The sequence below is a fragment of the Drosophila gunungcola genome (assembly GCF_025200985.1).
Source record: "Drosophila gunungcola strain Sukarami chromosome 3L unlocalized genomic scaffold, Dgunungcola_SK_2 000005F, whole genome shotgun sequence".
In the NCBI taxonomy this organism is placed as follows: Eukaryota; Metazoa; Arthropoda; class Insecta; order Diptera; family Drosophilidae; genus Drosophila; species Drosophila gunungcola.
The window spans coordinates 1,194,173-2,306,101 of NW_026453180.1; the positions used below are offsets into that span (position 1 = coordinate 1,194,173).

General features: G+C 40.2%; 129 protein-coding genes, 6 long non-coding RNA genes, 15 other non-coding genes and 1 pseudogene across 259 annotated transcripts in view; 75 read left to right on the forward strand and 76 right to left on the reverse strand.

Moving 5' to 3' along the window:
- Window positions 1-6,763: 6,763 nt before the first annotated feature.
- LOC128259387 (protein rhomboid) lies at window positions 6,764-26,593 on the forward strand. 2 transcript variants are annotated; one of them, XM_052991722.1, is made up of 4 exons: window positions 6,764-7,033; window positions 23,252-23,662; window positions 25,375-25,759; window positions 25,840-26,593. In XM_052991722.1, the coding sequence occupies exons 2-4, from the start codon at window positions 23,417-23,419 to the stop codon at window positions 26,154-26,156; spliced, it is 948 nt and encodes a 315-aa protein (XP_052847682.1). In that variant the 5' UTR covers window positions 6,764-7,033; window positions 23,252-23,416; the 3' UTR covers window positions 26,157-26,593. The 2 variants fall into 2 exon arrangements, with proteins under 2 accessions (XP_052847682.1, XP_052847683.1); XM_052991723.1 differs by having other exon boundaries at window positions 23,255-23,662.
- On the forward strand, window positions 17,768-17,839 carry Trnae-cuc (transfer RNA glutamic acid (anticodon CUC)). Its single transcript has one exon. It is a non-coding gene; the product is annotated as a tRNA-Glu (tRNA).
- On the forward strand, window positions 18,086-18,157 carry Trnae-cuc (transfer RNA glutamic acid (anticodon CUC)). Its single transcript has one exon. It is a non-coding gene; the product is annotated as a tRNA-Glu (tRNA).
- On the forward strand, window positions 18,403-18,474 carry Trnae-cuc (transfer RNA glutamic acid (anticodon CUC)). The gene has a single exon. It is a non-coding gene; the product is annotated as a tRNA-Glu (tRNA).
- Window positions 26,594-32,763: 6,170 nt separating the features above from the next.
- LOC128259222 (uncharacterized) lies at window positions 32,764-33,728 on the reverse strand. 2 transcript variants are annotated; one of them, XR_008268037.1, is made up of 3 exons: window positions 33,530-33,728; window positions 33,185-33,283; window positions 32,764-33,134 (listed from the first exon to the last, which is right to left on the reverse strand). It is a non-coding gene; the product is annotated as an uncharacterized LOC128259222 (long non-coding RNA). The 2 variants fall into 2 exon arrangements; XR_008268036.1 differs by having other exon boundaries at window positions 33,185-33,378.
- A 7,499-nt stretch (window positions 33,729-41,227) lies between these two features.
- Window positions 41,228-41,299, forward strand: Trnae-cuc (transfer RNA glutamic acid (anticodon CUC)). The gene has a single exon. It is a non-coding gene; the product is annotated as a tRNA-Glu (tRNA).
- Window positions 41,300-41,471: 172 nt separating this feature from the next.
- On the forward strand, window positions 41,472-41,543 carry Trnae-cuc (transfer RNA glutamic acid (anticodon CUC)). The gene has a single exon. It is a non-coding gene; the product is annotated as a tRNA-Glu (tRNA).
- Window positions 41,544-41,716: 173 nt separating this feature from the next.
- Trnae-cuc (transfer RNA glutamic acid (anticodon CUC)) lies at window positions 41,717-41,788 on the forward strand. Its single transcript has one exon. It is a non-coding gene; the product is annotated as a tRNA-Glu (tRNA).
- Window positions 41,789-41,908: 120 nt separating this feature from the next.
- Trnae-cuc (transfer RNA glutamic acid (anticodon CUC)) lies at window positions 41,909-41,980 on the forward strand. The gene has a single exon. It is a non-coding gene; the product is annotated as a tRNA-Glu (tRNA).
- A 223-nt stretch (window positions 41,981-42,203) lies between these two features.
- On the forward strand, window positions 42,204-42,275 carry Trnae-cuc (transfer RNA glutamic acid (anticodon CUC)). Its single transcript has one exon. It is a non-coding gene; the product is annotated as a tRNA-Glu (tRNA).
- A 130-nt stretch (window positions 42,276-42,405) lies between these two features.
- Window positions 42,406-45,326, forward strand: LOC128259146 (DC-STAMP domain-containing protein 2). 2 transcript variants are annotated; one of them, XM_052991341.1, is made up of 10 exons: window positions 42,406-42,933; window positions 42,986-43,296; window positions 43,356-43,616; window positions 43,668-44,044; window positions 44,094-44,262; window positions 44,312-44,614; window positions 44,669-44,774; window positions 44,838-44,897; window positions 44,952-45,074; window positions 45,128-45,326. In XM_052991341.1, the coding sequence occupies exons 1-10, from the start codon at window positions 42,431-42,433 to the stop codon at window positions 45,201-45,203; spliced, it is 2,289 nt and encodes a 762-aa protein (XP_052847301.1). In that variant the 5' UTR covers window positions 42,406-42,430; the 3' UTR covers window positions 45,204-45,326. The 2 variants fall into 2 exon arrangements, with proteins under 2 accessions (XP_052847301.1, XP_052847302.1); XM_052991342.1 differs by lacking the exons at window positions 44,669-44,774; window positions 44,838-44,897; window positions 44,952-45,074; window positions 45,128-45,326 and having other exon boundaries at window positions 44,167-44,262; window positions 44,312-44,437.
- Window positions 45,301-45,372, forward strand: Trnae-cuc (transfer RNA glutamic acid (anticodon CUC)). The gene has a single exon. It is a non-coding gene; the product is annotated as a tRNA-Glu (tRNA).
- A 248-nt stretch (window positions 45,373-45,620) lies between these two features.
- Window positions 45,621-45,692, forward strand: Trnae-cuc (transfer RNA glutamic acid (anticodon CUC)). Its single transcript has one exon. It is a non-coding gene; the product is annotated as a tRNA-Glu (tRNA).
- An 11,060-nt stretch (window positions 45,693-56,752) lies between these two features.
- Window positions 56,753-59,873, forward strand: LOC128259143 (uncharacterized). Its single transcript, XM_052991337.1, is given in 5 exon segments — window positions 56,753-56,965; window positions 56,967-57,148; window positions 57,214-57,415; window positions 58,432-59,691; window positions 59,693-59,873. Coding segments are annotated over 5 exon segments (1,944 nt in total). The 3' UTR covers window positions 59,780-59,873.
- A 4,340-nt stretch (window positions 59,874-64,213) lies between these two features.
- On the forward strand, window positions 64,214-66,408 carry LOC128259006 (alpha-(1,3)-fucosyltransferase C). 3 transcript variants are annotated; one of them, XM_052991070.1, is made up of 3 exons: window positions 64,214-64,328; window positions 64,423-65,424; window positions 65,742-66,405. In XM_052991070.1, exons 2-3 carry the CDS (start codon window positions 64,484-64,486, stop codon window positions 66,160-66,162), a joined length of 1,362 nt encoding a protein of 453 aa, XP_052847030.1. In that variant the 5' UTR covers window positions 64,214-64,328; window positions 64,423-64,483; the 3' UTR covers window positions 66,163-66,405. The 3 variants fall into 3 exon arrangements, with proteins under 3 accessions (XP_052847030.1, XP_052847031.1, XP_052847029.1); XM_052991071.1 differs by having other exon boundaries at window positions 64,238-64,393; window positions 64,469-65,424; window positions 65,742-66,408; XM_052991069.1 differs by having other exon boundaries at window positions 64,238-64,403; window positions 64,469-65,424; window positions 65,742-66,407.
- Window positions 66,409-78,427: 12,019 nt separating this feature from the next.
- LOC128259015 (uncharacterized) lies at window positions 78,428-80,018 on the reverse strand. The gene has a single exon (XM_052991085.1). The coding sequence runs from the start codon at window positions 79,882-79,884 to the stop codon at window positions 78,565-78,567; it is 1,320 nt and encodes a 439-aa protein (XP_052847045.1). The 5' UTR covers window positions 79,885-80,018; the 3' UTR covers window positions 78,428-78,564.
- A 7,829-nt stretch (window positions 80,019-87,847) lies between these two features.
- On the reverse strand, window positions 87,848-91,858 carry LOC128259410 (cohesin subunit SA-1). Its single transcript, XM_052991764.1, has 7 exons — window positions 91,300-91,858; window positions 91,147-91,240; window positions 90,908-91,081; window positions 90,640-90,841; window positions 88,832-90,408; window positions 88,487-88,777; window positions 87,848-88,428 (listed from the first exon to the last, which is right to left on the reverse strand). Exons 1-7 carry the CDS (start codon window positions 91,359-91,361, stop codon window positions 87,901-87,903), a joined length of 2,928 nt encoding a protein of 975 aa, XP_052847724.1. The 5' UTR covers window positions 91,362-91,858; the 3' UTR covers window positions 87,848-87,900.
- A 304-nt stretch (window positions 91,859-92,162) lies between these two features.
- On the forward strand, window positions 92,163-93,205 carry LOC128259412 (uncharacterized). 2 transcript variants are annotated; one of them, XR_008268051.1, is made up of 3 exons: window positions 92,163-92,277; window positions 92,334-92,535; window positions 92,595-93,205. It is a non-coding gene; the product is annotated as an uncharacterized LOC128259412 (long non-coding RNA). The 2 variants fall into 2 exon arrangements; XR_008268052.1 differs by having other exon boundaries at window positions 92,659-93,205.
- Window positions 93,206-124,906: 31,701 nt separating this feature from the next.
- Window positions 124,907-129,320, forward strand: LOC128259284 (protein rhomboid). The gene is made up of 4 exons (XM_052991585.1): window positions 124,907-125,234; window positions 126,501-126,854; window positions 127,603-128,020; window positions 128,191-129,320. Exons 2-4 carry the CDS (start codon window positions 126,522-126,524, stop codon window positions 128,502-128,504), a joined length of 1,065 nt encoding a protein of 354 aa, XP_052847545.1. The 5' UTR covers window positions 124,907-125,234; window positions 126,501-126,521; the 3' UTR covers window positions 128,505-129,320.
- A 3,688-nt stretch (window positions 129,321-133,008) lies between these two features.
- Window positions 133,009-133,820, reverse strand: LOC128259157 (uncharacterized). Its single transcript, XM_052991357.1, has one exon. The coding sequence runs from the start codon at window positions 133,762-133,764 to the stop codon at window positions 133,030-133,032; it is 735 nt and encodes a 244-aa protein (XP_052847317.1). The 5' UTR covers window positions 133,765-133,820; the 3' UTR covers window positions 133,009-133,029.
- A 3,834-nt stretch (window positions 133,821-137,654) lies between these two features.
- On the reverse strand, window positions 137,655-153,910 carry LOC128259104 (protein rhomboid). 2 transcript variants are annotated; one of them, XM_052991283.1, is made up of 8 exons: window positions 153,757-153,910; window positions 152,258-152,510; window positions 152,110-152,202; window positions 151,877-151,900; window positions 151,630-151,806; window positions 139,239-139,469; window positions 138,767-139,178; window positions 137,655-138,709 (listed from the first exon to the last, which is right to left on the reverse strand). In XM_052991283.1, exons 2-8 carry the CDS (start codon window positions 152,426-152,428, stop codon window positions 138,360-138,362), a joined length of 1,458 nt encoding a protein of 485 aa, XP_052847243.1. In that variant the 5' UTR covers window positions 152,429-152,510; window positions 153,757-153,910; the 3' UTR covers window positions 137,655-138,359. The 2 variants fall into 2 exon arrangements, with proteins under 2 accessions (XP_052847243.1, XP_052847244.1); XM_052991284.1 differs by lacking the exons at window positions 151,630-151,806; window positions 151,877-151,900; window positions 152,110-152,202; window positions 152,258-152,510; window positions 153,757-153,910 and adding an exon at window positions 141,041-141,209.
- LOC128259107 (dynein light chain roadblock-type 2) lies at window positions 139,782-140,517 on the forward strand. Its single transcript, XM_052991287.1, has one exon. The coding sequence runs from the start codon at window positions 139,886-139,888 to the stop codon at window positions 140,198-140,200; it is 315 nt and encodes a 104-aa protein (XP_052847247.1). The 5' UTR covers window positions 139,782-139,885; the 3' UTR covers window positions 140,201-140,517.
- LOC128259109 (uncharacterized) lies at window positions 140,869-144,514 on the forward strand. 3 transcript variants are annotated; one of them, XR_008268020.1, is made up of 5 exons: window positions 140,869-140,980; window positions 141,351-141,600; window positions 143,438-143,629; window positions 143,894-143,983; window positions 144,039-144,514. It is a non-coding gene; the product is annotated as an uncharacterized LOC128259109 (long non-coding RNA). The 3 variants fall into 3 exon arrangements; XR_008268019.1 differs by having other exon boundaries at window positions 143,438-143,983; XR_008268021.1 differs by lacking the exons at window positions 143,438-143,629; window positions 143,894-143,983.
- Window positions 153,911-154,883: 973 nt separating the features above from the next.
- LOC128259097 (protein zer-1 homolog) lies at window positions 154,884-161,027 on the reverse strand. Of its 3 annotated transcripts, XM_052991257.1 has the most exons (10): window positions 160,715-161,027; window positions 158,839-159,195; window positions 157,432-158,246; window positions 157,249-157,373; window positions 157,017-157,188; window positions 156,797-156,958; window positions 156,573-156,734; window positions 156,186-156,335; window positions 155,856-156,101; window positions 154,884-155,789 (listed from the first exon to the last, which is right to left on the reverse strand). In XM_052991257.1, the coding sequence occupies exons 2-10, from the start codon at window positions 159,137-159,139 to the stop codon at window positions 155,628-155,630; spliced, it is 2,295 nt and encodes a 764-aa protein (XP_052847217.1). In that variant the 5' UTR covers window positions 159,140-159,195; window positions 160,715-161,027; the 3' UTR covers window positions 154,884-155,627. The 3 variants fall into 3 exon arrangements, with proteins under 3 accessions (XP_052847217.1, XP_052847214.1, XP_052847216.1); XM_052991254.1 differs by having other exon boundaries at window positions 155,856-156,335; XM_052991256.1 differs by having other exon boundaries at window positions 155,856-156,335; window positions 158,839-159,219.
- A 391-nt stretch (window positions 161,028-161,418) lies between these two features.
- Window positions 161,419-167,573, reverse strand: LOC128259100 (poly(U)-binding-splicing factor half pint). 15 transcript variants are annotated; one of them, XM_052991273.1, is made up of 7 exons: window positions 167,421-167,559; window positions 166,676-166,769; window positions 166,281-166,327; window positions 165,195-165,253; window positions 164,023-164,317; window positions 162,909-163,412; window positions 161,419-162,848 (listed from the first exon to the last, which is right to left on the reverse strand). In XM_052991273.1, the coding sequence occupies exons 5-7, from the start codon at window positions 164,136-164,138 to the stop codon at window positions 161,822-161,824; spliced, it is 1,647 nt and encodes a 548-aa protein (XP_052847233.1). In that variant the 5' UTR covers window positions 164,139-164,317; window positions 165,195-165,253; window positions 166,281-166,327; window positions 166,676-166,769; window positions 167,421-167,559; the 3' UTR covers window positions 161,419-161,821. The 15 variants fall into 15 exon arrangements, with proteins under 15 accessions (XP_052847233.1, XP_052847228.1, XP_052847226.1 ...); XM_052991268.1 differs by having other exon boundaries at window positions 164,023-164,808; XM_052991266.1 differs by having other exon boundaries at window positions 164,023-164,808; window positions 165,195-165,327; window positions 166,276-166,327.
- Window positions 167,574-167,937: 364 nt separating this feature from the next.
- LOC128259099 (protein cueball) lies at window positions 167,938-175,584 on the reverse strand. The gene is made up of 4 exons (XM_052991259.1): window positions 175,200-175,584; window positions 169,414-170,830; window positions 169,013-169,346; window positions 167,938-168,947 (listed from the first exon to the last, which is right to left on the reverse strand). Exons 1-4 carry the CDS (start codon window positions 175,291-175,293, stop codon window positions 168,846-168,848), a joined length of 1,947 nt encoding a protein of 648 aa, XP_052847219.1. The 5' UTR covers window positions 175,294-175,584; the 3' UTR covers window positions 167,938-168,845.
- A 540-nt stretch (window positions 175,585-176,124) lies between these two features.
- LOC128259095 (puromycin-sensitive aminopeptidase) lies at window positions 176,125-184,218 on the forward strand. Of its 4 annotated transcripts, none has more exons than XM_052991250.1 (7): window positions 176,136-176,269; window positions 176,480-176,545; window positions 176,696-177,333; window positions 179,059-179,875; window positions 182,347-183,671; window positions 183,731-183,853; window positions 183,912-184,218. In XM_052991250.1, the coding sequence occupies exons 1-7, from the start codon at window positions 176,206-176,208 to the stop codon at window positions 184,122-184,124; spliced, it is 3,246 nt and encodes a 1,081-aa protein (XP_052847210.1). In that variant the 5' UTR covers window positions 176,136-176,205; the 3' UTR covers window positions 184,125-184,218. The 4 variants fall into 4 exon arrangements, with proteins under 4 accessions (XP_052847211.1, XP_052847210.1, XP_052847212.1 ...); XM_052991252.1 differs by having other exon boundaries at window positions 176,137-176,269; window positions 176,915-177,333; XM_052991251.1 differs by lacking the exon at window positions 176,480-176,545 and having other exon boundaries at window positions 176,125-176,269.
- Window positions 184,219-184,857: 639 nt separating this feature from the next.
- On the reverse strand, window positions 184,858-196,954 carry LOC128259092 (GATOR complex protein Iml1). Of its 10 annotated transcripts, none has more exons than XM_052991237.1 (22): window positions 196,782-196,954; window positions 196,401-196,708; window positions 195,850-196,338; window positions 195,179-195,786; window positions 194,939-195,110; window positions 194,454-194,880; window positions 194,262-194,393; window positions 191,937-192,071; window positions 190,293-190,695; window positions 190,062-190,236; window positions 189,404-189,595; window positions 188,499-188,573; window positions 187,261-187,319; window positions 186,908-187,015; window positions 186,462-186,668; window positions 186,309-186,406; window positions 186,081-186,248; window positions 185,862-186,022; window positions 185,634-185,796; window positions 185,462-185,574; window positions 185,346-185,401; window positions 184,858-185,288 (listed from the first exon to the last, which is right to left on the reverse strand). In XM_052991237.1, the coding sequence occupies exons 1-22, from the start codon at window positions 196,831-196,833 to the stop codon at window positions 184,946-184,948; spliced, it is 4,644 nt and encodes a 1,547-aa protein (XP_052847197.1). In that variant the 5' UTR covers window positions 196,834-196,954; the 3' UTR covers window positions 184,858-184,945. The 10 variants fall into 10 exon arrangements, with proteins under 10 accessions (XP_052847197.1, XP_052847196.1, XP_052847200.1 ...); XM_052991236.1 differs by having other exon boundaries at window positions 187,261-187,322; XM_052991235.1 differs by lacking the exon at window positions 187,261-187,319 and adding an exon at window positions 188,210-188,274 and having other exon boundaries at window positions 184,859-185,288.
- LOC128259102 (uncharacterized) lies at window positions 192,148-194,255 on the reverse strand. Of its 2 annotated transcripts, XM_052991277.1 has the most exons (2): window positions 193,180-194,255; window positions 193,023-193,112 (listed from the first exon to the last, which is right to left on the reverse strand). In XM_052991277.1, exons 1-2 carry the CDS (start codon window positions 194,184-194,186, stop codon window positions 193,091-193,093), a joined length of 1,029 nt encoding a protein of 342 aa, XP_052847237.1. In that variant the 5' UTR covers window positions 194,187-194,255; the 3' UTR covers window positions 193,023-193,090. The 2 variants fall into 2 exon arrangements, with proteins under 2 accessions (XP_052847236.1, XP_052847237.1); XM_052991276.1 differs by having other exon boundaries at window positions 192,148-194,255.
- Window positions 196,955-197,776: 822 nt separating the features above from the next.
- LOC128259106 (protein phosphatase PTC7 homolog) lies at window positions 197,777-199,619 on the reverse strand. The gene has a single exon (XM_052991286.1). It carries the CDS (start codon window positions 199,347-199,349, stop codon window positions 198,378-198,380), a length of 972 nt encoding a protein of 323 aa, XP_052847246.1. The 5' UTR covers window positions 199,350-199,619; the 3' UTR covers window positions 197,777-198,377.
- Window positions 199,620-200,107: 488 nt separating this feature from the next.
- On the forward strand, window positions 200,108-209,243 carry LOC128259094 (DENN domain-containing protein 5B). Of its 5 annotated transcripts, none has more exons than XM_052991246.1 (15): window positions 200,108-200,294; window positions 200,488-200,939; window positions 200,996-201,105; window positions 202,008-202,420; window positions 202,487-202,776; window positions 202,841-203,921; window positions 204,736-204,942; window positions 205,650-205,827; window positions 205,883-206,222; window positions 206,281-206,410; window positions 206,472-206,722; window positions 206,796-206,941; window positions 207,173-207,291; window positions 207,357-207,739; window positions 208,039-209,243. In XM_052991246.1, exons 2-15 carry the CDS (start codon window positions 200,672-200,674, stop codon window positions 208,458-208,460), a joined length of 4,338 nt encoding a protein of 1,445 aa, XP_052847206.1. In that variant the 5' UTR covers window positions 200,108-200,294; window positions 200,488-200,671; the 3' UTR covers window positions 208,461-209,243. The 5 variants fall into 5 exon arrangements, 4 of the variants coding, with proteins under 4 accessions (XP_052847206.1, XP_052847208.1, XP_052847209.1 ...); XM_052991247.1 differs by lacking the exon at window positions 200,108-200,294 and adding an exon at window positions 200,308-200,435; XR_008268017.1 differs by lacking the exon at window positions 208,039-209,243 and having other exon boundaries at window positions 206,798-206,941; window positions 207,357-207,497.
- Window positions 203,936-204,690, reverse strand: LOC128259108 (uncharacterized). The gene is made up of 2 exons (XR_008268018.1): window positions 204,208-204,690; window positions 203,936-204,151 (listed from the first exon to the last, which is right to left on the reverse strand). It is a non-coding gene; the product is annotated as an uncharacterized LOC128259108 (long non-coding RNA).
- Window positions 209,244-209,863: 620 nt separating the features above from the next.
- Window positions 209,864-219,663, forward strand: LOC128259103 (choline-phosphate cytidylyltransferase A). Of its 4 annotated transcripts, none has more exons than XM_052991278.1 (4): window positions 209,864-210,077; window positions 216,739-217,352; window positions 217,923-218,246; window positions 218,309-219,663. In XM_052991278.1, exons 2-4 carry the CDS (start codon window positions 216,822-216,824, stop codon window positions 219,047-219,049), a joined length of 1,596 nt encoding a protein of 531 aa, XP_052847238.1. In that variant the 5' UTR covers window positions 209,864-210,077; window positions 216,739-216,821; the 3' UTR covers window positions 219,050-219,663. The 4 variants fall into 4 exon arrangements, with proteins under 4 accessions (XP_052847238.1, XP_052847239.1, XP_052847241.1 ...); XM_052991279.1 differs by lacking the exon at window positions 209,864-210,077 and adding an exon at window positions 211,107-211,286; XM_052991281.1 differs by lacking the exon at window positions 209,864-210,077 and adding an exon at window positions 215,996-216,014.
- Window positions 219,664-220,213: 550 nt separating this feature from the next.
- LOC128259105 (choline-phosphate cytidylyltransferase A) lies at window positions 220,214-223,131 on the forward strand. The gene is made up of 3 exons (XM_052991285.1): window positions 220,214-220,855; window positions 221,333-221,656; window positions 221,999-223,131. The coding sequence occupies exons 1-3, from the start codon at window positions 220,742-220,744 to the stop codon at window positions 222,707-222,709; spliced, it is 1,149 nt and encodes a 382-aa protein (XP_052847245.1). The 5' UTR covers window positions 220,214-220,741; the 3' UTR covers window positions 222,710-223,131.
- Window positions 222,920-226,314, reverse strand: LOC128259098 (RING finger protein 10). Its single transcript, XM_052991258.1, is given in 5 exon segments — window positions 222,920-223,230; window positions 223,232-223,588; window positions 223,649-223,803; window positions 223,863-225,350; window positions 225,587-226,314. Coding segments are annotated over 5 exon segments (2,178 nt in total). The 5' UTR covers window positions 225,678-226,314; the 3' UTR covers window positions 222,920-223,143.
- Window positions 226,315-226,624: 310 nt separating this feature from the next.
- LOC128259014 (peroxisome biogenesis factor 10) lies at window positions 226,625-227,896 on the forward strand. Its single transcript, XM_052991084.1, has 2 exons — window positions 226,625-227,014; window positions 227,072-227,896. Exons 1-2 carry the CDS (start codon window positions 226,742-226,744, stop codon window positions 227,696-227,698), a joined length of 900 nt encoding a protein of 299 aa, XP_052847044.1. The 5' UTR covers window positions 226,625-226,741; the 3' UTR covers window positions 227,699-227,896.
- A 188-nt stretch (window positions 227,897-228,084) lies between these two features.
- On the reverse strand, window positions 228,085-238,694 carry LOC128259012 (RNA-binding protein 12). The gene is made up of 3 exons (XM_052991080.1): window positions 238,462-238,694; window positions 232,802-233,117; window positions 228,085-231,159 (listed from the first exon to the last, which is right to left on the reverse strand). Exons 2-3 carry the CDS (start codon window positions 232,942-232,944, stop codon window positions 228,237-228,239), a joined length of 3,066 nt encoding a protein of 1,021 aa, XP_052847040.1. The 5' UTR covers window positions 232,945-233,117; window positions 238,462-238,694; the 3' UTR covers window positions 228,085-228,236.
- Window positions 233,675-237,048, forward strand: LOC128259013 (uncharacterized). Of its 2 annotated transcripts, none has more exons than XM_052991082.1 (2): window positions 233,675-234,705; window positions 235,590-237,048. In XM_052991082.1, exons 1-2 carry the CDS (start codon window positions 234,691-234,693, stop codon window positions 236,955-236,957), a joined length of 1,383 nt encoding a protein of 460 aa, XP_052847042.1. In that variant the 5' UTR covers window positions 233,675-234,690; the 3' UTR covers window positions 236,958-237,048. The 2 variants fall into 2 exon arrangements, with proteins under 2 accessions (XP_052847042.1, XP_052847043.1); XM_052991083.1 differs by having other exon boundaries at window positions 233,676-234,705; window positions 235,617-237,048.
- An 868-nt stretch (window positions 238,695-239,562) lies between the features above and the next one.
- LOC128259235 (transmembrane protein 184B) lies at window positions 239,563-248,588 on the forward strand. 2 transcript variants are annotated; one of them, XM_052991492.1, is made up of 8 exons: window positions 239,563-239,926; window positions 243,324-243,567; window positions 243,629-243,794; window positions 243,861-244,119; window positions 244,491-244,830; window positions 245,297-245,371; window positions 245,438-245,522; window positions 247,152-248,588. In XM_052991492.1, the coding sequence occupies exons 2-8, from the start codon at window positions 243,325-243,327 to the stop codon at window positions 247,436-247,438; spliced, it is 1,455 nt and encodes a 484-aa protein (XP_052847452.1). In that variant the 5' UTR covers window positions 239,563-239,926; window position 243,324; the 3' UTR covers window positions 247,439-248,588. The 2 variants fall into 2 exon arrangements, with proteins under 2 accessions (XP_052847452.1, XP_052847453.1); XM_052991493.1 differs by lacking the exon at window positions 247,152-248,588 and adding an exon at window positions 245,746-246,662.
- Window positions 248,589-263,996: 15,408 nt separating this feature from the next.
- Window positions 263,997-269,792, forward strand: LOC128259299 (uncharacterized; annotated as a pseudogene).
- LOC128259243 (uncharacterized) lies at window positions 265,230-266,762 on the reverse strand. Its single transcript, XR_008268046.1, has 3 exons — window positions 266,476-266,762; window positions 266,232-266,414; window positions 265,230-265,847 (listed from the first exon to the last, which is right to left on the reverse strand). It is a non-coding gene; the product is annotated as an uncharacterized LOC128259243 (long non-coding RNA).
- Window positions 269,793-270,212: 420 nt separating the features above from the next.
- Window positions 270,213-278,235, forward strand: LOC128259231 (uncharacterized). Its single transcript, XM_052991486.1, has 4 exons — window positions 270,213-274,525; window positions 274,991-275,759; window positions 275,821-277,278; window positions 277,341-278,235. The coding sequence occupies exons 1-3, from the start codon at window positions 270,647-270,649 to the stop codon at window positions 277,239-277,241; spliced, it is 6,069 nt and encodes a 2,022-aa protein (XP_052847446.1). The 5' UTR covers window positions 270,213-270,646; the 3' UTR covers window positions 277,242-277,278; window positions 277,341-278,235.
- A 70-nt stretch (window positions 278,236-278,305) lies between these two features.
- LOC128259238 (TOX high mobility group box family member 4-B) lies at window positions 278,306-280,058 on the reverse strand. Of its 2 annotated transcripts, none has more exons than XM_052991496.1 (2): window positions 279,863-280,058; window positions 278,306-279,333 (listed from the first exon to the last, which is right to left on the reverse strand). In XM_052991496.1, the coding sequence occupies exons 1-2, from the start codon at window positions 279,941-279,943 to the stop codon at window positions 278,653-278,655; spliced, it is 762 nt and encodes a 253-aa protein (XP_052847456.1). In that variant the 5' UTR covers window positions 279,944-280,058; the 3' UTR covers window positions 278,306-278,652. The 2 variants fall into 2 exon arrangements, with proteins under 2 accessions (XP_052847456.1, XP_052847455.1); XM_052991495.1 differs by lacking the exon at window positions 279,863-280,058 and adding an exon at window positions 279,407-279,840.
- Window positions 280,059-280,457: 399 nt separating this feature from the next.
- Window positions 280,458-282,705, forward strand: LOC128259303 (uncharacterized). The gene is made up of 4 exons (XM_052991609.1): window positions 280,458-280,798; window positions 280,851-280,898; window positions 280,933-281,085; window positions 281,352-282,705. The coding sequence occupies exons 1-4, from the start codon at window positions 280,580-280,582 to the stop codon at window positions 282,693-282,695; spliced, it is 1,764 nt and encodes a 587-aa protein (XP_052847569.1). The 5' UTR covers window positions 280,458-280,579; the 3' UTR covers window positions 282,696-282,705.
- Window positions 282,706-282,925: 220 nt separating this feature from the next.
- On the forward strand, window positions 282,926-298,535 carry LOC128259232 (2-oxoglutarate dehydrogenase complex component E1). Its single transcript, XM_052991487.1, has 9 exons — window positions 282,926-283,191; window positions 283,392-283,749; window positions 283,809-283,881; window positions 283,937-284,247; window positions 284,819-285,633; window positions 286,185-286,339; window positions 286,406-287,303; window positions 287,726-287,880; window positions 297,859-298,535. The coding sequence occupies exons 1-9, from the start codon at window positions 282,964-282,966 to the stop codon at window positions 298,445-298,447; spliced, it is 3,582 nt and encodes a 1,193-aa protein (XP_052847447.1). The 5' UTR covers window positions 282,926-282,963; the 3' UTR covers window positions 298,448-298,535.
- Window positions 291,191-296,594, reverse strand: LOC128259242 (PHD finger protein rhinoceros). The gene is given in 2 exon segments (XM_052991502.1): window positions 291,191-293,980; window positions 293,983-296,594. Coding segments are annotated over 2 exon segments (4,845 nt in total). The 5' UTR covers window positions 296,363-296,594; the 3' UTR covers window positions 291,191-291,515.
- Window positions 298,534-299,986, reverse strand: LOC128259241 (protein OPI10 homolog). Its single transcript, XM_052991501.1, has 2 exons — window positions 299,495-299,986; window positions 298,534-298,803 (listed from the first exon to the last, which is right to left on the reverse strand). The coding sequence occupies exons 1-2, from the start codon at window positions 299,888-299,890 to the stop codon at window positions 298,606-298,608; spliced, it is 594 nt and encodes a 197-aa protein (XP_052847461.1). The 5' UTR covers window positions 299,891-299,986; the 3' UTR covers window positions 298,534-298,605.
- A 480-nt stretch (window positions 299,987-300,466) lies between these two features.
- Window positions 300,467-302,363, forward strand: LOC128259236 (SET domain-containing protein 4). The gene is made up of 2 exons (XM_052991494.1): window positions 300,467-300,608; window positions 300,844-302,363. The coding sequence occupies exon 2, from the start codon at window positions 300,919-300,921 to the stop codon at window positions 302,260-302,262; it is 1,344 nt and encodes a 447-aa protein (XP_052847454.1). The 5' UTR covers window positions 300,467-300,608; window positions 300,844-300,918; the 3' UTR covers window positions 302,263-302,363.
- Window positions 300,467-305,869, forward strand: LOC128259233 (iron-sulfur clusters transporter ABCB7, mitochondrial). Of its 2 annotated transcripts, none has more exons than XM_052991488.1 (6): window positions 300,467-300,608; window positions 302,798-302,924; window positions 303,202-303,427; window positions 303,816-303,970; window positions 304,029-305,377; window positions 305,439-305,869. In XM_052991488.1, exons 1-6 carry the CDS (start codon window positions 300,498-300,500, stop codon window positions 305,682-305,684), a joined length of 2,214 nt encoding a protein of 737 aa, XP_052847448.1. In that variant the 5' UTR covers window positions 300,467-300,497; the 3' UTR covers window positions 305,685-305,869. The 2 variants fall into 2 exon arrangements, with proteins under 2 accessions (XP_052847448.1, XP_052847449.1); XM_052991489.1 differs by having other exon boundaries at window positions 303,304-303,427.
- LOC128259234 (vitamin K-dependent gamma-carboxylase) lies at window positions 305,850-313,674 on the reverse strand. Of its 2 annotated transcripts, XM_052991490.1 has the most exons (4): window positions 313,123-313,674; window positions 308,703-309,290; window positions 308,250-308,596; window positions 305,850-307,777 (listed from the first exon to the last, which is right to left on the reverse strand). In XM_052991490.1, the coding sequence occupies exons 2-4, from the start codon at window positions 309,278-309,280 to the stop codon at window positions 306,684-306,686; spliced, it is 2,019 nt and encodes a 672-aa protein (XP_052847450.1). In that variant the 5' UTR covers window positions 309,281-309,290; window positions 313,123-313,674; the 3' UTR covers window positions 305,850-306,683. The 2 variants fall into 2 exon arrangements, with proteins under 2 accessions (XP_052847450.1, XP_052847451.1); XM_052991491.1 differs by lacking the exon at window positions 313,123-313,674 and having other exon boundaries at window positions 308,703-309,372.
- Window positions 310,535-312,327, reverse strand: LOC128259239 (uncharacterized). The gene has a single exon (XM_052991497.1). It carries the CDS (start codon window positions 311,811-311,813, stop codon window positions 311,061-311,063), a length of 753 nt encoding a protein of 250 aa, XP_052847457.1. The 5' UTR covers window positions 311,814-312,327; the 3' UTR covers window positions 310,535-311,060.
- A 2,964-nt stretch (window positions 313,675-316,638) lies between the features above and the next one.
- LOC128259240 (neuronal synaptobrevin) lies at window positions 316,639-323,893 on the reverse strand. Of its 8 annotated transcripts, none has more exons than XR_008268040.1 (8): window positions 323,806-323,893; window positions 322,946-323,378; window positions 321,870-321,938; window positions 321,452-321,602; window positions 320,716-320,874; window positions 320,599-320,650; window positions 318,553-318,993; window positions 317,794-317,935 (listed from the first exon to the last, which is right to left on the reverse strand). XR_008268040.1 is itself a non-coding variant. In XM_052991499.1 (7 exons), the coding sequence occupies exons 3-7, from the start codon at window positions 321,896-321,898 to the stop codon at window positions 317,748-317,750; spliced, it is 579 nt and encodes a 192-aa protein (XP_052847459.1). In that variant the 5' UTR covers window positions 321,899-321,938; window positions 322,946-323,378; window positions 323,806-323,893; the 3' UTR covers window positions 316,639-317,747. The 8 variants fall into 8 exon arrangements, 2 of the variants coding, with proteins under 2 accessions (XP_052847459.1, XP_052847460.1); XR_008268041.1 differs by having other exon boundaries at window positions 322,946-323,381; window positions 323,806-323,875; XR_008268042.1 differs by lacking the exon at window positions 323,806-323,893 and adding an exon at window positions 323,686-323,770.
- Window positions 323,894-324,114: 221 nt separating this feature from the next.
- LOC128259389 (tRNA N(3)-methylcytidine methyltransferase Mettl2) lies at window positions 324,115-325,816 on the reverse strand. 2 transcript variants are annotated; one of them, XM_052991727.1, is made up of 2 exons: window positions 325,328-325,816; window positions 324,115-325,137 (listed from the first exon to the last, which is right to left on the reverse strand). In XM_052991727.1, exons 1-2 carry the CDS (start codon window positions 325,420-325,422, stop codon window positions 324,324-324,326), a joined length of 909 nt encoding a protein of 302 aa, XP_052847687.1. In that variant the 5' UTR covers window positions 325,423-325,816; the 3' UTR covers window positions 324,115-324,323. The 2 variants fall into 2 exon arrangements, with proteins under 2 accessions (XP_052847687.1, XP_052847686.1); XM_052991726.1 differs by having other exon boundaries at window positions 325,195-325,470.
- A 311-nt stretch (window positions 325,817-326,127) lies between these two features.
- On the forward strand, window positions 326,128-327,403 carry LOC128258993 (protein big brother). Its single transcript, XM_052991051.1, has one exon. The coding sequence runs from the start codon at window positions 326,443-326,445 to the stop codon at window positions 327,082-327,084; it is 642 nt and encodes a 213-aa protein (XP_052847011.1). The 5' UTR covers window positions 326,128-326,442; the 3' UTR covers window positions 327,085-327,403.
- Window positions 327,404-327,771: 368 nt separating this feature from the next.
- On the reverse strand, window positions 327,772-331,947 carry LOC128258994 (coatomer subunit alpha). Its single transcript, XM_052991052.1, has 3 exons — window positions 331,851-331,947; window positions 330,693-331,742; window positions 327,772-330,635 (listed from the first exon to the last, which is right to left on the reverse strand). The coding sequence occupies exons 2-3, from the start codon at window positions 331,636-331,638 to the stop codon at window positions 327,877-327,879; spliced, it is 3,705 nt and encodes a 1,234-aa protein (XP_052847012.1). The 5' UTR covers window positions 331,639-331,742; window positions 331,851-331,947; the 3' UTR covers window positions 327,772-327,876.
- A 234-nt stretch (window positions 331,948-332,181) lies between these two features.
- Window positions 332,182-332,731, forward strand: LOC128259351 (transmembrane protein 60). The gene has a single exon (XM_052991665.1). The coding sequence runs from the start codon at window positions 332,265-332,267 to the stop codon at window positions 332,658-332,660; it is 396 nt and encodes a 131-aa protein (XP_052847625.1). The 5' UTR covers window positions 332,182-332,264; the 3' UTR covers window positions 332,661-332,731.
- On the reverse strand, window positions 332,669-334,231 carry LOC128259350 (proline-rich protein PRCC). The gene has a single exon (XM_052991664.1). It carries the CDS (start codon window positions 334,160-334,162, stop codon window positions 332,726-332,728), a length of 1,437 nt encoding a protein of 478 aa, XP_052847624.1. The 5' UTR covers window positions 334,163-334,231; the 3' UTR covers window positions 332,669-332,725.
- A 319-nt stretch (window positions 334,232-334,550) lies between these two features.
- Window positions 334,551-335,541, forward strand: LOC128259545 (protein brother). The gene is made up of 2 exons (XM_052991996.1): window positions 334,551-334,703; window positions 334,759-335,541. Exon 2 carries the CDS (start codon window positions 334,824-334,826, stop codon window positions 335,463-335,465), a length of 642 nt encoding a protein of 213 aa, XP_052847956.1. The 5' UTR covers window positions 334,551-334,703; window positions 334,759-334,823; the 3' UTR covers window positions 335,466-335,541.
- Window positions 335,542-335,725: 184 nt separating this feature from the next.
- LOC128259548 (novel acetylcholine receptor chaperone) lies at window positions 335,726-338,895 on the forward strand. Of its 2 annotated transcripts, none has more exons than XM_052992002.1 (3): window positions 335,726-336,827; window positions 338,087-338,229; window positions 338,292-338,395. In XM_052992002.1, the coding sequence occupies exons 1-3, from the start codon at window positions 336,705-336,707 to the stop codon at window positions 338,362-338,364; spliced, it is 339 nt and encodes a 112-aa protein (XP_052847962.1). In that variant the 5' UTR covers window positions 335,726-336,704; the 3' UTR covers window positions 338,365-338,395. The 2 variants fall into 2 exon arrangements, with proteins under 2 accessions (XP_052847962.1, XP_052847961.1); XM_052992001.1 differs by having other exon boundaries at window positions 335,874-336,827; window positions 338,087-338,225; window positions 338,286-338,895.
- LOC128259544 (vacuolar protein sorting-associated protein VTA1 homolog) lies at window positions 338,837-340,314 on the reverse strand. The gene is made up of 4 exons (XM_052991995.1): window positions 340,085-340,314; window positions 339,951-340,012; window positions 339,714-339,864; window positions 338,837-339,663 (listed from the first exon to the last, which is right to left on the reverse strand). Exons 1-4 carry the CDS (start codon window positions 340,192-340,194, stop codon window positions 339,048-339,050), a joined length of 939 nt encoding a protein of 312 aa, XP_052847955.1. The 5' UTR covers window positions 340,195-340,314; the 3' UTR covers window positions 338,837-339,047.
- A 294-nt stretch (window positions 340,315-340,608) lies between these two features.
- On the forward strand, window positions 340,609-341,907 carry LOC128259546 (uncharacterized). Of its 3 annotated transcripts, none has more exons than XM_052991997.1 (4): window positions 340,609-340,763; window positions 340,864-340,976; window positions 341,046-341,304; window positions 341,421-341,907. In XM_052991997.1, the coding sequence occupies exons 2-4, from the start codon at window positions 340,888-340,890 to the stop codon at window positions 341,646-341,648; spliced, it is 576 nt and encodes a 191-aa protein (XP_052847957.1). In that variant the 5' UTR covers window positions 340,609-340,763; window positions 340,864-340,887; the 3' UTR covers window positions 341,649-341,907. The 3 variants fall into 3 exon arrangements, with proteins under 3 accessions (XP_052847957.1, XP_052847958.1, XP_052847959.1); XM_052991998.1 differs by having other exon boundaries at window positions 340,636-340,763; window positions 340,850-340,976; XM_052991999.1 differs by having other exon boundaries at window positions 340,672-340,803.
- A 244-nt stretch (window positions 341,908-342,151) lies between these two features.
- On the forward strand, window positions 342,152-343,106 carry LOC128259547 (Golgi-associated plant pathogenesis-related protein 1-like). Its single transcript, XM_052992000.1, has 3 exons — window positions 342,152-342,389; window positions 342,455-342,583; window positions 342,651-343,106. The coding sequence occupies exons 1-3, from the start codon at window positions 342,288-342,290 to the stop codon at window positions 342,969-342,971; spliced, it is 552 nt and encodes a 183-aa protein (XP_052847960.1). The 5' UTR covers window positions 342,152-342,287; the 3' UTR covers window positions 342,972-343,106.
- A 1,362-nt stretch (window positions 343,107-344,468) lies between these two features.
- On the reverse strand, window positions 344,469-357,167 carry LOC128259542 (serine/arginine repetitive matrix protein 2). Of its 9 annotated transcripts, none has more exons than XM_052991990.1 (11): window positions 357,035-357,167; window positions 356,631-356,952; window positions 356,013-356,114; window positions 352,255-352,635; window positions 351,944-352,006; window positions 350,664-350,802; window positions 349,258-349,328; window positions 347,482-349,198; window positions 346,280-346,479; window positions 345,508-345,720; window positions 344,469-344,966 (listed from the first exon to the last, which is right to left on the reverse strand). In XM_052991990.1, the coding sequence occupies exons 2-11, from the start codon at window positions 356,867-356,869 to the stop codon at window positions 344,801-344,803; spliced, it is 3,291 nt and encodes a 1,096-aa protein (XP_052847950.1). In that variant the 5' UTR covers window positions 356,870-356,952; window positions 357,035-357,167; the 3' UTR covers window positions 344,469-344,800. The 9 variants fall into 9 exon arrangements, 7 of the variants coding, with proteins under 7 accessions (XP_052847950.1, XP_052847954.1, XP_052847947.1 ...); XM_052991994.1 differs by adding an exon at window positions 353,163-353,876 and having other exon boundaries at window positions 346,280-349,198; XM_052991991.1 differs by lacking the exon at window positions 344,469-344,966 and adding an exon at window positions 345,103-345,407.
- Window positions 357,168-357,278: 111 nt separating this feature from the next.
- On the forward strand, window positions 357,279-358,863 carry LOC128259257 (splicing factor C9orf78 homolog). Of its 2 annotated transcripts, none has more exons than XM_052991543.1 (3): window positions 357,279-357,390; window positions 357,538-358,151; window positions 358,206-358,863. In XM_052991543.1, exons 2-3 carry the CDS (start codon window positions 357,692-357,694, stop codon window positions 358,358-358,360), a joined length of 615 nt encoding a protein of 204 aa, XP_052847503.1. In that variant the 5' UTR covers window positions 357,279-357,390; window positions 357,538-357,691; the 3' UTR covers window positions 358,361-358,863. The 2 variants fall into 2 exon arrangements, with proteins under 2 accessions (XP_052847503.1, XP_052847502.1); XM_052991542.1 differs by having other exon boundaries at window positions 357,289-357,481.
- LOC128259613 (small nucleolar RNA Me28S-Am2634) lies at window positions 358,507-358,604 on the reverse strand. The gene has a single exon (XR_008268065.1). It is a non-coding gene; the product is annotated as a small nucleolar RNA Me28S-Am2634 (small nucleolar RNA).
- LOC128259615 (small nucleolar RNA Me28S-Am2634) lies at window positions 358,735-358,835 on the reverse strand. The gene has a single exon (XR_008268067.1). It is a non-coding gene; the product is annotated as a small nucleolar RNA Me28S-Am2634 (small nucleolar RNA).
- Window positions 358,864-358,970: 107 nt separating the features above from the next.
- On the reverse strand, window positions 358,971-359,070 carry LOC128259614 (small nucleolar RNA Me28S-Am2634). Its single transcript, XR_008268066.1, has one exon. It is a non-coding gene; the product is annotated as a small nucleolar RNA Me28S-Am2634 (small nucleolar RNA).
- Window positions 359,071-359,294: 224 nt separating this feature from the next.
- LOC128259258 (60S ribosomal protein L23a) lies at window positions 359,295-360,834 on the reverse strand. Its single transcript, XM_052991544.1, has 3 exons — window positions 360,687-360,834; window positions 359,908-360,323; window positions 359,295-359,843 (listed from the first exon to the last, which is right to left on the reverse strand). Exons 1-3 carry the CDS (start codon window positions 360,715-360,717, stop codon window positions 359,454-359,456), a joined length of 837 nt encoding a protein of 278 aa, XP_052847504.1. The 5' UTR covers window positions 360,718-360,834; the 3' UTR covers window positions 359,295-359,453.
- A 325-nt stretch (window positions 360,835-361,159) lies between these two features.
- Window positions 361,160-362,739, reverse strand: LOC128259207 (ras-related protein Rab-34). The gene is made up of 6 exons (XM_052991454.1): window positions 362,270-362,739; window positions 362,110-362,211; window positions 361,986-362,050; window positions 361,696-361,829; window positions 361,420-361,645; window positions 361,160-361,361 (listed from the first exon to the last, which is right to left on the reverse strand). The coding sequence occupies exons 1-6, from the start codon at window positions 362,659-362,661 to the stop codon at window positions 361,303-361,305; spliced, it is 978 nt and encodes a 325-aa protein (XP_052847414.1). The 5' UTR covers window positions 362,662-362,739; the 3' UTR covers window positions 361,160-361,302.
- Window positions 362,740-362,810: 71 nt separating this feature from the next.
- On the reverse strand, window positions 362,811-404,770 carry LOC128259510 (dynein axonemal intermediate chain 4). Of its 2 annotated transcripts, none has more exons than XM_052991909.1 (5): window positions 404,180-404,770; window positions 363,995-365,436; window positions 363,600-363,815; window positions 363,300-363,539; window positions 362,811-362,847 (listed from the first exon to the last, which is right to left on the reverse strand). In XM_052991909.1, exons 1-4 carry the CDS (start codon window positions 404,180-404,182, stop codon window positions 363,323-363,325), a joined length of 1,878 nt encoding a protein of 625 aa, XP_052847869.1. In that variant the 5' UTR covers window positions 404,183-404,770; the 3' UTR covers window positions 362,811-362,847; window positions 363,300-363,322. The 2 variants fall into 2 exon arrangements, with proteins under 2 accessions (XP_052847869.1, XP_052847868.1); XM_052991908.1 differs by lacking the exon at window positions 404,180-404,770 and adding an exon at window positions 365,908-366,221.
- On the forward strand, window positions 368,935-419,084 carry LOC128259507 (uncharacterized). The gene is made up of 5 exons (XM_052991906.1): window positions 368,935-369,598; window positions 397,247-397,303; window positions 414,477-414,989; window positions 415,507-417,006; window positions 417,469-419,084. Exons 1-5 carry the CDS (start codon window positions 369,553-369,555, stop codon window positions 418,089-418,091), a joined length of 2,739 nt encoding a protein of 912 aa, XP_052847866.1. The 5' UTR covers window positions 368,935-369,552; the 3' UTR covers window positions 418,092-419,084.
- On the forward strand, window positions 369,946-405,100 carry LOC128259566 (uncharacterized). The gene is made up of 3 exons (XM_052992049.1): window positions 369,946-370,011; window positions 392,304-394,258; window positions 405,089-405,100. The coding sequence occupies exons 1-2, from the start codon at window positions 369,946-369,948 to the stop codon at window positions 394,101-394,103; spliced, it is 1,866 nt and encodes a 621-aa protein (XP_052848009.1). The 3' UTR covers window positions 394,104-394,258; window positions 405,089-405,100.
- On the reverse strand, window positions 399,722-401,372 carry LOC128259512 (uncharacterized). The gene is made up of 2 exons (XM_052991912.1): window positions 401,059-401,372; window positions 399,722-400,593 (listed from the first exon to the last, which is right to left on the reverse strand). The coding sequence occupies exons 1-2, from the start codon at window positions 401,065-401,067 to the stop codon at window positions 400,093-400,095; spliced, it is 510 nt and encodes a 169-aa protein (XP_052847872.1). The 5' UTR covers window positions 401,068-401,372; the 3' UTR covers window positions 399,722-400,092.
- A 118-nt stretch (window positions 419,085-419,202) lies between the features above and the next one.
- LOC128259505 (protein draper) lies at window positions 419,203-437,705 on the reverse strand. 5 transcript variants are annotated; one of them, XM_052991902.1, is made up of 12 exons: window positions 437,072-437,705; window positions 429,112-429,361; window positions 428,887-429,050; window positions 428,695-428,820; window positions 424,661-424,907; window positions 423,204-424,243; window positions 422,128-422,334; window positions 421,560-422,060; window positions 420,696-421,007; window positions 420,488-420,631; window positions 420,366-420,398; window positions 419,203-420,245 (listed from the first exon to the last, which is right to left on the reverse strand). In XM_052991902.1, the coding sequence occupies exons 2-12, from the start codon at window positions 429,210-429,212 to the stop codon at window positions 419,989-419,991; spliced, it is 3,132 nt and encodes a 1,043-aa protein (XP_052847862.1). In that variant the 5' UTR covers window positions 429,213-429,361; window positions 437,072-437,705; the 3' UTR covers window positions 419,203-419,988. The 5 variants fall into 5 exon arrangements, with proteins under 5 accessions (XP_052847862.1, XP_052847861.1, XP_052847863.1 ...); XM_052991901.1 differs by having other exon boundaries at window positions 420,488-420,634; XM_052991903.1 differs by lacking the exon at window positions 420,366-420,398 and having other exon boundaries at window positions 420,488-420,634.
- On the reverse strand, window positions 425,666-428,688 carry LOC128259508 (uncharacterized). The gene has a single exon (XM_052991907.1). The coding sequence runs from the start codon at window positions 428,129-428,131 to the stop codon at window positions 425,825-425,827; it is 2,307 nt and encodes a 768-aa protein (XP_052847867.1). The 5' UTR covers window positions 428,132-428,688; the 3' UTR covers window positions 425,666-425,824.
- Window positions 429,834-431,161, forward strand: LOC128259511 (uncharacterized). The gene is made up of 2 exons (XM_052991910.1): window positions 429,834-429,901; window positions 429,954-431,161. Exon 2 carries the CDS (start codon window positions 429,970-429,972, stop codon window positions 430,870-430,872), a length of 903 nt encoding a protein of 300 aa, XP_052847870.1. The 5' UTR covers window positions 429,834-429,901; window positions 429,954-429,969; the 3' UTR covers window positions 430,873-431,161.
- A 293-nt stretch (window positions 437,706-437,998) lies between the features above and the next one.
- On the reverse strand, window positions 437,999-443,455 carry LOC128259354 (WD repeat-containing protein 35). Its single transcript, XM_052991671.1, has 9 exons — window positions 443,201-443,455; window positions 443,028-443,139; window positions 441,947-442,383; window positions 441,683-441,857; window positions 441,056-441,628; window positions 440,573-440,676; window positions 440,216-440,514; window positions 438,351-440,051; window positions 437,999-438,284 (listed from the first exon to the last, which is right to left on the reverse strand). Exons 1-9 carry the CDS (start codon window positions 443,222-443,224, stop codon window positions 438,092-438,094), a joined length of 3,618 nt encoding a protein of 1,205 aa, XP_052847631.1. The 5' UTR covers window positions 443,225-443,455; the 3' UTR covers window positions 437,999-438,091.
- Window positions 443,456-443,602: 147 nt separating this feature from the next.
- Window positions 443,603-445,990, reverse strand: LOC128259431 (uncharacterized). Its single transcript, XM_052991787.1, has 2 exons — window positions 444,836-445,990; window positions 443,603-444,774 (listed from the first exon to the last, which is right to left on the reverse strand). The coding sequence occupies exons 1-2, from the start codon at window positions 445,662-445,664 to the stop codon at window positions 444,095-444,097; spliced, it is 1,509 nt and encodes a 502-aa protein (XP_052847747.1). The 5' UTR covers window positions 445,665-445,990; the 3' UTR covers window positions 443,603-444,094.
- A 558-nt stretch (window positions 445,991-446,548) lies between these two features.
- LOC128259260 (glycerol kinase) lies at window positions 446,549-454,262 on the forward strand. Of its 4 annotated transcripts, none has more exons than XM_052991548.1 (3): window positions 446,549-446,724; window positions 452,014-452,640; window positions 452,792-454,262. In XM_052991548.1, exons 2-3 carry the CDS (start codon window positions 452,019-452,021, stop codon window positions 453,898-453,900), a joined length of 1,731 nt encoding a protein of 576 aa, XP_052847508.1. In that variant the 5' UTR covers window positions 446,549-446,724; window positions 452,014-452,018; the 3' UTR covers window positions 453,901-454,262. The 4 variants fall into 4 exon arrangements, with proteins under 4 accessions (XP_052847508.1, XP_052847509.1, XP_052847510.1 ...); XM_052991549.1 differs by having other exon boundaries at window positions 446,549-446,720; XM_052991550.1 differs by lacking the exon at window positions 446,549-446,724 and adding an exon at window positions 447,146-447,165.
- Window positions 454,263-456,159: 1,897 nt separating this feature from the next.
- Window positions 456,160-463,827, forward strand: LOC128259556 (uncharacterized). 4 transcript variants are annotated; one of them, XM_052992020.1, is made up of 4 exons: window positions 456,160-457,389; window positions 458,927-459,159; window positions 459,688-459,871; window positions 459,931-463,827. In XM_052992020.1, exons 1-4 carry the CDS (start codon window positions 456,546-456,548, stop codon window positions 462,120-462,122), a joined length of 3,453 nt encoding a protein of 1,150 aa, XP_052847980.1. In that variant the 5' UTR covers window positions 456,160-456,545; the 3' UTR covers window positions 462,123-463,827. The 4 variants fall into 4 exon arrangements, with proteins under 4 accessions (XP_052847980.1, XP_052847981.1, XP_052847983.1 ...); XM_052992021.1 differs by having other exon boundaries at window positions 459,934-463,827; XM_052992023.1 differs by lacking the exon at window positions 456,160-457,389 and adding an exon at window positions 458,084-458,854 and having other exon boundaries at window positions 459,934-463,827.
- Window positions 463,828-463,933: 106 nt separating this feature from the next.
- LOC128259558 (probable chitinase 2) lies at window positions 463,934-467,920 on the reverse strand. Of its 3 annotated transcripts, none has more exons than XM_052992026.1 (5): window positions 467,812-467,920; window positions 466,250-466,369; window positions 466,006-466,170; window positions 465,220-465,725; window positions 463,934-464,722 (listed from the first exon to the last, which is right to left on the reverse strand). In XM_052992026.1, exons 2-5 carry the CDS (start codon window positions 466,344-466,346, stop codon window positions 464,045-464,047), a joined length of 1,446 nt encoding a protein of 481 aa, XP_052847986.1. In that variant the 5' UTR covers window positions 466,347-466,369; window positions 467,812-467,920; the 3' UTR covers window positions 463,934-464,044. The 3 variants fall into 3 exon arrangements, with proteins under 3 accessions (XP_052847986.1, XP_052847987.1, XP_052847985.1); XM_052992027.1 differs by lacking the exon at window positions 467,812-467,920 and adding an exon at window positions 467,771-467,787 and having other exon boundaries at window positions 466,250-466,371; XM_052992025.1 differs by lacking the exon at window positions 467,812-467,920 and adding an exon at window positions 466,942-467,148 and having other exon boundaries at window positions 466,250-466,371.
- A 355-nt stretch (window positions 467,921-468,275) lies between these two features.
- Window positions 468,276-471,527, forward strand: LOC128259557 (DDB1- and CUL4-associated factor 8). The gene is made up of 5 exons (XM_052992024.1): window positions 468,276-468,681; window positions 468,772-469,513; window positions 469,571-470,541; window positions 470,610-470,850; window positions 471,055-471,527. The coding sequence occupies exons 1-5, from the start codon at window positions 468,560-468,562 to the stop codon at window positions 471,319-471,321; spliced, it is 2,343 nt and encodes a 780-aa protein (XP_052847984.1). The 5' UTR covers window positions 468,276-468,559; the 3' UTR covers window positions 471,322-471,527.
- Window positions 471,528-471,969: 442 nt separating this feature from the next.
- Window positions 471,970-487,180, reverse strand: LOC128259567 (dynein axonemal heavy chain 12). Its single transcript, XM_052992050.1, has 10 exons — window positions 485,991-487,180; window positions 484,605-485,491; window positions 484,076-484,256; window positions 481,348-484,017; window positions 480,829-481,143; window positions 480,380-480,622; window positions 478,740-479,828; window positions 474,526-478,303; window positions 473,883-474,202; window positions 471,970-473,429 (listed from the first exon to the last, which is right to left on the reverse strand). Exons 1-10 carry the CDS (start codon window positions 487,170-487,172, stop codon window positions 472,200-472,202), a joined length of 11,895 nt encoding a protein of 3,964 aa, XP_052848010.1. The 5' UTR covers window positions 487,173-487,180; the 3' UTR covers window positions 471,970-472,199.
- Window positions 487,181-487,301: 121 nt separating this feature from the next.
- Window positions 487,302-490,645, reverse strand: LOC128259568 (ankyrin-1). The gene is made up of 4 exons (XM_052992051.1): window positions 489,478-490,645; window positions 489,075-489,407; window positions 488,919-489,022; window positions 487,302-488,863 (listed from the first exon to the last, which is right to left on the reverse strand). Exons 1-4 carry the CDS (start codon window positions 490,286-490,288, stop codon window positions 488,093-488,095), a joined length of 2,019 nt encoding a protein of 672 aa, XP_052848011.1. The 5' UTR covers window positions 490,289-490,645; the 3' UTR covers window positions 487,302-488,092.
- A 415-nt stretch (window positions 490,646-491,060) lies between these two features.
- LOC128259360 (DNA polymerase delta subunit 2) lies at window positions 491,061-492,626 on the forward strand. The gene has a single exon (XM_052991678.1). It carries the CDS (start codon window positions 491,285-491,287, stop codon window positions 492,578-492,580), a length of 1,296 nt encoding a protein of 431 aa, XP_052847638.1. The 5' UTR covers window positions 491,061-491,284; the 3' UTR covers window positions 492,581-492,626.
- LOC128259361 (U6 snRNA-associated Sm-like protein LSm8) lies at window positions 492,612-493,044 on the reverse strand. The gene has a single exon (XM_052991680.1). It carries the CDS (start codon window positions 492,933-492,935, stop codon window positions 492,648-492,650), a length of 288 nt encoding a protein of 95 aa, XP_052847640.1. The 5' UTR covers window positions 492,936-493,044; the 3' UTR covers window positions 492,612-492,647.
- Window positions 493,045-493,556: 512 nt separating this feature from the next.
- On the forward strand, window positions 493,557-494,495 carry LOC128259496 (39S ribosomal protein L46, mitochondrial). Its single transcript, XM_052991889.1, has one exon. The coding sequence runs from the start codon at window positions 493,656-493,658 to the stop codon at window positions 494,430-494,432; it is 777 nt and encodes a 258-aa protein (XP_052847849.1). The 5' UTR covers window positions 493,557-493,655; the 3' UTR covers window positions 494,433-494,495.
- Window positions 494,496-494,658: 163 nt separating this feature from the next.
- Window positions 494,659-513,184, reverse strand: LOC128259493 (spectrin alpha chain). 4 transcript variants are annotated; one of them, XM_052991884.1, is made up of 9 exons: window positions 513,043-513,184; window positions 506,394-506,477; window positions 502,283-506,333; window positions 501,384-501,479; window positions 498,429-500,352; window positions 497,415-498,018; window positions 497,198-497,227; window positions 495,699-496,299; window positions 494,659-495,535 (listed from the first exon to the last, which is right to left on the reverse strand). In XM_052991884.1, the coding sequence occupies exons 3-9, from the start codon at window positions 506,270-506,272 to the stop codon at window positions 495,407-495,409; spliced, it is 7,374 nt and encodes a 2,457-aa protein (XP_052847844.1). In that variant the 5' UTR covers window positions 506,273-506,333; window positions 506,394-506,477; window positions 513,043-513,184; the 3' UTR covers window positions 494,659-495,406. The 4 variants fall into 4 exon arrangements, with proteins under 4 accessions (XP_052847844.1, XP_052847846.1, XP_052847845.1 ...); XM_052991886.1 differs by lacking the exon at window positions 501,384-501,479; XM_052991885.1 differs by lacking the exon at window positions 497,198-497,227.
- On the reverse strand, window positions 507,377-513,160 carry LOC128259495 (protein disks lost). Its single transcript, XM_052991888.1, is given in 3 exon segments — window positions 507,377-507,568; window positions 507,570-511,223; window positions 513,043-513,160. Coding segments are annotated over 2 exon segments (3,651 nt in total). The 5' UTR covers window positions 511,092-511,223; window positions 513,043-513,160; the 3' UTR covers window positions 507,377-507,439.
- Window positions 513,185-514,110: 926 nt separating the features above from the next.
- LOC128259314 (hsp90 co-chaperone Cdc37) lies at window positions 514,111-516,281 on the forward strand. The gene is made up of 4 exons (XM_052991620.1): window positions 514,111-514,262; window positions 514,335-514,538; window positions 515,107-515,766; window positions 515,826-516,281. The coding sequence occupies exons 1-4, from the start codon at window positions 514,230-514,232 to the stop codon at window positions 516,114-516,116; spliced, it is 1,188 nt and encodes a 395-aa protein (XP_052847580.1). The 5' UTR covers window positions 514,111-514,229; the 3' UTR covers window positions 516,117-516,281.
- On the forward strand, window positions 516,281-517,564 carry LOC128259315 (dnaJ homolog subfamily B member 13). The gene is made up of 2 exons (XM_052991622.1): window positions 516,281-517,316; window positions 517,371-517,564. Exons 1-2 carry the CDS (start codon window positions 516,332-516,334, stop codon window positions 517,484-517,486), a joined length of 1,101 nt encoding a protein of 366 aa, XP_052847582.1. The 5' UTR covers window positions 516,281-516,331; the 3' UTR covers window positions 517,487-517,564.
- A 271-nt stretch (window positions 517,565-517,835) lies between these two features.
- Window positions 517,836-521,194, forward strand: LOC128259163 (patj homolog). The gene is made up of 2 exons (XM_052991365.1): window positions 517,836-519,709; window positions 519,768-521,194. The coding sequence occupies exons 1-2, from the start codon at window positions 518,165-518,167 to the stop codon at window positions 520,830-520,832; spliced, it is 2,610 nt and encodes an 869-aa protein (XP_052847325.1). The 5' UTR covers window positions 517,836-518,164; the 3' UTR covers window positions 520,833-521,194.
- LOC128259164 (protein JTB) lies at window positions 521,122-521,846 on the reverse strand. Its single transcript, XM_052991366.1, has 2 exons — window positions 521,791-521,846; window positions 521,122-521,734 (listed from the first exon to the last, which is right to left on the reverse strand). Exon 2 carries the CDS (start codon window positions 521,690-521,692, stop codon window positions 521,234-521,236), a length of 459 nt encoding a protein of 152 aa, XP_052847326.1. The 5' UTR covers window positions 521,693-521,734; window positions 521,791-521,846; the 3' UTR covers window positions 521,122-521,233.
- An 850-nt stretch (window positions 521,847-522,696) lies between these two features.
- Window positions 522,697-527,758, forward strand: LOC128259285 (uncharacterized). Of its 2 annotated transcripts, none has more exons than XM_052991586.1 (4): window positions 522,697-522,925; window positions 523,044-523,178; window positions 524,640-525,305; window positions 526,197-527,758. In XM_052991586.1, the coding sequence occupies exons 1-4, from the start codon at window positions 522,808-522,810 to the stop codon at window positions 526,598-526,600; spliced, it is 1,323 nt and encodes a 440-aa protein (XP_052847546.1). In that variant the 5' UTR covers window positions 522,697-522,807; the 3' UTR covers window positions 526,601-527,758. The 2 variants fall into 2 exon arrangements, with proteins under 2 accessions (XP_052847546.1, XP_052847547.1); XM_052991587.1 differs by lacking the exons at window positions 524,640-525,305; window positions 526,197-527,758 and adding exons at window positions 523,368-523,973; window positions 524,039-524,619.
- Window positions 527,759-531,569: 3,811 nt separating this feature from the next.
- LOC128259368 (uncharacterized) lies at window positions 531,570-546,532 on the forward strand. The gene is made up of 5 exons (XM_052991693.1): window positions 531,570-531,776; window positions 533,584-533,636; window positions 544,547-544,758; window positions 545,419-545,719; window positions 545,972-546,532. The coding sequence occupies exons 2-5, from the start codon at window positions 533,634-533,636 to the stop codon at window positions 546,377-546,379; spliced, it is 924 nt and encodes a 307-aa protein (XP_052847653.1). The 5' UTR covers window positions 531,570-531,776; window positions 533,584-533,633; the 3' UTR covers window positions 546,380-546,532.
- Window positions 546,533-548,323: 1,791 nt separating this feature from the next.
- On the reverse strand, window positions 548,324-555,743 carry LOC128259376 (cuticle protein 7). Of its 4 annotated transcripts, none has more exons than XM_052991709.1 (3): window positions 555,707-555,743; window positions 549,577-549,741; window positions 548,324-548,914 (listed from the first exon to the last, which is right to left on the reverse strand). In XM_052991709.1, exons 2-3 carry the CDS (start codon window positions 549,733-549,735, stop codon window positions 548,600-548,602), a joined length of 474 nt encoding a protein of 157 aa, XP_052847669.1. In that variant the 5' UTR covers window positions 549,736-549,741; window positions 555,707-555,743; the 3' UTR covers window positions 548,324-548,599. The 4 variants fall into 4 exon arrangements, with proteins under 4 accessions (XP_052847669.1, XP_052847668.1, XP_052847667.1 ...); XM_052991708.1 differs by lacking the exon at window positions 555,707-555,743 and adding an exon at window positions 555,039-555,284 and having other exon boundaries at window positions 549,577-549,738; XM_052991707.1 differs by lacking the exon at window positions 555,707-555,743 and adding an exon at window positions 555,039-555,284.
- A 4,112-nt stretch (window positions 555,744-559,855) lies between these two features.
- Window positions 559,856-562,974, reverse strand: LOC128259370 (larval cuticle protein A2B). 2 transcript variants are annotated; one of them, XM_052991698.1, is made up of 5 exons: window positions 562,854-562,974; window positions 562,617-562,767; window positions 562,126-562,222; window positions 561,826-562,068; window positions 559,856-560,235 (listed from the first exon to the last, which is right to left on the reverse strand). In XM_052991698.1, exons 2-5 carry the CDS (start codon window positions 562,704-562,706, stop codon window positions 560,075-560,077), a joined length of 591 nt encoding a protein of 196 aa, XP_052847658.1. In that variant the 5' UTR covers window positions 562,707-562,767; window positions 562,854-562,974; the 3' UTR covers window positions 559,856-560,074. The 2 variants fall into 2 exon arrangements, with proteins under 2 accessions (XP_052847658.1, XP_052847659.1); XM_052991699.1 differs by lacking the exon at window positions 559,856-560,235 and adding an exon at window positions 560,259-561,384.
- Window positions 562,975-569,648: 6,674 nt separating this feature from the next.
- On the reverse strand, window positions 569,649-571,984 carry LOC128259371 (cuticle protein 7). Its single transcript, XM_052991700.1, has 3 exons — window positions 571,828-571,984; window positions 571,600-571,737; window positions 569,649-570,616 (listed from the first exon to the last, which is right to left on the reverse strand). The coding sequence occupies exons 1-3, from the start codon at window positions 571,840-571,842 to the stop codon at window positions 570,182-570,184; spliced, it is 588 nt and encodes a 195-aa protein (XP_052847660.1). The 5' UTR covers window positions 571,843-571,984; the 3' UTR covers window positions 569,649-570,181.
- An 11,805-nt stretch (window positions 571,985-583,789) lies between these two features.
- Window positions 583,790-591,024, reverse strand: LOC128259372 (uncharacterized). 2 transcript variants are annotated; one of them, XM_052991701.1, is made up of 5 exons: window positions 590,370-591,024; window positions 585,386-585,589; window positions 585,015-585,312; window positions 584,381-584,392; window positions 583,790-584,305 (listed from the first exon to the last, which is right to left on the reverse strand). In XM_052991701.1, the coding sequence occupies exons 2-5, from the start codon at window positions 585,581-585,583 to the stop codon at window positions 584,235-584,237; spliced, it is 579 nt and encodes a 192-aa protein (XP_052847661.1). In that variant the 5' UTR covers window positions 585,584-585,589; window positions 590,370-591,024; the 3' UTR covers window positions 583,790-584,234. The 2 variants fall into 2 exon arrangements, with proteins under 2 accessions (XP_052847661.1, XP_052847662.1); XM_052991702.1 differs by lacking the exon at window positions 584,381-584,392.
- A 2,067-nt stretch (window positions 591,025-593,091) lies between these two features.
- On the forward strand, window positions 593,092-595,024 carry LOC128259369 (CUE domain-containing protein 1). 3 transcript variants are annotated; one of them, XM_052991694.1, is made up of 2 exons: window positions 593,092-593,302; window positions 593,388-595,024. In XM_052991694.1, exons 1-2 carry the CDS (start codon window positions 593,144-593,146, stop codon window positions 594,120-594,122), a joined length of 894 nt encoding a protein of 297 aa, XP_052847654.1. In that variant the 5' UTR covers window positions 593,092-593,143; the 3' UTR covers window positions 594,123-595,024. The 3 variants fall into 3 exon arrangements, with proteins under 3 accessions (XP_052847654.1, XP_052847655.1, XP_052847656.1); XM_052991695.1 differs by having other exon boundaries at window positions 593,433-595,024; XM_052991696.1 differs by having other exon boundaries at window positions 593,436-595,024.
- A 97-nt stretch (window positions 595,025-595,121) lies between these two features.
- Window positions 595,122-598,200, reverse strand: LOC128259374 (ras-related protein Rap1). Its single transcript, XM_052991703.1, has 2 exons — window positions 598,014-598,200; window positions 595,122-597,619 (listed from the first exon to the last, which is right to left on the reverse strand). The coding sequence occupies exon 2, from the start codon at window positions 597,188-597,190 to the stop codon at window positions 596,636-596,638; it is 555 nt and encodes a 184-aa protein (XP_052847663.1). The 5' UTR covers window positions 597,191-597,619; window positions 598,014-598,200; the 3' UTR covers window positions 595,122-596,635.
- An 849-nt stretch (window positions 598,201-599,049) lies between these two features.
- On the reverse strand, window positions 599,050-601,324 carry LOC128259364 (protein HBS1). Its single transcript, XM_052991684.1, has one exon. It carries the CDS (start codon window positions 601,151-601,153, stop codon window positions 599,141-599,143), a length of 2,013 nt encoding a protein of 670 aa, XP_052847644.1. The 5' UTR covers window positions 601,154-601,324; the 3' UTR covers window positions 599,050-599,140.
- A 730-nt stretch (window positions 601,325-602,054) lies between these two features.
- On the forward strand, window positions 602,055-605,659 carry LOC128259375 (transmembrane protein 134). The gene is made up of 2 exons (XM_052991704.1): window positions 602,055-602,557; window positions 604,221-605,659. The coding sequence occupies exons 1-2, from the start codon at window positions 602,394-602,396 to the stop codon at window positions 604,570-604,572; spliced, it is 516 nt and encodes a 171-aa protein (XP_052847664.1). The 5' UTR covers window positions 602,055-602,393; the 3' UTR covers window positions 604,573-605,659.
- Window positions 605,660-606,003: 344 nt separating this feature from the next.
- Window positions 606,004-606,663, reverse strand: LOC128259377 (uncharacterized). The gene is made up of 3 exons (XR_008268050.1): window positions 606,542-606,663; window positions 606,360-606,458; window positions 606,004-606,140 (listed from the first exon to the last, which is right to left on the reverse strand). It is a non-coding gene; the product is annotated as an uncharacterized LOC128259377 (long non-coding RNA).
- Window positions 606,664-607,286: 623 nt separating this feature from the next.
- LOC128259365 (coiled-coil domain-containing protein 181) lies at window positions 607,287-609,276 on the forward strand. Its single transcript, XM_052991685.1, has 2 exons — window positions 607,287-607,780; window positions 607,834-609,276. Exons 1-2 carry the CDS (start codon window positions 607,714-607,716, stop codon window positions 609,258-609,260), a joined length of 1,494 nt encoding a protein of 497 aa, XP_052847645.1. The 5' UTR covers window positions 607,287-607,713; the 3' UTR covers window positions 609,261-609,276.
- On the reverse strand, window positions 609,273-614,225 carry LOC128259363 (FACT complex subunit spt16). Of its 2 annotated transcripts, XM_052991682.1 has the most exons (9): window positions 614,009-614,225; window positions 613,559-613,822; window positions 613,193-613,492; window positions 611,952-613,129; window positions 611,016-611,882; window positions 610,694-610,956; window positions 610,474-610,627; window positions 610,254-610,373; window positions 609,273-609,620 (listed from the first exon to the last, which is right to left on the reverse strand). In XM_052991682.1, the coding sequence occupies exons 1-9, from the start codon at window positions 614,075-614,077 to the stop codon at window positions 609,461-609,463; spliced, it is 3,375 nt and encodes a 1,124-aa protein (XP_052847642.1). In that variant the 5' UTR covers window positions 614,078-614,225; the 3' UTR covers window positions 609,273-609,460. The 2 variants fall into 2 exon arrangements, with proteins under 2 accessions (XP_052847642.1, XP_052847643.1); XM_052991683.1 differs by lacking the exon at window positions 610,254-610,373.
- Window positions 614,226-614,723: 498 nt separating this feature from the next.
- On the reverse strand, window positions 614,724-622,420 carry LOC128259366 (carbohydrate sulfotransferase 11). Of its 6 annotated transcripts, none has more exons than XM_052991687.1 (9): window positions 622,387-622,420; window positions 620,515-620,927; window positions 617,488-617,706; window positions 617,062-617,209; window positions 616,905-616,971; window positions 616,147-616,291; window positions 615,914-616,069; window positions 615,016-615,353; window positions 614,724-614,958 (listed from the first exon to the last, which is right to left on the reverse strand). In XM_052991687.1, the coding sequence occupies exons 2-9, from the start codon at window positions 620,656-620,658 to the stop codon at window positions 614,865-614,867; spliced, it is 1,311 nt and encodes a 436-aa protein (XP_052847647.1). In that variant the 5' UTR covers window positions 620,659-620,927; window positions 622,387-622,420; the 3' UTR covers window positions 614,724-614,864. The 6 variants fall into 6 exon arrangements, with proteins under 6 accessions (XP_052847647.1, XP_052847649.1, XP_052847650.1 ...); XM_052991689.1 differs by having other exon boundaries at window positions 620,515-620,908; window positions 622,387-622,405; XM_052991690.1 differs by lacking the exon at window positions 622,387-622,420 and adding an exon at window positions 622,028-622,377 and having other exon boundaries at window positions 617,488-617,691.
- An 808-nt stretch (window positions 622,421-623,228) lies between these two features.
- LOC128259016 (adenine phosphoribosyltransferase) lies at window positions 623,229-624,523 on the reverse strand. Its single transcript, XM_052991086.1, has 3 exons — window positions 624,280-624,523; window positions 623,908-624,145; window positions 623,229-623,806 (listed from the first exon to the last, which is right to left on the reverse strand). Exons 1-3 carry the CDS (start codon window positions 624,369-624,371, stop codon window positions 623,591-623,593), a joined length of 546 nt encoding a protein of 181 aa, XP_052847046.1. The 5' UTR covers window positions 624,372-624,523; the 3' UTR covers window positions 623,229-623,590.
- Window positions 624,524-625,613: 1,090 nt separating this feature from the next.
- Window positions 625,614-632,749, forward strand: LOC128259319 (LHFPL tetraspan subfamily member 3 protein). Its single transcript, XM_052991626.1, has 6 exons — window positions 625,614-625,793; window positions 630,477-630,659; window positions 630,733-630,866; window positions 631,626-631,752; window positions 631,890-632,132; window positions 632,200-632,749. Exons 2-6 carry the CDS (start codon window positions 630,518-630,520, stop codon window positions 632,349-632,351), a joined length of 798 nt encoding a protein of 265 aa, XP_052847586.1. The 5' UTR covers window positions 625,614-625,793; window positions 630,477-630,517; the 3' UTR covers window positions 632,352-632,749.
- A 2,414-nt stretch (window positions 632,750-635,163) lies between these two features.
- LOC128259261 (lysosome membrane protein 2) lies at window positions 635,164-656,395 on the reverse strand. Of its 2 annotated transcripts, XM_052991551.1 has the most exons (8): window positions 656,006-656,395; window positions 646,589-646,883; window positions 639,641-639,732; window positions 639,424-639,581; window positions 637,832-637,973; window positions 636,794-637,507; window positions 636,086-636,211; window positions 635,164-636,025 (listed from the first exon to the last, which is right to left on the reverse strand). In XM_052991551.1, the coding sequence occupies exons 2-8, from the start codon at window positions 646,872-646,874 to the stop codon at window positions 635,642-635,644; spliced, it is 1,902 nt and encodes a 633-aa protein (XP_052847511.1). In that variant the 5' UTR covers window positions 646,875-646,883; window positions 656,006-656,395; the 3' UTR covers window positions 635,164-635,641. The 2 variants fall into 2 exon arrangements, with proteins under 2 accessions (XP_052847511.1, XP_052847512.1); XM_052991552.1 differs by lacking the exons at window positions 646,589-646,883; window positions 656,006-656,395 and adding an exon at window positions 640,636-640,805.
- A 14,961-nt stretch (window positions 656,396-671,356) lies between these two features.
- Window positions 671,357-687,130, forward strand: LOC128259110 (homeobox protein B-H2). The gene is given in 6 exon segments (XM_052991289.1): window positions 671,357-671,973; window positions 675,740-676,375; window positions 676,378-676,449; window positions 677,088-677,192; window positions 677,255-677,358; window positions 686,137-687,130. Coding segments are annotated over 6 exon segments (2,247 nt in total). The 5' UTR covers window positions 671,357-671,444; the 3' UTR covers window positions 686,938-687,130.
- On the forward strand, window positions 677,457-677,528 carry Trnac-gca (transfer RNA cysteine (anticodon GCA)). The gene has a single exon. It is a non-coding gene; the product is annotated as a tRNA-Cys (tRNA).
- Window positions 687,131-687,570: 440 nt separating the features above from the next.
- LOC128259323 (sodium-coupled monocarboxylate transporter 1) lies at window positions 687,571-690,666 on the reverse strand. Its single transcript, XM_052991629.1, has 6 exons — window positions 689,998-690,666; window positions 689,773-689,934; window positions 689,550-689,665; window positions 689,135-689,494; window positions 688,607-689,068; window positions 687,571-688,204 (listed from the first exon to the last, which is right to left on the reverse strand). The coding sequence occupies exons 1-6, from the start codon at window positions 690,664-690,666 to the stop codon at window positions 687,895-687,897; spliced, it is 2,079 nt and encodes a 692-aa protein (XP_052847589.1). The 3' UTR covers window positions 687,571-687,894.
- Window positions 690,667-693,749: 3,083 nt separating this feature from the next.
- LOC128259324 (uncharacterized) lies at window positions 693,750-694,026 on the reverse strand. Its single transcript, XM_052991630.1, has one exon. It carries the CDS (start codon window positions 693,843-693,845, stop codon window positions 693,750-693,752), a length of 96 nt encoding a protein of 31 aa, XP_052847590.1. The 5' UTR covers window positions 693,846-694,026.
- A 3,263-nt stretch (window positions 694,027-697,289) lies between these two features.
- LOC128259159 (microfibrillar-associated protein 1) lies at window positions 697,290-699,076 on the forward strand. Its single transcript, XM_052991359.1, has 3 exons — window positions 697,290-697,467; window positions 697,532-698,453; window positions 698,513-699,076. The coding sequence occupies exons 1-3, from the start codon at window positions 697,398-697,400 to the stop codon at window positions 698,946-698,948; spliced, it is 1,428 nt and encodes a 475-aa protein (XP_052847319.1). The 5' UTR covers window positions 697,290-697,397; the 3' UTR covers window positions 698,949-699,076.
- On the reverse strand, window positions 698,946-704,577 carry LOC128259158 (uncharacterized). The gene is made up of 11 exons (XM_052991358.1): window positions 704,371-704,577; window positions 704,107-704,307; window positions 703,550-704,018; window positions 702,735-703,496; window positions 702,539-702,681; window positions 702,366-702,483; window positions 702,203-702,298; window positions 700,757-702,151; window positions 700,502-700,543; window positions 700,032-700,439; window positions 698,946-699,972 (listed from the first exon to the last, which is right to left on the reverse strand). Exons 1-11 carry the CDS (start codon window positions 704,479-704,481, stop codon window positions 699,758-699,760), a joined length of 3,960 nt encoding a protein of 1,319 aa, XP_052847318.1. The 5' UTR covers window positions 704,482-704,577; the 3' UTR covers window positions 698,946-699,757.
- Window positions 704,578-705,184: 607 nt separating this feature from the next.
- On the forward strand, window positions 705,185-707,786 carry LOC128259458 (myosin-10). The gene is given in 5 exon segments (XM_052991839.1): window positions 705,185-706,320; window positions 706,323-706,561; window positions 706,625-706,786; window positions 706,848-707,185; window positions 707,245-707,786. Coding segments are annotated over 5 exon segments (2,091 nt in total). The 5' UTR covers window positions 705,185-705,374; the 3' UTR covers window positions 707,651-707,786.
- On the reverse strand, window positions 707,780-730,711 carry LOC128259457 (lysosomal-trafficking regulator). Of its 2 annotated transcripts, XM_052991837.1 has the most exons (19): window positions 730,496-730,711; window positions 730,378-730,438; window positions 729,064-729,345; window positions 728,903-728,979; window positions 728,521-728,686; window positions 728,351-728,461; window positions 725,580-728,148; window positions 723,163-723,948; window positions 722,319-722,761; window positions 721,204-722,187; window positions 719,026-720,603; window positions 718,382-718,552; window positions 717,339-718,064; window positions 712,530-712,663; window positions 711,717-712,470; window positions 710,875-711,375; window positions 709,407-710,311; window positions 708,308-708,781; window positions 707,780-708,237 (listed from the first exon to the last, which is right to left on the reverse strand). In XM_052991837.1, exons 3-19 carry the CDS (start codon window positions 729,172-729,174, stop codon window positions 708,117-708,119), a joined length of 10,611 nt encoding a protein of 3,536 aa, XP_052847797.1. In that variant the 5' UTR covers window positions 729,175-729,345; window positions 730,378-730,438; window positions 730,496-730,711; the 3' UTR covers window positions 707,780-708,116. The 2 variants fall into 2 exon arrangements, with proteins under 2 accessions (XP_052847797.1, XP_052847798.1); XM_052991838.1 differs by lacking the exon at window positions 730,378-730,438.
- A 593-nt stretch (window positions 730,712-731,304) lies between these two features.
- LOC128259460 (succinyl-CoA:3-ketoacid-coenzyme A transferase, mitochondrial) lies at window positions 731,305-734,128 on the forward strand. Its single transcript, XM_052991840.1, has 4 exons — window positions 731,305-731,470; window positions 731,984-732,182; window positions 732,494-733,470; window positions 733,669-734,128. The coding sequence occupies exons 1-4, from the start codon at window positions 731,411-731,413 to the stop codon at window positions 733,981-733,983; spliced, it is 1,551 nt and encodes a 516-aa protein (XP_052847800.1). The 5' UTR covers window positions 731,305-731,410; the 3' UTR covers window positions 733,984-734,128.
- LOC128259463 (uncharacterized) lies at window positions 734,038-738,259 on the reverse strand. Of its 2 annotated transcripts, none has more exons than XM_052991844.1 (3): window positions 737,760-738,259; window positions 734,782-735,084; window positions 734,038-734,454 (listed from the first exon to the last, which is right to left on the reverse strand). In XM_052991844.1, the coding sequence occupies exons 1-3, from the start codon at window positions 737,775-737,777 to the stop codon at window positions 734,137-734,139; spliced, it is 639 nt and encodes a 212-aa protein (XP_052847804.1). In that variant the 5' UTR covers window positions 737,778-738,259; the 3' UTR covers window positions 734,038-734,136. The 2 variants fall into 2 exon arrangements, with proteins under 2 accessions (XP_052847804.1, XP_052847805.1); XM_052991845.1 differs by lacking the exon at window positions 737,760-738,259 and adding an exon at window positions 735,899-736,026.
- Window positions 738,260-738,410: 151 nt separating this feature from the next.
- On the reverse strand, window positions 738,411-740,009 carry LOC128259462 (axoneme-associated protein mst101(2)). Its single transcript, XM_052991842.1, has one exon. It carries the CDS (start codon window positions 739,929-739,931, stop codon window positions 738,573-738,575), a length of 1,359 nt encoding a protein of 452 aa, XP_052847802.1. The 5' UTR covers window positions 739,932-740,009; the 3' UTR covers window positions 738,411-738,572.
- Window positions 740,010-740,673: 664 nt separating this feature from the next.
- Window positions 740,674-743,745, forward strand: LOC128259461 (proton-coupled amino acid transporter-like protein CG1139). The gene is made up of 9 exons (XM_052991841.1): window positions 740,674-740,958; window positions 741,209-741,334; window positions 741,388-741,538; window positions 741,597-741,718; window positions 742,173-742,402; window positions 742,553-742,683; window positions 742,749-742,927; window positions 742,998-743,170; window positions 743,490-743,745. Exons 1-9 carry the CDS (start codon window positions 740,954-740,956, stop codon window positions 743,729-743,731), a joined length of 1,359 nt encoding a protein of 452 aa, XP_052847801.1. The 5' UTR covers window positions 740,674-740,953; the 3' UTR covers window positions 743,732-743,745.
- Window positions 743,746-800,304: 56,559 nt separating this feature from the next.
- On the reverse strand, window positions 800,305-801,715 carry LOC128259304 (uncharacterized). The gene is made up of 2 exons (XM_052991611.1): window positions 800,585-801,715; window positions 800,305-800,520 (listed from the first exon to the last, which is right to left on the reverse strand). Exons 1-2 carry the CDS (start codon window positions 801,713-801,715, stop codon window positions 800,305-800,307), a joined length of 1,347 nt encoding a protein of 448 aa, XP_052847571.1.
- An 83-nt stretch (window positions 801,716-801,798) lies between these two features.
- LOC128259305 (uncharacterized) lies at window positions 801,799-803,146 on the reverse strand. Its single transcript, XM_052991612.1, has 2 exons — window positions 802,160-803,146; window positions 801,799-802,110 (listed from the first exon to the last, which is right to left on the reverse strand). Exons 1-2 carry the CDS (start codon window positions 803,144-803,146, stop codon window positions 801,799-801,801), a joined length of 1,299 nt encoding a protein of 432 aa, XP_052847572.1.
- Window positions 803,147-808,289: 5,143 nt separating this feature from the next.
- On the forward strand, window positions 808,290-816,511 carry LOC128259306 (uncharacterized). Its single transcript, XM_052991613.1, is given in 3 exon segments — window positions 808,290-808,600; window positions 808,603-809,395; window positions 816,391-816,511. Coding segments are annotated over 3 exon segments (1,122 nt in total). The 5' UTR covers window positions 808,290-808,392.
- Window positions 816,512-822,846: 6,335 nt separating this feature from the next.
- LOC128259504 (titin) lies at window positions 822,847-904,530 on the reverse strand. The gene is given in 49 exon segments (XM_052991900.1): window positions 822,847-823,800; window positions 824,449-824,751; window positions 824,814-825,008; window positions 825,072-825,176; window positions 825,269-825,289; window positions 825,407-825,712; window positions 825,773-826,788; window positions 827,370-827,511; window positions 827,579-829,246; window positions 829,326-830,294; window positions 830,408-830,659; window positions 830,722-830,763; window positions 830,983-831,967; window positions 831,969-836,122; window positions 836,763-845,984; window positions 846,569-846,793; window positions 847,004-848,114; window positions 850,245-851,522; window positions 851,949-853,865; window positions 854,080-855,357; window positions 855,570-856,208; window positions 861,316-862,553; window positions 862,715-868,552; window positions 869,253-869,294; window positions 869,501-869,561; window positions 869,777-870,852; window positions 870,921-871,025; window positions 871,847-871,921; window positions 872,255-872,558; window positions 872,641-872,708; window positions 873,075-874,310; window positions 874,512-876,186; window positions 876,188-876,915; window positions 876,918-877,510; window positions 877,512-879,954; window positions 884,195-884,324; window positions 884,516-885,827; window positions 885,893-886,241; window positions 886,966-887,152; window positions 887,209-887,380; window positions 887,445-887,676; window positions 887,739-888,026; window positions 888,090-893,648; window positions 893,739-896,537; window positions 896,599-897,963; window positions 898,029-898,258; window positions 898,758-900,345; window positions 903,031-903,383; window positions 904,287-904,530. Coding segments are annotated over 48 exon segments (55,896 nt in total). The 5' UTR covers window positions 903,215-903,383; window positions 904,287-904,530; the 3' UTR covers window positions 822,847-823,609.
- Window positions 904,531-912,484: 7,954 nt separating this feature from the next.
- On the reverse strand, window positions 912,485-962,561 carry LOC128259497 (uncharacterized). The gene is given in 27 exon segments (XM_052991890.1): window positions 912,485-912,833; window positions 913,709-913,889; window positions 913,981-914,063; window positions 915,786-916,673; window positions 916,676-917,234; window positions 917,674-919,320; window positions 919,611-919,789; window positions 920,344-920,550; window positions 921,863-923,654; window positions 925,228-925,388; window positions 925,626-927,051; window positions 927,572-927,766; window positions 929,532-930,290; window positions 930,826-931,002; window positions 932,683-933,024; window positions 933,280-934,587; window positions 934,655-934,777; window positions 949,605-950,075; window positions 950,679-950,991; window positions 952,801-953,309; window positions 954,029-954,393; window positions 955,385-956,155; window positions 957,802-957,976; window positions 958,036-958,149; window positions 958,726-958,921; window positions 959,939-960,444; window positions 962,455-962,561. Coding segments are annotated over 26 exon segments (13,212 nt in total). The 5' UTR covers window positions 960,106-960,444; window positions 962,455-962,561; the 3' UTR covers window positions 912,485-912,729.
- Window positions 962,562-967,092: 4,531 nt separating this feature from the next.
- On the reverse strand, window positions 967,093-968,818 carry LOC128259500 (probable serine hydrolase). The gene is made up of 2 exons (XM_052991894.1): window positions 968,496-968,818; window positions 967,093-968,276 (listed from the first exon to the last, which is right to left on the reverse strand). The coding sequence occupies exons 1-2, from the start codon at window positions 968,517-968,519 to the stop codon at window positions 967,257-967,259; spliced, it is 1,044 nt and encodes a 347-aa protein (XP_052847854.1). The 5' UTR covers window positions 968,520-968,818; the 3' UTR covers window positions 967,093-967,256.
- A 110-nt stretch (window positions 968,819-968,928) lies between these two features.
- Window positions 968,929-970,711, reverse strand: LOC128259501 (serine hydrolase-like protein). The gene is made up of 2 exons (XM_052991895.1): window positions 970,476-970,711; window positions 968,929-970,219 (listed from the first exon to the last, which is right to left on the reverse strand). The coding sequence occupies exons 1-2, from the start codon at window positions 970,497-970,499 to the stop codon at window positions 969,206-969,208; spliced, it is 1,038 nt and encodes a 345-aa protein (XP_052847855.1). The 5' UTR covers window positions 970,500-970,711; the 3' UTR covers window positions 968,929-969,205.
- Window positions 970,712-970,868: 157 nt separating this feature from the next.
- On the reverse strand, window positions 970,869-972,753 carry LOC128259502 (probable serine hydrolase). The gene is made up of 2 exons (XM_052991896.1): window positions 972,302-972,753; window positions 970,869-972,161 (listed from the first exon to the last, which is right to left on the reverse strand). Exons 1-2 carry the CDS (start codon window positions 972,323-972,325, stop codon window positions 971,172-971,174), a joined length of 1,014 nt encoding a protein of 337 aa, XP_052847856.1. The 5' UTR covers window positions 972,326-972,753; the 3' UTR covers window positions 970,869-971,171.
- Window positions 972,754-973,210: 457 nt separating this feature from the next.
- LOC128259503 (serine hydrolase-like protein) lies at window positions 973,211-974,943 on the reverse strand. 2 transcript variants are annotated; one of them, XM_052991898.1, is made up of 3 exons: window positions 974,911-974,943; window positions 974,571-974,745; window positions 973,211-974,145 (listed from the first exon to the last, which is right to left on the reverse strand). In XM_052991898.1, exons 2-3 carry the CDS (start codon window positions 974,592-974,594, stop codon window positions 973,237-973,239), a joined length of 933 nt encoding a protein of 310 aa, XP_052847858.1. In that variant the 5' UTR covers window positions 974,595-974,745; window positions 974,911-974,943; the 3' UTR covers window positions 973,211-973,236. The 2 variants fall into 2 exon arrangements, with proteins under 2 accessions (XP_052847858.1, XP_052847857.1); XM_052991897.1 differs by having other exon boundaries at window positions 974,807-974,942.
- A 15,455-nt stretch (window positions 974,944-990,398) lies between these two features.
- On the forward strand, window positions 990,399-993,031 carry LOC128259498 (uncharacterized). Its single transcript, XM_052991892.1, has 3 exons — window positions 990,399-990,541; window positions 990,607-990,852; window positions 991,740-993,031. The coding sequence occupies exons 1-3, from the start codon at window positions 990,469-990,471 to the stop codon at window positions 992,906-992,908; spliced, it is 1,488 nt and encodes a 495-aa protein (XP_052847852.1). The 5' UTR covers window positions 990,399-990,468; the 3' UTR covers window positions 992,909-993,031.
- Window positions 993,032-995,212: 2,181 nt separating this feature from the next.
- On the reverse strand, window positions 995,213-999,048 carry LOC128259499 (probable serine hydrolase). Its single transcript, XM_052991893.1, has 2 exons — window positions 998,802-999,048; window positions 995,213-996,410 (listed from the first exon to the last, which is right to left on the reverse strand). Exons 1-2 carry the CDS (start codon window positions 998,853-998,855, stop codon window positions 995,388-995,390), a joined length of 1,077 nt encoding a protein of 358 aa, XP_052847853.1. The 5' UTR covers window positions 998,856-999,048; the 3' UTR covers window positions 995,213-995,387.
- Window positions 999,049-1,005,679: 6,631 nt separating this feature from the next.
- LOC128259213 (uncharacterized) lies at window positions 1,005,680-1,006,360 on the forward strand. Its single transcript, XM_052991460.1, has one exon. The coding sequence runs from the start codon at window positions 1,005,816-1,005,818 to the stop codon at window positions 1,006,140-1,006,142; it is 327 nt and encodes a 108-aa protein (XP_052847420.1). The 5' UTR covers window positions 1,005,680-1,005,815; the 3' UTR covers window positions 1,006,143-1,006,360.
- Window positions 1,006,361-1,022,494: 16,134 nt separating this feature from the next.
- LOC128259017 (uncharacterized) lies at window positions 1,022,495-1,024,106 on the reverse strand. Its single transcript, XM_052991087.1, has one exon. It carries the CDS (start codon window positions 1,023,960-1,023,962, stop codon window positions 1,022,583-1,022,585), a length of 1,380 nt encoding a protein of 459 aa, XP_052847047.1. The 5' UTR covers window positions 1,023,963-1,024,106; the 3' UTR covers window positions 1,022,495-1,022,582.
- A 20,721-nt stretch (window positions 1,024,107-1,044,827) lies between these two features.
- On the forward strand, window positions 1,044,828-1,051,558 carry LOC128259265 (intraflagellar transport protein 172 homolog). Its single transcript, XM_052991555.1, is given in 8 exon segments — window positions 1,044,828-1,044,955; window positions 1,045,315-1,045,464; window positions 1,045,466-1,045,661; window positions 1,045,718-1,046,004; window positions 1,046,300-1,046,815; window positions 1,046,817-1,046,900; window positions 1,046,902-1,047,345; window positions 1,047,900-1,051,558. Coding segments are annotated over 8 exon segments (5,271 nt in total). The 5' UTR covers window positions 1,044,828-1,044,916; the 3' UTR covers window positions 1,051,455-1,051,558.
- LOC128259266 (regulation of nuclear pre-mRNA domain-containing protein 1A) lies at window positions 1,051,477-1,053,607 on the reverse strand. The gene is made up of 4 exons (XM_052991556.1): window positions 1,053,341-1,053,607; window positions 1,052,554-1,053,275; window positions 1,052,236-1,052,379; window positions 1,051,477-1,051,802 (listed from the first exon to the last, which is right to left on the reverse strand). The coding sequence occupies exons 1-4, from the start codon at window positions 1,053,489-1,053,491 to the stop codon at window positions 1,051,650-1,051,652; spliced, it is 1,170 nt and encodes a 389-aa protein (XP_052847516.1). The 5' UTR covers window positions 1,053,492-1,053,607; the 3' UTR covers window positions 1,051,477-1,051,649.
- Window positions 1,053,608-1,054,467: 860 nt separating this feature from the next.
- Window positions 1,054,468-1,062,769, forward strand: LOC128259485 (adenylyl cyclase X E). Of its 4 annotated transcripts, XM_052991870.1 has the most exons (12): window positions 1,054,471-1,054,887; window positions 1,055,173-1,055,415; window positions 1,056,531-1,057,354; window positions 1,057,798-1,058,079; window positions 1,059,033-1,059,318; window positions 1,059,388-1,059,563; window positions 1,059,894-1,060,109; window positions 1,060,169-1,060,493; window positions 1,060,555-1,060,823; window positions 1,060,884-1,060,978; window positions 1,061,044-1,061,195; window positions 1,061,891-1,062,769. In XM_052991870.1, the coding sequence occupies exons 2-12, from the start codon at window positions 1,055,293-1,055,295 to the stop codon at window positions 1,062,632-1,062,634; spliced, it is 3,492 nt and encodes a 1,163-aa protein (XP_052847830.1). In that variant the 5' UTR covers window positions 1,054,471-1,054,887; window positions 1,055,173-1,055,292; the 3' UTR covers window positions 1,062,635-1,062,769. The 4 variants fall into 4 exon arrangements, with proteins under 4 accessions (XP_052847833.1, XP_052847830.1, XP_052847831.1 ...); XM_052991871.1 differs by lacking the exons at window positions 1,054,471-1,054,887; window positions 1,055,173-1,055,415 and adding an exon at window positions 1,056,297-1,056,447; XM_052991872.1 differs by lacking the exons at window positions 1,054,471-1,054,887; window positions 1,055,173-1,055,415; window positions 1,056,531-1,057,354; window positions 1,057,798-1,058,079 and having other exon boundaries at window positions 1,059,184-1,059,318; window positions 1,059,382-1,059,563.
- Window positions 1,062,770-1,063,638: 869 nt separating this feature from the next.
- LOC128259492 (adenylyl cyclase X E) lies at window positions 1,063,639-1,070,723 on the forward strand. The gene is made up of 12 exons (XM_052991883.1): window positions 1,063,639-1,063,838; window positions 1,063,909-1,064,049; window positions 1,064,118-1,064,262; window positions 1,064,324-1,064,673; window positions 1,064,737-1,064,870; window positions 1,065,278-1,066,213; window positions 1,066,275-1,066,521; window positions 1,067,065-1,067,154; window positions 1,067,212-1,067,480; window positions 1,067,531-1,067,940; window positions 1,069,895-1,070,095; window positions 1,070,163-1,070,723. Exons 1-12 carry the CDS (start codon window positions 1,063,755-1,063,757, stop codon window positions 1,070,591-1,070,593), a joined length of 3,438 nt encoding a protein of 1,145 aa, XP_052847843.1. The 5' UTR covers window positions 1,063,639-1,063,754; the 3' UTR covers window positions 1,070,594-1,070,723.
- LOC128259488 (plasma membrane ascorbate-dependent reductase CYBRD1) lies at window positions 1,070,586-1,075,545 on the reverse strand. Of its 3 annotated transcripts, XM_052991876.1 has the most exons (5): window positions 1,075,205-1,075,545; window positions 1,073,563-1,073,854; window positions 1,071,586-1,071,795; window positions 1,071,136-1,071,499; window positions 1,070,586-1,071,077 (listed from the first exon to the last, which is right to left on the reverse strand). In XM_052991876.1, exons 2-5 carry the CDS (start codon window positions 1,073,849-1,073,851, stop codon window positions 1,070,903-1,070,905), a joined length of 1,038 nt encoding a protein of 345 aa, XP_052847836.1. In that variant the 5' UTR covers window positions 1,073,852-1,073,854; window positions 1,075,205-1,075,545; the 3' UTR covers window positions 1,070,586-1,070,902. The 3 variants fall into 3 exon arrangements, with proteins under 3 accessions (XP_052847836.1, XP_052847838.1, XP_052847837.1); XM_052991878.1 differs by lacking the exon at window positions 1,073,563-1,073,854 and having other exon boundaries at window positions 1,075,205-1,075,533; XM_052991877.1 differs by lacking the exons at window positions 1,073,563-1,073,854; window positions 1,075,205-1,075,545 and adding an exon at window positions 1,074,673-1,074,881.
- A 201-nt stretch (window positions 1,075,546-1,075,746) lies between these two features.
- Window positions 1,075,747-1,077,099, forward strand: LOC128259490 (elongator complex protein 5). Its single transcript, XM_052991881.1, is given in 4 exon segments — window positions 1,075,747-1,075,905; window positions 1,075,968-1,076,545; window positions 1,076,547-1,076,668; window positions 1,076,740-1,077,099. Coding segments are annotated over 4 exon segments (843 nt in total). The 5' UTR covers window positions 1,075,747-1,075,856; the 3' UTR covers window positions 1,076,834-1,077,099.
- LOC128259486 (xylosyltransferase oxt) lies at window positions 1,077,011-1,081,273 on the reverse strand. Its single transcript, XM_052991874.1, has 3 exons — window positions 1,080,325-1,081,273; window positions 1,079,859-1,080,019; window positions 1,077,011-1,079,333 (listed from the first exon to the last, which is right to left on the reverse strand). The coding sequence occupies exons 1-3, from the start codon at window positions 1,081,133-1,081,135 to the stop codon at window positions 1,077,549-1,077,551; spliced, it is 2,757 nt and encodes a 918-aa protein (XP_052847834.1). The 5' UTR covers window positions 1,081,136-1,081,273; the 3' UTR covers window positions 1,077,011-1,077,548.
- An 802-nt stretch (window positions 1,081,274-1,082,075) lies between these two features.
- LOC128259491 (rRNA 2'-O-methyltransferase fibrillarin) lies at window positions 1,082,076-1,082,818 on the forward strand. The gene is made up of 2 exons (XM_052991882.1): window positions 1,082,076-1,082,510; window positions 1,082,570-1,082,818. The coding sequence occupies exons 1-2, from the start codon at window positions 1,082,177-1,082,179 to the stop codon at window positions 1,082,767-1,082,769; spliced, it is 534 nt and encodes a 177-aa protein (XP_052847842.1). The 5' UTR covers window positions 1,082,076-1,082,176; the 3' UTR covers window positions 1,082,770-1,082,818.
- LOC128259487 (protein ecdysoneless) lies at window positions 1,082,766-1,085,102 on the reverse strand. The gene is made up of 2 exons (XM_052991875.1): window positions 1,084,735-1,085,102; window positions 1,082,766-1,084,654 (listed from the first exon to the last, which is right to left on the reverse strand). Exons 1-2 carry the CDS (start codon window positions 1,085,015-1,085,017, stop codon window positions 1,082,874-1,082,876), a joined length of 2,064 nt encoding a protein of 687 aa, XP_052847835.1. The 5' UTR covers window positions 1,085,018-1,085,102; the 3' UTR covers window positions 1,082,766-1,082,873.
- A 662-nt stretch (window positions 1,085,103-1,085,764) lies between these two features.
- Window positions 1,085,765-1,087,447, forward strand: LOC128259489 (uncharacterized). Its single transcript, XM_052991880.1, has 2 exons — window positions 1,085,765-1,086,036; window positions 1,086,501-1,087,447. Exons 1-2 carry the CDS (start codon window positions 1,086,007-1,086,009, stop codon window positions 1,087,362-1,087,364), a joined length of 894 nt encoding a protein of 297 aa, XP_052847840.1. The 5' UTR covers window positions 1,085,765-1,086,006; the 3' UTR covers window positions 1,087,365-1,087,447.
- A 439-nt stretch (window positions 1,087,448-1,087,886) lies between these two features.
- On the forward strand, window positions 1,087,887-1,089,482 carry LOC128259307 (peritrophin-48). Its single transcript, XM_052991614.1, has 3 exons — window positions 1,087,887-1,087,896; window positions 1,088,208-1,088,485; window positions 1,088,850-1,089,482. Exons 1-3 carry the CDS (start codon window positions 1,087,887-1,087,889, stop codon window positions 1,089,480-1,089,482), a joined length of 921 nt encoding a protein of 306 aa, XP_052847574.1.
- Window positions 1,089,483-1,090,131: 649 nt separating this feature from the next.
- On the forward strand, window positions 1,090,132-1,091,146 carry LOC128259144 (uncharacterized). Its single transcript, XM_052991338.1, has one exon. The coding sequence runs from the start codon at window positions 1,090,138-1,090,140 to the stop codon at window positions 1,091,083-1,091,085; it is 948 nt and encodes a 315-aa protein (XP_052847298.1). The 5' UTR covers window positions 1,090,132-1,090,137; the 3' UTR covers window positions 1,091,086-1,091,146.
- Window positions 1,091,147-1,091,442: 296 nt separating this feature from the next.
- Window positions 1,091,443-1,094,853, reverse strand: LOC128259407 (major royal jelly protein 1). Its single transcript, XM_052991761.1, has 3 exons — window positions 1,094,301-1,094,853; window positions 1,092,555-1,092,751; window positions 1,091,443-1,092,071 (listed from the first exon to the last, which is right to left on the reverse strand). The coding sequence occupies exons 1-3, from the start codon at window positions 1,094,745-1,094,747 to the stop codon at window positions 1,091,528-1,091,530; spliced, it is 1,188 nt and encodes a 395-aa protein (XP_052847721.1). The 5' UTR covers window positions 1,094,748-1,094,853; the 3' UTR covers window positions 1,091,443-1,091,527.
- Window positions 1,094,854-1,096,200: 1,347 nt separating this feature from the next.
- Window positions 1,096,201-1,096,272, forward strand: Trnac-gca (transfer RNA cysteine (anticodon GCA)). The gene has a single exon. It is a non-coding gene; the product is annotated as a tRNA-Cys (tRNA).
- A 3,924-nt stretch (window positions 1,096,273-1,100,196) lies between these two features.
- Window positions 1,100,197-1,101,995, forward strand: LOC128259408 (protein yellow). The gene is made up of 2 exons (XM_052991762.1): window positions 1,100,197-1,101,096; window positions 1,101,570-1,101,995. The coding sequence occupies exons 1-2, from the start codon at window positions 1,100,241-1,100,243 to the stop codon at window positions 1,101,863-1,101,865; spliced, it is 1,152 nt and encodes a 383-aa protein (XP_052847722.1). The 5' UTR covers window positions 1,100,197-1,100,240; the 3' UTR covers window positions 1,101,866-1,101,995.
- Window positions 1,101,996-1,108,316: 6,321 nt separating this feature from the next.
- Window positions 1,108,317-1,111,929, forward strand: part of LOC128259362 (uncharacterized) — a 22,265-nt gene continuing 18,652 nt past the window's right edge. Inside the window, 1 exon segment of the mRNA XM_052991681.1 lies at window positions 1,108,317-1,108,399. The gene's annotated coding sequence lies outside the window, so the exon portion shown is untranslated.

Below are 1,111,929 nucleotides of genomic sequence, written 5' to 3' on the forward strand. Positions count from 1 at the left end.
GTTTTGCTAAAATATCAAAACTTTGTAATTGTTTCAATCCGTTTTCCAGTGCTATAATCCCTATTACCAAACACCTTTCTGGTGTCCCAAGAAACCACACTTAAATGAGGGGCTCAAGAGGGTAGCAGAACCCCATTAAAAAGGATAAAGTTAATCTGCCGAAATTGCAGCCCAGCGGGTGGAGAGTGGGTGGGAAAAGCAGACAGCCTGAAATCCAGAGATGTCAGACATTTGTGGTTTGGATATGGATATATACATAGTACATATATCGCCAGTGTGCAAGGGAGGGTGCCAAATATTTAATTCAAATGTAAATTTTGCATATGCCAGGGCTGTCAAATGCTCGGCTGCACTTGGAGCTGCTACAGAAACAAATCTCCTGACCACCCACTCAATGCTTCAGTTCCCCCCACTATTTTTGGTCATCCAGCCAATTTCCCGAGATGTTTTTGCCCAGTCAATACCCGGTTGACGTCACAGATTCTCTGATTCTAGCCATGGCTTGAATCCAACCCACAGTGACATTCTCCTAATCCCTAAAACACATTGCTGTCCCCATTTCTTATTTTCTTCTCGGAGTCATACAAAAAAAAGTAAGTATTTGGCACTGAAATGTCAGAAGTTTAAGAAAACTATTTTGCTAGGTTTAATTTTACTTTCCCCGTGAGAAAAAAATATGTTAATTTGTTTTAAAACGCCTGCAGCCATTTAGAGAGTTGACTTATAAGATTTAAGTTTATTTTCTTTAAATATATGGCTTAATTTTATTTGTCGAATATTGTTTATTATAATTTATTAACCTAAATTTCAGAAAATTAGGTAATCTATTATTGCATTTCTCACAAATATATATTTTTAGGCACCATTTTAAGCCAAATATTTTGCATTTTTAATTCTGCATATTCAAGACTTTTAACTTTTTTTTCTCCCTGTATTTTATTATTTTATATTCGTTAAAAAAATATATTTTTATAGATACCATTTCCAGTGACTTTTAAGACAATTTAAGTAATTTAAAGGCCAATTTCTCCCTCGATCCCAATAGAAGTCAAGAAATCGAGCGGCGGCGACACCTTGACTTCCTTTTGCACTCCGTTTTCGTTTTCATTTTCATTTTCATTTAGTTTTTGGCGGTCGCTCGGCGTTCTGTTCTCCTGCCGGGCTTAAATTCCCATTTGGCCCGGACCAGAAAGCAAAGGATCCAAGTATTTTCATACAATTAGGCAGTGGGGACGGAAATGGGGCTGGGGGTAATTCCAACGCAAATATGAACTCCACATTTGACTGCCGAAAACTTGAACAAAACTTTCGACCAAGCCACTCACAAGTGGAAATAGGGGGGTTTTTAGGTTTAGGTTTAGTTATTTTGTTTCATTTCGGGTAAATTGCATTTTATTTTGGCCTGCAATGTGGGTGGGCAAAGGGGAAGAATGCGGGGAAAGGGGGTTCTAAAACGTTTCTTGCCTGCAGTTTGAATCTTATGCAAATATTTTTCGGCTAAGCTTTTCAAACTGGCATTGGCCGGGTAAAGGAGGCCATTGTGTGCTGAGGAAAAGGACGAGAGTTGGTTTTAAATTGAGCCTTGTGGGCTTCGTTATCCATGTGTAGGAAAGGGGAACGGTGGGATAAAGAGGATATAGAGGAGGCCATATAGTGGCCCATTGGATCTGCCAACTACCCAAAACGCCCCCAACGTTTCATGGCTGAAATATAAACTCTAATGGATTTCATTTGAATGGTTTACATTGAATTAATGGACAAGGCACAGTTGCCACTGCCGAAGTTTCCCCAAAGAAAAGAGATGGCTTTACGATGCGAGAAAGAGTTCGAGATGTGCCAGGAGAAAGAGATGAAGCTCCTGAATGGTAAAGTTTGAATTTAACCAGGTGATGGATGGGAGCTCTAGAAAAAAAAAACTCGGGGAAGTTCCAACTTTCTGATGTTAAAAATATGCAGAATTCGTAATTGTTTGTTTTGAATGCGTGTTTAGGAAGGAAACCCAATTGTTTACTTAAACACACAAATTAATTGCTTTAATAAACTATTAGGAACCGGTAGTTCTTTTCCACTTTTCGGTTTCTATTCTGTTTTCGCACTTACATATGTATGTATTTGAATGGAAAAGTAGCCCATTGATGGATTTTTCTAAATTTACTATGACGGAAATTACTAAAGAATTATATATATATGTATGTATATATTATATGTATAACAATTATTAAATAGCACCATTCTTAAAATAAATTCTTATTTGTTTTGTAAAATCCGTAATCACAAAACAAAAAAAAGGAATAGGTAAATAAAGAATTAATTATTTATTTATTATTTATTCGCCAAACAATGTCTACTGGCTACATCTACATGTAAGGTTTAGTTTGATATTGTTGCTACATAACCCAAAAAATGTCATATTGCACAAATATCTGGCTCTATTTCACCACCGATCATGAACGATCTTGTTTCGATCTCCCACTCATTCATCTTTCTTGCACTTCCCCTTCCCCCTTGCACTTCCTCTTTCCATTTTCCGCTTTATAAACCAAGAAATACAAACCATCGAACCTCAAAGCACTTGTCCTCACATCTCTTCTATACAACATGTTGTGTGTGGCACACCTTCTCTTATACGCAGCACGTTCGAACAGCTGTTGCAACAGTTGAGAGAGCGGTTATGCGAACATGTTCGAGCGTATAAGAGTGAGTATCTTTGAGATACAATCTCACTCTTTTTGGCAAGGTGTTGTGGTTTGGTTTCTTGTGTTGTTTTTTGTTTTGTTTGCCTTGGTTTGCTTTGCTTTTCCGCCGCTTTTATGGGAGCAACTTTGTTGTGCCCACTGTGCGGATGCATTTGGCTGCGTTTCTTTTAGACACCCAGACACTCGAATCCTAAGATACTAAGATACTCACTGTTGTTTTGTTATTATGCGGCAGGCGTCGCATTCCTTAACCCCATGTCCGTGCCCCCTTAACCCGCCGCTGGTGCCCCTCTGCCAACCACTTCTTGGCTTGTGCCTTCTTCCTTTCGGATTTCTCAATAAAATGACGACCAGCCACTTTCCGTTTTCCGTTTGCCCGAGAGCAGTCCCCTCCCACCCTTTCCCCTCCACCTACTTATTTGTATGCGCGGAGTGTATTAAAAAAGAGGTTTTCGGGAGGGGCACACTGCTTTGCCCGATGTCTCGAAATGTTTTGCAGAATGAATCGCACATTGACATTGGCGATACTCGCAGCTGCAGCAGACTGTGTCCTCTGTCTCTGTCGTGTGTATCTCTGTCCCTCTCCTACTCACTCCCTTTTAATACAGTGGTCACTCGACAGTCGAATGTGTCATTTCTATTTCCAAAACTCTAGCAGTAAGCTAAATATTTATTAACGTAGGCAATTTTATCTTTTGCATAGTTCTTGCTTTCATAATATCTGTTTGGGTGCCTCAATAAACAAAGTATAATCGATGAAAGTGTTTTATAAACTGGTGTTTTTGTTTACTTATATTTATAGAAATCTAGAACATTATATTTTTAGGAAGTGGAAGAAGATTATTTTTGTCGGGCTGATGACGATTTTCTTATGCAATTTCTTTTTTATATTTTTTATTATTTTGTGGTTTCTAAAGAGTTCAGTTTAAATAATTGATTTAAAGAAAGAGTATTTAATTAATTTAATTCACTTAGTTGTTATCTTGATAAAAAATGTTAAAAATGAATTAAGATACTGATGTTACTGTCATTCAATCTTCATTCTTTTTTTTGTTTTCATATTCTTTAGTAAGAGTGCAACTATTCATACTATACATATATCCTTATTTTTCTCCTTCTATCTGCCATCTCTTTTCTGCTGTCTGCGACGGAAGCAGACACAAGGCGAGTATTACGGAGGTTTGAGGGGACGGAGCAAGTCATAATAATTATTATGTTTTATAAGAACCATAGTCGATAGAGGGATAAAAAGGAAGCAGTGCGAAAATAATGATGCAAGGGAAAGGGAGCGTAATTTGAGCAGCGGCATGTGGCAGAGGCAGGTGAGGCCCGAAAAACTAGTTGACTGAAATCCTTGATTTCCTCGCTCTCTTCCTGTCAATGGATATTCTACTGAGGCTATGTCTTTCGCTCTATAACTACACATCTCTTTCGTTGGCACGAGATGCAAACAAAATAAACAACAAACCCCTGAGGAAACAAGCTTCTCAAAATGTTTTTGGTTCCAGTGGCGTAGACAGGACTTTGTTAAGAGGTAGAGGAGGTTTATTAGAAAAAACTTTAATATTTTAAGCCACAATATAATAAATGCTTAAATAGAAAAAAAAATTTCATTATTTCTATTCCAAGATACTAATGTACAAATGACATAAAATACGTTAAGATACGTTAAGATACATTTGTTTTTGTTTAGGTCAGATATAACGATATTCTTTCTTTTCATAATTTGAAATTGAAATTGTAATAATGAGGAGCTTAACTCATTCTTTCCTTAAACCAAAATTCCAAAATTTAAGTTGAACTTGTATTGTTTAAAATAGTACATTTAAAAAAAAAATGTCGATTAAGTGTTTGAGCCCCAAAGTGACCCTCCCTGCTCCACTGGTTGTTACTGTTATTTTTGCCCGTGTCGCACATCTGTTTTATTTCGCCCCGTCCCTGCTCAGTCCCCTATAGTAATCGCATTTTATTGGATTTTATTTTGCGTGCGTTAAATCGCCTAATCGTCTTTGCTTTTTTTCGGCTTATCTGTATTTTGCATAAATCGCTTTTTGCCTTTTGCTTTCGCCTCTGTTTGAATTTGTTTGATTTTTGTTTTAGCCTCTTTTGTTATTTTTTATTTTTGCTTTGCGCAATATTTTCACCTTGTTTTTGTATGTAGTATTTTTGGCTTTTATGATGTTTTCTTTGTTTTCGTTTCATTTTCTTTATTTTTTTTGCGGCTCCGAGGGACGGCAATTAAACACGTTGGAAAAAAAATATAAATGGGCGAGAGTGGAAATGAGCGCCGAAAAAATATACAAAACACGAAACAATAACAACTTAAAAAATTGTCTTTTTAGCCAATGCAATTTTTATGAGCAAATGTTTTTCTTGTGTTTTCTTTTTTTTTTGATTGGATCGGAAATGTTTTCATTAACGGCGCAAGGAATTAATTTCAAGCTTTTTTTTAATGCAGCTTGGACTTCGTTTGAAAAAAAGGTACTTAAACTCACTTGACCAAATAAATTTTAAACGAAGAGACTCGATTCGGACCATTTAAATGAATTTAAAATATTGCTTTTAAATTTTAACGACATTTATATACTTAAGATTTTAAAGGATCTGAATGCATACCCTAGTAACGGGTTTAATTAGCAAGTGATTTAACTCCTTTTTCGCATCGCTGATAGTACCCTCATATCTATAAGATAATCAGCGAAATATCTCCTTTCGTAAGGATCTTCGTGCCCCTTCTTTCTAGAGCTGAAATACATGGACCCTCGTTCAACTGCCACTTAATTCTGCACCCGAAATCAGTTTGAATCCAATCTGCGCGAATTGAAGCGGATTTGCAAAGGGAGCGAATGAGATAGGGGTAGTGTGGCTGTGTGGGAGTGAGAGTGAGAGGGAGTGAAAGCGGTACGAAGGGTCGGCGCCCTCATCAGCTGTCAGCGGCATTCGCTGCTACAGAGGCATCTTTGACGAAGATGTTTCTGCCAATTGTTAATGTATTGGTATCTTGCTCTTTCGATGTTTGCTATTTGAGTAGGGAGAAGATTCAACAAATGGGGAGGCCACAAACATATCAGAATTGTATTCGATATGTTAACAAGTCGCGAGACACAAAAGAGATGAGTCCCAAGAGATGCCAGAGATAGCCCACATAAATAAGTTTATCGTAGCTGGTGGCTCGTATCTTGTATCTGATGGATGCACCTTTTGACACCCAATAAACAAGGCGAAACAGCAGCTGAGAGCGAAGTAATTTTATTTATTTTGCCAAGGGAGAGACATTTGATTTGTATGTCTTTAAAGAGAGTTTGTTAAAGAAAAAGTAAGTGCAAAATAAATGTTTTCAAAAAATAACAATAAATTGTTATTTTAAATTCTTCGAGTTCAGTGCTGTAGATAAAAGGTAAGCATTATGAAAAGGTCGAATAATCTTTAAATGCATAAACCACTTATAAAATAAAAATATGTACTTTAGGCAAATGCAAAATTAAAAAATTGCTAGTAGTTAAGAAATATGTTAAGTCCATGATGATTGCAAAGGGGGGCAGTTTTGAGGAGTAGCTTGTTGATTATCAGTCGGCGGCTGCATCTGCAACTGCCTTCTTCTCTGTCCCACCTGCGGCTGCTGCTAAAAGGCAGCCGGCTCCTTTTTCGTCCTCTCCCTGTCGCACACTCCCCCCTCTCGCTTCCTCACGCGACTCCTTGTGGGTTTACCGTTCACCGGATGGCGGGCAAAGGCAAAAAGGCACGACAAAGGAAAACTTGGCAACGCGTTCGAACTTCGAACATGTTTGCTGCACCTGGCTTTATTGTTCAAAAAGGGGGCGGCGGCTAAGGGGCAGGGGCCTTACCTTGGCCAGAAAGAGCCGGCTTTTCGAAAGGGGTGAAAAATACAAAAATAAAAAACACACACAACAAACAAACAAACAACAACGGGCAACTAACACAGTCGTGTGTAAACCCTCCGGTAAGAGCCTCTACCCCTTTTTTTTGTTTTTGGCCAGGCCCGGCACTTTGCGAATCTATAAAAGTATCGGGTCGCATAAAAAACGAGCTCAGTTGTGAACGGTACTTTGTAACGGCAACCGGCGGCAGCACGCGCCACTAACGGTTTACGGGAAAATAGTGAAAAACTCAAGGGAAAACCGTGTGGAAAGCCCTGTAGCATTCGTACTGCCAAACAATTTACTGCTCGGATCTACTGCCGCAGTAACTTGTCGCTCATCCGCTCCAGAGAAGAAGTAGGAAAAGAAGCCGAATCACACCATCTAACATAGTACACAAAATCCTCCACCTCCCCGGATGGCCTGAGAAAAAAGTCAACACATTTCTTACCCCCTTCGGTAAGTCATAACACCCCCACCACCTTGGATCGCACCACTCTAAAATCCCATCTACTTCTGTATCTCACCCTCCAAGATCCATACAAAACCCCAAAAAAATAAATCCATCGGCTTAAAACTTGACAAAACTCAACTCCAAACTGAACCAAGCTGAGTTGAACTTATTTGAGTAGAGTGATCACTGCGAAAAAAATAATTGACTTTCACATCATTTTGAGAAAACAATAAAAACAAACTAATTATATCCACCATAGGGCTAACAAAAAATGTACAATGTTTGCAAGCATTTATCAAGAAACCTTTGATTTATTTGTTTAAAATAAAAAGAAGACAATTTAATTGAAAATTATTTTTATTAATTTTGAAATAAATAAAAAACTAACCATTCTTACAAACTTTATTATTTAAATTGCCATAAAATGCTGGGCTAATCATTTTTTTTAATAACCAAGTTGAAAATTATTTTTATTTAATCTGTACTAAATGTATCTGTACCATTTTTAAAAACTTTTTTTTAAGCTTCATCAGTTACTTTATTCTTAAACTCAAATATGCCTTTAATTGCACGTCCTATTTTTATCTCAGTGCATGTAAATCTGCATGTGTCAGTGCAGCAGCAGCTTCAGCATCAGTATCTGTGGCTGCTTTGTATCTTTTGGGTTGTGAAAACATCTGTGCTTGTCGTTCGGCATCCGTATTTGTTGCCGTATACGGAATGGGCTAACTGCATTTCCTTTAGAGCCCACCCACTAGTCACACATTGCGTATACGCAATGTGGAGCGGCGTTGAGTTAAACGCGGGTTAAAGTGAATACTGTTTTTGCGCCAAAGCTGGAGCTGTCAGCAAATGGTAACCACTTTCCGTTGAATTCTCCGCTGGAGTCCCTCCACTTTTCATGTGGGCTGACTGCCCTGCTCCATTTTTTCGATATCTTTTGTGGGATCTCGGACAAGTGCTACTTCTGGCCAACTTCTTGGCCAGCTACTGGTTGGCTGTTCGATTTCTATTGTCTAATTCGAATGGAATCGGACGGAATGGACGTGAATGGCAGACGTGAGTGCGTGTAGGCAGGAGTGGCCAACGATCGATGGAGTGGTCTATGAAGTGGCACTGCCAGTGTGCCAAGTTCCATGTGGGCGGGCCTCAAACTCCCAGTTTGGACATCCATATTGCCACCAAACTATTTTCAGGGGAAGACGCTTCCACATTTGGCTTACTTTTGTTTGAACTTTGATTTATTTACGCAGTCTTAAAAAGTATTTCGTTCAAACGCATCAATATCAATTCTTTGTTTGCCTGGGAAACTTGTGCTCAATCAAAAGGCGGCAAGTTGCAAACAAGTGCAGAAGATTCATAATCAAATTCAGATTCAGATACATAAATCAAAGACTCAATCACTGGGTAGTCGGCTGCCTTGGGCTTTTGTCTCTGGTTAAGTTTTTGTTTATTGTTGAGTGCATGCAAGATACAAAAAAATTAATGCGTTGGCTATTTTTAAAAAAATCATACGCAATGCATTTTAATTTTTCTTGGCTCTTGTTCGTTTTTTGTTTGTAAATATATATTTTTTAAATATGTCAAGTTTGCTTTTTTACAGATCAGAGCGAAAGACGCACAGCCAAATTAAAACAAAACAGCAAAACAAACAAAAAAGGGAAAAAAATCTAAAGACCTGATTTCTGAATGGCTTAGTTTTGTTTACTCAATTTTTGGGTTACTTTTCTTTTGTTATTGTGTGTGCAGAAGTGGAAAAGTTATGAAAAGATATGCGAAAAAGTTTTCTAAGTTAAATTGGATCAAAGGAATACGAAAGTTTAAGCTCTACGTATTAAATTTACTATCCAACTCGTAAAACTTTAATTACTATTTATGTTCTCCCCCATTTCCTCTGAACTTAATTTGGCCAAAACTTCTTGTGACTGCTATTAAGTTCAGCAACTGATTTGTGTTCTCCCCCCTTTTTTCAAGGCAGCTTCAACTAAAAGTCAACAGTTTATAGTATTTAATCATTCTTAAGCTGTCTTCAACTCCCCCACCACCCCCTTTCCGCCCTTTTTGGACCACCTTTGACCTTCATTAGTGTCAGACCCTCTCGCATTCGCATTAATCTAAGCAGACATTTCAAGTTGAGTTGCAAAGACAATGGCTCCAACAGTTTTGTAGTTTGTCTTGTCGGCCAAGGTGCACACGCACACTACAGATTCAGATACAGATCGTATCTATGAGATACTCACCGAAACGCATACAAATCAGAGCTAATAAATTAGTGCAGTTTATGCCCGTGAAGCGCAATAAATTTAAAAAAGATTAGGCAATTATTTAAAGTGGAAACGCCTTCAGAAATTTTGGTAGTTCGATCTAATTTAATTTACCAATTTAAGAAATGAAATAAATTCCACAAAAACTGCCAGATTATGCAACTATTTGAAGTCACAACACCACCAGAAGTTACACCCCCACCCTCCAACCAGCCACGCCCCCTTTACGGAGGCGCCCCAAAGTCTCAGGGCGACGCAAACAAAGAATTCAAGTGGCGTGTGTTGCACAAAACCAAACCGAACCGAAATGTCCGAAAAAACAAACACACTCAGCTGAAGGAAAAACCTTCGCGGCGGAAAAACAAAAAATAAGCAGAGCAACGATGTGAAAAGTTGAATGCCTAACAAGTTGAAACACGCTGAAAATGCGAAAAAAAAAACTAAAAAAAAGAACAACAGAAAATAAGAAAAATAAATAAAGAAAAACAAAAGCTCAAAGATGGAGCCCACCATAATAACAACAAGAACAATGACTTGGAAAATGTGGAAATGTCTTGGGAACCTTGCAAAATGGATGAAACTGACGACGTTGTTGTTGTTGTAGTGGCCTGTTGTTGCTGTCGCCTGTTGTTGCTGCAGTTTGTTGAATTAGATAAAAGTTTAGGAAATGTTTATGCCAAAAGTAAAGCGCAGATGAATAGCGAAGGAAACTCTTTTTTCAGTAAAATACCCTTGATGGAGTTGAGTGGTGCAAAATCGGTTCTGGTGTTTGATTGCCAAGAAATAGGGTTTACTGTCTCGAAAAACTGCAATCGAAGTTTGTTTGTAAAAGCTTTAATTATTTAATAGCAACATTTTTCTTCTTTTTCCGTTTTTGAAATTGTTTTGATTACTTTTGTAAAATTGTAAAAGAATATAGAATATTTTCATTACAATAAATTAGATTTGTGTTAAAAATGATCTTTAAAGATTTGTAAAAGGAAAAAATAAATACCTCCAATTAATAAAATTATATTTCAAATAAAAATTAATTATTTTTAATTAATTGATTTCATTTAAACAGATACTGTATTAAATATACTTTAAGTAACAGGGTACACAATCGTTGCTAACCTTTTTTCCTAAGATTTATTTTCTTTAAGCTCAGGATGGGTGGAGTGATATATAGGAAAATGGGTGAGGTGTAGGATAAGGTGCTCTGGCAAATGGCAGACGGAAATGCACCGAAAATAAACATGGGTAAAAATGCCAAGGAAAGCGGTAAACTTGCATAAGTTTGCTATGTATGTTTGCTTCTTGAAGTCTGGGATTTTAAGTTGCCATTGCAACTGCAGTTGGAAGAATGTTGTCTACACGTAAATATTTCACACCAAACATCAACAGGGGGGGCCTTCTCAAAAAAGGGCAGTACAGAGCCGTAGCTGCGGGGGGTTAGCCGGAAAAAATGCCTAACCAGCGCAATGTTCAAATGCAAATGCGAATTCGACTGCGACTGCGACTGCGGAATATGAATCACAAGAATCAACGGCAGCAACAAAAAGCTCAGCCACCAAGGGAACTCCACAGCACACTCATCGCTTATCGTCGATTTCCCCCTTTTTCACCTGTCTTCTCCGCCCCGCCCCCTTTTCATTCATCAATGCTGTCCGACGGAGGTGAAAATTTCGTGCGCGCGACTAAAACAAAAGAAAAAGAGCAGAAATTCAGAAAATAAAGAAGAGCAGTCGAAGATAAGACAACAAAGATTCGCGAGCTGGCTGGCGATAAACAAAAACAAAGCAAACAAATGGTTGAAAAAAAAGTGAATACTGCAATGCAAACAACAAACAAACATGCTAAGAATGCATCCCACAGATACAGATACAGTGGCTGCACCAAAATTAGAAGTTCCATTGTTAGAAAATAAAGAGGATTTGAGATACTTTTGCCAAAAAAGATTTGTCCTTTCTCAAAGACCATTAACTGATAATGATAAAAAAAAAATTTAAATGGGTCAACAATAAAAATGTTTACATGATTCGAATTGTTAAATGTATAGCTTTAGGGGAAATATAAGCACTCAAAGTAATAAGTTATATATAACTAACTATAAGTGACTATAAATTCACAAAACCTTTGAGGTTTATGTTATGTTGAGGGACCACTGTAGGCCTACAACTTACGTGTGAAACGACACTAAACCGTCTCAACAAATTCTGTTGATACTGCAGTCGAAAAGAAAAAAATCCAAAACTCAAAAATCTGGCGAAAAGTGAAACGGAACCCCGCCAGGGTCGAATTCTATTAGAAAACCGCACCGCACCGCACTGCACCGAACCAGACCAATACGAACTGCGTTGAGGTGAGTTCAGGTGAGTCAGGCCCACGCAATGCGAACACCTGAAATCCGCATCGATAAGAAAATATTCGAGGGCTTTGAAAGGGGGATTCGGTTGTGGGGGTCCCAAAAACCAGTTTCTCACGAAGCGTGGGCCAAGTCTTTGACGTCAGCAATTGAAGTTGGTTGACAACTATCAAAGCCAAGCTATTGACACAATTCGTATAAATGGTTTTGCTTTGCGAGAGGAATATGACGAGGGTGTCACGGATAAGAGGTATTTCATATTTGCATTAGCAAAAAAGTGTGACTCTCATGTGACAACTATTTGCCAGCGGAAGATTATTCAACTATTTAATTAAATAAGGTCCAATTACAAAACTCAATAAACTCAAGCTGAGTGGGTAATATAGATTCAGTTTCCAAAACAGTCCCTCAAATAAGTTAAAATAGGTATAATGAATATTAAAACATGCATACATTTTTAAATACAAGATTTTTTATACGTACCAAATTGATTTAAATAAATTTAATTATCCCATTCTGTTATTTTTTTTACAGTCGAAAGCCCTTTGATCCAATGCTACGCACTGTCCTCATGTAGTATTTATAATAGAATTAAGCAAAAATCCCGGACAAACCGAAAGCAAATCGTTTACAAAGGGTTATCACAGCTATTTAGGTTATTATTATGCATTGACAGAATGTGAATCACAACGAAATGGTAGAAAAAAAAATTAAAAAACAGCAGAGATGAAAAACCAAAATCGAGTAAAACCCAGAAATGTCCAGTGAAATAGAACAAAATGAAAAAATGCATGGAATACCCATACATGGCAATTAAATAGCAAACAGATGAAATTGTTGGTCGCCCGCGTGTTTGTTTTTTTTATTTTATTCTTTCTGTTTTTGTTTAATTTTAATGTTTTCAACCGCAACACGAATTATGCAGATTTACAAACGCCGACAAAAAGGTGGAAAGTATTTATAATTAAAGCAACAGTACTCCGCGTGAGGGATGTGAATTGACCACCCATTAATAGTTGTTCCCGATGATCAGTACTGCATCTGATAGATGCGATGCACTTGCAGATATATATTATATATGTAGTATCTGGCGGATACCCAGCCAATCTGCATCTGTAAATGATCACAAAGTGAGAGCGTTTCACAGTTAACTCAATTAACTTATAAAATGTAAACTATGCGAGCCAACAGCTATAGTAGAGCTCCAACTTCCAGACGAGATCCCCAAGCGGAGCCCCAACAACAAGCTCAGTGAGCTAAACGGCAACGGTGATTAACGTTGTCCATCTACCGAAGCGATGGTCCCGTGACTCACGAGACCAGATGAGATACAAAAGTCTATCGGGGAAATGCCGAACATAATTTAGCTGAATTTTTAAAAATCCCATTTGATTTTATACTGCCAACTTTATTTACTTGAACCATTTTATTAAAGTGAATACGTTTTGCGAACCACCTGTTAACATATACGTTACTGTACTGTGTTGGTACCTAAAGTTAAAGTTGGCATAAAATTTCATTAAATTTTATTAAAATAATTCAAATCTAAATAAAGGTTTATTTAAATTATTGGAAGCGTTGTACCTATAATTCCTAACTAAAATAGTGCAGAATTTGCTCCCTAAAATGTTCCCAAGCCTTTTTTAATAGCCTTAGTGTCACCCAGTTTCATAAAAAATTGATCAACTTAAGGTTTGCTGAATGTAAATGAAAAGTTGTCTGCATTGCCATCCATATAACTTACCTTTTATGAGAAAATTCAATAAAAACATTAGGATCTAAAAATTATGCATGGTAAGGATTTATTGGAATTCTTTTATGGGCTCATGATGCTGATTAGGAATATATATTCTTTATCGGGTCAAAAATTTCTTCTTATGACCTTACAAATATTTGACCAAATTTTTAATAAAGTCTGCAAGGGCACGTGTATAATAAATATATTTTTTTTTATTTTGCCGATATGGTAATTTTAGAGTACCAAAATAAAATCAAAGATTTTAATTTTAAGTTTTATTCTTACTTAATAAAAACAAAGATTATTTTTTATTTAGTATTCTTTTTTGCTTAAAACTAATTATTGTTCATAAAAAGTATAGTCAAAATCTAAAATAAATCCTTATTTTAAGATTTTAGAACAAAACTTATGACATTTATGTAACAAGTAGTGCTTTCTTCTAACCCACCTTGGAGTGCACCTGCTCATCTCTATGGCTTTTCACAGTTTCCAGCCTCGGCCCATGCCCATGGCTTTCCATATGTAGATGCGTGCGCAGAGATACGTGGATGTATCTACAAGCTACAAGTTACGCTTTGCAGACTCGCGTATTCACCTGAGCGCGAATAATTACCACGCCAAGAAAGGGGGAGGGGCAGGTGAAGGGGGGGAGGGGTACAGGTAGGCGCCGCTTTCGTCCAAAGAAGAAGAGGCGGTCCAAGGGGGCGGAACGGGAACGGAAAAGGGGGCCCACAGACTGCGGCAACAATGTTGCGCAGTGAATGTCGAGGTAGCGAATGTAGATCGGGGATATATACTTTAGTATATGGATCTGAGCAGGGGGAAGGGGCGGGGCAGGTGGGTCATCGGAGGAGGTCGAGGGCAGCGCCAGCGGTGCTAATGTGGTTATGAACGCCAGTTGGCGGGTCAGCGCAGCTCCACTCCACTATATATTGCTTTGGAGTCGTCGCTAATCGAAATGTGATAATCGGGGCGGGGCACATACCAGTTCATTGAGCTCCAAAAGGGCGACAAAGGGGAAATCGGGGTGTGAACCGCATTTGCACCGACTTTGCTCAGCTATCGAACCCATTAATGACGCCGCTTTTGCTTTATGCCCGCGATTTTCTTGGCCTGTGGAAAGTCGCACGAAAAATGGATCGCACATTAGCTACTCGGTACACGGAGCTTGAGAAAACTTGACCACAGGTGAAATCATGTTGGAAATCGGATGAAAATATTTTTTGGAAAAGCCCTAAAAGACTAGTAGCATCTTAATAACAAAAGAAAGTTCAATCAATACATTTTAAAATAATTTCTTTAGACAATTTAAAATAGTTTCTGGGAAAATTATGTTTTTGGTTGAAGTTTTGGTTAATAATCGAAAGTTCACTTTTCAATTAATTTCTTAAAATGTAACGAGAAATTTTCTTTTCAAAACGCTATGACATGAGTTTATGCTTTTGGATCCCATAGAATAAATTCACGAATCCCCCCATTTAACCGAGGCTTCTGACATCTTTAAGGTAGCTTGTTTATTTAAGAACTATTTAAGGGGCAATTTAAGCTGTCTCTTGACTTTTTGTGTTCCCCCAACTGTTTCCTTCCTATCTTCCTTTCTGAGCAATCTGTGGTTCGCTTCTTTTGGTTGTCTTTGGCTCCCAGAGAAGAAAAACGCAAGAACAAAAGGCTTGTCAAGCCATTTCCATTTTCATTTCCATTAGCGTGCGAATTCCGCCCCTTTTTGCCCCCAAACCCGCGAAATACTTTTCTTTCGCTGTGTTTTCTTATTAACATTTTTCACTGCTCAACCACACTGCGGATTGGGGTAGCATAATTGCCTTTTGATGTTGCTGCTCGCCTTTGGCAGTGGTCATGTCGGCCTCCAACCGCTGCTCCTCCTTTCTGACCATTTAATGCCACATTAATTGTTATGATTTACAATGAGAAAAATCATAAATTAATTATTCATGGGGCAACAAACAAGCGGACTTGGCTGCGCTTGGCAAATTCCTGCCCTGGGTCAATGTTCCATTGGCTGGCAGGGCAATTTCCGCCCAGTTTCCTTCCATTCATCCTTCCTGGCCACCAAATCGAAGTCGGAATCGGAATCTGAAACTGAATCGGCGGCTGTGAGCCATCAGCATCCAATTAGCTAACGGAACTACGTGCAAATCGTTGCATCTCGCATCGAACAGTTCGAGCGAGCGGCGAAAGATACTTTTGTATCTGGCGGTAAAAGCGGGTTAATTGATGGCTTTTGCATTAAATTGCTTCACTCGGCACAATCAGCAGAGAAGCAGAAAGAAAGAGGGGGCTTTGGGTTGGGTTTGATGGAGAAAGAGGCAGCAATTGACCCGCTCGGCGCTACTTGTATCTCTGTATCTTAAGCATGGAAGTTAATTATCACAGTGCCTCGCAGAGTTCGTGCTGCAATTTCCATAGATATTTATTAGATCGGACTCGGGCGAAATTCTCAAGCCATAAATCAAGCTCATCGAGTGATCTCAGAATGCCATCTGCTGGCCATACGAATAAGTATTTATATATTTTTGAGTTTTTTTTGGAATATGTGCACAACACAAAAGCTCTTTACAAATTAAGAACTTTTGTGCTGCACGTGCAAACCTTAAGCTTTGAAAAATAATACAAATATATAAAACCAGCACATGTTTATATTTGTAACAAATTTTTTCGTATGTATGTGGGTGGTTTATTGGATTCTCCTTCGTCTAGACTTTGTCTCGTTGGGCCACGCTCTTTAATCGGCTGCGTGCTTAATTTATTGATATGTCATCGTCTGCCCAGCAACCACATCCACTTCCACATTAATTCCCCTTTATTTAGATTCTCCTTGACAATCTCAACTGTGGCCTTATGCCAAAGTGTTCGTCATTTCCTCCCTGGCATTCCGCAAATACTTGGCTCTATGTCTTTGGATTTCGACTGTAGTTTTCGTTTTCATTTTCATTTTCGTTTTAGTTGCCATATTACGAAATTGGCGTCCCCTTTTTGGGCTGGATATATATCTGGGAATGTTCAATTCCCCAACGATATGAAACTTTAGCCACCCCGATTCGATCTGCACAGACTGTGTTTGCGTGATTCATTTTTCCACATTTTTTTGGCTGTTCCGTTTTGATTATATGTACGAGCATTATGCCTGTCTGGCCGTCTTTTATGTTTTGTTTTTCGTTTTATTATTATTCTTGTATTTTCATATATTTCCGTGTGAACTTCCGTTTTGACCCGCCCCCCTCTTTCTCTCTCTGCACTGGACTCTACTCCCTTCTGAAAAAGGCAAAAGTTTGGAACGTGTTTGAAATATTGATAGCGAAATGAGCAGGGACCACAAGAACAACCAACTCACATACTAGCCAACTGCAGAGAGAATAACATAATGGTATTTTATGGAACTATAAACCTTTTAACTTTAAACAAAAAAAGTAAAAAATTGTTTAATAAATAAAAATACCATGTCACTATTATCTAGATTTGCCAAAATAAAAATCTGTAAAAAAAATGTTGTATATGTACTTATAAAAAAAAAACTTTAAGCCGTGTAAAAAGAGATCGTTTTTTTTTCGGTGCACTCTCACCCACTTGGACCTTGCACCATCGGTGGTTGCAGGCAACACCTACTGCAGTCCCAAAGTTGTCCAGAGCCACTTTTCCCCCTCGCTCCCCGATTCTGTCTGTCGGTAGTCTGCTTGTGGTTGCTGTTCGCTGTCTGCCGACGAGGTGGTATTTTGTTGGTGGTGTGGTGGTGTGGTGGTGGAGTGGCGGTGGGGCGTGTGACCTCTCCTACCTTCCCCCCTCGGTGGCCCCTTTTACGGTTGCATTAGACAATAACTGGTAATAATCGTTGAACCGTAAAATAAACATGGATACCCGCTGCACTTGTTTAGGCAGCAAAAACAATAGTGGTCAGGTGGTTCAGTTGGTTCAGTCGGTGGTGTCTTTGTCGCAGCAGGTGATTAAGTCTGTCCGCCGTCTGCCGTCCATCCTCCATTGTGCACCATCCACCGTCCGTTGTCGTCTGCCGGACGTTAACTGATTTGTGCATTGATGCGAAGTCGTAGAAATATACGAAAAGACATAAATACTTAAGCAGGGAGACGGAACAAGAAAGGAAAAGGGTAAAATTGCGGTTTTCCACAGATCCAACTGGAGAGTTATAAGCATATGCCAACGCTTTGCATTCCATTTCAAGCCAATCCAACCCAATACATAGGTTATTTACATTCGTCATCATCTTTGGATTTTCTACGTAGAAATTTGTGATTTAGGGGCTATTTTTAATGTCGGTCAAAATAAATCTCCAAAAACAAAAGCAAACGTTCAAGCGGCGCACGAAAAACGATCTTGCTTGCCGCTTGACTCAAACTGGCGTTTGGCGCGCCACGTATTCATATCCCATATTGTCTAGTGGTTAGGATACCCGGCTCTCACCCGGGAGGCCCGGGTTCAATTCCCGGTATGGGAAATATGGTTCTTTTTTTTTTTTTTTGTTTTTTTTTTTAATTCTTTTAAGACATCTAAAAAAAAAGCAAAGTTATGTGCTTATTCAACAGATTTTACTTGTTTTTAATAATTAACATAAAACCTAAATCATTTTTGTTCAATATCATTCAATACAAACAGGCTATAATCTGATGATAATGAAAGACCTGATCTCTATAAATAAGTACTACCAGAATTCTTATTCACATCCAGCATGAGAAATCTTGACTCCCATATTGTCTAGTGGTTAGGATACCCGGCTCTCACCCGGGAGGCCCGGGTTCAATTCCCGGTATGGGAAATATGGCTTTGACTTTTTTTAATTTTGTTTTTGCTTTGTTTTTGTTTTATACCTTGCTTGTCGATAAATGTTTTTGATAAGGTATTTTTGATCCAATAGAAGCATTTTTGTACAACAGTTTATTTTAATATTTGCTTTTAAAAAATTTATAAAATTCTATGTTTTCAATAAGAAAAGTTCAAAAATGTTTATATCAAAACTAATATGTTTTGCTTTTCTAATACTTCTTATCATGGCAAGTGAAATCCCATATTGTCTAGTGGTTAGGATATCCGGCTCTCACCCGGAAGGCCCGGGTTCAATTCCCGGTATGGGAAATATGGTCGCAATTTTTATTTTGTTTATTAACAAAGTTGTGCGCTATTTCAATTATATAAGCTTAATCTTATCGCACTAGGATAGTAAATAAATAAATAGGTAGGAATGCTGTCTAGTCTATAGTTGGAATATATGTATTGCTACAAATGTTTAATGTGGGAAACATTCTAAACTTATTTACAGCAGCTTTTCGTTTTTATTTCTTTACTTTCCAATATAATTATGGGTCGTTTTGACTTTTAGACCACCAACGAATTGGGCAGCTTAAAAATTTCTTTCCGTTGGCCGTTCTAAATCTCCGAAATCTGGACTCGACATCAAGAGCAGCTTCTCGGCTTCATTCTTCTGTTGAAATTGTGCAAACAACAACAGAATCAGAGGCAAGCTCTTGTGGTTTAGTTTTATGTGAAGCGTTTTATGGCCCAGAGGCGGTCCGAAGGAGGGAAAAGGGGGGTCCGAGTAAGGGCAAGTGTTTCACACAGTAAACACAAGTTAATGAAATTAAAACGTAAGCAGCAGACACACAAAAACGCAATAAACACAAAAGAAATTACAATTAAATTGAAAGCAAAGAGAAAGACCATCCATCGGAGTGCGAGTAAGGGAGAGGGGTATGGGATGGAGTGAGTGGGACAGGGCTAGCCTGCTTCCCACATTCGCCTCTCCTCACTCCTGTGGCACTGCAGCTTGACATGCAACCCAAATGGAAATGAACTTTGAAGCCTGCGTGGGTCGACGGTTTCCCAGTTTCTCGGCTTGAGAATTCCAAGACGCCGGCTATCGCGATGCTCCACTTGCCCCCCTCTCACTTTTCCGTAGCCCCCCGCCCCTTTTCGCATTTCTTCTCGGATGGCGTGCGCGACTTTTAATCGCATTCGTTTCAATTGTCGGAATTTTATTGTGAAACCAGCTAAGACTTTGGGCGTCAAAGCCTCCCTGCCACCCCCTTTCCCAACTAACTCACCCAACCCCCCATTTCGCTTTTTATGTACATCTTTCATAACGCTTCATTATCGTCTCATACAAAAATGCGAAAAGAAACCTTTTGGAAAAAATGTATAAAAGTGAAAACCATTCCCAGAGTTGGGTTACAGTGAAAGCTCCTATTGGTGACCTTTAATGTACTGCAATGTGGGAATTTTTTCAGAGGCTAAATCCTTTTCTTAAAAATAATAACTAAATGAAAAGAAAAATAAAAACAACAAAACCTGTACTTTTATACCCCTATTCTTTTAAGCTTCAGGATCTTCTTACGTTTTATATTATTAAATTTTAAATAGCTCCAATAAACAAACGATTTTACAAAAGTGTAGATATCAATTTCCTCTGTGTAAGCTCCCGTAACTTTTTCTTTGATCCCACCATCACCCTACATAAGAGCCACCCACCTAGTAAACATTTTTCAATTATAGTTTTATAATAATTTTCTCGTCATTGTTGGTAGTTCATGTTCATCGTCTTGTTGTAGTTGCGTTTGCTTGCAGTTCATTTGTTGTTGCGTTTTGTTAACGTAACTTTCTTCGTTATTCTTTCACTTTTCGACCCGCCCACTGACTGTGTGGATTGAGGGAGCTGCCAACTCGTTTTCCATAACTTTTGCTCTCGACCCAAAGGCATTTAAGCCGCGTTGTAATTATGTATTTTTTTCCTTACATTTCTTTCTCTTACTATTTCTTTTGGGTGGCGTTGCACCCTGCGGCTTCAGTAATTAAATTTGTTTTTGTCTTTTGCCCTTTCGCTGCCAAATGCAACTAACCGTATTTATTCAGCAGGTGAAATCTCTTCTTGCCGTGCAATTTCCCAGGAATTGTAAAATAATTTCGAATGTATTTCGAGCCAATTTTGTACGCCCATTGAGCCTCATAAATCAATAAAAGAAAATACCTAAAAAATGGGTGGCAATACGCTTGCATATTTGATAACCTTAGAAAAGTACTTGGAGGAAAGGAATGGCGAGCAAATAATGCAAACACAAATAGTCAGCATTATGTAAATGAAATGTTTGCCCAATGCAAACACAAAATGCGGTCGAGTAAGGAAATCTAGAACAGCAGCTCAAGGAGCAGGACACTGGAAAACTAGATTGATAAAACCGATTACCCACCCAATTTTATGCAAATCATAGCGATATGTTTAGGAGATATTGGTATTAAATTGAAAATTAGAAACCAACTAAAAATAATATGGAAAGATTAAAGATAGGAGATTGGGGGCAACACATCCTACATTTATTAAATCATAAAATTAGATTTGGAAACCTCATTATTTCAGCCTTTTGAGCAACACAATGAGGGAATTCAAAAAATAATTTTCTCTAATTTTGTTTTTTACTTTAATAATTTTAAAATAATTTGATAAAACATTTATAAAGTACAATCTTTTTATTATTACATATTATTTTCTATTGTTGTTATTTTGTTTTCATATTATGGAACACCATATGGTCTCGATTTAAGAACATTGATCAAAAAAAGGTTAAAAGTCTGATATTTTTTGAATTACATGTTTTTTAATAAATTGATAAAAAAAAATATAACCTGCCTTTTCTTAAATATTATTTTCTGTGTAAGGAGGGGAGAGGTAAAATGTTGGTAGAGCACCGTAGGAGGTTGGCTTGCATAATCAACTTCAACGGCGAGTTGAACTTCGATTTTTGCCTTTGCCAAATGAGCCAAGCAGGAAGGCAAACAGAGGGCAAAAAAGCGAGGAGTACGAGGTGGCACAGAGGAAGTTGGATGTTTGTTTCAAGGATATTGTGCGTTTCAGTGTCCTGTGCACACGAACAAGTTGCGTGCCAAGGACAACGGCAGAAAAAGCGGCAGACCAAGTTGAGCAACAAGGAGCCGGAGCTCGAAGCTACCAGGAATCGATGTTTAAGGACATTAAGGATACACCTGTCGATATTTTTACAGTTTTTGGCATGCGCCTGCCCCTTTGGTCCCCATATCGGGATCCATTAACCGGTTTGCCAGTTGTGCGCCAGGATCGTTAAGGGGAAGACCAAGAGCAACACTTCCGTCTGCGAAACAAGTTTTTGGGAAACAGAGAACCGAAGTGCAGGACAGGCAGGGTAGGACAACACGACAGGACCTTCCACTACTATCCCTGTTCTTTTGGGCCAAAGGTAATCACCATTAAAACTCATTACCAAGAGCAACTGCACCGCACCACAACAGAACAGAGCCGAAAAGGACACGCCAGAAGGGAACAGTACACGCTATGGGACCTCTGAGCTGAAAGCCGTACAGAATAAACCAAAACATAAACTAGGCAAGACCATAACATGCACATTAAATAGTTAACCCTCCGGAAAAAGCACACAGTTTCTTTTAGATTAGTCTGCGTACGAGTTATTTACCTTTCGCTTAAAACAGGGAACACATAAAATTTAATTAATCCTTGAGATACACAATCGGTTTTGAAGTTGTATGTTTAAAACTTAACATGTATCTACATATGGTGATCTTTTAATAGTTAAAGCATTAGCATAAATCTGTTACAAAATATTTTAAATAATTTGTAAGACATTTCATAAATAAAATGTAAAAAGTTTTTGCTCAGACATAAATATATCCTACCCATCTGACATATGATAGATAGCCCACTTTATTGGATTTTACAATAGCTACATTACTTTTTTATGCAACATTTAGCTTCAAGATTTACGATCATAGGTTTGACTGGTTTCTTATTCCTCCAAAGTCCCCTGGCCTATTGCATAAAACGCCTTTTGGCCATTTCCTTTGACTGCTTTCTCCGGGTAAGAATTCCGAATTCCGTCTTAATCTCAAGTTTGAGCACTTTCGGGGTTGCATTTTGGCCTTCTTTTCTTTGGTGCTGCCGCAGCGGAAATAAATTTCTTGTGAGTGCAAAAAAAGAAATAAATTCTTGACTCTTTTATGGTCGTCTAGGGCCATTAAAAGGGGGAACGGCGAGGGGATGGTCGGGGGGAGCCCGGGGGATATGTAGACCTGAATGATGGCGCCTCTGGCGATGTCGAATATCGTCGTCTGCCAAATCGAGACGCGCCGGGGAGAAATTGCGCTGCACTTGTCGTCAAAGCCGGAGACAGGCGCAGAAAGAGAGACAACCTTGAGCTAATTTGGCCATAGTCAGCACCGCGTAATCCTCTGCTACACTGGTCGAAAAAACAGAGTTAAAAATAACATAGATTTAATTGCTGAGTCAAAAAGATTAACTCAAAATGGAAACGTGTTCTTTAAATTTGTTTTCGTTTGATTTTGATATGAATTTTTTTCGAATATCTATATTTACTATCTTGCAAGAAATATTATTTTGAGCGTAATAACATGGTGTTTTATAGATACTTTTAAGACCTTGAAGATATATAGTACAATTCTCTAGTTTAAGCTAAAGTTTTATTTAATAGATGTAGAAAAAAACAACCTTAAAAAAATATTGTTTAGGATTTTACCAGTTTGATCTTAGTTTGCTAAAAAAAACTTTATAATCAAAAAATAATAAGATTACCTTATTGCTTCTAGAAATAAAAACTTACAGGATTTTTCAAAGCCTTTTCATATGACACAGTATTCAATTCTTTAGTTACGGTTATTAAAAACAATTAAAAGAAAATATATTTGTAAAGTTTATTAATACCACTTTGCATTCAATAGGCTATTTACTAAAGACAGTCTACAATCAAAAACAATTATATATAACGCTAGTATTTAAATTGTCTTTTCCAAAGCCTTTCCGTTTAACACAATGCCTAAAAATATTTTCTAAGGTGATATTTTTTGCTCTTCCTTCCAGCAGGCCGCCGCCGGGGCCAGACAGCATTCCGCTCATCTCACCATGACAGAAGCCGTCTCCGGCGTCGCCTCCGCCGTTGATTCAGCTGCTCCTGCTACATTTAAGTGGGGCACCGTCACAAGGCAGACGCCCCAAAAATAGACGAAGCAGGGGAAGCAGGAGGAGATGTCGCCCAGTACCGTCGTTGTGCAAATGCCGCCGGCTCCGTCCTCGTCGAAATCCGGTCTGGTGCTGGGCGTTTGCTGTGACCAGCTGATGGCGGTGCAGCCGGTGGTGCAGCGGGAATCCGGAGCACCGGCGACCAAAAGTAACCCGGATTGGGGTAATCACAGGGCGAAACATCTTGAGGGGGAACCCAAAACTTCCAAGTGGGTTCCACCCTTTTTCATTATCCTCGCCTCGCTCTTGGAGGTGAGTAGAGGCCCCACGTTGGGCGCCAAATGTGACCGCTTTTTAATGCGATTACCCTTCTCGAGGGTTGATTGCGGGTCATAAAAGCCACATTTGGGGGGTGGCCTCAAATTGGGGGATGGCCATGTGGGGTAAGGTTGCCATGACATCGCATATAAAAGCACAACATTCTGGCCACATTCTGGTTCGGTTTAATTGTTGGCATTACAAGCTGCACTGCACAACCCTTGGGATAGCCAACATATTGGATTCGGCTCACATCTAACCCCTGATATTTTGTGTCTGATGGCTGTCTAGGCAATTACTTATTACGATAAGTCTTTAATCTTCATTACTTTTTCCTGGGTATGGCAAAGCTTTATGATGGAACAGGGTCATCATAAAGTATCTATGTATATTTTTAAGACTTTAAGAAGTTTTAAGTCAATAATACTTTGGTTCTTCAATCTTTTTTACATATGTAAGGGTATTTATAAATATATGCCCTTTGAAAATAAAAAGTAATCAGTGAGGAAATAGTTTTTAACAAATATTTATAGTGTTTTTACTTATTTGATGCTGCTTTAGTCCATTCACCATTAGTGTTCCTAGCCCCATCTTCAAGTATTTAAAGCCGCAATGGCCAGCATCTTGCAGTCACGTCTGCCGCGCGTCTTGTATCTCAAGTTAAACGAGATGGCCAGCGAAGAGGGTTGTTTGTTTGGCCATAACAAAAATGCTGTATCATATTTCAGCCCCAACCTTCAGATAAAAGGCCGCCCCCCAAGTATTTCTTACATTTCTCCCGCACATCTGAGATCTGGTCGAGCAATTGACTTTTGAGGCAAACAAATTGCCGACAGGGCCACCACACACACACACACACACACACACAGAATACAACTTAGAGACCCTCAAACACCCAGTCCAATGCATTTGTAAATGGATGTTGGCTTCCCGTTAAAGGATATACGAGTAGCATAAAGGGAGGAGGGTAGAAGGGGGCCTTTGGATAGAAGAAGGGATACAGAGTGCGTGCGAAAAATCCAACACGTCTACGATTTGTTTTCCGCGTCTGGCTTTTTGCCCACCACACAGACTGGACGCCGCCAGGCCACAGAAAAAAGGGAATTTAGGGAGGGAATAATGGGGCATACACAGAGGGAAAAAGGGAAGAAATGGAAGTCCAGGGCTCAAGGGGGGAATTGATGGCGACGTCTCGTCGCTGTCTGCTGGCAGTCTGCGCCTTTGGGGGTTGCTTTTTCCACCTCTTCCCCTGAAAGCTTTCTCGGCTGTGCGGGTTTGATGATTTTATTACTACCTTCCTTTTGCCTCGAGTGCGTATGGGTATGGGAATGGGTACGGGGGTTCCCCTTGAAACCAATGCTTTTCAAGGGGCTCAAAACTAGTTCGGGATAAAAGAGATTTATGGAAAAGGTTGTTTCGTACATAAAATCTCTATTTGTAAGCTCATACATTGCTAAGGGTGAAATCCTTATGCCTCCTTAACTTATTAAGAGTGCTAATCTGGAACTAGTTCGGGATAAAGGATATTTATGAAACAGGTTGTTTCTTATATAAAGCAAATAAAAGGATACAAGAATTAATTAAATATTACCTTTTTGTGACTGAGAAATGAGACCAAATATTGTTTTTTTTTCTTGTTTTTGATATGATGACTGTTCTTACAAATTTTATTTTTAAAATACCATATACATGATTTTTACTCACAGATCCTTGTGTTTCTATGGGTGAGTGCAGATCCACCCGAAGATTCGCTGCTGGTTTACCGTCCGGACCAGCGCCTTCAGCTCTGGAGATTCCTTAGCTATGCCCTGCTCCACGCCAGTTGGCTTCATCTGGGCTATAATGTACTTACCCAACTGCTATTTGGAGTACCCTTGGAGTTGGTACATGGGTCACTGAGGACAGGGGTCATTTATATGGCCGGGGTTTTGGCTGGCTCTTTGGGAACTTCTGTGGTGGACTCGGAGGTTTATCTGGTGGGTGCCAGTGGCGGAGTCTATGCTCTACTGGCTGCCCAACTGGCTAGCATTTTGCTCAATTTTGGCCAGATGCGACATGGAGTTTTCCAGCTTTTGGCTGTTGTTCTGTTTGGTGAGTAAACTTTTTATCCTACAGAGTACCAATTTTCGACAGCTTAGTCAAATTATATAATTATTTTTTGTCATTCTCAGTCTTCTGCGATCTGGGCTACGCCTTTTACTCTCGTGAACTTGCAATGCAGCATCTTCAGACGCCTCCCTCGGTCTCTTACATTGCCCACATGACCGGAGCTCTGGCCGGGATCAGTGTGGGTTTGTTGCTCCTCCGGCAGCTTGATGGTGAACTGCGACCACGCCCCCTACGCTGGCTAGCCCTGGGCGTATGGTGCTTATTCAGCGCCTTTGGAATCGCCTTTAACCTGGTCAACACGATCACGGCCCAACTGCTGGCCGAGGAGGAGGGTCAGGTGATCAGGCAGCACCTTATGAACGACCTCGGAATGGGATGATCCGAGACAGAAGGAGCCAAAGACTGCATCCCCATGCTCATATGTTTCCTTTTATGTCTTAGTCTCTAGTCACTAGTCGGTAAGACTTTCCCCAGGACACAGTGTGCTCAAATGACATATCTACTATATCTATCGGATATCCTGGCTCCCAATTCAAGAGGGGATCGCTCAAAATACTCTCAGCTCGTAAGCCCCAACATTTATCTTATGCCAATGCCAAAGGAGTGGAGATGGGCCTTTCAAGAACTGAGCCTGGCTCACATCAAAGACTTAGGATCGGGTTTGGGTGGGTATCTAAACGATGGACACGGACTCCTCCATTGAATTGCCTATTTAGTTTTTAATGCCAAACCATAGCTTAAAGTCATATTATATATCCAAAATCGAATTATTAAAAGAATTTCTAAAAAGAATTTCAAACTTAATAAATTACCAAACTAAAGAGCACTTTTAAATGTTTGTTATTGGTGAATATTTTCCGTGAAAGCTTTGAAACAGTGTTGTTATGCAAACAAAAATGTTAAATGTATTTTTAAGAGAACAATGGCATCAGGCCCACGGACAAACCACTTCATTTGCATTCCAATCTGAGGTAAAAACTACGCCAAAAACACATGCTAATTCCCCAATCAGCTAAAGCTGTTGCAATCAATAGACCAACATTTTGAGGGGTAGTGCCAGAAATTAATAACAAACAAAAACAGAAATTAGCCATCAGCTTTGGACATTGTTCTGTTCTGGCATTGCATTGCCCCATCGTGTGGTGGCCCCATTTGCCATTTGGTTGAAAAGGTGCTAGGGGGGGGGCATTATTATTTGGGTTTTGGATTTCGCATTGGCCGAAAATGAAATTGTAAACTTGTACTGGATGTGTTGGTAATTCAATAGCTGCAAGCTACGTTTCTGACTCCCCGAACTGCTAGCCACCACCCAAAACGAGCGCATTTTGATGAGACATTGATGGTTCAATCAAACATTCGACCCACCCAGCCAGTTGAGCCAATTTAGCAAGCCATTTGCGATTCCTCAATCGACGTGGATCGTCGATTCGGAATCGAAGAGCTCGGGGGATCTGTGATCGCGGATGAGCATAGAGGATCACCTCGAGTTCTCGTTAAGTCGTCACCAGCTATCGCGAGTCTCGTACTGCGTCCAACTCAATTGACAGTTGACAACAAATATTTGTGACATTAAATGCGGCTGCTCGAAGATGCGAACCTTCAGGAGTTCCTCAATGAAACAACCTCTTCAGAGGTTTAAGCACCATCAAGATCGTGCACTCAACACAATTTTAGTTATTTTGAAGGTAAAATATGGTAAATAATGTGAACTGCATAAATGTTTTGATTGTATAACAATAAGTCATTGATAAAGAAAATGTGTAACAAAGAGAACAGTTTATAAACTATCCCTTATTATTTTAAATTATTTTAGTCATTAAAATTTAAATTATAATAATTCAAAAATAGGCCAATGTTCAGATTGGCTTGCAGTTGATTTAGTAGATCAAATCTGTTTGGCATAACTTTGGGCAAAGCGTAATAACAATGTGTTAAAATTGCCAGACATTATCATCTTCAGCGTGGAAATATAAATACGAAATGATAAATCTTTTAAATTTCTATTTAAAAATTTTAAAATTATTTAAGTCCGTAGTTAATTTTTTAATGTTGTCTTAAACTTTTTTCCTGAAGGCAAAAGGTGAATCATTAAAGAGTAAGAAGAACAAACAATAACAAAGGGGTTTTTTGTATAGAAGTACCTAAACTGACTATATTTTTCGAAGTGTGTCACCTTCAGTTGAATTGCAGCTGAATCCTCGCCGACGTGCTCATTTCACTAATTTAATGAAGACCTTTGCGAGAAAAGCGGGGTAGGGAGGTGAGCCCATTGTCTCCGTTTCTCCATTTCTCTCACTCGAGAGGAGACGACGACGATGGAGTCTTCCTCAGATTGATGATGCGGTTTGGTCGGGCAGCTTTTAAAACTCCACTCCTGGCTCCTTCAACCCGAGTCCCCCGATCCCCTCGTCCCGCCTTTTCGGGGGCCAGGGGGCGGGACGGGATGGGCCTGCATCAATAATTTGTGTCCGCCGTTGAAAATAATTGACCAAGTTTGTCTGTTTGCGGTTGTGGCATTTAATCTACTTGCAGCTGAAGTTCCGAAAGCGACAACTGAACTGCAGCAGCATCAGAAGCAGCAGCAGCAGCTGCCATTCGGAGAAGTGGACAAGTCGACAAAAAAGTCGAGTCAAGTCCCAATCCTCGGGCTCCTTCCTGGCTCCTTGGCTCCATGGCCTGCACTTGGCGTAATTGAAATAATTTTAAGTGAAAAATCTGCATTCAAAAAATATTTCAGCGCACACACAAATGTCAGCGTCAGGCAAAATAAAGAGCACAAGGAGGAGACAAAATACCAGAAGCAGGACGGAATGAGAATCGAAAGTATATGCCTAAAAGAAGGTTATCCGAGAGTCCCTACTTTTGATTTGATGATGAAAAACAAAATATTGGAATATATTGATTTTAAAAACTAAATTGAATTTTTTTTTTATGATCACGTACTTATTTTTAAAATAATTTTTTGTCGCCATTTTAAAACAATTTTTGTATCCTCTAATACTATACAGTTTACTTTAAAGATCCAATAATTTACAACAATTTTACAAAAAAATTTATGGTTTTTTAAAGTTATAAACTATGTTTTTTTGGTGTTCAAGAACCAATGCTTTTATTGCAGAATATGCTTATATTCTCAGTTATCTTTGAAAAACTCAAATTAATCCTTTTTTAAAGATATCAACCAATCTGAAGTTTTAGAAATTCCTTATAGGAAAGATGTATACTTAAAATTTTTGAATTTCATAAATTGTTTGAAAGGTACAAGTATTTTTTAATAAATTTTGTTTGGAAACCTTTGCTAACTCCCCTAATCAATCCATATGCCTAACCTTACAGGTCAGCGACTTGAGCAGACCCAAAAATTTACATGCGCCAATTTGAGGGGATACGGCAAAAAAGAGTCAACAGTTTGCAGCTTTCGCAGTCGCGTCGAACATAATCCTGGGCATTAAGGCAAATTGCAGCATCTGCCGAAGAGACAGGGGCGGTGGTAGGGAGGGCTCACGAGGGGCAAACAGGCCACAATTCGGATCGATCATTGGGGCCCACCATAATTTGCTTAATTCGACGCTCAGTCTGGAATCTCCACCTTTCGTTGGCTTTGGAGCTCAGCACGCGGCTGCCACTCGTCGATCGACTGATGAGGATGATCCGCCCCACCTCCCAGCTACTCCAGGTACTCCAGATACTCCGGCAGATACTCCGGGTACCTCCTCCTTGGCCAGGTGAGGCGGCTTCTTCAGCGGCAGCCTCAATTTGCCATTGCCTGCCCTCGGGGGCAATTTGCAACTGAGTTTTTATGTGTTTTCGTTTTTTTCGAATATATGTTTTTGTTGCTGGTTGCCTTACTTTTCGGTGGCTGTAATTTTTGGTCAGGTTTTAAGCGACCATCCCAACCGGGAATGGCATCTTTCCTCCTTTCCCCTTCGAAACATAGACAAACATATCCCAGAATGTCACAGTTTTTTCCATACGCCCCCCTTGGGGAGCACTTAAATTCGATAAACAAATGGTGGGAAAAAGAAACAAACACAATATGCATGACCTCTCCCAATCGATAGCAGCTCGAATTTCCAGCATAAATATTTTTTGGCAGTAGCAAAACTATGAAGCTCAGCAGCATTTGTGTGCTGCAACTTTCAGTGTGTTCATTTATTTTGTTTCCCATCCGAAGTTCTCATGAATTTATCAAAAAAATATCTGCATAAAGTCTTGTTTGGTATTTGCCATCAATTCTAATTCATGTTCTCCTCCGGGTCGGTATGCAAAGCTATCAGTAACTATGGAAACTACTAAAACAGAATGAAAGTGACAGAAACTTTAACAGGGTTTTCATATACGCTGCTTGGTTTTATTTAATAGCTACTAGTATATTTTTCACAATGTCTGGCTTAGGGCTAAATGGTATTCCTTTTATTTTGTAGATACATTTTATTTTTACAACTTTTGCTTGTTAGTATGGGTGTATTCCAGGCATTACATAATATTAAGGAAAGACTTTCCCTTAATAATTTCACTCTACATCCCGAGGGGACAATAAGCTGGAGTTAATTTCATTGATCCCGATCTCATTGCCTTCTCGGGGGAGAGACTCATTTAATCTCAGCCTCGCCGCTGGCTCATAATTCAGCTCAATATAAATCTGTTAACAAAACGCTTAATCCGCTTTGTGCGCTTTATTTATGGCCATTTGATGGCGCATTATCGCATCAGGCACATGGCACCCATCACGGTTGCCTCCTCTTGGATCCCCATTCCCATCAAAATACTATAGTCTACCCCCAATCCTTCAGCTGGCGCGTCTCATAATTGGATTCGTCACAGCAGTTCCCCCCAAATATCTGCCGTATCCAACGGACTGGGCCATAAATCGCGGGCTGCTTGAAATGCAAATTTTCGGGACTGCGACTGCAGTTTGTTGGCGAGTATCATCGGCAGGGCATCAAAGTGGCAGCAAATGTTTCGCCTGCTGCTGCTGCTGCTGCTGCTCTGGCTGCCCAATTAACGCCATCGCCAAAAAGCTGGAAAGGAATCTGGTGGAGCAGAGGAGTTTAGCAGGGTAAAAGGCAGATTCGGAGCAGCGGCAATCAGAGTTCACTTGAACACCTCGCAATTAAGCTCTGCGGGCGCGGAAAAGTGCGTGGATAAGTGCGGGTGGAGTGAAAACAAGAAATCCAACACAACTCAACACAACACGAAGCGGTTCCATGTTTAGTTTCTTCTCGCTGGCTGCTTGTCGATGCCCAACAAAGGATAATCCAGACTGGCGGCTCCTCCGCTCCAAACTGCACCCACTTTGGCCACCAAAAGTCACTGACGGTGTCAGTTGACAACAACATTCAGCCAGCGAGAGAACAACCCACGCAGGAAAATAAATGCTTTTGACCGAAGGTTAAATGCCCCGACCGCACAGGTTATGAAAAGTAAGGTAAGACTTCAATTTGCTTCTTTATGTTTGCCTAAACATTTTAAATTAAAATATTTCAAATAATAATAGATTAAGCGCTAGATTGTAGAGCTAATCAATTAAATATATTACATTTACTATTTCTTACATAATAATAGCTGTTTGAAGTTATAATATATGATTTCACGTTTATTGAATTACTACACTCAACAGAAATGTGGTGAATTTAAGAAGTTATAGATTGGATTACCTTAAATAGCTATAATTGGCTCAAAATTGGCTATTGGCAAGACAATTCTAATTGTTGGCAAATTGTAGGCATTATAAAATTATTTTAAGTTAATTTTTGGCGTTTTAAGTTAAAATTCTTTTCTCGGTGTATATTCTACTATTCACACCCCGCGGAGTTAGCCAAAACAGTTGGAAATTGCACAACTCTTGGCCATTTGCGATGTGGATTAAGTGGTTTGCTTGCCAGTACTTGGCCAAGAACAGGCGACGCGCTTGTTACCCCCGATGCGAATCTAATGCGACCCGAAATCCTGTCAGCCAATGCGATTGCCCCTCGTTCCATCGAGGGGATTTGGTTTGCATTAATTAAGCGCACTTAAGTGGCAAGTACCTGTGTTCCGTGTCCGACTGTCTGGACCAGGCCAATTAACTTTCGCCCGACGAGGTGAGCAGTTCCTTTAGCATCCACGGGAGCATCCCACAATCAATTAGTCCCGCCCTGCGATATCTCCGCTGATACCTCCCCTGAAAACAGGGAACACACTTAAGGAAAACATCAATGCGAGAAATGAAAGTCTTTGCGAAAAGTGGCAATAAATTATGTCTGCGGTGGCGTCCGCCGGTTGATTGAAATCCTCTCAAAACTCTACTTTTTTCATCATTTTTCTGACTCCGTCTGATCGGTCGGAATTAAGTTCTGTTAACCCGGCAGAAAAACAACAATTGCTGAAATGGACGCAGACGGCTGGCTGCAGGTATGCAAAAGAGCAATATTTCACAAAATGATGAGTTGCAGATGACGCTGCCCAGGGACCGCAGAATCAACAGATGCATAATATTCACAGTCTTCGATGGTCCAGAGCGAGCGGAAAAAGTCTGCGAATAGAATGTGGAAACTTCACAAAACTTCCGACTAGCACAACAATCTTGTCATTGGCACAGTGGATGTGATTGAATATAATAACACAGGTCAAAGAATGATTCCTTTAATTAAATTTAAATTTTTTTATTTTTTTTATGTTATTTCATTAACATAAATTAAAAGAAGTCTGAATTATCCAATTGCGGATTTTTTTAATGGTAAAAATCTTCTAGTTAGACAGGCATTTCTTTGTTTACTCTATGTAAGGAATTTTTCAAAATTTAAAGCCCACTTAGAAGTTCATAGAATAAATGTAAACTTAAATATAAATAAACTAAATTCATTCAACAAGAATAAGTTATATGCTTGTAGCACTAGAAAACCATGAATAAATAATACAAATCAAGAAAATTACAAAATAGGGAGTACAACGCCAATTTCTTTCTTCTTTTTGATGATAAATTCTTCAATTCATTTTTAACCCGATTAACATTATTATGTTAAATATATAAGTTAGAAAAACTATGGCCGATTTGTATACTTTGTATAAAGCAATCCATTTTCTTAACAACAAACACGTATTTAAAATTTAAGCTTGCTTAAAATTAGAATTCCAATTGCTTTTGCTTTTATATCCATGGTCCCATGACTCATCTGGCATGTGGTGGATCCAACTTTTGGCCCCCATCCTCTCCTGCCCCTCCTGCATATGCTCCTCCAGCTCGACTGCTGTTGGTGCATTGTTTACTCCACACAGACCAAAACAAAAATGCAGCCATGGACTGGCCCAGACATCCGAGTAACTCAGGCGATGAGGAGCTGGAAAAGTGAGCTGGGGCTGCTGTGGTTTCTCTTGGCTGCGGGGAAAGAAACTAAATTTTATGGATTTATTGAAAATTGAACGCACTTGAATGGCAGGAAGAGGGGAATGAGGCTGTGGAGCTGCATCTGCCCGCCTGCCTGTCTGCGAAAGAGGTTTGTTTGGAAAACAAATAGACGAACTCCTCTAGAAGATGCAGCGTATCCCAGAAGATGGTGCCAAAAACAGGAGTGGGCCAAAAGGGTGAGTTGCAAAATAAATTAGTCACTTCGTCTCCAGCTCTTTAACAAAGTTAAATAAACATCTATAGATTAACATCAAGTAATTATAAGTGTTTAATACTTATTTCACAACAAATTCCAGAATTTAATTTATTTTTTTATCTCAATTTTATCTTGTTGAAATTAACCCCTTGTTATCATCAAACCGCACCTGTTTTTTGGAAAACTTGTGACTGCCACGCGTTTGGTTGTGTACTGCATTTTGTTTGTTTGGCTTTTGGTTTGGCTTGCCTCAAGTTTTTGGTGTTTTGTTTATGGAAACGCGTGCGGTCAACAACAGCAGCAATATTGAGACGGCAAAATTAACACATGAAAAGATGGCTAATAAATGGGGTTGCAAGTTTGAGTCAATAACTGAGTTATTTGCTTGTTTGAATCTTTCAAGATTTTTACAGCTTGTAAGTATAAGATAAATATAAATAAGAATAATTTTTTTAAAACTTCAAATATACTTTAATTGGTTAGTAAAATAAAACTTATATTTTTTAAAAAGGACAAAAAATGATCAAGTATGAGAATAAAATGTCTAAAGGCCAAATTTTCAAAACCTTAAAAATTGTACTTTTGGCATGTTGTTTTCAATTTGTTTTCAACAAAACTTTCCATAAAATGCTAATACAATTAATATGATCAAAGGCTGGCCAATAAAGATTGTAGATCACACGGCGACAGGTCGAGAAATAATGTGATGCATCCCCAGCTAAATTGGCGCCCGGGCGAGAACTAGTTTGGTGTTCAGGTCGGGCCGGTTCTCGATTTGATTTAGTTGATCTGGCTGCCTTGGACTGGAGTTCCTTGGTGCTGGAGATCCTACACACACCTCCGAGAACGCCCACACAGTTTCCCAGGATGTCGTTTCGACGTCTTCTTCGCTGGAGTCGAGGAATGCGATCGAAGGGACGCCACCCAGCCCAGCCAGCCACGTGGGCAGTCCCCACTGTACTGGTATTCCTGCGTTTTCCTACTCCCTATCATGCACTCGATGTGTGACAACAAACAAAACACTTTGCGAATCGCTTTCATCTGCTCGAAAATAAAACCAAATTCCAAGAAACATTCATTCTTTGTTTTGTGAATAACGTATAAAGTACGAGAGCTCTTTAGGTTTTTGGCTCGGAAAACGAATTGAAAATCGCCCACGCAAAATTGGGGAATGGGAATGGGGAATGGGGTGACCAATTGGCGCCCGGCGACACTCAAAACGATTTAAATCCAAAACGCAAGAGGGGAACATATTCCACAGCAGACCAGACCAGACAAGAACAGAACAGACAGGTGGCCATAATGCCAGAAGAGACCCCCTAAAGTGTCCCATAAATTCATTAATTTGTCGCGCTTTTTTTCACACTCGCATTCGCCATAAAATATTTGTCAGCTTTACGATGGCTTTAATTCTAGCGTCGACGCATTAAAAACTAATGCGGGGAAATTAATACGAATAAATTCTGGGAATTGTGAAAATCGAGGGTGGGAGGGAGGTAAGGAGGAAGGTGCACCCAGCCGATCCTCATGAATGTTGTTATGGATGTTTGGGCATTTAAATTTAGCAGCCACCACGACGAGGCGACGATCACCAGCATTAAGAATCGCCATCAAGCATCAGCCCACTGAACGAGAATGGGACGAGAATGAATCAGCCCGAAATAGAAACTGAAATAAAGCGGCGGCAGTGGCAGCAGCACGATATTTATAGGGATACCCTAATCGGTGGTAGTATGATCGGTTAAGTCCATCAGGTTGCTAAGGAATATACCAAAAAACTTATTGAAAATTATGTTCAAAGTTTTCAATGGTATTTATTCACATTTACTAAACAACTACCAATGGAAGTTTAACTGAAAATGATAGGCATTTGATTGCATACCATAAAATACCATAAACGAGCTGTTAATATGGATTAAAAAATTAAAAAGAAATAAAAAATGATTAAATTGCAAAGAAATTGTCATTGAATAGTAATATTTACAAATTTAATTATACGAATATTACTTTGACTAAACAATTATCAACGGTTTACTGAAAACAATAGGCATTTGTTAACTGCATCTCATAAAATATAACTATCTGTAAATACTGATTTGAAAATGTATAAGAAAAAAGTTCAATAATACAATTTGTAAATTAAGTTTTACTGTAAAATCTTTAACAAATCAATAATTATAATCAATTAAGTTTAACTGAAAATAATATGCATTTGATTAGTGCTGCTCATAAAATTTAATTTTTTGTTAATATTGATTTGAAATAATTGCAACTAAAAGAAAAATGTGAGTCATCACATTACATTGAAATCGTAGCATTTTAGCTGCAAAGACAAATGAGACCTTGTAAAGTGATGTTAACTTACTTTGTTATTGACTAAATTATATACAATAAATGATTGTTTCTGTAGAGCATTTAAACTTTCATAGTTTTGAAATACAAAAATATATCTTGTTTTATATATACAAAATCGTACGATATCTCAGACAGATGCGTTTTGCCCACCTCCCCCATTTGGCCAATCTATTTTGGTGGCCCGTGCGACAAAAGCCAAAACCGAAACAATTTGCAAATGTTTGGACCAGTCTGTTGTTTTGCCTGATAAGATGGGCGGGGAATGGGAGCCCTATTTAGTCCATCAGTCAGTCAGTCAGTCAATCAGTCAATCAGTCAGTCAATTAGCGGCCCACACTAAGCAATGCTGTTTCTTGGCCAGTCTGTCACTTGGCTGTCCCATTAGCCGCCACACTTTGGCTGGGTCACCGGCCCAAAACGGAGTCTTATGTTTTTTTGGGGGCCAATTTTGTGGTGGGAGGGAATTCCGTGGGCGACCAGCTAATCCCACCTTTTAGGGCCTAAGCAGCTTCTTTTTGCGCGGCCTGCAAATTTATGCAAATTGCTGATTGAATTCAAATTTTCGAACTCGAAATTCTCGCGCCGACAAATATGGCAACACGCCTTGCCTACGAAATTAATTCGGTTTGCGAGTCGCCAAAGATAGCGACCAAGCGACCAAAGCGACCAAGCGACAGCGGAGACGCCATGAATCAAAAATTGTATAAATCGTATCAAGATCTTGGCGAGAGTCAAGGTCTTTTCGGCGTGGCCACGGCCCACATCTTGGCTTTTTGAACGCAAAAGGGGGAATCCGCGGATAATAGGTAGTCCGCTGGCATAATTAACATGCGCCAGAGATGCCAACGACTTGTCAGCCGGGAACAAAACAAAAAAAAAACCGAATAAGTCCCGGCAAACAAAGGCAAAAAATTCCCTCGCTGGTGGGTGTCTTGAAATAATCTCCACCAATGGATCCATTTTATTCGGTTTCCTTGGGTATTTCGTATTTCAGTTTCTAGTTACAATGCACTTGCCCGAGACTCCATGCAGGGGTTCCAGATTTCTTACCCCTCGAGGAGATCTGCCGATTAGCCCATGCGTGAGTTATTTTATGATTTCTGCAGTCTTGTGTGGTTGGTCCATAGCTGAGCGTTAAACATAAACATTGAGGCAAAAGAACTCTGATCAAATTAGAAAAACCTGCAGTTTTAAATCCATAACTTTTCTTTCCGCCATCCGATTTCTAAGTGGAATATCTTCAAAGTCTTATGGCTTAACCCTCTAAAAACCTGCATTTAAATGTTGTTTTAAAATTATGAGTTGTTATGTATTACGCAATAAAACCTTAACTAATTCCCGAAAAATAGCTTTGCAGAAAAGTACCCAAAATCCGGCAGATTTAAGTCCATAACTTTTCTATTGAGTATCCGATTTCAAAGTGGTATATCTTGAATGTCTTGGTGCTTAGTTTTCTAAAAAACTGCATTAAAAACTTGGTTTGTGGATTCGGGCCGATTTTTCGCCATTTTAATGATGTTACCCCTTTAAAAATTTCCGAAAAAATCGTCTTTGCAGAAAAGAGACCAAAAACCTGCGGTTTTAAATCCATAACTTTTCTTTTCGCCATCCGATTTCCAAGTGGAATATCTTAAAAGTCTTATGGCTTAATTCTCTAAAAACCTGTATTTAAATTTTGTTTTAAAATTAAGAGTATCCGATTTCAAAGTGGTATATCTTTACTGCCTTGATGCTTAGTTTTCTAAAAAACTGCATTTAAAAGTTGGTTTGTAAATTCGGGTCGATTTTTCGCCATTTTAATGATGTTACCCCTTTAAAAATTTCCGAAAAAATCGTCTTTGCAGAAAAGAGACCAAAAACCTGCGGTTTTAAATCCATAACTTTTCTTTTCGCCATCCGATTTCCAAGTGGAATATCTTAAAAGTCTTATGGCTTAATTCTCTAAAAACCTGTATTTAAATTTTGTTTTAAAATTAAGAGTATCCGATTTCAAAGTGGTATACCATTACTGCCTTGATGCTTAGTTTTCTAAAAAACTGCATTAAAATATGGGTTTGTAAATTCGGGTCAATTTTTCGCCATTTTAATGATGTAACCCCTTTTAAAATGTCCGATGAAATGAAAAGTGACCACAAAACTGCAGTTTTAAATCCATAACTTTTCTTTCCGCCATCCGATTTCAATGTGGTATATCTTCAAAGTCTTATGGCTTAACCCTCTAAAAACATGCATTTAAATATTGCTTTAAAATTAAGAGTTGTTATATGTTACGCAATTAAACCTTAACTAATTTCCGAAAAATAGCTTTGCAGAAAAGTACCCAAAATCCGGCAGTTTTAAGTCCATAACTTTTCTATTGAGTATCCGATTTCAAAGTGGTATATCTGTAATGCCTTGGTGCTTAGTTTTCTAAAAAACTGTATTAAAAACTTGGTTTGTAAATTCGGTCAATTTTTCGCAATTTTAATGATGTAACCCCTTTCAAAACTTACGAAAAACGCGGAAAGATGACCAAAAACCTGCAGTTTTAAACCCATAACTTTTCTTTCCGCCATCCGATTTCAATGTGGTATATCTTCAAAGCCTTATGGCCTAAGCCTCTAAAACCATGCATTTAAAAAATGTATTTAAAGAAGCACTCAAAGGTAATGATGATTATAATAAAAACCCAATTTAGATTAAGATTTATTCTTGTTATTATCAACTTTGATTTCTTTTACCCCGAATCTAAATTTATGAAAACGACGTTTATTATAAATTATAAAATCTTTTTGATAATTACTTTCGAAATTTCTGATTGGTTCTGTTTGCTGCACTATACTTTTTAAAATAATGTCTGGGAAATACATTACTTTCACTTAAAAATATTATTCTAAAAACTTAATTTGGCAAAAATTAAGAAATAGATTTCATCTCAGTTTGATGAGTACTTTCACAATCCAAATGTAAAATTGCTGATTAATGTTAATTTTAGTTCATGTCTAGTATACTTTCACTAAATAATATTATTCTCGGAACTATTCTACGTGACATTATCCTACTTATTAGTACGCGCAACTTCTTAATGAGTTTGTTTCCCATGCTAACTAGACTGGCTATCCCCAAAAAAACACCGTTTAGAACCAAAAAAAAAAATCTCTAATTGCCGCACTTTCCTCATAATCGCGACTGTCGGTCGTGCCCAGTCTTCTGGCCATTTCATTTGGCCCGTTGCAGAAACCGCTCACTTTCGGCTAACAAATCTCCGCCTGACCTCGATGCAGGCCACACACGTAAAAGGGCTGGGAAAATAAAAAGAACTTTTGCGCTTTTCATTAATAAAGTGCCGCTGTCTGTCCGCTCGTCCGTCTGTGCCAGTAACACATATATTACATAGTAATAGACCTGGCCAGCAGGCAAGTAATCAAGTGAGTTGTATACCGTCTACAGTACAAGCGCGAGAGTTACGCGGAGTAACCAGTTACGTTTTATGACCTGGTCAGTCCGTAGATGGCCGGCATTGCGGGCGGCTAATGAAAAGAAATGAAGTCCGAGACCGAAGACCGAAGACCAGTTGCAGTTTATAGTTGCGGCAGAGGAAGTTCTCAAAACGTGAAGAGATTGGGAAACAGCTCCCCTTTTGGCTGCTGGCCATGGTTTTCCCGCAGTTTATGGGCCGCATTTTCTCGGGAAATGCGTTGCAAGTCGAAGAGCAATAACTACGACATGGCTGTCACTTTTGTCGCTTCATTGCGGAAACCATTCAAAAGAAATTTCCCTCATCGCGCGACAAATTTCGGACACCCAAGTGGAGAGGAAGCCAGCTCTAAACGGCGATTACCACGGGGGGTTTGGGTTTGTGTTCAGGTTGAGGGTCAGGTTCAGGTTCAGGTGAGGTGAGAGCTACGCTGATGACAGAACCGAAATAACTTTATTTTACGACTGCTACATGTGGAAGCCCCGAATTTATGTGGAAATAAAACACGATACATCACGGACAGATACAAATAAATACGGCTAGCGACAGTTTATTAATTATGATGGAAAGCCCCATGCTCTAATCCCTTCAAACGAAGTGATGGCGCCACGGGGCTTAAGCTCCCCAAAATCCCTTGGTGGATATTCAGGAAATGCTTGTCCGAAAACGTGCCATAGGCGGAAATTGATTTATAGTGTATAAGCTAAAGGCTGTCCTATTTTTTCAACACTTGGCCAAAATATTAACAAGAGCTGTCCAAACAATCATAAATATTCAAAATATAAAGTAATCAAAATCTAGTCAGCTAAATGATCAACGCGGTAAAGGCTGGATTAAAAGTTACTTTGGCAAACTAATATTTAAACCGATTTGCATACTTTGCCAGTTTAAATACAACTTTTATACATTATGAGTGTAACAATTAGTTAACATTGAAGACTGAACATTGGAAACTTGTCAGTATCTCTGATAAAATATCTTATAAGACGGAAATTTAAACTAATCAAACTCAAATCAGCTAAATGAGTAACTTTATAATAGCCTGAAGAACACTTGATTATGAAGCTGATTTTGCAAACTGTTAAATTAAACAGTTTTCATATTTTGCCTTTAATGTGACTTTTTTCCGAGTGCACATCAATGCAAGCTTATTGATCTTTCAAGAAATCTATGAGATACATTTCCGCCCTTGGACAAATTTGAAAGCTTTACAGCTCTTCTCATGCTATTTCACCCTCTGATAAGCAGCGACAATTGTTGCGGTGGGGCTGCTGCCTTTAGAACATCCCACGAGGCCAGCCAAAAATAGCAAAGCAAAGCCACGGCACGGCCAATAAACCTCAAATGATATGTGCTATATGTGCTTTATATATAGAATAGCGGCGACACATTAAAACAAATTGAAATTACCAAATGCATCTATGAAATTTATCGCACGACACCCAGACTGACTAAAAAGAAACAATGAAAGCGGCAGGAAAGCTACGCCAGGAGACCGAGCGGCGAGGAATTAATTTATGGACATCAATCTCAATACCGCAGTATCCAACAAGCCCATCGCCATCGCCCCTCATCCCAATTCGTCTGCTCTCCTCCAAAATTTGTGTGTTTGTTGTTTTGGGTTGAAAATTTATTTTTAATATTTTTTCGTAGCGATTTTTCGTCTGCATTTACCGCCGCCTGTTGCCATTGTGGGCGGCCAAGCCCGATCCGAAAACACAATAAATTAAGAATATTTATTTGTTTGCGGTAATTGTGCGAATAATTGATGATTATGTGCCCCATTCCCAGCCACTGGAGTCCGTTGAGTTGTGGGCATCGACGAATGCAACTGCCAGTGCCGAGTGTTGAATGGTTTTTAATTAATTCCGAAAAAGGTTATATGAAGTTGACCCCTCGTTACAGTAAATTTGAAAAGCTGCGTGGGTCTTCCGCGAGGAGCTGATTTAATAATGAATATTGACAGTCGTTAAGCCTGATAAACAAGAACACTGGCCCAGATCAAATGGTTTTCGAGAAAGCTTGCCAAGAATCTCTGCCGTCGACCTTACCACATCCCATATTGTCTAGTGGTTAGGATATCCGGCTCTCACCCGGAAGGCCCGGGTTCAATTCCCGGTATGGGAAATATGGTTCAATTTTTTTGTAGGGTTAATTATGTTTCAAATTAAAGTCATTGACAAATAATTTAGCGAATTAAGTAAAAATTACGGATAGAACGTTTATTTTAAAATGTATTTATAACATTTTTAAAATCAAATTATTCGTTTGCCAACACTACCTTTCTAAAGATCTCATATCCCATATTGTCTATTGGTTAGGATATCCGGCTCTCACCCGGAAGGCCCGGGTTCAATTCCCGGTATGGGAAATATGGTCAACTTTTTTGTTTGGTAATAACTATGTTTCAAACTATAGTCATTGGAAAATAATTTAACGAATTAAGTACAAGTTACGGGTAGAACGTTTATTTTAAAATGTATTTATAACATATATAAAGTCAAATTAATCGTTTGCCAACACTACCTTTCTAAGGATCTCAGATCCCATATTGTCTAGTGGTTAGGATATCCGGCTCTCACCCGAAAGGCCCGGGTTCAATTCCCGGTATGGGAAATATGAATCAACTTTTTGTTCCAAGTTATTGAAAAATAATGTTGTATTTTAAAATGTATTTATAACATTTTCCAAGTCAATTTAATCGTTTGGCAACACTACCTTTCTAAAGATCTCATATCCCATATTGTCTAGTGGTTAGGATATCCGGCTCTCACCCGGAAGGCCCGGGTTCAATTCCCGGTATGGGAAGTATGGTTGAGATTTTTTACGAAAAAGTTTTTTTACTTAAGTCAACGAAAAATAAATGAAATAATTATGAAGAAGTTATTTTAAGAATGTTGTCTAAATAATTACTTTTCTAATTCTGGGTAACAAAAATAATTTGTAGAAATTTTTGAAAAAATGTTTTATTTTAAAATTGGTTTATAACGTTATTACCATTGGACAGCACTGTATTTCTGGGGGTTATAAGTCCCATATTGTCTAGTGGTTAGGATATCCGGCTCTCACCCGGAAGGCCCGGGTTCAATTCCCGGTATGGGAAATATGGTTACAACAATTTTTTTTAAGTACCAAACAAAATATAGAAAACCTTATTTTTTAAACAAATTTGGGTTGTCTTAGTATTCTTTAACTTTCCTGTCGCTTACAGCAATATTCATATATATCTCAAATAAAACCAACTTTGTAATAAATATTATGTATAAAAAAAGTAATAAACTTGAACGACAACGTTGGAAACATCCGAATGAAGGCGATGAGGAAAATATAAGTGAAAATAGTTCAGTGCTTCAGACTGGTAAAGCAGTTAACAACTCATATAAAAATAGTTCTTCCCATACCCAAGGGCAGTTGCAAAGAAATAGCAACTATGACCTGGATCGGGAACAGGCAGAATATAGTAAAAACCGAAACCAAAGTCCCGAGGGAGATGCTCCCATTTATCCTTTTAATTCGCCGGAGGATACAAGGGATCCCCAACCGGAATGTAATCCTGCAGATCGTGGTCTAAAATCACATTCAAATGGTTTAGGCAATCCTTTGCCCTATATTATCGCGGGTTATATTGTTGGAATATTATTGGTTCTATTCTGGTACTACAGAAATCCCCAAAAGGCGTGCATTGATTTAAATGAAAAATGGGTTTTCGCTGTGTTGCTGTTTCTTTTACTGCTCATATTAATTCAAAGACGTCCAGCTAGGTGGGTTGGTTTAGAATAACTAGGTTTATCAACTCACGACTTTTTTTCGCAGATGCATTGCGGCTCTATGCTTTTCAAGCCTAGCTAGCTACCAATTTCGAGCAGTGGTAATTGCCTTAGCTTTCTTAATGGCGTGTTCGGGACCTGTAAGAAATATAATTCACAACATTTGCATTATGGCGAACACTCTATACTGCGGACAAAATGTACTCATTCGAGCTCTTAGGCTTATGCAACGTATTATAAATGATCCATCTCATTCAGTGGAAGAATCATTTCAAGGAGTGTTGACGGATATCCGCAAGCTTATGAATAAATTAGATAAACTTTTAATAAAACTGGAGAGACCCATAGCTAAGATACGTAAGCATATAGTTATACATAAAATATTATTTTTACTTAAGGAAGTTTGGTTTCATTAGATGCCACTTATAAGATCTGCGCAGATTGGTTGGGCGTGCAGAGGGATCACTTTGACTACAAGATGGGTACTCCCTATAATCGCTGCATGAAAGCAGGAAACTTAAGTATTACACAGTGCAAAAATGAATTCGGAGTAAAAACAAAGGACTGCTGCAACAAGGAACGCTTTAATTGGTTCTGTGATAGTCTCAAGACTCTGAAAACCTTTTTCAATGACAATCTTCAATGGTCTCAGGTGCTCATTGAGGAAATATTTCAACGTGGGTTTGGTTACACATTTAAAACTAAATACATTTTCCAATTTTTTACAGGTTTGCAGTTAAGCTTTATTAAAATTCGATTTATTTTTATAAGCACGATTAGTTTTGATCATAATTTGAAATTAAACTCTACTAACTTACAAGTCACTCCCAAAGATAAATTAAACGAACAGGATATAACCAAACAATTGGAGTCGCAAAGGCATAAGTTCTTTTTCGTTTTTCTTTGTCTTGATTTGATAGTCTTTATACTTTTGCTCGCTGTCATACTCCAATCGCTTTATTTTTGGTTTCGATATCTGGCCGGTGGAAACTTTGAAAATGTCTATATAACAAAGGATTTCGAGAACTATGATGAGGAGTATTATCAAAAATTGGGAGAAAGAGTCTTGCCCTTGAGCAGCTTCGAAGATAATCAATATGTGAAGGTAAGTCTAAATATATATTCAATTGAAAGTTTTTCAAAGATAACTTTAGATAAGCTCAGTACGACTTCTGCCGAAAGAGTTCACTGTCATGTATCGCTCCTGGACTTTTTTGATAATCACAGGAATCCAGCTTTTCTGTATCTGCTTTGTGGACTATAGTCTTTATAGTATGCTGTCTTTAATGTCCTTTCATGGCCATATGACTGCTGATCTTCAACGTAATTATAAGTCCTGAGAAAGAATTTAGTTTAAATATTTTTCCCACAGCTTCCGAACACGAAAAAGTTGTTATCAAAGGTGGAGGTAAAATTGGTGACATTCTGCGAGAACTTATTAACGCTTTTGAGCCGAAAGCCTTTAAAATGAAAACTCAAAGTTGTCTGCCAATTCCAGGGAAGCCAAAGTACCTTCGATATTTATGGATATTTTTGCTATATTTGCTAGCCTGGCTTATGGTGTTTTGGGAGCCATATGGTCGTCGTCTAAGACACCTCACTATGGTATACTTTTATCCAAAGGAATCAAGTCGAAGAGCTCGGGACTTGCACTATTACATACTAAAGGAAAGAGGTAAGAAACTTGCAAAAGCAATATGCATTGATTTGTTAATAGATGTTTATTTAGAAACTGTATTTAAAACTAGATGTCAGCAAGCCCGTTTATTAAATGCTTATGTTTATGACAAAGGAATATTATCCAGCACTAGTTGGTTAAATTCCCGTCAAATATGGTTAGTTTGGAAAAACTCATAATTTTAAATAATTATTTAAATTACATTTTTTTTATGGCTTAGTGGTTGTCGAAGATCTTTAGTTGGCAAATGTTGCATTATTTGCAGTAAGCCGCTGACCAAGTAAGTTGATTAAACTTCATAAAAAGTTGGTTCGATTAACTTCTATTTCTGCAGATGGGATTATGTTCCCTGTGATTTGCCAACCTGCAGGGGAATCTACTGTAAGATGTGCTTTCAAGAGTGCAATAATTTATGTATTTTGTGCAGCTCCCGATGCGATAGTGATATATTCCAAGGGTAATTTTAAAGTATTTAAATTTCTGTCCAGTTTTAAATTTTTCTTATCACAGTAGTATCTCTTCTGAATGCGAAGCAGATACCTGCATCTCAGACATAAACTTCCAAGAACGAGATAAGAATGCATAGTGCTTAGATTTGAAAATGATTCACCAGAGGAAAATTATATTTAGAAAGGATTTGTTCTAAAAGTAGAACAATAATAGTTGTCAGCCACATTATCATGTCCCATATTGTCTAGTGGTTAGGATATCCGGCTCTCACCCGGAAGGCCCGGGTTCAATTCCCGGTATGGGAAACTTCTGTGGACGTTTTTTTCTAATCATTCCCATTTTTTTGTTTTTTTCAGCAAAATTAAGTTTCGAATATTTAATTTGAATTAAAAAACATTCCAATGTTTCAATTATGTTTTGTATATTTGTTTTTGGGAAAACAGTGGTGGGGAAAACAAACAAGTCTTATTATTGTACTAAACAACATGAGCAGCAGAAGCTATAAATAGAACGCTACGTTTACAAACGCTTTGTAGCCGCGCCGAATCTCATGTCCCATATTGTCTAGTGGTTAGGATATCCGGCTCTCACCCGGAAGGCCCGGGTTCAATTCCCGGTATGGGAAACATTTGTGGATTTTTTTTTATTATAAAAGTAATTGTTTTTTAATATTTTTTTATGCCCTTACATACTTGAAACAACAAAGCGAGAAACAACACTTAATGGCCAATTGAATGTCCGAAAAATGTAATGTTTCCAAACTTTTATTCGATTAAAAGTTTCCTTAGAATAAAAATCCTTTGTTTATCTTTTCTTTTTATTTATACTCCTAATCGAATTCCAATGAGCTTGCAAATCCGTTTTCTTATTGACTAGCCCAAAGTTTTCTTTTAATTTGCTGAGGTATAAACTGTGTTTTCTTATTATAATGCTGCCAACCAAATTCCCTCGAGTCCCCAGCTTAGTTCTCATCGTGCCTGGGTAATTTTCTATCCCATTACCTAATTTTCTCGCTCTCAATGGTCAAGGGCCCTCCTTCTTTAATCCAAATAACTTTCAGCATAATTTTCTAATTCAATCGTTGGTCCTTTCTGGCAAAACAAACCCAAAGTTCCGTGTTTTTCCGAGGCTGGGTGTTGGCTAACCTACGAGTCTGAGTTACGAGACAGTTTCAAAACGGTTTCAGTTCAAGCGAAACGGACAGATTTTACGAGCCGCCTGCCAACTGAAAGTAAACTACAAATGTTTACACAACCGGAGTGCTAAGGACTAGGAGGCGGGGCTGGGACAGCCTGGTAAAGTTGGAGCAAAAATTGAAAAACTTTTGCCATCGCCTTGTTTTTTTATGATGATGATGAGGACGACGAGGACGACGACTGCCGTTCGTCGAAAACGCCTATTTTTGGAGGGGGACGCACCCTATACACGCCATCTCATCGCCCCTTTCGGAAGTAGGACAGATAAATATAAAATTCGGCGAAAAGTTTTCCACACGTCTGGTTGCTCTTCCTGGTAACTAGTTCATAGCAAGTGAAATAGATTTCCACTTGCAAGTAAGTTCTGTCGAGCTATTTAAGCTCCAGATACTAATGTATCTTTGCCTTTCAAACTCAACTGCATGTGTGAGAACTGAGACTGAAGGAAAAAGGCTATGAATTCCGGGGGATTTGCATTTGCCTCGCTACTCTGTGTCTAATTGTGTGGAAAATTGTAAGAAAATAATTCGCTAAATGCAAATGGCAGACACTCCTCCCGTCTTGCACAAATATTAAGGCGATTGAGTATTTCTGCTTCAACTGCGGGGTTAGAAGTTTGAATTCCCCTTATTCGAATTTTGAACCCCTTTGCGGTTAGGTTTCAGAGCTTAATCGGGCGCCTCACATCGGACAGACTCTCGCTTTACACGCGGTTGGCTTTTCCCCTCTCCACTTCTATTTTCCAGCTTTTCCTGCGGTTTGGCAATTTTGTTAAAGATACAAAGCGCCGATACGGTACAATGAGATGTGTGTGAGCTGTGAGGTGAGAACAAAGCATGCCCGACCACAAAAACAGCGGGCAAAAGCAAATGGGCGCGCGGAATTTGCATAGAGGAGCAGTTTCTACGGTGGTGAAGGATTCGGTAAAAAAAAGGGAAAAATATTGGAGGGCGTTGTATTTTTTTATTATGATATTAAGATTCCATTCCGCAAATATTTTTTTTTTCATTTCAAGAAAATACTTAAAGTGACAACAAAGCTTTAGTAAAATTCTAGAGGTTTAGAGGATAATTGTTCCACTGTCCTATTTCGGAATGATATCTGGCTCGTAGTTTTCCCAACAAAAGAGATACCAGACAAAAAGCCACAGTACAACAAACCTGGAAAAGCCGGCGAATCTTTTCATTCCGCAACGTAACGAGAAAGGAGGTCCTCTCGTAATTGCAGCTCCACGGACATAGTGACCACGCCCACTCAATGAGCAAACACTTTTCAAATGGAAGGTGTGCCCCGGTCGCCGGGTGATACAATTCCTAATTACAACTTTAAAGGCGGGCGCACATGCGAAACTGGCGCAAATTAATGTGGTCGGTGGAGTCCTGTCAGGGTTTTAAGGACGGGTTAGTGCACTTTTTGATCGCCCAATCGCGTGTCACAATCATTTCCGCCCATCACCAGCGGCATTTCCACTTCTAACAGGTTCAAGTGCAATTTAATTGAGCGAAATGCATAAAAAAACGCAAACACAAATTAAATGCGACTTTTTTATTTGCGGTTTTGTGGCCGCTCAAATTAATATGGCGTCGCCGTGTCACTGGGAAATGGCTTTAATTACCATTAGAAAGTAGGGAGTGCTTGTCAGGGAAATAACACTTAAAGTGAAATAATGGGGCGGAGATAAATATAGTACCATTTGACATATATTGCTGGAACTAAATAACTTAGTACTTTATGTGAAAAGTTTAGCTTTAAAGATGTACCTGATATTTTTTTTCAAACGATTTTGTCGTGTTTTTCAGTTGTAACTTTTTTGCAATAAAATAACAAAGAACATTTACAAGCTAATAATAGAAATATGACATTTCATTATTTGTTGGTTCAAAAATATTAGATTCAAAATTCAAAATAAATATTTTAAAAACGTACAATTATTTTTGTTACAAAAAGACATTTTTAACCACAATCAAAACAATGAAAAGTGAAAATCAGGTAATGAAAGAAAAGAAAGGTGGAAATGGGCAATAGCATTTACTCATTCTATCTGCAGGTCGTAAACAAGTTATTCTCCTATCCACGATAGTACCCATGAGATAAGCAAGTGCAGTGGCGCTAACAGGATCATAAATCCAGCGATATAAATCTGAGACGGAGGGGTTGTGGAAAACCTTCTCCTGTGGGTCCCTATTCCTATTCCTTTACCTTATACTTTTGAGCGATAAACCCTCGCACACGTCGAAGATTTTGAATTACTTTCGTTTTTATCACCAGTTTTCATAATTTACACGCGACCTGCCTTGGAAACGAAGAGATATTCGGATAAAATCGGTGAAGGTGAGAGGAATAATGCTGACGACTCACTTCATCATAAATTCACCTGTCGTTGCCAGTCCATCGAGGAAAAAACCGGACCTGCTTCCGTTGCCCAACATTGTCCTGGGAAAATTGAAAAGGTGAGTCTCCGAGGAAATTTATGTATGTCGTTGGCGTGGCGAGTGCGCGAAAATTTCGTGGAATTTTCAGGTTTCAGGTCGTAGACGTTGTCGCGTCATTCGAATTGAAATTTCATTAGTTTTACGATGGCCCAGACCTCTTCGATGGCTTTACGACGCTTCCAGGGAAAATCTACGGCGGAAAAGCAGCCCGGCGGAGTCGAGTCAACGCGATGAATTATGGAAAGCGATTTACATTCGCTGGCTCATATTTTATTGCTGCTTGTTAATGTTTTCATTGCTGCTCCTTTTTTCCCCCCTCTGACGCTTTTCTTATTTGGCGAATGTATGAATTATGGATTTTCCCCTTATGGCAATGCCAAAGAATGCAAGCAGCGAAAAAGAGAAATTTTCTTTTCATTGTTGGAAAAATTGTGCGCAAATTTATTGAATTATTTAAAGAGAGGAGATGGATAGCATGGAGTAACCAATCTTTGTCGGTGTTACAAAATGGATGGATTCCGGAGGTAAGAAAAGATGTAGTTGCCAAGCTTAAAAATCGTTTAAAAGAAAGTTTCGTAATACATTAAAGAAAGAAAGAATAGGGTAACCAAGAAATCATAGAAAAATATGCTTTAGCTGTTATGTTAAAAAAAGTTAATTAAATTAAGTAAATAATTTGGGGAGTTAAGAAGGAGGGCGTTTAATATTCAGTGCTACAAGTAGTTTTTATTGCAGAAAAAGTGCTTAGAGCAAATATTATTTATCTTTCGTTGTAATGAGCTTGCCTTTTCAAGCGTATGCTAAATAAAATGGAATATTTCTGCTAAAATAAAAAACCCTAAAGTCTCGTCCAAATACTGAACCAGTGCTGACCTCTTTGGACATCCATAAAATGGAGACGACTCGCCACTCGAACGCAATAAAAATGTATCAGAAGCGGCGAAAAGGGAAAAACGCTGCGAGATAGAGGGAAATGGCAGATGACATTAGTGCTGCGATCGGAGAATTGTTATATTCTTAACAATATTCCGGATATTTATGACCCGTGCTGGATCCCATCGCAGTGGCTGGTCAAATGGAGCGTGTCCCGTGCTCCAGTTGCCATTCCATTTGTGCTGAACACTGAGCACTGAACACTGAACACTGAACACTGAATGCCGGATGCTGAATATGCGTGAAAAATGTTGCGAAAAATTTTAATGCGCTCGCTGCGGGCGCCAAATGGAAATGTATGGGGGTTTGAGGATGCCTGGTGGCCTGGGAAAATAGGAAAAATGGAAAAGATGACAAATGATTATGGAGCATAATAAATTTCTGCGCTGATTGAGCGAGTGCAGCTGCGAGGAATCGCATGCAAAAATAGTGGAATCTAGTGGTTCTTGGTTCATCGTTCTCCCCCGTGGAATAAGTCATCCATTAATGAAGCTAATTTGCTGCACAAATCCTAGCGAAGCTTTCCTTTTTAAATCCCGTTTTCCAAGTTGAGCCAAGGCAAACAGAGGAGAGAGCACAAGGATCTGGGAAAAGTTGATCCTGGCTGCTTATGGCTGACACGAGTGTCATCCACTCCCATCATATCGCAGTCCCCTTTTCCCCTCAGCAAATAACAGAGAAATTGCAGTGGAAGCAAGTTTATTGTCTCCAGAGCTCCGAGTCCTTGGACCCACTCACACATGAACTGAGAACTGCTCAAGGAGTTTGAATTTATTTTCTTCGAGTGCTAGTGCCGTCCTGCAGTTGCAAGTGAAATGTCCGAGTGCAGGTCGCTTTTCCAGCTTTTTGCCCCTTGTGCTTTCATTTCGCCCTGATTGGGCACACACACAGTCGCTGAGAAAAGTTGGCCCTCAGTATTGGCTTCGCCCCATTTCCTGCAAGTATGTCCTTTGTCCATCTTCTCGTCACGAGGGCAGCAATAAGCCCAGCTGGACATGCGGATTATGCTGTGTTATTGAAAGCGACTGCACACGAGAGGTGAAAAATTACTTTTCTGATTTTCGTTATGGGGATCTGAAAAACTTTTCCGTTTTAAAAATTTAACAAAATGATAGCTTTTGCGTTATTTACCAAATAAAAGTGTTTGTTAGTTTTACTACTGAAAACAGTTAACAAAGTTTTAGTATTCTTTTATGTTTTTACTCAATATCAATTTAATTATGTAAGCTGTTTACACTCAAAACCAATTTAATTGAAGGAAATTCAAAAAACTTTGGAGTTTTATATACTTACAATTGCAATTTTATTAAGAAAAATAACAAAATATATTATTTAATGTCTACTTTTATTTTGTATACATTAAATGTTACATTTTATTAAAATAATAGTAGTGGGTCAATGTGACATGCCCAAAAGCAAACTAAAACTTTTATTAAATTAGGTTTAAAAAGCCATTGATATTGTTTTTGTTTTTCCAGGTAAATTTCTTAGAACTCACTTTCAATTTCGGTTTCAACAATTACCTCAAAACTATTTTTGATTGTAACTTTAATAAACATTAAAACTACTAATAATCTGACAGTAATTGGATGTTTGAAAGAAATGTCTTAGTTATTAAATATTATTTAAATTTTAAGACTTTTACCCTTTAAAAAAAATAACTCCCACATCTATAGAGAAGTCACTCGACAGCTCATCCACAATGGCTAGTCACTGTATAATCGTAGCGGTAAATATTACCCAATAACACATTAAAATCGAGACAATGACGCACAACAACTGAAAGACCTACAATATCTATAACAACCGCAGATGAGACACGAATTTCTGTGTTTCTTTTTTTTCGGAGGTGAGAAGTCGGGCGGAGGAAAGTCAACAATAATAAAATATTTAAAGAGGGAGTAGTGAGTGAGGTTGGAAAAAGCGCCCAAGAAAATGAAGTCATCTTGTGCAAATATGAAAACAAAGTCAAGTGTTAATTTGCGTGGGAAAACAATTTTTCAGTTTCAGTCTTGTTTAGTTCGAAGGCCCCAACAAATGAGGCGGCTAAAAGTTCTTTTGATAACGAACGCTCTTGTTAATTTTGTTGTAATTCCTTGAAAGCAAAAGTGTGTAAGCGGGGAGTGTTGTAGTTTGGAGGTTGATGGAGGTGATGGGTGAAGGCAATCTGGGAGCGTGTGAAAGGTCAAACTTTGCCACGACAACTTCAGCACTTGCGATTAGCCGAAGAGCCAAAAAATAAAGGCTAATTTCGTCGAGGCAAATTAGTGAAAATCCCCGACCATTAAAAGCCGCTCTCCATTGCAAAACCCCCAAACCGAAAGACCAAAAAAAAACCAAACCCAAAAACCCAGCCATGAAGCCCGGCAAAAGTTGACACCACAAAACATTAACTTTCGAGTACATCAAACATTTTGTTGGCTGTTATCTCAGCAGGCCCCACAAAGGTGCCACCAACTTTGCCGCAAACTGGGGCACCAAGGGGTTAAGAGACAAGGGGGGGAGATAATTGAAACTTTGTGCGTTGTTTCGTTGTTGGTTGTCGTTGGCTGTTGTTGCCATCATCATCATCATCATCAACATCATCACCGTCGTTGTCTTTTGTTGTTATGCGAATGACATTTCCATGTAGTACAAAAGTTTCTCGACTGCTTCTCGTTTTTATTATTATTTGTTGTAACTGCTGCTGTTGCCCCAACTACAACAACCACAACAACAGTGTGGGAAAATGTGTTTATTTTTATGATTGTTTAATGTATTATTTTCCACGTATTTCCAGCCCAGACAGTCAGACACATACAAAAAAAGTTGCTCTCCTGTCAGAAAGTTTCGTTTGTGTTTTATTTAAAATGTTATAATTAGTTCCGAATCGAACCCATCATCACTGCATTATCGGGCTGCACCAAGTCAACCCATTCCCATTCCCACTCCCAGTCGAATTAATCAAATCATCATCATTGCCCGAACGCCACTTTCGTTCCCTTTGATCTCTGGCCAAAACATATTTCAATTAACAGGCCATGACCGTGGCAAAGGCCAAAAGAGATACCAAAACCAAAACCAATACCAAATCCAAGTCCAAGGCAAAGGCGAAGGTGATCGCGAAGGCCGGCGTCTGGGTCTCTGGGTGTGGCCATGTGTGGGTCTCTTATTTTCCCCCGGTGCATGTGTGGGGGCATCAATCAAAGCCGCAGTTAGTACACAGTGGAAAAAATTCTAGTTAATATAAGGTTGATTAAAAAATAATCATACTTAATTGTAATTCTGCATAATATGAGCTGTGGTTATTATAGTTTTTAATGGTTGTAAACGACATTCTAGTCTAACTTTGTTAAGAATATCTTAAACTTAAACTAAACTGAAAGATAAGTTTCAACTTGTTCATACATCTAATCTAAGAAGATTAATATTACAAACGAAACAGTGATACAAAGATATAGTAAGGAATATATTTAATCAAATCGTATATTTATAAATAAGTTATGAACTTTCTACATATTCAATTTAAAAATTAAAGGAGAATTAAATAAAAGAATGAAATCTGCACATCTTTTTTTATTTTCCGTGTAATAACCTGTGGTAAACAAGTGAATGATGCTTTGGCCGAGAGGGGTAGACAGATCGGCTCGACTCCAAGTTACTCAGTGAGTGATAAATCAAAGCACTGCCCTCCAACTTATCTGAATTCTGGAGGAAGGGTCTCTCCATATGGGGGCGCCATTCGTGTGGTCCCTTTTGGGCCACGAGTTTCGATTCTGGTGGTTCCTATGCTGCTGTGTTGCTTGATTTTCAATTTCATACGCACCGTTGGATGCATTTTAATGGGAGGAAAATCGCTGCACCGAGCGGCAATTTATTGATTAACGCGTTTTGTTTTTCCTCCAGCCTCCTCTGCTCTGCGGGCAGTTTTCATCACTCCTCGAGCGAAGTAATTAAAATGTGTTTTCTTAAATCATTTTCCTGGGTGGCCCTCCAGCTTATCCCACCCCGCCACATTCCCTTTTTTTTTCATCGGCATCTGTCGTCACCAAGTCGAGGCAATAACTCAGGAGTCCATCATCAATTTTATAAACCCCTCCGCGGCGGCGGCCCATTCAAAAAAGTGTTAAAGCGCGAAAAGCAGCAGCAGAAACGGCAACTGAAGTTGGGCAATTTGTTTCGCTTTGTCTGCCCGTGGCAAGGGCAAAACAATGCCAGGTGAACTCAGGTGGGAGGGGCTTACAGCGTACTTTTCGACACTCATTTGCAATTTTTTGTTAATTTTTTGCCTTTGCCAGTCGCCTGACGATGGCTGGCGATGATAAGAACTTGCCGCAACTCCGACGCAACAATGCAATAATTACAATTTATATTTGCAGATAGAAATCGCACATTAAGCAACAGCAGAATGCAAACTGCAAACTGCATACTGAAACTGCCGCCGCTTCAGTTAACCCATGAAGCCCATAAAGAAAGGCAAGCCCAAAAAAAAAAAAACAAAAAACAAAAGAAAAAAGCTGTCAACGTGTGCGTTTTAACGCTTCGTCGACCTGGCCCACTGGCCACTAAAGTTAAGGTCGCTGTTAACGTAAATGTCCACGTTAAAGTTGCCCCGGGCGGCAGCTGCTTCCAGTCTGCTGCTTCCAGCTGCTTTTGCTGCCACTTCTGCTGCTGCACTTTTGGCCACAATTGTCGGCTGCTGCAGGGGTCATTGCCGAAATTTCAATCAACTCGGGTGGCCAGCAGAAAAAAACGTGAAACAGAGAGCTGCGCTTAAGGCAAAGACACATTTTAAATGCCCCAACAAAAAAACATGATGAATAAGTTTGGCATTAATATAATGAAGGATGCATACTCTTTATGACTGAGAAGAGCAAAAGGCTTAAAAAAATGGTATGTATTTTTAACCATTTTATTGTTTTAAAAATGAATTACTTTGTTTCTCATAAGGACATTATTAAATATAAAAAAAAGTTTAAAAATACAAATGTAAGCTATTTCTACTGACACATTTAAATATAAACTGTTTTACTTTGGTTTATTTTAAACATATAAAGCTTATTTTAAACACATATTATTCTTTTTAAGATATTAGTTATTTAAACATAATATATAACTACGTGAACATATAGAATATAATTACTCCCGTTTTTCGCTTTATGGATTTTGTACAGTTTTATTAAGAATCAAGGATATGGCTTTACATGGAATAAGCATTTGTCACGATTTTTATAAACATTACAATTGCATATATGCATCACATCCTTAAGGATAAGATATATACCTTATTTGGCATATTTTATAAATATTATTATTAGGTTTTATTTGTTTCCTAAAAAAGTCGTTAAACCAAATCCCCTAAGCAAATCCTCATACCCCATTAATTTTAAAGCGTATGTTCCAGCAGTGACCCAAAACAGCAGACGGTCGATCCAGTCAATTTGGTGGTCCACTTTGCATATGCCAAAATTAAAGATGAACTGATCCAGAGGAGGAGGTTGCCAGCTTATATGCATACTATATCCAGTTACACGTTTGACACCTGGCCTCACCTGACTGGTGAGTCTGCCTCTGGCCCCGATCCTTTTCATCTGACACACAACTCAAACTGCTGGCGACTGCCGAAAAAGATCAGAGAGTGATCCATTTGGGGGATCTTTGGATTCCTGCTCCTAAGGTCTTGAGCTGGCCACGCGTGCGCCAGATCGAATTACCAAACAAAAAGCCAGCGGAGGTGAAGGGTTTTTTGGGGGGCCAAGGACCTCCTGCCAGGATATGGAAGAGCAGCAGTTTGTTTGCCCTCTGGGTGGTCCATTCGGATGCTGCCGTCGTCATCCTTAATGTCGCCGTCGCTTTCGATGGCAATGAAAGGCGAATGGCTAAGGGGCTACACTCAGAGAATCGGAGGTAGAAGGGAAAGAAATGTTTTTTTATTATTTGTTTTTTCAATTTTAGTTTATTATTAATTAAATAAGTACTAATGCAATAAATTTAGTTAGCCATAACTCAGATAAACATCAAGTGTCTTAATTTATACACTTTTTTATGAGAGGAACCTCTAATTACTGGCTAGGTACCCTAACGTTTATATATGAAATACCTTACTGAATTTCAATAATTAACAAAACCAGAGTTTTCAGTGTAGATGCACCTTTGTCAATCCGTGTAGCTACCTCCTTCCCAATCGCCGGCAGTATATCATCGCGGCAAGGACACTTCAATTAGGACAGAGCGCCGCCTCAGCAGCTCCTTTGTCCATGTCTCTGTTTTCACCGCGTTCCAATCGCAATTAGCAATTAGCACAACATTAGCGCGGCTGACCTTTGACCTCGCTGCCACTCCCGCTGCGCCCGCCATTGTCCTTGTGCGCGATTGTCTCCTGTGAATACTCCCCGTGTCCCATCCAAGGAGTGTCCTCTGTCCTCTGTGCTGTATACTGTGTACTGTGTGCTCTGTGTTTTGTCACGCATTCATTCGCCAAATGGCCGGCAATAATTTGCGGTTGTCCCATTGTGTCCCGCGTCCTTCGTCCTTCGCCGCTGGCAGGCGCCGCCGCATATTTACATAATTGCCCATGTCTCACCCAGTGTCTCACGCCATAACGCTATAAACACGGCCAGGAAGATATAGCCCGCAGTTCCAGATAGTCAGCATGATTTGTGTGTTTGTGCACTCTCTCAAACTCGCATAAATATGAATTTGAAAAGTGGAGAAAAACACACTTAAATGAAGACGAAACCAATGGTAAGGCCATGCTGCCTTTGACAGTAACTTGGCAGAATGGCTAAGTAATTGGAAACGAATTTTTGAAAATTATTACGATTGTCCAAAAAGAGTTTAAGGGTTTTTATATAATTTAGTGCCAGGTATAAAGTTTTAAAACATTATTTAAATAGGTTGAATTATTAGACGCTCTGGTCATATTTCAGCAAGCCCAAAAATGTATAGAAAAAATTGTGACATACTATGTTCAAATTGTTCAAAACCTTTTTTTAACTATCTATACACCTCTTTGGGGTCAGAACCCTAGAAAACTGATACGCTTCATACGTGTTCCTATTTAACTATTAAATAGCGGATCGAATTTCTCAACTAAATTAATGCCAGCCTCAAAAACCTTATCTAATGATAATTCAGTCACCATTATGAGTCTGAGGAGTAATGTATTTTTACTGTGTACTGTTTTTTTTTTTGTATGCTTGGCAAATTTGAGCTTGCACTCCCGTTACCCAAACATTGAAAAACTTACAAAAATAGATGGAGAATTTTACGTGAACAGTCCATAGTGCAAGATGCCCAAAATGGATCCCTTTTCGCAAGACATAATGAAGTTCTTTAAGCGCAAGAAGTTTAAGGAAGTGTAGCACCGATAATGATTTGGTTATCAGCGAGTTCGATCCGAAACTAAGACAATACAGAATCCATATTGATGAGAACATTGCTGACAAGCTTTTGAAAAAGGTTGTGAATGCGACAATTAAGTGTGAATACCATGTAATAGGTCGAAACAAAAGCGCTTCTATTCCGGATAATGACTTTAGGTGGGTTAAATACTAGGATTTATAGCTTTTGATATGAAATTTTAAAATGTTTTTCTCTTTAACAGTTTTTCCGGTCCTAAGCCCTTAATCAAATCCTTACTGATACCAAAGGACATAGACTCTATTGACGTTCAATGCCTTGCCGTAAATGCTAAGAAAGAATTGGAACTCCTTCAAAAGGATGCCTTCCTGTTTGTGCAGGATCGATTGGATAATAAAACTGACAATCTAGGAGGCGGTCGTGGAGATGAGGAATCCAAGCCAAATGTTATTATTCTGGGCATTTATTCCACAACCCGCTTAAACCTATGCCCAAGCTCCTAGAATTCCTGAGCCGTCCAGGATGGTTCGAAATGGAGACTGTGGCCTGATCAACACTTTTAACTATCAAAAGCCCGGTTTTAAGAAGCAGTTAGTCGATTACTATCTCAGGAACTTTATAAACGCTTTTGAAGCAATTTTAAAGACCAGACGTAATTTTGGAAACGTATTCTGACTTGGCCACCGGTTAAGTTTCAGATACATCTTTGACTTTGCCAAACATTGACCATTACCTTTTACATTACAATTACACTTTTAAAAAGCCCCAACCATGCTTAACATGATTATTCCCCCAAATTAAAGTACTTTAACCCAACTTTCAGTTAGTTGAAACAATGACTTCGAGGTGTGAGCAACTCCTTCTGATTCTCAGCTCATTGTTAGTCACCATAACAGCCACAAAATGGGAATCCAAGCCAAGTAACCTTACCAAATACTTTGTGGAAAGCGAGTTCTGCAAGATGCCCTATGTGGATCCGTTCAGCCAGAATATAATGTCAAGTTTTCGTACCCGAAAACTAAAAGTTTGCCACCACGATAGAGAGCTAATAACGCCCGAGTTCGACCCAGAAACTAAGCTCTATCGATTGCACATACACAAGGAGTTAGTTAAGGGTAAAAAAAAAAATATAACATTGATCTGTTTCTATCAGAAAATTACAAGAAATAGTAAAGAGATGTGGCCAGATGATTCATATAGGTGGGTTAGTTTTGAGCAGCCTTCAAAATTCCATTAACCATTCGTTTTGTATGCCATTAGCCTATCAGATCATCGACCTTTAACCCACCACCTGACTCTACCCAAAGATGCCGAGTTCCTAACCACTTCTTGTTCAATCCAAAATAAAAGCGGGAAATCAAAGGTTTTCCAGCGAGATGGTTTCGCTTTCGTTCAGGATCACTTTACAGCCAAGCAGTTGGAAAAGAATCTCCAGATAATGAATCAGAAGGATGAGCCCAAGCCCAGTGTGATTATTATGGGTCTGGACTCCACATCCCGCATGAACTTTCGGCGTGCCATGCCAAAGGTCTCGAACTATGTGGATCAAGAGGGATGGTTCGAGATGCAGGGATACAACAAGGTGGGCGACAACACTTTACCCAATATGTTGGCCGTACTTGCGGGAACTTCGAGGGAACAGGTGAGAAAGCATTGCGGTCTAAGCTATCGAGGTTGCCTGGACGAAGTCAACTTTATCTGGAAGCGTTACAAAAAAGAGGGCTATACAACAGCTTTCGCCGAGGACTGTGAGTACATGAGCACTTTCAACTATGGAGCAGCTGGATTTGTGCACAAGCCAGTGGATTACTATCTAAGACCCTTTCTATATGCCGCCGAGGCAACTCTAAAGTTGACTTCATATTTTAGCGCGGCCTATTGTGTTGGCCGTCATTTGAGTTTTAAATATGTCTGGGATTTTGGTCAGCAATTCATCAAGCGATTTCTGAACGAGGCTCCCATGTTTGGCTTACTCTGGAGCAATAGTTTTACCCATAACTCCATGACGGGAGCCACAGCTTTGGATAGTACTTTCAAGGAGTATTTGGACAACTTTCAGCAACTGGGACTATTCAATCGATCGGTGGTGATTTTCATGAGTGACCATGGAGATCGGTATAACTCTCTTAGAAGGAAAGCTTCGGGGTTTCTCGAAGAGCGTCTGCCCATGATTTTTATTTATGTGCCGCCGTGGTTTAGGGAGAAATATCCCCAGTATGTGGAAAGTCTGAAGAACAATCGCAATCGACTTTCCTCGAACTACGATCTGCACATGACTTTGCACCATCTACTTCAATTGAACACTGCATCCATGGCTGACTTCGATCCCAATCTCCAGGCGGTTAAGTGTAAAACTTGTCAATCACTCTTCTTTGACCTACCAGTAAATCGAACTTGCTCCGAAGCGGGCATTGATGAAAAATGGTGCACTTGTCACCCACCCGAAAAAGTCAACGATCCTAAATTAATCAAAGAAATTGGCCAGGCCATAGTGGATGGCTTAAACAAACACTTTCTGGAAAAGAAAGTCTCAGACATTTGTCACACATTTAAATTGGGTCACGTCCGACACGCATACCGAAAGATTATCCTGGCAACTGAATACAAACCCACGGATCCGGATGAGCAAATCTATACACTCGAGTTTTGGGCCATTCCCAGAGGATTGTTTGAGGCCACAGTGGGATGGAACATGAGAACTAAAGTGCTGACCATGAATGTGGGACGAGTTGAGCAGGTTGAACAGCTACGAAAAGGATTCTAGGTGTGTGGAAGAGGCACAAATGAAAAAGTACTGCGTTTGCCATTAGTCAAATAACAAAAACTGTTAATAAATTGTACCCTTAAATAAGTACACAAATGAAAAAAGATATAGTAAAATTAAATAGCTGACTATTAACTTTATATATTTTATTAAAGTTTAATATGGAACTTAGATTTAATTTTCAGATAATAAAAACAATTTCGAAATAGTCTAATGATTTCTAAAAAAATATTTTAAATAACTAATAATAGCAATGTATAAAATATAAGAGAAAAATATTTAAATTGAATATTAAGTACTTGGATTTACTTCATTTGTTTTTACCAGTGTGCTTAACTTTTACCTTTTATTACTTGTTCAGTTGACTACTATATACTTTTTCTTAGGACTGCTCAAGTTTGGGAAGCATATTTTTTTCTATACATTAATTTCCAATTTAAATTTGTAATTGCTTGGCCTCTGAGCTTGTTAAGAATCCGTAAACACATTAGTTTTGAGTGCACAATAAAGATTTGTGAACCAGTTTACCCAATTTATGGTGAACTTTTGCAGTTGCATTCATAGATAAACGGCGAGAGTGGGTCACAATTAGCTGCCTCCGCTTAAATCAGCGGAATCCGCTTTGCTCTGGACTGCTGATTGCCAGTTTCCGGATGTGTCATCCCGTGATGGACCGGAGCAGCCTCCATTCGGAGCATCCACCGCAGATCGCAGCAATTGCCCTTCCCTTGATTGCCATCAATTGCGCAAAACAGTCGCGAGGAATTGGATTTGGACAATGTGTGCGATTACGGGCAGTGCCGGGCAGTGATAAGCACAAACGACTGGACGAGTGTGTCAGTGATGGATTACGATTACACTCAGCCTCAGCCGCCGAATAAGTGGCGCCAAAATGCCAACACGCGTGTGAAGATGACTCAAACAAGTTCACGCAGTCAACGAAATTATGTCATATTCCTGTGAAAGCCAAATAGTCTCCTCAATAGTCTCTGAATTATGTGATCGTATCAAATTGTATGACATTCTCTAAAAACTGTGTTTTATATTGCTTAAATAGGGATCAAACAAGCAAAAACTAATTTTGGAAAATGGTTAAATATAGGAATGTCTGCCTTAAAATCATTAAAATATAAAATGCAGTTGCAATTTTGTTATAAATCCCTAACTTAATAAAAAACTAACATTGTTATAAACAAAACCAATTTTGTTTTGGCCATTTACCAATTTCGGCCGAACCCTGGTATTCAAATGTTCCGCTTTCGGATGGCGCCAAGCTGATTGCGAGGGAAAGTCTTTGGAGGTCTTTGAGGTGTATCTCATTTAATCACTCCACCGCACTGCCAGAATCTTCTCACTTTGTCGGCCACATAAAAAGGAGCAGACAAACCCAAGTCGTAGATAACACCTAATTAGGGTGTAGAGGATCGTCGCCTGCGGACAAGGCGACTGACAACTTTAGCGCCACTTCCCCTTCGTCTTATTAGTGCGGGTGGTCGGTCCAAGGGTCGGAGGGTCGGAGGGTCCGAGTTCAAGTCCGAGATCAATTTGGGAATCCGCCTAAGAAGGACCACGCCCCCAGAAGCAGGAATTAGGAATCGAAGGGGGCGGAGTAAGAAGCGGCACGCACGCAACCTGCGGCAGCTGCTACCTCTCAGCCTCTAGAATCCCTTGATCAGTTTGCTTTTCTCGTGTCTAGGCTGCAGTCGCGTTTCTGGCCAACAGTGCTGACTCTTTTTAGACAACAGAAAGTAGCTATATAATGGTTACTATTATTTATTAATAAATAGCCTTTGACAGAAAAATATTTCTTATTGTTACTTATTATTTTACTGAATACTTTTGTTTTTTTTAATAATTTTTTTTTAATTTATAATCGAAATTTTAATTGCAAAAGCTAATACTTAAAATTTTATAGCTACAACTATTTTGAACTTCGACTAATGTGAATTCGTTTCCGAAAACTCATTTTTCAAAATTCTTTATAAATATAATTTTAGAAAATGCGAAAGGCTTCTAAAATTATTTCTTATATCTAAAAACATATATATTTTTTAGTTTTTTTTTTTTAATAGCTAAATTGTCAACTCTGCTAACCACGCTTGTTATTGGTCCGGGTGTCGCCGGCGATTCGATGCGTTTCCTTTGGCCAGCGGCCCAAGCTGAGATAATTACATGTTAATTCGTTAGCTCCTTTCCTTAAGTCGTAAGCCCAAAGGTCCGAGTTAGAGGCGGCTCTTTGGAATCGAATCGAATCGAATGGGATCGAATGGGATCGAATGGATAATTAAGCAGTTGCCAACAATGTGTGCGGCATTTAATTGCCAATCGAGATCGGGACTTAAGGACACCTCCAGTTCCGATAAGTAGCCCCCGCCATGAGTCAGAAGTCAAAAGTCAGCGGTGAAGCGAAGAATGGAAATGGGCAGACATGGAAGACCTTGTGGTTTAGGTAAATCACCTAGTCTGAGGAGCAGTATTAATAACTTTAATTAAAAACGGCTGCCAGCGAAGAGAGATCTTCGAAAGTGTGGGAACCAAATTATTCAAATCGCCATAACTTCTCAGCCCCTTTGGGACTCCTTTTAAAGCACCTCCTCGGAGGTGATCTTCTCTCATATGCATATTTATTGCATTTTTTCTCGACGCGCCGGCAACGCCCCCAAAAAATATTCACAATGGAATTTCAATTCCATTCGCCGACTTGGAGCAGGATCAGTCTGGTATTGGTATGGTATTGGGATCTCAGAATGCATTCGTTTTCCTTCGCCAGCGATTCGCGGGAATAATTAAAATTTATATGTGGTATGTGTTTGGGTTCGCTTCGGTTGGGTTTTCTTTGTTTTGGCCCAGGCTTCTTCTAATTTCGCTCGTCTGGCCGGCAATCACAAATCCATTTCACTTTCATAACTCATCGGATCCAGGCAATTTACATGGTCTTCTCTTCCCCGAATCCCATTTTAAATATTTCTCCCTGGCGAGTCACGTTGTGGAAGTTAACATGAATGCGTAACATTTAAATGATTGTCAATTCGAAAATTGGTAAGTCCTCCCGCACTGCTACACTAATAAAAAAATGTGTTTATTTAAAAATATTTCTTATTCTTTTTATCAAAGATACTGACACTTCATAGCTTCATATTTTATTTACATATTATTCTGACATATATTTGTTGCCAAATATATTTTTCCTACAATATTTTATCTTACCTTGTCCCTTAAATACCTAAAACTAAACAAACATTAAATATGGATCCTGGTCAGGAACTAATCAGGAGATTTAAAAAAAGCCATTAAATATTAAAGAAATTAAAATATGACGATAGTGTTAGTAAAATGTTATAAGCAATCATTGTATGTAATCAATTGTATGCCAATGCCATAAATTTATTTCCGCAGGTGCTGTAAAAATAAATGCCAATGCCAAAACTATAGTTCCACAAAAACTGTAAAAATATAAATATTTAAGAAATTATACGATTTTTAAATTAAACTAAATTTTAATTTTATAAGAAAAACTTGTAGGGATAATCATTTTGTAAGTGCACTCCCTCTTTGTATACATATTTTTCTCTTTTTCACTGGCACTTTCCCATAATTGAGACAACGTGCGTGAAGAAGGATGGGTGAGGTGAATTGAGGGAAACAATGACACCGGCATCATCCATCCACTACACAGCCAACGATCCATTCAAGCGCCTGGCACGTCCGCAAAGTGGCCTCCCCGCTGTCCACTATTCGACACCCACTCCACCCAACTCCTCTCACTCCTCCCCCAGTCAACCACCCACTCCACATCCTCATCGCGAATGCGGAACGCATTTGAAATGAGCCCAGACTGAAGGCAGGCAGGATGAAAAAACAACTACTGCGAAATGAATATTCGAAATTGCAGTGATACATCATCGATGGATTGTTCAGCGTTCTGGCTATATACATGAATTCCCTTACCCAACGGTGAATCGTAAAACGTTACGCAAATTTTCTGGCAGATTGTCATGTTTCTGATGGTTTGGCAAAATGATTGATTACTTTGTTCCTGTTCGCCTGAACGGGTTGAAAACGGCAAAAAGGCGAGAGAGGAAGTGTCGGTGGGCATCCTGATGAAAGTGCCAAATCGGAAATGCAAAGTGGGGAGGTTAGGGGAGGGGAAAAACGCTGGATTGATTGAAAAGGGTTTTCCACAGTTGGCCGATCGAGACAATCAATTCCCAGCGTCATTTTGATGTTATGCAATTTGTATTTGATTTTAGAAACTGAATAGAAATCAAAGAGTATAAAAAACATAATTGTAGAAGCATTTCTCTATTTTAATAAAAGCACTTCTCTAAAAAAAATTTCTTTTATTATTTTTCAGACGTATTATGAAAGCATAAAATAATTTTTACACAGCAAAGATCAAATTTGTATTTTTTTTTCTTATTTTCAATAGAAATTGAAGAAAGCCATAATTGTAAAAGTATTTATCTATTTGAATGCTACACTTTGCCTTGATTTTTGACTCAAAATTTGTATACAATAACTAAAACTCTTCAATTCTTATAACACCCAATTTGTTTCAGCATCTAAAAGTTTAACTTTGAGAAATTGCACTCAAGGTTGGCATCTAAAAAATTTTTATTATTAGGTTACCCTTTCCATTTTGTAGCACATATTTTCAAAGGTTTGCCAATGTAAATTAATTTATTTTAGACCTTAACCAATTGCCAAAGTACTTTATTGTCAAATTATTTGTAAGTATCATAAAGTTACAATGCCGATGGACAAACTACGTGCAACGCCAGTGGACAAGATCCTTAGTTTCCGCCGGAATCCCGATCTGCAGCAGCAACGGCGTCAGCAAACTGATGAAATGGAGGACATTCCCAGGTTTTTGCCACCTCAGCTTCTTTTCGACGACGCAGATGGTAAGGACACACATCGCAGGATGGCGGATACGGATTCGATAAACTCAGAGGATGCTGTTAGGCTGCCTCCTCCCCGAAGATCTCCAGTTTCTATGAGGAATCTGCAGCGTCAGTTGTACTCACCCAATCAGTGTATGAATGTCCTAAAAGCCATCGTGGCTGTGGTAACCATTTGTGTGCTCTTCACCACAATTCCCTTGTACCGACGCCAAAGGATTGAGAAGGAGAACAGTCTGAAGATGGTCCTGCTGTGGAACGAGCAATTACCAACCGGTGGATCGGCACACATGGAGTGTGGTTGTCTGGTCTCCACTCGCCGAAATCATGACGACAAACCCTTTGATGCCGTGGTCTTTAATGCCGATTATCCCTACACCTTTGAAGATTTGAATAACATCAAACGTACTCCTGATTACTATGCGGTCTTTGCCGCCAAGAAGCCACTGAGTTTGGCGCAAAATCCATTGGCTGGCTCAATGTTGCCCCTCTTCAATTTGACCATGACCTATCGTCTGGATTCGCAATTAATCTGGACGGACTACTACTTCTCCCATACCAATCTGGCCAGGCGTCTCAACTGGTTCCGCAGTCCCAGTAAAAATTTAGTTGATGATATGCCTGACTCTATGTTCCAACATCTGGATTCAGAAGTATTAAAAAAGACACGACTGGCAGTGTACTTAACATACGAAGTGGATCAGAATAGTCTTCCGGGGGGCCTGTATTTGCAGAAGCTGCAAAAATATGCGGATATCGATGCCCATGATAGTTGTCTGGGTTCTCAAGAGTAAGTAAATTAGGGAACACATCCCAAAAAAAAAACGAATATCAGTATTGAATTCATCATTTATTTTCAATTAAGTTATATCTGTATAATATACAATGCATATTAAATTGCTTGATTAATTAATATTGGAATTATTTCTTATAATTAAAGTTTAAAATATTAGATTTAAAGCGAGTCCTATTTTATAAAAAAACATAATATTTAAAAACTTACATTTTATTTAAAGTAATTTAAGCTTATCCGTTTGATCTTAACTAAGTAAAAATATTGGCATAGTCTATGATTTATTAACTTAACCTTTATTTTCCCTCCCCTAGCTGCAGTCACTACCACTTTATGCTCATCTTTGAAACAAGTGCCTGTCCGGATTATGTGCCTCCGCAGATGTACATGGCCATGGATAAACTTATGGTACCCGTCCTGATCGGAGGAGGAAATCTAACCAATCTGGTACCACAGCAATCGTATATCAGAGGCCTGGACTTTTCCACCCCAAAGGATCTAGTGCGACACCTAAAGGATCTGGTAAATGACCGGGAGGAGTACAAGCGCTTTTTCTGGTGGCACTCCATTTACAAGCTGCGCCAAACTTACCAACCCTACTGCGCCCTCTGCTCCCTCATCCAAAAACCCGCCGAGGAGCGCCAGATTGGCCAGGGATCCTCCAAACTGGCCTTCATCAAATGGTGGACTTCAGCCGAATACCAGTGCCCCAATCGATCCACCACCTTCCTCTGAGTCCCTGGACTTTGGCCAATTATAATTACCAACGATCGCAAATTGCCCTCGTTCGGTGTGGTTCCGTTTAGTTGAGTTGAGTTTGTTCTTCCTTCGTTTTGGGGGTTTCTTCTGTGTTTTTTGGCTGGTTTAATTCCGCGGAATTTCGGCGGCACTCCATTGACCTCGCCGACAGCTTTAAACTGAAGGGAGCTTAATAAGTTATACTCTATTGGAAGAACAGGTTGCTTTAAAATTTCTTAGTATTAATATGAGTTGCAACATTATAAGTAATTCATTAAAAGGAAAAAAGCATTTTCCAGAAAAGGATTTATATAAATATATGAGTACGTTTTATATATACGTTTTTTATATTGGTATTAAGGTAGATAAACTAGATAAGTACATTTTGCATTTTAAATAATTCATCAATGGGAAAATATCATGCTCCAGAAATTGATTTATATTAATAGCATATTTATGTTTTATATTAATTAGTTATATTTAAATGGCTTTAAAGTAGATAAATTAGATCAGTATTTTGTATTCATGAGATGCAAATTATTAATAATTCATAGAAAGGAAAATACCATTTTCCAGAAAATGGTTCATTATAAACAGGTTGCTTTAATTTATGTTAAAATGTCTAAAACGATAAATAAGATCAGTACATTTTGCACGATTTATGTTACTAGTTTAAACATATCTTTAATGGTCAGAGCATTTAGTATTCGACTTTCTTTCCCCAAAAACCGGCATAATTCCCTTTAAAATGTTTGGTGTTTTTAGCAACTTGCTGGAAGGCTGTAAGGATGGCAGGATGCCTGGCATGCCAACTCGTGCCGGGCGGCCTGTTGAAATACCCATCAGCCAATGCCGCCATATGGGAGATCAATTGGAGGCCAAATGGGGCTCGGGCTCCGATGGGGATGGGCAGAAGAGGCGGAGGGAATTGGGATTGCCTGGCAGCTATTGTCGCTCTGAAGTGGAGCCTTGTGCCTGGGAAAAAAGCAGAGACAGCCGGTGACGACCGGCAATGGGCATAGATAAAGCAAATAGAGCAAACTTGTTCCACATTGTGGAGCAATGGTCTGTTCCCAGATGAGATGCAGATGCAGATGGAGTGGGATCTGCGTTGGGCAGCCCGAAAGCGAAACGAGTGGGCGACGACAAGACAAGGCGGTCCAGAAATGTGGAATAAGTTGGGTGGAGGTGGAGTGAGTCCAGGTGAACAGGCGACTCAGGTGAGGAGGTGCCAACACAATGCACGAAAAACAAACAGAATTGTCATGGGAAATATTTCACAGCGCTGCGAGTGAAGTGCCCGGGATGCTCCCCATTTCCCCCCGCCCAACTAGAACTCACTCTTCATCCACAATCCCCACTCGGAATGTCTTTCAAAACGGTATCACATACACAAAACACTTTTCCTCTGCCACACACAACCATATTTATAAGTTAAATGCTTCACTAAACAATAGGCCAGAGTGGCCAAATGGCCGAGAGTTGCGACTGCAAATGCACTGAGCATAAAACTGTATAGATTCTTAAGCCAGTTTAATGTCAGTGGAATTATGACAGTTGATATTTTGCGCTTTAATATAAAATTGCTAGTGTGCTATGAACTTTTAAAGTCTAACAGCACCATTCCGTTACAAAAATGAAATATAACCATTACAATTACAAATATAAAATATTCTATTAAACGACCATATATTAATTTTTAAGCGTTTTTGGTTAAAAACAATTAAGGTTTGATGATCTTCCGATGAATTGAGATCGATCGTTGTCTTATTCTTGTAAAATTAAATGTAACAGTAATTCCAAAAAATTTAACTGGTTATGGTTAATATATTTATTTTAAGTAGTAGAAGTATATTCATAAAAATTAAAAATCGGCGAGGTTAAACATTTTTTTATTTATTTTTTTTCGTATTGTTCCCTTAGGAGCTATATGGTATAGTAAACCGATCCGTCCCCTGCCCACCTGTAAAAGAAAAAAAACTTTTAAGAACTTTTCGTTTATTTCATTTATTAATGCAAATTTCGTTTAATTTTTCCCAGTGCGTAATTCGAACTGGGCCTGGGACATGGTAAAATTCAAGTTGAAGGCGAGGCGATAATGAAACCAAAGTCAAGCACATCGAGTCAGTCCAGCCTTTGGGCCCTTTGGGTTGACAGGTTGTCCCTTGTTGCTCCTCTGCCCTCCAGTCCCCTCCAATCTCCTCCCATCCCCTCCAATACCCTACCTATTCCATACCAAACCATTTCGGTTCTGGGAAGTTCTCATCATCTCACTCTCTCTTGGTGCACTTCGTGTTTGCCCATTCTGTTATCAACTATTACAATATTTTTGTTTAATTGACAAACAGGTTTATCATTAACATTTTTCTCATTCTTCGCTCTGGACTCCAACTTCTCCAACTTCTCGGATGCGTTGGCGGCGGCCTTCTCCAGATTTTCTTTCTTTTTGGAGTTGGAGTTTCAGGTGGAAGCGGCGCTTCAGTTGACGCTCCAACTGTTTTCCCACACTGATTTCTGATTTCTGGACACCGTGAAGCAGCAGAGCAAACTGAACCACAATGGGATAATGTGAGAAGTGTACTAACTGATCAATAAATAAAAGGGAGGGGGTATGTGTTAAACTGGGAAAAGCAACATAATTTATCAGATTTTTATACTACATTTTGAATAACACAAAACTATTTTTTTATAAAAACCCTTTTCATCAAAATAATCGATTTAAGTTGAATGTATTATAAATGTAATATTTTTATTTCATACTTAGTACCCAATATATAATTTCTTAATTTCTAGCTCCTGTATATAATTTAATTATTAATTATTACATAAACATTTGTAATTTATTTTAGATATTACATAAATAGGTACAAGAAAACTTGTTTGAAATTAATTTTAAACTCCTTCTTCCTAATATCTCCTATTTGTATTTGATTACATTTTTTAAACACAACTTTATCTTACATTTTCGAGCCCTAAAATTAGCGTTTTAGTTTCGTTTTTAATCACACATTAATTTTAAACCACTCAATCACGACAAAGTGTCGCCAAAAAATGCACCAGTTAGAGGGCTTTACGGCTGGCTCCACATCTTCTTTCTCACTTTGATATCTAAATACTTTAAACTTTAAAGGCCTCCTCTGCAGCCTCGTAAACCGTTAAGTGCTACCAAAGTTTTTTGGGATTAAAGAGCTTCTGGCCGTTTCCGCGGCTTCTTCTCTGTCTGGGTTGTTTGCGTTTGGCGCTGCCGTGAAAATGCATTTTCCCTTCGGCCCCTTTTCCCAAAAATCCCCATTTCCCGACTCCGTGTGCCCGTTTTCTCACCTGAGGCGCAGTCTGCGGCTGCTGTCGATGCTCGTTTTAATTTGTTTGTTTACATTTTCGACTGCCCCACCTGCAGCAGCCACGAAGTTTCTTCCCATCACGCGGCTGGCCAAAATGTTTGGAAATAGACGTCCATGGTGATATGGTAAATGGTAAATGGATGCGGGGATCGGGGATTGGGGATCGGGAGCCATAGGCTGCACCACTGGGAGTAAGGCGAGTGTTTTGGTGTTAACAACTCGACACTTCATTAATTGAAGTTGAAAAAGTGCAGCTATAAAAAGACTCCAGGCCCACAACAATGGCACTGATCAGAACAGAACATACACGAGAGAAAATTATTACAAATTTAAGAATATTGTTTTTAAAATTAATATTAATTTCTTGTTAATGTAGGCATGCTTATATTTTATTTTAAGGAATTGTGCCATGGGTAACCAGTCAGCTTATATTCTAAAAGCTAAGCTGTTTACGTTGGTTATCTATCCTTACTTATTTGTGAAAATCTCAAACTTTTTTATTAAATTCGTTTAAGTAACTTCATTATGAATTACTTTGACTAATATTTTTCTCAGAGTGCATCATAATGGAACATTCAAAGTGAACTTCGAGTGGCTGCTGTGCCTTTCGAATGCAGGGGCATAACAAATTTGAAGACGATGGTGGGGAACTTTCTGAGACTCAGTTCGCATTAGACGCAAATTTGATGGCTATTGAAAAGTTCAATGGTTTCTTGCGTCTCTTAAACAGCTTCCAAGTTCCATCCGAAAACCGAGAAGTGCCACTCAATTGAGTGTGAGAGCTTTGTTTACCACACACAATATCCAATCCCCATAGAAAATAAAGGAATGGGGAGACACATCAAATCTGGGGTAATAGAGAAATCCAATGTGAGCATATCATAATTAAGAATTTGGCAAGACGAAATAATCTAGAGATTTTCCAATATTTCCAAATATTTAATGGAGATCTTTCAATGGGAGGAAAGTTGGGCAATAAGAACCGATCTTCGGGCAGGGTCTGTGCTCTGATCTCTCCCCCAACCGATCCCATCCCATCCGATTCGATCGTCACACATAAATAGTTCACGAGCCATCCAAAGGCAGAGGCCATAAAAATAAATCTATATGCAAATGTGACTTCAGTTTAACATGCCACAGCGACAGGCAGATGCAGAGACATTAGGGAAGTCAGACGGGGAATTCGAGGGTGAAGTCTAAGCCTAGCCAAAAATAGTGAGGGTAATTTGGGATAATTCGACTGAAAGAAACCCTCTTAATTCAGACTTAAACTATTTAATATTTTCTACAAAGGACATAAACATTGCTTAAGTTTAATGTGTATACTTTCAGTTATCATCATAAACTTATTGTTATAGATCTGAGATAATCCCATGTGACAAAATAAACTCCATTAATGGTAATATTTTTTGTAGAACAAGATCTTTATTCCTTAATTCTAGGAATTTCAATTATTTTTAAGAAAAATAATTTACTAATCATGGTTTTCTCTTTGAACCATTTGTATTTAAAAAGCGTTGGCCTAAAAACTATCTAAATATGATATATGTCCATGAAGCCAGACCTAGTTAAATATTAAGGTAATTGTTTCTAAAATATATATGGTAATGCTTATACATGGGAGATGTGTTTAGTTCTAAACATAAAAGAAATTTTATTTTTTAAGGGTACTTTTACTATGACATTATTTTAAGCTTTATACATGCAGTTTTCCCAATCGAGTATACCTCTTAGTTTACAAATACCCTGTTAAAATAGTTGCATCCCGACAGTCAAGGACTCCCATTTCTGGCCAATCCCAGAATCCCTGGCGCAGAGGCGTCTGCAGTTTAATGCCTGCTGTCTCTGCGACTTTGAATCTTACAAAATGTGACAAGTTGCGAAATTATTTTTCGCAGAAGATGTTCTCCGCTCCGCTCCGTTTTGTTTTTCTTGTCTGTTCGGTTCAGTTCAGTTTGGTTTAGTTCGACGCTGTTCTGTTCTGCGTGCAGATGAGCTGAGATTGATAAGCGGCGAGGAGCGTGAACGGGCCAAAATCCGCAACTCCCTGCCCTGTGGCTCTGTTTCAGCGCGAGATGCAAGTGCTTAGATAAACGCAGCGATTTATGTGGAAGCTCCTGGGAGCTGCTGGGCGGAGCAGCCCGCGATGACAACAGTAGCTCCAGCTCCATCCCATTGAATGCCACATCCCCCATCCCCATTCCAACCCATTGCATCCAGCACCAGCACTGAGGTGCCAGCAATTTAGAGGCGATTACAACCGGCAATGGCATTTTAAGTGGCCATTGTCAAGGCGCGATCTGTGGGCGCGTGATAAGCGCCGGCTCCCGTGTGGGCGATCGATTGCCCAGGTCTGGGAGTGGGAGTGGGAGTGGGTGTGGGTGTGGGTGTGGGATGGATCAGGGATGGATCAGATGGCGAGTCGTTGAACTAAACGTAATTCTAGAAGTCACAGAAGTTTTATCCATCCTTTTTTTAAAAAAATGGACCCAAAAAAATTTTTTTTTTTTTCGAAAATTATTTAACGAGTTAAATTGTAAAAATAATAATTAAAAAATAACTAAATAATAATTAAAAAATAACTAAATTTAAATGCAGGTTTTTAGAGGGTTAAGCCATAAGGCTTTGAAGATATTCCACTTGGAAATCGGATGGCGAAAAGAAACGTTATGGATTTAAAACTGCAGGTTTTGTGGTCTCTTTTCTGCAAAGACGGATTTTTCGGAAATTTGGAAAGGGGTTACATCATTAAAATTGCGAAAAATCGACCCCAATTTACAAACCAACTTTTTAATGCAGTTTTTTAGAAAACTAAGCCCCAAGGCATTACAGATATACCACTTTGAAATCGGATACTCAATAGAAAAGTTATGGACTTAAAACTGCCGGATTTTGGGTACTTTTCTGAAAAGCTATTTTTTAGAAATTAGTTAAGGTTTAATTGCGTAATACATAACAACTCATAATTTTAAAACAACATTTAAATGCAGGTTTTTAGAGGGTTAAGCCACAAGACTTTGAAGATATTCCACTTGGAAATCGGATGGCGGAAAGAAAAGTTATGGATTTAAAACTGCAGGTTTTTTGTCTCTTTTCTGCAAAGACGATTTTTTCGGACATTTTGAAAGGGGTTACATCATTAAAATGACGAAAAATTGATCCGAATTTACAAACCCAGTTTTTAATGCATTTTTTTTAGAAAACTAAGCATCAAGGCAGTAAAGATATACCACTTTGAAATCGGAAACTCAATAGAAAAGTTATGGACTTAAAACTGCCGGATTTTCTGTACTTTTCTGCAAAGCTATTTTTCGGAAATTAGTTAAGGTTTAATTGCGTAATACATAACAACTCTTAATTTTAAAACAACATTTAAATGCAGGTTTTTAGAGGGTTAAGCCATAAGATTTTGAAGATATTCCACTTGAAAATCGGATGGCGGAAAGAAAAGTTATGGACTTAAAACTGCACGTTTTTGGTCTCTTTTCTGCAAAGACGATTTTTTCGGACATTTTGAAAGGGGTTACATCATTAAAATTGCGAAAAATCGACCCGAATTTACAAACCAACTTTTTAATGCAGTTTTTTAGAAAACTAAGAACCAAGGCATTAAAGATATACCACTTTGAAATCGGATACTCAATAGAAAAGTTATGGACTTAAAACTGCCGGATTTTGGGTACTTTTCTGCAAAGCTATTTTTCGGAAATTAGTTAAGGTTTAATTGCGTAACATATAACAACTCTTATTTTAAAGCAATATTTAAATGCATGTTTTTAGAGGGTTAAGCCATAAGACTTTGAAGATATTCCACTTGAAAATTGGATGGCGGAAAGAAAAGTTATGGATTTAAAACTGCAGGTTTTTGGTCTCTTTTCTGCAAAGAAGATTTTTTCGGACATTTTGAAAGGGGTTACATCATTAAAATTGCGAAAAATCGACCCGAATTTACAAACCAACTTTTTAATGCAGTTTTTTAGAAAACTAAGAACCAAGGCATTAAAGATATAGCACTTTGAAATCGGATACTCAATAGAAAAGTTATGGACTTAAAACTGCCGGATTTTGGATACTTTTCTGCAAAGCTATTTTTCGGAAATTAGTTAAGGTTTAATTGCGTAATACGTAACAACTCATAATTTTAAAACAACATTTAAATGCAGGTTTTTAGAGGGTTAAGCCATAAGACTTTGAAGATATTCCACTTGGAATTCGGATGGCGGAAAGAAAAGTTATGGATTTAAAACTGCAGGTTTTTGGTCTCTTTTCTGCAAAGACGATTTTTTCGGACATTTTGAAAGGGGTTACATCATTAAAATTGCGAAAAATCGACCCGAATTTACAAACCAACTTTTAAATGCAGTTTTTTAGAAAACTAAGAACCAAGGCATTAAAGATATAGCACTTTGAAATCGGATACTCAATAGAAAAGTTATGGACTTAAAACTGCCGGATTTTGGGTACTTTTCTGCAAAGCTATTTTTCGGAAATTAGTTAAGGTTTAATTGCGTAATAAATAACAACTCTTAATTTTAAAACAACATTTAAATGCAGGTTATTAGAGGGTTAAGCCACAATACTTTGAAGATATTCCACTTGAAAATTGGATGGCGGAAAGAAAAGTTATGGATTTAAAACTGCAGGTTTTTGGTCTCTTTTCTGCAAAGACGATTTTTCGGACATTTTGAAAGGGGTTACATCATTAAAATTGCGAAAAATCGACCCGAATTTACAAACCAACTTTTTAATGCAGTTTTTTAGAAAACTAAGCCCCAAGGCATTACAGATATACCACTTTGAAATCGGATACTCAATAGAAAAGTTATGGACTTAAAACTGCCGGATTTTGGGTACTTTTCTGCAAAGCTATTTTTCGGAAATTAGTTAAGGTTTAATTGCGTAATTCATAACAACGCTTAATTTAAAAACAACATTTAAATGCAGGTTTTTAGAGGGTTAAGCCATAAGACTTTGAAGATATTCCACTTGGAAATCGGATGGCGGAAAGAAAAGTTATGGATTTAAAACTGCAGGTTTTTGGTCTCTTTTCTGCAAAGACGATTTTTTCGGACATTTTGAAAGGGGTTACATCATTAAAATTGCGAAAAATCGACCCGAATTTACAAACCAACTTTTTAATGCAGTTTTTTAGAAAACTAAGAACCAAGGCAGTAAAGATATACCACTTTGAAATCGGAAACTCAATAGAAAAGTTATGGACTTAAAACTGCCGGATTTTGGGTACTTTTCTGCAAAGCTATTTTTCGGAAATTAGTTAAGGTTTAATTGCGTAATACATAACAACTCTTAATTTTAAAACAACATTTAAGTGCAGGTTTTTAGAGGGTTAAGCCATAAGACTTTGAAGATATTCCACTTGGAAATCGGATGGCGGAAAGAAAAGTTATGGATTTAAAACTGCAGGTTTTTGGTCTCTTTTCTGCAAAGACGATTTTTTCGGACATTATGAAAGGGGTTACATCATTAAAATTGCGAAAAATCGACCCGAATTTACAAACCAACTTTTAAATGCAGTTTTTTAGAAAACTAAGCATCAAGGCAGTAAAGATATACCACTTTGAAATCGGATACTCAATAGAAAAGTTATGGACTTAAAACTGCCGGATTTTGGGTACTTTTCTGCAAAGCTATTTTTCGGAAATTAGTTAAGGTTTAATTGCGTAATACATAACAACTCTTATTTTAAAGCAACTATTTAAATGCATGTTTTTAGAGGGTTAAGCCATAAGACTTTGAAGATATTCCACTTGAAAATTGGATGGCGGAAAGAAAAGTTATGGATTTAAAACTGCAGGTTTTTGGTCTCTTTTCTGCAAAGACGATTTTTTCGGACATTTTGAAAGGGGTTACATCATTAAAATTGCGAAAAATCGACCCGAATTTACAAACCAACTTTTTAATGCAGTTTTTTAGAAAACTAAGAACCAAGGCATTACAGATATACCACTTTGAAATCGGATACTCAATAGAAAAGTTATGGACTTAAAACTGCCGGATTTTGGGTACTTTTCTGCAAAGCTATTTTTCGGAAATTAGTTAAGGTTTAATTGCGTAACATATAACAACTCTTAATTTTAAAGCAATATTTAAATGCATGTTTTTAGAGGGTTAAGCCATAAGACTTTGAAGATATTCCACTTGGAATTCGGATGGCGGAAAGAAAAGTTATGGATTTAAAACTGCAGGTTTTTGGTCTCTTTTCTGCAAAGACGATTTTTTCGGACATTTTGAAAGGGGTTACATCATTAAAATTGCGAAAAATCGACCCGAATTTACAAACCAACTTTTTAATGCAGTTTTTTAGAAAACTAAGAACCAAGGCATTAAAGATATAGCACTTTGAAATCGGATACTCAATAGAAAAGTTATGGACTTAAAACTGCCGGATTTTGGGTACTTTTCTGCAAAGCTATTTTTCGGAAATTAGTTAAGGTTTAATTGCGTAACATATAACAACTCATAATTTTAAAACAACATTTAAATGCAGTTTTTAGAGGGTTAAGCCATAAGACTTTAAAGATATTCCACTTGGAATTCGGATGGCGGAAAGAAAAGTTATGGATTTAAAACTGCAGGTTTTTGGTCTCTTTTCTGCAAAGACGATTGTTGCGTAATACATAACAACTCATAATTTTAAAACAACATTTAAATGCAGGTTTTTAGAGGGTTAAGCCATAAGACTTTGAAGATATTCCACTTGGAATTCGGATGGCGGAAAGAAAAGTTATGGATTTAAAACTGCAGGTTTTTGGTCTCTTTTCTGCAAAGACGATTTTTTCGGACATTTTGAAAGGGGTTACATCATTAAAATTGCGAAAAATCGACCCGAATTTACAAACCCAGTTTTTAATGCAGTTTTTTAGAAAACTAAGCATCAAGGCAGTAAAGATATACCACTTTGAAATCGGATACTCAATAGAAAAGTTATGGACTTAAAACTGCCGGATTTTGGGTACTTTTCTGCAAAGCTATTTTTCGGAAATTAGTTAAGGTTTAATTGCGTAACATATAACAACTCTTATTTTAAAGCAATATTTAAATGCATGTTTTTAGAGGGTTAAGCCATAAGACTTTGAAGATATTCCACTTGAAAATTGGATGGCGGAAAGAAAAGTTATGGATTTAAAATTGCAGGTTTTTGGTCTCTTTTCTGCAAAGACGATTTTTTCGGACATTTTGAAAGGGGTTACATCATTAAAATTGCGAAAAATCGACCCGAATTTACAAACCAACTTTTTAATGCAGTTTTTTAGAAAACTAAGAACCAAGGCATTACAGATATACCACTTTGAAATCGGATACTCAATAGAAAAGTTATGGACTTAAAACTGCCGGATTTTGGGTACTTTTCTGCAAAGCTATTTTTCGGAAATTAGTTAAGGTTTAATTGCGTAATACATAACAACTCTTAATTTTAAAACAACATTTAAATGCAGGTTTTTAGAGGGTTAAGCCATAAGACTTTGAAGATATTCCACTTGGAAATCGGATGGCGGAAAGAAAAGTTATGGATTTAAAACTGCAGGTTTTTGGTCTCTTTTCTGCAAAGACGATTTTTTCGGACATTTTGAAAGGGGTTACATCATTAAAATTGCGAAAAATCGACCCGAATTTACAAACCAACTTTTTAATGCAGTTTTTTAGAAAACTAAGAACCAAGGCATTAAAGATATAGCACTTTGAAATCGGATACTCAATAGAAAAGTTATGGACTTAAAACTGCCGGATTCTGGATACTTTTCTGCAAAGCTATTTTTCGGAAATTAGTTAAGGTTTAATTGCGTAACATATAACAACTCATAATTTTAAAACAACATTTAAATGCAGGTTTTTAGAGGGTTAAGCCATAAGACTTTAAAGATATTCCACTTGGAATTCGGATGGCGGAAAGAAAAGTTATGGATTTAAAACTGCAGGTTTTTGGTCTCTTTTCTGCAAAGACGATTTTTTCGGACATTTTGAAAGGGGTTACATCATTAAAATTGCGAAAAATCGACCCGAATTTACAAACCAACTTTTTAATGCAGTTTTTTAGAAAACTAAGAACCAAGGCATTACAGATATACCACTTTGAAATCGGATACTCAATAGAAAAGTTATGGACTTAAAACTGCCGGATTTTGGGTACTTTTCTGCAAAGCTATTTTTCGGAAATTAGTTAAGGTTTAATTGCGTAATACATAACAACTCTTAATTTTAAAACAACATTTAAATGCAGGTTTTTAGAGGGTTAAGCCATAAGACTTTGAAGATATTCCACTTGGAAATCGGATGGCGGAAAGAAAAGTTATGGATTTAAAACTGCAGGTTTTTGGTCTCTTTTCTGCAAAGACGATTTTTTCGGACATTTTGAAAGGGGTTACATCATTAAAATTGCGAAAAATCGACCCGAATTTACAAACCAACTTTTTAATGCAGTTTTTTAGAAAACTAAGAACCAAGGCATTAAAGATATAGCACTTTGAAATCGGATACTCAATAGAAAAGTTATGGACTTAAAACTGCCGGATTCTGGATACTTTTCTGCAAAGCTATTTTTCGGAAATTAGTTAAGGTTTAATTGCGTAATACGTAACAACTCATAATTTTAAAACAACATTTAAATGCAGGTTTTTAGAGGGTTAAGCCATAAGACTTTGAAGATATTCCACTTGGAATTCGGATGGCGGAAAGAAAAGTTATGGATTTAAAACTGCAGGTTTTTGGTCTCTTTTCTGCAAAGACGATTTTTTCGGACATTTTGAAAGGGGTTACATCATTAAAATTGCGAAAAATCGACCCGAATTTACAAACCAACTTTTTAATGCAGTTTTTTAGAAAACTAAGCATCAAGGCATTAAAGATATACCACTTTGAAATCGGATACTCAATAGAAAAGTTATGGACTTAAAACTGCCGGATTTTGGGTGCTTTTATTTAATCTTTAATTTAAGATACCAACTAATTTTTCCACTGCTCAATTATTTATTTAGCCAAATCATGAGCGGATAAATACGTATGAGTCGAAGCCAAACAAAAGGTAATAGAAGCGGTACAATTAGGCCTTGCACCTCGTGCACCTCGGACCGGGAGGTTCGATAGCCCGTGGCACATAAGACGGATTCTTCCTTTGAGCCACCTCCTCGGCCCACAGTTTGTTGAGGTAATCCTCCAGCTGGGCCACCACGTCCTCCTCTCCTTCACCGTCCAAGCAGCTGGCAAAGTCACTGTGCGAAGAAGATCCGGATGACGAGGTGGCATGGCACACATTCGAGGACTCGCTGCAGGAGTCGTGTTTGCAGTCGAGGGGACAGTGGTGATTGTCCCAGTCCTCTGGAGGTTCCATCACCTCCGCAAAACTGGTGTCCTCCTCCTCTCCTTCGCCATTCAATTTGTGGTTAGCTATGGGTTGTGAAATGGGCACTGGTTCCTCCAGACGATACCACTTGACCTTGTAAGAGTCCTGTCCACATTCCCCGAATTGCTCGCCAGTCAACTGATCGATATTGCATTCGCAAATCAGGAAGGGAGAGTTGCACTGCTGGCATCTGGGCAGGTTGACCTCATGGTTGACTATGGGTCGCGGTGGTTTCCGCCTGATCTTCACATCATCACCCTTCTCCATTCGCGGCACTTGCAGGCCACAAAGGATGCAGGGTTCCGGTAGATTGGCATCCTCCGAAAGCTTGATCTTCTTCATGGGCCTCTGGCCAGCCTTGGGATGACCGGGAACCTCCTGCTTGGAGCAGCCCTTGCAGGGGCATCCCGGCACCAGGAGAGGATTCGATCTGGTGGTCATCCGCTGGTAGAGCGAAGCGTACACCAGATTGATCTGCCGCTCGTAGTGTTTGTGGGCCCAGAAGAAGGCCGCCTTGTAGTTGTCGAAGATTCTCGAGGTTTTGTGGGCAGCATGCATCCAAGCAGCCTGCTGGGTGTGCACCGCCATGGCATCCACTATGGGATTACTAATGCTCACCTGTGGCTTGCCATGATAGAAGGCCTTGAAGGCCCTCTTGATGATCGAATAGGTGAGCATCGCCTCCACGGGTTCCATTTCACACTTTAGGCGCAGAGCCTGCAGCAAATCCTCGCGATGCAAACGAGTCCCTGGAGCTACAGCCGGTGGACAGGTGGTGCGCAATCGCTCATGGTAAACGAAGGCCCTCTTGATTATAGACTTTGCTGCACAAGATTTGCTTGTACTAAGACCGCAAATCAGCATTATCTGAGCCAGACTCTTGGCTATGTCCTCCACGTTGTCATCGAAGAGCTGGTAGGGATCCAGCTTTCTTCTGCAGTTGCAGCAACAGCGTTTTATGCCCCCAGGAGGAACTCCTGCCTCTTCATGCAGCTTCTTTGCCCTTTCAAAATTGTCCATTGCAATTTAGATCTCAAAGAAATGAATGACAGAAAATGAACTATTCGAATTTTGCAAAATATGCACTCCATCCAAAACGCTTCACAAAAAATTTCAAATATAACAGTTATAATAGAGAATGAAGTCAATTTCCAGGCATAATGATATTATGAATGCTGTTTCCAAAACCTTTATTTAAAATAATAAATGTTGTAGGATTAATTCATATAAAAGGGAACCAAAATTTTAGGAAAGGTTAATTTTATTATAACAACTACAGTTACAAATTACAATTCCTTAAATTACTAAGATTGTAGGATCAACTCAAAAAGTAAGCACCAAAGATTTTAGGAAATGTTTATATAACATATTTTGTATGAATACATATTTCCGCGAATTCTTCAGTTTACTTTAATAGTAGCTATTTAGGCCACAAGAAAAATAAATAATTTTTTAAGCTCAACAGGTATAAATCGTTACCCAAAAAATAATTTAAAGAAAGCCAAGATCAGAATGAAACCCATCTACCACAAATAAATATACCAATTTGTGAACAAACTTGACACAGTTTTGTTTGAAATCTTTCCAAATCCAATAAAGTATGCTTTTCCCTGTAAGATTAGAGCTAATGCCATGACCAGAATTACCATAATACAGAGAACAATAAACGGTTTGTCCCAATATTTTCCCTAGCCTTTTAATTTGGTTATTGGATATTTGACCCACTGTGGCCTATCTAGGATTACACACAGACCCCACACAAGAATTCATTATTATCATCTGTTCTCGGCTCTCGGTTCTCTGTTCTCAGTTCCAATCGGAGCTGCAATTATGCTAAATAGATTGGGGCCGACTGACTGACCATCGAAATAAATAAGAGAACCGAGAACACGACAGCCAAACGATGGCCGTGTGTTGTGTCAGACCTAAATTGTTCAAATAAATTAAGATGTAGCTTTCGAATGGGGGAATCGGGGATCTGGGATCGGTAAGCCGAGATCGGGGTATGTGGTGTGGGGATTGGGGCAAGTAAATACGGGAATGGAAACGTTCTGAGGCCGAAGCCGCCACTGCCGCCTGTTGCATTGTCATTTGATAAATTATGATATTTGATCAATTGTTCCGCTGCGGTGGCTGGTTGCTGGAAGTGCTGTCTCGGATATACTTCGTATTTAGTATGTATGGCGAAGATGAAGACGTCTTCTCCTGATCCCGTGCCCGTGCCCGTGCCCGCATCAAGTTTGCCTAGTGAACTTTTGTTGAGTTTACATTGTAATGGCATCTGGCGGGGCAAACAGACAAACACCCAGCCAGTCAGCCAGTCAGTCAGTCAGTCAGTCAGTCAGCCAGTCCCATATCCATTCATCTGCATAATAGAATTTCCAAGGGATGGGTGGGGCTGCCTCTTTATTGTGGCTAATAGGCCCCTTGGCCGCTTTGTTGTTGTGCCGCCTCAGCCGCCTTCGTTTGCATTCGCTTTGGTCACCATCACCATCACCTCCACATCTCCATCACCTCCACATCTCCATCACCTCCACATCTCCATCTCCATCAGCTCACCATTAACATCTCACTCTGGCATTGGCATTTCTATGTGGATTAATGAATGGCAGCAGCACCAAGTTGAAGCTACAGGCAGAGGTGGTTAGGAATAAGTATAAGGTGAGATGGACACTGGAAAAAACTTAAACATTAATTTAAGGTATGTAAATATTTCTATGAACTGCAGAATAATAAGGTTCCTAATAGGCTCATCCTTCAATTTATATTTATTTTTAAACAAAACAATAATATTTATATTTATTTTTAAACAAAACAATAATATAATGTTTTTATTGGATAAAAAATACTTTAATTTACACACAAAGGTAACTAAATTTTATTTTAAAGACGGAAGAAATTTTAAACTTTAATTTTAATTTATTTGTATTTTCTATGAACTGCAGAAAAATAAAAACAACTAATTTTTAACAAGGGTTCCAATTAAGAATAAAGATATATATGTTTTGACCACTTGTTTTATAAAGTCTTCAAATGGGTATCTAAGGAATTCAATATCATTCAATAAATAACATTTTCAGCTGTTCAGATATAAACAAAACCATCGGTAAGCAGTAAACTCATTTAAAATAGCAGTTATATTTGAGAATAAAGTTCTATTATTTTGGAAAAACAAGAAACGAATGAATGATTGAATGATATAACACTTTAAATTCTATTCTAAATATCACTGTATTATTCTCAGTGCTTTGGGGGAGACCAGTGTTTACCTTCCATATAGACACACACACATCCATTGTGGGGAGCAGTCAACAGGCCCCTAATTATGTGTAAAGGTGTTGTATGTGCTCCTCGGTCCAAGATGCCGCCCCTTTCCATTTTTGTCATCCATCTCGCCGCGCTACAAGGGTTAATTAGTGTGGCATACACAGGATTGTCGGCGATACAAACGGATATTGAGAGTTGTAGATTAAGGTATTCAACGGCTATGGGCTACTGGAAAAGCTTCTGGTTCTATTCTGATTGTAACTTATTGATTTCCACAAGACAGCTGGCTCCCTGGATAAAAAAATACCCTCCCCAGAAATTCGAAATGTTTGACCGTTTGCACTTTTATGACCCACGACGAATCGAATTCGAATGCCCCCGAGGAAATGTACAAACAATATTAAAACGGGGAATAGAGGGACTGCGCCAAGTCATCATAAAATGACAAAATACAATAAAAATAAATTTAACACAACATTTGCTTTGGGCATCCGCCGCAAACGCCGCCTCATCGTGCTTGTATTTTGTGGGAGCATCCTTTGTGCAAGGACGACACAAAACAATCAAGGGGCACAGCCAAAATATTTTCAATAATAAATCTATTTGATGGCCCACGGGCCGCAGTTTTTACGATCACAGCGATGACAGCAGGCGCAGTCATTAAAAATCTCACCGAAAGTTATGTCTCTCCGCATGATTAATCGTTGAGGATGTGTCAGATCGCTTGGGATTGTTCGCTCCATCGGGAAAATATCCACAACTTTATGAACATTTGTTTGTCGATGGCCTTGGTAATTAATTTCCATACACTTTCCCTTTGGCAGGAATCGGAACAGGGGGCGGGGGCGGGTGTAGAAGAAGTGCATCTGTGGTCCCAAGGAGCAGCACTTGACCCCTGACCATCTGTGGTCATCGTCGACTGTCGGCCTGTCAACTAATTTGTCCAGTTTGTGGTCCGTGTCAGGTGTTGTAAATATCGCATTTAATTGAACTGTCCCCATGTGTCAAGGGCCAGAAGACCTTCATAATTTGTAAACCCAATGTTGTGGAGAGGGGGTAATATAAATGGGAGGAGCACGACTTCCCGCTCAATTATAATAATAATAATTATAATTATAATAATATATTAGCCACCTATTAAATTAAACGAATGCTTTAGAAAAAATCACTACAAAGAATTGTATATAGAATGTTAATAAAATTATTATTGCACTTAAAGATGATAGACCTCAGAGAGCAAGCTACATACGTATTAAATTAATACAAATAAAACATTACGAATATATAAACCTTACTAGGCTTCATGTTAAAACTATTTTAAAATTATACACAGTTTTCCGACCAAGCATCTGTCCCTAACCCTCCATTATTTTCCCCTTTTCCAGTATATAAATCAACGCGCCAAGAGCAGCTCAACTCAACTCAACACAACTCCCAACAGCACGCTTGTAATTGCTTAATTAGATTGCCACTAAAATTATAATTTGAGAAAAGGAGGCAGTCCCGAAAAGCTGAGCGCAGATTGAAAGCAGAGATTCAAAAGGAAAGGACCTCCGCTGGAAAGGAGCAGCTGGGGCGTAAATCAGATTTGCTGACAGGGCTCGACTAATTTTAACCGTGGCACTTGAGGCGCAGGACCCTGGGTCCTGGCCCTTGGCCTGCGTTTCGACTCCTTGTCGCCGAAGTGGAGTCGAAAATCGTTATCCTTTCAAGTGGCTGCGCGTGCGCGGAGAACGCGTGCTAATGGGGCCAAAAGGTGCAGGATGGTTCGGCGGGGATCAGGGAACAGGATTCAGGAATCGGGGATTAGAGCTACAATCAGCGTAACTCCGTGCCCGTTAATTTATGCGTGTCCTGAGCTAGTTCAGCTGCACCCTGGAACCTTTGTCCTTCGAAGGATTTGTGTGTGTGTCAAAGGACATATGTTAGGAACGGCGACACGCAGACACATGACTCTGTTGACACACAAGCGGCACCGAAAATATTTCTTAAGACCTATCATAATAAATAAATATATGATTTACAATGGTAACTCGACTCAAAGGACTATACCACAACTTTAGTTCATTTACGAGTCATTAGTTCGTTAAATACTGCAACTAGTATTTTCCTTTAAGTTTTTGTTTGATCAAGTTATAAAATTCATTTTAAATACGCTTGCTTTTCTCGTTTTTTTGGTGACCACATTAATTTAAAAACTGCTGCATCAATTTTTCTGAAAGGCAGGCTTCTTCAGTACATACAAACGTAGTTATTGATTCATTTTTTTTTATTCTATTAAAATGTAAATTATTATCAAAAAAAAAACTAAAGTTTTATCTAAAAATTCTTAAAGTAGTGCTGAGCTCCTGAAAACTATTAAAACACCATTAAAACATACCTCGTATATAAATTTCTCACTGTGTAAGAAACGCAAGTGGCGGCCGCAGGGGAGTGGGGTAGGAGTCCTTAAGGCAAAATCTAAATGGTATTTATTGGTTTGCCAAGCCGGCGACGGCTGTCGGGCGCATCCTGTGCTACCAGAGCGGCAAGGATTGAGTTACGCGATGGCGACACATTTGTAAACAGGCGGCCTGATTTACACACACCGTGTACCGTGCCTGCCAAGAACAGGACATCCAGAAGATTGAGGACATGCAGGGGACATGGCACTACCGTGGCAGAAGTCGCCGCCAGGAGCGGCGCTCCTTATTTGCCAAGACATTAGGCAGCAGCAGAAGCAGCAGCAGCAGCAGCAGCGGCAGCAACAATAACAAAAACAGCCAGCAGTCAGGGAAAAAAGAAATGAGTAAGGACAACACACCGCGTGTTTGCTGTCAGTAGAGGGATCACCTCGAACTCAAGATCCTCTGATTGACAATTGACAAATTTCTTTTGGCATTTATCAATGGAACCGCGGACAAACGGATACGAAGGACTTAGGATGAAGGACCTCCTGTCGCGATGATGAATCGAAAAATTCGTGTTTTTACACGCAACTTGACGGGGCCAACACGGATTTGGTTAAGTTAATATTGTTGATGTTGTTGTACTCCAGTCGATTAGAAAGACATTTTTCAAATGAAATGGAATGGGTAAAAAGGACTCTGGAAAGTTTGAAAAATTATGGTAAATTAGGTTTACATTATTTATTTTTAGGTCTACACAAAATTGATACGAATAGAAATACTTTGATACTTGGACTATTTGCAAATTAACTTCGAAATTTAGATTATAATGAAGGTAAAAGGTTTCACAAAATTTTAAATTTATTTATTAATATTAAATTTATTAATACTACAAAAAAAGAATATAAACAAAAATAGTTTGAAACTTTAAAAATACATTAATCTAAGTCAATTTATGGTGACTATTACATCTTTTATTTAACTCATTTTATAAAGACCCAAACAGAATACATTTTCGTATATTAAAAGGTGGGAGGCTTGAATTCTGCTATCTTACAGGTCATATATTTTGTGTACTGGCCATGCTCTCATCCCTTTTAAGCCCTAATAGCGATAAAACTTCGGTGTGGTCACACTTTGTCTGCTAAAATTTAAATTCGCAGCCGAAAAAAAGCCGAAACAAGCAATAAATTCATGTTAATAACAGTTGCAACAGCCAGCGACGACGACGACCCCTCCCCCGAATTTCGATAGCCAAAGGCAAGTGGCCATAAATATCAGCCAAATGGGTTGACAGTTGGCAAGAGGAGTTAACGAAATGAAAACTAAGGAGAAACCCTTCCCTGCCGAAATGTAAACTCCCGAAATAGTCCAGAAATGTGATACGAATCAAGTGCCACGTGTCGTCCCTTTAAAACTCCTTTATGTTTATTTTTTTTTGCAAACAATTTTGTACTCTTTTCGGGGGCCACAACTGTTCCTCAAGATCCGAAACTCAAAACGAACGACAGATGCGCGTGTCTGAAATTTGTGTTACACTTTCGCTCGAGGAGGAGCGGAACGTGGTTTATCAGGGCCAAAAAATCGTGCTAGGGGAGATCTTTCGGAGGTTTTTTGTGGCGTGGAGGCGTGTGTCGAGGGGGCGGTCGCACATCTCGTTAAACCGCAACCGAGGGCGATCGGATCGGTTCGGATCGGATCTGGGCCGTCAGGACATCTGTGATCAGGTTCCGTTCGAGGAGCTCGATCTGAGATGGAGGGAGATCGGGAAAGACCGTGAAATGCAATTGCCATGGCCTAGCGGTTCTCGCAGCCCGTTACGCGAAATTGATGGGCCAGGTTGCTGGCTCAGTTCGTTGCTACCTGTCAGGTAAACTGAAAGAAAAAAAAAAGGGGAAGAGTAGAAAGGTGATTAGTACTTAAAGTTCTTCCTTTAAAATAAATATATATAATATATAATTTAACAAATATATTTAATCAGAGAATTGTTATTGATGTCAAATTTTCATCAGAATCTCATTTTGTTTTAACTTTAAAGATGTATTTTGTACGTATTCAGATAAGTTTTCAGACCACCGATGTCTTTTAAAACAGGTAACTTTCATGGTACATTTTTTGTGTAAAACAGTGTTTTTATACAGAATTCTTTTAACTTAAAATTTTATTTAACAATTTTGGATGTGGGGAATTTATTTCAAATATAGTTTTCACTTAAAATATTAAATAATCAAATAGTGTTCCACAGCTTCTTCTTGAGCCCCACAAGTTAAAATTTTGTATACCCTTGCAAAGGGTATTATATATATTTATGTCAAAAGGTTGCAAGGTGTAATAAGATTTTAGAAGGTATGTTTTATTTTTGGTTGGCTTGCCGAAGTTTGCTTCTTTTCTTGTTTTCGAATATTTTCTCCCAGTGCGTAGCAAGAAAGAACCTAAGTGTGCCTCCTTCGAGGAGATGTTCCAATTAAGATCAGTATGACCAGATGTTGCTCCCCAACGATCGATCGATCCGCCGTGTGCTTGATGGCCAGGAATGTTTAGGTTAGCATCTCCAACTCGCGCAGCTGTGTGCCCAGTGGAATCTGCAAAAGTACTGTAGTTGGTTGTATGGGAGTTTTGTAGGTTTCTCAGCCCCGTAATCGGATACGTGTGCCGACCACTTGGCATGTGCCAAGGAAATGGACAGCACTTGGAAACCAAAACCAGAAGTGACCCAATATCCACTTGAATTTCATTTCGTTCAGTTTCGTTTCCAAAATTTTAGCGCCCACCTTGAGGGCTCTCGGGTTCGATTCCCTGCCCTCCATCCTCCATTTCGTGGTGTCAAAGGCCGTGTTAGCTCGTGCAGCCTTTGACATGGGCACCCCCTCCTACTACAACTACTACTTCTTAACAGAACCCACAAAGTTGCGAGTCAATTTGTCAGCGAGGCGAGCATTAAATTGAAAATTGCTGCGCAGGACCTTGGAAATTCGATACCACAGCAGCTGGCGAATGAATGCAGCCTGCAGATACAAGATACTGGTCGTTATTACGCAACCTTTTGTGGCAATTTGAACGAAAGGTAGCACATTGCAGCAGGAAAAGCTCCACCAAATGCTGTCGATAAAACTGAGATGCGTTTTCCAATGGCACTCGAATGGCACACACAAAAAGGCAACAAGGATGCACACGTGGTTGCTAAAACGACAAACGATTTGAGCCCAGAAAAGTCCGGGAAAGCAATATAACTCACGTTTAAAAGGTAACTCCTAAATAAAAAAAAAACAGTTTCAAGCTTAAGGACTAGCAAATACGTAATCAGTTAAAAAAATAGTTTTAAGTAGTCAGTAAGTTTTTCAAACTTAGATTATAAGAAATAAAAAATCGGGCAATTTTTTCTTTAAGCTGAAACCGAACTCTCCCGACGACGTGTTGGCTTTGAAGACTGATTCAAAGCGGAAAGATATCCTTTCAATGGCTGCCACTCCTCGCTGCGACAAGAAGGCAATGTCGGCTGCTCAATGGGCTGTAGCATTTTCAGCAGTGTAATACGGTCCTGCGCCAGAACCTGTGGCACAAACTCCTGGATGACACGCAAAAAGAGTAGATTTTTTGGGGCATCCGTGGCGGGTTCATCATGAACCGATTCCAGAACATACATAATGCCAGCTGTGTGAAGAGCTATCACACCATGGCGTTTCTCCACGAGATTGGAATTGAATGTTTCCGCCAATCGTTTGGCCAGGCTAATAAGTTGGGAGAACTCTGTCGAGCGAAAGGACCTCAATATTTCTCCGTTATTATCCTTCATAATCTTCTCGTATGGCAGCAAACAGGTGTGAAGTACTGTCATGCCAAAATTAATAGAATTATTGTTCAGGGCTAGTTCCATGGAGCTTCTCATTATATCGCCAAATGGTGCATTGTACTGAAAACATAAAATAAAGTCTATAAAATCAAATATATCTTGTGTTGTATTGACTAACCTTTTCGTAATACTGGAAGACCTTAGAGGCTCTCATGACGGGAAACACATTGAAAACTACCAATTTGCAGTAGCTGGCCACGAGCCGTCGCATATCTTGCAGCTGATCAAAGTTATTTTCTTTCATAATTTCCAAAGGACTGCAATTTAAGATAATTCGCAAGACAGACCCTTCAAGCAGCTCTATTTCATTTAGAGACGGCTGGTACATAATGGAACGTACCCAGAGGTTTGTACTTTCTCGCAATTGATCTCCGTATAGCACAAACAGATCGCATATAAAAGAAAAGGACTAGAATTAAAAGATGTATTAGTAAATTTTTTGGGAAAATCTCTTATTACTCACATTATATGCGATTGGGAGATTGCACTCACTAACCACCTGATCGAAGGTAACAAATAGAAAGTCTTCCAAGTGCTTCTTAAGGGAAGCTGCCGTCTCCTCCATTCTCTGATTGTCTGTAGCCTCCTCCCTGAAACTCTTCAAGTCCCAGTTTAAGCTGAAGTAGGCAACCTCTAGATAAAGACCCACTGCCTCGGTGGGCAGGGCATCTTTTCCCGGTCGTTCCTGCTCCCTGATCACTCGCTTTAGACTGGACAGCACGGACTCCGTCAACTTCCAGTCACTGAGATTGAAACGTCCGTAGAGAGCGGAAACCAAACGTAGGGTGGTCAGCAGACGGCGCGCCCGACTCTGTGGACTTTTTTTGGAGCTCGATGATGAAAAGGAGGATGGGGAAAGGGAGCTGGAGTTGGACATGCCATACGAAGCCTGCCAAGAGCGCAGTGCAATCCTGTAATTGGTCACAGCATTGTTCAGCAACTCCTTTATATGCGCCCTTGTGGAGGGCATTTCATGGAGAACCTCCAGCGTGTGAGCTGCCGTACGAAGCACGCGGTTCTCGATGTGTACGAATATAATGGTTGCGATCTGATCCATTAATTTGTGAAGTTCCCCAAGCTTATCATCCTGCTGGTAGTACTCTAGACTAAAAAGCTGCGGCAGTTCCAAAAGATTTTCCAAATCTTCAGAACGTTTGTCATATTTTTCAAGGAGATCGGGAAAAACAGGTGCCAATAGCCTGGTGGCCTTCTCCTGAGCTCCTGGCATGGGATCCCTCTTTAGATCTTCGGTATATCTTCCTGGCGGAATCTCCCCTGTGATCGCTTGCTTCGCTCCTCTAGAGAGGATTTCAATTAAGGCAGAGCTTTCGACTTCGGTAAGATTTGGGTCCTGATCCTGTATTAGCATCTCTATCATGGGCTCCCAGTTTAGAACCGTTTCACAATCTTCGAACAAAGAGTCCACCAGATAGGCAGCATGTTCATGTTGACTCTCATCAACGAAAAACTCCAGCAGAGGACGAATCTTTCGTGAAAAGCAATCCCCTTCGGTTCCCATTCTTCGCATGATGAACAACTTCGCTGCTGCCTGAGCTAATCCTCGATTTGAGGCCAGCATTAGTTGCTCTAGCATACGAAAATCGGCGTCATTGAGAATTTCTGGAGAGAATTCATAGCAATCGGTCAAGATGCGCAAGGATTGCACTCCCATTGGATTCTCCCTGTCCACGGCAATGGTGCGTAATTGCTCCGAGAATTCTCCCCCCAATTCCAAGCACATGGGACGAAGGTCTTCGTTGAGGGAAAGTTGTGAGATGTTCTCCAGGCAGCACTGTTTTACTTCCACCGAGCAATCCTGTAGGGCTTCGAAGAAAAATCGCAGGCGGTGCGGATGGAGGTGACAATTTGGATACCTGCTGAACCACTCGCCAAGTTCGTGGAGGCAAAGCAGCCTTATGTCGTTCACCACATCCTGGCAGCGATCCAAAAACAGGCAGTTAAACATCCGCATCCACAGTGTTCCCAACGAACCACTTTCCACGGAGTTTAGTTCGCTTAAAATTGTCATAATTTTTAGACCTGAAAGTAAATAAGCATGTTAATATAATGACAATATAGTAAAACTAATATATATATTTTTGAATAATTGTTATTTGGGGCGCTGCAGCAATCTATTGCAATCAAATCGTTTGTTTATACAAACTACAGCCGATTTATTTTGGAAGAGATTTTTGGTTATAAGCTAAAGAGTTAATAAATAGTTTAGTTTTGAATTGGTATACAAGAATTCAACTTGGTTTAGTAACTTACCAATCAAAGTGCTGGTATGTCGAAAGGGACGAATTGTGGACTCCGAACAGGCTATTAAAAAGCCCGTAAATTCGCCCAAAAACATGTTGTCGAGAATAATGGGCGTGGCACCCAGTGTCTTTAGTAAAGCCTCTAAAAAGCCGATCACATTGCTCGCAAACGATTTGGCCTTCTTCATAACCAGTGGATAATACATGCTGACCTAAGATGAAGAAATGTCGATAATTATAATTAAGAATCCCTTCTTGAAGAAATTTTTGCCACCTACACTTTGAAACTTAGCTGTACTGGCCATTAATATGTCCTTGTAGGAGAATGGCATGGGAGAGTCCTTGGGGATTTGGTAGTGACTACCACTGGCCTCCACCACAAACTGCATAAGCTCAAGCAATGCGGCTGTAGGAGTTTCCATATAAAAGATGACCCAGCGGCTAATCAATTTCTGAAAAGAGAATATTTGTTTTGAGATTATAAATAAATCAGCACTTTATCATATAGCATACCCACCTCATGGTGCTGATTATTATCCAGAACACATTGTAGCAATGTCTTTGGCGGAGCTGGCTCTGGGTTTTCCCCACTTGGCTCTTCTTTTTGGAAGCTTCCAAATTTATGGTTAGGTGAATGACTCTACATTTTATAGTTTTTTGGCCCACTTACCTAGTCTGTTGCTCAGCAACTTTCGAGTCACTTAAATCCATTTCAGTCGATAAATTACTCATTTCTGGACACTTAAAGGTTTGTATTAATTAAAAAAAGGTTTAGAAATGCGACGGTGCAACGGGATGGAAAAATTGCCGAGCAGAAAAAGGCAGCAAGAAAGGAAAATTGGTACTGCCAACTTGCGAAAACCGCGTGGCAGAAAATGAACCGTGAACCAAAGAACCAATAATCGAATAGAAACTAACTTCGAAAAGAGAGGTTAGTTTCAGGGTTGTAACGCTTCAGAGAATACCTTTAAATAATATAGTTTGAAATTTGATAAAAAAAAAAAACAAGCTATTGTATGTATCATTCATTCTTTTCATTTTCTGTATTCCAAGTAGGCTTTGAAAATCCAAATGAAACTTCAATATTTTACCCCGTACTGTTTCAGTTCATTATTCGACATAACTTCGTAGTGTTACATACAATCCGTTCTATAAATTTAAATATTTTTATATTCCGAAAAAAAAGAAAATTTAAAAGTGTAACATTTTAGTGTAAAATTTGAAGAGTAAAATGTCTTCGGAAAACAGCTCAGACTACAGGGAGAAAGAAGACGATGACATGGAGCGCATTGTGTGGGAGGGCATGGATGTTCTAGGAGCATCAATTTCCAAGATGACGATCCTGCAGATGGTCAGCGTAGCTACCGATCAGAAAGTGCTAAAAATCGTCGATAGTGTGGATGAAGCCATAGATAATTTAATCGGGAAGGGACTAGTCTGCAAGCAAAACGGAAAGTATCAAATCGTCAATAGCAAAGGTGAGTTGTTTTGGGTGCGAGTTCATTGCAATTTAAATTTATTGATATTTTAACTAGTTTAAGAACCACTAATAGAGAATCCTTCCAAGGAATCCTTCGATTTTTATACTTAACCGAGAAGAAAATATATAATAGTTTCTTTACTGAAATTTCAAATCACTTTGTAGAAGGTATGTTAAGATTTAACATTTTGGTGTTTGTTATAAGCTTTACCTTTTCATTACAGAAAGCGCTGCCGAGTTGGAGAAAATTGGCGTATAGTTTGTACTTGTTTGTCTATGCTGTAAATTTTTGTGTAAACTGCTATAATTTTTTTTCAATTAGTCATAAATTATTTTGTACCCTCAAAAAGTCTACTTTAATTTGGAGCTGTAACTTGCTATCGTGTATCACAAACACTTGCTTGTATAGGATGAAAATAAATTAAGGTATGAAACGCGACCATTTTTTCTACCCATCCTTACATTTACCGGTACAATTTTCCCAGTAAACTCGAAAAAAAGTACATACAATCCAAAAAAAAACTTGTTAAATTTCTAACCTGCTTGCAGTTTTCCCACATTCACCGCAAAATAATGAAATCCAGGGCAAATAAAACCGCCGAGATTCCCATCGCCGGATTGAGATCGGGTCAGGTAGCCGATCTTTAGGGGCACAAAACAATTAGCCAGGCCCACAAAATGATACACAAACAGAGCGCAAATTGGGCAGCCACTTGTCCGACCTCAAAGCGAAAGCGCCGCCAATTCAAGCGGACTAACAAGGACCTCATAATCATGCCCATGCCCATGCCCTTGCCCGTTCCCAACTGATCCGAGCCAGAAATAAACACAAATATTGACGTAGCCTATCGCACGCGATCTACGCTCCCCTCCGCTCCTCCCCAGGAATATGGAATATGGCCAGAGATCAGAGGCCTCGACCGCTGACCAATTCGAGATGACTTGGCAAGTTGGCAACTCCGAATTATTTCAATCTGATGACGCGGCTCCTTTCGGGCGGTGGCATGATAAAAAGCTGGCGATAAACCGCTTGATGCTCAGTAGTTTAAAAAGGGAAATATAGGGCGGTATTGAGCCTTAAAGGAAAGTGATTAGATCCAATAAACCGACCTGAAATCTTCAAAAACTATATCTTGTTGCCTAAAAAAGGTAAATAATATTGTGTAACAACTTTGGAAATTAAAAGTATTCTTGTTCTGAAATAAAATAAAAAAACATAATTACATAATAATTACATTATACTTTTGTTTTACATTTTTTTTTGATTACATGTTTGCTCTAAAGACCATTATTCTTCAGAAAAAACTTTTCTTATTTTTCTTTTTTAAATAAAAATTATAATGATTACAGTTGGTAAAATGTTAAATAAATTTAGCTTATGCGAGACATTACCTGCCGAATTTAACATAATATTTAATAACTAGATCATTACAACTTGTATATGATAAATGTAGGGCATTTTTTCGTCCACTACAACGTGGCTTACCTCAAAAGCGGGGCATTCCTGGAATTTCAAAACTGCCTTAAGTCCAGCCATATATTGACGTTCGAGATTGAAAATTGGCGCACTCCAAAAAGGAGACGGCCAAGACAGCTGCCATTGATTGAAAGATCAATCGAGATCGAGGAGATTGCGAATCCGATTTCCAAACCCGGTGCGAGGCGGTTCCAGCTGCCGTAGGGTAATTGGAGTCCACCTACGGTCAGTCAAGTCGACTACCATTTCTCGGCCAGTTGTGTGCCAATCTCATTTCATATTCAAAACGATTCCTTTTGGCCGGGCATTGTTGTCCATTGTTTGATTGCCCGAAATCTGACCTTCACCCTGTGCCTTGTTCATTGTTGCCGTTTTGCCATTTTGCCATTTTGGCAGGGGAATTAGCCGCTGTCCATTCAGCGGCAGCTGCAGTGGCGCTCGTGCTGGCTCCTCAAACTCCCCCGCCACTTGGACTTCTGAATCCCTGCTCTTTTGGCACCGAAATCCCCTGACGAACACACCTGCCCGGTGTCACGGTTCTTCATCGGGATTAGTTAAATAGTTCTGGAATAAAATTGATGTTAGAAAAGATATTTAATACTCGAAATTCAATTCATTTTTCTAAAAAATATTGAATACTTTATTGCTAAAGTGCCAAAAATTTATTGCGTTTCGTCAACCAAATTTATTAAATGGTTGAAAAAAAATTGATCTAAAATAACATATTTAAGTCCTCCTCTTAATACTTAAATTGAAAATCAGTTTTTTCATAAATTTAACTATCTTAGGAATATTGAAAACATTTTTTGAAGTTGCTGATAATTTTTCGGGATTCTAATCCACAATTTATCAACAAAAACTTTTTTAAAAAGTTCCGGTGGAAAGTTAAATTTAGTTTTGAAAAATTTCATTAGTTAAAAAAAAATATAATACTTTTTAAAAAAGTTGCAGTCACAATTTGCGTAATTTTTTTTTTTGCAGTGTGATTTTGACCTAAAAGATTTACGCCTCGCGTTCACTTCAACCTCCTTCTCGGCCTCGAATGTTGAAGGTGGCTTAACAATAAACTCCACTTTTGGCCGTGTGGCCCGCTTAATTGACAGTAAAATTGCGCAGTACCTCGCTTCTGGCGCCTGTTTTCGCCACTTTGTTGCAACTTTTCAGGGAAATTTGCAGCGGGAAAATGGTAACAAAATAAAAACAAGTAGGAAAAGCATCCAAGAAATCAAGCCAAGGACAAAGTTTAGCCAGGCAGGGTAAATGTAAAGTACTGGATTTGGTTTGAGTTCTGCCAGAAGGCTTCTTATGAAGAATTTTCTGGGAAATACTACTTCGGTGGCGCAACATTAAGTAAGTAAAACCAATCTTAGTTAAAACATTCAATTTAAGTTTAACTACAATGAAGTTTGGTTTTAAAACAATTTCTTTCAATATTTCAAACAAAAAATTCAATGTTCAAAATTTTGTATTTTACAAGACGTTTGACAATAATTTTTATTCATTAAATTTTTATTTCATTAAAAATTATATTAGCTTATTATTTTCATGACCTCTTTAATAATTCAGATAATATTTTATATAACCAAATAAAGCTCCGAAGCTAGCTTACATTTCCAGGTTTAAACACAATGATTTCCCACCAAAGATAATATCACGGTGTTGCTGTCCAATGGACATGAAAAATCATCTCGTCGTGTCCAGATATTCCTGATGTCATCATAATTGGGTCAATTGTTGTGTGTTACAGCCAGTTACAGACGAATAAACCAAACAAATATGCCCAGAACAATGACAGTTAACCATTCAAAGGGAAAAAAAAGAGGAGAAGGAGGAGGAGTAGGTGGCCACATTGCACCGCATAATTAATCAAAGCGGCACGCGGCTGTGGGCGCCACAAAGAGAGCCGACAATGCCAAACCCAGAACTCGGATTCAAAACCCCCAACCAAATCCCGCCCAGCACGTGAGTTTGGATGTGGTTGAGGGGGGCAGGAACTTGGATGGGGAGGTGCTGCATACGAATGAATGCCGCCCTCTTCCGCATTTAATAGAGAAGCCAGCGGATGTTCGTATCCACACAGTATTAAAGTGGACGTGGATGTGGATGTGGACACCCGCACAACTAACAACTACAAGCCATGGATCATGTGGGTGCACACTTCCAGTCGCCGTCTGGTTTCAAGTCTCGTCGTTTCCAGATGAAGTCTAGGGCGCAGGAAGCGGCGCTGAAAAACCAGTTGGCAATCGCTTCATTCATAAATTGGCAAAGGCGTTAGTCTCCAGAGATGGACGATCAAGTTCCACTCTGAACTAGTTTTTCCTTAATTCAGTATTTCATTTATTATATCAATATCGTAAAAAATTGTAAATAAATCTAGTGATATTTTAACATATATACATAACTAGTTTATATACACAACTAGTTCCTTGGCTAAAACTTTCTTTAACTTTTCAAGGGTAATCTTTTCTTAATTATTATTTAAAATTGTCTGTTCTTAAGTTCTAGAGATGGAGGACTCAAAAATAGATTTTCATTATTTAGTTACTTCATTTATTAATATAAATCGAAGTGAAAAAATCGAGGTCATAGCTTGTTATAAATCTTTATAACAGAAAATTTTCACATTTATTAACTATATAAATGACGCTTAAATCTTTTATTATTACAAAACCACGTAAAATCAATGTACTGTTACTTTATACAAAAATATCTAGATCTTTAAGTAAAGCATTTTTGAAACTTTTAAGGTATAGTCTTTTCATAATTATTAATTCACTATATAAATAGGAACATTTTAATTTATTGGAATACATTTTAATAGAACCAGAAATTTACTTTCATTATATATTGCATTCAATTTTGGAGAACTTTTTAATTTCTTTATGCTTTCAAAACATGGAATGCATCCTATTCTATTAATCAAAGATTTTTAAGCTGCATGAACTTAAAAAAAAAAAAGGTTATTGATTAAATACGGCTTTTGGTGACTGCATACCAAGAATTTCTAGCTAGCATTGCAAATTACCAACTTGAACCAGTCTTTGAAAACCCCTTTCGCCACAAAAACATTGCACAGCTCCCATGACGAGATGAGTCACGCCCTGGACTTGGGCCACCAGCGATTACCTACTCCTCGTTCCCATCCTCATTTTCAGCCAGCACCCAATCCCGAACCCGAACCCGAACCCGAACCCCCTACCTCCTTCTTCTGTGGCCGCCTCTTCAACTCTGCAACAACTAACTGCTAATTGACACACCTCGACGATGGCATCACGTGCCCCATAGCCAGTTATCCACTGGAGATGAGTCATCCGCCGAAGAGCACGTTGCCAAAACCAAAACCCGCTTGCCATGGCCATTTATGAATGGAGCCGGGTCTAAAAACTCTAAACTCCTCCGGGCCTCGGACTTGGGACCATGGAACTCCTCCATTCAACTCCACTCCACTCCTGTCAATTTCTTCTATGCGACGTCAAAAGTTGTTTGTTTGTCTGGCTTCTGGTTCCCCTGCTGATCCCCTTCCCCATTCCTCCCAGATTTTGTTTTTTCTCCGTCTGCGCATTTTGCCTTAATAGTAAATCGTGTTTTGCATGCGCGAGTAGGTTGGCTCACCAGTCAAGTTGCCCCCGCCAAATGCCCCCACATCGCTATTGTGGTGTAGGAGTTGTGGAAATCGAAATTTCATTCACTCACTCACTCGTTCATTCATGAAAATATGCTCAATTCGATCGTTTGGCTAGTTTCATGGCTTGCCGTCTGGATTACCAAGATTACGATATGATATAGGTAAAGAAACCCAGGTTAAAAAAGCGATAGAAAAAGTCAGTGAAGTTAAGGCATTTCAACACGTCGATGGGTTTCTGGTTAAATGTTCGATACGTTTATTGGGATATTAGAAGCGAAATTTATCAAGCTTGAAGATGGATAAAAGATGACTGTATTACTACAGAAAAGGGGTAAGAAACAATTTTTAATAAATGTTTTAAAATTTACAACAATATATCAAATATAAATAGATATTACAAAGATATTTAAGGCAAATTACATGCCAATAAAAGACACAAAAAGTTTTATTGTTATTATTTATTTTTTGCTATTGATATTGTTACAACTACGAAAGCTTCTTTAATCTAAAAAATATTTTTTGATAATTAAATATTACAACTTCTGTTAACAAAGTTTATAGAAAATATTAATCTTAAATAGATTAAAGCCTTTTAATCAGCACTTTATAGTTAACAAATATTTTAGAAATTCTTAATCTTAGGTAATGCACAATACAGATATTCGCTAGCACAAAAATAAGAAAAATGGAGAAAGGTAAGCTTCATTAAATTAATTAACTCTGGGAAGTGTTTCGGGGGAGCATTAAATCAAAATGATTATACCAAAATGCAATCTCCTTTCCATTCCCAGCAGCTGGAGATAATGGAGGAACCCCCAGTGGACTGTCTAATCGGTTTAAATCTAACTGCGAAGAGTGAAAAACAAATAGGGTGGGTAGGAAAAGTAGATCAGAAAGCTCTGATGTCTGCATTCCGTAACGAATTCTCTCGAATCTACTTTTCTCGATCTCTTCACCACTAAACCAACGGAAAAAACTTGCAATAAACAAAACATAATTCCCAAAAATCGAGGAGGGGACGGACCACCACCTGCTCACCCCCCCTTCAAATCTTTTTGGATGAGACCCCACAAGAAGCGAGTTGTCAACACTTTTCCCGCCCGGCAGCTGATTCCATAGAACTTGTTGCCGGTCGCCCACAAAAACTGCATCACATCCAATGTCCAATGTCCAATGTCCAGGGTTCATGTCCAAAATCCCTGGTTATGACCAGGTCGAAGCGCCGGAGAAGCAGCTGCCTTGTTAATGATGGTTTATGACCATTGAGCGGTGACCATTTCTCAGGCTCATAACTCCACGATCTTGGGCCAAGATTGATTGCCCCGTGTGGCAAGTGAAATTAAAAAGTGTTAAGCCACAGTCCAAAGGTGGTCCCTAATAAATCCCAGCTAAGCCCGAAACGAGGAGACACGAAAAACAGAACCTGACGGCCCTTTTAATGTCTTTATTTAGTGGAAAACAAAATCGAGGCGAGTGACAAGCCCCGCAGATAACAGGCACCATCGGTGAAGAAAGGGGCAGAGCTGAGTTTATGGCCAGCCTTAATTGAAACAGCAAGTTCCCAGTTGTCACACAGAGGCGGTCCACGGATCGGGGTCCATGTCCATTAGGGCGATAAAAGCGTCGCTCTGACTGCACTTTAATCCCAGAGATTCCACAGATACACTTGGCAAATCTGATTTGCTTTGAAATCGATTATTGTATCATAGATTGTGTTAAATCAATCAAAAGTGTAAGTCGTTAGTGAACTTTATAGTATCTATTAAAAATATTTCACCTATACTTTGTTCAATCGATACTTATAAAAAGTGTTCTTATAAATCTTAAGACAAATTAATGAGAAGTGTCTTTTCAAGCTAGTATAGTTATATACATTTGTTAATTAATCAATGCTCTTATAAATCTTAAATACAGTTTTTAAAAAGTGTACATAAAAGCTTATACATGTATTTATTCGAATTATTTGTTATTGTTTTTCTTAAAATTGTTCTTAAAAGTTCTTAAGCTAGTATGTTTTAATCATACTAGCGTTTTTATAAATCTTAAGTGAAATTTATACAGAGTGTACATTAAAGCTTATACATTTTATATATTTAACTAAAACTGTTTTTCATATTTTTAAAAAAATAAAATTTAAAATGTCTATTATAACATGGGCTTATTTCTTTCCAATTCCCGCGTCAAATAATATTCAAATTAAACTGAACTAATGTTATAATCCAGTGTAATCCCTGTTGTTTTCAGTGCATGGATACGGTCTTGGCCATGAGCGTGGACTCGGATTTTGGACATCGGACATGGACACGGTCGGTCGCCACCTCCGAGCCCTGTTAACTGGGCCTTAATCGGCGCGTTGCGTGCGACACTTGCGCGGCTCATTAATAAGAGTTTAAAGAGCGGTTCGGATCTGTCCGGAGCCACATACTATATACACAGCCCCAAAACAGATCCAACGAACCCAATGGTCCCCACATCTCGCCGTGAATAAATTAGACGGCGGTGGTCTTCGGACTCCGAACTCGCTGCGATCTTTGCCGATCATTATGACCCTTTGTGCATTATGGCTTCGTGTCTCTCTCCGTTCTCTTGAACTTTATACAGGGTATTTATGGGGTTTATTTGTATTTTGGTTTACAAATTTAAAGTAACAAAATTTATACAGAGGTTGTTACCATTAACTAAAAATAAAGCAGGATTCGTACAGAGCCACTGTTTTTTGAAAAGTTTTTGTTTATTTTTTGAAAAATAAATAAGGTTTGCAGCCCCAAAAAGATGAAGTCAAATTAAACCACGCTTCCACTTCTTTTATGTTATATAAAAATAGTAAGTATTGTCTCTCAATATATAATGTACAAGGTATTTTATAGTCGTCCTACTTATTACCTGCTCCCCTTCATTTCTTTTTATCGGTTCTTTCTTTTTTCGTAGCTTGTTAGGCTCTGTGGCTGCGAGTTCTCTTAATTTGGCCTGCAGTCTGTGGCTGGGCTTCTTTGATGTCTTCTTATTTTCGGGTTATCATTTTTTATTCGGTTATTAAGCGGAGACAGACCTGGACCACCTTCGATGCGGTGCGATGCGATGCAGACTCCGGAGATCGGGGAACAGATGTGTGAAGCTCGCTGGGGGTAGACACAACGGGGTCGGGTGATAAACATAAGCATATGGTGTCACATATAGCAGATAAGACTTGTCCAACGGGTTTCTGTTGCTCTGACCACTCGGGTCACGATCACTACTTGTCCAATTGTTTCGATAATTCTTTTTGGGAAATTCTTTGCCCTCAAAACTTTGCCGCCGCTCAAATTTAACTCACATTTGACCCTGCCTTTCAACACAAATGCATAAAAGTATTAAATATCCATATCCGCCCACAGGACAATCGTTGGGATAATACATTTCCACTACATTTTCACTTCCACAACTTCCTTTATATGCTGCTTTCCAAAAGAGTTATTAAAAAATTGGTAGGAAATGTGCACAAAACGTTCATAAACGGAAGATCCCGAACAGTGGCACACAAAGAGATTATGTCCACTTAGGGATTATTAGAAATTTGGCATCCCTTTGTGAGACAAATGGTTATTGCAAATGCCCCGAAGGAAATTAGTAGAAATATGGCCAAACAAAGGAGGCTGGATCTGGGCGATTAAGGGATTACCCTGCATAATATTTCCAAAACAGAAGACAAAAACTGAAGGAGGATCAGGGAGGGGCGTAGTTGTCAACATTGTTGCACCTGAACTTTGATGGAGCCGAAAGCTTCGACCGCAGCAGTTGGCCAGACTGACATCGTTTTGCGGTCGATTTGCCCGAGGAGGAGCTGCATGCAGACAGACAGACAATTTAATGCACGAATGCAGGTACCGATTGGAATTAATGCAAATGAGCCACAGCTGTCAACCGAAAGATATCCATCCAGTGATCCACTTCAATGTCACTGCTGCAGTGCAGTTGTTGTTCCCACGGAATCAAATGCAAAAGTCATTACGGAGTGCTACTAATCCCCCAGATGCAACACCCGGCACACATTCCACTTGAAAGCTATGGGAATTGGTGGAGATCTCACCCCGATCTCCAAGTGGATGTCTCAATTTCGTGTGGGCGCTTTCAGTTGTCATTGGTCCAAAAGAGAAAGATAGAGAAAAATAAGAAAAGCCAGAATGAAAATCCGTTTCATTTTCAATTCTTCTCCGGCGATCAAAGAACCCAAAAACCGATCAAAGGAAAGCTCTGTGGGAAAATGCTTCTGCTCCGCTGCACTTTCCATAACAACAGAAGCTGTCTTCTTTTGGGGAAATATCTCAACTGTTTATTTCGGAGCAAAAGAAATGCTTAATTTGTGTAAATATTTGGACATTTATGGGAGTTTCATACGAATTTATGGAGGATCAGCTTCTTGGGGATCTAACAAAAAGCTGAACAATTTGTTAGAAATTTCTTTTGCTTTGTTTGAGAACTTTGCTTTGGGTTTAGTTTGAGATCGCCTAGAGATTGCCTAAGTTGCTTAAACTAGAGATCATGAGAGCAAAGCAGATTTCCAGTACGAACACAAAGACCCTAAAGATGGGTATTTGTTCAAGACGATCGATCTACTAATTATGCTAAGCACTTTATATGCTTTGCAAGATCTGCGGCGCCTTAAGCGGTCTTTCATCTATTGCTCCGGATTCGAAAACGGATCACAGTAGAGTTTAACTTTGGAACGAATGGAATACTGTTCTTTCGGTAGAGATCAAACAAAGACAATGCGGCTTAAGAGGCACGCAGAGAACACGGAGGAGGACCAAGATCAGGGACAATTTTGCGGTTAAAGCGGACTGAGCTCCGAGTAATTGCCATCAATTTTTGCTTTCGGCTCACGCACCCGAATTAGAGCACGAAACAGTTAATTGTCCTTTGTTTGTCCCTGGCCGCTGTGGATTATCAACATTATCCCCAGATCCCAGGGATCACGCCTAGACGCTTTCTACAAAAGTTTTGGTTGTCTTTGGTCCAGCTGGAAACTGCTGCCGAGCTGAGCCCTTCTCAAAGGACATATTCCCAGCAGCGCCATTAATGCAATTGTTTGAATTGGTCCTTCCGGGCTTAGCCCTAAACCGATTTGCATAATTTGAAGGCTCCGATCATCGGGACCACGTGGTTCTCTTTGGTTTGTAGTTGTGTAGTTACCCTGCGCTCTCTCCTCTAATTGCCCTTTCAATGTCCGTAACCATTTTCGGTGATCAGATCGGCTTGTTGCGGAGTTCGCTGATCGGTGATCGCTTTGATCCACAGCCTAACAACATAATTGAAGCTCCTGACTCCGACTGACAGACGGCGGCGCCTTCAGTGATCGTTGATCAAGTGGCGATCCCCTAACCCTAACCCTAACCCTGACCCAAAGCTAATTGTATTGTGCCCCCTCTAACGATTTTCAGCTCTTTCGGCACTCGGAAAAAATGATGAGCATATTTGCAGAATGGTTTCGGGGATCAAATTTGATTGTTAATCAAAAATTTAAAAATATGTCTAATTAACTCTTTCAATGAGGGTGTCGCTATACCCGGTTGGATAATGGACTTATATACCTCTCGCAACTCAGCTTACTGAGTACTATCATCTGATATTTAAACTTACTGCATACACTTTTCAAAAAATTAGAAATGGTCAAAGTAATACAAAAATTTAATTAAATTAAATAAAGAGCCCTTTTTTCAATAGGTTTCGGGGATTATCTTTGCTTTTCAATTATAAACATTTATTTTAATTGTTAAACATTAATTGTAAATTTGGAAAGATTATTAATAACATACCAAAGTGCTCATCAGTTATGCGATTGTTAGGCTAATAGTATTAATAATATTTAACCATTTTCGCTTAACCAATTTCAAATGTTTTTATTTTCCATGTGTATGTGGGACCATCTATCTGGCCAAATTACATGATTCAGTTTTCAACTACTCAGCACTGCAAGGATGGTGATGGCTTATGGCTTATGGCATCTCCCTTCGCATTTGGCCCTCTTAGGCTCTGATGATGATGTATTGCCCTGGTCGTGGCCACGAGGAGGATCGTTTGTCGGCACGCCCTGGCCAGAAATCGGCGACGCCCGCACCTCCACTCCAGTGGGCGTTTTGACGACTCTCTCTCCGACCATCTCCTTCTCCAATGCCCGATTTCAGTTTCAGTTTCAGTGCCAGTTCCTTCTTTGGCGCTTGGCCCGAGGCAAAAACTGGCAAACTGTGATAATTACACATTAATTGTTTAATTCAAGGCGATTGTTTCGCTCCATTCATCCATCTGCGATTCGTCGCTGTGTGAGGTTCTGTTCCCAGTTCCAAGTTCCCACTCCCCGAGTACGTGGGAGTGTTTTGGGTTGGGTAAATCACTAATTAAGCAGCCATGAAATTCTACAGCGCGCATAAATCAGACGCAGTCAGCATAACCTGGTGGTCTCCTCTGAATAAAGAAGAGGTTCAGGTTCACTCAACGCCCACACCATCGCAGGCTTGAAGGCGAGTCCTTTGTTCCAGGATGGGTTTCTTTTTTTCGGGCCTTCGATTGGCCTTATCAAATGAGGCAATGAAATAGTTTTCATGACTCTGTGACGCATGCTCGGGGAATGTTTGCTTATCGATGCAGGGGAATGTCGGCTAGGTAGCCTTGTTGTGTAAAGTGCGGGAATGATGGTCAAGGTCAGGTAGGATCCCAAATAATTCTGGAGAATTCGGTACAACATATATGAAAATACAACTACATGAAAATAATGTAAGCTGAACTTAAAGAATGAACTCTATGTTAATTACAATATAATCGTAACAAGAAAACATAACACTGTCTTATAAGCTAAAAACAATTTAAGCTAAGAAAACAATGATAATTCTCTTCATATGAAAATAATACAGTATCTGATGATAGAGAGGCTATTTATTAAAGTAGATGTATTTCCAAATTAATATTCAGTTGTACTACAAATAAAACCCTTAAAAACTTAAATGTTAACACAATATTAAATCAAAAACTGCAATCAATTTTACTGTAGCCCCCTTGAGAGACCGAATTTCTATTCCAATTATTTATATGCCAGTATGAGAGCAAACAAGTTCGCTGTCAGCTGCCGTCAAAGCCACCGCAAAAGGCAACCACAGAAACCTATTTGGCAACTCTGGTTCAAGATTGCCAACAATTTGGTGTTTGTGAGGCGGGGGATTTTAAAGTCTTTAAACTTTAAGTTGTTCAATTTTATCGTACTGAAAAATCTCGAATTTTCCGAGCAACGTTTTCCACTTTGTTTGTTTGCGTCTTCTTCACATTCGAGCTTAATTAAGTTTTCACACCTTCTGAAGCTGAAGGAGATTGGTTAGTGGGTAGGTAGGTAGGTTACTTTCTCGTATAGCCCTCGTCCAAAACCCCAGGGAACTGTTTAATTGCGCGATTCATTTTTGACCTGTCGGAAGTGCGCACTCTCCTTCCTCTTGCAGCAAAAAGTTTTAATTTCTCACTTGTCTCTTGGCACTTGGCGAGCTGAGAAACGTGGAGAAATAACTTCACTCAGGTGCAGGCAGCATTCAGCAGGCAGCCCTGACAAAATAATTAATTGCATTGCCGCTTCTCAGTTCTGTCGACAATTTGTCTTTGATTCTAATTCTCTTTGTCTCTTTAGATAATTGCACTTGAAGGCGACTGCGAGTGCAAAACTATTTGAGAATTCCAGGCGAGTTTTCTTCAACGGCCGGTACGCGGGGTCATCAATCAAGGCAATTCAAATTGGATTGTTTACTGCAATTTCGTTGCACTTCCGAACACCGGATCGTAAAAAACAATTTTCGATGGCGAGAGCACACAAAAAATAGAGTCATAAAATGAATACACATTTGGACTGGTGAGCAGCAGGTAACCGAACCCAAACCTAAGGGCCTCTTCCATTGTCTCTGGACGCCGAGATTCCTCGTTTTTTTTTTATGTTTCTCCCTGTTTTCTCTGGCTCATAACTGCGGCCGGGGCATAAATATTTTGATCATATTTCACGGCTCACTGATGACCGAAAAGTGGAGAGTGGCAGTAGGTGGGGGTCGCCCAGATAATGATCTAGTCATTGGCCATCTCGATCTCGGACCTCTAACTGTTCTCGCTGCTCCGTGTCATTTGTCGCGTCTCCGATTCTCACACTTTCCATCGTAAATCTCGCCGGTTGGCCACGTTTTGCATCATCTTCGGTTCCGTTTTGGTATCTGTATCGGTATCGGTATCGTATCTGGTGGCCTATCTGGTATTGGGCATATTAAAGACCTCTTATCGGTGTTTGCTCATCGGATCCTCCATCCTCCATCCTCCACCCGATCATCATCACCGCACCAAAGTTGACATCTCAATTTTCTTCCACGAATAACATCGAAATCGGGGTCTTGGTGTTTCACTTAACAGTAGCACGTAGGGTAGTGTAGGGTAGCCCAATAACAAGAAGGAAGTGCATTAACAGTTATGTCAGTGATGGGTTTTATAAGGAAATTGACTTAGGAGGAAGCAAGATGAGATGGTGTGAGGATTAGGAATAGTGCAGTGCATAATTAGCCAGCAAGTAATGGCCTTTGTCTTGTAGATCAGTGTTATTTGAAACACATTTGAAACAAGGTTTCCTTAAATGTTTATATTATAACAAAGAATGGAAATTTATATTTCTCAAAAAAAAAAACTCAACTAAAGCATAGGTTAATGGATTTCTTAAGAAGAATAATGTTTAATATATAAAATTAGTCAATAAACACCGCTGGTGAAAGAAATAAATAAATAATGCAAAAAAATTACACAATTTATAAACTTGTACGTGGCTACTTAAGTTTCAAATTATTCTTATGAACGTTTTATTTAAAGTTATCTTATACCCGAAACGTATTAGCATGTTTCGAAATGTTTAATGTTTCTATAGCACGTTTTCCTTTACAAGAACTCAGAAATGTTAAAATTGTTTAAATAAAATGTATTTCTTATTTAATTACTAAGAATGTACAGTTATTCAGCAACTTTGCAACAAGATGAACTGTTGAACTTTCTTAAAATTTATCAAAGAGAAATATTCTTTGATAAATATTGCTAAACTTTTGAAACTCTTTGGTCGGTGCTAATGGAAACAAATTCATTAAATATGACTTATAACCAAAACTTATGGAATGGTACATGGTACATAGTTTTTTTTTGTTTACCTTATATTAAGATTTCAGATAATTAAGACTTCTTTATATGAACTAACTAACTTAACTACTTTTAAACGTATAGTAATTGAATAACTTAACAAACAAGTGTTGTTGAACTTTAGCAAAAAAAATGTATGTACAATAAATTTTCAAAAGAATATTATTTAAACTTTTGAAAGTCTTTGGTCGGTGTTAATGGACTTCAAAACCCTATAAATGCTGAAAATATAAAAGAGGGGCGGTAAACGGCTTTTCCTCAGCACAAACATGCGAAAATAAGTACTTTCCTAGGAAAATGAAAAACCCCTTTCCTGATACCTGATACAGAGGCTAAGAACATGCAATTCCTAGGCATTGAAGCGTGCCTCTAATAGGTGTCTATATACATTGTGCACCTGGACTATCTGCAAAGTACACACGAGGTAAGCATTGATAGAATTGTTCAGTGAAAAACCCAATTAAGTCGGGACATGATGATGATGGAATCGGGAAGAAGCGAGGTGTGACCACGGGCCAAGATGTCGTATGGAGTTGGAGCTGGAGCTGGAGTGGAGTACTGCTCCAGATGATTATATACTATATCGCCGAATGCTGCTCTATGGAGCAGGAGTATTGCACAGACATAAAACGCTGTACTAACACCACTAATGATGATTGTGGTGTTTGGTGTTTGGTGTTCGTTGCTCGTTGTTCTTTTTTCGTTGTTAGTTGTTAGTTGAGCTTACTGGCGGTGGCGGCTTGTTGTAAGCGTGTTCGTTACGCTTGGCAGTTGCATCAACATCGCGACTTGGAGCCAACTTAATGTTAATGTCGCGTTCCAGAAATGATAATGATGCTTTTTCCCCCTACACTCGGTACTAGTACATATAGTATGTGGCAGATGAGCGGCCGGAGAGAAAAGTGCAGCGTCATGGCTTCGCTGGCGAAACAGTTGAGTTGACAACAATTGTGCTGCTCCAGAAAACAAACAACCTACCACCGAGCTGCGATATAAAGTTATTACAATTTCGTATTCTGTATTTATTTTCCCCTTTATTTCCCCCTAGTCCAACTCCACCCGCTTTTAATTGGAAACAGTTTCCCAAACACCCTTTTTGGATCTCGAAAACTTGGGCCCAAGTCAAGAAGTCTAATTACCAAAAGTCATTCCGTTTGCCAGCCAGCCACGGCCCCCTCTTCTTCTCTTCTCTCTGATTTACATTTTTGACATAAACTTTTGTTCAACTAAAAAGCCAACAGCGAAAAAAAAAACGGAAAAAAGCCAAAGGAGGGGGGAAATAAAAATAGCAAAGTCATTTAATTGCGAAAACGCGTTTTAATTGCTTCTGGGTTGACTTCGGCCTGGGAGCCGAGTTGGGAACTGGGAGTTCTTCTCGCCGGAATGGGAATCCAACTGTTATAGTCATAGTTCACTCGGAATTTTAACCTCTTTCCGAGTGCTTTTGCTTTCCCAGCCCCATCGCGTTAATTTGCCCGGCCACAGAACAGACATCTTGCCAAAAAAAAAAAAAATAAAAAATAATAATGAAAAAAAAAAACAGAAATTAAAGAAAAATAAAGGGAAAAGGCCAAAAAGCTGAGAAATGCCTCATAATTTCATTAGGCAAAGTTACACTCCAGTAACGCGGCTGACTCTTTCCAGAGCTGGCCACTTGGCTTATTTATCTTTTGGACGGGTTCAAAAAGTCTGGGGCGGAGAAGTCATCAAAATTGGTGACCCAGACAATTATACGCTACGGTGAACCCTGCAAGCAAGTCACTCTGCCACTAAAATTATTACGAAAACGTATGCCAAACTAACAGGATTAGCCAGCAACAATTTAAAAATGTTTCGGTTCTTTCTACCTTTTCTTAGGAGTTTTCATAGATTTAATTAAATTAATTAAGTGACAACCGTAGATAAATTATGTTCTCTTTGCACTTTCAGTGCATATACCACAATTGGAGCATAAGATTGAAATAGTCCTGTTTCAAAATCAATTTAAGCTTTACAGTAACGAATAGTTTTCTTAAAATTATTAGCTTGCCAAATGAATACTTCACTCGTTTCACTAGGATTTACTGGTTTAAGTCACAGAAACAAAAAAAAAGGAAACATAGTAGACTTTGCCTCCTTCGATGGCAAACACCACCACTACAGCCTTTAACTACATAAATTAAAATCAATTATTGCCACAAATCTAAGCCATGAGAAACTGCAGCTTTGGCCAGTTTCCTTAGTCCACTGAAATGGGTTCGTTTTGGTTCGGCTGGGCTGGGTTTCTCGCTTTGCTCCGAATTTGAAGGCCGAGAAAGGGGTCTCCGGGGTGTAGGCTCATAAATCGAGCCAACTTGTCATGGCCGTGGGGCAAAGTTTTGGACATTGATTGCCAGCTTCTACATATTTTCCCACAGTGCAACTGATCGAAAAGTGAAAGAAACACAAAACTGCTGTATCTGAACAGGATTCGACTAAGAGATTACTCTTTAACAAAATATAATTTAAGCATTTGTAAGATTATTATGAAAACTTGTTCGTACCTAATAATAGTGTTAAAAGAAGATCTTTAAAGCATACTGAAGTATGTAAAATGAATTTTAATTTATACTTGTTCTAACCTTCCCATTAATCATAATGTGAAAACATTTTAAGCGATAGATGTAGACTTAAATTTATGTTACAGTACAACAGAGTTTTTTATAAATAGGTTACCCATAGAGGTAGGAAAAACTTGGCACAGAAATTTGTATTCTGTTTTTCAATTCTTTTAAACAACCACAGTAATGTGTCCTTTAATCCTTGACCCCTTGTTCATCATACCCCTCCACCTGTCATTTTCCCTGCAGGGTAATGCGAATAAAAAGTTATTAAATGCAGTCGGAGGAGGCAAGGAGTGGGAGCCTCTGTGGCAGCCACCTGTGACATGAAGTGGAGCATGGAACGGGGAGAATGGATCGCTGATCTGGGATCTGTTGGTGGGCAGGCGGCAGGCATTGGGGCATGGGGCATCGTGGAGCTTAGACGCACGGCAATTACGCGTCTCTAAACAGCTGTGCCGGCACAAGGACCAATCGGATTCGTACTGAGAATGGGAGGATGCCACAGGAGTGGGACTGCAGAAATTAAAATTACACCCGCGGGCCAGATGGACCAATACCAAATGGCACTGGCCCCGCCGCATTCTAAAATTATAAATACAACAATTCAAAGTGGCGAGTGGCGAGTGGTGAGTGGTGAGCGGTAAGCGGTGCACAGGGCCCAAACGAAAAACCCCAAACCGATCCGACCCGATCCAATCCAATCCAGGCGATGCCATGCCATGGGAATTACACTAATTTAAAGTAATTGGCTATAGTTTTTCACTTGGCATTTAAATACGAGTGTGTGTCCAGGTCCAGGAACACAAACCCAAACCCAAGTCCGAACCCAAACCCAAACCCAATCCCAATCCACAACTCCGAGCACAGTGTCCATTCCATTTTCAGTCCGCTGGATGCTGCAATTTTAATCGATTTGCGTATATGGCGAATGGAGGACTATTAAAAAAAAGACCAGGAGAGAGCCGAAAATGAGACTTGCGAACTTGGAGCGTACCCAAAAGTGGGCGTTGCCCCAAACTGAATGGGAAAATGAGTGAGTTCTGAGGTTGGGAGCCTCCTGGTGAATTGGGCATTGCCGCGAGTTGACGACGTCGCATTCCAAGTAGCGCATATGCTGCACCACTTTGCCTTCGCCTTTGCCTTTGACTCTGGCTTTGACTCCGATGATTCCACCACTGGGAGCTGGAGCTGAAGGCAGCCCTCAAGCTGGAGCTCCGGAGCTCTGGTGCCTTCAAAGCAAAACTAATTAAAAGTGCCCCGAAAACAAAACATCTCGGAGGCCGAGATTAGCCTAAGCGGAACCAAATTTCGGAATACCCTTGCCATTTTTTAAGGACTATGACATGGGGGCTTACTGACAACATATTTTAGCTTGTCAATACATATTTAAAAAGGATATTAAAATACTAGTAAAAATACCAACGGGGAACTGACAAAAAATATTGGGATTTTTTAAAACAATATCTTATATTAACATTTTAATATTAATATTTTAAAATTTGTTAAACATTTAGCTTGTAAATTATATTAATATGGTTTAATGAGCCATATTTATTTATATTTTGAAGATTAAAGCATATTTATAGAAATATAAATTAAATTAAATGTTACTCCAAAAATAAAAAGATTACTGTTTTTACATATATAAGAGAAAAATACTACATTTTCCGGAGAGCTAGTGGTAAGTACAAAGTCTGGACATGAAAACCAACAAAACAAAAGTCAAGTTAAAAATTTAAACAAAAAAATGGTTTTATAAATTAAATTAAATTTAAAACATTCTCTAGTATTAAGATCTTAATAGCATATTTTTTTATTAACCTGCGAGCTATTATTAAAACTGAAAAACTCTTCTCAGTGAGGGCATGACAATCCAAACAAAACCACATCAAGTTGACTCGACTCGAGCCAAGACGGGACACATTGCCAGGAACCTTTTGCCCATCTGCATGCCTTTTGGGGCCCGGGGCACTGCCGATCGGAGAGTTCCAGGGAGTTCGGGGAGTCCCGAGTCGGGGAGCTCCCATTTTCTTAACCACTAAAATTAATAATAAGTGATCTGGATCTGGTTTCGAGAAAAAAACAAAACGGCCGGCCAAAGTAGAACGACGTCTCGGGCATAAATAAATGTTATGTGTTTTTTGCCAGCCACCGCAGAAGGAGCAGCAGCAGCAGGAGCAGGAGCAGGAGCAGAAGGAGCAAAATCTGTGCAGGCAAATCCATAATGCGCCTGAAATCCCATACCCATACCCATACCCATACCCATACCATACCATTCCGTACCACGTTCCTTTGGCACCTTTGTGGCCTGCGGCGAGACAACAAAATCATTTTGCCGCCGCCGCCGCCGAAGGTTCCCGCTCGCTGGCTGGATGGCTGGCGAACAAAAAGGGGATCCCAGGGGCTTGGGGCGCCCATTATTGATTGGCTAATCAAATCATTTGCCAGACTTACGGCACAACTTGTAGAGCCCAAGAGTATCAGACCAAACGACAGGCGCAATTATCATTCCAAAGTCGCGACGCGACACGGCTAGCTAATTAATAATCCCAGCGATTAGCGCAGAGTCCCAAAAAGCCAGACCCTTTATTTCATCCCCTATTTCTCGGGCCGTTTATTAATTAAAAGTCTCTCCGTTTCTTGGAGGCTGTAACCGGGCAAGGCTGCTCAACTCAACACCCAGCTAAGGCCAAGTCCATTTGTTCTTTCATTACGCGAAGGAAAATGCCCTTTAAATTGGTAAGGGAATAATTATTTAGGTGTTTGTTTCAAGCTTAATATATAGTTAACCCTCTAAAGAAAGTCGATTGCTTTCGATAAACAAAATAATTTAACAGAACACAGATATTATTTAACTTTTTTTTTCAAGATAATTTATTGGCATGGTTTCTAACTCTTTATCTAAAGTTTATAAATAATAAATACTTCATCGATTAGCAAATTAATTTTTAAATAAATACTCCCTTATTCTCAGTTGATGAAGATGTTAAAAGAAAGAAAGTAGACAGCTTTCAATTAATTTTGTATCTCGGTAACAATTTAAAAAAATAAGTTCCAAACTTATAGAAGCACTCTTTTCATTGCAAGAGTATTCCTTGTTCATGAAATTCAAAGGCCAGATTTTCCTCTTGTTTTCATTTGTTTATTTCGCGCTTTTCGGTGTTTCGGCATTAATTAGTTCCTTCGCGTGTCCAGTGGATTTGGTTTCTGCCGGGGTCTGAGGTAGGTGTTTCCTAATGAGTCGCCGCAGACGCCCTCCTGGTAGAGTCGTCGCATCCAGAGCAAGGATCCCAACCAGGGGCCATAGGTAGGTGTGTACTTGATGGGCAGTGCCCCAAATGTTTGCTCAAGTTAGTTGTGCAAATAAGTTTATTAGTGCGATTGGGGCGGGAATCGAAAGGGGCGTTCATTGCGTGATGAAGTAGCGTAGAGATTCTGCTGTGTCGAGATGAACACATAAATATGTGGGCTATATTCGACTCCATTAGCGCAAGTGGAAATCGGGCGAGTAAAGAGTTGAGGGGGAGAATCTCGTCGAGATGATGTGTATTTAAAGTGCGAAATTTCATTTTTAATAAGCGAGGATTTTCTCATTAAGCGAATTCACAATTTGTGGCCAGAATGTGAACAGTGTCTGTGTCTGTCTGGGCCATAAGGCATTAAAAGCATTAAGAGAAGCGGTGAGGTGAGCGGTAGAACACGAGATGTAATTGCGGATTTATGGGCTGCAAGTGCGTAAGAGTGTTGACCAAAGGATAATGGAGACCGCAAGCGGAAAGGCTCTTCATATATTCCAGCATTTTTTTCTTTTTCAGATATCCATCCAGTCCATCCACATCCACATCCACACTTTAAATCAATTGAAAAGGCTGCGCTGCGAGCACTTTTATTGCACTTCCATCATAATCCCTTTGGCCTGTACTATTGTGGCCACAGTATAAACAACGGGGGCAGAATCAAATATTTCCCTTTGGCGGCAGCTCTAGCACCACATGCTAATTAAATTTGTTTTGAATGAATCCACACCGAAATAGCCGAAAATTCAATTTCAACTACGGCTAAATTCCACCAAAATTTGCGAAATCCGTTTGCAGGGATTACATTACCATAATCATCGCAGTCTGCAGTACGGCCGAAAGCCGTTGACCATGTGGCATTAAATGCCAATTAAATGGCCAAATGGAAGCGGCACAAATAGCTAATTGATATATATGTATCCGTGTATCAGCTTTTGAGTCTGTGTTGGGGATTATGGAGGCACTAATCGCGCTATTCTATAATGACGGACGACTGAATGGGGGGCAAGGGATGCTGTTGTTATGACAGCAGCAGGATATAATTGGTTGCCAATTGAAAGGAATTTGACGAGGTGTCTGCCGAGTATGATACAGTACTATTTGGGAATTATAATCTGCTAATGAGGCAGTGATATGGCACACTAATTAAAGTTATTGATAGGTTATTCATTTGACAAATTGTGAAAGATGAAACCACTTAAATGAGAAGTTCACTAGTTTGAATGAACAGCCAAATACTGGAAATATTGATATTAAATAAATATAGTATCTAATAATTTGGCTTTCGTTTTTAGACCCCCTCAAAATATATAAACAAACCGTTTTGGCAAATTTAAAATGGAACATAATAAAGTTTTTAATTAAATATTATGAAATATTTCATTTATACAAACAAAAAATAAATACATAAATCCAAATGTATCAAGCGCTTGTTAATGAAGAACCGTCATCTATAAATAGTTAAAAACTTCTTGAAAGTAATGATGAATAGACAGGCGATTTCTTTTAATGGGATCTGCCTCCTTTCGCTTTAAATACGCTGATTAGTCTTGGGTCCGGCAGGAGATCTTCCTTGAAAAGCGTGTGCTGGGCACGCGTTTCGTGATCAACATATGGCCAGACCTTGGGTCAGTTCCTGGTCAGCATTATTAACAAAAGACAACCAAAACAGGACCTTAATCAAGGCCGGGATACCCGGCAACAGCAGCCAAAGACGCAGCAGCCGTCATAACAGCGTCAAAACTAATTTTCATTTTCGACAACAAAACAAGGAGCGGCATCTGTTGCCGCCACCAAATTAAATTTACAAATTATTGAAGAAACACTTTTCATTTTCGGAAAAGTGAAAACTCCTGGGCAAGCAACTCAACCAACTGTTGTCCCCGGGCCAAATCTGACAGCATCATCATTAGGTTGGCTCCCTATAATATCCTTGAAGGACCAAAAGACTGAAGGACTGACTGACTGACAACTGACACGAGTCTCTCGTTCAGGTGGCAAAGTATTTTTCATGGCAGCATCGTGATAAGCAAGACTCCTTGGGGCGTCCTTTCAGTATAGTACTTTCCCTATTCCGGCATCCATCCAACCACTTTCCCTGTCTCCTCCAAAGCCACGCGCTTCGTAGTGTCAGCTGTGGACCGCAAGACTAGACCAAATACCAAAAACCCAGAGACCAGGCCATATGGCCTCTGAACGGAACCCAACATGTGACAAGTCGGCAGCCGAGAGACTCATTTGATTCCATAATTTGCAATAAACACGAATGTTTATGGATGGAAAACGGCGACTCATTCGAGATGAAGCAAAGTGCGGCAGGAAAAAACGACAGCTGGAGGAGTGATCTTTTTTCTTTGGCTGCGGATCGCAAACAAGAGTTCCGTTTTATGTTCTGGATACAATGGGCCTTCCGGCTTGATTCTCTTATAGGGCATTATTTTTAGCATCCTTGAATGTTTAATAATATGGGGATATTAAAGCATGGCTGTCTAATTGTTAACAGCTGATTATTTTCAGATTCCTAAATCGTTCATCTGGCTATTTCTTACAAATATTACACAGCAACACAAAATTTAACTTTTTGAAATTTTCTTAAGCCATTTTTGAATAAGCCATTTTGAATAAAAATATATCTTTAATGGAAACAAATTTTTTTGAAAACTACAAAATCTACCCTGAATGCTTAAATTTAGGTTTTTAAAGTTTTAACATAGATATTTGATCATGTTTTTACAGCAGTAAATTAAAACCTATTTTATTATTATCTACTACTAATTTTCTAGTACACTTAAAATATATTCCTCTTAATCAGAAAAACTCAAGAACTTATAGAGCTTCAAATTAAAATACATTGTTGTAAAACTTCTCCCCTATCTTCGTGTGATTTTCCGGCAAAAACTTAACACGTCCACCCGATCATCACCACAGGACATAAGCCAAACGTGAAGAGTTACAAAAAGTGTAAAATAATACCAAAATCCCCGGAATCCTCGAATGCATGAACGTGCCCTTTGCCAGCATCGCTAATTCCCTGGCCATTCAGGGGAGCAGGAACAGGAACTTGGTATAGGAAGAACCACCCGAATTGAATGCGAATAAATGTTCATTTTCATTTGTCAATTCCATTGCATTGCATTTTCATTTCCATAAACGTGACCGAGTAAAGACCTGGGCAAAATGTGTGTCATGGTCAGGCCATGACAAATTGCAGGGCGCGTGAGCAGGAGAATGACAGCGGGCCTTTGGAGATTTACTGACTGACTGGTCCTGTTTCTGGTTCTGTTCTTTTTGATCCCCGAATCCTCGATTGCGAAATGAAAAACACAATGACACAGCGTGAGGCCTCAGATTTTCCGCTTTTAGCTCTGTTTTTTTTCGTTATAGTTTCAGGGTTACGGTTTTTGGGATTGGAGGCCTAAACCGATTGAGGAATTATTACGCAAAATAGAGTTTGTACAATTGAAAAATGGTTTAGGATCAGAGCTGCAGAGATTGCCGCCTAGAATATAGATAGAGAGACTACCCTTTTGTAAATCCATGCCTTTCTCCACTGTTTAAATTCAGGCAAAGCGTTGAATTGGAAAGCGGAATTATCAGCACGCGATTGCGCCGCGATCTGTCACTAATTACTCGCTGCTGCAATTGTTGGGCAGGTGCAACAACTACAGCAACTGCATCTGGAGTTGATTGAGTCGCAGCAGATCGGAACGGACCGACGAGGAGAGGAGCGGCTAGGGGAAGCGGTAAAGAGGAGCGGTACGGTACGAAGCCAAGCGGTCAACGGCTCTGGCGTTCGCGAGCGGCGCGTGCTTTACTTTTTACTTTCAACTTGGCCTCGCGCGTCTGACCGTCGGTTTGGTTATGGATTTTTTTTCGGCTTTTCGGGATTCGTGAGCGTCGCTTCCGTGCGCCAGCTGCAATTTGTGGCTCATTGCAGGCGGCCTACAATAACAACGAAAAAAAATAAAGGGCCAGCCGGAACGGCCAGCGTGGAGAAAGGAATACCCCAAAACGAATGATATATGCCCTATAGCTAAAGGGACAAGCATATCATACTATTTTACATTTTAAAGACCATTGTTAAAGTCCTTAAGATAGAGTCTGATAATGAAATATATGGAAAAATCTGTTTAATTCAAAATCTATGAGGTTCCAGTATACCAATGCATTTCATGATTTTAATACATTATTTCCGCTTATGATACAACAAATTTTAAAATGTCTGAGAATTAAATAAATGGATACAAGATTTTGAAAAAATAAAAAATTAATTCTGCGTAAGGTTTATTTATATATTTTGCAAAAATGCATTTCAAATGTTTTGTAAAATTATTAAAATTTAATATTTTTATAGTTTTTTATATGTTTACAGCTAGATGAGTTTAAAATCTTCTTAAACAATTGTTTACAAAAAGTTGTATCTATCCCGACTATGCCCCAAAAGTTCCTAAAGGTCTGTAACTCCCAATCAACCCCCCATTAAAGTCGCCATGCCCTGCGATCCGAACTTTAAGCGATTTCCATGAAAAAAACGAGAGCGCATATAGCAACAAGAACGCGAGTCAGCATTTAAAAGGCCAAGCGAGGCGTTTTACCGGCAATTATCGCGCTGGTCGGACCAAAGAGGGGAGGATACCAGAAGGGTAGACTTATCGGATGGTTCAACTGTCCATGCCACACGGCGAACGGCGATTCGGGCTCATCATTAACCACAAACAAAAAACCAAAAATATAACAACAAAAAAATTAAAACAAAAACCCAACCAGAAAACAAAAACGCAAAAACCACGTCGAAAAACGATGGCCAGGCTCCAATGGATATTTTCGGATGTTGTTATTTTTTTTCTTCAACCTTTTTTTTCAGTTTCAGTTTCGGTTTCGGTTCGGAGATGGAAGTGGGGCTGGAACTGGAAACGGAGATGGAAGTTGAGATGGAGATGGAAGTGGCGGTGAAGCTGGAGCCGCAGGACCAACCTGTTGTCTGGCCTGCGTTCGTTCGCGTGTTGTAATTGCCGACGCCGTCTGCCAGCATCTGTTTTGGGGCCGTTTATCGATGGTCGATGCTCCCCTGTCCCTTACACTCAGCCAAAAATCATAAAAATGGAAAAACCCCAGTCTAAATTGCAGAAAAACTAAATATTCAACTCATTACCCAGCGGCATTTATATAAAAATCAGTTTCATATTATGTAGAATATTACAAAGTTTCTTGGAAGCACTTTATATGTTTTGGTATATAGTGTGTTTAAAATTCCCATTTTTGGATTTAGGAAATGCATGGATTAAGAACAGACTTTAAATTACAACTTATGAGTACGTTTAACTTAATAAAATAAGTTGCAGAGAAATCAATAAGGAAAACTTTAACTATAATAATTAAATACAAAATGGTAAGTACTTAATAATAATAATAATAATACAAATTTAAACATTGTACAAAACACGACAAACTTAGATACCAATTTCCTCTGTGTCCAATTCCAAGCTCCCCTCCCACTGTTTTCCACCTTGGGCACTGTACCATACCTCCTCATAACCGCAGTGTCAATAATCGACAGCTGCCTCGCTTCAATATCCATCTCTGCTTATTTTTGGGGGGCCAACAGCAGCCGCAGCAGCAGCAACAGCGACAAAAGCGACAGTGGCGGCAAGACCCCCCTTTTACATAACTTCGCAGCTGCCCAAAAGCGGTTCAGATTCAGATTCGGTTTCGGTTTTGGTTTCCTCCCCGAGCGTTTTTCGAAGCTGGGTCGAGTGCAGCTTTCAATTAGCCGCCTGCTCCTTGTAATGAATGCCGACAGAGCGGACTGAAAAGGCCTTCACCTGCTCCTCCTCCTCCTCCTGCTTCTCCCTCATGGGGTTTTAAGCCCCCAAGTGATGACTTGTCGAGTCCCGAAGAGAGAAGAAGAAAAGGGGGTTCTGAGGGAGCGATAAGCGACGGGGGCAAGGGGAAGCACGTGCCGCAGGCGGTAAAAGGGGAGGTTTAAGCTGCAGGAGCAATTTACCAGAGATTGACAGCATAATCCATCAATGGCAGTGCCCCGTATGTCGGGCCAAAGGGACTTTTACTCGTGAAGCGTAGTACGCTCTTGTTACTGGGCTTTTAAACCCCCAAACTGACAGACAGACCAACAGGTGTAGCTTTTTATGGCGAATATGCCAAAGCAATTGATGAAGTAATTGAAAGAATTAAAAATGTAACACTTTTTATGGTAGAAAAACAATTTTTTGAAATGCAAGAAAAGTTAAAAATTTTGATATAAGTTTGAAAGTTGTAAGGAAAGTTTTCATCCCAGGCGATCATATAGACTCAAATTCAATATAAGTTTTATAAAACATTTATGTAAAATAGCTTTCAAAATTCAGTAATTCATTGTTTCTAAACTTAGTGTCCATAGCGTTTAAACTCTACTTTTTCTTCTACAAACTTAAGTACTTCCTAGCGGACTTGGTTTAATTATCTTCTTCATCCTGGCGATAAACTCAAATTCATGTTAAGAACATAAGTACTAGAAAATATTTTCAATAAACTTTCAAAAGTATCTATATAATATTTAGTATTAACAGAATTCTTAGTACTTAACCCTTTAATGGCCGGATTAAATAAAATGTACGAAAAACAAAATGTTGCTTGTAGGCATCAATGGGCATGAAAGGGTAAATAAACTTTTTGGTTTAAAACATAGTTTCCAAAACCCTTAAAGTCATTACCCTTTTTTCCACAAAAATAACAACTCTCTTGCGGGGTTGGTTTTATTATCCTCTTAATGTCCTTTAAAAAAAAAAAAGTTATCTAATGAAACTAAAACGTTTTCATTAAAATCCCAAGAAAAACTCACACACATTATTAACCCCCCTTTTCGTATAGTGCTGAAGTCAGGACAATTAAAATAATCATAATTAGAAACTGAAACGCATTGACCCTTAACCCTACAACCCCTTCTTGTCCACTTGAGTGGTAAGATTCCCCTCGCTTCCTTTTCTGACCAAACACTTTTTCGGTTGCAATGTTTGCTCGAATCCGTAATTAAAACGTTGAGTGGGAGCGGAAACCGAACTCTGCTCGGGGCAAACAAGGTCAGAATGGGGGGGAAACCCCTCATTTTTCTTGGGGGTGACTCTCGTCTGGGGCTTGAATTTCCTTTTGGCCAGCAGGCGAAGTCACTTCACGCCGGGCGTGCAAATTAAAACGGAATTACAGAGCTGACTGGACTGAGTTCCGCTGAGCAAATATCCGAGCTGCAAGGGATTGGGTTTCACGTGGGTGTCACGTGGGCAGACGGGTCGCAGCAGACACCCGCCAGACGACACCTCCGCCCGAAAAGGGTTGAGTGGCATTCCCAGCTGGATTTGAAGTCGCACAAGTGCATTGGGATGCCCCCATGAAACTCTGGGGTTGGGTTGGCTTGGCCTACGAACTCCAGTTGGCCACTTGGCCACTTGGCCACTTGGCATAATAATATTTCAAATTGGGCAAACCTCTGCCCGGGATGCTATAAAAAAGATGTGCAACTTGCAGAAGTTTTCGCTCCTCATCCAGTGCAAACTTTTGTAATAAAATGTTCATTAGTGCTGCAAGCCCCCGCTGAGCAGTAGTCCGTTCTCGAGTTCGCCATCCTAATCCCCTCGCCATCCCCAATCCTGCCATGTGTGGCCTCTGCGGCTGCGGATGAATTGCAGTTTTAATGTGTTGCCAGCACTTTAACTAACTGGGAATCCCAGCGAGAGATGCTGCAGCAAAAAATTGCCAGATTGCAAAGTTGGCGATGAGGTGGCAATGGGGATTGGGGGGAATGAGGTTGAGGATGATGCGGATGCGGATGCGGTCCAACTTTTGCCGCGTAATTAAAACCAAAGCATTGCCAGAGTGGACAAGCGCCCTTTAAACTGATTAGCGCCACGAGTTTCGCGAGCGTCCAGTGGTCAAGTGCTTCAACGACTGTGAGTGGGGCTTAGGTTTAACATGGTTGGTGAGAAGAAAATAAAGAGTTCAACCGAATGCGGTTTTTATTCCCCCTCTATTTTTTTTTTGTTCTATGGCGCTTGCCAATTTTGGAGTTCAGTTCAGAACACTCAAATTAAATCCAAATGGGAGGCAGCTTAAGTGTGGACGTTGTGATTTATATGAAGGGTTTAAATTGGTTAACTTTCTTTTCAACAAGTTTGTTGCTCTTACCAAATGTATTTGAACTAATTGAAGTTGATGTCTTAAGCTAGTTAATTTATTAATTCATCTTTAACTGGCTAGGTTTTCAAATACTACAATATTTTCAACATAAAAACGAAGACATTGCAATTGCGATTGATTTTAAGAATCAATATATTCCCATCACTTTACTTAAAAGGCTTCTTCACGTATCCATTATATTTTGTGTGTACTGAAGACCTCTTTCGTGGCCACTATCTGCTTTCTAATCCAAACCAATCTCTATTTATTTATTCATTCTGATGACTTACTCCAAGTCAGAGCCAATTTGGATTTGGCCATTGGAATTGTTGTTTACCATGCTCCTTTTTTGGCCTTCTTTTGTCTCAGCGCCTGGGAGAAATGCGGGCATCAACATTTGTGTTTGCCTTTGGTGCTGGCTCCTTTTGGCTGCCAGAAATGGCAGTGTGTGGCAGAGATGTCCTGGGAACCATTGCAAAAGGGCACTGGAATACATACAAATGTCCTTTTTAACTCGGCCTGGGTTTTTTGGACTAAATGCTTATTTTCGGTGCTGGAACACTGGTGTTTTGCTGCTGCATTGACCACAGAGACCCAATGCCTCGTTGTCCAGCGTTCGTTTCGGCTTTGGTCTTGGTCTTGGATCGTTCGTTCGGGATTAGGATGCACAATAATTTCAACAATTACTACTTGAATGCAATGTTTATGTTCAATTATCGTGCCCAGCACTACTGACCCGGGCAGAGAGGACTCCTTTCGGGTCGTTGCAGTTCATTGATTGACATTTTTATTATGCATATTCGCTGGTCTGTTATCCCTTCCTTCCTTCCGCCCGCCAATAACAATAAATTTCCAATTTGTCTTTGGCATTGGCCATAATGACGTCCACAAAAGGGACCAATATCCAATAGATAAATTTCGAGCATGCCTTGGCTTTTTGGCGTTCTTGGGCAGTTTGCTCCTTTTGTTAGCCTCCCACGTTCCGTTGGCTGTTGCGGACAGTCTCATTACTTGTCCATTATTATTGGCCTTCATTCTCAATCAATTTTACAATTCCGTTCCCATTGCCATACTCAATTGGCCCGTCAAGTTCTGCTTCCACTTTATCGTTCAATATAAATTTGCATTTCGCTGGGTTTCTCTGACACTCAGTTCAGTTCCGGTATCACTCTACTTGTTTTCCCAAATTTATTAAATTTGTTTAAGGATTTATATTATTTTAAAGACTTTTTAATACAAATTTCTTTAAAATGAAATATAAGGAACATCAAATTCAATATTAGGATTTCTTAAAAGCCCTTCCAACAAAAATTATTCATAATGAAATTTTGAAGAATTTTAAAATTTCAATTTAGGAATTTATATAATTTTAAAAGCATTTCAAGACAAACATTTTTATAATTCAAAATTAAATTAAATTAAATTATAGATAGGTTAAAAAAAATGTCTGCTTTATTACTTCTTAACAATATAACAATAATTTTTAGCTTTAACTAAATAATAGTTAATACTAAAATTAAAGTTACAATGCAATAAATGTAACTTTCTGACATATCTGAGAGCTGATAACTTACTTTAGAAGTTAAGGTGAGTCGTTTTAAAGATTTAGGCATTCAACCAGATCGCAGCCTCCTCCTTTTGCATCTGCCTTCTGAGAAGCTGCTTGAAAGACGCGCCCCTGGCCGATGATTAGTCCTTAGATCCTTGGGCAGTAGAAATATGCGCTGGGAAAAACACACATCGCGAAACATTTGGCGGAACTTGCGGAGACAACAAGTGCGCGGCGAACAAAAAGTCGCAAAACGAATCTCTGGGAAGCGGAAAAAGGACACCTTTCTGTGCGGTGGGAAGTGGCAAGTGGCGGACGGAATTTCCTGATTCCCGGCCCATGAGGCACTCACATATGTGCCGCACATGTTGGAGGAATTTCCCGCGCGCGGGCCAGGAATCAACGTCCTGCGTGGGAAAAGCCCACCCACGCCCACACGGTCCACAAGGCCCACAGTTACCTGTGTGTGTTTGGTTGTTTTGGGTGGGTGGGTGACCTTCCCAGAGTACCATTGGGTCCATGGAGTGTTGCGATGCGTGTCTGGCACAATGAAAATCCAGCAATGGATGGAGTAGAAACTCGACCTGAGGGAACGTGGGAAAAAAGGATTTGCGATGAAGATGAAGCTGAAGCTGAGCTGAGAGCTGATGACGTGCCTTGGTCATGGCCATGTAATGCAACTGTGTTTTTGTATCTGCTTACCTGTTGCACGCACATGTTAAAAAGTCATCATAAATCTCAGGCACCTCTCTTTCCCACCCTGTGAGCATATTTTCACTTTTCATGCGGGAGTTCTTCTTGGACCGATGATGACTGGCCAGGATATACTCGTACATAATCGAGGCTGTTTGTGTGCGTTTAGCTGGCTGGGTGTTTGTCTTATCTATCAGATAAACAGATCTGTGTAAATTCCCAGCTTATCATGCAAAACACGTAACCAACGGCTGATCCTTTTTCGGCCAGGAAGCCAAAGCTACTCCTTTTGTGCAACATAACGTGACCTTTCCCGCGAACTCGTGACTGCAGCGGCTTAAGGCTGCCTAATAATTTGTATAAATATTTATTTTTGCTACCGATTTCTATCTGTTCAACGCCTTCAGCCTCAGCTCCCTCGGTGTAAAAAGGTGTGAAATTTAAAACCCCCTGGCAATGATCTCTTACCGGGAATCGGAGAATCAGGAGATAATCAGTAGGGGTTCGGTTTCGAATTCGAATCTGAATCTGAATCTGAATCCGGGACATGTTCTGCATTACTGAGCTGATTTTTGATTTGCATTTTCAGCTCACCTGCCGTGGCACGTTCCACGAGATTCCCCAAAACAAAACAATCGAATAAATAATGACATGGCTTAATTAATAAATTTAACTACTAAAGGTTCTAAAAATATTTTAAAGATGTCAAATGATTAAATTAATATTACCTAAAAACAATAATCACTGAGAATCGGGATTTCGGCAAAGCACATTTTATTTTAACGTGAATGTATTATTGAGCAATTACTTAGGTTGAAGAACAGCTGTGGAGCAAATACCAATTTCATTTGGATTGGTTTTGCTTGCACTGAAGAGTCATTAGTTTAATTTCTGCTGTTTTCAGCCTCTGTGATCACAGATAAATCGTCTTTTAAACAGGATTTAATCATCTTTAATTTTAGTACAAATAGTTAGAGCTTCTATAGCTTCTTTGTTGAAAAGCATGAATTGCGGTCATTTTGGAGTAAGCTCAATGTATAGAAATGCAACTTTAAGTCCAAACGATAGGAATTTGATTTGATTAAAGCATTTATTTAGCAGTTGGCATTTTGTTCTGTAGTTAAATCAAGGAAAAGCACTTTTCGTAATTGCCTTAGATTAATTTCACAATATTGCTTAACGATTAAGTTCACTCTTTTTTATTTAATGAACACTGTAAATTCTACCTAATAAATTTAAGAATCTGAAGATGTTTCCTTGTTTAAAAAATATGATTTACAATTTCGAGCTCTTATTCAATGAAAGAAAACGCCATAATAGGGTAATTGTATTTCACAACGCTTCTTATCAGTTTTTATAACTCCTATTTAATGAACGAATTATGTGGAACCATTAACTTTCTATCCAATAAATGGAGGAATGTAAAGTTGTGTTTAATATTCAGTACAAAAACCAGATTTAATATTTCAAGTTCTTGTTTGATGACAAACGAATTTCACAACCCTTTTGTCGTCGAAATAACTTTGCTGGAATTTCGCAATTTGGCCAAGATTAGAAGATCGGCGTAGTAAGTCATGACAAAGCGCAGATCGCTGAAGACAACGCATTTATTAGTCAGTTTGTCAGTTGGCATTGGTAATAAGCCATAACGCGTCTGGATGAGTCATTAACCGTTATGGGGTAACCGGTGGATGGGGAAACCGGCAATAGCCAAGCGTCGATCCATCGAACCGCTCGCTTCGAGCTGCTGCAGGCATAGAGTAAGAAATGTATAGAGGCACCATTTGCTCTGCCCGGACCTCTGCCCAAGCTCTGCTGAGAGCCATGTTCGAAGCTAACCTTGATTTCCCACCCCACTTTTCAGTTTTTGGATCGAACTTGCAATTCGGTCCCATGGTGAATTTGCAACTGCACTGCTCGCACCAGCCCTTAGCAATGGGAGCGAGCAGTTCAGATGCAGAAACTCACCGCGGGACCGAATTACAAGTTCGAATCGAACCGTGAGAGACTGAAAATTTCCCCTGTTTTAGTCTAGGTGGCATCACTGGAAAAGTCACTCGAGAGAGCGGCAGAGCAAATGGTGCCTCTATACATTTCTTACTCTATGCTGCAGGCAAATAACTGCAGTGCACCCACACAAGACCGGAGAATATGCTGCCACTCTTATACGCACGAACGAAAACACAACATCGAGCACTTATAAGGCCGGCTGCGTTGCCTTCGAAACTCATTTACGTGCGAACCGCGAGCGCGAGTTCATCGATTTAGAAGAAAGTGAGACAGCGTCTCTCGAAACAAACTGAAACTAAATATTCAAATTGTCGTGCGCTGCGTGTGTGTGTGTGGGTGCAACCAGAAAATATATCTCAAGAATATCTGAATACTATCTAACAAATAAAAATCAAGCTCCTGGATTTATGAGCATTAAAACTAAGTTCCCGAAAAAAAGTTGTGAGCACAAAATACAAGTGAAAAACCAAGCGAATGGCATAAACTAAAGACATTTGGATTACAAAAAAAAACCCCCCGCATTTCGGATATAATATCGCAAAAGGCAGAAAAACCTAAGGTAAGCCCCAGGCCCCGACCTTAATGAGAATACGAGAGATATAGCCAGAGAGATGCAAGAAATGTGCAAATTGCAGTAGAAATTGTCACACAGCGGCAAAACAAAAGCACTTAAACTTAGAGGCATAATGAGTTTGTTCAACTTGCCTGCTACTACTACTACACTTGCCCTCTCTCTTTCGCACCCTTTGGGGGTTTTTTTAGGGGTGCGAGTGCAGCAGAAAGTATAAAAAAATGCAAATTACACCGCGGGTCATGTGAAACTATGCTTCTGACCGTAACAAAAAAATACAAAAAAAAAAACAGCAGAGGCGGGCTCTCTGAATTAATTCATTATGTTAAGACCGCTTTCGACATCTCTTTTGTTCATGCTCGCATGGACATTCAGTGCAGTCTGCAATTAATGTTAATAAATAAATTAATTAATAAGCGGTCGACTGCGATTTCGTGCCGTATTGAAATTGCTAGGCAACCGAAAACAAAAAAAAATAAACACAAAGAAAAACCAAGCAAGGAGAGCCAAGGCGTCTTGGCTCCCACTCACTTTTTTGAACAGTGTAGGTAGTAGACATAACTACAACTACAACAACAGTGCGTGTGTACAACTCGACTTAAAGAGAGAGAGGGGACCATTAAAAACCCAGCGAGTGGGAGTGAGAGAAACGCGTTATTTGGAATTTTTTTTTGTTGTGCAAGGCAATGAATTCGTTTTTTTTTTTTTTTTGTCGAACAATTGTTTGAGGAATTTAAGAAGATTTGTGCTGCGACTGTAATTGAATCGAATGCGATTAACATAATTTGTGAGGAAATGTCTCTTGCCAGCAAATTACAATAATGCCTGACCATTAGCTGATTAGTTGGCCATTAGCGAAGATGATTTCAGGGCTGAAAGTGCAGTTTATGTAACGGCGGAGGAGATGCCACAAAAAAAAGTATTCTTCAAGCACAAACTTGGCCCATCAAATTTTATTGTTAGCTGTTATTACCAGCTGACCCAGTTTTCCTTTCTCATCCCCGTGGGGGAAAAACCAGGAAGTTGCAGGGGCTTCGGAATCCGTGTCCCAGGCCATAAACAAAATTCTTGCTTTTCTCTGCTTTTCTTCTTTCTTTTTTTGTATTCTGCTGCATTTCCCGTCTCTCAATCTGAAGTGTAACTTCTCTTGTTTTGTGCTCCGTTTTATGAATAATTTATGCACTTAATTGATTTTTGTTTATCGTTCGGTTCAAGTTAATTAATTACACACTTTATGCGTGCTGTCTCTTCCAGAATTTCTTCAACGGCGCCAGAATGGAAAACCCAACACAGAATGTAAACGAAACCAAGGTGGAGCTGGGCCAGGAGAAGGAGCAGGAGGCTCTGGAGGAAGAGCATTCCACCAAGGAGACCATCATTGACATTCCCGCCGCGTGCTCCTCCAGTTCCTCAACCTCCTCATCGTCCTATGACACGGACTGCAGCACGGCGAGCAGCACCTGCTGCACCCGCCAAGGTGAACACATCTACATGCAACGTGAGGCCATTCCGGCCACGCCCCTTCCGGAGGCAGAGGATCTGGGCCTGCTGAAGTACGTGCACCGCCAGCACTGGCCCTGGTTCATCCTAGTGATCTCCATCATTGAGGTAAGCACACAGAACACAGACAAAATTACTCATGGCATTAAATCAAAGAAGCCGCAAACTTTCATCCCAAGAGCGATAAAAATGATATAGGGGAGCGGAAAGGGACGTTGGGGCGGAAGTTTTCCGAGAGTTTTCCTCCGTCTGTCTGTTCATGTTTCGTTTTCTGCGTCTGACTCGTTGGCGCCCCCGAAAATCGATTGTAAACAAGTTGAACAACAAACAACTGAAAAAAAAGCGAACAGAAAAAGTATATGAAACCAAAAACTCACAGTTATTTTAAGGGTATAATTTTTGTCAAACGAATAGCGGTTGAAGGATATTTCCAAAAGTTGGAAAGAAATGAATTAATAAGAAAAAACAGCAGTTTTTTTTAGTGTTTTAAACTAAGGCTCTATGAAGCCTTTTTTTGGCAAGAAAAAAGTATGTGCAGCACATTCATTTCTAAACTAATATATTTTTAAGGGAATAACAACCTCTAAAATTACATGCCCTTTTACATCCATAGTGGAAATGATTTGCCTTGAGTAGAAACTAGCACGAATATCAAATAAACTCACAGGGCGGCCCACAGGGCGTATGAGTTTAGTTTTTGAAGCCCTGCCAAGTTGGCAGGACTCGCCCCAAGCATTTTCATAAGACTTTATTTGGGACGCGGTCGCGTGCCAGACAGCAACAACATAAATCAGAGTGAAACCCCCCTCAAAAGGCATCCAAAACTAACCCCCAATCCCCATTCTCTCCATTTTAGATTGCCATCTTCGCCTACGACCGCTACACAATGCCCGCCCAGAACTTTGGGCTCCCCGTTCCGATTCCCTCGGATTCGGTGTTGGTCTATCGGCCGGACAGGCGCCTTCAGGTGTGGCGCTTCTTCAGCTACATGTTCCTGCACGCCAACTGGTTCCATCTGGGTTTCAACATCGTCATCCAGCTGTTCTTCGGCATTCCCCTGGAGGTGATGCACGGCACGGCCAGGATTGGAGTCATCTACATGGCTGGTGTGTTCGCCGGTTCCCTGGGCACCAGTGTCGTCGACTCGGAGGTGTTCCTGGTGGGCGCCAGCGGGGGTGTCTACGCCCTTTTGGCCGCCCATTTGGCCAACATCACACTGAACTATGCGCACATGAAGAGTGCATCTACGCAACTCGGATCTGTGGTCATCTTTGGTGAGTTTCAATCTCTCATTATAATCTTAAATAACCAAAAATTCACAACTAATCTGAAAACTTTTGGTTGAATTGTACTGTTTGGATTTTTTTTTTAACTTTATGTGTAAAAAATTCTCTATGTTAAATCACATAACTAACTTGAAACTATTTTATTCTTCTATTTTTAGTCTCCTGCGATCTGGGCTATGCTCTGTACACCCAGTACTTCGATGGCGGTGCTTTTGCCAAGGGTCCCCAGGTGTCGTACATTGCCCACCTGACGGGAGCTCTGGCTGGACTCACGATCGGATTCCTGGTGCTGAAGAACTTCGGCCATCGGGAATACGAGCAGTTGATCTGGTGGCTGGCTTTGGGCGTATACTGTGCCTTCACCGTTTTCGCCATCGTTTTCAACCTGATCAACACGGTCACCGCCCAACTGATGGAGGAGCAGGGCGAGGTGATCACCCAGCATCTGTTGCACGACCTGGGAGTGTCCTAAATATGAGGATTCAAATGCAGCTTCTTCTTCAGGAGAGATCGAGAGACAGAGAGTTGATGGGAAAAGAAAAGTTCACTCAACGATTTAGTTCAAAACTAAATTCGAAATTCGTTTGGCTTTTGCTTTTCGTTAGCATTACCGTTATCGTTACCGTTTGCAGTTACCGTTAACCGTTTCAGTTCCGAAACACCATACACAAACTCAAAAGAAAAATTATAAGAAGAACATAGACCGAAGCCGAAACGTGTAAACAAATGTTGTGATAGAACCAAAGACTGAATTTATTTCGCGTGTAAAAACAAAGTAAAAATCAAGAGGAAAATCAAGAAACTAAGATCGAAACTAATAGCCTCTCGCTATGATTTAAATTAAACCCCATTATCCATGTTTTCGTTTAATGGTTTTCGCCTGTTTTCTTAAATTATGTATTTATTGGCAGCAATTACTCTGAATGAATCAAAGCATCAGGCATCAGCAAACTGTATCAAATTGTTTATACATCCATAAGCATATTCTGCTCTCGAACTATGTAGGTCTTAGCGATATATACATATACTTATCTAGGTATAACTAGCCCCCTAACAAATTGTTTCAAATTGTAAATACTATTAAGTCGCACACTAGTCAAACAACAACAACAAAAAAGAACGATGGAAAACCACAGCAAAGAACCATTCAATTCAGATCAATTAGGCAAATCAAATTAAATTAAATTAAAGTCACTTAATGCGTTACAAAATCGAGCAAATATTTATCGTAATCCCCCTTACACACAGACACTCAAAAGTATTACTAATTATATTTATTTATTGTAGGACAGCGGGAGTTTATTAATTTGTCAATCGAGCCAACTATTTATTTATTTATTTAATAATTTAGTGAAATTCACACAAAACAAGCACGAAAAAACAACAAGAGAGAAAAAAACAAAAGCAACCAATTCAACTGTAAAAATATTCAATTGAAATATATACACACGAAAAGCCAAAGAAAATAAAAATTAAAACATTTCAAGAATACAACAGAAATACAAAAGCAACAAAAGCGTTTTCATTTCCCTCATTTTTCCTTTCAGTTTTTGGTTGTCGGTTTTTGCCCACAATTTAAGGGCAATAAATAATCGAGCAAGAAGTTTATCAAGATACTTGACATATTAACCGATACACATACAAATACAAAATCGCCCGTATATATAGATAGCAATGTAAATCATCGTACGCAAATAGAGAAATATTCAAAGTAATCGCAGATTGAAAATAGCTAATCTGGCATAAAAGCCAGCAAAGCGTAAGCCAAAATAGAATCCCAGTGCGTCCCAAAACCCCAAGATAGCATATTCAATTTTCCAAATAATGGAACCACAACGCCACCCCCAAAAAAACTCAGAAACGGAAATGTTCAGCACGAGACAGGACAAAACCCAATAGAAAAAAATTATACAAAACTAAACAAACAGAGAAAAATTGAACAAAAATAAATGTCTAAATTATAAATGAAATTCTCGTTTTCTTCATAAATAACTCAAGGCGGTAAAGCATGCGAATGGTGAGTTTGGGGGGAACTCAATCAATATTTGCTCCACATAAATATGAGTTGGAATTCAAAGCGAAAGACTGCAACTAAAACTTGGGGCAAAAATCCTTAATTAATAGCCACTCCGAAGAAGTGACTTGTGTCAACGAATTTTCCTGTTCGAAGGGTGCAAATTGCCGTCCCCCAATCGATATTTGCTCTATATGAGTGTGAGCCATGGCAAATTGAAAAGCTCACATGAAATATGAAGTCATAGCGTACGAATTTCGTAATAATTCATGTTGTCATTCAACATAGTTTTCAATCCTGCCGGATTAGCAGGACTTAAGTCCATGAATTTTCAAATAGGCATTTCACTTGAAGGACTTTCGTCGAATCGAAAATCATGAAAAGCTGTTTAGTTGGGTAGTCGACTAAAAAGTACCTATATCCCATGTCATGAGCACAAAGTCCATTTTTTTTTAAACTAATTTTTTAAATTATGTACTAATAGTTTACTTACTTCTATTACTTAAGAACTGCAGGGTTGTTCTGTCATAAATTGTGTCTCCCAATCGCATTTACTTATAACGCATATTCAAAGAAGCATTATTGAATCAAATACGCTTGATTAACACGCAAATCATCACTTACTGTTAAGTTGGTTATTCGGTTAAAAAATACTTATTATCCAACAATATAATAAGGGTTTTCTTAACTAATTCATTCAGTAAGATAAATATTTTTTGTTTTTGGTTTTGTTTTTATAGGAAGAAAACCAAAGGCTTTATTGGGTTGTATACTGTGTAAAACTTAGATAATAAATTAGTGTATCATTTTAACTAAATTATGTTTTATGCTTACTTTCTAGTAATAAAGAACTACAGGGTATTATGACTTCTGTAAAAACTGTAGTCTCATAAACACATTTATTAATGATGCATGTTCAAAGAAGCGTTGCTTAATCAAATTCGCTTGGTTACATCAGCAAATTAATAACACACTCTCAGCGCGCAAATAAGACATGAATTTTAACTTGAACTCAGGGCCCCAATTTAATACAACAATTTTTATGCTAAGGACCAAGTTTTGGGGGTCCCCAAATTACAATTAATTAGTTTGCATAATCAGATACACCCGATTGCACCTGCCAATTAAATTCCACTTAAATTATACAATTACCAGGAGGACAAAATGTACCAGAGATAAAGCAGATGTGACTGCAAAGCGGGGCACACAGGCTTAGTGAATTCAGATTTTGGGGGCGGAGTAGACACGCCGGCACTTGCAACTTAAACTTCGGGAGATATACAGACATACAGACATACAAACATACAGACATACAGACAATGCCAAAGCCAAACCAATCCAATTCAATCCAAAACGCACCCGGAGAGTCTAGGCATTTGGTGGAGCAAGATTTATGGGAGACAGGAGCTGCCGCCTCGTGGACATCAAATTGAAATTCAGGCACAATGTCAACAGCAATCGGGGACGAGGTCAGACAGGCTCAGACGGCGTTTGCGACTGCGACTGCGACGGCGACGGCGACTTGGAATCCAGAGCTGGCTTCTCTGAAGCCGAAAAATCCACATAAATAACGCGGGCATCCAACTGCTGCCCCTGCTCAGCCCCCTCTACTCCTTCCTCCGTCCAGCTTGTTTCTGCGAATGGCAGGTGCAACTCAATCAACGCTCCTCGCCACGTCTCACCGCGATGCTGTGCCACAAAACGTTGCAACGTTGCATGTCATCTGTTTGGCTCTCTGGAGCTACAGAGCTGTGGACAGAAGCTGCGGCTTCTGCGACTGGGAGCCACCTGCCCAAAAGTTGACTTTGGACGTTTTTGTTTACATTTGGCGGAAAGGTGAAGTGGCGCAGCGAAAAGCTGCCACGGAATGGAATGAAGTTGGAGTCAGAGTCGGATAAAGAACTCAACTGAGGAAGCTGCTAGCAAGTTTTGGGTTCGAGTGGGTATCACAGATCAACGATCTGCGGTCAGAAAGACCTCCAAGGGTTCAATGTTCCTAAGAGAACTCTAAGGGGAAGCGACGACCTGATAAAGTGTTTATCTATCTACTTGTAATAATTTTGTTATTCCGTTCCACAAATTCCTGTGCGGGTCAATCAATAATACTTTGAAACTCTTAATTACACTTCAGAAAAACTGTAAAAGTCTTCTCATACCTAATCATTACCGATCCAAAGATTAAATGTAGTCCAAAAGCTGAATAATATTACATCTTTTTATTAAAACGTAACTCCTTTAATATACTGCTTCTTTTTTTATAGAAAACTACTTAACAAATACAAATCTATGTAATTGATCTAAAGATCCAATTCATAGACAAATTTTAAACAGAATTCTAAGCTTTACTCTTTTTCCTTTCTTAAAATTATAACTAACTATAAGGATAATTTTTCGCTTGTGTTCAGATCACGTTTCTTAAAACTACTTTAAAACATATTATTAAAAAATGTGGCTTATAAGTAATAAAGGCCACCATAAATATATTAGCTATCAAATAAACTCCATCAAAACAAACTATTCCACCAAAACGGCCTTCTAAATAACTGCTGAGGGCCATTCTACTAGAAGTTTGCGATTCCCTTAATCAGTTTGAATTAATCTGAACAGAATGCCGATGCAGGACCACCTATCAAAGCATAACCCTACATTATCGAGGCGACGAGTGCTCCTTAATGTGTCGAGACTTTGACCCTGGGAAGCAATTATCCCTCTTCTGGTCGATCGGTTTGATCACCCAGCCCGGCATGACTCTTTGCAGACTTTCCATCGACATCGACCGTTTTGCGGCTCAATTAGGCGGCGGAGTTTCATCTTCTACCTGATTCGAGGAGTCCCTATACTCCAGAGTTTTATTTTTCGGGCTACCCAAGTAGCAGCACGCTGGGGCGCTAATTGAAGGGAACGGAGCAAAGATCAGAGACGAAGGCCAACTCGAAACCGATCAGAAGCATTCATTAATAAATAGAAACTATCACTAACTTTACTAATCCTCGCTAAAAGACAAGTCTGCGGAATTTTTGAGTATCAACTTCAGACGGAAGGCGTCCACACCGTTCATGTAGTAACGCAAAAGTCGCCGCTCCCGAATGAAACCCAGACTTTCGTAGAGAGCCAATGCAGGTTTGTTGGTCAACTCTGTTTCCAGGACAATCATGGCTGCATCCTTCATGGCCATTGCCTCGATGGCCATTTCAGAGAGGGCTCTTCCGATTCCCCGCTTCCTATACTCCACATCCACGGACAACATGGCGATATAGCCCTGCAGAACTCCGCCAATGGTCGCTTCCAACTTGCACACTATCACGCCCACGTAGCGATCTCCTTCCATGGCAAAGAAGCAAAGATCTGGCCAGTTGTACACAAAGTAGCGATATGTGTAAATCGAGTACGGTTCGGATAGCTCCTCGTCGATAAGACTCTGGAGCACCTTAAGGTGCGATTCTTCTTGAAACACACAGAAGGTGTACTGCTTTAAGTCTTGACCTCCTATCATGGCTATTTCCTCAGAGGTCGTTGGATTATCCTCGACCTCAAGAACTGTTTTCTCTAGAGAGCCATCCTCGAGAACCGCTTTTTTTTGAGAGGCAGGGAAATTCATTAACTCAAGAGCTACTTCCTCTACAGAAGTAGGTTGATCCTCCTCCACAAGATCCGATTTTTCATAAGAGGGAGGTTGATCCTGCCTTACAGGAACTGATTCCGATACATCGTCCCCCATTTTCTTAAAAAGTTTTAATGAAATTTTGAAAAGTTTCGAATAGCTAACTAAGGGAAACTGAGGGTTAAGATCAGAAACTAACCTATTTTTATTTAAAATGATGAAAAGAGAATATAATAACATAACATTATTATTTAAAATCTCTCATTCGATGTTATTAAAATACAAGATTATGCAATAATAATGGAAAAATAAGCATATTTCATGGAATTAGTTTTAAATTTTATAAAAAAAAGTCTAACTTATGAAGCCAGCCCAAACTCTTATTATTATTATTAACAGGTTAAGATGAGGAGCCGTCGCAAGAGAGTGAAAATGTTGTGAAAAGTCCTGTCGCGACCTTGGTGGCAAGGCACTCGCACAAATCCCAGCAGGTGACACTCGGCGTGGCAGGCTCTAAATAGCATTACCCCGCCTCCCGTCACGGTTCCCACTTTGCCCGGCTCCATTCAGGGCAATTAAGAGGCACGCCTGGGACAAGAACCGGGTGTTGGGGAAAAGGGAAAAACTCCCTGAGCATGTGAAAATTATGAAAATGTCTGCCACGACTTTGACAGTTACCCTCGAAGAGGAATCCTTTGTTGTCTGTGCCAGGACGAGGACGACGACGACGAGGACGACGGCGAAGAATACGGAATTGCTGGTAAGCACGCACTGGTGTCCACCAGGTGGGTGGTGGAGCTACCTGGAGCTTCCAGGTGGGTGGTGACAGCTCTGAACCCAGGCGTCACCCTTGGCTTTGCATATATGAAAACTAATTTCGTGTATTAGGTTCGTGTGTTGATGGTGTTTGCCGGTCTCGGTTTCTCTCTGCCCGGCTTCCTATTCTACATCCGGATGAGGAAGTGTGCTCCCCCAAATGAAGCCACAATGACCTCATGTGACCAATGGTTAATGGAGGGAATGCAACAGAAGCAATTAACCTAAAAGGCCCATAAAGGACACACACACACAAGGTGGAGGAGTGGGGCTCGTTTTTGGGGTAACTCAATACAGGCTTTTGGTCCTTTTCTTGCCGTAAATCAGATTAGCTCGGCTATAACTATAACATTGCTTGTTTACTTACCCCGCACTTTGATTTGGGGCCAGTCCGGTTTGATTTGTGTCCTGATTTTTCGTTGTATGAAAGGTGTCCACAATCCTTCGAAAACCATCAGCAGTTGCTTTAATTATTACTGGTTCTGCAGCACGTAAAAGTTTATTGATCCTGTAAATTCGATAATTTTGATTAATTTTTGTTTATGTCAAAGTGTTTGGGATTTATAGCAAGCCAAAATTGTCGGATATATGTATATAGTAACAGTATTTATATTATTACTTAATTATAATTGTCTCTTAAATAAGATTTTTAAAGCAGCTTTAATCTATTTAACTCATTTTGTTTCAAATTCTTTTGCTTTTGTAAGCCTTATCCTTATGCGTGCTCATTTTATGCTACTCTTGTATTATTATAGCTATTTATGGAATTTTATTCTTTTGAATTCATTACTGCAATCCTTTTTGAAGTTCTAGATTCTTACTCCGACTTCTTGTGTTATTATCCCCGCCACTCGACTTCTTTTTATAATTGCTCCTGTGGCACGGAAAACGTTTCCTCCCGCTCCTCGGTCGCATTTCTAAGCTTTTTCAAATACCCGACTGTGGCAGAAATTAATTACACCGCCAGGACATAAGGACACTTGGCCCAGGACAGGGAGTTCATGGAGTGTTTAATGAAGCGGTTAAAGTGGCGGCTTTGTGGCGGGGGGAGTAAGGGCGGTCTCTCACAAAAAAAGGCGACCAGGCCGGGCCAGGCCAACAAATTTCCATATTTGCCCGTTGTCGTCGCCGGCGTCGAGTGAGATAAATGGATGGAGGACAAGTCCTGGGGCAGTTCTGGTCTGCGGTGGTGCCTCTTCCCTTTTCTTTCCACCTGAAGTAAACTTTTTGTCCAGTGCAGTTCATTGAAATAAGTTAAGAAGAGGGAAGTTGCTGTTTGGGATGCCAATATTTTAGTTGGCCTTATGACAGCTACAAGTGCGCCTCTTGATAAGCATTCCGACGATCCCAGTACACAGTGCCCAGTCCCCATGTCCATGTTGCGGATAAAGCGACGACAACTGGACGATGTGCGAGGCGAGATGTGTGAGCTTTCCTCGCAAGACAAAAGGCATATTGCAGGTTGCTTAGTTGCAAGTTGCAGGTTGATTGCCGGCTCGCGTGGGTCGCTCCACTCCACATGGTCGCGTGCTCCATTGTTTGTGTGTTCCCTGGAATTCCCCGATTCCGATTCCGCATGAATATGTCAATGTAATGATCTTCTCCGTCGTCTGGTTGTTGTTCCTCTGGCCGGTTCGCATCTGTGGAATTACATAAATATTAACTTGTACTTTTTATAAACATGTTTTGCGCACCAGAAACTGCGGATTGCCGTTCTGGTCTTGTTGAATTCCGAGCGAACGAAGGCTTCGATTGATATGATTTATACACTAAAGACCACTCCAGACTGGCTTCATTCCTGAGGAATAAGTTGAGTGCAGTCCAGCAAGTAAATCTATTGACTAAGGTAAGACATTAAACCTGATCTTAAAGTATTTTTTAGAATGCAATCTCATTAATGGCTTGACTATTGATTTTTTTCTTATTTTTTTTTCTTGATTTTTTTTATAATTTTGAAAATTACAATAAAACTGATATTAACTCTATAGAAATTTTAAATGTAATACAAAATAATTGTCATATTTTTAATAAAACAACTATTGTTTTATAACATTTATGCATAAAAACGTATATATTTTTTAGCTAAACTATTTTTTATGATCTTGTACCATTAAGAGATAACTAAAATACATAAAATCTTTGCTAAATCAATCAAAATTTTCCAGATTTTAACTAGTACTTTTAAAAAATAATGTGTTAATTATAAGTTGGAACTACAAAATATATAAATATTATATATAACATTTTTAAAATTAAGGGTGTTTAAAAATGTTTTAATAATATGTATTGTTAATTTTAAATTATGAATTTAACAGACACTGTTTTACTACCTAAGCATACAAAACATACATTTTTTTATATTATATTATTATTATTTTATTATTTTTAAATATATATTTTTGATGACTGGACTATTTTTTATGGTTGTTTAAATAAATAAAATTTTTTTTTGTTCTTCTTGTTCGTATATAATCCCATCCGGGTCCAAATTATCCCAACCCCATATTAATCAGCGTCAATGGAACCAGAAGCAGATCCTGGTGGACAGGAGGACTAAAAAGGACGCAGTTGCGTTCCTGTCACATTTTGCATTTGTTTTTCCGCATTTTTTCCGGTGATGCTTCTGCTTCTTCTTCTTATTCCGCACCCCCGCGCAAAAATGTGACAAGACTGACGAATGACTTGACGGCGAATTGTGCTCAAACAAACATAAATTCCGTGTCCGCCGGGATTGGGATTTGTTGACTACTCCTCCGGCTGGCTGTCCCGCGATGTTTTCTCAATGTGTCCTGGCCAAAAACACGCAACGCAAAAAGCCAAAGTTTACACACGAGAACGAAGGATTGTCGCAGGTGCACGCGTGTCGCGTCAAGCGAAATTGTAGTTTTTTGCCAACGGATTGTGTCATAACTCATGAAATGATAAGGATGGATGGCCAAGCCTTATCGGCCAGCACGCGAATCGGTTAAATCGTACAATAACTCACTTTTTAAGCAAATTATAGGAATTTTCACGGAAGCACTAATGAAAGGACGCCATTCAATGGCGATCGCGGTCAGTGTGTCCACTCCGCGATCATCTGAAACTAGGTGGCAGCCCTGCTACTTTAAAACTTTAACCCTTTAGCATCTTTCGATTACGACATCCAGTGTAGCCACACCACAAAACGTTGACCCCTGATTAAATTTAAATTCTTTTCTTAGTATCAATTTTAATCTTTATTTACAAGTAAAACAAACTGTGTAAATACAAAATATGTAAATTTATGCTTTTCTCTGTTGGTGCTTGTACTTAATGTATCCCCTAAAGCTGGCAGTGCTGATTTACGCTTGGCTATATCAAATTGAAACCGATTTTATAAACTTTTTGTCTATATTTCACATTATTTATCAGTTGTGATCTTGAGGTAGTTATCTCAATTTGTTGTAAGGCCTGTTAATTTAGAATGAATTATTTGTTTGCCAATATCGGTTTCCATATAGCCACTAAAGCATTTATATAATTTTTTTTTATTTATATTTTACAGCTTGTTTGTGGAGTTTTATTCCTAGCTCAAACAAAGTCTTCCGATTCCTCAGTTATACTTACGTATATATAGAAAATGTGTTATTCCTTGAGCATTATGTTACACCTAATCAGTTCGATTTGTTGTAAATATTCTCTTACAATTCTTACGATATATTGTTTGTACTTAACTAGCAAACAAAACAAAATAATTTACGTCGAATGACAAGTAAGCATATGAGATATATATCTGATTCTTCAGATATAGTGCAAACAAAACAATAAACGGGAAACTTAATTGACGTCCGAAAACAATAAAAACTTCAACCGAACGCAATGAACAAAATTTAAGCAAAATATCAATTAAAGACGAATCAAATCCTCCGGGGACTTTACACCTGGAAATCGTTGAAATACGTTTCCGTCACCCGGATTTTTTCCACGCGAATATTGAACATGGCAAATCCATTCATAATATTGAAGGCTATGGCAAAGACCACCAGCGCTGAGTAAGTTCCCAAGGCGATCCACCAGAGGAGCTGCTCGTGGAGCTTCTGCTCGAAACTCTTGAGGACCAACAGACCAATCGTTAGGCCAGCTATGGCTCCAGCCAAATGGGCCACAAACGAAACGGCAACCACTGTTTCAGTCTGATCTAGGGCCACGAATTCGCTCGAAGATCCCAACTGCAGTTCATCGCCGGCATAGCGCGCATAGATAGCAAAGCCAAAATCAAAGGAAACTGTAAGTGAAGATATATAATTTACTTTCATAAACATTCAGTAGTTAAAATACTTACCGAAAACCAGAATGTGAAGTAATTTGATGACTCCGTAACGCATCTGGTGATAATTGAGCAGGACATTCGCCAGATGAGCGGCTAGCAGAGCGTAAACTCCACCGCTGGCACCCACAAGGAACACCTCGGGATCAAAGATGCTGGTGCCCAAGCTTCCCGCCAACACTCCCGAAAAGTATATGCAGGCGATCCTTGTGGATCCGTGGACCATCTCTAAAGGCAGGCCAAAAACAAGCTGTACGGCTACATTGAATCCGAGGTGAAGCCACCCGGCATGAAGGACCATGTAAAAGAGGAAGCGCCAGATCTCGTGCCGCTTATCCGGTCGGTAGATAAACATGGAGTCTGAGGGTATAGGTCCCCTTGGAGCAGCCTCACCCGTTACAACAGAGTGATATATAAAAAAGCCGAGCTGTTCAAAAAAATAATGTGAAATTAAGTTTTAAAGAAGGGGGCCAATCCTTTCACCCACCTCTACTACAGTGACCAGGATAATGAAAAAGGGCGGCGGACAGCAGGTGTATCGATCGGCGTAATATTTGCGATCCCGCTCCTCCGGCAGGATCTCCATGGCCACAGCATGCACCATTTTTCGGAAGAGTGGCGGTTCGTTGAGCACTAGCTGAAAATCGTTCTCAGAGCAGACTTCACGATCTCGATGGTGTACGGCACATTTGAAGCTACGTGTCCGCTTGCCGCTCATCTGAAATTAAGTTTTGAAGACTTGTTAATCTAGAAATTTCAATTAATTACATGTTAAAAATATTAATATAGAAAATCCTTTAATTAAAAGTTTTTTTGCAGTTATAGAAATTCACAGCAAGGGTAAAATGATAATTTTTAGGAACTTTTAAGTCTACAAAAACTTAAAAGCTAAGACATTATCATACTATGAGCTTTTTTTAAATGTGTTACTTGGACACTTCAAGAAAGGTACAAATTGCAATCAAATATACGTACAATCCCAGTAAGCTAGTGCCCTAAATTCATGATATAGCACTGGAGACCCTAAAGAACTTCAGTCTCTTGACAACCTTATAAGAATACGGATCATACTCATACCCAAAAAAACAATTTTTACTTAATAAAAATTTTTTTAGTTTTCCAACTCTTTTCAAAATGTCGAAAATTTATCTTAAGGCGATGGAGGAGGTGGTGCAGCGCAACACGGACAACACGAACAGGATCACGGAACAGGCGCAAGGATTCGTGGTGTCGGAGAATGCAACGGATAGTCTGCTGCACACATCCTTCGATCTGACTACGGCCCAGGGGATTGTGAAGCACCTGCACACCAGTTTCCTGAAGTTGGCCCAGAGCTGCGTCCGTGATTTGGATCCCGATGATAAGCTTTGCTTTCTGCGCGTTAAAACCCGTAAGCACGAGTTTCTTGTGAGTCCGGAGGAGTGCTTCACCGTCACCGTGGTGTTGTAACCCCCCGTCGCCCAGTAGATGGTTAATACAGGATGAAATATGTAGCTCATAAGAGGAAAAAGGACATAAACTGGAACACTCCACATGGCTACTGCTGCCCCACTCGCAATTTGCTGATGTTGTTGTTGCGGATTGTCGTGTATCTTTAACCCAACCAAAAAACTAAACGAGCCATAAAATTATGAACAAAACATTAATGCGTGTGACTGGCCCAACTAAATTATGTTTATTACGTTATTAAGATGTTAGCAGAGATGCCCCGATGACGGCCATTAAAAGAACCACAAAGCGGGCAAAAATCCGCAAAAAGCGGAAAATGTATATTGTGTTTAATTAAAAGTGGGGACGGCATCCAAACGAAGCCTACACGCAATTAAAATGCCCGATTACGATTGCGAAAGAAAAAGGCCACAAATTAAGCTTGCCACGGCGGCCTTAGGGCACAAAATAGTAACTTCCGCCTGTTTGGGTGAGGGGGAATTTATACAGCTTTTAGTTAATCAGCGCTAGTCTGCTTGTGCTTTAATGGTAGTAATTATCAAATTTTTTTTAATTGATAAATTTCCTCTTGACGACTGGAAGCTGTTGCTCCTGCTATCCCGCTCCCACGCACTAGAATGGAAGATGTTGCAGTTCCAGTTTTAGAGTCGGTGTCGATGTGCTTAGATTTAAATTGCTTTTAATCCCACTTAAATTTGATTTGAGAGCATAATATAAACTGATAAATTTAAAATATGTTACTTAAAATATTTTAAGTGCATGTGGGTGCTTTTTCATACGGTAAATACATTCACATATTAAACATAACTTCCTTTAATTTCGGATCAGTCAACAACTTACGCGGTGAAATCACTGCTTGCCTGATTGACTATTTTAATTCCTTGTTAATTAGCCATTATGATTATTAATTAAACACAGTTAACACATAACACTGATTTTACAACTTTCTCGTGCGCAAATTACTTTTCCCGCTTTGCGCTTTCCACTCTCATTCCGCGCGGGTCAGTGCTGCAAAACGGTGATGCAAAACAATGTTGCAAAATGACCAGCTGATTTCGAGCCGCCAAGATCAAATATACATAATCAGATTTTACATCCGACTTTCCGATTTGGGCCAATTTTCTGAGTATTAAATTGTTACGATTTGCAGACAAAGGCGCTGAGAAACCGTGTTGTCAACAATGGGAACACCCACACGCATTGTGGCCGGGTGACAAATCGCATTTTTCGGCAAGATCAAGCGATCACAACAAAGTGCCAACAGGGCCAATAGGGGAAAATTGTATTCCCAACAAATAATTGCTTATCGTTTGTTTGGCGGACGCAGGCTGCTGCGGCTGATAATGTCATTATCCTGGACGCAGGGAAAAGGAGTCCTTCTCGCCACATGACGTCACCAGGTAGGCGACTTCCCTGTCATTTAACGGTGCTAAAAAGTATACGTTACAGTACCGAGCGGAAAAATAGGGAACATTTTGGTAGTCCTTAAAAAACTTGTTTAAATAATAATTGTTAAAAAACCTCTTAATATACGAAAAAAAGAACATACAAAAATTTATAAATGATTAAAAAATAATTAAAGTTATAAAATCTGTTAGCAATATTAAATATAGATTATAACTATTTCGTTTTGGCTATAAACGAAAATACAAGGCGTCTTAGGTTTGATCGTTTTCAATTGATTGTCTTGGCTAAAGTTTCTGTTCGTGTTCTAATTATCAATATTGTAAAACAAAGCTAAAGAAATATTGGATATTTAACTCTGTTTATGAAAGAAAAAGTTCATTAAGATCTAAAATGTAGTGTGCAAATCTTGTTAATATAGCTTGCTTTTTTATAAATATTTAGTAACTAATATAGCATTATAATTAAAAAAACCCTTTAAACTATTTTAAAGCTTAAATATTCTTTTTGCTCATAATGTTTGGCTAGTATTATGTCCTTTGCTGTATCCTCGCTCCATTCACCTTTTGCCGGACTGGGCGACAAATTGACGCAAAATATTTAACGCTTGGGATGGGGTCAGCGGACATGGTCAAACGGCAGACGGGAGCGAGGAGTGAGAGGTGAGGGAAAAGGACCACAGGCCGACGTTGGCGGCGTACTGGGTAGCACACATAATTCCTTTGAATTGCGTCCGTTGCAGCAGAATTACACAAACACGGCGATATGTATTTTCCGTATTTTTTGTTGCCGGCCTATGGCTATGCGCAAAAAAGGACATCTCCTCCGGCGGTTGCTCCGGTGGCAGGATGACTGGCGGTCCACAGGATCGGTGGTTCGGAGGTTCGGAGGTTCAGAGGTATTGTGTGCCCTCTCTATTATGCATTGCGTACGGCCACGGCCGTCGTGTTGACATTTTTATTCCAAACAGTTGAGCAATATTTATAAACTGGCCGGACAAAAAGGAGCAAGAGGATGAGAAGGTCATGCATGGTGCATGCCCAATGGCTTTATTTCCGGGTCGCCATGTAAAACGTGGTCCTCATGGTTTGCAGCTTATTAAATGAGCTATTTGATTAACATTGTTCTGTACTTGCTGTTTTATCTAATTAAAGGACAAAGCGAATGCTTTACATAATGAGCACAGAGAACACAAGGATATTAACATGAAATATTTATAAAAGAGCAAGCGAGTCTTACAAAATTTAATTTAAGTGCACGCTGATAGAGAAAGTGATTAGTAAAAATAATCTAAATTAGAACTCAAAATGTATATTTAATATTGCTTAATTAAATTAAATATATTAATCATACATTTACATACATTACATTACATATTAAATTAATTGTGTTAATATTAAAATATTTGAATTAATTAAGAAAATAATGGTTTTAAGATGGGTCTTAATTGTATTATATGCATTATGTTTAAGTTGATTATGGTTTAAATTTAAATCTAATAAAAATAGTAAAACTAAATATTGTACAAAATTTAACGTCTCCATATTTAAAATAACTAAAAAACCAATTTAAAGTAACTAAAAACCTTAATGGAAAATCATAACGAAATATATTCAAATTAAATACAAAGTTCTTGGATTAGCTATGTTATCTTTACTTATCAGTGCACGGTTCTTTTATTAAAAGAGATAAAATTGCTAGATTGCTTAAGTTTAAATTAATTTTTCAACTAATACTAATGTTTATTAAAGCTAAGCCAACAATAACATTTCTCAATTAACCGTAAATGTACAATTTGCCTTGCCACTCAATTACTTTGTTTTTCTTTGGCAGCTTATTAAATGTCATATTAAGCATGCCCAGGAGCAGGTCGAAAGTCTCTGGCACTCTGGAAATGTTGATGTTTGCTCGGGCGAAACACCTTGGAGCCGAGGAAAACCACCTGACCCCGGCCAGATCATCTAATTGAATGACAATATTATGCCAAGGCCTAATTCAATTTGCATTGCTTGGGAATCGCTGCAGGTGGAGTAGCTCGAACCGAACATGGGCTGAATCTTAAACAAACACGCCAATTACAGCCAAACGGATGCACTTGTCTGGCTGGCCAAATGACTTGGTCCTGTAATTAGCCCGCAGATGAAAGGATGCGGGATGGGCTCACATGCACGCCCTCTTTTTCTGGCCTTTTGTCGGCCTTTCTCGGGGGTCCCGGCTAATTATCACATTTTTACTCATTAATTCACATTTGCCTGTTTTTTCTTTGTTTTTTTCCCGTATTTTTGGCAGGTCCTGCGTTGATCCTGCTGCCTAATTACAGGGTAATCAGCCTTTCAGCCGCAATGGCTACTGAATGGTGATTGATTGAGGCGTGTAGGAGTATGCTAAAAAAAAACCAGAAATCTTCCCCATTTAACTCATTTTCACATTCCAGGTGACATCTGCCGATGCGCGTGCCAAACAAAAGAAGGCGAGGAAAGTGCAAACAGCAGCTGAAATGGATATGGAAAGCAGCATCAGCGCAGCCAAGGAAAAAGCAAATCGAAAACTGATTTGGAGCGGAAGTTCGTTTGCACCTTTCTGCAGTTTCCTGTATATTTGCCGCCGCCGCCGCCGCCACCGTCGTTAGAACAATAAAAACACACACAAGCTGCGGAATCCAACAGCCACTTCCATTGCATATCCACAATCGCAATCAGAATCGTCGAGTGTTCTATATAGTACGAATACCTTGACTTGTCTTGGCCTTTGACGCCGTCTTTTGTACTAAGAGAGTTGAGATGGATGGATGGATGAAGTCACCGCCCGTTGGCTTTTGAATGAGCTGCAAATCAAAAGCTATATACGATTTCACACAAGTATGGATTAAGGATATGCGTGTGCACGCAGAGAAATATTGCGATGCTTTTGAATTTAGATAAGTAATTTTAAGAAGAAGTTCAAGAAATTCAGCTTTATTTAATGCACACTTTTTTTGTTTTTGAATTCAAACAAATATTTATTTATTTAAATTGACAAGGAATTGAGCTTAATTTAAGGCACCTTTTTTGTGTTTTAAATAATGTTAAGATGAATTGTAGATAAGTACGCTTACGCCCCTTCTCCAAATTAAATAAACTTTTATCATTAATAATAAGACTTTAGCGAGCACACAGTAATGATCAAATAATTCTAACAATTCTTTTGTAGTAGCAGTTAACAATAAATGACCTTTGTCTTATGTAGTTTTATACATTTTTAAATAATGTTAAAATTGTATCCCCTAATCAAGTTTGTATAGGTCTTAGACAAGCCCATTTACATGTAAATGATCAGTTTCAATTTTTGATCTTAAAAAACATATTAAAGTCACTGTTAAATTGATCAACAAATTAAACAATTGTATTGTAGTAGCAGTTAATTTTAAGAAAATTCTCCATAAAGCTATTAAACAGTCTCTCTTACTTATTTCTTTTTATGTATGCAAAAGCAAGGAGCAAGGATCCCTGGCAGCTGCTCCTTCGGTACGCTGTATTTGATTTGCGATTCGAGGCAGGCGGAAATGGAATGACACGCGAGGCACTCTTACTTTGTTTGAGGATTGGCAAAAACGATGCCTCCATCATTGCCTCGGACAAAAAACGAAAAACAAGGAACTAAGGATCCCCGCCGTAAGAGACTTCCACTTGAGCCTCACGCATTGTTTGCGCTGCGAGCCGAAGAAGAGGGGCGTGCTGGAAATCGGATATAGGATCGCTCGGGACAATCACAAACAGCGCAGAGAGTTTTCCAACCCACTGAGCAGCCGCAATTGTTAGGGAATCAGCTGCCGATGAGGAGGAGACTACATTGCCATGTAGCGATGAGGTGCCAACCCGAGTCTAAGCGCGTGTCCTATGCGCTGTGCAATGGTCAAAATTGGACACTGGCCGTCTCATTAGCGCACCAAAGGTTGGAAGGTTAATGTTAATGATGCGCACCCCGTGCTTGGGCTTCCGTCTGCAACCCCACCTCCTAACGCAATTATGCGACGCACTTGAGCTTGAAGGGCCATGGGGCAGGGGAGTACACACAGAAAAAAAATGAGTAGTCAAATTGCCCAGAGGAACTTACGGTTAAAATTAATAATAAAATATCAAGAGTCTCTTATTGATTTGGAAAAATTTAAAATTAAATAAAATTTGTGATAGAAGATTTTTGATTTCACAATTCTTACTCTGAATATTTATATGGGAATTACAACGCTTTGTTGTGAAAAGAAATGCTTCAAAGAATGAAGTTTCATTAGTTAATCTAAATTAGATTCAATCCAAACAAATTTTATTTATTATGGAATACATTAAATTGAATACTTTTATTTGTAAAAGATCTCTGATGTGTTTTACACACAAATCATACCCTAAATCATTAGTTGAGAATTATAAACGCTTGCTTGTGAATAAGAAATTATTCTTAGAATGTAGTTTTAACACAAAATCCAAACTTTAGAAACCACAGTAGTTCAATCCAGGCCACAAAAGTTTTAGAGAAACTATTCGTAAAATGAAAACAAATTTATTTTTGTGTACGTAAAGGTGGAATGCAGTTTGTTCATTCATTGACCCCGGCTAGTAGCTGCTCAGGTTTTTATGGTGTCGTCGTAAATGTCAGGTGCGCACCCCATTTAAATTTATTCAACGTAATTAGTTGTCTCCCCATAAGGTGAGTGTCTCTGTGAATAGTGTGTGTAGTTTCAGCCCACGGAATCTAATTTGATTGCCCACTACAAGTGTGGGAGGATTACGCTGCAGTTCTTCCGTTTGCCCAAAAATTCGATTTCCCCTTTTTGCAGATAAATTCGGTGGCGTGGATTATACGACCTATAAACCATATGAATGGGAAACAACACCTGCAGGTTCAAAAAAAACATGCAAAACTGATCATTGCGAGATATGTGAACGGGACATGACGCCGCAGGATGCCAAACAGAGGACGCTCCACGTTGCAAAACCCCACCATTTTCGCCTCGGTTATCGGTGAATTTCGTGACAATGGCAAAAATATTGCAACGCAGCCAAAAGGGGGGAAAAAGGGAAAGGAAAGGAGTGCCAGGAACGGAAGGCCAGGAAAAGGGGTCTAGGTTGTCCTGGTCCATTTCGTGTGCACGTCGTTATCCTTTCCCCGGATGCACAACAATCAAAATAAACGGCTGCCAAATTGACCATTGACCAAACATCGTCGGCAGCAAAAACGTGAAGGTGGAGCAGAGCCACCATTGCACCAGGACATGGGGGCCGAGATGGAGGAAGCTTCAGGATGTGTGGGCGGAGTATAAACTGAAGCACCGCAGCACCGAAGCGGCATCATCTTTGCCACTGTCACGTCCACTTCGTGCACAATTCACGAGTCAAGCAGCCATCACGGAATAAACATGAAATTCTCCTGTTTTTGCGCAGACTGAAGAAAAACGATTAAAGGAATGAACGGGGAAAACCTGAAGTACATTTCGATAAACGAGTTCAAGGTTTTCCATAAAGTGCGGAAGACCTTAAACAAAGTAGCTGCCGTTGGTTAAAATTTAAAAAATTGCCAAAGAGTATGTCTTTAGCAACTTCAATTATGGAAATGGTAAATTATATCGGAACCTACAAAATTGAAGAAGTTGTTACGAAGTATTTATGTTAACAAATTAACTAATGTTATGAGAAATCAATTTTATTATAATTAACACTATTATTAAAGGAAACAAATACTATTACCTAAGCAATCGTAATAAAACCGTAACCGAAACAATCATTAATATTGATATCGTTTAACCTAGAAAAATGTGTAATGGGCCATAATTGATACCCTATAAGCCAGCAGCTGCCGCCAAGAGTTAGTGACTGCCCCCTCATAATTAAGCAGAAATGTACGCTCATCTCGCAGCCCCTCACTCGATTTACGCGATATTATTGCAGAATAATGAAATCGCCAAGAGATTCCAATTCAATCTACGCGCGCCGCGTAGGCCATTTATGGATTGGCATTGATTTAATACCGCGTCGCAAAGATCGCCTCCAGGTTTTGTTCCCCCGAGTCCGAGGCGCAAGGCATTTTGCACCTACTTTGGGGCCGCAGCCCAGAACCAAGTCGCACTCGCGGCTCCAAAGTCCGAATCTGATCTGATTCCGCCGCCAATCGGACCTGCAGATCAGCGGCAGCAGACGCCACCTCGGCGGAGGCTGGATCAGCAGGAAGGAGTCGTGAGGAGAATTCAGGAAAAATTCGATTAGGAATACAAAATTATGTTTTAACATTTTCTCTTAACAAATCATAATAATCCAAGCAAATCTTTGCAAAGATCTTAAATATTTTGTTTTCAACAAATATTCAGAAATGCAGTGTTTCAAAAAGAAACTCTTTTTCTTGAAAAGTAATAAATTCAATTTTTTAATTTAAAACGAAAGCCAGTATATATTAAAATGCATAATATCAGCTTATACGTATAAAAAATACCGATAAAAGACTAAATAATTAAAGCGAATACCCGTGTAAAATATTGGGTCTTTTAGAACTATTATTTCAGAATATAGAGCCAAAACCTTTTTCTAAAAAATGTTTCTAGAAATAATAAAATTACGTAAGAATCTATAGCTTATGGGTATTTTCGGAATTATAAAATTTATTTCTGAACAAAGGTTGATTGTTCGAATTTTTTCTGAATGCACCACTCCAATGTTTATTCAATAAACCCGATCTGAGATGCAGAACCAGGAGGAGAGGCTGCTGAACAGCAGCTGGCTGGCTGGCACTGGCATTCCTCTGAGGAGCGACCGTTCTGCAGTTGGCCCATTCAAGACAAGCCGCTGGAATTTCTTGGTGCGTGCTCGGCACAGGTTGCGGTTGAGATTCAGCTGGTGGTTGTGGTCGTGGTTGCCTTGATATCAAGCTGGAGCTTCGGCGTCTGCCAGCTGCGTCTCCTGATTATGATAATGGCAGCCGGACTGGACTGGATCGGATCGGGTTGGACCGGGACACAGGCAGGAACAGAAGCAGAGACAGGGATTGGGATTGGGACCCCATAGCACCACCAGGCCAGGCTGACCAAGCTGACCAGGCTGACCAGTTGTGCGCAATTGCTTTCGTTTATGATCGAATGATCGAATGCCTGGCAGCTCCGTTGACTTTCTGATTAATGCAAGAATGCTCCTTGGCGGCGTTCCTGCTTTTTGCCCGATCCCACCACCACCGACTGCAATTAAAAGTGGATACCCCTCAATGGAAGGGTCTCTAAATCTTGGGTTAAGACAGAAACTGCTAAAGACAAGGTCAGCGAAATTTCTTTCCAAAAGCAAAACATTGTAGTCCCCACTTTAAAATAATTAAAACTAAAGAGGACCAAGATTAGATCAATGTTTCAGTTACTAACTTGGTGTTGTCTTTCAAAAATGTACTGCTTCAGTAGTTGAAGCTCAAATTTGCGTAAGTATACTTCTTTAACAAATATTATATTATTCAAATTTGAGCTCGCAAATTTTCGAAAAATAATATATTTGAAATATAAAACAATCAATCTGATAATTCAGTGTTTTAAGTTAAAATTTATATAAATATACTGTTTATACGAATATTACAATGTTTTGCAATTGTCGATTTTTAACTTTAAATGTTCTTAAAATTGACTTAATTTATAAATAGAGGATTACTTTTTTAAATCACTTTTGAGTTTTCATATAGTGTGCATTTATAGAGGACATTTGTATATAAAATTTACTATTATCAACATATATTGTTGTAGGGGATAAATTAGTTATGCATCATTGCTAGTTTAATTAAAATTTATTAAGTGTGTTTTTTCGTCTTGAATCCGTTTAATAGCTTACACTTTTTTAGTTAGCATTTATGTATTATTCTTACTTATATTTAAACTCATAAAAATGTAATATTGCAAGGGAAAAATTATCGATAATAACTCTCCTGTAAGGTTATGTCAATGATATAGATAGGATCATACTATTTTCGATCTAAAACCAAGGTTCTTCAAGGTGTTTTTGAAAGGGGCAAGATTACAGTCCCGATCAAAGAAATTTTCTCAAGCCGCTATAAATTTACTTTGTTTTAGCAACCAAGTTGACTGCAGATAAGAGCATACCCAATTCGTTTTTGGCCATGGGACACACACAGATTGATTCTTGACCGGCTGCCGTCGCCTGCTGTGCCTGATGTTTGGATGCCCGATGCGTGGTCCACAGCCAAAGCCAAAGCCAATGCCTGAGCCAAGCCTGAGCCAGAGCCAGAGAACCTGCGAGGCGGGCCAGATGCGGACCGATCCGAGGAAGACAAACGACAGTCGCCAGCCGGCCAGCCTCGTGCCTCCAGTTGTCATAACGTTCAACACATCGCGCCCCTCTCGGTGGCGTCTTTCGTCTTGGCCACGTCCTCGCCACAACGCACACACCACACAGTCGCATTTACCTCCACATCCACGAGTTCTGTGCGCTGCCATAAAAGGATTTGTCACGTGCGAGCTTTTGTTGGAAACGCAACAATCATCAGACTGCATTATGCATGGCGCATTGCCAGGTCGGACATCGTTCCTCAGCATTCCTGGCGATCCCTCCGATACGAAGTCCTGGTCCATATGCCATATGCTCCCGACCAGCAGATCATTGAAATTTATAATTAAGTGGAAATATGTGTTGTCTACGATAACAACAAGGATCTCAGATTGCTGCCGGAGATATGAATTCCTCACAAACTGAAGAGGGGCAGCCCTCAATTGGAATAACAAATGCATTAGCAGGCCAAACAAGGACCTAATAATGTCCTCCATCGAGGCAATGTGAATGGAAAACCATTGTGCAAAGAATGGGCTTGGTTTCGTCCACAACCAACAGCACACAAAGAGGGGCAAATAGGGACTTGGCAGCCTGGCTAATTCATGACTTTAAGGACACTTTGGCAAACAATCGAGCGGTCAAGGCGAAGTGAATATTCACTTTGGAATTGATTATGCATGAGTGTTTTGTCGTGTGCGGTTTGTCTGCGTACCAATCAACTCGGGGCGAATCAATCAAAATGCAATAGGATTGCCAATCAAAGGCAAAGCCGAGAAAAGAGGGAAGTCACTTGTCCCCGCCGGAGCAGCTGCATCAGAAGCTTAATCCAAGGCAGCCAGATTCTGGGCAGTATTTTCGGACCACATCAGGGCAAATAGCCAGAGCCCAGGTAGCCAGGACAAACAATCAAACGTCCAGCGAAGCGTTGCGAAAGGGTCGAAGGAGCAATAGGTGTACATAAAAAAAACGTTATGTTTTTATCTAAATATTTATAAATCCAATTCTTTTAATGTAAAAAAGCAAAATATTATATTTTATTTGCCCAAACACAATTAATTTTGAAAGTAATTTATCTGATGACTAATTTAATAGTTAATAATATCATCAGTCATCTATAATGCTAATGGTTAATATGTTAACGTAGGCCAAAATTTCGCACAGCAATCAATTTGAAATTATTGAAGTTAGTATAAGATTGGGAATTTAAAAAGATTGCAATTTTCTTTAGGTCAGTAAATTCCTTCTTTTAAACTGTGACCAATTTAGGTCTAAAAATTCTTTCTTTCAAACTGTAGACCTAAGAGAATTTGTCCTAAAACTTTTTAATGTGAATTAAAGTTTCAAACAATGTATTTATGATTGGTTTTGAAAAACAACCGACTGCTTTTTAAAGGTTGCTTCATACAAATCGTACAAAAGTTTGAATGCAACATGGAACTACTATTAAATAGCCTCATTTTTTTCAAAGTGTACCGTAAGCCTTGCATTTATTTGCCAAGCGCACTTTTTGCATTTGCCAAACAAGAGTGCGGCCAGGACGAAGCCTTGTCCTCCGTCTGTTTGAACACGAGCCTACACTTTGGTCGTCGTCCTGGACGAGTACTTTGCACCTGTGTTTGCACTTAAATCGAGTTTGCCGTTGATGAGCAGCCCGGTACAAACACACGGCACGGTTACTTGGGCACATGGGTAGTTTGGTTACTTGGTTACTTGGCCAGTTGGCCATTGTAATTGCCGCGCACTTACCACATTCACAAAGTCCTGGAACGTCACATAGCCGGGTCCGGTTGGCAACTTCGCCTTCTTGGCCCGCTCCAGCAACAATTCCCGCTTGTTCATAGGCACTTGGGACAGGAACTCTGGCGACCTTAAGGCCACCAGGAATTCCTCAACGGATATTTCGCCAAAACCCTCGGGATCAAACTACAATAGAGGGGATATTATTATAATCACTATTATAATCCTATAATATTTGGTTTGGTTGGTTACTTACCATATCAAAGAGAAGTTTCCATTTCTGTAAATAAAGTTGAGAGAGAAAATTTAATTATTAAAGGGTATAACATTTTTTTTATATGTGAACAAAAACAAATGTTTAGAAAGCTATTTCAAATTATTTGTATCCCCTTAGGAGAAGTTAAATGAAATAAAGATTTAAACAACCTTAAATTATATTATAGAATGTGGTAAGCAAATAAAAGATGAACACTTCCTTTAAGAACTTACATCTCTCAATAATTCCCGCCTTAGTTCCGACTCATCAAAGTCCGAATTCAAAGAAGTGTGTTCCGTATCATAGCCGGCATCATTGGTGCATTGCTAAACACATATCAAATTATAGATCTTATCCCTGAGAACATTCTTAAGAACTTACATATCGCATTTGGGTGTGCGAGATGGATCCAATGGAGGCCAACGATCCGGCGATTGTGGATATGTGTTCAATATCGGCCAGAGTCTCTTGCTGACTACTACCGCCGGCGTTTTGCTGACTGGTTGGGTTTTCCAGGGCCCGAGAGCTTCCTCGCTCGGAGCCGGGCCACATCCTGCTGTTCCTGGCTATCCAGGTTTGTTTGTGGGATTGTTAAATGCTACTGGCAGTGATCGTAGCGAATAAAGTTTATTTGCTGAAAAATATACATTTTTAAGTGTTTTTATTTCCAAATATTGATTGTTGTCCTCACATCTTAATAAAATTCATATGTACTTATTTATTATTTTACTTTTAAGACTGGTGCTAGCTTTACTACAATCAGATCATTATTATTAATAATTTTGTTTACATATGCAGTTCTTCAGTTATCAAAACTTGTTTTAAACAAGCCTACAATTCACATCCATAAATGCATTAGTTAGACTTTTAAAAATATAATTTTAAACATTTTTTAATTACTTGGTCTTAAGATCTTTTAAAATAAAATATTACTGAGACTATTATATTTTCTATTTTTAATTACATAGTTGTAAGATCTATTATATGAGACTATTCTTTCTGTTAAATTGAATATTGACAATTTTTGAAAAACCCCTTATCACGAATTATTTATTTTTAAAAGTGGTGCCATATAGATCCCCCAGTTGGAGCCACTGTGCGTGAGCTTTTTCAACGCTTTTTCCCCAAAAGCTCTTTTGATTGAAATTAAACTTGGACGCCGGAATTTCCACCACCGGTTTGGTCAAATGCGTTGAGTTGTCGTTTTCTCGCGTGATTCTTTGTGAATTTTCTGTCGGCGGTTCAAATACCGCTTTGGGGGTTCAATCTCAAAATGCTTACATATATTTATAGATTCTTTTCCCTTTTAATGGGCCTGTGAAAACCATTTGTTACAATTTGTCGTGTTTGGAATTGTTGCACTACTTTGCGGGCCCAGAGAATTTAATTTCCGTTTAATCATAGGCTAAAACCGGTAATCAATACCTTAGTCTATTTCATGCCCGGCAAACAGATTTCTTTTTTATTTTGGCTCTCGATGCCCTTTGTTTTGATTGCCAAGGCAACGGTTTGTTGTCGTTTTCCCCTATTTCCGTGTTGATAAGGAGGTTATTGATCCTTTGGCTATTTGAAGGGAAACTGCGCAGAATCCGGCTGGCAAACAATTGTTTTGCATTTTGTTTACGCCTCGTCAATTGCCGGAACTATTTTGTTTTGATTTCGTTGAATTAAACTAGGCAATTGGCATTGATTGAATGCTTTTGTTCGAGAGAATGAAATTGCATGAATTTTGCTTTATTTTCTTTTCAAAGAAAATGACTTTTGATAGGTTAAATGCTCCCCAAGGGTTTGCATTCTTTGTTGTTTGAAGGACGTTGTTCTTAGCAAAAACTTCACTTAATGGGTTTCTGTTATATTTTTTATTTATTTCAGCTATTTACCGATTTGTTTGCACCCACAAATATAAAAATATTGGACATTCACATCCAGGCAACAACAAACAAGCGAACTTTCCACCGGCAAAACGACAACTGACAAAAGAGAAATGCCAAATTGGCGGAGAGAGCGAAGAGAGTGTGAGAGCAGGTGAATGGGAACATGCAAGGGTTGCTAAGTTTCTCAGGGGGATGCAGGATTCCCACGGCACATGCGCTTCGCTTGGAAAGCATTTCCAACCCGTTGGCATTTCCGTCTTCCCGCTGCGCCCACCCTCACTCACCCCCTCAGGGGGGAAATGACGCAATTCCAGAGCTAGCCACTCACACCCACAAACGTTTACAACGATGCAGCTTTATTGAAATTTACTCATACCCACATTCATATAAAGAAGGAAGAAGCGCTCCTCGCCACACTCTGCTGCAAAGTTTCGTTTTCAAGGTGATGCTTTAATAATTACAGTGGAACTTTCCAAATTTTTAAAATTCTTTTTAAGAGAGTCTTACTATGTAACAGTTTCAAAATTGATTAATCTTAAGAATTTTTAACAATATTTTATTACGTTGTCAATCTTTACAAAAAACGGCTTCCCGAAATCATTTGAAGTTTTCTTGCTATCAAATGAGGATTTTAAGACTCCCTTAATAAATTTAAACCAACAAAAATATAAAAACCTAAATATTACAAAATTTGCTGACATTAAATTAAGTAAGAGTAAGCTTTAAAAATCCTCTTTTAAAATATCGTTTGAAAATCTTTAAAAGTTTTCTGATCCATACATAGAGGAAAATTTAAATAAAACAGGCGCTTTAAAGAAAGTTTTGAAATATTTTTTTAGTGTTAAAAACTATAGAAATCCCTGAGGTAGGTTTGAGTTAACACTGTTTAGAAACAGTAAGAGCTCAAACATTACTTACAGTTCCCTTTAAAATTAACAAAATAATTTTAAAACATGTGGTTAGCCCACAATCAAACTTCAAAAAAGTCGAATTGGGTAATAACACAATCTAATAATCCAAAGGAAAGTCCAACTGCAAGTCTATAAATTGAAACTAAAGGAATATGCGGAGAGTTTCCCCGGGGGCTTTCGGGTGATATTGGGTGTTAAAAAAAGTATAAGACACAGGCGTGATGACGCTTACGAATCAAATCATATATATACGTAAAGTAAGTTATCTTAATGGATAACATACAATGTTATAAATATTATTAATGCAAGTGCAGAACTTTAAAATCGTTTACTTGCAAATATTTACAGTCGCTTAAGGTCTAGTCTAGGGGTCTAGATTATATAGCTAGATTATATATAGAACGATCCTCCAGAACTTGGAGCGATTAAGGTGAATGATGCGAAAGCATAAGAAAAGTGGTAGCGGCCATCGGTAAATGAACACAAATCTAGGAACAGATCGCGCAGTTAAATTCATTACATTCATCTACATATCTAGAGAAAGAACTATTGATCCAGGGGAATTCAATTCTTAAGGATTTATTTAATCTCCAACTGCCTTGCTTCTACTATCAGTATCCTCCTCTTTCCAGTTTTAACAATATTTACACTTATGACGGCCTCATAAGATCGCTGGCTTACAACATGTGATACATCATATACATATATAATCTAGTAATTATGTAATTATCGAATATTGTTCTTTGTTTTTCCCTATTTAGGTTTTTTAGTTGCTTATTTATCGCGTAGCTTAAACTTGCATTTATCTGTTTCTCTCGCAACAAACATAAAAGTCAAGAAAGAAAGTTTCCTGAACAATATATAACACTAGCACTTGCCTTAAAACGGGGAACAGAGGAAGCAGAAAAAAACATTACAACAAACTCGAATGCTTAAGCCTAGACTATATCCTACACATCCATCCGCTTAGCCCTCGACCATGCGATCCGATCCGGTGTCACATTGCTCTATGACCATACGGGCAATGCGCTTGATCTCGCAGTAGGGACTTTCGTGCTCGATCAGCTCGTTGAGAATCTGGATGCCGTTTTCCTGCTCCACCAGCTGGCAATATTTCTCGGGATAAACCTGTGTTCAGGATCAGAGAGCAGGTTAGTTGATACGATTGGGAATATGGTGATTATAAAAACCCACCTGCGTCAGATTTGCCAGGGCCCAAACTGCCCAGTGTTGACATTGGGGCGTCTCATAGCAGCGCACCAGACTCAGGATTGGCTCAAAGCTGCGGTAGTTGATGTTCCGCTCGCTCTTAATGTTCCACCGCTGAATGGCGGCCACCATGCGCTCCAACACGTGCTCACGGCTGGGCGTCTTAATGGTCCAGGCATCGGCTCCATCGGAGGCAATGTGGGCCAGCACTCCAGCCGCATTGTAGCTGACCTGGAAGCGCAGGTTAGCATGGTTAGCACTGCCCATCTCTCTCTCCCGCACTCTCGCCAACAAACTGCCACCAGCACCACCCACCTCGATGCCATCGCTCAGGGAGTCCAGCAGGCGGGCGAACACCTCAATGAACTCCTGGGTCATCAGCTTGGGCCGCAGCCACTTCACTTCAGCCACGTTGCCCAGCAGGCCCATCATGTTTCGCAGCAGCTCATCGCGATCCGGGAAGGTCTGTTATGGAAAAGATGGCACAGTTTAACAGGTTTGAATACAAAATGTCGACCTATTTGTTCTTGAAACCAAGGAATTTACATATTTGCGCTTCCTTATAGCAGGTCTTGCCTTGGTCCCACTAATTTAACAATAAATATATAGTATAGACAATTTATAGTGTTCAACATTTTGATATTTTCCGTTATCCATCTTGATTTAGTTATATAGCCAATAGTTAACTCCATTTTAACTTACATGTAAACACTTGAGGAAATACTCCATGCCGCGACCATCGAGGAATCTCTTACAATTAATAGCAGTCTCATCGGTTACATTCCACATAGTGGACCAGGCCACCTCCATCACATCATCGAAGACGGAGCGAGTAAGGCGATCCTTGATCAGCGTCAGCATGGTCTATAATGTTAGGAATTAATCAATGTAACATCCTCGATTGATTTTGCATTATGGAGACCTACACTAACGACGCCCAACTCCCCCAGGAAAAGCTTTTGTCTTCCATCCACCTGGCAAGCGAGTGTATTTAGCAAATAGATGGCTATGCGCTGGACAAATCCCTCTTGTTCCGTCTTGGAAACGCCGTGCAGCAAGATCTTGATGAGACGCTCGTACTCGAAGAGCTACAAAGTCAAAAATTTGGCGAGTCTCAATTAATCATTCATGTTAGCCCAAGCTTACCACATCGAAGGGCATGTGAAACTGGGTGAGTGTGAGGTAACCATTTCGGAGCATGGTGTCGTCTGTGAGATGCATCTCCATGCCATTTAGCAGTGTGCGGATGATGTGATTGCGCAGCAGTGTTCCAAACTTGGAGCGATCTCTGCCCTTGACTATGTAAAACAGAGTGGCACTTAAAAATAAAAAATCTTCATTAAAGAAGGAATTTTTTAAATTGGAATGTTAGACCCACCTTCCAGAGATTTGCATGTGCTTGAACTTGAGATGCCGATCCATGGCGGAGAGCACAACATCCAGTGCTGTGTGTATGTCCTTGCAGTTCTCGAAGCGGAAGAGATGGTACAGATCGTTGAGAACCTATGAATGAATAATAAATAAAAACCCGTTGGCATAAACCAATAGCAAAACTTCTCACCCTTGTCAAAAGCACTGGTCTGTCGTGATAATACCGAGCTGCGGTGAGAATCTGCTGCTCATTAGCATCGCCGGCCACCTCTAGAGCTGGAATATCGTGTCTTTTACAGGCCCAGTGGTCCGTGTGATATAGTCCAAGGAACTGCAGCGGTCGCTGAGTTCTCGATGCCAAACCGGGGATGTCGGTGAGAGCAAATTGCTGCTCCATTTTGGTGCTGAGCTGTGTGGCACTGGAACTCGTCGACTCCTTGGTGGCCACCCCGTTGCCCGCCAAATTCGTGCCCGAGATATCCAAATGTGTAAGATGCCGCAGGTTGTCCATTAGCATCTCCAGCGTTTGATCGGGCAGATCGTACTTGCCATGGCCACTCCCAGAACTGGAAATGGATATGTCCAATGTACACAGACGCCTCAGACAGCAAATCGCATGCAGCTGATTCGCGATGGGCCACACATTGAACAAAATAAGCGTGTGCAGATTGGGCAGCGATCCCAATGCCTCCAGACTGAAGTTGGCCAGAACGCAGGACGTCAGATCCAAGTGACCCAAATCGTGCAGGTGGGCGAACTGCAGTCGATGGTGCATCACCACACCATTGAGCACTAGCCGCCGCAGGTGGGGACAGGTCAGTTGAAAGTCCACCGGCTCCTTCTCGTTGGGCTCCGCGTACTGCAACAGATGGGAGCTGATACCCAGCTCCAGGGAACGCAGACTGTCGCCGTAGTGGGCCAGCAGGTGGTGAGATCCCACGGTTATCATGTCGCAATACCACATGGACAGTGCAAAAAGCTTGTGTCGCAACAGGGTCTCCAAACCTAAAAATTGCAAATCGATCTATAATATGTGTGTACAAGAGTGGCACTAAAACTTGAAAATTGTCTTAGATATAAACAATTTACTCGAATAGTTTAGTCGAGATAACTTTTTCAAATAAAAAATGTAGTACTTGGTAATATATTGATTTAATAAATGTATCCAAGATTAATTATGTGAGTTTTTAGTCCTTGATAATTAATTATTTTATAAATTTATCTTGATTGAGATTTAAGATAGTGACATTTTTAGGCTTATTGTAAAAATTTCTGATTAAAAATATATTAATAGAGATATTGTAAAAAAAGCTTCTCCTAGCTCGCTTACTTTACAGAAATACAATGTGCTCAATTTACTTTTCATAGATTTCTTTAAATGTTTCAATGTAAATTTTATAAATGTTTTTAAGTATACATATCTTTAACATTTTGAGGACTTTAAATATGTTACGAAAGTCTGCTGGACATGACATAAATAAAGACTTCCAAGCAGATTCAGATGAAGAATACACTGGCATAAAACAACACAAATACTATTCAATTAAGACCTTTAATACTGAATTGGATATGTACTCCTGAGAAGGGCGAAGCTCACCTATGCTGCTCAGTGTGCTGTTGCGCAGATTGACGATCTTGAGCGAAGTGCGCTGTGTGTCCTCGAAGAGGCGGATGACGCTGTCGTCCAGTGGGCGATTGAAGCGCTGGTAGTTCTCCAAGAAGCCGTCGCAGATCTCGTTGGGCAACACGATGCCCGGATTGAGGCTGCGCTGGCCATCGGGACGGTGGCTGCTGATTATGTCCAGATTGTTGCACAGCTTCTGGTAGGCGATCTCCTTGAGGGTAAGCGGCTCCTCGTCCAGCGAGCCGTCCTCCATAAGCCGCACTTTGCAGCTCATTTTGGGGCCGCTGTTTCTCTGCTCCGCCAGTGGTGCCTCAATGGTGCCTCTGCTGTCTGCAGCGAAATTAGATAATAGAACTGTGATTCATTGAAATATTGACCAGCTTTACGAAGTGTTTTTTAGGATTGTCGTTAAGCATTTCATCATCGCCTGAAATAAAAACTACTGATATTCCAATTCTTTTCTGTCATATTTTACTAGGAAATCTAAAGTATATTTTATCCAACTTAAATTATGTTGGGTGAGTATAGTTCCCTGTTTTCATTTGGGTACTCTTTTTACATGAATATATGGATATGTTGAATAAGTCAAAAGATTTATTCATAAAAATAGATTTAAACGCCTTTTTCAATATTTATTTGTATTTCCATAATAAAACGGCAAAATGATGACACCATATCATGATTATTATAAAAATGATGTGAAGCGCTTGATAATTAAATGAATGTATAAATTTTAATAAAAAAAAATTTTAATAAATAAGGCTTCGAAATTAATTTCCTATAAACCGTTAGCCTAGAATTTTTGTAAATATAAATCCCTTATTTAACTGTCCAATTAAAAGCAAATCTCTAGATTATTTGAGGCTAAAAGTTATGAAAAACAACCTAAAAAAACGACGATAGCCTGTTGCTAAAATCGATGGTTGAATTGCTCTCCATAAAGAAATTTTGTTGGCTCTTGAAAACAAAAAATGGGACACTATAAACCTTGTCACACATTTTAAAACTATAAAAGGCTATCGAATAAGGCTCATTTAAATATAAACTTTTTTTTTACCTATTTTTCATGTTTAAAGTGACCTGAGGGTAAACTAATTTAACATTTTTTAAGCCAGAACTGATAAATAGAACTTAAACGAATTTAAAATTGTTCGTAATAAAAAGTGGATTACAGCTGAACTAATTGTTTGTTTATTTGCACCAGAAATTTTTACTTTTCATATTCTATTATGCCTAATTCATTCATATTTTTGTTGAAATCATTTTGGTAAGGGAAGCGACTTGACCCTAAAGTCAAATTGGCTGCAAGCAATTGAAATTTAAGTTCCCCTTGATGACTGGCCAATCTTGCCCAGACTTCCCAACGGCGCGGCACGTGCCTTTTGTTTAATCTGTTTTTGGTTCTTGTGGGTTCTGATGGCTATAGCATTACATAACCAACAACAAACATAGGGGCATCCAATTAGCCAGGTGAGATAGGGATAAAAGGATTATTAAACCAAAACAAACCAAAATGTGAATCGTGTGTATATGGCCAAAAGGCAAACTCAAGTTGTTCGGATCACATACATATTATATCCCATGCCACTGATATAAAGATATACCAATATAAAAAAATGCCAACAAACAAACTGTCTCCCTGTGTGTATGTGTGTGGGTGCGTAGTTATTGAAAAAAAAAACACAATTAAAAAGCGTCAGTCTGTCTAGCTTATTTAGGCTACTAACGGAATAACCTGAATAGCATTTGAAACTCTAAGGTGCGACAAACAAAATGGGAACAGCTGTCTGGATATTTTTAACCATAATACACTCCAATTCCAATCCGTTGATCTCCACGCTTTCTGTACCTTTTATTTTTTAATGTCGCCCCAAGCAGCCTCCAAAAATCGCTCGCTGCTTTTGGCTTTGCGTTTGTCTTTGCTTTTTGCCTTCCTTGCTTTTGGCTTTGCCCCTGCACTCCACTGTCTTTGTTTTTGCTTTTGCCAGCGAGTTTTCCGAATGGCGAGCTGTTTTTCCGCGATTGCGCAGCGTTTTCCCGTTAGCCGCGGCTCTCGATCGCCAGCGTTTCCTATTCGTTTTTCTGCAATTTCGCGTTTTTCGTTTGGAAATCACTTCATTATTTTGATTTCTTTCTTTCTTCTTGTTAGAGCTGGAACTAAAATCGATGTTTACTCGAAACTATCGTTGTGTTGAGAAATTTGGCCTATCGATGTTTTCCCAGATTATTCGATTACTTTTTTTGAATATTTAGGAAATATTTTTTCACCTAATTAAACTATTTAATAAAATTATTAAAAAGACGTCAATTATATATACAACTTAAGATAATTTTAAACTTAACTTTAAAAAACACTAATATCAAGTCATATTTTTTTAAAAAGGGTGTGTTGCAAAACGGCTAACAGGGCGGCAAGTTTAAATTAACAGTGCTCAAAGGACTGGCGTTTTTATTGTTAAATTATAAACTTTACCCTTTCCACTCATAAGTTTGAACCCAATTAAAGAAATAACATTAATATTTCTTTTAATCATATGTTTAGAACAATCCAAGTTTAAATGGGAAACTATTATTTATTTTGTAAGTTAAGCGCTGAAATTAATCAAATGTAAAATGTACACATTGTTAGTTTGCCGTTGTGTGCTTGTTTGGGGTTTCCAGTTGTGGTTTTCTGTGTTCCGAGGGCAAGCAATAATACAAAAACACTGAAAATCGCTCTCCTCGCTACGGGAATCTCTATTTAAATCTAAATCACTGCGTTGCAGAATCATCTCATCATCATCATAATCATAATTGTAATCTGGCTGCCGCGCCGCTCAACAATGGTCGATCGTTTCCACGACTGGCGTTAATAAATAAACTTGCACCGTTCTCGTTTTAGGTGCTACGTAAAAAATGACAGAACAAAGTTCGCGGGGACGGAGGATTCTTGGTTCAAATCTCCTCCTTTTGCATTCTAACCGGAAAGATCTCCCTGATCGAAAATACCCTGATCGTAGAGCTCGGCCACCACTCTCCGGCCGCCAAAGAATCGTCCGTCGAGTGCTTCTTTTCCGCGCATCGCCTCCGCTCCTGCCGAAAACTCCACAAAGATCTTAACAATGATCTCCGCCTCGTCATCGTCCTCGTTCTCCGTTTGCTTCTCATTGAAGATGATTACCCGGCTGACGGTGCCGAATTTACTGCACTCCTCCTGGATCTCCTCCTGCAGCGTTTCGTCCACATCCTCGGGTCCAACCATATTGCGCAGGATGATCACCCGTGAGTCCACCGGCCGCATAAGCCGCTGCATTACCAGCTGCCGGGCACTCTGACCCTTGATGGACATGTTCTCCTGCTGCTGCAGCGTCTGCACATCGCCCTCGTCCATCAGCTTCTTCTGCAGCTCCTCCTGCTGCTTCTCGTGCGCCTTCTTGATGTTCTCCGAAAGACTTGCGGCCGTTACGGCGGCATTATTCGCAGCTGCCGACAGTGCTGCAGCAGCTGCTGCTCCATTGCTAGCCTCCACACCAGTCAAAGCGGCAACCGCCGCGGGCACTATGCCCACACCACCAACACCACCGCCGACAGTCATGGGCAGAGTTGGCGTGGCCAGCAGGGCGGGCGGTGGAAGAGTGGAAACCACTGCCTGCAAAGGCTGCAGGCCAGCCGGAACACCCAGCAAACTGGGGGCCACGGGAGAGGGTGCCTGGAATATTCCGGGCGGAAGAAGAGCAGGAGCCGCTTGAGCCAGGGCAGGATGTAGAGCAGCCGCCGATGTGGCCGCCGAAACCACCGGCATGGCGCCCACTTTGGTCACAACCGCTCCGGCTGCCATGACGGGTGTGTTTTGCGATAAGCCCAAAACGGCATTGCTGGCCACCGCATCCAGAGCCTGGATCTTGGCCGTTGCCGCCGCTGCTGCCACTGCCGCAGCCGTGGGCATCGTGGAGTTTGTTGTGGGACAGGCCAGGGCATTAGGTGGCGTTATGGAACGACCCACTCTGTAAGATATATGTTGGTAAAATCTTTTGGTTTAACTAGCTCAAATACAACACACTCACCTCAGCAGTTGTCCACCCAGATCGAAGAGATTCATGCTGGCTATAGCCTCATCCATGGCCTGTTTATTGGCATACTCGATGAAGCCGTAGCCCTTGTGCGTGTGCAGGGAGGTGCCCTGGGCCAGCTTGCAGTAGAGGATCGGTCCGAAGGCCTCGAAGACGCTCTTAATGTCCTCCTCGGACAGATCGGGATGAATGGAAGCCACATAGATGCGGTTGAAGCTCTTCGCCTCCTCCTGCACCTCGTCGATAACCTGCTGCGCTTGTGGCATATTGCTGGGTCGGCCCACCTTAATGTTTCGGCCGCCCATCAACGCTCCGTTCATCTGTTCCAGCGCCAACTGGGCGCCCTCGGGTATCTCGTACTCCACAAAGGCGAATCCCTTGTGCTTCTGCGTGATGGGATCCCAGGACATGTTGATTGATTTGATGGGACCAAAGGGTGTGAAAGCCACGCGGATGGTGTCCTCTTTAAGCTCAAACGAAATGCTGCCTACGTAGACTCTAAAAGGGAAAGGGTCATGGTCATTAGTTTATAAAATTTATAACATAAAAATAATTAAATGAATATTGTGGATTTGGAGTCAGATCTTATCAGCTAAGAGCGCACAGTGATTGGATCCTCTGCGACTGCCTCCAGTAACGCGGAGCTACAGAAGTGGGAACCAATCTTCGCCAGACTTTCAAAGAGTTTGCATCATAATCTTCACACACAGGGAAAAAAACATAAATCCACATGGGAAAATGTAACTTTATTATTTACACATTTTCTTTTTATTTTACCTTTTTTAAAGGCTACTGAATAGTATAAAAATTAAAATATTAGATAAACTAATTATTTGTATTCATGTATTTTGTAGTTTTATCATTTGAGACTTTGAATAGCCAAATTACAATTGCAATAGAAATCAAATTTGTTGTTTCTGTACTTCAAAAAATAGAAATCTTCCAAAAAAAAAAGAAAGATTTATATCGTGATGAACAATTTTTTTGGATAATACAGTTACACTGTGTACCCAAAACATTTTATAGGTAAACTACAACTTTCATGGCAATTATTTTTTTTGTGTGCAGAAAACAGGATAATCTTTTCCCCTGAAACCCCTGAACTCACCTGCACATAAGGGCCAGTGCCTGTTGTCTCTGAACCTGAGTGCGCTGAGTGGCGAGTTGCTGCTGCTGGTGGGCCAGAGTCTGCTTCATGAGCACCATCTTGATGCTCTGCTCCATGGCGTACTTCTTGGCCTTGCTGACCAGGTCGTGCTGCTCCGAGGAGAGCTTGGGCAGGGCGCCGCCCAGGAGACCGAGGAGGGCCGACCGAGTGCCCGGACCGAACTTAACATCGCCCGTCTGCTTGAGGTCGTACAGGGGCTGCGAAAGGTAGGGAATTTTCGAATCCGTGGACTTGCCTAGAATTGGGAAGAGGGATTAGTGCATCTCATAGTGGGGAGGGAGTAGTTCAGTTCAGTTGATCATCAGCTATGCAATTTGTTTGGGATTCGACTTTTTTTCATTTGACTTGTTTGATTTTCTTTTTTTTTTTTTGGTTTGGTTTGTTCTGTCATTTCCGAAGGCAAAAGTGGGACAAATTGGTCAAGAGTTTGAAGCGTTTGAAACCGCTTAAATAAAGACAAAAACTGCCTGCTGCCTGCAAGAAAGATGAAGACAAAAAAGAAAAAATAAGAAAACAAATTGTTAATCATATAGAGGCTGCCGCCGGTGGCACACGATCGCGTCTATCGATAGGCAATCGATAGTATTGTTGCGATTATTATGATTATTGGATAATACTTAAGGTTAATGTTTTCGCTTTTCGTTTTGCTTTTGCGTTGGATGAGAGTCTATGTGAGTCTATCGTTTATGCAGAGGGGCTTGAGTTTTTGTCATTTATTTGTCAAGGCTGGAAAATGCAAGAATAAAAAGAGAAAGCTCCCGTCAAATAAAACATATTCGTTCGCTTATCGATAGGCAATTGATTGATATACGTAGTGTATGTGATGCAAGTGTGGATATTATATATATATATATATATATATATATAAATATATATATATATAGGAGATAATGTGTCGAGTTATGTGTGTAAATGCGTATCAAATCAAAATTCATCCGCCGACACACATCCGATTGTGGGCGATATTGCGAACTGTGCACACACAGCAGGATATCCGGGGAATCCCCTCCAAAAAAAGAAACGCGGGCTGGGGGCCTTTGGGGATTTGCCGATCTCCTCGTGTGTGCTCAGCTCTGGCGAGTAGTTTATAAAAATTAGAAATTATAAGCAACCTTAGGTGCGGTTTTCGTATTCGTATTCGATTTCCATGAGTTGGGGGCGTGGTAACTGACTTGAAGAAGGGTCACACACATTATACATTGCTCAGTGATAAAAAGAGAAAAATAAAAAAAAGAAAACAAGACGCTGAAACGATAATAAGAGCAACAATATGTTTAAGTTGGTTAGGTTCTCCACCGCCCTACCTATCTACATATATAAAGCTGTTGTCTACCCTTTTGGTTAATGATTTTTTTACGACACTAAGCTCGCAGAGAGCTCAACCCTTAGGTCAAAAGTTAAATATTACTAGTTGCGGATAGTGATCGGGTGATCGAGCGATTGACAACGGACTAAGTGAGTTTTTAGTACCCCCCATTTATCACAACACGGATGGTACAGGACGGACTGTAGGTCTAAATCTGAGCTAAGACAAAACACAAAATCATTGGTACTTAATGTAAATGCAACCAGGACAGGACCGGAGCCAGAATCAGAATCACAAACAGGATCAGGAGGACCCGTAACCCGGATCAGTCCCCGGCTGGCGGCACACGACGACGTGGTGGCGAGGTGGTTAGAAGCGGATTAATGTCGATGTTCTGGTTGGTTGGGCTGTTTTGTGGCTGATTGGTAGTAGTAGATTGGTAGTAGTAGAGTAGTAGTGGAGTTATCTAATTGGTCATCTCTCTCTCGATCTCGAATACCCGACCTCGATTTCGATCTCGATCTCGATAAAACTTAGTCTTAGGCGGAACAAACTTAAAAGGTAGAAAAACGCTTACGAGAACTAAAAAAGAGAGATATAGAAGAAAGAGAAAGAGAGAGATAATAGTTATATATGCATTTTGGATTAGTTCTGGCGATTCGTCGACTCGTTTCGGTTCGTTTTCGGGACTCACTGATGCCCTAGATTTAACAACACAATACGCATACGCAGCATGCGCAGCACACGCATTTCATTGCGCTTTGCTTTTGCTTTCGTTATTTAGCATAGCATATATGTTTGGATTGGTTTGCATTATCGACTGGGGATCGCGCCTTTTACGACTTTGGCGATAGACTGACTCTCAAATCGATTTGTTTGACTCTCACCTCACCTCACACCTCACAGTCTGAGTTAGAGTTCATCGTGCGTTTATGAAGTCTGCAATTACTTAAGCAGAACAAAAAGAAAAACCGATTATTTAGTGGCGTCAGTGCTGCCCTTAGATGCAACGGAGTAGAGTAGAGTACAAGTACAAAAGTAGGAGAGAAAATATAAGATGTGCTTATGTTTTATGCTTGGACAACCAAAAAATACAATACAATTTGGCCTGGCCGGCTCCTCGTGGATTCCGATTCCGTTGATTTGTTGATTAACCTACGTGCCAAGCTCATTCTCAGACATACACAACTTGTTTTTTTTTTTGGGTGGGGGCGATGTGCTGCCGATCGCCACGGTTATCATTCCATCATACTTAGTTATTTATAGACGGACAGCTGGGAAACTCACCCGAGTCGGAGCGCGATCTTTTGGTGGCCGGCATGTCGCTGATTTCGCGCTGATCATCCGAACGCGGAGATCTTGATGCTCTATCGTTGCTGCCCTGTAAAAGAAAAAAGAGGTTTTATAATTTTTGGTGGCTGATGTAAAACAAGAAACCTTTATCCCTTTCGAACACATTTATGTGTGTAATAGTGTGAATATAATTTCAATTTTATTCTTTTCAAAATTTCAGTTTGCAATCAGTAAAACGAAAAATAAATAAAATCATTGTTCATCTTAGGTATTATTGAAAGCAGGGATAATTGATAAACACTAAAACCATATTCAATAAATTGAAAATGATAAGAAGGTATCACACCATATGTTATAGTTTGAGATACAAGGGTGCTGCACACTGCCTTCCTCAGGTAAATTTAGTTTGTAGCACCGAAGGGCTGTACATCCATATAGACGAAATCGGAGGTGCGAGCGCATGGTGTTAATTCAACTAGATACACACTCTGCAGGGGTCCGGAACTGTGACGTCGGAGTCCCAAACGGAGGCAAGGTCACGGGGTGCTCCGCTGCTCCTGCCCTTTACCCCTTTTACGCACTGCACCCACTGCACCCCTAAGAAACGCTCAATGCAACGCCACTGTTGGGGCACCGAAAAATGCGCAAATTTCACAGACTATTGAAAACACGCGATGTCGGAAACAAGTCGAAAACTCTGTACTGCGGTGCAACTGCATCAATTTTGTGTAATACTAACCATTCTTGTTGTTTTCCAGGTATTCTATTGGCGATTTGTTATCCGCAACGCTGTTATTTGTTAACTTTCGTTTCTTTTGCGAAAATTTGTCAAGATGGATACGAAATAGTGGTGACACTTCAGTTCGATGTTTCTCGATTTTCTTAAACATCGATTGTTGGTTGCGACTATCGAGTGAATACGAACACTGACTAGTAATGTTAACTGTGACAGGGAATACCGTTTAAGCCGTCTTTCCACAGTCCATCCGTTGGAAACGGCTGGAATTTTTAAGATATATGAAACTCCCATTTCCACCGCGCACATCCAACCACATTCAACCTTCCGATAACAGCTGATCTGAACCGCTAAAAATTACGAATTTCCAAAAAAAAAAGGAATTCATCAGTGAAACAAATGATCTGCAAAAAGACATCCCAAGTCGGAGCTGTGCCGATCAGAGATTTTTTTTTTAAGAAAGTGACGTTCGTTAGTGTACGTGTCTCTCGAGGAACTGGTGAAATTCTTGTAAGAAACATTTTTATTTTACAACTGCATGTAGTTTTTCTTTATTCAACCCTTTTCTTAAGGACTACGACTAAAATTAAACTATGCATTAATATGTACAACTCTCGATCTTTCTGGGAGTTTTTTTTTTTTTTTTTGGTTATTTTTTCTGACGTTTCTTAACTAGTGCACGATGGGAAGGAGGAGAGTTAAGGGAAGGGATCACCCGATCAGGCAAGATTTAGCAAAGATAAGTGGGAGGGGGTATTTATTTGTATTTTTAGTTTCACTTTTTTATAACAAAGGGGAGCAGGAACTTGAACATGACTCAGTTGAATGGGTTAGATAAAACAGCTTAGGTAAGTAATCACAATGGTCTGTGTTTCCGCTTACGATCTACAGGCTGTTGGTAATCGTGCGTATTCCGTTTTTAAAGCTAATTGTCAGTCGCGCGACTTGCTTTCATTTCAACATGACGAATTCAAAATAAAAACCAAATAAAAATTCAAAAAAATCCAAAATTTGTAAAAATTAAATGGAGCTTTGAGCTATTATAAATCCTAGTCCTGGGATGAAAATGATCCTACGAATAAATTAACGAGACCGAAGCACGTTCCCAGGATCTTCTAAGTACACATGTTGCTTCGGCTTAAGTAAATGGTTTGGTTTGGTTTGGCGAGTTTTAAGTGTCCAGGCTCCATCAGTTTTTAAGTTGCTGTTGCTGCAGGTGTTGCAGGTGCTGCATGTTGCATGGTGCTGGTGGCTGTTGGTTTCTAGTTGTTGCTGGTTACCTGGGTGAGCACCTTGGCGGCTAACGGGGTCGAGGGCCGGGCGGGCAGCAGCTTTTCAAGCTCGAATACCAATCCGCACTCGACGACGACGACTATCACAAGGTTTGGTTTGCAGGGGGCAGGCAGGTCGATCTCCGCCTACCGCGCCCTAGTACAGATCATCCTCCATGTTGTGGATGAGTATCTTTTTGTCCTCCTTGCAGCCGGACTTCGACAGCGACTGCTCCACCAGCTTGGGATCGAAGCAGGGCTGAAAAAGTGAGAGAAATAAGTTGGATACTTTATTTAACACATTAGTTTTTGAGGGAGTCTTACAGTTTCGCAAATGTTCATGTTGCAGCAGTTCTCTATCGTGATCTCGCACTGCTCGGTGGCTAGTGGCCGGTTGGTTAGTGGCGTGTCTCCGGCGGAGTTGGTCCTAGCCTGCTTGCGCACCACAAACGTCTTCCTGATGCGAGGTCTCTTCGGTTTGTACAAGCGACGAATTCCGTGGACAATTACAGCGGTTAGTAGTAGGCTAGACACGATGCCCACGACCAAGATGATGATCACGCTGCTGGTCCACACTTTGGGAGTGCGGCACACCTCCAAGTGCGTGTACTGAGGGATGGCAAAGATGGTGCTGTTGGTCTGGGCCAGTTCCTCGCAGCTGCAGTTGAAAAAGTTTAATAAGTATGATGTCTATTGGGAGTTCAGTAAAACGCAGACAGACTAACATGTCATGGCAACCAAAAGGCACATAGGTATTAGGTTCGTGCTTCAGCAGACGGCAGAAGAGGGCACAGATCTCCGTGGAGTTCTGCTCGCAGCGGGCTCCTCCAAACTTAGCAGGGCACTCACAGCTGGGCGGTTCCTTCTCGTCCTTGGACACACGACAATGACCGCCGTTAAGGCACAGTCCGGAGCACTTGCTGACCTCACAGCGCTCGCCCGTGAATTCCGGCTGGCAGTAGCACTTGGGGTACGCAAATTCGGACATCTGGCAGGTGCCGTGGACACAGTAGTTGTGGCACTCGCGAACCTCGCAACGGGATCCCTTGAAACCAGTGGGACAGATGCACAGATCCGTTTTCGCCTTGTATTCGCCTCCATTCATGCAGCGCTCGTCTTCCAGTATTTTGATCTTCTGGTCCACCAGGTTGCGAATAACCATCTTCCTGCTTTGCTCATCCAACCGTTCCTTCACCTTGCGCACTATGCTGGCGCAGTGGTGGTCCTTCTGGAGTCTCTGGTAGAATCCTGTACGCGCTACGATTCCTCGGGCCTCCTCGCTTAGGTTAGCTACGCGCACTAGTGGGCAGTCCTCCGCCGCCGGCTCCGGATCACTTTCGGGCCTAAAGTCCGTGGGATCTGTGGAGTCCTCCTGTTCCTCCGGCTTGGAAGTAGTGGTGACCTTTATCACCGGCACTTTGGGGTGACTCCAAACCGCCCTAGTGGTCCGATCTGTCCAGTAAATGGCATTGTTGGTCACTGCCAGATTAAGCGGTTCGTGGTGCTTGTCCTTCAGCACAACCTGGCGATCCGTGCCGTCCAATTTGGAGCTTTCCACCGCAAAGAACACACCCTTGAGGTCGTCGATCCAAAAGAGACGATCCGACAGCTGGTCCACCACAATACCCCTCGGCATGTCGATGGCGGTATTGATGATCACGGTTCGATTGCTGCCATCCAGATTGATGCGTTCCACGGTGGGATGCGTGATGTTCGAGTTGGTCCAGTACAGCTTCCGGCGGCACACATCTACGGCCACGCCATCCGGTCGTCCACCCTCCGCGCTGAGATCCACCAGGACCTTTGGTGGCGCCGATCCGTGGATGGGCGCAAAGAAGATCTTCCTTTGCTGGGTGTCCGACCAGAAGAGGTTCATGGTCAGCGGATCGTAGGTCAGTCCCGCCACAGACTCATTCCCAGTGCGTGCAATCGTCTGCTCCGCCACGTGGGAGGCAGCGAGGAAGTCTCTTTTCAGGGAGAATATGCTGCCATTCTGGTGCTTCAGGTCGTTAAAGTAGATCAGCTCCTCGGACTCGTCAAAAGTTAAGGCAGACAGCTCGTCAAACTCGTGGGCAGCGGTGGCTATCGTCTGCCACGAACTGTCCATGAACTGGATCTTTGTCCTCAGTGTGACGGCAAAGTCTGAAAGTTAAAGAAATATTTAAATTAGATAGAATTAATAATGGAACCCAAAAAAAAAATTTTATGAGCAAAGGTAAATAGTACAGAGTTGTACGAGGCTTTTAAAATTGTATGTTAGAACCTAAACGAACTTGTAAAATCGAACTATATCAATGAATTATAAAAAGACTGGTTTTTTTTTATTATGACCACTGTTTTGTTTATACAAGCTTTGACAAAAATAAATAACAAGCTAGTTTTTTCCACCCGGACTTATATATCGACCGATCATTAACATGACAGCTATATGATAAACATAGTGAATTCATAATAAGTAAAGTGATTCATTTACCTTTAAGGAAGTTTTATGTAATTGGATTCAAAAATGATTATAGGATAATCAAATTGGAACAATAATCCTATCTAGAATTCGATATGAATGTAAAAATCACTTTTCCTTAAATCAAAAATAGTTTCTATGTAGAAGGCTTATAGAATTGGGAAACGTGACCGCTCACATCACATAGAAACCACCAGAGACCCCATGCTTTATTTGCGGAAATTGAGCTCAATCAATGGCAAATGCCCCCTAACGTGTCGAGCCCCCTCAACCACCATCATTAAATTTGCCAAAAAAAGTCACGAATTCCAATCAAGCTCCTCCATTTGTGGAAATTGCGACTCGAATTGAATTTTGCTCAAATTGCGTTTTATTTTCATTAATTGATTATTTAATGCGGCGCCGCCTGCCTCGGAAAACTCAATAGTTTCAAATCATCAAAAATTAATGTGTGTCTGTGTCTAAAGGTCTAGACTGATAAGGCATTGTAAATAAGTCAACAGGCGACGAGGATCTGAAGACGTCAACCAGTGAAAGGCCCAGGGAAATCCCTTGATACGTAATGTCAATCTTTGTGACCTAGAAAATCAATTTTAATCAGTTTAGGGTTTTCTATAATGTTATTCAAGGCTATTTATGGTATCAGATTTTTGTTAAGATAAGGCTTTTATTGATTTATTTACTTGATGGACTATAATAAGGATATACTTTAAATTGTGGTAACTTTGAATTTTTAAATCTTTCTGATACAAATGATCAAAAGTTTTAGTTAAATCGCTTTAACAAAGGTTTATTTTTAATAACTATTAATATCTTATATGTTTTAGAAAGGTGTTTAATTATGCCACATCATTAACAAAGTATTCAAATGCTTAATTAACCTACCTTAAATTATAATAAATAATTGATTCTCCCTGAAAGATTTGAATTTATAAGTTACATTCTTACAACAGAAACACCTGTGACACAGGTGTGATAGGGCCATGTTATAATAGTATATGTATTATATCAATTCCCTAATCAATAGCCACCTTAAAATTTGTACACAAAAACATGGCGAACTCAAGTTGGGTGTACAAAAAAAAATTGGTGACAAGATTTGATAAGCGGCAAATGGCGGTGATTCCGTACTGAAATCTGGATTCGCTTGCTTTTAAGTCCCCAAACGAGATCAAAGAACCTGTTGTCAACGTTCTGGGGGCGTGGCTCTTATTTAATTAAGCAGGCAGGTGAGTAAATACAACACCTGCTGGCATGCAAACAAGAAAAAGTTAAACAGACAAACAATCCTCGCACACTTTTTCCACTCTCCTCTCACGGAAATGGGAAAATCGCAGCTGGCGGAACAGAAACCAATATGGGCAGCAGTTCCGCATCCGATTGAAACGTATGAAGGCTTCACTTTCACAGTTCCTCATACAATAACCCCATTACCAATTGATCAGATCGATTATCCATCACTCACGACCTGGTCATTGGCCCTAGCTTGTGGGCAAAAAACACCTTTCTAGGTCACTGTCGCTGTGGAAAAGACCTAAAGACCACAACAAAGTGCAAAAAACGAAGACAGATATATAAATATTTGACAAACGTGTTTAACTACAAGTTAACTTGGTTTTTTTCTAATGTGTATTGCCCCCCAATCTTGTTTCGAGTTTTCGAAAATCCTAGTTTTCAGAGTTTTGATTGAGATAATAATGCCTCTATTTAGTGGTCATATTGGTAGACTATAGCTATTGGTTATTCATGATTCATGATTCATGCATATGTATCTAAACGCTGACCAATTATCGATGGTTGTAAAAATGAGCTGCAAAAAACAAAGCCTAACGAAGTTAAGCCGCATTGACCACTCAAAACGCAGTTGCGAACGAACCTTTCAGTCGACCTCCACGCTTCTGGTTTGAGGTCAACGTTTTTATCGATGCAGAAAATGCTAAATTGGCAATCTACAATAATACCAACGTAATGACGAGTTCATTGGTGGAGCTTTGGTGGGAATTGAGTTATTGGTTGAGAACTGCCAGAGAGTCCTACAAAAACTAATCCATTAATCCTACCTATACCAAATATGTTATGACCTTCATTTAACTTACTTTACTTAAAGTAAATCATGTTTGTTTTGCTCTATGATTTTTTTTTTGCAAGTTAACAACATAATAAAATATAATTTTATGCAATATAACATAACTTTTTTTGGAATGAAATCTTGAAATATAATATTGTTATTGATGTAATATGTGTGTTATATTATTAAAATTGTAAAAAAATCTTTAAGTTACTAAAAACAAAAACTAATATCAAACTCAAAACACCATTTAGAACCCACTGAAGCCCAAAAACTATGAGGTAAGTAGTATGGCATTTAATTTTGTGTTTTGTGAATTAAATTTATTACTTAAAAGCTAAAAGGTGCACCACAGAAGTGATTATAAAAAGGCTTTACGTTCTTCTTGAACTTTAAAAACTTAAATACTACGAAAGCAAAGCTAATTTAAAGTGATTTGCTTATAAAGCAAAAAATTGTTTAACAAGCATAAAAATAAAGTGTATTGGAGACAAAATGCCAATCTTAGCAAAATATGTGCTGGTGATATGAAAATAAAGCAAAAACTGTTTGAAGTTAAAGTGATTGTACTGTTGTAAGATGTTTTATTTTAACCGATGATCAATTTTAACAAACCCCAACAATATTAAACTAAAGGATCTACAATTTTTGGATTTAAGGCCATTACTTGACTGCAACTGAAGCAATTGAAATTTATAAGGGGACAATTAAAATGCCCGATTGAGCAACGGTCAATAATTCTTATGGCTTGCCGAACATAACTCATGAAATAAGCGGTATCTCTGAGAATAGCAGTATGATATGGATTTTCGCACGCGTCACATCGGCGGTTTCCACCATTAGCGTTACATATCTAATAATTAGCGATAATAATGAAGCGATCGGGAAAGTTCTCAAGTCGCACGTGGAACGATCTAGTAATGGATCTCGAATGGATAGTACCTCATTATACCCAGATCGAGTTTCCAGGTGTGCCATGCTCATTCAATATGTTTCTGGGTTTATTTGCACAAGCAATCTGGTGCTTGCCCGATTAGAAGGGAATTAAATGGATCTTTCGCCTCGGATTACGACTCAGATATTCAACAACAGCCGTCAGTCGGTGTAATTTTATTCAGAAAAGTGCTTGTAAGCACTTTGGGTTTCCACGACTTCGGAAAGAGGAAACCCAAGAAACCGAAGAAACGCAGGAAATTTTAGAAATCGCAGCAACAATCACCGAATCTAAACAAACCGGCAAGCCGGTGATTTTGTGGCATACGTGACAAAGTAAATCAGCAACATGGCGGCCAAAGTGGTGGCAAATGTCGAATACTCTGCAACTCCGCGCTTATGAACCACCATTGCACAGGAGTTAAAGGTTTATAACCAGACAATTTCCCTTTTCATGGAGCCACAACCAATTTTAAATTCAAATTTTCACCTTCACCCAATGGTCAGTGGTTTTTCCAGTTTGGGGAGTTGGAACTAAAGACTTTAAACAGTATTTAACAGTTGGTTTGCCGGCCACGTTGAGTGAAAAGAGAGTGTGACAGAGAGCGAGAGAGAGAGAGAGAGAGAGAGAGCGCGCAGTAACCTTTCCAAAGGGAAAGCGCAACAACAGTGAAACGCGTAATAATAATGATTATCAGGCATTAGAATATAGCTACTAGTTATCAGCAATCAGCGACGTGTGCATTGATACCAAAGCGCGCCTCTGCCACTGATAAAGCAGATAAAAAGAACGTTTTGGAGCGGGGCAGCTCCGATAGTCAGCTGATAGCAAGCACATGCATACATATGTACATACACTCGCGTGTGAAATATGCTACGACTTATGTCAAGCGATTACATAAGACCACTGGCTGCATTGTTTATGTCGAATTGATTTCCAATTGTCCATATAACGGAAAAATGAAGGTTAGCCACCAGGGTTGCCAGAGGAGCAGTAACTGCTCCTAACTGTTCTTTTCCACCCACTGGAAGGCGCGGTGTGCACTTACCCCACTCCAGTGGCGTTCCTTGGACAGAGATCAGCAGGCAGGTGGCGAGGATTAAAGCTGGCGCAAACATCATCCCGACTCGGCTTCGGATCATTATTTAGGTGGAATATATATACCCTCGATTGCACAACCGCCTGGGCTCAGGTTAGGTTGCTGCAGGAATGGCTGCTGCAGGTGTCGTTGCGTAGCCAGCGGGTTGGAAGTGCGGGGATTAGTAGGGAAGGAGTCTAGAAAACAGCACGTAAAGGGGATTGAAAGAACGCGCCGCGGAACCCGGTAACGACCGATCGATCCGACAAGAATTTTTAAACTAACTTTTAAATTCAATTGATTCAATCGGAGGTTGCCAGCAACAGCAGCTCCATGGTCCAACCAGTGTTGAACAAAAAGCACCTGGTAATCAGTTTGCAGCTCTGGTAAGGGTCGATAGGTACCGATAGATTTTGTTAATTAAAAAAAAAAAAAATTTTAATTTTTTACTCTTGATTTATTTTAATTTCTAATTTGGTGTTTTAAACAAACGTTTAAGTACTCCTGTTAAGTGTTTTTGTTGCAAGAGCTTTTGTTAAGCTTGAAATTTTTGTTGGTCTTGAAAATTTAAAAATGGCGCCAAAATACTTAGATTGCAAGATAAGGATACGTTTTGCTATTTGGCCAACAAGCAAGCTTCTTCTGAAAAATGGCGCAATGAGAACTGTAATTTGAAAGATTCTTTAAGACTTTGTGTTGTACAAAGCTATTAAAAAACCTAGCTTTGGCTCTAAAACTCAAACGAATATTTTTTGGTTATATATAATACTACACATAACTCAAATCAAACAAAAACTATACCGAATACGATTGTGGTCGTAGAAATTGCAATTTAAAAACGTTATGCCGAACCAAAAATAACGGCTGATAACGGCAACAGTGTTAGTAAGTGACCGATTCTTAACACACAAAATTTGCCGTAGAGTTGCGCTGCGTTTGTGTTGTTATTAATTTTTTAGTTTTTCGGGCCAAAGTCATGTACAAAAATGCACTGAAAGGTGGTATACGCACGGCCAAACAGGCTTGGAAGTTAAAAAACGGTGATTATACAATGGTTTTATTTAGCAGTTGGCATTTTGGGAGTTGCGTAGGCGGACGATCAGCTGGTCGGCGGTACGGCGGCCCACTTCCACTCGTTCTTGCAAGTGGGCCACTCGAAGCGTGTTGTTTGCCGCCGCGTATTGTGACTTTTTCCTCCGCCAAACTAATTCGGACTTGGTAATTAATAGTTGGCAATATTGTAATTACAGAACTCGGCAAACTCCAGTTGGACTTAGCCAAAGCGAATTCCGATTTCGAGCAGCATTTGTGCGAAGGTTTGGTTTGCTTTGCCTTTCGTAACCCCGCCCCCTAAAAAAAAACGATAGCTAATCAAATAACAACGCTTATCAGTGCAATTCACGCTTGGGTTTTTGCTGTGCTAAATGCTATATATCCCAGTGCTAACACCGTTTTCCCTCTTCCAGCTGGCAGATATATCCAGAGTTGCTATTTACCCGCCACCACCCAGAAACCTTTGTTGCTACTAAAAACGCCTGGCGATAATAAGAGCTCCTCCTCCTCCAAGCACGACTGCAATATCGTTGCTAACCATTATCTTCGGACCCCAGTTGTTAACCCACTGGTTCAGTTGCCCCCTAAGAGAGCAGCAGATAAGACCACAATTAACACCCATTTCCGAGCAGAAAGTGGCCACCTCAACGCGCTAATCTCATCGAAGCAGTTCGTAAAGGTGCAGAAGCAATTCTACAGGGATTACTCTTGTGTGTCGCTTGGAGCACCTCTAAAAAGTAGTGACGCCCCATTGCTGGGCGATTTGTGCAGCCAGTATCGTGCCATTCTAGCCCACACTTCGGCGGACGTAGTTTCCGGTCAGGATATCCACCATCCCGGGTGCAACTACCAGCAGACGCGGCGGGCACACCAACAGCAATCGCAGCCACTGAGCAAGGAGCAGGAGCAACTGGAGCAGGAGCGCAAGATGGCCCAGAAGGCGAAGTTCGAGAGGCTGCCCACCAATGTGGTGCCGAAGCATTACGAACTCCTGCTGCAACCGAATCTCCAGGAGTTCACCTTTAACGGAAAGACCATCGTGCAAGTCAATGTGAGTACAGTGCAGCAACACTACAATGTACTTCTATTAAACAGTAGACACCAACGATTAAGAGAGGGAAGTAGATAAAGTTTTTTTTTCATGTTTGGAATGAATAAGGGTTTCATGTTTAAAATAATATGATATAGAAATAATGTATGCATAAATAAAGGTTTCTTAAATAAGAACAAAATACTTTTAGTTTTTAGGCAAGATCTTAAAATGTTCTATATTTAACAAATACAACTCAGGGTTGAGTTTTAGTTTTTTGGCTTTCCCCCAAAAAAAAAAAAAACTATACATCTAAAATAACAGTCAATAAATAAGATAGTTTGAGCAAGGGAGTTTGGACTGTATGCCTCCATCTCTTTCCATTTCTCTTGTCTCCAGCCACTTTCACTTTCCCCGCATTGTTGTTGTTTTCTTTGCCCCACCATTGTGTGAACTTTTTCCTCTGACGTGTGCAAAAATATTTAAGATTGGACATTCTCCTTGTTAACATTTCTCTTTATGCTGCAATTTGCATGCAAGCAAACACTCGGACTGATGAACAGATATAGATATAAGTACACCCACTAGGAAGTGCGATTTCTTTGTCGGCAGAAGGAATGAATGGCGATTTGGCCTCTAGCACTCAAAAGTACCGCGTAAAATTTATGCGAGACAATCTCTTTTTTGCTTACCCCGCTCATAACGGTGGATTTGGTTTACGTTTCGTTTGCGTCAACGGTGGAAATGATAAAGTGCGCTTTAATCGCACTTTGGATACCCTTTAGCCATAATGCACTTTAAATCTTTGTAAACAAACAAGCAAAGGTTTTTTCTATAGTTTGTAAAACTATTTTTTATTGAAATATGTCAAGAGGGCCTTACCTAATAGCAATAATACTTATCCAATCTTTGAAAATGGAAAAACGAGGGCTGAAAGTGATTTTTTTTTGTAAACCTCTAAATCAACGAACCAAATAAAAATAAAAATTAAATTTATTTATTAAAATCTTGCCATAAATCTTCTCAATAGCGATTTTCACGATAGTATAAGAAACTGAAACTGGGCTCAAAGGCAAACAGTAAAACACAAAAAGCTAAGCTTAACTAAGCTCATTTCACAAAAAAACTTAGTGATTGTCCCCTTGGAGGACAGATTCTAAATAAAAAAAATATATAAATAAGAAAATAAAAAAAATATATAAAAAAATAAGATGGGCATTTAAATATCATCGAAAATTATTAACATATTTAAAATATGATAAATTTTTTTCTTGAATTAAGTTTTAAAAAATTTTTTCATATCAATTAAAACTTGAATAATATATTTTATAAAAGCCTTAACTTGTTTATTCTTAACGAAAAGCAAAAAAGTTGTTTAAACTGCAAGTTTATGCAAATTTTAAATGCTTTTTAAGCTGACGTTTAGCAAAGCCTTGAATAATCTGATAAGACGGGTGAAAGAATTACATTACCATTTGTTTAGTTCATAAATTAAGCAAGCAATCGGTGGGATCTTCTGTTGGGCAGTGTATAAATTTCGCCTAAAACTCGTTTTCGATTGCTTTGATTGCCTGGCTTAAGCCGGAAACCCACAACAAAGCCAAGAAAGCCGCATTTCTATGACCTTGAAGTAACTGTTTGTGGGTTCTGACCATTCTTCTCGGACATTGCTAACTGTTTCTTCTAACTGGTTTTGGGTTGCTCACCTAACGGTTACTGACATTGACTGATTCGATTATCTTGCAGGTCAAGGAGCCCACTACCCAAATAACCCTGAATGCCCTGGATATTGTAATTGATTCGGTGGAGCTTCACTATGAGTGCAGCAAGCTGAAACCGGAGAAGATCGTGTACTCCGCAGAGAATGAGACGGCCACGCTGGAGTTTGCCCAGGAGATACCGGCGGAGACTCAAGGTGTCCTGCACATGTCCTTCACCGGCGAGCTGAACGACAAGATGAAGGGCTTCTACAGAAGCAAGTACTTTGGACCCAATGGCGAAGAGCGCTATGCGGGAGTGACCCAATTCGAGGCCACCGATGCAAGGCGCTGCTTCCCCTGCTGGGACGAACCGGCCATCAAGGCCACCTTCGACATCACCCTGGTGGTGCCCAAGGATCGCGTGGCCCTGTCCAACATGCCGGTCGTCAAGGAGGACTCCCTGCCAGACGATCTGCGACGCGTGCGCTTCGATCGTACGCCCATCATGTCCACCTACCTGGTGGCCGTCGTAGTGGGCGAATACGATTATGTGGAGGGCAAGTCCGATGATGGCGTGCTCGTCCGCGTTTTCACTCCCGTCGGCAAACGCGAACAGGGCACATTTGCCCTGGAGGTGGCCACCAAAGTGCTGCCCTACTACAAGGACTACTTCAACATCGCCTATCCGCTGCCCAAAATGGATCTGATCGCCATCTCGGACTTCTCCGCCGGCGCCATGGAGAACTGGGGTCTGGTCACTTACCGCGAGACTTTCGTTCTGGTGGATCCCAAAAACACTTCGCTAATGCGCAAGCAATCGATTGCTCTGACAGTGGGTCACGAGATTGCCCACCAGTGGTTCGGTGAGTAAAACTATTTACCATAACACTTGCTATATCAGGAGATTTATCCCGCACTTAATTTCACTTTTTGGTGTATTTTCAATGGTACTTGTTAAAAATTCTGCACCAGTCTTTGATCTTTATAAAATCTTTCAAGGGATTTCTGATTCACTGATGTATTCAGCTCAGCTTGTCTGACGCAGAAACACCTGAAACTCAATTTGGTTTGCAGATTACTTGGATATTGATGCTTCTTTTAGGTTTTATTTATTTATTTATTTATTCGCCAATGGATAAATCCTTATCTGGCTATCAGCTAACTTAACTTAAAACTAAGTATTAATTAAAAAATATTCCCTAAGTAATTGCCTAAGCACATCCTTCTTGGATTTCCAAACCAATCGAATACTTAGTGGCAAAGAGTTAAAAAGTCTTAAAGTTCTTAAGATTGGCTCATTACGCGCATAGTTAGTCCTCGCAGCACTTTCAAAAAATGGGATGATGGTACGGAGACTCCTGGCAGGGATATTGAATATAATTGAGCTTAATATGAATGGACTATCTATATTACCAATTATAACATCATAAAGAGCAAGCTCGCTATCGAACGGCGATCTTCTAGACTGCAGGTATGCAAGGTTCCAAAAAGATTAACGGCTGAAGTGCAAATGTTAGGTACTTTTTCTGCAGCCTCTCAATTCTATTGATATGAACAACACTTGACGGGTTCCAAATAAAGGAAGCATATTCCACTCTTGAACGCACAAATGCTGAGAACACTGTCAGTCGTAAGTATGGGTCCTAAAAAAGATAGTGTTTCTTTTGACAAATCCGAACATTGCATATGCCTTCGGCAGAAAATGGTTCATATGGTTAATAAACAAACAAAATTTACTGTCGAAGAGGACCCCAAGATCCATAATCTCAGTAAGTGCAGAGAGTGAATGGTTATTGATAACATATGTATAAATAATATTTAAGATACATTTACTATAGCGAACAACATAAGATTTATTTAGGTTGAGAGGTTAATTGTTCTGAATACACCATAAACTGATTTTGTTCAAGTCCGATTGTAGCAAATAACTGTCATTTAAGGAATTCACTGGCATGTATATTTTAAGGTCATCCGCATAAAGAAGATACTTGGCCGTTTGAATGCAGAAACAAATATCATTAAAAAAAATAATGAAGTTTTGCTTGCAAGGCAAAGTGATAAACCTTATCAAAAGCCTTGGCGAAATCAGTATAAGCTGTGTCCACTTGGGAATGTAACTCAAAGGTTTGTTGCTTTTTAAGAAAAAATAAAGAAACTCCATCAATGTCAGGCTTAATGGAGTCGTCAAATTGCGAAATAGCTTCAAAAATGTCCTCATCATTAATTTCAACTGAACCAATATGGTTCACCACCCAACTTGTCCACCACGGTCGACTCCAAGTGCTCTCTCTCCCTGTGGATGAATCGGCTCACCTTAACTGATTGTGGCCAGAAATCACCGCTGAAGACAGTCTGATAATACTGCTCCGGGACTCCAAGCTTAAAGTTAATGAACTTCAGTGTGCTAAGATCTGCATCTTTTTTTAGTTCTTCGACATATAGTAATGGTTAAATATTTCAGAATTACGGTTTAAATTTCATCAAAATCGGACGACTATATCAAATAGCTCCCATAGGAACAATCGGAAAAAAAAATACAAAAAAAATTATAATTTTGCTGTTTTTAAATTTTTCTATTCAGGAAAAGCGATTTGAAACTTTGTATTTAAGTGCAAGTATAGGCTTTTAAGTTCACCAAGTTCTTCAATGATTTCGTCTGTTTTTGAGTGCGAATCATTGCTCACTACGCAGCTATCACATTGCCATAACAGATTCGGCATAATAGTCAGCAATTTTATGGCCTGTTCAGGCAAATTAACACAAGAAGTGTGGAAAGTGTGATGACAAAGCGATGAACATCGAACCGCCTCAAAACCGCGAAGTTGCACATGCGTAACGGCAACATTGCACTCAGAGCACGTAAATGGGGTCATAACGAACTAAAAAACCAGTCTGCTCGCAACGAAAGCTGATCAGAGACTAGTGTCAATGTCTTGACTTCGATGCCTAAAATAAATAAATTCTGGGCGTTATTTGGATTATTTGAACAAGAACGTGATCTTTTTCTGTTTTAAAAGTAAGAAATAATGATTCAAGGAATAATGATTTCATTTGATATGCTCTTATATAAATGATGTAAGTGCTAGAAAATAGAGAAAATGTTTGTTTAGTTTGCCAAAGATGATGATTTGCTTTCTCTGACAGATTCTATTGGAACTCTTAGTATTTCACCCATAAAGAATAATAGTTTTAATTGATATGCATTAAAATAAAACATGTCAGTACCAGATATAAAAAAAATGTTCCCCTAATTCCCAAAACATGGTGAAAACTTTACTTTTATATCAACAACATTTTTATTTTCGACTTTTTCAATCTAACTTTTAACCTACAGGCAACCTGGTGACCATGGAATGGTGGACCCACCTCTGGTTGAACGAGGGCTACGCCTCGTTTGTGGAGTTCCTGTGCGTGCACCACCTGTTTCCCGAGTACGACATCTGGACGCAGTTCGTCACGGACATGTACACGCGAGCTTTGGAGCTGGACTCCCTCAAAAATTCGCATCCCATCGAAGTGCCCGTGGGTCATCCGTCCGAAATCGACGAGATCTTCGACGAGATTAGCTACAATAAGGGTGCCTCGGTGATTCGCATGCTGCACGACTACATTGGCGAAGATGACTTCAGGAAGGGAATGAATCTGTACCTTACTCGTCATCAGTACGGGAACACCTGTACCGAGGATTTGTGGGCTGCCCTGCAGGAAGCTAGCTCTAAGAACGTGGGCGATGTGATGACCTCGTGGACACAGCACAAAGGCTTTCCGGTCGTCAGTGTGGAATCTGAGCAGACGTCCAAAAACCAGCGTCTGCTGCGCCTGAAGCAGTGCAAATTCACTGCCGATGGATCGCCGGCGGACGAGAACTGCCTGTGGGTGGTGCCCATTTCGGTGTCTACCTCGAAGAACCCCACTGGCATCGCGAAGACCTTCCTGCTGGACAAGCCCTCGATGGAGGTGACCCTCGAGAATGTAGATGAAGGCGATTGGATCAAGATAAACCCGGGAACAGTGGGCTATTACCGCACCCGCTACTCAAATAAAATGCTTGAACAGCTAATGCCCGCTGTGGAGAAGATGGAGCTACCGCCTCTCGATCGTCTGGGATTAATAGATGATATGTTCGCCATGGTGCAAGCGGGTCATGCCAACACTGCCGAGGTCCTGGATCTGGTGGATTCGTACAGGAACGAGACGAACTACACCGTGTGGACTGCGATCACCAATTCGCTTACCAATCTGCACATTCTTATCTCGCACACGGATCTCATGGATGACTTTCATCGCTTTGGTCGCAATCTGTATGAGCCGGTGGCCTATCGCCTGGGCTGGGAGCCACACGATGGCGAGAATCACCTGGACACTTTGCTCAGGAGTCTGGTGCTCACACGCCTCGTATCCTTCCGCAGTATCGAAACCATTGGGGAGGCGAAAAATCGCTTCCGCAGCCATGTGAGCGGCACGAATCCGCTGCCGGCGGATCTGCGCACCACTTGCTACAAAGCTGTCCTGCAGGATGGCGACGAGCAGATCTTCGAGGAGATGCTTGACCTATACAGGGCCACCGATCTGCATGAGGAGCAGGATCGAATCTCTCGAGCACTGGGCTGCTGCGGGGATGTTAAGCTGTTGCGCCGCGTCATTGACTTTGCCATGTCTGTAAGTATTTCTTTAAATTTAGGCTTGGGCATGGATATTTATTGTTTTTTTTTTTCCAGGGTGAAGTGAGGGCTCAGGATGCTGTCTTTGTAATTGTCGCCGTGGCTATCAATCCCAAGGGCCGTGATATGGCATGGGAATTCTTTAAGGAGAACAACAAACAGCTTTTGGAACGCTACCAGGTACTATAAATTCAACAATCAATAGGTACGGCATTTAATATAACATTTTCTATTTCAGGGTGGCTTCCTTCTCTCCCGACTGATCAAGTATCTCATCGAGAACTTTGCTACCGAGGAGCGGGCCAAGGAGGTGGAGGAGTTCTTCCAGGTCAACCAAATACCCGGTTGCGAGCGCACTGTATCCCAGGCGGTGGAGACGATCCGCCTAAATGCCGCCTGGCTGCAGCGGGATCGCGAGCAGCTGGCCCTCTTCCTGAGGGACGATGAATAAACGTAACCACGCTGGCCAGCATACCAAAGCATTTAACAACAATCACCAGCAGTGCTAGCACAGCAACAGCAACGCAGCAGCACCATCAACAGCACCAGTAACCAGTAACCAGAAACTACAACTAATATCTCTATCCATAGAACACCACACGACCAAAGCCGTCACAAAATGTAATGAAGTAAATGCAAGCGAACCCCCAGAAGATGAGAGCCAAATAGGTTAGCTTTAGTCACGGATCCACCTAAAGCCACTGTGCTCCAAACAGGAGTATATATAATACGATTGACTACACGCCCTAAACAAAAAAGGGCGGATTCGAACGCAGAACCCTAGCAGCATTTAAGACCCCTAAGCTTATCGAATGTGTATCTCCATTCTACTTTTCTATCCCCTGGAAATTATATACGTGTTGAGTTTATTACGATAAATAAATGCAATTTCTAGTAAGAGAAAAAAGAAAGTTTAAATTATGGAGGGTTAAACTGTTTTGGAATTTTAAACCATTATTATAAACCCTTTTTTAAGGACTAATCTTGAGAAACGTGAAACAGGAACTGCCAATAATAACAATTCATGTGTTGTTTGAATCAAAAAATCAATCATTAAAAATCGACAAAAAAAATAATTATATTATATTAATATTTCTTTTTTTTTTACTAATAAACCAAAAATCAAAAAATTAATCATGAAACCTAACCTTTTGACAGAACATACACTTTTACATTCTCACTTCAGTTTTTATATTCAATCAAATTTATAGTCATTATATGTTTTATGTACAATTTTAAACGCAAAGCACTTATATCTTCGTCCATCAAACTCTATTTGGGCTTAACCTCATCGGTGTTGTTGTTGTTAAACTCAAACTTCTGGGCCTTTCGCTTCAGTTCCTGGGACTGCGACCAAAAAGTGGACAGACGTTGATCGCTGTTCGAACAGAACTCGCGGAAATCTTTTAGCATTTTCAACTGGAAGAGCTCCCCGTCCGCGGAATTGTTGATGGTCTGCGCTTTCCACTTCTTATTGGGAATCATATGATTCCAGGCCCACAGAAAACCTACCTTCTTGGGCACATTTGTGTTGTTCGTGTGACCGTAGACGCATCGAGTGACATTGGCCTCCTGTAGAATGGGAGATTCCACCTGGTAGTTGTTTGTAGCGCAGCTGAAAAATATGAGCAATTAGAAGGTATCAATGAGTATTTGGATTTTAAAAGCTTACCGTATCAAGGCAAACATATTGCCCGTGCAGTGAACATACTGGTATTCCTTGGGCAGCTAAAAAAATAAATAAATTTATAATGAGGCTATTTTAAGAGGAGTATTATATTCACTCACATCCTTTCCCACGCTGTATTTCTTTTCCAAAACACAGGGCAAAAATCCAAACTTGGCCAAAATGGCCTCTTGCAAGAACAACATACGATCCGATCTGCTTTCCTCGGGGAACTCTGCAAACGTTATTAACAATTATTAAATAGATAAAGGCACAATATTTTTTATAAAATACCATCAAAAAGAGCAGCTCCATTGGGCAGGAATGTTGTGCAGAGTGGAATGAAAATGGGTCCTCTTAGAGGGTCGGATTTCTTGGTGAAGGGCTCTGCCATGGGATCTGCTGGCACTGAGACCAGAAAGTTAAACTGATTCGCCTTGCGCATCCAGCCACCAATCTGCACGTATTTCAAATAATACAATTAAGGCAAACAGATTTTACTTTGGTGATGCGTTTACTGACCAAATCAGCAACTATGGGACCCGATGAGGTGACCCACTCGACCACAATCTCAAAGGCGAATCCGGGCTGCAGCACTGTATGATGCTTGACATGACCCCACTCCATGCGATCGCTCTTCTGGTTTACATCGATCTCCAAATGCGACTGGCGATAAACGCGCTCTAAAAATTGGCATTTCAAATATATAAAAAATTATTTAAGGTTATAAGTAATACGAACTATTACTGCAGGTTTCTGTCCAGGATTGGGGAGCGGGTGAGTCCCTCAAGAAATTGGGCACTGGTGTGGTTAGAGGCTCATCATACCATAGGAAACTGCATCCCTGGAACTCAATCTCCAGCCATTCATTAACAAAAGCGCTGTAATCGCTCAAAGGCGGGGCGTAATCTATATAAGAGATAGGTTAAAAGGTCAAATTCATATAAAGAATTGGGTAAATCAAACCACCTTTGGCATTCTTATCCTGCTGCACCACATAATAGAAAACAAAGCCAGGCACCACTGGCTTTTTCCAATCACCCGAAGCATGACAGATCATGCGCTCCCTAAAAGAATTAGAAATTAGTACTTTAAGTTTTCTATATAACAAAACGAACGCACTTTCGCATGGCCTCTAAAAGTTCTAGAGGATGTCGTCCATTGTTGAGGCGGGTTTTCAACCACATCAGTGCATCATAGGACACAAATGTGCAGGAGGGCAACGACTGGGTCTGGGAAAAGTAGCCCACTCCGGTTACTGGATGCTTCATGGCCTCAAAGATCTCGACCAGCGTGGCATTCGGACTGAACTTGATGTCAACGGGGAACCTGGAATAAAAGATAATGGGAAACTAGACTATGAAACTGATCTTAAGGTTCGGTCAATGAAATGGTAATGGATACGAAGCAAAAATGTCAAAATATCTAAGAAAATTTAGCTAGGCAAGGACCCGCCAAAACACTTGGTCCTTTGAGCCGGATGTAGTCAGTACGTATTATAAGATAAATATATAATTTCTTAATATTTTAAGTTACTAGTGGGTTTATCCCTTAAGTTTAAGACCCACCCATCATCCTGGTCATCTCTGGCGGAGAGTCCTGCAGTTGCCGCAGCATCGGTGGCGGGAAATATACGCGGAATCCGACCATTTTCCAGCTTGGGACGCACATTAATGCTGCCATGCAGAGGAGCAGAAATTAATAGATTAGAAAGATCTTTTAAGGTCTCATCCGGGTCCTTAGCCATGTGGGTCTGGTGTGTGTGTGTGTATCTGGGTAGGGGATACAGGGTTCAGCAGGCCAATTGCGTGTGTTTTTGTTAGGGATTTCGGGTATGTGGACAGTGAGGGTTTTAGTCGTGTCATGATAGAAAAACGGAACCAGGACGTTGTGGCATCCTGGCCCTCTGGGTGGCACAAACCTTTGCTGCGGTGAATTTAATTGGTTATGATGCTTTTCAGTGATTCTAGGTGTGTCATGCTGCTGAAAGCCAGATACCAAATTAAATTATATAAAAAAGTTGTAACGAAACCAAATAGAAATGAAACAACCAACCAACAAAATCTGAAAAACGGGATGCTCAAAAAACAACAGTAAGGACTACGAGTACAATACAAAAAGGGATAACCAAACAACAAGCCAGCAACAATATATACAATTAGCCTATGTGCCCAGGATCCTTGGAATCCATTGAGCAAACCAGCTGGGAACAGCAGCCAACCAAATCCCCAACGAATCGTGCAGATTATACCAGGGACCGTAATTAAAAAGTTCTATATAAAAATATATTATATAGAAAATATAAAATAATTAGACACATAAATATATATTTAGACTTTTTTTAAGATTTGAAATTCATACTGTGAATGATTCAACGTATCAATAACTAGAATATATCTTATATTAAATTATGTTTACATATGTATGAATTTTTAAATAGTTATAAAAACAAGTTTTTCTAAAATATTGATAATTCGATATGAAATAATGAAACATAGAAATTAAATTATGGAAATGTGAGGTTAGCACTAAGATCGAACTCATAACTAATCAAATTTTTCATCGAGATAAAAATCAAATCTAACTTAAAAAACTGTAATTCCCTATGCTTTTTATTACTGATTTTTTACAAACTAATGAATTTCAGCTTTACTTTAAATTAAAATCAAAGGATTTTTTTTAAAAAAATTAACTAATCACTTACATTTCAAAATAAATCAACATGAAATAAACTAAAAATTCATTACGGTTCCTGGTTTATGCAAATGCAAGTACAGTGTTTATATGTGCGTTTTGTGTGTGTGTGTATGTTTGTGTACAAGAGAGACATAAGGGGCCTTAGATCTATTTTTTGGAGACGATATAAAAACCTTGGTCGCTTTTCCGGCAGTCGATTACTGCCGACTCTCTCCCGGAACGGAGAATTCGTGAGTCCCTGAGGAGTTGTGTATTCGGGTTCAGATTCGAAGCGGATTAAAAAAAAAGATACAAACATATTAGATAAAACCGATCTGTCTGCAATTCTTTCGAATCAATCGAAACTATTAAACCCAAAACGTGCGCAAAAGAATGTTATCAAGAGCAAAAGTGCGCAATTAAAATGAGAAAAAAAAATGATGTCTTTAACATATTAATTTTGAAATAAGTTGAGTAGATAACCTGGTTAGGCTGAGGCCTGGATATAATGCTGGTACTGTGTCGTCGCTTGGTTAAGCTGTGGGCGATAGGGCTGTCCTGCAAAAGTGAGGCGAGATACTCGATACATCAGGGGAAAGGCAACGGGCTCTAAAAGCGGGCTTTGTGATGCAAGGTTAATAAATTCAACAGTTCTAGTTTTACGTCTGCACTTCCTAAATTCCTCTTCAATGTTCTAAAAAGACTAAACTCATTAAACTTCAATTGCAAAAATCTTTCAAAACAAAATTAAGGTTCTTAAAAACTGTGTCTTACATTTAAAAAAAAACTTTCTTTTCAAATAAATTCCGTTTCTTTATAACTTGTTTAATGCTTTCAAAAATATTAAATATTAAAAAAAACTTTCTTTTCAAATAAATTCCGTTTCTTTATAACTTGTTTAATGCTTTCAAAAATATTAAATATTTTCAAAAACTTTTGTTTTTAAAAGAATTCGGTATATTAGAATTTACTAAATTGATTTTTATAATTTTAAAAATTATATTATTGTAATTATTCTTTATTTATCTTTTTTTAAAAACTTTTCAAACAAAAAAAGTTTTTACACAAAAAAAAAATTTAACTGTATTTTAGTACCGATTAAAATCTGCAAAAAAAGGAAGTTTTAAAAACTATATAACTATATTGCTATCTTGATTTAAATAAATCCTCTGATTTATATGTTCACTTGTTAAATCATTTTCAAAAATCTCAACAAATAAACTATTTACGGAACTCTAGAAAGCTTGTTTAACCAATCAATACTTGATTGATCAGTGGACATCGCTGGCAGAACAATTAGTCAATTAGGAGTCAGAACGCAATTACAGAATTAACTCAACGGATCACGAATGCACAAAAGCCAAGCCAAGGAATCGATTTTGTCTTACTCTCGCCCTGCGCGCAAACTGGCGCTTCAGCTTGCTGACCGCCTCGATCAGCCGGACGAAGTCCTCCACCTGTTCCCGGGTATTGTCCGCCGTCACATCGGGGAATATGTCGCAGCGCTGACAGCTGGCGATCTTGCTCACAATGTTCTCCCTGGGAAGCAGGTACATGCGATAGCGCCAGTACTTAAGGCTCTAAAAAGAGATATATAAATATTAAGAAATATAAAAACAATGAAGCTATGCCAATATACCGATAAAATTTGCGATCGTTCCAATGTCAACTATATGTCATGGTCCGATTATTATAAAAAAAAACCTTTTTCTAAAATAGTAAATAACTTTCGCGTGCAAATTGGATTTTGCTTAGAATACCATATTCGGCACGAAGGACCATGTGGAAATTATTTAAAAGTTAACCAACATTATCTCTTAAACAGCGGAATGTCATTAATTTGTTCTTTTGTTATTTTTCGTATAAGAGCTATTTGATATAGTCGTTCGATCCGGCTCGTTCCGAACAAACGAAAATGGCTAGATCGAGTTTCCTAGTCATGCTGATCAAGAATACATATACTTTATAGAGTCAGAAATATCCCCTTCACTGCATTGCAAACTTATTATACTCTCTACACAGAATATAAATGTGATTAACGTATACCTCCATCAGTGGATAATCCACATCTCCTCGCGTACAAATGTACAGATCCATGTGGTTCCAGTTAAAGTTCTCCAGCTTCTCGGTTGTAAAATTAACACCAGATATTTCGTAGGTCTCGTGCTGTGGGGCATGAAAGCGGTACCGGTAGTCCACGTTTATTGGAGGATATGGGTGTCTAAGTAAAGGAAATAAAAATATAGTATTCAAGTTAACCACCCTGACTTCACTTACCTGGGTCTATAACCCGTGACTGTGATCACCGAACCGGTCAGTGAGATTTTGTGAAAGATGCGGCCAATGGAGAGCAGGTATTCCTTATTAATCTCGCAGGGCGGCTTCACCGGCTGCACCGCAGATCCTGAGGAGCATCCGCCCGCAGTGGGGGGTTTCTCATCGACCACGATTAACTGGAAACCCTGAGCCAAACGCTGCGAAACGATCTCCTTGCACACCTCCTCCGTGGACAGAGGTTTCCTGTAAACAGCTCTACTCTGGGCATAATCATGATTCACATCATCGGGCAGCAGCGTGTAATCCGAGATCACATAATCGTTGTTCAATGAACGCTTGTCGGGAAAGTAATCCGTGGTGATGGGCAGACAGGCGGGTATGGTGAGCGACTTCCAGTCGACACCTGCAAACGGATCCACCGGGGGATTAGGAACAGTGTCAGGTGAAGGACGAAATGGGATCAGAGCAGAGAGAAAGCCAACGCCGGTACAGGTGTGTTTAAATCAAAATTCGCTTAAGCTAGAAAGACTACGGAAATCATAACCAAAGTGGTGGGAGGAGGAGGAGGACTCCAGTCCGGGAACGAGAGCTGTCACCAACGGATGGGTTAGCGTGTGGTAGGCGTGCGGTACGGAATACAGGTGGACAAGTGGGCGTGGCAAGCATGCTAACGCTACGATAAACTACACAACGGCAACATGCTCTCTAGTTGGTCAGGTCAACATGCTCCCATCTCCTTGAGGATTACCAAACCATTTCCCAATGGATGTGTCTGTGCGTGGTTTTTCGTTTGGGTTTCTGGGTGGTGGTGCAGTTGTGTTGGGTGGCTTTCTACCAACTACGGATTAAGCTATATAGTAATTATAGTGGATGATATTGGTGCAGGGCAAAGGCTTCAGGGAGTTAAGCAGGTGAGAGTGCAAAGCAAAGATAATCTACAGACTTGGATGAAGGTTCACCCTTAAGCAAATATGATGCCACTGGAGTACATGACATTTTGTTACGTATTTTCATGGTGCAATTTGATTCATATCGTGCAACTCTCTTGATAGAAACTCATGACTCACAAGTACCTACTTTTATTATTTTCAATAGAAAAACTTTTTTTTTCTTGAACTTACCCTTTGTAGAAAGTTTCGTATATTATTTTAAACTATATAGGAACTCGAAGGAGTGGTTTATATTTGTGACCTTTCTTTTTAGTAATGATAAGTTAAGCTACCAATCCGGGTTCTCAACGTTGATGTTAGCGATTTTTACTTTAAAGATCCGGATTGACTTCTTTTTGTGTGCTAGCACAACTGCTATCATTATTATAGAATCTATAGCTACATATTTTTACTGAACCCAGCAAAATAAAATTATTTCCTTCGAAGTTCTGTTTATAAAGCTATTGGATAAATACCTACTGCATACATTATGTACTTTCAAGCAAAAGCAACTACTCTCTAGTCTATAACTACAATAACGCCAAACTACAGATCCTATATGATCTTAAGTAAACAAGTGTTTTTTCTAATCGTGTGTTGTGTGTATGGTTGCATGTGTCTTGTTGTGTATTTTTGTGTGCTTTTGATTTTTTTCGGATGCATAGCTTATGCTTTGTACAGAGTTCAAAAGTGGTGAATTTGTTTTTGTCCAAACCTATGATGATCTTTCCTCTTCCGCCGCCTCCGCCCGCCTCCGGATCGGGGGGCGGGTCTACGGCCACAGCTCTTAGTGCCTCCAGGCCGCCCAGATGATGATGCTCGCCCTCGACGATCGGCCTCAGATGCTTGACTAAACGACCGGGATGGATGGGATTCGATGACGTATATGATGGGTTGCAAATTTGGATTCGTTGGTTAGGGTCCGATCGGGTATCATTCATGGCGTTTGTGGTGGGTGGTTGTTGGTGGTGGTGGGGAATATAATGTGAATCATACGTAAAATTAGATTAGACTTAATATTCGGTACTAATTCGACTAAAGGGTTTCTGGTTAGGATGAGCTACTTCGTATGCATTAATCCCAGGGGGTTGCGGTTAGTGGGCGGTGTCTGCTTTTGTCCGAAGCACCCGAAGCTCTGGCGGATCTCCACCAGAAAGGCAATGCCGCTGCCCACCAGTCCGCACAGAAACAGACTGAAGGCGGGCACTAGAAGATTGAGGGCCAATGGTCTAAGACGTAGGTTCTGCTCCAGGTCGGCCAATGTGGAGAAATCCTGCAAATACCCCATTAGATGAGCCTTTCGAAAGCTAGTCTCCAGCCAAAGGTCTTGCAAGCCGGCCTGCTGAACGTGTAGCTGGAATCGATGAAGTGCATCCTTGAGATGTGAGTCCACTGTGAGCTGATATTGATACGGAAAGGAGCCATAGCAGATCGTGGAGAAAAAGAAGCGCTTCTTGCGCAGGAAACGCTGCTGCAAATCGAAAAAACTCCAGCGAATAGTACTGATTGGGTAGATGTACTCCGGATCCATTAAGATTCTCTTCCGGTCGAAAGTCTGTGGATCTGTAAGGCTGAACTTTGAACTAAACTGCTCAGCATGTCCAAGGGAAGCCACAATGGCCTCCACATCGGAGGGTAAGACCAGAATGCGATGGGGTAGCCGAAACAGCCCATCTAAACTCCCAATTGGTCTTCTCGTAAGAGTTACGGTCAGAAAAGAGGTGAGTTTGGTACTATACAATTGGACCATGATGAAGATCCCTCCTAGGATCAGAAAAGTAGTGATACTTCTGCAAGGTTTCCTGTTTTCACATCTAGCTGCACCAGCTCCTGGCACTCCCAATATCCCCCAAAGATGGATATCCGGCATCAGACGGCGCACAAAGACAAACTGCACAATGAGCATGGTGAATAGCCAGCAAATCCACACGTGCAAACTGAAAGGCAGGAACACATACAGACTTCTAGAAATTTCATTGTCCAAAGGGATCATGAAGCAGCGTGGAGAAATCTGTGCCGGATAGGAGTAGTCCACCAGATTGTTTGCACGCAAGGTATCGTGCAAATGCGGACTCAGTTCAGCCTTGCCCTGCACAATAAGATCCATCAGTGCCGTCATATTCATTAAAATGGAACCATTAACCGCGAAACTGAACACATCCAAGGTCACATTTATATGCTTCATTAGCTGGCTGATAAGGACTCCACCCAAGCCATCCAACTCAAAGGCTTTTGTCCTTTGATTTTGGTACCAAAAGGTATTCGGTACATCCTGCTGAACGGGCAAGCGGATCCTATAGCCTCTAAAATTTCTCCGACTGGGAAGCGGAAACAGGTGATACGGATCATAGGCCGATAATCTCCGCATGCGTATCACCCTAATAGTGGGATACGGATCCATTTGGTAGAACTTTTGTGCCGAAACAACCACCAAAGCGGATCGGAACTGCAGCTGCCAGAGAAGCCTAAAGAAATATTTTACATCCCGATTGGACTGATGCCTTCTGAGCAGGAATATGGTCTTTGAGTAGCGTCTTCCGCGAGCTCTATGTGCCTGCAACTGGATCACCGCATCCCTGGAGTCCCTGGCGAACACCAAGTACAGTGTTTCCTCATTCTGCAGCCTACTAAAACGCACAGTCGATGAATCCTCTTCGGTGGCCGTCATCTGTGGCATCAAATAAAAGTGATTGCTGCTGTTGCACATCAGTCCGCGATGCAGTTCATCCAGATAGCTGGGACTTATCGATCCCATGCTGTTGACTATGGTAATGCCAGGCAGGCGGTGAACGCGGCCAATCCGGTCCAGAAACTGAGCCAGGTCAGAGGCTCGCACAAAGCTTTCCCTGCTGGCCCTGATTTGGTGGTGGCCCAACAGGAGCAGCACAAGCACAGGGAACTGCAGAAACATTTCCGCGGTTGAAGCCAAGCCAAACTGACTGGGATTTGTTACTGCACTCCACATTTAAAGGGCATCTCGATTTACTGCCCTCCTGATAGGATCTCTAAAGCCTTAACCCCCCAAACTGTTTAAACATACCTGTGGTAATTGCTGGCGTCCACTCCTGCTCCCCAGTGGCTCCCCAGAGATAGGATTTGGCCTGGGTGGCCGTTAGATTGGGCACATTGGCGGGCAGGGCATTCATCAACGAGTTTTGACGCCTCTTGAAGACTGCAGGTATTTGATAATATTAACAACAAATGTATATCTTTAAATAGTACCCATACTTACAGTCAATTTTTTCGTCACCGATGACAAAGCTCTGCGAGGAGGCGGACTTGCTCAGCAGAGAACGGGTGGACACTCGGTCGTACTGCTCTTCATTCTCGCATCCGTAATCCTCCTGCTCGTTATTGTTATTGCTTCCTGCCTGACTGTTGTTCTGGATCTGCTGTAATGGTCTCTGCTGACCCGCTTGCGTGGTTTTCGCTGGCACCGCTTGATAGTGATGCTGTTGTATAAGCACTCCGGTTGGACCCTTGGGAAAGATGTGCGTCCAGCGACGGCGATTGGAAGTCAACTTGATGGTGACTTGCGAGGGATCAAAGGGATTGATGAGAGCGCGTCCGGGTCGCACTATGGGGGCAATGCTGACGATTGTTCGACGGGAGTTCTTCTCCGAAGCCAGAGACTCTGAGAGATTCGTGGTATCCGGTTGCTAAAATTTAAGATTTCTAATAAAAAACCAAAACCCCTTTTTTGCTTAAGCCACTTACCAAAGCAGCCAGCATTGCCGAGGTGCCATGATGAATATCTGGATCGGACATTTTGCGCCTCATAGCCGGAATCTGTGTGGGTGTGAGATTCTCCCAATCGTTGTTCCTATAGGCATAGGTCTCCAGGCTGGGCACCGATGTCTTCTTGGCTCGCACCACGCGCTGCAAAGAGCTGGGAAAAGGAAATATATATATATATATATAGAATGATAAATAGCCTTTAAACAACACAATCATTACCAAGTACTCTGAGCGGGCAATGGTTGGAAGATTTGCTCGTCATAGGCATCGTAGTCGAAAAGCGAGTTATGCTTGTATTCCGACTGATTGCAGCTTAGGAAGTGACTCTCGTTCTCCTCGCCCTCGCCGCCTTCGCCTGCGTCATCGTACAACGTCAGCTGAGAGCCAAAAAGTGGCAGCTTAATGCGAGGTATAAAGCTAGAATATGCTATCTTCTTGTTGGTGGAGTAGAAGCTCAGGTTAATCCAGTGGGGCAGGGAGTAGTCGTCGGCGGAGGTCAAAGTGGTGTCCTTGTTGTGGAATTTAAGTAGCGGCACTGCATGCAGCGGCTGTTCCCCCACACAGACCAAATCGCTGCCCACTCCATTGTCGATGATGCGCTGCTTGGTGATGTTGGTCAGCTCTCGATCCACTGAGAATACACCCACGCCCGGGGTTATGACCACAGAGAGCTGACCGGTGCGGTCGAAAGTTCTGTCCAGGTAGTGCTTTTCGAAGGTGTTCAGCGAGATGTTCAGTACCTCGAGGAAGTTGCCTTGCGTGGCCGAGGAATTGGTGGCTGGGGGGATTTTCATGTGCTCCCTTTCATGATAGCGCAGCACTGTGGCCTGTTTTTCGTAATACCAATAGGTTGATATAGGGTATATCGCAAATATTAAGACTTAACCCACCTGATAGGAGGTGAACAGCTTTCGCAGCTGTCCCAGCACCGTGCACCAGTCATCGCAGCGCTCGTTCTGAATGGCCACGCGGTAGAAGTCCTCGTAGAAGCGACCCTTGTAGTCCTGCTGCAGACAGTCGCGCATGTGCTCGGGGAACTCGTCCAAGCACTTGGCCGCATAGAAGGTGCGGGAGAAGAGAACTATAGTAACCTCATGGTTGCAGCTTAACTTCCTCCACTTCTGGAAGAGCTCAGTGAGAAAACCATTCACTGCCTTCTCGAAATACAGATCTCCATGGATGTCAAAGTCCCACATTTCCGAGGACATTTGCAGGAAAAGATAAACCATTGAGGTGCTGCTCCGAAAGACTATCTTGGTGTCCTCCGTAATGACGCCGCTGGCCACTCGCTCGCCCTGCGACCACATCTCGTAGACCTGGCATCGAATTTGCATGTCATTGTAGTCGATCTTCTTGTTCACATACACGCAGGTGTCCGTCTGGGGGAGGATTATATAGATTTTAGAAATGATCTTGACTACAGAGATTCCATTTGCCCTACCAAATAAGTCTTGAGACGCCACATTTCCGAACGTCCCATGTACTGATCCTTGAAGGTGATCTCTATGGAGTCCAGGGCCACATCCGCTGGGTTAACTATGCGCATCACCACATTGGAGTACTGACGCATCTTGAAGGCATTGGCAATGCCCGACTCGATGCTGATCACATCCCGACCGCAGCTCCCATTGAACTCCGTGATCTGGAGCAGCAGGTGGGTTCCGTTCTCCTCGTCGGGGGCATAGATCTCGACCACATCGCCCACGTTGGCGTTGGGATGATCCTTCAAGTTCATTACCAGGTCCGCATCTAAATATGTTGGTATGTTGAAACAGCCGTGAAAAATGTTTGCGCAATAACAATAATCCAGCACTTATCTTACCGTAGGATTTATTGCATCCACGCGTGTGTGTGTTCAGCTTGTACAGCTTCATATTGACTTTGTTGCAAAACCAACGGACAATTATTTATTTAAGACCAAAAACATTTGCCCATTTCGCATGAATATAAAAATTCTATTTTTTCGCCTTTTGTTTTGATTCCTTATCTGCAGTGTGACCGCAGTTGATAAATGGTTTGGTATATTTTTGGTATATTGCTAATGCAAAAACATACCATAACATAATTAAAAAGGATGGAAAGTTTAAATACTTCTAATTATTATTAATTTATTAAATTTAAATCATTTATTTAAAAAAATATAATCAATTGTGCTAAATTTATATTTTTTAAGCAATTGTATTAACGGTTGAACCAGTAGTACCATTCTTTAACCCACCTGTAACTTTAATTTTAGAAAAGTTTATTAAGTTTATTTAGTTATAAAAATAAAAAATATAAATAAAAAATCAAACGTTTTGCCTAAGGGTCTTTTCGTCACCAGACACATACCAAATACATTTTTTTTTTATTGATTGTTTTAAAACCTTTTAACTTTACCGCAGGTGTAAATATATATTACACTGGCGCTAATCGGTGTCAATTAATAGAATGAGTTTTTTTTATAAACTTTTGTTGTTATTATTATTGACTGAGTTCACATAAGTAAATCTGCGTCACAGAACCGTAATCGATTTCATCCAGATAAGAAAAACAAATACCTGTTAAATATATTTAAATAAATTATTTTAATATGTACTTTTGTCGAGATTGCTACGTCGCATTGAAACAGTATGTATATTCCACCAAGATGTATCAATTTTCCCGCTGTTGTATTTATTAATTTACATCTTTTCGGCCATGAAGCTAATCTAAGCAATTAGAACGTTCTATTTAAGTTTTCCATACATTTTTTTATTGTTTGCATATATTTATTGTTTTAATGAATTTATTTTCTGAAATGACTACAGATCGCATTCGTTGATTTATTTTTTTCAATGAATAATTTTATTTGGGTCGCAAATATCAATGAGTACATTTCGACAAAAATTGTTTAAAGACAGTTCGCCTGGGTAAATGGCTAAATCCTTCAGTCCTCAGTCAGATAGCTGCACTCGACTCCACTTTACTTGGGTTACGGGTCCACCATCCGGACACCGGACCCCGGACTCGTATACCCGATCGTCGACATCGGCATCGGGGTTTGTTTCGCAATCGCTTGGTTGGTTGTTTGTTTATTGTTTGTGGGTGATTAGTGATTAGAATTGCCACTGACGACAGTGATCGCCCGGGCAGATAATTCGCATTTCTCTACTTATAGCGAGGGTTATGTATACAATCAAGGCGGGGGTTGCTCACCAGGATGTCGTTTCGAAAAAGAGTTTGCTCGTATATATGTAACTAACAATTCAAAGGGTCGTCGGTCTTCGGTCGTCATCCTCGTCATCGTCCTCATCCACAATCTCAATCTCAACATGCAGCTTAAACGGTAGACAGAACCACGGAACAGGCTCCTAAAGCTAACTAAACACGTACGGACTACAAGTAAACGTTAATCACTAGGGTGGAGGATGGTTTTTGTGGGGGTAGCACACATCTCTCACATCGCCACGGTGGCCAGGACAACGGTGATATCATCGGGCTTGCCGCCTCGCGCCTGGATGTTATTCCTCCTTGCGCTAAGGGCGAAGGGCGAGAGGAACTCGCTGTTGAGGGACAGGGTGCGCGCCATCAGCGCCAGGCTGTTGGCCGTCATCTGCAGCTTGACGGGATCCCGTTCGCCCTCCACCTCGCTGAGCACCTGCAGCATCAGATCCTCGGGCACGTTGTCGAACACTCCGTCGGTGGCAATCAGGATGACGTCGCCGTCCCTCACTGGAAAGCTCATGGTGTCCGCCGACTCGGGACTGTCACTGAGGACGTTCGGACCATGTCCCGGCGGCGGCAGTGATAGTTGGAAGGGTGTGTTAAAGTAGTGCTGCTGCTCCTCCGACTTGTGGACCACCTGGCCCTGCCGTACCACAATGAAGCCGCTGTCGCCGATGTTGGCCGTGTGTACGGTACTCGTCTCACGGTTCAGGATCAGCACGCAGGCTGTGCTGCTGCCCAGGATGGGTTTCTTCTGTTCCATCAGCTCGCAGTAGCTGTATGCGAGCAGGTTGACCGGACGCTTGGGGTTGAAGTGACTGCATTGGACGAGGCGCTCGCAGGTGCGCATTAGGAACGAGGAGAACTCGCCGGGATCGATCCCATAGCTTCGCCAGCCGCCCACTCCATCTGCCACGCCCATCACATCGGCACTCTCGGTGGAGGCCTTGAACCAGGAATCCTCGCCGTATTTGCCCGGTTTGTACTTGTGTCGCAGGTTGTCCTTGGCGAAACCGCAAACCACTGACACGAAACGAGGTCGAGGGCATCCTGCTGCTGCTCCTGATCCTCCTGATTTGGTGGTTCCCGATTTGGCCGCTGCTCCTCCTCCGCCTCCACCCGTGGCCGTCTCCAGGAGCGTGGAGAAACTGCTGCGCAGGGCGCGCGAGATCAGGCGTGAGGTCCAGTTGAGTGACGAGTGCATCTTGCCAAGAACTCGTGGTCTCGTGCTCTCAATCAATCAATCGCATGGGGGGGAAGGGGGTGGTGTGTCGATGTCGTTTGGAGTGCTCTCCCCTGGCTTTCGCTTCTGACAACCACGACTCCTCCAGTTTTCTTTTTGCCCCAAGCCAATACTCCTGTCTCGACGGGGCCACAATTTACGTTCCAAATTAATACGAATGTTATGTGATACACTTTTTCACGTCAGGTCGTTCGCTGTGCTCCGGTTCAGAACTAGTTCCGCGCTGACTGCGTACTGGTTCCCCACCACCACAACTCCCCGCTTGTGAGCTGATTCCGTTGCCATAATCACCCTGTTTGCGGTACTAAAAGAACCAATTTTTAAAGAACCAGTTTTAAAAACTCACGAATTCAATTTAATTTTTACTCTTTTCATATTAAGTTAACTCCGACATTAACATAACAATAATTTAACTTTATTTCTAAATTTTCTGTTTTTTATATGATACAAAAGTATAAATTGAATGATTTAATTGTCATAAATTTGACCAAATTTCTGTAACCACCGTTGAAAAAAAATACGAAACTATATTAGCTTAAAAAATTAATTTTGTACCTTCTGTGCATTGTAAGGCTTTACCTCTTGGTAAAGTATAAATTCGAATTTTGTCTTAAACCTATGATATTGAAAAGTAAAATAAAAAAAACTCATTTATACTTCACGTTTTTATTAGGAACTCCAAGTTCCCAACCACCGAAGTTCTCAACCACCTGACCAATCGATGTTTATCCATCTCTAGTAGTTTGTTTGCCAAAAAATTCAGTAGAAATACTCCACATAGATTTGTATTTGTCCAGCTGCTGTTGTTGCTGGCTCCAAACAAATACGCAACCAGTTTTTAACCCAGTTTCTAAGGCTCCAAAGAAATCAGCTCCAAAAGTCACAGCAAAGTTGTGTGGCAGAAAGGTGGGTAAAGAGTGCGAGAAGGAGAGTGTTTTCTTTTGCCCTTTTTGTTGTTTTTGGTGGTGGTGGACGGACGTGGGCAACGACATTGGCATAGAAAACTTTGCATACACTCTCTCCTGCACACCTACACTCTCGTCAAAAGTAAAAATAAAAAACAAATAAATAAAAATAGCACTTGAACGTATTTCTGCAGACGGAAATTGATTGGTTGTGTAAATTGGAAAGTGCACGAAATCGCGAGCGCATAACGGTACATGTATACACACACAAGCAGCACACGAACCCATGGAGGCAGTGCTTTTTGTTTGATGTCCCACTTGGCGGATTAAAGACAAAGAGAGAGAAAAGGGGGAGGAGCAGGAGCAGGACGAGGAGCGATGACCACGCGGGAGAATGTCGTCGCCAGTCGTTTGTCCAAGCTGATGCTCAGCAGTGGGAGTGGAAATGGCAGTGGTGGCAACCAGGTGCCACCATCCTCCGGGCAGCAGGTCCAATCGCCCATCTCGCCCGGAGAGCAGTCCCAATCCCAATCCGAGCTTAACCAATTAAAGCGGGACGCGGATCCGCAGTTCTCGCGCTTCGCCGACTACTTTGTGATATGTGGACTGGACCTGGACACGGGCCTCGAGCCGGATCGCTTTGCGGGTAAGCGAAAGCTTGCCAAGAGTCGGTTGGTTATTCTCAATATCCCTATCTTTCAGGGGACAACCTGCACTGCTCGCCGCTGGACCGCGCCTACAAGAGCAAACCACTGGCCCATTATCCCGAGAACGTGCCCTGGAACCCCTTCGATGCCCATGGAATTTGCATGGTAAATCAGGAGGTCATTCCCCATCAGTCTGTATTAGGGTGGGTCGGTTAAATTCGATTAGATAGTGTCAGAGAAACTTTTATCATTATATAGCCAGCTAACATTAGCCCAAAATTCATCATAATCTGTGTTAAAAGTTGTCTAAAAATTAAATAAGGTCAATATATAATAGTCAACACTTTAAAAATTTATTCCCGTTTAAAAAAAATTTAAAACATTTTGCATTTAAATTTAAACTTCTTTGATTTTGTGTATTCATAGCCTAAAATATTTTTTTTCTTTGGCAATATTCATTAAAGATCCAAAGATATTAAAAAAAAATCATTTACAATGGCCCCATAACTGCATAAACTTTCGCATTTAAAGTAATCGACTCACCCACGAGCCAAAAAACCATCTTCCAACCCATATTCTGTGTCAAAAGATGATGAAAAATGTGTGTAATTAGGTCAGATGATGGATAAACACGTGTCATTGGAATCAGGTCATTTTTTTATACTAGCCATCTTAAAAGACAATCCCGTTCATTAGTTCTTTTTAATGTTTCTTTTTTTCATATTAAAATTTAATTTTGTAGAATATATTTTTCATAACTTAAAAGATGTCAAAAGAAAATTGTTACAAATGCAAAGTAACCGACCCACCCTAATCCATATACATGTCTAATTGAGCTCAATTGGCTGCCCTTTCGGTGGAAATTCATGCTTGGCTAGCCAGCTCATTGATACGAGTTGTGAGTGGAGAGAGGAACACTTTTAATTGATGCCACGACTACGGCCGCGTCATCCCACCCCAATAAACCCTCTTATCTCGGGTATCTGGGCACATGTGTTCGAATGAATGGATTTTATTTATGCCCACCACTTGAGATTAAGTAGTCACCCTGCCTGTCTTCCACACAGCTCTCTCTGCCGCAGGGCCTGCGCTTCCGCACCCAGAAGCATAACATCGAGCCCAGATTCCATTCGTTTGCAACTACGCGGGAGGATGGAAAGCGGTGCTATGGATTCAGCCTGGTGTTCTACGAGGAGATCCGTAACCGGAACATTTGCGGGGCCATTCACACGCTGCAGAGCATGTTCATCACAGAGCTGTCCAATGGCCAGCAGACGCACTCGCTCAGCCGGGTGAAGCAGGATGGCCCGGTCAGTCGCTCACTGCCCAGGCACTTTAAGGTGGCCGGCCAGGCGCCGCAGTCCGCACAAAGCTACTACGACATCAACAAGGACAAGCTGTACGTGGCCAAGAGCATCACGCTGATTTGCCAGGCTCCCTACGCCTTTGCCGCCCAGATGTTTCTCAAGAATCTCTACAGGTGAGTGACCTCAATTATAAATATAATAACATTTTGGCTGATTCTTAATTTTCTCTTACATCCTAGATGTCTTCCCCGTCAGCCTGGTGCTGGCATAAGTTTGGAGTCCTATGTGTACAACATACTCTATGAGGTGATGCTGCCGCAGCCGGGCAAGTCCATCCGCGTTTACCTACCGCCCACAGAGCCGCATCTGCCCGCCATTGCACTGATCCTTCAGCGCCCTCTTTTGGCCACCGAGTTGCCCCTGCTCGACTTCCCGCTACGTCTGCTTTTCAAGTACCTGGGCGTGGAGTGTGTTATACAGCTGCTGACTTGCGTCCTTCTAGAGAATCAGGTCCTGCTGCGGTCCACAGGTAGGAGTTTTAAACAATATGTGAAGGGAAATAACATGTATTAATATTCCCATCGTCCTTGTAGACTACCAAAGACTTATGATCGTGGGCGAGTGCATTACTTCGCTGTTGTTTCCGTTTGTGTGGCCACATGTCTACGCTCCTATACTGCCAGCAGCCCTGCACCACTTCCTGGATGCACCAGTGCCCTTTGTAATGGGACTGCATGCCGAATGCGAGGCTGCTCACAAGATCGGCAGCGAGGCAACGCTTTGCTTTGTGGATATCGACAAGAAACACATCCAGCTGCCCGAGGAGCTTCCAGTCTTTCCACACAAAATGGACTTTATGGCGGAGATTGGTTCGGTGCTGGACAAGTTCGAGATTGAGCGGGACCGCGACCAGGAGCCCAGTTTTAGGAACGGCTATGTGGGCAGGGGAGCTGGAGGAGGGCCTGGCGGCAATGGTGGTGGCGGACCAGGAGGAGTAGATGCCATGATCTCCAGCTGCACTTTGCCCACTGGTTTGCAGGCTGCTCGCCGTAGCAAGGAGCGTTTTCAACAGCTGCAGGAGACGGTATATACGCTGTCGGGATCGCCAGGCGGTGGTGTCGTGGACTACCAACCGCTGATTGCACATCCGTCGAGGATCGATCACGTGCCACGCATCGCTGACTTTTTGCGCAGGAAGGGAGGTATACGGGGAGCTGGCTCTCCGGTGGGCAGTCCCACAGTCTCGCTCTCTTCCTCGCCGGTCGGCATATACCACGACGTGGACGCAGTGGACGCCACAATGCCAGTCACCGCTCGGCGGGGTGAGAAACAAAAGCTGAGCCCCGTGGATCAGTACTACCAGGACCTGCGCATCAATAACTCGGTGCGAGAGATCTTCCTCAATCGATTCGTGCACATGTTCCACGCCTACGAGTACTTTGTGATCTATCCAAATCAAGCGCGTGACGAGTGGATCTCGAACCGTGAAACGCTGCAGAACTTTGACAAGTCCTCGTTCCTGTCCGATCAGCCGGAGCACCATCGCGCCTTCCTGTCGCGCTTTCTTGAATCTCAAATGTTCGCCACGCTGATCGACAACAAGATCCTGGCCATGTGGGAGTCGCAGCCTGACGAGCAGCTTCAGCTGTTCGATCAGCGCGTAAAACTACTGAGGTAAGTGTAAAAAGGAGTAGTAAAACGTTATATATATTTATAATAGTCCAAATAACATAAAATTAGTCACGAACGGAATAATAAAAAAAATTTCGCTATTAGTTAAGCCTCTAGCATTACTTCTACCACCACGATTACGACGTCGTCTTCTTTTCGGCTTCCACTTGTACCAACTTCCCCCTTTCCCCCTTTTTTTGCGCATATATGCAGCAGGTCGCATTTTGAAGAATCTAACGATAATTAGTTTGCACTTGCTCCTGGCGTTAGAATTCTGGTATTAACTTACTCCCTCTTCACACGCTTAAAGTCCTTAAGAGATGAGTTCGACATGTTAGTAGAAAGTGGGCTAGTTTCCTTAGAAATTATATCACCAATCACGAAACTCACAATGACAAGCAACACTAAAATTTGGATAACGTACATACTATGTCGTTTTTTGGTTGACTTACATTTGGGGTTTCATATAGTGTAGTGACAGGATTTTCAGAGTGCCATCAAGTTTAAATATTTTCGTTTAGGTAAATTAAAAAAGTCACGATTATTTAATGGTATTTCTAGTTATAAAAAATATTACATCAATATAGCCATTTAAAATTTGTATTGATTAACATGATTGACCTGTTCTCAGAGTGTCACCTAGTTAAAACAAAATTATAAATATTCCAGCTTTTCAATTTAATAGTTTTGCATCAACTGATCCTCATTTCATCCTTGTTTTTTTTTTTAAGCAGTATCTTAATTATACATGTTTATTATACAACCATGCTGAGAATGTATTTTTAATGTATTTCTTTGTTATGCTATTCAATTTCAGGCGACGACACGGGGAGAATATGATCGCGGCCACCAGCTATGAGCCGTGTGTGCTCAGCCAGGACTCGCAACAGGGCTTTGAGAAGCGGCTCAACTGCATCGACATCGAAGTGACGCCACCCAGCGAAATTCTGGCCAACCGGGCGGCCTACTTCCGCAGTTTTCCACTGCTCGAGAAGGGTGTTCTCAATCAGGAGTGTGCCTCGAGGTAGTTGCCCTCAGTTCCCCTTGTTTGTATAGTTAGTCGTACGGAGCACGTCCTGCTTTAAGATCGAACACCAGTCCCTATCCTCTAACCCCCGCACCCATCCAATAACAAGAGTCCCCAAATATCAGGGGAGAAATGTACCTTAGCCCCGCAAAGGGCTGGCAAACGTTTGATATTACGTAAATGTTAATTATAGATACCATAGACATTTAGTTGTACGTAGATGTATCTCATATGTACCTTTTGTTAGCTCAAGTTGGCTCAAATCGAATCAAATAGCGCCTTCTCCACTGGATACTCACTTCCGTTGGTAGCATATATTTTTATTTCTACTCGTATTGTTTTCTTTTAGTGCATACCATTTAACAATAAATTCTGCATTCTCCAATCGTTAACCGAGACTCTTTGTTTTGTTTTGTTTCGTTCGTTCCCCCTTCCCGCCGTAAATTGCACCGCATGCACTGCCCACAGCTCACCGCCTGCTAATCCTACTCCACCCGGTCACCCATCCACATCCATATCCACCAGCCCATCCTCCAGCCCTCTTCGAAATTCCCACTAATCCGCTGTCTCTTTATTCTCGTTCGAAATTCAAACTAAACTCAAACCGAAACTTCAAACTCATCCGCGCTAACCTCCATCAACCAAAACCGTATCCGAATCCGAATCCGCCTCCGATTCCGCAACCGCATCCGCATCCTTAACAGAGGTAACAGCCTGCGGCGGGTGAAGAACGGCAATAAGTGGCGGGCCAGGGAGATCTCGTTGGACCAGAAGCCCGGCTTGAATGCCATCAATCGACTCTCGGCCAACCTGACCACGGCGGATGTGAGTCCGGCCTTGATAGCCCAGGCCAATTGGACGTTTGTGGAGCGACTGCTGAAGGTAAGCTTGTTGATTTTGGATCGGAAGTTTCCTTATTCACATCACATCATTGAAGGACATCAAGTCGAAGACCAACCGCATGCTGCTCGAGAAATTGGGCAATGAGGCAGTGGCCCTGGGTCTCAAAGGCGATGGCATCGAGGAGAATACCCTGATAGCCAGCATGTGTGATCTGCTGGAGAAGATCTGGTCGCATGGCCTGCAAAACAAACAGGGCAAGTCGGCCCTGTGGGCACATCTGCAGGCCTACCTCGAAATGCAGGAGACCAGGGGAGCTGGCGATAGTTCGGGTGCGGAGCAGACGCCACAGGTGTCCAGCAGTCCGGGCAACAAGATGACCATTGCCACAGCCTCGCCAGCATTGGCCTGGAATGCTATGCGCAAGCGCATGGATTGTGAGTGAAGCTTGGTGTTCTTTTTCAAAATGTAAGCCATAAAATTGTCCCTTGTCAGATCTCTCCACATTCCAAACGGACTTTGACAGTCCGCCCAGTCCAAATCGCAGTCGGTCGCGGGATCGCAATAAATTCGTGGGCCTGGAGCAGCTGTGTCCACTGCCTGAATCCCTAGAGTTCGATGTGAAGTGAGTAGAGGCACTAAAAACCAAAGCTTATATATATTACAAAACTATCATATCCCCGTAGAAACGTGCTGGCCATGGCGGATATCAAGACGCATATTGGCTACACCCGCGCTTGGGTGCGTCTGTCGCTGGAGAAGAAGCTACTGTCCAGGCATTTTCGTACCCTGCTCTCCGATGAGGCCCTGCTGCGATCGCTGTACAAGCGCTCGGCCTTTCTGCGCTGCGAGGAGGAGAAGGAGCAGTTCCTCTACCATCTGCTGACACTCAATACGGTGGACTACTTTAGCTTCACCAACATCTACCCCACGACGAGTAGGTTACGCTAGCAGTCCTTAAAGCTTGCCCATAAGCCATCATTTGGTTCGCTTCCCATTCCCGCCCACAGAGCTGCCCTACCGCGTCGTGATCTTCCCCTCCCGCAAGTATGGCTCCTACCACACCTCCAGCAACGTTTGGATCATGGTCTCGGGTACCATGAACGAGACACAACGGGTGCCGGTCCCCAAGGGTTCCTTGGAATTCATCTTCCATGTAAGTTAAGCCTTTGTTGTGAAAGAAAATAACTTAATTAAGGGGCTAGGCCCTTCGGCAGCCCAAAAATATATTATATTTTAGTGAATTTGCCAATTTGTTCGAATTGACTTTAATTTAAGGTTTTATTATTATGTAGTAAAAAAAATGAACAAAAAAAAAGTTACAAGTGAGGGTTGCCCTACTCCGAATTCCCTCCTAGAAACTAATCCAAGGCCCTTCCTTTTGCAGTACAAGAACCTTGGCCTACTGACAACCATGCGCATTGGTCATGACAACTCGGGACCCTGCCACAAGTGGCTGGTGGAGCAGGTGGTGATGCGCAATGAGGTCACCGGCCACACCTACAAGTAAGCTGAACGGAAACCCGGGTTCGCCGTGTGTAATATAATTTTGCTTTCCCCCACAAAAAAAGATTCCCCTGTGGCCGTTGGCTTGGCCGCGGCGTAGATGACGATTCCACGGAACGCCTGCTGGTGGGCCAACGGGTTTCGACGAGCGTGAAGAATGCCGAGCTAGTCCCAGGAGCGGATACCCGCACGCCGCCACGAACAAGGAGTCCCAGTGTTCAGCGCCAGGAGTCACTGGCTCCCTCGGAAATTCAACACCAGCTGGGCAACTGCGTCAACGTCCTGGTCAAGTGGCACTATAAACCCAGCCGGGATCGGGATGTGGGCACGCTGACCAACCTGCTGTGCGGCGATGATGGACTAGTCAAGTGCCTGGAGCAGGTCTTCCTTTGCGGCTTTCGGTCGGCGCGGTTCTTTGGGCGGAATCTTTACATCTGGGACTATTTCAGTAAGGGGAATTTTGAAATACATTTTAAGTGATTTATAGTTGCATTGGATTTAAAATTTGAATCGTCATAATCCACAAAAAATGTATACTTGGTTTCCGATGCCAATTAACCTGATTCAGAAAATGACACTCAATGAACTCAGAAAATGACATCTGCAATGAAAACCCAAACTTACATCTCTGGTGGATTTTGTCTATTTTAAATTTAAAAGACAATGCTATTATCGATATTATTGACAATTATATTTACTTACCAACCCTTAAATATCCTGCTAATCATTTCCTTTAACCTCTTGCAGCCAAGATCAAAGAGCTGTTTGAACAAAATCTGCAGCTGGAACTAGAGGACTCAGCCTCTAGTTTGGACTCCTCCCTTAGCAATGGAAGCGGAGGCGGCGGGAACAGTTTGCAGCGCCGTGAGATCTCCAGCATTTGGCGGCTGTACGTGCAGCTGATGGACGAGATCAACGGCACGGCGCTCGGCAAGGATGGAAAATTCCAGCTGCTGATCTGTCTTAGCCTGCGGGAGCACCTTCTCACGCGGCTCATAAAGCCAATGGCTCTGACCAAGGTTACTCATGAGATGTACGAGGAGGAGAGCTTCCTGCGGCGCCGCAACCTTCTCACTTTTCTCATCCAAATCCTGGAGCCGCTGGACGACTGCCACATCGTGCTGGAGAACTCGATAACACAGGGCATACGCATTCCGTCCCAATGCTGAGGATCGGATGCTTCTCACCCAACTCCCACTGCAATACACCATTTACCACAACTACTCACCCACGGACATTTGCAACCAGTGACCTAGAGAATACTCACATACATATGCTCTTAAGGAATCTCGGATACTCTCGAATTCGTTGTTAGCTTTTAATATGAAGCGGAGAAGAAACACTTGCCCCTGATTACACCTAATTCTAATTCTAATCCCAAGCCTAGCCACTTGCCATTCGACCCAACAACAGCTTGCCAAGAAACCAAGTCAAAACGCTGAACGTTTTAGAGGATGGGATGGATGAAATGGATGCCAGTCCCAGGAACATTGAAGCCAAAGTTGAACAAAATTCCTTGTCATCGACGCAATCGAATTTTAAAGACATTTATTGTGCAATTAAGACGTTTACTATAAAGAATTCTAAAATGTTGTTCAAAAATCTACATATATATAAAAACGTACGCGTGTGTGTAGCTAGTAGATAAGGTCCCAAAATCCTAAACCGAATCCAGTCAATTCTCCTGAGTTCCCGATTTCAACGGTAGCTTTTAATTTAGTTGATTTACCAAAGAATCTTTGTTTTTTATTACGGCCAACTAATGTGGCGAATATTTTGTATATTACTATATATTTTGGTATTTTAAGAGTGAGTGAAATGAGATTTACCCAAAGGTGTTTATACGTTATATTCAAGCTTTATTTTTACATTACATTTTTTTAGCCAAAAATGTTTGCAGATAAAACCTTAAGACACTGAAAGTCAATAAATACGCAAAAGACATTAATGAATTTTAAAGATGGATTTATATTGGTTACCCACTGCAATCAAACTTATAAACGGACATTACAAAAAAAGCTACCAAACAGCTTGGGACCAGTTAAGGTACTTTCAGAAGAATTATTCCAATATTAAGACGACCTTTTTCGATGATATTGCCAGGTGGAGAATAAATTACCTCTGAGACACGCGTATCTATCCTGCAATGAACAAATGTACTTTCAAATAAATACTTACATTCGCGCCATACCGACTCCAAGTTTATTGGAAGCGTTCAATATCATGCCCGAAAATGAATAATATTGGCTGTTCTCTCTCTTAAATCTTAAAAACCTTTACTTAATATCCCGTACTCCTATTTTAAGAATACATTTTTAATAATTATAACGTGTAATAGTCAAATGGTATCAATTCTTAAAAAGGAATGATTTGTAGACGGAAAATATTAAGCAAAAGCCTAAAAAACCATAGTTCTTGTAGTTTTTAAAAAACATTCATGAACGAACCTGTTGTTTTTTGAATTTTTGGTATATTTTGCCAGCCCTGACAAAGAACCCTCGGGTTTCGACTTCAAGGTCACACTGCGAGGGATATTTTAGCTATAACGCTACGGTCGCTCTAGCCGCATAAACTAAAAAAGTTAATCGGTGCGTTCGTTCGGTTTATTCGAAATTGTGTGAGTGGCCGACTAACAGCAAAGAAATTGTGAACAAGTGACGGCTTTTTCGAGTTCCGTGCGTGCGTCATTCCAGCCTGAGCCATTGAGTTTCGTTTTGAAGCGGAGAGAAAAGAGCAGCGCCAATCGATAATCGAAAGAACCGTTCCGAGTTGGAAGAAAGTGCAAAGTAAGTTGAGAGTGGAAACTATTTAAGTGTGATTTTTCAATGCGGATGCGGGTCACTGGGCTGGTAAACGAAAATATTTACGCTTCTGGGAGGATGACGTGAGCAGTTTGTTTGAGAGCAGACAAAAAGAGAGTGGGTGGGAGAGAGCTCTCCTTTTGGGGGCCCTATTTCGCCTGCTCAGCAATGTGCGTTTTCGATTCTTGCTCCTCTCAAGGCTTGTTTACATAATCACCTTCTCCTGTTCCGTTTTACCCCCCTCTTGCGACGAACAGCTGCCTCTTATCGATTTTTTGCTCTTTGCAGCCGGCAAGACGACGCCATTAATTGGCCGTCGCCACGTCATGCTCGTCGTATGATTTCTTGTGTTGCAGGTGCCCCCGCCCCCCTTTCACTTCCCCACTCCCGATTGACGCGTCATTAGGGGACGTACTTTGCCCTGCGATCGTACGATTTCCCCAGCGGCAGCGTCATTCCATTGGGGCAAGTGTTAGTCATGGGTGCTCTGCTCCACTTTCCCAAGTGCTATTTACCGTTGCGCTGTGTGGCCTCTCTTTTTCCAGCGAATAACCACAACAGAGAGGGGGAAGTGCGAGAGAGTGAGAAAGAGAGTGGGTGCGCGTGCTTGGAGAGATCACACGCACAATCAGAATCAGCTGTTTCGGCTTCTCAATGAAATTTGTATTTCATGCGTAAACGAGCGCGAAAGAGACGGAAAGCGTTGTGCAATACGCAATACTCGTAGACAATCTTATCTGTTTCGAACTTAAAAACCTCTATAAACTTTAATTAGGTTGCACCAGAAACGTGTCAATACGAAAATTACAGTTCCTATTCTCCAAACGATAATTCCCAGAGCATTCTCGCACGTACTTCTCTCTTTTGCACTTTGTAGTATAGCATCCAAAATCACAGTTGACGTCAACTTGCTTTTTCGGTGTATTCCGTTCATTAATGATAAGCACACGCCACAAGGTTATCACTAGTACACAGCCTATAATAGAAAACACCCCATGTTCAGTCTATAATTGTCAACCGATCGCAGCTAATCAATGGCGAAAACACTCGTACGCACAGGGATATTTTAATACAACTTGTGATTCTCCTCGTACGAATTTCAAGGGTTCAGAACTGTACTTTCAACCTTTCGCTCTTGGCCAAAAGCGAACGAACAGCCAAAAGGCAAACTCCAAAATCATTTTCTTCTGTACCGTGAGTTTCGCCAGAGTTCTTTGGCCTGTTAGAAAGCTATTTTAAGAAGCGTAACGCATACTATATTTGCCAAAACTACATATTTTTCATAGTGTGCATGGTCCATTGAGCGAAAAACAAAAAAAAAACCACTTTGCTTTAATCATCACATCAAATGCTCTAATTTAATAAATTTTTGTCGAATGATCTGAAGTTCAGACAGTGAACACATCCGGTGTTCATGTTGACATCAAACATGTAACAAAAAAATTAGGGTTCAGAATAAACGCTGTTGGCACGTTATTTTACAAAGCTTTTTAATCTTTAAAGCGACCTTAGTTTTCCATTTGTGTAAATATTTTTCGTAGCGATTAGACTACTTTTAAGAAGAAGCAAGTGATTAGCACATTTTCATGGTTAAAATAAGATAAAACAGAGCTGTGATGTTGTCATATTAAGAAATATCCTTAGGCTTTGAAACAGGCTACTTAAATCAAAATATTTAAAATTATCGTTTTGTTATAAATGTGTTGTGTGTGACAGAAAACATATTTGAATGAAAACATGTTTGAATGTGTAGTAACAATACAAAATCAGGCGATTTCATAATAATCTTTCTAGTAAGTCCACATACAAAAGTGTATATGACTTACAGGGTGAGCCTGACCTCTGTCTGGGGAAAATACGCACATAGTATAAAGAAATAATCCCGTACTCGTACTGATAACGAACTTTGCCGGCCATCCGTTGTGCCAGGCTGGCAAGATCGGACCGACGGATTATCAGGCTTGTAGCACTAACCATACAACATATAGACTGGTCATTTCATACGAACGCATTTGGACACAAAAAAACGGACCGCGGAAGGTCCACCGTTCTCACAGCAGCAGGTCCATGCACTTCGTGTGCGTTCGGGTTTTTTACTCTCTCATTCTTATTCTCATTTTAATGCTCGCGCACTCATTGCACGAGTTCAGTCGTTCAGTCGCAGAGAGGCGCTTTTTGAAGAAGGCTGCCCTGCGCTTGAATTCGTCTTTGTATGTATGCGTGATCATGCATTCTCATACACGGGAGCATGTGTGCGTTTATTTCATTTCGGCGCATCAAGAATATTTTGTCTTTTGCCACTTTTCAAACTTGGTACTCTAAGAATATGGGCGTATTTACTATTGGGTTATGATATAAATATGAATATTATATGTTTTAATATATTTATTTAATATTTCAGCATACATTTTATTTTTGTTTACAAATTCAAATCAGTGGTAGCGGTAAAATGTTTTACATATATGTATGTATTCGAATTTATAGAAATCAGTCCACTGAGATGGGAACAGGGCATATCGCAGTCGTGTCACTTGAAACACCGACTGCTCTTCAGTGGTTGAGAAAACTTCAAACTAAGTCAGTTCTTGTCGATGTCTTGCGAGCGGTTGGTGCCTGCATACCCTACCGACGATTGCTTTTAAGGGGAGCGGGCTTTTAGGACACTTGTTTTAAATGTTATGTTTAGTGATCTTTGGTTAATTTATTTTTTAATGATTCGCAGTGTTATTTTAATTGTCTTTAAACAAGTAATAAATAATAAAATACTTTTAATATTTTTGAAAAGGTAAATGGAACAAATATAAAAATCCACATTTTTTTAATGATAATTTATTTTAATGATAATAATTTTAGATTTTAATTGTACCAATATCTTGAATTATAACGAATTGTTTAAAGACAATAAAATAACAAGACAATTAAATAACGAATCATTAAAAAATAAATTAACCAAAGATCACTAAACATAACATTTAAAACAAGTGTCCTAAAAGCCCGCTCCCCTTAAAAGCAATCGTCGGTAGGGTATGCAGGCACCAACCGCTCGCAAGACATCGACAAGAACTGACTTAGTTTGAAGTTTTCTCAACCACTGAAGAGCAGTCGGTGTTTCAAGTGACACGACTGCGATATGCCCTGTTCCCATCTCAGTGGACTGATTTCTATAAATTCGAATACATACATATATGTAAAACATTTTACCGCTACCACTTATTTGAATTTGTAAACAAAAATAAAATGTATGCTGAAATATTAAATAAATATATTACAACATATAATATTCATATTTATATCATAACCCAATAGTAAATACGCCCATATTCTTAGGGTACCAAGTTTGAAAAGTGGCAAAAGACAAAATATTCTTGATGCGCCGAAATGAAATAAACGCACACATGCTCCTGTGTATGAGAATGCATGATCACGCATACATACAAAGACGAATTCAAGGTGTTTGCTGTGTGCTAAGAATAATTTAGCGTGTGTTTGTCCTATCTCTGGTATTAGTAGTAAAAACACAACTCATTTCCGCGAAACGCATTTATCGTGTTCGATACTCGCGATTCGAGTGCAGCGGAAGCGCCCGTCACCCACAAATATTGTTCTTCTGTCAGATAAGAGCAGGTAGGAAAATCTTATCTATCACCTGCTTTTACTGCCCGGCAATTTGGTAATCGATTTTACGAGTCCCACACTTGTCCACTCGTCCACCCACTCGGTTTGAAATGAAACTCTCTCCGGGTTTTGTTTACGTTTTGATTCACTTCACTGGAGGTGTTTCTTCGTCATAAACATTTAAAAGTTGAAATCATTACAGTGAATACTTGTGGGGGGAGATTAGATACACTATCTTATTAGATTAGCTTCAAGTGTCCTTCATCGGAGGCAATATTTCTACCATTGAATAATATAATAACACAAATAATAGTATTAATACTCGTTTTCAAAAATCATCATGATAAGAAGTGAGTTAATATAACATTCTATGTTGTAGTAACATTGTTAAATCATTTAAATTCATAATCTTGCATTATTAGTTACTAGATTTTAAAGACATATGTATGTATGAAGCTTCCGTTCTTTTTTTTTAGCTTGAATTCTGTTAAATTTAATTTCCAAGAATTTTTAAAGAAAACAAAGAAAATAACAATTGTTAGAAGAACAGCTTGTCATCGAAAGAGAATTTGATCATTTTTTTAAATGATCATGTTGTTTAAAAGAAATCAAGGGGCTGTATATTTATGTATGTATGTACATAACTCATAATTAAATAAATTAAAAAACTTGTTTTTAAAGTCCATTAAAAATAAGTCATTTCATTTTATGCTAGAGACTGTTGTTAAAGCTTTATTTCTTTTATAATTTTGAGCAATGACTGTACAGTATCGTACGACGTTGACTTATGACGTATCACAGGTGAAGATTGCTAGCGTGTTGCCCGAAATTCAGCTTGGCAACAAAATTAGCATACTTTAGAGAGGCACAATACATTTTTGTTGGCTCCAAAATAAAGCTTACATCAGATCTGATCTTATTCACTCTCTTTTTGGACTTTAATCGGATGAACTTGAACCGAAAGCTAATTTTAAGTGACTCAGATGTCCATTAAACCTTGAATACATACAAAATACTTTCCCAAAAAATTATTGCACATGATATGGAGTCTCAAGGGGAATTTCGCTTATCTGTATGTTAGGGGACCTAAGGGAGAAGATAGGAAAAGTTCGACTAGACGCATAGAAATCTCTGACGTATTTGCAATGCCAAGACGACGTAAGCCACATATAGATAAATATATGTGTGCCATGCCATGATGAATAAACATGAGAAATCGTTAGTCTACCTAATATTAATGTGAACCACGCACCGCACAGCTGACCGAACTGTGGGAGGTTTTATTAAATAACGTAGAAAAAAAGACTATTTTATAAAGCATATATTTAAATTAAAAAATTATTTGGTTTTTAGGAATAATTTTTTGTATATTCAAAATAAGTTAAAGTATAATCTTATATGATACCTTATATAATGAGAATTTTAGCACACCATTCTAACGATGAGTTTATATCATTTCAAAAATGTATTGGGTTTTAAGAACATACTTATTTGCTTACAATCTAAATAATCCTATATTTGGGAACTTTCTTTTTACACTCACCATTCAGAATCGATTGGTTTTAAAGAAAAATTTATATTAAATTTAATGATCTAAAATCATATATTCCTTTAAAATAAAATTTTTTTACGACTCTTTTTGTAAGTTTCTTATATTATGTTCATTCTAACGATGGTGATCATACATGAACCTAATAATATCCGTCACAATAATGAGCAAGTACATATATGTACGTATGTGAGATGACGGTCTTATTAAACCATTTTGCGCTTAGTATTGATATTTTTTGGCACAAAAACTGATTTTAAACGACCTTCACGCAACTCGTCATTGAGCCAACAGCCAGAGAAAATTCCTGGTAACAAAATTATGAATTAAGTAATCAAACATGCCCGCTGTGTATGAGAGAAAACATGAGGGGATTGGATAGGAAGTGCTGGACGATGTGGTCATCGTTACTGACTCTCGTGTTTGGCGTCTGCACTTGTTAACATATGTAAGGTGCAGCGCCATTCGGAACTAGTTCTGCCGCCCACTTTTGCGCCCCATTCCCACTCTACTGCCCCCCATTGATTCAGTTGCTCATCTCTCCGCTGCTCCGAGAATACAAATACGTGTCTATTATTACCGTCTCGTGTTGTTGTTTACCAACCGATGTGGCTATTTTTCTGCTGCTCGATTTCTAGGGAATTTCTGTGGTTCGATGCGCGTGGCAAATCAACTCATCCATTTGGCAATTAAAATTGAAATCGATTTGGCCATGGTACAACGCCAAAGAGAAGGGGGCGTGGCAGAGGGAGTAGGAGGTGGAGTATAGGGTCGCATGTCACGTGTTTTGTCAGCGTAAAATAATACCAATATGCGCAACTCAAAAGTATTCATAAAGGTGTTCATAAAGAGTTATCTAATTACATGAAAAAAGAAACAAATAGAAAACGATTTTGCTATAAAAGCGATTTTCCTTTGTTTATGCACAAATGCATGCCATTTCAAAAATAAACTTTGTTTATATACAGATGTTTACGGCTTTATTGGATCTTATTTATAAAATGTTTAGTAAACAAGTGCATACCATTTCAGTATACATTAAGCTTATTACAATTTCTTTGAAGTGAAAATAATATTTTATTTATTAAACGATAAATGAAATCAAAACCGCCTTTAAATATTTAAAAGAATGTATTGTTATAAAACTTTGTTTACAAAACAAGGAAAGGGGGAATAATCGATTAAAAATAAAGGTTGTTAAAAAATTAATTAAAAGAGTTTCCGTCTAAAAAACTAACAATAATAAGACCAAACAAAATACAGACTTTCTAATTTGATAACAGTTTAACAAATAAAGAGTAAACGTTAATACTATGTTCGTGAATACAGATGATGTATTTTTGGAAAACATATTTATATGATTAACTATGCAAATTAGTTTAATAGTAGTGCAGATAAAAGTGGGGAAATACAAAATAACTTTTAATTGTAGAAAATTTTTTGTATTTTCTAACGAACTAATTTTGTTCCTATTTCTTCCAGCTGAACGTCAATTGAATCTCTGTTCCTCCTGCGTGTCCGTGTTGCAAAATCGTTAAAACTGCCGCTCACAAACATTCGCTGCGATGGCCACCTCATCGATACTCGCCAAAAGCACAATTAACAGCACATCCCCACCGGCCACGCCCAGCAGCAGCGCCTCCACATTGACCACCCGGAAGCGGACCTACGAGACAGCCATTGCCATGCCGTCGTCCACCTCCAACTCCACATCCACAAAGGGATCAGAAGTTCAGGATAAGCGCACAAGCAGTCCTAATCTATCCGGCGGAAAGTCAAAGTCCAAGGAGAGCGTCCAGCTGGACAGCGTGCTGGTGGTCTCCAGCGAGGGAGCCAGTGAGCCCACCACCGCGGCCACCACCTTGAGGGACAGCACGCGCACCATCTCACAAAGCGATGCCGATGACGGGGGCGAGGCTGTTGTCGCCGAGGACGCTCTGTCCTCCATCTCAGCCGGCATTACCACGTCTGATTACCTCAGCGGCGGCGTCAAGCGCAAGTACGTTCCGCAGCAGCACACCTCACCAGCACCCCTGGTGGTCCCTGCACCCACTTCGCAGCAAATCTTCAACGGCAGCGGTGCCTCCGAATTTGCGGTAAGAATCCATGCTTTCCGCAACCGGCCAGCAGTAAACTTATTTATTTTTCAAATATATAAAATTAAAAAATAATTAGTCGTTTCTAAATCACATTTAAAGTTATAAGTGATAAGTGATTTTAAAAGGGTAGTAATTACTGTGACACTTCCGATAGTTTAAAAATATAACTTAAGAGTGTGTTTATGGTCTCTAACTTAACAAAACTTATTACAAAGCTGTGTGCAAAAATATATTAAAAACAAAATTCCATTGGATTTATTTGGAAAGACGACGTTATTATATAATATATTTTTTATAAATGAAATACAACTAATGAGAATATCAGTTTGAATTACACTTGTTCAAACACAAAATAATATTGCACAGTAACCCATTTATACAGTCTGACAGCTGCAGACAAATCATTAATCATTTCAAATAACTGTTAAAATAAAGAGAATATATTTTCTATTTAATTTTAAGAAGTTGGACTAGCAATGTGTGATAAGATTGAGGAGGATTGTGTAGGCGGATAATGCAAACGTTCAATTGAATGGCCCAACTAATTGTTACCATTTTATCTTGCAGACCATTTGTAAGCCGGCTCCCTTCTCCCACGACGAGGAGGCAATGCTGGAGCGTGAAAGATGCGACTACACGAAGCGGATCACCTACCAGATGGCCCGCTCCGGCCAGACGAACCGCCGGGTGAGGGTCTACGCCGACGGCATCTACGATCTGTTCCACCAGGGCCATGCCCGTCAATTAATGCAGGCCAAGAACATCTTTCCCAACGTGTACTTAATCGTGGGTGTGTGCAATGATGAGCTGACCCATCGCATGAAGGGGCGCACCGTGATGAATGGCTTTGAGCGCTACGAGGGAGTGCGTCACTGCCGCTATGTGGATGAGGTGGGTTATTCCCTAGATTCGAGAAGATGTATTGTTTATTGACAGCCATCTCTGCTCCACAGATTGTCCAGAACGCACCATGGACGCTGTCGGATGAGTTCATTGCCGACAACAAAATCGATTTTGTGGCCCACGACGACATTCCCTATGGCACCGACGGAATGGACGACATCTATGCTCCGCTGAAGGCACGTGGCATGTTCGTGGCCACAGAACGCACGGAGGGCGTGTCCACCTCGGACATTGTGGCCCGCATCGTCAAGGACTACGATCTGTATGTGCGTCGTAATCTGGCCAGAGGCTACTCGGCCAAGGAGCTGAATGTTTCGTTCCTGTCCGAGAAGAAATTCCGACTGCAGAACAAGATGGATGAGCTGAAGTCGCGCGGCAAGCGGGAGCTGAGCAAGGTGAAGGTGGACATCATCACCAAGTGGGAGGAGAAGTCGCGCGAGTTCATCGACACGTTCCTGCTGCTCTTCGGACGCGAGAACCTCAATCATTTGTGGAACGAGTCGAAGGGCAAGCTGCTGCAGGCCCTCAGTCCGCCGGGCAGCCCGTCGGGATCGGTCAATGGCGACGATACGGAGGGTGGCGAGGACTATAGCGAATCTATTGACGAGTACTTGGAGATGGCCGAGAAGCTGAGCGAGGGCAGCGGCAGCAGTGGTGGCTCCCTGAACGGCAAGCAGAAGCGATCCTCGCTGGCCCGTCGCAGCTATCAAAGTCTGCAGAGTCGATCACCACCAGATTTGGACGCGGATGGGGAGGAGCAGGCGGATGAGTACGAGCGACGCAGCGATTGATTCTAGTGTGCTGCGGGATCGGGCACAACCTTTTCTTCAACTCTTATTACTACTGTCTTTGATGCTATTGTAAATTGACTTGTTGGCCAACAAGTAACAAGTTCGACGGCACACTCTAGATGCCCTAGGATCTAGGATCGCCTCGCAGGCTACTCCTCAAGCCCCCATCTATTTACTCTAGCCCTAAGTGGTACTGTAATCCCCTAGTTTTAGTTGGCACTCGTTCTCCTCCTTCTTCTTCCACACCACCAATTCCCATCTCCACCTTTGAGAATCGAGGAAATCGAAATCCTGTAGCTAATTCAGCTGTGTGTGGAACGTCAAGCAAACCAACGCAGAAAAGACTCATTTTTGTATTAGGCACGAAATCGGCAGCAAAGGTAGTTTGAGGTGCCGCAAATATCTAGAAATATTTATATTAAATTATTTCGCATAACATTAAACTAAGTTAACAACACAACAACAAGAAGAACATCAACCAATATAAGGAAAACCAAACAAAACGCATTCGAAAATACAAAAGAAAAACAAGAAACAGTTGGCAATAGCGGAATTATTGCAAATGCTTTGTTAAATATTTTTTGAAAAATAAACATTGAATCGAAAGAAAGAAAGAGAGTTTATTGAGGTATATTGGGTATTGTAAAACATAGTTATCAAATGGTTATAGTGTTTAAACAATAACCTTGTTTATCAAAGGTCAGTAAAATATATATACTTCGTTTTTCAAGTATGCAGTGACGTCATAATTAGAAGATTACAAATAACTTCTAAAATAATGGTACGATTTGATGTGTTTTTGAAGTGTTGATAGACATTGATCGAGTAAACATAAAGCTGGTCGCTACTATTTCTCAGAGTGACATGAAAATTACATGATTTTTGGGTTAGGCATTACTAGAAATTGTATGTTAAGCCCGTAAACTCTGGCTTTTATAGTATCCAAGATCTTGACGATTTTTATATTTATAAAAGTATATACTTTTATTTGTTACTTTTTGACAAACACAACATACCCTTTTACTCTACGAGTAATGGGTATAAATACTGGATAGGGGACATGAATATGTCACTGGCCACTAAAACGATCTATTTGTGTTTCCCAGCTTTTGCGCATCCATGGCAATTGCGGAATTCTTGCGTCCGCCTTCCGATGATGAAACCGTTCGCCTTGATTGGACACCCATTCCCTCGCAATTAGTCTTCCATTCACCGGCTGGAAGCGGTTCACTGATTTATTTAATATCGCTGCTGCGGTTATATATAGATGCATATGCCCATCCATCGCCATCGCCTGATCGGATCGGCGGACCCGTGCCAAGTCAGGCGACTCGTTGCCGCTTCCTATTTGTTTGCGCCTCAATTTGAGGCAATTGAAAATGAGCAATGAATCCGGGCCTGAGACTGCGACCAAGTCGTGTGCCTCGCCAGCCTCCGGACTCAATTGTATTGATTCGCCACCAGTTGCCGCCAATTTATTCTGATCGCCGCTAGTGCGCATTTAGCGGACATCTCTCCCTTAGATTTTCAGACTTAGACTCAGACTCGATCCTCGACAGAGTAGGTCTAGCGTTCTATGCCGGCACCGTCTCAATTTATATTTTCAGTTGTCCGGATAAAAACCCGTCGAGCGGACCACTTGTGTTGTACTTAAAGACGTGAATATATAAATATATTTTTTTTTTGTAAGAAATGGACAAAATGCCCGAGGAGGACGAGGTATCCCCAGTGTCGACGGCTCCTGCAACGCCCACAACTCCGCTCGAGTTTAAGATGCTGCCGCTTTTTATGGATTTTGAGGATTTCGTAAGTTGAATTGAGATTCATTTGTTTTTACAAATTAAAAAAATGGTTTGAATATCCAATTGTGTTTATTTTTTCCGATATATTTTTAGAACCCTCGAAAAAAATTCTTAAAACTTTTAAAACTGCCAAACAAAAATATACTTTCTAAATAAAAGCTTTACTTAAGATATTTTTAGTTTCAATAAATTAAAAAAAAAAACTAATTATTTTTTAAATTAAAAACAATCTGTTTTAAAATGTGCAAACTGATGCCATAAACCAAAATTTTACTAAAATACTACTTGTTCTCTGAAACTATTTTTTTAAGGATAGCTTATTTAAAAAAGATTTTTTAGACCAACTTTTCCTTTCAAAAAAGTGTATATTTTCCCTAGAATTTATAGTGAGGTGCCCCTTAAGAAAGAAATAAGACGAATTGTTTTAGTGTTAATCGTATAATAAGTGTATTCTGATCCCCGCTCCTCAAATCTTTTCCAGAATATTTGCCAGCCAGCTCCGTTTTCATACGATGACAAGGCCATGTTGGAGCTGGAGAGGATTGACTACACGCAGAGGATCACCTATCAGATGGCCAGGGCTGGGAAAACGACTCGTAGGGTGCGGGTGTATGCCGATGGCATCTACGATCTGTTCCACCAGGGCCATGCCCGCCAATTAATGCAGGCCAAGAACATTTTTCCCAACGTATACCTCATCGTGGGCGTGTGCAATGATGAACTGACCCTCCGGATGAAGGGACGCACCGTGATGAACGGATTCGAGCGGTACGAGGCGGTGCGCCACTGTCGCTATGTGGATGAGGTAAGTATCAAGGAAAAATGAAAAAAAAAAACTTTTTGGAATAGGTTTTTTAGTGCGTTAAAGCATTAAAATTATGGGCAATATTAATTATTGTACTTTGATATGACTGATTGAAATTGCATTTTTTATATTCCCTATTTTAACAATATAAGAAACAAACAAAGAAATATTACCTAATCGGAATATTATAAAAACATAAATGATCATGCGTGTATTTACCTATTATGGTTCATAATTATAATAAAAAAAAGGGTATCTATTAGTTGATCATGAGTGTAATTACCTGTTATGAATCAAAAACTCCAAATCTATTAAGAATACATTTCAAACTATTCCTAATAGATCGTACCGAATGCTCCTTGGACGCTGAATGATGAATTCCTTAATGAGCACAAGATAGATTTTGTGGCCCACGACGACATACCCTATGGAGCTGGCGGAGTCGACGACATATATGCTCCTCTCAAGGCGCGTGGCATGTTCGTGGCCACGGAGCGCACAGAGGGTGTGTCCACCTCGGACATTGTGGCCAGGATCGTGAAGGATTACGATGTATATGTGCGCAGAAACTTGGCAAGAGGTTACTCCGCCAAGGAACTCAACGTCTCGTTTCTCTCCGAGAAGAAATTCCGTCTGCAAAACAAGATGGATGAGTTGAAGACTCGTGGAAAGCGAGAGTTTACTAAAGTCAAGGTGGACATCATTACCAAGTGGGAGGAGAAGTCGCGCGAGTTTATCGATGCTTTCCTGCTGCTTTTCGGCAGGGAGCGGCTCAACAGCTTGTGGAACGAGTCCAAGGGAAGGATCATCCAGGCCCTCAGTCCGCCGGGCAGTCCGAATGGCTCCATCAACGGTGACGATCCAGATACAACAGAAGGCGGCGATTCCGAGGATGAGTACATGGAGCTGCCGCCGGAATATGGAGCTGGAAATGTGGGCTCCCGTACCGAAAAACAGAGGAACTCTCAGAAACACTGCCGTGGCCAGATAAATTCTTCTTCAAACGCCTACGATGAAGATGAGGATTCTCAGTACATGCAACGCAGTGATTGACGGCAGATTCGGCTAGCCTATAAATTTTCCTCTTTATACCCTCTAATGTAAATTAATTTGTTTTTAATTTGTTGAAAAAACGTAATGACACTTAATTTTTACCCTTCTACGGGGGGTTACACAACATATACGCGAAAAACTATCATGGGTTATTTGAATGTCATTTTACACGCTTTTCAATTCTTCAATTTCTTAACCAACAAAGGAAAGTTTAGTGTTTTGCTTGCTGCCTTTATTGGATTACCATTAATTAGTTATGCATATGGATATTGTGAATATAAGTTGGTATAAATTATAGATTAGCTTAATGATTTTTCAAATCATCTTCAATGAAAAAACAATCGTGTTTTTGTTATTTGAAATAACGTTGAAATATTCGCATCAAACAAAAAATACAAAATACAATAAATCTTCATAAGTGATTTACTACTCTTTCATGGAGCTCTGTTCATGCCCATGGCAAACAGGGGAACCATTTTCTTGCCCTTGGCTTTTTTCTGCTTCTTGGACTCGGCGGGGGCTAGCTCCTCCATTTGCTTTTCCTGCTTCTACCTTTTGCTTTTTCTGATCCAAGGCTCCTACCAAAAGTTCACCCAGACCCCAGTGGCCCAAAGATCGTTGCTCTGAATCTTCATCACTGATTTTGGTGGTCGCTACAGCTCGTGGTGGCGGTGGAGCCGAACGACCCCAAGCGCCCACCTGGAAATCCAATGATGCAACGGTATTGCCAGGAGAGCCACTTCCAATAGTGGGCCATAACTCCTGCTTGGGACTAGCACTTCCCAGAGTGACGCTGGAGTAGCGTGAACCACTGTCCTGCCGGTTAATTGTCATGGGCACCGAGCCACTTGGCGTGGGTAAAGCCTCCTCGAAGCCGAACTATAGTGGGGATTTCCGTTTGCATTAATTAAAACCATAGACATAAAAAGGTAAACTCACAGTGGGAAATTCATGAGACGAGCTTAAGTTGAGGTTAGCTGCACTGGCAATCAGTTTGCCCATCTGACGGTCATTGATTTCGTTGATGTGCTGCTCTCTCTTGCGCTCCTCGCGATCCCGGCGCTGACGCTCCTTCTTACGATGAAGAATATCCTCTGTAGAAACACAACTTGTTGGTTTAATTTGTTAAACTAAACTAATAGAGTTAACTCACCCTTAAAGAGCTTGAGTATTCCTCCAGAGACAATTGGCGGTTGCAGTTCGACTTCCACAACCGAAAACTGGCAAGTCAAAGGCAAATGACCAAGACAGGTGAACTTGCGACGATGCTCCTCGTCCATGGAGTGCTGCTCCATCTGCACAATCTGTGCTTCGATCAGCAGTGGACCTAAATCCAAGGTACCATAGCATGCTTGCAGCATCTTCACATTCAAGGGATGCAAGTAGATGTTTTGTCCGTCGTTGGACTGGTAGAAATAATAATAATGATTGTTCGAGGAGGAGCTCAGACTGGTCGATGCCTCTCCCGATGAAATGGAGGCATCGTCTGGCTTCTCAATATCAAGCTTGGTTTCTTCCTCCAGACAAAGCACAGGTGCTGGTAGTTCCTCCTGTTCCTCCTCTCTGGGATCGGGTTTCTCCAGTCCCAATTTCTCACCACGCTCTTGAAGCATCACAAGAGCCTGCTGAATAAAGACATCCTCCGGACAGGAGTCATCCGATTCGGCTAGCAGTTCGCCACGCTCCCTCTCAATGATGGCGCCCACGTCCGACCGCTTGGCTATTAGAAACTTGGAATATCGTTTAGCCTCTTCTCCAGCGGTCACGAATGGGAAACGTTCAATGGTTTCTCCTAGTCCTGCAGCCTGTTTTTCGATGTACATGCAGCCCTTGCGACGGCGCATCAACTGGAAGGTAATCCTTTCGCCCACCTGCAAATCCCTCTGCTGCTCGATGGTGCAGCTCTTCAGATCTCCGGCGTGAATGGCGTCATAGCAAATGGGACACTTGCGCCAGGTCTTGTCGCTCAGCGAGAGGTAGTGCAGCAAGCAGGGCCAGCAGTAGGCGTGGCCACATCTGGTGAGCTTGGCTGCCACCGGGGGATACAGACAGATGGGACACTGCAACTCCTCCGTGGTCTGGATATTGATCTGCTCGATGTAGCTCCAGTCGATAAGCGTATCTGGCGAGCCATTCACCTCGGCTTTGGCCCCCAATCGAATGACGAACTGGAAGTTGGCCTGCAAGAACTGCTCCTTGTTGTAGCGCTGCTTCCGAATGCCCAGGCCATGGTGCTGCTGGTGGTGCTGATGATGGCCGCCACGCTGCAGTTCCCTCGGCACGCAGTGAAAGTTGAGCAGATGGTTCAGATTCTGCTTCTTGCTGCCCTGTGCGTACACAGAGTTGAGTTCATGTTCAAAGTCACCGCTACGAGGGTAGCCAGCGCCATAATGATCTAGTCGGGCGCCGCCTGGAGTCCCGTCTTCGCCGCGGGATGCAGGGAAATCGTATGCCCCTCCGCCTCCGCCGCGAGCCCTCGGCCGCTTGTCCACATTGGGACGTAGCTTGGCAGGTTGCTGTGCCTGTTGTTGTGGTTGCTGCTGCCTGACGCTGCGCTGTTGCTGCTGCTGATCGTTACGTGGTGTGGGAAGCTGCTCCCGTCGGCGGTTCTGCCGCTGCTTGTTGCCGTTGGCATGTACTTCTGCGGGGAGAAAGTAAAAAGAGGTGAGAAAACTGGAGTATTGAAGGATGAAAAATTCCATACAGAAAATGTTATTTGTAAAACGTATTCTCTCTAATTTAATGCTTAATCTAGCAATCGCTCCCATGGACAGTTAGTTTCTTAAAAATCAAATTAACAATCTGGACAAAAGACTGGCCAAACGAAACGCTATGCTAGAAAACACTGAATTTGATATGCAAATAGAGAGCACCCACCACTGGACTTCCTTTGCGAATCACCAGACGAGGATTTGCCATGATGAGAGGATTGAGGCTGCTTCTTGCTGCTGCTGTTGTTGCTGTCCATCGTTGTTGTTGTTATTGTTATTGGGGTAATGGGAAGTACTAATAGTATTGGTGCTGGGCAGCTGCCAGTGGGCAGCTAATTGCGTCTTGCCTTGGTCTCCACACGGAGTGAGTCTAGCAGAGTATTCTCGTTGCGGATTCATGTTTACTGAGCCATGATTATTCAACGGGTACGACTAGAAATAATACTTGCGTAATATTTCCAAAAAATTCAAGCGGCTTTCGCGAGGAAACGCAGGTAAATTCAAGGCGAGAAGAAAGTACTAAAAAAGTACTTTGAATTGCTATATACTTTTCTAGCACTTGTTTTGTTGTTGTTGTGGTGTTAGTCTATGCCCGTCGCTTGTGGTAATAGTATTAGTAATTGTAACGGTGCTTTCGTATTGGTGACTGAAAAGGTGTGACGTCTGCGCTGGCTGCTTTTTTGGGGTCTAAAACTGGCCCTTTCCGACAATTTCCACTTGCCAATTGCACTCAAGCTACCGGTATATTTTCTCCGCTATTGGGGTGTTTCGATTTGACGTCTCGAAATCAACGAATTTTGATAGAAAAACCAAATATCCTTTGGTCAGGGAGAAAAAGCATCCGCGATGCCCTGTGCAAAATGGCTGACTGTAAGTGCTGGAAGGTGCACTGCAGAGAGCTAGAGGAGCACTTTCAGATGGTCGTGAGTATTTGCAACTATCGAATGGACAATAGTATTGAAAATGATTACAAACAATTTAACAAAATAAGTTTGCATTTTTAATACAAAATAACAATTTATTCTCAAGCTTCTCGAATGGTACTTGATTTACATTTTATATCAAACAATTAATATCAATATATATATATAATAAGCCAAAATCTTGTCCTTAATATTAATATTATTTTTTTTAAGATATTTATGTTTGATTGCATTCGATTCATCTCCTATCTGTGAAATCCAGTGTTGAAAAGTAAATTAGTGTTATTGCAAAGGCCATCTCTATTAGAAAGAACATCTGTTTTTGTTATCTAGGCCGCACTTTGATCGGCCTTTGAATAAAATATGTTAAAGTCAACATTCCAATAACCCCAATCAGCATGGACTTTCGGAATGCCCGTGCCCGGCAGCCGGAGATCGTCCGTTCCGTGCAGAAGGATGCCCGGTACACCAACGAGTTGGCTGAGGATTTCTCGGATGTCCTCCGGCTCACTGGTCCACGGAACTGGATAAAGTACAACCAGATGTGCAGGCTATTGGCGGAGCTCAGTTACCACGGATTCGCATCGGCCAACAGCCTCCAGACACTCGGCGAGGAGTACACAGGAATCATACAGGTTGATGGCAACTACAAGCAGATTCCCAGTAGATTGGTAAGCGTAAATATAGGATTTTCAAAAATATACTCTATAATTTCGACTTCATTTCAGTTACAACTTATATCCATTGTCTTGGAGTTCGGTGGCGACTCCCTGTTTCAGCGACTGCTGCAAAAATTGGACACATATGTGGCAAACCACGAGGAGATCCGACCCGAGGTCAAACCGCAGCTTAAGAAGGTTATTCAACGGTTGAGGCATTCGCCCAGCTATGTGAAGGCCCTGCACAAGTCGCTCTTCTATTTGGACGCCAGAAAATACCAACTGTCCAAGCGCACTACTGGTATCAACTACGTGCTCATCCGCCACTGGCTACAGCCGGAGTTTTCGCTGTACGGCTACAAGATCCTGGGGGTAATCACATTCCTGCAGGTCAGCGTTTCGTTGGCCATTAGTGGCTGGGACGTCTGGCGAGAGCACAAGCGCCAGCAGTTGGAGGCGATTAAGCAGGCCGGGAAGAAATTCCTGCAACGAGGATCGACTGGACAGAGCGCAGATCCGGATGCTCCACAATGCATCCTTTGTCTGGAGCCACGTTCCAACAGCAGCCTGACACCCTGCGGGCACATCTTCTGCTGGAGCTGCCTGCTAGAGTGGCTGGAGGAGCGGGATGAGTGTCCCTTGTGCCGGGAGTCGCTGAAAAAGTCACAAGTGATACCACTACAGAACTATGCTTAAGGATAAATTTAATATTTGCCATTGATTTGTATAGCCTTTATATATGTACATGTATTATTCATCTAAAAGAAAAAAAAATAAGACGAATTGGTCAGAGAGTTTATTTTTATATTGTTTATTTGTTTATATATTGGTAGGTACACTTATTGTAAATAATGATCTTAGGTTAAGGCAAATAAAATTTTCGTTTAATATTTATGTTAGCAAATTTTTATTTTGCTTTGATTTTATAATCCTACAAAAGCATGTACACAATATTATTAAAAATGTTTTAAAAAGACTTAAACAATGATGATTTACTTAAATTAATAAATTAAACTTCGGTGTTGACATAGGATTTACAAGTTTCTAAAAGTCGTGCTACCAAAAAAAAAGTAACTTTAAAATTCTATGCAATCTTTATATTTATAGATTTATTCAAACAATTCTATGTACATTCCATGTGAAGCAGCTTAGAGTCTTAACTGTCCACGCCTTATATCTGGTTAATATGTTTGGTGTTAGTCTTAATGTTACATTATATTATTTACAATATACATTAGCTATGGTCAAACAGTCGAGGGTTAATAGCCCTCACAATGTCCAGGAAAACGGTGCGATTAAAGATCTGCTTCCTGCGGCATGATTCGAAAGCGGATAAGGCCTCCGCAGGGGATTCGAAAGCCACACGGGTGTCCCCCGTGGGTTGCCCTTCATCGTTGAAGCGCCGTATGACATCGTCCGGACTTAGCTTGTAGTCGCTGAAGAAGCGCAGTATATCCTTAAGCTCCGCCTTGTAGGGAACATTTCGCATGGCCACAACGCATCCCGGACGATTAAACTTGTCGGGGATCAGGGAAGAGGCAACTGGCGGCGCTGGAGAGGTTTGCTTGCTTTGGCTTTGATGGCTGGGCGAAAGGGAGGAGCTGTTGCTCAGGGCAGGATCTGGACGAGCGAAGGGATTGAAGTGCTGCTTGACGGGAGCGTTGGAGCTGCCATTGCTGTTCTCCTCCTTTTCCAGGGACTGCTGTCGCTCCTGCTTTTGTGGTAGCGGCTGATCCTGCTTATCCTGACTACTACCGATGTCATCAAAGCGACTGGGTTTGCGACGCCGAGATTGCTTTCCCTCCTGACCTCCACTACCGCCTTCACTCACATTGCCAGGCTCCACTTGTCTGGGACCATTTCCTCCTGGCAAATAATCCATAAAGGGTTTATTCATCTTATCGGCAATCTCCTGCGGTGTAATGGCCACCACTCGCAATCCTCTTCCTCGAAAGCGGCGATTGTGGAACTCCCTAATGGCCTGGTTGCAACTGACAGGATCACAGAACTCCACAATAAACTCCCCGGAACTCTGGTTACGTTCATTAAAAAGCTGCTCGATGTGCTCGATGCGCAGGTTCTCGAGGGAGAAGAGTTCCCCCAAATCGTTGACCCTGGTGGCATACTCGCAGTTGTGGACACGCACGAAGACATCCTCCTGCCGCGGACGCTGGAGACCACCACCTCCAATATCGTTGGGATAGTTGGGTCCATTGCCATTGGGATTTCCACCATTGTTGTTCATGTTATTAAAGTTGTTATTCATATTGAACGGGAAGTTGTTGCCTCCGTTTTGTTGCTGAGGTGGCATATTGAAAGGCATGTTGCCACCATTAACAAAGGGTTGTTGCATCATATTGTGATTCATATTGGGGTTCATATTCATATTGTGATTCATATTCATCTGCTGCTGCTGCTGCTGCTCCTCCGCCTGGCGTCTTCTGGGATCGGCGGCGAATCTACTAGCCTGGTTGAGTTCCTGCTCCTGCTGTTGCTGCTGTTGCAGTTTCTGCTGCCTTCTTTGTTGATCCTTTAGAAGCTCCTCCCGCTGATCGGCTTCCTCCTTGAGCAGCTGCTCATTGGCCCGGCGCTGTTTTTCCTTGGCATTCTGCATCTCCGCTAGACTGCTGGGGCTGACTCTTAGCTGACGGAATCCTATATAGTGCTTGCCGGTGTCCTGCAGAGCGGCCTCGGCCTCGGATTCCCTGGCGAACAGGACAAAGGCCACACTTTCGCGACGATTGTTGGGACTACGGCTCAGAAGGATGTCCACAACGGTGTAGCTGGCGGAAAACATCTTCATGATTTCCTGTTCGGTGGCATGCTGCGAAAGGTCCTCGACACGCAGGACATTGCTAATGGGTATGGGCATGGGCATGCCACCTCCTACTCCTCCGCCCCGTTCGCTCCTATCTCCTCCACCACCACCACCATTGTGGTTATGATGGTTCCGGCCCCCCTCGTTTTGCTGGCGATTGGCCAGCTCCTCTGCCCGCTCGAATTCTTCATCGCCCACGGGAACAATCTGAATCAACTGATCCTTGAACATGGTGTTGTTCCGCTGTACCGCCTTCTGGGCACTGGACACGCGGGAGAACTCCACGTAGGCCACTCCAGTCCGGCTGCCATTCGAAGTCATGATCTTAATGCCATTGTGTGGAATGTACAGGCCCTGGAAGTACTTGCGTATGTCGCTGTACGAGGTGCTCTGCAGCATGCCACTGATGCGAATGTAGCAGGTATCTGCCACGGCCACCGGAGTGTTGCCTCCTCCGCCCGGAGAACTGGCCGCCATGGAGGGTGACAGCTTAGCCGGAGCCTGTTGCTGCTGGAGCAGCATCTGCTGCTGCTGGAAAAGCTGCGGATACATCTGGGCATAGGGATTCACGCTGGCAAAGGCAATCGGTTCGCCCTCACTTTTGGATGGCTGCACCTGAACTGGACTTACTCCTGAGCTGGCCACCTGCTGCAATGCGGCCAGCAGCTGGGCATTGGGTGCACTTGGGGCGAGATTATAGTTGTTGGTCACATTGTTGTTGGTAGTGTTGCTGGTGGTGTAGCTCTGGAGTGAAGGCAAAACCGGTGGCATGTTCAGGCTCAAGCCCACGTTGAGACCCATTCCCATGCCTGGCAACGTCTGATTTTGCGATGGCTGAGCCCAGGGCGATGGTGACTGGGTCGTCATCTTCACCTCCCTTTCCTGGCTATTATCAAACCGGTCGGTGCGACGTTTGCGACCGCGTTCCCTGTCCCGTTCCCGCTCCCTCTCACGCTCTCGATCACTATCATCCGAGCTGGAGGAGCGACTGCGACTGCGGCGACCACCTGTGACCTCGGACAGGGTGATCCCCGCCTGCTGTTGGTAGGCCAGAAAAGAGGGTACACCACCTTGTACCTTGGCCTGTCCCAGGAAACTGCCCAAACCGCCGATAATCGGTGGCATCGGAGCAGCTGGACCTGGCTTGGCCATCGACATTGGGGCAACGACTGGCATGGGCACCGGAACGGCAATTGGTGCTGGAGCGGCGGAGGCTCCTTTCCGGGCCGTCTCAATGACCTTCTGCATCTCGGCCCGCGAGGAGAGCAGCAGACGCACCTGGATCTCCATCAGCTTCTCGCGATCCTTCAACATGGCGCAGCGGGCATCCTCGTCGGTGCTAATATTGGGTTATCAAGGGGAGAAAAAATAAAGGCAAAAAATCAGGGTATATTCTTAATACGGAATTATTCGAAGCACTTTTGGGGAAATGCGGTAAATTTGATTATTCCCCTACCCTTCATCAGCCAGCATATTTTATGCAGTCAAAATAATAGCACCATGTATTCATTCATTCCATACCGTATTTCCAAATAAATCGGCATAAAATCCAGGTAAAAATATTCATATTAACGAAAGTTTCAGCAAATTTTGTCACCAAAAGCAGACATTTTCCTTTTTTTGAAACAATGAACACTGTTTAAACACTGATCAAACTCGAGTTTGGCTAATCTTAAAACTTGTATATATAACCAAACTTTTGTATCTGTGGACTTTTAAACTAAAAATGTTGTCAAATATTAAATAGTCAAATGATAAAAAATTTGTTTTAATTCCTTTTTTTGTTGTCATATTTGGTTTAAATACGCTTTTATTATTTTGTTGTCATATTTATTAAACACAATATTTATTAAACACACTACACACTACACGGTGTGTGAAAAAAAGGTGAATTCGGCTGATCCAAAATTAAAATAACTAAGCCCAGCATTACCAAGACAATGGGTCTTATAACCCAAAAAAAAAGCTTTAATTGAATATTGCACCAAAGTTCGGACAATTTTATTCGATCCCTCTCATAGTTAACGTACTACAAAAACGAATAAATTCTTAAAAATTTGTTATTTACAACAATAGGAACAGCTTACTTAATTAAAACGCTATAGCTCGGAGTCTTTATGACTGAAATTCATTTTGGTGCGGCAATTGTAATAGTTTGCTAAAATCGCTCTTAAGAATCTTTCAATATGTTGCCAATAGATCGGGATATTTTTTTGCCGCGTTAAATAACAGTTCGATAATTTCAAAAACTAATGCAATTTAAAAATAGAATTCGTTCCTTCTTTTTTAATCCATTTTCGATAACCAACACTTACTTGGTTACTGATAAATCATTTTAAATAAATAAAAGTTAGGCTTCCGATTACCCGATATATGCTCCAGATATAGATAAATTGCCGTACTTACTTTTATTTAACATTTAACTTGTCTTTTCTACTGCTTAAAATGTGTTCGTATCTTAACTTTTGGTCATTGAATATTTTATTTTTACTTTAGCCGATTTTTGTATATAATCCACAATAGTAGCTGAAAAACCTTTTCTTCAATTTGAAATTTGCAATATGCAATACTTTAATTGTTTAAAAGAGGCTTTAAGTAAGCACTGTATATATTTTCTATAATTTTTTTAGCATTTCCTTTTCAGAAACAATTAAATTTTAAATAAATCTCTGGGAATATCAAAGCAATCATAGGCATGATCAAGTGGAATTGAACATCTGCAAGGACGTATTATTAGGGCTGATATTACCTTTTTAAGTCCACAAAACCATTTCCAAACTTACTTGCATTGGCTGGAAAATTGCAGGTTTTTTTTAGGTAATTTCTTAGTGCTATTATTTTGACCGCAGCTGTGGAAACATGCTTGAAAAGAGCCCGGCAGCGACTTAAGAGAGGCTCAGGCCCCGACCCAAGTCTAGACCCGCTGGAGCTCCGAAATTTTCTATGGGTTTACATATAGATCAGAGATTGTGGCTAACTACCTGAAAGCGATGAAAGCGTCGCCCATCTCGCCGCCGATTATGTGGACACCGCCCTCGGGAATCGCTAGGCCCGAGAAGAAGTTTCGAATGTCGCGAGCATTTGCCGTCCACGGCAGATTTTGTAACCGAATAATCACACTCATCTTGATCAACCAATTGATTTGATTAGCTATTTATTTCTTTTTTTTGGTATAGACAGAGAGTTTACTGTCTGGATGGATTCGCATCTAATGACTGTACGCAGATTCTTCAGTTGGACATCAGGCTGCCCATCGCCTTGGATACTGATGATATGGTTGTCCGCGGATTCTTGAATCTGTAACGATAATCGCAGACTTATGGAGAATTTGCCAACATAATCGAATGTCTTAAAATACTATGTTCCAGCACAAGATCAGAAATACATCAGATTATGCTTTATTTTGTTTATAATGAAATTGCCAAAACATTTGTAAGCCATACAAGTGTTGAGTAAATTCACTATAATAGATATAGTTTGCATATATCTTTTTAAACGTCTCGAAAAACTGTGAATTCTCCTAACTTTTGGGTTCCCAAGATAAACTTTTTTTGGATAAATAGGATTTAAGTTATGTATGTAAGTAATTTAGTCTTCTGTTACCAAACGTTTAGTTAAATGTTAATGTACTGTTTATCAAACAACATTTTTTTCTTAAAAGCTAAAGTATATCTAGGCGCGATTTTTGGATGTCAAGCCAAAGGCTATCTATATCCTAAATTTCAAGCCCTATCTAAATTAATAGACAATACTCTTAACTTAAAAGATAATATAATAATAATAAAGGCGCTTTAATAAAGGTAAACCATATTAAACCGGAATTGAATATATTCAGAGCAACAATTATCTTTTCTTACTTTTTCCTAAAACTTGCGTATTAAAATCCTCAAATACCAAAAACCTCAAACCCCACTTATCATTCATCACACGCTATAAGTTAATTCTGTATTTTCGATATACACTAATTTTTATGACCACTTCCTTGGGGAAAAACTGCGCTCTGCTCCTGATTATATCTCGATTTGATCGTTCGACACATTCGATCGTTGCACACACATTAGGCGCTGCAATTCATGGATTCGCATGGCAGTTTCTCATGACAATTTTTGGGTCTAACCAAGCGTCTGTTTCGGTATTGCGTAAGACGACCAGTTTGCAGCAGGTTGGGAGCTCTCCTTAATCCGCAAACAATATTAAGGTCTAAATGAGGTCTCACACTTACCCGTACAGCAACTGTTGACCTTCGTACATGATCTTACCAAAGACAGAAAGGTATTCGCAGAAGCAAAGCTAAATATCACTTAAGGTGTAAGGTGTAGGCGGTGATCCCACAGATCCACCTGCTCCACGATCATTAGTCCGCTTTGATTTCCTCATTAGTCGCTCTCAATTATGTGCCAAAACGAGACGACTCTTTGTCCACTGGTGGAGGATGAGGGATCAAATGATCGGGACTGCGGGTTGCGGGAGGATCGACGACGACTGCTTTCCCAAAACAGAAGTGGCTGGAGAAAACCCGTTGATAGCTTTGGACGTAATAGGAAAGCGAGCTTTGAGCTAATGCAATTGCCTGGCGATGTCGGTTTGTTTGTGTCCCGGTGTCAAAGACATTAGGTATCCAGAGCCGAGGAGCTGGCTACAGGAAACCCAAACCAAACCAAACCGAAACAACTCCTTCCGCCTGGCTATATAAAAAGCATTGTTGGCATCTCGGACCGGCAGTAAGAAAATCGAATTGACCGCGTTACCGTCTCCGCCGCAGTCGGTCGTCATCGATCCTCATCGCTCATATCGCCATCATCACGTCACGTTCTTCGTTAAACGATCGGATCAATTGATTGATCGATCGCATGTGCGGAGGATTAAAGCAATGAGAAACTCGACAGTGAGTGAGGTCCATATAAATATGATTATCATTAAAAGTGTGTCATGAACTGTGGATCGCAAGCAGTGTTTGACCATATTGATGCGATCTTCTAATCAAGCGATTGTTTCTGGTTTCAAGAATTACAAGAGCAACTTACTGTTGGATTTCCTATGGATCTTCTCTTCAACCAAATGATTTTCGGCTATCACTTATCCAAATTAACTTTAGTCGTTATATGTCATCCAATTGAAATAAGTATCTTAATATTTAACGAAGATATTCCAAACTATGCTCATACTATATAAATAAACGCAAGTTTAACATAAAGACCACCACTGCAATACACAATTTAAAACTTAATTAGTTCCTTGTTAAAAACTTTTTCATTTAAATGCAGAAGAAAAATCCAAATCGCTCCATAGCCTTACCAACATCAAGAGCGAATCGAATAAAGAAATCTTGAGCGCCAAAATTCGAAATTTCTAAAGAATAAGTTCGATATTATTTAAAAGAAAAAACTTACGAATTGTTTTTAACAAAACAAACCCAACATCCACCAATCGTATAAAGAAACGGAATAATCCATTATCAAAAAAGTGCATATAACCAAAAATGCTAAAGATTGAATTTTTAATGTTTGTATATTGATTTGAATAGTTGAGCTAAGCTGCATAAATTGTTAAATCCTAATTATATAATAGAGTGAGCTCCAACTACCGATGACTTATAGAAACGATAAGTTCGTAAAGAAGCTTTTATAATATTATCTTATTAAAATTTTTGTTTTTCGTAAATTATTATGCAACCTTGAGAGGCATTTAATTGAGTTAGGAAGTTAAGGAATTATTCTAGGGCCTTACTAACCCATCAATCTATTCGAAAACAAAGGAAGTAAAAAAAAGGAAAACAAAAATTTGAATATTCCACAGATTACCCGCATTCATATGGCCGCCTTGGGCCTGCTGCTGCTGGTGGGGGTGCACGGGACCACGATAATCAGCATCGAGTACCCGGAAAACCCCGCGGAAGTGATTGTGGAGCCGCAACCAGCAAAGCGGGATCTCAGCCTAAGCTACGCTGCCACTAATATCGACTCCAAGGAGGGGACCCGCGTGAAGACCATAACGGTGATCAAGAATGTGGGCGGCATTTCGGGGCCTGAAGAAGCTGCGGCGCTGGGAGCACCCGCCAGCAGCCACAAGCAGCTGCAGCCGAAGCTGGCCATCGATCCAACTCTGCACAAGAGCGAGGAGTGGGCCACTGCCTTCCGGGATAACTTTGACTCCTATGGAGCACTGCCCGATGTGCCCGACATCGATGACCTATTCGAGTTTGTGAATCGCAAGAAACCAGAGGTGGAGGTTAAAAAACAGGAGGCGGTGCCCAGTCAAAAGGAGGAGAAGGTGCCGAAGGAGTTAGCAAAGCCGGCGGAGGAGGAAACCACCACCAAGAGCGAGGTAGGAGGGATAAACCCCACTGGCAACATCGATAGCGATGAGGTTGTGGTCGAGAAGATCAAGGGCGATGCCGAGCTGTTGCCTCACATCAAGCAGGCCAATATCCTGCGCCTCCAGGCGGCCCAGGCTCGATCCGGCATCCGCACAAAGGAATCCCTGATCGCGGTCAACTACTCCACGCCCATGCACCAGGTGAGCCAGTACTTCGACAACTATGTCCAGGCGATGCCCAATGGCTACGATTACTCCAAGCCCTGCGGCTTGCAGCCAGGTAACAGTATCCAGGTGACCACGCCCTCGGGCCGCACCTACGACATCCCACAGAGCAACAGCAGTGGCACTGGCGGAGGCAATCATCCGTACCTGGCTCCAGCGCTCACGAAGAAGACGCAGATTCCGCCGATAACGGTGCAGCCTCCAATTCAGCAGGCGAGTCCTCCCAATTACTCTTACGTGAATTCGATAGTGCCGCCCATAGTGAAACAGCAGCCACAGGACAATGTGAATCCTCCGCAGACGCAGCAGCAGCCACAGCCACAGCAACCTCCTCCTCCGACTGGAGGCTTCCTGCCGCCTCTGGGATCGGGTGCGGGCGGAATATCCACCAGCCAGCGTCCCTATGTCGCGCCCAGACTGCGCAACAATGGCCTGGGCATCAGCCGTGCCCCAAGCAGCACTCCGGGACCGATTCCCGTACAATCCGGACCCGGCCTCGTGGCAAATCAACCGCAGCCCCCCAACTACCGCACCAGCATCTTTGGCGGCGGCCTAAATCGTCCCAACACGCTGCGATCGCGTGGCCTTAAGTATTGAGCACTTAACAAGACATGCGGTCAAAATAATAGTTCTTAGAGGAAGATTACAATCCAAATTGTCAATAAAAAATAAGCATTACTGTGTCATTTTAAAATAACAGAATTTTATATATATATATAAATATTAAAAAAAACCGAAATTATTTAATAGCATTGCCCGGAGGTCAAAGAACAATAGATATAATATATATATTTATTTTAAAATTCAAAAAATGTTACTTTTCCTAATATCTGATAAAATTGTTATATAAAATTCAAAAAATGTTACTTTTCCTAATATTTGATAAAATTGTTATTAGGACTATTAGGTCATAAAAAAGAACGCTAAGAAAAGTAATGAAGATGTTGTCATGGAGAGGTTAAACTAAATAGCTGTTCTTTTATTCCCTAAATGGCGTTACCATGGTTGCTAGCATCGGTTTTAGACCGATGCATATTTTATTATTTAGGAAAAATCAATAAACTTAAATTAAACTAATAAGCACAAGGTATTATAATATTGGTTATCCAAAAATCGCGCTAATAACGGAGTGGGGTACCAAAAACCCAATAACAAAGAAACAAATTGGTGGAATCAATTCAAAAATTAATCAAAATTGCTGTTGAGTAGAAGGGTGATAAAACTATATATTTAGGATTTTTAATGGCCATAAACTTTATCTATATGATTGTTCTTTTCTTGGATGAAATAAGGTGTTAGCCACTGTATTTGCTTTAACGAAACGGCTGAAGGTCAGGGGAATATGTATTTTACCTGCTTTAGACTACATCTTATACCTTCCGTATATTTCCGTTTCGAAAAAATAAAGATATTACTATATCTCATATCTGTCTATAAACAACCGTAGCAACTACAGGTCAATTTACATAAAATCGAAAATCTACCGACAAACTTTAATTTTAATTAATCATTAAAGAAAGCTGAGATTAACTAAAATACAGCAACAATAATGACTTTAACTCGGTTTTGTTGTATTTTGATATCCCATATATTTCAAAACTAAATTTTATTTCGTTTTAAAATAATTCGTTAGTAAACCAATTTTATTGATACACATTTTGGGTTACGAACTTTTTTTTAGGTGTTTTTCAAATTTTTTCACGGAACGTTTTTTCTACACTATGTTCTCAATAATCTTTAAATGTTGCTAGTAAAACACGCGCTTAACTGTACCTCAATATTTTCCTGAATAAAAATGAAAATCGAACCGAGTTCAACGAGGTAGACCACGAAAAGAAAACAGCGAAGCGCTTGGTACTAATCAATACTAGTTCACCCACTTTTAGTTACTTGTTTTAACTAAATTTCACTGTTTTCTTTGTTTTATATGCGTAGCACGATCCTATCGCTCGTTGTTGTTGTTGTTGTTGCTGCCTCGCAGTTGTTGTTGCAGCATCTCCGGAAGAAGAGGAAGCGAAACGAACGGCGAGGAGAGGCAGAGGGTCGTAGCGTCGCTGTTCTAGGTACGAGTAGTGGATTTATTCAATGAACTTTTACTCACCACGAAAACCATACAAAACGCAACTTATTCTGGACTACCAATGCACAAAGACAAGTGGGTTCGTTTTGGCTCAAACTCTTTATATTTATTTGGATAATTTTTGCAGTTGATCGTGCTGAAAAATGTGATTTTCCTGGAAGCAACACAAAAATGAAATGCTGTGTTGTAATTTTCTGTGCTTGTATAAGTGACAGAGACAAAAAACAACATGGCGATTCGATTAGTGTGGCTGTCGGCCGACAGCTACAAAAACCCATTTTGGCGACGAATGGTCACACTGATACAAAAACATTAGGGACATTCATGGAACTAAATTATATTTATAATTTAATCTTTTATGGTAAGTAGATAAACACTTTATTTATACAAGTTTTCAGCTTAGAATATTTATTATTTATTTATTGTGGTGCTGTATACGATATGATAATCGTGTGTCTCAAATACTCCATTTTTTATACCCATTATATTAGACTTTTCTTTAAACTTAATATATGCATAGCAATGATTGGCAGTGACTTTCAAATGCTGAATAAGGTGTCACTTAACCAGAAGATAAGATTGCATAAACAAACACATTTCACAGTTTTCATATGAATTAATATGCTTTTTAAATAAGAAAATCAGTTTTTAATCTTTTATGGTTAGTAAAAAAAACCAATTTATTTATACAAGTTTTCAGCTTAACATGTGTTACCTCCCCGAATTTTATTTAGCGAGACTTAAAAATGTTCGGTCTGTCCGTCCATTTAAAAGTCAACTTCTCTGGGAAATGCTAAATCCGGTTAGGCGCATTTAGCATTGTTTGTTACATAAAAAAATTATTCAACTTGAAGTGAACAGTCAAATGTAGTTCGATTTCACTTAAAAGTTTAGGGTTTCCAAAAATTATTTGAGATGCCTATTTAATATATTAAATACATTCATTTTCCCAGTATTCAAAACAAAAAAAAGAGTATGCAGTGGAAAACAGCTATTACTTGCGCCAACGCAAATGCAGCGCAGTGTTTACTTACGTGGTATTTAGTTTACCAACACCTAAAGAAAATACCAATTATACACTCCCCCGCAAAACATATGTTTCGGTATTTTTTATGTATTGGCATGCAGATTTCTGCAGTTATTGTAGTTAGGTCACACACCGACACAAATCGTGCGTAATTTTCATTTATTTTGCTCGGCTTTCCTTCGCTGTTTTCACATCCACAATCGGGAAAAATACACCCAGGAGTTGGGACCAAACATTGGACAACATATTGTGTACGTTCGCGGGCATAATTAACCGATTTAGGCCATTCTTTTAGCCTCGTTAAAAGCGACGACGTCAGTGGGCGACGCGACTGGCGTCAGGTGAAAAAACAACCCAAAGAAAAACTAATAATTGAAAATTGAACGGGAGCAGCGAAATTAAACGGAAATTGCAACTGTGAAAACGCTCGAAAGCGTGGAGAGTTGCATTTGAAAAAAGGTAATTAGCGTGCCAATTAAAATGGAATTATTCGAACTGTGCGTGTGTTTGTGTAAAAGTTGTTTTCCCTGAAATGGCAAGTTGTGAATTACCCGATTCGATGACGAAATTAGTGAGCGTGTTTAATGTGTGTACGTGTGTGTTGTGTGTTTTTTTAACAATACCCATGTATTTTTTGCATTGATAAGCAAGGTGTGAGAGTGTGAGTGGTGTGGAAGTGGGAGGGAAAGAGATAAGCTTTCAGTCTTCTTCTTTCTCCGCCACTCTCCAAAAGGTCGTACTCGCATATGTTATTTACAATCCATAATTCGTGTGCTTGAAATTCAATTAACCCGCTGAAGCCCCACAAAGTGCTCTGACCACCCACTCCCTCCATAATTAGCAACTTCCCAGCCCCCATCCTTAATCGCAATATGGCTTTTACTCGTCTTTCGCCACTTTTGGAGACTCTTCGCGTGGAGACTTTTGCATGGCCAATTTCTGTGTATCTCCGCCAGCAGCAACTTGTTGTTGCTTCTTCTTTGTGCAGCTGATTGTGTTTCTTTTTGCTACCCTCTTCTTCTTTTTTTAGCCATTTACTTCTGGGTTTCAGTGTCGCTGAATTCGTACTCAAATTCAACTTCAACCGTTTAACATTTAGCGCTTTTTCGTTTTGGTTGGCCGAAAGCAGTCCTCAAATTCGGGTTCAACAATACGAGTATTGTTAACTTTTGCACGAGTTCGTGACTCATTTGTTATCTCTGCCGTGATTTTCATTCCACTAATGGGAAACCCTTGTCACCTTCATAATATACATATTTAAAACTAAGCCTATAAAGGCTATTATAGTTAATTAAGTAAAATGTTTTTTCAGCTTCCGTATCCTTATAAATACGCCAAATATTTCTACAAATAAACTTATGTACTATCATTAAGGGGAGATTATTGTTTACTGGTATAAAAAATATTTAAATTCCAATTCAACTTTTCAAAATATATTTATATATATATATAATTAAAGTAAGAATTATAAAATATTGATAAGCTTTATAATTCTCTTATTTTGGTCTGTGACTAATTTTTTGCTTATCTTATTTCAACACTAAAAAAAACAACCGTCATTTCATCCGGGAAAATATATTATTTTTGTTGTATAACTTGGAAATCGTATCGTATAACACCTTTACTTATCAAAAATAGTTTTTTGCAAAGCAAATTACAAATAAATTAAATTTTAATGGCTCCCCTTTTGTAGTTACACCTTCTTTTTGTTTTTGAGTCACTTGCCACTCATTTACTAATGAGAATACATCGTAATACCACTCCCAAAAATGTTCTTTGTTTTTCTATAGCAACCAAAAATTTCAGTAAAAAATGCTATATTTTATTTCTTTAAAAGAATGCATTTTTTCTGGAAATAAGGAACAAAAAGGGTTTGACATATTAGAGCTACATAACTATATTCATGAAACCATATATATATATTTTCTCGTGATTGCTCAAAATACTTAATTCAAACTTATTATTATGCCTGTTCCCTTTAATGGCTTCAAAAAATACCTTTGTACAAAGTTTGTACTTCCCTGGCTTTAATTTCCGGCAATCATTCTTGTTTTTTTCTAAATTGTTTTGCCAAGCCATTTAAGGTATTCTAATTTACAAGTTAAAAATAGCTTTGTTTCAGTTGGATATATCCTATCCTGCCACTGGCTGTCAGAATCATTTTGAGGTAGAGGTAGGGAATTCGCTGTTCCGGCAAATTGATTGAGCGATGAGTGACAGTCCGGACAATCCTGCTACTGTGCACGTCACGATGGCAAAAGGAAGCAGAAATCGGTGCGTAAATGCACATGCACATGTCGGCACTAATCTTCATTAAGATCAGGGGTCTTTAAAATTCAATTAGTAGAAGCACCTATTTAACTTTGTGTTTTAGACCCTATTTAAATGCTCTATAATAATTCATAGAAAAGTTTTTAATATGTTTTCAGCATAACTTTTTATAAATACCCTCTGCTTCCTTGAATGCTTATCGCATTTCTGTCCGAATGACCCAATAGTCCACTTGAACTGCCATATGTTTCGGTTTTCACATAACATTTAGTTCATTTTCTTTGTACCAGACTTGAGATTCCAATGCACTTTGGGTTATTTCTGTACGCCTAATTAACATGCAGTCTTTATCCCCCTCGAAAAGCTCACCTCAAGCATTTTCAGATTATTTTTAAAGCGATTTCAGTTCAATAGACTGGCTTGCCGACCAGATGCACCATATAAAAGCGTCACTGTTCGAAGACATATAAAATATGTACTTCATTCTGCTTGCTTAGCACTTGTTTATTGATTGGTTGGCATTACCGGGCAGGTGAAATCGATATGGAGCAGTTTGGAAGTGACCCTGAGACAAGGTGGAAGGTGTGGAGGTGGCCATAACTCTCCTTGCCAGCGCCAGAGTCCATTATTAATATTGGATTGCGTGATGATCTAATGCGCGCGCCTCTCAGTCCCTCCGCTCCTAAATCCTAAATCCCATCACCTCCTTTTGCACCAACCACCGCCAACTCTTGTGTTTGTTTCTGTTTCTGTTTTTATTTTGTTTTTTTCCTGCCGCTCCACATTTTCTACTTTGTTTCTTTGCTGACCCCATTCATCCAAACATTGTTGCAGTGTTGTCGTACATTTTGGAGCAACTTATCAACGATTTAAATGGGGAAAAACATATATTGCTGACGAATATTCTATCCGTCTGGTATATCAAATGCCTTTAATTGTTTTTTTTTGTGCAACCATTTTATCAGCTACTATTTATGCATATTTATAGCCATCATTATTCATTAACTATTATTCAACCTCTGAACATGACTGATTCCCATATTTTCTCCGAACGTGTTGTTTAAAATTTATATAAGAGCAAATTACTCGTAAGCAACTCAAGTGTGATTAAAAAAACATATTTATCCAAGCCTTTATTTCCACTTGAACAAAATTAATATTTAGCATTATAGCTTGTAGCAATTGATTTCATATATGTTTAATGATTTGTTTGAAATTTAGTTTAGAGTTTAAGAGACCTCCTCCAACAATTTGATTAGAAAAGCCTTTCTTCAGTATTTAGATAGTCAGTTTATATTCTCATTGCGAAATAAATAAATTACCAAATAATTCTGATCTAACTATAACACAGCTAGAGTGTCAACACAGCCATGCTGAAAATAGTTTTCGTGTCTCTGAGTAGAATGTCGTTTTCGGAGCAATGTTCGTGTGAAAGTCGAGACGAGAACGTAAACAGTTTGCCTGCCTTGCCTAGCTGTCTAGCTGGTCTGAGCATTTCAACTGGCCCTATCATAATTTGTGAACCCAACCCAGTTTTACCCACGCGCTAATCCATCTTCCCCCTTTTATTTGGATTCCATTGCAGCATGAGCACAACGGCCGCCAGTCTCATTGAGGGGGCTTTAAATGTCAGTAGTGTCAACGCCACAGCTACGACTTCGGGATCGCTTGAGAAGGCCACGGGAAAGCCCAACTTCATGGTGCAGGTGAAGAACACGCCGCTGGAGCCGTTGCTCCATGTGGGCGATGGCATATTCCTGCAGACAAAAACCGCCCAGGTTCTGGCCGGTGTTTGTGTTTGGGCCGCCTTGTTTATTACCTGTCAACAGGTAAGTTGAGATGTCATTTATCTGGATTCATTTACTCATTGAAATCTTTCTTCTTTTGAAGATCTACCAGCACCTGCGCTGGTACACGAATCCGCAGGAGCAGCGCTGGATCGTGCGCATTCTGTTCATCGTGCCCATCTATGCCACCTACTCCTGGATTAGCCTGCTCTTCTTCAACTCGGACAATGTCTACATCTACTTCTTTACAGTGCGCGATTGCTACGAAGGTTTGTCTACCTAACTTGCCAGTTTAAATGGCTAATCATCTAACCGTTAATCCCGTTCTTAATTAGCCTTTGTCATTTACAACTTCTTGTCGCTGTGCTATGAGTACCTGGGCGGCGAGGGCAATATAATGTCGGAGATTCGCGGCAAGCCCATCAAGACGTCGTGTCTCTATGGCACCTGCTGTCTGAAGGGCAAGACCTACACGATTGGCTTCCTGCGATTCTGCAAGCAGGCCACTCTGCAGTTTTGCCTGGTCAAGCCGCTGGTGGCCTTCATCATCATTTTTCTGCAGGCCTTTGGCCACTACCACGATGGTGATTGGAGGTAATATGCTTATCTTTAATTACCGTGCTTATTGCATCTTAAATGGTGGCATAACAAATCGCAGCTCTAAAGTTGGAACTTTGATCTTAACTAATCGGTTTTACGGTTCCTTTTATTGGTTAATATTATAATAAAATTAAACACAACTGTTTGAAGTGTATAGTAGATCAAATATATCGAGTTAATTTAATTTTAAATTTAGCTAATTGTTTTTGTAATGAATTTCAATGGTTAATTAAAAGTTGTGAATAGGTAAAAAATGAATTTACCATGCACAGAGTAGTTTATTTCAAACCTAAATATTTATATAGTACTTTCTACTTCCACCCTTTTGAAAATGTCACTGATACCTCTTTTTATCTCCATTGCAGTGCTGATGGCGGCTACATTTATATCACGATTATCTACAACATCTCTGTATCGCTTGCGTTATATGGTCTCTATCTGTTCTACTTTGCCACTCGGGATCTGTTGACTCCGTTCGAGCCCGTGCTGAAGTTCTGCACCATCAAGTCGGTCATCTTCTTGTCCTTCTGGCAGGGCGTGGGTCTGGCCATCCTGGAGAAGGCCAATGTTATCTCGCCCATTGTGGACAGTGCAGGCACTGTCACCGTGGAACCTGGTACTGTATCCGCCGGATACCAGAACTTCTTCATCTGCATCGAAATGCTGTTCGCCGCCATTGCGCTGCGCTATGCATTCCCCTATCAGGTGAGTTCCGTGATGGGCCAAGATTTTACGGAGCTATTTACGATTTCTCGCGATTAGATTGCGGCGAATTAGGTACTTTTCTTAATTATTTTGGGTGTTTATTAGGCGACGTTTGTTTTCTAGTTGGGAGATAATACCTGAAAAGTATTCATGTAATGATGAGTGGGCTAAAAAATATACTTCTTTAAAGATAAAATATAGTTAAATGTCGAATGCAGATGAATTTGATCATTACTTGCATATACACACATATATTTGTAATGGTTTATGAAGTCATAAATTCAAATTATAATAAAATAGTTCATCTATAACTATTTCTGTATAATGAAATATTCTTTAAAGATAAAAAAAATGAGTCAAGATGAATATATATTGACAATTAGCATTTTTAAAAGGATAATAATTAAAACTATTTAAGTACATATTTTAAATAATATAATTAAAAAAAAATTTTTTGTACACGCAGGTCTACGCACGCAGCTGCATCAGTGATGGTCATGGACGATCTGTCACCATGCAGTCCATCTCCAGCAGTCTAAAGGTAAGCTTTACCATAACTACCTTTACCATAACTTTCCTTCGATCTAAAACACTTATTTTTCCACAGGAAACGATGAATCCCAAGGATATTATGACAGATGCTATTCATAACTTCCATCCGCAGTACCAGCAATACACGCAGTACAGCTCAGGTTGGTTTTTTTCCGAAATCTATTTTCCTGACTTTTTAGACCAAATTCTCTTTGTGCTCGTGTCTGTGGCATGTTACGTTCTTTTCTTCGTGCCTGCTTAACTTATCTTATCTCTTGTGTTCTGTTGCTCTCATTTAATGCATTTCGATGCCTATTGTCATTCCATTATCGTTATGTTTTTCACATTTTTGTTTTTCTTTCTTGTTTTTCTTATCTTTTGCAGAAGTAACCTCGGCTCAGCGTTACGAAAAGCTCTAAATCAATGTCAAAAGCAAAACTCTAGCGATGCTCGCTACTAAACACTAATTGCAATTACAATTCCAAGCGGGACTCCATCCGAAAACGAAGCAAACAAGTGTACTTATAGCCTTAGCTTAAAACCCCCAAGAAGTATCCCCAAACACGACAAAACCCAGAAAGGAGATACGTACTAGGCCTAGTTACTTACTCACTCCACAAAATGCTGAAAGCTGAACAGAAATTGCCTTAGCCTGTCCTTTGTTTTTAGGGATTTTAGTTCCCCGTTCGCCGCGCGCATCTGTCTGTACTCTTCTGTATTTCTTACGTTTACACTTTACACTTAAACTTAAGCGTTTTTTTAACAACTTATTTAAATGTTAGCTATGTACGAAACGAACTATAATATTGTACAATATTATGTATTTGTAAACAAAGATTTTATTATACTGTATACAATATCGGCAGCTGCTGCAACTAGATACTTCGTTCAACAGCAGACTTCAAGTTAGATTCGCCTCAGCATTTATTTACGTATTTCCGTTTCGCTCAAAGACACCAAAAAACGAAGTTTTTCTTCATTTTCTTTTGATTTTTCCTTTCTGACAAACTTTTTTTTGTGATAAGCTCTCGTCGTGCTTCTATTTACTTCTGTTTGTAAATGTTTAAATCAATTGTATAAAATATCTAAAATACCTAGCAATAAATGTACGATAAGCTTGACGACAATTTTTTTGCCTTGCCTTGCCTCGTTTTCTTCGTAGCATGCTCATTGGATTCATTCTAAATATATATTTATACATGTACCTTGATTAGGAACTAAGTTTTTAAGTTTTTTAAATAATTTAAATATAATAATGTAGTCTTAAGAACTCTTTGAGGTTAAAATTGCATGCAAACATTTTTAAAATTAAAAGGAGTTCTTAAAGAAAATTAAAAAATAAATCATTAATTGGTACGAAGACAATTTGAAAGCACAATTCTTTGCAGTTAAAATTCCCTGCTCTTAAAATATTTTAAAAACAAAATAAATAAAACTTAAAAATATGTATATTTCCTGCAAACAGTTCTCTTAAAGAATATTAAAAAAATTATTTTTATCTGGTATTTAGAAACTTTTTAATAATCAAACCATATTTATATTCATAATTTGATCATTTTGAAGGGTATTTCCATTATTGATAGGATTTTCAATCAACTTTTTCTCTAATATCTTAATTATTAAAGTTGGTTTTTAATGTTGTGTTTATAGTGAATCTAGCTTAGGATCTTAATCAAGGCATAGGTATTACAAGCATGGCATGATCTTATGGTCCCTGTATATAGATATAGTCCCTTGATCCTTGTGACCCGGTACGATTAAGTCCATTCCCTCCACTAACACCCAAACAGGTGGCAAGAACTCGCGCGGCATTCGCGTCTCCAGCTACGATCCGGATGATCCGAGCTCGGGAACTGGAACAGGGTCCATGCAGACGTCATCGCAACCGACCAGCGGGGGATACAATGCGGTGGCCACTGGACCAGGATCTGGCGGAAACGGCGGCAGCAACTGCATGGCCTCCAAGACGCTGGGCAACCAGAGGAAGTTCCAACCTGGTGGTCAGCGGGTGGCCACCATCAGCCAGAACTACAACGAGAAAACCATGCTGCTGAGCAGCGACGATGAGTACCAGTAGAGCGGGTCTGGGATTGTTATCATCCCGCACCTATTGTTAACAAAATTAAGTCTTTCGTTCGGACCCGATTCGATGGGGTTACAGTTTCGTTTATCCAGTTTGCTGATTCTGTCGCTTGTACAATAATCTTAAGTAGCCGAGCATAGAGCATCACAACCTATTAGGCAATTAAAGAGAACTTATTGATATATCTTGTATATTAGGGTGTGTAGATGAAGGGATGTAGTCTATGGATAATTCAGAGATATTCTTTCCAAGAAACTATGCAGAAACTAAATTATATTGGTTAAATAATGTTTTTTTTAACAATAAAACTTTATTGGAGTTTTTTGAAAATAAGTAATGTATCCATATATCTGAAATATCCATAGATTACTCTTTTCATCCAGGGCCGACTAGCCCTATATCGTATATCCCCATATGTATGTAGGGTACGACTTAATCTGCGCAAAGCTATTTTGTATTTTTACACCGCATATGTAATTTGATTCGCTTCGATTCCATTTCTCTTGTGTAAATTTGTCAGACAATTTAATTGTAAAGCGAACCAACAACTGAATAGAAATCAAAAGTAGCAAAAACCGAACTGCAACTGCACTTCTTGCGTCTCACGAACCGTCTACAACAGGCTGCTTCAACAATAATTACTGGCGGAGAAGCTGAGGATAATCTACACAGAAAAATATATTTATAAGCCAAGGCTAATTTTTAAAGCAAACTTAACACAATAAATACATAGCTAACTTAGAGCGAATTTGTTAGGATGAATGAATGAGACCAGGTCCAGAACCCAGATTCCAGAAATATATGACCCATTCCGGACTCGAAATGTATAAAAGAATTTTACCCTGTACAGAGAAAGTGAGGAATTCCACAATTGGCCACTACCCAAAAAGCAGTCCAGAGCAGTATTTTGATAGCTAGCCAGGCTTCCCATCAAATTATGAGAGTGTCTGGACCAACGGAGTGAGCGGTGCCGGAAAACCGAGCGGAAAAACCATAGGAAAAGTCAAATTATGTATAATTATCGGGAGTGAAGTAAAGGAAAACCAAAGCAGTAACGTTTTTATGTACATTTTTCGTTAATTATATGAAATGAGAATAAAGTAAATGTCATAAAGTACTCAAAATCCATTTATGTATATAATAACTGCGGTGTTTTATTGACTTTGGAATATGATACCAAATAGTAAAGGTAAGTAAATTAGTTAAAGTAATGACAATGTCTTTTGCAGTATTATAGAAGTTCAATTTTTAGAATCAATCTTTCGAAGATATAAGATATTTACGTGGTTACAAAATTATAGTCAAAGAAAGTCAAAATTAGAAACATTACCTTTAAAAAAATACAAAACCAGATTACAACATTACTGATATCTTTCATTATTCAATCAATTGGTCACAGATAACATTCTCTTATTTTCTGAAATATTTTAAAAGGAAAATTGTTTTGAAAATAATCGTTATAGTTTTCAGCAATGCACCTAGTTTATTACCATTCTCCAAGATCTAAAAGATTTAGCGGTGGATAAATGTTTATCTTTAAATTTTTAAAGCAGTAAAAAAAAAGTGTTTTTTTGAAACTTGATTATTATTTATTAAATCTAAAATCAAAATAACTGATATTACTCGTTTATGCTTCAAATGCATCTTTTAACTTTTTCTTTAACTTTTCTGAAATACTGTAACAAGAAAATTCGTTTTAAAATAATAAAACCGTTTTAGTTTAAAGGAATCATTTTTTATATTGCCACCTAGATGCCTTCTATTATAAAACCGTTGATTTTTAACATTTATTGTGGTATTTTCGTAAGACCGGTAACGAAGGGTCTTAAAAAATAATAATATTCAATTCCCTTTTTAGAATTTAAAAACAATTTTTAAATGACTAACATAAGTGATGGTAAAAATTGAGCGTATTTCAGCAGATGTTACCAATTTTAACAGAGGGTGTGCAAGAAAAGGAGTGGAACCAGGAACCAGTGTGCAAGAAATTGAGTGAAGTGTGCAAGAACTGGAGTGGAACCTGGCTAAGTGCGCAAGAACAGTGACAAGAAAATATCGTTAGAGACGGATAACCATCGACAATCTCTGCCAAACATCGATACTTTGAAAACATCGATGCTGGCATCGAAGTTTCTCCACTTCTACACGCGAAACTAATCACGAACTGTTAGCCAAACGTCGAACTAACAGAAGAATAGTAGGCGAAAAATAATAAAAAATTCACCTCAATGTTAGGGATGGATAAACATCGATAATCTCTGCCAATCATCGATGACCGATATTTTGAACAATCGATGTTGGCATCGAAGTTTCTCCACCACTAGAGAAGAAGAAAGTAAAGAAGGAGAGAGAAAATAACACATCTAGTCGCGAAAAACGGTTTATTTTAAAAAGACGATTGCAAACGCGGACAAAATTCGTCTAAAAACTGATAAATTCGAAAAAAAACTATTAACAATTTTTTGAACATTTTTGGAAAATTAGCTCGACGTGAAATTTAAAAAAAAGAACAAACGTTGAGCCTCCTTTTCAAGTCGTCACGACGTTTTTTTAAAAGATAGTTAGAGCAGTCAATTGGCCAGCTAAACGGCTCGTTTTGATCGGGTCCTAAACCTGCATCCAATTGGTGTATTAAACGGCGGACAGGTGCCAGCGGGTAATTCAGAAACGGAGAGAAACACGCACGCGAAAAAAGAAGTTGTGCGGAAAAACCAGTTATGTATTCGCCCCAAGTCCGCGCAGTGTTTCCTTTTTGTTGAGCAACAACAACAATAGAAGGCATAAGAAAAACAAGCAGAAAAGCCTGTTCAGTTTCGACATTCCCCATAAGAAATCCAAGAAATGTCAATGAAAGTGTCGTGCGATAAAGCCAATTTATCAAAATAACTAAACAAGATTTTCCCACTGCGATTTTCTTCTACCACGCTCATGTTTTTTTACAAACCAAAAAAAAGTAAGTACAAGCCATGTATACACACACGAACTTGTAAATTGTAGAGTTTGTTGTTTTTGTGTGGGTTTTTGGCATCTTCTTTTCCTTTTATTCGCTTCCTTCTTAGCCGCCTCTGCTTTTGGGTGTGAGTGTTGTGCAAAAGGCAGGTAGAAAGAAACGGTTGATAAAAAAAAGGCGAAAAACTCAAGGGCAGGCGTGAAAAAGGCTATTTTTAAACCCCTTTGTGGCTAATTTTATTCCCCATTTTATTGGCACAATTTACAAGTAACATTTTATGTAATTGAGAAATAGCGTAAGAATTCAGAATCCCAGGGAAAAATCAATAAATCAGCGCCGCTGCAGCTGTGCTTTCATCTTGCATGTGTATGCGTGGGCTGTTTTGGAGCCGCCGGGCGTAATTGGGGTAGGAATCGCCACCTCTCTCGCTCTCTAGCACTCTCCACGATTGCATTCTCCACCTCTTTGTTATCCTTGCCATCTTTCTTACACAGACTAGAGCACACACTGGCTTACGTTATCTGTGTGAGCCGCAAACAACAAATAAGCCGCTATACAAAAAACGCGTATTTTGGCGTCCGCTCTCTCATACCTCTCTTTTGTTCTCCTACACTTTCTCCCCCCCTCCCCCTGCCACACTGCATTTTCTCCATGCAAATAAGAAAAATCAATAAAAACCCGCTTCGCATCAAGAGCTGTGAAAATAAAAGTCATCTAAGGCCAAATACAAACATGGAAATAAGTTATTAACCCAATTTGCATATGTGAGAGCATCAACACGAAATTCTGCGAACAGCAATTTATATGACTCAGTCAAAATTCAAATACCAACAGCTGTCTGCATTCAAATTTATACTTCTAGCACTCTGTTTTCTGGACCCTAGACCAAAAAATGTGTGCTATAAGCAAAAAACAGAAGCGTGGGCGTTCCGTTTTGGCCAAAAGTCAAGTGGCTGATGGACTTAAGGGGTCTTACCATGCGTCACTGTTCTAGTGCAGTTCTTAACCTTATCTTGGCCAAATAAGGGTGGGGGAATCCCCTCAAGTTTACTGGGGAACGAGACCATTAACAATGTATTACCTTGAAATCACATTGATTGAAGTCTCCCAATATTTTCTGTAGTCATTAACCCACCTTTCTGGGAAATTAGGTTGCCAAATTTTTCTATTTTTAGTGGGTAGTAAATTTAGTGCCTAATTGCGGGTTCTGACAATCGATCAATTATTGTTTTTAGCCTTTTGTCGCATGCGAATTTCTTCGTATCGCGGAAGCCGGTATAACCGGGTATCATATTCATATCAGGGCGCCAGTAACGCAAGATTGTTTATGTTTACTTACCATAAATATGAAAATTCCTACGTTATCTTTTAATGGACTAACTAAACAGTCAATGAAGTTCTAAAGCTTTATCACGGGTAAATAGATATTCATAAGATACAAAAGCATTCTTTTTAAGTAAAGCAAGAGAATAAGCTTGTAAACTTACATATGTATACTTATGATATTTGAATCTTGGATTTATCTTGTCCTTAGGTTACCCCAAACCAGTCCAATAAATTTGTGTTATAAGTCCGGGGCTTTCGGAACATATTTTAAAACTAAAATTGGTTCTGCCAACCGATATGTTCTTCCTAGCATGTGACTACTGTGTGGCACATGAGCTCATTTCCACCACTGACCTAGAATAGTTTTCCCTCTAATTTTCTTTATCCACACTGTAATGTACAACAATTCGCGCTGGCTCCCAAAGCCAAAGCCAACGCATAAGCCTCACTTATTTTAATTGTCGCATTTATTTTGACCACACACATGGATTTGTTCTCAGTGTGTGTGCGAGTGAGATGCCAAAGACATGACGCCATATTGCGTGTCAGAATGAGAAGGGAAAAGAGATGGCATAAGAAGGGGTGAAGAGGGGAGCAAACAGCTGACACTTGACTCTCCACACAAATTGCAATTACAAATGTTTTTTACCGTTAGGGCGGCGACGGAACCACATGTAAATGTAAGTGTGAGCTACCGACTTTTTTTTACTTGCTTCTTATTTTCCATTTTCATTAGCAAAAGACAGAAGCGGAAAACGGGCGAAAACAAATGCAAAAATAATTTTCAATTAGTTAATCAGTTGGAACCCTAACAACTGTGGGTGTGTGGGTGTGTGTGAGGCGTGTGGGGTGTCATTTCAGCGGTACTACAATACCCAGCTTAAAAAGATATGGGAAAGTGCGCCACTTTTACAATCACTTTGAATTGGTTAATACGATGAACCCACAGCTATGTCTAAGATTTTAGCATCACAAATTTCTTTTAGGAGTCAATCAGTTATAATTTCAAAAAGTTTTATTGGTTTATATTTAAATTATACTAAAAAAAATGGAACATACATAGGGTACTAAAAATCTAATCTCATTATTTTTGTATAGTTAAAAATTAAGTGGAATCTATATTAAAAGAGTATATTAATTAGTAAATTATTTTATTGTTATATTGGGATGTAGCTTTATAGTTCAATTCTAGATTCAGGTCGAAAATGCAGTTGAATAAAACGAGCAATAACCTTATGTCTATTTAGTTTTCCTTTTTGAGTACTTTGCTTAACCACTATTATTTGAACGAGCGCTGTAAATGCTTGCATACACAAAAAGGGAGATAAGCTAGTCTTGGGCAATCAAAAATATCGGTTGCAGGGACTGTTTACTGTGCCCTCACCTAATTTTCACACATGTGCTTGCAGGCCGAGTTTTTGTACTGGTATTTGCCGAGTTTCCACGTTCGCCGGCCTCGTGTTGTTTGCTTTTGTTTGTTGCCTTTCGTTTGGACTGTTTGTTTGTGTGAAAGTGAGTCAAATGCGTTCGTTTGGACTTGTGATATGCTTTCCTAGGCACGGGTCCCCCCACATTCCCATTTGCCGACCCCCTATTTCTCCCGCATTCCCTCCATTAGTTTCTGTCTTATCAGCAGGGTCTTTCTGTCTGTTGTTTTGTGGCGTACTTTTCCATTGAATCTTTAATGGTCGACCTGCTGCCGATTTAATTATTGAATTTATTACTGTTCCAACGTCTGCAACGAATTTGGTACACTACAAAATAAATGCTGAGTAATAAAATGAATTCGAAACACTTTCAGATTTACACTTTTGGTCACACTAAGTTTAAAACGCCAAGATATTACGTTAGTCAATTTTGCTGTTTTGGTAAAGCAAATATACACAAAATTTTTAGGTTGAAGATTTGATTACTCAAAAGTTTTTTCCAATTTTATTTAACTTTTTGAATTGAAAAAGTTGTTAAATTCTAACTTATTATTTACAATAAAAAAATATTTTGCTTTAAATAAGAAAACAATTGATTTTGTTTTTCATAACTAGTAGGTGCTTAATTCAAAGTATATTTAAAATTAAGATTTTCCTACGGCTAAATGTTTCCAATTTGATTTTCGAATCAGCAAAATTCTTTTAAATCTACTTTTTTCTGTTTTAGTTTAATATATTCCAAATGGTTATTTATAGGGTAAGAAGATTCTTTTCCTTAATGAGCTTACAATAAATTTCTTAAAAAAAAAAATTTTTTTCTCGATAACCAGCTTGTACTTAGTTAATTAAGACTTCTTTTTTACTCAGAGCACCCCTTCTCTCATTAGTTTTAAATTCATCAGTGGGCAAACTTAATTAGCTGAATGGCACACATGCTGCAAATTAATTTGAGATATGCACTGGCAACCTCCGCCTTAATTGTTTACAGATTAGTTTCAGCTGGGTGTGGCTCCAGCTCCAGCTCCAGTGCCCATTGCCATGCCAAGTTGGCTGGCGGGTGTGAACAATTAGCCGGTTCTCGGTGAGAATGCGTTGATCCCAGCCGTTTGGCAAAAGTGTCACGCAAGTTGGGCACTACCTCTGGGGTCAGGGGATATAGTATAAATCGGTGGGGGCTCATCACGTTCTACTGCCCAGATGCTAATCGCTTGGGTCGAGAGCTATTTTTGGGCACGCTTTGTTTACGTTTGCCCCGAGGCATTCCAAGTGGGCGTAGCTCTTTTTGGACCTAATATACACATATATTTATTTTTTGGCACATTTCGCCAAATTTTAAGCGTGTAAGGCGTTATTAAGAGCGTAGGTGGAAGGTCAACCCAGAGCCATGGGAATGTTCCCTGTGAATCCATCAATTGGCCTCAATTAGATGCTGTATAAATTATGCAACAGCAGCACATCAATCAGTTCACAAATCAATCAATCCCCGAGAGACTCAAGAATCAAATAAAAATTTACAGCCAATTAAGCCAATCAAAATGGGACTTTCAAATGTGCCTAAACTCAATAAACGCATGCATGCTTCAATGTTTATGGCCATAAAATATGATTTATGTGGCAATCGAACAAGACAAAATGCAAGTCCCAGCCGAATAACCTTCGACACCTCCGATTTTGCGCAACACGAAAATCAATTTTCAATTTGCATGCAAAAAACAAAAAATATAATTTCGGAGTGTTTTTCGCGTGCAAAATTATGCAAATTAGATAAGTCAACATGACGGGGGGAGGGGAGAAACGGCGGGCAGAAAGAGAAACCGAAATTCCATTTAAAGCCAAAAACAATAGGGGTTTCTAGCACCCTTTAGATGCGCTTCGCAGAGCAATTCAAATACCCCAATGAGCTGACGTAGCACTTATCGATTGTTTTCGAAAATTACGAAATAATCCGCTTGGGGGGTCAATGCAGCCGTTATGAAAATGACAAACTGCAACTACAATCGAAAGTTAAAATGCTTTAACAGTTTAAATTGCGATATTAATTCAGTTGTTTTAATGTTTATTCCCGGACTAACCTTTTCGGCAATATAAAACCCTATTTATTGGTTTTGTATTTTCTTGCAAGCCTTTTTTTACAACACACGTTATAATCGTATTAATATTTACTCCTGCACTTTAAAAAAATTGTATAGAATTAATTTTATTAAATTAAAAACCATGGCTTACTAAATAAAAAATAAATAGTAAACCTAGTTTTTTCATATTATTATTTTCTAAGTGTTTAAATTCGCATTAAATTATTACTGACGTCAAATCAAAACAAATGATGATTTCTTACATAAATCATAGCTAATATTATGTTGGCAGTACAAACCTTAGTTAATACCTTGTAAGGGCACTCCCCTAATCAATTTATTGGGATTAAGAAACCCCTCAAAACGAACATCATAACACAAAACACAAACATATTGCATAAATCAACTTACAATTAATTCTACATGGCAATGTCCTCCAAACGATGTTTTTTGATCATCAATAAAACCTCCCTCGATTAATCCATTTTGGCGGCACGACAAAAATGATTTTCAGCTCTCGTCGATTCGATGGCTTTTGGTCATTTACCTTTCGGCGCTGCGTGAGCTCACCCCGTTCTTTCGATCCCCAAAACCCGAACAAATCAAGATAAATTGTTTATAGCCAAAGTTCTACTTTTGCAGATCGAAAGGGGGGTTTATTTGGCATTGGCCAGCGATATAATAAACGTGCCAAGCGTCGCGTTTTCTGTGTCACTTTGCATGTGATTCATGCGGCATTTCTTTTGCGTGCTGTGTCTTTACATTTCACTTTTCTGGGCTTTCCTAACAGAGATGGAAAAGGTAATATATTTTATTTTGAAACTAGTCAAAGGAAATCGAAGCTTTTAAAAATGTACACAACATTGTAAAATTATTTAATAGAACATTTTTATTGATTTAGAGATTGTAAAAAACATTTGAAAGTTTTATAACTTAAAGTGGTACTTATTTTAAATTAATAGTAATAATTAAGTAATAAATATGCGTACATGAATTTCAAATTACCACAAGCTAGTTCACCCCTTTAACTCTCTATTTTCCACCCAGGTTTTCTTTTCCTCTCAATTTGGTCAATCGGAATACCTGCATTTGGCGTGACTTTCTTTCCACATCTGTTTGGGCATGGAAATTTGTCAACCCACCGCTTTATTTGATCTGTTTGTGTACGTTTATTATGTGTCCGTCTGTCGCCCTCAGCGATCGCTTTATTGTACAATTGTGCTGTGCGGCTTACAACATAATTTGCCAAATGTGATTAGCAAATTATGGACATGGACGGCACTCGGAGCTCCATGAGCTCGCTTTCAATTCAACGCTTCGTTTAACTGAAGCAAATTGAAAGCCTGGCAGCCGCAGCAGCAGCAACGACATAAACAACAACATCAACTAGCAACAATTACAGAAAATTGAAAAGTATAAATACGGTTTTGTGGCAATAAAAAAAATTGGCCACCACCGAGTTCATTGACTTTTCTTCTTGTTGTTTTTAACTGTGGCATATTGCTGTGCCTCCGGGCAATAGTTCTTCTCGATTCGGTTGGGTTTTTGTATTATTTGCTGGCATTAGAACGCCGTAACCCAACCATTATTCCCCCCCCATCTATTGTCATCTCGATGTCGTCATTGCGTGGGCTCTAGCGCTCTGCTTTGTGCTGCCTTTTGTGCTATTACTACGTATTTTGTTTAATTACAGTGTGTAATTATTCATTACAGTGTGTAATTTATTTAAAAAACGTTGGCATGGCTCTGCAGTGTGTGTGGGTGACGCGCTGGCTAAACAAATTGTAAACAAATTAAAAGCGCAGTAAACTTTTACTGTGCCAACACTTTATGGGCCATTTCAACTTTCTAGGAGTTTTGCGGAACTGAAAATAAAGCGGGAGATTTACGTTCCCTTTTTGACATCGAGGTTTTTTAGGGCTACTAAGCTTATTGTTTATTGTTTTGTTACGCACCGATCGAGTTTTTATATTGTGTTTGTGTCGGCAGGTAGAAAGAAGTTTTTATTAATTTCTCTATTAACTTTTTTGCTAATAATCTAGCAATAAATAATTAGTCGGTCTATGTTAATTGATTGTTCTTGCTGTCAAAATATTTGGTTTCCTTCTTGTTTCCCATGAATTTCTCTTAAACTTTAAAAAAAACTTGTCATAATATTTGGGTATCATTATAAAACGAAAATACATGAAACGCAAGTAGTTTTATCAAGATTATAAATGCAAACAGGGAAGATTGATGATTGTTTAAAGATCACTTAATATATTCGTACATACTTTATATTTGAAATCAATAAAAATCTGAAACTTATATAATTTGTATTTTAAAATACATCGTATTTTAAAGATTTTGGTTTTTATAATTAACACATCCCAGTTCTATAGCTAAACAAAAAGTTTTTTTTTTGGAAACAATTTTATCGCTGTTGATTGGCTTTATTTGTTTTTAGTATTAGGGCATACGTTAGACACTTATTTGCATTTTCCAAATTACTTGGTTTTAGTGTATGACTCACCTTTCGCAATGAACTCACCCTCAGTTAAGACATTTTTATATTGGGTTGGAAGATGCGCTGCCGATGATTCAGACGAGTTCACAACAAACAGCAAACCTCTTTTGAGTTTATTATTATATTGTTTTTACAATTGCGACGACTTTCGTTTGTAAATTGATGAAAACTCGGTATGGAAATTATTTGCAGGCATATCAAACAGCATTTTGCGCAATTAAAATAAGTGTAGTGGCATTTTTTTGTTGCCTGTTTTGCTGCCTTACCTTTGCGCAATAAAAGTTTATTAACATTTTGCACATTTGCCTAGCAACAACAATAATATAATGGTAAGTATACAACGGTAGACGACCGCAAAAGTTGGTTAACTTAGATGTCAGATTTACGTACGTAACGGTACTTGAGCATGTTCAGTGTTGAATAATGATGGCGCATACTAAAAACAATATGAAAAAGCCGTAGATTAACAAATGAACAGCAGCCCCAGACGCCGGTTTTTTTTTTTATTTTTATCTTTATTTTCCCATATGCAGATCTCGACTGAGCCACGCCCACTGTCAGTTGCAATTTCCAAAAGCAAATTACGTGTTTTGGTTTCCTTGTCTGCTGGCCATATTCTCTCTGCCCATAAAATCATAAGTTAAAGCCAAAGAAAAGTAAAATTGCAGAAACTAGTAATGAGCGGCTTATCTTGCGCTTTTGCATCTTACTACAGTAGTTTTTTTTTAAGCACCAACTAAAGCCAAACTTTAATAAAAAACAATGGGAAATTTACAATATGGAAAGTTGGTGTGGGGAGTTATATACTCTGGCCTAATCTCTTTCCCCCACTTTGCTTCTATCTCTAAGTAGTTTTTTTTTTGTGTTGAGTGAGAGCGTTGGCCTGTGCCTATCAATGTGCTAAAAGCACTCAGACTAAATGCACTCAGAAAAAGAGAGTTCTTTGTATATGGTATTTAAAAAACATTTATTAGAAGTTCCAAAAAAATTTTGGTAATGCTTGTTAATCTTCCCTGCTTCAAAAAAAAGGTTTTTTAAGAAATACATTTGATTTTATTTACAATTTTTTTTAACTTAAAAATAATGCGACTTTGTCACCTCCTATTGTTATTAGTGTGTAAATTATATCCCAATCTAAAAACCATATTTCCTCGCAGTGTGCTCTCGAAAAGCAAACGGCAGCAGATACAGATTCAGATAGAGCAGAATGGTTTCTGTATAACAATAGCTATTCAGCGTTTGGATCCGCTGGCGCTGTCTAACTGCCACTGCGCTCTAATAATTATTTATAATAATTACTTTTTTTTTGTGTGGCCCGCTGTTTTGGACATTAGCAGATCTTTTTCGGCGCTGACGTTAGACCGTCCGTCTCTTTCGGCGGTCTCTCTATCGGGTTTAATTAATCTGGCAGCCAAAAGTGTTTCTCTACCGATCGAAATCGAGCGCTGACCTTGGCAATTTCGTTGGATTTTATAATGGCTATATTTTGACAGACACAATCGCTTAAAAGCGCATATATATTCACTTGCATTGACGTGCATTTCGATCGTAAATTATATGCTCGCTGCACGCACTTTCGTACTTATATCGCACAACCCCAAATATTTTTTTTGGCACGCACATGCAGCAGACACCCCACAAAAATGAGCCCCTCCTCAAAGTCGAAGGAAAAGGCAATATAAACGACGTCAGTGGCAGTCAGCGGAGCCATTATGTGCACCAACACACATCGTATTTGTCGTCGATCCTGACATTAAACATTTTCGCAGCCGACAATGTCAGAAATGATGGCCGGCTGCAAAACCGAAAACTGCAGCTAAAGAAAATATAATTTTGGCACATCACGAAACTTGGTATACACTAACTCAAAGAATAATACATGGATTTTAATAAGATTCCCATTTGTATATAACAAAAATCTATAATAATATGTTTTAATTATAAATTTCCTTAAAAGGTTTAGCTTGTTTCAAATATAAATTTCCCAAAAAGGTTTAGCTTAAGACTTATACAATAAAAACCAAAATCTTCAGCTATGTCAGTCTTTACATACATTTGCTTGTAAAATGAATTGCCATAAAATCATTACCAATAAACATAAAACATATAAATAGCTTTCAAACATAGCTGATTTTTTCCATTCAGCTTGGGTTTATTGAATTAGCATGTACAATGAAAATGGGATTTAATCTTGAAACTTTCCAGAGATGTGTCAATTTGCATTGAAATCTAATCTCATTATGGATTCATTATTCCCTGCTCATAAAAGAGAATTTCTTACACGAAAAAGTGGCACCAGCTTGCACTTCTGTGCATCTTCTCTGTTTTTTTTTTTTTTTTTGGGGCTGTGCATGTGCATATGGCTGTGAATATAGTGTCTTTTTTGCTTTGCCGCCTCGAGGTCATAAATATTTCGTTTTCGTTTTGAAAATAAAAATTTACTTCAGCTAAATAAACTTTTTGTCAGACTCTTTATTCGTGGAATTTTGTTGTGCTTATTTCTTTTTGGCTGGGCCAAAATTTGCATATCAACAGAGAGTGCATTTTCGTTTCTTCTTCATGAGAAGACCAAAGACAGTGCGCGACATGTGCTTAGGTACATAAAAGGTTAAAGATGTGATTTGAACTCTTCATTTCCTAGCCAGCAAACTTGCGTAACTCACTTTTTGTGGCCATTTGAAATGTTAATGAGCAATTCGGCCAAAATGGAGAGCACGTTCCAAAAAAAAAAAAAAAAAACTGCTGCTGCTGTTGGCCAAGTTGCGTGGAAATGCCATAAAATTGTGATTTATGTTTACAACAAAAGCGATGGAATGCTTTGTTCTGTCCCGTTCTCGCATCGAAACAATTGCTGCCAGAAAATGTGGCTGTTATTTCTGATTTCCTGATATTTTGTGTAATCAACGTGCATTGAACTTTCGCACATCCATCCATCGCCTTTTGTTTTGTTTATATCTCGTCAGGCCTACGAAATTGAGGCAGGTCGTTCTTTTACGGCCAAATTAGCCTTTCATATCAGGTGGAAATAAACGACAGAGAAAACATTTTCTTGGTTTCGGTGGCCACTTAAACCAATTATTTGGTTTCTATGTCAACAATAATAACTAGTACAATATACTATTCTTATTTGAAATGGCTTTTACATGTCTTGCAATATTGAATAATGAAAGATTATTATTTTTTATTAACAAGCCATTCAATGGCCATTTTGTCAATACTTTATACCTTGTTAAACGATAGCTTAAATTTCTATTTAGCAAAATTTGCATATGTTTATACAACCTTTAGCATATGGAAAGTTATTATCTTAACAAAATGTTTGTATATCAGGCATGTGTCAAAGCGGTGTTTGTTTTTTTTTCTGGGCTTGCCAATTAATATTGAAGTTGTAAAATGTTTCCCCTTAACATGTTTTATTTGTATTTGTTAAATCATATTTCAAATACCTCACACCCTTTCGATGTCTGTATCTTGTAAATTAGTACTAAAACTTTTTTTATGCCATTTGATATGCGAAATTTATCTTAACTAAATGCTTGTTTGCAAAACACTTGTAAAAACGTCATTTGATATGGTTTTTCTACGCTTTGCTATTTCGATTGATTGTTGCCGACAAAGGCGAATTTTTTCATATCTTGCAAATGGATACTATGTGTTTGTTTTGTATGTTTTTTTTTCTTGTTGTTCAAATTTTTAGCAAGTTCTAACTATTAAAACTGTCAAATAATTATCAGAAGTATGAAAAAAAATATAAAAACAAAAATTTTAAGCTCATGATCAATGTTACTTGAATTAATACTTAAATAATACAATAAATAATAATATTTATCACAAAATCAAGCCAAAAACCATAAATATTAAAATAAGTTGATAATTAACTTTCTAAACTTTTAACATTTAAAAAGTTTGTTGGTATTATCCAAGAAGTTAATATTTATTCGAATTACATTGTTTTCTGTGCATTTATTTCTGGCGGATCAGTGGCTTTTTGTTTACTTTATGCTTAAGACACAGCCAGTGCTTTTTTTTCAAACATATACATATTAATAAAAAAAAAATTTGCATAAAGTTTCACACGCCGGCCCCCAACTCACTCACACAAAAACACTCTCACTCGTTGCAGCAGCCCCGCTCTCTTCTCTTTGTCTGTCCGACGCTCTATCTCGTTTGCGGCAACTGCTCAAGTTGTACGGTGCATCTCTCTCTTACTCATTAGCTGCATCACTAAAAAAATATTTTTGATATCTTATGAAATTATATATGTAAACAATTCAATAATTAACTAAATATAGTTCAGAAAACTATTTTATAAGTAGCAAAATTTCCCAACATTTTTTGTATATAATATGATTTAACGAATTATTTTATTGGCAATTTTATTAACTGCGCAGCAGGTTTTTTTGAGTGTGCTTTTCAGAGAGCCCCCACTCTCGCTCTCTCTTTCCGGCCCGTGTGCTTTGGGCCTGCTGGCCGCTCACTCAGAATGGATTTGGCTCATTGTGTTTTGAGCTGTACTCGCGAGCGATACACAGAAATATTGTTTAAATGCTTAAATATTTTCGACGCGTCGTCGCCGCGCGCGTTGCCATAAAACAAAATAGACCGTAAATTAAGGTTTTTTGAACACCTCTTGCCGCTCTCTCCCGTTCGGTTGTATCTCTATTCAACGAATTTTGAGACACGGCGGCAAGCAAATTTGATTAGCAGCTATCAAATTGTATTTTTTTCGGTTCGACGTGTCGGCATTTAATCAGCAATTTATTTCGGTGTTTCCAATAATTGGGCAAATCTCAAGGTTCCAATGAAAACTTCCGTTTGTCACCCTTATAAGGTGGTCATCATAAAATGACGAAAACCAAAACAGTGCTTATAAAAGTGTAACGAACGTAAACGTGTATGCAAATATATTCTGTAAGTTTCCTCAGCGTGGGCAAAGCGTATAAAATACTATAGGCAAATTGTGTGAACACATTCCAATCGATCGGATCTATAAAATATTATATAATGCCAGCCACAAGAGAAATGTAGGAGAGAAATACTTAATTAAACCATTAAGCAAATTAGTTATGGTTAGTTTATATTTCAATTTACTGTGTTAAATGTGTGAAAAATGGCCGAATTTTTCAGCAGATTTAAATTAAAGTGGTTCAAAAAAACTTACGTAGAAATAAAAACGTTCTTCTTAAATCAAGAATAACTTGTCATGGGTTTAAATTGTAAATATTGAACTATCTTCCACAAATTGTACAGCTTGTTTTATTCAAAAAATAAGGTTTTAAAGTTTTAAGTTAAAGAAAGAAATTTGAAAAAAGTTAATGGTCTTTCCTCCACTGCTACACAAAATTCCACACTTTTATACATTGAACAGCTGTGGTTGGTGTTTTCACAGTTGGCTTGGCTTTAGTTTTGGTTTTAGCCTTACTTTTAGCTTTGGCCTGAGATCTGTTGACTGGTCTCGATTTTTTGGTTCGGTCTCGTCTCATTTGATTTCAAGGGCCCCACAAATTTTGACGCCTGATTGAGTTACAACCGGCGTCCCACCGCTCGTAAATCAATTTTTAGAGCCCCTTTTGCTGTACTGTAAGTTAATGCCAATTACAGGGAAACGTGGATAGCATGAACTTGTAATAGTGCTTTTATTCAAGTCATGGAGATTTGTAAGTTACAAAAGTATGGATAACAATTACTAAAAATATCTTTTTCAATCAAATAAAAATTGAAGGTTACAAATAATATGATTTGGGGGAGTTTTACCTACGGATTTTATACTGTACCATTGAATACTGTTTTCGGTTCACCCATGATATTACACCGTCGGCCTCTTTGCACTCTGCGTGATCTTTAATTGTATATTAAGCGCAGCTGCGTGGAAGGCTCCCACAATTAGCGTATGGAAATCATTTGCATGTCGTCGGGGGATTCATCGCGTCTCATTTGACTTCCTCAACGCAAAAGGTCAGGCTCAAGTCAATGCCAGGCCGAGTCTGCTAATTAACGCTGCTGCACTGGCGAGGCGCCACTAAAAGTACACTGTAATTGCATTTTATTTGGATTTTAATTACTGTTCGTTTAGCTCAAGACATCAAAACATCAAAAAAATCAACAAATCGGCGGTAAACTCAGCTCCGGCGCTGATGCTAATTTAAAATTTGATTTATTATCACGTTCGCCTGCAGTCTTTTTTCGAAGTCAGGGTTATTTCGCCTTTGTACCTCCCCCTTTATGTAGTTAACTCCACTCCCTTTCGGTAACTTTGCCTTGTAATGAGTTTGCTTTGCTGGCGCCCGATAAAGATCAGTTGTAATGCCGTGCAGTGTCCTTCAAAACGACCCAAACAGTGGGAGGTGCACTTAGAAAAATATTAATTACCTTAAAGTTTTTGCCTAAGAAAATCGTTGTCAAAAATGTGAACATATTTTGATCGACTTTCGTAAATTTATTATAGAAGACAAAATTCTTCATTTCAAAACAATAGTTTTTTAAGAATCAGTTACTAACTTTTTCCGTGTACAGGGCACAGAGCAGGTTGACTTTTAAATCACTGCCATTACTAACCTCGCAACCGCTTTTCAGAGCTCTAGCCTTTTGGCCTGTGTATAAATGCAGTAAGTAGTTGGTTGAACGTTGAATGAAGACCCACATGTAGTGGTTTGCAGTGGTTTCCACTTGCCAACGAGCCAGCCAAGCGCCCAAGCACCCAGGCACCCACAAACCACCCATAAAACATTCGTGGCCAGTGGTCAGACAACGCCTCAATTCGGTTTGTTGGTTTCTGGGCCACAGACGAAAGTGAATTCTATAGTTAGTTTTCCCTTCTGGTTTCTACTCGCACGCGAGGTTTAAATTGTGTTTCCATTTTATTTGCCGCTCATCAAATGCTACTCATCCGGCAGTTTGAAAAAACCAGCAAACGATTGTCCATGCATATCGCACATAATTGCCCCAAACGAACGCCAAATCGACAACGCATTGTTGGGGGCTCTAGAGATGTTAGCGTGACGAATGGTAATCCTTTCGAGGCAAACACCTTGAGGTTTATGGCATTTTCAAGCAAGGTCTTTAAACAGTTATGAGGTGTAGCGGATAATGGTCCTTTGGTTACTGCCTATTAAAGGTTCTTTCTATCTGTTTATATTCCACTAAATCTAGTATTAAAGATTATTTCTTCTTTGAGTGTCTGTGTACTAACCAGTGGTTATTAGATTTCTATTGATTTTCGATTAATGTTTGAATAATAGTATTTTCGTATCTCTTTAGAAAATAGTTATAAATATCCATACTTTTTTTGCTTGTTTAGTTTACTTGATTTTAGTTATGGCATTGTCTGGCTACTACCATTTTATAAATCACAGAAGTATAATTCTTTAAAGATAAATATTTTTGAAAATAAAGTTGACTAGCATTATTTTCAAGCTATTGAAAATTAGCTATCGTGTTAATGATTGATATTAAACATCTTTGCCACAGTATTTCGTTACAAATTAATGTCTGAGCTTAATCTTAGCCTAACCTTGTATTTAGTTACCGATTAATGCTCGCAGCTGCTATTTATTATTTTAAATATTTTATTGATTGCTGATTGCGATATTATGCAAGCCCGATTAAAATTCGAATCACTGACTTCCATCTCTAGGCACATGCCTGCAGGCTCATCATTTGGCCGAACAATTTGATCAGCAAATTGTGAGTGTGTGTTCGGATACTCGATGTTATTATTGGCTTGTATGGCGGATAGCTCCATCGATTTGCAAATCATCGCGCGATCGTCGAACCTCTCCACTTGAGACCCGCCCAACAAAACGTTTTTGCCTCCTATAAACACAGGCCATTGTGATTATTACTTTTTTTTTTTTCATTTTATTATTTTTATATTTTCTATCGAAGCTTTGCTACATGCCGGCAACAATGTATTCGCCTTTATAAACTTATCGTTTGTCACTTGGCTCTATCTATCTTTGGTATCTCTCCCATTGGATCCACTCGAGTGGTGCTTCGACTGGTTTCGGGTGGTTGGATGTCAGTGGTTGGGAAAGGAGCCAGTGCCAGTGCCAGTGCCAGATCCATTGACATTCAGAACACACTCCCCGGAGCTGTCTGTCTGTCTTTGTTTCTAATAAATAAACTTGAAAAGAAATGAATATTTTATTAGAGAAATAATAAAAGGGAAATAAGTTTTTGTTTGGTTCTATAAAATAATATAATGTAGTCTTTTGAGGTCTCTGATCTATACAAAATTAATTTAAAAGGCTAGAAAGACCTATAAGAATATTAAGGTCAAATGAAAGCGCAGATTACAAGAGCATAAATAACTTAAATAACGGAAATAAAATATTAAATAATGGCATTCTAAATACATAACATTTGTTTGCCTGATAAATATTATAAATAAGTCGAGATTAAATCCTTCAGAATAATATTATTATGTTTAAATAGAAATACTTTATTTAAGCATTTTTAACCGATACTTCTTAGCCATTCTTCTTACTCTACACTTTAAATAAATTACCTCCTAACTCTTGCTTTCAAAAATGTTACCCAAAGCTCTCCTCACATGTTCTTAGCCCTGGGTGCCAATTATGTCGCATATCTTTGTCAGTCTTCGCGTGTTTTGACTCTAAACTCCAGAGCTGCTGCCCACGCATCTTTGTGCGCCGCATTGTTTGGCTTTCGTTGGTTTATTTGCAATTTCCTATATAATACAAACGAACATAAACAAGTAAACCCCTCTCTTATACAACCTACAAATTTACATGCTTATATTGGCGTTGGCTTTTGGGTCGTCATCAAAACGTCGTCGTCATCGTCATCGTCAACTTGTTACGCCCATATTTGGCAACAGATTCAAATCAGCCAGCAACCGTCTCTTGATCATTTTATTCATTTTATCGACAGTTTATATCTTGTTTGGACTTGGTCCGTCTGTCTAGTGGCTGGTGGCGTTGTTCTAAGCCTTCGCCACCGGGTATTACTCATGCCCGACCTTTGTTTGGTATCTGCCAGCGATAAATGGGTTTTATATGAAAATCGTATATAGAAATGTGAGTATTCTACGGTGTTAAGTAATGCCAGGTTCACTGAGCACGATGTGGGCGGCTGTCGATAATTTACAATAGGATGGCATAATTATTTAACCATAACTTGGGTGTCGCATCTCCATAAAAGCATTCCTTAAACGATGGATCCTATTTTTAGATTTTCCCTGAAAATATTAATTTTTTGAGAACTAAAAGTTTGGTCATAAATTTGTTAATGGTTCTTATTAATAATCTTGTTAATAGGGTAACATTTTATTACCCATTCCATATCCAATTTGCTCCATTAAAACTTGACTTTGCTTTGCTATTGCTATAAATGATCATCCATAAAGAAAATAGTTGGTAGATTTTCGTAATAAAAGCCATGTCTTAAAAGTCATACATCAATGATTGTCGTTTAATCTATACTATTTGCTATTTAATTACATAAATTTCGTGTAGAATATTAAGTAAACCAACAGTTGCCATATATGGAAGTTTATGCATGGATCGAGGGGTCTATAATTCAGCCACTTGAATGCTGGAAAAAAATGAAGTCATACCTGAGGCACAGAACGTGCAATTATCGAGTTACAAGTGAGTTTGTTTTTATTTTTCCGTTTTCCTTTGGCTGATTATGGAGCTTGTATTTCTGTTCACCTTATGCATATCGCGAATGAGCCATAAATTACATAATTGCTATACGTTTATCTGGTGGAATTCTGCAACTGTTGTACGCGGAGACACCGATCGCAATCCCAATATCAGCGATCTGTGGCCTTTGATTTCAGTTCGAGTCGGCAACTCCCAGCAGGTTGACCGAACCCACAGCTTATGTCTTTGTTTGAGCCAAATTTTATCGTATCGATATTAGCCAGCCGATTGATTTACTATACATTTTAGCAAGCCAAGTCTCTTTGTTTGCTTTCCGGACTGACGGACTTGCACACGATTTGCATGATTAACCACTTGATAGAGTATGGAGCTTATTAATTTTCATGTTCAACGATTTGTTGTGCTGCTGAACTGGACGTATAACTTGTGTCTTTGTATGCAAATTCAATCGAAGAATGTCACAGACATATAATATATACAATTTGATCGTGCCTAAGAGATTTTCCTTGCTTACAATTATACAATATAAGAGGATTATACAACTAAATGCAAATATTATCTGGTAAGAAATAAAACTTGATAAATGCTGCTTGCGTAAACTGTCAAGTTTTTATAGAAATCATTTTAAAATTAAATAAAAAGCCCTTACTAGACCCCCAAGCTTATCTTGTTTATAGTGATATGCTGTTCAAAATATTTTCCCATGTCTCGAGTGTTTAAACCTTTACCAAGGTGTCAAATGAAGCGTGTTTTATTTTCAACAAATAAACTTTACCTTTCTGTCGACTCTCAGTGAACTGTGCAAATATTGGCTGGGCAAACATCTTTTAATATATTTATTGTTTACGCGTAAGTTCGCTGAATTTCTCAAGGCGTGCAAACACGGCTAAAGCCTTCTGAGGTTTTTGTTTTCAGTCGACTAATTCATTCCGCTGCCCTCAACATATTGTCATTATTTCCCTGTATTGAATTTCAAACGCAGCGCCATCAAAGCTTTTGCATGCACTTGCTTCCGAGATAACAAATTGGAATGCAAATTGAAATTCTATATGTTTGCCCATACGGGCGGGAACTGAAAAAGGAAGCAACAACAAAGGCGAGGGTCAAGCTTTTGCTATTGTAGACTGTGGTTTGTGGGTGGTTTTGATGGGTGGTGGTTGGCAGTTTGGGAGGTGCTATATTCCTATATCCAATTGGGTAATGCTGGGAGCTGTCCCGCTTTTGTTAACGATTCCTATTCCGGTGGGTGCGACGCATTGACGTCATGTGGGATTGTGCTTAATTTCTAAAACAGATATTGTTTAATCAGCCGAAGCCACAGACAAGTGATTATTGGTCGGAAATGGCTTGAATTTCTGTAGACATTTGGAATATTTGAAAAGATAAGAAAATAATAAGGCGATTCGTTGGAATAGCTGTGTCAATTTAATTCATATTTGAAATATTAATTTAAATATTTCCATTGTCACAGAAATAAATATGGAAGAAATGTATTTATTTATTATTTATTTATTTAAAGTTAGCATTAGAACTGAAAACTAACTAATTTCTAATAACATTAGTTAGTTAGCATTTTAGTTAGTATGTTTTTTTTCAGAAAGAGACATACATAGTTTAATGTAATTTAGTTCGTATGGTTTGCAATGATTGTGTTTGCCGTTATAACAAATTGCAATAAAATAGGAAAATATATTTAAAAATGTATTAGTTTATTTGGACTATTCAAAGCCGTTCTTATTTATTAAGACCATACAAATGTATCGTTCAAAGGAGTTTGCATATTGGACGGTTTACAACAATTCTTCATGTATAATTGTTAGATAAAAATATTGTTTGAAGAAGAAATCCAATAACCAGTCAACCGAAAATAACTGTAAGAGATTGTATTATGATTTACCTGTGATTCCCATTGATTAATTTCAATAATATTAAATGAAAAATCCGTAATCTTCCACTGATATCCCTGCAATCTGTTCTTGTCATTGCGAAAAATTAGTGTTAATCAGAAATTTATCAACGAATTATTCATTTCCTGTTTGGATGCGTCAGCATGCGCTGCTTAATGAGACTTAAGTTTTAAATAATTGCCAACACGCAAATTATAAAAAGTTTAATGCATTTAAAATGCTTGCAATAAAGATAAGCAATGCACTAATTTTTGTGTGCTGTGTATTTGTTTATATATAAATACATATGTATATATATATTTGTACTTGTGCCTGCGGTTCCGTGTGAAGTAACTCATTTTTTTCCTCTTCTCTTTTTTTGCAGTTTAATTTTGCAACAACAACAACAGCAACAATAACAGTGGCAGCGGAGTCTCAACAATTGGCACAATTGGCGATAAATCAGCAGCAGCAGCAGTAGAAGAAGAAGGAGAAGCAGTGTGAACTTTAGCAAACGCAGCGGAAAAACACAAACAAGCAAAATAACAGCGGTGCATGTAAAAAGGGAAAACGAATAAATCTACGAACAACAACGAACTGCAAGCGAGAGCAAGATAACTTACTCATTAGCATATTCAACGCGGGGAAGTGGAAGTAAAAGTGCACTCTTTTTTTGGAAAGAAAAAAGAGAGTTGGAGTGATGATAAGCGGTTACCACTCAAAAGAGTTCATCTTGGAAAGAAAGGAGTAACTGGAAAGAAGTTATAGTTTTAACTCAAGAGATAGGTTTTCAAGGAACCGAAAAATAAAGGATTCTATATACACCAATTGGAAAAAAAAATATGCAGCTGAAGTTTTAAATGTACTAACTGAAAAAATAGTAATTGAAACCGATTAAGTTAAAGTAGTAACTGGAATCTAAAATAAACGATATAACTAGATATAAAAGAATCCATTGGAGTTCTAAAGAATAAAATATAACTGAAATAATAAACTCAAGCTGTATACTAAGAGAAGGAACACTTTTTAAAGGACTCAAGAGAAAAAGAGCAGTGCAAGTAAGAGAGGATCGGATCGAGTTTCAATTTCGCTTTTGCTATTTAAGTTGGCAGCCGTTGACAGTTTTCCAGCTGCATGCGGAAGGAGCGCGGGAGGAATGGCCATCAGCATGTGGCCCTAGACAAAAGACAACGACCATAAAGAAACCTGCAAAAGTGCAAAAAAATAGAGAGGGGGATTCGGAGTTGGAGAACCACTTGGCATTCAGGCAGCGAAGCATAACCAGGCGGTTCGGCTGTTGGGTTAGACCGGAAAAGCGTCGATGAGTTGAGTGCCCCTTCGTTGTCACTTCACCCTGAAACTCCCCCTCCGAACTCTGAGCTCCAAACTCCAAACTCCGTCCCGAAATGGATGCATCGCCCCTGTCGCCGGAACAGGCTCCAATCTTGGCCACCGGGAGGTCATTGGACCAGCAGGTGGACGCCAGTTCGCCCAACCACCACTCGAACTACTCGAATCTCACGAACAGCAACAGCAGCAGCAGCGGCAGTAGTGCCAGCACTCCCTCCGCCTGCTCCTCCTCCTCATCGTCTTCCTCGGCTCCGCAGTACAGTGCAGATATCCGAGCGGCTGCTGCACTGCATCCGCAGCCAAGGGGTTCCACCTCCGGCTCGGGATCGGCCAAAACCTGTGAACTGGACTTGGGAGAGGAACGAGATACCTTCTCGCCAGTGACCAGTCCGGGTTGCAACGGAGCAACTGCTGCCGTGGTGCTGCCCTCTTCTTCGACCGCCTCGGTAGACAACAAGATTTACGAGGGAGGAAGCAAGCCAGTGAAGCCACCCTCCAAGGAGGAGAAACAACGCCAGAACGAAGAGATTGTGTGCATGGAGACCTCGACGGTGTCCACAGAAACTGGTTCCTGGGAATCCATGTATCCAGCAGCGACAACCATTGCTCCGCCTGAGCCCGAGGAAATGGAGGAAACCACATCGGTTTTCAAGGGCATCAGTGCCAGCTCCTTGCTGCGGGATCTAGAGAAGCGGGATCAACCGTTGTCCACCTCGGGCACCAGTGCCTGCTTTATAGATGCCTCGTCGTTGAGGGATGAGGATGAGGTGCTGTCCTTTCCCAGCCTAGATGGTCATGGTCAGGAGGAGGAGGTTAATACCGGAGAAGATGAGGCCGCACCCTCGCCCACAGAGCAGCTGGAGCAGTTTCACAAGTCCTTTGCCAGGTGCAAAGGCGTGAGATCATCATCTCAAGTGAGGGAACCAGAGCAGGATCAAGAGGATCCCGGGGATGAGGAGCCGGTGGAGGAGCGACCTGCTTCCATGTCCGTGCCCTATAGCTTCCAGCACAATGCTCAGCACTTTAGTGTGCATCCCTTGGGCAGCAGTCCCAAGTTTACTCACCACCAGCTGCAGCACAACAGCCACAGCAGTCAGCAACATCATCCGGATCTCAGCTACACCACGGACTACTCCTCCAGCAGTCCGGCTCCGAGCTTAGTGTGGTCAGAGCAGGGTAGAAACAACCACCAGGTGGTCTCCGCTTCCACGCCCCACAACTCGATGGTGCACATTGAACCCGCGTCGGCCGGAAGCAACAATTCCTCCATACACAGGGATTACACGCTATCTTCTTCTCTATCGCATCACAGGGATTCGGGTGCGTACTGTAGTGATGCCACTGATTCACCACTACCCCTGCCTCGCACTCCAAAGCGGAGTTCCAAGTTCGATGAGGCCAATCCCATTGTTTCGGGCGGTGCATCCATTGAGGATTTCCGAGAGAAACAATGCGAGAGTCCCAGCATCAAAAGACGCACAGACACATGCCCCATTGTCTCGGGCGGATTCGTGTCGCTGGACTTTGCGCCCACTCGCCCGCTGGCGGATGAGGATGACGAGGAGAACCTGACCGAAGATGCAGAGATTGCGGGGGTGGAAATGCGAGTCAAGACGGGAGTGCAAAGGAAACCGGTTCCCGGCATTGCCTCCTGGGTGGTGGACATGAGTGACTGCCGGCCGGAGCGGAGGAGGAGCACCAGCAGCACCACCTCCAGTTTCCGAGAGCGCTCCGATTCCAACAGTTCGCACAAGAGCGGCTGCGGCTTCTACGTTTCGCTGGATGACATGGACAGAAAGCCACAGGAGCCGGCACAAAAACCACCAGTAACTGCTCCCCTGTCGCAGCTAAGCAAATCCTACACGGCACCCAAGTCGGCAGGATTCTTTGTGGATCTTTCGCAGAGTGGCAAAGATGAAGAGCAGGCGCCGAAGGATGAGCAGTTTGTGGAAGCCAAGGAGGAACCGAAGCCAGAGGCCAAGAATATATTCAGTATGTTTATTGATTTTGGTGAGCAAAAGACACCGCGTTGCAATGGCAGAAAGGAACCTTTGAGTCTGGCCCAGAGGTTGTCTAGCTCGCTGAGCTCCTCCTCGGCTTCCAGGAGGGGAGCAGACTCGGAGGTGATGAAATCCAGTGCCAGTTCCACGGAGACCCTGATGGCCAAGAGTGCCAACCAAAAGGAAATGCCAGCCACTGGAGAGAGTAGATCCCTTGACTACAGATGCAATCTGGAGCCTCCGTTAACGGTTGCTGCACTGCGTCGTCTGTCGCAGCAGCACCGCCAGCAGAGCGATCCCGCCAAGCGTCACAGCTGGGGCAGCAATGGTCAGCCGGAGCAAACATCCGGATCGGGTTCGGGCAACGATTGCAAGCGTTCCATCAGCCTGACTGCCAATGGGGCAGCGGATTCGGGAGCGGGTCTAATGAGCATCATTGACAAACTACCCATTATATCCAAGGCATCCTCGCTATCGATAGATAGCTCCGTCTCGCCCTACGATGATTTCAGTGGCTCTAATCCTGGCCTCAGCAGCTGTTCGGAGGAGGAGCAGCCGGGTCAAGTGCAGGGAAGGATTAAGAAGCGACGAAGGGATGCACAATTAAATGAGACCTATGACAAGTCCAGTTTGGCCTCTGTAACAGAGGGTATTCTCTCGAAGGACTTGTCGCCCGCTTCCAACACGGACACCGATGATCTCACCTTCCAGCAGGACGAACAGCTGGCCAAGGAGCAGGCGGAATCGGTGATACCAGTGCCGCTCCAGCTGAGCAGCAGCTCCAATCGCACCAGCAGCGTCATGGAGACCATTATTGAGGCGAAGGAGACGGCCTCGCCCAAAAAGCAGGTTACCCTCAACAATGGCCATACCATGGAGTCCCTGCATGCCACCATCGAGAAGCAGAAGCAACTGCTGGAGACGGTCAACGAGCATGGCGAGCAGACGGCCCCGCCGCCACCCAGCCAGATCCCCTCGAGCTTTGTGAAGCTCTCAGACATGGACAAGCCCGTGAAGCACGATCTGCAGTCGCCGGATTCGATGAGCAAGAGTGTGGGCAATAACCACAGGAGCTCACAGCTGGGCCAGCGCCTCTACAGGGATGAGAATCGGGCACGTCCGCATTCCTGGGCCATGACCAGATCCACAGGCAATACACTGCAGAACTTCACCAACTCAGTGGACAATATAAGGAGTCTCTCGCGGCTGTTTCCAAACTTCTCAAAAGAGTTCTCCAACTCGCTGCCCAATGGCATGACCCTGGAGCAGGTTCAGGGTCAGGGTCAGCAGGTTGACTACATCCAAACAGATCTCAGCGCGGACTCGAGTCTGGCCTCCAGCTTCAGCAGATCGGGCATGGATGAATCCTCGCTGAGCTGCAGGCAGCCCAGACGTTTGGGTGAGGATCTGCTCAAGATGTTCCTGCAGGAGATTGCCACGGATATGCTGGTGGAGGTGCACGGTCGACGCATCCGCGCCCACAAGTGCATCCTGCGCTCGCGTTGTCAGTACTTTGCTGCCATGCTGGCTGGACACGGTTCGCAGAGTGTGGTCTCCCTGCAGGGCTACTCGTACGCAGCCGTTCACTTTGCCCTTTGCCACATCTATTCGGGTGCCTCGCATCCGCCGGATGGCATCAGTCTGATGGAGCTGGCCGCCCTGGCGGATCTGTTGGGACTGGAGGGTCTCAAGGAGGTCACCTCGCATGCCCTCAAGACGAACTACTGCCACAACTTCCACAAGCCCTGCTCCGGCTGCACCGATGGCATCCTGCAGGTGCTGCCCGTGGCCTTAAACCATGCCCTGGATGATCTGTACAGGAAGTGCCTGCGCTGGACGTGTCGCCACTACCTGAAGGTGTGGCCAACCAGGCAGTTTGCCCAACTACCGCCGGATATCCTCGGACGATGCCGCCAGCAGATTGTCGCTTACTTGGTGAGTAATTGGAGGGGAATAATCTGTTTAAATATATCAGATTTTTTTATTTGTTTTTGCTCTAAATGACTTTTTTATATCATTAAGTATATATTCCTTCAAAATCGGTTAGCAATATTACCCATAGCTGCCATATATTTGTCTTACTGACCATACTGTTCTAAACTGATAATTCGCAGTGTAAAAGCTAAAATCTTACTCGTATTTCTTTATAAGTACACATTTTTAAACATAATTCAAAATATTGCTAATCGGACAACCTAATATTATAGTTGCGATAGGGTAAGATATGTAATTTGGTTGATTTAGGAGAATTATGCGTATATTAGCTGTTTTTTTTGCCTAACAATGGTTTTATATCATTTTGGGTCTATTTACAGAATAAGTATATAACTTTGGCTTGCTGAAGTTAGCTTTTGGGTTTTTTTTGTGTATATAACTGATTGATTTTTCCTTTGCTCTTAGACTTCGGAGACGGTGCTGGACACGGTGCTCGACTGCGACCATCTGCTGGCCCAATTGTCGGCCTATCGCTGGGGCCACGTCTGCGAGCAGCTGGTGCGCGAGATCTTGGAGGCAGCGTACGCCTATGTGGGTGACCACTTTGCCAGCTTGATTGCCAGTGATGCCTTCCTGTCGCTGGGTCACGATCGCAGCCGGCACATTCCGCGACTGGAGACGCTACTCCTGCACACAGCCGCCGAGCTGACTCCAGAGCAGGCTTGTAGGAGCTATCAGCGGGTAACCCGTTTAAATACCGTGCTGCAGGCAAAGGTCATCCAAATGCCGGCCAGTTTGGGCCAGTCGGAGCTGGCACGGGAACTGCAGGGTCTGCAGGAGGAGCAACTGGACTGGCAACCGGAGTACATTCGACTGGTGGGCGCCCTAGTCTATGCCGTAGAGCAATGCCTCATCCGTCAGTGCTCACGGGCCATGCGCGTCACCGCCTGGCAGCGCATGGATCTAGAGCTACGCAAGAAGATACAAACGCTGGCCCGTCTCACAGAACCGTTGGACATGAAGCGCCAGAACGGCAAGCCGGTGAGCAAGGCCTTTTCCTTTGGCGGCAGTACACGCAGCCAGGATCTTGTGCAGATCAAGCTGGCCATTCAGGCGCAGACGAAGCGAGCCCATGCCCAGGAGACACTGTTGTACAAGGCCACCCAGACGCAGGATGCGGTGCAAACCGCTGATAGGGGAGTCCAAGCGAATCACGAGTCAAGGGAGGCAGGCAGTAAGTTAATCTCGGCTAATATTTTGTCAATCAGTTTTGTAATTTTCATTTACTTCCAAAGGTAAACTACTCAAGTCCAACTCCCGCGCCTATGTTCCGCATCGTGCCAGCTCACAGGTGGCTTCGGAACGCAACAGCTTGAATCTTCATCGGCGCACTCAGTCAGAGGCTCCGCCAGTGACCCACAAGAAACCTGTGCCAGCTCCAGTGGCAGTTGCCGTGATTGAACCGAAGACTGTCCAAGGAAAAGTAACGGCAGTGTCGGCCAAACTAGGCGAGGTGCGGCCTCGCTACTTGGAGCCCCGCAAACCAAGGGCTGCCGCTTCAGCCGCTACCAATGGCCATGGAGCCGGTCCCGTACGCAGTGCCACCAGCTCGAGCATTCCGGCCAATGGTGGGAGGAAGGCTCCGGCCAAGAACCTGCACATCTCGTCCAGCGACAGCTCACGGAATTCAAGTCCGGCGGCAGTGCGCAGAGGGCAGAATGGCACACGGCTGGGCAACAAGTCCAGCAATCTTTCCATGGACAGCTTGGCATCGCCGGCACGTCGGGCCAAGAACAGCTCTCGGGGACCACAGGACAGGTACTCCTCCGACCAGAACTCGCTGGCGGAGAGCATGAAGAGCTCTGTGATCACCAACAAAACGATCTCACACGAGTCGCTCTCGAGCAGCTCGAAGCTGGCCAGGATTCAGCAGTTAAATGGCCACGGAAAAGGAGCCGCAACGGGAAAGATTAAGGCCACACAGCGTGGATCCACGGTTGGGAATAAGTCCACCCGTCAGCTGAAGCAGCAGCATAATGCCATGGCCTCCAATGGATCCAGTCCCAGTTCGGTGCATACCACCAAGTCGGCAGCCAGTCGTCTGTCATCTGTCAGCAGCACACTTTCCACGAGGGAGCTGTTCAAACAACGCTCCATTTCAGTGCCTGCCGGTGGAACAGATGGAGCGGCGCCAAACAAGGGACGACACAGCTTCCTCTCGGCCAAGTCCCGTGAGATTCTGGCCAAGCGCGCCGAGAAGAACAAGCTGCAGCAGCAGCAACAGCAACTGAAGCATTCGGAGGCGCCTGTCGATGAACGCGGGGGATCAGTGCAATTACGTTCCTCTGCCGGACCTCTACGCTCCTCCTCACATTCCGCCGTGTCAAGCATGCTGCAACAGCACAATCTGCGCAACAGTCTGCCCTCCAGTATTCCCACCCGACGCCCGAATACGCTGCATCTCAAGAAGACCACTGCAGCGGTGACAAACGGAGTGGGTGGTGGCCCAACTAAAGCGGCAAATGCAAATGGACTGCTGACGAATGGAACCTATAAGTCGGCCCAGGCGGTCAAACAGAAGCTGGACCTGCTCATCGATGCCCAGATGGAGAGTGGCGGGCCCAGGGAGCGCGTCGAGTCCAAACTGGAGCGCTCCAGCACCTTCTGCAAGGATAGCGCCGATCTGGACATCAGCGAACTGCAGATTGTGGAGTAGTCAAGTTAAGATTAGAGAGCAACAGCATCTATATGGGGTAATATCAACTGATTCACTAAATAGAAACATTAATGAGGTACTAATCACTTATCTACCTAGGTTGTATCAAATATGGCCCCCCAGAGCAGATGCCAACCCGAATCCAGAACCGTACACGTCCCATAAGGCAACACTAGTCAATAATCTAGCATGCAGCTGCCGTTGCAGTTACAAGCATGAAACCATTATACAATAACGATAATAACGAGATGATGTTACTACCAACCGACAACCGCGATAATTAAAAACGTTAAAATACCAGACAGCCGAAACCCAAAACAAAGCAAACAAGTTATTGCCGTTTAACCTAAACCACTCCGAAGTATAATTATATTAGCTTATTGCGAAAGGAAAGCTTGCGATCGATCGATGGATTGTATGCAAAGCGGATATAAAAAAAAAAAACTAAAAAACAAGTATTTGGTGATATTATTTAGAGTGCGCTTTATGTTTACGTTTAATGCTAAGTATAACAAGTGCTTGTAACCCGAACTCTCTACTCAAAGTACGTTCTTGCGGATCCAAGAATGCTCTACTATATATGCTTTGTGCGCTTTGCAGGCTGCATTTAAAGTCTTATTCTCTATTTATCCCGCTTTATTGTCAAAGCCCGCCCAATTAAACATACATATATATGCAATTGTGTATATATAAGAAAAGAAGATTGATAAACCTTCTCTATAATAATTTAAGCTTGAACTTTTTTATACTGTTGTTTATTTAACTCGTACTCGTAACAATGGCGCATTACTTCAGCAAGGCAACCAAGGAAACGTCTCTTACATATTATTTTAAACAAATTAATTTATAAATTTTAATTATTTGGTAAATATAGAACGGAGCGAACGAAACTGAATTTTTTGTAAGCAACGGCATTGATACATTGATATATTGATAATGAAGTGCAAGAGTAATAAATGTGTGTATTTATTAAAAGTTACCATATAAAGCAAGAGTTTTACTTATTTTTGGTATTGGGAATCGGGAAAGAAAAATTATTGCCATGGAATAATAAAAATTATAAATTCAATAAATAGTATTTATTTATTAAATGCTGAATTGCATAGCTATACTTTCTAAATGTTAGGTTTTTTTATTCCATTCTACATTATCTATCTTTAATGTTATGATTTGTTTACTACAATTAAGGTATCATACAAAGCGTGTCTCGCATTCATTCAGATTCTAATTACAACCGAAACTGGGACTAAAATAACAATCGTATCGCAGTCGTATATTCCCGAGTAATATACGACATGGCGATCGCAGATCGCTGGCTCGTCTAGGGCTAGAGCAGTGCAGCGCTTAAAATAGAGTTAAAATCTAGACTAAGCCTAGAACGTGGTGCTGGTGGTGGTGGTGGTCGGCGTGGCTACGAGGGCGAAGTCTTCATGGTTAGCACCCAGTCGTTGAAAACATTCCGACAGTGTATGACCACGCACTCATTGCTGCAGTACTCATCTTCCCAGTCCGGATTGATGATGGCCGGCTTGTTGCACTGCTCGCGGGTGCATTTCTGCACCCTGGCCGCTTCTGTGAGTAGTTGGATCTGTTCGGGCGGCGGTTGCTGCTGGGCCAGCACTGGGTCCTCGACAGCCTCCAATTTGGGTTTGACTAGCTGCTGCTGCGGCGGCATGACAACTGGCTGCGGGGGGACAACTATTGCTGGCTCCACCTCCGACGTGGCCTCCGATTCGGACAGCTGATGGCGGTAGCCCCGCATCAAACGCACATAGTCACGTTTCTCCTGCTCGTGCCGCTGGCTGTATATGTTCTTTCGCGTCTCGTCCAGCGACTCCCACATGGTCTGCACAATCACCTGCATCTGCTCCAGCGAACAGGCGGGATTTTGCTGCTTGATGGCGGTTACCGTGTCGCGGAAAAACAGGGCAAACGGGGCCAGTGGTTTGGATGGTGCCTGTGTGATAGGCTGGTGTGGCTCCGGTTGGGCCAGCAAGTTCTGTCCACCTACTCCACTGCCATATGTGTCGCAATCCTCCTCGTCATCGTCATCGTTCAACATGGACTGATCCAGGCTAAGCATTCTCCGCGACTGCAAAAACACAGAGACAAGAGATATGTGGTTAATTCAATGATTTACTGTACGAATCCCAGCGAGAGCTCACTAAAAACTTCTTCATCCCAATCACAGAGTAAGCAACTAAACTAATGTACAAATCGCTTGCCCAAGCCCAGCCCAGTTGGGGGCTAGGGGGAGGGGATGTATGTGAAGGTATATACATATATGTAACCTGCGCTGCTGATTGTGCGACTGTGTGTGCGTGCTGTTTGCTGATAAGAAGCTGACGCGGCGTTTGTGGAACGCTCGCCCAAGCGATAACCCAAAAAAAGGGGGCATGGGCAGGAGGCGGGGGAACTCCTCCAGCTGGTGGCCAGCACACAACAAAAGCAACAACTGCCGCCGATTTCGATCTCTCTCGCTCATTATAAATCCATTAGGAGGGCCATCGATGCGCGGCAATTAGTTGGGACAGTCGACTGTATAAACTGTCGCCAATTCAGAGTACATTCTGTACTGGTCCTCTGGATTCCGGATTAGATTATCCTCCTCCATCACTTACGGCTTGATTTGGACTCTCCGCCGGCGTGTCGTTCAGCTCGAACACCTCGTCGCCGAAAGAGGGAGTGTGGAACTGATTCATGGCTACGCCTCCTGTTATTCTCCCAGAGGCTTATTTACAAAATATATAATTAAACAATTTCTGGCGTTTTATTATCGTGTGGGCTTTAATTAGTGTGACCGTTGGCGGATATGAGCCAAATGGGTGCGAAAGCGGCATTTTCCAGCACTGTAGTGGTTTGACAACTGGTTCCGACTCAAAATAACTGAAACTACATCTTTTAATTCTTTCATTAAATTGTTATTGAAATAGTTCACGGAAAAATAATTCTTTTTTAATAAATAAATAAATAATACAATTTTGCTAGAATACGCTTTGTCGACCTCGATATATTATACAGATAAAGTTAACAGAGCGTTAAGAGCGTTTAAAATTGTAAAATATATCAAATATTTATAAAACATTATAATATATAATATATATATACATAATATCAATTAGAAAATTCTGTGGTACAGCTTTGGTACCCAACATGATCAGTGGAACTATTTCGGTACCAGTTCAGTTCTGGTTCCACTTTTGAAGTACAGTTTTGCAAGAAAAGAAGTGTCGCGCAGGCAACTCTGTTCAAAATTTAAAGTTTTTCTTTAAATTAAATTCGATGTTTGAAAAGAAGCAATAAAATTTGTATTTGGCTATTTGGTGCGAAATTTACGTATGAGCAGGGTGCACAAAATGGCATGGAGCAACGTTGGCATATTTCTGAAGCTCAGCTCGCAACGTTGTCAGCTCCTCAGCTTAGGATCAAAAAATGAGGTATCCGGAGGGCTGAACACCGGCAAGCTCAAATCGGATGTCCTTGGGAGTACCTCGAATGCCAGGTACATGGAGTGCCTGTTTACCAAATGGACTAAGGACAATAATTCTGTTCATGGAGTAGGTCAAGTGAGATTTGGTAAAAGGATTCCCTAACCCTTTTTTTTCCTAGACCTGGCAGCGATTCTTCAAGGATTTAGTACATGAAAAAGGGGAGACAAATATGCCCTGCTCCATGCCAATTGTATCCTAAGCCCAGTGAAAATCCTGATCAACTTGAAAAGGATGTTGCCATTTCTTTGCCTCACAAACAGGAGGTGACTTTGCCAAATGAGCCGCCGCATAAATGCCACGAAGCAAAACTATTGGAAAGTGGAAAAAAACTTAGCGCATCGACTGCAGATAAAGTAAATAACTTATATTTGTCCCTTTTCTTATTAATTATTTATATAGAACCTTTAAACAAATTGAGACTATAAGGATATTATCCTTAAATAAAACAAAGTTTTGATTGCAATTAACAATATTAGATATTGTCGTTTAAAATACCATCCTTTTATAATGTCAAATTTTTAATGCATCAACAATTCTCATACAATAATTATTCGAATTTCAATGTATTCAGACTATTGATATGTATTTTAAAATTTTGTAATTTCTAATTTCTTTGCAGGTAAGATCGTGTTTCCCAATGGCAAACCACTCAATCGACGTATCGGAAGGATCTCCAGTGCTTGGGAGGAAGACAAAATACTCTCCTCCGGTACTGAAGAACCAATCGAGCATTTCGAAGTCATCTAGCGAACAGTTGGACTCGAATACTTGCGTGGTTTGTCCTCAAAAGGTGGACATGAATGTGCTGGCTCTTTCAACGGAAATCAGGACATCTGGACTGTCAGGCTGTCAGGATGTGCTTAAACTATCAACAAGTTGCATAAAGAAATGCGAAGGCAGTTCAATTTTAACAGCCAAAGAAATGGTGAACAAATTTTCAAAAAATCAGACTAGGAAATTCTGTCAGAAGAAGCCTCCAGAAGAGCTCAGAGAAGCTAGTATGACAACGGAGGTGAAAGACTTTTTGGGTTCCCGAAGGACAGGAAATGCTCGCAATAACTTTAAAACAAAATTTGGATGTCTCGATACTTTTATGAAATATTGGCGACAAGCTTGTAGAAAGGGCCATTTGAAACGGGTTTCTGGGCCAGAAATAATTGTGAAAAGGTGTACGAAAGCCAATTCTAAGCCAAGAAACATCATGTACTTCAAAAGTTATTACGAAAAGAATCTTAGCCAAGGAAAGGACAAGGTGGCTAAAACTGCAAAAAAAACACCATTAAAACCGAAAGATGAAAACTCAAAGGAGCAGCCAGAACCAAGACATTGCAAGTCGAATGATAGCAAAATTCAAGCTCTTGGTTACCAAGAGGAATATAAAGATAGCTCTAAGATAAAACTCGAGGCAGAAGATATCACTTTAAAGGCTACCGAACCACCAAAAAAAACAGAATCCGAGGGGAGCAGCACTTCTAGCAAACCAAAAGATAAAACTGATATTTATGAAACCCTTGAAGACCTGATCAACGATATCGATGACACCACCTTGGATAGAGACATGATTGATCCGATTGAGCCTAAGATAAAAGACAGTAAAACATCAAACTTCTTGGAAAACACTTCAAAAAGGAATCCAGCAGCATACAAAACGACGCTTAGAGTTTTTAAGCCTAAGCAAAAAGGCAACACAAAAAATGATAAAACAGTAAAACCAAAACCTGAAGCTTTCAAACCTCTTAGGATTTTGAATGCCGATCAGAAAGACCCACCAAAGGCTAAACCCACAAATGAAGATAAATCATGGATATATTCAGATGAGATCACACTAAAAAATTTAAAAAAACCAACTAATGATACGGAGAAAAGTACTTTAAAGACTCCTGAGGTTGGTAAATCCCCAATCAGTGATCTCAAAAATAACTCCATCAAAAAACCTTTGGATGAAAACACACGGGAAAATTAAGATACGGATTTAAGTTATAAAGCTTCAAAGTCATCTGAGGTCTTTTAATCCATTATCACCACTAAAAAGCCTTTGGAACCCACGAAAAACGATTTGGATCACTTGCATCCTTCTCAGTGACCTTTGAACTTGAACTCAGCACGTCTTGCAATAAATTACTAAGCAGCTCGAAATATCTGTCGAACTCACAACTCTCTCAGCCGTCAGACCCAAAACACTTTTTGGCTTTTTTCCTAACTCAAATTCAAAATTTACCGGACATCACAATATGAACCAATGTCGGCTAAGGAGTCTGGTGCAGATGAAGAGGAAACTGGTGCTGGGACAGCTGGCCACTGACCACCACATCCTTGCCCAGCTAGGCCTTCGCACCTTGCAGACTAGTTCGCAGCTGCGCGGTGCTCATGATCTGGACTCCTTTGCAAACGGATGCAGTGCAGCCTACATCGAAGGCCTCTATAGCAAATGGAAACGAAATCCGAAGTCAGTGGATGAGGTAAGTTTTCTGAAGCATACATGAGACACCTGATCCGGATTTTAGTTTATAAACGGTTAAATATCTAAAATAAGATTTATTAAAGTAAGAGCTACTAATTATAAAGCTGTAGAGATTGTATCTTATTAATTAAATATTTCAGAGTTATACTTTTAAAGTACTTTAATAATAAACATATATTTAATTGAACTACTACCTAGTCCTGGGACGAGCTATTCGGAGGCGACGAGCGGGCAGTCTCCAAGAAGATGCCTGTCCAGACTTCGCACTCCCGGAAATACAGACGTGGTCCGGTGGAAAGGACTGTTGTGAAGGCTCGTCTAGGCGAAAGAACAGCATCCGGAGCGCCAGCTCCTTCTGCGCCTCCCAGTGACTGGAAAAATATCGACGACCACCACACAATCCAGGCCATCATCCGGGCTTATCAATCGCGAGGTCACCTGGCCGCCGATCTGGATCCTTTGGGAATTATTTTGCCTGATAAAGGAGCCTCTGTGGATGGCTCCCAACGCAATGCGGCCAAGGAGGTACTCAGGCAGCACTATTCCTATATATTTGGTGGGCATTTATTTGTTGATTCATGCCTAGAAAGTAATTTATACAACCTTTCCTCGCAGGTGATCTCAATGCCATGTTCAAGCTGCCCTCATCCACGATGATAGGCGGTGATGAGGAGTTTTTGCCACTGAGGTGGGTTTAAATGTGATCCATATTGAGTGTAGATTATTATTGCGATTCATACTAGGGAGATACTGGACCGCTTGGAGCGCATCTACTGCGGCCACATTGGAGTGGAGTACATGCAAATCACTTCGTTGACGAAGACCACCTGGATTCGCGACCGATTCGAGAAGCCCGGCTCCTTGGACCTAAACAAGGAGGAGAAGAAACTCCTCCTCGAGCGTCTGACTCGCGCCACGGGCTTTGAGAACTTCCTGGCCAAGAAATTCTCGTCGGAGAAGCGCTTCGGCTTGGAGGGCTGTGACATCATGATCCCCACCATCAAGGAGGTGGTGGACCGCTCAACGAATATGGGCGTGGAGTCTATTTATATAGGTATAGTATTAAAATTTCATAAAATATTTATTATTGATTTGTATCAAGAATAATTATTTTGGAGCAAAATTTGTCCACCTTAGTTCTAAAGAATTGGTATGTAATGACGTACATACTTTTAAATTAATATTAGATCTCACTGTCTTAAATATATTAAAAACAAATAAAAAAATTGGAGGAAAGAAAATCAATTTACAAAAATAGTGACTAAAAATAATAAAATTCTAGATATTAGTGATTTCCATTTTTTTCGGTAGTAAAAATTATGTTAGTATGTCAAGTTAGATAATAACCAATATCTATAAAGGGAATATGATTTATTTTAAAATAAAATCACCAATAATTATAATAATTTGTTGCCTAAAATATTTATTACTTTTAAAGAATACATATAATAAAAATTAAAAATTGAAATATCTTGTGGGAAAATGATGGATAGGCCAACGAGAATTAATACAGTTTTTCTTTTTTATATGCCGATTTTAATTGATTGACCTTTTAATTAAAAACACATTAACAATCATTAATGGCAGTCCCTGATCCACACATATTCCATTTCTTGTTCCTCTAGGAATGGCCCACCGTGGACGCCTGAATGTGCTGGCCAACATCTGCCGAAAGCCCATCGCCGACATCCTTTCGCAGTTCCACGGTCTGGCGGCCACCGACGCTGGATCCGGGGATGTGAAGTACCATCTGGGCGTTTTCCAGGAGCGTCTTAATCGGCGGACGAATCGCATGATGCGGATCACCGTGGTGGCGAATCCCTCGCATTTGGAGCACGTGAACCCGGTGCTGCTGGGCAAGGCACGGGCGGAGATGTTCCAACGCGGCGATACCTGTGGCAACAAGGTGCTGCCCATCATCATACACGGCGACGCCTCCTTCTGTGGCCAGGGCGTGGTCTACGAATCGATGCATTTGTCTGACTTACCCAACTATTCCACCTACGGCACCATTCACATTGTGACCAACAACCAGGTGGGCTTCACCACCGATCCGCGCTTCTCCCGCTCCTCGCGTTACTGCACTGATGTGGCCAAGGTGGTGTCGGCTCCCATTCTGCACGTGAACGCCGACGATCCGGAGGCTTGCATCAAGTGCGCCCGCATTGCCGCCGACTACAGGCACAAGTTCAAAAAGGATGTGGTCATCGACATAGTCGGATACCGCCGTAATGGACACAACGAGGCCGATGAGCCAATGTTCACACAACCGCTGATGTACCAGCGCATCCGGAAGCTAAAAACATGCCTGCAGCTCTACTCGGAAAAGCTGATCAAGGAGGGCGTGGTCTCGGACAGCGAGTTCAAGGCACTGGTCTCTCAATACGATAAGATTTGCGAGGAGGCCTGGACCGAGTCCAAGACAATCAAGAGCATAAAGGTAAGAAACCGGAGTAAAGGCTTTTTTATGCCCGTTTGCCCCTAGAGTTAAAGAATATATTGTAGTTGAAGAAAAGGATGTTACAAGTAGGAGTCAGAATTATTTTTGATCAGAATCAATAAGTCGGAATCTCGGAAACTATAAAAGCCAGAGACTTAGGATTTATCGTACAGATTTTAGTTGGGCAAACGCATAGCTAAATAATCTTAGAATTCGGCCACGCCCACCTTAATGTCCACAAGTCGAAACACTGTCCAGTTATTGGGCGGTATATGTTTATTTGGTCAATATCTAAAGACACTCCAAAAATCGTCCAAATCAAACCATTATTTTAGAAGTTATAAGGAAAGTTTTAATTATGACGTCACTGCATATATTTGAGAGAACTGAAGAGAGCGAAATACAACATATGTTGTATGGTTAGTGCTTTAAGCAAGTAGTTCGGCAGATCGGCGCCACCTAAACCTGATTGTTCTCTGGGGTGTATTTATTTTAAAAATTATTATCTAAGTAACGGGTGTCAATCATATTTTACTGGTTATTTGTCGTAGTATTCGTCTTGGATCGACTCCCCCTGGCCGGGTTTTTTCGAAGGTCGTGATCGGCTAGAGTTGTGTCCCACTGGCATCAGCACGGATACCCTGAAGACAATTGGCGATATATTCTCCAGTCCTCCGCCGCCGGAGCACAAGTTCGAGATGCACAAGTTAGTGTTGCTAAACAATAATAGTTTTCTCGTTATATAAGTATACTTTTTCCCCATCCCCTCCAGGGGCATCCATCGCATCCTGGCTCTGCGAAAGCAAATGGTGGAGGACAAGGTGGCGGACTGGTCGTTGGGAGAGGCATTTGCCTTTGGCTCGCTGCTGAAGGAGGGCATCCATGTGCGGCTGTCGGGTCAGGATGTGGAGCGCGGTACCTTCTCGCACCGGCATCATGTGCTGCACCACCAGACGGCCGACAAGGTGGTGTACACCTCCCTGGACCACCTGTATCCCGACCAGGCACCCTACTCCGTGTCCAATAGCTCGCTATCCGAGTGTGCAGTGCTGGGATTCGAGCATGGCTACTCCATGGCCAGTCCGCATGCGCTGGTCATGTGGGAGGGCCAATTCGGTGACTTCTGCAACACGGCGCAGTGCATCATCGATACGTTTATAGCCAGCGGGGAGACCAAGTGGGTGCGCCAGTCTGGTGTGGTGCTGCTCCTTCCCCACGGCATGGAGGGCATGGGTCCGGAGCATTCCTCCGGCCGCATGGAGCGATTCTTGCAGATGAGCGACGACGATCCGGATGTCTATCCGGACACCTGCGATTGCGACTTCGTGGCACGCCAACTGATGAACATCAACTGGATCGTGACGAACTTCTCCACGCCAGCCAACATCTTTCATGGGCTGCGTCGCCAGGTGAAAATGGGCTTCCGCAAACCGCTGATTAACTTCTCGCCCAAGTCCCTGCTCCGCCATCCGCTGGCTCGAAGTCCTTTCAAGGACTTCAACGAGTGCAGCTGCTTCCAGCGCATCATTCCCGACAATGGTCCCGCCGGCAAGAAACCCGAGTGCGTCAAAAAATTGGTATTCTGCTCCGGCAAGGTCTACTACGATCTCTTCAAGGAGCGCGACGATCACGAGCAGGTGGAGTCGGTGGCCCTTGTAAGGGTGGAACAAGTAAGTTAGCCCATCTTATGGTCCAAGTTATATATCAGCGGTGTTGAGGAGTATTAAGAAAGATTTTAATAACAGATATATTTAATCTGAACTCAAAACAATTTTAAATACAGATAATACCCATTTAAAATGATCGATCTCCAGGGAATAAAAATATAGGAACTTTTTAATGAGACCTATTTTGTTCCATTAACTTTATCCTGATATTGAAAAATGGTTTAACTTCTACCTTACCGAAGTTTTTATTATCGTCTTAAAAGTAGCATAATTAAATTGCAATAAATTTGAGAAATACCCTTCGACCTCCAATAAATTTAGGTATGAACAATTTTAATTAAAAAATGTTTTTTTCTTATCTATATAATTTATTAACTGTTGTCGCAAATACTGTATGTAATTTATGTTTGTCATCCATTCTGCAGCTGTGTCCCTTCCCGTACGACCTGATCAGCCAGCAGCTGGAGATGTATCCCAAGGCGGAGCTGATGTGGGCGCAGGAGGAGCACAAGAACATGGGTGGCTGGTTCTACGTGCAGCCACGATTCGACACCGCGCTGCTCAAGAACGAAAGCGAAACGTAAGTGCCCACAAAACCCAGAGATAATCTCACACCAAACGCTCTAAATGCCAAGGTGCAATGCCAGGCCTTGGGCTACTCCCCTGTGGGTGACTCAATTCAGGTGCGATTATCGTTGACGCACCTTCAAAGTGTCAATCGGTGCGGTGCGGTGCCAGTGACGACTCCTCGGATGCCCCACGCATCGCTTGACACCCCTTTAAATTCCGTGTGACGCCATCTTTGGCGCTCATGCTTATGCTGATGCCGATGGCAATGTGGATGTTGCATTTCGTTAGCGATGTTGACACCCAAGCCAAAAGCATGCCAAAGCAGCAATGATTTGGGGATTTTCGGTTTAATTGTTTTTGCTTTTGATACCTGGTTTTTGCTTGGGATGTGGGGTATTTTGGAATTTTTTTAAAGAAAACTACTTAACATTTTCAAACGATTGAAATATTACATGTATAAAAGTACACAAGTTTATTAGTATTGAGCAATTAAGTTTAAATATACCTGCTAAGTAATTTTCCTTTATCTGATTTTGTTTTGCATTAAAGTTCGTCTATATTCAGATTTTTGGTTGATTTTGTAGTTTTACCTTAAAAAATATGTATGTTTTTTTTAATTTCAAATTTACAAGTACGTGCTACTTGCTAATGATAAGAGCATCTATAATTTTTGTAAACGTTTTTTATATGTCAAATTTCTTTTAAGTTTTATTTTGGACAATTTTTAGAATTACTTTTCGCTTTATAATACTTCGAAACGAATCCTATAATTTGATGTCACAAAAAATACAAGCTTAAGGGGATATCAAAATGTTTCCTACTCTACACAATGCAACTCAAACCAAACCAGAATTTACGTTGGAATGTATGATAATTCTTCGCTCATAGATGTATTCTGTTATCAAATAGATTACTCTAGTAACAAGTTAATAGCGAGTACTATTTCTATGCTATAAATACAATGCACCAATCATTACATTTTTTTTTTCGTTTGGATGTATTTTTTGCTACCAAACGTGAGCTAAGCGAATTCGAGAAGGTTGCCCTAAAGATTTACAAGTGTGGGGACCGCTTTTATAAACATTGCCAAATATATTGTTGTTTAGTTTTTGGGATTCTTCTTTTAAGATGGTGTAACACACTTGGCCTCGGCAGAGTTCAAATGGCGCCCCCGCCAAATCGTTTCCTGACTCGGAATTTACTATAAGGTTGAGGTGGTTCTTTGACTTTATTACTATAATAAATTGGGGGTTAGTGGGTGATGAAATATGCGGGTTCATGGACGGCACGCCTGTCGCTCTGAAACGATTAATTGCCGATCGGTGAAGGCTCCAATAATTTGTTCAATTTGGCAACTGCGTTGTTAGTAATTAGCCCGGTCCGAATGGTGGCCTCGTTGTCGATTCGATGTTGGACATCGCATTGTATTTACAGAGAACTGGCGCAAGGAACTTGGCACAGATTCGCGGCGTTTGATACTAAAACACTTTCCCCGCTTTCTCCCCCTCTTTCTCCTCTCTCTATTCTTATAGACGGGGTCTTTTCGCCCAGATATCTCGCCTCTCCAAGACAATTTTAATTCGCAATCGCATTCGCATTCTCGGACCCAAAATCCAATGCTCCCTCTAATAACGCTAATGCTGCGCTAGATTTCTGCTCTGATTTATGGAAAACAATATTGCTTCCCTGAGACTGAGACCACATAAACATTTTGTCGGGGAAAATTCAAAATAATATCTGCGATATGTACGATGCAGATATATGGGTTTATGTGTAACCGCCGAGGACCCTTTCTCATCACTTGAAATCTTTGATGTTTTGGTCTTCATAAGTGTTCCCAACTATCGTTCAACTCGAAATTCCGAACATATAGAATGAAATGTGCTTTGTTTTTCAATTGCTTTTGTGCAAATATGTATGTGCACTGGAAAAATAGGGATGAGTGTAGATAGACATTTTTAAAAATTGTTTAGGTTGCTAATATATTTAAAAAATTTACAAAAGTGGAAATACGGTATAGTTTTTATAAACTTATGCTCTGTAAAAAGATATTTTAAAAAGTAGTGAAGGTTTCCAAACTATTTTAAATAGTACAACTTAAAAACTTTTGGGATATGGTATATTCTTTATAGGTATATATTCTGTAGAAAGATCTTTTTAAAAGTAGTAGAGTTCTTGCAATATATTGTAAGCAGGTGTAAAAAAGGAAATTCAAAACTTTTGAAATACCATAATTTATCATATTTTGTAGCATATTTTAATGAGAATTCGGTTGCTTAAAATCCTTAGCCATTTTATCAAATGTGAGGTTTTCAAATATAAAAATTCTTTATATTTATTTGTCATGCTATAAATTTCCACTTAATTAGAACGTCCTGCTCAATTTGATTTATATTGTGTTTTTACTGGCCCTAGGCACTTGATTTTATGTGATGTGTTAAAATTACCTGTTTCATTGTAAGGAAAAGCGATTGTGGCCTGTCTGATTATATCTTTTGTTTACCTTTTTGCAATTATTTATTTGACAGTTCCACTGACAATACCCATGAAATATTAATTTTTCCTGTGTACTCGTCGCTACGAGGCAAACATAATGTCTTGATCGCACATATATACATTGGTAGTACTCGGTTGCCAGCCCCGAAAATTGAATGAAAATCCCGCCAGAGGCAGAGGCCTTTAGGAATGTAGCATATTCGCAGGTCTGTGGCGTCTACTATATAGTATGATATGATGGCACGCCTCATTCCCCGGCACAATGTTTATAGCTGGCATGTGTGTTGTGTACTGTGTATTGTGTGTTTTCCCATAATTTTCTTTGTTGTTTTTGTCAGCGTGAATTAAAATCTCTGGTAATTGCGAGAGATTTTTTTGCAAAGAAGAATTCCGAACGCCTTGACAATCAATTATGAGAAATGTCCGATGATCTTTTTGCTTTTGTTTCAGTTTCTATATAGTATGTCTAAGTGCAGGCCACTGCACGGCAAATCCCGCCAAAGTTTTATTAATGGCACGCATTCCTCTTTTGCGATTTTTACTTGTCTATCATCGACATTGATGGAGTGGGTGGAATCTCTCATTTTGTTTGCTGATTGAGATGTTTGCCATGGTCTAACTATTCCGAGTATAGCCCCCTGTTTTATTGTTCATTCATCGCTAGCAATTCGCTTTATAAATAAACCCGAAAACAACAAGAATCGTGGGTAGATGAGGGGCAGGCAGGCATCGCATCAATCGCTAGCATCGGAATAAACAGATTCATAAAAGTTTTATGAGTAATTGGCTTTGGAACACAGGCCCAAAATAGAACGCACTCGCTATCCCGCATAACTGAAATATTTTCCGCTTTATTTAACATTAAATAGCTTGTTTATAATTACACATACAGAGTACTATACTTAAGATGTAAACGAAAGGCCTGGAATAAGTTACACTAAACACTAGGATAACACTAAACTACTCTATATATATATATATATATATTTATGATACACTTGACTAGGACGAATCACTATAACATAACTGAATGTCGAGATTGAGATCCTTAAAAAATTTGCACAATTTTTTAATTCCACTCAAAGTTGGCCGGACACACTGGACACCACACTGGTGGGGTATATATGGTGGGTATACATCAGATAGTGTCTACACCATGTTCCATATGCTGTAGCTGGCCGCCCTGCGCTCCTCCTCGGCCACCTGTTCATAGTCGATTTCGAGGTACTCCTTGCCCCCAAAACGCACCTTTCGCCCAGTGTACTTCTTGATGTAGCTGACATGGGCGGGCACCTCCTTGCCTTCGATTTCCAGCTTATACGAAATGCTGGTGATCCTCTCAAGCACTCGACCACGTTTCCAACGCACCTGGGTCTTGCGATAGCGTTCTGCGTAGAGCACTAGGTCCCCTATTTTGTATTCCCTCACATGCAGGCAGGATTTGAGGGGCGCTTTGATGGGCTCCGGTTCCTGTTCGGGCGCCACAGTGTCCTCCTCGTCATCCGTTACATAGGCAATCGCCCGCTCAATGGTCTCCACCTCGGGAATGGTGGGCTCCTCGGGCTCCGGCTGCAGGAAGAATGTGTCGCCGATGGAGAGGCGTCGCTTCTGCCGCTTGATGATCACTTTCTTTTTGATCTTGCGCGGTTTCTTGGGCTCCGGCGTGGGTTCAACCTCGGGTTCCTCACTGACTTCCTCATCAGCTTGGTTTTCGGTTGGTGCCTCCTCCAAGGGAGCAGCTACTTCGTCTTCTGGCTTACGATCTGCTACGGCTGCCTTATTTCCCTCCTCTTTGGCTGGCTTAGCCTGCTTCTTCGGCGGCGTTAACTTGTTGATCCTAGAAGACAGCTCATTGATCTTGTTCCTGTCGCGCAGTATGTTGCTCAGCTTGCTGGAGTCCTGCTTCTCCTGCTTCTGCTTCTCCTGCGGATCCTTGTCGATGGAATTCTTGCGCACCAACTTCTTGAGATGCACAGGTGCCTTCTTCTTGACCAGGGGCTCTTGGTTTTTGGCCACATCATGCGGCTGCTCGACCGTCTCGATTTTGACGGGCTGCACCGGTCCGGCTAGTACTTTCAGCTCCGGCATGCTGGCTAGACTGTCGCCGGGCGGCGCCTGTTCTCCGGCTTTTGTAGCTTCTACTGGCGTTGGCTGCTGCTCTGGCGTTGATGATGATGACTCTTCGTGATTCAATGTCGCTGTTGCCGCTACTGCCGCTATTTGTGGCACAATGTCAGCGGCGATGGCCACTTGTTTGATGGCTTCTTTGGACTCTTTTGGGCCTGGTGTTGCTACTGCTGCTGCTGCTGCTGCTGCTGCTGTTGCTGCTGCTGCTGCTGCTGTTGCTGCTGCTGCTGCTGCCGGCACCACCAGCACCGTTTCACCCACCAATTCCGCTAGTTTCAGGCTGGTGCGTCTGATTCGATCGCCTGCTGGCGCTAGATTGTTAATTGCCGTATCGGAATCGATTGCTGTTGTCGCTGCTGAGGTTGCTTCTGCTTCTGCTGTTGCTGCTGCAGTTGCCTTTACAATTGCTATCGCTTCTCCTTGGCCACTTTTGGCAGTGGGCAACTTGGCTGGCACCGCTGTGACCTCTGGCGTAGCCAATTGTTCCTCGGCTATCGAAGTCGTCTCCCTCTGATGGTCGTCAACAGCTTTTGTTGTCGATGATGTTGCTCTTGGGGACTCAGATTTAGCTGTGGATACTAAAGTTGCTGCTGTGTCTGTGCCTGTGCCCATTAATTTCAGCTTCTTCTTGCGCTTGACAATCGCCTCCGAGTCGGAGGGTCGTCGCTGAGTGATGAGAGCATCGGTCTGCTCGACGGCCGGCTCCACCTTGATCTTGGATGGTTCCACGGCGGCGATCGAGGCACGTCTGGGGTTCTTCACCTTCACGATGACTTTCTTCTTGATCTTGGACGGTGGTTGGGTCGACTCGGTTGACTCATCTGGCAGGGACACTGATTGTTTACTTGGGGCTTCTTCTGTAGGTTCATTGGCTGTTGATTCCTTTGGAGTTTCTTCTTCGGAAGCTATTCTTGCTTCTTTGAGATTTGCATCATTAGGAGTTGCTTCCTTAAGGGTTGCTTCGTTGGGACTAGCTTTTTTCGGAGTTGTTTCTTTCGGAATTGCATCCTTGGTAGTGTTCTCTTGGGGATTTACCTCATTGACAGTTGTTTCCTTTTTAGTTTCTTCCCTAATAGTTGCCTCCTTGGAAGATTCCTCTTGGAGTGTTTTTTCCTTTACAGATTTCGATTTAAGTTCACTCTGAACCTTGGCTAGGAACTCAATTTTGGCCTGGGTTTTATTTTTCGCAGGTTGTTTGATTTGTTCGGCTGTGTTTGGTAGCTCACCATTTATTTTTGGTGTTTCTGAGGCCGCCTCTTCGGTTTTTATATCCTTATGCTCCTTGGTATGGGTTTTAATAGCATGGATATTAATTTTCTCATCTTGTTTGTCTGCTTCTACAGCGTTTTCAGGAATCTTTAGATTTTTTGAATGCTTACTAGTTATATCCTGCTCTTTAACCAGTTTGGCACCATCTACTTTATCCTGATCTTCAAGCTTTTTTGTATATTGGTTTTTAGTACTTTTAAGATCTTGATTTTTTGTGGTCTCTAATTTTTCAATAACCTCTGTTGACTCAAGTTTTTCTTAATTATTGGTTTTTGGTTTTCATTGCCTGCCTGCTTTTCATTGACTTCGTTGTTCTGACTTTCAGTAAACTCTAGTTTTTCTCTAGCAAAGGGTGTCTGCTCTCTTTGAACCTTGGTATCTTTACTAGTTTTTAGGGCATCCTGCTCCTTTTTGTCTTCTCTAGAGGGTTCCGTTTTATTTGTTTGATTTTCATGCTCCTGCTCCTCTCCAGCCTGCTCCTTTTCCTCCTCGGCCTCATCGAAGTAGCTGCGACGTCGCACCTTCTTCACAAAGCGAAAGGACACGGGAGCTGGGTCACCTGCTCCTCCATCTGAACCCACCTGTGACTGCTCCGTCGCCGATTCCGCCTCGCTCTCCGTGCTATACTGCTTGAGCACACCCTTAACTTCGCTTAGGGCTCCGGAAATCCGTGCCTTAAGCTTATTCAACCGCTCAATCACATCCTCCGGCTTCTCCTCCACGGAATCCTGCGAACGAACACGTCGCTGGCGACGCAAACGCGTCCTTTCGGGCAGCACTGAGTCCGCATCGATGGAGGAGGAGATGGTATCGCGACTGGTGATGGAGCTGCGCTTTATTTCCCCCAGCAGAGGGGCACGTGTGGTAGTTGCAGTTGTGGTGGGCACACTTGCCTCCACATTACGTATACGACTGGTGGCACTACTACTTATTCTGCTAACTGGCGACACTATTTGCGGACTTCTACTGCTACTCCTGGCACTCTTCATTTCGTACTTCATGTCGTTAGTTGGTAATGATGATGCCTCTATGTTGCCACTATTATTGTTTTTATCATCCAATTCCGAAGGCTGATCGAGTTGCTCGGGATAAACCTCAACCGATTCTGTCTCCCGCTCCTCGCTGACTTTGCTCACGGTCATGTCCGCTCCGACGACGGCCGCCTCGCTCCAAAGGTTACCCGTATCCGCTTGTCCACAAATGAGTTCGATGCTTTGGGTCAAAAGGTCAAGCAACTCCCAGTCCCAATCCCAATCCGATTCCCAGTCCCGATTGAGCTTTAATCGCGGCGAAGAGTACTCAGCGAGAAAGGCGCGCACGGAACTCTTTAGTAATTCTATATTTGGCAGGGTTCGATTCGGTGGCGGATTCCGCTCGCGGGTCAGTTGCCGTCCGAGTTGTACGTCCACTTGCTCTGGCGACGATTCGCAGGCGTCTGAGAGATCGCCGGACTGCTGGTGGTTGCTATTTCGATTCTGGTACTGATTCCCATCTATTGTCTGCTCCCTGGCCAAACATATTGACTGCTGCTCGCCGCCGCTGCGATCTCTCATATTTGCCTCATTATGATCTTCTTCGGCGGCCTTCTTTAATTTGCTTTGCTCACATATTTCGCTATTTCGGCGTTTATTTTTGGCCCCATCCATGGCGTCGTCGTTTTTGTGGTCGTGTCGCCTTTGGCCGAAGGCGTCATTAAGATTTTCCGCCTGTTGATGCTCGATTTCCCTTGCCACGTTCAAGTTTAATGCTTCTACCGCATGTACGGCCTCGAGTTCATTATCAACCGTCGGTAGTAGCAGCACCACCTTATGTACACCATCTTCTATTTTGGTGACTTTGCCGAGGCCCGGCAGCTGCGTCATTGTTGTTGTGGCTGCGGCGGGCGGGTGATATTCCGGCCCATCTTGAGAAAGCATTGCTCGATAATTGGGAAAGCTAACAAATTGTTTTTTAATTATGGGAAATTCCTGGGGAGCCTGCTCGACGGGTGAGCTGGTGGCCACCTGCCCACGGCGGGTCATAGTGGTGCTGATTTCTGGGAACGAGCCATCGGAATATTTTCGCGGCAATTGCATTAGTTGGGGAAAGTTTTGCTGCCACGGGGCGTATACTTGTTGTAGGGGAAAGCTTGCTGTGTAGGGGGCGTATACTTGATGTGGTAAATTTAGTTGTGTTTCAGTTAAGACTTCTTCCTGATAAATATATAAAGGAAATCCCTCGTTTAGCCTTAAATTTAGATGCATGGGAAATTTTTCTGCCCTCAAAGGTTGCGTATATGACTGACATATTGCCATGCTCCTATGCTGCAACGAGTGATTCATCGCGGGGAAGCTGCCGCGCCAAGTGCTGCCTTGGCCAACCGGAAATTGTCCTGCCATTCCGAGCACTTCCGGCGCCGCTTTCGGTACACAACAAAACACGGCTGACTCACTGCCCTGATTTACGATGCCATCAACAACAAGCTGCTGCGAATTATGATTATTATTAGCTGCTGCCTGCGACATTGATGTCGTACGATTCTCCTCTTCTTTTCTCTTCTGCAATTCCAATCCCAATTCCGATCCCGCCTGCCAATCCCCCTGCTGCCTGGCTGTCATCATCTTGTGGGCGTGGCCGTAAGACTTCTGTTGTTGACCTATTCTCGTGGTCAACACGCGACCAAATCGGGCTTATTTCTCGATCAACACACTCGACTATGTTTCACTCAACGCGTTGCAAGCGAAACTGGCGCAATCCGTTGGCGGGAGCACCACCGAGATACGAGATCCGTCTAGCCGAGATCATCCACCAATCCGTTCCCTTTGGCTGCGCCTCGCTGGCAACCATCCGATCATTGATCAGTCAGCAATCTATGTAATTGCAAATGAATTGTGTAGAGTCCGAGGTGCAACGACCACGAAGTGCTGATGCCCTGCAGGTGGATTGTAAATACAGGGTAATTGTGTAAATATAGGCCCAATAAAACAGCTTTATTTAAAATAAAAATACTATATAATAAATACTTTCATTAAAACGATTTAAAAAGGTCAAAGTAAAAATCGCCGAAAAAAACTCTTTAAAATCTTTCACATATTAAATAAAATGTTGTTGAATTCGCAAACTGTTCATTCACTTTTTAAATAAAATAGCATTGTGAATAGTATAGTATTAGTTAGTATCTAAAAGTACTATTAACAAATGTTTTTTAAAATATGTTTAATATTGGAGAAATTATGCTGTTCTTTGCAAATTACTAAAAGAAAACAACTCTGTTGAAAACAATACTATGTTTATATATTGAATAATCAAAACAATCCTAAAAATGTCTTGATTTTTTGTTTTTTATGAACACTTTAAAATGTTCATAACGTTGCTAATGAAGAAGATTTTTTAAATAATTGAATAAATCATAACAAAAATTATTTTTAAGTCTGCCAGTGGTGTGTCCAATTAAATAATATGACCATACAGTTAGCCAATCATTTTTTGTTTTAAAAAATAAAAAAAAACTTTGTGACTTGACCTTTGAAACTTATTTTGTTTGAATTTTTAATATCTTGAAAATAGAGTTTATTTTAAAGAACGCTTAAATAATAAATATATTTTTTCAAAAGTAACTTTCCTTACTTATGAAAGACACTCCAAATTTACACGATAGACATTGTATAACATAACTTGTATGTGAAAAACCCTTTAAATTAATTCAAAAATTCAGGGGTAATACCCCCTTCGATTATCTGCAGGGCATAATCATTGGTGATAGATCTCTAAAGACAATAGAAATTGCAGCTTGGTCAGGAGAGGTTGCGCGTGTTTCGGATGCCACGCAGACCGAGAAGATCGCTCTCGTAGACGTCTTATATATATATATATATATATATATATATAGTGGCCACTATATAGACTGAATATATATGTCAGCTTGCCAAATTGCTTTTTTGCAGGCCCCAAAAAAAGAACGATAGGCAGAGAGACTGAATAAAAATCAGCTCACGTCGCCCACCGCCGCCAATGCTATTGTTTAAATAGACTACAGAGTTCTGGGCGACAGGGGGAGAAATACTGGGTGTCCGTTAAAATAAACATTCTAATCAAATCAAACTGCTTCTCTTCACAGCCGCTGTGTGTCCTATCACGGACGACCGCCCAGCTCCTCGCCAGCCACGGGCAACAAGGTGCAGCACTACAAGGAGTACAATGCCATTATCAATAGCATCTTTGGTGAGCTGACACCGGAAAACAAGGAGCGTTTGGAGGCGATAATCAAGGAGCAGCAGGATAAGGCCAAGGCGGACTCTGCTCCTCCAGCCAAGAGTGGCTCATCGCCGCCAGCAAAGAAAGGATCTTCAGACAAAAAGAGATCGGGTTCGGCTCCAGCACCAGCTGCTGATCCTACAGCTGCAGCAGCTGAAACTCCATCGATGAAGGAGCCTCCAAGTAAAAATCCACGTTCTCCAACCAAACGTGGCACATCACCGTCTACCAAAGGCGAAACATCTATCAAAAAAAGATCAGGTTCGGCTCCAGTTCCATCCGCAGCTCCAACTCCGTCTCCCCATGCTCAAGCCGCTAGAAGTCCTTCGAAGACTACGGCTTCGAGACCGCATTTTGTCAAACGCAAGCCTGAACAGGATCCAGCAAGTAAGAGAAAGACCCAGAAGACACCCGAGGAGACGGAACCCGAGCCAACGACACCGAAGGCCTGAGTAACATTCAGCTCCTTAGCCCAAAATCTTCGTTTACACAGTAACCCCTTTAATTCCGTCCATTAAACGATAGCCCATAGAAAGAGTATGAATATAAAATTTTACTTGTAATATCAACAACTTGCGGAGGACACAACTCCCCCATCGTCCAGGGGTCCCTAGTACTTCCAAAAGTTTGGGTTTTGTTCCATACGTCGCTGGAAATTCGTATACCAATTCTGGACGACGGAGAAAGGTACGAAGGTCTCGTTCGAGGCAGGCGGGATGTCTCTGGCTGAAACTCCGAAACTGGAGGCGTAGTTGAAGAAGTTCTCCAGCATTCGCTGACCAAATTGCTTGTTGTCGTTGGCAGTGGACTGCAATGTTGGAGGAAGGCATATAAGGCATTAAGAGATTCGATTAGAGAACATAAAACATTCCAAAATAAATAAAAAAAAGTTGATGCTTTTATCAGGTTTCTGTAAAAGATTTGGTAGTGAAAAAGTTATATCAACAAATTCGAGGATCATCATTAGTTCTTTTACAAGTTATCTTGTAATTAATCAATTGGAAGACAATTTAATTTTGAATATTTTCCTTAACCAATTTTGGAACATTTAAACATAAATAACTAAGGTAATTTGCTAAGCATTGCTTTTATTCTGAATTCTCAGATGTATTTTATAAATTATGCAATCTAAACAGAGTTTGCGAAATCTACTATTGTTTTTTAAAGAAAAAAATAAATGGAATTAGCCAAACAAAAATGTAAACTACTAAACTCAGATGTATGCAATTTATAGAAAGACAGCCATAGTAAGAAATCTATTATTACTTGATGTAAGTATTAAGAAAGTAAGAAATCTATTATTACTTGATGTAAGTATAAAGAAAGGTAAATCTCAACCTACTGCTAATCTTCCAAATAGAGGGTATAATACATTCCAAAGATAAACTATTATTATTCTATTACTGAAATAAAAAAAGTTGAAATTTTCAAATCAACTTGTCCAGGTGTAATACCCCAAAGAGATACTACTGCCTATCTTCCTCCTGAACAGAACTTACCACCGCTGGCGTCTGCTGTGCCACCGTTAGCTCCGGCTCGAGGGACACTCCAATTTGGGCGATGTGCGAGATCTCCTGGCTGCCAAAGACCATACCGTGGGCATGGGCCTCTAGCTCGTGACTTTTCTTTAGCTGGGCGATCTTGAAGATGGCGGAGGGCTTGTTGTTGTTTATGTGTCCCAGATACTGCCATGTGGGCGCCGCGTTCGCGTCCGGCCAGCTGAAGTATATCGCAGCGGAGGTTCCGATGGGCAGTGGTGATACGCCGGTAAGGAATACTACCAGGTAGTTGACGGACTCGATGTCGGGCACATTGACCAGCAGCTTGGTGGTGTCCACGGCCACAAAATCCGATTGCGGCAGGCGTCCAGAGATAATCAAACCAAACAGCGACATCTTCGAGCGTGTGGACTGTTCCAGAATTCAGATATGCCGGTTTTGTAGGCGGCACTGACAAAATTGAGCTGTTCAAGGTGAACTAGTTCTTTTGGTGGTTTTATTTCACATTTGAGAGTAAGTCACCTCCAAAAAATTATGGTTATAATAAATCCGTTATTTGGATCCAAATATTCATTTTTTGAATAACGAAATTTTATAAATAAAGTAATTAATATGTAATGTAATATGTTGCTACGTGCTAATTTTGTTTCATGGCATGCCAAACAATTCAATATTGTTCAAACAAATAATTTGTGTACACCAAAGAAAAATTTCACAAGCAATTCTTATTTTAATGCAAACAAAAAAACCAATAAAAAACAAAAAAAATACATTTTGCTATATATATATAGAATATGGTGACTTTTTTTTAAATATGTTCAACTGCGGAACTGGTTCCATTGGCTCATACCTGAGGAGCCATTCACAACGAGACGGCAATAATAAACAGCTGACGCTGATGTGCGACGTTGCCCAACACTGCCCATGCAGATATCGTCGCAAAAACAGAGGGTCGGTGCAAAAGAAGAGGGATTTTATTTTGATTTCGTCTAGCAATTAAGTAATGGCCGGACTCCTTCACCTGACCAAGCATTGCAGCATCCATTTACCCGCTCACCTGGGACGCGCGAAATGCTACTCGCTCGCCAAGGGAACACACGTGCAGGCCAGAGTGGTGAGTACTCCTGCGACCGGGTCTAGAGACCTATTTCAAGGCCACATGCCAGACTATCTAGACTAGATTACGATTTCGTAATTAGGCGTAAATACGCAATGAATTGGCGATTTAAATGCGTGGAAATTACCACCAATAAGTGGGGCGGAGCAGTCTGCGTGTGCGTTGTTTTGGTCCTTTTCCCCCATTTACCTAAGATTAATTTCAACCTAATGCTTGGCTTATTTCGTTGCAGCAAGCATAGATAAATAGATATATAGACCAAAACAGCGCACACACAGACTAGAAGGATTCACGGGGATCGGCAATAATGGGTCGCACTCAGCGTCTACGTCTTCAGAGGGCCCAGCAGAAACCAGCAGAGGATTACACCAGCTCCCTGCAGAATCTCTACGTTCACCTACACTCCCTCGGCTGGCGAAACCACACTCATCTTTCCGCAAAGAACTATCCAGAGACTGGCAGAGGATTGTGCTCGAAACAGGACACCTTCTCGCCAGAGGATGAGCTCATTCGTCTACCAGTTGGTTGCCTTATAACCATAGCCACACTAGAATCGGATAATGAATTCAAAAGTCTCTTTAACAAGGACCTATTCGACAAGGATGCCAGGATTTCGTTTCATGCCTTGGTAGCCTGTTATCTTATGTACCTCAAGCACCTGCAGGATTGCTCTAAAACCTCTGGTTACGCTGCCTATTTGGACACCCTGCCCAGCAGCTACTCCACTCCCTATTTCTGTGCCATACCCGAACTTCAGTGTCTGCCAGAATCCCTGCTAGAGCGAACTGTGGCTCAGAACCGTCAAATACGACGATACTACGAAATAATCAAGAATCTGGCGGGTTTGCTCAACTGCGATGGCTGTGGGAAGAGCTATGACCGGGAGATTTGGACACTAGCCGAATACAAATGGGCATACTTCAGCGTAAACACCAGAAGCGTTTACCTCAGTTCCCGGTTTCTGAAAAGGCAGAGCAATCACTTTCAGACTCTAATCAATGGCGACACCAATATGGCATTGGCTCCGTTCCTGGACCTCTTCAACCACTCCGATGGTGTGCAAACCACGGCAGAGATTCACGGCCAAGATTACGTGCTGACATTGAAATCCTTGCCTCTTGCCAAAACCAAAACCTATGAACAATTGTTCATCAGCTACGGTGCTCTGCCCAACTTTAAGCTTTTAACGGAGTATGGTTTTTGGTTGAAAGAAAATAAGCATGATTATTTTGATTTCTCTCTGCTGGACATTGAGCACATGATTAAGCATAACAAGGAGCTAGCCACGCAGACCTTCCACCGGAACATCTTCAAATTTATAAGGGAGCATAATCTGCACGATCAGATGTTCGTCCACATCGACGATGGCTGTTCGCACAATTTAAGGGTGGTGCTGCACCTAATCTTCAAGCAGCAGGCCTACTTCCCCAACATACTTAACCAAATTGCCTTCGGTGACGCCGAACAGTTCGAGGATGTGCAGCCGGAGCTGTCCTATCTGGTGGCCTACAAAATAAAGGAGTACGAGATCTTTGTGGGAGAGCTGGATAAACTTCCAAAGCTGACGGAGAGTGGATCGGTGGCACGGTCTTACCTGCAGGAGTGCATTCGCTATCTGGCTAAATTTCAGTTGACGCATCCAGCAGAATAGATTGTAATCTATATTGAGCTTAGATTTTAAATCAGTACAAAGCATTTTTTCTATTTTTGATATTTCAGGGATTGTTAATATAAAAATATCTGATTAATTTAAATTTTTATACATTTTTAATGCCTTAAAATTGAAAAAAATAAAGTTAAATGATGTTTTCTATGTTGAGATTAGATTTAAAATCAGTATAAAGCATTTTATATTATTGATATTTCAAAGATCGTCAAAATAATAATAGGTAATTTTAGGGCATTTATAAAAAGATTTATTTTTTTTTAAATGCCTTAAAATTAAAATAAAAAAATTAGATTAATGAAATATTCTGTGAGTCATCTATCGAAAAACTGTTAACATCAGAACAAATCAATTACATTTTAAATTACTTAAAATTCAAGAAGCCAGTTAAAATTATAAAATGTTCTTTAAGACATTAAATTTAGAAGCCCAGCAAACATTGTTTATTTTTTTTAATAAATCCCAGAAAATAATAATCAAAAATTGTTTATTAAATCGAATTTAAATTATGACCTTTCAGCTGTACTCTTCTTTGGCCAAGGTTGATGATCAGGGTAGCGGCGATGTCAAGCGGAAGAAAATAACCCCTTTTACGCCCACGCCGGGCAGTAAATTACTGGGTGGCGTGTTTGGAAAGAAGGCCAAAGGTAGGTTCCCAAGGAAAGGTCCAATAACCAATGCCGGACTTCCCGTAACTAACAGAGCACTCCTGCTGATCGGCAGGTTTTTCATTGTATTGTTTGGTACTAGCCACTCACGCTTTTTTCTATTGACTAACCCAAAATTGATTTTGTTTTGTGGACCGAGTTCCGAGTTTTGTTATTCAAGTCGGTCAATGCCCGTTCGTTTGTTTGTTTGTTTGTGCGCTTGTTGTGTTGAGCGCCTGTCTCTGAATTTTGCTGCAACCAAGTGAATTCAATACAGGTGGAGCCCCAGCAGCAGCGGCAGCAAAAACAACAAAGCTACAGCGGCAGCGACTTTACCGCCCACAACAACAGCAATCACGACAATGTCATGTTCATATAGGGGGCGGCAGCGATGGTGGCTCGGGATTGGGCAAGCTGGACGCACCGGAGGTCACCTCCAAGGATATGCTGCGCGCCATGATGGCCTACATCTGGCCCAAAGAGGATCCACTAGTGCGGAAGCGGTAAGGCAATTTGATTAACAAACTTAATGTTTTAAACTGGGTCCTTAAAGTCAAATTTTTGATACCCACAGAATACTATTCTACTGAGCTTAACAAAATGTGGGGTATTATAACTAAAATAAAAGACACGTAAACTATTTAGTTTTTTGGACATGTTTAAAAAAAATGTGTACAAAACACATACACAATCGAGTACTATATAATTTTCTATTTGTACATCATTGTCACAGAAATAATGCATACTCCATATTTAGTTAAAGACATAACAAGCACAGGTGGAATAGTATATTGTTTGTTTAGAAGTTTCATGCTCGAAACATATACATATTAATATGTAATGCCTTACAAAGCCGGGTTTTAATTATTGAATCATTTCCGTAATTGAAAGAGTGGGCATTTCCCTGGGTCTATTGGCTGGCTCCAAACTGCTGACCGTCTGCGTGCCCTTCCTGTTCAAAGGAGCCGTGGACACGATGACAACGCTGAACATGGACACCGCCCCGGATGCAGTGCTCTCCGCAGCCACAGCCATGATGCTGGGATGTAAGTCTACTCTTTGACTTGAGTTTCTAAATAAATATTAAACAAATGATGCTTTTAGATGGCATTGCTAGAGCCAGTGCAGCGGGCTTCAACGAGCTGCGCAATGCGGTGTTTGCCAAGGTGGCCCATCATTCGATCAGAAAGATCGCCAGCAATGTGTTCCTTCATTTGCACAATTTGGACCTTGCTTTCCACCTGAACAAGCAGACTGGAGCTCTGTCGAAGACCATTGATCGAGGATCGAGGGGCATCAACTTTGTACTCTCCGCCATGGTGTTCAACATAGTGCCCACAATCTTCGAGCTGGCTCTGGTGTCCAGCATCCTGGGAGTGAAGTGTGGTCTGGCCTTCGCCGGTGTGAGCATGGGTTGCGTGGGCATATATGCCGCCTACACTCTCAGTGTGACCCAATGGCGCACCCAATTCCGCGTCTACATGAACCAGGCGGAGAACGAGGCTGGGAACAAGGCCGTGGATTCGCTGATCAACTACGAGACGGTCAAGTATTTCAACAACGAAAAGTACGAGGCTGGCTGCTACAACGAGGTGCTGAAAAAGTACGAGACGGCTAGCCTGAAGACGAGCTCCAGCTTGGCATTGCTAAACTTCGGGCAGAACGCCATTTTCAGCAGTGCCCTTAGTCTAATCATGGTGCTGGCCGCCAAGGAGATTGCCCAGGGAAACATGACAGTGGGTGACTTGGTGATGGTGAATGCCCTGCTCTTCCAACTCTCTATACCCCTTGGATTCTTGGGCAGTGTGTACCGCGAGGTGCGTCAGGCTCTGCTCGATATGCAGGCCATGTTCACGCTGATGAATGTGGATAGCAGTATACAGACGGCATCGACTGCCCAGCCCCTGTTCGTGGACACCAGCAACTCGTCCATCGAGTTCCGCAACGTGAGCTTCGAGTATGAGCCGGGCAAGCCCATTTTCCGTGACCTCTCCTTCACCATTCCCGCCGGCAAGAATGTGGCCATTGTGGGCGGCTCTGGCTCAGGGAAATCCTCCATGGTGCGCCTGCTCTTCCGTTTCTTTGAGCCCAATTCGGGTAAAGTGTTGATCGGCGGGCAGGATATCAGCGCCGTGGATTTGGATAGTCTTCGCAAGGTAATTGCCGTCGTGCCGCAGGATTCGGTACTGTTCCACAACACAATAGAGCACAATATCCACTATGGCAATCTGAGCAAGTCGCATGCGGAGGTGGAGAACGCAGCCCGGATGGCGGATTTGCATGACTCTATCATGAGCTGGCCGGCACAGTACTCCACTCAGGTGGGCGAGCGAGGATTGAAGCTGTCGGGAGGCGAGAAGCAACGCGTGGCCATCGCCAGGGCCATATTAAAGAACACACCCATCCTGATCTTCGACGAGGCTACCAGCAGTCTGGACTCCATCACAGAGCATGTGAGTTTATGGTGCTGAAAACAGGATCTATAAACTGACTAATGTTGTCTTCATTTTACAGAACATTCTGCAGGCTTTGACCCGCGCCACATCCGGTCGCACCAGCATTTGCATTGCCCACCGCCTCTCCACGGTCAAGGATGCGGATGAGATCCTGGTCCTGGAGAATGGCCGCGTGGGCGAACGTGGCACCCATCCGGAGCTGCTAAGGCAAAATGGGTTATATGCCCGCCTGTGGGAAACGCAGACCCAGCAGTTTGACCCCAGTCGAGAAATCAAGGAGGAAAAGTCACGGGGCGTGGCGTAGACGAGGCTCGTACCCTATCTATGTGTTTGTTCCAATGTTATAACACCCCTCCCCTTCGTTTCGCCCTCCCTAAGACCCACTAAATTCACCGTAGAATCTTCCCTTCTCCGGAGATTCGCTATTCATAGGTTTAAAGTATCATTGTGACCCTTGTAAATACAGTTGTAGATATGCGATAAGAGAAATGGCAGGGGATGTAGTACAATATGGAACATTTATTATCAGTTTTATCACCCATACATTCGGTTATATCGCTCTGTTTCGGTTTTCACGGTTTAGGTATTCGATTGGTAGTATTTTTTTTTTTATTTCCGCATTTTCAAACAATACATTTTGTCACAACTCTGTTAGATTATTAAATGCAATTATTTCTGTATAGATTTATGCTTTAGAAGTGGAATACGGATTTAAATTCACACAAAGACATTCCTTGAGTAAACCAAATTATGACCCTTTAAGCACTTTTAATGTGATAAGGTTTTAAAAGAGAATTCCACATTTTTGGCCAGCTTTTTTAGCAATAAATAGATTTTGTCACAATTTTGTAAGATTATTAATTGAAAACAATACTGGAAATATTTATGATCGGAAAAATGGAATTAGGATTGGGGGTTTGTGTATTTTAAATCGCTTACATTTTATGTAAATTGTAAAGTTCTCACAAACATGGTCCATAAAATTACTTTTTAAAGATTTATATAGAAAATGTTCTTAGACTATACAGCATCCATTTAGTATACTTTCAAAATGATTAGTCATCTTTAAAATATACCTCTTTTATTTAGTGTACTTTGAAAATGATTAAATATCTTTGAGATTTTTGATTGATCTGTATAGAAAATGTTTCTAAAATATACATCTTCAATCTAAAGCACTTTCAAAATGATTAGTCTTTGGAGGATATAGTACTAAATACTGCGTTTCGCTAATAAAAGTAAATGAGGACCAAGTGAAAATCGAAACAGTTGCGATAGTAAGCCTAAGCCCTCACATTCAATCTCAATCTCTCTCCCGCGCTGCCAGCGGAATGGGCACTCCGTAGATCAAGTACAGCAGACAGTTGCCAATGTGGCCCAGAAACTGTTGGTAGTTGGTCACTCGATGCTGGAACTCCTGCCACAGTGGCAGTATGGAACGCTCCTCCTTTTCCTCCAGCTTATCAGCATCTATCGTGATGCCCTGCTCCAGCATCGTTTTGTTTGTATACGTAAAAAGATAGGAGGCTGGTTTCTGCCCAATGGTGGTCACCAAATGGGTGATGTTGCTCTCGAGGCCGATGCTCTTACCGGCGGTCAGGAAGTAGGGCTCCAGATCCCTCTCGTTCCTGTACCGCACATTGCCCTCCAGGATGGTTAATGTGCAATTGATGAGGTCCGGTGAGATAAAGTTCGTAAGCGTAAGTCCGGGGAAATCAGCCACAAAGATCACGTCGGAGTAGTTGTTCCAGGCCAGCACCTCAGTCTCGATGGTTCGCAGCTTGGGACGCATGTGGTTCAACTCGTTGAGCAGCGGCAGTGACCAGGAGGTGCTCTCAAAGGGTGACCAATTGGCCCGGAGCAAATTCACACGCGGATCGAAGGAGCGCTGCTGGAAGCGACCATTCATGGAGCACCAGATGTCGAAGTAGATGGATATGTTTTTGGCCATCTCCGGTTGAGACACCCGGATATTTTCCTCTATACACCTGGCATACTGCACAGCCATGTCAGCGTACTTCGTCCAGCGATCGTATTCCGTGAAAGCATACGGATTTAAGTTGTGCACCTGGCCGCTCTCATTCTCCACCACCTGGATGGAGGTCTGCAGCGTATCGTACGAGTGCACCATCATGTCCCAGGAGTAGCCGTACAGTCCATTCGTCCAGTTGTTATAGCCCTTGGTGATGAAGTGCGAGTAGGGCAGGAAGAGCTGCAGCCCACAGTAGCCGAGGATGAGGCAAGTGCGCACTCTGGCCAGGATTCCCAACTGGGGCACCTCCTTCGACGCATCGGGTGGTTGAGGAAGCGATGTTTTTGGCCCACCACTTATCCTCCTGGGCCAGTCGAAGCTGAAGAAAAGCGGCACCTCCGCCAGACACACCCAGGGAAACATGCCTGTTGGGTAAGTTCAGTTGGTTATTGATTTTTTGGTTTGCCTATATAGATATAATAGATATTGACTTAAAGCTGTGAAAATAGATTTTTGGTTATGCAATTTGAACGAGTTTCCACTGATAAATCTATTATTATTTTTAACTTTCGTTTCAACGACCAATAACAAAGAATTACTAAATTAAATGTCCCTGTGCAGTTGTACCCTCTGACTTAGAAAATCCGTATAAATTAGATTTACCGGCGGATTCTTGAATTCAATAGCTTATTGGCTATGGTATATATGGTACCATAAAAAAAATTGTAAAACGTAAAAAAAATGCACCGAAAAACCAAACTTTCAACTCTGCATTAATTTGGTAGTAGGCTGAGGAAAATAATAAGAGGAATGATTTAGGTTATATACAAGTCTTAGGACAGTAAACACAATAAGCGACAATTTCAAAGGGTGTTTAACCTCTCCTTAATAACTCACCTATAACAAACAGTCGAGAGTTCATTAGATGAAAGCTGAGCATGAAAGGAGTGACCAGAAGGCGCGTCTTCTCAATGGTCATGAAAAAGGCGATGGACAGGTCAAAAAAGGCGGTGAACCAGTGCACGATTAGAAGGTCAATCAGGTCGGGATCAATCACTTGGCGGAATGGAGCGAAGACCCAGTGATGGCTGAGATTGGACATCGCATAACCCGATAGCCACTCTAGGGAGAACTTTTTAAGTCCTGCATACATGTACAGCACAAAAAATTGAAATTTGATAATGAAGTAGTTCCAATAGGGTATACAGCGACTTCTCCGGGGATTTAGCCAGTTGTCCAGCGAGCTGAAAGTTAGAAAACAAATATATTTAATATAATGACTAATTCAAGTTCTCTGTGGGTAGAAAGCATACAACATTTTATGATCATTTAGTTTTATTTCATGCTTACCAGTAGCATTCCGCCTGGGTGAAGAGCAGCAATATTCCCACCAGACCGAATAGATAGCTGTGGTTGTTCCACGTCGGCTTGTCCAGCAGGAATATATACCAATAGGCCACCAGGAAGGCCAGGCAGCTGATCCTGAATCGATAGCCCAGCATAATGCCCCATGCCCCCAGCCACATGCTCAAGTAGACACAACCCATCAGCGGATAGGCCAATGCCCGCATCCCATTGAAGAGTGGGAAATGGCAGTGCAGTGGTTCTCCAAACCGCACATCCATCTGCCCACCGCCACGTTCCTCTGCGATGTCAATCAGCATAGCTGCGCCATAGAGCAGCCGGAAGATTCCCAAGGCGGATCCGTCCACGGGTCTCTGGAGCCAGCTAGTAAAGTGGGAAAAACTGGAGAAGTTGCTCAGCTCATGGCCTAGGCAATCTCTAAAAAAGTAACTCAGGAGGGAGGAGTTTTTAGTTGAATCATCTTCTGTGGGAGGTTTCACTGTTGTGCTAGGAATATCTTTATCCGCATTAGAGAGTTCTGTGGCACTGGATTTCGTAGGCAGCTTTCGTTTGGAGTTGGCCATTGTACTTATCCTGAAAATAATTTTTACGAGAAAATTCACATTTAATATAATGATTATTTCGGGACATTTGTGGCAAGAAAGCCTTCGTTTTATGATTATTTATTTATTGTTTATCTTCAAAAGACTTTAGGAGAACTCAAACTAAATTCAATCCTTATTCAGTCATATAGTTCCCAAAACGCAAATATCAATAGGTTTTTTTTTTTTATATATTCGTTAATTAAAGTGATGAGTGGATTGGAAATTAATAATTATTTTCATATGGAAGACTTAAGAACTGGACTTTAAGCTCAACTCACATTAATTTCAATACAGTTTCCAAAACCCAAACAAAAATCTACACTTCTTTGGTTTTTAATTTTTTTGTAGAATTTATTGAAAAAGGTTGACATAAATACATGCATGCATATTGTTGTATACTAAATATATAATATATGTGTTTTACATTTCGTTTGCTGACTCTTGCGTAAATATCTACGGTTCTGTTCGGATCGCTGGCGTGTGGAGCCCACGGAAAATATTGCTGTCGGATTGGTGTAAAAAAATATATCAATTACGAAATGTACATGTACATCCATTATACTCGGTCATTGAGTTATTATTGCAACGGATTTGCCCAGCTTCGTTTCGTTTCGTTTAGTTTCGAATCCTGTCCGTGTGTGGAACGTGTTGTGTGGTAAACTGCCATTGGGGTTACCCAGACCCATGTCATAAGGCATAAGAGTAGTACCCCCTTAGTCGAAAACGCAAAAACAAATAGAAATACATATACTTTCGATCTGAATTTGAATGGGTCTAGCTGCTGACCAGTGTCCTGTGCAGTGGTTCGCAAAATGTCCAAACGTTTTTGGGAACAGGAACAAGCTTTGAAAATGCCTCAAACTACATACATATACGAATACAATATAAGCCGTCGTCTGCTTGAATATACGATTTCATATTGGTTACGGTTAAGTACTTAATGTGATAGGTAATCGCACACGCGTCGTAATAAAATTTCAATCGATTTGGTTTAAAAGTATAACGATCTGGGCTCGAAGCTCCCAGGAAATCAGTTTGGAAAATCAAAAAGGGAATCTCAGTGACTGGTTGGTAAATGGTTTAAATACGCGCCTGAATAATCGTTTTTTCGGTGTGTGTGTTTGAGTGTGTGGCTTTTTTAAGTACGTTTAGCTTGGATTTCTCTTAGGTTTCTCGTTTGGTTTTCAGTTTTTTACTTTAATTTAAGAACGACAGTTATGCATAAATGACTAATATTTTTGCTTCACATCTATTTTACTTGTGAGTTTTTGCCATTAAAATACTTTTTGGTTTCTTTATCGATTTCATTTACGTTATTTACGCAACGCTAAAACATTTTAAAATGCATTTTCAAAGTTAATTCAATAAATATTCTTGTTTGTTTTCCATTATATAGGTTCTGTAAGCTTTTAAAGATCTAGACAATTTTTTCTCGAGTGTCGAAAATTAGCATACAAATGGGGGTGGGGGGCACAAAGTTGCTCCTCCTCCTCCTCCGCCTGCTGCAGCTCCATTATCGCCCAAAGGAAAGTGTAGTGGCAGTCGCCGGATAGCAACCCCTTGATGCAGTTCCTCCTCCTCCTGCTTCTGCTTCTGCTTCTGCTTCTATTCGTTTATCCTCTCCCTGCGCAGGCGCACTCCCCTCCTTTGGGTACTTCATCTCCAGCTGCTGCTCCAGCTCCTGCTCCAGCACCTCCTCCTCCTCTTACTGCTTCACCCTCGCCCGGTCACCGCTATCCCGGCCGCCGGGCCCGTCCCTCTAGAGGCGGTTCTGGTTCAGCTGGGACCGCGGAGTGAAGGGGCTGACCATCACGCCGCTGGGCCAGATGGCCTCGTTGAAGAGCTCGTTGAAGCGGTAGTCCGGTATGGAGATCTTGAACTTGCAATACGACAACTGCGACAGGTTGGCATCGTTCTTCACCAGCTTGGTGCACTTCACCAGGTTCTTGTTGATCTTCAGCTCCTCGGCCAGATGATCGATCACATCCTCCTCGCTGGTGTTGGTGGCAAACTTGCCCACCTGCACCCATCTGCCGTAGTCGCAGACCACCTGCAATCGATCCGAATTGCAGTTGTTTCCGACCACAATCAGGTTGTTCTGCTGCGGATGCTTCTTGCCATCCAGTCCGCCGCCCAGACCGCCAGCACCAGCCACTCCGCCGGCGGCGGCCGCGGCGCCCAGTGCCTGGAGCGGCTGATTGCCGAACTGGAAGTACTGCTGGTACATCCGGCCCTGGATCTGGTTGACCCCGTTGCACACCTTGTTCACCTTCTCCTCGATGGTGTGCAACTTGGCGGCGAAGGCGCGCGGGGATTGATTCTTGCACTCGTCGCAGTGGAACGATATCATCGGGTTCTTTTGGATCGCCTCGAAGACGGCATCGTCGATATTGACGCACGTGCGGTGGAACCTCCTCCGGCAGTCCTCGCCACTGCATCCGATGCTTGTGGCGGCCGCCTCCTTGGCGGCGATCGATTTTTTGCATTTCGGGCAGTTGTTGTTGTCGGCCATGGTGACTCTGACTCTGGTTCTGACTCTGATTCTGAATCTGATTTCAATTCCAAATCAGGATTCTCGATGCTAATTTATTTTTTTTTTAACTTTACGTGTGAGCCGCAGACGGAAAGAGAATTCGATTCGAACTTCCAGGAAAAACACACACACACAGTGGAGTCACAGTCACAGCAGTATACAGTATATACACTAAACACGGCGCAGCAACAATAACAATGCGAGAAATTCGAGCGAAAGTCGTCGCCTCCTCTCTCTCCGCTCCACCCTCTGTTTTTCCAGTTAGTTGCTGTGTGTGTGTGCGGGAACGGGAAGAGTGCTGAAATCGGGAAAGAGAAAAATCGTAGGCGACCGAAAACTTGACAACCGTACGCTCCGAAATTTGCAGAGTGACTGTGCTGTTCTCTGCTGCTGATTACGTTCCGATTCGGATTCGGATTCGGAATACGAACACAACCCCCGAGAAATTAAAGCTGCCACGTCAGGGGTGGTTTTAACCACTTTTTCGCCATATGATTGACCTGACAACCAGTATTTACCCTCCCTATCCTGACTGCACTGGGGCCCATATGCACGACTTATTAAGTTTCGTAGTGTTGAAAAACGATGAGGGGTAAGTTTAAAAAGGATATGTTAAACCTTTACGGTTCTTTTTTCTTAAAAAATAAAGAAGAATACTGTTGCTAGAGTAGAAAATTATATTAATAAAATGTTTCCGAATTGCCTGTTAAAATCGTTTTAAAAAACTCTAATTTAAAACTATTTTTAATAATTTATTTTAAAAATAGTACAATTTTGTGTAAAATATTTAAAATGTATCTATCTTCAGATTTATTATAAATGAAAACGATTGGCTTAACGATTATATTAGAATATATAGTCTATTATATTTATAAATTGCAATTTTAGGAATGGGAGTTAAAAAAAGTTTAAAATTACGAAATATTGCCAAAAATTTGAATAACAATATGTTGGCTTATAGCAATATGTTTAAACTTTACCCTCTAAAATTCAGTTTCAGTTTTTGTATTGAAGATTGTCAAGATTCATCAGATAAACTTATATATGATAATGTTTATTAAATTTTCTATCATAAAAAACCTATTTTTTGCTGTAGTTTAGACTTTGTTTTACAAACACGACACCTGCAAGTTTTTAAAAGATTGTTTATTTGAAATATTTTTGATGATTAACTTTTTACTTTGGTTGTCGTTGAATAACAATGCTACTTGATAAATTACACTTTAAACTTATCGGTGATTTTTTTGAAAATATACAACATAAAAATTTTTGTAAGACTTTTACTTACCTTTTTATGTTACGGCCAATAAATATGAAATGGGGTCAGCTTTAAATATAACAAGTGCGATTTCAATCCGCTTTCTTATCTCACAATTGCTTTACAAAGCAACAAATCAATTTCACACCCGCAATTTGTTGCACTTAACCCCGTTATTGGAGCCGTTATCCTGCGGTTTGCTCCCTGGAGCCTTAAAACTGCAGAGGGCAGAGTGCAACTTGCAACAGTTGGCCGTTTTCCGGATTAAACTTTCACCTCGCGGACACAGCGACTGGGAAAAGGGAATCGCGAGCAACACGGTCCGCCAACTGAGGCTGTGCGCAATAGCTGCGCCGTATTTATACGCCACTCTGCTCCACTCAGAGATGTGTCCGTATCCCTGTCCCTGTCCCCGTCCGTATCCGTGTCCCTTTTCCCGTAATCCTTGGTGCCGCAGAGGGGGAAGAGGACGAAGTGTTGTGAGCGGTGGTGGGGGTGTTTGCGCATGTCCTTGCCGGGAAATGGCGACGAAGTTAATAACAATAAACAAGTAAATTTCCTTTGACCAAGTGTTACGACATTAAGATTACCAGGGAAATGGGCTCATAGGATGATAATAAAAATTTGTGCATAATTTTTTTTTATTTCATAAACAAATACATTTTTTTTAATTATTTCAAGTAATATGTATGTTTGGACATTTTTTTGGGCCTAAGTCAAGTGTTACAACATTCAAATTAAAAAATGAAAATATAATTTTTTTTTTAAATTAAATTCGACAATATGATTTTTAACCATTTTTTGGAGTAATATGCTTAAACCAATTTTGGGAGCTAGGAATACCAAAAAATGTTCAAAAAAATAGTGCTACAAATTCTTCTGAAACCCAAGCAACCAAACACCTTATTCTGTGCGTATAAATAACATTTAACTTTTTTGTTTAAATGTGTTTAATATTTTGGTACTAGCCAGTTAATTACGTTGCATAATAAATCTTAAAATTATCTTAGTTTGTTAAAAACCATAATACCCTAGTCAATATTTAAAGGGTAAATGGCAGGAAAAATGCAAATAAAATTTGCAGGTGTTGCGGCAGCAGCTGGGCTCTTTGTCTCTTTGCAGCTGTTTTTGCTTGCCACCCGCCTCCAGGATTTGGCTGGCGGACACCTTTGGTAATTGGGTTTCATTAAGTGCTCGTCGCTGGCACCGGAATCGGGAATGGTGGCATCGAAGGGGGGAGGTGCTTCTCCCGTTTCCTTTGTGGGGCCCTTGTTAGCATTGCTCCAATTTCACCATCGCCTGCATTGTCAATAGATTTTAATCAGGTGTGGCAAGTGTGGTAAACAGGCGCCCCTTGCTCGCACCTTTTGCCTGATTTAAATCTAGGCTTCCCATTATCCTGTTTGCACCTTGTCACCGTCCCAATTGTTGTTTATGTAGCCACGTGTGTGCGGACACCATGGCGAATGCGTATTCCTCTTCTGGAGTCAAGTGCGCAACTTGGCTAGCTGAGCTGGCTCACCTAAATAGTATGCTATAGTTTGTGTGCGATTCTATTTTAAGGCTGCGCTACCTTTGTTGCTTCGTTTGGAAATTAATTAAGTTTGAGGGTGCTAAGTTAAAGTCAACAAAAATTAAACGACTACATTTCGCTAAAGCTTTAAAAGTGGTTGATAATTTTTTGCACATTAATAATTGAAATATATAAAAAACCATTTTTTTAATCATCCTCAAACATGAGGGACTATTAAAGGTCAAAGAAAATATTTATTCCAAATGCCAAAACTATAACCAATTTCCATTTCCAATATAACAAGAAGGAAAGCAAACTTCGGCAAGCCGAAGTTCATATACCCTTGCAGCTATTGCATTAATTAAATACTTTTGAAAACATTTAAATTATGATTTACTTGAGTATGTGCTAAAAAAAAACATTGAAACTATGATTATTTGCAGCTCAATTATTAGATAGTTATTTTATATATTTTTATTATTTCTATGGGAGCTATATGCTATAGACGTCCGATTTTGATAAAATTTATACCATAATTCTGAAATAATTAAACATTGCTATATGTCGAAGAACTAAACAAAAAATTAAAAAACAGAAAAGTTATAATTTTTTTCATTTATTTTTCCGATTGTTCCTATGGGAGCTATATGCTATAGTCGTCCGATTTTGATGAAATTGAAACCGTAATTCTGAAATATTAAACCATTACTATATCTCGAAGAACTAAACAAAAAATTAAAAAACAGCAAAGTTATAATTTTTTTTCATTTATTTTTTCCGATTGTTCCTATGGGAGCTATATGCTATAGTCGTCCGCTTTTGATGAAATTTAAACCGTAAATCGGAAATATTTTACCATTACTATATGTCGAAGAACTAAACAAAAAATTAAAAAACAGCAAAGTTATAATTTTTTTTCATTTATTTTTCCGATTGTTCCTATGGGAGCTATATGCTATAGTCGTCCGATCCGGCTCGTTCCGACTTATATACTACCTGCAATAGAAAGACAACTTTTGGGAAAGTTTCATGCAGATAGCTTTAAAACTGAGAGACTAGTTTGCATATAAACGGACGGACAGACGGACAGACGGACATGGCTAGATCGACTCTCCTAGTGATGCTGATCAAGAATATATATACTTTATAGGGTCGGAAACGTCTCCTTCACTGCGTTGCAAACTTCTGACTGAAATTATAATACCCTCTGCAAGGGTATAAAAATTAAAGACAAAGGTTTTATTTTTATTTATTTATTTAAATAATTATGTATTTTCGGGGTGCAATTAATCATTAAATTAATTAGTAATATTATTGTTTATATACGGTTCATATATATATACTCTCTTTGCCTTCTGTTGTTTTTGGGGATTCTTATAGAGTTTCTTTGTTTTGTGTGTCCGTCTTTTTTTTAAAACGGGATTTGCTTTTTCCGCCTGACAAAAATTTCCGGAACATTGCAGTGTAATGCCGGAAATCGCTGTAGGTTCGCCGTTCGCACGGAATTTCATAGGTGTTTTCTTGTGTATACATTTGTTTGCTTTTTTTTTTGGTTAAAATCCAAACAAAAATCGAAACGCTTTTCTAAACATTTGTCATTGATTATTACATACATATATTGATTTATATCTGTTAATGGTTATATGCATGTGAAGTGTCTAGGTGAGTGTTGAGATGGACATTGAACGAGATTCTAATAAGCTTTAAGGGCGACATATTGTACACGCTACGAATATTGCTAAAAATACCTGCATTCGGATTTGAATTTTTCGTTTTTACCCATTTACTCTTTGGTTTTTTTGTTTTTGTTAATTAATTTCGATTTTGTTCGTGCCCCATTTGGTTGGTAGGCAAAGCACTTTGGGCAGGCGCTTGTAGAATCAATTAGTTAATACATTAATCGTAGTATAGGTTGTATTTTCAGAACAAGGTTAGTACAATATGTGCTACGAGAATGTTGTCTCAAAGTTATATCTCTGATTTCTGATTCTGATCGGTCATGAGGGGGTTATGGGGGATTTGGGCGTTTTCTGGGGGTGGAGTGTGTGAGATCTAAATATCATATCGTTACATACACGTACATATATATGTTCTAAGTACCGCCTCGTCTATTACTGGTAACATTGAAATATACAAACATATGTGTTAAGTGCCTCTGCTGCCAGCGTCGAGCTAAATAAATCCTTTGGATAACATAACCAACATATTGTGTGTCTAGCGCTTAATTTAATCGTTGAACTGTCTGGCTTCATCTTTCAATTCGAACCTTTCGAGCTGCACTCAATTGCTGCCTGGGCTGTTTCTCAAACACAACAGTATAATGATTGCACATAAACAGAATTCTGCAAATAAATCGCTTTGTATATTTTGACTAGACTTCAAGTTTTTGGTTTCAGCCGACTACACTGGCTCTATATATAAGTAAAGTTCCATGAATACATTTAACTGTCAATTACTTATATGGCCACGTCGATTTTAAACATCTCTTTTGGATTATACATTTCGAATATTCATATTTGCGTAACTTTACTTAGGAACAAAGCTTAGATTTCTTTGGTTTTGGGTCTTGTTCCGAATAGTTATGTTTGTTTCTTTGATTTTTTTTTTTTTAGTTTAGTGTAGTTTTGTCTAGTCGATTTGCTAAGGAAACTGAGTTCAAAGAGCTGCGAACATCGGGAAGCGACCGCCTGTCCTCCTGCTTCCACTGGCGCTCCTTGTTGCCAGTGCAGCGCAGAGGTCCAAGTTCAAGTTCCATAAAGGGTAGTACGTGGTTTTCTTTTTGAGAGTCACTCGTAATATTCAAGTACCATATATTTGTATTCATATTTTATATTTATATATATACCGTTTGTTTTATGCATGAAATAATGTAACCATAAACAAATTAGCAACAACTTTAATTTGTCCGGAGCGTCTTTTCTTTTCTTATCTTTTCTTTTCTTTTAGATTTAGTATTAATATTATGACGTAAGTTACTTAAAACCTCTCACACACCAACTCGTGCACATCGTCTAAGTGGAAATTATTATTGAGTTCATTGCAAATCTCGAGATTTTCTAGTTTAACTGAGTTTTCCTTTTGTTTTCGCCCTCTGGGGAGGGCGTTTCATCGAGAAACGTTCGTCAGCGTGCAGCGAGATCACTTATACGCCGCCGTGGTCGCCAGCACCTGCTGCACCGCCGTCCGATCCTCCTGCTCCTGTTCCTACCCCATCCACCAGCGATGACTGTCCTCCGGCGGGCTGCTGCGGCGGCGGCGGCGGTGGCTGCATGTACTGTGGTGGGTACTGGTACTGTGGCGGCTGCTCTCCGCCTATGAGGCCAAGTTTATCTGTTTCAAAATACAAACAAAGAGTTAGTGGGGCAAAACACAAGGAGCGCTCTTGTTAGCTCTTTTTTTAGCCAATCTCAGACATCGATACACGAGAATACGCCATCAAAAATATTACACTTCAATGGTTAAAAGCTTATCGCTCATGACGGAATATAGCAAGTGGGCATGGGATGTGGACAATGGGGTGGGCTAGCAGGTTTAACTGCATCAAACAAATATATATTTATATATTTATGTACATTTAGGCAGTCACAGAAAGCTGTCTTCCCTTAAACTTCTCCTGAAGAGAAGTCCTTTCGCTTTTTCGGTGCATTAAACTAAGGCCAATTCCAAAAAACATACAACATTAAATCGAGAAATTATAGAATCATAAATAGTATTATACTAATCACGCAAAGACATCGATACATTCATGCGGCTGAAGCTGGTTGTAAACGATGAAGAGGGCAGCCGCTGCATCGTTTACAGCCAGCTTAAAATTATACAAACAATAGGGGTACAGCGGAAACGGAAATGGGAACACAACATATACGGTTATAAGTAGAAGCGCAGGTGTCAAATTACTGGGTATGATATTTTGCATTGCTTTTTTTGCCGTTTTTTTTTTTGCTTACAGTGTATCAGATTAGATCGTATTTTTCAATGGTACAAAGAAAGTGTGAAATGTTTTCTTTTCATTTTTGGTTAATTTTGACTATGGATCTACGGATGCGGCTTGGTGGTTAATCGATGGCTGATTGGTTTTTTGTTGTTGTTTGCTGTTCGGTTGGTTGTTTTTTCAGGTTTTCAGGTTTTTCAATAGAGATATATCGTTTATTGTCCAGTCGCCACTTCATCCGACGGACTCTGTGGTAGTTCGGTCAATTTCTCGGCCAATGGTTTCTCGAGTGTCGGTGGTTCAGATTTTTGTGTATGGTGGTGTGGTTGTAGTTGTTGTTGTAGTTGTTGTTGTGGTTGTTGTGGTGCTGAATCTGGTGCAGTTGCCGATGCCGGAGCCACCTGCTGCTGCGAGGCAGGAGACTGCGCAGCAGCATTATCATCCGACATGTACGGTTCTACGATAAAATTGTTCGGTGAGTTTATGTTTTTGTTTAATTTCTTTTGATTTCTCTTAAAGCGAGCAGATATAGTTTAATCAACAAATAATAAAAAACAATAAACCCATATTAAAAAGATTTTGAGTCATGTAAAACAAATGATTTCTTTAAACGAGTGCACCTAGCGATAAACGTGGCGTATGAGTAATAAATAAAAGTTTGCTCTCTCTTTTACCTCACACAGAATGTGTTATTTTGGGGGTAAATTGTTTTTTGCTTATGGTTTACAAAATTGTACAAAGCTAAAGCTTTTTTCAGTGTATTTATTCTTCGTCTTTCTCTGTAATTGTTCAAAAATATGGTTCAGTGTAATATATTGTGTGTGTCAAATAAAAGTGAAAATATTTAAGAAACAGAGTTAAGGAGTTAACTAAAATAGAATGGCAGTACTTTATGCTTTTGCTTTTGTAGTTTAGTGGTACAAGTAGGGCTAGCGTTTTGCGATCTGAAGGCCGTTGCGTTTGAGTCAAGACTTAGTATCGAGTAACGAGTAACGAGTTTTGAGAAAGGGACTACGATTACGAGGGAACTATGTTCGAGTTGTATAATTTACACAGGACATGGCACAATAGTGTGTCTGTGGTTGCTGTGGTGCTGCTGCCAATATTAGATATCAGAACGAAAACAAACGAAAAACGGGTACGGATAACGAAACACTGAACAAACCACAAACTTTAAGATTAAGGCTTTTGGGAGTTACGCTAGCTAGAACTTAAGGTCCTACGGTTAAGGCTAACGGGTACAAACGAATATCGGTCCATCTCCACCATGTTGATTGTCGTTTCAGATCGAAATACTTTCCGGATCTTAAATCGAAACCCACATGGACTGAGATCTCCGATATCCGGAGCGATTACAACTTTATTACGGGTTAGGCAACGGAACGATAACAACACACGACACGATTTTCAGTGGGCATCAAATCAATTCATTACCGAACCTGTGCGTATGCTCGTATGGAACCAGATGATGTTGGACTTGGGCATATATGTATCAACAATTCAAATATATACCGCATTTGGTTACTGTTTTTTTTTAGTGGTGGTTGAAGCGCATGACATATGATATGAGATCGATCGATCTATATAGTTTTGGAAATTTCGCAAGGCATCAACGATCAGTTGCACTGTGAGTTCGGAGCTCTACTCATAGCGGTTGTTAATGAGTCTGAATTTTGGTATCGATTGGTTCTTATTGGGTTGATTGATTGACTTTTGATTTGGTTTCGATTTGCATTGCATTGCGGCTAAGTTACTAGTTAGTTCTTATGGGTTAGATATTTAGCAATCTACATAAAGTTACCTAGAGAAAAAAAGGTGGCGGAATTAAAAAACAGAATTTTGATTTGGTGTGTAGAGAAAGTAAAGCATTTTTTGGGGATCCAACGAAATCAGCGCTAAACCAAGGCAAACTCAAAAGACAAACACAACGGGGGAATCTTGAAAGTTTCTTCGGTTCTGTGTGTGGGTGAGTCGAGTGGTTGTGGTTGTGGGGGTCAGTATCTCTATGGCGGTCTGTGTCCAGGTAATGAGTGTCCAGTCCAGCTAGGATCAGTCAACTTACTTGCAATAATGCCCACGACAACCAGGCCAATAACGCCCATGATGATCATCATCTGGAAAGCACAAGTTTGAATTATATTTTTATGGAGTTTCTTTGAGAGGTTTCTTTAAGACCAACCTTCAAGTTCTGCAGCCAGAATTTCCTCTTTAGCTTGCCCGCCTGCTGCTCAAACTGCGAGGCGCCCTGCTGCAAGGCATCGGCGCGATCGTCCAGCTCCGACAGCTTACTGTCGCGCTCCAGCACCTTCTCCACGTTCGTGCGCATGATGTCCACGACCTAGACAGATATATAGGGTTATATTGATAAAAGTCCTTTAGAGTACTCCGTAATACAACTTAATTTGTAAATACTTTATTTGTAGGAAGTCTAGGATTTATCTTGATCGAATGATATTGAATGAAAGTGATCTTTTTAAAAGTTATGATTGAATGGTATAATATATAATGAAATGGTTTAAATATTAAATTCGTTTTATATAATACTTGGAATAGAATTGATGAAATGAAAAGTAACTTTTAATAATCGACACACAAATTGGCTAAATAGATCAACGACTTTTTAGAGTTTCCAGATTCTGAACCCAGATTTTATTTGACCTCCGATTACCAAAATTATCAATACCACTCCCGAAACTTAATTTTTAATATTACATGAAATGATACTTTGAAGGTGATTATTTTTAATGTAAGAATTAAGTATTAAAATGAATTTGGTATTCAAATCTATAAACTGTCATATGAATTGGGTTATTAGATGGAAGACTAATCAAAGGATCCGGATGCAGAACCCAGAAGTGTCATATTTCGAAATCTTCCCGAATACCAAATTTATCACTACCAATCCCCAAACTTACCTCATCGACCTGCGCCTGCGTCTGCTGCAGCCGCTTCTGTGCCGCAATCTGCTGCGGATTGTGTGGTCCGCCCACAATCTCGCCATCGCCGCCCTCTCCGGCCGGAGCTCCGGCGTTTGGTGGTGCATCGCCAGCTGGTGCAGCGTCCGCCCTGCGGGAAGCGAGGAGGTCATTAGTCATTACTCATCGGAAAGCGCGCAAAAATAGACTGGGCCAAGACTAATCAACTCCCAACGGGGGCGCTCAAATTAAATACAGTACTCAAATTACGAATATAAGTGGGTGTAGGTGGGGGCTCGGGTTACGACTATAGTTTCTAGCGTTAACCAAAAACATCCGAAGATACGTGTGGGCTATAGATGGTGCTGGAGTATATTGCTAGCCAGGTACCCTTGTTCTATAGTCAAAGCGCACTTACGATTCCTTGTTCTTGTCTTTCTTGCCCATCTCAGACCCCCAAAAACTTAGAACTTAGATCTTCTGGGCTCTGCAGGTTTTTAAAATTGGGAAATAATTAATAATGATAGTAAATAATAACATTAAGTCAGAGTGGGGTTGTTGTTAATTGTTAATTTTATCATAACTAAGCTACAATTCATACTGCCCACATATTTTTTATACCCACTGCCACAATACAAAAAACTAATTTGATACTCAAGGTATCTGAAAACCAAAACATTGTTAATTGATAGAAATCTAAGCTGCAATTCGTAATGCCCATATGTTTTTCTTATATTCACTGCCACTAAACAAATAACAAATTTGATACCCAAGGTATCTGAAAACAAAAACACCTGTTTTCCTTAGGCACTGAAAGAAATTTGTTTATATGTTTTGTTTAGATATAAAAAATAGTTACTACAGTATACAAAATGGTTGTAGCTCAAAGTTCTATATTAAAATGTCTACCTTAAAAATATTTGTAAATGACATTTATAGTTATTTTTCATAGAATATATATATCGAACCCTCCATTCTGTTTGCTTTCCGACTACAAAGAAAAAAAAATCAATATCTAACCCCAACCCTTAAGACCGGCAACATTTGATTTGCCTATATCCGCGCGATTATTTTTAGAACTGACCAATCTTTTATATTAGAAAATCTTTATAAATGGTAAAAGTAAAGAGTTTTGTTGATAAAAGCAAGAATTTGACTTCAAAGTAAACCCGAATAGGTGCAACTTATTTTGCATGTCCTGACTCAGTGGTGCGAAACGTGTTTTTATTGATTTTGCGGTGTGAGAGACTTGGCCATGTGATGCGAGAACGTCATCGGCCAAGTGAATCATGCTTAGTGAACCGAAATGCAGGTCTGGGTTCCTCACTTTACGGGCCTTTGGCCACTTGGACAAATGATAAATGTAATGGCCGACCCATGCTGCGTATACTTAATGCGGCTATCAAATGAGCATTCCCTCTGTGCGAAAAGCCCCATTTCCCATTTCTCCGCGCCGAAAAAAAAAAAACAAATCAATAATGTCCATCCACTTACATGTCTCTGGTGGCTGTGTGGTTTTGGCTGTAGTTAGTTGGTGGTGCTGTGGTGGCCTCAACAAATTCGGCTGGCGATGATTAGGATGAAGGTACTAGGCGCACTATATGCACTTGGCCTTTTCACTGTCTTGCACTGCCGCAGGTCGGAATGGAGGTGGTGTAGCGGGTGGTGGTGGTGGTGGGCGATAGTGGGTGGTGGTGCAGCTGAACTCTGTTTCGTTGTTTTTGTTCTAGAGGGTTGCGCTCTCAGTGCCGCCGTGCTCTCTATTCCGCCAGAGCTTTTTCGCCCCCAGTCGTCAATGAATTTTCACTCCACTCCACGGGGGGATTGGCTGGATCTGGATCTGGTCTGGATGATGTGTGTATGTGTGCGGGTAACACTTGCCACGACAGCCTTTCGCAGAAATTTTTCTGGCTCACCGCTGAAACTGCTGCTGAATAGAGTGCGAAAATAGTTGCAACTATTTTTAGTACATCGGTTTATGCTTGGTGGTATCAGTTGGTTTTACTCTAAGAGTGTAAGGGCGGAAACACGCCCACATGTCCTTCCCTATTTCTGTTGCATACCCCCAGGAGCACTTTTAAACTCTCTTCAAAATGCAAAACGTTTTAAAAATAATTTCAAGTGCCCAATTCAGGCTAAAGCTGAGAGAGAAAGAAAAATCAATGAAATTCTTCACGACAAAGGTTTTTTGCTGCTTTTCGTTAACATTTCAGCTTAATTGGACTACTCTTTACATATCCTTATTAGCGCAACACTTTAACTATGCTCGGGCAGCTTTAGTTCACATTAAAACTAAATTCTTAAATAATAATCTTAGAATTATTTTACGCAGCACTATGAAAATTTTCACTTACGACGTTTTTGGCCAACTGCGAAAACTTGCAGCTTTCCTAACTGTTATGTGTATTTGGATTTGGGGAAAAGCTGCCTGGATGGTTAGCACCGAGTGGTCTTCCAGCGAGAAGCTTTTCCTTACCAATTCGCAAGTAGCGAGTGCCGAGTAAGTGAACAATTTAAAAGCAAGCCGGGCTTTTTAGTCAGGACCTAAAATCTTTGTGAATCTGGTTAAGGAAGTCCACTCCTAGCATTACTGAAAAAAGGGGATATTAATTTTATTAAAATGATATACACCAAATGAAAAAAATTCATTGGTTCTATGGTCATTCAGAATTACAAATTTATTGACTTTGTTATTTTAATAGTAAGAGTTTGTGTGTTATAGATTGGCTTTATATTTTAGATTATAAGCTTTCTTACACATTAAAAAAAAAAGTAGTGACTTAATAATTATACAAGTAACAGTTTAAATGTAATAGATTGGCTTTACGATTGTGTGTTCTAAGTTTTCTATTGCAGACTAGTAGTAATTGCACTAAAGCGGTTTTCTAAACTTTGTCTGAATCCATACGCGGTACATCTTTAAGCCCCGACCGCGGTTGACCTGCAGCCTTCGGTCCACAATGAGCTGTTCCTCCTTTAGCCCTGCTTGGGTCATCATAGTCCGCAGTTCCTCCTCCGTAAAGAAGTACACCATCGTGCCATCGCCCCGCACATAGAAGTTGTCCTCCAAACACTTGCCACTCTTGAACCTCAACTGTGCAAGGTCATATCTTCCGTAATCCCGGAACAAAAGCAGGCCTCCTGGTCTCAGATAGCGATAGCAGTTGTCCAGCACCCGTTGCATTTTCTTGGGTTCGATGGCGGACAGCACGAATATCATTACGATAATGTCCTGTGAGTTCTCTTCAAAGGGCACTTGCCACTGATCCAGTGTGGCATCCATTACGAACACCTCACAACGCTTCTCATCGAACTGGGGTTGACTACGCAGGATCTCAATGGCCCGGGCTGAGAAGTCGCACCCGAAAACCTTCAACTGCGCTTCCGAGCTGTACTGCAGCAGGGGTAGAATCGTGTTTCCAACGCCACATCCTAATTCAAAGATGCTGCGATGCTGCTGCTCCGTTGATTCCTTGGCCAAAGGAGCTAATTCCGGGAACTCTGTAAATAGCCAGTGGCGATCCTTGAAGAAGCGGTTATCGTGGATGCCGTAAAACGAATCCCAGAACTTGGGAGCATCTGCCTGGAACCGGTTTTTGTCCTCCTCATCCATTTTGGTCGCCGAGTTCTTGGCCACTGCTGTCTGAGCGGCAAGTTCCTGCTCCTCGTCCCATTGCACGTGGTCCCTGTTGATCGAGAATTAAAAAGGGTTTCCATGAGTATATAGCAATACGGATAAGTACCAGGCGTTAAACTCAAACAGTTCTCGCGCATCGATGAGAACCCGGCTGCCAGCTCCCGCTGGTTTCTTGCGTTGGCGAGTGTGTTCCCAAGTTTGACTGGCCAATCTCCGGAGGATTGGCATCCCATATTTACCAAGCATTGTGTTTGAAGACGTCGTTGCTGTCCGTGAGTAGGCGTGTTCCAAACTGGGGTCGTTTCTCGTTCTCAGCAGCGGGAGTGTCACTCATATCGGGAAGGAAATAAGGTTTATATCACCTGTTGTCCGGATTAAATTAAAATGCAATATTTTGTAAACACGCGGCCTGTGTGACCGTATTTTTAGCATTCAAATAATACCGCGATGTGTGCAAAAGCGGCTAGTATTATTGAGCCGCTGTCACACTCAGTCGGGCGCGAAATTGGTGGTCCGCAGAATTGTCCGTTTTCCGAGTTTTCGCGAATAAATATATGTCGCTTGGCTTCTAAGTGCAGCATGAAACGTCGGAAAGTATGCGCGTCGAGTTTTACTGCAGAAAACATAAATAAAATGACAAAGAAAGTATGAAAAGCGCCGACACACATCAGTGCTGCCAGACCGGCTAAAATTTACTGTTGGTTATTTCTAGTGGCTAACCCGTGGGAGTAAACCAAATCGAAACTTTCTCGGAAAATAAAAATAAAACAATTTACAAGTTTTAAATAAAAGTCACTCAACAAAAAGTTAACGCTGGTAAGCCACAAAATCAATTGTTCAAAATAATAATACAAATAATTTAAGCAAGGAACTTGTTAAACAGTTTAATTAAATTTTTTAATGATGCACCAAAATATTATAATTATATATGAACATAAAAATAATAATATTTGAAATATAATTTTTAAAGTAATGCATATTATGGAGACCTATAATTTGAAAGTCGTGCCTGTGAAAGTTGAAAACGTGCCATCTCCACTTTTTTCTCAGTGGCAACGCCGCGTCAGTTGGTATATCAAAACCGCAAACCATCCTTTTTGTTGTATTGTGCGTTGTTTTCTGCGACGGCAGCTAAATATTTAAATAATTAGCATCTTAGTGTGCTGCGACACCATCGCTTATTGTGTATTCGTAGAAGGCCCGTCGAAGGAGCGACCGATAGAGACGCCATTCAGCGTATTGAGTTCCAAGAAGAATCGCTTAGACGCAAAGGCCCGCGGAGGGAACTTCAGGAACAGAAAAAGACCCCCCATTCAGCGTTCTGCGAAAGAATCGCGCTCAATAGTACGATAAAATGATGAACGAGGCAGCTCTTGCGAACATGATACCCTATGACACTATCGGACTATACGAACAGCCCAAGCCGCGCTTCATCTTCAAGATGCCGCGCGTGGTGCCCGACCAGAAGTCCAAATTCGAGAGTGATGAGCTCTTCCGACGACTTAGCCGGGAAAGCGAGGTGCGATACACTGGCTACCGGGAGCGCAGCATCGAGGAGCGGCAGGTGCGCTTCATGAACGGCTGCCGCGAGGGACACACGGAGGCCAGCTTCGTGGCCTCGGGAACCAATCTGCAGCTGGTGTTCAACGCCAACCAGAACCCGTACCTACATGACAAAGAGTGCGACTTTGACAAGGAGCACGGCAAGGTGCACATCAAGTCCTACTTTATCATGAACGGGGTGTGCGTCCGGTTCCGCGGTTGGATGGATCTGGAGCGGCTGGATGGCGTGGGCTGTCTGGAGTACGACGAACGACGGGCAATGCATGAGGATGCTATCCTACGGGACCAGATCGATCGCTACAACCAGCGACTGCGAGAGTTCGAGGACACCAAGCGCGCCTACCGCGACAACCGGCAGGACGAGATGGAGGCGGTGCGACGGGGCGTGGCCTCCGGGGGCATTGGCGTCGGTGCCAGCATGTGGCGACGTTAGTTAGACCTGTGGACGGCGCCAGGGCCGTCGCATCCGCAGCTACAGCAGCTCCAGCAGCAGCAGCCGCATCACCAGCAGCTAGAGACTCAATTCGCGAATACTCAATACTTCATGGACAACTGAGAATGCTCCGAGCCCATTTAAAAAGGGACTACCCTTGCGAGATTTCAATACGATTACGTTAGACACGCTCGAATTATGCTCCTAGATTAGTGTTAGATCTAATGCTTACTTTACGTATGCTTTTATGGTATTATACTTACAACTTAGTGTGGAATTAGTGTCGTATCTTTAACTAAAATACATAATTACTAATCGATATCGCATTGTTAATTTTGGGCTTTCCGCTGTGACGCAGCCTAAATGAGACACTTCAGTAGAATTAACCAACCGGGGATATCTATCGAATTAGATTGCTATATTTCAAGAGCTTTTATACTAAAGCACGGTAGACATTGGTTAGGAGGAAACCCATCATTTCTAATGAATTTTTAATAGTGACCAATAAGAAACTTTTTATTTATTTCTGAGCTTGACTTCCAAACTACATTTTCGGACTGCATAACTGAATTCAATCCTGTCTTGATGATATTTTAAAGTCAAACAAACCTAAAGGTTTTGAATATGTATTACTCCGGACCTTAAAAAGAAAACACCACTCTCGATTGGAATTGATACCATTATATTATACAGATACTGAACTTTATATTCATACATAATAAGCAAACTAAACTAAGGGTCGTCGCGTGGCGTGGAGGAGACGTATATTAAAAAGCGCAAAGCATTTCTGACCTAGCGGAATTGCAGACTGGATATGCGCAGCCCAATGCTGTCCTTGCCGATCTGGCTTACCTCGCAAACGGTGCAGAGACTGCCCTTGAATTGCGGGTCGTAGGAGGAAGAGCAGAAGGGACAGGTCACCTCAGGTTTACCCCTGTACAGTGGCTTCCAGCTGATGCCGCAGATGGTGAACGGGTTGAACTCCTCGTACTGCAGCTGGTGCTCGTCCACGGGGTTAACTTCGCAGGCCTGCAGGATCTTGCGCACTTGCTGGGCCACATCCGGACGCGGGGCCAACTCCAGAAGACGGCGTGCAAAGGAGGCGGCCGTCTTGTAGTTCTTCAGCTTAAAGAACATGTTGAGGGCGGTGCGCAGGGTGAGAATTTGATGCACTGGCTGCAGCTTGCAGTGCGTGAAGTAGGCGGCCATTTCGCACAGACGCTTCTGCTCCTCCAGCGTCGACTTGGGCATGCCCTTGCGCACCGTCTCCATCTTCAGGCCCACAATATATTCCGCGCAGATTCTCAGCAGTTGCTGTGCCTCCGCCGCATCCAGTTTCGTGTCCACCGCCAGCAGTGGAATGCTGATCAAAATGGAGTGGAATTTCTCTACGGCCTCGGTGAACTTGCCAGAGGTGGTTAGCTGGTAGCCAGCCTGTAGGCGCGCCACCAAATCGTTGAGCTTGATTCCCACCGCCGGGCGCTGAAGCTTGATGTTTGTCTCGGAATAGTTGCGCAGCGGGTAGCCACTCAAAGATTGCAGATTTGGATTGGCCGTGTAGCTGGTCTTAGAGCAGGCGTAGTTCTGCAGGAAGAGTGTCTTGAATGGCTTGAAATTGACCACTCCCAGCTGGTCGTGCAGCAAACGGAAGGCTGTTTCGAATGATCCGGCCTTGACATGATCCAGCACCAGTGGCGAGTTGTTGGCCCATTGCTGGGCAGGAGACAAGCCCTTGTTGGGAGCCGCATAGTAGTTGCTGTCCAGGGCGGAGGCCTTGATCTTGGAGGCCAGCTCCTCGGGCACCACCAGATCGTCATCGCCCACATCCCAGCCGGCTCCATCTTCACCACCTGCTCCGCCTTCTCCATCGTTACTCAACGCGTCGTGCATCTCCTCATCGCCCTCCTCATCCAATCCCAGATCGGCATCCGCTCCCCAGCCATCGCCGCCGCCATTGTGCTCGTCCAGAACTGCAGCATCGGCGTTGATGTTCAGCGCCTGGCGGGCAGTGGCGCTGGTTCCAGCCCTGGTGACCATGGCTCCTTCGAAGAAGCCCTTAGAAACGGACAGCAAAGGCCAATTGGTCTCCAGCTGCTGAATGGGCACTGGTGGCTGCAGAAGCTGAGCGTTGGGATTCACCTCGGGAAGAATATTTCCCTGCGAGGTGATAGACTCGCCCAGCGATTCAGTGAGCTCCTCGAATCCATGGGTAGCGGCTGTCAGATAAGCCAGCGAAAGTTGCCCGCAGTTTTTGAGGATGTTTACCCGCTCCTTAACGTCACCGAGTAGAAGTGCACCCTGGTATTGAGCCGACACATCCTTGCGGATTTCTGCGATCTTGTTCATCTTCTTGAGCTTCTCCAAATTTCCGGTGATCAGATAGAGGAAGCTGAGCTTGTCAAAGTTCTTGGTGCGCTGGTAGCACATTTCCACGACCTGGTGATTGCCTTGGAGCAGGGCACTCTGTCCCAGACGATTCCAGCAGTCCTTGTCATCCAGAGCCTTGGCAGCCTCCAGAGCAATCTCGATGTTGCCACACTCCAGAGCCAGTCCAAATCGCGTCTTCTCGTCCTTGACGAAGTGCAGGGCCACCTCCGGATATCCCTTCTGCTGCAGGTAGGCAATGATGCTCTGACCCACCAAGCGGGCATTTCTCACCATGTGCAAAACCTCGTCGTATTTGCGCTGAATCAGGGCCAATTTAAACTTGTACTCCGTGGGATCGATGTGGAGCACGCGGGTGCGGCATTCGCGATCCAGGCAGAACACCTGGTTGCCCTTGACGCGCGTCAAATAGATGGGCAGGTCCAACGTACGGATAATGCCGTGGTCGCCGTTTGTGATGGCGTACTTGATGTGGTTGCTGGTTGTGTAGATAAACACGCCCGACTCGTCCCAGGCTCCAGACTTCACGCGGCAATTCTCCTGCACGGTGCACAAGTACTGCAGCCTTCGGTCGCAGATGGTCACCGAATGTTTGCAGAGCAGCGCCACCAGGGACATGTCCGGGGACCACACCACGTAACGACACTTGGCCAGCTTAATGCTGCCCACGGAGACGAGGCGTTGCACCTCGTACAGGGTGACAAACTCGGGATCCCGGATGAGCAGCATTCCCGTGCCGGCATAGAAGATTTCCTCGCAGAAAGTGGGCAGTTTCTTGGTCACCTCGTTCTTGAAGTTCTTGATCACCAGCTGCTGGTTGCGATCCAGCACTGCAAACCGATTGCGGGCCACCCAGATGGCCGTAATTCCGGAGCTGCGCTTGCTGTCCGACTCGCTCTGGCTCTCCGTGTCCTTAGGGATCTGGCACAAGTCGTAGGTGCTGTTCTCCAGGTTGTTGGTGCGCGTGCAGATGAGCACGGCGTTTAGGGCCGGGTTATATGACATGCTGTACACCGGCGACTTGCCCGGCCGCAGTTGCATCACCACCGTGTCTTTGGTGGTGGTAAAGTCCAGTTTGCGCAGGAAGCGCTCCTTTACGTAGTACAGAATGTTGCCGTGCACGGCATGAGCGGGACGCTCGCGCTCCAATTTGAAGACCACCATACCTTAAGTAAAAACAAAAGATTAATACCACAAAATGTTTAAAAAAACAGATAACTAACCTCCATCGTGACCAGCTGCAAACAGATTCAAAGTCGGATGGGCCGTGAGAATCCAGAAGCGTTCGTTGTCCCGGCGGAATGTGAATAGACACTGACGCTTGGTCATGTCCCAGACGCGAATGCTGCGATCCTCGCCGTTCGAGAGAATCAGATCCTGGCGTGGATGGAACAGCACGCTGGATACGTTGTTGTAGTGACCACGGCAGGTGTCCACCTCCCAGGCCTTGTACTCGTTCATGCGCCACAGCTTAACCAGACGATCGTCGGCACCGGACACGATCAGCGGCAGAGTGGGATGGAAGCTGGCCCAGTTAACGCCGCGGTCGTGGCCCTCAAGCACATGCTTGACCACAGCATCCGCTTGGCCGAACAGATCGGTGGCACCAGGATGACCCTTGAGGTGATCATCGAGGCCGCCGGGGCCGGGTGCCACGTTCTTCTTCCGCAATCCGGAGATGTCCCACACGCGCACCGTCTGATCCAGCGAAGCGGAGACGATCTGGTCCTCCGTCGGATGGAATTGGGCACACATCACATAGTGGTTGTGGCCCGTCAGCACGCAGATGCAGTTGCGCGACTGCCAGTTCCAGATGCGGATGGTCTGATCGTCAGAGGCGCTGAGAATCCACGGGTATTCGTGGTGGAAGGCCACAGTGCGGACATAGTCCAAATGGGCCAGGAGCGTGAAGATGCAGCGGCGCTGCTTGTAGTTCCAAACCTTGATCTTGTAGTCATCGCCACCGGAGACGAAGAGAGGCATCTGCGGATGAAAGGCCACGCCACGCACCGGGCCATCGTGCTCGTCGAACTTCTCGAGGAGCGTGTGCATCCGGTAGTCCCACAGCTGGATGACGCCGCTGTGCAAGCTGACCAGGATCCAGGGTCGTTTCGGGTGGAAGGAGAGGCCCTTTACCCGCGCTGACTTCGACTCGAAGTTGGTCAGCATGTTGGCACTTTTTCCGCTCTGCCTGTAGGTGTCTCAAATTGGTTGCTCTGCTGGGTGTCGGCTTTTCTTTCAAGCGCCCTGTTCTGGTTGCTTCGGGCACTCGCCTGTATTAAAACATAAAGAAATGGGTGTAAGAATAATTGCCGGTAATTTGGTGTGTTTTAATAACACGTAATCTAATGCCAACAATTAATTTTATGAAAAACACCAACCTATTGTCGAAATTGTGACACGTCAATTATCTTCTTCTTCTCGGCAATGTTGAAAACGCAAGTAGGGTTGTCGTCCGCTGCCAGAGATACTCTGGTTACCATAAGTATCAGCACACCTTTTTGGATTAGCACACAGTTAGATTACAATTTCTGTCTCTTTTTAATAAATTTCAATGTTAAAAAGGTGTAATAAAATATGTTGAATCCTCTGAAATAAAGCCCTTAATTATGGTTTAACAAAAACCTTCAAAAACTAAATTAAAAAATAGTAACCCACATATGCATGATTTTAGTTGCCACTATGAAGGGCCTGTTGCAGTCGTTTTACAACACTAGGAATAAAAGTGCATTTCGTTGTACTACGCTTTGTTTATTTTTGACCTGCCATGAACAAGTGCTAAATAATTGACTAGCATGACGCTGGCACACCGGGCGCTCTTTACGTGGTTCATCGTACTGGTCTTCCTGATCCTGCTGTGTCTGCGCCTGGACCCACGAACCACCTGGAATTGGTTTGTCACCTTTACACCGCTCTGGTTCTTCGATTTGATCATCATCATCTACGTGATCATCAAGTTCATCCGCAAGTGGCGCAACCTAACCTGCCTGACAGATCTCCTCTTCCTGTACAAATGGAACATTGCAGGCGTTTTGCTAACCATCTCCTCGCAGGTAATGATCTGCCTGACGCTGGAGTATCCGCAGCAGATTCCCATCTACGTGACCATCGCCCCGGTTATCCTGCTGCTAAGCACCGCCATCTTCTATGTGGGCAGCAGGCTGGGAAAACGCGAGGGCTGGTTGCAATAAGATCGGGATTACAAAATATAGGATTAAGCTTGTATTTTAGGATAAGGTGTACATAAAGTGGAAACTCAAAAGCCGTATTTGCTTTGGGTGGCCCGACGGGTCTGCCGGTTGGCCGACCACATTGCCTGCAATTCGGCTTCGTTTGCCTTGGCCTTGTGCGCCAGGTAGGTGATCTGGTGCTTTCTCCGCGTCCCTGCCACCGGCTCCTCATCCGTCAGCACTCCGGTGGGCTGGAAGGTGGTGGACGAAGCCAGCGCCGTTCGCATCCATTCCTCGCGATCGGGAAGTACCTGCGATCCGACTATGTCGATCACCTGCATCTCCTTGGCCTCCTTCCGCCGCCGCTTGGCATTTTTGCCCACCAGTGCGTCCATGGCCTCGGGGTTCAGCTGCTGCTCGTGATACCGCTTTTGAGCCTGCTGCGTCTGCTCCTCCTCAAGGCGGACGGCATCAGCTTCGGCTGCTTCCTTCTCGGCAATCTCTTCGAGGTATTTGCTGCTGGCCTCCACCATCTTGGCTGCTCGCTTGGCCACTAGGGCGCTGATCTCGTTGCTGCTCACCTCCGGCAACTTTTGTTCGGAGTTAAGGGAGAAGAAGTCGCCAGTGCCATCCTCATCATCGTCCTCACTATCACTGGCATTCACCAGGGAAGTGGTTTTAGCTTTAGTTTTTGATTGTATCGGCTTCGAGGTTTCCCTTCCTTCGGTATTCTTCTTTTGGACAGCCTTAGTGCCATCCACACCTTCTGTGTTGTGCGCTGCTCGTCGCTGTTTTACTGTATCGGGCACAAAAGCTGGAGCGGATCGAGGCTGGACGGGAGCACTTGTAGCTTGGGGTGGATTTGAAGAGCTTGCTGTGGGAGTGGCTGCCACAGATGATGAGGAGCTAGAGCTCTTGGAGAAATTTCGCTCTGACTTTGCCTGGGGGAGCAGACTCAGCAGCCCGGATCCCTTGGGAACATTTGGTTTGTCAAATTTATTCTTGGCCTTGTCAGCCCTTTCGCGGTCCACATCGGAGAACTCCCGCAGCGATGGAATGCTGATCTTGACACGACCTTTAACTGGCGGTGGTGGAGGTTTCTCTATTTCGACTGGCAGCGCCTTTTTGTGCAGGAATTCATCATCCTTCTCTTCAATTATGAGTTTTGTTGGCGCTGCTGTTCGAGGCATGGGCAATTTGGCAAATGCAGGGGTCACTAGTTGATCCACATCTTCTTCTTCAGTGTTCTCTGCGGGAGCAATGGCTTTTGGCTTGGGTAAAGCCATTGTGAGTCTGGCGGTGGGCGTTTTGAGTTCCTGCAAGGACACCTCTTGCGGCACATAGTCATCGTCTTCATCGCTAATGTGACCACTGGTTGATACAGGTTCTACAGACGCCGCCTCATTGGAAGCAGTTGTGCTTGGCTTGGCCTGTGGTTTCACCAGTTCCACTTGTGGCCCTGGGTTTTCCTCCTCGGTCTCCGAATCTTCGTCAGAACTGGCGGCATAGGCAACCAGCGACATGATTTTTAAATTGGTAAATTAAAATTAAACAATGCAATACACAAAATACAGCTGTTATGAGGCTAGAGCTGTCACCTGTTTACAGGTTTTGAATTGTTGGCAACTCTTCTTACTTATGTGCAGTGTTAATCAACACTGTTAAAAACCGTTAAAATGCGTCTTCGATTTTTAAACCATCAACTAAATCAAAAAGTATAAGTTCATTTGGTAACAAACTTTTTTAAAAAAAAATTAATTTGAATAGGTTCAATGTTGTTAGAAGTTAAATCATATTGTTGAATGTTCCATAACCATAATTAAGTTTAAGTATAGGTAAAATTGTTTTACAAAAAAAAAAACCGAACTAAATTGATGGCTGTAGTTACCTAATACGAAATTACGAGTTTTCTACAAACCTTTAGAAGCACCCGGATTACTGATTCCCAAAAAGGGTAATCATAAAAAATACCTGATTGTCCGCAGATGGTTAAAATATATTACATTACCATATGTCAGATATCCTGAGGGATCATAAAACATTAAGGAACCTAGCATTTTTCAGGTAGAAATATCTTTAAGCAAGTACCTGTACCAGAACTCTTATTCGGTATAAATAGGCGAAACAACCCACCGGAGATCAGTCAAATTTTTCGCTTCATAGAAGACAGTTATTGTAAAAACCATGCATCATCATCAGAACATAGGAGACGCTGCCGCCTTGAATGGAATGCTTCCACCTTACGAAGCCATGGCCATGTACGAGCAGCCAAAGCCTCGATTCATCTTCAAGATGCCCCGTGTGGTGCCCGATCAGAGGTCAAAGTTCGAGAGCGATGAGCTGTTCCGACGCCTAAGCCGCGAAAGCGAGGTGCGATACACGGGCTACAGGGAACGGGCAGCGGAGGAGCGCAAGATGCGATTCATAACGGATTGCCGCAAGGGCTATGCGGAGATCTCAATGGTGGCTTCCGGCACCAACCTACAGCTCTACTTCAACGCCAACCACAATCCGTACGCCCAGGAGCAGGAGTGCGACTTCGACAGGGAGCGCGGCAAAGTCCATCTACGCTCCAGCTTTATCATGAACGGGGTGTGCGTCCGCTTTCGGGGCTATGTGGATTTGGATCGACTTGACGGCGTGGCCAGTCTGGAGTTCGACGAGCAGCGAGCCCAGCAGGAGGATGCCCAGCTGCAGGAGCAGATCCAAAGCTACAACCAACGCATGGCTGAATCCAAGAGAATTTATCACACCCCCCAGACTCCACCGGAAGATCACCATCGCAGGGGCGGACCTGGTCTCCCCGGAGGCCCAATGGGCTGGTAGTAATATGGTCATTTTTATAAGTCTGTAGGTTTAATTAAAGACCTTTGTAAATTTTATAACAAATAGCTTGAACCAATGCCTCGTACTATCATTTTGAAATAATACAATATTTAAAGTTTAAAATTAAAACTAATTAACTTAATAATAGTTAATGATCTCCACAACCCATAACTTATCTAAATATAGTTTGAATATTGACTTTTATATCAACTGTGCAAAACATAGTGAAATAAAAACAAAGATCCCAATAGACGGGCATTATAAAACAGAAAGTCTGGAAATCGGTTAACAATGTTTTAGATAAAGTTTACCTTTTAAACTTAGCTTTGAAAAACTGCTGTTTTTTTTCGTTTTACAAAGCTATAACCAAAAAACGCAAAAAATGATTCGTATTTTACTTAAGGTCCAATTTTTACCCAGATGTCTATTAAAACTTTAAATTATTATTAATAGAAAAAAGCACAAATTTTGAGATTCGGTTTAAGTAAGTCAACTTATAAGACAACATTAATGAACCCTTATTCATTGGGAACTCTCTAAAAGCAGCTTACGAAAACAACTCATGTTCACCTAATGATTGTTTATCTGGGGCTCCTTAAGGGTTGCTGGCCGGGGTCTTTGGCCTTCATTGCGCCAGTTTCGGAACAACCACCACCCAGAGCGACCAAACCCTCCAAGGAGGACGAGGCCGAGGACGAGGAGTGGGTCCAGCTGCCGTTCCGCCGTATACTCTCCAGGGTGGGCCGGTTGTCCTCTCTTAACTGAACTCTCGATTTGAACAGAGCACCGGGCATTTGAGCATATATTGATTTTCCGCCCGTTTGTGTTGGGATGCTGCCGAAATAAACTTTGCAACTGGTCTGATTGTGAATCCGAATCAGTCTCTTTCCGAACGCGAAACTCAGAAGCGGAAAGACGCCGAGTGAAAATGAAATAAACAGAAGGGAACGCCGTTGCGGACTAAGAATTCATAAAATTATACATACCGCAGCGCGATTTGCAAACATTCGGATTGTGTGCTGTGCTTCAATTTGTTGGTGGTCGCCGTACTTTTCCGCACCGTCCGAATCGGCACGAAAAGCTGAGAGATTGGTCTAAAATTAGCGACCGGTGTGTTTTGGTAGGGTGTCGTATAGGGGGTCCCAGTGAACTCCGGCCCCTCCGAATCCCCAGCGGCCCACTTGGAATCTATACACGAGTTGTGAGCCCCAAAAAGTGTTTACCCATAAATCGGCCAAGATGCCTCCTGCATCCAATACGATCGTGCTGAAAAGCCTATCCGTGCTTCTGGGCCTGTTCTTTATCTTCGTGGGCACCCTGAAGTTGACGCCGCACATCAGCAAGGATCTCTACAAGGACCTGGTATGTGAAAAATCAATACTGCCGGAGTTTTCGCTTGGTTGTTTTCTTTGCAGTCATGTGGGTTGCAGACCATCGATTTTTACCACTCCTTCGAGGTGCAGTTTTTAGTCTATTTGTTTTTTATTTGGAAAGCTCTTATGTAAATTGGGGGAGAACATTTTAAGAATAGTCCGATAATAGAACGCCTTTCAAAAATATGACTGACTAATGGGCATTGAACTCGACCCCATCAATGCCAATCGCTGACATTCAGACGACGCGAGACGCTATGATCTTCAAAGATATTTCAGGAAAAATATGTACTTTAATATTGAAATAGAAAAAAAAAATCCAATGTAGGAAACTCGGATGATGATTGTCCAAAAATTTGGAATTTTATTTAACTGGTCAAGTAAAAAATATACGTTTTATTTATGAATGAACAAATTTAATTTTTTTTAAATTTTTGTTTATAAATAAATAAGCAATCAATCCAAAAAGAAACCAAAATGTACAATTTTAACAAGAAATTAGAAGGCCTTAAAAATTTTGCAAACTAATTAATAATCACGTTCTTTGTAAATTGCTTTGAATGCCTCCAAACAAATAAGAAACATGCGTATATTTGTATATCTTGAAAAAGCTAAAGATTTATAAAACAGCTGTTGCTGAGAATTTGTTGTTTACCTTTTGTAAAAACAACGCCCAAAGATTTCGTTTTCATTACCATAAAATATTTCACATACCAATGTAAACAATTTTGCACACCAAAACCACCATGACGTATTTTTCTCAATCAATTCAGGGTATACGAATTAGTTTTATATATATAAACAAGAGGGTGGGTCGACAGTCTTATGTGAAAAATAATTTAAACTGAAAATAAAACCAAACAGCGTATTTCACATTACACACCTTATTCAAATATCGTATATTTCCGATTCGGTTGATGTTTTTAAATTGGCATTGCATTCGTTACGCGCCATTTTACTTTCAGCTCTCGTGATTTTTTAAAATTCTTTTTTTTTGCCCAAGCTATGGCATTTGAATTTCGAAATATTCGTTTTGTTTGCCGTTCCCAGTGGTGTAATTACCTTCGAATTACCACAAACACTTGGGGCCACCGATGCCAACAAAAACACATACGAAATTTGACAAAAAGAAAAGCTTGCCGCCTCCATTTAAAAATAAACGGGCTGCACCGCCAGGCGGAGCAAATTCCTCTGGGGATGTGTTTCTGGGCATGATTAATTATAACCCCGATTTCCTCTCGATTGCAGCGCACAGAGTACGTGAAGTATGCCAAAGTATTCCCGTTGACGGCCCTTTTTGGAGTGAAGGTACCCTCGAAATGGTACCGGCGCACAGTTGGCATCCTGGAGATCGTCTGCGGCCTGGCCATGGCTCTGATTCCCTATCGTAAGTTGGGGAGATGACTCCTAGATATAAAGATAAACTACATTCCATATTTACCCACAGATAAAGTCAAGAATGCGGCCAATGTGACGCTGCTAGTGCTGATGCTGCTGGGCATCTACCAGCACTGGATGGTAAGTGATCCCTTCGAGCGCTCGGGACCGGCGCTGGTGTTCACCTTCATGCTGGGCGGCCGCCTGGTGGTCTGGTACCAGACCGCCCGCCTCCAGGACGAGGCCTCGACGGCTGCCCAGCCACCGGCGAACGGCGTTAAGCAGGATTAGGCGCCTGCTCCTGCTTGAACTCCCGTTGCATCACATAGTCACACTCATAGTCATTCACTGAACCAGCTTTGTTTTAGCACCTTAAGTTGGGTTCCTCCAAGGCAATTGGCGCGCCCTGTCTTTGGGTCACAAATTCTTTCACACAACAACATCATTCTAGCAAATCGAAATTCATGTTTTCACTTTGGTGCCAAATTAATTATCGTATACAAAACTATAAATGAGATATTAACTAATACTGTAGAGCCACGGCATAAAGACACGACCAGAACAACCAAAAATTGTAATCAAATCCACTTCGTAACGGGCACTTAGTCGAACACATCTAAATTACGACTTTTAGAAACAATTTTAATAAATTTGAACAACTCATACATATTTAAAATTAATTATCCAACATGTCAGTCAATCTGAAATTCGTATTAATTTCGTTTTGCAACGCGCGATTAGCGGAGAGATTATTAAGGGTATACTGTGGTGCTCTAAGCTATAACTGTGCCTAGGAATCGATTCCTAAATACAATTAACTGGTGTGTGTGCCCTACTCGGATCCAGTGCTCAGGAGCTTTAGGGCCTTCTGCAGGTTCTCGATGGCGGTCTTCACGTCATCATAGTTGAGGGCACTTCCTGCGTACTTGCAATACTTCTGGGCGGTAATCATTTGGTCAGGAGTGATGTGCACTCCGGCCACGGGCACAATGGGCTGGTAAATGGTGGCCGCCGTGGCTGGATGGGGCTGACCTGTGGGCACATAGGGCTCAAAGCCACCGGGCTTTTCCTCATCCACCGGCGGACTGGGCAATTTGTTCGGATTGTTTAGCACCTCCTCGACGGTGGGGGGAACCACGCTGGAAGTCGTCGGCGAAGATGGAGCAGGCGGCTGGGTATCAGGGGCAGGAGCAGCTGCTCCCGCTACATCCTCTGGCGATGTGTCCGTAGCCGAAGCGTTGGTATTCTCCCCCTCGAGTTCCGCCTCATCATCGTCATCTGGCAAGGGACCGGGAATCGGTGTCTCTCCGTTTTTCAGGCAATTGTGTATGTAGGCCGCCTTCCACTTGGCGTACTTCCTGTTGTGCAGCGCCTCCTCGCTCAGTTCCCCGAAGGTCTGGAGTATGTCGTACAGCACTCCGCTGGAGTAGAAGGCCTTGACGACGTTTCTGCGGAGGAATCATTAACTTTTGAAGAGGCTGTCCCTGTCGTTACCCACTTGCCAAAGTTCTCCTCGCGATCCTGTTTATCGGCGTACAGGAATAGTTTCAAGGCGTAGTTTTCAATGTGAGCTTGGGCAGCCACCTCATTGGTCAAGGCCTCGTTGTCCGTATGCTGCTTCTTCATCTGCTCCAGCCAATCCATCAAGCCTATGCGGTTGAAAGGGAAAAACCAAACGAAAACAAAACAGGGATGAGTCATAGTTGCGGAATATGCGTATTGGATTTTCACTTACCGAGGAGCAATTTGGTTTCCTCACCCGTTTGGGTGGAGGCCTTGAGACCCACTTGGAGGGCACTATGTACGGGAACAAAGAATTAACTTTAAATACACACTGGGACAGGGGAAAAACAATTTGTAGATACTCACTAGAGTCTCGCCCAGTAGGCAATGACCACATCCCTTGTGTCGTGCTCTTGGGCCAGTTTCAAGAAGTGCTGAATGGACTTCAAGGAGGGGGGACAAGGTGGAAACTCCATCGTAGCCGGAGGAATTCTGAATCTTCCTCTTTGTCTTGGATTAGTTTGTGTGGATCTGGAAAATTGTGCCGAAATTAGTGGAATTACGTAGAGTGACCAGCTCTTGCAGTTATATCGATAGCCGATAGATCGACTAGTTTCACTATCGATATGAGTTTGCGGAACTAGTTACTGTTGTCAGGTGTTGAGCTCCCACATAAGCTAGATTGTGGATAAAAAAGGATATCCAATATAAATGCTGAAAAGCAAGCTATATCCAAATGGAAGAATTCGTACAAGAAACTATATGTTTTTAAATGGACTATCACTATAATGCCAAAACTATGCAATCATTCAATAAAAATATAAATGTTGGCTATCAATCTTTTAAATGTTCTGATCTATTATAAATTGAAAAATATGTTATTCGTTTGTTTAAATTCGTGGTGTAGATCTAGCCTTAAAAAGGCTAAGCAGGCAACACTGAGTGGAACCAGCAAATACAAAACTAAAGTTGGTTCCTGTGTCTACAGGTGTTGGTGTTGGACTCTCAGTTGTTAATCGGCGGCCAAGACGTTTGGAGTTCTTGGGTAAATATTCTGGGAACCGGTTGTGGCGCGGCTGTTATCAGTGCGACTAATTGCACTTTGCACTTTGACCTGCATCCTAATCCTAGGCACTTTACTCCAGGTTCATCTTTAAAACACCGGCAACATGGTTCTCTCCAAGCCTTTGTACTCGCTCTTCGGCAGTTATCTGGAGCAGCTCTTCAGCCATCCGGTTCGCACCAAATCCATTACGGCGTAAGTACACTGACCGCCTTTTCTGGCCATTCCGTAACCCGCACTTGTTGCTCCTGGTCCCGATTGCAGATGCGTTTTGGCCACTTCGGCGAATGTGACCTCCCAGCGTTTGGCGGGGGCCAAGAAACTCAACCAGCACAGTGTCTTCGCCTACGGACTCTTTGGTCTGATCTTCGGAGGAAGTGTGCCCCATTATTTCTACACAACGGTGGAGCGGCTCTTTAGCCATGACTTGCGTTTCAGGAGGTTCTTCCTATTCCTGTCCGAAAGACTTGCCTATGCTCCGATCTACCAGGCACTCTCCCTGTTCTTCCTTTCCCTGTTCGAGGTAGGAATCACATAAATCTCTAGAGATTACGTTTGGTAGTCTTATTGATAAGAAAGCTCTAGCAACCTTAAAGCATTTGCCTGTGAAATCCCTTTCTCACCTTTAATCTCTTCCAGGGCAACTCCCCCCAAACGGCGCTGAATAATGTGGAGAAGCTCTACTGGCCCCTGCTCAAGGCCAACTGGCAGTATCTTTCCGTGTTTGTGTACCTCAACTTCGCCTACGTGCCACCGATGTTCCGGTCCATTAGCATGGCCATCATATCCTTCATCTGGGTGGTGTACATCGCCAAGAGGCGTCGTCGCTTCCAGGAGAAGCAGACCGCCGAGAAGGCCGCCAAATAAGCATTCCATCACGGAGACGAAGACTTTAAACTTTGTGCATGATGTCTTGGCTTAATATTCCAATTACTGTTTAGATTACGGCTGTACTGCTTGAAGTTTATTATCTGCTTTGCGTTTCGGCGGATTGCAAAAAGTCCGTAAGTGTACGGGAGCGTAAGATAAGCTAAAACTAACTAGAGTGTCGCCTTATCAAACGACTGTTGTTAAACCTTAAATTTTGTAAACTTTTCGTACTAATAATAAACGTATAAATAATGAATGAGCCGGCGCATTTTAAATGCAAACTATTAGTAACACAACGGTTTTTTTTTTTAATTTTAAAGATTTTAAAAGTTAGAGATGTTTATTCAGTGGGTTTTATTCCTATTACCACAATTTTATTATATTAATACTTAATTGATGATTACACATATGTATATAAAATCGCCTATGATAAAGAATTTATTAAAATTTATTTTAATCAAGTCGAAGTTAATTTCTCTTATCCCCTTTCCTAAACTAATTAAAATATAAGTGAAAACAATTCGAAAATATACATAACAGCCAGAAAAGCTTGGTAAGTACTTAACGAATCGATTAATTTAAAATATTTTTAAGTGTGTCCGTCACACTTTAAGTTATTTAAAATCGAATGATTAAATGGAAGATCACCTAAGTTTGAAAATATATCAATCTAAAATCTGGACCAGCTGGAAGAACATGGCTGTGGCGACAATCGCAATTGCTCTGGCTTTTTGTTTGGTAAAATTGAAAATGCATGCATTCTAAGTAAAAATTATTCACTTACTTTACCAATCGAATTTTAGTGCGTGGCGGTTAAAGCTAACCAAAACTATGCCGCCTTAAGAGAACACAATCGGTTGAGGAGGTTGCATGGCAGTCCCCCGCTTCAATTGGATGCGGGTCTATCCAGGGGAGCTCAACAATATGCGCAGGTATGTTCTCGCCATATTATGAATATTAATAGGTATTTAATACTATTAAACAAAATTGCTTGATAAGGAGCTGGTCCGTAGAGGAGTGTTAACGCATTCAAACGGACCATATGGAGAAAACTTATGCCGACATCTTGATCCTGTAAAATGTGTACAATTTTGGTATGATGAAATTCCCCTCTACAACTTTAATTATCCAGTATTCAGCGTGCCTACTGGACATTTTACTGCCTTAGTTTGGAAGAATTCAAGAAGACTGGGTTTTGGCTATGCCAGAGACTATAGAGGAGTGTACTACGTGGTAGCTAGATACACTCCAACCGGAAATGTGAACGGGCGATTCGCAGAAAATGTCCTCAGGCCGATCGGAAGATATAGGAGAGGCTGAGTCTGCGACTAAGTTTTAAAGCGAAAAATGAAGCTTATTTTCCGACAGCTTCTTGAATGGGTTGATCTCTACTGGACCTATAATAAAGGTATAATAGTATTTACACCTAAAAAACATGTATGTATTTTAAATAAAAAAAATATATCAATTCAAACAGGTAAGATAAGTTTTAACTTCGTTTTTCAGCTTTCGTTAATAATTAATGCAGTGCTGCTTAGTCTAAAAACCAGTCATATTAAATCAGAAAAAGTTAAAAAAAGTTTCAGGTTAAATGCCAAGCGATTAGAAATCTCTCCTCGAGTTCACCGAGGTATAACATTAAAGATTTGGGCCACGTTACCCTAGTATTTCGGCGAAAACAATGCGCCGAATTTCGGAGGTCTCGTGCTCTTTAAAAAGGCCATTCAAACCAAATTTCTTGTCTTCTGACACCAGGCGAACAGAAATCCCTGACGGGTGCTGCTGAGTTCTAATACCAATGAAAACCAAGCTTACAGATTACTTAAAATAACCGTTAATTTTATTCCAGTGCACAGTGAGGTAGTCAGCGAGAGAAGGGGTTTGGGGGGACAAACCCCCCCAAATAGCGATTTTAGCTCCCCTTGGAACACTTTTGACTACGCCTCTGCTAGACGCAGACACCTGAAAATAGAACACCTTCTAACGGTTATGTTCGCCTGGTGTTTCAAAACGAAGACAATGAATTTTTGCGTCGCAATCGACCGACAAAATTCAATTTTTCGTATGCAAACTGGGCAGTTCCTGATTTTAAAGTACCAAGCCAACAGAAAGCTCAGCAAGCGACCAGAAGCCAATTTTTTACGATCAGCTGTTATTTTACAGGATGGCTGCCACAAAGTCCACTCCCATTTGTTGACCAATGAAAACCAAGCTTACAGATTACTTAAAATAACCGTTAATTTTCTTCCAATGCACAGTGAGGTAGTCAGCGAGAGAAGGGGTTTGGGGGGACAAACCCCCCAAATAGCGATTTTAGCTCCCCTTGGAACACTTTTGACTACGCCTCTGCTAGACGCAGACACCTGAAAATAGAACACCTTCTAGCGGTTATGTTCGCCTGGTGTTTCAAAACGAAGACAATGAATTTTTGCGTCGCAATCGACCGACAAAATTCAATTTTTCGTATGCAAACTGGGCAGTTCCTGATTTTAAAGTACCAAGCCAACAGAAAGCTCAGCAAGCGACCAGAATCTTAAGCCAGTGTTTTGCGATCAGCTGTTATTTTACAGGATGGCTGCCACAAAATCCACTCCCATTGGTTGACCAATAAGAAGAAAGCTTAATATTGGAAGACAACCGTTAGTTTGCAACATAGCGCAAACTAGAGATGAGCAAATAGTTTGATTCCTTGTTCGTGTCACGATTTTGACACGCCAGGCACGAAAATGTTTTTAATTGTATAGGGCTTGCCGAAAAAAATAGGCACGAGCCCGTAAACTTTAAAAACTGAAATGTGGATTTGGTAATTTTAAAACATGAACTTTTCGAGAGGCAACAAATAATTTATTTATATTAAAACGCGGCTTAGAACTAGCAAATAATCGATCAAAGGCTTACGAACGAGTATTATTGGCTTAATATCGGAGCTAGAATATAATTTCGCTAGTAAATTCATGGGCAGATTACTAACTTAGGGCTACGGAATGCAGGTGTAAAACAAGTTAAATGCGCATAACAACTATCTTAGGGGCTAGGAGTCTGATTATCTGACTAGTTGGGCTAGGATGACTAGGATGAGAGTGATTGATCGAGGAGGACTACTCGCCTCAGGACTCGCCGCACATCTTGCGCAGCGACGCGGTTAACACTCAGAAGGCGGCCATCGAGGGACTCCGGCTGTTGCGCAGGGGCGTGAGAAGGGGGGTGACCGGACTGCTGGCGCGGCTGAAACAACTGGAGCAGCAACTGGAGGCCTCCTCCGGCTCTCCCTCGCCGGCGGCCTTGTGGTGGTACGGAATCGGTCGCTTGCGGGCACTGTAAATACAAAATTCAATTAGTAAATGATTTGTATCCTGAATAAAAAGCAATGAAAAATCAAATAAATAACTCACCAAACTGAAAATCGTAAGGAACACAAAAGTTTTGGCTAAAAATCAAACAAACAAAATCCTATAAAACCCCATAATCGGTAAGGTGACAAAATTTATTTGCGGCTTCGCTATATTACGAGAAATTAAGATGACACATAATTGGAAAGCTACAAAAATATATAAAAGAGAGAAGAGTGTGGTGGTGGATAGTTAATAAGTCAAATTATAAGTAGTTCCTGAGCCAGCTGAAAAAAAACAAAATCATTAAGAAGAAATCAGGCGTTACGTGTTGTGTATAAATAAAATGTCAAATCAATGCAACTCAAGCGGCTATTGGATAATGGCAATCAACTAGCGTCTTGTACTGCGCGGCGGTGATCGACGGCTACAAAATTAAGGGAAATAAAAAATAAAAAAAAGGAATTAATAAATTTTAAGAATTATTCAAATAAGGCTGATAAAAACCAGGAATCCCGCCTAGCTACCTTGTTATGCGACGTCTGTCCAGAAAGCTTGGCGAGCCGCGACGCCTCGGAATGGAGGGCGACCGAGATCCGGACTGTGAGGATCCGGAACCACTGCCGGAGGAGGAGCTGCCCGAGCTGCTGTGCGATGAGCAGCTGGAGCGGGAAGAGTGGGACCCGGAGCGGGACCTGGAACTGCGCGATCCGCTTCGACTGCTGGATGAGCTATACCTCCTGGAAAGATAAATGGAATGCAGCTTTAGTATATCTAAATTACAAGATTTGTATAATCCTAATTGGCCTAATGTGTTCCTTAATAACTTTTGTAAAACTTTCGTTATTACATTATTGAAAAACATTATTGTGGAGCTCCAGGTATTTGTATCCATAAATTATAGATATTCGTTTTAAATAAGTTTCGCATTCCGGATTATCATGGAACCATTTTGTTTAATGGGAAATGCTTAATTTCAACTAAAAGGTTAAAAGGTGTTTATTAGCTTACAAAGAAAAATAGTAATTCATTATCATTATACATTGAATTATATATGTTTAATTGGGGTTTGCTTCGAATAAAAAAGAATATGCAAAATATGTGGAAAATATCCTAAATATGTTAAATATATGGGTTAAGTTTCTATGTCTTATAGGCAGTATTATATCGAGCTTCATGGTTTAAACATTGTTAATGTTTTTCTTTAGTTTTTTTTGGAAATTGGTACAATCAGGGTATTATATCTCAAGTAAATCTTTCCCTTAACCATTATCTTAATTTTTACACAGTTGTACTTACGATCTTGAGCGGCTGCTGGAGTGATGTCGATGGTGGCTCCCGCTGGTGCGCCGCTTGCTCCGACTCCGGCTTCTCCGCTCGCGACTCCGGCTCCGGCGCGCCGCACTCTCCGCCGCCGCTGCCGCCGCCACGGTGGCCGTGGATACCTTGGAGACGATGGCGTCCACCAGCGAGCTGTCCGCGAGCGCTGCAACTAGGGGCTGTGGATCGTGAATTTTGAAGGGTTTTATAACGATTTTCGGTTTCTGTTGGTGCTGATGATGATGATGATGGTAGCTAATACTATTGGCGGCCACAGCTGCGGCCGCTGCTGCCGCATTGAAGCTAATGGGACCGCCGCCGACACCACCACCACCACCACGGATATGCGGCGGATGCCCCAGTAGAGCCGCACCCTGCCCACCGGCCACGCCCACACCTGCACCGGCCAGCGACAGCAGTCCCGGATGCCGGGCTCCATGCCCGAACAAAGCCGAGTTGTAGACCAGTCCGCGGGCCAAATGGTGCGCCTGCTGCTGCTGCAGACTGTGCTGGTGGTTCTTGCAGATGTTGTAGTGGGTGGCGGTCAGCAAGGGACCGTGATTGAGGCGGTTGGTGGTGCGGTTGTAGGTGCCCGGGGTGCCCGCCAAAAAGGGCAGCATGCCCGGGTTATTGTTGCTGCCGCTGCCGCTGCTAGAGTTGCTACTGTTGGGATTCGAATGGGGGATTCCGCCACCGCCACCACCACATGCATGGGGATTGTTAGTACTATTATGTCTACTGTTTGGGTTATTGTTCAGCGTGCGGTTATGGAATATGCGCTTCCCGGGAGGATGCTGCTGCAGATGTGCTGGCTGGTGATGCGTCTGATGCAGCTGGTGCTGTGGAGGCGGCCTGCTGTGATGCAGGTGCATCTTGTGGCCCACTGTCGGACTCTTGGACTCGCCATTTGCCGCCACGTGGGGCGTCTTGCAAATGGGCGGTGTGCTGGCGTCCCTTTTCTTGAGCGGCGGCGGCGGCTCCTCCACAGACATGGCCAGCTCCTGCTCCCGCTCACGTTCCCGCTCCTTGGGCTGCTCCAGCGGCAGTATAACCGCCAGAGGCGGCGGGGGCGTGGTCGTTGTCATTGGGTTAATCAAAGCGGTCACATTGTTAGCAACAAGGAATTCGCTTAGCGAGTTACGTTTAGTAGCGGTCGGTAGTAGGTCGCCGCTGCCACTTACTTCGCCGCTGCCCTCCTTGGCCGGGTCCTTCTCCATGATCCTGATCTTTTGCTTGGCCTTGGCCGCTATGCCCGACTTGAGCTGCTCCAGCATGCGCAGCTCCTGCTGCTCCTCGTGCTGCCGCCTGCTCTGCTGGAACTCCTCCAAAGCGGTACCATCCACTCCTGTTTCGGCATCGTCGCTGCCATCGTCGCTTTGGGCTCGCAGGCGAACCACTGGAGCGGGTTTCGGTTCCCTAGCTTTCGAAGGCCGCTTCTTGTCCTGAATGATGTCCTGGTAGCGTTCCGGATGCCTTTCTGCAGGGGAGTAGCGCAGCTCCGAGGAACTTGAACGGGAGCGACGCCTCGCAGGCTTGGGACTCGCTTCTATCGCCTTGCTTTTGGGTTTGGAAACGGAGCTCTCCCGTTTCACACTCCTGCGGCGCTCCTTCTTGGCTGGACTGGCCTCCTTCTTAACCTCCTTTGCCGGCTCTGGTGTCCTACTGCTCCTCCTCTTCTGTTTCCTGGGCGTGGGCATGGGTTTGGGCGATGGTGTCCGCGAGGCAGACGACTGGCTACTGCTGGAGCTGTCTGAATCCGAGCTAGAGCTGGAGGCTGCTCGCTGGCGCTTAGTCTGCTCCAGGGCCACCATCACCGACTTGGTGCCCAGGATATCGTTGACAGTGTCCTCGGCCGCCTTGAAGGGATTGAAGGCAGGTGTGGGCACCACCGTCTTCTTGGGCGGTACCTCTGGGGAATGGGCTGGCGATCGGGTGCGTGATCGGGAGTTGCGACTTAGCTTAGTGTAGTCCGTTTGCTTTCTTTCCCTCGCAATGGAGGGGGAACGCTTGCGGTTGTCTTCCTTCTTCTTGGGACTACGCTCTTTGGGCGAATTTGTGGGCCGGGATTCCTTGGCAGGACGTTCCCTGGAGCGTTGCCTCTCCTTGGAGCGGTGCTTCTCTTTGGAACGTAGTCGCTCCTTGGAACGTTGCCTGTCCTTGGAGCGTAGCCTCTCCTTGGACCGTGGCCTTTCCTTTGATCTTTGTCTCTCCTTGGAACGTTGCCGCTCCTTTGATCGTTGCCTATCATTTGATCGTTGCCTTTCCTTTGAACGATCTTTGGATTTGTCTCGTCTTTTGTCCACTGCCTGTTTCTTATCCTTGGACTGTTTTCTATTCTTGGACTTGGATCGCTGTCTTTCCCTGGATCGTTGTCTCTCCTTGGATCGTAGTCTTTCCTTGGATCGTTGTCTTTCCTTCGAACGCTCTCTTTCCTTAGATCGTTGTCTTTCCTTGGACTTGGGCCGCTGTCTTTCCTTGGATCGCTGCGTTTCCTTGGACTTGGACCCCTGTCTTTCCTTAGATCGTTGCCTTTCCTTGGAACGCTGTCTTTCCTTCGATCGCTGTCTTTCCTTAGATCGTTGCCTTTCCTTGGATCTCTGCCTTTCCCTGGATGGCTGTCTTTCCTTCGACCGCTGCCTTTCCCTCGACCTCTGTCTCTCCTTAGACCGCTGCCTTTCCGGCTCCTTGCGTGGCGGAGTGACCGCCGAGCGTTCCCTTTCCCGCATCTTATTATGACGACTGTCTATGGAGGCTTCATGTGGCCTGGATTTCGTTTCCTTACGACGTTCGCGAGAACGACTGCGCGTGGCATTGTCCTGCTGCGAAGCCTTCTCATTGGCCTTGGAGGATTTCCCTCCACGGGACTTGTCCGATTTGTTCTCCTTGCGCGATGGAGAGCTGAAACCAATTGATATTTACAGTTTTCGTACTTTAATATATACAAAATCGAAACTTACTTTGAGCGCTCCGAATCTGTGGAGCTGGCACGGGCGCGTGACTTCTTTTTCAGCTTCTTGTCGCGCTTTTTCTGCATAATAAAAGAGTAGAAAGTGTTAGTGGACTGACTAAAATGTTAGGCGCTCTTGCTAAGAGTCTAACTGTTAGCAGTAATGTCAAACACAATTCATTTTTTTTATGGCATGATAGACATATGAAGTTCGAGTTTTGTGCTTTAAATTTTGCAGCGTTTGACTTTCGCAAGCATTCTCTCTAGAGGACTGGAAACAGTTTTGATTTTGCTTTCGCTTTTGCTTTTTTTTTCTGTTTTTGTACAAGAGTTTTGGATTGGCTATCACTTCGCACTAGATATCATATGGTTGTTATTAATTAGTAGCTTAAAGAAAACAGTCAAATGAAAGTACTTACAAAACTACAAGAGAGCCATTGAAAGCTATCCTATATCAATGAAGCGCCAAGGGTTTTTATAAACAAAATATAAATTTCTTTTTGTTTCTTGAGTTTACTTAAATTACTTGGATTGAGTTTTGTTGCAAAAACGATCTACGTGTAACTGAAAATCGTTGGTAATAATTTTACAAAATATAGGAAATCAAGAAAAATGGAGGGGTTAGCCACAGTTCTTAGAATTATACTTTACAGGAAATACTGTGTGGATAGCCCCTTTAAAGCAATGACTTTCTTCTAAGCAACTATAGGAATGAAAGAATAGGTAAAGTATTCAGAGAGAAATCATAAAGGTTATACTAGAATGCGTTTGAAGCCTTTTTACCTTTTACAATATTTGTGGGTGATTTTTGGTAATTTTTTTTGTTTACTAATTAAGTTGTATGCTTTAGTATTTATAAGGTAGAGAACGTTTTATAATGCAGGATTATAGTTCAGTACTTGGTTATTTTGTCAATCGTTATTTTGAATGTTTTATTTGGTGGAAAAAGAAGTAAATAAGCAAGAGAAGAAATGGCGTATGTTTAATATTTGGTGAACAATTGAAACAACGAAACGAAAAGTCAAACGAGTTATCATCATATACAGGTAATAATATCATTAATATATAAGAGAGAGAGAGGAGGCAGTAGTACTTCCATTCGGATTTTATTGGTCAGACGTAATAATTAGTTGGGTTGTTAGTCAAAGGATGAGTCGTACAATAGAGGTATAAAGATATATGCATATGTTACAAAATATTTGCGGTTGGGTGTGTTAGAGAAAGAGCTTCAGAACTGGACTACTATATTTAGTTTGGAGAGGTTTGGTTCACATCAATTTCATAAATGATCTTGAGTGTTTGGCCAACGAAACATGCACTCCATCCCCACTCTTTTGGCTTTCTCTCCTCGCACATTTCTCCGCGGATAATCGATAGCATAAGTGCTAGAGGTCTAGAGCCCTAGCCCTTGCATACCTTGTCCTTCTTGGCTTTTTTTCGGGCACTCTTCGACTCGCGCCTATCCTCCTCGCTGCTATCGTCCTCATCCTCGGTGTCCTTGTCGTCATCACTCTCGCTGTGCTTGCGCTTTCGCGACTTTTTCTTCTTTGACTTACTGCAAGTAGAAGGTTAGACAGCATTTAGAATTAGTGCATCCACAATCACGCTTATTTGTCAGCTATTCAAAAGTGTTTTGAGGTGCTTGCTACGACACACAGATTAGATTGGACAAGGCAACACTTTTGGCAGCCCTAGAGCTCCAAAATACTGGTTAGCAGCAATGTATAAATAGGTTTACTTGTGGTTCAGTGCTTTTACCTTCATCGAATACTGCGCAAATTGCTTTGTCTTAACATTATAGAAGGTAATCATAACAATAGAAAGAAAGATGAGAAAGTAATTCGCTTTTAATTTTTGCAACACACAGAAAGACCTCTTAACTTTATTGTTTATTGTATTGTATTTTGTTTTTATTTCTAGTAGATCTTTACTTGTGTTTTGTTTTGTATTTTGTAATTTGAATTTTTAGTTGGCAATGCAGTTTCTATGGTTTTATAGATTGTAGAATCGAATTATTACTTACCGCCGGGTAGTTTTTATTTTTGGGGGGGAAATGAGAATGGGCGAATTGTGGGGGAAATATTTGTGATCAGTTATGGTTAGTATAGATTGGTTGGGGTTTCGAGTGGGTGAGTGTGGAGTGTGTTGGCTAGTGGACAACCCATACGTACTTAGATCCCTGATCACTCTACTCACTCTCGCTGCACACGGATTCAAATAAAAGATTGTCTTGGCAAGTGTTAGGTTATCGAAAGTATATATATTGCAGAAAGGCATTTGAAACATTTCACTTGATTGGATTGGTATTGGTTCTTATGTTTTGGTTTTTGTTTTTTATTTGCTTTGTAGGATAGTGTTAGCTCGGTTAAAACTAAGTGTGTGAGTCATTTGTACGTGGCTTTTCGCTTCTTTTTACTTTCTTTCTCATATGAGTCCCTTTTGTGGTTTCAAATGCAATGTAAAAGAAGGAGTAGAGACGAAAAACAAAATGTATTAAGCAGTTGATTGATAGTTACATAGTATCATTGATTTTTTTTCACGCTCTAAGCGTACGTGCTTACATTTGACTATGTACGATATAAAGAACAAAACCAAAAAAATCATGACTGTAGAGTCCAAACAAAGAGCAAAGGAAACAAACACAGAGCTACGGTTGTCGAAGGATTGTAGATTTGCTTTCCGGCCAGGACTCTTACCTCTCTTTCTTGTGCTTCTTTGACTTTTTCTTCTTGTCCTTCTTGCGCTCAGGACTAGCCGAACTGGAAAAGATAATGATTAACGTTTAACAATTATTAACAATTATTATATCTACCAGGGACCGTAATCATTATAAGTTTTATTTTAAAAATCTAAAACAATGATTATTTGTAAAGTTTCTTATAGTGCAGAGATGTTTAACAGGTCAATGCAAAAATATCGTAAATAAATTTTATTTCAGTTAATTTTTTTTATTTTTTACCCATTAAAATCATTATTTGCAGTCCCTGATATTAAGTGAAGTACCCACCTTTCCCTGGCACGCTTCTTGCGCTTCTTCTTGTCCGACTTTGAGACATGTTCGCGCTCATCACCGCTGGTGGCAGCCGCATCTCCTTCATCGCGATCCCGCTCCCGCTCGCGTTCGCGGGATGGAGTCCGCACTAGGGCATACCGCTTGCCGGTCTCCTTGTCCTTGCCTGCTGCTGCGGCAGCGGCCGCCGCGGCCAGGCTTTCGCGCTGGGCGTCCAGTTCCTTTTGGAGAGCCACGCTTTTGGCCAGATCCTCCTTCGCCTTGCGATCGCTGTCGAAGCTGCTGCCCTCCACAAAGTACTCGGATATGTTGAAGGCCTCGCGCAGCTTGGCGTTCTTCTGCTGCTGAGCTTCGGCTATTTGATGGGTGTCGCGAGCACTGCAAGTGGAAAATTAATGCAATTTATTAATATTGGTTAATTCAAGAAAATATTTATATCTGTTAAAAATGTTTATACTATACTATGCCTTATTAAGGCATATACAATCAGTCCCTCAGTCAGTCAAAATAAACAAATAAATGAATTCTATTTTTTTAATCTTATTTACAAACGTTTGGTTCGCTAATACTTTGCTTTACTCGTGAAAATAAAATCCGCACCTTTTAAAAGTCAATGAGAGACTGAAATATATTGAAAATAAAACGAATTCGGCCGTATGTAAATTTGCAGGTTAAATGGCCTGGTAAATAAATTGAGTGCAAGTAAGATTAAGAATATAAAAGCCAGCTTTTTATTGTTTTTACAATTGTATAATATATACAAATATTACACGAACTGCTATTTTATTTTCAAGGTAGGGTTAAGTGAGTTTTGGCTTTATGTAAATATAATAAATCAAAATAAAGTTAGGCCTAATATATGTGCTTAAATAAATAAACTGGGTTTTAGTTATCCAAGTGGCTACCTGGTGGCCACCGCACTGCCGCCGCCCAGCAGCAGTGTCTCCAGCAGGCTACTCGAGGAGTACTTGAGCAGCTCGAGCAGCACGCTGCCATCGATGTTGATTTTCGCATGTGACGCAGGCAGCGGCAGCTCCTTCTTGTGGATGGAGTGCTCAGCTGTTCGGTGATGACTGGATTCAAGTGCCGGCACTGGCACCGGCACCGGCTCCGGTTCCGTCTCTTTCTGCTGGCAGGCGCAGGCGCACTCCGGGAGTGACCTCTTGGAGACTGCTGGTCGCCTGGTCTTGTTGGCGCCGCTTGCCAACGCCGGCCGCAAGGGCTTGAACTTCCTGGCCACCGCCGCATAGTTCCACGTGTGGGCGGTCAAACGGAAGCCTTCGTACTTGGCCAGGTACTCCCGGTTGTCGTGTTGGAAATAAGGTGCCTTCTTGCACTTCCTGGCACTGTTGACGGTGGCACTTGGAGCGGAGGAGGGGCTCGGACTGGGGGGATTGCTACCGGGCGTGTTGGATGTGCTCTTTTCGGTCGCGCTGGTAGTTAAGGAGGTGATTGCGTGACCTGCGCGTTTGCGTCGCTTTCGGCGTTTCTTAGTTTTCACCACCTGCACCGTGGTGGCTGCCATCATCGTTGTTGTGGTTGTGGAGGCAGAGGCCACCGAGGCAGCCGCTGTGGTTCCCACTGCCGCCGTTGCCGTGGTTGTGGATGATGTGGTGTTACTGTAGATCTCCGAAGAGAGCATGCTGGGTTGCCCTTATGTCTTAGTTTTTAAAGATATTCACTTTCATATTTGTTATCTGTTACACGATTGGAAAGCTTATATTGCCTTTATAAACATTTTAAATTATTTTTTTTAACTTGTTTGTAAGAAAATATATAGCTTTTGAAAACGTTTGATTCTAAAAATTTAAATCCATGAATGCGGAAGACGGTTGGATTACGGATTTTTGAGTTTTTGCTTTAATTTTCGATTATTATTTTCATACTCACGCGTTTTCAGATCATAAAAAAAATATATATATATTTTTTATTTTATAGATCCTGGAATATTGGTTATTTGTTACACGATATTATATTACCTTTATAAAAAATTTTAAGCATTTATTTCTTTAAACTTGTTTTCAAGAATTTATATTATTTTTGCAAAACGTTTGCTCTTAAAAGTTTATTGCTTATTCCACCTTAATCCATGAATGCGGAAGACAATGGATTTCAAATAATGTTATATTTATTAATATAAGTTAATTTACTGTCTCATCATGGATTTAGTAAATTTAATTTAATTACTTGTCGTTTATTAATTTTATATTCACCGGTTTTCAGTTTTTTTTGTTTGTTTTTAAATAAAAAATATTTTTTTTGCAACTAAATAATTTATTTTAATAAATTATTAATTTTATATTCACGTGTTTTCAGTTTGTGTTTTGTTTGCTTTTAAATAAAATATATATGTTTCAACTTTATAAATCCATCAACTTTATAAACTTTATAAATCAACTTTATAAATCGGAAGACAGTGGATTGTAAAAAAAGCAATGCTTTGTATTTTTTTATTTTATAGCGGCGCATATATAATTTTTTTTTTTACAATATAGTTCAATGTAAATAAATTTAGAAGTCCATGTTTTTTGGAAGACAGTGGATTTCAAATATATTTATGCTTTATTCAAAATACAAAAATTGTTCGTTTATAAGATCATTTGCTAAAATTTCATCGATTACGACTGGAAGACGATGGATTAGCATATATTTGTTTACACTTTGGGCTACATTATGCAAACCCGAGATGGTTTTTATAAATTTATGTATCCTTATACTTTTGGAAGACGTTGGATAATATTTTTAGAAGACGTTGGATGTTTGATTTACTCCGGTTGCGCACTTTGCTGCTCCACTTCGCGACTTAGACTAATTAATTACTGACTAGGTTTGGAAGACTTATTTAGTGATTTGTTGCATTCGTTCGGCTTAGGTTTCAAGTGTTGCCTTCTGCTGTCCTGACACCATTTCAATTTCCATGGGGCTCCACTCTTTTAGCACTTGCAACAACCACTAGAATAGTAGACACAGCGTTTAATCCACGGCTCGGCAGCGGGTTGCAATGCTGATTTAGGGGTGGCCCAAGGGCTGCTTCCTGTTATCAACGCCGGCACCACCACCACCACTGGCACCACCACCGCCACTGGGTTTCCCTTCAGCGGGTGCATTCGCTTTTCCACTCCTCCTCCTCCTCCTGCGTCACACTTGAAGGGCTGCCTGGGTGCCGAGCACTCCCTCCAGGTCATTGGGAATACGATTCTTATTTTGGATTTCTCTTTTGATTAGTAGGCTTATGCCTGCATTTCCTGCCTGGCTCCTGACAAGGCGGTTATTGATTTTTCCAGCGATTTTTCAGCCCGATAAAGGGGCAACTTTTTCCGGGTCCCCTGCGGCTTCTCGGCGCCAACTCCATCGCCTGCCTTTCGCTGTCTTAGTCGTTCTTCTTAGAAGTCTTTAATTGCCTCTAATTTGTATGTAAATATATATATATATATATATCTAGTTGCTACGCGGCGTTTCCTGAGCGTTTTGGCCAACTTGCTGTGGCTTTGGAAGACTTGAAGTGACTGAAAGTCGAGCGCATCCCGGAAAATCTTTGCAGCAGCATTTTCTCTACCACTTCTCGATTGTGATTGGTCCCCTGGATTCCAGGGGGGTTGCAAACTGGGAGCTGCGGCGGCGCATGTGTGGCCTACAGCTGTCGTGTGAGCTGGCCAAGATTTCACCAGACCACCGTCGTTTTGTTTAACCGTTTATTGATTTGTCCACGTTGGGCGCACGTTTTATTTTAAATTACATAAGCCTTTTCTACTTACGCTACGCGTCCGAATTCATCCTTGGCCAGATCTGTTTTGCCCTGTCCCATCAACTTCTGGCGAAACGAGTCCACATGGGTCTTGATTTCCTCCGGTGTGCGTCTGCGAAAATCGAATTTATATTGATCAGATATATGTCAGAGGTTTACAGTGAATAATTCTACCTTTAAGACTAGCTTAATTGTTTTGTATAAGGCTTAAAACGGACTTTGCCACTATCTAGAGTTTAAAACTGGTAGGAGGTGCTTGAATTTTTTGTCCGCCTGTTCGGACATGCGGATGTCTTTCACTCAAAATAATCTGTACAACTGAAATGCACTTTTTTCACCACCAGCTAGGAGTCCGGACCACCGGAAGAGTGCTCACATGTGACGCACCGAGGGGGTGTGGGTCGTTTGCCCGCTTAGGGGTGGCTCTCGCCACCGGGCTGGGGGTTGAACGATTGTACATTTCGGCGCGTGTGCGTCCGCTCTCTGGCAAGAAAGAGCGTTTGGCTACCAGGCGCCAATGTAAACAAAAACAGAACAGGAAGCAACAGACCCAAACCGGCATTATGTAATTGCGGATTGTCCATTTAACATGACATGCATGCAACACCGAATAGATCCCCTAGCTCACCCTTCCTTTTCGAGAATCTCCTCGAACTCCAGACACTTGACTTCGATCTTGCGCTTGCGGTCGTGGTCCAGAATCTCCTTGTTGGGCGGCCTGTTCAGCTGGGCGTCCAGCTTCTTGGTGTCGTCCTCGGCGCGATAGTCCTTGTCCTTCTTCCCGGGCCGCACACATGCCCAATTGCGCTGCACGTGTCCATTGGTGCCGGAGCCACGGGGCGTGGTCAGTCCAATGCCGTTGTACATGCTGCTGATGCCGATGTCCTGCGGAGGCCCTCCTCTAAAGCATCAACGTCTGTTCCCGGCAACCACTGGGTGCTCCACCAGCGCTGCAATATTGCACAGGGAAAATCGATTTCAGTTGCAGTATGTGCAAAAGTGGGTTGCAATCAGTTTGGTTTATTTGCTTACCTGAGTTTTCCAATTTTGCACGCTTGTAACAAAGCGCTGGGGTTCTATCTTCTAACTTTAATTAGTTGTTAAACACTTTTTATGTCAAAATATGCCAAATTCCTGCAAAAGAATGCCGCCACCAGTGTGGCTGCTGGAAATTCAAAAAAATATTCCACCCGGTTTTAAGAAATATGCTTTAAACGCATTACTTCTTTAAAAATATACCAAAAACATATTTATGGTATATTTCTAAATCCACAGCCATGGTCATACTGCTAGCCAAACGTAAACAAATTTGTATTTATTTGCATCAATTTCTGAAATTGTAATATAATTATAAACTAAAAACATGAGTGATGCGGAAGCAAAAAAAGGTGAGGAAACGCCCAAGGTTTTCTTTAAAAAATCCGGTCGCAAAAACCTAAGACAACGCAAGAATTCAGATGATGAAGAGCAGGAGGAGCAGTAAGCCTTTACAAATTAAATGTGTTTAACAAATTTAAGCAACAATTTCCATATAGACTTACCCTGGATGAGATCAAGGAACGCCAGCGCCTGAGACAGCGACCCAATGGCGTCAGCTTAGTGGGTCTAGCACTGGGCAAAAAGGTGGCCCCCGAGGAGGAGCTGGCCATCAAGGATCCCTTTAATGTGAAGACCGGAGGTCTGGTTAATATGCAGCAGTTGAAATCGGGGAAGATGAAGGAGGCTGACGACGCCTACGACGTGGGCATTGGCACCCAGTTCTCGGCGGAGACGAACAAGCGGGATGAGGACGAGGAAATGATGAAGTACATCGAGCAGGAGCTGCAGAAGCGCAAGGGAGGCGGCACAGAAGCCACCGCGGAGGACGATGGCGATGTGAACAAATACCTGACGCCCGAGGATGCCGCCCTGTACGCCCTGCCAGACCATCTGAGGCAATCGTCCTCGCACAGATCCGAGGAGATGTTGTCAAACCAAATGCTGAATGGCATTCCAGAAGTAGATCTCGGCATTGTGGCGAAGATCCGGAACATAGAGGCCACCGAAGATGCCAAGCAGAAGCTGCTGCAGGATGCCAAGAACAAGAAGGACGGTCCCTCACAGTTTGTGCCCACCAATATGGCGGTGAACTTTATGCAGCACAATCGATGTAGGTTTATAAACCAGTACATACATTTATAGATTCAATAACGTTTATTTCCAGTCAACATCGAGGACAACAGCGATCAAAAAAGACGCAAGCGGGAGGAGAGGGAGGGCAACAAGTCCGCCCAACATCAAACGAATCCCAATGGAGTCAAACGAGCCACAGATGACTACCATTACGACAAATTTAGGAAGCAATTTCGCAGATATTAAGAGTGCCAGTAATAAAAAAGTAACATTTTTCAATATAATCCCTTTTATTTTGTAATTCATTTAATATCCGTTTAGTGGGCCATTTCTGTAAAATACAAGAAGAATGATAATTAGTCTCTATAACACAACGTAATCAGAATAGTTTAAGGTTTAAGATCAGTGGGAGACAAAATTAATTTCAAAGCAACGCATGACTGAAGCTCAATGAGATTCCTACTCAATAAATCATCAGATTAAATAGCAATATTATTTTATTATGAATTTATACACACCTTGTTAGAATTTAAACTAGAATCCAGATACGTCTTGGAGTTACTAAAATAAATAACATAAGTCTGGATTAGTTTCCAACTTTTAATGACAGCTCAGTTTTTAAAAATTTAATTATCAGTAAAGGATTTAAGTTGATATCATAGCAACGCATGACTGAAGCTCAAGGAGATTCCTACCAAAAATATCATCAGAGTAAGCTTATTTTTAAATTGCGGATTAGTAAAATGTATACACACCTTGTAAGCAATAGCCCAAGATCCAGATAAGTTGTTGGAACACCTGAAATAAACCATTTTGATCAATTAAAAACTTAAAAAATGCGATATATTTATCAAAATAAATTATTGTCAGTAAGAGATTAAAATTGATATCAAAGCAACGAATGACTGAAGCTCAATGAGATTCCTACTCGAAATATCATCAGTTTCGTAGATTTACTTTATTTGTATAAATTAAAATTATAATTACCTATTTTATTGGAAATCAAACTTCATTATATTTCAAGATTGGCTGCAAGAAAGGAGAATAATGTTAGCAAAAGGTTTGACAATTACGAGTGATAAAACTCACCTTTAAAAATTTTAGAGTCTGAAGAGTCTTACCTAAAAGAAAAAGCAACTGAAAGAGATGTCAAAGCCCACCCAAAATGGAAAACCCACACTTAGTTTTTGAGTGGTTTTATTATACCCAGACAACTTTGAAACGTTCATCCTCGCTCTACCGTGTCAGCTTAGCAATATTTTGTTAATAGAAAAGACTCTACATATAACATGTAGAACGCGATGCCCATTCCACACGTTACCGCAGATTGTTGAACCGTTTATATGATGCCGATCTTGTTGGCAATGTCCAGGGCATCGTAGTCGCGCGCCAGGCGCACATAGGCCTTCTTCTGGCCATCGGGGCGGATGAGCACGTTCACCTTGGCCACCTTGATGTCGTAGAGCTTGCGCACTGCGGCACGCACGTGGTTCTTGTTGGCGCGCAGGTGTGTGAGGAAGACCAGGGTGTTGTTGTCCTCGATCTTCTTCATGGCCGCCTCGGTGGTGAGCGGGTACTTGATGATGTTGTAGGCATCCATGCGGCTCCTGGTGGGCACCGATTTCCTGGGGTACTTGGGGCTCCTGGGCAGCTTCAGGGTGGTGGGCCGACGGAAATGCACATTGGTGCGCACCTTGCGGGCACGAGTGCCGAAGGCTCCCTTCACGATCTGTTTGGAGTAGGAATGTAAAAGGTCAATTGTGGTTATCTATGTGTGGTCACGATTTGCTTACCTTCTTCTGGGTCTTCTTGGCGTTAGCCAGAGCCACAGCCTTGGCCTTGGCGGTTCCCTTGGCGGGCTTGGTGCCTGGCTTCACAGCCTTCTTGGCCTTGGCAGCCGCACGAGCCTTGGCTGAGAGCTTGGCCAGCACGGACTGGGGCTTCTTGCCGGCGAGGATCTTCTTCTTGGCATCCTTGCCCTTGGCCTTGGTGGCCACCGTCTTCTTCACGGCCGCGGGCTTCTTGGCAGCAGCTCCAGCGGTCGCTGGCTTCTTGGCAGCAGCGGCGGCGGGCTTCTTGGCCGCCGGAGCAGCAGCCTTCTTGGGAGCAGCGGCCGCTGGCTTGGCGGCAGCCGGAGCAGCCTCCTTCTTGCCGGCAGCAGGAGCCGCAGCAGCCTTCTTCTGCTCTGGCTTCTTGTCGCCAGGCTTGGCTGTAAACAGAGAGGAGCACCACCAAAACCAAATTAGTAAACATGTTCCAGAACACGAAGTAAGGTTAGACCTGAACGATCAGCAAGGCAACAATTGAACTAACTCCGATAACATCACTTTGACTTTAAATATAACACTCTTCTAGTTAAATTTACCCTTTCAAACACACGCTCAAGAACAATCCTACAGACACCACACCGCACGTGGCCGAATCTATACGACTAACTGTTTAAACACATTTCTGCTTTAAAATCGCTTTATTGCGCACTTTTTTGATTTCCCGCTTGTGGCCCTTGCTTTCGGCTTGCTTTTGCTGATCAGTTCACGCATTTTACGCTTATTTTTATATTAAAAATCCTTACCGGATTTCTCGGTTGGCTTTTTGGGTGGCATTTCTACGAGAAAAAGAAATGAAAAGGAAAACTGAGGGGCAGTTGTCAAAAAGCGGAAGCCCGATTTGACAGGAGCGTGGCCAGATCGTTGAAATTTCGCTGCTAACAGAACGCTTTTGGTGCGCTTAACAGCACTCTTCATTAACTTAACAGTGTTGAGTGGGTAGTTATCTTGACATTGTGTGCGCGCAACACAGCTGAAAAAAATGTATGGCAGCTCTTTTGGCAATTTTTAAAAATACGTTATTTTTTTAAAAAGTGAATTTAGAAAAGCTTAAATCAGGTCATTGATATTGTACAGAGTCATTTAGCACATTTAAATAATTGTTATTTTTTCAATCGCAATATGAAGTCGAGTAAAAGTACTGGGCTATATTTAATAACTTTTAACTTAACTTTTATTCAAACAATTTTATTAGATACTGTATTATTTGTTGCTAAAATCAAATGTTTATGAAATTGTATGTATTTGTAAACCTTAATATAAACGTAATTGAAATATGTTTTTTTTACTTGAGTTAAGTAAGTAACGCCTTGTGTTTACCTTAAATTATAAAATAACTTATGAAATTATAAAATTTCCGGGCTAGCAAGCACAACCATTTTTTTTAGGCGAAAAGCGACTGCTAAAAAAGCTACGTAAATCTGTAATTTATCTGTTTTAATACGAACGTTATTTATAAAAATCGACAAAAACGCTTACCAAATGTTTGCGATTTAACTGATGCCTGAGTCGCTTGTTCCTTTGGTTTATTGTTAACTGATTTAATTTCCAGCTTTACAGCTTCTTCAAAAGCTAGACCAGCAATCCGTTGAAAGAATTCCGTGACCTTGAAACCAGAACGCGCTGAGACGGACCAGTATTCGGCTTGAAGTTCAGCTGCTACCACTCCCGCCACTCGCTCAATGCGTACAAACTCCTCCTTCGTCTGATTATTAAATTCATTATTTTAATTCTTCGTTAACCAAATAAATTTACCAAGAGATCTGCTTTTGTGCCCACTAAAAAGATCAGAGGTTTTTGACTGGTATTGTAGTTAAGTGCGCTGTGGAGCCACTTTTTCGCTGACTCCAGGGTGTCACGCTTCGACATGTCATAGGTTACCACTATCACTTAAATTTAAAGGAAAAATAGAAACAAATATTATATCAAAAAGGCTTGTACAAAATCTTTAATTCTATAGATTTAATTTCATATACTTAATAGCTTTTAATTTAATGTCATCTTTACCAAATATTAAAATGCTTTTAATTTAATTTCATATTTACCACTTGCATTGCGATAATAAGCTCCAGCTATACATTTAAACCGCTCTTGACCAGCTGTGTCCCACCTAAAAATGTAATATATTCATAATAAAATTGATTACATATCCTAATGAAATAAACCCACATTTCTAGACTATAGTTGTGACCCAGAATGCTAAAGTTTTCCAACTCAAAGTCCACGCCAATGGTGGCTTTGTAGTTCGACTGAAACTTGTCGTAGCAAAACCTGCAAAAATATAGGATAAGTTAATTAAATTTAATAAAATCGTTTATGATGTACCCACCGATTGACGATGGCTGTCTTGCCCACGGCACAATCGCCCACAAATATGACCTTGCTGGGACGAAACTTGGGCTTACGTGGCGACTCCAGGTGATAGCGCACCTGGGGGGCAAAGTCCCGTTCGCGACTCAGAGGAGTTTGGGCGGGACTGTAGGCGGGGGGCAGGTGCCGCAAGTGGGTGCGAGGATCGTGCATGACCACCGTGGGCGGAGTGGGCAACAGCAGGTTCTGCCGCAGTAGATGAGGCATGGCGAACGTCGATATATCAACTAAACGAGCACTAAAAACTGGGAAAGTCAGCCACGTCGTCGTAATCGCCTTTGCCTTTCCCTTTGCGCCGCAAACCACAAACTTTGTCGGCGTCGTCGGTGGCTTGAACTTGGTGGCTATCATATGCTCAAGGTGCTGGGAGCTACCTTATTGTATACCCCTTTTGTCGTGTTTTGCATTGTAAATGCAGGTATTGATAAGACCCGCTTGGGTGTGAGTTAGTTCCGATAGGAAAAGGCCTCAAGGTGTCAGTTAAGTTGAGCTTTAATGTTGGCTGGCATTGCGGCTATATCAAGTAAGCAGTTGTGGCTAGAAGAGCAGTAAAAATCAACATATATATATATATATATATATACTAAAATCTCTTTTTCTGCTAAAAAGTATTGGAGAGTAAGGTAACAACTCGTAATATTTAGGTCTCACAACACAACGAAGTTTCACAAGGATAGTTTAGGTTGTATTTGTTAGTTTTAAATTGAATCCTACTATTCAGTTTTAAGAAAATGTGATTTCTATTTAAAACATAACAGACTTTCTCAATTTGTATTTTAAAAAATCAAATGTTTCTTTGATCTTTAAATTAAATTCACAAAAAACTTTAGTTGTGTGAGTCAAATTTAAGCACCTTGATACTTTTCTTACTCGTAAAGGCTTAAATTATTTATGTCCCTCTACACTCACCAGTAAATTCTTCCATTTAATTGTTTCAAATATTTATTTTGAATATTCATAAAAACGTATTCTTCATCATTTCCATTTACCTGTTATACTGATTAACTTATTCTCAAGCTCTTGTTTGTTTCTTGCCTCCGGGATAGCCAAAGTATCCAACGCTTTTCACCTGCTTGCGAAGATCTGGTTGCATGGACAGCGCCTTGAAGATGGCTCTTTTTAGCTGCTTGTACTGGAAGTGCGGGGGGAAGGGCATGTCCTCAAAGGACAGCATCAACAGATTGCCAGCCTCATTTCCCACGGCCAGCGAACGACCGCAGTGGGTGAACCTACAACACGAATCCTTACTAGCAAATGTTATATAAAGATGACTTAAAAGGATCTCTCACTTAAAGGTGGTGTAGAAAATATCAGCATCGATTATGGTGGAGGACACCGGTTTCATGGTGCTGTTACGCAGATCCCAGATGTCCACAGTACTGCGGCTGAGCGAAACCAGGATTGTGGAGTGTGTGCGGCTCCAGCGGGCGCAGTGCACCGGAGAAAGGTGGTGCTGGAGAGTGACTATGGGCAGCAGGATTCCTGCCAACCAAATTCGAATGCACCTGTTAAAAATGTGGAGAGTGATATAAGTAACTAATGATAGTGTGATTGATAGTGTGATTGAACAAATCCTTAAAGTTCATTATAGAAGGACTTTCAAAGATAACACATATTCGTCAATTTTTATAATATAACTCCTATTTTCTGGTAAAAATCTTTTTAACTGAATGGTAATCCTCACCAGTCACTCCCGCAGGTGAGGTACATTCTGGGAGACCACGGCGAGAACTCCATGCAGGCGGCTGGGCCATCGTGCACTTGTCTCAGCTCCAGATGCTGCAGTGGGTAGTTCGTTGAGCACTTGTAGAGTGTTCCCTCGTCGGTCAGCACATAGTATATGTCCGCCTGCACAGGATCGAGAACAATCTCCAGACATTGCGGGTGCCTGTTGGCCAAAAGTGAGGCCGCAGGTGGCTGTCGCTCGATGGGAATTCCCTCCAGCTCGCCCTCCGCCCTTTGTAAACGCTGCTGCTCGAATCCCAGCAAATTGGGACTATTTATAAGCCTATACTTAGTCACAGCTCCCGCCTGCGAAGTGGCCAAAAAGGGTGTGATGTGGGCGTTCCTGGATCCAACATCGCCCTCAAAATAGATCCATTTGATGGCGGTGACTGGCTCAAAATGGGGCGAAGATGAACGCTGAGATATGGCCAGTGGTGGCAGATCCTGGCCAGAAATATCCCGCACTTCAACGCCTCCATTATGAAGTCCAATGGCTAACAGTTGAGGTTGTGTGGGTGAAAACTCCACGGTGACCACGGCCACTTGGTAGTCGTAACGTCTTTCGGGGTTCACTGGGTTCTTAATGTTCCACACGTAAACCCACCCGGATTTTGGCAGCTTGCCCACCTTGCCATGGCTATAGACACCATAGGCCACCGCCATTATGTCACCATTACTGGGACAAAAACTCACGTCGCTCACTGCCTGATGAACCTTGGCATTCGATAAAGGCGGACTCAGTTTCCACAGCAGTCCCAATCGGTACTTGAACTTCACATCCTCGGCCAATGGATCCGGTAATGCCATATTCCTATAGCGTCGCTGTTGTGGCTCGAACACATTGCTGGCCAGGATGCGCATGGTCAACATGAGTGCAAGGCGAAAACCTGGAAGGCCATTAATGGCCACAAACTGATCCACTCCGCCTACGTGATAGGTTGTTATCTCCATCTTTTTCTCACCCTGAACCTGAACACTCGTGGTGGACTTTTCCAGGTCAGTGTAGGTGTCGTACATCTCGAAATTGGACACGTAGGAACCCATCTGGGCAGTGGTCAGCCGTTCGGTGTTCACCAGTCTTGATTTCATCAGCGCCGTCATGGTTTGAGTGTCCGCATCCACGGTTCTGCGGGTTTTGTCAATTCCCGAGAGGAGTTCCTCGTACTTCCTGTTATCCTCCATCACCTGACGACCCTCCTCCGTGTCCGCCAAGGCGGTCATGCTGCGTCTCTCGAACAAAACCACAATGGGCGTCTTACGGAGGAGAACCTTGATAAAGGGCGTGGCCGGAGGACGAGCGGAGGCGGCGGAACGGGCGGTTGGAGCCTGCTCCTTCAAGTAATCGGGTTCCTCTAAGGTGGGTGACATCGGTTTGTCCAGCTGCAGCTTGTAGAGATTGATCTAAAAATAGGAAGGCGATAAATGGGAGTGGGTTTAAATCTACACTCACAAAACTTATTACTTGATTTAGGTTACTTAATTATACTCAAAATCATACCTTTATGGTTAATAGTTTTAGTTTTTTTTTAAGGAAATTCAAAACGGTTAATAATGGAAATAATTTTTGAATAAAATGCCGTTTATCTATACCTTGAATTGAAATAAAAATGTTTTTATTATGTAACCTATTGTTTAAATTAAAAATTTTAAAACCCTTTTTTTATCACTCTTTTTAATTAATATTTAAAAATATTATACCTAAGATTTTTATATTTCCGACATTTCGTTTATACATAGTATAAATGTTAAACATTTTCATTACATTTATACATAGACTTAGGTCGTTTTTAGGTTCAAAATATAAAGTAGTCTCATTGCTTATTCCCATTTTGGGTAATAATTCTTAAAGTTAGGCATATTGCAAAAACTCACCCCCAAAGCAATGTCATCTAGAGAAGCCCTCATCACACACTTTGTTCGATACTCCGGCGTACGTAGCTTCTGCAACTGTTGCTGCTCCGTTTCAGGAGCCTTCATCAGCGGATGATCCTTGATCATCTTACTGAGCTGCTCGAAATCCGCAGTGCGGTAATCCTTTCTCAAAGGTCGCGACATTTTTCTTAAATAAAAAGCAAATAAAAAATAGCGCGTGCCGAAGTTTCCTCAACTTGTTTATTGCGGGCATTGCAAACATGGCAACACAATAGTATATGGGTGCTATAACTACCACGAGCCAGTTGCATTGGCGGGTGCTTCAAGTTACAACATGGAATTCCATTAACAGTCTTACACACGACTGCTCTCTTTGCATCCATAAATATTTATAACACATATTTTAAATCATGCATAGCTAGAAGGAGGAAATGCAAAGGCAGAGTGATTGTGTTCGGTTTGCTCTAGTTGGGAAATACATTTAAGAAAGCAGAGTTACAAAATTAATTGGATAAACGATCGTAGGTCATTTCTAAGTCTGAAAGATCTAATAAGTAGAGTATTTAGAGCCTTTTCTATGCAATTCATTGTGAATTCCAACTTTAAGTGGAAAGTTTCAACAAAAAAAGAAAACAAATCATCGACAGTTGGTGCTGTGACCTGTCACAAGAAAAACTCCCGAACCGGAGAAAAGAAAAACCAGCTGCAACAATAACAAGCAACTACAAAGTACAATCTACAAACTATCAACAAATGAAATTCGTATTCCAATTAGACGCGTACCAAAAGCAATTTGCCGGTGCGATGGCGGCAATAGAAGAATAGGAGAGTAAAGGGTCTTTAATTCCGCCACATAGCCCGACAATGGCCGAAAGATGAGCTGGAGAGGAGGTAGCACTTAACCATATGTGCGATTGCTAGTGGTAAGCCATATAGTGCAGAGAAATAAAATTAGTTCACTTTGGAAAATAATATTTAAAGATTAATTTTTATTTACCAACTTTGCCCATATAAAAATCCAACTTTAGATTAACTAAGAAAAAAAAATAACCCTAAATATCTAAAAAAAAACAATTAAATAAAGAACAAAATTAAATCAAAAACTTTTTTAAATGTCCTTATTAAGAAAACTCTGTATATTTTATTTTAAAAATTAATATTAAGTTTATAGTTAAGTGCCAATCCAGATAAAAATATATATACAACTACTACTACTAGTTTTATATATTAGTTCCAATTCATTAGCTTAAAAGTTAAGTTGTTGTTCGATCCTCTCGCATGACATTTTTTTGCAAAGCCATTTTTTAAAATTGAATGCATACAATAAAAAAACAATGAAATTAGTTGAGGTCAAATATTATTAATATTTTACTAAAAAAGATAAAATGAAATTGAGCTTATAGATTGTATTGTTTTCTGTGCAGATAGAGTAGAAGTCGAAAAGAAGTTGTTTATGTTAATTTGGCTTTATGCTTCGCTACGCTGATTCGCTTAATGAACAGGCAGCAAAAGAGGAAGAGGAGATGGAAAACGAAGGAATAAGGCCCAAAGTGAGGAGATAGCCAAGTGCAATATGTCAAATGGAGGGGCAACCGGGCAAATGATGGCCAAGAAGAACGAGCTAAGGCAGCTTGAGCCGCAGCAGGAACCGTCAACGCATCAAAGCGTTAAGCAATAAATGTGCAGGCAATGAAAAATAGCTAAAACTTACAAAAAAAATACATATTCAAGAAAGGCTAAAGACAATAGACGGCTGTCTTGCAGGTTGCGTGCATTATGAACTCTGCACGAGCCAACGATCACTAGTCATTGTTATTGCTGCTGGTTAGTTAATGTTGCTGTTGTTGTAATTGTTGTTGCTGTTACACTTTTTGGAGCAGTCACAAAAACAACAACAACTACAGTCCGTGAAATTCACTGAACCGCCACCAACGCAACGCCAGCTGCGACGTCGACGTCGGCAGCAACTTCGCAGTCCACACTGAATTAACCTGTCCAAAATCAAATATTAAAATCAACTCACAAAACAAGTGTAAGCTTTAGGCAAATAAATTAATTTTACACAGCTTTAAGTATTCCTTACTAAATAATTGAAACAAAGGTTAGATGTACCCTACAAATTTAAAACTTATAAAAAGGAAAAACATTAAAAAGGTGCCAAAAAATAATTAAATCAATTCAAAAGACAAGTGTCCTGAGTCTGACAAAAAATTTAAAATCAAAGAACTCGAGAAAACTTTAAAAAATATTTAAAGTATATATTAGATTTAACCATAGATATTTAAAACTTATAAAGACGACATACATTAAAAAGGTGCCAAAAAAATATTCAAATCAATTCAAAAAAACAATGTTAGCCAAACACATTTATTTTAAACAGCTTTTAGCACCTTCTTAAAATAAAATAATTGAATCAAAAGTTATCTTTTATCACAGATATTTAAAACGAACTAAAACGACCCACATCGAAAGTTTTTTTCCAGTAAAGTATTGTCATTAATTACAGTCAATTTGGATATTTGGATTTAAAAAAACCAGATCACCTAAAAAAAACTTTGCACTGCATAAAGATAATGTATATAAGCTCCATTTTGTAACATTAATTTTATTCCCTTGTCACCATGTAAACAAGTTAAGTTACGATGTTTACCAAGTGATTGTGAAATAATTAATAGTTTGCTGCCACATAAATTCTAGGCGGTTATGACAGGTTTAACACCCTGTCAAAAACCGACTCAAACTCAAGCCGGTAAACTAAAACGTTCGTTTTTTACGAACATCTAATTGTGTCCACACCCTGAAAACGCATAAAACTTGGCTCTCCATCCACTAGATTATCTCGATCTTGCATATGCTTTTTCATAAGCGTATACGTATATGTCGCTCGTTCGTATCGGTTTTTACACCTGCTTTATGTCCCCACTGGCCCCAATGTGCGCTGGGCAACGCCGACATCGCCGTCGACTGAGCCGCCGACTGCGACGCCCCTGTGTTTTGGTGTAACATATTTTCTTTTTCATTTTTATTTACGGAGCGTGGAAGAAGCGACGGCGGCAGCGGCGAAGCAACGCTTAAGCCGAGCTTGGAGATTTTTTTCGTAACAGAAAAAAAGCGACTTTTTATTCGTTAATTAACCGTCGAGCGGGCCAGAAGTCCGAGTTCGTGCGCTCGAGGAAGGGGTGTGAAAAGCGCTTAACGGAAGTGCAGAAAACCGGGTAGCTAATTGAGCACACCTCTCCGTTGACACCTGACACTCCAGCTGGGCACCCAGTACGCCGTACCCATTTACCTGTTATAGTGACAAAAACAAATCGAAATCGCTCCATATACATAACTTTCTTCAGAAGCCGGGTGTTAATGTCTCAATTTGTCGCCACAACTTGAACAACTGCAGTTGCCTTTCGACCGCGTTACCTTCACCATCGTTTGAATTTGTGACGCGTGTGCTAGAAACTGGGGAACTTACTCAGTTCCTCAGTGAGTGATTCGAAATTTATGCAAATCAGTGGCGAAAATAATTAATGCTTTGGGTGTCAAACGTTAACAGCATTTCGCAATAGAAGACCCACACCCGCATAGACTCAAACGTGCTCTCACAACGAAACCAATAAGCAGACAGATCTTATCAGCTTCTCAAGAAAAAAAATGTTGTTTTGGAAGCGTCTTCAGCGATCGAGCAGCTCCTCAAGCAGTAAGTCCAAGTGTTCACAAAGCCACGCCTCCTACGCCTCCATATAATAGGATTGGGCAAGAAGAAATATGATTTCGCCGGGCAGGTGAATTTCGTTTTCAAACCAAACTTGAATATTTCGACTGGCCTCACACTAAGTTTCGTCTCATCTGCATAATTTGCATTTAAAAAAATTATTTCTGATTCCGTTTCGGTCTGGTTGTGGCCACCATCGACTGGTTTTATTGATTTTATTTTGGTGATTCCGATTCCGATTCCGATTCCCTTGCCCAAGATCGCAAGTGTCCCCGTCTCATAAATAACCGCAGCTGGGTTTTATCACCCACAAAAGACTTGGACAAATACAAATGAGAGCGCGAGCTCTGCGGGACATGAATAATAGCTCATATCGCATTATCAAAATTCTCACCGAGGTGTTCTCTTTGTGAATGATGCTTGCGAAAAAGATTTATGAATGAATTTAATGTGTTTAGCATAATTATGCAGATCACCGTATCGCAGATAATATCTCACAAAGGTTGGGATACTAGCTTAAAGAATAAACCCTTGTGTTGGAGGAAAGAAGATTTTGGAGATTCAAGATTAGTTTGATCAAGATTTTTGGGCTTTCAAGGGCTTTTGTTGAATTTAAGGTTTTCGCTTTGTATATATGTTTTTTTTATAACTATGATAATATTTCGTTGAATTATTTTTTTTTTTTCTGTGATCATATTTCCTTACATTATTTAGCTTATATCGTTATAAAAAAAATAAATAATAACGCCAATATATTAATTTTATATTATTATTTAAGGTAAAATTATTTTAAGCGTATTTCAAGATATATAGTTTTCAGCTTACGTATTATTATTTTATCCCTGTAATAATGTATTTTGTTAAAAAATTTATTCATTACTGATTAAAATTGTTAGTTCATTTTATTTTGTTTTTGAATTTTTAAAGATATATAAGTTTAGATTTAAGAATTTGTATTTTTTATTTTCGGGCTTTTTGTATTTCAAAGCCCTTACATATACTCCCTGCTTTATCCACCCCCTTTTAAAAACCTTAAGTCAGGTGTCATAACAGATTTGTCTTAATGGTCAACAAGCTGTAACCGATAGCCAGCATCTCCATCAAAATCCAAGGAATTCTTTACCCTTTTTCCCCACATTTTTGTGGTTGCGCCAGCGAATCTCTTGTTGTGGTTCTCCCATTTCAATTCTGCTCCATAACTTTCCAACTAAGTGCCGCCGACTATCTGTCTGAGCTGAGCTGAACTGAGTTGAGTTGAGTTGAGGGAAGAAGGGGCCTGCGATCTTAGTTCTGGCGTTTTATTTTAAAGAACATGACTTTGACTTGTGGTAATTTGATGTTAATGACAATCATCAGCAGCGACACAAACACAAACAATAAAAACAGAGACATGACATCCACACCACAACAGCCATAAGCCATATAAAAGTGGCAGTAGTGGGGGTGCCCATCTCCAGAACCTTGGAGCACGCTTAACACGATTCCGGGGAGATCTCCGCCAGAGACATTTTTATGTGCGTTCCGTTCCCAAAAGTCGTGGCCCATAATCGGCTTACCCACACAGCTCGACTCTTCCCCTTTCTGCAGTTGACACTTTTGGCTATTTCGTCCATTTAGGCATTCGTGTTATTAGTTCGTGTCTAGGGTCTTCTGTTTTTTGTCCGTTCCCTTTGAAACTCCCCATCAAGTTGCCTGTTTTATGGTTTTCTGTGGCCCAGTGCCATATCAAAAAATGAGTTCAACGTTTTGTTGTGACACTTTAATGGCCCAGGCCAGGCCCCATTCTCCATCGAGATGGTTATCAATATTACAAAATAGTTTTCGGTCAGCTTGGTTAAAGCGTGCTCGATGGGATTGGAATGGTAAACAGGCTAGAGATTCTGAAACTTAAGATTAAAAGCAAGGTGGAATAATTTAAATTACCATAAAGTGTGGTTTCCGATTTTTTGTAGAGTTAGCAAAGCGTTTGTTCTCTTCCTTTAATTTTTCCTCTATTCAAATAATCATCTTTAGGGACTCAAACCCTATTCCCTTTCAATTGGATATTAAAAAGTTTGTGATTAAAAAATTCTATTTTATGCTTCTAAATCAAATAGGATCTATTTTAGAGCTAACATTTTTCTCGCTAATACTTATATTTTAACATAATAATTTTTAATTTACATTGTGGTATACAATTTTGAATTCAATAGTCAGATATTTTTTTACTACTTGATTTTTTGATCAGTGAAGGGTTACAAGATTGTTTGATTATTGAGGCACAAGTCACAGAGCATAAATATTTTATGTTTTCTTAATTAAATAAAACAAAGACACTTTACTTTGTAAAAAATTTAAATTTTGTATAAGTTTCACCAGATATTCTTAGGAACACTTCAAAAGGTGCTTATAGAAATTTCTGTTAGTCTGGCTCTTCACTCTCTCTATATTTTTAGGACACTATATTTCATAAGTGGCTTAATTCCCATAAATTCCATTTGTAGATCTTTCACTTAAACGGTCTCCCCACTCTTTTCCCGTATCGCTCCCTTAGCCACAGATCTTTGGGTCAGTCCCCCCGCTCTTCACCCCTCACATTCCGTGAGCAGTGGAGCCTCGAAAATCGTCTGCAAATTGCTCATAAATTACATGAAAAACCGTCGCAATGCCAAAAGCTGCACCTACACCATCATTATCAGCTTGTAAATAAAAAGACTTTATCAATCGTTAAGCCGCGGGCGGAGTCTCTCGATCCGGAGTCCAGGATGGCGATTCATCCGTCGAGCTTCGATTTGGACCCCGAAAGCGAGTCTCTCACCTAATAACATAAAAGTTGTCAGAGGGAGGAGATGAGTCGAAGATGAAGATGGAGCGAGTGCAGGCGAATCGCAGTACGAGTCTGAATCCCAGGCCTTTTGCGGTCAAGTACAAATATTTTTATTTATGATTTTACAGATCAGCATATTGCTCAATAATTTCACCGCAACGGCAACAAAATAACTTTCAAATTACGCCTGCCGAGGGATCCTCATCCTCGCGCTTAAGTGCGCCAATTTTGAGATTATTATTGCCGGCTGCGTATGCAGATAATCGTGACCTGAACCTTAAGGATACCCATGACCATAACTCAACCAGTTCGATTTAAAAAAAAAACGAAACTATCAGCCAGGATTATCCCAGTAAACATGTCTAACAGTCTAACCTCTTATTTAATTACTCTATTTGGGTTTGTTTTCGACCCCGAAAGTAGTTTTTAGTAGTCTGTTAGGTAAGGATCTCCGCACTCGTGAGTATTTGGGGCAGCTTAATATTTTCCCATAAATTATTTGGGGCTAAGAGAAAATTACTTTAAAATTTATGGCCCCAGAAGAGGTCCAACCGACCCGGCATCTTACACGCTGATTTGGCCCTTTTATTTTCGGCTGGTTGGTTTCTTTTGCAATCGCGGTCTGGCTCTAAAAACAGGTATATACTATATATACTATAGTTCGTGGTGTGGTGCCCTCGACTGCAATGATATCCGCGTTTCGAGGGGGCGGGGCCCTCTGGAAAGTTCGCACGATTGATGATCGACTTCGACTTCGACTGGCTGGGAGTCGGATGGACGGATGGATGGATGGATGGATGGAGTTCCAGAATCCACAATCCAGATTCCCTGAGCTTCGATGACGCCGTCCTGTCACCGCACTGACATCGCCGTTTATGTAATTACCGCCAGCCATCCCGATCCGATCCGATCCGTTCCGTTCCGATCCTCATCCGATCCGATATGATCGCGATCGCACACACAGCTTTAGCTGCGGTTATGGCCCAGCTTGTAATTATTTTCTACTTAATCTTCATCACATGTGAAACATGTCGAAAAGTTAAGCGCTCGGCATGAGGCGTTGCCTCCACTCCTCACGCTAAACTCCCCACATCCAACTTCCCACTTTCAACTTCCCACAGGCCATTGTGAATTGTCCGGTCGGGTCGGGGATGCATTTCAACGGATTTCACTTGCACTCGTCGCGAGTGGTACTTCCATAGCCATTACCATTTCCAATTGCTAATGACTTTAGGAAATTGCCAGAACTGGGAATAACTATTTTGAGGAATTTATTAAACGAACTCATCCCAAATTTCACGCCTGCCAGCGGGGTTTGAGTAGATAGTGAAAATTTAGGAATGTAGAAATTGTGTTAGGAAAAGAGGTGCGGGTTCTAAGAAATGAAGGTGAATAGTAAAAGCTCAATATTATACAAAAATAAACTTATGTTGTGATTTCCTGCAATAGGATTATATGTTTCAGTACTTACATTTTGGTTTTGAGTTTGAGGCGATATATAAAATTAAGGGAAGTATAAATTATTTTAGGAAAATGTATGAAGCTAATTATACAAGTTCAAAAGTTCAACTTAAAGTTGTGATTTTCTACAAAAGAATGACTTTTTAAGTGTAAGTCTTTAATTTTTACAAACAGACCAATGAAGGTACAATATACAAACACAACAAAAATCCAAATAAGATCTTCAGGTACGGATAATATCTGTCTCGTGCTCATAAGCCCCCACAATAATTTATTCATATTTTATGGTATGACATTTCGGCTGCAAGTGCATAATAAGCGATTTTTTTATTTCTCTGTTGAATGACAAAAGTAAATCTTATAAACATTCATTGTGCCCCACAAAGTGTCCGAATGGCATGCATGAGCATATGAGCGTTCGAGAAATCACGTAATCGTCTGGCAGTCACATGGAACCGTCATATAGCCCCCCGATTCCCTCATGTGGAATTACGATACTATATAATCTGTTATCTTTTGCTGCCTCCCTGCTGGGCAAAGTGAAAATGAAATGGGCAGTGTGCGTGCAGCAGATCACGCCCCTTCATCTCTTTGCATCTGCAAGTGCTTTTACTATATGAACGATTGTACACTATATATCAGGTGGATTTCGAGGGTCTCAGGTCTCAGGTCTCAGTCTTACATGCAGATGAACAAGATGAAGCGGATGACTTTTTGGAGTGTGGAGGGTGGGTCAACCTCTGACCGAATTTCCAGCGATAATTATCGGCTGGCGTGCAAATATGCGGAAAGAATGCTCGCTGGGCATTCGCATTTTGTTCGGCGGTCGTGTTTTTGTATCTCTTGCGCTTTAAATGGAACTAATTAAATTCGGGCTCCGAAAGCGTTGAATTTCGTGTGTGTGAGCCCATAATTGGGGCTTGTAAAGCCGCCTCTGGGAACGCCCACAACAACGCACATGCTCAACCGACCGACAGACCGATTCCCTGGCCCTGGCACTGGCCCCTTTCCCCAATTTTAGCTCCCACTTTGCACTGATTTAGTGTCATATAAAGTTGTAAGTGAAGATTATGTTACCAGAATTAATTGCAGCCAAGGTGAAGGTAACCAGGATGGGTAGTGGAATCGGGGGCAGTCGAAGAAAGAGAGACTGCGTCCCCTTTTTTTTGCCACACCACACCACACCACACCAGACTCATTCTCCGTCTGTTTCTGGTTTGTCCCTCCGCCTGTCTTTCTGCTGACAGCACGTGCTGAAGTTGTTTCCCCCCATTCCACTTCCCTGAAATGGGTATCTTCCCACTCTGTCTGGGCCTGGGAGTTTTCTGTCAGTGTTGTCAAACAATAATGGCTAAAAAGAGCCCAGCGAAGGCCACTTTATTAGCTGGATGGCAATTTTTTATATTTGTTAATGTAGTTGATGTGGTACCCCAAGAAACTAAAACTTATTTAAAAAAAAATACCTATTTCTGAGGACTATTTAATTACCTTAAAGGACAGTTTCAAGTAATTTAGGTAGTTATTATCCTGATTACATTTTAAAAATGTAAACGTAGCTAAAAAAATCTTACAAAAAATACATTTTTCTTAAAGGACCATTTTATGTAATTTAATTTAAAAAATCAGAGATTAAGCTTAAGTTTTAGATATGTAAATGTAGTCAATCAAACTAATCTGATTCTTAGTTAACTAAAGCTTAAAAATAAAGTTAAACACATAAGAGTATAGAAGCCCTGTTTTTAATAAATTTAATTCTAATTTAAGAGCCATATCATATGATATTTTTTTCTTCTCAAAAATGTGTAAAGCAAAGTATCCACTTCCTCTGGTAATTTTTATAATTTAATTGACAAAATGATAGGTTTACTTGGAGTGGCTCGGGGAAGCCCTAAAAAAGTAGGCAATTGAAGCGCTATTGATTTTAGGTCCACACATGCGAGTATTCCTGGGGCACAACCATGATATAGACTTTCTGGCGCGTGTACTTCATTTAAGTGCCGTTTGGCACCAGGTCGGTTACTCAACCTCTGGGGATGGGCCGTAAATTGACTTCCAGCAGGAGTCGCAGCAGGATTCAAAGCCGAATGTTTCCTTTGGTGTGCAGGTGTGTGCGATACGGCTGAGATATAATGTCATTTTCAGGGGCTACCATACACACTCACCCTGCAAATTACAAACAAATTATGGAATTCCACAAATTGTGATTTGCATGAAAGAAAGCAGGAAGAGGAAGTCTTTTGCAGGAAGGCAGGAAGCCCTGCATTGTGCTTAAAGCTATACGATGGGCTCATTCGACCATGACTTATAATATAATAATATCCTTAACGTGGCCTTTTGTGGGAGCTGCTCAACAATTCAACTTCATTGGCCATGTGCTGCCGGCTCGATTTCCATGCTCCATTCTTTGGCTGCTTGGGATTCCGTTTGATGCACATTAGATAAATATTCCATATTTCAAAGCTGGCCAGCAAGGCAAACAGACTTTGGCTGTAAGGATTTACACTGAGAAAATCAAACTCTTGGTTGCAGGATCAAAGAAGGAAAGACCTGAAACTTAAAAATCCATTTTGTTGGAAAAATGCATTATTATGTACTAAAAACTTAAACGTATTCCGTCAAATACTTTCTCTAAAAAAACCCCAACAAATGGACTGATTTTTCTGATAAAGCCCTTTAAATGTCTCCTTAATATGATTTCAAACAATGTAATAATTTTAGGTAACAGCACTAAGAAATAATAAATTTGGCGGCAGATAAACTAATACCTCTTAATAATTGCTCTCCTATTTTTCCCGGTGCAAATATGAGTATCTGGGCATATACTGCATACTCATATGTATTTACCAACAGCAACTAAACCCAATCAAACAAATATTTGAGATCCGTTTCAGTGTGCAGCAATGGGCCAATGTCCTCTCTCTTTCCCCCCCTCGCCCAATCTCTTTCTATTCACTATTCGCCCGCCAAAGTTGATTTTATGAATATTTAACGGACTGCAGCAGCCGCAACAACAACAAAGCCAAAAAAAGTTAAACAAAAAGAACACGAGAATGCCGCGACTTCAATATGGAATTAAATGCAATTTTTTAACCCACTCTGAGTGGGTGGCTGGGAAAATTCTGCCATTTAATGGGTCGCTGAGTGGAAGAAAAAAAGTGAAAAATAAACGACGGGTTGCTTTCCTCTTGTTTTCTCACTTGCACTCACATTCGCATTTTGCTTTTTCCACCTAGGAGAAGTGAATTTAGTTTAAATGTAGCATAACTCATGGGGAGACCTTGACAAGGGTCCCCATACCCCACTCAAAAAACCACGCAGCATAATAATTATGTATGAACGCAATTACGAGGGGAGCACTTTAGTAGAGATTTTCCTTCCCCGGATTGGAGCTAAGGGCTGCAAAAACAATTACCATATGCCACATATATGCCGTGGGTGTCCCAATCCCCGATTTTACTGTCTGTAACCCCAGCTATGCAATCCTTTTCGTAGCCGTCAGCAAAGTTGTTGCACAAATTGTTTAGATTTTTCACAACATGCATTTCGCATACGCCTTTCCTGTCATTTCTTCTGCATTTCTCTGTTTCAATTTCCCAGCTTTCTCTTATTTTTTTATTTTTTACCCCTGTCTTGGTTCTATTTTTGATAATTCCGTTTTGTTGTCTTGCATTCCTGAGCAAAGCAGTAAAAGAGAGTGCTGGCGGTGGGGGAACACGCAAAGCGGATTCTGTGGAATATTTGATGGCAAGTAAATGTGTTTGGCACACTAGAAAAAAAAGAAAACGAAATATGGAAGATTGTCATATAAAAATGAACTTGAGGTGGTTACAAAACTTGAACTATAAATCGTAATTACCATAAGAAATATTTTAAAAAGTATGAAAAAAAAAATCATTTACCATTTAAAGCGCAGTGATTAAAATAATTATTAAATTTCTAATTAAAATGCAGCGATATTAAGAGTGATTCAGACTCACTTCAACTCCACTTTGACAGTGGGAGCGAAACGGTAAGTGTGAGGGATTCATTCAAGTGGCTGTTAATCGCCACTGTATCTAGACGAATCCTTTCCCTCCGCTTCATCCTCATATCTCCAAAAGTAACCTTAGCAATAAAAGCAGCAAATTGAAGGCCGTAGTATGACAGGGACTCAAAACAAAGGCATAGGCGGAACACAAAAAAAAGGGAACGAAACGCGTGCCTGACTGGGGATCTTCCTTTGCTACTTCGCCCAAGAATCTCAAAATCGGGGGTGGGATGAGTGCTGCAGGGGCGGAGGCGGGACAAGAGACTTAGTCATAACAGCAACAACACAACAGGAACAACAACGAGCTGGCAAGATGATGAGAAACTCGAGCGTCAAGCAGGCAGAAGCTTTAAGCCGCTAAATTGTATCGGATTACAGAAAATTCCGAGCCACGAAGCTGAAATTCCTTACCCACAGGCGGGCAATCCTCCCCAGCAGGCTGCCCCTCCTTTTGAGTCCTAAAACCAATATACCTAAACCTTCCAGGGTCGCAGCAAAAGGGGAAATACTTTTTTTATGTTTTGAAACATGTGATATGATCAAACTGTTATTTATAAAAAAATTAAAAATAAAACAATGACATTTTTTTCTTAATTTTGTAACCCCTTAAAATTACTATAATTTTGCTACATGCGCGATGTTCCATGCGTAAATAAACCCAAACATATTTTTAAATTTTGCATCCCCTTTTTAGCACACTTCCTTCTAGGCCCCTGTTTCCTCCGTTCGCAGTTGGTATTACCAAGTTGGTATGTTAATGAAGGTGCTTCAGTTAGCAGCGGGTTAAGGAACAGGGGCGGGGAGCAAAAGGGGTGCCGTGTTGTGGGTGTCGTCCTCGACAACTAAAAATGGCTGCAGGGCAAACTGCATAGAAACGGATCAGGGAAAAAAGAAAGAACGAACGCGAGGCAGGATGACACACAAGTGCAAACCCGCTGAACCCATGAACTCCAAGTATCGCGGGGAATCCCGTGATGAAGGAGATGAGCGGGGAGCTATTGGAATTATGAAAACCGGCACAACAAGCGAATCTTAACACAGTTTCCTCAACACGAACATTTAGGCAAAGGCAATCGATGGAAGATGGATGATCGGAAGGCAAGAAAACAAAAAGAAAACGCGAAATTGCAGACAATTTGCCTAATTCGCGGCGTTCAGAACCCTCCAGAACCTCTCGGAACCCGTTTGAACCCCCTAAACCCACCGAAATCATCTAAGAACAGGATGAGCCGCATTCCCTTTCCCGTTTTCAGGGGCAGCACACAAAAATTGCTGCGGTTTTTGGGCTTCAGCTTAGGTAACTGCAATTATTGTTTGCGGCTTTTCAATTGCCTCGCCCGATTCCCCCGTCATCCTGCCCCTTCGAAACCCTCGCCAAGCCCCTCCAAATTCTCCCCCCTTTCCCAAGAGTGGCACCTCAGTTCAATCCCAGTTTCGGTTCGCGTTTTGCAGCCTAGCAGTCAGTCATCATAAGGTGAGAATATAATAGCGCACTCGTGAGATGCGTGACTGCAATTGCCTCTACGCCCGAAACTGGCTAGGTACAGTAGTACAAATAGAATATTTTTTAATACAAAATTTCAGGGATGTTTAAAAAAAATGCAATAAACTAAGCATTTGGTTTTTTGAACATCAGAATAACTTAAAACCTAACGAGACTGCATCTTACTTTGGCCACAGCTGTTAAGTACTTGAGACAGACAGTTTTTGGTTACTAATTAATTTTTGAAAACTGATTTTTAGCTTAAAAACTTGGTGCTTTAGAAATATATTTTTATAATACTTGATTTAAGAAAACAAGAAATTTTATATTTTTGTGAAAGACTTTACATATTCTAAGGTTTCACTGTACCCGGCTGAGTGACTGGGGTTTTGTGATCTTGGTTTGGGCCCAGCTGATAAGCAGCCCAAACAAACAAACAATAATGCACGATTTTTGGGCCGCAGCGGAAATTTCGTTCGGATCTGCTCCGGCTTTAGCTTTTTTCTTGGTCTTTGATTGAGCAGCGCGCGCTCGTCTTTAACTAATTGAGCTTTATTGTGGGAGGCGGGACGGGGACTGGCTCTGGGATTCTCCGTCTCGTCGATTCTCCAGCTCTGAGAATCCCAGACCGCAGACTTTTTGAGTTGCTGGACCCCCGTCTTCCTGTTCTATAACATTGGAGTCGGTTGGCTCTGCCATTTAATTAAAAATGAAAAGTTCTTGTTAAGAAAAGGTTCCACCAAAGCATTTTGCGGAAAATTAAAAGTTTTTCCTTTTATTTTCGTTGGTTTTTGTTGTCCTGCGTGGGGAAAAAATCACATGTGAGCAGCAGATTTGAGTACTTTCGGCTTTTTAAGCCGTCTTTGAGGTTTTGTCAAGTTTGGGAATGCTCTTAACCTTCTTCATATGACAACATAGTTGAATTTTATTTGATAAGGGACTGTGATTTACAGATGCAGACAAAGTTTGATCATAAAATAAGTCCATAATGTTGAAACAACCATTAAACTCGTACTTGAATTAATTTTCATAATTTAAATAAAATGAATTCATTGCATCTATTAGCAGTAAGCCACAAATTATTTAGCCTTTATGACTTTGAAACTACGTATTATATCATTGCATTTTATATCACTCATTTTCCATCATAATATTCCCTCCACTGGGTTTTAAAAACTTCATAAAACTTTCCCCTTTTTTCGTTTTTGCCATGTCAACTTTGGCTTACAATCCTTAAAAATTGCACACAAAAAAGCGACGACATCAAAGTCATAAAATCAAAATAAAAACTTTTTGTTTCCGACGCAGCGAGAAAAGGGCAAAATCTGAAATATTAAAGTCGAGTCTATTAAACTTTTTTGCTTATTCCCTTCACATGAGCGAACTTTGGCCATGTATAAAACATATGATTTTTGCTTGATGGTCCCGCGGGCCAATTTATGTGTAGAACAAATGGCTGGTAAACAAAGCGGCCGGAAAGCGGGTGGAAAGTGGGGGCGATCCTGGTTTCCTGGAGGTGTCCTGGAGCTGGCAGGATGCGGCTGCTCCTTCTTCTGCTCTAATAAAATAAACCTAGAGCGAGCAACTTGCCTGCGGGCTGTAAATTTGAGCGCCTCGTGCAGACATAAATTGTGTGTTAAATACATTTTATGCGTTTGCCAAGGACCTGCGTTTCCTTCGTGGGCGGCGGAAAGTCAGTGAGCCTGCAAACGTAATCAAGGTCGGTGCCGTACAATGCCACCGCCCATTCTCCCACTCACCACCCACTGTTGACGTTACTCCGGGCAACCTTATGATGTATGGCCAGAGTCAGTGCCAGGGTTTGCCTTTACTGCGTACAACGTGTCGTATGCGTATTATTAACGCACGTAAGTCGCTTGGCATCCTTTTGCCTTCTGGAAATACTCCAGCTCCCCAACCCCATTGGCTGTAATCCTTTGGCTGCTCCTTTTGTTGTTGCCTAGGCACCAGCTGAGCATACACATGTTTGTGTCACATTGGACTACGCTTTCTTGGCAAAATTCCCCCTTTTGCCCCGGCTTTCCCAGCTTTCTCCTGTTTGTCTGCTCGTTTTGGACCATCAGCTTGGCATTTCCTTTGTATATTATAAAGAAATTTGTTCTGAATTGTTGTTGCTGCTACTTCTTTTGCTGTTGTTGTTGTTGCCAGCAGCCGTTTTGTTCGCCGGGCTTACACAGGAAGTTCTACACAACATACTTACCAATTTTATTCGATTAAAAATATAGTTTCATACGGCAGTTCATAAAGACTTTTGCTAAAAGTATAAAACTATAATTAAATCCTATTATCAAGATATTAGTGTTGATTGATTAATATACAATTTAGATTAATGTGATTATAAATGATATTGAAACAAGCAAGCTCATATAAAAGAATTTAAAACCAAAGTACGAAGATATAAGATAATCTTTTAATGTCTTTAAATTTTTGTGCTTGCAAAAGTCATAGTTAAAATGAGAAAAATGAAAACTGAAACCGGAAATTATCAGTTAATCTTATTTATAAATCAAAAACTTCTAACAGTGTGATGGGCGTGGCATTATTTGGTAGCTCCACGGCGGTAGTACTTCCTTAGCATACTTTCGGGGCATTCCTTGAGTTTTTCTTGGCCTGGCCGAACCGGAAATGCTTTTAGTCACTCCTTGGGTTTAAACTTGTTTGCATTTGTCCCGGTTTTCTGGTCCTGTTTTTGGTCCTGAATGACTGCTCCCAACTGCTTCTACGCCTCGTCCTTTTAGTGCTGCTTAAATTCCATTTTAATTTGTTGTGTTTCGTTTTATTTCTCATGTTTTCCTCATTCGTTTTTACTTTTAAACATTTTTTCACTGGTGAACCGCTGAAGAGCGCTTAATTACCAGCATTTCTATGGATGCTGGCAGGGCGAATTTCTGGATTCCTTGGATTCCTGGCAAGGGGAATCCCCCTTCGAGTGGGCCAGGAACTGTTGAAATGATTTTCGTTAATTTCGTCAGAAGCAACGGCTACAGTTGCCTGATTTTATTTCACTTTACTCCATTTGATTTCGTTTCATTTAATTTCAGGAGGAAATGGAAACCGATTGCGGAGCTGTGGGCTGCTGGCTCTGTTTTGTGGCCAGCTTTTTAATTTATAAACTGTCGATTTTCTTTTTTCTTTAGACAAGCCTTTTTTATGGTGCCCAGAAAATGTTCTTTAATGGCTGGCATGACGCTTTAATAGCGGCGGTTGATCGTAATTTGGCAGTCATTAAATGTGTCATTAAATAAAATACTTTCCCATTCATCTTTACCAATTTATAAAATGAGGTATGTGTACGATGTATACAAGACATCTTTAACTAAAGTAAGTAAATTTATGACTTAAATTGCCTGCTAGATATTCAATTTGTTAATTAATTTCTAGCATTTAACAGTTAAACATTTAATAATAATGTATTAAATGTTTTGCATAAAATTAAGTCTAGTTAATGAGCTGAAGTATTTATTGATACTCTGCCTTAAATCTATAAATAGTTGATTATGTATTTGTTTTTGTTATTGTACAAACAATTTATAATGATATTTGGTTTCACCCACTAGTTAAGCCAATTTGTGTGATTTTACAAAAACCTAATGTTTACCCAAATAAAAAATCACATTCAATTTCGTTAATTATATTTGGACCCCAATTGGGAAATTGGAAATCCTTTTGAAAGAACTGCTACTGAAAACAATAAAATAGTTTTTAGCCGGTTAAACATAGCCACCACATGTTTCATTTTCTGTGGTAACAAACATTTAATGCATTCCATTGTCTGACGGGGGAAAGCTGTTTAAATGTCGAAGCATTCTTTTTTTAAATTATTTTAATTGGTTTAAAATAAAATATGCGTGAGTTATATTAAAAATTCATTGGCAGGCCGTGTGCATGTCCGGATTTTGCCTGCAGCTGGAAATTATTTGGTTTTTCAGGATCCCTTACTTTATGGAACTGTGTTTATGGGCTGTCCATCATTTGCATAATCCGCTTATCCTCTAATCAGCTAAGTAAATTATACAGGCACAAGTATATGTATGTCTATGGTATGGTATCCATTACAGGCGAGTGAATCATTCGAGTGGAGCACTTTGATGTTGTCGGAAATACTCTTTGCCATTAATGGGAATCAATTGAATGCCCTCAAAGCTCTCTTAACAATCCGCAACTACTTAAGCCCGCTTTGTAAGCCATCTCCTCTACCTTCTACTGAGTATTTCTCTTTAGCTCCCAAATAACAAAGACAACATCGAAATAATCGCTCTAAGTAGAGGAGAGGGGAACTGAGGCCGAGGTGACTCTGGTATTAGAGATAGATGCCTTTGTGTCACTGCAATTGACAAAATAATCACTGCTACATGGCTGGTTGCAGCTACAACAAAAAGAGACAACGAGCTGGCTGCTAGCCACAATAACAACAGCAGAAAAAAACACATATATTTTCCCGCCTAAAACGAAAAAACAGCAACAAAAACCAGATAGGATTACCGGCTGCAGAGAACGAAGTATAAACACCCTGTCAAAACTAACTAATGGTTTAAAAACATTAATCTAATTTCAAACTTAAATAATCTTTTAGCTAAACAAAAAAATTGTTTTAAAGAAAATTAAATATACTTTTATCTGTAGGTGAAAACTTGCTTTAAACATTCTACATTTTGGGATCAAGAACAAAAATGTAATGTTGGAAGGAGTCAAACCGTTTCCAGTTTATTTACGGATAATTATGATTTCAAGTAAAGTTATTTTGATATTAAGGAATAAGAGTTATACAAACTCTTATCATCAAAAACAAAAATGTTTCATCAAAAATAACAGAAAAAGGTCTGATAGCACTAATATGTCTAATTAACTAACGATTAAAAGTTAAAGTCTTTTGATATTCTGCAGAAGTTAAAGAATTTGAGATGTCAAAGTAAAGATACAGTGTAAAATTAAGAATTAATGTTTTATAAACAACGTTGTATAATACCTTAAAAAAAATTACCTAAAAGATCAAACTATACCCTTTTTAAGAGTATAAAACAACAACAATCATACTACGAGCGTTTGGCAACATTTTCTCATGCGCACGTTTCTGGCATGCAGCAACATTCCGCACTGGCAACATTTGTTGCTGCTGTTGCTGCGGGATGCTGTTGCTGCTGTAGTGGTTGTTGCTGCTGTTGCTGCTGTTGCTGCCGTAGTTGTTGGTGCTGTAGTTGTTGCTGCTGCTGCTGCTGTTTCTGATGTAGTTGTTGCTGCTGCTGTAGCTGTTGCTGCTGCTGTAGTTGCTGTTGCTGCTGTAGCTAATGTTGCTGTTGTGTGCCTGCTGCTAGCAACATGTGGACACGAAGCTTGGCTTTGCGTTGTTCGACTTCGGCAAGTGCTTCGCTTCGCACATTTTCCGTGCGATTTTTCAACAGTTTGCAAAAACCTTTTTCGCGCGGCGGCTCAGTCTGTCTCGGTTCGTGTTGTCGTGTAGTGTCGCCGGCAAAAGCGGGCCAAAAAGCTCAGCTCAGCGGGGCTCCCGACTATACTGACTATATAGAAGCCCGATCCCCAAGTCCGTTGAACCTCCAAAGAGCGAGGCGAAAATAAAGAAAGAATACTATGCAATAAAACAAAGGGTTGCCACAAGCGAGAATAAAAATACGAGTTGAAACAACAAGGCAGCAGCGACAAACAAAACGAGAACGTGCAACAAATAAAACAAATAAACCCAGAACGAAACGTATTTTTTACCGTAAGCCCACCGTTAAACCCCATGTGTGCTTGCGGAAGTCGTTCCACCGCCATTGTTAAAAACCCCTAAACTGAAAGGGAAAAGAAAACAAACCGTTGCCGGGGCGGAAGTGTGTTATTAGTGGCGCCTCATATTTACTCAAAATGCACTCCACATTTTATGAAGTAGCTAAAAGTAACAAAAGCCCGAGAAAATCATATTAATTAAAATTTATGCCAAAGTTTCGGTAATTTGCATGTGTGCGTGCCAGTGTTTGTGTGCTTTGTGTGTCTGTCTTACAAAGTTTTAATTGAAGAAAACTTATCGCCGTATAAATGTTCGTTGCGCTATGCTAATTGAAATATAACGCCAACTGATGTAAGAGGAAAAAGCGGAAAGAGGACACAGATTACAAAGGGAATAAAGGGAACGAAGGAGCGAGGAGTTGACACCCGAAAGAGTGTTGGGAAAGGTTAGTTAATTAAATTGTGTTAACGAGATAACTTACAAATTATGAGGTTACATTTTCCAACTTAAAAAACATGCTCTAATTAAGAGGGATCAAATAGTTATAGGAAAATTCGAAATTAGTTCAATTGTGAATTGAATTTGCTTTAAAAGCTTTTGAAGACCTAACAATTAAGCAACAAATGAAGATATTATTAAGAGGTAAAAAAAATCAATAATAATTTTTTATTTTGAAACTTCAAAAACCTACTTTAATTAAGAAGGCTCAGTTAATTACAGCAAAATGAGAAAATCCTGATAAACTATTCCTTCGTACTGAAAACATAACAATTGAGCAACAAATGAAGACTTTATTAAGAAGTTTAGAAAAATAAATAACAAAATATTTCTTGCAGCTTGTTATGTTAAAAAAATTATGTTTAAATTTTCTTACAAAAAATATGAGCTTAAACTTTAAAATTAAGCTGTTTTTTTTTATTTTTAAGTAAATGTCGTAAATGTTTAAGTGGTCATATTAATAAATATGTTTAGAAGATTTAGGCAGTACAATTTTGTTTTTAACTTGTAATGTTTTTTTTATTTCAAATAAATCCAAATAACAATTAAAAACAAACGCCAACGCTTATAAAATAATTTCAGATACCCAAAAGTGAACTTTATCGACATTAATCAAGTAACCGCATCAAAATCGTATTTATCAACCCGTTTATTTGCGCGCCATTCAAACTTTTGCAAAGCGTTATGAAAAACTTTTTTAATATCGTTTTGCTGGGGCATATGAAAGTTTTCCGTTTGGCGGCCGCCTATCAAATTCAATAATCACTTAAAACCCATAAATATTTGGTTGGCCCTCTGACAGAAATTTCCGTTTGGCACAGTGGCGAAAAAAAGAGTGATGCCACCACTTTTCCACTGGCTGTCAGTGTCACTTCAATGATTAAAACTTCAGTGCAAATAAAACGAGCCAAAGGATAACGGACGGGAACGATGATGCCTTTGGGTCGAACAGCCCAATCATCCACCGACGCACCGGGCTCTCATTCCATAGAAACCATCCCATCTCACATCCCAACCTGGTTCAGTTTCTCCTTTTTTTAATGAAAACATAAACATCGCTTTTACCCCAAGTTACTCTGCAATTTGCTTTTCTCCCTGCCCTCTGCTACTGCTGCTGTTCCTGTTTCCGATCCTTTGTTTTCTTTCGGTCGTGGCTCGTAATAAATTTTTAATTTTGCTTAATTGAAAATGGCCCCGCCTTGCAAAAGGCACACAGAAAAAATATTGACTTTACTTCTGATTAATTTGATAATTTGTTTTAAGAAATTAATCTGACTTCTGTGCTGATACCTAAAAGCTTATTTTCGTAATGCCCATTAAACTAATTGGTTTGAGAGCAGTAAATAAGTTACCCATTTATGGTTTGAAACAATTACTATGTCAAAATTTTGACAAACCATATCGATATATTTGTTGTATAACTTCTACTGTTAAAGTAATGCCAATCAAATTTGTTTGATGCTCAGACTTTATAGGTATAAAATTTTACTATAAAAACTTTGCGAATCAAAATTGTTTTATAAAATAACACATTTCATAACATAAATGTGTTATGGTATACCAAAACGAGCAGCCTTAATACTTAAAGTTTTTCCCTGTGCATTAACAATGAAACGAAGAATAAAAAATAAAGAAAATATCGCCGGCTGCTCGAACCCAAAGGGAATTATTATTGAAAAAGAAGCAATGCTGCTGCACTGGAGTCCCCGTTCCCGTCCCCATTTCAGCATTAGCTGACGGGTCGAGAGGAGACGTTTCTTAAGCTCCCATTGTCTGGCGGACGCACGTGCTCCGGGTGATTCTACGGGGGATCTCCGGATCCCAATGGGAGCTGCTGGATGGCAACTGGGAATGGGACACGTTCAACTGTCGCCCCAACCACTTGAGAACTCCACTCGAGTGCGGGGGCAAGGTGCTAAAAGCTGTTCACATATTTATATAGCTGGCTGTACCATATATGGGCAAACATTTAAACAAACAACAGCATACTCAGTTGGGTTTTGTTATGCGGGGGGAAATGTGGGAATGACGGGAAGACGGCAAGACAAGGGGAGGTGAGAATGGCTACTGGAGCTAAAAATGGGTCACATTCTTGTCGTTGCACGTTGCCCCATGAATGGCGTTCATTTTGTGGCGCCAAGGCGTTGCAAGCTGCTGGAAAAACAGACAGCACAAAGTAGCTCTCTCCGGAGTCCAAAGGCCCTCGACAGAGGCTTCCCCCATACACTGAGAGAAAATTGGAGAGGAGCTACAGTGTACTACAAATGAATTTATGTAGTTTATACTGCAAATTTCATAGTTTTTAACATTTTTGTCAGGTATACCATGTGATAATGTAAAGGATATCCTCAAACATTAAAATTATGTACAAACTATTACTTTATCATTCTTAACGTACTTTTCTTCCTTCATTGTATATCTTTAGTTTCATTAAATTTAAATGGAAACATGTGAAAGTTCTTATAATTTCTTACAGCTTTCTGTATTCCCATGATTTTGATTAAAAGTTCAATGTATCTTAGTACCTTAATATACTTTATATTCCCTTGTTTTTAATCGCTAACGCTTAAATTCTAGTTTTGGCTCTGTGCACCACTTATGGCAACCCCCTGCCTCGACAGGCTCGTTAACACTTTTCCCAGCAGCTTATTTATTGCATATCAAGTGACACCTCAATCCCAGGCCAGATTCCAGATCCGAGAACAGGGCTAACTGCTGTGGGCCAATGTGAGCCGGTCCGGGCCAAATGACGTCGTCAACGTCGCTTCAGAAATGTTTTGGCATAAATTAAACAAGGGCTGCTGGCGCACTCTCCGCTGCACTCCTGCATTGTCCAGCTGGAGAATGGGGCTAAGGGGGATCCATCCTGGTCTGGTCCGGTCTGTTTGCCTTCCATTTTGTCACACATTGGGGCTCAAAGAGCAACGCCAATTTGTCTGAAATGTTTCGAATTCTAAGCGAGAACGGGCGATGATGGCCGGATCTTCTTGATGGCACCGACATGCGGATGTGATGAATGTGGGATGTGCGATGTGCGAACGCTTTGTGTCGTCTGCCATATTTGCCTAGTGGAGCGTGGTCCTGGCTGAGTGTTGCAGGTGGAAGTCTCCCCATCCAGCTTCAGGCTATTTGATTTTTCCATTTTACCACTTTCCCACCTTCCCACCTTGCCACTCCCACTCCGCAGCGGGAGTCAATCAATTCGGATGTGGCCTCCTCGGCTGAGGGCTCCGTGTGAATTATGTGGCGATAAACTTGGCCAGGATGGTGCAACTTGTTACCCATATTGTGTGGCAGCACCTGAAAGCAAAACACCTGCTGCAGATGCCACAGCACTGGCCGGGCTCACACGTTGATCTTATCGCCGCTGCACTGCACACACCCAAAATGAAAGAGTTCGGCCCAAAAAAGGAGAGAAAAGAGCGGAGGAGCTCAGCCAGAAGAATCGCAAACGGCACAGCAGGGATTCTTATAATAGGAGTGGTTAACCAGGAGCTTCTACACCTTTTGGTATTTGCAATGGTCATTGTAGAATGCATAGAATGTTATGGAAAATAAATCTGGAGTGTGTGATTATTTAAAATTAGTTTTGTGATATTAATAAAGAAAAAAAGGTCTTAAAACGTTTTAAAATGGCTTTTAGACTTTTAAAAAAATGTTGGAATTAGGAAACTGGTAATTTTTAATCTTTACCCACAATGTTCTCAAAATTGGGACGTGAAAGAAACTGGGACATAAGATGTATAGATTGTTATGAAATATAAGTCTACATAAAACTTGTGTGGTTATTTAAGTGTAGTTGCTTAAATATATATTATCACTGTGATATAAGCCCGTAACAACAAATTAAATATTTTTATGGAATATAAACGATCTTTATTTTTTTATTCAATGTGGTTGCTATTGTTCTTCCCCTGACTGTGCTTACCCCCATTCCTCACCCCCTCTGGCGTGGTGGGCTGCCGTGCTACGTAGCCCTCGCCTGCAACTGCAACTGCCACACCGATCCAGGTCCGGGCTTATCTCACTGACCATGATGATGATGCTGCCTTGGCCTTGGGCGTCTTTTGACCCCCCACCACCCCTCTTGGGGATTCTGTTTTTGTCGTCCATCCGTTGCCATTACCCCTAGCACCATTTATTTACATTCATTCCTTATTATTTTCGTGTGCCTTCGGAGCCGGGGTCTTGGGAGTTGGCCAAGTCAAGGGCCGCAGCTCGCCTCATTGTCTGGCCACGATGCTGGATGCTGGATGCTGGAATCTAGACTCTGAATTCTGCTGGATGCTCTTGGAGCCGAGGGAACTGCCAGTCCTGCTAATTTCGCCTTTTCACAGAACCCCATTCCTTGCATCTTCCCCTCTCAAATCTTCTGTCCACTTCTGCTCATTTTGCATCCAAAGTTGCGATTTTGGGACCAGCTTGTGTGGGTTGCGGCTATGGCGCATTCCTTGGCCTCAGTTTGACCATCTTCAGCTGCTAGAGGAGTTAATTTCCAATAGAGTATTTTCGGTATATTGAGTGGGTATCAATTTAAAACTAATAATAATTTTTTGTAAATAAGAACAAAAATGTGTCCAAGCAAATATCCTTGTTTCCAACGAATTGCTTAGGTTCTTAAAGCCTTATCCTAAACAAATGTCATAGATAAATATTTTTATTATCTTATTATACTTCTCCTTTTACTATATATCCGTTTATTTTAAATTTACTTTTGACAGGAAACTTGTCAAGTTAACATATACCGATTAAGTATTTTTAAGGAAATAAAACGAACCAAGCTATGAATTCTTACCCCTGTAAGGACAACCAAAAGTCGACTTGATATTGTGTAGCCCCACCAGCAGAAATGCTTAAATCGACTAGTGGGAGGCTCATGAAAAATTGAGCAAGTGCCGCACTTGCAATTTCAACAGCTCATCTGCCGCTGCGCAAAACCATTTTTTTTTTTGGCCCAGCAGCAACTTCAGCCTCGTTTTAAACTTAAACTTTAGCTTTTCCGGTTTTTGAATAGTTCTGGGCTTCAGTTCGCTGCCCATTTCCACTCTTTGAATTTTTTAACTGCCAAGTGATTAGATTTTAGTTTTCTTTTATTGCGAAAAAAAAGGAAATCACAATGTGGAAACAGCCACACTTTCCATTGTCGGGAAATCAGAAAATAATTGCACCTTGATTGTTTTTTCAGGTGTAAATTATGCATGAATGGAGCTGGGCAAATGAAAACTTGAACGGAAAAGAAGTTGAGGGGAACCTGTAGGAGAGATTCTGTTTTGTCGGACTTCCTTATAGACAACGTTTTTTCAATGTTAATTTAAGTCTTCCCCTTTTGGAATTGCTTTTTATTAATAATATTACATACTCTTTGTTAACGATTACAGAATATTGAGAAGATATAGTTCTTTTGAATGTAACAGCCTTTTAAATATAAAAATATATGTATATATCTCTCTTTTTTTTAAATTTATTATTTTTTTTAAATAAATTAGATACTTATACCTACTTGTACTTATACTAATAAGATACTAGAACATAACAAAATGTTGTTTCCAATTGTTTTAATGTTTGTTAAAGTTAAAGTATTTTTTTGTTATCTGATTTTTATTTTCATTAACGAATAAACAGTTTGTCTTAGATTTCCGAATTCCACAACAATTACTTGAGAAAATCTGTATATTGCGTGTAAATATTCCATCGCCTTTGATTTTTTCCTACAATCAACTTTGTCGTTTTCATCTTTTGACCAACTCAAAAATCGATTCAAATCAGTGGGAGTTCTCTGTCAGTGACAAAAACCTTCAATCAAATTGGAGTATGCCAAAAATTCGGGCAATTCAATTACAAAGCCCAGCAGGAGCCCAGTATGCAGGGCTCTGTCTCTTTCTGCCCCAATCTTTTCCTCTCCCTTCTTCACTTGTCATGTCAATGACCAGGTAGGGCTCATGCTCATCGCTCACCTGGCGACATGTCAATGGGCCAGGGAAATGGGGCGGAGACAAAGTTCCGAAGATAAAGCTCTTGCCATGAATATGCAGCTGATGTGCACTTGCCCCGGAAAACCCTATCCCAATCCCACCCGATACTTCCCTTTTCCCACATTTTCATCGCCCCGCCTCTCAACCGCTTTCCAACGCTGTAGCCTTAAGCTCCTGCTGCGACTCACTTTCCACACAGACGACAGTCTTTTGCACTCGCCCATGCATTTTTCCATCGAGCAAAAACATTGAAAAGCGAGTCATAGATTTCCTTTTGTGCGCCTCGGAAACAATGGCATTTTCATGTTGCACGTAAAACGACCCAAATAAACCCGGCGAAAAATGGTGGGAGGGGTTGAACAGATAGCACTGGCGCACTATAACTTAAGTGCAATTCCATTTTTACCGATATTCGTGCCACTGGCGCCTTTTTAAGTGAAGTCAGCCAAACACAAATCACACAAATCGCAGCGATAATAGCAAAAGAACCCAAAGTGCCCAAGGTTATTATGGAAGATAGTTGAAATAAAACTTGCTGATCGATTGGTGGGCATTTCCTGCAGAGATTAGGTAAGTGACCTTTGTCCTGGATTTGTATAAATAGTCAGGGAATATTCTGGATAGACACAGTTCAACTGAAAACTTCATCATGGTAAGTCAGTCAAGAGAGAGTGTTATTTGGTAATTCTACAACTAGTCTTTCCAATATCTCCACCAGCATTCTCTTCGTCTACTGGTCCTTCTTGGTGTTCTACTGGCCACTCAGGGAAGAGTTGTAGATCAGGAGAAGATTTCGGAGTTGGTCGCCTCTCCGGCAGATATTAAGCCCTTGAAAGTCCAGCAGGAACTTGCCAACGAAATACGGGAAACTCAACCTCTGCTGATTGGTCCTGTTAATACTCCTGAAATTCCCGCAAAACCGATTTCCGAAGCAATCAAACCCGAAGAAGTCAAGGAAACCCAACCTCAAGTGGCTAACTCCATCAATGCTCTAGACATTCAGGAAAGTCCATCTCAGCTAGACAACTCCAACAATTCTCCAGTTGCTCCTTCTCAGGCGATTAATCCAGTAGAGGTTACTAAGGGAAACCAAGAAAGTCAATCTCAGTTGGTTAACTCAATCAGTTCGGAAGTGGCACCTTCTGATGCTATCAAACCTGTAGTAGTTGAACCAGAAGTTAACCATGAAATCCAATCTCAGCTGTCGAACTCAATCAGCTCTCATGTGGCATCTTCTGATGCTAGCAAACCCGTAGAAGTTGAACCAGAAGTTAAAAAAGACGAGCTAGTTCAGCTAAGTAACACCATAAACTCAGAAGGAGTGCAAGCAGGCATAGAAGTAAAACAATCCACTTCCAATGAGATTACTAAGGAACATGAAATCCCCAAAGAACACTCGGCAAAACAAGGTCGCGACAACAAGATTCAGTTTGCGTATGAACAGCCCAGTCAAACCCAAAACCAAAACCAGCTCCTTAGTGTTCAAGACCTGGAAAAGATCTTCAAGTATCAGGAAGTGCAGGTGATCAACGGATCCCAGCCCTTGGGCCAGTACCAAAACCACTTTAATAAGTTCCAGACATACCCGAAGGTGGAATACGTTTCTGTGGTGAACACCTCGGAAGCCAATGTTACCCATCACATTCACAACCATACGCACTACTATCCTAACCAGAAGAAGCCCGGATTTCCCTTTCCCTTTCCCTTCCTGCCAAATCCCTTCGAGAAGTACGAGCCCACCTATGTGAACTTGAATCTTACCACGAACTCCACGGCTAATGTGACGCAGCACACCCACATCTACGAGGAGACCAAACCCTTCCCCTTCCTGCCCAATCCCTTCACGGACTTCCCCAAGGTTGTGGGTCTTAGTTTGGTACTCCTCCCGAATCCCTTCTTCGTAAACAAAAGCCAGGGCCAGCCTCAGGTGGTGAATCTTCCAGCTGGATACCAGGAGAGTGGCGAATACCAGTACTTTGGAAAGTTCCGTGCCTTTTCCGAGGAACCCCAGAAGCAGCAGCAGCCACAGAAGCCCAGTTTCTACCTGATTCCCAATCCACTGGCCAATCAGATCGCCAATGAGGGTCAAAAGGGTGAGGCCAATGTCCTGCTCCCAGTGAATCTGGCTGCTCTACCCCTTCTAGTTCCCGCTCCTGAAGTGGTCCAAGGCAAGGCATCGTCTTCGGGAAGCATCAGTTTCCAGGATCTAATCAAGGCCAGCAATGTCCATGTGAGCCAGCCGCTCAAGCTGCAGGCCAACAATGGCATGACCCAAATTCAAAAGGAGCAGGCTGCCATACAGCAGCTGATCCTCAATCATCTTAGCGAGCAGACGAAACTTTTCCAGAAGCAATCTCTTGGCGATGGCAAGCGTTCCCAGTCTGCTTCGCCAGTTGGAGTCCAGGAAGAAGAGGAGAGCTCTGTACTATTTGCCGTGGAGATCCCGAAGCCCATCTACCGCTTTTTCAAAGGCATCTTTGGTGGTTTCTCCAACTAAGAAGCCAAAGATCGCAACCGAAATAACAACCAATAACTTGGAAGGAATGACATACTAGGAAAAATAGCATATATTTAGGTTACTAATTAATAATTTTTAATTCAAACAAATTAGATTGCAACCAAAAGAACAAACAAGAACTAAGAAGGATTTAGGTAACTAATTAATAATTATGAACTCAAATACATTAAATTGCATACCAACCTAATAAGAAATTATTTTATTATATTTATTATTTTTTTAAAGAACTGCGACCCTAATTGGTTGGCTTGAACTTTTAAACACTGGTTCTTATAAAATTTAACCACAAGCCTCTTTGAATCGGATACCAGTAAGAAAGCTATTTTTTAAACGATTAATTAAGGTTACGTCATTAAAATTTCAATAAAATTTAGGGGTATGCCTTTGGGTTATATTTAAAAAAAATTCCTATAAAGTCCCAATCTAATAATTTTAACTGGTTTCCTTCAATCAGGCAACTAAGCAACACATAAATTCAACCTGCTCTCACACATTAACAGCTATTCCCAACTCAATTCAAAGAAAACTCGTGCAAATATGATAAATGTGTGTATTTAGGAATCATTACCCGGGCATTTCATTCAGATATAGATAGAGAGCAGGCAGGAAGAGCTCACACATTCGTCATTCCACATTAGGTTATCAAGGCAAGATAGATATAATCAAAATGTGAGAACAGACCCGCAAGCACACACAAAAAGTGGGGCCATTATGCAGAAAATGTATACCAGTCAGATGCATTCATGACTGCTCATCTTTTTTCAACCCTTCGGCTGCAGTATTTTCATTTGACAGCCGGAGTCGAAGCCCGGGATGCAGATGCTCTTCTCACAGACATTCGTACACGGGAACGTGCATCCTTCTGGCGTTTGCCATTTTAATGAATACATAATTAGGCTTTTTGCCAAGCTCTCTCAATAAACCCACTTACCCACTCACCCACCCAGCCTCACCTCTCCTCCTCAGAGCTTCTTCTAGCGATGCCACTGCAGCACCTGTTCAAATCATTTCTCATCAGAATTTAATGCCCATGCAGCAACACGTTCTTTTCCGTCCATATACACTTTAACCAAACGGATATTTCAGGATTTAATTAAATCATAACGTTAGTTTAAGACCTTAAACCCGATAATTGCAATGTTAATAAACGAAAATTGTATTTTAATATTTTGAATATAAGAAAATGTCGATGCTCTTATGTTATTTAGGAAACTATTTATTCAAGTATTTACTTTTTTGTTTATAGAACAAATGTAACTTTCTTCAATTCGAATTTAAAATTAAATTAAATGTATCCCTAATCGTTTACCCAAATTCACATCAAGTATTACAGTGTATTTTGCATGTGTATTTCTCTTATTGGTTCATTTCATACTTTTATGCAATATGGAGATAATGTTTGCTCCTGTCCAGGTCCATCGCACAAAGAGAGCGAGAAAGGGATAATGGGGGACAGAGATGGCGGCACATAATTGCCAGGATTACGCTGGCTCATAAAGTTTTCCCAGGCATTTGCAATTGCGTTTGCATTTCTCTTCAATATCGGGGGATCCACAAATGTTTGAGTGGAATGGTGAGGGGCAGAAGGATATTGCTACTTGCTGATATCGTTTATTTAATATTTAATTGAATCCATGCCGATTCGCTTTTTTTCCATTAAAAACGGCATGTCCCGTTCCACTTACCGCACTCATCTCGATAGTGCCCGTGCCCAATTGTCCTGCGAGTCCTTTGCGGGACATTAGTCCCGGCTTATCGGTTTATTTGGGTGCGCAAATTGCAGATGAAATTTTCGAAAATACCTGCACTAAACCGAGCTCAACCACCGCATGGTATTCGAATAAATTCCCAGCGATTGCTATCTGTGTTAGCGGGTTTTGTACGTGCCGGAGACCACAACAACCACTGAATCATTTTACTTTCAAACCTCTATTATGCAATGTCGGAGCAGCAGCCGCTTTAAACCGAATATATGTATATGGAGATTGAAAATAAAATAAATTAATAACTTCTAGTTAAAGTTGTAAGCCGCATCCTTTGCAGCGGCCTTTGGGGCCCGAGTTTATTACTCAAAGGAATTGGATGGGGCCCAAAGTAGCAGCGGATGCCCATAAATATATCATGAAATCAAAAACTTTGCCACAACTTCTACTTCTGGTTGGCTGCCACTTCTTTTTGATTGGTGGCAAAGCCACCGCACCCAATACTTACACGGGGAAAAATTATTTTAGTATAATCATGTTTTCATACTATTTAATAGATTTAACAGATTTTTAAATTCTTTTAACTTATTTATATTTTAACAGAGTTGAACTATAAAAATGGGCTTTGTATTTATTCTAGATATCAAATTTGTGTGTCTAATATTATCTCGTAAAACGCTTTTTAATAGTTTTTAAAATCTAAAGATAGCCAGATTCCAGATTAACATAAATTTATCCTTATTTCTATAGTATTTATATTACGAACGTTGAAGTACAAATCTTGACTAAAATTTATTGTTGTTTTTTCCTCTGTGCTTACAACCCCTGGACCACCCTACGATTGCGTTTAAACGTGTGGGGCAAAGTGCTGGCCACACGAACAACAAGAGTAGCAGAATCTGTAGCAGGAACAGGAGCAGGAGCAGTCGCTCAAAGGAGCAGAGTAATGCGTTTCCGTTTCCGGAGCGGCCTTCATGGCAGCAGCTCCTTGGCATTCGCCTGCTCTCCTCTCCTTCCTTGGCCCGTGGTGCCACTCAATTCAATAAAACTTGTGTCCATTTCATTTAAAATTCTCTGTTCTATCTCTACGCTGTGAACCCGACGTCTCTGCTCCTCTGGTCCTGCCTCGCAAATTAATGGTGTTAAAATTAGTGCCTCAGACGGAGTGGCTGCCCCCATCCTCGCTCAAACTTTGCCATCTGCCCATGACTCTTCCTCCGGTGGCACCCTCTTCTATTTATTTAGTTGTCACTCTGTGAAAATTATGCCGCCTGGCTTTTTTGCTCCTGCGACACGTGTAACTGGATCTTGGTTCTTTCGGACCATCTTACACACCCACCCGGCAAAAACTTTTTCTCCTTAAAGTTTATACTATAGACCAACTTTTTTTAACTTTTCCCCTTCACTCTGTATTTTCAGGTGCGATTCAGGAGCGTCGTTTTTTTGGCATCCTCCGCTCGGCGAAAAGAAAGGACGGTAAGTGGCCGGGTGTAGCAAAAATGAAGCCTCGATGGAAAACCGAATATTTCCCTAATGAAACCAATTAAGCAAACAGCAAAATGGGCAAAAATTGTGGCTGGGAAAATGAAAAATCAAAGGCTAGACGAAGGCTAAACATGTCAGCGAAAGGGTGAAAGTGGGATAAGGACGGTGAAAGGATTGCCTCAATTACGAAATGAACACACAAGGGAAAAGTTCGTCGATAGACGGACTTTACACATTTAAATGTCCTGTGGCTGATTGAAACGAGCTTAAATCAGTTTAAAAGTTTATTTTGAAGGGGAGGTAAAGTGAGGCAGGGAAACAGTGAAGAAAATACTTGTATTGGTTTCTTTTAAGTACTATTTAGAAATGTAATGAATTATAATTTGTTAACCGTATACGAATATAACTGCAATTTTTAATTTAAAAGTTATTTATATAATAATTTATAATTGCATTTTAATCTTTCGGCAATTTTACATTTTTCGAAAGTGAAATGATAGTTTGGCATTAAAAGTTGACATTAAAACCCAGATTTTTGGGTGGCACATGGACATGTACCACTCTGGTGCAAATATAGATTGAGAGCTTTCCTGACCGGGCAAAAGCCATTTGCCAAAATCAATACATTTATTTAGACCGCAGGCTGGAGAGTGAAAAGCAAATCAAATGCCGGCAACGACACAAAATGTATTTAGCATTTGGAGGCATTTGTCGAAGCGGCCAAATATTGCAAAGGTAACTCAAATAGCCCAATCCACGCCCATTCCAAGTACCGGACTTGTTCTGGGCCGACTGCCTATTTGGTTTGGGCCAAATCGTTTTACGCTTTGTTGCCTTCAGCCATTCGCCCAGCCAGGATGCAAATATGTGCAGAGGCTTAACGTATCCAATAAAGCCAGGAAATGACAGACATACAGTAGAGGGGCACAGGCACACAGGCGAAAGCCGAGCCACTGATGGACAAAGCTCTGCAGACTAAGTTCGTCATCAGTGGATATAAGCAGATCAGTGGCTCATACAGAGCAAAAAGGATTTCGGCATTAAATAGGTCTAGTTTTTTTATATTGCCTTCCTTTTAAAGAAAGTTTTTTTATATAATCATAAAGTCAAAAAATTAAAATAAGTTCTTAGGCTACTTAATAGTTATATTGTAGATCACGAAAATTAGGACATTTTTGGATTTTCTAGGTTGTCAGAAAGCTGGAAAGTAAGACATAGCCATTAAAACATACATGATATGACATTGTATATATTTTTTAAATATTTTAATTAAACTTGTTATATTGTTGAACTTAAGAAACATTTAAAAACTGTCAATAAATTGTCAGAGCTTAAAGTTTTATCTATAAGGGCTTTAATTAATCATGATTCGTTAGTGTTATTCGCACCCAAATTTTTCCCGCGTGCAGTGGGCTCAATTTTTAATCCGCTCAGTTGATTTCGAGCCTTTACCAAGTGTCCAGTGGATTATATGTGGCTCAGGCCCAACAACTTCATCTGTTGGTGGTGCGTGAGGGGCTTTAATTCGTTTCGCTGCAACAATGTTGCCGGTGCGGTGGTGCGATTTACATCGCTGGCCTTAAATGTCATTACCAGCTAAATGCCTTTAAATAGGCCTCATCCATTCGGACTGAGCAGTTGGCGCCAGCCCAAGGTGCGACCAGTGAGCAACGACCATAGAAACCACCGACCACCGAACGGCGGCCACCCGTCGAGTGTCTTTATAGACTTGGATCGGGTTTTCCTCGTGGAACGGTCAGGCGCATTTATCATCCCGACTCGTGACGCGATGTCGCCTTCAATTACACGCAAATTATTCTGCGCTCAACGAACGGCGGCACCTGTGTTTACCTGGCCTCGCATCTGAATGGAGAATCTGCACTGGGCTTATCTTTATTGGAGCCATCTGCCGGGGAGCAGAATGGGCGGCCAGTGATCAATCTGCCTTATGTCAGGCTCTAGCGAACTGATGCCAATCTGATGCTCCAGTTCATAGCTGTTTCTCAGGCGGCGATTCAATTGATTGATCAATAGGTGTTTGGAAAAGACGGATTAGAAGTTATGCCAAATCGGATATTCGAAAGGTGATTAAGACAAAGTGCAAATAGAAGACCTGAATTCTTACGAATATCAAGTCCTTGAAAAATCTTGATTAATATAAATGATTTTAAAATACCTCTTAAGCTCTGATGCTTAGTCAAAGGAATTTAATGTATTTGCAAACAAGTATTAAATATCGCAAGATTTAAAAATATCTTTCTTTCAATTAGGAAATGATTTTCTGTTTTCATAATTAAATTTGTGGCTTTCTAAAGTCAATGATTGCCCATCAAGGGGCATTTGCATTGGCAATTTAATAAAGTAGCTAAACTTGTCTGGCCATCTTATTCGAATCTATGAGTATTTCCATTTACTTCTTTCAGCCGTTTCTTGTTTCTTTTAATTGTCCACTAAAATATGCCGCATGCCCGAGTCGAGAGCTATGCAAATACTTCAAGTTTTCCTCAAGTGCGCGACTGCAGCCAAGATGTTCAAGTCTTTTCCTCTGGACCCCACCAAATAGCACCCTCTTTTTGCGCCCACCCCACTGCTTTCTAATTAAACAATACAAATACGAATTGGTAGCCAAAGACAAAGACACAAATTCCAGGCTATTGGAATTTTGGCGGTGTCGAGACTTGGGCTTCGTCAACAATTGCGTAGTGTAAACGTGGAGAGGGGATCAATGTTGCCTGGAATTTTATAATTAATCGGTGGGGATTTCGCACACGTCTCTTTATTCACAACCAGCCATCCCTTAGGTCTACAAAGTCGTCTAACTCCTCGGTATAATCCTCGGCAGTGCCACCTTCCTCGCCGTGTCGCGAGTAGTGATTGAAAATCATGTCCCTGGCCGCCGGTATTACCTTGCCGCTCTCGCATCCGTGCATGTCCTCGTACGTGATTTCGCCATGGCCCATTCCGCCCAAATCGTAGCTTCCGTGGCCGCCGATTCCTCCATGGCCACCTCCGCCTCCACCTCCTCCTCCTCCCTTGGCTATGCCACCTCCGTGTGTGGAGAAGCCAAGCACTTTGTACACCGTTTGCTTCACACCTCCTCCTCCACCGCCGCCATGCGATCCGTGGAGCACCTTGTAAACGGTGTGGGTGTGATGGTGAGTCTTCACCTTGACCGGCACGTGGATGATGAGGCGCCGGTGGCCCAGGCGCCGCGCCTGAATTCCCGTCGCTATCAGCAGGAGCATTATGGCAAGGACTTTACCAGCCACCGATAATGACATCTTTTTGGGTGAAAATCAAAGGGAAGGATGTGTTAAGTGTTCTATTCCTTGGGGGAAAGTGGTACAATTGATAGTAATTGAAGGAAACATACATTGGAATGTAAAGGACAGGAAATTGATTTGAAACTGAGGCAAAATCCTCTGGGTTAAAACGTTTTAATTTTAATTGTATCTTATAATCAAAAATAGTATAAATTTAACACCTTACACAACAAATTTCAATAAGCTGCTTTAAGTTAAATTAAGTTTGCAAAAGTCAAATATTTTTAGATAAGATTTTTTTTAGTGTAGTTGTTAATTTTTTTTTTTACAAAAAGTTATATATATAATTTTGTTTAAACAAAAGTTAACACCTTACACAACAAATTTCAATAAACTGCTTTATGTTGATAAATAGGTCACAAAATTATTTTCAATATTTTTGATTTTTAGTTGACCAAAATGATCAGCTTTAACTTGACTCACTGTAGTCATTTTGTTGATGTAGATGTTGTTAATGTTCCTGTTGATGCTGGATAATCAGGTCCTTTAATTAATCCTTTAGTTTGTCGACTCCGACCACCGATTGGCGCGCGTTCGCTTTCAATACTGTGTGGGCCGGCTGGTATCGATGGTGCTTTTATATGGATGCGGTATTCAGGTTCAGTGCACCATGGCCGCATGTGGCGTACTTATGGAGTTCCCTCTCATCCACCTATCCATCATTATCTTCGTCGGCGGCGGTGTCGATTGCATTGCAGCCTCCACGGAGCCGCAACATTTGCATGTGCAGCACCACAGTCGCGTCCAGAGTTACGTGTGCCTAATTATTGCATACAGCTTGTTGCTGGTTGCAACACTGAGAGAAATACCTTAATATTTATTTTATTAAAAACAACATATTTATTTAAGGATAAAATACAAAATCTAAGATCCACGTGCTATCTTTGATTTGGTTTTAAAGGCATAAGCTTAAGTTTATAGAAATATTTTATTGTTAGTTTAATTCAATTCAAAAATATTATTTAAATTTTTCTTGTTTGAAGAAAATATTTTAAGAACGTACAAAAAGAATGCCCTGGATTAAGAAAAATGAGACTATAAAGAAACGAATTTATTTTTAAAAAATATAAAATACAAATTTTGCATATTTTGAAACAGATAAAACAACTTGAAATTTTTTTATTATTCTTGTAATTTTTTCTCTTAGTGTGTCCCTTGCTTGGGGCGCGGTCGCTGCTCAGTAGAGCGTTTGAAGTATTTTGTGCCAACAAAACAATTTTCGCCACAGCCTCTCTGCTCCTGAATTGTTAAATCGGAAGCGGCGTTTTGGTGACTGGCTCTGGGAGCCTGCAAAACGGAATTACCATTGCCATTCATGGCCACTGGAATCTCACATACGCCACCGCTCAATTTTCAACCCAATCCCATATAAAAACCATCTAATCCGACGCGCTTTGTTCAACATTTTATGCAACGCCGCGAAATGCGGAAAAGACATAGATTCGCTCGTGTTTTCTACTTAACATTATTACTTTAATTACCCGACAAGCATGCGAGAGGTGGCCAGGGGCCAGTATTTAATTTGTTGCGTATTAAATATTCGTTTCATTAGCATTTGCCAGCGATCGATTTCATTTACATAAGTAACTTGGACAATAGCTCACCTAGTTTATTATTATAAAATAATTTCTTTTCCATATATACATATTTAGGAATTTATAAAGGATTAGATAACAGATATTTAAATAAAAAGATTTCGAGTTCAATTCTCGATTATTTAATTAGCTATTTATAAATATCCCCCGCTATTTTTTTATTACTACAGCTTTATTTTATGCTGGCATTTTCCATTCAATAACCTTGTTTGCACAATAAATCTTAAGATTTTAATCAATTAAATTTATTATTTTCATGGTGGCAAGCTGCTCAGCAAGGGCCATAAAATTATTACCATTTTACGACTTTTGGCAATTAATTGGAACTTGGCTCATTGCTATGCATCAGTAACTACAACTACATGTATGTATGCAATCCACATGTCTTTTCCTCTTTAAATGGATTTAATATCGCGCACAGAATGTGCACTCGTAAAAAACCCAAGCACACTTACGCAACAGAATGAAAATGAGAAGAGTTCCCGGCACACCAGCATATGGCTAATGAAACGTGGCCCGAAAGTTTGTCCGTCGGACAGATAAATTGCAGTAATAAGTAAACTCTGAAATGCGTTGTGGAAGACGTGCGCCATGAATTCTATAACTTTATGGCAATGGCCCACTCTAATTGTCCCGAAACCGGGTCCCTGGCCACCTTCACCTCTTTACCTTTTTATGCACTGGTAGGGTATTACTTAGAAGTAAGTTGGCTCTGAACTTAAGCAGGCATCTGAGATCTTAGAAAAAACGTTCTCTGATAAACTAAAAATATTCTATTCAAACCTTTAAAGCAAAGATGAAAAAATACATTTAAAATACCACAATGATCTGATGTAAACTAATTAAAGGGAATTTTTGTTTCAATTTGGTTGTAGTTCTCTTAGTTTACGATATTATGTTACGATTCAACAATATTTTTTTTTATATTCTCTAAATTTTTTTATAGACAAACTATAAATAATACATTTTGTGTCGAAAGAGAAAGATGATAATCGATTATATCTGAGAATAAATTAAAACGTTTTTATTTTACTTAAAAAAAATTAAAAATTTTGACTTTATCACATGAAAGTATTTATTCAAAAGGGTATTTTCCGTTCCCTAGTAGAGGATAACCTTTTACAGCTTCCCCAAAATGTTTGCCCTGGCGTAGTAATAATTTTGATCAACTTTTATAAGCGGCGTCATCAACCTGTGTGTCAGGGGCGTCGAAGGGTGTAGGAGTGTGAATTGTGGGAGTGGGTGTTTGGGATGCAAGGAGCTTCTAACAGCTGCAAGAGCTAAGTCCCAAGTTTTGTTGTTGCTGCTGCTTTGGTTGTTATGCCTAGCCATAAACTGCATGCGAAATTACCAAAAAGCTCGCACACACGCCTCGAACACACCCACAGTTTGTTGGATTTAAGGGCAAAAAGTTGCTCATTTACAGCAATCTGGTTGCGAAGGATAACGAGGGGTGACTCAGGGGGCAGCCAAGAGGACGCTGCTAATAAAATGGGAGTCGAGGCGCTAACAAGCCGCAGCGGACCGAGGCGGAGTACGGTAGCCAGAGCTCCGGAAAACCCGAAAGGCAGTGAAACTAACCCAACCAAGCAGAGTCGTAAATCCTGCCTCTGCTGCTCTGTTCTGCCCTCCCAAAAAAAAAAAACCCTCAACCCCTGAGTCCTGCCTGCACTATCCCAACCCGTATCCGGGCTAAGCAAACTCGTAAATTTGAGGAAATTACAACATGAAAGTCCTGGCCGGCAATGCGCGAGTCTAAATTAAATAAAAATACACGGGGAGGGGTATTAAAATGGTTGCACCGCGGGAAATAAAAAGGCCCCTGTTATACAAGAAACATTATATTAAAACAAGACCTTATTATTTATTATTATTTGTTTGAAAATTTAGGCATAAAATGTAAAAAATGTATATGAGTTTTAATTTTATTGTATATATTTACAACTTACCATTATTTTAATAAGTAGCCCATGTTTATTTTGGTTTTCGCTTTATGAAAATAGAATTTTTAAAACACATTTTTGAAAATCACATAAAAAAAAATACTTTCTTTCTGCTCATTAAAAAAGTAAATGATTATGAAGAATTGACCACTTAATTTAAATTTAGAAGTCGACATTCCATAAAAATTTGCGGCCAACTTAGCATCATCATTAAAATTATCTTTACGGCGAATTGGAACACGGCGAATTTGATCGCGATACTTGAGTGAATGTATTGGTGCGAGCAAATTGCTAAGACGAATTTTAAACACTAAAAATTTATTGTTTTTTGATTTCACAGGTTGCATTACCTGGATAAATTGATTATTTACCGATTATGCTTTGAATTGAAGTAAAATATACATTTTGTAGTTGCTTTTTAGATAGGATATAAATAAATTATAATTAGCGACCTGTATAGGCGACCGAGATTTTTTTGTAACGCAGAGTGTTTATTTTCTTCGTTTTGCAAATTTCACTAAGCCACAGGTGTTTAAACTATTTTTCGGTGTTTAATTGGCAAAAATTCAATAAAAAAAAGCGCTTAGAAAATATTTGCGTCCGACGGGAGAGCGAGCAAATTGCAAATGACAGCCAATTGAGAGAGGAAGAGAAAAAAAAAGAATCAGAATCTAACGGAATATGGATCTCTCTTTTAAAGAGAAGTTGCAATAGATTTATTTAACGGTAAATAAATATATTTCAACTTCTCTTTAAAAGAGATTAAAAAAATATTTCAAAAGCTCACAAAACTTAATTAAACATTAAAAAACATAAATTAAACTACCACAGCCATTTTCCATAAAGGTAACTGAAATTTAAAAATTGTTTGTGCTTATATTCCATATCAATATTGTTTATATACTTTTTAAAAAGAAACTAATAAACCAAAATGATTAATCTAACTACTGCAGTAAAAATCGAATGTAAAATCCTGAGGAAATTACATGACTAGAGTAAAATTCTGTGTCAACTAGACTTTTCCAGCTCATAACTGGTGGTTTACCCTGCAGGCATAACCATTTTTTTCCAGTGTCGAAGGGTGTTGAAAGGGGGAGGCCTAGAACAAGGGAGCTAGTAAAAACTTTCCGCACCTGTTGGCCACACTCGCACTATGAACAGGAGGGCGGGGAAGGAAAGGGGCAGTCCGAAAAACCTGGCGTTAATTAAAGCTGCAACATAAGCTCTCGCAGGACATGGCCCACTGATCCTAGTGGATTGCCGGATTTCTGAATTGAGTGGGTGGTCGGGTGGTGGTGGTGGTGTTCACTCGGGAGTTCAAGTGGGTGGTTGGGCTGGGTTGGGTGGGCTCTATTGCCCGCGCAATAGAAATTCGAGGCAGCGGCAAAAGTTTCGCCATCCGCTCGAGATTTATGTCAAACTAAAGCACTTGATGGCAGAATAGTTGGCATTTAATGGCTGCATTATTGGAGTTTGTTTGGAAAGTGCCGTAACTAATGGGTCACGGTTCTATGCGCCGGATGGGCGGCAATCCGTGGGCGTAACTCCAGGTTAATGCGAACAAATTGCCATTTATTTGCGGGCAACTTTGCAAAGCCACTGTCTCACAGGTGGAAACTCATCTAATGGCGGTGGACAGGCTTCGAGTTTGGGAATTAGTATAACTCAATTTGTGCTGTCTCGCAGGGGGACACATTTCAAAAGATTTTAACGCCAAAAGTTGCACTTGAATGGGTCTTTGTTAAAGCTACTAAATGGCAGTTTCTAGATATTTTCACGATTTTTATGATTACCGATAATGGGGAAATTGTGTTGTTACTATTGTTATTTTGTAATTGTAATCTATGTATCATAATAAATCTACTACAAATCTGAAAGCTTTAAAAAAATGTTTTTTCATGTTTCATATATGATAATTTGGGTACTTATAATATTTTTATTTGTTTACGTTTGTAGCATAATAATGATGCTTGCCATTTATAAATTAGTTAGTATTATATTTAGATTAACAATTTATAACTACATTTTTAAAGGCATTAAACATTAATATTTATATTCTATTGCTTTACTATGTTTATTAATTTTTTCTTTCTAATTTGTGTTCTCTAAAGAGTTAGACTCCGTACCCAAGAAATTGATTTTGTGCTTTTAAAACGTTCGATATTAACAATAGACATTATACCATTTAATGGCAAAGTCAGCTCCCGCTAATCTGAAACCATCCTCATTGGCCGCCTTTCCTTTCGTTCCGTTCGTTCTGGCCGGGAGTCAAATGTGGCCCAACTCAAACGGCCAAACATCAGGGCCACCTGTGCATGTCCAAAAAGCCAAGTTGCACAGGCCCACCCAGTCGAGGAACGAAGGCATGGAGGAGCTGCCAGAAATGGCCTCCAGCAGGAGGAGCCTGATATGGCTTAGAATGAAGAAGGCGCAGCAGCAATAAATTTCGATTACATAATTTGTAAATTGTTATAACCCAGTGAAATTACCATGAAATCTTTCGCAAAGCATTAAAAAATCTGCCACTTCTGGGCAGGAGCTGGAAAAACCTTTGCTTTCTGCCTTTCTGGTTCTGGTGGGTTCATAAAGTTTTATGGTGTTTGAGTGCGGAGCATCTAAGAAACAATGAGGCCTTAGCTTTGGGGTTCTTGATTTGACTTTCGATTTGGATGTGAGCTGCTGTAAGCTGTAGCCTTGCACTTCCTGCTTGGGTGGGCGCGGCCTAGGTTACGCATCAGCGGGCGCAATTTCATAGATGATTTCTGTAATGCCGCGATTAGGTTTTATGCCCCGACCATTTGGACCCGAGCCTCTGGAGGAGCTGCCTGCCACTGACATCCCGCTGTCCCGCCTAATTAATGGCAAATTGAAAGAGAATCGTTATCTGGCACTTGCTATCATTGGACTGCGGCCGAGATTTGACTCCCCGGAGTCTATGCTGGCCATGGCCCATAAATCAACAGCCAATTACAATAAAAATTTATCATGCACAATAAAAGCGAGGAAAAGAGCGGCAAAAAATGACGCAGAAATAATTTACATGGCGCATTTTTCACATTTTTCAGCAAAGGAATTTATAACAATGTCCCCAAAGGGACCTACATTCACCATTCCCCACATCCCCGTTTCTGGTCGAGATGGAAATTTTAATAAAGCACGCGGCGTTTCAAAGAAGACAAAGAAGGACCCGAGCTCCTCGTTCGTTTTCTGCGATTTGCAATTGAGGGATTTACCCCAGTGGATGGCTCTTGAAGACATATTTCCCGGAGAAACCAAAGTGCACTTGCTCCAGCTGCTCCAGGAGCTCTCCATTTGCCACTCATCAGGTCCATCAGCGAGTTGCAGATGGCAGATCTCGGCCAGCAAATCAAAGTGCGTGCCGCGTGCTTCCCGTTCCGGCAATTCCTTGGGTTGGGTTAGGTCCGGATCTCGACTCCGGATTTGGTTTGGGTTTCACTTTCGGGTTCAAAGTTCTAGCTGGCAGAGAGAGTGCTCCCCCATCCTTCCTGCATTTCAATTTACATTCCGCCCGCAGGACTTATTGCTTTTTTCGCTTTGATCTTCCCCTTTTTTTTGGCCAAGGGCAGCCACCCAGGCACCCCCAATTTCCACCAGCTCGACGAACTCATGGCTTTTTATGGCCAAGTCCTTTGACGCTTATCGTGACGCTTGGCGCTGAAACTGGCACCAGGACCCAGCCTCAAAACGGGGACACAATTGTCTTCTCCTTACTTTTTTGGCTTCGACGGCCCAACAATAGTAGAGAAAAAGTTGAGCACTTTTGCTAACAAAAAATTCACTTGAAATGGAATATTAAAATTATATTTTTTAAAGCCCACTTGATACTAGCAAACGTTTAATTTTTTTACTTATATCTTAAAATCTTCCATGTTAAATGTCTGGCAATTGGAAAATAGATAATGTCTAATGTCTATCAATAAAAACATAGATCTAGAACAAAAAAAAAATTAGCACAAAACTTATAAACTTTTTAATTTAACTAAAATAATATAATATTTACTGCAGTATTTCCATCTAAAACGTGTTACTTTTTTTCGACTGTGCTTTAACAACCTCTTGTCCATATGTATGGAAAGTACTCCAAGTTGGTCATAAATACGCACTTGCAAGGAATTGTTCGCCTATTCTCGGACATGCGGGCATCGATAGGACAACAAGGACATCTTAGTTGGTCCTTTTCACATTTGAATTTTTGTTTTGGTCAACAAAAAAAACTGGGGTGAGATAAGAGTGAATGAATATGGAATTTATTTAACCTCCTTTGAAATAGCTGACTACTGAAAGAAAATAAAAATTGACAACTATTTTTATATTCGGCACAAACAACCCTTTTCTACTTTACTATTTAATAAAGAGATCATTATTTCTTCAGTAAAATTTAATCCATAATTGGCAAGTACCAATATATTATAACGCCCACGCCTAGCAAACCTGAGATTTCTTTCACCTGCAAGAGCATGGGACTTTCATTTCCGCACCTCCTCAAACATTTCGTGTTCAACAGTCCGGCCACAACATTTAAATTTATTAAGGCCATAAAATGATATTTTTGCAGCCTCAGCCAGCGTGGCTACAAATGGACTCATAAAAATTTAAAACCGCTTAAAACACGCACGAAAACCAAAAACCCAAAGCTAACAAACGTTTAATTTTATTGCCCTGGCCAGCGACCGCATCCTTCAATCCAAATCCCCTCCTGCTCTCATAAAGGGCTGCTCCTTTTTGACGCAGACAAGTCGATAAAAGATTTTAATTCACTTTTGATCGCGTTCGGGAATCGCACCTATTCAAATCCTTACCATGTCTTGACCACCCAAATGCCAAGGGTCCATTAAAATGTCATAAAACCGGGCTTAAAAAGTATTGCCAGCCATCTCCATCTTCATAGGCAGCCACATGATCTCCCAGCTAATTGAAAAGGTAAAAACTGAAATTTGTGTAAATTATTTTCTGCATAAATTAGCCATTTGATGACTGTGCAGTGGCAGGCATGTTGGCACCTGATCACCTGGCCACCACCTATCCAGAAATGGGTTCCTATCCATGGCCTGTCAACAAGGATTTGGCATCGCATGAGACTAGCTGCGTTATTGACAGCAGTGTTGTCTATAAACATAGCTGAATTGGCAATCAAATTTGCATAAACGACACTTCATTTTCAGTACTGCACATTGTCGAACAATAATTCAGAACCATCTTTAAAATGTTAATTAAGAAAAGCTAAGAAAAATGTGTTTGTTTTAAATATCTAATGGTTTAATAATTTAACCAATTATCTAATAACTACATTGTGTTAAAATCTAACTTATTAAATAAAGTGCAGTTAAAAAAATTATCATCATCATTACCTTTAATATTCAAAGGTCTATTCGCTTAAATAATCAAATAAAAATTAAGTTTAAAGTTTCCTAGAACGAACAAGATTTTTTGTTTTAATGTTTGTAGCTATGTATTGCAACTACCAATTAAGTGTGTCCAACAAATCAACACTGACTTGCACATTGCGTTAAAAACTAAATTAGAAAAGGTACCAAAAGTGTAAGCTTATAACATCCTATAAGTATTTTAAGTTAGTACTTTTTTAAAGTTTCCTATCGCAAGCACCATTAAAATTTGTCGTGAAACCCGCTGAAAAACCAACACTGACTGTTGCACCTATTGACAATCTAACAATCAAGTAAGTTTATGCCGGATTTTATGGCCTCCGTGGAGCAGGGCCAGGTTGGTGGTCATTTTGATGACTCTGGACCAGTGGAACTTGGTGCTGGTTGCCTGGTGCCTGGCCGTGTCCTTAGGCCCTGGGTGGGTCGTTAAAGTTTTGACGACCCCTCCGGAAGCGTTTTAATTTGTTTTGGCACCTCGGCTAAAAGCTAAAAGCTAAAAGCTGGAAGCGGATCGAAGTTCGATTTTAATTAAATCTCAACGAAATCAGAGTTTTATTTATATGTCTGCCGCCTGGCGTTTTGTTAACCCATTAGCGGCGACAACGTTTTGGCCGGCCACTATATGTTTGCAGTAGTGGCCGTTTTACAGTTGTCTGGCCCGCAGCACAAGCAAAGAAAAAAATAGGAACACTGGATCTGGCGGGGATTGAGGGGTCAAATCGGAGGAAATCGGAGGCAATCGGAGTCCGGGGAGAGAGTCGACTGTCTAAGGCGCTGCCATGTTTAGTGGCAATTAAAATGTTTTTATCTTATTAGTGCGTCTTATCTGCGGCTGCCATTTTAAGATATATGCGAGGGACGTGCGCGAAACGCCGACCACAACAGTTATCGATTGTGCAGCATCTATGGGGCATCTTGCATCTTGGGGCAAGGGAAGTAAGGAAAAAGGGGGTGCCAGCCATCTAAGCCAAGAGATTAAGCTTGATTGAAAAATTTCTAGAGTTCTTCTAGAGATTTTTCTTGCCTACTCATTACCCATATCTTAGGATCAGTTAAATTGTGATAGGTTCTAGGGATCCTGAGTTTGTTCTGATTTTCTAATATTTCCCTTTCACTTTACAGAATCGAAAAAAAGCAAATATTTTTTATAACACTAAATAATGACTCAAAGCATTGATTGGGTATTTTTACTTGGCAAATATTAATTACAAAACTAAGCTTGAGTCATATAAAATTAAAATGTCTATCTAGGGTTTGTTTTGTTTTCTTAATATGTGCCTTACATTTTAAAGAATTTAAAAAGGGTTTGGTAAAACACTGCTTATTTGTGTTAATATAATAACTCAAAACATTGGCAGAGTAATGATTACTTGTCATAAACTATTTACCAAATTTAGTTTGAGTCATATAAAATAATCAAGTCTATTTAAACATTTTTAGACATGTTTGGAGTTAATTAAATAACAATATCTTTTCGATTTTTCCGAAAAGCAAATACTTTTTATAAAAATTGTATGTTTGTACCCTTTTTTGAAATAATGTTTTAGACCTCATTAAAATATTTGAAAAACTCGGTTGAAAAGTTTCCTTTTAAAATATTCTGTGTATTCTGTAGCCTTTGTTGAATTCTGACTAACACCAGTAATTGGGTATGCGATCTGCCGAGCCCGAGCCTGGCAGTTAATCACATGCAACACCAATCAATTCCAAGCGCCTTTTAAGCCAACGGGCCAGACACAAATCAATCGGCCAATTTGCACGCTTCGACATTTCTCGATTGAATTATTATCACCAGAGTGGCACTGGGCCAGGCCAGGCCAGCTATTGGTAGCTCCAGAGACTGTAGAATGGAGTCTGGAGACCTAAGTTCGAACCCGCTCCGGAGGATGACAGCTGTGCGGTGGCTTTGACTATGCCCCGGGAAGGTGGAACCCGGTCCGTTGGCCACGACCACTATGCCCCAGTGGCCATGTTCATGTTGGGCTCTTGGTCTGCTGGTCTGTTCAACCATATTTGCAGCAGGCGGGCCAACAAGTTGCAAAACAAATTTGTCAGAGTGTTGACCATTTTTGGGCGGGCATTGCAAGTTTGGATATGTGATTTGTGCAATGCGTTGCTGATGTCGATGTTGGCTGGTGTTTGGCTGGTGTTGCTGATGTAGTTGCAATTGCTGTTGCTGTTGCTGGTGCTGTAGCTGTTGTTGCCGGGGACGTTGGTTCCGGCGCAATGTTGTCATTAGCTAATTTGGCAGCCGTCTGCGTTTAATTAGAGGGCCGCCGCGGAGCCTCGACCCGGAGCAACACTTTCGATTTTCAGTACCCCTTGTACCTGCCCCGTGATCGGCCACGCCCTCAATCTGGCCCTGCCCCGCCCCTCTTCGATCCAAATGCACTTTAAAGAAATGTTATATTCAAATTTAAGGAATTCTGGGTTTGAAAAAAAAATTCTTTTATTAACTACAAAAATGTATAATCTATAAATTTAAAAAAAAAATTGTTTTCTCTTTTTGAAAACATTTTTGTTAGGAAAGCTCTAAAGTAAACTGGGTAAATGTGTTAATTGCATAAAAACAGTAAATTTATTCGTTCAAACTCGTGCAAATTTCCTTATTGCCATTTAAACGTTGGCTTATCGTTTAGGGCGTCTTTCCAAAATGAGTAAGACTTTAAGGGCTTTTTCTTTGTGCTTTATTGTTTTTAGAGCGAACTATATTTTTCCTGAGTGTGCCAAGTGGAGATCACGTCTCACGTAGAGGCCATTAAAGGCCACAGCATCACGATCGAGTTGAAGCTGGAGTCGGAGCAGGAGTTGGAGCTGGGTTTTTGTTTTTTTGAGCTGAAGCTGAAGCTGGAGCTGGAGATGGAGCTGGGAGCCGGTGGAGCTGAGTGAATGACTTTGAGCTGGCCTGTCGTCACACCCCCATGTAATCCTCGCACGATCTCTGCGCTTGAACCTTTTTGATTACGGACGGGGCAACGGAACCGCCAACCGCCGACTGACTGACAGACCTATCCACTCCGCATCCATCCCCTCCCCCCTGCGGATCCCCTCCCCCCACCCACTCCGCAAAGGTCGTTAAAGTCGCACCGCTGTCGTTGCCGCTGGGCCCGCAGATTTAGCCAAGTCTTGGATCTTGGCTCTTGGCTCTGAACTCAGGGCTTTGTCCTTTCTGCGCTTCATCAGAGCTTAGTTATGATCTGGAGTACCCTTACCAACATTGTGGGCTTACTCAATTTTGTTTAAGGGATCATTTAATAAAAGAAAATTTAAAAAGGAAACTAGCCCCATTATCAATTTCCTAATTTCCTGAATTTAATTACAGTGATTGAAATTGTTCCCTTTATCAAGTACTTATAATTTTGTAATATAGCCTTAAAATTCCATTAGGTTTCAATGATGATCTCTTTCAAGAAACCAGCCTTCTTTCATAGCCTCAACTATACTAAGACGAAGCCAATTTGAAATTATACCAATTAAAAAGTGTTTAACATGCATTTCTATTTTCTACTGATTTTCCACCCATAAATATATTGCATTCCAAGTGGCCATGTTATAGTTTGCCACAATTTGTCAGCATATAATTGCAATTTCTCTGGCCATAATTTCAGTTTGTTTAGAGTGTACCCGAGTCTTTTGTATACCCCGATCAACCTACGTTTTCTCTTTTCATTGAACGTTGTGCAAATGTGCTAATCCGAAGAGGCTGCTCAATGCAATATTTGGTATTTTTGAAATACCGTCACGTTTCAACATTTTACTACTCACTTGTGGCACGTTGTTGCCATTGAGCATATCAGTTTGGAATTTTATTGGCCACGCTTCTTGCCTGCGTAGCTCCGCTCTTCCCTCCATTTCGTCTGGGCATCAACTTCGTTCTCAGCCTCATCCTCACCTTCGCCTTTGCCATTTGGAGCTGGCTGATCTTGGCCTTGATAGCCGCATATGAAGGCGGCCACAAACCATTCCCAATTCCCCATACCCGATCTTCGTTTTCCATTCTCCACTCACCCGGCTCCTGACATTTATATTGGCAAATATTTTAAATATTCCCTGCTCCCCGTGTGGGAGTCGTCTTCTTTTTGACCGAGGCTACGGCTTCGACTTCAGGTGTCGTTATCGTGTCTCAATGGTCTTTACGACCACAAGATGGAGTGGGGAAATCTGGGACAGATGGACCCACAGACCTGACCACGTGATTGTTTCTGAATCGGCAGACTCTTAACTATAATTGGAATTTTTATTGTCATGTGAAGCCTATGAGGGTTTGGTCGGTAGCAAGGGGTTCTCTTAGGATCAACCCCTTTTTGGGTATAATGCCTGGCAGTTTTAATTAAAAAACGGTTCTTAAAGGCACTTCCTTTGAAAGCATAGGTTATTGAACATGCAAAGAGGAACAGCCTATGGCATAGCTTTAACTAGCAACCCCTTACAAGAATAAATGTTTTGTAATTTTCATTAAAAAAGGTTTTTTAAAAGAGCTGTCTTTGAAATTTTATATAGAATACAGTTGATTTACCTTTTTTTTTAGACTGGGTTACAAAAAACAGATTTGGGATGGGGTTCTACTATTGTCTTTTTTAGCACTCGCAAAAAATTCTTAGCATAAGCCTTGCATTTTATTCACGGTTTTAATTTAAATTAAATTACAATTTCACATACTAAAATCAATTTCGACATTAGTCTAAAAATTTTTTTAAATATTTTTATATTTAAATAACAAAAAACCGCAATTGATTGAGTACAAAATATTTGAAGGTACCAATGTACTGAAGGTGTATAATTTAATTTTTAAACCAGTGCAAGCAGCCTTTCACTTCTTTGTTCATATTTATAATAATATTAGTTTGATAAAAGCTTAACAAATAGCCTTTAACATTTTATTATTTTTTCACCCCCAGCTGTCACATCCCTACCCACGTACCGTCAGAATAATGTCGATGCCGTTCCCACCGCTGCTCCGGCTGAAGAGGGACTTCAACTGGGTTACGAAGAAGCTGGAACTGTAGGACTGCAGGCTCAGCAGAACGACTACGTGCTTGAGGAGTCCGCCCTGAGAGTTCCGCTCTCGCCGCCACCCAACTATTGTCCTCTTCCCTCAACCCCGCCACCCAGCTACACGGAGAGACCAAGGTCGGGTCAGGAACGAAGGTCCCACCAAGCAGATGCAGTGCATCCGGCCACACCAGCACGTGTAGTGGCAGTCCCACCTTCAGGAGCAACTTCTGCGGGCAGTGAGTTAGCAGCTCGTCAGCAGGCAAGAAGACGACGGCGACTAAGGGAACTCCAGCAGCAGCAACTGCAATTTGCATCAAGCACAGACAGCTCCAGTAGCTCCGGATCCAGCTGCTCCGAGTTGGTCAGTGGTGGCAGTGCCACTCGACGCCATCGTCGACGCAGACGGGGATTAAGAGGTAGTTTATTAAATTTTTTACACCGCTAATTATACCCGTTACTATTAAGGAATTATGGAATCAATGGACATCTTAAATATGAGCATTCCATTTAAATTTAGGAAATCATGACCTTCAAAAAGACTTTGGCCAAATGGCCTTAGATCAAGGAATTTTGTTTTCTAAAGGCAGCCCGTATTTGGCCACGCCCACTGTAGTCCCACAAAATCACGAAACTTTGTTATGTCGCTTTGAGACAAAGTAAACCACAGTTATTAGGCGGTGTTTGTTTACTTGGCCAAAATCTATTAGCACAGCAAAACTGGTTAAAATCGAATTATTCTTAAATAAGTTATTACGAAAGTTTTAATTATGACGTCACAGCAGATTTCTTAACTCGCTCTTAGCTTGTAGTGTTTAAAATGTAGTTCGGCAGATGGCGCCACTCAAACCCTTTTGTTTTCTGTGTAACGGGTATCTAGAAGTCTTGATTTTTTTTTTTGTTTTAAACCGTTATTTATGTTATCTATCTCTACAGATGCCTATTGTCCGGATCTGTTGCACGCCTGCTCCCTGATCCTCCAGCAGCCCGGCAGCAGCGACAGTTCCGTTGGAAACTTCACGGCCACGCCCCCGCCCCCAACGACAGCTCCGGCACCTGGTCACCAGGATCTCCGGAATCCCGAACCAGAGGAGAGCTTCGAGTACAGCTCGGACTATGTGGAGATCGACGAACTGCTGCCACTAGTGGCCGGTGGGCGAGCCAAGAGCACTCCGCAGCTGGCGATGGGTCAGAACCTGAGCCTGCGACGGCCGCGCATCTCACTGACCTGGGTGCTCCGAGAGCAGCAGCAGACGCAGACGGCGCCACAGACACCAGCTCCACCATCACCGCAGAAGGAGGTGCCCAAGGAATCGGCGGATGCGCAAGGGGATCGGAAGGAGAACGAGGTCTATCTGTCCGCCCGGACGGAACCCGTGCCCACCCAGCTGGATGTCACCAAGAAGCGGTACCGGGTCAAGCAGCTGCCAAGTGGCGGTGAGCCACTCAATGGCTATGCCACCACGCCCACCGCCCACCAGGCTCCGCCCAACGGTCACCTGGCCAACCAGAAGTTCTTCAGCAATCAGAATCTGCTGGATGTGTCGAGGACTGGTCCGAGCAGTGCTCCTCCAGTGGCCGCCGCCTCCACCAAAGAGCTGCTCTTCGTGTGCACACCACAGAGGGCGCCGCGCAGCGATAATCACAGTGAAGCCCTGCTCCTGGCCAGAAAGCGGAACGAGATCCGCAAGAAGTTGGCCTCCCGCTTGCAGCAGGCCAGATCCAGTGCAGGCTCGCAGGCGGGCGGTGGTGGTGGTGCTGAGGCCAGGGGTTCGGCAACGGGGGCAGAGTCCCTAAAGTGCACCTCCTACTCGGAGCCCAGCTTGGTGGCTGCCTCGGAGGGAGGAGCAGCTGCCCCCCAGCAGCAGCGGCGTCATAGGCATCGCAAGCGCCGGGATCGGAATCGGGTGCAGCGCTTTGGCTACGAGATTCACAACGTGGATGAGTTTCTCTCCCGCTGCTCGCTGGCCACTCCGGGCAATATACCCGTGGTCCTGGCCACAGCAAGTACCCTCTACCAGACGCGACCGGGTGGCTATCAGCTGGAGATCCCTCTGCCACTGGGCATGGTGGTGAATGCGGTGTTCAAGAACCAGAACTGGCTGTATGTGCAAACACCCCACGCGGAGGAGGGCTACGTGGGCTATGCCTGCTGTCTGCCCCTGGGGATTCTGCCGCAGCAGGCGAGGAATGGGTCCAGGAACACCCCCTGCTGGGAGTCCAATGCGGATGTGTTTCCCCGTCCGTGTGGCAACATGACGGATTCGGAGAAGGAGATCCGGCTGCGTGGGGGCACCCGTTCCGATGGCGCCCGCACTCCACGCAGCAGCTCCACCAAGGCCGCTGAAGATCAGATCCTTAAGATCAGCGCCAGCACCACCACCACCATCAACAACAACAACAACCACAGCAACAACAATAACCAAACAAACAATGGTAAAAACACCTATTAAATCGCTTTGATTATTATCACTTGAAATTTAAAATGGTTTTAAATATTTAAAAAAAATATATTTAGTTTAAATTTGATAATTTTTATATATTGCCACAGTATCTTTAAACTTAATTTAAATCTAAGCAATATTGAACTAAAAAAAACATTTAAAACAATAAAGTATAGTAATATTACACTGTCTTAAAATGTTTTTTTTTACTAATTCAAAGTAGATTTTTATATCTGAATATTTCATTTTAATTTAAACAATATTTAACTTAAACATAATTAATTTATAAAAAAAGACCCATTTTGTATACAATACTTTTGACATTAACAAAAATATTTTAATATTAAATCATGGAATGCTGTATGAATATTATGATTTTTATATTAACTTAAACATGAAATATACATTTTTTTAATCAAAATCCAGTTACTTACTATTATATTTTTTTTAACAGTGAAAGGTGGGAGCACGGCCAGCTCCTTGTACGGCGAACAGCAGGTGGACATGCTGTATCTGAGGGCTGCCTCCAAGCCGCGCCTGGTGGAGAAGGCCTACGCCCAGTTGCGTTCCACGCGCCAAGTGGCCGCGGCATCCGGTTCCGCTTCGGCCAAGAGCGGCGCCTCCCAGGATGAGTATGTGACCCTGAAGCAGAAGTCCGTCAAGAAGCAGCCGAATGGAGGTACCCATCTCCATCAGTCACACCAGCCGGCGGCGGCGTCGAGGCGACTCTCCAACGTGTCCTACATCACCAACGGTCAGAATGGCCAGCATCTGCATCCAAAGTTGGCGCCACTGGTGCCGCCACCCTACGAACACAAGCCGGCGAAGAACCAGGCGGAGGCGGAGGCCACCTTGAAGGCCCTGCGCCGCCGTCAGGAGGAGGTGGGCCAGCGGCAAACTCTAGTCGCCATCAACACGGACTACATCACGGAGAGCATTGCGGTGCACAAGGGCGAGATTGTGACGCTGTGCGAGTGCCGCGAGTCCAAGGACCAGCGCCAATGGTTCTACATCCGGACGCGGGACGGACGCGAGGGCTTCATTCCGGCCGAGGTGGCCGGCCATGGCTACCTGTAGACCTCCATCCGCCTAAAGATGGGTCGCTTTGGGTCACTCAAGGGGATTCTAGAAGCCGAAAGTAATCTTTGAACACTGCCAAGTGGCTTTTCTGAACCCATTTTCATATCACCTTATCTTAATTTTTACGATATATATTCATATGTACAGCTTCGGTCACAATAATAGTAGTTTATTAGCTTATGAAAAAGGCAAAATAAAAAGTTTTTAAGCTTCTTTTGAAAAACTTCTTAATATTTAAAAAATAAGTTTAAACTGAACACTAAAATTAAAGAATTTCCATTACAAAACATTTTAAAATATTAATAAAAATGTTTAATGGAACTTTTTTTTTTTAATTTTTGGTGTTACTTAAGTTGTTAGAAACTTGTTTATTCCTATCCAATGTCCAGTAAACGAGTATATTTAATTTGCTTTAAATGGTTTACTATCGTTTACTTCTAGAATATTTAACACTTTTCAATTTTTATTAAAAATAATTGCCTTATGTCTTACAGTATTTTGGACTACTATTATTTTGACCGCAAATGTATATGAATCCAGCTTGTTGGTAAATCAATGAATAAAATAAAATGCTGTATTACTGGGTATAAAATCATAGTTTATCCAAAAGATTACAACAAAAAGGATTCAATTCCTATAAGTTTTTCAAAGTTTACTTCCATTCTTTATCCCAAAACGACCCACCCAACCCAATCCAACCCAGCCCACCCTAAAATCAAGTCAAGCTCTAAATTTAACTCAATTATAAGTATATCCATCTTAAGCACTTATAGGCCAGACATTCCATTCTCGATCCTTAGTACGCTTCTAGTTGTAAACTCGTATCGGTGTCTGTAATTGAATACTTGTATCTGTGTATGTGTGTGCGTGTGGATCCTTCGAAGGATCTTGTATTTATCTAGCCTAGCATTACGAGTAGTCTATGTAATAGAAAACTTGCTTACCGAAAATCAAAGAGGAAAGCGCAGACGGAAACTATTTATAAAAAATATTACTGTACTTGATACTTCTACTAAATAACATTAACAGACATTTAAATAAATATATGAAAGTCAAATTATGATTTTTTAATAATTTTATTGAATTGGGAGGAAAATAAAACTACATGTTTTTAAAATATTTGTTATGTATTTATTATCCGCGTTTTTAAAAGATCGAATATGTGTATATGAACAATAACATACAATTTTATCAGGGTAGGGTTGACTCAATCGTAAAATTCCAATATTTGAGCTACAGGTCAATATTTCATCTAAAATCTTTCAATCCGAGTTTTCTGCAATTTTGGCCATTCGTTTCCTTTCACTAAATATCATCTTTTAATTTTGATAACAATTACTTTGACGAATATTTAGTTCATCAGTGTCTAATATGGATCTCCTCTAATGTGTTGTTTATGCACTCTACAAATAAATTGCTTATTAAAAATATAAATACCATATGCTTAAAAGCTATTGATATCAATCTGTATATGCATGGGTTCGATTTAAAATTATTGCAACCTTCGATCCGAACGAGTTTCTCTCAGAGACACTCCACAATTTTAACAGGAAGATGTGTGTATAGGTACTTAATACAATATATGATTTCACTTAGGGTGTTAGTCGCGTAGATGATCGATAAAATGAGCATAATCGTTAGTACAATTTAGAGCGAGAATGAAGTAGACATGTACAAAAGTATCAAGAATAATTTACAATTGACTGAGCAGACAACATGGGAAAACTGAGCGAAATACACAAATTACAAATACACAGTTACAAAACGAATGCAGGACAAATGCTAAACAGAATTACGTTACACAACTTAAATGCTAGGACATAAATTAAACTAAAATTGGTATATAGACGACTTAAAACCTAATCCAGCGGGGTGAAGTGACTGTTCCGGCTGCCTACTTGCGAAATTCCGGACTGGAACTGGGCGACGCCGTGGACACATTGTCCAGGTTGGTGTTCGTATTGTCGAAGCTCTCGTGCTGCGGCTCCGGCTCTGTGGGTGGCAGCGGCTTGTCCAGCAACACCGTCATGTTCTTCACATTGCTGGGCTTCTCCTCGTCCTGGTTTATGTTGAGCATGGCATCGTTCATACGGTGGTAGTGCGGCTTCTGCGAGGTGCTAGGTCGGGAGTAGTCCAGGTGATCGTATTCATCTAGGGTATACAAAATCACTGATTTTAATCAAACAAAACTTTATCGCCACACTTTAAACACTGGACATGATGGAAAACTGACAGGGCACTACAAATAATGATTTTTGAGCACTTGCTTACCCTCGGGAAACAAAATCTTGCTATAAATTTTCACTGATATATGCCGAAATGTGTGCAAATGTGGAGTACATAGTTAGTTTTGATATTACTAAGCTTGATTTTTATACAGTCTAAGCACTTACCCGGATCCTTGTAGCCCTCCTTGTGCTTGATCTCATCGTAGACATGCTCTTCCTTTAGCGATTCATTATAAACAATCGGATTGGTTGAGTCCGCATTCAAGTTCTTCGTTAATAAATCGTGGTTGTAGTTAATCGAATAGCTGCCTACTGCAAATGCAAAATCATTTGTAAAACACTAATCATTAGGGTAAAATTAAAATGGTATTACCCCTGCCACTGGCATTGGAATCATCGCCGCCATATTCCGTGCTCATCGTGCTCCGCTGATCAAAGTTGTTCATCTTGGGGCGCATATTGTTGGGCAGGAGTCGCGTTTCCGCCTGCATTCCATACACGGGGTTGTCAAAGTTGTGATTACTGGGCGGCCAGCCAGTGGTGTTCGCGTCATGGGTGTAGTGCACATGGGCAATCTCCGTTTTCAGGTTGGACACACGTCGGCGATAGTAGAAGAATACGGCAAATATGATGAAAGCGAACAGGGTCATCAGGACCAGGGTCAATGCAACACTTGCTCGGCTTGCTGCAGGTGAGAAAAGGTTTTGGAATTAATAACACAGGACAACAAAATGAAACTTTGTAAAAGATGCATGCCTATACGTACAAAATAGTGTTGGTAGAGACTTATTTTATCATATCTGTATAGCTAGTTCATGTTGTGATTCAGCGGTAAAAAAAATAATCAACAATTAATGCTTTGATTTGACATATTTGCGAAAGTGGGTCCTCCATTTGTAGGATCTTAGAAAAGCAATTAAAAAACGGCAAAATTTCCGCAGTATTCTGATTAGTATTTTAAACGGTAGAAAGCAGTATATATACCAAATTGGTTTTTATAAAATACTATTGAACGTGAAATGCAAAACTTAGAAAAGACGTCTAAGCTTTTTAACCTTATGAGTCCCAATGAGATGGAGTACCCATTCTCAAAGGTATCTTAAATCAATACCGCGAACCATATATGTATATTGTATATAATCTCAATAAATCAACTTAATTTAATGCCGTTAGGCCTGCATCAATTTCACTGTTATCCAAAGGGTAATCTTAATGGAGTCCCGATTTGTTAACTCACAATCTTCGCTCTGGTCTGCAACTCGTTGGGAGGCGATCAGGTCGTCGCAGTTATCGCCCGTGTAGCCACTCCTGCAGACGCAACCATGTGCCGCATGGCACTGGAAGTTGGCCGACGGACAGGCGCAGGCGTTCATGCAGTGCTCGCCGTAGAATCCCTCCGGACAGACCTCGTCGCAGCGGGTGCCCGTCCAGCCCGTCTCGCAGATGCACATGCCGTCGTTCTTGCGGCACACCTTGTGGTGCAGACAGCGGCACCGCTGGGCGCATCCCTGGCCATAGGTATCCGTGGGGCAGGACTCGTTGCAGTTGGCACCGGTCCAGCCGGGCAGGCACTGGCACTGACCGCTCACATGGTTGCACTCGCCGCCATGCTCGCAGTTGCACTTGAGCTTGCAGCCGGGTCCGTAAAGTCCAGCCGGACACGGGTGCTCACAGGTGAGTCCAATGTAGCCAGTGCGGCAGAGAATCTCGCCCGTAATATGATCGCAGCTCTTGTTGCCTGTAAGTGTAGGGAAGTGTAAGTCATATCTTTTAACTCATTTTTCTTTATTAATCTTTAATCTTACCATGCAAGATCTCCGGACAGCGCTCCTTGCACTCCATACCATAGAATCCGGGCGGACAGGGTTCGGCGCAATCGGCGCCCGTCCATCCAGACGAGCAGATGCAGTTACCGGAATCGGGATCGCAGGACGAGTTGTTCAGGCATCTGCAAACTTTATCACAATTTTCACCATAGTAACCGCTCCGACAGTTGGTCTCGCAATGAACGCCTTGGGTGGGCGGTTTTTGATCGTTCGGGCATCAAACAAGGACAACAAAAAACCAGAAAAACACACAGGTGCAAAACCAGAAATGCAAATTAAATTAAAGAAATGAAACAATAGGCACGCAAAGTTGATGCAATTGAAATGAAAGTAGAGATGGTATGAGTGCGGAGCATTAATGATTTGAGTTGGTACTGATAATTGGTTAGAATTAGGAATCCTGCCTAACTAGACCTCTTTGTCACACTTTTTAGATTTAGTTATCTAAATTATATATTTTTTATAATTTTGGGAAACAGCAAATTGCTAATGTTGTTCCTACACAGTTTTGTTAAGAAATCATTTGAAGGTTACTTTTTTATGAATTTTTTTAATCACTTTTAAATACTAGCAATTTATTAGGATGGACCGCAGTTTATAATAAATTATAAAACTCTTTTAGTTAGAAAATCATTTGAAAGATACATTTTTTATGGATTCTTTGAATAAACATGCAATACGAATTATAAATATTATTGCTACAAAGAAGATCAACTAAACTATATATTTTGGAACTAGAAAAATCATGCAAGCTAACAATTTGTGGAGAGGTTGGTAACTAAAAACTTTAAAAGGATGATCCCTAACATATGGCAACCGACATAATTTAAATTTTGAATAGAGCTTGAAGCACAGTGCTTAAGCACAGTCCTATTTTAATTTTAAGGACTCATAATGTTTCTGTTGATTTTATTGATCCATGATCAATAAGTTCGAAGCACTTGAAGCAATAAGTCCTACGATTTAAACTTCAATGACCCATGATCTTGCTGATGATCTATGATCTGCATGATATGAATTCAATGAGATGTATACAGAAATCCCGGTGGTAGTACCTCCCCAGTCCTGCTTGCACACGCATCGTCCGTTGGTGGAGTCGCAGGCCAGGCTGTTGTTGAAGTCGCACTGGCACTTTTGGGCGCAATCGTGTCCGAATTTGCCGGGGTCGCACTTCCGTTCGCACCGCTCGCCCGTCCAGCCGGCTGCACAGGTGCAGCTGCCGTTCTGCGGGTTGCAGGCGGCGTTATTCTGGCAATCGCATATCCTGGCGCAATCCTGTCCAAAGTGATTGAGATCACAGGGGCGATCGCACTTGATGTTCTTCCAGCCGGCCGTGCACATGCATTGACCCGTCTCCGGTTCGCATTTTGCTCCATTCTGGCAGTCGCAGCGCAGGGCGCAATCCTGACCGAAAGTGCCGGCGGCACAGCTCTCCTCGCAGGTCGGTCCGCTCCAGCCGGGCGCACACAGACAGGTTCCGTTGACGGGCGAGCACTTGGCTCCATTCTTGCAATTGCAGGTCTGCTCACAGTTCACGCCGTAGCGCAGGAAGGTACAGGGTCTGGTGCACTGGGCACTGCTCCAGCCGATGCTGCACTGGCATTTGCCCGTCTCCGGGTGACACAGTTCCGTGTGCTCCATGTCGCACTCGCAGGTGCGGTTGCAGTCCAATCCATACTTGTCCGCCTCGCAAATCCTCTCCTCGCACTTGGCCCCCCGCCAGCCGGGGTTGCAGATGCAGGATCCATTGGCGCGATCGCAGGTGGCATCGTTCTCGCAGTCGCAGGTCATGCTGCAATTGAATCCGTAAGTGTTCAGCGGACACTCGTCGAAGCAGCGCTCTCCCAAGTATCCCGGCGGACACTCGCACTTTCCGCTGATGTGGTGGCAGGGTGCTCCCTTGTAGCAGGCGCAGGTCTGCAGGCATCCGGGTCCATAGCTGCCCACCGGACACTTGTTGGCGCACACACTGCCCGTCCAGCCGGGATTGCACATGCACGCCCCACTCTCCGGCTGGCACTTTCCGTCGTTCTGGCACGGACAATCCTGCTGGCACTGGGCACCATGTTTGCCATCCGGACAGCGCATGTCGCATCTAGTTGGAGCGGAGGATTAGTTAGGTTTTTGGGGTTGCATAACACAGAGCTCAGGGAAAGTGGCAAAATTAATCGCAGAATGCAGAATTTAAGGGATATACCCTAACTTGCTTTATGAAACTATCTCTAAATACGTCGTTTAAATCGATCCAAACAAAATTGAGAAAGATGTAAATCTATTGCGTAGACAACTGTGTAGTTGTCTATTTTAAATTAAAAAAAAAAACATTTTATTGTATATGTATTAAACTATAAAGACAGTTGCAATTTTCTTTTTAAAAATTCCCGATATTACCCTATTTTTTGCGCTGCAATTTAAACAGCTCCCTTGATTGCATTCTGCGTTTTATTTTACCCCGATCCTGCACTATTGGGTTATGTCACCGAAATAGCCTCCTCTCATTCTGTCCACTTACAGAGGACCCGTGAAACCAGGTGCGCACTGGCATTCGCCGGAAACGTGGTGGCATTTGCCGCCATTTTCGCAGCGGCACTTTTCCAAGCAATTTGCCCCGAAGAAGCCCTCCGGACAGAGTTCGGCGCAGCGTGGTCCTGTGAAGCCCTTGGCGCATTCACAGTCTCCAGAGAAGGGTTCGCAGACGGCGTTGTTTAGGCAGTCGCACTGCATCGAGCAGTTCCGGCCGTACCAGCCCGGCGGGCAATCTACCGAAGAGTGGACACAAACTTGGTTAGCAGCGGTTACGGATCACGGGTTCACAGGTTACGGGTTCGACAGTTAGTTGCTGCTTTCTTGCTTTATTTCTGCTAAGCTGCTCATAAGCCACGGAATCTTGCCGCTTTGGTGATTGGGAATTTAGTGCCCTTAAGCCTGCTTGCACCTGGATAATTGAGCTGGATTGGACTGCGTGGGTGTGTAAGAAAGTGGAGTGGAGTGGAGTGTAGTGTGTGGCAGGTCGGGATTAGATTTCGGGTCAAGATGGCAACTCAAAAACGGGCAAACCAACTCAAGCTACAAAAGCAACATAAAGGGAGAGACAAAGAACAACTACGGAGATACTACGTGCAGATCTTCGGTAATCCGAAAATATAATGCCCTTGCATTGGCAAATATTCGACTATAGGTTTTCTAGAATACTGACCCCAAAAGAGAACTTATTAAATAGAGATTGTTTAAATCTTAAGCTTGTAAACTTTAAAATTTTGCCATTATGTTAAATACATATTAGAAAACTTTAAAGGATAAAGACTTAACTAGCTGCATATTAGATACAAATATATTCTTTCTTCTTCATAGAGTTATAAAAACATTTGATATATAACCGACTTCCTTTATTTTACGTCGTACAGTTTTGCTATGATTTTAAAACAGACTTCGCCTGCAGTTATATTAAATACAAATGTATTTTTATTATTTATTTTAGATTATAAAAACTTTTGATTTTGAGGCAAGTAATAATCTTCACGAATCGATTATATATCAAAATGCCATTGCTTTACGAGGTATTGTTTTTATGTAAGGTACAGTTTTTATATCATTTTTAGACAGATGTATTATTTGTTTCTTGTATAATTATAAAAACTTTCAATTTCGAATGAAGTAATCTTCCCAAATAGGCCAGTTACATAATCGAGTTCCTTTGTTTGACGAGGTAGGCGTGCCGGTTGGCCGGTCCCGGTTGATATACGTGCTCCCGGAACTGTTCCAGGTCGAAGTCGTTGGGTTCGTATACAAATGGCTCCTTGTTTAATACCGACTCTGAGCTCGCTTTTTTCTCCAGGTTCTCATAGTGAGCTGTGCTGTCTTTGGTCTCCTTTTTAGGCATAATTCCCAGCACCTGCCAAATGTCGTACTCTGATTCCGGCACCACCACCAGCGACTGTGGTCGCACCATGCTATGGACACTTGGCGTCGGCGGAGGATAGTGCTTGAAGCACTCATCCCTTAAGTTCATATCCTCCTCGATCTGCCGCACCATCGGATGTTTGAGTGTCTTGGCAAACTCCAACACATCGGAGGTTCTGGGAAAGCGCTCTGTATCCATGATAAAGCTGTTTTCGTTCATGAAAGTGTTCCTTCTGACTACCAGATCTGCATCCATTTCCTCATCCTCGTCCAAGTCGCAGTCGCGGCAATCAAAGTGGGTGACATTCATGTTGGAGGTTAGGGCGCATATTAGTTTAATGCCCAGCTTTGAACCAAGTGGAATGGCTACCATTTTCAGGCGACGCAACGGATCATGCCGACGCAGTAGATCGCCAATCTCATCCACAACTACCCGAGGATTGGCCTCCAACCCGGAGATATTCAGCTCCTCCACGTGCTCAGTGCCCTTGATTCGATTGCACAGTGTAATCAGGGCATCACTGCTAATCCTGTTGTGGGCCAATCCCAGATACTCCAGCCTCTTGAAGCTCGGCCGCTGCAGTGCCTCCCCAATGGCCGCCATGGTCCTTGTGTCCAGGCGATTATACTCCAGTTCGAGGGACTTTAGCATGCACGGTCGATCCAGTAGAATTCCCAGCTCGGGGCCACAGTCATCTGACATCTGGTCGTAGCCAAAGTCCACCACCTCGAGTAATGGCAGTGAACGCAGTGCCCGGCACAAGGGATATAGTTTGAAGTTATTAAGCCTACTATTGCGCAGACGAAAGGTCTGAAGCTGCTTCAGGAACACCAATCCCCTGGACAGATGAACCATATCCTTGACCGAGAAGAGCACGTGCCGTTTGTGGTATTCCCTGCCCATTGCCGGACCCAGGAACTCCAGATTTAGTGAGACCAAGTTAACAAAGTGCCGCACAAAGGAGAGATCAATGTGAAAGCAATCATCCTCCGGATATTCCAATTGCTGCAGCTGCTTAAGATACTTTAGCTTGTTGCGCTTGTCCATTATTTTGAGTTCGCCATCATCTGGCTCAGGTTGAACTTGAATGTCGAAGACGCCTTCAATACGTTGCTTACGCTTTCTTTTCTGCAGTGGCTCTGGTTCTTTGGGTATCCGCATCTCGGCACGACGACGCTTGCGCTGCTCATGCTCCGCTTCCTTGGTGGCCTTCAGATCCCTTAACTTCTGACGAGCGGTATTCCTATCTTTTCGACGCTTTCGTCGTTCATTTTCGGAGCTGTTGTCTTCCTCGTCGGAGTTCTCCACATACCATTTGGTGGAAAAGCCTATAACCTTTTTCTTTGACGAATGGGTTGTCTCCGGCTCCTCCTCCTCTTCCACCCCCTCTTCGCCACCATCCTCCGGGGTCATGGGTTCATCGCTGGAGATTTCCATGCCCGCCGACTCCTCTGAGGTGATATCCGGCTGCGTGTCGTCCGAGTCTTGTGCCCTGCGCCGGAAGGCAAACTCCGTCAGCGATTGCAAATGCCGAATGTCCATCGAGCGCACTTGATCGTGTATCAACTCGGCCAGCTGGGACATCTCTTGGTCTGGCCAGAGAGCAGCCGGACAGGCTTCCACCAGTTCCACGTACTTAAGGCTCAGGCCCTTGCCACGCCAATCGAAATCATGCAGTCGCTTCAGCGAGAGGCAAGTGTCCGAGGTCTTGGCCAGGACTACGCGCCTCCAGAAGCTCGCATCCTCCACGTAGTAGCACTCACGCAGTGGAAGATTAACATCCAGCGAATCGTAGTGAATGCGCATCATCAAGGGATCATCGCGCACAGCAGCAACAGGCTCGTAAGCTTTTCCCAGCCCAGCCAACTCCCGGACGCACAGCTCCGCCAAAGTGGCCAGCTGATTGGGGTCATTTAATGCCTCTGCGAAGGTCACCCGGTTGTGCTCGGAAAGCAAGTGCCGATTGGCGGGCAGAGGTGACTTGTAAACCTCGTATACGGCCAGCATGGCCGGCTCATTTGGAACGCTCAAACTGTTGGTATTTTGCCGCGGCAGGTAATTAAAGTCCTCCTCGTCATCCATCTTGTGATACCAGTGAATTCTTGTAGTGTGTGCTTCTTTTTTTAAAGATTTTATTTTTTTCCTGTTTTTTTTTTGCGTTTTGTTTTGAAAGTTTTTATGTGACTTTTAATGTGTTGTCATATTGTATGATTTTTATTATTTTTAGTTTATATTTAAAATAGTTCAAATCTAAAAAAAAATTCACTTGGGATGAAACTCCTTCTTTGTATTTGGCTTTCTTAATAAAATTAATGAGTTTGCGTGCCCTAAAATGTTGAGTCATTATAAAAATTGTTCCATACTACAGCCGAATCCTTATCTTTGCATTGCAAGGGCATTGCGATTGACATTTTCAAAGCTTCTTGGGTGATTAACCAAGCACTTATCAAAGGGGATCGGCTCATCACAGACAGTTCAATTAAGGGCAATCAGTACATTCAGTACCTTACTTAAAATTTCAAACTCACGAACTAGAGATTGAGCCACACCCCATAAACACCCAAGGCGGTTCATTGTACATAGATTTGGACAAAAACACACAACATTTAGGCACAATGTAAGAATAGATTAAGGGGTCAACGAACTTATATCGCAGGCGGGTCCTCCGTAGCCATGATCACACTTGCACTTCTCCGGGGAGATGCATCTTCCGTGCTGGCAGGGCTCCGAGCAATGTGGTACACACTCTCCTGCGCTGGCAATGTAGCCATCTAAAAAATGGAATACAAAAGGATTAGACTTGGTTTTTAATATACATATAGACAGGCCCAACTCACCACAACAATCCCTTACGATACGGGTTTTCGAGATCGTCTGGGTCTTGTTGACCACTCGGTTATTAAGACGATAGGTGGAGCACCTGGGAGGAATGGCCATGCACCAAGTGGAGATGCGCTCCTGATAAGATTGCAGTTCTGTGTAGACAACTTTAACGGGGTACCTTTAAGATTACTCGTTAATCTAAATTCATTTCATTCGATTGTTCACAGCTAAGCACTTACGATTCTCGTCTTTTACAGATATTGGGTCCATCCAGATCTTTAAGATCCGCCTGAGCCAGGGCCATTTGGGCCAGGCAGGCAATGAGGATAAGCCGCAACATAATGGCAGTGGGTTCCGGGGTTCCAGGTCCCGAAGTGGGTTTTCTCTTACTGATGTAGCTGCACGGGCGAATCACATTGAACTGATAAACAACTGTCAGTGTTTAGTACGAAAGGATGACTCAAGCTGGGATTAATGCAACAGAGGCAACTGTAAGAACAAAGGGAGAAAGAAATGCATTAGTCAGACTTTTTCAGGGTATCAGTTTTATTTTTGTAAATAACGTATTACTAGTTGCGGAAAGTGTTTGCCCTTAAACAAATATTAAGTAATATTTTATTCAATTTCATGTATATATATAAAACTGTTTAGTCTTTGCCCGTAAGCAAATACTATGTACAATTTTAGATTATTTCATCTATATATAAAAACTGTTCACATAAATTTATTAATCAATCTACTCCATTCCAAACTCAGTTTAATATCACTATTAAAATTTTGCTGTATACAATTATAAAAACAATTAAACTTATTTGCTAAGATAATTTTAGTGGCCTCAAAGGTCCCAGCTTTTTTTTGGCAAAACAATCTCGAGTAATTTATAGATTTATAGATTTTACTAATTGTAACATAAAAAAATTAAAATCCATGCTACAATCCAAGTGGTAACTGAATCCATGATTTTAAAGCCATCTATTTTAGATCCCGACCAGGCTTTAGACCAGTCTGAAATTTAAAGCTGCGCAACAAGTAACTGGGGAAAATACGTTCTCAGAAAAACTAAATCATTTCAATCCCCTAGAGCGAAGCAGGAGAAGATGCACAAGCAACGTTTGCCCTTCAACAGCGGTCCGGGAGGATTTGGAGCCAGTGCCTTCAACTTCAATGCTCCGCAGTTCGGCGATGGGGGTGGATTTGGACACGGACCAGTGCCCGTTCCCGTTCCCGAGGGTCTCAACGGCATGCCGTTTTTGGGCAAAACGCCGACTAAGCCGCTAATGGGCTCCATCAGCCGCCATCGTTCGCTGGTCGAAGGCGCTGGCCTGGATTCTCTGCCGCCGCCACTACTTCCCACAATGGCCGAGCGCATCCTGAGCGGCGGAGTGGGACGTGGCGGCCAGCGGCTGGGAGTGCCGCCAATACCCAGCTACTTTGGATGCCTTGAGGGTGACCTATCAATGCTGGAGCAGGAATCCCCGCCGGACTACCTGAATCAGACCCAAGATCCAACCACGAAAGATACCGACTCGGAGAGCGAGCTTCGCACTCAGGTGGATGGCGCGACCTTGTTGGAATCACGCTGGCGTCGTGCCTTCGGCTGCCTGATGGACACTCTGCCGGCGGAGCGGCGCCGGCGGCTGGAGGAGACGCTCCAGCGCTGCGGACAGACGGCCATTGCCAAGCACTTGCTGGTGCTACTACAACTGCTGACCCTAGTCGTGGGTGCGGGTTTGCGCCAGGTCAAGCGTGTCGGCTCGCTCTGCGGCGGCGTTCGCTTCCGGGTGAACCGCGTCCAGTTCCAGCTGCGCATTGCTCTGCGCCAGATGCTGTGGCGCTTGGCCAATGCCAAGGCCAATGACACCTTGCTCTTTCTCATCGTGGTGCTGGTCACGCCCTGGCTATTTCTCTTCAGCCTGCTGGGCTTTGCCCTATCGTTCGCCTTCTCCATAAGAACGGCCGCGGCAGAGGGCATACGTCAGCTGCGCTGGCGTCTATTTTAGGCCAAATGACAGTGAGCCAAGAAGGGAGAAGGGACAGCCACAACAACACCTCCAAGAGCACCCTTCTCCACCTGAAACACACACTTTACACAAAGACACTAGAGCAGCGCATTCCACAAAATAATACAAGACAAACTGCAAGAAACTACCTGAACATCGTCTATATTTTGTGTTGCAGCAACAAAATAGAGCACAAGAAATGTAAAATATTGTTTTTTTTAAGGATCTCTTAAAATTTTACAAAAGCGTTATAGGGTAAAAAATAAATAAATTATAAAATAAGTTCGAATTTATTTTTCTTTATTTTTTCAAATATCTGAATATATGCAGTTAATTCTCTTAAATTTAAACGCCAATATGTGAATTTGTTTGTTAATGATGATTTAAAAAACTCAGATAAATAAATATTCAGTGGATTATATGTACAATATTATGGCATCAATACCGATTACAAAAATATAGTATAATAGTGATTTTTAAAGATCTCATAGATTTGACCTAAGCGATAAGGGGAAAAGAAAAATAATCAATAAGTAAATAAACCAGAACTTATGTTTCTGTAATTTTGTTGTTATTCGTTTTAAAAACCGCAGATAAATGAGTTTGTCTACAAATTGTTCACAACATTCTCTGTATATAATTATTTCATCATTCACGAATTCGAAAGTTTTAAATTTGTTTTTATAACTGAAGAGTGCAATCTGTTGAAAGGTGTTAAATATTTGCCTCTCCATTCATGTGTGAACTGATCAATAATCCGCAAATATATTTATTTGTTTACGATTTATTTCGCTTGCTGGCCACTTGCTTGTTATTCATCAATCCCATTTAATATGTGCATTATTCTTGCAATTTATTATGCATGATAAATATGGATATAAACAAAAAACAAAACATATACATTTCCGCTGCTCATGGCGCAGGCAGCACCACAGATTGTGGGCCTTTGTTGGTCATGCTCGTTGTAATTTCACTTTCAATTGCATCCCGCCAGAAAAAGACCCAATTTCACAGCACAATAGTGTATTACATGATTCACTGACTGCTGATTTCCACATCTAATTTTCGCAGCATTTGGAAAGAATTCAGTGACTTGGGAGGTTTTCTCAAGGGAACGTCAGCCTAAAGTTTTGTTTCAGTGGTTTTCTCAGATTTCAATCCAACTTGAATGTAATGGATATTGAGAACTTGACATAAATTATGTCAAGTCTACGTGTGAACTGGGCCAAGTATTGCCCGTTCCATGGCTTACAATTACCAATGACCCAACAATAATGGATTGCATAAATGTGGATCGGTATCAGTAAAATTACCCAGGCCGAACCATTTACAATTGATACCACGCAACAGTTTTTCAGGAAATTAAAATCCATTTTTAATGCCAAACATTAGTTGCACATTCGAATAATATCTACAGCAATAGCAGACAAAAGAGAGATGTTCCTTTTACCTGTCGGTCATTAGGAACTGACATAAGCATGGCCCAGCCATGACTGTTCAGTTGGAAAATACCTACAATTAGAGCTACGATTGTCGTGATCCGCAATCTCTATTTGCGAGGGAATTATAATTGCTGGTTATACTATGTATTTTATACAGCGTTAAATCTAATTCACTTAATAGCTTGGCGGCATGTACTCCTCTCCTAACTTTTAGTTTCTCTAATTTTAATCCAAAAAAAACACTTATATGGTGTTGGCTAAACTTTGAATTTTGATTCCAGTTGGTAAAGTTTATATTGGTTTTTAATGTTTAAATTTTAAATAATTAACCTATTGACACATCAAAATATTTACTCATAAATGACAGAAAAAATAGAAGATAAAACTCATACATTTTAGATATCGTTTAAGCGATAATAATTATCTTCCCTCATATCACTAAAAAATACACTGCGAAAAGAATATAAACAAGGCAGCGATAACTACCGGCGGACCCCTCTTGACTTTGCTCAAAAGATTACAATAGATAACGCCAGGGCGATAAGAATAACCCAGGTCAATTTCCACCTCTAACCCAACAGCGATTCGGTTCACTCTTATTTCTACATTTCTAGCTGACTAATTTGGTCTCCCTTTATATAAACAAATCTACTGAACGGAAGAAGCGTAATCCGGTCATGGACATAAACTAATAGAATTATACCAATTTATCCTGCATATAAATGATATATACAATGGGTAGCGAAAATTGCAACGTTTGGTTAAATTCTCTGTTTTCAACAGAGTATTGAGATTAGGTCAGCTGATATCAGGCTAATAAAATTTTATTATACAGATAGGCTTATCTGAAAAAATAATCTCTTGTATAACTATAACATTAAACAAAATAAAAATGACCTCTTGACACACAAAAAGGATCCTATAAAACTAGAGACCCCACACTAAAGTAATGTATTATATAGCCCATCCCCATTAATTTTAATTTTGCCACTTAAGCAGCAAATAAACTTTTATTCTGCCTTCCGCATAAATCATATTAAAATGCGAAAAGCACTCTTATTATGTGCGTTTTGACGAGAAAACGAGTTTAAATTTGCAATTTACTTATTTGCTTACATTGCTGATTTCTGTTTTAATGAGCTAAATGAAAATGTCGTGGATGAGTCACATTAAACAATGCTAGACTATAGCCTATTTGGATCTGTTAGTTGTATAATAAACAAGTGTGTGAGATTTTTTCAATGGAAAACGTGTCCGGCACAGTTAATTGTAGCTAGTATCGACTCCATTCACCATTCATCGATTCCGCATGAACAGCATCTGGTTTGGCTGACTCACTTTGATTTCATTCACAAAATGTTTGTTTAAGGTTTGGTTTATAGTCTGAACTGTGGTTAAATTTACCACTGAAACCGAAGACTTTTAGTTCCGCCCTTTCCCAACAACACTCCTGATGTTTACTTGAACCCGCTAAAAAATATGTATTCCCCTTATCATTCTTTACAAAGTTACAAAAACACAAAAATCCAAAGAGAGATACCAATTGCAATTTTTAATCGGACACCAAAAGCCAACTAATGGCAATAAATAGTAAGCCACCTGTATTATAAACTTGGCAAATAAGTTAAAATCCATTTCCGCTGACCGTCTGTCTACGTTTCTTCATGCCTTTTAAGTGTATCTATACATATATGTAGGTACTTATATATGACTAATCCCATGAAGACCCCGCATGAAAATTACTTGAGTTTTGATAAAGGAAAATGAAGGAAATTGCGTTCAAGTGGATCGTACAAACGCAAAGTTGTGGAATACATTTTAAGACTACAGAAAAGGCTTTGTTGAACAAAAGTCAAAGAGAATCATCTCTTTTAGATAGTTTTGAAGAGGAGAAGATTACAATTTGATTGCAATTTAAAAAAGTATTTTCCAATTAGTATTATAAAAGACGGAAGTAGGAATACAAACGTTTAGTGTGGAAAGTGGTCAATAAAATATGTATTCTTACAGAAAAAGCTCTTATATACCAGCTTATTATTAAATATATTTATTCAGTACATCATCTGGAACTGGCGTTTATGCCTATAATCTTATGTGGGAGGAGTAAGGCAAACCCGAGATATATCCACTTCCCCCAATGGAATCCCAATACTGCGCACTTGATTAAAACTAAACAAAGATTGTCGGCTCCAGCTCCATATAAACAATAAATATTCTATATAAGAGAGGCCTTCACTTGAGCTGTACTTTGGATAGTGAAATCAAATTCGAATATACTGAAACATCCCCAATAACCGCAACGCAAATGCTTCACATCCAGTTGGCAATTTAACGCCTTGCCCTGCTGATAAAACACATTTAAAATAAACAATTGAAAAAACAATAAACATTTTGAATGGCAAGAAATTTATTTGGTATGAAAACCAAATGTTCGTTGTTACTTGTACTTTAACTTGGGTACAATGTGATGTTGGCACAATTAAATCTTTCAGTGAACAGTTTAATGGAATCATTAAGCATACACTACGTTAAGAAATAAAAGTGATTATATTGGGATGACAGTATAACTTCCACTTTAAAAACAAGTGAGCAAACATGCAAACATGACAAATTTATAAATATGTATAAAAGCGAAAATATTTGTATCCACGTCAGCCGCATTGACAGTAATTTTAGCTGTTTAGGCGTTTTCGTATTCGTTTCGCAGGTGAGCTCACAATTATCACCTCCACTTAAGTTGGCCAATTAGTAAGTGAAGCTCCGATTTCTAACCCGAATTCGGAAGAAGCTAGAAGCTTCCTAGATAAATTCAGAGAACACAGTTGTATTTCAAGTGAAAATAAAGAGAACATTTGTATATTTTTCTAGAGGAACGGCACCCACACCTTGTAATGCAGACAGACAACCAAGAATTTTGCATAATCATCGCAACTGAAACTGCACTTGCAACAATACGGAGAAAGCAAAGCAATGTTGGATAATGCAACCCCAGAGAAAATAAAAAAAGGTAGAGGGGCAGCAGAAAACTGTTGTAATCATAATAGAACTGACAACAGACAACGAAAAAACTGGCTGATGGGTTTTTCTTTGCCGCCTGTCACATAATTCTAGGACCAGAAATTACAGGGGGTTTTCTCCCAGCCACTCCTTCGCACTCCACCCAGCATTATCAATAAAGCTGAGTAATTATGGCGACAACAAAGTCAGGCTTTATAAGGGAATCTGAACAGACATGTACACATGTACATATGTATAGTACATATATCCATATGAGGGTGAGAAGCGCACCTCTTAGTGCTGTTTCAGCATTTCATTTTGCAATGGCTCTTGGGGTGTTTTTTGCTGTGCATTGCACTTTCAAGCTCAAGTCCTAAACAGACGTCATCGTTCATCAAATCACGTATGATAATAATGATCAAGTTCCATTGTCAATGTCGCAGATATTAAGCTGCAAATCGCTTGGTTAAAAAAAATGTGAGAAAATAAAAGCTATTTGTGTGGAAAAAACCAGCAACCAATTTGATTTTTTGAAAATGTTGTTTCTTAATAGAATGTAAATATATTTAATTTAAGACAACACTTTTGTTAGTACAATTATAACCAAATCTTACTGTAGGATTGTCATAATAATAATCAATCAATAATTACATGTGTTCTTCATATGTATTTCTGTATATTTATTTCCTATGTATACCACTGGAAGAATTGAGCCTTCAAAAACTGGGGTTTTAAAGGGACTAGCAACATATGTTTATAATTTGCAAGGTTGCCTATGGTGCCCATATTATTTAAATGGGATTCCCCAATTTTTATTCGAAAAGAAATAGGACTAAAGCCAAGGACTGATACGACAATCGCCATCGTAAGCAAACAAAAAATACATACGTACAAAAAAATGAGGCTTAACAAGATCCCGGCATATATATATGTAAGTGTTTAGGAATATTGTGAAATGAATTGTGTATATCGCAATACGAAATCTCAGCATATTCCTCGGGGGCTCTAGATTCACAAGGCGGGAGCGATGAAATATAATTATTGACTTTTATAGGGGAACCTCTTTAAGTCGAATCATTTAACTTTTTGTATCTAGACAAGGTAGATATTTTAAGACACTTTTACAACAATCTGAAATATATTTTGTTAAATAGGGTTTTCTAAGTTCTTTTTATAGATGTAAGACTTTATATCATTCTGGAACTCATCAGGGAATAGTTGCAGCTATGTGCGTTCGTTGGGTTTTTAGTGTGTGTGTGTATATGCTGGCAGTGTTTTCATTTGATCTGTGCATATAGTTGTTGCTACTCTAACAGCTGGAGCTTCCGTAGCAGTCTGGAAACTGGAAGGCCAAAGATGCGGGTTGGCGAGGGGAAGGGGGTGGATTCATACGATGAAAGAGAATTTCGTCAATTTACTGCGATTGCTCTTCATGACAGATATAAAGATACGAAAAAGAAGACTGAGCGAAATCAAAAGCCAAAGAAAGGCCATAAAATTGTGCGAAAGAGAAACCAGAACAGGTTTAACTGTTCTTGGTGTGCGCGCAATAAAAGCGCTAATTGACACGCACACAAGTGCAAAAGGGCCATAAACAAACAGTGGATGTGGGAGAGGGAGAAAGAGGAGACAAAGCTAACTGGAACTTTCGTAATTCCAGGGGAAAATGACACATTTAACACAAGACTTATTTTTAAACAAAAACAAAGACTAAATTCTTTTCTAATCGCCACGATTGCCACGATAGGGGTTAAACTCACCTTTACAAGTGTCTTGGAAAACTGGTTCTGTTTCCACTCAAAACAAACGCCGAAGAATGCACTCAGAATCAAAATTCACTCCGCATTCCACTAAATTTACACGTTTAAGAAATCAGACATTTGGTGGCCATGTATTTTGGACGTCAAACGCTTTTAAGGGGATTTGTATTTTTAAATGCTTACAGCACCATGCATATACACCTATATATACATATATATCTGCGTATTGTTTGGCTTTCTCAACATTCACAGAAACTCGTTTTCGTTTCGCGACTCTCTTAATTTTGGCACACTATTCGCAGCTAAGCTTATTTAGCAATTTATGTATATGTAGCCCCTTTTGAATAAAAACAATTATTTTTCGTGCACGACCAACCCGACAACAACAAAAACAGCAACGACGACGCACAACAACGCAATTCTTTAACCCGTAATGCACTCCAATTATTGTCGTCGCGCAATTGGAGCTCGTTTCGTTTTTTGCAAGCACCGCAAAATTCTATTTACTTTACTTGCGAACGCACACAACCGAACGCCTCGGGGCAGAGCAGGAATTTATTTAATTCATTTAAAATTGAGCGAAACGAACCCGTAACAAGCGTTACTCTTCTGTTTTTGTTAGTGATGGGACTAGAGGAGGAGGAGCATCGATTCTGATGTCGTTGAATCGATGATTTCGAAATATCGGTGTTATCGATGCTTGGCAGGAAAAATCGATGTTTATCCATATGGGGAATTCCCTAAGAGACAAAAAAGTTTTTTTTTTAATCTGGATTACATTTTAATTTAAGTTAAAATTAAAAAAAAAAATTAAATTCGGATCATAAATGAACCTCAGTTCCTTCATTGTGATTTTTATAATTCACTAACGATTATTTTCGGTACATGGCTAATAGAACAAGTTCAAATGCCCCTTACATTCTTAGAATAATTCCTATTTGTGTTACCCAATTTATTTATTTATTGAGACATTAGCCTGATCGGATACTCTTATTCTTATGTTTCCGCTCTACTGTTTTTTTAAATCTCTACTGTCATGGACACAATCAGACTGTGGCACAGTGGGCAGGTGCGATGCCTTGAGATCTCAGTGGGTGCAGCACAATGGTGGCAGGTGGTGCATATCCATATGTTGTTCGTGGGCTGGGTGATGGGTTTTCCGGATGAGATGCAGGCGGGAAAACGAGCATTGCATTCTGGGCAGGAGGGGGAGCTGAACAAAAATAAAGTACGTCATAAGTTAAATAGGTTTTCCGACCGAACACCATCCGCCACTCACCTGTCAGGCACTGGCACTCCGCATGAATAGCAATCCAACCGCTCGCCAGCAGTATCCTCCGGATCGTACTTGGCAAAGATCCCTGAGGCCAGCTCCTCATACCTCTGTAGAGTCGTCTCCGGCAGATGACCCAGTTGCTCCAGCTTCGTGAAGGCCTGGGAGCAGGTGCCAAATGCCCTATCCGCACAGCTGGCCAAGGCCAATAGGCTGTATATGTGCTCCGGAGGCAGTACGTCCTCATAATCCCGCAGCCTCACTGCTGTGATCACCGCACTGTGGATAATGCCAAAGCGTAGTTGCCTTTGGGCCAGGAGCATAAAGTGATAGGCTTCGGCACAGTGCCACAGTTTTTCAATGGCAGCCGCATCCTCCAAGGAAATGGAGTCCAGCAGGGTGTTCCTGCCACTGGCGTAGTCAATCTCTGGAGTGGCCACCGCCTTGAGATGCTCCTCCGCCAGCAGAGCAGCCAGAACATATAGTTTCTTGATCCTCAACAGGGGAGCTCGTTTTTCCTGCTCCCGTTCAGCCATTTGGAAGAGCAGACGAGCTGCATCCAGGTGGCGGCCAGCATTCCGCTGCATCTCAATGGCCTCCTTGAGGCGTCCCTCTTGCAGCAACTGGGCAGCATGTTTGGCTATTAGAGTTTGAACCTGGGGCAGCTGGAATCTCTGGGCCAGTTCCACAGCCTCGCCCCATTGCCGAAGATTCACGCAGGTGGAGACGGCGGCCTTCTGGTCACCAAAGCGTAGATGAGCTTGCACCGCCTCGGAGCACATGCCCACGGAGGCCAGCATCTCGGCCAGCTTCGGCAGCAGGGGACTCTTCTCCGGCAACCGTTCCACGCACTTCTCCAGGTCGTCAAAAAGTTCTAAATGGTAAAGTGCCTCCATGTAGCCCTCCAGATAGTGAGACTTCTCGTAGTACTCCCTGGCACTCTCCCAGGAGCGAAGATTGGCAAAGTGGTGACCAATCTCTCGCCAGGCAATCTCCATTTGTTGGTCCGACACGCCGGATCCTCCCATTCTGTACAGCTGGACCACCCGAAACCAATCGCAGAGGGTCATTCTCAACTCGATGGCCAGATCCCGACGATCTGCATCCAGGTAAAGCTTTTCCGCCTCCTCAAACTCTCCGTAAAAGGCTGAAATCTCTGCCCGTTGCAACTCACTTGAGTGAATGGTGCGTAGTCTCTTGACCAATTTAATGCCCGGATAGTGGGCACAACGCACAAAGGCATTCTCCGCCGTCTCCAGTTCGAGTTTCTTCAATGCAGACTCCGCCAGCAAGCGCCACAGTCTCGGATGCGGATTATCCTCGATGAATTGCTTGGCATCCTCCAAGCCCACATGCTCCAGCAGGTCATCGGTATCCCGCAGCGACTTCACCCTCAGCTGAATAAGATGCGATGAGCTCTGCAGCTCACCCACGCTAATGATGTCGTCCAGCAACACACTGGTGATCTCCAGGTCCTCAAATGTGCATATGTAGCCGGAGCAGGAGACGGGCTCCTCAGGATCGTTACCCCTGAAAATGTACATGCGCGTCTTCTCCATAAGAGCCAGGAGAAGTGGATTGTCCTTGGCCCAACTCACTGCCCACACATCCTTGCGCTCCACCCGACTGAAATTCAGTTGCGTTTCCCGGTTGTCGTCCAAATCGAGCAGGGTCATCACGCCCATGTGGTCAATTATGGCAGCACGGCTAAATAAATTCATTAAACATTTATAGGAAAACAAGAATGTCATGCTGATTAAGAATATAAGAACTTTTTAGGGTCAGAAATGTTTCGTTAACGGCGTTACAAACTTTTTAATTTCTCTGATTTATTATAGCCTCTGCAGGGGTATAACAAGTAAGTAACTCACGTGGAATTGCAATTGATGGCCATCTTGTAGACCTTGGAGTTCATCAAGTGGCGGTTTCTCAGCGCCACATTAACAATGCTATACTCGTTGATGGCTCCCGATTCCCTGGCCACCAGTAGCAGCTTTTCGGAGAGGGCCAGCGCACAGATGGGATCACTGATTCCACGCTGTGTGGAGTGACCATCGCCACTGCTACTATTGAGCATCAGATCCTTGGCCATCTCCACTCCAGTGGGTGTGTCATCAATGTGGAAACGCTTCTCCTTGCGGGCCTTGACATTGTGCAAAGTGGAGGCACTCTAAAGGAAAAGCAGAATTTGATAACCAGAGATTGGATTAAGAACTAAAAGAACCCACCTTGGGGGTGTGGTAATGCCAAATGAGGATCTCCTCCTGGGAAGCTATAGCTACATAGCTTGAGTTGATGCCAACAAAGCAGGGTCTGATATCGGTGTACTTTGCTGAAACGAAAAGTATAGAAATAAATTTAAAAAAAAGAGTTAGAAATTAAGCTAACTGAAGGTCAAATGTTGAATTCAATTTGAAGTAAATATAAGATTTTATGCCAGCAAACACAAAAATGAGCGACGAGGTTTTAAGCCAGATAGCCAGATAGACAGATAGCGGACACTCACTAAAGATACTAAAAATAAAAAACAACATCCTAGAAGCAGTTGGGAATTATAAAAGGCTACCACCAAAAGACAGCAAGAACCAGTTGTAATTATCTTCGCTTTGCATAAAGCAACTAGTTCATTGTGTTTTTCCTTCATTTTATAGGAATTGCCTTATTTGATATGTTTATAAAAAAAAATAATCATATATCTATGCAGTACTCACAATCCACAGTGGTCCCAATGGAGTTGCACAACAGTAATTGATAAACTCTATCATCCGCTGGGTTACTGCGATTCTCCAGGGTGCTCAGCGCAATCTCCTTGGTGTTGCTACTTACACACTCCACTCCCAAGACGCAATGCTCACTACTGGAGGCCAGGCACAAAGTGGGCTCCACTTCCTTGAGAAAACTCTGATTGGAGACCGTGTTCCAGAAGGTGATCACACTCATGGGCGAATCCCTGGAGACACTGTTGCTATTTAAGAACACCACAGTCTTCTCGAAATAACACCAGATGTAATCCGGTCGGATATTGGCGAAATAGATGAACGAGTCCACGGCCATGGCAATACGCAGAGATTTCCCCTCCCAACTAAGTGAAGTGATGTCGGTGCCCGGAACCTTAAGAGTGCGAAAGATCCGGCCCATTGGTGAGTAGAAACACACTTGGTTGGAATCCCTTTGCAAGGGAGGCGTCACCGTGTCCAATGTGGTTCCACAGATGGCCAGCACAGTGCCATCGTGGTTCCACTTGGCGTCCACATTGCGCATTCCAGTGTCAAAGATTGTGGGGGCTGCAAAACAAATGGGTCAAACAAAAATACTTGCAAACTATGTAAATCACCCACCATCATCATTTTCATTTCTCATGATCTGCACCCGTCCAATCTCATAGCAAATGGCCAAAACTGGTCGCTTTCGGCTCTGTGGAACTCTTCCACTGAACCAGCAGATGCTGGCTATGCGATGACCCCTGGAGGAGGATCCACCACTTATGTTCACGCACTGGATGTGCAGCTTCATCTGGGGTAGAAATATTGAAACTTAGTATGATAACAGAAGTTTTGTATATTGAAGGTGCGATCGTGTGTGTTTTTGTCTGATTTACTCACAGCAAAGTTGCCTTGGTTATCATACAGATGACACTCTCCGTTGGCCAGAGCAAAAAGGATGAGACGGTTGTCTGGACTCCATTGCACACCGGTAAGATGAGTTCCCTTGAGCTCCTTGCCAAAGATGCGATTGCCATCCACAGAACCCACAATAATCGCTCCATCCTCGTAAACAATACAGATCCGAGATCCATCCGAGGTCCAGCTCATGCTGGCCACCGTGGACTTCTTCCTGTCGTTGGTCATCTCCTCGTACCAGGATCCCTTGTACAGCATCCACACCATGATCACCCCATCCGTGTCCGAGGAGGTTAGCTTTTGCTGGGCATCGTTCCAGGTGACCACCCGCACCGACTCCTTGTGCCCGTCGAGCGTTTGGTTCATGGACAGGTTGGAGACGGCGGCCAGGCCACCTTTACTCTGGCCATTGGTGGCAGCTGGAAATCAGTTCATAATACAAAGTCCTATTAACTAAGGTTTTAAATGTTATTTTGTTTAAATATAAATAAAATATTTATTAAAATCCCTTTTTAATTTAATAAAGGAACAAACTTGTTTATCAAATATAAAAACCATTTAAAAGTTGATTTAAAAGATGATTTAAAAGGTTTTTATATTTGATAAATACTATGAAAATTATACATTCTGTAAAAAAACATAGTAAATCCAAGTTATTTAACCCGCAACGATTAATAATTTAGTAAATTAAATATTCAATTTAGCTTACTTTCCAACAGACTTTTATATCTGAAAATTTTATTTAAATTGAAACCTTATACAATTTTTAAATTTAAATGCATTTATAGTTAAATATTTTCCACATTACTTTGAGTATTTCAATACTAAATCATGTAATAAAGTATGCATTGTAATTATGATACTAATATATATAATTTAAGTATGAAATATTAAATGTTAAACACTATTCCATTATTTAGTGTATGTGTTGCTTAGGTTAAATACTTTGATTAAGTCAAAGGAAGAATGCAAATAACAGGAAAAGAATACCATATATATTGTTAGGCATGGTATGCACCTGTTTTAAAGATAGTTTATCCCCATTATTGTTCGTTGCACTTACCCTGATCCAATTTCAGCACTTTAAGTAATCCATCCGTACCGGCGACTGCGATATAGCCCTCCTCTTTGTTCCAGGCAATGCAGTTGAGTTTAACATTATTGGGTATGGCTATCTGTGGGGGTCAACACTTTAAAGCCAACACTTAAATACATTAAGCAAAAAGCAATGCCTACCTTTTTGCTGAGATAAACAAACATCTTTGTATTGCAGTTGCACTTGGGTTTCTTTTAAATATTTTTCTGCTTTTGCTGTGGCAACAAAACTAATTGGTTTCCATGGCGACTTCTTTTCCAGTCTATTATGGCCACGCACTGCTCAGCTGGCCAAAAACCCAAGCCTGTTTTGTGGCCATAAAGTGGTTTAATAGGTTTCGGTGGTAAATATTAGAGAGGTACCTCTTGCAACCTGTTGCTATCGAAGCACCTTTAGGTTATCGATGGCGGGTCATTTGAAATTGTTAATGTATACAATTATTTTATTTTATTTTATTTTATTTAGCAGTCAGGAATTTTTTAATAGTGTTTATACATTTAACACAAAATTCTATATCTTACTTAATCTTGTCTAGTTTGATATATGTGGAAGCTTACAATTTAGTAAATAGTAAATAAATAAATTGGTATAGTCATATATACATTTTTCTTATAACTACAAGGCTTCTTTCCTGGTTTTTTATTTATGTACAATGTATAACAAAATGAAAATTTCTTATCATTTCAAAGTAAATTAAAAAAAGAAGGCCACAAATTGCAATCCCCTATAAATTAAAGATTGTAATTAATGCCAAACGTTTACTGATATAACTTTAGAACCAGGGTTCTTTTCCGTACGTAGTACAAATAAAATAAATGAGAGTCAAAAATGACAGCTAATCGATTAGACAAATGCCACAACGAAGTTGTTTAACCAACAGACAAACAAGTTAGTATAAAATTATAAAGATAATAAAGCAAGGGCAACCTTTGAAAGAATGAGATTATAATTCTGTAATTAGTCACTTTTAAAAAGCATTTAAAGATATAAATATATTTAAGTTAAATTCAATTAAATCACGGGTAAATCTTACATTAAGCTATTCGAACTCCTCTTTTCAGCAATTCGTGAGCCATTTTAGTGGCTATAAACATGTAGACAAGTAGAATAAGGACGGACTCAAAATTGGAGCGGTCCTCCGGTTCGAGGAAAATGTTTACCCCACCGGTTAATATATTGGCCACCAGGAAGAAGGTTAAGCCATTTTGGTTTAAGGCCTGGTTGATGGTAAATGGAACAATGGACTTTTCTCTTCCCTTGACGGGAGTATCTCCTGTAAGAAGACCCTTTTCCTGCTCCTCCAATTGATTGGCTTCCCATGGCATCACACTGTTTATGACTAAGTCTATGGCTCCAAAGCTGGCCCACAAGGTGGTGCTGCCAATGGCCAGCATCCAAATGACATAGCCAAAATTGCAAGTGACCCTCGAGATGCCAATGCCGTAAGTACTGATGACGAACAAGCTCCACAAGATCAGCACTAGGTAGAACAATCGCCGCAGCTTTTTGACCAATTCGGAGTAGCTCAACAAAGTGGTGGCCACCATCCAGCGATTCACATATATGGATACTAAGTACAAGGCCACGAATCCTGGCAAGGAGACGAGACCCTCGCGGTTGGCATCAAATAAGTTGGAGCGTTCCACATCCTCATCCATCACATAGTCGGAAATGCCCAGGACACTCAGGCCAAATTGGTGTATGAGCAAAAGACCTGAAAGTGCATTTTGTGGATTAAAAAATGTAGGAAATTCCAATGATAAATAAGAAACTACCAAATCCCAAGGGCAGTAAATGCAGATCCTTGCGCGCCAGTAGACCAACCAAAGCTCCCAAAAACTTGGTAAATCCCAGTGTAAAAAAGGCATTCAAATGCTGTCCATATTCATGGGCATCCTGGCCATAGCCCAGCATCAAAATGGCCACGGTACGGGCCAGTCCCAAAAGTATCAAAGGCAAAGCGGAGTAAAGCACACTCCGGCGGAGATCTGACCAGTGTCGAGTACGCCTGGACACCATGGCCATGGTGAAAACAAACAAGCCAATGCCCGTGTCCATTAGCTTGGCGCCAAACTGCCGGCTTTTGCGATAAGGCCTATAGAAACTGCCAAAGTCGATGGCCAGAATGCAGATGGCGGTGATCAGGTGAGTCAGAGCACGCAGAACGGAGAAGGCCATGGGACGGTTGCCACCCAAATCAAAATGGCTGCGAATTCTAGCTCGTTCCAGAGCCTTAGTCCTGCGCAGGAACCAGAGAGTGACCAAAAACATCACTAGTCCTATGTGGTAACTATAGTCCACGGCCACTGTGACGAGCAAAATGCAGGGCAGAATGACCAGAATGAACTCCACTGCATAGCAGAGATTGGGTGAGCCATTGAGCCTTAACTTTTGGGTCACTACTCGGGCCAAGAGGATGCACCAGAAGGTGGACAGGATCAGCACCAGCGACTCCCAGCTCTGGATCAGTGTGGTAAACCATAACGAATCGTAGATCTCTGATTCGCCAACCAATCCAAGGCGCTCCTCGAGGCTTCTGTTGGCCGGAATCGGATCGGAATCGAAATCGGGAATTGGCGGATCCGCTGTCGCTCGACTGCCCATATCGACTGGAACACCACCCCTTGGACTCCCAAATGTGCTGATAAAACTAACACTTAATCTGCCAGCTGATAGTCGTGGCCACTTATCGGAAACCGAGAGATAGGCATAGTCAAAGCCGTTTTGTTCGTTTCGGGGGGCTCAATAATAAAAAACACAAAACTCGAAACACACAACAACTTGGTAGACTTCAAACATAAGAATGTAGCTGATGGCATGTGAAGTTTGTCACCTATGATTCAGGGCGAATTAAAAATCTTACGCGGATTGAAAATGACAACTAATCATAGAACATGTTAAGATAAGATTGAGCCCTTCAGTATCAAGGATAGACATTTTTGGACAACATTTCATGATGGTGGCTTAGTTTCTCTCTGTGCACCTACGCACCGTTCTTATCTATACTTTCTTTACTTAATACAACTTTTTTACACCTCGCCGTATTTGGCAACTGATAAATCCAAAACAAACTTTGCCTTTACCAACGCTTAGAAATTAGCTATTCACTCCAGCGTGACGAATATGGGCAAAGTACGATTAAGACTAAAAGTATTTCATGTTAAATAGCTTTAGGGTTTCAAAGTAGTTCAAAGTTAAATGCAATGGAGTTTTATACTGTGAAAGCCCATGGCTAGCTTAAAAACTACTTGTTTGATTATTTCAATAAATCACTTTAAAATAAATTAAAACAAACATTCTAGGCCTTATAAAAAAAAAAACAAAAAAAAAACAAAGGAACATAAATACTTATTTTGTTATAAAAATTTTAATTTGAATTTGAATGCAGCGCCATTTGAAATTATCGATTGAACAAACTCGATTGTCTGGCAGCCCACTGCAATCAAATCCCACACATCTGGCAACGCTCGATCAGTGGTATATTTTAGTGCGTTAAATCGTAAAAAGAGGCTCGTCTTCGGTGGCAAAGTGATACACCCGCTGAAATAGGCCATAAAATGTTGTTTATTCTGCAAATAAAGTGTGTTGACATGCCGTCGGATATCTAGTTGTATCATTCCTAAACAGCTCAACTATAAAACAAGGGAGAGCAGTGCAAATGTGGGTGAGTTTTACACTTTGCCGGTACTCACGTGTTTTCTTTTGCTTTCTTTATGTGTCTTAATTACTCAATAAGTTGTTAATTAAAGTTTATTAAATGTGTTAATTATATGGCTAGCTAATTTGTTCATTAAAGCCTTCATTGAGTGGGTATGATTAAGGTGTAGGTAGCTTGAGTACCTATTACGAAGCATTGTTGTGCTTTTGCACGTTGTGACGTCATGGGGCGTTGGACCAATTGGAATGCAGCTTTTGAGGGGCTTGTCTTATTAGTGACGTAAGCAACAGCCCATGTCTAGTTGGAATATTGATTTCTGTTTTGTTTATGCTGAAAAACCACGTGAGTTTGCCTCGTTTCCCACCTATTTCCACGTCCCTTCGATCGTTTCACGATTTGTTGCTCAGTTCGATAAATAAACTCATTCAAACGGCAACGTTCGACGCAGTGAGTTCGAAATACGGAAGCTGAAATCGTACTTTATTTTGTAAATATTGCCACTGGCAAATGCAATTTACGTAACTAATTGCCAGCAAAAACTAAAGAAAATTATAAATATCAACACGGCAAAGCTAAATAACAGATGTGCCAGGGTATAAATAAGTGCACTGAAAAAAAAGGATCAATTTGGACTACTTTAAACTAATTTGTCTGTCAGAAAATAAAATCTAACTTCTATCAGAAACTACCTACTGTAAATGCTATACTAAATGCAGTAAATAGAAACAATAATTAAAGCAAAATTTAATTTATATTTACTACGATTTTCTAAGCCAACATAAAACTAAAAAAAATATATAAATTTAACAAATATAAACCACAATAAATTTTTAAAATTTATAAAAATTTTGTATGCTAGTTAAGATATAATATTAATCTCAGTGCTTAATGTAAAATATTTTTTGTTCTCATACAAAAACCTCTTTTTGTGTAGTTTAAAAACAAGAATATGTTACTGTTTTAAATATATCACAATAAGTTTTTATCATTCAATATTTAAATATAACAGTGTAAATATGAAATTTTTTTGAATGTAAAAGCTCTGTTGAATATTCTATCAACAACAGAGAAGTGTGCACATTATTATAGATGCAACTAGGTGATTAGACCACGCCTGGCGCTGAAAAGCTGGCTAATCGAGGGACCTTTGACCTGTCGTGATGAAGTATTTCATTACTCGTTCAAATAGGTCTATCTCGCCCCTTCTGTAGATTGTTATATAACCATCGCACTACCCAACAATAAAATGCAGCCCCAACAAAAACCTGCCTTATCAGCAGCAACAAATATTTCAGTAATCATTTTAAGTGAGAAATTTGGTCATACGATATGATATGGTTGCGATAAGTCTATATATATAGTCCACAGGTCGTATGCGTAATTTAATATATGCATGTACTTGCAGAAGTTTAGTGAACCTTTGCACCCCTGATGTAATCAATAATTGCATTACTTGCACTCGAATTACATACATTAACAAAAAAGAAAAAAGCAAAATAAAGAGAAATGCAAATGACAAAATCACACTCGCCCATTTGTTCAGTTCAAGTGTAATTCTGATATTGTGACTGAAATTACAGGGCAATAATAATACGATATTTTACGATGACTTAAATGGTTTCTACCAACACACTGCATCATTGTGTATATAGCGATATATGTGTGTAAACAAAAATTGCACGTCAAGGAAATACAATTCATTATCTTACTGTACAATGGTCAAGTCGATTTTAAAATACTCTATGGCTTAGAGATCGATAAAAAAATACTTTACTTTTAATAAAGATTTATATGCCTTAAGTTTTATAATAGAGCATTAGCTCTTTAGTATCGTATTTTTATTTTTGGCGGGTTTTTAAAATAATATCATTTTTCTGTTGTACCCCAAACTCAACAACTAAATACCCTACTTAAGGCCATCGAGTCGGGCCAAATTGCTTTCGTTTGTGGGCCAACACACATGCCACATATACGCATATATTTTCACAGTGACATTTGGCTTTAATGAAGTCGCTTTAGTTGCTCAAAATGATTTCATTAACTCTGTTTCGGCTGTCCCACTAGATCGCTGTTTATATAACGAACACACACTCCCCCTTTTCGCTTAAGGATGCAAATATTTAAATACAATCATTTGCATTTTGCGTTTATTTCGTTTTGGCCTGCTCTTGAAGATGTCACACACATAACGTTTGTTTTATTTGTTTGCCCCTCAATGGAATACTTTTAATATTTGTTGTATCTTTAAATAGCCAGGCCTATAAGTATGAGCTGAATGAACGCCCACACGTGAGATTGCGTATACGGATTGTCTTTGAAAAGCTGAAGAATTTATGTGTGGGATAAATTTCTGTGGAATAATTTCCCTTCTTGAAATTATACATTATTATTTGTACATAATTGTGGGGAAATGGGAAATAATGCATACGCTTACAAGCAAATCGCAGCTACAATCCCTAATTGCATTTTGTTGTGGGGCTTAACTAATACCGTATACCTACCGTGGGAAATCCCAGTTATTTACAGTGGATTAGGCTTTCATTTTGATTGATCATTACTTTTTACATGCCAAGAGGCACTATTTACCTTTTACGATTATAGTAGCGTTATCATTTTCGAATATTCTTGAGATTGGAACCAGACAATTTTGCAATTTTCCAATAATGATTGTTCTTTAATTAATACGCAAAACTAGTAAAATTAAAATATTTAGAAAATAGTAAAATTTATTAAAATTTTTTAATCTCTTGGCTTTTTGTCATAATAATTTCAAACAAACCTTATTTTTACTTAACCGCATATAGCACAAATAGACAGATCTTTTTTAGATATGTGTAAGTTATATGAAATTAGTTTAAATTTTTTACAAAATTATAAAATTAATTATAAATGGTTAGCTTAACATAAAAGTTGTTTAGAATTTAATTAAGAATTTATTTTTTTTTGCTTGACAATTACTTGCGATGCGATTGACCCACTGTTCTGGGTTATATCAGTCTGAAGCGAATGCAAATGGGTGTTTTTAAATGCCAAGGCTGCCGGCGTCTGTCGCAACCAGTTAGCAGTTTATTGCACCGAAAAGCGTCTGGGGCAGCACCACCCACTACTCGACCCCCTAATCCACCCCCAAATCCAGCCAACGACCCAGACATCGGCACTCTTTTTGCCGGCTTGTCTTATCAGCTGGAATTGTTGCTGCTGCCCGTTTAATTTGGTCTGGTCGATGGGTAGTCAGTCGGTAATAAATTCGTAGAGTCTCCGATTTGCCTAGTCCAAATACCCACATACATCCAATAAATGGTCGAGCTGAAAGCTCTTTCTATGTATGGGTATTTTCACTGCGCTGTCGCGCCTTCGAATCGTTTGATTTTCAACTTTCAGATACATTTCGGCGCTCGCCGCGGTCGGTTGTGTTTTTATTTGTCGCGCTCTGTCCCTCTTTTTCGATCGATTACTCTCTCTTTTACTTTAAACTTTCCTCCACCGCTCTCTTTTAAAATTTAAAAATATTTAAGCAAGTGTTATCAGCAGTCATAAACAACAACAATCGAATATCAGAAGTGAGGAAACTACTATACAATTTCAAATAAATCATTCATTTTAGTTATTCATTTGTAATCGCAGTTATCGAATATTGTTACCTGTTATCGCAGTTATCGCGGGTTATTAATTGTAATCGAACATAACGTAAATTATCTCATGTAATTGGTGATATCGTAAAATATTACTTGAAATTCCTTTGTGTCTTTTGCGGTTTTATTGGAGTGTTCACAGCAAGTGGGTAGGCAAATATTGTCCGATCAGCCCACTGAAAAAATGCTTTCCATATCTAATCTACGATTCTTGGTAGCATAACAGTTTATGGGTCGTGTATCGATGGTTGCTTATCAGAAAACAGTGCCCAACGAAAGTACACAGCCATAAAAAACAGACGAACATTAAAATATGTGACTTTAAAAAGTGTCGCCAACTAATTTAAACTGAATACCAGCTGAATCCGGAAACTGAGGAATCTTTGGAAAGTTTTCAAATGTTAATCCCAATCAGCTTACCGGTGAAATAAAATACGAAATATGTATATGTACAATGGCAAATCACTCAGTGCACTCAATCATTTGGGCCTTATCTCTATTACGAGCACTTGACCTTGGCGCAGGGATTGGGATGATGACAGTTTACCATAATTTATGTTTTCGAATTTCTGGGCTCCATATACAGAGAGGCGGAGCAGCAAATCCGGGCGACAAGTTGTTGGTGTCAACAAGTGTTTCAGTGTTTCGGTTTGAGAGTGGGAAGAGGGCTCGACCATTAGATTCGTAATGGGAATCAAGCCCCCCAAACGAGCCAACTCGGGTACAAAGTCAAACAATGCCGAAACAAGTGTTCGAGTACATTGTACTTGTATGCATAGCATATATACACATGTCCATTTCATATCATCATTATATCGCTCAGTGAGTCCACAATGTGTCCCCATAGAAGTGTGAATGGCAAATATAGAACACGGGTGTCGAAAATACTTGACGGAGTGGGAGTGGCTGCTATATGGCAGATCTGAAACGATGATTGCTTTCACAGCCTTTCAACTTTATCTTCTATCGTTATCGTCAAATGATTTTATGGTTGCGGTGTTTTAAAATATTGGTTGGACCTCCAACGGAAGTACCTTGAATATTGCGTCCGCTTATATTATCGCGTTTTGCGTCTGAGTTTCTTTTGGGAACCATTAAATATTGTTACTATATAATTCAAAAATATTTTTATTCGTTCTAGAACAATAAAAATAACAATGTTTAATAATAACTAATGAATTTCTTACAAAGCATAGAGGAACTGAATAGGTTCTCTTAGGCCATTGCAGAAGCTTTTATATCAACAAGTTGGACTTTAAACTCACTTTAAAAAAATCAATTTGTACCGTCTTTATACAGCTCTTTATAAATATTAAAAGTTTTATATACATTCCTTCTCATAAACGAAAATTATTAAATTAATACAGTTTATATTTGAAATTCGAGTAATTCTTGCTAAACTTTTTTTATTTTAACGCAATGTAAATAATTTATGTAATTTAAGACATAAGAGTGCAATAATTTCTTAAATCTATAAGTCAATTTTGCGTTTAAAAACGTATTTCTATTTTAGGATATCCTAAATTCAATATTATATCAAGCATTTCTTTTATCAGCAACGTAATTGAATGCAATTGTCATTCAAAAAATACCTGCAACACATAATTATGCAATAATTTCCCAAGACTGAGTGGCTTATCTAATCTGTTTTTCTACCTTTCAGGCAGCATGACCGAGGGCAAGAACTTACCCCACTCGAGTGCGGATGTGCCGTTCCGGAGCAAGGAGCTGCGCAAGCAATCTCTCATCCAGCACACTGGCCTCGTCGGAGTCATCGATGAGGGCACCAAGACAATTGGCTTCTCGATCTACACCACACCGGATTTCAGGGAGATTGCCGCGCACCGGGTGGAGTTGAGTGTTATAACGCCGCAGGATGGCTGGTACGAGCAGGATCCGCTGGAAATGATGGCATCCATTAACAAGTGTGCCGAGGAGGCCATCAAGCAGCTGCCCGAGGAGGGCTTCTCCGCCAGCGACATTGCCACCATTGGAATCACCAACCAGCGTGAGACGACGATCGTCTGGGATGCCATAACCGGCAAGCCACTGTACAATGCTCTCCTGTGGAAGGACATTCGCACCAGCACAACCGTGGAGCAGATTGTGGCCAAGGTGCAGGACCCGAACCACTTCCGCAGCAGCACTGGTTTGCCCATCTCCACGTACTTCTCGGCCCTCAAGATCCGCTGGCTGAGGGACAATGTGCCCGAGGTCCGACAGGCCATTCGGGAGAAGCGTTGCAAAGCGGGCACCGTCGACAGCTGGATTATCTGGAATTTGACCAATGGTAAGTCATTTTAAAATAAAATTAAAACAAGGATTACTAGAGCCCTGCGTGAGTGGAGTCATAGGACCCTGACTCAGATTCTTTAGAACTATTTTATTCCTATTATAATGATTAATTATTAAATAATTATTATAATCATCTTTTCCTCCAGGTGCTCTCCACATTACGGACGTGACGAACGCCTCCCGCACTCTGCTCATGAATCTGGAAACGCAAAACTGGGACCCGGTGCTGCTCAAGACGTTCGGCATCAAGGAGCACATGTTGCCCACCATCCACAGCTGCTCGGAGGTGTTCGGAAAGGTCACCTCGGAAAGGAGTCCTCTGCGTGGCATGACCTTGAGTGGAATCATGGGAAACCAGCAGGCCTCGTTACTGGGTCAGATGTGCGTGAAGCCAGGACAGACCAAGAACACGTACCGCTCCGGCTGTTTTCTGCTCTGCAATACGGGTGATAAGCCTGTCTTCTCGCGTCATGGATTGTTGACCACTGTGGCCTATAAGCTGGGACCCCAGGCACCGACGATATATGCCATCGAGGGAGCTGTTTCGGTAGCTGGACATGCTCTGTCCTGGCTGCAGACCAAAATGCGTATACTGCCAGACTCCAGGGATGCGGAGAAGTATGCGGAGATGGTGCCCACCTCGGGGGATGTGTACTTCGTGCCCGCCTTCACTGGATTGTATGCCCCCTATTGGCGGCAGAATGCTAGAGGCATCATTATTGGTTTAACTCAATTTACCAAGAAAAATCACATAGTGAGAGCTGCCCTGGAGAGCATCTGCTTCCAGACCCGCGATATCCTGGAGTGCATGCATCAGGAGTGTGGCTATGAGATCAACAAACTGCATGCCGATGGCAAGCTGACCACAAACAACCTGCTGATGCAACTCCAGGCGGACACCATTGGCCTGCCCGTCTTTCGATCCCAGCTGATGGACTCCACGGCGTTCGGCGCTGCCATGTGTGCCGCCCAGGCGGAGGGAGTGAACCTGTGCCAGTTCGAGCCCGAGAAGCGCTACTACGAGAACGTGCACTACGACACCTTCCTGGCCACCACCACGGATGTGGAGCGAAAGGAGCGCTACGGCAAGTGGAAGCGGGCGGTGGAGCGCAGCTTGGGATGGGTCATCAAGCAGAAGAAGACGCTGGAGCACACGGAGGAGAACTACCGGATGCTGTCCTCGTTGCCGGCCAGTATCTTCCTCATCAGCAGCTTTGCCATGCTGGTGCATTCCCTGGCCGCCTGCGGCCATTAAGGATTTCTGATCGATTCTCGGTTGTGATAGTAATTACTTTTTCCCCGGACTTTGTACATAGTCCTCAAAGGACAAAAAATGGGTGGTTGTGCGTGCTTTAAAACCTGTAAATAGTTGCTTACGAAGAGCTGGTCAAGCTCCGATCTATTTTAAGTATCTTCTGACTATCCTATATCGTGTTTTCGTTGCATATTATGTACTTCTTAGCCTAAGTTTCAATAACGATGGCTGCCATATCAGCGGAATTGTATATAGCCAAAGTGCAAACGACATTTCTAATTTAAGTAGTTTCCGTACTCGTATGTGTATCTGTATCTGTAGTGATTACTCCCCTTAAACAATAAACAAAAGTAATACGAAAACATGACGTCTTATTGCGAATTACCAAGAATTTCAGTCCAATATTTGCCTGATCACTGATTAAACCCTGTTTGTGATAGTACAAAGATGAGGTAGGCCAAAGTCGAAAAAGAAGTGCTCTAGGGAAAATTAAAAGATTGGGGCTACGAGCTGGGAAATAGGACTATATATCTGTGAAATGATCAAGTAAAAAATTTTATAATGCTTAGTTGTAAAGAATTTAATTTTTTACTACGTTTAATCTTAAAATATATATATTATATTATAACCATTCGTATATTAGGTCTCATTTTCTGCTACAGCTATTAGGTTTTAGGAATCATAAACGTTTGTACCCCTACCTAAAGTATTCATATTTGCAATCTCACTCAAGGTGGGGTATGTTCTAATATCTGGTGCGTTATCAGGCAGCGGAAATGTCAGTATCAGTTTAAATATGACTAAAGTAATCGATTGATTAAGAGCTGGTGGGTGTGTGCTTTTTATTGGAAGAGGAGGTATTTAATCTGTTTAAACACCTTAAGGTGTGTCCAGGATAAGGTCAGGAGATATCAAGTTACTTATATAGATGGGACCACCATGAACTAATTAAGTCGTATTTTAGTGCTGATTATGAAATACGATAGTTTATCTTCTTGATAATGTCTAATAAAAAGCCTTTGAACTAAAATAAAAATTTTCAAATTTATAGATACAAATCAAATTACAAATTAAAAGTTTTATGGGTATTAGGTATTTTAAGGCGTCAAGATATAAACCTATAAAAACTTTTATTTGTCACATTGAGGTAAAGCAAGAATTTTCGTTGGGAGACTTCTTTCTTTACAGACTATACATATATATATGTTAGCAGTATTCACTGTACGTCTTTCAGCTGATATTTTATTTAAATTAGATTTTTATAGGAAATTTTTTTTTTTTGTCGGTGTCTTTTTTGCGTGAATAATGTTTAAACAAGTAATCTTAACCTATTTCCACACTATACGTATTTCGAATGGAATCTAATTTTTAACAAATAATCTATGAACCCATCTTTAACTACATATATACAACTGGAATCAAAAGATTTCTATGCTTTAGAAATGTCAAATTTAAAGGCTTCAAGATATAAACTCATACGAATTATTTGTTTTATTTTTAAGCCAATCTAAGTTAACAAGTGTCCACTGCACGTCTTTCAGCTGGGATCTCATTTAAATTGGATCTGCCGATTACCCCAAGTAACACACTCACTCATAAAAATGGGTTCTCACACAGATTCTGGCTTGCAGGTTGCCAGTAACAACAACAACAACAACAAGTGGTAGTGGTGGTGTTTCTGGTATTATTATTATTCAGGTAGTCGCTCAGCAGAGCAGGCAAAGCGAAAGGTAAGGTAACGAAAACAAATGCTCACCTTTGGCAACAACAAAGAAATTGATTTTCCCTGTTTTCGTCTTTCAAGATTTTTCTGAATCAGTGCAGCCAAAGCAAAGGCAAAAGCAAAAGCAACAACTAGAACCGGAATCCGTTTGAAGTTGAAGCGCGCGCAACACACACGATCCCTCACAGGTATAAATTCCGGAGTGGAGTTGAAGTTGGAGTTGGTTCGAGTGTGTGGGTGTCTGTTGCAAGTTGCCTCGAACTCCTACACTGAAACGAACGGGTGCTTTTAAGTCTTTGTGTTTTATTTGATGTCAAACTTAAATATTTTTCTTCCGCTTTGGAAGACTAAATAAGTAACTCTAATTTTAAAAAACCATACTTTTTTGGTATCACCAAAATAGTAACTAATTAAGAAAAGTACCTTTGACATTAATTGACTTATTTTTTAATTACTTCTACTTTGGTTGTATTAATTTGTAAAATCAAAGTTATCTAGTTAGTTATTTTTATTTTTGGCTTACAATATTTTTTGCCAGTGTAAGTTCGATCTGCGAAGTTCGATCAGATCCGAGTGCGATCGAAGACCAGAACGGTCGCTCAGTTGCGTTTGAGTTGCGAGCACGGTTTGTCGCTTGATCTCCACTCTCAGTGAATCTCTGACTCCACGGCGGCGTCTTTTGTTTTTCTCTGTGTGTGTAGCGTAGTGTAGTGCCTTGTTTATGTTAATCCGATATTTATATATACAAGCGAAATATTGCAAATTTAGCAATAAATTCGGCCAATTTATCGGATTTCGCGTTTAGAAGCGTGAGACCAGCAAGCTGAAGGCAGTGGAAATATAAAAATGAGTGTGCAGCATAAGTGATCGCTTCGAAGTGGATGAAGTTAAAGGGTCAAACCGGTTTTCGGACAGCAGCAACATGGAGTTGCCACCAACAGCAGCAGCAGCAGCAGCAGCAGCAACAAATGCCTCGGCATCCTTGCAACGTGTCGCCTTGGAATCCGGTCTTGGTCGGGATCGGGAACGGGAACAGGAACTGGGAGCAGCTGGTCCGCCTGGCCAAATGATGGCTCATCACTATCATTACATCCAGTATCCGGCGCAGCAGCAACAGCAGTTGCCTCAACCACAACTGCCCTGCCAATGTCCCTGCTCCTGTGGCCGGGCACCACCTCCTCCGCCCTCCAATCCCGGCCAGAATGCCTCCATGGCCGTGGCTGTGTTGGTCCACCAACAAACTCCCAGTCAGCAGGATCCGGCCAGGAGTTCCCCCATAAAAACGCAGTCCGCCCAATCCCTGCTCAATCATTCCTATCAGGCGCTCCACGAGGAGCATCACCAGCAGGAGCAGCTCCAAATGGACTCCTCCGCCGGAGCTGGGAGCTGTGACTGCGATCTGGAGTGCACCTGCCCCGCCACTGGAGGCAACTCCTCCTTGGCCCAGCACAAGAGGAGTCTGCTGGCGGATGCCATGCTTGGTGCGGATGAGATCACGGTCAGTGAGTCCGACAACAACAGCACCATGATCAAGAAGAAGAAACCGCGATCTGGCGGAGGAGCAGGTCAACTTCCGCCCAAGACACAGCCCACGGGTGATAGTTGCAACGATATATACCACGACACTGAGCTGGATGGCGGAGGAGGAGGAGCAGTGACAGCCTCTCCTGGTTCGGGCATCAAGTCCCAGATCTTGGACGATAATCGCCCACCGCTGCCGCCACGCCCACCGCCCAGGCCACGGAGTAATGCAAATGGTTCCATAGGTGAGTGATCCTAAGTTGCTTCCATAAGGGGGAATTTAAAAACTCGTTTTGTAACCCCTGTATTATAAATAAAAGCAAGTATTATCCACTGAAGTCTTGGCTGATATCAACGATATAACTAAAACATTTCTAAAAAATATTCTTAATAATTTCATAGAAACTCGTTAAGCCATATGTACAATACAAACATGTGGGTTATAATGTTATTGAACTACTAAGCGATTATTGTAAAACCAAATGAAAACTTTGGAATTTATTTTAGTATTGCAACATATAATAAAATAAAGTAAAAAAAGTTTGTTTAAACAAGAAACTCTAAAATTCCATTTTTAATTACATATGTTCAAAGCAAAATTCTTATTTTAGGCTCTATATTCCATTAAACTTTCATAATTAAAGTGCTTTAATATTTATGTGCTGTGTGTTTCGTATTAGTATTTGAAAAAATTTAATATAAATGCATTTTTTCCACTGAAGTCTTGGTTAATATCAACGACATGAAATTTATTTCTAAAGAATTCTTTATGATAATTTCCTTGGAATCCATCAAAACATGTGCAAGAAAAAGCTTACAACAATTGTGTTTGCAAAAATCAACATGGTGCTTGTGATGTAATCAAATTTGATTAATGAAGTAACTAATTTAAAATAACAAAATTTTTTAAATGGGTCTGTAAGGGTAATGTTATATTCACTCCTGATTTGTTTACTGATTTTTTGTCAGTGCTGTTGCTGAGGCTTCCTTACTCCGTGAATCACGGCTCAGTCGCTGGGTCACAGATTTCGTGTCACTGATTTGCCGCCCGTTGCGAAGGCAGCTTCCGCTTGGTTCCGTGATTCCACAGCTTCCTCATCCGCTTCCTCATCCTCATCATCCACATCCACATCCTGCGCCTGCGCCGAAGGACACTGCTCTCTTTCACTCTCTCTCTTTATCCCTTTGAAGCACTCTCTATTTCTCCTGGAGCTGGTGCAAAATATTTGCTCGGGGGGTTGGCGCTATTGCTAGTGTCAGTCAGGATTTCAGTTGACACCGTTCCTGTAATTGCAACGCACACTCCCAGCTTGGTTAGCTCCATCCGCCACCCGGAGCACCCCCACTCCAGTCTCCTTGTTCCGCGCAGCTGCCACTGGAGGCACCTCATCCCAAGCTTCGCAACTCAGCTTCCAAATGGCTGTGTAGATATTTTTCTGTTTCGCACTGCGGAGAATACAAAAAAAAGAAAAAAAGAAAGAGTGCAAAAATCGGGGAAAAACGTGTTCCGGAATTTCCAGCGCCAGGATGTGTTCTTAGGCCATAGATGACACTCTTTTAATTGCCTCAAGGAATCCACGTATAACCAAGTCAAAATGCACGGCTATCCGGTGATGCAATTCGTCCAGTACAGCATGCCTCCGCCCTGCTCCTGGGTGCCAGCTCCTCCGCCTTCCTCCGGCCAAGTGGATGCTCATCATCGCGGCTCTGGTTGGGATTGGACTTTCCCTTTTCCCTCTAGCTATCTATATTAAATAGAAACTTCTCTCCTTTAATTTACAGTGCATCGCCATGGAGCTGGGATCAAAAAGTATGTGGTGTGGTGTCTCATCTGCGGCGGTTTCAGTTGCCTCCTGGGCGTGCTCTTCCTGGGCGTCTACTTCCTGCTCCATTCGTACACCATCACGGTGGGTAACTTTGAGACGGTGCCCACCTTTGTGCCCGCCACTTTGCTCATCCTCACGGGCATCTGCATCATGAGTCTGGCCAGGCGTAGGAATCGCTATAGTTATTTGGTAAGGATAAACCTACACTCAGAGAACAAAATGCCTAACTTAAGGAAAATATATAATAATTTAAGGAATAATGGACTTGAGTCTTTTATTTATAAATATCAATTTTTCATTTTTTAAAGAATTTGTTTTAAAAACTTCATTTTTCTGGATGTACACAGCGAAAACTAGCAAAAGTTTGAGGTGCGAAAACCGGTGTGAAACATTTTTAAGATTTTAAATATTTCAAATAGATCCTAACTGTTTTAAATGCGTTTTGTTTAATTTAAATAAGGTTTACATTTAATTTAAATTTATATATAAAAGTCTATTCAACATAGCTAAATACAACATTTTTAAAAATTTTAATAATTTCATCACAGGAAAAGTACAAAATATATGATTTACAAGGTTTTTTTTTACCAGTTTACGTAAATTTAATAGACAAACTAAACATTTTGCACCATTTATGCACCTACAACTTTTTCTCGGTTTTCTCTTTGAAGACTTCCCTCTATTTACCTTTATTAATCCTTTGCAAATCTTCTCTAGATTAAGTTATCTGGAGCTTGTGGCCTGGTTTCCGCCTTAACCTGCGCTTTGGTCACCGTGACCACCACTGTGCTGCACATGAGTCGTCTGCAGGCGTTGAGGGAATGCGAATATGCCCAGAAGACGAGGACCTGCACCTGTTACTCGGACCTCATCGAATCCCAGGTGGATCGGGTGGACAAGGGTGAGTTGTTACTACAATGAGCCCAGCTAAGCTTCCTGGCTAATTTCAATGCTTTTCAGAAGGAGTGCGCCTGGTGTTCGACTCCCTTTCGGATTGCGGCGTGGTCCATGGCTCCTTGTACTCCTGTTTGAGGGCCATCTTTGGCCTGTCCGTGGCTGGAGTTCTCATTGCGGTCTTCAGCTGCATGTTGGTGTACCAACTTTTGAGTCACGAAAGGAAGAAAATGTACTGGGAGCAGCTGGAGTTGCGTTGCAGGTCCCTATACGCCAGTCAGGCTCCACCTCCTGCTTTGGGTCCTGGCCGGATGTTGAACTGTAGATGCTGTGAGCAGTGCCACGCCCATAGGCAGTTGACGCTGCCGCTGCAGGCCACCGCCTATCCGTGGGATGAGGCCACCGTGGCCGCCGCCGCAGCAGCAGCAGCCGCCGGAGGAGGAGGAGGAGTTGGAGGCGGCGGAGGAGGAGAGCAGCGATTCTGGACTGCCCAGCCGCCGGGTAACTTCTACTCGCCAAATCCCGGCGGAGGAGAGGATGCAGTGGGTGGCTGCAGGAGTGGCGAACGCGGGGCAGGTCGATCCAACAGCGGCTGGAGCTGGCCACGAATGCCCTGGCAGCGAACAACTCCGGACACGGGGCGTAGATTTCGCCAGGCAGCCGCCAGTCCGGACTCCCAGTACGGGTTCAGTTCATCGACGGCCATGCAGGGCAACCATGATGGCAACCAGATGCTGATCGAGGAGCCCGTGGTGGCCGCCGCCTACGGTGGCATGCCCCCGCCAAATGCCCTGCCCTATGGAGTCTGGGGTCCTCCGCCGCCGTACAGTGATCCCAATAGTCCGGCTCGTCGTGGCTACTACCAGTATCTGCAGCCCACAGCCTGTTTGGTGGGGAACCCTGGAACAGTGGCCGTCACCCTCACCCAGGAGCAACTGCATCCCAACCTGCAGCATCAGCAGCAACAGCAGCAGCAGCAATTGCAGCAACAGTTGCAGCTGCAACGCCTGCAAGTGCAATCTGCAACGCTAGAGCGAATGGATGGCCTCAGCAGTGCTGGCAATGTGAGCACCCTGGTGGCGGCCACACGCTCCTCCGCCGTCTACAAGTCCAAGGCGGAGTACGAGAACACGCCATCGGACAGCGATGGGGGTAATCCCAGGGAGCGAGAACGCTGCTCCAATACGCTGCCCACGAGGAAGCTCAAGAAGCGCCTGGAGGCGGGCACTGGAGCCAAGAGCATTGGCCCGCAGAGTAATCCCGGCCAGCAATCACGACCCAATGTCCAACAACTCTTTGCCAAGCAGGCGGAGCAGGTTACGCAGCAGACTAATCCTGGACAGCAGGCACAACCTCAAACGGCGGGAGTGGAGAACAGTGGGTATCAGGACTCCAATGGGGCCATAGCCAAGGATCAGGCAGTGGGCACAGATCCGGCCGAGTCCGAGGTGTACTTTGCCGACGTGAGCAGCTGCTGCAACATGTCCGTGAAGAACGACAGCTACTATGACAATGCCCAGCGGCATCAGGGTCACCATCATCACCAGGCACAGGCACAGGCACCGGGACACCATCATCAGCACCAGCACAGTAACTGCAGTCACAGCAGCGGGCAGAGCAATGAGGACTACCTGGCCCAGCGGTTTGGTCGTGGCAGGGAGCACTCCGTGAGGAGTAGATTGCCCATTCCGCAGACCAGGCGGGAGGATGACTACGAGACATCCAACCTGAACATGCCCACGCTGAAGGAGCAGCAGCAGCAGCAGCAGCAGCTGCAGAAGGAGATCTCGCGACAGAGCATGTGCTCCGTGGAGTCGGAGGCCAAGACGGAGTTCACCGATCTCTCGCCCTCGACGCCCTGCTCCGGTAATCTTCCCCTGCCGCTGCCGCTGCCACCGCCGCCGGCGAACTTTGCCAGTGATCCTACTCCTGCTCCGACGACGACCATAACTGGAGGTCAGCAGTCGTCGCCCAGCTTTGTGGCCTCGTTTCCCTACTCCTCGGAATCGCAATGCCTGGAGGCGCATCGCCGTTCCACCAAGAACATCCACGAGCTGCTGATTGCATCGACTGGAGGCGGAGATTCGCACTACGAAGTGATCAACGACCGGGGTGTCAATCCCTACCAGCTGCAACGATCGCAGCAGCAGGCCAAGCACAAGGCCAAGTCGAAGACGCGATCGCGGGAGCAGCTGGACATCTATGGCAGCGGAGCCGAGCGTTCCGACTGGTCCTCCTCGGATGGAGGTCGCTTGTGAGACACCGACGACCAGGAGGTATTCGTCTAGCAGCGGTTTCACCTTCATTATATTCTCTAAGGATCAGTGATGGGGGGTCAAGGGGAATCAAATGATGTTGCCAAGTACTGAATTTAACGTCTATTCCTCAGTCTTCTTATATGACATATGGTATAAGTATCATATGTTACAAGTATTGTATGCCATAAGTATCATATGGTATAAGTATCCTATGGTATAAAAATCATTTGGTGTAAATATCATATGATACGAGCATCATGATATATATATGATGTATGTACATTGTGATACTGATTATATATGTTATTAACACCAAATAATATTTATTCCATAATATACTTATACCATATGATATGGTATAAGATTCATATTGTATAAATATCATAAATATCAAACGGCATAAATATTATATGGTATAAATATCAAGTTGTATATATATTATATGGTATAAGTATCATATGGCATAAATATCATATGGTATAGGTACCATATGGAATAAGCCTAAATTCAAAATGTATTCCTCAGTTTTCTTAACAATCATATGGATAAAAGTATCATTTAAATATTTGGGTATATAACCCATAACCCAGATACGTCCCATTAGCCCGAAGATTAATTTTTTTCAAATACCAAATCAAAATCTAACCTCAATCTTCTTATCCATCATAAGGTATAAGTTTCAATCATTTAATTGGGTATATACCCTATAAACCTCCCATCACTGCCGATAGAGCCACCACCTTACGTTAAGAATCGTCGCATTTGTAATGTTTGCCATCCAAAAAGGGAACTCTATTCTTTTAAAAAATATCCTCTTTCTCTTCCAAAACTATCGAAGGTCCCAAGGGGTCCCCAAACACTTTGCTTTAACTATTTTACGCGATATCCTTTGCATAGTTTACATAGAACACATATATTGTATTACTTAACACATATGGTAGCATTGAATTGAATGTTGACAACTTGTAGCAATGATAATCTATGGATATTATAAATATATACAAATTATGTTATATTTACCTGCGTATTTACATAGTTGCGTATACAGTATACACACACCCATATACACATACAAATATATGACTAGTTAGTTAAATGTTAGAGCGCCAGTTAAATTTATTAAAGAAGTACACCAAGTATAACCAAAACATTTTAACAAAAAAAAAAACAATGGATTTTTAATGGTGCGGTAAATATGAAAGGGGTTTCAACAATGTTTTTACAAATTTAAGTGGGTTGAATTTTAATTAATTTTCTAAATGATAAAAATTCCAAAACGGTTTCAGAATTGTGTTAAATATTAAAACACTCAAAAATTTTAGTTTCTACTACTGATAATCCCCTTCTAAATTGTCCTTAATTCACGAAATTACAATATGGACTTTAAAACTATTAGGACGCTCAAAATTTGCGGAGTATCAAAAATTATTAAAATTGTATTTTCAAAGTATGATAGATGGAATATTAAGTTATTTTGAATATAAAAAAATTCCCAAAACATAGATGGAAAATAAGTTTCCACCACTATAAACCTTTTCTAGATTATCTATAATTCGCAATGATAAAGAAAATACCTAAACTTAACTTAAAAAATACAGTTTGGATTTTAAGACATGATGGATTTTTGTGGGCCGTTAATATTTGAAGGGGTAATAAAAATAGGTAAATGAATATTCATTTCAAATTATAATGGATGGAATTTTCTCTTTTTATATGATAAATTTTCTTTTATATAAAATATCTAAAAAGTTTCCACTACTGATAAGCCCCTTGAAAATGTCTATAATTCACAACGATAAACAAACAACATGTTTTTACCTTAGAAATTACAATTTGGACTTTAATGACTACATAAACAAGGTGATGTGTTGCTTAGACTATGGCCACCGGATGGACCCAATCCCAATCCCGATCCCGATTCTTCACTGGGTGATCCGGTGCAGCAGCATGAAGATGGCGGTGGACACCAGACCCAAACTGACCACAGAAGCTGCGGCATTCTTCCGATCCGCAATGCTGCCGTGCGGGATCTCGTTCTCGGAGTCATCTGGCTGCGGTTCCGGAACAGCCAGCTCATCCACGGCCAGAACGGTGGCCTCATTGATGGTCCTTAGCAAGGGATAATTCTGGCTCACTCTTCGCGGCGCTGCAGTCACTTTACGGAAATCGTCGTAGGTATCCTCATCCAGCTTGCAGTTGCCCAGGAAATCATCTGTGTCCACGGACCACACCATAACACCCGCCAGTCGTTTGGACATGGCAAACAGCACTTTGTTGGCAATGGAACGCGAGCTGTCGTAGGTCACCACATTCACCTCCTGGGTGAAGATGTTCCGCTCCGATTTGGCCAGCACCTGGCTAGTTTTTGGATCCCACTGGCGAGTCCATCCGGAGGTTTGGTTGCTCAGCGTCTTACAGATCTCATTGTAGCCCAGGAATCCATCCTCGCGCGTGTAAGGACCCTTGAAGCCAACTCCATCGCTGTTGTCGTTCAGATTGCCCTCGGCCACCGTCTTGAAAGTGCGGCCGTAGAAGGGCAGACCCATCACCAGTTTCTCGGGCGGAGCACCCAGCTTCAACAGGTAGTCAATGGAGAATTGCTGTAAAACCAAAGAGTTTTAATGATAGACTTTCAAACTAAGAACAAGCTTTGGATACCGGAGATTAACAAAGCTAAGGATTCTTAATGATGCAAAGGATATCTAGGACACATTTATATTTGTTTTATAATGGTCTTGTTTCGCAGAATCAAATCTATGTAAACTCCTTTACATTGAGAATGAAACAACCATCTCAACATTCCTATGCCTTACTGTCTTAAGTATTAAACCAATGCTCTTAACATGTTATAAAAATCTTCTCAAACTAAAAATTCATATCTGAAATTTGTTCTAAAAAGGTTTTGTGATCTATTGGATTCTTATAATGCAATTAAATATGAAATATTTTCTACTAAGAGTTTGTTAAACAGCACAACATTTTTAAAGGATTATAATCAATGAATATTGATTCAAAGCAAGTGTTTAAATTATGGAAAATATCAAAGATTCCGGGAATTGTTTTTTCTACAAGAAACTTCCACTGAAGGTACACTCACCACACTGAGGGGATCATCGGCGGCCGCCGAGAGCGGGGCGTTGTAGCCCACCCTCTGGTCCCAGCTGCCGTGGTAGTCGTAGCACATGATGTGCAGGTAGTCCAGGTAGCGGGAGATCTGCCGCACGTCGTAGGCCTCGTCGATGACCTTCTTGGCCGCCCCGATGGCCGAGGTTAGGAGCAGGCCATGCTCGTCGAACTCCTCGCGCAACTCCTTGGTCAGCAGGACGAAGTTCTCGCGATCGGCGGGCTTTCCCTTCCGCTGCGTCGGGTACTCCCAGTCCAGATCCAGACCATCGAAGCCGTACTTGCGTACAAAACTGGACACCTGCTTGACGAACCTGCCGCGCAGCAGGCTGTTGGCCACCAGGATGGAGTAATTGGCCGAGCCCTCGTTCCAACCGCCGATAGCCAGGCTGACCTTCAGATGCGGATGACTGCGCTTCAGGCCGGTCAGCTTCTCGTAGCCGCCCTTGCCGTACTCCTCCTTAAGGTCCTGCCACGGATCTGAACAGAAAACAAAATTATAGAGTACATAGGCTTATCTTTTTTAAATAACATTAAAGGTCAAATGATACAAAATATTATTACCTAATAATAACTAAAAAAACTGATTTATTGATTATTTATTTTAGAAGTAATATGTAATGTAAAATGGTTAACACTAGCAATTACTTTTCCCAAATATAAACCCAACAAACTAGTCCTTTAACAAATTTTTTCCCGTGTAAGAAAAGCTGAAACCCTTAAATTTGCATATGGCCATAAATCGAACGCGGAAACTCACCCAAGGACTTGATGGCTGCCTGGGTGAGGTCCAGACCAGCGAATGCGTACACTACATGGGTGCACAGGTTTGGATCGAAGTTGTCGATGGCATAGGCGCCCTGCTCCGGCCGGTAAACAGCCCATGTGGAAATGTAGCAAACCACCACCTTATCATGGGAGGGTCCTGCAAATAAACAAAGTAAATTTATAGTTAAGTTCGGTTAGCAACCCCTTTGTGGTTAACACAACGGCAAAGGACTCACCTGTCCTGGCGGCCACTGAAGCCCATAAAGTGCCCGAAATGGAGGCCAGTAGGAGGAGCAGCCACAGCTGCGGTGCTTCCCCCCTATTCAGCGTCATCTGCGGCTTGGTTTTCCTTTTTTTCCTGGAGAAAGAAGACCCGGAATCGAGTTAAATGCTTTGCGTGGCTGGCCAGCAAGTATGTTGTGACAACTCATAATTCCAATTCAAGTCAATTGGCGCTTTAATTGAACGGGAAAAGTGAAAGGCAAAAGAATCGACTCATGTAGTTAGAAAAACCCTACAGTCCATGTCTGAAAAATATAGTATATTCGTCCGCATATATTCTCAGAGATTAGCACAAAATCAATTCTAAGCTTTGTTTCTATTCGCCTTAATTGTTCATATCACTTGATTTTAACATTGACCAATCAAAAAGTCATTGAGCAAAGTTTATATAAGATTAAGAATTATTTTTGAACGAAAAAAGTCAAAAGTCAGTTTATATCCCTACCAAATTGTTTTTTAAATGTTTAGAAGTTAATAGCAGTTAAAGCTCAAAATAGTTTATTTTAATGTTTGTAACATTAAATCGGTCTTATTTTATTGAATAGCAGAAGCAATTTTTTAAAGTGCTTTAAAGTTTCTTGGGAAAATGAGTCACAACAATATGATTTTAAAATCTAAATCGGAAGGAATGTAATCAAAGACTTGCTTTGTTCTTTTCAGTCTGTATTTAAATATGGCAGTGGAAGTGGTAGCCGGGTACTGGCAATTCGAGTGGGTTGTGGAACCTGATTCTCAACTTTCGCCGGTGCGCCCTTAAAAAGCTGGTCAACAGCGAATCTTTAGTGCAACGAGCAGAACCGTGAATCATGCGATCTGCAGCGGGTTTTCGCAGCTCTAGACCGTTTTTATCTGTCTTTTTGAAATGGGAAAAAAACAAGTTAGCCTTGATATCTCAGAGGTCTGATAACAAAACGGCATGAATAGGCACTTAAAAGTTTGTAATATTATATTTAAAGAGCTGGAAAATAGGAAGTGCGCGCTGAGAAAATGGGTGGAAAACAAAGCCAAGAGCGGTTTCACTTTCCGGCTTTTTTCCACCAAACTTATGCATATTAATTTGTTTCTTTTTTTTTATTAGTTTTTGTGCGCAAACCGGAATCTGGCGTTCATCACGAGTTTAAGACCCCAATCAAAAAAAAAAAAACAGAAAAGTCGCGAAACATGTGAAGACGAAATACGAATACGAATACGAATTTGAAATCGAGATGGAGGGGAAAAAACCAGGCCATAAAGCCGAGAAAAAACATCAAATGGGGTGGGAGATGAGCTCCCATTTATTGACACTTTGTAGGTTGCGCATGCGCAGCAGAGGAAATGGAGAGCCAATTAGCAGAAGCACACAAGAGTACAAAAACCGAGGAGAAACCCTACTCAAAACAAGCACATTCACTGTTTTTTTTTTAAATAAGTATAAGCACAGCACAAAGGGAATATATGTGACTCCGTTAAACGTGTTCAGCGTATCGAATATTTACGGTTTGAGTATTCTGTACGATATATGCACTATTTTTTATTACCGAACTTGTCTCGTTATTCCGCTTTTTCGACTACCGCCGAGGAAAGGTCTCTTATGAGTGTGAAGTCAACTCGGCTCTTTCGCTTTGGTCGTGGCCACAGCGAAAATTGATACATATATGTGTGGTTCCTGCTCTGTAGAGCCACTCAAGCCGAACCCGCCCGATCCACCAGCCACATAGCTCTATCTCCCTCTTTCAGCCAAAATTCCAAGACGTCGGGGGAGCACAAGTCGCACTTTTGTAGTACAATTTATAAGACAAGCCGATTTTAAATCTAAACTTTTTGGAATTAAAAGTTGGATTTTTAGTTTTTTTAAGGTTTTTAATTCAATTACTCGAAACATAAAAATCTATAATAAATCGCGGCTTGTTTTCACATAATTTTTTTTGTTTTACGCTCTTTCTATTTACTTAAACTAGGATGCTCTGAGCATGATTTCCAGTATGGTTTTTAAAATGTGACTAAACACAATTTTAAGAGCTCAAACATTTTAGTGCCCCCTTGTCTGGCTCTGGAAAGTCCAACGTGTTTTTAAAGCTTCTGCTAGACTTTCAAACGGACCAGCTAAAGCGCGCCAAGTTATCGGTCTATCGGTTAATGCTGCATCAATTGAGTGCCATCTCTGAGCTTTGGACGTAAACAACACAACTGCGTTTGTACGGAAAATCGGAGAAAAGTAGTCCGGAGCCGCACAAAACGCAGCCAGAGCCAGAGACAGAGAGATTTGAGCACGTGCTGCACCAGCAATGGACTTGGAGGAGGATTGTGTGGCCAGCGGGACCACATCTGCCTGCAAGCGACCGCGGAGGAACACGGATTCCCGGATTCGCGATGGCCAAATTGAAGAGACCACGGCGCAGGCTGGTGGGTAAGTGTGTGGTGGTGTCTCGAGGGTTAAGTAAGCTATGCGGCTTGGCTAACCGATTGATTGATTTTTTTCCGGGTGTGCGGAATGCAGCGAGGAGAAAACTGTCACCACAAAGCAATCCGTAATTAACAGCACCACAATCACAAGCAACAACAATAATGAAGAGGAAAAGGGCGACATGTTGGGCCAAGAACATGCGCTGAAGGAGCAGAACAGGCAGGCGGAGATTGAGCAGCCTAAGGAGAAGGAGCAGTTGGGGAAGTTGCAGTTGGATAAGAAGAAGACAGAACCGAAAGATGAACAGTCTGAGAAGAAGCCATCGGATAAGGAACAACTAGTAGAATACCACGCTCGCAAGGATCAGGAGCAGCTCGAGGACAAGTCGAATGAGGAGCAGGCTGGTCCCTCCTCTCTAGAGAGTCAATTACCGCCGCATGCCGCCACTGCCGAGCTGGCCGCTAACAAGCCAAAGACGGTCAATTCCATTTTAACGATGGACAGTGATGACCAGAATCCATCCTCCGCAGCATTGCTCACCTCGCCCAGGTTTAACCTACGGAATATACCACCCACACGCTCCTATCGCCGCATCAACATAGAGCTAACGGGCACGGTGACCGACTCGGATAGCACGGACTCCGTAGAAGTACCAGAGCAGCAGGAGGAGGACGAACAGGAACAGGATGAGCAGGAGGACACCGAGGGCGCGGATGCAGACATCGACACCGATGGGCAGGTAGCCCCAGCAGAACCGTCCGCCGACGAAAGTTCTTCCAACGACGAAATGGTACACCGCTATGACCTTTCTAGTGAAAATGACCTAACCACAGAGGTAAGCCAGTAGTTATATGCTAACCGAATACCTATTAAACCCATCTAAACCTTTCAGGATGAGATGGAGTTCAACGAGACGGAAGCCAATGCCGGCGATCGTGAGAAAGTCGACTTTGCCGTGGACAAGGAGATGGGCAAGCAAAAGCCTGCTTACACGTTCAACAGCTTGCAGGAGCTGATGCACCGGGAGCACAACATAATCAACCGGATTGGCTGGCGTGGCGGCCACACCTCTGCGCAGAGCTTTGGCCAGGGCTACTACGGTTCGCGACAGGTGGTGGAGCAGATGACGCTGCTGAGCTGCATGAACGGGCATAGTGGTTGCGTTAACTGCCTGAACTTCAATCGCGCCGGCGACTTGATTTGCTCCGGCTCGGATGACCTAAACATTGTCGTCTGGGACTGGGCGAACGAGAAGCCGCTGCACAGCTTTCACTCCGGCCACAGCATGAACATATTCCAGACCAAGTTCATCGACAGTGCCGGCTGCCTGGACATTGTGTCCGCCAGCCGGGATGGCCAGGTGCGCCGGGCCGTCGTCCCGCCGTCGGGTGGTGCCACCAAACCGATGCGGCTCTACACACACAGCGAATCGGTGCACAAGATCGTGCTGGTGCCGCACAGCCGCCACGAGCTGATGAGCGCCGGCGAGGATGCGGCCGTCAAGCACTTTGACTTGCGCACCAGCAATGCGGCCACCACATTGCTGCGCTGCGTCTACCACGATGCGAATGAGCGGGGTCGAGTTCGCCTGTTCAGCATCGCCCATCATCCGTTTGCGCCGGAGTTTTGCGTCAGCGGATCGGACGATACGCTGCGTGTCTATGACAAACGCAAGCTGACCAAGCCCCTCCACGAGATGACCCCCACTATTGTTGAGCAGCACAAGATCGCGCAAATTACCTGCGCCGTGTACAACCACAGCGGCAGCGAGATTTTGGCCTCGTTCAGCGATGCGGGGATTTATCTCTTTGATAGTCGCAACTACAAGGACGGCGAGTTTTTGCACTGCTACGAGGGTCACATGTAAGCCGGGATGCGGGATGCTCCTTCTAATGTCCTCTGGCACTCACGTGTTTTTTTTTAACCGACAGCAATAGTCGCACCATCAAGGGTGTGAACTTTTTTGGCCCCAAATCGGAGTACATTGTCAGCGGCAGCGACTGCGGCAACATCTTCTTCTGGGACAAAAACACGGAGGCAATCGTCAACTTCATGAAAGGCGACCACGCCGGAGTGGTCAACTGCCTGGAGCCGCATCCCTGGATGCCGGTGCTGGCCACCTCTGGCCTGGAGCATGACGTTAAGATCTGGACGCCAAATGGCCCTGATAAGGTAGGTTCAATTAAAAAGTTATGATGCTTAATGTTATAAACAAATTAGTTTGGGTGCTGGGAATATAAACTTAAGGTTACTTATTATTTATACCCCTATAAAAGAGCAATGTTTTTTGGCAAATAAGTTTAAATCATTATTTTGGAAAGCAAACTGTTTTAAATGAAATTTCTTTTGATTTGTGCTCATCGATTACTTCCGTAGAGCGGTCCCAACACGGAATCTCTGAAGCAGACGCTGCAGCGCAACTTCAGTCGCAACATTGTGGACAGAGGTGACTTCGACATTAACCAATTCCAGTACTTCATCCGCGGCTTCCTGGAGGGTTCCCGCTCCCGAACGCGGCTCGCTGGAAATCCCGGCACCGCCGCGGAGTGGCGACGACGAGCTCGGGGCAACCGCTCCGTCTCCAGCAGCAGCAGCAGCTCCGACGACACCAATGGCCCAGGAGTGCACTGCCGCACGCAGTAATCCTGATCCTGATCCTTATCCCGATCCTGCAACAGGATCATAGGCGTGGATGTGCATCGAAAGCCCTCCTCGGCCATCGTATAATTTCTGATATATATGATACATATGTTGGAAAGCGTTTCTGAAGCTGTGAATTTGTAATCGTAACACATAAGTGTGCATATTTTAATTTAAAACAGGGTTTAATAAATGCTCATTGAGAACGATTCACAGTTTTTACTACTTTGATACCGTAAGTGTATATATTTATTGAGTATAATACTGAATGAGTAAATTGATTTTCGAATTTTCTATAAAATATCTTAAAATTCAAAGAGCTAATAGTTCTAGAAGCTTTTGTATTTCTTGTCAAATCTTAGTTATGTACTTATATTTATTACAGAAACTTTGATATTTCTTTATAATTTGTAAGGCCATAATAAATTCGTAATAATTACTTTATGGTTTAATAACACATCTTTGAATGTTTAAAATATAATTTAAATATAAAATTACAAAGTTGTGTTCCGTAATCTCCAGGAAATGAATTATGAACCAACTTTTAGGAACATATTATTCTCCCGAAGATTTCGGATTTCTTGACAATAACTAACTTGTTATAAAATAACAACTTTGCATGCTTACAAAAATTATTATTAGTTGGAAACAATACAAAGTAGCATTTCGTTGTCTCCAAACAATTACCTGGATATTAAATAGCACAACTTTGCTTGCTTAAAATATATTATTGTTGAGTATAAATATACAAAGTTGTGTTCCTTAATTTCCAGGAAATTATTATGTACAATTTTTATAGATGATAACATACACACACGTTTTTAACAGATGTTTTAAAAATTTTTAAAGTTTAATGGCTCCATGAGCGATCGCTCAGTGGCTCAATCGCTGGTCTGGCAGATGAGAGCCACGCTGCGTTTGACCCAGTGCGAGGCCTTGACATGGGTGTTCAGGAGCAACGGCACCACATAGTTCGTGGAGTGACCGGTGGTGGACAGAGTGCCTTTCCGCTCCCCGGTTTTATAGAGTGGACAGCGATAGCGTGAGCCCTCGACCACGTCCGCTATGCCCACTGGCCGGAAGTAGATCACGGGCATGGCGTAGATGAGGATTTTGGGCAGCTGCTCCACCAGCGTGTTCTCCCGCCACTCCCAGCGAGCGCCCTCCAGGAACAGTCCGTTGCAGTAAACCCCGTCATCCGGCGGCGTCGTCTTCGTCTCCACCTTGAGCACATCATAGTCGAACGTGAGCGTGTCGATGGGAATCTTGTACTTCCGGGCAAAGTTTTGCATGGCCCCGGTGAGGAAGGCCTGGGTGAAGAAGAATCCGGAGAGCCAGAAAGTGGGTGGCTTGCCATGATGATGCCAGTCGTGCAGCCAATTGAGACGCTTGTACAAATCCTGGACATACGAGCCGAGTGGCTTCAGGCAGGGGTACGACTTGGACATCCATTTAGTGGGAATGCGATTGAACTTCATCGCCGTCATCACGTTCTCCAGATCGGGTGTCATCACGATAATGCCTTTGATACCCATGGCCAGATCCCGACAGCTGCCACGTATCTCCTTCTGCAGCTTGAGGAAGCGTTCCATTTCCTGCACCACCACCGTGTTCATGGACTCGTTGTAGTCCACTGGATACTTCTCAGCCGCCGCCTCAATGTCCATGTCCGGCGGCATCTCGCTCTCGATCTGCTTGATCGTATTCAAGATGACCTGCTCCACACTCACTCCGGCTCCGGCGGATCCCGCCGCCTCACTGCCCAGCAACAGGATCATCGAATCGAGCAGCGTCTTGGTTGTCTGCAGATCCCGAGTTATGCCAGAGTTGGCATGCAGACCGTAGACTTCTGGCGGCGCAAGCGAAGGGAGATTCTCGTCCAGATACCGCAGGATCTCGCGGTGCTCCGTTTTCCGGGGCAGGATGTAGCGATCGTCGCTGGCGAACCTATAACGATTGTCCGACACCGCCTGGGCATTGCAAAAGTCCGCCAGGATGGTCACAATCAACCGGCGATCCCAGTTATCCGTGACCCTTCCGCCGTAGTTGCACTCGCTGGTCAAGTACGAGATGGCGTCGTAGGGCACATGCTCATACTGGTTCAGAAGCATCTGAAAAAGGGAGCAGTATTAAAATAAGCAAATTATATTGTATATATTCTATAATCCCTTTACTGGTAAAAAAAAACCATTGCGGTATTTAGATAAAATTAATATGAAAATATTAAATTTTTTCCAAGTTTCTCATTTGACTATTTTCGAAATGGATTTTAATATATGAAAATTGAATTTTAGTTTAAAACATAAACTGATATATAATGCATTTAATACAAATATTTATTTGAAGTTTCTTTAATGTGGAAATACAAAATTTCTTTTGGATTTTCCTTTAACTACATTCGGAATTGATTTAATTTTAAATGTAATTTTCATCCATTGCGGTTTTAGTTAAATTTTGTAGATTTCAGTTTGTCTATTTTTGGAATTTAATCAATAAATATTTTTATATATTTTAAATATCATTTTTATCAATTTAATATTCTTATCATAATAATCCAAACTTACGCTCAGCTGCAGCACCGATATTTGCAGATCAGACTCGTTGAATCCGTAGGCAATGTTCCAACCCAAAGGCCCATATTTCCGGCGCTCCTGGACAACGGCATGGAAGAAGCAAATCCCGTAGAGCAGCCGGGTGAAGGCCCGATCCTGCTTGGCACAGCCCGTGTAGAACTCGTAGTCGTTAATGGGCTCCGAGTTATAGGATCGCATCAGGTTCTCCTTAAGTCCAGTCGGCGGTTCGTTGGTCATCTTGACCCCATTCTGGAGGATGGTGACCGGAAATTGGGGAGTCGGATAAGCGGTTAGCCAGATGCGGAAGTTGGCTAAAGAAGAGATATTTGGAATTTATTATTTTGAATTAGGGAAAATTAAAAATCATAATATATAAACAAATTATATTTACAAAACATAATTCTGTTTTCTTTTTTAACCTTTTTTTTTTAATTTAATTTGTATTTTTTTCATTAGAATACAATAAATCAAGCCTTGAAGTACCATTCAGTAGTTAGGTTTGTTATTAGATAAAAATAGTTTTAAAAACAATCTAAGTTTGCGAAATGAAATTATTTATAGGCTTTTGTTTTTCATTTCTTATGTTGATTGAAGCAAAGGCATTTTTGCCATGTAATAATTGTAATATACTCACGCGTGGTGTTAAAGGTGTCCATATTCTCCCAGAGGTACTCCAAATAGGGCATCCAGGAGGCGGCCAGATGGCAGTTCTGCAGGCACACCCAGTAGCCCATCTCCTGGGCGTTCTTGATCAGCGCGGTGGCAATGGGACCTTGACCCTGGCCCAGGGAGATGCTCTGGAAGGTTTCCTCCTGGCCCATCTTCTCGGCGAAGGCCAGCAGGGAGCCCAGTGGATCCGCTCCGGGCGAGAGGATAAACAGGAGAGGCGTCAAAGCCGTGGAGTCGGCATACGACTTGGAGATGTCAAACTCCGGCGGAGTGACATACTGATCGCCAATGCAGTCGGCAATGAACAGTCGCACTGCCAGAAAAACGGAATCGGGTCGCAGTGCCTTCAACACAATGATCTTCTCGAAGGCAGTGGTCTTATCCTGCCAAGGAGCAGGAAGTGGTTGCTTCTCCGGCGAAAAGTGATCGTAGATGGCCTGCCAGGCGCTCAGATGACTCTTAAAGTGCTCCACTATGCCTTTCAGCTCTTTGAGTTCCTCCAGCCTCAGAACATTCAACCACACAGTTTCTGTTACCCAACTGGGATCGGGATTGGGAGGTATATTTGCTGACTCCTTGGCATTGGTGACCAAATGGGCAAAGTGCCGCATCTCCACCTGACCTGTGCCCAGCAAAATCCGGGCAGTGAGAATGAAAGAATAGAGAAGCTTGTCCTTCTCGAAAATGGAGCGGCACACATTGTTGTACAGATTGCGGGTGAAGCCATCCACCAGGAACTTAATCCTACGCGGCAGATCCTTTGACTTATTGGCCGTTTCAATGGAGTACATGTACAGATTGATGTACCAGTTGAGGGAGAACTGGTACATGGGATCAATGTTGGGCAGATCCGTGATGGAGTAGTACAAGATGGACGAGTGCACGGCCACCGGTTTGTAGTTCAACCGGAAAGCCTCGATCTTGGCCACTGTTTCCTTGGCCGCCTCCTGCTTCTCCACAATGTCCTTGGATAGGCCTTTCGAGTCAGCCAGTATCTGAATGGCTGCCTCGTTCTCCAGGATGTCACCACCGGCGCTTAACGTCTTCAGTATCATGTTTTCCGCATCCCGGAGAGCTCCCTTATTGGCCGCCGCCTCCGTAGTGAGTGTGATTCGCAGTTCCTGCAAATCTGGACGCTCCTTGGCCACCACAATGCTGAGTAGTTGATCCATCAAAGCATTCTGGGTGAGGGCAAAGTTTATCACGGTCACCTTGTTAAAGGTTTCCGGCAGAAAGTGGGGATTACGCAGATTGCAGGTCATGTACAGTCGGAAATTCGGATTAACTGGCACCACTGCCTCGCCCAAGCTGATGTGCTTAATGCCGCCCTGTATAAAGGTCTGCCGCATTAGGATGGGATCCAGTGGCACCTCCAGTTCCTCCTGCACATTCTCAATGATCACCGGCGTGCCGTACTCCAAGGCCTCGGCAATCACCTTCATGTAGTTGCTCTGATTGAACTTGACGCAGTTCAGCCGGTTCTTGCGCTCCATGTTCTTCAGCCAATTGTTGGCCTGAGCCTGGGGATCAATGAACAAACTATAGCGACTAGAATTGGCCGCGATAATGGCGTTCTCGCTGGAGAACTCATCGTTGGGCAGTCCATCCAGCTGCCAGTTCTGGATGGTGACCTCTAGGCCCAGGACCTCTGTTATGGAATACTTTTCGGAGCAGGGTATCTGAAGGTCCTTGACCTTCTTAAACCAATCCCTGACGCAATCGGAGCGGTATTGCAGATTTACGGCCGATAGATAGGCTATAATACCGCAAGAGATGAGCACATCACCAGGCAGGTGATCGTATAGTTCCTGCAGATCCTCCGCCGCCTTGTTCCATCGTGACTTCTCTCCACCCAAGCCGCCAATTAAAGCCTCCGCCCGGAGCAGCTTGTTCCGACAGCTCTCCGCATGATCCTCGGTCTTCTGCATCTCCGCATTGGCCTTGTCCAGCTCTATGTTCAACTGGGCCACCTTCTCCTCCAAGGCCAAGGCCAAGGCTCGCTTCTGGGCCAGAAACTCCATGGTGTCGGCATACTCCTTCTCCGCTCCGGCAAGTTTGGCCTTTTTGGGCGCCACCACCTTGGCCACCTCGTCGTACATGTCCATGGCAATGATCCACTGGCACAGACCCTTGGCGGCACTCGACGCCTTGGCCACCACCTTGGGATCAAAGTCCTTATTCGGGATGAACTCCTTGCGTATGCGCTTCATTATCTCCGCGGGTATGTTGTCCTTGTCGAACTCCTTGAGGGCCGGCAGGAAGTTCATCTCGCCCAGGAGACGCTTACTTGGACCCCAATAGTCTTGGACCATCTTACCCGAAGCCGGATCTGGTATGCGATCCGAGGGAATACCCTTGATCACACACACGGCGGCCATTACTAGCTTAATCACTGGCGGGGGATTCTTCATGGACTTGACCAGGGTTATGTCCGCTGGCTTTAACGTGTTCAGAGCTGCTAAAGCATCCTCCAGGACAGGAATGGCCTTCGCCAGATCCCTTTCGCAATCCTGCTTCAGCACCTGGGCAGCCTCAGCCTGCACGGAGGCCACCTCCTCATCCCGTTTCACCTGCTCGGCGGCGGCACTGGCCGCCAGCGTTTCCTTGTTGATCTCCAGCATCATTTTGCGCGAGGCCTCGGCCAAGGCCACCAATTTGGGCTGCAGGGCATTCAAGTCCCTTTGCATAATCGATATGGCGGCTGCTGCCTGGGCCAAAGTGTCCAGGCCACCAATGTACCGCATCTTGGCCAGCATTGTTTCGCTTTGCTTCCGCTCGATGAGGGTTTGAAAGGATCGAATCAACTCGATGAAGGAGGCATTGGTCTGGTAGATATGCCTGCCAGTCATCTGGCAAAAGGCTCTTGTGGCTTTGGCAGCCGTCATATGGAAGTACTGACAGGTGTCCATAATGGCCAGCTTGATATCCTCACTTGGCACCTTCACATCCACCAGGGACATCTTCGCAATCATGGTCAAAGCCTCCTCCGGCCAACTGTCATACCAGTCAATGGTGCAGCAATTAACCAGCGAGGGATACAAGCGAACCCGAGTTCGTAGGGCATCTCCTATGGGTGAAAAGCTGAGGATCATGTGCAACTTCTGCTTGCAGCGGTCCACAAAAAAGGAGAAGACCTGCAGTGCCGATACATCTATATTACGATTGCCTCCCTGTGCAGCCAGTCGCACCATTTCCAGCACCTCCTGTTTCTCGTCGATGGGAAAGATGTTGGGCACCTCACCCTGATTCAGCAGACAATCAATATCCTGCAGAAAGAGCTCCATCTTAATCTGATTTTCGGTGATCAGGAATGTTGTATGCTTGTTCATGCCGCCCGCCTCCTTCAGTATAGCCTTAATATCATCATGCCAATCGTTGGCCCCATAGTTCTTGGTGATCTCCGGCTGGAAGAACGACGTTTGCACCATATTGGTGGCCAGTTTGGTCAGAGATTGACGTCCAGATCCGCCCAAGCCAATGATTAGGGCACTAGCTCCCTGAATGGAAATAATGCGGCAAATTCGATTCAAATGCTGCAGTGCAAAGGTGAACAGGGTAATGTCCATTTTGTTGCGACGCGTTGAGTTGTAGTCTTCCAGGCTGGTCAGAGCCAGGTTCAGGAAAACCTCCATGCTGGGCACCTCCTCGTAGCGTCGCTCATCTGCCACACTGTCCTCGTCGAAGTAAACGCCAAACAGGATGCTACTGGCCGCCTCCATGGTGAATACCTGCTCATCTTGTCCCTGGAAGGCAAAAGTAGTGGTTAGTAAGCGATGCTAAGAGGTCTAGATCAAAATATTAGAAATCAGTAATAATCAGGAGCAGATATCATTATAAGTTTTATTTTAAAAATAAAAAGTGATCATTTTTTTTTTGTTTTTACAATACTAAAATAATTATTTAAAAAAAAAAATAAAAAAAAATTTTGTACTTTGGTCAAAATATAAAAAAAATAATCATTACTTTTGAGTTTTATTTGTTCTTTTTACAAAAAAATATTAAAAATTATTATTATTAACTTACTTAATAATAATTATTATTTATGAATATTATATAAATTGTAAATTTAAAAATAGATGGATTGGCCAAAGTTTTCTTTTGTTAGTGTGGCAATTTTAGGTAAATTTTCTGACCTAAATATAAATCTTATTGGCAGTTCCTAGAAATAATCTCACTCACCGGCACGCAATACCGCTCGAAGATGGTCTCCACCTTGTCCTTGAAATTAGCCTTGAGGCACTCGTTCAGCTTCTCAAACATCCATTTGCGATCCACGTCGTCCACCAGGCGATCGTAGAACACTCGCATGGCCTCGTGGTACCAGACCCGCACGAAGATCTTCTTGTCCGTAACCGACTCCTTCCGCACCAGAGTGCATCCGGTAATGACTCTTGACATGTCCCTTAGATTAAATATGTAATGGGACTTGGCCGGAGTGGCTCTGATCTCGGACTGAACGCTCTTGTAGATGCTCTGCGTGGCACTCACTATCTGATTAGTCACAACGAAGACATCCTGTCCGTGGCCACAACGCCGGAAGCCATTCAACGCGACATTCAGGAATATACGGAACATGCTGTCGTCACTGAACGTGTTAATGGAATACACATTGAAGTGGTTCAGGAAGCGGGCATAGACATCCTGGCGACTTCCACCGGGCAGGCCACATGCGGCCATGATCAGTACATTGTGAATGTAGACCTTGGAGCTATCCTTCAGGTCATAGACATGACCGTAGTCGAAGAACTGGCGCAGAAGCTCGAGGGGTGGTTGGGCGCCATAAACCTCCTTCACCGGCATATTCATGTCGTCCACAAAGAGTACACTCTGCATTCCCTTCGGCGGACCGTAGATTCCCCTCTTCCACTTCTGCAGTTTGGATATTAGCAGCTCTTGGCACTGGTTGGCCGAGATCATCACGGTGAAAGTAATAAATCCCGTCTCATACACTTCCTTGTCCAACTTGTTCATCAGGTAGTTCTGTATGTAGACCGTTTTCCCAGTGCCCGTTGGACCCACCAGCAGCATTCGCTTCTTGTGCTCCACATGCATTTTGAGCAGGTGAATGTAGCGAGCGGTATCCACCGTTGGCACTATCACCCCCGTCTTGGTCTCCTCCACGTCCATGCGCTTGGCAAGATCGGGCCAGTAGCGCCAGGCTCCTCTTTGTTTGTACAGAAACACGTAGTCCACCAGAAGACCTTCAGTTGGAGGAGTTATCTCCATCTTGCCCAGCGGTTCCGGTGGCGGAGGATCGCTGTCCCAAAGCTGCAGTAACCAATTTATATACCAAGCTTTAATAGAGGACCAACGCTATAGAAACGCTATAGTCGAATGCCCCGACTACTAAAATAAATATTCCCCCAGAAAACAATCGGGTTTAAGTTGGGGCCATCTGTTAACCTGCAGGCTTAAAACTGCTTTAAGCCAACGGCTTTTTTGCTCCCTAGCTCTCTCTTAAACATACGAACTCCGTTTTTCAAACAAACAATGACGTCATAATTTAAATTTTTCTAATTACTTCTAAAATAATGGTTCTATTGAAACAAATTTTTTGTGATTCAATAGATATTGAACGAATGAACATTACTAGAGTGAAAAAGTTACATGACAGAGTTATGAAATAATATTTAGCTGCGTGTGCATAATCTATGTTCCAAATCTATGGCTTTAGTAGTATCCGAATTCCAACGGACCTGGCTAGGTCGACTAGACATGGATTCTGATCATGAAAAGTTGGTAAACCTATTCCATATTTTTAACGAATAATATATATACCCCATCACTCCACAAGTATAGGATTTAAAAATGCCACATACCTTTTTCAAGAACACATCGAACTTTTCCCGTGAGGCAGTGTCCAGCACTCCACCCACTCCCCAAATCAGACCGAATAGAATGGCGGCCTGGAAGTAGCTCTGGATGTACTTTTGGTAGTCCTCCGGATTCTCCTCGATGGCCTCCGCAATCTGCATGTCGAACAGGTCGAAGAGGGTCTGCATGCAGTTGAACTCACCGGGTTTGACGAACTGGCTGCAAAAGCGCCTCACAAACGTTTGGCACTGAAAATCATAAATATATATGATCATAAATAAATTAAAAACATTGAGTATCTGTTATGAAACTATACAACATATTAATAATAATTTAATTAAGGAATTGTCAAGTTGGGTAATCATTATTATTAAGTACTGAATTGTTTTGTGACTCGCGTCTTTATTATAAGAATTTCTAGTATCTCTAAATAAGTAAATAAAAAAGTACTCACAGGCGGAAGCAGCCACTGCAGCAGGGCCATCACATAGGCCACCCCCTCCTCATCCGCCCAGCGAGGATCGGCCTTCTTCAGCCAGCTTTTGGCAAAGGAGCGCCATCCCAGCGTCGAGGGCTCCATGTAGATCATGCCGCATCGGGAGACTGTGGCCGGCGAGGCCTGGGCCAGATCCATCACCTCGAACACCATCGACATCTCGTTGCTCATGGTGATCACCTCGCCGCTGGTGAGGCACAGCTTCTTGTTGTCGTCCAGCACCGTGTTCATGTTCTCAATCCACACTGCATCCACGGGTCCGTCAAAGATGACCTAGGAAAGCAATAGCACAGTGTTAAAAAATTTGAACTTTATTTGTATACCTTAATAAAATTATATTAAATCAAAAATAAACAAGTTTTTTAGACTTTACAATGTACATAAGCCAAAAATGGTTTGCATTGAAACAAAAATTGTATCCTCTTCGACTTTTAAATATTCAAAAAATAGATATAAACTGGTACTTAAAAGACTCACCCACTTCCTATCCGGCGTGGGCGTCATGGCAAAGTCGCGGAAGATCTTGGCCACCAGGCCGTCGGTCCACTCGTACGAGATGGGATCGAAGGAGCCGTATAGCTGGTTCATGGTAATGGACTTGGGGTTCATGATGCCCATTTGGACGTGTTGAAAGTAGCTGCTCTTCTGCGGTGCCTTGATCTTCAGCGCGGACATGACCTTGGCCAGGACCTGAAGCGTTTTGGATTTGCCTGCCAGCGGTTCGCCCACCAGCATAAAACCATGCCTCACGATTATCATTTCATATGTCTGAATGACCTTGAGGAGAAAACTGGGAGCTGGCTCCAGAACCTCCTCCAAACAGACCCGTTTGAACTCGGTTTCCACCAGGGAGTAGTCGATGTGCGGCAACTTGATGCCCGGAAAGATGTCCGAGATGATGCCTTCGAACAAAGGAACATCGAAGGAGAGAAACTTCGGGAGATTCACATCGATCAGACTGCGCAACAGGAGAATGTCCTCCACCTCATCCGGATATTGTTTCTTGATGTTACCGCAGGCGGAGAGCACCGTCTTCACGGCTCGCATGCCATAGTCATAGTGATTCTGGCTGGACAACTGCTCCGAACAGAGTCGGTAGGTGGTCACAATCTTGACGGCCAGCTTGCGGGCATCTACGAAGCCATAGGAGTACAGAGAGATCTCCCCGATCATGGCATAGTCTGGAACCATCATGGCCACCGAACGGAAGAGCACCTTCAGGTTATCCGGCAGTTCGGAACGCCCAGCGTAGCCGGGATTCATGGTGATGCAAACGTAGCAGGCAGGATTTAGGGTCAACTCGGTGCCCTCGAACATGAACTTGGTGGCGTTGCTACGAACGGCTTGAATGATGAGCAGGATTTGCTGGGCCACTACGGAGAGTACCTCCAGTTCTATGCGATTGAACTCATCGAAGCAGGCCCAGGCACCGCAAGAGGCCAATCCCTTGAAGAACTTGCCCATGGCCTTGTAGTCCAGGCCGTCGGAGCAATTGAACACCTTGCATTGGACGGCCAGGGCCTTGGCCAGATCCTTGGTGGTCTCCGTTTTGCCCGTGCCAGCTGGACCCTCGGGAGCTCCATTGAGATGGAGCTGATAGGCTCCCACCAGAGTGCGATAGCAACGATCTGTGAGGGGTGTGATAACCAGGCGATCCGAGTTACCCAGATACTCGTTGGCAAACGGGACCGTGGCATTGATGATGCGCACCCAGGTCTTATCATCCTCCCAGTAGTAACGCATCTGGGCCAGCCACTGGAAGTCGAACTCATTGCTGACCTTGTTCTTGATGAGATCCTCGGAAACGTCCTTGGCATGAACATCTATCACAATCAGCGACTTGATGGTGATCCTATTGAGGTTGCTGATCTTGGGAGAGCGTACCAAGGTGACTATGTCATTAAGTTCCTTTGAGAGCTCTTGGAAGAAGTTCATCATGATGGTCATGTTGCCGCCAAAGGTGCGACGAAGGCAGCCATGGACACGGGCTGCCCAGTAGACCTGCGAAATGGCCAGCACCGTCATCTGGGGCCACTCCAAAACCCACTCATGTCGCTTGACCTTTGGGTAGTGGGCAAAGGATAGCTCATTCTGGTAGCGCACCGCCTTAAGCATCTCATCCTCCACTCCAATCAGCCACTTCTCCACACTTCCGCCTGCCGCCGCTGTGGACACCTGCTCCATGAACTCAATGGACTCCTTGTCGCTGCTAATCATGGCCAGCACATTCTTGGCCCCGTCGAACTCCAGGCTATTGATGCCCTCGAAGCATTTGCTCAGGTGAGGAAGCACTCGGAGGGGATCCTTGGTCTCGGAGAGAATCTCCAGCATCTCGTCGTTGGCCAGGAAAAAGAAGCGCGGAAAGTAAAGACGTTTCTTCTCCAGGTAGTTGCTCACCCCGGTGGCAATGTCCTCCAGCAGCTCGTTGGCCTTCTGCAGGGATTCGAGTAAGCCCGAAACCGGGGCAGTTTCCATCACCAGTGGTTGCCGGAGCACTAAGCCCATGTTCCTCGTATAAGTCTGCTCCACAATGGTGAAGAGGCGACCCTCCTCGGGCATCTGGGCCACGATGTCCTTGGAGGAGAATATGGGCAGCAGGTACAGATAGTTGGCCTGCACCTTGCCCCACTGATCCAGCGTTTCATTGACCCGCATGATCTTCTCGTACCAGGCGCGCACCTCTTCCTCGCAGGGTTTCATGAAAGCCGAACCCCGCATGACCAGCGTCTTCAGGATGTGATCATCCAGCAGGGCCTGAATATCATCCAAGCTGCTGAGGATCATGACCCCCGTCTCCTTGTAGGGACCGTAGGGAAAGACCCTGCTCTCCCACTCCTTGATCATGGCCTGCAATGCGTTCCACAGCTGCAGCTCCTTATTCGCCCCAATGCTGATGATCTCGAACTGATCCAGGATCGGATCCAGACCGGAGTTCAGGATCTTGCGCAGTGTGGTGCCCGCATCCGGAGTGACATCAAAGCCGGCTATCTCGGACATCTCCTTCCAGTGGCGTTTGCGCAGAGCCGGATTGCACATGGTGTTCACTATAAACACCCCGGTGGTGAAGTCCTTGATGGACTGGATCATCGAGGTGCACAGGCGCAGGGGCACCGGGTGCTTGGCCGGATCAGGGTCTTCCGTTTGTCCCTGCAATTTGAAAACTTAATTATTATCAGAAACTTTTTAAGCCTTGTAAAGTATATACCTTAAATTTGCACACGGGATTGTCTATTAAATCCTGTTTGATTTTTACTCTGTAGTACTTTTGATTCTTCTGGAACTCCTTAAGGTAATCGTTCGTAGTTCTCTCCACGAACTGCGGTTCCAGATACTCGAAGGGTCCATCGTTCCATACGCTCAAGTACCGCTGCCACTCTATACAGCATCTACAGATGGGTAAAAAGTTAATATAGGAACCAATTTACTTCTCATCAATTCAGTCATAAAAAACTTTTTGGTAATACAATTTAAGGATAATATATTATAATAATATATTTTAAGAAAAAAATTTAAGAAAAACAAAAAAAAAATCATTTAACTAATCTAAAATTTATCTAATAGGCAATGAAAAAAAAAAATTATTTGAAAAAAAAATGTATTATATGGGTTAATACATTTTTAAGCAAGGGGCGGACATTGACCAAAAAATTTAGAAACATTAAAAGTAATAAATACTATTTAAAAATTAATACATTTAAATTTAAAATTGCGTAAACCTAACATATAGTACTCACTTCATAAGCTCGGCGAAGGGGTAAACAAAAGTCTTGATGATCTCCAACTTGGGATACTCTGTCTGGGCGATCTTGAAGAGCTTCTCCTCCTTGTTGATCCAGGACACGTAGTCGTCGAAGGTCTTGAGCTGATCTATAAAGTTTTGCAGTATGATATAGCTGTCGCGGAACTTGTCCGGTCGACTCATGTCATCGATGACGGCCAACTTGGGCAGCAGATCGTCAATGTCCGTGTTCAGCTTCCGGATGACCTCCTGCAGGTGCTCCTCGAAGGTGAACTTGAACTGCTCCTGCTGCGAGGCATTGTAGTCGCAGATGTCGTTAATGTCCTTGATCCAGTTGATGGTCTTGATGGTCAGATCGAAGTGGTATTTGGACATCTCGGTAAGCTCGACGATATTGGTGCCCACTTGCAGGCAGTACTGAATGCGATCCGTCAACTCGGCGATCTTCTCCTTCTTCACGTGGATCATGTATTCAGCGCTCTCCAACAGCTCCTCCGTGGACTTCGGGATCTCCAGGGCCCTGTACTTGATCTTCTCGAACTCATCACAAATCTCCACCTCTGCTTTGATGTGCTCCCGAATGATAATTGTGGTGATCTCATCGATCAGGTTCTCGGCCAGCGTTCGGAGCCCCATTACAGCGGGCTCATTGTGGATTACGGCCATCACAAAGTATTCGGTGCCGGGTTCACTTCGCAGCATTTGGATGAACCCATAGTACATGTCAATACGAGCGAAGTACTCCTCAAACTCATGCGGTTCGGACAAAAAATGATTCAGGGCTTCTCGTTCCTGCCAGGAGTACAGCGCATAGTACTTCTCCCGAAAAGCCTCGATGTACTGGATCACCTCCTGATACGTCCGCATTATTATGTCCTGAACCTGTGGGGAATGTTTAAAACAAATGTTTTCATAATAAAATCTATGGTTATTTGAAAGCGTGTATGTATCTGTGATTTGTTTCTAATTATCCACTTTGACCCTGAATGCATAAGACGAAACAAAACCTTTATTTATAGTTGCATTATACTAAGGCTTTATGTCTATTATTCAAATTTATAATCTCCTAGTTTTCTTGTTTTATTAATATATCTTTTTTTTATTATAACTATATTAAGAGCTCTATGTTCGTTTAGTTTATTGATCTATTTATATTATGCCAAAATAAACAAACATTCTTTATGCAACTAAATTATCACTTGACTCTTGCAAAGCATTATGTCTAAAATTTAGTCTTATTGTATATAAATCTATAGAATGGGTTCTATATAAATACTATGTAAAAAGCAATTTTTGAGAGCTAATATCTAAGCGATTAATTTGCTTTTTATTACTTCAAATTAAGTTCTACATTAACCAAGTTCCGAGATGTGATACCCACCTTATCGATCACGTCCCTCAGGTAGTTCTCATTCATATCGATCTTCAGGTAGTCGCTAACCTTCGCGTACATGGCCATGGAGGTGAGTGTCTGCACCTGGGGCTGCAGTGGCTCCATCCGGTAGCCCACCATCGAGATCTCGGTGGCGATCTCGGCGAAAGTGCGCAGGATGGCCCACACATTTGGCCTCGTGTCCAGATCGCTGGAGAACTCTGCCCACTCCAGCGACAGGCGCAGCATGGGCATCGTGCGCGGATGGCTGCACATGCGGTACATCTCCTCGAAGGTCCTGATCTTCATGTTGGTCATCTCGCGGTTCATCAGGCCCTCCAGAGCGTTCCAGGCCCGCTTCCAAGTGCTCATCGGCATCACGCGCTTGCGCATGAGCTTGCGCAGCACCAGCACCACCTTGGGATACCAGGTCCACCTCAGGAAGGTGTTGACCTTGTCCAGCTGATTCTGGATATACTTGCGATAGAACTTGTAGGACAGAGCCTCCCTGCCGCCCAATCCCAGCTGCTGCTGCATGGCCCCCGTGGCCAGGACGTAGTGGAAGACGCAGGCCAGGTCGGGCAACTCGCCCACGGACAGGTTGAGGATGGCCCTCAGCGGCTGCTGCAGGATCAGCAGTTTCTGGGCGATGCGTCGCCGATTCTCAAGGAAGTTGCTGTAGTTTTGGGTGCGACCAGGCCGCCGGAAGCCAGTGTCGGGATGGGGCAGCTCAAACTGGGCCGGATCCTCGTCGGAGAATTCCGGATGTCGCAGGATGTTCTTCATGCTGTACACCTTCATCAAGCGATTGAACTCCTGGTGCACATCCTGCATGTAGGCCTTAACCAGTTCGGGGTACTTGTTCTTCAGCCGCTCCGAGGCGAAACTAAGGATCTTGGCCTCGGTGCGGCGCAGCATGGGCGGCACCACAATCTTTCGCACCTCGCGACGCAGATTGTCCTCGTAGTGGGACTGTGGCAGTGGACGCATATCCGGTTCCGGCTGCCATTGCTGGCGGGCCACCCGCACCTTGACATCCGCCGCCTTCTGCTTGAGGAACTGGTAGTGCCGACGCTCGTGGACCTCACTGATGCGGAACTTCAGCAGGGGGTTCTTCATGTACGGCTCATTGTCGTACTTGGTGATGTCCGAGGCCGGGCGGTGCATCCGCTCCAGCTTCTTGCTGTACATGCTGGTGGTGTTGATGCCTTCTTTGGCCACAAACTGATTCAACTGATTCCAGTTCTCCAATTGTTATTGTTGCTAAGGCGACTTGTTGTGTTTATTTTGTTGTTTTCATTTTCAGCAAAGCGAGAGGGGTTTTCCGGTTCGATGACCTTGGCGGATTACCACCCTTCGTCAGTCGTGTGAAAGTTGATGTTTATTTATTGATCGATAGCGTTATCAATTCGATTGAAAATGACATTACAGATACAGAGATTAACAACGGTTTAGCAACAATAATAATAGTTACAATAATAATTACATAACGTCTCTCTCGCTCGTTCGAATATACAAAATTCTAAAACACCCGAAATGTTTGTCAAAAAACAGCCTTAAGTTTATGTCCTATAACTTATGCAGCATGAGAGTTTTGGAATAGGGGGTGAGGGGGTTTTTTTTAGTGTAAAGCGCATTACAGTTCACAAAGTTGTACGTATAGAATTACAAAACATAGATGAGCGTTCCTCCTTCTCCTCACAAATAGTATCAATAGATTCGTATCAAAGAAATTGCACGTATTTGATTTGACAATATTTAAATTGGCTTCTTGCGTGTGTGTGTTTTTTTTTTTGTGTCTAGGTACGACTAAGCGTTTTCATATCTTATACGGACCTGTTCTAGTTCAAAATATAACTCCAAATGAGCTAAATCTCTCCATTTTTCGAATATCAAATCAAAGTGATAAAGCGATCTAATGAGCTGATCTTTAAGCTATGATAGGGCTACCCAGAACAGGCCTGATAGTTCGTAATTATTGCGTAACTACATACCTACTAGGGTAGGCAAATATGCATATTAAACATTACATAGCCTAGGGGCAACAGTAGTAGTGATTGACTCTAGTTCGCTGCGGTTGGGATTCATTGGTCCTTGGCGCACGCCACTCGCTACCTCTCGTCGAACTGCAGCACGTAGTCCTTGAGCGGGCCGGGCAGGTTCAAGCGGTTGATGTTCTGGGCCAGCTTGCGGTTCATCGCCTCGTAGATGGCCCAGCGCGATAGCTGCTTTAGACTACGCGGCCGGCGGTAGAGCGTCGAGATCAGTGCTATCAGCTGCTCCGTCTTTTTGCTGGGCACCTGGGCCACATAGAAGTTGTGCAGCGCCTTGAGGCAATTGAAAAGCGGCTCGTGCTGCATGGTCAAGTAGAAGAGATGTATAACCCGCGTGTATGTCGCATGCGGATCGTTCAGGATAAACTCCTTCTTGGTGATCAGGATGATGTAATAGAAGAGCAGGTAGCACGAATTGGTGCGGAACGAGCTGCGGAAGGTGGCCAGCTCGTTGGAGAAGATGGCAATGCCCGGCGTCGTCTTGCCGCTAAGCACTATGTTGGGATCGGCCCCATACTGTATTAACGTTAGCGTGAGCTCGTAGACGCACTCCATGTCGTGGCAGGTGCGCACATTCTGCACCATGTCCATCACCGCCTGCAGAATGTGCTGATATGTCTTGTTGCAGTCCAGTCCATGCTGAAGCAGCATCAGAAGTATGTTCTTTATGAAGTCGAAGTTTGTGCGCTTCTGGGCGTCGCAGTTGAGCGTAAAATTCTCGCTCACCGTGAACACGAGCACGTGCAGCGGCTTGAGATTGGCGCGGTAGGAGCAATTGGGATTGGCTCCATGCTGCAGCAGCATGCGTATGCAGTTCAGATAGCAGACCTGCAAATAGAGGGATTAGCTGGGGTAAATAGTATTTCTACTCCTATAGACAGACCTTCATGGAGTGCGTGAAGTGATGCAGATGATCCTTATTTATTAATGGCACTAGCAAAACCATAATGGGCACAGACCCATCCCTTCCCACTATGTTGGGATCACCTGCAAGCAGAAATTAATGGTCAGCATAACTATTGTTCCTATAATTACTCACCATTTTCCTTGATGAGCATGCTGAGCAACTCGTAGCAAACCTCCCAGTCTCTCAAGTGGCGAAATACACAAGCCATGGCGCTGTTGCCCGCCTGGTTAATCGACTGTTTGGCCCCGTTCTGCAGCAGGAATCGCACCAGGTGCAGGACATCCCACTTGGTCCACTTGTCGTAACCATAACGCGCCTCCTCCAAAGCATAGCGCACAATAAGGGCGTGCAGGGGTGTGTTCCCCAGTGAGTCGGGGGCATTGATTAGCTCCTTGCAGCCGCGTTCCAACAGAATGCGCAGAGTGGCCAGCGTGTCGTCGGCTGATTTGCGAGCAGCAAAAATAACTGAAATGGTAAATGTTAGTGAATATTCAAAAATAGCTATGAATCATTTGCTCTTCCTGTAGAAACTCACCAACATGCAGCAGGGTCATTTGTTGGGTGCAGGTGCGCACAGTTGTAATGGCGCCATGATGAATGAGCAGCTCGAGGAAGCGGCCGTCATGGAGCACTGCATGGTGAATCGGGTAATACTCGTCCATGATGAGATTGATTTCCTCGGAACGCGTAACGACCAGCTGCTGGACGCAATTCCAGGCGCCGCGTTCACAGGCTAAGTGGAGTAGCGGTTTCTTCACCCGAAAAGGGATCCAAGGCTCCTCCATCTTCTGGGTGAGCAGGCTGAGCACGTTGTACTGATCCCCGTCGATAGCATAGTAGAGGGCATTCTGCAGCTTTGTATTTAGCCGCTCACTAACATCGTCCACATTGTTGTGCCACTTGCCGCTCTCCTCGCAATTCCGGGTATGGGCCCCGGGGAAGCACATCCTGGTGTCCACGTCGATGCGGCCGCCGTGGCGCAGGAGCAGCTCCACGCACTCCTCATAGCCGCGCAGCGTGGCGATGTGCAGGGGCAGGGAGCAGGGCGAGCGGTTCACATCGGGTCGATGGCGGTGCAGCAGCCACTTGGTGAGATCTATGTGGTTGAGGCCAACGCTGCGCTGCAGGATGTTGTAGCCGTAGTCGTCGTGCATGGCCAGGATGTTCTCGTTCTTGGGTATTTGGATGAGCAGGCTCTCGAGCGTTTGCAGGGACACCTTTGGGTTGGCGCGCAGGATGTCGAAGAGAGTTTGGATGGTCTCCTCGGTGGCCTTGGACAGCTTGCCGTCGCGATGCGAGAGGAGCGCCGATCCGGAGCGGAACACCTGGCTTACAGAGCCGCCCATGGCTTCTGGCAGCTACCCTCTAACGCCGCACTGACATGCTACTTTCTCCTTCTCCTCCTGCGACGACACAGTTTCCGGGGAAGATCACCAAAAAGCGAAATGCGTATCAGTCCCGCGAAACCGTAAAAATCAATAAGAGCCCCAAAAACATTCGTCCAAATCAGCACTGGACGGCGGCTGGGTGGAGAAAGGTTGCTCCGATGTCCCGTATCGCAGAGTCCCACATCTCCTGGTTGGGATTACACACTAAATGCATCGCATACGCACATTTCAAAACGAGTTCTTTTCCAAATCACAAATATTTTTCGCCGTTTTTGCAGCTTTGCTTCTTCTTCTTTTCGATATGTGTTAAACAGCTGTTGGCAAGGTGTGTGGAACTATCGGTTATCGATAGGCGTTAAGAGTACAGTAAATAATAGATAGCAGTTACTTCAATAGTTATTAACTTTATTTTTTACAATATTAATGTCTATAAAAAAATAGTTTTAGTATAAATACACATATAAAAATCCTGACTTTATCACACATATTTGTATAATATACCAAATATTTATTGGATTAAGTGCTGCATAACAGTTACCCTCATTATGTTATACATTTTTGTTCACGAAGTCAAGAATTTTAAAAATTACTTTCAGAATTTAGTGCATATACGTATATAAATTGATATTCAACCTTTTATTTATTACCTTATTTAAAAAGTCTTGTTTGGGTTAAGTACTAGTTAGCAGAAACCCATAATATTCAATAAAATCTTTGTTGTACAAAACACCTACTTTAAAAGTATAGTTTTAGAAATTAATACAATTACGTATTAAAATCGACATTTCATTACTGATATTTTTACCGAGTTGCAATTATCGATTAGGTTTTACCGTTGAGAAAAACCCTTGCGGTGTTTCCTTAGCGAATCTTCACTGTATCAAATTGGCGCCCAAAAATACACAAGCGTCTTGAAAGATTACTGAGTTTTAAAGTAAAAACATAGCCGAAAACATGACCAACCGCCTGGAGACCAAGTACGAGAACCTGAGCAGCCACTTCCGGCTGAAGGGACACGACTACCAGAAGCAGTTCTGCCACCTTTATGCCCACCGCCTGGCCGAGATGACCCGCCTCCTTACGCCGCTGGCCCAGAAAAAGTGGGGCAACAAGGAGCCTATCAAGAAGCTGTGCGATCTACGCGGCGAACAGGACATCCACTGCATCCTCATTGGCACCATCTACAAGCATCAGGCGCACAAGCCCAGCATCCTGCGGGACATCTCCGAGGAGAACCAGTTGGCCCCACAGCCGCCACGACAGAATTACTCGGAGCCGGAGGACAAGATTGTGCTGGAAGATGAACTGCAGCGGGTGCGGCTGCAGGGCGAGGTGAAGGGTGAGCTTATGGCCACAGGAGTTGTATGCGCCGCATTGGGAGGTACTGACAGCGAGGGATTCTTCAATGTGGAGGACATTCTCTTCTACGAGAGTGGACCCCAAAAGCCGCTTTCTACGACTAAAAAGAGCCGCCTGTTGGTGCTTGTCTCGGGATTGGACCAGCTGCAGGCCCACAATTACGTGGAGGCGCTGAATCTCTTCCAGTACTGGCTGGCTGGAAGTCTGGGCAATGGCAAGGAGGCAGGCTCCATGGTGCGTCTAATCGTGGCTGGCAATTCGGTGAGAGCCAGTGCAGTGGCTCACGTGCCCACTCTTCAGGTGGCCCGCACCCAGGCCAACGCCAACGATACTGTGCAGGCTGTAACCCAGTTGGACCAGTGGTTCGCTTCGTGGTCTCGCAGTCTTCCCTTGGACATAATGCCGGGAGCCTACGATCCGGCTAACTTTATGCTGCCCCAGCAGCCGTTCCACAAATGCATGTTCCCGGAGGCCGCCAAACTGACCTCCTTTCAGGCGGTGACCAATCCGTACAATTGCAAGCTGGACGAGACCTTCGTCGTAGGATCCTCTGGCCAAAATGTCTCCGATTTGCTGCGCAGCACTTCGCTGGATTCATCATTGGAGGCACTGCGTTGCACCCTTACCTGGGGACACATAGCACCCACAGCTCCGGACACTCTGGCCTGCTATCCGTACATCGACAGCGATCCCTTCATCCTGCGCGAGTGTCCGCACGTGTACTTCGCCGGAAACTGCGATTCCTTCGAGACGGCGCTGCACGAGGGATCACAGGGCAAGCGGACGCGTCTGGTGTGCGTGCCCAAATTCAGCCGAACACAGAGCGTTGCCGTGGTGGACCTGGACACATTGGACTGCCGCCAAGTCAGCTTCAGCGTGGACGCCGAATAATACATACAATTAATATTAATAATACACCGTGTTTAAGTCTTGAGAATCACTGGTTTTATTAGCTATCCTAGTGCACCACTGGGCCCAGCGGTTCGCCCCTGATGTTGGCCAGATCCAGGCGGGAGTCGATGGTCTCGTCTATAAGCCCGATCACGGCGATGTTGTCTCCGCGGATGATGTGCAGTCCCAGGACGATCTGCTCGATGCCGGATGTCGTGGAGAAGACGCGCTCATGGCACTCGTCGATGATGATGTTGATAGTCTGGTCGAATCCCTTCAGTGTCCCGATGAAGTTCCTTCCGTCCGCCGTGATGATGGACACCGTGTGGTTGATATACGACTCCAAACCGGACATTTTAAGGCAGTCTTTTCTGTATAAATTCGTCCAGCGGCAAATAATAAACACAAATTGTGGAAACTTTGGCGACGCGCTCTCTCCGATAACGATAACAGATTCGCAGCACAGCTGTTCCGGCTTTATTCCTCATCAGTGTTGGCAGCTTGGCCTTTTCAAAGCTAGATCTAGCAAATTATAAAATGGAATAGCTTATTAACATGTTAAATATCCCATAGTCAGAGTCCATATACGTAGTTTAAAGCATTGCATAGGGACCAATGCCAGTCGTGTGAATTCTCCCTCTTAGCTCTCATGTTTGATATAACTGAGCAGCTCTTGTATTTGTTTTGTATATATATAGTGCATACATATATACTTGTTATGTTTAATGGACTTTAATCTTTAATATTCGTATATAGACATTTTAACATACAATAAAAATGTTATACTGCTTAATTTTGTTATATATTCAAATATATTAATGTTGTCTTTTTAGTATGTTTTCATCATTTATTTAGAATTTGTTGTCTATTTTGGCTAATATTAATCTAGAATCTAGATTAACAAGAAGCTCAACAGCTGACAACACTGTTAAAAGAAACCAAATTTTGAAAATTTAGCGATGTGCTCTCTCTGATAACGATAACACATGCGCACCACAGCTGTTCCGGCTCTAGTGCTCATGTAATCGGTGCCTGATTTTTATTTTCTTTAAAAAATTGAATTAAATTGCCAAAAATGCTGCGTCGCCTGGTGCAAGTTGGTGTCCGGGAGCTGAGCCGTAGCCAATCCACCGCCGCCGCCACGGAGAAGTGGGATCTGTATGCCGGCGTGCTAGTGGAGCGCCTGCCTGTGATCTCCAAGTCCCTCAATCCCCTCGAGAAACAGTTCCAGGACATGCTGTGGCGTGTGGAGTACGAGAACAGCTTGAAATCCAACCACGAGCTGAAGCACGAGCGGGAGATTGTCCAGGCGGAGCTTATTAAGCAGGGCAAGATGCAGGTGGATCTGGAGGACAGTGGAGCCAAGCAGACGGCGCAGGATTTGAAAGATGCCTACATCGAGGAGCTTAAGAAGTTCCAGCTGGCCGACCGCACTACGCCAGATGATAAGGCCAACAAGACCAGCTCTACGGACCGCTGCCTGGAGGATACGCTCTACCTGCTCGTGCAGCAGAAGCTCGGTCCACAGGAGCACCTCATTCTGCCACAGGGCAAGCGGGAGGAGGGCGAATCGATGCGCCAGACGGCGGAACGGGTGCTCCACGAGCAGTGCGGCCAAGAGCTTCAGGTGCTCTTCTACGGCAACGCCCCCGTCGGCTTCCACAAGTACAAGTATCCAAGCAACCAGCGGACGCAAAGTGTCGGAGCCAAGGTGTTCTTCTACAGGGCATCCCTGCGATCCGGACAGGTGGCGGAGAAGGTCGCCAAGTTCGAGTGGCTGCCCAAGGAGGCGCTCAATGGAAAGCTCACCAATGCTGCCTATTCGGAAAGCGTTAACAAGTTCTTGTTGTAATTGTAATTTTAAATCTGTTTTGAAATCTAACGAATAAATATAAAATACTAAATGGGATGAAAAGAGGCTTTTCTTAGTTTAACTTAACTGACTACATTTTAGTAATGTTATATCAAATCAAAATTGAATATTCATTGATTAAAAAAAATACAAGTGGATCCAAAATTTTTAATCAAACCTATATAAATAAACTGAATCCAAATCCCTATAAAAAAAGCTCCACACATTTAAGATTTTTAGACATGCAGCAATATATTTATTTTTGCAATTCACGGATTGTAAATATACGTTCAATACAGAGGCAAATATTTATTGTTTTCTTTTTCGTTTTTTTTTTGTTTTGCTTTAGAAAAAGTTTACTACTTTCGTTTCGAATACACGTAGAAACTGGAGAAAACACAAAGGCTGGATATTATGTATTTTTGGGTAGCAATAGTATCTTAAACTTTTTGTTATTTCAATTGTATCTATGCTCGTTACAAGTTACAGACATTCAATATGGAAAATGTGAGTTGCTCGATTACTGGAAGCTAAGCTTTTTTATCTGCTCTTCAGGTGCGATTTTTTCTGCGAGCGTTGGCTCAAATTACTTTGATTATATCCTCGATTAAATATCTTCTCCGGCGACCTGATGAGTGATGGCAATCCTCAAACTGAAACGTCCAAATTTAAGATACTTTTATCGGGTTGTGTTTGTAAAATAAATGCAAAAACTACAAATGGTTCGTAGACATGTTGATAAATATGTATTGCAAGCAAGGTGCTATTGTTGATTTTAGGTTCATTGTGGCATAGGTTCTTAAATAAGCATTAAACTGTTTGACTTATAGACTAAATTATCGAAAATAATGGTGTAAATATATATTTTTGTTTTTTTTTTTTGTTTTTGCAGTTTTGTTGGTTTTTAGAAATATTTTTTAAATTGTAAGACATATGCTCAGGCGCCACTAAACAAGACCAGGCAGGCATGCTCATTAGTTCTGGAACAGCGTTCGCGTAAAGTCTATGTAGTCCAGGGCATCCTTGATAGGCTGGCCAGAGCGGGGTTCCGAGAAGGGTTTCATGCGCTGCACACAGTAGTCCGCCATGTCCTTGGTGAGGTTCTGTGGGTGGGAAATAGCAAATTGTTACATGGTGGTATTTGATTGTGTAAAGGTGGTTTCTTTCTAAGGAATCTATTTCATCTAATTTTTTTTGAAATTTTAAAGGAGGTTTCGTCCTAAGGATTCAATTATATTCTTAACCCTCCAGTAGTGATATACTTACGCAGTAGAGCTCCTCCTTGGTGACGTAGGGGCGGTCGGCGGCGGTGATGGCGCGGAAGGCGTTCTCGATCTCCTCGTATGACTGCACATTCTCCGTCTCCTTGGAGATCATGAACGCGATGTATTCCTGCAGGGAGACGTAGCCATCCCGGTTGGGATCGACCACATCGAGGATGGCCTCGAACTCCGGATCGGGCTGTCCCTCCTCCACCATGGGCAGGTCGTAGCCGAGGGCGCGCAGGCAGGACTTGAACTCCTGGTGATTCAGTTTGCCGCTCTTGTCCTTGTCAAAGTGCTTGAACATCATCGAGAACTCCTTGAGCGAGTCCTCGGAGACGCCTGAGTGGTTGCGTGCTTGGATCTGCTGCTCCAGATTGTGCTGCATGCGCATGGAGAGCTGGTCGAGCTGGTCCCACTGCTGGGCCAGGCCCACCGTCGAGTGCTCCGTGTAGCGGTTGTCCAGGATCAGGTGCTCCTCCAGCAGGGCGCCCAGCTCCTCGATCTTCTTGAGGTCGACGCGGCGGGCACGCACCTCGGTGGCCTTGACGCGAAGTGCCTCCAGTTGCTGTTCCAGGGAACCGGAGCCTTCCATCATGGACGTTCTGTGGATTGGCGTTGTTTCAGAGTGGTTGGCAGACAAATGAGCATTCGTTAGTAGGGCACAATATCGAGAGTTATGTCTCAAACAAATCGGAACGATATAATGATTTTAAATGCATAAAATAAAAGCAAATCTTGTTAGAGGTCTGTTACGGGCAGCGAATAATATTTTCTGGATTTTGGGCTTGCAACTAGTTTGTCTTCCCATTGTTTTTTTCGGTTTGTACATATTTACATAGGTGTCTGTGGGAATTTGGTGGAGCCTGGTTCGAGTTTAGTGTAATTAGGATTGGTTCTTTGAGTTCAGCAACTAAATAAAGACAAAAGTTGTCGTCTAATTGCTAGAAGCGAGTTAAAATAAGAATTGCGCCAAAGGAACGTTCAAATTGTAAATTGTAAAAAGCTACTACATTTTTAGTTAACTCTTTTCGATGAAACAGAAGAAATAGGAAAATAATTGACTTAATTGCTCGATTTCTACTTGTATCTGTATGCTACACAACAGTATTTTGCTCTCGATTCGCATGCCAAAGAGTTAAGTTTCGTTAATTTTGAATTGTTTGAGGTGAGTAGACCAAAAGATTAATGGAGAATCGGAAGAGCACGTTCATAATATACACTCTAATCTGTTGGGTCGGTGGGTGCTTGCGCTAAATGCAACTAACTAAAACTAGGTCTTAGTCGTCGTTGCTCGATCTTATCAGTGTTCATATTTATTGACGAGTATTTACAAGCGCTAGAGCAAGAGTTACGGAGAAATATAAAGTTATTCCCAGGGGTTAGTGAAGGCGCAGCGTGTTTGGGAGCTCGGCTCCAACGCGAGTTAAGAGGAACCAAAAAAGATCACAACAGAAAATAACGAGTTCAAACGCAGAATATCAAGCCTGCTCGCTTAATTACCCTTGACGATTATAACCCAGCATATAATATCTAGAAAATAGAATGGATCTTTCAGTTACGTTTTTTATGGGGGAGAAGAGAGAGAGTCGAGACCACAAGACTTGTTTTCGGATTTTGTGTGGGTTTGGGGATGGGTGGCACATGGAGTCGAAACCAACACACATCTGGATTGAGTAAACCCCTCCTTAAGATACATATACCAAGCCCCACCACTCACCTTGTCTCAGTTAGCCACTGGTGGAAGAGATTGGCGTGCTTGGCAAACTCCTTGCGCAGCTTGTCGTTCTCCTCCTGCCGCTTGGCCTCCTTGGCAAGTTCGCCATCGCGTTCCTCTATGATCTTTTGCAGATTACGCCAGGTCTCCTCAAGAGCTTCCATGGTGAACCACGTGTACGGGTTGGGTCCAACATTAAAGCTCTTGATCTTCTGGTCGAGTGCTGCCAATGCCTTGAAATCAGCTTCGGCCGACGACAGAGACGCCTGGAATTGGGCATGGGCGTCGCGCAGGGCGCGGATTTCTTCGATCGAATTGCAGCGAACAGGATCTGTGAGATCCTCCTCGGCATTTTCGAACCAAGAATTGAAGGCCGAAGCTTTCTTGGCAAATGTCAAGTAGAGTTCCTCGATCTGGCGGAACTGCTCCTGCATGGCCAGCAGTCGCTGTTTGCGCGTATCGCTGGCGTCGCGCAGCTTCTGCCACCTGGCAATGACGTCGCCGTGCCGCTTCAGGATCGCCGGCGATTGGGCGTGACTGGCGTTGATCAGTTGGTCCTTCAGTGCCGTGATGTTGTGGATGCCTTCCTGCTCGAAGGCGTTGAGACCTGGACAAAAGTAGAACATAAGTGAATTAATACATGAAGAAATACTATAGTCAGTTAACCAATATTAAAATAAACAGCAATTGGGTTTTTTTGTGGCGCCATCTGCCGAACTGCACCGTCAACACTACAAACTGAGTCCTAAAAGTTCCTGCAATCTCTCCTGCTCTTTTAAATATAGGAACTCCACTTTTCAAACATGCAGTGACGTCATAATTAAAACTTTGCTAGTAACCTCTCAAATATAGGTCTAAATTGGGATATTTTTGCTGTGTCGATAGTTATTGACCCAATAAACAAATACGACCATTAATTGGAAGCTACTTATTTTTACTTTTTAAAGAATACAATAACGATTTTACTTTACGAGTAACGGATATAAAAATCCTTCTTAAATAGTGTAACTTCCTTACCTGCATCGAATGTCTCCTGCTTGGTCAACAGCGTCTGCACGGTGGACAGATCACGTCCGAACTCATCGGAGCGCACGTAATTCTCCTTGTCGTCGATCCAGCTCTCCACGACATCGGCCTTCCACATGAACTGCAGATAGGCCGAGTTGTCGAGCAGGGCTCCCTTGCGGCGGGCGGCCAGGGCGGACAGGTTGTCCAGTTTGTGGCGCAGCTGCTGGCAGCGCTGGGCAATGGACTCGCCATGGTGGTTCTTGGCCTCCACCAGCTCGATGCCCTGGTCGCAGATCAGCGAGCAACGGTCCTTGTGAGCGGTGAAGTCCGTCTCGAAGGCGTCGTGCTTCTTCAACAGACCCTGGACGGCGGCCATCGAATCGCCATAGTCCTCGACGGACAGCAGCTGCTGCTTCTCGGTGATCCAGGCCTCCTCTTCCTCCACCTGGGCCAGGAACTGCTGGTAGGTCAGCGACTCGTCCAGCTTCTGGCCACGCGTGGCGGCCAAGTTCTTCAGCTCGGCCCAGGCCTGATTGAGGGCCTTCAGGCGCTGCTCGATCTCCGGCACACCCAGATTGGACACGTCCATTAGCTTCTCGCCTGCCTCCTGCACCGCCTGAATGGCCGGCTCGTGGGAGCCCAGTTCGGCCTCCAAACGCTTGTGCTTCTTCTTGAGGTTCTGGACGCCAGTCAAGTCGCGACCATAGTCATCGGAGCCAACCAGCAGCTTCTTCTCCTTGATCCAGCTCTCCTCGTCAGCAATGTCGCGGAAGAACTGGTGCAGGGTCAGGGCCTCGTTCAAACGGGCCTGGCGATGGGCCGCTAGATTGCAGATGCGCTCGTAGCGCTCATTGATGCTCTGACGCTTCTCCTGTATGCCGGCAGTGTCAAACTGGCCGCTCTCCACCAAGGAATCGGCCTGGTTGTTCATGTCCTTGATGCGGTCTTCGTGCGCAACGATATCCGCCTCGACCAACTGATGCTTCTTCATGAGGTTTTGGACAGAGGCCAAATCCTTACCAGAATCTTCAGTGGTCAAAAGACTCTCGACCTCGCCCAACCAGAAGTCCAAATCCTTGACAGCAGCGATGTAGGTGCGCTGCTTGTTGGCCTCCTTCAGCTTCAGCGACTTCTCGGTCGTTTTGTGCGTGAGGTATTCCCACTGATCGGCGATCTGTGTCAGCCGCTTCTGAACCGCATCCTCTGACCCGCTGCACTGCTTCTTGTCGATCAGATTGCCGCCCATGGCGAGCACACTCTGAATGCGATCCGCATTGGCCGCCAGCTCGGCCTCGAAGGCCTGATGTTTCTGGTGCTTCGACTGAATGTTGGCCGGATCTTTGTAGCTCTCCTCGGTAGCCAGCTGCAGCTTCTCGGCAATCCAGTTCTCAATTTCGTCGGCATCGCGCGAGAACTGCTGCAGCGTCTGCTCGTCGCCCAGCCGCGATCGCTTCTCGATGAGGCCCTCCTTAAGGTGACGCCAACGCTCGAGCACCTGCTTGCGCTTCTCGTCCACCAAATTGGAGGCGTAGTGGTTCTGAGCGATCAACTGATCCGCCACCGTCTGCAGCGCAGCAATCTTCTGCTCATGCCCGTTGATGGCCTTGTCGAAGTCCTCGTGCTTCTTGATCAGCGCCTCCACATTGCCGCCGGCATTGGCATCGTCCTCTGCATTGAGGAAGGCCTCGCGGGCCGACATCCACGACTCGGCCAACTCGCAGTCACGCATGTACAGCTGCAGATCCAAGTTCTGCTCCAGCTGCAGCCGACGCTCGGTCCAGGCCTTCTCCAAATCCTCGCGAGCCTTGGCCAGGTCCTCAATCTTCTCCTTAATCTCCGGCGAGGCATAGTGATTCGCCTGCAGCAGCTCGTTTCCGAACTGCTCGAAGGCGCCGAAGGTTCCAGCGCGAGCATCGATTTCCGTGCGATGTTCCTGGGGGATATTAGGGGTAAAATCGGATTAGTTTGGGTCATAGTTCTTGGATTGGTAATAACGCCGGGTTAGAGAACAACATTGCAACGCTGGCTGGCTGGCCGCTGATAATCAAATGCTGCAGCGTCGTATTAGTCAAAAGTAACAAACGTGGAACGAAGTTAAACTGAACAATTCGGTGGATAAACTGGGTGAAATGTAAACGGAGCATGAATTTTCGATGACGATGAAAAGATTGTAGAAAACTCTGTATAGTTTGATTTATTTATACATGTGTTTACGGCTAAAATGTGGTGGGTAAGACAGGTTTTTGTGTACTTATCAATCACAAAGAATCTTCTATTTGTTTTATTGTAAATTTGAACTATTAATTTTTTTTTCACAATTAATCAATTGCTTAAAATAGTGGTGAAGATAACAAAATTTGAAGACCGGAATGATAGTAACCAATATTTTCCTATCCATAGATACATGTAGAATCCAAATTTGTATTATGAAAACCTTTTCATTCTAAAACTTAACCAGATATTGAGAAATCATTGTCAAGTAAGAATGCTAAATTACCTATTACATATTATAATTTTGCTTATTGGGACATAAGTAATAATTTAGTAGTTACTTTAAGCATCCAAATTTTTTTAAGTTGGTTCCTGAAGTTATATAACATAAAGTTTACATTCTAAACCTTAACCAGACATTGAGAAATCAGTGTCGAATGTGAGAGTTAATGTTGATGGCGGCCCGAAATGTGTAAGCAATATTAGATAAGATAACAAGAAACCGCTTGGGTTACCAAAAGAACAAAATGTGTGTGTGTTTGTGTAAGGAAAAGCTAAAGCCGTAGATATGGTCTGATATTTTTATATGAAAGAGTATTCACACTGATCGAAATAAAGATTACAAGTACCCTCTGATAAAGCGTTTTGGAATGGATGATACGAGTATTTTCTGATCAAAGGCAAGCACACACACATACACAAAAACACAACGAAACACGGATCTGGAGTGATGGTGGTTAGCGAAGGAACTACCTCGTCGCCGGATGGAGATGCGATGCTGGTGGTCGAGGCGTAGGCTCCAGGAGCCGAGCTCCTGCCCAGTGTGTACAAAATCTCGACACGACGTGCCTGCGATTGGTATTGTATTTGTTTTTTGGGGAGTTGGAATGCAGAAACACAACCATAATGGGGATTTGGATGTTGTCATGAACCATGAACCGTTGTAGTTGTCGTTTGTAGTTGATTGATTGTTGTTCGTTTATGACATGACACGAACCAAAAAAAAACACAAAACCATAAAGACAAAAGATATAGTCAGAGGTGTCGAACATGAAGAATAAATAAGTCTGCAGTTCAAAAAATGTTAATGCTTAAAAGGAATGTAAAAAAAGTGTATACCCGAAATGGTTTTCAATTTCTTTAAACCGAATGTACGTGGTAACAAACTTAACAGAAATCCCCGTTTATAAATTTAAAATTATCTTAAATTTTCCTTACTTTTCGTAAATTTTAATGTACATTTTGATAAAATATTACCGGATGGATTAAAAACCAAATCATTTTTAGGATTCCAAAAGGGATTAAAAACACAATGAAAACTTTCCAAGAAAACCTTACTTTTTACAAATAAATTTAGGGATTCAATTTAATTTATCAAAAACGGTCTATTTAATTCCAAAAGATCCTGGTTAACTAGATAATACTCAATTATTATTATTCATTTTTTTCAAATATTACCGGATGTATTAAGTCCAAATTATTTTTTTAAGGCTCCAATGAAGGTTTAAACCATATTTAAAAACATAAAAAAAATACTCTTTCTTCAATGAAAACCTTACTTTTTACAAATGAATTTAGAAAGTGAGCACCAAAGTTCTCTAAATATAAAAGTTTCCTAGTTGTTAAGATGTAATCCCCACCGAGATTCTCACCTGATGACGTTCGATCAAGGCCTCGGCCCCGGTGACATCGTTGGCCAGCTCGTCGGAGGTGACCAGGCTCATCATCGAGTTGATCCAGGCCAGCAGATCGCGGTAGTCGCTGAGGAAGCGCTGCAGATCGTACGAGTCCAGCAGCTTTTCCTTGCGGGCGGTCGACTTGGTGATGATCTGGTCCCACATCTCGTTGATCTCCTTCTGCTTGGCATAGGTCTGCTCAGCGGTGTCCGGATGCGACTGCATCAATCGGTTGGCGGTCTCGTCCAGCTGGCGGATCTTATCCCGCAGGGCAGCCAAATCGCGTTCCACACCTTCGTGCTTGCGCTGCAGAGTTTGAACGCTGCGCAGATCCTTGCCCAAATCGTCGTTGTTCAGGGCATTGGCCTTCTCGGCAATCCAGTCCTTGGTCTCATCGATGTCGCGGTGGAAACGCTGCACCTCGTGGGCGGAGCCCAGCTGACTGGCCTTCTCGGCGGTCAGCGTCTGCAGGTTGTTCCACTTCTCGTTGAGGTCCTGCATCTGCGTTTGGATCTTGAGGGCGGCCTCCGTCTGTCCCAGCGAGGTCAGCTGCACGGCAATCTCGTTCATGTTGGCCAAACGCACCTCGTTGGCCTTCAGGTCGTCGTTGAAGTCGTCGAACTTCTTCTGCAGCACCTCCACCTCCTCGAGGTCTTCGCCCACAACATCGGCGACCTGGGCATGGTTCTCCTTGTCCCGAATCCACTGGGCCAAGTCGGCAGCCTCGCGCACCAGCACATAGGCCTTAACAGTTTCGTTCAGCTTGTTCTGACGCTCGCGGGCGAGGGCCAGCAGATTATCGTACTGCGAGTTGATCTGGTTCTGGCGCTTGGCAATCGAATGGTTGTCCACCAGATTCTGCTGCGAAGCGCTCAACCCAGCCTCGATCTTCTTAATGTAGGCAGCTGGGACGAAGCCCTGGCGATCGTTGACCTCCACCTTCCACCAGTCCTTATTGTTCGAGTTGAGAAGGGTCAAAACATCACCCTTCTTCATCGACACTTCACGCGGGGATTTCTCCGTGTAATCGTAGAGGGCCACCACACATTCCTTGCCGGTGATGTCCACCACAGGAGTCTCCTGCTGGCGACAGTTCTTGGCCTGCTCCTGCAGCGCCTGGATGGTGTTGCCAAAGGCCTCCAGATCGGAGACCAGAGCCTCGTGCTTCTTGAGCAGAGCCTCCGAGGAATCCTCATCCTTGCCAAAGTCGCTGCCCGTGGCAATGGGCTCCTTTTCGCGCATCCACGACTCCGCCTCGTTGGCATCGGCAAAGTACTGGTGAGCCTGCAGAGAGTCGTCCAGATCCTGCTTGCGCTGGCTGGACTTCTCCTTCAGCGTATTCCACTGCTCCTGCAGAGCCTCCAAACGCTGACGAATGTCATCGCTGGCGAAGGGCTGATCCTTCAGCATGTTCTCGCCAGAACTGATCACATTCAGAAGCCTGGCTTCGTGGTTGTTGATCTCGGCCAGCACGGCCTGATGCTTCTTGATCAGGTTCTGCACACCAATCAAGTCGCGACCGCGGTTGGTGGAGGCAGCAATGGGCTCCTTCTCGCGAATCCAGGCAGCCTCGTCCTCCAAATCGCGGAAGAGCTGTTGCACCTGCAGGGAATCCAGCAGATGCTGCTTCCTTTCGCCCATGGGAGCAGCCAGAGCGGCATAGCGAGCCGAGAGATTGCCCTCCTTGTTGCGGATGTTGTCCGCATCAAAGTGGCCCGATTCGATGAACTTGTTGGCCGCCACCTTGATGCTCTCAATGCGATCCTGATGAGCCATTACATCGGCCTCCAGCAGGGCGTGCTTCTTCTGCAGATTCTGCACGGAGGTCAGATCCTTGCCATGGTCCTCGGACAGCAGCTGTCCCTCGATCTCACTCAGCCAGAGTTCGATGTCTTCAATGGTACGATTGAACTGCTGCTGCTGGCACGCCTCGTTCAGCTTGGTGCCCTTCTTGTCCGAGGCCTGGACAAGGGTCTCCCACAGCACCACGATTTCCTGCATGCGGGTGTTGATCTGGTCGGCGGCATAGTGCTGCTTCTCAATCAGCTCCGTGCCCACATTGGTGATGTCCTCGATGCGCGACTTGTTGGCATTCAGCTCGTGCTCAAAGTTCTGGTGCTTCTGCATTTTGCCGTTCAGATTGGTGGGATCCAGATAGCTGTCGTCCGTGGCGAACTTCAGCTTCTCGCTGATCCAGCCCTTAGTCTCGTCGCAGTCGCGCTCGAACTGCTGATAGCGGTTCGAGTCCTCCAGCAGCTGGCGACGCCGCGAGGACTTCTCCTGCAGGGCAGCTCGTCGGGCCAGGAGCATCTGGCGACGCTGGGCCACATCGTCGGCGGCATAGTGCTGGCCATCAATCAGCTTGGTGGCAAAGATATCCAAGGCCTTGATCTTCTCCTCCTGGGCGGCCAGACTCTTCTCAAAGTCTTCGTGCTTCTTGATCAGCGCCTCCACGGAGTCCAGGGAATCGCCCAGGTCCTCGTTGGCGAGGAAGGCCTCCTGCTTGGCCATCCAGGTGTCCGCCTGCTCCGTGTCGCGGTAGAACAGCTGCAGATCCATGCACTGCTCGTACAGGATGCGACGATCCTCCCACAGCGACAGCAGGGAGCTCTTGTCGTTCTCCAAGGCGGCCAGCTTCTCCTGGATCTCGGCGGCCGCATAGTGCTCACGCTCCAGCAGCTTCTGTCCGGATTCGGTGGTCAGCTTGAAGCTATCCTCGCGCGCATCGATCTCGCCCTTGTGCTCCTGATGGCGTTCCAGCAGAGCCTCTGCTCCAGCCACATCCTTCGCCAGCTCATCGGCCGAGATGATGGCCTTCATGCCATTGATCCAGGACACCAGGTCACGGAAATCGGCTAGGAAACGGTGCAGATAGTAGGATTCATCCAACTTCTGCTTACGCTCGCGGGCCTTGGTGGTCAAACTCTGCCAGTAGTTGGCAATCTCGGCCTGCTTGTCACGAATCTGATCACTGTGATCGGCATGGATGGAGCACAAGCGCTGAGCCTCGGCTCCCAGGGTGGAAACCTTGTCCTCCAGGGCGGCCAAATCGCGCTCAACACCCTCGTGTTTGCGCTGCAGCGCCTGGACACTGGCCAAATCACGGCCATAGTCATCGGAGGACAGCACCACATCCTTTTCGGCAATCCAGGCCACAGTCTCGTCGGCATCGCGATTGAAACGCTGGATCTCGTGGGCCCCAAAGAGCTTCTCCTGGCGCACAATGGCCAACTGTTTGAGTCGCTGCCAAGCCTCGTTCAGTTCCTCCTTGCGCTTGGTGATCGTGTCACGCTCTGGATGACCATCCTGTACCAACTTGTCAGCCAGCTGGTTGACCTCCGTCACACGGTACTCCTGCGAAGCCATGTCCTTCTGGAACTCATCGAACTTGCGCTGCAAAACCTCAACATGCTCCAGATCCTGGCCAAACTCGTCGGCGGTGACAAAGGTCTCTTTGTCCTTGATCCAGAACATGACCTCCTCGCACTGGCGCAGGAACTGCACCAGAACGAGCGCCTGCTGCAGCTTCAGACCCTTCTCGGCCAGGCGGCTCAGGAGCAGCTCCCACAGCTTGTGCAGTTCGTCGAGACGAATCTGGATCGATTCGGAGGCAAAGTGCTGCTGGTTGATCATCTCCTGGCCGGTGTTGTCCAGCGAAACAATGGCATTGCTGTGCGCCGACACCTCCGCCTCGAAGGCCTGGTGCTTCTGGATCTTGGCCTGCAAGTTAGTGGGATCGCGGTAGCTCTCCTCGCTGGCAGCCTGCAGTTTCTCGTGGATCCATGACTCCAGCTCATCGGCATCGCGCTTGAAGTACTGGAAGCGGCGCGAATCCTCGAGCTTTTCACGCTTCTGACGCGTCTCGATCTTGAAGTCATTGTAGCGGGACAGCACCTGCTCACGTCGCTCCTGGATGTCCTCGACTGTCTCGAGGATCTTCACCTCTTTGGGTGTGAAGTTCTCCATTTCGCTGTTTCGTTTAGTTGTCTAATTTCTTGAGTTATTCGTTCGTTTTGATATTGTTAAGCTGTTAAGATTTGATGCAATTAGTATTAAGTACATTTTTAATTTATTTTTTAGACTTTACCTTAAGCTGCTCTGGGCGCTGAATAAATTTAATTTAATACTGCTGCTGTTGCTTCCTCTTCATCAAATGTTTGACCGTGCACAACTGTAAAAGGAAATAGCGAGGGGGAATAATTCATTTAATTCGGTTTAATCAGCACAAACACAATTACAGTCAATTACTTAATCGTTTGGCTCATTCACAAGATGGAAAACAACACACATTCATGGAACTAAATTAAAATCAGTAGCTGCTGTCAAATTACAAACATTACTATCTTTAATAGTATTTCTTCTCAATGTATTCTAAGAATAGAAATTTTATTTCATAATATTTTATTTCGCCATGACTTGGTTCATTTATTTATTTTTGTTGTCGTTTGCTGAAATTCGTCTTATCAAATGGGAAAGAGATAAGAATAAAATTCTTAAACAATTTAAACATTACTATCTTTAAAGTCTTTTTAATATTTTTGAACATATTATGAGAATGATATTTCTATTTATTATTTTATTTCGTTATGTTCTAGATCATTTATTTATTTTTGTTGAAAGGAAAATATAGAAGAATAAATATGTTTTTTGTTTTTTGTAAGTCTTTTAAACTTTTAAAACTGGTGAAACGAAATTATATCACAAAATCAGTTGATAAATCAAATGGAACCCCAAAGCATTCATACCAACCTTATTAAGTTAGTGTAATAAATTTAGACAGAACGTATAAAACTACTCTGATAAACTAATTTTTAATTGAAGAGTGTTTAGTAATGATCGTAGTTTTAAAATATATTTTCACTTCGTTGACGACTGTTCACATCGATGATCACATCGGTTGCCAACCTCGTCCCCTTTCAGTGGCCTCAGAGTTTGCACAGCATAACCGAACTAAAACTGCGAAAGTGACGCATTCCCTTGCTGATTAGGTTTCAACAGCTATCGCTATCTTATCGGCCACTTACTCAATAAACTTTGCCGCCCATTTCCGAGTTATTTGCAGCAGACAAATACAAAAAAGAACGCTTTATTCGAAACATAAACGTTACGTGTGACATAACCAACATTCTTGACTTAAAAACTATCCAGATCTCGCGATAAATCGGCCAGCATCTCCATGAAGAGTTGCGACTTGGCCTCGTCTTCGTGGCTTTCGCCGGAGCCATCGTGTCCTCCGGAATCCTTCCCGGAAAGGGAGAGTTGCTTGCAGCAGGCTGGACAGGGTGCTCCAAACGTGGGGCGTCCAGTTTACGGCGAAGAGCGGCATGAAGAGTTCGTTGAGCTGCTCAGCCCGCACTGCTCCCGACTCCAACATGCATCCCAGCAGCTTCTGCAGTAGTCGGAAGCTGTCCGGATTGTTGCCCAACTCCTCCACAAAACTAATGCTGAGCAGGCTCTCAAAGATTCCGGGTGAGGGCTCACTGGCCATAAACTGCGGCGATCGCCACACCGAACAGCTGGCTGCGATTACATCGTCGTCAAATAAATTCGGTTTTCTGTTAATGAGCAACTGGAGCAGATGTACCAAGCCGGAACCAATTAGGTGATAGAAAACAGTGGGCATTTGGGGTAATAGAACCGCCTGTTGGGATTGTCGTAGCAGCTCGCTCAGTTCCTCCCTACTGCCCACACTTTCCGGCCGCAAGCTGAGGCAGTGCATCCATTGCTGCAGGCGGAAGAGCAGCTCCGACAGACTAAATCCCACATCAGGGCTGATTTGGAGCTCACTGGAACCGCCACCACCGGCAGCTGCGGCATCCGCCTTGTTTCGATTGGAGTGGCACACCTTGGTGGCCAGCTCCTGGAGATCACCATGGTAGAAGGTGGAGTGTAGCACACTGGATTGGAGCCATTGTTGCAGCTGCGACTGAGCTTGAACTCGGATCAATTGAGCATATGTGGAGCGCAGCACTAGATTGGTGCTGGCGGGCAGAAGGGCCTCCAAAGATTGACCTATACGCCTGTCCAGCATTTGGGGTACCTGCTTTTTCCAAAGCTGGCTGGCCTTCTCCCTGGCCTCTTGAAATATCTGCTGCAGCTTTTGATAAACCTCTTCTTGCTTCAGGGAGCTAATCTCGTTCACCTTGGCATCCGCTGCAGCCTTTGAAGGGAGCAAAATCTCCTGCTGGGCATCCTTCACCACACACTTAAAGCTGCGCTCTGTGACAAACTCAATCAGTCTTCTGGTGGACGCGTTCTGGGATTGCAGAAAGGCATCGGCCAACTTGCGCTGCTGCTGCTCCGCGGGAGTCAACTCACTGGGAGCCATTGCCTCTTTGGTCGTGGCACTACTGCTCTGCTGCAGTTGCTCCAAGCGAGTGGTTATGTAGCGGAAGCGACCACTCCTCGCCTGTCGCGAAGGCGTAATGCTCACCCGGAACTCTTGAAGGAAGGGACAAGCCACGGGCAAAAGTTCCTCCAACAAGGGGGCGTAGGATTTCTCGTGGCAACGCAGACCACTCAGGCAGAGATCCACAATCGAAGAAGTGGCCTCAAGTGCTCGATGGCTGTAGTAACCATTAACCAACTGGGGCTGGGCGTCCAACAGCCAGCCAATGCAACTTCTGGCTATGAAAACAGCCCCTGGTTGCAGTTTATCCACATGAATAGAGGCGTACAATGCGTAGAGCAGCTCCAAAGTGGCCAGTGAGTCTGGCAGATGCAGGGTAACCAAATCGAGCATCACCAGGTATTGCACCAGCCATGGCAGCGTAATCAGCAGCTTGCCTTGTCGCATGGAGCGTTCGAGAATCTCTTTGAGATTGAAATCCGGATGAAAGTGACTGCGAAGTTGCAACTGCTGTGGACACAGAAACGGCGGCGATGGATTGCCATGCTGTGTGGTCCCACTAAAAGGCAAAACAGTCACATAGCCCAGAAACTTGGCCAGAATCAGCATGTTGGCCATGGCCTGGACGCGAACAATGTACGGTCCCTGCTGAACGGATTGCTCATCGGCACCAACATCTTCTGCCAGTTGGAGCAGATCAAAGGTGGAGTCGTTTTGGCGCATTATCTGAAGGAAAAGAGCCAGTTTCAGATGCACCAGAAAGGCCACCGACGAACATCCGGCGATAAAGTCCCGGAAAAAGGCCTGCGAACGGGGGAACTGACCTTCCACACTTGAATTTGAGGTCACCAGGCGCTGGGCCAGTTTGTTGTGTCTAAGCGGATCCAGCTTTAAGCCAAGTTCTTCGGGAGATTCGGTGGTCTCGGTGGCGGAGATCAACAGCTGGCTGACAAACAATTTGGCAAAATGAGTCATATTAACCGGGTGCTCTGAAACCTTAAAGATCTCCCTAACGCGAGGTGTCAACTCGCTGGCAAAGTTGAAAACGCGATTTAGGTGACCCACTTCCCATTGCTTCAGGGCTTTGTAAAAGAGATCTCGCTGGGTCTTAAAGGCTTTAAACTCATTCTGCGAGGGAAAGTTGTCCCGCGAATCTTTCTCCACGTGATAGTAGACATTCTGCTGCGAGGAGGATGAGGTTTCCAGAGCAAACTCCTGTCGCTGCTGGCACGAAGCCTCCAGTTGTTTGACAATGCCGGCAGGCAAAAGGCTCAACCTCTCGTTTTGAAGCAGCACCACCAAACTCCTTTTGTCCAGCTGCAGTAGTAACTTTTGCTGGTTCTCCAGCAGTTTCAAAGCAAAGTAAACGCAGCTCTTGTACTGAGTGAGCCGCTCCAAAGGCATAGAAATATTTGATGTTTCTACGGGCTTTTGCCCAAAGTCCCGTATATTGAGCAACTGAAGCACAAAGCTCAGCTCACTTAGGACGTTGGGCACTAGATTCAGGTCAATCAAAAGGCTATACATTGTGGATAGTAGCTGCAATTGATTGGTATCGCTCACATCCTCCAGGTTTAAGATTTCTCCCGAAAACACTTCATCCTCTGGGCTCCTCTCCTGCTGCTGACTGACATTCACTGGAGCCTCGCTTTTGATCTCCTGCTTGTTCAGCAACAGCGACTTGCGGGCCTCCATCTCCAGCGCTGCTCCTTGACTTCTATCAAAGATTTCGCTGCTCTGTGAGATTCGCCATAGATTGTTATCGTTGCTAAAGGAACTGGTGTCGCCAAAGGAGGAGCTTGCCGAAACATTCTTGCTGATGGTCATGGGTAGGACACGTCGCCGGGGCTTGGATTGTGGTGTACCTGCTCCAGAATGTTGCTGCTGGGGCGTAGTCTTCTTTTTGGAGCGCTGCTGCTGGCTTTGGTTGGGCGTGGTGACTAGGAAATCGCCCAGGCAGAAGCTGTGACCTCCTCCAGCTGCTGCTGCTCCGCCTCCTCCTCCACTTCTGTTGGGCGTGCTGCAAAACTGACCACCACTTCCTGGCGTGGATTTACGGCCGTGTCCAGTCTGCTGTCTCGCCGGTGTCGTTATTGAAGTGGAGCTAACATTAAGACTGCGATTGAGAGATTCATTGAGCTGGTGCTGTTGCTGCTCCTCCAGTTCCTTGACCAAATCGGCGGGCGGTGGCTTGGGCTGACGTATGGGAGTCAGCGAATGTACGGGTGTCTCCGAGTTGCGGGTGTAGAAATATTGCTTTGTATTCTGACGCAGTGCATCCAGAAAGTAAGCGGCAAAGTCCTCCAGACTGCAATGGTTATTCCCCTTGCCACCCTTCTTAAAGTGGGCTATGAACTTCTGCTGCAGCTGGGGGCGAGGCACCTTTTCCAATTGCGCAAGCAGCTGCTGCAAATGCTTCTCTTCCGGCTTAGTCATTTCTATATCTCCTCGTTAAATGACTCCTCGGTGGGGCATGACCTGCTATGCTCTATTTTTTTTTGCCTCAGCTCGAGCTATTTTTGACCTTTTCTCCCTCCTTCAATCTCTCTCTCCCTTTTTCTTGTTTTCCTGCAACGGAAAAGGAGAGAAGAGGGAAATGTTGGCTCGGCTTTTCTGGGTTTTCGTTTTTCAATTTATTTTTAGAATTGTTCGGATGGGTTGAAGTTGCAGGATTTAATTTGTTTTTTTTTTCATATTGACATCACTTTGTTCACACACACTAAGCTAAATCAAATTTAACTGCACGAAAGACATTACGAGTTATCAGAATTTAGACGGCGATGACATCATCACCTGTACTAATAGCTATAAGAATTGAAATATTGTAAGGATAGAAGGATTTAAGTTTAGTGGAAGAAGTCTAGATTAAAGGTATGCAAGAACTTTTCGTGAAGTTTTGAAACTAATTATCTATAAGAAGTTCACAGATAAGATAGGATAGGACCTCTAAGTATGGTAAGGTTCTAAGTAAATATTTTTTTCAAAGCCTCAACTAAACATATATACATTTATTTTTAGGTACAACTTTTATTTTATTTAATTTTAAGGGATGTGTTTTGTTTAAATTCAGATGACCGCTTAAACATAACATTTCAAAGAAGCACAAAATATAAAATTTCTAGAGATTTATGTACACTCAATATCACATACAAATTTAGCAATTAAGACAAGCTAATCTAAGGTATGTGTGGAATTTGAAACTAGATTATTTATTATTTCGTAAAGCTTTAAATTAACAAAGAAAACCCTACGATCTTATGATAATAGACGAATAATGAATGGTTTTAAAAAAGAGCACGCCATATCAAAACCAAATTGATAAATTATGTTTTGAAAATCTAAGAGAAGCCCGGAATATAGGTTAATAAATATTAGGAAAAGGCTTTTTATAGAAGAGGTCAAAAGGCGGCAGACCGTGGGCAGTGACATCATTTTGGGGCGAGGGTGGGTCAAACATGCAGACAAACAAACAAACAACACACATTCAAAATACATAATTCCACGCAGGAAATTGAAATAAATAAGTGAGAGGGAGATAGCAAGATACCAGGGCTTGGCAGCCATACAAAGTCGGCATACACACAAGAGGCAATTTAACTGTTTATCGCGGTGGCAAATAAAAACAACAACAGCTCCCCCACCTTAGAAAAGAGAGCGAGAGAAAACACACACACGAATAGAAAGAGAGAGAGACCGAAACATTAATTGAAGTGTCTATCAGAAAATAGCTGAGGATGACGTAATGCGTACGGTTTAGAATTATGAGCAATGAATGATGGCCAAAAAAATAAAATGATTGAATGACTTTGGCTTACAAGCACGCAGGCGGTACTGCCTAAAATATCCTATGCAAACACAGGCCTTGAACAAAGTCAAGGACATTCCCCCACCCAAAACAGGTTTTGGCAATGTAAGGCAAACAATTTACTTTTTTTTTTCTTTTTTTACTGGCACCTAAACTCTCTCGCAAACACAAACACGCAAAGAGAGAGCTCTTTCTCTGTCTCGCTTTCTCTCTGCTGAAGTTGCCGCACCACCACCTTACACACACACACATAGAAATCTCTACTCCTGCATAACACACACAAACATGCACAACTGGAGTACCAGATACTTTTCTTGAATTTGCAATTGGAACCCAGATTTTTTTTTGGCAGAATATCAAAATTTTGATGACTAATTAAGCACTGGCATTGGGCTTTCAGCCTTTTGAACTTTAGGCCAAGACTTTTCTCTCACTTTTACCCATGTTTAATTGGATTTTTGTGTCGCCTGTGAGGGTGTGGCGTTGACCCGAAAATTTTCACTTCACACGCAAACCGAATTTCAATTGCATTTTTAACCCAACTAATATAATTGTACGGGCGAAATAGTTGAAGCAACTTACACTCTGATGGCAAATCGAATAGTTGACAGTTAATTTGTTAATTAAACTATTGATTTCCAGTAGTTTTTCGTAATTTTTACGGAGCGCCTAAATTTCACGGGAACCGCACGGTTAAGAGCACTTTTTCAATATGTCGGCCGATAGCGATGGCAGCTTGTTGGCTTACCGATATATCGGAACAAGCCACTAGAGGTGCTCCGGTACTATTAAATTGAACTCAACTATTTAATAATAAGAGGGAGACTTCCTTATGTTTTAATGTTTAATTTTTAAATATTTAAAATAGCTCATATATTAATTAACTTCATGGAATATTTGTTGTTTCAAAATGTTTTTTGTTAAATTATTTTTATTATATTATTATTTATTAGTTATGAATACTAAAAATGTATAACTGACTAATGTCTCGTATGAATAACCTTTATTATTATTATATTATTATTTATTTATAATTATTAAAGTAATTCATACGAGACATATGTCAATTATACACTTTTGATATTCATTTCGATACCCGCAGCTGTTACTAGAATTTTTTTAGTTGAAAAATAAAATACATAGACTGAAACAAAAAATATTTTGAAGCAAAAAATATTCGATGAAGTTAATTAATATATGAGCTATTTTATATATTTAAAACAACGCCTTTAAGTTTAAAAAAAATGTTTGGTTTTTCAATACATTTATTGCACACAATCACCTACCATTACGGTTAGGTTATCTCATATAAGCCCAAAGACAAAAATTCTTCAATCTTATTTTGCCCTAAATGAAAACCTATAAATAACAACATTTTCAATACCAACTATGTTCAAAAATTGTATATAGCTTAGAATTAAAAGATAACGGTCTATCTTGATTTAATACATTGGTAGTTAAAATTAGTTTGCATTAAAAGCAAATCATTTAAAAACAAACCTCGTGAACCTCGATTTTTTAACTAACGGGAGTAAGTATATTGGAGGGCAGCATTGATTTCTTTTGTATTCAACGTTTTCTTTAAAAATAAATAATTTAAAACATTTGACACGAGATAGTTACTTTTATCGATTGTTGGTATTTTTCGATAGTAGTCACGAGGTCACATTAATTTCCAGAGCAATCCAAAAAAAAAGGAAGCGGCGGAAAAAGAACAAAAACCTGCAGCACTTACATTTAAAGGAAAACCGAAGCGAATAAACAGCAAAATGGTGGACTACAGCAAGTGGAAAAACATCGAGGTAAGTCCTCGCCAGGAGCTAGTCCATCGGCTACTCCGATTCCACCCGGTGATTCCTCACTTTGATTTTCAGATTTCGGACGACGAGGACGACACTCACCCGAACATTGACACGCCTTCCCTGTTCCGCTGGCGACACCAGGCTCGCGTGGAGCGCATGGCGGAGATGGACATGGAGAAGGACGAGTTCAAGAAGAAGCGCCAGAGCTTCCAGGCCCGGCTCATGGACGTCAAGGAGCGGATCTCCAAGAAGGACGGAAACGAGGAGGCTCTGAAGGTGGGTCACCAACTGCTCACCTGTTGCTAGACTGTTTTGGCTAGGAATTCTTGGTGCAAACAGAGACATAATCCATGGTCCATTATGTCAATTGTCCGTAAAGTCATATTGATATTCTTGACTTGTTGATAGAGAAAATTATCAGAACTTTTCAATCTTAAGGGGATCATGTGTGAAATTCTAGACAGTCTTAGTTAGGAGTTTCTGGTATAATCAGAAACATAAATCGTAGTAAAAGTCTTAATTCAGGTGTAGCTAATTGTATTGTTGACTTGTTGACAGATTGCCTTAGCTGAAATTTCTTAATTCTTGAGGGGATCAGATTTACATATATAACCGAGCCAAAAGAAATACTTTATGTATTATTTATATATTATTCTACAAATTTCTCTTATTTCGCCCTATTTAATATTGTAATATTTGTAAGTAAAGCTGAACAGTATAAATTTTGGTTAGGATCTTAGACTACCTATCAATGTAGAAATACATATTTATCATAATCTTAATAGCGATAGGAACAGCAAATTTATACTCATTATTACTACCTATTACACCCCCCCCCCCGCAGAAAGAGCTGGAGAAGATCGAGGCCGAGGGAAAAGAACTAGATCGCATCGAGAGCGAAATGATAAAGAAGGAGAAGAAGACGCCTTGGAACGTGGACACCATCAGTAAGCCCGGCTTCGAGAAGACGGTGATCAACAAGAAGGCTGGCCGTAAACCAGACGAGAATCTCTCGGAGGAGGAGCGCGAGCAGCGCATGAAGCAGTTCGTCAAGGAGAACGAGAAGCTGTGCAAGCAATACGGCATGCTGAGGAAGTACGACGACTCCAAACGATTTCTGCAAGAGCACATGCAGCTGGTGGGCGAGGAGACGGCCAACTACCTGGTCATCTGGTCCATCAACCTGGAAATGGAGGAAAAGCACGAGCTGATGGCCCATGTGGCGCATCAGTGCATCTGCATGCAGTACATCCTGGAGTTGGCCAAGCAGCTTGACGTGGATCCGCGTGCCTGCGTCAACTCCTTCTTCTCCAAGATCCAGCACTGTCAGCCCGAGTACAAGGCGCAGTTTGAGAGCGAAATTGCAGGTTTCAAGGGGCGCATCCAGAAGCGGGCGCAGGAGAAGATCCAAGAGGCGATAGCCCAGGCCGAGGAGGAGGAGCGGAAGGAGCGAATCGGCCCCGGTGGCCTTGATCCAGCCGATGTCTTTGAATCCCTACCTGATGTAAGATGAAGATATCACTGATATAAACTCAACTAACTCCCGTTCATTCTTTCTTATAGGAACTGAAGGCCTGTTTCGAATCCCGCGACGTGGAACTGCTGCAGAAGACCATCGCCGCCATGCCCGTGGACGTGGCCAAGCTGCACATGAAGCGTTGCGTGGACTCTGGCCTCTGGGTGCCCAATGCCGCTGACCTGGAGGGCGTCGACAAGAAGGACGACGACGACGACGAGGAGGAGGACTCAGAAAATGCCGCCGGCGGCAAGGAGAAGACCGACGATGCCAAGTCAGAGAGTGCGGCCAAGGAGGAGCCCATCTACACTGGCGTCAGCACCGAGGACGTTGACTGATCGCCGCTACTTTTCTATCTACACCATAGCTCTAATCTTAATGTACTACTGTCCATATAATGCATATTTCATCCACAACCAGATCCCCGCGCGCTTCAGTTGAGTTTTTGTATATAATTTGAATAAAGTCAGCTAAATTCTCAGCAATATGTCAAACTCTGTAAACACCACATTGTCAGTAATTTATATCGTTCGTTAATATTCGAGTAGCCACAATGAATCGCCCGGAGCTGGACTACTATGCGGTGTTGGACCAGCCGAGGGGAGCCACCAAGGAGCAGATCACACTGGCCTATCGCCGGCTGGCCATTCGCCTCTGTCCGCATCGCGACAAGAAGGACGAGCAGGACTTCGTGCCGCTGGCCCAGGAGGGTCGACTCACGCATCTCTCGCCCATGGGCGAGCCCAGACAGTGGGCCTACATCAACATGGCCTTCGATGTGCTGGGCAACGATCTGTATAGGGCCATCTACGATCGCTTTGGCGAGGCCGGCCTCTTCGAGGGAGTAATGCTGCCGAATGGCTACTTTCCGCCATATCAATACGATGGTGACCACATGAGGGTCTATCAGGCGGTCTTCGGCAGCTACTCACCCTATGCCAATGTGATCGATGCCATTGCCAATCCGCCCAGCTTGTATGCCACCAGGCAGCACGGGATTGGAGTGCGTTCCAAGGACTCCAGCACGGAGAGAATAATTGAGCTCTCGTTGGAGGAAGTGCGCACTGGCTGTGTGAAGCTGATGAATGTGTGGCGCCAGGAGATCGTGGACGCCAAGGAGTCGCGGCTGGAGAAGCGCAAGCACACCCTAAAGCTAAACATTGCCCCGGGAACAACGGCGGGAACTCGTTTCTGCTTCAAGGAGGAGGGCGATCGCTATCCGGCCACCATTCCTGGCGACATAATCTTCATAGCCGCCGATAAGGCTCATCCAAGTTTCGAGAGGAGGAACCAGCATGATCTGGTCTACAGGCATGCCATTGACTTGTCTCAGGCCTTCACAGGCTTCACGTTTTTTATAGACACTCTGGATAGGCGCCAGTTGAAGGTGGTCATCACGGACGTAGTGCAGCCGGGCTACACCAGGGTCATCCCCCTCGAGGGACTGCCCAAATGCCGAAACCTGGACGCAGTTACAGCCATCAAAGAGGCCAACAAAAAGGTGGAGCAGTTCGGGGATCTCATCATAGAATTTAATTGTGTGTTTTCTATTTTTTGGGCGTTTTAAAGTTTGTTAATGGTTTTTCCTTTAGATATTTTCCCCAAGTATTTGACGCCACGTATGAAACAAATGACTCGAGAGTTTTTCCGTGAATTCCGCAAGCTGGAAATTGAGCTGGAGGAGGAGGAGGAACGGTACATGGCTTAATAAAAATCTTTTTATTGTTATTCCGCATTAAGAACACTTACAATTTGGCGTACCTCACAAATAAATTCAAATTTTGCGTTCAAATTTAAGTCTTAATTTATTAGACATAGGGAATTCAATGTTTTCTGTATTTATTTACTACGACCTGAAACGTTTTTAATATAAAATTACCTTTAACGTTAACAATTTTTTTAAAAGGAAACAAGAGAAAAAAATGTATATTCAAAAACCTAATAGTAGTTTTTTTTTTGTAAACTGTTTAGATTAAAATTTAATTTAACGATCAAATTGAAACTTACAAGACAAGTTGGCAGCCTCTGCGAAAGAAAAATTGATTATTTATCGATGAAACAATCAAAGTCGTAAACGTATGGCAACTCTGGCCAACAGCTGTTCAGCGAAAAAAGAAAATGCATTTGAAAGATAAAAGAGATAATTAAAAATCAATTGCACAGCAAGTGGCCACCGAAAATAGACCAAAAGGAGGGCGAACACCTCGCGTCATCCATTGGAGGCAGTAACTGATCCGGAGCTGCTCCACTTCGAGTGCAAATCCGATTACCACGAAAGTGTGCCAACGCCACAACGCCCCCACCCAAAAAGTCCGTATAGAAACGCCAGCAGCGGAAGTGGAACCACGCTCCACTGGTCATTGGAACACACACACACTGCCACAAGATGCACCTCAGCGCGGACATTTCCAGCGCCCTACAGCAAATCGAGGCTGTGAAGAAGGGCATCGACGAGTCCGATGACCCCAAACTGCAAATGCAGACGGCCGAGAGCCTCAACACCATTCTGGGCATCCTGCAGGACCCCGTCTTCCGCACCATCGTCCACGTGCAGGACTCGCTCTCCGAGCTCAATGCCCAGCTGGCCCAGCACCCGTCCATGTTGCCCAACGACTTCGACATCGATGTGGCCGGCAATCTTGTGCTCAGCCTGAATGGCGGCGAGGTGATGTACGACTTTGATGACCAGCGCTCCTTGCACTCCCATTCCTCGCCTGGCGGAAGTCCGGACAAGTCGGGCGAGGAGCCGCGTCCGCTGAGCCAGAACTCCAAGGGAGCTGCTGGCCTGGCCGATCTGTACGCCACGGACTACGCCCAAATCCAGGCCATCGAACTGGTCAACGACGGTACCGGGCTGGGATTCGGCATCATTGGAGCCCGCAACTCGGGCGTGATTGTGAAGACCATTCTGCCCGGTGGTGTGGCCGATAGAGATGGACGCCTACGCTCGGGGGATCACATCCTGCAGATTGGAGACGTCAACCTGCACGAAATGGTCTCCGAACAGGTAGCCGCCGTGCTCAGGCAGTCTGGAACCCACGTCCGTCTGGTGGTGGCCCGTCCCGTCGAGCAGAATCTGCCCACGCCCCAGTATGCCCTGGAACCCGGCACTGCTGTGGTGCCCACGCGCGTTTTGGTCGATCCCGCCGAGCTGGAGCGGTACCTTATCTCCACCGGCTACCCGGAGATCTTTGGCGAGAGCTCCACGGCCTCCACACCGCAGACCACCACGGAAGATGATCGCTTTGTGTATCGCGGTGAGACCTCCATGCTGATTGACCCCAACATCGACCTCGAGGAGCTGCTGGCTCTGCCCGAGACGGAGAAGCTGCAGGTGGAGCTGAAGAAGGACGCCAACGGTCTGGGCATCACCATTGCCGGCTATGTTTGCGAGAAGGAGGAGTTGTCGGGCATTTTCGTGAAGAGCGTTTCGCCGGGATCGGCAGCAGACCTGAGTGGCCGCATCCGAGTCAACGATCGCATCATCGAAGTGGACGGCCAGTCGCTGCAGGGCTACTCCAATCACCAGGCCGTCGAACTGCTAAAGAAATCCGGTCAGGTGGTGAATCTCCGCTTGGAACGCTACCTTCGTGGACCTAAATTCGAGCAACTGCAGCAGGCAATTGCTGCCAACGACAAGCTTCCATCCAGCGCTCCTGGAACGCCTTCAAGGGCTCCCCTGCCCACGCCAGTGGCCACGACATCCTCGGCCACCACAACGCCGTCGCGCAGCATAACCCGTGAGCTGGAAGAGGAGGCACTGCCGGCACCGGAAGCCTTTATGACCACTCCGCCGTCGGTTACCACAATGACCACCACCACACTGAGCTCCTTCGGAGCGGGTAAACAATTGGTGGCAGTACGGGACTCTCTGGATGGTTCCACGAAGATCATACCCACTGAAGTTGTTCCCCTGGTGGATAAAACAGAGGTGAGTGATGAGATACTCATTGCCAAGGCATTCTAATCGAAAAATTCCTTTTTCCCAGGCCAAAAACAGCGGTGTGATCACCCGTCACAAGTATTACACCGATCCCGAGCTCTCCGACGATGCGGAGACCGAGATCATTCGCAAGTGGCAGAAGATTGTGGGCCCTGATGTCGAGGTGATTGTGGCCCAGATCAAGAAGTTCGCCGTTGGCGGTTTGGGCATCTCTTTGGAGGGCACCGTGGACGTGGAGGGTGGACGGGAAGTGCGACCGCATCACTATATACGCTCCATTTTGCCCGACGGACCCGTTGGCGTTAATGGAGTACTCCGCTCTGGAGACGAACTGCTGGAGGTGAACGGCGAGCGATTGCTGGGCATGAACCACCTGGAGGTGGTGGCCATTCTCAAGGAACTGCCGCTGGACGTGCGCATGGTATGCGGCCGTAATAGGAACACCTCGCTGCTGCCCTTCTCCGATGACACCCTGAAAAAGCTGAGCAACAACTTTGAGAACCTTCTGCCCGCCACCGATCGCCTGGTGAAGGCCAAATCGGATGGAAGTCTGGCCACCGCTGGCTCCGTTGGCGATTGCGATTCTGTGGCTGCTGCCGCCGCCTCCTTTAGCAAGCTCAAGTCGCGTTCCCTGGAGCCGCTGACCGGGCTGGCCATGTGGTCATCGCAACCGCAAATCATCGAACTGGTGAAAGGCGATCGCGGCCTGGGCTTTTCCATACTGGACTATCAAGATCCGCTGGATCCCAATGACACCCTGATTGTTATCCGTTCTTTGGTGCCCGGCGGAGTGGCTCAACTGGATGGACGCCTTATTCCCGGCGATCGTTTGCTGTTCGTTAACTCCATCAATCTGGAGAACGCCTCGCTGGACCAGGCTGTGCAGGCCTTGAAGGGTGCCTCCAAGGGAGTGGTGCGCATTGGAGTGGCCAAACCGCTGCCCATGACGGACAACTCGTTGAAGGCCTGCAGCAATGCGAGCACAACTAGCGAGGAGACCCTCGATGCGCAGCCATCGCCACCAGCCTTGCCCACAGCTGCACCGCCTTCGATGCCGCCCACTGCCTCCAAGGGAGCTGAACCGGATCTGATTCCCGACTGGCGAAATTAGAATTGATACGAGAGTATGAATCGAAACATTCCAGGCAGCTGAATCTTTAACGCTGTTTCTTTATACTGGCAAGCTTGGTGGCATCGGAATTCTTCTTTATATCAAAAGAATACTTATGTTCTTTTTGCTTCTATTCCGATTCCTCCAATTTTGCTTGGCTATAATAGATACAGGACCGATTGTTATTACCGAATCAAAATGTTATGCATATTATTAAGCACCGAATTGTGTTTTGTCTCCCAGAAAACGCGCATTCCACCCAGCATGCAATATCGAAAACCCCCTAGTATTAGCAAATGAATTTTAACATGGTATTTCCAGAGTGTATGTACTTAAACTAAATTAAATAATGTCCTTCCGTACGATCAATGAGTATCACTTGGGAATGGTTGAGCTGTGGGTTATTGCACTCGGTTTAGTTGTCGTTCGATCCGCATGTAGTTGCGCCTGGACAGGATTCGATCCCGCGCGTAGCTAACCAGGTAGCTCAGTAATCCGATGACCAAGCAGAGGACTTCGAATTTCAGGAAGTTCATCTGCTCGATGAGTGCCACCCGGTCGCAGCTCCTGGTCACTATTTCGCCACTTTGGCAGCGCAGCACCTCCTTGTAGTGCGTGTGGATGCAGACGCCCAGGCTCCGGCTGACTATGTCGAATTCCGAGCAAGGGTGACACTCCTGCACCACATGGTACTTCTCGTTGCGCCAGCACGTCGAGTTGTCCTCAATGACGAACTGTGGCTCCCGGCGGCGAGGTCCTTCGGCCGCATATCGCGATTCCACGAAGAGGACAAGGATGGTGACCATCGTCAGTGCTCCCAGTCCAAGGAGCATATGATGCCGTTGACAGTTCTCAAGCATTTTGGAGGCGGGTAAGTGGCTCTCTTTTCGTATAAAGTTATCCTATAAAATTTGGGATTAGTTGGTGCTTAAATTTTATGATTTCTGGCTGGGATTACTGTGATTCCTTTTGTTTTGGTTTGTTTTTTTAGAAATCTGACTAACAGTGTGACCGCAGCTGGGTCATTAAAAAATACTAGACAAAATCAGTTCCAAGAGAAGTCCTCGGAACTAGTTTGTCCAATTCCTAATTTCCGTTGGTTTTCAGGAAGGTGACCCAAAACTGTACTCTAGAGCCCTTAAATTTGTAAATTTAAAGCTAGTTTGATAATGGCATACATTTAAAAGCTTCTATACCTATTTAATTGTTTTTTTTTGTTATCATTACCACCAAAAATCTTTTTAATAGGTTCATTTTCTGACCTGTTTAATCGTTAGCTAGTTTAAAACGGTTCTTTTAAAATACAAAAATGTATGACCACATATTAAAGGGGTGCATCTTTAATAGTGTCTAGATCAATTCGCCATTATTTTAAATTTTAGAAATATGTTAAATGTTTTTCGGCTTATAACCGTAATGGGTTCGGGTAAGTATACATATAACTAAATTATAAAAGATATACGATTTTTGGAATAGTAGTAGAATATTTAAACATAGCAAATATGGCTTAAGCTTTTGTTACATCTGACACAAGATGAGTAAAAAATGTACAAAAATAGTTAACCATTTTTAGTTTTTAATTATTTATTTATTTATTTGTTAGCCATTTTATGTTATTTACTGGCTACTGTTAAATAAACGTAAGTATATATATGACTATTTAGAAAATATTCGAAAAAAGAAATTGCGAATAATTGAGATTAAAATAACGTGTTTTGTTAGCTTAAAAAAGAGTCACGAATAGGAAACAAGCCATTTTTCATGTTTTTGTAGTTATAATATTAACTAGTTCCATTATAGTTCGCGGAACTAGCAGCGGTGTGACCAGACTGCCGCTGCCCAGCGAACTAGTTCCCTGTTTACGAACAAGAATGGACGGAGACCAAAACAATTACGGACGATAGGCACAAAGCGGACGTGAGAAATCTGTGAAAATTTTTGTAGTAAATCGCGTGTGGTGTGGGCGCATTTAAAAATGGTGCTGCGATCGGGGATTATAATTCCGTTTCAGTTTCGCGACACAAAGAAGCTGCTGATGATCGGAGTGCCCGAGGAGAACCGTAACCTGAACATATGGGACCTGAAGAACGTGGGTAAGCGCAGTGGTGGAAGGGGGCAGGGGGGCTGCACCCAAATGGAGCCCCTCCAAACTGAAAAGGTGTCTCAAAAGCATTGGAACACAACTAAAGTTTATATCTCAATCATCCTCAGTTCGCGCCGCCTTTGGGATCTACAACTTTGAGTTCCGGAACAAGAAGATCGGCTTTAATATTCCGGACGAACTGTTGCTGCACTATTTGGCTCAAAGGCACGACCTCACCAACTTCGTTATAGAGATCAGTCAAGGTAAATAGCGTTTAAGTTACACTCGGCTAAGTCGCGTTTTGAATTAGCGTTTAAGCGTTTGTGATTGACTGTTTGGAATTCCGGAGTTTTGTAGCTCATTTCTTAGATCCATTGTGTGCTCTTCGCTTGTAAGTCTCTGCGATTGCCATCTGTAATAAAACCCAAATTGTAAAATGCTCCCTTTTGCAGCTCTGGACGACAATCACGCCAAGGAGCTGCTATCCTACGAGCCCTCCTGCTCGATGGCGGCCCTGAAGCAGCAGCAGCAGCACCTGCACCCCCATCCGCACCAGCATCAGCACCAGCACATCCATGTCCCACTGCCGCAGCGGTCCAACGAAAGTGCCTCGCACCATGCCCACGAATATGTGCCCGGTTCGCAGCCCAATTCCCCGGCGCTAGGCATGAGCAGCGCCGAGGGTGTGGACTCGCCGCTAGAGCAGCAGGGCAACAATTCGGGATCGGAACCAACGGACAATAGCCACAAACTGCGCCTGGGTCCGGCCTACTCGGAACGGACGCCCGAATCGCTGACCCAATCCATTGATCCCATGGACATCATACCCAAGGCGGAGTCTGAGTCGGAGGTGGAGCGTCTGCAGCGTGCCTCCAGATTTCTGGCTCGCCAGGAGCAGCAGCAGCATGCCCAGGCCCAACAGCAGCAGCATCAGCAACAGCAGCTTCTGCCGGGTCAGCAGATCTTCCCCAGCTACACGCACCCTTTGCCACCGATGAACGCGCCCAATCCCAGCCAACAGTCGCCCTATACGCCGGGTCTTATGAGTCGTTTTAGAAGTGAGAAGTGGTCTTTGCTCCCGCGTGCCTTATCCTTACCTAATTCCCAAAATCTTTTCTTTAAGAACGTGGCGAGCGCATGTCCAAGGACCAAAAAGAGCTGTATGTCAAGTTTTTCGAAGATAATCCCTGCATGCTGTCGAACCATCGACGCCACGATGGCCTCACCGAACCGCTGTGGGCCAAACTGGCCCACATGCTCAACAGTGTGCCCCAGGGAGCTGTAAAGAATGTGGAGGACTGGAAGCAGACCTTCGATGCCTGGCGTTATCGCATCTTCATGTACACGCGCTACAATTCCAAGCTGAGCATGTCGGAGACCAGTGATCCGAAGAACTTTAAGCCACTGACAGCCACCGACCAGAAAGCATACGCCATGTGGACCAGCCACAAGCACATAGCGCCGCAGGACTATGAGAAAATGGACATGTTTGTGCCGCTGGACGAGACCACCACCACAACGAACAACTACGACTACTGAATCCGGGATCAAAGTGCAAAAGATAAAACTGTTAATTTGTACTTTAACTAGTGCTAAGCGAGAAATACAATATGATTTAAGATAAAGAAATTGCGTTTGAGATGTTCTTTAAGATTAGTTTTAAGATATATTCTGTATCAGAAAGCTATGTTTACTTATTAGATAATGTATTTGTGTTATTGCAGTGTACGATGTGGCCATGGACACCTATGTGCTGAACCGCCAGTGCCGCTGTGCGGACCCGAAAATGCTCAACGACTCGCCGACGCCCGAGGAGCCCACCAATCTGTGCCAGCCTAGTAGCAATGTCTTGGAGTCTGCGCCCACTCCGCTGATGACTTTGCCGGCTTGCGAGGATGAGGAGCACGATCACGATCATGAGTACGAGCATGAGGAGAACATAAAGTACCGGATCGATAAGGCCAGCAGTGGAGCTGCCTCCGTGGACTTGGGCATGCCCGCCTACGAGGCCTGCTCTCCCAAAATGGACTATGATACGCAGGATGAGCTGCCCGATTCGCCGCACTCGCAGCCGCTTCCACCACCGCCTTTGCCTTTGCCTGCGGCTTTGCCACTCGCACCGCCGCCCAACTCGCATCCCCAGCAGCATCTGCAGCAGCAGCAGCAACAACACGAGGAGGAGCAACAGCAACTGTTGCAGGAGCGCATCCAGCACGAGTACATGATCCAGCAGCAGCAGCAACATCAGCATTTGCAACAGCAGCACCAGCATTTGGCCCTCCTGCAGCAGCAGCAGCACGAACACCAGCAACAGCAGCAGCAACAACATCCGCAGCAGCAACATGGAGTCAACATGGCCATGGGCACGACTACCACAAATAACATTCGACGTAAGTGATCCTCGTAAACATTATACTACCCATAAAATTAGTGACTCGCTAAAGACTTAACAGGCACTTGTTGGCTGTTGTGAAGTCTTAAAAATAACAATTACCCAACTAATAAAGCTCTTCGATTTGGGTTTTTTATTTGTACATCTTTGACAGTATGAAATATTGCTTTTCATATAGTATTTGCAAGTCCAATTAAAACACACATTCGATTTGTCTGGTAGTTGTGTTTAATGTCTTAAAATTGTTGGGTGTATAAAGGTCTTAAAAATAGTCATCTTACAATTAAAGTTCTTAGCTTGGGGCTTAATATTTTTAAAAATTGCTTTTATAGTATAAATTATTGCTCTAAAGTTTAGGGAATTCACACTTTTCATACATTTTTCGGCACTTTTAATTTTATAATAAAAACTGGTTTAACAGATTTTAACCCCACTTTTATGACTTTAAAAAATGCATATTAAGCTGCGATTTCATAACATTTCATATGGAAACTATTAGAGCTTTAAATGTGATGAGAGTTTAGAGTCATTGTATCTTTCAAAATTAATTAAGAAAAAAATAAATAGTTTGAATTTGTTGACCCTTAACTGGTGAAATACAATTTTAATAAATTCATAAAATAAATGTGTTCTACACATAATAAAATAATTTTGTTTTTCGATTAAAGCTGAAAATATGTATAGCATGCAATCACAAAACCCATAAATAAGCAAATGTCTTTAAATTCGGTTTACGAACACCATTTAAGCGCATTCCAACATTATCAAATGTATAATATTTGCATTAATTTGATCATACATTTGAATAATGCGCTTCACATGTTTTTTACTGACTGCCATGAACAACAATGATGTTAATTTAACCCCACCTTTTTTTTTTCGCCCACAGAACGCAAGGAGCGCATGTCCAAGCGGCAGAAGGAGCTGTATGTGCACTTCCTGCAGCAGCATCAGTTCATCAACGATCATCGACGCAACGATCCCGTGCTGGATCCCTACTGGCTAAAGCTGGCCAATCTACTGAATGCAGTGCCTCAGGGAGCCGTGAAGCATGTGACCGAGTGGAAGCAGACATTTGACAATTGGCGGTACCGGATATTCCTCTATGCGCGATACAACTCCAAGTTGCAGGACGAGGAGGCCCAGAATCCGCGCAACTTTAAGCCTCTCACACGCACCGATAAGCAGGCCTATATCATGTGGATCCGGAATCCGGATACGGCGCCCCCCGATCTGGACAAGATGCGCAACGTCTTCTGCAATCTGGAGGAGACGGTGGTGCAGCAGGAGTAGTAGATTCGGAAATTGCCATCATTGTCCTAGTTTTGTAACACTTTCAAATTTTTATTTGTCTTCTTTTTAAAAATGGTTTTATCGAGCGTCGTAAATGTGTGTCGCTGTCGTTTTTTCCTGTTTTGGAAATGCATTTTCCTTTTAGTTTTTTGACATGTTGTTATGCTTATACATATATGAATATTAAAAATTTGTTTTTTGAATGAATCGACGCTAATTTTAGTCGCGATTATATTTAGACACCAGCTGAGCAGTTCGTTTGCCCCAGCTGTGGTGTTTTGCATACGGTGTGTATAGCCACAATGAACTTTAATGCTGAACAGGTTATATGGATTTAATAATAAGTGCGTGGTTCTGTTCAACCCGCAGTTTCTGGCAAGGATATCGAATTCGACAGCGGTTTTGGCCTTGATTGATAGAGTTGTTTTCTGTCTGACTCTATGACAAACTCCTTTCAGAACCAGCTCTATGTGTATATCACCATCTACCATTGACACCCACACCCGTTTCGTCTACAGATGCTGATTAATTTGCTGCCCGAGGCGGTACAGCATCCAGTGTGGCTTGTACTTGTCGCTAATCCCCGGCCATTAATTATTCGTTCAATCATATCCGATACACCAATACTCGATACGCAATCGACTCTTGACAGCTTCTCGTGGGTATTATTTTTATTATTGACAAATCCCGATAATAATTCCTTCTTTTGCCAATCTGTGAAATTAGTTCCAGTGTTTCTTGAACCTGAACCTGAAACTGAAATTGAAAAAGGGAGCCCCACCGATTAGCATATTGTTAATTAAAAAGAAATTGCTTGGGTTCGGCACGACATTGTCTGTTGTAAAATACATTTTATTCTTCTGATTAAATGGCAATTTATCATAAATTATTACACTTAATTGTGTGCAAATGCAAAGTGCTGCGCCGCGGCCATTTAGAAATCTTGTTTTATTGGTACAAGAAAATGTGTGTTACATAAATAACTAACTTAAATGAGCGTATCAACTGGAGAGATATTACAAATGATACTGACAACGCTTGTGGAACCCTCCATTTGCCTTTTGTCTGTTATCTGCAGCGTTTCCAATTGCCATTCCTAATAAAGATAAATGAACGCGCACTCAGTCCGACCGACTCCGATTTCCTCCTCCCTTCAAAACGCTCCGTTTCGAAGTCATTGAATTGGGTTATTGGCTGTGACTTTTTGCGCCCGATTGCCCCCGCTATCGGAGCTGTTCTGGCATATGGCTACATGCGAAAAAATATCATCATTTTTGGAATGACACACGGAACGACTATAAAAATTTAACAAAAATTTATAACTCAAAGACCCTATACCTCAAAATAATCTTATTTATATAGCAAAAGTAAAAAAACATAAGTAAGTTGACTAAAACAAAAACTCATTTAAATCAATATATATTCGATTTGTAAATTACTTGCTCTTTATAACACCTTAAAGTGTATATAAACTTTGGTTTGCCGAATTAAGCTCTTGTTCTTGTTAATATTGCTACTTAATTGAAACCATTTCTAAGTCGATCTTTAAGAAACTATTCCTTATTTTTTCCGGTACACCTTTTATCTGCTGCGTCAGTCAGGCGTTCAATATCAATATTTCAGCATTCAGCATTTGCATTTGAGAATTCGTAGGCCGACGTCTAGGTGGCATTCGTTAGATGTGCCTGAGAGTATGAATTATGACAGGTGAGGGAAAACAATGCGAAACTTGGTGGCTGCCACACGGATCGGTTCATGTTTAATTCATCTGAATCTGTGACTGCATATGGATGTGGATGTGGCTGTGGCTGTGGATGTGGATATGGGGCACAGGGTAACCGGGTAGCTGGTCAGATATCTGCTGTCGATAGCCGTTGACAGATTAATTCGAAGTTGCGAGTCCAGAAACCAGAAATATGAGCCGTGTGTTAAGAACTGGGTGGAGTTGGGCTGGGCCGCCAAGATAACAACTCGGTTCCTAACCCAGTTTCCGCCTAATCCACTCCAAAAGTACTAAACGTACAAAAAAATTACCATATATTAGCCGCTCACTTTCAATAGTAATTTATCAAAATTAAAATTATCACATCAGATTAGTTTCGGCTGGCAAAATTCTCCCACACTCTCACTAAAAAAAAAAAAATTGCTGTAAAAGACCAGCAGCAGTTTAGTCCCGAAAAAAATAGTCAACAAAAAACTGAAAACTTCATCAGATCAATCATAAAGACATAAAAAAATGCTGTAAAAACGATAAAAACCATAAAAGCGATAATAATCTTTTGAAATACCTGTTTTGCCCAGCAATGATCAGTGCAGACCATAGACAGTTACACAGCCCAACAACCATTACCTCCCCAACTGCACCACACACTTTACAAAACCAAGACATACACCGAAAACAATGTTGATAGTATATACTTGTATATAACTTCTTAAATATAGATATGGGTAATCGTTTTTAAATCAAATAAATGACGTTATTAATTTAATTAAGTAAAGAAGAGATACATATATTGATGTAAAATCAGTTTAAAAGTAGTATAGTAAGTCGAGTTTCAGTAGGGAAAATAAATGAAAACTACATGATCAATACTATATATTTAAACACAACATATGTATATATTTTGATTATCTATGGTTATTTATATATTATCCTTATGCCTATAAAAGCAAAAACAAACTGTAGGTAACCATAGGCAAAAAACAGAAAATTTGGAAACATTTACTCATTAAATTACTAATTTAAATAGATATTACTTACTTAATTATTTATATCTAGTAAATAAATGAAATTCCTTACTCGCTTTAAATGTGGGCGGTTTGCTATTTATATATTTAATATGGTAAGTTGTTCTTTAGTATCACACCTATAATGAGAGAATTTTTTTCTGTACACCTTGCCATTTCTTACCAAAGGCAACTTGTCAGACAGAAGTGATCTTAGCAGACATTTCTGTTGATTTACTATTCGAACTTAAACACACAGACACACACATAATTGGAAAAACTTGTGTATGCTAATCGTCGATAGGCGAGCTGATTGATATGGCTTTTTAATTGCGTTTACAATTTAATTGACCTGAACTATCTTGCCGCAAAAGGCAGAGCCGAAATCACCCAGAATTACTTAGCATAATTTTATTTCCCAACGAGGAAACAGATCTTCCATTAATGCGACATATTGTGTGTGCTGTGAACCCATAAAATTAAATTAAATTAATGCGAGAACACGAGTGTTTTGCATTGACATATGGCGATCGATAATTAATAACGAGTGTTGGTCTGCGGCTCATTAGCTTGGCCAGCCAATAAAATCAAACGCGGTTGACATCCAATCAAATTGATGGGGACAACCACTTGGCTGTTGTGGGGGCCCTCAAGTGTTTAATGAAAGAAATTAAAATACGTCAGCCTTCAGCTCATGCGTAAAGAGCTCAGCCGCCTCGGAGTCTATATCCGATTTCAATGTCGCTCACGTAATCGCTCTCTGTAATGCCACTCAATTGTGGTTCAGTGTGGCTCGCTGTGCACACACATGTGTGTTGTGTGTGTTATCACTGCGTGATTTGTTGAAAGAGGTCAGGGATGCCCCACACCCTACACCTTACATTAGGCCTACCAGTAAAAGGTCTACCAGTCTAAACATAAGTAAAACTTTTACTAACTGAACTAAGTAGGAACCGACTTACCACTAAAAATTATACGTGTTTAAATTTATTGAATTGCATAAAAATGTATAATTTTAATAATGTAAATACTAATGGAAAACAAAATCACGTACACCATTTGGATTTCCCACATCCTAGTTTTCCAAATATAAAACTAACCGACTTCATAAATAAAACAAGTTTTTAATTAATTCTTTATTCTTTGGAAAAGTATCTTCATTAAATTTATTTTGAAAATATTTTTGTTGTTACTACACTTGTAGTGTTACACAATTTTGCCAACACTGTATAATAATAAACAATAAAAAGATAATACTATTTGCTGTCAAATAGCTTTATTTTGTAAACCTAACCATACACAAACAACTCAATTAAACCTTTCTAAATTAATGTTTATTAACGGTTATTTAAATAATTCATTAACACATTATTTATAAAAATACATTTATTGTATTTATACATTATAATTGAATTACTTCAATTACAATTAGTAAAAATATCAAATACATCTGAGAGCGGTATGAAATTAGCGTTACTTTACTTATTAAATATTTCTAAGTTAAACAAATCATTAATAATGAATTATGGGATACAACAAAATATTTGTTCAGACTAATTGACAGCATATACGATTCAAAAACAAATGTTGGGTCATTAAAATGAAAAACGGAAATGTAATAAATTAGCCGGGAATAATTAATACTTAAAGTTAATCTTTACTTATGGCGTATCCAAGAAAAATATGTATTTTGATGAATTGCAACTATCTACTACTACTACTTTATAAATTTAATTTAGAGTTACTTATCTTTTGGATGCAATTTAAGTATTAACTCAATTTTTAAAAGTTAAACTCAATTTAAATGACTTTATAATAACTTTAAAATATTTATTTACTTTAGAATTCGAAGAATTCAAGTGAATATCAACAAAAACCACAGCCTGAGCGACATCAAAATTAAATTAGAAGATTTTTTATGTAATATTATATTTAGGTTAAACGCACTCATAAATAACGACAATATATATTTACTTATTTTTGTTATTTTTGCACTTCATAGCAACATGTTTTCAAGAATCCAATGCCGGAAATGGCCCTAGCAACATGTTGTTCAATGGGCCACATATGAAAACTGGCTGGCAAAAAAATAAAATGAGAAAAGCACAAATGAAAAATAGAAAAACAAAGCGAAAAACAGCCGAAGTCGTAGTTCGGGCTCGTGCTCGAACTCGGCTGCTTTTTTTTTTCAAAGTTCGGGCCTGGCTTGAAGCCGTCTGGCTGATTCGCAAACCAGCTGATGAGGCCGACAAATCGGGAGACGGAGACTTTGTGCTGATGCTACCACATTCGCTGCTTTCAGTGCGGCCCGTGTCTTCAATGAGTTTTGTCACGCTTTAGCGCAAAAACACAGCGGTACGATATCGAGATCGAGATCCCTACGCCACCAGATATATATACTATATATATATCCTTCAGACAACCATCATCAACAGCAGTTAGCAGCAAAGTATGTGTGTAGTGATGAGGCAAAAATGCAAAAATATTACTGTGTTGTGAAGTTCTCTGCTTCGTTAAGTGCAAGAAACAAATAAAAATAAGAAACAACAATAACAATAAAAATAAAGATAAAAAGGAGCGTTAAAAAAAACAAAAGACTTGGGCAACGAACTTGCGTGCTGCAATGCAGACAATTTATAGCCTGCAGGCTATACTCCAAACTGCGCGCAGCTGCTGTCGCAGGCGTGTTAAATTTATGCAAATAAATAAATCAATTCCACCGAAGATAAATAAAATTGAAGGCGTTCCGCCGTTTTGCACGCACCAAACACTTCAAGGCATTTGTCAAAATACCCCCCAAAAAACAACAAAATATAATAAAATGCATAACCAATCTAGAGAAAAATCTTTTTTTCCGAGCTGCCATAAATTAAACCTCGCCCCTGACTTTTCTCTGCAGCTAAAAAACCAAAATAAACTAAATGGAAGGGAAAAATACTTATGGCCTGCCTCTTTTAAATGCAACAACTTGGAAATGATTTTTTGAACAGGCCGCACATATGTATATTATTATTATTGTTATTATTATCATGAGCAGCCGACTCAAAATTTAGCATAGCTTTTTCTGTTTAATGTGCCGGAAATGTTTTCTCAGTGCTGCGGATAATTGTGGGCACTTGAAGTGGGGTGTTGCCAGTGATTATAAAACCTTGTTAATCTAAGCAAATTGGTTTCGCATTGTGTCAAGATCAGAGTTGAAGCATCTCTGTCGGCTCTATTAAAGATAAATGCTTAATTTATGCAGTTCCTTAAATTGACTTAAGGTCACCTGATCTGCGGGCTTGTTACAGCTGAAAACGGGTTTGCTACGCTAGTGATTCTATGACCTCCAGTGCGTATTTTGACGCCTGAAAGTTTAGAGTCCGTCTAAACATAGTCACGTTCCGACTGTAAGCCGTGACATGGGCCGGCTTTTTGGACAGAAAGTATAGTACATATACTGGCACGCCTTCTTCCTCGGATATTTACGATATGGCAAATGGCTGGGACCTAGACGGCACTTAAAATGCGTGGCATGTGGCTCGCATTTGGCTCCACTTTGCGACACTGTGTGGCCAAAAGCAAACCCGCCATGCCACGCCACGCCAAAGGCAATTGAAAATTAACCGTACCTTAGATTTTTCGCGAAAAATGGTAAATGGTCATTTAAATTGGTTATAATGTTTACGCATGCGCGACAGATCGTGCGCTATAGCTATTTAGTTTACACCCCCTCGGAGAGTATAAAATACCATCTTATCAGGTTGGCCATGTGTGGAACGAATCTCGAATCTCGAATCTCGAACTCGATCTCCGCCAGAAAGCCAAAATGCTGCACTGGCAAATTGAGACGCCAAAAGTCATCGTCATCGCGGAGACACAATCACAATCACCATTCACTAGGGTCCAACTAAGTAAGGGGATTGCATAATGAGCGGCCGCCATTACATTTGGTATTTACCTTAAATCTGATTTGATATTGTCCCACCGCCACACGTCATTCGATATGCCAGAGTCGTCTACAATTGCACCAGGCATCAGATTATATAGCCTATATACCTCGTTAATGGAAGTGATTTCTGTTTTCTGATTTGAGGCTGACCAGTTCACCAGTTGACCAGCTAAAATAAATTAATAACAAAACTATATGTAGAGGACAGGCGAACAACTTTCTGTGCTAAAATTGTTATGCAAACCTCAAGTGCAAACTTCAAACAAAGTGATTGTAGTTAAATATAAAATGTCACCTTTTAATAATTCAACTAATATTTTTGCAGTTAAACGACTTAGAAGTATCGGGTTTCATTTGACCATATCAAAACACAAAATGGTAAGTACTATAATAATTTATTATATATTATAATTTTTTAAGACGATTTCCGTGCCGTAATTGAGTTCAAACACGTGTCGCCAAACGCCAAACGATTGCCTCGTGCTTTCTTGGGGTAATCAATGCCCAAGTATTTATGCATTTCTCGATTTTTGAGTTTGCTCTCACATAATTTTTGAAATAATTACATCCCAAGCACGATCATCCAATGAAATTGACACACACTCTTAGCAACTGCATAAATTTCGCATCAACGCATGAGCAATACCAGGCATTCGTGTCATTGGACCTTGCCTTATAAGATGGCAAAAATAAATATATTATATTTTATTTAAATATATTACAAATTTTTGAGTATGAGATGTTTTTTTACAAAAATAAAATAGAATTTATCAAACACCATTTTAAAGCATAAGATGCTGATTAAAACAGCTTCAAAACTACAATTAATGGTTTATCATTCTATTAAAAAACTCTTTGAAAATGTGTTTAAGAATGTTTAATCTCAAAATATTTACCAAAACAGTGAAAAAAATTTGTTCTTTGAAAATATTTGGCAAAGCTTTAAATTTGGGCATCCCTTTTAATAAGCTAATAATAATTTTATGTCCACATTTACTCTTTTTATTCTTTTATATATAAATATTATTCTCTTACACACAATTAAATAACAAAAATTAAATAATAAATATAAATTAATATTAATATATATGAGATAACAAAATATCGAATATACCAGCTTTTCCCAGTGGTTCCCAGAGCTTATCTTTCCTTTTTACTTCTTATTTAATAAATATAAAACAATGTAATCTGATAATAGCGGATTCCCATAACCTGTGCTGCACAGCGTCAAGGGCAAACCATATTAAACCACTCTTTCTGTACAGAGATACTGAAATACAGAAATTGCAGTTGACAAAGGCATTGACCCACAAATGCCCATGTGAGTGCGGTTGAATGTCGATTCTTGTTTATTCCGTACGCATTGTTCTGTGGCAAGTTTGTTTTCCGACTCTTATTTGTACATTTATTAAGCTGCTGGGTTGAAGTCTCACCGGAAATGAAAACACTCTGCTCGTCTGAGTGAAATCAGCGTCATTGTCAAAATACGCAAGGCAAAAAAAAAAAACAATATTTGTGCAACATCATTTAAGTAATTAACGTGTTCGATTATTTTTATAATTCTGTTTTTGTTTTGGTGATTTGCCACAGACAAAGAGCCCGCAGCCGAAAGCATAATCATATTAATATGCAATTTGTTAATTTAAATGACTTCCTTAAACGAACGAAGAGATGGAGATGCTCAATTTGATGTTGCACGATCTTGTGTTTCAAATGAAAAATTGTAATAATCGTGCAACACCTGCTAAAGGGCGTGCACTTTGTCAGTTACCATTTTAAATTGTGATTCAAAGTGTGGGGTTGTACGATTGACAAATCATATAGCAGCATGACTTAATGCTGATTTTATGCAAAAATCGAACAAAGCACAAATTATACAAATTAACGGCCGATTTTGGGTTTGTTTACAAAACAATCAAATGCAAGTTTAGCCACGCTCCCGAAATCATTTTGAACGCTAACGGTAGCATATTGACCTCCTGAAAAAAAACACACACACAGCAAACCTATTGTCTTGACCATAACTATGGCCCATTGTTTTGGGCTGCGATTTGATTCGATTCGATACGATACGATACGATTTGATTTGATTCATTTGGATTTATTTATTTTTCCCATTTTCACAACATTCCTGGCTAAATGTTCAAGACACTTAACTGCCTGACAGGCATTAACTTTTGAGTTCGTAACCGTTGATTAGGCGTCTTGACTTGCAGTTGCGTTGAGATTTATGATTAGCGCTCGGGTTATTCGGGCCACTAACTAACCACCAAGACAACTTAAAAAACTGAAAAACTCGAGAGACGCATTAAGTGCCCTACTCAAAATGCAAGTTATTACGTCTCGAAGGTTTTTGTATTTTTCCACAATTTTTCTTTGCAAAATGTGGCCGCCCAAAATGCCAGAAATTCAATGAGCCTCTCTGCTATCGAGATGAAGTCAATCAACTGGCCAGCTGGAAACCAGAAATTGGCAGTCGAATAGGCAAAAATCGTTTTGCCCTCCGGCCTTCCCTGGGACATATTTATGGAGATGTAGATCTCTCTAGCCTTTAAAATCTGGCAGCAGCCCCTATTGGAATGTCCAGAATGAATGACTTTGCTGAAAAATTTGTGGAGATCTCCCGGTGATACCATTGTCCAAATTAGATACACTTTGGAGTTGAGCGAACTTTAACATTCATTGGGTTTTTACATAATTTAATTGTGGTCTAAAATATTGACAGACTCTGATTTATACAGTACAAACTTAAAAATCATTTTTAAAAATAATGATTTTAATAAAATAAGGACTAAGTTTTTCAGTTATAAAAAAACCATAAAATATTATTGAAACATAAAAATTTTTACAATTATTACGAGCATTACTTTTAAATAATACCACTTTTCATAAATGTTTGAAACAAATGCATCTTATAAAACTTTTAACTTTGAAAAACATAAAAACACTAAATTATTTAAGTGCTTGTTTAAAACTCATGGTACTGTCTTTAAGTATTTAAACTTTAAAAATCATGAAATAACTCAAAACTCATGGTCTTTTTTTTAAAACTTAATACTTAAACTTAAACTTAAATATTTGAATGCATTCTAAATATTCATAGTATTCTCTGTGTTTAAAATAATGTTTACAAAATAGACATAAGCTTTCATAGTTCACAGACCGTGGTAAAATAACTAAAATATTTAAATGCTTTCTTTTAATTTATTTTACTCTCATTGGCATACAAAATGAGGAAAACTAAATTATTAAATAAGAAAATAAAGCAACTGCTGGAAAATGAACTCAAAACACATGACGCATATGAGAAATCCTTCAAAAACTCTTAAATAAGTTCAGTAGCCGTGTTTATCTGAATATTTGATGTATTGCGCAACCGTCGCGATGCTGCCTCAGCTTCTGTAACCGCTTCTCGAGTCATTTATCGAATTTATTTGCGGGCAAAGTACGAGTATTTAATTTGCCAATTTTTTCGTGTTAATTAAAAGCCAACCACGCCCCTTGCATGTTGTGTTCGAGCGGGTGAAATCAGCAAATTCAGCATCTCAGCATCTCTGAAAAGTACTGAAAAAGGTCAAGTTTGCTTTGCTCTGGGAATAATTCCGTTGGCAAACAATGCCTGTCGTGTAAATAGAATCCACCTACACATCATGGTCATGCTGGCGATCTACGCAAAAAGTCATTATAAATATTTAGAGAAAAAAAAGAAATTTTGTCTATGAAAAGATTTGAAATTTCATTAACCCCATTGATCAGCTTATACAAAATAACAACAAAATGCGCATTTTGGCAGCGTAATTGAAATCAACATGATGTCTACTTATTTATTAAGATTCTGTGATTACTTTTTTCTGCCCATTTTTTGTTTGCTCCCCTGATTGACTCCCACGTCTGGTTTGCTTATAAATTTTATTTGGGTATTCGATTTGCCAATTATTTTTTTTTTTGGCCATCGATTATTGTTTATTATTCTTTTGTTATGGATATGGACTTGACTTGGGCTGAACTTCTCTGAAATCTGAAATAGCATGGGAACAGTGTGGCAATTAATCAAAGTGCATAATCATATTGCTTTTCTTGCCAACTATTTGTTTGCCTGGGAAAGTATGCAAATGCGCAGATTTCATTAATGAGAAATCTTTGCCTAATAAATTTGAGTTTCGCATGGGAGACTTGTATATTTTAAAGGGAGAGAAAGCTTTGCGGTTTATTCCTTTGTATGTTTCACATTTAAATCTGTCAATATCGAAGCACACTTTGTTCCACTTTAAAATATTTAAAAATCACTTTAGCTCTTCAGTTTGTAAACCGATACTAGACATTCTAAATTTCGAAACTAGAAACACTTGGGGTAGCCTTAACTCAAATGCGTCAGTCAGTCAGGCACCTTCACCAAAACCCAAGACAAATCGATGCCAATCACCTATCATAACTCAAGACACATCTGCCACCGAACAGACAGATCAAAGAGGCTGCTGTGCCGATCTCCCAGCACAAGGTTATGGCGAAATATCGCTTGTATTGCACTCAAGAAAAATATCATTTCCTGTGAAGTACTGCAAAGACTCATCTAAAATATTAGAGTTTTTAAAACTCTTTTGTTTTCTTTTAAATTGTTTTTCAAAGATAGTTGTTCATTTTTATTAAAATATTCAAAAGCTTTAAGGCATAATTTAATATCTTTTTTTTTTAATTAAAGAGCTAAGGTAAGCTTTTTAAGTTAAAGTGGAGTCATAAATTGTGATACAAAGTAAAAACTTTATCTTTGCCTTCTAAAACTTGTTTAAATAAAATGTCTAAAATTTTTAAATAATTTGTTTATAAATAGTGACTTTAACTAAAACCAAATCTAAAAATCTAAAATCTAAATTCTACAGAAAAAGTATAAAAATGTTTATCTCTTTAAGTTGTGATCAGATTTATAAATTGAATCATGAACTGATAGCGGTCTAATACTAGTTTAACTTCAATATTTAATAAATAAATTTTGAAAAAATATAAGTATATAGTGACTTAAATTTAAATTAAATCTTAACAAACTTAAACCATTCATTTTTAAACTCATATCTCCTTAAACTCCCAAATATTTCTTGCTGTGCAGACTTCAGACTGATGAGGAAGCTTTGAATTGAATATTATTTTCGGTACTTCACCTCTATTTTGTGTTTGCACACCCGGGTACATTGGGAACACTGTGTGGCAATGCACTGAAAACCGAATCTAATAGCTCAAACAAATGCCTAAGCTGGCAAAAACATAGAATTGGAAACGAGTTTGCGCTGTGACAAACGAGCGCAGCCAAAAAGTAAAACGAAACTTAAGCCACGAAATAATGATTTTGCTTCAAACGCTAGCCCCTTAATGCGCTTTTGGGGGGTATCCAGGGGATTGTTTTTAGGGGGCTGTGGTTTGTTCTCCGATTTGTCAAGGTTACTTTGCTTAATTGATGGATGGCTAGCGGCTGCCATTGCATTGAACGAGCGACAATTTGCCAGGCCTTGAACTTCTGCTCTGATGAAGATGGATATGTGCCTGGAAAAACAAGAACTCAACTAAGCACTAAAAACTGAAACTGAAACTAAGTCTTATTCCAAACCTGGCTAGGCCAGTGGTTTATATGCAAATGAGTACGCGTTGTAAAAAAAAAAATGATAAACTAATTACGTGACACGCTTCGGCTGTTCAACATCAGGCAGATGAAGTCATTCTTAAACCCTTTATTTATGATTCTCGACTTGGAAATGAAGGTCAGTTCAGATACCTGGCCACCTAAGAGTGGACCCAGTTCACTGATCTGCCGGATGCCTTCTCGCGTTCTGCACCAGAAGCCATTAAGATGTAAATTTAATGATCACCTACGGCGCGAAAACTGGCAGCCAGATTTATGGATGATATTTTTTTCACTTTTACGCTAGGCAGATCTCACCTACAACGTTTCTGTTCATAAAGTACCATATGACTACGTCTACGGTTTAGATCTGATCTGTATTCTGGCATTTCCAGCTTGTTGGAGATAGTGAGTGCTTCAAGCGGATGTTACTTAGTGGCTATGACTAAGCTAAGTTTATGCTTGGAAAATCCTACACAAATGATGATCATATAATCACGAAGTATAAAATAAATTAAACTTGAAAGGGATGATGTTTACAATTGATTATCTTCTTTTCTTTTTAAGAAAGGGATGGTTTCTGGTAGTTTCTTAGAAATTTATTGTTTACTTAGTGTTTGCGATTTTACTTAGTGTTTTTTAGTGGCAATGAAGAAGCATAAGCATTGCTTGGAAACCATCTAAAATAAATGGCGTAGTAGTAAGAAAAACCGATCATTTAGTAAAATCATTTAAAAAGTCGAATATAATTATAGGATTATGCACAAATTAAAAAACAGGAAATAAAATGGAAGATTTTAAACCTCTTCTTATATTCATCATTGTTTGTTTTGTGTAACATCTTCTTATGATAAACGTTTTATTTCAATCAACTCTATGGGCCTATTGTTTTGTAATAAATTATCATCTCATTTCGTTTATCCATTTCCAATCGTGATTGCTTGATTATCTTCTCATGACCTTTTAAAGATATAAACTATAAGGCCAAAGAGTATAATTGATTGTGCGATTTAATAATAGCGCCATAACCGGAGTAATCCCCTCATGATCTCTTTCTTTCGAAGACAGTTCATTATTTACCATCTATCGCCTTGTGCGATTGTTGAAAACACTTTGATTGATGAATTTTTGTTTTCAAATCTTTTCTTTGCTTTCAATAATCAATGGATATACCCTCTTTTTTTAAGCCCCCACATATCATTGACTTACTTTCATCACCCACACTTATGACACGATTTCAAAGCTAAGGGAATAACCATTTATCATTATCGTTTGAGGGCTTTAGCCTTTTACCCGCATTGCAAAAACTGTAATTCACAAATTGTAACTCAAAAATACATATGCCCCATATTCACTATTAAACTGCAGTTTTTGTGCCCGCACGACCCACAAAAAATGGAATAAAAAAAAACCCAGTCATATCTAACTACTTATGAGGGGTACCCCCATAAGCCAATATAAATTATTTCAATTAAGGCGTTTAAAAAATGATTATGGAATACTTATTATCGAATTACAATTTGAACGCGCCAAATGCAAGCGTTAAACTTTGCTTCGCCTTTTTAGCCAATAATGTTGTGTAATAAAAGAGATTTACAATAACTATAAGATACCGAGATCTCAGGCGAATTATCCATTTATCCAGTTGGTAAGCCACACCACCAATGGCCAACATAAGCAACTATAATCCACACTAAGCCACAGTCAGCTGGCTAAGGAGGCTTTTCTTTTATTTTAGCTGCATTAAATTAAATCTAAGCTTGACCCAAAAAACATAAGCACGAGCTGGTTGTTTTACTTCTATTTTTGTTTTATATTACCATTTTGTTTGGGGCTGCACAAAATTTCGCAAACATATTTTGTCTAAGCACTTAATTTCAGATTGGAACAAAGCATGCTGCAAAACATAAATGCAGCCCCAGTCTTAGTCAGCCAGCTTGATAATAAATGATTATTTTGGGTCTAAACTGCGTTAATCAAAGATAATGATAATGCGGTGTAATGCCGACCGTGTGGAGCGGCGTTTACTTAGTCTTTATTGATTGTTTTTAATTAGTGAGCAGTGAGTTTTGTGGAACGCCCGCGGGCGGCTGCCGCTCATTACCATTACCAGATCGCGATCAAGATCGCTTTGGCCCGCAGAGGAGTGCCTCGAGTTCTGGGTATTACGACCCAGAAGGAGAGTCCCTCCGTTTCGGAACAGTTCGTTCAACCCACTGCGCAGTTCTGGGCCCATTAGCACGGCCAAGAATAAACAAAAAAGAAGTAAGCTTTGGCAAGCCGAAGTTTATATACCCTTGCAGTTATTACAAAAATTAAAGTTTCTATAAAACGACTGTTACTCTTTTTTTCCCCATTAATGTTTCGATCATTCGAATGGCAACTATATAATATCGTTGTTCGATGTATATAAATTTAAAATCCCTACTCTAAAATGATAAACCTATACAATGTCTTAAACGAAGTTATAATTATTGTTTTCTTTACTTTTTTTAATTTTTTCTTTAAAACCAGTATGTTTTAGTCGTCAGATAAGATTTGATTAAACTTATAAGCTTCATACAAAAGTTTTACTATACCTTTTTTTGGGAAGCAAACGGACATCCTTACGAACAACTTACGGATACCGATCAAGAATATTTTTACATTATAGGTTTAGAAACGGCTTATTCACTGCACTCCAAACTTTTGACTGAAATTATAAGACCCTCTGCAAGGGTATAAAAAACGAGAAAATCTAAATCCAAAATCTCAGACACACCATGCGCCAGCCACTCAAGTTCAGGGTCAGCTATTTAGCTATTTTGTCTGTCGGAAGTGACACTGCCAGCAGGGCGACCATTGTTACACAAATCCGAGTTTATGGCTTCTCATGCCGCCTAATAACAGGTCTTGTCAAACTGGAGCCATTAAAAGGTTTTCAAAACGGAGAAAAACGTGTTGAGATCTGGCTGAATTGGAATAGTTGTCCGCTTTGATTTCTGTCTCGAAACTATGCATTTAAGCACCATGATGGAGCACACACCGAAAGAAAATATAATTAAGATTTTTACTTCTTATAATTTCTGTAATTTTAATGAGTGTTATTGTCTCCTGGTAAAAAATAAAAAGTACAACACATAGTTTATTTTATTACTTATATTTATGAGAAATACTACTAGTACTAACAGTATTTAAAATAGGTTACTTATAAAGTTTTAAACAAAATTCGTTTTTGACTCTGTTTTAAAAAATAAACATAATGTAAATAGCATAACACAAAATGTCCATCAACTAAAATTCAAAATGACTTATTATTTAAATAAGTTTATGTCCAAAATTGCATTACTTTAAAAGTTTTTGTGACTCTGTGTTAAAAATATAACTAAACTTTAGCTTTTTAACTGAAAAGTACAACCCAAAGTACAAATTAATAAGCCAGACTGAAAATTTTGTTTATGACCGCCACAATTTCTAGTAATTTAAATAAGTATATGTCTTAAACTAGGTTACTTTTCAAGTTTTCAAACTAAGTCTATTTTAACTAAAAAGTACAACCAAATTAATTAAAATTCAGACTGAAGTTGAAGTTTTTGACAGCCACTATTTCTACTTATATATAAGGTTAGGTTATAAATAAGGTTAGCTGCCATCAGTTTTCTGGACTCGTTTCGACTTCACCTTATTTTTATGACAACCTCCAGCATGGATTAAGGGGAGCAGGCAAAAACTTGGCATGTACGCTGTGCATCGATCGTTAATGCTGGCCTTGATTTCTGCCCGTTTTTTTATGATTGCACAAAAGCGATGACAGAGTCGATCGGCCGAGCGAACAGGTATTGCTGCAACCGCCGGCTCTACAGTAACATATGCCAATATGCATTGTGCATAGCAATGACAAATAAATAGTAAATGCTTGTCAATGCAAAATTGTCAATCAATTAGCCAAATCGGGGGATAGCCGAGCCCGCTGACAGTTTAACTGCTGCCTCTTCGGGGCAAGTGTTGTACATAATTGCCGGCATTAGTATAAGCCACCTCACGATCCCGCATTGGGGTTATGTTATGGTCAAACATTTAACTTATGGTCCAACGAATGCACACAACAATAATTGCACAACATGGATATTGTGTCATATTTTGTTGACTTACAAGTTTAATAGAAACATTATGTTATTATTTTATTTATGTACATTTTTTATTTATGTAAACAAAGCAACATGACGGACAATCTGATATTGTGTCATATCTTATTGATTTGAAATGTGAATTAAGACATTTAATTGAATTGATTTAAATTATTTTTTTGGCATGTCTTGAAGTGGATAAAAATTATATTTGGAAGGTAAAATAACAAAAAAATTCGAATGAAATTAAAAGCTTAATATCTTAAAATATTAAAATGATGAATTTAGCCAAGACTTTGTATTTACATACATACACATGAGCTAGAAAAAACATCAATATTTTTTTATTTATTTTGAAGATATCTTTTTTAAATATATCTTCAGATTTTCTCTGTGTACTCTGTCTTAAAATTAGTTCGCAATTAATCAATTGTATTGTCAATCATGGGAAAATTGGTGAACAAAATAGATCGATTTGTACGGCCCAAAAGAATCTCAGCCCCGACAATTGGTTAATAATAAATGTAATAAACCTCAGGCCAGGCCAAACAGATGGTATCCATACATCAGCGTTATCGATGCCATTTTTGGCATTTACTGTGCTGACAAATTTGTAGCCAGATGCCTATCCTCCCAGCCGAACCATAACTCTATGCCGTGACGTAACTAATGGCCATATTTAGCCGCAAAGGTTTAGCCCCATATTGCCGGCACTTGGGGTTTGCTATTGCTATTGGTATTGCCATTGGTATTGGGTGCGTTTTGTGGCGGTCTAAAGCACACACTTCCTCAAGGCTCATTAGTTAAGCAAACAGAAAACAGGAATGGGAGAAAAAACAGAATTAACCATAAATAATGTCACATTCTGCAGTGTTGTCCATTGTAATCGATTTGAGAATCGCATAAAAAGTGTCAAACGACAGTGAATTGTATAAAAACTTGAACTGAATGCAATTAATCAATAAAAAATCTATTATTTGAGCGGGTAATTCAATTAACCCAACAAACAGTCGTCATAAATATTTATGGGTTACTGCGATTCATAGGCCAAACATCTGAGCAACGTGCAAGGCAATCAGCGAACAATAAAGTAAACAATTTTTTTGAATATATGAGCGCCTTTTTTATTCCAAATCCAAATACACAAAAAACCTCAAGCAGCTGCACCAATTTACCACTTGACATTGTTTTATAAACACGAGGGGGGTGTTTTCATATGTAATTATTGATATTACATTCGAGTTATACACACACAAATTGAGTTCAAGTGCGAACTGAAATTGAAATTGATTTGGCTGTGTGTCTGCCAATTTGCCAGGCGACTAAATAAAGCGATTTTAATTGATCATCGAGTCGAGGTTGCGTTGATAAGGCGAAGCGGGTTTTATGACATTTGTGTTTTTGAATCTCGAATCGGTTTATCTCGATCCCGATCTCGATCTCGGTCGATTCTAAATGATATCAGCAAACGAAATCGTGTAGTAATTTGCCAAACACGACAATGCAAAGCACCTTCTTCTTCTTCTCCTTATGCTGTCCAGGATTCACACATTCATCCAAAACTCGTTTTCCAGCTCCCTCCTAGCTCACTCCTGCTGCTAGTCGCCACAGTCGCCGGTTTAAGCCTCCAGGCGCAGGCCATCCGAGTGGACTGGGGCACGAACACGGGACCCATAGTACCGCCCCCCCCGCGCACCACCCCGCAGCCACCGAGGAAGCCGTACCGGGATCCAGCGCCCGTCTGGGAGGACCAGAGCGATGACATACCCAACCCCAATCCCTATGTGTAAGTGCAAACGGGTTTCGCTGTGAGCTAACCAGAAAAACTAGCTCCAAGGGTCACTCACTATATTTGTATATAAATAATTTATATAAATCCATTGATTTGTTGGTTTTTTTTGGAGCTTAGCTGGCAGTCAGCTATAGAGAAAATGAATTTTGAATAGTTTTCTTACCTTTTCTTTATATGTTTGTAAAATGTAAAGCAAACAGGTTTAAATTCAGGAAGACATTTTAAAAATTTGTCTTAACAAATATAGTTTGGGGTTCAATCAGAATAATTTAAATACAAAATAACTATCACCAAGGGTCTTTTTTTTTAATACCAATTACTTTTACAAATTTTTTGCTTGATCGACACATTTTTTTTAATATATTTTATGTTTTTATTATGTACACATTTTTTTTATAAATTGTTTTGTTATATGTATTTGTTATTTAAAACACCCTTTTGATTTCCCTTTTCTTTGGCCATATATTTTAAACAGTAATTAATTAATAACTATTTTCATTTATTTTTAAAGTAATCAAAAAATCAAAAAAACTTATACGTTTTAAAATTTTATAAAAAAGAAACTTGAATATATGCTATGCTATATAAATTGTAGATCCTTTATTGAAGTGTTTTCATTATTTTAAACCCCTTTGTATTTTACCTATTCTTTAGCTACGTCCTACCACCGCCTTCGCGACCAAGGACCTGGGCGATTCCCGCCGGACCCTATGCCCCACCCAACTACAACAACCAGCCGCCCGCGGTCAACAACAACAACTACGGCCAGCTGGCCAGCAGTTCTTACAGCGGCGGTGTGACCTCCGTGCCCGGACTGGCCGCCCAGTATGTGCCCGGAGTGGGCATCAAGTATACGGCCATTGTGATGCCGGACAAGCTGCAGGGCAAATACAATGCGAAGACCAAGAAGTACAAGGCCTACGAGAAGGCCAAGTACGCGTATCCCTGGAACTATGTAAGGCAATACGAGAATCGCAAGCGATTTGTGCGCTACTGAACCGCCACGATACCTGATTTTGCATTTAGAACTACACCTATATATAGAAATTGTACAAGAGATTAAAGCCAGACACGAAATTCCCCCCGCTTTTGACACTGTTGTAAATGGTTTTTAGCCACGCTCACTCCTCCTTTCACATTCATCTTGCCCGATTCCACCACCATCCATGTCCATGTCCATAATCGCATGCATCATCTCTCGTTGCAGTTACAGCAGTTGCCGGTGGAGCAGAAGGCCTTGGAATGGCAGGCGGAGCTCGAGAAGCGGCTCGACGAGGAGCAATCTCAGGCTAAGGCTCAGGCTCTCAGTTCCTCCACGACAAGCAGCACTTCCAGCACCACCTCAACGAGCACCAGCACCACCTCCACCACCACTGCCACACCAGCACCATCATCACTATTATCCACAGACAGCAGCCCAACGACAACATCTACAAGCACGCAGCAGCCGCAACAGCCCACAACAATTGGCAATTACAACAAGCTGGCACACGAGAAGAGCGCCCATCTGAAGAAGCATTCGAAGCAGAAGAAGCTCCTCCAAATGCACATGGAGCAGGAGAAGATGGCAAAAAAGCTGCTGCAGCAGGAGCAAAACTCGTTGCAGACAAGTTGAGCAGCCAAACAAACAGCTACAGCTACAGCTGCAGCAACAGCAAAAATACAATCGCGAAACAAGAAATCATTAAAGCGAACATTAACTTTAAGACTTGCCCACAATGTTGTAAATAACTATTAATAAAATTAAACATCCCATAATAAAACCTAATCGAAGTTAAGGTACTTGCATCGGAATGTGTGGTAAACATAGTTGTTGAAATTATGGAAGAATTTATTGCAAAAATAAAAGCCTCAAGCTTTCAATGGTCAAGTGTGGTAACTCCAAAAAAAAAGGTTACTTAAAGTAATTACTGTTGGGGAAGAAAGAATGCTATTAAAAGCAAAAATCTCTTAATTACAACTTATCGAAATTAAGGTACTTACGCAACGGATGGGCATCATAAAACCTAATTGAATTTTATGTATCCGAAGTGGGCTTGTGAAGTAGTTAAATGAAATTAACTACTGGAGGGAAAAAAATATTGATGGAGAGTAAAAATGTTTGGAATGAAATAAATTGAATTTTTGATTATTTTAAAAATAAAAGTAAACGGCCCTTAAAAAAACAAAATTAATTAAGCACTTGAGGTAACTATTAAACGCTAAAAGAGTACGATAATCTTGGAGACTAAGGTGTTAGAAGCTCTAGTATTTATTACAGCAAACAATCGATTTTCTTAAGACAAAACTTGAAGCAGTTGGGCAATGAATTTAAGTATCATTTATTTGTTTAACTGAAATGGTTTGAATCTAAATTAGAGAAAGAGAATTGCTCTAGGCAAGTCAATTTAAAAATAAATTAATTAACATAATATAAGTAAGCTAAAACAAAAATCAAAAGACAGAAATAAAAATCATAATAGCAAGCAAACAAAAAAATATAAATTTTCCAATATGACAAGCAAAAAAAGGCGAGGAAATTGTTAAGTTCATAAACATATTATAGGTAAGTTAAAACTTGACGGAAATCAAAAGACTTGGTAAACGGTGTCTGATAGAAAATAACCTAGCTTAAAATAATGTTATTTAAACAAACGAATTTACGTAAATATTTATTTAGCAAACAAATGACTCAGGCGACGAACTTGACAAATTCATATGAGGCAAGTTAGTGAAATTAAGCTAATAGAGATATAACAGTGAGCAAAAAAGGTAGATAAATAAAGGGGGAAAATTCGCTCACCCGACGAAGATGGCGCCTAGATTGCATTTTAATTGCCCGAGAGGGGGTCAACAAAAGGGCAAGCAGGAGGTGAAGGTGAGCTGTCAAACGGAATAACGGACCCCAACACTGATTGGCACTTTCCTGAACGACTTTTTACAGCCGCAGGCACTCAAAACTGGGCACAAAAAGCAGTGCCAACACAAAACATACGGCAATTAGCCAGGGCAATTAGCGGCGTCGTTGAACGGCGGCAACGGCTTCTGGGCCATCATTTAAGCCAATCGTCGATCGCTGAACACTGATCACAGAGCGGCGTGCGCAGACCCTGACCAAGAGACGTCAGCGGCAGCAATGGAAACAATATAATTAGCACACAAAATGCTAACAAAAATACAATCATTCTTCATTCTGCAACCCAAAAATATTTGATTTACGCCCGGCTCCTTCGGTTTGCTTAGTTAGGTGTCGTTAACCGAGTTTTTCGGTTTGTCAACGGGTTTAGTGGCGCAAAAAACACTACGTCAACAATGCACAGAGCGGCTTAATTTATTATAACTAAGCCTGAAATTCATATTCGACTCGAAAAGTGAAGTAGCTGACTAAGTGTTTAATTTAATGCCGTTCGTTCGGTGGCTTAAACAATTACTCAGGCTTAAAGGCCTGGCCACAAGATTGGTTTACAAAATAATAGGGATGCTAAAGTTAGCCATAAATTTCTTTTCACAAAAGCAGCTCAAAGATAACAATCGAAATCCGTTTAAATCTCTAGTCAGTTGTTTGTTTCCGAAAACAAAAGGGAAAATAATTTTATTCATTCATTCCTCCGCTTTGCGCTGATATATAGCCCCGAAATATTTACATTTTAAGTTTAATAAAATTGTTCGCTTACATTTTATGAGCCCCCGGCCAAAATCAATTTAAATTTCAAATTAGAAATCCACTTAACAAGTCAACGAAGTCATTGAAAGACAATTAAACATTTTGCAATTTACTGCTGCGTGAAACAAGACAAATAATTCGCCTGTCGTCTGTTGTTTATATTTTCGGGCCGGTTTCACGCCGCTGGATGTCTTAAATCACAAATGCCACAGGCTCGGCAAGGGAAAGAGCCCGGATCGGTTGGCTGGGTGGCCTGGGATTCCAATTCCGATTCCGATTCCGGAATTCCATTGCCTGATGCACCCGACTGTTCCCGGTTCGCTGCTCAACGACGGCCTTGAATCCCCGGCTCGGTCCTCTCACCTCGTAGTGCACACTACGAATGTGTCCGTTGGGTTCCAGGTGGACATAGGAGCCGGAGACATGGTCTCCCTGTCGCTGCTCTCGGTGCAGGATGTGCACCTGACTGGCCGCATCGGAAATGTGATACTGATGAGAGTAGTGGAGCTGTTAGGAGGAGGCAAAATTTACTAGAAAACAAGTAAACGATTTGGTTCTCTAAGTGTTTTCTAACAATACCGGCTATCTGTGTCATTTTCTTACAACAGTTTGTAACCCAACAAAATAATATGTGTGTAAACAATTAGTACATTTAGCAGGTCTGATGAGGTGGTATACAAAAAAGGAAACGTAAAACAAAACTTGATTACAGTAGTAAAATAACTTCATTTTTTATTATTTAAAGAAATAAATATAATAATGTATTTTGTAAAATTGGTGTTTGCTTGTTAATACTAAATAATTAGTTTTTTTTTGCATTATTAAATACTTTTAAAACAAAATTCAAAAAGAACAATTATTTCCGATATTCACTATGTCTGACACATATATAATGTAATTTACAGTTTTCTAGTAGCACATACAAGTGCATAATTCGAACTTTTTTACTTTAAATAATTCCTTAACAGAACTACAGCTTTGACCACTAATTAAATACTTATTTAGATAAATACAGTTTGGTTACATTATTCTAAAATATAGATCATAATTTCATAAATTATCATATACATTTTTTATTAAGGAATAATACTCCTTTAAAGAAGCTTACCCTCCGTCTAAGATTTATATTACTTTATTCTCAGTGTAAAAAAAACAGATGCCAGACTTACCCTTTCGTCGTCATGATTTTTGCCGTAATCATTGTAAAACTCAATATGCCCGGCTGGGCCACGCTGCGTATGCGCAATCTGCAGCAGCCAGAGGATCACGAAAACGTAAACGAAAACGACTTCCAATCCATATGCCATGTTGACCGGACACGTGGGCATGAGCTGCTGCCGAAATTAATTTGATTAGAAAAGAAACATAACGAAGTGGTCGAGAAGAGTGGGAGGTTTGACCGGAGGAGATTGGAGTTTGGCGCTTGGCCCCTTGGAGTGAGGAGTGGCCGGGGTGAAAATCATTTGCACTTTGCTGCGGTTACGGCAGCAGTTCGAGTTGAAAGCTCGGAGCGGCCACTTCCTAGCAACTGCAGCGATGCTGATTACATAGTCACGTTGTTAACTACATCTTCACGGTGCACAGCAGCCATAAACTGGTGGACTGTAGACGGTGGACGGTGGATGGAGTGCTGCATGCCACTAGTTGGGCAATCAAAGCGAATCAAAGACCAGCATCTTTCACACTTCGTTAGGGGCCAAAGTCTTTTTTAGTCAAGGCAATTTAGTGTCAAAAAGCGAGCAGTCGATAAAGACAAAGGCCCCCGATCCCGAACCCAAACCCTGGGCACAATATGCACATTATGGATCTTGGCGATCTTTGACGGTTGGCTAACATGCCCTAACGTGACTGGCCGTCCCAAGTGAATTGGCCACACAGAAAAAAAAAATTTATAACAAACGATACTCGCTTTGATGGAATTAACCATATATGTTTTTTTTAGATTAGCATCACTGGACAATTCGTCTGTCCGTTCCTAATCTGCATTTTAAAAAGTCCGAGATATATACAATAAAGCAGTAACAAATACGAAAACCATAGGATAGTTTCCTATGAGTTTTTCAATAAAATTAATAAATAAAATGCGACATCTTGAAATATAAATTGGCTCCAAAAAGTTATTAAGTACAATTTCAGGTAAAGAACTATTAACAATTTTAAAAATTGTTGACATGTGAATATGAATTCGATACTGGTAATATATTTTTTTTGTGCAATTTGACCCAGACCAAGCACCTGGTCCCTTTTTTTCCTTAATCTATGGGTTTGGCTCCGTGGAGATTGCCGCTTATGAGCCGCGAGTGGCAAACTTTCTTTCTCTTGCATCGTGATGGTTAACGTTTTTTCCCCTTCGAGACTTTTTGGATGCTTTTTCGAGGCACGTTTCGCTGGCAATGCAAAGATTTGAACAGCAGGTGACGCCATCACCATCGCCATCCCCATCGCCATCGCCTCTGCCCAGTTTTGTTCCAGGTCTTCCCACTCGGATGCTCGGCAGTTCATAAAAACCAATGCCCTTTTGATTGGTTACAGCTGTAATTGCCTCGGGGCCTTTGTGAAAGGCTGCAATAACAACTAAACACCGAAAGAAATCATAAGATAAGTGCCAAAAAGATTTTTTTTTCATTCCTATATTTCTTCATTTACGAATTTATGTTCTTATTTCATTTATCTAGGAAAATTCACATTACTTCTATTTAAGCTATATAAGCTATTTAAGCAAAGCAAAACCAAACTGTGATATTTTTGCATTTTTTTAAGTGTTTACAAATGAGTTTCATAATATATATCGATTGTATACTTTTTTAAACGCTAAATTTGCTAATTTGTATATATTACATCTTCCTAAAATATAGTGCTTTAATAGAACCTGTAATTGGTAAAAAATTGATAAATCGATAATGTTAAAATAGGTTTTTACTTATCATAATATCCAAAAGTATATTTGCTTAAAATTTGTTAACTAGTTTGTAATTATAGTTTCTTTGGTATTTGTAAAAATGTTGGAAAATTGATAAATTTAAAATCAGTATTTATTTATTATAACTTAAAATTGAATGCAAAATTAACTGTTTGTAAATATTACTTATTTTGTAAAATATAAACCATTTAAGCTAGGATTTTATTTTTTGAGTTACCATATCAGTTTTTAAAATACTGCAAATTAAAGATATTTCTGTCGAATTATTAAATTATTCTTATTACTTTTCTTTTACTGTGCAGTCTTTGATTCTTCGTTGGTAATAAAGAAATTGTCTAATTAGGCCGCTACTGCAACTTTCGATTGGCCATGGGCTGGACTACGCATACGCCCACTGCGATTGCGCAATGGCGGCTAACTAGATTAATCTGGCTGAATGCTGGATGCTGAATGCTTGATGCTGGCTGGATCCCTCTGGGCCACGAATCTTGGCACCCGAAACTGGGCCCGTTCAAACTGTCGTTAATTGCGGGGTCGGCTGGGTGGCTGACTGCCTGACTGCCTGACTGCCTGACTTCCATAATTCACAGTCGAATCGAACCGATTACAATCTACGCTGGGTTAGGGCACGTTTTCTCGGCCCATCTCCGACTGCCTAAATGCCAAATGCACTGGGGAAAAACAACCCAAAAAAATAAAAAAACAGGCTGAACCAGGACAACTTGTTTCGTTTGACTTGTTAATTGCAATGAAATAAAATGAAAATGAAATGGCGAAAGAGCAAAATATCGAACGACAAACCATTTCTTTTACCATTTACCAAGTTTACCATTTTACCAGGCTGGCAAAAGACACACGCGCTCCATTAGGCCCGACAAACATGCGGCGAATGTTTATTCATAACTGGACCGGGTTGGCGTTTTTTTTCTGGCCCGGCTGAAAATCGAGATTCAGAGATCCAAAGATCCAGAGTTGAAAACAGAGACAGTCGCACTCGGTCAGTCAGTCGCTTTGTCAGTCGGTCGGAAGCCAACGCAAACGTTGATGCGAATAAAATAAAAACACTTGCATTTTCTATTGATTTGTGGCCAGATTTCTTGTTTTCCTTGCTTTGTTTACATAATGAACTGCCACTGCAGCTCCAACTTTAGTTATGCGGGTGCCCAGTCCAGTTGCACTTATAGCATACAGTATAGCATTGCGAGATCGGAGGCTATACCATACCAACATATACTGTCGTCCCCGCCGCTTCGTCGTGCCCAGATATATAACCTTAGTCAATGCTATTTGTTGTTATCTTAATAGCAATCGCTTGGGGGGCCACAACAGCAGCAACACTTCGCAGCTTCACAACTTCACATCATCACAATCACAATCACAGCCAATGTCGCCGCCAATGTTGCGCTAAGCTGCCGTTAGGCTTTATAGTAAATTGGGGGAAGTTACAGCGAATTGCGAACTTCGTTTAATTGCCATCGGGGGAAAAAGATGAAATGACAGGTGAAATGGAAAAAAGGGGCGTGCAATATGGGCGTGCAGAGAAAGCTCTTAAATACCACAATGAAAATATATTTGTCAATTATTGCTTCATTTAGAAAGGACTTACATTTCAAAGTACATAGACAGAAAAACTATAAGGTTAATTAAATATCACTGTTGAAAATTTTTAGAAAATTACTAAACGATGTCTTTTTAATATACACTGTAAAATGAATATTGCAATAATAATTGTTTATGTCTTTATGATCATAAGTTTATACGGGTATTATTATTATTATTATTGCTTCAGTTGGAATGGAATTCAATTTCAAAGTACCTAAAAAAACAACAAGTTTTAATTTAATATCACTGGTGAGATTTATTAGAAAAGTATTAAACAAACTTAATAATAAAGACAGCAATTTGAATATTGCACTGAACACTTGAATGCCTTTATGATCATAACCAAAGCCATAGGTAAATTCGAAGGAACTATCATTTAAATATCACTAGAGAAGATAAATAAGAAATTAATGAACAAATTCTTTTCAATATAAGGGACAAAACTAATATTAAAGTAAAATTTTGTACGAATCTTTGATAAGTGCAGCTAAATTCGATACCAAAATTTGTCTATAATTGCTTCATTAACAATTAGCTTTTAATATAAACAACAAAAAGAACATAAAAATATAATAAGAGAAGTATAGCTTACAGTTATTATGCCTTTATGATCATAAGTTCATAAAGGTCATTCGTAACGTGCATACTGATTGAAAACACTCATTGACCATTTTTCTGTATTTATAAAATTATGGCATAAATACAAATAATTGAAAAAGGTAATTGAATTACGGGCTGTTGCATGCTTCTTTCAAGCCCAGCTTCAATTAAGCAATTTAAAAGAATTAATTTAATTAAAAAATATACATCTCTGACCTCTTGAGTTTATATTTTATTATTGAAATACATAATCAGGAAATCTTCTGAACTTATAACATAAACTATTATTAAACAAATAAATTAAAAGAATTATTTTTATAAATATAACTTCTTCTTATACTCACAGTAGCGTGATTTTTAAAGACAACTCATTACAAGCATTTAAAGTTTTTATGAACTTATAAAGTTTCCAGAAATGTGTTGAACTTAAAATGATTAAGATCGCTTTAATCATTAGTTTAACATCCCTATATCAGCCTGTGAAAATAGTTGGCAAGTTGAATAAACTTTAATGATCTTGTCTGGTTTGTCGTGTTTTCGTTTAGGAGACGCATTAAACGTTGGCCAGCATTCTACGACCATTTCGGCCATAATCTACCTTTTCATCTTCCGCAATTTCAAGCCGCCAACTCGAGTCTGTTGGCTTAATTCAGCGACCTGGTTCACTCACTTCCCCTTCTACGAGATCTCGATTGGGGATTGCATAATGTCATGGGTACCGTAGAAGAAGACCGCTTTCAAGGCCGCACTCGTGACCACACTTTGCTGGGCCTTTCTTCCCCAGTTCCCGTTGCCAGTGCCTAGTTCCCAGTCTCCAGCAACATACAAAAAAAAAACGCAAGCCTTTTATGGCCTTTCCTGGCCACGTCGTGTTGCACTGCACTTCCCAATTAAAATGCATGGCTAGGACAGCTCCAAAGCGGGCCGAAAAGCACTCAAATGCGATACGAATCGCAGAAATGTTGCGAACAACCGAGCTCCGGCAAACCGACAAAATTGAAACCCGTTTTAAATGCACCGAATTTACATAATGTGCTCCAAATGGGCACCGGGCAAATATAAATCTCGAGGCACAAAAAATAATCGAAAAAACAGAGCCACAAGCAATGGCAATGACAATTGCATGTGACAATTGCGGAAAAAGGCCAAAGTTTCCCAAAAAAAAACAAAAAAATCTGGACGCAGGCAAAGTTAAGTTCATGGAAAACCAATTGTGCATATGAAAGTTTCAATTTTTGTGGCCATTCGAAGGTATAAATCAAGCTGAACGTGAAAAGCGAATCTAAAAAAGCGATATTGATGTCTGGCAATTTATGTTATTGAACTTTGCTTTATGCAAATTTTGGAAAAAAAAACAATCTGAGTAATTGTAACAGATTTCTGGGCTTGTTTTAATAAGATTTTTCATCATTTGGTTGAATGTTTGAGAAATGAAAGTACCAAAATTAAGGAGGTTTCCCAAACAAAAAAATAATCAAACTACTTCCTTTTTTACAGAGAGCCACTTACTTTTGTGTTGCAAGTTGCAAAGTTGCAAAGTTGCTGGTTGCCTTTTGCAAGTTGCTAGTTGCTATGTGTGGGCCGTAATATCAATGGCAAACACTTGAAAACTGAACCACTTTGCTGGGCTGCCACGCTTGCTCTGAAGTGTTTGGAGTGCTCTTGGGTATATTTACGTCAGCCGGCAGATGAGATGTGTTTAAGTTTGCGTCTGAGTCTGGGATTTTAGATTGTCACCACGAAAATCGTGGTGCCCCATAATTATATATGCTCATTCGTGTGTGCATAAATAAACTATTAGATCATTCTCTTTTGCAATTCTTCCCCGGCCCGGTGTGTGATTTAATTAACTTTTGGCTGGCACACAGAAATTGCGAGCAGTTCAGTTCCCTGAATTGGATTCAATATGGTAAAGCACCCAGCAGCGAACAAAAGGGCATGATGCCGCACTTTGGGCTATGAACACACAAAAACGACTCTTGTAACCGCAAATTAGTTTCAAACATCACACACAAAACACAAAAACACAAAAACTGGCTACAAAACAGGGCAACAAAACTGCATCAGCGATCGGCAGCAGGCAGCAGCCTTGCAAAATCCGAAAATCCATTGCAATAATAACCATAGCCACCCCTCTATATCCCCGCCATATATCCCCCAATATATATATCTCAGACTCTCGCGTCAGTTGAAAAATCGACAAACGATGTTCGCCTTTATTCTGTATTATTACTCGTCGACTGCTGCTTATTTTTCGGTTTTGCGAATTTGAGCTTAGATTTTTCAGTGCTGATAGTAAAAGTGACGCATCAAATGGGGCTGCCTGAGCTTGGATGTAATTAGAGAGTAGGTGGCGTATATACGATTCAGAATGAGTACATGACTATAGTATTTTAAAATAAAAAAGTTTTATGTTGACTAATTGAGTTTTAATGTATTCTTACCTTGTCTTAACATATTCAATAGATATCGTCTAATAGACATGATATGAAGAGACTAAAACACTTAAAAAACTGGCGACAGCTAATGTAACTAGAGAATAGCCGTTATAGTAAGCATTTACTCAATATAATATTTAATAATTAATTATATGTTCATTCTCTCTTTTCCTTTCTGTTTAATTAAAATTAATTAATTAAATTTTATTCTAAAACCAGTAGATATAGTTTTTAAAATATCTGTGTAAGTATGACTAATATCTATCCAATAAATATTAATAAAAATAAACTTGCATTATATAAGTTAATTTCAAACTGTGCATCCGTCGTTAGTAGGTTTTAAAAATACTTGTTTTTAATGTTGAATCAAATGTGCATAGCTATTAAATCGAATTACTTGGCGATCCATTTCTTTCCATAGACTTGTTTTGCTCATTTAAATATTTTCAATAAGGAGTACTACCAGGTGTACCCCCTAAACTAAATGTTCTGATTTGCTGTTCCATGAGTCAATGACACTAATACTGGCACACACATGTTTATAACTCATTTTGCAATATTTTTTGAAAAACACACCAAAAAACGTGTCCCAGCAGCGACAACAATCACTTTGAAAGGGTCGTGTGGTTTTGCATCTTTACGGCCGACATGGCCGCATGGGCATCAATAGAATCCTAAACAAAATAGTTACTTTACCATTATATCTTACTTCGGTGCTTTGTAATGCTTGATTGCTAAGTTTGGCAACTATTCAAGCAGCAGTAACTAAACAGCCTCTAAAGTCAATAATAGATGCCAAAGTGCTTTCAGTTTAGCCGGTTTCACGGATGCTCACAACTTGCCTAACTTTTTATGACTTAATTTTGCGCAGCCTCACAGCAAAAAAATACATTTGTTTACTGGAAAACATTATTTGCGGTTTTCAAAACACGGTTCAAGAGGGTTTGCAAAAATAGATTTATTTGTGGTTGCACAAATCGCTTCGAATGATCGAAGTCTGATCGATGCCGATCAACTATGAGTTGGGCACGTGGTTGGGTTCAATTAATAAGTTAGTTTGTTTTGCCACGAGACGGAAGTAATCATGGTTGATCATTTTAAATTGACTGTTAATGAAATGCAATTGGACTTTGCCCGAAAGATTTATTACGTTTGAGTGGTAGATTAAAATTGGATACTAGGTTTATCGTTTCTTGTAGTTTTTCCTTATTTTTTTAATCTCGTTTTCAGCAAAGAATTTTATGGCTACAAATTGGTTGCAAGATTAATTTTGGCTTGGGTCTAATAATATTTTTATTGAATAGGAAAAATAAATTAAAAACTGCTATGAAGTTTTTTTTTCCATTTTTTTAACTGTAGTTTTTAATTGCTAGAACTTTTAATTAATTAATAAGATAATTCATAACAAAGATAGTTGCATATCAAAATAAGATAATAATTTAAATTTAACTAATCATTTCACCGAGAGTGAATGGAAGTAAATTAAAATAGTAAGTAGTAGTAGTAGTAAATAGTTACTTACATTAATTTACTTGCATTTTCATGTTAGTTTCAAAAAAAAATCCTAAAAAGTATTTGTAAAATTATTGGAATGCTAAAATGGTTTTTTGGGTTTTTTGAAAACTCTTCACTTCATTTTTCTTTTTATTTGCTGAATTTTCTTATTTCAAATTGGAAATTTTTCATGATTTCCTTTGAACTGTTTGCCACCCAGCTGAAAAATTTCTTAGCCACGAAAAATGAGGCTTAAATTATTGGCTTGGCATTTAACATGACAGCCACATTAAATTGTCCACTTTGGCAACCTGTGTGCCGAACATATATACTCCATACTCCACATCTATGTATATGGCCATATGTTTTATATATAGGAGTTGGCTACTGGCGTTTGGCGTAATTGAGGTTTGACTTTTAAGACTTTTGCTCCGGGCCTCAGACCTCTCGAGGAAATTCAGGCGACGACGGCTTGTCCGGAGCAAACACAAGAAATAAAAAAACATTTTTCATTTAACAGCTTCAGTTTTGGTTTGTTAATTGTCACTTTCATTGGGGCCCGCACAATCCCAGCAATTTTAATTCAATCCTAATGCGCCCAAATGATTTGGTACTGGGATTGGGCAAGCTTGGCTCAACGCGCTGCACTCTGATGTAATAACACTGGAACAATTTTGTATAATACTTTGTCCGGCAAATGCAACTCATAACTTACATATTGAGCGGGTTAATCTGCGTTTTATGCAAAGCAACTCGTACCGAGAAATGTTTGCCTGCGAGACCAGTTCTTGGCCCATAACCTTGAGCCACAAAAACACGAAGCTCAGAAGACGCTTCCAGTTTACTGGTGGATATATCCACATCCGTTGTGTAATTGCCCAGAGATAGACAGCAATAAAAAATAAAAAATAAAAATAATTAGAATAATCCATTGCGTGATGCTAGACAGCTATGGTTGTTTTGGTGGCTCAAGGGGGGGGGGGGGGGGGAGGCAATAACAATCAGACAGAACCATTAACAGTTATTAAGATCATATCCAAATTCAATTTATTTGTTAATTAAGCGATTGGCTAATTCTATGTTGTCTCATGTACGCAGATTAGCAGCCGCTCAAGATTACAGCTTAGATATGCAGTTTACCAGTCTTATGAGTGATATTTTGCTGAATTATTAAGTATACGTTGAGGTGTCGCCATGTGTGTTCACTGCTGACCACGAGAAAATCAAATAAATATTGCACATAAAGACAGTTATGGCTGTAGTGAATAACATTTTTATAGCAGACAAAAGTTGTTTAATTTTTTTAAACTTAAAAATAAAATCCCCTAAAGTATGCAAAAAAAATTGGCAACAAAATAAAGTGAATTTCAAAACCTTGTCTTGTGGCTAAAGACAAGTTTTCTTTGCCCAGCTTTTGACTTAAATAAAAAGCTTTGTTAGCAGTTGGCACTTTGACCATTTGGCGGGTCAGTCAGAGCCACCGGAAGAAAAATCTTGAGACCCGCAATTAAGTCAACGAAATGGGCCATCCAAACACACAAAACAAAGAAAACCCGAAAACAGAAGTTGAACAAAAAAACAAGCTTATGTAAGATAGAGTTACAAATTTGCAGACCGTAAAAATGTCTTGTTTTTTTGTTGAAGGAAAACGCCAACGGAAACGAACAACATTGAATATTGAATGGCAATATTTTTGCGGTAATGAAATTCAAAGCTTTTGGAGCGTTCAATTGGCCATGAGACATATCGATGAGACACTTCCCCAAATGGGTAGTGCAAACTGAATTAATGCTTTGCTAAGTGAAAATTGTAACGCCAACATGGAAAACGGAATCTGATAGCTGCATTTAAATTAATTTAAGCCATCTGCTGACTAGAAATTACTGAGTTGCATTTAAAATCAATGAGGAAAAACGAGATATCCACATAAAGTTATGAATCAACATTTCAGTTTTTAAACCTTAATTTATTTAAGCAAAAACTTATATTTAGATTAACATTAAACAAATCCAGTGCTCCCTTTCTACTGACTTTTGTTCCTCATATATGCTTCTTTTAACTACAAACTCTCAATCGATGGAAATTTATATTTAAGCCATTTTTTTTAATTTTCTGACCTAAATATGAATTTTTTTCAGTTTAAAATTGTCTTAAAATCAATATTAATTTTTGACTGCGGGAATAAAACTAAGGACAACAATAATCGCTCTTAGTATTTAAATTCTTAATTTAAGAAAGTTGATATATTACTTAATTAAGATTAACCTTGATGTTGTTTCCTTTTGTTTCTTCCTTCTCCAGCTACATTGGAAGAATTCGATGAATTTCCGGGGCGTACTTACTAAGTGGGTTCAAATAATTTTAAATCTAGCAAAAGTAAGAAAACAAACTTAGTTTTTGTATTTCCACTTAAACATTTTTTCGAATTTTTATTTTACAAATTTGTTACATAACTTAAGTAAGATTAACCTTGATGTTGTTCCCTTTTGTTCGTTCGTGCGTAGCGTAGATCTCAAAGCTCCTTTGCAAGCTACACTGAGAGAAACCGTTGAATTTCCGGGGTGGTGTACGAACTAAGTGGGCTTAAACGTCTACGAAATGAATCCGTCCATACTAGTAGTGGCCTGCGTAGGGACTCGCATAGTGGCCGTAGTGCCCGTTGTACTGGTCGTACTGGGGAATGTACTCGTACTGCTGGCCCTGGTTGTAGTAGCCATCGTCGTAGTCGTAGTGGATGGGTGCAGCTGCCGCCGTCGGTGCATAGTGCTTGGCCACTTGAAGATCGAATAAATATAGAAACTTTAGCTTTTTTGTGTCTGACTTAAATTTATTTCGCTCTCCGGCGCTGTTGTAATAATGACCGACAAAAAAAAAACAAGAAGTTAACTGCGGTAACAGCTGTTAACCGTTTTGCCATTGTTGGTAAGTAGCTCAACTGGCGAAGACAAATAAAGTAACAATTCAATGCTGACCAAGGCATTTTCTTTGCCATTTCTTTAGGCCCCATTGCAAATAATTTATTTGTGCACGAATTTGTCAGGGCAATTGGTCACAGGTGCTGTTTTTCTTTTTTGTTTTATTTGGTTTTGTTTTCCTTTGCCTCCTTGCTTTTTTGTATGCAAACAAGTTCGTTGCCTAAGTCTTTTGTTTTAAGCGCTGATTTCTTTCGCTGTGCGTTTTGCTGATAATTCTCAATTAAAATTGCACCGCAGCACCCACAACAATTATGAGTATTCACATAAGTGTGTATTAACCATGTATTCAGGTGTATTCCCAGGCCCAAGGCATTGCGACATTGAGAAAATTATGCTAAAGTCTTTGGGTGAAGGGAAAAGTGCCGTAGAAGAAGAAGAAGAAGAAGAAACGGCGGCAATTTTCGTGAAAATTATGCTGCGGTTGATGTTTGTCTTTTTTTTATTTTTTTCGTTTGGAAGATGATGCACCTGACATAATCTGTGTGGGAAATTCGAAACCGAAAGTGCATAAACAAAGCTAGATCTTTGGGCTACGATCTACGATCGGAGCAAAGTGAGGTAACCCACTGTAAAGGGGCGTGTCGTCGGCGGATTAGTCAACCATATGATGTTACACATTTCCAACCCAGTTTACAAGCCATGATTCAGCTTAGTTGCCTGACTGGCCACAAATGTGAGACTAATTGCAATTTATTGAATGAAATTGCCAATGCAACCACTGCCACCCAAGCTAGAAATGATGAGATTACAATGCAATTATGGTAAGAGATTCAGACAGATCACAGAACTTTTGTCAGTAGGCTGCATAGTAATCAGCGTCAAAACCCAGATCATCGTCAGCATCATCGTTGTTGTAGTCGTCTTCGTCTGGGTGCAATTTGCGATACTGATTGTTCAGATAGTTGGCATGCCGCCTGAATAGCTTAAGCATGCGATATGTGTTCATGCCTGGAAAAGCAATCAGAGAACAAGTGGAAATGGGTGGGTGGAACCACAAAAGAGGGTGACTACTTAGGAGTGTGGGTAAGAAGTGGTGCCACCAGAGGTGAAGGCCAACTATGGAAGGTGCTGCTAAGCCATTCTATAAAACCTTAAAACCTTAAACCCTAAATCCCCCTAAGCCATTCAAGCACTGACAAAATACTGGAAAAGTTAATATAAATATCTATATAGTGAAAACAACATTTTATATAAATTAAATTTTCAAATTTAGAAATCAATTCCAAAAAAAAAACCAATGAAAATTAAAATAAAAAATAATCTTTCCGTACTTTCAAAAAGAAAAACCCGCAATGCATAAATATCAAAGCAAAAACCATTTAAACTTTAAAATACATTGATTTACTACGATTTTTACCAGTGTACCTTCCCCAAAAATATTTTACTCACCATAGGGCGCCGGGGAGGCCACCACCAGTGGGGCATGATGAGCCACCGGAGCCACGTGCTTCACCACCTGAGGTTCGTAGTGGGCCAAAATGGGCTTATGGGCCACAATGGGATTGGCCACCACCGCCTGGGCGTGCACAGTGGGTCCCGACTTGGTCACCACCGCATTGAAGCCGTGAATGGAGTCCGCCGTGTAGTCCACAGTGCGGATGGAACCGTCGGGCTCAACCAAGGAGTATTGACCTAAAGGACAACACTATAGAAATACAAAAAACTTTGATTTATTTGTAAGAATATTACCCTTGACCACATCGCCATCTCGAGTTTCATGCTGCGACTTAACATCTCCTGTGGTGTGATCCGCCACTCCATAGTTAAAGGCATATTTGGGATGGTCCTGGTTACAAAAAATTAAAATGTAAATTAAGGTAGTAGTTTAAATTCAAATTAGGAAATACAGTATTAGAAATTAATAATTAAGAGAAAACATTTTTGGAGAACTAAGTAGCCTACATTTATGATATTACCTTTTAATTTATAAAAAGGTTAGCTTTTGTTTATATAGACTTTTAATTTGAAGTGGTTATAATTATTTATAAAGCAAAGGGAACTCATTACTTAAACTGCATTTTATGTAACTTTTAAACACATTTTAAGAAACATTAAATACATGCTTTTTATTTTTAAACACAAAAATTAGATAAAAAAACTCCTTATTTCTATACTCTTCAAATTATTTATGAGCTAAGCCCTTACTAAGCTCCACCTTAAGATTCCACTTCAAAACTCACATAATAGTCCAATGCGTATCCTGGCTTCGCCACAGCAACACTGGCGAACAGAGCCAACGAAAGGATCACGAAGCACACGAAGTTTGCCATTTTATTTTTGGGAAATATAAACTTTTCGGTTCAAATGCTTTTGAAGCGAGGAAAATATTTGCTAAAAATAAACACCAAATTGCGTATCCGTTAGTAAACACTTCACTAAGATAGGGATTTTTTTTTCGAATTTTATCATAAATTTACTTGTAGTAATTCAACGGCACCAGATACAAACACCGCAAAGCTGCCCGGAATACTGTGGCGATTCTAAAAGCAAGTTTCCATTAAATAAGCGCGAAATGTGCGAAAGCCGCGGGCAGCGAAGTCGACGCTGGCAGAGAAGTCGACAGAGGGCAGCCACAATGCCAAGACTCTTGAATTTCTCAGTCACTCGGCTGTGGCGAATGGTGATCCAGTCTTCTCCATGTGAATGGAAATGGAGTTGCAGCATGGACTACTACACACTACTGCTGCTCCATGGGATGTTGCCACTCTATCCACTATACTGTATACTGTATATACTGTATACAGTACGCTGTATCCACTGAATGGGGTGGCGTTGTGTGATTTTGTCGGCCGATCTGCGACACATTTCTCAAAATCCGTTGCCAATCCTACGCTACACAATGAAGTCAACTGGAACAATCACTTCTCTTTTGCAGACCAGAATTATGCCAGATTAATCATTCCGAGTTAATCATTAATTTCCTTCCTTGTTTTCTGCAAGAAATGATTGTTGGCCAATTTAAACTTAACAACTTAATGCTTGCCAAAAGAATTCGTAACCGATACCGATACCGAAATAAATCGCTGACAAGAACCGAAAAGTAATGTAAATCAAACGCAAATCGGGTCAAGTTGCAGTTTGCAGCACAATAAGGCCCTAGTTATTCGGCACATGCGAAATTCTCAGTGATCTACTTCAATGGCAGCGGCTGAAGTTAGTAACAAGTACTACCACCAGTACGAATTCTATAACAACTGGACCCCGATTAACTCTTTTGTCTCTTTTGTCAGCATTAGAACTGAAGGTCAAGCGCATTAAACTAGACTTCAAAGTTGGCTTCCATTCTGGGCTAAAATGAAAGCCACGTCTTCGAAGCAGGACAATTTATGACTCTTAATAAATGGTATTCCTTAGCTGTGGCAATCTGACCTTAGCTATGAGCACAACAATTAGTATGACTAAGAAAATATAGATTAAAGATATTGTGATGAATTGAAGCTATTTTAAACCAGTGCAAATTAAATAAGTATTTAAAAATGTGGTTTGGGACATAAAAAAATCTTTATAAAACCGTCAAGACTTTTATTGTCACTTAAATGGTAGTAGTTCATAGGTTTTTGTGCACCTGATGACACTAAAAATAATGCTCAGAATAAACTATTTAAAATAAAGTTAAATGACCAAGTAAAAGGAGACAAATAAACATTTAAAACAGATGTAATTTTTCACTTTCTTAAATTAAGCGAATTAAAAAAACAATTACTTTTTTTTTAGTTTTTATTCATATTTGACAATTCATATTTTTATACAGATGTAGATCGTTAGGTGAATTGATGAATTGTGAAATAAATAAATTATGTTCCATCCTTATATACCCAATTCCCAAAACAAAATTGTTTTTGGCAGTAAACCGCATAATTTAGAAACCTTTTGATAAATTTAAAATTAGTTCACCTTAACTGAGCCAAACAATTATGCAAATTGCACTCATCTTCCACGCGGTTTTCAGCCCCAACAAAAGCCGTTTGAGACAGATTTTCAATCTTTAATTTATGGCTATTGCACACCCTTGAGCCAAGACGAGAACGTGCCAATTGCGGTCTGTCTGGCAGCCTACAAGCTAATCCAAATTATTGTTAGACCGCAGGAGCCTTAACTTGTAGTTAGTGCAGCTTTTTGTACGGCTAATAATGTGGGCTAGTTTAATGTCCAGGTCGGCATTTCTTGGGCATTTTCACACAATTAACCGCTGCGATGGGCGCGCTAAAGACTCTAATTAAAATGCGAGGAGAGCTTCAGAAGTAATCCGCAGCTGACCCGACCAAACACACCAAAAAACCGAAAAAACCAACAGACCTTCGACTTTGTTTGGAAACAATTGTCTCTCTTCGACTGCGGTTTTTGTAAAACTAAATACTAGATTAAGTCAATTTGCATGCCGCCAAAAAGCATTTTGCTACTTACCTCTAGACTTGGGAAAATTCACTCAGCGATTGTCGGCGTTTTCCGAAGGTTTTCCATATATGCAGTTTCCAGCCCGTTCTTTTTGCTGAGTAAGCAGGCATCATGATAGACATGTGCGTGGCTGGGCATTGTTATTGGTTTCTGGCAATTAACTAAAATATATTTAACCGGTTAAAAAAATACAAAGCAAAAAGAAAATTCATAAACGGCGTAGAAGAATTCTTTTAAAATGTTCTAAAATGCGGCATTTTAAGGGGGAAGTTTATGTGGGATGGGAACAAAGCATTTAGAATTAGGAAGTAAAATTTTATAATTGTTTAAATTTAACTTCATGGCTATATGCAGATGTCTTTAAATTCATGTTTAGTTTTAAGAATTTTTAAAGTAACTTTAGTGAATTCGAAAGCTGTGTTCCAATTTGGCATCTGTTTTCATATAATAACAGTTTTATAAGTTCAATAATATCGCTAATTTCTTTGTGAAGGATGTTGTTTAAAACATACAAAAAATGTATCACACTTATTCTTTAAAACTGTATATAATTCATCTCCAAGAGACTTTCAGTTTTTTTAGGGTGTAGAAGATCAGTAGATGATTATTAACCCATCCATAGTTTAAGGCATCATATCATTTCGTATTTTTCATTCAAAGAATGAAGAATGGCTGTAAATTAGTTTGCTTGAGGATCTACCCAGTCTCCAATCACAATAAATTCCTTCGCTTCCATGAATCAACCTCACTTCCATTGCCTGAATGGCCCCTTATTCGCTAGATCATTCTGCTTAAACTTCGGCGCTCTGGGGAATTGGCAATGCGATTACCATGAGGTCGCAGTTTCGGTCAAATCCAGAGACGAGTCATAAGCTTGGATCGAGGCTGCTGACTTTGACATGGTTTACTTTGGTCACCTAATTTCGGCTTGTTTGCACACCGCCTAATTTGACAATGGAATGGAGCACTTCGACAACAAGGGCTTGCAACATTGGGGAATGGAATAAAGTGGGGGTGTTGCAAGTCGAGTGTGGGCGGTTTTTTTTGGTCTTGTTTCTCGGCTTTGATACTGCCAACTGGCGGCTGTCATTGTTGTCGCCCTTAGTTGGCTATGGTCCAGTGCCTTCAGCTCTACTGCCGCATCTCCAATTGAGTGACCATTGTTAAGCAGGCCAGCCTGTTACAGAATGACCCGTGGCAAATGCGTTCGGGGCAATAAAATGCAAATGAATGGCTGCCTCCGACAAGTCCGACTCTTCCTCGGCCGCTGGCCCACTACTACTACAATACTATAAATTTCGCACCTCGGCGGCCAATTTGCTGCAGACTGTTTGCCATGCATCAAATTAACGGCCCAACTAATCCAGTTAACATTGTTATATAATTGACTCTGACAGTCGACATGCTGATTATGCACTGCTGACTTGAGTAGATTGGTTGTCGTTGCCTCTTATTATTTATGCTCGCTTCTACTTAACTTCTGCTTAATAATGTCCGATCAGTTGCCCATTGTCCAACATTAATCAACAATTAATGGCATTTTTCAATTACGCAGACAGTGAGACGACATTTAGCATTTGACAGTGGTTTATAGTGGGCTGGAAAAATAAGTGGAAGTCTTAAGTTTTGGGGGCTAACATTGCGTATGCGTAATGTGGAAATTACGAAAACCAATGTTTGTATCTTAAACTATTTTGCGTGATTTAAAAGGTGCTATTTGTTTTTATTACGAATTTTTAATAGAATAAATATAACAACTTTGCGTATAAATTTGTTTTTAAAACTTATATAATACTGTATTTTATTACACATTATATTTTTTAATTTTTTGTCCAGACGTTTCAAATAAATACTTTAAGATTAATACGCTAGTTAAAAAATTTGTTTTTCATATTAAATTAGCTTTTAAATTAGCATTTTAGATATATTATTTGATTCCAATTTCTATAGCGTTTTATTGTGTTTGTATGCGCAAACTTATTATAACCAAATAAAAACAAATTTGGTTTCTAAATAACACACACTTGTTTTTCCTATTACAAGCTCTACAAATTGGATACAAATGCAAATCCGATCACTTGACACTGTGCAACAAACAAATGTATCTACAAGTCATTTCTTAGCCCCTCTGCGCATCTCTTAAAACCAGTAGCCAAGAGTGGAGGTATTTTATTATCTATAAATTGTATCAGCTTCAGCTTAGATGCATATCTCAGGGGTTGCATCTTAATGTTGTCGCTTCACAGATACCGAGATAGCGCGGTACAATAAGTGCAATCGATGCCATATAGAGAGCACGTGTTGGCGACAGTTTATTGAGGCAGTCATCTTGAATGTCAACTGGTCCGGAGTCAGAGTCATAGTCAGAAAAACAGAAACAGAAAGATAAACATAAAGCCGAGACTTTAGTAACTGTCATTTAAGTATGAAGAAGTTGCCGGCTAACTAAAGGTTATTGGAGCAGCGGCTATAGATACAAGATACAAGTTTTACATTCTATTCGACATTGAGATTTTGGCTTAACGCAAGGGAGAGGTATAGTGCATAGTACACCTGTCTTAAACTGAGATCTAGTTAGCCAGCGGAAACTTCCTTCCGGCATTTCCCATTTCGACCTTAACTGCTTGGAGAATCCGCCCCCCAAAGGCGTCACCTGTCCGGTCTTATTTCTCGTATTAAGTAAATTAATGGAGACCACGTATGAGAGATTCACCCTTTTGTTTTGATTTTGAGCTCCAAAAAAAGCTTGAAAAAAAACGCGCACATTTAAACGCTTTGCTGATCACTGCTCTGATAAATTCTTTTTCCCTCACCCAGCATTTTTTAACCATTTTCTCGGATGTCTCTGTTTTGATCGCTGAGCATTTGTCTAAACAGAAACCACGTTGAACCCATTAAGAGATCAATATTTGGCTTTGTTTAGTTTCTTTCGCACGTTAAAAGTGACGGAAATGCGAAGATTTGTTGCATGCGGAAGCCTTCACACACACACACACACACCCATCTCTTGTGACTTAAATGTTTTAAGAGTTATGTTTTATGTGTTTATTGTCTTTAGTGGAGAGACGCCCCCGAACTTGTGACCGCACTGGAGGGCAGCACAACCGGGGGCATCTTTCTGCGGTGGCTTCCAGTGGAGGAATTAAAAGTAAAAGTGCGTAAATGGATAGGGAAAATGTGGTTATCCAAGTGGAACCCATTGACCTTGTCAAGTTGTGAATTTGTTATTAAACAATTAACTATACGATAAGAGGTTATTAACTGGAAAAAAACAAATTTTGTTATATAATTTATTTGCCTTTTGCAAAACTATGTTAGTTTGAAGTAATTTTTTTTTGTTTTTTGGAAAAAAGGATCAACATTTGAAAGACGACCTAATCTATAACTTTCCGGCTGATTCCCAAATTTATTTAATCAACATTTTTTGAAAAAATGTATAAAAAAAATAAAATGCTCAGGTTTGAGAGCTTGTTGAATTGTGATGTTGTTACGAGTTTAGCGACTTTTACATTTTTTTCGGCACGTTTTTATTTTTTGCGGAAATTGCAAAAAATCCAAATATATTGGAATTTAAATTGTGAGTTAATAAGATTAATGTTAGATAGATAACATTACCTGCTTAAAAGAAGGCTTTCCTTTTTTCTTTTATATAAAACAGCCAAAAAGCATACATTCAAGTCTAATATTTATCTAAGCACCTAAATAAAATGTTCAAATCCGAGCTTTAAGCTAGTTAGAAAACCACAGCCTAAAAGCTGTACACAAAAAAGTAAAGGAAAATGTATTTTAATATTAGAGATCCTTAAGTCTCTCAGCCAATTTTATTTAAAGAAATTTATAACGTTTTGCTAAAATTTATTTTTTATAATATTTATGTACTCTAATATCTTTAGATCTGTAAATTTATATTTAAAAGAAATAACACTTAAAATATTAATATAAGTTTTATTCATATTTAATCATGTTTTGGTTCGCATCTTGTAAATTCCGGTTGATTGTATGTCAAGGTAAATCAAAGCTGATCTTAAGATAAAAGTGCACGTGTACAGATGTCAGAGTTCTTCAGTTGATAAGTTTATAATTTAATAAACACCAACTGGTTATTGGCTGTTCCAATGCTAATCAATCGACGATGCTTACCTTCACCTTTTCCACTCACGCCCACAAATTAGCCAGCTCGATAATTGTCAATCAAGTGACGTGTTCTCAACGAAGTGCTCTACCCATCAATTTCCATAACTTTCATAATTAATGGCAACCATAATTAGCCATAGATAGATTCGATTACTGATTGAAAGTGAATGTATTATTGATCAGAAATGGAAAATAACTTTTCAATCTAATTCATAGTTAATTAAAGCCACGGGAGTTAAGAATAGAATGTTTATAAGATCGATCGTATTTAAAGAATTTGTAATATTTTTGGAATCGCTCTAACTATATTTATTGTAAATAATATTAAGTTATTTAATTAGTTTTAATAATATTGTAGGAGTTAAACATTTTTCAAATTGTATAAGAACAATTTAGTTGTTAAAATTTTAGAGGTCAATATTTCGAATTTGAGTTTGGTTAATTTCGTCTATTTGTTATTACATTTGATACTCGTAAAATTTCTAAAGAAATTAAATAGGCATTTTAGTTTCATCATCGTTTGATCAAGACAAAATTGATTTAATCCTTGTTGGATTAAAAAATTTGACTTATTACAAAGTTCTTAGTATTATTTTAAATATAATTAAGACATTTAAACTTTATCATTGTTCGAGCAAGACAAAATTATTTAAATCCTTATGCGAAATAAAAACCAAAGATAATTGAATTTTTGTAATTCTCTACATTTTGTATTTAATAGCATTGTCAGCAGTATCAGCTTCAAACTTAAAGTATACACAAAATTATTATAATACATGTGTTTTTTATAATTTTTTTTGTTGTTTTGTTCGTTTTTCTTCATCTTTTTGCAGGTTGCTTGGTTCTTCTTCGTGGGCGTGGTGGCATGATGGTCGTTTGTCCTTCACTCATGTTTCTTTTCGTTTTTTTTTTCGATATTTACAATAAAAGAGAAGTTTGGATAACAAACAAAAAAGAGAATTGCGCGAAAGCTGAGACAGAGACGGCAATGTGTGTGTGTGTGTGCGAGTGAGAGGGAGACAGAGATGCTGCAAGGGGGATCCCCTTTAAGCGATGGACATGACTGGGGTACTGAGTATTTGTAGCAGGCTCAAATCATCCTTTGTTTTGTGAGGTCGTCAACGTGCTTAAATAAATTACAGAAGAGTGGTGGTGGTTGGTGGTTGGTGGTTGGTGGTGGTGTTGCCAGTGGTGCAGTTGGCCAACCTTGGCTAACTTAGTAGTGGGCCACATGCGCGTGGGCATTGTGGGTGGCATATCCGTAGGCGGGCACGGCGGCATGATGCGCCAGGGATCCGGCGTAGGGCACAGCCGGAGCGGCGGCCACATGGTGGGCAATGGCCGGGGCATAGGCCAACTGGGGGGCAGCATGGGCCACAACGGCAGGGGCGGCATGGGCCACCACGGCGGGGGCGGCATGGGCCACCACGGCGGGGGCGGCATGGTGCACCGTGGGTCCGGTCTTGTGAACCACGGCATTGAAGCCGTTGTGGTCATCGGCGGTGTACTCAACGGTGCGCACCGAACCATCGGGCTCCACCAGGGAGTAGGATCCCTTCACCACATCGCCATCGCGCACCTCGTGCTGCGACTTCACATCTCCGGTGTGCGAGTCAGCCACTCCGTAGTTGTAGTGGTACTTGGGGTAGGCCTGTATGGATTACACAAAACAACAACAAAAAAACTCAATGAGAAGTGCATATTTGGGTGCTAATTTAATGTGCATGCCACACGCCACTCCATGCTAATGGACATGGCGTGGGAAAATCGCTAAATGTCAAAAGCCACGATGACCCTGGGCCAGCATCTTATGTTTTTTTGCCAGAGGAGTGGGTGAAAGGCTGTGCAGACCTAAGACTGATTGTTGGTGGTGTCAATTTTAGGGCATATTAAAGATAATTTTATGATTGCCTGTTTAAAGTTTGTAACTCATCGAGAGTGTTTGTGAACTTTTTGGCTAGGTTTACAGGTCGTATGAGCAATTTTTGTGGATACAAATTACATGACGTATAAGTAATTTTTAATAAGGATTACGTGTCGTATGAGTAATTTTCACCAAAATGTTTGACAAGCTCGGGTAAATTTTATAGCTGCTACTCGTTAACTTTAAAACTTAATACTTAATTTTAAAATTTAAGAATTTCAATTTTTTTTATTTTTTCTAAATTAAATATTTTTTTAAATCGAAATATATATAGTAAATTTAATGTAGTATTTTGAAAAAATTACAATTGCAAAAGATTAGTGTTTAAATGTAAAAAGTAAGTCTTATTGAAAAACTAAAAAAAATTAATATGTTTAAAAAGATAAAGCTTTTGCATATTGTATTTTTTAAGCGTTACTTTTAATGATTATGTATAAAAGGTCAATTGAGGACTTATTTGGATCCTCTTGCTAAAGGTAAATTAAATAGGAGTGAAAAATCAAAGAGGCAAAAGTTTAAAGTTCTTTTTAGTTATGCAATTTAAGTTTTTAATAATAATCAATAATCACAATCAAGTTTTGGCTTAAGTTCAACCAACTTTTAGTGGTTTAGAGGGGTAAGTCAAGGAGGGGTAAGTTAATGGCTTGAAAGATATTTTAAGTTGCCTTTTGGATTCAGGAACCCTTGTTCTGGAGTATTCTTGTACTTACATGGTAGTCGATTCCCTCGTCATGATGGCCATGGCCGGCATAGATGGCCGGGGCGGCGGCGTAGAGACCAGCATGTCCACCATGTCCGTGGAGGACTCCGGCGGAGGCGGCGCTCAGGACGGCCAGGCAGATCAGGGACTAGATCACAAGGGGGGTGAGTTATTATTATTATTATGTTATTTTTAATAAGATCACAGGGCACTTTTGCGGATTATCCTGTTCACTCACTTTGAAGAATGCCATTGCAAATGGAGTTTTTGAGTTATTGGGATTATTTAGTAGGCGCGAGAGTGTGTGCTGTACGTTGAGCTGGATTCAACTGATAACTAGAACCAAGAAGGAAGCCGCTTTTATATACAAGACAACGCCCGAGCAAGCCAAACACGAACCGAGCCACAAAAAGCCGAATGCGAGTCGGTCAGCAGCGGCAATTCAAGCCAAGCTTTGCGGAGCGAAGCCCAAGAAGTTGAGGTACCCCCTTTACTGCCTCTTCCCCTACCACCACTCAACAATCCACAATTATTTAATGCTTTTTGAAGAAACAAAAAAAAAAACGAGAGTGAAGTTCAGTTGAATGTGGAGCGGGCGTTCGCTGTGGTTTGTCTTTGGAAATTGTCTGATTTGTGAGATAACTCCGTCGAGATGTATGCAAATCGAAATCGAAAACGTAATAATTGTGAAATGGAAGGGAAAAACCTCAAATTGGATAATACTCGACATTCGATACGACAGTTCGTTCTATCAGCTAAAAGTTAAACAAACATTAACATATCAAATTGGCCATTATTATGGCATATTAATTATGAAATCATGATCGGAAAAAAGGTTAGCTATCTATATATTGCCATCGCCCATCACGATTTAATTGAAATGGCCTCTCCAGCAAAGGCTCCCTCGCAAAACAATCTTCAAGCACGAATAAAATTAGCCGTAAACATATATACTTATGAATAAAATAAGACAATGGCTGAAATAAGTTAAAATTGCATTTCGGTGGGCGGAGGTGTTACTCCCCAACCTCCCCTCCATCCCCTCATCCTCCCCCGCAAAGTTTTTCCTCAGTGCATGTTGCAATTTGTTCGCTCGCCTATTTCGTGGGTTCTATGTTTCTATTTTTTTGTTTGCTTGCAGCGGGCGTCGTCTATCAAAAAAAACATCCACTTAAAAAAATATATAGGATAAAATACAAGCAGAATTGTGGCAAACGGGTAGTTGAACAATAAATAAAATGTAGTTTAACCTTGTATTATATATAAAATTTAAAAAAATACAACAACTAAAAAAAATTTAGAATAGATTTAATTAATTTAAGCACAATGTTTATGGCTCCTTTTATGCTCTCAATTTCCTAAGATGCTGAAAAAAAACTAATACTTGAGGTGTAACAAAAAGAAGTTAACGAATTTGTTTTAAGGTTAGTTTTATCTTGTTCAATAAATGGAGTTGCCACTCCCTTCATATTATATAATAACAACAACGGATTTATACCATATTTTTACTAATATAGTAGTTTCTAGTACATCGATTTCCTTTTGTTGTTAGCAATTTATAAATTACTGATAATAAATAACAAAGACAAAACGCTTGAAATTAAAATAAAAATAATTTTCTCTTTTAATAAACATTTGATTGTATATTGCCATTGTGGGTGAATTATTTTCCAGTGCACTATTGTTGTTCCTACTGCAATTTTTTTTTAATTGCCATGTAGGCCGTTTTGCTTATTAAGCCAATCTTGCGCAAATGGGAAGGCAAGAGGGTCTTGATACAGAGAGGGCAACACCCGAAGACGCTGTGGAAGTGGGGAGCAGCATGGCGCCACATCATTATGGCCAAAAAATCCGCCAGTGCAGCCCCAAACTCATTACCAGGCCAAAACTACAAAAATAAAAAATAGCGTTTTGTTTTGTCATATTTTCGGGGCTGCCTTGCTTTGTTTTATGGCATATTTGCTGGGCTTATGCTATGTACTTGCCCTGCTTTGCCTCATTTAATAAATTGTCTCGAATTAGTAAGCTCGGCTCTGACATTCCCCTCTACCCCTTTGGACCCCCCTACCGCTCTACGCCTAGCTGGGCATCGCAAACTAAAAAAATTGAAGTAATCATCTCAAGGTTAGCACGAAACGGCGACGACGAACGGCAAACGACGTGTAACGGATCACTAACAGTTGTAATCGCAATGGTCTGGAGTCAGAAGCGTAACTTCAAAAGGGGTACTATAACTAACAAAACAAGGATGATTAGTAAGAAAAAATTACAAGCTTTTGTGCCTAGTTTCCATATTAAAAAAAATCCCATTTATGCAATTTCAAGCTAATTTTAAAAAATTCAAAAAAATGGAATAACTTAATGAATGGAGGTTTATAAAAGCTAGAGGTTTAGTTAAATTAAATTCTAAGCAAAGTACAGATATTCTTATACATTTTAAAATTGTCTAATTATTAAAACCTTTTAAATCTTTTAAAATCGATTTAATTTAGAAATCTACCTTAAATGCTTAAAGGTCTAAAAATTTTTTATTCAAGAAACAATTGAAAATTTACATTCATTGTTAAGAAAGAGGAGCACTATAAACACAAAATTAAATTATGCCGACTATTTACAAAATATTAATCCTTTGTGTCTTATTTCTATAATTTTACAATTTTAAAGTGGACACAATTACATATTTAAATTTACACAATGCCAAGCCAAACCAGTTTTAAATTTTATATAAAAAAGTTTAAAAATAAAAGGACTTTTTAATTTTTCTTCTAATAAGTATATTTTGTAAAATTGTTGCAAAACCCCTGGTGATTCAAACTGAATCTCGGAGTTCAGCTTAGGCTTTCTGAATTAGAGCACGATCTGATTACGTCCTTTGTTTACGGAAAATGACGCACCACTATGGCCAATTAATTGAATTTTCGCAGTCGAGACTTTAAAAAAGTAGGTTTCGATTGGATTCGAGCAAAAATGCAGTAATTGATTGCCTTTTGATGGATGATTGAGCCATATTTGGTGAAGAGGTAGGATTGGTACTACAAAGCCGTGAGGAGTGGTTTGGTTTGTTAAATAGAACACTTCTCCATAGTTCATTTCCCCTAAACTTTCAATTGCAAGTGCTGACTAATAATACAATGACTTAAACCAGTTCTCGCAACTTCCTTGATAAGAGGTTTCGTTTCCTAGGTATGCATATGCACTAACCCGTTAGTTAAATGTGTGGAAATTCCTTGAACAATCATAGGCCACTCACAAGACACCAGAACACCCAGACAAGTCCAGTTAAAGCATACTAGAGCAGACTCAAACAATGACAATCGCAAATTCGTGAATGCGAAACTCTTTGGTCATACTGCACGTTTCCTTTTCGATTTAATTATTCACCCATTCCGCTGGATTTCAGTCAGATCAGTGGAACAGATCCGCAAATGCATAGCTTAACAGTTATGAGTCAGGCGTGGAGTTTCAGCAGATAGTGGACCACACGTACCAAGTCGGCAGCCGGATTTGCAGAATCAGAGAATCGCAACGCCCTAGTGGCCCGCAGCAGTTGCAATCTTGGCCCGATCTTGGCTCGTCATGTCAGCGGACCAAGTGATCCCAGATCCGAGCTCCAAGATCCAAGATCCAAGCAAGCTCCAAGATCCGAGTCTCTGGTCACTTGAGTTGAGCCCGGCTGAGTGGAGAGCCGCAGATCTGGCCGTATTTTTCTAGCAGCGGGTGCATGACGTGAACGGTCGTCGTGATTCTGAGGTGTCGACTAAAAAGCCATAGAGCATTTGCTTAGACTACAGTGGGAAAAACACGTTTATGGCGATTTTAGGAATATAAATTCCTAAATTTAAATTTGTATAAATTTATTATACAATATTATATCAGAACCCACTATTAAGAAATACAAAAATATATGCTTAGACCCACAAGATGTCCCAAAATTCATTAAAAACTTTTTATAACAAATAAAAAAGTTATAAGTAAACTGCACATACATGAGATCATATTTTGTTATGAGATTTTAAAGTTAAAGTTTTTATGTTTAAAGTTATTAAACAGCCATTATATACATTTCTATTAGGCAATACAAACTATATATTTAAGCCCAGAAAATGTGCCAATTCATAAAAAAACATTTTACAAGACACATTTAAAAATAAAATAATAATAAACTTTAAAGATTAATACTAGAGAACTAACATCAATTTAACAAGTATTTATAAATCTTGATACTCAAGCTTTTTTTTAAGTTCCTGAAAAGTTTAAATACATTTTTGCTCAAGAAACACAAATTTTTTGTCCCAGTGCACGTGCTCAAACTCAGCCGAAATACCTCAAGTTGATATATATTCAAACAAATTTGTTGTAATTAAAGCAATTTGTGTGCGTTGCCTTAGTTGCACTAGCTTGTTGCCAGTTGCCTGCTGATTGAGTGGCAAATGTTTGCAGCTTTTCTAGATATTGTTATTGTTGTTTTTGTCGTGTGCAATATGCGAAACAAGTTCGTTTCCCAAGTCATTCGTTTGATTTTGAGCTTCGTTCTGTCAGATGCCTTGCGAAATATTTGTCCGATGGTAGTGAGTTCACAAGTCAACAGTGAGTGCAAAACGTGGGTTATAATTTAAATTAAATATGCAAAACCGAATTGCAATTACATATCGAACTAAACCCAAACTCGGACTCATGGCAATTAACATTTACTCATGATTTGCTTTGATCATTTTTGACCAGCGGCTACTACGCTTTGTGGTAGAAAAAAAAACCACAAAAAAGAGGAGGGCGATAAATAATAACAAAAGCAACTGCAGTAATTGAACAAACTGGTGACCTTGACCAACGACGAATGGAATTCATTGGAAATCAAACTGCAATCAATAAACAAAAGGGTTGAACTGTCGGATAGAAAATGTTTAAAAAAAAGTCATAATTGATTAATAAAATCATAAGGGCATATTATGCTTGTCATACATATTTGAGTTTAAAATCTGATAATAAAGCAAAGAAAATCTGTTTTTTCCTTTCCTTAAAAGGTAAAGTGCACCCACCAAAAAAATTACTACACCAAGGTCAAAACTACTTTGATTTCAATTTGATTGAATTTTTTCGTTTGCTGCACAGGAAAAAATCCAAATAAATTGTACTTTATTTAAACGTTTTTCGTTTTAATTTTCATCTACTGTTGGTTTTAATATTTAAAAATGTATTTTAAATTAAAGCCATTTTTAATTAAAATAAAATGCATTAAAACCAAATAGAACTAATTTTTATATTAAATCATGCAATTTAATACGCGTTGTATTTAATATTTGGATTTAAAATTTTAATTAAATATTATATATAAAATGTTGAATTCAATAGTCATATATATATTTTTACTAATATTTAATTTTTTTTATCAGTGTGGTCTCTTAGCTTTTTCCTTACAAAGTGTAATTTTTGTAAACGGTCTCAGAGATCTGGAGCCTGGGTTTCAATTTACTGACAGCTTAATGCCAAAACTTTTTGGTGGGCGTTTGGCTTATCAGCCGTCCAATTACGAAAGGCCAGTAAACAGACAACAGCTTAATCCGTGCAATTATGTCGCTCGAGATTTACATAGATCAGCACCATTGTTCCGCCAGGAGTTCGACCTTCAGGCGGTGGCCAGACCAGGCTTAGAATGGTGCCCCCCACCAATGGCAATTTGCCATGACCAGGCCGAAACGGCCCATTCGGGACCGATTTGGGCTGCATTCAGTTCGCTCGCTTTTCGCAATGCATTCACCACTGGGCCAAAGGGGGCGTGGCGCTTTACAAAATTTCCGCTTTTTTGAGTTGAGTCTCTCGCATCGAATTGGTTTTTATATGGTTTTGTAATTGTGTCTGGCCATTGTCATTTTCGTTGTTGTTGCTGAAATTTGTGGCTCAGTTCGCTGATTTATTGGCGCTCGATAAAAAGTGCATTGTTTGAGAGCTGGCATGTCGAATGCTTATCGCATTGTTCACCATATCCGGCTTAGAATTGTTCCAACTTATACAGAAGATATATATTTCATACTTTGCCATGCTTGCAACACAATCGAGAGGCAAACCGCAAACAGAGATGTCTCAGAGCTCCAATCTGCCGCATCTTATGATCTGCACCCCCATCTCTTCATTGGCTTAACCGCAGCACAATTGTTGGCAATCGCATCTTGCACAAGACGTGTGGCTGCCCTGTAATCAAAGATTGATCTCGGCTTACTATACATGCAACTCCATTTAAACCCCTGCTTATTTCTGTCTGCATTGCGTGGGTGTTGACGCCTTGTATCTATAGACAGTAAACATGACAGTCCAGTTGTTTTAGATCCCCTGGACCTTTTCGGACATGTCTACAAACTGGGCTTGCCTTATAAAAGAACCCCCTAAAACAATGATAAGGGATTGTCTACTTGGTGCCAAGTCAATGTGTTGAAATATCTGACTAAACAATACGATTAACTTTTATTACCACGTTTTGTGCTTTGCAAATTTCCTATAATTTCCTGCACAAATTTCCAGCTCCCTGACTGCAGCAGCAGCAGCAGCAGCCAGGGCAAGTTTGTTGCTCAAGTCTTTTGTTTAGTTTTGCACTACAAATATTTTGCCACTTGCCCCAGTCGCGAGTCATAACCACTATACTATGCAATGCCACCTTATAGACCCATGGACCCGCGCTAGTAACGGATTAACAATTGTATAGTAATGTAGTTCAAACAGCACATTCACCCATTAACCCACAATTGCCGCCGGACACACAGCTTTTTCCCCTTTTCCACTCAGTTTTCCATTTTGGGTCTTTTATTTTCCATTTTCCATTTCAACTGGACACACCCAGAAAGAGCTGAACGACATGATTGCGGAAGATCTATCATATTTGGGCTAAGGAATGGTTTGGTGCTGACCATTTGGTGGCGCCCGAGCAGGCCGAAATTCGTGAGGTTTTTGGCTTGTTGCCTGCCTTAGTTTAGATTGCTGACCGAGGATTATTTATTTTTAAATATTTTAATGATTTTTTTTATACAGCAAGCGGAGTCGTAGGCCAACACCCTCGCCATAGATTATGTAAGGCGGGTTTCTATTCTCTCAATCGCTCTGTGGGGCAAAACGCTTTCGAAAGTTGCAGCTGCTGGATGCAGGCCGCAAACTGAGACAGTTGAGTCGGTTACTTGGTTACTCGGCTACTCGGCTAGCTCCACATGACACAATTTGTTAACTAGATTATTATGTAAGGCCCACTCTCTCCCTCTCTCTCACTTTTCCACCCGGTTCGGTGTCTAATCAAACAACATGCAAGCAGCCGCCTGCCTGCATATGCAAAAATAACAATTAGCCATCATTTTGATGCCGGCAACGAGCGAAAACAAATCCCAAGACTTCAGTTCACGCCACTTCACTTTACTTCACTTCACTCCACACCACTCCACTCCATTTCAATCCAATCCACTTCGGTTGCAGACAGGCTGAGATGATAATTAAATTGCTTGCGTTGATGGGTTGCCAGGCCAAATTGAGTTGACATCTTGTGTAGGCCTGGCTAATTGATGGCCATTTCTTAAAACTAAAGATTTGAACCTCAAAAAAAAAAAAAAAAATGTGTTTATTAGCAGCAAACGCGGAAGCAAAAACCCTAATTTATATTGCCTTTTTTCCTCACCTAATAAATCATTAATTATATGAAAAACAAAAGGCACGCAACACACCTTCAATTTCGTGCAGACAAAAATCATAAATAAATATGTAGTATAGACAAGATTTTTTGACCAAATTGATCGACGGTTCGTTCTTAACTCATAATCTCAGCTCACTTTCGGTTTCGATATTAAAAGGCAATTCATTTTTTCCGCCACTCCGACTGTTGTTGATTGTGTGAGAAACGCTGCAACTCCCATATTCGCCGGTGATGATTAATGGAGCCCCTTTGGAGCTGAATGTGCCCCCATCTGGGATGGTCTCTCTAATGGCCCAAAATTGTGGCTCAATCGCTGTAATTAACCATCGGCTATGTACTGTGTGTATTTCTGCCCTAATTATGTCACTTTTGCAATGGTCTATAGTCAATTTGCACAGCGATAGCGAAATTGTGTCAAGTTCAGAGCCACTGAAGCGGAGATTTTACATTTTCACGTCTCATGAGGAAACTCGCTTTGGTTAGCTTTCAATTGCTGCGAATTTATGGGTTTTTTATGGGATTTCCTAGCAGTTGCTTGGCTAGCTGGGTTGACACAAGGCCAAACGAGTTGTGCGTTTACGCACGATTCTGTTGCCTATGAATGAATGGAAATTGTGGCCGGCAACCCATTGATTCGAACAGATATTTGGCACGTGCTGGTCGGACAAGCATTTTGTCATTGTCTTGGAAAAGTCTGAATGGAAGACACAGTGGAAATCTTCCTTAAATAAATAACAAGTAATCCTTATACAAGATATCCTAATATAAGTATATATTATAATATGTTATTTGTGATATAGTTCAACTAATTTTATACAATTTTTTATTTTTATTTTATTTATTATATCGCAATTAATTCGGCAGTTTTATTGGACTCCCTAATTTTTTTTCCTTATTCTTAACCATTCTTTTATAACCACTTAACCCATTTTATGCGATAGCAATTATTATTTATGTTTTTAATTGGATTTCATGGTCTTTTGCTTTATAAAGTTTTATTTTTATTATTTTATATCTCCTTTAATACCACATGCACTACTTTGCTTATTTTTTGCACTCCATGTGAACTAATTTATATATAATTTTTTTTAAGCTGGTAACTACTTTTCGATTTTGTATTTGCGTGTTTGGTTTTTAATTGTTCTACTTTTAGTTTATTATTTTATTTAATCTAATTCGTTAATGTCACTGAACCAATTACTTTAAAGTTTCCATCGTATATATTTGCGATATTTATGCTGATGAAATTGGTCTATAACTTTGATCAATTATTTTGTAATGCCTTCATAAAAAAGGGGTACCAAACACATTTAATTTTCATTTAAATGTCGCATTCGTAATTTATTAAACTGAAATTGGTACCCAGATTCGTGTAGTGTAAATTCCCCGCTGATTGCAGTTTTCTTTTGGCCACATTCGGTAGCCAAAAATCGGTTTCCCGAAAACCTTTTTAGCTTTATGGCTTCATTACATTTAGGAATCCGGCCACATAAATTATGTTACACAGGCGGCAAACACTTTGCCCGGGGCATTATTCACATGCCCCAGCGAGCGACTTCGACCGGAGCCACTTCATCATCGTCCAAAAGTGCGGCCTTGTCAATGCCGCTTCGGATTCAGAGAAGAAATAATAATAAAACCCGCGCATATCTGGTGCAGCACCCAGTAAACAATTGCGATTGTTTTGCAGTTGCAACTATATAGTAGCTGCAGTTGCAGTTGCAGCCACAATTTTTCTCACACATCGCTCGATTGAGTCAGTGGGGATTTTTTTTTTTTTTGGGAGTATGAAGTATGGTGTATGGTGTGTGAGAAATGCCACGATCCCCACCCATCCACTTGAACCCAGGCAATTAATGTTACCATTTCAAATTGATTCTGACTATTCCACTTTTTGTTTTAGCCTGGCCAGGTGTAGGTGCTGGCGTGATTTTGAAAGTGCAATTAAAACGCGACTTTTAACAACTAAATTAACTTAATTAAGTATCTTTTAGGTTTACTTTTACTTTCGTCAGATCTGCTCTGGTCCGTTAATCAATTAGCTTGACCCTGAATTTGCCTGGTGCTCGTAAAACGCTAAGCGTTTTAGCGCTTAATTATTTTTGGATTTCCCGACGGGGTGTTTCAAGTTAAACGCAGTTGGTGAGTTGCTAAGGGCAAGGAAAATACTAGCATGCTAAGCAGATTAAGATTAATGGTGCAGGGAAAACTATTAAAATGATTCCAAAATTGCATATCAAAGTGAATTAAATGATTTTAAATTGGCAGATTTAGCTAAGAAATATTTATTTTAAACGAGTTTTTTATTAGGTTTTCATTTGAGCATGAACTTATTCCTAATACTTCTTTTTTTATTAAATTATTTTACTGTGCTTAGCAAACTATTAAAATGATTAAAAAATTGCCAAGTAATAAATAAATGAAATATGATTTTAAATTGAGTATGCACTAATTCCTAATAATACATTTTTAATACTTTGCTTAGCAAACTATTAAACTGATTATAAAATGCATATTAACAAGCTAGGAAATATTTGGTTTAATCAAAAGTTGGGATAATATAGTGTTAAGCTTTGACTAGGGTATTTTTTGTTTCCATTTCAGCATCGAGATATAAATCAGTTATAAACAGAATTAAAATTATTTTATAACAGAGAGATAGGAAGTGGATTATTTACAGATTTAAACAATATTGTAACATTATTTAAATATGTATCTAATTTAATAAATTATGTACAAAGTGTAAACGTATTTTTATCTGTACTCTCTCAGAATTCCTCGTTGATTAGTTGGCCCAATCGTCTTCTGCGCCTGCAAAATCTGTCACTCAATTGTCACTTAGCTTAGTGGAAGGCTCAGAAATAAATAACATATATGTAGACGCCAATACCCGATTAGCTGAGATCTTTAGATTGAAATGTTGGAATCATAATTCCCGAGATCAGCAGACACCAGCAATTTGTCGAGCGATTGGAGCACGTTTAATTACAATAGAATTTGCATTCGAATAGAACAACATATATATACAGATATATAGTTATGGCTGGCATGAATCACTTGAAAGCGAATGCCGCTTGCTGGGTAATTGCGAATAAATCGAAATGCATTTCGTGTAAACGTGTTAAAGAGCATAGACTTAATGTGAGGCACAGCCGAAGGTCGCAAGTGGTCAGCACACTACGTCAGCACAGAGCAAACCCATTGAAACTGTAATAGTAAAACACAAATAGTAACAACTGCGGATTCAGATTTTCAACAGATTTTCTAAAGATTTTCCCACAGCCAGCGCAAACGCGTTTGGGCGTTTACTACTGCCAGTTGGCTTTGTTTTTATTCCATGCTGTTTTTTTATTTTTTTTAATAGCCAACGGCGCCGTCATGACATTAAGTGGCCAACTATAAACGCGTTCGACTTCAATATTTCATATCCTGCAGACAGACACTTCTCTTTCGGTTCCGTAGTGCTACACCCACCAGAATCAGCAGATATTGGTTGGGCTTCTGACTTTTCGAACAAATTGCAGTGGCACTTGGCCTTTGCAATGGCGACCTGGAGGTCGGCCAATCCATAACACCATTCAGAGGTGGCTGCGTGATTTTGTTGAAGCAAATTACAAGTTCTAAGAAACATTTAGAGATATCTTATTTCTCACGACTGCTATGTAAATCCATATATAATTAACGCCAAACGGGGCGAACCACTAAAATAAAAAGAAATCAATAAACAAATAATGACACACTTTAATCAACTTTTTATCGCTCTTTCGTTCAAAGTGCCAATAAAAATCTTGTAGATCAATTAATTCTTACACAAGACATACTTTGAAATCCAAGTCCGCTAAATACTCGAAACCTTTAACCTCAGAAAAGAGAAAGCAAACTTTAAACTACTAGACATAAATCAGGTTCTGCAAGAAATTAATTATCAAAAATAAAAATAGAAAAAACATGAACAAAATAAATCTTATTATTAGGAAGAATATATTTTTAAACCTTATCACATAAAAGTTCTGCAAGGTATTAATGAAATTATTCAAAGTAGAGAAAACACTAACATAATAATTCAAAATTATAAGACATGAATGAAATATTACTTATCCTCGAAAATCATAACATAACCAGTAAGAATTAAAATTAAATTTAAACATTTCCAAAAACCTATATTTTTTTTATAAACATAAAATATAAAAATCAAAGTTAATTGAAAGAATACAAAAAATACCAATTTATAAGTGTTAAATTAAACAAGCCTAAAAGCTGACTTTATATTTACTAAAAACTCTGTTTAGTCCCAAAATACATTGAATACTTAATGGAGCTGAAATACTTTTCAAATTAATAACTATCCAAAGTCAGATACTGCCAAAAACATTTAGCTGACTTTATATTTTACTAAAAACTCTGTTTAGTCCCAAAATACATTGAATACTTAATGGAGCTGAAATACTTTTCAAATTAATAACTATCCAAAGTCAGATACTGCCAAAAACATTTAGTGGACCACCTTTGGGTCCTTGAATACCATAATCATTTAACATTTATTCAAGAAACTTGGCCACATATCATTCATGTTTGTTTTTGTTTTCAATAAATATTTTGTTATATGTAAATTTTGGCTTAAAATCTAACAACATATTGTTGGTTATTATTATTAAATGTATTTCGAATACAACAATAATCATAGATAATATTTATATTTATAACTAATATGGAAATACTTTGGTGTGTGTGAATGTGTGTGTATATGTAGAGAGCATGGAGTGCGTGTGTGTTAGTCGATATATTGTTTATAAATACAATGTAATCATAATTTCTAATTTAAATTCTGTTTGGGTGTTTCTAATTTAAATTAGAACAGTGGACAATACTTGGCATTTGAACATTCGTTCAACGGTTTTTGACAATGCAAATTCTTATTTTCGTTAAAAGTTTTATTTTAATTTGGTTTTATGGCTTTCGGTGTCTTGTAGCGTTAATTCTCTTCAGTATGGATTGTTGCCAGCATTGCGTTTGCGTCCCATGTTGCAGATCTTAAAGTGGCAAGGCGACATATCTGAAAGGGGGTTTGAAAATAAAAGGGTTAATATACTTTTTCATGGCTTTGTGTTTAAGTTCATGCAACACTTACATTGTTTACGAACTAAATTTGGGAATCGGAAATAAAACACATGGAAATAAAACAATCCAAAACATAAATTAGTTAACCATGCCACATATAAAGATTATGTAAATTTTTAATATAGCTAGGAGTAGGTGAGCTTTAGAGACTTAAAAACAATAGTTTAGATAATTTTATTTCTTATTCGACATGTAAAATAATAAAATATTTGATAAAACTTCAGAACTTTTGATATTTTCTATAACTGCTTGGCCAAAACACAAAATTTGGATAGGTAGAAAATTTTTCAGTATGATTTTAAATGGAGGTTAATTTTTTGTTAATAATTTAAGAGTTTTTTATAAAATTAGGTTTTTATAAAATGAGCTATTTTATTAATAAAAGTGGAACGTTTTATTAAACACCTTAAATGAATTATTATTGAGACTATTTCAATTATTTGAATGACAGTTCATTTTTTTCAACAAGTGCATAGTACATTGTCAAATTTCGATAAAAAAAAAATTGCATTACATTTTAAGTACTTTAAAGACTGTTTAATTTTTGTTGCAAAACTGTTAAAATTGTTTGCAAATTTCATAATAATTCAAATCTATTGTTTTCTCCTTAATAACTCTTTTCCCCTTAAAAAGAGTGCACTCACATTGAACATTCTTCTTTGTATTGTGATCCTTGATGGAATGTGATGGCAATATCTTCTTGATGGGCATTTTGGTCAGTTCGTTGACGAGGTTGTAGCGCAGTTCATGGCCGCCTCCGTTTTCGCCGAGCTTGTGTAGTTTGGCCAGCAGATGGGTGTTGGGCACCTCCGGCTCCTCGTTCTCTTCCTGGGTAACCCCAAAGTCATCATAGTCGGCGGTCAGCAGGAGATCCCTCAGCGATGGCCATTTCCTGGCGAAGGATGGCCGTTGCTGCTGCTTTTGTTCCTGTTGCTGGAGCTTCTGCAAGTCAAAAGTAACAGCAGATGGCTTAGTTTCCTGTGGTTATACCAATTTAGGTGGCTTTAACTCTTACCAACTGTTCGCCATAATAGTTGTTGTCCTCATTCACATTTCCGCCTCCCAGGAGCTCACTGAACAACAACTGTGTGTTGCGGGATGGGCGGGGCAGGGCGTTTGCCGGTCCAATCGCCATTGACAGCAGCACAATGACAATGGCCCAGTGGACGGTGGACGAGCAGCCACATGTGGTGGGCGGCGACCGGGCAGACATCCTCAACTGCGGAATTCAAAATCAATCAAAACATTAAGGGGGTCGGTAAATTACGTATTTTTAGCGCGTTATACTTTAAGTTATAATTATGGAACACTAGGGAAATTGAATTTTTTAGAGCTAGAAATTTGGGTAAATAAAGGTCCCAAAAAGGCAATCAAAAGCAGCAATCAAAAAAGCTTTAACTATAAACTAAAAACAAGAAGGAAAGCAAACTTCGGCAAGCCGAAGTTCATATACCCTTGCAGCTATTGCATTAATTAAATACTTTTGAAAACATTTAAATTATGATTTACTTGAGTATGTGCTAAAAAAAAAACATTGAAACTATGATTATTTGCAGCTCAATTATTAGATAGTTATTTTATATATTTTTATTATTTCTATGGGAGCTATATGCTATAGACGTCCGATTTTGATAAAATTTATACCATAATTCTGAAATAATTAAACATTGCTATATGTCGAAGAACTAAACAAAAAATTAAAAAACAGAAAAGTTATAATTTTTTTCATTTATTTTTCCGATTGTTCCTATGGGAGCTATATGCTATAGTCGTCCGATTTTGATGAAATTGAAACCGTAATTCTGAAATATTAAACCATTACTATATCTCGAAGAACTAAACAAAAAATTAAAAAACAGCAAAGTTATAATTTTTTTTCATTTATTTTTTCCGATTGTTCCTATGGGAGCTATATGCTATAGTCGTCCGATTTTGATGAAATTTAAACCGTAAATCGGAAATATTTTACCATTACTATATGTCGAAGAACTAAACAAAAAATTAAAAAACAGCAAAGTTATAATTTTTTTTCATTTATTTTTCCGATTGTTCCTATGGGAGCTATATGCTATAGTCGTCCGATCCGGCTCGTTCCGACTTATATACTACCTGCAATAGAAAGACAACTTTTGGGAAAGTTTCATGCAGATAGCTTTAAAACTGAGAGACTAGTTTGCATATAAACGGACGGACAGACGGACAGACGGACAGACGGACATGGCTAGATCGACTCTCCTAGTGATGCTGATCAAGAATATATATACTTTATAGGGTCGGAAACGTCTCCTTCACTGCGTTGCAAACTTCTGACTGAAATTATAATACCCTCTGCAAGGGTATAATATGGAAACTAGGAAAACAGGTATCGTTTGAGCTTGAAAATACTTAAATACATAAATTAAAACATTACGGGAGTAAATTACATATTTTTAGAAGCTTTAACTTATCTTAATCTCATATTTAATTATTTTACTTGCTAAACGTTATTACCATTATACCTTTTCAAGCTCTAAAATTAGTTAACTAGGAAACCTAAGAATTTGCATTATGGGTAAGTAAAGGTGCCTATTTTTTTCCATCGGCCTTAAGCTTATTATTCTAACTAATTAAAATCTCTTTATAATAAATTTTAAAATTATTTATATAGGTAAACTTAAAAAGATATTTTGATCCCAAGCGGTTTTTCTATTAAAAGTAAATAAGCTAAGTTTCTTTTTTGTTTGTCACTTACGCATGTATAAATTTAAAGCATTTATTTCGCTTAAAATATAACATATAACAATATTTCGAAAATTTTGCAGATAATTTTTTTTTCAATATTATTTTTATTTTGATGAAAAATATTAAATTTATCATTTATAACAATAGTTCCAAAACGGCAAGCCGTTATGTTAATAATATTGATGGTTTTTGTAAGCTGCAATTGTCTTTGAAATTAAATTTAATAACTAAAAAAAGTAAATAAATGGTAAACAACATTTAGGCTAGAACAACAAGACAGGGGCTGGAACACATGACCCATCCACCCTAAACCCTAAACCCCATCTCCAGGACCTTCCAGGACCCTCCTCCAGTGCTTACGCAAAGGGTTTCCTATTACAAACAACACAAGTTAACACAACAACAACAGCAACAAAACGAAATGTGGCAGGCTGAGCAAAAAATGCGATGTAGATGTTTCCAAGGGGTTTCGTTCGGCCCACTCGAGGTGTTGGGTACTTCAAATAAGTCACGTTGCAGTTGGCCAACAAGTTGGTTGGTTTATTCTCAATGGAATCAGGGCCGTGTTCCAGTTAAAAGTTTTGGCTTTCCTAATGTTTCGCCATTCTAAAAACAGCCGAGGGCTTCTTTGAATGCAGAGTTCACAGATTCAGGTCACATTGCAATTTCATCACTTGATATGCTGCGAACACGGGTCATCAGCGGTTTAAGGATGGGAAAGGATACGCCTCTCGTAATTGACATTTATGAAATATTAATGCCTAATTAAGCTCAAGCTTTGACGTCGGTAGAGACCAGAATAATGCCAAAGGTGAGCGGCGCGAGCTCATTATCAAATAAGGAGTGGGTCAATTTCGGCGAGGCTAGTCCATGACTTTTAAAAATTGCCAGCCATTTGGGGTGGTTATCAAATGAATGAATGGGATAATGAATGGGGGAATTCATTCTTAAGGGCGGGAAAAGTGAGTTAAACTAATAGTTGGAGTTTAAAAAGTGTGCGGGAATAATGGTAAATAGTAACATTTAAAATAAAAAATTTAGCCTTATGAAATATTTAAAAGTTGAAGCTTAAACAGAGAAGAGAGAAGAATAGATAAATGGTAACCATAAAAATTATTTGTTACCAAATTGTTCACCAAAAGTAAAGTTTACAAGAAAATAGATTGTAGATTATTCCATGATATTTTGTAAACAGATAAAAAAGATGATTATGTGCTAAACTAACGTGAAGTTCACAGGAAAATACAACGCCTAAATAATGGTTTCTTTGTTAATGAATATTTACAATTATGTCGACGTTTATAAGAAGTTATAAAAATATTGATTGGTTCTTATCTGCATTTTTAGTAGCATTATTATCTTCAACTCACCCTCTTTTCCCACCTTTATTACTTTATATTTATTCGACGCCACGCAGCTGGCAACATATTTTCCATTTATTGCAGTTAATAATCAGAAATAAACGAAAAGTACGCCATTATTTGTTGTTGCCGCCTGAGCCAGATTTTTTTAGCTCGACATTTTCTTCTATTTTTTTTTTCTTTCCACCTCTTGAGAACAAGTGCAAGCGATAAACTTTGGCGATCGTGTCAGCGGCTTTTTCATCTCTCGATCGGTAATTGATGTCGCAGCGTAATCCCGCCAAACGCATTTTAATGACCCAATAAAAACAAATAAAAGTGTATAGCGATTTGAACGGAGCTGATAATGCACTGATGTTGTGGCTAATTTGCGATCCCCAGCCGAGCTCATCTCTATTTTGGTATTGGAGCCAAGGCCTCGCGCGTACAGGTTTCATTGAACCCTGGGCGGGATCTTTCCCCCATAAACATAGTGAATAACTACTATATAGTACTTGAGCACTTGTCGAATTTATTTGACAGTTTCCCATGACGCGCGGTCGGGTTATTAAAAACACTCAAATTGAACAGTGTCCGATAGCCAGATGACAAGGTATAACACAATGGGCCTTACTAAATTGCTAATTATGTAGGACAGAAATGTGTACAGTTGTGGCCACAATAATAGTATTACTTTTATAATTTATGTAAGCATAACATTTTTCTTTATGCTATATGGTTTTGAAAGCACCTTTTAAAGACATACAATTTTTCTAGTTTTATTTATTATAGACTTCAAAATGATTAATAAAAAATATATTCTTCGTTATAATAATATCATATATACATTTTTAAATAATCATGAAAAAATAACAATTAAGATAAATATATATTAATCTTAAGTCTAGGTTTACAATATTTTCTTTATTTATTTATTTTATGAAATTTTAAGGTTGAGGCTTATGCTTTCTAAATTAAGCAATTACCAGAAATTGTAATTATTTAAAGTCTGAGCGTGGGGTCTGAGTCTGAACAGCCTCTAACTGGTTTGATTTAGCTAAGGTTAGATGTAACAATATAGTATTCTCCTAATCATTTTCGCAACATTCTAGAACCTTTCCTAAGAATATACATACGTGTTTTGTGCGCAAGTGAAAGCCTAATCTATGCTCAAAATTCCGAAAATACTTCAATCATAACATTTTAATACAAACTAGGCTGAGGGTCTCAACTTCTGTGACCCAAATCGTATCATGAACAGGGAATATATAGTATAATAATAAAATCGTTGGGTTTTGTTCTTTTATTTGTATGCTATAAAGTGCGTCACCGGGCACGTCATAAAATATCGGACCACAAGCTAGGGTATATGTATATGGAGAGCTAGGAGCTCGTTCTTATCAAGAACAATAAGTTCAAATCTACTGACACGCCCTCTTTTTTTCCTCGAGCTTCTCAAGCTGTGTAAACAAAAGTAATCTCTATCCCAATCTAAGTTGGAATCACCCTCCTCCGATGTGATGTATAAAAAACTACGCAATACTTTCGATTCACGAGACTTCTTCCATTGAAACTTTTTGAATTGCAGCCCTGATAAGACGGCTACAAATATTTTCTATATGTGTGGAACATAATTAAAATCGAAAATCCCGCAATAAAATGACAGTTCTGAAAAAAGCTGCTGATAATGTATAAATAATTGAATTACATATTATATATATGTTCATTATCAATGAGGCAAAAGTGATTTTCTTGGCGCCACTTAGCCGACCCTTGAATTTAATTCAATGATTCGATTTAATATTCAAAGATTATGGAAGATCTTAGCTTTATCTTAATGGCTTATCTGTACTATTCATACATATAGAGGGCATGTTTAAATATAACTAAAATGAGTTATAATTAAAAATACTTTTTATAAATATATTAAAAACTTACCTTTTTAAAATCAATTCGTTTTAACAAACACTTTTTAAGATCTGTCAAGTTCTTAAACTTGATCTCAAATTTATTTTATTTCGGTTTACACTTCAACTTTAACTGTACTTTTTACTGTAACTGTACTTTTTTACTGTAACTGTAATTTTTTATTGAAACTGTACTTTTTTACTGAATTGTGACAGAAAAATATATTTCAAAATTTTTCAGCTATGCCACAAAATGTTTTCAATATTTTTATATTTTTTTTTGCTCCGCCTGGTGAATCTTAACCGTTGGGTGTGACAATGCAGAATAAGCGCAAATCCGTTGGGAGCATTTATTTATATAGGCGCTCAAAGACCGACGCCGCAAAAAAGGGTAATTCAACAGGTACAAATAAACAACCGACGACGACACTTCGGAACTGACAGAAGTCAAATGTTCGTGAGGGTGGGGTTTTTTTTTTTTTTTTGTTTTTTCAGGAGGTGTAGTATTTTCCGCCCACCGGGAGTCAGGTTTTTGCTGGGTAAGGGGTGGCACGAGTACTTGAAAAGTTTTGGTTTTGTATTTTTATTTCTGCGGGGCTAATTTAAGAACAATCTTTGAATTTGGGCACTCGATGTTCTCGGGTTCTTACTAGTCGCGTTCTGGTTTGGCGACGAACTAAACCGAGCGGATCTTCAGATCTCACTAGAACTGAATCAAGTCGGTTCGAACCTTCGGCCCACGATCTTTTCATCTTCGTGCGTTTGTCATGCCACGCTTTTGACAAATCGACCGATAAAGCCATGATTTATGATCAGCGCTATATAGTTATTAGGGGTGTGCGCTACAGCAATGCGAATGGGTCTTATAGGTGCGGTTAAATCACACTTGAATTATGTCCCAGTTTGATCTGTGAACCCCAATTACTTGTACTATCTATGAGGTTTACTCCCTCGCATGGTTCATTGACTCTAGGCGTTACTTTCCCAAGGTAATGATTTAGACAAGGCTTGCAATAATCTAAGTTTTGCGATGATTAGACTAGAGTGAGATTTTACAAAAGTTTAATTTTTGGTTTTAATAGGTCATTAAACTCGTCGTGATTTAGCTAGAATTTAAAAAATGTTAATTGGGTCAATGTCGATTTGCAGTTTTTGAACAGCGGATGTGGAAATCTCAAACTGTTTTTGCAAACTCATGGAATTAAACTGAAATCATCATATGATTTAAGTTTCTTACACATTAAAATATTTTTAATAACATATCAACAAGAGGGATAAAAATAAATTTGCATTTACCAGAATTCATACAAAAATAGCAAGAAAATTTACACATGTCCATTGCAAAGATAACTACACTGATCTTATCTTTTATGCTAACTTAATCAGATCAGGTCTCTGAAATGAACAAAAAAGTGACGCAATATGAGCCCGGGATTCAATCACACAGAAAATTGAGGGTGCCGTGACACAGAAATCTATAAATTTTAATTTCTGTTTTATTAAAATTATTTTTTGCTTATAGAGAATCTTCCCCAAGTTATTTCCTAATTCGAATGCGTGTTGGACAAAGTCCCAGCAGACATTAATTAAGTCTGTCTAGCCTATAATTAGATTATTTTGACTTTTTTAAAGGAGAATATCGAAAAATAGCATTCTAATCTACGAGCCCACGCTCCTTCCGCAGACTTTGTGATTAAATTGAATTTTATGGTTACATCACCCCCAAATCCGAACCCAAATCCGGCGGGGGAGTCTCGCTCATCACTTGTCCGTCTGATATTGATAAGCGTTTTTTTTTTTGGAAGCAGCCCATCGCTGATAATAATAAAATGGCAATCATATCAGTGCTAATTGACACTTATTAAAACGCGACCGTCGGAATTGACACTGCATGCCGGAACAAAGGCAATAGCACGTGCCACACAAGTTATCAGCATTTGCGAACATCACGCGACTGCATGATTTTTATCAGGCCATCTTTATTGTTGTGGAATGATTACTGAGCCATCTGATGGGTAACTTTTTCTCAAACATCCTCAACCATGCACCTAATTGCGCTTTATTGACACAGACGCCTAAATCCAGTTTGAATTGTCGCCAAAGCTAGACTAAGACGTTTTGCAATACTGGCTGGATGGAAATTCGATATCTAGTAAGCTATCTGTATTCCAATTAGATGTGTGCCCGAAATACACATTACATACTTCTTGGGACTTAAGAATTGTCGTTATAATAAAGTTGGTTTTTTTTAAATGAACTATAATATTCCTAAATTATAAAATGTAACCTACCAAGCCAGCGATAATAATTTGTATTGAAATAGGAATATTGATTAAAAAAATATTAAACCAAAAGTGTTTTCGGTGAGGAATACTCTAAGATAAATTTTCCAATTCTCCTTACATTTTTTTGTGTTTTACTTTTGTAAAAATATTTTTAAGATTTTAAAAATTCTTGTAAATTAATTTTTTAACTGACGATTGTTTTATTTTCTTGTTATTTTTGTATATACTAGGATGTTTAATATATTTCCCACAGATCAAAAAATATGTTAAATTTTATTAAAATAATAACCAATCAAATATTATTGTAGTCTTAAAGATTTTTATATGATAAGTAACAACAGTAATTAATCAGTAAATTATACTGTAATATATTGCACCACTAAGAGCTCAGTGGAAACCCTGCATTTCCAATTAGAACATATCGAGAACCGTCAAACAGATGTCGATGAAACCGATGTTTTGAAAACATCGATGTTGTCCCACCTCTACTGTGGGGGCGAAAATAAAAATAAGAATAATCATGTCTACGCTGCAACTGGAATTTTCTCAGGCAATGACCGATTTCAAAAAGATGTTCCCCGACATCGATCGCGAGGTGATCGAGGCCATCCTGCGGGCGAATCTGGGGGCGGTGGACCAGACCATAGACGCCCTGCTGGCGATGTCGATTGACAACCAGGTGAGCGAAGTGGAGGTGCCTGTGTATACTAACATCCAATGTACTAATGTGTACTAACTAACCCACTAAACGAAACGAAACGCAGAACGAGAAACTGCGTAATGAACTGGATGCTAATGTCTCGCCCCAGCAGAGCCTCATCAACCTGAACGATTCGTCGGACAAAGACCTGCAGCTGGTGGACACCACGGATGGCGGGGGAGCTGTTGCTGGAGCAGTTGGAACACCTGGTGCCCTGCTGACCACCTCGCCGAATCACCAGAACACGGGAGCCTCGCCCAAGCAAAGACCGCTAAGCAAGGGGAGCAGCAACAGCCAGAACAACACGCCCACCAAGCGCACCCGCCGCTGGAATCCGCCCATTCTGGGACCTCTTCCCGCAGGATTCCTCCGGATCACACCCGCACCCGGGCAGCAGGACTTCGAGCTGCCGGACGAACAGTTCGCCCTGATGCTGCAGAACGAGGAGTTCATGAATCAGCTGCGCTGGAACCAGGACTTCATGAATGCCCTCGAGAAGGAGCAGAACGGCAAGAGCAAGGGCGGCGAGGAGGATGCACCCTTCCAGGAGCGGCTCAAGAACATGGGCAAGATGTCGCGCAAGAAGTTCCTGCAGATGGCCAGGGTTTTCACCTGGCAGCGCAACAAGAAGGTGACCACCGCCAAGCAGATAGACTCGTTGCCGCTGCGCGAGGAGCCCAGCGATGATGAGGATCACCATCATCATCATCACCAGCGGGATCAGCAGCAGCAGCAGCAGGCGAACCAGCAGCAGCAGTCCAGCAGCCAACAACAAGGGCAATTGCAGCTGCGCAAGTGAAGCAGCATCAGCAGCAGCAAGAAAACGTTATGTTATCTTATCTCAATAATGGCCATAACGTGACGATCACGTGCGCTAAGTAATCTCTCCCCAGAAAAGCGAAAACCCAACCCAAGTAATCTCCAGGCAAGAACGAAATCTCCTCTCCCAATCTCAACACAAAGATGCGATGATGGTATTACCCTAGTTTTAACCTTAAGTGCAATTTTCCTACCTACCGTGCAATATCCCCCCATCCCCTTTTTTCCTTGTTTGTTTGTATACGTTTAGGTTTTGATTACCCCTTTCGTTGTTGCCAAATTAGCGTAGTTAAGTTTTATCCATTATTTGTAATCGAAACTAAAAAGGCGGCCTCCATTGAGCCGCAGTTTGCTAGAGCCAACCACACGTTCGACTGATTATAGAAAGCGTTAATTCACCAAGCATCACACATACCAGAAATCGTAGAGCACTTTGCTTAGCCCAAAAAACCTAGTCATAAAGCGGTACCCGGCCAATAGCCACTTATTGTACAGTAATCGAAACTACCCCGTAATCCCAGTCTTAAAATCCACTTTCTACATTTTAACTGCTGACGACCCGCGTGCTTCGCCAACTTCTACAAATGCATTATGTACTATGATGATTATTATATTGTATACCCCGCGAATCTCTTGGAACTTGCATACCATATCAGCTGTGGATACAATGCAGTTTTACTACACCCACTAGGCCCCAACTTAACTCCGAATCAATCGATCCTATCGCAGATCTTACAGTGGATTAATATGCGTGCTATAAACTAGCAAAATATTATAATTATAAAGAGCGGCTATTTGATTGTAATTGTATGTGTATAAATATTTGAATAACAACCTTATATAACTATTCCAAGTATCAAATACAGATATTTCAAAACTTCAGTACAAAAAAGAGTTATCTTTTGGGAAGGGACTGTGGTAGCTATTTGGAAAACTTTATAACAACCTCCTTAGATCTTCCACCAAAAAAATCGTTAAATGAATTTATTTAATTTTTATTTTGTTTTTGCATTTCCTTTTTAATTTTTTATAAACATAATACATTTATTAATAATTAAAAGATGATCGATCCTGTTGACCTACTGCACCGCAAATTCAGGACCATCAGGTTCTGAGATCAGAAACATAGAAAAAGTCCGAAAAACACGGCCAGTGGGGTAACAAGTTCGAAAAAATGGTTTTTCAATTACATTTTTCACACGCTCATTATTACATATTTTGTTATTGTAACGGTTTGTTTGTTTATTATGTTCAAAAATGATTTGTATCTTTATCATATATTTAATATATACGTTTGGGCTTAGGTTTTTATTTAGTTTTAGTGTTGGTTGGCTGTGTTTAGACTTTGATTTAAGGGCATATTGGTTACTACTCGTACGCGAATTTTATGCAATGTTTATTATGAAATATTTGTAAATTACTTCGTTTTTAGGTTTCTTTTCCTTTTGGGATTGACACGACAGTTTTATGTTAAACAATTTCTTAAGTATTAAATATACTAGAATTTGTGGCTGTCTCTGTACTTTTTGTTAATGTTGTTGTTTGTTTTTACCAGGAAGCGTAAATGAGCCATGGCAATCCCTCTCATTTCCGTTTCCGCTTTCCTTTTTTTCGCTCTCTGAGAGAGTGGGTGTGAATGTGTATGTGTGTGTGTGTGTGGGATGTGGCTGGTATGTTTGTGTGAGTGGGTGTATTTTCAATTTTAGATGCAATTGATCGTGTTAAACAATTACTTGTAAATTTGTTTTAAACTAATTACTAAATGGGCTCATTACTTCTGGTTTGTTTGCAACATTTTGACATCATTTGCATACAATATTTTTATAAAATATGTTCCTTATTCATGATTCATTTCTTTTCTCGATTTATTTGCTCATTTCTTTCGTGGAATTTGTTATTGTTTAGGCGTACAATTTAGTTTTAGCTTAATTTGATTTTGTGTTTTAAATGTTTTTGTTTTTTATCTCGGTTCTATTTAAAGATATACTTGTTTTGTTGTTGGTTGGGTTTTCTCGTGTATAAGTAGTTGGTAGTAGAGTGTGTAGAGTACAATCGAAAAGAATCAATAAATACGAATGTTTTAGTTTACGAATGTTTCACTTGTTGCATAATTTAAAAAACGGCTCAAAAACGAACGACAAATATATTTTAAATATGTAGATATATATATAATAATTCCCCATATGCATTAATGGTTAATCAGCGAAAAATAGTACAATCATAATAGTAGTAAATGGTAATATAATTACAAAAACTTGAAACAGTTAAAAACATTTGTCAGTTTAAGTTTTGTTTTTTGTTTTGTGGTTGTATATAGTAGATTGGTTATTTCAATTTTCGCGACAATTGCGGATCCAAAAACGAAACAAGAACGGAAAAAAAATTGAAAATCTTTTACTTTACGCTTATACTTTTTGCTCCTCAGCTCCCCCTCTATATCCGTTTTCTCCTTTCTGTTTTTTAGTTTTGTTTTTCGGTTTGTTTTTAGAAGTCTTATAGCAGAACACATAGGGACTTTTTCGGCTTCTTTTGTTTCTTCTCGGGCGACTTCTTGTTGATCTGCCGGACCAGGTCGTAGAAAATATCGTTCACATTCACTTTGGCTTTGGCTGAGGTCTCCATGAAGGCGCAGTTGAACTGGGTGGCCAGGCTCTTGCCCAGCTCCTTGCCGACGACGCGCTCCTCCTCGAGGTCGCACTTGTTGCCCACCAGGACCATGGGCACATCGTCCGTGTCCTTGACCCGCAATATCTGCTCCCGCAGGTCCTGCAGATCGTTGAATGTCGATTGCGCCGTGATGGAGTAGACCAGAACGAAACCCTGGCCGTTCTTCATATACAGATCCCGCATGGCCGTGAACTGCTCCGTACCCGCCGTGTCCAGGATCTCCAACATGCACTGCTGCCCGTCCACCTCCACCTGCTTCCGGTAGCTGTCCTCGATGGTCGGATCGTACTTCTCCACGAAGATGCACTGGACAAATTGGACCGTCAGCGCCGATTTTCCCACGCCGCCGCTTCCGAGGACCACGATTTTGTACTCACGCATCTTGGCTATTTCCTTTATATATCGCTTTAGTTTTTGTGCTAAATTCTATTGAAGAAAGACCCAAAATGCAGGTAGGCCAGGTAGGTGGTTTACGTTTTTACTCGATATAATCACTAATTTTTTAGGCGTTGTTCGGCGATTGCTTGTCGGTTGCTGTTTAGTTATATGTTTTATATATTTAAAGTAATTTTTTTTGTTTTGTTGTTTTTGTTGCTTTTGCTTTTGCTGTTGATAACCTTTGTGCCGTGTATGCGAGTGTGTGTGTGAGTGTCGGTGTGTGCTGGTGTTTGTGCCTCTCTCTCCCTCTCTCGCTCGCTCCTTCCGCCGAGTTGCGTGCGTTCAATTGTTGCTTTTTGAGCGGAAATCTCCTGGTAATTTTGAGTTTCGTTTTTTTTTTTTGAGACCGCCGTCACTGCTACCGAGGACACACTGTTTGGGAATAAGAAGAAAGACGGTTGTTTAGACACTATTATTAACTCTAATTTCGCTGCAAGTCTTTTTAGTTTTGGATTTTTTGGTATGCTGAGAACTGCACTCCCTCTTTTCTTCTTCTCTCTAGCAACTCTCTCGTTCTCGTTCTCTCTAGCTCTTATGATTCATTTTTAGGGTTGCCAGCCAGCGCGAGCCACTCAGCTCTCACTGCAACGCCTTAAACACGCCATTCTCAGTCATTTCACTTGATTTTCAATTAAAATGCACTTGTTGTTTTGGTTTTTCGTACAATGTGTGTATAACAGCTAGCCAAAGGCAACACTAGACCACGCAAATACACCCGCATGTCGCGCAGCAGGGCAACTCTGGGCGGAGCGCAATGGAGTTTTACCTGTGTTTTTCACTCGCTGCCGCTAAATGCGTTTTCCTCGGACCGCTTCACCTGACGCCGCTCGCGAATCGCTGCACTTTTTATTGATAACGCCTTAATTCCGGAGAAATGAGACAACTTTTTCGCCCACAGCGAACAGCGAACTCTCAGAGACAGTGTGACCAGAGGGGGGCAAAACATCGATACCCAATTCGATGTTTTTAAAATATCGATGTTTGGCGGGGCAATATACTAAACGCTAGCACTAGAACAACTTCCCCTCAACTGTCGATAGCTTCGCTGCTCTGTTATTTTTATTTAAATATCTATATTATAACTATCGAGAGCAGAGGGCGCCAAGAAAATATGTTTTGTTTTAATTTGCTGTTTTTCAAATCATTTTTTTCGTAAGAAATACAATTTTGTTTTTCATCAATGGTATCGATAGATTTTCAACTCGAATTTAACTGCTAAAAAAACAGTAATCAGTCAAAACAGTTAAAATATAAAAGCTATTTATATTAAACTTACCAGTTTGGATATATGAATAATGCAAATACAATTTTAATAAAACATGATTATTAATTTGATCACAATATTAATTTGCTGGCTAAAAATGTCAGAAATTAATCATCCAATGATAAATATTTATAAAACTGAAGTAAATTTCTTAAAAAACTAAAGTCCTAAATGTAAGACTTTAAATTTTTAATCTTATGCATTTCAGATTCACTCTTAATATCTTATTTTCTAGCAAACTAAATTACTATTTCTACTTTAATTTTGCAATTAAAACACATAACTTGAATATTATTGAATGACTCAAATAAATATTAAAATAATGATTAATGTGTTCAAAACATCAACTCTTAGCTAAATACAATTTTTTTGAATGATTCATTTAATGATTATAAGATTTTTATGTATTGAATAACTCCAATAAACACATATTTTTAAAACTACTCTTAACTTTTAAACAGACATATATTTAATTACCCCCCTTTTTAAGGCAAAAAGGTGTACATTTTACTGCTCCAGCTTCTTTCGATTTAATCAATTCATATAAACTATGTATATTTAGCAAAACAACAAAAGTAAATGTCTAACTAAAATTTCTTACAAAATTCAGCATGGGCATGGGCCTTCGCTCAGCGGATCTTGGTGACCATTCCGGCGGCAATGGTGACGCCTGCCACCCGCAGCATCACGCGTCCCAGCTCCTTGAAGTCCGCATATCGCTCGATGCAGATGGGTCTGCTGGTCTCCAGTTCGACCAGAGCACACGAGTTGTTGCCCAAGCAGCGGGGCTTCTTTTTGACCACCTCGCCGGTGCTCTTGTGGATGGAGGCGGTCAGTTTGCAGACCACGGCGGGCTCTATCAGTGATTGGTGGTGCAGCAGCACCGGGAATCCCATGGTAATGGGCACCTTGACGTTGAACACAATGATGCGTGCCTGGAAACGCGTAGTCACCGGAATGGGGGTCTGAGGATCGCAGATAATGCAGCCCACGGTCACGTTGTTGATGTCCAAAGCGGGCAGGGTCACAGATACCTGATCCCCAGCGAAAACACTCGTCTGCGGGAATTCGTTCATGGTCAGCGACTTGACCTGCGCCTGCTCTCTGCTGGCACCCACCAGAACCTTGTCGTTTAGGCACAGTACTCCGGTTTCCACGCGTCCCGAAATGCAGAATCCCGATCCAGTGCCCTTGTAAATATCCGATACGGACATACGCAATGGTCTGTCAATAGCTCTTTCGGGTATCTTAAAGTTCTCGATGACATCCAGTAGATGGGGACCACTGTACCAGCTGGTTAGGGCAGATTCCTGGGCACTCTTGCAGAGATTCTCGCCTGTCAGTCCCGAGCAGGGCGTGAAACTCACATCGGAATCCTTAAAGCCAGCCTGCTTAAGAAACGACTTCAGCTTGGTCACAATCTCAGTGAAGCGCTCCTGCGACCAGCCAACAGTGTCCAGTTTGTTGATGACCACGCCCAGTTGGTTAACCCCCAGGGATCGCACTAGGATGGCATGCTCCCTGGTCTGTCCGCCCAGCTCAAAACCGGATTCGAACTCGCCTCGCGTGGCATCCACCACCAGGAGAGCCACATCCGCCTGCGTGGCACCAGAGATCATGTTGGGTATAAAATCCTTGTGCCCTGGAGCATCTAGCAGTGTAACGATCTTTGTCTTTGTTTCGATGCGCGACTGGCCCACATCCATGGTGATGCCGCGAGCTCGCTCCTCACCCGTTTCGTCTAGAACCCAAGCGTACATAAAGCTCTGCTTGCCCAGCTTCTTGGATTCCTGCTCATGCTTGTGCATCACTCGCTGCGAGACGTTGCCGGTGTCATAGAGCAGGTGACCCATTAGTGTGCTCTTCCCAGCGTCCACATGGCCAATGACGATCATGTGGATGTGGCTCTTCTGGTCCGCGCGCTCCTTTTCGTACAGCTGGCGGGCATTGCGAAGCGACTGCTCCTTGGAGACCTTAAAAAGGGTGGCTGAGCTGCGGTTTATATCGTCGCCGCCGGCTATGTCCACCGGTGTGTTCCTGCCCGAGACAACGGGCGATGAGGGCACCTTGGGCGAGGCTATCTCGAAGCCACGACGTGGCTCCTTAAGATTGATTTTGGGCGGTGGCGTTGGAGCCATTTTGCTGGAGGATTTGGGCAGCACGGGGACAGGAGCAGGCACCTTTATGCGACTTGCAGCGGCGGGCTTCTCTTCCGACTTCTTGGTTTCCTCGTTCAGGATCTCGTCCAGGATCTTCTGCATGTCGTAGTCGAACTTCATGGAGGTCTCTACAATGCGGCGCTCGGAAACGGCATCACCCACCACGCTGCGCACCTCATCGACGCAGGAGCTCAGCTTGGCCTGCTCGATCTCGTCCAGCTGCGGCATCTGGAAACTTTCGGAGTCGCGGCGTGCCTTCTCAAAGGCGGCATCCTCATCATCGTCCTCCTCCTCCTGGATGTCCTTGTTCTTGCTAATGAAAGCCGAGATGCTCTGCTGGCCACGGGCACGATCGTAAAGCCACTGCTGCGCATCTGTGGGCGAAATGCAGTGCTCGTCCTCCACCGAATGACCATAGATGTCGTCGTAGCCATCGTACTCGTCGTTGTAGTCCATGGTCCGTACTATCCTGTGGCGCGACATCTTGGCAGGACTCTGTGTTTCACGATTTCACGGAAGGAATTCAGAATTTCATCAAGTTGCGAACAAAATAATAGAAGGTGCGTGCAGGTGTGACCGTCTCTCTGTTTATTATAGTATTTTGTTAGGTATTTTGCGGTATTTTAGCCAAGGACGTGGTTGAAAGGGGATTCGTTGGTGCTTGGGGGGCTCGATTCTAAAGAAAGTAGTCAATCGAGATTTAAATTGGCTTGACATTTAAAAAAACTAAAGAAATTAAAAGTGATCTTTTGTAGTTTTCAGGACAAATGAACTTTGGTGTCTTTTAAAAGGATAGCTCAATATTTTTATTTTTTATTAACTACAAAATCGAAATTTTGTTAAATGTTTCAAGCTAAAGTTTTTTGATATTTTATATACATATTTTATATTTTTTTTGTTGTTTAAATATTTGACAAGAACTAAGTAAACACTTTTGATATACATAATTTAAGATTATTAACTTTTTAAATATTTAACAAGTACTAAGTAAACACTTGTGTTATGAAAAAAACGTTTGTAAATGTTAAAACAAAAATAGTGGACTTATTTGAAAAAAAACATTATTTTTCAAAACTTTTTTGTACGAGAAGTGTTTATTTTACGAAAACCAAAAAAGAACTCTTTCTATAAAAACACATTTGTTTTAGCTTTATGAAGTGCATAATTTTTTACAGTTTTTATACGGAAAGTGTATATTTAACGTGAACAAGGAAAATATTTTTTGATTTGTAACAGAAATTTGAAAATTATAACAATACTAAATTCCGTTTTAAATCTACTTTTTTAATTAAGGTATTGCATAAAAAAAACAGTCGATAGTTACTAAGCTATCCGAACACTATCGATAATATCGAATCTGAAGTTATTCAGTTGAACCATCACCCCCGCATAGGATTTTGACACCCCCGCGCGACGGTCACACTGTTCGAGTTTGCCTCTTTTGTGTCGCGTTTTAATGTGAAAAGAAAAACACTTTTGCAACGGTTACGGGCGACAGAAAAGAGTGAAAAACATTGCGATTTCGGAGTGGGCGACCATGCCTTCGGGGCAGCACTAAAACGGAGCCGCATTTCCCGCGATTTCCGTCGTATTTAGGAGTGCAAATGCGAGGCCAGCCGACGTTGGCAAACCGAATCTCTATAGCTCACATAGTCGTTTATTATTAAACAACACAGACAGAAAAGCAGAAGTTGAGGAACCGAGAACCCACAACCCAGAAAACATGTACAACAACGGGGCCAGGGGCTTCTCCATTCACGACGCCTTCGAGGAGGAGACGGACGAGGCGATACGCGTCTATGGATCCACAGTGATATCCACGCCCATGCGGGGTGGCAAGCAAGGTCGCTCCACCGAAGACGTTTCCATAAGGATTCAGGATCCCAAGTGAGTTGGGTGTTGGTAGATCTCGAGTAGAAAAACAGGTCTTTGATCTGCATCTGCCTGCGTGGGCATTGATTCCGATTATTGGCACCATTTTATTTGCTTTGCGCCAAACAAGGAGGCCCAGTCCCAGTCCCATTCCCATTTCAATGTGACTGTGATTCCGGTTATTGCTATGTTTATATTATAAAACATTATACTGAGCAGCTGTGCGTCTGGTGTTCTATGAGCTGGCTACTTCCCTATTCCCGCCGGAAGCACCTGAATAAGTTAGCCAAGCGGCGCGTGCGTGATGGATACCTTCTTGCCATTCCCTATCCACACTTCCAATCCCAATCCCCATTAGCTATGCATGGCGTGTCGCAACTACAGAAACGACTTGTAATTATGGGGATTATAAAAGCAGACGGTCCAGCCTAATTTGGCATTCAATTGTAAAAATCATTGCGCATAAATTTCGTCATAAGGGTTTTCTCTCGCTCTGGCATTTCTTTAGGGGATCAGGAGGAGGGCAGGGAGGCGACTGGCCTTCGCCTGCGGTCAGCTGGAACCAGTTAGCTGGCCCAGCAAGCCAAAACCAGCCACCAGCTCATCGCCGTTTGCACTTGTCGGGCTTCTCTTGCCAATATAATCGAGTGGTAAGCGCGAAATTGATTGCGTTTCGCTTTTGGCGGCAATCCAACCCAGCGATAACCCTCGAATCGGTTGATAAGGGTCCTAAAGTCCATATTTAACAGAGTGCAAAAGGTGACTTGGGAAATGAAAGCTTTGTTTAACGAATAATTTAAACTAACTCTAAATGATAACTTCAGTTATTGACTTTTAGCTTGTCTAGATATGACCAAATACAGCTAAATCATCATGATAGACCACTAAACCTGTTTTTGAAAGAAGTCTAATTATTAGGCTATTCACTAGAAATGCGAAAGATAATCTCGTAACCGTTAAAAATCATACTAAAACTCAGTTTATCATTAAAATAGCAATTAGCTTATTTAAATATTTTGGGACAAACATTTTATAAAGATTGTTTTATATTATATCACTTTATCTGGAAGCTATATTCAATTTTCTTTGTGCAATTTTTGAATGTTATGAATTTTTATGTTAGTCATAGTCAGTCAGTCAGTTTAATGACTTTTGTTTTTGTAAAAAAAAGTAAAAACTCAGTTAAAAATAAAATTGGCCACTAACCTTTTGAAATATGCTATAAACTTTTAACTGGAATTTTTTTAAATCCGAGTCAATAAAAATAGCTTTTTTATGATGAATTTGAGTTGGACTATGCACATAAATATTTATTAGATCTTGCTTACAGTTAAGTAAAATTTTTATTTATATATTACTTCATCAGAACTAAACTTGGCTTAAAGCAGAACTGTTTTTTAAATCGTTTTTTATAATTTAGTTACATTTCCATTGTAAATCAAGGGATAATTGAAGTAAATCTAATATAGACTACTTTTTTGGAAATGACAAGAGATTTCAAAAATTTAAATTGAAAACCTTAAATGCAGTTTCACCAGAAAACCTTTTCTTGAGTCAAGACAGTCTCGCATTAAGTGGGTCAAAGCCGGCGTTGAAAACCGGCTGCAATTATACTGCCCCCAAGGCTATTAAAGACTCTTCCTTTCAACCGCTTTCCAAACTTACGTTTCTCCCACAGGGGCTACAACAAGTATGCCGAGGACACAACCTCCCGGGACAGCGACTCGCTCATCCAGGAGTACGGCAACCTGCCCACGGAGGAGACCAACACATACTGCTGGCGGCACCCGAAAGTGCGCGAAAACTGGCGCACTGTGCTGGCCGCCTTTACGCTTCTGGTCGTGGGCACGGGCCTCTTCGTGATGGGCACCTTCGCCATCGCCGATCCGCAGAACACGTCGCAGGGAGTCGTGTTCTTTGTGGCCGGACTCATCTGCTTCATACCCGGGGCCTACCACGTCGTGTACATCTGGCTGGCAGCCAAGGGATATCGAGGGTTCGACTTCTATCACCTGCCGCTGTTCACATAAACGGACATCTGGATGGGTTGATCCAAGGATCCAGATAAAGCAAGATAGCAGGATAGCAAGGGTGGTGGGGAGTGGTGGGAGATACCAGTTCCCCATCTATAAATATAAATCTATGTGTTTGTTTATATATGTATAAACAATTTATTTTCTATATCGTAATTGTATTTAACCCGAAACTCGGTTTGTGTAACGTACTTTTTGTGTTTAATGGCAAAAATTTTCGATTAGACAAAAGCCCCCAGCCCCCCCCCTTCCTTAAAAAAAAAAAAACAACCCGAATAGAATTCTAGCAATATATATAGATTATATATTTTACAATATTTTCTATTATGTACTCGGTAAAGTGTTTTGTACCCAAATCCAACCAAAAAACTTAATGCAAAACATTCATACGTACACTCGAAATTTATTTAAACAAAAAAGAGAAAAAACAAACGAAAGACTTTGTATATGATGCTAACATGTTGAGGAAGCGCTAGAGTAATAACGTATACTATATATAAATTGTAATTGTAATTTATTGAAATTTAATTGCACCAAAAACGCTGGCAAGCGTACGAAAATGTTTTACGATTTTCAAAACCAACACTCAAAAACAAAACAAAATAAGAAATGATTAACAACCGTACACCCACGAATCTATGTATATGATTAGTGAGCGTCTGTCCAGGGATGCGCCTTAAAGAACTAGATCTAGACTTTAGTCAACGTCGAATTATGATTATGATTATGATTTAACCTAATCGATTGCAACGAGGGATCTTTTCTCGAGCAAACAATGATAATACCAAGCTACTAGTGATGTAAGACGATGCGCCGATATTGCAATACGTTCTTTTATAGCAATTAAAGTGACGACGCATCTCTTTTCCGCTGACCTTTAACCCCGTCCTCTACTGAAATTACATCTCACAGTCATTCACATTTCCAAAAAAAAGTAAACTAATCACACACCTCATCATCTGCCGTTTAGTTTTTTAAGTCGTATAATTTCTTTTTTAAGAAATGCTGAATATGGTTGTATTAAAAGAGAATAATTATTACAAGCAGAGAACCCAAAAAAAAAAAAACAAAAAAAAACAATAAATTTACTTAAAACACATAAATACGATTTATGGCTTATACAGGACTTCTTTTTTTCCAAAATTTACACAAAAACCTAATTTGTAGCTGTAACTTTGTAACTTTTGTATGTATTTTCCCATTTAATGTTGGTTTTTATTCGAATTAAAAATATTATTTTTGACCATTTCAGTTTGTTTTTATTTTCAGTGGAGGGGATTTAAATTTAAATACCACTGTCTTTGGCCCATATCTAACAACGATGGGATTGAACAACTACATATTTTATCAATTGTTTATGGTTTTCCAACGTGATTAATCGCTTTTTCTTTTTATTTCACTGCTTTTTTTTAGCACTCTCTTCTGGGAATTGGCTTCATTTCTTAACGCAGCTAAGAATGGGAGATGAATTTTATCTTTCTTTTGCGGCATTCCCCATTGAACTGTATCAGAATCCATCATTATCAACAAGTTCACCCTCAGTAAGACGACAGTGCGTTTCGGAACTGTAAGATAATGAATGGGGGCGGAAATTAAATATATTTCAAGAACTTTTTGTAGATTATTCTTTAGTAAAAATAATTAAAACTAATCTTTAACAACTTGTCCCATTTAAATTCCATTCATAAATCTATTCGTTAATGAGCCACTTGCGATAAGACTTCCCGTTTTCTAGCTGACCTTACTCTATTACTTTTTTGACAGCCCCGCGCAATAATACAGACCCTTGGCCTTTGTCCTACTATCACGAAACGCACTGTAGGCCAGCTCCATCCAGCTCTTAACCAATCCCAAAATAACTCCTCTTGGATTAATGGATTTGGCTAATGGCGAATGCAAATGAGATGAAGTGACGTGAAGTGAAATGTTAGAAACAATCAAATCGGCAATGGAATAGGATAGATACTTGCTCAATATACGAAGTTAACGACGGCTCTAATAGGTTTAATTATATTGGTGTTGTGTGCGCCTCTCCGAATCGATTATTTTTGTAGCTTTGAACTTATTTGAATTGTATTTGAATAGTTGTTACGTCGACTCGAATCCGTTCGAATCGATTCGATTTATTTTGCCTCGGTTGGACTGTTGATGATTAAGCTTTAAATGTGCTTAGCGAAGTAAGTGTGGAAATGGAATAAAGTGCATGGAAATTAAACGCCAAACAATGTTTGTTGATTCGCCCCCCTTTTCGGAGGCGCCACCACTGGCAGAGGTGGGTATTTTTTTGGGGGCTTGTACCTGTACTCGTTCTTTGTCTTTTATAGGTACATCAAATACTTCACACCTTTAATTTTATCTAGTTGCTGATAATGTCTTCATTATTCGCAAGCTCTTTTAAAAAATATGTTCCCTATTTTTGAGTACTTTTTGGGTCAGTCAATTATAGTCAGGTACACATTTTTTTGGGTACTTCAAACAACTCACACGTTTTAAACTATCTACATAGTTTTGGCAGATCTAAAAATACACTCAAACAAACTTCTAAAATTCGATTGTTTTTTAAGTTTTCAAACTTGTTAAAGTAAATTATTGTAAAATGTTAACAAAACAATTATCATTGCTCACCAACTTTTTTGTTTTATCTTTTTAAACACCAATTTTAACGATTATTTGCCATTTTATTCATAAAAATTATAATCAAAAAACCAGGGATCTTGGTTGTATGCTTTTAAGTAATTTAAATAACTTAGGTTAAATTGTACCTTTCCGTGAAGCTTGAACCCCACCTAGGTGCCCCCAAAATTGTACCTTTCCCATATGGCTCTGCCTTCCCGGAGAGACAATTTGTCACCGGGCATCGATCAAACACAGGACATCAGAGTGGCTTGGCAACGGGCGCCATTGAAACAGGATAGCGATGGATATGGATATGGATGGGCCATCATACCCGCAAGGGAGCGGAGCGGAGTGGAGTGGAGGAGCCGCTAATGTCTGGAGTGCACATCCAAGTTCATTAGACTTGCGGATGGGTGCGGAAAAGCTGCTCGACACGAAATGGAAAGTTTTGGCAAAGTTTCCCGCTGGCTGGAATCGTCGTAAATCGCTGTCTAAAAATATCCCAACACTCGAACCCAATCGATGTGCCCGCAGCTGGCAGAGATGGGCGAACGTGAGCCGGAGTCGGACGAGGATTGCGAGGTCTATTGTAAGTCGTTGTGCTCCGTGGCAGCATGTCCCTACTTATGGATTATTCCGCAGTCCTGAAGCCGGTCAACGAGTACAACATTGTGGACAGGATCAAGGAGGCCAACAAGGAGCTTTTTGCGCCGGACGCGGATGAGGGTTCCAATGGTGGCAAGGTGACCAAGGTGAAGTTCGCCCTGAATCTGGAGGACTATGAGCCCACGGAGCAGCAGAAGGATCAGAGTCCCAGTCCGCCGGATGAGCTGTTGCAGCAGTTGACGCAACTGAAGCTTAAGCCCATTGTGGAAGAGGAGTCAGCAGCTGCAGAGGTGACCCAGGTGCTGGAGGAACCTCCTCAAGAGGAGGAGCCAGAAGTGGAGGAGGAGATCTGCGAGGAAATTCTGGACTTGAGTGAGGTTCCCCAACAGCAGCCAGCTTTACAAGAAAGCATGCCCATTGATGAAGATGAAGACGACGATTTTTCTGGTGTGGATGAGGCAGATCTAGATGATGACGACTCTCCAGCGAAGGTTGCCTCCCCTCAACTGAGACAGAGCACCTTCGACCAGGACGACTCCGATCAGAAGAGTCTCACCAACTTGCTGACCGAATCCGATTGCGAGGAGGAGGAGCGCACTTTGAATGAGGCACGCCAGAAGTTGAGAGATGCCTACAAGAATCTGTACAAGACTTTGGATTCCAAGCAGCAGGCCACCATTGATAGGTTGACGGGAGCAGAAAGTGAGGTTCCCTTACCGCCGCCGCCGTCTATGCCTATTGCTCCAGTTGAAGCCGATGAAGAGGATGACTTGTCCATCATTGTGGCCAGCTATATTCCCGATGACTTTGAGCTCAACGAGCAGAGCATTTACTACAAGAAGGAGGAACCCGAGGAGGTGAAGCAATCCTGTCCCAAGTCCACTTCCAAGGCCTTCTTCACTTCGCGCAGCTTCAGTTTCCGGCGTCGCAACAAGCCCACACCTCCGCCATCATCATCCGGTGCCACCGCTTTAACGACATCGCCTCCCTCCATCCGGATGAACTACAAGATCTGCTGCGAGCATCGTCACTCGATCCAGGGCAAGCTGCCCAGGTATATGGGCTACATGTCCGAGTACGGCCTGACTGCCCAGCAGCTGCAGCGCCGGGATCAGCAGCTACGGCGCAAGCAGCGCTTCTCCATGGAGCAGACCTTGCAGAGCAACGAGCAGGAGCTGAAGAAGATGCAGGACAACGAGCGGGCCTTCACCACCTGGCTGAAGAACAAGATGCGCTATCCGATCAACAAGACGCGAAACATGTTCGATGCCCACAAGAGGCGGGGCAGTGTGGCCGCCGCCGGAAGTCCACGTCAGCATGCTCATCCGCATTCGCATCTTCATCAGCAGCATCGGGAACCGGAGCAGGAGCAGCGTGGAGGCAGGCGAAGGCGTCGTCGTGACAGTGGCGGGGAGGAGGAGGTGCACGCCTATCGACACCTTCTCGGCAGCTGGAACAAGTAGTTCATAATGTAGTAATTCTTACATTAGTTTATTACATAAATGTATATCGTATTATGTTTAATTTGTAATACAACTTTTGAAGCGTGAAAAATGAGTGGGTTTAGAATCGGAGCGGGAGTGGGAGTGGGAGAATCTTTCAACAGATAGACAATGGATAACAGAATTAGAATTACAATCGCAGTGGAGTGTCGCAAAGGATTCTAATGACGCGACCTCTTCGACTTGTTGTGACCATTGTCGCGACTGTCGTCCCGCGAGCGCTTGCGATCCTTGTCCTTGCTGCTGCTCTTGTGTCCGGACGACGAGGAGGAATGATGCTTGTCCCGGCTGTGGTACTTATCCTTGGACGATTTCGATGGGCTTCAAAATAAGAGCACAGAGTTTGAAAGGTTGTTAGAGACTGTGTTTTTTTTTTAATAATAAAAGTGTGTTAACAAAATTTGGAGCAAGCAAAAGTGTAATATTGTTTGTTTCTTTTTAATTTCATGCAATTAAAACTGAAATAATCATTTTAAAAACCGTATGGGAATTTTTAGGAATAGCAAATTTAAAAAAAAAAAACTAACAAGATTTAGCAAAAATTAAAAATATTTGAAAAATAGAAATATTTTAACAAGGCACGAAAAATTTCTTTAAAACCAAGCCGAATAAGAACTTTAAGGATGAAAAACTAGTTAAAAAAAATAAGACTTTAACAAGGAAAGGAATTTTGAAAACCCAACCCGAATTTAGAATTTTAAAGATGAAGAGCGAACTTAAATAATAGACTTTGACAAGGAAGAGAACTTTCGGTATCAGAAGAAGAATTCTACCCAAAACCTTAACAATAAATTAGAAAAAAAACAAAAAAATAACCAATATAAAATTCTCAATTTTGAAACTAAATTTCGTAAGTGTGGATTTTGTTTTTTGTGTGAAATGTTTTCTGAAAAGCACTTGCGTTAGGCCATATGATTGGGTATTAAGTGTTTGCGGGTGTTTACGATAACAAACCTAGATGAGCTGCCATGTTTGGAGCTGGAGGATTTTAAATGCGAAGAGGAAGAGGAGGAGTTCGACTTATGCTTTTTACTGTGCGACGACGAAGATCGAGCCTCCTCGCGGTCGCGGCGACTGTTTTGAGTGTAAAGTGGTAACAATTGATATAGATAAGATAAAGGAGTTCTCGGATAATGTCATACTCCGATGGGGAATCTTTGGAACGCTCTCATACCTGTGCTTTGAACTCTTGCCATGTTTCTTGGACTCGAATTTGCCATTGCGTGGTTTGTCATCGGTGGCATAATCATTGTTGCGGTCCTCTTCGGCGGCCTCACGTTCCAAATCAGACCAATCCTTGCCGGATTCTTCATCAGAGCCAAGGTCCTCTGTAAAAGGTTACAAAATATATTTTAAAAAACAAATTAAAATAATATTTTTATGTATGCTTATACCATCGCTTTCTTCGCTGTCTTCCGAGGCCTCTGAGTACTCGGAATCTTCGTCCGACTCTTCATCCGTTTCGGCATCTGTGGGATTGTAGGCCTCGTCCTCTTCGGACTCGGCCGTTTCGTTCTCGCCTTCGCTACCAGATTCGGGGTCCAAGAAAGTCCAACCGCCCTGGTCAAAGAAGCCCTCGGGATCGTCTGTGATGGTTTTCATGATCTTTTGCCAGTTAAGCGATTGAACACCCTCCGAATAGCGAATATCGCAGGAGCTAAGGGAAAAAGATTAATATATATAATTTGTAAGTGTTAACAAAATAGAGAAACCCACTTGAGCCACTCCTTGACGTGATCCAGCATGTTCATGGGAATGGCATTGACCATGGCCACCTTCTTGTTGTACTCCTTGAACACAAATATCATGTCGAAGTTGCGCAGATGGAACTGAACGCGCTCGAAGTGCACCAGTTCCACATCGTCCAAGGTAATGACAAATGGTGGCCATTCGGTGAGATTGACCAGGGAGCCCGAAGTGGGTTGCAGTGTAACCGTGCTGCGGAAAGGTGCTCCGGGGAATCCCAACTCACGGAACGGCGTGTCAAACTCCACTATCGACTTGGTCATCGTCTCCACCTTCTCGCAGAAGCTCTTAAAGGCCGTCTTGAGCTTGTGCCGCAACTCACGCTCCGCCTGCTCAGCAGCCAAATCATCGCGATCGTGCATGTGCTGGTGCTTGCCCAGATCCGTGGTGATCTCGCCCACTTCCGTGTAGAACTGCACGTCCACGTGCTTCTTTTTGCCAAACATAATGGCGTACTTTAAGTGGAAATGCAACAGAATGATCATCTCGCCGTCGCAGGGCTGGAAAAATGCGCTCTTGATGTTGTTATACAGGATGTCCACCTTGTCACCGCGCACGGAGATGTAGCGGAATCCATTGGTGTGCGCCTCCAGGCTGCCCGTCATCCGCTTGGTAACGATATTGGGCCGAATGTACAGATCCTTTAGCTTGGGATTGCCCTTGTTTTGGGAGAGGATAAGCGTGTCCTGCTTCACAAGATCCTCCTTTTCGCGTTCTTCAGCCTCGCGGGTTTTAAAGCGTTTCTGCACTTCTTTGATCAACCGAAAAGCGTTATTTAGATTCGCCGAAGGGGCACCCACTTCTCCGTGCTCTTTTACATTCGAACTGCGATAGGTGCTGAAAAGGCGGCAATTATAAAATTTGTTAGTTTAAACTCACTTTATATGCGTATAGTGAAGAACTTACACTTCCTTCACAAACGTGGCCTCTGGCTGGGGATAAAGTCCACCCTCATTACGACCCATTGTGGCGCCGGGATGGAAAAAGTTGATGCGCAAGTACGTGTACTCGCCCTCCACCGACTGCGAGATGTTCTTAATGGTGGAGATGTGGAACGGCACTTGGATGCCGAACACGGGCATGATGACGGTCTCGTACTTCTTGTCAACGTACAGCTTGAGCTCCTTGACCTCCGGCTCACGGGGCATCTGGCTGATGGACTTGTAGGACACAGTGTTCTTGCGCACCTTCTCCACCTCCTTGGAGTTGCCCTGCTTGGCCAACCGATCCTTGGCCCGCTCGTTCAGCTGCTGGGCCAGTTCCCGCTGGTGCTCCTTGCGCTTCTCCTCCGTGTTGATCTCGTTTCGCAGCTTCGACTCCAGCACGGCGTTTCGCTTGCTTCGGCCCAGGATTTCGGTGCCCTGATCCTCCTTGGCGGCCTTCTTGTCGTCCACATCCTCCTCGTCGCTATCGTCCTTGATGAAGATGCCCACGTTCTTGATCTTCTTCTTGGACGGGGTCATCACACTGGCCGGCGATTGCTCGCCCACAAGGACTGTGTCGCCTATGAAGAGGGCGTAGTTCTTGCCCTCCTTATCGGTGGCATCGGGATTGGTCAGATTCGAGATGCCAACGTGCAGATTGAAGACCATGTTCTTCTTGAGCAAAGCCTGGCACTTGGGCCCGATGACAATCGAGTTCTCCCGGAACTCCAGACCCATGGCAAAGCCAAAGCTCTTGGGCAGATTGTCCACCATACTGGGCTTCTCCTTCTTCACATAATCCAGCGTTTTCTCGTACACATCGCACAGCTTGGTGCCCGGCACCAGCAGCTTAAGAATCTCCTCCTGCACACTTACCAGAAATGTGTAGTTCTCCTGCATGGCCTCGGTGGGATTGACCAGGAAGGTGCGCGATATATTTGAGCAGTAGGACTTGTAGCGGGCGCCCAAAGAGCAAACAATAACGCCAAAATGCAGGGGATTCTTGTCCGCCACGGCGGAGAACTTGAGGCTATAAACTCCGCCCGATTGGATGATGGGTGGATAGGCCATGTCTAGCAATCTGGGATCCAGACCGCTGGTGTACTTCTTGTCGCCTATGGCTGTATCGCAGCCATCTGAGAGTTTGTTGTGCTTGACTTTCTAAGGTTTAAGAAGGTTAATCAATATAAGAACATATGATGTGGATATAATACCCCAACTCACCCTATCCGAATCAATAATATCCATGATCTCATCTTTCAAGTACTTGTTGAAAATGTCCATGGACACAAGCGAAGCCTTGCGTATGTTATTGATCTCCGACTCATCTTTGGGACACATAAGGTAAGCTATGATGGTGCTGATGTCCACATGCTCGAACTTGGAGTCCATCAGGGACTTTTTCCAGGCCTCGCTGAACTCTCCGGGATAGGCATCCTTGGTGAAGACGCCCAGGCGTTTGCCTTTCTTGGAGTTTTGCAGGGCTTTGATGAGTTTTTCAAAGTTGCCCTGGTCCTTGTCCGTCTTTTGGTAAGGGGAAAATAATAAGCATTAGAGTGGTTTTGATATGTGAAATGGAGAGTAACTAACCCGATCCCTCACTAAGAGATTGATCTTGGGCACACCCTCTTCGGTGATGTTTTGGGTCTGTTTTAGGAACTCAATCTTCTTTTTGCTGGTGAGGAAGTAGATGGCATCCGAGGCGAACACGGAGATGGTGTCTGTCAGTTCGTAGCCCAAGAGCCACAGCTGCAGGGCCATGGATTTGGAGTAAAGGACATCCTCTTCGACGCCCACAACACTCATGATGCAGTCCAGATTGCTAAGGGCATCATCGTGTCCAATGCTAGGAGCCTGCGTGAAAGACAAAGAAATAGAGATTACCATCTATTACCGCGTGTCTTGATATCATTTCACCACATTTCTCAATGCCCATTATCGCTGTGTGTAAACGTAAATCGTATGCAGTCCGCATGCTTTTTGGGTGCTCCTGTAGACACCAACAAATCCGGAGACTTCCGGACCGGCGGACGTACTCACCTTCCATTCCGTGTACAATCGCTTTATGCGGCGCACAAACGCCTCCTTGTCCAGCACAAAGCTCGACATCTTGCCTCCGGCTCTATGACAGTAGTTTCTATTGTTACAATTGTTAATTCAAGTTTAAAATGTGTTTTTGCATTTGCAAATTCCGGCGGACGAAAAAATTGCGCGGCGCGACGAGAAAAAGAAGAAGAATCAGCGTCAGCGTGAGGTGAGCTAGCTGTATATCGATATGTAATCGGTTTTAATAGCAGTACTGGCAAGTCATGGCCATCTTTACCAACACTGGAAACGGTTTGAAGAGGTACAAGAATAACGGTTCAATGAAACTATTTAGTAAACGAAAGAACAAAAGATATTTTAAATCAAAAATTAATTTTAACAAAACTTTTTTCGATACTTACGCATTTTATAAAAAACATTACTTATAAGTTAAAATAATTATAAGAACACATAATTGATGGTACCTTAAAAGCATTTATTTATTTTGAATATGAACATTAATTCTTTAAACATAAATCTTCTTAAAAAGGTTTTTTTTTGTTTTTTTTTTTTTTTAGTTAAATTGTTTTTGAAAACTTTATGCTAGTAAACTAAAAAACTTACGTAAATATTATTTTTAAAAACTACTTTTGAAATCAAGTTGTATGGATAAAACTTATTTGTTATTTACAGCTCATCCAGAGATTCAAAAGAAAGACAGAGGCAACACTTCGTTTAAATATAGTTAAGTTTATTATTGTTTTCCTTCAGTATTATCAACATTTGCAATTACGTACTGTGACGGCTAATATGTGAGTTCGTTGAACTTGATTCATTGGTTTTAGCAAAGTCTAAGAGTTCAGAGCTGGGTTTAATTCTTTGTGCCCGCGGGACTTTCGACCTCATCCGGCCGGGCCACCTGCAGATACTCCTGGATATCATAGTCGAACAGCTCAAAGTCGTATCTAATGGGGTAGAAAATGTTATTATTTAATTCAAAATATTTAAAGAGGGTGACCCACTTGTAATACTCGTAGAGCTCCAGCATTTCGTGGCGCGTCAGTTGCGCATAGAATTGCTGCTGGAGTTCGTGCGTCTTGCGGCCCTTGCCCATATTTCGCCACACGGGCGCTATCACCCGCTTCAGGCCAGTCTTTTCGATTAGATATAATTGATCCTCCGCCAGCGACTCGAACTTCAGTATCATGTCGAACCGGATAAGGCAGGGTGTGCAGAAGGAGGTGGCTGCCACGAAGTGCATGTCGATAAAGCTGCCGCGTTTCACCTGGTCGAGCAGCCAGTGCACGAATTCCGGGAACGACGGGAACTTTGTGTTGGCCGCACGGGCAGCCAGCGAGGGCTGTTGAATAAAATATATAACAATATATTAAAATAAACTCAACGAAGAAATATTATTATTATTCCTTAAATTTGCTTTTAAGCTTTTAAGTTGCATCTAATGGGATCTTTTGAATCCACTTAATAATATATATATATAATAGCAATCTCTCCGAAGAATTGGGCAGAAATAAATTATGTAAAAGTACAGCTTAAAAAATAATCAATATTTAAACACTGAAAGAACAATCTTTTATTTGTGATTATTGTTATCTCGTTTATAATAATTAATTATAAAATATTTTGTTTTCTGGTAATCTTATGTTAACAAAATAAAACATCAATTATTTCAAACCTTAAAAAGACTAAAAAACTATATAGGATAGGAAATGTTGTATTTTAATCGAACATAACAACTTAATTTGGAATGTAATTTACTCAGCAAAAACAAATCTTATTGAGTCAATAACAACAAGTAGTTAAATTGCTGAGTTAACCACGGCATATACTTGTTACTGCTGGGAGGGTGTAACCTAATGCCAGTATCAAGTATACGCCATGGATAACAACCTAAGGGCTTACCTTCTTGCGATAATTGCGCACAATGCTGCGTCCCAGCTTATCGTGAAAGGAGTAGGGTAAAGCGAACACCATCTTGTCCCGATAGGCACTCAATAGTCGCTCAAAGGGATCGCGTGCAATGATAAAGGTCAGCGAGTAGTTCTGCGCCTCACGCAGCTGTCGCCCCAAAAATAGAACAAATTAAATTGTAATTCAATAGGCCACTGAAAGCAACCCTTTGACATCCAACCCACCTCGTCGAGCGTCACCCGGGGATATCGCTCCCTGGCCAGATTGAGGAGAATCTTTTTGGTTTTGCGCAAATAACTGGGTGAGTAGCCGGCCAGGACATTGAAGTTGAACATCCAGGACGAGGAGGCTGCCTTAAAGACATTGCACCTGCAAAAATTTACGTTAAGTATGTATCACTAAAATGGCATACATTTAAATTTCTATTTCTGTTAAAACTTATTTTATATTATAGCCTAACTTATACATTAAATTTATCAATTGCATGAAAAAAACTTAAATTATTAATAAAGTTAAATGTAACGAATTAAAAACCTAAAACGTCCTAACAATTTCAACATTTAAGTACAAAATTTGATTTCTAAGCCTAAGGTACAAATTAGCTTAACGTTTATATTTAGTTTAAAAATGTTGTGCTTAAAAATGCATTTAATAAATAACTTAAACTATTGATTTTTTTTTATTGCGTACAGACTTTCAAAAGTTCTCCGTGTTTATGATTTTTTGTTTTTTTAGTATAACAAAATAACATATTTATTAGCATATTTACATAATACACTATTTTATTTCAAATCGTATTCCAATCTCTAAAACAACAAGGTTTATAGTGTATATTGAGATATATTAAATATTGATTTTTTTATGCTTTTTATAATTAAAAGTCTATTTGATTTATTTATTAAATTTCTTTCTTATTTTATTTATAAAGCCAAAATAATCTCTAAAATAACACAGCTTAAAGGCAAATAAAGTTCACACCCACCATATAATGTGATACTTTTTGTTGACCAAAAATTCCCACGTGTTTGGGGTGTGCCACGAGTCATGACCTGTAAATAAGACGTTTCGAGGTAGATAAAATGTGACCCATGTCCAGACCCACACCCACACCTTAAAGTCCAATATAAAGCAAAACCCACCTAGGACATCCAGGCCGTAGGAGGAGCACTTGTCCTTTAGCCGCTCCCTGCGCTGGTCCATCCGCTGCTCCACCTGGAGCATTTCCTGCGGCGTGAGCGTCTGCACGGCATACTCGGGGATGAGGGGCAGGAGCGTCTGATTGCTGTCCTGCCGGAGGACAAACATACGGAAAGTTGAGCCTTGAGTGAAATTCGGGACGCCAGCGAGTGGAGAATGGGAGAGAATGGGAGTGGGGTGCCCAAAATGCCTGCCAATGCGACTCGCTAATGCGCAATCAATTTGGCTATCTAAATTTTATTTAGCCGCTCTGTTTACATCATTAATTATACGAGCCTGTGAGTTGAAGTGTTTGTTGTGTGTTGTGTGGGGTGTGTGTGTGTGTGTGTGCTGCGTGTGAGGTGTTTGTGCGGTGGTTACATATTTACTTTATCAACATAGCGCCACTTGTTCTTGGTCTTGCCCGTTGCCACGACGGTTAGGTCCTTGTTCTTGTTCTTATTTAGCAGCAGCACCGGATACCGGACCACCGGATACGGAAACTGCCCATGTTGTTGTTGCCCCTGCTGCTGCTGCTCCTGCTGCTGCTGTTGCTGCTGTTGCTGTTGCGGCTGCTGCGGCGGCTGCTGCTGCTGCACATTAAAGGCCTAGAAAATCAGTTGCAGTTGCTTGGTGGATAAGGATTTGGACTGGGTGTTTTGCTATTTGGGTTAAGAGTAGGCGTTGGATGACGTGGCGTATGCGCAATTTACAAGCGGTCTGTCAAGGTCCAAGGTCGACCCCTCCACCCACACATTTGCCCCTCATCTGAATCTCAATTCCAATTAAAACCCCCAGACGCCAGTGTCAACTGTCATCTGCAAAATGGCCACATGAATCAAGTGGTTGCGGCGACTTTGCGGATAAGTTGTCGTCATCGTGGCAGGCACTTTGCATTCGACTCACATACGTCCCACTTGCAATGCTACTACCCTATAGGGTATCATATATATATATAACACACTATATGGCTATGGCTATGGTATATATACCCTCCACTAAGGGAGTGTGTCAGAAATAACTCACTGGTACCATGAATGCCTTGCTTCAGATAAGATTGATTAATGGTAGTGGACGGGCAATGGGTCTGAATAAAAAATGTGATACTTCCGCAAATGTTTGGGCACATTTGATGACTTGTCTAAGCATTTGGATGCTTTTAGCTTAATTGTCTGCTCCCATTTATAATTTATTTAATGGAATTTAAACAAAGCCAAAAACAATAAGAGAACCTAATGAACCCATGTTTAAAGTAGTTGTAAGTACAGAAAATTCCCTAATTAAAATAAAATAAAATATAAAATAATTGTGAAATATTTAAATCAAAATTAATTAATAATCAATAATTTTAAAACCTGCGAAAAATTTAAAAACATCCTAGAAAGTGTATAGATATCTTCCCCTTTTAAAAGTCATCACGAGTCAATTTTATCTTAAGTGGCGCTATGAGCATGACGTGAACTGTGCGGAATTGTTTTGTTTTTTTTATTGGAAGGAAGGATTGTGGGTTCCATTAGGGTGGACCAACTGAGTTCTAGTGTGGGAGTGCGTTGGTGTTTGTGATTCGCAGTGCTTAATTATGCGTGTGTACTGGCCGAAACAAAAAAAAAGAACACAGCAGTTTAACTGGAACACAACACGGCGTATGCGTGTCTTAATGTGCTTTTATTATTTTTTTTGGGACTGAATAAGCTTGTGTCATTTGGGTAATGTAATGCAAATAAGCAGTGGGCAAGCGTATATTGATTGAGGTGCCAGCCACCCGTGAATCGATATTCTCCGGCCCCCTGCTAATGACTTTTTCATGATGCCACACGCAATTAAGTGTAATTTGTGCGAAAGTTTTTCTTTTTCGCAAGCCATTTGGCCAAGGCCGATGGACCGGCGCCCAAGAGTCTCTGGCGACTACGCAATGTTACTCGACACTTTAAGAAATATGAAATTTTTTAAGCCTTTAATTTATGTAGGGACCATAATACCCAATATTATAATGTTTTCATCAAAAAAAATTGTTTTTAAATGCATTAAAATTAACAAAAATAAAACAAATTAAAGAAAACAAAAATAAATTTTTTTTAAATAAAAATTAAAAATAACATTTCCTCCTCCTTTTAATTGATCTAACATTTTTATTTTGTGTGTAATCGGCTTAGGCCATGCCAAAGGGTTTTCCGGGCCAAAAAGGGCGTGGCCAGGGGGCGGTTAGACAGCTTATGTGATTATAAGCCAAGAACGCTTTTCGTTTGTCCCACGTATGTCTGTGTGTCTGTGCAATTGGAATATTCCGTCTTTATATAGCATTTGCTCAATTTCAAGCACAAATAGGCGATAAAGCCAGCAAAAGCCTGCCGCTAATTTCGAATTAATTTGCACCCAATCAAGCGTACACGTAATACCTCAGATAGCCAGTTCAAATGTTGCAGTTAAGTTCCCCGGTGAGAATTAAATGGCGATATGTGTGCAATTCTCAAGTGCGAAAGGCGAAACAAAAGAAATATGCTAAAATCTCAACAAGTTAAATAAATAAACATCAACGAGATGCTTGCGATCGCAGCTATTTATCGTGTATTTATAGCGTTTGCTGCTAATTTGCGTGTAAGTTTATTCTCGGCTCTTTCCATATGCCCTTCACACAATTTGTTTATAGAATCCGAGTTGATTGCTCAGATGGCCAGCTGATAAGTTTGTTGATTCGTTCGGCATAATTTCACTTAATTGCTTTTTTAGTTCGTTTCTGGTTTGGTTTGTTTGTTTGTTTGGTTTTTTTTTTTTTTGGTTTTAGCTGCCTCCTCCGATGGCCTGAAACTGAGTCAGGCAATCGATGGCCTGCAATTTGTTTGTTGTCAGGCGATGAGGGGTGGGCGGGGCAGGCGGTCGGGCGGCAACTACAAGCGAGTATATCTACAGCTAACAAGTACACAGAGAAAAAACCTAGAGTGACATCGGTTATATAACGATTTATGGAGGCTTAATTTTATGTCAAATAATTTTTATTCCAGTTTAAAAAGTAATAAAGTAACACCTTAATACATAAAATACAGTTTTTAAAGCTGAAATAGTATCTATCAGTTCTATTTTTTATTTCTCAAAACAGAAACCTGTTATAAACTTAACTATTTAATTTTGTTGAATCAAATATATGTATGAGTGATGCACTCTATCTAGAGATTTCAGTTTTACGATATAATCAAACTTTCTGTTTACATAAGACATAAAATAAATTCATGACGAATACCTGTACCTATTTTGTCTCTGTGTACCTGCAAAAGCGATTTGTTCAGCAGATGTTTGCGGGGCACTCAAAGGGCTACGGAGGCGAGGGGCACACCCGGGCATGCTACGTATTCTAGCACCACCCACTGCCACTGCCAGTGGCAGTTGGCATGTGGCAGGTGGCAAGTGGCGGCTCCACTCACCTCGAATCCTCGGATCTTCTGCAGCTGCTCGTTCCACACCAGGTAGACCAACGAAAGGGGCAGGAGCAGCAGGGATATGGCCGTGAAGATGAGCAAATAGCGCCGGATGGCGCGACAGTTTGCCAGGCTCTTGCTCAATTTCATTTAAACTCGGCTCTACCTGCATAGGAACTGATGGGTATTTTCCTCTTCGGTCCTCGCTTCCGGTTTGTATTGGTTTGATTCAGATTCGGTTTCGGTTTTGGTTGTGGATTTGAATTGATTTTGGATAGCGACGCGCGTGTATGCTATTGATAATCGTGGGACATTTCCTGCTGCTGCTACGCGGTCGCAAAGTTTGCCTGCAGTTGGCGACAGATTTTGTAAGTTCTCATCGTTGTCGACGTCGTGCTGGCTAAATATAGTTTTCTGTGCTAAATGTTTTTAACCAAAAAAAAAAAAATGAAAAAAATGAAAAATAGCAGAACCAAAAACCAAAAACAAAGAAGACAAGAGCGGAAAACAAAAATACATTGAGTGAGCTGGGCGGATGACAGATTTTTGGTTTATGGTCGAGTGGCTTTTAACCAAAATTGTGTCACTGCAGTCGGCCCAATAGTTCAGGCCCACAATTGATTTGCTTCCGCTTTTGTTCGGCTTTTTGTTTGTTGGGGGTGTGCTTTTGGAGCTTCTACATTTTTTGACTGCAAGTCAGGAAGCAAGAATAAACGGAAAGTCGTTTATTGATTTTCTCCTCACTTCAAACTCCATTCTTGGCAGTGTAACTTGAGGTACTGTGGAGTTCATGGGAAAAACACCCCCACATAAATTACTTAGCTCTTGGTTTTGTCTGCTCGTTAACTCCTTACACTTCGTTTTCAATTTCTCTTTTGTCTTTATTTTATTGTTTATTGTTTTTATGTTTCTTCTACTCATTATGAATTGCACTCATAATGGTAAAACCACTCATGCATTAGTATATCTTAGTTTTGATATTTTTAAAGGCTTCGTTCTTAATGTTCTATATAAATTTTTAGCAATCTGTTGACTTTCATTTTGTTTTTCACTTTGTTATTGATTTTTTGCTCACTTCAAACTTCATTCTAAAGGCCTTATAAAGCCAAACACACCCCCTATATATTTTCCTGCTCTTCTGTTTATGTTTATAAAGTCATCCCTTTTCATTTTCACATTTTGCAAGCTTTTGACTTTGCTTTGCGTAATTTGTTTACTTGTTTTTATTGCATTTCTGCTGACCTTAAACTCCTTAAGTTCAGTTGTCCGGGCACTTCGTCAATTAAACTCTGCTTATTTTCTTTAAACTCCCAAAATAACAAACTTTTTGAAAAAATTCACTCTTTGCAAAATTTAAGGTTTTTTTTTATAAATTGTATACTTTGTTTTTGTTTATTTCTTAGCTATTTTAATGATTAATTGTATGTCAAGTCCACAATTTTAATGTTTTTACTTTTGAATTGTTTCTTGTTAGGCATTATTGGTTTCTTAATAATTTTATACACACTCAGGCACACACCAAACTTGGCAAACAAATGCTAAATGCGGGGCGTAAGAGGCGTATACGTAACGTGCTGTCAATTGCTTTGCTTTCTGTGCCGTTTCTCTCTTTTCCTTTCGCCCCTCTCTCGTTCCTCTTTCTCTCTGCCTTTCTTTCTTTTCACAACAATAAACAACAACAAAAACGGAGAGGATGAGCCTCCATTAATGGAGGGCAACTTTTTATAGTTGTTGTTATTCAATTGTTTGCCAATTGAAGAAAAGCGCGCAATCAATATCAATTCGCCAGGCGTGCTTTGATAAATTTTTTTTTTTTTTGTATACGAGGAGGGAGGGGGAGTGGCAACAAACAACAAACAACCAACATCAAACACTAACCGTTATCGTCATCACCGCACAACGCACATTTCGCGAATGAAATCAAAATCAAATGCGAAATGAGCACACGCGGCGGGCAGCGACGTCGGCAGCGCAGCAGCAGCGCAGTTTCAGTTTTCGGTTTCATTTCGACACATTTCATTCTCTCTTCCTTCATATTTTGTTATTTTTTTGGACTTGCCATTCCTCAGCTCCTTTAATCCTTGATTTTTCCTTGAGCCTTGTTTACCCCTGTGATTGTTGCTATTTTTGGGTGGCTTTTGTGGGGGTGGTTTTTGGCCACCTTTGATTTGTTTATCAACGGGCGGGGGTGGTCGGAAATACCTTCGAATTCTGGGTTAACGCAGCACAACAATTTTTGTTTATTGCTGAGCAAAAGCGCCGGTAACGGTAAATGAGAGAGCAATAAGAGAGGGACTGCAAGAGAGAGAAAGCTGATTGCGAGAGTTCATCAAGTGCGCAGTGAGAGAGCGGCATGCAAAAGGTTTGCGGCCAGGGTTGCGGGGGTGGATCCCAATGTTTTGGGGCCAAAAAGAGATTACAAGTATAGATCGAATTTCTAGAAAAATTCAAAATTTTTGACCGTATTACATTTAATATTAAATAGCTTTTGCAAAAAACGTTCAACTATTTTATAGCATACTTTCGGGGTTTTTTATTCAACTAAAGTGCCCGAGAACAATTCAATACTAATAAATATATAGAATGCTGTTACTAGCCAAAATACTTACATCCGAAACAGAAAAAATATTTCCCAACAGATCTATTTTCTAAATTTTGTAGACCGAATTGATATAAATAAAAACAATTGACAGATAATAAAGCTTAACAACATCTAAAACTAAAATAGCATTAATTTATGATCGGAAAACTATCCAAAAATAGCATCAAATGTATAATTGTTTTCAATTTAAAAATAAGTCCACATTTCTGTTTATTTCAGTTTAAGTTGGCTTTGTTTTAAAAACCATGTTCACATGTTTCACTGCTCTACTCAATCCATCTTATCAGTTATGAGCTAATTTACAAGTTTCATTAATAGATTAATTTTAAATATATTCCATTATAAAAATACGCCTCTGTTTTATAAAATGTTAACATTTCAAAGCTGTTATAAAAATTTGCTAGTTGAAAAGCCCCTTTAAGGGGTATTATGTAAATGCAAATGAGGAAGGACTTCGTCTCGTCACTATTTGATTTCCTTTCAGTACTTGATGAGGGAATGTACCTTTCCATCTAGCTTATTGCGACCCTCCAGGCCAACTAGTTCCATAACCACCAGGCTTTCCACGACAACGCCACCCACTTTGCGAATTAACTCGGAGGCAGCCTTTAAAGAACCACCTGTGGCTAGTAGATCATCTACGATTACGACTTTCTGACCAGGCTGGATGGCGGAACGTTGGAGTTCAAAGGTGTCCTGAAATGGAGAAAGGGGTTCTTAAAATAATGGTATGACCTCTTTTTTTAAGGATGGTTCTTCTAGTTATATTAACTTTGTTATAATTGGGAGCTACTTACACTACCATATTCCAGTTTGTATTCCACAGAAACTACTTCACCGGCCAGCTTGCCTTTCTTGCGAATCGGGGCACATCCTATTCCCAATTCAGTGGCTATGAGGAGATTGAAGAGAAAGCCACGGGAATCCAGTCCCACGATGATCTCCGCATCGGAAGCACTTTCCCGGATGTGATCCACCAGCAGATCCCTCAGATAAACACATGCCTTGGCATCGGTGAGGGCTCCAAAAATGTCACTAAATGATTTACATGGAAACGGAGGGTTCTACATTATTAACAGTCAGATAAGAACAAAATATGGGCCAACAATAAACACCATTGTTGGACAGTTAGTGCCCTTTTCAGATAACCTCGTGTGATGATAACCCACCGGAATAGAATGCCCTCCTTCGGAAAGTTGGGATACTCTCCAATCTTTGACTTCACATAGTTCAGTTTGTCTTCCGCGCTGATTGGGCTCATCTTACTTTTGTTTACTTGATTGTTTTCAGTCTAATTATGTTTAAGGGAATTTTTACAGAGGTTTTCTGATTTCAGATTTCAGAGCTACGTGAGTGTGTGCCCAACTACGGGTTGGTTCAAGGGAACAGCTGATAAGTCAGCTGCTATCGGGGAAGGTGGTTGCTATAGATGTGAGATACTTTATGCGATGAATGCTCGTGTTGAGTTCGCTGGGTGGTGAATTTGAAATTTAGGTGGATAAGGAAATTCAAGAGTTTTTATTTTATTTTTTATTTGTACACTGTAAGCTAAAGTCTAAAACTAAGCTGCAGAACAGGTGTAAGCCGTAATATTTTTATTTAATATTTTATTATGTTTTTCATATTATTTAGTTTAATATTTTGGTTGTATTTTTAATACTTGTAGTGAAAGTGTTTGGGCTCGAAATTTGAAACCAACAAATATATTACAGTTTGTTTGTAAGTACAAAACAAGTTAAATAAAAGCATTTAAAATAATTACCTTTAAAATAATGTTAAAGTTAATGGTTCGAATGGTAGATGGTCAATAAGGAATACTATTTATTAACAAATTGATTGAGATGCATACTTTCTGTAGCTTTAAAGTTTTTAAAATATTCTTAGATACTTATTTTTGTAAGTTTGTCATTGTCAGATAGATACTTAATTATCCACAAAAGATGATATTTAATATAAATATTTTAAATATTTAAAATTAGGTTTCTTTTAATTACTTTCCTTCCGTGTTTTATTTAATGTTAATCTCTAAATTCTAATCTTCGACACATGTTGGATAGTTATTCCCATATCAAATATTTGCCTTGGCATTTTCTTGCACAAAGAAAGCATTCCCAGGAATTTAGCAAACATCCTGCAGGTAGCAGTGAAAAACCTCCCCCGAATTTTCTCTTTTTCCCCGGGTCTTTCTCCAGTTTTCATTGCTATCTAAACGATAAGTGGAGAAATCTCAGCAATTCTTTGAGGGAAAGACACTCATTGCTGCATTATTTATCGAGCAAAATGATTGAAAAGAAATGCTAACAATTTTCGCTGCACTTATCAAAGGCGGGCCAAGATCGGGAACTCTCACCTGGACTCTCTATCTATTTCTCTCTTTCTCATTTTCTCTTTCTCCCAGACACACACAGACACACACGTTTGAGCCACAGGTAAGACCAGGTGAATGTGAGTATCTATGTGAATGTATCTTAGACTTCCAATGCCAAGAAATATTCAGTTCGTTTTTCAGCGCCGAACGCGACGGTTCAGTTTTAGCGGTTTCTTCCGAAGAAGCGGATCGAATTCTCTGCCCGCGATTTTTTCAATAATTAATGCAAGCTCGCGAAAAATAGTAATATATTAAAGTCACAACAATAATCAACACCCAAGTCCAGTTTAAAGCCGAAACCTGTTCTCGAATAACGTAAGCAAAATTCGCATGGAAAAGCAAGAGTTTGCAAATCCTCAAATTATAGTAAATTCGATCTTAACGGCAAAAGTAAATGTCAGTCGACAAAACTGCGCCCCGTTTTTGCCATTTAAAAAAGTCGAAGAACGACTATAAAGCCAGCCATAAACAACAACTATATGGCAGTTACTACAATAACAACAATAACAACAGAAGCAACAAAGTTCAAGCAACATAAAAACGTGAAAACTTACAAAAAAAAAAAAAAAAAAATATATATATATATATATATATATATATATATATATATATATATATATGCAACATTAGATACAACAGCAACAATATTGCAAAGTGCAAAAACACATTCAAAAGAATGCTTACACTTGGAAAAATATTTTAAAATATTATTATAAAATTAAAAAATTCACACCAAACTCCCCAAGTTTCTATTTGTTTAGAAAACTTTTGATCAAATTATTTTTTTTTATTTAAAAATAGTATCTAGTAGCTAAAACAAAAAACAATTTTTTTAACGCTTTCAAAAATTTGAATTTCTATTTATATTAATAACGGAATTTTTCTTAGTGTGCTAGACACACATACCTATATATCTTGGCAATGTGAAGACGTGCGTATTGAAACTGCAACAGCAACAACAATTGCTGCTGCAACTGCAACTGCAACAACAACTGCTGCAGCAGCGGCACAAAACGCGCGCCCGAGTAACGTGAAAAACCAGAAAGAGGCACAGTTTTTTTGTTTTTCTGTTTGGTTTTGTTTTTATACATTTTTTTTTGAGGCAAACGAGCATCTCGACTGAAACTTCTGCGGCTGCGCAGTGGCGGCCTTCGTGTCGAAGGGCATGAAAATAGGGCGCTTGAAAAACAGCAACAAAAAGGGAAATTTATTGCCAAACTTTGGTGGATAAATATTTGAAAAGCATTGTCTTGTCTTTAAAACATTTGTCTGAGAAAATCAGTTTAAACTTAAAGTTAAATGGGTTATAATGAATGTTAGTACTCAAATATTTTGTAATATTTGCTACTCCTTAATATTTTGTAGTACACTTTAAGGTTAGGTCCTTAGAAACCCTTAAAAAGCGCCCAAAAGAATCTTTAGCCGCCCCTGACTTTCGTAGACCCAAGCTCAGTGGAGAATCCCGGTGTGAGTTACTATTATGTATAGACCCCCATTGTAGTTGGATGTTGGGCCCCGTTCATCGTGCTGGCTGGCTCTTGGTATGCGCGAATGTTTGCTAACATCCGAATCGTGATCTAATAAAAAACGTAGAAAAACAGAGACACATACCTAAGGCCCACGAGCAGAGTGAATGAGTTGAGTGAGCGGACCAGCTTCAGATGGGATTCAATTTTATTGGAGACGCTTCAAAGGGGCCGTGTGTGGATGCCACCAACTTTCGCAAAAAAAAAGAAGTAAACTCTCGAAAAAAGCGGGCTTCACCCAAGATGGATGGCAGCTGTAAAGGCTGTCAATACATTGAGTAACTGACCGCAAAAAACAAAAAATAAAGTTATGTTTTGCCGGTTCTCCTGGTCTTCAATCCCGTTCCGTTTTGTGGTTCTCTCTGTTGTTCAAGAAAAAAAAAGAAATCGTTCCGAACAAAATGTATGCAGAAACGATCATGGCACCAACAAAAAATAACTCACACAGGGTAACCCAAAAGAAATGGCCAAAAGCGTAAATATTCGAAATAAAAACATGAAACAAGAGCCACTTTAAACGACATTTCCGCATAATTCTGAAATGTAGGAACCAGTTTCCATATGGTGGTGCCTGAAATTTAGCAACGTTTTTTTTTGAGACACTACGAACGTGTTGATCAAGCTCCCTCGACGTGTTTTAGGTTCCACTTTGTTGGCCCAAAACAAACTAGTTACATACTATATAGTGTTTTCCTGATCGCCAAGCGTAACAATGAGAGATTTTCCCCCGCTTAGTCGGTGAAAAGCTGAAAATGTGAAAATTAATTGCAACTGTGCGGCGGCCAATTGGTCGGTGTTTTTTTTTCTTTTTTTTTTGGAGTCTTGGGAGGTGAGGGAACCTCCATATCAAAGTCAAAAGCCGATTCAGACACGGGGTACTCAACCTCTCTTGGTCGTCTGTGCCTAATGTGAAATTTATGTTTATAAAGTAGAAAGTCATCTGGGAGATCAGGGTGATGTGGAATGACCAATGTTGGTAAAATGGTAATGGAAATTGAATGGAAAGAAAAGAAAGCCCGATCTGCTCTCAGTTTGGAGTGCAGTTTTCGCAACTGTCACTGCAATTCCAGTGGCATTTCTCAGTTTGCCGCTAGCCACGTTTAAGGTATTGCCATTACCCAACTGACCTTATTTCGTCGCTCATACGAGCATGTGCAGTATCAGCTAAAAAGTCGCCGTAATTGCTGAGATTGCAATTCACCCAAAGCTGTTAATTTCAGCTTGTTTTTTGAGTATTTATTGCAGTGCACAGGAAACAAAACAATGTTGTGATATGGGGGTCAAGCTGATCTTACTTCGTATGATAAAAACGGTTTACTTAGTAGATGTTCAACTGATTTTGTTTTATCATTATATTTTATAAATTAAAATTTTGAATCTTGAATTGAAATTAAGTTTTTAAAAAGTCCAAAGAAATCAGCTAAGGTCAACATAAGCTAAAAACTTCACATGATAAGCATATATAAAATGTTTTGAAATACGATTTTTTCTCTGATTATGATTTTTTTTCTGAACCAATTATTTTTGTTACTTAGCATTATTTTGATGTAGTTTTTTGCTACTACCTAAATATTGTCGTATTCGAATTCCGATTTTGTTTTAATTTTATTTTGAGGAATCTATTTATAAAGCTTACAATTACTATTTTCTTAAAATTATTGCTTTTACTACAAAAATTATTATAGTAAATGTTGAAATGCAATGAACGAATATTTGAATAATATGCAGTTTTCAGTTTCACATTTTTATAAATATTCTAATGCTTAAAACATAATTAATGATGTAATGCTTAAATTTTCATTTCTATAATTATTTGCTGTGCTCGACTAAAAAGTCGGAATTCATTTTAAAGGAACATAAATGGTATGATACAACTTTTACTAAGGGCTCATGTGAATTTTCAACATATTGTTTTGATCTTCGCTTTTGCTTGCATTGTATATCCAAATTTTGAAATGTTTCTGCTATATTTTTTGCTGTGCAAGTGAAACTCGTCCGGAAAGTCCGCCGAATACTCCGCCGCCGGCCGGTGAGCGGATGTAAGTGTAACCCAAGTCAAGCCAGACTCCAACTCCAATCCACAGATTTTGCTGCGTCATACGAACGGTTTTAGAAGGCTCTCCGCTGGTCACTTTCTTTTTGGTCACTTTCGAATCCGAAAAAGCAGCAATGCAGTTAAGTTTTACACGCCCAACCAAACAAAAAAAAAATACACTGAAAGCCAACTGCAAATTACGAATTACACCACTGGAAACTCCAACGGTCGAACGGAGATAAAGGAAGTTATTATTAGTTAGACGTCTGCGGTTTGTCTGTCTGGTCCACAGCAATTTTCCCGAGACTGGCTTTTCCAGCTTCACTCATGACTCATGGACAAGATTTTCCATCGATTTGGATTTGTTTTTAGACAAGCTATCACGTGCCGGCAGGAAAGTTTTCATTATGTTACTGGGTTGGGCTTGTTGTTTGTTTGCGTTTGTTTGTTTGTTAGATTGTTGGTTCTTCGTGCCCGACTCTCTCTTTTGTTGTTAGCATTGTTGTGTTAATCGATTCCACTTTTGCCTTGGACTCTAAATTCCAAGTTCCAAGTTTCAACTCCAACTCTAATTGAGTCTTATTCTCTTTGTTTGCCATGGCTTTAATTCACCTTAATGAACCAATCTTGACCAAATTCCTTTTGTTGTACTTCTCACGGGCAGAGACTTTTGTGTTACAGTTTCCTCAGCGTCAAGATAAAAGGTAAATATGATAAATTAAGCATGAGCACAAGGCTGGGAAATCTCTAGACAAAGCTAATGAAATTGCATTTTACGAGCTTGGCATTTTTCTTGTCTTTTATTAAAAATTTGTCCGAATCGCAAACGAGTTTATATTGATCGCCAGCCAGTTTGAGCCATGAATCATGGCTAAAATTAGGCAGTCAATCCGCACACGGTTTTTGCATAATGGCTCTCTCCCTTTGACATAGAATTAGTGGCAGATATGAGGCAATATATTGGAAATAGTCGTTAAATTTTTTTTGGCCAAATAATTGCTCATTTACATAAGCAAAACCAAAAATGTAGCCCCCAGCTATTTCTCTCTCTTTATTTTTTTTCGCGATTATCATTCGCATTCGAATTTCGAATGTTTTGATTGAAGTGAAGGGGAAAACCTCATAAAAACATGTTTAATGATTTGAAAATGTTTTTTGAGTGGACACGACACATTCAGATGGATGGAAAGTTATTATTTGCGACTCTTGCATCAGAGTTTCCTGACTTCAGCTCATTACTCTGCCGCGCGAGGTCATCAAACCAAAAAGCTGGCCAATTTAATCAGCTTAAATAAAAAGTACCCAAAAACCGATTTATGACCAGCCGAAACGCAAATGTTAAAGTTGCCCTGGTTGCTTTGGTTCCATCTTCCAATTATAAACCATGAAGTTGGTCGCCAAACACTTAACCACGCTTGATTTTGCTTCTACACACAGGTGAACAAAGCATTCCCCACTCTCTAAAGTAAGTCCACAAAATGGGAACGAAGATCGAGTACGTGGACACCACGCATCTGTACGCCTCCAAGTACATCCGCAACTCCAAGGCGATCGGCGTTTTATGGGCCATCTTCACCATTTGCTATGCCATCATCGGCATCGTAGCTTTCGTGACACCAGGTGGGTTGATTGTGCCTATTTATTGCAAAAAGTTCAGTATTTGATCTGTGTACTCTTTTGTATATCTCTGCAGAGTGGATCGGTGATCCGGATAACGATGGAGCTGGTCGTCTCGGTCTGTGGCAGCAGTGCCAGCGGGACGAGATCTTCGACAACTGCCGCCGACGATGGGAAAGCATCTTCGAAGTGCCCACATTCTCCTTTCAGGTGAGGTGTATACCTGTCTTATACCTGTGATTCAACTATTTGAAAATGATTAGATTTCATACAACATTTAATTGGGTTTGGTAAAAAACTTTTTAATATCCTAAACTGATTGGAATGGCCTCGAGATGACAAACACTAATTGCAAACCAATAAGTAGTCAATTAAAACATAAATAATTAATTAGAGATAGTAAAGCAAATAAGCATATATAGAATTAAAAATGTAATTTTTAATATTTAAAAAACAAAAGATTATAGTGATAAACATAAAATATATTAAATAGCATGTTTAATATAAAACTATTTAAGTACTTTATGTAACAAATATTGCACTTAACTTAAATATGTTAGATATTTCAATCTTTTCTAAATTCAATATTTATATTTATTTATTTATTTATATTTCTCCATGTTAAAAAAAACAAAAATGGAAAAAAACTCTAAGCGACAAATATTTTTGTCTTCGTTGTTGTGTTAAATACTATGTTATATTATGTTCTTTTGGGCTCTGAGGTTTCTTAGGACTTAATTACTAAAAATTATAAGTCACATTCTATAATCAACCTCAATGAAAATATGAAAACTTTTTATAATATCTATAAAGCAATTTATTATCGAAGGCCAAACCTTTAATGGCTTGCAACTCGTTTTATAGTTAAGTTAAAGACATAAATGTACGTTAAACAAAAAACGGAAATGGTAAAAAACTAAATACGAATTGCTTACATGACAATTTTCTATTTTATTTACCTGCTTTCAGTTGGCCACATTCTTTATGCTGGGCGCCATTGCTCTGGCCTTGTTGACCATATTCTTCTTGGTTTGTTTGCTGTTTATGAAGTCAACGCGTGTTTTCCACCTTTGCGGTTGGATGCAAATTATATCAGGTATGGTGAACTATCTCTCACTCTACTATTTTGTTTTCAATAGTAAACCATATCGAAAACATCACGTTCTTGTGTATACAAAGTTGTTATGTGTGTTCTCTGATGATAATTTGTTAACTAATTTTTATTTGTTCCAGCTTTGTGTATGATTGTGGCCTGTGCGGCGTTTCCCTTTGGCTGGAACTCGGATGATTTCCGTAAGATCTGTGGCCCGGAAGCGAATCGCTTTGAGCTTGGCTTGTGCGGCATTCGTTGGGCTTATCCACTGGCCATAATCGGTTGCATAGATGGTGTGGTCTTGGCCACTTTGGCGTTCATCTTGGCCACGAGGCACGTGCGCCTGCAGCCAGATCCGATTTATCAGAACTCGCTGTACAAAGGTATGGTTATGCGATACCCTATTTTTTTGCTTGGATAAATAATCTATTTTTTGTTTATTTCCCGCAGGTGAAATCAACAATGCGTATCTCACAGATGCCATTAGTCTGGCGGGTTCGAGGAAATCCAATCCACGGATTACTGGCTTGAATTTGCAGCCCATTCTGCTGGTGGCTCCGCCAAATGAAGATAGTATATCGCAATTTTCTCGTTATCACTGAGGAAAAACATTCAAACAGCCAAGATAACAACCAACCAAGCTTAGTGCGTGCAAGAACCCGAGGTGTGAGACTCAGCTTACAGTTTTTTACCCAAATTTGTTGAGTTTTACATTTGAAAACGTTTTTCGCCGCATACTTTTAGCTGGAATTATGAAAGTGCATGTGGATTTGTGTGAAAGTCAAAGAGTGAATGATTTTGTATATGCCACTTTGCCCGACTGAATGCCAACTTGTAGTTGTAAGCTTGGATCTTAAACTCTAATTTAACATTTCGTGTGAATAGCTTGTGCCTAAATGTATGCTTCGATTAAGTTAAAAATTAACAGAGCCACTCAAAAGCTCTGCCTGTAAATTATATACGCATAAACAATAAACGTGTACAAATATTAAACATAAAATCAATGTTTATTTCGACCACAAATAGCCGCCTCAATTATGCCATCATCATCATCATCAAGGTCAGCAACTTTTGGACTAGGGAAAATCAAATTATGACCACCACCCCCTCACATACATAAAACCCATAACGGGCAACTTAGCGCCCAATTTGTTTGTCCCAAAGTCTGGATTAGGATCTGCCCCCCACCCCGCTTTTATTTCAATAACCATTTGGCACATACTTTTCCAATAAAGTATTTCCATGAGAGCCATGGTTTGGTTCACTCCCCAATTCGTGGGTGGCAATTGAAATATCCCGCGCAGAAAGATCCGTGCCAAGTGCAAGTGGCTTTCCGCCGGGCACGTTTTAATATTCTTGTATAATTCATAAGCAATTCCATCACGGGCCTAAGTGGCCAACCAGCTGACGCCGAGCAAATCGCTCCAGATTCGACAGGGAATCCACCCCAAGTCCGGATTTCACTTGACTTCTTGGGATACTCTCCGTGGGGGTTGTTCATACTCGAAGTTATGCCCAAAAAATGGGAGTTATGATATGAAATTTTAAAGATAAGGCTACTTATTATAATAATAAACGTATTTCAAATAATCTTTTATATTGAAAAAATGTATTAACGTATTTTGTATAAAATATAAATATAAAATATAAAATTCAAATTGAATTTGAAAATGATATAAAAAGTAAATCTACCTTTAGTGATTTCAAATCTCTTAAAAAAAGTTGTTTGATGTACGCAATAATATATATTCTTTTGAAAATCCATAGTTTAATAACTTAAAATCACTTTTCGCCTAAAACTTTTCAGACTATAAGGGCACCATTATAATAGGTTTACTTAAAAATCATCTAAGGAACAAACTTCAAATAAATTATAATTTTAAAGGGCATCCAAAGCTTCGACTTGCTCGAAGCCAAGCCGCTTGATTGTTTTTATTTACTTGGGCCATTTCTTTTGCCATCTTTTTGCCGCCTGCAACATATGGCCAGAATTTTTCCAATTGTACCGACGCATTTTCCAGGCCGCCCCCCAATAGGAAAAGCCAACACCATCAAAATGGCAATGAAGATCTCGGGTATTTCTGTGTGGATTTTGATGTGCCAATTGTTTTTATTCGATTTTATGGAGCGCCATAAACGAATTTTTAACTTTCGTTGTCCTTGAGGTTTGGCGGCCATTTCATTGGGAATATTTTAGGACTTGGGAGGGGGGATTTATGGGGGTGGATATGTGTGTGGCTTACATTTATGACGCTTTTGGCAGCATATGCTGTCGGCGAATATTAGTTTATCACTCGCCATTTTATGGATTTCCAAGTGGCTGAGGCAAATTAGAGGAGCATAACAACTTTTTCATGGTTTATTCGTGGAGATTAACTGTTATTATTATATCTGGCCACGCCCTTTGCCGCAGCATTTCGCTACAATCCTCCTGAGGGATATGGCGGGAACGGAAAAACCCCCTTTTTCAATGTACAAAGGAGGCGCAATGAATTGCGCCTTTAAGGTTTTCGTTTAAGTGAAATGTCAGCAACAGAAATTGAATCGAAAATTGTAAAATTGGTTTTGTATAAACATTTTTGCCAAATGAAATGAAAACGCTTTTCTTACGACTTGTACCGCTTGCCTCCTGCCTGCCATAATATTCCATTCTTTCGATTCGGGTTTTCTCTTTTTCCTCGTTTTTCCCTTTAGACTTCAGAGCAACATTGCAAAACATCATATTTCTTGTGCCTGTTTTTTATTTCCGAAACAAAAGCCCAGCCCAAGTGGTCTAAACTAGCCACCCCCATCGCCCCTTTTCTAGAACTTGTGTATAATTTATTGCTCATACGACCCGTGTGTGTGTGTGTATTTTCAGTTTTTTTTTTTTTTCTGTTGTTTGATTGCGGAAAATGCTTGACTGTGTGGAATTGTGAAAACGTCAAAAGTGCGTCAATCAACAAAAACTTCAAGGAAACGAAAAGCCAGTGCCTCTTTTTATTTTCTAGAGCATTTTTCCACAGCTCTGCGTTTTTTATTTACTTTGATTTATAAGAGTCGGGAATTGTTCTGAAAAATCTGCTGTTAACAAGCAGATTTATGCTTGGCGCTTGGATTTATGAGTTCTAAAGAAGATTTTTAAGATATACGAGAGGTCAAGCAAAACCAAAAAATAGATTTTTAAAATTTTTACTAATGATAAATAGAATAGTAAAAATAAAAAATTGAAATTTCAGTTCAGATATATAAATGAATTCTGAAAATAGTTAAATGAAAAATGTTAAGTAGCTAAATATCTCAATAGATTAAAATCAAAGCGACAAATAATTAAATTGAGTAATAAATATTTGGATTTACTACGTATTTTTTACCAGTGATACAAAGACTGTATATGGCACCTTCAAATAATTTTTAAAAAGAAAAACCAAATGATTAAATTTGCAAATTCACTTTTATATTACAAAATTTCGTACATCCTCAGCCTAAACATTATTTAACAAATACATAAAATAAAGCTTATAGCTAAGACTAACTTAATGTTACGGCTAGCGAAACTAGAAATGAGTGCTTGCATTTTTCACATTGTAATCATTGACTAGTGAATTATTTGTAGCATTCCTTGGACAAAAAATGTATACAAATTCATACGTCTATCTACTATACAAGATACAAGTTGTACTAGCAAACCCGTTTTGGCGTTGGTAGCAGCAAGATGATTGATAATGATTGATTGGTTCGATGTGGAGACTGAGTAATGATAATGCTAATGCAGTGGCAAGAACGTCAAGTATATGCCACGATTTTGGCCAGAACGAAACTAAAAGTACAAATATATTATGGAAACATGCGCTCTGTCAGACTTTCGATCATTCACACACTTAAGGATCTAGTTAAATCTCTATATCTGCCACTATGACTCCAGACTTAGTCCTGCGGTGAGGCTTCCATCGATAATGGGTTGCGAATCCTCCTGATTGCCCATATCCCCCAAACAGGTGGCCATGGGTCCATGTCGCAGCAGCGAGTAGCTATCCCTATGATGCACCAACAATCTGTGCTGCTGATGGGCTATGAAGCTACTTCCCCGTCTCAAGGACCTTCTGCCCATCTCGAGGATCTCCAGCGTGGGATCGCGGGCAAACACAAAGTTCTGGTAGGCCCGCACAAAGCTGAATATGATGGCAAAGGCCCCGCCTAATATCATCAAGTAGGATCCTATGGGCACGGCACTCGGTGCTATTACTGTGCCCAAATAAATCCAGCGCTTGATGGCGGGTGTCAGCTCGGAGATGCCCTAAAATATTTAGATTTATGAAGATGTTCTAGGAGTGCCCTCTGGAATTAGACAACTCACCTCTTCCAGCCACATGACCGGAAAGACAAAGTCTCGAAAATCACGCACTGGATAAACGTCCTTGGCACGCGTCACCTTTAGATTCAGCTGTATCCGCACTTGACCCTCCAGCGGTACTCCAAGTTTCTAAAAGTGAAGCAAAGTACGTCATTTAGGTATACAAATTATAAGGCTCAAGTAGGTAACATTTTAAAATAAGTTTTCAAATCGTCTTTGGGCTTACAGCTCATACCAAACATATTTTGATTTTATCTCAGAAGTAAAAATAAATTAAAATATAGAATAATACGTTTGCGGAACAATACACAAACTAATTAAATTAACTTTATACGAATGTTTACATCTTAGAACATCACACATAAAATACAACTGAAAGTACGTCACTCAGATACAATAAAGATAAGTAGGTAAGCCTTTAAACAAAATGAATTTGTTTATACGGCGTTTGGGTCAAGAACTCATAACTAATATATTTTGTTTTTATCTTATCGTAAATAAAAGATCACGACCATATATGACTGGTTGTTTTGATTTTTTTTAAAGATACAATGTGGTATAGTATTTTGACATAAAATATACCATATTAATCTTAAGTATATTGAAACGTTATTGATTTTATTCAAAAGGTTTAAGATATAGGTAGCCAAATCGGGATATTTTGAGAACCTGAGATGTATGTAAATATGTAATGAGGAAACCGAAACTCACCGGTTGTATTTTGAAATACGTTTCGTGCTTTTCACGTTCTGGTTTCAGACCCTCTACAGAATTGAGAAGATCGGGGTGGGATTCAAAGAAGTGCGGATTGGATATGTAAACGGGTGCGCCATATTGACAAGGGCTGATATTTTGGAGACCCTGAATTGGCTCGTAGTCGCTGGAATCGTAGCACTTGTTCTCCGGATTGTGGGCAGAATCTCCATAGGAATTATTGGGCAGTCTAAACAGATCCGCCGCTATGCCATCCTTCTCCAGGCTCTCCACATATTTGAGTGGGATAATCCTACATAGGTCCTTGTCGTAGATGTGAACCGTCTCGGATTTGGTAAGATCCCGCGGCGGAAAGAAGGATCCCTCCGATCCAGCTATACTTGTGCAAGGCGGTTCGCTCCAATGCGGCAGATGGTCCATTCCATTGAGTGAGTCTATGTAGCCAAACTGATCCATACTATCCATGCCCGTCTTCACGGAGGATACCTCCGTGAGGGTGCCATTTCGGCCTAGAAGCAGACCCATCTTCTCCATGGGTCTCATGTGCTTCGGATAAAACCTGTGGGCCAAACTCACCAGGGCATCATCGTAGCCAAAGGCCAACTGCTCGGCAGTCACATTGATAAAGGGTTTGAACTGAGCAGCTGTCACCACCACGGAGATGGTTTTCGACAGGAGGTATCCTAATTTCGGACTGAGACTGGTGAGGGTCTATTAATTATAAGAGTTTTTATAATTAGATCTATTGAGCTTAAAACCTTAAAAAATCTAAGATGGTAACACCATTAATAGATATTTATTTTGTTAAAAAATGGAATCGATATTTTAAATTTCGATTATCATTTTTTGTCCATTATTGAATTTAGGAAACAATTCATGATTCGTTTTAGTCTTCCATTTAAGAAAAAATGATTAAATAAAATTTAAAAATCTTTATTTTCTATTTAAAAATTTGTACATTTACATGGTTTCATTTGGTGAAAAAAGATTAACCATTTTTTTATTTTATTTTCCCGCTCTAGTTTTAAGACTCACCAGCAATGGAATATTGGGCGTGGTTATGGGCGTATCCTTATCAATACTCAGTTCAGGAACAAATTGCAGTATCTTCTTATGCTGATATGACACGGTATAGTTATTCTCGTGAAACTTGACATTCACCTTCTGCATGTCTTCCCTGTAAAAGCGGAGAAAGAGAAATAAATATCTTATCATTAATCGGCACGTGCTGCGAACTCGATTTCGTGGTCCAAAGTCAGGGGCGGACAACAAAAAGCCAAAGCAATTGAATGTCAAGTTCAGTTTCATTTGGAGGCAGAGAAATTACAAAGCGAAACAAAAAAAGAAAAAGAGTCGAAACCAACATAAAAAGTAACTGCGGATGACGGGCACTTTGGGCCTCGATTTGTCATTAAAAATACAATTTTAACTTCTCATCATCACATGAGATGAGATATCCGCACACAACTTCCTAAACTTAAGGTGATACAATGATTGATCACTTTGAACCGAACCTCCTCGGGTTATCCTTCATTTAAACGGGTTCACCATGGTCTATCGCGGTCTGTTATTAAAAATTGCATTGCATTACATACACGAAACTGTAGATGTTGTAATCTCGATCAGCGGAGCTCCGAGCTGTGAGCTCATGGTTTAATTGGCCAACTAATTGCACGGCGGCTCACGGCTGTTGGCCAGTTTGATTGGGTGTTAAAATCCGAAAAGATAATTCAATTGTTTGCACTTTGCATTCAAGCTTAGTTTAATCTGATTTTTATAACCAAACGTGATTAATTAAAAAATATTGGGGGATTTGTTAAGATAATAGTATAATTAAATCAAAGAAATATTTTATAACTTATTAGACATTTATGGAATACATATTTATTTTACTGCTGTGGATTTTATCTTAGTTTGATATGATATTGATAGGCCTATATTAATTAAATGATTAACACGATTTGTTTTGTTTCATTTTGATAACCAAATTTTAATTAATATATAACTAAATTGAGTATAATTTAAGAAAGCATTGATTTTAATTGCCTAACATTGATTAAGTGATTTTAAGTACAATTTAATAAAGCCAATGAACGGTTGAAATTCCATAAAATTATTGCATACCTATTATGTTTATGTGTGCTTAAAACCAAAATGAAATTAAATAATTTTGCAATTCTAAGCTACAATGTACAGGAAGTTCTAGTTTGCAAAAGCTTAAAATAGCTTCTTAACTTTAATTATATTTCAGAACTTATTATTAAGGCAAACAGTAGTCCAACTTTGCAGTTAAATTTCCTTATACAATGAATATAAATCAGATATCACTTTCTAAGCCGCTAATTATCCCTTCTAGAAGTTCAATAAGTTAACCATTAACCGCTTCCGTAGCTAATACATTTAGCCACTTGCATTGCTTTTAGCCACTTGCGATTCTACAATAATTACAGGTATTAAGACATCAACTTCCCAGCAAACCATGACCAATTGGAGTGCTGTGCCAAAGCCACCGTGGAAATTTATCTATGCACATGTTTATGCACAAAAGGTTTTTGCAACTTGGGTGTCAGAAAAGGCGTAACGAATTTTTCAATTGCCGAGATTTATGGCTTAAAATATTGGCTTACCTGTAGACAAAAGGACCGACTTCTTGGAGATGGGGCTTTTCCCCTCGTAGGAAGCCATCTGGATTGGTCACATTGTATATGTAGAGCTTGGTCAGTCGGATGACACCAGGCCTTTGCCAATAATGATAGCTTAATGTATCATTCCACAGCCTTAAGTTCTGGGGGAAAGATTATATTACGTGTAATCCACTTTTATTAGTTATTAGAGAAAACTCACCTTTAGTATAAAGTAATCCAGCCAGGGCATGGACGATAAAATTATGCCTAAGATTAAAGTAATTATCCCAATAATTATCACAGCTAGTCTATCTGGAAAAATAAAGAAAATTAAAAGACATTAATGTGGGTTGACATATACTGGTAACCAAAATTGTAGTAATTTCAAAATTGTTTACACAATTTAAAAATTTCCCTTTGATTATTATGCATTGCAAGTTTTAGTTAATTTGAAATCATGGAAAAATTTTTTTAAAATTTTTAACTTGAAAACTTTTGAAATTGTTATTAATACCAGAAAATTTTATTTACCCTAAACCCTTTTAAACCCCTTTGAATTAATTAAAATAGTTTGTGTTTTGAATCATGCAATTTAATATTTAGTACTAATTTTTAATTCAATAGTCAGACATTTTTATTTACTATTCAATTTGTTTGTCAGTTTACAAAGATTATTATTTATGATATTTTATTACATTGCAGACATTTAAATGATAATAAAAAAGATATAGGTCATTTTGTACTTTCAAGCAATTATTTAAAACATACCATAGTATAATAGTTTGCCAACTTTAAAGTTAAGCCTAGAAAGCGCAGCCAAACTGTAAAATTTTATAACCCATTTTAGTTGACTGAAATATTACGTAAATTACCCCCTTGAATTCAGCTTTTCATAATCCTTTTTTAATACCAGTTTTTTGAGGCGATTTCGCAAGGTAAATAAAATAAAATTATTTGCGAATTTCACGGTGCAATTTCACGGATGTCACATGCAATTACAACGGTCAACACTTTTGGGTTCGCTTTTTTGCCATCTCGTGGGCAGTCAATCGTCAGGCGTCAATCGCGATCTTGGCCGACTTATCGCAGTATGACAGCTGCCAAAATTTACGACCCTACTGTTATCACTAATTGAAACTTAATCTCAAGCGATCCAATGTTAAGTGGCCCATGCACTTAGCATGAAAATTGGAAATTGGACAACGTCAACATCACCTTGTTTGCATTTCGAGGCGGTGGGCGTGGCCAGCAGCATCTCAATCTCAGCTGACAAATGCGCTGATGCTGATGATTATGATGTTAATGATGATGATGATGATGATGATGGGCATACAATGCCAACGGGTTCTGAGTATTTTTGAAGGCGGCGATCGAGCGCCCCAGTGCAGTCAACGAACTGAATCGCCACGCCGATCAAGAAATACTGTTTTCGCTATCAAGTTTCGCCCAAAAGTATCTGTGGCCCGAAAAAGTGCAAGGTGAAGCGCGTTTTGAAACAACATAAATTTCAATTTTATTTATTATTTATTATCTTATAAATGCATTTCGTTGGCGCTGCTTCGATTTCTGGCAGGTCACTAAGTCAAAAACTGCGACGTCAGCGATAAGGTCGAATAATAAGTAAAAAAGGAAGGAAGTCAGCTGGGAAAAGCGAATCTTTAAATACACTACTTAGAAAATCAATCAACTAAATGACAAACTCATTTAAAAAACGTTACTAAATAAATAAGTTATTTTAAAGTGACAAACAATTTAGGTCGGTGAATCACTATATGTACAAATTTAATTCTTTATTTATTATTATTATATTGTTAACGAGCTAAGTGCTGACTTTTTAAACTGTAGAGATCTTAAGTATTTAAATTAGTTATTCATCTGTTAACTATAAATCATTTTTATTTGTTCAAAGTGCAAATACTTTCCTATTAAGCCTTATTTTATTGTTAGGGTACAATAAAAAGGGACAGCAATCTACATTGTGACTGCCATAAATCATCTTGGAATTCATTAAATCCGAATTGAAACTGGGAGCGATAATTGCTGTCAAAATATAGCCGGATTGTATGTGCATTGTATTATTTTTTGGCAGGCAAAGTTCAGGCTTCAGGCGGCTTCTTTATCGTGTTCCACTGACCCTGAAGAGCCCGACGACCATAAACTCTGTCCGAGAGAAAGTTACGCAAAAAAATTAAGGAAAGAGTGAAGAAAAAAGCTTAAAGAAAAAAAAAGAAAACGACAACAAGTGTCATAAAATGAGGCACATAACATTTCGGAGCTCAAGGTCAAGGGAAGACAGCGTCTCAACGGAAGGCTTTATTCGGTTGTTCAGTTTTCCTACGCCATAATGTTACTGCAATCGAACGGCGATTGCAAATCGGGTTTAAGAGGGAGATGGGAAGCTATATAGCCATACAGTAATATATCTATATAGTCGTAGCGATATGGTCACTTAACATTTGGCACACTATTGATACGTCAGCGAACGACGACTGTTGACAATTATGCTGATCCCAGAGTAAGCACTGTTGTGGCTACTTACATACTTTGATATTTTTGTTTTTTTGCTATTTTTTTTTTGGCTGTTTTTTTTTTTGCGTTTACCTGCTCATACGGGCGTTGAAGTTTTGAGTTACAAGAAAAGCAGGGGCGGTCACATGGGTCTTATAAAAAATACTGTAGAAAAAGATAAACAAGTTTTGCTTGAAAAACCAAAATAAAATAGTAAAAACTTTGATTCTATTAATAATAATTTTTTGAAAGAAATCTACACAGATATGGAAAAGTCAAAATAAATATCTGGCCTTAGAGTCAAACATTTTAATTTGAATATCTTAGTAAAATTGGTTGGTTTGATATTAAAACATTCTAGTTTATGTGGTAAATATTATATTTAAAATGGGTCCTGTTTGATCTAAAAGCATTATCTTATGCTAATCAAGACACTCCAAAAAGTTATTGGTCTTTAAAAAAAAATGCTTACTTATTAAAAAAAACAATTAAATATGGCACCCCCTTTTCTAACGCCCCTGCTTTAATTGGATTTGGCCACTGGTGTCATATGCTCGTTTCTTTTGAGAATTACAGCTGAGCACGCGATATTCATATTTCCGAGCTTCTAGACTCGACAGCTAACTGAAAACCACGCACAAAAATTCGAATTAAAAAAAAATGAGTTAAGACCCCAATCAACGAGAAGCGAGAAAAACTTTAGAGCAATGCAATTGGCGTAGACTTTGAAACTGTTTTAAGTGAAACAATTTAAATGGTCAGAAATATTTGGCTGGGAGGCTTAAGTGATACATTTGTTGGCTGGGAGGTCTATCCAACCTTGCTTTTCTTTAGTTTTTCGGTTCAAGCTTGGCCCCAAAAATGAAAAACAGACGAAAAAGAATAAACGTAAATTTCCCAATTGCCTGTTAAAATTAACGCTCACAATTACCGGATGAAAAAAAAAAAGCTGCAGCTGCTTCGCAGCTCTTGGCCAACAACAGAAAAGCAACAAAGCGTGCTGGTCATATACCATTTCAATAGACAGTTTCTAGTCCCCCAGTAAAAAACAATACTGTATCCATTAACAATAGAGCTAAACAGTTGCAATGTCCGAGACAATCGAGCTGAGATTTCGCTTAAGAACGTGCCGTACTACGATGATAATAATAGTAATAATAATAATAATCCAAGACCTGATCCGGCTGCCCCTCCCACAATCTTAATGGCCATGTAAACACTTTTGTTTAAGCAAATAATGGACCCAGATCACTTCCTCGTACGCGCTACAATTTGCATCTCGTGATCCACAGATCTGGAGTACTACGTATGCGATCCCTTAGTGCCACTGCCCAATTAGCCAAAACCAAAAACGATACCGAAACCGAAAACAAAGGGCAATGGCTATGGGCATGTCCCACAAAAACCAGTTTCTTGCCACCACCGAGACGTGCCTTCGCGGCAATTTTGCATTTAAGTTATCGCATTTCGGCCCTTAATTAAAGCATTTACAACTGATTTTCGGTGTGGATAAGGACCTGGGAAGAGGGTATATTAAGAGGAGCCGAAGGTTAGGAACTGGATCTAGAAAGTTTGCCCCGAGATGAAAGGGAAAAATTTGCAAAGGCTCGTAACGGAAATCCTGGGGAGAAACCCATTATGGAAAGTCAACTGGGTTTTTATGCGGCTGAGTCAGCGAAGATCTGAACGGGCTATAATTGATGGCCCTATTTAGATTTATTCAGCTAGATTGGAACATGTTTTAAAAATCCCCTTTATAGCTTGTAATATAAGGCCCTCAAGAGATTGAATTATTATAGCGGCAAGTGATACATTTTATATAATAAATAATCATGGTTGTAAATTCTTAGATCACTTCTAAATTTATTCATTTATTTTATGTGTTAAAGCTTCTTCATATTTGTGATAATTAGGGCAATATTTAGTTTGTTACTGATACAAATGAACTGTTTGATCTTACTTAACTTAGTTTTGTTTTTATTTAAGCTAGTTATTAAATTTTTATAATAGAAACATTAGAAATAAAATAATAAAATTATAATTATTTTACCTAAAATAAAAAAAATTTATATATAATATATATATAGCTTGTCAGAACAAAGTAACCAATTTAAAAAGATTTAATATTCTTTCTAAATATTTATGCGTTTCCCAAACAGCTCACTTAATATTTACTTGGACTTCTGGTTGGCTGAATTCTGTGTCAACGTCTTAAAAATTCCGACGCAGAGTAACCAAAGCCGAGGCACGATCTTGGCCAGGTCTTAATGCCAGCATCTGGTTATATAATCGCAAAGCACACTGGCAGACATGAGCTGTTGAGGTGATGTTGCCAAATTGTCCGCTGCAGTTCGGGAACTCTTCTTCGCGAGCTGAGCCACTTGAGCCACTGCATCTCGACAACCACCGCGCCTTTTGTTGTTTGAGCCGGCCAAACAAATGGCCAAAAACCCCACCAACCAAGTCTAGAGCCTCCACTTTAGTCATAGAATTGGCCAAAAGGCAAACTGCATGTGTTAATTTATGCTCACTCTCTCGATCTGCGGCATCCATGGCGGCTACTTGATTTCGCTTTGCCACTGGCCAATCCACTCACTGTCGCTATCACTGACCCCTTTAGTCCACTCGGAACCCACTCGTTCACTCACTTTTTCGGCACTCATTCACCGTTTGGTAAGTTGTACCGAAAGAAATATTTGTGGGGTTAAAAATATGTTGGGTTATTCGAAGCATTGAAATAGGGAAATTTTGGAATATTACATAGGTAGAAAAAAATTATATACATATTATAAAATAAAATTCAAACTTTTTGCCTAGGTTTTAATGTGGAAATACTATAATATATTTTTTCTGTGTAGCCATTTAGCCTCCTTCCCCGCACTCAAAGTCTTGTCCATTGATTTGGCAATATTTTCATATTTGCTTTGAATAAGCTCGTTGCTATTTGCTGGTATTGGTCATCGTTAGTACGAGTATTTGGCAGTTAACAGTGGCTAGTGGTAGTGGTGCTGGCCGCAGAGGTTTCAATTGCGAATTTTGCTGTTTTTAATGCTGCTTGTTTTTAGACTGCTGCTGTTTGTAATGTTCGGGCATTGCATTATGGTAGAATTGCTCAAGTAGTGGTGAAAAATTTAAGAGTAACAAACATCAGCTAGCTTCCTTAACAAAATACCCAAGGTTTATCTCAAATTACCAGTATATATATGCCAATTAAAAATTTTACTGTTTTGGTCTTAAAAGCCAAACAATTGACAATCCTTCTGCGATCGTCACGTCTCACAGAAGTACCCATAATTGCCCCTGGCCAACCAGCATCCCCTAGAAGTCCAATAGCAAGGCACTTGGCCAACATGGCACTAAAAGCCAGGCCAATAGTCAAGTGCAAAGCGCTTAAAATATAATTCTATAAAAGCGACAATCGAAAATCAAGAAAATGCCTCAAAAAACCGAAGTGAAACCGAAACTGAGGCCAGAAAATAGAGAAAAGCGAAAAACGTAAACAAACGGAGTTAGTCTAAGTCTAAGCCAAGTTCAGTTAGCTGCCGTCCCTCTCTGGCGAATGTTCTTGGCCATGGTTACTGTTTGCCAGCCTACTAGTTGGCTTACTGGCTGTTGGCTGTTTGCACACTTGGCTGCCTTCGACTAGCTTGGCCCATTCGGCGTATACGCAATGTCGGCCATTGCAAAGAACGCTACAGTCTCTGTTTGATTTTCGTATTTTGTGTTCGTGTTGTCTGTGTGTTTCCTTGATTTACATCTGCGCTACTTAGTTTTCTGCTTAGTTTAGCTGTTTTGGACTCTAAATTGTTTTGTATTTTTTGTTTTTTTTTACCTTTAGTTTTTCCTTTTGACCAAATACTCGTTTTTTTCAATTTTTCGGTTGCAGTTCTTGGATGACCAGTTTTGTATACAACATTTTGTGGTATTTTTCAAGCTGTCAATCTGGTGTTTTGGTATGGGTTTTGGCTTTACTTTCAGCCAACTTAACAAGCCTCCGGCCAATTTGGCAGTTGATATTGACTTTTAGTTAGCTAATTGAGCATTTAATAAAATTTTTCTTTAATTCAGTTTTCTTGTTGATTTACAAAGGTGATAAGAACTTGAAGAGCTGTCAGTCAAGGCGTTTCCTTTTAGAGACGTTTGGCCAAAAATTTAATTTTGCAAATTAAAAATAGAGTTTGTATTGGAATTTGCAAAATTTAGGTTTTTAAATGAATAAATTGGTAAAAGAACCGCAAAACCAAATTAATAGAAATAAATAATTTGTCCCTCTTAGTATTTATTTTTTATTTAATATCTTATATCTAATATATAATATAACATTCTAGTTCAAATGCTAAATTTCTGGAGATATTTTCGAAACAAAATAGATGCAGTTAATTTCTTTAAGGTACTAGATACTGTGCAATACTATATTTTATGCAATAAATCAATCGTATCCAGTAGTGAACTCATTAAATATATTTTCTGGTTATTCAGAAATTTTCCGTAAATCCCATTGATGTTTGCTTCATGCTAAAATTTATCTACTAATTGTTGTTGCTGCTCTTGCTTTTAAATACGTCTTGTTTGTACCTCATTATTCTAGATTCATTAGAAATATTCCACTCGGATGGATGACTGGCATATTTAGCGGTATAATTAAGTTTGCTGTACTTACTATTGCTAATCCTAACTCCATTTGATATCAGCATGGAGAGTGGCGTTCCTCTATGGGTCACATGGGGGCGTGACCTCCGACCCGTGGCAGTTGACCCCTGTGATGGCTGTGTGTGTTGTTGTTGAGGCTGCTGTTGCTGCTGTGGATGCTGCTGCAGTTGCTGATGTTGATGTTGTTGCTGCTGCTGTTGTTGTTGCTGCCGTCGACCACGCCCACAGGTGGCCCAGTCAAGGAGGTGATCTCTAGCGGTGCGTCCATATCGCAGGTAATGTTTTTCCAAGCCCATAATTCAAGTCTATATCGGAGATAGTTAGCAATAAAAGCGTTTGAGGTGATTAGTTCAACGGCAACAACGGGGACAACAACATATTTATGGAAAGTAATAAAAAATTAAGTACTTCCTGGGGTCGTTTTTCTAAGCAGCTGGAGATGCGAAGAAGTATTTCTAGAACCTGGCTCAGCCTTGGCATACTCCTACCAAAGATTTGGCTGTGATTAGCTGCAATACTAAGCGGACCTACACAAAACCGCAATGAATCGTGCCATAAATTCAGTTTCAACAGTATAATAATACATGTTTTATTAGCCCGGTGGCTGATAAATGCTCAATGGCGTAAATACATTTGTCACTCGGTACGTGAGTGCCGGGGAACCCAGGCAAGTCGTCAGGTCGTTACCTTAAGCCACAGATAATATGCTAATTGGTCACCGGCCACCGACACAGTTTCATTTGCCTACTAATTGAAAATGCAGCAAATAAAATGGAATTTATCAGTGGGTCCAGAAAAACGTGAAGATATTATTGGGAGCTTGGCGAATTAATTAGGCAAAGCGGAATCAAACTCAAGCTCAATAAACGTGCTCAATTATAGTTACAAATCAACTGAAATCAGATCATGTTCAGTTTTGCAATTAGCACTTATTAATTATTGTAATTCGTAACATTTATATTAAATCCAACAAAGAATTAATTTGATTTAAATAATTAGTACATTGACCAATTACAATTTAATTTATATGGCTTGGATTTACAGAAATGTTCGTTGCTTTATTTTAAAAAAATTCAAAATAGAACACATTTGTTGTTAACTATAATACCTTGTCTAGTAAACATTTAATAACGTAAGCTTAATGATTCGTTTGAATTTAGAATAGTGCTTTAAATATATGTTAAATGTTTTATATTTACAGAACTTGTTCATAAAGTCATAAAAGAGTTCTACTAATTACTTTTTATGAGCCTCGTTAACCTCTTATAATTATTTTGTTTATTAGAAAAATACTAGTAAATGCCATTAAATAAAAAACTAAAATGTAAACTATGGAAAACGTGAAGATCTCAGACTCAGTCAAAGCGGAATCGAACTCAAGTCAATGCACGTGATCAACAATCAAGTTTAAGGGCTGCGACAAACGGCATTTTAAAGCGCAAATGCTTTGCATGCTCAATTCAAAAAGCAAAACAAATGACTAAGGCAACGAACTTTGCATATCTGGACTTATGTTTGAAATGGACTCTCCACTCTCAACTCTGTTTTTGCCGCTCCAACTGTGAGCTCATAACTCATTTGGTCATTTGCCAAGATTTTCGTTTAAGCCGCATCTCAAGTGAGGGCAAATTATATTTAATTGACTTCTGACATAACTGAAATGTTAGTTAAACTCCTGTCACAATTGAGCGATTTTGCTTCATGAACAAAGTTGTGTAAAGTTGGATACAAAACCGAAAAAAATAAAGAAAACAAAAAAAACCAAAATATTTAAACCCAATTAATGACATTTATATTTTGTACTTTGTCTTGCTTCTTTTTGCGTATCTCTTTTAATTGCAGCCAGATTGTAAACTGCTTTGGGCCAAGAGACGTTGCCTTAATTTGTGCCATTTTGCCAGGGCAAATATTTAGCTGTACGCTTAATGAGCATAAAATACTTAAGGCCGCATATAATTTGCCAACATCCCAAGGGCATTTCAAAGGGAAAGGATGCGGAAACGAACGACACTATAAGTTCTGGATAACGACTTCATTCGAAGTTCAGCGTTCAGCAGTCGGAAGTGGCTATTATTTATCATTTCGCGACACTCCTCCACCATTAACCCCTTGTTGCACACATACACTCTTTTGCCACAGTTCACGCCTCAACAGCCATCGGCAATCCATTAAGAAGTCCCCGCAGAAAAAAATAAAGTGGTAAAAGTCAGAGAGCAGGGAAAAATAAATAAAAGTGAAACACGTTTTCTTCATAATTTGTGCTTATTGGCCACGGCGTGGTCACCTGGCTTCTTTCGGCACATTATGTAATACGAAAATGAGACACCAGCATGCAGTAAGATACCCTGGGCTCTTGACTGGATTGGCTTGGCTCGGTTAGAAAATCATTAAAAAATAGCACAAGCATTTGCGTAAAGAAATTACAAAATGCCAAATGCGAAATTTGATTGACCTAAATACGGTTTTATAATAGCCATATAGATCCCCGACCAGAGGTGGTATATGGCAACTGGCTAGATGTGTTGCAACTGCCACATGCCACCATGGAGCACCAGCACCATGTCCAGCTCGCAGCCAGCTTGAAGCTTTCTAACAGCTGACGACGAGTACGATACCCAACCCGATTCCATGGCTATATGTTGCTCTCAGCCTCACTTTCAATTGCAGTTTGCAGTTTGCAGTTTGCAGTTTTGCAGTTTGCAGTCTGCAGTCTGCAGGCAGCAAAAATGGTGGCAGAAGTAGGTTGCTTGGCCAGCAAAGCGCTCGTTGGCATTTTGCCGAAAAATTACCTTCCCGCTTGCACCTGTTGCAAGTTGCTGCTGTCCATGTTGCTGCTGTTGATGTTGCGCTCGGAAAATGTTGCTGCTAATGCTGCTGCTGCTGCTCGCGGCATTTCAAAGCTTGTGAGTCAAGAGCTGCGCCTTCTTTGGCGTCTGCATGAGGTATGGTGATAAATTCACTGGGAGGATATCAATTTGGGCAAACACACATTTAGCTATAGCTTCATGAACTTTAAATGGGTAAAATAAAATTAAGCAAACTGGCTATTGGGGATGCTGGGATAACCAGTGACCAAAATAAGTCATTGTATGGATTCGTTTTCACTGATTTTTTAAGGAACTTATAAATCAACTAAGTTGTAAGTGATAAATAGTTTTCTAAATGCTTTTTTAGAATGTTTTATTAGAAAGTATTTTATTTTGATAATAGATTTACAAAATATTTAACAATATAAAATAAAAAGTTTAAAATAAATATATGCAATTGCAGAAAATTGTACGTAAAAATGATTATAAAAAAAAGTTTAAAGAAATAAATTAGTTCGTTTTTTTCAGAAATGCTACTTTTAAATTTGTAACTTTATTGTTAAGTAATTTTCAATTTAGTCCTTTGTTTTTTGGAGTTGAGTTGTAAGCAAATATTACCAAACATTGTAGCTAACGTCGAGTGTATCTCAAGTTCGCTGCCTTCCTTGACTCATTCGGCGATGTTGCCTCTTGCCAAACAGTAGCCACCAGCTGGAGTGGCTGGCTGTCTCCTCTGCACTTGTTTGTTTTGGTTTCTTGGCAGTGCAGTTGTGGCTGCTGCTGATTTAATAATTTCACACAGCTTCGGTTTCAGGTTGGCTGGTGTGGTGTAGACTTTTTGCTCAGTAGTGCGAAGGTCACGCGCCACTTTTCTCTTTCGCGCATTCACAATGCAACAGATCCAGCTGCAGACAAAGATCCAGTTTGGCTGGAGTGCGAGATTGCGGCCTGTTTTATGCATTTTTAATAAATTTCTGCTTAATTTTTGGCAGCCAACGCTTTATAATTTTATGGTCATTATTCCTTTTTTTTTTCTTCTCTTCTTCCTGCGTTGTTATTACATATATAAAATATCAATTTTTTGAAGCGCTTCCTTTTCCTCCACTTGAATGGCTTCATAAGCCATGGCCAAAAGGCTGCGCCCACCAAAAAAATAAAAAAAAAAGGGCGAGCAAATGGGCAAGGGCCTGGCATTTCATAATTGGCATCGTTGGGAACGCGTTGATTGGCAAATTGTATGCAATTATTGAAACTGTGGGTTGCCTCTTTCTGTTCGATTTCAGATGCGAAAGGGTTCGTTCATCTTTCCCGCTGTTGACATTGAGATAAACATAAAAATCTTTACGGAAGTCTCGAAGCTCCAACCAGAAGTGCTCTCTCATTTAGCTCTAATTGCAGCCTACACATGGGGCATGGGGCATTTATTTGGCCATGCCTCTCAGCAGCATAACGGATTAATGCACGGGAAGAAAAACTTCAAAGTGTTCGTGGAACTCTAATTATTATCATTACATTTTTGATTATTTTTAAACGGCTAAAAAAAGTTAATTTTATTTCTTCTACAAGGTGTATGCTGTATTTGTATTTCTTCTTTTAATATTACTTTTTTTTAAAGCCCTTGTTTTGATTGTTTTTAAAGGCTATGTAAAGTTTCTTTGGTTTTTTTTTTGCTTAAACTTAACTTACGTTGATTTAATGACTGATCTTCCAAAAATAAAAATAAAAAAATACTATATACATTGCAACTTTGGAAGCAAATTATTTTTTTTAATTATTTATAAGTATTTTTTCTGAATATTTGGTTAAGGCAATTGTAGAATGGTCTTATTATAATTAAGAAAACATTGATAGTTTAATATTTTATTCCAATTTATCTAAATTTAACATTCCGTGTGAGAGTTTTCCGCTTGGTAGCGCCAAATTTTCCTTGCCGGGGAGTCTATTCCAACTTCGACTCTTATTATGCCATCGTTTTGTTCAGCTCAATTAAGGCACAAACGCATCGAGAGGGAAAGCGATGAGTATACTTACATGTATACATTCATAGCTCACCTAGCTAGGCCAAGCGCAACAAATCATTCTATAAATGGTACAACAACAACAACAGCTACGACGGCAACAGAAGCGTTGTAAACAATTTAAAATGGCATTAAGTAACTCAACATTAACATTAAACTTCATGTTATAATAATTATTGTTTCGGAAATTGAAAAAATGCTGCAATTTGTGTGTGGAAAGTAAAAAAGTAACAACTAAAACGAAAGACTTGGGCAACGAACTTGACATTTAGGATGTGGTAGCTTTGAAAGTTAAATTCTTGGAGGTTAACAGATAAGGTGTAAATAATGCTTGTTCGAATTTAATTTTATACTCATAATAAAGACTAAGTCATTATTGTTTTAAGGCTTTAACATGTTAAATGAAAAAAAAAACAATGTATTGCTTTTATTACTTAGTAATTTTTACCAACCCCAGATAATTTAAACTATTTTTATCTTTATGTAAATTAATTGGGTATCTACTCAGTCAAATAATTCTTGTAATCAGGGAAATTTTTTATTTCTAATAAAAAAAACGCCATCATTGTTATTTTTTGTTTCATTTACTAAATTTGAACTTTGTCATTTACCAAATGCGTTATTTAGTACAGAATGTGTGATTTTATTCTAATTAAAATTTATTGCATTTATTTTTATATGTTCTCAGTTAAAACCCCCTTAAAAGCCTATTTTTTAGTAGTTCAACAATTGCTGTTTCAATTCAGATGCCCTAATTGAGCTCTCATCTTTAAAATCACTTGATTAGTTGCCTCGTCGGCATTTGACACGCGTTCAGTTAAAGCTGAGAGCGGCAAAAACATTAACAAGATTGTTGTGAACGTCATGGAGTCTGGACGCAGTTGCAGTTCCCCCGGCTGAGTGGCAGACTTGGCTGAAACCGTGGCCAATCACTGAAGCGTTGCCGGCCAGCAAAAAATTATTGGCAAATATTTTCCAATACTCAGCAACAGCAGCAGCTGCTGCGTGGAGTGTTGTAACTTATATACGTACACACTCTCCCGCTGTGTATTTTTGGGAACATTTTTATGGTCTTTTATTTTGGCATAACCATTCGCGAAATGCTCCAATTACGCCCGAGAATTTCGATTAAATCAAAAAAGCCCTTTTCGAGCTGGCTTTTTAAATAGCCCAAGTCATGAATCAATTTCGCTGGTTTTTTGAGAAGGGTCTGATCTGGTTGTCAGTGAAATAATAATGCCGGCAAGGTCGTAAACGAGTATGTGTGCTTGTGTGGGCCGGCAACTTCAATCCTGACCTAAGTCACTATATAAGCTTTATATATATAGTTAGCTGATTCGCTTGTCTCGCCTGCGGCCAAAAATTAGCGATTGATGGCTTTCTCGCACTTTAAGCCGCCAAATGGCAATTTGCCAATTTCTCGGCCTTATCAGGGGGGTCCAATCGGTGGGTTATTAAAGAGCATGGCCCGTTCATTATGTAAACCTATCTATCTGCCAGATATTGTATGTTCGCGTTATTAGCAAGTGAGTCTGCCTCGGGCAAGCTCTACCAAATGAATCAGAAAATACAAAAAAAAAAAATGCTACAAAACTTGTGTCAATATTTCAATTTAACGGTTAGGAAAACGCCAAAGTAACGCAACAAAAGCAGTCTTTTGTGTGACGTCTATTGCTCTTAAAGGTTTTTTTTCTTTCGCTTGCGCTTAATTTAAGACAACTTCTGTGTCCACGTTTAAGTCTGGCCAATTGGTGGGCGGACAAATGGATGGATGGATGGGTTGGATGGGTGAGATGAGTGACTAGCTGGCTGTCCCAACTAAATGCTGTAGAAGGTGCAGACAGCGTTGGAAATTTCGCCTAAATTGTTGTCTGCGGTTCACTTGAAAGTGAAACCGATTTGGGCTAAACGAAAAGGTGGCGTGATTAAATAGGACTACAAGAGAAGGGGTAAACGTGCAAGACCTGGATTCCCATGTTGTAAGATTTTTAAGTTGCGCAAAAATAATAAAACCAACTGCTGGTTTATACTCAATAATTTATATATGATATGATATATCCATTAAAACAACATATCAGTCTGATCATTAAAACTGTATAATTTATTAAGGCCATCGGAACCATAGAACAATATTTTTGATTAAGCTATAAAACTTAAAAAATGGTGATAAATAAAGTATTCAATATTTTAAAGCAAATTTATATATTTATGGCTTAAAGAAATCCATTAAAAAAGGTGTCATTAAAATCGTTTAAGACCTGGCTAGTCAAAAATTTACTGAAAGCAACAGAAAAGAAAGGAATGTTTTTTTTTGTATATATATTAAAAAACAAATCAAATTAAATTGAAAAATTAAATTTGAAACCATAAACAAAAACATGATTAGTCTATTTAATAATAATCAAATAAATAAAATTAAAAATTGTAAAAATTAAGTTTTCTACTTTAATTTTTTCTATGTATAAATACGAAAACCAAATAAGTACTGATTCTCATTATTGAGGTTACAAAAAAGCGCTTATATTTGTATTAAAAAAATAAATTAATAATTGTTAAATGAGCTTTTTTCTTAGAAAAAGGTTATAAAAATTAAGAATATTTGGTCAGGTAGTTATACAAAGTTATGTGTGTATTTCGTAGGGTTCACAAAGTTGCTGTTTAAGATTATTAAATGTTTAAAAAATGTGCAGTGTTTTCAGTAAACTGTTTAACTTTTAATAGTCTTAAGACAGCCACTTTGTAAGCCATACTAAATATACGCATAACTTTGTAAATATTATAATATAATTACTTGACCAAATATTCTTAATTTGTAAGAAAACATAAGTTACAAACCAAAACAATTTCCAATAACTTTAAGCTCCAAACTTTCGATAAATGTCGTCACTAAGAGTTTGGTTTTGGGTCATCTTACCACCCGACCGACCTTCAAAGCTCCCCCGTTTATTAAGCATTTTCAATTCTACGTAAAATGTTTGCGCTGACCCCTAAATTTTACACCATTTTACACAAAAATGTCTCAATTTTTATTACTTTTATTTCCTCTCAAGCGTTTCTATTTAGCTGTCACTGGGGTCATAAACAGTATTTTGCAAGATCTGCGCAAATGGCATAGAAACTCATAAAAAACGGGGATTTGTCAATAATCAATAGCGATATTTGACAGATAAACTAGAAAGATATATCTCTATTTCCGTTTAAGGGAATAACACAGACTTGGGTGACCTTACCTTTGTTTCTCTTTCAATTACACCTTAACATTGACCTGAACTCGTCGTGCATTTGGGTCAAACTTAATCAGAGGTGGGCAAAATGTAGCATTTTGGGGTTTTTGGTACGTGTCTGCGGTTGCATACTTGCGAAATCTCCCAGCAACTGAAATAAGACAGACTCCAAAAATATGCATTTGGCCAAGAGACAAACACACGAGAAATGACCGCTCATAACCACATTGCCGTTATTTTGCATAACTTGCAAAATGTTTACACTTAATTGCAGACTGCAAAAATGAGCCAAAATAGGAGGGGAAAAAAATCACAAAACTGTTTATAAATTAAAACAAACAATCTAAGAGTTTTGTTGGGCAAGGGCTTTTTCGATTAGTATAGATTTTTTGACAGCTCGTATTGATAAGGCTGAGTCTGCTGTCCGGCGAGTTTGCAATCAGCGTAATTGATTTGCTCTCGTCTGGCGAATAAAATGATATTTTTGACAGCTCCGTTAATGTATATAATCCAATTAAATGCGCACATTGACCCGTATTTCGATTAAAAAAGGTGCCGTGGCGCGTCTATTTAATTTATGTAAGTGCATTTCGCTGATTAAATTGATAAGTTCATAATTAAATGATAATACAAATAGGACTTTAATTGCTTATTGATTTTAAGTTACTTGTTGATAGTGATAATAACTTAAATGAAATTAAATGTTAAAAATTAACATATAATTGCAATTTATAATATATATTCTAAATTTCTTATTTATATTAGCATTATTTTTTTGATTGCAAATAAATTTCTTTAGAATTATTATAATACAATTAGTTTTTTATTTTAATTTGATTTATAAAAATCGTAAATACTCAATAAACAAATTACAATGCTCAAATAATAAAACTACAAAGATTTAAATTAATCGATGAAAGAACAAGTATTTGAATTTCAAGTTGAACGAATTTATCTTAAAGTTAGTTTCGTGATTAAAGAGAAATCAAACTTGGATTAAATAAATATATTTAATGTTTATTAAGGGATTCCTCAATCCACTCAGGGAGATCTTAAAAATTCAAATGGTATATTTTATGTGACGCACTTATTAATAACAACAACGAATAAAAAAAAATTAAAACTTCACAGCTTTGTAGTTTACATTTTAAAATCAGTTAAAGAATATAAATTGCAGACCATATATTTATTATCACTTAATGAAAATATCACAGTCAATCCGCGAAACCTTTAACAGAAGCACATTAATAAAAATTCCTCACTTGTCAAGGGAAATATAATTAATGAGATCGCACTTAATATTTATTAATTTATTGGGCACAGCTTGCTGCACATACGCCCCCACGAACATAACTCGTACGCCCCGTTTGACACTTACGTTTCTAATATTCTCAGAGGCTGCACGGCTAATCCAAAGTTAGTGTTTTTGGGAAAATCTCGATTGGTTTTTCTGGGTCAAAAGTAAACTTTTTGCATATTCAGTGCCGCAAACTAATTGATTTTGTGCCAATTAGGAGAGGTTTTGTTTTTGTTTTCTTTTTTCTTTTTAGTTGTTTAATGATCGATTTTTCGCATTATCCTTCGCACAGACACTCGTCGAATTGTGTGAACTTATTTAGCCGCATTTACTGACGATCGCGCCCGCTGGCGAGAGCATGTGTCGTTTTAAGTTGACGCGTCGGAATGAAAAACTCGCATGAATGGACCGTCGTCTGGGCAAGACGTTTTTGTTTAAAACCCCAAGACTTCGACGTCGACGTCGGCAGCGATCGCCGACTAAGTACGAGCGCTTTTTAAACTGAGCCGATCGTTCAGTTTTGTATTTGTGAGATACTCGTACTATACTCGTACTATGCTCGTACCCAAAATGCCGCAATCCTCGCCGCTGTTTAGATTTACTATAAGGTAACAGAAATTTGGCAATTGGCTAAAAGAAACCGCAGTCGAGGTGAGTTTCTCCTCTGTTGAATATTTTCCTTCTGGTCAGCATGTAATTGGCCCGATTGGTGTTGGGTGATTTTTTCTTCTTTCGCTTTTATGCTGAGTCACCTGTACTTTGGGTTACTTCTCTTGTTGACTTCACTTTATTTTCTCGCTTTTTATCGTCGCTGGTGGTTCTAGTTAAGTGAACTTGACGCCGTTTTATATCTTCCTTAGTATTTCCGACTTTTGGGGTTTTTCTGAGTGAGATGCGGTGCGACGTCTTGGAAAGAGATGACTTTTGACCAGGATTTTAAGTGCACTGAGAAATAATATATTTATTGTACTTATAAATTTTATTTAAAGAAATTATCTTCAAGAACTGGTTGTATAGAAAGTAATAAACTTTTAATTGTGGCTATTAAATTTACCCTTTATGTTTATCTTAGTATAATTTTTATTTGAGATGCTATTTATTTATTGATAACTAACAGACAAATTCTATAGTGGTTTTCTGGATTAAGTTGTTAGCTTATTTAAAACAAAATCAATTTTTAAGTAATGGTGTTAAAAAATAATCACAAAAAATAAAAATAACAAAACCACAACTTTTTTTGAATAAAACCTTAAATTTTATATTCTAAAAAGAAATATATAATATGTAAATAATGTTATTAGTTCATGTTTCTTTTGATTTTTATTCAGAGAGGCACAAAGTCGTCAAAATAATATAACGATCATAACAACATATAATATAAATTTTAAAAATAATCTTTATAAATATTGGTAATAAGTAATGTTTTTGCATCTATTTCCTTATATATTTTTTTTAAGGAATGCTAAATATTACAAATATTATTAGCAAAGTTATTATTTTAAATTAAATTTTATTTCAATTAGTTTCTTTTCATTCGAAATAGAATGTTTCCAATTAAAATAACAATTAATTTTCTTTCTCTGCAATCGCGATAAAACCAAGGCTAATTTCGAATGTATGATCCCAATGAAAACCAAGCTTTATCAATTACAAATAATAAACCCGAATTATCTACCTTGAAGGCGATGGTTGTGAAAAGCTCCCCATTTGCCATCAACTGAAGTGGAATATTTTTAGAGACCGCGCAAATGTTTTTATGTGTCTAAGTAAACAGTCCAGATCGGGGCTTAACTGCCCTGGCTAGACTTAGACTTAGACAGCTTATTCCAACCGTTTTCAGAGCGATTTAACAATTAGAAATCAGTGATCACGCATATATATATATTATATATAGTAGTAGTACCTTTTGTTGATCTCACTTGACGGGATCTGAACTCTTCAATTAGAGAGACCTGTATGTAGATAAAAGTTGCTTTTACAGCCAAGAACTTGATCGTAAATTTTATGGAATTAATTAATACCCCCTCATCCGATGAAGGACATCAACTAGTGAAATCGATCATAACTTTCTTAGGCTATAAATATAAAGAGTTAAGTAATTAGCATGGAATTCTAGTAGATCCGCAACGATCTGTGATTTTTACATATTTCTAGTGATGATGATAGATGATAGCGCTTTGTTTACTTTAGATTTCAGCACATTAAATAGCATGACCGACACCGGAAACAGGTCTTTTGTAGAACAAATTTGCCGCCACAAAGGAAGTTTTACGCGCAGTTCAATGCGTTTTTTTAGTGGGTCAAAATTCGCAAGCACTCGAAAATCATCAAGTGCTCGGTAAACTCAGTAGTCGGAAATAACTGCAATTCGCACGGCGTTTTACAAATGGCACACTTACCCAGTTATTTTACCAAGGATGCCACTGCAGTTGTTTTTAACCCAAAAGACCTTAATCTAATATATACAACAAGTTGCCACGAAGGTTGCAGTTGACAAGAACGACATAATTGCAGTTGTGAAACACTACCTTAAGCATAATAAAATGTTTTTACATTTGACAACAATAAGTACGACACATGTTATGGGACAAGTTGTGGTCGTTTTTTGGACAAACAAAATTTTAATTTATATTGTTTATAATTATAATTGCCAGCATTTTGCGGAAAGGCCACGGGGGACATTAAAAATATTCAAGCTGCCTCGGCAGACGCTACACTTAAATGGCAAGAGGAATTTGACTCAAGTCTTTTCATTTTACAGAGGCCAGTTATGTCCACTCATCGCAAGTTCAAGTTTGACGCACAATATAGCGCGGATTCCGAGTTTAAATGGGTGATTAGTTAACGGCACGTTCGATTTAATTGCCCTGCGATAGAGAACTTAACTGAATGATCATGTTTGGTACTTGGTACCGAGATCAAAAACACAAGAGCATAAAAAAAAGGTTGTTTTGGACAAATAAAATGATTAAGTGTCAAACAAATTACTTTGGTTTTTTGAAAGTGTGAATCACTTTTGAAGCAATAACTATTATCAGTCCTAATTGCTTGGCAAAAGATATTTTTTAAAAAAATTTGCATATACTTTAGGAAATGTTTCTGGAAAGCTCAAAATGTAGTTAAAAATCAATATAAAGAAATTAAATTTTGATTAAATTATTTATTATCAAATGCCAATGTAATAAATGCAAATGACTTTCTCTATTTGATATTTAATTTTCCAAGCATACAAATATAAAAGATGCGGAATTGTGTGAAATACTTTCCAATATTGATATTAGGCAGTTTCAGAACTTAAGTAATACCCATAAAATTAGTTGTCATTTTTATGGATTTCATGTTTGTAACTCCCTATTTTATAACATACAAGTGTTAAAGATCTGGACATCTACCCTAAACACTAAACTGATATTAATGATTAAAGGTGGTTTCTGGAAAACTAAGGTTGCTTGTTAGAATTGTAAAAATCCTGTCTCACCAAATAGTGATCAAGTTTGCAAACGTTACGCTAAATTCACATATCAACTGTCTGGTCAAGATTAAACTGTAATTTCCTGCACTTCGAACTGGCCAAGCCCCAATATTGGATACGGGCCCTTTTGTAAGATTTCGCAAACTTTTTAATTTGTTTGTCAGACACTCGGCACTAAATCTTGCTCAAACAGGGGTAAGGGCTTGGATTTATATGGATATCGCCCGTCGCACTCAAAAGCCAACAAAGTACGTCTCGAATAATATGAACTTTGAACCTGAGACACATTTTGATTTATTTATAGTGTTTCGCAAAGAGGGTGTGACCAGAACGAGACATCATCCTTCACATTCAAAAGTTGATTCACCTGAACGAAAACGAAAACAGGTCTCAAGTGTCGCAATCCAACCTAGAGAGGTTACTAAACAAAAATCCGAAGCCTAAAAACCCAGCCAGAAAGATTGAGAAGATCAAACGCCATCTCATTGCCAAACAAATCGGAAATCAGACAGCACGAGCCATAGCCATACCCCTGAAATATGACCTAGCTAAAATACAAAATATGACTATAAACTTATTGCCAAAAATATGACGTGAAGTGCAGAAATTTTTACATATCCATTAATTCAATTATTCAATGCCCAGCGGAAACTTAAGCAGGTAAACAGGCTTACAAAACGTTGCGTTCCAAGGGCCATAATTCACAGACGACTGGCCTAGAAGCCCGAGGAGTTGGCCCATCATCTACCATTTTTTTTTTTGGTTCGTTCAATTACCGCTTGAAGGACAACTGCAGCCCTGCAGCAGTGTTCTGCGCAATCGTGGCTAATACCAAAGCCAGGCCAGGCCAAGCCAAGTCAACACCAGCAGACAAATCTCTTTATTATTATGGCCAAGAAAATGAAAAGTTTTCGCCTTGCTGTTGAAGGCGTTGAAATGGAAATAATTACCCGCAGACTTTTATGTTTTAATTTGTGGAAAAAGCTTTGCATCTTTGGGGATTTTTCATTTGAGTTCATATGGCTTGGGGATTAATTGCGGTTTAATTGGAAATGGTAATGCAGGCAAAACTTAACCTTAGCGCTGAAATTTATTAAACGTAGGGTAGCCCCTGAAAAGCAGTTTTATTTCATGCAATCTTGTAGCTAATGCTTCAAAAACCGATGTTCACATAAATTATAAGGAAAATTATATTATTTGACATTATTCAAAATGTTTTTTTGATAAGTAACTTGTCAAATGGCTTCACAATCTTAAAAATTTAACGCTATCTTACACCTGTTTTAGTAATACATTTTTTTGTATATTAAAAATAATTAATTCTGTTATTTTAAAAATATAATTTATATAAATAAATAAATAAAAATAAAAACTTCTTAATGAATTATTTATCATTAAAAACACCCTTGAACCTGGAATTAAAAAATTTAATTATAGTCCTTTAAAAACTTAAAAATAATTAGCTGCTATTATTTTTAGAAGAAACTGTTTTCAATTGCTTAACATATTATTAACAATTGCAATGTAAGCCACATAATTCCGTTATGTTAAGCTAAAAATAAAATATTGCATACTTTTAGGAAGATTTTTATTTTTATCATACATTTTACACATATCAAATTAACAAATAAACAAAATCTTAGAAATTTGTTGTTATTGAGTTTTTGTAAGTATTTAAACAGATGAAAAATTGTTAAGTATTTTTGTAAAAGGACACGAATAGAAAACGTTGTCAATCAAATATTGGTTAACCGCAAGCCATCAATTTTCTAATTAAAAATTCCGCCTTAATATATCGTAGGGCGTTACCTGTCAGAAGAACTAGAAAACAAAACATGGCTTTCCGCGATTACCCCACCATTGATTTGCCTCCTCATTAATTTCGAACAAGATTTCCACTGCAATTACCAATTACTGTCAAGGCTACTAATCTTGCACCGACCACTATAGTAAAAATACTAGTTTAAAGAGGGGGTTTACTACGAAAGCCCCTCTTCATTTGCAGTTTAATTGATCCAACTGTAAACTAACTACAAATGGTCTTAAAATAAAAACATTAACAATTGTTAAAACTGGTTAAGGGCACTGTGAGTTGTTTTCCGACGTCAGGCATAAAAATCATTGCACTGCGCGAGACACAGACACCAAATAGTAAAAAGTAGAGCCATAACTTCAGGTGGGGTCTTTTGACCTCGGTTCACTTACTACAGGTTAAGGGTCAACAAAGCTCGTTATATTTATTACACTTTTTTCGCTGCACTCAATTAATTGTCATTCATTTTGATCGATATATGCAATTCACTCACCCCTGGCAGGACCTTGCCTGCAATAATAAGGATTAACTCGCTCATTGCCTGCTATTTAATTATGATATAATTGTTGCTTAATTATTATGCAATAGTTTTTTATATTTTTGTATGCTTTTTTCCGATCTATCAGTAGAGTCAGTCACTGCACTTCATTAATTGTATGTGAGTTTAATTTAATATGTTGCCAGAAAACATATATTCTGGCGGCTAATTAGTTGGTTCCATGTTTTTTTATTCTTAAATTTTTTTCAGAAATCGTTATAACTGGTTGTACACGCACAAAGCCTCGAAATCGACTAAATGGCATAGGAAATGTGTTCAGAGGCTGTGGCCCTTGGTTTACTCAATTTCAGATTTCTTTTCGCAAAACCAGGAGCGTAGTGAGGGTCTTAGATATTTGTAGATTTATTTTTAGCCATATGTAAATAGCAATATATTTAAGAGAAACAAATAAATGTATTTTAATTATGTTTTGAATTTAACAAGGCTTACAAAGTTTTTAAAACTTTAACAATTAAAATAAATATGTTAATAATTAAAAATGTTTTCACTTAACAAAAATAATAACCGAACATTTCCATGTGATCTTTTTACAAGGAGGCCATTTGCACCATGAAGTATAAAACTAATTTAGTCAATTATAATTGCATTCATTTTTTTGGGCGCACTTAACCCCTGCTGCGCTCCTATTTCATGAAGCACATTTAATAAGTCTTAATTGAACTGTGCGGCTGACCTGTTGGCATGCGTATGTCAGTACATATAGAAGCATACCAGACATTCAGACATTAATTCAGAATTATGCGTAGAGCTGCAAAAGGAAAATATGAATAATTTTCTTGTAGATAAAATAATCAAATAATGTAGGCTTAAATTGCCTTTTAGACTTAGAATTTAAATTAATTACATCCGATTTCCAAGCGTTTCTAAAAGTGTTTGTTCTATATTGATCTGCACTATAACTTATTAAATATTTAATTTTTTGTCAATATCTGCGAAGTTGTTTCTAGAAAATAATTAGATAATTTAATTTAATAAACACTTAAAAAAATCTTAAATCTTGCATTAAAAGTTATTTAAGTTATTATAGTTAATGCTGATTTGTTGTAGATTTTTACGCAGCTATTCCGAGATGTTTTCAAAATAAAGATATGATATAAAAGGTGGCACCTTACTTGTTGCAAATATAGTATGAAAGATATGCATATTCTGCGCTTATAGTTAAACGAAACCCCATAATTAATTTAGTTCTCAGCGGATTGCAACCTACCGCAAGCTAAACAAACAACAAAAATATGATTCCTTAATTACGGAAACTTCAACCCTTCGATATTCCCGGCAGGCTGCAAATGTCAATCAACTGGAGGCAAATAAAAACTGAAAAAATGCAGGGCGCAGTTATTTTGCATAAATGTAAATAATAATTTTGAACGAAAGGCAAACAGTGGGCTAAAAAACGAGTAGGAAAATGAATAAAATGAAATTGTGCAATCAAAAGCCGGTGATGAGTGAGCAAAAACCGAAACGCCAAAGCCTGGCAAATGCAGAAGTTGTTTGATGCGCACCTTGTTGGCTTCGTTGGCTCGTTTGGATCGTTGGCCTGGTCAGAAACAGATGCCAAATGTCCATCAGGAACGCAGCCAATGGATTTGCTAAAAAGTAGCAACCAGGTGCTGTCCCGGATGGATCGGCTCCATACTCCAAGCTCCTTTCACCGGATTAATTAAAAATGCTTGTGCCTCCGGCCGCAGGCCTTCACTCAACGACTTCAAATGCACTGGCAGCCCAGTTAATTGAATTGGCTCACGGTCTTTTAGCTTAGAAATAGCCCATCAAGGCATATGCATTTGTTTCATAAATAATCATTTCATATTTCCCTAAGCACGTGACCAAAACAAATTTTATTTTCATTATCCAATTGTATAATCCCCCGTACTGCCGCATAAACCCCATATATCTGCCTCGATCTGTATAAATCGGGGTCACCCTTTCGCTAATTTAGCAGCGTGTCTAAATTACCGGGCATCCCTTTGTCCTTCGCAGCAGTAGTGGTGGTGGTGGTGGTAGTTTGATTTTTCAACCTTTGCATACATTTCAGCGCAATCTGTTGCCTAACTAGGCGTTACATTGATGCCACTTTTGGTGGGGATGGGGAAAATGACTTATAAAGGGTGGCATTCGGCATTTGGCAGCGTCAGCTGGCAAAACTCTCTAATTACTCCTGACAACTTGTTGTGAGATCACGCGAATTGAGGACTCAGCACTTGCCAATTGGGTGACACCGACTTCGACGGGTGATCCATCAGATTATAAGGAAATACATATTACAAAACGAATATGTGTGGGTTCCATAATGATTATGCTAAAGAAAGTAAGCCCTTAAAGAAAGCAGTTACTTGAACAGAACTCTACATTTCAATAAATTTTCTAAATTTCACTACCACTAATAGTTTGATTTCACTTAAGCTAAAGTTTTGAGTTTTAGAAATCTAGCTTAAGTAATGATCTTGTAGGTTCTATATTATATTGATCAAGGTGAAGTCAATGAGCCTTTAAAGAGTGCCGTAGATGGAACCAAAGTCTTAATTTTAAAACCGGTAGAATTTTGCTTTGACTTAAGTTTAGAAAACTAGAAAAAGTTTTAAGCTTAAGCAATATCTTTTCTGACATTTAATTGAATATATGCACACATTAACATAAACCACCTTAAAAGATAAATCTCTTGAGACGCAAGTCACATTTGTATTCCATTGACATCAATAAATTTCTTGTAAATTTGTTTGACTAATTACTGCCGATGCTGCGATCTAATGTGACAACTACAATGCCGCATAAATTGCCAACTTACTTCCGGTTGGCTGGGCGCACACCTTGAGTCGCTGTGATTTCGGTGTCCACAGGGAGTCACATAACTCAGCGAGACATGAAAATTAATTAAAGTTCTCCTAGGGCCTCTCGAAGGACTCGAATCGCCTAGAGTCAAGTAGCCGCCCGAATGTCCTTTTGCTGCTTTCACACGTTGTAGGACAACGTTCCTCGTCCTTTTTTCTTCCAGTTTTCCTCCTTCTTGGCCGCAACGTCAAGTGATGAGCCTTTTTTCTCCTTCGTCGGGATCTAGAATTTTCAACCCCCTTTGCTGCGAATTTTGTGGGCTTGCTTCTGTTATTATTGTTTCGAGCTGTCAAATTTCGCTGTATCCTGCCTGCCATCCTTTATCTACAACTCTCTGCGTCTCATTTCGTGTAATTTTATTAATCACAACAACACATTTGTTGTCTGCTACCCTTTCGCTCCTTTTTGTTATTGCCCTTTTCATTTCTGGGTCTGTGTGCCTTGTGTCCTGTCATTTAGTTTTGACTAATTATGCAATTTGTATGCAATAAAAAATATTAATTGCCTTCGCTCTGTTTCTCTTCTCTTCTCTTCGAATCTCTTGCAAAATTATGCAACTCACTGGTTTTATTTTTAAAGCTTTGTTTATTTATTTTTTGCTTTTGCAATTCTGGCTGTTCTGGTTATGGGGAAATCGAAGGGGGGGCGTGGCTGAGCAGAGGCTATGCGAATTTTCCAGTTGGCTTAATCAGCGCCCTCATGCGTACATCAAAAAATCAACGAAGTTCGGCTGCAAAAAAATTGTAAAAAATAATATTGCAAAAATATTTCTTTTGGTCTACCATCAAAGTGAGGAAACAGCACTCCATCAGGGGTCATGAACTGCAAAAGGAAAAGGAGGGAAATGAATGATTTTTATTTGATGTGGAATAATAATGCATTTAAAAAGGTCGCATACAATATCAGTGCATTTAAACATTTTTCCTGTTAATTAAATTGAAAGTTAAATTTTTTGATTAATATTGCATTAACATTTTTTATCTTAAATTAATTCAAAGTTATATGTTTAAAATTGTTGTAAAATAAAGCAAAACAATGTATACTTAACTAATTTTATTTATTTCTTAAGAACTTCCAACTCAGGTTGCAATAAAAGGAGTTTATAAAAATATTTGTACTGTTAATTTATTTTTGGAACAAATTTGAAAAAAAAATCTGTAAAATAAAATAAAACAGATCATTACGAATTAAATAATCATGAAGTAATGTTATAATATAGCTAAATTAAAATAAACGAAGCTGGCGAAATAAATAAATAAAGAAATAAAGGTTAAACGGAATGTAAATAATATTAATTTGAAGATCTTAACCTGACGTGGAATAATATTAATTTTAAAGACGGCAAATAAAGGGCGTAAAATTAAAACAATTCAAACAAATCAATCTTAAAGTTACACCAATCAAGCTTAAGCTTCATAAAAAAATAATTAAATAATCGTTTCTTTGGCTGTCCATCACCAACTTAAACCACTCACCCAAATTAGCTTTTCTCACGTAGTTACACACCTAACTACGCCCACTTAACAACCACTCAACTGAACTGCATTTCCCAACCACATGGTCCAAACACAAATAAATATGCGAGCCACCGCAAAAACCACAACTACCAACTACAAGCCACACACACACTCAAACACACATGCCCAACTCACAACAACAATAAGACAAACCATTAAATGTGTAAATTTCATAAATTAACCAATAAAGTTGGCAATTATTTCCATACAATCAAGAATGGGTAGAACAAAAAAACGCGGTGCTGCGTGCAATCAAATTAAGTGAAATAAAGTAATAAAATAAAGAATGGAAAATATTTTCATAAACTGTTTGGCGGGTCATGGAGTCCCATGAAAAGTTTTCGCCTGGGGAGGAAAATAAAAATAAAAATAAAATAAAAGCGAGCGAGCGAGCGAACGAGTGAAAAACTTGGCAACTAAAAATCGCTTCATTCTAATTACTTCCTTTTCGCGACTCCGCTGAAGGACTTCCGTCTAGTCCAAGTTCAAGTTGAAGTTCGGGATTTAAGGCGTCGAGGAGCAGGGGCAGAGGGGGGCGTGGCGCATAAAACAATCGTTTTGTAATAAAGATGAAAATTTTATTAAAAGATGTCGGAAACAGATGTCGCCGGCAGGACGAAAACGAGAATGAGAACGAGAACGAGAACGAGAACGAACTTCGAACCCACCACACTGGGCAGCAAAAGCCAACGACAACACACACTTTATAATCTTTTATCGCATTTTTTCTACTTGGCTGACACAAAGAGTGTATTTATGCGACTGTTAACGTTATGAAAAGCCCATAATTTCGCAGCCACCCCGAGAGTTCTTCTCTAGTTGCCTGGCGAATATAATAAAAATAATAAACGTTGTACTGAAAATCGATGGCAAACAGAATTCGCATTCATTTCATGGGTTTTTGGGTGGAGGTGGAGTAAGCGGAGAATATGGCCGTGGCAGCAGCTGATATCGACAGTTAACTTGGCTGGAATGCTTTTTCTATATCGTCCTTCGCATCGAGTGTCGTGTATAAATGTTTGCGCTTTATTATATTGCCCAACCACGCCCCCATCCACACAGAAATCCAACCATCCAACCAACCAACCACTCAACCAACCATTTATCCCCACCCATCGAGCAGCATCTTGTGACATTTTACCTTTTTTTTTGCTTTTTTCTGCTGCTACTGCCACTGCTGCAGACGATACACGATAATGATATCCATATAATGATGCGGCTGTCAACGGCATTCGATTCCACGAATCCACGAATCCACATTTCCCCTCCAAAGAGCCATGAAGTTGTTTATTAGAACTGGAGTGGCATGTGGCAGCGATGACAGAAAGAAGTCTTTGAATTAAGCCAACTGAATTTACCTGCGAGGGCATTTTTGGCTGATAAAGTGAAGTTTGTTCAAAAAGGAAGCAAGTTGGAAGTAGTCAGGAGCTTGGGGGTTTGATAAAGCAATCTGAGCTTTGATATTATCATTATGATTCTGTTTGTACAATGCCTTATTGTTGTCATTTCTTAAAAGGGATATTATGTTTTACAATATCAAAGCAAAAAGTTAAGGTATTAGTAAAAAAAATTTGATTAAATAAAATGTATACGAAATAATTTTATTAGTCAAAGAAAATATTAAAATAATTATTGAAATTATCAATTTGATTCTGTTTGTGAAAGGTCTTTTGTTATCTTTTCATAAACGTGTTTTTATGTTAAATAAGTTTGTCTTTAATCTTTACACCTGAGATAAAAATGTATATCAATAAAGTAACTTTGCATGGTACCATTAATATTCTGTTTGTTAACAATATATTATATATTGCTATTTTTTACAAAATATAAAATAATACCTGTATCGAACAGGTTTTGTTTTTAACATAGCAGTTCAGAAATTTAATAAAACGTTTTTTTTTCAATTGTAATTTTATTTTTAAAAGCATGTCAATAATTTTATTATTTTGAACATAAATATAAATGTATCATACAAAATAGATCAATTTCTTATTTAATGTATTTCTAATTTCTACATCAGCTCAAAGTTTTAGGTGATTTTGATCTTAACGGCTTGGATAATGATGATTTATTTATTGGCATTTTATTTTTAAGAGCACAAAATAATTATATTGAACATACATTAATTATTTTAAACATAGATATAATTGTATCTTATAAAATATATAAATTCCAGGCTTATTGATTCTTCATATCTAAATAAAATTTCTTTTATCTATAACTTTCGAGACAGAACAATCCCCCCCTCATCCATCATATATAATGTCAAGAGTCTCAACAATAAGCCCACAAAGCCCAGCCAAAAAGCCAAACGTTAACAGCACAATAATCCCCAAAATGTAGACCCAACAACATCATTTACATATTTCCAATTCAGCAAACAAATTACAAAAATAAAAACGAAAATAAACTGAGGCCATGGCAACACTCTGAAAAACAATTAAAAGTTTGTGTTCCAACACCTAACCGGGGATGAAATTTAAGGGGGGCCAAGGATATATATAAGGATAAATTTGGGGGCTGCCAACAAAAGCCTGTTTTGGGTGACCCCTTTCATTTGTCAAAAGGCAGGAGCAGCAAAAGCGCCATGACAATGGCAGATGAAAAGCGAACAGGAACTGGAATTTCGAAGGACTCTGCACATTCAACCCACTTATCAAATAATTGTCCTCATATTATGGCGACTACAAAAAGAGATGGAGATAGCGACTAAGAGAGAGAGAGGTGGGAAAATTGTAGAAAATGGAAAATACTTACTGTGCTCCAGCCATGTGCCGGTGGCAAATAAAAATGTAAGGACTCTTCAGCGCACACACACACACGCCAGCGAAATCCTTTGCATAAATGATGATGGCATGATGAGAACTTTTAATCATTATTATCACATATTTATACGCTTATATGAGCATGTTTTATGTACTCGCTGCTGGCAGAAGAAGTATAAGAAGTGGATATCCTGGCAAAGTCCTGGCAAAACGGGGGTAATCCTTTGAGGCGTGCTCCATATGAAAGCAAAAAGCCACAAATGGCAGCGCAAAACAATCTGTGCTGGGGCCTTTGTTATCCTTGTACTTCTTCCTATTGTCGAGGGCACTTCTCCTCCTTTCACATCCTGATGGCTTTCCAATTCGACTGAGGCCACGCCCCTTCTGCAGGACTCACTACTACTTCTTCTTCTTTTCGCACAAGCCACAAGGGTTGCTCGCTTTCTCTCTCTTTCTGTGCACACACAATAGAGGCCAAAAGGACATACACATCCTGCCACTCCACTCCCCCTTTTCATATAGCTCCTAAGCAAAAGCTTACATAACCCATGGTGCTCAGCCATTTTCATTGCGAGTCCAGAGTAAATAAGTCATCATTGTCGATAAACTCGATTGTCGTCATCAACGGCGACGAGGACAACTAATTTGCGGTCATAATAAAAGTTAATCTACTGACTCCTTGGCTGCCTTCCAAGCATTTCTTTTTTTTGCCATGCCGAAGGTGCCTGCAACAAATTGCGTGCACAAATTCAAAAGTTTATGGACGGGGCAGTCTAGTTTTAGTTATGTGCATTATTTTTTATTATAATTAATTTTGCTAAATTATTTGTGTTGACAGAGGTATTGAGTTTCACGAGTTGTATTTGCTTTTTTAATGTTTTTAAAAAGAGTTTACCCACAATCATTGCTATAGCTATTATTTTATGTTTTTTTTATTATTGTTTTATGGTTTAACGTTATATTAACAGCTAAAAAATATTTGTTTTGGGTCAATTTTCGCAAAAAATGATGATGGTACCCCTTATAAAATATGCTAAAATTGGAGACCTCCAAAAAATGAGTTTAAATTGCAGTTTTTAGATCGAAGCTATAAATTATAATTGTTCAATGTTGGAATGCCATACCTCATTGAATTCGTCATAAAATTTCCAACAAACTGGCATTCACAGCTCAAAAATTTTGGGTTGGATCAAATTTCGAAAAAAATGATGATTATAAAAAATGCTAGAATTGGAGACCTCCAAAAAAAATGTTTAAATTGCAGTTTTTTGATCAAAACTATGGAATATAATTGTTCAATGTTGGAATGCCATACCTCGTTGAATTCGTCATAAAATTTCCAACAAACTGGCATTCACAGCTCAAAAATTTTGGGTTGGAGCATATTTCGAAAAGAATGATGGTGGTACCCTTTATAAAAAATACTAAAATTAGAGACCTCCAAAAAATGAGAATAAATTTCAGTTTTTTTATCAAAACTATGGAATATAATTGTTCAATGTTGGAATGCCATACCTCGTTGAATTCGTCATAAAATTTCCAACCAACTGGCATTCACAGCTCAAAAATTTTGGGTTCGATCAAATTTCGAAAAAAATGATGATGGTACCCCTTATAAAAATGCTAAAATTGAAGACCCCCAAAAAATGAGTTTAAATTGAAGTTTTTTGATCAAAACTATAAATTATAATGGTTCAATGTTGGAATGCCATTTGGTTTTGGGTAAATTTATAAAAATGCCAAAATCGGCGACCTTGAAATAATTTGTTAAAATTTCTGTTTTTTTTCCCATTACAACAAACCTCGTTGAACTCGTAATAAAAATTCAAGCCAATTTTTATTTAAACATGATAATTTTATTAATTGCTTACTTTTGCAAAAATAATTTAAAATATCAAAATACGTTAAGAAAAAAATAACGAAATAACATTTTTTTTTTTGCCAAAACACTGATGCCTATATTAAACCTAAAAGTTGTTGTATTCTAATATCAAGTTTTTCGTATGATTTATTTTTTATTTTGTCTAATTATTTCTTAGCATTGGCACCACTGTGCGACACCGTGGAATTTAATAAGATCAAGGAAAATTCAGTTCAAGGCAGCGAGTGGCAAAGGCAACCAAACAAGAAAATTAAATTTTTATTGTTTTCACACAAATAAAATCAAATAAAAAGCGGTACAACAATAACGAGCAGGCAAAGGCTAAGCAGGACATTCAGCACAGAGTGAGCAAGTGAGAGGGGGCGAAAGAGAGAGAAGGAGAGAGAGAGAGCGAAAGCATAGGGATATACATAAGGACGAAAAATCACGTGCCATACAGGCGACACAGCTACTGGGCTACTAAAAACGAACCAACCAACGGCGAGCAACCCTCGAATTCTGGGAATCCTTGCCGGGATGCTGCGTCCTGCTTCCTTCGTCCTGCGCTGCCAGCATACATTTTGCCAACGCATTCAGTTCGATTTGAGCACTCGACGCGAACGCGACAACTGGCGGGAAAAACCAAACAAAATAATAAGGATTATAGTAGATAAATAAAATACGAAAAAATATAAGAGTAGAGCATGTCTACGGCTTTTCTCGTGGACAGTCTACTGCACGCCCAGCAGACCTACACGGAAAGCCAGCTGAAGTCCAGCCTGAGCGAGATGCTCCTGTCGCGTCGTTCGGGCACAGATCCTGCCGCGGATCCTGCGACGCAACTGCCCACCGAAACTGGATGCACTTGCTCCAAGTTGCGCGGCTACAAGTGTGATAAGTGCCGTGAGATTCGTGCCGAAAGTGTGAACAGCATCGACGAAATGGACGACCTGATGGACGATGGTTCCTCGTCGGCGGACGAAATCGTCGCCGATATTGGCAGCAGTGTCGAGGGCGAGGAACCGCACATGGACCTGGACGAGGAGCTGGAGGACGAGCTGGCCGAGGTGGACGAACCCGTAGCAATCAAATTGCCCAAGGTGGAGCCCAAGGACACCACCATCCCGGCGGTGGGCAACACCATCCTCAAGGATACCAACAGCAAGCCCATACTCAAGTTCAGTGTCAGTGCTATTCTGGGGGATACCCGGGAAGGAGTCCGGGTCAGAAATGGTAAGAATATTTGCGTTTTGGATATATTACCTCTCAAATTAATGAAGTATCTTAAGTTACTAATTTTTTCATCTTAAACAAACACTATTTCTATGACGGACTGAAAGTTCCTTTAATTGGGCTTTTATTCTTCAGTTGATACAATAACACTAAAATTGAAGAAAGATCTTGAATTACTATTTTTTTCTACAATATAACTATTTTAAAGAGAGACTGAAAGTTGTTTTTGCAGGTCTTTTAAACTCTAATTTAATATTTTGCCCCTCCCGAAATTCTTCGCTGTTAAATATACTAAAAAAGCAATTACCAATTAGTTAATTTATGGATAGTCCTCTATAATTATTGTTTCCCAGACACTTTTTTAATAATACATACACAATCCAATTAGTAAATTTATGGATATTCCTTTTTAATTACCATTTTCTAGATAAATACAAAGTAATAATAAAATGATTTAGTTTTAATTTTAAACAATAAAATAATGTCTCAGCCAAATAGTTAAATTATGAATAGATTTAACTTTGTAATTACCATTACATACAAAATTTTGATAAGAAGAGGTAATTTTATGGTAAACAATTTTATATTTTTATTACTCACAAAATAAAACCATGTTGTTTTTGTTTAAATAATAAAACTGTAGAATATTATTTATTTTGAATAATTAATATTCTCTTTTTAAGTTTTAATAAGTTCTAAAATAGTTACCTTTTTTCCCCCTTGAAGATATTGGGGCAAAAATCAGGATATTTTCTAATTACCCTGGCCTATTCTTATTCTGAAGTGGTCTTAAGTCCCTGAGATAGTTTCCTCCAATTAGGTTACCGCCGCGGGCCATTTCAAGAATGCCATTAAAAAGGCTTGGCAATTAATTTGCCGTGGCTAATGCCAAACAAAAACAAAATACCGAATACAATTGCAATATGAAAAGCCAAAAGAATAACAAATCTTGCCCAAAAGTTTTGCAGGGAGAGATCAAAGTCCCGGGTACTTCGCAGTTGCCTTAGTTTTTACGCCGTGATTTTATTGTGTTGTGTTGGCCTAAGCCCTTTTGGGCGTTGCTTCGCTGAGCTGGCAGGCTGTAAAAACACAACCAGACCTAATCATGTTTAAATTATTGAGCCCAGCGAGCCCCTAAGCAACAAAGCCGCATAACCAGTTCACATCCACATCCACATCCGCACTTCCGCAAAAAAAGATCTGAATTGTATAATATGGTATGAGAGATCCTCTGCCGCGTGCTGTTTACAACGGGGGATGAGGATGTACTATAGAATCTCTATATCCATACGATATAAAAAAGGACAAAAAGTAGGCGGAACCAATTGGCCATCATTCAATGTAACAGCTTTGCTCTGGCCGTTTTTTAGCATTGTTCTCGTCTTATTCTGGAATTGTGGGATTTAATTGTCATGTGATTATTGCATCGCGGTTAACTTTTCCATATTAATGAGTGGGCAGGACCTTCCTATTTCCCATATCCGTTATATCAATTTTTTATGAGATTTTATTGACGATTTTTTGGGGTTAAATCGTGCAGTTTTTATGGCAAACGCGTGGCAAAAAAAGTTGCTAAATTAAATTAATGGTACATTAGTTACCTTTTTAAGCAATGAGTAATAAAAAGATATAAATTATTCAGAGAAATGATTTATTGTATCTTAAAGCGAATCTATTCAGTTATGGTTTTACTTTTCTGCCATCTTGGTATCCCATTTCCACAAAAATTAAATTAATTTTAAATTGTTTAGTCAGACAAATAGTACAATTTTTTAGGTATTTTTAAATTAATTTTATTACTATTTTAGAGAATGCGGATTCTATAAATTTAAAAAATTTAAAAGGTTATCTTTATACATATATCAGATATTAAACACTGTTTGGTATTTTTATATTCAATTTGTTTATCTTATCAAACAATTTTACTATATTTTATAAATAACAGATATTAAATATTATATTTATTATTTCTGTATATCCAGGTTATTTTAACTAGATTTAATAATTAGCATTATTCAAAACCAAATAATTCATCATGTTTTAATATTTAACCCGAGCTACTTGTGGTATTCCATTTTAAAGCTTTGTAAGGCACAATTTCCTCCCACATATATTCCAACTAATTGCTATCGTATTCCAATCATTGATCCACTTAGCACATTTTCCCCTGAAATCGTAAATGGCAAGCCACAAATGAACTTTTTGCAGGGCCATAAACCAAGAAGGCCAAAAACTTGCCAAATTTTCGCAGCACAGATGCAGATACAGAAAGGTCGGTAAACCGCCGACGAACAAAACAAACAAAAGCGAACAATTATAACTTAATTTGTGCGCTCATTAGGCGCACATGTCCATATTCTCGTCCACAAAAGCACTCTCCTACACATGAGGATATAACCCAGAATGGCCATATAGAAATGAAAATTTTCGGGGGTAGCCATAAAGGCAAAAAGCTAAAAGCTGTTAGCCACAAGAGTCAAAGGCAAATCAAATTGAACGCGCACACACACACGATGCCAAAACTAAAGAGGCGTTAATTCGTTAATTGTTTCTGTTCTCTAATCGAATTAAAATCATATCCTGAATATCCTGCAGCAACTGCCAGCCTGTCAGGATGTGCCTGCCTTTCTGGGGGGTGTTTAATTAGAAAATTAAATGCAGCCACACAGGGCTCCAAAATGGAGAATTCCAACCCCCGATATCCTCTATATATATATATAGAACGTATGTATGGAATATCCTGCTGCTGAACTAAAGGCGCCAAACTTTGCTCTCAAGGTGCGAGCTCGTATCCTTTATCCCGGAGTTTGTGTTTGCTTTAATTATGCCAACTTCACACTGACACTTCAAAGCAGATTTCATTTTCCATTGTCTGCCCGTATGTGTCTGTGCGTGTGTGTGTATGAGAGAGTGGGTGGTGGGTGTTTGATGGGTGGTTTGGGGGGTCGTGGCGCCTGTCTGGAAGTTGGCAAGACAGCACATAACACGCTTTAATGATTCCTTGAGAATGAGCCAAGAAGTGCGACTGGATAAAGGCTTTGCCAGATTGTTTTCAAGGCTGACAATCTGACACTTCAAAGTTCGGTTTTGAATGTGCAAGAGGCGCATTAATTAAATTTTATTAAATGGCTTAACAGCAAATATACACTTAGAAAATAACATTATTAAATATTTAAGTTTTAGCTCGTTTTTGACTTTTGGACGAGAAATATTAGAATGCAAAGTACTTTAAGCTTTGTGTCTTAAATTACTTTTTTTTAATGGTGATTAGGCATTTTTTAATAACATTCCCTTTTATTATATACAATTAAACACAAGCTAATAAATATATAATTTCGATGATTTATTGAGTTAACTTAAATATTTTTTGGATTTAGCTTGTTTTATTTTATATGTATTTTTTATTTGCGTTTTCTTTAGCATAGCGGAAATGTATTTAAAGATGAACAACCATTTATTTAAACCTTATGATATTAAAACATTTACATTAATTAAATACAATCCAATAAATACATTATTTCAACGATTTAAAAGAACTCTTTACTATTTTTTAATTATGATAACTTTTGTTGTTCAAGTAGTGTTTTTACTTAGTTAATGGAAATTAATGTTTATCACTTTATTTATTTTTTTCATTTTGAGCATTTATTAAGTGTATTTGTAAAACATACTTTCGGGGCCAATCACAATTTGTGCAGACTTTTCCCTTTAGTGACTCATTCACCACTAATGGTTTCGCCACTACACTCTCACTCTTTCTCTGCAGAATTCATGCAACCGCAGCATATATGGCCTTATCTACAGCAAAACTTCATGCAGCAGCACTCGCATCAATATCAGCCACACCATCAGCAGCAGCAGCATCCCCACCAGCAACACCAACAGTTGCCAGTGCCAGGACATCCGCATCCGCATCCGCATACCCATCATCCGCATCCGCATCACCATCACGCCCACTTTCCGCATCCCGCATTTCTAACGCATCAACTGCCGCCGCATCAGCAGCAGCAGCAGCAGCAACATGTACAGCAGCAACACCAGCAACATCAGCAGCAACATCCCGGCAATAGTTGTCAACCGCAAACCGCATCCTCGTCGTCGTCACCTGGCAGCACAATTAGTGATAGCGACAACAATCACGGCGGCTCCAGTGCCAATCCCAATGCCACTGCCAATGGCAATGGCAATAGCAGTTCTGGCCAGGATGGTCGACCGCACGAGATGGGGAATCCCAATCCCGATGAGGACAACACCAGTCGAAGATTAACGCAAGACAAGCAGCTGTTGGGCAATGGAGGAGGACCAGGAGGAGGAGGAGGTGGTGGCCACCATGGCCATCAGACGCCACCGCCACCGCCTCCTCCGCCGGTGATTGCCAAGCCCATGCCCAGCCGCCCCACGCCTTCCTGCCGCACACCCTCAACCACCCGCACCTCCACTCGCTGCTGGCGCACTGCCGCAATCCCTACATGAGTGGTAAGTGTGTCTAGAGATGTGTCTATACTTCTAAAAATTACAATTGATTGTTTAGGATTTTTAAAAATCTTCTTTTCTTAGGACAAATTTTTTTTAATTTAATCATGATGCTCTTTTTAACTTACACTCCTAAATACTTTTCTAATTACAAAAAAGATAGAAAGACAATGAGACTACAAATCTAGTGGGTGATTTGGGAATTTAGAAAAACTCTTTTTCAAAGAATAATTTTCCATTCGAAATACACATGCCTTTTGTTACTTAATTTATTATCAAATAAAATTATCTTTTGCTTAGAATAATAACGTATAAATATTTAAAAGAAATTGTATAAATGACAGAATAAGTTTAATTATAATTATTATCCAGATATATTTGGGAAGTTTTATAGATCAAATATATTTCAGCAATATTATTAATAATAAATCTTCTTTGATTAAACTATTTTTCATGAGGTATTTTAAATTAAAATCAAATTTCTGAGAGCCAGGATTTAGATTCCAAGTGTAGAGTCCCCAAATTGCTGTCCGAATATGACACATCCGACAGCCAACCCGCTGTGCCCATTAACAAGTGTTTTGGTCTAATGCGTCTCCTCCTTCCTCTTTCATGTTGCAATTGCAAATTGCAAATTGCAGTTGGCGCCCAAGTGTTTCCCCTGCCTCCTGGCCAGGGATTCCCCTGGGCCCATTCGACACGTGGCAAGCCTCGTCGTGGGATGATGCGGCGTGCCGTCTTCTCAGGTGCGTAGAAGGGGAAGAAACCCACTCCGAAAGCGATTCAATTAATTGTTGCTCCCTTGCAGACTCGCAAAGAAAGGGACTGGAGAAACGCTTCCAGCAGCAGAAGTACATCAGCAAGCCGGATCGCAAAAAGCTGGCCGAGAGATTGGGACTAAAGGACTCTCAGGTGAGTTAAATTAAATATTATTTAATAAATTTATTTATTATATTATGAATCAACGCTTTTAAGCCTATAAAGCCATTTTGGCTGGACATGTTTCAACTGGGGGCATAGCTCAGGGGTAGAGCGTTCGACTGCAGATCGACAGGTCCCTGGTTCAAATCCGGGTGCCCCCTTTTTTTCATATTTAATCTTTGTGTTTAATTTATTTTGTTAACTTTTTATACCATTACTTTATCAACAGATCATTTCATCACCTATTTGTACTTACTTAAGTCTCAGTTTTAAATTTTAATAAACACAAGCAACATTATTTCTTGTTTTGCAATTTGTTAAATTGTTGCATCATATTTCTTATTGTACAATTAGGTTGTTTTAATTGTTTGTGTCGATATACTAACTAACTTTGCCCAAAAGTATAGTACAAATTATTTGTTTTAAATAAAAGTTAAAGCTAGCCTGTACAAGTGTTAAGAATAATAAAAGAAAAATATTATAAATGTTAATTTACTTAGTCTCAAAATAAATATTCTAAAAAAATATATATTTTTTTGGCAATTCTTAAAATTTTTATACCTTATTATTAAAACATTTTTCATGGTTTTTAAATTTTTTAACCGCTATAACTAACTAGCTTTGGCCAAAAGTATACCATAGTTTAGTTAATTAAAACCTAAAGCTAGTTTAAAGCTTAAAAAAAAACATTCTAATCCTCTATTTTGTATGACCAAATTAATTTTATACTCGTTAAATTTACATCTTATATGCCCTAATTCCGCTAAAAACTTGCACCAACAACACTCAATTAGCATTACCAAAACCCATTTCTCTCTGCAAAACTCACAAAACTTTACCCTCTAAACTCGGTAAATTTAGTGTAAGCCATCCATAAAACAAAACAAAAATCAATAAGGATAATGAGCACAGAATTATGCCATTATAAAATTATATTTAACCGCTTATGAAAATGTCGCTTTGCCTTGCCAACAACTTTTCGAATCAGCTTTAATAAGCAGACAACAAAAGGCGACGGGAGCATGAAATAAATTGAGTGCCCCAAAAAACGAACAAAAGCGGATAAAAGTTAAAACTCCGCCCTGGAAGCTCTCCGGCAATGGCTGCGCACGGGAAAATGGCAGAAAACCGGAAAAATGGGAGGGCAACACCACTCGCTCCTTGAAATGCGCAGTCGCTTTTCTTATACATATCACTCAGATATATATAACTATACATATAGACCGATATATGTGTACAGCAGGCGGAGGTCGAAGTGGAAGTATAATGAAATTATAACGTGCCATAAGAAATTCATGTCGGCTGAGACGGCGGCCTGTTTTCATTGATTGCGGAGGTTCCCATCCGGGTAGTCATGCAATAATTAAATTAATTTTGTAAGGGAAAGGCAAGGAGAAAAGGACCTTTTGCGCATTGCAAATTTTCACATGGCTGCGAAAAATTTGCGTGGCCAATTCGGTCTTGTCACAATGTAATCGATCACAACTCAATCAGGACAAGTCACCAAGTCATCCCCCAAAATGCTGCTGATGATGATGATGGTGATGGTGATGGTGATGACTCCTGATGTCTGACAATGTCACGCCAAATTAGTGCAGCTCTTTTTTGTTCTTTTCGCCACTTTTCACTAGCATATGGATTCATAAAAATTTCATAATTGCACAATAAGCGTGACCAGTTGCAGGAAACACGAATTCATCAACTCATTTCTCAAATCACGCCCCTTTTTTAGTCGCTCGATCGATCACTTACACCCTAATGATCTTATAATGCCCCGCGTCTGGCAAATCGTTTAGTAAATTCCACAGTATTTCGTACGTTAAACTGTTACAAAAATGAGGGATATAAATTGTGTAATATTCTCTACCTCTAATGGTCATTTTTAAAATGATTGATTGTGACTCGGTTTAACTAGTAAACTAGGTTGCATTAGATTTATGGAGTTGACTTCGCACTATATAGATCAGAGAACCCGCCTGCGATTTAAGTTTACTTTACAATCTTGCATCTTTTGTTAAAAAAAAAAACAAAAAAAAAAACTTATCAGGAAAATACTTTGATTTTTATATTTAATTTAAAGTAAATTGATCGCAAATTACAATAAAGTTCATATTTTTGCTTTACTTCTTGATAATATCTTTGTTGTTATTTATACACAGTTATTTTATTTAATTTTTAATTTCAAATAAATATTCTATCAATCACTAAATAAAGTAAAATATATTTATAAATTAGATTTTGAATATTTTGGTTTAAAAATAACCTTTTGATAATATCTTTCTGTCTATTAATTTACTTTTTGTTCATTTAGTTTTAAAATTTTTAAAGTTCCAACTGTTATTTGATGAATATTGCCCTTACTTCAACTATAAATCTTTGGTTGAAAAACTTCAAAACATTTATCAAATGCAGTGGGAAAATGGGGAATAAAGAAAACGCTAAAAACACATGGCTAGGAAAAATCGTAGAGAAGTTGACTGTATAGAAAAAAGAAAGCCAAAAGAAAGCTTGGTAAAAACAGCAAAAATGTGCAAAAATGTCAGAAAAATTCGCAATCAAATCGCAGCGGGTGTCCAGCTTGCGGTGGCACTGACCAGGACGAAGGATTCTGGATACTGGACAGGGAATTGGGAATGGAGAAAGGGACACCGGGACAAAGGACAAAGGACACACAAAGTGTTGGCCAGCCGGCGGCGATGGGAGCTCCATTAACGAGTGCCATATAAAAAGGGATTGGTCTGGTTGGAAATCTGGGGTCCTTTTTCCCAATTTGGTGTGGGTGATGAACGAGTGCGGATATTCACACTCGAGTGACACAGGTTGAGTGTGTGTGTGTGTGGGGGTGTGTGAGTGTGTAAGAGTGAGTGTGTGAGTAAGGACTCTTGAAGTGTGAGTGCATTGCACTGCGCCTAGTTGTATGCAACATGATTTAAGAGCCTCCATCCTTGCTTTTGCTGCACTTTTTGCGGCCGTTTGTTGTTCATTTTTCTGCACACACAGTGTCCGCCATAAATAGCAGCACACTGCAGTGGCCTGCAATTCGGTGCAAACGGTGGACTGGGTCTTCGACCATTGTCCAGTGTCGCGTGCCTTGTGGTTTGGCAAACAAACGCTGCATTGATGATGATGCCCAGGTCCCAGGTGATTCATCATTTCGAGTGTTGTTCATTGCAACGTTTATTGCGATTTTTACAAACGCACTCGAAATATCGTCGGCACGGCATCCAAAACCGCCTGCGTTTATTGCAGTCAACGCGATTTATGGGCGGTTTAGGGGTGTATTTTTTTTGTCAAGTCTCTGGTTGGATTGCAAGTCACGTTCTAGAAGTTATAAACTAGTGGATTGGTGTTAAGTTTAATGGAAGTAAACATTTTATCTAAAAATTCGGCTTGAAAAAAAATAATTTAAATTATATAAAAAATTGTTTTAAGCTCATAAATTTAACTTTCTGTTTTCATAAATAGTTAGGTCTTCTCCTAAAAAAGCAAGTCATTACGTAATTGCATGACTGCAGAACACTAGACAACTGAATAAATTATTTTTGAGCACTGCCTTAAATATAGTTATTTATTTGCATTTAAAAAACGTAGAAAGTATATAAAAAAATATTTTATTACTGGGCCATGTACCGTAAATAATTCTAAAAAAATCATATAGGAAAAAAAAATGAATACATTAGTGAGTACTTGCAAACACTAAAAAAAAGCATTAGAGACAATTAAAGCATTTACTTAATTCAAAAATAAACCAACATTTAAAAAGTATGAAATAAAAATCTTATTAGAAATTATGGTCTGCAAATAGCCAAGTTGGAAAAAAACAGGGTAGATAAATTAGAAAACTACTACACAATTTTTAAACAATAAGTCTTATGAATGGTACTTTTTTACACTAGAAAAATTCAGTAGGACCATCTGATATCTTCATAGCATAATTCCCCAAAAAAAAGCTATAACATAAGCCAACTTTGAGTAGCAGCCCGCACACTTCTTAAATCAGTTACGCCCCCTTTGAAGCGAACTGCAAGTGACAGTTACCAGCCTCATAATCCGCTGGCTATAAATTTAATTGCCATTAATGACACTTGAAGACAAAGGGCGGTGGGAAAGTGGAAAAGCGGGAAAGCGGAAGGGAAAATCAGCTCAAAGTTGTCCGCAGGCGGCTGCCAAAATCACGCAGCGGAAATGAAAACATCTTGAGGCCAAATGTGATTTGCATTTTTAAATCAATACACAAAGGCTTCAAGGAATCGAAAATATATATATGTGTATAAATATATAAATTTCAACCCCCGCACACACGTGTCTGGACTTATCACCCTCTCTTTTGCGCACAGCAACTTTTTAAGTGTCGTGTCCAAAACAAATTCGTCTGTTTTTGATTTGTCGAAAAAATGGGGGAGAAATAAAAGAATCACGCAGCTCGAATAAAGGAAATTCCCGCCAACGCTTGGCAATCAACTGTGGAATTTCCACCCACTCTATATCTCTCTTTTGGCATTTTCACGTTATAAATATTTTTATTTTTCATTTCGTCTGGATTGTCTTTTGTGTGTGTGTGTTTTTTTAACGGATTTACGGAGGGATTCCCACAGCAGTCGCATGCAGAGCATTCTGCTTTTATTTGGTTTGCGTTTGCGATTTCGATTTCTTTTTCGCGGTGGCGACAGAAGCCAGGGGCTTTAAATCAAATTGCATGATAAATAATCCCTGAATGGGAATCGAAAGTATTTAACACTCGATATATATGGGTTGGTCTTTTATAGTATGTTGTTTGCATTGGTTTTTATGGGTCTTGTTATCCTTTAAGAGCCGTTTAGTGGTTGGTTGTAAGGAATAGCTGGCTTTGATTTAAGATTAAAAGTTTACCACTCAAGGGAACTTATGCAATTTTAATTTATTAATAAATTCAGCTAATTTTTTCGTATATTTGTGGTAATTTTATATTATTCCATTAATTTACATTTGCAAATTTATTTGGTTTTGGATTAAGTGGAGTTTGTTTGAAGTGGTTAAAAGTTGAAATTAAATTAAATTAAATTAAGGTCCAGGGAGAAAGAAAAGTGTATTTTATTTGTTATTTTTATTTAAAGGGTATATATTTGATTGCTCGCTTAAAACATAAATAAAGCTCTTTGTACATTTAATGTAAAATATATATATAAATATCTCAACCAGCTCCGCCGACTTTCAAAATCAAAGAGCACTTAAGACCACCCGAAAATGTTCATAGCTCAAATTTCATTTCAATTTGCCAATTTGCAACCCTCCGCCGCCAAACGATTGGGAAACATTAAAAACCATCATTCGCAGCTTTGGTTACAAAATAAATTGTTGACAAATTGCTAAATAAACGGTCGCCGGCCACAAGCCAAAGTATTTTGCAAGCTCTTCTGATTCTGAAACTGCTTCTGAAACAATAACCACAAAAAGGGGGAGGACGACTTCCTGCCAAAGGACTCCAAATGGACCGTGGTCAGTAACCCAAAACGCACTGCCAACTGCCGCCTGAATGACTTTGCCAAATAGTAGCAGACTATTTAATACGCTATTACGCAGCATATCAAATGACATCCGGGGTCTCGAAATGGGTTGACAGCCTGCCCCTGGGATGGATATATATATACGGCCAGCCTCATTAGTTAACATATGTTGCCGAAGTCAGGAGACTGGGGATTCTGCAGCCAGCACATCCTCCCCCACAAAAACAACAGCTTGTGCCCATAGCCCAAAGTCAATTTTCGGGCACAAAAAGAAAGAAAATCCGAGGAGGGGAGCTATTTGTAGCTTCCACTTCCAACCCGACTCTTTTGGGTGGTTTATAAAAACTTCAAACAAATTCTATGCGCGTTATGCTGGCAGCGTGTCAGAAAAATATGTTACTTATCGTTTTGGCTTACTGTCAATGGAATGGGCTCTAATTCTTTGGGGGAGTCTTATATAAAGAGAGGTTGTGTCTTTAACAAAGTGGAAAAACGTTTAGCCGAAATTTTAGATGAGAGTGCTTAAGGACTTCATTTCGAGAAGAAGTTGGGGCCAAAAGTTCGTTGAAAAGATTGTTTCTACTAATAACACAGATTAAACAGTTAAGTTGAGAACATAAAACTATTTATTTTACAACTATATAGAATTTATTATATATGATTGCAAATGAAAAAGGTTTATTAGATCCCTAATTATAAATTGAAAAAATAAATTTACAACTTAAAATTCGAAATAAAAGTCCTTAAAGACTTAATTTCGTTTTTTACATTTTCTTTAATGGTTAAATCCGCTGAAAAATTAGTTTCTCAAAATAGATGAAAATAAATGATTTGCAAATATAAAATTTCAATATATATATTGTCAACAGACCATTTTAAATAACTCTAAAAACAAGCTCAAAATCAAAGTAAAAATAGTTATTTTCTCTGTTTATCAAATATTTTAACGAATACTATTATGCTTCATATTTTATTCAAATTTTATCCACTTAATTTGTTGCCAATCAATTTATCAAATACCCACTATCCTTGTTTATTTCATAACAAATTAATAATCCGAGCTCCCCAAACACCACAAACAAAACCATTTAAGCGAAAACGCTAATTACTATTCACAACAATTGAATATAAGTTTTTGTCGCCGGCACAAATGTTTGCATAAATTTAATTATTATGTGAGTGGCGAAAAATAAAACGACTATTTTTGTGTTAGACAATAATTATAGGTTTGGCGTGAGTATGGGTAGAGCAGTCGTTACATGGCCAATATTTGTTAACAAGCCGGACCAAACACAATGCAACTAAACTCGATTTGTTTCGGGGTCTATCGAATGTAGTTGTATATTTACCGCAACGAGCTGTTTATTGAGGAATTTCCGTTTGTAAGTTGTTTGTATTTAACAATAATTGGGTTAAGTAGAACAGGTTTTTAATTCGAAATTAGTTTCTGGCTAATTAAACAAGGCTCGTAGAACAGGAAACAGACGCCTCGTTCCTTGGCATACTAAATTGCACGCTTTATAATTAATTTCCATCAGAAACAGACGAAGATCCATTCCCCCCCCCTCTTAGTATTCGACTGACTTTGGGCTTGGAACCATAATCATTAATCTTATCGCCGCCTGAGCTTATTATTTCAATTGCTTGAGGGGTGGCGGAAAATGGGAAAATCTAACTTTCCCAAAGACAGACGCTGAAAAACTCAATGACCGGAAGTAAGCGAAACAGCAAACGAATACAAACGAATACCGAAAATGCCAGAAAGCAGGCACGTGCCAAGGAATCTCTGCGGTTAATCGCTTGTTCAACATGTCAGCAGCTTTTTTGGTGACCGTTGTTTACTTATTTGCTTATAAATGCCAGGGATTAAATCTAATTGGGAGTTCCTGCCCAAATTTTACGCTTCAATTTGCTTTAAACTTCACATCAAGTCACAATCTAATTACCGCCATGGAGTGGGTCTCCCATAAATTGTTGCAAATTGTTGGGCTTGGCTACAAAGTGCGAATGTCCTGCTGTGTCATCGGCATGCATGGAGCAGGAGCAGGAGCAGCAGCAGCAGCAGGACTGCACAATAACTCAAAAACAGCTCATGGAGAGGTGGGCCAAGGATACTTGCCCCCGACCCGAGTCCTGCAATCTGCTTCAAGTGTCCCGGCTCGCCTGTCAAATGCAGAGCTACAGAGCTAGAGAGCTAGAGGGCCTGGAAAGGATACCCGGAAGTGAGATACAGGACTTACAGCATTTTTGCTGGACCAACTTTGCAGCCCGCACCGTGTGGGGAGAATAAATAAATAAATACTTATAATGGATAAAATGAGGGGTCCCAAAATCTCTCACTAATAAAAAAGAGGTAGAGAAAGAATAAAAAGAGAATAAATAAATTAATATTTAAAATGGATAAATTTAGAGGTCTTTAAATATCTAATTCTATCTATCTAAACGCAATTAAAAATGAATTCAATATATCAGCTGAGTATCTTAAATTAGGTAATATATAACTGAGTTCTTAATAATATTTGCAAATATAATAAAATTTATTTTATAAAATAATAAAACTCTTTAGCATTATAATTTCATGAAGTACAATATCTAGAATTTAAGAAATAATTTGTTTTGGTAGCGCGCTAAAAATTGGATACCACACTTAAATGTATATGAAAGCCCTATGCCCGACCAACTTCCCCTAAAAATCTATAATTTCTCCAAATTTCTTCATGTTTGTGCCACTGTGCGGCCTCTAATCAATTTGTAGCCGCTTTGGGTAAATGTCTCTAATTTGCATTTATTATGGATATGGCCGGCGTCTGGCGATGGCAGTGCAGTTCAAACTTCTGCCCGGTCCATGGCCACGCCCACACACACGACCCGCCCCCAAATTGGATGGTCGGTGGGTGGATCTGTGGATGGGTTTGTGCGAAATTCAATTTGCCACAGAAAAGTTTTTGTCGGATAGCCGGCCAAAGTTTTGTTTTTCCCCAGAAGCGGAATTTGATACCCACACAACTCATACGCCCCGGTGGCCATGAAAAGTTCCAGAACTACACCCCAATGTCTTTGTCTAACTGCCTTTCCCGGAATGTCCTGCTCCGGACAGCTTTCCATCTACTGGACAGTCTCAATTTACCCATTTCAATCAGATCCACACTTATACAAAATGGAGTAGTAAAAATAAATATTTTGGTTTTGAATTTAAAATTACTTAAATACTTAAAATAAATACAAAATCATAACAACAAATTTACAACATTTTTTTAACACTGCGTTTGTTCTTTTATATTTTCAGGTGAAAATATGGTTTCAGAACCGGCGGATGAAGTGGCGGAACTCCAAGGAACGGGAACTACTGGCCAGCGGTGGCTCACGCGACCAGACGCTGCCAAATAAGAACAATCCCAATCCGGATTTAAGTGATGCCAAATGCGATCGCCCACTGACGCCCCTTTCGCCCTCCCTGCTGTCGCCCAATGGCAGTGCCACGCCCCCTTCTTCAGGAGCGGTGACCAAGGATGAACCTCCAGCGGCGGCAGTTACTCCAAAGTCACCACAATCCGCCAGCAGCAGGAGTTCGCCATCGATGGGTTATAACCTACAGATTAGCTCACCACCTCCACTTCTAACCAGCTTAAAAATGGGCGATCAATCGGCGGCAGCCACGCCCACTCCCGGACAATCGGGCACCACGGTTTCATCTGCCGCCTCTTCGCCACCCGGAGGATGCACTGCCTCCGAGTTTCAGGCCAAGATCAATGCCGAAATGCAAAAGCAACTGGTTGCTGCCGACCTTAAATTCAAGCTGGAAAACAGCATTCAGGAGGCGAAACAGCGAAGATTCGAGCAACTGCAGCAGCAGTTGCATCATTCCCCGCATTTTAGTGCCATGCGGGAGGTGGAATTGGCCGCCGCCGCTGCAGCTGCCCAACTGCATCACCATCACCAGCAGCAACAGCAACACCAGCAGCAGCAGCAGCAGCAGCAACAGCAGCAGCAGCAACATCAGCAACAAAGCTCCGAGTTCATGAAGCTCTACTACGATGACTACGATGACTCCAATTCGGATAGTGACGAAGAGATCAGCGTGACGTGATTCGTGACTGCTCCTGTGACTGAGAACAGAAGTGCAACAGGCCGTGTACATATATGTTTTAATTGTAAATTTATTTATGCATTCAAACTATTGTATTTAATATGTGTATAATATTTTTTCGAATTTAAATTCCCAAGCGAAATAAACTTCTTTGAAAAATTTAAGGAGCTTTATGTTTATTTAATTAGGGATTGGGGAAATATTTTGAATATTTAAGGAGGCTAAAATACTATTGTACTATACATAAAAATTAGTGTGTTAAACATTCCCAGGGAAAATTTTTTTAAAATATTTTGAGAAGCTTAAAGACAAGCAAGATTTATCAAATTATTTTTATATATGTACTTAGAGCAAATTTGTTGTTAACATATATTTTCAGATTTTTATTTTCAGAGAAAATCAAAATAAGGATTTTTGGTAAAACAAAACCGAAAATCATATGTAATAGCTTTAAAACTATAACAATCTTTTAATAAACACACTTAACCTAGAATAATGAATTACACTTTAATTATGCGTCATAATTTTTAAATTTATGATTTCATACGACTTTATTAAAAGATAGTAATTTCTTTATATTAATAAAGCTAAAAGAATTTTCTTTAATATTGTTAATAATACTCGTTGTCAAAACTACCCACAGAAAACCAAACTTTACTTGACATTTCAGCAACAGATGCTGCTCAGGAATATATAGGTTTTATTTGTATGATGCCTTAAAACAAGAACTAAAAATAAAATTCATTCGTAGTAACATTAGTAAGTGTGTGTGTATACAGAATACTGAGCCAACAACCTCGGCTTGGATTGGACTTACGAACTAGAAATCACTCTTTCGACTAAACTAGGACAGTTAACAGATTGCGACTGGTCTTTGTACATGGAGGTTACAGGTTACACAAGGAATACACCGATGGGGATCACCCCTCAGCTGAATTCGAGTTCTTAATTCGATTTCTATTCGTCGTCGATGCGAATGGCATGGTTCACATGGCCCTCGCCACTTGATGTCTTGATGTCTCGGGGATCAGGCTCCACCGCCGTGGTGGTGGTCACACAGCTCGTGGTGGTGTACTGCACCTGCGAGTCGCTCTTGAAGATCTCCTCGGAAACGGCGGGATTGTCGATGCCCTTGCCGGTGATCTTCAGCACATTTCGTCGCTGGACAAAGTCAATTATCAGGGAAATTAGCCAGCCCAGAAAAACGGTGAGCAGACATCCGATCATGCTGTACCACATGTAGCTCAGTCGGAAAATGGGCCACGTTCTGTTTTTTAAAAATAGAAAATAATGGTTATTATATACATTCGACAAACAATTTAATAATATGGAATATTAAATTAGAAATAATTTGATATTTAAAAATCTCTTTGTGTGTGAAAAAAGTTTTTTCTTATGAACAAATTTTAAAATTCGTTTTTCAATAATCTAAAGGCGATTTAAAATCATTTTTCAAAGTGTTTAGAAATATGCAATGATACAATTGAAAATCGATTATTCTAAACTTAAATTTTGTTTACGCGAACAACTTATTAAATATTCTTTTTTAAAGATCTTAAAAGGACGCCTTGAGACTACGAGGTTATAAGAAATCGATGTTAAAAATGTAAAATAATTACCTAATTTATAACCTATTTTATAAAATGTAACATTTCAAAGTTTAACTCACGTGAAACCTCCCTCCTCAATGATTTCCACAGGTTCTGTGAGTAGATTTCCAATGATGTTGGTCAAGTTGACATTGCAATCGCAGTTGTCGATGGAGGTGGGCAACGCTGGCTGTTCCACACTGACAATTTGAGCCACCACACCCACGAAAATGACCAGGGCCAGGGATAATAATCCTCCGTAGAAAGCCCCCTTAGTATTAGCCTGTTTGCAGGCGATTCCCAGGACAAAAAGACCCAAGGTTACACCACCAATAAGACCATTTAAGGTCAAAGTGGCCTGCAGGACGCCTCCCAAATGCTCCACGATGAAAACCAAGCCAAACGATGCAATGCCATAGCCCAAGGACATCCATTTGGCATAGGTGGCTCCCTTTTCGGGTGAGATTTTGATGTTCATGCCATTGACCAAGAGATCCTCGCAGGTCACAGCGGATAGGGAGTTCAAGGCAGAGGCCACAGTTCTGTTATTAAAATTAGAAATATTATTATTTTAAATTCTGTTACTCCCCTTATAGTCAAATACCCACCCTAAACTGGCTGCAAAGATGCCAGCCACAAAGATTCCTGCCACTGAGTAAATGTGCTCATAGGTATTGATCACATAGTAGGGCAATAGCTGATCCGTGGCCGAAATACGTCCCGCTGTCAAAGGATCACAGTCCGCATAGTGGGTGAAGACCATCAGACCAGTGTAGAAATTTAGCAGAAACACCGCAATCAAGCCAATAATGGCAAATCCCAGGGCAATCTTCGCCAGCCTCAAGGACTTCAAGGACATGCATTTCTGAACGGAGGCCTGATTGGTGCAAAACAAGGATGTCCAGTAGAAGAAGCCTCCAATAACCACCGACCAAACAGTGTGACGAGTCGTAGGACTGGGATCCATGCTGAAGGAATAATAGGGTTGTAATAAAAATCTAGGCATATTTAAGCAAAACTCACTTAAAAAACTCCAAACGATTGTGTTCGGCAGCAGTCTGAAAGACCTGAATGGGAGTGCCACTGTAAAAACTGCCCAAACCCACGATCAGCACCAAGGATACAGCCAGGACAGCAGCCTAAAGTGGAAATCACAATTTAAATACAATATTTTAAAAGATTTTTTCTTAGAAAAAAATTAAGAAAATAAGAAAAATTAAGAAAAATACTTAAGACCCCAACTCACCTGAAATGAATCCGCTATGACGACAGCCTTCATGCCACCCTGAGATGAGTAGAACACGCAGACCACATAGATCAGGATCACGGCGATCTTGGTGTCCAGACCCGTGGCCTTGGAAAGAGCGATTGCCGGAGCTAAAACAGCCACCGCCGTATAGAAGCACATCTGTAAAAGGACTTTAAATTAAAAACCCATTTCTCCTTGAATAAATTTCCAACCTTAACCCACCTGAATGACGTAGAGTACAGCACCGAGTATCCTAATTTCCTTGCCAAACCGAATACCCAGATATTCGTAGCAACTGGTGAGCTCCATTTTGAAGTAAATCGGATAGAAGATCTTCACGGCCACAGGGATAACCAAAACCATGGGTATAACGATGAGCACAAACTGAGTGCCTTGGAAGTACATCTCGGAGGGATTGCCCAGTAGCTCAATGGCCGTGATGAAACTGGTGGTTAAACTCAGCGTGACTGGGAAGATGTTCATTTCGGAGCCGAGGAGGAACTCATTGGAGGAGTTGGACCCTCCCTTCTGGAAGAAGCCATAGAAGATGCCAATGCCCAGGGATATAATCAGCATGCCCAGCAGGATGACATAGTCATAACCCGAAAAGGTGGCCTTGTGACTGGGAGCACTGCACTCCTCCAAATCCTTTGAAGCCGGAATCTGTTGGTTTTTAAAGGCTCTAAGGAGCAAAGTGGCGGCATTATCGAACTCCACATGCTCCTGCGAACCCGAAGCACCACTCGGAGTCTCCCCGCGCACTATCAAATACTTGTGACTGGGATCAGGACCAGCTTTTTCTGCTTTTTCCTGCAGCGCCAAGGCGGTAATAGAATGTGCCAGGGCACACAATGTCAGCAGCTTTAAAATGGTATCCTGAGTGGCAAACATCCTTTCTAAATTCCAAAAAATTAGTATAAAGGATGAGTTTCCGGGAGAAGACTTTCTGCAGTCGACTTTCCTCCCAGCGCTATGTGTGCAAACTGAAACGACAAACAGATCGGAAACGATTTAGACTTAGATCATTGCAAGATCAAGGTTCGCGAAAAGAGAAATTGCAGCGAGGCGGCGGCATTACAAAGTGGGTGTCAGTTTTTGGTGTCATCTTGGTGGCCCATTAATTAATTAACCGACACCAAAACCGAAACGATCTGGAGGAGGGGAGGCCATCGCCCCATCGTCCCATCGCCCCATGTTCAAGTACAAATATATTATTTCCTTATACAAGCAATTCCATTTGAGCGTAATTGTTTTATGATTAATATGTTTTCTTCTGCGCGGCGGCAGTCAAGGCAACGCTTTTGGGAGATATAGATTTCTTTTTCGGAAAGAAATCCAGAGTTATCGCTCTGTAAGAGTTACAAATGGATGGGCAAGGTTTGGACGCAGCTGAAAGCTGCTATTAACTGGTTGTCTAGCCGCTCAAACTGGTTATTTCTGGCCAAAAGAAATCGCTTGGATGATGTTGAAGGTAAGAAATTTAGTTTATAACAAGGTTTGCTTATGTTTGGGTGTACTTAGGTTTTACTTTCTTACAAATAGCTTTAAAATACCTTACTTTATAACACTTTAAATTATAATTTTTATATACTCATTTTTATTCTATAATTTTTTCTATTATTATTAGTAAAATACATCAACTCACACTTTTTTTTTAATTTCAAAAACAGTTAATAATATTTAAAGTTTTTTGCTTATCTGTGTGATCATATGACTTACCAATTCTATTTTGTGCGTAGTTATTATACAACCTTTATCTGTTATTTTAGTAATATTTAAAATGTTTTTTAGAATGTCTGAAGACCCATTTTTTTTATTTTAAGTTTCAAAAAAAAAAACATTTAAAATATAAAAACTAGTTTTAAACCTTTTAAAATATTCCAAATTACTTAACTTATCTATGCGACCACATGCTTCCAATTTTTCCATGTTCGTATGCATTACACAAGCTTTATCTTTGAGTAACTTGAATTTATTACACATTCCTGCGTCTTTTCTTAATTGTTAAATCATAAAATACACATTTTGCAACTGATAAACGATGGCAATCACTTCCCATTCAATTGATCCCAAACACTCGACAATTACGATTGATGAAACTAGAAGCTCTGGCGCCTCCTTCGCGTCGCCCCGCCCCTTCCCCCGCCCACTTTTCCAGTCAATCAAACTATTGAAGAAAAGCTGCTCCTGTGTTACATGGACTCATATACAGATATATAGCAAACAATCGTAGGGCTACAAAGTTTGAGCGAAAATGAGGAATGTGAGCACCAATCGAGATTTAACCGAATTCAACTGGTTAAGATCGACGACCATTGGAATGAGCCGGATTGCGCCGGTTTGGGCCAGAAATTCGCCATTTCCCGAGCAGCTTCAAAGAGCACCAGACTCACACTTCGCAAAGGCAAGGCCAGAAGTGAAGAGCAAAAAGCCAAGCGAAGAGAGAGCGATGGTCTGGAAATGGCCTGCTACACAGAGAGAAAATATCAGTAGGATAGCTAATAACATTTTGGGCAGAAAATGAACATTTTTCAAACCCCTTTGATTAATGAGTATACTGCACTAAAATATATAGTTTCATAAAATTGAATTGGTAGTTCTATGCATTTTTAGCCCTGAAAGAAACATTTTTGTTTTCTTTAAAACAGTATAAATAATAATAATTAATAATATAGTATATTTTACCAACCACTTTGATTGGAAAAATTAATTGACTAAAATATATTAATATATATATAATAAATGTGATAATTTGGAAACACATTTTTTTATTACGAAAAAATTGTTTATTCCTTAAAAATAGCAGTTTATTAAGAGACAAAAATGTTTACATAAATTTTTTACATTAAATAACAAATTTTAAAAAAGTAAATTTAATATGGTTTTAATTTGTTGTTCAACACTAAATTTAGAGCAGATCTCTAACATATATTTTTTTGTTTTCTATATATGGAATTATGTAAACTTTCGGACTTAAATATAATAAATAAGTTAAGTTACTTATTAAACTAAATGAGAGTCCGGGTTACTCAAACACAGTCGTTTATTAATCCCACCTTTCAAGTTTCAATATTATTTTAACATTACAAATTTGTGCAGCTTCAAAATAAGTTTTAATAGCTGATATTATTAAAATTCTTTTTTTTATTTATTTGTTGGTAAGGAGGAGCATGGATGAAACTTGTTTTTCTGAGAAAACAGACGGGTCGTATGAGTTCTGAGTTCTGGTTGTTTGGCTTAATTGGTGGACTTTTCCCCCAACCCATTTTGAAAGCTCTTCGTTCCCATTAAGCGGCATCAACATCATTTTGGTAACCAATAAATATGCGTGTTTTGTTTTGCTTTTCTTGGCGCTCTTATCACGCCCCGAGAACCCCCTTCTATTTTGTTATTAATTTAAGAAAAATAAACCGTTTGACATGATTTGTGGCGCAGACTGTTGGCAGAAGATACAGATCGCAAAGTGGGTGAGCACTTGTCGTTGCCTCAGATCAATCAGTGCGATTTTCCCCAGCCTTGACAACTACAAATATTACCTAATACAGCAGGCAATAGCAAAAAAAAAAAAACAAAAAAGAGAGTCAAACAATTAAAAAAATTCTATAATAATATATTCCGAATGGGAGTTCAACCTAATCGGCATTTGAAATATGCATTTACACAAACTGTTTCTCATTACTTTTTAACTCAACTTTTGGTCATGAGTTATTTAAGTGAATTTCTCTTGTTACAGTTGTTCTCAATTCTAGTTTAAATTATTTGCAACCTATAAATTAAACTGTCTTGGCGTGTTTACTTTGGGAGGCTATTTATCAATGGAAACTAGTATAAAAATCATCAAAATAACTCATTTGCATACTGACAATTAAACACTCAAGCTGCTTTCACTGAATTCACTGAACCGATTAAATTCTCACCTTGGTTAGTTATTTTCCAATTCGTTTATTTAAAAATCCTTCGGTTGTTGTTATTGTTTATCTCTCAAATGGAATTAAACATGGAAATCCGTATCTTAGAAATGTTCTGAACTGAATTTGCAATATTAAGCCACGATTATTTTTGTATTTCATTAACGTGTTTTTATTTTTGTTTATATCACTATAAATTATAATCCTTTGAGTTGTCCTTTTTGTTTAAACGTATCCTTCGTGTATTTTTTGCCACTTTAAGCACTTGTTATTTTCTTGGTTTTCCTGCTCGTATATCGCCGTTCGAACGAATTGACAATTTTTAAATGAATGAGTTTTGCAAGCGGCCGTTACGCTTTTTTATACAACACCCAAGGCGGCGCAGGCAAATCACAGATCACAGATCTCGGGCTCCAAGCTTCGGGAACCCCACAGATCGACATCGACATCGACATCGAGATGGAGATGGGGATCGCTCTTCGGGGTCTTGATTAATACAAAACGCGAAGAAAGAGCGAAAATCGAACTAAGAGCTGAAAAAGCGACGACGGATACGCGATCGTCGATTTTCGTGGAGAGAGAAAAACTTAAGTGATAGCCAATAGTCGAGCGGAGTGCTTAAATATAGGCAACTTATTTTAAACGTTTGATCTTGACTTTAAATAAACATTGTCTTAAATAAGTTAGGTAGAATAAATAAGAAAGGTAGAATAATTTTGTCAAATTATAATAACTATTTACCTCACTAAAATATACCCCACTTAGTTCAAACGATTACTTTCATAACCCTGAAATAAACATAACTTAAAATAATTTGCTTGTCAAGAAATGACTATTTACCTTAACACATTTAGTTAAATGGATCTTTTTTTGTGGATTGCTAAACTATAGGTATCTTTTTTATAGTTTAGCATGGACTTAAAATAAATATTGCCTTCTGCTGAGATATAAATACCATATATATAATAAATTCCTTATCAATTAAAAAATTTTAATATTTACTTTTTGTCGTATTACCTCATCAAACGGTTTAATTCCTTAACTTAAATAGGTAGCAACATATAAGTAGTTAATATTTACTAACTACATTTTTATTAAATTAATTAGTAAATTTAGTTTTTCAATTGCAAGACAATTTTTAAAACGGCTTTTATAAAAAGATGTTTAATTTAAATTTAAATAAATTAAGTAATTAAATTGTAATTATAACACTTAGCCTTTTCATAAATAACTTTGGCAAATAATCCTATAAATATTGATTGATCTAAGAATTTAAATCAAATTGATAAGCAATAGCTTTAACTACCCCTTTTTGCACAACTTGACATTTAATTAAGGCAACGCTCACGGGGTTAAGTAATCCGAGCACAATAAATTCCGGATTCGATGCAGGGGTTGCTAAATTTGATGAAAATATGTTTGGCAAACCATCTCTAAAAAAAGAGCTTCCAGTGAATTGCTGGCAATTGATTTCGGAATTGCAACGTTCTGATTCATATGAGAAGAATCATTCCATTTCTGGAGAATCCGAACCCTCGCCGCAGAGAAAGTCGGAAAATATCCGGTATTTTCCAACTCCTTTGCAGATCGCTCGATCTCGATCATTAATTGGCTAAATCGAAATGCGTTGTAAACAAAACACAAAACACAAAAGTTTAATTGATGGTTCTTAGCCAATTTCGGCTTGCGTGCTGTGTTAATATTTCCATTCGACTTACCCTTTATTACTTTTTAAGTAACTCGAGCTCCCGAGTCACAAAGGAAAAAAGTGCGCCAATTAATAATGAAAACGATTTTATCTTTCGTTTTATTTTGTGTACATATACATATGTAGATATATTTATCGCCTCGCCTCAATTGCCGCTGGTTATATGCAATGTCTTACTTGGATAACGATAACGAGTTCGATCTGGTACGATTTTGATCAGGCATGACACTCTTTCTCCCGCTAATAGAAAATTATTTGTTTACAACTCTTGTGCGCCAGTGTTTAATTTTAATTGAAATGTATTAGGAATTTGAATTTGAATTGAAATGGGCGCCGGTCAGTTCAAAAAGAGTTTCAACCCGCAATAAATTTACATTGATGTCGAAGAAATGGGAAAATCACGTGGATGGGTCGACATAAGATATAAGATCTCGAATTTCGGGGCAGGTTCTTCCCCGTCGAAGCGGAAAGTCTCCAAATCTTAATCAATGCCTTGGTCTAAGGTCAGTGAGATATGCATTTAAGCGTGTTGCATTAATTAAATATTACCGCCATGTCGTTAACTAACAGTCTCATGTAAATCTTGGCCATTCAACTACGCTAGCCGACGAAAAGCAGTTAAAAGCAGTTCGGCAAATGCGACTCAGTGTTTAGGCCCGAAACGATCTTATAATAACAAATCCAGCAAACCCACCTCAAACTCTGTTTTCTCTGATGCAAGTGGCCAGTTTTACCGGAGACGTCACAAAACTGGTCGAGCCTCTCGCCCATCAGGTTGTTCTTTCGGACTTTGGTCCGATTGGCTCGGTATCACATCATATCAGAACCTTTTTACAAACATTTACAAGACGACCATTACACCACACGTGCTGACTGCGTGCTGCCGAAATGGAATATATTGCGCATATTTCGTAGATTAATGAAAACAATTTTTGGAAAATTCTTAAAGCGATGCCGGCATTACACAAGATCATCGACTGGCGACAATCCATATTTATTAAGTGAATGGGAGAAAGCGTAGTAGTCAATTAATGTACTAATGAGAGTGGGCGTTGACATTGCGAGAATTTATAGCAATTTTTCCAGGCACTGCAAAAGAATTTTGTATTAAGAAAAACTTTAAAATTATAAAGTTAATGAACGTAAGGCATGTTAAGAATTAAGTTAGCCTTTCAATTATTGAAAATAACAAACTAGATACTCTAGAAATTAACGAAATGTAAGTAATCCCTTAAAAAAAAAATATATTTCTCTCTGTAAACATATATGTACATTAATGCACTTAGGTATATTTTTAATTGAATGTCTCAATTAGTTGGTTTGTCTAATTTGTACACAGCCAAGTCATCGCACTTCCGTCATGTTAGCCTGAAAAAAAGAATAAACATATAAATCGAGCGGAAAAATAATTAATTAAAAACTAAAAAACCAATCTAACCAAAAAACCCTTTTTGGAAATGCTTTTGAAATTCATCGCCCACCACACAAAAGCTGCCACTTAACCTATGCAGAGCTGCCAGACTTCTTCATGAAATCATTAAATCGCTTTGTTAGCAAGCAGTGCTCATTTGGAAAATTTCTCAGCAAGCAGTGTAAGTTCAATGTTCGAAATTTAAAATCGTCGATTTTGTAACTGAAACGTTCTGATCAAATATTACATTTTTCGGATTCATACTTAGCAGTTTTTTTAATTTTGAATATGCTTTTAAATTTTGGCTTGGAGCTTAAGAATTTAAAAAGAATTTTATATTTCTCACATGAGTTGTGTTAAATAACATTTCAGCAGATATTAAGAATTATACAAAGGAGTGAGAAGTTAACAGTGGCAAGAAAATATCGTTAGTGACGAATAATCATCGATAATCTCTGCCAAGCAACGATAGGAACAATATTTTGAAAACATCGATGACTTCGATACTCCTCCATCTCTATTGCATCGCCATTTAGCCACCTCTAATTTTTGTAAAATTGTGATTTTTAACGTTTTTGATTAAAATAAACGCAAAATGAGTGCCGCCGCTGCCGCAGCGGAAATTCAGAGCACCGCGGGCGCCATTCCCATGCGAAATGAAAAGGGTAAACTGGATATTTTGAGCAGCGCCAGCATTTCCTATTGTTATTGTTTATGACCACCTTACAGGCGAATTATCCATGCAAAAGGTGAAGGTGCAACGGTATATATCCGGAAAGCGACCTGATTACGCCCGCGCGGACTCCAGTTCGGAGGAGAGCGACGACGATGACTTCATTGACACCAGGAAGCGCTTGGAGCGCCATAAGGCGGAGCGCCACAAAATGGAGCTATCCCGCAGAGGAGGCAGCGTGGAGGGGGCAGCAGGTGATGCCCAGGAGGAGGATGAAGCCGAGGCGGACGATCCCCGTCTGCGGAGACTGCGCCAAAGGCCCTCGGACATGGAGGACATGGAAAAGGAGCGAAGGGAACGCCACCGACACATACACGAACCCGAAATCATGGACAGCGACTCCGAGGACGAGGAGCTGGACGAAGAGCCAGCACAGGGAACGGGCACCCTTGAGCGGGGCACCAACAAGATCACCCTGGCCTCCGAATCGGACACAGATGCAGAGCTCAGCGACACGGAGCTGGAGAGCCGGCGCACCAAACTCAGATCCCGGATGCTGCAGCAACAGCGCGAAGAGGAGGTGCTCCAGAAGGAGGATGAAAAGCAGTCGGAGTCGTCCGAATCTGAGAGTTCCGAGTACGAGGAGGAGACGGAAAGCGAGGAGGACAACGAACCCCGCCTGAAGCCTCTCTTCGTGCGCAAAAGAGATAGGGCCACCATTCAGGAGAAGGAGCGCGAGGCCCAAAAGCAAAAGCAGCTGGAGGCGGAGGCCAAGCGAGCGGCCAAGGAGCGGCGCAGAGCCACCTTGAGGATGGTCGAAGAAAGCGTCAAAAAGGACCTGGAGAAGACCAAACCCGAGAGCAATGAGGCCTGCATCGAGGATGTGTGCACGGACGATGAAAACGATGAGGTGGAGTACGAGTCCTGGAAGCTAAGAGAGCTCAAGAGGATGAAGCGGGATCGTGAGGAAAGGGATAAGTAAGTTTACACCTTCCACTTCAAGAACTCTCAATAATCCTTATTCCCCTAACTCACAGCAATGAACGTGAAAAACTAGACATTGATCGCATGCGCAACATGACCGAGGAGGAGCGACGCCAGGAGCTGCGCCAGAATCCCAAACTGGTCACCAACAAGGCGACCAAGGGCAAGTACAAGTTCCTGCAGAAGTACTACCATCGCGGCGCCTTCTACCTGGACGAGGAGAACGATGTGCTGAAACGCGACTTCGCGCAGGCCACGCTGGAGGATCACTTCGACAAGACCATCCTGCCCAAGGTGATGCAGGTGAAGAACTTCGGCCGCTGCGGCCGCACCAAGTACACGCATTTAGTGGACCAGGACACCACAAAGTTCGACTCGCCCTGGTACGCCGAATCCTCCAGCAACATCAAGTTCCACAACGAACGCGGCGGCGGCATGAGGCAGCAGTTCGACAAGCCCACGGGATCGAAGCGAAAGAAGATGGAGTAGTTTTTAGATAGGATGTTTATTTGACAGGCCATATAAGGGCAAAAATATTTGTACAACTAAATTAGCATGGCCACAATTAAGTTAGTCCCACAACATGAAAAAACAATTAAATATGAATCAAAAACCTAGGCCTTAAGCTATTATATTGGTTATCTTATGGTGGTCTGCAATGTTCTCGGTAATTGCTGTCGTTGCTAATCAAAATCGTCTTGGCATTATGGTTGAAAAAAGTTAAAAGTTATTTCTTTCTACAAAATATAACAAGAGGCAGCATTTCGACAAGCCCACGGGACCGAAACAAAAGAAGTTGAAGTAGTTTTTGGTAGGATCACCTAGTTTTAAGGTTAATCGTGTGGGTATGTATTTGACACCCTATATAAAGGCAACAATATTTATACAATTTAATATTTATGGTCACAATTAAGTTAGCCCCAACATGAAACAAAATCATAAATTGATTGGTCTTGTGCTAGTCTCCAATCTCCTCGGTTATAATGTGATGTATCACTTCAGAGATAATTGTGTGAATGTTTTTTTTTTCACAGGCCATCTAAAGGGAACAATATTTGTACAGCTAAATTTGTATTGACACAAATAAGTTAGCCTCAACATGAAACAAAAAATTAAATATGAAACAAAAACCTAAATTTAAAACTTGATCTTATGCTAGTCTGGAATATGCTCGGTAATGATGTGATGTTTGTTGTTGTAGCTTGAAATTATGGTGGAGAAAAGTTAGGATTAATTTCTTAGGTATTCCAAAAAAAGACTAAGCAAACATGTCAAAACTATTTTACAAATGATGGCACCTAAAGTTTAAGCTTGTGTTCGTCCAGGAGTTCCGCGTTGTGCTGCACAAGCGCCTGCATAATGCCCTCCGTTTTGATGAAATGTACGTTCTCGTGGTTCCGCAGGCGCCGCTGGGATTTGGTGTCCTTGTTGGTGGTGACCACATACAGCTCCACACTGAAGGCCAAAGATGGTGGTTGAATGTGCACCTTTCCGCCGGCACTTTGAATGATGACTGTGGGGGGAGTTTAACATAAGTTACAAGCTGGTAAATGTATTGACAAAACAACTTACCTTTCATTTCATTGGGCACTGGAATAATGTCTTCACCGAGCATAAAGTGCAAGCCACTCAGCAAATGTGAGTGTTTGAGTACAGACAGTGGATTGAACTTGAATTTCTCCTCGAAGTTGGCATCACTAAAGAGATGATCTGCCTTTACGTCGATGCTCCTGGTCGTCTTTATGGAATGCAGCCAATTGGTGGACAGCACAGGTTTGCTAGAAGCAATGGCCATGAGAAACTTGAAGGTACGCTCGCCTTTGTCCATGATGAGGAGATCGCACTGTGCCGGATCTTCGGTGACCTCCACCACATGTTTCAAAGATTTTAAAACAGATTGCAACGCCGGTCGATTGCACATGGTAAAGGCTATCTTAATTCTTCCATTCGTTTTGGCCTTCTTCACATAAAGATTGAAGGCTAAAAGAAAAGAGTACATGGAAAGTTAAAAATATGTTGAACTTATTGGTAGGAACATGTACCTTTAAGTGGATCAGGATCAGGCTGACTGAGTCGTGTTGTGGCTGCAATTTAAAATAATAAGGTTAATTTAATTTAATTTCGTTTTATCCCAGTGCTACAGGCTACGTCAAGCCTTTAAGTTACGGAAGATCATTCTAGCAGGTAATAGTTTATATTAAGTTATGTTAGATTCAATAATAAATTAATGATTTTTGTTATATTTTTATAGGTGGGTTTAAAACTTTAAGTAATAAACCAATAAGCGTATAACTTACTTGCGCCTGATCTATTCATAGGGACTTCCTCGTTACTTAGGGTTTTCTTAGCCTTTTTGGATTGGGCAGAGCTGGTTGATGGCTTTTCAATGACTGCTGCTGACTTTGTAGGCTTTTTGTCACTGGCAGAGCTGGTTAATACCTCATCAACGGACGGTGTGGCGGAACGCGATTTGACAGCACGCTTTGCTCTTGGAGCAGGAACAGCTGGCGCCTTGGGATTGGCCATGCTAGTTGATGGCTCCTCAATGGACGCAGAACGCGATTTGGCACGAGTTACCCTGGAACTAATCCCACTATTTGAGGAAGTCTCTATTTGCTCTAAGCTTGCTCTGGGTAAACGCACAACTGCACGTTTTAATGAAATATCCATGGGTTTATCATCGTTGACCGACCCAGCATCTTCAACGATAGTTTGGCGCCTGCTTCTGGTCATCGTTTTGGGCATATCCTTGGATGTGTCCGCTTTGCTTTTATCTACATTCCTGGTCTTCCTTACTTTTTCAGATTTGACAGGGTTTTCTTCTGCCTTCGGCGCCTCAACATGTTCCACGCTAACTTTGCGTTTGGGTCTAGTTGCAGGCTTCGAAATATCCTTAAATGAGTCTGCCTTTCTGGTCTTTCCTTCGTTTTCTGCCCTAGACGTCGCTGCATCTTCTTCGATAGTTTTGCGCCCAGTTTTGGACATTATCTTTGACATATCCTTAGATAAGCTTTTGGCCTTTCTTTCGTTTTCTGCACTAGACTTAGCACCTTCTTCTTCGCTAATTTGGCGCTTATTTGCAGAAATTGGCTTCGACAATCTATTAGATAAGTCAGCCTTAATGTTCTCAGCTTTTTTGGCCTTTCTTCCTTTTTCTATATTAGACGTCTCAGCAACTTCTTCGGTTGTTTTGCGCCTAGTTCTAGACACTGGCATCGGCATATCCTTAGATGTTTCTGGTTTACTCATTTCCGCAGTCTTGGCATTTCTTCCTTTTGTTGACTTGGCAGGTTTTTCCACATCTTTGTCGTTCGCATTCTTGATTTTGTTTGCCTTTTCTGAAAACACTTCATCATCGTCATCGACAGTTTTGCTTCTAGTTCTGGTCATTTTCCTAGGAACATCCTTGGATGTGTCTGCCTTATTTGTCTCTGCGTTCTTTGATTTTCTACCGGGCTTTCGAGTTTCTTTTTTGGTAGATTGATCATCCTTAGACTTGTCCTGCAACTCAGCCTCAACTTGATTGGTTTCTAAAGATTTTCCAGGAGTATCGGAGCGGTTATTTATGAGACTTCTGCGTGCTTGCCATTTATTGACCACCGATTTGAAGGGAGCAAAACCTTCATCATCCTTATCTTTCTCTTTTGGAATCGAGGCGATTTCATGTTCCTTGCAAATAGATTTGTTTAGAGCTGAAAGTGTTTATTTTAGAATAGATTTATTTACAATCTGCGACCACTTACGTTCTGCTTTTTTATCGGTTGAATTTGCCCTTCGCTTTCGTAAATTACTTTCGAGTCTTTGAGAACCCTCTGATATTCGTCGATTTTTTCGGCTTGCTGTGAAATAAATTGTTTTTTAATACTTATTCGGTTTATGTATGCATAACTTGTAAGTGACACATACGGGTTTCTGAAGGAGATTCCGATCTGGCTACGCGTTTGCGCCTGCCACCGCTAGTTTCCCCAGAACGCCAACGACTTTTGTTGGTAATGTCACTGAAAACCCCTTCGATTTGACAAATCTGTAAGGTTAAATACGGTTAGTTATAAGCTTCTCGAAATATATCTTTAAATTACCTTTTGATAGTGATTTTTATCCTTAATCACGCAGGGTTTAAAGAATTGTATTGCATCCTCGTTGGGATTTACAGGCGATGTAACTATCTCCCCTGAAATCATTTCGTCAAGCACAGCATCTATCTCATCAAGGGATTTTGAATCTTAAAAGTATAATTTCAGTTAGATTTTACAATTTATTAATTAATTTTATTACCTGAGGTTTTTTTGGCACTGTCGCTTGGAATATTTTCTTTGTTGACCGAACTCACGGAGTTCTTATTGAGCGCCTGAAAAGGTTGTGTTTCTATAAAGTCCTGACACCCAGTACCACTAATATTGGCGGGAAATACTTGAGTGGCTATGAAATCTTGGTTACAAGTCTCGTTAGTGTTCGACTTTGGTTGTGGGTGCGCCAAATTAAAGGCCTGAGTAGCTATGAAATCTTGATTGGTTTCCTCATCTTTTGATGACTCAGAAACTTCGTTTGACTGAGGGCGACGTCCCAAATTAAAAGCCTGAGTGGCCACGAAATCTTGATTTGGTTCCTCATCATCTTCACTGTCACTTTCCAACAATTTATTTCCTGGAAATCGTTGAGTGGCTACTGAATCCTGATTAATTTCAGCATCCTTTTTGTCGGGCGTTGCTGTGGGAGTCTCAATGGTGGCCACAACCAGCTGTTTAATGCCGCCAAACTGCGGTGTGGCATTTGCATTTGCCCTCTCCGCAGGTCTCACAAAAGGATCTGGACTACAGGAGCCTGCTCGCGGCTCACTGCCCAAGATGAGATCGTACAGATCGGGTGTGTGGATAGGACGACCCTCGGAGGGAGCACTCAGTTCAGGAGTAATGCAGGCATCACCGCGTGGTAGTGCTGCTGTTACATCCGCCTTGGTGCTGCTCAGAGCACTGCATTTGGAATTGCTAGCAGACCAGTTCAAAGTACTCATTTCGAAGTCGGTGGCGTCCAGTTGATCTAGGAAGGAATGCATTAAACTAGAGTTTCCCAGTTGTATAGGCACTACTAACCCGGCTTATCTTCTTTTTTTTCTACAGTTTCCTTAGCCCTTGGTGGCGGCAAAGGAAGCATAGCATCACAAATAATCTGCGACGAATCAAAGTCATCGATTGCATCTTCGTTGTAGTCCTGGGTGCACATCCTTATCTGGCTGCCAGCGGAGGAGTCCTCCGCATCGCTAGCCAGCGTCATATCTTGGTGATTAATGACAGGATCACTAGGCGGTTCTACAGATGGAAGTTCGGCCAGCATATCCTGCGTTTCGGGTATCATAAAGTCATCGCCCAGCGACACTTTTCCACTGGTCGACGGCCGTTGGAAGTTAACCGCCTGCGTTTCAGGTATAAAGAAACTGTCTGCCGTGGTGTTTGCTGTCGTATTGGCGGACGGAGGCTGCGTTTCAGGTATATCGAAGCTGTCCATTGTGGAGTTGATCTGCCTGTCCTTAAGGCATTCTCCAAATCCGCTGCTGTCATGGTCCTGAAATAGAGAGATTATTATATTAAATTCTGGTTGTTCTATTTGAAGCAATATTCGCTGCATAATTGTGGATTGGTGGACTGCTCACCTCATCGTTTTCCTCTTTGAAATCCAGCCTGGCCTCCACATTTCCGAATCGCAGCTTGACCTTGCCGGCAAAGGCGTCCTCCTTGCCGATGTCCACCACGGACTTCTCCTGATCGTTGACGAATATCTTGCCGACCAGGGCGGCCAGGCGCACAACTCCGCGCCGGAGGATGCAGGCGGTGGCATGGGCCAGTTCCATGGACTTTGCATTCGAAACGGGCAGTTATTTAAAATTCAAATACACAAATCTTGGATGTTGGCTCACCTCATCGGCGACGCTGATTTCCAGACCCTTTTTACGTCCAATCCGGTAGATTATATCCGGTTCCAGGTGCACCGGCGGTGACCCACAGACAATCAAGCTTACATCTGCCATCCTGGAGCGTCCCTGGCGGGAAAATTGCACGAAAAACACTTGCTCCAAGCGAAAAACAAATCTGGTTAATAGGGAGCGTTCCTCCACGGTCACATTAATCGATTACAGGGCGCTAAAAAACAATCGATAGCCGATAGGTTGAAACAACTAAACCAGGGTTGTCAGCTAACGGTATTCCGGGAAGAATTTTTATTTTACTAAATATCACATAATTATCAGTGATTTTTCCTAATAAGTCAAATATGTTGACAGCGAAATTCTTAACTAATAATATTTGCGAAAGACAAAAATTGTATGACTCCAGTAAAAGGTTACAAAATTTTAACATCCTCCGCAAAATGTTGAAACTATAGTTAAATGTATATATGTTTGTTACCTTAACAAACTCAGATTTGAAACAATTCAAAAAACGTGTGAAACATAAATATGCAACTGATCAAAATTTAAGTACCCTCCGAAACATTATAAAAACCAAGTTAGCTTCTAAGGCGAAAAAAACTAAATAAAGTTGTGCAAAATAAGTTTGAAACAGTTTGGAAAACGGTTTTTTTGAACTAAAAGCAGATCCTTTCAAAACCAAATTCCAAATAGTTGTATTCATAACATATTTAAAGTTTTTTTTTTTGTAAATTAATAAATAAAACATGGCTTTTTAACTTTAAAATTAAGTTTTCTTTATTTTTAATAAATATATCCCAAATTCCCGCTACACTCGATATAGCTCTTGTGTTTTAATTCGATAACACACGCCCACGGCAACCCTGTTGCAATGTTTACGCGTCCTGTTATCACTATAGCAACAACAAACCAATTGCATCTGTTTTCCGGCTTTTCCGTTGCAATCCGCAATCCAGGGGGTAATTTAAACCGAGCTGGCTCGAAATGTGTGAGGAATGAGCGATACGGACACGGACGACACCGATCTGTTACTGCTCATACCGCCCAATTACTATACGGAGGACCCGGAGGAGGTGAAGATGAGCGCAGGCGCAGCGGCGGCACTGGATGCCCTGGCCATGCCCCCGCCCCCCGTGCCCACGAGTGCGGCATACCAGTTCCTGCATCCCAGCAAGAAATCGGAGCTGAATAACATAAATGCCAGGCTGCAGAATATGGGACTGGAGGCGGCGGATGATCGAGGGGGATTCGAGGCACCCTCGGATATATCCACCATATCAACGAATACGGTGAGAAATGCAGCAGGACAGCGGGAAAATAGGGAGCTCCATGGCATGGTGCACTCCACGCCCAAAAGTGTATTGCACCGACCGTTGGAGGATAACATACTGCTGGAGATCGATCACTACCTAGACGAGAACAATGTGAATCGCTGGCAGAGGCCGGATCATCATCATCTGCATCATCATAGCGATGATCACTTGAGGAATGAGAGGTTAGTGCAGGAGGTTCATCCGGCGGCCACTTCCCTGCCCAGCATGCGACAGGCTTCTGGAGCTCCTTCAGCAAATGAAGTAGCGAGAGGAACACGCAATAGCTTGAACGACAACAGCAAGCTTATCAGCTTGAGTGAACTTTGGGGCAAGAGTAGCTTGTCCAGAACTGTCCTGGACAACAATTCTCCCAATCCGCGACTCCTGTGCAGTCCTTCCTTGAAAGAAGAACAACTGAGGAGACAGCATCTGGAGAAAACTGTGCACAATCTGCAATCCCAACTGCTGGAATATCAGCAGCGCATCTCAGTGGCCATCGAGGTGGATCGATCCAAGGATGCAGCACTCACCGGAGCGGAGCAAGCAGCCCAGAATCTTAACTGCGAAGTGCAGCAACTGCGTGATGCTCTGCACAAAATGGAGGCGGATAGAAGCGAATCTCAAGCAAAATTGATGCCCTGCAGCACGAGTTGTCGCAGGCTGTGAATTTGGCCACCAAGTTTCAGGAAAAGAATGATAAACTGGAGGCAGAACTGGACCATCGCAGGCAAGAGGCCAAGGATTGGGAGGGCAGATTGGAGCAACTGGATATGCAGCTGCACAGCAGCAAAAGAGCAGAGGAGCTGTCGCACGCAGAGCTTAACAAGCTGAGGGATAAGTTTGCCAAGGTAGACTACCAGCAGGAGAAGGTAATTTATATTATATGTTCAATAAATATGGTTAGTTTTCTAATTTATACATTTAATTTATAGCTAAAAGCCCGCATTGAAGAACTGGAAAAGGACAAGAACACGCTTAACCACCAAAAGGAAATGTTGCAGGAATATCATCAAAAGCAAAAGGCGCGGGCCGATGCTTTGGAGGCCCAGCGCAAGTCTCTTCAAGAAACACTGGCTAATCTAACTGAAAATGAGGTTACCATTGAAAACATTGTTCTTTAAGCCCAATAATTCTATTATTGTCTCTAATTTGCAGACCAATCTCAAGAAAAAGCTAGATGTTCAACAGAAATCCCTCAAGCAGTATTATCAACAACAAATGGAGAATGTGGTTGCCAAAAAGATGCAGGAATTCCAGGATCAGCTGGACAAAAACGAGGAGCATCTAAAGAACGAGGCACGCGAGCGTGAAAGATTGATAGCCGAGCGGGCTGTTAAACAGCTGGAAATGATTAACGAGAAGAATAACCAGGAACTGAATCTCATCCAGGAGAAGCACAATGAGGAAGTGGAGCTGTACCGTCTGCAGCTGGCCAATGCCTCCAAGAAGATCGATGAAATGGACCTCAAACTCAGCTGTTACAAAACCAAGCGGTAAGTTATTTATTTATATAACTAAATTGTATTAGTTTAATATGTTTTTCCAATCACAGCGCTGATATTGCGGAGAAACTGCATGGCGTAATGGAGGCCCAGTGGCAGCAGGCACTTGCCATACTCACCACTCCCAGTCAGAACTCCCTGATGCAAGCCAGTGATACCGAAGGGGAATCTCCTGAGCTTAACAATGCCCGCATGTATCCGGAAACTCCCAAAACGAGCAAATCGCAGCGTAGCAACAGCACCGAGAAGAACAACCTTGATGTGGTGGGCAAACGAGATCCGCCCTCGCCCATGGACAAGCTGCAGGCCTACATTGAGCTGCTGCTCAGCAAGTCGCCCAGTGATTTCGACAAGCTCGACGAGATCCTGTCCATGTCGACTAGCAAACAGGGAAGCAAACATAGCAAACCAAAAAGCGGTAGTGGCAACAGTAAGCCTCCACCCTGGAAGTGCTGACAACAAGAGAAGCTCTCAATAAGTAATATTGTACTTAATATATATAGTTTTATAATCATTACTTACCCCCTAAGGAGCCACTACAATGTACATTGTATATTTTACCTAATAATTATGAAAGTAAATCCATTAGTTTTGCAAAATATGATTGTTTATTTGATAATATCAACAATTGAAGGCGGCGCGGGCATTTTGCCTGCCACACGGGAAAAACAAATACGAAATAATAAAAAGTTTTGGTACAAAAGGTGTATTTTACAGCTGTATGAGACCTAAAACTAGGAATCATTAAAGTCTTCTCTGATATATCAGTTTTGTGGTGGTCGCAAAGGAATATTGTAATTTGAAATTTCTTCCGTTGACCACCAAAAATATATATGTTCTTTGATTCAGCTGCTTTTTTTCGATTTTTATGTGTCTGTCATTGATATGCTTTGAGTTGTAGTATTGAGTATTCTCATTAACCCTATTTATAGACGATTTGGGGGAACTTTGGGGCATTGCCATAAAGACCCTCGGATTCCCACACCTGGATGTGAGACTCCCTCGTTAGCACCACCAAATGCTGATGTGTTGAGTAGCAGATGCTGTAATGATATAAATTATATAGTTAGTTTACATGGGCTAGTTTTATAAGGGTTCATAGGCAATCTATACCTTCGAATGGGCGAAGTTCCCGTGGTCAGTTCACTGACAAAGCTCAGGTTCCAGCTGGACCAGAAGCGCACAAATCCTCCCTCCACAGCGGTGGCTATCACATTAACGCCCACTCCCTCTTTAATGTACGAGTAGCAGACGGCCAGGATGCGATCCTCGTGCACCAGATGCTGCACATACCGAGCATTGACCGAGTGCAGTCGCAAAATGGACTTGCCATTGGGGTTCACATTCACATTGACAAAGTCATCCAGGCTCTCCTCAGTCACCTCGAAGCATTCGTCGGCAATGTTGAGGGTATTGGGTCTGGTTACAGCTGCAGCTGCCGGAGGTTTTGCATCCGCAGTTGGAGCAGCAGGTTGTGGCAGCGTGTGAACGGTGACAATGTCTCCCAGCGTTGGACTTATGGCCACATGCGTTATGGGCGACTGATGAATCTCCGCCGGACGGGCAATCGTTCGCACATAGCTCCAGCTGAAAAGAAAACTTTATTAAGTAGCAAGTAGAAAGCTAACTTTCGGCAAGCCAAAGGTCAAAAACACTGAAAGCTATTAGAAAAATACAATATGCTATGCGTAACTGTATAAAAACAATGAGGATATGTAGATTTTCCATTGAACTTTTGATGCTTTCTTATTGCTGCTTTATTGTATCATTGTCCGAACTTTTTAAATAAAATACAAAAAAGAATACAATTTTTTTAATTTTAATGGAAGCTATATGATATAGTCTTCTGATCCGTCCCTTTTCGAATTATATACTTCAAACTAAAGGGGCTGCTTGAAGACACTAAGAGACTTGTTTGTGTAGAAACGGACAAACGGACAAGCAAACGGACATGGCTAGATTGACTCGCCTAGAAATGTTAATCAAAAATATAATATATCATATTATATATACTTTATAGGGTTTATAAATAACATTATAATACATTTCTAGAAATGTTAATTAAGAACTAAAAATGTTTATCAACCAAAAAAAAAAAACTTAATAAAAAAAAAAAGAATATTTAATATTTTTACATACTTTATAGGGTTTTGAATGACATAAAAACTCTTTCCAATGGTATAAATATTTCATAAAATATTATATTACTCACTCATTTAAGTCCCATATAACAGCTATGCCATCGCGACCCGCTGTAACCGCAATCTTGAACTCCACGGACAGGGTAATGCAGGTGATCTCGTCTGTGTGCCGCACCAGCAGCGTGGGTCCCAGCCAGTTGAGATCGGCTCCATCACGCTGGAAAGCATCGCTGCTGGAGGAATTGCTGGCGGAGTTAACTGAAGAGGCGGAATGGGTGGCGTTGAGGTTTCCCGCCTCATCCACTCTCTCCGATCCACCACCTCCTCCGCCCAATCCTTTGCTGGTTATTTTCCGGAAAGCAGAGTTATAGGACAAACTGAAACCACGGGCATAGCTATGCCTGCCCTTCGTTGAGGCTCGCTGCTGGGAATCCAATCCTCCCGTGCATTTGTACACACTAACCCGGCCGGATTTGTGACCAAACCAAAGCTGATTCGAGTTCACATCGCATCCACAGGCGGTGATATCGTCAAAGGTTCCATTGTGCAGCAGGTTCTTGGGCTTGGCCTGTGGTTTGTTTAGCGGTTGGATCCTCACAATCCGATCGTCGTAGCCCCAGGAGATAACGTTGTAGGTATCCGGCTCAGCTCCCTGCATCACACTTGCCCTTCCCGGCAGAGCATACACCACATTGGTATTGCTGAAGCTCACCAAATGCTCTGTACCCGGTATCTTGTGGATATTTGCCCAGGAGGGAGCCATCAGCTGCGGCGATCCCACATAGACGCCCCAACGCAGTCCACGTACAGTGGACACTATCGGTTTGTCCACCAGCGCGTAGTCCAGTGCCTTGGTCGCCGGATGTGGTGACTTGAACAGCTGCCTGGGCATCTGGCCATAGGTCTTCACCATTGTCTTCACTGCCTCTCTTTCAATGGGATCGCTGATCTCGGAATCCAAAAATACGGCATAGGTCTGGGATAGAGAAATATCTGGTTAATTATGTTTACTTTTGAACGGTTACCCCAATTTAAAGCGCAGATAAACAGGCTTTTTGTGGGAATTTGTTTTTCTAAGAAAACTACTTTTTTGTTTCTAACGTTTAATATATTATCTAAAAATAGGCAAGGTGTGCCGAAACAAACACCCCAAATGGTAAAGCTCAAAAATGTGTTACATATACTAAATACTTTTTAGTATTTTTCTTTTTTTAATATTGAATGAGTATGTTAAAAATAATCTAAGTAAATTTTCTTTTCTGGATTTGTTTTGTTTTTTTTTGTAAAAGTACATATATTTAAAACATTTTAGTAATTTTCCTGTTTAAAAATATGGAAGAGGTATGCGAAAAAAGGTATTTTAAGAAAATGTCCTTTCTTTGGTTTGGTTTTGCAGTGACCAATATTGTAGCGATCTGGATCATCGAAATTAATTAAATTGGTTTGGATCAACATTAAACATGGCATTAAGTAATTATAACTTATATTATTTTTAAAATTTCAAAGTTATAGGTAGGGGTAACCCCTTTCACTACTCACCGCTGGGTGGAACACATTGATGGCCTCAACGGCGCTTTCTCCGCTCTGCTTGTAGCCATAGATCAGGTCTATCCAATTGTGGATCTGATTGCGCACCTGTTCCGATTCCAAGGCCTGACGGTGGATGAGGACAAAGAGCCGGGAGTCCCTCTGACACCATGGCGGTAATGAGACATCCTCAACCCGCTCGCCATTCTGTCGACAGCCAAAATTAAAGCGCTCGAAATTCTCGAACATCTCCGGCAAGCAAAAGAACTCCGGAATGAGCTCCTTTACGTCCGTGGGACTATCCCGACTGGCCAACAGCCAGGTGGTGTTCAGAGCATGGAACGTGCGATCCGGTAAATCGAAATCATTGTCCTGGTAGCGCAGAAAATAGCTGGTGAACGGTGGAACCCTCACCAGGAAATGGAGCACGGTGCCGGAGTTCGAGTAATGGGAGCTGTAGTGATACGGCTTGAGGATCAGCGAGCCCATCGTGGTGTTGGTACTGTCAATGTACTGCAAAGAACAAATAACTTTAATTGAGGCATTGTTTTCATTATAAGTTTTGTTTTAAATTCACAAAACAATAATTATACTTTTATTTTTATAAGACTCTTTAAGAAAAATTATTCTTTTTGAACAAAAAAAAATTATATTTATATTTTTTGGTTAAAAACAAAGAAGATTATTTTTGATTAAGAAAAAAGAAAAATTCATGAATTGTAATTTCTTTCCTCAAATTAAATCTACATTTTTAAAATGCAGCTTCTATGTGTAGTTTTCACTATATATATATTTTGAATGGCTAATTTATTTTGAATTGCTAAAGATTGATTGACAAAGAGTGCCCAACCCACCGTATAGTTGCTGATATAGTGCTTCTCGTTCTCCTCCAGCTGCACGGCAATGGGTCGTCCGAGTCGCCGGAAATTGTGCCCCTCCCGCAGATCCAAAATCTCCGAGCTGTAGTTGGTCAGCACCCAGGGAAACACCGGGTACTGCATGAGATCGTTGTAGGTTCGGCCGGCGATTTGGTTGAGGGTCATCAGGTACTCCCAGTTGGTGAGCAGACCCTCACGCCACTGCTGCGTGATGGCCAGCACTTTGGCCTGATCGGGAGTGGTCACGATTTTATCACAGAATACCTCGCGCATGATCTTCCAATCGTCGGCATTTTGCAGCGAAAAGAACAGCGACTTGTTGGTGTCCAGGAGAATCTCGAAGGCCGTCTCCTGGTGTTGGTAGCGTTTCAGCCAGATCTCTGTTATGTTGGCTATATCACAGTTCACATTGAAGTACCGACACCGGTACGTGGCCAGGAAATAGAGCTTCAGATCGGTGATGATGATCTCGCCCTCGATTTCCCCATCAACGGGCAGGAATTTGGCGGCAAAATTATAAAGTATTTGAGAGTTAAGCGATATGTTCAATTGCTGATCGTAACTGGCTATAAGGTAGTCCAGAGGACGCACATATGGCTCCTGATCCTCGCGTTGTCCCTGTCCCGGTCTGTATTCGTTCATAAAGAAGCGACGATCAATGTCCAAATGGCAGCGACGCAGTCGAGTGTGAACTCGCGACGGTCCCTCCGTGTCATCCAGTTCCCAAGAGCTGTTGAGTGGGTTTCAGGATTAGATTTTCGTTATAGATATATAACAATATCATCTTACCATTCCGCTCTTTCTGCAGAATGCCAGGGAGCACCCTCATGCGTCATCCGACGTATAATCTCCAGCCACTTGGTGTACGTATAGGTATCATCGTATACCTTCATGTGACACATCAGAGCCTTCCGTTCAGCATTCTGGAGGGGAATAGAGAAAGTGTAGAAATGAAAATTAGAGTATAACTTCTTTTTATGCAGTATTATTACTTAAGAGAGAGAGAGAGTTCTTCATTAATTATTTTTAAGAATAAAAGTTGTGTAAGCCCCGTTATTTTTCTTAAATTTAACTTTAAACAATAATCATGCAAAAAACTGTTTATTAAACGTATTAACCGAAAATTAGTTATTCAGTTTTCACATTTTTTATAACATCATCTATTTTTTTAAAAATCAACTCAAAAAAATTGTTTGAGCTGTGATTGCCAATTGATTGGAAATTTTATGATGAATTCAACAAGGTATGGCATTCTAACAATAAATCAATGTATTTCATAGTTTTTGGAGGTCGCCAGTTTTAGCATTTTTATAAGGGGTACCATCATCATTTTTTTCGAATTTTGATCCAACCCAAAATTTTTGAGCTGTGAATGCCAGTTTGTTGGAAATTTTGTGACGAGTTCAACGAGGTATGGCATTCCAACATAGAACCATTATATATTATAGTTTCGATTAAAAAACTGCAATTTAAACTCATTTTTGGGAGGTCGCCAGTTTTAGCATTTTTTATAAGGGGTACCATCATCATTTTTTTCGAATTTTGATCCAACCCAAAATTTTTGAGCTGTGAATGCCAGTTTGTTGGAAATTTTGTGACGAATTCAACGAGGTATGGCATTCCAACATAGAACCATTATATATTATAGTTTCGATTAAAAAACTGCAATTTAAACTCATTTTTGGGAGGTCGCCAGTTTTAGCATTTTTTATAAGGGGTACCATCATCATTTTTTTCGAATTTTGATCCAACCCAAAATTTTTGAGCTGTGAATGCCAGTTTGTTGGAAACGAGGTATGGCATTCCAACATAGAACCATTATATATTATAGTTTCGATTAAAAAACTGCAATTTAAACTCATTTTTGGGAGGTCGCCAGTTTGTTGGAAATTTTATGACGAATTCAACGAGGTATGGCATTCCAACATTGAACCATTATATTCCATAGTTTCGATCAAAAAACTGCTATTTAAACTCATTTTTTAGAGGACGCCAATTTTATCATTTTTTATAAGGGGTACCATCATCATTTTTTTCGAAATTTGATCCAACCCAAAATTTTTGAACTGTGAATGCCAGTTTGTTGGAAATTTTATGACGAATTCAACGAGGTATGGCATTCCAACATAGAACCATTATATATTATAGTTTCGATTAAAAAACTGCAATTTAAACTCATTTTTGGGAGGTCGCCAGTTTTAGCATTTTTTATAAGGGGTACCATCATCATTTTTTTCGAATTTTGATCCAACCCAAAATTTTTGAGCTGTGAATGCCAGTTTGTTGAAAATTTTGTGACGAATTCAACGAGGTATGGCATTCCAACATAGAACCATTATATATTATAGTTTCGATTAAAAAACTGCAATTTAAACTCATTTTTGGGAGGTCGCCAGTTTTAGCATTTTTTATAAGGGGTACCATCATCATTTTTTTCGAATTTTGATCCAACCCAAAATTTTTGAGCTGTGAATGCCAGTTTGTTGGAAATTTTGTGACGAATTCAACGAGGTATGGCATTCCAACATAGAACCATTATATATTATAGTTTCGATTAAAAAACTGCAATTTTAACTCATTTTGGGGAGGTAGCCAGTTTTAGCATTTTTTATAAGGGGTACCATCATCATTTTTTTCGAATTTTGATCCAACCCAAAATTTTTGAGCTGTGAATGCCAGTTTGTTGGAAATTTTGTGACGAATTCAACGAGGAATGTCATTCCAACAAAGAACCATTATATTCCATAGTTTCGATCAAAAAACTGCTATTTAAACTCATTTTTTAGAGGACGCCAATTTTATCATTTTTTATAAGGGGTACCATTATCATTTTTTTCGAATTTTGATCCAACCCAAAATTTTTGAGCTGTGAATGCCAGTTTGTTGGAAATTTTATGACGAATTCAACGAGGTATTGCATTCCAACATTGAATCAATATAATTTGTAGTTTCGATAAAAAAACTGCAATTTAAACTCATATTTTAGAGGTCGCCAATTTTAGCATTTTTTATAAGGGGTACCATCATCATTTTTTTCGAAATTTGATCCAACCCAAAATTTTTGAACTGTGAATGCCAGTTTGTTGGAAATTTTATGACGAATTCAACGAGGTATGGCATTCCAACATTGAACCATTATATTTCATAGTTTCGATCAAAAAACTGCTATTTAAACTCATTTTTTAGAGGACGCCAATTTTATCATTTTTTATAAGGGGTACCATCATCATTTTTTTCGAAATTTGATCCAACCCAAAATTTTTGAACTGTGAATGCCAGTTTGTTGGAAATTTTATGACGAATTCAACGAGGTATGGCATTCCAACATTGAACCATTATATTCCATAGTTTCGATCAAAAAACTGCTATTTAAACTCATTTTTTAGAGGACGCCAATTTTATCATTTTTTATAAGGGGTACCATCATCATTTTTTTCGAAATTTGATCCAACCCAAAATTTTTGAACTGTGAATGCCAGTTTGTTGGAAATTTTATGACGAATTCAACGAGGTATGGCATTCCAACATAGAACCATTATATATTATAGTTTCGATTAAAAAACTGCAATTTAAACTCATTTTTGGGAGGTCGCCAGTTTTAGCATTTTTTATAAGGGGTACCATCATCATTTTTTTCGAATTTTGATCCAACCCAAAATTTTTGAGCTGTGAATGCCAGTTTGTTGAAAATTTTGTGACGAATTCAACGAGGTATGGCATTCCAACATAGAACCATTATATATTATAGTTTCGATTAAAAAACTGCAATTTAAACTCATTTTTGGGAGGTCGCCAGTTTTAGCATTTTTTATAAGGGGTACCATCATCATTTTTTTCGAATTTTGATCCAACCCAAAATTTTTGAGCTGTGAATGCCAGTTTGTTGGAAATTTTGTGACGAATTCAACGAGGTATGGCATTCCAACATAGAACCATTATATATTATAGTTTCGATTAAAAAACTGCAATTTTAACTCATTTTGGGGAGGTAGCCAGTTTTAGCATTTTTTATAAGGGGTACCATCATCATTTTTTTCGAATTTTGATCCAACCCAAAATTTTTGAGCTGTGAATGCCAGTTTGTTGGAAATTTTGTGACGAATTCAACGAGGAATGTCATTCCAACAAAGAACCATTATATTCCATAGTTTCGATCAAAAAACTGCTATTTAAACTCATTTTTTAGAGGACGCCAATTTTATCATTTTTTATAAGGGGTACCATTATCATTTTTTTCGAATTTTGATCCAACCCAAAATTTTTGAGCTGTGAATGCCAGTTTGTTGGAAATTTTATGACGAATTCAACGAGGTATTGCATTCCAACATTGAATCAATATAATTTGTAGTTTCGATAAAAAAACTGCAATTTAAACTCATATTTTAGAGGTCGCCAATTTTAGCATTTTTTATAAGGGGTACCATCATCATTTTTTTCGAAATTTGATCCAACCCAAAATTTTTGAACTGTGAATGCCAGTTTGTTGGAAATTTTATGACGAATTCAACGAGGTATGGCATTCCAACATTGAACCATTATATTTCATAGTTTCGATCAAAAAACTGCTATTTAAACTCATTTTTTAGAGGACGCCAATTTTATCATTTTTTATAAGGGGTACCATCATCATTTTTTTCGAAATTTGATCCAACCCAAAATTTTTGAACTGTGAATGCCAGTTTGTTGGAAATTTTATGACGAATTCAACGAGGTATGGCATTCCAACATTGAACCATTATATTCCATAGTTTCGATCAAAAAACTGCTATTTAAACTCATTTTTTAGAGGACGCCAATTTTATCATTTTTTATAAGGGGTACCATCATCATTTTTTTCGAAATTTGATCCAACCCAAAATTTTTGAACTGTGAATGCCAGTTTGTTGGAAATTTTATGGCGAATTCAACGAGGTATGGCATTCCAACATTGAACCATTATATTCCATAGTTTCGATCAAAAAACTGCTATTTAAACTCATTTTTTAGAGGACGCCAATTTTATCATTTTTTATAAGGGGTACCATCATCATTTTTTTCGAAATTTGATCCAACCCAAAATTTTTTAACTGTGAATGCCAGTTTGTTGGAAATTTTATGACGAATTCAACGAGGTATGGCATTCCAACATAGAACCATTATATATTATAGTTTCGATTAAAAAACTGCAATTTAAACTCATTTTTGGGAGGTCGCCAGTTTTAGCATTTTTTATAAGGGGTACCATCATCATTTTTTTCGAATTTTGATCCAACCCAAAATTTTTGAGCTGTGAATGCCAGTTTGTTGGAAATTTTGTGACGAATTCAACGAGGTATGGCATTCCAACATAGAACCATTATATATTTTAGTTTCGATTAAAAAACTAAAATATTATTACGAGTTCAAAGAGGTATGGCATTCCAACATTAAATTTTTATATTCCATAACTTTGATCAAAAAACCGAAATTAAAGCTGAACTGTCCAATATTGAACCATTAACCACAGTTTCATTAAGTTCAACAATGAGGGAATCAGAAACATAATTAATAACAATTATACTTTAAACCTAGATCTATTTCATTCCCCTCTAATTATTTTTTAATTAGAAAATTACTAACCTGAAGTTCGGCCACCTTTCTGGTTGTCACCATGGACGACTCTATGCAGTGCTGCACCAATGGCTCAAATCTGTACACGGTCTTCTCCAGCAAGGTCTTCTGCTTGGCGGCCATATTACTGCGGTTCTGATCGAGGCGATCCAGCTCATGGACCAGATTCCACGAGGAATCATTCTCCTTGATGCCCAGGGCATCGCAAAGATGTTGGAGATTTTCCATGGGCTCCTCCAAGTCCTCCAGCAGCGAGAGCCAAAGCAAGGCCTTGATCATCTTGGCATCGCAGATAATGGCCCGCTGGAATTCATCCTGTTGGGATCGCCACAGGGCATCCACTATGTAGGAACGCAGATCCCTTGGCCGCGATGGTTGCAATCCCCAGGCAATGAAGTTGTTGCACCGCTGATTGCTCGATATGCCATACGAAACGAGCAGCTGGAAGAGAGCCAGTTCCTGGGAACTGGCCACATAGGTGGCTCCGGTGGTCTGACACACACCCACGGTGAAGAACTGAGTGCAGCGATCGATGAGCAGCTCCACCCGGGTGCGCAGTTCCGTGTGATTCAGGGGGGAATCGTTGGTCATGGGTATGCGGAAACTGTTAGGCTCAAAGAACTTTGTCAGCCACTCAAGCTGAAGTTGAGCCTGGGCTGTGCGAAAACTGCGCATTATCATCTGGGGCTGCTTGTCCTGGTAGAAGGATAGCAGGCTGAGGATGTCCCAAACGAGCTGGAGAAGATAAAATAATCATGTTAAAGCTGGGTCAATTGGTATAGTAGTAGTTTTAAAGCGAAAAGGACTTTGATAAGTCTGCTATATCATTTGGATCACATTGATATATTCGGAAAAATAAATGAAAAAAAATAGAACGTCGATGTTTTTCAATTTTACTAATTTAGAATTACAGATACCGATTTTATATAGCCAAAAATCGACAAAGCTTCAATGTTCTTAAACATATATTGCCATAGTCGTATTGTAGAACACATTATTTTTGTATTAGCTTCAATGTATTTGTTTGCTTCATATTCTTATTTAACACTTACATTTATTTGGCCCACCGAACGCAGAGCTCGCTCTCCAATATTTGAAAGCAGTTCCAGAATGGATTCATCCGCATTGGATTGACCCAGGCGTAAGGAGTAGATTTTGTAGAGAGCCTTTACTGAGCACTGCAGCAGTCCAGCCTCAATAAGACTGTTTTGATCATCGGGATTCTGAAGATTATATAAAAGGGACCGACATCAATATATGTTTTGTATAAAAAATACAAAATAATTATAATTTTTTGATTCTTAGGACATTGTACAAGAACAATTATATTTTTTTAACAACAAAAATAATGATTTTTTATTATTTTACTCTTATTTTGCTTAAAATAAAATTAATTTTGTTTTCATGGGGTTTTCATGTGAAGATTATTGTTGATATTATTGCGTTATTTCATTCGGTTTTATTTGCATTTATCAAAACAAATTATTATTTATTGATTTTTATTTTTTTTCTCAAAAGTATTTATTATTTTTAAATATTATAAAAATTAAAAATTGTAAAATCTTTTAAAAATGGTTTAGATGAGCTAAAAAGGATAAAGAATGATTTTAAGTGATTGATATTTTGATTTAAAAAACACAAGAACAATCATTATGTGCAGTCTTTGTTTTAAAGTATATATTAGTGTATATTTTACCTGCAGATAAAGCCTGAGGAGAGCCTTAAAGACCCTCTGTGGTTCGGCTCCCTGCGAAATGGCCAGTAAAGATTGCAGACCAAAACGCTGACGAATCCTCAGTGGGGCCTCGGAGTTAAGGACATCCGTCAGACTGCCATTCATGCCGCTAATCCAAGCCAGACAGGCCTCAAACATGCCTATATCACAGCCATGGATGGTCAACTGATTGGCCAGATGCAGGGGATACATCAATTTGATGGCTGAGTTCAGTTCACCACTGGCCAAACGCTTTGTCAGCACATCCAGCAGTTGGATGATGGCCTGGCGGACGGCACAGCTGCGTTGATTGGCGAGGACAAGGAGCAGCTCCAGCTTGACATAGTGACGGGTGACCACATCCACCGAGGAATCCGGCAGCAGGCATAGGAAATCCTTCAGAAGGATGAGCAGACGTTGCTGCAATCGTATGATACCCTGTTGATCGTAGAAATCCGTCTTCCTGTTTGGCAGCGATGACGATTGTCCCGAGCTGGGCGTACTATGACCTGAAGGCTGCCACAGTTTACCCAAATGCAGATGCGGATGAATGCGCCGGCGGGCAATCTTGAGGGGACTCCTCTTCGGACTGCTGGCATTGGTGGGATGCCGACGTTTGAACTTCAAACGCCAACGAGTCGCCTCCACGGGACTGAGTAACCGCAAGGCGGTCTTGTTGAGATTGGAACAGTCTGCCATCTGCTCCAGTTGCTCCTCGAATTCATTGACCGCCTTTCTATATCCCGATGAAGTGGCATGAAGGCGTCGCAGTTTCTTAATCCTCTCCGCCCTCTCTGGATCCAATTCCTGCGGCTGAGGATGCAGTTGCCTGCGCAGCGAAGTGGTCACCCTGCTCAAATTCGCGGCCACCAGAGATCTTTCCTTGGCAGGTTGTTGAGCCGTGAGCAGGAAATAGAAATGCAATCGATCGTGGGTCACATAACATTCACTGGGCTTGTGCAGCAGCAGCAGCAGTTTCATGATCTCATCCAGCATCGAAGAATCTGGTGGGGATCCTGCAAAAACGGCCAAAATCTGAACAAAACATTCTGCGGCATAGGGTGAAATCTGCACCGGACTGGGTGACTCAATCACATAGACCTTGCAGAGGTTGAGTAGTGCTCCCAGCAGACCCGATTTCTGAAGCTGCTCCATATTAAAATCCCTTTGCGGATGTTTGTCTCTAGTCAAAGCCAGCAAACAGCGGAAAAGCATATCCAAAACATCGGAGTGGGTGGCTCCAGAGCGATGCCAATCGGAATAGCGCTGGAGTACGGCCAGCAGAAGGCGTGGATAGACCAGAGTAGCCATCGTATTATCGTTTACATTCAGCGAATCTCCTTTTCTACTAATCAGCGCCTGAGAGCAGGCATTATTCACAATGCTCCTTAGTAGCTGTACATCCTTGCAGCACTTCTCCGATTTGATTACATAACCGATCAAGGCCAGGTAATCCTGGCGTTGGAACTCCGTGTATAGCTGAGCATCCGAGTGGGCCACCTGGAGCAGAAGATCCAGAGCCAAAGCCTGGGTATTTGCATTCCCCGTAAGTTCAACGATCTATAAGATAAGAGGGTTATATCGAAAATCTAGGGAAAATCTTAAAAAATCAACTTATGTAAAATCAACATAAAAAAATTGTTACTTTACTATTTTCCGAAATTTGTATGTATCTTGTGGTTTAGTTTTATGGCACATTAAATAGTATTAAAAATTAAAATCTTAACAAATCATGTATTATGTTATATTATTTCTTCAAGTCGTTTGCGTCGTTTAAATTCTATTATACAATTAAAATCGTATATTTTTCGTTTTTTTTTTTTCGTAAAATTGAGGAACAGGTATTTAAAATCTGTTAATTTTTCTTTATTAAAAAAAATAACATAAATTAGATTATAACAAAAAAACCACCGATTTAATAGCAATAAAATATTTTTAATAGGATATTCCAGCCATTTAACAGTAATATACAAGAAGAAAAACAAATAAAATCAATTGAGTAAAATATTAAACAATTAAAATAGGACAATTATTTAGTTTCTGTGTGTCGCATTTTATAGGAAAAGTATTATTTTTATGGAAATGATCCATTTGTGTAAAATAAGGCCGTTTGTTGATTAAACATATGTTTTTTTGTTCAGTGTGTGAAAGCAGACTTACCCTGGCAAAGAGATATAGTAGCGTGGAGAGTCCTCCACTGAGGGATGTGGCTGACTGGAGGGTCTGCGGCTGATGCTGCAGCAGTTCGCCATAGAGCATATGTCCATGGGGCTGTCCATAACAGGCCATGTCCAGTTCCTGACTCGCATCATAGCTCATCACCAGATCCGGCTGTTGGGCGGTGTAAACCAGTACTCTGGCCTGTCGCAATTGCCGCATACAGTCCAAGTGGTTGCCAAAATTCGATGAAGCCAGCTTGCCCAGACTTAGAAAACCATAGTTGGGCTTCCAGTTGGCCACTTGGCACTGGGTGAACTCGGTAAAGTCCGGTCCCATGGCCGTTAGATTCATCATGAGCAGGGGATCTGTTAAACGCCTTCTAAACAGAATCACATTGGACAGGGCAAATCGAGGAGCGGAGCCATCAAGAGTGGAACGCGAAGAGGAGCTGCCGCCAGGACTCCTCGTTGGCTGTCCTTCGCCCAAGGCGAGCAACTGAAAGCTGTGCACTCGCGTCAACTGGCGAAGATTATGGAACGGCAGCCGCATGGTGTGTTGCTCCAGGCCATCCAGAAATATGCTAATCTCAACGGCATCGCCTTGCTGCTGCAAACCAAAGACCAAGTGCATCCACTTGTGGCGTGGCAAACGCAAATGCTGCAGTTGCACCGCGGATCCCTCGAAGTAACCGCCTGACGATGCAGGCGAGGAATGATGGCCATTGAGCAAGTGCATCTGCCCGAAACTGTTGAGCAGCGCCAACTTCGTTTGCTTCAATGCCTGTCGAATGGTTCCTCCATTGGCAGCCTGTGTGTTGGCTGAAATCACCGATGCCGTATCTGCACTGGCCTCCAGATGCTCCTCCACTCGCAACGGAGCCAGTTGCTCATTTGGCTTGACCAACTCGAAAATAAGCTGCATATTGTGGCTGATGTAAATGCTGACCATGGCTTGATTGGTTCCCAGAGAAAGCAGGTGGAGTTTCTGGAGGTATAGAGGTTTAGTGGAGTTTGGTTTTTGTTATTAGAAACCTTCATTATATTTTTTCAATTGTGAAACGATTAACCCTATTACTCAATTCGCTTATGGTTTTAATATTTATTACATCGACTTACTGTTAAATCCTCTCCCGAATAGCGAGTCTCATCATCATTGAACTGCATGGAACTGCGATGCATTTGCTGACCCCTCAACTCCATCCAAAGTGATAGGGTCAAGCCATCCGGTTGCCAAAGGCGTGTTTGGGTCACCGGAAAAATGCAGGCAGCCCGTGTAAACAGAGTATTCGTCTGGCATTGCTGATGATGCAATCGCACCCTTTCAATTTGTTCACTGACCAGTGGCTCCGAGGTGATCACAATTTTGCCATCTGTGTTGATTGGGAAATCCAATTCCATATAAGGTTGAGCTTTGCGAAGCGATCCCGAGGAGATGTGATGCATGTGCCGCATAAGCAGATCCACTGGAGGTTGTCTGGAGGCCAGAATGGAGTAGTAACACTGCAGCACCTCGGGGGTGTTTAGATGGGTAACCAACTCCAGGATAGATTGCTGAAGTTCTGGATGGGAAAAACGTTAATTATAACAAGCAAGCTAGCTAAATTTGGCAAACCGAAGTTTAAATACCTTTGCAGCTTTTACAAAAATGGAAATTATATATATAACAAAAAATGTTTACTAAAATCACAGCACAGCCAGCACAAGTACGACTATGTCAATATCTTTGGTTTATATATATTTTAATTGTTTTTAAATAATTATATATTCCATCTGCAATAGGAAGACAACTTTTGGGAAAGATTCATGCAGAAAGCTTACGAACATAGAGAGTAGTTTGAAACGGACAAACGAACGGACGAGCTTAGATCGGCTCTATTTAAGATGCTGATAGGGAACATATAAAATTTTGGGGTTGACTAAAAATTATAAAACCCTCTTTATAACTAAACCCTCAACTCACCCCTCAATCTCGGATCGCTGCAGCTCAGAATAGGTGCAAATCCTTTGAGCAGGCACAGTGGACCCCCGAGATAGTCCCTGATGACAAACAGCCGGTTGGCCAACTGCGTAAGACTCTCTGTCCATCCATTCGGCTGCTTGATGCAGAGAAGTGACAATTCCGCCAGCATTTGCACCACCAACTGACTCAATCCCTGGTGCATGATGTGGGTTCGATAGCGGGAAGATGGCTGAAATGGGGTCCACGATTCATTGGCAGCCATGACGCCGCCTCCGTTCAATTCACACTCGGATTCACTGAGATCGGCAATTTCGCCATCCGCCTCGTAACCCTCATCGGCGGTGAGGTAAAACTCATGCTCGTTTTCACTCAGCTCCAGTTCGCTGTCGGCGGCGCAACTCAAGGAGGCCCTGGTGGAGAAGTAATCCGCATCCACACCCACATTCACCTCACTGGAATTGGGCCTCCGGCGAGGAGTAGGCGGAGTTGCCATTGAATTCTTGGCCGGCAACTTAACTGTCTGCAATCGGGGCAACTCCACACTGCCACTGTTGAAAGATCTGGCTCGTGGTCTTGCCTGTGGCTGGGAATCCCCCGATGGACTGCTGACCACGCCCGCTGGTTCCTGGTGGCCACTGGACAGCTCAGCAATCTTCAACAGCGTCTGCAATGTCTGTATGACTGCATTATCCCGGGCATGCTGATCTCCATGATCCGACCAATTGTCCGTGGCATGATTTAAAATTATGGATCGCAGCTTGCGCAGGTGCTTCTGCATCTTCTCCACTGTAAAGTGAAATAGATAAAACGCGGATTAGCCAGAGATATGATGGTGACTGACAGATAACCCGTAATCTGGAGCAAAAGTCGTCAGCGCTGAACGAGCGCCAAAGCAAAAGTGTCGTCTCTTGTCTGGAATGTATCTCTACCTCGATGTGTGTTTTCTCTGTATGTACACTAATAAAAATAATGTAGTAAACCGAAGTATTTTATACTTAAGTTTAATATTTTTCGCTTTGATATTTATCTATTGTGGTTTTAAGTTGTGTTTTAAAATTTAAATTTATGTTTTATCCATTGTGGTTTTAAGCTATTTTTTTTATTGAAATATATCTAAAAACCACAATGAAATATTTAATGTAAATTTAAACCACGTTAAACTAAAACAAAAAGCATTTAAAACAATTAGAACTCATTTTAAGTTTAAAGTTTACAACATTAATACAAATATGTTCATATTAAATCATCCAATTTAACATGCATTGTATTTAATATTATTATATTATATTTAAATAGAAACTTTGAAACGGAAATTTAAAGGAAGATATTTATTTGTATGATTGATTATTTTCGAAATAGATTTGTTTCTTATTTATTTATTTTAATATAAAACATATAGGACCCATTTAAAATCTAATATTTCTCACAATAATTAATCTAATAAATAATCCCATTTAATATGCATTGTAATAAGCACTATGAATTTTTATTTAATTCAAATATGCAATATCAGACATTGAGTGCTATATTTTTACTATTCCATTTTTTCTTATCAGTGTATGCGATGTTGTAACGATGTGTACCCACAAAATGAAACGAGAAATTCAATCCCAGCCAGGCAGAGCCTTGTAAATGCCGCGTATTATACTCCAAACCGACTGACTAACAAACTAACTGACTAACTGTCTGCCTAGCTGGCTTATAATTAACTCTCCTAGTCCGCAGCCGCAATCACAACCACAACGACCCGTTATTAGCCAGAGTCTAGGCGCTAGAATCTAGTATCTAGAGCTGGATTGGACGTGAATGTGGGTGCCTTGTTCTAGTCCCACTTCTAGGGCTTCCCCCGAGACCGAGAGCCCTCTACTCAACTGTTGTGTACTAGTGTACTTGAGTACTTGCATACTGTCCATTGTATACTGCCTATTGGCAACGCATTAGCCGCGGAATGCCGTGGAACCCACCAGATGGGCGGTAAACTAGTAGAGAGCTATGTAGTAGACAAGTAATGCCCTCTATTTTGTATTACCTTCTCTACCTTTTCTCTCACTAGGTTAATGTTTAGTAAACCAAAACTACAATTTTAAAATAAAGTTAAGTTCTGAGAAAGATCTACCGACATTTTTGTTTTCCTTTTTTTATAGTTTAAGAGGATGCTAGATTAAATTTTAAGAAAAAAGTTATTCAGCTCAGCTAAATTAAATTTAAGCACAAGTTTGTTCTAAATTTTTGAGTCGATGAGAGACAATAATTTTTTTCTCCATTTCTAAAAATAATAATAATAATAAAAATGGTAACAAAGACAATCTTTTATCAACAACTCAATTTAAAAAATGTTACACCTATCAACTCATAAATTCGATATACTCTTTCGCTTTCCCAACACGTATTCAACCGAACAATCTTCTGACACTTACCTTCTTCGTTTTGGAAACCCTTGATGCAGATGGCCATGGTCGCCTCGAAGAGTTTGAGCAAGAGTTTCTTGCATTCGCCGTTGGGTTCGTACAGGCAGAACAAATCCGCATCAATATGGGCACTTGTTGGTGAGTTTCCGCCCGATGGACTTCCGCCAAACAGAGATCCCACAATGTTGAATAGTTTGTTGATTATGCCATTGGCTGTGGATATTTCCTCTTCATTCGGAAGAGTTAGGGAATTGGTTTGGCCATCTTTGCTGGGCTGACTGCCACGAATGTCGAAGAGGACTATACTTTCATCCGGTTCGCAGGAGAGCAGTTGCTGAAGGAATGAGGGCTTGGAGCTATCGTAGTTATCCATAACCGAGGCGTAATCCATTTGAGAATCCGCGTACTCAGAACTGGCTGCCGTTGTGACCGAGACTGAAGTGGATTCAACCAATGGCAGTTGGGAGACCAGAGTTTCCAATGAACTTGAGTTGCAAATACCATGCGTAATGGGCGTAACTGCGGTTGCCCCCATTGTGGCTTTTGGCAGCATGAGGAAACAGCCCAGAGCATTGTAGTTTAGCTTTAGAATGTCTATGATGTTTTTATCCCCATGCCGCAGCTTCTTTTCCTCGGGCAACTGCTCCCCTGTTGGCGTCTCCACATCATCCTCATCCTCGTTGTCCAACATTTCCACGGGTATCGAGTAGATTTTGGCAAATTCATTGTAGAACAACTGACTGGTCTTCAGCAACTCAAAGTTTAGGGTCCATTGTAGAGCGGTTATGTAGAGTATATCGGCTGGCTTGTGTCCTTCCAGCTTGACAGGATTAGGGCCCTCATCTAGCCAGAATTTACCGCTGTAGCTTTTCGAACATTTAAGCAGCAGGGCTTGAAAAAGCTGGGATGCCCTGTCACTACTATTCAGTTGTAGTTGTATAAGTCTCCTGCTCAGAGTGATCTGCTCCTGGCTATTCTCGCCCAGAAAGGCTATGTTGTCAATGCCCACCTTGATGAGATCACATACTCCTCGCTGCAGTTCGGGTATGGCCAACAGATCCTGCATATATCTGATATTTTCCTCATTATAAAAAGCCTTAACCAGGCGTATATCGCTAAGGTACATCACAAAAATGCCCAGGCATTCGTGAAGAGCTCTATAGTTTTCCAGTTTGCTGGGCATTAGAAGTGGCGTAACTTTGCTATTTCTTCGCTGAGACTGCCCACTCTCAACCATGTCCTTGTACTGCCTGAAAATGGGCAAAGCCACCTCTGCCAGGATACCAGCAGCCAAATCATAGGACAGCAAATAGGCAATATGTTTCAAGTGCTTCAGGAATAGCAACATGGCGGAGGTATTAAGCAGAGTTTTGTAGTTTTCCTTGTAAATATTTCTTAAATCCAGATGAAAAACGGCGGATTTAAGTTTATCCTCGCAGCCAGGACAACCCTGCGGATTTCGTTTCACAAAGATGGTGTGCAAAACATTGTAGTGAAGAAATTTATAGGCACACTTTTGATAGCTGATGCTTAGTTTGGTGGCTAGTTGAAGGCAGGTGGCATAATTCCTGGCACTGTAGTGGCAGCAACAGCTGCCCGTTCGGAGTAGGCTTCTCACACTGTGCTCCTGCAGTTCGGCATCCAAACTGGGCAGTAAACTATAGAGTTTGCCCTGGAAATAGCAGCTCAGGGAACTGGATCCCTGGCAATGTAGCTGACTACTCCGCTGTCCTCTTTTATGTCGTGGATGTAGATGTTGCTGCTGTTGCTGCTTCGGCAAAGCCGTCGATGCACTGCTCTCCATGAGACTTTGCAAGTGCTGCTCCTGCCTGGACAGATTGTCCGTCAAACGGAGCAGCAACTTGTAGATATTTAGAAATATAGAATTCGCCGATTTGGCTGCCTCTTGCAAAACCTCAAAACAGGCATCAAAGTTTCGCACATCAATTTGATTTAGTTCCTTAACGCCATTCTCCACCAGATTGTGTAGAGTGCCAAACATTATATAGAGTACACCATGGGCCAGCAGAGGACTCCTTCGATTGGCAGTCAGTGCATAGAGGAGTTGCCCAAAATTGCTATTAAAATCATGGACATTTGGCTGCTGTTGCTCTAGTATGTAAAAGTTATTCACACAGTGGGCTATCAGTTGTAGAAGCTCAAACTTGATAATCTCATCGTTGTCGCCGGGTGAATCCTGCTCTAAACTGGCGCACAAATGTCCCAGTGCAAAGTTGTGTACCGTCACACTCAACTGGGATTCCTGCTCAGCATCCACACATCTGGTGAGCAATTGGATGAGCAACAAGGCCAATTCATCGCTGCTCTTCGTTGTCCCTTTAAAAGCCTCGAAATCCAATTCGATGGCATTGGTTGATATGTGATTGGGTAATTGACTCTTTGCCGACTGCTGCTGTTGCTGGCGTCGCAGCTTTTTGCTTTGCGAATTGAGGTAGAAACTGCTGATGAACTGCGAAACGCTGGTCAGCGGAAGCAGCGGCTCGTTGGACATGCTCCACTTGCAGTTGGGAAACAGGTTGATGCACAGCTGGCACAGGCTCTTCTGGGAAGCAATGTGCTGCAAGGCAGAAGAAAATAATTGATTAAATTTATTGAAATAATAGGCATTAAGGTGAATCCATTTGGTGGAGTTGTGTTGTTATTGTACTTATTTAAATAAATAAAACATAATAAAGTTAAATTATAAGATATGCCAGAAAGTTTACCTGTTAACATAACTGAATTCCACCCTAATTGAAATCAAACTCATTCAAACTTGCCTTGATATCCACGCGCAGCAGAAAGGCCAACAAGTGATGGCCCAACTTATCGGTGAGAAAAGTCCGCAGGGCAAGTATCTTATTGCAATCACTTGGAGTGCTGAGTATGAGCTGCAAAAAGTACAATCTTAGTACGGAAAGGGAAAAGGTTTAAAGTTGAACTTAAAAACCTGGGCTAAATTATGCTTTTTGCGCAGCTGTTTGATGCACTTATCCTGCTGATCCTGCTGTTCCTGATCGGGACTGCTTCCCTGAGATCGCTTCGCCTCGCTGATGATTTGGTAGACCTGCTCCAACAGAAATGAACAGAGCTCCTCGGGCATCAGATTGAAGTGGCTGGAAGAATAAAAAAATTATATTTAAAAAATATTGTAAAATTATATGTTACATTAAAATAGTTTCCTTATAAAATCAACTTAAAAATCATGTCAAGTTCTTAAAGGAATTTATAATATCAATTCCTAAATATAAAAATTTGGTTGAAAAACAGACAACGTTATGTGGTCATTCTTTAATATCTGTAAGCCTATCTAGTTTAAGAATATATATTACCTATTAAGCCAGGCATCTTCCAAGGTCTTATCGTCCAAGAACTGAAAATTATACAGCAACAGCCAGATCCAGTGGTCCTGTAATGGGTTAAATAAAAGAAGGGCAAACAATGATAAGACCTGGGAATATCAATGGGCAATGGAGAATCGAATCGCACAAACCTTGAAACTCGCATCTTCCAGCTCCGAGGCCTGAAGATATTGGCTCCACAGTCCGATCAGGGTATCCAGCAGCAGCTGCTGCTCCTCCTTCCTCACCTCCATTCCGGCCATCGAGAATCACAGATAGTAGTGCCCCCCAAAAGGCGACGACAGCGGCGTCGGCAAAGAGTCTGCTCCAGCGGATGGCCAGCGGATGCTCCTCGGGCATCGGGCATCAACGTTGGTGTGGACGCTTAGAGCGATGAGACCAAACTGAACGCGGCGATCGCAGGAGAACGCCAGCTGTAATTACAGAGCAAAGTCAGTTAATACAGTTGTACTTCGTTAGTTGCAAATATTATATTTCAAATATTATTTGTCCATTTGTCAATTATGGATATGAGTATTGTGTAAATATATAGATTTACTTTGTATTTTTGCAAGACTATTCCCCAGAAACCATTTACAAAACTTACTTTTAAACTATGTTTAAAAATTCTTGGTATTTTCAGTCTAATACTATTAAATCCAAGCTAATTTTAAAATGGTAATCAAAATTATTAAGTCGATCGTAAAATTAAAAAGGGAATTGGTGGAACAATTCCAATTAGAAAATAGTCTTGTGAAAGTAATTTTTTTTTGTTCCAAATTTTTCAGTAAAATAATGATTCGATTTAGGTTTTGAAGAAAAAAAGTACTTTTGTAGATACTAAAATAAAGACATAGGGAAATGAAGGATACATATATCGGACTATAATTTAGGTAATATAGACAAAGTTCTATGAAGCTTAGCTGTTGAAGATCTCTACAAGTCCGTCTTAGGCAGGCTTGACTGCCGCTCTTCAATGCGTGAGATTACGTGGAGTGATCAGAGGATGAGGAGGTGGAGTTGGAGTGGAAATGGAAAGAGGAGGCCCCGATGATTGCTTATTTGCCCAGAGGCAGTGGCAGTCCAGTCGGCCGGTGATGTTGATAATTCGGTGCAGAAGGCGGAGTGGAAACTTTGGTTGTTGTTGCGGAAAAACTATTAAGATTGCTATTTATAGATCAGATCGGATTGTGGGCTTGGATTGGATGGGTGGATGGGTTGTTTTAGGTGGGTTGCCAAGCCGGTATGAATGGTAGATGGATGGAGGAGATGGGTGGTTCCAGAGGAGCGCTCCATCCGAGTAAACAGCTGGCGATGATGCGTGTCTGTAACGGCCAGTGAATTTCGAGATAAGCTCGAAAAACTATGGAAATCGGAGGAGGAGACCGTCTTTCATCTTCTTTGCCATCTTATCAGCGATGGACCATAACGTGTATATATAGAATATTTAATATATATATTCGTACCTTCACAACTCCTATTTATCAACTGCGCAGCACCGAATTATTCATCATCGCTAGACCGCATCTAGTATTGGGGATTTACACAATATATAAAACATAATAAATATTGCCCATAGCTCACCTTAAAAACTGTAGTTTTCACCACCGCAACAACAAGTGATTTTAGCACGACATTTTGTTTTACGGTTCGTTTCGTTTTGTTTTGTTATTTTAACAATTTTACCAATCTTGTTTTTGTTGACTATTCTTTAGTGTCTGTGTGTGTGTGTTGGGTTGTGGTTGTGAGTGTGTGTAGAAGCGTCCGACGTTTTCTATTGTTTGCTGCGAAATAAACAATTGGAGATTTTTGTTATTGTTGCAATCAGCTGATGACTAAATTTCGATTGCATTCGATTTTCGACTGGTCCCACTAAAATCGATAAGAAATCGATAATCGAATTTAAAGTTAGAAAAAAGATTTTAAAAATTCGTTTGTATATTAGATATATGTATTTAAAATAAATTATATTTTCTTAGTAGAGATAAGAAACTGATAATAAATGAAAAATTAAATTTAATAAGCATTAAAATACTTAGTTTGTAATAAAGAGCCGGCTAACAATTAATATAAAAGATGCCTATATTTAAACAAATTTAATAAAAGGAAGATAAAAACTTTTAATAAAAGTAGTTGGTGTTTTTGATGTTTCTATATAGAGAAGAAAGGTTATAATAAAAACTATGCACAAGTTATTTTACTTAATAAGCTTTTAAAAATTAAATTCAAACGACTTTGGTCTTATTATAATTATAATAATATGTATATATAATTATTATAACTAGTTATTTAAATTGTATTACTTGTTATAATTTTAAAACAATTCCAATCGATTACAAATGTTTTCAAACAGCTGTTCCAAAATAAATATATCGATAGTCGAACTAGTTCAAACGAACGAGCCAGAACCTGTTGCGCTCTTCAGCTGTTTGTCATTCCGATTTCTGTTGATTTCGCGAACAGTTTATAATCTTAATTTTAAATAAACTTAAGTTAAAAATGCTTTGTCGGCTAATAGGATATAGTAATCTTGGTGCCCGATATTCGGCTTCAATTAAGGTAAAAACTATCGCAAATCTCATATCATAGAGTTAACTGGAATATGTGCCAGAAATAGATAGATAAACTATCTTAAACGAAAGATATTTATCTCAGTTATTAGTTATCTTTCGAGAGTAACTACTTAATTAATCATGTGATCAAAAAGGTGACAAACAAGTTTTTCCAGCAAAAGCCAAACAACAGGTGCTGGTGCTACTTTAAATATATCCAGAAATGGAATAGTTTTATTTGTGTGGAACCCCCATACATATATGTTGTTTTGATTTAATGTTTTTTTGCCAATTGAGACTAACATTATTTTGTTGGAACCACGCGAACGATCCACTTTATCACCCCACTGATTGTGATTACCCACTGGAATTCGAAATAAAAATAGGCGAAATTACGCAACGATCTAGCGCAAACAAGCCCCACGCACGCTTACCAATACAGTGAAAAAGCCATCATATCAAACCGCTTTTTATGCTAATACTATATACTACTATACCTATGCGATCTGATGTTTTGCAGGCCATTGCGTGCTACTCCACGGCGGGAAAACAGCGAAATGGCAAGATCTACGAGTCGGCCATTGATGCAGTATCCGATGTCCAGGATGGCGCCAAAATCCTCTTCGGAGGATTCGGAATCTGCGGCATTCCGGAGAAGATGATCGCCGCCCTCAAGCAGAAGGGAGTCAAGAACATCACTGGCGTTTCCAATAATGGAGGTAAATAATTTTATAATATGAATTTTATACATTTGCTTATGTATCTTTAAACAAAACATTAAAAATTAAACAATTTAAAATATCGTTTAAAAATCTTGACCTCAGAACTTGGTCTTTAATATAAAAAGCGTATTTACCAAATCATTATTTATTTAACAATTGAAAATAATATCTAGTTATCATCTAAAGTGGATCTTGTATAAATGTAATTGTTTCAGAAAATTTTAAAATTTTTTATGAAATATAGTTTAAAACCCAGACTTCATGTTAGTTCCTTATTAAATTTATTTAAAAAAACCAATCTTTTCCAGGCGTGGACGACACCGGTCTGGGCGTGTTGATCAAGCAGAAGCAGGTGGCCAAGGTGATTGGCTCGTATGTGGGTGAGAACACGGAGCTGGTGCGTCAATATCTGGAAGGAGAACTGGCGGTGGAGCTGACGCCCCAGGGAACTCTGGCGGAGAAGATCCGTGCCGGAGGAGCCGGAATTCCAGCCTTCTACACGCCCACCGGATATGCCACTCTCGTCCAGGAGGGCGGTGCACCCATTAAGTACACCAAGGATGGCAAAGTGGAGATTGCCAGCGAAAAGAAACCGGTGAAGGAGTTCAATGGACAGAACTATGTGATGGAGGAGTCCATCTTTGCGGACTTTGCCTTTGTCAAGGCTCAGAAGGCTGATCCTTTGGGTAATCTGGTGTTCAATAAGGCGGCCAGGAACTTCAATGCTCCCATGTGCAGGGCAGCCAAGATCACCGTGGCCGAAGTGGAGGAAATAGTGCCCATTGGAGCACTCAACCCCGATGAAATCCATGTTCCCGGCATTTATGTAAAGCGTATTTTCAAGGGCACCGATTACAACAAGCGAGTGGAGCGATTGAGGATCACGGAGCCCAAGGATCCCAGCAAACCCAGTCCTCCTCCTAATCCTGCCCAGGCTCTAAGGGAGCGCATTGCCCGCCGTGTGGCTCTGGAGTTCCGTGATGGCATGTACGCCAATCTGGGCATTGGCATTCCCGTCCTCTCCTCCAACTACATCCCGCAGGGCATGAGTGTGATGCTGCAGTCGGAGAACGGAATCCTCGGACTGGGTCCCTTCCCCAGCAAGGATCAAGTGGATCCGGATTTGATCAATGCCGGCAAGGAGAGTGTCACCGTTGTGCCGGGCGCCTCATATTTTGGCTCCGACGACAGCTTTGCCATGATCCGTGGCGGCCATGTGGATATCACGATTTTGGGAGCCATGGAGGTGTCGGCCACTGGCGATCTGGCCAACTGGATGATTCCTGTAAGCATACCTATATTAACATTAATTCAAAAACGAGAACAGTAGCTAGCTTAGGCAAGCCGAAGATCGTATACCCTTGCAGTCAAGGTATGGATCCGAAATGATAGGAAAACCATTGTATTAACTGATATATGATATAGTCAACCGATTTATATCAATCAACATGTTGTTACTTACTTAAAAATCTTTCTATTTCAGGGCAAACTGGTAAAAGGAATGGGAGGAGCCATGGATTTGGTGGCCGCACCTGGCACCAAGGTGATCATCACCATGGAGCACAATGCCCGCGATGGTTCCCCCAAGATTTTGGATACCTGCTCGCTGCCACTCACTGGCAAGGGTGTGATCGATCTGATCATCTCCGAAAAGGCCGTGTTCGAGGTGGAAAAGGGAGTGGGCCTTACTTTGATTGAGGTGGCCGAAGGCTACACCGTGGACGACATCATTGCCAGCACTGGAGCCAAGTTCACAGTGTCGCCAAATGTGAAGACAATGGGTCAAATTCCAGTTTGATGAACCACATGCAATGCGGATTGCCGAAAGAAGCTGCTGCTGCAATACCTCCACTTGAGTGATAAACGAGTGCATTTATTTTTTGTTGTTCGTGTGACAAAAACATTTCTGTTGTTAAAATATACATTGACCGTGTCGAAACTAATTGCTCTGTTAACCAATTGCCTTGGCCATATCCTTTAGAGCCTCCCGATGTGAGTTTCGCATCTGTTTGTTCAGAATATCGAATGTGCGATTGTACTTGCTGTCGCTTTCTGTGCGGCAAATGGCGCAGAATTGCGAGGAGAGCACGTGGAGTGGACTCCGGAAGTACAGGCCCTTCTGCATGGTGAGGCTGTTCTTGTGGTGCGACATCATGTGCAGGACGATCTCGATGAGGGCCAGAACGGCGCCAATGAAGAAGTTGTAGCAGAAGAGCGTGGGCACCAGGAACAGCACGTACTGATGCCGGGTGTAGCCCAAAATTATGTTCTGTAAAGGGAAGTATAATAATTTTAGTAAAGAGACACAACTAAACAACATTAAGTCAATCACTCCTATTTTGTTTAATCAGGCATACAAGTTATTCAATGACTTAATTTAATTATATTTGGATTGCATTTATATTTATATAATCCTCATATTTTTTCAAACTATTTTTATTTATAGGTTTTCTGATACTTTACTAAAAATTATATTAACTACTAAACAAAATATATTTATAATCTGTTGTTCTGTTGGTTCTGTTGTTTTATTACTATTATTTATTTTTTTAACTATATTCTAAAACTAGAAAAAAAAGTTATGGATAAAACTTACGCTGCTTACGCCATCCATTTGGCAGTAGTCCTCCCGCTCGTAGCCCGGAGTCGCCTTTTTGGGCGGCCCTTTGGGGATCACAGTGGCTGCTCCATGCCTCACCGTATTGGCCATATCGTCGTCTATCTCATCGCAGATGGTTCCACGGAGGAAGTGCTTGGGTACATGGAAATTGTTGTGTTTTCGAAAGCGCATCTTCATGATCTGATCATGGATGGGCTCGCCGGTTTCCTCATCGTAGGCGGGTTTATTCACTCGCACGGTGTCTGTGTAGAAGTATTCCAACTCACCAGTTTCGCAGTTCTGGAGGAGATTGGATTGGATCGAATCGTATCGGAACAGATTAAATATTGATAGGAGAAAAAAAAATCTAAGAGAGCAAAAAAGAGAGCCGTCGACATTCTACGGTGGCGTGATCGTGTTTTTGGAGCTTTTCTATGGGCCCGAACATGGTACAAATTTGCAAGTCAGATTTATGAAGCCACATGGACGAAAATTGATTTATTATTTTAAACTATATTTTTCTTACTTGTGGTAAAAATCATTTGAAGAAATTTAAAGGCAGACTAGGCTGGCATAGTGAAAATAAAATAAATGACAGTTTTGTACCAACATAAAGTGTTTCTAAACTTTAAAAAAAATTTAGTTCAGTAATTGTTTGATTTTGTGGCTCTCGAAAGATAAACATATATAGGTAACCAAAATATAGTTAAGAGTACTTCTCTCTCTTTTTTCCCAAACTAGATTACCTAAATTTAACTATTGTTAATTATTTAAGTATATAAAATTTGATATAAAAAATATTTAAGAGCAAGCACTACTTGAAAAGTTATTATTAATTAACCTCTTGAAAGATATAATTATTTTTGAAAAATATATATTTAAGAGTATTAATTTCTATTTTTTCCCTTAAATTTTTTTCTCTTTCTCGTTTATTGTATTGTTTATGAACTGTTATCAAGGGTCTGCGAACAAAAAAAATAAAAAACAAAGCGCCTGTGGAAATGTTTTTGTATATGTCCCGAAAATAGTATCACGATTGATCGGACAACCGGGCGAAAGAAATAAATCACCTGCGATACCTGAGATAATCTGCACTATGCACCCGACTTCTTACCACCAGCATGGTTTCTTCGGTACTAACTCATAGGTTTAGACCCCTAGACCCTCTAAAAACCAAAAGCGACTTGATTTCGTATTACTTATCGGTTTCGATTGAATGTCGGGCTGATCGACAGACGCCGCTTATCACTATAACTATATAGCCGCCGAAGGGAAATCGGGGGGTTACTTATCTCCAACAGCCGCTACGTCTATTAATGTACAATTAAGGCTTATGGACAGCAGAAAATTGTAAATTGCACATGCAATTACACTGACTTTTTTCTACTGAGTTTTCAGCCTTTTTGTTTTTGCAATTGTGGCATTAATAACTTCTGAGTTGTATAAGCACTGGCCGGTTTGCGTGTCAAATGTGATATGAACAAAATAAATACAACACAAACTGATGTGGCTAAATTAATGCAATCCTATAAATTGAGTTATTGGAGGAAATCGAAACTATTTTGTAGAACATTTTGAAAGGTAAATAATCTAACATGAGGTTGACAGCTTGTTGTAACTATAGATTTCGAATGGGAATTTAACAATTAGCTCCATTATAATTCCCATTAGAATCATTTAAAAAGGTCTATAAAAATATAAAGGTATATTTTTTTAAATTTGTATTTAAAGGTAATACACGAAAGTACACCCCCTGGTTTAAGGGTATGAGAAAACCCCCCTATAATTTTTAACGAGGCCTAATTACTAAAAATTTAAATATAAGTGTTTAAATGTAGATATTTATCTGCCCACATTGTTTTAGAAACTTCTAGGGTAAATACTGCCTAAATTACGTGAAACTCAAAAAAAAGAATTGTATGACTACTGTGAGAATATAAAATAATAGTATAGATAGAGAGCTTTTGATGAGTATGAAGTGAAGTTGTCATGATAAGTTGGCTACTCCCACTTGAGTTAAGATTGCCTGCCCGGTTGTCGGTGTTCACTTTCAGACTGATTAATATACCACATTCACTTGGTGGTCAGCTGAGTGTTATTTGAACTATAACCAAAAAAAAAGGTTTAAATAATGATTTTTGTAAATGTAATTTACTTAATCACACAACTGGTAAATTAAATACCCAAACATGATTTGGAAATCGTTATTTGATCCATAATAAAATGTTTAAGCTAAAAACAAATCGTTTGCGAAGTATTAAATCTAGTGTAATGTTTTTTTGAACCTGATAAAAACCCTACATTGTATGTTTCATTGTCTAAAAATGTATATAATTCCATTTTGGTCACGTTTTTTCTGTATAAAACTTACAAGCTTATTTTATAAACAGTTGACAATAAAAATCGAATACTGTACACTAAAATATATAAAATTATATTTCCGAATAGATACTCAATTTTTTCAGTGTAAATTTAAGTAAATGTGTGTATTTTAGGACACCCTCTGATGACGCCTATTATTATGGATGTTGCCCAATGTCAACTAAATGTATGTAAGCCTTTTAGCCACCCGACAAAAGACTGTAATGACAGATAAGCATTTTGACCAAAATAGAAACAGGGCCAGTTAATCAATGTGACTAGATAATCTACACTTTATTCTGTTTGTGAATTTGGTTATTGCGTTCTTTTTTCCGGTTTAGTGAAGTCACAGTGAGCTTAGTGCTCCACTGTAATTAACTGAGATTGCGTTTTATTTTAGTTTTGGCCGGCATTTTATGGTGCCCTAATTACAAGACTGAAAAGAACCGAAAAATCTCACTGATCCCATCATCTCTTTTTACTTCATTTGTTTTCCGACAAAATAATATGGGTAAAAGTCCGAAACTGGTTTACAGATCGCAAAACACACATACGCACCGTGGGCTCTCTCTTCTCCTATCCTCAGTTTTTTTTTGTCAACTTTTAACACTTACCCTAATGGAATAACCCATGGCTGTCTGGTTGGTTTATTTTCACAGTTATGTCTGCGTCTGGTGGCTTTGTTTTTATTTGTTTAATTTCCTTGGCCAAAACTATATCATTCCCGCGAACCACAAACAAAAACTCACACAATCGACATATATATTTTACGATAATATATGTGCGTGCGAGCGTTGATATTTTGATCCACTACTATTAAAATATATAGGCAAGAAAACTGTGCGATGTTGGAAATTTTAAAACCGGTTTAGTGATTCTCTATTTTGGTTTTTGTTTTTCTCGTGCCCGTTTCATTTGCCGATTGCGTTTATTTTAGTCGAGGGGCGACCTGTTGGCTTTTCGATGATTTGGGAGAACCGCAATTAAATTTGCATAGCCACTCGGGTATAATGACTCAAAATACGTATTTCCGATTTCGGAATTTCACGATTCTCTCTGTGGACTTGAACTTTTTCCACACACGCACACCGAACAACTAATTCGATTTGGGAGAGCGGTACGGTCAGTATGACCGCTTTCAGACCGCTAAGATATACCACTTTTTCATAAAAGCTTAGCTAAAGTTCATCAACTTAAAAATACCGGAAAACTAATTTATTTCATTTTAAAATAACTGATTAGTTCGGGTGGATATATTTTTTCTGATTTACTTAAAAATTATTTATTCAATTTAAAATAACTCTTCCTCAAATTTTTAAAAGTATTGTTCTTATTGAAGTTTTAAACTCAAGATTTCTTTACAGCAAGATTTTTTTTTAGTTTGAGTTTTAATTTTTTTTATTGGTTTTGTTATAATTATATTTTTTTTATTTGTCATCCTTCATGTTTTTATCTGAATCACATTTCTTCTTTTCCTCTACCTCTTTATTTTTCTTGACTTCACATTCTTTTTTTTCCAAAGCGTCCATGCACTTCAGCTTAAAATCTGAAAAAACACGTAGTACCGACTTTTGTTCATCAGAGATGTTCTTCTCCTCACTCTTTTTTTTTATTTCTGCTTCACTCTTTTTTTTAGTTGCTTCTTCCTCACACTTTTTCTTTGTTTCTTCCTCCTCACATTTTTTCTTCCTTGCTTCTTCATCACATTTTTTCTGCCTTTCTTCGTCTTCACACTTTTTCTTTATTTCTTCCTCTTCACATTTTTTCTTCATTGCTTCTGACTCACACTTTTTCTTTAGTTCTTCTTCCTCACATTTTTTCTTACTTTCATCTGCCTCACACTTTTTCTTCCTTTCTTCTTCCTCACATTTTTTCTTTAATTCTTCTTCTTCACACTTTTTCTTAGCTTCCGCTTCTTTTTTTAACCTCTCTTCCTCACATTTTCTATTAGCTTCTTCATTCTTCTTCTTCTCTACTTCATCTCGCGCCTTTTTAGTTTCCTCTGCCTTTTTCTTCTTTGCTTCCTCTTCATACTTTTTTTTGGCCTCCGTATTCTTTTTCTTCTCTTCTGCCTCACATTTAGCCTTTTCTTCTGCCTGCTTTTTCTTCTCTTTTGCTTTAATGTCAGATTCTTTCTTCTGGCACCAAGCTACTAACTCTTCTTCGCTCATATCCTCGAGTTTCTTTTGCGGCTTTTCTCCGTCCTTTTTTTGCTGCTCCTTCTTTTTGATATCTTCTTCCTCTTTCTTGCACCACTCTTGCAACTCCTCTTCGCTCATATCCTGAATATTCTTCTCCTTGGCGGAAGATTTGGCTTCTTCGATTTGCTTGGCCTGAGCCTCAAGAATTCCATCACACTCCTGTTCCAGTTTCTTCATGGTCTCCAGTTCGGATTCTTCAGTAACGGTTTCTTCATCAGCTTCTATGGATGCCTGAAGACCTCCATCCAAACGACGTTCATCGCGTAATTCGTTAGCCGTGCTCATTAAATTCATAAACGAGAATCGATGATATCCAAAATAATGGGCATTCTTGTACTCCAAAGCTTTTCCAGCTCCCGGTCCCAACTTTTCATCGGGTGAACTAAACTGGCGAAAGGACGAAGGACTCACAAAAGCGGGCACATCCAGCGCATTATGATCCACACTGGATGGATTGTAGCCCTCATCTGGAGGGTCCTTCGGAGGATGTGGAGTATTTGAAGGTTTGCTGCTCAGCCTCGGTTTATCACACAGCCGTCGAAGGATCTCGGGTTGAATTATTGGACGAAACAGTTTTTTTGACATGTTCGCGTGCCACTTTTGGGTTAATAACTATTAAATGTTTAATGTGATGTAATTTTCATGGGTTACTAAGTTGGAGAAGAGAAATGGCAAAGAAGTGCCTCAGAAAACACTTAGGTTTTGAAAGCTTTTATGGAGGCGTCTAAAAGTATCCAACAAAATATTTTGAATTTGTTGATTTCTGTGGCGCAATCAATAAAAATTAAAAAAAAATAAAAACAAATAAATCTTTATACTTATCAGGTAACTTAAAAGTTTAAGTTATTTGTTAATTTATGTTTCGTAAGTAGTTTGCCTATAAAACATTTTAACCCATACTATTATGTACATTACACATCCGCAGTGTTGACCAATTAACTATTAAGTGAATATCAAAATATCGATTTATGTAAAATAATATCACTAAGTCTTAAGCTCTAAAGATGTTTCAGAACTTTTTTTCCAAAACTACCCACAGTGCGGGCAATGTAAAGTAAAATACAAAATCAGTAAAGCTTTTCATCTTGTGTGTGAAAATCGGCTAACTGAAAACATTTGGTGTTGGTCTGCTCTCAGCCTTCGCTATAATATATTAGGTAAAGTGTTTGTTAATTAATGAACTTTTCGGGAGGTTCAAAACCGATCGCCAAACAGGTTAAGGCCATTATACGGACTTTTTTCACCTTTTTTGCAAAATATTTGTTTATAATGAAAAGTGCACAAATTATTTTGGCATATATTTCGTTTCGCTGCGTTTTGAGTTGCCACATTCCCCGCGAAGAATTTTGTACCGGCTGATTATCGTACAATTATCTTTATAAGATTATCAGCACGGTTTACGAACGAGAGGTGTTGAGCGGCTTCGAACGGGATCCCAAATTTAGTATCCGTCCGTTGGGCCAGGCATACGGTTCTACCTTCAAAACCTGGTTACGCCAGGAATTCGCAATCGTACAGAAAAAATCTGGTCTAATTGCGTGTGATAAAAGATTTATAGACCCGAGCACAAGTAGCTTTACCAAATACTCGTTCGCTACTTTATCGCAATGAAGTGAGTTTTGTCTTTGTGTTCTTCTGGTTTCGAGATCGTAAAAACAAATTAGTCAACTGATGCGCAAACATAATAAACGACAGAACATTTGCCGTAACCAAATCCCGGTTTTTATATTTTTACTGCAGTTAATTTTGGAAAACATTTTTTACCGAGTAACCTCCTTGACGCTTATTGTTTTTATAACCCGCACCGTTTAACGATCAATCAATTCACCTCAAAAACAATTTTTTCATTGCCATTTTAATAGCGCCGATATAAAAACTGTGACGGTTTACCCAACAGCATTGGAATTAACGACCCCAACAAAAAAAGCAAATGGCAGTAACGATGATTACGATCCTCATCAGCACCGCAACGTTAAGAATTTCACAACGTAAGTTTTGGATTTTCTATTGTGAAATATTTTGTTGGTTAATTTTCCCCCAGAAACTGGCAAACATTTGCCCATTTTCTCAAGGCTTCAGTGGGCACAGGAGTTTTGGCCATGCCCAGTGCATTTTCACATGCGGGATATGTAAATGGAACCATTCTTACACTGATCATCGGATCACTGGCCCTGTATTGCCTGCATATTTTGGTGGGTTTTCGATTAATAGTATTATTCGCTTACTTTTTATTAATACTTATCCTTACAGATCAGTTGCATGTACAAATTGTGCAAACAACAACGAGTTCCCTATGTCAGCTTTTCACAGGCCATGAATTTGGGGCTCAAACAAGGTCCACCCTGGCTGCGTTGTTTAGCACCCATCGCAATGTGAGTTAAGTAGTTCGGCAATCTCCACGCTACATTGATTATCTTTGTAATCATTGTAAGTGCTGTATAATGACTTAATTATTTGACAATACAAATCTTATCTTGTTTTTAATCAGTCGAATTCAATAACAAGTAAATATGTAGATGCCTTGTAAGAATGTGTTGTATTTATTTTCATTGTAACAAGAAGCAACAGGTTACAAAAAACAAGTACAAGAAATCTTTAAAAAAACAACTGGTTAAGTAAAGAAAACAGTGTTTAGGTCGAGTATTACTTATTAACATATTTTGCTTTAAAAAAGCTGTGATCATCTGAGCATGGTTGTAGTCGACCTCAATTATATTATTAAAACTTAAACCTTTTCTTATGGATGCTTATGATATGAAATCATGTAGAAAAATGTATATTTTTGTAACTAATAAAAACAACTAAACGAAACTTCTTTTTTCGCAGACCCTTTGTAGATGGTTTCCTGGCCTTCTATCATTTTGGCATCTGCTGTGTCTATGTGGTTTTCATAGCTGAAAGCATAAAGCAGCTGGTGAATGAGTGGACTGGCGTGGAATGGGATGTCCGTTTATACATGTGCATAATTATAGTGCCACTCCTGCTGATATACAGCATCAAGAATTTAAAACTACTGGCGCCCTTTTCCAGTGCTGCAAACCTCCTGTTACTTGTGGGTAAGTTTATATTGAAAAGTTAATAATATGAATCTAAAAGGTTTTAGTATTTATAAAGTTATTAGTGCCTTAATTATAAAATTTTCATTACTGAAAATATTTTTAATAATTTTAAAAACTAATTTTTATTTGGATTTCAAACTTTTTTAGGTTTTGGTATCATTTTGTACTACTTATTTGGGGAACTACCTCCTTTAAGTGAACGAGAACCTTTTGTGGCCGTCACAAAGTTGCCAACATTCTTTGGCACAGTACTTTTTGCATTGGAAGCTGTGGGTGTGGTAAGCTGTCTTATTATATTAAATAATACTATTAGGAAATATAATCACAAATGTTTCTTTTGAAGATTTTAGCAATTGAGGAAAATATGGCCACGCCCAGGGCCTTTGTGCGCCCCTGTGGAATTATGAACGGTGGAATGTCTATAGTGCTGGGCTTATATGTACTCCTTGGCTTCTTTGGTTACTGGAAATATGGCGATGAGGCCTTGGGCAGCATTACACTTAATATTCCACAGTCGGATATGTGAGTTTTTAATATTTCTTGAGCAATACTCAAATTAAGTTTTACTTAACTTTTAAAATCCCCTTTTCAGACCCGCTCAGGTGGTTAAAGTATTCTTTGCCATCACTACCTGGATTTCGTATGCCTTGCAGGGCTATGTTACAGCCCATATTCTGTGGGATAAATACTTATCCAAGCACTTTAAGGAAACCAGGCATACACTTTATGAACTGATCTTTAGAGCTTTTATTGTGCTGCTGACTTGTAAGTATAATATTAAAGAATTCAACAATTTCTTTCTTTATTTTTGAAACGGTTTTTTATCGCCAAGTTAAAATAATTTTAATATTTTTTGAGACTTAAATCTTTTCAAATTAATATATATTAAATCAAGGTATAATTTAATATATATATATTATATTAATATCAATACCCATTCAATTTGGCTAAATTTGAAATAACATTTTAATATTGGTAATTTTAAGAAGCTTAATTTTACAAGTATCCATAAGCATTATTATTAAATATCCCATAAAAAAAAATATATAAATATAAAGTGACCAAATGTGATCTTTATTTTTAGTTGCCTGTGCAGTTGCCATTCCGGATCTATCGGTCTTTCTTTCGCTGGTGGGATCGTTTTGCCTGTCGATCCTGGGTCTGATTTTTCCGGCTTTACTCCAGATCTGTGTGCAATATACCGAAGGTTATGGACCATTCCGTATAAAATTGATCATCAATATGCTGCTGTTGTGCTTTGGTATTTTTGGCGGTGTTGTGGGTACCTATGTTAGCATTGTGGACATCATTGCCGTCTACAAATAAATTTTGAACTTTAACTTGTTCAATAAACTTGACTTTACCTTTAATGAAGTGCAATTGGAATTTATAAGGATTGGGCAATAAACACACACATAAATCAAATTCGGTTTGTGGCTAGAATAGTGTAGATCCAAACACTACAACAGTCAAGCTGCCAAAGTAGACCAAATATTTTTAATTTTAATTAAAAGCTTAGCACAGGTCTTGGCTTGTTTTTAGGAAAATGTGTGGGGGGAAATGGGGAGGAAAATGCAATGCAAGTAGAAAGAGAAGGCGAGAGAAAGCTTGCCAGTTGCAGCGAACTGTAATTAAATGCAACCGCAATTAACACAAAAGCGCCGCAGGTCAGCAAGCCAGACACAGAACTCAACTACCTTCCCATCCGGAATCTCCTGTTGCATTTTATTTACAATGTTTTGCTCGCAGGTTACTGACAACGCCCTCCTCAAGCATCCAACATCCAGCATGCTGCATCCTGCGTCCTGCATCCTGGTTTCCCAGGACCTCTTTGGCAGACTTTTGCTTGTGTGAAGGCCACAGAGAGCCGGACTGAGCCGCAATGACTGCCGGGCCCTAAGAAGCCAGAGGGGAGCCAAATGGACAAATGCCTGGCTGCCCCATCGAGAGCCACTCAAAAAGATGTGAATAAACAACATTTATAAATATTAATTTTAAACGAGTTATAGCAAACTGCTTATTTTTAATTTATTCAAAGTATATAATTTCTTACCAATTTAAGATATCGTGTATAAGGGCTATATTAAAATTGCTTGTTTTAATAAAGTAAAAGTTTAAATATTCATAGTAATTTTTTTGTTACAGATTTATCACTATCAGATTATTTAGAAGAATTTATAAATCAAATTTTCAAAAATCAAAAATGTTGTTAAACTCCATGGCCCACAGTTAATTGGATAAGTTTATATTGTTTTACAAAATTTTAAAATACAATACATCCAGTTACAAATTATAATAAAAGCATTTGGATTGTCTTTTAAGTTTTTAGATATTTTTCGCAGCAAAGTTAAAGGTTTTTATAATCGTAATTTTACATATATTATAAAGAATGAATATTTTTTATATATTTTGTTTGGCAGCCCTCTTTTTTATTTTTATTTTTTTTTTTATTATTTATTTATAATATTTATTATTAAAAATGAATATTTCCTTATATTTTTGTTAGCGACCCTCGCTTTTGTCTGGAGCTTTCTGCTCGGCGTTTCTGAAATGTGTGGAAATGTCGTTTGCTTTGTACGTTTAATTACTCTTTTGACGGAAATAACTTAACATTCGTGTATTTGAAATTGGCAACAACAAACGGCAAAAAGTGGGAAAAGGGCAGAAAAATGCAACAGAGAGTACCGGAAAAATTCGGGAAAAGACAGATCTTAGAGTGCGAGAAATTGAACAAGCCAAAAAATATCGTGGCTCTTAAATAATACCAACGAACCGGGGACTTAAGTCAAATTGAGAGCCTTCCCCACGACTTACAACTTCATTAGTTTTCCTCTCAGAGGGTCCCCTCATCAATTTTCCTTAGATCCTTTTTACTTTGACGGAGCACATTAAATGACAAGTTTGCGCTTATTTATTTCCCTGCTTTTATACATTTCCCCCCAAGTGCTGGAGCATTTTAATTATATTTGTGCAGGCAGGCAGTCAGCTTTTAGTGCTTCCGGTCAGTTGAATCCGGGTGTTCTGAGCAATTGAATTACGCACAATTCCAGGTGGGAGAACTCCTATATGCCCCATAGCCTTCAACTTTTTATCGCTTTTCAGTCTAGTCCAAATGCGTAAAAGTTAATTAGAGAAAGTCATGAATAAATTGGCATTGAAAAACTTTATTGTGCAGCTTCTCAATTTTTCCATTTATTCCTTTACTGATTAAATTTTGATCTCAATTTTTTGAGGTCTCGTTTATTATAATAATATATAAACACTATATTCCGATTTTACCTCATATACAAAATGAAAGCTTAATTTCACAGCCTCTCGAATTTCCCTATTTTTTCACTGAATAAATTACTAAGTGCTCGTGAATTTTACAATTTGATAAATGTAACAATAATACCGTATGCATTATATCCTTATTTTTACTTATAATTGTAGTAAATTTGTGAAATGATTAAAGTCTTACAATAGTCTAAAGCACTCTGAACATTGCAGCACAATATTTAACATTGTTTTATCTCATATGGTTTAAACACATTTTATTTGTTAGTAGTTTGTCAGTTGGATTGTATTTATTTGCGGCTAAGCTTTTGGTTTGTTTCCGTTTTCCGCATGATAGACAACCACTGGTTTGATATTTATTTTCTTTTCAAATAATATCATGGGTAAAATAGTACATAAATATTACAGAAATGTGTCCAACAAGTCGAGAACTTTATTGACGTTTATTTTTCATTAGGCAGAACTATAAGCACGAGCAAAAAAATGATCGCAGTCGTAAAACGCTTAACCTAAATAGTTGATTAAATAACTGGTCTCTTTTTAAAATATAATGATTTTTTAAGCAAAATAATGTGATATATACATATTAATATGTTCATAACTTATTTTTTGCTCGTTTACTTGCTTTCACATCCTTGTTAGTACTAAAAGAAGTGTTGGCTTTTAAATTTTCATAAAAAGTCTGCTGTAAACTCTTCAACTTGCACTTGTATATTTCTTGCTGCCATGTTTAAACTAACTTTTCTTGCAACTCGGGTTTCTCTTATCCACAGTTTATTTTCCACAGTTTATTTTCCGCACAATCTAGAGCGTTTTTAGCCACGTTTATTAGGTAGATTTGAGAGCAGCTAAGCCAGCTTATCACACATTTTTACACGGAAGTTTTCCAGCGATTTCAACTGCTTAATTTGCCTCGAATTTCTCCCCATACAAATGACTCATTTTTATTCATTTAACTAATTTTTTAGGGCTTACAGAAAAGTCATCATCTGGCTGCCGGCAATTTGTACCAGCTATCGTAACATCTCTATCTCTATGCATCCGAGAATCTTCAGCTTTACCCTCTTACTGAATGTGTGTTTAAGTGTGTGTGTGTGTGCTTACCGCAACAAAATGATTTATTTTACGCTACGCTAAACACACACGTACCTAGAACAACACGATGAGATGTGGAGGGCAGGAGCTGGTGATTGCACTCAGAAAAATCGAAGTTTAATTACCAAGAAATATCTTAAATAAAAGTTTAATATTTAAATATTTACAATTTATAAGCTTGTGCAATTTTGTTGTTGTTGAATTTAAATTATACGGACATTTTACGAAATATATAATTGTGAATAGAATTCATTGTGTGAGTAAATTTGGAACATATTTGATTAATTAAATTTATGTTATAAATAAATCTCACTTTTTTTTATTATATTATGCTTAACTCATATTCTATTTCGAATTAAGACCAAAAACATCTTGTAATATAGTATTGGTAACAATTTTTGATTTATGTTTTTTGTTATTTACGAAAATTGATTTCTCTATATTTGTTTTAAAATTTTCATCATAATAAAGTTCAATGACTTTAAATTTAAAGTACATGGTGTATTTTCTTTTTATTTTATTCCATTATGTTAGTTCTTAATTTAAAATATTCTAAATTGTGAGTTAGAAAATTTTCCTTCAATCACATTTTGGTTAATTATATAATGATTGAATTTTTCAAAATTTTATTTATATTTGCGTGGGCTATTTTGGAAAAATATCAAGCTTCAATCTTGATTTATTTACCAAAATTGACTTCTTTATTTTTTAGTTTTTTTTTTGTGCATTGGTTTCGACAGAAGACCCCATCACTGCGAATTTGGAAAAAGCTGCAGAGCATTGGCAACAATAGCGACAAGCGACGCATTGTTACTGCGGCCGGGGCTTTTCGGTTCGGTTTTCGCACTGAGGTTTTCTGTATTTATTTAAGCCCAAACATTTTGTACATTTCATGCAGCTAGACAGCAAGGGCGTCGGAGAGGGGGGGAGGTTGGTAACCAAGGGGGTGGTAACAGCATTTGCTATGAATAAATAACGAACGAATGAATGAAGCAATGTATGAATGAACGGCTGGCTGGTTGGATGGAAGGATGGATGGATGATAGGTGACGACACAGCTAGCGACTTGTCTGAACTGTGGCCATGTGATTTATGTTCTGAATGCATGGAACTATAATAATCATATGATGGCAAAGGGGGGTTTGAACCGGTGGCCTTTCTCCAGGGACCCTGCTCATTGATTGTTGGCTAATACGACCTCGTACCTGAGAAGCCACCCCAACCAAACTCCACCTAAATGTTGGCCACTTTCACACATTCGCTGCATATAACAGGCATGAAAAGCTGTCTGGAAAAAAGGGATCATTGTTATGTACGCCACATATTCCGACAAATACCCCACTTATTTCTGATGAACACGTAGAAAAATAAGTCAGCACTATGTGGTATTGAAAAAAAGGTGTATGACACAGCGAACAATTTTTTCTAAAAGAAAAAACGAGGGACCATAACAGTTTCAAGTTTAATGTAAAAAATCACTTTTAACGGTGGTCTTAAATTTAATTTGTATTATAATAATTTGTATCATCTACTTATAAATATTATTTTAAAGTGTATGCGGGGAACCAATTTTTTTTCATTAACAATTATTTTTGTGCTCAAAAGAAAGTCTTTATTTTTTAAAGAACCACAAATTTTTATTTTTATATTTTAAACAAGTATTTTAAAGTGTATTTGTGAAACGGATGAGCAGCTGACCCGACAGATTTTTTGTTTGTTTTTGGGCCTCAGCCGCTGCAGGTGCGTTAAACATTTATGGGAAGCCAAAGCGCAGATTTTAATAGGGATAGGAGGGGGGATGAGTAACGGGAAAGATAAGGGTAAACGCACCGCAGAAATGATTATGAATGCTCCATGTTATGCATAATTCATAATGTTAAAGTGACCCCGTTGCGTATACGCAATAATCATACGCCGTGTGGGGCTCACGAGTCGAGTTTATTGGGCACTTGAGTTTTGTTTGGCAAATGCCCATGGGAGGATGGGTCTAAAGTATGGAAATCAATCATTGATTAGACGCAGCCCGCAATGACTTTGGGCCCTTGGCTCTTGGGAGGCATAATTTCTATATATTGGCAACCTAATTGGGTGAGTGCGCCTTCATTTCCTGCACAACTTATTTGTGTGCGTTTGGGTGAATTAGTATTTGGTCCTTGCACCTCCAAGTGCCCAACAGCTCGACAGCCACTGACAGTTATCGTCTTCATCAGCCGACAATCAAACATCATCGTGGGAAGGTTCCCCCCTCAAAGCTTCATAAAGATATATATATATATACCTATATAGTTGTATGGATATATCCCGCTGACGATGAGCAACTGTCATGTCATGAGCTCAATGAGCTCGCAGAGCTCGCACTTGGCATGTCAATGCCCTGCTTCCAGGCCCAAACTCTCGGCGCCCAGCAGCCAACCTTCAACCTGCCAACCGTGCCATTTCTGCCCCTTCTGCCACCAATCCCCTTTTCCCCTTTTCCGTTTTCCTTTCCCCCCTCAGAGCCATAATTTATGCCGCATGTTTGCCATAACTCAATGGCTGCGCGACTGCGGCGAGCTGAGAATTTGACAAAAGAGAAGAAAGAAGCGACATGGTTTCACTCAGAAAAATATCAAGCTCACATAGTAATTTTGAAATTCAATCAATTTTAACTTTAATAAAAATAACTATTTATAAAATACATTCAAACTCACTTAGAAATTTTGTTGAATCACCTTTTTTTCAAGTGAATAAATATCAGTTCACAAAAAGTATAAATTTGTTTAAAAAGATCTTATTTAATCTTCATCTCAAAATATGATTTTTGTGAAAAATGTTCACTTAAATTCCTTTATTAATATTACTTCAAAAGGTATTTAAAATATAAATTGGGTATTAATGTATTACAAAACCATTTATTTTTTTATTTATTTTACAAACATGCTCCAAATCATAAGCAACGAAGGTTAAATTTTTATTTTTGCCTAAGCTGTTAAAAAAAAACCCACAATAATTTGTATATATATGTAATATATGTTTATTTTATTATTGAAATCTCTTTTAAATGGGGTTTGATAGACCTAATTCGATCCATATTATAATATTTGTTTATGGTAAATATTTTGCTAATTTAGCATTGCTTTCTTCTCTTAACACATTTTTATTAACATTATTTTTTCGAGTGTCTGGGGGGGGGCCTTCAACTGTGTGCGCCCGACTGATGAAGCTCAATCGATAAATGCGATTCTCGGGCTTGAGTTCTCCATCGCCCTCCGAATTCCGGGCTGCGTTTTTGTCGCCGATTGAGCGAACAATTGCTAGATGGCGGCCAAGATGAATTGCCTGCAATTGTGCGCATTGCTAACCATTTGTTAGCCAACAAGAACAGCGAAGGAAACGGCGATGGCGATGGCGATTTTAGAGCCGAGCTTAGAGGACATTTCGCAGTTTGAGACCCAGTTTCAGATAAGGACCAAAGGCAGTTGAGAATGGCATCAGACAAATGGCACCTATAATGCCAACTCTCACTCCCACGATACAAGCCCATTAATAATTATGGTTATGGCCTTTCTTTTTTTTTGGTTGGCCAGTGCAAATGTTAATGGCCTTTCCGTGCCTGGTTCAAATCGATTTTCAGGCAATGCATTTTCCCTCCAACCCACATTTTCCATTTCGCAATATTTGCAAAATACACTCATACAAGGAATAAACCGCAGGCCACTAATTAGCCAAAAAACATTGTCATAGCAATTGGCATATGCTGGGCAAATGGGCAAATATGTACATTTTTATTTTATTGCCCTTAACACAAAATATGGGTCAAATCCATGCTCTACATGTGTAATTCATTAGACCCATTTGTGTCACTTGGCTAAATACGCTAAAATTCGGGTTAATAGAATCTATCTGTAAATAATTTCCATAAGAGTCAAATTGAATTTATAAAGTGGCTGGTCAAAGGAAATGTTTGTTCAGTAATTGATGTTAGTTTAATTGATTACTTCAATTTTTATAATATGATAGTGGAATTAAAAATGGGTTTTATGCACTTTCAGTGCATATGCATTCGAATAAAAATAGCTTTACAAACTCAGCATGGTCATTGAATTAAATTTCATTAATTTTTTAAGTTAAGTAAGTAATGTTAAGTAAGTAATAAGTAAATGAATTATCTGTAATATTTGCTGTTCCCAGAATGATCGTATACTTTAATATTATTTTTTATTTACCTAATGATACAGCTTTCGTTCAAAAGTATTATAAATTGCCTTAAACCAATATCAATAAAATTAGAAATATTTATGTGTTTACTGTGCCTATAAATTTGCAAAACAATTGAATTATGTTTAATTTTTTTTACATTTTGCTGTCAGCAAACGTCCGAATTTAAAATCGGTTTTGGTTAGGAAAAGGGGTTTGTTTTGACTGGGGATCGTGAAAAGTGGCAAAATATGCGGGACAAATAATGAGACACAGCAGCGGCCACAGTCGATGAAGTGCAGTGAGTTATTTAATGGGGCAAAATGTCCAAATGTTTCCTAATAAACTCTCGCATTTTATTGCAGGTCAAAACGTCGCACATATCTATGAGGGATCTACTATATTTCGCCGCTATTTGTCTGCTTTCGCCCTAACAAATAAGCATTTCCCTTTGACCAGCCTGGAGTTGGGCTATTGTTATTTTTTTGCAGCTTTGCTTGGCATAAAGCCAAAGATAAATGGCAAATTCCAAATGCCAACAGAAGTATAACCAAGCAGGAAGGTCAGCTGGGGGGGGTCACACACTTACCCACACACAGGAACCATAACAAATCTAGCTAGGAATCCCCCTCTTTTCCCCATTCCACACACTTCTACACTGGTAAAATAAATTAATTTCCAAATTCTTTTAATTCGATTTTTAGCAGGGTTCAATTTATGGAATAAATTTTTTTCTTATGTTTCAATTCACTTTTTTCGGCATAGATTTTAGTATCTAAAATGCTATATAAATTTGAACCATTTTTAATTTAAATACAGTTGATTAAAATATAAATTACCCATTTTAAATCACACATATTCTTCGTTAAATAAAATACTTAAAAAATAATATTATGCAATTCAATTTGAGCTGTGATTCATTTTATGATTTTATTAATATTTTTTTTTATTTATTTATTTATTTAAAACAACCAAATTTAACATTTTGTATTCCAATATTTGTATGTGTATAGTTGGAGGGTCGGATTTATGTGCGCTCATGTCACTGAACACAAAAAGTTAAACAGCGCGCAACGGAAGTGCGACAACGACAACAGACGCAGCCGGAGATATGGTTGCAAGGATCGGGCGAGGGTAAGAAATAGCGCCAGAATCCAAATCTGGACAATCAGGAAACAAGCCAGGCACTGCAATTGCTCTAGTTGCTGAAATCCCAGCATCCTCGACGTGCTCTCATTATCGTGAATCACCAAACTAAATACGACGAGCATTAGTATATCAAAGGGCAACTGATAAAAGAGGAAATAATAAATAAAGAGCGGAGGAAACTGGTAAAAAGCAACATTAAATACTCTAAAATTAAAATTCGATTTAAAAAGAAATAGTTCGTATTTCGTTGCATTTAATTTGTATATATTACAGATACATGCAATATAAAAAACATAAAATCAATGTAATAAATAAACATTTGATAAAGTAATGTATCTAAAATTTATTTAGTGCCTAAAGAGGAAAAAATGTTGCAAATTCAGTACATGGTTTTACTGTTTTCATATAACGATTTATGCATTTTTATAATTGACAAGTTAAATCTAAAATATTCTCTAAAACTCTTATAGATTTTGTTTTATTTACATTTTTCCTTTATTTTATTTAGTAAAATATTTTTTTTAATTACAAATATAAAACTATACTTCCGACATAAATAGAAATATAGGTCAATAAAATATAGCTTTCATTGCGAATACACCTCAGGTTAAATCCCACTTAAAATTGCAACTGAAATAGCAAAAATGAATAAATAATTATGACCTAAAGCAGTTTCAGCTCTGCACATCCTTTTCGTTAATCCAAATAAAATGCTAGACATATGCACTGTAATCTGAATAACCCCGCCATACCCTCAATCCGCCGTAAAGTATGTCAACTAGTTTTATCTCGCCTTGAGGGGCGGCAAAGTAGGAAGCATCAGTTCAAACCCCGGCACTAAAGGCATTACCTGATATGTGTGAGGTGCTCGACAAAAAAAAAAGGAGATGAAAAATTTTCGAACATTTTCGCTGTTGTTCTCGCCTTTTTCCATAGTTTTTTCTCTATTTTTTTGTTTGTTTTTATAGCCAGAGCCAACTTCCGTTGCCTGTTGACATATTTCCACTTCATTGGAACTAACAGAGTCAAATGAAGAGACAGCCGCTGGGCGGGATGGGCTGAATTCTAGACGGTTCCTGATCCAAAACACCTGGGGACTCATTCAGGTGAATCAGCAGAAGCAGCAGCAGCAGCAGCAGGTGGGAAAATAGAAGGCCGGCAATGAAGACGGACGGAAGCATTGAATACACGGCTCATCGCTCGCACTAACGACAAATATTTGACACATCAGGTGGGCAGAAGACACGGCACACGTACACTAAGACGAGTATTTGAAATTAAATTCCAATCAGTATCAATGGGACACCAGTTTATAAGTACACAACAAAAATTGAGCGGTTCACAAAGTTTTACAAATCAAAAAAAATTGAAATTAATTGCAAATTGTTAAAGATCACAAACTTCTTGGTAAGTTATAGTTAATTTAATATTGGTTTTTATATATGTATTTAAAAAAATATATAAAATTTCTTTTAAAAGTCCAACATTAATAGGTATAATTAATTGTTACGTAAAGATCAGAAACCTAATTGGTTGACTTAATTTTGTATTTAATTTAAGTTTCAAATAAAAATAGATAACTTTAAAGTCCATTTGAATCTAGAAAAATCAAACGGTAACTTTTGGAAACCAAACCTTATTGGGTATTAAAATTAATTTGAACTGAAAAAATGTTCAACTTAGCACGTATATAAAACTAAAGATCTTGGTTAATAGACCTTTTAAATTTTAAAATGGCACACGAAAAATTAGCAAGCATTATATATAGAATGTGCCAAGATTATATCTATAAATCTTAAAACATTATATTATTCTCAATGTCATTAATCACTTTTCTAAGCGCAACTTGATAATATTTGTATCTTTAAAATTCTTTTTTTTGCCATATAACTTTAAGTTATAAGGAAATATCATTAAAATTGTAAATAAGTTGTTTACCTTGCATTAAGAAATGATTATATATTATTAAGCATAGTTACTTTACGGCCAGTGTAAAAGGTAGTGTCGGAACGCGAAGGCATAGGCTAAAGTATGCGAGACATGTGCGAGGACAAGCGTACCAGGATGTGCGTGTTGCGGCTGGGTATCCACGGGGCTCAATTGTCCTTCCACCTCCAGATCCCCCGACAACTCACAACAAAAAATCTTAGACCCTTGTGCCTTTATGTATATTTTTTGCACATTTTAATTTGTGTCAAATTGTTGTTAAAATGCAAAACGCATTGTGGGCCGGGAGACAACTCAACCCATTCAGGGCATTCCATTACCAGCTCCTTCTCAAAATGTCCTTATTCACTGTACGGACAGCCACTACGTTTTCTACTCCTTATTTTTTTTATTTTATTTTTGTTGCCTTGTTAACACAGTTTTGTGCTTTTGTTTTCATGTGTGTGTGTGTGTGTCTGTGAAGGTTTGTTGTTTTTACTTTCTCCTTATTGTGGCATAACAAAAACACGGCCAAACAAAGCGGGAAATGGCGAAAAGGGCGGTAAGAGAAAGTGGTGAGATGAAAGGGGCAAAAGAAAGGGGACTGCAGCTGCTGCAATGTCTCCATGTTGCAAAAGCACAACAATAAAATGTTTTTACAAATTCATTACCGAAGGCGTTAAATTTGACACAGTTTTGCATGAAACACACAACGACCGAAAGAGAAGAAAGGCAAAATGTGGGGTGCAAAATTCAGGACGAGGGGTTGAGGACATAAAGGACAAACACAGGACAAGCAACAAAGGAAATCAGTCCGTTAGGGGCAAGGAAGTGCAATTAAATTGCATTTTATTCCTTCGTTATTCAATGAAGAAGGTTCTCTTCGCCTGGAAAATATCAATGATGAAGAATATTTAAAAATTTTTAATGGATTGATTAATTGGGGTCATCTCAGCCACATTTCTAAAGAATTTAAGATTTTTTTCCTAAAAATGATACAACTTCATTTGAAAAAGGTCAAAGTTGAAGAATATTTGAGAGTTCATTCGCTAACGGCGTTTTTTGTCCTGAAAAAAAATATGGAACCTTATTTGCATTAATCGTGTTATAAAATTATTTAGATTGGAACCTTTTGATATTCAATGCTAAATTAATTTTTTGAATTAAAAAAAAAATTTGTAATTTTAAATTCAATTTGAAGCTTAGAAAATCAATAAATTTAATTTGTAGTCAATTTAATTCCACAAAAAAAAATTTAAGGAGTTTTTGGATATGGAGTACTATTTTTAGGAATTACTATAACAACATTTTATTTTTACGATTAACGAATATACAATTAGGTTTTTGTGAAAAATTATGGAACTTCCCGTGCTTTAATCGTGTTATAAATACCGATTGTCGTAAATTTTTCCATTACAATATTTTGCCAATATAATCTTTACAGAAATTCCAACATTGAGCTCTTGTCTTTTCGATCTGCGCCCACGATTTGCTCTTTATATTCTACGATTTTATTATCATTTCCAATATTAAAATATACTTTATTGAGGATGTAGCCGAATAATTCTGTGACACATTTTATAACTCGTGAAGGCGTTAACAGAAAAGGATTATTATCCGGTGACATCTCAGCCCACACGATTCGTTTGGCACTTTGCATCTAAATCGAAATTACAGGCACACGCATGCATGAGCAGGACGGCAGGAGGGGAATGCGAAAGAGAGTGGTGTATTGGATGTGACAGAGAGGGGAGTCAAGACATAAAGTATGCAGAGGGTGTCACTTCCGCTTACTGTTCATTGCTTTTCAGAAGGGAATGATGCCTCCCTCTCTCTCAACAATCAAATACACCCATCTCTTTTGCTCAGCATTTATAAGCAGAATTTATCTTCAACATTTAGTTGGTCTTTTGTTGCTTTCGCCTTTTGTTGAGCGGTATTAACCTAAGGGTTTAATTTGTTGCGACTTCCGTTCGGCTGCTGGCAAATATGGGAATTACTCAAATTGCCATTTCCGCTGATTTTCCACCGCCTGCGGCTTCATTCTAAGAGATTTCCCGCCATTAAGTGCAAAGTTTTGGGGCTTTGTTTTAAAGTTTGCAATTAGCTTATAATTTTGAAGGTTATAACATATGCAGATATACTTGTAAAATCCTAATCATTTTAAATACTACAAAAAGAATGGTTCTCAAATAATTCGATAATTGTTAATCGTTTTCAAACCAGGGTGGCTATTTGATAATTGGTAATCAATTTAAAATAATGGCAATCGATTATTGCATATTTTGTGATTTATTTTAAATTGGATTAGTTCTCATTCTTAATAAATTAATGCAGTAAACAAAGAAAATTGCAATTAAATTATGACAACGATATTAATCATCGTTTTTCTCACAGTGACATTTGGTTATCGCACGCTTGGACAATTGTTAATCGAGAAACGCATATTCAAAGAGGAGCAGCTTGCTTGCTCTTCAGTGCTTGCCCATCTGTGAAAATGACTTGAAAAATGGTGGAACAATGAAAGAAAACACACAAATGGGCGACTATGTATGGGCGAATTCTATTCGCATTTAACCTTTGGCAGCCATTACCAACTGGCGGCCACCAAATGGACAATATCGATTGACCCCGTTTCCGTTTTCGATTGCAATTCGTTTCAGTTTCATGCACTTTGCACCCTGCACTGTAGTTTACCCCCCATAATGCCCCCAGTATTCGATGGCAAGCGAGCAAAGAAAACATAATTTACTTCCGCTCGAACGGATTGACTTTGAATTTCATTTAGCGTCGGACCCCAGAACAGAACCCAAAACCCACTGCCACCCACATCCTGATGTTTTCCAGCCAGCTGCTGACCATGCTTAAATGCGGCTCATTTATCAATAGCTGCTTAGCATGAAAACAGCAAAGCGGGGAAAGGATACACGACGAAAGTCCTAAGAACCCTTTAAAAGTGATTTTTAAAACCCATGTGTTTTAATCCTAAGAAAAAACAAAAGTCAGATATCAAAATATAAAAAATATTAAATTTAACAAAGTAAATTTAAATATAAATTTAATGTATTTTAAAATTTAATAATTTCTTTAAAATTTACAAGATATATAATATAAATATTTATTGAACACATATGTAAATTATTTCTTAAATTTTTTTATATACCGTTCATAGTCAGCTTTGGTATAACTTTAAAACCAATTTAATTACCCTTTTTAAAAATTTTAGCGAAATAGTCTATCAACGTAGTGCCATTAGTTACCTTTTGTTTGTTTATATTATATTATTATTTAAGCGATATAACGATACATTTATAACAATTATTTTATTTTATTTTTTTTTTGTTCAAAACTATTAATTTTTTTGCAGTGCATGCTAACACTTATCAACCAGTTGCTGTTGTTGAAGAAGCTGGGAGGTAAAACGAGGTCAGCAGCAAGTCTCTCTGATTTCTCGGCTGCCGTTTCCGATTTCCGCTGGCGCACTTCAAAAATTGACTTTTACAAGAAAACAATTGCAGCAGCGCTGATAAGTGGCCGAGAGCAATGGACAGGCCATGTCCGCGTCTGTGTCCATGATGCCAACAGCCAATGGCCAACATGCCATTGCCATACACTCACAAAATCGCCAGTGGTTTTAAAATTATTCAAGTAAATATATAATATTTTATTTATTTATTTTTCTGATTGCTTCTTTGATAGCTTTTTGACATAATAGTCAGATTCTTACAAAACTAATCCGTTATCTTAACTTTTAATTTAAGAAAAAAAAGCCATTAAAAGTCTATTAAAAGAGTTGCGTTGGTTAAGACGAAAACTCATGATAATATTCTACTTGAAAGCGATTTTTACTTGACGTTGTTCCTTAAATTAATGAATACGTTAAAAAAAATTAATTTCTAAAAACAAAGGCGAATTATAATGGGCTGAAAATCAATGGGGATTTGTTTGACTCAATGGCGTATTTGTAATATCAAATGGCAACTTTTTTTCTGTGTGTAGCCATAGCATCGCCATCGCCTCCTTGTCCTTGTCGTTTTCGATTTCGTCCTGGGAGTCGCAGCTGTCGAATTGTGGGCAGCCAAAGATGGAGGCAAAACAGAGGCAAATAAAACTCATTCTTTATTGCAACGAAAATTCAATGCACTTGCTTCGTATTAAAAAGGACAATTCCCAAGGGTATTTCTTTAATTTGACTTTTGAATGCTTTTGAAAACGAGTTATCAATATAATGAAATAAATTTAAATTTCGAATTAAATTTTTATTTTTTTGCGAGTGAAAAGAGCAATTGAATTTTATTGAAGGACTTGGGTTTTATTCAAGTGCTTTCAATACGGGTAACATAAATTGAATTTGAATATTTTGTTTTGCAGGAAATGCTTTGAATTTAAATTGTTTTCTTTTCCTGTTTCATGGACTTTGTTTTTCCTTGCACTCTTTTGCTGATTAAATCTTGAATTAAATGCCATCGCAGGAAAAAAAATGAAACGGGTGCAAGTAATTTAATCATCCACTTACCGGAAATTTAAATTCAAGCTAACGAGTTTACTACTCAATATTAAGTATTCCATATTTTGGCTTTTGAGCTGAATATTGTTGGTTAAGTTTATTGTACTAGAAGCAAGAAATTATTTATGTAATCGTTTCTTATTTGATGCAAACCCTTCCTTGCAAAAAGATATAAACTTGTCCTTAAGCTTAATTGTTTTTCCTTAATTTATGACTTAACAATTTTTAATGCTAGCTCAGCATTTAAGCGATCTATTTCACCGCAGTTGAACTTTTCCCACCTCTCTCTCTCTCCTCTCTCTTGCTCAGCTTACCGATAACCGATACTCACCTCCTTCCAGTCGATTTTTTCAGCCACGCCATCGCGACGCATTTTTGGTGCAAGTTAATAAAAAAGTAATTAAATAAGTTTAAAGAGTGTGAAAATTAGTGAAAATTCTGTCGCAGTCGCAGTGTATAGCCGGTAAGTGTTTCTTGAGTTAAAATGTCCATGGCTTTTGTGGTTAAGCAGCCTTTCTTTTTTCTGGCAGCAGCAGCTTTTTTTTCGTTTTCCTTTTTGCATTTTGTTTTACGATGGCAAGCCAATGTGATATTCGTCCAGAGAAATCAGTTTGTTCAGGTCCAAGGAATGTGCAATTCAATATTATTCCAATATTGTCATTGGGCAATGGTTTTTACTCAGCAAATACGACTTAATTTTGAGTGCAATTTCACACAGAGCAAATTCCGGTATGCACACAAACACACACATCCTACGGTTATTTATTTTGCTTAAAGCGTAAGTGTGGAAGAAAGATGGCAGTAGCGATCTCCACTTGTTCTACATCCGCCCCTCTCTGGGTCCCAAATGACAATGCCATGCAAATTTTAAAACCACCACTGTAAACTGCAGTTATTTTAGATTGCTGGTAGCGAGCGTGTGGGAGGGAGATGGCAGTTGAGATCCCCACTTCATTCCCCGTCCGTCCTCCTCTTTCTCACACATCCACATGACCATGCAAATTTCATTTGGCAATTTGTTATTGAAATATTTTGTACAACTAATGAATTGCAGAACAAACTGTGAGCAAACACAATTCAAAACTGGGGGAAATGGGCGGCGGAAAATCCCTTTCATGTCCCAGTTAACACGGCCAGTTTGTCTGGCTTTTCAGTTAGGTAATAGCCCTCAATATTTAATACCAATTTATGTTGTGTGTTCTCTCTTGTTGAATATATATAACTATTCTATCCAGCTGGCCAAAGGAGACTCCTTTGTGTTTGTCTTTGTTCTGAATGTGCAGCATCAATTAAAGGTAATTCATTCATGTGAATATTGTATGACAGAGCCATCCAAGGATCTACTTCTGCTCTACAACCCTTACATCTGTATTTTCCTATCTGCGAGTGTTGGCAGGTAATCGATAGCTCCAAGTTTGGTAGAAAAGCACTTGGAAAAACTTTTATCTAAATTACATTGTTCCTTTTTAAAGGTTATTTTATAAAATGAAGTTCCTAATTTATTATGTAAAAAATTACAACAAAAACCCATTTTGATTAAATCTACTTTATTAATCAAAATAATAAGTAAACTAATAGTTTTCAAGTGTGAAGTAAAACACAAATTGTTAGCAACTTACCTCTTTCCTTATATCATATTTTAGTTAGGTTTAGTTTAGGTTTTCTTTAATACAAATTTTATAATCTAAACATCATTCTGAGTACGGCGTTTTAAAAAGCTGGAATGACATTATTGTTTCAAATGTTTTACTTTATTGTGTATTATTATTTTATATGAATATACATTAAAATGTGGAGTTGTGTCTTAAGTTTCAATTAAGAGTTAATATTTAATTTTAATATTCGGAACACTTAGTACCAAACTTTTCTTGATTAGCTACTAATATTTAATCCTTATTCCTGCTATTTAATCTTTGTGTATGCAAATTTAGCCAACGTCGCCCCAGGGAAAAGGGCGGTGTAACAAAACCCATTAGACTGCGGCTGCATTTGCTCCTGATGCTCCTGCCAAACTTCTGGGCTGGCAAAATTGTAAATGTGCATCTTAATGCAGATGTAAGCATTTCGCACCTGACGCCGGTTTATCTTGTCCAGTTGATAATTTGCCAAGATTGTCCCAGAGAAAGGCATAATTTTCCCCAAAGATTATTGTCTAGCCCATTGTGTGTGTGGCTTGATATGATGATATGGTTTTCAGTCTAGATATGGAACTTAGTTTGCCACAATTATTGTGTGTGGAATATGCCATCATATGAAACTAAGATCCCAGTGTTAAACAAAAATAATCTAATTACCAGAAACAAGCTAAAACGGCATGTAATTGGCTTTAATGGAAACAATGTGGGGGAAATCATATCGGTTTCGAAATCTCTTTGCACAATTAAGAAAAATAATAAATTTAAACTACTTGTGTGTCATCTTGAAGCTTGGGAATATTTCAAATTTTAATTGTGAACGGCAGTCCAAGCTGAAAATGTTGAAATACGATACGCGAAAAAATATTCAAGTTTTGTGTAAGATTGCTGTTAAAAATTTTAATTTCTAAAGAAAGGAAATCAAAGAAAAAATGGTGAAAGACACTACTTGTCTTCAATGCCCTTCAGCATAACCGCCTTTTTTTTTATTTTTAACTGGTTCATTGCCTTTCAAGTTGCTGTCAAGTTTGAAACTTTCTTTTGTTCTATTACGAAAAATGTGTTTAGTATACAGGTACAGGTGCAGGTATATAGTATGCCACCTGCCGTCGAGTCCCTGGGGCTGGCATTTGAGGTCACGTCGCTCTGGCTCCTCTGACAATTTCTAATAAAATCAAAAGCTTCAAAAGCGCCCACGCTCAATATCCGTAACAGGCATACAAACAAACACTGGAATTTGAAATCTGCGAGTGACCCAGCTGCGACATGGACTCACTGGCAAAGTAACTTGGAAAATAAATAAAACTCAGAGCGCGGCAATATACTCAGTAGTGATGGGAAAGGTACTAGATTTATTCGAATAATTATATTTTTCTAAGATGCAAAGACACTAAGAAATAATATATGTCTTTATAGGGTTTCAAATATAACAACATAAAATTTATAGCACAATTTTGACTTGGGAAGACATTGATAAAATGATTAATATAATGGTTAGAAATAATATTATCAGTTCATTAGTTAAATTCAATATGTCCAGATTTCTAATGATTATACAGTTCAAAAATTTGAATTTATTTATTTATATAACTAAAGTATTTTATCTCGATCCCTAGCGCTACTCATTGGTTTTTATTGGTTAAACCTTTTTTAGAGCTAAATTACATTGACTTGTCCTAAAAGGGATCGATAGCATTGTATCGTTTTGTAAAAATAAAGTACCAACTATATCTCGATCTGTATGTTTTCATATACCCTTCGCATCACCGATTCTAACAGCAGTTGAAACTTTTGCTCACCTGCCGCTTTTCCTGCCTGGGTCGCCTGTCTCCAGCCATCTACGTGGAAATTCGCAAAATATTTGCATGCTAAACTTTAGTCATAATTTCAATTTGTGGTGGGGTGTATGAGGAAGTGGGGTTTTTCGGTCTAGTAGCCACTTCTCCGTTTCTATCTTGTTCGTGTTTGTTGTGCATGAGAAACTTTGCGATTCCTTTTGGTTTTGCTGCGCCTGCGGCATCGGCTTCACTTTCATCATAGCTCGCATTGCCTACTTTTTCGACTATCTAACGTGGGTCTATTGATTTTTTTTTAAAACACAGTTCCCGCATCCCGTGTTCAGCTACTTTTTTGGCACGTTTTTAACAGGACGCGAGCGAGCAAAACTATGAGGGACCAAATAAAAAGTTTAGTATGCAAAAGCGATTGAGAATTGGTTAGTCATCAACGAATTATGGATGCTCTAAGGAAATGTTTTTTAAAGGATGTACATTGTACAAATAAAATATCATATGTATATAATATGTATATAATATAATATAAATATTTAAGAACACAAATATACTCATAAACTATTGTACAAGTAAATTTAATTCCAACTTTTTTATGCAAACTTGTATGCCAATTTGAATGGACCCTTCCCAAGTTGAATACTTTTAGGTCTCCATTGGCGTGTAAAACATGGTTTTTTTTTGGACTTGTGGCGCACTTTTCGGTTAACATGAAAGCTGGCATTTGTTAGCCATAAATGTTTGTGGCCTGGCCATGTTTGAATGTTTGAATAGGCCGGCCACAACAGCCGAATGGATATAGAATTATAAATAAACTCCGAGTACACTTTTGGGCATTTACACTCCAGTAAACAGGTACACATCCAAACACACACACACACCTGGGAGAAGCGGCCCTTCTGAAACATTTTTGCCCAAAAGAGCCATAATTTTTTGGTTACTTCCATGCAGTGCGTTTCCCCCCAATCCCGATTGCACTTTTTCCCCCCACTAAAAGCACTCAGCACTCGGCCATTACAGGATGTACTCCTGAAACACAATTTTAAACTGCATCGTTCCCGGTGTCCTTCGTCCTTTTCGTTTTTTCGGTAATCAGACACACAGAAATTTGTGTGACCTTGTGGCCAGGTGGGAGGCGAGCGACTATCGAAGAAAGTTTGCCCCGAGTTGCATTCAAATGTGTGCATGTGTCCCTCTTTGTGGGTTTGTGGAAATTTTGCACTGCAAAAATTGTTTAACAATGCCACAATTAGGGAATCTAGTCGAATATCTAAATTAAAAAAATGTACTTTTGTTATAAAACATAAAGTTAAAAAAAAGAACTGCGTGGTCTAAAAGACATTCAAAATATTTTAACTAAATTTTTAAGTCAGTAAAAAACAAATGTCTGTCTTTGCGTACATAAAGAATAGAATGGGACTTTTAGAAACGATAACTATTGATAATTTAATGACCAAAAAATATTCTTTTCTATCTAAGATGTAACCACCAGAACGGCTTTAAAAAATATAAGAAAACAAAACAGCAAGGTAAAAATTAATTTGTATATGCACGCACATCAAAATGTTCCCAATAAAAATTTATCGATTCCGAGTGAACTTTTTACCAGTGCACCTTAAGCCCTTTAGTGCCCCAAAAAACGAGTACTTGAGGTTATTCGGGCTGATGAAGACACGCCTTCGAGCAAACTAAATGAGAGCCAACAGCAGACGACAAAAAGAAACTACTCTCGTGTACATTTTTTTTGGCACGCACTTCTGGGTGCAAGCCTAAAAGGCGGGGAGGACCTTTAAGGGGCGAGGGGTGAGGGGATCAAGGGATAGTTTCTAACGTTTGTGGTCAGGTTGAGTGTTTGGGCTTTGTTTCGGTTTTGTTTGGGATTTGTTTTGCACTTGCGTTTGCGTTTGACATGCATTGACTATGCATAGACCCCTTTTTCACCCTATTTTCCACCCATTTTCCCCTCCATATTCGGCGCCTCGGCGACGAAGCAAAGGTTTTCGAGATGGCAATCTTTATGATCTTTGGCCGGGTGCCAAAGGAAGGAGCGGGAAAAGTGGAAAAACCCACAAGTATACTTGTAATTCGAAAACGCAAAATGCAAAATGCAAATCGTGGCTAGGCAGAGCGCACTCCCTTTGAGTCGTTTTACTTTGTGTAATTGCATGTAACAGGCAATAGAATTATGCAACTCGCAAGGCATTTGCATTAGTGAAATTTCCTTCAGATTGAAGCTGCTTTTTACGAGAACAGTTATATGGAGTTGTTTATGGCCGAAGAGGTTTATTGGATAAGTCTTTAAAGCGCTAAGACGAGGAATTTACCTTTGTAGAGAACTCGATTGAATTTAATAAGGGGTTAATATAATTTTGATCCATCATACGGAATTTTTCTAATTTTATTTATTTATTTACCCTTAAAGCTATGTTTTCTTTACAGTATAATTGTCATTAGAAAGAAATCTATCGGCTCTCATATATAGAAGATTGTCTCAATCATCGTTGACAAAATTGTCTAATAAGTTCTGACATTATTTGACTTCATTTCATCTTCAATTTTATCCTCGGCTGTCATTTATTGTGCTACTAGGAAATTTTCTTGTTGAACAAATTGTGCCAACACTCGAAACCCTTTTTGTTTGCCCGCCTAAGTGTCGCTATGTGTGTGCTCAAACCAGCTAAAACCCTCAGTAAGTTGGCCCAAAAAACTGTATAGAATGTCGCTGTATCTGTGCGTTAAACACATTTTCGAATTCATGCGAAAAGTTTCCCTGTTTCACTTGCGCCTTGTTTTTCTTTACGTTACTTTATTTTCTGTGCAAATAAAAGTTTTTATCAGCCGTGTGCATGACTGGGAATGAATGTCTCGGCTTGTTAACGTTGGAAATGCGCATAATCATAATCATAAAATTGATTTAACTAATCAAACAAATATAAGCAAGCGTGTTTGGGGGTTCGGGTGTAGGAAAATTAACACAACATTCAATGGGAATTGTCAAAGCGTTCGGCAAATCAGTACCTAATTCACGAAATTCGCTTGCCAAGTTCAAAGGCCATCGAAGCTAGGAAGGAAACTTTGCTATCCGAGCTGACAAATTGGCAAATTGAATGTCAACATGCGTAAAAATATCACACCAGTTGAGAGGCCGTTGCCCCTGACATTCCCTTTCGGGCTTACTATATATCTATGTATATCCTGGTTCTGTGGACAGACGCGTGTTCTTTTGGATTTGTTTATGACGCACAGGCAGACGAACGTTGGCGAAGACATTTAGGAAATGCTACAATCAAATCTAAATTACTCATACGCACGTGTCGCACTCTGAACGCTCCCGCTTCCGTTCCTCTGCTATCTATATATCTATACAGATATATCCATATCTAGATCTTTATTTGGCGGAGCAAATACAACTAGCATTTAAAGTCGCAGCCATCCAGCCATCGATTTATCATGCCAGGCACGGCCAAAGTATCAGTTTAGCTCAGTTTTCGACTTGGCTCACATAACATTTTGTTTAGCATACTTATCACACTCGCAAGAAAACCTTCGTCCCACCATTTTCCGGTCCCCCCGAGCCAAGTTCGTCCAGTGATTGATTGGTGCTCCTGGCAGATGACTAGGGCTTCGATTACGTGCGACCATCTGAGGGCTGAGACCGCAAAAACCTGCAAATTAGCCGATGGGTAAAAAGGACGAAACCTCAGCTTTTACTCAGCGGTTTAAAGGTTTTCACTCTTCGGGAAAAGTTGATTATAATTTTTTCAAAAGGTATTCTGTGGGTTACAAAGTCTGAAGTCTGAAAATTGTTTCGCTATTTACTATTTTCATTTAATTTAATAGAACTATAGAATGGTTCAAAATGTTTATGTCTCAATAGGCTGAAATATTATGCTTATATTTCCAAATTCTTTGTTTTGTCTAATTTAATATTTTGCAATTTTAAATTTAAAAGTTTACTTTCCAGACAATAACTGATAGTTAACTTAACAAAAGGTTATTCTGACTTTGCTTATCGGAAATTTCATCTTTCTATTTTCTTTTAATTGTATATAACAACACAAGTCAAAATTACGAACAAGTAATGAAGAATGTTTGAGTCCCAATTAGCAGAAATCAATTGCAAACAATTCCAAATCCTTTGTTTGGTCCAATTTAATTGATTGGAATTTAAAATATAAAGGTCAATCAATTATTAAGTGAAATTCTATTTTCAAGTTGAGTGGACCTAGGTTCTGGTGGAATAGCGCAATCTGTATTCCTAGACATCTTGTTTAATCATGGTTCCTGGCCATGAAAATGATTTCATCACACACATTTCGGCACACTATGCTGCTTACAATTCCCTTAACGAATGCAATGTCACAATTTGCTGTTGACAACATTTTCGAAACACACATAAGTACTCCTGCACAGGCAAGTTTTTCCAGCTGGGCTTTATAGTTTTTCGCCGATACCTCATGGGCCAGATGAGTTGCTGTTGCAGTTGCCGGCTGCCAGCTGCTGTGTCAGGTGAAGGACATTGTAACAAGTAAATAAATGGCTTTTATTGCAGTTTTTAAACGCTTTGCTGATTTCGCAGGCACAGCAGCAAATGTGTGGCACTGCAAGTGTGAGTTCACTGTAGTCGAGTTGGAAATGTGGCAAAGTTTGTCAAGTCTCACAGGTGAATTAACTTTTCCGCTCGACTCGCTCGCTGCTGCTGTTACCTGCTGCTGCTGCCTGCCTGCAGCAGGCCAAAAAAACTTTTGGGGCCAAGTCAAGATGCATTTGGCGAAACTTTAGCAGCTTTGTGAATTGACAACCGCAGCAGAAGCAACAACAACAGCAAGAACATCAGGAGCTGGCAAGGTGGCAAATGGCAGCAGGTGGCATCGAAGCCTTTACACTCGACTGCCCGCTAAGCCAATGCCCAAGTTATGGCACCGAGAAATTGTATTTAAATTGGTCGCTTTAATGTCAGTATTTAATCGGCGTTATATCTGTTTGGGACATTTGCAGTTGAGGCTGCACGGCGTGGGGTCAAAAATAGTAAAGCTGCACAGAAAAAAAGTCTTACAAATTTGTTATGCTTTTTTTTTAAACCAAGACAACAAAGAATACAGTTTTAAATAATTCGTTTTAAAGTAATAAAAGTAAAAAGCACAGAAACCATTTTTTTATAAATCAGGATTTGAACTCTTAAATTTTGCTTCATTTCTTTGGTTCTAATTAAATCAACATAAATCGTTTTTAAGAAAACAACTTCTTAAAATGTTTGAATTTTATATTAAAATCAGGATTTGAACTCAGTACATCAAGCATACTTTAAAAACTCACATAGTTCCTTTTCCTTTGAAATAAACTATTTTGAACTCATTCCAGATCTAATCGTTCAGTTTTAAGGTTTTATTAAAAATTTTAAAACCTTTAATTTTATTTGGCAATTCTTTAAATTAAATTAAACTTCAAAAACGCTGAGAGACTATTTTGCAAGCACCTGAACATGCAAAAATACATTGATCTAGTGATCTAGTGGCCAAAAAGAAGTAATATTGCAAACTTTGTATAAAATTGAAAACATATTTTTTTTATCAAAAATTTGCCAAAAAGGCAGACAATGGCGAACCGGAAGTGACCATCGAACCACCGAATGAATGTTTATTTGTACTTAAGTGACGACTGCCTGAAGCATGGAAGAATGAAAGTTGCTGGGAAAATAAGCCATAAAAGAGCATAACAAATGTTTCAATTGTCGCCAGCTGAACAGTGCAACAAAATGACATATATATTTGTATATACCCAAACGGGAAATGAAAATATTTGCACAGACAGACGGACTGAAGTTCAGCTCGACTGCTGAAGCGGTAGTAAAAATAACAGAAACAAAACAGAGCAGAGAGAGAACCAAAAACAACAAACAGGACTTCAGAAGCTGTATCGGCGAGTAAAAAAAGTGTATATAAAATTCACAAGGCTCCATAAAAAATTAAATCAGTTTGCGGAAAATACTCATGCACACACTTTTCTTTGCTCTCGGTCCGGCAGTCAGCATTCAGTCAGCGCTATATATTTTTTTATTCAGCACCAACCCCAACCCACCTCCGTTTAACCCACCGATGCCAACGCCCTTGGCCTTCCTTCTGTCAGCGGGATTTCAATGAAACGCACGCGCACCATTCTATTTGAGTGATTTTGTTTTGCAGAACGCGTAATTGCAGCGATAGTTGAAACTCAAGTTTCAGAAAAAAAAAGCTGGCAAAATGGAAAGAAAAACTGTTGGTTGCTGGATAGTTATCATGAAGCATTCCAAAATGGACCAGGTCAGCGAAGTTTCAAAAGAGAAAAGGGGCCTTAGAAAGGGCCTTTAAAAGTCGTGGTGTATAAAAGGAATTGGGGCAGAGCTCCAAGCTTTTGTTCGGTTTATTGAAAACCTCAAGCATTTAACGTGTTAGCAGAAAAGTTTATTACTTAAAACTTTGTTTGGTGAAAATACATTTGGTATATTAATTTATATAAATTACCTACCCTTTTTAAATTGGGTCGTTTTCAAACCAGTAAATAATTTTTTTTTTTAATTGTTAATTTGTTAAGAAAATGTTTTCCACATTTTTCATTAAATTGTTTTAACCATTTACGTTCCCTTTGCTGACCAAATCCGCTCCTTTATTTGGCTAGTTACTTTTTTGCTGTTTGTACTCGCCATCATTTCAAAAGTTGCACAAACTGTTTTGCCTTTTGCGTGGCGCTGTAAGAAACTTTTCCAAGCAGCATCATTTGTCAGTGGATAAATAGTTTTCCAGTAAGTAGCCAAAGTTATGCTTTTCAGATTATGTGGCCGTGTCGAATAATTTTTCATTGCGATAACTTCAAATGCGGCTCAGTTGAATGCTCTGAAAGCGGAAGGGACACACCCGGAAAAACATTATCAGCCGAGATATCGGAGATTGGAACACCAAGGATGAAAGACTTTGTAGGCCATAAATTCAAATTTTCTTGTGTATTTGGAGGGAAACCAATTTAGTTAGTCGACAGAGGACTTGGGACTTAATGTGTAATGTGTAAGCCGCAAACATAATAAATAAGCTTAAGTTTGGTCAATTTGACAAAATTGTTTGAGCTTAGCGAAGTATTGCGGTGATGGTGTCCAAGGTGAGGGGCGGGGAGTTAGGGTGGATCAAATAAATCAGCTGCCATTTAATCTCGCAACGTTAGCCATAAGCGAATTTATTGCACACTCTGTGAGGATGAGTGAGGTTCAAGCAAGAAGCTATATTTATCCCCACACAGAAATGAAAATTGTTACTATTAATTTTATATTGAAAGGTGAACAAACACGTAACATTTTATCATTAAATAATGTAAAATTGATATTAAAAAACTGGAAAACTTCAAACAAAGTTTAAAAATAAAATTTATTGGGAATAACGCTTATAAATTTATTTTGCTGTGCAGGATAAATTGACGATTCGAGCTTTTGTTGTACCGGGTCCATTTCCCTTTTCTAATCAAATTTAACATAAATGATTGAATAGAATTTTAACCATAAAATCTGAAATGTTGTCATTGATTGAGCAGCACACAGTTTTAATGCAGTTAATATAAATAGAAACCCAAAACCCAGACTTTTCCTTTGATTGATGAACTTAAAGTTCGTTGTCCGCATCAGTTGCCATAAAATAGGAGAAAAGAAAAGTACAAAAAATCGGGACAAAACTTTTTCAGTAATGTATTTTGAAACCACTTGACAATAAATGCGAAATTGCGAAAGGAGTGCACTCCATTGTGAGCCAATCCCGAGTTCCCTGTGTAAATGTAGCCATGCAGTTGCTCTCTTGCGACTCCCTGGTCCCTCCTGTACATGTATATATATATATAATATATATATACTCCGATCCGAATCCCGTTGCCCCTGGCATTGTCACTGAACATGGCGTGGGATTTAAATGTTGTGTCAACGGTGCAAAGGTAATAAAAGTAGCGCACTCTTTCTCCAGAAGCAACTGGAATTAAATATTAAATGCATCCCTCTTGAATGCTGATAGCTCTAAGGGGCTTTTGGATTGCAAACGGAGGCGAAACTGGAACCGATTGGTAAGATAGAAATTGTAACTGAGCGGGGAAACATGGATTTGTCACAAGTAATAATATAGCAATCTGCCTGATTGGAAAATATAGAGATGCGGACACCAGAAAAGTGATCAGGTGGTGACAATGTGAGCATAAATCTTCTGTACAGGTCAATATCATATAAAAAAGTAAGATTGTTAATGCAAACAATTTGATTTGAACTCAGAATTCTCTTGTAAAAATCCAATTAAAATGGTTATGCTATTTAAATCCATAGCTTACCCCAAGTGCAATTAAAAATGTATAAAAATATTCCTGTCGGACCGTTTATTTCATGCTTTCATCTCAAATAAGGACCAAGCATTAGCAGAAATTTAGCTGATATCTATCTGGTCGAAAGGCCATAAAATATGCTAATTTTTTTTTAATAAAATCTCACATAAAAATACCTTAAATGCTGCCTTGTCGTTTGTCGCTACGACAAATTCGAAATCCTTGGCACGTCTTGAACGTTGCGTTATTAACACGTATACGCCACGTTGTACCGCGAGCCCAGAGCCTGTGGGCCAAAAAAGCGATTGCGCCGTCAAATGGCTTTAATTTTGATTTGAAGAATTGCCTTTGAGGCTTTTGAATGCGTCCGTTATGTTTGGTTTGGGAACTTGTTAAAGTTTAGTGGGCCTCAAAATGTCATAAAATTTAATGCCGACTCCCTTATATTTTTTTGTTGGCAATCGGAATCTGACCATGGTCATTTGTTTGTGTTCTTCGTGGGCTTTGTTGTGTGGGATGTTGTTTGTGGCATGTGAGGAGATGCTGCTTGTTAGCGACCAATGCTGATGATGGCTTTATGTCTTTGGACGCGCCCGTTTTTATGCCACGTCATAAAAGCAGCTTGAAGGCGTTACATTACCCCACCTTTTCGCTACACACGCTTCTACACAGGGAAAAAATATCCATATTTTACCAGTTAACCATTATTTTAACTTCTTTTTATATAAAATTTTATATATACATTAAATCAAATATTTTTCTGGTTTTGCTAAATTATAATTTGTTTTAATTCATATAATTCAAAAAAATATGATTTTAAACAATGGTCTATCTATGAAGCTTTTACTAGTTACAGATTAATACTTTTATTTCCAGTTTAGACTTCTTTTTTTACAGTTAAGTGAGAACAAAGCAATTTCATTTCACTAACTTATTTTGCTCAGTGCTTATGTAGAGAGGTTCCTTTTTGTTAGGGGACTCAGCTCGTTAGTCGCGCTTGCCTATTTTGAAAAATTGTTGCTGTCTGCTGGAGTGTCTCTGCATGTCCCCGAATCTGGATCGAACTTCGCCTTCAGTCTGTCTGATTGATTAATTCATCAATTTGTTATTGAGCCATCTATCTCCCACTCGCGCTGTTTTTTTTTTCCTGTTTATGCCGGTTTCATCCAACAGTTTTCTGCCGTATTGCGCCTGCCCATCGCCATCATACACTTGACACAGTTTGCAGCTCATTTAATCACCACAATACCGCATAAAAGCTAATTGTGCAAATTTCTTTTCTTTCCCTGCTCGACCCCTCACTTCGGATCCTTAACCGCAAAAACTTGCCCACAGGATTCGACGACAAAAACGAAGTCGGCGACAACATATGATGAAAGTTCTCCTTAATGACACACACAAAAGGGAAGATGGGAACCAAAGGCGTTTTGTATTCCATTTTTTTGGGTGAGAGTGTAAGTGCGTGAGTTTGAAGGGATGTCAATTTAAAGGTCGACTACGTGTTTCCTTGGCAATTGACACCCTGAATCGGGAATTTTAAGAATTTAAATTCCTTTAATAAACACTAACTCAAGATTTCTTTGTTTGTTGGTTTCTTGAATTATCGTGCAAGTGAATTGTATGTCTAGGCACTTCAAATTAAATGATTGTGTTTTATCTTCGAAACCATAAGTTATTTAAAGGAATGGCATATTTTTAGTTTTGAAAGATTAAAAACTCCTTCATTTAAAGGACTTAATACTAAATAAAAATAAAATCAAAATTGAGATTCTAGATAGACTGGTATATTGATTTCCTATAGTTAAAAAATTAAATCCAACCTTCCGCACAGTTTTTTTTATAGCCCAATAATATTTTAGTTTTCTATCCTTCCTCTCATTATTATAGATATTAAGCTGCCAGTGAAGTGCATTATTCCCAGAATCAATGGAAAATAAAATGATATTAGCTATTAATTTTTCCAGAAGGTACTTGACACAGCTATTGCCTCCTGCGAACCAGCATAAAAATCTCTTTGTTCATAACTCACCCTCCATCGACTCGTTTTGCGGTTAACTTCATCGAATCTTGTGTTAAATTTTAATTGGTTTTTCCCTCTTAACCGCAAGACTTCGTTTAGCAAAGAGTCAAAGACTTTAATTGATTGCCCCAAACGCAACGAACTTTGTCTGCCCCATTCTGCTTTTTTTTTTTCTTTCTCTACCCATTTTCCTTTTATTTCTTTACTTGCTGAAAAATGCACTGCTGGCAGTGGTGCAAAAATAAAAAGTAGTATCAATAAATGGTTTAGGCAATTGACAGGCAAACGTCATAAATTATGCAGTTTATAACGGTTAGGAGCCACAGAGACGACTGTGACAGCATTCAATATGCATAGTTAAGCAAGTTGTGCAATTTGTTTGATTGATTGACCCAAGGCGCTTCGAGTTCTGCTCAGTCCAGAGTTGAGTTGAGTCGGTTCGAGGCGAGTCGAGTGCAGTTTTGCAAATGATTCTCCATGAATGGGAAACGAGGGCTAAAGAATGATTGCCAACCGCTTCAACAGAAGTTAAACTTTGCATGCATGACTTTGCACAGAAAGAAACTTAAGAAACCTAAAGGATAATAAGCAGAATTTATGAAATACTTGTTAAAAATCTTACGACTGAAAAAGTACTTAATAAATTTGATTACAACAAACAACAAAACAAATGTTTTAAGTAATTTTGGAATACTTTGTAACTTGTTTATGGTCACACTATTTTAAAGTCACTAAGATTAAAAAGGTTTTTAATATTTCTCAAATTGATCCAATAAGATATAATTTGAAGCACCGCAAAACAAAAAAATCTACATATATGGAAAGTAACAATAATTTTTTTGACTAGCATAGAAATTTATTTACGTTTTATGGTCACACTTTGTTTAGCTGATCAGCTTATAAAAGTCACCATTTTAAAATTAAATAAGTCCAAAATTATATATTTTGGTTTAAGATCTTAAACGATTTTGAGCGCTAAATTTTTTCCGGGTGTCCTCATTGCATGTGGCATGTGCTGGCGTGTCCTGGCGCAATTAAAAGCCAATGAAGAATCACGCTTTTTAATTGTTTGCACTCGCTGCCTTTGATTGGCGCTTTAAATGTTGAGCGCACATCAAAGTTTAATCGCTCGACGCCCGCATGAAATCGAGCATAGGCAAGCTAATTTACAAATAGCCAACCCTGCCGTCGAACGACTCCCCCGCAAATTGAATCATTTTCTACTTGAATTTCACTACTCGCTCAATAAGAAATTGAAATATTTTCTTATCGTAATTGCCGATAAAATTAATTTAATTCGATTGATTTGGAATAATTGGTTTGGTTTAATTGGTGAATCTACTTTAAACTTTGAGATTTTCGGATGCTCCTTGGAGAGCAAATTGTCGAATGGCCATTAGCGCAATTGAGTTAAGCACCCCAAAGACTTGACTTGACTTGACTTACCCAACCCTGACTTTGTGCAGTTTCAGTCGGCTAATGATTTTATGCTTTCCTTTTATTTCAATTTTCAGCAGTTATTATAATTTTATTTTTCCTTCCGTTGCGCATCGTAAAATCAAGACCACAGCACACACAAAAATTCACGAAACAAATTTTAAGCATTACTTCCTTTATGAGCAGCCACAACGCCTAAGAGCCGCGCCCCCTTTTTTCCCCGACAAGCATGTCTTAATGTTATTTTTTCGTGTAAATTTATAATAACTTGCATAAATTAAGGCTGCCGCGCTTGCAATTGAAGAGAATTCACTTCAACTTCACCACAGCGCGGTAATAGGGGAAACATGACGAAGGTGTGGTGGGTTTTGACAAAAGGGAATTCCCCTCATTTCCCCTGTAATTTTGTGCCAAATTTTACATTGGATTGGTTTGTTTTACTTTTTGCCTTTTTGGGATTTCAAATAACGCCTACGAAAATGGACAAAGGGTCCGAGAATTGCCAAATTTAATATATGATTAGCTAAGCAGGCACATGTTGCCCTCCATGTTGTCCAAATATAAAATAACATTTATCTGTGGCTACAACAGGCCGAACAAACTAATGAGGGTCAGCATTTCTGACATCGAGACACGCCCTCATCAAAAAAAAAGGACCTTGAGGTCTTTTCGCCTTTAAGTTTTAGACATTTGCTACTGCCAACTTTAAATTTGTATTTAAATTTTCTGTGTTCGCTTGCTCTTTTCCGGGTCGCTTTAAATTATGCATCAAAATAGTCCACAAATGTTTGTACTCCCAGTGAAAGTGAAATGAGTGAAAGGCGGCAGTGTGGTGGTCGCCGCCATAAAAAAAATAAGTAGTCTGTGGGCGTGGCATTTTTCTGGGCGACTTGCAATATTTGCGATAAAATTGTGGGCTCCACTTTTTCGGTCCTGGTTCATGCACATAAATTTGCTTTAATGCGCTTAGCAAATTTTGGCAGTGGTTTGGATTCTTTCCTTCTGCCGCCTGCCTTTCATTTAGTCTATCTGTCTCTATTTGGGCGGAACATAAATCGAGCCGAGAATTTTGATAATGACACGCAGGCCTGATTTCCTTTTTAATATTGTTGTGGTTGTCATTTGCCTTTTGGCCCGAAATTGTTTAATTAATTAGGGGGCAACATTTTAATTAGACTTAAGTGCTGCTGCTGCTGTGGCGGCAAGTCCAATCATTAAATGAGCAAATGCTTTAAATGTTAGCAAGTACAAAAGGGCGAGGGTTGCCACTGGGCTTTTGACTGCTCATTTTGTGGGTGGCAAATTGGAAAAGTTTTATTAAGGTAATTTTTGGGAGGGATTTAGGTCAGGCAAATTCCTTATCCTTTTTTTTTTGGGTGATAATTGGAACGTGATTTTATGGATTTTAGTGAAGATAATAACAACAATTGCGGCCTTCTTTTAGTTTTGATATGACTTAAGCTTTATTGTAACATATTTTTATGATATTCATTAGTAGTAGTAAATAAAGGTCCTTTAATGAGACTTTAATTCAATAGCATACTTTTCCGAGCGTGTTGTAGTACCAACTCTTATCTCAGAAGTTCTGTAAAAGGCCGCTTTTTAATTACCACTATATTTTTAATTATACATATATATTTGACCATACATATATTAAAAGTTTACAAAAACTATAATATAACAAATCTTCTTTTGTAAGATTCAAATTCAATAAAAATAGATTTTCGGGAATTTTGATGAAGTAGAAGTCCCAGAAATTCTGTAAAAGGCAGCTCCTTAATGATTTAAGCAACCAATATATTTTTAGACACAAATATATATTTTACAACCTAATATATAAGTTTTTACAAATTTAAGTTAATAAATCTTCTCTTGCTAGATTTCTGTTCAATAGCATACTTATTCGGGCATTTTATAGTACTAACTATTCACTCAGAAGTTCAGCAAAAGGCAGCTTCTTAATCAGCTTTAATTCTCTTGCCGAGATTCCGGCGCTCAATTGCACAAATGGCGAATGAGTTCGGGCCAAGAACGTATCGAGTAACCTATTTGGGTCCGCAACCAGAAACTGACCCACTGAGCATGCAAACAAAGGCGTGGCGGACTTGCGAGCCAAGACAATGCTCATGGCAGCCGTGTGTGGCAGCGTTTCGGCGTTTCGACGAATGACTGTGTTGTATGTGCTGGTGCTCTGTGCCCACAAATGCTTGTGCGATGTGCTCTGTGCGGCATCTGTGTGCATCTTGGCCAAACAAGCCAAACAATGTAGACAATTGCTTTTAGAGCGTTGACTGATGACAATCGCAATCACTTTGCCGCCCACTCAACCTAGATTTCCACCAGCGAAAGCAAACACGGCAAGGCAAGAGATTTGGGCAATAGGATGTTGGATGTTTGGATGTCAGATTTGGGATTTGGGATGATGATAATACTACGCCCTAGATCTCTCGTTCTTTTATAAGGAAGGCCAGGCAGCAGCAGCAGTCAGGTAGCATTTGCCAGCGCTCAATTTGTAGTTTTCGTCATGGATTACACATACGCCGTGTGGTGCATTCAGCGCCCTTTTCAGCTTATAATTCAATTTGCCAGCAGCAGCGTCAACAGCAGCAGCTGCAACTATATCTATATCAGCAGCCCCGAGTTGTCAGACAAACTGCAACCACCCAGTGTGCCTGGCAAATTGCATTAGCTGTCAGAGGAAACTTTTACCTTTGATTGTGTAATTTATACAAAGGTCTGACCTGCACTCTCTTTGAGTTCTTTTCCCTATGGACTGCCCTTAGCTAACATGAATGAACTTTTCTTTGCTCGTCTCAAAGAGAAAATCCTTTGACTTAGAGATGGTTCAAAATAAGGAAAAACGTTTGAGTCTTGTTCAACAATCAAACAAATCGATTGTTTCTTTATTTAAATATCGAAACGATTGGTTGAGCCCTTTAAAACAACTGCTTTTGATGTATACATTATTGAGATTTCATTAAATAAGACAATATTAGCCTTTATTTATTTAAAATTAGTTTAGAAACTTCTAAAATTATAAGTTTCTTAAAAAGTTTTGTCTATATTTGCATGACAAGAATGAGTTCAATTTGCTGTCAGTGGCAAAGATTTAATGCTTTCTTGCTTTCACTCTTTCCCTGTTTTTTTTTTTTTGTTCGTTGTTCCCTTTTATTGAGAAACAGCTGCCATCATAATTCAATATTTTACGCTCGAATGTACACGGAACAGAACTTGACAGCGACAACAACAAGGATCTGAGCAACGAATGAAAATGTTTACACGCTGCTGATTTGCTGAGCTGAGATGCTGAGTTGTAGCTGCTGAGCACTTCGCACGCCAGCCAACTAACTGAACTGAATGAGTGACTTTCGGGGGAAGGTCGAGGCAGGAGGTAGGGCTCTCAAAAAGGCGCCAGCACGTCTCTTAAATGCCCTGGGTGACCGAAAGGAGAAGCAGCAGCTGTACTCAGTACTTTACACACAGAGTAATGATTAAAAAGCTGTATAATTTGTGATTTAAAAGAACAACAAGAAAGAAACAATACAAACAAAAACATACAAATTAAAAATAATAAATACAAAGTTCTTTGGATGAACTACAAATTAATACAAATTCAGTAGCTTATATTTAATTTGACCTAAAACTCAAATATAATGCACGAGACAAAACTTGCTGTATAGTGGAATTATTGATATATCAGAATCTTAATTTGTTTACTTTCATGAAATTGTTTGTGCATGGAAAAGAATACAAATACATATGAATATGATTCTTTAGTTGAATATCTTTTAAACCATTAACTATAAATGAAATCATTGATAAAGCAGAAACTTAATTGTTTTGCTTGCATTATATGTACAGAACTACAAATACATATGAATATAAATAAAATTTGGTTATATTAGTGGGCAACTTTAATTAAGTACAAAAAAATCTTCTAAATCCCTTTCTGTAGAAAGTTTGCTGAACTCAGTCTTCTAAATAAACCATAAAAAGACTAAATAGACACTTAGTAGTTATATTTTTTCTCAGTATAAAAGTCAAAGCCAGCAACAGGCAGCAGAGCCAAAGACAAGTCTGAACAGATTGTAGTCAAGGTAACCAAGTTGGCCAGCAGCCAGAGGCCTATGTTTTGGGGCCTTCATTCCACCTACCGTGTGTTTGGCATAATTAGCATAGTGTAGTAAATAATTACATTTTAGGCCCCACCGCCCCAAATCATGAGGTTTCATGGCTGTCATGCCACGCCACGTCTCATTTAACATAATGATCCAAACTATATTTCCAGTGGGTGCGCGTTGAAGCAAATGTCAGAGGGCAAATTCAATCAAAGATTCCACACAACTCAACTGCAGTAAAATGGCTTACCGCAAATGCCAAAAATAAGACCAGACTTGCAGGTAAGCAAGCGCCTGAAAATACTGCTGGAACGGCAGGCAACTGGAACCACATTTCTGGTACCGAGCAGACAGCTGGCTATAATCCATTTTGGGTCGGGGCTTTGGCAAAATGCATTTTGAGTGGAGATTACCGATCCTATTGTTTGGGGGAATATCAAACAAACCGTTTGTAAATTTAATCAGTTCAGGGCCAATGGAATTCCCATGCCGTACACAGGTTTTAATCTCTTAACTTTGACTTTTGAGTAAAATAAAAAAAACTTTTATGTAGATATTGGCAATTGCCGATTTAACTATTTAAAATAAGGATTATCGCTTTGTGTTCAAATGATCTTTGTATAAATGCTGTTATTGTCTGTTGTTTTTTCTTTGTTTATATATGTATACCGAAACTTATTTAAACCCAAGCAAAATACATCGTATTTAATAAAGAAATCTGTAATTTTACATTTTAAATCTATATGCATATCAGAATTAATTTATAGAAGACTTATCTTTTGGATTAAATTACAAATTTCTAAAATCCAATCAGTTGCAAAAATATCCATCTCATCACTTAGTTTTTAATCTTGTAGCACATCCCCTAAATCTTTGAATTTTATGACTCGTCTACCGTCTGGCTGCAATTTGCTGTCTGACGTTTTAACGTCGGGACACCTGTGCGTATAAGCAATAATTTTCCAGAGAATATCACGCATACGCGACGTTTAACCTTTGAAAGAAATTGTGCGCTCAAAAAGCATTTTAAAGTCCTATTACCACAACCACAACAATTTATATAGGGCACGGCACAGCTTCTCGTATCGAAGGAAACCGCAGCGAAAAACGGAAAAGTTTTTCAAGGCTCGATAAGAGTTTTTTAATTTGTCTAAAAAGCGGTGGTGAAGGTGTAGGAGTGCTGAGGGCTATATATATACGTTTTGGCGGGAGTCGTTGAATGGGGGTGGCCGCGTTGAGAGGCGAACTTTTTAGGCGGCGTAATTTATGCACAATGAAAGCGTTTGGGATTAAGGACACACAAAAAACATCGTCAAACGGGGCGTGGCAAAGGCGTCATCTGTGGCGCGGCGTAAAAAAGCAAGTGCGCCCACCTTTCCTGTTTTTTTTTTATTTTGTGCAAGGTGGCAGACAGGAGTGTAGCAGGCAAGGCGGAAAATTAGCGGAAAGCGTCAAAAGCGTTCCCCAAACGGCAATGTCGCGGCATGTCTAACCTTAGCTACCGCCCCCTGCCCCATAAACCATCACCCACCACCCCCTTGTTTTTACCTGAGGCCCCCTCTTTTTGCATAACCGCAAATAAACACTTGGAAAAACATAAATAATTAGTTCAGTTCAACATTAGAAATATTTTGAAATAAAAAAATACCTTTTAGCACCACGAAGTAGGATTCTCAATTGTTTAAAGAAAGTTCAAGTCTAGGAATTGTATTAAATATTTATATATTGTAAAAATTAAATAATAAATAACCGGAAATGAAAAAATAGTATGCTCAGCACCTTAAATTTTTTTAAATATATGTTATCCAAAATTAAGAATATTTATTTGGAGGACTATAATGTAATACTGTTAAATTAAAAATAATTTACTTTAAACTTTCATAAAATAAGATCTATAATACATAGATATTATTATATTTTTAAAATTCGTCTTTAGTTAAATGCTTAATGTTAAAAATTTTTTTTTAGTGCAACAAACACCAACTAACTAACTAACTGGTGCAAATGAGAGCGCAGTTTATGGCTTATTGTTGTTGGTGCTGACATTTCTGTTTCTGCTGCTGCTGCCGTTTTCGTGTTGACAAATTCGCCGGCGGACAAGTTGGGTTTTTGTCTCCGCGCGTGGTTGTGCCCGCATATAGTTTGTCTATGCGTTTGGCTTCTGGCCTGGTCCGCAGCGTAATTACCTGGACTCTTGGCCATAATAGAAACACGTTGTTTGGCAGCTGCCTGACGGCCATATCGGCTCACAACAACCGGGAAACGAGCGTTTTGGGCATGATAACTTTTTCCTTAAAGTTGTGAATGGCGAAACGAGCGATGGGGGAGAATAACTTTTTTTCGGGTGAATTTTTGTTTGAATTGGTTGGTTGGCTAGTTAGTTGAACTATCTGGGCTAAAAACACTTTGATTAACTTAAAAGTTTGAGCGTTTGTTTAAAAGCCTGCGCATGCAAAATGTTTTTGCAGTTCACTTTTGTTGGCCAAAGCGGTGTTTTTAAATTGATTTAGCTTCCAGATAAAAGGATCTGATTGGATTAAAAGGGGATTGTGTTGATGCTTAAACAAACCCTTGGGTAATGCCTGGTTTTAAATATTGTTAATACTACAACTATTTTAATAATAAAGTTAATAGTAATTGGCAAATTAAAGTATTGCCGTTCAAATAGGATGTTTTTCTAACTAGTTTTAGTTTGTGAATTACATTTTATAATTCCAGTTAATCATAACATTGCTCCTTTAAACACCATTTTAATATGATTTTTTGTATAATAATTGTATAATATTTCATAATTTCCGGAGAGTATCAACAATTCTTAATTTAATTTATATTACAATGCTTTTTATGTTTATTCTTTAAACGTTTAATTTGAAGTTAACAATTTAAAGTTGTTGTTTGTGTTTTTGTTTGCGTTTATTTTGGTTATGGTTTTTTGTCATGCATATCAAACGATTCATGGCCAGTGGATACTCCTCCTACTAATACCACTCCTTATCCATAGGCTTAAGTAGCCATTGTTTTTAGTGTTGTTATTCCGTTGAGTTTTTTTTTGTTTGTTTGTTATTTTTTGGTTTATTCTCTGGTTTGGCCTGCGGCTTTGGGGCGGCTTAAAATTGGATTTGCGTTTCGCTTTGACATAGCCTGTTTTTGTTGCTTAGCCGGTGCTCTCTGTCGTTTTTTGAGATTTCGGTTTCCACCTCCACACACTTGTAAAAATGTCACTTTAATAACTTTGTGTTGCTATCTGGTTTTTGCCTGTTGTTATTCTCTGGTTTTTTGGCTTTTATTTGGTCTTGTTTTGTAGCACGTTTTAATTGCCCATGCAGCAGCTGGCAACAATTCTCCGTTTCGGTTTCTGTTCTCTCCTTCTCCTTTTATTGTTGTATTTTTAGACGTGCCGCAAATCCCCAACAGGCGAAAACAAGGCAAGAAAAAAATATGGCCAGGAACAGAAACATTTTGTTTTTATGAGTGCCAAACATGAAGGACACCAGTAACAATGCGAACAATGTGTGAGATTTCGCACGTCGTTATAAATAGCAATAAAATGTTAAAAAAAAACATGATTCTTAGAGAGGAAAACAATTTTCAAATTGGGTAAAACTCAAATTGTAAATAATAATTTGATTTCATAAATGCGGGCACAATTGTGTGGCGGCATAGGAACACGCAAATAATTTTCCATCTTCCCCCGGTCAGGGGTCAAAGTTGAGGCTTTCGGGTACTCCAATCCCCATCGCACTCTCTGTTGGAGGCATTAAATTAGCAGTCTGTTTGCCAGTGCTTTCCACAGCAACTTTTCTTGGTAAGCTGCTTAGGAACTGCAACAGAAATGTAACAAAGTTTCGCCAAAGTCCACCGCAAAGTTATGGCCACACAAAAGTTAATTCTGAATGGCTGCGCCTGTCGCTATGCAGCACATTTTTCACAGATATAGAGGGTAGCAAAAGGACTATTTGCTAATGCCTTGCATTTCTCAACTGAAAGTTGATATCTATAATTAAGCTACGAGTTCTTCAACTTTCTAATTGGCCTATAATTTTTAATTTTAGATTTATTTACCTCAGATATTTGTTTTATATTAAATCATTGCTTAAAAATTTAACTAATTTCACTCAGTTTAGTGAAACAGCTAATAAGCTGTATTACTTTTAATTGCTGCAATCAGTATTCCTATACGAGGTATCACGAATTCTTTCTATCACTTAAAAAAACATTTTTCAATTACACGCAGCATGTAACAAACAACAACCGGGGCTATAAAATTTCGCCGTAATTATTTGCACAAAATGCTTAATTGTTTGCGTTTTACAGCGAATTTCGTTGAGCGCCTCTGGCAAATATTGACGCTCATCAATGGGTGTGTTTGTGTGAAAAGGAAGTTTTCCCGCTGGTGGAAAAATTATCGCACAGCGTGTGAAAAAAAAGATGTGGAAGCTTTTCGCTCTCTTTGTTGTTTTTGTTGTTGTTTGGCATTTCAATTAAATAAATAGGCTTATTTTTTATGGAGCGCGCTCAGCGACAGCGCCAAGGAAATTTAAATAACGAACGTGAAAAAAATGGTATATATGTGCTATACGTTGTGTTGTACACTGTGAATAGGTGAGTGTGTGGAATGTCTGCCGAAGCATTGAATCAGTTTCAAAAGACACACACCCACACCAAGGCAGGGGGAGGGGAAAAGGGCGGAAAAGCTGCAGCTTTTAGTCAAGTCTCTGGTTGTACATAAAAAAGTCAACAGACAAACAAACAACATGTAAATTATGAAAAATGTACTAACAAAGCAGCATAAGCACACATATACCAAAACTCAGTCTGAACGCTGGCTTGCACGTACTATAGTGGACACATAAATATATTGTTTATATACATATTTTGAGATTTGAGACACTTCTATGCATAGGTAACAGAAATTGCTTAAATTTCTCACTTGGTATTATTTTAATAATATTATTATTAAATGTTAGATGTCAGTCAAATGATCCATATTTTTAATATTCTTGAAAAATGTTATATAATATAGGTATAACCATCGTTAAATTATTGTGAGCATATAAATAATTAAAAACATATGACTTGAAGCTATAGAATTCGCGTTTTAAAAACGCTTTATGTTTTATAGTTTTATGAACTTTTTGATTATCTAACCTTTGTTAAATTATGGTGAACATTAAATGAATAAAATATTTTGAGTCTTCATAAGAAGTTGTTCTGCAAAATTTACATCATGGGAAGGAGCCAATCATCATCAGTCTCGGATCCAGAAAATGTTTCCCTTGGTGTTTCGTTTGTGGGGGACTCCGGATCACTAAACCATTCTAAGTGATCTGGGTGACGCATCAGCCGTTGAAGTCGGATCCGTTCGCGTTTCTCGTCGTCAGACAGCGGACTGCTTTCCAGATTTGAGGGGTCTGATTGGGGGGGCATTCGTTGGCCTTGGCGGCTGGATCTCGAATAAAGAAAGGGCATGTTCAGCTCCCCATCCGGCATCAATAGATGACCAATATTGCGGCTGCTCGAATCGCGGGTGGAACTCGTCTCTGGATAATAGCTCGATGGCAGCATACTGGAAAATAAATCGGCCATTATATTTTCGAAAAGGTAATAGATGAGGCAATCAATTTTTTTTATATTTTTGAATTGATCTTTATTCTGTTTTGTTGAATTTCGATGTTGAATTTTGAAGCCGACAGCAGATGAACATCTGTAATAGGCTGAAGTTCTTTACAATGAATTAACATTAAAGGTGTACTGAGTTCGACACAGTGGGGAGTTTTTAAAATAAAAAAATATTTAACGGAATTGGTTCTTTTACAGTTTTTAGTTTTCTAAATCAAAATTTTTTTTTCGGAACAAGTTATTTTACGTTTTAATTATTTATAATTTTTTATACATGTTTTCATAACTATCTGGTTGTACACAACCATATAAAAACCAAAAAAAAAAAAAACAATTAATATTTCGGGTTGATGGAACTGTTTAAGTGTCGTTTGCTGTTGCAGAATATGTACATTCTGAATTACTGCGTCTCGTTAGCCACCGACTGAGCCTGGTCTATCTTGTGTACCTGGTCTACCCTTGCGCTTCTGCTAGCCTTTTTTTTCCATTTTCTTTTTTTTGTATAGGCCGGCAACAGCAATAACCCATCTCACACGCCTTCCGCTCCTCACTGCCCCTCAACCTTCCTGTAACTACCCCATCCGTTTCTGAAAAATGCGCACCTGTTTTGTTTATTTTGTCTGTGCTGTTGATGCAGTATCCGCTTCAATCGCATTGCTTTTGCTCATGCGGTGCGGAATTTTCTCCTGTTTGGTGTTTTTGTTGTTTTAGCCCAGCTGTGCCGCCGCTGTTGTGCATTTAAAGTGCAGCTCATCCCCACGGACTCACATGTCCCTGGAAATCCAAGGTAGCACTTTTAAGCACGTTTCTGGATCATTTGCTCACAGTTCACTGTGTGCATTAAGTTTTAAGTTGTACAACATGAGGCCATATCCTTTGTGTACTTAAGATCTATTTGAAAATAAACTGGGCAACCATTTCTGCTTGTAATGTTTTATGTTGCTAATTGTTAAAAGTACTAGTTGATGATGTGATCTATTAGATTAAAGGAAACTTTAAAATGACTTTGTTTTAAATGTTTTAAATTAATATTTGTCTTTACATTATGCGTATGTTTTGTCAAATAAGTATTTATGCAGGAAAAAGAACGAAATTAAATGCAAAAAAATCCCTACCCTTTCGTGTTTCCAAACAATTTTCCCTTATGAACAGTTATACCACCAAAACAAACAAAACTAACTAGATCTAAACTGGAAAATAAAACTAGATAAAGCGACAAAAAGGAACGTAATTTCCTGTTCCCAGTCCCGGGCAATTTCTGGTCATCTCTGGTAAGGAACTCATTACAAAGTATGTCCGCTGGCGATTGAATGGATTTGAGGATTCCGCAGTGAGCTGAAAAAGGCAACTTTAACTGCAACTTTGACTGCGGGTTACGCTTAATTAAACGGCCAAGCATCAGAGCAAAGGGGCATCCAAGTAAATACTCAGTGCGAAGGGAGTGAGTCGAGCTACTAGTTTTCCTTTTGTTTGTTTGAAAAAATCCCACCTCCTTTTACCCACCCCCTGTAAACCTCCCGCCCATTGACAATGCAAGCCGGGGCTAATCAGTTGAGAAAATTCTGTGAGATGGCTAAAACCAAACAAAGAACAAGAACTCGGACCCTTTGGGGGCCTGCCTTAATTAGCGCTGCAAACAAAGGAAACTTTCCGAGTCCGAGAAACGTTGGGTCAAAAGTGCCAATACAATGTGTAAATATAAATGAGCAGTGGTGCAAAAGCGTTCTTAATTATTACGCATCATTGAAGATGGGCGATGGTAAAAGATGGGCGAGAAAAGGCCGGAAAATGCCGGAAAAGATACCCCGAAGTCAGAGGCGGTGTCGGTGATTTCCGCCAGGTAAATGACAGACGGCTTAAGTTATTAATATATTTCCGCCGACTTCGCAATTCGACATCAATCAAGCCAATGACCTTATTTAATGCTTACCAAATTAATCGCAATTGTATTGAGATTGATTGGGGCCAAATTCATTGGCTTTTGGGAGCGTGAAAAATAACCATTTAACCAATTTTTTTCATGGACCAATTAAAATGTTTGCTGTGGATGTGCTGACAATGCTTAAAAGCGAAATTAACAGGGAAATTTTTTATTTTGGACCAAAGGAGAAAGGCAAATGCAGTACGTGTAAAAAGGGGTCAACAAATGTGAACTGAAAACGTACAAAAAAAATGTATTAAGGTGACTGTTGAAAAATGGCACAACGAATTTTTACTGGCAACACCATTAAATTTTCATACAAGCTGTTTTAAGCATTTAAAAGGCTGTTTTGCCCTGGAATTCGTGCAAAATATAGTATCTTAGGAACTTTTAGTAAAGTAAAAAAGTAAAGTTATCTAAATATTTATCAAATTAAAAACCGGAAATATATAAAGTTATGTTAAAGCCACGCTCCAAAAAATCTTACTATTAAAATTCTTCTAAAAGAACTTCTACCATATAATCATAAGTGGTTTAGTAGTTCGAAATTTCTGAGGAAACCTTTTAGAAACCCAAACTGATGATAAAACCCCAACCTAACTACAATAATTCAATTATGAGCGACCACATTTGGGTGGTGTTCCTTTCTCCCAGCAACGACAAATTGAATAAGTTGAAGGTCTTCCGGTTTTGGCCCTTTGCCCAGGATTACGAAAGCTTTCAAAAGTTCCAACTCCAAATGTTGGCTAAAGTGTTGCAGGGCACATCAAGTTATTGCAGTAGGAAAAAGTTTTTACTGTTTTAGGCCTACTACAACAACTGCCGGCAATTTAACTAAAAGCGTTCATGACCATTTAAAAGGTGTTCGGTTCTCCAGTAGTGGCCATCAGCCAGACCATCAACATTTATGCGGCTACTTGTTCGACAGCATAAAACTCACTTATTCGACAGCGCACAAATCCAATTGAAATCGTTTTCGGTGCTGAATCCATTTAATAACCAACATAAATACTGTTCAAGACGCTTTACGACTTGAGTGCGCCGCAGGAAACTACTGCCAGCATCAGGAATGAAACATTCTAACTGGCACGTAGATAAATACGTTTTGCTACAAATGTGCTCAAAATAGTAGCACTATTTGCATAGCTATAAAGATGAAAAACATTAGCATTTTTATATTGAAGGCAAAGCATTTAAAACTTAATACCTTTTTAATATGAAAATGTTATTTAGAAAGTTAGTAAGCAAATGTAAAATAAGTTATGAAATGTCTCTTTAGGATTAAAAAACATCATATTTAAAATAATAATCATTTTCAAAGATTTAGATATACACAGAGAGAACAACAGCTATAAAACTCGACGTGTTAGCTGCTTAAAGTGGGTAAAAACATTTTAAAAATTAAATTAAAATAATAATAAGTAATAACAAATTTTTAATAAGAGTTTTATTTTTTTAAATATTTCGACCCTTTTCTTGAACCTTAAACTTTTGTTAGTTTTTTTTGTTTGGAAATTGAACTAGTATACTGGACACATCTGTTTATCCTTGCGTATATACGCGTTCGTTTGAATATAACTCTATGCAAATGTGTGTTCGGGGTGTCAATTCCCGCAGCGACACTTTATGATATTTTCTCTGAGCAATTGAGATGGCAAGACTCGAGAATACAAGAATATTTTGAATATTTTTGCTGATTAAACTTGGCTCGCAATTCGATTTGTCCTTAACCCAATAATTCGTAATCGGAAGCGCTCAACCGATCTATTTGGTAAATTTAGCCTCCTGTATGGGCCATAGAAACCAATAAAATGCCCGTAAATATAGTGGCAACAGTTTTCGACCATTTTCTTCTCCTTCAACGGTTGCCAAATTGAGTTGAAACGATGGGATATTATTGTGTAATTGCATTTTATGGTCATAAATAAAAGTGTTCGAATGGTTTGGTTTTGGGTGGACATTTAAAACGTTTGCATCTTCCATCTCGTCTCAATTAGGACACAAACAGTTGCAAGTGCAGTTGAAATATTTAAGCAATTTCGGCAAGATTTCTTAATTAAAAAGTTGCTCCGTCTTGGCAGCTCCATCTCTTGCCATTCGTATCTGGCATCCTTCGCGTTTGCCGAGGTGTCAGCAACAATGAAAATATTTTCTACTTACCAGACAACCAAAGTGTTTCGGAATTTTCCCCCTTTGCCACATTTTACACCCCTCGCTCGGCAATTTGCTTTTGCACATTTTTCTTCATTTACTTTGAAGCGAAATCTACGAAATTTCATTTGCAGTTATGTGTTGCTATTTTCCCAGCCAGCAACAGCACAAAAAGCCGGCACACGTTCCGTCCTGTCCAGTCACTGGCCTAAAATATTTACCGAGCGCTTCACATCGGACGCATAGTCAAACAATCTGGGTCTGGACTTGGGACTTCCCCCGAAGCAAAATATGTACACAGTCCAAAGTTATTATTGTTGCTGCTGCGCTCTGAAGGAAGTCGGGAATCGTGCCTTCTACTCAGTCGTCAGTCGCATTTCTGCCTTCTTTAATGCCATTTTACCAACTTCAATTTGGGGCTTTGGTTGTGTGCGCCTAATGCGAAACGAAAGCTGTCCATTGACCAACGGATTTTTTGCTGCACGCTTCCCTTCTTTGGCTGAATGTTGTTTAGAGCAAATTTTGTATTGCATGCTTTTCAGGCCAACTATTGTCTGCGAGTTGAAGTAGTAGTATTAGTAGTTGCAGCTGGAAATCTACCCTACAGAGTTAAAAATATGGCACATTTAAATATTCAGGTCAATATTTATTTGTAATCAGCCACTAAAGTATTTTAAAGCTAGACCTCCTTACCTAATATAGATTACAAAATAAATCACATATCTAAGATACATACATATACTTAAATTTAAAAATGTTTGAAAATTAATTTTCCTTAAACATTTTTAGAACAAAGAAGATTTTTCATTTCAGGGTATTGACAAACTTTCTCCTTTGCCCTCTAAACTTTTACCTTATTCTCGGATTCTTTCCGCCCCACTTCTTCATCTTTTGGGACAGGTCAATGCGTTTTGAAGGCTCACTTGTTATTACCCATAAAATTTGCCTGAGAAAGCCATCAAGTGGAACGAAAAGAAAGTAAGTCAGAAATACTATCGATAGGAGGGAAACTGTCTGCCTTATCCTTGAGTCTCCGAGACGTTGTAATTGCAATTTAAATGGCTACAGCTGCATTTGGCAGTGTGTACAGTGGATTTTGCGGCCACACGGCCACAAAATATGGTAAATTAATTCAATATTAAGCAATCAAATATTGTCGCCACATCATGAAATGCTGCGGCCTCCAATGTCAATAGCTGCGTGTGTGTGTGTGTGTGACTTGTGGTCTTGTGTTTGTATTTGCAGACGCCTTCAATTAGACTATGGCAAATTGAACAGCAGTTGAGCGGAGGAATGGAGATATATAGATTCAATAAGAGATTGTCTGGGGATGAATGGGATTGCAATCAATGCCAAAGGGGTCTTAGAAATTCATCTAACAATACGCAGTGCCGCGTTTATTACATTCTGCTGCCACGCCCACATATGTATGATTGGCTGCCCATTTTGGCATTGCTGAAGTTCGTTTCCGTTTCTGCCTTTTATATTCATTTTTCCGTTATTCGCAGCCAGCTGCCACTGCCACTGCCGCTTTTCTTTCGCTTTTCCCGCTACCCGTTTTCCGGTATCCCCACTTTTCTCCGCTCGAGTGTTGGATTTTTGCATGTTCGCCGCCTGTATGCGACAAAAGAATTTAATTAAAACGCGTGGCCGGGCATTGTCCTTTGGAAATACGCTGCCATGTCCTGGCAAAAGGATTAAGATGCTGCTGGTGTCATTTCAACGGAATAAAATCGCACCTAGCTGAAATGGACTTAGTGCTGGGGAAACTTTACTTTGACTTTAGTTCGGAAAGGGAAATATAAAATCTAGGAATAATATAATAGGTCAAGAAAATAAGCATTGACCTTTGACCTTTAAGATGCGTATTCTTTAAGCAATAGCGTAAAAATTAAAAAAAAATGTCTGATTTATAATTGCTTCAATTAAAATAAGTAAATGACTTGGAAATTTTTGAAGAAACTTTAACCTTTTAGATGCGTATTATGTAAGAAATATCTTAATGATTATTTAAAAATAAAATTTTATATGTTTCGCCACTGCTTAAACAATATGTTCATAGGCTCACTTTACTTTTTTAATTTCAATTGTTTTATTTAATTATTTGTAGCTTAAATTTACAACCACCACTACTTTTACTCTTTGTTCTAACCATAATTAAAGCTTTTGTTTCCCTTCATAAAATTACACCATTGATGTAGTTTCAGTTGATTTTTGCCACGACGTTGGGCAAACATAATTTAAAACGTGGCCGTAACTTTACAACAATTATAATTTGCATGAAACTCTCTCATCTCAGGTGTAAAATGTGTGTGACTGTCTGTTTTTTAATCCGTGTGTCACTGTGCGAAATTATAAAACTTTTTTAATTACTATACATACACACACACAATTCTGTTTTGGCAGTACACACACAAGTCAACTTTCTGTTTTTTATTATTTTTTTTTTCAAGGGCCAAGATGAAGTTTAAGCCACATTTGTGTTGTGACTCATGTTGCCATATCTGTCATACGCCATGTTGTACACGCACTCGTTTTGACACTTTTCACACACATTTTGATGTGCATTTAATTGCAAAAAAAACATTAAATCCGTTTTCTTTGTTTTTTTGTCAACGGAATTGCAGAAATGTCGAGCATAATGGAAACTACAGCAGCGGAAACAGATTGGAAAAGTCTAAACAAAAAAAAAACAACCAAAAAGTGTGTACGATTTTGTGACAAGGGTTTTTTAAGCACATTACTATGTGGGTCAACTTCAAGATGTGTCAGTAGAAGATTGCAAACAATGGGAGGGAAAATGACTAAATGACTAAAGAAAAAATAAATTTATATAAAACAAAAAATATGTGGTTATGCACAAGATCTTAACTTGCATTCTAATCTTTTCCAAATCGCATTGTTCTTAATCGTTTGTCATCTTTTACATATTTGGTAGGCTTTATTTATTGATAGCATATCTTTCCCTACCATAAGCAGACAAATTTAACAAGACATTTGTTTGGATTGTCTTCGCTCTGACTTAATTTTCTCCTTTCGGCCATCTGCACTTGGCATTTGTCTTTCTAAATTGTGCAGCTGCGAAGACAAAAGGCGGCATTATATATTTAAATGAATCAAATGAAACGTCATCTGCAGCTAGAGCCTGTGTGTCTCTTTGTATTTGCCGATTTAAATGTAATTTATTTGCTAAGCTAAATCGGTTAAAGGTATTTTAAATGGTTTTAAATAGAAAAAACAAACAATTTATGTTTGTGTAGCAAGTTTGTTTAAATATGCAGCCGTTCAGTGATGCCAAATGACATGGCACAAATCCGGATCGATTTGCCGGCTGCAAAGGAAGAAGGAAGTTCACAGTTTGTCCATGTTTTCAGCACACTCTCGGTTATTGTCCGTGTTTTCAGCTGGCCTCCCTGGCTTTTATTGCAACATAGTCTATGATTATAGCCCTGAGCGGACGTTTCCACGGGCCCAGGGTCAGTTGAGCGCGCTTTCCATGCCTCGAATCGGAACTAGTGTCATTTCCGCAAAAAGTTTACCATGCTTTTAGGCCGGGCCACTTAACACAGCAGTGTGTTGTAGGCGAAGGACATGCTGTGAAATTGGCCAACAGATGCCGTTGTGTTCTGGGAATTTATTTCGACTGAGCTAAACCAGATAAAAACTGGTGAAATTTGTGTTTCCTTCAGAAAGTTAACTAACACAAAAATCGAATGTGTTTAGTTAAATTGCAACACGAAGAGCCATTTTATTTCTTTATCATGATTCTTAAACTAAAATATTTGAAGGCTTAAAATCAATATTTAATTTTGATTTATAGCGATTGCCTTGACTGTCAACTATTTTTTTAATGCGTAATTATTATATAGTTACTTGTAATATTTTTTAGTCCTGCCTTAACTTTATTTCTTGAATTCTTTTAAGTAAGTTCCATTTCTCCAAACACTTTTGGCTCTCTGTGTATTTATCCATATTAATTTAGTATGTGTCTTATACGTTTTTCCTACCACTCGCTGTATATGTGACCCTGAACTTGATAAATAACCCAAGAAATGTGCACTTCCTCTGCCAGTTTCCTGGATTTTATCATTCCGCCCCCCGAAAACAATGGGGAATCAGCATACGGAACATCCTTCGCCTATTTCCATGCTGATTTCGGAGCACTCCAGCTGTCGTTGACCCTGAAAGTTGTTTAATAAATGTACTCACACATGCTTCCTTACTTCTTGCTGGCCATTTGCCTATTTCCTTTATTTGTTTGCTGGATCAGCAGAGTGAAACGGGTGACCTTGTGCAAGAAGAACTTTTTTAATAACGCATAGCGAATAACAAATAACGAATGACGATTTTCGCTCATATTTATTTGAGCTTGCCAATTTCCGAAAATTGTCTATGCTGTGTATGTGAGTGCTTTTGATTTTTGGCCGCGTTGCATTTAATTTATGTGCCGAGTTTATTTATGAGCGACGTCTGCTAATTACGAGTGCTTTTAATGAGCAGCAGTTAAGAGTCGTAACGAGCTTAATTGCGAGCAGCCTTTCATTAATAATTTTGTGTCTGTTCGCCGCTTTGCCCGCCTTGTTTTCCCTTGTCTTTCCACTTTCTGCAAGTTTTTAATGAAGTTTACATTTTGCTTTCGTCGTCGCTCGCTTACCTCGCTGAAAAGTTGTCTTAACTTGAGGCAGGGTAAATCAGTTAGCCAGTTAGCCAAGTGGTGGCCAGTATTTTACCTAGTCTAGTCCGAGAACCCACATTTCTCAAAGCTTTTGCCTCTGCCCAGAATATCAATTTCTTGATTGAATGTGGCACATCCTTTATGGCTATACAATATCTTAGATTGCTGAATTATTTGCAACTAAAACTGTTTTTATTTATTTGATATGTGTTTTTTGTTTTTTTTTTTTTTTGGTCAGGAAATTTATTAGGTTTTGTTTGGATTTATTAACCATACGAAATATCTTTGTTGAGTCATGCATATTTTATTTTTGCCTTTATCCTGGAATTCGATAAAATCTTGCTCATATTTTGCTTGAAATGTGTAACCCAATTTGGGAATGCAAATTGTGCGATAATTGCTGGAAAAATATATGGCAATAATCCCCTGACGAGTGATAGCTTGGACAGCTGCCAACTGGACTAAATAAATATCTGGCTTGTGTGCAGCTTGTGATTTACGTAACGCGATATCTGGGGTATCTGGTAAATTGAATTAAAGCTGACCAGCTCTCATTGCGTTAACAACGCTAATTGGCGGCCATTATACCGCCAGCTGATGGAGCCCTTCGGGCACCTTTCTGGCCACTAAATATGTGCTCACTTGTCTAGACTTGATTTAGCCCTCGGCTGCCGCCCAAATAAATCTGCGTTGGGTTTCAGTCTGGAATGAGGGAGTGGGTGGTTTTCTGGCCCTTGTTGGGTTAACCAAATAAATGTTCTTGGGGGTTATTGTTCGTATGTGTGTGCGTGTGGAGTAATAGCCCCCTTGTCTATCTGCGGCAAACTCATGTAAACACAAACGAAAGACAAAACTTAAACACGTAGAAATCAGCTTAACAAGTCGCTTTTTGTTTGACTTTTGCGGGGGTGTGTCCTTGCCCTGGTTTCTCTACTGTTCGCAAAATTAATGCCTCGGCTTAAAGAGTTTGAATCCGACCACGGGAGTCAATTGGGATTTAGCCAAAGACAAATGTAGTTTTATCAAAATATTAATAGTTAGTCCATTTGAGCGTCAAGCTATTTCCATAAGTAAACTTTGAAGTGCACTTTGTTAAATAAATCTTACATTTAATAGTGTAATTCAATAAAACCATAATGCAATGCTTGTGATTTCATCAAAATAATAATGGTTAGTCCATTTAATGGCTAAGCTGTTTGCTTAAGAAAATTTCTAAGTGCACTTTGTTCAAGTCTTAATATACTTAGCTATTTAATAAATAATTTTACAGAGTAATACAATAATTTTATGCTTTAGATTTAATTTACCTTGCATTTAATCATTCAATAAAAACATAATCCAATTTTTGTTGGCAAGTGCGTAATTCCTGTTATTGGATAGCCCAATTTCAAGCTTTGTGGCCCACAGCCATGCCAATGCATAATCTCTACAGGTGCAAGACCTTGATTCTCTGCAGATGCTCTGATGACATTGATTCTGCTGCTGCAATTGGCTTCCAAGGTGTTAATGCCGTGCAGCAATAAGCCAGCTGTCGAACTCATTAGGAAAGCTCTCAATAGATGTGCGATGTGGGTCATCTACTTGCAAGCGCCACAAATCCCTAATCACACATATATATTCACATAGATACCCACCAACTCACACACACACACTTGTACATTTGCATGCAGTATGAAAGTTTCTTTTGGCCAAAGTTTTATAGCCCAGCTGTTAACACTTTGATTGCCTGGAAAGTTTTAAAACTGTCGACAGACCGACCTCCCCGAAAACTTTAAACCATCCAAAAACGGTGAACCCGCCACCAATACGTATGCAAATGCTCTCAAGTGCACTTGGAAAATGCTGGCCAAAAGTTTACTCAACTGTAACGCCAATTTATTTTGGGTATCAGGAAATCTATACGATAGTGGGGCAGAGAAAAGGGCATGATACACGAAATAAATTCAAATTCCCAAGTGCTAAGTTATGATGATACATTACAGACTGACACGGGCTATTAGTTTAAACATTTTTTGATTTCGAACCATAACTAAACTATAATAAAGTACAATTGTGATTTGTTCATATAAATGTGTCAAAGTTATTAATTGCTTTAAATAATAATAACAATTTTTTTTAATGCATTTTACATCAACCAAAGAATTCAGTGCGGCATGTTTTTAAAAAAGATTTTATTCTGTCTTTTAATTTTTCTTTTTTTAAAAAAAGGTACCATAATCTCCTCATACAATAAATATTAATAGCCAAGAATAAACCTTTTCTCAATTATTTTCTTTTCCATCCATAAAAATGTTTCATTTATATAACCAAATTTCTATAGAATACTAAATGGCTTTAAGTATCTTACTCACCTTCCTTTTAAGCTTCCGTTTTTAATACCTAAGCAAGGAATAAAGTAATGCTCTTGAACTTTTCACTCCAATAGCGAGGGTCTAACACCTTGATCCGCTTCGCTGCTTAGATAAACAGAGAGTAAGTGCATTTAACAATCGACTGCCCTCAATTACACTCAATGGCCAAGAGGGGGAAAAGGGGCTATAAAGCCTTAAAGTAGCATTCGATATGCGTTGCATTTCATGTATAAACAGAGCCAGGCAGCTCTGAAAAGTACTGTAGGTACTGTAAGTACTTGTGTAAGCATAAGCACAGCCAGGGTTGCCAGGTAGCCGTAAAGCGGCGAGCGCAGCCATAAATAAATAAGATTAAGCTCGCCACTCGAGTCCAGTGTCTGTGCGAAATGAGTGAGATGAGGCATCGGGCGGGGACTACCCCTGCCCCTCTCACAACATGCAACTCCTCCACAACAAACAACGTGCCCGGACTTGAGAAACATGAAATAAACATTTGGCACGATGCGAAGGACACCAAAAACATTTCCGCATGCCGCACAATTGCAGTGGCAGCATTACATTGAACAAAAAAGGTATAATTTTAAATTTAAAATAAGTTCAGACAATACGGTTTATTTAAGTTTATCCATCTTAACTTTAAATAATTTGAGAGGAAAGGGTTTTGTATTTAATAAAAATATTTGGAGCTACAATTAATATTATTATTTTAAAATTTATATTTGTTGAGTCTTGAAAAACTTACAGCAAACAATGGTTTTGAAATCACATATAACGGTGTCTGAAAAATAAAACATCGTCTTTAGGGATTTTTCCATTGGACTTCCGTGTTCAAAACAAGTTGTTGCATACTTTTTGACACTTCAAAATATGATTTGAAAGTCCTATAGTTTTTAATCCATTTCCCGTAGTTTGATATCCTTAAAGATTTCTTTTCTTTAAACTTTCACGTCTTTCATTTAAGTGTAAAAGCTTCAAGGGCAAACTGAGAAACCGAAGCTGACTGCATTCGGAATCAGCGCTGCATGTTCAAAGTATGACTTTTTGTCGCGTCTTGTGCAGCTCCTTTTCTTCCTGCCCGGAATCCTCCACGTCCTGCAAGTCCTTGCGTTAGTTCTACTCATAATTCAGGAAGTGTGCAACGCTTTTTGTACTGCGTACTTGCATTTCATAACAAGCTGCGCTGCTGCCTGTCACCAGGACAGCTTAATAAATGTCATGAAAACTGTCCAAGCGCAGAAAGTTTTTAAAAATCAAGAACAAACCGCTTAAAGTTAACAATTTTATTTCTCCGCAGCGTTATTTAAAAAGTTGCGAAAACAGAGAGTGGTGGAAAATGCAGCCAAGCATTGTCCGGTTTTAATGAGCCTGCAAATAACCAGTCGGCCAAAGAGCGACCCAAATTTGCACAAAACATTAATGCTGGCAAACATTCTGATAATAATTAATATAAAAATCAGTGGGCGCCGAAACGCATGCTGTCTGTATTTATTGTTGTTTAATTAATCAGCAGTTGGGCACACAGTGCGGTCGCACGTGCACAATTTGTCATTGATTAATTAAAAATCTGTGGCACCTAAAAGTTGCAAACAAAATGGGGAAATGTAGAAAACATTCATTAAACTCAATGGGCATGCATATTGAATGCTTTTTCTGTTTAACAAAATGATTATTCGTGGATTAAAACTATTTTTGCGGTTGAAAATATTAATGTATAAAATAACACACAAAGGCCTCAAATTGTATAAAAAGCGTTTAAAAGTTTGCTAAAGAGGATTGTTTGTCATTTCAAATGTCATTTTCAAATGAATGAATTTAAATTTGTATAACCTGTGGTAGAGCAAATCGTTTTAAATATCAAAGATTATACATGCTAAAGCTCATCAAAATGAAAATTTACTGCTTGCATTATCCACTAATAATTATAATCACAGAAATCAACTCGCGTGTATTTAACATTAAATAAACTTAAATTTCCCACTTAAATGAACCTTTAATCATGTCTGCAAACTAACGATTTTGTTGCACACTTCAATGGGCACGTTCCACAAATTTGCAATGTTTTTACTTGCCATTAAATAATTAGCCGCGAATGAAGCCCGAAAAACAGCTGCAATTAGCGGCACACAAATTGCTCTTAATTATATAATAAATTCAATTGACAGCTACACTTTTTGCTCGGCACATTTTCATTGGGATTTTGTTCATAAGTTTTCATTATTTATGAGTTTAGCCTTATCTTTATTTATGCACTTGTTTGCCATTATATTGCAATTATCGCGATATTTAATACTTTTGCATTTTACCCATTTTGTGAAGCATTGCCAAGTTTGTTGCCGACTAATTGGCTTTTGTGGTTTTATCCGATTGCCCCGAATGACGTTAATTGTGATTAAATCTCGACATCCCCTTTCTGCAATCTCGTCCCAGGCAATTTTCCAGCTGTAATTGAAGATTGTTGCTCAGAAAGTGCTTACAAAACCTGTTTTGCCTCCCTTTACAATCTCTAATTCGCCTCCGGCTGAGGGCACAAAAATGGGAAAGGCAAAATGGCAAACTGAAAATTCAATCAAAAGTGTATACAGTACGGAATTTCATCAGGCATTCCGCTCCATAACAAATACAATAAAAGGGAAGAAAGAAATATTACAAATAGATTTCAATATCTGTATAAATTTATCAGAAAACAAAATCCACGGCCAGTGCAAAGTTTTCCTTCTTTAGCCCAAAAGTACTTTGTTTTTTTTTTCGTCAGATGAAAACTTTTTTGGGAAAAAAACTTTGTTGTTATGCGCAGATTTCATTTGGATTTGTTTAAAAACGGAACATATTTTCTTGCCAGCTCGCCCGGAGATCCAAATATATTGTATACGTATAGAGAATAACTGAGTGGCAGATGCAAATTGGGGAACTGGAAAAGGCTCCGTACAATGCCGAATGGCAGGTAAAACCCGCGCCGCCAGACTGTAGACCAACAAACATTTACATAGATACTTCGTTTGCATATTTTTAGACCAGCTGATTAAAGGGTAATATCGAGGGAATATCGAGACAATCGAAGGGATAACTTAAACGCTTGTAAAAAAAATACAGTTTTAAGTTGTTATTCAAAAAGTATTTGGCGTTTTAGTGTTGGCTTAAAAAAATTGTAATTTCTTTTACTAAAAATATGTAAGCTTAATTTAACATTAGAAAAGGAACAATAAGAAAACAGAGTACCAATTTGAAAGAATTAATTTCATAACATATTTTTAAACATTCTAATCTTCAGTTTCAAGATAGGTTATTTACAATTCGATCAAATTCAGAATTTAAACTCGCCGAGTTGACAATGTGGCCATTGGAATTTGCATGCAAATTCGTATTGTGCAATTTCCAATGGTTTCCATTCGCTGATAGCTGATGGCCGATACGAAAGCGGACTGCCGGCGGAGGGTGAGATAATGCTGTAGGTTTAAATCTGTGGTCAACTAACTGTCAGCGCATATTACGCATACGACCCAAGTGCCACTGGCTAGGCAGAATGATAAATGACGTCAGCGGGCTGCTGGGTCAGGACATAGGCATATTTTGCGCTGTATTTAGCAGCTAACCAAGCCATATTAATTAACTTTTATGATGGGCGCGCTGCTCTGCTCGCAAAATGGGGCCGAAGAAAGTGGGTTAGATGAGTGCTCTATACTGTGCGTATGCGTAATATTTCATTATACGGCCATGGCGACCTCCCACGGTTGGCTTCCCTTTTGGATTTTATCTAGGGCTCTCCTTTGGGGGCCCACAAGATTTATTGCCTGCTTGAGAGAGATAAAGTCATTATGATGGCATTATGAAAAGGGAAAAGACGACGACGCCGTGCGGCATTTAGGAGATATGAATCTTTGATGCATGTAATTGCCCCGGAACTCTGCCCATATGTGTGTGTGTGTGTGTGTGTGAGTGTGTTTGGCCCTGTTTATCATTGATTTTCCTCCGTCGGCTTTCCATTTATGGTAATTTCATACTTCCGACTTTTTATCGCTTGTCTTGCACTAATTAAAATTTCATTAGCCACACTTCGCCAGGCCATCTATTCATCCATCCATCCATCCATCCGACCCTTTGACTTTTGTGTGAAACCCCACCCCGCAGGGATTAATTATGCATGCCGGAAAAGTCAAGGCTGTTGCAAACGCTCAGCTGACAGCTGTCACCGCAAACAATCAAGCGTATCCCGCCCCCAAGCACACATTTAATCAATAATTTCCACTGATGCCAACACAGCACAACACACGTGTCATTATATTACTATATCGCCAAAACTGCAGCCAAGCAACATTGTACTATAGTTTGCTCTGCACGCCGCTCTGAACTTTTCCGCCTTTCTGGCTTTGTCCATTTGGCAGACTTTCAAAAGTGCCAAAAGAAATCGCAGACACATAGACATGGCGCCTACACATTGCGCGACCAAAAACAAAAAAGGCCGACAAAATGGCGACTCCGATTCGAAATGACAGCGGGTCAGCCATGCCAAACGCCATTTCAAGGTGCACTCTTAAAGTGCTCGAACATCCACATCCGCCGCACTAAGTGCTTTTAGTGATCAACAAATTTGGTTTAACTTTGGGAAACTTTTGGAACTCAATTATTATTTAAGAATTTTCTTCCATGCGTTACAAGTATAAAACCAATTTGTTCACCTGTCTGAAATGAATATTTAATTGGTTAGCTTTGGATTATTTAAAGAAATTATTTAGACAGAAAAGGTCTTAAATGAACGTTGTCTACAGTCTAATTGTAATGTATTTTTCCATAAATAAGTCACCGATGTGGGTTTATGCATTTAAGTTTATTTAGCTTATAAGGGTTAAAAAAGATATATTTTTTAAACAAATTTAATTTCTTACATAAAAACTAAAAATTATAGAAATTCGTGTTTTGGAAAATGTTAAAGATATTTCCACCACTTCATAATGGTACCCCAACCCAGCCCCAATCCGCTCTACTCATTTCCTTTTTGGCTTTGCGAATTCTTGCCTTCTCTCCCCGCGCTGATTCAATTTCACTGACGGCCTGCCGGCGGCTGCAACGATAGCGCATATGTTGCCAGTTGCTCGCATCGCGTGGTAAGAAGTTTATTGGAATCGATCGAAGCGGCCCCGACTCGGAGTCTCAAAATAAAATATAAAAACACGGAAAGCTCAGACCCGTGCAGTTGCCATTTGCATACCAATTGGAGCGGGCAACAGAGTGCCAGGAAATTTACTCAGATTTATGTTAATTTATTGAATTTAATTTGATATTCTTTGACTGTATCGATATGTTTTGTGCTGTCCGGGAGTAAGTCTCGACTGCGAATAAATTCAATCAAGTTTGGCGCATAAATTACACCTTTTTTTGGCGCCACGCAAAAAGGTGCGGATTCTTAAGATACGAGCAGAGCCAGAGCAAGGCCATTGGAATAACAACAATACGGCGTCCATTTGTTGCCTTACATTTTATGTTTATTATGGCAAAAGTTTTGAGGGTTGCCTTTTAATGTCTATGATATTTGAAGAGGCCCGAGGTCAGGTCATTAAAATGGCAAAAAGGTTGGCCAGCCACCCACCCGACTTTTCTACTTTGTATTCATTAAGTAATTGCTGGGAAAGGTGAAAAGTGGACACAAAGCATCTTGTCTTCTTCTGTGGCATAATTTATTTATATACTAATTTAATTATTAGTAAATTTGTCATGGTGATGAGTTGCGTGAGTTAACTTTGTTATGAATTATGTTTGAGGTATTCCTGCAGTTGTCTGAGTTCCGTTTGCTCCATAAAGTAGACAACAGCGAAGAAAATCAATACACATAAAATGAGTTTAAAGTGCCCAGCTATAATGTTTAAATTTTGATAGCTTGAGTTCTTTTTTCGATATATGTCAGTCATAAAACAAATGGAATCGTGTTGACGTTCGCAAATAGAAATTCCTGAAAGAAACTTTAAAGCAAAGTACTTATATTAGCAAAACGAATATAGTTAATATCTTATGTATGTTACCAACCATAATGTCCAGAATATCCAATTGTTTGAACGAATGACCATTCCATTTATTATTAATAAGAAATTCTTTCATTTCGCAACCGTTTTCATCCGATTTGAAATTCCAGCTTTTTTTCATAAGCTTAAGGTATTCCTCCTGCTGTAAATATGCAGAAGCAAGTAGCAAAAACCAAAAAGCCAAATGCCAGAATAATAAAAGCAAAGATTTCCACAGCGGATCCCTGAGATTTGTCAGGTTTTCCTGGCCAGCCCAAGCAGCTTCATCTTCAAGATCTTCTTGGCTCTTATGCTGTTGCACAAACTCATTGGAATCAAAACGAAGGAAGTGCAAAAATTCATCTATCCGAAAAGCCATTATAAATAAATAGCATATATACGACATTCTAAAATAATGACCAGCCAAGATATTTAATCTTTTTTGTAGGGAAAATATGTTATAGGTATGGAATTGATATAATGTAAGATTTCTTTGCAAATTTAACGCGTTCAGGGACTCAAGCCAGCCTGCATTCATCAGATGATATAGAATATGCAGCGCCATAATCAGCACAAAAAATTTTCGGGGTATTCCCATTATATAATTAGAAATCTCGTACAGTTCGGTTATAGTTATAGTTCTTCGTTCAGTATTAATTTTTGGCCAGTTAAAAATAACAATTTGCACTTCAAAAATGGTTAGTAACAACAGCAAAAGTATTGCGTAGATGAAAACGAGCCAGGAACATTCCACGATAACATGATTTCCCAGGAGAGATTTAAGATGTTTGTATGCCAATTGCGCTTCATTTATCAATTTCCACAGTAGACATTTTTTTCCCAAACACCAGAATAAAGTTAGGAAAATAAAAAGACTGGTTAGCTTCTCGCTCCATAATTCGGCATCGCTTCTCAACGGTCTTTTTTCAATATTCAGGGCATTAAACAGCTGAATCTGTTTTTCCCACTGACCACTCACAATTTTATGCACTATTAAAATCAGAGAAATAAACATGGCAGATAGAAATCTGCAAATGTTGGCTCTTTGTTGATATAGTTTTCGAGATTCACTAAATCTCAGTTGATGAAGTCCAAAGAAATGCAAGGGAAATCGCAAAACTTTCACAATATTAAAGATGAAGCGAAGTCGTGCCATTTCCAAAAACAACTAACAGTTCCAACAAAGTGGTATTCATACCACAATTACTCTCCGCAACCATTAGGTAATTATTAATTTAGTTAATGTGGCTCATTTTGCTGTTTATTATTCACTTCGAACTCATCATAGAAATAAAAGCGATAGACTTGACTAATTGTTTGGGTCACATTGCCATTGAATTCATCCCGGGACTCATACTCATACTCCTGCAATGTTATGTTTTTGTGATAAAGTAAGCGAATAACTAGCAAAAGAAGGAGCTCACGAATGTGAGTCTTTAGGCAACTCGTCAGCATTGATAAGCAAATTCCAATCGTAACACCTTTGAAGGCAAAGATTGTCAAATTAAATGTTTTTTCAGTTAACAGAACAGCTGGATAGTTATTGGAGAACTGAAAATAGTCTAATATATATTTAACAAACATAATATTAAAAACTCACCATCATAGTAATCACATCCTGTTTGCTCTGCACTTTTTCTTGCCTTCTCAAAAATGTTACTTTAAAAGCCTTTGGCAAAGTTCTGTGTTGCAATAGACGCCAGGACTTTATAACAAACTTATTCGGATCATCTTTTAATTTTAAATAACTCTTTTGAAATTTGCAATGCTGTGTTTTTAGGTTCCATCCAATCAAAAAAAATAAAGCCAATATGAGCAAATGGATTGTTAAATAAATCAATTGAGCATTCACTAGTTGACCAGAGCTCTCAAGTATCATGTGAATTTGAACAACTGGTTGGACCATAAAACTTAAAATATGAAGGGCAAAATATCTAGACACGTTCCGATGAACTCGCCATATAATGGTTTGCTGTCTCAGCACTCCCTTTAATATATGCAATCTATCACTTATCATGTCTTGACAGAGAAACACATTTAGAGATCTATAGATACAGCTCAGCCAAATGAGATAGTTCCCAAAAAACAACAGCTCAAGGTGGTAGATAAATCCCACGCCGAATATAAAAACACTCTGATAAACAGAATATATTCTGAATTTCCATAAAAGTAGCAAAATAAGCAACACAATCATAAGTAAAGTGTAAAAACATTCTCTACGTATCTTTACACACAGTCGGTTGCCAAGAATCTTTTGCATTAATTTATGCAGACCAGCACATTCATTTAAGAGCTCCGTTAGATGTCTTCTTAGGATGAAAAAGTACACATAAAGTGGTATATAAAGCAGGAACACAAACTGATCGTAGGTCCATCGATAACTGAAGCAGATATAAAGCCAACTGGCAAACAAATTAACCACAGCCATTATTTGCACGTATAGTTGCTCATCGCAAGTGAATTTTTTTAGTTGCTCTGTGTAGCCCACATTATAGAATCCAAAATATAGTCCGATCCTTCCAGTCTGATACCACACACATATCAGGTGACAAAGACAAAAACCCCTGGCCGTTGCGTGTTTCTCCATATTTGCTAATGAACTAAGTAACTGACTATCACAGGGTTATATAGGTAAAAGTCATAAAATGTTTATTACATTTATGGGTAGAAAGAGATTGTGATGTGATTACATGTTATAGCACAATAAAATATAATCGTTAAAATTAATTAAAAAAACTCGCAACTAGACCTTTAAAAATAAAATGAAAATACCTTAGGGAGTTGTTCAATGGAGCAAGAACAAACCTCTTTTTAATATTTATCTAAACTGTCGTATTAATATAATATAGTTCCTCTGGTTCTTGCTTAAAACTTAGCATATATTAAATTTGTTTTTATACCCTTGCAGAGGGTATTATAATTTCAGTCAGAAGTTTGCAACGCAGTGAAGGAGACGTTTCCGACCCTATAAAGTATATATATTCTTGATCAGCATCACTAGTAGAGTCGATCTAGCCATGTCCGTCTGTCCGTCCGTCTGTCCGTCCGTCTGTCCGTCTGTCCGTCCGTTTATATGCAAACTAGTCTCTCAGTTTTAAAGCTATCTGCATGAAACTTTCCCAAAAGTTGTCTTTCTATTGCAGGTAGTATATAAGTCGGAACGAGCCGGATCGGACGACTATAGCATATAGCTCCCATAGGAACAATCGGAAAAATAAATGAAAAAAAATTATAACTTTTCTGTTTTTTAATTTTTTGTTTAGTTCTTCGACATATAGCAATGTTTAATTATTTCAGAATTATGGTATAAATTTTATCAAAATCGGACGTCTATAGCATATAGCTCCCATAGAAATAATAAAAATATATAAAAATAACTAACTAATAATTGAGCTGCAAATCATCATAGTTTCAATGTTGTTTTTCAGCACATACTCAAGTAAATCATAATTTAAATGTTTTCAAAAGTATTTAATTAATGCAATAGCTGCAAGGTTATATGAACTTCGGCTTGCCGTAGTTTGCTTTCCTTCTTGTTTTTGTATAACTCTAAAATATCTCTTGTGTCGTTTTTTTTCTTGTTGCTAAAATTGCTTTTTAAAACTCTAATTCAAGTCATCACTTTAGAGTGCGCATTAAAATTCATTATTTCTTTTGTGAAAAAGTTTTTACTTATTTGTATTCGGTTTGTGTTCATAAATATGAAAAGCATCAGCCACTATCAATTATTTTTCATTGTTAACATACCTCTCAGTGCTTTTTACCCCTATGAGAATTACTTGGAAAAAAAACAACGACAATCATATTTTATGCTCTGTTTATTTGTGGAGTTGCAGTCTGGACCGCTTTAACAGTTGACACTCGGATGTGGATGTGGCTATGGATATGGCTATGAAATGGGTTGAGCACTTAAAAGCGCATAAAGCCATAAGAGGTCACCACATCCTCATCCTCCCCGAATTTCCCGATTCACCTCTATCTCTCGCAATCGCACCGGAGCTCATTCTGCCCCGGTTGGTGGCATCTTGGTCGAACTTTTTTCCCTGACTTTTTCATCGCCCGGCAAATGGTTTTACACGCATGTAACTTCCCCCGACCCGCATACTCTCGTACATATATGATGGCGATGGGGATCTCCATTCCACAGTGCAGTGCAACGCAGTGCAGCACAGCATGCGGGGCCGCATATAACAATGGCAAAAAGTGCATGTTTTTATTACAAATTGCAATTGTGAAAAATTTTATACATGGCCGCATCATTTTCCTCCCGTCGCCGCATCGTGTCACATTCCGGTACCTTTATCCTGTAACCAGCGGACTACGGAAAAAAGGAGTAGCCAAACAGTAGGAAACTCGACGTACACTCGGCAGAATGAGGCAAACAATAAACAAAAAGGCCTTTCATGTAAACAAAACATTTATTAGCCTTATAATTTGCTTCCCACAATAAACTAAATTTTTTGAAAAAAATATATAATTGCTAGGCTTTAATTTATTTGTTCTGTTTTTATATCAGTCAAAAGTGTTTGAAAGAAATTCTTTTGCGTTAACTAATTAGGAATTATAAAGAAATGAAAATAGAAACCTGAGGGTAAACACCCAAAATAAAGCAAACCAAAAGTTGGTCAGTTTTTGAATAAAAAAAAAACATTCTGGACTTAAATTTGTTTGTTTAACTTAAATAATTAAATTTAAATATCAGTCAAAACTATTTGAAAATATTTGTTGAGTTAACTAGTTGGGAATTATAAAAATGTTGTAGACAATTTTTCTTCGAAGCATGCAGATACGTAAATTCAAAAAAGGCTTTCGAGATTAAAATTTAACATTTTTAATAAATTCAATAGATAAAAAATATTTTAGTATATCTTTGCTTTGTAGCTTAATTGTGATTGATGACTCATCTCTTCATCAGCTTTTATAGATTGTTTTTTTTGAGTGTACAGAAAGTTTTCAGTCTGGGTGTTGCTAGCCGTTCCTGTGATAGTGTCGCCAAAAATAAACTGCCACATAAAACTCTACCGCACATCCTGCCTGTGTCCTTGCCACTCTGGCTCCACTTTTTTTTGGCTGCTGCGTGCGGCATGCATAAAGCAAATGAATTTATTTTTCCACTGCCATTTTTTCAATTTAAATGCTTTTTGCCTTTGGCCTGTTGGAGGAGAGTCTTCCCTTATTTTTATTTTTTGCTTGAACTTTTTATTGGGATTTTTCTTTTTGATTCGACCGGCGCTTCATCCGAACATTTTTTTGCGTCGATTTGACTGAGCTATAAATTTTTGCATATTTTCATTAGTTGTCAGAGATGCTTTTGATGATTTATGCATGTTTTTTGATGCTCTTTCGCTCTCCATCGTTCCACATGCCCTTTTTGCATTTTTTTCAGGGAAAAGCACACCAGCCATCCATCCAGCGATAAAAAAATAAAACAAACAAACTTATTAAAAATGTAGTTTGGTAAGGCAAAGTTTTTAAGCTAATGAAAATTGCTGCAGTTGCCGGCAATGTTGAATGTGGACAGCTGCGCACTGGAAAATCCTACGGATTCAGGAGCTGAAGAACACAGAAGAGTGGAGTGGTGGTAAAAACTGTGGCAGATTTTTGTCCAATTAAGCTATGGAGAGGCTTAGAAAATTAGACGAAATAAAAAGTTAATAGGAAGCTAGCTTTCTAAACACACACATTTTTGTAAAACAGTAATGATATAAATAGGTTTAAGTAGCCAGGGGGATGAACACTTTTAAAGCCAGAATTAGTTTAAAATTTATGAAGACATTTTTTTAACTAAATAATGTAATTGGCTCAGGTTGCTTTAAATATCTGGGCTATTCTGTGGTTCAGAAGTAATAAAAATAGAAAAACAGTAATTATAAAGATTGCTATAACTAGCAGGGTATAAAAACTTATACAGTTTAGATCTAAAAATATTTGGTTACCATGATCTGTTAGATATTTATGCTAAGAAGTTATTTGTTCAGAAGTTATCAAAAACCTTTAGAGCAACCCCTTAAAAAAGAAATATAATATTTACCCTTTTTAGGCTTAAAAATATTTAAAACCTCTCTATTTTTCCGCTTATATCTCAAATTTCGCAATAAAACCCACCCTTTTTGCCTTTTCCTAATGACGTCGCATTTAACTGCCGTCGTAAATTCGCACATAATGAAGTGGTCGACGGATATCTGCCATCTCTCTACTTCGGCTTTCGGTTAGGTGTGATGTGGCTCAGACGGCAGCTGCTAACGCTGATTGTGATGTTTTCCAACGCCTACATTCCTGCAGCTTTTCCTCCGCCGACTGACGTCTCTAATGATTGTTTGACAAACATGCCCGGCTAACTGTCTGCCTTTCTTCCTGCCTTCCTTTTTTTTTTCCTTTCTTTTTTCCGTCGGTTGTGGCTGTGCCATAGCCCCAGTGTCCCAACATTGGCCAGTCGAACCTCTTTATTGAATTCCAACGTGGCGCCCGTGCACTGGTCCCTGTTTCTTGGTCCTTGGTCTTTGGTCTTTGGTAACTCGTACCAGCTCCTGGGTCCTTGGGCATCCGTGCCTGGGCCGACATGTACAGGATTTTAAAAATGCCACATAAAAGCGCTGAACGCTACGACACGAATTCAAAATTGAAATGACAAAGTAAACGGCGAGCAGTGAAAGCGGAGTAGAAAAATAGATACACCTGAAAGAAAATTTTTATTAAGACTGATCTTTTTTTTGTCCTAGTCTCTTTAAAAGATTTGTGAAATCCAAAAATTCTGTTATAGATCTTTACATTAAATGTCAAAAAACAAATTTTAATTTTTGGCTTAATCATTTTTTAGCTAAGAAAATATAATTACAAGCACAAGAGAAAATATATGATTGTTTTCCTGAAACTTACAATGACTACAAATTTTAAATAAATTTTGCTACTACTCTTGGGGCAGCTTAACAAAAAACAATTATTTTTGGGGTAAATAAATAATTGGTCAAATAAAAAAAAAAATTCTAATTATAGTAGTCATATTTTAGTTTTAAGTATTACCAAAAATTTGTGTGAGTGTAGATAAGTTAGTAGCGTAGAAAGTCGCCTAAGGAAGGAGCCGCTTGAGTCTGACAGTTTTGGGTTATGCTGCGATAAACATGGCCGATATGCTGCCATGCAAATATCCTTCGCAAATGGCAAGTGGAAAGTCGAAAGTGGGTAGTGAGTATAAGCAGCGATTGAGACCTGAACAAATTAATCGCCGTTCGGTGCTGAGCTGAAAGTCAGGTTTGACCGAGTTTACACACTCTCCGCTTTATTTTCGTTCTTTTGGTGGGCGGCTTCAACGGCGAATTCCCAGTTTGCAAATAAATTAGTTTGCTACGTGAGCGACGCAAATCTGAAGTGGGTCTGACAGCGGGTTTTACGGTTCGGGTGAAATTTTTAAATATTTAAGCGTGTGCAACTTATCGATTTGGGAACTGACTACAGTGTCCGCTAATTGAAGTGGTTACAGTGTGCGACGATGCCATCAATTACCCGCAGCTCCAGAATGCTTGTTCATGCTAAAAGCATTTGTCCAGGGTACCAAGTCCAGCTACACTGAATAAAAACGTAAAAGAAAACTAGGAAATAAGAAATGCCATTTTCAGGAAATCATCTGCTTTTAAATTAAATTCAACACTTTCACTCCTGCTAAGCTGTTGCTATATTTTATCCCTGTGTAGCACCAGCCTCGCATTAGAGCTAAGTACTCACCAAATTGTTATGGCCTCCGCACTCGCATTTTTGCTCCTTTGACTGCACAGGATTACAACTACAACTACTCGTCGTGTGTTGCCGTCGACGTCGTTAGTCCAATTAGTTGGAAACATGCCGCTGTCAGCGCCGCTGCACAAACTGCTCTGCGTGTGCCACATTGTCAGCTTCTTCGATTACTAGAAGAAGGTCTGCCATCTGCTGTGTCTGTGCAGCCTGCATTACGATGAGGACGTACAGACGTTCCGCTTTGGCCATCAGGTGTTCATATACTTTGTCTATTTCTGGAGCTTTATATGCCTCCTTATGTTCCTTATTTTTCTCGATGCATGTATTACATATAGCTAAAGAGATCTTTGCTGGAAACTTTAAATAAAATGGCCCAAGCTCACAGGGAGTTGCAGTCGAAATTGGGGACTCGGTTTTGAGTGTCCCTAAGGCGAGCCTTTTCCTGTTCCTGGCTGATTTCCATCGAAATACTGTTCGTTTTGTACTGGCAAATGGAGTCTATGAAGAATTCCACCCAAAGGTGTACTGTATTAACCTACCTGTTGGGCTGGCATTTGCAACTTCTTCTCCACGTAAATAGCTACATTTGGCTTCACTCTATCTACGTGGTAATGAATCAGGAATTGATAAATCAGCTTAGAAACGAACAATGCTGGAAAATACTCAGAAATCTACTTAAAGTACACAATCGGCTCGTAAAAATTCAGTGGGATATCTCCCACTATTTCAGTGTGTATATATTTTCTGTGATAGTGCTCTTGACCAGCAATTTCCAAAGATCTGTCATTTTTGAAGCTGGTTTCGACTGGAATCAAAGCCGATTAGTATTGTTACGACTAGAGTTTTGGCAGGTCAGATAACTGGTGAATACGTTTCTCCTTATCAGCACTCTATTTATGGTTGATTATGACTATAATTCTCAAAAGAATAAATTTGTAAGAAACCTCTGGAAATCCAATAACCTATGGCAAAGAAAATTGGATTGCGAAAACATAAATCACTAAAAACAGACTCTGGATATTGTGGATATAATGGTAATCTGACTTTGGAATGTGGCTATTTCAAACGGATTGAAAATAAGCTTTGAGCAAACGTACCTTAACTTTACGTTCTCTCGGCTTAAATATCGAAAACTTAACATTAAATTCATATGTTCTGAGCCATGTTCTAGGAGAATAAAATCAACAGAGGCCTGGGACACTTGCCAAACTCTCCAAATAATAATTATGCAAAGCACGTCTGCTGTGTGTGTTGTACAACCGAAAAATAAAAAAACGAGCTGAAAAGCAAAACCAATAAATCAAAGGAAAAAGGATGCTAACCCATTCATTACACAGCAAACAATCGGCAGGCCTCAGCCACTTAAGCCCTCTTTTGGTGAATGCATATAAAATGTCAAACTGGAAATCTATTAAATCACTCGGGGGCTAGGAGTGGTTCGAACCTTAATTAGCTCATGGCTGCGCAACGTGGCGTATGATTAACACGCGGGTAGTGAACGGCATCGCTACATGGAAACAAAAATGTAAGCCAAGATGAAAATTTGATTTAAAAACTTAATTTATTTTATGCTATGTGGATTTTACCTTGTGAAAATGAAAAATTTGTTTTAAAAATCTATTTTGTTTTTTGTTGGTTTTTGTCACTTTGTGATTATTATTTTTGGAAATTATAAATGAGATTTGTGTTCTGATAAACTAACCTTAGGATCCAAAGCGTCGAAATCTCTTTGTCAAAATAATAGTAGTGGGAAAATGTACATACATATTTTCGTTTAATCTATTACAATGTTTACTAAACAATACAGAAAATGATATTAAAAAAAAGACTTTTTACTTTTTTTAAATTCAAAAGCTGTTAATAATTCCTTTAAAGTTTATATTCAATATACTGTAGCAAAGAAAATGAGACTTTAAAAACCTTTTATACTTTTTAAGTTTTTCATTCAACCTTTAAATAATTCCTTAAAATGTACTATTCAATATACTGTAGTAAATGATTTTTTAAACTTAAATCTTTATTCTCTTTTTTTTGAAATTAAAATGTTTTTACGATTTTTTTTATGTGTTAAAACACATAAAATAAATAAAAATACTATTTTATTTTTTTTATCTTTTATAATAAAAAAAATCGATAATTTAAGCAATTATTTCCAATGTATATGTAAGGCTGTGTCACTACTGCCATCGTTCAGCTGTCAATGATTGAATTAAATTCCATTTGGCGGACCTAGCATAATCAATGGAATTATGGCCCGCCCCGGCCACGCCCACTTCAGTTCAGTGCACATGCGGAAACTATTTCCGTGATTTCTAATTTTGCGAACAGCGATAGAGAGAGAGAGAAAGGGAGTCCCGCGAGGTCAGTTGACTGGAAAATCTTTCGATTAACTGCATTCGGAGTCGGTCCCTGCAACATTAATGAGGCACGCCCACCGCCCATTAGTAGCCTCATTGTCGCAAGCCCACACACACACACCCACATACCCACCCAATTCGAGCTTAATTGATATGCATGTGAGTGGGTGGGCTGGTAAATGCAATTTCCTTGTCGCTCCCACTGCTCCTACTGCAGATGCATCCTCTCCTCTAATGAGTTCGAAATAATTCCATGTTATGGCACAGCTATCTGTCCATCTTTATACACCCCATTAAAGCCCCCAAAATCATTTGATATGCGGCCCAATAAATTGTGCAAAAAAGAAAATAAAAGCCCTAAAAGTAGTAGGGTAAACAACACAGTGGGAGCGGAAAAATGGATGTGGGATGGGGGATAGAGGAGCGGAAAAGCAGAAAAGCAGAGCTTACGTATTGCAATTTGTGCAAAATGCAAATTTCCTCACTGATGACAGCCGCAATTTTGTGCTCCATTGTTGTTAGTGGCACTCGGGTTGTTGTTGATGTTGTTCTTGTTGTTGTTATTGTCATTGTTGTTGTTTGCGAACGTCCATTGTTGAGGACATGAGTGTGGACTAGTGTCTATGTGTTTTTCTGAATGTTCGGACGGACACACGTCCACAGGCAAGGATAACTAAATAGTAACTAAATAGATTTATTTAAGAAGAAAAAATGGAACTAAATATGCTTAGAAATAAAACAAAAATATAAGATAAAACAAAATCTAAAAGAAAAAAAATATTTTAATAAGAATTAAAATATAACAAATAAATAGAAGTGCATTATGCTTGAATATAAAAGTCCGCATTTTGGCAGTAAGCCTATACTAATTACTTTTTCCTATATTTTTTTTTAAGACGTTCACAAAGAAAAATGACTAAATTTTCAAATTACATTGAGTTTGTATATTATTAAATAATATATAGTTTTTTTGTAATTCTTATTAAACAACAGAAATAGTCATAGTGTTTCATCGAACTTGAAAAGTTCCCACAACCTAACTATTTAGAAAAGAGATATGGACTCATTGAACGATGACAAAAACTATGTGCTATATTTAACAAGAAGATCTTTTAAGACCTCTTCTAGTGTCTTTGCCATGATTGCGCCTGCATGTCAGACAGCGTCGGGCACATACCATTGAACACAGCAGCAGCAAAAGGCCGGGCCGAAAGCCAGAGCCGGTCTGAATTCCTGACTAGTAAATGTCTGGCCATCGGCCTTCGGCCATTGGACATTGGCCACCGGTCATCACAACAATGGCTGACCAGCGTCAGCATTAGAGTAACTCCCCAGATCCTTCCTAGTCCTGTCCGCCTTTGATTAACAATGATGGGCATTATTTTTGCAAATAAATGCTGATGACCATGACGGGGAGGAGGTGGAGGAGCTGGAGGAGGTCAAGGCAAGAGGAATGTGCTGTTTGTCCAATCGTTGACATTTTTCCATGCTCAAGTTGCACATTATTGATTTATGGGCAGTCGGCGTCAATCATGGGGCTCTCATGGTTGGTCATAATTGCACATTTGCTAAGAGCAGCAAGGACATACACTATGCCAGGCCTGGCGGAAGCTTTTAAGCAAACAGGATGTGCTGTGTGCATGTGTGTGTTTCCTTGTGCAACAGCTTTTGGGAACAATACTTACAAGTCCGAGAGAAGTTGAAGGCAAAAAAATGCATTTGTTATGCAAAGCCTTTGATGTTGTCCTTGGACCAATGTGCTGAATGCAGGAAGGGGCTGCTCTGCACTAGATGCAAACGTAGATGACAAAATGATTTTTCTGTAAGCGGGCGAAAAACACTTTTTCCCATTGATCGGCAAATGCTCTCTTAAACTTTCGAGACCAGTTTGAGTTTGGCTGCCCACAGAAAGTTTTCCCGAGACCAGAAAAAAAGGAGGCACACAACAAAATAATTAAGGTTCTTCAAAACTTATTGACTTTTTTTGTGAGCGGGTGGCGGACCAACTTGGTTTTTGCTGAAAATTTTAAAGATAATAATTAGGAAAGCCCGCAAAAAATATTAAAAAATAAAAGAACAAAAGCCAGGAAGTGGCCAAAAGTTCAGGGCACCAAGATAAAAAAAAGGGACGCTTAATAAATATATAAAAAACGAAGCTAGAATAGCTAAAGAAATAGGAGAGCAGCGGGAGTTAATACCCTGGTTAAATTCCAACATAAACGAATGTCTGGCGCACTTAGCAGGCAATTGCGAGATAATTTAATTATGCGCCACTCCTGGCGGGACCAGAAGGTACAGGATAACAGGATAATGATAACGAAATAAGCATAGGCAAAAGGGCTTACACCACATTCAGGCCATAAAGTGGGGGTACGAGAGAAACGAAATTAAAAATTGCCAGAGAATGTGTGTGTGTGTCTGTTTCAGACCGATAACAATAATATCGGCGGGGTGGTTTATATAGTACAAATCGCACCCGACTTAATTGCCAACCGGAAGCGGACATAACTTGTCGCCGGATGCGATAGCGATTTATACGCTATAGTTTGCCACCGGACAGGTAGCAGCTGCAAATGCCAGCCAAAAACCATTGCCAGGACATTAAGCATAATTAGCGTGGAAATAATTTATTCAAGAACCAAGCAAAAGTTCAATTGCGGGCAACTCTACTAATTGCCGTTCGTTCGTACTCTCGTTTTACACAATTTTCAATTTGAAATTCGGTTTCATTTCCATCATATGGATTATGCAAAGTTTTGAACGGGTGTCACATCTGCTTCGGTTGTGAATGTTGTTTTGCGGTAGAGCTAATTTAGCGGAGGTTAAACTATTTGACTTACACAAAAATTAGTTTGCTAGGCAGTGGCCTTATTATTTACTAACATTGTTCAAGTAATTTATAAGATTTTAATTGCTTAAGAAGATAAATCTCTATATTATTATCTGTTCCTGTTGAGTGCTTAGCAACTTTGAGTTGATTAATTATCAATATGGTAATTAATTTAGCATGTGCACTACAAATATTCTGCAAACTTCGCAAATTTTTACATATTTTCAGTTTTATTCGGTTTTCTTAGAAACTTAAAGTTGCCCAAAATATTTTTCCCAACTTTTTTAAACTTTTAATCAAACAATTTTCCTTTGCCTTCCACTGACTTGCACCCAACACTTATTGAAAAAGGCAGCGCTTTAAACGGACTTACTAGAATTTTCAGTTTCTACCACTTTCTGCACACAACGTTTCGCTTTTCGTTGGCCAAAGGGTCCAATATTCTTCTCCATATTCCCCGCTAGCCCCAAAGCCAATGGGCGATTTGGCTTTAACATAACGGCTAAGCATGCATGTCAAGCACATTGCCACACTGAAAAGTTTTTTGCCCCAGCTGCAGTTGTAGTTGTAGTGTTGCAGCACTTGCAAATTGCACTTGCAGTGGTAGTTGCAGTAGCAGCAGCAGTTGCAACTTGTGCTGGTGTGTCACCCCCAGGCGAGACGCCTTGCTGCCCCCGTTTTATTTCCTTGTGCAATAATTAAGTGAGTGCCAAGTAGAGTGAAGCGTGAAGCGTCGCCGTCGCTCTCATTTTCCATTTACCGCCATCGCGACCGCCGGAGACCTCCTGCAAATTCATGCGTAAACAAAACAAGCAAAAGCGATGAATTCGAGGGTATCGAATTTTAGATGCCCTGTGAACATCTGGAGAAAAGATTTAAAAAATTTGACCACTTTTTGGGGTTTCTATAATACGCAAAAGTCGTTTCTTAAGTTATAAATAAATATTGTTGGAAAAAAACAACATTTAAACAAAATTTAAAAAAAGTCAATAGAAATGGAAATTGTTTTTAAGAAACTAAGGATACAAACAAAAAATTAGATAGGTGGTAACACAAAGATATTTTTAAATGTCACTTTAAACTAGTACTTATGAATTTTTAAATCGATAGATATGGTTGTGGAATAAACTTAAAAAATTATTTAATTTAAAATCAAATTTTATAACCATTTTAAAATCTCTGGTATATTCATTTAAACTTTTTTTCGGGGACTTAAAATGTTTTGTTTTTTTCACATAAATATCGTTAGGCCCAACCTAGTTAGTTAATATAGTTAAATACTTAAACTCATATACCTGACAAAAAAGTATTAAGCATACATTGTGTTCTTTTAAATTGTAACATACCCTTTTGTTATGAAATACCCATTACTTTGTAAAATGAGAATGATATTCTGGAATGGAAGGGAGAATTCGGCCGGAATTTGTGTGTGTGTGTGTGTGTGTGTGTGTGCATGTTATTTTGGCTATGCTCGCGGGCACCGAACGCGGCTGAGTAAACGTTGCACGCATGAGAAATCAAAAGCAGCAGCGCCACCACCATCGGACTTTGCCAGCCACCCACTCACCCAGCCACCCACTTAACCACCCATTCCGCCCCTCAAGTGGCAGCTCCTTATGCTCCTCATTTCGCCGCTTGTTATTCTTATTCTCCTTTTTCAACGAGGACTCCTCCTTCGCTTGGAACTTCTGCCCGGCAAGTGCTCCAAACTGTAGCTCATGAAGGGTGAACTGGACCAAGGGGTGCAGTGTGCCAGCGTTCAAGGAAATGGTAAATTACAATAAATTGGGGGCGTAAGAGCAGCAGCAAAGTATAAGGAAGTGTGGAAAATTAAGCGCGTAATCAAAGATGGAAGCAATTAATATAACTTTTGGGTTGCTCAAAAAAATGTAACAAAAATATTTGCAAAAAAATTTAGATATCAGATAAAAAAATCGGAAAAACGGTATTACTATTGAATTGTTCAATTAAATTTATAAATGATTGATTTACTAATCAAAAACTTATTACTAAAGCGTTTTATCAATTAACAAACCAATGTTAAGCAACTTAACAGCAAGTCAATAACTTAACCAAGCCACATTTATCGCTTTGGATTTATCCCACTCTTCTTTAAAGTTTTAAAAATCGGAAAATAACTTTAGCTAGAAATTCCCAAGCGGTTGATTGAAGTTTTACAGCGGTCTTATCCAACACTTTAACCTCACTTGTCTTAACCTGTTCCAAAACTAGACTTGAAGTTTCCCCTAAATGCTCTCGACTCGCCTCGAACTTTTCGCTCCAAGTGAAAGTTCTGGCCATAACAAAGACACGTAAGATGCCGCAACACGCATTCACTTATTTTGCCATCAAAATGCCAGCACTTGAAATCAAATTTAAACATCTCCCACGACCCCGCCGCACACTCACATTTATTTATCCCCTGAGGTGATGGTGGAAAATGTGCGTAGTTTTTTATATTTTTTTTTGTGTTTTTTTTTTTTGCATCTTTTGAGACGAGCGACACGTACTTCCGCTCATAAGCCAAAGGCAAACTAGGCAAAAAGCAAAATGGTGGCGTACTAAAAAGGCAAAAAGGGGGGAAAAAAACGTAGCTATGGCAGAAAAAGTCCACCACCATACACTCCCTCATACTTTTTAACATTGTAACGAGATAATATTTTTCCAACATATTCGTGTGCGCCTTGGACAAGGCTAAATGATATTACCTGAAGTAACATCAGCCCAACTGACAGACAAGTGCTGCAGTCGAGCGGGAGGCGTGGCCATGGGGGCGGGCTGGCACAACTAACGGAAACCGGATGTGCTCGGCTTGGCAGTTGTGAAGTGATGTTTAGGCCAGGAAGGCTCGTAGCTCGTAGGCAACCAACCACTACTATAGTGCTACAACTACTATATATGGGTACGACGTTCAAGCCGATGTGCGAAGTTGCCCATAGGCATCATCGAGTGCCACGTTTTATGTCTTGCCAATGGAAGCCTGGAGCAGACGCAGCGACTCCAGTCAAGTCAGACGCTCCATTGTGACTGCCAATGACTGTGTGGGTTCGACAGGCAGTGGTGCTTCACTTAGAGAAGCCAAAACCAGCTAATTTTGGTACTCCAATCAATTTTAGCATACATTGTATTATGTATTATCAAGTCATAAAGAAACATTTTAAAAGTCATAAATAATGCAGGAATTTAGTATTGCAAAATATCAGATATTATTTGCTTAATTGAAATATATGCTATCTTATCCACATCTATCTAGGCTAAGCCAAGGTCTTGCGAAATGAGAACGCGAATTCTTGACCATCATCTGGCTTAGCCTATTTCATTGCCGTCTTTTGAAAACTCGCCTGACAATCATATTCAATAAAGTAAAGGAAACATTGACAAAAAGTTTAAAGAAGTATAATTTTAAAAATTAAAATTTAAACTGGAAATGCGTTGAAGCCAAATACTGATTTTGCAGCACTCTCAGAGTGTTTGTCTCTGAGTAGAGTTGTTATGGCCCCACAGGCGCCGCTCACACTTGTTCCCTGCTCCTCCTTGTTTCCGTCGAACTCACCCGCTAAATGTGACAGCATAAATCGCTGCCACTTGCTGGAAGACAGGGGGAAAAGTGGGGAAATCGTCTAGGGGGGACTGAGAGCAATGAAGCCATATTGGCAATTTATTGTGCTGCAAAACATTAGAACATTCGATTGGCGCAGAGCGAACGACAACACGCATACGCACCATATGCCGATGCCAATGTCGATGGAGTGCATTTTAAGCAGCTGAGCTGCTGCACGTAAACAGAAACATTGCCAGTGCACTTGTGCAAATGCTGGAAGGCAGGGCTGAGTTCACCGTTTACTTATCTTTGGTAATGCCCAACACGTATCCACATTAAGTCGCCCATCCGCCCACTGAACACTATTGAACATCTCCTGCTGAAAACAACTTTATTTTCAGCTGCTGCTGCTGCCGCTAGTTGGTTTATCTTCCAGATGGTCTCTGGCCTGGCCAAGTGTAAAAATTTAAGGAATTTTTTCCCGGGCTTTTGCCATGACCCTCATTCGGCAGCAACATTCTCACAGGGCACCACCTCCACTACCACCTTCATTGTCATTTGCATATTTTGCGTTGCAATTTTCGTAGCGAACTTGTAAATTTGACTTTATATATGTATGCAAGGTGCAAATCTGTTTAGCGTCCCTCGTGTGACGGCAAACTGCATCAAAATGCATTTATGCAAAGGGCAATGGAACTTACAGCGAAATTAAGTCACCATGGCCGAAACATCCAACTGATGGCGGAGTTGGAAAGCGTAGGAAAAATTTCCGCCGTAAAAAGTATATATCAATGGCAGCTGATGCAGAAACTTTGCGGCATTTGCATGAAAAATTCTTGCGGGCATATAAAAAAAATATTTTTACTTTTTTCGTGAATTATGGAAAATATAAGCCAATAAAAAACAGGTCAGCTCAATGAGAGCACAGTTAATTGAATATTTATTATAGGTGGGAAGAAAAAAAAATATACAGGGTTGTCATTTTCGTTAATAAGCTACGCGTAAAATTTAAACAGAAGGAGAATAAATTCAATGGGAAATGTATTTGCTTAAGTTTAAGTAAGCCCAAATATTTTACGAGTTTTTTAGTAGTTTATTCATATTGAAAACTGTGCCCAAAAGTCATCTTCACTCACCAGAAAAAATATGCTCGTAAATGTCAAAACACTCTATAATGAGCTAATCAACGAAACTCCGAGCACAAAAACATAACAAAGTTGTATGCGGATAAATGCAAATGGTTTTTGGTGTTTTGGTTCTTTGCCTCTAGCTGAACTTTTACGACGGCATTACAAAGTCATAAAACATCCGACTTTACGTCAGCTATCACCTAGATTGGCGGGCGTAAGCTAGAACGTTGAACGCAGCGTACAAAATGATGAAATCAAAATTACAAATAAGGCTTAGGTTTCAAGCGATTTCTGCCATTAAGCCATAACATTTTCCCAAACTGAAATTTGACAGAGAGTGTTTTTTAATAAATTATAACACAGTTTTGTGGTGTTTGCTAATAGCTGGAAAGTCAACGAAACTAATGCTGTTGACAGAGGAAAGATGGGAAAGAGATGTCATACCCCAATCGCATTACGTATACGCCACGTTAAGCTCATTTTGGCAGAATGGCAATTGACTTTAATTACTCGCCTCCAAAAAGTCATGCAGACTTTTGGGTGGGTGTGTGTGTGTTTGCTTAGCACACGATGTCATCAGATGTGTGAAGGAAACATCAGGAGGTGGACATGGGGGTTAAAGAGGAAGGAACTTTCATTAGTTTTTGGTCTTCGCAACTGCCATGCCAGAAGCCACTAAAAGTCTTTACATGGCAGCAACACCACCCCTCCTCCTTTCTACAAATGAAATTTCATTTTCAGCACTCTTGATTTTTTAAAGTACAGAAAAAAAAGGAAAAAAAGAGTGCAATGAAATTTGATGTTAATTTGTACAGAAATGTTTCTATTAAATTTTAAATTACTTTTGTGGTAAATGTTATGAATTGCCTCATAGTGTGGCCACCAAAAGTGGTAAATGCATATGGGGTGTGGAAAAATTGCCATGTTCTTGCTTGCGGATGCTTTCAATGCTATGCATTCAATGGGAAGGAAGCGGCTGAATGGACTGGGTACGCTGCATATCTGGTTGTGAGACGAATCAGGTACACAGAAAGAAATGTTGATTTATGGTTTTTCTTGAGTTTAAATAAATTACTTTTTGGGCATCCGAAAGTAAGCAATAATAAACAATTATTAATTATAGCATAACGTTTGAATATATTTTATCACACTTGCACTACCTCAGTAGTAAAGGCCGACTTAGTAGGAAATTAAATAAGTAATTATTTAAATCTTAATTATACAAACACTATAACTTTTTAAGCCCTGATAGTAAATAAATATAAAAAAAATGTCTTTACAAAATAAAATTTAAGTATTGGAAATATAAATACTTTTGTCCGTTTAAAGGTTAATAAATGCCTAAGGATTTATTAAAATTCTTAAATATTAAATATCTTTAATATAGTAAATGGACATTTGTATTTATTAAACATTATTATATTATCTCTAATTATTTTTTAATATTGAACGAAGGTTAATAAATGGATCCCTTAGTTAATTTAACTCTTCAAATTTTTTGTTGTGCAGTAAGGTGCTGGTGAATGAAACCAACTGCTGCTGTGGGATGCGTGTGCAATCTGGCAATAAATATTTTATATTTACAATATGCTGCTCTGTTGGAAGCCTGCAGAAAAGTCGGGCATATTGATTCCTTTTGAACGTTTCGTTTCGCAAATAGTTGGGGCGGAGAAAAAAAAGCTGAAATTGTATTGTTATTTAAATCGTTAAAATTCGCCAGCTGAATTTTTAATGGTCGTGCAGTAGATCCACATTGAATTTTAGTTTGGTGTGTGAGGCGCAATCCTCTGGGCACCGTAATTCTTTACCGCTTATGGCATGTGTGTTCCTTAAATGTTTGCTCACTTTACTCAACGAAAATCGGTTGATGCTTCTGCACAGCCGCACCGGAAGTTGTCTGTTTTTTATTTTATATCTTTTATTACGCTGCATTTTGTGGCATGTATGGCCCTGGCTTTATTGCTGCTGCCAACTCCTTGGTCAGGGCAATTACACATATATATATATATATATATATATATATATATATATATTTACGGCTGCTTCGGACAGGCTATTCGGGGACTGAGGGTGGATGTTTTAACACGGCTAATATCTGGCCAAGCGGCTCATTGGTGGTTATAGCCATTGCATAATAAACATGTCCTGTAATTAAGACTTTTTGGCGTTTTCTTTGTTAAATTGAACTGTATAGTTCAGTCTAATGATCTTTATGACTATCTAAATAAGTTGTATTACATTAACTTATAATAAAGAACTTAATTGACCCGGTCCTTGTATCATAAAATATATTTCATCATTGCGAAATATATCAAAGCTCTACAAATTTTTTTAAGGGTCGTTTAATTTATATATATTTACACATGATGTTCAATCAAGGCTAACCCATTGATATCAAGCATTTACAGGATTTGAACGAGCTCGATCGGTTCTAAATGGGGCGTTCTTTTTGGCCTAATTTCGCTTGCGGCAGATGAATTTATTCTGCTTACCCGCCTGTTTTTTTATATTTACGCCTCTGGGCTTAACCTGCACAACGAGATTTAAATACTATGGTTTAAGACAAACCAATCACAAAAACTCACCTGAAAGAGCTGTTTCTGATAAGGCAATAGCTTTCCCCACGCATTTTCCGCTGACCTCTGGATTTCGTCTTCATCCATATCGCCACGATTCATTTTAAAACTCCTCAAAAATTTTGAAAAGGCTTTGGACTCCGCTTCAGAAAAGGGCTTTGCAGTGGTGGCTCCCATAGTTTTGATTTGGTTGAAAATAAGTCTTATTTAAAAAATTAGATTTTCACAAACTTTCTTTAAAAATATTTAACAAATTGATCGAAAATTTTGGATTGCGAACTGTGGGACTGAAAGTAAAATTGTGGCCTGCTTATTTTTGTGAAATACAAATTTATTTATCTGCTTATTCAGCTTGTATATATCCTTTATTACATGAAGTCATATTCCAGGCCGCAGGCTAACAATTTGATAATTAAATTTATTTGGATGGCAAGCAAACAACTTTGTTGTTCTTCCCCCCCCCCCCCCCCCCCCAGTCATCCTTATTATTTTGGGAAGTAATTAAGCAAACTTTCTACTGTCTTTTCGTACGTCTTTGGATTTTGTTTTTATTCCTAGGCCATCACGTTTGACGAGCCTTGACATGGCCAACGAAGAAAGAAAAAGAATGGTGGAAATGGTGAAGGAAAAGAAAAACCAGAATAGTCCTCAATTTTCTACGTGCACACCATAAAGTTGATGTGTAATTTGTTTTTATATGCATTCAACACAACTTGCCAAATTCTATTACAAGTTTACAATTGTATTACTACGACAGCGGATAGCTTTCCGACTTCTTACTCGTCTTCACCTTAATAAACCATAACTAATGGGGTCGCACAAGCAGAAGTATCTACTTGTGTGCTGAAAATGTTGCAAAATGCTTGCGGAAGACGCCTTTAAAGTGTCGAAGGCAGCTAAGCTGCTTTCAATTTTGCACAATAACAACGTCAGAAAAATTGAGTGTATAACGACGGGGACAAGAAGGGAAAAAGAGCAAACAAGCAAATGAAATTTCCGTTTTGAGGAGCTGCGCTGCCTTCCCGATCGTTTAGTGTATCAATAACTGAATAACAGGCTAAGAAGGCTCCGCCCTGAGTGTGTTTGGCTGCTTTGTTTGCTCCTGCAATTTGAAGTGCCGGAAATATGCTTAGCTTTATGGGATTGCTACGCCATAGACAACTCTGGGCAAAAAGTTGACTCAAATTATTGCGTCTAGCCGCATGGAGAGGAGATAATATCTTTTGATTAGTGGCAACCGCAAAAACTTTAATTAAATTCGCACACAATTCTCTGCTGGAAAGTTTATGCAGCATTTGCCATGTCACCAGATAAGTTTCCACCATCGCCGCCTGGACACTACACACGCATGCAGCTTTTATTTTTCACTCCACAGACCTTGGCTTTAAGTTTTACACTTCGGACTAACCGTTACGGAGAAAACTTTTACACAAAATTTATATGCAGAGTTCGGGAGGCGAAATCTAATGAATTAATTAGTGGACTTCGGGTGAAGCCAAAAGGCATACACCAACCCAAAAAAAAAAACCACTTGAATCTGTAATTCATTGAAAATTCATAGCTTAATTTATTTTGTTTATTTATTTGGCTTTGATAACTCTGGGCATTGTAAAAGCGTAGGGGTCAAAGTTGATTTATAATCACTTTCTGCCTAAAATTATTGAATTGTGACTTCATTTTTTGGTTGCTTTTAGCTTTTAAAATTTTCTTATTGAATTTATTAAATTTATTGCTATCTGTTCACAAAAAGTTGTCGCAAAGAACCTAAACCTTGTATTTCATTGGTACCAATAATCTTAAATATATTTATAGTTGAAAAACATGATTTAAAATTTATTTGGTAAAAATAAAAATATGGTATACTTAATTGCATTTAATAAGATAGTTTTAAATACCTATATTGTAATTGTTCCAGTTTATTAGCACCAATAATCTTATATATGTCAATATAAAATATATATTTTGTAATTGTTTCACTTTGTTAATACCAAATATGTCAAATATGTTTTAAAGTCGTTCTGTAACATGATTTTTACTTAAATTATAATACCATACCTGTAGTAAATTAACAATTGGAAAAGACGTCATCAACCCAAAACCCATTGTGTCTGTATCTCAGTAAAAATTCATTGTTATTATTTATTTTATTTATTTGTTTACTTCTGGTAACTTTAAAGACACACGAGTATAACCTCTCTCATATTCCTATGCCATAAATTTCAACCAGAGCGAATCCAGGACAAAGGCAACGGCAGCCAGCGACTCGCAACACTCCCCAGAAATAACTCATATCGAATTGCACCATTTGTTGTTTTGTCTCCCGAGAGACGATATTGAGTTACGCTGGCTGGGATTGGGATTGTGATGGTATTTGGGCGTTGGAGGGCTGCGGCTCGTTGGCCCCCATTGCCCGATGCCGATGGACCGCCACTTGGTGGCATTTTCATTCTCTGTTTCATTTTTTGTTGCTTCGTTTGACGCTTTCGATTTTGATAGATTTATCACAGCTTACAAAAATAAGGCGAAAGTAAAACAATATTGTAAAACCATAAAAAAAGGAACTCTATGCAAATGAAAAATCTAAAATTATGTCCATTAATTGGATGATGTAATGGGCATCCAGAACATCGAGCCATGCCCACGCACCCGAGCATTAAGTTTATTCTTCGCTCGCACTCTTTGATCGGGAGTCGTGGGCATCGCTAACAATGGGATGCGATTAACATTACACCATCCTTACATCGTCATCTCTACTAAAGTACAAAAAGCTAGAAAATCAAACAGGGAGTTACACCCCATTTGTTTTTGTTTTATATAAAATACAATTGAAATAGTATATGCTTAACCTACGACTAAAGTGTTTCTTATTTCGTTGTCGTTTTTACCGACTATTTGGAGCTCTTCTTCTTTTTGCTCTTGGGCAAATCCGCCCACAGCCTAAAGAAGTACTCATCGCGTTGAAGCAGCCTGCCGCGAGCATACGAATGAATATCAGCATCCATGTTGTGGTCACGCAGCCACGAGGAGGTGTTGCACGAACTCATCTCCGTTCGCGGCTCGTCCGGCAGGCTCTCATGACCTGGATTGAATAAGAATGAAATAAATATAAGTTTTGACCAATTGCGTTACATCCTACTTCCTTTTATCGGAAATAACTTTTTCTAAAGGGAAATTGAGAACTTGAAAAGTTTGTGGCTATTAAATTACTTGCTTAAACTGCCATTCATATATATTTATTTATTAACACTGTCATTATATATATATTTATATATTTATGTACATGTCAACACTGCCATACTATTTTTATTACGGAAAGTAGCTTTCATTAACATAAATAAATTTAATAAAATTTTAAAAGGGTTTTGCATTAAAATTAATTTTATTACCATTAAAAAGAGATGCTTTTTAGTCATGCCTACATATCTATTTCCTTACAGAGGAAATGACTCTTTCTAAAGTGAAATTAAGAACTAGCAGGGCTTTGACTATTTTATAACTCCCTGCACTGCTATTAAATTTTCATTACGGAACGTAGTTATGAGTTATTATTTGAAGAAATTAACTAAATGAAATTTTAAAAAGCCAATACAATAAAATGAATCATTTTTAAAGAGATTCCCATAAAGTTTTAAATAAAAAATGCTACTTAAAATATTGTACAAGGATTGACACTGTATCTATCTTATTATGCTACACCCTGTGATACTAATAAGCTATTAAAACTCACCAGCAGTCATGACCTTGTATGGCTCCTCCGATTCCAGAGGTTCACTTAGACCAATCTCGTTCTTCGCGAATATGCGAATCATGTACTCGTGGTTCTCCTGCAGATCTCTGATCTGGAATTTCTGGACGCCAGCTGGCACACGACCCACCTCGATCCACATGGTCTTCTTCATGTCCCTAATAGCAATGTGGTAGCCGAGCAGAGGCGCACCTCCATCTGACTCGGGTATACCCCATTCGAATATGTGGGCATTGGCGGCAAGAACGCGCGCCTCCAGTGGAGCGGTCGGTGGTGAGGGTACGGCTATAATAATATCGAAATTAGTAAATGATATTTATCAAAGCTCGCTCGTCATTTAAACTCACTGGCATGTGTCTTGAGCGATATGCTCTCGGTGACGGCTGGTGCACCTAATCCAACCTCATTCTCCGCAGACACACGGAACCAGTACTCGCACTTCTCCTTGAGGTTGTCAATCGTGTAGTGCAGCTGGTGGGCGTCCAGTGTAATGACCTTTGTCCAGGTGGTAGATGTTGAGGAACGTTTCTCCACGCAGTAGCCTTTACGAAAAACAAAATTATAATGATTCCCTATATTTATTGATAAATCGATGTATATTTTACCTGTGATTTCTGATCCACCATTGCGGGCAGGCACCTCCCAATCCAAAGTGACACTTCGACTGGTGACATCCGGTGCCCTTAGGTTCTGAGGTGGCGACGGCGGCGCTGGATGTTGAACAATCAAAAAAACAATTAGTATTTACAGCACAACAAAGCACATACAACTTTAAAAGGATGTTTTTATTTCTCTCACGTACCTAGAACTTCATTTTCATTAGCTGTTTTCAATTGTGGTTAGATTTGCGCATGTTTAAGCATTAGTGGCGTAATAAAAAAAGCAATATGCGAAAGCAATAAGCAATTGTGTGTATTAGGAAAACCGCTTGAAAACTTACTTATCTTGCGGCCCACAACAATCTTTTCCGTGGTCTCGAACGACTCGCTGGTGCCAACCTCATTTCTCGCATAGATGCGGAACAGGTAGCCCTTGTTTCTAACCACCTTTTCGACATGGATGTTGGTGACAGTGCCTAGGGTTACGCCTACCGATCTATAGGTGGTTTCAGTCTCTTCCCTTATCTCCACAATGTACTCTAAAATCTTAGAGCCGCCATCGTTCTCCGATGGTTCCCAGGCCAAGTTGAAGGAAGTATCGTTCATGCCCGAAACAGTGGTTGGACCACGTGGGGGCGATGGTTTTTCTGTGAATTGCACAAATGGATTAACAGTATTCCTACTGTCCCTATCTACTAGCCACTTACCGAATTTCTTAGTTATGGTCACAGGGTCACTTTCCGTTGGCTCAGACTCGCCAATGGGATTAGCGGCTACCACACGGAACATGTATTGCGCATTCATAGATAGTTTTTGAACCGCATACGATTTGATGTCTTTGTCAAAGTCAGAGACCTTCATCCAGACATTGTTCTGGACGTCGCACTTCTCCAACGTATACTTGTTAATCTCCAGACCGCCATCATCAATGGGCGGTGTCCACTCCAGGGTGATAGAGTCCTTCTTTATATCCTTGATCTCCAGGGACTGAGGTCTGCTGGGCTTGTCGATCACTTGAACCGTGCACTCCACATACGTAGAGCCGGATTCATTGGTCGCCGTAACCTTGTACTTGCCGGATTGTTCGCGGGTGACCTTCTTAACCGTATAGGTTGAAGTAATCTCTGTGGTCTCGATGGTGACCGTCTTGGTGGTCTTCTGCTCAACCGTCTCCTTGTGCCAAGTCACAGTGGGTTGTGGATAGCCGCGAACCGCCGCTGGAATGGTGAGAGTGCTACCCGTACGCAGTTTCTGAGTCAAATACTTGTCCTCCACCTCGAGGACCGGCTTTTGCTGCAGTTTCAGGCGGCACGAGGTCTCCACGGAGCCCTTCTCATTCGTCGCCACGCAAGTGTAGGTAGCTTCAGTCTCAATGTTTGTCTTTTCAATAATGTATTTGGCCACACGGTTCTCATAGCGTAAGCTGCTCGATTCGAATACCTGGCCGTTCTTCTTCCACGTCACCTTTGGCTCTGGAATGCCGCCAAACACGCAGGACAGGGTCACCTCCTTGTCCAATTCACTGACCACATCCTGCAGTGGTTCCCGCACGCTGGGTGCCTCGGTCTCGATCTTGGGCACCAGACGGATGGGTGGCGACAGCGGCGAGGGTGGTGAAGGTCCCACATCGTTTACAGCTATCGATCGGAATACGTATTCCGTGTCGATCTTGAGCTTGCTAATGGTGTACGTTGTGTCCTTGATTTTTCTAATTTCAGTCCATCTGCGGATAAGTAATAATATTTATTAAGTTTTTGCCTACTTCAAATGGTATTTTAGTTTAACATTAAAACAATTTAGAGCTGCTCTTTAGTAAAAAAATTATTAGGACGTCAGCCAGTCAAACATTACATAAATTGTATTAAGGAAACAAAGATTAGTCATAAAAGTAAATTATAGCTATGAAAAGAAATTGTAATACAAGTTTCCACACAAATAAAGTCAAAACAATTAATACAAGTAAAATAATACTGTATTTAATTGGCTCATTGTTTATTATATGAAAAACTGTATTTGAATTCGTTAAATACCTAAAATGTCTTAACACAAGATTGATTTGGCAACAACAAAAAAATCATAAACTATGAAAACAAATTATAATACTAATACTAAAAATTAAATCTTTTTATAGTCAAAAGAACAAAAACAAACAACATTTTTTCAACATTTTGTATTATAATAAAAACTTTGTTAAAATCCTTAAAATCCTAAAAAACTCATAGCCAATGTTTATTTAGGGAACTGCATAAAAATCTTGCAAAACATTAAAACTAAATTCCCAACTGCGCTTTTTCTTGTACTTACTTTTCTTCCTTAACATCGTGATATTCCAAAATGTACTCGATTATTTCTGATTTGCCATCGTCCTCCGGCGCCTTCCAGTAAAGCGTAATGGAGTCGTGCATTATCTCCAGAGGTTGGGGAGTGCCAGGTGCCGTCGGTTTGCCTAAGTTGATTTGATTAGGGTCTTCAGTTCCGCAACAATTACCATGGATATAAGTTGGGCTACTTACGCATTATGACCAAATGTAGGCTTGCCTCCGCTTCGCCAACCGGGTTGACGAGCTTGACGGTGTACTCTCCCTCATCATCGTCGACGACCTTTTTGATGGTTAGCGTGGCCGACTGCTCATCGATGGCTGGGATTGTGCGCTTTGACTTGGGTATGACAACCTTGCGCGTGGTCCAAACGGCCTCGGGCGTTGGTACGCCTGTGTACTTGACAGTGAAGGTGGCATCATCGTTCTCCTTAACCTTAATGGTCTGATCCTTGTCAGAGGTAATGACGGGTGGCAGTTTGAGCTCCTCGACGCACAGCTTAGTGCTGTTGGTGACGTTCTCGGCTACGCAGCTGATCTCACCAGCATCGTCGTCGCTGGCATCGTGGATGACCAGTCGTCTGACAGTGCCCTCGACAAAGACCTCGTGCTTCTTGTTGGGCTTAATTGGTTTGCCCTTCTTGCACCAGGTCACCTCTACATCGGGCTGAGAGAGCTGCACAGTAAACTCGGCATCCGTGGTCTTGGTGGCTAGAGTTACATCCGGCAAGCGAATTACAAAGTCAACAAGTGGCTCCTCTACCGTCAGCTTGCCCTTTGACGTCTTAGCGCCCACCTGGACGGAGTATTCGCCCACATCTTCGGGCTTGGCCTTGACAATGCGCAGCGATTGCTTCTTGCCATCGATGGCCAGCTGAACGCGCTCGTCCAACACAATCTCCTTGCCATTCTTGAACCATTTGACCAAGGCGTCACCCTTGCTGAGTTCAATCTCGAAAATAGCATTCTCACCCTTGGTCACGGAAACGTCCTTTAGCGGCTCAACAATCTCTGGCGGCAGCTCGATTACGACCAGCTCACAACTGCACTCTTGACCCTCGATCTTGCATGTGTACTGACCTTCATCATGGATAGTGGTATCGCGAATAACCAGGCGACGTGCTTTGCCATCCTTGATGAACTCGACGTTTTTGTTTTCTGGCGTGATCTTCTCGCCATCCTTGTACCAGGTAACCTCAGTGGACTCGGTAGTAAGTTCTACATCTAAAATGGCGGTGTCCTTTTCGGTTACCTCGTAGTCCTCCAGCACCTTTATAAAATCGGGCTTACGCTGCAGAACCTCGACAGTGGATTGAGTTTCTTGCTTTTTGACCTTGCATGTATAGGTACCAGAGTCACGTAGATTCGTATTTCTGATCACCAGCTTATGCGTTTTACCATCCTCAACCACAACACGATGATCCATGCCGCTGAGTTCCTTTCCATTGAAGAACCATTTGGTCGTGACCACGTGAGAGGTCTCGCATTCCAGGGTTAGAGATTGTACCTCTTCAATGGTGATGGTCTTCTTCAATTTCTTAGTGAAGGTCACTTCATCGACCTCGACAATCACACGGGCACCATGCGAAGTTTTGCCAATTGGATTACTGGCAATGCACTTGTAGTCACCAGAATCGGTTTCTGGATTGGCATCCTTGATGATAAGTTCAATATTTTCGCCATCATAAACCTGCTGGATGCGTTCGCTGGGGAACAATGGAGTGTTGTTAAACAGCCATTGGACCTCGGGCACGGGATTTCCGGAAACCTTGGCTGGCAAATGAATCTCGCCCTTTTGCGGCACATTTTGTTCCTCGAAGCGTTCCACGAAGAGTGGTGGTTCGGCGTTACCGCTTGTGGGTACTAAATTTAAATATAACAATAGTTAATGGTTTTTTAAACAAACATTTTTATTTACTTGAACATGAAACATAGAACCTACCTTCAATTGTTAGATTTGCAGTAGTCTCCACACTACCCAAGGGATTAACAGCCTTGACTGTGTATTCACCCTTCTCAGACTTCTTTGGTGTGATCAGTGTTAGGGAATGCAAGTCCTTATCGGACTTGGCATTCTTAACGGGCTTGCCATCCTTATACCAGGTTACCTTAGGTGGTGGATTACCCACAATCTGTGTGGAAAGTACCACACTCTCGCCTTCGCGTATGACCATGTTGCGTAAGGGTTCCAAAATTTGCGGGGCCTCCTTGTCAGTGGTACGCACCTTAAGTGTAATGGGCAGACGCGCCTCGCCCTCGCGATTCGTGGCTATCACCTCGTAAATGCCTTCCTGCGATTTCTTTACCTTGGTGATGTGCACCACACTGCAATACATATGCATGTCTGATTCCGTGACGATGCGAACGTTCTTGATTTCCTCCTCGTCAATGTCCACGCCGTTGAAGGTCCAGACAATATCCGGTTCTGGTACGGCCACCAGACGGCACTCAAGAATCACGTTCGTATTTTCGTCCACATACTGAGCTTTTGGCTTTTTGGAGAATGTTGGTGGAATGCCCTCCAAAATATCAGCCAGCGACGATTCACGCGACATGCTTCGGCGTGAGAGGGCGGTGGCATCGGAGCCGTGATCAGAAAGTGGACTCTCCACAATCAGTTCCGTTGTGCTGGAAGTAAATCCTGCTGCATTCTTTGCCACAACTGTGAACTGACCGGCATCCTCGGGGAACACCTCACGAATGATCAATGTGGCGACATTGTCGTCATCGTAGAACATTTGGAAGTCCTGTGAGGGCTTGATAATGGCAGTTTCGCGGAACCAGGCGATCTGTGGTCGCGGATTGCCCTCGACCTTGCACTCAAACTGTACCGTGTAGCCGTCAGGAGTATGAATCGGCTGCAGTTTCTCAATGAATCTGGGAGCAACGGGCTTGTCTTCCGGTCCAGGACCTTAACAGTTCACAATCACAACAGAACATTTAATAATTTTTTAAAAACCAAACGTGGACAGCGACTTCAAAGAGTTATCACAAAAGAAAACATTTTTAAAAAGGCATACTTACGTTCGAACACAGGCAGCTTATCGATTTTCTCGTGCAATTTGTTTTGCACATACTGCGCATATTCCTCGGGCTCCATCAGATATTGAGCTGGAACCCAGCCTTCCTCTTCTGTGATACTCTTCTTGACATACCACCACTCAGAGCTGTGACGTCCAACGACAGTTACCTTCTCACCCTCAACAAGGTTTATAGCCTCGTCGTTATCGGCAATGTAATTGCAGATCGAATACATTACGTTGACATTTTCGGATTCTAAAATTTACAAACAAAGTGTAAGCTAGCATTCCAATAGCTTTTATTTGATGGACACATACCTTCAATGTTCATTTCTCTGGTTATATTTAGCGAAGCTCCATCTGTACAAAAATGGGACATCATTAATACCTTCTCTCAAAATAATTTTTACATTTTTAAGTTTTGAACAATGAATGGTTAAGCGTTAGCAACCGACATTCAAGTTGGGTAATTTTACCTTGCCACTCTGATATCATATAAGCTGATATTTATTTATGTAAAAGTAAAGCATTTATGATTTTAAAAAAAATTGTCGATACTGGTGACAAAAGCCAACTTACCTTCATTGAAAAGTTGATGGACAACTTTACGCTTCTTTTTAAAGGTGAGAGAATCCTCATCGTATGTCACCGAATCGCGTTTCGGATGTCGAATACCAATCAGGAACTGTTCTTCCTCCTCATCTTGAACAGAGTAGGCTGGCTTCTGCTGTTTCTTAGGCTTTAGCTTGAAGTCCACTTCATCTGGTGGCAATTCTTCAACGAAATATTCTTCGGGTTCCTCGACTTCATCGATGGTATCCTCATCGTCTCGAATTTCTTCGATGATGGGCTCTTCGCCATCGTCATAGTCCTGAATGATCCTTATTCTGGCTTCATCGGCTGCTTCAGAGAAGGTTTTCTTGATGGGCTTTTTAAGCTTAACCTTTCCAGACATCGAAATTTCCTCTTCTGCATACGAGTCCAGCGCAATGTTAAACTCCTGGTCGACATCTTCCTTGGTCTTGGTAGTTTTTGCTCGGAATGTGACGTTCTCAACGTCTGCGTATTCGGGAATGTCTACCTGCTTTCGGCGCTTAAGTTTCTTCACCGTGTAGGCCTCTTCATCTTCTTCTGTGATCTGCAGAGGCTTTGGCTTGGGTCGCTGACTGACAACAAACTCTTCAATATCCTCGCCCTCTTCGAATTCCTCTTCTTGCCGCTTGATAGAAAGCTCAGCGGCAGCTTCGTCCAGAGTGGTGGGTTTGACTGGTCGTTTTCTCAGCACGGTAGCAGCCTCCTCGACATCCTCATTAATAGTGTGGGGCTTTTTGAAGGAGAGACTGAACTCAGTTTCTTCGAGATCTTCAACCGTTGGCTCTATGGGTTTCTTGGGTTTTCTGCGAATAACGACTGCTTCTTCAACGATCTCTTCTTCTTCAATTTCTACCGGTCTTTCTTCGACTACAGTCTTCTGAAGCTTGAGCTCGTCCGCAGCTTCTTCCACCGGTTTTTGCGGTTTCTTCTTCTTAAGTTGTACTGTTTGGTCGGAAGTTTCCTCGGTAACTGTTTTTTTCCTTTGGTAGTTTGACATCCACGGAGAATTCCTCTTCGGTCACCTCCTTTGGTGCCTTGGGCTTCAGTGTGACTTCAGCCACCACTTCTTCTTCTAAAGGCTCTGTCTTCTTTAGTTTCACAACCGCAGCATCGACAATGTCCTCTGGCTCAGGCTTTTTGGGCTTCTTTTTAATCTGGACTTCTTCAATAATCTCTTCCTCAACGATCGGCTCTGGGATAACTTCTTCTTCAACCTTAACCGTAAGCTCCTCGGCAGCAACTTCTTCGACAGGCTTCTTTGGCTTTTTCTTTACTATCTTTGCCTCTTCCTGAACTTCTTCCACCTTTGGCTTTGGTTTCAAAGTAACTTCAGCCTCTGGCTCTTCGACCACCTGAGCAGCAATTGGTTTCTTTTTTGGTAAGCGGACTTCTTCTTCCTTAGGAGCTTCTGGTTCAGTCTCTTTGACGCCAATTTTGTACTCAGTGGGCTTTTCTTTTGGTACTTCCTCGATTTCCTCAATGACTTCTTCGACCACTGGTTCTGCAGGAACTTCTTCAGTGAGAGTAACCTTAAGTTCAGCAGCTGCCTCTTCTACGCTCACAGGCTTTTTGGGCTTCTTCTTAATCTTGGCTTCCTCAGAAACTTCTTGTACTGGCTGCTTCGGCTTAATTGAGAACTCAGCTTCGGGTTCTTCGACCACCTCTGCTACTGGAGCCTTCTTTTTCTTTTTCTGGATCGTCACCTGTTCTTCGGGCAACTCTTCAACGGTTGGCTCCCTTTCAGCCTCTTTGATGGCAAAGCTGAAATCCTCTGGTTTTTCTTGTGGAGCTTCTGGTTCTTCAACAATTTCAATTTCTTCAATCTCCTGGACGAGTTCTTGTGGAGGTGCTACTTCTTCAATGATTGTAATCTTGAGATCAGCGGCCTCCTCTTCGGTCGATTGTTCTGGAACAACAGCAATACTGGTAGTTGCTTCCACTTCTTCAACAGGCTTTGAAGCAGAAACAGTTACTTCCGCCTCTAATTCCTCCTTAACTTCTGGCTTAGGCTTCTTTTTGCGAATAACCTTGACCTCTTCTTCGATGACTTCCTCGACCAACTCACGGGGAGTTTCCTCAATGACTCTAACCTTATGTTCTTCGAAGATTTCAGGTTGCGGTTCTTCCACAATTGGCTCAGCTACAACCGGTTCTTCCTCGATAACCACTTCGGCAGGCTTTTCCGGCATTGTCTCCTTAACGTCAATTCTGTATGTCTTTTCTTCAACCACCGGCAATTCTTCTTTCACTACTGTAACCACCTCTTCCTCCTCGACTTCCTCAATTATTGGCACGTCCTGAGGAATCTCCTCAGTTATCTTTATCTTTAGTTCTTCAGCCTCCACATCCTTTACCTTCTTTTTGGGCTTCTTGGTCTTGATTAGGGCTTCCTCAGTAACTTCTTCAACGGGTTTACTCTCCTTAAGAATGATTTCAGTTGCTGGCTCGTCTGCGAAAGTAACAGAAGGTTTCCGTTTTTTCACTGTAAACTGCGCCTCACTTGGTTCTTCGGGCTTGGCCTCAGTTTCGGCTACGCGAATCGTGAGCTCATCTGGCTTTTCTTCGACATCAATTTCCCTTTCCTCCACAATCTCAGTCTTGGAAGCTTCTATATTCACCTCCTCGGGAACAGGGGCTTCGGTCTCGACAACCTTGATTTCTAATTGAGCTTCTTCTTCGGTCTTCTTTGGCTTTTTGGTCTTCTTCTGCTTGATTGAAGTTTCCACGGTCGTTTCCTCTGTAACCTTTGGTTCAGTCAGTACAAAATCGGCCTCAACTGCCTCTGGTTCCTTTGGCTTTTTCTTTAAAACAACCTCTTCAGGAATATCTTCCTCGGGTTGTTCCTCAACTGCAATCACCTTTTCTGCCTCAGTTTCCTTTATCGAAATTTCATAAGTATCAAACTTCTCGACGACCTTTTCTTGTACAATCTCTGGAATTTGCTCAGGAATTTCTTCAAAAACCTCAGCTGGTTTCTCTTCCACAGCATCCGTTTCTGTAATTTTGAACTCATAGGATTTGGGCTTCTTTGTCTTCTTCTTTTCTTCTTGTTTTTCGACCTCCACATGTGTCTCCTCAACCGGTTGGACCTTTTCTTCTTCCTCCACCACTATGATCTTATCCTCTTTGACTTCTTTCACAGGTTTCTTTTTAGTCTTTTCCTTGACTGCGATTTCTTGTTCAACCGGCTCCTCTGGGGTAGGCTCAGTAAGTTTTAGTTCAACCTCAAACTCTTCTGGCTTCTGTTCGGGTTGCTCAACTGGCAGCGAGAGTTCAACCGAAACTTCTTCGGGCTGCACCTGCTCTTCCCTTGGCTCCTTTAGAGTGACCTCAAACTCTTCCGGCTGCTGGTGCTTTGGTTTCTTCTTGCGCGTCACCACCTTTTCTTCAATTATTTCCTCGGTAGTTTCTTTGCGCTCATCGAAATCAATGACTCTGACTTGATGTTCCTTCGGTGCCTCCTCTGGTTCCAAAACTGTGGTTGTTATCTTGTACTCCACGGGTATTTCCTCAGGCACTTCTTCGTGTTGCGGAACTTCTTCGGCCACTACCACTTCCGATACAGGTGCTTCTTTGGGTTTCTTTTGTTTAACCTTAACTTCTTTTGGCTTTTCGATTTCCACGGGTTTTTCCCCTAAAGCATCTTCCTCGTTTACGGCTATTACAAATTCTTCTGGCTTTTGCTCTGGGATCTCTTCCTCTTTTGGCTGAACCTTCTTTGCCTTTGATTTCTTCGGTTTCTTTTCCTCGTCGTCAGACTTAACCTGAGTTTCTACGGGCTGGGGTTCCTCTGCCTTGGGCTTCACCAGCGCTTGCTTGACAGGTTCTTCAGTCTCAGGAGTCTGAGGGACAGGACGTAGTTTAATTTCTGAGTCCGTCTCTTCTGGAGCCTCTCTTTCGGGAATTCGGAACTTGACTTCTAGTTCAGGTATTTCCTCTTCTTTCTTTGGAACTCCAGGAACGATCTCAGAAATTATTGTTTCAGGTTCAGGCTTTGTCTTATCTTTGGGCTTGTACTTAGTCTTAGAGGGCTTCTTGGGCTTCTCAGGCTTTTCTGGGTGTTCGATTGGCTCAAGCTCTTCGTGAATATATTCAGGACGATCAACTTCAGTGGGCTCGAATGGCTCCACAGTAAACTCTCCCTCCTTGGACTGCTTTGGTTGTTCCTCAACAACAACAACTTCCTTCGGTTTTGATTTGACTTCAACCACTTCCTCAACTTCTTGTGGCTTTTGTGGAATCTTTTTAAGAGTTACATTTTCTGGCTCATCTTCTTCTTTTGGTTTCTTCTTACCCTTGCCCAGCTTAAGCTTCACTTCCTCTTGTTTTTCTTCGGGCTTTGGCGCCTTTTCAGGTTTCTTATACGGTGCTTTTTCTTCAGGTTCTTCTTCGCTACTGACATATTTTTCGTATTTTTCGAGCTCCACCTTTTCAAGGTCATCCTTAATTTTCTTAATTTTTTTGGTTTTATGCGGTTTGAACTTGAGAACTTCTTCAGCCTCTTCGATGTTACGAGATAGGTCACCATTATCTTTGATGGCGCCGATATCTGTGATTTTCGGAATAAGCGGAGCCGGAGGATATTCTACCATGACCATGCGGGCTTTAAGTCTGAACTTAGGTAGTTGAACAGTCTGTTCCTCGACTGGCTTTTCCTTACGTTTACCGGGCTTAAGCTTCACTGTTTTGGGAACATCAGTAGCGTCCACAACTGTTACCTTTGTCGGCTTCTGTTCCTTGCGTTCGATTTTCATTGGCTCAAGAGTTGCGAATTCGGGTTTGAGTTTTTTTGGAACATCGAAATCAATTTTCTCGTATTTCTCCAGTTCCGTCTTCTCGATTTCCTGCTCCAACATCTTTCTGATGAGTTCGTCATGGTCATCTGTCTTCTTTTTGACAACCTTTTTCTTTTTAGTCTTTGGCTTGGTGACATCCTCAGCAGTTTCTTCTGTGACGGGCTGTTCCCCCTCCTCTTCAATTTCTTCCACTATGGGCTGTGATTCCTCAACCTCGGCGACTTCATCGATGACTCGGACTTCCAAAATCTTTTGTGGTTGCTCCTCCTCGACAGGCTCTTCGTGAATGATGCTTATTTGATAGTCTTTTTGAACCTCTGGTATTTCACCTGTTACAAAAAATGCATTAAGGTTTAAGTAATTTGTTTTTAATTAAAAAAAAAACCCGGAGAACCGTACATTGCTTTTGCAAAGCAATCATATCGGTGAACTGGACAGAAGACATTTTTGGGGCTATATTTACATAGGTAGCAAGGAAAACATTTATAAACTTAACCTAAAGAATTGAATAAATCCAATAGTTTAATAATAAAAACATTTGAAAGGTTAGATTGTTAATATGGGGGTTTTTAATCAGTTTAGGTATAGAGTAATATTCAGGTGGACAACAGTTCATGAAACGAATTAAAGATTATGTGAAATTAGAATTGATTAAAATATCTATACTACTTAAAGGTTAGAGACGTTATTCATGCATAAGATATTGTTATGGAGTTACTGTGTTGGGAGGCTTTAAAGTTGAACTGGAAGAGATTAAGACCGCAATAAAAATTGACTCAAATAAAGTAAGTTGAAATTCAACAGCGAGAGAAAAGAAGATAAATTTAGATGGGAATTGGCGCAACAATTGGAAATCAACGTGGTTTCAAAGGGAACAAACAAATGCGAAAGACACAGACAAAGGAGCAGAAGGTGCTGCAAGGGCGGCGGGATTTTGTAGGCTCCAAGAACTCTCTTCTGATAACTTACTTGTTTCAACGCTTTTTTGTGTGTCTGGTTTTGTTTTCTTATGTTTAACTGTTTTCTGAATTGTATCTTTAGTGTCATCTGGAGAATGTTTCTCTTCTTGTGCGCTTGGTGTAATTTGTGCAGTGGCTGTGTCCTCGGGTTGTGCAATTTGGGTTGGTGTGATCTCTGCTGTGTCAGTAGTGTCTAAAATGGTCTCTGTCGGTACGTCTGGTATTTGTTCGTCTGCGACTACTGTCTTTTGCCTTGAAGTCTTGGTTTTCTTTGGTTTGGTTAAGTCTTCCACTGTTGTTATTGGTTCAGTGGTCTCATATTTTACCTCTTCCGGAGCAATTTCGGGAGAAGCTGGTTTGTCAACTTTCTCTGGCATTTCTACCTTTTCATACTTTTCAAGCTCTACCTTCGGAATTTCTTCCTCAATTAATTTCTTTACGTAATCGTCTAATTCGTCCTTTTTAACCTTCCTTACTGTTTTTTTAGGCTTTGGCTTAGGTTTTTCTTCAGCCTGTTCTGGTTGTTCTTCAATGGTCTGTACTGGAGCTACCTCTGGTTCTTCATCAACTATAACAGTAACTGAATCGTTGTCCTCGCTTTCAATAGTTGTGATCTTGAACGTCGTTTCTTCTTGAGGTCCTTTCTTTTTCAAAACTCGCTTGGTGGTCTTTTCCTGTACGGGCTTGCCTTTTTCAGAAACAATTTCTTGAGTTTGTGCCTCTACAGGTTGAACTTCTTCAATTTCAACTGGTGTTGAAGGTTGTTTAGGAGCTTCTTCATCGATCACTTTGACCTCTGCTAACTGTTCCGGAGCAGGACTTTCCTCTATCGGGACTCCTTTGGTCTTGGTTTTCTTTTCTTTCTTGGGCTGTTGAGAAGGTGATTCGTCCACGACATCTATCAGATTATCTAATGGCTTGTCTTTGATTGATGGCTCAAATTCCATTTTCTCATACTTTTCAAGCTCTGTCTTGGGCGTTTCCATGTCGATTAGTTTTTGTATGTAGTCATGTATGTCATCCTTCTTAACCTTTTTGGTTTTCTTTTTGGGTTCCTTGGGCTTTTCGTCCTGCTTAACGGGCTCTGGTTCGTACTCCACAATTGTTATTTCCGACTCAGGCTGATCATCCTTGACAACTTCAATAATCTCTATTTCACCCACACCATCAGGTCGTTTTAATTTGCGTTTGGTAGTAACCTTCTTATGAATTTCCCCCGTGTCATCTTTAGTTTCTTCAACATTTGTTTCGCATTCAATCACTTGAACTGTGAACGGCTGTTCTTCTTCAGGTTCTAAAACACTTTCCTTAACAGAAATTTCAAATTTATCCTCAGAAGGTTGGTCTACCTTTTCAGGTAATTTTTTAGCAGTTTTCTTCTTTTCAGGCTTAAGTTGAATTTTCTCGTCTTCCTTTGTAGAAACAGTGAATTCCTTAACATCTGGTTTTTCTATATTAGATTCCTTTTGTTCAACTTCGAAAGTCTTTTCGACCGCGTCTGCTACAGGTTGTCCTTCATGAATTTTAATTGAAGCCTTTGGAGTTTTCTTCTTTTCGGGTTTCTTTGCCTCATCAGCCTGTGTAATTTTATGTTCGGGTTCATCTCTGCTTGGAGTCGATTCCTCGACAGTTATGAGATCATCGCTAACTGGAGAATCTTCCGGAACAGTCTCCTTTACAGAAACTTCTTTGTCCTTTGGCGTTTGATCCTCAACGGAATGCCGCTTTTCTTTCTTTGGCTTTTTCTTTTCCTTCTCAGAAATTGGTTTAGAAATGGATTCCTCGATAACAGTCACATCGGTCTCAGGTTCAATCGACCTTGGTACCTCCTCCTCATTTACTGATTTGATGAATTCTTCTACTTCCTCTTTCTTAATCTTCTTAGAGCGTTTCTGTTTAACGACAAGCTGCTCCTGATCAGGCGTTTCTTTCGGAGTGGTGGTAGTGACAGTTATTTCAGATTCGTTTGTATCCTTATCAGTTACTTCAACTATGTCGTGAACTATTTCTTCTGGACCCTTTTTCTGCATTATCTTTTTAGTCTTAATCACCTTTTCCTTTACTGTTCCCGTTTCGTCAGGTATCTGCTTGGTTTCTACCGTTTCTTCGAAAACAACTATTTCAAAAGGCTTTTCTTCAGAATGTTCTGGAATGAATTCCTTGATGGTAAACGTAAGCTTGGGTTCGTCCTTTTCAACTTCAGACATTTTCGAAATCTCCCCTACAGGCTTATTGTCAATCGGCTCTTCAGTGTCTTCTACCGGCTTCTCCTCAGATTGCTTGAGCTTTTTGGTGGGCTTTTTCTTCATTTTGACAGGTTCGTCAATATCGATCTTTTCGTATTTTTCCAGTTCGGTTTTCGGTATGCCCTGCTCAATAAGCTTCTGAATATAGTCATGAAGATCTTCTTTCGGAACCTTTTTAACTTTGCGAACCTTCTTTGGTTTTTCCTCCTGAGAAGCTTCTTCGCTAGCAGTTTTAGCTTCTTCTGTGGTTACAATGACTTCGTACTCTGGAGTATCTCCGGTTTTGGTTTCCACAATTTCGATAATTTCTTCCTTGGGACCAACCTGTTTCTTGATTTTTCGTCTAGTTACAGTTTGCTTAGCCGTTTCGCCCTTGTCGTCGATTACTTCCTCTTCCACTGCCTCGGTTTCGATTTCTTCTACCTGGAAAGCCGGTTCCTCCGACGGTTTAACTTCTACATCTTCAATCACAACTGCCTCGTGCTCAGGAATCGACTCCTCCCTCAAGTTTTCTTCGGATTTTACCTTAACAAGATAGTCTTGGCTTTCCTCCAAAACAGGTTGTTTAACTGGGGTAGACTTGGTTTTCTTTTTGGGTTTAGGTTTTGTCTGTTCATCAACCACCGTTTCTTCTTTGACACGAATGCCGTATTCAACTGCTTCTGCTAGCTCTTCAGGAACGGATTCAATCGGTTGCTCTAAATCTTCCTCAAAATCATCGGGAACCTTGCTATCAGTGTGTTCTTCTTCAGTGACTGTGTAAGTTTTTGGAGATTTCTGTGATTTTTTAGGCTTTTTCTTGATAACTTCTTCTATTTCAGTTTCAAGTGTGTCGAATGGAGTCGGTTGTATAAATTCTTCAATGATATTTATGATGTATTCCTCAACTTCGTCTTTCTTTAATTGTTTTGGCTTCTTAACGGGTTTCTTCTCAGGTTTTGGCTTTTCTTCAGAAACTAAGACAACATCGCTGGTCAACTCAACTACAGTAACTTCAGCTATAGGCTGATCTTCACTTGTTGTTTCTGTAATTTCGAAAATATGCTCCTTAGAACCCTTTTTACGCGATACCTTGCGTTTCTTCACAGTTACTTCTTTTACAGTTCCCTCCTCAGTGGGTTGCGCAACGACCTCGACAGACTGTTTAATTTCTTCCAATGGAGCGGGAATCTCAACAATCTTCTTCTTTTTCAGTGGTTTCTCCTTTTTAATTATTTCCTGTTCTTGCTCAGGAGTCGTTTCGATGGGCAGATCTGACTTAACAAATTCTTCAGAAATGTTTACGAGGTGTTTTGAAGAATCATCTTGCTGTTGTAGAACTTCCTCGACTTTATCTAATGAATTCTCTGGTATTTTCAGATCCTCGGAGACGGGTACGATTTCTTCGACATCAAACTCGTGAATGGTAACGGGAAGGCCATCAACATCTTCAATTGTTTTTTTGTGGTGAGTCTTAACTTTTTTCTTGGGTTGCTTAGGCTTGGCATCCATATCTGTCGGCTCGTATTCTTCTAGAGGTGTTTTAGTGATTTCCTGTTCGATTAACTGTTGTATGTATTTGTCAAGATCGTCCTTAACAGGCTTCTTCTTCTTCACCTTTTGAAGCACCTTAACTGGTTGATCATCTGCGACATCTGGTGAGTACTCGGAAGGCAACTCTGTTGTAGTAAATTCAATGTCGGCCTCTGGATTGTTTTCTTGATATGTTTCCGTTATTTCAATGAGATACTCCTTAGGACCTTCCGTTTTCTTAAGCTTCTTTGTTGTCTTAACTTGTTTTACTTCCTCTCCCTTTTCGTTTACTATATTCTCTATAATAGTTTCAGGAGCCATTTCTTCAATATGGATCGTTTTTTCAAGTGGACTTTCGGTCGACTTCTTTGGCTTCTTGGATATAATCTTTGTCTCATATGGTTCTTCTTTATCGGTGAACTCCCTCCCTTCAAACTGCTGTGGCTCACTATATTCCTCTAAAACGTTAACTACATAGCTTTCGACGTTTTCAGGCATAAGTTTTTTCGGTTTTTTAATTGGTTTCTTTTCCTTTGGTAAAGAAATTTCTTCTTTGGGCTGTTCATCTATAACCTCAACGATTTCAACTTCAGCCAAAGGTTCATCGCTAGATTTTGTCTCGGTTATTTCAAAGATTTGTTGTTTCGGACCTTGTTTGCGGGAAACCTTCTTCTTCTTGACTTCAACCTGCTTGGTTACACCATCGTTTTCAGAAACTTGTACAATTTCCACGGACTCTGCAATTTCTGTAATGACTGGTTGCTCAGCTTCTTCAATCCTTTGAGGTTCGTTGAACTCTTCCAGTACATTAACTACATAGCTTTTGACATCTTCAGGCTTCAGTTTTTTCGGTTTTTTAATTGATTTTTTTTCCTTATGTAGGGGACTGTCTTCCTCAGTCTGTTCATCAGTAACCTCAACGATTTTAACTTCAGCTAAAGGTTCATCGCTAGATTTTGTCTCAGTTATTTCAAAGATTTGCTCCTTTGGACCTTGTTTGCGAGAAATCTTTTTCTTCTTAACTTCAACCTGCTTAGTTACACCATTATCCTCAGTAACTTGCACAACTTCCACAATCTCTGAAATTTCTGTAATAATTGGCTGTTGCTTGTCCTCCTCCTCTTTAATTTTCTCGATTCGAATGGGTTCTGTGAACTCTTCTAAAACGTTTATTACATAGTTCTTAACATCTTCAGGTTTCAATTTCTTAGCTTTTTTAATTGGTTTCCTCTCTTCAATTTCGGGAACCACTTCCTGAAGCTGTTCGTCTGTAATATCAACGATTCTTACTTCTGTTAGAGGTTCATCGCTGGCTTTTGTCTCGGTGATTTCAAAGATTTTTTCCGTCGGACCTTGCTTGCGAGAAACCTTTTTTATCTTAGTTTCAACCTGTTTTGGTGTGCCATCTTGTATAGTGACTTGCACAACTTCTACCACCTCCGAAATATTTGTAAGCACTGGAAGTGGTTTGTCCTCTTCAAGGTTCTCAAATCGAATGGGTTCAGTGATTTCTTCTAAAACATTGATCACATAATTCTTAACATCTTCAGGTTTCAATTTCTTTGATTTTTTAATTGGTTTCTTCTCTTCTTCTTCTTGTGCTCCTTCCTCAGGTTGCTTCTCTGTAATCTCAACAATAGTTACCTCAGATAAAGGTTCATCACTAGTTTTTGTCTGGGTGATTTCAAAGATTTGTTCCTTCGGTCCTTGCTTACGCGAAACCTTCTTTTTCTTAATTTCAACCTGTTTTGGTAAACCATCTTCTTCCGCAACTTGCATAACTTCGACAACCTCCGAAATATCTTTAATAACAGATTTCGGCTGCTCTTCATCTACGATCATTGCCTTAACCGATTTTTTCGTTTTTGGCTTAGGCTTATCCTCATAGACATTTATTTTTAGATCCTTCGGAGCTTCCTCTGTATCTTCTCGATCAATTTCCTCTAAAATGACCTCTTCAGGCTTGAAATCTTCTTGATCAGACTCGAACTCTTGTACTTTTACCTCGTACACAGTAATCGGAATGCCGTCGATGATCTCGGTGTATTTCTTGTGATGTTTTTTGATTTTCTTAGGCTTCTTTACCTCGGGAGATGTCTCCAATTCAGTTGCTTCATATTCTTTATGATCTGTTGTGTGCACTTCTTGATCTACCAGTTTATAAATATAATTGTCCAAGCTTTCGGACCTTGGTTTCTTTTTCTTCACAATCTGTATCTTGTGTTCTTCTTGAGGCTTAGAGTCAATTGATGGCGTTACTTCAGTGGTCTGGATCACAATTTCTGCTTCAGGACTATTTTCTTCATATGTTTCAACCACTTCCATTAGATATTCTTTCGGTCCCTCCTTCTTTTTTAGTTTACGTTTAATAATGACTCGTTCAACTTCCTTGCCTTCTTCATTTGTAATTTTTTCCGTAACAGTGTCCGGAGTCAGCTCCTCAATACGAATCGTATATTGGGATATAGGCTCAGCTAGAGAATCCGGCTTCGGTTTCTTCGCCGTTTTCTTTTTGGACTTGGGCAAACTGTCTTTTACTTCCATGGAATATTCAATCGTTTGGGGAATACCATCAGATTCGGAGATCTTCGTTGTAAATTCTGATATCTCCGAATCTTCAGCAGCCGGAAAGGGTTCTGTTTCGGATATTTTAACCTTCTTTTGCTTACCAGTTTTATTTTTCTTTGTCTCTGGCACGACCACAACATCTTCAGGTTTCTCTTTTTCGGGTACTAAAGTTTTAAGTGTTTCTTCTTCTACCACTGTAGTTGTAAAGGAAGAAGTATCTTCTTCCACTGTGCTTTTTGTGGCAGGAGCAGTTATAATATCCTCAGAAATATGAGTCAAGTGTTCTATTGGAGCTTCCTCGACTATATTGACAATGTACTCCTTAAGCTTCTCCTTTTTAACCTTTTTGACGGATTGCTTTGGTGCTTCGGGCTTACGCAGAGCGGGTCCATCCGTTGTATCTTCAGAAATTTCAGTAGTTATAACAATAACCTTTCCTTCATCTGGCTTATCGCCTATTGCATCGGTTTCAATTATTTCAATTTCATATTGTTTAGAGCCCTTTCTAGTTTTGACCTTGCGTTTCTTTACTATTTTCTCATCCCTTGAATGAATTACTTCAGGGGTTAATGAAACAGACTCAATATCTTCCTCAACGACGACTACGGGTAGGCTTTCACCTAATTCTTCTAGGATTTCATCTAAAGTCGGTAAGATTTCTTCTTCTGTTTGTTCAGTATATTGCACTGGAGTACGATCCGAGTCAATTTTTTTGATAAGGAACTCATCAAAATCAGGAACTAGCTCGGTTTTAACCGATTCTTCTACCTTAATAGTTTTCTTTGACTTTGGTTTCTTAGTTTTGGGTTTTTCCGTTGGTTCATGCTCTGTGACTCCAAATAGAAGAGTTTCGCCTTCATCCGAAATTGGTTTTTCCAACTTTGCCTTTTGCTTCTTGGGCTTTTTCGGTTTGCCATCGACATCAATTTTCTCATATTTTTCCAATTCTGTTATTGGAATCTCGGCGTTTATAAGTTGCTGAATATAGGCATCAAGCTCATTCTTTTTCATTTTCCTTGTTTTCTTTTTGGGTTTTTCAGCTTGTACTGTGCCATCTTCTTCGTCCTTCGTTTCAGTAGAAGTTACAACAACTTCATAGAGGGGCTCTTCACCGGGAGCGGCAACCGTTTCGACTATTTCCAAAACTTCCACTTCATCTCCCTTTTCATGTCGAATCCTTCGGTTTTTAGGTTTTTCCCCTTCTGACGGCAATTCGGTCAGTTTTACCTCATAAAAATCTTGCATGCTCGTCTCATAGAAATTCTGATCTGGCTCTTCTTTTAACTCTGTGACAAAATCATCCAACTCCTTTTTGTTCATTCGCTTGATCTTCTTTTTATGTATTTTGTTTGGTTTTTGATCATCTTGAACAATTTCAGAGCTTGTGACTGTAACTTCATAGATTTTGTCATCGGAATTATTGGGAGAAATTTCAATTATTTCAATGGTGTTTTCTTCTTGTTCAGTCTTAAGCTTAAGCTTTCGCTTTTTCTTTGGTATCTTAGCAAGTTCTTCACTGGCAGGAGACATCTCTGGGACATCTTCAGCCTCGAATTCTAGCACCTCGAACTTGTAAAATGGTTTGAGCTTAACCCCATCCGTTTCATGATCAGGTTTATCTTCCTGTCGCCTGCGTAATTTGAGGTTATCTTCTGGGGCTTCTCCAAGTTCTTTTGGAGTAATTTCGAACTGCTTCGTCTCTGGCGTAGGAGTCGGCTTCTTTTTTCTCTTGTATTTGGACTTTTGCTGTGCAGGATTTTCCTCAGCTAGAGATGTGTCTGACTCTTCTGGAAGTTCAGAGGTACTTTCAAGATCGTCAAATTCAATCGGTTCAAACTGAAGTCCTTCGTCAGGCTTGGCCTTATTGGTCTTCTTTTGTTTGATTACTTTCTCTTCTTCTGTTTTAGCTGGCTTAACGACAACTTCTTCCTCTTTGATAACTAGACTAACCGGCTTCAAATGAACCTCTTCCACCGCCTCAACATTTTGGGGAATTTTACCTTTTCCAAGCTTTAGTTTCCTAGATTCTTCAAAATTATCTTCCTTCAACTTTTTAGGGCGTTTGTACTTTGTCTTGGATTGGTCCTCATCAGATGGTTCTGCGTTTTCAGATTCGAGTTCGCCTAGATCGGCTTCTTCAAGTTCTGCCTTCTCGGGTTTCGAATGCTTGAATTTTCTTGGGCGCAATTTCAAAATCTTTTCCGCTTCTTCAACATTGCGTGAAAATTCACCAGTTTCCCGATTAGTTTCCAATTCGGTTACCACATATGGAAAGCAGTATGGTGCATATGGTATAAACCTAATCCAGCTCTTTAATTTTTTGTTCTTGAAATGTGCTTCGTTCTTTTTAATTTTCTCCTCCTGAGGGCGCTGCTTAGGAGCTTTAAGCTTAAGCATTTGTGGGAACTCTACCACCGAACTTATTTCAATCATTTTAGGCTTTTTAAACTCAACTTTCTCGATTTTCATAGGAGTGAGTTTTGCGGGTTGTTTGAAATACGAGTCACGGCGAGCCCTTTGAGGAAGCTCCATTTCCGTACGTTTGTACCCTTGAAGTACAGTTTTTGGTATTTCTTGGTGAATGAGGAATTGAATGTAATCGTCCATTTCATCCCGTTTCGTTTTCACCACTTTCTTTTTCTTTGGCTTTTCATTCGTTTCAAATTTTTTCAAATCAGCGTTAACCTCCTCAACCTTACCTTCAACCTTCTTTGGCTTTCGTTTCTTAACTGTCTTGTCAGTCTTTTCCCCTATACCCTCTTCATAAATAATAGTCTCGTCAACTTCCTCAATAGAAGTTCTTAGTGTCTTTTTCTGTTTTGGTTTTTTGTCTCTAGCCGGTTTCTTAATGGTGTCCGCGCTTGCCTCTTCAGGTTCAGTGATTGTGTACTCTTTGTTGTATTGGTCTGTTTAAGAAAGAATTATGTGTTTTGTGTTAGCACTAAACTAATTTTTACACTTATATTTGCATTTTATATAATGCTTTAAAACACACCAACTTTGTACATGCACAAAGTGCTGCGTTTACTCTTGCATGTGTTAAGAAATGACTTTAATGTCAAGTGTGGATTATCTTTTACAAACCAAAACATTTTTGCAACACGTTACTTTACTAAATATAAGTTTACAACAAAATTAGAATACTTAAAGCTCTGTTAAAATAAATGTATTGAATTTGTAAAAGATTGACCCATGTACGTATAAGGCTTCTTGCGTATAGTTTTAATTTTGGTCCCACGTACGTTGAAGTGAATTGATAAGTTTGTTAGTTAATATATTTTTCACAAAATATCGCTCATGTTTTTGTGTATGCAGTCTTTGTAATGTATAATATTTTTTTGTAAATGTGTAACATTTGGAATATAGTTCAAACTTGCCTAAGTTTATTAAATCGATATGTCTGGACTTTTAATTGGTTTATTTTTTAAATATGGCTCAGATTTAAAAAGTTTATGTTTAGATAAATATGTGTTCAATAAAAAGAAATCACCTGTTGGCTCGCTGACTTCAATAATTTCAAGGTGTGATTGTGTTGTGTCTTCTGGAATGAGTTCTGAATCGCTGAGGACTTCCTCAACAACGATGCCTTCCTCCTGAGAAACTCGTTTGTTTTCAGTTTGTATGGTTGTCTCTCCATCTTCGTTTTGTACAGATTTAAATGTCGTGATGTAAACTGGGTGTTCCGATTCTGTGTTATCCGCCTTTGATTTCTCCACTGTATTAAGGCGGTTATGATTGTATGTGTATTGTGGAATGATCAGAAAAATACGTTATTAAGTGTGTGTCATATACATACTTAGTTATATTTTAAAAATATTAAATTTTTAAACTAAATAAAAAAAAATTTTTTTTTGCGTATTTTTGAATTGATGTTTTTTATGTGGAATGTGTGTTTGAATATTAGTGTGTTTGTTTGTGTTCTTACCCCTCTGCTTGTGTGGCTTTTGTTTGTGTTTGGAAACCTTTTCATCATCAAGTTTACTAATATCTATTATATCAGCAATATTTTCATCGCTCACAACTCGTATAAGGGAGTAGGGTTCCTTGCCCTCTTCTTCAATCGTTTGAATTTGGAAATATTCGTCGTCATCTGGACCTGGTTTTTTAAATGTTCGCGTTTTTGTAGTCTTTTTCTTTGGCTTTTTATTTTCGTCTAATTCTTCGGTGAACACAGTTTCCTCAGGGAGTTCCTCTATGGGTATGGGCATAATAGAGGTCTCATCAGAAGGCACAACCTCTATTTTTACTGTAGTTAGTGGCTTCTTATTTTCCTCCTCTATTATATGAACAGTTGTTACTTCATCAAGATCTTCGTCGATGTTCTTCTTAAAAGCTCTGGACTTAACGGTCTTTTTCTTTTTTGTGCCGTCAGGTAAAACCACTTCTAACTCTGTCACATGTTCAGGCAACTCAACTAGCTTACTGTCGTCCGGTTTCGAATCTGTTAAAGGTTGGTCTTTTATCGATATTGAATAAATGGGCTCAGTATTGTCTTGTTCAATAATTCCAATTTCAGTAACTTCTTCGGTGTTACCAAGTGCCGGCTTTTTAATAACACGCTTCTTGGTTTTAATTCTCTTTGGAAGTCCTTCTTCATCAAAAGTTTCAGACTCAAGCACTTCGTCAGGCATAACGACAACTTCAGAAACCTTCTCTTCGGGAAGTTCCGGGAATGGCAACTCATACTTCTCAACCCATACTTTAGTTTGTGGAGCCTTTTCATATTCCTCGATGGTTTGAACCTTTGTCACTTCCATGTTCGGGCCTTGAATCTTTTTGATGATTCTTGTTTTAATAACAGTTTTTGTAGGAGTACCATCTTCCTTTTCTGAAAGTATAACCGATTTTCGCTCAGGCAACTCAAATACTGTAACTTCGTTTTCAGGTTTTTGTACAACAACTCTTTTCTTCAGCCTGACTTTGCCTACACCAGAAGTGCTTAAATCTGATTCTTCGACAGTAACAGTTGTTTCCGGATTCTTGTCGTCTTCCTCAACGGTTTCGATCTTTGTTACTTCTTGTTTATCGCCCTTAACCTTCTTAATAACGCGGGTACGAATCTTTTTCTGCGTAGGCTTGCCTTTTTCGTTGATGGTTTCAACGAAACGCACGTCCTCTGGAAGCTCTTCAATCTCCTCCGGCTTTTCTTCCAAAAGTGAAATTTCTTCGACAAATACCGTGGTTTCCGGTTTCTTTTCGTCCTCCTCGACAGTTTCAATCTTGGTAACTTCTTGTTTGTCACCCTTGACCTTCTTGATTACGCGAGTGCGGATTTTCTTTTGCTTTGGCTGGCCGTCCTTGGAAATTGTTTCAACGACGCAAACTTCCTCTGGAAGTTCTTGAATCTCTTCCGGTTTTTCTTCCTCAAGTGGAAGTTCTTCGACAGTGACAGTTGTTTTTGGTTGCTTTTCATCCTCCTCGACGGTTTCAATCTTGGTAACCTCTTGTTTGTCACCCTTGACCTTCTTGATGACGCGAGTGCGGATCTTCTTCTTCTTTGGCTTGCCGTCTTCGGTAATGGTTTCAACCACGCGAACTTCCTCTGGAAGCTCTTGAATCTCTTCAGTTTTTTCTTCCTCAAATGGATGTTCTTCGACAGTAACAGTTGTTAATGGTTGCTTATCGTCCTCCTCCACGGTTTCTATCTTGGTAACTTCTTGTTTGTCACCCTTAACCTTCTTGATAACGCGAGTGCGGATCTTCTTCTTCTTTGGCTTGCCGTCTTCGGTAATGGTTTCAACCACGCGAACTTCCTCTGGAAGCTCTTGAATCTCTTCCGGGTTTTCTTCCTCAAATAGAAGTTCTTTGACAGTGACAGTTGTTTCTGGTTGCTTATCATCCTCCTCGACGGTTTCAATCTTGGTAACTTCTTGTTTGTCACCCTTGACCTTCTTGATTACGCGAGTGCGGATCTTCTTCATCTTGGGCTTGCCGTCTTCGGTAATGGTTTCAACCACGCGAACTTCCTCTAGAAGTTCTTGAATCTCTTCCGGTTTTTCTTCCCCAAATGGAAGTTCTTCAACAGTGACAGTTGTTTCTGGCTGCATATCGTCCTCCTCGACGGTTTCAATCTTGGTAACTTCTTGTTTGTCACCCTTGACCTTCTTGATGACGCGAGTGCGGATCTTCTTCTTCTTGGGCTTGCCGTCTTCGGTAATGGTTTCAACCACGCGAACTTCCTCTGGAAGCTCTTGAATCTCTTCCGGTTTTTCTTCCTCAAATGGAAGTTCTTCGACAGTGACAGTTGTTTCTGGTTGCTTATCATCCTCCTCCACGGTTTCAATCTTGGTAACTTCTTGTTTGTCACCCTTGACCTTCTTGATTACGCGAGTGCAGATCTTCTTCTTCTTTGGCTTGCCGTCTTCGGTAATGGTTTCAACCACGCGAATTTCCTCTGGAAGCTCTTGAATCTCTTCAGGTTTTTCTTCCTCAAATGGAAGTTCTTCGACAGTGACAGTTGTTTCTGGTTGCTTATCATCCTCCTCAACAGTTTCAAACTTGGTAACCTCTTGTCTGTCACCCTTAACCTTCTTGATTACGCGAGTGCGGATTTTCTTCTTCTTTGGCTTTCCGTCTTCGGTAATGGTTTCAACCACGCGAACTTCCTCTGGAAGTTCTTGAATCTCTTCCGGTTGTTCTTTCTCAAATGGAAGTTCTTCGACAGTGACAGTTGTTTCTGGTTGCTTATCATCCTCCTCGACGGTTTCAATCTTGGTAACTTCTTGTTTGTCACCCTTGACCTTCTTGATTACGCGAGTGCGGATCTTCTTCTTCTTGGGCTTGCCGTCTTCACTAATGGTTTCAACCACGCGAACCTCCTCTGGAAGCTCTTGAATCTCTTCAGGTTTTTCTTCCTCAAATGGAAGTTCTTCGACAGTGACAGTTGTTTCGGGTTGCTCATCATCCTCCTCGACGGTTTCAATCTTGGTAACTTCTTGTTTGTCACCCTTAAACTTCTTGATTACGCGAGTGCGGATCTTCTTCTTCTTTGGCTTGCCGTCTTCCGTAATAGTTTCAACCACGCGAACTTCCTCTGGAAGTTCTTGAATCTCTTCCGGTTTTTCTTCCTCAAATAGAAGTTCTTCGACAGTGACAGTTGTTTCTGGTTGCTTATCATCCTCCTCGACGGTTTCAATCTTGGTAACTTCTTGTTTGTCACCCTTGACCTTCTTGATTACGCGAGTGCGGATCTTCTTCTTCTTGGGCTTGCCGTCTTCACTAATGGTTTCAACCACGCGAACCTCCTCTGGAAGCTCTTGAATCTCTTCAGGTTTTTCTTCCTCAAATGGAAGTTCTTCGACAGTGACAGTTGTTTCTGGTTGCTTATCATCCTCCTCGACGGTTTCAATCTTGGTAACTTCTTGTTTGTCACCCTTAACCTTCTTGATAACGCGAGTGCGGATCTTCTTCTTCTTTGGCTTGCCGTCTTCGGTAATGGTTTCAACCACGCGAACTTCCTCTGGAAGCTCATGAATCTCTTCAGGTTTTTCTTCCTCAAATGGAAGTTCTTCGACAGTGACAGTTGTTTCTGGTTGCTTATCATCCTCCTCGACGGTTTCAATCTTGGTAACTTCTTCTTTGTCACCCTTGACCTTCTTGATAACGCGAGTGCGGATCTTCTTCTTCTTGGGCTTGCCGTCTTCGGTAATGGTTTCAACCACGCGAACTTCCTCTGGAAGCTCTTGAATCTCTTCAGGTTTTTCTTCCTCAAATGGAAGTTCTTCGACTGTGACAGTTGTTTCTGGTTGCTTATCATCCTCCTCGACGGTTTCAATTTTGGTAACTTCTTGTTTGTCACCCTTAACCTTCTTGATAACGCGAATGCGGATCTTCTTCTTCTTTGGCTTGCCGTCTTCGGTAATGGTTTCAACCACGCGAACTTTCTCTGGAAGCTCTTGAATCTCTTCCGGTTTTTCTTCTTCAAATGGAAGTTCTTCGACAGTGACAGTTGTTTCTGGTTGCTTATCATCCTCCTCGACGGTTTCAATCTTGGTAACTTCTTGTTTGTCACCCTTGACCTTCTTGATAACGCGAGTGCGGATCTTCTTCTTCTTTGGCTTTCCGTCTTCGGTAATGGTTTCAACCACGCGTACTTCCTCTGGAAGCTCCTGAATCTCTTCAGGTTTTTCTTCCTCAAATGGAAGTTCTTCGACAGTGACAGTTGTTTCTGGTTGCTTATCATCCTCCTCGACGGTTTCAATCTTGGTAACTTCTTGTTTGTCACCCTTGACCTTCTTGATTACGCGAGTGCGGATCTTCTTCTTCTTGGGCTTGCCGTCTTCGGTAATGGTTTCAACCACGCGAACTTCCTCTGGAAGCTCTTGAATCTCTTCAGGTTTTTCTTTCTCAAATGGAAGTTCTTCGACAGTGACAGTTGTTTCTGGTTGCTTATCATCCTCCTCGACGGTTTCAATCTTGGTAACTTCTTGTTTGTCACCTTTGACCTTCTTGATTACGCGAGTTCGGATCTTCTTCTTCTTTATCTTGCCGTCATCGGTAATGGTTTCAACCACGCGAACTTCCTCTGGAAGCTCTTGAATCTCTTCAGGTTTTTCTTCATCAAATGGAAGTTCTTCGACAGTGACAGTTGTTTCTGGTTGCTCATCATCCTCCTCAACGGTTTCAATCTTGGTAACTTCTTGTTTGTCACCCTTGACCTTCTTGATTACGCGAGTGCGGATCTTCTTCTTCTTCGGCTTGCCGTCTTCGGTAATGGTTTCAAACACGCGAACTTCCTCTGGATGCTCTTGAATCTCTTCAAGTTTTTCTTCCTCAAATGGAAGTTCTTCGACAGTGACAGTTGTTTCTGGTTGCTCATCATCCTCCTCAACGGTTTCAATCTTGGTAACTTCTTGTTTGTCACCCTTGACCTTCTTGATTACGCGAGTGCGGATCTTCTTCTTCTTGGGCTTGCCGTCTTCGGTAAAAGTTTCAACCACGCGAACTTCCTCTGGAAGCTCTTGAATCTCTTCAGGTTTTTCTTCCTCAAATGGAAGTTCTTCGACAGTAACAGTTGTTTCTGGTTGCTTATCGTCCTCCTCCACGGTTTCTATCTTGGTAACTTCTTGTTTGTCACCCTTAACCTTCTTGATAACGCGAGTGCGGATCTTCTTCTTCTTTGGCTTGCCGTCTTCGGTAATGGTTTCAACCACGCGAACTTCCTCTGGAAGCTCTTGAATCTCTTCAGGTTTTTCTTTCTCAAATGGAAGTTCCTCGACAGTGACAGTTGTTTCTGGTTGCTTATCATCCTCCTCGACGGTTTCAATTTTGGTTACTTCTTGTTTGTCACCCTTGACCTTCTTGATAACGCGAGTGCGGATTTTCTTCTTCCTTGGCTTGCCGTCTTCGGTAATGGTTTCAACCACGCGAACTTCCTCTGGAAGCTCTTGAATCTCTTCCGGTTTTTCTTCCTCAAATGGAAGTTCCTCGACAGTGACAGTTGTTTCTGGTTGCTTATCATCCTCCTCGACGGTTTCAATTTTGGTAACTTCTTGTTTGTCACCCTTGACCTTCTTGATAACGCGAGTGCGGATTTTCTTCTTCCTTGGCTTTCCGTCTTCGGTAATGGTTTCAACCACGCGAACTTCCTCTGGAAGCTCTCGAATCTCTTCCGGTTTTTCTTCCTCAAATGGAAGTTCTTCGACAGTAACAGTTGTTTCTGGTTGCTTATCATCCTCCTCGACGGTTTCAATCTTGGTAACTTCTTGTTTGTCACCCTTGACCTTCTTGATTACGCGAGTGCGGATCTTCTTCTTCTTTGGCTTGCCGTCTTCGGTAATGGTTTCAACCACGCGAACTTCCTCTGGAAGCTCTTGAATCTCTTCCGGTTTTTCTTCCTCAAATGGAAGTTCTTCGACAGTGACAGTTGTTTCTGGTTGCTTATCATCCTCCTCGACGGTTTCAATCTTGGTAACTTCTTGTTTGTCACCCTTGACCTTCTTGATAACGCGAGTGCGGATTTTCTTCTTCTTTGGCTTGCCGTCTTCGGTAATGGTTTCAACCACGCGAACTTCCTCTGGAAGCTCTTGAATCTCTTCAGGTTTTTCTTCCTCAAATGGAAGTTCCTCGACAGTGACAGTTGTTTCTGGTTGCTTATCATCCTCCTCGACGGTTTCAATTTTGGTAACCTCTTGTTTGGCACCCTTAACCTTCTTGATAACTCGAGTGCGGATTTTCTTCTTCTTTGGCTTGCCGTCTTCGGTAATGGTTTCAACCACGCGAACTTCCTCTGGAAGCTCTTGAATCTCTTCAGGTTTTTCTTCCTCAAATGGAAGTTCTTCGACAGTGACAGTTGTTTCTGGTTGCTTATCATCCTCCTCGACGGTTTCAATCTTGGTAACTTCTTCTTTGTCACCCTTGACCTTCTTGATAACGCGAGTGCGGATCTTCTTCTTCTTGGGCTTGCCGTCTTCGGTAAAAGTTTCAACCACGCGAACTTCCTCTGGAAGCTCTTGAATCCCTTCAGGTTTTTCTTCCTCAAATGGAAGTTCTTCGACAGTAACAGTTGTTTCTGGTTGCTTATCGTCCTCCTCCACGGTTTCTATCTTGGTAACTTCTTGTTTGTCACCCTTAACCTTCTTGATAACGCGAGTGCGGATCTTCTTCTTCTTTGGCTTGCCGTCTTCGGTAATGGTTTCAACCACGCGAACTTCCTCTGGAAGCTCTTGAATCTCTTCAGGTTTTTCTTTCTCAAATGGAAGTTCCTCGACAGTGACAGTTGTTTCTGGTTGCTTATCATCCTCCTCGACGGTTTCAATTTTGGTAACTTCTTGTTTGTCACCCTTGACCTTCTTGATAACGCGAGTGCGGATTTTCTTCTTCCTTGGCTTGCCGTCTTCGGTAATGGTTTCAACCACGCGAACTTCCTCTGGAAGCTCTTGAATCTCTTCCGGTTTTTCTTCCTCAAATGGAAGTTCCTCGACAGTGAACAGTTGTTTCTGGTTGCTTATCATCCTCCTCGACGGTTTCAATCTTGGTAACTTCTTGTTTGTCACCCTTGACCTTCTTGATAACGCGAGTGCGGATCTTCTTCTTCCTTGGCTTGCCGTCTTCGGTAATGGTTTCAACCACGCGAACTTCCTCTGGAAGCTCTTGAATCTCTTCCGGTTTTTCTTCCTCAAATGGAAGTTCTTCGACAGTGACAGTTGTTTCTGGTTGCTTATCATCCTCCTCGACGGTTTCAATCTTGGTAACTTCTTGTTTGTCACCCTTGACCTTCTTGATTACGCGAGTGCGGATCTTCTTCTTCTTTGGCTTGCCGTCTTCGGTAATGGTTTCAACCACGCGAACTTCCTCTGGAAGCTCTTGAATCTCTTCAGGTTTTTCTTCCTCAAATGGAAGTTCTTCGACAGTGACAGTTGTTTCTGGTTGCTTATCATCCTCCTCGACGGTTTCAATCTTGGTAACTTCTTGTTTGTCACCCTTGACCTTCTTGATAACGCGAGTGCGGATCTTCTTCTTCTTTGGCTTGCCGTCTTCGGTAATGGTTTCAACCACGCGAACTTCCTCTGGAAGCTCTTGAATCTCTTCAGGTTTTTCTTCCTCAAATGGAAGTTCTTCGACAGTGACAGTTGTTTCTGGTTGCTTATCATCCTCCTCGACGGTTTCAATTTTGGTAACTTCTTGTTTGTCACCCTTGACCTTCTTGATAACGCGAGTGCGGATCTTCTTCTTCTTTGGCTTGCCGTCTTCGGTAATGGTTTCAACCACGCGAACTTCCTCTGGAAGCTCTTGAATCTCTTCCGGTTTTTCTTCCTCAAATGGAAGTTCCTCGACAGTGACAGTTGTTTCTGGTTGCTTATCATCCTCCTCGACGGTTTCAATTTTGGTAACTTCTTGTTTGTCACCCTTAACCTTCTTGATTACGCGAGTGCGGATCTTCTTCTTCTTTGGCTTGCCGTCTTCGGTAATGGTTTCAACCACGCGAACTTCCTCTGGAAGCTCTTGAATCTCTTCCGGTTTTTCTTCCTCAAATGGAAGTTCTTCGACAGTGACAGTTGTTTCTGGTTGCTTATCATCCTCCTCGACGGTTTCAATCTTGGTAACTTCTTGTTTGTCACCCTTGACCTTCTTGATAACGCGAGTGCGGATCTTCTTCTTCTTTGGCTTGCCGTCTTCGGTAATGGTTTCAACCACGCGAACTTCCTCTGGAAGCTCTTGAATCTCTTCAGGTTTTTCTTCCTCAAATGGAAGTTCTTCGACAGTGACAGTTGTTTCTGGTTGCTTATCATCCTCCTCGACGGTTTCAATCTTGGTAACTTCTTGTTTGTCACCCTTGACCTTCTTGATAACGCGAGTGCGGATTTCTTCTTCTTTGGCTTGCCGTCTTCGGTAATGGTTTCAACCACGCGAACTTCCTCTGGAAGCTCTTGAATCTCTTCCGGTTTTTCTTCCTCAAATGGAAGTTCTTCGACAGTGACAGTTGTTTCTGGTTGCTTATCATCCTCCTCGACGGTTTCAATCTTGGTAACTTCTTGTTTGTCACCCTTGACCTTCTTGATAACGCGAGTGCGGATCTTCTTCTTCTTTGGCTTGCCGTCTTCGGTAATGGTTTCAACCACGCGAACTTCCTCTGGAAGCTCTTGAATCTCTTCAGGTTTTTCTTCCTCAAATGGAAGTTCTTCGACAGTGACAGTTGTTTCTGGTTGCTTATCATCCTCCTCGACGGTTTCAATCTTGGTAACTTCTTGTTTGTCACCCTTGACCTTCTTGATAACGCGAGTGCGGATCTTCTTCTTCTTTGGCTTGCCGTCTTCGGTAATGGTTTCAACCACGCGAACTTCCTCTGGAAGCTCTTGAATCCCTTCCGGTTTTTCTTCTTCAAATGGAAGTTCTTCGACAGTGACAGTTGTTTCTGGTTGCTTATCATCCTCCTCGACGGTTTCAATCTTGGTAACTTCTTGTTTGTCACCCTTGACCTTCTTGATAACGCGAGTGCGGATCTTCTTCTTCTTTGGCTTTCCGTCTTCGGTAATGGTTTCAACCACGCGTACTTCCTCTGGAAGCTCCTGAATCTCTTCAGGTTTTTCTTCCTCAAATGGAAGTTCTTCGACAGTGACAGTTGTTTCTGGCTGCTTATCATCCTCCTCGACGGTTTCAATTTTGGTAACTTCTTGTTTGTCACCCTTAACCTTCTTGATAACGCGAGTGCGGATCTTCTTCTTCTTTGCTTGCCGTCTTCGGTAATGGTTTCAACCACGCGAACTTTCTCTGGAAGCTCTTGAATCTCTTCCGGTTTTTCTTCTTCAAATGGAAGTTCTTCGACAGTGACAGTTGTTTCTGGTTGCTTATCATCCTCCTCGACGATTTCAATCTTGGTAACTTCTTGTTTGTCACCCTTGACCTTCTTGATAACGCGAGTGCGGATCTTCTTCTTCTTTGGCTTTCCGTCTTCGGTAATGGTTTCAACCACGCGTACTTCCTCTGGAAGCTCCTGAATCTCTTCAGGTTTTTCTTCCTCAAATGGAAGTTCTTCGACAGTGACAGTTGTTTCTGGTTGCTTATCATCCTCCTCGACGGTTTCAATCTTGGTAACCTCTTGTTTGTCACCTTTGACCTTCTTGATTACGCGAGTGCGGATCTTCTTCTTCTTTGGCTTGCCGTCTTCGGTAATGGTTTCAACCACGCGAACTTTCTCTGGAAGCTCTTGAATCTCTTCCGGTTTTTCTTCTTCAAATGGAAGTTCTTCGACAGTGACAGTTGTTTCTGGTTGCTTATCATCCTCCTCGACGGTTTCAATCTTGGTAACTTCTTGTTTGTCACCCTTGACCTTCTTGATAACGCGAGTGCGGATCTTCTTCTTCTTTGGCTTTCCGTTTTCGGTAATGGTTTCAACCAGGCGAACTTCCTCTGGAAGCTCCTGAATCTCTTCCGGTTTTCCTTCATCAAATGGAAGTTCTTCGACAGTGACAGTTGTTTCTGGTTGCTTTTCATCCTCCTCGACGGTTTCAATCTTAGTAACCTCTTGTTTGTCACCCTTGACCTTCTTGATTACGCGAGTGCGGATCTTCTTCTTTGGCTTTCCGTCTTCGGTAATGATTTCAACCACGCGAACTTCCTCTGGAAGCTCTTGAATCTCTTCCGGTTTTTCTTCCTCAAATGGAAGTTCTTCGACAGTGACAGTTGTTTCTGGTTGCTTTTCATCCTCCTCGACGGTTTCAATCTTGGTAATCTCTTGTTTGTCACCCTTGACCTTCTTGATTACGCGAGTGCGGATCTTTTGCTTCTTTGGCTTGCCGTCTTCGGTAATGGTTTCAACCACGCGAACTTCCTCTGGAAGCTCCTGAATCTCTTCCGGTTTTTCTTCCTCAAATGGAAGTTCTTCGACAGTGACAGTTGTTTCTGGTTGCTTATCGTCCTCCTCGACGGTTTCAATCTTGGTAACTTCTTGTTTGTCACCCTTGACCTTCTTGATTACGCGAGTGCGGATCTTCTTCTTCTTTGGCTTGCCATCTTCGGCAATGGTTTCAACCACGCGAACTTCCTCTGGAAGCTCTTGAATCTCTTCCGGTTTTTCTTCCTCAAGTGGAAGTTCTTCGACAGTGACAGTTGTTTCTGGTTGCTTATCATCCTCCTCGACGGTTTCAATCTTGGTAACTTCTTGCTTGTCACCCTTAACCTTCTTGATAACGCGAGTGCGGATCTTCTTCTTCTTTGGCTTGCCGTTTTCGGTAATGGTTTCAACCACGCGAACTTCCTCTGGAAGCTCTTGAATCTCTTCCGGTTTTTCTTCCTCAAATGGAAGTTCTTCGACAGTGACAGTTATTTCTGGTTGCTTATCATCCTCCTCGACGGTTTCAATCTTGGTAACTTCTTGTTTGTCACCCTTGACCTTCTTGATAACGCGAGTGCGGATCTTCTTCTTCTTTGGCTTGCCGTTTTCGGTAATGGTTTCAACCACGCGAACTTCCTCTGGGAACTCCTGAATCTCTTCCGGTTTTTCTTCCTTAAGTGGAAGTTCCTCGACAGTGACAGTTGTTTCTGGTTGCTTATCATCCTCCTCGACGGTTTCAATCTTGGTAACTTCTTGTTTGTCACCCTTGACCTTCTTGAGTACGCGAGTGCGGATCTTCTTCTTCTTTGGCTTTCCGTCTTCGGTAATGGTTTCAACCACGCGTACTTCCTCTGGAAGCTCCTGAATCTCTTCAGGTTTTTCTTCCTCAAATGGAAGTTCTTCGACAGTGACAGTTGTTTCTGGTTGCTTATCATCCTCCTCGACGGTTTCAATCTTGGTAACCTCTTGTTTGTCACCTTTGACCTTCTTGATTACGCGAGTGCGGATCTTCTTCTTCTTTGGCTTGCCGTTTTCGGTAATGGTTTCAACCACGCGAACTTCCTCTGGAAGCTCCTGAATCTCTTCAGGAATTTCTTCACCAAATGGAAGTTCTTCGACAGTGACAGTTGTTTCTGGTTGCTTATCATCCTCCTCGACGGTTTCAATCTTGGTAACTTCTTGTTTGTCACCCTTGACCTTCTTGATAACGCGAGTTCGGATCTTCTTCTTCTTTGGCTTTCCGTCTTCGGTAATGGTTTCAACCACGCGAACTTCCTCTGGAAGCTCCTGAATCTCTTCAGGTTTTTCTTTCTCAAATGGAAGTTCTTCGACAGTGACAGTTGTTTCTGGTTGCTTATCATCCTCCTCGACGGTTTCAATCTTGGTAACCTCTTGTTTGTCACCCTTGACCTTCTTGATTACGCGAGTGCGGATCTTCTTCTTCTTTGGCTTGCCTTCTTCGGTAATAGTTTCAACCACGCGAACTTCCTCTGGAAGCTCCTGAATCTCTTTAGGTTTATCTTCCTCAAAAGGAAGTTCTTCGACAGTCACAGTTGTTTCTGGTTGCTTATCATCCTCCTCGACGGTTTCAATCTTGGTAACCTCTTGTTTGTCACCCTTGACCTTCTTGAGTACGCGAGTGCGGATCTTCTTCTTCTTTGGCTTGCCGTCTTCGGTAATGGTTTCAACTACGCGAACTTCCTCTGGAAGCTCTTGAATCTCTTCCGGTTTTCCTTCATCAAATGGAAGTTCTTCGACAGTGACAGTTGTTTCTGGTTGCTTATTATCCTCCTCGACGGTTTCAATCCTTGTAACTTCTTGTTTGTCACCCTTGACCTTCTTGATGACACGAGTGCGGATCTTCTTCTTCCTGGGCTTGCCGTCTTCGGTAATGGTTTCAACCACGCGAACTTCCTCTGGCAGCTCTTGAATCTCTTCCGGTTTTTCTTCCTCAAATGGAAGTTCTTCGACAGTGACAGTTGTTTTTGGTTGCTTTTCATCCTCCTCGACGGTTTCAATCTTGGTAACCTCTTGTTTGTCACCCTTGACCTTCTTGATTACGCGAGTGCGGATCTTCTTCTTCTTTGGCTTTCCGTCTTCGGTAATGGTTTCAACCACGCGAACTTCCTCTGGGAACTCTTGAATCTCTTCCGGTTTTTCTTCCTTAAGTGGAAGTTCTTCGACAGTGACAGTTGTTTCTGGTTGCTTATCATCCTCCTCGACGGTTTCAATCTTGGTAACTTCTTGTTTGTCACCCTTGACCTTCTTGATTACGCGAGTGCGGATCTTCTTCTTCTTTGGCTTGCCGTTTTCGGTAATGGTTTCAACCACGCGAACTTCCTCTGGAAGCTCCTGAATCTGTTCCGGTTTTTCTTCCTCAAATGGAAGTTCTTCGACAGTGACAGTTGTTTCTGGTTGCTTATCGTCCTCCTCGACGGTTTCAATCTTGGTAACTTCTTGTTTGTCACCCTTGACTTTCTTGATTACGCGAGTGCGGATCTTCTTCTTCTTGGGCTTGCCGTTTTCGGAAATGATTTCGACCACGCGAACTTCCTCTGGAAGCTCTTGAATCTCTTCCGGTTTTTCTTCCTCAAATGGAAGTTCCTGGACAGTGACAGTTGTTTCTGGTTGCTTATCATCCTGCTCGACGGTTTCAATCCTGGTAACTTCTTGTTTGTCACCCTTGACCTTCTTGATTACGCGAGTGCGGATCTTCTTCTTCTTGGGCTTGCCGTTTTCGGAAATGATTTCGACCACGCGAACTTCCTCTGGAAGCTCTTGAATCTCTTCCGGTTTTTCTTCCTCAAATGGAAGTTCCTGGACAGTGACAGTTGTTTCTGGTTGCTTATCATCCTGCTCGACGGTTTCAATCCTGGTAACTTCTTGTTTGTCACCCTTGACCTTCTTGATTACGCGAGTGCGGATCTTCTTTTCTTTGGTTTGCCGTCTTCGGTAATGGTTTCAACCACGCGAACTTCTTCTGGAAGCTCCTGAATCTCTTCCGGTTTTTCTTCCTCAAATGGAAGTTCTTCGACAGTGACAGTTGTTTCTGGTTGCTTATCGTCCTCCTCGACGGTTTCAATCTTGGTAACTTCTTGTTTGTCACCCTTGACCTTCTTGATTACGCGAGTGCGGATCTTCTTCTTCTTGGGCTTGCCGTCTTCGGTAATGGTTTTAACCACGCGAACTTCCTCTGGAAGTTCTTGAATCTCTTTCGGTTGTTCTTCCTCAAATGACAGTTCTTCAACAGTGACAGTTGTTTCTGGTTGCTTATCATCCTGCTCGACGGTTTCAATCTTGGTAACTTCCTGTTTGTCACCCTTGACCTTCTTAATTACGCGAGTGCGGATCTTCTTCTTCTTTGGCTTGCCGTCCTCGTTAATAGTTTCAACCACGCGAACTTCCTCTGGAAGTTCTTGAATCTCTTCCGGTTTTTCTTCCTCAAATGGAAGTTCTTCGACAGTGACAGTTGTTTCTGGTTGCTTATCATCCTCCTCGACGGTTTCAATCTTGGTAACTTCTTGTTTGTCACCCTTGACCTTCTTGATAACGCGAGTGCGGATCTTCTGCTTCTTTGGCTTGCCGTCTTCGGTAATGGTTTCAACTACGCGAACTTCCTCTGGAAGTTTTTGAATCTCTTCCGGTTTTTCTTCCTCAAATGGAAGTTCTTCGACTGTGACAGTTGTTTCTGGTTGCTTATCATCCTCCTCGACGGTTTCAATCTTGGTAACTTCTTGTTTGTCACCCTTGACCTTCTTGATAACGCGAGTGCGGATCTTCTTCTTCTTTGGCTTTCCGTCTTCGGTAATGGTTTCAACCACGCGAACTTCCTCTGGAAGCTCCTGAATCTCTTCAGGAATTTCTTCACCAAATGGAAGTTCTTCGACAGTGACAGTTGTTTCTGGTTGCTTATCATCCTCCTCGACGGTTTCAATCTTGGTAACTTCTTGTTTGTCACCCTTGACCTTCTTGATAACGCGAGTTCGGATCTTCTTCTTCTTTGGCTTGCCGTCTTCAGTAATGGTTTCAACCACGTGAACTTCCTCTGGAAGCTCTTGAATCTCTTCCGGTTTTTCTTCCTCAAATGGAAGTTCTTCGACAGTCACAGTTGTTTCTGGTTGCTTATCATCCTCCTCGACGGTTTCAATCTTGGTAACCTCTTGTTTGTCACCCTTGGCCTTCTTGATTACGCGAGTGCGGATCTTCTGCTTCTTTGGCTTGCCGTCTTCGGTAATGGTTTCAACTACGCGAACTTCCTCTGGAAGTTCTTGAATCTCTTCCGGTTTTTCTTCCTCAAATGGAAGTTCTTCGACAGTAACAGTGGTTTCTGGTTGCTTATCATCCTCCTCGACTGTTTCAATCTTGGTAACTTCTTGTTTGTTACCCTTGACCTTCTTGATAACGCGAGTGCGGATCTTCTTCTTCTTTGGCTTGCCGTCTTCGGTAATAGTTTCAACCACGCGAACTTCCTCTGGAAGCTCGTGAATCTTTTTAGGTTTTTCTTCCTCAAATGGAAGTTCTTCGACAGTCACAGTTGTTTCTGGTTGCTTATCATCCTCCTCGACGGTTTCAATCTTGGTAACCTCTTGTTTGTCACCCTTGACCTTCTTGATTACGCGAGTGCGGATCTTCTGCTTCTTTGGCTTGCCGTCTTCGGTAATGGTTTCAACTACGCGAACTTCCTCTGGAAGTTCTTGAATCTCTTCCGGTTTTTCTTCCTCAAATGGAAGTTCTTCGACAGTAACAGTTGTTTCTGGTTGCTTATCATCCTCCTCGACGGTTTCAATCTTGGTAACTTCTTGTTTGTCACCCTTGACCTTCTTGATTACGCGAGTGCGGATCTTCTTCTTCTTTGGCTTTCCGTCTTCGGTAATGGTTTCAACTACGCGAACTTCCTCTGGAAGTTCCTGAATCTCTTCCGGTTTTTCTTCCTCAAATGGAAGTTCTTCGACAGTGACAGTTGTTTCTGGTTCCTTATCATCCTCCTCGACGGTTTCAATCTTGGTAACTTCTTGTTTGTCACCCTTGACCTTTTTAATTAAACGTGTTCGGACCGTCTTCTTTCTTAATTTTCCGTTTTCCGAAATGTTTTCAATAATTTTCACTGCTTCTGCTGCTTCAGTGATTTCGGTCTTACGGGCTTTTGGTTTTTGTGTTGGTGTCTTTTGTTGTGTGTGTATTGTGTCTGTGCTTTGTTCTGTATCTGTGTAAAAAAGTGTGCATTTAGTATATTGTTTTGTTTGAGTTATGTGGAATTGCTTTGTTTTGTGTAATATGTGCTTAGGGTCTGGAGGGTTGAATTGTAGTGAAAGTAATACGCCTTATTTTTTGAACTTCTTAAGGTATACCTAAATATATACTTACCCGGTTTTTTTTTTACCGTTATATCTAAACTCTTCTTTGTTAAACTCTCTAACTCAATAACTTCCTGTGTATGATTTCTCTCAATACTATCAGTGTCATCTTTTGATATGTGTATTGGTGCTTGTGACTCTGTCGTAATAGAATGTACTTCTTCGTGTGTTTTCATTTCAATGTGTGCACTTTTCAACATCAGTGGCAAAAAATCAGACGTAGAGTCTGACACAAATTGTGTACTTTGTAAAGCATTATTTAGGAAACGTTCTACAAGAGTTGGTTGTAATGTAGCCTCACTATCAGGAAGAACCCGAGATGCTGTTGAGCTAAATATGTTAAGCTGTTCTGCTGTTAAAGAGGTGTTTGTTTCAAAGTTAATATTAGCATTTTCTTGGGTCTTCTGTACCTTCAGTTCTAATAAATCGACTGGCTCTTGTGCGATTGTTTGTTGGTTAAGATACGTACTCTGCATGGTAATTGAGGGCTGCGCATATTTCTTGTCAGCTTGAAACTCAAAAATATCCTGAACAGTTCCCTTCTCATTTTGCTCGCTTGTTAAAGGTGCAACTCTCATATCAGATGTCTGCAGTTTTGCCTGCTCGATGGTATGCGTCTTGTCTTTCAATAAAGGACTTACACTTTCGCAAGGAAGTTCCTCTTTGTAAACAATATTTTTGTGTAAAACTGTTTCTGACTTAGCTTTCAATCCCTCAGGTACGTCGCTTGCAAGGCAGTCCAAGGATGGTATTACCGTGACCTCTTCTACCACCGAAACCTTCAACCCAGAAGTTACAGATGGTTCTGATAAGAGGCTTGCAATATTTGGCTTAAAATCACCATGACCCTCAATATTTTCATAAACATTTACGGATAAACTTTCAGTTGGCCTAAAAGCTGTTTTTACAGTGCTAGTCGTTGTACAGGTTTTTTCGATCGGCTTAGACAAAATATCAGGAATATGCTCGTATGTAGATTGCTCACAAACTTTTGCAGCTTCATGTGGAGTTTGGTGAGATATGTTGGCTTTTTCCTTTGCTGCTTCATGAGGTTCATATATTTCTTGAATAGAGCTCATGCCGACTACCTCTTCGGTTATTAAACACATAAGCTCAACACTAGAAAGTTTTGCCTTATCATCAATAATGCTAAGTTGGGGGAGGGTTTTCTCTTTTAGGAATGTTGATTGTATTGTTGTCAAATGAGCCTTGTTAACGTCTGCGTCCCTTGAGACCTTAACAATTAAGCCCTGATTCTGTTCATCTTGAATGACATTAATTAATTCGTAGGCATTAACTTCAGATACAGTTGTATATTCGTTGACTTCGTCTGATTTGATCTTAGCTTGAGCTATTTTATCGTAAACAACTTGGACTTCATTTTCCAGTTCTAATGGCAATTGTGTTTGTACCATTGGCGATTGAGTGATCCTTTCATTAGTTGTTAAACTAGCTACATATGTAGATGCCTCTTGGGGTAGATTAATATTACTAACATTTTCAAGTGGTACTACTTCAGAAATAAGTGTTTCCCGCTGCGTGCCTTCAACAAAAGGTTTTCCGAAATACTCCCTTTGCGTGTTATCCAAAATATCTTCCTTTTGCAGTATTAGGTTATCAATTTGAACCTGAACTTTATTTGACTCTACAATAGTGACAAATTCTTCTTGGGCCGCCTGCGCATCAGCCTGAGTTCGATCAATAAGACCGGACGATTCTAGTGCAAGCATATTGTATATTTTCGTACCCTGAAGCAGATCTACAGCTGTTTTTGCATTAGCCTCCGGGAGGGATACAAACGGTATAGTTGACTCCTTTTGGAAAACTCTAGGCTGATGTGACTCTGGTGTAGGCTTAAACATTATATCAATAGACTTCACAGCGGAAACGGGAGACAAACCTGCCTTTAGAAGTTCTTCAGATTTCTCTAGCGCGCAGACTTCATTGACATTAACTTCATATTGCTTTCCTTCATATTTTGTTTGAGCAATCTTTGCGTCTGGTGGCGAAGTTAATAGATTTTCACTTTGTTCTATAGGGTTAATTTTTGTAGTTTCCGCCAAACCGAGCCGCGAAGGTGTGTTATCGGATGCTGCTACTGCGAAAGGTTGTTCCTGAGACTTTAGTTTTATTTCTGCTTCAACAGTTTGCTGCATTTCGGTTGCATGAACTTGAGCGAGTTCGAGAGTGACTTCCGCTTGCTGCGCACTACTTTTATCTGTTTCGTATTCATGTCCCATAGCTTCATAGGCTGTGCCTTCGCCCACGAGCTTAGCATAACGATTTTGGACATCCCCGATTAGTTTGGCTTTCTGATTTGGGATCGTTTGATCTTTAAGCGTTTCTTCTGACTCAAAAAATGTTTGATCCTCGGCGATTATTGAATGAGTTAGATTATCCTGAATCTTTGTTGCGGTGCGCTGCTCGGCAGGTATGTTTGCGAAATGTTCAACCGCATCAAAAACAATACTTCCAGTGACCATTGTATGCTCATGGGGTACTAAAGACTCTTGGGGTTTTATATTATCTGGCAGCAATGAATCAAAAGATTTTTTTACGGAGTCGTACACAATAGTTTCTGTTGATTTTGTTTCACTAAAAAGATCTAATTTGAAAGCACCAAATTTGTTCAATACGTCAAATTTCTCCAACTCACCGGTGCTTTGGCTTTCTTGGATGCTTTCAGTAACAGGCAACCGAAGGAGCTCTGTAGACATAAGTTTTCCCTGTTCCGCCTGCTTTGTGGGAACTTTAAGATCCTGCTCTTGCTCGAGGACATTTTCTTGTCGAATCAGTCCTACAACCGTCGGAGAGTCCAAAGCTATTTTAATGTGCTGTTCATATGGTTGGGCAACTCCTTCAAGAAGCTCCTCCTTTTCAAGAGCTTGAGTCTCTCTTACATTTATCTCGAAAAAACTATTTATAAAAGATTGACTAGTTTCCTTGGTGGGTAAAAAGTCGTTCAAGTCCGCGACTTGATCAAGAACATTGGTTTGCTCTAACAGAGGGATTTTTTGGGTTAAGTCATTCAGTTCGGGCTTAACGTAAACTTGCTGAGGAATGTCTTGAGCCTTTAAGTCGGTCGTGTGTTCACTTAAAATGGCTGTAGTTGTCTTTAAAGCTGGGGTTCTCTCAACGATTTCTACACTACTAAGAGATGTTGTGTTAAACGTTGGTGTTTTGTAGTCGTTTACCACATCAAGTGAGATGGTTTCCTCAATGTTGGGTAAAGTGATTTCCGCAAAATTGAAATGTGCATTCTGCTTAGGCTCCTTCTGTTCGTCTAGTCTCTGCAATGCCTCCATATGCTGGGGTCTCGTTGTGTTGGCCACTTTTAAGGCTGCTGAAGTTCCAATAGCAGCGCTCTGCAATGGGTGGGGCTCTTCAGTGGATAAAATGATTTCTCCTTCTAAAGTTACACATGCGATGGTTTCAAGCGGTTGCAGCAAACCAAAGTGGCTTTCTGTTGTTTGTGAATGTGGCTTGTCCTCCTCTTCTCTTGGTTGAATGCTTTCCAAAAGGGCCTGCTCTCTAACATCTGTTCCGAATCGTTGCGGTATGCTTATATCTGCAATTCCTTCTTTCGGTTTGCTGTCCGCCGGCTTAGTCATAGTTGATTCCATGGGAATTACGTCTAGGCCTTCGGCATGCTTGAAAGTTTCAGTTACAGCTTGGGCTTTGGAAAGATTTTGATTCGAAGTGATATTAACAAGCTCCGTGCTGCTTTCGGTTATCTGTACATTGGTAACCTCCAGAGATTGTAGGTTCTCATCCAATATTAGATTAACAGTCTTAAGTTCAGGCTGTTGAGGGTGCCTTATATGACTAGTACTCTCCAGCAAGTCTGGCTTACTTGCAACTCCAATTGGCATTACCTCCAAGACATGATTCGCGGATACAGATTTCGCTTTCTCATCAATAATATCAGAAGATGTTGCTCCTGGTTGAACCTCAAACACGGTTGTTACTTTAAGCTCAGTGGGAATCATTTTTTCTGTAGCTAACTGTGATTTTGGTCCTGCATCGCAGAACAGGGTTTCCTCCATTTCTACTGTTGTATCCTGCCTGATCTCCAAAGCAGCCTGCTCGACGAAATCGTATTTGGCATCTACCATTTTTGGAACCGCAGACAAAAGCTCACCTTCTGTGTCAATCACGGTTGGAGCCTGAACTTCGGCAACGATTTCACCTTCAGATATTAGTACTTTTCCCTTTGCTGTTTTCCGATCTGCATCTGGCACCAAACTAAGTGAATCAAAAAGGGACTCGTCCTTACTCTCTGCTGTTCCATACGCTTTTGTTAAGGTGCCCTTCGCTGGTTTTGATGATTCCACAAGTGGTTCGATAAGCTCATTTGCCATTTCTACCACGCTAGTCTCCTGTGTTTCGCCAATAGTCAACGCACTCGTTTGCACCGCCGTTCCCTCAGCCAATTTTGGAACATCTTTCACTTCCAAGTCCCTTGAGGTCTGTTCGTTTGAAACTGTTTCCTGAGTAATAAAATGGTAATGTCTTTGCATATCCAAACTGGCTTCTTTCACATTGGCCGTAAATGTAGGCAATGTCTCATCGATTGGACTCTGGGAATCTGCTGTGATATTAATTATTCCCTCAGCCAACTCAAATAATTCCATAGCTTTAATTTCTCTAGTCGGTTTTATGGTCACTTCGCCGTCTGTTAGATTCTCAAAAGGTTTAATTTCTTGCACCTGAACTGAAACTTCCTCAGTGCTAATGGAAAAATCGGCTAGACGCTTTGTTGGTTGGCTTTCCATTGGTATTTGGTCTAGGCTTTCAAAAACCTCCAATGCCCTTTCACTAATTGCCTTGTGTTGAATTACTGATGTCGTAGAAGATTCCGAATGTCTCTTGGCAGCTGGTGTCAGTTCGCCTAAAGAATCCTCTGGTTGGCACTCGCTAATGCCAAGACTTATGTTGGGGGTTACTTGTGGATCAATTTTTTCTCCAACAAGCTTTACCTGAGTGAGGTCCCTGCCAACCGTTTCGGTGCTTATTATTTCGGTGACAATAACCTCCTCTTGATTCAGCAGTTCCTGCTGAACGGTTTCCTTAATTGTTGTACTTGGTTTAAGCTGTGCAATGCTCTCCAGGGCAGGTTGCTGTTCCTCGTTTAACTCATGCGACAACAATATGTCACCTCGAGCCTGTTGAGTAACGGTTATAATTGGCTTAAAATCTTTGGTAGCTTCTTCAACACTTGGAGCTTCAACCAACAATGGACGTGACTCTTTCATCTTACGTTGGGCCTTCACGGATTTGGGAATTTTAGAAGGCATCAGTTCCTTTGAAAGTTCATCAGTCTTCGTTTCGGTCACATTTACTGCATGCTTTTGCCTCATTTCAACCTTTTCGCTAAGCTTTTTTTCTTCGAGTTTGGGGGTCTCTATTCGTACCCCAACCTCGTCGAGTGCTAAACATTCCTCTCTGATGGCTAATACCTTCTGGGGTGATATTTCGTCCTGTACCTGCGCTGGAATCGGTTTCGGAGTAGAAAGTTCTGAGGTAATTGCAACTGCTATGGTTTCGATCGTGTCTTTTGGTAGATTATGCAAGGATAGTGTCTCGTATGTGGGTAGAAGATCTTCAATGTTCTCAAGAGTTTCAGCCTGCGGTGATCCCGAGCTTGTTTCATGAGCAAGTGTTTCGGTTTGTTCGTTTACTTCTAGTTCTTGTTGAATGTGTTTTTTATGCTTTTTCGATTTTGTTTTCTTTACCACAATTTGTTCAGCCGTAGCCTGTATCTGCACTTGTTCTTGTTGTTCTTGTATTTGCACATGTTCTTGTTGTTGCTGTATGAATTGTTTTTCCACTTTAGTGGTTGCTGTTTCTGTGAATGTAATGTAATTAAACAATGACAATGTCGACCTCTCTTTTTGTTTTAATTAAAACAAATTACTAACAATGATGTTAACAGCTGTAAAAGCCGTGCAAGCATCATTCATTTAGTATCTGCGGTAAAATATATATATATATATATATATATATATATATAGCTAGCGGTGAAGCAAAATGAGTTGCACAGTAAACGAAAAGATGGTTAATTCTTCGCTCTATTTATAGGTGGAATGCAAACAGACAGAAATTGGAGATAGATCTTACCTCATTAGACATCAGGAAGTCGTCCAGTTTGACGTGCAAGGAAATAAAGCGCTTCTACTCTTGAAAGTGAATGTATATTGCAAAAGCATTAGAGTGTGCGGAAGTCTATATAAGTTAAAGCTTATATGGTATATAGTAGCAAGATATTGAACTAAAAATCAGGTATATATAGCTTTTAGTGGTGGTGATTAGCGATTAATGGGTAATTTTAATATTCGGTGGCGTCTTTTTAGAATATACACATGATTTGATTGTTTTGACTTAACAAGATTTAATTGTTATATTTGTAAGGACAATATTTATTATTGTTTTTGCAGTATTTTCTTGTTTAATAATAGTTGAGTAGTTCGTGGGATGCTACATCGTTACTGGTGGGATTTATTTAACTGGTGTTTTTTTTTACAGGACATCTGTGTTTATGTTCAAACCTTCTTGGACAATTATCGTTCGTTCCTCGACAAATGTTTCCTCTTTCGAATATGGGATGGGATTTTATTTGCCGTGTTTTGGGAGTGGCACGAAAAGCGAAGGTAAGTGAGATCAAAGCAGATTTACATATTAAAAAAAAAGAAATAAATATAAACTTCTTTAAGTATGCAAATCACATAAGATTCAAAGTTAAAATAAAGATAAGCTAAATTATAAATTAAACTCCCCTTGTTGCACAGACACTCACCTATTTTCACATGTGTGATGGCCTCGTGACTTTCAATTATTTGCGATGTCTCTACTATTCTCTAGATTGCCGTGATCAAAGTAGATAAAAATATTTGGAAAAATGTGAATGTTTATCTGCCTGCTTAAGCTTATTAAACTTTAGTTGAAATGCAAAAACTAACCCCAATTAAAGAAATAAGTTTAAAATTAAAATAATTTGTTTAAGCATTTCAACTGTCTGCACAACAAAAATTTAAAAACGAACAAAACAAAACACATTGAACAGAATTCAAACCTCCTTTCCACATATCTTCCAATCCTGTGATATGAAGTCCTCCCTAACAAACTTTCGTATGACGATCTCAATGGTGATTTCATACGTCTGAATCATACGTATGAAAGCCTTGAAGCCGACAGTAGCTGCCAGGATGGTTTCGTCCTCATTTGAAGACTCGCTCAGGATTTGGGAGATCAGCTCTTCGTGGCCCTCTCGCTCTACGAGCTGCACCAGAGCCGATTGGGACTCGGGTTTCTTCAGGGATATGAATATGTTTTGCTCATACATATATGTAATCTCGTAATGTTCACAGCCGTAACGCAAAAGCAGTCCAATTGTGGCCAAATCTCGGAGGGCAGACTCTCCGATTTGGCCAAAAGACTCCGCTTCAATGGACTCGAGTAGCCATTGGACTTCCTCGTGATGCGACAGGCCTTGAATATCCTCAATTGTTATGATCTTCTGGCTGATTTTCGTGCGTATAAGCTCCACAGTTTTTGTAATCTCTATTCTCTTGCTAGATGTGTAGGTTTCTTTCTGCTCTACTTGAACTTTAACTTCTTCTTCTTCGTCAGCCTCTTGGACTTTTTCCTCGATCTCCTCTACCTCTTCGATCTCCTCGACTTCTTCGATTATTTGACTGCTGCGCTTTTCGGCATCGTCAATTTTTCTATCTTTTACTTCCAAAACTTCAGAGACTTCGCTCTTTTCTACCAGAATAGACACGGGTTGTCTTATTTTGATCACGTTCATGGTAGTTTCTGCCGTGCTGGCTGGAATAATTCGAATTTCTGTTCTTTGCTCGGTCTGCGACTCTGAAGCCCCCGATCTCTTAACCATTGCCTTTTTTCCAACCTTCTTTTTAATAGTAGTCTTGGACTTGACCGTCTCCTCGACTATAGTGCTAGTAGATGATATATCGAACTTGGCCCGCGTCATGGTCATGCCAATCTCGTTGATGAGCTTGCAGTTATAATAACCGCAGTCCTCGTTTGTTATTTTCATTATTTCTAGCGTGGCTTCCTGTTCCCGTACTACCATGCGATACTTTTCAGATGCCCTAAGCTGAACGTTGTTGAAATACCATTGAATATCTAAAGTCATAGGGTTAGAAACCAATCTACATCAGACCCCGAAACTAGAACTCTTCGACATACAATACCTGGTATCGGGTTGCCGGCAAACTGTATCAAGAACTTGGCTGTTTCGCCTATGGCAGCACGGCAGTCACGCATTTCGTTTAGTAGTGATGGCGAGCATTTAGCAGCTATAAGCACAAAGATGGCATAATATCTATGGATTAGTTACTACCCGGATTATCTAAAAGCGGAAGGAAGGGTTGCGTGTTTTTATTGTGTACTTACACAGCTTGGTTTACAACAAATCAGTTTTCGTGTGTGGCTTTAAGTGCATTTATATATTGGTTGTCTGTTTGTATTTTTAAGAATAGAGCTATGACCTCGCGAACAGTAACACATAAACGGGTTTTAAATGCATGCATTATCGAATTTTTCGACACATTGTGAAGTGTAGAGCAAGCAGCGTTCTGGGAATGTTATAACATTTCTTTGGATTGAATTGAACACTTTTTGTAAAATAATGGGTTAGTTGAAATTTAGAATAATTGCGAATTTAAAGAACCAATTACTTGCAGATGATATACAGATATTGATACTGTAAAAGATATACGAACGATAGATAATTTTTAATTTATACTAAAAGTTCTATATTGGCGTTTACTTTTTGGATAATTTTATTTGATAAAGGTAGGGTGGGTTGGGGAAGGGGTCAAGCCTTAGAGCTGTAAGGGACCGAGACAATCACAAAGCTACAATTTCTTGGGGAGGGCACTTCACAGGTTCACATATTTGTTGCTTTTGTACGATACATTGTATTATACATGGACAAATACAAAATAGAGACAGAAAAAAAGATAAGACAGGAGACAAGGGACAGACTTTGTGAATTTTTGTAGTTTTGTGGTTTAAGACAAAGGTACAGAAGACATTTGTGTGTTGGTAACACGAAATTAAAACACATATACACATAACAGTGGTAACAGAGCTGGCATTAGTCGAGAATACATACCTTTGAGAGCCACCTGCATTTCCTCCATCTGAGTCACCCATTCCGGCTTGCGGTAATCTTTCGATCCAACGATACCTTTACGAACATAGTGGAAGTAATAAATAACAAACCATTATTATATTTGCTTGACAAAGTAATACAAAGAATATCTGTTAAATTTGTCTGGTTATCGTTAAACTATAAAGTGTTTCCTCTTTGTCATTTTTGGTGTACAGTTCTGCAAGTGTTCAACATTTAAGTGTAAAAGGGAATTTTGGGTGGGAGTCTTAACAATAAATTGGGGTCGGAAAGGAGTGGGATTTTTTATAAAATGCAGCTCCAAAAATCTGAAATAAAATGTTACTAACAAAAGCAAATTTTGATTCATATTATAGAGTGAACTATATACGGAATAAACCATAAAAGTACCTTCGACCGCAAAGAGCGCCGTGGTCACTGCCACACCCAGTGGATTGTATGCTTCGAAACTAATTGTACCCAAATCATCGGGATAGACGTGGTTAATGACCAACACTGAGGTGCCGTCTTCGAAATTTTCGATCTGATATTCCTCGGAAGCGAATATCTGCTCGTCGTCACGCAGCCATTTGACCTTTGGTTTTGGTTTACCAATGACCTTAACTTCCAGCTTCGCTTGCTCACCCTCTTTGGGCTCGATTTTCTCTGGTAGTTTTTTAATTATTTTCGGTGCTTGTTCGTCGATTGAGAGGGTCTAGAATGGTTTGCGTTATAACATTTGGTAGGTTAGCATGGAAATCCTTGTTTGAAATCTCAAGTACAACAATTACGCTTACTCTATCTAGTAGATCCTCCTCAGATCCTGTGAGTCCAGTGATTTCAGAATCGGGGATATATTCAAATGCTAAAAAAATACACATTCGAAAGCGATATCAATATTAGCGTGTATCCACACGGAACTTTCATTGCAACGAACTCAAAAAACGGAAAATTATTTACAAAAGAAACGAAAGTCAGTGGAGTGACCGGAAAAAAGGGGGAGAACGGATTTAATGGACTTGATAGACAGTAAGAATTTCAAAACAGTAGAACCACATGCAGGCTCACCAAGCCAGTTAGTACAAAAGGGTTTTTTTTAAAGAACGAAGTTGTCAGGGAATAGTGTAGTTATTGGAAAACCTTTCTAGGTGTGGGATGCATGTAGTGTGTAGAGTGGCACTACTTCCAGCTGGTTAGCTATTTAACTACCAATAGATACCATCACAAGTACCTTGAATTTTAACGCTTGTCTTGCTCGAGCTCTTGCCAATCTTGTTTGTGGCAACGCACTCGTATTGACCCTCGTTTTCGGGGAAAACTTCCGTAATCTGCAGCTGGCAATTGCCTTGCAAGTCTTGCGATATCGTAGTTTCCTTGTTTTCAGTGATCTTCTCCGCATTGTGATACCACTCCACTTTGGGAGTGGGCTTGCCCGTAACTTTGCAGGTCAGCAGCAATGCCTCTCCATCCATTACCTCCACGGGCTGAATGAGTTCCTCAACAAATCGCGGCGACTCGAATTCCACTGCCTCCTCTTGGGGCAGAGACTCAATTAGGTTGACGGTGGCCGTCGACGTCACCGAACCACCCACATTCTCGGCCCGGCAAGTAAAGGGTCCGACGAATTGTTTCTGGAAGTCCTCAATTAGCAACGTTGACTTGTTGGCCTGGCTAACGATGCGTACTTCGTTCGAGCTCTTGATGGGCTCATTGTGAACAAACCACTGGAAGGACGACAACGGCTCAGACTCCACAATTGCCTCAATAATGGCAACTTCATGTTCGCCAAAGTACTTTGGCTCAAGGGGCTGAATAAATCGTGGTGGTTTGATTTGCTCATCAGGCTTCTGATCTGAAACCACTACCGATCCCGAAGACTTGGCCTCGCCCACCTTGTTCTTGGCCCAGACCTCGTACTTGCCAGTGCGTTTACGTGTCATATTGATAACCTTAATAGTGGTTGTCGTTTCGGTGGTTTCTATGATGGTCTCCTCGTTTTCAATGACCTCGCGACCATTGCGCATCCATTTGATCTCTGGCCTCGGTAGGCCTTCGTACTTGGCTTCAAAAAACAGAGTACCTCCAGTGGGTACAACTACGGCACTAAGTGGAGTAACGGTGGGTGCCTTAAGTATCTCCCGAGGCACTTCATCAACCCGACTTAGGATATTGGCATTGCCAATGGCACGTCCAAACTGATTTTGCGCCTGCACAGAGTAGATGACAGCTTCATTGGGAGTGGGGTTTATAACCTCCAGGGCCACATCGCCGGTTTTTTCATCATAGAACACTTGCACGGTTTCGCTAGGAATAATCTCTTCAATACCTCTGTACCATTTGACCTGAGGATTTGGTTTTCCTGTCACTTGACAGGTAACCGTAACTTTAAGTTGCTCGGGCTGCTTCTCCTCAGTAAACTCAATCTTTAGTGGTTTGGTAAACTGTGGTGCAACTCCTTGTTCTTTTTCTGTATTCAATGTGAATAAGTAGTATTTAAATATTTTGTGTGCTATTCGTGTAATGATATTAAATTATATACATGTAGGTTTAGGATCAAGGTAAGTTAAGTTTAATAGATTAAACTTTAAGAACCGTTCAAAATACATCACGAAAAAAACGTGAACATTGCATGGGACTAACACTATTTCTATTCTAAGAGTACACTTACCTAAAATAATGTTGGTACGACTCGTTGCCACTCCAGCCTCGTTCTTGGCCTCACATGTATAGACGCCAACATCGCTGGGTGTGACCTTGGCGATCTTCAACTTGGCCACCTGTTCGACCACAGTGATCTCATACTTCTCCGAAGCAAAGAGCAGGATATCGTTAAAGTACCAGTTGATCTCGGGGAATGGTACACCCTCAACCTTGCACTCCAGCACCGTTGGCTCCTCGGGAACGCATTGTCGAGGACGCAATTTCTCGGTAATCCTCGGTGGCTTGATCTCCTTCTTCTTCTTCTTGACTAGCTTGCGCTCCTGACCGATTACTTCGGAGGTGGTCGTCTCCTGCTGGTTTTGCGTTAGCTGCTGGTCTTCGATAAGCTCCTCGTCGGCCACCTTATCAATGCCTTCTTGGATACGCTTCTGCGTGATCAGTTCCAGCTCAGGCAGCGGTTGGCTGTCATCCAGCACCACGCGACGCTTCTCCTTCTTAATGATGTTCGATGTGACCTTCATCTCAAGATCACGTCGCACGTCTTCCACATCCAGCTCAATGAGCTGTTCAGTCGTGATGAATTGAGGTCTTGTGTCTTCAGTCTTCTTTAGTAGGGTAATAGTCTTTTGTGAGATCTCCTGGGATATTTCGTCCACCTTTTCAATTTCAGCAATAGCCGCCTCCAGTAGCTGGGGCTGGCCCTCGATGGAGGCCTCCTTTAGTCGTTTCGTGCGCTTCTTGTGCGCCTTCTGTTTTGCCTCGGGAGTCTCCTCTGTGGGCACAACTTCCTCTTCGGGCAGTACGTCTTCAGAAACTGCCACAACCTTGACATCGTCTACTGGCAACTCTTCCACTTGATCTTCCTCAGCGATGGGTTCATCGAAGGCTTCAACCATTTCTTCGGACACCTCGTCCACTGAAGGTGTGGCCTTCTTCAGCTTGGGCTTCTTCTTTTTCTCCTTCTTAGCCTTGGGCTCCTTAGGCTGACTATTTTCAGGCAGCCTAAGAGGTTCAAGCTCAAGTTCCTCCTCTTCGATTTCTGGTTTTTCCTCGGGCACAAGTTGTGGGCCAGGTATGAATTTTTCTGGCTTCAGTGGCTCTTCTACAGGTTTCTTTGGAATTGGCTTGAGTGAAACTTCCTCTGGCTGCTCTTCCGCCAAGGGTCGGCGTTTACCTGAAGGCATTTTCTTTTCCTCCAATATTTCTTCGACCGGCTTCTTCTTTTCACCTCGCTTCCAAGGCACCTGAGGTTGCTCCTCCTGGGGTTTCGGCTCCTTCTCTATGTCAATGTGCTCAGCCTCTTCTAATTGGGTTGGCTCAGCATCGGCAATTTCGGGAAGATCTTCGTGTTTTGGCTTCTTTACCTTCTTGGTCTTACGCTTCTCCTCCTGAGTGATTTCCTCCTCCTTTCGCTCGACATGCTGCAAGTCCACTTCCTCCAGCTTGACTTCTGCGGGCTTGATGGATGTGCGTTGAGTTGGTTTTAAGCGCACTTCCTCAATGGTCGCCTCTTGGGGCAGCTCTTTCTTTGGCCTTGTAACCCGCTTAAGAGCAACCACTTCAACCTTCTCGACAATTTCTTCTTTTTTCGGCTTCGGCTTGGGTGCAACTTTTTGTTCGGGGATAACTTCCTCGAAAGGTTGTTCCTCTAAAATTTCTTCAACAGGTTGCACCTCTTCCGGCAGAGGTTTCCTCTTCCTCAAACACTTCGATTTCTTCAACCGGCTCTTCCATTGATTCTTCGTTGGCACTCTTTGTCTTGGGTTTTTTCTTTTTAACGCGCTTCTTCGTAACGTCCACTATTTGGTCTTCAGTGGTGATTACGAACTCCTTTACCTCGAATTCCGATTCAGGTGTTTCGGGTTGTGTGGTCTCCGAAACAATTGCAGTCTTTTTCACTGGCTTCAGCGAGACTTCCTCTATTTGTTCTTTCTCGGGCAAAGGCCTTTGTTTCCTTGGAGCAGGCTTAAGTAAAACCTTTTCGACTTGTTCAACCTCTTGGGCTGGTTTCGGCTTTTTGGGTTCTTCCGAAACGGTTTCCTCAATTTCTTCAACCACTTCAACTTTTGGCTCTTCAACTTCTTTCGGTAGCTCTTCCGTCTCCTCTTCAGTCATCATCTTTTTGGGTTTCTTGACCTTTTTCACCTTGCGTTGTTCTTCCACAATTTCTTCTTGCTCTTCAACTAGTTCTTCCTCTGGTTGCTCATCTTCCACAACGCTCTCTTCTGAAATCTTCTTCGGCTTCTTAGCCTTCTTAACCTTTTTCTTCTCTTCCAAGATTTCTTCTTGTCTTACGACCCTTATTTGTTCTTCGATGACCTCTTCAGGTTCTTCAATGACCTCTTCTGGAATTTCCTCTACAGGCTGTTCCTCAACATCAGTCTTTTCAACGGTTTGCTTGGGCTTCTTTACTTTTTAACCATTTTCTTTTCCTCAACAACCTCTAGTTGATCTTGCACGACCGTTTCTTGCTCTTCTACAATCTCTTCCTGCGGAATTTCCTCTTCGGGTTGCTCAGCCTCAGCCTCTTCGACTACAGCCTTGGGCTTCTTGACCTTTTTGACCCTGCGTATTTCTTCAACGACAACATCTTCTTGTTCTTCAACAACATTAGGCCGCTTTTCGATTATCTCTTCTTCGGTAACTTGCTGTGATGGCTTAGGCTTCTTAGTTTTCTTGACCTTGCGTTTTTCTTCAGAAATTTCTTCGAGCACTTCAATAATTTCTTCTTCTTCTGGAGCAACTTCCTCTTCCGGCTGCTCTTCAAACACCTCCTCGGGAGCTTGTTGTATTAGTTTTGGTTTCTTCGTTTTCTTGACCCGACGCTTTTCTTCAACAACGACCTGCTCTTCCTCAACCACTGTCTCTAATTGAGCATCGACCTCATCATGATGCACTTCCTCAACGGGCTCTGGCTTGGGAGCCTTCTTCTTGCCCCGCTGCCACAAGACAGGCTCTGGCTTGTCCTCCACCTTAGGCTCTTCAGGCAGTACATCGACGCTTCGTGGTCTTGCCCTCATCAACCTTCTCTTCGATAACTACTTGTGGTTGCGGCTTCTTTTTCTTGCCGCGTTCCCACAACACAGGTTGTGCTTCAGGTTCAACGGGTTTAGCCACCTCCTCTTCCAGAGTATCGACTGCAACCTCCAGGGTTATTGGTGCTTCCTCGACAACTTTCTGTTGTTCCGGCTTCACCTTCTTACCACGCTCCCACAAAACAGGCTGCGGTTGAGGTTCAGTGGGTTTAGCGACTTCCTCTTCCAGCGTGTCGACAGCAACCTCGATAGTCTTTGGAATCTCTGGTGCTTGCTCTTCGGGTTTCTGTGGCTTCTTCTTGCCACGCTCCCACAAGACAGGTTCCGGTTTATCCTGCACTTGAGGAATAGGTTCTTCTGGTAGCTCATCCGTGGCTTCTTCGTAAGCTTTCTGCGTAGGCTGCTGCTCCACAGCTTTTTCAACGGGTCTGCTGCTTCTAAACGGCTTCAGTTGGATCTCTTCGGTCTTTTGTGCATCCTTAGGTCGTGGACGTGGCGTTGGCCTCAATGTCACTTGTTCCACCTTCTGTTCCGGTTCCCTTGGTGGAATTACTCGGCGAACAGCGACCTTCTTTGTTTCCTCAACGATCTGCTGTTCGACCACTTGCGAAGTTTGTACAAGTTCATGGGATGTGATGGTTTCCTCCTGCTGAGCCACCTTTTTCTTGCCGCGTTCCCACAGGACTGGCACCGGTTCCGGTTGTTGAACGGGAATGGGTTCAACCAACTCGTCGTGGGCCTCTTCGTAGGTCTTCTCCTGCGGCTGGGGTTTCTTCTTACCTCGCTCCCACAAAACTGGAGCGGGTAGTGGTTGCTGAACTGGAGTTGGTTCAATAAGCTCGTCGTGCATTTCCTCGTACGATCTTGGCTTCTCGACGTATTCTTCCTGAGCGGGCGCCGTCTGAGGTTGCACATATTGAGGTTGTTCCGGCTTTTTCATACCACGATCCCACATCACAGGCTGTTGCTGCAGCAATTGCTGCTCTTGCGTATCCTGACGCTCCTGCAAATGAAGCAACGAAGTGTCCTCCACCTGTATAAACTTTTGGGGCTGTCGTGGCTGACGCCAGCTAAGGGCCTCTTGCTGAGTGCGCTGGTTGACCATCTTTTGGTGCTCGTACTGCTCCAGACTCATCATCTGCGAATCCTCAACCTGCACAAACTGCTGGCGCTGAGCCTCCTCGATGCGGCTCTGTTGTTGCACCAACTTTTGTCTATCGATAGTCTGCGAGATGATAGTATCTTCAACTGATGTCAAGGGCTGCAGTTGTGGGCGCTGCTGCTGTTGGCGCCAATTGACTGCCTGCTGCTCTCGTATCAATCTCTGGGCTTCTAGTTTCTCGCGCTCCGAAACATGCATAATGTTCACATCCTCGGTGGTGATAAACTGCTGCTTATAGATGTTGGACTGATCTTCGTATTGCTGCAGCTCATCGCGACGCATCACCTTTGAGATCGAACCCTTGGAGCTCTCGTCAATCAAGACGACAGTCTGCTCGGCTGTGCCCGTTTGAAACTCCTCAGTTATGACCTGCTGAGCTTGCAGGTGTCGCAACTCAACTTCCTCAATCTTGAACTTGTCGATTTGCTTTGTCACCTTCTGGACACTCTTAAGCTGCTGGCGCATCTCCTTCCAGGGGATAAGATCCTTGGTGTTTTGCTGCTGGGTGATCAGCTTGTCGATCTGGTCAGTCATCTCCATAATCTCAACACTCTCCATGCTCTTCAGTCGCTGGATTTCCTTGGTGCGCTGCACCTGTTCCACTTGAGCCTGCTGCGGTAGCTGCTCATCTGTTTCGATTTGACCCTCAAGGGGTCGCAGATAGACCTCATCCAAATCGAACTTGTTAAGTTGCTCTTGAACACTCTCCACTGCCTTTAGCTTTTCTCGCATGGTGATCCAAGGAACCGCCTCCTTTTCCGTCTTTCCAGCAATAATCTGCTCCAGAGTAGCGCCCAAACTCATGATGCCCTGATCGCGTTGACTCTTAATGGACTTCAGTACAACAGTAGCTGCCTCCAATTTGGGTGTCGGCTTTTTCTTTTCGATTGGCGTAGCCTTCAAGCTAATGGTCTCCTCGGTCCACGATTTGACCGGCTCAGGCTTAAAGCCTGGCAGGAAGACTCCCTTATCCAAAGATCGTCCACGAGTAGGACGTGATGATTTACGCCACGGAATTACCTTTGTTGCTGGCTGCAGTGACTTACTGCGCACCTTGGGTTTCTTCTGGCGCGACCTGCCCTGATGTTGACCCTGCCCGTTGACGCCCAGGAATTGACCAAACTGCTGGCCGGGTTGGTGGCCAGGTTGGAAAGCGTGGGGCGACTCGGGGGCACTGTCCTCCCGGCCAGAGGATGAGGACTCATCCTCGGCGGAATCAATTGTTCGCAATTGAAAGGCCGAGATGCGTCGTTCTAAAGGGGATCAAAGAAAGATTCCGTTTAGTATACCCATCGGAATAGGTAAAACAGCCCAAGACATCCAGAGTTCGAGTGAGACAAAGGAAACTATTATTTCTCAAATCTTACCTATTTGGACTTTTCTAATTTAAATTTAAAATTGAACTAAATTAATTGAAGAATGTAAATCATAAACTATAGCATTTAAAACGCTTAATATGTGAGCAACATTTCAAAGCTATTCATTAGCATAAATGCAAACTAAGAAATAGTTTTTAGAAAGTATTAGTCGACTTCTATATGGAAAGGATTTTAATCGCTTAAAGTTAATAAGCCAAGATGAGTTAATCAAATGAGACATAAGCATAAAAAAGAAATCGGAACACATTGAAGGACAGGCGCAAAAAAAAATTGTATATTACATTTTAAAACTGCAAGGGGATCCCAATAACTAAACCAATACCTAGTTTTTGTTCTTGCAAACTAACAAAAAATAACAAATAAGTACTCTATGCAAGGTGAGACAAATCATTTTCTTAAAATTGCGTAAGATCAGAGGAACTACTTCATTAACTCTTCAAATTCCTTTCAGTTAAGAAATCTCAATCTATGAACTGTGGATGGTCATCCAGATTTCAAGTGGTCTAGTCCACTACACTTAAAAGAAAAATATAAATAAAGTGTTTTTAAGTTTTTCACTTCCTTCAAGTTGTCAGATCTCAATCTGCAAACTCAAGATGGTCATGAAGATTTCAAGTGGACTCACAATTCTACCACTTACCTGCACTTCCACATTCTACATTTTATGATTCGCCTGAGCGGCACATAAATATAAATCATAATTCTTTGGCATAAGCGAACAATGAACTTGAATATTTAAAAATAGGATGGCAAATATCAGAGCAGAACATGGGCAATAAATAAGGCTGCTCTCGGACTCGTCGAGGAAACCCAAAACCTTCCATCTTAAAAGTTGTGGGTGCGTGTGTGGAGCACAAATCAAGTATGAAAAGTGGACAACTCATCTGGGTTGACCGTGAATAAAGCATAAATTAATATTGGGCCCTAGGTCACCACTACATATTTTTTTGATAATTGGCATTGGTAAAAATAGGTGTGAATAGTCAGGTCGAGGTGAGGCCGTGTTTTATCTTTGTTTCGTGAATCACTAATTGGTTGTGACGAATCCACTTGAGGATGATTAGAAATGCATTAGCCTGCACCTAAAACTGGCACATTGTCATGACAACAATTGGGCAAGTCGTAACGAATAGTGACATTCGTTTGACTTGAAATCATCATCATCATCGTGGTTATTGGATGCGGTTGAGAAGGGGAGGATGGAATTGGAATTGGGATTGTGACCAGGCAAATGTACAATTGAGAGCGAACAATTCAAATGCCTGTGTATACATTAAGGCCAAAAATAGATATCTGATTAGTGGCGGCTACGTCACCAGGTGGGGCTGCTGCGGAACAACAACAGCAGCAGTTCGGCAGAGCTACTACAGATTTATGGGCGGGGTGTGTCTGCTGCTTCGATATTTTCGGGGCCCATCGCCAGAGCGCATCTCAGTCGGATGTAGACAACAATCGACCGCAGAACAGAACAGAACAGTACAGATCTTGGATGGGGCAAAAATATATACCCCTTGCATCGGCATTACCTACCTGTGTACCTGAGTTTTCCTCAATTTTTGGATGACGGGAAGCAAGCAACAGCGGTGCAATGTGGCAGCGATAGCAGCAACAAAGTGGCAAGGTGTGGAGCATTTGGCAGTTATCAAAAACAAGTTTCCAATTATTATGCATTTTGCTTGGATTTATTTATAGACGCGGTATTGGTTTTAAGTATTAAATACATGAGAGAGATACAATTAAACAACAAAAGAGTGTACGCGGAGTTGGTATATGTTTTTAAATGGAAACAAATCAATTAAAGTTCAAAGTCATCGAACATAAAAATATATCGAAAGTAAAGTAAACATAGACATGAATCAAAGGATTGGCAGATAATCGAAATTCTAGATACAGTAGATAAGACTTAAAACGAAGGTCGCATGAGTTTTTATGATTAATTTTTTAGTAAAGCTTCTCGCCACAAAAGGAAAACATGTAACAAAAAAGTAGTCAAAATATTGGCGGCACAAGCGGCAAATACTATCGAGATTCGTTTGGTTTTTGTACACGAAATGTGGATGACTGTATTGGTGAACGAGAAATTGTGTGTGACAAACGAAATGGTAACGAAACGAATTAGTAAAAAGCGGTAATAAAAAATGAATAATAAAATCTCATGCAACATCACTACAAAATAAATAAAGTTCAATTAAATTAAATTTAATTAAATAAACAATACAAATTCATCATCGTCATTTAACCATCGCTATTATCGACATCATCATCGATGGACTGAAGGACTGGAGCGTACGACATTCGGCTCGGAATTGTTGGTAAAAGTCATAACATGAAGTATAGTATCTTAAAGCTTCCTTCTATCGAACCCTTTCTAACATGAATTTTTCTTTCAGACTGGGACTACCGAGGCTAAATCATCGCTTGAAGACAACAATCTGTTTCGGCCTGGCAGCTAAATATAAATCTAAGTGCAACCATGAATCACAGATGCCTGAGACTCGATGACTGAACAGCCGTAACTGATTAATCTAATTAAATTCGTTTCTGCACCATAAACAGAATCATCAATTTATGTTCCTCTCTAATGGCCAAGTGTATGAGTCTACCGACTAAGATCGGTATATCTCTCATCTCTGCATGATCCACCTTATAGACAGCAGCAGCAACAACAACAAAAACAGCAACAGGTAATTTATCATTCTATTTTGTCTAAAACTAAGAAAGCAAATATATTTTTTTTGTCGGTTTCGGTGTTTTCGTTTTATTGAAAGAAAATTGAAATAAATTTCAAGATTTACTTGAGAAAATACATAAATGTTTTTCATTGTAGCCGAAAGCCTGAAATCCAGACATCACCGCCCGACTAAAAATAGCGGAACGGATTTTTTAACGCTAATCTATTGGAAATTAGTTCTCGAAAGCCAAACATTCTCCAAGAAAGAAATTGAAAATAGAACTGCCGCTGGGCGTACATATGTCTCTATATGTTTGAGTAGGGTGGCAGCTGAAATCCCACGGCTGAACGGCTTTCGATATTTTCAGATTTTGTTGGTCTCTGCTCGACTTGTGCTAGTTTTTGCGCACTTTCAACGGGGGGCAATCGGAAAATGGAAAATGAGCGAATGTGTATCTGGCAGATACAAGATACGAGCACCACTGGCGTCGCTGCGCTAGATGTGTCATCCATAATATTTTATGCTAATATTCAAATGAAAAATAAAACTTTCACGCTCGAGCGGAGGCGGGACAAATGTGCGTTTTGCACACGGCCCCAAAACTATCCTACTCATAGATGAGCCACATAATATACATATCTATAGGTATATTTACGGACGGGTACTGAAAAATATTATTATGTATGCTTAAAGTGGCCTGCTGCTTGGTACATAAGCTGCCTTATTTATAACTCAACTCAAGGGGCTAGAGATCTATATTCTACATTTGGTTTTGACTCATTTCCACTTTCACTCAACTCGCTGCAGAATTTGAAAATTTTCACTTTAATGGCTGGTGCTGTTGCTTCTGCTGTCTTGGCCGTGCCAGAAAAGAAAAATGGTCTATAAATATTTATGTTGCAAAATACTTGTAATTATTTTTATTGTTTTTCAATTAAAAATTGCTTTAATTTTTTTGTGGTTCTTTTTCGGTTACGTTTTCGTGTTAGACATATTTAAATTAAATATTTTTGCTGCATTTCTTTTTTTGTGTTTGACATTTTGCAATGGTTAGTAAAAATAACTCGTTCGTTTGATAGTTTAGAAAAAAATCCTTGTTGAAAGTTTCGATAGGTTCGCTTTAAAATATTCTTCACTCAAACTTTTACGACTAGTAGTTGATCATATATATAGGTAGGTTGTGGGGTAGTAGTAACTGTATGTAATACGTCAGTAACTTGGGGATTAATAGTTAATGTTCTTCACGTTCGTTGTTTCTTTTCTTTTCTTTTTGTTTTGTTTTGTTTTGTTCTTTTCATTTTTCTTTTTTTGAGCATTCTTTGGAGTTGGTTTTGTTGATGTTGGTTGGATTTGTTTTGTTTGAACACGGTTCGCTTACGTTTGGTTTTACTTGGTTTCGAACTCTGGTTTCGGGTTTGGCTAAGTTATAGTTTAATCCTTACTTTTAACAGTCAGTTTGGCTGAGGATTCGACCTGGCCGGTGGACGAGGTTACACGTACAGTAAAGATGCCCGAATCCTCCTCGTAGGTGGTGCCAATAAGAAGCACAGCGCTGTTGCCATCGAAGATCATCTGGAAGTATGAAGAAAAGTGAGCTATTGATGGTATTTGGGTATTATGTCCTACGAATTATATAAGAAAGGATTAAAAATCTATGGTAAAGCTTATTAACGTTAGATTTGAAGTATTTAGTGCAAAAAGTGTTTTTTAAAGGAATATAAATTTTGTCAAAAACTTAAGTTACAAAAAAAAAAAAAACCCACCTGGAAATCTGGTGTTTCGGGGATCAGCTGACCCTCGCGGAACCACTGGACACTGGTGGCCTTCACTTTGCCGGTCACCGTCGTCTTAAATTGGGCGGGCATGCCCTCGGTGACGGAGACATCCTTGAGGGCGGTGATGGTGGGCGGGGCGTCTAGGTTCTCGATGGGACGAACCTTCAGCTGAGCGCTGGTCTGAATGCTGCCCAGTTTGTTCTCGGCCACGCACTTGTAGGTTCCCTCGTCTTCGGGGAAGGCTTCCGAGATGACCAGCTGGTAGTACTCGCCTTGACGGCTCATCTGGAAGTAGCGCGATGGCTTCACAAAGTTCTCACCTCGCATCCAGCGGGCGGTGGGAGTGGGTTTGCCGTCCACGCGGCAGCGGAAGATGACCTTGCTGCCCTCCTCCACCGACTGGCTCTTCAGCTGCTCCACAATATGTGGGGCCTTCTCGCTGCCCGGAGTGGTTGGTTTCTCCGGCTTGGTGGGAGATTGAACAATACAATCGCCATCGCAACGAGCCTCGCCGGCGGCGTTCACAGCCACACACTCGTAGCGACCGGAATCCTCGGCGAAGGGTTCGATGATGAGCAGTGTGTGAACACTATCCTCTTCCAGCAACTTGAATTTGATGCTCGGCTGAATTTTCATGCCGTTCTTAAGCCAGTAAACATCCAAAGGACGAGTGCCGGTAACCTTGGCATCGAAGCGAGCCAATTGTCCGGTGGCCACTGTGGTGCTCTGGATGGTGGTCACAAAGCTGGGAGGCTGAATGCCACCCTTTCCGGCACGACGACGTTCCTCGACCACCAGATTGGCACTGCACTTGGCGGTTCCTCCACGATTTTCGGCCACACACGAGAACACGGCCGAATCCTCGACAAACACCTGGCGGATAATCAAAATCGACTTGCCGCTAAAGGTGTGGATCTGCAAATCCGGGGAATTTTGAATGGGGAAGCTCTCACGGTACCATTTAACAGTTGGATTTGGCTCGCCATCGAACTCCACTTCGAATTTAGCCTGTTCGTTTTCAAAGACGCGGCAGGGCTGAATCTTCTTAGTGAAGACTGGAGCCTTGGACGGTTTCACAGGTCCCTGGACAACGCGCTCCTGAATGGTGCCCTTGTGCTCCACCTCGGTGGTCTCGGTGGCGGTGATCTTGCGGGTGATCTCAAGGTCACCCTGGATCTCCTTCTGCACCTGCTGCTGCTTGTTCATATGAACCTCGCGACCGTGAACAGAAGATTCCGAAGGATCGGCGGTGCCCTTGGGTGGAGCAGCCACCACCTGAGTGGTGCTAGTTTTTTCTTGACTACAGGGATATAAATAATTTTTATTGAGTTGCTTGTATGTAACACAAATGTCCATACTACTCACAGATTTTCCTCATAAGACTGGGCCATTCCCTTGGCCTGTGAGCTGCTCACGACCTTCTCGCCGGGAATAGCATACTGATGGTTATCCCTACGAAGGTTAGTCTCCTTCAGCAACTGCTCTGTTTCCAGTGACTGCAACTTGTTGTAGTACTCCTCGCTCTTCTTGGCCTTGACATTTTGCTGCCAGTCGGGCGTGGGCGGCTTGTATTGCTTGGGCTTCAGATGCTCGACGCCCTTCAGGTTGTGGGAGCTCTGCTCGGAAAGAACCTGTTTACGCTCGTCGAACACCTTCTCTAGTTCATTCTCCTGTCGCTCCTTCTGATATGCGGCTAGTTCGTAATCATACCACGCTAAACATTGATTGATTCGAGGGATTATTTAGTGACAAACTAATTTTATCTAAACAGTAAATCTTCGCAAAGCCAATTATAGCTCAACCATGCAATGATATTTGAGCATTAAAAAAAATAAACTAGCATGCCATAAGGTCTTACAAATTATTTACAAGTAGTCGACTTAGTGGAAATTATGATTAAAAGGTTAAAATTTAAATGGGGTTTTCATAGAGGTTCACTAGCTCTATTCTTGGAGGGGATTGCAAATGAATATAGACAGAGAAAGGGTCAATGATCAGCTGGATGATAACCACAGTTTAGAAAAGACGGAAAGTGCACACGAAAAACTACTTTATAACCATATTACCCCGGTTCCGGCCATACTTAGACAGTCCCTTTCCTTGGTTTCCTCTGCGCGATTTCCTCTTCTGAAGCTTGAAGTCGCTGACTGAAGTACTTTCGGTTCTTTAAGGGATTTACAGGGATTTGGGAAGCATTTTTTGTGGAATTTTGGATAAATTTGTGGTTGTTGGGTGCTACGGCTACTTAAACGTTTGTGGCATGTTGTATGTTGGAATGTATATATTTACAATGAGTTTCTTTTGTGATATAGCATGTAGTGTCTATATTAAGTTTGGTCAGCTAAAGTCTACTGCATTTGAAAATTGTTAACATTCTAATAGCTGTTATAGAAGTAATTGTTTCCAGATTTTCTGGCCTGAGTGTAAAGTAAACTTACGACGTGGCGAGTTCTTCAGCACATTACGATAATCGTCCGAACGGGCAACAACCTTCAGTTCAGTGGTGGCAATGGATTCGCCCACAGAGTTTCGGGCAATCACCTCCACCTTGCCGGTATCATACTGACGTGTCTTCGGGACATCCAGATGGAACATGCCATCGTTGGTCAGCTTGTAGCGAGAACCCTGAAAATTGAATTTCTTAGTCGGAAGAAGGAAGAAGGAGTCATTAATAGACTTACATGTACAACAGTATGCCCATTGATCAGCCACATAACCCTGGGTCGTGGGTGTCCAGTGACACGGACACAGAATCTAGCTGAATCGCCCTCCTCCACAGTCTGGGGCTCCAGTTTGCTCACAAAGACCGGCTTGGTTCTGGGCTTGGCATCGGGATCAACCTCATCTGGCACCCTGAAAAAACGTTCAATATAGAAATGAAACTAGTGATATTGTTTATCACAATGCTGATACTTACACTTGCCATGAAGCTTCCATTTCACGAATGCGGTCAATGCTCTGCATGTGAGCGGGCAGCTGGGAATCGTAGACAATGCCTGGCTTGCCAGAAACCTTAATGAAGGCACGAGTCTCATCCTTGCCGTACAAGTTGGTGGCACGGCACACGTACTCTCCACTGTCTTCGGGGTAAACCCAGCCAAAGTTCATGGCCACATAACCGAAATCATAGATGGGCTGGAAGCGGTTCTCTGTAGAACAAAAACAATTCATTAGAAATTCTTAAACCAAACCAAAATTGCGTAAATCTTACTGTGCAGCAAGGGTTTGCCATTGAAGAACCATTCCACCTTCATGTTGGGATCTCCCACAGGAGCCAGCTGGCATTCGAATTTGGTCACGGCCATCTCGGTAAGAGTGAGTTGTTCCTTGATCTGGGTGACAAAGCGAGGAGGCTGCTTGCGATCGGGATCGAAGAGATCGTCCTCGGTCAAATGGACCTCGGAGGTATATTTCTTGATGGTGGCCTCCATTTGGGTCAGTGCGTCCGAACGCTTCATGCCGCGAGGTACTTGGTTTTGCAGCAAAATTGTGGGAAGTTCTAAAAATAAGAAAAAACTTATAAGAAAAAAGCCGAATAAAAACATTTCAAATCATAACTTACTCTTGCAGGAAACAGTGGCCCTGGTGCGATCTTCGCCATGGTTGTTAATGGCACGGCACACGTACTCTCCGGAGTCCTCTCCATAGACATACAAAATATCCAGAGAAACAAAGCCCATGTCAAAGATGTTCCTGTAACGATGTCCAGAGGGCAGGGGTTTGCCATTGCGATACCATTCCACACGCAGACTGGGATCTGTCTTGGGTTCCACCTGGCACTCGAACCGCACGGCCTCGGCTTCATCGACAGTCACAGAAGTGATCTGCGTGGTGAACTTTGGTGGTCCAAACTCCTCTTCAACCACCTTCGGGGCCTCTGGGATGCGACCGCGTTCCAGCTCCTTCAACTTTTCGGAGGTCATGCCCTCGGGCAGTTGCGATTCGTACACAATATTGTGCTTGCCCTTGCAGGTGACCTTGGCGGTAGTGGTGGCAGTGCCCCACTTGTTGGTAGCCCGACAAGTATACTCTCCCGAATCCCTGGCGTAGATGTAGTCAACATCCAAAGCAATAAAACCAAAGTCATTGAGCTGGTGGACCCGTGATCCGGTGGCCATGACATGACCGTTGTAGAACCACTCAATACGCATGGTGGGATCGCCCACAGGCTCTACACGGCAATCAAAGTGGACTGGACCACCCTCGGGCACATCCAGATTGTCCTTGATGTCCTCGGTGAACTTTGGTGGATTGGGCTGCTCCTCATCGATCACAAGCTCCTCACGTTTGTGCATGCTCTCCTCCAGTTTCTGCAGGCTTTCAGTGCCAGTGCGGAAGTTGGAAGGCAGCTGGGGCTCCATGACGATACCCTGGCGACCCTTGACCTGCAACTTGCAAGAGACCGTAGCCTCGCCATGTTTGTTCGTAGCCTTGCAAGTGTACAATCCCGAATCGCGCTGATAACAACCGGCGATCTCAAGAATTACGAAGCCAAAATCGTTGATGGTCTTGATACGGGAGCCAGCCCACAAGGCCTTGCCATTGTGGAACCAATCCACACGCATCGATGGATCGTTGATCGGCTGCAGGCGGCACTCAAAGTGAGCCAGCGCGTTTTCCCCAATAACCATGTCGAAGGGTGTTGTGATGAACTCTGGCGGCTTGCCAGTATCATCATCTGGCACAAATTCGGTGCTGCGGGAGCCCAAACCCTCCAGTTCAGCAATGCGATCGATAGTTCCCTCCATGCCCTTAGGCAACTGAGATTCCATGATGATGCTGCGCTTGCCCTGGATCTTCATGGTGGCAGTGGTCACAGCCTCACCATATTCGTTGATAGCTCGGCAAGAGTACTCGCCGGAATCCTCAGGGTAAACGGGAGAAATTTCCAGAATGACGAAGCCAAAGTCGCAGAAAGTACGGAATCGGGAACCGGCCTTCAATGGACGTCCGTTCCAGTACCACTCGACCTTCAGCTTGGGATCATCGGCAGGCGTGATCCTAGCCTCAAAGTGAGCATTCTCACCCTCGCGTAGATTGTCGATGTTCTCCAGCGGTACAGTAAAGACAGGAGCCTTGCCCTTTGTCTCTTCGGTGGTCTCTTCGCGAGTGCGCACCATGCTGTACTCCAGGTTGGCAATCTTCTCAAGACCACCCTCCATGCCTCGCGGCAGCTGGGAGTCCAGAATAAGGCTTGCCTTTGAGGCGCACTTAAGCGAGGCACGTGTAGTGTCCTCACCGTACTTGTTATAAGCCCTGGCCTCGTACACTCCGGAGTTCTCCTCGTAGCAGTACAGGATGTCCAAGATGACGATTCCAAAGTCGTGGAAAGTGCGGAAGCGGTGACCGTGTGGCAGTTTCTTGCCATTGAAGTACCATTCCACTACCAAATCGGGATCGGTAATTGGAGTCAAACGCGCTTCAAAGTGAGCAGACTGACCCTCCACAAGCTTGGTGACATCGACGATCTGGGTAATGAACTTGGGTGGTTCAGCAACCAGAGGAGCGGAAGTGTCTGCCTGCTTTCCTTGTGGGCACTCTAGCTCCCTGATCCTCTGTAGCGAATCCGGCTGCAAGCTGTCGTAGAACACTCCACCACGTCCTCCACAATTGAGGGTGGTGCGGGTAAAGTCCTCACCGTACTTGTTCCATGCCCTGCACACATACTCTCCACTGTCATGATCCTGCAGATAGGAAATATCCAAGACGACGTAACCAAAGTCGGATACGGTCTTGATGCGGTTGGAGTGACGCATCAGCTTGCCGTTGTGATACCACTCCACCTTTAGTTCCGGATCGTTGACAGGGATCAGAGTACACTCAAAGTGAGCCGACTGACCGTCCTTCAGGCCCTGCAGCGGCTGGATGTGGGAGGTAAAGCGCGGCTTCTGGCCCCTTGGCTTGTCGACGCACTCCAGGTTGCAGCTGATCTCAGCAGTTCCATGCTTGTTGGTCGCACGGCAAGTGTAGGTGCCGGTGTCCTCGATTTTGGTGCCAAGAACTTCCAAAGCGACCGTGCCAAAAGCGTAGATGGTACGCACACGATGGCTGGCTTCCAGCACCTTACCATTGTAGAACCACTCGATGATCATGCTCTGATCTCCAACAGGAATAAGATTGGCCTCAAAGTGAGCCAATTCACCCTCACCGATGTCGGCGATGTTAACGAACTCGGTGGTGAAGCGTGGTGGGATACCCAGATCGGGTTGTTCCGGCTTTGAGCCATCCTTGCGTAGAGAGTCCTCCAGGTCCTGGATCTGTTCCAAGCCCTCGGCTCCCTTCGGGTGCTGGGTAGACTCGATGATGCTCTCCTTGCTCGAGCAGAAGATGGTAGTCGAGGTAAAGGCCTCTCCAGCCTTGTTATAAGCCTTGCAAGTGTAGATGCCCTGATCGCGGGCATAAACCTCAATCATGTCCATGGTAACAAAGCCGAATTCGCTGGTCATCTTGAAACGAGAGCCATGCTGCAGCATCTTGCCGTTAAAGTACCACTCGATGAACAAGTTGGGATCCTCCTTGGGTTCGACGTTGGCTTCCAGATGGATGGGTTGAGCCTCCGACAGATGGAATTCAGCTTGCAGTGGCTTAGTCCATACTGGTGGTGGGTATTGCGTTTCGGGCTTGGTGGACTTGCTGGTGTAGCGATTGGCCAGCTCCTCCTCAGTTTCTTGAACGGCCTCGAGACCTGCCTCACCCTGCGGATGCTGGGTGTCCAGGAACATGGTCTTTCCGCCAGTGCACTTAAGGGTGCCCGAGGTCGTTGCAGATCCCTTGCTGTTGGTGGCCTTGCAGGTGTACACACCGCTGTTCTCAGCATAAGAGTTGGTCAGATCCAAAGCGCAATAGCCAAAGTCATAGATGGACTTAAACTTGGCAGCAGCCTGCAGTGGCTGTCCATTGTAGAACCATTCGATCGACATAGTGGGATCACGAGCTGGCTCAACGTTGCATTCAAAGCGCACGTTGTCGCTTTCCTTGCACTCTATGTTGTTCAGATGGGTAATGAACACCGGAGTTTCGTAAGTAGGCTCTGGAGCTTCTGGACGTCCCTCCTTGGGTGCCTCCAGCTCTCCAATACGAGGCAACGAATCCGGATGCAAAGATTCGGCCTGAAGCCAGTGACGATCTTCGATCTTGAGAGAGGAAGTCGAAACTGCCTCGCCCACCTGGTTTGTGGCCTTGCAGGTGTAAATAGCCGAATCATCCGAACGCAATCCGTTGATGGAAAGTGTAACCAGTCCAAAGTCGAAGGTGCTGCGGATGCGGGAGCCAGTGGTCAGAGAAATACCATTCTTGAACCACTCAATGCGCAGGTTAGGATCCGCACGAGGCTCCACTTGGGCTTCCAAGAGGACATGTTGACCCTCATGCAGCTTGTCGTAGCTCTGCAGATGGGTGGTAAAGACCGGAGCCTGCTGAGGAGTCGAGTCCACAAACATCTCAGGCACACGGTTCATTGCTGCCTCCTTCAGACGAATAGCCTCCCAAGACTCCGGGATCAAAGGCTGACCATCGATATTAGACTTGGTCTTAACCTTCATGGCAGTGGAGGAGACAGCCTCACCAGCGGCATTATAAGCACGGCACATGTAGACACCGGCATCCTCGGGCACCACAGCAGTAATGTCCAAAGTGACAAAGCCAAAGTCGTGGGTGGTGCGCAGTCGAGAGCCCATTTGCAGTTCAACTCCGTTGATGAACCACTCGAACTTAAGCGAAGGATCACCCACGGGCACAACACGTGCTTCGAAGTGGGCATGAGTACCCTCCCACAGCTCTGAAGGTCCAGTGAGCAGTTGGGTGAATATGGGCTTCTCAAATAGACGCTCTGGCTCGCTGGGACGCGGAGCCACAGGTTTCTCCAACTGATGGATGCGACTGATGCTGTCGGGATGTTGGGTATCCATCTGGATGCTGGCCTCGGATACCACACGCATGGAAGCAGTGGTTACGGCCTCTCCCAGAGGATTGACAGCGCGGCACATGTACACGCCCTCATCCTCCTTGCGGATGTGCGAGATATCAAGCGACACAAAACCAAAGTCGTGTTGCTTGGTGATACGGGAACTATCCTCGATGACCTTCTCGTTGCGGTACCATTCCACCTTTAGGTTGGGGTCACCCACGGGAATCAAGCGCGCCTCGAAATGAGCCGTCTGGTGCTCATTGATCCTATCGATGTTCTGAAGAGGTTGAGTGAACACTGGACGCTGGCGAGTGCCAGGGGTCTCTGGCTCCTGGCGCTGATGAGGCGCCATCGACTCCAGCTTGCGGATCTTCTCCAGACCCTCTGGATGCTGGGTGTCCGAAATAATGGTACCACGCGGAATCACACGCAGACTAGTGGATGATACAGCCTGACCCAAAGCGTTAACAGCACGCACGGAATATTCTCCGGCGTCTTCGGCCACAGCGTGGGTGATGTCCAGGGACACATATCCAAAATCGAAGGTGATGTGGAAGCGAGAGGCAGAGGGCAAGGGCTTGCCATTGTGATAGAATTCAATGCGCAAGTTGGGATCGTGAACTGGAGCGACCTGGGCCTCAAAGTGGGCCGTCTGGCCTTCGTAGATTTCGGTAGAACCACGGAGTTCAGCGGTGAAATGAGGTGGACTAATGGGAGTGTCTCCAACCTCAGTACGGGCATTCGGCACCTTCGACTCCAGCTTCTGGATCTTCTCCAAAGCATCGGGATGCTGGGTGTCCAGGATCATGCTGCGACGGTTCAGCACGCGCACATTGCATGTATTTACAGCCTCACCCAATTGATTGGTGGCCTTGCAAATGTAGGTGCCGGTATCCTCACCATAGACATACAAGATGTCCAAAGCAACGTAGCCGAAATCGTGGGTGGTGCGGTATCTATGACCGGTGGGCAGTTGCTTTCCATTGCAGAACCACTCGATCTTTAGGTTGGGGTCGTTGATCGGCTCCACTCGGCACTCCAAATGGCCGTGTTCGCCCTCCTTCAGATGTTCCAGGTTGCTCAGCGGAGTCAGGAAAATGGGCTTCTGGCCCTTCTCCTCCACCACGGGTTTAGTGGGAGGCGCATAACTCTCTAGCTGGCGAATCTTCTCCAAACGCTGAGCATCCAAGGTGTCCAGGTCGAGTGTCTTGTTTGCTGTTAGTGAGAAATTGTTTAAGGATTAGTAAGTTGCACTTTGAGTAATAAATTTACAAAGTTTAAATATATTCGTTTTCGAATCATTACCTGTTACGTTTACAGCACAAGTCGTGACAGCTTCTCCAATGGCGTTCTTGGCCTTGCACATGTAGGTGCCGGTGTCCTCGGCATGGGCATACAGAATATCCAACGCCACGAAGCCAAAATCGTAGGTGGTCTTAAAGCGGTGACCAGTTTGTATGGGTCTACCGTTGCAGTACCACTCCACCTTCATGGTGGGATCATTAACGGGGATCAGAGTGGCCTCCAGATGGACGGGAGTTCCCTCGTTGACCTTGGCATTACGTAATGGACGTCCAAACTGCGGGCGTTCAGCATGGAACTGCTCCTCGTCGGTCTTCCTCTGGAAACGCGAACTATCTTCCAGATGCTGGATCTTAGTCAATGCCTCCTCGTGCTGGGTCTCATGAATGATAGATGAGCGCGAAGTCACGTTCAAAACAATCGAGTTGACGGCCTCGCCCAGGTTGTTGGTCACTCGGCAAGTGTACTCGCCACTATCCTCCGCGTAGACGGTCAGGATGTCCAGGGCGGCAAATCCAAAGTCATAGGTGGTACGGAAGCGATGACCAGTGCTCAAAGGTTTGCCGTTATGGAACCACTCCACCTTAAGATTGGGATCCGGATAGGGTTCAATGCGGCACTCGTAGTGGGCACTCTGTCCCTCAACCAAATTGCTTGGTCCAATCAACTTGGTAACAAACACTGGGGCGGTGGTCACCGTGTACTCTTCCTCCTCCCTGCGCTGGTACCTGCTATGATCCTCCAGCTGGTGGATCTTGTGCATGGCAGCTTCGTGTTGGGTCTCCAGCTGAATGGACGTCTTCGATTGAACAATGAGCGAGGCGGAGGTCACCGCCTGACCGAGTTCGTTGACAGCGCGGCAGGTGTAGGTGCCGGAGTCCTCGGGATTCACATACTTCATGTTCAGAGCAACATATCCAAAGTCGTGCATGGTGGTGGTGCGGTTCGAAGCTTCAATGGGTTGACCATTGCGCAGCCATTCCACCTTCAAGTTGGGATCTCCCACTGGAATCAAGCGAGCCTCAAAGTGCACCGCCTGGTTTTCAGCCACACGGACATCCCTCACCGGCATGGTGAAGACAGGTGCCTGGGACACGAACTCCTCCTGAACGCTGATTCGCTGACGCTTGGAGCCATCCTCCAAATGCTGCAGACGAGGCAAAGCGGTCTCGTGCTGAGACTCCAGATATATGGACTTCTTGGTGTGCACAACTGCCACAGCGGAGGTGATGGCCTCACCCACGGCATTGAAAGCACGGCATGTGTAAGTGCCGGCATCTTCGGGGAGGGTGGACATAATATCCAAGGCCACAAAGCCAAAGTTATTGGTCTCAGTGAAACGAGAACCAGACTTCAGCGGCAAATTGTTGTGGTACCATTCCACGCGCATGGACGGATCGGAAACGGGAATCAGACGGCACTCGAAATGAGCCCTCTGGTTCTCCTTGATCTCAACGTTCTTCAGCGAAGTGGTGAACACCGGAGCCTGCTTAGTGCTCTCATCGATTTCCTCACGGCGGGTGTAGCGCGAGCGGTCTTCCAGGTAGTGGATCTGCTCCAGGCCAGCCTCGTTTTGGGTGACAGTAACAATCTGCTCACCGCTACGGCATTGCAATTCCACTTGGGTTTCATCAGAGCCGATCAGGTTAACGGCCCTGCAAGTGTACACACCCGAATCCTCAGCAATCAAGTGCACAATGTCCAAAGCCACATAGCCGAAGTCGTGGATGGGACGGAAGCGGTGTCCCACGGTGATGGGACGACCGTTCTTAAACCATTCCACCTTCAGATTAGGATCAGTTACCGGCTCGATCTTGCACTCGAAGTGGGCGTGACCACCCTCGCGGGTATTGGTCAAGCTCTTGGGATGGGTGAGGAATCGAGGACGAATGTTGACCACCTCGTCTACGAACTCGCTGCGGCGATGACGGGTCGAATCCTCCAAATATTGGATCTTCTGTAGACCCGACTCGTTCTGTGTCTCCAAAATCAGATCGTTCTTGGCGATGATGCGAACGGAACATGAGGTGACGGCTTCACCCAGTTGGTTTCTGGCCTGGCAGGTATATACACCCGAATCGATGGCATAGCAGCCAAGGAGATCCAGGGCTACATAATCGAACTCATAAGCGGGACGGAAACGGTGGCCTGTCTTAACAGGTTTTCCATTGACGAACCATTCAATGCGCATGCTGGGATCTCCCACGGGTTGCAGACGGCACTCCAAGTGCACATTGGTGCCCTCAATAGTTTCGATGTTGTGCAGACCTCTGGTAAACTGGGGTGCTTGCATGATAGTGATATCCTCCTCATGGTGATGGCGGCGCCTTGAATCCTCGAGCAGTTGGATCTGCTCCAGTGATTGTTCGTTCTGGGTCTCGGTCACAACATCCGTGTGATCAATCACACGCACGCAGGCTGAAGTGTGGGCCGAACCCAAATGGTTGGTGGCCCTCACCGTGTACTCCCCAGAATCGGCGGCTGTGGCCTTGATAATGTCTAAGGCAACGAAACCAAAGTCATAGTAGGTGCGGAAGCGGGAACCCACAGTTACGGGGCGTCCGTTATGAAACCACTCGACGCGCATGGTGGGATCACCCATTGGTTCTAGGCGACACTCCAAATGGATGTTCTTGCCATCATGGATGGGCTTGGGATCGCTCAAGGGTGTCACGAACACCGGCTTGGACTTGGAGATCTCCTCGATGTCATACTGAGGCTCCACGAATGGCTTGTTCTCCAGGTTCTGGGTCTTTTCGTACAGGCCACGGTGCATGCTAGATGTGTCGATACTGGAACGAGCTGTGTGGGGAGTATACAAATATTAAAATCATGGTTAATTAATTAATTATGATTTACTTACTTTCCACTATCATCGTTGCTTGCTGCTGAGCTTCACCTAGCTTATTCCTGGCCACCACGAGATAGACGCCAGCGTCTTCGGCGCGCACTTGGGAAATATCCAAGGCAACATAGCCAAAGTCGTAGTAGGTCTGGATGCGATTAGCAGCGGTGATGGAGCGACCATTGTGGTACCACTCGATCACCAGACCCAAATCACTCTGAGGTTCGACACGGGCTTCAAAGTGAGCACGCTGTCCCTCAAGGATTTTGGTGGTACCCTTCAGGGGACCAAGGAATCGGGGAGCCTGGGTGATGTAGGTCTCCTCCTCCTCGCGACGTCCGTAGCGAGATGAGTCCTCCAGATGCTGGATCTTTTGTAAACCGCCCGGGTGCTGGGACTCCGAGACGATTTCGTTCTTGGAGATCACAGTCAGCTGGGCCACGGTGGTATCCTGACCCATGGCATTGTAGGCACGGCAGGTGTAGATGCCGGCATCATAGATGGTCAGCTGCTTAATGGTCAGCGCCACATAGCCGAAGTTGTGGTAGGTGGTGATCCTGGAACTGGCCTCTAGAGGCTGTCCATCCTTCAGCCACTCCACGCGCATGGTGGAGTCTCCGATGGGTTCAAGTCTCGCCTCAAAGTGCGCATGCGCGTGCTCACGCAGATCCAACTGGTTTTGGATGGGTGTCTTAAACTGCGGCGGGGCAATTGCCTCGGCAGCCTCCTGAACATGACGACGTTGCTGGGACTTGCGATAGTCTTCTAGTTCCTCCACCTTCTCGATATAACGCTGCTGCTCGGGAATACCCAGATCAGCAGTGACTTGGGAGCGTGAATGAACACGGATTGTGGACTGACTAATGGCCTCTCCAATACGATTCACCGCCCGCACGGTATAAGTGCCAGCATCTTCGGCCCTCAGGTGCAAGATGTTGAGGGAGACATAGCCGAAGTTGAAAATGGCGGTGATGCGGGAGCTGGCCGTAATGGCAAGTCCATCCTTGTACCACTCCACTCGCATGGAGGGATCGTTTACAGGTGTAACCTGAGCCTCAAAGTGCACATTCTTGCCCTCCTCGAACTCTCCGAGATCACGGAGTGGGCGAATGAACTGCGGAGCCTGATTGAGTTGCTCCTCGGTGCTCTCCTGGCGCTGGTAGCGCGAGTAATCCTCCAGCTGGTTGATGTACTGCAGACTGTTGGGGTTCTGCGACGATTGCTCGATGGAGGGGCGCTGCACCACGGACAAAATTGCACGGGATTCGGCCACTCCACTGGCGTTGCTCACACGGCACATGTACTCTCCGGAGTCGTGGCCCATGATGCTCAGCAGATCGAGTGCAATAAAGCCGAACTTGAAGACGGATGTTGCGCGGGCACCTTTGGAATTAGTATAAAACATTAGCTTTCTGGACAAGAGGATAACCAGAGTAATGACTACTTACTGGCTGCCAGCGGACGTCCATTGAGATACCACTCGACGACCATGGTGGGATCGCCGACGGGTTCGATGCGTGCCTCCATGTGGACGCGGCCACCTTCGGTCTGCTGCACATTCTGCAGCGGGATGATAAACTGAGGTGGCGGATAGACGCGATCCTCCTCACCAGGTCGCAGATGGGGCTTGGCGCGCTCAACGTGGCGCAGGTAAATGATTTCAGGGCCAGGAATGGGTCTAAAGTAAAGGTCAGTTTTAGTAAAAGTTCTATATTTCTCTTATTTTTAATCATTGTAGAATCAAACTATCAAGCTATTACAAATTGTTTGACTAGTGCCCCAACTATAAGATAATGAAAGTAGAAACAAATCAAATTTAGGCAGTATATTTTCCAAAAAAGAAAAAAAAAGAAAAACTATGAAGAGCATGAAATTTTTAGAGTATTATAATCGACTCTACTATATTATTTTTTCTACCTTCCCCAGCAGCTTTGGCTGACACTTTTCCTGTGGCCTAGTTTTATTCTTAAGCTTGCAGTGTACAAATAAATAAATAAATTCAACCTTCCCTTTGCCAATCTTAAATGCATCAATTGTATCTTAATTTGCACGAAATAAGTTAAAGTATTTTGTTTCTCAAGTTTTTTAAAAAAGTATGTTTGATCTTTCTTTAAAGCTAAAATATTTTGGAACAAAAAAAAAATATTGTATAAAAAAATTTCACATCTTTCACTCACTCTGGCTCGATGACTTTCGTTGGTCTCGGGAGATTGAGACGACGCTGCTCGTAGTTTGGTTGTTCCCTGGGAACCTCAACATACAGCCTGGCCCTATTGGCCGTGGATCCAGCGATGTTTTGGGCGGTGCACTGGTACCAGCCGGCATCGCCGGCATTGACGCGTGGAATCTCCAGGCAGGTGGCTCCACCATCGATGCCCACAAAACGCTCGGCGGTGGACGAGATCTGGACGCCGTCCTTCTGCCAGGTTATACGTGGCTGCGGAGTTCCAATGGCATTGGCGCTCATGGTGATCGGCTCACCCTCGCGCACAGTCATTGTGCTGAAACGTTGGACAAATTGTGGTGCGACAACCTGTTCCTTTTCCAGCACATTTAACTGCGCCTCGATGGCCACCTCACCGGCCTTGTTGCGGGCCAGACATTGGATTGCTCCGGCATCCAATCGCGTTACATTGGTGATCATCAGCGAGTGGCTGCCCGACTCGTTGACCAGAATCTTGTGCGAGGCATCGTCGCGCACTTGACGGCCATTGATCAGCCAGAAGACCTCGGGATAGGGATTGCCGGTGACACGGCAATCGAAACGGGTCATGCGACCCTCGGTGACCTCGCGATCTCCGAAAGCCTTCACAAACGAAGGTGGCAATGCCTTGCCCGCCTCCAGCTGCTCGGCCATCACGTCCACGGGTTTCGGCTCGTAGGCGGTTTCCGCAGCGGGTTCCACGGCCAACACGGCGGATGAAACCACGCAACCCTGCAGATTCTCGGCCAGCAGAGTGTAATGACCGCCATCGCGAGCCGTGGCATTCTTCACACGCAACGTGGCCACGCCACTCGAGTAGGAGATCTCGTACTTCTGCGAAGCCACCAAACGCTGGCCATTATGGAACCAGGTTAGTCGTGGCTTCGGGTTGGAACCCACGCGTGCGGTGAACACGGCATCGGATCCCTCGATCAGCTTGGAGCTGCGCGGCTTCTGCGAGATTTGCGGCGCCTGGGCAGGACCCTGGTTGCGATCCAGCTCCTGCGAGAGCAGGGTGTCCTGCTCGTAGCCAGATCGACGGGTGATGGCCTCACGGAACGAGACCTCTCGCAACAGCCGATACTCGAAGGTGTCCACACGGAACTCCTCCTCAATAGAGGTATACGAATACCCGTTCGAGTAGATGTTCTTCTCCAAATTCTGAATGGGCTGCAGGGCGGGCATCGGTGCTCCTTCCGGCTGAATGTAGACGCTGCAGATGGCCTCGCCATATTGATTGCGGGCCGTGCACGTGTACTCGCCCTCGTCGCCGGGTCCAATCTGATTGATCAGAAGCGACACGTCGCCGGTGGCCTCGTTGTAGCTCATCCGGAACTTCTGCGACTCGAGAAGGGGTGCGCCTTTCCGGGTCCAGGTCACGAATGGCTTCGGGTTGCCACGCAGCCGTCCCTCGAACAGGGCATTGCCGCCCTGGGCGAAGCGAGCGTTCTTGAAGATCTGCTCGAAGACGGGCGGCGAGATGTCTCCCTGGGCATACACGTGTGTCAGCGAGGGCGGCACGTAGGCGCCACCTCCGATGCTGCCACCTTGAACTTGTTGCACTGTAAAAACGTTAAAAAAAAACACATAAGGATCTTTGGCTTGGGATGAGCTGTGTGAAGTGAGAGCGGATGTAGCAGTATCTGTTTAACATATATTAGTTGATTTTGAACGGTAATATTAAATAGGTTCCAAATCACTCTTCTTAGAGATTATCTCATTTCGAGAACTAATCAGATCTTATAAAGGTTTGTTTGAATTCGCGTAAAGCCGTTCCAAGGGATATATCTATATATATTCGGCTTATCATCTTCACTAAATTTTTTTGCATTCCACCTCTTATTTAAATATTAAAACAATTTCAAAATGTAGGTTCCCTCACCTTCAGTTCTTTCATAATTAATAAACAAATCAGAGGGTAAAGACAAAGACCCAAAACGACTCTTTATAATCAAATTAATTATCATTTTTAACAACTTTGAAAATTTATTAAATTTTGAACTAGGTTTTTTAATAAAATATCAAAATTGTATAATTGCCTAATTATGTAGAATAGTTCATACAAAAAATAATTTAAAACGATTTATAGACTTTGACTTTCCCAATTTATACAAGCAGTCAAATATTTAAATACAAAAAACTGACAAGTATCTCCAGGCTAACCAAAATATGCTCTTAAATTTGTATTTAATTTAAAAATATGTAAATATTTGTACACTTTTAAATTTTCAAAAAAAACCAAAGACTTAATTTCATTCAAACTCTTTAGGATCTCGCCTAGAACTGTAACTTATAGTTTATATTTGTCTTTACAAATTTGGTTGGCACATGTACCAAACTATTTATAGTTTCAATCAGCTAAAAGTAAATACCTCTATATATATAAATCTATATTCGTTGGTCTACCTGTCTATGGGTATATATTATATATATGCATTTGTTTGTCAATAGAGTTTCTTGAAGTGTGTCATTAACATTGCGTTGATATAGACGACTTTTGAGCCAGCTGTTCGAAGATAAACAAATACGGAAATCAGCTGACGGCTCTCCTTCTCTAATCCTCTTTCAAATTTCTTTCTCCATTTTCTCTCATTACCTTCGGGTGATCATCTTCGGGTAATCATCTTCGGGAATTTGGTATAAGAGAACGCGTACATAAATTCTCACAAACACCTTGCACTCTTCACCATCGAAAAATGTAAACAAAAACTCTTATACGGTTTATATGTAGTATTGGTATATGTATGTCAGTGAAGTCGTGGGAGATGAATAGATAAACTTATAAATAGACCCAAAAAGTTTAGCTGTATTCATCAATTAAGATTTAAACGATGAAACATAAGTTGACACATGAATATATAAAAAGGCGAGTTGGAAATTTTTCTGATCGTGTGAGGACTGAATTTATTTTTGATTTTCGAAATTTTATTAGTGACACATGTGGGCATATATAAGAGGAAAATCATAAGAATTAATGTGTATAATTATTTTTATAGTCCTCTTTTGATTTTAATTTTTCTGCTTGTAGCTATATCTGCTAGCTCAAGGTAGATTAATCATAAGAAATAAAGCAGATTTCCTTAACTGTAAAACTAATGTGTTTTAGAATGTGTTTAATCCTCCTTTGATTATTAATTTTTCTGAAAAGTTTTTCCTGTTTATGTTTTAGTTGTTTGTACAATTTTCGCCACTTCGTTATGGCGAAGATTGAAATGTGGCAAAAGGGTTACCTTTATAACTATTTTCTTGTATTTCGATTGATTTAATCTAGTTTTTAATAACACTGAAATAGCAATTTTGATTAGCTCATTGGCTATTGTAAACAGAAAAATGTAATTTAAGCTAGTTAATTTTTATAAACTCGCTGCTCAGATGACCGAATTAATCCTAATTCAATCGAGTTACTATAAACAACGAACTTCCGATAAAATCAGTTTATAATCGGAGTCAAGTTTAATATTTTACTGCATTACAAAGATTATAGTTTACACAGGTGTAACAGAAATTGGGGTAAACAATTATAAAACAAAATTTTAACTAAACAAGTATGTTATTTAAATTTGGCTGTGCCTTTAAAAACTATTCCTGCATCTCCTGGATTTTAAGTTTCATGTCCTGCAGTTTTTAAATAAAGAGTAACTTTTTTGGCTTTACCTACAAATTTAAATTAGAAGTTGACTTTAGAAATTCCAAAAACTTTTTCTAGCTTTCAATTTCTTTACCTTAACTATAGGATATTTAATATAACACCACTAGCTATGTACATTTTTGATACGGTATTGAAACAAATATATTTAAGCTCATTCAACCCTTGAATGAAATTGAAGTAAACCAATTTTCTTATTGGTTTGGATTCAGGACTATTAACTCAACATCTAACAAATATTTTTTTTAAATTATTTTAATTTTTTTTAAGTAGATTTTATGTTGGCTTTATTATTTGTTTGTTTTTAGATTTTGGCTCTTTATTTTCTTGTAGTATTGTTTTTAATTTTCCAATTAGCAAGAGTTTAATGAATTCAAGGCCTTTGCGGGGAAACAGCAAGCGGGATGATGGAAAGCTTTATCCTGGATCCTTTGGCCAATCAGCGGAAATTGCCTGGGGACAGTGGGGATTCTAAATCCACGGTGTGAATCCCACCGAGCCAGCTGCAAACTTCCCCTGCGATTGGCCGCCCCCAAATGGGGACATCCTAGGACGCAAGGACACAAGGACACAGGTGACAAGGACGATTACGATGACTGACCTTGCCGTTGGGTGGTAAATTGGCTGCGCTGGACGTGCTGCTCGGTGCGGCTAATCCTTTGCTGCTGGTGCTGCTCCTGGCTGGAGTGCGAGTACTCCTGGGTGGAGTACTGCTGCACCTGCTGCTGCTGATGCTGCTGCTGCTGCTGCTGCTGCTGGTACGGGTTCGGATTTTGTCGTTGCATTTTGCTGCGTTATATATCACTATATATCATTTAAAATGACAACCAAATCGCTGCAGAATGAACTGCACTGTAGAATTGAACACCTCGCGATCACTCTTTCTTTGATTTGCTTCTTCACTTGATATACTTCTATATATATTTATCTCTCTTTGGTCGCTTCTTTAAATTGCTGAAATAAAAATATAAATTTTCATGGATTTTCACTATGATTAGGCAACAAAAAAATGCACGACACTCGGGTTATTTATCACTGCGATTTTGGCGAACACTTCTTGTTTTTTATATCTTTATGTTTTGCTGTCACACATTTTGTTTAATGGCTTTGAATTTTTATTTTTCTCGATACATGAGTAGATATAAATCTGTATCTGTATCAGCCATCCTTCTCCATATTCATTTTCATATTCTTTGCTAGTGAGGCATATCCAACTATTTTTAGCCTCGAGAATATTTCACTGCGACGCACAGATACGCACTCGCACATACACACACACTCTTTCTCACACACAAACAGACATACATGCAGAGATACACAGTCGGTGGTAGCTTCTTATTTTTCACAGGGCTATTAATATCTATTTTTTCTGGTTTCTCCTATGGGAAAACCTTGCATTGGCCCAATGAACTTTGCTTAAGAATTTTCACAATATTCCTGCCACTATTTTGGCAGTTCCAGCGGATAATCCTTGCCAGGATCAGCCAGGATAACGCACATTCGCACACATGGTACGTGGTCTCTTTCGCTATATGCAGGTTCGATTATATATAGATTATATTATATATCGCTTGATATCTGTTTGCACACGATTTCACAGCTAATTCGTTGAATTGGGTGCGGACCCACGAAGTGGAGCCACCGAAGCACCGATCCGATACGATCCGAATCGGAATCCGAAACGAAGCCCCCGATCGGGTGGTATTTTTAGATATTTAGCGCACTGAAAAATTCTTTCGGCATTTTTCTTGAAGTGGTTTCGTAACCAGAGAAAATTTTCATGAACACTTTTTCTTCCACTGATTCACTGATTCCTTCAGGATTCGCTTAATTTTCACACTTCTGATTGATCCTTACTCGAAATTGCGTTATCCTTTCGACGTTCTATATATATTTGCGTATGTGCAGGACTCTAGGCGAACGAAATGGCTGCGAACGTATACATATATCTGTACCGTGTGGTGCGTTTAGATATAGATATATGTATATTCTTTTAAAAAATATCTATTTTCAAACTGTTTCAAGTCATAATCCCCGAGACTGAAACCAAGACGTCGATCGTTTGTGAGGTGCGAGCGAAGAATGACAAAATCTCGCGGAGAATGCGATCAAGTAGCTGTGCCTGCACAGCCGATCTTCGCCCGATTTCACACGATTTTCGACGATTCCATACGGTTCCATACGATCTCCCGCCGAGAGAGAGGTGGAGAACTCGACGATGGACGATCGTGCTCCACATGAGATATTTTTGCATTTTCCTCGGAACAAACAATGTGGTTGTTGTTGTGGAAAAATACTCCCCAGAGCGATGAATGCACTACACATCACTGCGGGGCATATAGGTTTCTGAGGATCAAGATCCATAAATTTATAATGTATTTTAGCTTTAGGTTTTTAGGGTCCAAGATCCAAACATTTTTATATATATTTTAGTTCAATTTCTATATAAGAATTCTCAAGAAATAATTCTATATGTACATTTCCATAGTAACAATCGCTGTTTTACAATAGTAGCATACTTTCTTCTATATATTTTTTGTTTTAAAACAAGATTTAAGATCAGTGTATTTTTAGCTTACTTCCTTTCAACTTAATCGAGGTTTTAGAAGCTTAATTCCTTCTATATATTTATGGTTTTATTATACTTGATTGTTGCAATATATAAAATTTTCTTGTCATTATTGCGAAGATATTTTCATGCTGCTTTAGTCAAATTGCTGGAACTCGTTATGGTTTGGCCATCTGATAGTTTGATAAACATTTGCCCCAGGAGACTCGACAATTTGCCTTGGATCACCAAAATGAGAGAAATATCTATGGGGAGTCTTCGCTAGTCTCCCGCTGCTCTTTCTGGCTCTCTCGTTGAATTTCGAAGTGTTCGGGTTTTGAGTAAGTTGGCTAAAAATATATGGCGATTTATTTTTGACACGTATTTTTCAACATTGTGTGCACGAAAAAAAGAACAGAAAAGAAGCCATCCCAAAGAAATTCTAGATACTGTAAGAGTCAAATGCATACACACGGCACAGATCCGTATCTATTGATTCCAGTTCGGAGATCCGTTCCTTATGTTTGCTCTCTACTCCGCAAATCTGGAGGAAATATCCATCAAAGTTGATCTTGTACAAATAAATGAAATACAAATTGCAATCGAATCTTGGAATTATACTTCGCACAATATAATTAAAGGCTTAAGGGGGATTTGGCTTGAGTTGGCTCAGCTCTCGGGTCTTTTTCACATTTTCCACATAATTTATTTTGTTTGTCTAAAATTAAAACCACATAGATGTATAGATATGTATAAAATTTGGCTCGTCCGCCCGTTTGATACATATAACTTGATTATTCATTTTGTCTCTTAATCATCAGCACACAGATATGTGTTTCAGTGACCAATTCGCAAAAATGTCGCAACTTTCTATTTTATTTTAGCCATTTCAGAAAATCTCAAAAACAAATTGCACCTAAAACGTCAGTTGGTTTTGGCCTTTTATGGCTAGGACTTGCCCCAAGGCAGCCACTAAATCGCTGTATACGGCAACCCGGTTTGCAATGGTCATGCAATATTGTTTTTTATTGTGCACAAATTAATTGTTAACATGGCCAGAGTAGTAGTAACAACAGCGGCAGCACAGTAACAGAATCATTAAATTACAAACTCGGAGAAGTTGATTCTAGGCAGCCAAGCGCAGCGACGGCAAAGTTTCGACTGTCACCGTATATACACAAATGTATCTACAACCATTAGAGTGGCTCGAGCAGAGATAAGCCAAGAAAGAGGGAACACGCATCGTGGATGGCTTTCTTCTGGCTAAGAGATCCACTAAAACAACAACAGGAGTAACAGTTAGCCGGTTCTGCAAGGCGGATTTCAAAGACAATTTGCGTTTGTTTTTTACGTTGCGCTGCGAAAATTATTATTGTACAGTGACAAAAACATATGTCATATTTAGATGTGTTTAAAATTTTTGTAAAGATAACTAAAATATCAAACGCTTTTGTTAAGTAAAATGTATTTCGAAGTAACATTTTCGATTTTATATAAAAAATAGCATACCACGGTGACACTATAATTGCCAAACGGTTCAAGCGTAATCAATAAAGCTTATGATAACGTTTGCTTAAATTTTTTTTATAGTATAGAATCTGAAAACGTTAAATGATTTCAAATGATTTCATGTTCTTCGACCTAATTTATCTCAGTGCACAGCGTTTTTTCGGGCCACTATCCACTTGACAGTTGTCTGTAAGATTAACAGCACTTATCTATCTGGCCAGGTTGAGGCTGTATCTGTATCTTATCGCAGATGCTTTGTGCAAAAATATTCGCCCAATTATGTCACGGCCCGAGAATGTGCCAACAAACACAACACGTATACAAGAAAACATTTCTTTTGTCTTTAATTAGTATTATTAATGGTTTAGTAAATATAATAAGGCAACTGTGGTTTAGGTTTAGTTCATTTTTAGTTTTTTGCTCAAAAATTAGTTTGGCTTCTCCCAGCTCTCGAACTCTGGCGATGCTTTCAATTTACTGCAAAAACGAGAAGAATAATTCGAGTTCAATTAACGATCGTACAGAAGACAAGATCGAAAGGATGAGAAACAGATACTGGATGAGTTGACACTTAAGTGTTGGAAGCAGGCAACATGCAACAGGCTGAGCGAGAATAATGTATATTTCTTGGGATTTCGAGTATGTATGTTAATGCCACCCCCCCCCCCCCCCCCCCCCCCCCAAAGCCGCTGAGCTGGCGACCCCAAGCCAATGCCCATCCCATCTTAGGGTTATAAATACACTACGGTTGGGCTTTGTGTGTTTAATGTTTTGCCCAGATGTAATGAGTCGCGTAAGCAGATCTGCATTGCCAGAGTCTCGTTTTGGCATCAAATTTCGCGACCATTGCAGGCAGTCTCCATCTCAATCTCAATCCCAAGTCCCAGTCCCGGTCTTAAGCCCCCACCATTCAGCAAAACCATAAAACCGAAACGAAACGTCGACAACAACGATGTTGCGGCGACTGCGCCCCAAGAGCACTGCATGCCAAGCGGCAATTTAGGTATAAAATGTCCAAATGTGGTCGACTTAGTCCCTCGAAGTTGGTACAACAACTATCTAATGATTTTAATTTTATGCTGTTGTAAGAAAGATTTTTCCTATTTTTTAAATTTTACAAATTTTACCTAAAATATTTATTTACCTTTACCATCCTGAATTTATGTACCTTGAAGAAGTGTACATTTCTATTTGCTTGTATTTATTCTATTTAAATTTTCGAACACTTCTTTAAATAAACGAAAGAGTATTCCAACTTCGGCCCTTCACACTTATTTTCTATTTTTCTTCAGCCTTTTATATCAATTGTTTATACAATTAGACACACGAGTCGCAGTTATAGTCTTTATCCCCCACCGCCACCATATACCCATCCGCTCGAACTGTCGAACCTCCCTTTCTGGTAAATGAAAGTTGCAATGTGGTGCAGAGAAGAGCGGTGGCTGTAATCTATATTTAGTAATTTTACATGCGGTACCTCAAAGATATTCGAAATATGTGATATGTGTGTATGGATTGCGTGACATGGCAAATGGATGCAATATGCGCGATTGAGAGATCGAAACGACGGCCCATTTTGTAGTTAGCAATTTTCCAGATTGCTTGAGGATCAAGATGGATGCATTTGGCCGATGATTAATTATGGATTCGTTATGCAAACAACATTTTTAATGTAAACAAATCGGAGAATGCCATTAAAATGATTGATTTTGATTGTGTTTACCTGTTTGCTCACGGAGCTGCGGCTCCTGGCTAAAATCCGAAATGGACACGGTCTTGGTGCTCACATAGCTGATGGACTCGATCGTGGTCTCCCACTTCTGGAACGTGTTGATAGTGTCGCTGCGAAGAGCTCGACTCGACTGGGAATGATTGTGATTGTTTCTCAGTGGCGTTGAGGAGCGCAACGACATGGTCGATGTGGCCGAACCCATGGACGAACTCGCCGGCGAACTGGTCGATGTGGAGGAAAACGAGGCTGATTTGCGCAAAGGCGTTTTATTGACGCCATTATTATCCAGTGTCTGTTCCGTGAACTCCGGCGTCGGTTCCTCTTCGGTTATGAGCAAACTATCAGTTTGAGTGCCTTGATCTGCAAAAATGTACAGGGAAAGAAATAAGAACAAATTATTGCAATGGTAGACAATGAACATTTTATGTTCCCAATCGATTATAAAAGCCCTATTCTCGTTTTTAGTAGGAACGAAAACGCTTTAAGCAAATGCCTAATATTTCAAAGTACCACAAGATCTGTAATGTATGTAAATGTATGATAACATTTATTTTAAGTAATTTGGTAATTAGACATAAAACATCCAGAATCTTTGCCAAAATTCCCCACAAATGTATTTAACAAAAACCTTGAGACAATGCATAAAATATATATTGCATTTACTAGTTTAACTTACGGCATTTCAAATCTTATGTGTAGTATTTTTTTCTGTATATCGAGAATTGAGACTTTTTGTGAATTAGAAACGCGGAAATGATTGGGATCTTCTGTTTTTATGGCTGCACTGCTGCGTTTTTATATTCCTGCTCAATTAGCTGGAAACAATTAAGTTCTAGCGCCTTTCTGGCAATTAACGGAATTCGTGTTTATGCTAAAACTTGGCCCCGATTTTTTCAGCGGCATCGAAATCACTGCACATTTTCAACACACCAATTTTTCTATTGTCTTCTTAGTTCGCTATTTTGTTTGCTAATTTACAGCGTGCGTATAAATAAATAAGTTGCCAAGATTCTTTTTCGCCCCGCGAGAGTGACTGGCTTGGTTGGCAGGGTCATCAACGCGTGGCAGCGCGGATGTTTCAGAACCCATTCCTAGAAAAAAAAAAACCCATTCCTCAGTTGATGCTGCCTGTCATCGTGGATTATGCAACTGAATTCGCGGGCCTTTTCTTCAAGGCGTCTTTCAGTTTGTTGCGCCCAATTAAATGAAATCTATGCATAAAGACATTAAAATATTTTCATGTTTGCACGGATGCTGGGCAAACTGAAGTGCTAAATGGTTTTTGTTCAAACATCTGCGCAGTTATGGGCCAATTCCTTAAGTTTTCGGCCTGCTGCTGGTTTATTACGTTTTTCTGCTACCCCGTGGGTGTGAGGAAAACAATTTTACGAGGCTCCCAACTACTTTATAGTATCAGATTCGAATGCCTTTGGCTCTTATCCAGTTTATAAACATACAAATTTGGTTAAATGTATGTATAGATTGTCGCGGCTGCCCAAAGATTTGACCGAAACCAAAGCGGAAATAGTCTTATTAAAATTTATGTGCGGCAAGTGCGCCGGCCATACAAAATTATCTGCCAGAAAATATAAATTATATAAAACGAGTATCTATATTTTTGCAGTACGACGTAGTTAGCTAAGTGAACTACTTATTAAATAGCTCATTAGATATCTTATGATCTTAAAAATTCTGAATTATTAAACATTTATTAAAAGTGCGACCACGCCTTTGCCATGTTGACCAATCTAATATAATGTCATAATAAACCACTCAACTGGATCCCACAGAAAGACCTCATCTAATGGATCACCAAATTGTTTCCTCATCCACACAGTTCTGAACAAAACAAAGAAAATCGAAGAAAATATGAACAAATATTTAAAGTGGCAAAAGAAAAATGTGTGTGGTGTGTGTGTGTGGTTATGTGTGACTTGTTGCGCTGAGTTCATTTGCTATTTTAAGAAAATTACCCAATTAATTTAGAAAAACACAGAGAGCAGGGAAAAAACCATAATGCGAATGTTTGTATAGCTACGGAAAAAGACTCATCACAAAAAAATTTAGAATGGGACACTTTGGTGGTCAAAATATGTAGCACATATTTTGGCACCCCGAACAATCCAGGCATTTCGCAATCGTATTCAGAATAAGCGATAATGTTTGGCTTTAGGTATTGGAATCTGGTAAAATAACATTTACCTTTTTGCACTGGCAAAACATTTGCCACACGATACACAGATATTGTGTTTGCACAAAGCGGGTGAAATTTTGCAAATGTGCCAAATAAAAAAAGAAGAAATATAAAGAGAGAAAAGGAATATGCTATACAGGCCGGACACGGCCAAATATTTTAATTTCGCCACACGCGAAATGTTTTTCATATTTTTGCAAAGAATTTTATTTTGACAGAGTTTTTTCTAATATCTGACAGCGTTTTATCGGCGCGGAAAGCAATTTTATGAATCATTAAGGTGCCAGATCCGGCCATATGCTCGCATTCAAAATTCGATTTCCAATTGAAATTACCACGCCATTATATTTTCGTAAACGATGCACTAAGCACTGGCCATGATGCTGCAAATGACTCAGAGTGCTTGCATTTGGCCCGTTAGTGGGATCTAATTTGTTTCTTGGACCGCTGCCTAATGACTCGAACACTTTGGCCAGGCACTAAGCACACAATTAGAATTGGCATATTGGCAGGCGAGGACCTTGAACCACCCAAAAACACCCAACTAACCAACTAACCACTCGACCACCCACCCACTTGCGACTAATCATCGACAGAAATGCGTCAAATGCGCCAAGGCAAGTGGTAAATTCAGATGAGTTTGTACATGATGAGCAAGGCTTTTTTCTGAGGCAATCTACTTTTGTTTACTAATTTTTTTTGTATAATATGTCAGGAAACTTTTCCCTTCATTTTAGGCGTATTGATTTTTTTTAAATACATTTTTTTTGTAGGTTATCCGCTTTTTAAATGTTTAATTCAAACCCAATCGCCCTACATATTTTACACTTTTTCTGAAAGACAATCTATTCATAAACTAAATAATATTTTATATCCATGTCCACCATTAGATTAGATTCTATATAAGAACATTGCGTAATTTATAATACTGTTACGATTTTCCACACTACAGTTAAAAGGTTTCAATTAAGTATAAAGAATACAAAAATGTATTTTCTCGTTAAAATACAAATGTATACTTTATCCATTTGTACAACTACTTTAAAGGACTTCCATTGATTTATAGCTATTTTTGGCAAACGATTTAGCTACTTTCTGTGGCACACTCTATTAGTTGGCAACACAGCAGGTGCTGTGGGTTCGGTGTCAGTGTCAAGGACTCTCTGAGGCCCAAATTCTGGGCCCATGTGTGCTCATTGCCTTGACAGCCGAGAGTGTTTATGTCTGGCCTGTCCGAGTTTCTATGCTGCCCCTTTGTTTCGAGGAAATTTTTCGCATTTTGCGCGTTTTACTCGCCGGTGATTCTTGGCAAGCTGTCGCGACAAAAACAAAATGCCATGAAAATTAGATAAATAAACATTGCAGAAAGGCAAATAAATCATCTATGAGCAGCAAAGCGAAACTTAGTTGAACCGTCAGCCACCCACCCACCACATTTCATTTCACACAAATCCAAACATTTATTCAGCCGATGCCTCAAAACTTTTTTTGAATTATCTGAAATGATTTTGAAAGCAGTTTTTTGGCCTAGTTTAAATATTTATACTGCAATGAGTAATGAACACTAAATGACTGATGTTAATTGATAGACTAAGTGCTTGACAAGATATACGTGATTTTAAGTTTCTGTACTTCAGAAATTTAAATTTAAAACTTTTCTTAAGGCAGATAATAAATGTGTGCTGAAAGAATAATTAATCTTGGGATCAGATCAAAGATCAACAAAATTAATGTCAAAATCAATCTAAAAGATTATTTTTCAAAGATCTGAGGGTTTGATAAAAATGTACACTGAACATTAGAAACCTAAATTTCTTCGCATTCTTTTCTTACAAAATATTTTTCAACATGGATTTTATTGATAATTTTGAAATATATGTTTTACGATTCTGAGATCTGCTATCATTTGGCGCCATCTAACGCCTTAATAGCTCGAAAGCTTTTTCGAATAAATCTTTATAGCTTTTTCGAACATAATGCGCAACATTCAGCGTAGAGAGCGCCACCCTCAAGCTTTTCACGATCAGCTGAGTGAGGAAAAGCCGGAAAAATCTTATGAATATAAAACACACTTTCCTTCTTCGTTTTATTGTTGGTTTATTTATTTTCGACAAAAACACAAGTAATACTATATTCCTTTGTTGTATGCATGTATAATGGGGACTAAATGGTTTTAAAATCCGAAAAACCCAGAAAACAATGGGGCAGAAAAGAATAAGTGACACGGGCACAGTGAATACATACACACAATAAGGCAAAACTTTGGCATTGAACAAATCATAAAGCAAATAATAATAATAGTTGCATTTAAACGAGCTTAGTATCTAAATCCACGGTTTGTGCTCGAAACGGTCAAATTTCCGCTGGTGGTGGCAGCTCCCAGTTGATTCATGGCGGTGCAGGCGTAGCTGCCGTTGTCATCTGCCAGATTCCGAACCATTCCGATGGATGCCAAGGATTCCGGGAGGAAACGAGAAAAAGAGAAGTTAAACGATTAATGAGCTGGACCGATTTGGTAATACACAGGAATAAAAATTGGGTCTATTATGAAGCAACATTGTGTTTGAAATCGCTTGTATTTTTCAAATCTCTTCATTATCTTGCAAAACTAAAACTAAACATTTGATTTAATTTTAAAAGATTTTAAACAATTAAAATGTTTTAAAAAAATATTTTGAAATATAAAACAAATATTTTATCCTATTGACAAGCTAACAAAAAATGATACGGTATCTGATGCAAATATTAATTTGTAAAAAAATATTAGACAAAAATACTATTATTTTTAAAAATTTGTCTTTTTAAGGTCATTCTATTGCGAATGCCATTTACAAAAAAGTGTTGATAAAATACAGTTTTTTTACTTAGGAAGATTTTGGGAAATAAGGAATGTTACCTTATTGATAAAATATCTTAAATACTTTTCAAAACTTCAAATTTTATAAGATCCCAAAAAAGATTTTCTAATACGTTTGTGTTATATTTGTGATATATTTCCTAAAAGTATTTACCTCTCAGAAAGAAATTTGTAGAATTGAATCAAAGCTTTTTAGAAATGATAGTAACGAGCACTTAAGGTCTTTGTGATTCAAGTTATGAAATGATAAGCACAATATAGATACAAATGATAGAATTAGGTTGTACTTCTTCGTAAGTAAGTCGTACAATTAAAGCTTTTTAAAAATTCGGACTTTGAGAAAAATATTTATTAAGACCTTTAATTAATTAGTTTCACAATTGAGCCCCCAATTTTTTCCCGTGCCCCTGTGGTTGACCTGCTTGTCCACAGTACTCACCCGGATAGGCCTGCGGCAGTGTTAGCCGGCACACGCCGTTCCGGTACTCGATGCAATGCCTGCTGCCGGACTCCAAATGTCCGCCGTTGTGGGTCCAGTTGACCTGCGGCTGCGGATGCGCCTGCACAATGCACTCAAAACGAGCCGTACCGCCCACGCCGACTGCGATGTCTTTCAGGGGCTGTCCGTCCCGTGGTTTTTGGAGGGATACGAGAGAGATTTACGGGTCTGAGTTTTAGTGGGTTCTGGGGGGTTAATGACTCTTAGCTTACCGTTATGAATAATGGCTGCCTTTGTGCCAGCTCATCGCGACTCAGATGGGCATTGACGGGTTCCGTATTGGGCAGTTCCGGCACTAGATTTCGATTGTGTGGGGAAAAACCATTAGAATCTCTGGCTCAGCGTTTTCAAAGCGCATCCATTAGTGGGATTAGCACGCGGCAAGCACAAAACACAAACACTTAGAAGTACGACGTTTCACTTTAAAGTTTTAACACAAAGAACGCAAACAAACAATTCATGCAAAAAAAAACAAGGCAGCGAGCTGGGTAATATTTTTGGTTAGCATGCTTTTCGAATTGAGGTTAAACAACAACTTGGACCTGCTTATTTACACACTTAAGCTACTGCTGGTGACGTTTTTGTCGCTATTTTTTAATCAAAAGATACAAATAACATAAATCACTAGATTTTTTCAATTATAATGGTGTCTAAAAGTATGCAGTGAATAATTTAACGTCGTCTTTTGGAATAAATCCATCGGACTTCCGGATTTTAAATATATTGATGCATACTTTTAGACACCTTTTTTAAAAATGTTTTAAAAATCCTAGTGATTTTTGTATCTTTTGTAAATCTCTTTTGCGACAATCGAGATCACAACATAAACTTGTCCTAGACTAAATTGACAACATCGATAGCGATTGTGATAGCGCAAAGCCGTTCTGAGTGATAGCTTTCATCTGGTTCCGTTTTTTAATGGCTTCAGTACCTGTGCGGATCATTTGATCCGGCGGCAGTCGAGGTGCCTGTGCATGAAGGCGATCCAGGTGTATATCAAGGCTATGGCAGCTGGGCAGGCTATAGCGCTTCTGACTGTTCGCGATTGTTCGTGGAGCCATCGGTTTGGTGGTTCCAGACCAATTCCTGGTCTGATTTCTTCGCTGCACCTCATTGTCGGAACTGTATCCCTGAGCGGAGGATCGCTCGTGCTGGACGGGAATCACTAGCTCATTGCCGGGAGCAAGTTTCAGTGGATACGGGGAGTGGCGTCCGTTTTGGTTTGGCCTGCTGGCATTGCTATTGCTGTTGCTATTGCTATTGCCGCTGCTGTTCCACTGGCTACTGACGAACTTGTGACCCTCGCCGGGGAACAGGATGCCAAACTCATAGCCAAAATCGTATTTGAAATAGATTAAACCGGTATTGGGGTCGACGCATTTGGTGCCTGATTACAGTTTACAGACAAACATATACAGTAAAGGGTTTATATTGATAGTTGGGGATTTGTAAGCAGTTTGTATGAAGCAAACATTTTAAATCCTGAGCTTAAAAAGGCATCATAATGAATGATTCGGGTAAATGTACAAATAAATGGCAATTTAAAAGTAACACAAAAAATAAATAATTCTTTGGATGCCCAATGTACAACTGAAAAGTTTCAACAAATTAAATAATATATACACAAACAATAATTATGTTAAGTTATGATTTGATCTAATAAAATCATAAAAAATAATATATAAAAATAAAATATAAAAAAAAAAAAAATTAGTCTTGAATAAAATAGCGAACTTTGGATTTAAACAATTTAAACCTAATTAATGATTACAGTCTTTAAATGATGATTAGTACAATTTTTGTTTCGAAAAGGAATTTAATTAATGTCATCCTGATAAACATAAAAATATAATGATTTCAAGGTGAATGCGGATGCAAATTTCTCAAACCAATTTAACTGAATTCTCAAATTTGTAAATTGCAAAACTTAAAATACCAATTCAAATGTGGGGGAGCTGGCTCCAAATCTCTACTGCGGGCTTTAGTCCGAGGCTTGCAATGAAAAGTGAACACTTACCGTATTGAGAAACGCGCGATTCATCCCGGAAGGCCTGAGGTTGTTGGCTGCTGCCCTCGCTGGGAGCCCTTTTGAAACCTGGTCGCATGCCATTCGATGCGGCGCTTCTCACATCCCTGCTTACATCATCCACGAATTGGTGAGATTTCTGGAGGAAGGTAGAACCCAATCGACGTCCCTGATTCTCAGCCTGCTGTTGGAGATTGCTATAACCATATCGGGGCAGAGTTCCGGCCCTGTCTACTTGATCCATGGACTGCTGCTGCTGTTGCTGCTGCTGCTGTTGTCTCATTGTAGAGTTCCTATTCAAGGACTGAGTACGATGTTGGGTGGTCACTGTGCTGCCACCGCGTTGCTCCTTCCTCAAGGTATTTACATCCACATGGATTTTGCTGGGCATCTCGGGACCACGATCGAATTCCATGGGCGATAGTACTCTTTCATAGGTTCGGGGCAGACTGCAGGACCTTCCAGCTCCCTGAGGTGGAGCCACTCTTCGAAAACCTTTGGTCAAACCATCGCCATAGGGTGACCATAGAGGTTGAATGCGTGCACCTTCAATCTCACTCTCGTAATCACTTTCCCGGAATTCTCCGGGCACAAATTTTGTGGGCGTAGCAGGTGGTGGCAAATGCGATTGCCTCGAGGGTGTACGACTTGTGGCTGGACTGTAGGGAAAGGGTTCCAATATCTGTTGATCCCTCTGCTCCTGCGGACTATCAAAGTGAATGATTCTCTTCGTTTGCTGCATATTCACCACTCGCTGCGAACTCTCCGTGGATTCGTGCATCTGCATTACGTTCTTTGTTTCGCTAGCAATCTTGGCCAGATGCATTGGAGCTCCAGCAACAGCATTGTAGTACATGGTCGGACGGGCATTGGATTGGATTGCTGCTGCTGCTGCTGCTGCGTGGCCGCTATAAACTTGGCCGCCACTGGTTTGGGCCTAAAAACAGGCTGCTGTTGTTGCTGTTGATTTTGCATAAACTTTGACTGCTTCGAGCTGCTGCTCTCCGTCTTGATTTCATGGCGTATTTCCTTGCCAATCGGTTCGAACTTGGGCCTGGCATAGCTACCATCCTGAGGAGTAGGCTCAAATTCCATGGGCGAGGGAGTAATCACCACCACTGGCGACTTGTGGCCATTGGTGGCGATATTTGTGCGTGGAGTTGGTGTGGGTGGAAATACCACGCGATAACCCTTAATCTCTGCATCGGATTCATTGGCTCGGGACACAGAACGGAAGCGTTCATCAATCTCGCTGCTATAGTCACTAAACTCCGCTGCCGGGGTTTTCCTTTGGGCAGGAATGGGACTAGGATAAGTAACCACTGGTGGTTGTGGTGCTGCCGACGAGGAGAACTTGGTTTCGTGATGCGAGGAACTGCTGCTGCTCTGCATGTTGTGTGAATAGTTACTGGTCATACTCGACGAGGTGTACTTGTAGTCCTAAAGTGTAAAAAAAACAACATTAATAAGAATTTAACTCTAAAAGAAGTAAGACACAGAGGGAAATGTGAGTTAACGAACGGGCTTAGATATCAGGCAAATGCTTAACTCGATTAGGTTGATAGTTAGGGTTAGAGTAGGGTAAATGAAACATCATTCAAATGAACGAACAGGAAATCTTAATAACTGAATTAGAGGCATTAAAGTTTCATCTAATGTAAAATGCGAATGATAATCAAGGAGCTTAGTGATTAATTGGTTGGTATCTCAGGGCTAGGGTGTTAGCTAGTTAACTAGTAAGAACAACAACGACAAAGAGGCTTTTTGCTGGTGTAAGTAGGAGCTTTCTTTGGCTCCTAGTGCTAGCAACAACGACAATGAACAACAATAGTAACGACACACACACAGATAGACACAGAGAGAAATTTCTAATGCGAACCTTCGCCTCCTGGCTGCTAAAATTCGATTGTGAGGGTTGCACCTGCGGTTGTGGCTTCGGTGTGAAGTAAATCTGTGCCGGTGGCTCAGGCTGCAACTTGGGAAATTGTGTCTGCGTTGGGGCATTTCCCATTGTAGATGATGACTTGGTTTCGTAGTAACTTGTTTCCGATTTGCGATAACTCGAATGCTCTTCTGTATCAGCTGTATAGCCACTGGACTTGAAGGAAGTCGTCTCCGTGGCGGCCTGTTGTTGCTGTTTGCGATTTCCTGGCTCCACATCCGATTCACTGCCACTGTACTTGTACCGATCACTCTCGTAATCGCTTTCGTAAAGTCCCAAACGGGTGGGTAAAACAGGAGGTGGTGGTCTGTAGGTGGTGGCGGTGTTACCCAGCGGTTTCGTCTGAACATTGCTGGGTGTCAAAGTGGGCACCGAGTGTGGCAACACTTTACTCGGGCCTTGTATCAAATTCTGCTCTAGCTTCTGCTCCATGCTCTCGACAATAGAACGGCGACGAGTCTCTTCTACCTTGGGAGCAAAGCAAATCTCCGGTGGTGTTCCAGGTTCCAGTTCCACATTTACCAAATGTGTTACAGGTGCTGTTGTCGTCGGAGGTATGCTCTTCACTATCTGATTCACCAGGAAGGGTGCATTCAGCTCCTTGGTTGGTGTTGGTGTAGCCAGCTTAGAGATCATTGTCTTCTCTGATTTCTGCTCCACATCACTGGAGTAACTAGAAACGCCCGTGGGTGTCCACAATTTCGACATGGCCACACCTTCGGCAGAGGGTTTTGGTGAGGGTGAGCGTGGATTTTGCTGGGCAGGAGTGGCCAAAACCGCTGCAGGTCGCACAATGGGTTGACCATACTCCACTTTCACCTCCTTGGTGGTTGTGGTTTCATGCTGCACAGTTTGCAGACCCAGTGGTGGCGGGAATACGGGTACACCACCTTGTGGTGGTGGCTCCTTGGGTTGGACCTCGCTAAGAATCTTGATCTTCTCCGTGATTAGTGGTACCTTGGGTTCATTTCTTTCGGTCTTTGGTGAGTAACAGAATTCCGGGGCATCTCCTGGTATCAGATTAAGACTTCTAAGCTCCTCCGCCAGAGATTGCGCCTGTGGTTGTCGCACCACAGTCTCCAGTGGCTTGAAGGCCAGTGGCTTGGGTCGTTGGGTCACGGTCTCCTCATCGATCTTCTTGAAATAGTCGAACGAGGACGACGAAGTGGTTGACTTGTGCTCGCTCTGCTCGTATCTGGTGCTGATCAACGTCTGCGGTGGTTGCTGCTGCTGCCCAAATGTGGTGGCCACCACAGGAGTACAGGGCTTGGGAGGCACAGGTGGGGGGGCTTTGGTGGTGATGGGCTGTGTCTGATCTGGCTGATCCATGCTGGCAGTTGTTGTGTTCGTTGTGCTGATGATTGTATCGTTTGTGGTTGGTGTCTTGGGACGCGAACTTAGCTCCGGCAGATCCAAGTAATTCGATTTGTGCTCTAGACGCATTGTTGCCTCGGTGGTGCAACGATGCTCAGTGATCACTTTCGACTCGGACAAACCGTGGAGATCATTGGCACTGGTCACATCGGTCTGACTGCTCTGGAACGACTGTTGGGTTCCGTTTTGGTTTCCATTCTGATTCTGCACCTGAATCGGTTGCATTGTGTGTTTTTTTTGTTGTGTGTGATGATGAAGGAGTGTGGTAAACCCGTGGAATGAGCAAAGCGAAACGAAAGAACGAACGACGTTGATATCATGAGAGGAGAAAATTCACAAAAGTTTGGTTTATTATATTGATCAATTTAAAAGTAAGTTAACAGAGTCGAAAAAAAGAAGAGATAAAATAGATCGGAGTAGATTGAAAGATTTGTAGTAGGTGATCGTGGAGGATAATGCATAGTAGTCGGTGGTTAGATATTGAGCACATGCACACTTACTTCGGTTTTGAAATCGCTGGACGGAGCCACAGCTGGACCAGTTTCATAGACAATGGTCTTGACCACTTCCTGCATGCGTTCCGGCGAAGGTTCCAAAATGGCGCAGTCGGCAATGCTTTTGGCCTCACCTCCTGCGTTAGTTGCACGAACCATGTACTTTCCAGAGTCAGAGCTTTGCGCTACACAAACAATTTTGAAGCAATGGATTTTTGTTTTTAATATATACTTTAATAAATATTTTTGTCGAATACTACATTTTTTTCTTCTAGCTATAACATAAATTGGCTAAATTCCAACGTAGAACTAATATACTTTGCAATTAACACACGTATATATATATATATATATATATATTATATATATATATATATATTTGATTTTTTTGCATATGATTATTTACTTTCATTGTCTTGATTCTTAAATGGCAATTATAAATATACGAAAATTGCTGCAATGCACAGATTTATATAATAAAAACAAGACAATTAAAACTTATATAAACAAGTTTAAGACCTAAATATTTAGCTTGAGATGTTTGCAAAAACATGTTTAATGTTGATGTGCGATAAATTAAACATAGACAAAATGTGGGTTAAATAAACAATTTTGATTTTCTGCCATTTAGCTGTCACTTCCTTTCGATTTCGCTAATTTCAAAAGAAAATTCTAAAGTAAAATTTCTAAATACATAGTTTTTGCGATGGGGGAGGTGAGAATAGAATAGAATAGTTACCCTTCTCGATTATAAGTCTAAACGAGTTGCCCTGGGCCAGCAGACGATGCTCGGAGATGCCGGCATCCTTCAGTGGTTTGTCGTCCTTTAGCCAAGTGACTGTGGGTTCCGGCAACCCGGTGACCTCCACCTCCATGATCAACTTCTCGCCCTTTTTGCTGACTTGAGCCTGCAGACGACGTCCAAATACAGGCGGGAATATGGTTTCTAAATTCGTGGAAAAGACAGACCAAACAATGAGCATTAACATATGTGAACCCTTTTGTATGTCATTGCAACAGATTTGTTGCCGAATAATTTACTTGAACAGCCGTCCCAATAATCGGCCATAATGAATAATTCGTTTAGACAGCCGACAGGCAGTAAAAATAATCTCAAACACACATTGCAGGCAGCGACAAATCTGCAAACAGCCAGCCCGAGTAAATAAACGATCTTCAGTCTTCAACGCGATTTACATAATAATAACTGCAGACATTATCCCACAGCCCCAACCCCAATCCACATCCCGTATCTACCCACCACCCCCACGGCTGCCAGAGAGTATTTATAAATTTGTGTAAGAAAATCTTTTTTGCATTGGCCAAGATTCTCCCTCACCCGGGCAGCCAAACACCAGCCATACAAAAAAGATTGAAATATAAACAAAAACAATATAGCTGAGAATCATCATCCTCTAACCCCGTCGACCACTAGAAACTCATCAATATTCTGGGTAGCAGTCATGGGCGGCGTTCAAGGCATTGACGTTTGAAGATCTATTGACGGTCCCTCGTTCCCCGACAATGACACTTTAATGCTCTCCGCTGATTGATGTGGCGCATGGACAGACGGACAACATATGATATAGGGCCCATCCCAGGGAACATGTGTATGCGGTTTTCTTTTTAGATTTGTTAACACTTTTCGCCAGATTTTTTAGTTCATTTAATTCTGGGAAGTTGATTTCTTAAAGAAATAGCCGGTGGTGTTCGTTATTTGATAAGTTAAAATTAGGTCGCGAACAGTCTAGAGTTGGGCGCCATTAAAAAAATAATATTTAGGTTTTTTTTTTATATTTGAGGTATTTCCTGAGAAAAGGTTCACTAATTCCAAAACTTAAATACTTTGTGGTAAATATTAGCCATTGAAAAAGTGTTCTTTGAAACAACGTTGGGCGCCATTAATATTAAGATTTCCGATTTTAGAGATTTTAGATATTTACTGTGAATTCGTTCAATATATTCTTTAAGTTATTGGGCCAAGGTTTTGTTAAAAAAGTGCAATACCTAAATACTTTGTTGAGAACTTATGCCTTAAAAATAGTATTCTTTAAAAACAATAAATATGCAATTAAACTTTTGAAAGCCCCTCTTAAATATATAATAAATATACGTTCAAATATTAGAAAAACTGCAAATTAAATCTGCGATTCCTTTCAACATATTTTAGAGAGTTTATGTGATTCGGGCTAGTTAAATTTTTAGTACTATTTTAGTCTATTTAAAATCCTTCTTGAATAAATATTTCCAATACTCACTTTTAACAACCAAATCCGCAGTGCTGGTGGATTGACCCACTGTATTGGAGGCGGTCACTGCATATCGTCCCGCATCGGCCACGCCCACCTGTTTGAGTTCGATGGTCACGCGATTGCATTTGTTGGATATCTTGGTATGGGCGTCGTCGAACAGTTGACCTCCATTTTTCTCCACTTTGATTTCGGGCGAGGGAAAGCCATCGTAAATGGCCTCCATGCTGACATCGGTACCCTGATCTACAATCTTTCCGCTAAGTGGAGTTGTAAACCTAGGAGCTATTTCCCTCCTCAGGCGAGTGGGTGAATCTGGTATGGCCACGGCGGATTGTCCATTGGCTCCACTGGATTGGATGAAATTAAAGGACTTTTGCTGCACAATGGGACTGCTCATCTCCTTGCTTTTGTTCAATTCCTGGTAGTGGTGACTCTCCACAATCTCGGGTCTTTGCTGTCCAAATTGCTTCAGGGATTGATCAATGTGAGCGGAGGAGTGATGAACCTCGGTTTGTGGGGCATTGCCCTCATACGAATTGACCTGCGATGTAGAGGTGGTGGTAAACGTTTGCTTTTTAATCGTTACTCTCGAAGATTCCGTGTTGTGTTCTTGGCTCATTGTTTGAACATCACTAGTGGCGGGTAGACCACTGCCAATGATATTTAAAAAGGCCACACAGGTGGCTTTGCCTGCCTCATTTTCAGCCACACAGCTGATTTTGCCCACCGCATCATGGGTTAATTTCTGAATGGTTAACACTTGACGTTCACCACTTGTGGAGACCAAGAAATTATGCCCATGCACGGGTTGATCGTTGAAGAACCAGTGGACTTTTGGTGTAGGTTTGCCCTTGACTATGCACTCGAACTTGATCACCTCATCGATTTCACCTTGTTTGTCGCTAAATAGTTCTTTAAATTCTGGACACTGATGACGATCTAGAATTTCCACTGAGGATTGACTACTTCTACGATTTTCGGGGGCATTCACTGATTTTACTATAAGATGTGAAAAGCACTTGGCATCGCCCGCTGGATTGGTGACCTTTACCGTATAGACTCCCTTGTCATCGCCACTCACATTGTTCAGGATGAGTTTAAAGATGCCCGATTCAGAATCCGACTGGGTAGTAATTCGTTGATCCAACTGAAGTTCCTTGTTGGTCAGGAACCACTGTGCGGTCAAGGGTTGATCGCCACTGGCCTGGACTTCAAGGATTACCTGCTCGCCTTCATCGGCCAAAACATCTGAGAGAAGTCTTTCGAACTTGGGCTGCGCATCCTTGGGCAGGGATTGCCTTTCCGCCTGAGCTCGTGTGGCAGGTTCCGATTGATTCAGCGGAGTGACCTTGAGTTCACAATTACTGGAGGCTTCACCGGCAGAGTTAATGGCCACCACTTTGTAGTGACCTGCGTCTTCTTGGTAAACCTCTTGGATGATTAGAGAGCATCTATCTCCCTGGAACAGCAATTGAACATCGGCGGACTCCTTGACAGGTCGTTCATTGTGATACCAGATGACTTCAGGTTCGGGTTGGCCCACAATCACGCAATCCAGCCTCACTGGTTTGCCCTCGAATATGGAGACATCCTTCAATGGAAGATGCACGGCCGGCTTGATTGGTTCAATGTCACTGGCCATCTCGGAATCGGAGGTCTCGTGTGGTAAACGACCTTTCACTATCACGTTGCAACTGGTATAGGCCTCGCCAGCTAAATTCTTGGCGCTCAGGACGTAGGATCCGGCGTCGTTGGGATAAGCCTGCGGTATTACCAGCGTTACGCGGCCGTATTCGTACTGAAAGTACAATGAAAAGCCCAATCAGTTTGAGTTTCGGTATTCGGTAATCGGTATTCACCACACCACACCACACACATCGACCAACGAAAATGTGGTGGATTTTGAATGCTTTCTCACTCTAGTTTTGTGCTTTTTTTTTTGCAATTAAAAATTTTCATTTTCTATTTTACACCGATTTAAATCTTATTTACGACTATGTCTATGTTTTTCGGATGAGGCACATCCGGCGGTTTGGAGGGGCACAGACCACGAACACTTTGTTTATTTTCGCACAACAAATGATCTTTGTTTTGCCCCAAATTGCAGGAAGCACCTGACTTCAGGTGTTCAACGCATCAATGGAGAATAATCATGGATTTGTTCGTATAATTGAAAATGTTTAATTCATCAAATAAAAGTGAGATCATGTTTTGTCAAAGCTGCGGCGACGACAACGGTGGCAATTAAAAGTGCTGCCAATGAAATCATTTCTTAATTTTTATTCGCTTTTTTCTGTTTTTATTCGCCATATGAAAATTGAAAATCTGCACAGATATATGCGCACATTTGTATACACAATGTTGGCGCCCTCAATAAACAAATTGCCTGGCCTGACTGTGGTGAATTGAATTCGCCATGCGAATCGCATGGCTTGTTGCACAGAGTAGAGCTGCCAAAAATTGCAGCTATTAGATATTATATGGCGGCTATATGCTGGCCAAACTTATGCAGCGCGCACTTTCTGTTCGTAAAGTGCGTTGGCGTGTTTTCAAAACGATCGCCTTGAATTCTGTTTGACCAACGATGATCGTCTTGAAAGGAAGGAGAGGAATTTTATGCGTGACTGACGTCAGACAGATCATTTCTTTTTGAGTTTTGGAACTACTATACACTCGTATGTAGAGTCTAAAACCGCACATGCAACGCCCACCGCAAAAATTATATAGAATTCTGGCTGCTTTATCCAGCCGAAGATTTTCATGTGGTATATACAAAGTTGCTGTGTTGTGTATATGGAAATGGTCAATCGCCAGACAGTTGGGGGAATTGTACTAGGTGGTATGCCTTTTAATTTGTTGTTTACCCTTTGCAGGGGGCTCTGATCGCCAACACTCGGGAGAAAGTCGGCGGAAATCTTTGGGGGTTTCCTTTCAAAGCGAAATTAAATAAAGATTTATATACAGATTTTTCTGCCATACATTCGTATAGTTTAAATAGGAACTTTTCGAGTGGAAACAGAAAAAAAATAAAACAATTGATATTTTTCTAGGTCACATAATCGAGCTTCCTAATCTTAAAATTATACGTATTATTCCGATCTACAGAATTCCATTGTCTGATTAAATTGCTAAAAAATTCTTTAAGGCAAATATGTCAACACATTGTCTTTTCATTTTAATTTATACATCCCAAAAGGGGACCAAATATTTGCAGACTTGCTAAAGACAAAAATATAAAAAGGAAAATGATGGCAAGGAAAGTGTATAAATATCTATCAGAAAATTTTCATATATTCTCACAGATATATTTCCAGTAAAACGTATAATTTACGAAATTATTACCCCTCTTTTATGGCTGTTTTCGAACTCACCTTGGAATCCCGTGGCTGGAAGGGTTTGCCGTTGTGCAGCCAATAGACTTCTGGTTTTGGAATTCCACTCACGATGGCCTCCAATTTGATCTTTTGACCCACTCGAGCCATGGCATTAGATAGGGGAACCTTGAAACTGGGCAACTCTGTTGGCTCCAAAGCTGAAATAAGGAAATAATGTTTAAAATAAGTTGTTTACTTAAAATGCTTTTTAAACGCTTTTATTTTCAGAAAAATTGTATAATGATGAAAATTCTTAATCTTTGTTTATTCAAAAAGTAATTTTACAAATTTGGAAGTTGGTAAAATGGGGATTAATTTAAATGCAGTTGCAATTTTATTGTTCTTAGAAAGTTCTTAATTGTAATTTATTTAAGTATTGTTTTATGAGGACTTACGTTCCACAATCAAAGAAGCCGAACAGTGTTCAATACCCGCCGGATTTGAGGCACTGCAGGTGTACACAGCATCGTCCTCTAGGAAAACCTCCTCGAATTTCAGAGTAGCCTCTCCATTGTTGTAGCTAATTACGTAGTCAGGGGAATCATCGATGCACTTGTCATTTTTGAACCACTGAACCGTTGGCAAAGGAACACCAGCCACCACACAGGCAAAGCGGAAGGAACTGCCTTCAGTGGCCTTGCCGCTCTCCAGGAATCGTAGAATCCTTGGTGGTACCAACTGGACTTCAGCGGCATTTTCCCGAACACATAGAGTGGCATTAGTATCGCAAGTTCCCACCAAGTTCGAGGCACGGCAACTGAAACGTGCTGAATCGGCAGCAAAGGTTTCCTCGATCACCAGCTTGCAGATGCCCTTATCGAAAGTGGTTTTGTAATCGGAATTGTTTTGGATACTGATGCCATCTTTGAACCATTCGACTGCGGGCTCTGGGGTTCCAGTGACTTCGCATTCAAACACGAAACGATCTCCTTCGCGAGTCACTGCATCCTTGAGAGGACGAATGAAAAGGGGAGAGGCATAGCGCAGTTCGGTGAAAATGGAGTTGACCTGAATGTCCTTTCGGATATTTTCGGTTACGGTGCGCTGCTGTTCCATCTGATCGCGAAGCGTTTGAAGTCTGGTGATCTCCTCACGCTGAATACGGGCTTCCTCTTCACGTTTCGATCGCGATTCGTTTTCCCTGCGGAATCTTTCCTCCTCCTCGCGACGAATACGAGTTTCCTCATCCCTTTTACTCTGCAGACGCACTTCCTCTTCGCGGCGGGCTATATCCCTTAAGGCTTGGATGCGGGACTCCTCCTCGCGGGCAGCATGTTCCCTGGCCAACTGCTCGCGACTGGCCTGCTCCCGAATCGACTGCAAACGGGCCTCCTCTTCGCGAACAGCTTGCTCCCGCAGAGCCAATTCCCTGGCCGCCAATTCCCTTTGAGCCTGTTCGATGGCCGCCTGCTGACGCTGGCTCTCCAAACGCGATTGCTCCTCCCTGAACAATCGCTCCTTGGCCTCCGATTCCCTCAAAGCCTTCTCCCTTTCCGCCTGATCACGAGCCTCCCGCTCCCTTTGCTCCTTTTGCCGCTGCTCCTGCTTGAGCCTCTCCTGCACCACATTTATGTCCATCTTCAGCTTGATGAAGGACTGGAAGATGTTCATCACATCGTTGTACAAGGTCGACACCTTGTTCATGTCGTGGGCGCATTGCGAGGCACTATCCAACTTGGCACGCAGTGCCGCTTCGCGACTGCTCACATAGTTCTCGATGTCGTTGACCAAATTGCCGGCCTCCACGGAGTCGCGGAGATAGGGAACCTTATTCGAGACACTAGTGTAGAAGTAGCTAATCTCACGGTACTCTGCATCGATCTGGAAGAAGTAAAAACCGGAATATTAAAATAGAATTATTAAACACTTACAATGTACCAAAATGTCTAAAGGTTTACAAGCGTGTAATAAATATTTCAAATTACTCACACAAATATAGAAATGGATTAAATTTTTTAATAATTTTTGCATTCATGATTTATTGTTTTAATGTACATTAACTTGCTGAAAATATTAAATGTGTTTTTTTTTTGGTAAATCTGTAGACATTTTAATATTATGGTTATATATTAAAATGACCAAGGATTTAACGACTTATAGGAAGTGCACTTAGCTTGTCATTATAAAACAAAAGATATTTACGACTTAATTAAAGAGTAAAATATAATTAATTAATGTATTTTTGATTTATCATGTGGACATACATTAAGTTACCAAATGTCACACAAAGAGCATACGGCAATAAAACTTTAATAATTTTCCGAATTAAATGAAATCGTGAGAGTTTCGTAAGAATTATTTATGGTCTCTACTTAAATAGAATTAATAGAAATTTAATTACATTTTCGACTACCTCGAAGAACTCGGTTGCCTGATTGAGGCTCTTTCGTTTTTGCTTCACCTGATCCTTGAAGCTCTGCCATTTGTCGTTGAGTTTTCGCAGTTCGTCCTTCACGTAACGCTCGCTCTCGGGATTGCTAATGAATAGCTGTTGACTTGTGGACTCCGTAAACTTCTCGATCCGCTTCTCGAGCAGCTAGATGTGTGTGTGAGAAATGTGAAGAGGTAATCTTTAGAGACAGCCAAAAATATACATATACATATATCGCCAGCAAATTAACCCATTAGGCAGCAACTAAAGCGCAGTGTGTCTAGGCAGAATGCAGCCAAGCGAGAATATATTCTTTTACACAGAAACAAAATTGTAGGTACAAGACCAAAGATGATTTAAAAAAAAGTTTTTTTTTAACTTGATGGAATATTTAACAAATATCAATAATAATAATAGTATACGTAAAATAATTCATAATTAGGAAAATTTATTGGGATAAAACAAAATAAAAAAACAATTGAACATACTTTCAAACTTCTCATAATAATTGATAATTGAAAAAATTGTATTTGTAAAATATGAACTATGGCATAAGCATGAGGAAAAAATCAATTGGGATTGCTCTTAAAAACTAAATGTTTGGTAATTAAAAAAAAATGGTATATTGGAAATTTCATATATGGAATAAAACAATAAAAACTAAAAATTTTAACATATTTTTAAAATTCTCAATTATATTATTTCTCCTAAGAACTAAATGAATGAAAATGTATCCCATATTTTCTCCGTGCATCTCCATATGCTCTATGGCTTAGCTGGTCATAAAAATCAGAACGCTAGAAGCAATTTATAACAGCAAATGCCCAACAGCAAATATAAGTGCATTATAAAGTGGTCTGTATCTGAATGTGTGTTTCTGTTTCGGTTTCTTGCTGTATCCGAATCTCTGAGTTGTATTTCATGTATTTGGCCCAGAGTTTTTAATTACAAACTAACGACAGCTGCCGCTGTCCGTCTAAAGCCCAAGCTCATCGTTTGCCGCTGACAGCGACAACATTTTGAAAGTTGCGATATTTTCGAAATGTCATCCCGGGCAGTGCGTCGTTTCCCATTTGGAAATTTGATGAATGTTGTGGGGCTGCTGCCAGTTCTGGTGACCATCCGAAAAAGTAAGCGGGAAGTGATGCAAAAATAAAGCGACACACAACTCTGGTCGCATGCAGGGATCGAGGGATCGATCTGTTCTGTATCTATTCATCTATATAGCAATAGCTATATATCCATGACTATATGACTACCTCGATCGTGTGGGCTGTTTGGCCCCAGCGTCGCTGATGGCGCGTTGATTTCAATTGCCTGGGCATTGAACACTAGAATTGGATTAGATCATTCAATAATTTTAAACCCATCAAACCCAGTCGACGCAAAATCTATCAGAGACCTGTTCATCATTAAAGAAAATATGTAAATTTGCGAGCAACTAATTTATATTGAATGAAACTAGTCACTGATATTTTATAAATACTATATGGGCTGGGCTATACTTTACTCTTTCATATTTATGAACAAAATAAATTAAGAAAATAATTTATAAATTTAAAATGCAATATTATTATTTTATTATTATTATGTATTCTATTTATTTCGAATCGATGCATAGTATATTTTAAAAACTACCAAACGAGCTCTACGTGAAGAATCCAGTGCACTATATCACTTTGTTTACCTAACATATTTTTCTATCAAAATAAATAGAATTTAATGTGGTTACCAAATGTGCTCTACCTGCTTATTCCATCCACTTGCAGTTAAGAATTATCAAGTCCCTGCACTTGATCACTTTGTTTACCCAATGAAATAAATAGTTTCGCACATTGCCTGCCCGTTCCAACCGATCCTAACCCACCTCAATAAACCAAAGCAAACCAAAGGCAACCAAAACCAAACAGATCGGCGGCAGTTCACTCACCTCTATGGTCCGTTCAAAATACTCAAACGCCAGCGACGCGGTCTTGGCTGCCGCCAAACTGTCGACACTTTGGTTGTTGATCTCGTGCAGCTGCTGACTAACGCTGTCCAAACTCCTGTCGATGTCCTCCAGATCGGAGCGGAACTGCTCGATCTTCTCCAGACGCTCCAGAGTCGACATGCGGGCAGTGCTGTTGGATTCGAAATGCAGCCGGAGATTTTCGAGCAACTTCAGTATGCGATCGGTGTCGATTTCTCGGGCTCCCGGCGGTTCCAGTATGCGCACCCGATCGATCAGCAGTTCGGATTGTGTGATTAGCGATCTAAATTTATCCATGCACTGATCGCGGAATTTCTCGTGCTCTGCAATGCTGCGATCTGCTCCGGCCACGACTTGCTGTTGGCTGTTCTTCGCGAAGTAGTCGTCGATTTCGCGCCGTAACTGCACTATATTCTCCAGAAATTGCAACACACTCTCGACCAAAGTGCGATAATCGTACTTGATGCCATCCAGCTTGGCCTTTAGCATTCGCAGGTTGTTGATCACCTGCTCGATCTTGGCCAACGATGGCTGATCCTTTGTCTGAATGCTCAGTGTGGTCTGGATGCGCTGCTGTATCTCATCCTGCGCCCTCTCAATGTCCTGCGTCACATTTGTCAGCTTCTCGCGAGTGCCGATCAACAGCTGCTTGGAGTCCACGCTTTGGGAGGTGAAAACGGGATACAGCTGGGTGTCCACTTGGGTGCTCTTGGCCACGGTCTGAAATTTAAGATAAAATGATTCAAATTTGTAAGAGAATTTAATGAGGGCCCCGGAAATAAGTTCTGAACATTTCTAATTTGTAACAAAAACAGTTTGATCAAATCTAAATTCGAATGGGAATTAGATGAGGGATTAAATTTATTTATGAAAGCAATAGGTTTAGGCTTTTATATAACATCTTACAATTGTCTTAAGTAAGCAAAACTAGTATTAAAGACCAAATATTTTTTTGAAAAGAATTTCAAGCAAAGTTCTTTAGGGAAATGCAAAAAAAAAATATTTCACCGCCTCCATTATTTGCTGATTATTTTAAGACAAAAAATGCTTTGATCTGAAATCTTGAAAGCAAAGACAATCTATGAATTTCAGAGCTCTTAAAATATAATTGTCATATGTCTGTACTTGAAATTTACTCAACAAACAAACTTCTTTAGGGAAAAGGAAGAAACTAAAAATATATTTTAATTCACTTAATAAAATCCTGACTAGACGCAATTAAATGAAGGTATCCCCGCAACCCCGCACTACTCACCTCCTCGTTGTCGCTCATGACTTTCTCGAGTAGATATTCGACTTGGCGCTTCTCCGCAATGCTCGTTGTCCAATTCTCCAAACTGCTCGTCACGTCGACCTGCCGCTTACTGAAGTCGTTCAGCGTCTCTTGCACCGCCTGTGCCGAGGATTTGGTCTCGAGATATGGATCCACAATCTGCGCAGCACCGCGTCGTTAAAAATAGCATGGAAAATAGATGATTTTTATTCTTATTTTTATTTCTATTTGATATTTGGTCGTGTTTTGAATTTTTATTTTGTTCTCTGCTGCGTGCGTTTGCGTTGCTTTTGTCGCGAGCGAAAAGTGTTTCTTTATTTTCTTGCAAGAGAAAAGAAAAGGGGAATTTAATTCCGAGAAAAGGCGCGTGGCGCGTGGCTTGTGACTGTGGCCAGGGTCTGTTGCCTTCTGAGTTTTGTGAGTTTCACACAAAGTCCAGGCCAGATCCGACCAGCCATATTCAACCTATCTATAGCCAGCAGGCAGCGCAAATTGCCATCTTTATTTATGGACCCAACTCGAGAGTCGCGCCAACAGCCAGCAGCCAACTCTCTACGCAACAGAAAACGGAAAACAGAATCTCCGCGAAGAGCGAAATTTCTAATTTCAAAAAATTTCTTTTGCGGCTGCTTGGCCGCTTCTTCCCGGTTTTATGTGCACGTATGGGGCGAAATGACGCTGTCGTTTTGAATACATGTTTATGGCAAACGAAATCATATTGCTTATAATTTATAGGCCCTTAGTGGGATGGCAAAAATATATGGGGGGAGCTCGTAGTTGCAAACTGGAAATCTTTTGCAAATTTATTTATTTTTTAAGGAAAAATCTTTGATTATGTTGGAGTGTACACCTTAAAAAACCTTTCAAAAATAATTGTTGTTTTTGCAATTTTTTTTCCTAGTCTGCACTCAAAAATATTAAGATCAGTTGAAAATTCAAATACTTTAAACTGCAGTTAAAAATGTTATTTTCTAAACATTTTCAAGGAAAAAAATTGGCTGACTTTAAAATAATTTTTCTAGCTTTTAATTATTTATTACCTTAAAGCCCAAATCTCAATTAAATTTCTTAAAGAGAGGAATGAAAAATTTAAAAATATTTGATAAAAAATTGAAATTTAACTTATTTTGAACATAATATTAAATAGAAAAAATGTCAATAAAAACAAATACTGTGTTTTTGAAATAAAGTGTGTTCATACTAGACATATTACTAAAAAATGTCTTAGATGTTCACAAGGTGCCAATAGTTAAAAACAAATTGGGGTTTCTTTTAAATAACTTTTGTCACTTCTAATTTTAACTGACACTAGAAACTATTAATTTAATTATCAAATATAATTTAAATTAAATATAATCGTTAATTAATGCTTAGTAAAATTACTCTGCATTTAAATTAAAATACAAAAATGTCAAAAACAAAACATTTTAATTTTGTTAAGAAAATGTCAAAGAAATGTCAATTTTTAAAAAATTAAAAAAATATATCCCCTTTGAAAAAATTTTCCAAGTGCACATCCCAGATCTCGAGCTCCCTCCCATAGTTAAAATGCCCTTTCTTCCATAAACTTTTTCGCTATTGTTTGTGCAGCGTCAGCAAGCTGCTTCTGGGAGCTGATGAACAGCGTGCAAATGCGCCAGCTGTCAGCAGTTAGTTGTTTCAAAAAGCAAACTTTGCGAGCATAGATGAAGCATAAACAAAGTGCAGCATGCATAACCAAACAGCGCCGCGCCGCCCTGACATTAGAGAATTCCGCAAAAACTTAGATTAAATAACTTATGGAACTAGCGGGAAGTGGTTGGTGGCTGGTAGGTAGTCCCTTTTCAACCCGATACAGACTTTCAAGTTGATGAATCGCTGTCCGCGGGACTTCAGTTCACCGAAAGTGGCCGCAATGCCCGTCCAAGTGGCCTGCAGGAATTGCAGTTTGTGCTCGTCGGGAGTTTGCTGCAGTTGGCGCTGCAGGTTGTCGAGTTGACTGGATAGCTCGTTGGCCAACTCAAAGAAGTCTATCAGCAGTGAGACATGGTCCACACGTTTGAGCACTAGGTCCTTCAGTTCGATCCAGTGTTTGTGCAGGGACTCGGCCTTGGAGTCCACATCGTAGCGCTGCTGCGGGCTCAGGGATTCCAGGTGGATCTTGATGGACTCCAGCAGCAGGTTGATCAGTTCGCCTTTTATCTAAAGGGGTAAGCAAAGGGATTTGTGTTATATCGGTTATTTTGTGATATACGGGTATACTTCAATGAGTAAGCAATTGTTTAAAATTCGGTTTTTTACTTAAGATAAGTATTCTCAACTGAATCAAACGCGAATCGAAAATCTCATTTCGCTGATCATTATTTTTTTAAGCATATTTTTATAGAGTTGTTTAATTAAGAATACTCATTCTAGTTTAAATTAGAAACTAGTAAAATTTTATTTACAACAACGCACCTCCAGATCCTGCATAAGTTCATGGTGCTGGAGCAGAAACTGCTTGGCCTGCTGCAGATTTCGTCCCATATCCACGCTCTGCTGGAGTTGCAATTGCCCGGAGGCTTTCAGCCAGGCCAAAAGCTCATTGTGATGGGTGAGGAATTCACTCAGTGCCTTCTGCACCTTCTGCTGATCCTCGTTGCTGTGGGCGCAGATGCCCTGGATATAGACTTTGCGGTTTTCCAGTTCGTCCAGCACTCTCTTAACACCCTGAGTCTCCGGCTGAGTTCGACCCACTTCGTCGAGGATGCCATAACCCAATCGCAAGGGCTCCTCGGTGAAGTTACGAACATCTCGATCTACTTTTGTGAACATGGCATAGCTTTCCGGGGAATGAGGAGGTAATTTCAAGCTGGCCAGCTCCAGTTCTAGTTTCTCCAAAACACTTAAAGTGTGCTCAGCCTTGGCGAAGAACTCGCGTGATTGATGCAGCCAGTGTTCCCGTTGATCCACCAAATCCAAGTGCTCCGTGCAGCCACTTAAAACGGCATAAGCTCGGGCACATGCCTCATCTTCGGTGAAATGGCCAGCGGATTGTACCTTCTCCTTGGCCCTCGTGATCTTCAAAGCTCGATCTCGGAGTTGCAGAGCCTGCTGTTTCCACTCCCTGTACTTGGTGAGCATTTCATTGGCCGTGTGCTCACACTCACCCAGACTGTACATGGTGCTCAGTTCCATACGGGCTTGCTGAAGTGCTGCCTCCAAGTCGACTAGTTCCCTACCCAGCAAAGCCAATGCCAGACATTGCTCCATTTGGGTCTTTCTCGTCTGCCAGGCTAGTTCAAGGGAATTCCTTCGATCGTGCAGGGCCTCCAACCACTGCTGCACCTGGTGAACTGCCCTTGTGGCATCGCGTTTAATGTGCTCCGGTCTAGTGTCCAATGTTTCCAGCTTTTCCAACTCCTCCAGCTGAGCCAGCAGTTCGTTGCCATCTTTCAGGGCGGCCATCACACCGGTTAGCATGTCTATTCGCAGTTGCTTAAATCTGTTGAGGAACTCTTGAACATGGGGCACATCCGGCGGTTGAAGGGTCTCCTCGCAGGCCAGCTCCAGTTGGTCCATCTTCCTAAAGCACTGCGTCATCTTGTCGTGAAACTGTGTGCACAGTATGAGCAGATGCTGGCGATCTTGCAGCAGATTTAGGATATCCTGCCAGATGATGTTGAGGGTATCGGCCATGGCGTTGACCAGTTCCGAACTAATGCGCTTGCTGGCCAGCAGTTTGTCCGCCTTCTGGACAAACTCATCCATGGGTCCGGGCAGGCTCTAAAAAGGGGATTTTATTCAGAAATACTCTAAAGAGGGTGCTTATAGAAGTTTAGCATCCACTCACCTGTAAGTTTCGCAGCGTCTCATCGTGCTCCCTTTGCATGCGCACAGATTCATCCAGATTTTCGCCCAGTGCTGTGATTTTTGGCTCTAGTTCCACCACTTTGATGTAGATTTTCTCTGGACTCTGAAAGGTTATAATGAATTTATTATAGGATGATGTATGATATGTCGTTTTTAAGATGACATAGTTTTAAAATGATTTTTAAGATGATTTTTTAAAAATGTGTCAGTGTTTTAGTTTTTCGAAGATCAAAGTTTATCGAATATTAACATGACTGTATTAATCAAATTTGAAAAATTGCTTATTTTCTTAACATTTAAAAAATATTATTTTAAAATTGAATCATTATCTTTTACCCTTCCTATAGTTTTATTTGTATTGATTTTTTTAATAACCGTTTTCTTCTAACTAACACTCGTTAAAATTGTTCAATAACTTTCGTAAGAGTAGTTAAATGATCAATTTGCTATTTGACATTTCTGTAACACAGTTTCAGTAGTACAAAACTTAAAAGAGTAGTAAATAAGTATATTGATTTAAACTGGATAAGCAAACCCATTTCTAAGGTTTTTTAGTTCGATTCTGGAACTCCTACATTCCGTTAATCAATTTTCACTGGGTAACGTGGATATCAAATATGACATGAGCTATTCGAAGAGTTTTTCTCCCACAAGGGTCCCACAATGCATTCTTCAGCCTGTCCCCAAATTCGAATCCAAATCCGTTCCAGTCACGTTCCTAGGCTCCCAGCATTCCCATTCATGCGTCTCGCAGTTGACATCGGGCAACCAGGAGACGTGCAATGTGCGATTTGCGATGATCTCGTGCAGCGAGGGAAAACCTGCTCTCGAACCACAATATATACCATATGCTATACAGCAGCAGCAGCAGAAGCAGCTTCTAATTTTGGTAGCACCAGCAGAAGCTGCCACTGAAGTAGCAGAAGTAGCAGAAGTGGCACCACAACCTCAGCTCAGCTCTGTTTGATTGCAATGAAGGTCAGCATAGGCTGTTTATGGTAATGGCATCCGTTAGTTTTTCCTGTTGGGATGAGCATGTGTCGATGAAGCTGGATGCCATGGCGAATAACCATGGAGAATCATGCAGAACCCAACTCACAATCTACCTCATCGCGTTTGCTTCTGGTTGGTTTAATGCCTAGGGAAAGCTGCGTGGGCGTTAATTTGTTCAACAAAAATGTACAGTCGAACCTCGGTAAACAAAACTGCCGCAGTCACTTTACTTTTAAAATTTATAAGGAATTCCTATTTAAAAAGTAGTCATATCTCTGTTTATGTGTTTATGTTTGATTATATTTTTCAAAATGTTCGAAACATTGTTTGCTAATTGCAATAATCATAATTTATTTCAAGTCCTTTTAAATCTTAACAAGTATGTATATTGACTGCGCATTGCTTAAAATTGAATGAAAGTCTTTATAAAATATAATTAGTTTAATTTTATATCACAAAGCTGTTCTTGTCCCAGAAGTTCCACTGTAGTTTTCCAATTTAGTCGCTCCAAAGGTTTCGAGCTTGATCTGCGGCTGCCATTAATCAATTACAATACAAATTAATAACCCTGCTATTAAATTAAATTGTGTGCCCCACTAGCAACGATGTAAAGCGATAACAACAAAACAAAAAAAATAACAAAAACCAGTCGAAGTCACTGACTCAATGCGAACGTGAGTGAGTTTTCAATATGTGGACACCAATAATTCTCGAAAATCTGAATAAATTTTAAAGTGTAACGGGTGGCGAAGAGTGCAGGGGAATATTCACGTCGTCTAACTGAAATATGAACCATAAATGGCATGACATCACTATAAACAGTCCGACCATAACTAAGCGTATATGTACGTATAAAGCATAAAATAAACCATTATGCATATGGCCGGGCGCCTTAGTATTTACCTCCCCCCCTCGTCATAAACTTAAATACATACGTCACTCATTGCGAAATTGAATCGTATTTCAAGTGGCGCACAGTCACGCACCGAGCCGTTAAGATTCGTAATATATGCATTTGGACATTTAGAAGCGTCTTTCTTCTTCGTTCGGCACTTGTGCAGGTCCGAATGGCGGAAGTACTCCAAGATCGTGGTTGTTTTCCACTGGCAGTGGGAGGATTTGTGTTCGCTTTTGCCTTGCCACCCCCCACCCACCCAAAGACTGGGCGATGATATAATGCCAATAGACCCAGCGGCGGTTCAAATACACTAACACCCGGGAAAGGAACGCACGGGATGGAAGACGAAGATCAAAATACACTGGTTTGCCTTTTTGACACATCCCATATTGATCATATAATATGATGATCATGATCGTTTATAATTTTCCAATACATCAAACTGTCATATTTAATTACATTTTTCGTTCAAAGAACTTTAGTTACTTTGACAGCTATATGATATAGTGGTTTGAATATGAACACACTTGGAGGTTAGATTGTTCTGTGTAACCCCTTTAAAATTTAGAATTAATTTTAAATTTATTTAAAGCACAAATCAACTGTTTACCATTTAAAAGGTTTTTGGAAAGATGATACATTGCCAAGTTCAGCATTGTAAAATATATATTGGTTTATTTTGAAATAAATCTAAAGCTCTAAGTCTGTACAACCCCCTTTCAATTTACGAAAAAAATGGTATAGGTCTTTTAACTTAATTATTTTAAAGTAAAATCCAACAAATTATCATTTAAAAGACTCTTTAAAAACTTCATTAGATATGAATGTTTTTTATTAGTTTATACTTCAAAATTTAGCATAGTTTTTTTTAATTATGTGTATCCTAACCAATTCAATATTTTCATAGCTAAAAAAATGTCAATAATAAATATTCGTGTATTTCAAATGTCTAATTGGTTAAATATTATAATACCCTCTGACAGGGCAAACAAAAAAAAGTAAACCAAAGCCGGATAGAATGATCCAGGAAAAAAAAGGAAGGCAAAGAGTGGGTACAATCTTCCACTTTGAGGCGCTTAGCGTGAAACACGTTTTTGGCTTTTAAATTAATACTTTGCGGCAGCGGATAGAACACGATTTCGATATGAAATTACCTTGATGCTGTTGTTGTTGTTGCTGTTATCGTTTTGTGTGAAATCATTGCGCATTTTTATAGAGCGCCGGCCTGGTCCGCTCTTTCATTACGGCCATTGGCTACGTAATCCCGAATACCGATCGCAAATTTAATTGGGAATCGCAATTTGTGGAGGCGTTGGCTAGTTTTACCTGATTTTTTTTTACAAGATTGTGATGTGAAAAGTGTTGTTAAAGTTTCCTTTTCAAGGAAAATAACATAAAAGTGTTTGGTGAGAGCTAAATTAATTGCTAAAGAACTATATGACTACATTCAAGGATTCTAAAAAAGCTTGATTGATTTATTTTTTGTTTGTTTACTAAAGAATTAGACAATTTCTATCAATTTTATACCACAACAAATTTATTTTACATTTTTTAAGTTTTCACTCGATATTTATTTTTAAATGTATAGTTACAACGAATTTTCCTTCACACAATTTTCCAAGCGCCTTTGCCTAGTTTTAAATACTTGTATAAGCAAAATGTGTGAAAATTCAAGTGCTTTTCTCGCAAAAGTTCACTAGTCAGCCTTGACCTAAAACTCAATACCACTCATCTGCCCATTAATATGCAATTTAGGTACGTTTTTCGTATCACATGTTTATCTTTTTGCGACAAATTCATTTTGTGGCTGTGTGCGGCGGAGTGCTCCAATAAAGGTGAGCTAATTGAATACAAATTGAAATTGGCTAATTAAAGCGACATAAATCAAAATGTTCATGAGTGTACGTTTTGGTCCTGATCAAACATAGGCCACACGGCTATAAAAAGTTTATATAAACAGACTAATAAAAAAAACCGCATCAGCATACGTGTGTGTGTGAGCGATTTGATAGAGAGCAAACAGCATTAATGTATTGTACAAATACCCATATGCAAATGAATTTACTGAATTTACTTTGCGCACACATTGTTGCTGTTTTTGTGGATAGCACGCTCTGACGCGTTTGTGCCTCCATTAAACTTAACTTGATTTTGTCATAAAACAAAACAACACAAAAAAAGTATTGTTTATTTAGCAAGAGGTTCAGAGCTTTTGCCTCGATCATCATCAGCGGTGTGCTCGAGTGATGTCAGACTTTTGGGTTCTATAAATACCAACGAAAACATAAAACAATTTCTGTTTTCAGGTTTTTGTAGGTCGCACTTTCCCAGGCCAACCAGGCAAAAAGAATTATGAGCATACAACACGTATTGGGCAATCTTGTTGCTGCCATCGAATGCAATTTAAATTTCAATTTAATTCGCAGCCAACAAAAAGATAATTTCTATAATTGTTTCTACAAATTGTTGGCCACGACTGCATCTCCCATCTGCAACATCTGCAGCAGCAGTTGCTGCGGTTGCAGCAGCAACATCAGCAGGAGTCGCCTGCGATGCGCGACTTTCATTGAACGTTTATCGGCGACTATCAGTTGCCATGTAAACATGCAATATATTTCGCGTCTCTAACTCGAAAACCGCCGAGCCGTCGCTTCCACTTTGGTAATTACAGCAGCTGGATCTACAGTGGACCCCCGGAAAGAGGAAATTATAGGGTACTTTTTACAAACTGTCCCGTGAAATTAGATGTGTTTGATTTAAATTGGGTGGATACAAGCATGTCTTATTCAGCATAGCTATTAAAAGCGATAATAGGGTAATAGAGGGTTTCAAACTGAGCGATCGGAGGACATTGTTTGGTGAAAAGTTGTAGGCATCATTTAACATAAGAAATTTAAAATAGTGTATACCTCAATTATGAAAAATGTATTTACTTTAAGGATAAAGAAAGTCAACAAAGGTATACTGGATTATTTTGTTTTTAAACTTAATACATTTAAAATTTCATTTCTATAACAGAAGTAAGTTAACAAAAGTAATTAAGTAATTTAAGGTTTATTTGTATTCCAGAAGTAGGAAAAATTTCATTTTTCTATGTATAAGAAAGTCAACAAATACAATTAATGTATTTTGATTTGTTGCTAAATTTATATGATGAATTAATATGATGAACTCCTGACAATGAGTTGTTTTAAGTAATTAAAATAAATAATTAAAATACATTTAATTTATCGTTTTCAGACCATTTACCATTTTAAAAATTAAGTTTTACTAAAATTTTATTGTAGTACATGCTATGACATTTCCTACCGTAGTCCAAAGGCTTCCAGTTGGCGAGAGACCTCTGTATATTTTTGCTTAGCAAATTTATGCTTAACTGGTCTGCTCCTCCTCTTCCTTATCCCCCTTTAAATATTGCCTTTGCCACCACTTTTCTAAGCAAACTTTCCTTGCTTATCAATCAGTGCGTGCCAAACTGTTTTGTCAGTTGCGCTAAGTAGCAGCTGCATTAAATTCGCCGATAGACAGCCCATCCCCAGTCGACTTTCGAGTGGATCCACATACCCATACCCGCATACCCGTACCCATACTCCACTCTGATCCGATCGGCAGAAGACCCATCTGAATCCCGAAACCCAAGCCAAACTCAAAATGCGAGGAGACAGCGGGACTGCGTCTGCGCATAGAATACATTATTTTTAGCGCTCGAAAATGTTGACGACACTCCACCGCCAGCTCTTGGTGTGGATACTGTCAGTTAGGGCTGGAATTTTTCAATTACTGATAAGATTTACGGCCCATTCACCGTGACACGCCATCGAGCGAATGAAGAAGTGGCGTCGAAATCACTGCCTTGAATTATTTGCGTATGCTAGCTTTAGACGCGAATTCAAGTCTTCTCTTAACGTTTTTGTTTGTTTAGATTAAAACATCTTATAGAAGTGTAAAAATTATATTATTCAGAACATACCAATTTTATATCCTGTTTATTTTATGTTTTTCAAAGTCATATTATATTAATATTACATAAATTTATTTCCTTAAAACTTTTAGGGATCAGATAAAGAATGCTCTGTTTTCTAGAAACTTAAAATATTCTATATTGATACTAAATAATAATAGGATACATAATAGTTTAAAGGTTTTTATAATGGTTTAATTTAAGTCTGTTTTTAAATCCAAATTTTACTTTTTAGCAGTGACGCATGCTCAATAATAATGATAACTTAAGGACTGTTTTGAAAGCTTAATTCAGATACGTTTTCTAGTCACGACATTTTACTAATGACCCGTGAATCATTTGCAACATTGATTGATTTTAGAGTATTTTTTTAGACCTCACATCCCTTGCAACCTAGATAATGACAACCACGCCCTTGTCATTTACCCAGGCGAACCAGAGATCATAAATCGCAGTGACAAATCACATTCACGTGACTGAATGGCGGCCCTGTCGGCGAGTCACAGTCACAGTTTCTGGCCCCGTTCCCTGGCCAAATCCGATCTTAAGATCGCAAGACTTTGGCGAGCGGGCGGTATGTGCGAGCTTTTCATGCGTAAATTTATGTGCCTGCCAAGCGTCGTAAACATTTCTTTTTTTGAGCCTTTTGGCTTGGCTGCGGCTTTCTATCGCCCGTCTACCCGTCTCTTTCGCCGTCTATGCGGCCATCTCTTTCGGCCAGTGCGCAGCTGCAGCATTTCACCCACGCCAAAAGGCCCATGGCAATAATGGTACATAACTCGTACAGTGCCAGGCATAAGTACATGCTCATATGTCTGTGCAATTTATGAGTGAAAAGCTGAAAGGCTGCGACTTTTATAAATGAAAATGCCATAAATTCAATAAGAGTTTTCAGCCTTTTCCTCTTGGTGGCGCCTCTTGTGCAAATCAGAGCAGATCGCGCCAAAAGCCTGATTCGATTTGCGATTGCGAGCAGATCTAAGATTTAAGACTCCAGATCCAAGATCCGAAGCAGGTCGCCAGTCGCGCCCCAATTACTTTACTATGGCCAAAGCCAAACCAAAAAATTAGTTTCGCGCATTAGATTCAATTAAAAGAGATCTCCAGGCACGCTTCACAAACAGACAAGGAAAATCTATTTATTAAGAGAGCGAGTCTAGCTAAGCAAATTTGTTAATCTTCTGCCTTTGAAGTTTCTCTTTTGCTGCCTTTTTTTTTAATTGCCCTGAAGTTAATTTTTCATTTTCAGAGCCAGCAGAACATAAAACGGAATGTTTTGTAACCAGGCCGAAACATTTTCCCCCGCATTTCAAACACTTGTAAATATTTTTGTGTTGCATCAACAAACATTGTAATCGAAATTTGCGTCAGAGCCAAAAACGAATCATCATCCATCGAGATTGATGCCCCCGATGGCCAAGAAGTTGAATGGTCTTTGGATAATTAGCTCTGGGTGGGGCCCCAAACCAAAGAATTGGTAGTTTTTCATGTCAGGGCGATTAAAATAAAAGCTGAGTTGGAGCGCCCATGGAGATAAAGTTCCAATTAAACGCTTTGCTGACAGACAATGGGTTTTTGGGCCAAGAAATGCCTTTGTGGATCTTTCTGCCATTCGACTAATATGTTTCTTTCAACGGAATATCTTTTCAACTATTTTTCACAGGCAAATAAATGTCATTCAAGTGGTCACCACAAAATCGCATTGTGCCACGAAAAACTTTGCAGATATTCATATTTTCTTCCGGCACTTAACATTCGAAATCTTAATAATTCAACTTTGTTGCGAGTTAGAGTTTGGATGCACAGAAAAAAACTATAAAAACTAAATGTTTATAAAAAAATAGGTATAACCTTTTTAAAAAATGTTAAATGAATGCTTAATTTTTTATGTAATTTAAATAAAATAAAAGTAATAATTATAAATTGACTAGACTTAAAAAAGAGTTAATACAAATTATAGACTCTTAATAATATTAAAATAAATAAATTAATTCTAAAAAATTTCAAACGCATTCTTAATAAAATTGTATTAAAATAAAACAAATAATTATATATTAACAAAATTTAGCCATTAAATTAATAACAATGATTGACTGTAAATGATTTCTGTGTAAAGGAAAACTAACATAAAGAAAGAACTGCCTGTTTCAAAAAGTGAACCCAAAAAGGATGGAAAACTTTAGACATATTTGCATAGTTTCAAGCATAGAGCAGAGGGATGAGGAGGGTTCATCCAACTTATTGTTCCTTTAATCTTTTGCTAAATCACAAAGTTGGAAGAACTTCCGCTGCCCCACTCCCTTACAAAAGAAAAATAAAAAAGAATCGCCCACGTGGAATTTATAACAATAACATTAAGCTGACTTCATCGAACATTTTTTACCTCATACTAGTGCACATTTGTTTCATTCTTTTTGTGTTTTCGTTATACATCTGCTAGCTTTTATTGTGGAATATTGTGTATTTATTTTTACTTTTTGTTATTCTTATTTCGACTTTTTTTTGGCTCTGTTCCGTTGCTAATTTGTTTACCTGCGAGAAACTGTGAGAGGAATCGGAACTCTTGTTTATTTTCAACAACATTTTTTGGGACCAGTTTGAGAATAACAAACACAACAACACTACCTAGCAACATTTTAGTTTATAGTACGTTCCTGAATTTCAATTTAAGTTTTCAAGGAGGCCAGCGGAAATTTAAATTTATTTAGGCTGCCGAGTTTTCAATGGAAACTCGAGTACGCATAAAACACAAACGTGTTGAAAAGCTTGCCAGAAAATGTTTTTGCATAATTTCGAAAATCAAAAGTAGGGGGCGAAAAAAAATGGTAAATCAAATCAAATGTTTAACACATGGAGTCTCAGATCGCGAATAAAGAAAAAAATATTATTTCAGCGGCAGGCAAAAATTGGCACACCGAAAATTTTAATAGTTCGCTGGTTGAATGAACAGAAAAAAAGGAACCTCAGCCCAAAAACCATAAACCGATGCTCTGCCTATAATTATTGAGCGTTTTTTGATGTTGTTGTTGTTTCGGGGCATGAAACTTGTAGCGCTTCATCAGAAATGTTTCTCAATCTCAAGTTCAAGTCGCAGCTTCAAGTTCGTCCGAGTTGAAAAGGGGCATAAAAGCAAAAAGGGGGGCATTCTTTGGTGAAGACCCAAACAAAGTTTCTCTCTTAAGAAACTGATTCAGCCAGCTCGAATTGAAACCAGACAGGTAGCAGCTGCGCCTAATTGTCGAAAGTATCTGGCAGATACATTTCTTTTTGTCACGTTTAGTTTGGCTTGTATCTTTTTTTTCGCTCTGATGTCAGACAACCTTGAACCTTTTTGTGGCGTTTGTTTTTCTGCTGCTGCTTTTCAAATATTTATAACCCGCTATCAACAACTTTTGCTTTCGTTGTTCGAGTGCTAATTGGCGCGGAAATTGCTGGAAGCCGGTTTAAACAATCGAAAATTGTAAACCAGTTTTGGGCATTAGAAGCCCATGAATTTTTCACTGTTAAAGTCACACAGTTGTCTTTGAACCCGATGGGTGGCTCTCGGCCACATAATTTGATGGAGGTAATGGCTAATGGATAATTATAGGAATTTATCAATTAGTGTTGGAAATAAGGTGGGAATTAAAATTCTTTAATTTATAAGAGCTTGGTTAAAAGCTAGAAAATTATCTAACATGTTGTTAATAAGTCAAATGTTTGTTAGATATATTAATAAGAAGCTAATATTACATTTTCCATTAAGCCATCGAAGTTTTCATCACTTTTTTTGTGTAAGGGAACCTTTGAACTAATTTTTAATGACATATTTATTACACAACATTGCAAAGGTAGAAAAACCCCATATATTTGTTTGAAGCTTTATCTAAACCTCTATTGCATCACTGTTTTTTACATAGAAGATTATATTGTCACTGAAATGATTATCTCATTTATCTCATTTGTGTTTTAGAAAAGGTCATTTTGACAGGTCTAATATATAGATTTCTTTATAGCCTGATCTAAACTATAATATCATTCAACTGCTTTTATAGTGTCATTCTCAATAATCAAAGCTTTTCTTTATCTAAGTGCTAGCCCAGAAATATAACTCATTGTGAATATATTCTTGTTTGCTCTTATTTTATCCGCTTATTATATAAAATTCTTAGTTAATATTTTTTTTATTTTTTTGTAATTTCTTTAGAACGTATAAGGTTAGCCAATGCTAACCAAACTTTTCTATAGTTTAAGTGATATTATTAAGAATATTTGAATTATAAAATATTTTAAAAGTGTTGTGGGAGGCTAAGCATATTTTACTTAATTTTGGTTTATTTGGTAGCATTTACGAAACAAAACTCTTTTTATATCCCAGAAGTCATCCTAAACTATTTTTCAAACTACCATCTAACGAAATGATTCCTAGTTTTCTGGGATTTATGATTTATTCAAGATCTCCCAATGCTATGTCCCAAATCGCTTTCCTCGTCCTCCCATATCGCGTATCGCTTTCCGCATAAATTTGCGCGCACTTCAAGAGCTTTCTCCGAACACTTCTTCCGTATCTAGATAAATGTTTCTTCATGTTTGTCTCCCATTTCTTGGCCTTTTTTTTTTTACTTGTTTTGCCGTTGCTGTTGCTGTGTTTTGGTGTTTCGTTTGGTTTTGTTTGGTTTCGTTTTTTGAAGTTTTATTTCTTTGTAGAGTACAAGGGGAACAACAACTCACTTGTAGCAGCGCTATCACCAGCTGGATGGGTCCGCAGCGGACGACCACGGTGCCGATGGTGGTGGCTCTAAGGCCGAGCGAATTGGAGGTGGATGGCGGCGGTGGTGTGGTGTGGGTGGTGCCCATTCCCGTGCCCATTCCCGTGGACATGGCTGTGGACATGGCCTGACTTGGAGTCGGCGACGATGATGACATTGTTGCTGAATAATTGAAGGCGTCTAGCTGGGACGACTGCTGAGATTGCTGCGTCTGCAGTTGGTGGACATTCTGCGGCTGGCGGGGATTGGGATTGTTCGAGGAGGAGGCGACCGAGTAGAGTGAAGACATCGATGAGTCTAGGGCTTGGCGGCGTTCCATGGTTGGCTTTCTTCCACTCTTTTCTTTTTCTAGCTTTTGAGGATTGCAGTTTTGTGTGTGTGTTTTGCGTGGGCGTCAAACAATCTCTGTCGTTTAGTTTTTCTCGTATTTTGGCTTATTTCCCCTGCTTATATCGCGTGCTTTGCATTTTGAACTCTGTTTTGAAAGTATTAGTAATATTATAAAATTGAGTCACTCGCGGAGTCGGACTTAAATTTATTGGCTATAACTAGGCAGGGGATTCGATTCGGATTCGTTGCGAACGCTATCAATGCCGGCGATCGTCTGAAATCCGCTGCGAATCGGTTGATTTTCGAGACGGAGAATTCTTTTTTTCGCCTGCCTCGATGACTATGACTTCATTCTCGCGTTCTCACTGTCTGTTTATTATTGTGTAGTGTCTATATATATATATATATACGGAGAGAATATCGTATGTACTTTTTTTGCATATTGAGCCTGAGAAAATTGCGTTTGATGCGTGTGCTAGTCTCGTTGTTGAACCCCCTTAGTATTCCTCTCTCTCTCTCTCTCCCTATCCCAAAAACTCAAAGACAATGCTCGATTCGCGTTTATTTTTAAAACAACAAACTATTGAGTAATTTTTGCGGCGATTTCTGCCACGAAGCTAAACTGTTGTTCTAGCCCAGATACTGCAGAATACAGATACTACTACTATATATGCTATAGCTTGTAGTCAATAGCAAAAAAAAATAAGGCATCAGAAACTGTAACATGTGCCAATTGCATTGGCAGGAGTCGTCAGTCATCTTTCATGGATTTTTGTTTGATATTTTTGAATACATTACGCATACGCCGTGTGTGATGGTGTGCAGCCAGCTGCCTCAATTAGGTAATTTTTGGTATTTCTCTCAAATTTTTAATAGTCGCCGCCGCCGTCGCTGGCGTAATGTAAACTATTTTAATTGTACTTTGCTTTGCGCTGGCTAAAAATAAAACAGCGCACAAAAAACTGGGAAGAACAAGTTCCCTTTTATAAAAGTTTACAGTAGCACAATTGAGGAAATGCTTGCCATCCATATGTTGTTGTCCAACAAACAACAAAAAAACCAAAAAGGAAAATTGTTGATTGAAATTTTCTGGGGCGTGGACTATAATAGTGTATTGAAAAAGCAAAGAAAACTGCACATGACTCAAGCAAAAATGCTTTTCAATGCATCAATCACTCATCGAATATTTTTATAAAAAGTATTATGTTATGCTAACATTTTGTGTCGATTTATATTTGTTAAACATTTTGTATGTATTTTGTGCGGTGAGGGTCGTCACAAAATTGAATATTTGACAACAACAATAAATTTAGCACACTTTGTTGATTTCATCTTTAGACGAGTGAACACAAAAAAACTAGCGCCAAGCATTTTTGAATGCCAAAAATGTTCTACCTAAATTATGGCTGATTCATTTTCCTCACTTTCTATGCTTTTTTGAAGTGCCAAATTTATTGTTTTCATCCTCGTTTTTTTTCTTTTTTTTGCCTAACTTAATTTACATAGATGTGTTTTTATTCGCACATTATTCGAATGGACGAGAAGTGGAAATAAAAACGCGCGCGCCGCTTTCCAAACAACCGAGCACAACCGAACGCCGCGAACTTCGAACAAGACTGACCAAAGATCCGGTGACTGAAGACCAGAGACCGAAGAACTGAGCAGATTCTACGGCCAGCAGCAGATCAAAAAAGAGAAGAGCGTAGAGCACATGAGTTTTAACCGATTCGCTCTCTATGGATGAAATTTAAGTTTTCTCTTCTGATCTCTTGACTCTCGTTAAGCTCCGTTTTTGCAAAAAGCCGGCTTGGATTTTGAAAAGAGAGTGTGTGACAGAGAGGGAATATGAGGGGTCTTCGGGGGGCGACGACATAAATGAACAAGTGCTCTTGGCATTCGCGTCGTCGTTAATTCATGATTTCAATTTTTAATGCCCTGCGCCCGGCTTTTCAGCAATTACAATACCAACAAAAGGTATGGAGCGATATAAAGAGAGCTTTCTTAGGGAATAATGAAACGAAGAATTTATACCTTATATTAATTGGTAGTAAATAAATAATTGTGTTATTTTTCCCTTTATAAATTCATTTTTAGTTCCTATTTTAATTATTGAATAAAAAATTGCATTTGATATTAATGCATAATAGTAATGCATAAGTGTTAAAAGACTTGTTTAGAAAACAAGATATAAACAAATATTTTCAACCAAAGGCTTTTTGTTTATTTGTAAAAGTGTTCAATAATAAAATTCCGAGTCTTTTCCCAATTAAAAATGTAAATGGGATATTTCATTAGATGTAAACAAACTTTTTGTTTTTAGTATTTAATTGTTAATATTATTATGTTAAAGTATATATCTACAATATCTGTTTTTTTTTCATAATAGTTTGCGTAAAAGTGTTTAATAATGGAATTTCCCGCTGGTAAACCCAATTTAGCATTGGGTAGCCAAACCACAATATGTTGAAGTGCAGCTTTGGTACTTTAATAACAGTGTGAAGAGAGGAAGAGCAAAATAACAACACCAGAAAAGCAAAAGAAACCAGACGATATCGTGTCTTAATAAAAGGCAAACTGACCGCCCGCATTTAAATCCCCTCACTTCCCGAGGTACCCTACTCCGCATTTTATGAAGTATTTTCCACCCGAAATGCGTGTCTCGAAGCTTGGTTTTGTCTCTAAATTTTTGTTTCGTGCAATATCCATCGCTTGTTGCATGCAACAGCAGACTCAGCAATCAATACCCAATTTTCTCTTTTTTTTTAGCTATCAATGGTTCATACTTATCAAATTATTCTTTCAGCGCCATCACGGCACGAAATTTGTTCGAATTGCTTGAAAAGAATCTCATTTCAAATTTTTTCTTCGCCCTTTGGATGATCAGCTTGTTAGGCATAAATTCTTTTCAGTCACTCACCACACTCGGAACGTTTTATTTATATGTTTTTAATTGAGATTAATGAGCCACTTGAGGAAGCTCTCACAAAAGCAACCAGCCCCTCTTAACCCCATTGCCGCCCCTCATCGCCCACTGAGGGTTCACATTTCAGATAATTGAAATCACTTGAGTACCACTTGTTAAATGCTCAGGGAAAGGGCCACCCACAGAGGAAAATTGTAAAAATTATTTAGGGTGGAAAAAGTCCAAAAGAGCACTCAAGGGTTAAATGCAGCTGATGGCCATGACTTTTCTCCCAAAAACAGCCTAAAGTTATGCAATATTTTCCATGGATTTTGTGATATGTTTTTTACTATCTTTACTTACTTGTGGCTTAAAGTTAAAATTTAATCACAAAGCTGAAAATTTCAAAAGTCACTTACAAATATTTAAATGATTAGCTTTATTTTTGGGGTAAAACATTTTCCAATAATAATTGCACTATATTTTGTGACTGTGTGGGGAGAAATAGTTATTAATAAATATTAATCATACAATTAATGGCAAAAATTTCGACAGGCTCTGTTGGAATCTAATTTCTTATTCTAAATATTATTTAAATTTTATATATGTTTCTTAAGCATTTTGGAATTCTCTAATTTGGCAAGCCTTAAAATAAATTTTCATCTAACAAAATAAATAAGCTAAGAACTAGTTTTAAAGAACTATTAAATTTTTTCAAAACAATGTTTCGCAAGCAATTTAGTTCAACAGAAATAATAAATTTGGTTGAAAACAGCAAGCAATCATGCAAATTAAAATAGCAAAACAAAACAAAACATGGAAAGAACTACTTGCTTAAATAGGTTTTTGTGGAAAACATCAAAAGTAATATGCCAAATAATTAATGGCAAGAATGTCGAGCATCGGAAGTGAAGCAAATGGCGCAGATTAATTGGGCGGGAAATCGTTTTGTTCATCAATTAATTTTTAGAGAAATCCCTTGATCGTTTGTTTTGTTATATTCTCGTAGTATTTACTGCGTCGCCAGGACGTCGGCGGTTTCGTTTCGTTGGGGTTAGTTGAAGCCGGAGCGGTATTATCAGCGGATCGGTAGCTCACCTCCGGCGTGTGGGCATTCGAAATCCTTGGTGCGGATTCCGTCGTTATTCCGGTGACCAAACTGAATCCCTCCACCTCACTATCCGATTCGATGGCCTGTGGCAAAGGCAGTGGCGGCAGTAAGTGCTGTTGCTCCTCATCCGGAGTGGGCGTCACACTCTGACTGTGCAACTCTGCCACGCCCACCACACTATCCTGATCCTCACTTTTCATCCCCTGCTGGCGGGCAGAGAAGTAGCTCAGTTCGGAGCCGTCGAAGGACATGTTCACCGGTGAGGGCGGCAGTTCGGGAATCTCGAAGGTGCTCAAAGTAGAGTCATCCGCCTCGTCAAAGGAGTTCTTGGCCGAGCCAATGTAGGAGCTAGTGCGTCCAGAGGCCGTTTGGAAGGAGGAGGAGTGCGAGTTGGGCGTGAAGTTGCCCTCGGAGGCGGTGGCGAAGGATTCGTCCTCGGTGGAGCGGGAGTGCCAGTCCTGGATAAAAAGATATTATTAAATAATAATCTTTAAAGTCTATCCTTTTCAAAGGATAATATAGTACGTATTATAATAGAATAACAAAGATTTTTAAATTTAATATATTTATTAAACTCTTTTTCTTTCCAAACACTTTCTTGAAGTATTCTTATCAAATTTATTTTAAGACCTTTGTTAAAAAAATATAAATAGCGCAATAGAATTTCTAAAATGATTGCAAGTATTAATATTTTTTGGTTTTAAATATTTGATCACAAAATCAAAAAGGCCTTTGAAAAACACTAGTATTAAATTTGAATGTTTTATCATTATTAATAATAAACACATGTAATTGAACGTATCTAATTTAAACTTCTTTATCTAAAAATATCTACAAAATAAAAAATGTGTACTAAATTAGATACTATTATTTTTAATAATATTACATTTTCTTTTTTTGTAAGCTTTATGTTTAAGTATTCATATACTATTTTATAAAATTTGCTTATTGTCTACGATAGACAGATTGTAAATAAAATCGTTAAAAAAAAAAAAATATATACTATTTAAATTAATTAATTTCGGAAATTAGATATTAGCTATGTGTTATATAGTAATTACCTCAATGCTTCCCAGTTTCTTGATGCCATGTCCTCCGCTGGCACTGCCGATTTCATTGCTGGACGCTCCCTCCTGCTGCTGGACATCGCGGATGACTGCGTCCAGGGATTCGGCCACCTCGGCAATGGCACCCAGTTTGTGCGAAATGGCGGCGCAGGCCAGTTCGTTGCTGCCCGTGGGCACCACCTGCACGGTGGCTGGCTGGAATTGGGATTGGGATTCGCCGGGTGCCTCACTGCCAGCACTGCTCGTTCTTCCACTATCATGAAGTGGACTTGGACTGCAGTCCAGGGGTAACTCATCGGCCACAACACTGAAATCACCAGAAAGACGCGGAATATCATTGGCTCCGGAATCCACAGATGCAGTGCGTGAGTGCGAGGGTGTTTCATTGTCGGTGTAATCGCTTTGCGGATACGTTTCACTATCATTTCGAATGAGAGCCTTGATCTTTTCCAGACTTTGAAGCGGTGGACCAGAATCCACTTCATCGTTCTCCTCTTCCTCAGTTTCCTCCAAAATAATATCCCTTTCTATAGAGGCCTTGGCTATTTTTGTCTTGACACTCGAAGTGCTGGCCGTCTCATCGTCATCGTCATCATCCTCGTAATGCTCATCTTCAGCTTGAGTTTGCTCTGGCAGTTTACTGGCCTCGTTTATGGCCTCCAAAAGTCGACTGAGATCGCTAGAGGAATCACTTAGAATCTCATGAGGAATCTCCTCTTCGCTGGCCAAAGGAGCCTCAGTTTGTGATTCATTTGGGGATTTAGTTTCATTTTGCTGCTCGACCTCGTTGGGTGGCTCATCCACCACAATGCTGGGCACTTCTGGCCTGGCGGTGATGGTCACCTTCTCCTCCTCCTCATCTCCCTTTGATTTGGCAAACAAATTACGAAATCTGGCAAACATTTTCGAGCTTTTTCGAGTTGGCGCCTATTTTTTTGGGTAACAATTAGTTTGACGTAAGACGCTATAACACGCTTTTGGCTAGTGGCCAGTCGAAGGGAGCTATGTCTCTCTCTGATAATTGTAGATTCAATTATTCACTTTGCCGGGATTAGCTTAGCACTGAGCGAAAACGAGAGTGAAGACGACACTTCTATATTTAAAGCACCTTCCTATCACAATGCTCCCCCCACTTTGACCCACTTGTCTTTGCGTATTTGTATTTTCTCCAGGAAATTCACTCTTTATCTGGTATCTACTATTTATTTATATATATAGTGTATTCGTTTTGAGTGTTCCATTAATTTGACAACCTGACAGTTGTCTTGAAATCTCCCGCTCCGAATCGAATGAGGACCGAACGACGAACCGCACTGGACCACGCACTGAAATAGACTGCTTGAATTTGGACGCCGACTATATAGCTTCTATAGTTCTTTTATTTTATTTCAATATTTTTTGTTCTCTTTTTTTTCGAATTTTGGGTGGTGGAACTTTTTGAGTGCGTCTCTGCCGCTTGACATTTGTTTCGTTCTGTCAAAAATTATTTTTGGTTGTCTAGTCTGCGGTTACTTGGAAAGTATAATGGGGTTTGGTTTTATAGTTTGTTTTATCTATAATTCTTGTGATAATCATGCTCAATTTTATAGAGACATTACGTGATTTTTTTACACGTGATTATAATGAAGACATGCCATTTAAATCATGAAAGCTGAATATTTTATATGCTTTTTTTAAAAGCCACAAAAAAGTTTTCAAACCTTTAAAGCAAGTTCATTGTGTTGTTTATCTACTTTAAAATGAACTTATCTCATTTATTCTTCGATTTTCAAACTTTTCTCTTATTATTTTGATAGCGTATTGGCAAGTTATGTTTGCTTTTATTATTTCTCAGTTCCCATTTATCATTTCGTTTAGTTTTATTTCTAGCAACTTGTTAGTTCCTTGCTCTTTTCGTTGTGCTTTTTTTTTCTATTTCTCAGTTAATTTGCCGCGAACTCGTGTGATTTGAGTGAAAATCTACCTCATGTCTTAGTTGATATGCAGAACATTTGTCTGCTTTTTTTTCCCGAGTTTTGTGCGTTGAGCATAATGAAGTAGCAGCCGATTTAAAGTTGAAGTCCAAGCACTCACGCAACTGCAGTTGGATTAGAAATTATAATGTGCTTTAACTCACCTTTTTCCTGTTAAAGCGTCCAAGACGAAGGGCTCTTTAAGACGCTTCTTCAGCAGTCTTCCCAATCTGACCATTCTTCCCACCTCGACGAGAAGTTGTTCCCTGGCCACCAGATGCCTTTGCAATCGTGGCGGCATTTCTCCCAGTGGAGCTAGCTCCGAATCCATTTCTCCCTCAGCATCGCTGCTGATTCCACTGCTACTGCGATTGTGCTGCTGTCTTTGTTGCTGCTGCATTTGTGCGGACAGCTCCTGGGTCAGTAGAGGTCGAAGTTCCCTCAATTGGCGGTAATAGGCCTCCACACTGCGATGAAACACAGCGGAGACGCGCAGTCTGGTCATCTGCTCTTGGGCCACGGACTGCAGACTGTGCCACGTGTACTGCAGTTCATCACTGATCACACTCTGGCTGGCATTGACCTCTGGCCTCGATCCCGAGGTATCCAATTTGCAGCAGAGTTTCAGCGTTTGGGAAGCCTCCAGCAACTGGCAGCCATAGTGGTAGATGCTCTTAAGCGAAGGGAATATGGTAATTAGTTGAAGAATTTTCATATGATAGAAAAGTATACATTGGTAACTTCACGATAAAGATTTGTAGTTATGAAAACAGTTTAATAGTTTGGCAATAATTCTAAATGTTTAAATCAGAGACAGAACATAATCCGTACATATATATAAAAATCACACTTTTTTTGAAACTAAAACCAGATTCCAATCCCATAAAACCAATCAGAAAAAAAATTTAGATAAAATAAAAATTAAAAGACCCAAAATAAACTTAAAAAATGGAAAACCGATGTTTCCACGATTTTCCGCAATTATAAATCTTTTTGTTTTTATTCGTATACTTGTGCTTCTGATTATTTAAATTTCGAATAAAATAAAAAAGGTCGTTCTATAACAATTTACAAGCTAATTGTAAATGTAAAAACTAGAAATTCAACGGATTTTATTTATTGTATTTTAAATTTAATTAAATTAGTAGTTTTTAGGATAAACTTTTTTACGATTGCGATCCAGTGGAAGAACTATAAAAGCAACCTTGAATCCACGCAGTGAGGCCTTGATTTTCCGCCAGTAAAATTCGCCAAGCATATGTATTTTATCGGTCACTCTGCCGTTAGTCAAAGTGGCTCTCCCTTTCTCTGTCTTCCAGTTGCAGTCATCTCATTTCCCCCCCAAAAAACATAACAAAACAAAGACGCCAAAAAAAAGAGGGGAAAACTCACTCGTCCGGTTTCCTCGAACCCCTGCAGCTCGTCCTTCTGCAGCTGGATCTCGTGGATGTTGCAGCCGACATGGGAGTGGCACTGCAGCAAGACGGCATACAGTTCCTGCAGCCAGTCGCGCGCCCTCCGCGCGTCCTCCTCGTAGGCGTGGATGTGGGTCACCTGCTCCAAGGTGAGCCGCTGCAGCGCCAGCCGCTGTCCGCACACCTGACGTCGCCGCCGACTCTCGTCGATCTGCCGCCGCAGCTGGCCAATCTCCGCGCTGTAGTCCAGCTGGAGGTCACGGCCCAGAGCGTCTTTCACCGGCATCGCCAGCATGTCGCTCAGCTTTTCACCTTCACGCACAAGTTCGCGCTCGACGTGGCCTGTGAATGTTGAGATATGTGCTTAGAGATCGGTTGCATGTTGCATATAGCAGATCTAGGTATGGGTTGCATGTTGGATATAGCAAGTTTAGAGATCGGTTGTAGGCTTATAGTTCGAGTTGGAACAAATATTTGTTTTTAAATTTATATATTTTAATATTGGTATTTAAATTTGTACTGTGAATGTTTGATATGTGCTTAGAGATCGGTTGCATGTTGAAAAGAGCAAGTCTAAAGATCGATTGCATGTTGGATGTAACAAATTTAGAGATCGGTTGGATGTTGGAACTGTTCGTGCTTACAGTTCGAGTTGGAACAGATCTTTGTTTTTAAATTTATATATTTAAATATAGGTTTTAATATTTAAACTGTGGATGCTAAGATATGTGCTTAGAGTCCTGTTACATGCATCCAGCATAGCAGGTCTAAAGATCGGTTGTATGTTGGATGTGACTAGTTTAGAGATCGGTTGAGTCGATCTTCGTGTTTACAGTTCGAGTTGTAAAATATCTTTGTTTTTCAAAATATATATTTTTAAATATCGGTATTTATATTAAAACTATAAGTGTTTAGATAAAAGTTTATTCAAAATATCAAGTTTAAAGATAGTTTGAAGGTTGGATATAGCAAGCTTAGAAATCGGTTGGAGGCTGCAAGTCTGTCATATTGGATAAGTCAAGACTAAAGATCTTTCAATATTTTCAGTTGGATTTATATTTTTCATTGAAGTTTGGAAGCGTGATTTTTTGTTTTCTTTTTTTGTCATACTTATGATAATTACCATAACAATTTTCACATATTTTTGTCAGGGTTCGATGGTTATAGTTAACAAGGCTATATAAGTATTGTGCAAGTCCACAAAATTTTCTACCAAAATTTTGAAAGCGTGACTTTAACGTAACATATCAATCTATTTTTAATTGAGTTTTTTGTTTGAAATAGTACAAAAAGATGTATATTTATAGATATAAATATGTATATTAAAACTCACTCAACATTTGCTGGTTGTTTTTGAGCTGCATGAGTAGCTGCTCTGCCTCGGGCCAATCCAGCGATCGACTGTCCACCTCCACCACATGATTACCAGTGGCCAGTAGCTCCTCGAATTGCTCAAGGAGGCGATGAAATCGCAAGGCGGTCATCAGGACATTCCGTCGCCGTTCCAATCTCTTTGCAAAGGAGCGGCATACAAACTGCATGAAATCCCGCTGCGAAAGGAGATCCTGACACAGATTGATGTCCTTGGGCGATGACTGCCTTTCCCCTGCGAATCTTTCGATTTTGTAAAGCAATTCCGCATAGCAACCGTAGGTTTCGCGGCACTCCAGTTCCAATTGATCGTGAGCGGATCGCAGGATCTCACAACCGCGAACATCACCGGCAACGCTCCTCTGACGACTCAGCAAATCCTCCGCCTGCTGCAGGATCCAATTGGTGACGAACGACACTCCCTCCTCCAAAGTGCAGAGTTCACGTGCCTCCCTCAAAGACCGCAGCAATTCCAGCCAGGCTGTTCGAATGGCCGTCTGTTTCTTCTCGATCTCATTCAATCGCAACTCGATGCGGGCACGCTCACAAACGAGATCGGGCGGCAAAAGGGGCTTTGGCGGGGGGATTCCAGAGGCGGAGTGGGCAGCAGGGATGGCCGGCGGCGTTGGCGGCAGGGGGGCGTTAACGGGGCATTCCGAGGCAGGTGCGACCGCTTGTGGCGGCGCTGAATGCGGCTCGTAGACCTCGTTGAAACGGGCCAAGATCGCGTTACCTGCACAATGCACAATGCACAACATGCCATAGAGTAGAGGAGAGAAAAAGGGAAAGGGGATGAACAAAGTGCACTGAGAAAAATGTATAGAGTTATGGGAATTTTCATTATATAAGATTTGTTTAAAATACAAACCAGATTTCTCCATTTCGAATTAGTCTCAACAAAAATAATCGATTTATTGGTTTATATAAAATCTTTTTGGAAAAAAAAAGTCAGTATAAAAAAGTTCTTATAACAACTCTAATTTTATTTACTTTAAAGTCCCTTTTGAATAATTTATGGTAAACATGTATATATTCTTGCAATGTAACCTTTATTTGCGGTACAATGAAAAAATAATTAATGATGTTTTTAAAAATTTATATAATTATTTTGATCGTTAAAAAAAAAATTCATTTTGAAACAAATTTTTTTTTAATATTAACTGTGTTATAAAAAAATTCTCTTTTAATTAGTTTGATCGCGGTTAAAAGCGATTTAGTGCAAAGAAACCTTCGGTTTTCTCAAATATAAATGGTGTTGAACAATTAAAAAAAATATAATTAATGGTTATTTTTTTCTGTGCACCTTAGGGCTTTTATTGCGGGGGGATCTGATCTATGGCTCTTCACACATCTAAAGCACAAAAGTGAAACCTCATTCCCGGAGTGGCATTAAATCTGAGTCTGGCTCTGTGGACTGTGGCATGTGCCACCATTTCGTTGCGCATCACCAACTTTTGTGGCTTTAAGTGAAAGGTCACGTTTGCTGTGCTTGTCGCTTGCCAAACCCACGCACTCAAATGAGAATTCGGTCGAATTTGAAGTCGCTGTTCAAATTTAAGTGCGAGCACTGGTGAGCACGGTTTGCTCACAGAGAGATGATCTTAACCGCAAATATTTCTCAAAAATAACTTAATGAAGCCAGAGAAGTATTCAAGAAGAATGGTCGGACTCTGAGTTCCTAAAAACTTGATTTGATTACAGTTTTTATACAAACAACTTACTTTGATACACAAAAACAAAGCAAATTGAAGTCAATGTGAAACTATTTATACATAAATGTGATTCTACGAGTAGTAAAAATCCTAAGCCATATGTTAATAAAGGTTTTTTTTTTGTAAATTCATTTTTATATGCTGATTGAATACCTATAATTTTATTTAAATACGAAACATTTTTGGCTTCCCAATTAATCAATCAATATTTCTAATTTCGCCAACTGTTTTCAGTTATCAATCTTGCCAAAAACAATACCTATTCAATTATGTACCTCCAAAAGCCTTAGATTTTTAAATTATCGTATAAAAAGCCTAATTTTAAAGAAAGACCTTCTGTAGGCCTCTGTTTCTAAGCTCAATGTTATTCAGTGCCGTTAAAATCAACCCACAATAAAAACGACAAACAAACGGCGCGAAAAAACAAGTTTGCCAAACGTGGCGCATTTCTAATTGAACACACACAAAATTCAATGATTTACTTGTCACATGTGTGTCTTTCTCCCCGTCTCTTTCTGTCTGTCTACCTGTCTCTGTCATGTTCCCAACTCGTTTGCTTCGAGGGCAAAACGAATTATGTTAATTGCTTGGGGGGCAGGCACACAAAAACAAAAACAAAAAAAAACAAGGCATGAAACAAAAGACTTGAGCCACGAACTCTGCTCACCCATATCTATCGCTGATTCTATGTCATTTTGGACACCGGCATGCAGCTGGGCGCACTTCTTTAGCTCCACATCCGCTTCCGCTGGCCGCAAAGATTTGTGTCCGCGAAGAAGAGCCAACAGCTTTTCCATCGATGCCAAAGTCCGCACATGCGACTTGGTAAACTCGTCGATGGACTGCGAATATATAGTTATTATGTGCCGTTCGAATGGCGCTCCGAAATTGGGGCACTTACCTTGCGCTGCTGCAGCCACAGATCGTAGTTGAACTGCAAAGTGCCGCCCAGTTCCTCGGGCAGGTTCTGCGGCTCTATGAACTTGCCCAGTCTCGCCTTGGACAGCACCAGGGGCTAATTATAAAATACACAGCGAAAAATCTTTAGATTCTATGCTTATACTTAAATTTAAGGCATGATTTATAAAATTAAAATTGCTAAATAAATATATATATATAAATATAGCTTACATTCAATGCTACGATTACAATTTATTAACGTTTGTTACACTACATAAAAGTCGAAAACTATTCAAGTCATCAGAAAGAAAACCAAATGCTCATGATTAATATCATCTTTATAGCTAATATCTTAAAAACATTTAATAAATATAAATATAAATATTTAAAAAAAATGTAATATAATATTTGACCAAATATAGATAAATCTTTCTTTAAAAAGCAAGTATTTATCAATGAAATGGAATAACCTTAAGAAATTGTTTTATTAAAGGTACAATTTTAAATTAATGTTGTATGGAATATTAATAAAATTTTGTATGTCAAAAGAATGGTTTTATAAAAGATACAAGTTTAAATAATTTTGTTTAGAATATTAACTTTTAATTTTGTATTAAGATTAGTTGAGCTCTAATTTCCTATTTCTCAAGGTGAACCTATTATTTGATTCAAATGTGGGTCACTAGCTTACCTCTCCCTTGACCTGGGACTTGGTGCACGGCTCCACATGCTTCTCCCAGAAGCCCTCCGCCCTGACTAGATACAGATCCACATTGATGTCGCCTCCAAAGAGGGCGTATATTTGGCGCACCTGCTGGCGCGAGATCCGCGAACTACTCTCCTGGGCATTGACCACCACACTCACTCCATTCTGCAACACCGAAGCGCTGAAAGAGATTTATACCCAGATGGTTAATCGGTTGGGATTGGAGAAAAGCGATTTAAATGCTTCATTAGCCTGCCAGTTAAGATTTGGCTTTAATTAAACACCCGTTTCTGCGGGGGAACTTTTGTGACCCATTGTCAGTTGATTGATTACAATCAATACATCCATAATTTATGTGGACTTTTCTCTGTCTTTAATAGTGTGCTTTTGATGGCTACCTCGTAAAATTAAACAATTTGCCTGGTGTGCCAATAAACAAAAGAGGGAAAAAACAAGAGAAGGGGACCAAAAAGTCTATAGGCTGTTGTTCGACCTTTAAATAGGGTATGAGGGGTATATCATTTTCATAAATTAATTTTAGAGTGTTTTTTTTTTACTGGAAAGACGATATATCTTATGCAAACTTATTAACATTTATTTTTACAGCTGGTGTTAAATTAGTTACATTTTCTCTATTTCATTTTGTTAAAGATTAAGATTGTGGTGTTACCAACTAACTACTACTAACATTTTCTTTTTTAATTTTCTTTCAGATTTTGCTTACTACAGGTGAGTGCATTTTTCTAAGCATAAAACTTTTAAGGAAAGTTTAATAAATAAAAAGTTGTGATTAGGTCCTTCTCAACTTTGAATACCTTTTTATTTTTACAATTTTTTAAGATGTTTTTACTTTTTCACATTTGACGGAAATTATCTCCATTTAAGAATTTTAAACATTAATTTAGCTTGAAAACTCTGACACTTTGCATATAAATAACCAGCTTTGCTGAGGCCTACTTCCCCCTTTCGAAGACCTGCTTTTGAGACCCCTCCCAGAAAAAACCCGTGTCTAATGAAAAGTAATGCATTAAGAGACGACAAAAAAAAAAACAAAAACAAAAACCTTCATCATCTGCGGGTTATTTGCATATTTCGGCCATATGCTAATGACTCTTCGGCATTTCCACTGCCGGTTTATCTTTCTTTTTTTTTTCTTTTGGTTTCCAATGCCTAAGACCACTTAATTCCCGATTCTCACCTGAGAGACCGCTTCAGATAGTCCAGAGTCACCTGCAGATAGCGGCGATTCCACAGCTGCAGATCGTTGAACGCGTTGACAACGAAGATGATGCGCTTCTGGCGATCAAATCCGCCGGATAAATAGGCGCATCGCGTTTGCAGGGCATTCAGAACGTCCTCCTCCATCTGAAGGGATTTTTAACGATGGGATCGCGATGATGCGGCTTCTTTAAATGCTAATTGAAGCTTTTGTTGCTGCACACATTTTTCTGCTAAGGCATACGATGGCGGGATTACAATTTTTCTTTTTGTTTGCAGCTTGGAAAAGCTTGAAAATTAATACAAGTCACAGTTATGCGAGTGGTTTTCGTTGCTGTTGCTGCTGCTGCTGCATTTGCTGCTGTTTTTCTTGCCGCTGCACAGTGCTGCACATTTCCAAATGCCGCGAGACTTTTGTTGGGGAACACGTTTGACAAGTTGCAGCCTGAAACTTTGGTTGCTGTTAGTTTACTTTACTCTGATGCACTGAAAACAATTTTTGAAATAGTTTAAAAGCTATTTTTGGGCAATTAAAACGGCAATTATCTAGCTTTTATCTATATATTATTTTTTAACAGTCATCTAAATATATTTAATTTAACTTCATATATTTATACCTTTAAATTACACCAACTTTTTTTGCGGTGCCTAGCCAGTCTCTCCACATGATTTTCACTATTTTCATGTTAGTTTAAGTCTGTTTTGTTGGTTTTTTTTCTGTTCGGGGTCTCTATCTCTCGGGCCTAATGGAAAAATTCCATTTTTGCGCATGAGTATTTTGACACAAATTGAAGTTTTAGCTCTTTTCCATGCCGGGCAGCAAAAGCAGCAGCAGCAATTTGAACTTAATTTGTCGGTTGATAAGGGGCGCGGCAAACTCAAACACTATAGTACATAGTACCACATAGAGTAGCAAAAGAAGCAAGTAATTCTTTCACTTGTCAGCAGTAGAAGTACGTGCAAAAAATCCTGTTTGCTGGCAGTCTATCTTACAGTTATGCGTAAGTGGTCGATGCCTCTTTTCCTGCCTCTCACTCTTGCCATTCCTCTGGCAATCTTACTCCGTTTTTTCTATACTCTTTCAGAAGCAGTACTCAGGTATTTAAAAAAATGTGTTGTTTAAATTTGGAGAATTTAAAACTACCCTCCCATTCCTGTTAAAAAAACTATAAATATGTATCTAAATAGAAATAATAAGTTAAAAACTCTTTATTTTTGTTTATATTACGTAGAAATAAAATAAAACTTTTAACTTCTTAATAAAAAAGCAGAGGAAGTATTTTTATTGATTATTAAGAAAAGTTTATATTATTTTAATTTAACAAATCTTTTAGGGAATTACTTGTACCCGCCCAATAAAATTGCGTTAAACCTAAAAAATGTTTATGGTTCATAAAAACATAGCTTTACTGGGTATGTCAGCAATGGAAACTGTTGATAACTAATATTATAATATAATATATTTTTAATACTCTTTAAGCCCTTTAGGCATTTTAGTGTAAATATAACTAAACTAGACAAACTTCTTGCTACAATAATAACAAGAAATATATACTTTTTATCATAAATATTTGAAATAATTTTTAAACCTTTTAGGGCATTTCAAAAACAAGTTTTAAACCACAACGTCCTTTCCCGTTTTTTATGTTCTATGCTGGCAAGGCAATTTGCACTACTTGGCTTGACTCCGGGTTCTGATGGCCAGGCCGTGAGCAACCTGTTCCTTTGGCCGCTTTTGGGAAGCTGTAATAATTGTCATAGCCTAGCGGTTTTCCCCCCCTTGAAACCCCCTTCCTCACTGCCTGTACCTCCGCCCCTTCCGCATTGAATTTCAATTAATAGCAGACGACAGGTAAAAAACAACCTTGCTGCACAACAACTTTAGGATTGGAGCATACGTACATATTTCTGGTTTCAAATGTCAGTATGAAAAATACTTTGCAAATATGCACAGAGAGTTTATGTATATATTTTTAAATACCACTGAGCTCAGCGAAAAAATCACGAAAAAGAGTAGCTGAAAATTTGAGAACCCCGTCGTGGGGTTCATTAATGCCTTCAATCTTTGAAATCGGGCACACCTTTCGGCCTACAAAAAGAGAAAAACTTTACTTCCAAAATAGACAACACACAAAAACAACCGTTTGAGAGTTGCTGTTTGGTTTTGTTTTCTTTCAATTTCGTTAAACTTTCTTGAGAACTTTTCGGTTTTGTTTTCCTCGGCCTGTCTTTTATATATTTTTTGGTTTTTTTTATGATATGACGATAAGATCTATGCCAACGACGACGTCTGTTAAATTAATTGAAAAGTTCAGCAGCAGCAGCAACAACAAAAGTCATTAGCATTTCTCCGCAGAAAAAAATTTGTTTTAACAGCTGACAAATTTTTTAGCTGTTTCGAAATGAGTTTTCAGTTCATTTTGCGTGTTGTTTATTGTTGGGTAATTTGACTTGGGTTGAACAACGTTTCTTTATCGATTGGTGTCGGGGTCTTACTTTTGGGGGATTTCGAAATGTAGCGAGTTCTTATCGTTTTTATCGCTTTTGAACCGAAACGGTACCGATATCGTTCATCCGCCCCGTTCGCCCGCGTGGAATTCTCGCGCTCAACTGAAAGTTTTGAAAAGCTGCCTCCATTTCGATCTTAGCCATGATCCATGCGAACCTGGTTTCAAGTTCGAGTTGCGGCTCGAAGTGCGTTCGAGTTGCAGTTGCTTGCGTGTCAGCTGTTTTTTGTTGCACTTCAATTGATCCGTGGTCTGTGGTATTTTTAATTATTTTTATTTGTTACTGCACTGGCGGCCGATTAACCGCACGTTTTGCCCTTTTTTTGTGGGGCGCCTGAAAAACCGGTTTGTGATTGGGATTTCTTTTCCGCCGAGTGCAAAATTAAAACAAAACATGCGTTTTGTCCGCCAATGGAGATATCGGAGATTCTGTGGGAGCCGAGCCCACTGTTTTGTTTTCTTTATTTTCACTTCTTTTCTTCGGTTTTTATGGGTATGATGAACTCGGGAAGAGTGTTTCTTAAATGTGGGAATTTATTTAAATGAGAAACGCATATAAAGAATTCATTTAATTGTGAGTCTGAGTGGAAAAAAATGCATAAGTAATTAAATTATGCGTTTTTATTTTAATCAACTGTATTTTATAAGATTTAATTTATTAAAACACTTAAGCAAAGAGCGAAAAATTTTTTTTTCTAAAAACTTGTCATTTAGTATTTAGTTTATTTTTTGTTTTAGAATTTTATTTAAGTAACTAAAGTCGTAAAATCTATTAAGACATTTTAGATATATTACTCAATTACTTAATAAAAAATTTGAGTTCACATCCTTGAGTATAAAATGAAAACCTTGTATTATGCCATTTAATATAGACCCTTCAATTAATATTTCAAAAACAAAATTATTAATGGGTATCAGCCATTCGATTCTGTCATAATTTTCCCTTTTTTACGCACTCTTTGTTGTTATTTTATTCCTGCATCGCTTGACGTGGGAACTTTTAATTGTGTGTGCATGGGATTTCAGACAGTACCAGGAATTGTTGTCCACTTCAGCATCTTCCGCCTCGCAAAAGAAAAGTACTTGAAAATGCAAAAGGATATTTAGTTTGCTTCCCTGACAGCGCAAATATCAAAGATTTATTTTTGCGGGGCAAATGAAAAAGAAAATAAAGAGCAGTCCAGAAACGTTTCAGGCTTCACTTGTTTATGAAAGAGGACAAAAACAAACATCTCCAACCGAAAAGGGTCATTCCGTCGGAAAATTCGGCTAAAGAAGGGTGTCTGTTGGGTTACGACCCTTATAAACATGTCAATCAGAAGAAAATTGTAGCAGATTTAATGGTCGTCCAAAAAATGTGGGTCTGGCAATGGGAACATGGGGTTCGACCGCCCCAAAATCACTGAAATGCAAACGGCTTTTCACTGCTGTGTCAGCAGAGCCAAGGAATACAGTAAACACTAGGCGTTAAACGTTGGATGACTCTTATCTTATAACTTACAAGTTTTATAAGTTAAAATAAAACTTGCAAGGCTCACACCTGCTCCAAATTAAAATTTTTTTAATGAAGTTGAAGGCACAAAGACCAAATATGAATAGTTTAAGACAAAATGTGATTAAAATTTTTTTTTTTCATTAAGAAAAACAATTAAACCAAAAAAATATATATATATCCTTTATTTTTATTTTTTTCGCCTTGTAAGACTATTTACTGTAGCAAATTTCTTGAACCTCCTGTCATAGATTTCGCTTTATATATATATCCTTTATTTTTATTTTTTTCGCCTTGTAAGACTATTTACTGTAGCAAATTTCTTGAACCTCCTGTCATAGATTTCGCTTTCCATTTCACTGCCCTCCATGAATTTATAGGCAATCTTTGGAGGCCTAGGCGCGCGATGGTTTTGTTTAATGAAACTTAAAGTGCGTGCCAGTGCGCTCGAGCACGTATCCTTGGTCTGCCGTGGACGGGATCCTTGAGGGCCGAGGAGTACGAAAGTGGAAGCTGATGAAGTCAGGGCTGCACTCAATTGCAATGGTCGGCCGCAAAATGGCGTCGAAAGCACTTCCGCTTAAGCTAAAAACAAAAAGTCATGCAACGAAGCAGCATCATCGGACGTGGAAAGTTGTTTTCCATTTTTTGTAATATAACTGAAGGAGGACTACGAGAACTCGATGCCCCTCCCGCCCCCTTGACAGCTTTAACGGCTATTAGAAAATTGCGAAAATTGCGAAAATTGCGCACACGTTTTCGCAGAGGGCAGAGAAAAAAAAGTGAACGTTGCATGCGGCAGGGCAATTGAGTGCAGTTTTGTGAGGCTTCAGATTTATTGCACCGAGCACCGAGAGCTGGGAATATTTGAGACGTCCGGCTCGCATTTTAAACAGTTTTCGTTAAGTTTGCTTTACGATATTAAGCCCCACGCCAGGCCTCTGCATAATTCATTTGGTTTAAGGGTTTCCCTCCAATTCATTTCAATCAGACCCGTGAGTGGAGTCTCGATGGCCAAGAATCTTGTGGCTCGTTTTAAATCATTAACTGCGGTAGTTTTGGACGGTTTATGGGCTATGGGCCCTACTAAAGGTGTGCCAGGTGATGTTTATTGGACAGATGCATGCCGCATCGAAAGTGCTCCGGAATTGCTTTAAAGTTCTTCGAGGAAGTTTACTTACCACCTCACCTTGAACATTTTTCCCATTTGCGGTAGCAAATTTATGTTGGAGAAAACTTGTTTTACTTTGATATGCTTTCTTTAGCTTTACGCTTGTTTTATGTTATGGTTTATTTATCGGCTGGGGGTAACTTTAAGTTGAGAAAGTAAAACCTGTATAAATATATTACATTTAAAAGAAAATCTATAAATTTCCTCAAATGTTTATTACTTTGCCCTAAGCTTTTTCAATCGTTTTCAAATTGATTTTATTTTTCCCATACAAATTTTATGCAAATTTTTAATCCTTTTTTAAATACCAAAAAATTGAAATTTTATTTTATGTTGTTTTATTTATTATGTGGAGGTAATTTTAAGTTGTGAAAGTAAAACCAAAAAAATCTAGGTATTTCATTTTATTTGCTTGCAAATTGATTTTATTATTCCCAAGATTACTATAAGAAGTTTTAAACATATTTTTACTTAATTTAGTATGCCAATTAATTTATTATAGTCATTCTATGATTAAATATGTTTTTATGTTTCAAGTTTCAGTGCCCTTTGAGAATTAGTTTAAACTTTAAAATGCGTCCCACCGCTGCAGTGAAAGTAACTTTGAACAAATTGCTCTGATCTTTTGTTTCAAATTAACTGCAAGTTGATTTAAGGTTTGCCCAAGTTTCAAGACCTAATTCCCATAAATCTTTATTTCGCGGAAGTGTTCATCTAGTGAAAATGATGGCTTTGTTTCACTTTCATTAAGTGCCTGCGCAATGTTGCCGCGCGAATTCATCAACTTTGCTGGCCATTTAGCTAGAAGAACCCCAAAACCCGAGCGATTTTACTTAACCTCTTTAATGCTGCTTAACCCAATATCACACCAGAAGCAAAATTGTTGCTGAAATTGGAGGCGGAAAGCGTTCAAGTTTCCGAGACCCATTCAAAGGGAAATTAAGTGCACACGAGCCGGGAATCGCCGCCCAACCCACTTTAATTTGCCAAATCTAGGCATATGCCGTTCAAGGCTTTATGGTTTCCACCTTCAAAATGCCAAAAAAAAATGGAAAACAGAGGGAAACCATGCGGAGTCTCTGATTACAACCAAAATATGCCACGTGTAGGTATGTATATGTGTTCATACACATTTGTGTATTCTTGTTTTATCCTCTAAAATGACAAAATCGATAGTGTAAGAAAGGAATTTTCGTAAATTTTCATGAATTTTAGTGAATTTTCCTGCTTTTGCCACTCAAAACGTTAATTGATTAAATTAGCCAGCCGAGCGATGAGACAAAATTAGGAAGCTCCGGCCATAAATATTAATACGAAGCAGCCAATCAAAATGTATGACAAGAAAATTATGCGATACAAATTCAACAATTTCCTGGACAACAACAAAGTGCGAGTGGCATTTCTACTCGCACTTGCACACTCACTTCTAAATAATATTTTCCCGGCTTTCGTTACTAGGCGTCGGCCCAAAAGTAAGCAACGAAAATCTTCTACGCCTGCCGATAATAAATTTTCCATGAATCAAGTCTACTTTTGTGAGGGACAGAAAAGTTTTACTTGGTTATTTCGATTATTTAATTTGCGTCTATTTGGTTAGCTGTATTTCGATTTTGCAACTATTCCCATTCTTTAAATTCAATTTAAGGACAACTTTCAAGGACATTTTTAAATTCTGCTTAACTTTTTGTTCGAAATCTATGTTATCGACTGCGCTAATTGTTATAATGCGGCTTAAGCTGTAAGCCGCTTAAAATTCCGTAAATTGCGAGTCGAATGCCAGCGGGTGAGCAGGAAATAATCACACAAGAACCTTAAGGGGGAGGACAGAAAATATATCGGGATAAAAGACTGCCTGCCGTGGCATTACCTTCACCAAGGCAATGGCTGATAATTACATATCCAATCATAAAATTACACACACTAAACATTTATTGTACCTTTTGTAATAGTGATAAATTAGGCAAAATTGGTCACTTAAAACTTCGAAGATGTCTGCGGATATATTATTACTTGTTATAATAACTTCAACTATTAAGAGTGAAACCAAACTATTTTAAAAGATCAAAAAGTGATTTAATTTACAAGCATCAATATTTATAAAGGTAATCCCTTTAGTATATAGAGTATCTTACAGTTTGCTGCGTTTGTTTTTTTTCATTCTTTCGAAGAATTTCTCCAGAACTCTACGTTTTTCGTTTGAGCTAAGTTGCTGCTCCTTTCCAGTTAGTGACCAAGAAGTCAAGTTTGGAGGTCGATGATGCCTGATGAAGGGCACTATGTAACGGGCACACTCCTCGGCGGCATGGAGATGTACATGATGGGTACCACCTTCAACCTCATAGAACTGAAAGTGCGGATTGTTTTGGCGCAGAATCGACATGGGCTCCTCACACTCAACTCCCACATATGCTGACTTTGATCCCTTAATGATCAGATAGGGCTTTCTTTGGATTCTTCTTGCCATTTCTGCAGCAAGTCCGCTTTCTACAGGCAGGGAGTGATAGTATTTGACACGTCCATCCCTGGAAAAATAGAATCTGTTGGGATAAAGTTGGGAAATGTTCACCTGGCGGTGGAGCAGGTGTTTAGCAAACTCGGGGGTCACAGAGTTGTGGCTTCCTTTGGCCAGGACTTTGGTCAACTGGGCGAGAGTGTAGGAGGGCGGCTCGTGCAAATTACCCTCCTCCTGACGATCCTCTTCCACTAGATGCTTATCCATTTCCTGGGCCACCTGGACAAGTGCCCTCCCGGGATCTCCCAGTGGCTTGGGCAACAAAATATCCAAGGATATGACCATGTCCACCGTGTTTGGAGCCAGGGATGTGTAAAAGAAGCTTAGGATGCCACCCAAAGAGTGACCCATCAGCGAGACCTTTGTCCAGCCGTACTCTTTCATTACCCGGGGAATAATGTAAATTAAATCGTACATATTGTAGTGCAGGCCCGGCTGAAGGCGAGACGACCTTCCATGTCCGGGAAGATCTATGCAAAGTACTCCTATATAATCCGGCAGCAGGGGGATCAGGCGATCAAAGGTGCCCAGATTGTCCAGCCATCCGTGGATTGCCAGAATAGGTCGCTCTGTGCGGTTACCATACCATCGACCTGCGATGTGACCCCAAGGTGCTGGGACTCTCACCTCCTTGAACTATTAGATATTGTAAAAATAAATAGGAAAAGAAAAACTTTTTAATTTTTTTAAACTTAATGTATAATCAATATGTTATCATCTCTCTAAATGCTCAGTTAATTGTTAAATAATTCCGATCAGCTTTCTAAGAGTAGGCAAGAATGGTTTTGTTGTGCAGTCAAAGTCTTCTTATCTCTTCTCTTAGCTTTATTATTTTATATTTTTTTGCATACTCACATCGCTCAATGACAAGGTTCCCATCCCGACGGCCTTTTGAACTTTGCCCGCCGGGAACTTTTAGACTTGATCCAGCAATTGTGGTTTCACGTCCAGTATTATCTTATGTTTATAGCCCAAAATGCTGACTTTACAATGACATTTCGGGAATATAAATTGTACTTCTTTCGCGTTCAACAGTTGTTCGTCGACTAATTTGCAATGCCGATTTTTTTCGCTTTAAAAGCTAACTAAAGAGAGAATCTGAAAGAGAACTAATCGTTCAGACAATAAGAGAACCTCAAGAGTGTATAAAAACAAATTCAAAGAGAGTAAAATAATGTTTACTTATGGGAAGAATTTTAGAAGCTTTTGTTTTTAATGGAAATTCAAGTTATTATAACTCGTTTGGTAATAAAACACTGTTGTCCTGAGCTGCGCAAACCCCTTATTTTAATATTTAACTTTTAAGTTGAGCAAGAGATACAAACATAATCTTTAGGTTTACTTGAATGATTTTACTTGTCAGTTAATAGCAACTTATTTAAGTATTTTAGTTAGCATAAAATCATTTAATGTAGTTATATCTGATCTTGATCAGCTGAAGACAGTGACTTTAGTCTGTAGGGCTTAACCTCTTATTATATTGTGATAAATTTTTTTTAATTATGCTAATGAAATTGTCAAGTGATTGGCAAAATCAATACATATATAAACTATTATAAAATACTTTATAGTTTGCTGTGATTGTTTTTCCTCCTCTCAAAGAATCTTTCTTGTTGCCTGTGATTTTCTTTGGCGTTAAGTTGCTGCTCCTTTGCGGTTAAAGACCAAGAAGTCAAGGTTGGTGGTCGATGACGTCGGATGAAGGGTACTATAAACCGGGCACACTCCTCGGCGGCATGCAGATGGACATGATGGGTACCTCCTTCAACCACATGGAACTCAAAGTGCGGATTATTTTCACGCAAGATGGACAATGGCCTCTCGCTTAGAACTCCAATCATTGGAGACTTTGATCCCTTTATGATCAAGTAGGGCTTCTTTTTGATGCGCTTTGACAGTTCCTCAGTGAGTCCAGGTTCCATTTGTGTGTGATGGTAGAATTTCACCCGTCCATCTCTGGCGAAATAGTACTTCTTTGGGTATAGTTTCGACTTCGACAGCTGACGATGAAGAAGGTGCTTGGCCAACTCGGGTGGCACGGAATTGGAACTTCCTTTGGCAAGGATTTCGGTCAATTGAGACATTATGTAGGAGGGCGGCTCGTGCAGATTACTCTCCTCCTGGCGATCCTCAACTACCATATGCTTTTCTATGGTCTGAACTAGACGACCAATTACCTTTTTAGGTTCTGGTGTCATAGGCCTCACAATGTCCAGGGATATGACCATATCCACAGTATGAGGAGCCAGTGAAGTGTAAAGGAAGCTTATGATGCCACCCAAGGAGTGACCCATCAGGGAGACCTTTGACCATCCGTACTCCTTCTTCACTCGCGGAATGATGATGATGTAATCGTAGACGGAATAGTGCATCCCTGGCTGAATTCGAGAGGATTTGCCATGTCCAGGAAGATCTATACAGAGTACTCCTATATAGTCGGGAAGTAGGGGAATCAACCGATCGAAGGTGCCCAGATTGTCCAACCATCCGTGGATTGCCAGGATCGGTCGCTCCTTTCGATTGCCATACCAACGACCAGCAATGTGACCCCAAGGTACAGGGATTCTCACCTCCATAAACTATTAAATGTGGTTAAAACATATATATAGATAAAAATGTAATTATTAAACAGCTTACAATTTTCAATATTTATTTTGAAATATTTAATTTAAATAATTTAACTTTAAACTGGACATGAAATAGTAATAGTGCTTTCAAAATCATTAAAAACTTTCGAAATTCACTGTACTTGCGCAGTTACAAAACTTTGGTAAAGGCTATTTCTGCTTATCTCTTTTTTTTTTTTGTTTATTGTTTAGGTATTCGCCTACTCACATCGCTCAATGACAAAGTTCCCATCCAGACTGACTGCCTTCTGAACTTTGCCCGTCGACAATTTTTAGACTCGGTCCGGTTAGTGTGGCACCACTTCCAGTTATAATCTTGAGTATCAGATTAAAATTCGGGACTTACTCTACCAAAATTGTAATTCTTACAGCTCGAGCAGCTGTTCAACGACTGATTTGCTTTATCACTTTCACTCAGCTATTAGGCCACCAAAAAAGAGAATGACAAAATGAGCTTTACAACAGAGAGCTTTACATTTAGAAGAGAACAATTGTTAGATCTTCTATACAGACTTTAATAACCCTTTCGAAATGATTGTTAGTATCAAGATGTGCAACCAGACTTTACTTTATTAGTCAAGTCATTTTTTATTATTAAAATTCTTATAACTAGCCTTACAATTAAAATAAAATATTTACAAAACTACATTTTGTTATGGTTCTTTAAGTAAACATGAATATGACACACAATTATAGACATTATTTACTAGAAAAATTATACTTCAACAACCGTTAAAAATTAAAATTAAACTTAAATTAATAAACAACTGTGCTTACATAACAAATAAATGTTTTGAAATTGTTTTATTTAGCAATATGAAAGAAAATAGATTTACTTGCCATATTTACAAGTAATGTCGAAAAGATTAAACCATTAGCGATTAAATTTTGTACTTTACATGTTTCACAACTTGCTGGGTTTTTTCTTGGTCCATGCTAAGAATCCTTTCTTTTTCTTTGAGCTTATACTTTTCCCGTTTCCTGTGATCGTCCAGGAATTCAAGGCAGGAGGTCGATGATGCTGGATGAAGGGCACTAGGTAACTGGCGACCTCCTCGGCGGCATGAAGATGAAGATGATGGGTTCCGCCCTCCACTTCGTAGAACTCAAAGTGTGGGTTATCCTTTGCCAAAATGGAAATGGCCTCGTTATTGCGAGGTGGCAAATATGGTGACCTTGAGCCTTTTATAATAAGAAATGGTTTCTTGTAAATCCGTCTTGCCATTTCTGCTCCTAGGCCATCATCGATATCTATGAGGTGGTAGTATTTAACACGAATATCCCTGGAGAAGTAGAATCTTTCGGGATATAGGTTCGATTTGATCAACTGGCGGTGCAACATATGCTTAGCCAGATCTGGGGAAATGGAATTGAAGGTTCCCAACGCCATGACTTTTTCCAACTGAGGCAGAGTGTAAGACGGTGGCTCAGTATAGTTTCCCAGCTTCTGCCTGTCAACATCCAGCAGTTGCTTCTCAACGCTCAGTTCCATATACTCTATATCATTTCTCAATGGCAGCAATATGTCCAGCGAGACGACCATATCCACTGTGTGAGGAGCCAACGAGGTGTAAATGAAGCAGAGGACACCGCCCAATGAGTGACCTATCAGGGAGACCTTTGACCATCCGTACTCCTTCATCACACGCGGAATGATAAACACATAATCGTAGACACTGTAGTACATTCCCGGTTGAAGGTGCGATGATCTTCCATGTCCTGGCAAATCGATGCAGAGTACTCCAATGTAGTCGGGAAGCAGAGGAATTAGTCGGTCAAAGGTGCCCAGGTTGTCCAACCATCCGTGGATGGCCAGTATAGGTCGCTCCTTTCGATTGCCATACCAACGACCCGAAATGTAGCCCCAAGGCACAGGAATCTTCACCGCCTCGTACTGAAAAAATTAGAGAATGATTATGATGTTTTTGCTAACTACTCTAGACCAATAACTAATCGTTAGCTGTACTGTCTTAGATTACAAATTGATAATTGGCGAGCAAAGGTCGCCTTAATCCGTTCTTATGATTCACTTACATCACTCAGCGATAATTTTCCCATTTCTTTCAACCTCGATTCAGTTATAATTTTTTTAGCACAGATGTTGTTATCTTGTGTGATATTGCAAAATATACGTGTTAGCCTATGCAATTAATACGACCCAACGCATTCACTTCTATGCAAGAACTATTTCATTATCCTCATATTCTTTTCATTAATAACCTACTCGAATCAAAAAAGAGAGATCGTTATATTACGGAGTTAAAAAAAAGAGCGAAGTAAGAGCGGCGATTCAAATAGTAAAAGCTTATGACAACTAAACATTAAGAGAGCGAGGTAACATTTTTATCATCTAGAATTTGTTTATGAATTTAAATAAGCCTTTTATAAAATTGCACAGTTAAATATGTGTATTGTATGCTTATCTTAAATAAATGTTAAAGTTTTTATTCGTTTTTGATTTTTATTAAAACAGCACGTGCATTCCATTCGGCTGGACTACTGAGAAAAACTGCGCCTAGGTCGCAAAACCTAAACAATATAAAGCTTTTTAAGAGGGAAATAAGCTTTTGGCTTTCTCGGGGCGAATGGCATTAGTAATTCCGCTTTATTTTAAAAATACTCAAAAGAAATACTTTAGTAATTGCGAAAAAAAATGAGAGATTTTATAATTTTCAAGACTTTTAATAAACATTAATTGTATTTACGGGCTTAAGAATTCTAACTTATATAATAAGCTACACAAATTCATTGACCCACTCGGCTTAGATTATATCTTAGAATTTCCCTAGATGATTAGGTTGGGCTTCTTCCCACTTTTCTGGACATCTCTGCACCCAATTCTGCTTTTTATCTTTGGCTTTGTTTTAAATTTTTTATTTTTTTCAAAAAGTATTTAGCTATTTTAAAAAGTAACAACAAAATCTTATAAAAATATCAACAAATGAAAGTGTAGTGCTTTCATAACTACATTACAATTTGCTGCTTTTTGAAGGTATGTGCTTGCGGATAAAGGGCACGATATACCGGGCACATTCCTTGGCCGCATGCAGATGGACATGATGTTTGCCGCCCTCCACCTCGTAGAACTCAAAGTGTGGATTATCTTGAGACAGAATGGACATGGTCTCGTCGCAACGGGGACCAACGAATGGCGAAAGGGATCCCTTGATGACCAGATAGGGCTTCTTTTGAATACGCCTCGCCATTTCGGCGGCCAGTCCGTTTTCAATGTCGAATATGTGGTAGAACTTAACGCGTCCATCTCTCGAAAAGAACACCTTTTCCGGATAAATCTGCGACTTGGCCACCTGGCGGTGGAGCATGTGATCGGCCAGGCTGTGAGGAATCGAGTTATTACTGCTCCGGGCCAGGACATTGCGCATTTTACTCAGCGTAAACGAGGGTGGTTCGGGCTGGGTACCATCCGCCTGTCGCTTCTCCTCCACCAAATAGCCTTCTATATCCCTGGATAGCTTACTGGGATCCTCGATCCTGCGAGGCAGCAGTACATCCAGTGATATAACGAAATCCACAGTGCTGGGCGCCATTGCCGCGTACATGAAGCTCATCACGCCACCCAGAGAATGACCCATTAGGGCGACCTTTGACAGGCCAAGCTCCTTCATCACCCTGGGAATGATGAACACGTAATCGTAGACGTTATAGTGCACACCCGCTGGAAATCGAGAAGATCTTCCATGTCCGGGCAGATCGATGCAAAGTACTCCTATATAATCCGGTAGCAGCGGAATCAGTTGCTCAAAGGTTCCCAAATTGTCCAGCCAGCCGTGTATTGCCAAGATAGGTCTATCCGTTCGATTACCATACCAACGTCCTGATATGTAACCCCAAGGAGCCGGGATCTTCACATCCACAAACTGCAAATCGGAAATTATTTAATATTAATGTTAATTGCTTTCTTGTTTTACAAAATAAGATTTGATCACCTTTGATCTCTAAAACGCAAGCGCAAATACAGAGATAACCAATTCTGTTTTGCCAATTTATGATTTTAAAATAAAATTTCTTGATTAGAGATTCGCAAACGTCACACAGAAATATGACGTTGAAAAAAAACGTTGCTTATTATGCTATTGTTCTCTTTTAGAGGGTGTTAGATCTTAGCTTATTTTTACGTTTTTTAAGCATTCACAGACACTTTGCTGAAGACTTAAGTAAATAAAGTTTGTGATCCGGAAAAAAAAAAAATATATACTATTATTTTCTTATTAGGAAACAATTTTTAATAAATGGGTATATATATAGTTGATTTTTTTCTTTTTTTTCAGTTTTAATTACTTACAGAGCTTGATGATAAAGTTTCCATTCTGTCTGTTGATTTGCCGCAATTAAGTCCACTAAAAATTCGGTCTTGTGATATAAAGTCTTCAAATTTCTTATCCAATCAACCACAGACGTTTTAGGCAGCCTTGAAACTGCAGATTTGTTACACCGAGTGATGATTACTTCACGAAGTTCTGTGTGTGGTTGGGATACAAATTACAAGAAAGCGTTTTCAATGTGGATCACAATATTTACTTTAGAATAGAGTGCGACAGTTTAGCATACAATATCAAAAAAAATAAAGAGGCAAACGTGAACATTTACTATTTCATACACTCAATTCCCACCATAACAATTACCAAAATTTTTAAACCGAAACGACGACTTGCTTATCATAATGCTTTGCACCAACTAATTTTTGTTTTTAACAACGATCGCAGCCAAAATTCGGGTTTTGTGAATGTTAATGCACAAAAATGTGATAGTATGCGGCAGTCGGGCGAATGTCAATATAACAGCAAAATAGAATTGACCCGTTATATCGGACAATAATTTGAAACCATTTAACTAAAAAAAAAGTAAGTAATTTTAACTTAATTATTAAAGTTATTGAGATTAAATAATACAATTAATTTTAATATATTTTTGTTTTTTTTTATGTACAACACAAAATTGTACATACGGAATAAAAAAATAATATTCTTAAAAAAAATTGTTCAAAATATGTTATATCTTAAATGCAAGATCCTTAAAACTATTTTAAAAAAACTAATCTAAAATAAACATTGTTAAAACTTAATTGGTGATTTGATTTTATTGTTTAATTTTTGCGCTTTTAAATTTGCACAGGTAGAAGTGGGTTAAGCCTAAATGTGCGAAATTTAGGTTAGCGTCGCATTTGACGCTTTTGATAATGTATTTCTAAGTTGATGAGATTAGAAGAGCATTAAAGACGTTGCAGATAAACAGACACAGCTTCAAAGTTCAGCGATGAATTGTTTTCTTGAGTGGTAATCACTTCCCGTTTTTTCCAGTGCCCATTTCACCAGCTTCTTAGCCAAGTTGTTGTCAAAATGAGAGTTAAGTCCAGTCTAGGTCAACTTGATGGCCAACTCATCGATATCGGGTCATAATAAACTGCCGGGGGTTTTGGGAATGTGTCGATTACTACGTGACTCTATCGTAGAATCGAGTTTTACATTTTCCATACCCACAACGATGCACACGGTTACGCTGTGCTGACCTTTCGTGGTCAAGTATCCAGTCAAAAGCCTGGTTTTTCTGCTCTGAGTGGGTAGTGTGTCCCATAAAACTGCAAATAGCACGTTTTTCTATTTTTCTGTATAGTGTATTCTGGAAAAACGAATGGTAGTGAAGCGGAGTCGCATATTTTCTGGTGCAGGAGATTAGATACCAACATTGGTTTATTACTGCCCTGTAGAACAAAAGATATTAATTAAAAAAAAATAATTCGGAAATAAAAGACTTATAGTCGATATAATTTTGATTGTCGTATAATTCTATAAAACAGCTTGAAATTTACATTATTGATTGAGTTGTATTATTTTAGTTATATTTATTTATTAAATCTTAAATAAATGACGATACAATGGCTCAACAATTTATTGTCGTTTATTCTTCTTATCAGATATTCTATAGTTTATTTAGTTAATTCCAAATTGATTTTTTCTAAACTTTCCTTAACTTTAAATCTAATTAAATTTTAAACGGACCCATCAACTTAAGTCTTCTTCCTGCTCAACTTTGGACCAAGTGTGATTACCTTCCGCTGTCATTCTCCTCCACTAGATATGGTTTCTATATATTACTATATCTGACCCCCTGCCTAGCCCTTAATTTCCATTTGGTTAAATTTCCTTGTGAATTGCAATCGTGTGTGCATGGAGCTGCAGCCATGATTTATCTTAAATTTATGTTTGAGTAATTTATCATGTCTGCCGAGGCCATGATGTCACCAATCCTACACCCACCTCCCACAGCCCCCTGTTCATTTGCCCCCTTGTTGTGTAATTTTCCCCAGGCAGGACGCTATGCAAATTGTCTTGAGCTTTCCCCAAAGTGAAAGTGCCATTTCACTGGCGAAATTTGTGCTTGTATTGGCCTTGAATCCATAATTTGCCTGTCAACAGCAGCCCTGTCGTCGTTGTCGTCGTGGCCCCGAAAAATTTTGCGCACATAATTGAGTTCAGGCATTTGGAAGCCAATTATGATTTCCCACTTTTCACCCAAATTTTCTTTTGTCCCTTGTCGCGGCTCTCCTTTCACTTTTCACATCTCAATCAAAAGGGCGCGGGAAGTCCATTGTCCTTTGCTCCTTCGTGGCATTAATTGCCTCTGCCACTTAACGTATGCAAATGAAATTTAATTTTTTTTCCTTTTAACCGGATCTCATTTTTGGGTTTCTCCGGCTTTCGGGTCACCTCAAGTGGGCGAGCAGCTCACCTTCAGTTTGATAAATATTTATGATACCCAATGATAGTTGTGCCGAGCAGTGAAAAAGGAATGGTAATTTCTCACTTATAGTTCATGCACACAAAAAGGAAATATAGAAAAGATACACTTAAGAAAATTGAGCTTCTAAACAAATAAATGTGCAATCGCATTTATTAAAGTAAAGGATTCTAAGGAAATTCATTTAGACGTGACACAAGATTTTAAAGTATAAATGTCTTTTTTAAAAGAAATCAGCGTATGAATGGAAAGGTGTAATTTTCTGTAAATTAAATATTTTTTTCAACGAAATTTATTTAAACCTATGATTTTTTCCAAGTGTTTAGTAAAGCTCTATATATGATGCTTTCAACCTGTCAGCAGTGCTCCTGAAAAAATCCTTGAGCCAGGGATCAGCTTCACAAAGACACCGCCGGAAGTCTCGAGCTGATACGCATGCAACTTCCAAAAAAAAAAAATAAACGAAAGAAAAACCGGGAAAAATGGCAGGAAAAGTGGTAAGAGGATGTCGGCCACCCTGGCTATTATGCTTTAGTATAGCTATTTCGTTGTTTTTTTTAAAGCAGGAATTTCTTTAGACCCAGAGAGATTTAAGCCCGAACAATGGCTGAAAAAATAAGACTAGAGTGTGCAAGAAATTGCATTAGGAAATCATTTTCGTTTTGTGGCGGTTTCCATGGAGGTTTTTCTAGCTTTTCCATGCGTTTTCACGGCTCTGCGAGTCCAATTCAAATGAATTATTTGAAGCCAGGATGTTTCACTCCCGTTGCATTTTTCTGGGTGTGCGGTTCTAACAACATTTCTTTGGCTAATGAATTTGAATATTATATCAGCATGGCAGAGCGAATGGGTTTTCACCTGCATGTGTGTATAAATAATTGTATTTCCTCTAATTATACAGCAGGACGGCTAAATTTGCATTTGAATACATTTATATGCAGTTTTCCAGGGCAAACCTGTGTTCATGCTACAATTAAAAATTCGAGAAAATTACGAATGTAAACCAGAGAGCTTTGCGGCATGGTCTATTCATTAAAAACTACAGAGTTTGCAGGCTGTAATGTAAGATGTGTAAATTTGATTAAAATGTATGGAATAATTTTTTAGAAAATATACACAAGCGTGATTTTGTTAGTTATTAGGGCTGGATAATGTTTGTGTGTATCAGGAATTAATTGGTATTTATCAAACACTTTTCTTATACGAATAAATACACGAAATATCTTCTTTAAGTTTATATTTCTTAGGCTATTCCATTTTTACTTAGGTTCTTAAGTTATATACCCAAACGGTTTTAAGGAATAAGTTTTCGTTTACATCTACTATTAAATAATTTAATAAAGAACAAAATATATTTTTTATGACCATCACTTCTGTTAATAGCCATTCCAAAACTCAAAACAAAACTAATTCATAGCCAGTCAACTTGAAGAAGTGACATGTTGTTACTGTCGCTTTTATTATAAGTTCAAGAGCTCATTAATCCACTTGAATGCCAAGGTCACTCCTCAAAGCATGTTATGATTTATGAATTTCACACACTATCCCCACCCTGACTTTCTCGACTGCTCACCAAAGTATGCAACTGATTATGTTCATATTTGGTAATCAAGTGTTCACAAGAGCTACAATCAAGAATCAAATGACACGTTTCCGTACTCAGTGCCAAACAATTAATTAACCACATAATTTATGATTATTACCACAATGAGTTCGCCCTTTTTGGCGCCTTTTCTTATGGCTTTGGCTTTGGTTTACTTTTCGGCTTTATTTATTTTGTTTTTGGCCAAATGTTTCTACTGTCGCTTCATTTATAAGTCCCATAATTTATGCATTGTCATATACTGACTAATGGCAGCGAGGGAGTGGCAGTTGACAGGCGGAATAAACCGATTGTTTACATTCTCGGTTCGAAAACTCAATTTGCAAGGGCGGCAGAAAAGGAAGATTTCATAATTCAAATTCTCCGATTTATGGCCAGCTGGTGTAGTCTTTTCTCCGGGGTTTATCGAAGCCCGGAGCCTCCGACTCGGGCAAACATTTCGCACTTGAGCCAACAACTCCGTGGCAATCGTAATTTACGATAGCCCAACCCCAAAAACGCACTGAACTTGTGCGTAATGCCAAGACAATTGTGTGCACAAACTGCACAAATACCCCAACAATCGGCACTGAGACAAATTTGTTGCTTAAAAGTAAAAAACAATTATTAAAAATAATAAATGAACACTGAGTTAATTCGATTTTGGAAAGATATTTCTCAGTATTTTTTAGGATATGATAACATAATTATTAAAAATTTTAGGATAAATCTTAAAACCACATTCAGTCTTTACAGCTACATTATATAGTATTTCTATTGTTTTAATTATTTATATTATGTATTTTATAGAAATAGGTTTGTTTTAATTTACTTTAAGTAAATAAGGATTTACTGTATCACAAAATTGCTCATACATTTTTCCCAATAAGTAATTTAATACTGAATAGGTTATTTTTCTTAAAATATTTTTCAAATTTCCAACATCCATTTAGGATATATGATAAAATAATATTTGAAGTTTTGAGGTTCATTTTTAAAACTACGTTATATTTTTATAATTTGGGGTTTTGTATGTTAATTAAAAACATCCTTTAGAAATATGTATGAACTTATCCTTCCTTAGGTAAGTACAAAATGTGTCTAACATTTTTTCCAAGAAGTAACTCAATAAATCCAATTTTTATTTATAAACTAAGAAATATGTAGTAGCACAATAAACACTATTTTCCAGAAAGAAATTGCATCAATTTAATTAAGTTATATTCCACATAAGTCTTTATTCATTCATACTCATATATTTTTTGCTCAGTCTTTAAAATTGCGTAAGTATGTTTTCCTCAGTGCATCTGGTAACCAATAAGCAGTAACCATCCATAATTCGCAAAGTTCTCTGCGATTGCCCCCTCAACTGTGTTGTTACCGTATATCGGATCTTGTGTGGTCATAAATTTCCGTTTTTGGTTAACTCCTGCAAACTGCCGTAGGTGGTGGCTCTACTTTTAGTCCAGTGGAGAAATACTGGGAGAATTCCGTAAGGGGCCACCGGAGAATTCGATTCCACCGTTGGGCTTTTGGGTGGAGGCACTCAAAAATTACACCACTGGTCTCTGCACATTTTGTTGATCCCCCGTTTGTAATTGGAGATTGCAGTTGAGAAAAGTTAGCCATTCAAAGTTTACTTTTTGATTCAGTTTTTAGAGCCAGAACATTTGCCAATTTATCCGTCTGCGTCTTTTTACAACATTTTTGGAATGTGTGTAGACGATGTTTGTGGACTGTGTGTGGTCTCTGGGCAACTTTTAACATTTTGACCAGTAATTGAACTCGACTAAATGTCACAAACACAGCTCAACTTTCCTTCTAATTACAATCTGTCATTGGATCATTGTCTTTGCTGCCCCAGAATACTGCCCAAAAATTGTTGGGGGTCCATTTTGGTTTTAATTGGGGTCGAATTTGTGTGAGACAACCATAAATATTTAGCATTTCATCTGTAAAATTGCAGCCAGTCACTTAGGATGTGCAAATATTTTGACTTTTGACCACTTTCATATTCGTAGCCCTGCAGCAGCAGGATAAAGAAAATCCGGCAAGTTTTCTAATTAAAAACAAATTCATGAATGCAATTTGCATGAAATTCAATTAAACTTTTTATCTATGGTCCATCTTTAGGGTACTGTTTTCCTGACAAGGCTAGAGTTAAGCATACGCACTGTTGTCCCAGCATGTGTGATTGCAATCAAGATGATATCTAAGCATCCTTTTCTGTCCAAATTTGATTGAAGAAAAAAGAGTAAGAAAATAAGTGGAGTGAATAAATGAGCGTCTGAACGATGCCGCAAGTATTGCAGCGAAACGTGCCACAGTGGCGGCAAAAGTTACTGCACGTTCGCTGCATCCTTCGGATTGTTTATTTGTATTTGTACTTGCATTTGCATTTACTTTTATTCCACTTTCGGGCTTCTTGGCTCGTTGCGCTCTGTTTTCTGTTTGCCCATGGCGATGGCCGTGTAATTTCACTCAAAAACATCAACATCAAGTGCAGCGGCAACAAGAACTTTGTTATCCCCATTTTCTCTCTCAGCTTTTTATTTCGACTGTTAACTGTTCATTCGCCGGTTCGTTTATTTTCGGTATCAATGTAAATTTTAATTTGTTTCGCAAATATTTTGTTACCCAAGGAGCGTGTGCGGAGCAATATAAAACACCGAATTTGGCCAAGACTGCTAAAAGATGCTGCTCGCTAATTTGCCTGCAAAACATGTGGCAAATTGCTACGGGGGAATTTCGGGGAGAAAAAATAAAAGGAAGCTAAAGTGAATTTGTCAACTGAAGTGTAAAGAATACCCTGGAAAGCTTAGCTTTAAAAAAGGGGATATAATATAACATGTTCTTTACACTTAGTTTTTAATTAAGGAAATAAACAGAATATTTAAATTATAGTTACAGTTTATTTTTTTATAAAATTAACATATATTAGCATTTCCACAACAACTTACCAAGGTCCAAATTTTATTCCAAAAAAATGAAAGACTTTTGAACATTGCTTACTTATGCTTTTAAGTTGAGAATAGAAAAAATAAATATCTAAAGCACTCAAAAATTTAAAGTTAGTTTTAAGCAGTACTTATTCAATTTTATTTCGGGATATTCGCCCTTCGATCAAAGTAAAACTTTTAAGTCCGCTTTTTTATTGCTTGTGAGAAAAGTTTTTAAACTGAACTAAACCAAAAGGCAAAACGGCAGGACTTCCTTCCTCCATATATGAATATGTATATATATATATATATATATATATATATATATATATATATATATATATATATATATATATATATATATATATATATATATAAGAACAAGTGAAACGTGCAACAAATTTATGAACTTTACACCAAAAAACTTACTTCACTTTTGAATGACGGCGCACATTTAAGTGCAGAATGTAAAGTTTTCGGCCCAACTTGATCGCAACTAAGAAAGTGGCAGGGCGTTTGCACGCATGCCACAGCCAGTCACAGTCCTGTAGAAGACCCCTCTCATCGCCGATGTCCTGTCACTCTTGGGAGCGTTTTCGCCTCGGAAACTCCTGACAGCCTTTGCCTTTTTCCATTTTTTTTAATGTTAACCAAGACTTTGAATTCACTGGAGAAAAAGTAAATATTTAAAATCAGGAATAAAGTTTTTATCTAATAATATTTTGAATATTCAATTGAAGGTACAGAAAAATTATATTAAACTAGACTAGTTTAGAAGATCTTAAACCAGGTTTTTAGAGAAGCAAAAATCCAAGTTTATTTGCTTGCTAAATTCAATACGTTAATATCACCTTCAGCACTCACAACTGAAGTAAGACCAATTATGATATAGGGTTAGCTAATTTTATCACAGCTTTATCTCATACTCCTTTGAAATGCAGCGAACTGAGTCAAAATAAAATATTGTTGTTTTCATACATTATTGAATTTTAATTAACGATCCTTTTTTAAAAAAATAAAAAACATTTTAAAATAACATTTCAGGTTAATATCATTTTTTTAAATATCATTACAGTGTCCATTATATCGAAATAATGAAACAAAATAAAAAGTCTAAAAACATAAAGTACACCTAAGCTGAAACTTGATATATTAAACCAATCATTTTTCTGCTCTAGCTTATTACTAATGAGTTATTGATTTATGTTTTATAATTTAAAGACTGCACTTTTCTCAGTGTTATTGTGTTAGTTAGTCGACTTTCCCTTGGCTACAGTTGCAAAAGTGACGATGACAGGCAGGAGGTCGCCGTCGTCATCGTGATTCTGGCTGCTGCTGTCAGGCACGTGTTTTATGTGTGAGTAACTGAGCTGAACTGAGCTTAACTGAGGTCCTGTACAAGGGTTTTTTTGCCCAGTCTAGACAGCCCCCCACCGAGTAAGAAGCCCTCCAATATTGCTACCAAAAATCAAAAACTTGTTAGAAAATGTCCTCTTAGAAAATGCACTTCTAATGAAACTTTTACTTAAACTTTAAATTTTTGCCAATTTAAGGAAAATGAAAAAATCTGCTGACAAAAACTTAAATGAACATTGTTCCTATCGCACATCTCTTTGGACATTATTGTTCCAGGGGCTATAAAATAAATAAAATTGAAATTTTATGCAAATTACTGTGATGTTGTACGACTATGTGGAGCGGCAAAGCCGAATGACAATAAAATTGTTAGCAAGGAGCCACGAGGATGAGGGGGCACCGAATTGAATATGTTTGAATTGAGACAAGAAGTTCATTTGGGGAGTGGTTAAAAGTGCTTTGGGTTGTCTGCTAAATGAAGAAAGAGAGATAGAACATTAGGCGGCACAGGAAGTGATTCCACTTTGTTGAACAGATTTTAATAAAATTGTTTAAAGTTCTTCAGGGTTTTCTTTGAAAAAATTTTATAAGAAAAAGTTGAAAGGTTAAAATAATTTGCATGCAATTAAATTTACAAAACTGCACTCCAATCAAGACCAAGATTTTAGTTTACTTTCCCCAAGGATGTTAATTGCGATAAATATAAAATTTATGTCAAAAATTCATTAGCATTTTTAATGCCTTACTGTTGTTTCTAATAATAAAGTATTATATTTATTTTTAATATTCTTTTACGTCAAATATTCTTTAGTAATTTAAATGCCCTACTGTTGTGAACAATATTATTGTATTAAATTAATAACAACAATAAGACAATAGAATGGTTGAAGTAAATTTTATATTGAAATCATTCTGGCTCCAAAAGTGAATTAAAAGTATGGCCTAATTTTATTAGAAATCAGAGTTAGTGAGGCTTTGTAAATTAAATAGTATTCAATGTAAATTTAAATGCCTCACTGTTGTTTACAACCATTTATCATTCAGAAACTCCTGCCCTCAACCATCAAATTTCCTCTGTTCGCCTCAAGATGGCTTTTAATTTAATCGTGAATAATACAGTACTTTAAATGTTCATTTCCGTTCGAAGACAATCTTTGTCGTTGGCGCTCACATTTCCTTAGCCCTCATCATCCTGCCAACGTTACTTTAAATGCCAAATGAGCTTCCTTTGGGCCATCCCAAAACGCCCTATATCCTTACCAAGTTTCTTGGCCAACCGTAACTGGAGTGGCCAAGTGGGATCCCAAATCCAAATAGAATCCGGGCTCAGCAAATGACCATCCATTCGACTTATTACATAATTAATAATTATAAGAGATGCCGAGGAGTAGGAGGTGGAGGAGGCAAAGTATTTTAATAACCCATCACATCACTTGGTTTCGACTTGAACACATGGCACATGAAAAGTGGGTGGCTGTTCATGGTTGGGTTTCTGGCCACCAGAAATCAATGTGTGAAAAGTGCTAATTGCGGCAGCTGTGCAAATGTGAGCCTGGCCATTTGATAGTTGACCATCATTTTGATGGCCCACAAGGCACAAGGCGAAGTGTAGGAAATGGGCCCTGTGGATATCTCTAATGTCGGTCAGAGTGGAGGCAACAAAAAAAAAAAACCAAACTAATTGTCAGAAAGTGACTGAAGGAGAAAGTTTTGCATAAATGGCTGCTCGTCTTGGCTTTCATCTCGAACTTCTGCTTCTTGGCCAAAGTGAGAGTGTGTTTGAGTCGTAAAAAATGGCAGTGCCCTGGCACAGCACGTAATGAGATACTTCAAAATGATGTTATTGCTTTATTTATAGAGCTGCATAAAAGTACAGGAAAAGTGGAGAATTTGAAGCTAAGATTGGGGGTGTACCCGCATATTTGGCATAGGTTTTCGGTTGGCCCTTTGCTACATAACCTTTTTTATGCCCACGTGAATGTCCTCTAGTTTTGTTTTTTTCTGTCCAACATATTCCTCCTGTCACTCTTTTACAGCCGCTCCTGTTTATTAAACTTCATCTGTCTCACACGAAAATGCACTGTGAAAAAATGTTATTATAATATATTACATTGGTAGATTTCAAATCCACAAAATAAAAAAAATTATCCTCAAGAAACCACTTAAGTGGTCATCTGAAACTTAAAAAAATAAACTTTGCTCTGTTCAATGTTTGTTTACAATAAATCTTTAAAAAAAATTGCATCTTAAAAAAAAAAAAAAATAGGATAACAAATGGTTAAGATTTTACTGACATTTATTTATTTATATTTAAAGAATTGTTTTGTATCTGTACATAGAAACAAGAACACATGGAAATACAAAACAACCTATCCATTGTGATGGATCATAAATCTTATCTGTTGGCAAATAAAAGCTGCAGCCAGTCGTTATCGCGGTCTCTGTCTCTTTGCCTAACTTTATTTCTTTTCCTCTTTTTATGTCCTTCTCTGTACATCTGTCTTGCTTTCTCTTTCTATGGCTGCTTGCTGCTTTATGAATGCCTTAGATTGGCTAATAACTTTCATGGAACTCGTTGAACTTGAGTAATTGCGTTGTCTTTTCACGTTGTTCTCAGTCTGACATTGTTTAGATAAAAATAATTTTCATTCATAAAATTATTCATGGCCCCGTTGTTTGATTAAAGGCTAGACTGTAGCGAAAATAAATAAAGGAGAAGCAACAAAAATATGCTATTTTGGGATATAAAAGATGAGTTTATGTCGCTTTTGCTTTTTATACCCTTGCAGAGGGTATTATAATTTCAGTCAGAAGTTTGCAACGCAGTGAAGGAGACGTTTCCGACCCTATAAAGTATATATATTCTTGATCAGCATCACTAGGAGAGTCGATCTAGCCATGTCCGTCTGTCCGTCTGTCCGTCTGTCCGTCCGTTTATATGCAAACTAGTCTCTCAGTTTTAAAGCTATCTGCATGAAACTTTCCCAAAAGTTGTCTTTCTATTGCAGGTAGTATATAAGTCGGAACGAGCCGGATCGGACGACTATAGCATATAGCTCCCATAGGAACAATCGGAAAAATAAATGAAAAAAAATTATAACTTTGCTGTTTTTTAATTTTTTGTTTAGTTCTTCGACATATAGTAATGGTAAAATATTTCCGATTTACGGTTTAAATTTCATCAAAATCGGACGACTATAGCATATAGCTCCCATAGGAACAATCGGAAAAATAAATGAAAAAAAATTATAACTTTGCTGTTTTTTAATTTTTTGTTTAGTTCTTCGAGATATAGTAATGGTTTAATATTTCAGAATTACGGTTTCAATTTCATCAAAATCGGACGACTATAGCATATAGCTCCCATAGGAACAATCGGAAAAATAAATGAAAAAAATTATAACTTTTCTGTTTTTTAATTTTTTGTTTAGTTCTTCGACATATAGCAATGTTTAATTATTTCAGAATTATGGTATAAATTTTATCAAAATCGGACGTCTATAGCATATAGCTCCCATAGAAATAATAAAAATATATAAAATAACTATCTAATAATTGAGCTGCAAATAATCATAGTTTCAATGTTTTTTTTTAGCACATACTCAAGTAAATCATAATTTAAATGTTTTCAAAAGTATTTAATTAATGCAATAGCTGCAAGGGTATATGAACTTCGGCTTGCCGAAGTTTGCTTTCCTTCTTGTTTTTTTCTAAAGCTACATTATAATTGAAAGCTAATAACGTAAAATCGTTAGCAGGATCAAAGAGTTAACTTAATGAGCTTCATGTTCCCTTTTATGTTGGCCCTCTCCAGTTACCCATCAACTTCAGCTGCTGACTCATGAAAAATTAACACACAAATCGCATGAGGCAGTCATTTAAAATGTACTTTGTTGCAGCTGCATTGCATACAATTTTTGCAGAAACAAAAATGGTCAGCGATAAGAACAGCAAAACCAACAACGACTGGGAAATGAAATTAAAAATTGGATAATTAAGTAGCAACTTGGTGAATACCTCGAAAATAAGAAACAATTTTAATTAATTATTGTTTTAATTGTTTTTACCATTAGTAAACTTTATTATTTTGATTTATATTATTTTTACACTTTTATTAATTTATTTTGTTTAATTTTGTTTGTTTTATGTTCTATTAATTTTAAATTTTAACTAAAATTTCTATTTTGATCAGTATGCAGGTTATACTCTTTCTGCCAATGGGAATTGGCGTAATGCTTTTCCCTTGACTTGCAGGCCGAATCCCTTAAAGTGCATCAATTTTAATGCAAATATGCAGCAAGCAGCATTAACTTTAGCTGTGCTCTTAAAAATTTACATAATTGCTGAAAGTCAGGCGAGTGGCGCCTTTTTTTCGACCCCCCATTTTTATTCACCCCCGCATGTGTGCAATGGGCGAAAAGCGAAGAGGGGGGGAAAACTTTAATGAAAAACGTCCAGCACTTTGCACAATTAACGATTTTTCATGATTTCCCCCCCGAAACAGCCGCGCTCTGCCCGCAGGCAATTTGCATAAATCAGTGCAAAGTATCTGTGACACATGGAGAGCACGCCTCGTAGGTGGTAGGTGGTTGTAGCTTTTGTAGCTTTTGGTAGCCTGGTCGAATGGAAGGCAGTGGATGGATGGGTGGGGTTTGGTCGTAAGTGGGTTGCCGCTGAAAAATGTTTACACATTTGCAAATGTCTGAAGGTCAGGGGTGAAGGGGGTCAGCAGGTGGGGGAGCGGACCACCAACGGGCTGTGCGACATGATTTAGGCGTTTGCCCGCTGAGTAATTGTTGTGCGGCGGTTCCGTGGCTCACTGGCCGTGCAGCTTTAATTTAATTTATGCACCACTACGGCCAAAGGCAGCAACAATAACAATAACAGCAACAGCGGCGGAAGGAGACGCCTCCTCCTCCTCCTCCTCTTCCGCCTCCTTGTCAAGGGGCCACTAAGTGGCCGCTTCAGCAAAATTAAATGCACTTTCCCCGGCTGTTGTCGTCGTCATCACAGTTGTTGCAAAGCGATAGCCACGGGGTATCATAGGGTATGCCAGATCTCGGGAATACTTATTGATATTTGCCAAAGTTTTGGTTACCCAAAGAAAAAAAACATCATCGTTGATCTAAAACCAAATACATAATAGTTCTTTCATAAAATTTAAATATAAGCCGAAAAGTAGTCAAAGAAATTAAACTATTGTTTTCTGAACTTAAAACTTTGCATTACTTCGAATAAGGTCAATACTTTTAAAAGTATTAGTTTAAAATTTTTGATATTAAAATAACACTATAAAAGAAAAATTGAATATTCGTCGGAAATTAAACTACAAAGTTTATGCTTTATATTATTTGTTATCGATTTAATTTTTTTATACTGCATGTATGTTATTTTTAAAACAACCTAAGTTTACGTTCTACAAAAAAAAGAGTCAACATTCTTTAAATGTTTTATCCAATAATATACGAGCATTATTATATTTAACCCTTAGTGGCATAAATCCTTTTCTAGTAAAATCAAGTGTATTATTTAAATTAATTATTAAATTTACTCTCGACTTTTATAAGTGGTTCGAAAATGTTACAGTTGAAAATGGTGGCAAAAAGTGAACTTTAAAGTTAGCGTTTGTAATATTATTATAAGGACCCAAATAAATATTTTTTAATTAAAGACAAAACAAATAGAAACTTTATTAGTTTCCACTTCATATGCAGCTTGAGTAAGCAGTTCAACAATATTTTTATGAATTTTTTAAACTCGAATTTATCTTTGCTACTGATAAGAAAGATGTATTGAAACATAGCAATACCAACTCCACGGTACTCACTGTGTGCAAACACTCCCATTCCATCACTATCTCCCATGGCGGCGCTTAAATTATATTACTAGCCATCAAATGGTCGATTCTCGGCCATTAGAAAATAATTTCATTTGCTGTTATTTACGCTGGGATGCATCTTGCAGCTGCCACTGAACTGAATTTATTATTATGGCCGCACAATGTGTTTAGTTTTATGGCCGAAGACGTGGAGTGTTTTTAACGGGTGTACCGAGAATGCTGCATTCCATGGACTTATTTAATGCGTAATTACAGCGCAAATCTAGTTAAGAAGTCGAAGAATCTGGGCAAAGGATAGAAAGCTTAAAAGCGGAAAAGCAGAAAGGCGAGATAGTTGACCATGAGTATTCTCGAAAAGGCAACACTTTTCCGAGAGTCAAAGGAGCAGTGCTAAGAGGCAGCTTAGTGTTTGCTTCATTGAATTCATAAGCGTCTCGAAAAGTAAATCCTAGCGAACTTAAGCGAATCCTTTGCTCAGTTGGTGGAAAAATTGCAGCTAGCAACAAATCCCTCACATAAAAATCTATGGGGTACACAGAGAACGAGGATTTGCCTAGATTCTCCTTATTCCATCCTTGTTTTGTTTGCCTTCAACCTCCAAAGCGGAAAGCGGATCGTCAAAAGTCAATTAACTGCAACACTTGCAACACAACTTCAACTAATTAGCGTGATGCTGCCCCACGTGTAAATGTGAATGAAAAGAGGGTATAAACCCCCCAGGGAACCACAAAACACACAAAAATGTCTAGCATGCCTTTGAGCTTGTGGTAAATAAGAATGCACTTAACGTCTGGTTTTAGATGGGGATGCATATGCAGGGGTGTGGAAAATAGAGGGGCTTGAGTGGGTCTTTTTGGGGGCGGGAATACCTGTCTTTTACAAGGTGAAAAGTGTGTTATTGTGGGGGAGGTTAATTTGGGTCAGATGTGGCTAACAGGGAATACTGAAGTTGTACAAAAAAGAAAGAAGTATGGAATGATAAAAATATCACAACTATTGCACAAAATAATCATATCAATAAATATAATTTTCTATGTTTTATTGCAAAAAATAAAATTTTAACAAATTTATATTTCGACCTAAAAAAATAGTCAGTAGTTACTTACTGATCAAAATTTCTGTATGCTATGATCAATAAAATTCCATTCCATTCCTTCTCGTATTCATCCTTTTATCGCTATGACGTAGATGTATTTCAGTTCTTGGAACATTTATAAATAACGTCAATAAATGGTGTCAAAGTGATAAGAAAATTATTAAACAAACATGTGTGCAGTGCTTGAATTAATCAGAGAACATATGATATTAAATTGTAGCTATCATGATTTATTACAATGTTATCAATGTCGCTACCAATGAAGCTAAATAAATCTCAATGCAGTTTAACTATCTTTTTGCTAAATATAGCTTTTCTTTTCCAGTAAAGCTATAAATAAGTTGATTTCTCTTTTGAAAACTTTAGAGAGCTTCTCCATTATCATAGAGTTTCTCTGTGCCACTTCTTTGGTTTACTTTTTCAGCGATTCTGTGGCCAATCATCATCATCTGCGTTTAATTAGGGTGTCGCTTGTTAGGGGCCCAGCTTCTTATCTTATCCACGCCTTGGTGAGACATTCGCAACAAGATGTGCTATCAGGTATCGAATGGTGACAGATACCTGTTGTGGAATGCATCTCCATTTCGACTTTGATTCCCGTTTGGAGTAGATGTGGAGGAAATTTTCACCCGAATGAAGCTGCCATCGAAGGTGGCTAACGTGTGGAAGCGTTTCTTGGCCATGTTGTCGCTACCGGATTTGCTAAGTAATAGTGTTCTTACCTCTAATTATTTCCACTCTTACTGTCCATTTGATTTTGCCATTTTCCAGTCCTCGCTTGTTTGTGGGCCAGTGGTTTCTCCTTGGGCTACTATGCCAAGTCAGCGTATGTGTACGACAACCTTTGGCCCCACTGGTACACCCTGGTGGGCGGGGTCGTGGCCTTGGCACTGACCCTGGGCTGGACCCTCAGGAAGCACAAGAGGCAGCAGTACAGCTACGATCACTACTACATCATATTCTATGGGCTGCTGTGCTCGCTGATGGGAAGTTGCTTCATGCTGACTAAACAGTTGGGTGAGTAATCAATGGAATTCCAAGTCTGATTAAATAGGTTCTTTGTTCCTTATTCAAATGTCAGGATTGTTTGAAAAATAGATTTTGTAAAAAAGACAGAAAGAAGATAGAAGCGTTGCTAGGGCTAATAATACTTAAATTATTATTGTATTTGGTTTTAGTTTTATACAGTTTTTTAAATCTAATAATGAAGTCATACTTTTCAGATACAATATAATATATTTTATGAAAAATGATTTTTTTATCATAAAATCACACGGACTTACTTTGTATAACTTTTTTTTTCAATTTTCCTAGTTTGAAGCAGCTTTAAAATATTTAAATATCGCAAAGATAATAGAGGCAAATATTTTGATACTAGCTTTGTTTCTAAGAAAATAAAATGGGTAATAATTCAAAATATTTATTTACCAGTTAAATATCGCCAAGATTACAGAACTAGATTGGTTTAGAAAAAAAAAAATCGGGTATTAAATCAAATTATCTATTTGCATTGACTGTTTTTGCTTGAAAGTATCGCTGAAATCTCTTTTCACCAAGATTTTAACGAATTTATTATAGACTTTTGTGTCGAATGAAATTTTGGGAACAACCTTAATTTAGGTTTATAGCAGAAAAGTATTTACAGCAGATCTTTTTATTGATTTTTTTTTTTTTATGTTAATTGAAGTAGTTTGTAAAAATGTAAACTAAAATTTAACTAAAAACACTTGTTTAAAGTTTTACAATACTACTATCAACATTTATGTAATTGAAGTGCCAAGTTTATTGACAATTGCATTGAAAAATGATTCTATAACTTCACTGTAATGCAGTTGGATTAGATTTTGAAGTGAATATGGTTCGGAATTGCATTTTAGTTAAATCTGATTAATTTTAATCGCCAGCCGTAAGCTATTACTTCATCTTCGTGGGACTGAGTGTGCAGTACTTGGCCGGATTCAGTTATGTGAGCCTTCGTTGCGATGCCTCGGGATCGCGACCATCGAAAATTGCCCTGGCCAACTCATTGTATGCTGGAGGAATGAGCACAGGATTTGTGATATTCAACGAGATGGAACCACAACGTTGTGGATTGATTGCCCTGGGAATTAACCTGCTTTTACTGTGCCTGGTCTGTCTCAACGAGTTGCTGCATCATACTGGTTGCATTAACTACAAGGAATCAAGGGATTTGGTGTTTAATCTACTGAACGAGGAGAAGATGGTCTTCCTGCCGCGCCAAGCGATTCTGGCTCAGTTTGTGGGCCGAACGGATTACCAACTGAAGGAAAGCAGGCAGTGGTTAGTCCTCATCCTGGGAGGATCATTGGTGTGTTTGCAGAAGAGCTGCCTGCTCTTCTCACCCACCTACATGCAATTGATGTGGAGCAGCACTGTGGGCTATCTGCAGCGAACGCAGCTGTACATACCCTTTGTTCTGTACTCGGCTGGCACCAGTTTTGGAGCCCTGCTCCTGATGAGATACACCCCCAAGCTGGTGTACCTACTCTTCGGACTCATCCAGATGACTTTGCTGGTGGCCTTGCTGTGCATTTACAGTGATGAACAGACGGAGCATTGTTTTTTGTTCCTCTGCCTGATTTATATCACCGTGGGAGTGCTTTCGAGTCAGGGAATCCATTGGTTACTGGAGTGCTCACCCTTTCTGTACACCGAACTGAACCTGGCCATTGGATTCATACTGCAACTGGTCGTCCTCGAGGGCTGTAAATACGAGTCCTACGCCACGGATAATTGGATAGCTCTGCTGAGCGTGAGTGTGGTGACACTCGGGTTCACGGCACTGGCCATTCCGGTGGTGCAGTGGCTGCAGCCGCACTCCGCCAGCCTGGTGGACATTCGCAACCGCCTGCTGGGCATCCGGCGGCAATCGCTGCCCCCGGAACAGACCCAATTCTGGCACACCAACCAATTTCTGGCCCACAACAAGCCCGCCCATCAGCTGGAGTCCGTGCAGTTGGGCCGGAGTCGGGTGTTCCAGCAGTATCCCATCAGCGGGAGCGACATCACCGACATCATCGACAACCACCCAAAAAACAACGACAAGTTCTGATAATAAAGTGCTGCACTTTAAACACCCACTTGCTTGTCTTTTATACAGCCCCAATCATTACTCAATCTCAGTGGCATTGTCAATGGATTTTCTCCATTATTTATCTTCATCGGTTGTCGGTATACAACAAAACAGAGAGAAAAAATTGGTCGCTACTTATAGTGATAAATTGAATACACATATATATACATAAATATTTCATGGAAACGAATACCATTTCTTATCAATTTTCTTATGTAAATATGGAATATATTTTTAAGATAGATTTCATTTTTATGAAAAACTCGAGGTTGTAATTGCTTATAAATTTCAGTGTATTTTGCTACGCCGTATAAGAACAGAGACAAAAAAAACTCCAAAAAAGCAACGGAGTAAATTTTCGAGTGTGACTCTTAACACCGCATATTTTGTGCATTTGTATAACAACAATTTGCACAAAATATGTTAGAATAACCCCTTTAAAAATAAAGCAATATAAAATCGATATTAATAAAAATATATACATTTTAGTACTTACTTTTGAAATATCATTTTGATTACCTGCTCAAATTGATGCCAATTTAAATGTAATTGTTTTCTCTGTCCAAGTTTCTTTACTGTATTGGATTTCAGAAATTTCTGAAAGAAAACCACAAGTACACGTAATTCCTTTTCCATTAAAGTAATACCTTAGCTTCAGATAACTAAAAACAAAACAAATTTACTCTAATTCCGTTGGAAACATAATTTGCCACAAAGCCTTCCTTAATTATTCCATAAAAAGGAAAAAGCTTGCAGCAGCTAAGAAATCCGTTGCCTGTATAATAAGCCTTTCCCAGAGGCTATTAATTATTTATGAACCGGCATTATGACTTCCACAACTCAAAAGAAATTAAATCTTCCTGAAAGGAAAAAAAAATGTTTCAAAATACCATACTTTTGTTCTGCCGGGCAACGGTAATGATTTTTATTGATTTTTAAGCAAATTAAATTGTGCGTTAACCGCAAACGGAATTTATCATAAAGTCGCTTTATCAGTCGACTTCTCTCCCTTAGCCCGAAACATTTTTATTGCCAAAACATTAAACATTTATATCCGCTATCAATTTCGTAACGACGGGAAGAGCGTAATCGCATCTCTTCTGTTGCTGGGTGAAATTTGCCGGTTCTACCTAATTTAATTTACGTATAGAAGCGTAGAGCCCAAAAACCGGAGCAGCCGGAGCAGTTGTAGCAGCGCCGCAACGTGCAATGGCAATAAAAGCGTTAAATTTGTTTATTTTTTCAAGCCTCGCCGGTCCGCAGGGTATCCTGCCCCGCAGGACTTCCCCTTTTTCGAGAGTCTGCCATTGGGTTTTCGGTTCGATTTCAGTGTTTTTCCATCCGCTCTCCTGTTTAGAGTGTGGCATACCTTCCGGCCCCGCTGGAAATCCTCCCAAACACACACACACATATTCACTATATATGTTTATACGGCTCCTGGCGCTGGCACTCCAAAATTCCTTTGTTTTTGCCTTACCATTGTTTTTAAGTGGATGCCAGGGCACATCCTTTGTTGTTGCTGCTGCTGCAGCATCGGGAGTGCCGATCCGATGCCCTTATCACTAATGAAGTGGCCAATGAACTGTAGCCCAAAAGATTAAAGCGAAATTAAATGGCTAACCGAAAATTGATTGATCGAAAAAGGTGCGCACAACCCAAAATAAAAGAACACAAAAAATACGACCAGAGAAAATAAATGAGAAAAATTATTTAAACCGATTTAGGTTGCTGCGGTTAGCAGCAGTCCAATATGTTGTGCGGTTTTGGGGGGGGGAAAAAGGAGATAAAAAGGTGTACGCATTTTACCACATACACAAAAGGAATTACATTTAAAACTTGTTTATAATATGGGACGAAGTCGCCTTAAGTGCCAGCAACTTTTTTGTTGTATTAGGAATATACAACAATATTCTAGCCAGGGAAAATAAATAAAAGTTTGTGGCAAAGAAATCAGTGGATTTTTGAAATCACTTACAAAGGTGTAACCAAAATGTACTAAAAAACGTGTTTAGTTTAAAATCTATGATATTTAAGCCCTACTGATTTCTGTTGCATTAACAAAATATATTTATTTTTAGGCTCATTTCTAATAGGATTGAACCTTTTACAAAAAGTAATAATGTAAAATGTATGTTTTAATTACATATTTAAATATGTTATAATTCCCGCCATTACAGCTTAATTTACAGTAAAAATATTACTAAATTTAAAACAAATAAATTTAAATATAAATTTAATTTATTTTTTATTAATCTTAAGAACATTCAAAGTAATTTTAAATTATGTTTACTTCTTAACAGAACCCATAAGAATTTTTTTGACATTTTCTATAAAATTTGTCTATAACATTAAGGCCTTAATGAAGCATCACATGGGCATAATAAAATCAACATTCATCTATCGCATTTAAAACTTTCTCATTGCGCTGCTGACTGAACCTTAGAGATGCTGGCAACAGCTAAAGGTTACTTTTTCTCTTCCTTCGCTTGACATTTTCTGAGTCCTCCACGGCTAACTTAAAATCTTTGACCACTTCGGGCAGGGATTCATCCGCCTCGTCCACCGTCCAAGTTTCCAGGAGCGGCGGTCGATGGTGCATAATAAATGGATTGATGATGGCGGCCACTCCATCGGCATTGTTTAAGTGAACATGATGGGTGCCCTGCACTTCGTGGAGTTCAAAGTGCGGATTGTTCTCCCTGAGAATGCCGATGACCTCGTCACTTTGCTCGTCTATAAAGTTCGACTCGGAGCCCTTGATTACGCAGTAGGGAACATTTTTGATGGTTCTGGCCAATTCGGCGGCAAATGGAGGACTGGTATGAAATTCTGTGTAATATTTGCAGCGTCCATCGCGTGAGAAGAAATACTTTGCTGGAAACTTGGTGGATCGGCTGATGTTGCGCTCCAGAATGTGATGGCAGTTCTTCAGCTCCACCGAATATTCGGAACCCTTGTGCAGGACCTGTTCTAACTCCGAGTAGGTATAAGCCGGTGGTTCCTGCCGCTTGGCATTCGCAAAACGCTCATCCTCCACCATATAACCTTCGATATTATTTCGCAGGTAGTCGATGTGCGAAGCGGGTTTCCTATACCGTGTTTTCACTATATCTATGCTGACCAGCAGGTCGGTGCGATGCGGATATAGCGAGGCGAATATGAAGCACAACATGGCGCTCATCGAGTGGGCCATCAAGGACACCTTCTGCCAGCCGTACTCCTCCATTACGCGCAGGATCACGCACAGGTAGTCCACGAAATGGTAGGCGATCCCCTCCGGCAGCTTCGAGGAGTACCCGTGGCCGGGCAAATCGATGCACAGCACTCCCAGGTGCTTCGGCAGCAGCGGCAGCAATTTGTCCCACGTGCCCAGGTTGTCCAGCCAGCCGTGCAGCGCCAGGATGGGTCGCACCTGTCGGTTGCCGTACCACCTGCCCACCACGTAGCCCCACGGCATGTCGATGCGCACTTCCATGGGCTCCTGAAATGCACAACAAAATGTTTTTCTTACAGAGTTTTATAACACATTTAAAGAATAGTTTTTCTGCATGACTTTTCTGACCAAAATTACAAATCTAAGCAAAAACCAATAGAAGGCAGCTTTTTTATACTAAAATGTTATTTAAATTTTTTTTAAAGTTTTTCCAAGCGGGAAGGGTTATATTTAAATGGGTTTTTGACCGAAATTGTAAATCTTTTATTAAAAAAAAAACAAAAATCATTTAAAGGTTCTTGCTTCCACATTTAACATTTTTCAGATAGTGACTTTTTCTGACCTAAATTACAAATCTACAAATTTAAATGATAAAATGTTATTAGAAATATTAAAAGAACAGTTTTATTTGTATGAGAAGAACAGGAATTCAAACCCATCATGTTTTTTTTTGATTTTTTTATGAAAACCTTATCATAAAAACTTATCCATCCAAGAATTAAATTACATTTTTAAAATGACCAATAAGATATTTTTTATTATGAGAATATTAACAATTGGTATAAACTTAAATCAAAAAGTATTTAGCAATCAAATTTAGTATTAACCATTTCAATTCTTTCAGTGTAGGAAAGGAACGAGAAAAAGTTGCAGAAATGCGAAAAAGTTGGTTTCTAGAGAAGAGTGCATAGGGGCGAGGAGGGTTTGTCCTGCTTGTTAGCTGTTAATTGCCAGTGGGTAGCTGCTTTCGGCCTGCTGTTAACCAAGTTGGTTTAGTTGGGTTTTCGGTTTAGCGGTGGCTGGAAATTCGCCTATGGCATTTCCCAATTTCCATTTGGGCATGGCTATTTCCTATGTGTCAACAATACCCTAAACTACTGAAAGCGGAAAAGGCAACTTATGCTAAATAGTCACAAAAGGTACTAAATTCTATACTTTAAAGAAAAAGTTTAAACATACAGCAACCAATTTGGTTCTGATTTCAATTTATATATTCAAAAATTTAAAAAAAAAATATATATAGTATTTTTCGATATAAATCTAGTAAGATGACATAATTTATAGATCACAGCCATAGTTCAATGTTAATCTCAAAAATTCTTCGTAAATGCAGTGCAGAGCGAATTCTTCTGTTGAGTTTGGAGACTTGTGTCATATAGCCATATCAATTTATCTCCTCTGATGCGTACTTTTGCGTGTTACCCTATCCTCGAACGATTTGATCAATTGGTTTGGGCGAAAAAGTTGAAGTGGTTGACAACTGAGCGAGTTTTTCGGACTGGGAGGCTGGGACACCAGGTGTCCAGGTGTCAATTGATGGACAGGAGGCCCCGCAGTGCCACGAGCATCCGATGGAACAATTTATCATCTAGTTTTTCCATTTTTTTGGCTTCAATCGATAAGCGATTGTGTATCCACATCCATCCACTGCAATTGACTGATGCTGCACATGCAAACTCCCAAAAAGTTCCAACAAATGGATTTTCGTAGTTTGCCACCGCAGGAAAAACTTTGCCGACTGCCTCCGATTACCACGGTCGCTCAACTTGAAAATTAGCGCCGAGCACTTTCGAGTGTAACGACACTTTTCTGAAGGGAATGGATATACAAAAGGCAAGGATGGGATAGAAGGGAAAACTTTTACAACACCCCAACGACAGTTTGATGAACTCCTAATGAGCTCGATAATCGAAGAATAGCCAATTTAAAAGCATTAGAGCACACAGAAAAAAAATTTCTATTAAAAAGTATCTATTATATGTCAATATTACCCCCATTAAATAGATATTAAAAAAAGATTATCATAGCCCCACAAAATCTAAAAGCATAACAGATTAAAATATTGGTTTAAATATAGACAATCAATAAGTATTTTTTAAGGCAAAAAATTTGCACTTTTCCTTTTAAAGAAGACATTTTTAATATAATGAAAAAATTATTATCTCATCAAGGTCCTTCAAAGTGGAACGAAAAGATAAACTTAGTAATTTTGTTGCTTCAAAATTAGTTGCTTGGATCAAAATTAAATTAAATTAAATCACCATAAAACATTTTAAATACAACAAAATTTTATGCATAACAACTTTATTTGTCTACTATATTATTACAGGTTAAGATCAATATCTATTTTCTGGGTAATTTTGAGTGGCTTAGGCCAAAGTTTTAACCAAAAACCACTTAACATAAAAAGAACATTCCACCGGTAGCTGATTTCTCCGAGTAGACATTGACTTTGATTCCGCAATTTACGGGAATCTTATCAGTTAGAAGAGTCCAAAGCGATAAGAATGCAATTCCGTTCAAAGGTAAAAACAATACGAAAGCAAAGGGTCGCCTAAAACGTGTTTAATCGGTGGATTTCATGGGAATGTATTTGGCCCGATAACGTCGGGTCGTATAATGTCTAATAACTGTTTACTATCGACTCCATATAATTACCTGTTCATGTTGTTCATTGTGCTTGTGCTCTTCACCTTCCGACTTCGATGTCATTTTCGTTGGCTATTTGTCCGTGTTAAATGACACTATTGTCTCTCAAATAAATCCGACATACACGTGTCGGAAAAAATATACACGCAAGGTGTTGCGGAAAACTTTTCTATTTTTATATTATATTAACTTAATTAGTAAAATACTAGAGACAACAAATGAAGAGAAGTGCCCGCCAGCAGAGCATAAACAAAACTAAATCGTTTTTCGCCAGAGAAGTCGATTAAATCCTAAGCGAGACTGAACTGTAATCACTGGCGGGTGTTACAAAAGCAAAAATCGGGAGAAATTTCATAAAGTTAAGAGAATTTGTAAGAAAGCTAAGCTATTAAGAGACTATATAGAGACTTTTTTATATAGAGGCATTTTTATAGAGAGAGCCAACTAAAACCGATCGAGTAAAAGCTTTTTGGTGATAGGGCTTTATGCTTAGTCATTGCGTCATTGGCGGCGATAGAGAATGAGAGCAAGTGAGAGGGAAATAAGCTTTTTAGTGTTCAGATAGCATGTATGGATTAACACAAAGAATAGGCCTTTAAAACAAACTAACAGAGAAACAACTTGTTCGGGTCAAAGGTCAAAAACTAAATGAAAAAGAGAAAAACTATAAGAACTCAAATTAAATCATTTATTAATAATTTTTACATATTAAGGCACATAAATATTACCATATAGTATGCATTTTTAAATTCTTTATAGAGGACAAGTATATATAAATATTTAAATCAGTAATAGGAAACAATAAATTTTCTAGTTAAAACCAAAACCAATTATTTAAATGGACACCCCAATTAAATCAAATTATTGCTTTCCAAACCAACAAAAGGTCATGGAAAACATGCAAAATTATAATGCTCATATCACGGCGACAACACATACATAATAATGTATTCACCCATTCAAAATCGCATATTTACCCAGATAAACATAAATATTTATAGACTCCATTTTCCGAAAGTGACCATCAAATAATTGATGCAAACATGGCAAGCCGCATAATGCCAAACCAGAAAATAAAATACACTTCTGAATATTGCATTTCGATCAAATTCCAAAAATGTAGGTAGATAAAATATTACATTTTCATGTTTTGTTATTAATTTTTATTAGGTTTGCAACAAAATGGAAATGAATTACATTTTCTATGAGTTCTTTATTTTTATGCAGCCCGCAATCGGTTCAAAAATTAATAAACGAGCAATAAATATTTATTTAGCTCTCAGGGGAAAAAGATTAATATTGGAAGGGGGTCAAACCTGTACATTTTTTTGGTGAGGATAACAGACAGAACATATTCAAAAAACCATTGGCCGCTTTCGACAACAGCTTACACAATAAATGTGCTTAGTTTTTGCTAAATGGAAACAATTTGAGAAATCCAATTGCACTCGCTTGGGGCTATGGTTCGAAATCATAAATCTTCATGGAGTGCAAATTGAATGTGTTTCTGCAAGTGGCGAGTTTTCTAGTTTTTCGCTGCAGCGCCATAAATAACGAGATGAAATCATAAAGCTGGCAGAGCTTTTTTAATTTCCAATGCAATTAAAACGGCCAGGATTAAAAGGCCAGGATTCAGATTCTGGAAAAAGGATCAAAGGAAAAAGCGAAATGGTTGATGGTAGTCCAAGAAAGGCATTCAATCAAATGCATCTGGCGTTGGCCAAGTGGCGGAATCCCGAATCCAGTTGGCACCTTATCGACCTGTTCGGCATTTCGTTGCTCGCAGCGAAATCAAATTACGCTGCATGCAGGCCAGGTCAGAGTTCACAGTTCACCTGCCTCCCCATTCCGCCCCCTCGAGCCCCCAATGTGTCACTAATGACATTCGAATGACATTGCCGGATGCAGCCGCCCAGTCAACCGAACTTGGCTAATGACTCTGGCTCCCCTCTGTCCGATTTTGTAGAGGTATTCACATGACCACATGCACATGTGGGCTTAAAATTAAATCTAAAACGTAACAAGTGTGTCGAAAAAAATTTAAACAGGGTTTTGGATTTAACTACTTATAGTTTAATATATTAATTACAATACATAAACCCTTTTAAATACAAACTAAGTTTAAAATTATAGTCAATCCTTATATCAATTGACATTTTTAGTATCAGTATTGATTTCTTGATGTAAATGTTTCATAGTAATTAATATTCCATATGCATATAAATCGAATTAAAACTGGTCATTAATGGGTTCTTAATGAAATTAAAATCTTTACAAAAGTGAGCACAAAATTTTGTTGCCATCCGTATCTCAATCGACTTTAAATTGCTTAAAATATATTTTGTTTGCATAATAAATCATAATTTACACGAATTTAAATTGGCCTTTATAAGTTTTTAATGTAATTTCTCTATTTCTTTTAACCGTTTTTATTTATTTATGTTAATGACCTGTACAGTAATCACCAATAAAAATATAAAATGGATTGGTAATGTAATAACTGCTTATTTATAATTTGTTTTTAAATTTTTGTGTTTGTTATATTATTCATAGGAGCAAATTGTACCCCATCCTTTTAATTTACTTATTTTCAAACTTATATATTTTTGATTTATGTAAATAAGAGCTGACCAAATCAGGTCGTCGTTTACTGAGCGGAATGGGAATGAGAATGAGAAGTGCGGTGACAGCGTTCGTTACAGAATCATTTGCACGCCTCGCTTGGCCACGGATATACACTTGGTATTTTCTGGATTTATGCCAAAGTAAAGGCGTTGACGCGCTGCCTGCCACGCCCATTAGCGACATGTTTCGCCCTAATATTGTTGCTAGGTGCAAAATGCAAAGTAATGGCTCTGAGAATATGCCTGCCAAGGAGGAAAAGCCAAACGAAGTATCCTGTCGAAACTGAAGATACCCTTTACTATGTGTTTGACTATTTACTGAACAGGGGTTATTCAAGACTTTAATTTACCTACCTTTAGTTACTTGCTAAATCTGCAGAATATCTACACAATTAGTGCAGATTAAATCCTACTAATTGGCAGTAAACAGAGAACAAAAACGTCGTTCACTGGCAGCTCATCTGGCATCCAGTTTTCAGAGCTGCTGTTTTCTGGTCTGCTCTTTTGTCTGGCACTCAAGTGAAAAGCTTTTGTCGGCGCATGGAAATTTGACGGAAATTGTTTGGTCTGATGGATGCAGATGCAGATGCAGGTGCATCTCGCCCTCGTCCTCCGACTCATGATCAGTTTTGTTGCTGTGTAGCTTTGGCTATTGGTCTCATTTCTCCCCTCTGCTGGTTGTGTCAATCCTTCAGCTAAGTAAACAGACAGTTTTTAGCATTTTGGTCAGTTGAAAAGGCCATAAACTAGCTCTAGCCCAAGCTCGTTCTGCTGAGTGTTGTCTAACCGAATGAAAATGGCAATTTCAATAGAATTTAAACTTGATTTTTACTGTCGAGGAGGAAGTAGGGATTACGCCAAGCGAGATAAATGCAAATCGCATTAGAATAAATTTGGCTGGCTGCTTTTCTGGCAGCGTGAAGACTGCTGGTGCGACTGCAGCATAATGTCCTTAAAATGGCCATTCCAGACGAGGCTCCTCGGGCAGCAAACTTTGACGACAGGTAGCCCAGATAGTGAAAGAAGAATGTAACACTTAGAAAAAAACTTTATTTGAAGGAGTATAATATTTTATTAACACACCTCTACTTACCCTTAAAATAAATTATTAAAAAGGCATTTTATGTTCATATTTATGTTTTAAAATTGTTATTATTATAATTATTACTTTATTGCTTAAAAGGGATTGAAACATGATTTTATGATTCCAAAATTGTTATTATATATACGTCATCAGTAAAAGTAAAGCTATTATTATTATTATTATAAGCCGTTACATTTTACATAAAAGGAAATTACAAATATTTTTTATAGAATTTAAATTGAAAATTTTTTATAACATTTACATCATCAATCAAAGGAAAGTTATTTCGACATTGTATTCGATATTTTGTTTAATGTTTATATATAATTTTCTTAATCACTTTCATATCATTTAAGTAACTTTTTATTTGTTTTAGTGTAAAAACTCCGCGAACAGCATCATTAGGTTGAAGGAGCAGAGACCTCGCCGTTGATGCCCCAACACAATCAAGAGCAAGTTGAACTTTTTAATGCATAATTTATTGTCGACTGACTTGGCCCCGGTTAACTGAGAAACAGCCAACAGGCGCAGGTTAAAGTCACACTTTTCGTTGATTTTATTTTGTGTATTTTGTATGTTCATCGCGAAGAATCAGTTAGAACAATGGTTTGGATGCAGATCTGTGGCGCTTCCATAAATATTTATGAAAAGTCTGGCCAGGCACGTACCATCGGAAAGCACCTCATGTGCATATAACACCGGCGAATGGCCGAGCTCCTTTATTGGACTCCTTCCTAACAAAACTCATTTTCAGTGCCAGCACATGCGGCACATATAAATATTGAGGCGAAATATTTATTTTCAATTGATTTCTGGTTTGCTCCGGGAGCAAAAGAAATATGAAATATATGGCTAAATGCGGCTTAGATTAGGTGGCCGCAAATTTACGTTGGGCAATAAATATAAAAGCCTACTTACGCATATAAGATTTGTCTGTAAAAATATATCAAAGTTTCGGCTAATCTCAGGGATGTATGCAAACATATTCAAGCATAAGTCATACGATACTCTGTCTGCAACTGTCCAGCCATTTGGTTCTTCCTTCTGCCAAAACTTTTGCAAATTTGTTTGCGTGTTTCGGTGGAGCAAAGTGAAATTGCAAAACCAAATCGCCCCGATCCAAGTCACAACTATCAATTAAACTAATTAGCTTGATTTCCCAGCAGAGTTTCGCAACCGAGGGACACGCCCAAAACTTTCGCCTTGGCCACGCTGGCTTTTTTCCATTTTGGTTGCGGTTGCGTTGCAAAATTCAATCAGCGCGTGCAGAAAAACGCAATCAAATGATTAAGTCAACAAATGAAGGCAAATTGCTGGGGCCGAACACAGCTGGTGCTGGACTTTTGGGATGTGTAAGGGATGCACTGTGTGAGGGAAAAATTGAAGCCAGCAAGCAAAAAGTCGCCGTCGCGGCCAATGAGGTTGTTTCCACCGAGGTCTTCTCTAAAAACTTTGGCCAACTTTTCCTTAGGGGAATGCCCCTATCTTTTTCGTACTTTTTTTGTGACAGAAGCAGACCGCATTTTAAACAGGTGAAAAAGCGCAAAAAAGAAAACTTTCGTTTTCCTAATGAGTGTGCGGTACTTGGGCTATTGATTAAATCAAGGTTTTTCTCTGCCTGCCAGCTTTTTTGCCTGCATCCTTTTTCCTGCTGGCCAACATATTTTAGCCATTTTTATGCCCTCGCCGGCCTTCTGGCCCACATTCAAATTCAATTGACTGGGCGTGGCACGTGCTATCTAGTGCATATATCTATATCTGCAAAGTGAGTGTACTATGAGTGCGCCGTCTCCTTCGAGCATATTTATTCCCCTTTTTTGGTGCGATTGCCTGGCAGGAAATTTATTTATATTCAATTTTCGAATTTATGCCACTTTTTTTTTGCCGAGCAAGACGGCGACAATGCCGGGGGAAATTCAGTTTACTGCAGATGCATCAATGGGCCAGGACGCAGGCTATATGTGCACTAGACGAAAATGTTCGGGGATTCGGGGGAAAATATATATCTCCCAAGCTTGTCTAGTGGATATTTTCATAAGAGGCTTGTAAGAGATCTTGAGCTGAAGGTTGTGGAATAATAAAGATGATATGGCTAGAGTTAGGCTAATAAAATATTCAAAAATGGAAAGATGAAAAGCAATGCTCTGGCTAAATGCGTCAGTTTTAAAAAACAAAGTTAAAACTTATTGGCTTCGTTTTAATAAAGTTGTCCGTTTAATAGTATATTTGTCGAAATGAAACTTATTGAAATGCCATAAGAATACTGACTCTAAATCATTTACGAACTTATAATCGTTTATTGAGGTTATATGACAAACTATAAGAAAATACTTAAATTTTTTTAAACTCTACAAAAGCATATGAAATTAAAATTAAAAAAATACGTCTTCTTGAAGTTTAAATAGATTACTGTCGACTATAAATTAAAGACTTAATTTTTATAAATTATTTAGCAAACCATAAGTATTTATTAAAATATTTTTTTAGCATATGAAATCAAAGAGATTAGTCAGTATAGGCATATTAAATTACCAATAAATACAATAGTTTTTGTGGAGTTTAAAGATATTGCTGTTTCTGTTCTTGCTAAATGTACTCTATAATTATTTGACTCAATTATTATATCAATTATTTAGCAAAAATTAGGTATAAATTAAATTTTTACCCAAATTAAATTAAAAATAAATCAAATCCTTATTTTTGGCGTTTAAAGAGATTGGTCAGGATAGGCAGTTTACAAATCAATTTTGTTTTTGCAAAATGTACCCTATGATTTTTGGACTCCATTTTGGTTGAACATTTCTCCCTGTGTCCAAGAGAAACCTTTATTGACAACTTGCTCAGACTTGCCGTTCTGTGGAGGGAAACTTAATGCTGTATTTACGGCCACTGATGCATTTATCACTGCTGATGGACCGACTGTTTGCCTGCCGATAAGGTCGATTTTTAGTGGGTACATTTTCCGCAAAATCATAAACGCATTTGGTCGCTGCTGCTGCTGTCGTCCTGGCCGATTACCTAATCTAAAGGACTACGATTACCTGGTAACTCAAAAAAAAAAGGTACAGTCAGAAAACCAGAAACCCACGGAAAACCAGCGGTACCTAGGGATTTACCTACCTATTTATCAGTAAGGTACTACTTAGGTAGAGGCATTTTGGGTATTTATAGTGTTGGCTGGCTGAGGATCATTCATTCCGTCGATGTCCTTCCACAGCGATAGTCAGCCCAAAAAATCCAAGTAGTCCGTCGAGAGCGTGTGTGTTTGAGTTGTTTGTGTCTGTGATAGTTAGACCCAGTGCCAAGTGCCTTAGGATGTTATTCCTAGCGCCGCGCAAACATCTGTTTGCCACCAACCTGATCATCCTGCTGATGATCTACGTGATGAAGAAGTGCCTCCAGCTCTTCTGCATCATCGAAAACCGAGGCGTGGAGGATAAGGACCAATTGCCGGCCAGGGAGATCCCGCAGAAGCGCCGCGGCGGCTTCAAAATCATCCCGGCTGCCATCCACGAGAGCATGCACGGCTTTGGCTACGGCGAGGGTCACTACCAGATCTTCGTGGAGAAGAAGGAGCGCAATCTGCCCACCAAATCGCGCCTCAACGCGGCCACAGCCGAAGTGAAGCTGAATCCCAATTAGTTGCTCTTGCAGCGACCAAAGCAAAACATTGACATCCTCAGCATGTCAAAGACAATGAGCCAATTGAGCCAGCAAAAAACATATATACCCATTACCCCCAAATACATCCTCATACATCCATGTCTTCTTCAATAGTCTCTAAATAATTACTTAAAATACTTATTTGTTTATACACAACAAAGCGGATTCTTGGCCATTAATAAAAAGCATAAAAAATAGTGGTCGTTACTTTGGTTGATTGTCTCTTAGATTGTCTCTTTACTTAGAATCGAATGGGCTAGACAATATATTGTTTTCTAACCAAATTCTAAGTATATTTGGTTCTACCAAAGCCAAATAAAAACGAAACGCCAAGCGCATAGTTAATCTATGATAAAACGAGATATTTTAATCTGTGACTATATTTCAATTTGTAAAATCTTCTGACACCGAATGTTTAAACCAATCAAGAGCTTTATGGACTTATGTTATTTTATTTTGGAATTTATCTAGTGCTGTTTGTTAAATAAATGTTATTTTAATAAAATCATAAACAATCTTTAATCAATTTATATTGACACCTTGTATATTTATACTCAACAAAAGCGTATTTTCGCCATTAACAAATAATAAAGAAATGATTGATTGTTCCAATGCCTGGCCATATTGAGTGATCTGCAACTTTTCTACTTGTTAAGGGCAAGCTGTAACATGGATCTCATGCCACTTGAAAAATTATATCCAGCGGGGAACAAGGCACGCTGATCGCGTGGGTGTTGCAGCAACATAAAATGGTGCCAAATTTATCACAAAGTAGCAAGACACACATGGGGCAGCGAAAGTCTGGGAAAGATTGGGATAGACATAAGCAGGAAGATGGGCCTGAGGGCCAGGCAGCGGCAACAACAATGTCTGGCAATATGTTAAAGTAATTTACAAATACTCTGGCCAAAAAAAGCATTTGTTGGGTATATGGAATCCATGAAAAACTGTTTTATGTTTTGAATTATCCTGAATTTCCTCTGTTTAATTGAGAGTTTTTGGAACCAACTGACGGACAAAATATTAAGCACTATTTACAGTGTAAAAAGTAAATGTATAAAGTATATAACCACAAAGCTTTAAAACAATTATAATTATATGTTAAAAGCAATATCAAATATTTATTTATTTTGAAAATATCATATCTACTTTGTGTAGAATATTTTTATAATTGATTTAAAATAAAAAAAAGCTTATAAAATAAACCAATAAAATTTAGGCGAGGTATCCAATAAAATAGTTTTTTCTAGTATCAAAACGGTTCACTTATGACATTTTCAGTCTACTGTTTTCTTTATGGAATTACTATTTGTAGAGCATTACCTCAATCCTGAAAATTTTATTGGGTTCCTAATCCTTCCCTATTGTTAGGGCATTTCCAAGTCGCCGTTAATAATGGCCTACTTCCATTGTTCGGCATTGGCCAAGATAAGGAAGTTGGAAGATGGAGAAGGACTCGGCTTGAGCGCAGCAATTGTTAGCAAATCTATCATCATCCTCTGCTTAAGCACGTGTCTGTAATGCGTGTGTGTGTGTCTGTCTGCCTGTCTCTCTCCCTCTGCCGCTTATTCCTGTTTTTTTTTTTCCTTTTATCACCATCTCTTTTTGCCTTTTATCCCTGTCTCTTTCGCTGCTAAGCTGATGGAAGAAGAAGCAGGGACAATGTGTGAGCGTGCAACATTTTCTGCATTGCATTATAAATGAAGTAAAATTTGTAGTTGTAAGCTGCATCATCAGCCCTCAAGCTGCATATAAATTACCCCGCCAAATAAAACAACCCCCACTTAACAAACTCTCCATTATAGTTGTGATTGTTATTGCTGTAATTCTAATGCCATAACTGTGCGGCTGTGGGCATTATCCATACGCCATGTGGTATCGCCCATACGCCCTGTGGAACGTGCGCTTGTCGCCAGCTGTTGATGTGTAAAAATGAAATGTCAGTCGGATAAGCAGCGCCCACAGGAGGCATCCTATGGCCATAATGAGGTGGCTCCTCTTCCGAGGAGAGGATAAGCCACCTAACCCATAGTTACTGCCGGACCTCTTCCCTTTCCCTTTTTTTTGCACCCCTAAAACCCCCATGCATGCTCCAGTTTTTCGTGCTGTATTTCTGCCCGCATAAAACGTTAAGCTCTCATGTAAATCATGTCGCTATTGTTACCCTCGTAGTTTTGTTCGCTACTGGACTCATTATAATTAACAATTTATTAAGCGTTAATCCACACACACTTACACCAAAACTCTCGTTGGTTTACCAACACAAACTTAGCTTCAATACAGAGAAAAAAAAATTTGCATTTTTATATTAATTTTTTAAGCTTAATAAGCCTTGATAATTAAAGTGCCTATACATTCAAAGACATTAAAAGACAGTTTTTCTAGAAAATAATTCTAATATTTTATTTTTAACCAACGAACTATTTTAACTTCGATACAAAAATTGTCTATCTATTTATATTTATTAATTACAATATATACAAGTATGCCAAATTGTAAAGCCCATATTTATATTACAAAATTTAACGTTATTTTAAGAAATAGTGATAGTATCATGGTGGAATGAATAAATAAATAATATTTAAACTATGTATATTTCTTAAGTACTTTTTAAAGTGTACAGTATACATTGAAGCTACATGTTATATTTTAATTTAAAGTAAATAAGGAAAAAATAATTTTAAAACTGTGTAAAATTCTTAAGTAGTTCTTAGCAGTGTACAATATTCATTGACGGTAATTTGCCAAGGCAGCCAAAAGAGCATGTTCAGCAACAGCTATGGCAAAATCCAGCCGGGGGGATGGGATTGTATGGGATGGGGTAAGATGAGTGTGAGTAAGCAGCTTTCATTGCTGAAATCCCCTCGTTTGTTGCCCTCCATCCGCGACTCATCCCCTCCTGCCGCCTAACTGCTCCACTGGCACGTCGCGCGCATTAAGAAGATGAGCTGCATTTTTCATGCATGTGAAGTTGAGATTGCAGCTGTTTTCTCCTTTCGCCTTGCTCTTTTCATTTTGGCCTGGCTTTTAGCTGCTCCTCTTGGCAACTTCCACTCCCACTGCGGCACCATCCGCATCCGCATCCGCATCCTTGCTAAGCTCCTTCGGCCCCAAGTCCCCCATCATCCCGCTCATCAGCGTCATTTGTATTAATTGCCCAAGCATTTTGCTCTGTGCAATGATACCGAAAATGGGGTACTGTATTGTCGTTGTGCTTTCTGCAGTTTTCCTTTCCTTCGTTTTCATTTGACTTTTTTCTTAATGTTTCCACATGCTTTTTAGTTGGTTTTTCCAGAAATGAGATCTCCGGAGTTGATAAATTGAAATCCGGGAGCTTGATTTTAAATGGGCCTTATCGGAAATGATTGGAATAGATTATAGACTTTGCTTATTTTAGTATAGAATAAATACATTCTTGTTTTACTTTAAAATTTAAAATTATTTTAATAGTAATAAATAAATACATTCCTTTTGTTGCTTTAAAATTTTTAAAATATTTTTTCTCTTTAACAAAGATAACGATAAGTGATTGGAAATAATTTCAGTATAGAAAAAATACATTCTTATTCTTATTCTCTTTAACAAAGATGAAGATTGACAAGGTTGTCTATTATTTTAATATACATTTTGAGTACTTACAGCTCAAGCTAAAATTTAAAACAACTTTAAATTGCCATTAAAAGAGCAGTGCCAGTGACTGGCATTTTTTCCGCAGAGTTACCCAAATAAATTGGCAATTTACCAGTCTGCCAATAGTTTGACAGCCACTGGCTGAATGCTAGTAAAACCGCATCGACTTTTATGGACGCTCAATTAGTGGCTCAATCGGGGGAAAAAGAGCGCGCTTTCGATTGAATTTTATTGAGTCTTTAATTGAAGCCATGCATGCTGGGATTGCACATGACCGAAACAATGGTAACAAATAAATCGGCAGTGGAAATTCCACCAAATTCGAATTCGAATTCCTGCATTCTGCACACACACACACACCAATTGCAAGAATGATAATTAGCAAACAAAACAGCGTATGGGGAAGTCATGTAAATGGTTTACAAAACGACGGCAAATTGCCTTCCTTCCTTCCTTCCTTCCCGACTTCCCTACAACTTCCATTTCCATTTGACAATTGCTTGAGGCGGAAAAACAAAGGAAACCATTTGAAAACCGTTCAGCTCAAATGAGGCAATTAAGCGGCGCTAATGAAGCGACTGCCGCAAAATTCGCATTGCATTTTAAAATGCACAAAAATCCATATAAAACGCCCACTGCCAATGGACAAATGTAAAAAAATAAGCCAAAAATAAACTTTAATCAAATTGCCAAGCGAGGCGGGCGAAAGATAAAAAAAACCAGTAGCCAATGATGGCACAATAAATAAATATTCGATTTTAAATCAACCAAATTGGAACAAAACAATGTGCAACAACATAAAGTAAATTAAAATGAAATTCGATGAAATTACCAGTGCCAATAAATACATATATATATATATAAAAATTGGGATTGTAGGAAACAGTAGAGGTGGAAATAAAAGCATTGGCACCATAAAATTTTTAAACTTTTTTGTAAACAAGTTCTTTTGCTTTTAAGCTTTCCAAATACAATTCAATCGCAATATTTTTTTAATTTCTAGTTTTTCGCTCAAATTAAAGTTAAAAGGTTTCCAATTACGACCATTATCTTGAACGGGACTGTTCATATTTTAAGCGGCTTTCCAAGTCGACAAATGTGTGGCCACAAAAAGTCACACACAGAAACCAAGCCCCAATGGTTTGGGCTCATAAATAAAATAATTAAATGAAATAAACCACAAAAAACATCAGTCAGCAGGCATCGTGTCAATAAAAGCCAAAAGAAAATTATGCCCTGACTGCCCAATTAAATATTAATAATCAATTAATTTGCACCAATGCTAAAGAGTATTTTAAAATGTATTTCTTGAGCTTCCAGCAATTGTATTTTGGCTTTGACTTTCGGCTTACGGCTTAGTTGACTCAATTGTCGGCTGAATGGCGCCAAAATCCTGCCACCATAAACAAATGTATGGACAATGCGCATACGCCGTGTGGTCGGTAGTTGGAGGCCAAAACAGAAATGTTTATTACAGCCCACTCAATAAAGTATCGAAGGCCTATAAATTTTGCATCCCATTTTACACGATCACATATAAACGCTGGACAGTTCGTAACGAAAGTATGCAAACCTCCCATATTGGTTGATACTTTCTGAGCCCTGTGGCTGCCAACTTTGGGCTGGCACTGTCATGTCCGCTTGGCTTGGTAACTTTCAAATTCGTTTCGACTCGTTTCGCTGCATGCAAATCGAAGGACTACTAGAAATACTATAGGAATGCCGTGAGTATTCGTTGGGACTGACTTGGCTTTAGCTGGCTCCCTGTGCCAAATGGGTCAAAGTGGCAGTCAGCCAGGCGGCCAAACCGTTTGCCAAACTCAATACCATCACACAGTTTCGCACACATACTCAAGATGCAGGTTAAAAAATGGTATATACATTTTTATAGCTTAGCTTTTCATTTTTAAGTGACATTAAGCTAAGCAATTATCAAATATCTCAATTCCAACACTACTTTTATCAAATTTCTAAACACATGAACACACATTTTTTAATTACTTTATTTTCGTAATAAATGTCAAGTCCATAATTTCAATTTTGTATGCAGTTATAGCTTAAAGCCTTGAAGCTAGATCTAATTTTTTAGTTTTACATTGTAAAGTAATAATAATTAAAACTAATAACAATAAAATTTGATTTGAATAATCAAACTAAGGGAAAATATATATAAAATACTATTACATTTAAAATAAAATATATTATTTTAATTAAAAATTTTGTTGCTAAATTCATAGGTTCCAAATTGCATTCCAAGTGTATAGCTACAAAGTATGCAACACAAAAAGCTTGTAAAGAGCGAAATTGTGCGCGCTAAATTCGGAATCAAACACACAAAATGCAAGTAAATAAAGGCGAACTGTGTGTGTGTGTGTATGGGACTGCGTGGAGCCAAAGGCAAATGGCAAATGGCAAAAGCCAAGATGCAGGGTCAGGGTGCAAAATGTTGGCTCAAAGAACCGCACATATGAGAGAAAGCACACACCGAGGCGAACCGCTTGGCCAAACATTTGTCCAGTTCACCACCACGATCCCTCTTGGCCCGTAGGCACGTACAAATCCGATTTACACAATTCAAACAGCGTGAGTTTCGGCTGGAATGCATAGCGAAGTATTTGCTGATATTGCCCGCAGTCGTCACTAGCATATCCCAACCACATCTGCATTTGCATCTGCATCCGCGTCATCATCTGCACCATCATCATCATCATCATCATCATCATCATCAGCAGCAGCCGGCTGACCATGTTTATTCCTCTTTATGCTCGCTTGACATTCCCAAGGAATGTTTATATAATTTTAATTAATTTTCTGCGGCCAGCTTAAATCTTCATTGCGCCAAAAGGAACGTAAGCCACAGACGCATTTCCCTTAAGCCTTCAACTCTGCTTCCATTTTAATTAAAAATGCATTTTAATGCGCTTTTCCTTTCACGCCGTGGCTTTCACTCACAAGTTCAAGGCTGAGGTGCCTGATTTAAATCGAGAAATCGCAAAAGAATCAGTTCAACATTCAGCAATTGTTGCATCGGACATCAGAAATGAAATGCAATGCAATAAATCGCATAAAGCAGAGCTCGAAATATGCCAGCAATGGCATTAAATGTCAAATAAAAATTCAAGACAAAGCTTTTGTACACACAATGCGCAATCAAAATGAACGACAAATGCCTGGCACACATTGCAAATATTTTCCGGGCACAATTTCCTCCAGACCCCTAACAATCTGTGGCATATTTTGAGACCCACATACTACAGACGAAGATTGAATGCACTTTTTCCAGCACACTTGGACAATCCCATATTTTTTGCTCCTCTGCATATGATTAACCCACCCGCACAACAAAGTTGAGATACCCCCGGAGAACATTGTTGACAACTTGGCTGCCAGAGTCACACACTTTATGCTGGGAAAAAGCCAGCAAAATTTAAGGACTGCAGTGCTTTATGGTGAAAATTTTAAGTCGGGAAAATTAAGTTGCTAACGAAAATACCAGAAACATGCAGGCAGGCACAGATTATGCAGGGTCAGTTTATAAGTGCACACTTACAAAAAAATTGTATCCTTTTACGAGGGTTAAAGAATTTGTTTTGGAAAATTAAAAAAAAGGCTGCTTATTTTATTTTAAATTTAACAGCACTAATTTTGTATCTTCAAAGTGAAATCAATTTCAAAGGCATGTTTCTTATATCGTACATTACTTTTTCCAAGTGCAGAGAACACAAGCCGTTTGAAAAGTGTTTTTAGTGGGGCATTAGCTCTAGTTATTACCGCACAACTTTTATGCTTCAGTCCGGTCTGGCGCATCCTCTAGGAGAACCCAATAAACACATAGTTCACGGGTCTGTTCGCGTCATAAATTGCGCATACGCCATGTGGCATGCTTCAGCAGACAACGGAAAGATAGCCTGGAACCCCTTGCACTTTTTACACAGAAATAACAAGGGGTTGGAAAAACGAGAGCTTTAACAGTATAAAATGCTGGTATGGCTCTTGCTTCGTATAAGTAATAGCGCAATTGTCGCATTTAAGTAGCCATAGATTTATGTTTATTTAGTCAATGATTTTAAGAACTGATCTTTACGCTTTTTTAGCACTTTAAAATGAACATTTGACTGCGGTTTTAGAGTCTCTTTAAACTACAAGCATCGCCAAAGGCAACCTAAAACCATGTGCATGAAATTTGTTAATTGCTTTCGATTCAGTCTAACACTTTTAGTTTTAAATACAGGTAATTGTACCATATCAATTATATCAGAATAAACTACCATAAAGTGTTTTAAATTGCATTGTTTTCTTAATTTAGATTTTCACTTCTGCGCTTGCCTCTAACTGTCTCACTTGAAATGTTTTCCATTCGTAAATTATATTTAAATATTCATTTGGCTTGTATGCTGTCAAATTTTATTTTGTTTCTCCAAAAGGTTATTGTGCCACGCAAGAATAATCCTGGTTGATTTAGAAGAAGGCTTATCTGGAAAATTTAACAAATTTAACAAATAGTTTGCAATCAATGTTTGACCAGGGTCCATGGAGAAGTAAATTTTAATTACAAAATGAAATAGAACCTTAGCCAATCGTTAAATCCCATGGCAAAGTCAAGTCAATAAAATATTGAACTCGAGGCGGAAACAAGTTCTGTTTGGAAGTGAGTTTTATGTTGCGTATAATTAGAGTAAGTTCGGCCCCAGAGATTAACTGCGGGTTTTGCTTGTTGATCCGGGCAATTTGCCCATTCTAGTTAATTTTGCCCCACGATAATGGGGGCGTGGCAGCCGCAGAAGGTCGAAGCTCGAAGTAATTGAGATTGTTATCGTTACTTATTGTGCGTATTGGTTAGCAGTTCGCAGTTCGCAGCTCAGAGCTCGGAGCTCCATGTCCCTCCATCACTTGGGTGTGAAACTTTTCCGAGCATTAAGTTATTAAGCTGTTTGGCTGATGCTGATGGTCAAGCCGTGTGGCCCAGCTTACATCGCATATTGAAATATGCTGTAAGCAATTAATAACACCACTTCCGCCACCCATTTCGACGACCACACCACATTCTGTGGGCCAGAGATCGAATCGATGGCTTTCACAGCATCGATGTGTGCAAGTAAGCGTTTTCAATGCCATGGCACGTAATAATCACAATGAATTGCACTTGAACAGTCCAAACAGTCGACCCTGGCTGTGTGCCTGAGAGTATGCAGCATTCCATGGCACTAGGCGAAGTGTTGAGCAATAAGCTATTTTTGGGGAATTAATTTGTATTTTTAATGACAAAAACAGTAACATGTTGAGTTTAAGAAGTTCTTGGAACTTTAATTATATATGGCTTACAACTGTTTAGAACGATTTTTTCTTATTGTATCTAAAAAAAAAAAAATAAAAACCAAATCTTATAATATAAATATTTTGATAATTAATGAAACAACAATTTAGCCATTGAAACAATTTTCTTTTTTGGTAAAAACATTAAAAATTCCATCCTTTTATTATATTTAAATAAGTGAAGACATTTTTGAGTATCCTAATCAAAAGCTTGTTTTCTGTAGCTTTTTATTTAGCTACTTTTGGTTATTTATAACAAACACCACTGGTTGGAAGTGGGTTTTGGGGAAGAAGGGCTTGAAGGGGGCGCGGCTTAACCCCCTTTTGCCGTGAACCGTGTCGTGAGGAACGTTTTTCAATATCAGACAAATAGACAACGAATTACATTGTAAGTAGCTCACGTGCCCTGGATTATGCGTGATATGCCTGGAAATTACTTCATTAGCAGCCGCAAATGGCGCTCTGCATTCTAAACAAGTGTGCAGAAAGCTGGGGGAAAATGGGAAAACGGAAAATAATAGAAGAAAAGGGGGAAAATCCACACAGACACACTTGGATTGTCACTTTTTATGCAAAGCAGCAGAGCGAAAAATTCGCCAAATACACAGAGGTCACACAATACGAAAATGAAAACAACACGAACAAAAAAAGAAAAAACTAGAAAAAGGCTGTGTGAGTGTGGGCGTGGCACTCACTTAAATGGCATTTGAAAGGCGCTTAATAATCAATATTTTGAGGCGATAATTGTGTGCGTGTTTTGGTTTTATTTAACCAACTGGTAAAACATGTTGGGGTAATCACAGAATTGATAATCTGAGGAAAGCTAAAGGTTAGATTTTCCATATGTGGGGATTACCAATAAGAAAGAAGGAAAAGCTGCTTGAGCTTATAATTTTAACCTATGAGACATTCAAAAAATTAATGATAGGACTTTACAATTTGAAAATTTAAAATTAATTTGCAATAAAAAACAAACAATGTCCTTAATGTATTGATTCATGTTCATAAAATTAAACATTGCTCGTGATTCATCAGTTTTACAAGCCAAGCGGATGACATGACACTTATAAGCGAGTCGCCATTTCAAGCTCAAACTGCAATCATTAATATAAAATTATTGTTTTCCTGCTCCGGCTGTGGCATTCCGGTTTTCCCACGTACAGTTTGTCACGGTCAACAGCAGCAAAATTAAATCAAAAGGCAGCCGGAAATTTTTCTTTTTTTCATTTTGCAATTTTACTCGCTCAATTTACGTTGCACAAAAAAATGGAAGAGTAAAAACTGCACATGGAGGGCAGGAAAATATTGAAGATAATTTGCGGCTTTCGATTGTGCATTGGATTTGCGCAAATTAACTCAATTCATGGTTGCTCACATGGCTATTTAATTAACTGAACAGAAACCGAATGAACCTTTAACATGATCAGGCTTTAATTAATTTGCATGGAAAAGATTTGGCCCAAGTTCAAGAAGAAACTTTTAGGGGGAAACACAAAAAAAACTTTTGCCACACGCACGCAGCAGTCATGTGGAAGAGGAATTAATAAGCTGCCTGCCATTTCGTATGCCACGAACACTGCAAATCTATGTAAATGCGCCGCATGTGGCGTATACTTAATGTGCCTGACATGCAATGTTTGGCACTATAAGAAGAAAAAGAAGAAGAAGCAGCAGCAGCTGCAAGAACATTTATAACATTGTGTTAATGCGACTTATGTGACAGACCAGTTAATTACTGCGTACCGAAAACACTGTTCTCCCACTGTTCGCACAATTCGCACAATGCCAGTGAATTTCCCCTTAATTTTCCGCTTACATTCCCCATTTTCCGCACCCGCTGTTCGTCCGACTTGGAAATGCTTTTTAATGGGATCGCTCTAGATGTGTTTACTTTGCCAAATGTTTCTCTGCGTGATGTGTGTTTGCCCAGCTCTTTCTCAGTACAAAATATAACATCCTATATATATATATATATATAATAAAATCCAGCACTTGAAGTGGGTTAAAAATATTTATGAAATGCTTGAGTAGCGATGAACTTTACTTGACTTAAGTGGCGAACTGACTAGTGTTGTTTACAGAATTTTAAGAAGCCCTTTTACCAGAGTTCCAACGAATCCTAGCTTAATGAGTGGCCCCCGGGGTGTCCTGACCATCCAATTATAATGCATAAAACCTGAACTTTAACCTTTACGAAGGCAGGCTTAGCCCAAGCCTCCGATAAATCATCTTTCATTCCTTCTGAGAACTGCGAGGACTGCCAAAGATGACAGGCACAGTAGAGAAACACTTGTAACAATGTAATTTAAAACGACAATGTAGGGTCCCGATCCAAAGACATTCAGCCATAAGGGATGACAAAAGCTTTAACAGAAAAACGAAAGAAAAAAGGAAGTCTTAACAAAAACAACAAACAAATTCAGGCAAAAAGGCCAAATCCTGCCGCCGGTCAACAGTCAGCAGGGAGCAGGCGGAAAATGCGGAATGGAAAATGTGGAATGGAAAAGGAAAGGCAGGACACAGGACAGGAATTCCTGGGATAGACCTCGTCGGCGCTACGGGCGCTAAACTTGAGCATAATCACATAATAAACATTTGCCATGCCACACCCCACATCCCACCACAAAAAAAGGGACAGTTGTAGGTTTTCATTAGAGCGGGAAAACAGCGGAAACGGAAACGCAAACCGAAACCGACATGATAATAAATATGAGGGGAAGAGTGTAAAAAATAAAAAGGCGACAGGCAAATTCAAGATAAACAAAAGCGCGAACAGACAAATATGCATATGTGCACTTGAAAAAAATAACCACAAATTTATGGGGACTTTAAGTTTTAAATTGGGGTAGAAAAATAAGCAAGTTAGCCACTTAAAGTTCACAGTTTGGTGCAAAATTTGCCTTAAAATATGAAAGACCAAATTGTCAAGTGAAAAAATTCTTATATAAAAAGACAAGATTAAAAACAATAAGTTGAAAAAATTATAAAGGCGATTTTGGTCAGTATAAGCAAAAGTGCAACAGACAAAAAGGCATATATCCGCTTAATAATCGCCTCTTAAAAACCTTAGTTGTTATTTCTTTGTTCGCAAAGATTTGTCAAAGAAAAAAGCCACAAAATTAGACTTAAATATTAAAACCAACATTTAAATTACAAATACTCATATTTTTACTTTCTAAAAAAACCTTATCTGTAAAGCAGACATTTATATAGCTACCTTATTTTATTGGCTTATTTTTTTTAGTGCGTATTAGGCATGAGCACACACGCATGTAAACAACCTTGGACTGATATATTCATAATGCTCGAAATTAAGCGCGCTTGAATGGTGGCATTTCCAAGGCCAGACGAGGCTGTCAACCAGTCAGCCAGGCATCCAGTCAGTCAGTTTGGGTTTTGCTCTATTTTCTAGGCGTTTTCACTGATTTTTTCACGCTTAATTTCCCAGCCTCCCCAGGCAGATTGTGGTTTTATGTGCGCTATTATTTTTAATTTCTTTCATATTTTCCGCTGTCGTTTTTTTTGCGGTTTAAGGGACCATGCGGGCTGGCTGCCTTTTATGGCAAAACTTTGTGATTGTTTTGGGAATTAAACTCCAGGCAGTTAGTTTGATTTAAAGTGTGCACAACTAGGCGTATGATGAATGTGACAACGCCGCGGCCTACGCAAAATTTTCCTTAGGCAAAAGTCAATAACTTGGCAGGCATAAATTTGGGAAAAGTTTGTTGACTTCGCCCGTGGTAAGACAAAAGTTGTCTTATCCCGAAGAAATATGGTTCACGTCCTGCTCATTTGACTAATTGCAGTTTCACCAGATCGCATTAGAGATCTTATCCTGCCCGAAGTTCTCCTCTCTTTGAAACGTTTTCTTTTCGATGGCAGCTAGTTGGCAATCGTTGTCCTGGGATTGCAATCTGGAGCCGTGTCAGAGCCACAGCCGCCTCGTCGTTTTAGGCCAGCCCCTCTGCTGTTGCCTGCGAAATCTGCGAAATGTTGCCATGTTATCCTTGACTCGCCTTTTTCTGCCAAAAAATCCGTTTTCGTGCCAAAAAAGGGAGGAGTATTCAGCCCTCAGCTGGCCCAGGCAAGTCGGCAAATTCGTTTATCGCGCCGCAAAATTGTTTTCGTTTTTGTATATATAGTGCACAGCACATAATATATATTTTAGTTAGTTTGCACTCTCTATTTCCCAGCATATTTGGTCTGTCCTTAAAGTGTAAAGAGTAAAGCAAACGGGAAATGCAGCAGCTTAGAAAGCCGAATTTATAATTGCCTATCTGTTGCCAAAAAATTGTTGACTTTATTTAGTTGAGATCAAAATTAATTATATATTTTAATTATATTTGAAAAATTTTTGTTTAACTTTTAAAAAGGGAAAAGTATTTAAATTTAGGAAATGTTGTGTTCATTTAAAATCCCTTTTTCTGGGTACTTTAGACAAATTTTCTGTGAATTTAATTTTCTTCAAGATATTCCTGAAATATATAATTTATGGAGATTTTGTAGTTAGATTTCCAGTTAGGTGTTATAAATCCATCTTCTGTGGACTTAAGACTTTAACTTCCTGTCAGCTTTTAAATTCTTGTTTGAGGTTTTCTAGTATTCCATGCCTTAGATTTACTATTAAGCACTTATCTAGACACAATTCAACTTGTGAGACTTTACTTAAACAAAATCATCCCATAAAGTTACATGATTTCGAAATACCTTTAGTTTTATAGGGCTTCTTGGCGAGGGTATAAGAAAATTGAGTTTGGCTTAAATTATGCCTGGTCTTTGGCGCCCCAGACCGAGTAAAGCAGAGGGCTAAGGCTAAGGCCCCGCCCCAAACGCCCCTTAAAGCGACTGCAGCAAACAGTTTCACTTTTGATGGGCCAAAAACAGCAGCAGCAGCCAAAAGTCATTTTAGTCGCCTTTTCCGAACCTCTTTCTCCTCTCTCTCTCTCTCTCTCACCCTCTAGACTGTGTAATTTATGAGTTTGCGCCTCAAGTTGTGGGCCACACGTAAGCGAAACATTCTCATGCTGGAGTCGAAAGTCCGGAGTCCGTAGTTCGTAGTACCGGAGTACGGGTAAAAGTCCGGAATCGAAAACATGGAGAGCAGCAGCATCCACATTCTCATTCACTGCAGCGGCGGCTTATCGCCATTGTCTCGGCCAACCTTGATGTGTGGTTGTGCTGTTCGTTTTTCAGCTGCTACTGCTGCTACTGCTGTCTGGCAGTTTATGAAAACTGCAGCGGAAAATGTTTGGCCTTTCCTCTCGAGCTCGCTGGGAAAAGTCGTGGAAAAAAGGAGGGAAATGGAAGGAGAAGCCCACCACCTGCAGGCAGTTTGGACACCCAGGAGTGCAATGTCCTTGTTTATGCGCCGACACTCGCTGTCTGTGCTCCTGTGGCGCTTGATTGAATTGTGTCCTTGTCATTGCATGTCCACCATCCTGCCATTCATCCCAGTTTCAGCAGTAGTAGCTGTAACAAAGGCAAAGGCAAAGGCACAGCTATTAGCAGCAGGAGCGCCCAAAGTTTAATTAACTTTTTCAGCTCAATTTCTAAACATGTTCCCAGCTTGCCTTTTTTTTAAGCCACAAGGGGTGAGTTAATTTAATTTTGAAGGCGAAATGGAGGGCATCTGTTAAGGTTTAGGGATCTTTGAAAATAAATAAGACAATTTATCATTGAATTTATTAATCTTTAGAGACTTTAAAGAAATCTTTTCTAGGTATAAAAATAATAATTACAATTTTACAATATTCGGCAGCCTTTTTTCAAAACCGCAAATGATGAATCTATTTAATTAAATTAATAAACAATGTTAAATGAAGGGTAGCAGGTGGGGATTAGGAAATTTATAGAAATAAATATGTCAATTTCTCATTTATAATAAATGAAAACAATATATACATTTATGGAATAAAAACAAGAGCATAGTTGCCTTGCTTAGAAAATCTTTAATAGAATGTTTGAAATGTTATGTTTAAATTAGTTTACCACTGTTTAATTAAAACCAGAAAAATAATAATTCTTACATAAAGACACAACCGATACAACTTATTTTCGATTTGTAGAGCAATAAAGCAAATATCAAATAAAATAACAAAAATAAAGACACAGCCAATACAACAAGTATTAGATTTGTTGAACAAATTCTCGATTTAACGCCTTTTTCGACCCGCTCAGGGAATGATTAATGGTGAGTAAATATTCTACTATATTAGGCAACTTTCTCGAGCCAACATCCGCTGCTTAACCCCATCGCATTTGGGTAGCCCCTAACCCACGCAATCTCCACTAAGCTCCTGTGTTTCTTTTGGCCCACTGTCAAGTGACTTTAAATGGCAGCAACGGCTTTTGACAGCTGCAAGCTCGGAGCTCCGGCGGTATTACAACTGACAGCTGGCGTCTGATGCGGTTTATGTTAAAAGGCAGGCGCACACACATGTGCGCACCACTCAGTCCACGAATTTATGTTTATGTTAACAAAGTCGAGCCATTCAAGTGGCAAGCCAAAACAAGACAGCCTCGAATGGGCTAAAATCACACAACCCCCCCGTGTGTACCCACCATTCAGAATTATCCACCATCCACCTGCCACCGGATGAGATGCAGTCATGTGCACAATGCCGAAAACATTGTAACCGAGCGCGAGTTTCAGAGATAACAGCGACAACTGCCGTTCCTAGATGACGATGATGGCTGTGGCTATGGCTGCACACTCAAAAAATTAGGCTTCTAAAACATTTGGGTAACTTAAAAAGATTGAAAAACCTATTTCTTTAAAGAAAATTTGGTTTTTTAGCAGCCTTTGGGTATCTTAAAAAATGTAATGTGGCCAAAAGTCTTTCACTAGCTTTTTTTTGGGAAGAGAATTAGACTTCTAAAACATTTGGTGTCTAAAAAATATGTAAAATTCCTAAATGCCTACCATTGGATATTTTCTAAGAAGAAAATTAGAAATTTGGGTATCTTTACAAATTTAAAATTTAATTCTTCATATACAAAACAAGGAGTCCTTTTTTATTCTTCTGGGCGTGACTTTGGGATCTAATAAAGTGCCAAATTGTAATATACAAAACAATGAGTCCTATTTTATGTAAACCGCTGTAAAAAATGTATTACATAAAAGAAAGAGTTCCTGATTCAAATAAATAATATCTATAAAGAAAACATTTTTTAAACTTTTTTTTGTCATATTTTAAAGGATCTGGCTTTCCTCTATTTGGCTTTAGGCTACGAAGTAATTAAGCAAGGTCTTATTTAAAATCTTTCAATGCGAAAAGTTAAAAATGTATCATCTTAAAAAAAATATAGACTCGAATACTTCGTATCTTAATTTTATATTAACCCCATTTAAAGATAACAATTGGGTGCCAAAAGCATTAGTTTCATAAGAAATATTTCTTATTCACATTGCTTAGCGATTTTTTAAGTAATCTTTAATGAAATTTAAAACGCATAAAACGGAAATGTCTCAACCCCTTATTCAGTTTTCGGGGGCGTCTCTTCTTTTGGAGGAGCCTCCTCCTCCTCGTCCCCGACTTCCAAACTGCCGACCAAGCTCTCGTGGGTTTTCCGCTGAGAGGCCACGGCCGCATATTCGGCAAAAGTGAGATTAATGTCATAGGGAGTGCGCCGGAAAATGTGCGGCGGAGTGTAGTTGTTCTGGATAGGCCAGAAGAGGCCATCTTCGTCGGGTGCAAAGGGCACTTTTCCGTAGAGTCGAGCAAACTCATCCAATCCATAGTAGAAACGCGTAGAAGCCAGTACCAGTTCGATTCGCTGAATCTCGGGCAAATGCTTGCGATACACCTCAATCTGCAAGTGATCGCTTTGAATGGAGCTCCTGGACTTGGACTTGGGCAACTCCTCATCGTATACACTTTCGCGAAAGGACATCACATCCGGATCCATTTGCTGGCCGTCCGAGATCAAACGGCAGATGGCCAATAGTTTGTCTTTAATGATCAGATGCTGCTTGCCCATCAAATACTCATCCGTTGGCGTGGAAGTGGGAAACTTCTCGTTCAGAAAGACCGCTGGAATGCGCCGAAACAACAAGTCTTTGGTGAACAATTCCTGCACACGATCTTCGATATGGAATAGGCGATTCATCAGCCAGAAGTTATCGCAACAGTCTGCCAAGGCTTTGGTGAAGCAACCGATCATGTCCTCGGAGGACTCCAGCATCAGGAGACTATAGTCACCCATGTGCAGGTACAATCCGCAAATGGGATCCGAGGTGATGGCCGAGGCTTTGCATTGGCTGTGCAACTCCTGCAGACGTTCGCTGAAGATGGCAAAAAAGTCCTTGGGCTGACCCGGAGTTTGTACATCCAGTTCGAGGTCCTCCTCCTCCCCGGACTCCTCTTCGCCCTCATCATCATCGCTAAATCTAAACATGTGGGTCACAACTTCCTTTTCCTGTTCCGCAGATTTCAACGGAACTTCCTCTGTTGGAGCAGGAATGCGAGCTGTATCCGCTGTCACCGTGGTCGTGGGTGAATCATCCTCATTGATTTCCAAAATAGGAACTGCATCTTCCACAAATTTCACGGGTTCACTCTCAACTGGTTCGCCGTCGGGCGCCTGATCCACCACCACTTCGACGGGCAACTTCTCCTCTGATTCCACGGGCGTCAAATGGCAGTTCTTGGCCAGAATAAAAATACGCTGATAGAACACAGCCGTTTCCATATCCGCCAGCTCCATGTCCACATAGTCCACAAGTGACTTTCGCACCTGAAAAGACACCGGTCTTTTCAGCGTGAAGACTGTGTGCCGGGTCATCCGGCCAACTCGTGTCTGCCGCTGACGGGCGGCCAAGGAGGCCTGCCTCGGCGTCATCCGGTGGTTGGACATAGTGGCCAGGGAGTAACTACTACGTTCGGGGGTAGAAGCTAACTCCTAACTGCCAGGGTCACCAGGGTCAACCGGGAGTATCGATAAAGCTGTTTTGTTTCAAGGAAATCCAATGTTGTCTAGCAACTGAGCGGTTGCTTGGATTGTCGTGGGTTTTTTTGCTCTGAAATCAATGGAAGGAATCATTGAAAATGGCTAACAAGATTTGTTAAGACCAAAGGCCGTGTATAAAAGTTATTTGAGAGCTTTGTTTTTAAAAGCCTACCTTATTTTTAGAAAATTTGGCTAAAATGCAGTTTTTTTTGTATTTCCAATTCTCAGAAATTTATACACCTTGTGGTGACACAGAACTGCAACCCCAAACTTTATCTCTAATTTTTTTATTATTTAATGTTATTTTAATGACATTAAGACAGTATGTAATATGTTATAATCATTTTTATAAACTTCTTTTAATTTTTACTTAGCATAATCTTGTATTTTTGTTATTTCTTTTTTTTTATATTTTGTATGGCCTGATAAGTGTATGGCCCGAGAAATAATCCATAAAAGTCAAAGATTGTTAATTTGGTGATTCAAAAGTATGACTAACTTTTTTTTTTCAAAACCTCTTTTTTAGCTGATATTAAATTATAAATGCAAAAGGTGATTTTCTGCCCATTTATGTTATGACCTTTAACTCTTCCTCTAACTTTTTTGCTGCCTAATCTACTTTATAGAAGACTACAAATACGAAAAGTTTGTAGTATTAACCGCCATTTCTCGCAGTGCCAACCGCAGAAAACATTTTTGCCTGTACATGTCTACAGTGTTATTATCTAACCAATGTACAAGTACTTGGGTCGCTGCCTCAATTATTATTATCATTCGTTTGAAATCTAAGGCCATCTCCCAACCTTCCCGTGTTCGCCTTTGTTTCCGCTCGGCTTTTAGTTTAGCTTGGCTTTTGCTTTTCAGCGAGTTAATTTATTCATGGCGCATTTATGAGCATAGTGATTTCAGCCAGCACCTACACTTGAACCACCACCACCCCGATCCCAACAATCCGACCAGCAACATTCGACAACCAGCAACAAGCTCGACAAGGATGTAAGGGGAAAACTTCTTCATCAGGAGCGAAACTCGTCCTTTGAGTTTTCCCACTCTCTCTCTCTCACTCTCTTTGAACAATTTGAAACACTTGGGCATACAGTATGTTGAAAAGATAATGAGGCGAAATTGTTTTTTGACTCGCTCCCCAGGTGTTTCACTGTGTTTCTCTGTGTTCCTACACCTGGCTTCAAAGGATGTCTGGGCGGAGTTGATTATCCTTATCCGCCAGGATTTGGCTGAGTGGCCTCGACCGTTTTAGCCGTTTAGTTTATCGACGCAAAAGTTGCGTAGCAATTTGCGGCAATGTTTTAATAACCAAGTGACTCCCTTTTCCTGCCGAATAAGATACGCTTTAAACGATTACAAACAAGTTTAATATTTTTTTTTTTTGCTCAAAGCCTTAAAAACATTTTTTTATACAAAATGCTAATATTTTATCTGCACAAACTTGGCAAATTTTGACCAACAATGTCACGATTTCAAGTTGGCGTAGCTGTAAAAATGTGTTGTTAAATTCTCTAGTAAACTGGAAAATAATTTTTGATTTTAATGATGTAAGAATTTTTGTCTTAAACTAAAACTTGATTTAAATTGAATTTCTTTTCATTAAATGTTTCAACTGAGGAATGATGAAACTTCCAAAGATTAAACAATTTTATCTTTTATAACTCACCTACAAGATTGAATAAATTTATAAATTAACTATATCTCGATTTTAAATTGGAATAGCTAAAAAATTTAATTCTCTAATAATATGGATTATAATTTTTGTATTAATGATTCAGAAAATGTATTTCCTTGTTTTAAAGTATTAAAATTGAAAAAAATTCAATTTTGTTTCATTCAACTTTTAAATTTCTGTGGGAAGTGTTTAAGTTCCCAATGATTAAACACATTTATCTGCCATACCTGACATACAAAATTAAAGAAATTTATGTTGGCTTAGTCTTTTGGGTCAAGGAGCTTCCTTTCTACTTCCACGTTGATTCTGTGTGCTTGCTTTATTAGTTCAAGCTCTTCCACGGGCTTTCACTTTTTCAGCCCTCTCTCCCAGTTTCACTTTCATTGGAATGCAAATATGCCGGCTCCGTCGATTTGACTCCGAGATGTCGACATGCCACGCCCATTTGTCGCAGTCACAGTCGCCGGCAGCGTTGATTGCATCGAAGTTCTTAGTCAATATTTGCCGATTTCAATGAAATGAGAATTTGACATGCAGGCAAACACGACAGACAAGCTTGTAGCTTGGAGCTTGGATGGGTTTTTGTGATGGCTTGCAAATGGAGAGTATCTGCTGGTATCCAGGAGGAAATACTGATGCACCGACAGATGGCAGAAGACTCGGATGCAGATGCATCTGGCAGCTGCAACAGGAGAAGGACAACCACTGGCTGACGCCAGACCAAATTGAGGCTGGTCTGACTTGGGTAAATTAATTGCGATCTATGTGCCATGGCATTTTTGTGTGTGGCGAAGTGATTGATGTCGTGAGAGTAGAGTGTTTTCACTCGTTACCTTTTGTTGATTTTGTCGAACAAAAAATGGAAATTTTCTTTATCCTAATGATGCAAACCCAATACGGGCTTTAATTGGATAGTCTAAGTTAAAAGCTATTTGTATTTGAGTAATGGTTGATTTTGGAAAATCAAACTTTGCCTGAAAAAAATCATATAATTTCAAATGTCAAACTAAACTTCTTAAATCAGCTTTAAAATCACTCGAAGTGAATAGAGTATATAGGTTTATACTTAGAAAATATTGTTTGGCTCTCAATTATATTTAGTATTACATTTTAAAATTATTAAGCAGCCTTATAATATGCCATAAAATGAGTTCCAATAATTAAACGATAGCACTCGACGCGTTAAGTGACCATAATAAAAATAAAGTTCCATTTAAAAATTCAAATCCACTCGCAACACCACATAATTGCATACAATATTTTTGATGGGATCATCCTGTTTATCCCAATTATGAACATCGCCTGCAATTGCTGCGAAACCAAATTGCTGAATAGATTGCAATAAATTCAATTAACATTTTAAATGGCCTTTTACTTTACAAAATGAATTTGAGCCCAGTCCAGGTAAAACGGTTCTAGGCAATTTGAAATTAATTCAATTATACGGGGCATCAACAGCAGCACAACAGCCAAACTCTCGATTGCCTGGCTCTGCAGAAAAGTTCGTCCAGGTGCGATGGTTAAATTTAATTATCTTGCCCGAATCCGTATTTTGGCAATGCAATTAAATGCAATGACAGTGGGGCGAACTGGGGAAATGGACCACTTCTTAGCCGAAGCTAATCAATTAAGCCTTGGCATCGAATCGAATCTTGGTCCAAATTGTGCATTGCTTGAGTGAATCGACCGCCCGCATTTCCCAATTAATGACAGCTAATTTATTTGAACTGGGCCAAAAATCAATATAAGAGGAGAAATAGAACACTGCGAAAAAAGTACTCAAGAAATTTGGGGAGGTGAAATATTAATGAAAAAAAGGAATTACTTTGGAATTTTGAAAATATCAACTTTAAATATATGTTACAATTGTTTTTAAGACAATAAATTAATACTGTTTAATACAATTTTGAGAGTAATTTATAATTTAGTTATAAAAAAAAGAAGAAGTAAATTTTTTTGCAACCTCTAATGTTTTAAAACCAAGTCTAATTTTCAATTTAAAAAAATGTAAAAATTTACTATTTTTAAAAATCATATTTTTTAAATTATAACTTAATTTCGGCCATCCAGTAGCTTTCATTCCAAATGCTTTCAAAAACGTCACTTAAAAACTAAAGTTTTTGTTTCAAAAAATGTTTGTTTGTTACAAATGTTTTAGACAGTGTATCGAATGCCTCATTATCATAGCCAGTTGCCGCAGGCCTTGTGGCCAGGGATCTGATCTGTTTGGAAAGCGGATAGAGTGCTGGTGTAGGGGGAAATCGAAGGAGGCGGGTGGCAGCTCAATTATATTTTTATTTATGCGCCAACATTCGCGCACTTAACGAAATAGCATCCGGCTAGGACCGACGCGAGAGCATCCCTTTTCTGACAATGGAATTTTATTGTTTCGCCAATGTAAGCAAATTTGGTGGAAACTTTTTGCGGGAGCCCAGGCGAAAGGATGCGGGATGGCGAGATGGGACAGCATAAATAAAGTTATGTATTTGATTATGAAGCCGACGGACAGCAGGCTCGTGGCCAATGGATTCAATTGCTTGGCAATCTTTTATGGCTGGGACAGACAAATCATAAAAAAAAGGGAAGGGAAGCACACACACAAAGGCGGCGGAAGAAAGCATTTTATGACCCGAAGTTGGCTTTAAATGAAAGTGTCCAGTGAAGTGTCCGAACCATATCGAATTGGGGGGTATTTTATTCATTTCTTAAGATTTTTGCACACTTTGAAATCTTTAGAAATGACTAAAACCATATTGACTTTAACCCTTTTCACCTGAAACGAATAAGATTTTGGGAACACTTGAGCCGGCGTATGTGTTTCTTTTGTTAAGTGACCCTTTCTTCTCTCTTCACATCTCATTTCCTCACTTTCTCTCTGTTTCTGCCATCTCCTGTGGCATTCCATACTGTCACTTCCGGTCCTTAAGTGTATTTCTTTGTATCTCTGAAGGGACGGGAATTCAGGGCAAACATTCAGAAAATTTCTTCTTTTTTTTGCTTCTTCTCTTATGAGGTCATTTAAAGCATCTCCACAGAGAATTGCTCAACATTTTTTTATATTTTTGTTACCACAACTATTTTGTTGCATTTTTCCTTGGCTTAGTGTTGGCTGCCCATGTTTTGGCATGTTTAATTGCACTGCCAAGAGCAATTGGCATTTAAAAAACAAACAAAGCTAAATAACAAAGCGCATTTGTATTTGCTCAGTCGCTAACAAAATAATAGCAGTCCCAAAAACATAAGTAAATAAAAGTAAAATAACATAAGCTTAATAAATTAAGTAAATACAACTAAGTTTCTACACTAAAATTATACTATTTTTGATTTTATTGTATTTAATGTATTCGTATTAGTATTTCTGCCGCAACTGTATGTAAGTTTATGGATAAAAGACAACAAATTAAAACAGAAATACAGTTGCAGTGAACATAAAATTGTGTTTTCGTTTCGGGGGGACTCCGTTAACACTAAACAATGGCAAAGCTTGATTGAAACACTGCGATACGAGGACAAATGTATACGATTTTGTATTTCTATGGATGTGCGGGCAAATATCAAACAATTAAATTACACGCCAGAATGAAAACGAAAGCTTGCAAACACACAAAACTATATCCAAAGTGAACTCAATTTGCTGGCATCTAAATCATTTTTAATTTGAGAAACAACAAAACACAAACATTTTATTTTTTCCTCCCAACAAATTTCAGCTCAAAACGTAACATATTTAACAATAACAAAATGTAGCATACATTTGTGGGGCGGAGAAGAGAGGAATGGAAAGTGAGAAAAAGAATGTTATTGTATGAGAGTACAGAGTTTTCCGCGGCCCAAAAACAATAGTGGCAAAAACAACGGGATCGGGTTCGGGTGCGGGGAAAATGCAACACACTCTCTGCAACTTTTTGTTAAAACCCCCCTGTACTCCCTTTCGTTACACGCTGCTGCACAATTATTCAAATCTACAAGCCATGACTGCGTAGCATCAGTGGGTTAAGGGTTGATGGAGGGGTTAAGAGGTAGTGGGTGGTGGGTGAAAATTGGGAGGCCACAGGAGAAAACAGCAGAATCTGTCAGCCGCTTGCAGGTGGAAAATACCCTGTAAAATTTAAGCTGTTTTATTTTTTGGGAATTGTTAATTAACGCATTGATCAAAAACATTAGGTTTTTGAAATTACTTATAAAAGACATTACAATCAACTTACTTCAAACGACAACGTTCCAATTTTCATTGCATAATTTAATAAATAATTTTAAACATTTAGTCATTTCTTAAAAGAATTGTAAAATATATATGTATATACATCAGAAAATTTTGCAAATATTTTAAAGAATCTATTACTACTTATAAAGGAGATTTATACCTTAAGTACCAATTTTTAATTGCCTAATTTTAGAAACATAATTTTAAAATCTAAGTGATTTCTATACAAAAATTCAGAACGTATGTACACTTAAAGAATGGTATACTATTTAAAATTTTTTTTTAAATACAATCTGCCATCCAAAAACCATTATCGCTTATTTAAAAAAGTTATTTGCTTATAGTAAAGGATACAACCAAAGCGAACCCTAAAACTAAACTTACAAGCCCGCTTTATTTTCAGCATTTGTTTGCTGCCCCAATTTGTCGCAATAACAATGGAATTTAAATGCAGCAAGCGAGCAAAAAAAGCAAACGAAACCAGAATATTTGTTGGTAGATTTCTTTGTAACGCGTACGTAGGAATGGCTATGATAACTTTGTGTCGAGTTGATTTAAACCAAAGTAAATAAAGAGTTAACCTATAAAAGGAATGCCATCTATCCCGATATAAGGCATTAAAAAGCAGTAATTTATGTGCCCAACTCCACTCCTTTACGTTTATAAAGATGCTCGACCTGACAAGAAGTTACTATCAATTACCTTCATCTCATTCGGGCTAACAAGCAGCTCTTGAAGAGTCCTTCTAATAAATATGCCTAAGCACTCGCTTCTTTTTTTTTCTTTTCTTTTCTTTTCTTTTTGCCCTCCTCCCCCATTTCTTTGGAATGACAAAGCCAAAGCAAATAACGTGAAATATACATAAAGAGAAAGAGCAGGCCGTAAAATGGCTGCAATACCGCTGGTGTATACGGGGCGGATGAGCAACGTCGTTCCATTCGCCCACTTACAAGTAATAAGAGCCAGCGGCATAAAATTCAACAGAGGCCCCCATGCCACACCAAGCACCATGTGAGCCATAAAAAGTATATGGTAAGCCAAACCCCAAACAAAACCCAAAACCCTCACTCTAAGTCCCAGATTCTTCAACATATTTCACGGCGCAAAGCCATCGCATAATGCGTGTGATTGATTTACCTGTTTCCACCTCTCGACCCAGCTGCTGTAAAATTGATGGCTCCCATTTGGCAGCGGGCGATGAGATTGAAGTCATTGCCTTTGAGATGATTAGGTGGGTGAATTCGCCAGTGGCCAGGGTTTTGAGATGACTCGAAACCCACAACAAAGTTTCTAAACAAATGATTTAAGTATGAACAAAGTATGAACTATACTATTGCAAAAATAACGTTGATATTAATACAATTAAATAAGATTAGCAAATTTAAATTAAAATGAAAACAAAATTTATGTCATTTGTGGTCATTCCGTATATTATTCCGATATTTTCACAATGAACAATTTTCATACACACCTTTACTTTTGGTTAATAAAAAATATGTGGCTAATCTGTATATAACCCTATTCTTTAACAATAAACAATATTAGATAGATATCTTAACTTTCGATAATTAATGCACTGTGATATTTCCAACATAATAATAAAAACGGTACTGGCAGTTCGTCCATTTCCACCCTGAAATCAACCCCATTTAGGACGCCATTATTGCCCTTGAAAATTTTGTACTGTATTTTTGGTGGCCCGTGTCAAATGTCCCCGCAAGATTGTTTGCATGGGTTAAACTCTCGCCCGCTATCGGGGCAACACAATCAGCCAGACATTCAGACAACCAGACATCCAAACAACCAGACATTCAGACAACCGAGGAGCCAGCGAAACAACAACAAGCCGGCAAAAGTTGGTTAGTTAAAAGTGTTTGTCATTGCTGACACCTTTCGTCTTGGCAACGCGACTTGGGAAACTCGAGACAATGAGCCAAACGAAATCCACTAGAAAGGGCAAAGTTTTTTCCGTCTCTCACTTTATTTTCCCAGTCCCTGGCTTTTGCCATCTTGTTGCTGCCGAAAAGTTGGTTTTTATCATGCTCATGTTGATTGGTGTTAAATATTTGGCGGCATTCTCGGCAGCTAGCATCAAGTTCGCTAAATCTAATTTATTACATTGTATGGTCCAGTTTAAAACCTTCAGCACAGCTCAAATTCAAGTGGATGGATGTGGTTTTGGTGTTAAGTTCCTCCACGAAACAGATTCTCATCACAGTATTGTACACCTAAAAAAAGTATAATAATTATTTATGAAATTTATTTACGACACTTTTATAATTAAAAGAACTGTTTCTTTTGAATTCAAAGTGAATTAAATATACATATAACATTTAAAATACTAGTTTCTTATAAGAAGGTACAAATTGTGTTGAATGTGAAAAAGAGCTTATTAAATCTTTTTTCAGTGCACCAAGGGTGTTTGGGTTTTCTGTTTCAGTTCGCAATTTGTTACTTTTATGTCTCCATATCATTTACGCTTATTTTGTGGCCTGTCTTTTGAAGCCAGAAATATGCAGCCACAGATACTCAGATACTCAGATGATGAAACAAAAGATACGGGTACAGATACAACTCAGCTGAGCTGAGCACACGCTTGCCATTTATCAGAGCCCGCAAATTCGCTGTTGTTTCAAGTGCCTGTCTGATGAAGAGGGTTTAAAGAGGGCGGAAGGAGCTAGGAAGGGTTAAGAAGGGGATGTGGCAGCAGCCTGGTTGTCATTGAAAGTGCAGTTAAACTGCAATCGCGTTTGCGTTTTCATTATGCGGCCCCATAAAAATGGCGATCCTTCGAACAAAGTTAAAGTAGCGGCTGATGCCAAAGTCAAACTTTATGTTTTCTTGCCAATAAACGGGATATATGTTAAACTAGACCGGGGTTGTACCCTAAAATATTAAACAATATCAGATATGTCTAAAAACCTTTTATGTGTTAGTTTTTAACTTAAAATTTTAAGGTTTCACAAAAACTTAATTTAATAAATTTGAAATTAAAAGTTTCCTTCTGCTCAAAAAATCTTTTAATTAAAAAGACAATTGTCTATCTTTGTGTTAAAAATATTTGTAAATTAATTTAGACTATAATAAATTTAGAAAAATAATTGACTAAATACCAACAGTTTTCAACACCGGTGTTCCAACAAGACATTTCTGATAAATTTTAAAAATAAAAGCTTTCTATTCCCCAGAAACTTTATAAATTTATGTGAATTTAGTTACCTTTCCCAATATTTTTAAAAGCAAATTAAAACTTATAGTTGCATTTCCTCTTATTAACTTTTGCAACCCAAAATGCTCTACCCAAATTAGGGTAAGTTCAATAAAAAAAGGAAAGTTATCAACGTAAACAATTCAAGCACTTCAACTAGTTTTGGGCGCCTCGATAGTGCTCCAGATAATAGCATGTGACTGTGGTTCACGGGGGCGTTGGGAAATGGGAAATGCGGGGGCGGGGATGCATAATGAAAAGTTACCAGTTATCGGAGTGGGTGGAAATATATACCATATACAAGAGGGAAAAAAGTTAGTGGGGGGTTTTCGTTCTGGTTCTGGTCTGCCCTTCATTCAAACGGGCAAAACGCAGAGCGACAAATTTTTATGGGCAAACTTTCAATTACCCAACTTTTTTCTTGCTTGAATTACTTTTGAAATGCTTTGCTCACACAGACACACACATATGAAGGCAGGACATATGCATATGTGTGGGTAAATGTGTCCGTGTGCTGTCGTCATGTTTGTTGCTGTTTTGTTCGCTTCACTGATTCTCGCATAGATATGCACATGGAAAAAATACCAAAAAAAAAAGAATCCTGTAACGAATGTATAAAATTTACAGGTGTTGAAGAGTTTAATATTTAGATAATATTTTTTTTGTTCAATTGAATTAATTTAGTGAGCATGTTGAGAGCTTAAAACTAGTTAATTATTCGATTTAAACAGGGTTTTTGATTTTTTAAGGATAAAAATTGAAAAGAAAACACAAAAGGATAACTAATATTTTTTCCATTTTACCTTGCTTTATAATCAAATTTCCAAATTATCTTTAAGGCACAAACTGCTTTACGTTTAGATGTGAATAAATTTAATTAATTTTTTTACCACATTCAGGAATGAAAACAATAATTTAAAGGTGGATTGAAAAGAAAATAACAAAGACAATAAAATATCTACTATTTTTGCTTTATAATTAATTGTGTCACTATTTGAACTATTTAAAATTTGAATGTGTCTATTAAATGAAATAAATGTATTTTCTTGTTAGTTTTTAATTCAAAGTCAGGTCAAAGCAAACTAAACACAAAAGTTGATAGGATCACTCAAGACATCTGCTCTGCTCAGAGAAAGCAAAAAAGAAAAATAAGTGTCTTGTGAAATTTGCAATAAATCTTTGTTTAACTAACTATCTTAAATTTAAATGTGTTTTAAATTTAAAAAAAAAAATGTAATGTAAGTAACTTTTACAACAACATAAAATAAAAGCAAACTACAATAGTGGAGATGACAATCTATGAAATCCGTTAAATTTAAAATGGCAAATAAATATTTTCTATTTGTATAAATGCTTTATAATTTATTTTCAAATTAGCCTTTGTGACACAAAATACTTTAAATTTAAATGTTATAATTTAAAAACCTTTTGAAAGCAACAATCTAGGCATCTGTTCTGCTTAGTGGTTAGATTTCTCCGTGTGCTCCTTTTGATGTTGTGTTGTGGTGTCTAAAATAAAAAAAAAGGAGGAGCAAAAGGAGTTGTGGTGGCGACGGCCATTGACTGTGCCACGGTCCATAGTGCCACGTATAAAAACCCCCTGCTCACCTGACTGACTACTCTGTATCCGACTGACTGGAAGATTCAAGGACGCACAGCCATTTATAATGCCTGTATATTATTACTTTTCACTTTGGCGAGCAAATTTACGAGCGAGCTGCGCAATTTTTCAACTTGTTACTTAGCGCGAGCGCCACTTAAACACTTTTAAACGTAATTTCAGCACCGCCCCAGGAAGCGGGAATGCGAATTGAAGCTCATGGCGTGAAATATGGAATTCTAAGCGAGGCAAGACAATGATTTCGCCTTCGCGCTCTTCCCCGTGGGAGTAGCGCCATTTCAGCACCAGCACCATAAATCATAATATGTTGGCATAATACATAAAATATTGATGCTAAAGAGTTCAAAACAGACAGACACACACACACACACATGCCGGAGATGATAATAGCCACTAAACACCTACTTACCCCGCTCAAAGTTATTATTAAACCCAAGTGCCTGCTGCTACTCTAAAATGCTTAAGCACTTTGGGTATTATTTATGTGTATGCAAGGAAATATATTTTGCTTTATTAGCCCATTGTATATCTTTTCGCTTTTAGTAGTTATTTTTTGTCCTGACCGCACACACGGCGTATGAGCAATGTGCATTGGTGCAGCAAATAGATAAACTGGCCGATGAATAATATACGCAAAGCATTCTGCAGAACGGTATATTGAACATTAGGTTGGTTCATTTAAATTGTATTTATGCTTTTCCATTTTGGCCAAACTCAAAATCCCAGCCATTAAATATTTAAATTGGCAACACAAAAAACAGAAGCTAATCCACATAATTCCATTGCACGGCGATATTTCAGCATCTCTATTCTGGATTCCAGCAAGATTAACTCGCTGTTGTTTGCTCTGTTTTACTGGCGCTTTGCATTCGATTCCTGCAAATCCCCAAAAGACCGCAAACAAACGAAAACAACGGGGGAAAAAAAAAAGAAAAATAGTGGCTAAACCTGACATTTGAACATTTAAATTTCTATCGCCGAATGCAGTCTCAGTCTAAATAAATTGACATTGCGAGATGGCAAACAAAAATCGACAGCGAGCACGAAATACAAGGCAATGTCAATGTTTGCCTGCCTGGTTTTTCCTATTTTTCAATTTTTATATTTCATTTTCCAACCAATCGAAAGTGTCTAAGTGATAGATGCTGATTTCGCTCAGTGCCCGAAGAAATTTCGTGCCGCAATTGCAGTGTGAATTCATGGTGATGCAGGGCATTTAAATTGTGCTCGCCACTCGAGCTAAGCGGCTTTTAATGAAGTCATGTCCCGGCCCTTGCAAGATGAATTGTCGGGTCAAGTCGGGCTCCTCCGTTGGGGGTCAGCAATTAAAAACGCATAATTCATGCCCCAATGAATCCGACCGATGCGCTATCCCAAAAAAAGGTGTGCGCCACGAGTATAATTAAATTTGCTAACCCAAAACTAATTGGTGGGAGATGTGGAAAATGCAGGGAGCTGGAAGCTGGAAGCTGGTTGCTGATCCTGATGAAGTGGACAAAAAGGCCACAGCTGACATACCCTTTAATTATCCCGGCACACGCGTGGAATGGGAACACGATATGGTTGTTAGGCATCTGCAATGGGCGGGGATAAATTGAATGTAAGCAGAAGCAAAGCTTGTCCAAAAATCAAGCCAAGGTGAGCGATGCACTTGGAAAAATAAAAAAGAAATCGGTCACTTAAATTCAGCTCACATCATCTTTTAATGTCAGTTAAAAGTTAAAAAAACTGTTTAAGTAAAAATATGCTCGAATTGTATACGTCTTTAGCTTTAAAATTAAGTTGACATTAAGTTGAACCAATTAAAAGAATAGATATTGATATAAAACTTCTAAACATTCAATCGATTTTAAACTTTATCTTATAAACACACAAAAATAATTATATAATATATACAATAATATATAAACTCCTAAAGATTCAATCAATTTTAAACTTTATCTTATAAATATACAAAAATAATAATATAATATAGATAATTAATATATAAAAACACTCATTCAAATTAATACCTATTTAAAATAGGGGTTCTTAAGGCTTCATTTGGATTTTTCTAAAGAAATATATATATATATATATTTATACACAACAAATGAAATATTACAAAAAATTAATAATCCTTATATATGGTCTCTAAGATTTAATGTTCAGGAATTAGTTATTTTAAATAATTGGAAAGACTAAGAATACTGCCTTCGTTTTTCTTATAAAATAAATTGAACCTAAATTAAAAATTAAATGTGTCTAAAATAGAGGACGGTTTATTTTTGAGTGCATAAGATGGAGTTACTTGGCTGGTACAGTGACAGCGACAATGACACATGATTATGTTTAGCTAGTAGGTGGACCAGTGGAAAGGTGGGAGAACACCGCAGCTACCTTTGACCTGGCCAAAATCCCCGCTCCCCTGCCTTCGTCCGCAGTTGGTAACATATTGTGGCACATTACATTAGTCCTGGTTCTTGTTGGCCAGTGGCTGAAATCCCATCCCCGTCCTAAACCCATCCCCTTTGATCATTCTTGTACGACACGAACCATTATGCATACGTATGATTAATGAGATTCGTGTTATTGTTGATGTGCACAACGAGGCGGGCACTTTTTGTGTCTGCAGCTCTGGCCTTTGACACTGGTGACCTTTTCAATCAGCCCGGCACAGACCGGCACAAAGGCGCCGTAATCACCTCAAAGCCTAATAGAATCCGTCAAATCAGAGTGGGCAGCTGGGCAGCTTGTAAATGGGAGTCGCAAAACCGCAACTGCATCAAGGCTTTCCCGCAATAAACTGGTTTCAGAACCACTTCAATTTGTTGGCCCGGCGACCGCATCACGAATTCATGACCCTTCGGCCAAATAACCAGAAAACAAAAGCAGCAGATCGTCAAACCCTAAAAAAAATCGAAAGGGGAAAACAATATGATGCAGCGGCTGCTGGGAGTTTTGCCTTCTGGGTGGCAAAGTGGGAAATTGGAGGGTTAGGAGCGGACAAACCGACATAACCAACCATCAATCAAAACGTACTTCTACTCCACTGACAATGGGGCGTGCCCAAATTGCTCGCCTCCGCTTGTGACAGAAATGGTTTGTACCGGCCACGCGGAGTATGCGTGATGTGGCGCCACAAAACCGAAAATAGAAGACTACTACTACAGCGCTATGCGGCTGGTCAACCATACCAACCATGATAATTATCACCTAGCTGTGCTACATTTTCATAAACACAATTATTTATTAATTAACCCGAGAAAACCCGGACAATTTTGAGACCAACCGTCAGTCAGTGTCAATTGGTATTTAATTGAAAAGCGGACATCCCATTTGCAAGTTTGCGTTCCGCAAAATGAAATCGTTTGTTGGAAATCTACAACATAGTCAGTCAGTCGTCGGTCCTCGGACTTGGACATTTAATTTATGGCATGCGCTGACAAGCGATTTAGATTGATTGTTCCCGGGGATTAATTAATAACCAGCACGCAAAACTAATTTCAGTCTGCAAATTGGCTTAAATTGGACTGCCTTGTTGTAAACTTGTTTAACAACCCGTCGTCTGTCGTCAAGATGTTTTTGGTTTTTTTTTTTGTTGCGCTCGCAAATAAATGTCAAAGGAGCAAACGAACAGACAGTTGACGAAACAAACAAATCTAGAAATTAATTTCATTTCATTTCATTGCCAAGTTTGCTGTTTGCTGAGCTGACACTCGAATTAAATGTCGGATATTGCAGATAAACAGCGCGGGGAATTAATTAACGCCTTCGTGCAGTGTTTGGCCAACGGTGCGTATGATTAATATGGCCCAGTAGCGTTGAGCATTTTCAAGGATTTTAGAGGGCAGAGTCAAGCTGGTCGCACGTGTTTGGCATTTTCGCCGGCGGCACTTTTCAAACTTAACAATGCGGCCACGCCCACAAGTTGCCAGCCACATTCAGTTTTCTTTTGTGGTGGGGGGGGCTGGACTCCCACCGAAACATAAATCTCTCAAGTGTCACATAAAATTTCCGCACATGTACGGAATCAAAATGAAAAGAAATCGGAGCGGCGGCGGCAAGGTCGTAGTGCAATAAGTTATCAAAGTTAATAATTCTTAATGTTAGTGCATAAATAAGCCTGAGACAGGGCCAGACGTTTCAGGACTTGTCACAGCCAGCGCCCCATAAAAGTATGCTTTCAAATAAATACGAGCCAAAAGAACCGAGAAGCCGAGGCATAAACTGAAGGAAATTTAAAATTTATGCAAAAAGCAACAGTAAGACGTGGAAAAAATCCAACTGACTGAAGGCTAATTTGCATAAAGAAAACGGCAAACGAAACTCGAATCTCACGATGTGGGTGTACTACATATATACTATATGTATGCTCAGTGGCCTGGCAAATATGCAACGTAAAGTGTTCATGCTGACATCGCGACATAAAACATACACATAACATGCATATATGTATATATATATATAGAAACAGGCGTGTGTTTGGTACAAATGTTTCGCTTTTATTTGGCAGGCCTTTTGGCTAATATTGGCTGGCCCTCTCTGTTTGGCCGAAAGCAGCAGAGCAGAAACGCCAGTCCAACAATACTCGCAAAGCGCACAAACACTAGTCATGCATGGCGTGTATGGCGTGTATGGCGTGTATGGCGTGTATGTGCACAGGACAAATTTTCCATGTTTATTTTGGAGTCGATTCTAGATTTTACTACGGAAAATCAACAAAAAAAATTTAACCTTTTACTCCAAAAAAATTTGAAACCTGCAAAAAAAATTAAACTATCACGTCTACTAAATGGAAATACTAATTTATCAAGAACTGACTACTTTAAAAATTAGTTTTTAATAGATTTTTTTCCCAAGAAGATATACATTTAATAATGAAATCTCAGAAATATTATGTCGAGGTCAGCAATAAATTTATACATTTATTATGCATTTCAACTTGATTGGACTAAGTTTTGAAAATGTTTCTGAAGTGTAAGAAGAAGTCACCTTAAAGATATTGGAAAAAATAAGAAATATAAAACAAAATTATTAAAGCTTATTGAAAGGGGATTAAAGGAAGATAACTTTAATCAAAACAATATTATTAAAGCGAATTAAAACACCGAAAAAGTATTATTTTTTTCTGTGCACCCTATCCCTTTCCCAAAAAAAAGGGTGTTCTTTTGCCAGTGGCAATCTAAAAGGGACTTCGACATTCAGACACTGGCATTGGTTTGGTTTTATGTTTCTTCTGGCCGATTGTTCGGCCCATGTTTGTGTCCAACAAAAGTGGCCGGTGGCCACAATGCGGTCATGAATTTCGAGACATTTTATTGGCCCAATCGAATAGACTGCAAATGTCACTGGGGCTAAACGCATTGCGAGTGTTTTAATTTTCAGCTTTAATTGCCAGGCCAACAAAATAACTCGAAGACATCCCACGGGGCAATATCCTAATCACCTAATTGGCAAAACTTTTGCCTTAGCTTGGGCCGCAAAAGTTTTGGACTGTGAGTCGTGAAAATTTTCAGCTCATCCCGAGATAAGGCAAAATACGAACCACTACAAACGCTTTGGCTCTGCGCTTGGCCAGCCATCTATCTTCCGCATCTGGGAAATTATGACTTTAGCCGGCAGCCAAAAAGGCCAAAGGACTTGGCCCACAAAAGTTCATTGTGCCACATTTCATTTGGCTAAAGTGCTTGTGGTTATGGTGGTGGTGGTGTTAGTGTTGGCCTTCGCAAATGATGCCCGTGAGCCATCAAAACGATTGCTTCATTTTTCGATTGAATAGATGCATTGGGGATGCAGTCAGTGCAGTTTTAATACTTTTAACTGGCTTTGGTTTCCATTTTCAGTGGGGAATGCAGCTTGCAGCTTGATAACTGGGAGCCTGGGAACAGGAAGCCAAAGCCAACGGAGTGGAACTATGGCAAACTAGACGAGCACACAATTCTCCAGCTCTCTGAGGTGATTATTTCACAATTGTTGTGCCAATTTTTAACACAAATTGTTGCCATACTGTACTGGCAAGGCCAAAAAAGCGAAGGCATGTTTTGATTTCATTATGCCGGCAGAATGCTTCCAGCTCAGGGGCCCGTTGCTATTCCCCATTATAATGGCCAGATGTAGACATTTATGTACATTATTATGCCTCTCCTTTTTGTATTTTTACGTTCTGCTTGCTTACACCGAGCCACCTTCCTTCCTTCCTTCCATTCCACATTCTAATACAACACTCTCCATGGGGGCTTGTTAAATGATTGACCTAGGCTCCTCATTTACCTCCTCCTGTCGCTGCTATTATTGTTATGGCAATCGCTTTGATTGCACGTTAGCAGCATATAATTATATCATGACGGGGGACTATAATTTCAGCCGGAACAAAGGGTCTTTCTCTCTACGTTTATATGGCATTTCATGGAAATAGATTGGAGTTTCAATATTTTACTTAGGGTGTGTTATCTATTTGAACTATGGTAATGGTAAATTTAAGGCAAATTACTGTATATCAAATGTCATGCACTAAAATGCAATTTCATAAAATATAAAATACCATTCAAGAACCTTTTCTTTAAAGTAACTCTTAAATGGCATTTTCTATAGGATACATTATTTAGGCTACATTATTAATTTAATATTTTAAGGAAGCTATATTCCAGGAGTAAATAATTTAAAAATTCACCAACTGGTGGCATTTTGTGGCATGAATTCATCATTAAATTCTCCCGAATTGCGCTTTTGGCAGAGTTTCTTGGTTTTAACAGAGGCATTCGTTTGGTTTACGGTGAAAGCACCCCCTCGGACTTTCTTTTTCATGCGCTTGACAAGCTGCGTAAAAATCTCCGCTGACCGGAAACTAATTTGAAAATGTTATTCATTATGCACAGCACTTACCGCTTTAGCTTCAGCCCACTCGAAGTTGCACTCGGCTGACGCTGTTCTGCTGTTCAGTTGTTCTATTATTTCGCGCACTTCCTGCCGCACTTTTCGAGTGTGTTGCAGTTGCACTTTATACGCACACGGTCTGGGAAATCCCTGGAAGACTGGGTTGCAGTTATAGTGGGGTTGACTGGGGTTGACTGGGTACTCGTTCTCTCGTTCTGTGTGACCCAAAGTTGAAGGAAAAGTTTCAGTTTTCGCTTTCGCCTGGCGCTGCGAAAAAGTACGCGAGCCACTAATGCCCAGATTTGAGTTGCGGCTAGGAGAGTTTTAGCCAGATTGTTGCCTTAAAGCAGAATTAGCGCAGCTCTTGCGGCTGCCAAAGTTGTCTTAATCCATTTTGGTCAGGAGTGTTCAGAATCACATTAAATTTGAACTAATTTTGTTGAGAACTTTAAAGGTAAATTGAGGTCCTTTTATTTTAAAATGAGAGAAAGAAGTTATACGAAAAGAATAATGAACAGAAAGTAATGTTTGATTCGTCTTTAACATTTTTATATTTATTAGCTTTTTTTAAATTAATTTAATAAACAAAAAAATATATTTGATAACTTTCAGACCTTAAAGACAATGTTCTTTGCTCGTATGTATTATAAGTGGTGTCATACACACCTTAATTTGTTTTGATTTAAATTATAATTGAGTACTTTCTTGCAAAAAAAGGTTATTTCGTTTATGGATAATCAGTTTTCTTTTTACATGAAAATATAAATGTAGGTATCACTTTTCAATTTATAAAGATAACATCATTGATACTATTCAAATATATACTATAATAATTCGTTGCTTATAGCTTGCTTTTTAAACAGCAATTCTTTCGCTTAAATTAAATGTTATATTGTATTATAAGGAATCGGTTTGTTATAGAGTGCAATTAAGCTTCTTAAAAGAAATTATAATTTTTTGAGTAATCTCATTATTAAACACTAGAGGTGTTAAATGGTTTTAAAGAAATCCAGGAGCTTTATTCCTCGTGGCAAATTCCTAATTGATAGCATCTTGAGCACAGCTCGGCTGCTCGAGAGATAAAAATTGTAAGTCGACAAATTAAGCCGGGGCAAAAGCCCGGCAAAAGCAAAAGACGCCGCCGTCAAACGGAAGTGGATGTTGGCTAAAAATGCAGCGCCAGCCAAAATGCCACCGGCCTTGGCCACAGGAGCAATATCAAAGGGAAAGGGGAAAAAAAAAGGGATAACCAACGTGGAATCGTGGAAGCAAAATGACAGGGCAGGGAAGCAAAGTCAAAGGAAGTAGCCAAGTTTTAGAGACAAAAGTCTGCCGAATGCGAATGGTTTAAGCCAGGGCAAAGGGAAGCGAGATAAAAATGGCGTGCGTCGCATGGAACATGAACCAAAATGGCACCCACAAGAGCTTCCGGCAGACGTCCGCTTTAACAACTCTTTTACCCACACTCACGCATGTATGTCCTATATATATATATTTTCTTATATAGGAGCACATCTGAGAACGCCCTGCACATTAGCAACGTTTCCAGGGGGGTTTTTATTCGGTGAGCGGAGGCGGCAGTGCTTTTGTCATAAACCCATTAAAAGTCAATGACAAAATTCATGTTGCATGTTTACTCATGCACACTCACACACACACACACACACCCATACAGTCACATACTCCCTTTCCACTCACACATAGATCACAGAGCGTAAGGAACAAGCAGTGCCAACAAAGTAGCTTTAATTAATGAAACTCATTAAAGGGATGCCCAGGCAAGCAGGGGCGGCATACTGGCACAAAGCAGAGTGGCTCTATGGCTCTGCTCGGCAAAAAGGCCAAAGGAATGGCCGAAAAGGAGCAAAGGGACGAGAGGGCCAAAAACCGGAACCAGTCTGAATTGCCCGCTTTGACCTGCCACAATGCGTTGGGCCATACATTAGCCACGTTGGCGCTGCGCTGACTTGGCCTCCGCCATTGAATAAAATAATCAGCAGCCGCCTTATCCAGCTGCCGCCGTTCGTCCTTTTGACTTGGCCAAGGCAAACGATGTTGCCCAAACAGCCGAGAAATTCACGACCTGCCGAAAGTCCAAAATACGAGAGATTCAAAAGAGAGAGAGAGAGAGAGAGAGAGATTTTAAGAACAAAGAGAGAAATAGCTTTGCTGAGAATCGTCCAGGGGAAATAATGGTGAAAGCTTACCCAGCACTCCGAAAAGTTTCCTTCAGAACGGGGTGCAAAATATAAAACAAGCAGAATGATCAAGCAGTTTACAACGCAACAAGATATAAACGCAGGATACATAAGCAGTATGAACAAGAAGTGTAAGTCGTAAACAAAGCAGTACGATCCAGTTAGTTCTGTAAGCAGATTTAAACAAAATTAGTTAGAATATAAATATTATAGAAAATTATGGGAAAAATATTATTATTGTTAATATTATTATTATACAACATTTATTTCAGAAAAAGTCCTATAAACTCAAAACGTTAGGCGTTATCGCCATTACTTGTAGTGATAAGAACTACTCAAAAACAATTTCGTTCATAACGAAACGTTGGTTGACTTTTGCCTTATGGCGAACCACATTTCCCATAAAACTGTTATATTTTGTTAAAATCTAAGTGGCTCTGTAAACCGATAGAGGGCTGATTTATACCTATTTGGAAAAACCTCCCCCCAAACCCACCCCCAAGGTCATGCGCTCCCGCTCTCACAGCACACCTGTATGAATTGGCCTCTCACCTGCCAATCGCTCCCTTCGCAGGACATGCGCACAAGGACACTCTCCACTCTCTCTCTCTCTCTCTCTCTCTCTCTCTCTCTCTCTCTCTTTCTCTCTCTAATGAAAGGACTAGGACAACTCACAGCGGGCAGCGCTGTCTGCAGAGAAAGCAACAGCTTTGTGGGTGGTACGCCCACCCAACCCCCGGAGCAGCCATCACCACCCACCACCACCCACTAGCCACCACCCACGCCTACAGATCCACATCCTGGCCCATCCGGCACCTGCTGCATCTCAAAACAAAGGCCATTTATTTAGAATGGCAGCGCAAAGCGGAAGCGCCAAGAAAATAGACAACACAACAACACACAGCGGACACCACAAAGGGGTGGAAGTGGGTGGCATTGGGAGGCAGTGGGTGGTTGCCTGGCTCCCTGTTGCCACAACAACTGACACGCGGACCACAACAACGGGAAAAACTGCGTCGGAAAATTAACAAATTTCTAATCGGAAAATTAATTTAAGGGAAAAATATAAGAACCTATAGGATATCCTTAAGAAAATGCAGTTGAAATACCTGCGAACTTTGCTGGAGGGTCAGGTAAACAGAAAGCAAGTGGAAAAGTGAAAATTTTAAAGCTGTTTAGCTCTGAATTTCATAAATCATTTTTTTTTACTTTGTGGTACATTCTAGTTTCAAGAGTTTTTGGGCATACAAATTATACAAAAATTAATCAAGTTCAAAAAAATAATATGCTAATGCTTTAATTTTAAATAATTGTTTAATAATAAGCTCTGCATTTCCCAAAAAGAATTTTCACCAAATTTATCATTGCAACAGTTGTGAAATTTGTTAATTAACCATTTTCGGGTACTTTTTCGTGTTAAGATTAAAATGTTCGTCATGTTTACAAAATAAGAATTAAACTAATATACTTAAATGTGTTTTTCTTCTTGCAGGAGCAAATCCAGCGAATTGCAGGACTAGCCTGGTCTCCCAATCAGCAAAAACTTGCAATCGCCACAGCGGATCGTCATATTCTACTGTACGATGATGCAGGAGAAAGGCGTGATAAGTTCAGTACCAAGCCAGCTAATCCATTGAACGGAAAAAAACTCCTATGTCATTCGGGGATTGGCCTTTAGTCCGGATTCTACCAAACTGGCGGTGGGTCAGAGTGATAGCATCGTTTATGTATACAAACTAGGGGAATCCTGGAACGACAAGAAGGTGATATGTAACAAGTTTCCACAGGCCAGTGCTGTGACTGCACTGATTTGGCTCACTTCGGGGTCTATTATTGCAGGTAAATCATGTTATTAAATATAAAAAATATTTTTACTAATTACTTAACCCTTTAAGGACTCGAGGATGGCAAGGTTCGCGCCCTTCACAGCAAAAGCAATAAATCGCAAAGTCTCTATGGCGGTGATAGCATTTGCATTTCCCTCGCAGCAAATACCAAGGGAACTGGTTTTCTGAGTGGCCACAATGATGGCACCATTATACGCTATTTCATGACGGATGAGGCCACGGAACCACTTGGCAGAGTGGTGCAGCATCCCGTTCCACCTTTTGCACTGGCCTGGCCACAGGGTGGATTTTGCGTCGGTGGCTGTGATCAGAGGATTGTCTTCTACGATAGCATGGTATGTTTTAAAATCTATCAAAATCTCTTGGGGATTTGTTAAGATTAGAGCTACCAAAAGTAAGTTTATAAAACACCTCTCTTTCCATTGAAAGAATTTGCGTATGACAATGAATATTTCCCTAAACTGTTTGAATATTGGACGTAATGTAATAGTTTCTAACCAAATCGCTACTCTTTGAGCTTAGTTCTAGCTTAAGGCTGTAAATGGTATACAAATTAAGGATAAAAAACGCGAATTCTTTAGAATAGGATGGAGTAACACATAAAGCCTTATTAAATGTTTGCCTTACCAGGGTCGCCAGCTGCGTACCTTCGATCATTCCCGAACCGAAGGCGAACGGGAGTTCACAGTGGCAGCCTGTAGTCCAAATGGACAGGCGGTGGCCTTCGGCAGCTTCGACCGGATTCGCATCTTCGCGTGGAGTCCGCGTCAGGGAGCTTGGAGCGAGAGTGCCAGCAAGGAGGTGGCCTGCCTGTACACCCTGAGCTGCCTCCTCTGGCGCAGGGATGGAGCCCGACTGGCCTTGGGATCGGTGAGTGGGGCAGTGCTGCTCTTCGAGTCCGTACTTCGACGCACCGTGTGGCAGGACAAGTTCGAGCTGATCTTCGTGGCGCCCAGTCAACTGCTAGTGAGATCTCTGACGGAACCCTCGCAACAGCTCACCATTGAGTCGCAGCTGGGCCTGGAGATCGATGATGTGAGGATCATGGGCAGGGATAACTACCTGGTGGCCCGCACCGAGGAGTCCCTGATCCTGTGTGACCTGACCCGCAATTTGAGCAGCGAAGTTCCCTGGACCGCCTCCGGTACACCATGAGCGATTCTACTTTGAGAACCCCACTGTATGCCTGGTTTTCAACGTGGGCGAACTGAGTTTGGTGGAATACGGCGATTAACTCTATCCTGGGCTCGGTTCGCACGGAATTCGTGAATCCGCACGTCATCTCAGTGCGTCTGAATGAGCGTGGCAATGCCAGGGAAAACAAAAAATTGGCCTTTCTCCTGGACGCCAAAACCATTTGTGTGGTGGATCTGGTCAGTCGGATGACCAGTGGCCAGATAAACCATGAAACCAAGATCGATTGGCTGGAGTTGAGCGAGACTGCCCATAAACTCCTATTTCGGGACAAGAAGCTGCGATTGATTCTGGTGGATAACTACACGGGCAAAAAGCAGACCCTGCTCAGCAACATATCCTTCGTCCAGTGGGTGCCGCAAAGCGATGTGGTGGTGGCCCAGAGCAACTCCAATTTGGCCATTTGGTACAACATCGATCTTCCGGAGCACGTCACCATGCAAAGTGTTCGCGGTGAAGCCATCGAGGTGCTGCGCGAGAATGTAAGTAATGTCCTATACAGTTGCGGTCAAAATATTAGTAGATTTTAGCTTATGAAAAAACGAAATGGAAAAAAGTACAATTTTTAAAAAGTTAAACTTATCGAAAATAATATTTACAAATATATTTTGTATAATATTGCATAATATCGTGTATTATTATTTATCAATAAAATATATATTTTTTATTTTTAAAAAAGTACCTATTAAAAGCAATTCTATTTCCATCTTAATGCTCATTTCAAATAAGTTCGTTTCAAATAAGTAAATTACTTTAAACTATTTATAACAAAGTAAGATTAACCATTTATTTTTTTTTTGGTAATTTGAAATTTGTAAAATTGATAAGCTCTTAAAACGTATGTAATATCAAGATGAAAGATTTTGATTTTCAAAAATTTATTTAAAATGATTTACAATCGTTATTTTCTGTGAATAACTTTAATTAAATCAACTTTTTTTGTGTCCAATATGTTCTATTATGTTGATCCCAACTGTATACAAATATGGTTATTTATATTTTATATTTTGTTATACATACTTGCTAATCCCCACAGGGTCGCACAGTGGTTCGATCTCAGGATGGACCTAGTGAGCACAATTACCAGTTGGACGAGGGCCTCGTGGAGTTCGGCACGGCAGTGAATGACAGCGATTTCGGAAGGGCTGTTCATTTCTTGGAAACCCTGGGTGACAAGCCCGCTGCCAAAGCCATGTGGCACAACCTGGCCCTGATTTCCCTGGAAGATGGAAACCTTCGAGTGGCGCAGAGATGCTATGCCGCCTTGGGCAATGTATCCAAGGCGTACTATCTGGCCGAGATGATCCGGCAGGCGGATGAGTTCGAGGAGTCCTCCGGTTCACCCGGCATGCTCTGTCCCGAAGTAAGGGCCAAAATGGCTTTGCTGGGATCGGACTTACGAACTGCAGAGAGGATTTACTTGGAGCAGGGAGACATTGAGGCAGCTCTAAGGATGTACCAACAGCTGGGAATGTGGGACGAGGCAGTGGCTCTGGCGGAGAGACGTGGCTACAATGGAATCTCTAGCCTGAAACAGCAGCACATGGACTACCTGCTGAGCAGCGAGCAGCAGGAGAAGGCCGGTCAGGTGCTGGAGGAGCAAGGGGATCTCCAGCAGGCCATGTCCCTGTTCCTCAAGGCCCACAAGCCAGCCAGAGCAGCCCGCTTGGCGCTCAAGACACCGCACATCCTCCAGGACGAGCAAGTGATGCTGCAGGTCACCGAGGGACTAGTTCGCTCCGAACTCTACGAACTGGCCGGCGACATAGCCCATCGATTGTCGCGTCCGGAAGCCGCTCTAGCCCTCTACCGCAAGGGAGGAGCCTATGCCAGGGCCCTGGAACTGGGACGCATTGTGGCCCCCCAGGAGGTGACCGCCTTGGAGGAGGAGTGGGGCGACTGGTTGGTGGCTCGCAAGCAGCTGGATGCCTCCATCAATCACTACATCGAGGCGGGAGCCACGCAGAAAGCCTTGGAAGCAGCCGTGGGTGCCAAGCAATGGCGCAAGGCAGTCCAGATAGCCAAGGTCCTCGACGAACCGGAGCTCATACAACGCTATGCCCTGGATCTGGCCAAGCATTTGGCCTTTGCCGGGGATCTGGATGGAGCAGAGGACATGCTGGTGCGGGCCCATCTGCACAAGGATGCCATCGAACTGCTCAATCGTCATGGCAAATGGGAGCGGGCCTATGTCATAGGAGAGAAGTACCTAAAGGCGGAGCAACTCCGGGAGCTCTTTGTCCAACTGGCTGGAACGCTGGAGGAGCAGGGCAAGTACAGGGATGCCGAGAAGGTACTGATAGCCGTCAATGAACCCGATCTGGCCATAGCCATGTACAAGCGCCGGGAACTGTACGACTCCATGATACGTCTAGTGGAGCGTCATCACAAGGATTTGCTGGACAGCACCCATCTGCACTTGGCCAGACAACTGGAATCGCGGGGTAAACTGAAGAATGCGGAGCTGCACTTCGTGGCCTCGGGCGATTGGAAGTCCGCCGTGCACATGTACTGCTCGTCGGGACGCTGGGAGGATGGCTACCGGGTGGCCAAGCAGAAGGGAACCGAGGGAGCCAGCCAGCAGGTGGCCTACATGTGGGCCAAGTCCATGCCCACCGAAAGTGCCGTGCGGCTGCTCAGCAAACTGGGCCTCCTGGATACGGCAGTGGGTTTTGCCTGCGATTCGGGGCAGTTTGAGTTCGCCATGGAACTGTGCCGCTTTGCGGGCAGACCTACCGATGAGGTGCACCTGAAAATAGCCATGTCCCTGGAGGATGAGGGTAAATTCGAGGCAGCAGAGGCTGAGTTCCTGAAGGCCAACAAACCCAAGGAGGCCATACTGATGTACCAGCATGCAGGCGATTGGCAGGCGGCCCTCAATGTGGCTGAATCTCATCTGCCGGATGCCGTGGGTGAGGTGCTCATCGGACAGGCAGCAGCTGCCTTGGAGACCCGCAACTACAAGGACTATGAGGCTCTCCTCCTAAGGGCCCATCGTCCGGATCTGATAGTGGAGCACTACAAACAGGAGTCCCTCTACGAAGATGCCCTGCGCATTGCCGAGGAGCACTATCCGGCTGCCTTGAACGACCTCAGGCGCTTGCAGGCCCAACTTCAGAGGGGTCAGGTCCAAGCTCAGGGCACCCAGGGTGAAGATGCCGCCTCCATATCCCGGGGCTACCTGCAGAAGGCAGCCGAGTTTGCCAAGAAGGAGCAGTTCCGCAAGGCAGCCGAGTGCCTGATGCAAATCGATTCCGGCAATGCCGAGGATGCAGCCACCTTGGAGCGAGCCCTGCTGCGGGCAGCCGAGATCTGCAATCAGTTCCTGGAGGGTGCGGATGCCCAGGAGTTGGCCCACGCGCTGGGACCCCGTCTGCTGGCCATCAAGCAGATCGGGCCGGCAGCCCAGCTTTATCTGGCTGCCGATCTGCCCAAGCAGGCGGTGGATGTGTTCATCAAGACGGAGCAGTGGAGCAAGGCCCGCCGGCTGGCCAAGGAGATCGATGCGGACCTGCAGCTGTTGGCCTATGTGGAGCAGCAGCAGAAGGCCAGCCTGCGGCACGAGGGGAATATCGAGCAGCTGGCCGACATAGATGTGGTATCTGCTCTCGATCTGCTGGCGGAGCAGGGTCAATGGCAGCGCTGCCTGGAGAAGGCCAAGCAACTGAATCCTGGCCTGCTGCAAAAGTATGTGGCTGTCTATGCAGCTCAGCTGATCCGCGAGGGCAACTGCTCCACTGCCCTGGGTCTCTACCTGAGCTATGGAGCGCCGCCCATCGAAGCCCACTTCAATATCTACACCAGGATAGCCTTGGATTGTCTGGCCTTGCGGGAGGATCAAACGGAGGGTGGTTCCCTGTGGCGTCAGTTGAGGGACTTCCTCTACCGCCTACTGCAATCTCTGAAGGCCATGCCAGAGCAGTCGCATTCGCAGTTTACCGTCAGCATGGAGCAGTTCCTCTTGATAGCCCACTACTATGCCACCAGAGCAGCTTGCAAGGAGGTGCAGGCCCTGCAGCCCGTGGCTCTGCGATTGTCCCTGGCCCTGCTGCGCCACACCGATGTGCTACCCGTGGACAAGGGTTTCTACGAAGCCGGGATGGATCTGCGCCAGGCAGGCCGCGAATCCGAGGCCTTTGTGATGCTCAACCACTATCTGGACGTGTGCGAGGCCATTGAGGAGGGTTCCGGTCAGTTGGTCGATCATTCCGATCTGGCTAGCACCGATTTTCCCAGCTCCGTGCCCCTGCCCGAGGACATTCACCTGAAGAATGACCCCAGTTTGCATGAGGAAGTGCGTGAATGGGTGCTGGCCGTGAGCATGGATCAGCAGGTGGACCAGCAGTTGCCCACCGATGATCGTGGCTTGTACGAATCCAGTTTGGGGGCCAATGATCTGGCCTGCATGCTGAGTGGATTTCCAGTGAGGGGTCGTCAACCGGTGACCTTTCAATCATCCAGCAACCAAGTGAATCGCGATGTCTGGAGCAAGTTTTCGGTGGCCTTAAAGATGTCTCCTGGCAGCGGCATCGCCGACATTATATCCTTCATCGAAAAGTGGCAGGGCACCGCCAACTACGTGATGAACTAAGTTGTCAAGCCAACAAAAAATGTAAGTTGCTGGCAATTAGCTGCTATTATTGAAACGTCATTAGTGGGTGTGTGTGTGTGTTTTGGATTACAATCAGTGTTGGCCAATAGGGGAACAATTGCAAATATAAGGTATAAGTATGTATAAACTCTAAACACGACTTTAAGTGGCTCCGAATCAGTATCAGGATTGCTATTAATGCAGGGCGTTGAAGAGATCGCCGGCGGAGGGCAGGGGCGCCAGTCCGCCGGTCACATCCGGCAATTGCGTCAGGTCGGGCAGGTTGGACAGGTGATCGTGGATCTCCTTCTGCAGGCCCAACATCTTGGCCAGCTTCTTCTTGTGTTCCTGCAAAGACACAGAGAATTAGGCGATGATGTTGCAAGTTCGTGAGTAATAAAAGGGGGACTGAATTCAGGGTTTTTTAATACAAATTAAATACAAATATACAATTGAAAGACCATAAAATAGCTATCTATCAACACAACATTTTAAACAGCTTCAATTCTTTTGATTTAGTACGGATTGTTCATACTTTTAATGGGGTTTGCAGCTAACATGCTCAAAATAATAGCTTTGGGTAAATAACAATCTAACCATAGATTTCTCTATTACTAGTTTTCTTTACAATTTGAAAGCGTTTTAAGCACTTTTGGCGGTTACCGCCTCAAAATATTAAGGTTGTCTTAATTTAATCAGTTCTGTGAGGGACAAGCACCCATATCCTTATTTAACAACCCCCAAAAAGCATGCAGGGCTTAAACCATGTTGTGGAACGTACATCGAGACGTAGCTCGGCCTGGGAGAGAAGTTCCTTTTGCTCCACTTGAAAATCCCGCAGCATGGTGGCCAACTTGGTGCGCTCCTCCATTTCCGCCGCCAGTCGAGCGTTGTAATCATTGAGCAGATCCACAGCTTCGTTGACCTGAAAAAGGTGTTTGTAAAGATAGTTAATAATCAAATTCACAATATAGATTTTGTTTTGGTAGATGAAATAATGAGCCTTAATGCCCGATTTTGCTATAGTAAGCTTTAGGTTTCTTTCTTAAGTGCTCATATCTCGACTGCACCCATGTGTAGTCCAAGTTTTGGTTCCCACCTGCACGGCCAGAGCCTTGGCCTTGTCCTTGTCCTCCAGCTTGCTGATGCAGCTGATCTCGGATATTTCCTGCGGCAGCTTGGCGATCCTCTCGCGCACCACTGCATCGCTGGAGGCGGAGTTCTCGATGCTGGTCAGGGCCTTGATGAGCTCCTCGGGTTCGGGGGGTTCGCCCAGAGGCAAATACGGTGGTGTATGGCCATTTTCCGGCTCTACAACTACGACTTCCTCGGGCGGAGGAGCGCTGTTGGTGGCGGAGCTACTGCTGGTGCCGGTGCTGCTGCTGCCTGTACTCGGTTGAGCATGCTGCCTGGAACGCTTCGACTTGGAGTGACGATCCTCGTGCTTGCGCTTCTCCCGGCGTTCCGATTTCTCCTTGTGGCCATGCTCTTTTTCCGCCTTTTCTGGCTTTTCCGACTTTTCACTGGCTCCACCGCCGCCGCCGCCATTGGATTTGCCATTGGTGGTAGTGGTTTCCCGGTGCAATCGTGACCTCCAATCCGCAATGGCCTTGGGATCGTAGACGCCGCGCTCTAGCCAAATGTTTAAGATCCTGCCCAGGCTGCCCAGTAGCTTATCCGAGGCACATTTCTCACCGATGTGGCCGAAGACCTTGCCCAGCACCTGGTTGAACTCCTTGCCATATTCCGGACCCTTCTTCTTGCTGTTCTGGATCACATCGTTGGCCAGGTACATGAAGGTTAGTTTCTTGGGCTCGGCAACTGTTCAATGGATTATATATTCAAACTATTGGGTAGAATATATGTAGAGAGCCAGGACTACCCACCATTTTCCAATTCCCTTTGCCAGGTTTTCACAATCGCCGCACTATGCTTGCGATGGTGAATCAGCCACAAGGATAAGGTCTGGATGCTCTGCTGGCTGCTGTTCAATTCGGCCAGTTTCTTGAGGAGAGCCGTCTCCGTGAAGGCCGACATGGCTGCTCAGCTTATTTTCCCCTTTTATCCGGCTATTTTATATACTAAATGAGACAGAAAATGTGAGCAATTTTCCGACTCGAGAAAATAAACAGCTTGCACGTAGTGTGGCCGTAGCCTTAGGTGACCAGAATACCAGAATATTGATTTATAACATGTGGTATTTCTGAACAGCCTACAAGTGGTCTCATTTCTAAAGGCGGGAAATAAGTTTGAAGTTAAATTCAATTATTAGCGTTATTTTGCATGTGTAAAATGAGTAAAACCTTTTGTTATGCATATTGAAGAACCCGAAGCTGTTGCTTTGTTGTGGCAAACGTTTAAACACTCTTAAAAACTATGATGTTTAATATAAAACACACAATTCGTACATTCAAATAGTGCTGCCAGATTGGCTATTAAATGTGGCTTACAGAATGCCTACAAATGATCACATTTTATTTAACGGCAAATTAGTTTTCTAAGAAATTTACTTATTTGCAATATTTTTCGTGGGTTAAATGAAGAATCAGTACACTTTGTGTTTTAAGCGACAAACTTTTAACAACTATTACAATTACTGTATTGAAAAGCAAACTACTGGCATTAAATTAAATTTGTGCTTACCGAAACAAAAAACCAGGGCTGGCAATGTCTACTTCCTAACTTATTCCGCCAGAGAGCGCCTTTGCTGGGGCGCCATTAATTCAAATTGAAATTTAAATGTATAAGCAAACCAAAACTAAACTTTATTGTAAAACATAAACCAATGTAGTTTTAATGTATTAATAATTACTTAAACAATGTATTTAATCATTTTTCCTCATACATGTCACCCAACGCAGCGGTGTCATCAATCAGGCGCCAGTGCCGCCAAACACTTTTCACGCCGATAAGCGAACTCTTCACTTCGTACTCACACCTTACACCTTACACCTTACACCTCATACCTCATACTCAACTCTCAGCACTCAGCCATCAACAATAACAAATGAACAGGTGTGCTGGTCCCTCAGTTGGTCGCAGCAATTCGTTGGCATCGGTCGTGTTTGTGGATCTCCGATACCCACCGAGTATATATATCACCACTTCACTCGAACGGACGGAATGCTTATGAGGAATCGGGCCGAGTGCTTATCGCGGTAGAAGAAAAAAAGAGTAATTTGTGATACCTGTCCGCCGTGTATTGGCTTGTTGAAGCGGTACGCGCTTAAGTGGTGTTAATTTTTGATTAATTATTATCGTATTTATTACCCAACGTGAAAGTGAAGTGCAAAATCGCACGGTGCTCAAGTGCAAAGCCCGTAAATAAATTACACTGCCATATACAGCCGTGATCCTTTTCCGTTTAAATTGCAACTGATAATGCAAACGGACTCCGTCTGAAACGATTTGGAGTGTGAAGGCGAGTGTGCGGGTGAGTGTGATTTACAGACCATTAGCACACTATCACCAGAACATTACACAAATTGCTAAATTAGCTGCTGTTTTTGCAGCCATACAAATGGCATCGCAATGGCACAGCGCACAGCTCACAACTCACAGCACCAAAATCCACACCCTCTCACTACATTTTTTTGTGACTCCGATAAGAATGGCCCGTCAATTGACTGATTCGAATGCCAAGTGGGGATTTTGTTGCTGTTTAGATAGCTAGTGGCTAATTGTTTGATCAGATAATAAGTGATATGCTTTTCACCAGACAGCCTCTGAATATTGTGGATAGCTGCCACCGAAAATGATACCGCTGGAAGTGCTCTGATTCCGATTCCGATTCCGATTCCGATTCCGATTGCGATCCAATCCCCGACCCGGCTCCATAATGGATTCCTACTTCGACTCGGCCATCGAGTACAACCGCACCAATCCCATTAGTTTGGCCAGGACCAGCGAACAGGCCCAAACCGTGCAAAACGAGAAGAACTGGGAATGGTCATATCTTGTGGTGAGTGCATCGCCCTTTTGGGTTAGTCTTTGTCTATAAAGAATAATTGGTGTGGAAACTTTTATTCGGGCAACACTTTATCTTTATATGCAGCGCCAATCTTTACAAGTCGACACTAAAATCTCTGTTGACCAATTTGCAACCGAATGCAAAATTCCTGTAAACTACAAATCATATAACACTGTATTAGGAAATAACTTTTTTATAACTACTATCTTTATATTTATACTGAACCTGTTAAATTGTAATTCCTCTGTTTTTGTCAAGAAACAAGTAACTGAATATACAAATTTGACGTACATTTGTTTGTAGGTATTACTAAGTGTTTTTTTTTTCCAAGCACCCAGTCGATAAGAAAATCACTTTCTGTTCATATTCCTATTAATGTTGTACTTGTTAGTACAACGTTAACAATAAACTTAATCTTAGTATGAGAGAAGGGCACTTCATGGATCTATGTATATATGTATATATATTTAGCTTTTGCGATTTTAAAATACTTTAACTCAAGGCGAAAATGCATTCAAGGCTTAACTTACCTATTAACCAAACCGAATAGAACCCACCTCTAATAAACCTAAATCACACGGATAAATAAAATTAATCTTTCTATAGCAGAAATGTTTGCTCTTCGACTCTTAGAAGAATCTTGGCTTTAAGAAATATATATAATATACATTTTCAAGTGAAATAAAATAATCAGTAATCTGAGCTATATTATATAAGTATATTTTTAAAAAGTCGTGCCTTCTGATAATTCAGTAACTAAAACTGATTAAACATTTATCTAAATAAATGCACTTTTTAAAATTTTCTCATTCGTCCCGTTTAAGCAAAGTATTTAAACTTTTTATTTAATGTCAAACCAAACCACATCTTAACAAAGTAAAAAAGTCGAGACGATTGCCCTTCAATATAAATAACTCCAAATTTTGTAACAAAAAATGTTTGAACATTCGACTAAATAAATACAAAGTATTTGAACTTTTAAGGCAGAAAGTCATTTTCTGCTGTATAAGGAAATTTCAAAAGGTTTATTAAATAAGACTCATATACTACAATTACATCAGTCCATAGTGATATCGACTTACCCCTTAACAATGTTAATCCCGCAGAGAAAATGTCGCAATTTGGAGCTGGAGGAGTCGTACGACCTGTACATGGGTCGATTGCGAGTGGGTTACCTGTCGCTGTTCATCCTGATCCACGTGGCCGTGACCCTGATCCACACACTGCTGCTGCTGACCACGCCGGAGATCAAGTACGTGTACGTGGACATGGTGGCCTACATGTGCTCCGGCCTGGTCATTTGGATAGTGCTGTCCCTGAATTTCCGCAGTGAGTTGGTGAGCAAGCACGGCTGGATTGTGTATGCCACCTCGTGGCTGGCCGTTTGTGTGATGGTCCTGATGGACATTGGGCTGAATGTCTACCATGCCACGAGCCACAATGACATCCTGAATCCGATCTACGATGCGTATACGCTGTATGCCATATATATGTTCATGCCGGTGCCGTATCTGCTGCAGCCATTTGTCCTCGGCTCAGCGGTCACCTGTTGCTACATAATCAACTATAGTTTTGTGATCACCGCCAAGGATGACAATCAAATGCACAGCATCCTGAACGAGGCTATCTACTTGAGTTGTGTCAATCTCCTGGGCATTTTCTTTCGCCTCATGAGGGACATTGCGCTGCGAACCACTTTTCTGGATCGCAGGCAGTACGTGGAGGAGAATCTGCTGCTGCGGTATGCCAGGGATCAGGAGCGGAGTCTTTTGCTGAGCATCCTGCCCGCCCAGATCGCAGATCGGCTGCAGGAGGATGTGAAGAACCGCATCGAGCGGTCCAAGCAGCAGCACCAGCAGCAGTCGCAGGTGGATCTGCGCAGGAGTGCCGACAGCCAGACGCTCAAGCGGTGGCGACAGCCGGATCATGGGTGAGTTTGGAAGCCAAACTTTGGATCAAAGCAAACATTAAAATTCAATTTATAAATTAATTAAATAAGAGAATATACAAGTCAGCTGGAAAAATACATATAATCCAATTCAAAAATAATAAAACATAAGTGGCTTAAAGATAACAAACACAACAAAATATCAGAACTCATAAAAAATTGAATAATAAAAATCAATATCTGACTTTTGAATTTAAAGTTGTATTTTAAAAATTAATTTAATTTTATTTTTCAAATGTTAAAACTATGTAAAAAATGAATTTAGATTCTCGGAGTTTAAACATTTGTTTTTGTATTATTTTATATTATTTCGTTTACTCTTACTGACTTTTTTATTTGTGCCCGTGTAATTAATTAAAGTGGGCCAGGAACTTTTTCATAAAGGGCTTTATTATCATCTTCAACTTCCCATAACCCTTTTGCAGCACCCTCTTCATTGAACCACACGAGGACGTCACCGTGCTCTACGCAGATGTGGTGAACTACACCCACCTGACCACCACGCTGGATGTGAAGAAACTGGTGGAGGCTCTGCACGATCTCTTCGTGCGATTCGACATCGCCAGCGAGGAGTACAATGTGCTGAGGATCAAGTTCCTGGGCGATTGCTACTACTGCGTGGCTGGACTGGCCAATCCGAATGCGGATCATGCCAAGTGCTGCGTGGATCTGGGTCTGCGGATGATCAAGGACATTCGCGACGTTAGGTGAGTGCATTCGTCCTCTCCCTTACAACTAATAAAAGTCATTAGCCAGGCTGTGATTAATCACTGCTGATTAGTCGCATTTTATGTGGCCGGATGAACGCCGTGATTATTGATAGTGATTAGAGCGCCGTTTAATCAAATCTAACTTAATGGAATTAAAAGAATGCCAATTGTTTGTATCAGTACAGAGAGGGTGTGCAAATCACATTTTCGTAGATAGTATTTAACTATAGAAAAAATGTTTGTGTAATAAAAGTAGTTACTGATAAAATTATAGAGTTGTTTAATCAAAAGTAACTTAATGGAAATACAAAAATTCCATCAATTAAAGTCACATTTTCAAATTTATCATTTAAATATAGAAAAAAGGTTTTGCTAATAAAAGAATTTATTGATAACATTTATAAAGTCGCTTTATGAAATCTAACCTAATGGAATTAAACGAATTCCAATTAAGTATAAAAAATTATGAAATCATATTTTATTTTTAAAAATGTAATCACAAAAGGTTTTAGCATTAAACCATAAGGTTTTCCTTACAAAAGTGAGTATTGATAGCGATAGATATTGATGATACTAAAAGAAATTGTTTCTTTGAAATAAGCAATTATATAATTATAGTTCATTCTTTCATGTTTTGCATCTGATCATTTTACTAGAAATAACGTTTTGCTTATAAAAGTGAGGTCATAGTTATATTTCCTACTTTAACTTTGATAAGACAAATAAATTCAAAAGAATACTTTATAGCTCTGCCTAAGATAAACCCAACCTTCAATTACTACCTAAAATTACGACGAACTTTTAAGTTTAACAAGGTCATAATGAAATTTAGTTGGAAATGGGAGCTAAGTAGAAACTTTAGGTATGAATCACATTAAAAGATAAATAAAGATAAAATGTAAAAAAAAAAACTGATATTAATTCAAGCATTATTTCGTTTATATCGCCAGAGAGAAGCGACACTTGAACATCGACATGCGAATAGGTGTCCATTCCGGCGACGTTCTGTCCGGAGTAATTGGAGCAGCCAAATGGCAGTTTGACATTTGGTCCAAGGATGTGGATATCGCGAATAGACTGGAGGCCACAGGAGCCACTGGACGAGTGCATGTCAGCCAGAAGACGCTATCTCTGCTGGATGGCGAGTACTTCTATGAGGACGGCACCGAGAAGGCTCGAGAGGATGTGGTGCTGCAGAAGCACGGCATTCGCACCTTCCTCATCAAGTCGCTGCGCGTGAGTATTTGACGGTCAGAGGACGCGATCCTCCGCTCCAGCACCATTACATCGAACCGAAAGTTGTAGGCCCCCATGCACGACCCACGTCGCCGGATGAGGGAGCAGCAGGCCAAGAAGCTGAGCGAGGCCAGCAAGGCCAACTTCATGCACAGCTCCACGCTGCACCAGTACAACCAGGTGCGCAACCAGGCCAAGCTCGAGATGTGCCGCGAGCTGGACAAGATGCCCATCGGGAGGATACAGTGAGTACTTCTTATTAGGGAACGAAATGTTATAGTACAAATACATATTTGTTGTTTGTGTGCTTATTTAAATTGAATATACAATCATAATATTAAATGCAATGTATTTTAAATTAAGTGATTTAATATGAAACTGTTTAATTTAATAGGCAAAATATGAGAATTAAAATGGATAGGTTTTGTATGGAATTTAATACATATAAAGTACACGATGTACAATTGGAATAGCATTTTCATGGTCAACACATAGGTACAGCCTTAAATTGATTTTGAATCTACTACGTTTTCTTGATCAAGGTTATCCTTTTTTATCCTTAATATTTCTTTCAGACTAACTAAAGTGTTCCGAAGAAGCACTCGCCTAACCCAGGATGAAATTGAGGAGGAGACCTTCCGGCGCAACATAAGCTCCTGCTGCCTGTTCTTTCGCATCCGCAACTGGGAGTTCCAGTACATGCAGGAGCCGGATGTGATGCTCAAGTACAGCATTGCCTTGTCCTGGGTGATCTACATGGGTCTGCTGACCATCCAGCTGCTGAGCAAGGAGTAAGTAGATAGCACCCCCCCAAAAAAAAAAGATAATCACTTGAAGAGTTAACTTTCAGTGCGCGGTATCACTACTGGTACATAGATGGCACCACGATAGTCCTGCTCACCATGCTGCTGATCATTTCGTGGTACAAGAAACTCTGGATCATGTACATGTCGGATGCGGATGTGTCCTCCCCAAATGGCAGGCTCAGTGGGCTCCTCTTCCGCCTCTCAGATGAGATGCAGCGGAACGTGGTCATCCGGATAGTGATATACTTCCTCATCATTTTCTCCTACATTGCCGTGGCCATAATGCAAGTGCTGGGCTGCAGCAATGACGATGATTATGCGGATCTGGAGCCAGGTTTCGAGGAGCGGGTGCAGTGCTTCCATCCTTGGGTGGGAAAGTCCCTTAAAACGTATTGTAGTTTACAATTTACATTGTCTGATTTATTTGCAGATCCTAACCAATTGCATGACCCTGATTATTGGCATCTCGTTTTTGTTCACCCGGATACCTTTTATTGTCAAATCCTGTTTCTCCGCCTTGATAATGATAGCCTATTCAGGGCTGGTGATCTTTGAATTCAACTTTATATACGCCCTCAGTCCATCCACAAATGTCAACTTTAATGCCAAGTACTCGCACACGCTGCTGATGCTGATCACATTGGGCATTTTTCATCTGATGGAGCGCCAAACGGAGTTTATTGCCAAAGTGGATTACAAGTAATTGCTATAGCTCTCTACCTTATAATAAATAAACATACAAATTATTTAATTTAACAGCTGGAAAAGACAACTACTGAAAAAGCAGGAAGATGCCTTGATCACCAATGACACCATTAAAGTACTACTCACCAATATTTTGCCCACGCACGTTGGTAGGTTTTATCTGTACATACATAATTTGCTCACCCAAAATAATCCATTTAATTATCTTATTTAGCCGATTTTTATCTGTCCAACCAACTGCAGAATGAACTCTACTACGAGGAGTACGACAATGTGGCCGTAATGTTTGCCTCGATCAAAAACTTCGACACCGACAAGATCGGACTGCGAGTGCTCAACGAGATTATCTGCGACTTTGACGATGTGGTGAGTAGTGAGGAGTGAGTAGTGAGTAGTGAATAGTGAGTAGTCTGTCAACAGATCGGGTGGATCCCCAAACAGAATATGCCTAAATTTAGTAACTTCGTAACTTGGTATTGCAATCTTATCAAAAGAAGTGCGTCGTATATCCAAAGTGTGAGTTCAATTAGATAATAGAGAATATTTCTCTAGTCTTTCAAGATAAATGGTACTGGGTTTTCATTAGCAGTAATACTGTTAAATACATTTTAGTCATAGGTACTACAAATTAATTATACTGTAATTAGTAAAGGTATTTTAACCTAAAACTTAAAATACCTGTAAATAAGGGTCATGTAACTTTCATTGATAGTCTTCGAGATAAATGGTACTTGAAGGGAATCAATAAAACCAACAAACTGTAATGCGAAAGTAATGCTTCAAATAAATATTACTGTCATAAGTAAAGGTATTTTCTGGTTTTAAAGACACTTCATAAAACAGGTTTTATTTAAACGCATGTTTTAAAAGAGCATGTAAAATCCATTAATTTTTGTAAAGACTTAAAATGTAACATTTATTATTAACGGGATCACTGTCATTAGATTTAAACGAAGCTGAACTCAAATAATGTTATTTAATTGAATTTGGCTGTGCGTTGATTATTTTAGTGGATAGTTTTATACTAACTAACAAATTTAAACATTTATTCCCTTCCTCAGCTGAACAAGTACTCGCAGAGCCTGCGCGTGGAGAAGATCAAGGTGGCCAACTGGACGTACATGGCGGCCTGTGGTCTGGACGTTTCCCGTTCGGAGCAGGTGAATGCCCCCCAGATGAAGTTCCACAACTTGTCCCTGATGCCGAATGGACGGAGGAGTCGCTACGATGGAGCCCGCAGCTCAAACACAGACGGAGTGCAGCGGGTGCCGTACGGAAATGGGAGCAACATAGCCCTGGATCTCGACTTGGAGCGCGGTCAGTACGAGGGCAATGTGGTTACGAGTGCGGGACCACGGATCAGTGCCACCCCGAATGGGAGCAGTAGCAACGAGGTGGTGCGGGTGATGGCCGAGTTTGCCCTGGATCTGATGAGGACCATGAGGCGTTTCAATACGGAGAACATGCAGACAGAGTACGAGGGCAGCACCGACTATGGCATGCTGAGGATTGGCATTTCGCATGGCAGGGCCATGGCCGGCGTGGTAGGCATTTCGAAGCCGCACTACGACATCTGGGGCAATCCCGTGAATATGGCCTCCCGCATGGACTCCACCGGAGTGCCCGGGAAAATACAGGTCACCGAGAACACCGCCCTTAAGTTGCGCGAGTTCAACATCCAGTGCAACTATCGGGGCATGACCTTCGTCAAGGGGCGCGGCAATATACCCACCTACATCATCGGCACCGACAGCGATTACCAATTCCTGCCGCATCGCCCGAACACGGCAAAAAAAGAAGACTAGCTGAATTTACCAGAGATTAGACCTAAGGCATCCATGTACATAGCATAGATTTAACTTGTGCACATTTAATGGTTAAATATGTGGTAGTTTTTAACTTAAATCCATTTTAAAATTAAATGTGCTCAAGAACTAAAAAAAAATGACCATTAAATGTGCTCAAACATAAACAAACAGTTGATTGACTTAAGTAAATAAAGACTCTGAACTGAAAACTTTATTTATTTGTAGCATACTTTCAGGCTGTAAGTTTTGTTTCTTGCATAACATACTTTTGGGATGCCGCTCCTACTTCTGCATAGCATACTTTTAGGCTTTATTATTTTTGTATTGTTTTGTTGTTGTTGTAATAGTTTTTGTTGTTGTTGTAATTGTTTTTGTTGTTGTTGTAATTGTTTTTGTTGTTGTTGTAATAGTTTTTGTTGTTGTTGTAATTGTTTTTGTTGTTGTTGTAATTGTTTTTGTTGTTGTTGTAATTGTTTTTGTTGTTGTTGTAATTGTTTTTGTTGTTGTTGTAATCGTTTTTGTAGTTGTATCTGCTGCCCAAAAGTATGTTATGTTACAATATAATTTACACCCCCAAAAGTATGCTCAATATAATATACAGCCTAAGAGTATGCTACAAATTAAAAAAATAAAATGTAAAACTATTAGTATTACCCCAAAAATTAGGCGCTGTCAAATAAAATTAACATAAGACTTTTTACAAGCATAATTCAGTCATGTAAGGTACCATTTATTTTCTGGAGTATTTTTCATCAGGACCAAAAAATGTAACATCAGCAGAACCATGACAATGTAACAGATTTATCTGGCAGTGAGACCTAGAATATAATAAAAAAAATAATTAAATTTATGTTATTTTCCAAGCTTTTTATTAAAACTGAAAGCCTTCAGGTAATTTAAACTTAAATGCAAAATTACGAAAAGTGCTTATATATATATATATATATATATATATATATATATATATATATATATTTCTATAAAAGGATGGCCAAAATTTTTTGAATTTTTATTTCTTGTTTACCTTTTTGTGTACTTGTTGATATAAAAACACTGTCCTTTGCCTCACCAGTCTGAATCAGAAATTGCTTACCCTGAGCTTATACCCAACGCTGAAATGGAAAATCCTTATTATCAAGAGGACGTGGTGGCCTACCGCTCGCTAAGCATGATTAAGGATCTGGAATGGCGCCACTTGAAGGTGAATGCCGACTTATTCTATATAGTTTACTTGCTGGGAGCTGTACATATCGCCATTTTTCCAAACTCAGACGAAATGCCACAGTCTGCGCCTGAATATGGCCTGCTCTCGAGTTTGGGAGCTATTAATGCTATCGAATGTGGGTCGCTTTATTTGGACAATTGAGCTCTTAATGATCATTCATGTGATACTCTTGCTCTCCATAGTTAAGGTGGGCTTATCGGACATACCGGGTAATAAGACTCCTTGTACAATTGTTTCTTTCTTTTTATTTTACAGAATGTAGTATTGGTATCATTGCTGCCCTATTTGGTGATTATGTTCTTCACTCCATTTATTATGCTTGGCAGCATGCAGGATAACGTTGGGTTCCTCTTCAATGCGGTTATTTCCTGGGTAATGGCATTTTCGCTAGTTCTAATGGGTGGGCTCTTTTGGTGAGAGTTTGTACTGTCTTGCTAAACGTATGTGTCCCTTAATCGCAGACATCCTCTCTGACCTATTGGGAGCTGTACACCATGGCTCCACTTACCCCATAGTGCCCTGCTACGATCATGTGGTGCTGGTCTGTGTCTACATGAACTTACCCATCGCATTCTTCAAAGGCTACTGCGTTTATATCCTGGGCCTGGCCGTTTCCCTCGTGTACTTTGGCTACGTTTTAACCATGCAATTCCTCAACGATAAGGTTTCGGCCGCCCTGCTCGGCTCCTATGCGATTTACCTATTCATCTTGAACCTGATATATTCTTACTTCACCCTGATTCGGGAGTACGACCTAAGACGCGCAATTCTAAGTCGCTACCAGTTGGTGTACCAAAGCATTGTCTATCAGGTAGCTAAATTCTTTCCAAGTGTTTGTATTATTAATATCCTGTGACTATTTTGGGTTGCCTAGACGGTATTAAAAAAGGAGAATGCTCTACTAGAGTCAATCCTACCACGCAGAATGGTACGCACCCTGCAGGAGGAAATCTGCAGCCGCATCGAGGATCAAAACCAACATATCACTCATCATGGGTCCAGCACAAGGTGCGTGAGCCTCTTTATGATTAAATAATGGTAATTCGTAACTTTAAAACTTTCAAGGGGTTACCCCCAGCTGCAGTTCATCAATAATTATCTAAAAGTAAATAACAAAAATAATAATACTACTAATAAATTTGATTAATTTTTGTCTTAAAAAATAAATTTGTGAACTAAGAACTGCTAAATAAATGTTATTTCTCTGATTTTGTTTTGCAGTATCCAAAACTAAAGCTATTTGTATCCTTGAAAACCAAATATGAAAACAGATTAAATTTAATAACACTAAATTAAACTAAACTAAAATTTTATAAAAAGAAACAAAAAAATGTTGTAATTTGAAAGTAAGAAAGTTATATAACTTTAAGATGTATTCGTAAGTCCTACATGAAATAATTTTGATATTTATATAGGAAACTATTTTTGGAGCCTTACCCGGAGGTGTCCATCTTGGTGGCCGACATGGTCAACTACACGCATTTGACAACGACTTTGGAGGCGCCGCAACTTGTGGAGATCCTGCACGACCTGTTCGTGAACTTTGACCTGGCTGCCGATCGCAATCGTGCGATGCGGATCAAGTTCCTGGGCGATGCCTACAACTGTGTGGCGGGCATTCCCAACTATTTTCCCGCCCACGCTGCCTGCTGCGTGGACCAAGCGCTGGACATGATCCACATCACGCAGGATTTGAGCAATCGTCGCGATCTGGCGATCAATCTGCGGATTGGTGTGCACTCGGGCGAGGTGCTCGCTGGCATCATCGGGCACGCCAAGTGGCAGTTCGACATCTGGTCCAAGGATGTGGATATCACCAATCGGCTGGAGACATCTGGAGTGCCGGGCATGGTCCATGTCTCCCAGAGGACTCTAAACATGCTGGACGGCCACTATGTGTTCATTGAGGGCACCCAGGAGGCCAAGAATGATGTGGTACTGCAGGAAGCGGGTATCCGCACCTATCTGGTCAGCAGTCGCATAGCCGATCCCGAGGAGCCCGGAGAACTGGACAACGAGATTAGCAACGCCTCGATAAATTCCTGCCACTTGAGCCACGGCGGCTACTACGAGGAGATCCAGATCAAGGCGCAGCGCCAGATGATGAGGGAGGTGGAGCACACGGCACTGGGCTCCGGTTTCAGCGAGTGCCGCAGGGAGAGGTTCATCGAGAAGCGGACCTTCAGCGAGGAGCACATGTTCAATGCCCGCATCTACTTCATTCTGGGTGTATTTCGCAGCTGGCGGCGGGAGTGGGACTTTCACAATCTTCCCGATCTGATGATGAAGTACACCATGTTGTGGGTGTTCTTTGCTGGACTGGCTATCCTCGGCATGAACTGGATCGGAACGTAGGTTTCTGTTTGTTGATAGAAAAAGGTAATTCTTAGTTTTATCTTCTCACTCATAAAGAGCAAAATACCTTGACCTCTTTGTCATGCTGGGAGTCCTTCTCGCCCTGTTCATCTTGTGTTTCCTGGCCGGCTACAAGAAACTCAGTCTGCAGCGTAGGCAACTGACGCCCATGTCGCAGCCCTCGTGCTTCCTCAGCCGCTGGTTTTTAAGGATCTCCGAACACATCGAGGAAACGCTTTTCGTTAGGGTTCCTGTGGTGGTTGTGGTGCTGCTCCTCCTCTACGTAATGTCATCGCTGGCAGTGGTGCGTATTTTCTATGACACTAAACAAGGAACCGTAATTATAACAAAATATATGGATTCTTTTTTATTTTAAGAATACTCTTTAAGAAAAAAAAAAAACTAAAACAAGATATTGATGGTTTTATTAGTTTTTTGTCCAAAATAAAACTAAGTTCCTGTGTGGAAAGTCTTAAAATGTAAAAAAATAAATATATTTATAAATATCTTATTTATATATGTTAAAAGTTCTAATGAAAATCATAATAACATTATAGATAATTTTTTTAAACAAAAAAATTTTTATAATTTTTTTTTTATTTTGTATTTTTGTGCTGGAGAAAAGGTAATTTATTTATGTTGTTTTGATAGAAAATAATCCATATTTGTTGATTTTAATTATGTTGCTCAAAAATAATTATTAAAAAATAAAATAATCTTGTACGAAATGTATAGATTAATTAAAGCTATCAATTTAGTGTTTATCATATTTTGTAAACCGATTTAAAATGATTGATTTTTTTAATTAAAAAAATAGCACATGTTCTTTCTTACATGTTCTTAATAGTTTTCCTGTGATGTGGCCAAACTGGAGCTGGAGATCATTGAAGCCCACTTGTATAACGAAATGTCCTATGCGGAATGCTTTTCACCCTGGGTAGGTTGGGTTTTGTGAAGCAACCGTTTTAAAAGTTTATATTAATGGCTCTTTCAGACGGTGACATACTGTGTGGTTATCGTGCTCAGCCTGTTGTTCGTCATCATGGGCTGTCCGCTGATAATCAAGACGATGGTGGGCCTACTCATACTTGGCCTCCACTTGGGCACGGTTCACTTCTACTACGGGTTCGCCTTCGAGAGGTCGGAGAGCACAGATCTGGGCCTGAAGGCGGACTACGCGCACACATGGTACCTGGTGGCGTTCCTTATCGTTTTGGTTATCCGGGAGCGTCACATCAACTACCTGAAGAAGGTGGCCTACTTGTGGGTGAGCGAGGTGTGCTACAATCCATCCACTTATCCATCCGCTTCAGCATGCGCGTCTGCTACGAGGACACACACACGCAGACGGAGCACAAGCTGCGCTCCATCAAGATCATCATGGCCAACATCCTGCCCTTCCACGTGGCCGAGGTGTTCAGGGTGCGGCGACCCACCGATCAGCTCTACTCCGAAAACTTCGCCAAGGTGGCCGTGATGTTCGCCTCCATCGAGAACTTCAGTGCGGGCACAGCGGGTCTGCGCATCCTGCACGAGATCATCTGCTGCTTCGACGACCTCCTGGTCAGCTACCAACTGAGGTACAAGGTCGAGAAGATCAAGGTGATGGGCTGGACCTACATGGTGGCCTGTGGCCTCGAGGCCGACCACTACACCGACTTCTCGATCGACATTCCAGTGCCGCAGCCCGAAACAGAATCGGAAGTGAGACGCAGATCCAGCGGTGATTATCTGTTTGAATATAGCTTTGCTTTTAAAATCTTAAGCAGTTACCCACATTTGAGATATTCCAAATTGTTTTATGATTTTGCAGATCCCTTTTTTGACCCCAAAAAGTATATATATTCTTGATAAACAAAACAAGACAAGTCAATATAAGAAGACAAGTCCGTCTGTTTCCATACATTTTCATAGCTTAGTCTATTAGCTAGAGACATGAAACTTTCGCATTCAGTTGTTTTTTAGAGTTTTTATCAAAAAACTTTTTTGCCCAAGTTTCCCATTTTTTTACTACCAACCCAAAATTTTTGAGCTGTGAATGCCAGTTTGTTGGAAATTTTATGACGAATTCAACAAGGTATGGCATTCCAACATTGAACCATTATAAATTATAGTTTCGATCAAAAAACTGCAATTTAATCTCGTTTTTTGGAGATCGCTGATTTTAGCATTTTTTATAAAAAATTGTTTACGAAAATTGACCCAAAACAAAATTTTTGAGCTGTGAATGCCAGTTTGTTGGAAATTTTATGACGAATTCAACAAGGTATGGCATTCCAACATTAAACCATTATTAATTAAGGTTTCGATCAAAAAACTGCAATTTAAACTCGTTTTTTGGAGATCGCTGATTTTAGCATTTTTTATAAGGGGTACCATCATCATTTTTTACGAAAATTGACCCAAAACAAAATTTTTGAGCTGTGAATGCCAGTTTGTTGGAAATTTTATGACGAATTCAACAAGGTATGGCATTCCAACATTAAACCATTATTAATTAAGGTTTCGATCAAAAAACTGCAATTTAAACTCGTTTTTTGGAGATCGCTGATTTTAGCATTTTTTATAAGGGGTACCATCATCATTTTTTACGAAAATTGACCCAAAACAAAATTTTTGAGCTGTGAATGCCAGTTTGTTGGAAATTTTATGACGAATTCAACAAGGTATGGCATTCCAACATTAAACCATTATTAATTAAGGTTTCGATCAAAAAACTGCAATTTAAACTCGTTTTTTGGAGATCGCTGATTTTAGCATTTTTTATAAGGGGTACCATCATCATTTTTTACGAAAATTGACCCAAAACAAAATTTTTGAGCTGGGAATGCCAGTTTGTTGGAAATTTTATGACGAATTCAACAAGGTATGGCATTCCAACATTGAACCATTATAAATTATAGTTTCGATCAAAAAACTGCAATTTAAACTCGTTTTTTGGAGATCGCTGATTTTAGCATTTTTTATAAGGGGTACCATCATCATTTTTTACGAAAATTGACCCAAAACAAAATTTTTGAGCTGTGAATGCCAGTTTGTTGGAAATTTTATGACGAATTCAACAAGGTATGGCATTCCAACATTAACCATTATTAATTAAGGTTTCGATCAAAAAACTGCAATTTAAACTCGTTTTTTGGAGATCGCTGATTTTAGCATTTTTTATAAGGGGTACCATCATCATTTTTTACGAAAATTGACCCAAAACAAAATTTTTGAGCTGTGAATGCCAGTTTGTTGGAAATTTTATGACGAATTCAACAAGGTATGGCATTCCAACATTAAACCATTATTAATTAAGGTTTCGATCAAAAAACTGCAATTTAAACTCGTTTTTTGGAGATCGCCGATTTTAGCATTTTTTATAAGGGGTACCATCATCATTTTTTACGAAAATTGACCCAAAACAAAATTTTTGAGCTGTGAATGCCAGTTTGTTGGAAATTTTATGACGAATGCAATGAGGTGTAACATTCCAATACTAAACCATTATTTCCTAAAGTTTTTATAAAAAAACTGAAATGTTTACTGATTTTTTCGAGGTTTCCAATTTGTTATAGCATACATCAAATTGATCCAAATCAAAATTGTTCAGCTTTGAATGGCAATCAATTTGCTCTGAGGGGTAACCCCTTGAGTGATCTTTAGTTACTTATCATTGTATTATTTGTTTCTAGTGCTGACTGTTCATTTTGGAAGCACCGAAGATGATGAAATTAGCGGAGATACCGTCAGCCAGCCATATGCCCAAGTGCAAGATGCCGCCGTCCTGGTGATGACCGAATTCGCTTTGGATCTACTGCGCATCATGCAAGATATTCGCTACAACCACGTGTTTTCCAAGTATAATTCGTTTTTCGACGGCAGCTTAAAGATAGGTGGGTTGAACTTTGATTTGCCAAGTTAAATATCTTTGTTATCCTTAATCCTTTCCTGGATAATCAGGCATCTCCCATGGACCCGTGATGGCCGGCGTGGTTGGACTCTCGAAGCCGCACTACGACATCTGGGGTCACACCGTCAATATGGCCTCTCGGATGACCTCCACTGGACTGCCGCACAATATCCAGGTGACGAGGCACACTGCCAAGGTGCTGCGACAGTTCAACATCCGCTGCAATTACCGGGGTCACACGGAGGTCAAGGGAGTGGGCAAGGTGCCCACCTATCTGGTGGAACTAAACAAGGATATGTCCTTCCACGATCACGACCAACTGAGCATGAGCATGATGAGCTCAAAGGGTATGACCATCGAAACTGTGCCACTAACATTTGCGCCGAACTATGTGGCTTCCACGTCGGAGGATGAGTTCGAGGAGGAGGCTGGAGAGGATCTGGACGAAGTGGAGGAGGAGGAGAGCAGCCTCCTGTATTAATATATATTTATTTAAGCATACATGTAACACACACATAGATAGAGATGTATTCGTACAGTTCAAAGCAAATGTTCTTCATGAGGTTAAATACGTTACGATTTGAGCACACGCTGACCCCAGTGGACCATATATACGTATGTGGATAGTCCGGAATTATACATAGTCATTAAGTTATGTACTTGCTACAGATAATACAGGCATCGTCAACAACAAAAGCACCATCCGTGTGATCAGGTCATCGGTTTCGTTTGGTTTTGTGCACAGTTTTCTTTGAGCTTAAGTAAGCATTGCAGCTGATTTTGGGGGTCCTTACTCATTGCCGGAGCTGGAGCTCAGCAGAGCCGTGTCCTCGGGAATGGGCTTTCGTTTGTAGGCGGGTTCGGTGGCCAGGTAGACAACCAGAGCGCCAAAGACCACATACAGTACGCCAATCACATTGGCCAGCACACCAGCAGTGGGCAGCGTGGAATACGGGGGATTTGTGCTAAGTACAATTGCTTTGATTATCGAGTCTAGCTACCTTAATGCTACCCTACACTTACATGGCAAAGATGGCCTTCTCGGTGAGTCCCATCAGGGCACTGGCGATGGCCAGAACGAAGCCGAACAGTCCGAAGTAGATGTGCAGCGGCATCAAGGCGATCCTGTAGTTCTCCCTCAGTCCCGGCGCCAAAAAGGCCACAAATCCGGCCACATATTGCAGCGAGAAGACAATGACCGCCGACAAGCCCAGCCAAGAGTGCAGCGAATACAGATTGGGAATGGGCGGACTGGCCAAATTGTGCGAATCGAAGACGGTCTTCAAGGCAATCACCGTCAGAATAAAGGCAGCCATATGGATGCCAGCGTGGGTGAGCTTCAGTGTCTTCTTGCGCGTGGTGCGGAAACCGCGATAGATCAGTATAGCTGTGGGATAACCGAAAACAAAAAACATAAGTTAAGCTATGCAATGGGAGTGGATTAGTGGCACCTTTTCCGCCGCCTCTACTCACAGTTGCCATACAGATAGATAAACCCAATGGTCATGAACAGCGGATGCCAGTTGAACTCCAGCTTGGGATTGGAGCTGCCGCCGAGTCCGCCAAAGTGCTGGCCAATCCAGGTGCCCACCAGGACGATCATCGTCAGGCCGCACAGCTGGGTCAGCACATACAGAACCTTGAAGTTGATCAGCGCCGGATCCATGTTGGCTTTGCCGCTGCCTGCAAGTGCCAACAAAAGCGGTTGGGATGAGTTAAAAATAGAAACCATTACGCATGGCACGCATTTTTAGCGATCTAATCGCTGAACTCATTCAAGGGTAGAGATATTGGGGATATATATACACATATACATATGTTCCAAACTCTTAGTTTATGGCTACTTGTAATAAACACTCTTCAATTACGTTTTCCACCTGTCGTCTGTGCCCAAAGATTAAAAAAAAAAACACTTGCTGATAACATAAGAACAGCCAGAAGTTTACAAAACTTGTAGCCCATTTTTTAATAGACGAACATCTGATCCGGAATAATGGCAGCTGCATAGGCTACGAAAAACAAACAGTTCCTTTGTCGCCAGCAATACGATACAGCATGTAAACAAGATCTCATCATATCGTCTGCATATCAATTTATGGGAAAAGCTAAGCCTTTTCCCCGCCACTCGGACACACCCATTAGGCCTAATTTGCCTAATTCATGGGTAAACATCTACGTTTGTTTACCCAGCATTAATTTTCGCCAGCGCAGAGTTCTTCCGTTTACACTTTATCTGTCTGGCAGGCGTAACAATTTTATCAGACGGTTCTCCAGATAGTCTCACCATCTGATACTGAAAGCGCTTTAAATAGCATCGTACATGTACCTTCTGTTTTGATGTTGTAGCAAGACACATTAAATAAATTAAAAATTATTTTCATTCAACTAGTGAAAGTTAATGTACATACATTTGATTATTTCAAATTAAGTTTAGTGAATGATAGTAATAGTTGACTTTAAACTCTGATTTTGCCAAACAAAACATTAATAAACTGGTTGAAGACCTAACAAAATTAGTTTTCGAAAATAAAAAATACATTGTGTTAGCTGAATAATTTTCCATATATAAAAGCATAGGGAGAAATATAAATTCTACAGTTCCATATGGTCAAATCATAGCATATGGACAAGATAAATACATCTCAAACCTTTAAAAAAGAGATTTTTTCAAATGCAGTTCTGCTCCCAAACTTGGGTGCAGATGCACTCGATAAGGGTTCGCTAGCTGTTGCCCTAATTGAAGTTTGGTATGCAAATGATGTTTTAATTTGAACGATTTCAACTCGAGCAAACTGCAAATAAGCCAGACTGCAAAGTGTTAGCCTGTAAATTGACTGATAAGTGGGCCAGAGACATTTGTAGCTGCCAGCCAAGTCGTAATTATAAATGCTGGTAAATGGCAGTGGCCACGCGTCCCCCCAAGTTGTTCAATGAATTCGACTGCTCTCCATTTTTTATTTTTTTGGACTCTGGGTTCGACGCTGGGCGAGTGAAATTAATTGGCTTATATGTATATATTAGTTGTGATTATGATTGTTAATTATTATTAATTATTAGGGTTAAGTGGGCGTGCCAGAGACGAGCTAGCCAGCAAAGCGTTGCAGCAGATCGTGCGCAAAATTTGAAAGAAACGATCTATAGATACTCGTGCAGACTAGAGGCGCGCCGAAAGTAAAACTGACTGCTTTGGAAAAGCGTGTAAAATCGAAGACAGCAAAAGTAAAATAAATAAAGGCTGCAAAAACTAAAGTGAAATTCAGCTAGTTGCCGATCGTGAGTGAGTCGATGGTGAAAAGCGGGGAGCTACTCTTGCTGTGCGTTTTGCTTTGGCTTTTGCTTAAACTTTTACTAAAACCAAACACCAAACACTCAAGTGGTGGCAGGTTGTTGGTTTTACTTGGCACTAATCAAACTTGAAGCCAAAATCCAATGCCATTCACTACTGTCTACCTGTTGTGGTTAATGTTGGTGATGTTGCTGTTGCTGTTGCTGTCGGTGTGGCCAATTCAATGCCAGCAATGGTTGTTGCAGGTTGCACTTGTTCTGCTGTTGCAGGTGCCACAGGTGTTGCCGTTGTTGCTATTGTCAACTCCACTGGCTTTTCCCCATTGGAGACGGTGATCACCGTCGTTGTGGTGGACACCGTGGTGGGGGACTCCTCCGGAATGGCTGCTGCCACCTGGACGACTCCACTTTCCGGCTTCGTCGCCTGTTGCTCCACGTCCGTATCCTTCGACATTGTCTGTGCACACCGATTAATCAATAGTTCACCACAAAATCACACATGCAATATACTTGGCCAGCGTTAATTGCCCTAGGACACAACACTACACTAGCTACCAACTACACTGGCTAACACGACACAATAGTCACCAAAAAGAACCGAACACCTCGACTTGCAATGCGCAACTGAATTTAAAGTTTTCCAGCCGCCGCCCGGCAGTGGTTATAGAAAAAGCTTTTTTGCCCACACGAATTTCTCGCATGCGATAATCGCACATATTGTTCACTTCGCCATGGATAATTGTTTGATTTTTGATGCCGATTCCGAGTCGGATTCGAATTCCAGTGGGGTAAGGCGGGTGCCAAGAAATGCTGGTTAGTATGCCACACCAGGTGGTTTGTTTCTGGTTGGGAAGGGGGTGCATTCATTACTCTTTTTGTTATGCATTTTGCATGCCTCTGGTCTATTCGAACTTATTTCAATGAGCCGCATTTCAATTGAGACTTTGACTTTAATGTTCTATGCATAATAATGCGGTTATGCAGTTGGTATCCTATAAGTCAAACTAAAATTTAAAAGAAAATATTTGGTATTGAACCTAGCAAAAATGTATTAAAATGTATTTATGTTTTTAAAAGTGCTTAAAATGGAAGTTATCCTGTATCCTTTTATTCTTTATACTTTTGGACAACAACATTTACTCAAATATACATTGTATTTATAATCTAGAAAGAACTTTAAACTGTAAAACAGTGTAGGTATTTCCAAGATACAGAGACTTATAATCAGGAATGTTCATCGTAACAAAGTTTTACTGTATGTGCATTTCGACTCACCCAGTGAGAACAACATGGCGTATACTTAATTGATGCTTCACGCTTCTCAGATAATGATTGTATTATTATGAATACCGCTTTAGCTTATCTTTTTCACCCAATAAGGAGACTTTAAAGCAATCACTCTTGGGTTTTTCACAATTTTCGCTTTATTTTCAACTGGTATGTGCGTATCATACTTTACTTGTTGAACAAACTATTTAAAATGCAAGAAGCTGTGCCTTCCATATGGAGCAAAAAAGGAAAAGCCGTGAAAATTCTGCAAAGGCTGTGTGGGCGTCAAAAGCCCTAAATTCCCATCCCCTCCCTCTCTTTCTTGGCCCTTCCATTTGGCATTTCCATGAGCTTTTCATTGGAAGCTCAGAATGGTAAAACCGTAAAGAAGCATGGAAACAAACTTTCCAACACACACAGGCACACCACTACATTAAAAACCACTTGTTGGATATTAATGAAAAGCCGCCACCAAAAGTTCTATTTATTTGTTAACTACTCTAAAAGACGTGGCTTAAAAACAAAGAGATGAACTTACAGATTCGATTTTAGTTTACAATCCAATTCTTAATTTTAATTTGGAATACTTCCAATATGCACACTTTTAAATGGGAAAGACAAGAACAAAAACCTGCACAAACACAAAGAGATAATTTGGCAACACATAAAAGAACTGAATGCTGTGTGATTTTAACTACGTCAGCATTATATTATTAACTTGTAACACTGAGCGGCAGGTTCATTGATATTTAATCTACTTAAACTTGGCAAGGGCAAGGTCAAACTTTCTCTATCGAAGGGACTTAAAATGAAACTGGATCTGCTTAACCGCTATTTTGCTTTGTTTATGTCTGTTTACTCATTTGGAAAAAGCGGGATAATCAGGGCTGCACATGAGCAAAACCGGCTAAAATTAAAAATAGCTTAAGACTTATTATATAATGAAAATAGAAGCTGTTTTATTACATATTATAAGTTTTTTAAATAATTGAAAAATATTTATATTTGTTAAATCAAGAGAAAGAATTAGTGTCCAGCCCTGCCAAGCACCAACTAAGCCAGTGAGACCCTCTTTACAGTTGTGAAAATGGCCTAACGCCTTTTGATTAACAGCACTTAGCAGCGCAGCTTCATCAAAAAAAGCACAATTTTGAAATAATCAAATATATCACACAATAAATGCTGGCAAAATGCTCTCCAACCTGCTGGTGACCAAACAAAAAGTGGTCCTCGTAATAGGTGAGTCTTGGATACCACCCCCACTTGCCTGCCAAGTAATTCCCCTCGCCAACCAATTATAGATGAGCTAAATCGGGAGCGCATTGCCCCCAAGTTCATCGGTAGTTTGCTGCACGAACAGGGACAGGGTGCGGAAACCATCAAGACCCTGCCCACGGGGGTCACTCTGAAGCACGTGGCCACCTTCGAGGCTCTTATCACCGAGTGCTCCAACGGCAACAACAACAATAACAACACCACTCCTCTGGCGGGAGAAGCAGATCCGGGTTCTCCGAGCTCCAAATCCTCCTTCTCCCAAGGCTTCAATGTCATCCTGCCTACTTTGGCCGATCTGCTGTGCTACCAGTCGCCCGCCTTTATCTTTGGCTTCCTGAATCGTCTGCGTCGCTCGGAGCATGTGCGTCGGGTATTCCTTTGGGCCTCCCCGCAGCACCTGCAGCATCCCCATGCCGCCTACATCCTGGCCGGCTGCGAGTACCTGGCCGAGTTGGTCCTTCGCCTGGAGACGGACAAGCAGCTCTCCCTCATATCACGGAAACCAGGTGGCGGGGTGTCCAACCGGCGTTTCGCCTGTCAGGTCACCAAAACCCAGTTCCAGGTGACCCCAATCGACGGAGGACTTCCAGCTAGTGTTTCACCCTAGCAAACAGCCTTCACCAGAGGTGGAGCAACAGACTCCAGAGCCCGCAAGCAGCACCTTCAAAATCGAGCTGGACGAGGATGAGGTGGTGGCCCGCAATGCACTCACCCTGCCATATGAACGGTGAGTAGATGATCTAAAATTATTTTTTTTTTATTCTTCGTACTAACAAAACATGGTCTCCAATATTCCAGCACCAGCGAGCCGTCCGAGGGCAACATTATATACACGCCCGATGCCGACGACGACTTCGATGAGGAGGATCCGGACGAGGATCTGTGCATCTAGGCTGCCCGCCAGCAGCGAACGGCAGTACAAATAGCCTTGGCTTTAAGTCTACTTAAGTCTAACCTACTAAATACATCAAATACCTGGAATTCCGACCCCAAAGTTGCGCCAAGGGGTGTGTTTTATCTCCGAAAAAAAACAAGGAGCAAGCTGAATGAATCTTTGAAACGACCACACTTTAGTACACATGTAGAATTGCTCATTTATTTTGGATAACTTGATATGTGAATCAAAAAATCGAAGAAACTCTGTGAATATACAACTGATTCCAATTGCTATCTGGTGGTGGTGGTGGTGCCCTAGCTTATGACTTAGTTAAGGAATTGCGTCTAGCTAACGTTATGTACAGAGCTAACGCTGGATTACCTCCACGATATTTGGCTGCAATCTGCGATCTTTTGGTGTCCATTGCGTTGCGTATTTGTATTTACAAGGCGTTCAAGTTCAAGCCTAACCTACTTAACTACTTCAAAAATGCTATGCTCTAGTTATTGAAACAAATCAAATCGTAAATGGAGCGGCGGTGATCCGCATCCGGTCAAGATGGCGCTTAAAAGTTCACATTTATCACAACAATCTATACGAAAAAACATTGAGTAGTAAAAGGAGCTGTCAAAAAAAGGGTTATTTAGTGGATCGGTATCCAAAATCCTGGCGAGTATATACACTATAGAATTAATAACAAAACTGAGGTGGCTGATGCATGGCAATGGGCTCACTTGAGCAGGGCATCCACATCGCTCTTGGGATCGGCAGCCAGTGAGCTCCACGCGGAATCGCTGCAGAGTGGCAGGGAAACTTCTGTGCTGTCCGCTGCTTCCACCACGCAACTCTCGCGCAGCTGAAAGAATTGCCCCACTAGTCGGTCTATCCAACTGTGCAGCTCCTGTCCCAGCAGTCTTCCATGTGCCAGGGATTCCTCCCTCATGGTGAACTGCTCGTCGTCGGTGTGCAGATATTGTTGCCACTCGACGGGCATCTCAAAATCCTCGGGCAAAGCCACTGCCAATCCGGCGTTCAGCTTTTCTGCTTCTGATGATTTCTCCAAGGGAAAGCCTCTGTAGTAGGCAACTGGTGATATGAGGAACTTGAGCTGTGCATAAATAGAGTTGCGTCCTATCAATTTGGCTGTCCAGATCCCAGGTGTAATTGGATGTTTGAGCAGGGTTTTCGAATGGTTTATCACATCGCTGGTGGTGTCTTCCACATGCAGTTCATTGAAATCCTGCAGGCGACCCAGCGGATCGATCCACAGCAGAGTCAGGTTGTAGGAATGCGAAGCTGCTCCGGAATCTGCAGATCCCTGCAGTGTGTAGCTCAGTAGCAATTCACTTTGGGGACCCAACAGCTTTCCAAAGTTGCGGGCCACCTGCTCTTTTTGATCAAAGTCCGTGGAGACCTCAAAGTTGCGCAATCTCCTGCTGAAGCGGGCATTTCTCGCCAACTTTCCCTGCTGCACCGGACGCACTCGCGTCTCCAGGTGGAGTGGTTTCCCCGATGATCCTCTCGCTCTGTAGCGCACCAGGAAGCCCTTGTACTGATCCCGGTGAAGGTAGTGCGTGAGTTCTATCAGCTCCATGGGATCCAATTTTGCCTGACGGGCAGATAGACGCATTACGCTGTCACCTATGCTCCTGGCCAAATCGTCTCCTAGTCCATGCACATCCTCGTGGTGATACAGGGACTGCCAGTAGCCATGCAGATTGGCGTATTCACTAGTGTACGGCCCGTAGAGCCATTCCTCCAGCTGCAGCAGCACTGCCTGGTTAATAACCGGCTCAAACTTGCGGGCAAAGAAGAGTGACTTCTGTTCCGTGGCCTGCAGCCTGGTCCAATCCTCCGGCTTGAAGTCATTCGGACTGCAGCCGCACCAGTCCACCACATGTTTATACTGGCACTTGCAGCCCTGCTTCCGTTTCCAGTTGGTCACATGCAGATTGTTGTCCACATAGCTGGTACAGTGCTGGGTATTCCGCAGCACAGTGTGGAAAAAGGACTCCGCTGGCAGAAGGGTGTGCCGGAAGAGCTTCAGAAGAGCCTGCAGCAGCTCATCCTCCTGCTTGGGATGCGTGACGTAGGACACAAAAGGTCGCGATAGCGCCACCCAGTCACTGCCTCCGTCCACTTGAATTCCCGCTGGCAACTTGCGATCTCCTATCCTCCACATGTGCGTGTCGCACTCCACAAATGTCTTGTCCAATCCCTGCTTCTGGATGAACTTCTGCGTCTCTCGGCCATGGCCCTTGACGAAATTCCTGCCCGGATTGGCGCTTAGGAAATCCACCAACTTGTCCAGCGTCTTCACGGGAAAATCGCTTTCACTCAGGTTGATCACAAAGTCCCAGTGCCAATTGGATTGCAGCAGATCCTCCATGCACTGCAGCAACATGGTCAGCAGGGAGGCTCCTCCCCATATCGTAGAGAACCGCTTGCGAGCTAGTCGGATATTGGGGAACTTCGACTCCAGCTCCAGCAGCTTCCGGTACAGGTAATCTTGGCGCTGAACGAGAAAACAAGGACAATTTAATTACATTTTAGTATTTACATTTGTTATTAGCATTAAACGACATCTTAAGGAACTATCTAATCAGCTTTTGCTAACCTTTTTTAAATTAATTAAATTGATACTAGTTTCGAATTAAGTTTATAATACTATATTTAATGTAATGTAATTTAATCAATGCAAAAACGAAACCAAAATAACCGACAAACCGCCAGTGTAGATATTTTAATAAACCAGATCTTGCGACACTAAGTTTTAGTCATTTTTATGTGGGCAAAGCAATTAGTATACAATGTAAATTAAATGCACCGCTGATTGTGCACTTTTATGTATTCAACAAGACACTTTAAATAACCAGTAACTATGTATGTAGTTCAAGGCTTTTCAGATACAGCTGTAAGCCATACCATAAACAAATCAATTTCAGTGGCCAACTATTCTAGTCGTCAGTGTGTTAAATTGTGCAAATTAGCGCAATTAATTGAGCACGCTTTAATTGCCGAGTTCCGGCCGTTGACCCACCTCGTCCACATGGATGTAGTAGACGTGCTCCGGCGCATAGAGCGCCTTCAGCAGTCGATGCACCTGACGCAGCGCTCTTCCATTGAGTGTCAGCAGAAATGCGATCCGCACGCGCTTCGTTTCATCCGGAGGAGTGGTGGCCGCCAGCTGGGCAGTGAACTCTGCAACAGAAGACAAGGATTTTAATATATATACTGGCTTTACGTGCTCACTATGAAGCTGATATAATCTTAGAACAATAAGTGAGTAAATTATCTTTAATACCGACGTGGCCTAATAATAAAACAGGAAAAGTACAGATAACTATGTAAAAGAAGACATAAGTTTCACATACACAATATCCAGTTGATTTTGCTCTCATAATCTGGAAGATTACTTAGCTGAATATCACCTACCGCAAGCAAATAGTTATATTATGGGTAAACAACATTTACGAACTATACTAAAATAAAAGCACAAAACTCACTGGCTATGCCGGTCTCGTAGATGTTCATGGCGTAGAAGCCACCACAGATCTCCTTGGCATTGCCCAGGCACTTGGTGTTGCAGCTGGAATCCGGGAGTTTGGCGGCGCTGGGAGGAGTATCAAAGCCGCAGAAGCACTCGCGTCCGTATTGGACACCTGCATAGGGATAGCCACTCTGCAGGCACAACTCCACACATTTGGCGGGAGAATTGGAGGTCTTGGAGCTGCTGTAGTAGCCGGCCAGGAGCCGGCGATCCTTCTCGTCCTTGTAGCAGCCCAGGGACACGTTGGCCGTGTGATTGCCCGCCGGACAGCTGCTCCGTAGCTGGGTGGCATAGAAGATTCCAGCTTGAATGGAGCAGGCTATTCGGGCGATATGTTCTCGGCAGTCTTTCGTTTTGGCGCGCTGCAGGGCGGAAATGGCCTCCCTGGCCAGGATGTCGCATTCCGGCTGGAAGCCTAGTTGCTGGGTTGTCAGCTTGGTCCGGCCCGGTGCCGGCTTACTCCCCTCCAGAGCTTGAGCCTGCGGTGGTCTGGTGGACACCTCAGCCGCATCGAATCCGGAGCCGGATCCGCCGCCCACAATGTCCAGGGATTTGTAGGCCAGGAACAGCTGGATGGCCACGATGAGCAGCAGGATGAGGAAAAAGGCGCGATAGCGTCGCAGCCAGCGGGTGGACACCGATTGCTCCATGTCTAATGTTGGAATCTTCAGTGGTGGCGCTCTTCGTCCTCCTCCACCGGATTCTCTGCTGTGGCTCCTCTGTGGGTTGTAATCCGTGATATTCCAGTGGCAACGAGGCGGGGACATGTTCTGCGATCTACTGCTGGCGGGCAATGCATCGGGATTTCTTCGACTGGCTAATCAATGGCATTTTTCCGCGGAAAGGAAAACTCGACCCCCGCACTTGCGTTTCGACCAGTGTGACCGCACTGCGGCGAGCTTAAAAATCTTGAAGTAACAGTGCTGACATGGGCGCGTTCAGCAGGGTTTGGATTAAATGATTGTTTATGAAATAAATTAAATATTTTATTCCAAAAAATTTTTTTAAACATACTCAATAGTTGAATTTAAACTGACTGCTGGACAATAAGCTATTGGTGTAAAATACTTTTGTTTTAAATTTACATTGAGCTTGCTTTAATATAAATTAATTAAAGACGTGCCGATTTTATTATGTACATATTTTGGCAAGTGAGAAAAGATTTTATTACGAAAAATATAGTTATAAAGTTTTATTGTGCCAAATTTATGTTCATTAATTTGTACTATCAGTGTCTTCAGTCTTTTGTAAGTTATTGATTTATTAAAAAAAATCTAATAAATTCTAAAGTTAACTAACAATTTATAGCCTTAAGAGCAACAGCAAATGAGATATAAGATATTATTTATTTAATGCCTTTCTATGCAGTCTATTTTCTCACCTGATTCGTAATTTTGTTTGACTTTGGTTCTGATCAATTCTACTTACTTTATTTACCTTCGTTCAGGTCCAAATACAACTTTAAGATTTTAAATATAAGTTTGGAACAAGTTTTTGATCCTAACCTTGTATATAAACAAACCAATATAATACATATTGTTGGCTGAGTTTATTTAAAGTTATTTTATGCAGAACACCGAACAAAACTTAGCCTTTTAACGTTATAACATCTTTGCGAAAAAAAATAAGTGATCACCAATAATAATATAGTGATTTTTTGTGACTTGACGAAAATCACTGCAATAACGTTGCTGAACGCACTCACAGCTGTGCTTAGTGACTATCAAAAGTGCTGTTGGGCGCACCCAGCGTTGAACATATGAAAAACACAGCGGGGAAAAGAAATTAATATTGAAATTCTCAGAATAATGGTGGATCCGAACAGAAAAATTAACCGCCTGGTCGACAGGGACGTCAACTTCCTGGAGTCATGTGAACAGGAGTTTGCGGGTCGCTTCACAGACGACGATCCCGAGTTTATGGCGCACTGCAGCAAACCTTTGCCGGAACCGCCAATTGTGGAGAATTGGATGGGCGGAGGAGGAGGTGGTGGCAGTGGTGGCGGTTTTGCGGGCGGCGGAGGAGGAGGTGGCCACCACCCGTACAATCGATACAATGGTCATCGCAGGGGAGGCGGCGATCGAGGTTGGCAGCGACGAGGAGGAGCTGGTTACCACAATAACCAGGACAGAGGATTCAGGGGTGAGTCCCCAGGGAGCTGCATATCTAAATATAGCTTGCTAACCCACTTCTATCCACAGACAATCGCCGCCACAACAGATACGATCCCAGAGAGCGTCGGGATCGGGATCGCTATGAAGGAGGCAGAGAATCCGGTCCCGGATTTGGTGGACAAAAGCGGTCCCATGATCATAACCCACGCAGTGACCCACCCAACAATGAGCCACCCATGAAGGTCAGACGCGACTATGGAAACTTTGTGCCTGCATCCAAGGATTAGTTAGCAAAATAAGCAAACACTCTTCATATTACACTCAAAATTATTCACATTTATGTTTATTTAATTTGACTTATAGACTACAGACTAAACCCTGTAAATTCCGTTTAAACGGCCGACTCGGAGATGTCCTTTTGCTCCTGATCTTCGCCAGCTGCCGACATGCCTACGCCCATGGCGCTAAATAGATTGGAAACGGGTCCGGCGCCGCCAATCTGCGATTGATAGCTGTCCATCATGTTGCGTAGGGTGTTTACATTGATGTTGATGGGCTCAAAGTCCTCGATGTCATCGAAATCCTCTTCGTCCGCCTGCGGAGGAGTCTTCTTCTTGCCATGAAACGATTTGCCCACGCTGGTTTGGGCCAACTCCCTGTCCATCTGTTCCATATACGACTGTATCTGTCGGTCGAGGGGGAAAACACTGCCTCCCCCCGAGAGCGCATTCAGATTCCTCTCCATGTCGTCTTCATCCGCATAGTCGCTCATTTCCGAAGTGGAATCCCAGTTGTCCTCGGGTATGACAAAGTCCAGGAAGTTCCGCACATGAGTGCTGTCAGGTTCCTCGTTTTGAATGAGCGAATTGCGCTGGCAGGCCTTGCGCATGGAGGGATTCTTCTTGACCTTACCGCCACCCAAACCACCTGGGGAAGTTCTGGCCTGTGGCGGCGGCTCATCATCGTCCGAGTCCAGCAGTTCCTGCTCCTCCAAGCCACGATGCTCAATGCCCTCGTAATTGGACTGTCTGTCAAGAAACTCGGACAGCTGCTTGGTGAACTCCTCGGCATTCATTTGGCCATTCGGCTTGTAGAGCTTCTTGGGTCCATAGCGATCCTGCAGCATGGAGTCCAGATCCTCGGCACTGATGTTCAGCCACTCATCCGAGTCGCTGGGCTGCAGGTTGTTCTGCTCATCGCGCAGCTCCTCTGAAGCCGACTCCGCTGGATGGAGCAACAGGTCGAGGATTTCAGCTCCAGCCTGCGAGGCTGTGCGAAAACGCTCTTGGTTGCCACGAAAATAGTCCTTGGCCTTGTTGAGCAGCTCCTGGTACTCGGCACTGCCCTCGACGTTCTTGCGGAAGTAACCCTTGGCCTGCAGACTGCGCAGATAGGCGCGCCAGGCGGGCATCTCCTCCAGCTTTTGACCCTCCACTCGCTTGGCCTGTGTGGCTAAGATTTCCAGGCCGCTGGCCAGCTTTACACCTAGCAGTTGTTCCTTGTAACGCTCTGGTTCGAGTACGGGATCAGTTAGGTTCCAACCGAGTCTTTTATCGGGGAGATACTGCTGGTGCGACAACATGGCATAGAGACAGCGAGTAAACCGAACATTGGTGCGCAGGCGCCTGGCCTCCGGTGGAAAGTAGCGCATTGTGCGCAATGCTTTGACATCTAGGGAATCCCGATCGCACAAGGCCCTCACCGCCGAGGAGAGCAGCCTGGGACGCTGCTTCAGCAACTGGGCAGCACTGTGCGGGAGTTCCAGCACCTGTCGATGTATGGAGAAATGCGGCTGGGCAATCTGGTACTCCTTAAGCCGCGCATCAATGCTGGATTGGATCTCCCGCGAGCAGCGATATAAAGTGGGATTCAAGCGTATACGCTGTATAGCAGTGGCCATGGTGAGTGGCTTTTCCTGGCCCGAGGAGTTCTGCAGCAGCTGCAGGCAGCCACCTACTAGGTAGACCCTTTGCTCACAGGTCTCCGGAGAAGCCCAGTCGGGCAGGGAATCCGCCGCCTCTATTAAAAGGAATTCCCCATCAGAATCGCTGACACGGGCAATGCAATCCCCGCGAGCACGTGTGATTTCCGTGAGCAAATACACAACGAACCACTCGTCGCTGATGTTGTCACCATAGTGGGTTACGCCGTGGAAATGGGGCGGGAGGTCACCTGGGCGGGGCATGGAATGCATTAGGTTTGCAAAAACACAGACTATTTATAGAACATCTCTTCTCTAGAGTGCATCATACCCAGTTCCTCCTCCTCTTCCGGATTGGTTTCCTCATTCAGCAGCCGCTCGTCGGCACTGCCCATCCGGATTTGCAGCTGGAACTCATCCTTGTGCCACAGATAGCTCCGTTCCATGGATTTTTCCTTCACGATGGCCGAGATTTCGGTGCGCACCTGGAGCATTAGTTTGCGCACAATCGCCTCGTCTTTCATGTTCTCGGGGATCTTGGGGAATATGTAGTACTCCACGTAGTCCTCCTCGCGGACGAACTCCAGATTATTGCACCCTGGTATCTTGCTCATCCTTTGTCCTTTTTCTGTGCGTGGGAAGGGATTGCTCCTTTGGCTTGGTGTTACCAGGTGGGGAAATTGGAAAGTAACTCAAATGCTTACGACCAACACTGATTTAGCACTAAAAAATCCACTTTGCCCGCTAAGTTCAAAAATGTTGTTAATTTCAAACATGTTTAACAATTAAAATCTTTAATGATGTCGCAAAAACAATTTTTATTGTTCGACTTTTATTATAATTTAAACAATTCTTAAGAGTATGAGAAAACATTTTAATTCTGCAGAGACTTTGGTTCACAACTTGAATAAACAGTTAGCGGTGACACAATCCATTACAGTTCAATCTTATAGAATTTTCTTATTAGAATTGAATACTATAGATACTATAGCATTCGATAGAAATCACAAATAGGAAATACTATCCAAAAAAAAGTTATAATTAAAAAATGGAGAATGATTCGATTCGCTTTCGAGAATTCTGATTCTATTCAAAAAATTAATAAAATAGAGACAAAATTTAAATCTGCCTTTCTTTAAAAAACCTTAAATTCCAACGATTTCGTTTTGTTTGCCATTCCTAACACCTTTATTGAAAGAAAATAAGGCCAAATATTGATCCAAAATCACTTAAAAGTGCTCTAAATATTTTCACTAGGCAATTCCCCATGTGTTTACTCATTAAACACCCACTTTACTCAGATCCAGATAGGTTTAGTGCTTTTTGTCAAAATGGTTTACTTACTCATCATTGCGGCATTCCAATCTAGTTGTTGTAATTAGAATCGTCGCAGAGATTGTTACTTTGCCCAACTCCCATTGACTTTCGAAAGTTGATAGGCAAACAAACAACAAAAAGATATAAAACGCTATCTAAAGTCTGCTATTTTGGGGCTTTTATTGCTGTCACCAGAGGAGCTTGCAATCAGACAATTGAAGATTCTCGTGGGAGTTGGACCTAAACTAACTAAGAAAATAAAAAAAACGGAAGCGATTACGTCATCATGTTTTTGGAGAAACTACTAGTAAGCCTGGTATGTGTTAATGTATTTAAGAAAGGGATAAGCTAAAGGCTTTTTGTTATTGTCATTGAATACTTTATTATTCCAATCAATTTTTAATAGCAAATAAACATTTGCATGAAAGAGATATAACTAATATTTCGTATTAAATTTTTTATTTTATTTATTAATTATTACTTATTTTATTAATATTACATTTGGATTGCTATAAAATCTAACTTAAGATGACCAAATATTCTCCGTTAAAAATAGTGGGATTGTAATAATAAAAAGGCTTACAAAAAAATTACTGTATTTTTCTCATCAGAATATTGTTTTCCTTAACTAATAAATACAATTAGTAACGACATTGTTGACTCATAATTTATAAAAGAAGTAACAAAAAATATATAATAAATTCGATTTCTGTAATAGATTTCTCATATGATTTTTTTAACATTTTAAATAGTTTTTTTATGAAAATTCCTCTCCCGTAGCTGCTGCTCAACTTGGTGGCTCTTTTATTGGGAGCCACTGTGACCACTCGGCGTATACAGCCGCGGGAGACGAATTCCTGCGAAGGTCGCCAGAGTCCAGGGCCCATCTGCGAATCCTGCGAACTTCTGGCCACCTGTGTGCGCCACTCAAATGGCTGGGTGAACATCCCCGTGGAGTCCTGCGACGTGGCCAATGGATACTATTGTAATGCGAGGCTGGGGAGCTGCACCAACGAGACGGGACCTTGTCATCCTTTTGGCATCGAGGGCAATTTCCAGTGCACCTCGCAGGGCATTTTTCCGGATCCATACGATTGCCAGAAGTACCACATGTGCTATTTTGTGGGTGCCACTTTGGTGGCGGCTGCCGTGGATTGTGGCAACGACAAGGCCTTCGATGCGAGAACGGGTCAGTGCACTTTGACCCTGAGTGACTCGGTTTGCCTGCAGCGACAATACTACTGCCCAAGCGCCGGACACGTGGCCCCCTGGCCCACGAATCCGAATATTTTCTACGTCTGCAAGTCGACGGTTAATCAGAACCTGAATGATACCATCGTCATCTATCCCTCGCTGCACAGGTGCAATGATGGCGAGTCCTTTGTGGACTATGTCTGCCGCAGTGGATCGAATGTCCTGCCGCCCAACACCGATGATCCATCGGTCAGCATCGAGGACCCCAATGACTCGGACTTCTCCGTAATGCCCAGCACCTGTCAGCACGTGGGTTTGATAGCCGACGGCAACGATTGCCGGAAGTACTACTACTGTTCAGCCCTAAATGGCAGCCTGCGGCATATGGATTGTCCTGAGGGCACACACTTCCGCCCGGAAATGTCCTCCTGTGTCATGGGAACTTGCTAAAGCACACACTTTATTGTATTTTTATTGCTTTCTTCAAAAGGGAAAGCTTATCCCTAAATAAAATGTCAAGTGAACGACAAACTAATCACATATATATTTGGAAATAAGATTATATAATTATTATAATTATATATCAGGAAAAACAATTTTATAATTACTTTGATTATAAAATAGGGAAAAAATATTGCTGATGATACATTTTACTGATTTTATAAAATATAATTTATAAAAAAAACTATATTCGCAGAATAAACATCAACAGTAAACTAAATGACATGTTTTTTTAAAACTTTTGCATTGAGCAATAAAATTTTTTGAATTATGGAAAAATGGTTTTAATTATACATTTTAGTGAATTTTTAAAATGTATTTTAAAAGGAACAACTTAAACAACATAACAGTTCGACATGTTTTTTTAGATTTGTTGGGTAGTTAAAAATCATATTTATTTAAAAAAAAAAACACGAAGGCAATAATTTCTTATCTACATGTGTTGATTGACTAAATTATAAAGTAATCACAATGTACAAAGGTACTAACTAATTGCAAAACCAAATTTTTGTTTTTTTTTATTTTATAAAATCTGATATTTTTAATGTTTATTTACAAGCGTGTTTCTTTTCAAGCATTTAATTTGTTCAGCAGTAACAGTTTCTTCAAAAAGGTTATTAGCTTGTGGAATATATATTTTTAATCTACTAATTAAGTTGAAACATTCTCGGCCTGATTATCAGGTCCTATATAAGAAAGTGCCGAACTGCTTTATTTAAACAATTTTCATCATGGAATCATTTTTACTGCTCGGTGTGCTTGTTGTTCTCCTTCCAATAAATTTTGTCACAGGATTGGATTGTCCAGATGGCTACTATTTCAGTGAGAAAATTAAAACCTGCGTTTCTGTGAGCCCCACAAACTGTGAGAACCACCAAATCGGAAAGTGTCCAATATCTGCAGCTGTGAATGAGTATTGCCTTTGTAAGGACAAGTACCTTCAGATCTGGAAATGTCCCGAAGGTTCCTACTTCGATGGCAATCAGTTGGCTTGTAAAATTGGAACAGTGGAGTGCCAGGAGGATGAGGATTATAAGCCATTTAAATGTCCAGATACAACGTCAAATCGGGTTTTTTGCCTCTGCATAGGTGGAAAATTACGCCAAAATGAGTGCTTAATTGGATACACTTTTGTTGAAGATCAAAAACATTGCCTAAAAACCTAAAAGTGATGTTGAAAGCTTCATATAACTTTAATTAAAAAATTTTGCAGAAAATAAAGCCATGCAGAAGTCCTAATTGTCTTTGTTCTTTCTTGTTAAGTGCTCCAACAAGCTCTTAGAATTTCATTAGATTGAATTTATTCTTGGTCTTCAGTGAAGTTTATCTTTTAATTATGATGAAACATTTTTCCAGCATTGCAATCTGCACCTATAAAAGAAGCGGTTGAACAGGTCCATTTCAAACATTTTCAAAATGGAAATATTTCTACTGTTTGTTTTTCTGTTGGTTTTGCTGTCATATCAATTGGGAAGTGCAAGTCTGCAGCAGTATCGATTGGAAGATAGTGGAAAATCCTGTCCAGATGATTACTACTTCAATGAAACAATCAAAACTTGCGTTTCTACAGACCTCACTAACTGTACCAATTACGAAATCGGCAAATGTCCGATAACTACAGCTGTGGATGAGTATTGCCTTTGCAAGAATAACTATCTACAGATAAAGAAATGTCCCGAAGGAACCTACTTCAATGCCAATAGCTTGATTTGCAGAATTGGAACTGTGGAGTGCCAGGAGGAATATGAACCATTTGCATGTCCCAATTTAACTTCCACCGACGTCTTTTGCCTCTGCATAGATGGTAAATTCCATCAAAATAGTTGCCCAAATGGATATACCTTCAATACCGAGCACAAACTTTGCTTGAAGTCTGGTTCTGGTGACCTACCCGATTTGGAGCCGTCTTCTGAAAAGTGTCAGAGATATGGTTTATTTGGGGACCCCACTGACTGTTCTGGATATTATCATTGCCGCGCTAGAGGCAGTGATATTCAGTATTCCAGATGCTTGGGAGGAACCATCTTTAGTCTTACTTCTTTTGGGTGCGTTTCAGGAACTTGTTAATCTTTGTTCTAAATCGTTGAAATAAAATCGTTGGAATTTTATATTTATAACAACGCTGTATTTATGCTCTTAAAAAAAATATTTTTTTTTAGAAATCCAAACGAAGGCACTAATTTGTATCTAAATGTTTGGCTTTGATTGATTGAAACCATAAAGTAATTCAAATGTACAACAACAAACTACTTAAAAAATAACATTTCCTTACTTTTAAAAACAAAGTAATTAATCAAATTAAATAGTTTTCGCTTTTATTTTTATCCATTTTTAAGTTTGATATTAATACTTACTATTTTATTTTGTTCTCAGTAAAGTAATTTTATAAACATGAAAAAAAGGTATATACAAAATCAAAAATAAGATTACTGTTGATTTTTTAAATATATATAATTATATAATTTTAGCTTAAAAAAATTCAATTATCTAAATTATCAATGTGTCACTTGTTTATTGCAAAAATAATAAATCTTCAAGTTGAAAAATATCATATAGATTTAGCCATACCTATAGGTATTTTACTTGAAATTGGGTACATTACCAAATAGATACTATGTTTCTAAGAGCTTATCTATTCAATTAAGCCAAAACATTTTATCTGGCTGATTGGGTACTGCTATAAAAGAAAGTCTCCCAGTTGAAAGAACAAACAGTCTTCGAGATGAGTTCTTTACTCTCGGTATACCTTCTCTTGCTTGCTGTGGCGATTGGATCGGCTAAAGCTGATGATAATCCCTGCCAGGATGTGCGCCTGGCCGGCTTTGTTTGCCTGAACTGCACCACTTTGGGCTACTGCATCCGCGAAGCCAGTGGAAACTGGAACACGATTTCGATGCTCGGCTGCCAGTCGGAGCACAATTTCTTCTGCAGCGATGAGGGAACCTTCGGATGCACCTGGCAGTCGCAGTGCAGGGTGCCGAAAAGAGGTCCTTTCCACTGCCAGCAGGAGGGCCTCTTCCCCGATCCCTACGACTGCAGGAGATATCACGAGTGCAGCGATTCGGGTGTGGACACCCCTCATCTCTGCTCCAATGAAGCTGGCTACTCCACTCTCGGCGAGTCCTGCGTCCTTCCCCGGGAAAGTGAGCAGTGCACGGAGGAGCAGTTCACCTGCACTCGGTCCGGACAAGTCGGTGGCTGGGCGGCGGACAATCGGTACTTCTACGTCTGCATCGGTGACACCGATGACACCGCCAGCTCTCTGTATCCACTGATGATGAAGTGCCGCGATGGTTACCTCTTCAACGGCTACAGTTGTGCTCCTGCCAGTGGTTTCAAGAATATGGGATCGGAAGTCGAGGAGCCTAGCAAATGCGTTGACAAGACCAGATACGAATGTCCATTCCCAAATTCGGAGATTCAATACTGCAAATGCGTCGAGGGAGAACAGCAGGTTATTATTTGTCCCTCAGGTTTCCACTTCGATACCAGAATCATGACCTGTGTGTCTGAAAGGATCTATCAGTGCAAGGACTTCGAGGTTCTTGCCTGCCCCAATAGCACCGATAAGAATGAGTACTGCGTATGCATCGAACAGGAACTGAGGGTGTTTGATTGTCCCAAGGGACACTACTTTAACGCAGATATTTCGGTGTGCCAAGAAGAGTAATATGATGAATTATATAAATATAAACATAAATATATTTTGAAGCCCTAATGCTGGTTCAATTGTCTTTCTGTTTACTGAATATAGGAACCTTTTCAGAAGATAGATAAAATAATAAATAATAAATTGCCATACACCTTACAACGTGTATGCAGTTAAATATAATAGCCCAAGACTCTGTGTATCATTTTAAGAGTAAGAGTACCTGAATAAGTCAAGTAGTTAAAAATAGGTATCAATAAGTATATGATACTTACCCTGTTTAAAAGTTTGATAAATAAATAAAAATATATTTATATATATATTTATATCCTATTGTTATGCCATCAATGCAATTGTAAATAATTTCCCATGACAACATTTTAAGCAATCACCAAATTTTACTTTGACCCAATAACGAAAACAATTCAATGCGAATCTTAGAGCTAATGAAGAGCTGCGATCCCTAGTCATCGCACTCCCTGACCACGGGATGCAGGACGATCGAGGCTCCATTGCAGCCCGTTCGATCCGAGATGAAGTCGTGGAAGTTGCTCTCCAGCGCCCACATGAATCGCTTGTGTCCCGGCAGGACCTGGGTGGAGAGGCGGCAGTCGCCACCGCGCTGCACCTCCTGCAGATTGGCGGCCTTGAAGCAGGTCTCCGAGTCCCACAGGTAAATATCATTCTCGCCCTTGTAGCGGAAGAAGAGGGAGGTGCCTCCGTCGGCTCCCAGGAGCACAGCCTGTTTCCCATAGGGCTTGGGACCCACATCGATGATGGAACCTGCCCCCTGACCCACTCGCAGGTACTCGCCCTTTATGGAGTACAGTCGCGGTGAGCTGAGGTAGCTGAAAAACAGGGTTGAGGTGCCATCGGGCTTCGAGGTGAGGGCCACGTACAGGACATCGCTGGTGGGAGCGGTGGCCTTCGGCAGGACAATGCGGTACGACTTGTTGCCGGTGATGTCGTACACCAGGATACTGCGGGCTCCGGCATCAGCCACATAACTATTATTGGAAATAAGGCAAAATTTGATAAGATATAATATTTCCAATTGGGTAATTCGTTTGTAATTGGTTGCAGTAAGAGATTACAGCCACACTTCTTAGAACTTCTAATTAAGATGTGGTGTTTTTTTGTTTTATTGATTATTATTGGTAATTATAGATGCTAAGTTTGTAATTGAATTTGAGTTGTCATGCCCGAATTATATTTTGTATATGAATACATATGTATTTATTTGTTAAGGAATTTTTGTAAATATATTGTGGGATTATTTATGGCTTCGAGCATATATTAAAAAGTTTTTTAAATACATAATTGATGCGAACAGAAATTTTAATGAGCTACAGAGACTAAATGCCAAAAAATTGTACTTTAATTTATATGTATAAAAATGTAATAAAAGAGTGTTTGTTCATTATACCCTTCTCCGCGAGACACTTTAAATTCCTAAAGGCATACAAATGAAAATAAGTGCTATAACTCACACGAATGGCTTATTGTCCTTGGAGTAGTCGACGACAATAAACTGCAGGCGGCTCTCGGAGGTGACCAGGTCACTCAGGTCGATGCTCTTGACCACCTTGTTGTTGGCCGTGTTTATGGCCACGATCTTGGGACTGCACCTCCTGATAGGCTGCTCCAAGGTGTTAACAATGCCCACGTCCAAGGCCCACAAAAGTCCCTACAACACGAAGAAAAACAATTATTAATTGCTATCAATTGGCGGTCTATATTCATTGCTTTTAATGTTTTTATTTGCCCTGGCTGTTAATTGAAAATTCCACACTCGTAGCAATAAAATGGATATCAGCAAAAAGCGCTGAATGGAAAATTGCGCAAATAAATAAATACAGTTGCGTTATTTGTTTGCTGCTGGTGATTGTTATTGCTATTGCTATGTCGACTTTTGTGTAAATAAAAGAAATGATTTGCATAAATGCAGCTAAACGAGAATGGCATTTTTAATGAGAACGAATTGAGGGCAATAATAATTGAAGGAAATTTTTAACTTGCAGTAATGCTGCGCGGATCGCAAGTATGTAAGATATTGTTTTCAGTATGTAAACATGTAAATATTTTGTTATATCTTTATCATTGGCTTTTAAGATCTCACTTACATCTGCAAAGGACATTTAATATTTAAATTGACAACCATTTAAGTTTCATAGTTGTAAACTGCAATTGAAATACACAAAACTTGATGACATCGCATGTGACAAACAAATTATTTCTGAGAACCTTTCACTGCATTTACATGGCATTTTTCAGCTGCAGCTCTTGCCCTTTTATAATATTCCATTTACATATACACTTTTTCACCCCGTTTATCCGTTTATACAGTCTCTTCAGTTGTGCCGGCACCAATTGCCAGGCATGAATTTCATTTAAAACTCTTTGTTTTTGTCGCCCCGTTTATTTGATTAAAAAAGCAATTTTTGGTCGCCAACAAGGATGGGCAGTTAAAAAGACTGCACTGAAGGGTTAATCGAAAAAAAATACCTTGGAATTATATTATCATTTTTATAATAACGTTTTCTAGCCAATGATATATATATATATTTTTTAATTTATCAATCACATTAAACATATAATAGTCCCTGATATTATTTATAATATATAATAATGAAATTGGATATGTTACAATTACTTGTTGTAATAAAAAATATATTTTTTTATAATTTATCAAATACCATGTATATTTATATGTACAAGCAATACTTCAAAGAAGTTAAAAATATTAAATTTAATTGCTTATATAAATTTTTCGACCTTTCATAATAAATAAAAAGAAGAAAAACCCATTTTAGGCAGTAAAATATTTGTTTTTTATTTTTATGCGGAATTGTTTTTGACTTGTTTTTAAAAAATATATATCTGACGATGATTTTGAAAATGTTGCCAAATAAAAATATTTTTTTTTTTCAAATTTATCAAATGCCTAATATCTAAATATGTACTAAGCAATACTTGGACAGGCTTAAAAGGATGATAATATGTTTTATAAAAAGTCTTTAATAACCCTTGAGTACCTCTGTTACCCTTTCCACCGCCCACGATAAAAATATGAAAAAAGCATTTAAAAACCATTAAAGGAAAGTGCCACAAAGTGGCAGCCCAAAAAAAGAAATAGCAATCCGTAATTAAAGGCAGAAATTGCAGTTTGGATAAGACAACTTGACTGTGGCTACAAAAAATAAGTGAACGACTGTACAGGCGTTAATTGCACTCACATTCGGATCGACGGCAATGTCGACGACGGACTGAAGGGCCTGGCAGTTGCCCTCCTCCTGGATGGCCCAGCAAGGATATGGAGCTATCTTGGTCAGGCACTCGCCCTTCTTCAGGTTGACCTTGCCGAGGGTGAAGGGCACCCCCTGCTTATACCTTGGCAAGGCCACAAAGGCCGAATCCCGCTGCAGTTGAGCCCGGGTTACAATCACATTTCTGGGCACATATCTGCCCGACTGGACGTATATATTCTTGGTGGACTCACAGGGCCAGTGGAGACTGCTTCCACTCAGCTGAAAGGTTAGTTCACTTAGCGGATTCTTGTCGCACTTGGTTCCCCCAATTGAGTTGGAGGCATCTGCCGAACCAGCTTCATCGGTGGACGAACTGTATGCTCCCAAAACCACGGATGCATAAACTATAAGCAGCAGCAATGGCAGCTGCGACATTTTCACTGGTTTCCTTCGGGGTAACTCAGCCACAACTATGTATATATATTGTATAGATTCAGCACTTGGAGAGCCACGTTTGGCCAGAATAATAAAACTGTCTGAGCGCCAGCCCAACTTGCATTTATATATAAGAGCCGATGATTTTTGCAGCCATCCAAGTTGGAGCGTGTTGCAGCAAGGTCGTTAGATGGTAAAACACGGGGAGGGGGAAACAAGTGTCTGTCTGGAGCAGAGTGGAATGGTTACCAGCCAGCACGTCTGGCCTACGCCGGAAATCGACCAGACCTCTAAGCCCAACTGCTTCTCTCGGTTTCTAAGCAATGCGGAAGCCCGCACGGAAAACAGTTTCACATTTAACCCCCTCACAGTGTGCATTTTGAGATGAGTTAAATATAAAATGTTTTCTATATAAGGTACATTTAATAGATTAGCAATGCTTTACTTCTTGTTTCTTTTTAAGTTTAAATAAAAAGCAAAATAATATTTGTTCTTAAGCTTATACCAGATTTGCTGTGCTTAAAAAATAGGCCAGTCCGCATTTTAAATTTAATATTACTTACTACTTAATTTTTAAATTTTATTTGATTTTCTACATTTTTCCATTAAAATGTAATTTGATTTGTTAAATTTGTTCCTTTTTATTTAACTTTTATTAATGTACTAATAGATGGGCTAGGCCAAAAAAAGCTGTATTTGATAAACCATTTATTCCGGTTAAGATTAATTTAACGCTAAAAATATTAAAATAAATTAAATAAATGTTAATAAATAAATATTTACAATTCCAAAAGTTTTGTTTATAGCAAAGAGCCAAAAGATTTTAAAAATAAAAATAAAATAAAAATAATATATTAATATACTCTATTTTATTTATCTGAACGCTTCTTGCTAACTCTTCACAATCAACTTTCACCTCCTTGAAATAAATGGGTTAAATGTGGAAATTGTTTCTCTCAACCACCGATCATTTGTGCAACCGGAGCGAAACGCAAGTTTTCACCCTTTGGCAGGCAAAGTTCAGGGGTCAACAGGCGAAACAGTTGCCGCTGTCAAAGTGGCCCAAAAGTTCGCTATCAATATCAATGCTGACGTCTGTGACCTGTATCTGTGACCGAGGGAAAAAAAGTTTCCAGTTACTTGGTTCGTGCTAGCAGCTATTTCGGGGCTGACAAAAACATCTGCCATTTGCCAGCCCGCCTGCAGCTATCAGTTTTTTGCCAGGGGGAAAGGAGAAAGTTGTGGGGAAAGGGGTGCCCCGTGCGCTGATAAGATTGCAAGTCAAACGGAGAATCAATAAAAAGCCCCACCATCGGAGTGAATCACACAGAAGAGTTTCATTAACAATCTGTCTTAAATTGATTTCACTTCTATTTTAAGATAAATGCGAATGTGCAATTTTATCTTTGTCATTGGCTCTTAAAAGGCACTCCAAATCGAGTGGAATCAAGTCGGGGGTATAGCTCAGGGGTAGAGCATTCGACTGCAGATCGAGAGGTCCCCGGTTCAAATCCGGGTGCCCCCTGGAACTCTATTTTTTCCCCCATATTTGTTTTTATTGTCTTCTTAGCCCGCTCAGTGGATTAAGTCAGTTTGCGGGGGGCTTACATTAAAGGTGTGCCCGCCAGACAAATGGACAATGACCTCGTAAAGAACCCACGCATCGAATAATAACAAATAAAAAATGCGTTGACACATTTGTGTGGGCGGATGGTGGATTCGGTGTCCAGAAGGTCCTTTGTTTGTCCTCCGACCGTTTTTTTTTTTCGGAGTCGGAGCAGCAGCACGTGCATCGAATTATGGCCAGCCCTCGCACTCTCGGCTTCCATTAAATCGCAAAAAGTTTAATCTGCTTAAAGTAAAAATGAAATGACCACAGGCTGGTCAACATTTTCATAAGCCCGAGTTAACCCTTTTCTCTTGTTGGGGGTCGCACTTGGCTTTCGCATGGCTGCGATTGATTCATCCCGACCCCGGAGTGTCTATTATGGCAACTTACATGCAGATTGAATTTTGGCCAAATCCATTTTAATAAATTGAGTTTCCCCCTCTGATCGTAATCCCCCAATTTAAATAGCACACACATGCCCAAAAGCAGGCTGATGTGATATATGCGTGGGCGGCATTGTCAGTCAATGGAATCGGCACCAACTGAGCTGTAGATAAATATTTATGTGCTTCAATATAAATAAAACAAAAATATCAAAATGGAAATTCAACGGGGCACAAGTCTTAGCGTATTCGTGCTCTAAATAATATTTTTTATCAAAGCAAAGATACAAATAATATACATAAACATTATTTTTAAACTAATTACTCTTACACTATTTAAATTTAGGCTCCTTTGGTTGTAATGCTTGCAAATGATATTATAATATTTTTTAAATTAAAATTGTCATCGAGCTTAATAACTGATCGTTTAAAAATTATAATTTATAATGGGCTTGGGCTAACAAAAATTTCTTTTGTTAAATTGTTTCAATTAAATTACGTGCATTGACGAACTAATTAATAAAAACTCAATATTTGTTTTTAAAATCAAGTTTTTATTTGTGTTAGTATACTTTTTTAAGTTTTATTAAATAAAAAAAAAACGGGTAAGTCAAAAAAATAATATAAAATACAATTTAACTTAATGCATTTCCGTTTTTGTAGTTTCAGTCAACAATTAAAGTTCCCATACCCCAAACAAAAAAAATATTTATTCCTTTTTGTTGAAAGATGCGTACAAGTAGGGAATTTATAAATGTTCAATGATTGCATTTTGCGATAAAAAAATTGAATATTCAATATGGAGACCGATGAACACGTAGCAAGTTGCTGAGGGCAATTTGTCGGCAAGTCAGAAATGAAACCAACCAGCCAACTGAATTTAATTTTTGCAAAACAATTAAACCGAGCTGAGCCACTGGATAAAGAAATTAAATTATGGCAATTCATCGAACCATTTGCGCTGTTCAAAAGGTTAAGAGCCACGAAAGAGAGTGGACAACTTTAAGCAGACGTAAACAAAACTTGGCCGACGAAAGAAAGCCAGCAAAGTGAAAGCAAAGCACATAAATTAGGCGAGCAACTAAATGTATGGGGAGATTAACTTGATTAGCCGGCTGATGACTTTTTAATACCCTGTACTGCCACTGTAAGCCTCTTTATTAAATGTTTTTTGATTAATATGACTACGACTGCATGTTTGGTTTGCTGGCTGAAAACTTTGACTTAAACTTGTGGGTTTTGGTTGGGTTGTAATAAAAGGTTTTGTAAAATTAAAAGGTTTACTGAATGTCTGGTTATAAGCAAACATATATAATGAATTTTTAATGAACTTGTTTGTTGTAACAATATTGGTTTGGGGGCTGAAATCTCTGACTAAAGCTTGTGGGGCTTGGTTGGGTTTTAATTATAATGTTTACAAAGTGTGTCGTAATAAGCGTCTATGTAATACATTTTTAAGGAACTTGTTTTACATATTTTTTACAATTGTAAAATGTATTTTATAATTGTTGATTTAAGTTTTATTTTAACTTGGTAGGTAATAAATAATTTTATCTATGGTATTTATTAAGTTTTTACCATCTCTGGTATCCAGCTTATGCAAATAAGTTTGAAATAAGTTTTGTTTTTAATTTATGTGAAATTCTAAAAGAAAATCGCTTTTCTCAGCAAAAAATGAAAAGCAGAAACCCCAGTCGGCCCATTTAGCAAAGCGAATCAAACGTGACCACAGACAATTCTTTTTTCTGCTGCTGCGGGACAAATTATTGGCTCATTTGCGTTTTCAATCGGGTTTTTATTGGCACACATACTCTTTATATAAATAAAAAGGTACACTTTGCTTGCTTTTGGGAAAGAGTAAGAGCGCGTTTTAAAGAAGTCGCACATGTAAAGCTCGTTTTGCTCATGACGCATACGCCTCGTTAAACGGGCAATAAAATGAACTGTCAATGTAATGTGTGGAAAATGGGCTGCGGCAAGATATAGGCATGCTTTTCCCGAGGCAGGGTGAATTTTCCGGCTAATGGGGGTCAGTCAGACAGTCGCCCGGGTGTCTCTTATCTTTCCCCCAAACTTTTTTTTTTTGGCTGGAGGTAAGTGTTTACATAAATTATGTCAGATGAGTAGCCCGGAAATGCTTGTCATCAGTTTTTTTTGCTCTATGTCTCGAATAAATCACTAAGTGGGGGGTAAAAAGGGGGAAAAGCCACCCGGAATGCGGGCTTTTCGGCTGACAATTTAACATGCCACACACGTTTGTTTTGGTTTGGGGCGATTCCGGGTTGTCTGCCCATGTCTCGAGCGCTTTAACCTATTCAAGGGCCATTACAGTGATGTAAATGGCTGGTTAATTCAGCAGGAGAATCCCAAGGATGTGTAGGGAATCTTTCACTCTTCCCATCACTTTCTATGAACCAAGTTACTATATATATGTGGCTTGCGAAATCACAGTCTGAGGTTATTTAATCACAGTCAATTAATTAGCTAAAAATATCACTGCCAATCTGCAGACACTTGTAGGAGTTCCGTACTCAATTGATTGCACTAATTGCAGTGACGTTCGTAATTTCTATTGTTAATTGAGACGAGGAAGGCGGAAAAGTGTCCTGTTTCCTTGGCCCTTTAGCTTCTTGGCAAAATAAGTGTGGCTTCTGTCCGGGAAAATGCGAAAACTGAAAAAAAAAGTGGTATAATATTTATGGAATATTATATACAAATTAAAAATGATTTTATAAATTAAGTTTATATGAAATGCAACTTAAAATAATAAAATCCTATAATGCGAAATAAAATCGGAATATAATTTATATTTAATTTTACATTATATAATATTTTACAATATACATATAATTTTTTTAATATTTCTTCAAATATACTTGTATTTAAAAACTTTTAATGTTTTTATAAATTAAGACCTCAAAATAAAGTGTATTTATATTGTTCGTCTCTGTAAATTTTATCGAAAAATGCTCTCTTTATTATAATTAGGAATATATTAAAGAACATTTTTTCTTTGATTTTTTTTCATTTTATTTAATTTTTTTTAAATTTAATTTTATTTTAATATATTTCGAATTATAATAAATTGGTAGCGAAAAGGGCATAAATAGTTTTTCTAACACCCTTCTTAATTTTTGAAGTACACGTATTTTATAAATATTGCTTTACAGTTATGCAATGCAAAGGTAGAAAACCAATAGAGTTCAGATCAAATTACACAAGTTCAACATGCAATTCAATTATTATTCGAGCCATAATTGATATAGTTTTCGTACCACCTTTTTTGTTGGTAAACTTTGGTCAAGGTTCTTTGACTGGCAAAAAAGTGAGTTTGAAAATTGAGAATTGGCGGCGAGGCACGTTGCCAGTGCTTCTGGTCAGATTCGATGGGTTTTGGTTTTGGTTGGGTTATATAAGCACGCCACTTGGCCAATTTGTGCTGTATTGTTGGAGTATAACGTGCACGTCGTCGTCGCCAGACTATTAACAATTGCTTCCACGATGAGACTGCATTTGGTGGCCCTGATCCTTGGACTGTGGCTGGCGGAATTGGCCCATTCGCAGGGCACAAAGTACGGACTGTGGACTCCGGATCGCGCCTACTCCGATTCGCAGCCCATACAGTGGACGGGTGGTCAGTTTGAGTTTCCCTGCGCCAGCACCAAGTCGCTGTTCAAGAGTTCCGGAAAGTTTATACCCAAGAATGTGATTGCCACGAGGGCCCAACTTATTGGGGATACCATCTATTTGGCATTGCCACGTTACAGGAAGGGAGTTCCGGCCACTTTGGTCAAGACCAATGTGAAACCGGGCACCTGTGCCACCACCTTCAAGCCCTATCCCTGCTGGGATCTCCAGGAGGAGGGCAACTGCAAAGCGCTGCAGTCGGTGGTGGATCTGGTGGTGGATCAGAACGAGGTGCTCTGGGTCCTGGACACGGGCATTGTGAACACTCTGGAGACCCCGGTGCGCAAGTGTCCGCCCAAAGTGGTGGCCATGTCGGTGAAGACCGGCAAGGTGTTGAAAACAGTCTCCCTGGAGGGCCTCACTTCCAGCAGTTCTCGTCTGCAATACCTGGTGGTGGACTATGCCCCGGATGGCGGTTGCTTTGTCTACGTCAGCGATGCCGCCAATCGAGCCATTATAGTGTACAACCTGCAGGCGGATCGGGGATTCAGGGTGGTCCTGCCCAAGGCCGTCACCGCAGGCTGTCGCTCGAGGGATGTCCTCTACATAGCCCTCATCCGCCGGGACTGCGGCTCCACGGAGCTGTACTTCACCTATCTGAGCACCAGCAAGCTCTTCTCCCTCAAATCGGAGTATCTGCGCAGTGGAGTGGCCGATGGACGCATTCTGGGTGAGTCTGGTTTACTTGTTTATGACTAGAGAAACACATCCCCGCAATTCTTGAAAAACTACTTTTTTAAAAAGAGAAAACAAAGTCACGCGTATTAATTTTTAATTTTTAAACAATACTCATTGTTTCAGTGTTTTTGTTAATAGTTTTCTTCAAAACAAAATCGTTAGTCTAAAAACACCATACAAAATTGAAAAGGTTCACATATCTTCACATTTATTTGCATTCTAAAAAAATCATCCAGAAAATGCATTTCAAGTATTTAAGATTTTCAAAAATTTTTTTAAAAAACAAATGACTTTTTTACTCTTCGAATTTTATAAAATTGTGATTTATAAGACCTGAAAGTGCTTTGACAAAAATTATTTAGTCAGTTTAAAAAGTGTAAAAAAGCTTAACGGGGGAATATGTTCATAATTTTAATGAGTTACAATTTATTTATTAATTTAAATTCACAAAAATTCTAATTGTAGATCTTGGCAAGAAGCCCAGTCGCATGGTCATCATTGGCACGGACAACGGCTCGGCGATTTTCTTCCGCAACGAGGGCGATGCGGAGGTCTACCGTTGGGACACCAACTCCACGTTCGCCGAGGCCAACTTTAAGCCGGTTTACCGCAGTCAGACCTGCCAGCTGGTGACCCATGCGGTGCCCGATTACAAGCGGAACACGATGCGAGTGCTGCAGAGCAATTTCCCCGATTACATGCAGAATCGCGTTGGCTGCGGGGCCATCCAGCAGTTGGGTCTCATGCAGGGCTGCTGGTAGCTCAGTTAGCCGCCTTTTTCCCACCCACTTTCATCACCATCAAGTCCAGTATATAGCCCGAAAAAAACTGAAACTGAAACTGCAACTGAAACTGAAATTAGCCATTGCAGTTAGATTGGCAAAAGCCCAGAATCAGATGGTGTCTTTTTTCGGATGGGCGAGTGAAGTTCGTATCTGGTATTGGTGTTTTGTACATAAACTAACGACTCTGGTCGCCCTTGTTGTTATCTAAGCTTAGCAAATAAACATTTCACTTTCGTACAGAACGAGAGGAGTAAATTTTTGCTGTTTTTATTAGATGGTGTGCCACTGAAATGTATTAAGGTATTAAAAATGGCATTTAAGGCTATTGGCGTTTTAAATATAACTTAACTTAGTTGTATATTTATTTTAATAATTATATTTATATCTACAATAAAAATAATTAAAAAATAAATAAAGTTTCCTATATTCATGTATCAAATAATTTAATGAGTCTGATTTATGACCTTTTTTGTGAAAATAATTCCTTCTCTGCCATTTTATATATTGGACAACATATAATGTTTTTATCAACAATAAACATAAATTGTGCAATAAAGAACTAAAGCTTCATAGAATCATTGAATTCGTTGTAAAATCATATTATTAATTGTAGCTGATTTCTAGGCAATACATTTTTTTTATATGTTTTCCTTTTCTCTTCCATAATTTCACCTGACCCTTTTCTGTGACAATAATTCCTTCCCCTTCATTTATATATATTGAGAAAAACAGAGACATAAATTAAGCTAATTGGATGGCTTTTTGTTAAAGTACTCCACTTGCCCTGATTGCAGTGTCGTTTCCATATCTCTTCGGACTTTTCCCTGGCGAAGTGGAAACCAATTTCGCCACCTGGAGAAGTTGGTGAGTGTGGAAATTGCCCGAAGAAGTGTTAATTGGAAGATGCCTGATAAATTGCACGACGTCCTTTGCGTTGGCTTCCGATTCTGATTTCGATTTCGAGTTTCGATTCCGTCGGGGAAGAACAGCCGACAAGCGATATATAATTTCAATTAATCAGCAGATTCACAGCCCTTGTCTATGGGCTTCGGCTGCGACCTTTGATCCCCCGGGGGCGCTGCGTTAAGGCTTCGTGGCTTCGTGTTAATTACGCCCACTCGCAGTCTGGAGTGGATCACGCTGCAACGCATGCTGGCCCTGGCCCCCAATAAATGTGCCAGTGCCACACAAGTGTGCTCCAAAAATACAAAATACCAAACCAACCAAACGGAATAAAAGTCACTCGAACAAACTTCAATCCCTCGCGATTTTGGTGGGAGTGGGAGCAGCTGCCACCGAACAAAAGGCTCGATAAACTTGTCTCCTGCCCCTTGATTTACAAATGCTAAAGCGTGGGCGAATTGTCCAAAAAAGAGTTGTACGGAAAAAGGTTTATATATCATGAGCAAAATGAAAAGCAAAGGCCAAATTATAAACCAAAACAAAGCGGACATATCATACAAAAAGCAAAATAAGTTTGGGGTTGACAAATAAAAACGTTCAACTAATTGGTCTGTTGGCAAAGTAAAAGGGTATTATATTTCATAATATTTTTTGTACATTTTTAGAGTACTAAATTTGTTTAGACAATCAAAAAAACGGAAAACAATAAGTAAAAGGGTTGAGTTTACCCAAAAAAAAAGAAGGAAATTTGCCTAATTGTGTCTGAAGTGGGAGATTATTTTCGAGTTCAAACTCCCAAAGGTCTGGCTTATAATTTTGTTGATGTGAAGATGACAGTTTAAGCTTGCATTTGAAGAACTTCAAAACTCATTCGCTTTACGCCAAGTTCAATGAATGAAAAACCTTTCCCAAGGGGCATCACAAATTATGCCCTTTGATGTGACAAACATAATAAATATATTTGCTGGAAAAAGCCAAAAGCAAAGATAACCGAAGCTCGCAGACAGACAAACAATTTTGATGCTTTCTGTGTCAAAAACACATAACCGAATGTTGCAAAAGGCAGTTAAAGAAACGTCAGGAACGAAAGCATCAGGCCCGACAAGAATGACAAACGATTTTCCGCTGCACAGGTTTTCCCATCTCCTGGCAAACGGAATGTGACATTATAAAATTATGTATATAAATTTTTCCTGTACTTTCAAAAGGAGTGCAGCCAAATGGAAAGTCCTTAAAGTCCTTTAAATTTTCGTACTACACTTATTTAGGCAGCGCATGCTAAGCTTGCCTGAATAAAATTTTCATTGGCTTTTGCGGACATTCCTGAGATGTCTAAAGCCACTTTAAAGCCAAAGCCCTGGATAAATCAACTTCAAGCCACACGAGATTGACAGAGCCGAGTTCCTTTTCAACGCCGCCTTGCCGCCCAAACTAGCTGAGTGACTAGGGTCTGTCAAAACGCCACCACCGCCTCGAGCACAAAGGACCTCCGGCCCCCAAAGGATCCCAGGGATCCAAACTACTGTTTGGCGCCCTCTTGAAATGGGTTTGACAGGGGAATGGCAGCCTCAGCTTCCCTCGAATGCCTCGATTTCTTTTGTATAGTATGCCAGCGCCTGAATTGGACAAAACATCCAAAGGCACCACTTCGCCGCTTAATCGAAATGCGAACGAAATGTCGAACGAGAGCCGAAGCTCTAGTGGAAAATTGCAAATGAAAGCGTGAACACGTTGCGCAAATAAATCTGTTAACAAAATATCAACAACTTCCGCCGCCGGCAGCTGTGTCATCGATGGGAGACTTTAAAGTATTTCGAGCAGATAGTTCGTGTTGCCCAAGGTGATGGCTTAAATGTTCACTGAAAAACATTGCTTAAATATGTAAAGTTTAAAATTTGATATACATGCTGTAAGGGATAACAGAAAAACCTGCAAAGTATTAATGGAAAGTGTTTTGAAATTTTAATTTATTTTTTATAAAAATTAAAAAACTAAGGCACTACTTTTCTGTGAGCTATAATTGCACTTTGTTATAAAACTTTTAAGTTTGATGTACTAGATATGCCCCGTTTAGTAAATGCTGTAAATAAACTAATAAAACATTAAATACATTTTTAATATCCAATAATATAATAGAATATGGTATAACAATTTACCAAATTACTCTAAAATTAAAAATACAAATTTTGTATACCATTTCATTTCTTTATATATATATAAAAATATACATAAATTTTAAGTAACTATTATTGGTTAAATTTTAAACAACCAATAATATAATAGAATACGGTATAATATTTTAAAAAATTTCTTTAAAATTAAAAACATAAATTTTTTATAACATATCATGCAAGAATACTTTATGCATATTTTAATAAGTATTCAAATATATTTATCTATATTCAAAAAAAATTATATAATAGTTAATAGACATGAATTTTAGGTGTAAAATAATATAACAACAGTCTTGAATTTGCATTTCTCTAGCTGTATGAGTTTCGCACGTCTCGTGGCGTTTTCGCATTTCCATGTGGATAGAGATTGAGGGGATTATCGCCGAGGGGTCTTCAAAAGCTGCCCGCAACGAAGTCGATGCTTGTGGTTGGGCCATGGATGCCATGGATGCGGAAGCTTTTCGGGTTCCGTGCCTGTCAAGTCAGCATTTCCTGCTGCCCACTTCTCCCAAAATCCCCACTTTTCCCCGACTTTCCTTGAGCCTTCGCCACCCATCCATTTCCCGCTAACATGCCAACGTATCTCCAGCCAAATTTCCAATAAGAGAACAAGTGACTGTGCGGACTGGACAGGCGACGTCTGAGTGCTATCGGATATAGTTGGGCCACTCAACGACGCTCCTCCAGGGGGCGAGCTTTAATGCAAAGTAGCTAACTGGTTTAGAGACACGCCCCTGGCATGTGTGTCTTACTGACAGGGTAGTGGAAAATGGCCGAAACACAGGCTGAAAATGGGTGCCAAACGACTTCCGACCAGGCTTATCTCGAATGGGTCACGTGCTAGCAGAAAAAATTAACAAGAAAGGACACGTGGAAAAATGAAAATAAATTGAGATATTTTTAAATTAATAAAATTTTATACATTTTTTCATGCAAGCATATTGTAGTCGTGGCTAAGTTTATAAAATATAAAATGAAATGGGCAAAAAGAAAGAAAGCTTGAAAATTAACTTTAGCTACAACTTCTAATAAATATATAAAAATATAACACAATATGATTTAATAATTTCATAAATTACTAAATGGTGGCTAAAGAAATTTATAATTAACCATGACCTCGAATTTTATAATTATATTTTTATATATTTTTTTTTAATAGTGAAACGTAAAATTATTTTCATAATATACGTAACTCTATTTCCATAAGACATTAATTAATTAATTTTGTATTACATTCCGGGAAAGAATATTTAATATGTTTTTAATTAATAAATCTATCTATATTTTAAAGTAAGTTTGAAGAAAAAGTTAATTTTTCTGTGTGTGTTTCCCTTTTTAGGCCTCAAGTTTAATCGAATTTCTTTTGTTGGATGCACGCAAATCGATGCAATTGAAAAATAATTGAACATCTTGAACGCTTATTGAATGTCATTTTGAAATTCATGGCAATGCGGATATGTGAGTGCCAAGAAAAGTAGAAGGAGAGGTGTGTGATTCTGGGCTCAAGCTGGCATATCTGATGGATCTCCCCCCCATAAAGGCATTCGAAATTGTCAACGCTCCGCATTCTTCATGCCATGCACGATGGCAAAATAAAATGAAAATTATTGATTTGGTTTTAACGGCACTTAGACCCTTATAATTGAGATCCTCGCCTTTGGCCCGCTCCTCTTTTGAGCTGAGACCGTCAGAGTCCTGTTCGAAATGTGACATAAATAGAAGGATGATTTGGAAAAGGGAAATCTGCGTTTTCCTTTCGGCGGGATGTTAATGCCGCCCCTCGGGGCCTCGTCAATCAGAAATCTTTTCAAATTGAAGCCAAACATGGCAGGAATATATTAAGGAAAGCCCAAAAAATGTCCTGACAAAATTTAAAATCCCAGCTAAGATTATTCTTTACAACGTCATAATTTTATTAACTTTGACAAATGGAAAATGGAAGATATCCAATGCCAAATGTGTTTAATAAAAGGATAACTTGTAGATTTAATTTTAATTGCTTTTAATCGAATTGTTTAATGAATATTTCTACAACAAATTAAAGATATAGTTTTTTTATTATATAAAATTAAATTCCATTTAAATCTGCAGTTTTATATCCCTTTTTCACATGGCTTTAATTTACAGCCAATTCTATTAAGGAAAATCCCACAAAAAAGCAAGGCTAACCATGTCATAAATAGCTGACGTTAATCAACATATGCTGTTAAAAAACGAGAAACAGTCAGTGAGGCTTGGAGGAAGTAAATTGAAATGCAAACATAAATTTCACCAAATAGATCCGGACATAAATCTAACATGAAGCAGTTGGGAAATGCGCAAAATAGAATAAAAAGTAAATAAATACCGGTCCCGGAAAAAAAAGATAAACGAACGTTTTACGAGCACTCGGAGGGGATTTTAAACACATTCGCAGCCCGGTCTATTAAAAGTCCGTTGTAGTTGGGGAAAAGTGAGAAAATTGAGGGGGCGGCGTAGTTTATCATTTCATTTGATGATTTATTACCCATACGCCCAGGGGCCCCAAAAAAAGGGTTATCTGACATATGGACTAGCGCTGATGTTCCAAAATTTGTGCCAGCAAAAAAGAATTGGCATAAATACATTTTTGGCGCGCTGAAAGTCGAATAGGAAACTTTTTCATTCATAAAAAACAAATCGAATGGGATCCACAATGAAATAAAGTAAAGACAAGAACTTCTGCAAAGCAGAAAAAGCAAATTGTTTTTCCTCTCTCTGTGTTTTGTTTTTCCGGCTCTCTGTTATGCACAGAGGCTGCAACTTCAACAAGTCCAGAGCAGCCGTTTCCGCCTGTGGATTCTGAATGCCAATTGATTTCTGCTTTCCGGCCAGCTCCACCAGTTGCTTCTGGTGGAAGGCATTTTCCCCTGGGTTTCCCTGGCTTTTCCGATCAGCTGTCGCTGCCGGCGTCGACGCCAGAAAGCTGGCAACACTTTCGACAGGCGCGCAGGAAAAACCGACCGTTGCTTTTCCGAGAGCTCGGAAAATTCGCGAGCAGCTGGCGCTCGAGTTTTTCACAGTTCTTCAGTTGATTTTCCAAAGCGGTGCCGCACGCACGTATTTCTCGGAGTTTTCACGGTTAACGCAAATCCCCCAAAAAACGTCGGAAAATATGTGCTGATATGTGCCGCTAATATGAAAAATCATAATTACTTTCGGCTGATTGCGGTGAAGTGAATATTACCCAAAATATCGGTTTCAAACGTTTTTAAATTTGTGTAAGTTGACTTGCCGCTGGTCAGTGAACTTTTGGTCATTTCATACGCATTTGGTTTCTGTGGATCTGTTCGTTAGCCAAACTTATATTTCATTTATGGCCTAAAAAGGTTTATCTGATTAGCATAATGGCCGCCACATCCATGAGGACATTGTGCCTAATGTCCTGCAAATTGTATTCAGCGTAATCTTTTGGGTGTGTACCATTTGATTGATGTAGGTGGGCCCAGTAATAAGTGGATAAAGAACAAAGAAAACGATTCCCAAAAGATTAGAAAAGGATGTTCAATGGGAATTTAAATTCCTTTAAAATGAGTTAAGTGGACTTTTTCAGTTAAAAATGAAATATGAGTCAGAAACTTTTTCACATGCTGTAATTTTAGATATTTATATTATAACATAAATATCTAAAAAAAAAAATGTTTTTAATTATTTTTAAATATATCAATACTGCCAACAGTATTTTAAAAATAATTTTTCTATAAAGCAAATATTTAGATTTCAAACTTAAAATAAGAGAACCCTATTTTAAGAAGAAACTGATTTTTATTAAAAGTAAATAAGTTATATTTATTACAATGAATTGTAATTAATAATAATCATATCTTTCATTGATGTCAAAAAAACAAAAATAACTCACAGCGTAGTCAATATCCATTAAAAACTATTTGGCCAAATAAATCGTAGCCGTTGGCTTACAAAACTTTAGCAATTAATTGAAGTTATGCAGAAATATACTTACAACTTTTCTAGACTTTGTCTCCCATCTGCATTTTTTGGGCAAACTTTTCTTTTCTCATTTGGCCATAAATTTATCAAACATTTTTTATGATCAATGTGGCCGCAAAAGTGCAATCTAACCAGGCCAGACTAAACTGGCGACTTGGGAGCACTTAACCTAAGACCAAGGAAAACCTGGGAAATGTTCGTGTATGCGCTCGCATGTTGTCAACAAGCAAATAAACAAATAAACATTAAAGTGGAAATGAGACAACAAACATTGTTTGTACAAATGCGGCCAAGTCGTAAAAAGTGTTGTGAGCATTAAATTTGAATTTTTAGCGAGGAAAACGGAATAAAAAAACAAGCAACAGTGAAAGGAGACACAAACATAAAGTAAAAACCTCAAACAAATGTATACAAAAATTGTTTTGCATTTTATGCTAGATTCTTTTGAACTTTGCGCGGCGCTGCCTTTTGTTGTTTTTTTTTTTATGGCCCACAATAAATAAAAGTCAAATAGAAAAGAAGAAAGTCCGCTGCTGCAAACAATGGACAAAAGGATGGCTTGCGAAAATATTTGCGCAGTCCAGTCCGAGAGTAGCAAACAAAAAACCACCGAATGGCGGTCCAGATAGCAAAAAGTTTTCTAATTTCCCTCAAGGAAATTGTGGCACAAGCCTTTCGTTGAAAATAGACAGCCAACCAGTCATGCCAATGGGAGACACAGTGCATAAAACTTTCAATTTATGGACGCCTCGGAGGGTTAACAGCTCGAGGCAATTAGCCGCATGTGCGAAAATTTTCGCAGCTGCCGAGAGGCCATAATGCGACTCAATTTATGCACTCGCCTGCTGGCTTTAATTGCCAGTCGTCGAATTGTTGACACATTTAGCTAAAACAGAAGGCGGCCCGTAAATTGCGTATCCAAATAGCAGACATGCCCATCACGGCATCTCAATGTCAAGAGTCGTTGGCGAATATGAATCCCTATTCCGATACCAGAATTTAACCAATTCCTTTGTACGGAGACCTGAACTTTTCGATTTCGGTTAAGTTGGGCAGCTAATTAATTTCTTTGCCAGCTGCCACTGCCAGATTCCGAGTCCAAGTCAGTGGAGTCCGCCCAGATGAGACAGTAATTGTCCATTGTGGCTTAGTTTTGGCCGGGCCAAAAGACGACGACTCAAGGAGACTGGCACGTGCCAATGCCATTGGCCAAAACTCAAACCGATGGCCTGCGGCTTTTGGCCAAGACAAACTTCGGTTATATAGTCGGCGGGCCCTTGCTTTTGAGTATCATTTAAATTAATTGCCAGAGTTTAGTTCGCCAAAGAATGCACAAACATTTTATTCGTCGGACATTCAATTAAATACTTCTGAATTCCTGCGTTTCTTAAGATTTTTTGAGTAACTTTTAAGGCTTAACTCATATCTTGAGCGGGAAAATTCATAGGTTAAATAAATTACTTAGACTATTAAATGTATTAAAAATATTATTTAATTTATAATATATATAATTTTTTAGAATATTTGTCTATCCAATACTAGTTTTTCTTCTTCTTATAAAGAATCTAAAGTTTAATTAATAATTCCATTAATAAGTTATTTCAAAATTGGTTGAGTTCTCCCCACTTTTTTGTAGCATTTATTTATTTAAAGGGCCAAGATCTGCAGAGTCAAAATATTAATTTATCTTTATTTTTTACTATTTGCAAAAACATAATGAACATTAAATGTGCAGAGGCTGCAACTAATTAGTGCCCAACTTCCTTGTTCCTTAAACTTTTCCCTCTTATTTATTTTCCATCAGGTCGTAACTGGCATTTAACTTAAATGTATTACGCATACGCCACATTTGCCGTGGGCTTATAAATCCCAGGCATCAGAGCGTAGACTCATAATTCCATATAAATAATAATAATAATAATAATAATTCCATTTTGTTTAACCCAAATAAGTGACGTCAAGGCTGGAAAGTTGAGCAGTTGAGCCACATGTGTGCCTGACAGAAATTGTCAACTTTTGTAATAAAGCAAGTGAGAACACTTTACAGCCTGTTACAAAGTTTAAGTCGGGCAAAAGTTTGCTTGCCTGCCCATTAAGTTCATTTGTGAAATATTTAAATAAATTCAAACGCTAGAGCGGGTCAAAAGATTTATGCTCATTGCTTTGGGAAGTCTGTCTGCCCAAGGTCCGATAAAATAATGATAATAAGACCCTATATTCATCGGCTATCTAGGCACGTGGTAGTTCGTAATAAAAAGGAAAAATAGAAAAAGGCCGCTTAGTGGATCGATAACTCATATTACAAGTACAGAGCTTCGAGAATCGGTACTTACATACCCATGCACTTGAAACGGTGGTGCGTAATATTTTCATGCAACACTAAGTGCAAGGTCAAATCCAGAGGCCCCATCATATTCGCAAAAGTTTCCAAACACACACACACACACACATACTATGCATGAGCGGTCCATAACCATATCTCGTGTTTATATCACTTTCTTCCTTTCCTTTCTCCTTCATCTTGTTTCACTTGGAAAATAGCATTGCAAAATCTGGGCAAATATTACGCATTCGCAGTGTGGCGCCTTGCGGAAATGCCATATCCAGCGCATCTTGCCATCTGTCGGTGGTGCTGCAAAACGTTGCAAATCTCAGCCATAAATGATGATTGCATTTAAATGTTATTTATGCCGATGCATTCTACCAAAAAGTCAGTGTGAATTATGCAGCCCTTGGGGAGGTTGTTTAATTAAATTAAATGCATCTCAAAAAGCAAGTATGTCGCTTCGCATGAGTGCTTCAAAGAGGGGAAAACACGAATGCTAGTAAAATGTCGTGCAGTGAAGAACCATTAGTAGATAATCTCTTACATGTCAGTTTTATTTGGTTGTCTTTTTTCGAATTTTCTGGGACTCAGATGACGGTGCATTAGTTACTTAAAGCAATATTTTTACAAAATACAAATAAGTTCTGAAATAATTAGATATTAAACAGCAC

What these genes read in the sequence shown, in the direction of transcription:
- LOC128259387 (XM_052991722.1), top strand. Translation starts at nt 23,417, where the DNA reads ATGTCGCCCAGTACCGTCGTTGTGCAAATGCCGCCGGCTCCGTCCTCG. An exon ending in TCCTCGCCTCGCTCTTGGAG is followed by an intron (nt 23,663 to 25,374) that starts GTGAGTAGAGGC and finishes TTTTACTCACAG; the next exon opens with ATCCTTGTGTTTCTATGGGT. An exon ending in TTTGGCTGTTGTTCTGTTTG is followed by an intron (nt 25,760 to 25,839) that starts GTGAGTAAACTT and finishes TGTCATTCTCAG; the next exon opens with TCTTCTGCGATCTGGGCTAC.
- LOC128259146 (XM_052991341.1), top strand. Translation starts at nt 42,431, where the DNA reads ATGTATAAAAAAAGTAATAAACTTGAACGACAACGTTGGAAACATCCG. An exon ending in GAGACCCATAGCTAAGATAC is followed by an intron (nt 43,297 to 43,355) that starts GTAAGCATATAG and finishes TGGTTTCATTAG; the next exon opens with ATGCCACTTATAAGATCTGC. An exon ending in CATTGAGGAAATATTTCAAC is followed by an intron (nt 43,617 to 43,667) that starts GTGGGTTTGGTT and finishes AATTTTTTACAG; the next exon opens with GTTTGCAGTTAAGCTTTATT.
- LOC128259006 (XM_052991070.1), top strand. Translation starts at nt 64,484, where the DNA reads ATGCCGATGGACAAACTACGTGCAACGCCAGTGGACAAGATCCTTAGT. An exon ending in AGTTGTCTGGGTTCTCAAGA is followed by an intron (nt 65,425 to 65,741) that starts GTAAGTAAATTA and finishes TCCCTCCCCTAG; the next exon opens with CTGCAGTCACTACCACTTTA.
- LOC128259015 (XM_052991085.1), bottom strand. Translation starts at nt 79,884, where the DNA reads ATGGACAATTTTGAAAGGGCAAAGAAGCTGCATGAAGAGGCAGGAGTT.
- LOC128259410 (XM_052991764.1), bottom strand. Translation starts at nt 91,361, where the DNA reads ATGAGTAATTTATCGACTGAAATGGATTTAAGTGACTCGAAAGTTGCT. An exon ending in GTACAGCTAAGTTTCAAAGT is followed by an intron (nt 90,842 to 90,907) that starts GTAGGTGGCAAA and finishes TCTTCATCTTAG; the next exon opens with GTCAGCATGTATTATCCACT. An exon ending in TCTTCCAGTATTACGAAAAG is followed by an intron (nt 88,429 to 88,486) that starts GTTAGTCAATAC and finishes TTATGTTTTCAG; the next exon opens with TACAATGCACCATTTGGCGA.
- LOC128259284 (XM_052991585.1), top strand. Translation starts at nt 126,522, where the DNA reads ATGGAAAACCCAACACAGAATGTAAACGAAACCAAGGTGGAGCTGGGC. An exon ending in TAGTGATCTCCATCATTGAG is followed by an intron (nt 126,855 to 127,602) that starts GTAAGCACACAG and finishes TCTCCATTTTAG; the next exon opens with ATTGCCATCTTCGCCTACGA. An exon ending in CGGATCTGTGGTCATCTTTG is followed by an intron (nt 128,021 to 128,190) that starts GTGAGTTTCAAT and finishes TTCTATTTTTAG; the next exon opens with TCTCCTGCGATCTGGGCTAT.
- LOC128259157 (XM_052991357.1), bottom strand. Translation starts at nt 133,764, where the DNA reads ATGGGGGACGATGTATCGGAATCAGTTCCTGTAAGGCAGGATCAACCT.
- LOC128259107 (XM_052991287.1), top strand. Translation starts at nt 139,886, where the DNA reads ATGTCGAAAATTTATCTTAAGGCGATGGAGGAGGTGGTGCAGCGCAAC.
- LOC128259104 (XM_052991283.1), bottom strand. Translation starts at nt 152,428, where the DNA reads ATGTGGCCCGGCTCCGAGCGAGGAAGCTCTCGGGCCCTGGAAAACCCA. An exon ending in GGAAACTTCTCTTTGATATG is followed by an intron (nt 151,807 to 151,876) that starts GTAAGTAACCAA and finishes CCTCTATTGTAG; the next exon opens with TTTGATCCCGAGGGTTTTGG. An exon ending in ACTTCACATTCTGGTTTTCG is followed by an intron (nt 138,710 to 138,766) that starts GTAAGTATTTTA and finishes CTTCACTTACAG; the next exon opens with TTTCCTTTGATTTTGGCTTT.
- LOC128259097 (XM_052991254.1), bottom strand. Translation starts at nt 159,139, where the DNA reads ATGAGCTGCAAAGTGCGGCTTATGGAGGACGGCTCGCTGGACGAGGAG. An exon ending in CACATGCAAATCTCTGGAAG is followed by an intron (nt 157,189 to 157,248) that starts GTGGGTCTAACA and finishes TTTATTTTTAAG; the next exon opens with TGCCACTCTGTTTTACATAG. An exon ending in TTCACATGCCCTTCGATGTG is followed by an intron (nt 156,959 to 157,016) that starts GTAAGCTTGGGC and finishes TTGACTTTGTAG; the next exon opens with CTCTTCGAGTACGAGCGTCT.
- LOC128259100 (XM_052991260.1), bottom strand. An exon ending in AAGATCGCGCTCCGACTCGG is followed by an intron (nt 164,318 to 166,675) that starts GTGAGTTTCCCA and finishes TCCCAATTCTAG; the next exon opens with GCAAGTCCACGGATTCGAAA. An exon ending in GCACTGGCCCTTATGTGCAG is followed by an intron (nt 163,413 to 164,022) that starts GTGAGTTCAGGG and finishes TTTCCCTTTTAG; the next exon opens with AGTCTACGTAGGCAGCATTT.
- LOC128259099 (XM_052991259.1), bottom strand. Translation starts at nt 175,293, where the DNA reads ATGATCCGAAGCCGAGTCGGGATGATGTTTGCGCCAGCTTTAATCCTC. An exon ending in CCTTTTGGTTGCCATGACAT is followed by an intron (nt 169,347 to 169,413) that starts GTTAGTCTGTCT and finishes TTTCAACTGCAG; the next exon opens with CTGCGAGGAACTGGCCCAGA. An exon ending in ACATGAACATTTGCGAAACT is followed by an intron (nt 168,948 to 169,012) that starts GTAAGACTCCCT and finishes TCACTTTTTCAG; the next exon opens with CCCTGCTTCGATCCCAAGCT.
- LOC128259095 (XM_052991250.1), top strand. Translation starts at nt 176,206, where the DNA reads ATGTACAAAAATGCACTGAAAGGTGGTATACGCACGGCCAAACAGGCT. An exon ending in AGACCATCGTGCAAGTCAAT is followed by an intron (nt 177,334 to 179,058) that starts GTGAGTACAGTG and finishes ATTATCTTGCAG; the next exon opens with GTCAAGGAGCCCACTACCCA. An exon ending in GATTGCCCACCAGTGGTTCG is followed by an intron (nt 179,876 to 182,346) that starts GTGAGTAAAACT and finishes TTTAACCTACAG; the next exon opens with GCAACCTGGTGACCATGGAA.
- LOC128259102 (XM_052991276.1), bottom strand. Translation starts at nt 194,186, where the DNA reads ATGTGGAGTGCAGTAACAAATCCCAGTCAGTTTGGCTTGGCTTCAACC.
- LOC128259092 (XM_052991235.1), bottom strand. Translation starts at nt 196,833, where the DNA reads ATGAAGCTGTACAAGCTGAACACACACACGCGTGGATGCAATAAATCC. An exon ending in AAGAGGAAAGATCATCATAG is followed by an intron (nt 190,696 to 191,936) that starts GTTTGGACAAAA and finishes ATCCGTTTGCAG; the next exon opens with GTGTCGACTGGAAGTCGCTC. An exon ending in GTCACGGGTTATAGACCCAG is followed by an intron (nt 190,237 to 190,292) that starts GTAAGTGAAGTC and finishes TCCTTTACTTAG; the next exon opens with ACACCCATATCCTCCAATAA.
- LOC128259106 (XM_052991286.1), bottom strand. Translation starts at nt 199,349, where the DNA reads ATGCACTCGTCACTCAACTGGACCTCACGCCTGATCTCGCGCGCCCTG.
- LOC128259094 (XM_052991246.1), top strand. Translation starts at nt 200,672, where the DNA reads ATGACCACGCGGGAGAATGTCGTCGCCAGTCGTTTGTCCAAGCTGATG. An exon ending in TTTCTCAAGAATCTCTACAG is followed by an intron (nt 202,421 to 202,486) that starts GTGAGTGACCTC and finishes CTTACATCCTAG; the next exon opens with ATGTCTTCCCCGTCAGCCTG. An exon ending in CAACATCTACCCCACGACGA is followed by an intron (nt 206,723 to 206,795) that starts GTAGGTTACGCT and finishes TCCCGCCCACAG; the next exon opens with AGCTGCCCTACCGCGTCGTG.
- LOC128259103 (XM_052991278.1), top strand. Translation starts at nt 216,822, where the DNA reads ATGGCCACCTCATCGATACTCGCCAAAAGCACAATTAACAGCACATCC. An exon ending in GCGGTGCCTCCGAATTTGCG is followed by an intron (nt 217,353 to 217,922) that starts GTAAGAATCCAT and finishes TTTATCTTGCAG; the next exon opens with ACCATTTGTAAGCCGGCTCC. An exon ending in ACTGCCGCTATGTGGATGAG is followed by an intron (nt 218,247 to 218,308) that starts GTGGGTTATTCC and finishes TCTGCTCCACAG; the next exon opens with ATTGTCCAGAACGCACCATG.
- LOC128259105 (XM_052991285.1), top strand. Translation starts at nt 220,742, where the DNA reads ATGGACAAAATGCCCGAGGAGGACGAGGTATCCCCAGTGTCGACGGCT. An exon ending in TTATGGATTTTGAGGATTTC is followed by an intron (nt 220,856 to 221,332) that starts GTAAGTTGAATT and finishes AATCTTTTCCAG; the next exon opens with AATATTTGCCAGCCAGCTCC. An exon ending in ACTGTCGCTATGTGGATGAG is followed by an intron (nt 221,657 to 221,998) that starts GTAAGTATCAAG and finishes TATTCCTAATAG; the next exon opens with ATCGTACCGAATGCTCCTTG.
- LOC128259014 (XM_052991084.1), top strand. Translation starts at nt 226,742, where the DNA reads ATGGACTTTCGGAATGCCCGTGCCCGGCAGCCGGAGATCGTCCGTTCC. An exon ending in AGCAGATTCCCAGTAGATTG is followed by an intron (nt 227,015 to 227,071) that starts GTAAGCGTAAAT and finishes ACTTCATTTCAG; the next exon opens with TTACAACTTATATCCATTGT.
- LOC128259012 (XM_052991080.1), bottom strand. Translation starts at nt 232,944, where the DNA reads ATGAGTGTGATTATTCGGTTACAAAATCTGCCGTGGACGGCAAATGCT. An exon ending in GACGCTTTCATCGCTTTCAG is followed by an intron (nt 231,160 to 232,801) that starts GTAGTTAGCCAC and finishes ACCCAATATTAG; the next exon opens with CACCGACGAGGATGCCCGCT.
- LOC128259235 (XM_052991492.1), top strand. Translation starts at nt 243,325, where the DNA reads ATGAGCACAACGGCCGCCAGTCTCATTGAGGGGGCTTTAAATGTCAGT. An exon ending in TACCACGATGGTGATTGGAG is followed by an intron (nt 244,120 to 244,490) that starts GTAATATGCTTA and finishes TCTCCATTGCAG; the next exon opens with TGCTGATGGCGGCTACATTT. An exon ending in GCTATGCATTCCCCTATCAG is followed by an intron (nt 244,831 to 245,296) that starts GTGAGTTCCGTG and finishes TTGTACACGCAG; the next exon opens with GTCTACGCACGCAGCTGCAT.
- LOC128259231 (XM_052991486.1), top strand. Translation starts at nt 270,647, where the DNA reads ATGGATGCATCGCCCCTGTCGCCGGAACAGGCTCCAATCTTGGCCACC. An exon ending in AGCAGATTGTCGCTTACTTG is followed by an intron (nt 274,526 to 274,990) that starts GTGAGTAATTGG and finishes CTTTGCTCTTAG; the next exon opens with ACTTCGGAGACGGTGCTGGA. An exon ending in CGAGTCAAGGGAGGCAGGCA is followed by an intron (nt 275,760 to 275,820) that starts GTAAGTTAATCT and finishes TTACTTCCAAAG; the next exon opens with GTAAACTACTCAAGTCCAAC.
- LOC128259238 (XM_052991495.1), bottom strand. Translation starts at nt 279,523, where the DNA reads ATGTATATACCTTCACATACATCCCCTCCCCCTAGCCCCCAACTGGGC. An exon ending in TTGGGATGAAGAAGTTTTTA is followed by an intron (nt 279,334 to 279,406) that starts GTGAGCTCTCGC and finishes GTGTTTTTGCAG; the next exon opens with TCGCGGAGAATGCTTAGCCT.
- LOC128259303 (XM_052991609.1), top strand. Translation starts at nt 280,580, where the DNA reads ATGAGCAGGGTGCACAAAATGGCATGGAGCAACGTTGGCATATTTCTG. An exon ending in ACAATAATTCTGTTCATGGA is followed by an intron (nt 280,799 to 280,850) that starts GTAGGTCAAGTG and finishes TTTTTTTCCTAG; the next exon opens with ACCTGGCAGCGATTCTTCAA. An exon ending in GCGCATCGACTGCAGATAAA is followed by an intron (nt 281,086 to 281,351) that starts GTAAATAACTTA and finishes ATTTCTTTGCAG; the next exon opens with GTAAGATCGTGTTTCCCAAT.
- LOC128259232 (XM_052991487.1), top strand. Translation starts at nt 282,964, where the DNA reads ATGAACCAATGTCGGCTAAGGAGTCTGGTGCAGATGAAGAGGAAACTG. An exon ending in GCACTATTCCTATATATTTG is followed by an intron (nt 283,750 to 283,808) that starts GTGGGCATTTAT and finishes CTTTCCTCGCAG; the next exon opens with GTGATCTCAATGCCATGTTC. An exon ending in CCCTTGTAAGGGTGGAACAA is followed by an intron (nt 287,304 to 287,725) that starts GTAAGTTAGCCC and finishes TCCATTCTGCAG; the next exon opens with CTGTGTCCCTTCCCGTACGA.
- LOC128259241 (XM_052991501.1), bottom strand. Translation starts at nt 299,890, where the DNA reads ATGTCGCTGTTTGGTTTGATTATCTCTGGACGCCTGCCGCAATCGGAT. An exon ending in CACAGCAGACGCCAGCGGTG is followed by an intron (nt 298,804 to 299,494) that starts GTAAGTTCTGTT and finishes CCAACATTGCAG; the next exon opens with TCCACTGCCAACGACAACAA.
- LOC128259233 (XM_052991488.1), top strand. Translation starts at nt 300,498, where the DNA reads ATGGCCGGACTCCTTCACCTGACCAAGCATTGCAGCATCCATTTACCC. An exon ending in CACACGTGCAGGCCAGAGTG is followed by an intron (nt 300,609 to 302,797) that starts GTGAGTACTCCT and finishes ATGACCTTTCAG; the next exon opens with CTGTACTCTTCTTTGGCCAA. An exon ending in TGGACTCCATCACAGAGCAT is followed by an intron (nt 305,378 to 305,438) that starts GTGAGTTTATGG and finishes TTCATTTTACAG; the next exon opens with AACATTCTGCAGGCTTTGAC.
- LOC128259236 (XM_052991494.1), top strand. Translation starts at nt 300,919, where the DNA reads ATGGGTCGCACTCAGCGTCTACGTCTTCAGAGGGCCCAGCAGAAACCA.
- LOC128259234 (XM_052991490.1), bottom strand. Translation starts at nt 309,280, where the DNA reads ATGGCCAACTCCAAACGAAAGCTGCCTACGAAATCCAGTGCCACAGAA. An exon ending in ACCCAGGCGGAATGCTACTG is followed by an intron (nt 308,597 to 308,702) that starts GTAAGCATGAAA and finishes TCTAACTTTCAG; the next exon opens with CTCGCTGGACAACTGGCTAA. An exon ending in CTCTCGACTGTTTGTTATAG is followed by an intron (nt 307,778 to 308,249) that starts GTGAGTTATTAA and finishes CTTACCCAACAG; the next exon opens with GCATGTTTCCCTGGGTGTGT.
- LOC128259239 (XM_052991497.1), bottom strand. Translation starts at nt 311,813, where the DNA reads ATGGCCGACAACAACAACTGCCCGAAATGCAAAAAATCGATCGCCGCC.
- LOC128259240 (XM_052991499.1), bottom strand. Translation starts at nt 321,898, where the DNA reads ATGGGCAAGAAAGACAAGAACAAGGAATC. An exon ending in TCTGGCTGCAGAACTTGAAG is followed by an intron (nt 320,651 to 320,715) that starts GTTGGTCTTAAA and finishes TGTGCTTTCCAG; the next exon opens with ATGATGATCATCATGGGCGT. An exon ending in TGTCGTGGGCATTATTGCAA is followed by an intron (nt 317,936 to 320,598) that starts GTAAGTTGACTG and finishes ATTTTGAAACAG; the next exon opens with ATAAACTTGGCCTCATAGGC.
- LOC128259389 (XM_052991726.1), bottom strand. Translation starts at nt 325,334, where the DNA reads ATGCTTGGTAAATATGGGATGCCAATCCTCCGGAGATTGGCCAGTCAA. An exon ending in CTGTTTGAGTTTAACGCCTG is followed by an intron (nt 325,138 to 325,194) that starts GTACTTATCCGT and finishes CTCGATCAACAG; the next exon opens with GGACCACGTGCAATGGGACG.
- LOC128258993 (XM_052991051.1), top strand. Translation starts at nt 326,443, where the DNA reads ATGATGAACGAGGCAGCTCTTGCGAACATGATACCCTATGACACTATC.
- LOC128258994 (XM_052991052.1), bottom strand. Translation starts at nt 331,638, where the DNA reads ATGCTGACCAACTTCGAGTCGAAGTCAGCGCGGGTAAAGGGCCTCTCC. An exon ending in TGCAGCTGGTCACGATGGAG is followed by an intron (nt 330,636 to 330,692) that starts GTTAGTTATCTG and finishes TTTTTACTTAAG; the next exon opens with GTATGGTGGTCTTCAAATTG.
- LOC128259351 (XM_052991665.1), top strand. Translation starts at nt 332,265, where the DNA reads ATGACGCTGGCACACCGGGCGCTCTTTACGTGGTTCATCGTACTGGTC.
- LOC128259350 (XM_052991664.1), bottom strand. Translation starts at nt 334,162, where the DNA reads ATGTCGCTGGTTGCCTATGCCGCCAGTTCTGACGAAGATTCGGAGACC.
- LOC128259545 (XM_052991996.1), top strand. Translation starts at nt 334,824, where the DNA reads ATGCATCATCATCAGAACATAGGAGACGCTGCCGCCTTGAATGGAATG.
- LOC128259548 (XM_052992001.1), top strand. Translation starts at nt 336,705, where the DNA reads ATGCCTCCTGCATCCAATACGATCGTGCTGAAAAGCCTATCCGTGCTT. An exon ending in AGGATCTCTACAAGGACCTG is followed by an intron (nt 336,828 to 338,086) that starts GTATGTGAAAAA and finishes TCTCGATTGCAG; the next exon opens with CGCACAGAGTACGTGAAGTA. An exon ending in CATGGCTCTGATTCCCTATC is followed by an intron (nt 338,226 to 338,285) that starts GTAAGTTGGGGA and finishes ATTTACCCACAG; the next exon opens with ATAAAGTCAAGAATGCGGCC.
- LOC128259544 (XM_052991995.1), bottom strand. Translation starts at nt 340,194, where the DNA reads ATGGAGTTTCCACCTTGTCCCCCCTCCTTGAAGTCCATTCAGCACTTC. An exon ending in GCCTACTGGGCGAGACTCTA is followed by an intron (nt 340,013 to 340,084) that starts GTGAGTATCTAC and finishes TCCCGTACATAG; the next exon opens with TGCCCTCCAAGTGGGTCTCA. An exon ending in CGCGAGGAGAACTTTGGCAA is followed by an intron (nt 339,664 to 339,713) that starts GTGGGTAACGAC and finishes ATTCCTCCGCAG; the next exon opens with AAACGTCGTCAAGGCCTTCT.
- LOC128259546 (XM_052991997.1), top strand. Translation starts at nt 340,888, where the DNA reads ATGGTTCTCTCCAAGCCTTTGTACTCGCTCTTCGGCAGTTATCTGGAG. An exon ending in CGCACCAAATCCATTACGGC is followed by an intron (nt 340,977 to 341,045) that starts GTAAGTACACTG and finishes TCCCGATTGCAG; the next exon opens with ATGCGTTTTGGCCACTTCGG. An exon ending in TCTTCCTTTCCCTGTTCGAG is followed by an intron (nt 341,305 to 341,420) that starts GTAGGAATCACA and finishes AATCTCTTCCAG; the next exon opens with GGCAACTCCCCCCAAACGGC.
- LOC128259547 (XM_052992000.1), top strand. Translation starts at nt 342,288, where the DNA reads ATGGAAGATCACCTAAGTTTGAAAATATATCAATCTAAAATCTGGACC. An exon ending in TTGCTCTGGCTTTTTGTTTG is followed by an intron (nt 342,390 to 342,454) that starts GTAAAATTGAAA and finishes ATCGAATTTTAG; the next exon opens with TGCGTGGCGGTTAAAGCTAA. An exon ending in GAGCTCAACAATATGCGCAG is followed by an intron (nt 342,584 to 342,650) that starts GTATGTTCTCGC and finishes TTGCTTGATAAG; the next exon opens with GAGCTGGTCCGTAGAGGAGT.
- LOC128259542 (XM_052991994.1), bottom strand. Translation starts at nt 356,869, where the DNA reads ATGTACAACGGCATTGGACTGACCACGCCCCGTGGCTCCGGCACCAAT. An exon ending in GGCAGTGCGGTGGCCACCAG is followed by an intron (nt 352,636 to 353,162) that starts GTAGCCACTTGG and finishes TTCCACTTGCAG; the next exon opens with TGCTCGCGACACCCATCAAA. An exon ending in AAGAAGCGTGCCAGGGAAAG is followed by an intron (nt 352,007 to 352,254) that starts GTGGGTACTTCA and finishes TATCTTTTCCAG; the next exon opens with TTCGGCTAGTCCTGAGCGCA.
- LOC128259257 (XM_052991542.1), top strand. Translation starts at nt 357,366, where the DNA reads ATGAGTGATGCGGAAGCAAAAAAAGGTGAGGAAACGCCCAAGGTTTTC. An exon ending in GATGAAGAGCAGGAGGAGCA is followed by an intron (nt 357,482 to 357,537) that starts GTAAGCCTTTAC and finishes ATTTCCATATAG; the next exon opens with ACTTACCCTGGATGAGATCA. An exon ending in CTTTATGCAGCACAATCGAT is followed by an intron (nt 358,152 to 358,205) that starts GTAGGTTTATAA and finishes GTTTATTTCCAG; the next exon opens with TCAACATCGAGGACAACAGC.
- LOC128259258 (XM_052991544.1), bottom strand. Translation starts at nt 360,717, where the DNA reads ATGCCACCCAAAAAGCCAACCGAGAAATCCG. An exon ending in AAAGCCAACCGAGAAATCCG is followed by an intron (nt 360,324 to 360,686) that starts GTAAGGATTTTT and finishes CTCTGTTTACAG; the next exon opens with CCAAGCCTGGCGACAAGAAG. An exon ending in CCAAGAAGACCCAGAAGAAG is followed by an intron (nt 359,844 to 359,907) that starts GTAAGCAAATCG and finishes TACTCCAAACAG; the next exon opens with ATCGTGAAGGGAGCCTTCGG.
- LOC128259207 (XM_052991454.1), bottom strand. Translation starts at nt 362,661, where the DNA reads ATGATAGCCACCAAGTTCAAGCCACCGACGACGCCGACAAAGTTTGTG. An exon ending in AAGACAGCCATCGTCAATCG is followed by an intron (nt 362,212 to 362,269) that starts GTGGGTACATCA and finishes ATATTTTTGCAG; the next exon opens with GTTTTGCTACGACAAGTTTC. An exon ending in CACAACTATAGTCTAGAAAT is followed by an intron (nt 362,051 to 362,109) that starts GTGGGTTTATTT and finishes TTACATTTTTAG; the next exon opens with GTGGGACACAGCTGGTCAAG.
- LOC128259510 (XM_052991908.1), bottom strand. Translation starts at nt 366,090, where the DNA reads ATGTCGCGACCTTTGAGAAAGGATTACCGCACTGCGGATTTCGAGCAG. An exon ending in CTCACCTGCGGGAGTGACTG is followed by an intron (nt 363,816 to 363,994) that starts GTGAGGATTACC and finishes CATTTTTAACAG; the next exon opens with GTGCATTCGAATTTGGTTGG. An exon ending in ATTTTCTACACCACCTTTAA is followed by an intron (nt 363,540 to 363,599) that starts GTGAGAGATCCT and finishes TTCGTGTTGTAG; the next exon opens with GTTCACCCACTGCGGTCGTT.
- LOC128259507 (XM_052991906.1), top strand. Translation starts at nt 369,553, where the DNA reads ATGTTGTTTTGGAAGCGTCTTCAGCGATCGAGCAGCTCCTCAAGCA. An exon ending in ATCGAGCAGCTCCTCAAGCA is followed by an intron (nt 369,599 to 397,246) that starts GTAAGTCCAAGT and finishes CTGTATTTTCAG; the next exon opens with GTGCGATTCAGGAGCGTCGT. An exon ending in ACGCAGACGGGGATTAAGAG is followed by an intron (nt 414,990 to 415,506) that starts GTAGTTTATTAA and finishes CTATCTCTACAG; the next exon opens with ATGCCTATTGTCCGGATCTG.
- LOC128259566 (XM_052992049.1), top strand. Translation starts at nt 369,946, where the DNA reads ATGAGAGCGCGAGCTCTGCGGGACATGAATAATAGCTCATATCGCATT. An exon ending in TTATCAAAATTCTCACCGAG is followed by an intron (nt 370,012 to 392,303) that starts GTGTTCTCTTTG and finishes TTCTACAACTAG; the next exon opens with TCTTTCCAATATCTCCACCA.
- LOC128259508 (XM_052991907.1), bottom strand. Translation starts at nt 428,131, where the DNA reads ATGGATGACGAGGAGGACTTTAATTACCTGCCGCGGCAAAATACCAAC.
- LOC128259505 (XM_052991901.1), bottom strand. Translation starts at nt 429,212, where the DNA reads ATGTTGCGGCTTATCCTCATTGCCTGCCTGGCCCAAATGGCCCTGGCT. An exon ending in TATCGTAAGGGATTGTTGTG is followed by an intron (nt 428,821 to 428,886) that starts GTGAGTTGGGCC and finishes TCCATTTTTTAG; the next exon opens with ATGGCTACATTGCCAGCGCA. An exon ending in CCTGGTTTCACGGGTCCTCT is followed by an intron (nt 424,244 to 424,660) that starts GTAAGTGGACAG and finishes CGCTCCAACTAG; the next exon opens with ATGCGACATGCGCTGTCCGG.
- LOC128259511 (XM_052991910.1), top strand. Translation starts at nt 429,970, where the DNA reads ATGCACAAGCAACGTTTGCCCTTCAACAGCGGTCCGGGAGGATTTGGA.
- LOC128259354 (XM_052991671.1), bottom strand. Translation starts at nt 443,224, where the DNA reads ATGTTTGTTTATCTCAGCAAAAAG. An exon ending in TTGTTTATCTCAGCAAAAAG is followed by an intron (nt 443,140 to 443,200) that starts GTAGGCATTGCT and finishes TGACCCCCACAG; the next exon opens with ATAGCCATACCCAATAATGT. An exon ending in AGTGCTGAAATTGGATCAGG is followed by an intron (nt 442,384 to 443,027) that starts GTAAGTGCAACG and finishes ACTGATTTCCAG; the next exon opens with CTGCCACCAATGGCCAGAGT.
- LOC128259431 (XM_052991787.1), bottom strand. Translation starts at nt 445,664, where the DNA reads ATGGGCAGTCGAGCGACAGCGGATCCGCCAATTCCCGATTTCGATTCC. An exon ending in TTTACTGCCCTTGGGATTTG is followed by an intron (nt 444,775 to 444,835) that starts GTAGTTTCTTAT and finishes ATGCACTTTCAG; the next exon opens with GTCTTTTGCTCATACACCAA.
- LOC128259260 (XM_052991548.1), top strand. Translation starts at nt 452,019, where the DNA reads ATGACCGAGGGCAAGAACTTACCCCACTCGAGTGCGGATGTGCCGTTC. An exon ending in TATCTGGAATTTGACCAATG is followed by an intron (nt 452,641 to 452,791) that starts GTAAGTCATTTT and finishes CTTTTCCTCCAG; the next exon opens with GTGCTCTCCACATTACGGAC.
- LOC128259556 (XM_052992020.1), top strand. Translation starts at nt 456,546, where the DNA reads ATGGAGTTGCCACCAACAGCAGCAGCAGCAGCAGCAGCAGCAACAAAT. An exon ending in TAATGCAAATGGTTCCATAG is followed by an intron (nt 457,390 to 458,926) that starts GTGAGTGATCCT and finishes TTTAATTTACAG; the next exon opens with TGCATCGCCATGGAGCTGGG. An exon ending in GGAATCGCTATAGTTATTTG is followed by an intron (nt 459,160 to 459,687) that starts GTAAGGATAAAC and finishes AATCTTCTCTAG; the next exon opens with ATTAAGTTATCTGGAGCTTG.
- LOC128259558 (XM_052992026.1), bottom strand. Translation starts at nt 466,346, where the DNA reads ATGACGCTGAATAGGGGGGAAGCACCGCAGCTGTGGCTGCTCCTCCTA. An exon ending in TTCAGTGGCCGCCAGGACAG is followed by an intron (nt 466,171 to 466,249) that starts GTGAGTCCTTTG and finishes GTTTATTTGCAG; the next exon opens with GACCCTCCCATGATAAGGTG. An exon ending in GGCAGCCATCAAGTCCTTGG is followed by an intron (nt 465,726 to 466,005) that starts GTGAGTTTCCGC and finishes TTTTCTGTTCAG; the next exon opens with ATCCGTGGCAGGACCTTAAG.
- LOC128259557 (XM_052992024.1), top strand. Translation starts at nt 468,560, where the DNA reads ATGGACTTGGAGGAGGATTGTGTGGCCAGCGGGACCACATCTGCCTGC. An exon ending in ACCACGGCGCAGGCTGGTGG is followed by an intron (nt 468,682 to 468,771) that starts GTAAGTGTGTGG and finishes TGCGGAATGCAG; the next exon opens with CGAGGAGAAAACTGTCACCA. An exon ending in AAAATGACCTAACCACAGAG is followed by an intron (nt 469,514 to 469,570) that starts GTAAGCCAGTAG and finishes TAAACCTTTCAG; the next exon opens with GATGAGATGGAGTTCAACGA.
- LOC128259567 (XM_052992050.1), bottom strand. Translation starts at nt 487,172, where the DNA reads ATGTACAGCAAGAAGCTGGAGCGGATGCACCGCCCGGCCTCGGACATC. An exon ending in TGAGGGACGTGATCGATAAG is followed by an intron (nt 485,492 to 485,990) that starts GTGGGTATCACA and finishes CATTCCCCACAG; the next exon opens with GTTCAGGACATAATAATGCG. An exon ending in TATCGGTGCTGCAGCTGAGC is followed by an intron (nt 473,430 to 473,882) that starts GTAAGTTTGGAT and finishes TCCCTTTTTCAG; the next exon opens with ATGCTTCTGAACCAGTATGA.
- LOC128259568 (XM_052992051.1), bottom strand. Translation starts at nt 490,288, where the DNA reads ATGGGCGGCTCTGTAAGCCAGGTGTTCCGCTCCGGATCGGCGCTCCTC. An exon ending in AATGACCCTGCTGCATGTTG is followed by an intron (nt 489,408 to 489,477) that starts GTGAGTTTCTAC and finishes TTACCATTTCAG; the next exon opens with TTATTTTTGCTGCTCGCAAA. An exon ending in CATGCTCATCAAGGAAAATG is followed by an intron (nt 489,023 to 489,074) that starts GTGAGTAATTAT and finishes TTCTGCTTGCAG; the next exon opens with GTGATCCCAACATAGTGGGA.
- LOC128259360 (XM_052991678.1), top strand. Translation starts at nt 491,285, where the DNA reads ATGACCAACCGCCTGGAGACCAAGTACGAGAACCTGAGCAGCCACTTC.
- LOC128259361 (XM_052991680.1), bottom strand. Translation starts at nt 492,935, where the DNA reads ATGTCCGGTTTGGAGTCGTATATCAACCACACGGTGTCCATCATCACG.
- LOC128259496 (XM_052991889.1), top strand. Translation starts at nt 493,656, where the DNA reads ATGCTGCGTCGCCTGGTGCAAGTTGGTGTCCGGGAGCTGAGCCGTAGC.
- LOC128259493 (XM_052991884.1), bottom strand. Translation starts at nt 506,272, where the DNA reads ATGGAGAACTTCACACCCAAAGAGGTGAAGATCCTCGAGACAGTCGAG. An exon ending in GCAGGAGACATTCGATGCAG is followed by an intron (nt 498,019 to 498,428) that starts GTAAGGAAGTTA and finishes ACTTTTGTCCAG; the next exon opens with GTCTCAACGCCTTCGAGCAG. An exon ending in CAGTGGCTAACTGAGACAAG is followed by an intron (nt 497,228 to 497,414) that starts GTGAGTGGTGGG and finishes TCTATTTTCTAG; the next exon opens with ATATTATATGCTGGGTTATA.
- LOC128259314 (XM_052991620.1), top strand. Translation starts at nt 514,230, where the DNA reads ATGGTGGACTACAGCAAGTGGAAAAACATCGAG. An exon ending in GCAAGTGGAAAAACATCGAG is followed by an intron (nt 514,263 to 514,334) that starts GTAAGTCCTCGC and finishes TTTGATTTTCAG; the next exon opens with ATTTCGGACGACGAGGACGA. An exon ending in TCTTTGAATCCCTACCTGAT is followed by an intron (nt 515,767 to 515,825) that starts GTAAGATGAAGA and finishes TCTTTCTTATAG; the next exon opens with GAACTGAAGGCCTGTTTCGA.
- LOC128259315 (XM_052991622.1), top strand. Translation starts at nt 516,332, where the DNA reads ATGAATCGCCCGGAGCTGGACTACTATGCGGTGTTGGACCAGCCGAGG. An exon ending in TCTCATCATAGAATTTAATT is followed by an intron (nt 517,317 to 517,370) that starts GTGTGTTTTCTA and finishes TTTTTCCTTTAG; the next exon opens with ATATTTTCCCCAAGTATTTG.
- LOC128259163 (XM_052991365.1), top strand. Translation starts at nt 518,165, where the DNA reads ATGCACCTCAGCGCGGACATTTCCAGCGCCCTACAGCAAATCGAGGCT. An exon ending in CCCTGGTGGATAAAACAGAG is followed by an intron (nt 519,710 to 519,767) that starts GTGAGTGATGAG and finishes CCTTTTTCCCAG; the next exon opens with GCCAAAAACAGCGGTGTGAT.
- LOC128259164 (XM_052991366.1), bottom strand. Translation starts at nt 521,692, where the DNA reads ATGCTTGAGAACTGTCAACGGCATCATATGCTCCTTGGACTGGGAGCA.
- LOC128259285 (XM_052991586.1), top strand. Translation starts at nt 522,808, where the DNA reads ATGGTGCTGCGATCGGGGATTATAATTCCGTTTCAGTTTCGCGACACA. An exon ending in ATGGGACCTGAAGAACGTGG is followed by an intron (nt 522,926 to 523,043) that starts GTAAGCGCAGTG and finishes AATCATCCTCAG; the next exon opens with TTCGCGCCGCCTTTGGGATC. An exon ending in CGTTATAGAGATCAGTCAAG is followed by an intron (nt 523,179 to 524,639) that starts GTAAATAGCGTT and finishes GTGTTATTGCAG; the next exon opens with TGTACGATGTGGCCATGGAC.
- LOC128259368 (XM_052991693.1), top strand. An exon ending in CCCAACCCCAATCCCTATGT is followed by an intron (nt 544,759 to 545,418) that starts GTAAGTGCAAAC and finishes CCTATTCTTTAG; the next exon opens with CTACGTCCTACCACCGCCTT. An exon ending in ACGCGTATCCCTGGAACTAT is followed by an intron (nt 545,720 to 545,971) that starts GTAAGGCAATAC and finishes CTCTCGTTGCAG; the next exon opens with TTACAGCAGTTGCCGGTGGA.
- LOC128259376 (XM_052991705.1), bottom strand. An exon ending in AAAATCATGACGACGAAAGG is followed by an intron (nt 548,915 to 549,576) that starts GTAAGTCTGGCA and finishes TCCTCCTAACAG; the next exon opens with CTCCACTACTCTCATCAGTA.
- LOC128259370 (XM_052991698.1), bottom strand. Translation starts at nt 562,706, where the DNA reads ATGGCAAACTTCGTGTGCTTCGTGATCCTTTCGTTGGCTCTGTTCGCC. An exon ending in GATACGCATTGGACTATTAT is followed by an intron (nt 562,223 to 562,616) that starts GTGAGTTTTGAA and finishes TTTTGTAACCAG; the next exon opens with GACCATCCCAAATATGCCTT. An exon ending in GGCCTCCCCGGCGCCCTATG is followed by an intron (nt 560,236 to 561,825) that starts GTGAGTAAAATA and finishes TCGATCTTCAAG; the next exon opens with TGGCCAAGCACTATGCACCG.
- LOC128259371 (XM_052991700.1), bottom strand. An exon ending in ACGAGGGAATCGACTACCAT is followed by an intron (nt 570,617 to 571,599) that starts GTAAGTACAAGA and finishes TAATCCATACAG; the next exon opens with GCCTACCCCAAGTACCACTA.
- LOC128259372 (XM_052991701.1), bottom strand. Translation starts at nt 585,583, where the DNA reads ATGTCTGCCCGGTCGCCGCCCACCACATGTGGCTGCTCGTCCACCGTC. An exon ending in ACTATTATGGCGAACAGTTG is followed by an intron (nt 585,313 to 585,385) that starts GTAAGAGTTAAA and finishes TTTGACTTGCAG; the next exon opens with AAGCTCCAGCAACAGGAACA.
- LOC128259369 (XM_052991694.1), top strand. Translation starts at nt 593,144, where the DNA reads ATGTCTACGCTGCAACTGGAATTTTCTCAGGCAATGACCGATTTCAAA. An exon ending in CGATGTCGATTGACAACCAG is followed by an intron (nt 593,303 to 593,387) that starts GTGAGCGAAGTG and finishes AACGAAACGCAG; the next exon opens with AACGAGAAACTGCGTAATGA.
- LOC128259374 (XM_052991703.1), bottom strand. Translation starts at nt 597,190, where the DNA reads ATGCGTGAGTACAAAATCGTGGTCCTCGGAAGCGGCGGCGTGGGAAAA.
- LOC128259364 (XM_052991684.1), bottom strand. Translation starts at nt 601,153, where the DNA reads ATGTCGCGCCACAGGATAGTACGGACCATGGACTACAACGACGAGTAC.
- LOC128259375 (XM_052991704.1), top strand. Translation starts at nt 602,394, where the DNA reads ATGTACAACAACGGGGCCAGGGGCTTCTCCATTCACGACGCCTTCGAG. An exon ending in ATAAGGATTCAGGATCCCAA is followed by an intron (nt 602,558 to 604,220) that starts GTGAGTTGGGTG and finishes TTTCTCCCACAG; the next exon opens with GGGCTACAACAAGTATGCCG.
- LOC128259365 (XM_052991685.1), top strand. Translation starts at nt 607,714, where the DNA reads ATGTGCCCGCAGCTGGCAGAGATGGGCGAACGTGAGCCGGAGTCGGAC. An exon ending in CGAGGATTGCGAGGTCTATT is followed by an intron (nt 607,781 to 607,833) that starts GTAAGTCGTTGT and finishes ATTATTCCGCAG; the next exon opens with TCCTGAAGCCGGTCAACGAG.
- LOC128259363 (XM_052991682.1), bottom strand. Translation starts at nt 614,077, where the DNA reads ATGTCGAGCTTTGTGCTGGACAAGGAGGCGTTTGTGCGCCGCATAAAG. An exon ending in GGCAAGAGTTCAAAGCACAG is followed by an intron (nt 610,374 to 610,473) that starts GTATGAGAGCGT and finishes CACTCAAAACAG; the next exon opens with TCGCCGCGACCGCGAGGAGG. An exon ending in AAACATGGCAGCTCATCTAG is followed by an intron (nt 609,621 to 610,253) that starts GTTTGTTATCGT and finishes CTTATTTTGAAG; the next exon opens with CCCATCGAAATCGTCCAAGG.
- LOC128259366 (XM_052991687.1), bottom strand. Translation starts at nt 620,658, where the DNA reads ATGAAATTGAGCAAGAGCCTGGCAAACTGTCGCGCCATCCGGCGCTAT. An exon ending in AGTGGCGCTATGTTGATAAA is followed by an intron (nt 617,210 to 617,487) that starts GTAAATATGTAA and finishes GTCCTCCGGCAG; the next exon opens with GACAGCAATCAGACGCTCCT. An exon ending in AAAAAGTATCACATTATATG is followed by an intron (nt 616,292 to 616,904) that starts GTGGGTGTGAAC and finishes AAATTTTTGCAG; the next exon opens with GTGCAATGTCTTTAAGGCAG.
- LOC128259016 (XM_052991086.1), bottom strand. Translation starts at nt 624,371, where the DNA reads ATGAGCCCAATCAGCGCGGAAGACAAACTGAACTATGTGAAGTCAAAG. An exon ending in AAGGAGGGCATTCTATTCCG is followed by an intron (nt 624,146 to 624,279) that starts GTGGGTTATCAT and finishes TAAATCATTTAG; the next exon opens with TGACATTTTTGGAGCCCTCA. An exon ending in ACAAACTGGAATATGGTAGT is followed by an intron (nt 623,807 to 623,907) that starts GTAAGTAGCTCC and finishes TCTCCATTTCAG; the next exon opens with GACACCTTTGAACTCCAACG.
- LOC128259319 (XM_052991626.1), top strand. Translation starts at nt 630,518, where the DNA reads ATGGGAACGAAGATCGAGTACGTGGACACCACGCATCTGTACGCCTCC. An exon ending in CGTAGCTTTCGTGACACCAG is followed by an intron (nt 630,660 to 630,732) that starts GTGGGTTGATTG and finishes ATATCTCTGCAG; the next exon opens with AGTGGATCGGTGATCCGGAT. An exon ending in TTGGATGCAAATTATATCAG is followed by an intron (nt 631,753 to 631,889) that starts GTATGGTGAACT and finishes TATTTGTTCCAG; the next exon opens with CTTTGTGTATGATTGTGGCC.
- LOC128259261 (XM_052991551.1), bottom strand. Translation starts at nt 646,874, where the DNA reads ATGGGCTTGGAAAAACATTACCTGCGATATGGACGCACCGCTAGAGAT. An exon ending in TGGATTACTTTATACTAAAG is followed by an intron (nt 639,582 to 639,640) that starts GTGAGTTTTCTC and finishes TCTTTCCCCCAG; the next exon opens with AACTTAAGGCTGTGGAATGA. An exon ending in CGGTCATGTGGCTGGAAGAG is followed by an intron (nt 636,026 to 636,085) that starts GTGAGTTGTCTA and finishes TAAATATTTTAG; the next exon opens with GGCATCTCCGAGCTGACACC.
- LOC128259323 (XM_052991629.1), bottom strand. Translation starts at nt 690,666, where the DNA reads ATGTTTGCCACTCAGGATACCATTTTAAAGCTGCTGACATTGTGTGCC. An exon ending in CTGTACTCTACGTCATTCAG is followed by an intron (nt 689,935 to 689,997) that starts GTGGGTTAAGGT and finishes GTCCTTTTACAG; the next exon opens with ATGTGCTTCTATACGGCGGT. An exon ending in ATTGAGGAGGGAGGTTTCAC is followed by an intron (nt 688,205 to 688,606) that starts GTGAGTTAAACT and finishes TTTAAAAAACAG; the next exon opens with AACGTGGCCCATTTTCCGAC.
- LOC128259324 (XM_052991630.1), bottom strand. Translation starts at nt 693,845, where the DNA reads ATGAAATACAAAAATAATCGTGGCTTAATATTGCAAATTCAGTTCAGA.
- LOC128259159 (XM_052991359.1), top strand. Translation starts at nt 697,398, where the DNA reads ATGAGTGCCGCCGCTGCCGCAGCGGAAATTCAGAGCACCGCGGGCGCC. An exon ending in TCCCATGCGAAATGAAAAGG is followed by an intron (nt 697,468 to 697,531) that starts GTAAACTGGATA and finishes ACCACCTTACAG; the next exon opens with GCGAATTATCCATGCAAAAG. An exon ending in GATCGTGAGGAAAGGGATAA is followed by an intron (nt 698,454 to 698,512) that starts GTAAGTTTACAC and finishes CCTAACTCACAG; the next exon opens with CAATGAACGTGAAAAACTAG.
- LOC128259158 (XM_052991358.1), bottom strand. Translation starts at nt 704,481, where the DNA reads ATGGCAGATGTAAGCTTGATTGTCTGTGGGTCACCGCCGGTGCACCTG. An exon ending in TCAAAGAGGAAAACGATGAG is followed by an intron (nt 704,019 to 704,106) that starts GTGAGCAGTCCA and finishes TCTCTATTTCAG; the next exon opens with GACCATGACAGCAGCGGATT. An exon ending in TGATCCTGATCCACTTAAAG is followed by an intron (nt 700,440 to 700,501) that starts GTACATGTTCCT and finishes CTTTTCTTTTAG; the next exon opens with CCTTCAATCTTTATGTGAAG.
- LOC128259457 (XM_052991838.1), bottom strand. Translation starts at nt 729,174, where the DNA reads ATGGCCGGAATGGAGGTGAGGAAGGAGGAGCAGCAGCTGCTGCTGGAT. An exon ending in TGCTGCGCGTGGATATCAAG is followed by an intron (nt 728,149 to 728,350) that starts GCAAGTTTGAAT and finishes TCTGCCTTGCAG; the next exon opens with CACATTGCTTCCCAGAAGAG. An exon ending in TCCTCAGGCTTTATCTGCAG is followed by an intron (nt 718,553 to 719,025) that starts GTAAAATATACA and finishes TATAATCTTCAG; the next exon opens with AATCCCGATGATCAAAACAG.
- LOC128259460 (XM_052991840.1), top strand. Translation starts at nt 731,411, where the DNA reads ATGCTTTGTCGGCTAATAGGATATAGTAATCTTGGTGCCCGATATTCG. An exon ending in TGGCGTTTCCAATAATGGAG is followed by an intron (nt 732,183 to 732,493) that starts GTAAATAATTTT and finishes AATCTTTTCCAG; the next exon opens with GCGTGGACGACACCGGTCTG. An exon ending in TGGCCAACTGGATGATTCCT is followed by an intron (nt 733,471 to 733,668) that starts GTAAGCATACCT and finishes TTTCTATTTCAG; the next exon opens with GGCAAACTGGTAAAAGGAAT.
- LOC128259463 (XM_052991844.1), bottom strand. An exon ending in AAATGGATGGCGTAAGCAGC is followed by an intron (nt 734,455 to 734,781) that starts GTAAGTTTTATC and finishes TTCCCTTTACAG; the next exon opens with AACATAATTTTGGGCTACAC.
- LOC128259462 (XM_052991842.1), bottom strand. Translation starts at nt 739,931, where the DNA reads ATGTCAAAAAAACTGTTTCGTCCAATAATTCAACCCGAGATCCTTCGA.
- LOC128259461 (XM_052991841.1), top strand. An exon ending in AAACCTCCTGTTACTTGTGG is followed by an intron (nt 742,403 to 742,552) that starts GTAAGTTTATAT and finishes AAACTTTTTTAG; the next exon opens with GTTTTGGTATCATTTTGTAC. An exon ending in TTTTATTGTGCTGCTGACTT is followed by an intron (nt 743,171 to 743,489) that starts GTAAGTATAATA and finishes CTTTATTTTTAG; the next exon opens with TTGCCTGTGCAGTTGCCATT.
- LOC128259304 (XM_052991611.1), bottom strand. Translation starts at nt 801,715, where the DNA reads ATGGCACGACTTCGCTTCATCTTTAATATTGTGAAAGTTTTGCGATTT. An exon ending in TGGATATTCTGGACATTATG is followed by an intron (nt 800,521 to 800,584) that starts GTTGGTAACATA and finishes TTTGCTTTAAAG; the next exon opens with TTTCTTTCAGGAATTTCTAT.
- LOC128259305 (XM_052991612.1), bottom strand. Translation starts at nt 803,146, where the DNA reads ATGGAGAAACACGCAACGGCCAGGGGTTTTTGTCTTTGTCACCTGATA. An exon ending in AGGATGTGATTACTATGATG is followed by an intron (nt 802,111 to 802,159) that starts GTGAGTTTTTAA and finishes GACTATTTTCAG; the next exon opens with TTCTCCAATAACTATCCAGC.
- LOC128259500 (XM_052991894.1), bottom strand. Translation starts at nt 968,519, where the DNA reads ATGGGAACCTTGTCATTGAGCGAT. An exon ending in GAACCTTGTCATTGAGCGAT is followed by an intron (nt 968,277 to 968,495) that starts GTGAGTATGCAA and finishes AATATCTAATAG; the next exon opens with TTCAAGGAGGTGAGAGTCCC.
- LOC128259501 (XM_052991895.1), bottom strand. Translation starts at nt 970,499, where the DNA reads ATGGGAACTTTGTCATTGAGCGAT. An exon ending in GAACTTTGTCATTGAGCGAT is followed by an intron (nt 970,220 to 970,475) that starts GTGAGTAGGCGA and finishes CACATTTAATAG; the next exon opens with TTTATGGAGGTGAGAATCCC.
- LOC128259502 (XM_052991896.1), bottom strand. Translation starts at nt 972,325, where the DNA reads ATGGGAAAATTATCGCTGAGTGAT. An exon ending in GAAAATTATCGCTGAGTGAT is followed by an intron (nt 972,162 to 972,301) that starts GTAAGTGAATCA and finishes TAATTTTTTCAG; the next exon opens with TACGAGGCGGTGAAGATTCC.
- LOC128259503 (XM_052991898.1), bottom strand. Translation starts at nt 974,594, where the DNA reads ATGGAAACTTTATCATCAAGCTCT. An exon ending in AAACTTTATCATCAAGCTCT is followed by an intron (nt 974,146 to 974,570) that starts GTAAGTAATTAA and finishes TCCGATTTGCAG; the next exon opens with TTTGTGGATGTGAAGATCCC.
- LOC128259498 (XM_052991892.1), top strand. Translation starts at nt 990,469, where the DNA reads ATGAAGCTGCCATCGAAGGTGGCTAACGTGTGGAAGCGTTTCTTGGCC. An exon ending in GTCGCTACCGGATTTGCTAA is followed by an intron (nt 990,542 to 990,606) that starts GTAATAGTGTTC and finishes GCCATTTTCCAG; the next exon opens with TCCTCGCTTGTTTGTGGGCC. An exon ending in CATGCTGACTAAACAGTTGG is followed by an intron (nt 990,853 to 991,739) that starts GTGAGTAATCAA and finishes TTTAATCGCCAG; the next exon opens with CCGTAAGCTATTACTTCATC.
- LOC128259499 (XM_052991893.1), bottom strand. Translation starts at nt 998,855, where the DNA reads ATGACATCGAAGTCGGAAGGTGAAGAGCACAAGCACAATGAACAACAT. An exon ending in ACAATGAACAACATGAACAG is followed by an intron (nt 996,411 to 998,801) that starts GTAATTATATGG and finishes TGTGCATTTCAG; the next exon opens with GAGCCCATGGAAGTGCGCAT.
- LOC128259213 (XM_052991460.1), top strand. Translation starts at nt 1,005,816, where the DNA reads ATGTTATTCCTAGCGCCGCGCAAACATCTGTTTGCCACCAACCTGATC.
- LOC128259017 (XM_052991087.1), bottom strand. Translation starts at nt 1,023,962, where the DNA reads ATGTCCAACCACCGGATGACGCCGAGGCAGGCCTCCTTGGCCGCCCGT.
- LOC128259266 (XM_052991556.1), bottom strand. Translation starts at nt 1,053,491, where the DNA reads ATGTCGGCCTTCACGGAGACGGCTCTCCTCAAGAAACTGGCCGAATTG. An exon ending in GCAAAGGGAATTGGAAAATG is followed by an intron (nt 1,053,276 to 1,053,340) that starts GTGGGTAGTCCT and finishes TCCATTGAACAG; the next exon opens with TTGCCGAGCCCAAGAAACTA. An exon ending in AGGCCGAGCTACGTCTCGAT is followed by an intron (nt 1,051,803 to 1,052,235) that starts GTACGTTCCACA and finishes GTGTCTTTGCAG; the next exon opens with GAACACAAGAAGAAGCTGGC.
- LOC128259485 (XM_052991870.1), top strand. Translation starts at nt 1,055,293, where the DNA reads ATGGATTCCTACTTCGACTCGGCCATCGAGTACAACCGCACCAATCCC. An exon ending in ATGCCCATCGGGAGGATACA is followed by an intron (nt 1,059,564 to 1,059,893) that starts GTGAGTACTTCT and finishes TATTTCTTTCAG; the next exon opens with ACTAACTAAAGTGTTCCGAA. An exon ending in TATTTTGCCCACGCACGTTG is followed by an intron (nt 1,060,979 to 1,061,043) that starts GTAGGTTTTATC and finishes TATCTTATTTAG; the next exon opens with CCGATTTTTATCTGTCCAAC.
- LOC128259492 (XM_052991883.1), top strand. Translation starts at nt 1,063,755, where the DNA reads ATGGAAAATCCTTATTATCAAGAGGACGTGGTGGCCTACCGCTCGCTA. An exon ending in TGGAATGGCGCCACTTGAAG is followed by an intron (nt 1,063,839 to 1,063,908) that starts GTGAATGCCGAC and finishes TTCCAAACTCAG; the next exon opens with ACGAAATGCCACAGTCTGCG. An exon ending in CGACGGCAGCTTAAAGATAG is followed by an intron (nt 1,070,096 to 1,070,162) that starts GTGGGTTGAACT and finishes CTGGATAATCAG; the next exon opens with GCATCTCCCATGGACCCGTG.
- LOC128259488 (XM_052991876.1), bottom strand. Translation starts at nt 1,073,851, where the DNA reads ATGTCGAAGGATACGGACGTGGAGCAACAGGCGACGAAGCCGGAAAGT. An exon ending in ACCAACATTAACCACAACAG is followed by an intron (nt 1,071,796 to 1,073,562) that starts GTAGACAGTAGT and finishes TGGCACTTGCAG; the next exon opens with GCAGCGGCAAAGCCAACATG. An exon ending in GAGAAGGCCATCTTTGCCAT is followed by an intron (nt 1,071,078 to 1,071,135) that starts GTAAGTGTAGGG and finishes AATTGTACTTAG; the next exon opens with CACAAATCCCCCGTATTCCA.
- LOC128259486 (XM_052991874.1), bottom strand. Translation starts at nt 1,081,135, where the DNA reads ATGTCCCCGCCTCGTTGCCACTGGAATATCACGGATTACAACCCACAG. An exon ending in CTACGAGACCGGCATAGCCA is followed by an intron (nt 1,080,020 to 1,080,324) that starts GTGAGTTTTGTG and finishes CTTCTGTTGCAG; the next exon opens with AGTTCACTGCCCAGCTGGCG. An exon ending in ACTACATCCATGTGGACGAG is followed by an intron (nt 1,079,334 to 1,079,858) that starts GTGGGTCAACGG and finishes TTTCTCGTTCAG; the next exon opens with CGCCAAGATTACCTGTACCG.
- LOC128259491 (XM_052991882.1), top strand. Translation starts at nt 1,082,177, where the DNA reads ATGGTGGATCCGAACAGAAAAATTAACCGCCTGGTCGACAGGGACGTC. An exon ending in CCAGGACAGAGGATTCAGGG is followed by an intron (nt 1,082,511 to 1,082,569) that starts GTGAGTCCCCAG and finishes TTCTATCCACAG; the next exon opens with ACAATCGCCGCCACAACAGA.
- LOC128259487 (XM_052991875.1), bottom strand. Translation starts at nt 1,085,017, where the DNA reads ATGAGCAAGATACCAGGGTGCAATAATCTGGAGTTCGTCCGCGAGGAG. An exon ending in GGAAGAGGAGGAGGAACTGG is followed by an intron (nt 1,084,655 to 1,084,734) that starts GTATGATGCACT and finishes TGCCCCGCCCAG; the next exon opens with GTGACCTCCCGCCCCATTTC.
- LOC128259489 (XM_052991880.1), top strand. Translation starts at nt 1,086,007, where the DNA reads ATGTTTTTGGAGAAACTACTAGTAAGCCTG. An exon ending in AGAAACTACTAGTAAGCCTG is followed by an intron (nt 1,086,037 to 1,086,500) that starts GTATGTGTTAAT and finishes CCTCTCCCGTAG; the next exon opens with CTGCTGCTCAACTTGGTGGC.
- LOC128259307 (XM_052991614.1), top strand. An exon ending in CAGATACAACGTCAAATCGG is followed by an intron (nt 1,088,486 to 1,088,849) that starts GTTTTTTGCCTC and finishes ATATTTCTACTG; the next exon opens with TTTGTTTTTCTGTTGGTTTT.
- LOC128259144 (XM_052991338.1), top strand. Translation starts at nt 1,090,138, where the DNA reads ATGAGTTCTTTACTCTCGGTATACCTTCTCTTGCTTGCTGTGGCGATT.
- LOC128259407 (XM_052991761.1), bottom strand. Translation starts at nt 1,094,747, where the DNA reads ATGTCGCAGCTGCCATTGCTGCTGCTTATAGTTTATGCATCCGTGGTT. An exon ending in ACATTGCCGTCGATCCGAAT is followed by an intron (nt 1,092,752 to 1,094,300) that starts GTGAGTGCAATT and finishes TTCGTGTTGTAG; the next exon opens with GGACTTTTGTGGGCCTTGGA. An exon ending in AAGGACAATAAGCCATTCGT is followed by an intron (nt 1,092,072 to 1,092,554) that starts GTGAGTTATAGC and finishes TTCCAATAATAG; the next exon opens with TTATGTGGCTGATGCCGGAG.
- LOC128259408 (XM_052991762.1), top strand. Translation starts at nt 1,100,241, where the DNA reads ATGAGACTGCATTTGGTGGCCCTGATCCTTGGACTGTGGCTGGCGGAA. An exon ending in GGCCGATGGACGCATTCTGG is followed by an intron (nt 1,101,097 to 1,101,569) that starts GTGAGTCTGGTT and finishes TTCTAATTGTAG; the next exon opens with ATCTTGGCAAGAAGCCCAGT.